The sequence below is a fragment of the Nycticebus coucang genome, chromosome 8, assembly GCF_027406575.1.
Source record: "Nycticebus coucang isolate mNycCou1 chromosome 8, mNycCou1.pri, whole genome shotgun sequence".
In the NCBI taxonomy this organism is placed as follows: domain Eukaryota; kingdom Metazoa; phylum Chordata; class Mammalia; order Primates; family Lorisidae; genus Nycticebus; species Nycticebus coucang.
Genome location: NC_069787.1, coordinates 110,109,066 through 111,262,498, shown reverse-complemented (window position 1 = coordinate 111,262,498; position 1,153,433 = coordinate 110,109,066). Strand labels below are relative to the sequence as shown.

The following is a 1,153,433-nucleotide window of genomic DNA, read 5'->3' as shown; positions in this document are numbered from 1 at the left end:
TCCAGCTTTCAGAAACAGACCACATTTCCTAGTTTGTGATCCTCCTCCATATTCAACATAAACACCTGTATCAATAACATCTGCTCTGTCATCACCCTCTGCTGACTTTCCTGCCTTTCTTTCTCATCTTTTAAGAACCTTTGCAAATGTATTGGACCCACTCAGATAATCCTCGATAATCTTGCTATTTGAAGATCCTTAATCACATCTTCAAAGTCCCTTTTGCTATGTAAGATAACTTATTTACAGGTTCCTAGGATTAGGACACAGACATTGGCGGGAGACGGCTGATCTGCCTATTACTAGAGTGAAATAAAGATCAAAACAGCAATGAGACACCATTATAAAACATATTAGAAAAATATATATCTCAGTTCACAGCAAATGTAGGTGAAAATGTAATGGAAAGGCAACTTTGATACACTTCTCGTGAACATGTAGATTTTATAGTCACTTTAGAGACAACTCTGACAATCCTATTTTTTGTGTCTACCCTAGAAATAATATCCCACACGCACACAGAGAAAAGCTCAAAGCTATAACTATAGCACTGTTATTAATAATAACAAACAGCAATAATCAATTTCTTAGTTGGAGAAAGATAAATAACCATGCTTTGTGCAATGGAATCCTATAACTTAGATATAATGAGTGAACTAAATGCTTATAGATAAACCTCAAGAAGAAAAGAATAGAGAAGTGATTGTTTATTTCCAGTAAAATTATTCAAAATCATAGTGAAAGTGGTGGAACTAGCACGTAGATTTGCACTTATACTTGTAAAGAGGCATGTATATTTTTAAGCACATATAATAATAATTTGTATATTGATACTTATCTATAGGAAATAACAGCCAAAAACTTTAAATCATGGTTGTCTCAGCAGAGGGAGCAGGCTGGAGAAATATAGAAAGGCATTGGATATATATGTCATATTTTTAAATCTGGAATAATTAGTTACATATTAACCTCTTTAATATTGAATGAAATTCAATATTATTATTCATTTTATTATTTTTCTAATTTTTTTATTTTTCTAACCTTTATACTTAAATTGTTTATAATTAAAGATATGTCTTAATGACATAACCAAATTATTACAACCCTGAAACTAAAAGAAGCATATTGAAGTAGGGATCAAGGTAAGCTGAATCATATGCAATTCATGAAGAGGTCATAAAACTGAACATGACAACTCAAATGATAAGAAAATAGTCCTAAGAAAGAAAGATACCTAATTTGACTGTGTCTCATCATATATTACTGGAAGTTTATGAAACTTCTTCAAAAAATTTATACATGAATGGGGACCCAAAAGTTTCATTATCTAGCAATGTATCTTTACATCCATCATAGGATGGCAATTTCTCTAGAATATAGTAAAATAATTTGGAAACATACCATGTTTTTTTCCTGCCCCCCTTCGTTATTTATAATGAGAATGGCGGGGAGCTGTCAAAAAGCTTCTCTCTCTCTCTCTCTCTCTCTCTCTCTCTCTCACCTCTCATGGCCTTGCTCCTGAGATTTCATTTGCAAAATGTATTCTTTTGTCAATGGCAAAGATGTGAAGAAGAATTTTTTGACAAACGTAATTCTAGACTATTCAATGCTAACTAAATTCAATAATATCCCATGCGCACAATCAAATTGGGTCCCACAATACTGTCATAGAACCCATATAAGATTATTACCTTTTTTAAACCTTCCTAAACTGTCAAACTGTTCCTATCCTAAAATATGCCTCAAAGTTGGTTCATTTTTCTCCAAGATCGAATCTACAAGTATAAACCTTGATCTGGATGCTAGTTCTTTTTCTCTCATCACAAGATTTTCTAGAAGTTTACCCCAAAATAAACAATAGTTGTCCTAGTCTGTATGTGCTACTATAACAGAATGCAATAGACTAAATATTAATTTATAAAGAACATACATTTATTTTTTCACAGTTCTGGAGGCTGAGAAGTTCAAGGTCAAGGCCTCAGCAGGTTCAGCGCCTGGCAAGGGCTGCTCTGTGCTTTCAAGATGGCGCCTTCCGGTTGCATCCTCCGAGAGGACGAACATTGTATCTTCACATGGCAGAAGGCGCAGAAGAGAACAAACTCCCTCAAGGCCTTTTATGGAGACCCTAATCCCATCCACGAGGGCTCCACTGTCATTACTTACTCATCTCTCAAAGGCTCCACCTCTTAATGCTGTCACAATGATCACACTGGCAATTAAGTTTCAACACATGAATGCTCAGAGACATTCAGTCTATAGGAATAGTAAATGAAGTAAGACTATCAATTGTTATAAATGTCATCTCCAAAACCCAAATTACAGCAACTTGCCCTTTACCTTTATAGGATTTTCTTGCAAGCCCAATACTTCTGGAACTCAGAATTTGGAAGAAGCAAGCTCTTCTATTGCTATAAAATTGATTTCCAGTCTTTTGGGCATGCATTTTACATTTATCTTACCAGGATATCTTGATAGAAAATTTGCTTTTGGTTTTCAACATTAGTAGAGGGGGAAAGTCAAGGGACTGCTACAGGTTTCTTTGCACCATAGTATTCATCCCTGAAAGACTTAGGAAGGAAGCCCTGGGGAAATGTGACCACTTACTGAGTATATTTATACAAACTATTATACATAAAATTTGGAAAATAGGCATAATTGTTTTAGTGTACCAGTGAGCTATCCATGAAGTCTAATCTGGTAAAAATCCATCTTATTGAGCCATAGAAGCCCTCTTTTGACGAGGGGATAAAGGCAATGTTCTGAAACCAAAGATTTACAACTATTTCAGTCAATTTCCAGAGATTCTTGAAAGGTCCAGTAATTTCTTTTTTCTTAGCATGTAGTACTCTTAAATGATAAATGGCCACATACCATGTTGGGAGAGAATTAGGAGGTATTCCGTATAGGCTTGTGAAAGTTTTACCTGATCCTTCTTTGATAAAGCCTTCCTTCTCCGCAGACGCTCCAGATCTGGGAATAGACTAAGGTTTGACACTCAGATAGAAAGCTCAGTAAGAGTCTTAGGTCAAGCTTTTGTTCACCAGACTTATTTTTTTCTTACTTTTAAAAATAGGTGTGATTCTGGTAGGCTTCTCATCTTTTTATAGCCTAGGAATCAATGACAATTACCCACCACCACAAATATCTGTGAGTTAATCCATTCTAGTGACCAACATATGCCACTTTCCAATTGCCACAATTATGTCCATACTTCTGGCATTTAAGGGTGGCTATGAAAAATCAATAACTCCAGTACTCTATCTTTGCATTTAAAACAAAACATCCCATTTCTATGGTATGTCTCCTGCCAGCATCCCAAATCAATAGAGAACATTTGCTGGAGCACTTTTCAAATATGATGGGGCTGCTGTCACCAAAGCGGTTTTGAAGAGACTTTTTTTTTTAAGGGCCCCTTCGGGAAGGTGGTAAATGAATGTGCTATATGTGAGCAATCCATTTTAAATTTATATCTCCTTAAGTCTAGATTCCTTACCAATCAAATTCATGACTTTGATATAGAAAACCTGACAGGGCTGTGAATTTAGCTGCGAAAAAGTGGCAACTGCAGGATCGAAATTGGAATTTGATTTTTCTGCATCTCAGCCCTATGACACAATTGATAATCTCTATTTCTTAGCACAGAGAAATTCTATTATTTTCTTTGTGTATCTTGAACCAAGAATATTGGACTTAAGTTTGTAATTCTTTTTAAGTTTTCAAATGTCCTTAGAAGCAAGCACTTACTCTATAGCCTCTGAAGTCCTTGTCTGCCTACAGATGGCTCTCATTCCCCTCAAAGACTTGCCTTCTCAGAGCATTTCCTCGCAAGTGATAAGAGATGAAAATTAGAGGACTGTTTCATATTCTTGCCAATTTCCTTTCATTCTGGCTAGATTTCAGGGCCTTTACCCTGAATCACACCAGATAGCCAATTCCAGATACTTCCTATTTGCCTGAGGTCCTGTTTCCTATAATGACTTCTGGAATCAGCATCTATATCACTTAGATATAGTTAGCAAGCAAAAAAAAAGCCAAGTTTGATGGTTTAAGCTGAAAATGAGCTTATTATAAAGACAGAGACAACTGGAGAAATTTGATGGGGATAGAGGAACAGCCTAATGGTTAAGACTCCAGAAATAATCCCACGGCCATATCACAGAACTGGCCCAGTGAGGGAATAGCTATTGCCACCATCACTGAGCAATTTAGACTAGAATGTATATGACTGCCAAGGATAAGACTTTGTTTGCATCTAGTTAACTGATATCACTTTGTGCTAGGAATTCAGTTCTGTAGATAATTTACCCCTGGGAGCCAAGTGCTTAAGTACTGTACTGGCCAGCATGACTAGCAACATGGACTCCTCGTGGAACCTCCCTTTCAACACTGATCACTTCTGAACTACAGTCTAGCGCCTAGTAGTTTAATCAGGTTTGCCTGGTCACTTGCTTGGTGTCTCAACTACAGGAGATGCTGGCGAAATGAATATTCTGTTTTATTACATTGAGAAATCTGAACACATAAGTAGAAAATGTGTCAAACCTAAAGCAGTTTTCAAAAATGCTAGATAATCAGAAAACGTAACCGATCTCCAGTATTCCTTTGTTTTGAATCTTCTATGCATCATTTCCGTCCTAGTGTCTTTGCTATAAATAGTGTCAAGTCTTGTTTCTTTGTTCTCACTTTTGTTTAGGTTATTTATCGTTTCTTCCTTTATTTCTCCTTTCTAATATAGTTCTGATATTTGAGTTTTCTTAAAATTTTTTCTCAAGTGATTTTAAATCATTCTTTAGTATTTGCTTTAAATTAATGTAGCTTTTTAAAATTAAGCTTTTATTTCACTATTACAATCAAAAACGGGGAAGAACCCATTGTATTTCACATCAGCAGAAAAAGACATTTAGCTTCGGGGCGGTGCCTGTGGCTCAAGGAGTAGGGCGCCGGTCTCATATGCCGGAGGTGGTGGGTTCAAACCCAGCCCCTGCCAAAAAAAACACACACACACACACACAAAAGACATTTAGCTTCCATGTATGCACTTCTCGCATTCCATACTAAACACATAGATTTTATTGAAATAACCTGGGAATTTTTAATTCAGTTTTTAAATTTTTTCTAATTGTGTTCTCTTTTTAAAATTAGTACTAACATATAATATTTTATAACTATGCTAACTCTTTTGCATGCTCAATTTTCTCATATAATTTTTATATTTATTTGCTTTCTTCTATTAAATAATAGAGAAACTTTTCTAAAAATATTTTTCCAGGAAAGCTATTGGGTTGTCAACTTTCAAAATCATGGCCTGTCTAAAATTTTTTTAGAAGGCGTTCTTTTAAGAAATATAATTTAGAGAAGTGGAGCCAAAATAGTGGACTAGAAGCAGCCTGGACAATGCCGCTTTTGCGGACAGGATTGAAACTGGTGAGTAGAGACTCACCTGCGGGTCCCTCATCTGAGAGCTCTGGGAATGCGGGGAGAGGAGGCAGAGGGGAAGTGAAGAAGATAGATGTGGACAAGCCGCTCCGCAGGGGTGGAGGTAATTAGGGCAGGCACCCACACATGGGGAAAGGATAGAGGGGAGAATCCCAGGCTTCACACACACTTCTGCTGGGGATACCGCAGCTGGAGTGGCAGGAGGGCTCCTTCCTTGAAGTCAGCTTTCAGACAGATACAGAGACCTGCTGGAAGCCCTGCAGCTGTGTTACTCCGGAAAGAAGAGACAGCTGACTGTGAGCCTTGGGTGCTGTGGCTGGTGCCCTTACAACTTAACCTTGGAATGCTACTTTATTTCAGGGTCCAGATCTATGACTGCAGCTTCTCCCTTTACCCTGGCCAGCCAGAGAGGGAACAGAGAAAGGTGGCATTCCCCTGCGCCCAGTGAGCAGGCGACATGCACCCCACTACTGCAATTGGCCCTGGGCAGAGCAAGCGACCCAGCCAGTGCAGGGCACCCAGTGATGTGGACCAGGCAATTCGGCTCAACTGCACTTCCCATGGGACAAAGGCGGCACCCACACCTTGTGGGCCTAGAGGCTGCTATGCCCTGACCTCGTCCTGCCTGTGCACCTGTCAGCTCAGCTTCCCAGGTCCACACGCATGTGTGCTGTGCCCAGCAGACCTCCTTCATCCCATGCGTATTGCCCATCCTGCCAGCCGGCTCCACCTTGTCTGCACACCTGGTACCAGGACCAGCCCTGCCCCAGTGGCTGGACCACAACCACGAGAAATGGGGAGGTGCGGCAGAGCAGCAGCAAGGATGGCCCACAGTATGACACAAATGTAACAAAATAATAACATGGTTGAGTTAAACCCCTTGAAGTCTTGAGTTTGAATTGAAAACACCAGTGCAAACTCATGATGGATTTTTCTTTAAAAAAAAATTTTCTGCCTGGGTACAGGAGCTCCCACCTATACTCCTAACACTCTGGAAGGCCAAAATGGAAGGATTGCTTAAGGCCAGGAATTTGAGACTAGCTAGAGCAAGAGCAAGTCCCCTTCCCTACTAAAAATAGAAGGAGGAACTGGGTGTGGTGGTGGGCACCTGTAGTCCCTGCTACTCGGGAGGCTGAGGCTCCAGGAACACTTGAGCCCAGGAGTTTGAGGTTGCAGTGAGCTATGATGACTCTACTGCCTTCTAACCCAGGCAACAGAATGAGAACCTATCTCAAAATAAAAGAAAAAAAAAAAAAAGAAGAACAAAAGTATTTCCTAACTCTAAATACTAAAAAAGTCATGAAAGTATGGCCAAACCAAGCACAATGGGCACTTTTTGTACCCAGATTATGAACACCACACATGATGAATAATAATATAGCACGGGAGGATGTAGTCAATTTTTTTCTTCAACATAACTCATACCATGTCCTTGGAACCTTCCGATGACCTTATTTGAATTTTGACTGAAACAAATTGGACAAAAAATATTTGCTAACATTTGTGAGGCTACTATAAATTCAAACAATAAATTTGACATTTGTTTGATGCTATTAAGGAAGCACTGTCAATTCAAGTGTTTAGAGAATTGTAATGGGGATGCTTTAAAATTGTTTTGTTTAAGAAATAAAAATTGAAATATCTATGGGGAAATAATATCATCTCTGGGATTTGCTTTGAAATAATTTGGGAGAAAGAAATAGGTTTAGGTATAGTTCTCAAACTTTTGGCAGTTTTTAACACAACTGATCACTTATTTATTCCAGAAACACTCTTCTTTTGCCCCATCACTGCAGACTGAGTTTTCCTCTATGACCTCTGTGACCATTCAATCTTAGTCTTTAGGAAATTTCTTCTGCTCTACCCAACCCCTAAATACATGAATTTCTTATGATCATACCTGGGATTATATCTAATTTTTGTAATGTATTTTCTCATTAGTTTATTTCTTGTTTTCCAATAGCTCTAAGGTATTGGAAAAACTCTCTCTAAAAACTCCCACATTTATATTTGAGGCTAAACTACTCTTTTGAATATCATGTTCTTATGTGGCATACCTACTTGAACTTGTCCACGAATCAAATTCTTCATTTCTGCCACCGGCTCCCTTCTTTAATTCTGATAACCATTCCTTGAAGATAAAAAATAAAGTAAATTTCCCAGTAACCCTAGTTTTGTATCTCTCTGCTTTATTGTATTACCTACATCAAAGAAAAATCAAAAGTAACACTATGTTTATTTACAATCTGTTTATTTTTTATCTGACCACTAGAAAAGACTTTCTGAAAACATACATTTTGTTTTCTTTACTGCCTTATCTTTAGTACCTAAAATACTGCCAGACACAGAGTGAAGGTTAATGTTTTGAATGAAAGAATAAATGCTGTCATACTTTTGTTGGTTTTCTGAAAAACAAGCTGATATATACCAAAAGGTATATTAATTATTAATAATTGCTTGCTTACTTAAGCTGCTTTATGTTTTGCAAATATTTTCATATTAAATGTCTCATTTAGTGACCATAGCAACACTAGGTGTAGGGATCATTATTCCCATTTTGAAAGTGAAGAATACTGTGGCCGAGAAAACTTACACTGATATGAAGCTGAGCTTTGACTCCAGGTCTTCTGATTTTCACAAGGATATTTCTGCATCATCATATCCATCGTTCTTGCTTAAATAAATCGATAGACAAAGGCAATTAAAAATGCATTTTTAAAACAAAAAAGTTACAGTGTAATCCGTCTGCTACCAGATGTCTGGATGGTCACAGAGATATAAAACCATTTGAAGGCCAGCTGCTTTCTGGTACACTGGACTCAGCAATGGAGATAGCCAGGGTCAGCCTTGGTGAGAGGGATATTCTATTAATAGAATAAGATAAGCCTAGGAGCATATCTTACCCATATGATCACTTTCTTTATGAACTCATTGAAAAAATCATGAAAATGGCCTTGGTAAGTGATAAAAAAATCAGAGTGAACATTGTACCTACTCAGTTATTTAGAATAGCCTTCACCATGGAGACTAAGATGAGCATTTACAGACTTAGTTTGAGAGATTTATCTGCATTTTTATTCCAGATCTTCTTGCCACTACTTCCCCAATTATACACTTTCCAATTTTCACAGCATGCGGCCAAACCATTAGCCACTTCCCAGGCATTTGTATAGATTCCTACCTCATTCCATCCTCCTTCTGGCAAAGTGGAGCACTGTGATGCTGCTTGCACATAAATAACAATGTAAAGCCCCTTATTTCTAGGAAGAGAGGGCGGGAAGGCAGCCACAGGAGTGGAAGCATTGTGGTGGGCATTTGTTGTGCCTTTTTTTTGGTCAGTATTCAACTTCTCTTTCCACTATCACTCCAAAAATTTCCTTGAGGAAAAAAATAAATAAATAAATAAAAATGTCCTTGAGGAGCTAGTTCCTATTGAATTATGTTGAATAAAGTTATTTTTAAATACATTTTAAAACATAAAAGCCAGAAAGATGTGGCCGTGGCCTTGAAATTTCTCATTTCCCATCTACCTTCTTTTGTAAGGGAGTCCACGGGAATTTGATGGAGAAGCTCAAAGTGCAAATAAGGAGTATGTGTCCCATCAGGGCATCTCCTGTAATTAGCTAAAAAACGCAAGAGCAGTAACTGGCAGTTGGGCCACATGTCCTTTACAAAGAAAACTTAAATCAGTAAACAATTAGGAGAAGGCAACTCTAAAATTTCAGGCTTGCTAACAACCAGATTCCAAAATAATTGCTTTTTCTACAGTATGATTTTGATTCTTAACCATATTTGTCCACTACTTTGCATCTGTATAATATTTTATTCTTTATCACTTTGTTTTCTCTAAGATTTAGAAATAAGAAATCTTAAAATTGCACAGTTCTCATGGTTTTGTTCTTCTTGTTGTTATTGCAGTTTGGCCGGAGCTGGGTTTGAACCTGCCACCCTTGGTATATGGGGCTGACATCCTACCCACTGAGCCACAGGCGTTACTCGTTTTTTTATATATCTATAAAGTTATGCATAAATTTATTTTCTTCTTTGACATTCGACTAAACTGTGTTTCTAGTTGTTCTAAGAGCACTAGCACGTTTCTGTGAATTTTAGTGAGAACCTGGTGAACTTATAGGTTGTAGTTCCCACAGTGCGCTTGAAACAAAAATTTCTTTGGGAAGATATGCGATTGAATTTTCATAAAATATGCATTGCTTTATAAATCATGATTACCAATGGAAGTGCATTATAAATCTTGCATAACAGTTGTAGCCGTTATTATGGGTACTGTGTATTCAGTGCTCTCTCTAAGAATGTAGTTGAAATTCCCCATTTGTAGGTCAGGTTAATCTTTCAATCTAATGAGATTTTTGTGTATTTCCTCATCTCTTACAACTAAGTATGAATTAATTTTATTCTGGCATTAAACCCTCTACCTTTAAGTTAGTCTTACATTCTAAAAATCCTTGCAATGAGTGTCCTTATTATAGATCGCTAGAACTGCTAAAAGGAATTATATTTTCACCAATTTTCCCTTGAATATTTGACCCATTTCTAGAAAGGTGAACCATTTTCAAATTCCCAGTGATTCCGATCTATGCCTTCATTCTGAAGCAGCTGTGCACAATAAAAATGAAGGAAATTTTATTCTGCAAAATGGTAACATTTCACCCTGAAAAAATTTTAGCATGCATGAACATCTGATTTTGTATATGAAAGTTGGCAATTTAAAATTTTCAAATAGGTCCAAATTATTAAATGACTAACCTTCAGATCTCATGTTTCCATTAAGATTTAATTTCCTTTTCTATGAAAATAGCAAAAGCTCACAACTTGAGAAACAAAGAATATGCTAGACTTACAAAAATTGTCCTTTGTCATATTCCTTCTTATTCCCAATTCCCCTCCCAACAATCAACTTTCACTCACAAGAACTAATCACTCTCATCTATTTTGCCTTTTTTTGTACTTACATCTGTATTTTCAAAATAGCAGGGTTACCCTACTAATTACACAGAACCTCCATAGTTGACCACCTCCCTACACTGGCCACCTCCTCAAGTTGACTTAATTTTCATAAACCAGACATGCACCACATATATGTACCAGTGCACTAGGCCTAGTTCCTTATGTTGACTTCTTCCATGTGTGGACCAGATGTTACAGTCCCCGGGGTGGTCCACCTACAGAGATTCTACTGTATTTAGAATGGAAGAAGATTAGCTCCAGTATATTCCTTTCCTCATACACAATCACAGGTGTATTTGTCCACACCTCCCTCGTGCCCAACTTCCAAGTATGGCCATATCATCTTTTAGGGTTAAATTAGCACTAAGTGTTTACTTTAGTATGAACAGGTAAATATTGTTTACAGCTAAGCCACTAAGTAAGCTGTCCTTATTAAAATTTAAAGCAAAATTTTACATTTGTTTTAAAATATATATGTACTTAGCATTAAGTCATAGCGAGGGCTTCAATTCTCCTCTAAATATATTTATCAGGTGTTCCAGCAAATATCACTTATTTATCAGGATGTTCCAGCAAATATCACTTATTTACTTCCCCAATACCCATTCCACATTGTATTGTTTGCTCTACGGATTTCATCTTAAAGCTTATTTAATCAATTTCCCTACAAATCCTTTTCATCTTTTTTAGTAGATTTCAGAGAATGGGTATTGGGGAGGTAAAATGTTCACAATTTTACATGTCTGAAAAGGTTATTATTCTACATTCATAATTCATTTTTAATATGGGTGATCCAAATTATCAGCTATGAATAACATTTTCTCAGAATTTTGGAAGCATTACTCTTATCTTCTAGTTTAGGCCATAAACTGTCACCTAACGGGTACAATGTACAGGGCGCATCTCCTCGGTGAAGAACTCAAATTACAACTTGTACTTTACCTAACAAATGCAAACAATGTCACCTAATTGTATGTACCCTTATATTAATCTGAAATTTAAAAAAAAAATTCTATAGAGGCAGATACCAAAATTTTAAACTTTATGAGCCACCTAAAGACCTCTGTTGCAACTCTTCAAATCTATGGTTATGGCTTGAAAGCGGTCATAGAGAATTTGTAAACAAAATGAGTATAGCTTTGTTCCAGCACAACTTTACTGACAAAGACAGCCCATAGTTTGCCGTTTGCTGCTCTATGTTCTAGCATTACTATCATTCCATTATGACTTTTAATTCATTCATAGGTAATTTTCTCTTTGAAACCTTTGAGCTTTAAAGGTTCTTCATTGGAACATTGATATACTGAAATATCCAGATGATACACATGCTCGGGCACTTGATGTTTCTTGAGGGAAAATTAGTGGGCTCTTCAAAGTGGGAAACGTTCTTATAATTTGGTAATTTCCTCCCATCTCTTTATTTCTGTTCTCTCCTTTTGGAATACATATTAGTTGAAAATTGGACCTTCTAGGCCTATTGTTTTTGACTTGTAGTTTATGAAAGATATTTTATAATTTATTCTTCAAACCTTCTGTTTTAGTTCATGTTACTTTTTTGTTTTTTGTTTTTTTCATTTCTTACAGACGTCTTGTATCATGTTATCATTTTTTAAACATTTCTAAGAGGTCTTTCTTGTTATCTGTTCTTTGTTCTGAGGTTCCTTGTTCTTACTTCATATGTCCAGTCTTTAGGAAGACTTTGACTAGGATGTGGTGGTGTGTCTGTAAGTGGGTGTGTGTCACGTGTGCGTTTTTGTCTATTACCCTAATTGACTATGTCCTTACTCTTTCCCTATGTCTCCCTCCTTCCTTTCTCCTCTTAGAGGTTTCCCTGAAAGCTGATTTTTGACTATTTCTTTTCTCATATTTTAAACAGGGTACTGGAACGATGACTGGAAGCTCCATATACAGAACATGATTAATCTTGACAAAGAGCTTTACCATAACGTGATCACATTAAAAGCCAGGCATTTCATTGGAGACTCCAAATTTAGAGCAGAACTTTGGTGTTAGCCCATTGAGTTTTCCAGAAAAACAATTTTCCAACCTCTTGCCTGGGAAAATCACCCAACTGAGAGCTTCCAGGGACCCAGTCAGAGAAAGGTGGTGTAAGAATCTGAAATTCGGCATGTAGCTCTGCATCTTTAATCCCTCTGCCCCAGTGTGGCCCCTCACAGCCGCCGAAGGGTGTGCCAGGTATTCTCAATCAGGACTTGTTTGACTCAACATCTACAGGGAGAAAGTTGCACCTGTCTTCATGGATTGGAGAAAGCAAGCCGTGTGGGGTCAGGGAGGGGTGGTCTAACAGTTAATTTCGAGACTTTCAGCTGATCTTCTGCCTTTAGTGCAACCTCACATGCAACATCCTGAGGCACAGGGTGCAACCGACTCTTCAGGCTTTTTAGGCATCTATAGGGCATATTGGCTTAGTTTTTCTTAGCCCTTCTACCAGCAGGCTTAGATGTAAAAGGTACTTAGTTTTGTAAGTCAATTACCACTTATCCATGAGCATTCCAGCATTTTTAAAAATTGGCCTATGTTTTTAATCTACTGTAGACTTAGATTTTGTTTTATTTTATTTTTGCTTTTTAAGGATGCTTTTTAGTGTAATTCTAGTAGAATTTAAGGGAAGGCCAGAAAAAAATGAACATATTTAATCTAACATGCTTCTCCTAGTTGTATTCCCAATTTTAGAAAACTCATACCTACACCAGCTAGTTAAAAATTCCAAGTGATTTACTTAGCAAGGAGAACTGGCAGGGCTGACAGGCAGGGCTATAAACTCCTTAACTGAACAGACTATGAATAATTCATCTCTTTGTCTGCAGCGTACAGCCTTCTACCTGGTTCATTGTGGATTCACTTTCATATTTGTTTAATAATTAAGTTAAATTAAAGGAGATGTTTTAAGAATTAGCTTCTATTCAAAACTTACTCCTAATATTGACATCATCTTTTTAAGCAGCTAAAAATAAAACATTTTTCCTGAAAAAAACTCAGCCTGTGGTAATGAAAGGAAGATTGTAACCAAATAGAGAAGTTTGAGCCATGTGATACACCCTGAAATGGAAAGGTCACAGAATGTCACCATCACCACAGGTAAGAGATAAGAGGAAAGAGAGAGGCCGTGCTGTCTCCAGCCCCCGCAACTATGCCAGTTAACTCCTCGGCAAAGGACAGCTATATTGACATATTTAGGGAAATAAGCTATTGCCAAGAATGTCATAAGGATAATTTTAAGTAAGTAAGTGGATTATCTTTTTAAGCTCAATAGGAGCCAGGAAGGGAAGGAGTTAGGACTACTAATCCTTAAGAAAAGTGATATTTAGAATCCAGGAATAGAGTTCTCTAAACCATCACTTTTAGGAAGACCTTGCCTCTGCCTTCAACCCTCTGCACTTATTGGCCAGTTTATTCTCTCTGGGTAGTGAAGCATTGAAGATTTCGCTAAGCATATCCAGCTCATTACCTAGGCCAGGAGTCTCAGACTCAATGGTCTCATATTAAACTAGCTACTAGCCAGAAGAAAATGAATCCCTTTCAACACATATAGTTCAGAGCTGTATTTTTCTCGTGTTGATGGCTTGGAGAGAGCAATGCTTCCCAATTTTGTACTAGATGCCTAAGGTTATGCTGCGTCAGTCAAATCACATTACAAAAGCAGGTCTCTGACTTTTTGCCAAGTCATTTGGCACCACTCAAGATGTCATCAATTTGAGTTACTTATACATCATTTGAGGAGATATTAAGATAATTATTGGCTGTTCTCAGAAGGGTAGGAAGCCAGCAAAGCACTCACTGAACCTCTGCATTCATCTATAAACTGAGGAATAGACACTTTATATCTTAACACAATATAATTCATGTCATGTTGACGTATGCCCCATTTGAGTTTATATTCTATTATCCTACTCTTATGTTGTATATTTAGGTAATTTATCCAGTTGACATTGGAATGCATGCAACTTGTATCTAAGATATTTTTGCTCAGTGATTTGCTGAATTTTTCTACTGAAGGATGTAATAGAGGATGTTGCACCTAGTCACATTACGTTAAAGAAACAATTAAAAAAAGACTTCAAAATTTGCCTTTTTAAAATCTACGTGCATACAGCCTCTGACAATACTCTCCATTTATAGTGAATTTCATCCCAAAAGCTTATTCAAAGGCTGGTTGCCTGAAATGATATTTCACGTGGAAACAATGCAATTATGGACTCTCCAGTCTGGCCACGGTTCACACCGGCTTAGTAACGATGTCTCATTTACAGTGTTTGTGCTCTGAAGAAAGTTGTGATATCCCACTAGAGGAAGCGTCAAGACCGCACCTCCTGGCATAATGCTCTGACAGGAAGAGCATTTAATCTCTATACCTTTTTCTATGAGTTTTGAAGGTGCCAGGAGAGAAAGTAAAGAAGCTCAGTAATCCAGAAGCTCAAGCTGAACAGAAACAGGATGTAGATTAGCTCCTGAGAAAGGTAATTCATATCCTAAATCAGTAACTATTACATGAAAAAATGGAAATGGAATGTAACTGCTTTACTCTTCCCTTAATTTTTCCTACTCTACCCTTTGAACTTTATGCTCCAGTCTCCTCTCTTCTAATTACTTATTCAGTTTAACAAGGAGAGGATGTATTGTAGTTAAAAGCATGAATAATGCTTGTAAGACATTCTCTATACATCTCTTGAATTTCTGTACATCTTGACAGCAGATGCACTTAAAGCCTCTATTCTGGAGTATCTTATCAAAGACATTTGTATAGTGAACAATCTCAGACAACAGAGATAATCCAAGTGTCTCTGGAGCAGAAAGCATATTTATTTGAGTCCAGTTAATAAAGATAATGTCTTGATCCAGGGCCAATGTTGAACAAGTTTGCGCATAGCCCATTAAAAAGATTGAGACTTCCTGAGCATGGGGTTTTCCTTAGTCCATTTGTGTTTCCATAAGAGAATGCCATATACTAGAAAATTTATAAAGAATGGATATTTATTTCTTACAATTCTGGATGCTGGAAAGTCCAAGATCAAGGCATTAGCATGGGTACCTACTGAGAGCCTTCTTGCTAGACTCCCCCCATATGGTGAAAAGTGAAAGAGCAAAAGCGGCTTCATCAAGCCCCTTTTTAATGGTACCAAATCTCATTCATGAGGGAGGAGCCCATATGTCCTAATAGTCTCTTAAAAGCTGCACTTCTTAATACTATTACACTGGCAACACATGGATTGAGAGGACATATTCAAATCATAGCTTGGGAGTTCCTAAGCCTGGTATTCCTTGGCTGTGATGCAAATCCACAGCATGCATAGCATCCGCCTGGTCTACCTCCACGTTACCTCCCCCCAGGACCTGGGGGCAGGTGTAACCAACAGGAGCATGACACTCGTGCAGCCTGCTCTGTCCTTCAACTCCTTCACGTCCAGGAGTCTCTTGTCTTTTGCCAACATCCATGAAACTGTGAGGAACTAAAATGTTAGCTGATGAATGGGGTAAAATCTTAGATATGACACTGCCACATCATAGGTGTATGACCTTGATAATGAAAAAATCTCAATAAACCTTTGGTTTTCACATTGAAAAACTGAAGTGAACAATCATCTCCACCCCACAAGATTGTTGTGAGGTTTACTGAGAAAATGCATCAAAAACATTTAGCATAGTTTCTGACACTGTAAATGCTCAAAATAAGTTAACTGCTGTTGAGCTTTTATCATGTTAATATTTCAGGCTGTTAAAATATTTGCTCTTCTTATCTGCACATTTGTTTGGTTTGGGGTTTTTTTTTTTTGTAAGTACTTATTCATCTTTTTTCTTTTGTTTTGTTTTAATCACATGAGTATTTGCGTGGAACTGGAAGGTAAAAATATTTAATAAAATACAATGAGACCTGGGACCTGTATGTGCAGAAATTTGCAAAACCAGGAAAATGTGTTTATTGCCTTTTCTTTGAGGGATCAAGCCGTAGTTTTAGTTGTAAATATGAATTACAGGGAAATTGCTGTCTAAAAGAGAAAAATCCCAAACCAGTGAAATCAGAGCACCTTAGTAGGGGAGCCCAGGTGCTGACAGTGTCCCCACAGGGCTCCAGGTGACAATAACACTCAGCTGTGTAGAAACTATTGTTCTGGCTAAAGATTTGACTTTTCTAAGATAGATGCTGAATCTTGACTGGTAGCACTTGGAGAGCTTTAAAACAATATGGATGCCTGTGCTCCATGCCCAGAAGTTCTGATTTATTTGTCCTAAGTGAGATTTGGGCATCAGGATAGTAAAAAATCCCTAGGTGAATTCAATTTGCAGCTAATGTTCTAAGAAAAAGAGAAGCAAGAAGCTAAAGGCTTATCCTTTTAAATATTCCAGGCAGACATGGCCAGGGTTTTAAGAAAATCACAGAAAATCAAGAGGAGAAGTCTACCCTTTCTTATGCCTCAATGTCAATAATTTCCAAAATCAGGTTGAAGACTTTAAAAACCGTAAGTGTAAACTGGCTTTGCTTTTAATGAGGTCAGAGTGGTCCTGCGATTCTTTCCTGGATTAAAAGAAAAAATTGTGGCACATTGTCAAGTAAGCCTTGTATATTTCTATGTTGATGATTTAAACAATTTCTGTAGCCAAATATGCTATAGACATTAGTCAGACAGTTTGTATAGACAAGTCTGTAGTTGATCCTCTTGATTTGGAAAGGTTATGTTTGTTTTGAATTAAAGCACCTTTGTTTTTTACATCAGCATGTTTTACTCATATGTTTGTAAAACGTGATACAATCCAGGGTAGCAAAGCCAAAACAGGATTGTTACTGACTTAGCTGAAAAATAAACAGGCTCATCTAAACCAGCCAGTTTTAGACCACCCATAAGACAAAAGTTTTCCATGGATCCTTCGAGCTAAACATGAATGTTTAAGCCATAAAAATACAATTTAAAATCAAATGCCATTTAAAAACTAGAAACCTCCCTGGTGTACCTAGGCCACATTTTATTAATCCACTCACATACTGATGGGCACCTGGGTTGTTTCCACATCTTTGGCATCATGAATGCTATACACATACGCCTGTATCCCTGTAATATTCTCAAGCAAAAAAAAAAAAAAAAATGTAAAAAGATTGTAAGAAAAATGAAAACCAGAAACCTGTGGAAACAATTTAGAAGAAATATTATCTAAAAAATTATTTGGTGAGCAACTTCACAATTGTCTCCCCTGCCCAAATGAAAATATAATGAGCAAGACAAGTTCATCAATAATGCTTCATCTTATTCCTTATTAGCAGCATTAAAAAGAAAGGATATTAACATTTGAACAGTTTCTCCTACAATATGTCAGGCACTTTACAGACATCATTTCATTGTTATGCACACCACAGCCCCATCAGGTAGATACTGTTATTATTGAGGCCCATGGAAGTTAAATTTCCCGTAGCTCCACTCTATGTGGGGAAGGCAGAATGGATCCTGTTAGTATGGTGTGGAGATCTTGGTCCTCCCCATTACATCACTCAGTATTAACAATAGAATTACCACACCAAAATACTCTGATGGGAAGAACTGGTTCTTTGATTCATGTCTAATCTAGCCTATGATGTCTGGAATCATGAACTGATGAATAATGAAGAAATCCCTGGACCAAAAGTTAGACTATCTAACACCTCTGCTCAGCATAACGGACGGCAATCTTGGGCATGGAAAAAATTCTTTGAGCCCCAGTTTTCTCATTTGTAAAATGGAGATTCTCCTATCTTCTTGGTTTCCTGCTCTAAGTTATTGTGGAGATGGAAGTGCTAATGTTTGGTGACCACAAAGAACTAAATAAACAGAGGAGAGCATCACCAGGAATCCTCCAATATGGATGACCCAGGAAATACTAATGTTCTTTAAACAGTCAAGAAAAATATTTATCAAGACATTGAATAAAGTGATATTCAGAATGGATTTCCAATAGCCTCTCCTACCACATAAAACTTAAACTTCACTGTCAAGTGATGACGCCCTAGATAGAACTCAGGAGATTTCCCAGGGTTCCCAGACAGAGGGGCTATTGGTGTACAAAGCTACAACCCCTCATTAGGCATCACTGGATTTTATATTCCCTTATTAGGCTTCCTCTCCCAGGATTTATCCTCTACTGCAGCATATTTTTTAGTGTATTTTTTTTTTCCCTAAGTGCCTAAAAATCAAAAGATCTGCTTTCCTGTTCTAGGTTAACCACATTCTGACCATAGACACACCGGCAAGTAGGTTTACCTCTGTGGACATCAGCCTCTCTATACAGAAAATACATTGGGTAATGTATACAGTTGCCAGATAAAATACAGGAAAGCCAGTTAAATTTGAATTTCAGATGAACAAGATTTAATACTATAAGTAGGTCCTGTATTTTTTACTTGCTATATTCGGCAATGCTAGCTGAATGACTTCTCAGATTCTTCACTCTCAGCCTGATATTACTTCAGAAGATACAAAATAATAATAACAATACCCAATAGCTGAGTTATCCAAGGTTTCTTCTGTGTTAGGCACTATTACCAGTGCTTAAATAACATATGTCATCTAAGTTAGTGTTCTACAAAGACCTGTGAAAGAGTATGCAGTCGGAGGGTGCAGTCTATAAATCTACACTCACCTTCAAATCAGTTGTAAGTTCAAGGGTCCTCAGGACTACCCTTAGTATTGAGGACTCTCAACTACCCTTCTAAATCATAGAAGCACTCAGACAACTCAGTGGAAACTGTTATGGATAACAGTTTATTAGGGCTAAAGAACACAGATTAAATCAGCCATGGGAAGAGGCACATAGGACAGAATCCAGGAGGGTTTTCAACATTGAACTTCCAGCTGTCATGTCCTTGTGGATTCGTGGGCAGTGTTAACTCCTCTGGCAATGATGCACAACAGTACACACAGAGCACTGCTGGACAGGGAAGCTCTCCTGAGCTCTGGCCTCCAGAGTCTCTACTAGGGCTCCATCGTCAACTGCCCATTGGCTGACCTCAGCTTCCAGCCTCTTCATAGGTCAAGCTAATACCAAATGACTCAAAGCTCCCACCATAAATCACATTCGGAGACTTTCTGTCATGGTCCCAAACCACCAGGTAAACAAAGACACTAGTATCAGGCAGGACAATCCAAGGGCTTGGAGATAACCTCCAGTAGCCAAGGGCACAGGTGAGACCTCTCCATATGCCAGATGAATTCTTTACTGCACAGATATTAGCAGTTGTTCTCATTTTAAACATGAACAACAACAACAAAAACCTGAGGAATGAAGTCAAATGACCTACCCACAGTTGTATTAGTAGTCAATAGCAGAGCTGACATTCAAATTCCGAGCCTGTGCTTCCAACCACTCCACTGAACTAGACTTGACACAGACAGATCCAGAATTGGGTCCCGATGGTTGGGTGATTATCCAGCTACTGTTACTCTCAAACCAAGGCATCAATTCCTTTTAAACGAAGCCTTATCCAACTCAAGTAGTTTACCATAAAAAGCCTAGTTTTAGTTTCCTAAGTCCCTAATTAGGAAGACAACCAAAGATGATTATTTTCTTCGACTAAAAAAGTTTAGCACCCCAGCTTTGTCAGCTACCACTGCAAGTGTCGAGCATCCACCGTACACCAGCCACATGCAGAAGAGGGTACATTGCACATTGTACCAAAGTCATCACTAGACCCAGGCAAGGTCAGGCCTGAGGGACGTTCCTTCCCGCTGTAATTTCTGAATGGCCAGTGTGCAGCAGTGCTGTTGGAGTCTCCATCTCCCTGCCGTCGCTCTTTCCCTCTTCTTCCTGCTCTTTCTCCTGGTCCTCATGGAGGCAGGTGGCCTTAGCTGAACTTCCCTGCTACTCCTTATCCTCAGCTCTGTTGGGTGAGAACAGGGGAAATGCTTTGGAGGCCGTGTGGGCAACAGGCAAAGCTAGCTTTGGTTTAAAGTTCCTTTGGTCTATTTAGCATTAAAACCAAGCAAGAGAAAACTTTCCTTAAGAATGACCTAGGTTCTCAGAAGAATTGCCTAAATTTAGGGCCCAAAGCCATTGCTAATTTTATTCGCCTGACTATTTGTGTGTTTCACCTTAGGTTTATCTTAAATAGTGAGTTCTTGAGAAGAGCAAAATGGCTTAGACTTAGTAATCCCTATACTTTAAGCCAAAAGAACATCATAGATAAAACACAAAAGCAAGCACAGATACATAACATACTGCCACAGAGTAGAGAAAACTGAGGACCACACAGGTGCATGGGGAGGCCAGAGTCACACAGCAAGTGAGTGGCCAACTCAGGACCAGAACCAAGGTCTCCTGATTCAGAGCTCAGCAAAGACTTTGCCACCTCCTTTGACGATGGACAAAGAAAAGGAGGGTCAGGGGGAGGAAAAGAGGGAGACAAAGAAAGGAGGGAGGAGGGACGGAGGAAGGGAAGAGAAGAGATCTTTGCTCCAAATAACAGAAAATCAGCTAATAGAAAATGTATAATACAAAGGGAGACATCAAGCAGGCACGCAGTCAAAAATATAAATAAAAGCTTAATAACTTAGAAAGGTTTTCTGAAAACAACAGTAGACTTTTAGCTTTGCTATTGTTTAAATTTACCTTTTTCTTTAGACAACATTAATATGATGGTCTCCAAAAGAAGTGTTTTGTTATTTGGACTGTATTTTTTTCTTTGTTTTATTGGATTGTTTTTATTGGAAGATGTGTTAAAAAGGTGAGAATAAGCCGGACGTTGTGGCGGGCACCTGTAGTCCCAGCTACTCGGGAGGCTGAGGCAAGAGAATCGCGTAAGCCTAAGAGCTGGAGGTTGCTGTGAGCTGTGACGCTACAGCACTCTACGGAGAGTGACAAAGTGAAACTCTGTCTCTAAAAAAAAAGGTGAGAACAGCCCACATCACAATGTCTCAAAGCTGCAGACGCTGACAGGGATGTGGAGAGAAAGGAACACTTTTACACTGCTGGTAAGACTGCAAACTAACACAACATTTTTGAAAGAAATATGGAAAATCCTCAAAGAACTCAAATCATACCTCCCATTCAATCCTGCAGTCCCATTACTGGGCATCTATCCAGAAGAAAAAAGAATTCTTTTTATCATAAGGACATTTGCACTAGACTGTTTATCACAGCCCAATTTACAATCACCAAAATGTGGAAACAACCTAAATGTCCACCAACCCAGGAATGGATTAACATGCTTGTGGTATATGTACACCATGGAATACTATTCAGCCATTAAAAAAGATGGAGACTTTACATCTTTTGTATTAACCTGGATTGAGGTGGACACATTCTTCCTAGTAAACAATCACAAGAATAGAGAAGCAAGAATCCAATGTACTTAATCCTACTATTAAGGCAGTAGATGATCTAATGCCAGGGGTGGGGAAGGCGAGTGAGGGCTGGGCATGGGGGTCACAGTGTATGGCCTACCTCTTGGGGGTGGGGGACACAATTACCCAGTGTAACCTAATTCTTTGTACCTTCAATGAATCCTATGCAATAACAAAAAAAAGGGGCAGGAGTGGAATTTGAGGTGGTAGAAGTTAAAGAATAAAAGGGCTACTTTGTTCTTTTTTATTTAGCCTTGAAATAGTTTGACAACATATGATCACTTAAGAACAGTTTAATGTTTAATATACCACGGGCACCAATATTTAGGCTCAAACATCAGCCAATCAGTACAGATGATGGTCAAACATCATAGGCTTGGATAAATCAAATACTGGTGCACACTGGGCTAAGTGTGTTTTATGACTTATAAGTCCTAGTATTTAAAAGTACTTACTCTGAATAAGTGATAATATTTTATAAACATGCTATCATACTTAGTCTTCACCACTTTCCATATTATAGATGAGAAAACTGAGGCCTAAAAAAAATGGGCTCGGCACCATAGCTCAGTGGTTAGGCATCGCTGACCACATGCACCGGGGCTGGTGGATTTGAACCCAGCCAGGGCCTGCTAAACAACAATGACAATAATAACATAAAAATAGCCAGGTGTTGTGGCAGGCACTTGTAGTCCCAGCTACTTGGGAAGCTGAGGCAAGAGAATCACTGTAGCCCAAGAGTTTGAGGTTGCTGTGAGCTGTGATGCCACAGCACTCTACCAAGGGTGACATAGTGAGACTCAAAAAAAAAAAAAAAATGGGTAACTCCCCAATATGTCACAGCTAATAGTTGGCAAGGTTGGAACTTTAACCCATGTTTAGAACTTCAGAAACCATAATATGTGTATTAAGCACTTAACATTGTCTCACATATGATGACATAATAATATGTATTGGCCATTAATAAGGATATTATTATTGTTTAAGTGGTTTGGCTTGGTTTGTTTTAGTTTAGTTGCATTTAGTTTTAAGCCCACAGTCTCAAAAGAAGATTGTTGTAATCATTCATTACTTTAGCTAAATTATTTTGCATCAAAGCAAAGATGTTTCAGCATATTTAACTTGTCAGCCACAATTTTATAGATGAAATTTCACATAATAAAAAAGTAAAAATATTTTAATAAATTATAATTAGCAGTTAGAAGGTACTTCTCATCTTCAAAGTTCAGGAGCATTCAGCTTATTAATTTCCTCAGACTGCCACAATTATTTTCACAGGCAGTTGATAAGTAAATTCAGAAGTGAAAAAGATGATGGGCAAGAGAGAGCTATTTCTCATGGGAGCCAACATCCCTACATCACACTATACCCTTGTGTACCTGGCTCGCTGTGCAGAGTGGAAATGGCTGGTTTGTCGTCTACGCTGGGTCCGGCTGCACTTGGAGACTGGGTCCAGCTAGACTTGGACTCATGGGGAGCCATAAAGCAAGCTAATGCTACCCTTCTCCTGTAGATGTTAGGGGATCTAGTGCTTTGGGCAGGAATCATTCCAACACATGGGTAAACATGAAGGATAAACAGTATTGAAAGAAAAAGTATTGCCGGGCGCAGTGGTTCACGCCTGTAATCCCAGCACTGTGGGAGGCTGAGGAGGGAGAATCGCTTGAGCTCAGGAGTTTGAGACTCACCTGAGCGACAGTGAGACCCTGACTCATGAAAAAAAAAAAGAAAAAGTATCACTGCAAATAAAAAGGCTGACATTAACATTGAAACAAAACCTGATAATGGCCTAACGAATCACTAAAGAAGAGAGGATTCAAATATGAAGAGGGTATTTGATGGGAGACCATGTAAATCATCATTTCTTTATTGGTTAGACTCAAACACAGCCTATGCCTTGTGTGGTTTATGCTGAAATCATTACAGAAGAAATGCTAAGAGTCAGTAATAGATGAAAGAAAATAACCTGGAGATGAGAGACTATAATTGATCTGCCCTGTGTGTTGGTATAAGTCAAGGGTTGAAGAAATCTAAAAGATTTTCTTTTTCCAGTCTAAGAAGAGACAATCATTTACCTGCAATACAAGAACAGAGTATTTCTAGACCATCACCTGTGTGGATCTAAGTCAGGTACCTCACTCCTTATACTGAGCAGGAGGGGGATAAAATAAGGAACAAGTGAAAGTACAAGATCCCAAGAGTTGGGCATATTCAGAAATCATCGACAATCAGCCATCTCACATCCATATTGGGACATGTGGCTTTAATGGGTTGGGTTTCAGTAGCTCTCCAAAGGCCCGAATTGATGAAAATCATAAATCTGCCAGTTTTCATGAAAGCATTGTGTTCTCATATACAATCCCCTAAAGAGGTCGTTCATCAACATCCAAGCTCCAAAGCCACCACCCCAAGGGGACTAGACCCAGGTTCCATGATAACATCAAGGTTCCGTCCAGAGATACCTTCTGGCCATTTTGGATATTTCTACAGATTCTGAGGGAATTTAGAATATGTCCTTTTTAACACAATGAAATCAAACTAACATTGTATTAAATAAGTGCATTATATGCGAGTACATGACTATTTTAAGCAAATGGGCCACCCACAATTTCTTTAAAAGGCATGTCAAGTCAAAGTCAAGTCCAGTCCAGTAAGTAAGTCTCAAGCCAGCCCAGGTTAGGTTGACTGTGGTGGTAAATAGCAATGGCTAAAATTCTATGCCAGGTTCCTACCGGTGTTTGCATATGGGAAATAAATAGATTTAAGAGAATCAGAGTTGAGGATAAATGAGCCTCTTCGTTTAAGGGGCAAAAATCACCCCCACCAAATTCCCCAGAGATGGCCTCAAGCTGCTACGGCAACCCTCAGCCAATCTGAAGGAAAATATAATCCTGTCTGGACCCCAAAACTGAAGCCGATGCACAGAAGTCAACATCACCACAGAACAAAGACCCCTAAAGTCTCAATAATTTAGTTTGGAAATGGCAGATTGGTTTTGAAAACAGAATTAAAGTTACCATTTGTTCATTTCACGTCAAGATGCATAAGTGGAAATTTTCATTCTAAAATTTGATGTTTTTAAAGGCTGTACTACGTGTTCAAGTACTGTTTTAAAGGACAAGTGTGGCATGAGCCCTAATTAATCGGGAATGACTCAAAGGCCACACTGGCGGCTGACATTACAGTCGTCATGCAGTCCAACAGCACCTACCTACAGGGAGAGATATGGTGTTGGAGACTGCAAAGTGGGCAACAGCAGCTGAGCTATCAGGAACAGAGGCAGCGGGAGAGGGGAGAGCCGAACATAGATATCTAGAGGCCTGTATTCAACATTCCCCCATGTTAACATTCTGGAAATTCCTGAAATTTTGAAAGTTATAGATATGAAATTCAGTAATTTAATTTTCATTTTAAAAATATTAGATTTGTTTTACAAAAATAATATTACATCAAAATTTAAACATGAAATTCAATTTCTGCTAAATTTTTGTACTAAATGTCTGGAGGGCATTTTACTTTGATATAGTAATAACAGCTGTAATATTTTCTTTCTTCTCTTTCTTTTTTTTAACCTGGCTCGCTCTTGCCCATCCTTATTTTAATTTTTGGCTAATTAACAGTAACAGACTGGAGTTAATTCCTTCCCATCTTCCATTATAAATTGTTTATAAAATATAAAACAGAAATTTGTAGAAATATAAAATAAAAGACTAAAGAAATGTTAAAATGGTTTCCTTTTTCTCTCAGTTAAAAAAAAATCCTTATCAATATTTCCATTTTACTTTTTTAAACTGTTTTGTGGAGACGGAGTTGCATGGTGTTGCCCAGGCTGGTCTCGAGCTCCTGGCCTCAAGTAATCATCCTGCGTTGATGTCACAAAGTGCTGGGATTGCAGGTGTGAGCCATTGAACACAGCAATTTTTCTGTTTTAAAAACCATCATAAACATGTACTTGAAAGAGAAAAAATTCCACCATGGCACATTCTCTGACAATCATGCTAAATTTTTAGAACATTTCTCTCTTCATCTACTTCTCTTCATAGATTTCAGTTATTTTCTAGAGTTGCATTTTGTTTAACATAATTGAATATTATTTATATAACTTTGTTTATATTTTATAGTTGTATATGTATTATTTATATATATTCAGAACCTCATTCCTTTTTACCGGTAGCTTTTAACAAAATTGAAAGTGGTTTTTTGTAAATAGCTGCATAATATTCTACTGAATGAATTAATCAAGGATGTGGAGCCACAGCAATGACCTTACTGCCAGTATCTGCTGCTTCTCTTCATTTCCACATGTCCTTGCAGTGAGATTGGCTACATCCCAGATGGGAGTGATGGATGTCCCTTCTAAGCCTGTCCCCTAAAACCCTGCTCATCATTCCTTGTGTTCTCTCTTTCTCTTTTCTCAGCAGGATAGAGAGGATCAAGCTGAAGGCTCACAAATCCTAGGGCATGGTTGAATCATCACATAAAAGGCCTTAAATACCTCATTGGCCTGTGACTTGAGCAATAATTAGAACTTTATCTTATATCACAAAGATGGCTTGTCACATCATCAAACTCACTCTGATCGATGCACAGCTGGCTTTAAAATTTTACCTTTTAAAAGGTAAAATTGGTCATGGGGTTGTCATGGAGCGCACCGCTCAGTCTCTAGCAAGAGCAACTGTACCAGGAGGGACGGGTCACCGACGACCCGGCCCCTGCTCCTCTACCTCTTCCCTTGTGCCTTTATCAAAGCCACAGGTCTCTTGGGCTGCTGCCAGCCAGTAATTGAGCGTAGGATTATTCTTAGAGCCAGCATGTTTCTATCTAAAGTAGGACCCCTAAAACTTTTTGTTCCAGGATGCCCCATCCAACCTTCAGGGATCTGCTCTGTCGTCTGAGGCTCTTCTGACCACGCCTTCCTTCCTTCTCTCCTTTCACTGTGGCCAGATTAGCATCTTGGTCTAAAGATTTTTTTTTTTTTTTTTTAAGACAGAGTCTCAAGCTGTCGCCCTGGGTAGAGTGCTGTGGCATCACAGCTCACAGCAATTTCCAACTCTTGACTGTAAATGATTCTCTTGTCTCAGCCTCCCAAGTAGCTGGGACTACAGGCGCCTGCCACAACACCCAGCTATTTTTTTTTATTGTTTTAGTTGTTGTTTAGCAGGCCCAGGCTGGGTTCGAACCCGGCAGCTTCGATGTACATGGCCAGCGCCCGACCCACTGAGAGCACTGAGAGCACTGAGAGCTATAGGTGCCACCGGTTGAAAGGTTCTTACCAAGCTCCTAATCCCCTTCTTTATCTTTCACACAGATGTTTGTACATTTCCTCTACCTGTAGCATCCAAACCAATATAGATTATTTAAAAATGAGCTCCAAATATAATTTTTAGAAGAGATTCTCTAGCACGCAATATGAACATTTTATAGTACTTGGCATGTGTTGCCAAATGATATTTCAAATGGTTACAATTAGCTCTAATACAATAACAAAGTGCTTATATTGCCACATTCTCCACAGATTTAAATATTCCGATTTTTAAAATAAAAGCTCTTACTAATTAGAAGGGGAAAAATTATTCATATGTATTTCACTATACACTTTTTTTGAACCTCGTGAGTTTGGGCACAATTCTAGATATTTATATATTAATTGTATTTCCTCTTTTGTGAAAATTCTACTGGTATGTTTTGTTCATTTACTTATTGTAGGTCCTACCTCATTTCTGTTTGTGACAATTAAAATTAAAGTTAAAATTCATAGTCCTTTAATTTCCTTTAGAAGAAATTTAAAGTCATTTTAAACAGAACTAGGGTAAAGAGAATTTTGTTTTGGAAGCACTTAAGTGTTACATGTGGCTAAAGATAAAATATGAGCTGCTTTTCAGTAGTATGTTTCCTGCGTTATAACTCCTTCCTTTCTTTTACCAGAATGTCAACATTTATTCTTTGGAAATTTTATTTTATTTATTTATTTTTTTTTTTATTGTTGGGGATTCACTGAGGGTACAATAAGCCAGGTTACACTGATTGCAATTGTTAGGTAAAGTCCCTCTTGCAATCATGTCTTGGAAATTTTAAATGTTATCAGTTAAGTATGTGTTGAATTCTCTATTAGGGAAAAGATAGAAAACTTTGCTAAAAGATACTTAAGAAAATGTTATATTTCATATTAAGTAACTTTTATTTTATTTTTTATTGTATTTATTTGTTGACTATATTTTAACCATCTTCTGTGTCTTCAAGCAGAATTAGTTGTGAAGCTTCAAATGAAAAACAAAAGATAGCATGGGGAAAGTTCAACTCTGTATACAGAATGTCTACTGAATCACTAAATTAACTGGCCCACACACCAGAACCTTTATGTCCTGAGGTTAACATATAAAAACAGAAAATAATATTGTGAACTTGTACCCACCACAATGCTTAAGAAATAAACATTGCAAATCATTCCAAGCACTGTGAATAATCACCCCAGTCTCTGTCATCTCTACTTTCCCCCAAGTTAGCCACTAGGATGAATCTAATGTTCATCACTCTTCTACCCTGTTTCCCCGAAAATAAGACATCCCCGAAAATAAGACCTACTCACAGGAAAGATAAAACGTCCCCTGAAAATAAGACCTAGCACATCTTTGGGAGCACACCTTAATATAAGACACTGTCTTATTTTCGGGGAAACAGGGTACTTGTTTTTTATGCTTTTTTTTTTTGTTATGCACTTTATGAAAATTTTAATTATCCAGCTAGTCAATGTCTCTAATTTGTAAATGAACAGTTAGAAACCCACTTAAGTTTTTCCTAGACTAGAAATTAAGTCTTCCAGGCTAACGGTCCTTGTCGTATGCTATTGTTTTCTTGATATTTCTCCTTGTTATGTTGGTGGTTAAATTTTGAGTTAACCAATCATAAAGACATTGGGCTTTGAATTTTCAAAGCCACGCCTCACATGCTTTCTCCACCCCTCAGCTCCCCCACAGCTCTTAAAGCCCTGCAATCCTTCCCTGCAGCCATATTTCTTCTCCGGAGGACAGAAGCTTCCAGACTGAAGGTCTCTCTGCACTTGGTGCTCTTTCTGGAGCACCCCAACCCTCTTCATGGCATATTTCTTTAAAACAATCACCAAAATTCCAAAACATATTTTAAAACCTTTTTACTTTCTCCTAGTAATTCCTGACACCTCCATATTTTTCAAGTTATTTGTTATATTTTAGGCAATTTTCAAGAAATTTTGCTTTGGAATGACTTTTCATTGACACCTGCTATTTTGATAGTATAGCACCCCCTTTGGTTGACACCTGCTATTTTGATGGTATAGCACCCCCTTTACTATGTTTGCCCATCGGGGCAGCGGATACCAGATTTTGTGTTTTATTTTTTTCGTTAGCCCATCAGGGCATCGGATACCTGCTGTGTCCACTCCCCTATCCTTCTATGTTTTTTATGCTTCCAATGTATATGTATCTACTTCAACAAACAATATACACCATTGTATTAAATTATTTAAATTTTATATGAATAGTATCATAAATGACATATCCTTCTACAACTTGTTTCTTTGCCTTAATATAATTCTGAGATTCATTCATCTTGCCAAGTGTAGCTGGGCTCATTTTAATCCTTAGATAGCATTTTCCTACCCACGGGTGGTACCTGTGGTTCAGCAGCAGCAGAGTTCACTGGCAGTACACTAGAAATGCAGACAATGAGGACTTACCCTCAACCTACAGAGTCAGAGTCTATATTTTATCTATATTTTAATGAGGACCCTGTGTGATTTCGATGCACACTAGAGTTGGAGAAATACTGTCATGGATTCCATTGCATTCACATTTCACACATTATCCATTCTCTACTAATGTACATTTAGACTGTTTCTAAATTTATAATATACTGATTTGGTATTTTGCTTGTTTTTATGTTTTTGTGTTCAAGGAAACTTCACCATACACAAAACAGTAAATTGTTTCCTGAATGGTCCCCATTAGACATGGAATTATTTACTGAGGGAGTCAACCCAGAATGAGGAAGACTAGTTGACTAGTTAACCTGTGTAAACTGCTCAGCAGCCCTGAACATGCACGATAGGTGACTTTTCTCTTCAACATTTCTTACTTTTACTAAATTGAATAAAATTGTGCATTTGCTGACCAAGGACAGCAAGCGGTTCAATATCATAAATTGTCGTGGTTTCTTCACCCTCACATCTGTTACACTAGGCAGTAGCTTATAAAGGTAAGAAGGGGGCATTTAGTTACTAGTCCATCATGTTGATAATGAGAGGGCTCACGGACCAGGCCTATGAAACCCTTCCAATGGCCCTCTGCTCCCTCTCCATCAAGCTTCACGAGGGACAGCCTTACCAAGTCAGGGGAAAAGCCTCTTATAATCATAGGGCAGACATTCCCTTCAAGGTCTTTCTGTTTTTCTTCTTGGTGTTTGAGGAACCAACATCTAGGGCAGAGTAATTCCACGCTGAAAACACAAACCACTACCAGAATTGTCTCTTGCTCTTTAAATGATTTCTGGTACGGCTAAAACTGCAAAGTCTGCTAATTCTCCTTTGGTGATCAGAAGAGCTCAGACCTTGGAAAGAAACTCAATTAAATCCTTCTATTTCTTTAGAAAGAACATACAACAGAGAAAAATAATACACAGTGCCAATGAATGTTTCATTACTTAGTCTATTTCAAGCTTACTATTTGCTCAAGCTACAAGATCTAACTCGGGGTAAAGCAGCTAAGTTCTCTTGAGGACTGATTGCTCCTAGCACTGAGACATGTATTTTTTAACTCCTCTCCTCTACTCCAACATCTTCCATTTTACAAATTAGCAAATTGGCCCCAAAGAGTATAAATAGCTTAGTTAATACCAAGGTTGCTCTGGAAATAATCAGCCAGAGTTGATTGAAAAAGTCAACTTAGGAAAAATATCTGAATTCTGAAAAATATCACTTAGGAAATGGCCTCACTGATTTGATGCAGCACAATTCTAATAAGATCTCTCCTTCCTGAGGTCAACATTGGAGATCATTCAAGATGCTGTCTCAGCAATGAAGCTGCAGTCACAGAACAACCAGGACCTACCACCAAAGAATTACAAAAACAAAAGAAAAGAAAAAAAGGAGATGAAGATTTAACTGTCCAAACAAGGTAGAATAGATCAGAGAAATAGATATGATTGATGGATTACATGAAGGCAAAATCTACAAAGTCAACAATTATTAATGACTTGCTAAAGTGGACACCATTAGTTGATGGTAGAGTTGGCAAAATTCCATGAACCTTACTGCACAAGAAACTCAATCAACATGTTCACCACCCACTAGGTTCCAGTCCTTCAAACTTTATCTTATTTTATCTTTAAAATCATTCTTTTGGGTAATATATGATCACCCCATCTTACATACAAGGAAGGTAAATATCAGCAAAAAATACAAACAAAAAAAAAACTGAGTTTGCTCCTGGGGAGATTTCTGGTTGCAGGTCCAGCTCTCTTTCCTGTATACCTCAGTAAATAGGTAGTAAACATACCAGCCAGCTGTAGATCCCCAGACTCACCAGCCCCAAAGAAGCTATACTAACAGTAATCATTTAAATTACTCTATCTCTTAGCCCTTTTTCTGCTCAGGTTGGGATCCATCCACCTGCAAAGGAACTAAAGTGTTTCTTGAAGACATGATCCTGCAAATGTTGGCTCCTACCTGGACACAAACTCTGACATGTTTCTTCCTGCCAGGCCTCTGCTGGGTGCCAGGTATAGTCAGGTCAGACAGGCACTATCATTTTCAACTTGAACTTTGTTCTCTTGTATTATAGCAAAGAATCAATATCTCTCTCTCTCTCTTCCCATTCTATCAGAGAAATACCTCAACAAGGCTATTATGATTTTCTAAACAGGGCTTTTCATGAAATCATTTATCATATCATTTTTATTTAAAATGTTTTGTCCCTGCACCCCCCTATCAGCATAGTACTTGGGCACAAGTCAAATAAGAAAGCAAAGATCAAGTACAGGCTCAGACAGATCTGAAGGACCAGCCGTCACTGGAACACATCTCTCCCATAGGAAAACCAGGTACTATTCCATAGTCAGCTTTCTCATACCCAGATTCTTCCTCCACAGAGAATGCCCAGGAAAAAGAGGCCTCTGAACAACTAACCCATCAGGGTTTGCCAGGCATCTCTGAATCTTATCTGAGGCCATCCCCAAAATAGGTCCATAAGATAAATAGAGAGCCTATGTTCCTTGACTTCCTGCTACAGGACAGCCCTATGTCAGGTACTGTGCTTATATTATTTATTCTTCTTAAAACTCTGTGGGTAGGGATTATCATCTTCATTTTCATATAAGAAAAGAGAGTATTGAAACCTTTAAAATACCTAAAACTGTACAGATCATAACTAAATTATCAATATTTTGCCTCAGGTCTTCTGTCTCAGAAACCTACTGTTCGCCCCTCTAGATCAACCTCTGTGTGTGTGTGTGTGTGTGTGTGTGTGTGTGTGTGTGTGTGTATGCGTGTCTATGTTTCAAATAGTTTCCAGGCCATTTTACTCTCCCCGCAAATAATTATTTACATTTATCTGCCCTGTGCTATGTTTAGAAGTACAATTTGAAAAAACAGACACGATCTCAGAGAGCTTAACAGTCCAGTGGGAAAGATAAACAGGAATCAAATTATTATAAACATATATAATCTTATGCTCACTGATATCAGCCTCCCTGGCCAACACATTCATTGAGTGTGTCTACATCAGTCCAAAGGAAATTTGTAAACACAATTCAGGCTTTGTTTTCCCTAGAGATTTCTCACTCCCTCCATTCATTAATGAACATATATTGGTATTCATTAAAGAGGAGCAGGGTTTTCCCAAGGCCAGCTCTTGGATTCATCCGAGTCTCAGTGTGAGTGTGGACCCTGTGATGTATCAATAGCAATTAGTTCTAAAGTGGAAATGACCTTGGGAGACACAATACCGGATAGTACAGTCACGGTAAGGTATACAATCTGAAAGCAGAGAGAGAACTTTTGCCAACGGCATATGTGCAAATATTTCCTATGCTATCATTTTACCTCAGGCCAGTCCTGGATGAGAACTATGACTTCAGAAATTGGATATGAGTTTAAAGTTTGACTAAGGTAGTTTTATTTCCATTTTATAAGCCTTGTATATAGTACAGGCACTTTCAACTGCCTTGGGAAAAGGTATTATAAATGAAAGTTTAGAACATTTCCTTTGAAGGAAATCTCTTTTGTTATTAGACTATCTGGGGAAAGGTTATTTACGGCCAAATGATTAGGAGGATTTTAGGATAATTGCTGCTCAGTACTCCGGTTTAGAATTTGAGGTTGAGGTTTGAAAGGGCAGAGTTGGCAGAAACTTTATGACATCTTAAATAAATTATGAGAGCACTCTTACCATATTTAAAAGAGCATTATTTCTCAGAACCCATGAGAGTGTCTCTTGAGAACATTATATGTCTTTAACTGCTGTCACGCGAGACAGGTAACCTCGTTTCCAAGACCCCTACAAGGATGGAAAGTGGCTGGTTCAGGTACCTAAGATCTTCAAGGAAGAATAGATATTTTCAAAGGATAGGTCCCAGAGGCTTGACCGAGGCCAATGTTACATGTAATAAGCTGTCTGTGGGTTGGACGAAGTGAGCCTTCTTTTCTATAAGCTGTGATTCTGTTTCCAGAGAAAAGCTGAGAGATGAAGTTGGAAGGAATGTGGTTTAGAACTTTAGTGCTGTCCTCTGTGGCTTAGAATAGCCAAACATCCAGAGATTTGAGAGGGAAAAAGTAGTTTCCTTAAATTGAGGAGAAAATGAAGGCATGCTAAGTACAATGCTTACCTCACAGCGTGTCGCCCGAGCTGGCCAGCCCCTGAGTGCACAGAGCCGTGCAAAGCACCCACAGCAGTAAGAGGCCCCGGTCAGGAGGAAGGACACTGCCAGGGAGCAGAGGACTCGTTCAAACAGCACGACTCACCAATCCAGTTGTGCCTCAGCCCTGCTTAAAAGCCTTCCAAGTCTCCAGATATCCACAACCAGAATGAAACCCAAACTCTTCTGCAAAGCACACTACATCTATGAAGATTTCTAGGTACCATTTCCGCTTTCCACGTTTGGTGCTTCAGGAGACCACTTCGCGTCCTGCCACCTCTCCCCCAACCTTTGTTTGAATGCCTGCTTGTCTTTCAAATCTCAATCTCGATTTAAATGTGAAGTCCCTTTCCCTGCCAGTGTCCTTGCTCTCGCAGGTGGAGTCACTCAACCCCTGCCCTCACTCCCACTAGGGCAGCTTCCTGTCACCTCTCATGGTCATCATTCACCTGTCACAACGGCAACATCCCTGAGAATGTGGCCCCATTGTGTGGAGAGACCTGTAAGACGACGACTGCCGGTGGCCTAAAATGGCGGAGGGATGGGAAAAACCTAACCTGTAGAGATAGCTGCTCCCCAGAAACAGATGACGCGCTAACTGCTTGTACTACATTAGGCAACCTATAACGGAGCCCCTTCCCTAAGCCCGGGGGCCCCCTCCTCAGCCGGTGAGACTCAGTGCAGAGGCGTCCCTCCAGGAGGGTTTTAGACTCTGTAGGGAAGATGAGACAATTAGGCTTTCTCGCCTGAGGGCCACGAGGAGCCAGATTATTTTGAGTAAGGATGATTAGTCAGGCAGGTGTCCGTGCTTTCTTAAGTAATGGTCATTAGGCGTGATTCAGAGCCACTGTTGTTCTGGCCACTACTTAAGGCTTTCCACCCAGGGGGACGCGGGGGGCGCTTGCTCACCTGTCCTCCGCAAGCTGCCTGCAGGGCGCCCCACGGGTCTGTCCGAATCCCGTGTGAACCTTCCTGCCTCAAACCCTGGCAGTACAGATTCCATTTCAGGAGAAAGAAGAGGAAGGAAGAGGAGAGCTTGCTTTGTTCTGAGCTGTATCATTTCTACAATAAAGTGCCCTTGATCCTTCCGTTGGTGTCCTCGTCCCTGCTGGTCAGCGGCCCTGCGACACCGACACCATTGTAGGCTTCTAACTTATTAGTTGTGTCCGACTGGGAGAATGACTGAATTACTTCATACCTCAGTTTCCCGGAAGCCTGCCAATTAGGCCATATTTGTGTTTTAGAAAATAAAAGGATAAAAATGATGTCTAGAATGGTGAAGTCAGGTATAAAGGGACCATACACGCAATTCAAAACAGAAAAGGAACAATTTAAAAGTCAGGACTCCAAACTAAATTGACTCAAGGAAAACTAAGCCTCTGATATCTCTGGAGATACTGAGAAGGGCAACCGGGTTGGAGTTCAAGGGAATCTTATTAAAATATTAATAAATAGGGCAGCGCCTGTGGCTCAGGGAGTAAGGCGCTGGTCTCATATGCCAGAGGTGGCAGGTTCAAACCCAGCCCCAGCCAAAAAAAAAAAAAAAAAAAAAAATTAATAAATAAGTTTGTCTAAAGAAATTTAAAGACTTAAAGTCATTTGTCCAAGCAATAGCTATATATGCCTGTGTTTGCTAATATATGTCCTGAAAATCCTTATTTTTAAGCTCTGTCCCAGGAATTAGCTAAGTTTTGTCATCCTTTCAGCAAGATTATGTCAGTACTGTAAGAAAGATAGATAGATGATAGATAGATGGATAGATTGATAGATAGGCAGGTGATGGGTAGATGACAGATAAATGAAGAAAAGAAAAAGAAGAAAAAGAGATAATGAGAGAAAAGGAAGAAAGGAAGGAGGGAGAGAGAGAAAAAAGAAGAGGGGGGCAGGGATAAAGAAGAAAAGAAAAAATCAAAGCTGGACACCTAGTCAGGCCCTTACAAAGCTCCTCTGGATAAGTGCAAGTGACTCGGCGCTAATCCATTCAGACAGCAATCTCTTTAGAGTATGCCCCAAGCATTGGGCCTGCCCCAGGACTGTAGCTACACAGAGGAATGGAAGGTTCAGCCTTCAGATTGCAGCCTAGAAACTCCAAGGACTAGGAGTAATGTGAATCCCAGCCTCTACCTGGTCCTGCATACGCCTCTATTTCTTGATCTAGCATAATCTTTACGTGATAAGTAGATATTCTATTCTGCGGTCTAAAACTGGTATTTCCACATCCATGTAGTTGATTCCACTTCGGCAGTTGTAGGGTCCTGAGAAGGATTATTGCCACTTTTATTTTATAACTTCTGACACATCTTTAAAGTTCAATCATCCAGTCAGAATGTGAACCTTTGTTACGTCTGAAGGAGAGGGATACTGTAATGCTATTGTTCAGCCGGCTTCTGAAAAAGAATGTCATAACTAAGGAAGAGATCTCTATCACCTTCACATTGGCCTTCCATGACCTTAACTATAATCCATAGGTATATAATGGCACAACCTCCTTTCAATGTGAAAAAGAATGGATGTAGATACAGCAGTGTTATAATACGTCCTTAGCTATGAATGTGCCTTCTTCCTGGATGGAATGGAGTCAGCTAACCAAAATTTACCCATTAATCACTCAGCAGGCCTTTGGTGAAAGATGGAGCATGTCTATTGACCCATGTCCTCTGAACACGAGCTTTCTCACTTCCTTAAATAAAGTCCACATGTTCCTTAAGTTCCGCAAAAATACAAACTATTTAGGGATGGCATCTAAGGAAAAAAAAATAAATAAAACTTTTCCCCTGGAGTGGTCTTTCAAATTCAATAATACTTCCTGACAATTTTATTCATTGATTTGGAATTTTTCTGCCCTCTCTAGATGGGAAGGTCAGTAAGTTTTCCAGACCATGAAGTGTTTCTTCCTGCTAATATTTAGCAGTTGCCCTGTTGGTGTAGGCTCAAACTCTCTCTCTCCCTACTCTACCACTCTTATTTCTAGCATCAATGTTGGGTGCCTGTTGGATGGAACACCAATAACGATGGCTGCATTCCAAGACAAAATAAGGGAAAAGAGGGAGACACAAAAAAGGAGCCTGGTGGGGCGGTGCCTGTGGCTCAGAGGTGTAGGGCACTGGCCCCATATGCCGAAGCTGGCAGGTTCAAACCCAGCCCTGGCCAAAAACCACAAAAAAAAAAAAAAAAAGAGCCTGGTGGTTATAGGTCTGCTGTTTTTTTTTTTTGTTGTTTATTTGTTTTTGGCCAGGGCTGGGTTTGAACCCACCACCTTCCAGCATATGGGGCTGGCGCCCTACTCCTTTGAGCCATAGGCGCCAACCTCATAGGTCTGCTTTTTTAGAAGATCTATCCAATAATTACCACTTCCATGTGTCAAATAATTAAAAAGGAGACCTGGATATTTAATATTTTACCTATTCCACCTGGAGTAAAATCTGGGTTCTATTTGTAAAGCAGAACTGAAAAACTCAAGATAATTTGGTAACTAGGATTTTTTTCCACAGAGGAAATGCCTGCATGACTCAGGATGTCAAGTCATTAGTTCACAGCAAGAAATATTGTTCCTTTATATAGAGTAGGAAGAATTGAGGCAGAAGGTCAGTTACTGCATTAAGACCTGTTTGCCACATTCAGATGGGAGTTGCCAAGAACTGAACCTTATCTAAGCAGATGACCACAGTTAGACAAGTGAGGAAAAAGCCAGGAAAAAAGCAAAACCAAAGAGGAACAAATGCCAGTACAGCAAGGAGACAGAAGCGAGAGAAACAAATCAGGTCCATACGCCAAGAATGTTTAGAGGGGATGCATCTGCACAGCTAAAAATAATCCTTCTATGATCAAGTTTCTCAACCTTGGCACTATTGACATTTTAAATGAAAGAATTCTTTGTTGCAGTGGCTGTCCTGTCTTGTGGGGTGTTTAGCAGTGTTCCCAGCCAGTCACCAATTGTCAAATACTCTCTCCTTGGTGTGACAATCAAACTGTTTCCAGGTACTGCCTCATATCCCAAGACATAAGGACCTCAAAATTTCCCCCTGCTGAGAACCACTGTGCAGGAAGCTTTGTTCATGTTCCCACAGGATTTGTTATTGCAACCCTAGGAATGCCTTCAAAGCACTGAGCAGCTACTAAGAAAAATGACGAGGGTAGAAACTAATAGCCCAAAGGGGCTTGAAACTTTTGTATTGACAATTTTCGCTTACATTCCCTGTATCTTATCTCAGGCAATGTGGTTGTTGAAAGTGCTGATAGTGGCATGGTAGAGTTGGAGGCGACCTCATTAGGGAAGGGGTCAGTAAGGGAGTGTGGGTGCCTAGTGGGAAACCCTGATGTACCCCAAATACAGTGTGACCTAAAAGAGGGGGATCCACAGGTTAATATTTATAGAAATTTGAATCACAAATACACACAAAACAACATATTTTATGAGGATACAGACCTATTAAAGGACATTTATCAAATATATAGGGGGAGGACTGGGATTGGGGCTAAAAGGGAGAAATTAATTTAAGAACAAAGCCTTGTAAAGTAGAATAAGTTAGTATGCCATAATTAAAGAGTATAATTAAGGCCAGGCACAGTTGCTCCCACCTGTAATCCTAGCACAGGATGGGTTAGATGCAGTTGCTCCCACCTGTAATCCTAGCACAGGCCGAGGTAGGTTGATGGCCTGAGCTCACTAGTTTGAGACCAGCCTGAGCCAAAGTGAGACCTTATCTCTAAAAAACTAGCCATCTGGCCATTGTGGTGGGCACCTGTAATCTCAGCTATTTGGGAGGCTGAGGCAAGAGGATCACTTAAGCCCAAGAGTTCAGGTTGCTGGGAGCTGTAACGCCCTGGCACTCTACCAAGGGTGACATAGTGAGACTCTGTCTCAAAAAAAGATAAAAAGTATAATTAAATTACCTCTCAGCACTTACTGTTCAATAATTATTAAAAGAAAGATAAAATGACACTATGACACTGAATTTTTTTTTTTTTTGAGACAAGAGTCTCATTTCCCTGCCCCTGGTAGAGTGCTGTGCCATCATAGCTCACAGCAATCTCAAACCCTAGGGCTCAAGTGATTCTTTTGCCTCAGGCTCCCAAGAAGCTGGGACAACAGGTACCTGCCACAATACTTGGCTAGTTTTTCTATGTTTAATAGAGACAGAGTTTTGCTCTTGCTCAGGCTGATCTCGAACTCCTGTGCTCAGGTGATCTACCCACTGTGGCCTCCCAGACTGCTAGGATTACAAACATGAGGCACCATGCCCAGCCCTGAGCTTGGTGTTGATAATTTTAAATAACTAGCTATTTTGTCAGCATTCTTCTTGTAGAATTTGTATTCTCTCTCCCTGGATATAAACCTGGAGCATCGGAAGATCACACTTCAGCTTGATGAACAGTTATTACCACTGAACTTGCTCTCAGATAATTGAGAGTATCCAAGATTCCAATCCTGAACTAGCAGGAGTTTCTTCCAGATTAGGGCGTGGAGGCGGAGATGACATTTGAGACACAGATGGCTCAGTACTGAAGTTTCTTCTTTATTTCTTGTCCTGGAGTGATGTTGTCCCGCTCTTTGAGCCCTTCATTATGAATGACAAAAGTGATTAGTCAAGAGGCATTTTTCTTTAATTTCAGAATATTACGGGGTACATGTGTTTTGTTTATATACTTAACTTTTTCAAAACTTGAGTCAAGGTTATAAGCATGCCACTTATCCAAATAGTGTGCACTAGGCCCAATTGGTATTAATTTACCCATCCATTCCTTGCCCCTCCCACCAGCTTGATTTTCACTGAGATTCACTTCCATATGTGCACCTAAGTGTTGATTGATTAGCTGCAACCTGGTATGGAATTCATCTCTCCCTGCCTGTGATGTTTCACTTAGAAGAATGGTCTCCAGATCCTTCCAGGTTGTCATAAAAGACACTAGATTTCCATTTTTTGATAGCTGAGTAGTACTCCATAGTGTGCATATTCCACACTTTACTAATGCATTCATGTATTGGTGGGCACTTGAGTTGTTTCCATGTCTTTGAGATTGTGAATTATGCTACTACAAATATTCACGTGTAGGTGTCCTTTTTGGAAAATAACCTTCTCTCCTTTGGGTATATGCTTGGCTGTGGGATTGCTGGGTCAAATGGTAGTTCTACTTTTAATTCTTTGAGGAATCTCCATACGGTTTTCCACAGAGGTTGTACTAGTTTGAAGTCCCATCAACCATGTATAAGCGTTCCTTTCTCTCCACATCTATGCCAGCGTCTGTTGTCTTAAGACAGTGATCTGAGCCATTCTTGTTGGTGTTAGGTGATATCTCATTGTGATTTTGATTTGCATTTCTCCAAGGATTAGAGACATTGAGCATTTTTTCATGAGTTTGTTGGCCATTAGTATACCTTCACACAGTGGGTAAAAGACATGAACAGAAACTTTTCCAATGAGGAAGCATTGCTAAATGGCTTTGTCATAAACGTAATATGCAAGATAAACACCTGCAGAAAATCTCCAAGATTTTCAGTGTTAATACAGAGGAAAGACTTTAAAGTAGTGACATTGATAGCTCCCTACTAACAGTCTACATTCTGGATAATCATGGAAGCAATAGTCTAGTTATGGACTGCCCAGGTTTGCAGAAAGAAGAAATAAACCACTACCTTGTTTGAGCCACAATTAGTTGGGGGTTTTCTGCCCCTTCCAGATTAATCTAATCCTACCTAACCAAGGGTTTATCATTCTCAAAGGGTTAAAAACTATGATAATTCCTTAAATTAATCTAATTTGTAAACTTCTTGAGGTCAGAACAATCTGTTATTTGTATTGTACAACACTATACCAGTTACCTACTTGGAAGTCAATATGTATTTTGATCTTAAAACATTTCTAGTAAGTATCTGAGTCCCACCTACTGTTGGAAGCACTACTTTTCTGCTCAAGTTTTTCCATTTAATTTATTTCTAAATTGAATGAAAGTCTCTCAGGCTGCAAATCCCAGGTGGTAAGCTTTTGTCATCAAACTGTTGAATATGTCCCAAGATATCTATTTTAACCTCAGAATCTGATCGGGCTTCAATATTGTTTCAGGGTTGATTAAAGCTGTATACAATTATCCTGCCCTTAAAAATAGAATTGCCTTTTTATAACAGAAAAGATGCTCCCTTTATTGAATCTCAGTGAAAAAGCAGGCAGATGACAAGCCGTCTGTCCCAAGATAGGGTTTTAGATGGGAAATTACTATACATGAAAGGATGTCCCTTTTTTCTACTCTGGCCAAATCACAACTGCCAGGATTCAAAAGGGTTACAGTAAGAGTGTTGAAAGTTTGTATATAATGACAGTTACAACAAAGACCATTTCAAACCTTTTTTTCAAGTTTCGCTATCCACCCACTTATTCTCCATCTATTTTCCACTATCTCACCAAATACCAGCTCTAGGTTACATTTGAGGTATAAAAATCTCCTCGGTTTTCTACTGTTATATCCCCACATGTCATTAAGATAAAACAAGCACTGTTGGACCAAAAGTCTCTGGCTAGTTTTGTATCTTACAGGAAAAATCTGAAATTTGAGTAAAGCAGTCATTTCAGTAAAGACTTTGGAAATGAGTCCTTTTCCTTTTATGGCCACTTGTTCCAGTCATTTCTCTGTTCTCTGGCAAGTCTAAACGACAACTTAAACACTTTTGTACTTTGTTCAAATCTTGGATCAGAAAAGTTATTCAAGGACATCGATCTAATGCTTAAAGTTCCATCACTTTCCCCAACAAATTACAGCCTCTGCCAGAAGCAGAGAGAAAGTTACCACCCCTGATGTCTTGCTGGGAAGGAATGTTAGCTCCCTTCCATCTACCCTAATGGCATGGAAGGGCCTGGAGCCTGGCGAGCTGCGTCAGCAAGGCCACAGGAGTCTCCACCTCTGTGACTCTGCCCAAGAATTCTGTCAAGAGTCCCAGGCGATCCTCAGTCATGTCACATTTGGTTGTGGTGGCCCCAGTGCTGACACAGACTTACAGATGTATCAGCTGTGCCAGTGTTGACTTCTTGGATCCTCACAAGGAAATCGTGACCAAGCTGCAGGACACCTTGCATTTCGGCAATGGGAGACAGAGAGGGAAATAGGGAGACAGGGAGAAAGAGAGAGAGAGAGCACAAGAGAGAGAGAGAGAAGGCAGGAGTGAGGGAGAGAGAGGAGGGAGGGAAGAAAGGAAAGAGGGAAAATGAATAGAGAAAAGAAACAGGGAAGGCTGTGGCGGGTAGGAGAGCGAAATTGCCTAGAACTCTATATATCCTTAGACCGTCTACACCGTTGGAGGAGGAGTGGGGAACCAGACTGCCTGAGTATGAATCCCAGCTGGGCCATTACCTCACTGTGTAATCTGCAGAAGTTACCTGCCTCTCTGTGCCTTACTTTCCTCATCTATAAACGTGAAATAAGATAACTTTACTCTTAGTCCTATCACGAAGTCAAGGAACTAAAATTTATAGAGCATTTGGAACAACTACAGAAATGTTTATTGAAGTTTCAGCCAATGGAGGACCCACCAAAGTCCTAGTTTCTTATTAAAACATGGCCTTTAGATTCAAGCATGGCTCTCACAAGATTTTAATCCTATTTCTATTTTCCAATACAGCAGTCCTCCCTTACCCATCTCACTTTGCATGATTTCAGTTACCCACAGTCAACTGCAGTCTGAAAATATTCAATGGAAAACTTAGGAAATAAACAATTCATAAGTTTTCAATGGTGCATTATTCTGCATAGAGCAGTGAAACCTCACACCATCCTGCTCTGTCCTGTTTAGGATGTATGTCACCCCACTTTGTCCACACTGTATACCCATGCTGTGTATCCACAATGGAGACACTCAGCAGGTGTGTAGGTTACCACGCTGTTCTTTATTTGTTTGTTTGTATCTGTTTTTTCAGAGACAAGGCCTGGCTCCAGCTCTATGGCTCTGATTCTGTTGCCCAGGCCAGAGTGCAATGGCCCCAGTGAAACTCATTTGAACCTCGAATTCCTGGGCTTAAAAGCCTTGGCCTCCCAAAGTGTTGGGATTTACAGGTGTGAGCCATCACATCGAGCCTATAATTAGTTACCACTGTTAATATCTCAGTGTGCATAATTTTTTAAATTAAACTTTATCAACGATGTACATATGGGGAAAAACATAGCTTATGTAGGGTTCACCACTATGTGCAGATTCAGGCATCTGCCGGGGGTCTCCACAAAAAGGCTTTTTTCCCTGCCTGCAAACCTTTATCAGAATACTCATCCATTCCCTCTCATGCTCAGGAATTTCTTAAACCTAGTGGTCAACCCAGCATAAGTCCTCTCCTAGGCATCTCCTCAATCCTAAAAGAAAAAAAAAATGGTTTGGAATAATATTGCCCAAGCTTTGAGGGAAACTGTACAATGTAAGTCAAATGTTCAGGGTAACATCTAGAGATGTGGCTGGCCAAAAATAGGAGGGGAAAAATATACGTAAAGAAAAAATGTGACAGCCTGTTAGTTGTTCCTACGAAGTCCTTTCTTGCTCCTCTTTGCTCCAAATATGAGAGTTTAATGGGACATCCAGTTGCCCAGGTAGAAATACATTGCCCATACTCAGGAGCAACTTGAGTTCTCCCAAGGAGGGTATGGGTGAAAGTGTTAGGAGCGACTTGGGTGCCATTTGCTTAAAATGACACCTGTATTTCCTCTCTGTCCTCCTTCCCACTGAGAGTAACCAAAGACACCCAAGGGGTAAATGAAACAAAAATATGGGAAAAACCTGAAACCCTGAATGAGCATGTAGGGCAAAGTCCCCCACTATGAACTGGCCACTCTCTTTCACACATGAGAAGGAATAGACTTTTATTCCAGCCATTTGACTTGGGGTCTCTTTGTTACAGTAGCTTAGTTTTACCCTAACTCATACTGGAGAAGCTCACTCTTTGGTCGTCTACCTAACATACAGATCATTACCTCTGGAAACAGTGTTAAAGCAGCAAGAGAATGGAAGAGTTTCAAAGAAAAAAGGTGTTAGAAGGGACTCGTGGCTCTATGTATAGAATAGTGTTTGATGTCTGAGAAAAGACGCTTCCCTCTCTTGCCATAAGATTAGAACGAGATTCTAATTCAAAGGTGCAATGCAAAAGAAGACTCACAGGGAAAGCATTAAGGGTAGGTGCTAAGTGAACTCACAGACTGGTATGGTGTCCATTGCCACCCACTCCAGTCATGCTCCTGGTCTAGGAAATCCTCAGGTTGGTTTATAGAATCACAGCAGAGAGACAATATTCCAGGTAGAGCCGTGGGGAGGTAGCAAGTCTCCGGAGGAAAAAATGTTTGCACCACTTGGGCGTGCAGATGTGAGAATGTCTGACAATGGTCTTCATGCCTCATCATGACACAAGAACAGCAGGACTCCACTGTGCCCAGAGTGGCTCAGAAGTCAGAAGTAGCCATTAGACCCAAGGGAATCTGTGAAAGAAAATTCAGATTGACAGAGCAGCATCCTGTATAAACTGACATCTCAGTTGATGCCAGCCAGAAAATAGGTGGAAAACCAGAGCTCTCCAGCATAAATTCACTGGTGTAAATAAGCCCCTGGAAGTTACACTGGATGCCATGAAAGGTAAAAATGATCTTCAACTATACGTTTCCAACCTACTAGAGTAGGGTGCTTTAACTTAGTGTCTAGAACGTGGATAGAGGAGAAACAATATCTTCATGTCTACTAACTTCTGACTGAGATTTAGCATTTCTTTCAATTATAAAAGGAGGTTGCAGAGCAATTATAAAAGGTAAGGTGGAATCTGCCACCAATAGAATCATGGCAACTTTTACATTACATTGGAGTTGTTGCAGACATCTCCGAATATCATTTATGTCCATCACTACAAAATGATGACAATCAGCAGAACCACCTTCAGGTTTTATTTATTGTACATTCATTTAAAAAGCCATGTTCGTGGATTTCTTCCTGGTGAGGAGTTTCACTCCACCTGTACCCAGATGGAATAAAAGGCACACTGGTCATAAAAAATAATAATAATAAATAAATAGGCATGTCCATTATTCCAGCACACTTGATTTTTTTAACTATTGAACACATAGTTTTAATTTTCAGAAAATACTTAAAATTTAAACAATATTTTTCTTTTGTAGGTCTATGTATTTTATTTTGTCCACTTAAAAATTTAGGGACAAAATTAAAAAAAAAGGGGGGGGGGGGCCCTGGGCTTGGCCACACTGCCAGAGGGTTCTATGGCACAATAGAGTCAAGACCCCACTTTCTAGAGGGATGGGAGTTCACAATAAATACTGAGCTGAGTTGAATAGAAGAACAAAAGAGGAAAGGGAGAGAGAGAGGGAAGGAAGAAGAAAGGAAGGAAGGAATTTATTTCCTGTGCACTAGAGTTTGCGGATGGAGATGAATTCCTAGTACAGTTGCTTTTTAAGAGACAATGGTATAGTCACAGCAAGCTAGATCACTATACATGTTAGTGAGATAAATTTATTCTCTTGAGAGAAGGAAATATTTTCCCTGAAAGTCAAATGTTTATGCTACTGGTTCTCAAACTTCAGTGTGAATACAAATCACATGAGGAGAACTTCCAGCACTGTGTTGAATAAAAGTGGTGAAACTAGGCAACCTTGTCTGGGTCTAGTTCTCAGAAAACTCCAAAGTTTCATCTAAGAGACTAGAAAACTCCAAAGATTCATCTAAGAGACTCCTGGAATTAATGAATAAATTCAGCAAAGTCTCAGGTTACAAAATCAATGCACCCAAATCCGTAGCTTTCACATGTACCACAACAGTCAGGCTGAGAATCAAATCAAAGGTGCACTACTTTTCACAGTAGCAACAAAGAAAATAAAATACCAAAGCATATACTCAACAAAGGCAGTGAAAAACCTCTATAGGGAGAATTATGAAATGCTGAGGAAAGAAACTGCAGAGGACATAAACAGATAGAAAAATATACCATGCTTATTGATTGGTAGAATCAACTACCAATGACTATTCTACCCAAAGCGATTTACAGATTCAATGCAACGCCCATTAAGATACCAAGGCCATTTTTTGCAAATCTAGAAAAAAATAGTTCTACACTTCGTGTTGAACCAAGATAGACCCCAAATAGCCAAGGTACATAATAACAACAGAGAGGGAGGCCTCATTTTACCAGACTTCAAGCTATACTACAAGACTATAGTAACCAAAATAGCACAGTACTGGCACCAAAAAAGAAATATATACCTATAGACCAGAACAGAGAATCCAAGGATGAAATTATCCTCATATTTTTTTATAAAACATATAAAAATATACACTGGGGAAAAGAATCGCTATTCAATAAATAGTGCAGGATAAACTGGATAGCCTCATGTAACAGGATCCATACCTCTAACCTCTCAAAAAAATTAACTCACGATGGAGAAAAGTCTTAAACCTCAGGCAGGAAACTATAAAAATCCTAGAATAAAATGTTGGGAAAACTTTTATTACTATCAACCTAGGCGAATAATTCATAAAGGAGACCCCCAAAACAATCACAACAACAACAAAAACAAATAAACGGGACCTGATACAATCAAAAGAACAAATAGACAACCCACAGAATGGGAGAAAATATTTTCATGCTATACATCTGATAAAGGAATTATAACCTGAATCTATTAAGACCTCAAACAAGTCAGCAAGAAACAACCAAACAACCCCATTAAAAAGTAGGAAAAAGACATGAATAGAAACTTTTCAAATCAAGAGATACTCATGGCCAAGAAACTCATGAAAAAATGCTCAATGCCATTCATTGTTAGGGTAAAGCAAATTAAAACCACAGTGAGATGTCACCTAAGTTCAATGAGAGTGGCTCAAATTAAAAAGTCTCCATAAACAGGTGCTGATATGGATGCAGAGAGAAAGGAACTCTTATGCACTGTTGGTGGGAACGGCAAACTACTACAAGCTCTATGGAAAATTATATGGAGATTCCTCAAAGGACTTAAAGTAGACCTGCCATTTGACCAATAATCCCATTGCTAAGTATATATATCCAAAGGAAGAAAGGTCATTTTATAAAAAGGATAGCAGCAGACAAATGTTTACAGCAGTACAACTCACAATCTCAAAGAAGTGGAAAAAACCCAAGTGTCCGCCAATACAAGAATGGATTCATAAAATGTGGTATATGCACACTATGGAGTACTAGGCTGCCATAATGGGCAATGGGGATCTGGTATCTTTTGTGACAACACAGATGGAAGTGGAAACTATACTTCTAAGTGAAATATCACAAGAATGGAGAAGCAAACACATGTGATCATACCAAGTAGGAACTAATCAGTCAACACTTAGCATGCACGCACGGAAGTAAATCTCAAGGAAAATCCAGCTGGGGGGAGGGAGGAGGCGAGGAGGGGTAAATTCACACCGATTGCGTACAGTGACCACTATCTGAGCGAAGGGCACATTTATAACTTTGACTTAATCCGTCCAAAAGGCAAAGTATGTAAACAAAACATGTGTACCCCCTAATATTCTGAATTTTTTTTTTTTAAATATATTTCCTGAGTCAGGCCCCTTCTCTCTATCACCTCTGCCACTCCGGTCCAAGGCACCCTCATTTCTCACCTTGTTGTATAAACAAACTATTTTTAATTTCTATGTTAAATAAATAAATAATAAATCACCTGGGGACATGTTGATAATACAAATACAAGGGTCTATCCCCTGAGATTCTTATTTCATTTGGTCTCTGCTAGAGATCCAGAAAGAATCACTTTTTTTTTTTTTTTTTTTTTGTAGAGACAGAGTCTCACTTTATGGCCCTCGGTAGAGTGCCGTGGCCTCACACAGCTCACAGCAACCTCCAACTCCTGGGCCCAAGCGATTCTCTTGCCTCAGCCTCCCGAGTAGCTGGGACTACAGGCGCCCGCCACAACACCCGGCTATTTTTTGGTTGCAGTTTGGCTGGGGCGGGTTTGAACCCGCCACCCTTGGTATATGGGGCCGGCGCCCTACCAACTGAGCCACAGGCGCCGCCCCAGAAAGGATCACATTTTAAAAATGCTGCTCCTCGCAGCCACAGCTGCACCATCATACACCCAAATATGTTGGCAGGGGTTGGACTAACCCACAGCAAAGGGGAAATCAGAGAGCAGCAGAAACCTGCAAAAAAACCTCAGGGAATAATGGGCTTTTTATTATCTTCCAAGCAAACTTTACCTCTAGGATGCTCCTCTAAGAAAATGACATTTTCTGTGTTACCTTTTAAAAAGTATTTTCTATCTGGTACGAATTATTACTTCAATATTTCTATTATTTACTTGCTTATAAGTTCCTAGAATATTTACAAAGTTCTTATTTACTACAAAGAAACCTAATTGATCATCTCTCCAAATTATTCCATGTTTCTAATTATAAAAACCTAAATTAACAAGGTTCTCCCTGCCTCTATTCCTCTGTCATTCATGGAAAAGAAAACTGAATTAGTTAGAAACACAAACAGCTCTCCAGCCCAGGACTCTTAGCAGCCTTTCAGGTGATTCTGTTGCTCACTGGAATTTGAGAGGTCCCACCCTAGACTTTTCTCTCTCCTGCCTTCTCTAAATAATCCCAGCCTATTGTGGTCATAACTTCCTATCTCTACTATCAGTCACCTTTTTCTTCATTATCTCAGTCCAGCCATGATCGTATTTCATCTATTCTACGGAATAAGCCTCTGTTCAGTCTCCCTGTCTTTAATCTTGTTCCTTCCATACCCACCCTCTAGTGAGAGCCCAGAGTTATACTTCTAAATGCTAATTTGCTCATGAATGTTTCTAATTAAAATCCTTCAAATGCCTGCAGGATAAAATCCAAAGGCCCTAACTTATTATCATCAGAATCTTCTATTATCTGGCCTTCCTTTGGGGCTTTATGCCTTGATAAGCCATAGCCCTCCCCCATTCTAATATCTGTTGGCCTTTGCATACGCTGTTCCCCCTGCGTGAAATGAATGACTTAATCCAGAAACTTGGACATACAAAAGAAAATCGTTCTCATCTATTCCCTAAAGTAGAACTTCCTTTCCTTTTCCTTTCCCATTCTAACCAGTGTCTTCCATCTTATGAACACTCTATAGCAAAAGTAAAATCTTTTCTTTCTTTTTTTCTCTTTTTGGTATAGATTCAGTAAAGTTTCACTTCTCAAGTGATCTCCCATGATCGCTCCTGGCAGATCAGTTTCTCTGTTCTCTGTGTTCCAATGCTCTCTGTATGGAAGCTATTTTAAGGCCTTCTTATGTACTATTACAATTTATAATATAATAATCTTTCTCTTGGGAACAAGGATAGTCTTTTTTTTTTTTTTCACTCTGAAGTCCCAATAGCCCCAGTAGTTAGCACAGAACCTGGTCCAAAGACACCAAATGATGTTGATCAGGAAAACCTATGAATGAATGAAAGAGTAAATGAATGTCAAATAATGTGCTAGAAAGAAAAGCTCAGACTAGGAAGTTATTTGCAACGTGGGCTTCAATTTCTATTATTGGTTACAAACCAGTGGCCAGCATTCAAATACTCTCCATGGAAATGTTTTATTTTGTTAATACAGTGTTTTAATTTTTTTAAATGCTTTTAGTTGGGGCTTGTACCTTCCCTCCAGTTGACGACTCCCTCCATCCATTTTTGTCTTATCTCCATCAGATTCACACATCCATGTTACTGTCGTAACTCATGAAGGCATGTGAGTCCACCACCAGCCTTATCCACTAGTGTGGACCCTGGTCCTTGCCTCCTGTTTCTCAGCCATATCTCTTTTACACTGTTGCAGGTGCTGCCCAAGTCATCCCCTGCGCCTCCCTCTGACATCTTTAGATACTTATGTACACATTCCAGAGCTCTCAGACTCTCTCCTTAGCCCTCATCTTGAGCCTTTCTGCTGAGTTTGAAATCTGCTGCTTCTCTAGTTTGTTTTCACTGTATCTTTCAACCAAATACGCTTCAACATTTCTCTTCTCATGGTCCTAGTTTATTTTCCAATCTCAAAAGGCAAGGAAGGCAAACTGTAGGACCCAAATACCAGTTCTGACACATTCAAACCATTTGACCTTGGAACAGTCTTTATTTCTAAGCTCAAATTCTTCACACTTAAATGGAAAATTATACCTTTCTTATAGATTTATTGCAAGATTTAAATGAGAAAGTATAGCTAAAACATACCACATGGTTTCGGTAAACTAATAGAGCCTTATTACATTCTAACTTTCTCAAGCTCATTAAGGCAAAATAGCTTCACTAATCCAAGGTAACCATAAAGTTTGTGTGCAGTGCACATTATTTTAAATCACACATGAACTTTATGGCCACACTATATAGCTAAAATAAGGAATAGGTTAAGTATCCCTAATATAAAAATCTGAAATCTATATTTCTCCAAAATCTAAAGCTTCAAAGGAAATGCTCACTGGAACATTTTGGATTTGAGATTTGTGTATTAGGGTGTTCAACTGGTATAACACAAATATTCCAAAATCTGGAAAAAAAAAAAATCTCAAAGCAGAGACTCCTCTGGTCTTAAGCATTTCCAATAAGCGATAAACAATCTGTATTTTTCCGTGACCTTCTACTATGTATTAGTATATTCAAATAAGTTATCAACAAATTTTTTCAAAGGATAGCTACAGCCTGGGAGTTAAGTACTGTCAGTCCTTTTGTATAGAAAGGGAAATTGAAACTCAGGGAAGTCAAAATATTGGCCCTTTGTAATAAATATCATACATCAGAAAGGAATGCTTCCAGATGCAAGCAATGAAGGAATTATTTTTATCCTACAGCAAAAATATCAGATATCTGATAAATACGGGGTTGTCAGGTCAGCGGTTCAACAAATTAGGGGCCCTGGGTCAAGGTCACTGACATCTTCCTCTCCTCCCCTTCATGGTTGAACAATGAGTACAGCCATTTTATCCATTTTCAGATCCAGTACAGGATGGAATAGGAATGGTGGCAAAAAGGAAAATAACTTTCTTTTCATGTTGCTCTCTCTTTTGAAGGAAAAAGTTTCCTTAAAAATGCCCTGGAGGCAAACCCTTGCAACTGACTGGATAGAATTGGGTAGCACAACCTTGTCGGAAAGGAAGTAGGAAGCTAGAATCTTATTTTCTCAACTTCTCATGGGGAAAGAGAAAGAGGCTAGGAGTGGGAAGCCAAAACACAACAGTCCGCCACAGGTAGGCTTGGAGAACAGGGCTGCTAATACACATTCTTTGATTTCAAAGGCCATATCCTTTTTATTACTCTTTGCTTCCTTTTCTGTTACAGGAATGTCAATTATTTTATAGAAATTTAGCATATTAGTAAAAAATCCAAACTAATGTTTCTATTACCACATTCTGAACTCTTTCAAAGAAAACCTACTTTCCCTCTCTAGTGACCTATGATAAAAATGTCATGTTATAAATAAACCATGGTACCTTTATAAAATACAGATATTAGCTCTCTTGAAAAGATATTTTCCATTTGATGTGAAAATATGTAAAAAAATATGGATGATGTTATAAAGCAGAAGTCATCAAATTGGCAGCAGATTTCAGATATATTTAAAATTGGAGGGGGGTGGATTATAGGCTTTTAAAAGATCCATTTCATATTTTTGATCATACATTCATGTAACCTAGGTAACATGTTTCCACTACATCTTTCAACCAAATATGTCTTCAACATTTTCAGATTTCAAGCCAGAATCTAATTCCTAAGACTTTTTGTGTTTCCTTGAAGACTAGATTTGCATTTCAATGTATTTTAGCAATCCACTGATATTTATCAAGATATAAGTATATAATTGGGTAGAAAGGTACAATATTTTGAATTTTTAAGACTAAAAATTTACTTATTAATTAGATTTATTGTTAACATATAATTCAGATCTAAATTTTATTCCAAGTTAAAATTGTTATTAAGTTTTATGACTAATAACTGTGTTTGCTTTATTAAAGGCAAAAATAAATGAATGTCTATTTATCTAAAAATTAGCAAGGAAGTTAGTTACTTTAGAACATAAGAGAACCACCTCCTCTTCTAGTCTGAAAAATCACCTCAATTAACTGTACTAGTTATTTATGATGGAGTAGTTTCTCCAATTTAATACTTCATAGTCTGATCTGTGAAATACTTTCTCTTTGTTATCAGTTTATCAGGAAAAGGTGGATTATAAGTATTGTGCCCAGATTTGCTATCTAAAGACAAAACGTTTATAAGAGAATATTAAAGCAATATTATCTGTGAGATTGCTAAAAATATCCTCCCCCATAAAAAAATAAAAAACCTTTAAGTGTCTAATAGAAACACAGTTTTTACTGCAGATGGTTACCAAATACTAACTAAATGCTAAGCATGATTATTGATCTCAGAGCTGTCTGATGAACAAAGCTAATTTAAGACTGCATTCATTAGAACTGCATTCAGCTCTGGAAAAGAAAACCAACTAAGAGTGGCTTCACTATCTAAGAGTTTATCATTTTATACAAAAAGAAACTGAGAAAAGGCAGCACAGGGGAGGGAAGGCACCTCAGGGATGTTACCAGGGCCCAGTTCCACAATCTAAATTGTGTCAGACCTCTGGCCTCATACTGGTTGCCTCATTGCTTCAAGACAGCTGCTTCCCTGCCGGGTAATCAGTCCTCATTCCAGACCAGAGAAAGAAGAGAGGTGATGTGAAGGCTGGCCACTAGTCCTAGAGACACCGCTGTGAAATTTTGTAACACATTTTAAAAGCATCAATTTGAATCTCCTCCTCTTTAAGTCATAAATGAACTGAAATACTGCGTGGTCAAATACAGTGTTTGCCACAGGTTAGCCCATCTAGGACAGTCAGAACAAGTCCTCTTAGTCCCTGGTCTGACGTCAGCTCCACTGTGCTCACACTTTCTGGCTGTTGGTCCGGCTTCCTTTGGAATGCCAATGTTGATAGGACTGGAACCTCTTCACATCCTGAAGGAGAAAGCCCAGGAAAAGGCTGAGTGTCTGGTTCAGAAGAAACTTTATAAGGATATGTAAGATTCCAACGGATATCAAGTCAGTAGGGCATCCTTCTCCATCATCTACAGAATCTCTGAGCACCATGGCAACAAAATACCACAGCATTAAAAACAATGGTGGATAAAGCAGTGGTCAAGTTCTGATGACTGTGGGAGGAAAGGCAGGGGTGGTGAAGGGAATGGAGAAAAGAGAAATCAACTCAGAACACGGAGGTTCTTGGCATCTATGTTTCTTAACTTTGTGGACCACATCAAAGCACAGCGACCAATGCAAAGCTCTTACTTGACATCCTAGTGCTGTATAAATAGAAAAGAAAGCTCAGAATTGTCATTGAAATTATACACATGGCCTAGTGCTTTAACCACTACCAAGCAGAATGCATAATTCTGGTTTGACCAAGATGAGCACTAAACTCTTGGTATCGAAATAACTGGGTCATGCAGCTCAGAAGGGTAAATATCAACAAAGAGTGGTGCTTTGTAGTTTGTCAGAATTCTTCTTGGGAAAGCTGAAACAGATCCTGCTACGTGTATGACAGATGGCCCCAGCACGTCTTCATGCTTGGTCAGATGTTATTAATCTATGACCAAAGGAGCAGGTGGCAAACAGAAACCGCACAATTTCCTTCAGAAGTTGCCCAAGCTACAGAGAAGTCAGAATTGGCCCAACATGTTAGAATCTCCACAGTGGTTACTTTTAATAACTATTAAAATAACAATTTTTAAGCAAATGGGAATGAGGAACTGACATTTTATCTCCATTTTCTGTGTCTATGAAAGAATCCATTGAATATTTAAGTGAGAAATAACTCACTTAAATACTCACTGGACAAAAGTAATTCTAAAATAGAACATTAACTCCACCTTTAAAGAAAAATTCATTAAACGTGAGTAGTTCATTACCATGAAATTCATTTGCTTTTATTTTATATCATGGATAAGAGTGTCTCCAGTACAAAGCATTCGGGCTACAGTTTTTACAGATAAAAATGCATTGGGAGTGTAAATTAATCTAAGCTAAAAACTATTTCACTCCTGGCTCACTTTTGTGCAGCCCTTGAACCTGATGGGTCAGTACATCTGCAGGAGGATCCTTCTCCTGCAGGAGGGTCTTGATAGGCATCATCAGTCCACATTAGTATAGTTCTGTAAAGCAGTTCAAATGATAACATGGAAAATTGAAACCTTAAATTTATGATCTGCAGTTACTGAAATGTCATGGTCAAACACTATTCAGCATTATCCAAATAGCTTTCCTTCATGTTATTTTTTATATTAGTGAAAGCCATTTATAAATGAAGTCTCATTTCAAATTATCTTTGTGTTTAGATTGTTGTTCTAGCCTAAGAAAAAAGGAGGGAAAAAACACTAATCCCTTTACAAATGAAAATTACCTTCTCGTGTTCCAAAGTAATTTAATCTAAATTGTGAACTTTGGGGAAGGTGGGTTCAGAAGGGAGAGATCTCATCCCATGGGCTGATGGGGTAACAGATTTATCTTACGCATCTGGTGCTCTAATTCATGAGGACTCAAAAGTCTGGACTTACTACTCATAGCTCACAGCCAGCAGCAGGCCCTTTAATGCAATAAATTGTGCTGTGGCAAAGCAGTAAGATAATAAAACACAAGGGAGCGTCCAAAACAAACAGAGAGCTACGAAATGAGCCTTCAGGAATTGGAAAGGAACGGCTGTTCAGTGTCTTGGGAAACCGCCTGAAGGTGAGGTTTGGAAGGTGAGAGGAAAGGTGCCGTGCCCTCACTTTACCCAGCTTACAAAGGAAAAACAGCATTCCAGAGCGAACAGTCTACACCACAAATACCAAGTCTGTTTCTTCCTATGCAAATGATAATCAAAATCTGCTTATCTGTGTGTTTTATTAAAATAGATCCACCTCTGGAAAAATAAACATATAGCTGTTAAAATTTTATATTTGGAGCAAACTACTGAATGCTGTTAGATGAACCCACCTGAGATCTGTTTTTTCACATTACTCAGCCACTTCTCTGCTCCACACAGAAAGCAGTGTAGTATTTAGGATTCAGAGACCAGATCCCGGCTGGCATTTTCAATAGCCTGAACGCATCATTGGCCTGCAGGGAATTAGTTCCCTGCCACTCTTCCCCTTTAAGCTTAGCCCATGACACAGACAATTAGAAAACCCCAATTAATCATATGGTGGTGAAAATATTTCATCATAACTTGCTCTTGAATTTCAATTGGATTGAAAAAGGACACATGAAGGTCATTACTAATATTTTCCCTAAACTTAGACCTTGAATGAAGTGTCCTAGGCATGTTTTGTTCCTGCAATGCTTGAATGTTTGAATGTTTCATTATCCTTGCAAAACTTCTATCAAAGAAGCTATTGGACAGGTTCACGTTTAAGAGCCTTAGAAAGCTCCATCTTAACAGCAATTAATGAATCTACTAAAAATAATTTACAGAGCCACAGAAAGAGTGTGCATGAAGGTGAATAATTCTGATGTTTCTGTCTCCTATAGGCGAGATAAACAACTTATCCTCGTAGTTGATTAATTCGACAAAACCGATGAACGGTTGACTAATACTGAAGCAACCTGGATATTATATAAGGAGATATTTGATGTATTGTATGCACCAGGGCATTGGTTTTTTGTGTGTATGTGTTTTTTTTTTTTTTCTTTTCTTTTGATTTAAGGAAGTATAGTTAGGGCTACAGGACATTAGAGTCATGACCTTACTCTGGACTATCATGACAAGTTTACATTAAAGGTGGCTTTAGCAGAAAGTGAGGAGCTTCAGCAGATACCACATAGGTCCAATCCTCTCAAGAAAGCAGAACATGTTCGCTGATAACACAATATCAGTGAGGTTGCATTATAATACAATGTGGCTACAGAAACACTGGGATTGCTAAAGCATCTGCCACCTGCTAATTACGTAATCTTGGCCAAGTTTTTTAAGCTGTTACTGCTTTCTTATCTGTGACATGTGGATGATGATATCACCTGAGATTGTTTTCAGGAGTAACTGATAAGTAAATATTTAAGTTGACATTTTGAATCAATTAAAGCAAAAGTACCAAATAAATAACACCACATGTGGTCATAGTAAAGAAAGCCTTCAAATCCTTAAAGTCTGGCACTTTCTTTCTTGAAAGAAATTTACGAAAGATTTCACCCAACCCCCAAATTTTCCATAACATAAGCTACATAATATCAAAACTTTAATCTCAGGCCTGTTTTGGTCCCAAACTACACTCAGATAGTCCTTCTGTCCCTCAGTCACCTGGGAAGCCCCACGGGGTATTCATGCCACCCTGCTGAGGCAGACTCTCGAGCACCTGGGCTGCATTGCCCACCCACTCCTTGACTGTCTCCATAAAACAGTCAAGAGAGTCTCTGTCCAAGCAATTATACACAATTCTTAAATTAAGCAATACACTATTCTTTTTTATTTTTTTATTTCGGGTTAATGCGAGGGTACAGATGATTAGGTTACATTGTTTACATTTGTTAGATAAAGTCCAAGTTGTAGTTGAGTCCTTCACCAAAGAGGTGTGCCTACCCGACATCGTGCCCATTAAGAGAGCAGCTTGTCAATTCCCCTGCCTCGCCCCTTCCCTTCCTCCTCCCCCTACTTGAATTAAATTTTTTTTTTCTCTCCTCTGGGTGTGAAGTTGTTCATCGACTGGTTTCATAGTAACATTTAGTACATTGGATATTTGCTTTTCCATTCTTGTGATACTTTATTAGGGAGAATGTTCTTCACAACTCCATCTAGGTTAATACAAAAGATGTAAAGTCTCCATCTTTTCTTATGGCTAAATAGGATTCCATGGTATACCTATACCACAGTTTATTAAACCATTCATGAGTTGATGGGCACTTGGGTTGATTCCACACCTTGGCGATTGTGAATTGAGCTGTAATGAACATTCTAGCTCAAATGTCCTTATGGTAAAATATTTTTTTTTCTTCTGGGTAGATACCCAGTAACAGGATTACAGGGTCAAATGGAAGGTCTACATTTAGCTTTTTGAGGATTCTCCATACTTTTTTCAAAGGCACTTTTCTTATTTCAGATTAATAAAAGGGTACAAATGTTTAGGTTACATTGTTTTCTTTTCTAAAGTAAAATTCAAGTTGCAATTAAGCCCTTCATCCAGGGGTGTGCTGAACACCCCCACATTGTGCACACACACACACACCTTCATCTTTCTCTCCTCTCCCCACTCGTTCACTAGAATATACTTGTGTTTTTCTTTCCTGTGGGCATGTAGCTATTTATATATGGGTTTCATATAAGTATTGAGTATACTATATATTTGTTTTATCATTCTTGAGATACTTTACTAAGAAGAATGTGTTTCAGCTCTGTCCAGGTAAACACAAAAGATGTAAAGTCTCCATCTTTTCTTATGGCTGAATAATATTCCATGGCATATATACCACAGTTCATAGATTGTTGGGCCTTTGGGTTCGTTCCATATCTTGGCAATTATAAATTGAGCTGCAATAAACATTCTAGTGCAAACGTCCTTGTGGTAAAATGACTTTTTTTTTTTTCCTTCTGGGTAAATACCTAGTAATGGGATTACAGGATCGAATAGAAGATTAACTTTTATTTCTTTGAGAATTCTCCTTCTTTCCATAGAGGTTGTATTAGTTTGCAATCCCACCAGCAGTGTAAAAGTGTTCCCTTCTCTCCACATCCACACCAGCATCTGCAATTTCAGGATTTTGTGGTATGGCCTATTTTCACTGAGGTTAGGTGGTATCTCAGAGTGGTTTTGACTTGCATTTCTCTGATGATTAGGGATGATGAGCATTTTTTCATGTTTGTTGGCAGTTCATTTGTCATCTTCAGAGACGTTTCTGTTCAAGTCTCTTGCCCATTTATAAATGGGTTGTTTGTTCTTTTCCTCCTGATTAGTTTGAGTTCTCTGTAGATACTAGTTCTCAGCCCTTTGTCAGATTCACAGCATGCAAATATCTTCTCCCATTCTAAGGGCTGTCTGTTTGCTTTAGCTGTTGTACCCTGGCTGTGCAAAAGCTTTTTTAGCTTGATCATGTCCCATTTATTTGTTTTTGTTGCTGTAATTGCCAATGGGGTCTTCTTTATAAAATCTTTTCCCAGGCTAATTTTGTCAAGAGTTTTCTCCACACTTTCTTCTAGAATTGTTATTGTTCCAAGCAATACATAATTCTTAAATTGTCCCAAAAGGCAATGGTCCCATTATGGCCTTATTATTCCCTGTCCTTCCAGAAACAGAAAGGTAATTGGCTCCTACATTAACCATCACAATAAATTACTTAGGGGGCTGAAGGAATATATGTTCTAATGATTATTTTAACAAAAAGTGTAGGTCAGTAATTTTTAAGAATTTAGGAGTCTTACAGTAATTTTTGACATAGAAAATAGAAGAAAAACACTTGGATACATTTGGCTGAGTCATACTTCATCCTGGTTAGTGCAAAATGATAATAATACATTGAAGATTTGTTTTTCCCTATGGATGATGACAAAACTACAGTCTAGTGCCATTAATGCATAGAAAAAGAAAATTACGTCTAGTCTTCTGGGTACTTCAGCTACATTTGGATGTTCAGGGAAAATGTTCCTCCCTCAACTTGACTATGAAGCTTTCCACCTGAACCTCACCCATGGGATGGCAGAGAAAGAAATAAGTTTTAGTCCAATAGCATCCTCCCACTCCAAACTCATCATTTGCCCCATCAGATGAGGTAACACAGATCTTCCCCCTCTGTACTCCTTCACACAGTTGGCCGGGGGTATACTCCAGAGACCAACACGCTGTTGGAGCAGCAGATGAAAGGGGGACCCATACGTCTGTGTCCTTTGTGCAACTCATCACTGAGCCTTCTAGCACCTGCTATTGAAGAGTGCAATCCGTCCCTTCTCTCTCTCTCCTTTCAATCAGGGTTCCACCGTCTTCTCTAACTAACTCTTGGTAAATTCTATGGGCATCCTAAGATGTAGCTTAAGCAGTTTGTCCTTGGTCCATTTCACTCTCATCAATGGTTATTCCCTAAATTCTGATATCAAAGTTTCTGTTGTCAAATCACCATTTATGATCTGTAGCCTTGAGCAAGTGACTGAATAGCTCTGTGACTGGGTTTCCTGATCCAACATGTGGAGAGGAGGAAAATAAGAATAGTACCTATCTTTCAGAGTTCTGGAAGGATTAGATAATGAAGATAAAGTACTTTGAAAAGTATGTACCATATATAAGTGCTGTATAAATGTTTGTTTCTGTTGTTGTCATTGTTGTGTTAAGAAAGTCACCAGCCACAGAGCCAGCTGGGAGGTTCTCCACCTTTTCATGGAAGCTGTGGGAATGCCAAGATTCTATTATCTAAACTTTATTATCTAAATACTCCAGCCAAAGGAAGCTCAGAGATCCATCTCACATCTTATCAAGCTATGCCATGGAGTTTCTCAGTTGTGACTAGCTCCAGATTTCAGGAGAGCAGGCTGCAAGCCAGACTTCTCACAGAATCCCAGGATGAACCAATGGAATATTCTCTCCCAATATGCCCTTCAGTTTGCATAATCACTGTGTGCAGGCTGAGGCCAGAGAAAGGAGATGGGACTTTCTCTGCCTCCCAACCCTTGTCTCATCCCTCTCTCTCTTCCCCCTCCTATAGCCTCAGATCAAGGAAGTGATTTTCTAAGGAGAAACTGTCCAGACCCTCTCCCAAGTGAGATGGGGGTGAGGGTGGGGGGGTGGGTGAGTAACATTCTAGTAACATTTATTTCTAGAACTAAAGTGCTGATTGCAGGTGACTGCATACTAAGCTTTTCTGGGAAAATTGGCTATAAGATGGATCTTTTGAAACTATAATGAACAAAACAGGAGCCACAATACCTTAATGAGAAACTGCTTGGTGTAGAGTTTCTTACAGACTTTGTCTGCAGGAAATGCCAGTTTCTAGAATCTGTGATCAACAAATACCTTTCTTTAAATAATATTTAAAAACATCCTTTTAAAAAAAAAGGAGAGAGAGAACAACTTGGCTCCTCAAAGAAGCCTCCGAGGTTTATCAAGGGAGGACCATACACACACACACAAGATCTTTCTATTCAATTCTACCAACACCACAGAGCAAAATCTGCTATTCTGATGAAAGGGAAATGCTTTGGAACTTCCCCAGGTTTTCACTAAGGTATAAAAATAGAGAATGTTTGGTCGAACACATAAATCTAGAAATAACTTAATAAATGGAACTCACTCTGAGAACCACCTATCAGCAAACTATTGCATCTTTTAATAATATCACCGATGATGGCTTCAGGGATAAATTGTACTACCTCTTCTATTAATGGTACAGCCACAAGTACATTATGTTTTATCTTAAAAGTTTTATGTGTGTGTCTGTGCATATGATGAAAATGTTAAGCAGGCTCAGAGTCAGGAAGAAAACTTGGGTAACTAATTGTGTTGTGCACTTTTGTCTGCAGGGTCATTCATTAGCTGAAATTTCACAAAAGCGGCAGGCCTAACTCATTAAAGCTATTGCTGTTTTTTAATAGAAATAGTTCATAACAGTTTAACAAAAAAAAAAAGGCCTGGGGAGAGAGGGACTTTACCTAACAAATGCAATCAGTGTAACCTGGCTTATTGTACCTTCAATGAATCCCCAACAATAAAAAAAAACAAAGAAAATTAACTCTGAATTTATAGCACTGTAACTTAATAAACACTGGTAATGCTTGTCCAAAACATACAAGATCAAAAATAGTTCCACATGGCTTGATGACATGCAGTGATTAGGACAGAGTGGGGACAGAAAGAAATCAGTCTTAGCCCTGAAAGAGATTCAACACACCCTTTTATCCAGCCTGTCCCCTTCCTTCCTCCCAACCATCCCTCTCCTCTCCCAACACACGTGTCACAGATGTGATCACTGAGACCAAAAGAAAGAAAATTGCTTTCTCTAGGTTATGTATTTAAATATTATAACTGACAGTCAATTGTCACTCACAGCAGGAAAAAGGCAAAAGCCAGAGAAAGGAGCTGGGCCTTTCTCTGCCTGGCCCTTGTCTCATCTCTCACTCCCTTCCACCTCTTGTAGCCCTTCAGAAGCTGCTGTCAGAAGCTTTTCTTTTACTTTTCCTTCCTATTTAGTGTAAATGACAAAATAGAATTAAAATGTGCATTGTATCGGACAGCCATAAAGTTCGTGTGCAATTTAAAATAGTGTGCATTTTAAATTGAACTTTATGACCACCCTGTGGAAGATGAAGGGACATCCTTATATATCACACCCTTAATATGTAAAGAATTTTCTACTCATTAGTAAAAAAAAGTTAAGCATTCCAAATGAAAAACAGAGAAAGAACACTAATCAATAATTTTTAAATAACCAATAGGAAGTCTTGATAAATGTTCAATCTTAATAGAAAGCAGAGAAATGCAAATTGAGACAGCAAAATACCATGTTCGCCCTCCCCGCCCCCCCAATTGATCAAGAGTTCTTAAAGGTTAATAATTCGCTATTGCTAAAGGTTAAGGGGTCCTTTTATATGCAGGTGGTATTTGTAAAAACCAGTGTGACTCTCTTATCAGTGATTTAGCAATATGCCAAAAACATTTATGTTCCTTGACCTACTAACTCAATATCTAACCATTATCCTAAGGAATTAATTAGAGCTGTACACCAATGTTATACAAAAGAATGTTTTCTGCAATGTTACAGGAGTGAAGAATTGGAATTAATCTAAGTATGCATTAGGAGGGTTTGGGTGAATATATTTTTGTTTTACATTTACTCAATTGAGTACTTCCCAGTAATAATTATATGACAAAATAAATTTCATAGCATAAAAAATGTTTATGAAACTATCAAATTATAAAAGAAAGGTACAGTGTGACTTAATAAAATGGACCTATCAATAAAAATAAAAGCTATGACCAGACAAACTAGTCTGTTATGGACATTTGTGTGTGAGTGTGTATAGGTAAAGAATTTTTGTACTTTTCTTTTGGTTCATGAGAGCAAGAATTTTAAATTAGAATTATAGAGCTGGACAACATCCTCTTATTCATTTTTTGTTTCTTTTTTTGTAGTTTTTTTTGGCCGGGGCTGGGTTTGAACCCGCCACCTCCGGCATATGGGGCTGGCGCCTATTCCTCTGAGCCACAGGCGCTGCGCCCCTCTTATTCATTTTATAAATGAAAAAACTAAAGTCCTGAGTAGTCACAATTCATCTGAGATCACACAGTTAATAGCAAAGGTTGTGTGACAAGGAAGGCCTCGTGACCATCAGTTCAGTGATCTTTGTAAAAAGATTCTTCAGGTTTATTTTTACCACCCTCACTTTACGTACAGTGTCTATAAGTTATTGCATTAGGCCCAGTCAGCAAATTACAAGTTTGTGTTTAATCTCCTAAAACTGAGGGAACATCTAGGATTAGGAATATTAACAGTGCAAAAAATGTGGATGATGGGAAACATTTCAAAGACTCCTTGGCTAAGGTGAGAAGTGTCCCCTAGTGAGGACATCCTGCTATCTAGGAGAATTCCTTTATCATTCTTGAGGACCTGATTCTGCCTGTGCAAGAGTCATCCTTGCCCATCTTTCTCCATAGTTAAATTTATGTGAACATTGGGGAATATGCCCTTTATATTTATAATATAGCCTATATAAAGAGGCTTTATAGCCTTTGTTTTTACTTTTCTGTTGGTGCAGTTTGGAGAGCTTGAGAATTGCTTTAAGGATCAAAGACTTATACAAGCACTACAAGGGTTTTATTCCAACTCCAAGCACTGTGGTTGAGTAACATCACCTCATTTTTTTATTATCCTTAAAGATAGTGAGTTTTCTTATTCTTTATTTATAAAGGATCGATGCTGCTATAAATTCAGAAATGTTTAATTTTTAAATTTCATTCCACCACCATTAGATGCAGTTCCATATTTTGTTTAATGAAGGGATATATAAGCTTTCTAATGTTGTCTTTACCAATTTATAAAATTTCATTTATAAATGAAAAAACTAAAGTCCTGAGTAGTCACAATTCATCTGAGATCACACAGTTAATAGCAAAGGTTGGGTGACAATACTGATTTGATTGGTCTTTAAGCTGTGTTTAACTCTGAGGCTGTTTAAGTAATAGTGTGGATACAATTCGTTGTCCAGTATTAAGTTCTTAGTCATTGATTTAAAAGACTAGGAGAGAGGGAAACTAGCTTTCAGTACAGTTGTCTTGATGGGTAAGCTCTCCAAATGAGGAGGTCCAGAAAACTCTGGTTTTGCCTCTGGATAGTGGATCTCCAGCATTTCTCTCAGGCTTTAATTTTCCTATATTAAAAAAAAAAGATTATTTTAGGAGAAATGTAGGTTTGTAGAGGTATTGTTGTGTCAGTTCTTAAACAGTTATGCTCTTAATGCTTAAAAGAAGGCTAGCGTTGTTTGAACAAAAAGTAGGTAATTCCCTCCCCCAAGTGAAATTACTTTGGTTGAGTAAATTTTTTATGCCATCTTATAATAAAAGCTGAAAAAAAAAAATCCCTTGGCTTCTATTTATAAAACAAGAAAAAATATGTTTTTCTGTATCTACCCATGATAACAGATTTTGAAAAACTCATGTAAGATGATAAAGCATTTGAATGGTACAGTATATGTTAAAAAAAAAAAAAAAGCTTAGCATAAAAGAACATTTGTTTTTACTTTAAATGTTCATTTTAAATCAATTATTTTGTACATAAAGTTCAATAATAAAAGAGACTCAAGGAAAAAAATAAAATAAAAGCTATGGATGCTAGATAATAAAATGTAAGGCTGTAGTTTTATGAGAAGGATTTTTCTTTATTATTTTCCATATATTTTACTCTGTAATAGTGAACATGTGTTAACTAAAGACACAACCTAAACAATTTAAATGACATCAAACGCTCCATTAAAATAAATCTGATTTGGTTTTCAATGTGAAGATAGGGGCTTCATAGCCGGGCGTTGTGGCGGGCGCCTGTAATCCCAGCTGCTTGGGAGGCTGAGGCAGGAGAATCGCGGAAGCCCAAGAGCTAGAGGTTGCTGTGAGTTCTGTGTACATCATGGCACTCTACTGAAGGCGGTAAGGTGAGACTCTGTCTCTACAAAAAAAAAAAATAAAAATAAAAAAAAAATAAAAAAAAAAAAAGATAGGGGCTTCATAGGGATATCATTCTATAGCTCAAATCTGAACCTGAACCTTCAGATGGTCACACTCGTTCTGTTGAATTCTGCTCCTGTAAACATAAGACAAGTGAACAAACCAAACCCAACCATACCAAACAAACCAGACAGAATTATTTTAATATTGCTGTTAACCTTTTTGTGAGTACGGGGGCAGGGAGAAGGTGGAGCAAACGGACCCAGTGTCCCTTTAAATCTTACGCATCATTTGTAACTTCCATCTCTGAAAAAGGGTCACTAGTTTCCATGCCTTTAGCACTTGATTAATTAGTAATCAGGACAGAATGGATGGGTTTTTCTGCTTCATAGGTGGTAATTATCCTTGCTGACACAGAATCCAACTTTCCGTAGGCAGCAGACACACTGCTGTCACCTTTATTCTCTGCTCCATGTTCCAATTTTATTTTAAGGTTTTGTTTGGAAAGAATCTTTGTGAAGATTTTACTCATGGCAGCCTCTTCCTGCTGTTACTTTTTTCTATCATTGGCTCCGGGTATTTGTAGGTGATACAATTGACTATTTGATGAAAGCAAGGAACCTGTGGGACAATAGCATGTAGTTTGGGGAGAGAGTAAACATTCTAAAAACTTAGTCAAGATTATTAAAAGGGGGAGGGGCACTTTGAAAAAGCTATTGTAAGAAAGATTCCCAAAATAGCACAGAAAAATTAGAAAAGCTGGCTTTCTCCCCTTTCAATTTTGCAATCAAACATATGTATAAAACTGTCTAAAGCCATAGTGTATCAGGGGCCTATTAATTAAGAGCATTACTGGAAAAACACCGTAATACATCAATTGCCATTCAGATTTGGAGAGTAAGTAACCAAATTACCAACTATAAATCCATGTTTCCGCTCTCAGGGTTGGAGAGTACTGAAAACGTAAGATAACAACAACAACACATAAGATAATAACAACTTCAAATTCCTTTCAGCAAAAGGCAAATTCCAGCTGATAAAGCCTAACATTCATGACTTAGCAGACAGAGCACACTGAGGGAATGCTGCAGGTGTCGCCCTGAGGTCAAGTCCTGCTCGACTCACAGGGCCTGCCATGTCTTTGGACTCTCCTGGCATTTGCTGCTTTCCAGCTAAAATCCTAGGATTTGGGAAGCCAGGCTCTAGAGGCATTGTTCTAAAGTAATGTAAGCAATCTTATAATTCTGTGATCAAAACTTCCTTTACAAGGGTCTACCTTGTTAGAGCCAGGAAATGACTACTTCCTAATTTCTCTGGATGCTGATGCCCTGGAGGGAGAAAAGGAATGTCTACAGGGAGAAGTAATGACTTAACTCTTAGAAGCAGAAGTGCAAGTCCCAGGTCAGAGCTGCAGGGCAGTGTGATGGTGACACTGCGGGAGCCAGATCACAATAGAAGGGGCGAATTCTACATGGCTAACCCATCCATGCCTTGGAGCAGGTGCATTAGGCTAGGGGTTAGTATAAGATACACAGGCTGATTTAGATTCTGGCATGATTTTAATAAGGATTACCCTGGAAAATGCTAAGAAGGTCATTGAAAAAAATTGTTGGAAGTCCCATTATCATGGGAATGAAGATATCAGGGTCAGCACATTTCCCAAATATGTCCAGTTCCCATCTTCTGGGAACTCTAAGGCATCTGTATGAATGAAGCCACGTGACAAGTACTATTCAATGATCAGATGAATTGTGTCCAGAGCATTGGATAGCCAGCAGGAGATATTCAAGCTTTCTGTTTCCCCGATGACATGGTGGCTGGCCACATTCATGTGAGCCTTGGCAAATGTGGAATGTAAATGTCTTGGCAAAGTAACTAAGAAAATGCCAGGAGGGCTATATCAACTAATGAGATGAAAATGTGTCAAATATTCTATGAAGCAAGTGTATGGTGCCCCATGATTATATTGATGTACACAGCTATGATTTAATAATAAAAAAAAAAAAATGGCAGCTACCTTGTCTACCTCAGTTTCTAAAGAGCTGTGATGAACCCAACTCCTGGTGGAACCACAATACACATTACTAAATAAGAAATAAAGCCTGATTATTGGAAGCCACAGATATTTGAAGTTGTTTATCATGGCATAATGTAAAATCCTGACGAATATTTATCGTTGCTTCCCAATGGATCTAGCCAATGCTAATGTTTTTCCTGCCCATTCAGGAAATCAGATCCAATTTATAAAACCATAAAAAGCAAAAAACAAAAGAAAAAGAAAAGAAAGAAAAAAGAACCCACAAAAATCCTAGAACAGTTAGAAATGAATAATGTAAAAAGAAAAGAAAAGCCGTCTTGAACCAGTGCATTTTAGAGAAAAAAATATCTGCTGGAGGAGGGAAGGAATGAACAAAAGATGTAAGCATGAGGTCAACAAGAAGAAACTTCCTTGTGTTTTCTACCATTCTTCAAAAAAAGCAGAAATAGTTGACAGAATAATTTCTTTTCATATACACAAGGATACAAATTCCTTACATTTGATACGTTGTTCTGTGCATAAAATCTACCATTCCATTTTTCCAACAGTATTGTCACTTGAAAAGCTATGGGATCTTGCTTTAATGATACAGACAAAATAAACACACTTGCAACTAGTTAATCTTTTGTCCTAAACCAATCCACCTCTCAAAAAAAGAAACGAAATTAAAAAATCGGTAAGCTATGTTAACCAGTTTGATGAAAATATTTCAAATTGTGTATAAAACAAGTGCATGGTGCCCCATGATTGCATTAATGTACACAGCTATGACTTAATAAAAAATTTAAAAAATCACTAAAAATAGTGGGATATATATTTCTATAAACATTTAATCCAGTTTTTTTTGTTGTTGTTGTTGTTGTTGGTAACAAAAATCCTCTACAGATCCTGAGAAGACACTCTGTGCTTCTTAAATTTTGTCTCCAGGATAAATGTATGTTACAACTACATTTCACAGTGAGGAAAGGGAGGTCCAGAAGCATCATGAAAGCAACTAAAATGCACTGAAGAGTCCACGTGTTAGCATTGTTCGAAGTTTCTATAACATTTGACAGAAATTTAATAATTAAGTAATGAACACCTATCGTGCACTAAACATTGGGCTAAGACAACACAACATACTCTGATGGGGAAAGCAGTAGATGACAACTAACAACAACAACAAAACAAAATTGTAAGCCCTGGGCTTGAACCCTAAAATGGGAGCAGTGAGGGAACACAGGAAGCTACGTACCCCAGCACAGGGGCCATGAGAAAGTGAGACCAGACGACAGGGTGCTGAAAGCAAGACCTTTCCAAGAACTTGGAAATTAAAAAGTGCCTGAAAATCCCCTGTATCATTTCTTCGTGGTAAGAGCATTCAAAATTCTCACTTCTGGTTATTCTGAGCATCTAACCCAGTAGATTAGGGTGCACTGAGGCAAACTGAGAACATCCAGAGATGAAACCAGAGGTAAAGTCGAGGATTCACACCTTGAAGCTCCTTTATGATGGTATGAAGAGACTTGCATTTTCAGCTGAGAAGAAGGAAATCATTGAAGCATTTTAAGCGGAGAGATCGGTGTGATCAGATTTGAGCTTCAGCAACGTCACCCTGACCATGGTCTGAAAAATATAAGCTGGACAGGGAAAGCGTGGAAGTGGACTGATTGGGAAGCACTTAAAATTGTCCTGGTGAGAGCTAAGTGTGATACCAAGCTGAAGAGAATTGAACATATTTGAGAAAGAGAAAAATACAGAATCAGAGAGCAGGAAGGACGGTCAACAGCACCCCTCATCAGGCAGCTCTGGGGTCACTGTCTTAGCCCATGTGTGCTGCTGTAACAAAATACACAGACCGGATAATTTATAAAGAACAGAAGTTTACTTCTCAGAGTTCTGAACAGTAGGATGTCCAAAATCAAGGTGCTGGCACTTGAGGTCTGTTGTAGCTTCACATGGTGGGAGGCAGAAAGGCAAGAAAGATGAACACTGTGTCCTCAGATGGCAGGAGAGTGACAGGGACAGGGCCCTCTGCTGCAAGCACCTTTTTATAATGTTATTAAGCTATCACAGGGCTTTGCCCTCGCAAAGGTTCCACCTCCCCACACTGTTGAATTTGGAACTGGGTTTCCAACATATGAATTTTAAAAGACACATTCATTCACACTCCCTTCCCTGGCCTAAGATCCTGGCTCTGCCACTTGCTATTAGTGACCTTGAGGAACTTTACCAACCTCCTTTGCCTTAGTTCCTCATGTGACAAATAGGGGTAAAAATAGTACTTATTTTATAGATTACTTTGAGGTTAGCATTTTGACTAAGGCCAGACACATAATTAGCTCCCAGTAAACATTAGTTCCTAGGTTGCAAAGAAAAGTAAGTAAAATTAAGTAGAATTCTGAGGATAAAAAGTTCATTAGTCTAGTGACTCTGAGGGAAATTATCATTCAAGAGTTATAATTGTAACTACACTGCAGTCGTCTAAGGAATAAAGGAGAGAAGGCAGAGACGGCAGGGGTGGCTAAGTCAGTGCAGAAAAAGGAGCAAGAGACAAGATGTTTCTCAGAGGGAAATGTGAGGTCCAAGAAGAACACTGGGAAAACACTTTTAAGAAAGGTGAAACTTACGGAAGCGTAAGTGCTGGAAACAACAGAGGGTGACAGAGGAGGTTCCAGAGAGAAAGGTCCTGTATCATTGTACTAATACTGCCAGGAGAGACAAAGTGGAATCCAGAGCACGTCTGGAGTCAGAAACCTCAGCAGGAAGATGAGGGGAGCTATTCCAGACTCTGACAGCACCTTGCTATCCCCTTTTACAGACAATTATTTATGCATGTCCAATCAATGAAACATTTCTAACCGTCACATGTCAAAGGAAAAAGGACAGTGACATATCTGACACATAGGACAACGAAAAAGAACGCCACACATACATGTGAGCCAAGTGAATGGTCCAGCATTATAATTTATTTTCAGCCCCACCCTGCCACCTTGCACCCCACTCCTCTGGGTGTCAGTGACAGAGTGACATTAGGCCACCATTTAAAAAGTGCTATGTGGTTAGAAAGAAGGGGAAATGATGGATTATTTTTAGCAACAAAGATGATTCTGCAGCAATTTTGCATATGATACCAAAGAAATATATATGTATCTCCAAAAATTAAACTCCTAGGATAAGGATTTATAATAAAAAAAGAACAAAGTCTTAGATACGGTGAAAGGCTAGAGCAAGGTTGAAGATGGATGTGTATATGAAATTTTTATCTGTATGGAATATTCAAACTATGGATTCTCAAAAACTATTCCACCAGGTTTTGCTACAAAGCCAAAGCTCTTAGTAGGCCTAGGATTATAATGCCTTTCAGGGTAAACATTCCATCAGGAAAGATATTCATTGAAACGCAGGCGTGTGTGGTGACCTGCAAGGCTGTGGGCAACGTATAATAGCAATGTAAGAGTTAATGGAAGGCCACAGATGTCCAAGCCCCCAGTGAACGTATGTCAAACCTCATAGTCCTATGCATGATTATGTCTAACTTCTCCAAGAGGCAATATTATAAAAACCACCATAAACAAGCTAGGTTTATATTTTCCAGAAAATGTTCTAAAGGATCATCCTCCGAATATAAGGGAAACAAGAAAAATATCCTTTCAAATTTAATAACAGCACAAAAATAATAAAAGTGCTTGCATTTTAAAAGATGATATATCACTAGAATAACAGATTTCATAGGCAAGTTTTTTCAACCTATTACATACTTATAACTGTAAACAAGTTTGGAAAGCAAGTTAAAAACATGCCTGCTGGCTTGTTTCACGTAACATAATGTTCTCCAGTTCCATCCATGTTGTTACTCATGGCAGGATTGCGTTCTTTTTCGTTGCTATATATTTCATTGTGCATATGTGCTAAAATTTCTTATCTGTTCATCTGTTGATGGACATTTAGGTTGATTCATACCTTGGCTAGCGTGCGTGGTGCTGCAATAAACACAGGAGGGCAGATATCTTTTTGATATGCTGAACTCTCCTCCAAGCACAGAAAGACAAATCTTGCATTTCTCACGCGTATAAGGGACCTCAATGTTAAAAGCACTTGCTCTCATGGACAGAGAGAGTAAAATGATAGTTACTAGAGTAAAGGCAGAGAAAGGAGATAAAGTGAGGATGATTCATAGGTACAAAAATATAGTTAGAAAAAAACAATATTTGATAGCACAACAAAGTGATTATAAACAACAAATTAGGGTATACGTTAAAATCGCTAAAAGAATGAAATTGGAATGTTACTAACACAAAGAAATGTTAAATGCCTGAAGTGATACATGCCCAATCACCCTACTGTGATGAATTCAGGTGGTATGTCTGTATTAAAACATCACATGTACCCACAAAGATGTACAACTATGTGCCCATAATGATCAAAAATAAACATATATATTAAGAATTATCCGCATGCTGAAATGTTTAGAAATGAAATATACTAACACCTGCAACCTATTTTGAAATGCATCAGAAAAGTAAGATACCTTGATAAATGTATAAGAGAATGGTTAAGATTTGTGATGACTCAAAAATGAGAAATATAGCAAAATTTTAATGGTAGAATCCCAGGCCAGCTAAGATACATATATATCTACCCTTACAATTTTTCAATTTTTTTCAGTATGGTTTAAAATTTTACATTTTCAAAATGTAAAAATTAATTTGGAGTAATCATTCCACTCAAGTTCTTGGTTTCATCAGCTACTATCCTCTCAAGAGCCTTTTTTCATGAATTATCCACTTTTATGTCTGTATTATACCACTTTCTAGCTACTGGATTGTTTGTTCCTTTTAGCACTTTAATAGTGTGTGTGTGTGCTATAAAGACACAAAGGTATTTCAATTAGCTTTAGAGAAGAAAAGTTTGTGCTGTTCATTATTTGCAAATTACAGAAACCTAACTCAATCTGACTCTGACAAAACAGAGTATTTATTCAACTTAAATCAAAAGTCTGGTAGTAGGAAATCTGGATGTTTCAGGCATGACTGAATCCAGAAACTCAAAGGATTCTGTCAATACCCTGCTTTTCTCCAAGGATTCTGTCAATACCCTACTTTTCTCCAAGGATTCTGTCAATACCCTGCTTTTCTCCAAGGATTCTGTCAATACACTGCTTTTTTCCGTGTCTCTGCCCTTGTTCTCCTGTGTCAGTGTCTTTTAGGCCACTATCAGATTACTTGAGAAGAGACTGTGTGAGGGGGAGGACTGTAGTATTGTCTGATACGTGCGTTTTTTCCTATTCTGGAAAAATTTCTACAACTAAATCTATGCCTAACCTGGCGATCACCATATCACTTGGCCACACTTGTAAGCTTCATCTATGTTCATTTTTCTTCTCCCTCACCCTCTAAACTACTCTTAGGTTCCCGCAGTCTGGATTCTGCTCCCACAAAATTTATTTTACAAAAATAACCAATGACTCCCCACAGCGAGGAAGCCAGTGGAGATGGTCAGTTTTTAATCTTACTGGTCTGAGGGCAGTGTTTGACTCTACTGAACACCCACTTTTCTTTCTTTGGACTGTCCCATTAGCAGACTCTGAGACAAGGACTTGGGTTCAACTAGTTGATTTGAAAGATTTTAAAGCTCAAGTGAGGAAGGAGGGAAAAAGTGAGAAAAAAAGGAAAGAGAAATGCCAACCAAAGGGCATTTAAAGAAGCGACCCTTATCAGCTGATCTGGATGGTGACAGCAGAGTCCTCGTGTCCCCTTGCCTGGGTTTTGCCTCTTTGAATGCATTCTTCAAAGTACATTCAGAGAAATCTACACAAATCTGTTATCACTTTTCAAGTTTCTAAACCCTTATCAGATAAAACTCAGCCCACCAAGCCTTCAGCATGAGGCCTCCCCTCTTAACCTAATTTGCCTTTCTTGTTTCTTCTTACCCTGGTCTCCGCCTGCAGTTTGGGTTCTAGTCTTCGACTGCTGTGAGGCTCCCAGCACGCAGTTCTCTTTCACACCCTCTCTGTCTTTGCCAAAGTTACCTGCTCCGCCTGGAGCGCATGTCCCGTCCTCCCCACCTGACGTGTCTTACTTCATAACCGCGTCAGGCAGCCTTTCTCCATGTTCTGCTGTATCTTGAGCAAATCTTTACATTGGCACCACTTAAAGCTGTAACATCAGCACATCTGTTGGCTTTTCCCATCTCCTATGGTAGACCACAAGGACCCCCAAAGATAAAGACCACGTATTCAGCAGGCACGTAAATACAAAAAGGAAATATTAACAGTACCATTACTGACCTCTCCCAGTATCCAACGTCTCAAGCGTACAAACAATTTATTATAATATATTGGGGGGGCATAAAGTTACAAGAGCTATTTATTTAGGGAGGTAGGAAGGAGGGAAGGGGGAAGAGTAAGACAAGCAAAGAGGCCTGTTCTGTGCTTCATGCTGGTGTGCTGAAGCCGCCAAGAGCTCCTTCGTGGAGCTTGTGAAGAAGGGAGACCAATAATCCCATTCTGTGCTCCTTGGCACTTTCCCTTGAGAATTTGCTGGGGTTCCCAGGATCTGGAATTGGCTCCAACCTCTAAGCTGAAGATTTGCTTTTATAATAAGGTACTGAGAATTTATGCTACTATTTAGCTTCCCTACATGAACTAGATGTAAATTTCCACCATCAAAATGAGTGACCAGATCTTGTTGAGCTTCTCAAGATAGTCTCTCAGTAGAGACTTTTTGGTCAACATCCATCATTCATTCATTCAACTACTATTCTGTTTTGCTTTAAATTGTTTTTTAAAATAATAAAATATGTACATGGTATAAGTAACAAACAGTAAAAAAAGATATGATCAGATGGCACCTGTGGCTCAAAGGAGTAGGGCGCTGGCCCCATATGCCGGAGGTGGTGGGTTCAAACCCAGCCCCAGCCAAAAACTTCAAAAAAAAAAAAGATATGATCAGTGCTATCTAAAATATCATACTGCAATAATAGAGATGTTCTCTACCTGCAGTGTCCAGTATGAAAGCTCCTGTCCATATCTGACTATAAAGCCTTGACTATGGATGTTGATAAAAAGAAACTGAATTTTACATTTAATTTAATTTTAATTAAATTAAACTTAAATAGCTACCTGTGGCTAGTGGCTAATATATCAAATAGTACAGGATAAATAGTAAAACTTCCCTTCCTCTTGTTTCCCCTCAACCACGAAGTTCTCCTTCTCAGAGGTAACCATACGTCTAGTAATGCTGTATGCACGTGGAAACGTACGTGTGTGTGCTTGTGCACCAACAGTCGCATCTGAGTTACACAAACCACTTTGAACCCTGTTTCCTTTCATCAACAATCTATTTGGTCACGACTTTCATATCCATATACAGGATAATCTCAAAGATAAACACTCCATAATGTTCCTTTTTATGTGTATGCCATAATTAGTCTTCCATAGATGAATATTTTCCTTATTTTAATATGTTTCTGGGGGGAAATTACTGTGACTATTTCAGGGGTACCTAAGAATGTCCACATAGTCTATGATTCACTAAGACTCACAGTCTCAGAATACAGTTGTACTAATGCTCAGGTTTATTACAGCAAAAGGATGTGTAACAGGACCGACGGGGGAAAGAAACAAGCAGATCCATGAGAGACCCACATGTGGGTTTCTCACATTCCACACAAAGATATTTTGAATGTGCTCCTTCCTTCAGCAGCACCCCCTCAAAACAGGCAGTAACGTGGGTAAAGTTTGTGCCCATGAAACCACATTAGGAACTTGGTGACAAAGTTTTCACACCGGGGACTGGGCATGTAGGTACCCCTTGACTACAGTTTCCAAAATTCCAAATTTACAGAAGGATAGCAGATTTTCAGTCTTCAAGTGAGTAAAACAGCTTTATTACTTAGGGGAAGTTTCATGTCAGTGCAGAGAACTGACTATTTACCAGCCAAGTCCCAGATGCCAGCTAAAAGCCGGCTTTGCAAGCAAGTCCTTCTAAGGCAGCAGCCTCAGGCTTCCTATGTTAACTCTTTTCTACACAATAAATATCACCATATACATCTGATTTTTCACAAGTATATCTGCAGGATACTTAGAGGTAAAAATGCTTCATCAAAGGGCATGAACATTCTATTTTTAATAGATGTTTCCAAACTGTGTGCTAACTTACACTTGTACTAGCTGCGTATGGGAATGTTCCCCCTAAGTCCCACAAACAGAGTGAAACAAATACTTTTAAATGTTGACTATGTACAGGGCAATGTTCTAGGCTCTGGGGATATAGCACTAAACAAGACAGAGGTCCCTGCTTGCATTCTGTACAAAGGACAACAGAAGAAAGGAAATAAGTGAACGAAGTAATTTCAAATAATGGTAAATCATACAAAGAAAATGGAATTATATTGCATAATATATGGTACCAAAGGGACCTACTTCAAACTGAGTAGTTGAGGAAGTTCTTTCTGATGAAATGAGCTTTGAAATAAGATCTCAATTACAAGAGAGAGAAACTGTCTCAAGATTGGGGACTCTCAGACAAGTTGGAGGAGATGGTCCATAGACCCTAATGCAGGAACAGAAGGAAGGCCTCTGTGGCTAGAATACAGTGCTGGACCAAAAGGGAGAAGAGTCCAAGTTGAAGTCAGAGAGAACAGCAGGGGTGAAACTCTCAAGAGGTTTTCTGTGTCAGTGCAGGATGTTTGGGGGTTCATTCTGCATGCTCTTGGGAAAGGCAGTCGTATACTAGAAGACCTCTGACTCTACTCTTGGCTATGTGAGATTGGGCCTTAGACCTGAAACTCTGCCTTACCCAGAGATAAATAATCCTCATAGCCTATCCTGAGCTTATCACCTTGTGTGGGAATATCTTTCCCTGTTTCAGGCTCAATTTAGTCTTCTTAATGGTGTGAGTTAAGTAATGGGACACCTGGCCAGTCCTACCACTTATCTATCCACTGTGGGAGGAGACGGGGCCCTTTTGCTGCAGCACAGGACAGGTGTGTGCAGGGCAACTTCCCTCTTGCTGGGAAGGACCTGTGGGCTGTGAGGGACAGACCCCCACTACTGAAGTTGCTGTTGCTCTGTGTCTTCCTATAGGAGCACCCTGTGTTTAACGGCAATGTGTTTTCTTTGGCGACTGCATTGCCAAGATGCTGTAGTTGCACTTCGGCTTCTGATAAAAGGCAACAATGTCACTCGCTTGACAAGACAAGTGCAATGTGAAACTTGTGGAAGATTTTAGGGAGGAAAAAAAAAGAAAAGATGAGTCAGCAACTGTGTAGAGAATGGATTTTAGAAAAATGAAAGAAAAAGGAGAAAGAGCAACTGGAAGTTTGATAGGACCTTCCAAGTAAGAAGTGATGTAATGAAACTACCTTAGTAGCAATGAGGGTAGAAGAAGTGAAGCCACCAAGACTTGCTGAGATTTGGATGTGTCTATTGAGGACAGAAATCAACATAATCTCTGTCCCTGTATTAAACTATCCTGGGACCAGGCATATTTTCCTTTCCCTATGTTAAACAGTAATGCAAATAAGCATAAAATAGCATAGCTTATTGATCAAAGAAATATTTGCTCCTTAAAGACAAGGCTGTAGACTAATAGCTTCCTTATCAAGACTTGTTTAAATACTCTGGCCTTGACATGCTTCTTGGCCAAAGTCCCTGTCCAGTCACAATCTGTTCTTTACCTTGTAAGACTTACCATAAAATTATCCAGCCCAGGTCCTAAAACCTTATAGATATCCTCCCTGAATTCCACTTCTGTGACACTGCGCACATGATTTCCTCCTTAACGACAGAAGGTCTAACTATCGCAGGCTTGCTTGATCAATAGATTTCTGTTGTCTTTTACACAGTTGAAGGTCCAGGGTGTCTGGGGAGAGAACAAGAGAGAAATAAAGAGCGTGCTCTAGAAGATCATTACCTTACCTCTATTATTCTAAAATTTTCAGAGTCTTAGTATAACATCCTAATGGAATGAGTCCCGTGTTAAAATTCAAAACACTTGGTCTGTAGCAAACCCATTGACTGAAGCCTCTCGGGGCCTTAAGCCCCTATTCTGCTAAATAATGCTAAAACCAAAAGTTTAACTCTGGCCCACCTTCAAAAAATATAAACTAATATATGTAAAACATCGAGTACCTTGAGGGAAAAATTGAACTTTATGAAGTAAAAGAACTGTATTATTTTCTGATTAGAGTGGAACTTTTAACTCCCAGACATTCAACCATTTCTCACTTTGAAGTAGAAGATAGAATGATTTTTCTGATGCTTCTGGAAGTGCCTTGAAATTTTGGTGTTAATTTTCCTTCAAATTCTAGGAAATAGATAATCATCCCAGAACCAATAGGATGCCTATTTTTAAAATAGGCAAGATCTTTACAGAGAAAAATAATGTATAAAACAAGTAACACAAATATTGGCACTATACACAACCATATATTTTATTCAGGTTATGCAAAACTGATTTGAAAATATCTCTTTTCTCAAGAGATGATGATATGATATGCTTGTTATCATAAATATATTAAAGTTTTGATGACTTTGTAATGCATAGAAATCTTTGCTCAGAAAGAAAGAGAAATAGCTGTACTTCTCTCTGGGTGGAAATTTAATATTGGTGAGCATTTCCCACCTACTATTTGAGATCTTCTTATATATTGGATGGACCCAGCAGTACAAGCCAGCATAAGTCTTTTCAATGAAAACACAATAGTTAGGCACTCAGAAATTGAAGGGCTGTAAACAGTGCGCTGTGGTGTACTGCCTTGCAAAATCTAAATACATGGCGTAGTGCTGAGTCAACTCCTGTAGGTCACTAAATAGAACTGCTGGCCAAATCTAGACAATTACTTTTTGTGTTTTTCCCCTGAACATTTCACCACCTGTCTTCGGGTCTGCCCTCTCCGATTATTTCAAGCAGATCACAAAGGAAAGATGGAAAAAATATGGCCAGCCCATATGCCAAGTTAGATCATCTCCAGAAGACGCATGCCTTATGAATCCAAGTGGCTATTTATAGACCTGTGATCAGTGATTAAAACCTCAGCATTTTGTTTTCCTTCTTACCTCACACTCCTCTCAGCTTCTCATGCTTAATGTGCTGCTAAAGGGCTCTGCCGCGTATTAGGAAACAACCTAGTCATTATCGTGGGAAGTGCTCTCTGTGCCCTATGTCTAGTTTGCCTCGTGTGTTTAGTGGCCAATTAGTCTATAAAATAAGATCAGAGACCAATTTCCCCCTGTCAACCATCAGAAAATTTAGAAATATTTCACCATGTAGAAATTAAGCAATATAGTAAAAACAAAAAGTAACTTTGAACTATTAGTGATATTTCTTTTTTATTAAATCATAGCTGTGTACATTAATGCGATCATGGGGTACAATGTGCTGGTTTTATATACTATTTGACATATTTTCATCACACTGGTTAACATAGCCTTCACAGCATTTTCTTTGTTATTGTGTTAAGACATTTATATTCTACACCTAGTAAATTTCACATGTACCCTTGGAAGATGCACCGTAGGTGTGGTCCCACCAATCACCCTCCCTCCACCTATGCTCCCTCCTCCCCTCCCTCTCCCCTTCTTCATATGAAAGCTATAAATTGGTTTCATAGTAGGGCTGAGTACTTACTTTTTCTTCCATTCTTGAGGTACTTTGCTAAGAAGAATATGTTCCAGCTCCATCCATGTAAACATGAAAGAGGTAAAGTCTCCATCTTTTTTAAGGCTGCATAATATTCCATGGTGTATAAATACCACAATTTATTAATCCATTCATGGGTCAATGGGCACGTGGGCTTCTTCCATGACTTAGCAATTATGAATTGGGCTGCAATAAACATTCTGGTGCAAATATCTTTCTTATAAAGTGACTTTGGTCTTCTGGATATACCTAGTAGAGAAATTGTAGGATTGAATGGCAGGTCTATTTTTAGATTCCTAAGTGATCTCCAAACATCTTTCCAAAAGGAACGTATTACTTTGCATTCCCACCAGCAGTGTAGAAGTGTTCCCTTTTCTCCACAGCCACGCCAACATCTCTGGTCTTGGAATTCTGTGATATGGGCTAATCTTACTGGAGTTAGATGATATCTCAAAGTAGTTTTGATTTGCATTTTTCCGATGATTAAAGATGATGAGCATTTTTTCATATGTCTGTAGGCCATGCGCCTGTCTTCTTCAGAGAAGTTTCTCTTCAAGTCCCTTGCCCACCCTGAGATGGGATCACTTGTTCTTTTCTTGCTTATACGTTTGAGTTCTCTGTGGATTCTGGTTATTAAACCTTTGTCAGAGACATAACCTGCAAATATCTTCTCCCATATTTCTGATAGATTTCAGCTGAAACAGTGATACATATGAAACAGGTGTTAAAGTAGGAAAACCAGAACGAGGCTTTCTACATGACCACAGATTTCATAACTGACAAGTGAGCAACATTAGGTTAAAAATCTGCCTATGCATTATCAATTGTTCTGAGTATCTAATGAGAATATATTTGCTCAAGTATTAAAACTTGCCCAGTAGAAACAGATACTGCATAGAAAAATAGATATTGGGAAATAAAAATTCACTAAGGGCCACATGCAATAAATTCCAAATAATTTATGTACATATTTTACCTTCAAGGATATAGAGCACAACACTACACTCATTTGCATGTAGGGACTTTGTACTCTATACAAAGAGTATAGTGGAGAAAGCGGGTAACTCCATAGTGGAGAAACTTGGCAAATGCCACCTTAGCCAGCTGATCAAGGGCAATGCCAACAGTCATAAATCATGCTGAGAGTACTGACTCTTGACATGGTATGATGAGCTTTTGACTTCTTCTTAAAGGAGGCCAAGGTGCAACGTTCTTCAGCTAGCCAGAATCTGGATTTATCCAATACCAGCTCCCTCCACCATGCAAGCCCAAGTTCAACCCCAACAGAGATCAAAGTTATGTATCTGAGGTGTACTGGTGGTGAGGTTGATGACACATCTGCCGTAGCCCCCAGGATCAGCCCCTTCAATCTGTCTCCCAAAAAAGGCTGGTGAGGACATTGCCAAGGCAACTGGTGACTGGAAGGGTCTTAGGATCGCAATGAAACTGACTATCCAGACAGACAGGCCCAGATTGAAGTGACACTTTCAGCCTCTGCCCTCATCAGCAAAACTGTCAAGGAACCACCAAGAGACAGGAAGAAACCAAAAAACACTAAACACAATTGAAATATCACTTTTGATCAGATGGTCAACATTCCCAGACAGATGCAGCACAGACCTTAATCAGGGAATTCTCTGGAACCAATAAAGAGATTCTGGGGATGGCCCACTTTGTGAGCTGCAATGTTGATGGCACCACCCTCAAGACATCATCATGTCATAGACATCAACAGTGGTGGGGTGGAATGACTAACTAGTAAAAAGTACAAAGGAAAATATTTCAATAAAGGATCATTTGACACACATACACACCCTGTCCCACAAAAAAGATAATGTCACTTTATCTTTGGATATTCCTCTGTAAAACTCATAACCTAACCCTAATCCTGAGAAAAACACCATAAAAATTCCAACAGAGGGGCATCCTGCAAAATATCTGTAAAGTATTTCTCAAAACATGAAGTTAGTCAAAAACAATGAAAGGCTGAGAAACTGCCACAGCCAAAAGGACCCTAAAGAGATAATGACAATTAAATGAATTTTGATATTCTGGACTCAATCCCTGAACAGAAAAAGGATGGCAAGAAAAAACTAAGGAAATCTGAATAAAGCATGGACTTCAGTTAACAATGCATCAGTATTGGTTCATTAATCGTAATGAATGTGCCATACTAATAAAATATGCTATTAGAGGGAAAACTGGGGTGGGTGGGTCCCCTCCGAACTACTTCCTCAATTTTGCTATAAATCAAAACCTGTTTGTATTGCAAAAGACTAAGGCAGAGGAGGTTCAGACCCAAGGAAAACTGAGGTGCCAACTGAAGAGAGATGCGACATGCCCCTTACTGAGCTTGAGGAGGCGACTGAGCAAACACATGGGCATCCACACAAGTGCAAAGTCCCAGAATCTTATATAGTAGCTGTAACAACAGTGGCTCCCAGCCAAACACTGGGTACGTGAGAATGATGACTTCAAACTACATAGTCACGGTTCCCTAAGGCAACACGGTGCCTTGCAGCAGGAGAACAGGTGAGAAAGCCTGAGCAACCCCATCTTCCCCACACTGTTGGAAAAAACGAAATGCAAATCATAATAATGCTACACATGAGCACACCTCATGCCTGGATTTTGCTTTCTAATTACCAAGGGAGAGCACTGGCTGATTCTTGAACTCGGGCAGGAAATGAAACCTAGAGTATCTTTTAATGTAAGAAAGTAAAAAAAGTGCTAAAAACCAATTTACAAAGAAAAAGAAAAAACAAGAAAAAGTCCGCAATGAAGGATGTATGTCAACAAGATGAAGAACCAACTAAAAGAACTACCAATGGCAAAACTGAAAAAAAACAACAAAAAACTGATAATTTAGCTTTTGCCACATGTGATAAAGGAAGGGCGAAGGCATCTAATGTGAATTGCAGACTGTTTACGAACCAGGCAGTATGTTAAATTTTGGGCATTCTTGCACATTTATTCCACAGAAGCATCCTCAGAGTTAGATGTGATTATCTCAACTTTACAAATGAGGAAGCTGAGGCCAGTGACTTCAGTGACCTTGCCCAATGTCACACAGGTGTCAATGACAAAATCAGGTGTTTAATCCTGGGGTTGCCTACACTCTGAGGCTATCCTTTTCCACTGCTCAGTGCTGTCTCTCATTCAAGTTCATTCCTCCTTTAGTCATAAAATTAAGTCCTAAATTGCCTGAAGTCTTCTGGGAAATACCCATTAATGAGATAAACAAATTGATGGGGAGGGGAATCTTATGATAGAGTTTTTTATTCATCCTTTAGTTGTTATAAGAGAAAAACTACAAATAAAAATGCTGCAAAGCTGAAAAAATGACTACTATGTTCATCCCAGTCAAGGTATCACAGCTAAACTGTCCCTGAACTTTAATTGGCATCTCAGCAGCAACATCTAATACTTAATCTGCCTCCTAAAAAGTGGAGTGTTTCTGCTTCATTTCTGTTTACTTAGCCTCCAGGAGAACCAGTTCCTATTACAGTACAAGTCAATAAGTAAACAGCTGATAAAATGTTGATATGACCTCATCAAAAAGGAAAGAACCGTAACATACCTCGTGAGTCTGCTCCCATCAAGCTGCCACCTTGGAAAGGCCAGAATGCAACAGGTTAAATAAAGAGAGCATTACAGAGTATACAGGAAAAGGCTTGATGTAGCACAGTAAACACAAACACCAGTACAGTGCATATTCAGTCCATATGGGTGCTATCCCAGCTTCTGCACACCTCCTCTCCCACCTCCCCGCCTGACCCCACCAGCCACATCCCCTGGTTCTCGGTTACCTTGTCACCAAAGGCCTCTGCATCCAGTTACTGCATCCAGAAAAAAATCCCTTTTTTTCCCCACTGTGTGATTGAACCCTTTCGGCCTCTTTTTTCTTTCCAAACCACCTTGTCATTCAATTAGCTGCTTTTATGTGTATTTTTGTCTTTGTAAACAAATACTGTATAGAAATATGAATCGAATTTTTAAATCCTCTTAAGATGTAATTTTTAATTTTTTCATGTATTTTAGAACCCCTAAGTCAATGAAGAATAGAGTAAGTGGTTGCAAAATATCTGGCAGAAATAGCCGTATTACTCTCAGAAGGAATCCAAGGCTCTCCAAATTGGGCTCCCAGATCTTGGAAAGTTTTGTTAGGGCGCAGCCCATGTCCAAAGATAAGATGTGTAATAAACCAAGTCAAATGTAAATGTCAGAGAAGATCTGCCACTCAGGATGAGCTGTGGGTTTTTTTTTGGAGTGGGGGGAGGCTGGGATTAACTAATAAAGATTATTGTTTATTCCTGCAAATAAATTTTGAAATAATTTTAAACAATTTTTTAGGCAAAAAAGATTGTGTGTCTGACTTCCAAACAAAAGTGTATATTTCACCTGCCTTAAAGAAGTTAGCAACAATATAGGTGACCGAATGGTAAGCAGAATTTGTTTAAAAAAAATTATTTCTAATATTTTCCCACAGTAACAAAACCGTCTGAAGAACATTTTTTTCTTATTAGATAACCGAGAAGCTAACCCTGTGTGACATCCTGGCAATTTGCCTCTCTAGACAAGGGTGGGAAAAACAAGTATTCAAACTCTAGGAAAAGCCATCTCCAGGGAAACCCCCCTGTTTACACTTCTTTGGGGAAAATGTGTGAGTACAGGGCCGACTCCATGTCTGGGCAGGTGACAGGCAGAGAAAGCTTTCAGAGGGGCCTCCTCGGCCCCTCCCGAGCGAATGCCTCGGGCAGTCATCAGCTTATTTGACTTCTCTGGTAATTGGACATCTATGTAAACTGCCCGAAGCCACATGCTACCATGAGAAATTAAATCCCTGGGAATTCAGCCCCTGGATTTAATTGTTGGCAGAGAAAAATGGCCAAAAGAAAGGGGGGTGAGAAAAGGGTAGAACTGGTTGCAGAAAGAATGGGACAGAACTTCTCTCCTAAAAGAGAAAATAAGTCAAATTTTAGCATCCAGTATTTCTAATTAAATTCGGATTATTTAAAAGCCATTCCTTTTCCTCTCAAAATTGTTTTTTAAAAAAGATTAAGCATGATGCTAAAGAAGAGATTTGGGGTTCACAAACCACTGAACAAAAAGCACCCTTTTCATATAATAGATCAAATATGAGCAAGACTCCCAGTATAGAAAAGCCTGGGAAATGTACATCCTGGACGTGAGCACAGTCAGTATTAGATTTTTTACAAATGAGAGTGGAAGAGAGAGCCAAATAGTTCTGTACACATAATTATAGACTTGAATCCCGCTTAAGAAATCTACAAGTACTCTTAGAGAACCAGTTTTGAAGGATTAAAAAAAACACTACAGTCCAGTCATTTGTTATCAAGGAGCATGCCATCTGGTAGGGTAATAAAGCTCCTTCCAAGATCAGAGCAGTAATGAATGGGGCCTCAGGGAAAGGTGGAGCCCATGTGGGTGAGAGTAACACAGAAATCAGAAAAGGCTTTATGAATGAAGCGTAGTTGAAATAAGGCATGAAAGAGAAAGAGCATTGAGATTTGATGGGTAAGATGGTGGGCAACTGTATCCAAGAAAGCAGCAATAACTAACAATAATAATGATGATGAATAAGGGGTGACTTTTAGGTACAGGGACTTGGCAATTTACATAGGGCAGTGGTTATCAAAGTGTGGGCCTGGGAGCAGCAGTGTCAGCATCATCTGGAAACTTGTTAGAAATGCAAATTCTCAGACCTCACTCCAGATCCACAGAATGAGTAACTCTAAGGGCAGACTCAGTAATCTGTGTAACAAACCCTCCAGGTGATTCAGATGCTTACTCAATTTTGAAACAACTGACCTATGGCCTGGAAAAGCATTTAGAAGGAAGAGAAGCCCCACTAAAAAGGCCGATGAGAGTGTCTGGAACATCGGGCAGACGTCTGTTGGCTTCTGCAGCAGCAAAGCACAGTCAGTCCTTCCCTAAACCTGTCCCCACACTGAAGCAAAGTCCCTGCTCTCACAGATTTCTTCTAAGGGTTGGGGCTAGAAACGTCAATGCTACCTGTCTAACCAACAGCGATCATTAAGCTATCCACCAAACTTTCAAAAAGCAGGTAAAGTTTCACTCACCACTGTGAAATTCCCATTACCGCGACACTCACCTTCATTTAAAAACAGAATACATCATTACAATAGATGTATTATGGAATTTTAGAATTAAATATTTACAATAGTGTGTAAAGTAATATCCAGCATGACTCTGCTGTCAAATCACACAAGCAAAGAACGCAGTATTGGGGGAGAAATTTCCAAGATGAGCCAAAGAATTTCGCACTGCCTTTCAAAGTGGCACTTTAAAGAAATGCTTTAAAGCTGTATCGTTCTTACACATACACACCATGGGCACAAATTTGCCTTATCTGATCTATCTTTATCTCACAAGTATTAACATCTAGAAGCTGAAGCTCAAAGAAGACATATAATAAAAATATTTACCACGAACTTGAGTGTTAAGTTATGCCATGCACTGATCTTAGCGTTCAGGTGTGTGAACTTACTGAATACGCTCAGTAACCTTATGAGAAGGGTAAAGTGATTACCCAGGGAGGAAACGGGGCACCAAGAGATTGACAGCACACAGGAGGTGGTTGAAAAGCAAGATGCAAACCCAGCCAGCCCAGCTCCAGAAAACTGGGCTTCTTCTCTGCCCTCCTCCGCCTCCCTCCCTAAGTGGCAGAGCAGAACTTAAAAGCTATTCATTCCATAGCTCCAGAGCTTTTCTACCATCCTGTTAATCCAGATGGTAACTGCTGTTAGTGTGAAAGAGATGTGAGTATTTGAGTTTTAATAAAAGTAGATGATTTACAATCTTGTCTATCTGGACTTTTATATCCGAAAACTAAGGATGCAGACACACACACACACACATTTTACTTGTGTGCAGTGATGACAGGGTTTTCTTTTTTGACTACTTAAATGAAGTATACTAATGACTCTTTGAAGAAAATGGCATTGTATGTCTTCCAAACTCCTTTTAAAATACTCTTTCTGAAAGAGATGGAGGAGCTGGAACCTGGATAGACCGGCTGTGCAGGGAGCGATATGGTGAAAGGGCGGATGCCGGACAAAACGAACACCAAGACATGTCCATGCTGCCTCTATTATTATGCGCCTAATTCTGGTGGCTATAAAAAAAAATATTTCCCCGAAGGAGCTTATGTTGTCAAGGAGACAAGCCTTACATATGTAATATACCTAAAATAATTAGAAAACACTACTAACACAGCGCTAGACTGTGTAGTGCGGACAAGTGGTTCCCATTACGTCTGAGTACGAAGATCCAGAGCCAAGTACTATTAACTGTGGACAGCTCTGGAGTTGTATATGGCAGCCCTTTAAGGATCTTTTTAAATATCAGATATAGAAAGATAGATGGATGAATACATAACTAAAATACACACTTATACAGGATAGGGAAAGGTATCCGATTCTAATGGTACTTGTCATCTCTATTGATTGAGAATACAAATATATGTGTAGATGGATTTAAGAATACCTTGGAATAAGAATGCAATTCCCTGTGGGTGTAGCACCTCATGCTTTAAGAAAAAGTTAAGAAAGAAGCATAATTGGGAAACTATAGAACTTTGGATGGACAGAGAACTGGTAAAATGTGAATTGAAAGAGTACAGGGAGGGGAGGCTGTTCAAAGCAGGGAGAGCTTGGAGTTAAGACTCAGATGCAGGCAAGAATTTTTAATTTATGGGTTCCATAGAGAGTAAATCATGTTGGAAGTCCACATTTTCATGGCTTTCTTTTTTCAGAATATAACATAGTCATGCAAGTATCTGCTTGGAATAGAATTTTTCCTCATACCTTTTTGGACAAATGTATTATGAAAGTTATTTTAAACTGTTATTTTTTAACCACAACGTTTCTAGGTTACCTAAGTAACTCATAAGAGATATGTAGGGATTAAGGCAGATCATTTTTAACATATTCTTTATGTTCTTACTAGTAGTGAAATTTTAAAGCGAAAACTGTAAAATGGGGTGGTGCCCATAGCTCAGTGTGTAGGGCGTCGGCCACATACAACTCAGGCTGGTGGGTTTGAATCCAGCCCGGGCTGGCTAAAACAAAATAACAACTGCAACAAAAAGGCAGCCAGGTCTTGTGGCAGGAGCCTGTAGTCCCACCTACTCCAGAGGCTGAGGCAAGAGAATCGCTTAAGCCCAAGAGTTTGAGGTTGCTGTGAGCTGTGACACCACAGCACTCTACCCAGGGCACCCAGTGAGACTGTCTCAAAAAAAAAAAAATAGAAAGAAAAGAAAGCTGTAAAATGCCACACACTGATCTCAACAACTCATAAGCAAAAATATGTACATACCTAATATTCTTTGTGGTGAAATCTAGGTAAATGGATCCTTGACTAGAGAGTTTATCCCCAGGACCTAGAGGGTTGCAAAGGCAGGATTCCATACAGCCTCAGTGAAGCCCCACATTACTCTTCCTATTCATTGGACCATCCACCCTGAGAAGTAACATTGGTTATTTCTACTTTTCCAAAGAGCATGAAACAATAATAAAAAGAATGATTAATTTACTCTCAAAGCACAGAGCAATACTTAGTTTCCTAAATCCTCACACTCACAATATTTTAAATCCTAAAAAAAGTTTATGCTATTTTCCAGCTTCCACTTCAAGACAGAAGTCCCAAAGAATAAAAGGGATGTTAGGCTCTACTTTGTGTCCCAAATGATCTGTAGGGAGAGTCAAAGGTGGAGGAGTTGTGTTGCTTCACACAGGAAAGTAGAATGAGGGAGAAGAGTGGTGTATTAGTCAGCTATCATTATAATTATGCTGCATAACAAAGTACCCCAAAACACAAGGAATTATAATACAAGTACCAATGTTTCTTATATTCAGGTGCATAGCTTGGTTGGGGCAACTGCTCCAGGCTGTGAGTTGGCTTCAAGTCAGGACCAGAGTTACCCCAAATGTCTTTCAAATTTAGACGAGTACCTACCTGGAGCAAATTTCTTTCTGACACTCGGGAAACTGGGTCATTACAACTAATTCAGAATCAAATGTGAGAAAAATTTAGAGCTTCTTAAGACTCTCTTAAAACTCAGAGAAATTTTTGACCTGGAAAATGTGATTCTTTACAAACAGAATTCCTGACTTCACACCCTTACTCCTCCCTTCTATATATACTTTTTTGAAGGACATCTGAATTTGTTCTACTCCTTTAAAGTCTGCTATTTGGTGGTTAAATAAAGAACTCCAGAAAAAGCTGGATGTTAAAGGAAAAAAAAAAAAAAGAAAGAAAGAAAGAGGCTCCACTTTGAAGGTAAACAGTAGACCCTGCTTTGTAAATTACTCATTCTCTCAGAACCTCAGTCTTTTGTACAGAGTGGGGTATTTTACAGTTGACAATAAAAGCAATAAATTATACTTCCAGAGTCATGAGTTCCATGTTGAGAGAAATGCTGGAACTAAATAGATTTAGCAATATCTTCCCCACAACTTCACCAAGAAAGTTTCTGAAGTCCAAAGATGAACACCAAATTAACAGGTCAATAGATGCTTATGTGGGGAAATTGCCCTAAGAAACAGGTTTCACTTTGTAGCTAACTTTCTTTTCTCTAAAGGTAAGGGGTGAAGGTAGGGAGAGATCTCAAGAGCAGGAAAGAAGAAGGTCAAGAATAATTTGTAGGATGCAGTTTTCTCCTGGAATAGGTGTAGATGCTAATAGAAACTCCTTTCCTAAGCCCTCCAATCTCTCTGTCTCCCGCTTTCCCTCTGCTCAGTAGGACCCGCCCTGTGCAAATGCATGAAGAAGGGACCAGTAGGAGTGGCCAACAGAGCCCAGGCTTTCCTGCTGGGTGCACGGGGGTCCACTATCGTGTGGCTAGTGGCCAGGTGCTGCATCCGGCCCTTTGCAGAACAATCTCTCTTGTCAAATAAACAAGCTGCTGTGACTTCTTCCAATTGCTTCATTTCAGGTGGTGAGCAGCAGAGTGTGGCCATGAATCCCCAAATCCATACCACCTCTGTTTGCCATTGATTTTTGGAATTGCTGTTACACCTTGGCCTTCAGGCTCAGGACAAGTGCCTGCACCTGCTAAGACAGCACATCGTGTTAATTGCCAAGTGCTGAAGGAAGAGGAAGGTTCTTGGACTGAAAAAAATTAACTTAGGGGCAGCGCCTGTGGCTCAAAGGAGCAGGGCGCCAGCTCCATATGCCAGACGTGGTGGGTTCAAACCCAGCCCCAGCCAAAAACTGCAAAAAAAATTAAAAAATCAACTTAGTGAGAAGTATAAGATGAGAAAAATATGGGCTACTCCTTTGGAAATGCGCCGCAAATGTGGAATGGGGCCAGCCTTGGGGAGGAGCAAGTGATGGTGGGGTCACAGAACTGCCAGCTGGATGGTTTCTGTGCTGTATTTTCTTAGTTTGCTTTCCTCACATTCTCTTTTGGTATTGACTAACATGTGCTCTTTTATGCCAGCCTATTTCAGGGGTGGAACTCTCCAGAGTAAACAGGACTTCACCAGCCCAGAACAGCATGTGGTAGCAGCCTCTAAGAAGAGACAGCCTCTGGGCAACAGGGTTGGAGCTGCTCCATGAAAAGAGATTTATCCCCATCAGGAAACTAGTAAATTTTAAAAGGAAGATTTCCCTCTCATAGGGATTATAAGGTTTTTGCTGTATAGACAAGAAGTTCCCTTGGTAGCCAAGAATGTGGCCTCTAAAATTAGAACTAGGCTCAAATTTGTAGTACTTACACTTGCATGTTCTTGAACAAGCTTCTTAATTATCTAAACTACAGTTTTCTGATCTATGAAATAGAGATATAAATCCCATCACTGGGCATCTACCCAGAAGGAAAAAAATTCTTTTATCATAAGGACACTTGTACTAGACTGTTTATTGCAGCTCAATTTACAATCGCCAAAATGTGGAAACAGCCTAAATGCCCACCAACCCAGGAATGGATTAACAAGCTGTGGTATACGTATACCATGGAATACTATTCAGCCATTAAAAAAAATGGAGACTTTACATCCTTCGTATTAACCTGGAAGGAAGTGGAAGACATTATTCTTAGTAAAGCATCACAAGAATGGAGAAGCATGAATCCTATGTACTCAATTTTTGTTTTTTTTTTTTTTTGTAGAGACAGAGTCTCACTGTACTGCCCTTGGGTAGAGTGCCATGGCGTCACACAGTTCACAGCAACCTCCACTCTTGGGCTTACGGGATTCTCTTGCCTCAGCCTCCCGAGCAGCTGGGACTACAGTCGCCCACCAAAACGCCCGGCTATTTTTCTGTTGCAGTGTGGCCGGGGCTGGGTTTGAACCCGCCAACCTCGGCATATGGGGCCGGCGTCCTACTCACTGAGCTACAGGAGCCGCCCTCCATGTACTCAATTTTAATATGAGGACAATTAAGGTTATGGGGGGGGAAGCAGAAAGAGGGACGGAGGGAGGGGGTGGGGCCTTGGTGTGTCACACTTTATGGGGGCAAGACATGATTGCAAGAGGGACTTTACCTGACAATTGCAATCAGTGTAACCTGGCTTATTATACCCTCAATGAATCCCCAATAAAAAAAAAAGTAACAAGGTGTTGGCAAGAGTTAAATAAAGAAATGCACGTCCGGTTCTTGGTAGAGAGTCAGGAAGAAGTTAATGTATATATATCATCAACTGCTGCTACCGCCATTATTTTTTTTTTTTTTTTAATTCTTGAGGATTCATTGAGGGTACAATAAGCCAGGTTACACTGATTGCAATTGTTAGGTAAAGTCCCTCTTGCAATCATGTCTTGACCCCATAAAGTGTGACACACACCAAGGCCCCACCCACCTCCCTCCTTCCCTCTTTCTGCTTCCCCCCCATAACAATAATTGTCATTAATTGTCCTCATATCAAAATTCAGTACATAGGATTCATGCTTCTCCATTCTTGCGATGCTGTACTAAGAATAATGTCTTCCACGTCCATCCAGGTTAATACGAAGGATGTAAAGTCTCCATTTTTTTTAATGGCTGAATAGTATTCCATGGTATACATATACCACAGCTTGTTAATCCATTCCTGGGTTGGTGGGCATTTAGGCTGTTTCCACATTTTGGCAATTGTAAATTGAGCTGCAATAAACAGTCTAGTACAAGTGTCCTTATGATAAAAGGATTTCTTTCCTTCTGGGTAGATGCCCAGTAATGGGATTGCAGGATCAAATGGGAGGTCTAGCTTGAGTGCTTTGAGGTTTCTCCATACTTCCTTCCAGAAAGGTTGTACTAGTTTGCAGTCCCACCAGCAGTGTAAAAGTGTTCCCTTCTCTCCACATCCACGCCAGCATCTGCAGTTTTGAGATTTTGTGATGTGGGCCATTCTCACTGGGGTTAGATGATATCTCAGGGTTGTTTTGATTTGCATTTCTCTAATATATAGAGATGATGAACATTTTTTCATGTGTTTGTTAGCCATTCGTCTGTCATCTTTAGAGAAAGTTCTATTCATGTCTCTTGCCCATTGATATATGGGATTGTTGGCTTTTTTCATGTGGATTGAGTTCTCTATAGATCCTAGTTATCAAGCTTTTGTCTGATTGAAAATATGCAAATATCCTTTCCCATTGTGTAGGTTGTCTCTTTGCTTTGGTTATTGTCTCCTTAGCTGTACAGAAGCTTTTCAGTTTAATGAAGTCCCATTTGTTTATTTTTGTTGTTGTTGCAATTGCCATGGCAGTCTTCTTCATGAAGTCTTTCCCCAAGCCAATATCTTCCAGTGTTTTCCTATGCTTTCTTTGAGGACTTTTATTGTTTCATGCCTTAAATTTAAGTCTTTTATCCATCTTGAATCAATTTTTGTGAGTGGGGAAAGGTGTGGGTCCAGTTTCAGTCTTTTACATGTAGACATCCAGTTCTCCCAACACCATTTATTGAATAGGGAGTCTTTCCCCCAAGGTATGTTCTTGTTTGGTTTATCAAAGATTAGGTGGTGGTAAAATGTTAGTTTCATTTCTTGGTTTTCAATTCAATTCCAAGTGTCTATGTCTCTGTTTTTGTGCCAGTACCATGCTGTCTTGACCACTATGGCTTTGTAGTACAGACTAAAATCTGGTATGCTGATGCCCCCAGCTTTATTTTTGTTACAGAGAACTGCCTTAGCTATACGGGGTTTTTTCCGGTTCCATACAAAACGCAGAATCATTTTTTCCAAATCTTGAAAGTACGATGTTGGTATTTTGATGGGCATGGCATTGAATAGGTAGATTGTTTTGGGAAGTATAGACATTTTAACAATGTTGATTCTTCCCATCCATGAGCATGGTATGTTCTTCCATTTGTTAATATCCTCTGCTATTTCCTTTCTAAGGATTTCATAGTTTTCTTTATACAGGTCCTTCCCCTCCTTTGTTAGGTATATTCCTAGGTATTTGATTTTCTTTGAGACTATGGTGAAGGGAGTTGTGTCCTTAATTAGCTTCTCATCTTGACTGTTATTGGTGTACACAAAGGCTACTGACTTGTGGACATTGATTTTATATCCTGAAACATTACTGTATTTTTTGATGACTTCTAGGAGTCTTGTGGTTGAGTCTTTGGGGTTCTCTAAGTATAAGATCATGTCGTCAGCAAAGAGGGAGAGTTTGACCTCCTCTGCTCCCATTTGGATTCCTTTTATTTCCTTGTCGTGCCTAATTGTATTGGCTAGAACTTCCAGCACTACGTTGAATAGTAAAGGTGACAGAGGACAACCTTGTCTGGTTCCAGTTCTAAGAGGAAAAGCTTTCAGTTTTACTCCATTCAGTAAAATATTGGCTGTGGGTTTGTCATAGATAGCGTCAATCAGTTTTAGAAATGTGCCACCTATGCCTATACTCTTCAGTGTTCTAATTAGAAAAGGATGTTGGATTTTATCAAATGCTTTTTCTGCATCTATTGAGAGGATCATGTGATCTTTATTTTTGCCTCTGTTAATATGGTGGATAACATTTATAGACTTGCGTATGTTAAACCAGCCTTGCATCCCTGGGATGAAGCGTACTTGATCATGATGAATGACTTTTTGATGATAAGCTGTAATCTGTTGGCTAGGATTTTGTTGAGAATTTTTGCGTCTATATTCATGAGTGAGATTGGTCTGAAATTCTCCTTTTTGTTGGGTCTTTTCCTGGTTTTGGTATCAGGGTGATGTTTGCTTCATAGAATGTGTTGGGGAAGATTCCTTCTTCCTCAGTTTTTTGGAATAATTTCTGCAGTACAGGAATAAGCTCTTCCTTGAAGGTTTGATAGAATTCTGGAGGGAAGTCATCTGGACCAGGGCATTTTTTGGTTGGAAGATTTTTTATTGTTTCTTTGATCTCAGTGCTTGAAATTGGTCTGTTCAGGAGCTCTATTTCTTCCTGGCTGAGTCTAGGGAGAGGGTGTGATTCCAAATATTGATCCATTTCTTTCACATTGTCAAATTTCTGGGCATAGAGTTTCTGGTAGTATTCAGAGATGATCTCTTGTATCTCTGTGGGATCAGTTGTTATTTCCCCTTTATCATTTCTGATTGAGGTTCCTAGAGATTTTACTTTTCTATTCCTCGTTAGTCTGGACAATGGTTTATCTATTTTATTTATTTTTTCAAAAAACCAACTCCTTGTTTCATTAATTTTCTGAATGATTCTTTTGTTTTCAATTTCATTGATCTCTGATTTGATTTTGGATATTTCTTTTCTTCTACTGACTTTAGGCTTAGATTGTTCTTCTTTTTCCAATTCCATAAGATCTCTTGTGAGATTGTTAATGTGCTCTCTTTCTGTTTTTCGGGTGTAGGCATCTAAAGTGATGTATTTTCCTCTCAAAACTGCTTTTGCAGTATCCCACAGGTTTTGGTAGCTTCTGTCTTCATTGTTGTTATGCTCAAGGAAGTTAATGACTTCCTGTTTTATTTCTTCCTGCACCCATCTGTTATTCAACAGAAGATTGTTTAATTTCCATGCCTTTGGGTGGGGTCGAGCATTTTTGTTAGAGTTGAGTTCCACCTTTAGTGCCTTATGGTCTGAGAAGATACAAGGTAAAATTTCAATTCTTTTGATTGTGTTGATATTTGTTTTGTGTCCCAGGATATGATCAATTTTGGAGAATGTTCCATGGGGTGATAAGAAGAATGTATATTCTTTATCTTTGGGATGGAGTGTTCTATATGCGTCTATCAAGCACAGTTGTTCTAGGGTCTCATTTAAATCTCTTATATCCTTGTTTAATTTCTGTTTAGAGGATCTGTCCAGCTCTGTAAGATGAGTGTTAAAGTCCCCTGTTATGATGGTATTATCAGATATCATATTGCTCAGACTGAGTAAGGTCTGTTTCAAGAATCTGGGAGCATTTAAATTGGGTGCATAAATATTTAGAATTGAAATGTCTTCTTGTTGTATTTTTCCCTTGACCAATATAAAGTGACCATCTTTGTCTTTTTTGACTTTAGTTGCTTTAAATCCACATGTATCTGAAAATAAGATTGCAACTCCTCTTTTCTTCTGAATGCCATTTGCCTGAAAAATTGTCTTCCAACCCTTGACTGGGAGCTTTAATTTGTCTTTTGAAGCCAGGTGTGTTTCTTGCAGACAGCAAATGGATGGCTTGTGTTTTTTAATCCAGTCAACCAATCTATGTCTCTTCAGTGGGGAATTCAAGCCATTAACATTTATTGAGATAATTGATAAGTGTGGTAGTATTCTATTCGTCTTATTTGGTGAGAGTCCATTGCTTAGTTTTATCTTTTGCATCAGTGTGGAGGTTAGGTTCTGTCCTTTAATTTCTGAGTTCTTACTTTGCTGCTGATCCACTGCGGTGGTCAGTGTGCATAACAGGTTGAAGTATTTCCTGTAGAGCTGGTCTTGTTGTGGCAAATTTCCTCAATGTTTGTATATCCGTAAATGATTTGATTTCTCCGTCAAGTTTGAAGCTTAGCTTAGCAGGGTACAGAATTCTGGGCTGGAAATTGTTCTGTTTAAGTAGATTAAAGGTAGATGACCATTGTCTTCTTGCTTGGATAGTTTCATTAGAGAAGTCTGCGGTCACTCTGATGGATTTGCCCCTGTAGGTCAACTGGCGCTTACTCCTGGCAGCTTGCAGAATCTTTTCTTTTGTCTTGACTTTGGACAGGTTCATCACAATGTGTCTTGGAGAAGCTCAGTTAGAGTTGAGGCGACCTGGGGTCCGATAGCCCTCTGAAAGCAATGTGTCACGATCTTTGGTGATATTTGGGAAATTTTCTTTTATAATATTCTCTAGTATGGCTTCCATTCCTCTGGGGCATTCTTCTTCCCCTTCTGGGATTCCTTTAACTCGTATTTTGGAACGCTTCATAAAGTCCCATAATTATGACAGTGAACGTTCTGCTTTCTCTCTTTTCTTTTCTGCCTCTTTTACTATCTGAGTTATCTCAAAAACTTTGTCTTCTACCTCTGAAATTCTTTCTTCTGTATGGTCTAACCTGTTGCTGATACTTTCCATTGCATCTTTAAATTCCCTAATTGACTGTTTCAGTTCCTTCAGCTCTGCTATATCCTTTCTATATTCTTCATATCGTTCATCTCTTATTTGATTCTGTTTTTGGATTTCCTTTTGGTTATTTTCCACTTTATTAGTAATTTCCTTCATTGTTTCCATCATTTCTTTCATTGTTTTCAACATGTGTATTCTAAATTCCCTTTCTGTCATTCCTAACATTTCTGTATAGGTGGAATCCTCTGCAGTAGCTACCTCATGGTCCCTTGGTGGGGTTGTTCTGGACTGGTTCTTCATACTGCCTGGAGTTTTCTGCTGATTCTTCCTCATGAGTGATTTCTTTTATCTGTTTCCTTGCCCTAATTTTCCTTTCACTTCCTCTTGCTCTTTAAGTTCTCGTGCCTGTGGACTAAGGGTTACAGGACCAGAAGGGTGAGAAGGTTGAAGAGCAAAAAAGGGATGAAAGAAAGGAGGACTGAGTGATAAGAAAAATAGAGAAAGGAGAGGGGGTAGGTAAAAGGAATATTGACAAAAAGAAGAGAGGCACAGAAAGAGTGAGACAGAGCAGTATAGGTGTACAGTAGGGTACTTTGATACAACCTTAAAAAAAACCACCTTCTGGGGGTGCCCCATTGGGTGGTTCCCTTGAGGTCAGCAGCTCTTTGCTAACCTGATCAGACACAGTACCCCACCTCCACCAAGTAGAGAGGAAAGACAAAAATGCTATAAATCAAACCAAAACAAGCAAACAGAAAACTTTACGGGATAAAATTGGGTGGAAAACCAAGTATAGCGGTAGAAACACTAACAAAAATGAAGTTCTAATTATTGAAATAGGCAGCAATGGGAAATTATAATTAAACTAGAAAAATTGAGAAAGAAAAAGGATCTGTATGGAAAAGGTTGAACTTAAAAAACAAAACAACATCAACAACATCAAAATAAACAAAAAAAAAAAAACCACACAACCAAAAACAAAGCAGTATGCATATGTTATTGAATATTGTCTGGGCAACACGTGGTCTTCTGGGGTATGAGATGTTAATCACAGTTCTGATATGACTGGAGGCTGCTAGTTTCTCAAACCCCAGCAGGTAGACACCCTAAATCTCTCTTCAGCCAACTTAAAAGTCACTTTGAACTTGTTCACTTGCTGAGCAGAAGCTTTCCCAGGGAAGTGCTTGTTGCTGGAATCACTGCTGAAGTGGCTATGCACTTACCCTGTGTGCCAAAACTGGTCTCTCTCTGCCCCTGAGGGTTAGGGCTGCAAGGCGGCTCAGACCCCGCCCTTAGGCTACTTGGTCGCTGGGTTACCAGCTCCCACCCAATTCTAGCTCTGCGACCCTGAGGGCGGAGCTTGCCAGGGCAGATCGCTCACAATGGCTGCCTGTGACCCAGAGTCAAACACTATTAGCTCCGTGTGGCTCAGCGGCCCAGACTGGGGCCCTAGACAAAGGCCAAAGTTCTCCGCACTCTCGCTCAGGCTCTCCCCAAGGCAGTTCAGCTGAGTGCCAAGTCCAAAGACACCAAAACAGTTCACAGGTAAGGCCTTTCCGGTTTGCAGTCTCGCTGCTACTGAACTTATAGTTGCGGGCGGGTTTAGACCGATTGAACACACGTGACCACTTGCCGGTTTTCCACTGTTTTAGTCCTCCTCTTGGGGTCCAGAAGTCTCTCGCTGACTCCCTATATCCTCTCAGGGGTAATGATAGGCAGATCTCACCAGCCAGAGATGCCTGGAGTCCTATCTCCCCAGACTCACGGTGCCCAGATGAAAGGAAGCTGTTACTCGGCTGCCATCTTGCTCCGCCTCCACTACCGCCATTATTATTACTCCTCATGCTTTCAAGAAATTTGAAGAACAGAGGTGATATTCTTACATAAAAAATGTAGGCTGGAAGGAATTCCTAATTCTCGTCTTACTTCTCTTTCCTTATTATAAGTGGGCTGCTGACTTCAGATAAGTCCATAAGGGTCAGACATCCCAGGGTAGGAGAGAACAGTCACTGGAAGTTAGTGAAGCTTTCTGCACTAGGACATGTAAGTCAATATTATGCAGCAAGCTCAGCTTGCTCAGCTGCTTGCTGCATAATATTGACTTACATGTCCTAGTGCAGAATTAAGGCCTAAATTCTCAAGCAAGCAGAAAAAAAAAAAAATAGAAAAACCAAATGGTCTCTGCCAATACTAAAATTGACTTTTAGAGGATAAGATCCCTTAATCAGGTGCACAGTTTAAAAGCCCATAATTCATAGCTCATAAAGAGAGACCATCAAAAGGAAAACTTACACTGGAGAAGCTGCATCCCCACTCATGTTTCCCAACCGTCCCTGCTTATATACTGAATACAGCAAGGTTCAGTAATGGGAGGAAAGAAAGGATCCATGGGGCCAGAGCTCCTCCTTTGAGAAGGGAAGTTTCCAGATGAGGAGAAAAGTACAGGAGGTGTCTAGGGGTGGGGATGGAGAATTGGAGGGAAGGGAAGTCAGGTCAGATGAAAAGAGATAGGTCACCAGGGACCTCCCCTAACACATCTTGTAAAGGAGCTCAGACTTTACTATGCTTTCTCTACGAACATAGTTTCACAAATACTAAATATTAATAGCACATTAGTAGCACATTTAGAAAAATGAATGAGAAGGGTTATTTCAATCTTAATGTTTCAGATTATCATCCAAAGTAAAAAAGTATAAATTTTTTAAAAATCAAAGAATTTCTAGTTTTTGCCTAACTGCCTAGAAACTCCATTCCATGATGCCAAGATCCAGGGAATGTGTACAGTGCATTTGAACATGATCTTAAACCCACATGCTTTGTGCTTCAATTAACTTGTTCTTATTTCTGTCAGAGGGAAGGAGGAATGAGGAAAGAAAGCATCATTCCTCCCTTTAAAGACATTTTCTCAAAGCCTGGCAGAACACATGTATTTACATACCATTTACCCATTGGCTGGAACTTAGCAAAATGTCCATTTCCAGCTAGGAAATGTGGTCATTGTTCAAGCAACCCTGTTTCCAGTTAAAGTCAACTGATCTCTTACAAAATAACTAACTAAAAAAAAAAGAATACAAATACATAGCCATGCAAAATTTAATTTAAAAAGATTCCACTCATCATAGCAATATTATATGACATGTCCTATGGGGGCAAATCTAAAACAAGCTAGCAAAAAACAAAAAATATGTAGTAAAAGATGCATAAAATTGTGTAAAGATTATTAAAGAATATAAGATCTGAAAAATAAAGTAGAGATCTGATTTTTGAATAAGAGTTATAGCGTGTTCATGGATAAAAGGAGTCAGTAGTAGAAGAAGACTTTATTTTCACCAAATTAATCGATAGAGTCAATGCAATTCAATAAAAATATGAGCTAGCTTTTTAATAAAATTTTCTAAATTTAGCAAAATTCACATGAATAAACAAGAAGTCAAGAACTGATTTTGAAGAAGCAGAAAAAAGTGGTAAGACTTATCCTACCAGATAATAAATAATAAGTAGGTAGGAAAGGCATTGGTACTAGAGTAGAAAAATAAACAAATGAAACAATACAGGCAGAAAAAGACTCCAGGATACACAAAAATGCACTATCTGGTAATGGGAGAAATATACAAGGTTGGACAATTAAGATCTTGAACTCATCCTAGAACAAGTGCTACATACCTCACTGCTGAATATCACCACCTTCGCCAGATGGCCAAGGGGAGTACTTATTTAAAGAATTTCTTCACACTGGTAAGGTAAGAAAAAGACAGAATGGTAGGCAAAGGATATGAAAAGGCAGTTCACAGAAGAGGAAACTTGAGAGACCAATTAAAATGTAAAAATTGTTCAACCTCCTTAGTAACCAGGAAAATAAAACTTAAGGTTCTGCTATTTCATATGGATTATACTGGAAAAAGTAGAAAAATCTAATAATTGCAATTTTGTGATAACAAGAATGGGGAGTGGGGGAAGGCAACTTATGCCCTGCATGATGCAACCACTTTAAAGGAAAATTTGGTATTATTTAGTGAAATTAAAGATGCACACATACTTAAACCACAGTTGACTCTGGTTTATATCCTAGAGAAACTCCCCTACCTATGAATGAGAAATCCAAGAAGGAATGACATGGTGGCATTGTTCATAATAGTGAAAATCAGAAACAACCTCCTACCTATTAAGGAAAGTGGATTCTTAACATATGTCACATTCACCATTCCGTCAATAGTATGTCACACAGCAACCAGAATGAATGACCTCTAGTTCATATGTCAGATAAGGCTCAGACAAAATGTTCAGCCCAATACTATTTATACAAACTTTGAAAAAAATGTAGCACAATGGTGTATAATATTTGTAAGTATGTGTGTGTGTATATATATATATATGGGGTAAAGTATAAAAATGTGATTTAAAATGATAAATACCAAGCTCATAACAGAGGCTACCTCTTATAAAATAAGGCAGGAAAATGAGAAGTGGGAGTATTATAAAAAGTGCTTCATTGGGAAGCACCTGTGGCTCAAAGGAGTAAGGCGCCGGCCCCATATGCCAGAGGTGGTGGGTTCAAATCCAGCCCTGGCCAAAAACTACAAAAAAAAAAAAAAAAGTGCTTTATCTTTATTTGTGATTTTTTATATGAAACTATACCTTAAAGAGGGCAAAATATTAGCAGTTGAAAGAGTAATGTGGTGGATACCCTATGTTCCTTATGTTATTCACTGTACTTGTTATGATTTAAATAATTAAAAATGTCTAAAAAATGAGTTTACTAGTAATCTATAATTATTTAAATGCATCTGCCATAAAAATCATTATCTGTCCCAAAAATATAATTTTTTAACAGATTATTAAAAATATAAAGTGATTTTCTGCTTTGGTTAAACAACTTTCATTTAACAAACTCTATACCGCGTCTTTCATTTCCTTTAAGTACAAATTCTGTTTAACATCTCACATGGATCCTCGGGAAATTCTTCTGTTGATATTAAAGACCTGTCAGTGGACTGACATATAGTAAATTGTTAAAGGGCAAGACAAATCTCCAACGTTTTAAAAATATATTAATAGTTAATTCTTTTACCAAAATTTTATAGTAAGTATTCATTTCTTCTGTGTACACATTACTCTAATAGGCAGGATATATAATAAAACCTTGGTAATATTTTCCAGTTAAATTCTGTGAGCTATCAATGAAAGAGATTGTCACTTTCAACTTTAGAATATTCGAAATTGTACAGTCATAAAGGAAGACTCGATAAAACTTTGCTCCCTCTCCTTTTTCTTTCTTTCACTGTCCTTACATTATAATCTGTGTATATAAGCAGTGGGGGGAAATCAGCAGGCATTTTGGACAATGGAAAAACCAGAGGCTGAAGAGAAAGAGAGACTTGGGTTCCGTCACAAGCCCTGCTGCTCTCTGGATGTGCAAACAGACTTGAGAGTTTTCCCCAAACTGAGCTTCAACTTCATCTGTAAAATCTCATGATAATACTTTCCCTACCAGGGGAGAGCCTAATGTGTACACTCATACACACAAGGTAAACAGCAGTCATACAGTACACACCTGCAGGTTGGACCTGTAATTACCTACTTTTAGATAGCAAAGGGTACATTTCAGCCCATTTTGAATTGAGCCATACATTTTCTTCACGTGGCACAGTCCAAGTTTGGTCTTTCAGAGTCAATGATTTGCCAGCAAACTTTAAAGGCACTTGGGAATCCTGAGGCTAATGCAAAGTCAACACTAGTGCCAATTTTCTGACCTTAGGCAACACCTTCTATGGTTTGAATATTTACGTTCCTCTAAAGTTCATGTTGAAACTTAAACCCCCAAGTGACAGAATTAAGAGGCAGGGCATTTGGGAAAGTGATTAAGTCCTCAGAGCTCTGGCCTCATGAATGGAATTAATGCCCTTATAACATAGTGTTCAAGAAAGCTGCCTGGCCCTTCCATGTCCTCTGCTGTGAGAAAACACAGGGTTCATCCCCTCTGCTCTTCCACCACGTGAGGACTCGGGGAGCAAACACGATCCCTGGGGCCAGGCCTTTGCAGATACTGAATCTACTGCAGCATGATCATGAACTTCCCAGCCTTCAGCACTGTGCAAAGCAAATTTGTATTGTTTATAAATTACTCAGTCCATGGTATTCTGTCCTAGCAGCAGGGACAGATTAAGGCAACACTTACTCATAGGAAGACATACTTGTGCATAAACGGGCCAAGGCACATACATTGATGGAAGGAACAAGGGGAAGCACTTTCAAGTCACACACTTAAGTTTTCACACAGTTCTCTCCAAGTTCATACGTTACATTGTGTTTACTGTGGCAACTATAGAGTGGAGCTACTTAGCTTCTGTTTCAACAGAGAACTTCTGCAAGAAGTAGCTGACAGAATGAAGAAAAAGTATCCAATGTACTCAGTCTTACTATGAAAGCTATAACCCAATTATAGTCCAAGAAGAAGGGGAAAGGGGAGAGGGAGGGGAGAGGGGACGAGGGGAGAGGGGAGGAGGGGAGAGGGGAGGATGGGTGGAGGGAGGGTGATTGGTGGGACCACATCTATGGTGCATCTTCCAAGGGTACATGTGAAATTTATTATGTGTAGAATATAAATGTCTTAACACAATAACTAAGAAAATGCCGTGAAGGCTATGTTAACCAATGTGATGAAAGCATTTCAAATGGTATGTAAAACCAGCACATTGTACCCCATGATTGCATTAATGTACACAGCTCTGATTTAATTTTTAAAAACAGAAGAAGTAGCTGACAGCACTCAGCAGGGGCACCTTGTTGATCTACCACAGTATTCAAGCCACAGCCGCCCCCACTGGAGACGCTTCCAGCCAATGAATAGCCCAGTGGGAGGGGGGCTGGCTAAGGCCCAGCCATTTCTGCAGGGCGTGGACCTCCCCTATTGGATGCCTTTGTGCTAGAGTTTCTCATTGGTTTGGCAAGGTTCTCGAAGCCGCACCACAGGCTGATGCTCTTCCTACCCAATTTCCTCTCCTTTCCACTCCCGTTTTGAAGGCTTCACCTGCCTGTTCCTGCCTCTGCTCCTCTGTATCTGTCACTGGTGTCACGCTGGATAAATCTCCAGCACTATCTATTGTCTTAGCGTCTGCTTTCTACAGGACCTGAACTGACAGAGGGGAGATAAATATTCTTGTCCCCAAAGAAACTTATATTCTAGAATTGAATACAAACGTTAATGTAATATAATATACAATAGAAATTAATTCTACTGCAATAAAAATATGTACATTTTTAAAAAATGTTATGATCAGTCACATTGTACAGCAAAATCACTGTAACTTTCCCTCCCTAAAAAAGCTAATAAGATTGAGTGGCTTAATTATATTTCTTAATATAAGAAAATATATTTCTTACTGCTCTGCTCTAATCCCCTAAGGGCAAATGGGACAAAGGTGGGACAGTAATTTAGAAAAAAATAAATCCAACTTTTAACTATTGGATCTTACTATGGCTAGTAAGGATGGCAGCTGAAGTTGCTCCAACCAAAATTACCTGACGCTGGCGAAATCCTTTGCTTTTTGAGGAATTATGGGATATGTTTGTTTCTAGACTCTAAGGGACCATTTTTGAGATTTATTGATGGCCATTTCAGTTGATAAATGCACATACAAGCATAAAAGTCGTGTTTTAGGGGAAATGTGTCAATGTATATAACGTATTGATTTATTCAACAAATATTTGCTATGCCATATGGAGAAAATTCACTGTTAGTGCTAGCACTACTGGAAAGTTGAAAAAATGAAAGAAAAATAAAAAAGAACATGAATATTACCTCAAGGAGCTTAGGGTCTAGTCATGGAATTCCAGATTATTTGGATATTTCCATTTTTAAAGTCACTCTTGCAAATTTAGAAATATTGGAAAAGCAGGAGAGAAAGAAAAGTACATTAAAAAAAATAAATATAAGGCACCAATTTGTTAATGAGTCTAACATAAAATGCTATGAGAGTCCAGAATAAGCAGCAATATTTCCAGCTGGGGTGAGAGCAGAGACAGGAGATATTACAGATTTCACAGGGAAGGTGGGATGAGAAGTACGAAGGATGAGATTGGGACTTCAGCAAAGACATGACGCTACGTCCTGCGAGAAAGAAGGGCCAAGAAGAGGGGAGACAGAGACAAGAAGAGGTGAGGAAGTCCTGGAGAAATGAGGAGGGCCATTAACTCAGGTCTCCTGGAACAAAGGATAAATCAAGGGACCGAGTAAGAAACAAGGGTGGAGAAGTAATTTCGGGCTAGATTTGGGGGTGCCTTGAGAGCCACACAGAAGGGCTGTATTTTACATCATACACCCCGTAGACAAGAATAGGAGAATGGTGAAAAGTACACAGGCACGGTCTTTATGTCAGAACCACCTTTGACTTTGATGTCACAAATACCTCTAACAAACAGGCTAAACTTTACCACACATTTCAAAAGCCATCACGATAAAAAGCAAGTGACTTAGTGTACCTGAAAAGAGATAATGATAAATAACTTTGGATTTCATTTAACTTTTTAAATATGTACTTCTGCAGTTGATACTATTATCCTGATGATATAAAAGTTTTTCAATATATTTTTCTATCAAAATGATAAGTATCTGATATCTATGTGCAGAAAACATGGTGTATTCAAAACTTCACTTGTGTGGAACGAAAGCTTTAAGTTCTGGGTGGTGTCAGTTAGAAAGATTTAAGCTCCAAGTGATAGAAAATCCCAACTCAAGTCGCTTAAATGATGAAGAATTATTATCTCAAATAATTAAAAATCCAGGGCAGAAAGTTTCCAAAACCGGGTAATTCAGAAGTGCAACATTATCGAGAACTCTAGTGATTTCTATCTTTCTGCTGTGCCAGCCTTATCAGGCCTGTTTACCTTCAGGCTAGCACAAGGTGGCTGCCTCAGTTCAAGGCACCGAATCCCAACAAAGACTGTGTAGACAAAACACGGGAGGTATGCCCTCCTCCTTTGCCCTGAGTGTCTGCTTTCATGAGCAGAGACATTTTAAAAGAAGCCTCTCAAACAGATTTCCCTTCCCATTTCATTAGTCTCCTTAGTCAGTCTTATGCTAGTTTAGTTCACATCCTCACATCCTCCCCCCCAAACCCCCGCCCACCTTTTTTTTTTTTTTTTACAGTTTTTGGCCAGGGCTGGGTTTGAACCTGCCACCTCCGGCACATGGGGCTGGTGCCCTACTCCTTTGAGCCACAGGAGCTGCCCTTTTTTTTTTTTTTTCTTTTACCAGGGACAGGGTTTTGCTGTGTCACCCAAGCTGGAGTACACTGATGTGATCACAGCTCATTACAGCCTTGAACTCCCAGGCTCAAGGGGTCTTTCTGCCTCAGCCTACTGAGGACCAGGGATTACAGAAGCACATCCCCATGCCCCGTTGATTTTCTACTTTTTTTTTTTTTATAAAGCCCTGTCTATGATGTTACCCACACTGGTCTTGAACTCCTGCTTTGTCCTCCCAGTATGGTGGGATTACAGTCAGGAGCAACTACACTTGACCACGGGCCCCTTCTTTAACTGATTACTGATAAAAGGAGTAAGACTGCATGATTGGCTGAAACCAATCAGGATTAGCTCTGGGTCAGTAAGATAGGGATGGGCACCTAAAAAATTAAGATCTGCCTCCAAGAACGGATGGAATATCCACGCATTGACAACCAACCATGCCTGTCGCAAAGTCTACCATGACCGTGTTGTGTGTGGCCTATGGGCCACAATGTCCTAATTTATAAAACAAAGACTTTGACAAATTTCATGTCACATTTTAATTTAGTCTTATTTATTCTTTATGAAAATTTATCTTTATCTTCAAATTTTTCTTGCTATTAGATGTATTTTTTATCTTTGACTAAAATTTAATAAGTCAATGGTTTGATACTGTAAAATGAAAGAAAATTGTAACAAACTGAAAAAAACTTAAAAATTGCAGTTCATACGTAGAAAAGAGACTTATTTCATATCTATTCATATACACATAAACACACATATACGATATCTCATGAAATATGCCTTAGAAATGAATTATACCAGTGGAGATGGGAACTTGACAACTGGGGGGCAGAGTTGATAGAAAGATTTTTTTCAGTGTAAATTATTTTATGTATTTTGAGTACTTAACTACATACATGCGTTTCCCAATGTTTAATACAATTTCAAATTGTTATGATAGGTTCCTTACAAATTAAAGAAATTGCTTCAACATCCAATTCCTAAAATGTTGCAGTAATTGTAAGTTGAAAGAAAACTCACAATGCACATTTTAGGAAAAAAGAACATATTTGAAAAAATATTTAAAGCATATATAAGTAGACCTTTTGACCTAAAAAAGGTATCTTTCTCCTTAATTATGGACAGCTCCTGAGAATGATGCCTATTGAGTAGCTGAGGCTGGTCATAAAAGTGTGGGTCTGGAAACTAGGTATGTGCAGCTGTCAATCATTTAGTGTCTAGGATTTCTTTAGTAAATAAATAAATAAAATAGGCTTGGCACCCATAGCACACTGGTTACACCGCCAACCACAAACACCAGGGCCGGAGGGTTCAAACCTGGCCCACACCTGCTAATCAACAACAACAACTACAATGAAAGGTAGCCAGGCATAGTGGTGGGTGCCTGTAGTCCCAGCTACTTGGGAGGCTGAGTCAAGAGAATCACTTAAGCCCAAGAGTTTGAGGTTGCTGTGAGCTGTGATGCCACAGCACTCCACTGAGGGCAACATAGTGAGACTCTGTCTCAAAAAAAAATAATAATAATAAATCAAATAAATATATTTAGTGCCCTACATTTTCTGTAGACATGCAGTCTGTTCACAATGGGCACCTTCAGGACAGGAAAGGAACCAATCCACTTTCCTATTTCTTGGTTCCTCTGCCACAAACCTGAAAAACATGGCTCTACTCATGATAAAACCAAACCTCAGTTTCATATTGTTATGGATACTGGCTTTTCTTGAAGATAAGAATGAAGATCAGGATTTTGACAAATGCATGCCATATTCATTTTCAATGCCAGGCAATGAGAAAACACCTCGGTAATATACAACAGGAGAACAACAAGAAGGTTGTCCCAAGCAATGTAGTCAGCCATTGCCAGAAATGGAACTTCTCTCCCTGCATTTCTGATTGCATTCCAACCCAACAATATTTTTATTTCACACGCACTTATATATGCATATTTAATTATCTATTTACATATACTTGCTTAGTAATAAATTATATGCATTATAAAATCTACATAAGAAACATAAATTCTTTTTTTTTTTTTTTTTCTTTCTGTGATTTTTGGCCAGGGCTGGGTTTGAACCCGCCACCTCTGGCATATGGGACCAGCGCCCTACTCCTTGAGCCACAGGCGCCGCCCAAGAAACATAAATTCTTAAAGATTAAGAGAAAAATACATGTCAAATCTATTAAGTGTAGAGTATAAATGTCTTAACACGATAATCAAGAAAGTACGGTAAAGGCTATGTTAACCAGTTTGTTGTAAGTATTTCAAATTGTATATGAAACCAGCACATTGTACCCCATAAATGATTTACACAGCTATGATTTAATAAAAAAAGAGAAAAATAAATGCATATAAAAGTTCTAATACTGACTTCTCATTCTCCACTGTTATGCACTCTCTACAGTATGCACACGCCAGTACTGAATACCTAAAATTAATTTAGTATTTTTTAATAATTCCATATTATTTGATCTTTCATTTGTGAAAATAATTTAATATCTTTAAACAGATGACTTTATTTTATCTAAAAGATATTCTGTAAAATCCTGAACTACACATAAGAGTATTTTTCATGCTTTGAATGAAAAAAGCTTAAGAACTACATAACCTTGCCTTTAAAGAGTGTAGAACTTGGGATTCTGCAATATATATTCTTGTGTAAAATTTATGTTATGATGAAGTGGCAACTATAATACACACGAATATTTTAGAGTTTAGAGGGCAGAACAAAAATTATCTTAACAGGCTTCAAGAAAGACTTAATTGAAGAGGCGAGGGTCTATCTCCTCTTTGACTCATGAGAAGCTGTTCAGTTGGTGGAGGTGGCTATGGGGAGGCAGAGATGCTATTCTAGGTGGGGAGAATGGCAGAAGCTGTCCAGGTAGAATGGTGCCCTTGTTCAAAGGACAAGGAGACGTAAGCTGAATGTGTAAACAGGAAATCCGGTCGTACAAGGCTTTTAATCGCTGGCTAAAGATTTGAGTGTTTACTAAGCACCCGCCAAGAAAGCTCTAAAGATGTGATGGAACTAAAGAACTCCAGATGCAAGAACACTTACACTTCTTTGACTTTGGAAAAATTAATAGTGCCACTTACACTTCTTTGACTTTGAAAAAATTACTCAATCTCTCTAAGCTTCATTTTCCTTCTCAGATGAAAGCTTTCTTCACTGCTGATATTCTATATCAGAATATAGAAGGACTTCTGAGACTACAAGTCTTGTTAAAAGGATAGAATAATCCCAGTGAGGGTCATGATTATCTAACCGAGGAAGGTGGCAATGGGAGGTTGCAGTGTGCCTACAGTAATAGACCAAGCACTTCCCTTATACAGGCTTTACTTAAGGGATAATTCGAAGAGAATTTGGAAGGAAGCCTGATTATAGTTCATATTAGCATAAATATTAGCTTCTTATAGTAGATGGGAGTAGTAGACAGTTTGCTTACTTTCGTTTAATATTTTAGTTACATTTGACCTAACAAATTAGGTTACTTAATCCTAGATTTAAGAAAAGTGTCTCTTTTTTTGGCTTAAGACTCCTCCTGTATTTGATACCTTTTGGGCAGAGTCTAAGGGATGCGACATGTATTAAACCATAAAAGTAAAACTGAAGTTTCAGTTCTAATATTTAATGATAGAATCAATTAAATAGGACAGTCCTGTATTGTAGAAGCTCAAGTGTTTTATCTTGACATTTACCTTTTCTTCATCAAAAGTTTTATCCATGTCCAGAAATATTTCACTATCTCCTTGAAGTACATGGAAACCTGTTACGGTAAAAGACAGAATGTGCTTGGTTCAACCAGGAATAGGGGGAATAAATATCTCATCTTTTGTAACCAGAACTAGATGGACTTAAAATAATCAATTTTGCATTGTACCTCATTGGAGATTTGTGAGTTATAATTTTTAGTTAATACGAATACTTCTGAAATAGACCCATTTTCAGATATATTTACATTAAAAATATCTTATCACAGTTTAGTAGCAACTTTTTGATCATTATTTTCTTATTTCCCTTTTTACTGTTTTTATCTTCTGTTTATAAAAGTAGTATATGCTTATCACAGAAAACTGAAAAAAATATAAAAAGTATTCAGGCCTTCAACTGCTTTTGTGAGGGCCACCTATGTTAGGGAGAGCAATCTGCTTTACTCTACTGATTGGAATATTAATCTCTTCCAAAAACACCCCCACAGACACATTCAGAATAACGTTTGACCAAATATCTGAGCACCTGAGGGCCAAGTCAAGCTGATACACAAAATTCGCCTTCACTGCTACAATAGCTCAGTGGTTTACAAGGAGCATTCATCCTTCTTAGAGCCGGGGCTAGCTGAGTCAGGCGCTTACAACAATGACAGACACGTTGAGAATATCCCCCACTGCACAAGCCCATTTCAAAGATCTGCTAACATCCTATCAGCTGAAGCATATGTCACATGGCAAGCCCAACATTAACAAAGCCTGGAAATGTACCCATCTCTAATAGAAGAAACTGCAAAGTTACACAGCAAAGGCCTTGAATAGAAAGAATAGCAAAAATTGGGAATAATGCAATTCACTAGGGTAATGCAGGGCCTGCCACAAGCTAACCATTCAACAAATTTTGTATAAATTTTCCACTGCCCTACACCAGTTCCACTCACCATTTTCCAAGAATTTTTTTGTCTTCACAATATTCTACACTGACTACACATATGCTTTCATGAATTAAGATAAGCTTTTAATAAGAAATGGCTCTTTCACTCTAAGGAAGATTTCACGTACCAGGCAAACTGTTATTTTAACTGACCCACAATACTTGTTAGTTCATTTCCCTCAGGATTTCACAATCAAGTACGATGTGTATCAGTAATTTACATCATATTCTTTAACATGCCCCACTTCACACTTGCCTATTTCAAATTTCACCTATTATTTTGCTCAATCAACTATGTTCCATAATTATCTAATCTATTTAGTATGTTCAGGGAGTCTTTAAAGATCCACTCTTATCTTTGCCCTCACTGAATAATTTATCATCCGGCACGTTCACCAACATGCCATTCAGCCCTGCTCGTCAAGGGTTCTTTGAAAATATGAAAATTCAAGTCCCAGTGCTAAAGGCAAGAATGTTATAGAATGTTGTACAATTAATTTCTTTTCATGCTGTGACTTACCTTTTTCTCTTCTTTGCCTTACTAATCTCTCAACTCATTTTTTAACCCATAACAGAATTTTACATCACAACAGTGCCAGTTTCGCTGTGTACTTCTTTATGGAACAAATAAGATTTTATCATGTCAAGAGTGACATTTACTACCTCAAGGCAGCCTGAAAGTCAGAGAAAATAGAGGGTTTCACAGGGAATTTTAATCCTCAGAAGCCAATGTTTAATATTAGGATGTGTATTTAACCTTCATGATTTGTTTCAAAAAAAGAATGCTAATTTTTTGCCTTTTCTAGTGTCTGCTAGGCAGTGCATAGACGTGTTTTGTTTGTATGTTTGCTTTTACGTGGGCTACATTGATCTGTGTGTTAAATTTTTTATAAAATTTTTTTTCAGAAAATGTTTCAGAAGTTCTAATATCGCTTCCTCCACTCCTAATGTGTGTGGAAGGGTAGTTAGCACAGAATTAAGAGCTCCTTGAGGTCTTTGACAATATCTTACTTTTGAGTCTTGAAGACCTAGCAGACTCAAACATGCTAGGAATATATGTGAGGCGTATTAAATGGATGATAAATGAATAGTGCTGACCTTTTTTTTTTTAGAGAAAGAGTCAAGTCTTTGTTTTACTTCTCTAATGCCAGAATAGGAGCTTTTCCCAAGCTCACTTCAGACCGTATGTTTTTCCCCTAATTAACACAGATTTCCCCATTAAATGAACCAGTCTTGCTGCTATGACACTCAAATCCCCTAAGATGGAATGGTTCACAGGAAAGAGTATTGAAGCCTAGACCCCCTAGTCTGAATTTCAGCTGTCACTCGCTAACTTTGTGCCCCAGTGCAAGACACTCTAGCCCCAGAAGCCCCCTTTTTATAATGTCAGAGAAGTTTGGGATTAACCATTATGAATAACCCTTCATCTATCCCAATAGAAATAAGAGAACGCTTGTTATTTTTTCTAAAAACAAAGAGTTGTAAATATCCCAAGATTTATATAAACATATTGGAAAAAAAAAACTATCACTTGAACCAGTCAGTAATATACTGAGGGTGGCTTGGCACCTGTAGCACAGTGGTTATGGCACCAGCCACATGCACCAAGGCTGGTGGCTTCGAACCCAGTCTGGGCTGGCTAAACAACAATGACAACGATAATAAAAAAAAAAAAAAAAAATCCAGGCATTGTGGCAGGCGCCTATAGTCCCAGCTACTTGGGAGGCTGAAGCTAAAGAATCGCCTCAGCCCAAGAGCTAGAGGTTGCTGTGAGCTGTGATGCCACAGCCTCTACTGAAGTGACATAGTGACTGTCTCAAAAATAAATATGTACTGAGGGAAAAACATGAGTAGAGATGAACAAGGACTCAGGGCGGTTTGATGTTTTGCTGAATTTAAGCACAGTAAGCTCTAGCTCCTCTCACACAAACCCACCGTATATAAACTCCAGGCTCTGCTCCCCTATGTTGCCCACCCTTTTGTTGGAATCCAAGGAGGGATAAAGACAAGTTAAAGCTACTGAGTGATGAAATAAGCAGCAGAGTCATAGATTTACTTGTACTGGCCTATTACTTTGTTTAGGGAATGGATGCAACTTTATTAAATTTGCAGAAATGTTATCACAGTAAAAGACAAATAAGTATTAGGAGAAATATCTTTCTGGGAATACATGAAAATTTTTATTTTAGGAAAAAAATTTATTCATATGACATATAACATAAATCATTCTGCCAAACAATGTATCTAAATATTCCCTCTTAGGATATTACCAAATTTTGGTGTTTCAAAGACTACACAAATGTAAATGATTGAAACAAGTTATGCTCTGTAAATGGACAATTCAGCCATCAAATGGCAATTTTCCTTCAGAAATCAGCCCTTTATATCTTGAATTAGATCTATTTGTCTTCCTGGAAAAAAGCATTCTTAGCACAGATTGAAACAGTCACAATAAGGAAGAGAAAGGTTAACCTAGAGTTGTGTGAACGAGGCTTCTGACATCCTATCTTGACTGCTTTGAAGGAATTAAAGTTATAGGATATAGGCAGAATGAAAAAAGGATAAATTTTAACATGTGTTCAGTAGGACCAAAACAGAATCCTTAATTTTTTCCCCTCCTTAAAATGGTTTCTTCAAAGAAACTTCACAATCAAATGATGTTTGTGGAAAATACTGCTCTCTGGGCAAGCTCTGAGGGAGGAACCTGGACTGAGAAAAGGTTTTCCTGGTTTAAATGTCACCCCCTTTTAGGAATGGCTTTATTGCTTTTCTTTTCATCCTCCAAAAGTGCTTCCCACTATCGACGTGGGACCCAGAACAAGAAGTCCTCAAAGCCAAGAGTTGAGTTGCTACTACTAGAGGTTAAATGTGTTAAATGCGTCACTTGAGTACAGACAGAACAGTGTCCTAGTCTGTGTTCTGTGGCTTATCACAGAGTACTTGAAACTAGGTAATTTATAAAGAAATTTGTTATAGTTAGGGAGGCTGAGAAGTCCAAGGTCAAGGGACTACATCTGGTGAGGGATGTTCTTACTAATGGGAGGTCTCTTTAGAGTCCTGAGGTAGTGCAGGGCTCACACGGTGAGGGGCTAAGCGTCTTTCTTTTCTTATAAAGCCACCTGGTCCCACTCCCATGATGGCCTGTTAATCCAGTGACCCAGGAATGAATTCATTTATTCATGAGGCAGAACCAGCATGATCCAATCTCCTTTCAAGGACCCCACCTCTCAATACTGCCACGTTGGAGATTAAGTTTCAACATGACTTTTGGAGAGGACACAAGCATTCAAGTCACAACAGGTGTCATTCTTACAGCTGAATAAACTGAGGTCCAGAAAAGCTAAATAACTTGGCTAAAACTTAACAGCTAGCAAGTGATGTAGGTCTTATTACACCAGAGATCATTATTTTGTGCTAATACGGGGACAGTGTGCTGATGTCTCAGTCTGGGATTCACCTCCGTGATGGTGTAATAAAACACATTCTCCCAGATACTCTTGCTATCTCATACAAGATTAATTCCTACTACTAACTTGACTTTATATTGTAGGCATTAGTTAATATTTAAAATTAAATGCAAACTTTCTTCTTCTCTTAAAGAATTATCTCACAAAGCTGCAATTAAGCATGCACATTTGAGTCTATGGCCATACCACCCTGAATGCACCCCATCTCATCATGGATATTTGTAAAGTTTAAAACCAAGAAAAGGGCATTACTTGGATGAATAAAGAAAACTCATAGTAATAGCTTTCTCTTTACAAGTTTGTGTTTTCATGTCTATTATCTCATTCTCATGACATCTTTCTATAAAATCTAATTACCACACCTCATGATTAATCATAGGTTCCAAAGACTGCCATTTCAAAACTACTTCATCCAAAGAGGTAAGAGGTGGCAGTTGTGAACATAAGTCAGAAGAAGCGGAAATGTCCAGTGAACAAAATTCTTGGACAAGCTCCACTAGTCAGAAAATAGCCCTGGGCCCCAGGGTCCCAGCCAGTGCAACAGTCGCCTACATCCTATACCGCAGGTACAAGGAGAAGAGCAGAGTGGCTGATGTTTGTTGGGGGGATGACATTGAAATAGAGATGCGAGTTCCCCAGGAAGCTATGAAGCTCATCATTGACTGGCAAGGAGCCAATATTAAACAGCTGCGGACACAGACAGGTGCTGGTACTGCCGCGGAGACAGAGGATGCAGGCGGTGAGCGAGTGCTACTTATCGGTGGTCTTCCTGTTCAGGTGTGCAAGGCCAAAGCAGCAATCCATCAGCTCTTGACAGAACACCCCAGTGTCTGAGCAGCTCTCAGTTCCCCAGAGATGGGTGGGCAGAATCATGGGAAAAGGCAGTGAGAGGATTCATTCTATCTGTAAAGCCTCTGGAGCCAAAATTACCTGTGACAAAGAATCAGAGGGGACATTACTATCAAGACTTATAAAAATTTAGGAACACAGATGGAAGTGGCAGCAGCCAAGCATTTGATTCTGGAGAGAGTTTCAGAAGATGAAGAGCTCAGAAGAGAATGGCACATTCTGCAGAAACCGGAGTCCCATGCAAGCAGCCATTGTGAGAAGAGAGGAAGTGACAAAGCGGATGGAGCTGGAGAGCCAGCAGTAGGGAAAACACAAGTTCTAGCATAGGGAGCTGCTCCCTGGGCAGTTACTCCCCACAAAAGGAAGAGGGGGTATGGCTGATGTGGGGCCAAAGGAAAGCTCCTGGGAGAAACCTAATGCTGACAGCATTCAGAAGTCTGGCGCCCAGGCCACTCCAGAGACGTCCATGTACGAAATCCCCAGCCCTGACTTCAGTTTCCATGCTGACGAGTACCTAGAAGTCTGTGTCTCTGCCTCTGAACACCCAACCACTTCTGGATCCAGATCACTGGCTCCCGCAGCCTGCAGTTGGATAAGCTTGTCAATGAGATGACCCAGCACTACAAAAATAGCCTGCCTGAAGATTTGACTGTGCAAATCAGAGACACTGTAGCAGCACCTTTACTTACAAATGGTTCCTAGTATCAAGCCCAGATCCTTTGCACCTTGGAAAATAGGAATTATGACCTCTACTATGTTGATTTTGAAGATAATGGAGACTGTCCACTGAAAGACCTCAGGGCTCTCAGGAACGACTTCCTGAGCCTTCTGTTTCAAGCAATAGAGTACAGTCTGGCATGGATTGCCTGTCAGGTGAACAGTGGGAAGAGGAAGCATTGGATGAACTTGACAGACTCACTCATTGTGCTGACTGGAAGCCCCCTGTGGCCAAGATCTCCAGCTATGTCCACAAAGGGGACTCAACGTTGCCAAAGATCTACTTATATGACACTAGCAGTGGGGAGAAACTTGATATTGGGCTAGAATTAGTTCGTGAAGGATACGGAATTGAGATTCCTGAGGACATGGAAGAAAACAGAGGTGTCCCAGACATGTTGAAGGAGGTGGCCACAGACACAGTGCCTCCCTCATCACTATACTCACTAAGACCAAAAAGAGCCCTGGAGAGATGACACATACCCAATCCTGCCTCAGCTTGTCAGAAGCTGCCTCTATGTCTGGTGGGGATAACCTTGAAGGCGACTACTCACTCTGAAGTCTGGACTCAGCTGGCTCCACTATCTGCTTTCCTGTGATTTGGTACCTGGAGAGAGGAGTCTTTGCTAGAGATCCCTGCCACCCTTCATTGCATACACTGTCTGGCTTGCTGTGGACCACATCCATTTTCTCCTTCCACTGGACTACCAACAAGTGTGGGGCAAAGGGAGACATATACACTCCCCTACTCCACCTCTGAGGTCGCGCCCACCCTCCAGTGTCTATGTACTGCTGTTACTTCCAGGCTGTTCTCCTCAGGCTTGGTCCCCCCTGCCCATCACAATGCACACTGCTTCCAGGCTGTGTCTTTTTTTGAGGCTGGGAAACAGCCAGAGTTTGGTCGCTGGAAGTGATGATGCTGCAGATTGCTGACGTGCCTTGTTTTTGTTTTTTTGAGACAATCTCACTTGATCACTCTCGGTAGAGTGCCATGGAGTCTTCACTCTCAACAACCTCAAACTCTGGGGCTCAGGCGATTCTTCTGCCTCAGCCTCCTGAGTAGCTGGGACTACAGGGGCTCACCACTGCTGACTCAGGTGACTGTAGCTAAAAGGAAGGTTTTGAGTGGTAAACTCAAGGACTAGGGGCATGAACACTGTGCTTGAGTCAGGAGACAAAGGCAAAAATTGGCATAATTTAAAAACCCTAAAGTGAAGAGAATACTACTTCTTAGCCTCAGCTGCTGATGTTACTGGAGACAGGTTTTTGAAACTGTGCTCCAGCTATTTCTCTGTACACTTTAGTTAAAATTCTAAAGGGGAGAGGAAACTCAGGAAATACTCTAAATTGCTAACGTAGTACCCATATGTGTACACACACACCCATAGAGAACATATATAGTTATGTTTGGCTCATTTGGGGAGATTCGTTGCTGAATAAAGTTCAAGAAAAATCAAAAAAAGAAGAAGAAGAAGAAAGAGAGAAAAGAAAAAGAGGCTAAAAGAGGAAGGAAAGATTGGTTTCATTGTCTTAGCTAAGGCAATGACCTTTCCTAAATAAAAATAGAACTGAAATAAGGACAGAGTATACAACCTATGATAGTTGGATATATGACTCCTACCTATAATCTAATGACTTCTTACTAAAAAGTGTCTCCTCCAAATCACCTCTTCTTCCTCCTCATTTTCCTCAAAGAAAAGTAGGACAGATCCTAGAATCGTAATCAAGTGAAGTGCTCCATCATCCCCTTGGCATAAAATGCATTCACACATACGCACACATTCATGCCAATTTATCAGAAGAGCTACAATATTTCTTTCCTTACTAATGCCTGGCAATTATGCAAGCCCAGGCATGAAGAACTTGTGTCATTTTCTTTGGGATTCTACAAGCTTTGAATTTCTCACAATTTTTTTCCCTTAAAAACTAGTGAGTGAAATGACACTTAAGATTATGCAGAAAAAATACAGGTCTTTAAATATACGTAGACTAGTAATTAGACTCTGAATTTGATAATGAAATTGGCCTCGGGGGATTTCACATATTCTCATCTCATTCAACATGTCATTACTCAACTTAAGCTTACATTTTCATAGCATTAGGAGTGCCACATTTTATGCTTAGTAAGTTATTGATCTTCATCGTCACCAAATTTTAAAAAGAGGCAAGGGCAAGTGATCAAAATAATATAAGGGCCCAGTTTCTGCCCTCAAAAGCTGATCCATCTGAGAATCTAGACATGCACACAAAATAAACAGAATGCACTTGTGACAAATGGTAAAATAAAATTTTATAAGTTGAATTACATTCTTATACTTCCTTTTGATTTTAGTTACATAACTACCAGTGCAACAAAATTGACTTGTGTAAACAACCATGACAGCAAATTTCAGCCATGACTTAAATCAAAGTGAGTCACATACAAAAGAGGTCACATACAAATATAGCAAACCTACCTAGAGATTGCTTTCAGATATTATAGGTTATTATCAAAGCTCAGGGTAAAAACTACATAAACAGGATCTTTATGTATTTTTTCCTTGCTCAGGATGCTAGCAGTTATACCAGAAAGTAATGCAACCAGTTATCAAACAGGTTTTTTTTTTTATATATATATTTCACAATACTGAGAAATATGTAGCGAATTTACAGATAAAGACATTGAAGCACAAAATACCATAGCTGACCAGGGCAAGGTTACACCACAACTTGGAAGTAAAGACTGGAATTAGATTCTGTTTTTTGTGTGTTTATCCTCACTAATCTGCCTCTCATCAAGTAAAGGGAAGGAATGAAAATCTTGCATGGATAAGTATTCTTTGTGCAATTTTTTCAGCCAATCTGCACCTGAGCCACGCAGCTATCTCACAAATGTGTTTTGTGGCTACATGCCTATCAGTGACAAGGTGCAAGTGAATCAGTAAAAACAACTCAAAAGGAAAGCTCTCTAACATTATTGGATCCTGAACAATCTACCTATCTTCTTCCATAGAAAATACACTTACTATCCTATAACAGCCAACACAAAATTGGGGCTCTCTCTGTTCCCAGAGCCCTGATACAAAGATACAGATACACAGTTTTATGCATTCCTATTTGTAAAGGTCTTATTCCTATAAACTGTAAAGGGCAGACACAGAAGCAGAACACTTGATGAAGAGAAGGAAGAGGAATACAATAGAACAATCATTGGAGTGCTTGGGCTTTCACACTGGTGATTCTTAAAGCAGGGATATCCTAACCCTAAAGAGACATCAGAATCACCTGGCAAGATGGATTATATCCCAAGATGACAGCAACAATCCCTCAGGTCCCCATGCCCTTTACAAAATGAGACTGTGCCTTCCTTTTGTCTTTCATCAAAATAACATTTCCCCACTGCCTGAAGGCAGGCTGAGCCTGTGACTTGCTTTGACTTTGGTGCTATTTGAGTTTTGGACTTCTATCTTAAGAAAACATTCAGCTTCCATTTTCACTCTCACGTAAGCCAGAGAATTTGGGGCTACATTACTGAACAATGAATGACCAGGAGGATGGAGTATGCTCTCGGCCTTCCCAACATCCCCATCAAGGCCCTTGACATAAGACTATAGGTGGAGCCATCTTGAGCCTCCCTGCCTAGCACAGCTGCCAGCTGAATTCAGCTACCTAAATGAGTCTAGGGAAGACCAGCAAAAGAACCCCTGTGCCAAACTGCAGAATCATGAGGAAGTAAATCGATGTTTTAAATGTAAATCAGTAAAAACACCAAGTTTTTACTTGAGTTATGACACATAACTAGATTCCTGAAACACCTGAGAGCTTTCTGAAATATGCATGCACCCCCAATTCCCTCCTTTGGATTCTGTCACTCTACCTGCCTTCCCAGGAACTTAACACTTATGAGGTAAGAATTCATAACATGACTTTTTCCTGCCCTTCAATTGTTCAAACAAAGGTAATTAACTGGAGTACAGCTTGTGCTAAGTGCCTTTATGAAGGAGCACGAGAATTTTCTTTTAGCGGAAAAGCACCTTATCCTTGTCAAAAAAAAAAAAAAAAAATCACTATTTTAAGAACCATGAAAAGTGATTCTCAATCAACAACAAAATAAAAACAATTTTAAAATGGACAAATGACTTGAATAAAGATTTCTCCAAAGAAGACATACAGACGGCCAATAACTACATGAAACAATGCTTAACATCACTAACCACCGGGGAGACACAACTCAAAACCATGATGAGTACCCCCTAACCACCAAATGCACATTTTAGGGTCTGTGATTTATATTTGAGTATAGCTATGAAAGTTTAATATGGCAAAATACTAATGTTTCTTAATCCTTGAGTTGCAGAAGGATGAGTTTAGGTTCATTAGAAAAACAACATAAGAGAGGAACTTCAGGCTTAGAGAAGAAATTGGTCCAAAGCCCATGGGATGGCATGTTGTACCGAGGGATTAGTGAGAAATCCAGGGTGGTCCTAGGAGAGAATGAAGTGATGAGACAGACTGAAATGGAGTTTGCAATCTTGGTGTTTTTACTGATTCATTTGCATTTAAACAATGATTTGCCTCCTCATGATTCTGTGGTTTAGCAAGGGGTTCTTTTGATGGCCATCATATAAAAATAAACATTTATTGCACTAAGGAGAAGAAAAAAAAATTATCCCTGTGCTTTGGTTGAGAAATTATGAATTTGTCCTGAAGGCAACTGAGAACCACAAAAAGGTTTTAAGCAGAAGAGTGAATCATGTTTTAGAAATAATTCTCTAGCAATGTCGAGTGAATTGTCTTGGTAGTGATTAAAGGCAGAGAGACCAGTTAAAGAATGGCTATCAAAGTCTACATGAGAACTGTTGAAGACCTGACTCACTGAGGTTGGGGAGATAAGCAGACATGTATTTGACAGCTAGTTATGAGAAAAGTCAAAAGACCTGAAAGGTCACTTATGATGCCAAGATTTGTAGGTTCAAAAAATAGATAGTGATGCCGGTTTTAATCTTTATCGTAAAAACCAATAAGAGCAAAGTTGGAGTATAGTGTCTATGAAAAATCACCACTGAGATCTCCCATGGCAATGAGTGTGATTAACTGAAGGCCCCAAACGTTTTCAAACCATCACTGCCTTAATACCAGGGATGTGCTTCCCCCCGGCTTCTGTCAGCCAGGGACTCTCCTGTAGGAGTGTGAAGGCAAACACTTTCCTACAAGACACGGGGCTCCTCTGGTAGGTAACTATGGCTCAAGGACTTCTTGCTGAAGCTTTCTTAAAAATCACACTGCATGGAAGTTTTAGCCACTGCAATTAAGGAAGAAAAGGCGATCAAGGGTATCCATATAGGGTCAGAAGAGATCAAACTTTCGCTCTTCGCAGATGATATGATTGTATATCTGGAAAACACTAGGGACTCTACTACAAAACTCTTAGAAGTGATCAAGGAATACAGCAGCATCTCAGGTTACAAAATCAACACTCATAAATTGGTAGCCTTTATACATACCAACAATAGTCAAGTTGAAAAAACAGTTAAGGACTCTATCCCATTCACAGTAGTACCAAAGAAGATGAAACATTTGGGAATTTATCTAACAAAGGACGTGAAAGATCTCTATAAAGAGAACTATGAAACTCTAAGAAAAGAAATAGCTGAAAATGTTAACAAATGGAAAAACATACCATGCTCATGGCTTGGAAGAATCAACATTGTTAAAATGTCCATACTACCCAAAGCAATATATAATTTCAATGCAATCCCTATTAAAGCTCCATTGTCATACTTTAAAGAACTTCAAAAAACAATACTTCGTTTTATATGGAATCAGAAAAAACCCCGAATAGCCAAGACATTACTCAGAAATAAAAACAAAGCAGGAGGAATCATGCTACCAGACCTCAGACTATACTACAAATCGATAGTGATCAAAACAGCATGGTATTGGCACAAAAGCAGAGAAGTAGATGTCTGGAACAGAATAGAGAACCAAGAGATGAATCCAGCTACTTGCCATTATTTAATCTTTGACAAGCCAATTAAAAACATTCAGTGGGGAAAAGATTCCCTATTTAACAAATGGTGCTGGGTGAACTGGCTGGCAACCTGCAGAAGACTGAAACTGGACCCACACCTTTCACCATTAACTAAGATAAGTTTAAATCTTTGATCCAGTGAGAGTTTAAGACATGAAACTATAAAAATACTAGAGGAGAGTGCAGGAAAACCCTTGAAGAAATCGGTCTGGGCAAGTATTTTATGAGGAGGACCCCCCAGATTATTGAAGCAGCTTCAAAAATACACTACTGGGACTTGATCAAACTAAAAAGCTTCTGCACAGCCAAGAACACAGTAAGTAAAGCAAGCAGACAGTCCTCAGAATGGGAGAAGATATTTGCAGGTTATGTCTCTGACAAAGGTTTAATAGCCAGAATCCACAGAGAACTCAAACGCATTAGCAAGAATAGAATAAGGGATCCCATCACAGGCTGGGCAAGGGATTTGAAGAGAAACTTCTCTGAAGAAGACAGGTGTGCGGCCTTCGGACATATCAAAAAATGCTCATCATCTTTAATCAGAGAAATGCAAATCAAAACTACTTTGAAATATCATCTAACTCCAGTGAGACTAGCCTATATGACAAAATCCCAAGACCAGAGATGTTGGCATGGACGTGGAGAAAAGGGAACACTTTTGCACTGCTGGTGGGAATGCAAATTAATACATTCCTTTTGGAAAGACATATGGAGTACACTTAGAGATCTAAAAATAGATCTGCCATTCAATCCTGTAATTCCTCTACTGGGCATACCCAGAAGACCAAAAATCACATCATAACAAAGATATTTGTACCAGAATGTTTATTGCAGCCCTATTCATAATTGCTAAGTCATGGAAAAAACCCAAGTGACCGTCAATCCACGAATGGATTAATCAATTGTGGTATATGTACACCACGGAATATTATGCAGCTTTAAAGAAAGATGGAGACTTTACCTCCTCTATGTTTACATGCATGGAGCTGGAACATATTCTTCTTAGTAAAGTATCTCAAGAATGGAAGAAAAAGTATCCAATGTACTCAGCCCTACTATGAAACTAATTTAGGGCTTTCACATGAATGCTATAACCCAGCTACAATTTAAGAATAGGGGGAAGGGGGGAAGGGGGGGGAGGTGGGTAGAGGGAGTGGGATTGGTGAGAATACACTTTCGGTGCATCTTACAAGGGTATATGTGAAATTTAGCAAATGTGGAATGTAAATGTCTTAGCACAATAACTAAGAAATTGCCAGGAAGGCTATGTTAACCAGTGTGATGAAAATGTGTCAACCGGTCTATGAAACTAGTGTATGATGCCCCATGATCATATCAATGTACACAGCTATAATTTAATAAAAAATAAAAATATTAAAAAAAAACAAAAAAACACTGCAGTTTAAGGATCAGTCTAACCAGTCCTCATTCCTTCCCTCTGAAGAGGTCAGAACTTCACCAATCTCACAGCTCTCCAGCCACCTCCTGCTTACTCCCATTATCCCTGTGCTTAGGTGTTTTCTCTAATGAACTTCTTGCAATCTAATTCCATGCTTATATGTGCCTCTTAGAGGACCCAAAACAACAAATGGGGGAAAAAAAGGTTCATTAAAAATAATGAACCACATTTTGTTATCCTACGTTTACTATTTTACTATTTTAACATTGAAATGTAACAATTGTTAAACATTTGAGCACCTACACATACAATGATCCATGGAGCAACTAAAACCAAATACCATAAATAATTTCTTACCTACAATTGTTTTCCAAGGTTCTGTGATTTTGTATAACATATTAAAGGCTTGGCCTTGGTTCGAGTATACTTATGTTGTAGAGGAACGTTGGCCATCGTATGAAAAACATTTATTGCACTGAGAAGGAAAAAAGTTAGAATTTTAGGGTTCTTTCAAATGTTTTAACAGTATATCTATACAAAAGAAAAAACACCGTAACAGAAATAACACAAAAATGTTTACCTCTGAGTAATAAAATTACATATTATTTTCTATGCTAACTCTTCATTTTTCAGAAGTTTACAGGATTTCTACAATAAGTATTTTAGTAATGAGCAAAATATTTTAAGTTACCTATAGAAAGAACTAAACTCTTTAAGACAAACATTTTCTAGTTTCAGAGACTTTGTATATATTTTACTGTGTTGCCATGAAAATGAAAATAAAAATAAGAATTGCTATATTTTTTTTAAAACTTAGAACAATCCATATTTAGGGTCTAATCTCCTAGGTTATTTGTATCGTTTCTCTCCAGTTTGATATACATGTTTCCTGAAGTCTTGTTATTAAAAACAGGTTTGCGATCTCATCCCTACAAACTATGCTAAATTATGAGTAACCATCCTTTTAAATACAAAAGTAAATGAACCCTCAAAATGCATGAACACTGACAGTATATTTAAAACATAATTCTTGAAAATTTAGAGGCAGCAATGCCTGTGCCTGAGGTGTGTTTCATTTCGCTCCCACCAACTGACACTTATTTTTGAGTTTTTGGAGACAATGATTTTTTTCATAAAATTCTCATCCCTCAACCTGGCTCATTTTTGCCCGTGGCAAGAAAGATGTGGCATAAGCTTGTACCTAAAAGATACAACATAAAGAATATTATAGTTTTATCCTTGGGAGATTTCATTTTGCTTGCTTCATTATGTCTACAGCAAGCTAGTCTTTCAACATTTGTACCATTCAATTTCTCAAACAGAAGTCAGTCAAGAATAAAATATGAATTCTTTATAACTTTTGCCAATATTCAGAACAGCCATTCAAGTAGAACTCCAGATTAAAAACCTACCAGTTATAGAAAAATGAAGATTACCATTCAAGAATTTTGAAGCAAAAAAGGTATTAAAGTGTAGGAAATAGTAGCATTATTAGAAATATGGAATCTTTTTCTTTAAGACTAATTTCACTTTTTAAAAGTCTATATATATTCAATTTGAAGTATGGAGCTCAGAGCTGAAACTTCCAGTTTTATCTTCTTGCTATAACAGACTTTGAGCCAAGATTGGTGAATCCAGGTAACTCTCAGTAAATGCTGATAGCCTTTTGATTCTCTGATAATGCTGAGAAGGAAAATAAATTTGGAAAATATTGAGTCTACTTTGGAGTAATCAGAGGAATTTTGTATGCATTGCTGTGAATTTCCCTAGTGTTCCCAATCTCAAACTAGTATATAAAAAGAAAAAAATAAAAACAAAAGTAAATGTTTCAATACATAAAACTAATAGGCCTTAAAATGTAAGCATCTCATTTCAAAATATACCAATAACAGCAACAAAAATAAAGCAGGTCATTATACGGTTCTATCTTAGTCACACGTAATATAACAATGTTGGACTGAGAAATTTTAAATGCCAAATTTCAATATCTGACCCTCTCTCCATAAGCTGTGTTAACTAGTGCAAGCAAACTGAATTCTCCTGTCTGCTTATCTATTTGATGTGTTTAATACCACCTGTCTGTCAACTTCAAGAATTTGATGTTGGAATAAAAAAAAGACACAAAATTGCTTTGACTATCATGGTGGATTGCTCCAGTAATAAAGATAATTATTACTTCTAGTATGGTAAATTATTAATGCATACCATGTGGAAAAGTTGGCAACGTGGATTCATACCACATCAGCAGTGGCTGATAGTAAATTATAAGGAACCTCAGACAGAAGGCACAGGGTAAAAAAGACTGACCCTCTCTCATATACATACACACACACACACCCCACAGTCAAAGACAACTGTGGAAAGCAACTTGGATAAAAGGAAAAGTAATATTTAAGAGTAAACTAAAGATAAACTTTAATTCATGAGAGAAAAGAATTCCAACTATTTTAATGTTTCAATTTTAATGCTAAAATTAAACATTAGTTTTGTCTTTACTATTCTCAGTATTTAATATTCAATAAAATATTCATTTATATTAAATCTAAATATGTGAGTAAAATATGAAAATTATAAACTTACCTCACAATACTTACCAAAAATCTATGCAATAAAAAGAGTGAAAAATATATTTTAAATTGAATCAAAGGAGCAAGAAAAAAGAGTAATCCATAAGATAGATAAAAAGTCTGTTAAGCATAAAAACGAAGGTAAAAACATAAAATCACTGATAGAATTTAATAAAAATTAAAACAAAGATCTCAAAGAAATCCATCCTCCAAAGAGATACAGGGCATCCGCCCATACACATAGCTCACCACTGCTATGGGCTACAAACAACCAGCCACTGAGAAAACCACCAGGATAAGGACATCTGGAACCAAAGCATCCACAAGCAAAGCCAAAGTTTCTTGCCCAAAACATTCTACAGACACTCCCTCATGAATGAGAGGGGAAGAAAAAAAATAAAGCCCCATCTAAACAAAAGAAAATACAAAAATAAGTAGTGACAGCTTCCACTGAGAAGGTATCAGCAAAAGATCACTGGAAATATAAAAAAATAAAAAAAATTAAAAATCTGAGCAAAAGCAGACCCTCAAAAGGAAACCAGCTTTCCAGTAATGGATACCAACCAACATAAATATGTTGAAATGACAAATAAAGCATTCTCAATATGGATTATAAGGAGGTTCAACAAAATAAGACAAAACATAAAACTCAAAGAAACCAGAACAATTTCAGAAATGAATAAAAAATTTACTGAGAACATATCAAAAAAAAATAGAACTTCTGGAAATGAAAAATTCAGTTGAAGAAATACAAAACAGTGGAAACTTTAAAGAATAGACTAGATCAGGCAGAAGAATTTTAGAGCTTGAAGATAAATTAAGTTTAAGTTTCTTGAAAAGTTAAGTTTCAAATTAAGTCAGTCAAAAAGAACAGTAAAGAGAAATGAACAAAGTCTAAAAGAAATATGTAAATTGGCCAAATGTAAGAATTATAGGGTAAAGCAGAAAACACATACATGGTAGAAAACCTATTTGAGGGAAAAATTGAGGAAAATGTCCCTGGTCTTGCTAGAGACTTACACATCCAAGTACAAGAAGCTCAACACACAGTCATTGCAACAAGGCAAGACACAGTCATGAGACTGGGCAAAGCCAATACAAAGGAGGAACTCCTTTGAGCTATGAAGTGAAAACATCAAATAACTTACAAAGGAAAATTCATCAGCCTAAATGCAGCCTTCTCAACGGAGACCTTACCAGCCAGAAAGGATTGGGGCTCCATCTTAAGTCTTGTTAAGCAGAACAAACACCAACCTAGAATTCTGTAGCATGCAAAACTACATGGAGAATTGAAACCTTTCTGGACAAGCAAATACTGAAGGAATGTGTCAAAATCAGATGTCCTGCAGGAAATATTCAGAACCATATTATACATGGATCAGCACAATAGACACCCACCCAAGTAAAACCACACCCAAAAACGAAGGCTCTAAGACCATATAAAACAACAGCACATGAAATAAAACAGAGCAATAAAGCACTACCAGACAGGATGAACGGAACAGTATTCTACATATGAATTCTATCAATCAGTGTGAATAATCTGAATGCCCCACTCAAGAAATACAGACTAACTGAATGGTTGAAAAGACACAACCAAAATATCTGCCGCCTTCAGGAAACACATCTAATCCACATGGACTCATATAGACTCAAGATGAAGGGATGGACAAAAATATTCCATGCAAATGGAAACCAAAAGAAAGTATAGCCATTCTGATATTAGATAAAATTGACTTTAAATCAACAATAGTAAAGACAAAGATGATTATATAATGATAAAGAGAGAAATTCAACAAGAAGACATAACAATCTTGAATATTTATACACCTAACACAGGAGCACCCAGATTCATAAACAAACCCTAGGAGATCTAAAAAAAAAAAAAAAAAAAAAGAGATAAATAGCAGCATGGTAATTGCCAGGGACTTCAATACCCCACTGACAGAACTGGAAAGATCAAAGCAGAAAATAAATAAATACTGAACTTAAATGGAACTTTAGAACAAATGGGCCTAACACATTTACAGAACATTTTACCCCCAAACTACTGAATACACATTGTTTTCATCAGTACATGGAATATTCTCTAAGACTGATATCTTAGGCCACAAAACATGTCTCAATAAATTAAAAAAAAAAAAATCATACCATCTACCATAATGAAATAAAACTAGAAATAAATTCTAAGAGAAACACTCAATTCTACATAAATTCATGGAAATTAAACTGCTGATGGATAATTTGGGTCAACAATGAAATTAATATGGAAATCAATAGATTCCTGGACTGACAAAGGAGACACAAGCTCACAAACTATCAGACTGAATAAAACCAGTCCTAAAGGGAAAATTCATAGCTTTAAATGCCTACATCAAAAAGGCAGAATTATCACTAGTGATAGAATGACACATCTTAAGGAACTAGAAGATCAAAACAAACACCATCCCCCAAATTAAAACGTTATGGATATCAGAACCACAAACAAAAATTAAAAGATGAAAAATTGGTAAACCATCTATAATTTAAAGAAAGTTATCCTTGACATTTATTTAAAACTGGTAAGATAAACTTTATTCAAGGTGGGTTGCTACTGCAATGGAGTTTCATGGTAGAAGGAAGAAAGTAGCTCAACTCCAAATACAGCAAGGACAAGGGGAGATTCATAGCTAAGGAGCAGGGTGGGGTCAGTGATGGAAAAGTACTAAGAGAAATACGAGAGATAAGACAGGGTCTGGTTAAATCAACCTGAAGGGAGTATTACTGAAGGCAGACCAGGGTGACAAGACATTAAGATTAAGGGTTAGTAGACAAGAAATTGTATCAGTATCAACAATGGGGACTTTTGCTAATTTGACTCAGCAGAATTTTTGCTTAAACTGGACCATGTGAGCATAGCTGCTGGACTAAGAACAGGGTCTAAAGTCAGGGGAAAGTCAGAACACTCAAAGGAGCCTGACTAAAGTTAGACAAAGGGCAGAGCCAGTGCCACATATTAACAGAGGTCTGGTACTCTTAACATGTAAATAAAATCAATTGATATCAATGCAAATATTTTTATCAAAAATATGTCAGTTCACAAAATTTAGTCAATAAACATCTTCAAAATGAAAATTTTCTATGAAAGCTGTAAATTAAAACAAAACCCATCTTTCACCTTCCAATTTGGTGAAGTTGCAGGAAAGCCAGAACAACTTTAAATTGTTAACAAAAATTTAAGTTGTAGCATTTCTAAGAAGTCATTGAATGGTATAAATTATTTCACTTGTTTAAGATGAAATTTCTGAGCATTCATAAGTTTGGATACCGTGCTATGGACTGGGTAAGAATAAGTCATACAACCAAAAGCTCAAAATCTGGTATGAAAAATTAGCATGAAACTGTTTTACAAATAGCTATACAATGACTTGTGGTTTAAGTGCTATAGTGGAAATGTACAGGTTGCTACAAGAGTAAATGACGAGAGTCTCTACTCACAGTGTAGGAAAGATGGGTTCAGATAAATGAAAACTAAGTTTACTACTGGAGGATGGGTGAAAGTAGACCAAGTGTGGGAGAAGAAAGAAAATCCATACAGAAGAACAAGACGTGAAGGCGCCTGGAAGAATCAGAAGTGGGAAGAAGTTCGGCAATCTCAAGGCAGATGACGACTGTAACAACAAAAAAGTAGTAAGGTTCTTATAGGGCATGTTGAAGGATTTTGTGTCTTGGAATAAATATGAAGTCACTGATTTTTAAGCAGGAGAATAACTTGATTGGTAATTTTAAATGATCCCCTTGGCTGCTGTGTAGAAAACTAATTAGATGGGGGTGTGAGGTGCTTCAGGAAGATCAACTAGAAGCCGATCAATAATACTGAGCTTTGTGCAGGCCCTGTAGTTCCTGGAAAATGGTGACAAAACCTTTGTGTTCTAGGGAAAAGGCAAAGAACAACCCTTTCCCATATGACTTAGACATAATTTCTGACCACTGCCTCTCATGACTTCCGTAAGAGAAGTAGGTGACTCCCTCGTACACCTGTGAGATCAGCCACAGATCTTTCCCCTTTAGCCCTTCCACTTTCCCATCCTTCCGTCTCATGAGTGGCTGATATTATTAGAACAATTTGTTTTATTTCAATAGCCTAATAAAAATCAATCTCCTTTGTATCTTCAACACTATTAAAATAGTAATGGTATGAGATATTGAACTGGAGGTAGGAGATGAACTTGAGAGGTATGTTTAATATGGACTTCATAGAACTTGATGGGAGGTATTTGCTATCAAGAACAGGTTCCTAGAATGAGCAACTGACCACCTGGGCGAGTGGGTAAATGACTACATTATGCACTGATGGGGCAAACCCTAGAAAACAACAGGTTGGAAAGGTAACAAGGAGATCAAGTACCAAGATGCCTGTGAGACATCCAAAGTTAAGAGGGCAGAAAAGAAACCTGAGTGGAAAATTAAATGAGTGACTTGTCAACAGAGCTTATATTTAAAGCCATGGTAATATATAAGACAGCCTAAGAAAAGAGAATGGGGGGTGGGGAGAGGATGTTGCTGCTTATATTTCCAAATTATAAAGAAAAAATTATTCTGAATAGGACACTACCAAGAAGTCATTCATTGTAAGAATACAAACAGCACAGTTTCAGTCACTCACCTTGTAGCAATTTATTCTAAGGAAATAATGAAAAAGGCGCAGGAAATATAAGGTAAAAAGATGTCTCAGAATTATTTGTAATGAGAAAACAAAGGATACAATAAGTGACTAATAGGTGGTTAATCAAATTATGTTTCTTCAGTATAATTTGATTTAGCTTTTCAAAATATTTTGAGGAATATACATACAGGAAATTTTTCATAAAATTTTTATTTTTAAACAGCAAAATGCAAAAATACATAGCTATTTAAACTTTTTAAAGCTTTCTCTATATTTCCACTGTAACTATTGTTTATATTGAGAAGTATAGGTTATACATAATTTAAGAAGAGGCCAGCCATGTATTTCTAAGCTCCCTAGCGCTTTTAGCCATAGTAAGACCTTTCATGATTTAAATGTAAGTTTCAAATGTGTTTGACCAATCCAAGATATTTTTAATAGCAAATGTGAAAAATATTGACCCAAAAATTTTTATATAAAATGAACAGGTTATGGGGAAGAGATAGGAGAAAATGAATAACTATGGAACAATCAAGAAGAATACTAGATAAGTGATTGCTAAGGTTTCTTTTAATTATCAAATCCTAGGCTCAGGAAGGCGAGTCCCTGAAATGTCCCTGGACCCCTTGGAAAGAACCCTTAGGTTAAATGGTGAGCAAACAGCCCTTGCTACTTCTGAAGTCAGAACACCTGCATCTCTATTTCTTTAACTGGTTCTGCAGCAGAAATTGCTAGTTGGATGAAAACAAAGCAATACAAAACAAAAAAAAACTCACTACCAGAGGCTAAATTTCTGTCTCTTTCTAGAATGGTCTAATTGAAACTAATAGCCTCAGAAAGGGAGGGACAAACAATCTCGATTCCTGGCTTCAAAACTCCATGTTCAAATCTATTGCCTATCAAAAAACAGTTTGAGGGGGAGGCTTAGAGATCTAGAGAATAGCTTCTAGCTAAAAAACAAGAGTGGTAGAGTAGGTTTTGAATGGGGTCATTGAGTTTCTAGCCTAGAGCAAGTCACTCTGCCTATAAAAAAAAAAAAAAAAAAAAAAAATTGCTCTAGCAATGTTACCAGGCTTTCGAAACCAAAATTGAAAATATATACTTAACCAAGGAAGTACAGAGTAGTAAAAGTTATAGGAAATAGAAATCTTCCATGAACCACTCTCCTCCCCTGCGCGCGCACACACACACACACACACCCACCCCTCAAATGACTCCCTGGATAGAAGAAACATTGAAAACCTTGGGGGTAAACCTTAGTACAAATACACAAAGACAAATTTTAAGATGAGAAAACCCAATCCTTTGTTTTTGAGATTAGGAATTATAATTATCAGTGAAGATTAACAAACACCACATGTTTTGAGCACAAATGCCACTTTATCTTTTACTAAAATCCAGTCAAACCCTCAAACTTTCTATACCATTTATCTCAATACTTTTGTATCTGCTTTACTTGCTTCCAAAGATATTCCTCAATGAAACAGGACAATTCAGTTACAGTATTGTATTCATCCGCTTGCCAAGAAGGAAAATCACCTTTATGAAATGACACAAATATATTTACATCCCTTTAATGAAAAGTATAAGTTAGCTCAATTAAATTTGTACCATGTTAGATGATACTTTTTGGTAATCTTACTGCAGCCCTTATTTTTTTAGGCCTCACATTTTTAGCTATACTGGATTTTCTGCCTCAATTCTTAAAAAAATTATATGCAAATGCCTTTCATTTTGACAGATTTAAATTTTGCCAAATGCCACTTCCAACATGTAGATTTCCACAGTTTTTATTAGAGTGAATTATTAGCAGAAGCTTTTTAAAGATAATTTACTCAGCATCATCTTTATTACTATGGGCTCGATTTTTAATAGGCTTCTAAATATATCTCCATAACTTGATAATCATTCTCAACAGACAACCTGCTTAGTTTGTATATAAAGGTTCATTTTCACCATAGGAATACAAATACCTGTGATTTTCAAAAATGTTGCCAGCTTATTAAACCCAGAAGTCTTTTTCCATATTATATTCTAAAGCTGATAGATATTTAAAATTTTAGTTTCATAGTTTCATGTCAAAGAGGGAGAACATTTCCTTCATTCTTTTGTTTAACTTGCTCCCTAAATTTGGGTAAAGCCCATATGTAGACAAGAATTTCCAAACGCATACACCTACGAGCATCGAGAAAGTTGATAATATAAGCAAAACTGCACTGCACGGTGAGAGGACGTGACCCCGTGCAAAGGAGGCCGCTGTCACTCAGCAATAGCCAGCTTTGCTGGAAGACAGGGTGGACCGAAAACTCAGAGCTTCTGACGCATTACGAGAAACCAAAAATTTGCATTTTAACATGTAATTTTCAAATTTATACATGCTAGCAACTAATGTTTTAAAAATCGCAAACCTCTGAGGGTTAAACCAAACAAACAAAACTGTGTGTAGCACGAATCTAGCCACCAGTTTGCTATGTCTAGAATAAGAAACCCCGCCCTGAGATAACTTGCAGGAGGCTTTTCTCTCACTATGACTGAAATTCCCAGCCCTTAAATGATGCTATGTAATGTAATTATGCTATCACTAATAACACTCATACTATTGTAGTTCTATTTTTTTTGAAACAGAGTCTCATTCTGTTGCCTTAAGTAGAGTGCTGTAATGTCATTGCTCCCAGCAACCTCAAACTCCTGGCCTCAAGCAATCCTCCTGCATAAGCCTCCTGAGTAGCTTGGACTACAGGTGCCCACCACAATGCCTGGCTAGTTTTTTTTCTATTGTTAGTAGAGATGGGGGTCTCACTCTTGTTCATGCTGGTCTTGAACTCCTGAGTTCAGGGGATCCACCCACCTCAGCCTCCCAGAGTGTTAGTATTACAGGCATGTACTACCTTACCCAGCCGCTATGTTAGTTTTTAAATGAGAAAAAGTTAACTTAAAACTAACTTAAATAAAATACAGACAGGTTTTGAGAAGGAGATGAAGGAAACAGTCTCATTAAGAAAACTATAGTAGGGGGCAGCACCTGTGGCTCAGTGAGTAGGGTACCGGTCCCAAATACCAAGGGTGGCAGGTTCAAACCTCGCCCTGCCCAAACTGCAACAAAAAATAGCTGGGCATTGTGGCGGGCGCCTGTAGTCCCAGCTACTGGGGAGGCTGAGGCCAGAGATTACCCAAGCCCAAGAGCTGGAGGTTGCTATGAGCTGTGACGCCACAGCACTCTACTGAGGGTGACAGAGTGAGACTCCACCTCTAAAACAAAAAAAAAAAAGAAAGAAAAGAAGCCTATAGTAGGTGTGTTAGAGAGGTAGAGTGGCTGAAGGTCCTCTCTGAAATAATTGAAAAAAACAAGTACTTTTAGCAATAAGAAAATACATTACCGACTTACCCAGCAAGCCAGGCTCTGCCCTAGTGACTGCACGCTCTGTGGAAAGCACACGTTGGGGGTTTATACACAACTTTGAGGACTGTCAGGTGCTTCTTGGAAGTTTCCAAGGGTTATAATTAGCTCTGTTCTCAGAACAACCCACCTGCAAGATCTTGATAACAACCCACATGCAAAGTCTTAATCAGCCTCATTCCCATAATAGCCCAGGTCAGCCTGACCCAAAACAATCCAAAATAGCCTAATCATATCTGTCCCTGCTCAGAGCCAGCTACCTACTTCACATGTACAGGGTAAGAAAGACTGGACATAAATGAACAGATAATTGAAGTTTTATTCATCCATAAATGGAATACCTGAACTTGAAAGACTTTGAGGATCCAGAAGCTTCTTAAGACTCCCAAGTACTAGGGATGAAACTGCAAATCTTCATCTTCCAGAGGTCAGCTGGGCTTTCAAACAACTGCCTCTATTGGCAACTTAGTGCAATAAGCCCCAATCAATTAATGAACTAAGTACAGGGGGAGAGTTGCTGACTTTTATTTTCATCAATCATATTAAAATTAAATAGTACTCAAAGCATTCAAACATTTAAGAATCTTATTACTAAACCATCACCAACTCTTGGCAACCAAGACACAACAAGAAATCAAAGCAACAGAGGAATTTTAATAGTCCAGCTGGTGTTTAAGGCAAGCCAAATTGTTTACTGGCACTGGGTAGCAAATGAGAAAGTTCTTATAGGACTCAGAAGAGGGCCAGATACTGCCAACCATACTCTTCCCAGGTTCTAAATTACATATCCCAAGTTCTCTGAGGCCCAAACACTTCCCACCCCCACACCTCAACAGCCTCTATTTAGCCTGTTAAAATACAAAATTCCCATGCCTTTTTATTATGGCACTTGCCAGCAGCCAGCTTGTACTGTCATTAGTTGCCTTCACTTGAACACCTGGACTGCGGGTCAAGGTCAGGTTATTATTACTAACCTACTAATAGAAAATACCAGCTCCATAAACTCTGACGTGAATCCAATTGATGGAGGCATTTTCCTAACACGTATTGATAGCTCCCTCCTCTTTATCTCTTCCCCAGTAAACATCTGCTCTACCTTCTTATCTGGCTCTGCTGCCAGCCCTATCGAGAATGGTCTGACTTCTCCCATCAGAATCTGTCATCCCGAAACCGTTTACACAGTTTGCTTATCATATTGCACTAAAGCTGGCTCCCACTCTGTGTCTTGGTATTCAAAATGATTTTTTTAAAAAAACTAGTTTTCTCTTCACATTTTAAAATTATCCCTAATACAAAATCCTTCCAATCACCTATAAAGTCTAAAATTTGTTAAAATTGCCCTGTGTGGTCAATAACCTTCCTAAGGCTTTCTGATGATAAAGACGTCAGCTGTTACCTTTACCTCTAAATTTCCTGATGTTGCAAATCCCTGCTGCTTCTACTTAACTCTCTCTTAGGACAGGATTTCATTCCTTACAGGTATTCTTCTTCCTAGTAGTTCAAAGATACCCTCGTCTATAGCAATGGGCAGGGTTTAATTTCCTTTTCTCTCTGAGAAAATAACTGCTTAGAGAAATAACACAGCTGAAGAGTCAATCTGACTCTCCACGTGGCAAGTGAATTTTTGCACTGGAGAGGACATCCGGAAAATCCATCGGTGAGTTATACCAATGACCTTGGGAGAACACAGAACCTTGTTTTGTTTGAATAGTCCTGCTTCTCAGCTTCAGTGTGCACACCTGCGGTCTTGCTAATGCCTATTCTGACCCAGTGGGTCTGAGTCTTGCTTTTCTAAAATGCTCCCAGCTGCTGTTGATACTGCTGCTCCACACAAACCTTCTTCTTCATGTACTGAGGATCCCCATGTGCCTTTGGAAACTTCCCCTGGTACTTTTCCAGTTTTCCTCTGCTCTAAGCACCACCCACTCACTATTCCTACTCTGCCCACACGGCAGTAACCTGCCCAGACCTGCCTCTCCCATTTCTGGCTCCCTCAGTCCTTCCCTATTCATCTTTTGGATGTATGTAGGGGACCGGCACTCAAGAGGTTAAAATGCTGCAAAAGAAAACTAGTCCGCAGACTCACCTGCAGTATTAAGAGGTGCTTTTTAAGCCATATTTTATTTTACGAATCTCTAATTGATCTAAGAACAGTGAGAGAAAGATTCTGAAGCAGGAGTAAGGGCTTTCTTTGGGCTCCTTAAATCCCAGCACATTGAATCTATCCAACTCACCTGTGGCGACTGATTCACTTTTGCTCCTGAATGTTATTTTACTGGAAATTTCCATCATTTGGCACCTCTCAAGTTCACCTGCCTACAGTGACTATGATTCTCCTAATCCCCCAGGTTGAGATGCTGTGACAGCTTACTCAGGAACTGGGACTGTTAAAAATGTGGAAGTGCTTTTGAAATTCTATCAGACTTGACAATATTATAGGGATGAATCAGACAGAGAGGAATGTTCGACTTTCAGCTGAAATGGGGATGTCTTTATCTAAATTCCATTAAACCTGGCACCTTTCAATGAGTTCTCTGACAGAAACAAAACTCATAGTGTCTGTAAGCCTGCCATACTCCCCTTATCTGAATAACCTTCAATTTAGGGCTGGCCTCTATCATTGACTTTAGAAAATTGTCTCTCATTCCATTTTAGCTCTTTGTGTAATTTAGGCTTTGCTACTGTCAAGTTCAAGTATTATTTACAATATACCATTAAGATTTTTTTTTTTGAGACAGAATCTCACTTTATTGCCCTTGTTTGAGTGCTGTGACATCACAGCTCACAGCAACCTCCAACTCCTGAGCTTAGGCAATTCTCTTGCCTCAGCCTCCTGGCACCTGCCGCATGCCCGGCTATTTTTTTGTTGCAAGTTGGCTGGGGTCGGGTTCAAACCCACCACCCTCAGTATATGGAGCCAGCACCCTACCTGGAGGTCATTATTTTAACCTCTGTGAAGACACATGTCCATGGAAGAGAAAAAGAAGAGACTTGAAAGTTGACAATATTAACTATTGCCTGATAAACTGTTCCTATACTAACACAAAAGAACCATTAGCCCTCAAATTTGGATGAATTTATTCCTAGGGAATATTTTTAAGCACAATTAAAGGTTTTGAGCTCTATAAGCTGAATGAAGGTACTCAGTCTCTTTTGTAGGTTAAACATCAATAGAAAGAACAGGTCAAGTCAACAAAAAGTGAACCATAATATGAGACATTGAAAAATAAGGGAATTACCAGATGAGAATCAGGAAAAAAAAGAATATTTATCTAGAATTTTCTCCTTAACCGGCTAGCATGATTCTGATTACAGCTCCAACATATGCTTCTTTAAACAATGATTATCTTAATTATCCTAATGATTTTTTAATGATTACTTAGAAAAGCACTGCCTTATTTTTCCAATTAGAAAAACAAGAATGGGGTCTGATTTTTGCAACATTGACTGATGGACTCAGCCATATCCCAGGGTTAGCAGAGCAGAGTATCGACAGGGACAGACCAAACTCTGCCTCTCCTGAATGCCTAAAGGTACACGGAGTATTTCCTAACAGTTTACATTTAGAAACTCATCATTTCCTTTTACTTGAGTACAAAAGAAGAAGAGACTAAAAAAAATCAAAAAAAGAAAAGTAGAGACTTGAAATCTCAGTTAAATTGTGTACATTGGGAAAGACGGAGCAATGTGAGGGTCCTCCTGTAACTTCAAGTTACAAGTCTAAAGTTAAATAGTCTCATAGGCTGGCATACTGAGTCCCACAAACCCCAGACACCTATGTGACTTTGAATTATCAAGACGATTCCCAGATAACTCCAAGGCTCTGACTTGGAAGGAACAAGCTGGAAATAATTAGTTATGGAGCTTCATACAGCAAGCATGTGCTAGGAAGTTATATATACTCAACTCTCTAAATCCCAGTTTCAGAACTGGAATCCCAAGTAGCCTCTTAGCCTCATACCAGCACCCCCTGTGAGGTATGGAAAGAATGAAGAATGGAATTAATGCAAGTCAGCTATCTACTGGTGACCTTGGAGGCTGGAGAGACAGTACTGGAGAATAGCCCTGGAAGCCTGTGGCCTTGGAGATTGCCCAGCAGCTGGGGAAACACACACCTACGGTTAAGGCCCAGGCCCTTGAAAACATGAGCTCCTGGCAGGCGCCTTCCATCACCCTTCTTAAGAGTGTGCTAAGTTTTTGTCATGTTCAGGGTTTCGATCAGACAGAAAGAAAGATGGATACAGTAGGATTCTTTCCTTATTATCCTCTTGTTAATTTTGTCTGTGAACAACAACTCAACGCTTTGGCCCCCCAAAGAAACCCTGGATGAGCATCTGTTGGGAAGGCACACAGCCCAGAACAGAAAATGGGAGCATTTCAATAGATTAAAGGATAAGAGCCAACAAAATCACTTAGGAATCTAAAGAAAAAAAAAATTGGAAGAAAGAACGGTAGACAGAGGTTGGCTTAGTGAGTTTGGAAACTATTCAAGCTACTGTAAGTATTAGCTGGATTTTAAAGACATGGCATTTTCAGAAATTGCCATCTTAAAATTACATAATTCTCAGGGTTTGCCTTTCTCAAAATTACCAATCCATGAAAACGGAAGATGTATTTTATGAAATATTTGAAAACTTATTTTTCTCCTCCCTCAGTCACTAACATAAAATCTAGTTTTTTCTATTCCAAAATACATTTACCAAAATGCAGCTTTATAAACATTACCAAAATCATACTGCCTCACTTTACTTGACCAGAAAGTGTGTTGAGTGTAAAATGACAGAAACATCCTTTACTCTTCACTCAGTAAAAGCCATTATATGCCCAAGGCAAGTAATTATTTGCCAGACTGAGCTATTAAAAAATATTTTAAGACTCAGAATCAATTGTCAACCGTGTAACAAAAATACTTTAGAAAACTTGATTACATAAGACTAGCAGATAGATGAACAGTTGAAAGTGTATTACTTAATAAATATCATAAATATTTATGTTGATCAATAAAATATTAGAGGTAGATTAAGCTATCTAATGTCTTTCCTTTGCAAAATAGAAAAGTAGCTGTTACTATTATGGGATGTTTGTGGCTAAATGTCTTCTGTTTGTTAGTAAAGTAAAACATCCCCTAAGTATATACAAATCCATATCCTAGCCCAGGCACAATGGATCACACCTGTATTCCTTGGACTCTGCGAGGCCAAGGCAGGTGGTTTTCCTGAGTTCACGAGTTTGAGATCAGCCTCAGCAAGAGCAAAACACCATCTCTGAAAAGTAGCTGGGCTTTTTGGTGGGTGCCTATAGTCCCAGCTACTTAGGAGGCTTGACACTCTACTGGGGGCAAGAAAGTGAGACTCAATCTCAAAAAAAAAAAAAAAATCCATATCCTAGAATAGGTAAAGACAGGATCAACAATTTTTTCAGTGAGAAGCCAGATAGTTAATATTTAGGGACTTGTAGGCCATGTGGCCTCTGTTACAATTACTCAGTTCTACAGTTATAGTACAAAAGCAGCCATAGACAATTAAAAAAAATGGCTATAAGCCAATAAAGCTTTATTAACTACAGCAGATAACAGGCCAGATTTGACCCATGGGCCACAGTTTTCCAATCCATGAGTAAAGCTAAGCCCCAGTATACAAACTAAACAAAAAAACAATGCTATCAATATTTATTTAATGATTTAAAATCTTGAGTTTATTCCAACTCTATTTCTAATTATGCTAAACTAAAATTTTTACAAATACATAGGGAATGAAAAATTCTGATTAACTATATAATCAGGTTAACAGTTTTTCAATTAATCAGTAGTCATTAAACAAGAATTAGGCACATAACACAAAAATATTATATTAAAAGCAAATAATATTCTGCCAATTAATCATGAGCAAAGTATGTTTCAGGATCTTAACGTAATATTGAAATATGAGCATAAACATATTTCATTATATAATATTGTTAAAATATAATTTTCAAAAAGCTAAATCATGGCTCAAGCAAAAATAGAATGAACGCATGTTAACATTTTATTTAATTCATTATTTAATGGTAAACCTGATAAGATGTGAAAAATGGACCAAAGGGAATTTAAAAGGTAGGCAATTTAACAAAGAAATGTTAACATACAATTACTGAATCAGATATAAAATTTGTTAAGACCTATCAGGGGCATAACTTGGGGTTATCCCATTGGACAGAGATTATTTGAATCTCCACTTGAGAAAAATAGAACAATCAGTAGAAAAGCCTGGCCTTGCACTGAAAGAACATCCAATAACCTCTCTGACCTATTTGCAAGTTTCAAGTCATTTTTCTAACAGTTTTGGAAATTAGCCTATACCTGTCCTGTATGATGTATCTTGAAATGTACTAAATCAAATAGTACCTTGCAGCTGTTTTGTATTTTTTTTTTTTGCCCATAAAAGTAAAGAATAATTTAGGGAGTAAGTGACTAACTCTGCATCATAGCATAATAGAGACTCAAAAAATATATAATGATAATAAGTGACCTTCTCTGCACTAAGCCCTTGGCTGTGAGAACTGTACACCTGTGTCCTTGGGCTTCATTGTTCTAAGATTCTGTATTCATGTGGCCAAAATGGACAGCAGATGGGTGGTAGTATATTAGCACCATGGAATATCAGCAGCTGTTGCCATTATATTGTAAAAACATACGTGTTGGCATGAAAATATTTTCACAATATATTGATAGGTGACGAAAGTAAGCTTCTAAATGGTATACACAGGCATGTTTTCCTGTGTGTACACATACCTGATTTTCTACAAAACTTCTACACCTCTTCAAGTTTCCGATTCCCTCTCCATTCCTTAAATAGAGGCCATGTATAGAGACGTCCTTCCACATAATACAGTATGGGAAAAAAGGAGGAAAAAGAGTAAAGGAACTTTACTGTAAAGAAACCTGATAAGCACTACCTCAGCCAGGTGGTCAAGGTCAACATTAACAGTGAAGACTCATGTCGATGGTACTGACCCTTGATGTGATGTGATAAAATGACACTTACCCACTGTAATCTTCCTCTCAAAAACCCATAACTCCAGTCCAATCATGAGAAAAACATTGGACAAATCCTAAATAAGGGTATTCTATAAAATACCTGACCTGTATTCCTCGAAATGTTCAAGGTCATCCAAAACAAGGACAGTCATGAGAAATGGCAAAGTCCAAGAGTAGCCCAAAGAAACATGACAAGTTTACTGTAATGTGGCATCTTGGAACAGAAAAAGAACATTAGCTTAAATACTAAGGAAATATGAATAAAACACGCACTTGAGTTGATAGTAACATATTAAAAAAGCTTTATGAATAATAAAAATACATCAGGATAGCATGTTATTATTATGGGAAACTGAACATGGGGTACATTAGACCTCTGTACTATATATTTTCCTATAAATCTACAATGTTTTAAAATAACACATATTAAAATTTGCTTAGATTTAAGATTCTCTATTTTTTTGCATCATTATTTTATCACTTCATTTTTCATAAAAATTTTTATTCAACTGTTTTAAATGAGGAAGGCACATTCTGTGAATTTATGCTTTTATATTTCCAAGTTGTATTCTCAAGTCTCAAATTCTCCTGTCTCAGAAAAAGAATACTTCTAAATGCATCACACCAATCTGTCCTTAATGGTTCCCTTTAAGAGAATTCTTTGCACAAATATGAAAAATTGTAACTTTGATATAATGAGATTTAAAATTCTTCATAGGGCTCACATGATTGATTTCCTGTCACATAAACTATATTCTGTAATAATATTTTACTTTATGAATACCACCCTGATGCCTAAGTTAAATCAATACAGCTTTACCAATCAATCTTGGTAAGGAGAAAAATGGTAAAAATATCATGCAGACTCTGCTTTATAAACATTCTAGTAGAGTCTGGGGTGACAGAGGAATCTATCAAGTAATTCTGGGATCAGAGTTGATTTTAGTCCTAAACTAAGAGGTCAAATGATCTATGTGGTGATTTATATTAAGTACAAGTAGTATGATATGTGCACATAAATTTAATTTATATCTCAAGGATAGCTTATTAGTGATTGGAAGACTCCAGTCAGTAATCTGCACTACAGAGATGTTTCATAAGCCCTTCAAATGTCATTATTAAAATGTATACCAACAAAACTGCTAAGTAGGGGATGTTTAGAAAATAATTTTCATTGGTGAAAAAGTGGCATTCTTAGGTGGACATCTGTACATCTGTAGTCACAGCTACTCTATTGGTTGAGGCTGGAGCATCACTTGAACCAGGAATTTGAGGTTGCTGTGAGCTGTGATGATGCCACTGCACTCGAACCCAGGCATTAGAGTGAAACCCTGTTTCCAAAAAAAAAAAAAAAAAAAAAGTGGTGTTCAATGATGATTTCCCTGAATTCAAATTATTACACAGATTCTTCCACCCTTAAATGAAGTAGGTATAAAAAGTCAGCAAGCCTAATACTCTAAGCCAGGGCTGGAAACCTGTGGCCTCAAGGTCACGTGTGGTCCTCCTGATCCCCATGTGGAGCTTCTCAACTGAATACAAACTTCACAGAACAAATCCCCTTATTAAAAAGATTTGTTCTGCAAAATTGGAATTCCATCCAAAGGCCACACTCAAGGCTCCAGAACGTCACATGCGGCCTGCTGCTCTGGATTCTGAGTCCTCCCCTGACCCAGCTGACCTGCCACTTGACCTCATTAGAGCACTGGCTGGTCCACTAGTGACCGGACATGGTTTGTGTTCACATCAGAGTGAACCTTGGAGATAGTAAGAGCTAACCTTTATTGATGTCTTCTTGTGGGCTCTACGTTTCATAAGCTAGAAACTCATGCCCTCTCCCTCACCCTGTAAGTACGGAAAGCTATATATTCCGTGTGAAGGAACAAGGGCACAGAGAGGTCACATAGTTCGCTGAAGGTCTCACTGCTAGCAAGTGAGGAAAGAAGCTCACCTTAACCCATGGAATGTTATGTCCTATATTCTAAAAGAAACTCCAACTACAAAAACGTCCTTTGGTATTCACTGCCTTAAATAACCTTCATGGTATCACCCTTTCAATGGCATACTCTTCTTTGCTTTTCTGAAGGAACGTTTGATTTCCTTTTATTTAATATGTTTACTTTAAATAAACTGTGATATCCTTGTTTTTCAAATGTCTGAATCCTTTCAAAGGTGCATTTGATTTTTTTTTCACGGCTAAATTTGCAATATGAACACTTGAGTTGCTTTTTAAATTAATGTGATAGTTCCTGGACTCTGGCTGGTGGTGGTCAGTCCCAGCATTTTATGCCCCAGAGGGACAAATGCCAGGCTTTATTTTGCCCTTCTACACCTTGATGTCAACTTGGCATGACTTGCAACAGAACAGAGTCTGGAAGAAAAAAAAAAAAAGAGGTAGGCTACAGGACATAGACCATCTAGTACATGAAAAATGGGAAGAAAGAAAAAAAAAAAACCTCGTCTGTGACTCTACAGAAAACGTTCCCTGAGCAGTTCTTACTTCATTGGTTTTCACTGTCTCAGGTAGAATCCTAGGGAGCCCTGCTGTGTTCACGTCTCTTCTCACTCGCTGCTTCTCTGCAAGCCCTTACCGCCACCTGACATAACTTCTGTAAGAATTCCATAAATAATTATTTTTCCTAAGCAGGCTGTTTTCGCCCCTGGCAAGAGCCATGTTTTATGGGAGCTTGTCTGTCCAACAATTAAGAAGTCTCACCCTGCGCAATTATATTCTGAAGAATTTGATGGACCAGAGATGCCAAGAGATATTCCTTCGATGGCTTTTAGGACCATGATGACCTGAACCATCTAAACGAAAACAGAAATTTTTCTTTTTCCTAATAAAAAATTCTCATCCTGGGGGGGAACCTGTGGCTCACAGAGTAGGGCTCCGACCCCCCATGGGTTCAAACCCAGCCCTGGCAAAAAACTGCAAAAAAAAAAAAAAAAAAAAGAAAAAATTCTCATCCTGGGCTTGGCGCCCGTAGCACAGTGGTTATGGTGCCAGCCACATACACCAAGGCTGGCGGGTTTGAGCCTGGCCCAGGCCAGCTAAACAACACTGCAACAAAAAATAGCTGGGTGTTGTGGTGGGCATCTGTAGTCCAAGCCACTTGGTAGGCTGAGGCAGGAGAATCACTTAAGTCCAAGAGTTTGAGGTTGCTGTGAGCTGTGATGCCACAGCACTCTACTGAGGGTGACATAGTGAGACTCTGTCTCAAAAAGAACAAAATTCTCATCCTGGACAATTGGAGTCTGGTGTCTATGGGAAGGAGCAGACTGCGTAAAGCCAAGTCATTAATTGTCTCTTTCTGAGGAGACCAGGAGAAGGCTGCAGAATTTACTAAGTACAGACAGATAGAGACAGAGATGAGCTAGACAGACAGACAGAGAGAGAGAGAGAGAAACAGAGATAGAGACAGAGAGAGATTCTGAGAATTTGGGGACAAGCCTTGTAAAAGTATCTGCAGATGCTCAAGGATAAAAGAGCCTCATCTGCATACCTGGGAGGGGTGAAGGGCCCACCCCACCCCCAGATTTCGTTAGGGAGCATGGGCCCCAGGAAGCACCTAGCATGGATAAAGGATTCCCAATAACCTCAGTATCCTTTATAATTTGCTCCTAGACTTACAGCTTTCTTGCAGTGAATTCCAACAAGCTTCACAAGTTCCCTCCTCAGGGATGCCAAGAAAGTTTCTGTGAAATTACCTCAATATAAAATTAAGTATTCAAAACATGATTATTGAAGTTTCCAAACCATGAGGGGGCCACAGAGCTTAAAAATAATGGCTAAGGGAGGCCATCCCACTGAAAGTCAGTGGAACAGAGAATAATCCCTAGGAAAAGTCTATTTTTCATAAATTAATCTCTCTTCTGATCATTCCGTCACTTTTAAATAATTGAAAGTAGATCCCCAGTGATTTACTTGTAGGGTACTTTGTCCTCAATTAAGCTTAAATTACAAAAACAAACAATCAAAAAAAACACAGTGGGATAGAAAAGTTAGTCTAACAAGTATAATTGTGAATAGTGGCTCAGCTTCAGGTTGTAAGGTAGTCTCTCTTTTGTGGAAGAAAGAATATGTTATTCTAAACATAAAACAAAATAAGAACCTGCCTGGATAATTACAGACATACTACAAACCTGTTGAATTACCAGTGATGCTTAAGAATTCCTTAAGAATCTTAAGAACTGTCTGGAAAGGTACAGTGCAAATTCATTTACCACATAAAAGTTCTATTAAATGTATATAGTTAACAGTATATAAGGTGCTGAATTTGTATTAGAAATTTTTGTTTGAATATAACAGTTAACTTTTTAACCAGAAGGACAGGGTGACACTGAAAGTCTGTGTATGAATCTAAGAAAATATAAAGGAATTTTTATTTGTTCCCTAGCAGAGTCTTAAACTCAAAAAGAACAAGTTACCTTTAGTCTGATAAACAGCAGCCACAGCTAAGGAATTGATAACAGATTTGAGCCCAAGGTCAGGCTATGAATGTGAGTAAAAAGGAGGAAGAAATAGTGTCATTGTAAAATTTGCAAATAGAAAAATCTTCAGTTTTAGGTAACTGGGATCTAATTACCTCCTTCTTCTTTCATAAAATATTAATAATTTATCTCTTTTTTTCTAAGTAATCATTGCAAGTCTGAGAGGCTTTGTTTTGTTTTTAGTTAAGCATCGTTATTAAGAAAAATTTCATCCAGTACATAAAAATAATGTGAAAGAATGACTGTGTATCTTTTCATCGGCACACTGGACCTTGTCTAAAAAATTAGCTGAAATCTGCCTTTGTTTAAGTGACTACTTACCATTAAGTAAGGTCCAGGCTCTGGGAAGTTAGTTATTTAACTCGCAGAAAATTAATAAGCTGCAAATGATTCTGATTTGGTAGAGATGTAAATAATTTCTGTTCTGTAGGAGACGTAATCCCAAAGGTTAAACCTATGTTTCCTGTTTTTCACCCATTTGGGCACTCTTATTTCAGCATTTTTTTTTTTTGAAACCTTTGTTTTTCAGGTTTGCCATCTGACTGATTCATTAATTAGGCAAATAAATCTTTGATTCACTATGTATTTATATGAGAATTATGTTTTTAACTATATGAATATTATATTTTGACACGTTTAAGTTTTGAACAATGATAAAACAAAAAACTCTGGACAGTCCAGAATAAAATTTCTACTGGCTTACATGAATTTTAAAAAATATAATTTTACATTGTACTCTATAGTTACATGTATCTGAATAAAATACACTGCAGGATCTCAAATTGGAAATCTTAGGCACATAACATTTGTTTCCAGTCAAGAATTTGAATTCATGCCCTAAAACTAAATTTCTGCCCATTAATTAAAGTTAATGATTTATGTCAATGTCATACAAACATGACATTTCTTTTTATTTGAAATAAATTGCAATTGAAATGTGTCATAAATGTAAACCTGGATGTCCTTTATGAATATCATTCTAATAGGACCCAGAGAATCCTATTAATGTAAGAAATTAACTTACATTAATTTACAGAAAAGTTTTCACTTGAATATCTTAAGTATAAAATCTTCCATATTTTCCAGTTTTTTTTGTTTTTTTTTTGTAGAGACAGAGTCTCACTTTACCGCCCTCAGTAGAGTGCCATGATGTCACAGGACTCACAGCAACCTCCAGCTCTTGGGCTTCCGTGATTCTCCTGCCTCAGCCTTTTCCAGTTATTTTTAAAAATGAATTGTGTTTTCCTTTTATATGGAGCATATTCTTGATACGTTGTATAACATTCTTAAATTTTAAAGTCTGAATTCATAAGTCCTAAAATAATAAGTTATCGACTTATATTTATCTGAAAGCTTCTGGAAAATGTCATTGTAAATCAGACCTTTTATTAAAGTAACATTACCATAATGTATATACAGTTGGACTGGGTTTGACCCATTCTTCCAGACAATCCTCAAAAGCTTATGTAAGCATATTTTATTCTTTGATAGTCACATGAATTATAATATATTAGTTAATGTCTTAATGTCCCTGAAGCAAAATTAAGGACTGTCTTGTACTGGAGCAATATGATCCTAATTAAGGTATTTGGGTTTATGTACTTTAAAATGGATATAACAATATAAGCCATAAGATGTTGAATTTTTAAGGGTATGCTACATATTATAAAATAAAAAGAATTTGTAGTTCAGAAAATGAAACAAAGTAAATTTGAAAGTTTGATAAATCAGGAGATGATTTAGCAAAATTTAAAATTTACACAGGGTGTCCATAAAGTTTGTGTGCAACATTGCACACGAGCTTAATAGCACGCTGTATAATTAATACAAAAATACATAGATTCTGATATTACTAAAACTCAATAGTATTTATATGTTGATACATAACAGATAAGTCATCATAATTATGTGTTTTTATTAAGGCCTTTGTTCTTATTATAAATGATGTACAGAATTTTAAAGATCAAGCTATTTGCGATTTATTTTATCTTACAGTAAACCAGACTCCTCTCCCTCCTGGTAGCTGACCGTAGCTGCCAAGAAAAGACGAGCAGCTAACAGCTTCTATTGTCTTCAAAATTTAGATTATTAGTTGCTAGAATGGTAAGGTCCGCAAATTGAAAGCTAATGGAAACCATCGAACCAAACTATCCATTACTAAGTACTTATATACCACATAAAGAACATACAATATCCAGAACAAAGTAATCAGACTGCAAATCCCTTGCAGAGTAATGCTGTTTAAAAGCAAAAACATAGAAATGTTTTTACTTCATTCTAGCAGTTTTATTGTTTTTATCAATACTGTATTTTTATCTTGGAACTATGTTATTGTTTTGTAAATGATAAATTAGGAAGTGATTGTACTGATAGTATCAGGAATCTAGAATCCCTAAGGTTTATAGTATGCTACGTATTTATAGTAGAAAAGGTAGGAGGTAACATTTTAAAATCCAGAATTCAGGTCAGAATTCTCTTCTGGTGGAATGGGATTGGAAATTTCCCTTGGAAGTATGCCAATGAAGCAAGATTATCACAGGTCTTCACAGCAAATTTAAAAAGCAAACAAGAAATAAAGACATTTTCTAGCTTAATTCCCTGGAATTATGTCATTCTGACAGTACATCTTCATACCAGGTCTGGCCTCCAATACTACTTTTCCAGACTTCTTAGAGAAATTACCGATATTCTTGGGGCAAGGAGGTGCAAGATGAATGAAGATTATCTTATTGTGCCAAAAAGCAAGAAAGTTTATGGAATCAAATCAGAATTACACCAAAGCCAATCTGAATGTGGCTTCCGTTGGTCAAAATTGTGATCATCTCAAACATCAAAAAGAGAAAACTGGCCATAATTAAATCTGAAAAGCCACAATGATACATGAAAAAAGAAAAAGACAATCTGAGAGAAAGAACAGAAAAAATGTATTTCTATTCAGTTTTGTACTCCATCCAGTAGATCTTATTGAATCCTTTATTATACCAATGAAAAATATATAAATAAATACATGTAAATACATCGATTAGAAGGCATTTTCTAATTCAAGGGAAATATCATATAAGATACAACTGGGAGTCACAAAACCACCTGAAATAGACACAATTTGACTTAAATAATAGTGTGTATTTTAAAGAACTGTGTGCCTGAAGAATATAAATGAAGGCAAGATTCCATCACATGCCAAGACTTGACATTTCTCAGGACACCAGAGTGAGTAGGAGAGTGATGGATGTAGGTGGGAGCTGCAGACTTCCTTATGTAATCAGAAGAGTTAGGCAATAGAATCATGAGGACCCGGGGGAATGAGCCATAGGATCACCACCCTCTTGAAATTATAGAATAATTGACATAACAACTGTAAATGGGGTTCACCACGTTTCTAAAAAGAGTATCTAGGCAGCGTACCATAGAATACAGGGCAACGAGGAAGCCTGGAGGAACTGAACAGAGGTACAGAACAAATAAACTCACGACTGTGGCATGAATCTGAAAAACCAATGGGCTAATAGTGGCTATTGGACCCATTCCATCCTTACCTCACTTAAAGCCATAGTTTGCTGCTGCCTGCCAAGAAGATCCTTCTGACCCACTTTCCACCATGCCCAGCTTCCCCAAGTGAACAATGGTAATACTTTAAAAGGCAGAATTAAGACTAAATAATACATAGGCATAAATGTGTGTGTTCTTATATCAAAAAAGGAGAGAATATGGTGATAAAATGAGCCTGCCCATGATCCAAAGAAATTTAAAGCATATGATCTAAAAAGTAAAATCTCAATTAATTCTTAAAAATCCCTAATTTTTAAAGATCAGCCCCATATATCGAGGGTGGAAGGTTCAAAGCCGGACCCAGCCAAAACTACAACAACAACAACAACAAAATCCCTAATTTTAGGTGGCGGTTGTGGCTCAGGGAGTAGGGTGCTGGCCCCATATACCGAGGGTAGCAGATCCAAACCCGGACCCAGCCAAAACTACAACAATAAAATCCCTAATTTTTTACTCTCTGAAACAGACTTCATGTGCCCTTCAACGTCATATTGCTCTTTGTTCTTCCAGAATAATACCATGACTCCCATCCTTCTCAAAGTGTATCAGAATTTCTTTTCAGATCTACTTTTACTTCATTTACAGCGTCTCCCCTTGTTTCCAATGTATCTTTTAATTTTTTTAAATCACCCTTGATCTAATTTATTGTTCATATTCCTATTTTCAAAATATTTACTTGCATCCCTTTTAAACTGGTGTCCTAAGAATGGAAGTGTCTGACTTCTAAGTGAGAGATGCCTTCTTCCTTCCTCTTACCTGAAAATTTTAAATAAATTTAATAAGCCAGGTTTTCGAAAGTCAGAGTCTTTAAAAAAAGGAAGTGGCATGGACATTGGGTCCAGTCATCTTGTATTTCTGAACATATGTGGTCGGAGATGAGCCCTCTCCACCTGCTGGAACATAACTGCACTGTCCATTACTGATGTTAATGTCAGCTCTCTGGCTGAGTTGACATCTGCTGTTACTCTTTCTCTCACAAAGTGTTCAGCTGGATAGGCTGGACCTAATGAAAAAAAAATTTAAGAAAGTCAAATTTCCTGTATCCATGGAAGAGCCCAGGAATAAAGCCTACTGTCTGATTGATCAAGTGACAATCAGACAGGGTATAGAGAGTGTCCCTAAGATCCAAGAATAGGTTCTATGGTATCTCTGCTAGTACATAAGGATTTCACGATTTCACTTGGTAGAACTCAGCACAAGACTTTTTTCATTGTAACATACCCCTAGGACAAAGAACTTGAATCACTAGAAGCTCTTGAGATTTATTGAAAAAGTCTAACAACTGCTGAATGGCGATAGTCACAGCACAAGGCTATTTCACTATATTAAACATGAATATTCTCACTGACTAGATGAAAATCAATCAATAATAAAAACTCAAACATTGCACTTTGTATAAGATAGTGAGACAAAGTGATTTTTAACTACCTCTGTATGCATTTAAAAATAATTAACAAGCTAAATTTTGTCATCGTCTCAATAAAATATTTTTATACTTCTCATATGCTGATTTCTAATCATGTTATCTAACTTTTTTAAAAAGCAGATGCTCTTGGAAAACCAAGAGCCTGCACTGTAACCTCTCTTGGTGGTAATTATCTATATCACCCTGAGCAAGTCGTTCAGACATTAATAGCCTTACCTTATTCTTTTTCCTCAGAGTTTGGTGGTAAAGAACAAGCAAATACGTAAGGCAGGACTTCAGAAAATTAAAAACTAATAAGGCTGAAGTTCTCAACCTTATTCTAAAGTTCACTGATGCATTCACATACACTATACAATTCTATGGGAATGTTTATTCTTAGCAATTAGTGACACCAATGTAACACTCTATGATGTAGGTATCACTCTAATTCCCATTTTAAAGATGAGGAAACTGAGGCCCCAAGACTTTACATAACTTGCCCAAGGTCACACAGGTAGTCGAGTTGCAGAATCACAGTTCAAATCTACAGCTTCATCACGTTACAGAAAGCTGTTTCTAATAAAAATAAAGTGAATCATGCTGCAGCTTCGGTCTATTTTTTTTTTTATTTTAGTTTTTAGCAGTTATGCAAACAAAGTCACAAGAAGGATGATGCCAGCTATTTGAAGATCCCAAAGGGCCATTTTTCATAAAAAGATAAAGGAGCTATTTTTAAAAATTAAACCTTTCCTTAAATCTCAAGGTTTTAAATCAACTCCCCTCTGGGAATTAATAATATTAATACAACAACCGCTTGGGTGTCACAGGGCATAGGGGTCAACAGGAAAGATTCTGGAGTTAAAGTTCAGAAAAATTTAGCACTGAAATTCTTGAAGGATAGTGTCATTGTTGGTCATGGGACCAAAGAATAATTTTTGCAATTTTCCTCATGCAGGACTGCTGCTGAATCATTCCCCACAGATCCAAGTTCCCTGGAGCCTCTCATTTATCTGTTCCTCATGGGAGAAAAAGAAAAAAATGATCAAAGAGCCAAGTAAAGCTTCTCACATAAAATTCCTGTGATCGTTTTTCCACCTCCTGTTCCTCCTCCTCCTTACTTAGAAGGTAGTAACTGTTTACTTATTAAAAAAAAAAAAAAAAACAGAAAAGACCCTTGTTCCCAAGCAGCAGCTCCTGTGATACCTGCCAGCTGCATATTTAGTGAAATTTAGTAACAGTGAATTTCCTTTTAAGCTAGAGTTGCCACTGGCACCAATTTCAATGTATGCATATTTCAGCAAGGTAATTTTTCAGAACGGATACCTCAACAGTCTTGCAACCTTAACAGAAACGTGTTTTTAAACACTGCAGCAAGAACAAAGAGTAAATTTCACAGTCATTGTTACACAGCAAACGTCTGCTCCTGGCCCACTCTTTGCCAGGCCCTGCACTCATCAGGAGAGACCAAGTCAAGGACCATGTCCTAAGAGAGGTTTCACAGCAGTGAAGAAAACTGAGGAGTAAATAACAACAGAGGAATGTGATTCTTGGTCTGACACAGGCATATAAAGTACCATGGAAACACTGCAGGGGAACAGCTCCATCATCCTAGGGCTTCCCTGACGAGATGACCTTGAGTTTTGCCTTGAAAGGCAGTAGAATTCTAATAGGTGAAGAAGGGTGGCGGAAGGTGTCAATATTTCAAGGAGAGGGAACAGCACGAGAAAGGACAGAGATGAATGAAAGGCAATAATTTGTGGAACTGATGGTAATTCTTAGTGGCTGCAGACTGCACCCATGGGAAAAGGCTGATGAGGAATAAGGCCAGAGAGGGGAGAGGGAAGGACTCGTGAAAAGCATTGCCAGGCAGTTTAAGGAGTTTGTATTTTATCCCATCGGCAGATAGGAGTTGTTATGGTGATGATGGTGTTGAGTTTTTTTGTTTGTTTGTTTTTACTTTAAAAGCAAACCAAATGAAAGTTTAAAAAAAAAAAGGAGCTTTAAAAGATTATTCCGGTTGCAGTGTGGTTAGACTAAAGGAATAAATTAGAGACATTCCCAGGGGAATGTTATAAGAATCCTAGTGGAAGAGAACGAGGAAGTAGAGGAGAAGGAGATGGAGAAGCTGGATTTGGGAGCTCTTTGCAGAGTGAATGGGAGTGGATGACCTTTACGTCAGGTGCAACTGATGGAAAAGATGGCTCACAGGTCTGTGATTTGGATAATTGATACCAGTAGCTAAAGTAGGAGGTATAGAAAGACAGACTTACCCTGGAAGTAAAAACTGAAAAAAAAAAAAAAAAAAATACCTGGTACTCATTCCCCACAAGGAAAACAACAAAATAAAACAAAACAAAACAAAAAAAAAAAAACAGTGGGGAAAAACTGAATCTGAGTCTCCAAAGGAGGAATTCAAATGTAAGTGCACAGGCAGACAGGGGTCAGCAGGGCAGGCAGCGGGTCAGCAGTGGACACTCAGAATGAAAACAGGAAGAAGTAGTTATGGAGTCTGCAGAAGTCATGAGATGGTAGAGGCCACAGGGCAGCGAAACCCATGATACTCAGTAAGGAGAGTGGAGATGTCACCTGGTAGAGACAAGAGCAATAGCAGCTGAGATGCTGCTTGATGGGCCATGATGGAGCCTCCAGGGAAAGGACGCTGCCGGAGGAGCCCGGTCCTCAGGAGTGCTTAGGTCAACTGCAGGACAGCTGCTGCGCCCAGTGCATCCTGACCCTGTGGCTGTTCCAGGTCTTCAGGATTGCACAGAGAGCCCTCAATTTCTCACTCTTTCCCATGTGCCCTGACAACAGTCCCATATCATTTACACCAGCATCAGCACCTCATTTTATTCTTGGAAACACACACACATAAATACTCAAGAACACAATGTGTAACAGCTTGAGAACATTTATACTTTTTAAATGATAACATTTATTTTCTTTGTGTTTAAAAATATTTTTTACTGTTTTATTTGGTTTTTATGCTAACTTACCACAACAAAGAGACCCTTAAACTCTGCTTATTATTCAATTTAAAACCATGGCATTGGGCATACTTGGCAAGCACCTCTAGAGATTTGATATAGTAATAATTGTTACACCATTCAAGGACTAGGCCCTTCTTAGAAATTAATTTCTAAAGAAACTCATATATTTGTGTTGGTAATTTCATGATCAATAGGTATGGTTTTAATTCCAAAGAAATTTCAATGTACAAAAGCTATCCCACAGATATGGTACATGGCTTGCTAATTATATTTGTCTATAAATTCCACTGCCCTTTCTTTTTACATTCAGTAAAAAGTAGCTATAATCCCAGGGGCTCTATTTGAATCAAAATTAATAAAGAGCTTGCTAAGAAAGCACAGAATAGATGATGCAGTTTCTTTAATAAAAATAAATCACAGGCAAAAAAAAAAAAATCTAAAAGAAAATGAAACCCATAGATTAAGAGAGGCTTAAAGTCATGTTAATCGTAATGTGTGGACCTGATTCAAATAATTTAAGTTAGTTCAAATTAAAATTCAAATAAATACAAGTGTGACTTATGAGACACTTGGAAATTTTGAACACTGAATTTTGATGATAAGAAGGAACATTTTTAGGGCAGTGCCTGTGGCTCAAAGGGGTAGGGCGCTGGCCCCATATGCCGGTGGTGGCGGGTTCAAACCCAGCCCCGGCCAAAAAACTGCAAAAAAAAAAAAAAAAAAAAAGAAGGAACATTTTTAATCATATTTGTTTGTAGTAATGCTTTGCAGTTATGTTTTTAGGTAAAAAATCCTTATCTTTTGGAAACACATACTAGTATCTAATTCTAGGATGTGTTTAGCAGTAATAGGAGGATGGGCAAGGTCACGAATGAAACAAGACTAGCCATTAGCTGATCATTGTTGAAGCTGGACGTGGAGATTGCTAATACTATTCTGACTCCTGTTCATATATTTTGAAATTTTTCATGATAAAGACTTTTTAAAAATCCACAAAGAGCCAAAGCACCTGTATTTTCTGAATCTTGATATTATATAACTTAAGTGAGAGATTATTGGCATCAAACTTCTTCCTTTAAATGTCTGCGTGTATGTAGGCATAGCTGTGGTATGTGTGAAGATACGTTTGGAAACAACATACCAAAATATCAATAGTGACTATATGTGGATGGTTTAATTCTGAGAAAACTTTTTAAAACTTTTCTGCTTATCTAGATTACATTTTCTACACTGGATACATAGAATAATGTAATCATATTTTTCTTTTATTTTGCATGAATATTCATTATGCCTGAGATGATAGCTGAAATTATAGTGTTCAAATTATATCGCATAAATTGGTGGATTTTCCTGAGCTGCAATATATGTATGTAGAGAATTATCGAGCCAGTCAGGCCCTGCTAGGTACTAATATTTTTAGTCCCAGTTCTTCCTTATTTCCTGGCTTCCGCAGTGAACCTAATTATTATTCTAATTGCTTTGAAATTTATACTTCCTTAAGATTTACACTGCATTACCACATGTCAAAAGTCCAATTATAATTTTTCTTCCCAAATGAAATATTTTTTCTTCTCCCTTAAGTTTTACGTATCAAGTCGGTTCTTTTAGCTTGGTGCAGTTCTCGAGATCTAGAACTTTAAAAATATTTATTAAGCATTCACTATGTCTAAGATCCTGTGCTGATCACTACAACCCAAAATAAAAAAGATAAGCAACATGTTAGTCCTCTCTTTCTTTCTCCATACACACATACATACACACACACACACACACACACATACACACACACGTATAATATTTTGTGAGACTGTGAGTGTATGCATACATATAAAATTGATAATATATTTTTGCATGTGCCATGCATTGTTTGATGGCAGGGCTGCATTCTGAGAAATGCATCAGTAGGCAGTTTCATTCCTATGTGACCATCATAGAGTGTACTCATGCAAACTAGATGGTCTAGCCTACTACACACCTGGGCTATAGGGTATAGCCTATTGCTCCTAGATGACAAACCCGGGCAACATGTTACTGTGCTGAATACTGAGGCAGCTGTAACACAGTGGTAAGTATTTGTGTATCTAAATATATCTAAACATAGGAAATGTACAGTAAAAATACAATCTTATAATCTTATGGAGCTACCATAATATATGCTGTCTGATATTAACTAACATGTTATTATCCAGTGCATGAGTGTATGGAGTGCTAATATATATGTGTATATGTATGTCTATATACGTATTGTTATATATAATATTTTGTGAGAATTGGGATAGATACACAAGAAACAATAAATGTAAGGACAATGAAATGTGATACAATAGAGATGTTAAAGTACAGTGGTGGGAAAGAAAAAAAAGATTATTTTTGATCAGACACTCTTGGCATCTTCATGGAACTGGTAATATTTGAGTCTTCAAGAGTGGAAGCATATAGCAAGCAAAAATGTGTAGAAGAGCATTTCTCCGTGATTAATGGAAAGAGAGAGAAGAAGATCAATGGCACATAATGTACAAGAATCGTATGTGAAAGATAAACCTGCAGAGATGAATTGGGGTCATTCACAGGAGGCCTTGGATGTCATATCGAGATCTCTATGCTGCAGAGGGTGGAGTTTCATCAGTTGGGCTTAGGCTAAAGTAGAAAGATACCAGTTAACTCCTGGCAAATTCCTGGGCTGCAAGCCCTCAACAAAGTGGAGTAAGTCTGGTTCACTCCCAAGATAGATGGGAAAGTACTCACTAACTTCTTGCTTGACTAACTCCCTGGGAAACGAACTGACTATCCCCAGACTGACCTTTAAACAATACCAGGGGTGGAAAGAATACTGGAACCAAGATGTATGGGAAAATATTAAAACAAAGAGGTATGACATATAGCTAACCGCGAAATTCTGCTTCTGTATAATGCTTGCTTGCTACACCACCCACATGCACCTGGACAGCCTGCGTGCCAACCAGGATGCAAAACAAGCCTTAAAAACTCAACTCCTTAAGCACTGGGGCTGCTCTCAGAAACCCCATGTTGGGACACTGAGGCAGTCACCAGCTGGCTCTTCAATAAAAGGACTTTGCTGTAAATTGGCTTGCTTGGCAGTGTGGTCTTTGTGGAATTCCTGGGCACAACACATCAAGGCTTCTGAGCAGGTGATTGCCTGGTCTTTGGCAGCAGGAGAAGAGTTGAGCTTCTCGTAATGAGAAGATTATGGATGCAGAGAGACATTTATCTCAGAAGTCTAGTGGCTAACCAAATACCTAAGGACAGGGGCGAAGAAGAGATGAAAAGCACCCCTTCTCCCACCTTTCTAGAAGATGTATCACACGTGGGCCTGCCACTCATTGTCATGGTGTTATAGAGAGTAAAGCACAAGGGCAAGGCAGCAAAGAACAGAAAAAGATGACGAATGTGAATATTTGAAGGGCGCCAGCCAGTGCTGAAATGTTAGACCAAGCTAGGTGTGCGTTGGCGCTCACAATGTAAACCTAGATACAATCTTAAGAAGGGGGCTGTGAAAGCAAGATGAGGCGGGAGATAGCCAAGGAAAAGTAGAGGAAGAATTGCATTTGCCTGTGCATATGTTAGTTCACTTAAGTCTCACGACCACAAAGCAAAGCTTTTAAAGTATTGTCTGTTAGTGATTTATTTTATTATTATTATTTTTGAAACAGAGTCTCATTCTGTTGCCCAGGCTAGAGTGCTATGGCTTCATCCTAGCTCACAGCAACGTCAAACTCATGGGCTCAAGTGACACTCTTAACTCAGCCTCCCAAGAAGTTGGGATTCCAAGTGCAGATTTAATATTAAAGCAGAAGGGAATAAATCAGCAGGCCAATAGGAACTACTCCAACATCTCCACTATCAGAGTAGTTTTAGGATTCAGATAACTGTATACACAATTTCCTTTTATTCTTTTGTTTATTCTAGCTCAGAGTTTCAGACTAGATGTGCAAAAATTATTATACAGTCTTCTACATACAAAGCCACTATTCCCTGTTTTGTGGTTACTTAGGGATTTTTGAAGAGCAATCCTGACAGAAATTTTGCGTGAGTGCTGATTTTAGAACTTAATTTCTTTGTCAGATACAAGAATTTGTACCAGGAACATAACGCTGTATCCACAGTATAAGGAAATGCAGCCAAAAAAATTAAATTCTACTTTGATGCATTTTCATTGATGTCATGATAATTTCTAAAATTGTCTATTTAATGGCCACCATGACTACAACTGGAAATTTTATTCAAATAGGTCCCTCTGAATCCTTGGGATCCCATATCCTGGCTGGGTCCGTTTTCACTGAGAGTGTGGTTGTGGATAAAATGCTGAGGAATTTACCTATTCAGGCACTAAGTAAAATAAGAAAAAAAGTGAATTAATTATGGAAATACGGGTTTGAATTTGATTCAAGATTTTTGCTTAGAGCTCACACTATTCCTGCCTTTTTCTCCCCCTAATGGGCTCTGCACAAGCTTCCCTGACCTCCCAGTTCCCGTTCCCACATCTGCACTGGGTCTCTGCAGCCGTCTAGGCCCAGATCTGCCTTGACGCTGAACAACCTGTGCTCTGACAGGCTTCAAAATCTACACCTGTGTCTCTAAGCTCATGTAAGAAAGAACTATGCCCCCTCTCTGGACATTATTTTTATACTCTGATGGCCCCTGAGCAATATTAGATTAGTAAAATCCCATCACCTCAAACCCCAAACGGGATAGAATGAAAAGCACCATATACGATCTTTTCTCAAGCTGAAGAAATGCACTGGGGCCGGTGTCTGTCTGTATCCATTGCTCAGCCAGCAGATCCAATCAGAGACTAAATAGAAAAATCCCAAAGTGAGAACTTTATGATCAACAGGTTTCTAGCACAAGCCATTTTACAAAGCAGCCTTAGGTAGCAGTGTGTACAGCTGTGAATAAGAACAAGGGGCAGTTTCAAAATAAAACCTAAATATCAGGCGTAAGCAATGCATTTTTCTTACTTTACTTTGAAAGCATGCACTTGGGAGCGATTCAACAAATAAAACCTATTGAAAATATGAGCATTCCTGCAGGCTTATTTCCAGTGGGATGTTAACAGGCTTGCCATATATACCTCTAATAACAAACAAAATGTGACACACTTATCTATCAGCTATTCATAAGCAAGACAGAAAAATATACAAAAGATTGAGGTGTTAGCTTTAGAACTTCATGTAGGAGAGTAAAAAAGTATATATATGACATGGTATAAAAATATAAGAAAATCCTAAAGAAAATAGCATCGTGTCCCCTGGAAAAGATAAAATAGGCCTCTTAAGATTCACCATAGGAGTAAATGAGGAGAAATCGCACTAAGACATATTACGGAAGAAATATAACATTAACCCTCCAGTCAAGAGAGCAGGAAAGTTGGGGAGAGGTTGATTTGGAGAAGGCTCACCTACTAACCTGTCACAGGGCAGGACAGCACAGGTTTCAGGAAGACACTTGAATGAAGGACACAATTTCATCTAGCTCTAGCTACCCCTGTGGTTGCCACTGGTGACCCAGAGGAATGGAGGGTGAGCTGGGAGGAACATTCTGAAAAAAAACTGAAGCATCATCCTTCCCTCCCATTTTTCATAGGAGTAGCACAACTCCACTTACACAGCCTTGAGGGCTAATGACTTAAGATGTGTAAGAGTACACATTTACTTCCCAAGATCTGAATGCTTTTAACCCATTTATGCCAGAAGTTGAAACTTTTGAATTTTTTGCATGACTTCTTTTTTTAATTGTTGGGGAATCATTGAGGGTATAAAGAACCAGGTTACACTACTTGCATTTGTTAGATAAAGTCCTTCTTATAATTGTGTCCCACCCCAAGAGGTGTGTCGCACACCTTGACCTTTTACCCCCTCCCTCCTTCCCTCTCTCTGCTCCCCCTTCCCCACCCCCCACCATGTACTAGGTCATCAATTGTCCTTGCATCAGAATTGAGTACATTGGATTCTTGCCCCTTCATTCTTGTGATGCTTTACTAAGGAGAATGTGTTTCAACTCCATCTAGATTAAAACAAAAGATGTAAAGTCACCATCTTTTTTAATGGCTGAATAGTATTCCACGGTATACATCCACCAGCTTGTTAATCCATTCCTGGGTTAGTGAACATTTAGATTGTCTCCACAATTTGGTGATTGTAAATTGAGCTGCAATGAACAGTCTAGTGTAAATGTCCTTATGATAAAATAATTTTTTCTTCTGGGTAGATGCCTAGTAATGGGTTTACAGGATCAAAGGGGAGGTCTAGTTTGAGTTCTTTGAGGATTCCCCATACTTGCTTCCAGAAAGGCTGTATTAGTTTGCAGTCCCACCAGCAGTGTGAAAGTGTTCCCTTCTCTCCACATCCATGCCAGCATCTGCAGCTATGAGACTTTGTAATGCGGGCCATTCTCACTGGGGTCAGGTGATATCTCAGGGTAGTTTTGATTTGCATTTCTCTGATAATTAGGGACAATGAGCATTTTTTCATATGTTTGTTAGCCATTCATCTGTCTACTTTAGAGAAGGGTCTCTTCATTTTACTTGCACATTGATATAAGGGATTGTTGGCTCTTTTTTTGTTGCTTAATTTGAGTTCTCTATAGATTCTAGTTATCAAGCTTTGGTCTGATTCATAATATGCAAAAATCTTTTCCCATTCTGATGGTTGTCTATTTGGTTTGGTTGTTGTCTCCTTAGCTATACGGAAGCTGTTCAGTTTAATTTAGTCAGATTTGTTTATTTTTGTAGTTGTTGCAATTGCCACTGGAGTCTTCTTCATAAAGTCTTTTCCCAGGCCAATATCTTCAAGTGCTTTCCCCACACTTTGTTTGAGGATTTTTATTGTTTTGAGCCTTAGATTTAGATAGATTTTTGTACATCTTGAATCACTTTTAGTCAGTGGAGAAAAGGTGCAGGTCCAGTTTCAGTCTTTCACGGGTGGTTGTCCAGACCTCCCAGTACCATTTATTGAATAGGGATTCTTTCTCCCAGTGTATGTTCTTGTTTGGTTTATCAAAGATCAGGTGGCTGTAAGATATTAGTTTCATCTCATGGTTTTCTATTCAGTTCCAGATGTCTATATCTCTATTTTTGTACCAATACCATGCTTCCTGACCACGATAGCCTTGTATGCTGAGGCCCCCAGCCTTTTGCATGACTTTTTGACAAACTCCCAGCACTCAAGTATCTCCAGCAGTGACTAACTCTGTACACCACGTGATTACATGCACCCCCAGGAGGCAGACGTGTGAAAAATCAGATGTTAGCAATGACCTCAGCAATAGGATAGAAATAACTCCCATGTCACTACCATTCCAATAACAGAATGTGACACATAAACCTTTATCCTCATTATGGAAATGAGCAGATATGAAAGTTAAGTTTTTAATACATAAGTGCTATTTGGGGTAAGAGATACATCAAATACACATAAGAGTCAAAAGTTCTCCCAAGAGTCAAAACTCAAATGCCCACTGAGCCAGCATGTGACAGAAAGAAATGAAGCCTGTGAGGAGGAGAGGGGGAAGGTGGGGACGGTTGGCTGCAGAAGATGGGCCTCGTCTACAAGGGACAGACCATGACCCAGCTTCAGCTGAGGGGAGCCAAGGAAAACTCTGGTGGTTACCAATATTGCAAGCGCTTCTTTTAAGAGAGATGCTGATCTCAATTTTTCAGTAAAAACTTTGTATTTTCAAATGTCAGTAACCAATTCACTAAAGCAAACAGAACGAAACACAGTAACGGCAAACCAGTTTTGCTGCCCCAAAGCAGCAGCTGCAGGGGCACAGATTGAGACTTTGTGACCTGCTCACCAAAGAGTATTCAGTTAACAGGAGAGTTAGCAGAGCTACCTCTGTCCTGGCTGAGAGCAAAGAAAATGAGAAGGTTCCAGGTTAAGGTAGGTAAGGAATAAAAGAACGCAGTATATTTTGAAAGGATCCCAAGTTTGCTCATTGCAACCTTGACTAACATTAGTATTAGGTGACAAGTGGAAGCTTCATAGAGACATTGTCAAGCGTGACCACACACAAAGCTTTGCTTCCCACAGTTTTAACACTGCCAGGTTAACTGCAAATGAGACTAATTCTAAGAGTTTCCACTAATCAAATTATCACACTATATGTTTTTTAGCACCAAGCATATTTATGAATCACATGAAGTTCTATCTGTATGAATGATTTTTGTAAGATGTAGCAGACTGAGGATAGTTTTGGATCGGGCAACAGAGACAGCAACAGGATCTGAGGATGTTGGGGGGGGCGGGTGTGTGTCTAAGGAATTAAACAGAAATCTGCAATGCAGCAATAAATTATTGCAGAACTTTGAGCGAGAAGCCTGCTAAAAATTGTCAGTCTGAAATGTTATTAAGACATCAGCTATGGAGGTCAACAAAAGACACTACAGAAGTTTCTTTTATTGTTAGATGATGAAATATCTAAATCACTTCACTAGTGCACAGAACTTGGTTTAAGCAAAAAGTAAATGAACATTTGCTATCAATTGACCAAGGAAAGCATAAAGCTGATAAATCCTCCTTGGAATAGTGAGAATGCTACAGCTTTAATTAGATGGAAAGAAGCACTCACCCTGATACTCTGAAGTGTTCATGTATGTGAATTTGGAACATATATATGTTGATGGGAATGTGCATGAGCCATTTATAGTGCGTGTGTGTGTGTGTGGAAAGTGCTCTGCTAGAGAAACTGGAAACATTCATAGGGTTCCATTATGAATTTTTTTAAAGCTGGTATTACTTGCTTACATGCATTTTGTACTCTGTTATAAATTTATTTTCTATATAAATAAATATCTCATTACCAACTATCTCCATTAGAATCTAGCAGACCATGAAAGAAGGTTTGGTAGATCAAGCAATGCAGTTAGGCCCAGAAAAACATTGCTTTGGCTTCTAGCTGAAAGAACTCATGGAAAAATAAAATTGTACACAGCAGTTTGGAAAACTATATAGTCTTTTCTAGTCAAACACAGCTCTGAAAAAGAAAGCAAATTACTCATAATGGTGAAGAGTAAATCAGTTTCTATTTCCACCTACTTTTTTGTTCACCTTTTCAGTGTTTCTAACGTTTGCATTTTTTTTCCAATCAACCATCTTGAAAAGAGTATACTTTTTTCTGAGATAAAAATGACTCAAGGACAAAGTATCTTGAGATTTAAATCTACTGAGATGAGCAGTGAGTGAACAATCCCCTCTCCTACTTATTTTAAGTACATAACAGCTTCCAAGGATAATGTCACTGGGAGTATTACAGAATCCCAGAGCCACATCCCAGATTCCATTATATCAATGAATCTCGTGCATATTTCATTAAGGAGGCAAATGATGACCAATGACAAACACAGGACGTGCACATGGTCGACTTTGGGTAAAAGGTAGAGGGAGGGTAATTGGTAGGAACACACCTATGGTGCATTTTAGAATGGTACATGTTAAACTATTAAGTGTAGAGTATAAATGTCTTAACACAATAACTAAGAAAATGCGGTGAAGGCTATGTTAACCAGTTTGATGAAAATATTTAAAATGGTATATAAAAGCAGTACATTGTACTCCATGATTGCACTAATGTACACAGCTATGATTTAAAAAAAAAAAATCTTTATTTAAATTGCAGCAGCTTTCACATAAGTTGTCAGAAAGTCTGTGTGCCCAGAGTCCAAAATTCAAAAGTATTTAAGTACCCTCCCAAAGGAACATGAGAAAGGCATGTTTTTGTCCAGGATTTAAAAGTGAATAAGAAGTGTAGCAACACAAATTTTGCAGCACAAGTCTTATTGCCGGGTTTAACAACTGGCAAAAGCCCAGGACCCAGTGCGAGAGCCTGGCCCAGCGGGACCGGTCAGCTTTGATTGGCAGAAGGCGCAGTTTGAGCAGCACAGCAAAGCACACAAAAGCACACTTGTGTTCTGTGCGCTGAGAGCCCCAGAAAAGAGACAGTGCGGGGGCCCCCGCGCACCTACACGGCAGAAACCATGACAGTTTCTGCAGCATAAATGAAACATGTCAGTATCTGTACTTGGGAAAACACAAAAGAAAGCTTTAAAAGAACTTGGAGTTTAAACTTGAGGAAAAATTAATTCACTCAAGTGATTTGACTCGATACAATATTTCTATTGCTCATGATAGGCAGCTGAATTTAGGTGGCCATATTTCAAAGTCAAGGATATTTTCCACATAGTTTGTATGATTTCTAAGTGTGTTTAAATGTGAACTTACATAAAGTTGTCTACTTTTGTGAAAAAGTAATCATTCTTAAAATCTAGCTACTAGGAGGATCTAGTCCTTGCAGGTGGGGGAGCAAGGTATGGCTGTAGCGACCTGTTGGTTTGAGACGAAGGAACGTGGCTTTGAGACAAAGGATCTAGCTTGATGCAGAGATCAGTGCTGGCCAGACAGTAGCACAGCCAGATATCCCACCCTTCCTGATGAGATGCGTTACAAAGGGGGTGGCACCACTTGTAAGGTATCCATGCCAAAACTACTCAAGCTAAATCCAGTCACCACTGAAGACTGAACTTCTGGTTTATTGAAAAATATGATAGAAGATCAGGTTAGAGCACCACCACCAGGAAACCAGCACATTCAAAAAGCTCACGCCTGCAATCCTAACACTCTGGGAGGCTGAGACGAGTGGATTGCATGAGTTCAGGAGTTCAAGACCAGCCTGAACAAGAATGAGACCCCATCTCTACTAAAATAGAAAAACTAGCCAGGCGTGGTGGTGCATACGTGTAGTCCCACAGGAGCCAAGGGAAGAGGATTGCTGGAGCCTCAGCGTTTGAGGTTGCTGTGAGCTCTGACACCACAGCACTCAACCCAGGGCAACAGAGTGAGAGTCTATCCCAAAACAATAATAATAATATTATAAATAAGTAAATAAAATAAAATTTCCAAAAAAAATGTTTTAAAGCAAATATGATGTGGTCAGAGTATGTGGGATGTCAAACACATGTGACTTCCTTGACATTTTTCTCTGAGCCCATTATTTACATAACAAAATTTGGTGGCGCCTGTGGCTCAGTGAGTAGGGCGCCGGCCCCATATACCGAGGGTGATGGGTTCCAGCCCAGCCCCGGCCAAACTGCAACAACAACAAAAAAAAAAATAGCTGGGCGTTGTGGCGGGCGCCTGTAGTCCCAGCTGCTCTGGAGGCTGAGGCGAGAGAATCGCGTAAGCCCAGGAGTTGGATGTTGCTGTGAGCCGTGTGACGCCACGGCACACTACCCTCGGGTGGTACAGTGAGACTCTGTCTCTACAAAAAAAAAAATATATATATTTTTCAGGGTAATTGTGTATAATGACTATAATTAATATTATTATTATTGCAAAATTTGTGTAAGTATTTTTCCTTTGGACCTAGTCAGAATGCTTTTTATAAAATGTATCAAGATATTTTGTAATTTTTTCAGATGTCAAATATGAGCCTTTTTCCAAATAAAAGTGGGACTTGAGGCTTACATCTAGCTGCATTTACCTTACGTACTCAGGCAGCAGTAGGCCTCAGCAGGCTCCGGGGAAGGAAACGCACTAGCACAGGTGAGCGGCTGAGGGGCGGCAATCGCTCCAGGGCAGCCCTGGAGACAACAGTGAAGGGCACAGCATCTTGAGCTTAAAAGTGCCACAACCATCCAGCTGGAAAAAAATAGATTGGGCACGCTGATTTTCAGAGTTTGTGTCCAAGCACCCGAATCCTTGAGATACCGAGTGCTTGTTGGATGGAAATTTCAAATGCTTACGTGTCTCGTGCCAACATGTGTTTCCACAATTTCTGCATGTTTATAATACTGGATGAGGAGAAATAAAAGTTGATAAGAAGTTGGGGGACACCAAGACCTACCTGATGGAGTGCCGACTGACCTCTGGCATGAACAGAGGAAGCACAGAGTGAGTTGTATCAGGTCACACAGGCCACTTCGCTGGGTCTCAGAACCTGGGCCCAACACCCCTCTGCCCATCTCTCGTTATTGAATGTCTGTGGCATTAATAAATAGAGTGCTGGGCTTAGCCACTGGTGTCTTATTTGTAGGAAAGGGAAGCAGCAGCAATGAAAACTGCCAGCCCATCAAGTTCAATGTCTGTTGGAGAGGTCTGCCTTTGTGTGTATGCCTGTGCTCACACAGACGCACACACATGTACACACACATGCAAGGATGCGCTGAGATCACTCTGGTAACTTGGGAAGGAACAATGACATGGGATCTAGAAAGCACTGTTGTCAGGCAGATCCTGATTGTGATGACATAAAACAACATAATAATGATCAACCACCTTCACTGTCAGCCGAGAAAATACATGTGAGATTACAACTCCTTTCTTTCCATTTCCCCTTCCTCACTTCCCCATTTAGCTTCTGTAAATTACTCAGTCTCATTTGATATAGATGTGGTTATTTACTTAACAAATATTTACCAAGTTCCTACCATGTGCCAGGAACAGGGGATTTGGTAGTGAAGAAAAGACCCTCTCTGCCCTCCAGAAACTTATCTTCTAGTTAAGGCGACAAGCATAATTTAGTAATTTGACATAACTTCAGAGAGCGTTACAAACTATGGAGGGAAAAAAAGGGGTTTAGTGTAACTGAAATAAGATGAAGGCTACTTAATATAGGAGAGGGTTAGGGAATGGCTGCCTAAGGAAGGGACGACTAAGGAGGCATGTGAATGATAAGGAATCACTTCAGTGAAGGCCCAAGAAGGGGAATTTTGAGCAAGTGAACAGAAAACTTTCTGAGGACAACTTGCCAGGTTGTAGAAACAGATTTTGTAGACTATTTGTAGTTAATAAAGACCTGAGTGATAGGATAAAAGGATCCAGGGAGTCTCTTAGGCTATAGGCAGTTTAGATTTTATTCTGCGTGTGATACGTAACCATCAGAGATTAGGTTAGGTTAAAACGACTACTCGATGGAAAATAGACTTTAGTAGAGCAAGGATAAACACAGAAAGGGGATATGGCTAGAAGAGAGAGGATGGTAAGGAGAGAGGACAGTGGAGAAGATGGTGAGAAGACAGAGGGTTGAGGATGTATTTCATGTAGAATGGACAGGGTTTGCCTGCAGACTCAATTTAAAGGAATGGTGAGAGAAAAAGAAAAAAATTAAAGATGACTCCAAGTTTTCTGAATTTCACTTGTAAAGTATCCAAACAGGAATGTGACAAGAATGTCCCTGGTATGGAATAAATGTAAAACATCATTAGTGATGGAAATAAATGTGAACTTGATGAATGAAAGGAAGAAAGGCGATAATTTTCTCCCTGCTTTCCATATAAATAGCTGATACAAAGGATGGCTTTTTCTACATTATTTGTCTGTTTAATGAGCAAGGTACCCCAAGACATTGCTACGTAGAAATGTACAGAAGTGTTCCTCTTCCTTTAAACAACTGAACAAACATTCTTTTTTGTATGGCTGTAATATAGTCAATCAGCCCCTGCTGATGGACATTTTAGGTTTTTTCCAGGTATCTAATACAAATAATCTTGCAACAAATAGCCATATAAATGTATTTTGACATTTTTGCCAGTGTAACTTTGAAGTATATTCTTAGAAGTGAGATTTACCTAAGAGCCCAAGGTAAAAAGCAATAATCATTTGAAGTTCGTAGGCTATGTTCTTAGGTAACTGGGGGTAGTTATCTTGAAATACAAGGCTATGGAAGGACCTCCTTTTGAAATGTGAGCCCAGAGGAACAGGAGCTCAGAATACCTTGCACTTCACACGATAATATAAAGCATTCTCCCTACTTCTGGCCCTGAGCATTGGCCATAAAATGGGAGTGAATCTAAAAGAAATAATTTGAAATTCAGTTTACTTTTTATTCTTATTACAAAGTAGATTTTGCTTATTGTAGAATCTTGAAGAGCACTAAAAACTATTTTTAAAAATAGCAAATCATGGGTGGTTTGAAGGAGTAGGGCGCCGGCCCCATATGCCAGAGATGGCCGGTTCAAACCCAGCCCTGGCCCAAAACTGCAAAAAATAAATAAATAAATAAATAAATAAATAAATAAATAAATAAATAGCAAATCATTAATAGTATCACCATCCAAAAGGACCATTGCTAATACTAATATTCCAGTATTTTTTCTTGAGTAAATATATTTTGATGTATGCAAGATATTATTCCTTACAAATTTTATTCTGTTTTTCTCATGTGTCTTTTCTAAATATCATTAAATTGTCTTAAATGATTCTCCAACCCCAGAGTAGAATGATGATACAACTTCAATGCACTTAACCCTAAGGAAAAAGTTTTTAAAGTCAATATTTAATTACCACCTTCCATTAGAGAAATTTCTATTAGGGAAGCCACAAAGAGGATAGCCGTAGTTAGTAGATAACCACTAAGCTTTGTTATGAGAGAAATGATGGTCCCAGGACTTTACACTGCCTGAGTCCAATCAGAGATTGTTCATTCCCTTCAAGGCTGCATAATACTGATACCCAATTGTATAACTTTAAACAACTTGAGGCAAGAGCAATTTCGTCCTGAGCATTTGCTCTTTCAGAGAAGGATGACTAAGAACTGAGATAACCAGAAATTCACACAGAGATAAAACTTATGGCATGGCCATTGGGATTGAGAGCCAAAGTAAAGATAAGAGCAAGGAAAGAGATTAACCTGGAGAAGGGTTTGAAAGTAGACATTTCTGGCGGAAACAATACAAGCAAAGGTGTGGCCCTGGGAACAGGTCTGGTACATTTCAGAGACCAATCTGGTTACAGCAGAAAAGTATAGTTTGAGAAGATTTAAAAGACAACTTTTATAAGTATTATTAGACCAATGATAAAAGTTAGGGTGACAGTCAAATGCCATTGGATTTCAAACTGGAAGCAAGTTATTGTAAGTTGTCAAGGCAAAGAAAGATATAATGAAAGCCATGTTTCAGAAAAATTCATCCAGCAGAAGTATGTAGTGTGGTTTAAATTGTGGGTACATAAAATCTGAGAAAAAAGTTACATGAGTGAGCTGAGGGCTGTAGCCATGACACTGTAAAAAAAGGAGAAAACAGGACACTACAGGCTAGTTAAATAAGAGACAACAGAAGTGGAAAAGTCAAAGACATATTCTTTAGTGACTGGGAAAAAGTTCTGCTGCCAACTGAAAAGAGAGATGGGGAGATGAAAAGATCTGGATGAGAGGGATTGAACTGATAGTGGAGCGTGTGAAAATGTTCTATAGGCATCTGGAAAGTTGCCCTTGAAAGTAGAGTGTACAGCAAAATCTGTTGATAAAGTAATGTGAAGAGTTTCCTGAGTGGTGTGTAGAATCCCACTTCTTAATTATATAGAAACTCCTTAACTATATAAATATTATACAGACACTTCTTAACTATATAGATAAAATTCAAAGTATGTCAAATTCAATTCAAGATAGTTAGGGAATGAGCTATGTCCTCCCCTATGTTGGGAATTATTCGCATATTGAAAGGACAGATTATTTCCACATCATGGAAAATAATCACTGTGATTCCATCGCCACAATTTCATAACACATTTCTTTTTTAACATAATTATTAGCAAACCTAGTCTAAAGATGCTGTTGCACTTACATTCAACATTGCGGTAAATCCATTTATAAAAGTTTCTCTGCCATCACCTTTGCTAGAACTGATCAGTATTACTCAGCCTCCATTATCTGCAATATGATTACGTTCCATCGCATCTATTCCAGTTCTCTTACATAATTCTGTATGCAGTTTCTGCTATATCCCTAACCCATATGTGTATAAGGTTACATAACAATGAACCAAACTGTCCAAACAAAAAGTGAATCAAAAGGACATTAGTATAACAGCTTAATCATCTGGTGTTAGCTTCACATGGCAAGTCAGCTGCCTTTTCAGAATTCTTTTCCCGGGGTATCAAATTCCTGATTTTCTTTCATCCTGTGCCATGATCCTAAAGTTCTTACCATGTTTTTTGTTAACATTTTTGTGCATAATGTCAATAAAAGCCAACATATCAGAAATAAGAATTTTTAATGGTTCATTAGTTGGTTAATATTAGCTAGAATGGTTTCAGCTGCAAATAATAAAGAAAAAATCCTGATTTCAGCTAGTTCTGAGAAAGATGTGTATTGGTTTACATACCTAAAAATCCAGAGGAAGGCATAAAAGCAATAACTCTAGTCCTGTTTCTATGAAATTCCCTTTACTAAATCCTCTATTGTGTATTAATTTCATCCTTAGATTAGTTTCCACAGGGTAGAAAAACAGATGTGGCAGTTGTGGGCTTTTTATGTGAAATTCCATTTGACAAGATGAAGAGAGAATGTCCCTTTCAGTGGTTCTTTTATCAGAGCTAGGACATTTCCTTACTAGACGCTGTTAGGAACCTTCTCTCTCGTGGCTATTTGACCCAAACTACTAGGTCAGTGACACCAATCAGTAGAATGGGAGAAAAGGTCATTTTTTCCCTGAAGCCCATGAGCTGAGAGAGGAAAAGAGGGTATAGTTACAAAAAAAAGAGTTAGAAAAAAAGAAAAAGGGGCGGCGCCTGTGGCTCAGTCAGTAGGGCGCCGGCCCCATATACCGAGGGTGGCGGGTTCAAGCCCGGCCCCGGCCAAACTGCAACCAAAAAATAGCCGGGCGTTGTGGCGGGCGCCTGTAATCCCAGCTACTCGGGAGGCTGAGGCAAGAGAATCACTTAAGCCCAGGAGTTGGAGGTTGCTGTGAGCTGTGTGAGGCCACGGCACTCTACCGAGGGCCATAAAGTGAGACTCTGTCTCTACAAAAAAAAAAAAAAAAAAAAAAAAAAAAAAAAAAAAAGAAAAAAAGAAAAAGAAAAAAAAAGGAGTTGGTGTAGAAGGAAAAGGAAACTCTTAGAGAACAGTAAAGTCTGGATATTGCACAAAACAACAGGCTCTGGCACTTGATATTATTTTTATTTTTTTAAGTGGGGAATTTGGGGATGGAGTAAAGGAGAAAAAAAAAGGCTGTTAGAGAGCTCTTTTAGTTACCCACCCTCACAATTGCCTTAGTTTTTCGCTCAAGACATTTCCCCCCACCATTTGTTGAGCTTGTTGGAAGTTATCTTCACGTAAGTAACAATCCTGCAAGGTAAATATCCCTCATTCATTTTATTCATGAGAAAACTAAGGCCCAGAGAAGTTAAATTTCACGAAATTGTCAGACCAATAATTGGTGGCGTCACAATTCAAATGATGTCTATCTTATTCCAAAAGCCATGTTATTTTCAGCATATCAAATGGTTGCTCAATTCCAAATGCCCACTGGTATTTTTTTATTGATAAACATTATTTTTAGAGCCGCTGTAGGTTCACAATAAAACTGAGCAGAAAGTGCAGAGAGTTCTAATACGCCCCCATCTTTATACACCTACTATATATTATACTGTTAACATCTCACAACACAGCGGCACATTCATTACAGCTGGTGAATCCATGTTAACATCATGATCACCAAAGAGTATTGTTACATTGGAGTTTTTCTTGGTGTTATTCATTCTAGGAGTTTCACTAAATGTAAATAACATGTATCTGCTGTTACAGCATCTTACAGATTACTTTCTGCCCTGAACATCCTCTGTGTTCTGACTACGTATCTCTCCCACCCCTTGAACCCCTGGCAACCACTTATATTTTCATTGTGTCCCAAGTTTTGCCTCTTCCAAAATGTCATATAGTTGGAATCATACAATATGTAGGTTTTCAGTTCCGGCATGTCTTTTCACGGGGCGACAGCTCATTTAGTGATGAGCAATATTCCATTGTCTGGAGGTACCACCAATTATTTATCCATTGACCTACTCAAGAACATCTTTATTGCTTCCCAGATTTGGCAATTATAAATAAAGTTGCTGTAAACATCCATGTGCAGTTTTTTATGTGGACCTAAGTTTTCAAAGCCACCATAATTTTTAGTCACTTTCAACCCCAATCTAAGGAATTTGTTGATCCCTTCGAACTACAACAGTGGTCACAAAGATTTACTGTAGCCTTGCCTGAGTGAAGTTTTCCAGGGGTATAGAGAATTCCCTAAATAACAAATAAAATGTTTGAAACATAGATTTGAAGCTAATATTTTATGATAAAATGTACATAAAATTTATACAAATGTTCAATCTGGACTACTTGATACAAATAAAACTCCAAAAATATTTTAATAAATGCAATTTGGAGAATGTTACTAATAAAAATTATTTTTCATTTTTCTTCAGTTGATAGAAATGAAAGTCTCAACACCAAATGAAAGTGACACAGGGGAAGTATTTCCTGGGAATTACATATCTGTACATGATTCATTTTTGGCACATATTTTAGAGTTAAATTAAAAAAAAAAAAGAAGAAGGAAAAGGCCAGGGAAGCAAACACATGAACCTTATCCTCACAGCCTTAGGTCCTGTGTTCCTATGAGAAAAGGGAAGGAAGTAGACTTAGAGAGAAATACAATTAATTCCAAATCATAAATTCCACTGAGGGCTTAATGTCTAAGATAAGCCAAGACAGTAATTTTAAAATAAGGACACAAAAAGTAAATTCTATTTTCCGTACAATTTTCGGAATTTAATTAGAATCAGATGAATTTATATTCACCATTTATATGAATTCTTTTTTTTTTTTGTCAGAGACTAGGAATTTTATTTCTTCTGTATCTGTGGCATTTTATATTTGATATTGATAATATTTCTATATTATACAAATAATAGAAATATTATCAACTAGAGTTCTTTTTTTATTTATTTATTTTTTTTGTTTGTTTTTGTTTTTGTTGTTGTTTGTAGAGACAGAGTCTCACTGTATGGCCCTCGGTAGAGTGCCATGGCCTCACACAGCTCACAGCAACCTCCAACTCCTGGGCTTAAGCGATTCTCTTTTTTTTTTTTTTTTTATTGCTGGGATTCATTGAGGGTACAATAAGCCAGTTACACTGATTGCAATTGTTAGGTAAAGTCCCTCTTGCAATCATGTCTTGCCCCCATAAAGTGTGACACACACTAAGGCCCCACCCTCCTCCCTCCATCCCTCTTTCTGCTTCCCCCCCCATAAACTTAATTGTCATTAATTGTCCTCATATCAAGATTGAGTACATAGGATTCATGCTTCTCCATTCTTGTGATGCTTTACTAAGAATAATGTCTTCCACTTCCATCCAGGTTAATACGAAGGATGTAAAGTCTCCATTTTTTTTAATAGCTGAATAGTATTCCATGGTATACATATACCACAGCTTGTTAATCCATTCCTGGGTTGGTGGGCATTTAGGCTGTTTCCACATTTTGGCAATGGTAAATTGAGCTGCCATAAACAGTCTAGTACAAGTGTCCTTATGATAAAAGGATTTTTTTCCTTCTGGGTAGATGCCCAGTAATGGGATTGCAGGATCGAATGGGAGGTCTAGCTTGAGTGCTTTGAGGTTTCTCCATACTTCCTTCCAGAAAGGTTGTACTAGTTTGCAGTCCCACCAGCAGTGTAAAAGTGTTCCCTTCTCTCCACATCCACGCCAGCATCTGCAGTTTTGAGATTTTGTGATGTGGGCCATTCTCACTGGGGTTAGATGATATCTCAGGGTTGTTTTGATTTGCATTTCTCTAATATATAGAGATGATGAACATTTTTTCATATGTTTGTTAGCCATTCGTCTGTCATCTTTAGAGAAAGTTCTATTCATGTCTCTTGCCCATTGATATAAGGGATTGTTGGCTTTTTTCATGTGGATTAATTTGAGTTCTCTATAGATCCTGGTTATCAAGCTTTTGTCTGATTGAAAATATGCAAATATCCTTTCCCATTGTGTAGGTTGTCTCTTTGCTTTGGTTATTGTGTCCTTAGCTGTACAGAAGCTTTTCAGTTTAATGAAGTCCCATTTGTTTATTTTTGATGTTGTTGCAATTGCCATGGCAGTCTTCTTCATGAAGTCTTCCCCCAGGCCAATATCTTCCAGTGTTTTTCCCATGCTTTCTTTGAGGATTTTTATTGTTTCATGCCTTAAATTTAAGTCCTTTATCCATCTTGAATCAATTTTTGTGAGTGGGGAAAGGTGTGGGTCCAGTTTCAGTCTTTTACATGTAGACATCCAGTTCTCCCAACACCATTTATTGAATAGGGAGTCTTTCCCCCAAGGTAAGTTCTTGTTTGGTTTATCAAAGATTAGGTGGTTGTAAGATGTTAGTTTCATTTCTTGGTGTTCAATTCGATTCCAAGTGTCTATGTCTCTGTTTTTGTGCCAGTACCATGCTGTCTTGAGCACTATGGCTTTGTAGTACAGACTAAAATCTGGTATGCTGACGCCCCCAGCTTTATTTTTGTTACTAAGAACTGCCTTAGCTATACGGGGTTTTTTCCGGTTCCATACAAAACGCAGAATCATTTTTTCCAAATCTTGAAAGTACGATGTAGGTACTTTGATAGGAATGGCATTGAATAGGTAGATAGCTTTGGGAAGTATAGACATTTTAACAATGTTGATTCTTCCCATCCATGAGCATGGTATGTTCTTCCATTTGTTAATATCCTCTGCTATTTCCTTTCTGAGGATTTCATAGTTTTCTTTATAGAGGTCCTTCACCTCCTTCGTTAGGTATATTCCTAGGTATTTCATTTTCTTTGAAACTATGGTGAAGGGAGTTGTGTCCTTAATTAGCTTCTCATCTTGACTGCTATTGGTGTATACAAAGGCTACTGACTTGTGGACATTGATTTTATATCCTGAAACATTACTGTATTTTTTGATGACATCTAGGAGTCTTGTGGTTGAGTCTTTGGGGTTCTCTAAGTATAAGATCATGTCGTCAGCAAAGAGGGAGAGTTTGACCTCCTCTGCTCCCATTTGGATTCCCTTTATTTCCTTGTCTTGCCTAATTGTATTGGCTAGAACTTCCAGCACTACGTTGAATAGTAAAGGTGACAGAGGACAACCTTGTCTGGTTCCAGTTCTAAGAGGAAAAGCTTTCAGTTTTACTCCATTCAGTAAAATATTGGCTGTGGGTTTGTCATAGATAGCTTCAATCAGTTTTAGAAATGTGCCACCTATGCCTATACTCTTCAGAGTTCTAATTAGAAAAGGATGCTGGATTTTATCAAATGCTTTTTCTGCATCTATTGAGAGGATCATGTGATCTTTATTTTTGCCTCTGTTAATATGGTGGATAACGTTTATAGACTTGCGTATGTTAAACCAGCCTTGCATCCCTGGGATGAAGCCTACTTGATCATGATGAATGACTTTTTTGATGATAAGCTGTAATCTATTGGCTAGGATTTTGTTGAGAATTTTTGCGTCTATGTTCATGAGTGAGATTGGTCTGAAATTCTCCTTTTTGTTTGGGTCTTTTCCTGGTTTTGGTATCAGGGTGATGTTTGCTTCATAGAATGTGTTGGGGAAGATTCCTTCTTCCTCAGTTTTTTGGAATAATTTCTGCAGTACAGGAATAAGCTCTTCCTTGAAGGTTTGATAGAATTCTGGAGTGAAGCCATCTGGACCAGGGCATTTTTTAGTTGGAAGCTTTTTTATTGTTTCTTTGATCTCAGTGCTTGAAATTGGTCTGTTCAGGAGGTCTATTTCTTCCTGGCTAAGTCTAGGGAGAGGGTGTGATTCCAAATATTGATCCATTTCCTTCACATTGTCAAATTTCTGGGCATAGAGTTTCTGGTAGTATTCAGAGATGATCTCTTGTATCTCTGTGGGATCAGTTGTTATTTCCCCTTTATCGTTTCTGATTGAGGTTATTAGAGATTTTACTTTTCTATTTCTAGTTAGTCTGGCTAATGGTTTATCTATTTTATTTATTTTTTCAAAAAACCAACTCCTTGTTTCATTAATTTTCTGAATGATTCTTTTGTTTTCAATTTCATTGATCTCTGATTTGATTTTGGAGATTTCTTTTCTTCTACTGAGTTTAGGCTTAGATTGTTCTTCTTTTTCCAATTCCATAAGATCTCTTGTGAGATTGTTGATGTGCTCTCTTTCTGTTTTTCGAATGTAGGCATCTAAAGCGATGAATTTTCCTCTCAAAACTGCTTTTGCAGTGTCCCACAGGTTTTGGTAGCTTGTGTCTTCATTGTTGTTATGCTCAAGGAAGTTAATGATTTCCTGTTTTATTTCTTCCTTCACCCATCTGTTATTCAACAGAAGATTGTTTAATTTCCATGCCTTTGGGTGGGCTTGAGCATTTTTGTTAGAGTTGAGTTCCACCTTTAGTGCCTTATGGTCTGAAAAGATACAAGGTAAAATTTCAATTCTTCTGATTCTGTTGATATTTGTTTTGTGTCCCAGGATATGATCAATTTTGGAGAATGTTCCATGGGGTGATGAGAAGAATGTATATTCTTTATCTTTGGGGTGGAGTGTTCTATATGCATCTATCAAGCATAGTTGTTCTAGGGTCTCATTTAAATCTCTTACATCTTTGTTTAATTTCTGTTTAGAGGATCTGTCCAGCTCTGTAAGAGGTGTGTTAAAGTCCCCTGTTATGATGGTATTATCAGATATCATATTGCTCAGACTGAGTAAGGTCTGCTTCAGGAATCTGGGAGCATTTAAATTGGGTGCATAAATATTTAGAATTGAAATGTCTTCTTGTTGTATTTTTCCCTTGACCAATATAAAGTGACCATCATTGTCTTTTTTGACTTTAGTTGCTTTAAATCCACATGTATCTGAAAATAAGATTGCAACTCCTCTTTTCTTCTGAATTCCGTTTGCCTGAAAAATTGTCTTCCAACCCTTGACTCGGAGCTTCAATTTGTCTTTTGAGGCCAGGTGTGTTTCTTGCAGACAGCAAATGGATGGCTTGTGTTTTTTAATCCAGTCAGCCAATCTATGTCTCTTCAGTGGGGAATTCAAGCCATTAACATTTATTGAGATAATTGATAAGTGTGGTAGTATTCTATTCGTCTTATTTGGTGAGAGTCCATTGTTTAATTTTATCTTTTGCATCAGTGTGGAGGTTAGGTTTTGTCCTTTGATTTCTGAGTTCTTACTTTGCTGCTGATCCATTGTGGTGGTCAGTGTGCAGAACAGGTTGAAGTATTTCCTGTAGAGCTGGTGTTGTTGTGGCGAATTTCCTCAATGTTTGTATATCCGTAAATGATTTGATTTCTCCGTCAATTCTGAAGCTTAGCTTAGCAGGGTACAGAATTCTGGGCTGAAAATTGTTCTGTTTAAGTAGATTAAAGGTAGATGACCATTGTCTTCTTGCTTGGAAAGTTTCATTAGAGAAGTTTGCGGTAACTCTGATGGCTTTGCCCCTGTAGGTCAACTGGCGCTTACTCCTGGCAGCTTGCAGAATCTTTTCTTTTGTCTTGACTTTGGACAGGTTCATCACAATGTGTCTTGGAGAAGCTCGGTTAGAGTTGAGGCGACCTGGGGTCCGATATCCCTCTGAAAGCAGTGTGTCAGACTCTTTGGTGATGTTTGGGAAATTTTCTTTTATAATATTCTCTAGTATGGCTTCCATTCCTCTGGGGCATTCTTCTTCCCCTTCTGGAATTCCTATAACTCGTATGTTGGAACGCTTCATAAAGTCCCATAATTCTGACAGTGAACGTTCTTCTTTCTCTCTCTTCTTTTCTTCCTCTTTTACTGTCTGAGTTATCTCAAGAACTTTGTCTTCTACCTCTGAAATTCTTTCTTCTGCATGGTCTAACCTGTTGCTGATACTTTCCATTGTATCTTTAAGTTCCCTAATTGACTGTTTCAGTTCCTTCAGGTCTGCTATATCCTTTTTATATTCTTCATATCGTTCATCTCTTATTTGATTCTGTTTTTGGATTTCCTTTTGGTTATTTTCCACTTTATTAGCAATTTCCTTCATTGTTTCCATCATTTCTTTCATTGTTTTCAACATGTGTATTCTAAATTCCCTTTCTGTCATTCCTAACATTTCTATACTGGTGGAATCATCTGCAGTAGCTACCTCATGGTCCCTTGGTGGGGTTGTTCTAGACTGGTTCTTCATGTTGCCTGGAGTTTTCTGCTGATTCTTCCTCATGAGTGATTTCTTTTATCTGTTTCCTTGCCCTAATTTTCCTTTCACTTCCTCTTGCTCTTTAAGTTCTTGTGCCTGTGGACTAAGGGTTATAGGACCAGAAGGGTGAGAAGGTTGAAGAGCAAAAAAAGGGGATGAAAGAAAGGAGGACCGAGTGATAAGAAAAAAAGAAAGATAGAGAAAGGAGAGGGGGTGGGTATAAGGAATATTGACAAAAAGAAGAGAGGCACAGAAAGAGGGAGACAGGGCAATATAGGTGTACAATAGGGTACTTTGACACAACCTTAAAAAAAACCCACCTTCTGGGGGTGCCCAGTTGGGTGCTTCCCTTGAGGTCAGCAGCTCTTTGCTAACCTGATCAGACACAGTACCCCACCTCCACCAAGTAGAGAGGAAAGACAAAAATGCTATAAATCAAACCAAAAGAAGCAAACAGAAAACTTTACGGGGATAAAATTGGGTGAAAAACCAAATTATATCGGTAGAAACACTAGCAAAAATGAAGTTGAAGTTATTAAAAAAGGCAGCAATGGGAAATTATAATTAAACTAGGAAAATTGAGAAAGAAAAAGGGATCTGTGTGGAAAAGATTGAAATTAAAAAAACAAAAGAACATCAGCAACGTCAAAATAAACAAACAAAAAAAACAACCAAACCAAAAAAAAAAAAGAAGAAAAAAATACACAACCAAAAACAAAGCAGTTTGTATATGTTATTGAATATTGTCTGGGCAACACGTGGTCTTCTGGGGTATGAGATGTTAGTCACAGTTCTGATACGACTGGAGGCTGCTGATTTCTCAAACCCCAGCAGGTAGACACCCTAAATCTCTCTTCAGCCTACTTAAAAGGCACTTTGAACTTGTAAACTTGCTGAGCAGAAGCTTTCCCAGCTTTCTCGCTGGAATCGCTGCTGAAGTGGCTATGCACTTACTCAGTGTGCCAAAAGCGATCTCACTCTGCCCCTGAGGGTTAGGGCTGCAAGGCGGCTCAGACCCCACCCTTAGGCTACTTGGTTGCTGGGTTACCAGCTCCCACCCCTTTCTAGCTCTGCGACCCTGAGGGCGGAGCTTGCCGGGGCAGATCACTGACAATGGATCCGTGTGACCCACCGCCAAACACCATCAGCTCCGTCTGGCTCAGCGGCTCAGACTGGGGCCCTAGACAACGGCCAAAGTTCTCCGCACTCCCGCTCAGGCCTTCCCCAAGGCAGTTCAACTCAGTGCCAAGTCCAAGGACATCAAAACAGTTCACAGGTAAGGCCTTTCTGGTTTGCAGTCTCGCTGCTACTGAACTTACAGTTGTGGGCGGGTTTAGACGGATTGAACACACGCGACCACTTGCCGGCTTTCCACTGTTTTAGTCCTCCTCTTGGGGTCCAGAAGTCTCTCGCTGACTCCCTGTATTTTCATAGGAGTGATGATAGGCAGTTCCCACCAGCCAGAGATGCCTGGAGTCCTATCTCCCCAGACTCACGGTGCCCAGATGCAAGGAAGCTGTTACTCGGCTGCCATCTTGCTCCGCCTCCGGAAAGCTAAGCGATTCTCTTGTCTCAGCCTCCCAAGCAGCTGGGACTATAGGCGCCCGCCACAACGCCTGGCCATTCCTTTTTTTTTATTTTTTTATTAAATCATAGCTGTGTACATCAATATGATCATGGGGCACCACACACTTGGTTCATAGACCATTTGAAACATTTTCATCACATTAGTTGACATAGCCCGAGTTCATGTGACTTTTAGATCCTTCTTTTCATTATGACTAGTAGAGATGGGGCTAAGAATGTTCTGTAGGAAAAGAAGTATCTGCACAAACCCTAATAAGCAATCATTTCGAAGTCAATGTTTACAATGGGTAGCCTTGCAAACTGACCGAAGGGGCCCTAGGTATGAAAGTTGGGTCTGGGGGAAGAGAGAGAAAGGAAGAAAGGAAACTAATTAATAACAATGTGAAACACCACCTGCACAATGACTAAAGAAGCTGGTAAGCAAAAATTGTTTGCTTTCTCCTTATGGACTTAAAGCAGAGATCAGTCATGTAATTCTAATGCCTAAAAGGACCTGGAAGATAACAGGCAGAAACTTGGGGAAACTGAGAAATCTAAGGTGGTAACCCTGACTCAGCTCCTGCTGATTGTTGGTCTGCAGAAATAAAAAGGCAGTGTAGTGAGATTTTATTATTTGCGGGGAGTATTGGGAATGATCAAATTTTATTTGCAATCTTCTGATTTTTAAAATGCTATGGGGCCAAATATCAGGACTTCATGCCAGATCTAACTCACATGGCATCATTTGGCAAGCTCTTGTGTATCCTCTACTATCTACATAACAATTAACGACAACTTTCATAAGACAGTCAGAAGCAAAACAGTCCAGAAGATCACAGCCATGAGGCCTTTTTCTTTTTAATCACAGTACAATTGGTGTCCAATGACTTGAACATACTTGGAGTATACAACTGGTTAAGTTGTGTAGGTGTATACACCTATGAAACCATTATCACAATCAAGATATAGAGAAAATGCCCATGAATCTCAAGTTTTTTCACGCCTCTTTGGAATCTCATCCTCTGATTCCTCTCTCTCCTTACCCCTGTTTTCCAACCACCGCTCACCTGCTTTCAGTTATTTTCCAAAATTTTCTATAAATGGAATAATAGCAAAGGTATATGTAATAGTTTTCTGGGGCTGTTGTAACGAAGTACCCCAAATTGGGTAACTTAAAACACAAGGAATTTATTCTCACACTGCTCTGGAGGCTAAAAGTCTGAAATCAAGGTGTCTTCAGGCCCAGCTCCCTCCAAAGACTCTAGGGAAGCAGTCTTCCTTGCTTTTTTAGCTCCCTTGCTTACCAGCAATCCTTGGCATTTTTGGCTGGTGGCAACAGAACTCTGATTACTGGCTCTGCCTTTGCATACCTTTCTTCCTTCCATATCTTTTGTATCTTCAAATCTCCCTCTCCTTAAGTAATACCAGTCACTGGAGTTAGTGCCCATTCTAACCCAGTATGACCTCATTTTAACTTAATTACATCTGGAAAGGCGCTACCTTGAAATAAAGTCATATTCACACATAAAGGCATTAGAACTTCAGCATATCTTTTGGGGGGGACACAATTCAGCCACAAAAATATTAAAGTATTTTAATGTCTTCCACGTCCATCCAGGTTAATACGAAGGATGTAAAGTCTCCATTTTTTTTAATGGCTGAATAGTATTCCATGGTATACATATACCACAGCTTGTTAATCCATTCCTGGGTTGGTGGGCATTTAGGCTGTTTCCACATTTTGGCGATTGTAAATTGAGCTGCAATAAACAGTCTAGTACAAGTGTCCTTATGACAAAAGGATTTTTTACCTTCTGGGTAGATGCCCAGTAATGGGATTGCAGGATCAAATGGGAGGTCTAGGTTGAGTGCTTTGAGGTTTCTCCATACTTCCTTCCAGAAAGGTTGCACTAGTTTGCAGTCCCACCAGCAGTGTCAAAGTGTTCCCTTCTCTCCACATCCACGCCAGCATCTGCAGTTTTGAGATTTTGTGATGTGGGCCATTCTCACTGGGGTTAGATGATATCTCAGGGTTGTTTTGATTTGCATTTCTCTAATATATAGAGATGATGAACATTTTTTCATGTGTTTGTTAGCCATTCGTCTGTCATCTTTAGAGAAAGTTCTATTCATGTCTCTTGCCCATTGATATATGGGATTGTTGGCTTTTTTCATGTGGATTAATTTGAGTTCTCTATAGATCCTAGTTATCAAGCTTTTGTCTGATTGAAAATATGCAAATATCCTTTCCCATTGTGTAGGTTGTCTCTTTGCTTTGGTTATTGTCTCCTTAGCTGTACAGAAGCTTTTCAGTTTAATGAAGTCCCATTTGTTTATTTTTGTTGTTGTTGCAATTGCCATGGCAGTCTTCTTCATGAAGTCTTTCCCCAGGCCAATATGTTCCAGTGTTTTTCCTATGCTTTCTTGGAGGATTTTTATTGTTTCATGCCTTAAATTGAAGTCCTTTATCCATCTTGAATCAATTTTTGTGAGTGGGGAAAGGTGTGGGTCCAGTTTCAGTCTTTTACATGTAGACATCCAGTTCTCCCAACACCATTTATTGAATAGGGAGTCTTTCCCCCAAGGTGTGTTCTTGTTTGGTTTATCAAAGATTAGGTGTGGAAGACATTATTCTTAGTAAAGCATCACAAGAATGGAGAAGCATGAATGCTATGTACTCAATTTTGATATGAGGACAATTAATGACAATTATGGTAATGGGGGGGAAACAGAAAGAGGGAAGGAGGGAGGGGGGTGGGGCCTTGGTGTGTGTCACACTTTCTGGGGGCAAGACATGATTGCAAGAGGGACTTTACCTAACAATTGCGATCAGTGTAACCTGGCTTAGTGTACCCTCAATGAATCCCCAACAATAAAAAAAAGAAAAGCCAACAATCCCTTATATCAGTGGGCAAGAGAGATGACTGAAACCGCTAAAGAAGATGATGAATGGCTAAAAAACATGTGAAAAAATGCTCATTGCCCCTAATTGTCAGAGAAATGTAAATCAAAACTACCCTAAGATATCACCTAATCCCAGTGAGAATGGCCCATATCACAAAATCTCAAAGCTACACATGCTGATATAGATGTGGAGAGAAGGAAACATGTTTACACTGCTGGGGGACTGCAAACTAATACAACACTTTTGGAAGGAAGAATGGAGAATGCTTAAAGAACTCAAACTAGACCTTCCATTTGATCTTACAATCCCATTACTGAGCTACCCATCTACCCAGAAGAAAAAAAAGTCATTTTATCATAAGGACATTTGCACTAGACTGTTTATCTCATCTCAATTTACAATCACCAAACTGTGGAAACAACCTAAATGCACACCAATCCAGGGATGAATTAACAAGCTGTGGTATATGTATACCATGGAATACTATTCAGCCACTAAAAAGGATGTAGACTTTACATCTTTTATATTAATCTAGATGGAGTTGAGATACATTCTTCTTAGTAAAACCTCACAAGAATGAAGAAGCAAGAATCCAATGTACTCAATTCTGATATGAGGACAATTGATGACCTAGTACATGGTAGGGGTTGGGGGAATGGAGGAGCAGAAAGAGGCAAGGAGGGATGCAGTGGGGGGGGTGTCACCATGTGTGACACACCTCTCAGAGGTGGGACACAATTAATTATAAGAAGGACTTTACCTAACAAATGCAATCAGTGTAACCTGGTTCTCTGTACCCTCAATGAATCCTCAACAATAATAATAAAAAAATCTGGAACAAAAAAATGGGAAAAAAAATATTAAAGTATTTTTAATTTTTGTTGGTTTCTATCATTTGACAATTATTTTAAGGTTTATGTATATTGTATGCATGTATTGATAATACATTCCCTTTCTAACAGACTAATATTCCAGTGTATGGAATATACCACATTGTGGTATGGATATACCACAATTTATCCATTCAGTTGTTAATGGATATTGGGGCTGTTTTCAGTTTTGGATTATTACAATAAAGTTGTTATGAATATTTGTATACAAATGTGTGTATTCGCATAAGCTTTCATTTCTTTTGGGTAAAGACCTAGAAATGGAAAGGCTGAAACATACAACAGATGTATATTTAACTTTATAAGAATATGTCAAACTCTTTATCAAAGTAATTACCCAATTTTACTTGATCACCAACAGGTGTATGAGAGTTCCATTTCCTCATCAACACTTGGTATGTTCAATCTTTTGATTTTAGCCAGTGTAATACATGCACAGTAGTATCTCATTGTGATTTGAACTCTCATTTCCCTAGTGAATGATAATAAGTAACTTTTCATGTGATTGTTTTTCATTTGAATATCTTATTTGTAAAATCATCTTTTCAAATCTTTAGCTCATCTTTTGAGTTGCCTGTTTTCTTATAGAATTTTATTCATTTTTTTATATATTCTTGATATAAGTGATTTGTCATATATGTGCTGTACAAATATTTTCTCCAAAAATATTATGGTTATACCATAAACATATACAATTTTTGTTGGTCAATTTAAAAATAATTTTTAAAAAAATGGTATTTCAGGAAAGACTAGAACAAACCTTCATTATAGGACTGATTAATTATTCTCACTACTGTGACTTTCCTGAGTGTTTACCTCTGTCCCATGAATTCTGATTTTTTACAGTCTGGCAGGTAGGGTCAAGCTCTCTTCCTGGCAATGTCTGAATACCAAGTTAATTACCCCTAATAATTTTTGGATGGCTCTTTCCTTGAACTCAAGTAGTTTCCTCACACACGAGTTGATTAGTACTCTGCTGACTACTTGAGGGGGCCCTCTGCAAATTTCCAAGATTCTCTTACAGTGCAGCTCTCTCCTTCCTCTTCAGCACACAGTCCTATAAACCTCAATCTCTCTGGACTCCCAGCAAACTCTCCTTAATGCAATGAATCTTCCATCTTTGCCTCAATTTCCCTTCTCTGAATGAAGGCCTGGAAAGTCTCTCAGGCAATAAAACAAATAATAGCAAGGCAAATATCATGTCTCCCCTCTCTCGGTGATCACTATAGTTTGTTGCCTGAAGTCCAGTGCCTTGAAACCATTGTTTCATGTATTTTATTTATTTTTTGTTTTTATTTAGCAAGAAGGCAAATTCAATCTCTGTTATTCTACCTTGGCTGGAAGTAGAAATATGGTGAGAAGATATTGAAGGAAATAGATTTGAAAATTTCATGTAATTTCAAGAGAGAAAATCCCCCCAATCTTCCTGTGCCCCTTCCCTTCAGTGGGATTTAACATTCTAGCAGTCACTGTAGACTAATTTTCTTGCATCTCTAGTCCCCACCTGCACCCAGTAACCAGAATATCTGAACCTTACAGACATGTACTATTAGGAAAAGGGGCCTAGGATACTGGACCGAGATCCTACTTGTCTATTCGGGGATTGAATTTTTCTGAAAGTTCAGTAAATATTCACCCAGCACAGAAGTTTGGAACTGAGGATGCAAAATAGGAATTAGGACCCGTCCTATCTCTGTGAGGGCTTCAACTTTTTGAGTGTGTTTTTTATACCAGCCCTGGGCAGTATGCATGATTTTAAGGTGCAAATTCTTCTAAGAGGAGAACTTAGGAGGAACATATGCTAAAATCTCCCCTCTCCTAATAGATTTTAGAGTAAGCAACCCTTAATTGCTTTACTTAATTTCTCCCAGAATAGAATGAATTCTTAAATATAGGCAGAAGAAGCTGTGGCAAAAGCCACAAGTTCCTGAAGTTGAACTCATGTGTTTAGTCTGAGGTCGCTGAAACTTCACATGTAGAGCACAATGTTTCCTGGCTCTGTAAGACATATTTATCCTTAGAGCAAAACAATTAGAGAAAAAGAATATGATTTGCATGGTATGTGGATTGATTTGCAATGCATTTCTAATGTAATGTTTCCAGAATGTACCATTGAATTGAAGATCTAGGAAAAAATTAATGCTTGCAACTTCCAAACTTCACTCTGACTTCCTTCTTAGAGCAACTCTTTCTCTTTAAATGGGGATTCATTTTTATTTTTTCATAAAGTTAATTCCTTTAAAAAAAAAAAAAAAGCCAAGTAGGAAAAGAAAATAAATAAAACCATACACTTATATTACCTTGTTTGAGTCCAGTGATATCAGACATGTTGATAAACTTTATGAGAAAAGCATGATGCCCTGATGCCAATACTTAAGCTTAAATGCTCATATTCTACCTTTTTACGTTAATAGAATTTAGTTCATATCCTTCAAACATATGCATATGATTTAAAATAAATTCTTACTTCATTAACCACCACCAACAACAACAACAAAAATCCCTATGGGAAACTCAGCATAATAGCTGCAGCCACTTTTTCCTTCCTTCCAACAGTCTCATCTGTCTTCCCTCAAATGGGGGAGATAGACATAGAAGTCAAATAATAATCTGTAAGAGAGAGCTGAACCTTTCTTCATGGAGCATGGTGTTTGATGTGCCAAAGAGCCCTATACCTCTTGAGTATCTTCTGTTCTCTACTGAAATTCTATCCCAACCTGAGTAAGCCTTGATTTCCAACCTCACTGAAACACAGATGCAATAATTAAGTAGTTTAAGATCCCCAAAACATGGTAGGGTAGCTTCTGCCTATGATTGGACTAGAAAATCTTCACTTTGCTCTAGAACATCAAGGCACCATAGAATCTCCTAGATCCTAGCACTATCTGCTCTTAGCTCCAATTCTAAAATAGCTGTCTATGTTCCTAGTCATTCATTCATCAGATATTCATTGTTTATCCGTTATGTGCTAAGCATTGTGCTAGATACTGGAGACAAAAGAAAATAACTTAGAAAAGACCTCTGATGTCATGAAGAGCAAAAGAATGTGAGAAAAAAAATAAGCAAACAAATGATAATTTCAGAAAAATAAATGCTGAAAAGGACGTAAAATAGGATAGTAATGACAGTTCTACCTGGTATGAGAGTTCCTTTAAATAAGGTGGTCATGGAAGCTCTTTCTGAATATGTATCATTTGAGCTGCCAATTAATGCAAGCCATTCAAAAAGCCAAAGTAAGAGAGGGTGCTGGGGTCCTCTGGAGGGTGCTGGTATTGGGCAGAGAAAGTCCTTGAGGAGAGAGGTTTGGAGTGGTCTGCTGGGTGCTTCTGGAGAATTCTTCTGCCCAGGACGGTGGCACAGCTTGAAATCCTGTAACTTTGTGATGACTCCCCAAGCCGAAGTGCCTGCAGCCTCCCCCAGAGCTGCTGGACCCATTAGGAAAAAAAAAAGCCAAGGTAAGCGCCTTCTCCTAATTAATAGGGCAGGAAAGGCCAGATAAGACCCTGTACTCCCCTAGACAAGCCTCCAATTTCTTCTTGAAGCCTCTAGACATCAGATTTCATGGACCTTCCCTACTGTGACGCCCCATTACTCCCCCATAATTCCTCCCGTGTTGACTGCAACCCCTAAGGATTCTTATTAGAAAGGGTCTCTATTACAGATCCAACCTTCTGTTAGTGACCAGTACTCCAACAACCCCATTAGCTTCATCATATTGTTCTATATAGAAATTGCCATTGGGTGTCTTCCCAGCCAGGATTTAGATTTGCGTTCAAAATTTGCTTGTAGAAGTGAACTAAGAAAAGAAATGAGGAGAAGGAAACTGGTGTTTCCCAACTCCTGACTTCACTCTTTTTGAAACCTGACCACCTTGCTGGTGTTGGAATATGAGACACTTACAATACTTCAAAAAAAGAAAACATAATCATATTCAAGTTACTTTCCATTACCTACAGTCAAAAAATATTACCCATAATGTACTTCCATTCTTATTTCTGTTCAATGTCAATTCTGAGCCTGGTACCCAGTGACTTAATATAATGATGAGTGATCACCCTTGGACAGGTTTCTACCTACATTATCATTTCTTAAATGTTGATGACTTATACTGTTTTTCAAATACTATATTGGCAGTATCTAGCCTTCAAATTTTCCAACTGCTATTCATGTCATATCTTTCATCTGATGACTTTGCCTGATGATAATATTGTGTTCATCTCCTAGTTCTGTTATGTTTGCATGTTTTTATTAATATTCACTTTGACTTTAGAGTCTTACTGCTTTTTTTCCCTATAAGGATTTTGACAAACCTTCCATATTTGCTTAATTATTATGAAAAGTCTCTAAAGATAGCTGGGTGCCTGTAGTCCCAGCTACTTGGGAAGCTGAGGTAAGAGAATTGCTTAAGCCTGAGAGTTTGAGGTTGCTGTGAGCTGTAACGCTACAGCACTCTACTAAGAGTGACATAGTGAGACTCTGTCTCAAAAAAAAGAAAAGAAAGAAAAGAAAAGAAAAAGAAAGTCTCTAAAGAGTTCTATGTAGCAAAATACTCACACTTTATTCTTTGATGAATAATAATGTGTGAAAGAAATGTTGCATTTTCCTTCCCACTTGTTAATTTAGTTCAGTATGTTCAGTATCTACATTTTAATCTCACGTAGAGATAAATACACAACAAGAGCAAAATCAGAAATAGGCACTAAAACTTTTCAGGAAAAGAGCCACTGGAAACTATTTCACAGAAAGAAGTTTAGAATCTCTTCCTAGTGAGAACAAGATTTTCTGAGAACTCAAATTTTCTTTCAATAGTAACCATCATTATTCCTATTTATACAGAACAATTTCAATAGAAAAAAAATGTTGAAAACCAACAATTGTTGGAAAGATTTGGAGTTTTAATTCTCCTTCTTTCTTTTGTAGTATGAACAAATGATCCTTTGTTGCCATGTCTAAAATGATTTTAATGATCCATCTACATTTGATTTAATTATTTACCAATAAATGTTTTTAATTAAAAAATAAACCACATTTAGACAAGTGTTGGGTAATGGAAACACTAATTTCAAGTACAGACAGTCCCTGGCTTACAATGGTTCACTTAATGATTTTTCAACTTTATAATGGTGCAAAAATGATGTACATTCAGTAGAAGCCCTATGCAACCATTCTGTTTTTCAGTTTCATTGCAGTATTCAATAAACCACATGAAATACTTAATACTTTATTATAAAGTAGATTTGTGTTAGGTAAAGTTGCCCCACTGCAGGCTAATGTAAGTGTTCTGAGCATGTTTAAAGTAAACTAAGGTACTCTATGATGCTCTGTAGAATAGACATATTGAATTCTTTTTCAACTTATTATATGTTCAATTTATCAGGAGGTAACTCCATCCAAAGTAGGGGGACATCTGTATATTTTAAAAAGACCATTGGAGTTGTGATATGCTCGTATTTTGGTGTTCAGAACCTGTAATGGCTGTGTAATGGAATAATCTAGTCTAGCATAACCATTTAATATCTCTAAATGGGGTTGCTATTTTCGAAGCATTAGACTAGCCCATTTAATTCTCTAATATAAACTACTCTATATATTAAAGTAAGATTGCTATACTCCAAGTATCAGAACCACCCACTAGTCATTTGCCCCATTCTCATTGAAATGCTCCTTGACACACTGGGCTGTGACCCTGGCAGACATATCTGTGCTGTGTAAATCTGCCTCCTTGAATGTGGTTGATTGGATCAGGAAAATAAACCAGAGTAAAAAATCAAGAATGTAATTTAATTTATATCAGGGATACTGTGTACCTTTATTTTTTTCTTTGAAGATCTTGTCAAGATGTTAAAATCTCTACAGAACAGCATTTCATAGGATGACGAAGTTTTCAAGGATAGGTTTATGTATCCTAAATTATTTTTTGTATTGCCTACAGAGCATGTTGTAATGCTTCCTAGAAACAATAAATATTTTTGATTTGGATTTAAATAAAACTTCACATTATACGGTAAGGATAATCCTGTCTTATCCTCCAAATTCTTGATGCATTTGAGTGTCTAAAATAAAAATTTATAAAAATAAAATTCAATTGGGTACAAATTTCTTAGTTTGAACCTTCTGATTCTGCTAGATAAGGAGAGCTATTACATGTTTGAGGCTTGCTTTTAAACAAATCACAGTCTTTTGAAATTTTAGAGTGTACTCCATTCATTCAACAGATACTACTTGAGCATCTTTGCTAAGCAATATTGTAAATAGGGTTAAACAGTGATCAAAATGTGTGAAAACCCTGCTTTCATAGAAGTCACATGCCAGCAAGGGGCAGGGAGAAGTGGCAAAAACAAACAACTAAAGTATAGTACATCAGATGAAAAAAGTGTCGTGGAGAAAAATACATCGAGAAAGGAGTATAGTCCACCTTCCATGCACCTTCTCCACAAAGAAACTTTTGTGCCCTGATTCAAAAGTGAGTATGATTTTATTTTACAAATATGTAAGAGAAACATGACAGAAACCTTAATCAGTTTAAGATCTAATAGAACACACAGCTATTTAGAGACTTTGAAGAATGTGCCAAGGACATACTTATAAAACTTTTACAAAACTTACAAATAGCTCCTATAAATAAATGAATGAATGAATGAATGAATAGCAAGCTTTACTTATTTTGCAAAAAGATTATCCTTCACACTCATCTCCACAAAGCTACATCTGACCTCAACAAACCAAACACACACATAGACACACAGAGAGCTCTACAAAAGCAAATACATATAGATAGATAGATATTTATTAAAAGAATAGTTTTAAATATTTAACAACTTTCAGTGACTTCTTGGATATGTCTTATCTAATAACATAATAGTTATTACCTTATTAATGATCAGATTTTTGAGGATTAATAAAACTCCGAAAATATGATGTTTAACTATTTTTAGGAGACAATAGACTTCTATCAAGTTGAAAATATAGAAAGCTACAGCTGAAAATGACCTTAGGAATACTTTACTCTTACTCCCTTTTAAGGGGAGAAAGTTGCAAACGAAGGAATGAAGTGATTGCCCCGAGATTACTTAGTCGTAACTATCCTGCCATGCAAATCCCATCTCTTTTGTTTAAAACTTAGTAAGTGTTCTAAATCTTAAAACTTGATACTCTGAATTGTGTTCCAGCAGACAAACCGAATCTTCTAAAGATTTGGGTAAAACGTCCTCAGAAGGCTCAAATCTGAGAATGTTTATCGTTATATTTACTCCACAGGGACCATTTGTTTTACTCTGGCTGAACAGCAGCTTTTAAATCTTCTCTGCCAAATCATGTTGAACAGAAGCAAACCCATCCTTTGCCTTCAGCTGCAGCTTTCCTGGCCTTGGTACACTCATTGTCTAAGATGAAGACATTTAGGTGGGTGTTGCAGTAGCTCTCAGCAAAGAACATCTAATTCTGAAATCCAAAGAGCTAATTCAGCCTGAAGGATGAGGTATTTTCTCATGTTGTCCTCCAGGTTTGACCCAACCTCAGAGACTCAGCTCTTGAGTGGCAGACAACAAAGGAGCTGAAAGTTGTTTAAGAAAGATTTGAAAAAGTTCTTTGAAACCCATGGAGTCCATGTGGGAATTACAATAGAGATTTCTGTCAAGGGTTACCTCCTTGCATCTTGCAGAGGTAAATGTGTAATAGAAATATTTTTCTCAGTAGAGGTCATAGAAATGTCCTCGATATTCTTTCTCATTCAACCAAATGCCAGGAATGTGTATTTATTTACAAGGGAGCTACTTGAAGGATAAAAGGAAAAATTGCAGCATTTTCCCAAACCTTTAATAATGTAATTAAAATACATTTTAGATAGAAAAATACTTCCAGTAGCAAATTTTAAAAAATCAAGGCACAGTTCTACAAAAATGTTAGCTGGCCCAAGGTAACGTTTTCTATAAAGATACCCCTACCTGTCAGGCCCTTTGTATTTTTCAAAGTATAGAGGAAAACAGAGCATCCAAGTTCTGATCCTGATGAGTTATACTTAAAAGTAAAAAATATTGCTTTCTCCTAAAATATATTGTACTTAATTCCTCGATCATGTCAGGAAAAAACAACATGAACATATGTTCTGTATTCGCATAAACCAATACGGTAGCCGCCAGCCACTTGTGGCTACTGAACACTGAAAATGTGGCCAGTGTAATTGAGGCACTGAATTTTTAATTTTAGTTAATTCCAGCTCATTTTAATTAGCCTCATGTGACTAATGGCTTCCATACTGGACAATGCATTCTGTATAAACATAGTCGCTTGATCCTGGTAGCCAGCACAAGGGTACAAGTGCAAGAGGCTTGTGAACTGTAATGGAATATACTTTTGTACGTCTCAGAAAGGGCTCAACGATTAGCAACTTTCTCTTGGAATTTATGGTTAACGAATGGACTAATGCTTAGCTGTTATGAGACAGCATGAATCACTTTAAAGTGGTGAAAATGAATCTGCTTTCCTGAGTACTTGAAATGTAAAAAGACGAAAATAAATAAATGAACATGTCTCACTTTTTCAGGTTGGGCTTTTTCTTTTGTTAAGAAAGATTTTTCAGTACTCTCTTATTGGGTAGCAGTCAGGCTGAAAAGGCATGTACTTCCTGGTCTCGTTGAAGACAGGTGGAGAACAGATGAAGTATGAGATCCTGCGGCCACAACTCTTCTTCCCCCACTATCTCATATGTGGAAGTGGAGGTACGTTCATCCCCAGACAGAAACGCTCTGCTAAGGGACGGAGGCCTCTCAAAATGTGCACGTATGAGAATATATTTTGTTAAGCTCAAGGCCTGCTACGAGCTAACTTTTTAGTGTCAAAAAATAAAATGGTATAAGGCAAGTATCGAAGATCATATCACAGACATATATTTTTAAAAGCATCAGGTTGTCAGAAACTTGCCAAGAGGAAACAAGTATCACAGGCACAGGAAAAATCTTGCCAAAAATTCACACAAAGTTAAAATATCTGCAGGCACAATTTTTTTTTTCTAGTAGCACTAAATATAACCCGAGGGGTCATGTAAATTCAAAGTTAACCCTATCTAAAGGGTCATTTCTGGGTATGTGTCTTAAGAGTAATTTAAAAGGAAACATGAAACAGATATAAACATTACTTTTAGGTGCTGTCAAAATTTAGATTTAGAATTTTATTAAAACCATACGTGAAGGATAAATAAAAAACCTGATGGTTTGAATTCATAGTTTTTATAATCACCCTTTTTATTCCCTTAGACTGAACAAAAAATCCAGTTAAGTAAATGCTTCTTAACTAAACAGTGTTAGTTTAGTAAGAATAATTTGGAGAAAGAATTCCTGGTACTCTCAAGTGGGATCCACTTAGAAGCAAAGGAAAGGGTTTCTATTTCCAAAAACATGACATGAATTACTTTTTCCTCAGTGACCGAATTACCTAGATGTGCTTTTGACAGCCCCGACAGCTTGTTAGAATAACAAAAGCATCACCAAAGATCTAGAAAGCTTAACACTTTTCCCCATGATTGCCAAGATTCATCTAAATTTTCAAGATACTAACAGCCTACATATAATTCAGCACTTAGCTTTATGAATTCAGTTAACACTGGACAAATCATTTTCTCACTGAAATATCTGTACTTGAGAAAAATATGCATCCCAAGAAGAAAATTAGAATCAAGTGAGAAAATTAAAGATGCTTCTATAACTTCCAACTTAGATTTTTATTGCGGTTACCATTTAAATTAAATCTGATGTTATTTGGTTTTAAGTATTTCTCCCACACTTATTTACCACTCCTTTTTAACTTCTGTCATTCTCAGCATACCCATTATAAAATAACTCTAACAAAATAAAATTGGTAAAATTGGTGGTATGTGATTAACATCTGATTGAGCGAGAGCAGATTGAATGATAAATTGTAACAAAATAAAATTGGCAAAATTGGTGATATGAAACTAAAATATTATTGGGTGAGAGCAGATTGAAGGATGTGTGTGGTGAAAGTACAAGATACCCTTAGGTGGCGCCTGTGGCTCAAAGGGGTAGGGTGCCGGTCCTGTATGCTTGGAGGTGGAGGGTTCAAACCCAGCCCCGGCCAAAACTCACACACACACAAAAAGATACCCACCTTCCAGGCTAGGTACAAATTGTTCCCACAACTGCCTGTGTAGACTGACCTTAACCACTCTCGGTCTGCTTTCTCCTATTAAATGAAGAAATCAGATTCCATAAATTATTTTTAAACGGACATTTTCAAAGTAGTAGGGTTCTGAGGAAGCATCTCTTCAAGGGCCCTCCTAAAGGAGATGGTCTGACCCAAGGTGATGGCTACCACCCCAGTCAGAGTGGGTCTATATTGATCAGCCCTGTCTACTGGGAACCTAGGAGACTTTGCTTGTGTATAGTTTTCCTGTGCCTATAATAATTCCAAAAACTATTAAACTAACCCTCTCACATCTGCTTTTGGCCCTCTCTTTAAAAAGAGGAGAATTAGGGCGGTGCCTGTGGCTCAACGGGGTAGGGAGCCTGTCCCATATGCCAGAGGTGGCGGGTTCAAGCCCAGCCCTGGCCAAAAACCACAAAAAAAAAAAAAAAAAAAAAAGAGGAGAATTAGTAATGTGTTTTAACGGTCCCTGCTGTAATTACCTGATACCATTCAATTATCTCCACTAAAGAGGAATGCACCTATTTCTTTCTATGGCTGCCTTGCCGTGTGTTTATTGTTGGTTTTAATCCAGGTATCGCCTGCATTTTTATGGTGCTTCATTTTGTGTGTTCTGAATACCATGAGGTAATCCCTAAGACTAGAGCAGATGACGCCTCCCTCTCGAGCTCTGACTCAGCATTGTGTTTGCTGACCCGGCCTAGCAGGTCCCAGCTGACCAGGCTGATACTGAGAAAAATAGTAACAGCATCATATGAAAAGATACAGAAAAGATATACCGTAATCCACATATAATGCAAGAGAAAGGAAAAAATATATATAGGAGTAATTAGAAAGTGTAGCAAGTTCCCAATTTTAAAGCTGGATCCAGAAATTGAAATTAAATTTACAATGAGACAGCAGAGAGGCCCTGAAGGTTGAGGAAACGCTATGAGTTGGAGGCTCTAACTAGCCATTTCTTTACACAAATGGAACTTCCAGCTATCCTTTGATACGTGTATTCTGAAGGTCTAGTAGCAGGAATCTTGATGAAAATTAGCTAAGATTTAAATGTCTTCACAAAATGAGGTGGGTAAAATTTAAAAAAAAAAAAAGAGATCTCAAATAAGAATTTGCTTGAAATTCATATTTAAATACATTCAATGAAATTTTCAGAATTTCTTAACCTCATATTTGTTTATAGAAATAGCAGCACTGTTATCATGTTTAGGTGGCTGATCTAATACAGCTTTATTGAAAACATTCTAAAAATTTAGGCTGGGTAAGTTATAGAAGTTCCCTGAATGTGAAAAAATGCTCAGGCTGGTCAGTGCCAAGATCATTTATATATTGCTGCTTAACAAGCTACTCCAAATCATAATGACAAAAATCTAAGCATAAGTCAAACACCATTTTATTTGCTCACAGCTCAGTGGGTCAGCAGTTTAGACTGGCTGAGCTGGACAGTTCTGTTGGTTTTGCCTGGGGTCATTCCTGTGGCTGCAGGCAGCAGGCGGCTCAGCTGATACATAATATTCTACAGCGGCTTCCCAGACAACAGTTGGTGGTGGACGCTGCCCGGCTGCTGAGCTGGGTGTCTCCAGGCGGTGTCAGACTCCCTGGGCAGCAGCAGCAGAAAGGATCAGAACAAAAACTGCCCAGGTCCAGAAGTCACACCATTCTGCCACATTCTGTCAGCCCAAGCAAGTAACAAAGCCAGTCTCCAATTCAAAGGACAGGCAAACAGAATCTACCTCTCCCTGGGAAGAAGAGAAAAGCCACATAGCAAAGATCTTGGGGACAAGATGGGAGAGATTATCGGGCCTTCTGTCTTTATAAACAATTCACTGCTACCTCTTGAACTTATTTTTCCTCACTCATACCTGAATGTCAGCTCCCAATAAGATCAGCTCCTTTTCTTTAACCTGGCATTTAAAGAAAAGGTGCTGATCTAGGTCACTCTGGAAAGTAATGCTTTGACTGGAAACCATAAGACGAAAGACTAAAGGACGTGTATGCAAAACACTGTCCCAGCTTGATAAGCACATTCGAAATACACACATATACAGGGAGACAGATATATGCATCTATACCACAGCAGTGTAGGGATGAAAAATAAAAATAAATACACCAAAAGTAAAAGTACAACAGAAAATCTTTGCCAACAGTTCTCTGTATAGCCCATTAGGCTTTTCTGATATAAATGTACACATGTATTTTATTTATGTATGCATTTATTTCCTTTGTAAATTAAGATTAAAGTTTTACAAACTGCTCAAAAATTTACTTTCTTCATGAAATGTATTTATGATGCTTAATCATTTAAGCTCCATGATGGCATAGGCCTCTTCCAAGTACCTGAATCTACTATTTTTCTCAAACATTGCTCCAAGATTATATAAACTTTAAGCCCCCACAACACCTGGATACACCTCTGTTTCCAAGTGAATAAATATAGTAATATATCTGCATTATCGTTTTAAGTGCTAGAGAGTATCACAGCATCTTGCTGAGTAATGGGGCTGTCCTTTTTATTTCACCTTAGATAGATGTCCAGGTTTCCTAATTCTTTGGAATATTCCCCAAGACTTCAGCTTGGTATTGAGTTAGCATCCCTCTGAGATGCTTCCTTACTGCCCTGAAACCCCACACCCAACCCAGTCTTCTTGCCTCTCCTCACCCTGGTGCTCTCAGCCTCTAAAGATCTTGGGGGAGAACAGGGCAAATTGGGTATGATAGAAAATAAATGCAGATTATTGAAGAGAAATCAGAGGAAGATTTTTATTATAGAGTATTACAACAATCACTTATTAATAAATTAGCATAGAATGTTTACACTGTGCAAATGTAACTCTCAAAGCGACAGCATAAAGAGAAACAGAGGCAACCCAGAGGCAGAATATACCTTGCTATGGAGGGATGTGGTGGCTCAGGCTGTAATCCTAGCACTGTGGGAGACCAAGGCGGGAGGCTCACTTGAAGTCAGGAGTGGAGACCAGCCTGAGCAAGTGTGAAACCCCGTCTCTACCAAAATTAGAAAAAATAAGCCTGGGCGTGGTGGTGGGCTCTTGTAGTCCCAGCTACTCGGGAGGCTGAGGCAGGAGGATTGGTTGAGCCCTGGAGTTTGAGGCCACAGTGAGCTAGGATGACACCACAGCACTCTAGCCCAGGTGACAGAGTGAGACTCTGTTTCAAAAGAAAAAGAAAAAGAAAGGCACACCAAATGCCACCTTTTTATTTTCTCCTGGGAAAATACAGGGGCTTCCTTGTGATGTAGGAAGCAGCAGTTTTCCTGAAGAGAGAGAAGGTCCATATCAGCAGACATACTTTATACATTGAAGTAAGCAGAAAGTAGACAGGTTAGAAGAAAGCGAAATAACACCAGCAGCCTGGGGGGTGGGACTGAGCTGGGGAATGCAGCTCTGCACCTCACTAACCAGACGTGAGGTACACCAACGGGTCGTGCAGCTCTTGACAGTCTCACGACAGAACCATGGACAGTCCCAACACAAACTGGAAGGAAAAACAGGGGACTCGCTCTTCTTAAGACAACTGCAGACAGGAAGGAGTGGTGATCACAAAAAGAGAAAATGCATTCATGAACTTGTGTTACTGTGGCACAGTGAAAACTACAGCGCTCAGATGCCATCTTTCCAGCTTACTGGCTCTGTGACCTTGAGCAAGTCACGTGACCTCTAGGTCCACAGTTTCCTTACATGTAAAGTGAAGATTGCACACCTCCCTTGCTTTACAGATTAAGTATTCAGCACAAGGCCTGCTGCATAGGGTTTGGCCATGAGGTGTGGCATTGTTTACATTCATGTTTATAGATCTAAAATGATTGTTCCTTCTCTCTCCCTGTCTAGCCATACCAGCCTCTTCCTTTTTCCAAGCCTCAAATGGTTCCTGTGGTTTCTCAATCTCTCCCTTCTTCAAGGAGAGCAATTTCGCTCTTTCCACCTATTCCAGACTTTAAAAAGACAAACTGTTCAGTAATTCTTGACCTAGGCTTACTCCTAGATTTATTTATAACAGCTGATCTCTTTGTTCCTAAAGATATAATTGCAGGATTTTGTCTTACAAGTACAGACGGCAGCTCTTGTACTATGAGATATAATCCCGCCTGGACACTGTGGACAGGTAAGGAGTCCCTCTCAGTTCACTCACTCATAGTCACTGCTGCTCCCTTACTAGTTCTGGAACAAGAAAGGACAACTTTCTACTCATCTCCACAGAGGCAATCAGATGTTTGAGTTAAAAAAAAATTTACAACAGTTTAGCATTTCCTCAAAAAGTTAAACACAGAATTACCTTAGGACCTAACAATTGCACTCGTGGGCATATAATCCAAAGAATGGAAAACAAGGGCCCGAACAGATGCCTGTACAGCTATTTTCTTTGTAGCATTATTTACAACAGCCAAATGGTGGAAACAACCCAAGTATCCATTAACAGATAATAAGTAAAATGTGGTGGGTACATGCAATGGGGTATTAGTCACCATAGTAAGGAATGAACTTATGACGCGTGCTACAACATGGATGAACCTTGAAAACATTAAGCTAAGTGAACAAAGCCAAAAACGAAAGGACAGTCCACTTACCTGGAGCATTTAAAATGGGCACATTCATAGAGACAGAAAGAGCAGGGATTACCGAGGGCTGGAAAACCGACAAGGGGGAAGTTACTGCTTCATAGTGACAGAGTTTTTGTTAAGATGCTGAAATATTTTTGAAATAGTGAAGATGGTTGTATAATATTATGGTGTAATTAATGCCACTCCATTGTACATTTTAATAGTTAAAATGGCAAATTTTGTCTTATGTATTTTATCACACCATAAGGGGGAAGCCATGTGATGCACTAACTAAAAATGCATAATAATTCATCAATTGTAACACAAATTTTTTTTCAATTTTTAACTATCCGAAGTCAGCATTTTTTTTACAATTAAAAGCGTCTTACATTTGCTGTCAGCCAGGCAGTAGTTGTGGGCTGGCACCGTTGCCTGCACCTGCTCGAATACGAATGTTATTCTTGCTATTATTGGAAAGGTGTAACCCTAACATTTTAGTCAGCAAACTATGCAAGAACCACTTATGAAGGAGAAATGGATCCTAGTCATTTTTGTCTGAAACCTTGTTATTAACACATCTACTGGTGAGTTTAAGAAAGTACCGGCATAGAAACTTACAGAATCGGTGACTACGGGATGAAGAAAGTTCTGGACACAGTATTGGAGAACTTTTTTGAGCAAAGTGTCTTCATCAATGCTCTTGACGGCACAGGGAAAAACACGTACAGTGAGGACTCTGAGCAGGAAAGTGAATCAAAAAGAGTAGGTGAACTCTGAATATAAAATGTTCTGTGAATAACTTCTTTTGCTTATATCTTCCCTTTTAAATATTGTTAGGGGCCTAAGCCCTTTCCTCTTCTCCCCTCCCAGAAGAAAAGGCCTACCTGGCCCCTCCCCAAGAGTTCCACCAGAAAGACCCTAATTGGCGAAAACCTCCCAGCAACCCGTGGAATCTTCCCCCCCCGAACCTCTTCTGGTCTCATTTCTGGGCACCCTACCCCACCTCTTTCAAATATACATACTAAAAAGTCTAAACAAGCTCCTTTAACATATAAAATGAAAATTCTAAATGGCAAGGACTCAGGGTGTCTGTTTTTATGGGCAAAAGGTAAAACAAGCAATTCACATACTCAAAAATTAAATGGCCATCAAACTCACAAGAAAGGTGGAGAGTCTCATTAAGGGTGGAGTGAGTTTAAGGGGAAAGTTCTGATTTCCTACTTCTCGAGTGTCTGGGTGGAAGGACTTCCCAAGAGAAGCACTCCTAGCCTGCAGTCTCCTTCACCAAGGACTCACCTAACTGGGGAGTCTGGGAACAGGAACTGGGCATGTGCTGTTTAACCACTTTCTAAACTGACTCTTCCCTTTTGGGATATGACTCTCATGAATCACAATTTCTCTGCTTCTTCATTGTCTTTCCCATGGGGAGACTGCCAATCGTGGAAGGTCTCTGATCTTCCTGCTGTGCCTGTGACAAAAGTAGGGAAGATTAATTCTGGAATATAGGATTAGAAAAACTACCGTTACTATGAGTATGGGCCATGCAGCCCAATAATCCCTGCTTCTGTCTCTTATTCTAAATTGAGCCATAAAGGGGGATTGCTATCTCAAGGTTCATCGATGAATTGTTAAGCAGTTATAAGAAAAAAGGGAAATAGTATTTTACACATGACATTAGTAAAAATAAAAATCAATCAACAAATAACAGCCAGTGCTACAGGAAGTAAGAAGTTCATTCTCATACACGGGATTATTTTGTTTGTTTTGTTTTATTAGAGACAGGGTCTCGCTCACTCCTAGGCGGAAGCATAGTGGCACAGTTATGGTCCACTGTAGCCTCACACTGCTGGGCTCAAATGGTCCTTCCACTCAGCCTCCCAAGTAGCTAGGACATGTTAACAGGCATGCACCGCTGTGCTTAGCTAAATGTCTTCATTTTTGTAAAGATAGGGGTCTCACAATGTCGCCCAGGCTGATCTGAAACTCCTTGGTTTCAAGTGATCTTCCTACCTAGGCCTCCCAAAATGCTGAAATTGTAGGAATGAGCCATTACACACAGTCCTTCATACACTGTTTTGGGGAGTCTAAGTTCGTAAAAATATTTGGAGGACAATTTGGAAGCTAATTTACATATTTAAATAAGCATATGTTTGATCTGGCATTTTCACTTCCCACAGAAGTACTCATCCATGCAGGATTATTTGTATGTGGATATTCATAACAGCAATGTTTATCAGCAAAAAGTTTTACTTGATTAACCAGAGAAATAGTTATGTAATATATTTTTATGCAGAAACACGATATAATAATTGAGTGGAGATTGGCAACTTATGACCCACAAGCTAAATACGGCCTGTTTTACTTTCGGAGTTTTGCTTCATATAGGCATGAAAAAGGACAAAGAAGTGTCTGAATGCATCTAAGGATTTCTTTTTGGGTTACTAACACTCTCTGTCCCTCCATTACACCTTGCCAAGGACTCACGCTCTGCCAAGCCAAAGAGGATAACTCCTAATCTGATTCTACCATTTTTTTGGTATTGTTTCCTTTCAGTGATGAGGATAGAGGTGGAAAGGTGTATTACCTGATTTTTCATGAGCTTCCATATTATACCGGGCATGGTATATTTTGTCATGTTATCTTCCATCGTGTTTCCTCTTCTGAGAATTCTTAACATTTACGTGATAACTACTGGTTTCATGTAACTATAGCTTACTTAATATCTTAACAGAGCGTGCCCCCCAAAATGTATACGCTTTTTACTTTCCTGTACAGAAAAGAAAAAAACCGTATTCAAATTGCAATAATCAATACATGCCATTTTTTCAAGTTCTTCAAAGTATGACACTGGTTCTTTGATGGGGACTTTATTAAAACTGTAGTTCACTTTGTGTAGTATGAACATTTTAATAATCTTGATTCTTCCCAGCCACGAGTACGGTATGTTCATCCATTTGTCAACGTCTTCTGCTATTTCTTTTCTCAGGGTTTCGTAGTTTTCTCTGTAGAGATCCTTCACGTCCTTTGTTAGGAATATTCAAAAGAATTTCATTTTCTTTGAAGCTACTGTGAAAGGAATTTTGTCTTTGATTTGATTCTCAGCTTGACTATTATTAGTGTATATGAAAGCTACTGATTTGTGGACTTTGATTTTATATCCTGAAATGTTCCTATAATTTTTGATCACTTCCAGGAGCCTCATAGTTAAGTCTCTGGAGTTTTCTAAGTATAAGATCATATCAGTAAAAAGAGAAAGAGTGACCTCCTTTGCCCCCTTTTGGATACCCTTGGTTTCCTTTTCTTGCCTGATTGCATTGGCTAGGACTGCTAGCATTATGTTAAATAGTAGTGGTGATAGTTGACATCCTTGTGTGGTTCCAGTTCTAAGTAGAAATCTTTCAGTTTTACTCTAGTCAGTATGATGTTGTCTATTCAGGATGGTTTGTCATAGATGGCTTCTATCAGTGTAAGAAATGTCCTATCTCTGTCTTTATTTCATATGGAACAAAAAAAAAAAAGAAAGAAAGAAAACCTGAATAACCCATGCAATTCTAAGAAACAAAAATAAATTGGAAGGCATCATGTTACGAGACTTGTAAGACTACAAGTCTATAGTGATCAAAACAGCATGGTATTGACACAAAAACAGACACCGATCTGTAGAACAGAATAAAGAATCCAGAGATGAAACCAGCTGCATACCACCATCTGATCTTCAATAAATCAAACAAAAGCATGCACTGGAGAAAAGAATCCCTATTTAATAAATGGCACTGGGAGAATTTTTTAGCCACATGTGAAAGACTAAAGCTAAACTCACACCACTCACCACTTACCAAAAATTGACACATGCTAGGTAAAAAATTTAAATCTAAGATATAAAATGATAACTCTGGAAGGAAGTGCGATGGTGTCATCCTGGGGAAAGATTTCATGAAGAAGACTCCATCGGTAATTGTAGCAACACCAAAAATAAATGAATGGAATGTGATCAGGCTAAAAAGCTTCAGCACAGCTAAGGACACAACAACAAAACCAAACCTTCAGGATGGAAGAAAAAGGGACTGCTTATACACTTCTCAGGGGACAGCAAACTAATAGAGCCTTTGTGGAAAGAAGTATGGAGAATCCTCAAAGACCTAAAAATAGACTTTCCATTTGATCCCGCAATCTCATGACTAGATATCTACCCAGAATACAAAAATTCATTTACCATAAGGATGTTTGCACTCGAATGTTTATATATAGCAGCACAACCCACAGTAGGAAATGTGTGGAAACAGCCAAGTACCCATCACCCCCTGAATGGATAAATAAACTGCGGTATATGTATACCATGGCTCTATTCAGCCATAAAGAAAGACGGAGACTTCCTATCTTTTGTATTTACCTGGAGGGATTTGGAGAATACCCTTTTTAGTAAAGTATCACATGAATGGAAAGCAAGCATCTAATGTACTCAATATGAAACTAATAGATGAACAACTACACACCCACAGAAAAGAAAAACATTTAAATTCAAGAAGAGAGGAGAGAGAAAGGAGTGTGGTTAGCTCTCATCTATCAGGTACAGTGTAGGAGGGCACACGGCATACCTACTGGGTGAAGGGCTCAACTATAACTTGGACTCTACCTAGACAGGCAAACAACGTAACCTAATTAAATGTTCCCTTATATTAATTTGAAATTTAAAAAAATCGATATATACCAATAATGTTTGTTACCTTGTATATTATATCTTTAGTAACTACAGAAGTCAAATGTGACTTGAGTATTAAAATTTTAATTGTTTTTTTTCCCCTTTTTAAAAATGCGTATACATTTTTTGGGCACCCTCTGTATTTATACAAATGAGTATATATTTACATATTGTTTTGTTAAGTGACTTAATATTCAAGTTATTTATGGTAACATTTTTTCCTTTCTTTTGATAATTCAACAGAATATGGAAGTCAGAATATGGAAGTTAGCTTCAAGAATGATAATTTGACAATAGTGCATGGTCTTGGAACAGTCCCTCTCTCCCCAAAACGTTGTGATATCTTTCCCCAGCTGATTATAATGATTGTCCTATAAAATGCAAGAAACTGGCAACTTAAAATCCCTCATGCTGAATCATAACTTTGATAATTTCATCTAAACCACAGGAAGTTTTCTAAAAATATCTACTGAATGCCTCTCTCCCCTTCCTACAACTAGTTTACAGTCTTGACTTATGAAGAGGTAAAAGTCATTGGTGGCTGAGCCCTGCCAGCTAGCAAAAAGCCAATTATTTAATCCTTGAATGAGGTCCCTTCTTTCTCTCTGGGCAAACACTCAATGTTTATTTGTTATTACAAATCCTTGTATAGCACTTCGTAGTGTACAAAGCGTTTCCCATACATTACTCCATCTGTCCAGTAACTGTGTAATACAGTCAAAGAGAAATTCTATGTTTTTAAAACACGGACACTGTCTCATGGCTATTAAATACATAATTTGTCTACAGTCACATCTGGCAAGGGTCAAAGAAGAGATTCAAGCTGTTCCTTTTAGAAACATCTAAGTATGCATTTTAAGCAGTTCTAAGATGTCTAGTTCCTTTTTTCTTTTTTTTTTGAGACAGAGTCTCACTATGTCGCCCTTGGTAGAGTGCTGTAGTGTCACAGCTCACAGCAACCTCAAACTCTTGGGCTTAAGTGATTCTCTTGCCTCAGCCTCCCAAGTAGCTGGGACTACAGGCACACGCCATAAGGCCTGGCTATTTTCTTGTTGCAGTTGTCATTGTTGTTTAGCTGGCCCGGGCTGGGTTCGAACCCCCCAGCTTTGGTGTACGTGGCTGGTGCTCTAAACACTGAACAACGGGCGCCAAGGCTTTTTTTTTTTTTGAGACCAAATCTCACTCTGTCACCCTGGTTAAAGTGCTATGGCATCATAGCTCATGGCAACTCAGACTCCTGGGCTCAAGTGATCTCCTTGGCTCAGCCTCCTGAGTAGGTGGGACTACAAGTGCCCACCACAACATCTGGCTGTTTTTAGAGATGGGATCTCGCTTTTGCTCAGGCTGGTCTCAAACTCCTGAGCTCAAGCAATCCACCTGCCTTGGCCTCTCAGAGTACTAGGATTACAGGCATGAGACCTATGCCCACCTTTTCCTCTCCTTTTTAATTGCCTTTCATTAAATGACATCAGAGAAACATTATCTTTCTCTTGAAAATGAGTATAAGTCTTTGAGATTTCTATTCATGGTTTTAACAGTTACTTTAACTGAAAATATTAATGCAAAAGACAGAAAAAGAACCATCCTCAAAACTTCATAGCATCTCAGTAAAGAGTACAGCAGTATCTTCAGTTTTTTAGAACCAAAATCTGCCTGTCATTTCTGATCCTTATTCTACATTCTCCCAATATTTGAAAATAACTTGTCTAAAAATTGTAACATTAAAAGACCACAAACAGAGTTAAAATTTTCAGGTCTTGTTATGGTAGAAAAAATATTAAAAAAAAAAAAAAAGAGGCCGGGTGCAGTGGCTCACGCCTATAGTACTAGCACTCTGAGGGGCCAAGGTGGGTGGATTGCCTGAGCTCAGGAGTTCAAGACCAGCCTGAGCAAGAGGGAGACCTTTCTAAAAATAGCCAGGCATTGTGGTGGGTGCTTGTAGTCCCAGCTACTATGGAGGCTGAGGTAAGAGAATCGCTTAAGCCCCAAATTTGAGGTTGCTGTGAGCTGTGATGCCATGGCACTACTCCGTCTAAAAAAAAAAAAAAAAAAAATTTAAGTCAATCCAAATACTAATCAGAAAATTGAGCCCCAGCATTATCACTACCATTTTTTGTTTGTTTTTTTCTTGTTTAACACTAACTATTTTTGTAAGTAGGGCAAATAATCTTTCATGAAGAAAAAATAAGAGCCCTACTAAACATTCTTATCCAAAACTTACAGTTAACAGTATAAATTGGAAACTAGTTTACATAGCAAAGAATAGGTGCTTTATGGTTTTTCCATGTTAACAGTGCAAAATTAAAGTGGAGTTTACCCAAGACATCTTATTGTAGTTTCAACTTCTTAAAAAAGTTGATTTTTTTGACATCAGGATACAAAGGTGACACCTTGGCATTTGTTTTTTCAAATCTTTTAATGTAAAAGTTCCTGCTCTTTTTCCCTCAGCTTGTTTAAAAAAAAAAATAAAAATAAAAACAAACCAAAAAAAACACCAAAAGATGGGCATGGGGGGCTCATGCCTGTAATCCTCGCACTCTGGGAGGCTGAGGCAGAGGATGGCTCCAATTAAGGAGTTCAAGATGAGCCTGAGCAAGAGTGAGACCTTGTCTCTAAAAATAGCTGGGTGCTGTGGCAGTTGCCTGTAGTCCCAGCTACTTGGAGGCTGAGCCATGGGGACTGCTTGAGCCCAGGACTTTCAGGTTGCTGTTAACTAGGCTGATGCCAAGGCAATCCAGCCTGGGCAACAGAGTGAGACTGCCTCAAAAAAACCAAAAACATTTATATGGTAGAAATACTCATGTTTTAAATCCTGTAGATTGTACCTACAGTGTATGTTCTTTTGTGCTGTTCAATTTCCATTAACTGAGAGACTAGGGGCTTGATCAGATTCCGGAGTTTTGTTTTTGGCAAGACATTTTGCAGGTAGTTCTGGGTACTTTCCGATGAGTCTTATCAAATGGCACACCACTGTAACACTGAACATTGGGTTCAGATGTCACCATCCTAATCCACTTTTATGTTTTGCATCAGTTTAACCATTGATGATCATTGGTTAGATTTGTCATTTTAACAGGAATTGCAAAATGATATTCTAATATTCCTTCTGAATTTATTAATTGAAATAATTATATGTAATCTACAATATTTTACCCTCATCATTTGGTTATCCTGAGGTAAGACAGGATAAATGTTTTTCTCCAACCTATCAATTTTCAGAATAATGTCTCAATATCCTTTCAGAGGCGACTGAGTCAGTTTGTTGTTTCTGGTCGCTATGCTTAGTGTCATTTTGAACACACAGGTTTATATATTTAATGTGCAGCAATCCATTTCAGTTATTATTGTTACTGATCATTAAATTGCTCCATCTCTACAGCTAGTGGTCCAGAACTCCTACAATTGGATCAAGAACTTTTCAGAAAAAACACAGTGGTATGTGAGAGCTTTCTGGCTTTGGTGATATTGAGTTATCACTATTCATCTTTTAGATGTGAAATAGTATTGTATTTTTTTGTAGGAGAAAACATTTAATGTTTACATATGAATCAAGTGATATATCTCAGACGTGCTTCAAAATAAACTGGGAGCAAGTAGCTTGGAGTACAGATGAAACAAGTTTAGCCACACGTTGCGAACATTTGAAGTTAGTGTAATAATAATTATATTACACTATTGTTCATATTTTACTGCATACATTTGAAAATTTCCATAATGAAGTCTTTTTAAAAAAAAATCACACTTTAGTGGTGTAAATTTTAAACTGTCACTAACTTTTAAAGAAAAATAAAACACCCACCTGAAGCCCACCTTGCACCCCAACCAGACTGTTCCCAACAATTCTAACAAAAGGCACGCAAGAGGTAAAAACCTTATTTTCCACTCAAGAAAAACGTAAGACAGCTGAAGTTAAGAGATAGTCTGGAAAGTGTGATTAAGGTAATCTTTATTAAGATCATTAAAAGTTGTAGAAACAACTTTATATTATAAAGGCACAGGGAGACAGTTTTGATAAAATATTCAAATTAACAGTAACTTACAGTACAAAAGACAATTTTAATGCACATACAAACTCCCAAATGTCTGATTCAAAAATATTTTACTGTGTCTATTAATGGGCAATGATTAAAAATATAAATTGCTGCTTATAATAAATATCTGATAGTGAACATCTTGATAGCAAAGTGAACAAAATATTTATTGCTTTTCACATACATATTTTTCCCTGTAATTTTGAATTTCTAATTCTTTTACTATCTTCTCCAAAGATAAAAGAAATTTTACATAATCTCATGGAAGGGAAATGGTAGTTATAAAAAACTACCTCAAGTAGCAATCACTGCTGGAAGTGTTTTCTCACTTCTGTTCTGCAGTAACAATCACTGTTCCAAAAAGTAAAATCAATGTTTGTTGAACCATAGATAGATGACCCCTCCACCTTAGCATTCTAAGGTTTTAATGAAAACTTATCAAATATAAAAGGTGCTCCCTTTTGAAAATGTGTCATTTTGTTGAGTAAGAGATGAATGTTTAATAAATGATTTTACCTACTCCCCTCAAAAAAATCTCCAAAGTTGTAAAAAGTCAATTTAGTAACATTTCCAGGACTTAAATGCTTCACTGAGGGCTAGTTGGTATATACAATGTATATATATAACGCAATACAACTATTTTATAACACAGAGCTCTTACCCTTTTCCTTCTAGCTTTTAAACTGGGATTAACTTTATTGATTTCATCCTCCTATTTCTATAGCAACCTAGCTTCAGATGGCACATGGAGAATCTCCATCACAAAAGTAAAATAACATGAAAGCATCATCCAAATCTAATTAATGTTATTTCAACTTAAGAAATATCTACATTGAAAGTATTTGATAACCATTTTAAAGTTACTTAACCGTATGTCATGCTCAGACAGTGTGTAGCAGCTAGGACTGTGCCTGGCACAGAGTTGATGCTTAATAAATAGTTGCTGAATGAATGAAAAAGAAAAGCCTGGCTTTGGCTGTGAATATTTTAATCACTTTCTAGTTTATAAGGTCAGTCTAGAATCCACTACTCCACATTACACCAAACTTGGCTGTAAACAAAATTAATAACTTCAAACAGAAAAAGACCACCTAAGTTAGTGATAAGCAACTTATACAATCTAACATTTTTTAAATAGCCCACAAATTTCACGCTTGTTAATTTTTATCCACATAAACAAATTCTTGAAAGCAGGAGTTTAACTTCCACAATTAAACAGGAAGATCTGAATTTAATGACAGAACTAAAATATTGGATGTCAGATGGTAAGAATAAGTAGAAGACAAATTTTCATTTAAATTCTAAACATGAGACTAGGTCTAATATTTCTTTGGCATATGCATTACTATCTTGGACTAGTTAGCATTGTAAAAGTACTGGGTTATATTTTTTTCTGAACCAAAATCAACATCAAGGTGTAGATTGCCTGTATACTTTTTTTTAAAGCCTTTAGTAAAGGACAAAATAATATTTTGCAACATATGCCGAACTTCGTGTTTAGTGTACACTTACATTTATAGGCATAGAGGGATGATGTAACTGTTAAATAACCTGAAATTATACCATGCAATGGTGAAACCACAGAAGGTAGTGAAAAAAAGTATTTACATAATATAATATTTAGCTTTCAAAAAAGAAAAACACAGTAAACCTGGGAATCCCACCCTAACAGTGAATATGTACCGCATAGCACTAAATGAAAACTAGTCAAAATTCAAATGAACACATACAGTAACCTGAAAGTGTAAAATTTAATAAAAAAGAAAAATGGAAAAGCCCCTACACATCAGAAGGAAAAAGTGGCCTATAAAACAGGCCAATCTAACCTGACATTCAAAGCAAATGCAAGAGATTCACAAAATCATGATAGTAATGCAAATTAAGTATCAAGTACCCTTTGATACACAAGCCAATATAACTATCAGACTCATTTCCAATAGCTTAACAATATTCATTAATCCACTCAGGCATTAAGGGGGTGGAGGCATGGTAGGGCAAAGCAGTTGATGACAGCAAGTCTTCAAAGTATAGGAACATACTTATTTGCAGAAGCATCATGTGATTTTGGAAGTGATGTCTTATTTTGATGGATGTTAATATCAGACTTTATCAGTGCAAGTTTATCATCCTCTGAAGGTAATACTTCCAAATTCCACTTTTCCAGATAGTTTTGGTGGTTTAGTTTTAACCAGTGCTGTTTAGATGAATAAAAGGGCAAAAAAGTTCACCATAGACTACCTCACGTTGTTACTTAATTGTGCTAAATATTCACGCAGTTCTTTTGCAGCCTGGAATCTGCCATAGCGCTTCTTTGGGTTGGCACACTCATCCAGCAAGGCCTCCAGTCGGCCGTCTTTGGCAATTTCACTGGGTGGATCATGAAGAAGTCCTCCGGAAGTGCCACGCCAGGTGGCATGTCTGGATAAGAGGTTCTGACAAACAGCATAATAATTATGGTCCACAGTGGCACGAGCACAAAGAATTTCTTTTGAAAATGATAAGCAAGCCTCCTTATCACAGTCATCAAATTTGCTTTCATACCATACATCCCAATTTTCAGGTTTATCTGTGAAAGGGGAAAAGCAAAAAGAAAAAAATATAGTTTAAGCATTTTTACTGCTTCTAAAAATAAAGAACTTCACTAGTTGACATGAAAATATTTGTTCTATACTGTAATGTATAAAAGTATGTTATATCTATGTCTTCAAACATTTAAGTATAGTAATTCATACAACCATTTACTGGGAGCGCACTGATGGCCAGGCAGAGGATCAGAGAAGATCCCCGCCACGTACAGGTGCAGGCTAGGACTTTCCACCACACACAGAAAATGCTACACACAAGTAGAACACAATGCTGCAGGAGTGCCAGAGGGGTTAGTGCTTTTGCCTGGAGGCTACATTAAAAAAAAATCTAAAGAGAAGCCAAGATCTACAAAACTGAGCAAGTCTAGAAAAAAAAAAAAAAGTAGCAAGAAATAAATAGCTTTCTAGACCCAGGGCACAAGATATGCAAATATATGGATTTAGGATCGGTTCAGCTGGTTCAGGAGACAGTAAGTTCACTGACCAGAGTTTAGACAGATACTCAGAGAGGAGGCACTGATAAATCTAGCAAAATAGGTTATAACTTACTGATGACTATGACTTATTTTATAGAAAGATAACTTTGGGCTGAAGACTGGAAGAACTAAGATGATGATGACATCTAAAGAAACCCCACAGAAAAGCCAGACTAAGGAAACATTTCACACAAAAATTAGTATGTATGTTATGGGTAAAATTTAAGGTTCTAATTGGATAACAAGACAGATAATAGTATCACTATTTTACACATAAATAAGTACAAATTAGCTATAAAATATCCGGGTGGGTATGTCATATATGCAACTAGACTAGACTTGAACCTTCCAACTCTGAGGTCAGGCATATTTAGAACACATCAGCATATACGTACCTGACAGAGCCATGGCTCGAGGGAGACACAGCTAGCCATATGTGGAGAAGGACAAAGCATGTCAGGCAGAGGAAAACTACATATGAAAAAGCTCAGAAGTTTTATTCAGACTAATGGCCACTGTAGCTGAAGCGTCAAGGACAATGGACAGGAGGATATTAAAAATGAAGCTGAACAGAATATGCTCTGGTAAGTTCAGATTTTGCTTGAAGAACAGTAAGTCTTTAAAACCATTTAAGCCAAGTAATAAGGTCAGATTTATATCTTTACAAAGCTACTATTCTGAGTAGAAGGAAGCCAGAAAAAAGAATTTCAAGGAGTTGGTACTAGTCAGAGCCACTGTGTAAATTTGCCAATTAGATAATTGCTAATGGCAAGGCAGACGGCTAAGTCAATTTGATGAGCTAAGGAATGAATGGAGAGAGGTGTAAATAAGCAATACTTTCATAAAAACAGCTGAAAAGCAAGAAGCAACAGGAGAGGACCTTATAGTACTCATTGAAGATGAGGTAAGAGGAATTGGATATTAAAGGAAGGAGGTGGGAAGCCGACAGTAACTGAGGCAACAAGTTCTCAAAGAAGGATCTACTCTGAAAAAGAGAGATGAAGGTGTTTTAATTAGGTTTAGATGATAAAGGGAAGGACACTGAGGGAGCTGCCACAGGAAAACTTCAATTTCCCGATGAAGAAAAAAATAAAGGTCATTTACTAGAAAGTAGAAAGAAAAGGAGGTGAATGAATGGAACAGGGCCTTTTGCAAAGTGGCTACTTCGAGGGCCCATGAGACATTTGAAAAGAATTGGCTGGAGTTAAAGTAGCACTGGAACAAAATGTTCCCCGTATGAAATGTAAGAATACAGAAATTATAGAGTTGGGTTTATCTAAGGTCAGGAATTAGTTTTTGATACAAAACTATAATAATTTTTCCAGGAAAAGTCCGCATAAAATGAATTATAAAAAATTATTTTCATAAACACTGGAATGAAAATTTTAAAAGGCTCGGCAAATTGCACAACTCTGAATATACTAAAAGCCATTCTTTTAAAAAGAAAAGCACAATGTCAGCTGCTACAACATTCACAGATGTAGGAAGAGGTTAAGCGGGTAATGGAACACCAGCTGGGCATTCATTCCCTGTGGGAAGATCTACGCGGCAAGTCAAGAAAGTGCCTGCCAAATAGGAATCAGAACAAGGAGTGGAAATAACCACATGTTTAGCAGGATCATTCACATGTTTAGCAAGATCATGTAGAAAGTAAATGTCACCCGAATGCATTGTCACAGTAACTGCATTCCCCAATGCCACAAATCTTCAGTCTCTGTTCCTCAAAAGATCCTTATATCCCTTATATGTCAAGAGAGAAAGGAGGATTAAAAATAGAAGACCCAAACCATGGAGCAACGATTTGGATTTCCCTTTCTAACTGAATTGGCTCCAGAACCACAGACTTTGTCCTTGGTTTAACTCTATAATAAAAATTCCTATAGCATTTAACTTCCAAAACATTTCAGACACTCTGCCCATCTACCTTATGAAGAGCTAACAAATAAATAGGGAACACAGGTTTGGGTGACATGTAATAATCAGAATGTCAAACTACAGTCAGATCTGCAATACCAGGAGTCATCCAAAAATTAAAAAAAAAAAAAAAATCACCACAGAGACCACACAAAACAATACGACACACAGACACAGAACATCCCTGTAAGAGATTCCATAGAAAGTCAGAAATCCAGGAAAGCAGGGCAGACACTGACAGCCTGTAACAATATAAACTGAGTTCTGCCTTAGTCCTCAAACGCAGTAACAATATAAACTGAGTTCTGCCTTAGTCCTCAAACACAGTAACAATATAAACTGAGTTCTGCCTTAGTCCTCAAACGCAGTAACAATATAAACTGAGTTCTGCCTTAGTCCTCAAACACAGTAACAATATAAACTGAGTTCTGCCTTAGTCCTCAAACACAGTAACAATATAAACTGAGTTCTGCCTTAGAGTCCTCAAACGCAGTAACAATATAAACTGAGTTCTGCCTTAGAGTCCTCAAACGCAGTAACAATATAAACTGAGTTCTGTCTTAGATGCCTCAAACGCAGTAACAATATAAACTGAGTTCTGCCTTAGAGTCCTCAAACGCAGTAACAGTATAAACTGAGTTCTGCCTTAGTCCTCAAACACAGTAACAATATAAACTGAGTTCTGCCTTAGAGTCCTCAAACGCAGTAACAATATAAACTGAGTTCTGCCTTAGAGTCCTCAAACGCAGTAACAATATAAACTGAGTTCTGCCTTAGTCCTCAAACACAGTAACAGTATAAACTGAGTTCTGTCTTAGATTCCTCAAACGCAGTAAGAGTATAAACTGAGTTCTGCCTTAGTCCTCAAACGCAGTAACAATATAAACTGAGTTCTGCCTTAGTCCTCAAACGCAGTAACAATATAAACTGAGTTCTGCCTTAGTCCTCAAACACAGTAACAATATAAACTGAGTTCTGCCTTACAGTCCTCAAACGCAGTAAGAGTATAAACTGAGTTCTGCCTTAGTCCTCAAACGCAGTAACAATATAAACTGAGTTCTGCCTTAGTCCTCAAACGCAGTTAGCAATATAAACTGAGTTCTGTCTTAGATTCCTCAAACGCAGTAACAATATAAACTGATTTCTGCCTTAGATGCCTCAAACACAGTAACCATATAAACTGAGTTCTGCCTTAGTCCTCAAACACAGTACCAATATAAACTGAGTTCTGCCTTAGATTCCTCAAATGCAGTAACAATATTAACTGAGTTCTGCCTTAGAGTCCTCAAACGCAGTAACAATATAAACTGAGTTCTGCCTTAGAGTCCTCAAACGCAGTAACAATATAAACTGAGTTCTGCCTTAGATGCCTCAAACACAGTAACCATATAAACTGAGTTCTGCCTTAGTCCTCAAACACAGTAACAATATAAACTGAGTTCTGTCTTAGAATCCTCAAACACAGTAACAATATAAACTGAGTTCTGTCTTAGATGCCTCAAACGCAGTAACAGTATAAACTGAGTTCTGTCTTAGATTCCTCAAACGCAGTAACAATATAAACTGAGTTCTGTCTTAGATGCCTCAAACGCGTAACAGTATAAACTGAGTTCTGCCTTAGTCCTCAAACACAGTAACAATATAAACTGAGTTCTGCCTTAGATGCCTCAAACTCAGTAACAATATAAACTGAGTTCTGCCTTAGAGTCCTCAAACGCAGTAACAATATAAACTGAGTTCTGCCTTAGAGTCCTCAAACGCAGTAACAATATAAACTGAGTTCTGCCTTAGATGCCTCAAACGCAGTAACAATATAAACTGAGTTCTGCCTTAGAGTCCTCAAACGCAGTAACAATATAAACTGAGTTCTGCCTTAGTCCTCAAACACAGTAACAATATAAACTGAGTTCTGCCTTAGTCCTCAAACGCAGTAACAATATAAACTGAGTTCTGCCTTAGTCCTCAAACGCAGTAACAGTATAAACTGAGTTCTGTCTTAGATGCCTCAAACGCAGTAACAGTATAAACTGAGTTCTGCCTTAGTCCTCAAACACAGTAACAATATAAACTGAGTTCTGCCTTAGAGTCCTCAAACGCAGTAACAATATAAACTGAGTTCTGCCTTAGTCCTCAAACACAGTAACAATATAAACTGAGTTCTGCCTTAGAGTCCTCAAACGCAGTAACAATATAAACTGAGTTCTGCCTTAGAGTCCTCAAACGCAGTAACAATATAAATTGAGTTCTGCCTTAGTCCTCAAACACAGTAACAATATAAACTGAGTTCTGCCTTAGAATCCTCAAACACAGTAACAATATAAACTGAGTTCTGCCTTAGTCCTCAAACACAGTAACAATATAAACTGAGTTCTGTCTTAGATGCCTCAAACACAGTAACAATATAAACTGAGTTCTGCCTTAGAGTCCTCAAACGCAGTAACAATATAAACTGACTTCTGCCTTAGAGTCCTCAAATGCAGTAATATAAACTGAGTTCTGCCTTAGAGTCCTCAAACGCAGTAACAATATAAACTGAGTTCTGCCTTAGAGTCCTCAAACACAGAATGTGGCACATGGTATACAAGACTTGAGCCTCTATATTTCTTTCCACTGTAACGCAAGGATATTTTACTAAATACAGAGAAACTGTGACTAAGAATACAAGAATAAAAATAAATTAGGAGAGTCCAATGTTTCAACTTACAATTTTTAACTTTTGAGTATTCAATAGAAACCACACTTCAAGTACCCACACAACCATTCTTTTCTTAACTTCCATTACGGTACTCAATAAATGACACAAAATATACAATACCTTATTATAAAAACAGGCTTTGTGTTAAGTAATTTTGCCTGACTATAGGCTAGTGTAAGTGTTCTGAGCACATTTAAAGTAAACTAATGTAAGCCATGATATTTGGTAGATGTATTAAATGTACATTGTTTAACTTATGATACTTGCAACTTATGGGTTTATCTGAACAAAACCCCATCATAAGTTGAGGAGTATCTGTATTTGTTCCCTAGTACTGGTGACATAAAACAAAAAAAGATGCCAGGTTACCATCTGAAGAATAAATTTAAGGCTTACCTCATATAAATATAAGCATCATTTTGGCAAAAAAAGTGTACAAAAATATCTAAAAGTTATATACTTACTTTGTCTAATTAGTCTTTTGTCAGCAACCAAAACGTTTTCAGCATCCACAATGATTACCTTCCCATCTCTAGGACCAACTGCAAAATTGTCAAAGCTGACGTCCAGGAGGTAGAGGGCAAATTCAAAATCATTGTTTGTGAGCTGCTCCGCTATTTCCATTAATTGCCAAGCAAGGTCAACTCGTTTCTCCCATGGTGCATTAAAGTAACTCCATAGTTCTTCTCCAACATAATTTACAGCCACCATTCTTCCACAAGCTCCAAGATATTTTGCAAATGGCCAACCTTCATCAGATGGAAAACTCTACAAAAGAATTATCTAAATATTACAAAACAGTCTGAAGATGTCCTAGGTCTATCCCCAGATCCCTCTCAGTAAAGATTGCTCCTAAGAATGAGTATGGATTTTCTTATTAAATTTGACAGTTCATTAAAGATAAACTTTACTTTTGTTTCTCACTCATACCATTACTATGGATTTGGGGTGGGGGTGGGACATTAAATAGAGAACTTAACTTTCTAAGACTCAAATAGGATTTGACAAGTCTTGCTTATCAAAATCTCAGAACCAAATTAATCAATAAACAGCAAGACACAGTCTTTACTACCAAAACTAAGTATTTATACTTTCTCTTATCTTCTTGACTGTTTATGTGTAATCTACCAATTCTTTCTTTTGAATGGATAGCATTGCAGTCTGTTAACCAGCAATCATTGACCAGGTATCAGAAATTGTGTTATGCTGGCAATAACTAAACAGTCTCTATTTTTAGTCATCAGCATTTATTTCAGAAGAGCAGAGAGATACCAAATAATTCTAAGTGTTAGTTGACAAGCAGTGATATAGATCCTAAGGAGCCATTTATACCTTAGCCTAGTCCAGCAGTGGGCAGGGATGTAGTTCAGAGAAGGATTTGCAGGAGGTGTCTTTTAACCCACATCCAAAGGGTGGGCAGGGGCAAACTAATATCCAATCACTGCAACCTCTACTCCAAGCACCACATCCACCTGGTTTCCCTCTCTTCAGCCATCACCTTTTCTGCTCACCTTGGCCCACCTCAAAATTATTCTTTTTCACCTTAGCAAGATTTTCTAATAAATTTTAAAATTATTAGGATTATCATCTTACATCAAAAGAAAAGTCTTCCATGACCCCAAACAAGTCATTTTTCAACTTAAATGAAATGTAAGGCTCTATTTAAGATACTTCCCATTGTTAAATTGCATAATTTAAAAAATGAACACTGGAGAAAAAAGGACGGGAAGTTTTAAACAACTTCTTAGATGAGATCATATGAACAAGGGTGTGCTTTAATAGCCAATCCCTCAACTTAGCCCCTTTACTCAAGTTTAAAAAAAATTATTAGATGTTTAAATACCACTATGGGGTAGGAAAGCTGGATTGAGAAGACAGTAGTAAGTATAATCTTTTAACAAAACACTACAAAATACAAGCAAACCTCATTAAATCGTGCTTTGCTTTACTGCACCTCTCAGACATCACAGTTTTCACAGACTGAAAGCTGTGCAACCAAAAAATGGCCGATTGGCGCCATTTTTCCAATAATGTGCTCACTTTGTGTCTGCACCATTTTAATAATTCTCATAGTATTTCAAACATTTTCATTATTATTATATCATACACCAGTGATATTTGATGCTACTGTAATTATTGGAATTATTTTGAGGTGTCACAAATTGTGCCCATATCGGATGGTGACCTTAACAGATAAATGTGTGTGTTCTGACAGTTTGAGTAACTGGCTGGTCTCCTATCTCCTCAGAACTCCCTATTGCCTGAGACACAATATTGAAACTTGGCCAATTCACAACCGTAAAATGGACTCTATACGTTCAAGTGAAAGGAGGAGTCACATATCTATCACTTTAAGACAAAAGCTAGAAATGATTAAGCTTAGGGCAGAAGGCATGCCTAAAGCCAAAGCAGGCCGCAAGCCCAGATGGGCCAGAAGCTGGGCCTCTTTCACCAGTCAGCTGAGTTGTGAATGCAAAGGAAAAGCTCTTGAAGGAAATTAAAAGTGCTACTCCAGTGAACATACCAATGATAACAGTGAAACAGCCTTATTGCTGATATGGAGGAAGTTTTTAGTGGTCTGAACAGAAGATCAAACCAGCCACAAAATTCCCTTAAGCCTGAACCTCATTCAGAGCAAGGCCCTAATTCTTTTCAATTTTATGAGGGCTAGGAGGGGTAAGAAAGCTGCAGAAGAAAAGTTAACAAAATAAAAGTTTGAAGCTAGCAGAGGTGGTTAATAAGGCTTAAGGAACAAAACTGTCTCCATAACATAAAAGTCCAAGTTGAAATGCCCATATATAAGCTACAGCATGACCTAGCTAATATAACTGATGAAGATAGCTACACTACACAACACATATTCGATGTAGACAAAACAGCATTATAATGAAAGATGTCACTAGACTTTCATAGCTAAAGAGGATAAGTCAATGCCTGGCTTTAAGGCTCCAAAGTGAAGGGGAACTCTTGTTAGGGGCTAATGCAGCTAGCGACTAAACTAAAGCCAATGCTCATTTACTATTCCAAAAATCCTAGGCCCCTTGAGATGAAGCCAAATCTATTCTGTCTGTGCTCTATAAACAGAACAAAGCCTTGGTGACATTAAACCCATTTAAAGCATGACTTGTTAGATGTTTGAAACCCACCACTGAGACCTACTGCTTAGAAAATAAAGTGATTCCTTTCAAAATAATTACTATTCTCTGACAACACACCTGGTCACCCAAGAAGTCTGATGGAGATGTACAAGGAGATGAACACTGTTTTCATGTTTGCTAACACAAAATCCACTCTGAATCCCATGGATCGAGTAGTAATTTTAATTTTCAAGCCTTATTAATTAAGAAACATATTTCTTAAGGCTATAACTTCCATAGACAGTTGATCGATTTGAGAAAAATAAATTGAAAAACTTCTGAAAAGAATTCAACATTGTAGATGTCATTAAAGCATCTGTGACTCATGGGAGGAGGTCAAAATATCAACATTAACGGGAGTTTGCAAGAGGTTGATTCCAACCCTCATGGATGACTCTGAGGGGTTGACGATTTCAATGAAGGAAGTAAAATGTGGTGGAAATAGCAAGAGAACTGAAATTGAAAGTGGAATCTGAAGATGTGACAGAATTGCTACAATCTCAAGATAAAACTTTAACAAATGGGGTAGTGCCTGTGGCTCAGTGGCCCCATATATCAAGGGTGGTGGGTATGAACCCAGCCTGGGTCAAACTGCTACAAAAAAATAGCTGGCGTTGTGGCAGGCGCCTGTAGTCCCAGCTACTCGGGAGGCTGAGGCAAAAGAATCACCTAAGCCCAAGAGCTGGAGGTTGCTGTGAGCTGTGACACCATGGCATTTTACCCAGGGCAACAAAGTGAGACTCTGTCTCTAAAAAAAAAAAAAAAAAAAAAAACTTTAACAAATGAAGAGTTGCTTCTTCTTACGGATGAGCAAAAAAAATAGTTTCTTGAAATGGAATCTATTCCTAGTGAAGATGCTGTGAACGTGTGAAATGACAACAAAAGGCTTGGAATATTGCACACATTGAATTGATAAAGCAATGTCAGAGCTTAAGAAGACTGACTCCCATTTGGAAAGAAGTTCTACTGTGGGTGAAATGCTATCAAACAACTGACAAGCTACACAGAAATCTTTTGTGAAAGGAAGAATTAACCAAGGAAGCAAACAATTGTTTTATGTTAAGAAATTGTTATCAGCCATTCCAACCTTCAGCAACCATCACCCTGGTCAGTTAGCTGCCAGCAGCCTGGTGGCAAGACACCTCGCCAGCAAAATGTTTATAATTTGAATGAAACCTCATGTGATTATAGCTTTTTTTTAGCAATAAAGTATTTTTAATTAAGGTATACACCTTTACTTTTTTTTTTTTTTTTTTAGATATAAAGTTACTACATGCTTAGAAGACTACAGTGACTTATGCAATGGCCTGGAAGTAAATCCACAGAACAGTAGGAACATCTGTAAGCTGACCACCCAAGGGACTGTAACTGGTCAGAATATGGAGGTGGTCAGCATAAGGAACTAGTCCTCCTACAGATGATAAATACATGTGATGCATGTCTCGTCTATGAAAATTAGGTCATCTTAAGGAGGTGGTCAACTATGGAGGTTCAACCGTGTATCTTGAGTATGCCTATATAAATGTAGCCATTTACATAGCTAAAATTTGAACCGTCTATTATGTACATTTAAAGACCTGGAGTTGAGGCTCCTGAATATTAGGAAAATAGGCAATATTAATTTTACCCTGAGTTTTATAAAACTATCAAAACTCAATATACTTGTGTTAAAATTTATATTAACTTTATTTATTTTTTTTTTTGTAGAGACAGAGTCTCACTTTATGGCCCTCGGTAGAGTGCCGTGGCCTCACACAGCTCACAGCAACCTCCAACTCCTGGGCTTAAGCGATTCTCTTGCCTCAGCCTCCCGAGCAGCTGGGACTACAGGCACCCTATATTAACTTTAAAAGTAAAAAGATTCAATAGCCGGGCGTTGTGGCGGGCGCCTGTAGTCCCAGCTACTTGGGAGGCTGAGGCAAGAGAATCACTTAAGCCCAGGAGTTGGAGGTTGCTGTGAGCTGTGTGAGGCCACGGCACTCTACCGAGGGCCATAAAGTGAGATCCTGTCTCTACAAAAAAAAAAAAAAAAAAAGTAAAAAGATTCTTAAAACTAAATTTAAGCTATGACTACCTATTTTCAACTGCTGTCTTTCAATTCTATCAATGCGCAGTAACTATTTATGTATATAACTTTTTTCTTTAAAATTTCAGTATCTGCAGCTTTGTGTTAAAATACTGTGTAAATGAAAATTTAGATACATTATGAATAATTACACCAAACTGATTCAATTTTAGTTCAGAGAAAATATCTACTGATTTCTTAGCAAATAGAGTAAACACATTTTTAAACCAGAACCTGAGAATTTTTTTTTCCTTTCGGATATTAGAAAGTGACAGATTGCTCATATCCAATGTGTAGTGCAAAAACTGTGTGCTAGCCACACATTATTTTCAACTCCCCCTCAATTTAAAATACCCCTATGACCCTGAAATTTTAGTTAGACAAATTTGGTTACAAAAGATTTAACTATTTCCCAGGAGCACTCATGTATAAAATACCTGACATAAAAAACGAAAGCACTGAAAGGAATATGAGAGATTATACAGTTATGTCATGTAATAAGTAAAATAAAAACTCATCCATACAGGATTGGTATATTATTCACATGTCATATTGCAGAACAGATACAAACATATCTTTGTGAAAATAAAATAGTCTTTGACAACAGAACAAAAGGGAACCCAGCCAACATCTGCACATGTACAAATGCCTCCTTGTTTTTGGAGCATTTCCAATTGGCAAATGACAGTCAAATCTACACTTCATTACCCAGGTCCCTCATAGAAGAGGGTAAAATACATGAACAAATATCACATTGAGCAACTTTACACTCACACAGTGATTTCTGACAAAGTTCACTGAAAGTCTGTTATGCTGAATTTTAAGAAAAGCACGACAGTTCTTTCATATAGTTTACCACCCAATCTTAAAGAAATGAATTCACACCACGTGCTTAGATGACAAGAATATTTCATTGACTAACCAAAATAGTCATATTTTATTGAAGAGAACAGAATTCTATTGAACGCACTGTAGTCCAAAACAAATGCTCAAAGGAAGCCAAAATATTTGTAATTTGCACTTAAAGCAATTCTGGCTTAAAACCAAGTTACCATGGTCAAGCAGAGTTTGAGAGACAAAATTTTTAGATGTTAGAGTTTGGATTTATTAAAATATTAAGCAACAGGAAAAACACAGATGATGACTCGGTTGCTTAAAATCTCTGATCTTTAAATAAAGAAAGAAAAAGAAACAGAGAAAAACAAATTCTCCCTGATTATCAAACTCCCACAGTGCATAACACAAAATAGGCAGAATAGGTTTACTGCTGAGGTCTACGTTTTCCTATTGAAAACAAAATCTAAAATCAAGAGTTTTCAAATTGCTTAGCACAAGCACATAGTTTAAAGTAATCTGAAATAAAATGTGATTATTTTAATGAATTATTTACAACTGAAAAAATGTACAAATACTTTTCATTTGAAGAGGGTATATTTAAAATTAGAATGCCATTGATAATTTGATTAGAGGCAATCCACTAATTTTTCAAGGCTTTTAATCAGGCTTGAATATATGTCATAAAGCGTTAACGCATAAAGTTTTCAAGAGCAAATATTAGTTTATATTATACAAAGGCACAAAACAGTTATGAAAGTAAATGTTTAGTTACAGAAGATCTAACTATTTCCCAGGAGCACTGTATACAACTGTATTTTTTTAAAAGAAGTTGGTGACAATCCAGAGAAGACATCTATTGCACTACAAATGTAAAAATTAAAAATGGAAATTTAAAGCATTAAGTTAAACAAGTTAACAAGGTTAACTGCTAAAATTTATTTTAAAAATGCTTTCACTATTAATTCACAAAATAAAAGTATTTTAAAAATTAAACCTAAGCTGGTGTCCATGCATTTTTTTGATAAAAAAAACTTTAAGGTGCTTCTTGGATATCATAAACTCAAAAAATATTGTATACACCAGTTAATAACAATATTGTATGCACCAGTTAAAACCAGGGTTTCCGAAACAAACAAAACCATTAAAGTCACCATCCATCGTGAGAGGGAAAAAAAACGAATGCCATATGTAATGTATATATTCAATTTTATAGTAAACATCAGAAACTTCAGATACTTTATACTTTTTTGGCACATTTTTACATTTAAATGGCAACGTAAATAGAACGTAAGTAAAGAAGTAGAACAATGAGCCTGAAATCACGAGGCTGGATTTTGAGGTCCACCTCCAACCATGGCAAAGTGATAACTTCTTTGGGCTTTCATTTCTTCCTTTATACAACTGAGATAATGTTTTTATCACTATATTTATGAAGGCAATCCAAGGATCAAAAGAAAAAAGGTATAAAATATATTTTGTAAATTTAATACTACTTCAGAAGAATCATTTACCAAAATACTTTTATATTTCCTAGTTAAATCTGTTAAGGAATCCAGTCATTCCCCTAGAGAGGTACTTATTTTCACATCACCTACAGAAAGACATCTACAAACAATGATCACCACCCAGGAACCACTAAATGAGAAAAACACCTTTATTGTGCTTTGGTAGTTTCTAATCATAATAGAATAATAAATTAGTTATCAAAGTTTAAAAAAACTTGATGCTATGAGAAATATACTGGACTGCAAGCACTAAAAATGCAATATATTTAAAAACTGGTAACATTATTACACATTGTGTTTTAACTTGCTTTTATTATAGGGAAGCACCACAAAGGAAGGAAGTTTCAAATGCTAAAATGACCTATCATCTACCGAGATCAAAACCAAACACAAGGTGGCCATAAAGTTCATGTGCAAATTAAATTTTTATGGTCACCTTGTATTACATTTTATGTGATCGACAAATTTTTTAAATATCACAATACCCTTTGATCAATACTGTGCTGCCAGGTTAATAAGGCCATTTTATTCTATCATGTCATAAAAAAATCAAAAGAAAAGTAGACATCAAATACGTGAGTTAAGATACATACAATGATATCTTTTAGTTTTATTCATTTTCTTATAAACAATAAATGAAATGAGACTAAGCGATTAAAATAAGGCCAACTTTAAAAGTGCTGTGTCCTCTTGTGTTCTATTATCTTTTTTCTTCTATGTGACCAAAAGTAGTATTTATAAACCAAATTTAAAGGAACAAATCCCTTCGTACAAGAAATATACAATGTTTTGTAGTCACTCATTACCTCGCAATATTCCATTAAAGGAAGTACAACTTTACAGTTTGCCTAACAACAGAAAATAAATACAAAACAAGAAATGTGTTACTAAAAAAGTCTGATCCTGTTTTAAAGAAGGAAATTCCCAGTATAAATGAACTAATTTCAAAAACATCTACTACTAATTAAAATATACAACCTAAAAACTGGTTACTAGACTTGCCATTTAACTGGCATTTATGCTCAAAAACAAAAATATAAAACTTAAACTTGAGAACATTCTCAGGAACTAAATGTTATCAAAAGCACAGCAAATGCTTAAAGTTTCAATTTGTTTTAAAATTATTTTGAAAAGCCCAAATTTGAAGAAAATCCCATTGTGGTAATGCATGTTGTAACAGCTGTTCATAGAGATTAGTCAACCATACTGGTGACAGACTAATGTGTTCAGTTTTGTGAACTGTCTGGAGGGGGACTATAGTAAAATTACTAGGATGATTTAATGGTTACTGAATTTTGCTAAAATTTTTCTAAGACCTTAGCTTTTTAATTTATACTGCCAAGTAGTGGCCAAAATCCATTAAAAAATACCGTAGGAGCTTAACAATCTCAAGACATTTAAGTCCTAGGATATGTTCCATTTATTTCTGAAATAATTTTCTGAATGCCATTTTCCACCCACCTTAAATTCCAACAATATTAAGCAATGCCTTTAAAATAGTAAGGTTGTGTTATTTCACTGATTATCATGTCCAACTGTACCTAAAATTGGAAACTGAAGTCAAAATACATCAACAACCAAAAAAAAACCCACCTAAGTCTTAATAGAAAGAAATTATCTTTTAGAATAAATAGTCTAAGTTGAGATAGGAGGCTCACTTAAAACCAGAAGTTCAAAAACCATCCTGAGCAATACAGCAAAACTCCATCTCTATAAAAATTAGAAAAATTAGCTGTGCATGGTGGCAGGTACCTGTACTTCTGCCTTCTTGGGAGACTAAGGTGGGAGGAGCACTTGAGCCTAGGAGTTGGAGGCTGCAGTGAGCTATGATTATGCCACTGCACACACCACAGCCTGGACAACAGAACAAGACCCCATCTCCAAAATAAATTTGAAAAGAGTGTAAATCCTTCCCCCTCAAAAAAAAAAAAAAAACCTACTTGGATATAGTTTTAAATATGCATAATTTACTAGTCACAATTAACCCGTCTTACCTACTCTTACAACTGGCAAAAGTGAGCCACAAAGTAAGCCATTTTTGTAAACTGAATACATACCTACAAATACCATACTCACATATTTGCTCCCAATAAAAAACAACATTCCAAGGAAATAAAAAAGACATACTAACCTTCCTTTGGACCCAATAACCTAGGGATGCTATTTTACTTTTCTTAGTTAAGATCCAATTTCTTTAAACAGACTGACAAATAGGACAGTACTAACTTTCCTGGCTTACCAAATGAATTAATACAGCCCCTGAGAGGAACACAAAACATCCACCAACAGCACAGCTATCTCCCTCCAATTAAATACCTGGTGCCTGTGTTTAGTATGTATTTTTGTTGTTGCCTTAAATTCAGCATAACCAAAACAAACTCTTGGTTTCCGTACTTCAATTTCATTCCTTCTTTAGGTGACTTTATCATAATAATAAAAAGTCACTCAGTAGTTGCTCAGAACAAAAATCCAAGAGACAATCTTTTATTCTTCCCCTTCCCTGCACGCCTAAATCTATCACCAAGTCTTGGGAACTATTTTTCCAAAACACATTGCATCTGAATGCTTTTCACAAACTCAACTGCAATTATCTTAATCCAAACTACCATGCTCTCTTCCACAAAAGAGTGCAAAATCCTCCCTGATTCCTCTCGTAGTCCCTTATAACACATTCTCCACCAACCAGGCCTTCCTATAATGACTTCTATTGTTTCCCACTGCTCTGAAAATAAAATCCTAGCTCATCAAGCCTGGTTTCAAGGCTACACAGGATGTGGTCCTCATCTGCACCTGTGATCTTACATTGTACTGTGCTTCCTACTCCTGTACGTGGCCATCCTTTGGGGCCACTGGATTTGCCATCCCTCTTGCCTGAATGCACTCTTGCCCTTAGATCTTTGCACCATTAGCCTTTCTCATCATTCAGACCTCAGCTAAAGTGTCATTCTTCCCAAACCCCCAAATTAAAATATTCCATCCTCAATCCAATTTGCCAACACAGGTCTTCCAGTTCTCTTCGTATTATGCAAAATCTGAAATTACCTTGTTCTTTGCTGCCCACATCAAATGATCCAAAAAGCAAAGGATATGCAAACTGTGCTCTGGCCTGTGATCTCTGCTGTATCCCAACAGTGTACAGATCAGATCCTGGCATTATTGAGCAGTGCCACACAACTCTTGTCAGGTCTCTTCACCTCAGAGTTAAAACCCCAAAAGAGCACCAGAGAGAAAAAACATAAAGACATCATGAAGCATCATGCCTATTTCAGATAGTAAATCTTTTAAGGTTTTGTGCCCATAAATAACTCAGATTTAACCTATTTCTTTTTTTACCATTGCCATTCATCAATGTACTAAATGGAATTATTAAACTGTAATAATGATTTACAGAGAAAAAATAAACTACGTGCTTCTAAATCTTCAACTAAATTCCTTTCCCTAGAATATCCATTGTATTCATTGCACTTTATATGGGACAAATCCCTAACTCCCCATTTAATTACTATTCCCGAGAAACTATACCTGAAGAACTAGATACATAGGTTCATCTGAACTTATGCCATAAGAAGAGTAAAACTTATATACAGAGTGTCCATAAGTTTATCTTTAATTTAAAATAGTGCACATGAACTTTATGGACACTGTATATTTCTTAGATGTCACCATAATCCACTTTCAACTACTTCACTATTTAAACATGTGGTAAGCTGATTTACAGAGAAATAATATTTAGCCATAAAGTTTACAATTAAAAATATTTAACATGGGCGGTGCTTGTGGCTCAAAGAAGTAGGGCGCCGGCCCCAAATGTTGGAGGTGACGGGTTCAAAACCGGCCCCTGCCAGAAACTGCAAAAAAAAAAAAAAAATTATTTAACATATATTAGTTGAATAATCCTATCTCCTTTAATCTTTAAAACAATCCTGTTAGATAAGTATTAACCTTTGCATCTTACTGATTATTTAACTCAGGATCTTAAGCATAAATTGACCTCCTCAATGCCACCCAACAACTCTGCATGATACAGAATGTGAACTGGATGTTATTTTAATATTGTCCTCAGCACTCCTCCCACGCCTCACCTCCAACTAATGGCAAATCCCATTCATTCTTCAAAACTAAATTCTCCCTGAAACATTCCCTGTACCCTGTACTCCACTCTTATCAAGATGTCCCTCCCTAAATGAGTCGGACAGTGTGCATATACCATTTTGTAGGGCCTGCTATGCTGTACCAGTTGTAAGTAGTCATTTATATACCTACCTCCTACACAGTAACTATTCACTGCCTAGAATCATTAGTCCTTTCAATCCAAAGGCCCTGTAACAGACTATTTGCTAAATGGAACAAACAAATTCCAGTCCTTTTGGCTGAAGGTTCAACGAGTTCACAGGTATTTCACAGATAACTTCCTGTCAAGAATCTATGAACTAGAAGAAAGATTGGATTACATAATTTAAAACCTTCCAGGGTCTATGGGATGAATAACTATCCCCTCATCTTACACCAGTAATTTTCAGTCTTAAGACACTTTTTTTTTTGTAGAGACAGAGTCTCACTGTACCGCCCTCGGTAGAGTGCCGTGGCATCACACAGCTCACAGCAACCTCCAGCTCTTGGGCTTCCGCGATTCTCTTGCCTCAGCCTCCCGAGCAGCTGGGACTACAGGCGCCCGCCACAATGCCCGGCTATATTTTTGTTGCAGTTTGGCCGGGGCTGAGTTTGAACCCGCCACCCTCGGCACATGGGGCCGGGGCCCTACTCACTGAGCCACAGGCGCCGCCCCAGTCTTAAGACATTTTAAAACCATTTATTAAAATTCATCGAATGTAAATTGAGCTGCAATAAACAGTCCAGGAATGGATTAACAAGCTGTGGTATATGTATACCATGGAATACTATTCAGCTATTAAAAAAAATAGAGACTTTACATCCTTCGTATTAACCTGGATGGACGTGGAAGACATTATTCTTAGTAAAGCATCACAAGAATGGAGAAGCATGAATCCTATGTACTCAATTTTGATATGAGGACAATTAATGACAATTATGGTTATGGGGGAGGGAACAGAAAGAGGGAAGGAGGGAGGTGGGTGGGGCCTTGGTGTGTGTCACACTTTATGGGGGCAAGACATGATTGCAAGAGGGACTTTACCTAACAATTGCAATCAGTGTTAACCTGGCTTATTGTACCCTCAATGAATCCCCAACAATAAAAAAAAAAAAAGTATTCTACTTAGAACTACTAAGAAGAACTTTTCTGTATGTTTTAAAGAACTTCTCTGTATGTTTTAAAGCCTTCATATGGGAAGGCAGCAGCCAGTGAAAGAGAAATAGATGACTCTCCAAGCTGTTTGAAATCAAAACAAACACTCCTGAGACAAAGTCTGAAACATCCTTTTACACAATATTGCCCCACAAGAGCCTGGGTTACCCTTAACTCCATATTTTTTCCCTGAAAGGAAGTCTCCAGTTTTTGTTTCCATCTCATTTCCTGTGAGGTAGGAGGAAAGCTGAAAGAAGAGTTACCTGTCCTGATCTCCAAATCACACCCAACAAGGGCCAAAATTCCAAATCTCTTTGTAGAAGAACTTAATTAAGCCCACCAGTTAAACTCAGAAAAAAAAAAAAAAAAAAAAAAAACCCACATCTCTCAAGTCAAATGTTTGAGAGCCCCAGGATGTTCAGCCATAGCTCACTTACATAATTATAGTTACATACTGTAAAAATAAAGTAAATCCTATTTAAACCATGATTCAGAAAATTCAAATAAAGTTCTATAAATATAATAGTAAAATAAATTCTCAGCTCCTCCCCTTAAGATAACCACAGCTTTCTTCAAATTCCGATAAACAAGACCATCTTCACAACTCCCAAGTACTTCGAAGTCACAGATAACTGAGCATCAGTAAATCCAGAGGCATTTAGTATTTCTGTCTGTCTTTCTTGCTCTAGTAAATTAAAAAATAGATAGGTAAGTGCAAATTCAGATAGAAAATTTACCAGTAAAATAACTTGACATCTTGCCAATTACTATGACACCTCAAATGTGGAGAGAAAAAAGGTATCAGAGTAGAAGATAAAGGTACGACTGGCATTATCTTTTTTTTGAGAAAGTCTCATTGTGTTGCCCTCCGTAGAGTGCTGTAGAATCACAGCTCACAGCAACCTCAAACTGTTGGATTTAAGCGATTCTCTTGCCTCAGCTCTGAAGTAGTTGGGACTACAGGCGCTCTGGCTATTTTTTTGTTGTTGTTGTAGTTATCTTTTGTTTTTTGTTTTTTTTAGCCTACCCTGGCCAGGTTTGAACCTGCCAGCCCCAGTGTATGTGGCCAGTGCCCTAACCACTGAGCTACGGGCGTTGAGCCAGCATTACCTTCTTGTTTGAGATTCATAAATGTTTTTTGGAATATGATAATTCATGGCAAAACAACTTTAGAGCCAGGTAAGTGGCTGTAAGCTAGTACAACTAACTTACCCAACAATAGAGAGAGTCATACTCTCACGCCTTTCATACTGGCAATTTCTATTACGGATCTGTATGGTCTTACATAGATAAGGTCTGGGTGTGTATCTCACACTCAATACCCTTCATGCTTCCTTTCAAGGGATGATAGAAACTTCAATTTTCTATTGCTTTTTAAATTTAGAAGAGGCAAGTTTAAAGAGTTAAATTCATAAGTATCTTTCAGTTTCTTCTTTACTACCTTATCAAAGGAGATTTTTAAATGCTTATTTAGGAAGCATGTTTACTATACTGGAACTATCGTTAAGGATAGTTTGAAGTCAGTTCAAAGACTTTTTTTTCCAAAATAGTTAATTTTTGGACAATCTAAGAAAAATCCAGGTTGTCACCAAGTGTCCAAAAATTCAACAAGCAGCTCCCTCTCCTGGAAAAAAAGAGTTCCTCTTTAAGCTGTAAAGCACATACTTGTACCCTTAAAATGTTTTTTTAAAAATACATGAAGCACAATACAAAGAGCAAAATTTGAGTTTTTCTATCAGTATCAATTAATATCTAATACTACTATTTATAGTTTATTATTAACTATTTATTTATAAACTACTACATAGTTTTATATAAAACCATAAAAATACTAAAAATGAATAGTTAGCCTGGCTAACAAAAAGCAATGAATACCATGATCTGGCTTACTGTATAATCTCCGCATCTGATCGCAGATTTTTGACATTCCTCTCATTTAGTGGTTTCATAGCAACTATCAGTTTTCAAGTATACTGTCCAAACTTAACTCACCAACTTTAATCAAAGATCAAGTGGTTCTATAAAGACAGTAGCAGCTCTATGACGCTCTTTTATATAGGATGTCCCAGAAGTCGCTATACACAGGGAAAATGAAGCTAAATGTAACTTTATTGACAAAACCTTCAGTATAAATTTTTACAAAGTATTTACAAAACATTATCTATGTGTTGGCTACCTCTTTGTAAAATTTTATAAGGAAATTTGTAAATAAAGGCATATGCAGTTACCATTCCCCATTTTCCCTACGTATGGCACTTTAGGGTGACTTTTGGGACATACTACATTTAAAAGTAAGTCTTCTTACTCTATTTACTTGTTTATCAGGCTAAAAAAAGAACATACAAATATGACTGACATACTGAACACTCCAAATTTATATTTCACAGTATGTAATTAGCTAAAGTATTAGTATTATTCTTGGGTACTCGGTTATATAAACTAAAAATGCCACAGTCCACGTTGATACATATTTCCTCACATACTAAAAAACAAACTATTATCCTTTAACTCATCAACGGACTCACTCACAGCAACTGGGTAAGTTTAAAACCAAAAAAAAAAAAAAAAGTGCTATTTTAAGAAAAAGTTGTCTGTCACTAATGATGAAAACAGATAAAGAATGAGGGAAAAGTTAATCAGAAAACAAGATAGAACCACACCTATCTCAACTACAGAGTACTCTGAAAATGCTAAGAAAACTTCAGACTTTAAAAAAAAAAATACATAAAATCTGCTTGAACAAAAGAGATTTACCTTAGTATAAATTGAATGCCAAAGTTCCTCAAATTTAAGCGCTATAACTATATTTATAAAGAACTGAATATATAATTTAAAAATGTAAGTACTAATATAGCTGTTATTAATACATCGATATTCAAAATCACCTGATAAAAATCTTTCAATAGGCAGCCAATATTTTCTGTATAGCAGTGTGTATTACTAAGACAGATCTTTACTAAATTGTTGGGTAGCAGAGAATTAGACAAACAATGCATTTCAGCAAACTGCTAAAGCTGTCTTCAGGAACCAACCTTGCTAATATGAACAATAAGATTTCTACTTCTTAAACTGAAAAGACAGTTTAAATGAAGAAAACTTTCAAGTGTTTATCTATCTACATTGTACCTTTAGAACCTTACTAGTTTTGAAACAACTGCTGAATACAGTAAATTTCTTGGAGGAAAGTTTAACCAGTTGTATACAACATTCACTGTTAGGAGGTGTAGCAGCATTTCACATACAATCTGTACTTCAGAATTAAAACATTACACACATCCTCAGATTTCTTGAAATTTACTAAGACTTTGTTTGAAGCATTGTTTGTGTTAAAATTACTTGGCTGAACTAATCAAAGCTGGTTTCTTTTAGCCAAAATGGGCAGTGTAGAACTTGAGAAAACACTATAAATACTGCACATTCCTATTCATGCACTTTATATTTTAAAGAATAAACCGCCACCCTGTACAAACTCTCCAGCCATCAGCAACATTCTTTTTTAATGACCCAGACACTAAGAAATGAAGCGCAGAAAGGATATAAAGTACAATAAAACTACTTGTGACTAATTTTAAGTCCTTCTTTCCTTTTGTATTTAAAATACATACAGCAAAAGTGGCAGGGAAAAGGAGCACGGTAACTTTTCCCGCAGTTACAGGAGTCATTACAACCCCATAGTTGTAATCACTGTCCAAGGACACCGCACTGAATCCGGGTGGGGATGTGTAGAAACAAGTAAATACTCGAAGGTAAACAGAGTTTGTTTTTGTATCTCCTTTTGCTGTCACCAGTCCATTCTATTCTCCTAAAAGGCACATTTCTTTTCAAAATAAAGTCAGAAGACAGCAAATAACGCAGTTGAACGAGAGGCAAGAATCTCCTTCCCTGTTTCTCGCCCTGGCCTAACATTTCATCTTCAACCAGATTACCACCAGATGAATAGGGCAGGTCACAGGATCAGGATGAAAATATCCATCTTGGCCTTATGCCCGCCAAGTCCCAAGTCCAAAGCATTTTCCTCCTTCTCTGATTATAATCCCACCCGAAGCATGGCTCACAGATTAACCCCATCCCTGACCACTGCCCTATTCTCTAACCTTATCTATCCCAACTTGTCCCTGAATTAGCTACCCGAATGCTTGATTGTCAGGTAAATGAACTAAGAAATAAAACAAAGACTCTGAGGCCGAAGTCAGACCCTAAGGGTCAGTAAAGGAAAGAGCGAATGCGGTATAAAACCACGTAGAAAGAACTAAGAAAGGTCTAAGGGCTCGTGAACAGTCTGTGCTGTGGACGTGCAAACCCTGGCAGATTAAAGCAGACAGGTTGAGGAGAGCGGAAGGAAACTCGCTGGAGAGACATTTTGGGCGCGTTAGAGACGCACTCCCTCTGGCGTTGAGGGATCCGCAGCCAAATTCGAGATGCGCCCAAGTCTAGGTGACAAGAGCAAACTCTCCATTAGCCAGGTCGTCCTCTGCAACACCGAACAGCTCCTGGGATCCCCCAGAGCTTCCTCCTTCCCACGCCCGCAGCCGGCCCAGCCCGACCGGGTCCAAACTGGCAGCCAGCGCGGGTGGAGCCACTACTCCCGACTCGGTTCCCACGCGCGGCCCCTCCCGGCAGGATGCCCCCCGCCGAGCTCCGCGCCTACCTGTAGCACCAGCGGCTCTGGGTTGAAGGCCAGGGTCAGCAATAGCTGCATGCGCTCCGAGTCCTTGAGGTTGCGGAGCAGGAAGCTGCCCGAATCCTTGGTCTCAGCGTAGCGGCGCACCAGGCGGTCCAGCAGGCGCTGCGAGGGGCAGTGTACCAGGTCCGACCAGCCCTCCACCGCCTCGGGCGTGAGCAGACGCACGTCGCCGTTGAGGCGCGCGAACTCGGTCCGGGGCATGGCCTGGAGCAGGTCGCAGCGGGGCCGGCCGGTGGCCCGTTTGCAGATGCTCTGGTCGAGCTGCGCCAGCTCGCGCTGCGAGCCGAGGCGCTTGAGCACCACTCGGCGGCGGCCGCCCTCACGGGGCTCGCCGTACTGCGCGAAGTAAACGTTTTTCACGTTGAGAAAGTCCAGCAGGCGCAAGCGGCCCCACGCCTCGAACACCACCTGCCCGTTGAGGAAGCGGCGGCACCAGCTCGTCCCGAAGCACGCCGGGCACTTATTGAGCTGCAGGAAGCGCCGGTCGGCCAGTTCGTTGCGCTGCCAGGAAGCCAGCAGCGACGGCGAGTGCAGCACCATCAGCACCAACAGGCTGCCCAGCGCCGCCAGCTTCAGCGAGCGGGACAGGCGGCCCAGCTTCGGGGGCATCAAGCGCCACATCCCGCCCGCCCGCCCGCACCGGGAGGGCGAGGGCACCCCTGGGGCGCCCCCACCGCGCCGAGAACCGGAGAGCGTCCCACAAGGGCCCGGCGAGAGAAGGAGCGCGGGCTGGGGCGGGAGGCGGAGTAGGTGTGTGAGAGTGGAAGACAGGGAGCGGGAAGGAGCCGACTCAAGCAGGCAGCGACTTCTCCCAGTCACAAGTCTCCACAACTCCCGGGGTTCCTCCTCCGAGCTCCCCGCCCTCCGACTCCGGCGGCGCCTCCTCCACGCCAGCCAAGTTATAGAGGAGCGGGAGGGGGAGGGAGCGCCGGGCCTCGACGGCCACGCGCTCGTGTGCGCGCGCACGCGCACTCCTTGGGGCCGCGAGAGCTGCGGCGGTGGCGACCAGCCACGAGCGAGCTGGGTCTAGGATGAAAGGAGGGACTCACGGAAGCTGGAGAGGAGCGGGGACCCCTCACACCGAAAAGTAGCGACGCGCGTTCCTGACGATGCACGCCCCCGCTCGTCCACACTGGCTTCCTTGGGAGCCGCAGGGAAGGGGCCGGGGGCGGGGCTGCGGGGCGGAGCGAGTCCTTAGCGCGCCGCCCGAAAGCGTAAGCGCGGGCTCGTGGAGCGGCGGTGGGGGAACCGCGGGGACGGAGCTAGAGGTTTAAAGGAGAGAGGATGAAGTCGGGACCTCTGGCGGTGAAAAGACTTTTCGTAATAACTAGTCTTTCGCGTTTGTTAAGTTTTAGTGGGGCCTGCCTTTTGCCGCTGTGTAAATGGTTCCTTAAGAGCAGAAGGAGAAGAATTGCGGAAACCTAATGCGCCTTCTTCCCGCGGGACGGCGCGCGCGGGGCGGAGGCCGAGTGGGCGGGGCAATCTCCTCGCCTTATATGGTTTGGGCGCGCGCCTGGGGGCGGGGCGAGGCTGAGGATCGCCGGGCGGGGGCACGCGCTCCCGTCGCGCCGACCCCCGGGCTCGCGCGCCTCACGGTAGGGGGTGGGGCCTGCGTAGAAAAAGGTGGGAGAGACTCGAGTTGTGGCGGGCAGGTTGGGAGCGCTGTTTTCGGAGTCTTGTGTATGGAAGCGCTGTAAATCTTCCCGAGTGAACACGGAACGAAGTTCTCAAGATAACTGTGTTAAAGAGAAGACAAAAGAGAAGTGACGCGGCCTGGTGTCGCCAGGAAGTCTGCTCCTACCGCCGCGAGGAAGCAGGGACGAGCCCTTGGCAGGTTAGCTTTTGCTCCCGGCCTGGCCAGAAACCTCTCTGTCGCTGCTACTCGGCTGAGTGATTTCTCGGCGCCGCCCCTGCCGGTCCCTGCGGAGCAGACGGGCGCCGGGCTCCACCCTCCTGGCCCGCCGGGCTCGGGACCGCCCCCTGGCCGCGGCGCGTCGCGGTGGCGGTAACCATGGGGACCCGGGCTGCTTCACTGGGGCGGGTTGGCGCGGAGCCGCCCCACTGCACCGTCACTCGGAAACGCAGAACTAAAGCACCTGGCTTTGGTGTACATTGTAGGGACCTGCACTGTTTAGCTGTAGCTATGAATATACATACATCGTTTTTTTACTTTTAGCGCTAGAATAGTTAAAATAAGTAGCGATTATTAGTCTGAGGGATAGGTGGTTTCTGATACGTTATTAAAGATCTGGATTTTAACTGAGTTAATTTAATTTAATTTTCGAAGGCCACACTATATTACAGAAACTTAGAAGCATCTATGCCAGATGATCACGTTCACTTTCCTGCATTATTTGATTGTAACATACAGACCATCTGGTTGAGAACTGCTGAAGTTAATGTGTTCTTTGTGATGGAAGAACTCAAACTTTGAAAAAAAAATCGTTAGGCAGTTTAGTAAGTGTATTCAACATACACCTGTTTTTGATTGATAACATATTGAATACAGACTAGTCGGAAGAGTTAGTCTTCAAAACCATGTATAGAGTGCTGTACTTGGGAAATTTGGCTGCTACATGGATCACTCTATGCCACCTTTGGCGTTAGTTTTATTTAACTTGCCTTCAGGTATCCCCAAACTCCTTACGTAGTACAGTATGTTAAAGTCAACGTCAAGAGCTCAAAAAGGATTTCTTTTCAAAAGAGATTGGCATGATTGGTATGAAGACCTGTGCTGTAGTGACTGCTGCCGCTGAATTGTAAATTAATAGGTTATTACTGAACTGAAAGTTTCTTTTATTTCCCCAAAGTCTCAAAAAATAGACAACTAATATTTATAAATAAAATAGAAAATAATTTCAAAAAACAGATCATGCCAAATCTTATAGACAATAGAAAAAGAAGAAATACTTCAAATTCATTCTACTTCATCTGGATATACCCGATACTAGAATTGGAAAAAATATATTATTATAAAGGGAAATTACGAACATACTTCACTTATAAATGAGGATGCAATATCCTAAACAACATATTGATATGTTGAATTAAAAATTATTGCTCAAATAATGTACTTTGGTCAAAATTAAATTCAATTTATGTGAGAATTAGTCACTTTTTTTTTTTTCTTTTTCTTTCCCCCCCTCTCCCTCCTCCTCCTCTGTCTGCTGAGAACTGGAAAGTTTCTCATCTCAAACATTGGTTTTACCTGCCTCTGCAATCTGTTGGATTAATACTAGATAATACATGTGCATTTGCTTTGAAACAATAAAAAAGCTACCTGAATTTGTATATTTATAGTTAGAACTAATGATTCCATTAGCTTTCTTGCCGGTAAACTGATTAAGCTCAGAGAATTTGGACATAGTTGGAGACACTAGGTGTCTAGTAACAGGATTAAAGAGGTAACCTGTACTGCTTCTAGATTTGAGAAGGGTCTTTGGAGTTCTTAAACTATTCCCAACCTCCAAATCCTTGGAATTATATAGCTATCATTTGAATAGTGAAAGTAAAAAATGATTACTAGTCTATATAAGTTGAATTTTGCAAAATGCTTGTTTTGCCCATACTTTAAATTCTTTTAAAGCTTTAATGTTCTTTTTCCAGTTACATTTTCTAGACATTTATCAAGAAATATAGTCTGAGAACTTTAACACATTCCTCAGAAGGAACAAAAGTCTTAGAGCCATATGAGATGAAATCAGTGTTCTAAAATGCCACTGTAAGGTTTAGAAAAAGATCAGTAAGTTCTAAAGTTCCATGTTAGTATTTAGAAAAAGATAATTTAAGTACCGTTTTCGACAGAGGTAGCATAAAATGATCAGTTGTAGCAGCCAGATTTCTTAAGTATAATAGTTAACTTGATACAAGGCTTTGAAGACTAAATCTTCGAATCTGTACTCAAAGTAATCGTTTAAAAATCACATCTGTGTACCATCATCAATTGCCTTATTAAGGTTTAGAAAAAAATCAGTAAGAAAATCAGAAAAATTACTCAGCTTTCCTATAAACTGCACATGCTTTCAGCTAACAGGTCATAAATTAACATCCAAAGTTCTTGACCATTATTGTAAATAATGGGGTGCATTATAAAATATCATGAGCTGGGCACCATTACCCAGTGGTTAGAGCACTGGCCTGCACACCAGTGGTGGCAGGTTAAGAAAAAATAAAATGTTATAATAGCTATCACTTATAATTGTATGCTATGAATTAAATATCATAGTAGTTTGATGCCAACTATCATCTATCTATTTTGATAGTCAAAGCTCTACTTTGTATACTATTCTATCCTAGATGTCAGTGGCTCTCAACAAGGGACCGTTGCCTCCCAGGGAACATTTGGCAATGTCTGGAGACATTTTTGGTGTCATAACTGGGGAGTGGGGTGCTACTGTTGTCTAATGGGAAGACAAAAAGGATGCTGCAAAACATTCTATGATCCAAGATAACCAACAACAACAAGGAATTAACCAGCCCAAAATATCAGTAATATGCTGTTGAGAAATCCTGACCCACATAATTCTCTCAGATTATATGGTTAAAAGCTTGAAAGTCTTATTGGTCATCATACTTTCCTGCAGCAAAAAATATATGTGTACTGTTGACCTTTGAACAAGCTGACTTTGAAACGCATGAGTCCACTTATACGTGTATTTTTTTTCAAACCAGGATTGAAAATACAGTATTTGCTGAATGTGAAACCCATGGAGAGCTTTTTCTATAAGTGGATTGTCTGGGGCTTAAAGGGGCACTTGAATATGTGGGGATTTTGGTATACTCTTGGAGATCCAATCCCCAACATATACAGAGGGACAGCTGTATTTAAATATTTATATTTTGTGATCATGTTCTAAATGTTAGGTCAACTTGGAAGAAATTTCTTTGTCATTACAACTGTTATTAGTGTTCAGCTGATCAAAACAACATAAATATCCCAATTTTTAATATTTAAACATAGAAAATATTTTATTAAAATGTTTTTCTAATGAACTTGGGCTTTCTATTATTAAAGTTTTCATGGGTGAATATTATTTATTGCGAGAATATGACTGTATTCAACATCTTTGCTCTTCATTTTTAGAGATGTAAAGGCTAAAACATTTGAGAGGAAAAAAATATTTATGTAGCAATGTCATTCAATTATTTTTATTCCTTCTGAGTTATATGCCAGAAATGATTTACTAAAAGTAATCTATCATCAGAATATTCTACTGATAATCAGGTTCTCTAGTTTGGTTTAGAAGCAAAGTACCGAAATACCATGTTGGAAAATGATTTCTTACTTAGACATTAGAATTATTTTCTCACGTTGACTCTATTTAGTGCCCTGGCAGTTATGTCCTAGTGACACCATTGTTTCAGGTTCTTGGTCTTGGGGATTCGAAGAATGAATCCACAGACCACAGGATCAGTGTTAAGACAGGGTTTATTCACAGAAACAAAACTTAACAACTTACAAAAAAACCAAATCTCCTGGCAGAGAGAACCCAGGAGGGGAATGAGCTCTCCTGCTCCCTCTTAGAGGTCTGTCTTCCGCCTCTGCTCAGAGGTTTATATAGTGGCAAGGGGTTGTTTTGCCAGAACTCAATGTTGACTTTTAGGGTGTGAGTCTTCTTCAGTTACAGCTACTTGTCCAATCAGCAGCAAGGTGCTGGAACTCTTAGGGCCCCTAAACTCACAAGAGGAGACAGCAAGGTGCTAGTGTCTTCCCCCCAGGTGTCAGGCCCTTCCAGCAAACTGGTTCCTCCAGCCGCAGCAGCATCAACACTGCCAGGGCTAAGGCAGCAGGTCTTGGTGCCACCTGTCCTGCATCACTAGGACAGCGTGCCATGGTAAAATGGGTAAGAATAAGAGGTATTCTTTTTGTAAAGGCACCCCTCCAAAAAATTCCCTGTGTACTGAAGTAGACAGAACAGTGTCTGATTTAACTGGTTGTTCCATAAGTAGTTGTAGAATGGGTGAGTGAACAATTGATAGAACAAACACTTTAGCATTAAATGTTGTAATAATGCAAACTAGAAATGATAGGTATTAGCAATGAAGCTGATGAAAACTGGTATATTCTGGTTATATTTCGAAGATAGAGCTAACAAACTTGAGATTTGGCTGTGAGAGACAGGGAACCATCAGGTATCATTAACTAATTTTTGTCCTATACTAAAGAGTTACCATTTGTAGGATATTGGGACTTCTGAAACAAAAATATCACAGACTAGGTGGCCTTTAAACAAAGTTTTTGTCACAGTTTTGGAGGCTTAGAAGTCAATAATCAAGGACCTTGCAAATTTGATGTCTGGTGAGGGCACTCTGTGGTTCATAAATGTTCTTATTTTTGCTGTGGAAGAAAGGGCAAGAGATCTCCGTGAGTTCTCTTTTATAAGAACAATAATCACCTCCCCAAAAGGCCCCATCTCCACATGCCATAATACTGAAGATTTGTCTTGAACACATGATCACTGTTGGAGGGGATGAACACAAACATTCTGATCATAGCACCATTTCCTGAGAATCAGGAAACTGAGAAGAAAAGGATGAGGAAAATGCAAGTAAAATTCCTATCCATTGTTCTTCAGGGCCACATTTATGTATCTAAACTTAATTTAGCCATTGAAACCACATGGTTGGCTCAGCGCCTATCGCTCAGTGGTTAGGGTGCCAGCCACATACACCAGGGCTGGAGGGTTCGAACCCCCCGGGCCTGCCAAATAATGACAACTACAACCAAAAAATAGCTGGGCCTTGTGGCGGGCACCTATAGTCCTAGCTACTTGGGAGGCTGAGACAGGAGTATCCCTTGAGCCCAGGAGTTGGAGGTTGATATGAGTTGTGAGGCTACAGCAGTCTAAGCAGCATGAATAGTGAAACTCTGTCTCAAAAAAGAAGAAAAAAACCATATGGTTATTTATCAAAATATAAATAGTATCTATTTCAGTCTAAATGAAAGATCTAAACATTTGCCCATAAAATGATAGGGATTTTTCTCTTTGTTTCTTCCTACAGTGCCTAAAATTCAAACACTTGACAGTATCGGTTGTAACTCTTTTGCTACATAATGTTACCTATTTATGTGTGTCAGGAGATGTACCTTCAGGATTGGTTTTGTTGTTGAAGGTTTTAAAAGTCATTCATTGTTTTAATAGAATTTTAAACACATTTCATTGTATTTTAAATCAATAACTATAGGTGTTTTCTAGGACAAATTCTGTATTAAGCAGTTGGCTCTCCTGGTTATAAAAATAGAAATGTCAAACTCATACATACCAAAAGCATGATTTTGCTTAAAATAATTGACTCATACAATTTTTCTGACCTGATCAGAATAATGTAAATTAGCCCAGATGCAACTATAACATTATAATTTGTGTTAATTAAAAATAACATACAGTGTTGCATAGTTTTCCACATGGGCTAGGTTTATCAAGACGTACATTTTTCTTTTGATCAATAAGCTTTCAAAAGGCATTTTTTCTTGATTGTTTCAGCACAGAAAATAATATGTACAGAGGCAAAAAATTAACACATCAATGAGAGGTCATTTACATATCCCCTGGTTAAGAATCTTTTGAAAAGTTAATCCAAATCAAGTGCATGTGTAAATTAACGTTTTTATTATCTATTTTAAAGGTTGACAGACCTGCTACAAGTGCCCTTTATTCAAGTACAGAATTCTGAGTGTGTGGGGTCACAGTCCAATAGAGAAGACAGATACATACATGCCAACTTGATTACGTTCATGACAAATATTGTGATGTAAGGAAATATTAAAGGAATTCCTGAGCTATATAGACATTTTCTTTGCATATGACCCCCCGCCCCTTAGGAGAATAAATGGGCTGCGTATACTAGGAGAATCTTGCTGCTGCTTTGTCAGCTTGTTTTCCTCTTTGCCTCACATCCTAAGTCTCTTACCTCTCCTCTTCCACTGGCTTGTGCAGATGATGCCGCCTCTGCTGGATGATGGCAACTGCAACCCACAGCTCTTCTCCTTGGGCAAGCATACCACAAATCCTGGAGAACAGTAATTGCCCTGTTGAGAGCAAAGCCATCCTTCTGAGTAACTAAAGCTCTGCCTTCTTTCAGGTGTTTATGGGCTACAATCTTCAATCTAATGGCCCTGCTATTTGTAAAAGTAAGCCACAGCTGGGGGAAGCCAGTTAAGGTTTATACTTGGGTACCAGTTATAATGTGGATTTAATGTTCAAAATGATATAGTCCAGAAATGTCAATTTTTAGTTTTTTTCTTACAAAAGTATTTATAAAACTCTATGGTTAAATAAAATGAGAAATAAGATTTGTCATTTGGAGAACTAGCTGTAGAGATGTCTTATTATCTAATGTAGTCTAATCAGAGAGCCCGGTAATAAAACTGGGGGTTTACAGAAGAGATTCCTCATCTTTTAGATGTAACTGATCCACTGGTCTAATTGGACAAGTCATCTATTCTGTGCCTGTGCAGCTTTATGCTCTTCTATAGATTGATGTCTAGGACTTTTTCCCTTTTTTATTCAGGAAATGGTAAAACTTTAGTTACTTTTTAAAAAATTGAGAATTAAAAATTTAAATCACATCAAATGAAATGGAAATATTACATAATGTTTTGTTATAATTAAGTGTCCTTGACTCTTTTGCCTGCTACATAGAAAATAAACTTAAATAGTTGTATTTTAAGAATAAATAGGAAAATTTATTATGTGCTGACTTAATGATAAGATAACCAGACCATAAGAACTTGACAAACTGAAAGTAACAATTTAGCAGATTAGACTGAAATATCATAATAATTTTTAATAAGTTATGTCACTCTAAGACAAAGTAATAACTAATCGCAGTCATCAGTGTGCCAGTAAATATAATTGTTGGAGTTCTAGAATTTGTTTAAAAAAAAAAAAAAGTTAAACTCAAAAAAAATCATTAAATGGTTAACAAGTATATCTACTGATTTTTTGGAATATATATTCCTATGAAAATGACTACCAGTTCATTACATTTTTACACTGTTTTTCCTCATAACACTGGTGATAAATTTCAAAGGCAATTTCAGGAATAATCCTAAGGAAAAGTGATTCTTAAAACTACTCTTGAGTTCCACAGATGTCTTTTTTTTTTTCTTTTTTTTGAGACAGAGTCTCACTATGTCGCTCTCAGTAGAATGCTGTGGCATCACAGCTCACAGCAACCTCAAACTCTTGAGCTCAAGCAATTCTCTTGCCTCAGCCTCTCAGGAAGCTGGGACTATAGGCGCCTGCCAAAATGCCCGGCTGTTTTTTGGTTGCAGTTGTCATTATTGTTTAGCAGGCCCGGGCCAGGTTCGAACCCGCCAGCCTCAGCGTATATGGCCGGCACCCTAACCACTGAACTACGGGCACAAGCCAACCACAGATCTTTTTAATAGTCATGTATTTAAAGAAAAATATTTTTCAAATAAAACATTAGCCTTTCTTCTTTTTTAAATTTCCTTCTTTTTTTAATGTTACATGGATATCTTTTATAAACTTTTTTTAATGTTGCTGGTTTAGAAAAACAAAACGTTTTTGTATATTATCTAGCACTATTGCCACATTTCTTATTAATTTGAATGGTGTATTGTATCTTTTGGGTTTCTACACAAAAAATTATGTAAATTACAATAGTATTTTAAAAAAATAGGAATAAATCTGAGGAAGGAAAGATTTACAGCACCAATACCTGAAAACTACAAGTCGTTAAGAGAAATTAAAAATCTCAGTAAATGCAAGGGTACACTGTGTTGAAGGATTAACAGATTTTATCCTGTAAAGATGTCAGATATAAAGATGTTAATTTATAATTGAACATAACCCCTATCAAAATTCCAGCAGGGTGTTTTTTAATTAAGTTGACAAGCTGAAAATTCATATAGATACAAAAAGGGCCACAAATAGCTAAATCAATCTTGAAGAACAAAGCTAAAAGGCTTACCTAATAAATTTGGAGTATCATTATAAAGAATCAGTAATTAAGACAGTGAGATATTTGTGCAGAAGGGAAAGATAACTGTATGGAGCAAAATGGAGAATCTCATACAGATCAGCTGATACATGGCAAAAGTGACAGTGAGGCAATGAGAAAAGGTCGTCTTTTTAATGACCAGTACAAAGTCAAATGAATGTCATGAGGAAAAGAAATATATCTTCACCTGTATTTCACACATCATACACAAGTCAATTCTAGGGATGTGACATGTCTAAATGTGCATAATAAAACAATACACTTTTTTTTTTTTTTTGCAGTTTGTGGCTGGGGCTGGGTTTGAACCCACCACCTCCAGCATATGGGGCCGGTGCCCTACTCTGTTGAGCCACAGGCACCGCCCAAAACAATACACTTTTTTAAATCAAACAGGAGAACCATTTGCATGATCTTTGGTTGGTTGCAGTTCCAGAGATCCCCTAGACTAGCAGTCCCCAACCTTTTCAGCACCAGGAACTAGTTTCGTGGAAACCAATATTTTCTATTGGGGTGGGGAGGATGGAGGGAGGGCTGTTTGATAGGAATCTACAAGCAATTTGATTTATTATGTCGCTCTGCCATCAAACCTCTCTGCTCATGATAACTTGCATTTGCAGTTCACTGATACTGACATCACTTGCCTCAGCTCCACCTTGAATCATCAGGCATTCGATTCCCACACGGAGCACGCAACCTAGATCTCTCACACATACAGTTTACAGTAAGGTCCTGCTCCTTTGAGAATCTGATGCAGCTACATATCTGACAGGAGGCAGAGCTCAGGCAGTGATGTAGCAAGGAGGAGCATCTGTAAATACAGCTGAAACTTTGCTGGTTTGCCCACTGCTGTTGACCCAGTTCCTAACAGGCCACTGACCGGTACCTGTCTGTGGCCCAGAGGCTGGGGACCGCAGCCCTAGACCAACTCCAAATTCAAAATTGACTGGAACAGAACTCAATGAAGCTATTATAATCACAGTTATAATTTACTTATCGAAAGGTTACAGATTGAAATTAGCAACAGGAAAGAGCATGTAGGCAGTTCCTGAAGAGATCAGCACAGAGCTTCCAGTTGTCTTCTCCAAGGGAAGTTATGTGGACCCTGCTTATTTCTTCCAGCAAAGATGTATAGCAATATTGCCAACCAGGGAAGCTCAACCAAGCCTTGGGGTGTCCAGGTTTCTCTCTCCCCACCCCCAGGGGAGTGGGGGGAGGATGTCAGTCTCATAGTTATGGCTAACTTCCAACATTGCTGACCTTAGATAATAGCCCCTTCAGAGCTCTTACCATAGATAGCAATGTTAGCATAGACTATTTGGCATGGCCCAAGGCACCCAGTAAACAAAGATACTCTCAGGAGGCAGGCCATTCCAGGGGTTTACAGATTACCTCCTAAGATCCAGGGGTAAGGCCCATACCTTTTATTCAAACAAAATCAATACTACAAGTAGGCAAAGATTTCTTAAGCAGGACACAAAAAAAAACCTCTAACCGTAATATTAAAAAATAATTGGTCTATATTAAGAAATTTTATTAAGAGAATGACTAGGTAACTCAGCTCAAAAGAAAGTATTTCTAGTACATAGACAGTATTTGACAAATGACAGTATCCAGACTATATAAAGAATTAATACAAATCTATAAGAGAGAATATAACACAGAGAACAGTATTGTATATATTTCCTGTATATCACACAAAATATTAAAGTAATGTGCGTGTCCTCAATAAAATGGATAGCTTTTACTAAGCTCTTTAAGTATATTCTTAAATCAGCTTTTAAAAACATCATGTGTCTTTTAAAAACATACAAAGACTTGCTTCACGCTAGCAGTTTTACTCACCATTACTCCTGAACCAGTGATGCAAATGTCAACACAGGCATTCCCAGATAAACTGTGATGGTGAAAAGTTTATGTGGCATTTTAACATTTTAACATAACTTGTATGAAATGCCAAATGTTCTAATGAAAGACCTTTTTGATGATTAGTTGGTGCCAATGACAGATAAGCAAAGCATCAAGTAAGCAAAAGCTATAGACTTACCCATTTTTAAGAAAAAGTTACAATTGTATAGACAAGATATCAACCTGGTCTCCAGTTTTGCAATTAAATCCTTCATTTAGAAAGTTACTATATGTTTGATAAATGGATCTATGATATTTATTTTAATGATTTTCCATCCAGCAGGCATTCATCAATGTAACCTGTATATATTCCTTCTTTGGTATTTTGTGTGCTTCAGCCAATGAAATACAATAATTCCCCCTGTAAAATGTTTCAGTGGCTTTTTCATTTATAATTTCAAAAGCCATAATAATTTTTGGCTTTAAGAAGTGTATCATATCTGTGTTTAAATAATTCAATTTCCTTTTCATTAAACTCTGATCTCAAAATGAAACTACAAGTTATCTGAAAATGTTTTGTTACATAAAACACAGTAAGATAAATAGTTTACATCCATAAGACAAACAGAATTTTTTCCTCATATTTTTATTTATTATATACATTGTTCTCAGTGCCTTTGAGTAAATTACTGTCATGAGGACTCTCTGATAGCTGTTTCATCTTTTCTTAGCATAGTTCGACAATGCAGATGAGGGCTAAGAAAGTAATTCTTCTCATCTCCCTTAATAAAACAACAATGTGTCCATTTGTCATGCTCCTCCTTTCTTTGTGTAGATGCAAACGTCCATCTGGTTTCATTTTTCTTCTGCATTTCCTCCTTTAGTATTCCTTGTACTGCAGTTTATTAATAATATCTATCAAGTTTTTAGTATGAAAAAGTCCTTACATAACCTCGATTTTTGAAAGGTATTTTCTGTAGGTGTAAAATCCATGTTGACTTTTTTCAGAAGATTTGCTCCCTTGTCTTTGGTCTTGCATAGTGTTTCTGAAAAGTCTGCTATAATTCTTAGCTTTGTTTCCCTGTGCATAATGTGGCTTTTTTCTCTAGCTGCACTTGAGATTTTTTCTTTTAACAGGTTTTCTGTAATACGTTTATTGTGTGCGTTGGTGTGGTTTTCTTCATGTTTCTTCTCTTTGAGAGATTTTGAGCTTCTTGAATAGGTGGGTTTATACTTTTTGTCAGATTTAGACATTTTCCACCCAATACCTCTTCAAGTATTTTTCCCCCTCCTCTTGTAACTCCAGTTACACACAGGTCAGACTGATTGATATTTTCTCACTGGCCACTGTCACTGTTGATTCTTTTCAAGTCTTACTTATTTCTGTGTTTCCTTTTGGATAGTTTATACGGCTGTTGTCTTCAATTTCACCAGTCTTCTCTTCTATAGTATCTAATCTGTTGTAAATCCTATTGAATGTATTTTTTATTTCAGTTGAAATATTTTCCAACTCTAAAAATCCTACTTCATATAAAGTAGCATATAAGTGAGTATAGGAAAACTATTCAGAAAAATACCATACAAGAAAAGCGTACACCATAAGAAAAGATGACAGAAAGGAACATAATATCCTGCAGGCAATGAAACCACATTAGAAGGACATCTTCAACATATATGCATATAACTTTAAAATGAACTAAATGACATCGAGAAAACTATATGAGAAATGAGAAAACATCAAATCATAATTAGAAAAAGCTATAAATCACCTGGCACACCTCAAAAGTATTTCAGAAATGAATAATTAAGAAGTAATATAAAATAAAAATCATACATGCACACACACACTTCAAACACAACAAATAACTTATGCAAAATAATAAGCCAAAAGGAGGGAATTTAAGAAAATGAAGAGGCAAGAAGGATTTGAAAGATAATGACAAATATTAAACATACTAATGAAGAAGTCCCTAAAGAAAAGCAATTTACAGAATAGAAAAAATATTTAAAAGTTACTGAAAAAACATTGTGAAATGCAAGCAATCCCCAGGAGATGGGCAACTTGACTTACAGAGTTCTGTACTTAGAAACAGCTCCTAAGGCTCCCCATAAGGATAATTTATAATTAAATAATTCAATTAACAATTTGGGAACTAGTTTCTTCTGTGAGTGTAAACAAACCCTCATGGTGTAAGTGGTGTATTGGTGCAGCCTCTTTACACTAGTTTCTTACACTTTGCAGCTCGCCCCACTGTTTACATGATTGCTTATGCACAGTATCACTTTAATCCTAATTTTTTTATTCAATTTTGTGAGTCTGTGTTTACCTTTATGACCATGCCTCTAGAGCTAACATCCACTGCAAGTCCAGGTGAATATACAGTGAAGAGAACAGTGATTACAATGGATATAAAGTAGAAAAGCAGAAAGAATTAGTATTTGGAGAAAGGCCAGATGCTATCATTTACTAGGGAAACATTAGGCTTCAGTTGCTCCACTACCTGAAATAATTATGGATAAAGTGAGAATAACGGAACATGTGAAAGGCTATGCTCCAATGAAAGTATCAGTTATTACTTAGCAGCATAGTGGGTTAATTATTGAAATGGAAACGTTATTATTGATTTGGTCAGAAGATCAAAGGAAGTGTAACATTCCTATTAGCTTAGTGTTGATGCAATGTTAGGTGAATGTTAATCTTTAATATTCTTTTCTGAAATTTCTCTTATCTCCTGTGTAAACAGTATGTTTGTTTTTATGTTCTGTTTGAATGAAAAGATAAAGCACAATAGATTCTGTAGCTTATTATTACAGATTACAGTACAGGGATATTATTATTACAATATTACACAGTATTACTATTACCACATATGAGCCATTCGTTTATTATTATTAACACCATATATGTCCTGTTCCTTAGGGGTCTGAGCTACATACAAATGTAACCTAAAGGAATTGTCTAGGAATGTATCACATCTGTAACCCAGAAACCTGTGTATATTAAAGGAACAAACTGTTACCTGAGAATATCAATGCAGAAAAACCAAGAATAACACACACTAGACCATAAAATTAAATAACCTTAAAGAAAAAGGAAAAAGTTATTTCGGAATCCAGGGGGAAAGAGTATATTTTTTATGATGAGATTATAAATTATCATCAGGTAGTCTTAGTTTTATTAAGATACTCAAAGAAAATTTGAACCAAGGATTTTATATCCAGAAAAGCTAATCTCAAATACAAAGGGCTGAGTCAAACTGCTATAAGTGTGAACTGAGAAGCCATTTCTCCCATGAGCATTTCTGGGGGAATCTATGAGACAACAAGCCTTAGACAGCCAAGGTGACTCGGGAAGTTGGGCATTGTTGCTCACACCAGTAATCCTAGCATTTTGAGAGTCCAAAGTGGGAGCATTGCTTGAGTTCAGGAGTTTGAGACCAACCTGAGCAACGTAGTGAGAACTCATCTCTACAAAATATATTTTTTAAAAAAAGTAGCTGGGCCTGAAGGCACATGCGTGTAGTCCCAACTACTTGGGAGGCTGAGGGAGGGAGATGTTTTGAGCCCAGAAGTTTGAAGTTGCAGTGAGCTGTGATGTAGCTCTAGCCTGGGCAACAGCATGAGAACCTTTCTCAAAAAAAGAGAAAAAGAAACAAATGACTTGAAAGATCAACACAAGGCCTGGCAAAGAACATTAAAAATAGAATTACTTTTAGAAGTAAAGAGAAATGAAAGTTAAAAGGAGAGATTATAATATGTAATAACTATATCAGCTAAAAGAATAGATAAAATTTTTAAAATGGGGAAAGAGATGAAGAATGTCTAAAACATAGGCAAAAATTTTTGGCAAATATAATTAGTGGTGATATAATTAATAATGTTATTCCGAGACTGCTATATTATAAAATGGGATAAAGCAAATGAGTAATTATGATACATTCTATTATCTCCTTTGGCCTAGATCCCAAGGATTCTCAGTACAGAAGAGAGGAGATACAGATGTAAAACAGATGTAAAAACCCTATCATTCTTAAGTTGTATAATTCTACAGATTAAAAAAAAACACACCCCAAACAATAGCCAATAGCAACAGTAGCCCCCCTAATTGCAATAAGAATATGGCCTTGTTGCTGGATTCTGGCCAAAGTCATGTAGTGGAAATTATATACCCACTTCCAGGCCTGGCAATAGAACGCTTTTTGTATCTTACCACTTTATCTCTTGGTAAGCTAGAAGCAAAGGATCCACACCATTCTGAGGAGGCTGCAGGGGATGGTTTGAACAAATTTGCTCTTCTCTGGATGTCTGTATCTCTACTTGATAGCTTATACCATACTAGATGGTAGTATCTTCGGGGCAGTTTCCTGGGTGCTGGGGCTTAGTTATGCTCATCCTACCCATCATGTGAGGCTGTGGAAAGTGTCCAGGCATGAAAGATGAAAAATGCAGACAGACATGGCTGCATATTTTCCCAGACAGCCCTCACATAAGCGTAAGCTTAGGGTGAAAGGTGATGTTTGTTTGCCTGCTTGCTTGCTTGGTTTTATTTTGATAATGTTGAAGTTTTGCTGGAACGTACAATTCAGAAATCGTTTTCGTTCACCTACTTCCTACCACGTACAGGTTCTGAATCATCAACACCTTTCCAACTGTTATTTTCAGGTCAGCCCAAGCATTTGGTAAAAATAATCTTGTTCAAATTATGTCCCTTTGTCTGGATAATTTCTTTTTCTGTATTGTGTACTGGCTCTTGACGTAAGGTTATGGTTTCTGCTTCTTCTAGATCAGCGGTTCTCAACCTGTGGGTTGTGAGCCCTTTGTAACAATGAAAATACATCGTGGCATTAGGAAGGCTGAGAACCATTATTCTAGATAAATACTCACCTAATGTCTGCATCCTCATTATATTTTAATTGTAAAGTGGTTGCTAACTTCCGGTTACCACTTCTGTCACTAAATATTTCTTGCTTGTTACTGTCTCCTGAAATCACTTTCAAATAGTTTCTTTAACCCAGATGGCTTCTTGTTATTTTCTTTCTCATAAGATAAGGTTTTATAGTTTTTCTCTTAAGAACATAAAGAATTGGGGCTAATAGCATTTTATAGAGTGTTTTGCAGATTGTCGTGTGGTTGTACCTAGTGATAAAGTACTGAATTATATGAATGTATTAAAATGTGTTTGAGCAGTAAAATAACACCACATTTTAGATTTTAAAATTCTGTTGAACTGCTCTAAAATCTCAGCCCTAACTAAATCAGTGTTGACAAAATGATGGATGTTATATTCTTTTAAGAGTTTCCTTATGGGATTATTTAAAATTCTCCCTTCTCCCACCTGCTCCATCTGTTTGGAATGTCTGTACTATCATGGCCCAAATCAAATATTGCTTAAGGTATTTGAGCAACATAATAACCTCCCATGTCTTTTCGGCCCTTGGCTCTGCTGAAGTTCTAAAGTACAACATTGGATGTTAAATAATTCCTCCTTACACTGACAACACTGGCCCATATTCTCCAGGTCTACTTGTTAGTATGATGCCTTATTTAGAATCACCCTATTGTTTTCTTAAAGTGAAGAAAATGGGTGCTTTATTGTGCAGAGCATAAGCATACTTTTCACTTAAAGGTTATACTGAGTCATATTTTCCTTTCTGTTCCTCCTTAACTGATTCTGACCAACAGAAGACTCAACCCCTTATCAACTAGATTCTAGAAAATAGTAAATGCTCCTAAATAAGTCTTGTTTACATCTGAAGAATTTACTGAAATAGTAGCTGTATTAATTTCTTAGGGCTGTCTTAATAAAGTACCACAACTAGTTCTAACCCAGAAATCTATTCTCTCACAATGTGGAGACTAGAAATCTAAAATCAAGGTGTTGGCGTGGCTACGCTCACTGTCTCTGACATCCGAAGGGAAATCTTTCCTCATCTCTTCTCAGCTTCTTATGATTTGCCAGTGATCGCTAGGAGGTTTTTTATTTCTAAATCAGTGCCCAATATATGTTTTTTTCTCACCATAGCCAGGATCCATGGGTCCAAGAAACAAAGATAGAAATGGAAATGAATCCCATTACTGTTTAATACAACTGTCTCCATGCTCTAAAGCAGTGATTTTCAACCGGTGTACCATGAGAGGATCTTATATGTGATGTGAAATTTTTTAAAGATCATTAATTAAATTATCTTTCAAAGACATTCAAAGCACTGTAAATACATTTTTTAACTCTTTTTTAAAGTGTGCCATGAAAGTTTAACTGTAGGTTCAAGTGTGCCATGAGATAAAAACTATTGAAAAACACTACTATAAATGTTGACCAATAATAGTGCTTTGCTGACTAGTTAAAATTAACTTTCTCAAAAAACCTCTCAGCAATATGTGTAATAGTTACTAATATAAATATATACAGTAGAACTTCTGTAAGTTGACCTCCCCAGGGACTGTAACAAATTGGTCAACATACAAAGGTGGTCAACATAAGGAACTAGGCCTACTGTGCTGATATGTACACGCAGTGCACGTCTGGACTACGAAAATTAGGTCAACTTAAGGAAGTGGTCAGTGTAGGGAGGGGCCAACTGTGGAGGGTTGCTTATACTGTAAAATGGAGAGTTGAGACGCAGCATATTTGTGCTTTATCTGCATTCCTTATCGTTCTTTCCTTTCTCCAACAATCATTACTCTTTAGTTTTCCTACCTCAAATATGTATCTCATACACTCAAAAACATTTAACAGTTAAAAAATAAACTGATACCTTCAGACAAATAAGTGTAAAAAAGAAAAATATGAGATATTTGGACTTTGTTTTTCAGTTTAAAATCAATTTTTGCTAGTTTATCATAGTGAGGTTATCGTCATTGCCATTTGCTTTGAGTGCCTGAGTACAAGGTATACAATATTTATTAATAGACAAGAACAGAAACACAATTCTGTTTTATGAGATACCTTTACATACAATACAGTCTTTCACTTATCATCCCAAAGACCTTTGAAGTAGATTTATCCCCATTTTACAAATAAGGAAACTGAGATTCAAGGCAGTTAAACAATTTGTCTTCAGTCACACAAATAGTTTGATTTTCAAATTTGTCACTGAACTAGATTAAAAAATCAGTCTTGTTTTCTCCTTGTATAACTCCACTTAATTTTGCAAACTGAATATTCTTTGATTGTTACATATTACTTGATGTATTAAAATTCTCTTTTTAAGTTATTGAAAATAATGCTACTCGTAAGAAACTCATTGTACAATAGCTTAAAAATTAATTTTTCTTCATCATTTACATAATTAAAATACTTCTGAATTATTTCAAAATTAAAATATGTTATAAAACAATTTTAGGGGAAAAGCAGTTATAGATGAAAACTAGTCATGAGATGGTTTTTTTTATTATAGTCTGAAAGACTTCATACATCATCCAATATAATTTCACAGTTACTTCATGTATGCCTTTAAAGGAAATTTTAAAAAATTATAGTAGGCAATGGTGTCTTTAATATGCATTATCTGTAGTGAAGGATTGTAAGTCATCAGGTGCTGATATAATTTAGATAGAGTTGTAACTCCCAGGGAAGGTAATTTCCTGTGAAAGAGAATGAATGCCCCACTTTGTTCAAAAATAGTCCATTGTGTTAAACTTGAGGGGAAAAGCACACCTCCATGTATATATAGCTAATGATCTGAAATTTATATCTGCGGCCCTGATTGCTTCTTTGAGCTCTAGATGTACATATCTGCCTTATTCACTGGGATGATTGCCTTAATCTTAACATGGCTCTACTAGAAATTTTATGTCAGCTTTTTATCTCCATCTTAGTAGATGGCTAAAATGAAAGACATTCTTATTTCTTTTCTTCATACACTACATTCAACCTGTTAGCAAGGATTTACTTTCACAATTTATCCTGAATCCAACTGCTTCTTGAAAGCTTGACTGCTACCACCTTGAGTCCAATTTACCACCATATTTTACCTCAGTGTAGTCTCAACAGTCCAGAACTTTTGAATGGTCTTCCTTCACTTCTGTAACATGGTCCGATGTCCTTAGCTCTGCCTGACAGTCTACACACTATTCTGTCTGGTCTCCTTTATACAAACTTTTCCCCTAACACTGCCCTAGCCACCAAGTTTCCTCGAGTCTCAAGGCCTTTCCACTTGCCATTTCTTTAACCTTTCTCTAGAGATCTTTGCATGATTCAGTCATTCACATCATTCAGGTATCTGGTCAAATGTCCCCTAAGAACCTTCCTTTGATTGCTCCATCTAAAATGCACTGCTCTCCCCCACTCAATTCCTTTTTACCCCTTGATTCATTTTTCTTCATGGCAAGTATTTGCTTTTCATTTTCTTATTGTCTGTCTCTCTTGCAGGAATGGGAGCTTTGTCTGTTTCATGGCTCCATCCCCAGTGCCTGGGGGACTGCCCAGTCCTTAGACAGAAATGAGCATTTTTGAATGAATGGATGAATGCATTTATTTAAATAATTCATAGTTCTGAAATTGAGGCAAAATAGTTTAATTTTAAAATGTGTGGTGCTAGCTTAATAAAGAGTTATTTTGCTTTGGAAAAATTTCAGTCAGCTAAAATTGTAAGCCAATTTGCTTCTCTGAGGAGAGTTGATCTGCTGAGTGAAACAACCATTAATTGGCACATCTGGTAGCAGGTGCAGGCATTCCAAAGATAAGGCCTAAGAAAACATAATTTGTTTCCGTGTGTAGAAGTAGTTCTCAGGTATGATCACACATTAGAATCACCTGGGTTGGGGGGTTCATAAAAGTCTGATGCTAGTCATCCCAAACTCCAAAACAAGCCAGTAATTCAGAATCTTTGAGGGTTTGATCTAAGACTTCTTTTTTTTTTTTTTTTTTTTTTTTTTAGAGACAGAGTCTCACTTTATTACCCTCAGAATACTGTGGTGTAAACAGCTCACAGCAACCTCCAATGCCTGGGCTGAAGCAATTCTCTTGCCTCAGCCTCCCAAGTAGCTGGGACTACAGGCACCTGCCACAACGCCCGGCTGTTTTTTTTGTAGCAGTTTGGCTGGGGCTGGGTTCAAACCTGCCACCCTCTGTATATGGGGCCGGCGCCCTACCCACTGAGCTACAGGCTCTGCCTGGCGACTTCATTTTTTACATTTAACATTTTACATTTTCTAAAAGTTATCCTGCTGATTACAATGGACAACCATGACTGAGAAACACTGGTTATGAGGTAGGTTTTCACAGAACTATTCTCGATGCTGACAACAGTACAGGAGGCATTCAAATACCTGTTAAATGAATTAATGACTAGGTGAATGAATTAATGTATGTAAAGAGTGTTGATGGCTAACTGAACTCATGAACTGAACATTGCTTGAAAAACCACTCAAAGAACTTGTCCTGCTGATGGTGTTGCTGATACCAGAATTTCGTCTTCAGTAGGTTCTTGCTCTCAGTGATTTGAAGAATGAATCCACAGACCACACGTCAGTGGTAAGACAGGATTTATTTTACAGAAAAGAATACAAAAACACCAAAGCTCCTGGCAGAGAGAAACAACCCAAGTAGGGAGAAAAAAGCTCTCTCTTTCTGGGCTCTTTGTCCAAGGGTATATATAAGGTTGCATGGGTCCCCTGTGGTTACATTAAGTCAGGATTGTGCAGTTACATTTGGCCTGCATGGGTCCTCTGTAGTTACATTTGCCTGGGACTCCTTAACAAACAAATGGATATAATCCCTTTGGTTCCCAGGCCTAGGAAACCTATATGAAATTGACCAGGCCTGGGAAATGGGGGTTCCCTGTACAGCTGCAAGTGTAAGGGGAGGGAGACACTAAGGTGCTGGTATCTCCCCTACAGTTGTCTGGCCCCTCTTGGTACTAGAGCCTCCTGCAGCCCCCGTTCCACGTACCTACCAGCCCGCTGGTTGCTCTGCCAGCTGCTGCCCCACCAACACCGCCAGGGCAGAGGCAGCAGGTCCTCCCTTCAGTTCCACTGAGCTGGCTGGGGTGCCACCTGTCCTGCATTCATTGCCAGATCTAGCGTATAAAAATACAAGACTCCCAGTTAAACATGACATTTAGATAAATAAGGACCCTTTTAAGGTAACATATGTCTCAAATACCTCATGGGACATACTAAAAACTATATTCATTATTTGTCTGTAATTCAGGTTTGTCTGGGCATCTTCTGCTATATCTGGCAACTCTGCATACTGATGAGGGAACAGTTAAGGTTCCTTTTTAAAATTCAGCATGTTATTAAAATTTTTAAACAATTCACTGTTGGAAGTAGTAATTTAATCTCTTCTATCTTCAACTATACAAAGCTACCATAAAAAAGTCTATTATGCTTAGAAAAATGGAATTTAATTTTGCCTTTTAAAGCTTTTAATACAGTAATCATATGAGATGAGTTCTTCTGCATTATAGATTTTTCATATAAACTGGGAACTTAATTTCTTCAATATCTGTTTCTGAATTTTCAAATCTCATACTAGAGTGGGGGGAAAAAAGGAAAATTCAAAGTGTTTTTAAGACGTATACTTTCTTAGTATGACCTCTGAGTCAGAGGCTACATTGCAGATGGTGTATCTTGAATTCTCTCTGTATCTCTAGCAAGTGTGAAAAAGACTGGAGTCCTTCAAGCTATAGATCTTTACTTCTTAGCTATTTTCTGCTCATAATACTGACCAGGTAAAACGAAGTTTATATGCCAATCGTGAATAAGACCTGACTTTAATGCTGGAAAAATACATAAAAGTATTAGAACAAATCAATTGAATAATTGATCATGCAAGAAGAAGCCGCAAGGATACTGTTTTTTTTTTTTTTTCTTAAAGGCCCCTTGAAAGTTTTATTCAAATCCTTTGCAAATGTCTAATAAACATCTTTTCACCACCAGGGGGCACACTAACATGTTCAGGGACTCTCCAATGAGTGGGTGACCCAAAGAAGGATCAATTATGGTTTATTATACCTGTAGAAAGCCTGGAATGATGAAAATGCAAAACATAAAGGGCTAGTCCTGAACCATTCATATTTCTAACATTTTCTTTTCCCAAGCAGTTTGCAAAGTACAGACTGGTCCCCATGCTTCTTGCAGAATATACAAAGTGGATTGCTTGGAGTTAGATTGTCAACAAATATTTAATTTTATTTAAATATTGTCTTTCATTGTTTGAAGATATAGTCTTCGAAACTTTTCTTAATCTTATAATGAAAACAAAACTTTTCCACCAATTTTTCTGGTTACGTCATTTCTCTGCAGAAATTTTAGCAGTCATCCCTATGATGAATAGCCAAACAAAACAAAAAATCAGAAGAAAAAAAATGTCTATCCAAATAGAAATTCTAATCCGTCTACCCCACACTATTGAGACTATTTGGGGAAAGGCGAAGTCAAGCGAGCTATATATTTTCTGCATATTGTTTGGGCTGACAATCTGCAGTGAGGTTACAAGAACACAGAAACTGACTTTTCTGACGTTAAGTACATCGGGCATCATATTTTTTTTATAAACATTACACCTTTTTCAAAACTTAAGATGACATAATTACAGGCTTTGTCAATTCTCAGCAGCACATAATATTTAAGATGTTTGATGTGGATGTGAACATTACTTTGAAATATAAAAATTTCAAATTTTATTCCTAAAAGGATTGTTCTGGGGAAATGGATCCAGGTGTAGAAGGCTTAGCTCTATTTTTGACTTTTAGAAGTTGTTCTCATATTTACTTTGCAATTTACTGAAAAAATAGATGTTTTCAATTCAAGATATTATAGTTAAAATTCTTTTATTCCTTAACTGCATTCGTCATGTTTTAAACATATGCAGAGATGTGTTTTTTGTGTGTTGATTTCATGTTCTTTTAACTGATACTGTAACTGAAATATCTCTTCTCTCTCTCTCTCTCTTTTCTCTTTCTCCCCACCAGGTCTTTGGTCTGGGAGATTTGAAGAAGTAATCCACAGTATGCCACAGGAAAGAATTTATTGACAGATAGATAAGAAGAGAGATAAAAGCCTCTGGAGCAGGAGAGAGGTGATCCCAAGCGAGTAGCCTGTTTGGGCCTTCTGTCTAGGGGTTTATATGTAGCTTTTCTCACCCTGTGGGCAGGGAGGTTTGGGGAGATGACTGTATGTCTCAAATATGTCACAACCATTTTACACCAGAGGCCTGTGGGTAGAAGTTAATTTTAAAACTGTCCTTGTGTCAGAGTGCAGTCTTATTCAGGATGTGTTCTCTACTCCAGGAGCAGCTTCTTAGGTGGGATGTTTATCAAAGTGGTTCTTGGGCCTGCTTGAGCACAGAGAATGTGGTCTGTGTTCAGGCTGATTGCTGAGTTTGCTTAGGCCCAGAAAATGGGGTCCACGTCTAGCTCTGAGCAAGGGGTGGGAGACCTGCATCAATGCCTACAGTAATAATACCGGCTTCTTGCTGGGGCAGCCTCATAAAAAGAGAGGATCCTGGGGGTTAATCTTCCTGGGTTCTGGTACTAGCTCTGCCTTTTACTTGCTGTGTAACTTCGGCAAACTATTTAACCTCTCTAAACCTTAATTTACTCATTTGTAAACTAGAGATAATAATAACATCTACCTCTTGGTACTGTGGAGTGAGAAAGCATGTAGTAGGCACCGAATGATTGGTAGCTGCTCTTTGTAAAACTGGAAGTCAACACTTCAACTAACTTACCTGTGAATTAGAAATAATAGCCCCTGCCTTTTAAGGCTTTTGCAATGATTAAATGATGTAAGGTATATGACGCCGAGCTTAGTGGCTGGCACAATAGTAAGCAAGTCAATAAATAAGAGCCATTATTTTATTCTTTTTCAGGCACTAAACATACCAGGTCTCCAAGGAAAACATTCCCATTTTATTGGTGGAAACATAGGTTCAAACAAGGTTGAAAGTAATTGGGCCAGCAGGTGAACCCCATCTGGCTCCAGAGCTCCAGATCCTTTCACAGCCATTTATTCGGCGCTGTGGATATTGCTAACTAAATGCATTCTATTGCTGAGAGAGCTGACATTGAGAGACCAAGAAACACATTCTGCTTCAACTTAAATACTCAGAGATACAACACTCTTCATACCACTTCACTGTGTGGTGTAATAACTCTGCTGTGTAATAACTAAAAAACACATCATTTACTCTGAGTTTTAGAACATTCTTTAAACATCAAAATGATTATCTTCTATCATTCCAATAATAAAAATACAAAGATCATGTGACCAAATAAGAAGGAAGAAAGGTAATAGCATAGTCTTTAAATTCTCTAAAATCTCTGACATAATTATACCCTTGTTTGTACCTCTTGGTGCACTTTAAAAGAGCAAGAAAGATGATATTTACTTTTTTTTTTTACAGAGATGTTACATAAAATTATTACTTTTACCTAAAATGCTTAGTTTTTACCTCTAGTGTTTACCTGGCTAAATATAAAGAATTTAATCAGTTGGCATTGTAGATGTCTTGAGAAACATCCAGATGTTTGTGGTCTTAAGATATTTTCAAAACAAATATTTTATTTTCCCACTTTTCAGTATGTGCTAGCTAGCCATTATAGACTTAACTATAATTTGCTTTTTAGTGTAAAATAACATGAATCTTTTCGCAGAGAAAATCCAATTCAAGCACATGAACTTTAAGTCACTTTGAAAACATTCTGGAAGAAAAGAATGGAACAAAAAGAAGATCTGCTTAACCAAGGATCGGCAAACTCAAAACTTTATTTAGTAAAGCCAGTAACCGGAACTGGACAATGTTGGTCCTCAGCTACACACACTGGAAACACCAGGTGCTTTTCTGTTTTGAGTAATAAGTGCACCTTTGCCATCATATATTAGACAGGGGAAATTTCAACATGGTGGGGTCTGTCATTAACTATTTGACTTTGAAGAGGTGCTGGTTATATTTCATTTGTTCCCACCTCCCTACTTTCCCTTGTCTACTTCTGTTTGTCTCCCTTGAGTTTTTGGGTGATATCAACCGGAGATGAGAAGCTGAAATGTGAGAAAAACTCCTCTAACTTTGGAAGTGCTTAACCCACACACAGATACTTCACGCCCCGCCAAATCTGGACTGCTGTCTCCTAAGGGGATCATTTTCCCCTCTCTTCCAAATTAAAGCTTATTGCTTTTGGATCTGTCCCATCAAGACAAGTGTTCCTGCTTATTCTCACTTAGAAAACATCTGATAAATCTGCCAAGTGGTAACCTTCAGAGTGGGAATTCTCTTTATTAGAAGACCTCAAGAAATGGCTTAGAAAGTCAGAAAGGAATTTATAAAGGTGGTGCCTAAAGCTTCTCCGTATGAAATGAGAAAAATGGGATTTTGGCAATTCCTACTATGAAGATAATTGTCCTTAAAGTCAACACTGATACTGTCTATGAACCAAGATTTGGGACACAAGTTTATTGTATCACTTCTCCAAATGCAATTAGGGATTTAAAAACAAGCTGTGTAATATCTGTTCATGTTTGAAACACCCTATCTTGAGATAAACTTGGAAATTCCTCATCGTCAGGTGTCATAGTACCAGGATGTCATTGAGAAATGTTGAAATAGAATTCAAATGGTGATGTTCTTCATGTTTTCCTGATGACAATTACAGATATTACTGGTTTGACTAGCTATGTGAAAGAAATTATCTTAAAAATGTGTTGATGATCTATTTGTACATCTGTATTTCCTGAAGTGTTCTTGGAACACTAATCTTGTGATTTTTGTAAAGGAGTCTGCATATATTACAACCTGCTCTTAAAGGATCATCATGTATGGGAGCAGATTAAAGGCTCTAGGAAGTATTGCAGTAACCTACTGGATTTTCTTCACTAGATATTTTCAAGCTTACCTAACTATGAAATCATATTTTAAATGTAATTTATTAACATTTCATGGAACATTCTTTCGTATTATGCTGGCATACGGTACGTTTTGTTTTGATTACTAGCAAAATTGTTACTATTTCACTTCATTATTTTTGGCATCTACCACTTGATTTGAATATTTGTTAAGTTCTTAACTTTGGAAAGATTTATAAAGAAAAAATAATAAGGCATTCCCTAAGATGTCTGTAAACACCTGTTAGTTCAAGTGTTAGGCTTACTACAATCAGGTCACTGGTAGTGCTTGATAATAAATCCTTCTTGGTCCAACATCCTACTCAAATCTCACCACTTAGAAGCTTTTAGAATTCATTATCTAGTTACGTTCTCCTTATGTTTTCCTTACTGATACACTTTAATAGTAGTGTTTATAGTCAGAGATTACTTCCCACTAGATTATAACATCCTTGAGGACAGAAGCTATAATTAATCATCTTTGTATCTCTGATAGCTAACAAAATACCTGGTATTAGTAGATAATAAAGTGAATTATTGTATAAATTCTATAGAAATGTCTCACAGGAAAGTTAAGCAGTTGTGTACCAGAACTGTCATTTACCTGCTCTTGAGAACAGATTGTTAAAGTGTGAGGAACTTTGCAAGCCCTGATATTGGGCCATGGTGAGAGTATTTTCACTATAGAAGTTGGCAAAAACTACAGTTTTGTTTTTGTTTTCTGGAGAGCTAGTTGTTAAACATTTGCCAGCATGCCACTAAATATGATTATCATGTATATCTTATCCATATAGCATATGGTACATATTATATTTGGCCTTTTATTATTTTTATTAAATGATAATTTAATAATAAAATATAGTACTTTAAAAATCGATATTTTTTAATTTTAAATGACTTTTCTTGTCTTCTCATTTAGATTGCAAATTCTTTTGGGAAAGAGAGGGTATTTTCTTTTCCTTTATTACCTCAGTGCCAGGGAATATACAGGCACTCAATATTGTATGTGGAGGAGTTGATTTCTTTTTCTTTTTTTTTTTTTTTTTTGCAGTTTTTGGCTGGGGCTGGGTTTAAACCCACCACCTCCAGTATATGGAGCTGGTGCCCTACTCCTTTGAGCCACAGACGCCGCCCAAGGAGTTGATTTCTTAAAGTGTCGAGTTTTGAGCAGTGTGCACTGGTAGAGTGGGAGGTGGGGTATCAAAAGAAGTGGAGAATATGACAAAACATTTTGAGTTGACCCTACATTGAATTTTATATTTAGAACTTTAGTTATACCATATTTTTTTTCTAGTTTTATATTTATTGTTAAATTTTAATCATATAAATGCAGGTTATATTAAAAGACCAGTCACATAATCATAGCCACAAAATCATAATCTCTGGGAGATAGGATTTTTGTAATGACTGGACTAAAGAGACATATTTTCATTGCCATAAAACAGTAGCAAAAGTAGCTAGATTTGCAGAATTCCCTTAGCTTTCCATTTTTTTTAATTTACCTTAAAATTATTAATTTCCACGGATATTGGTTGGCCTTATAAGCTCGTTTATTATATGGTATGTAATGTCCCTACAGAAATTCAAAACAAACATTTTTGGCTATACGCAAAGAAAATGTTGCCTGCACAATGTACCAAGCATTTTTTATGCTCATGCTGTTACAAATGAAGTGAATTTTCGAAAGCAAAGACATCTCAATCTAGAATTTCACATGACAATATTTTAATTAACATGTAGCTAAGAGTAAAACTTAATAAAATTTTACTACAGAAAAGCTTCTCTCACCAGATCAGGATATGGATGTTTCCATCCTGGCAAAATAAAATTCTCTTCTGCCTCTTACTTGTCAATACCCATTGTTCTTCCCATGTCGTTGCGACTTACACCACCATAGACTAATGCCTGCAAAATGAATATTTTTAACAATGTGTTTTTTGTTAACAAATACAGAGATTGCCAAAAATTGTGTACACACTTTAAGCAAGGAAAAAACTGTGTTGAAATTGTGATGCTTCGTGGATACCAATAACATTTGTCATCCTGGAGATCGTTACCTTGTATCTCTTGTAACTGCAGAAGTCAAACATGACTTGAATGTCACAATTTTCATACAGTTTTTTTTTCTTTCATAAACTGTGTATACTTATTTTGGCATGCTCTGTGTATGAAAAGGAACCATTACTGTTTGGGGAATAGTTTAAAGCAAATAAATATAAAAAAACACTTGTGGTTAGATATTTAATAAAAGTAATGGCTAGGTGGTCTCTTTCAGGCACCTGGCAATACTTTATCAAAGCAATTTCAAAAATATTTTCTAACATTTTAGGAGTTATCCGTAGCTACTAGAGTTTGTTCACTCTTTACTTAGAGTTCACTCTTTACCCGGACTATCCTCTAGAAATGACTTTTTCATAAAAATAAAGTTTTTATATTCTTTGAGACTACTGTTAGAAGATTAAAAGTACAGTTTAGACGTAGACACTCTTCTCAAGAAGTTTATAATCTAATAGCTACATGCCTTTCATCTTTTGCTACTGTTTGCTGTTTTATGCCTTCTCTCCTAAGTAATATGTTTAAAGCCAGTCTGGGATTAGAATTTGGTTCTCCACAATCTGTACCCTGTTGTTAGCTTGGCCTAGTAGAAAGAAAAATAAAAGACATTTCCTTTCACTGGGGGCCACTCGGATATAGCCACAAGACCAAATGTTTTTGCTTGTAAGTAACTTTGTAGGCCCTGAACAGATGATTTCTGGGAAAAACCCAAAGGGTGTGATTTTCTGCAATGAATCTGTGCAGACAAGATGGACTTCAAAGGCTGAAATGACAGTAATTATACTGTGTGTGGTTTAGAGGATTCCTGCTTTCCAAGTTGCTTTGAGAATGGAAGCACAATTTGAATGGAATAAGCTCCTCAAGACGGCCTTCTTTGGGTACCGTTTTCCTGGTCTGCCCTGCAACCACAACTTTGGCTATGAATCTCAGCTGGGTCCAGGCCTGAGCTGACCCAGACTCTTTGTAACTTTAATAACTGAATACAGGCAACAAAGAAACAAACTGCAGATTCACTTTTCATATGTGAACTAAGCACAGTTTTAACAGTAACTCAAACTATAAACTCAAACACAAGTGTAAAAGAATTATAAACATAATTAGAGTTGTAAATATATTACATATATATATATATATATACACATTCTATATAGACTATGACTCTAAATAATGTTTAGATTTCTCCTTAGTATGGGATTGCTGGGCTTTCTACAGTGGGAAAGCAAGGGAAACAGCTTTGCAGTTTTACTGGCAGGTTCCGCATTCTTCAAGAAGAGGTAAAACTCCATGGCCTTCAGCAATTAGCCAGTCATCCATATGTGTGACACTGCCCCATGTGAGACACAAGAATAAATGGAGGCTTTGGCTGACTAGAGAGCACCTGCCAGGCCTAAAAAAGTTGATAAAAACCAATGCAGTGTATAAACACAGCACCTCCAGAGGTCCAATTCCACACTCTAGCTGACCTCTTCTCTAAGTCTTCTTTCTTTCCTTTCCTGTCTGAACCGTCTTCACCTTTGCTAGTATTATTCCAAACTATTCCTCTGCCCTTTCTCAATAAAAGAAACTACTTTTTTCCCCAGCATGGAGGACATTATTTTAATTGCTAATTAATGACAATTTGAGCAGTAATTCCTTCATCTGCTATTCTGTACTGCCTATTGTTGGCAGTCAGGGGTGGCCCCCCTACTTTACTCCTCTATTAACAAAATAGTACACCACAAGCACCCCAGTAGAGGCTACAATTATCCTGATCTGATTAATTCACATTGTACACCTGTATCAACAATCCTATATACCCTATAAAGTTTTACAACTATTATGTACCCATAACACTTAAAAATAAGTAAGAAATCACTAAAAAAAGATAAATGTCATTAAGTATGGTAAATGCTGGTCTTATTGCGTGTGGAACATTACACTATCTTAGGTATGATCCATCAAAAAATATTAAGTTTAAGGTAATACTTCCTGAGAACGGACCCTAAGAAAAGGGTTTCAAGGGGGGTTGGAGGAAAACCTGGCCTACTGAACCAAGAAGTCTGAAGGGTCCATAAGAATATGTATATGAAGTAACCTAGGTAACTGATGACCAATAGAAAGAGACAATCGATGACCCATAGAAAAGGGCAGTACTACCTGGAGGCTCAGGGGAGTCAATGAAAGACTTGCAACCAATTTTAAACAGAATATTTATACTGCTGGAGACCTTTGAACCTCCTCCTTCTCACCTTTTTTCCTTCATGAGAGAGGCCCACTTCCAGCTCTCTTTGGAAGGGCTCTAAACTTTCTCTTTGTTCTTCCTAAATAAAATCCGTTACTCTGAAACTTGTGTAGGTTACTTTTCCTTTCTATCCACACTGCCTGTGCCCCTCCAGTTTTATTTTCAATTTCCATTCATTTCTGCTTTCTATTACCACAGTGCCTCTGTTGAACTTTCTAGCTCAGTTGAGTAATTGAACCAGTAATTGAACCCAAACCTTCCTATCATTTTTCTTCATTCATAAAGATGTGAAGTTTAGTTTCTCATCTTGGTTTGAGAAACTGGGACCCCCACCACCCAGCACTTAACTTTCACATTTGTTAACTGTTGATATATGATTCAAAATATGATATTAAAATTATAAATAACTTTTGATGGAAAAGGTATGGCGATTTCTCAAAGAACTAAAGATAGAATTACCATTTCATCCAGCAGTTCCCCTACTGGGTATCTACCCATAGTAAAAGAAGTCTTTCAATCATAAAGACACCTGCACTAAGTTGTTTACTGCAGCACAATTCATAATTGCAAAGATGTGGAATCAACCCAAGTGCCCATCAATTTATGAGTGGATTAATAAAATAGTGTCTCTAAACCAATAACATCTAACACCTTGGCTTTAAAACAGTGCTTCTAAGTTGGAAACTTTCCTTCAAAAATCATGGAAATGTTATAAGATTACAGGAACATGATCTCTGATTGGGACCCTGTTCGTGAAATAAACATCAAAGACCCAAACCTTCCTATCATTTTTCTTCATTCATAAAGATGTGAAGTTTAGTGCTTTTATCAAGAGATTTAAATATAGCCATCGCCCCTTTTTGAAAATAGTCCAGCTGATAATTTTCATTTAAGGCAATTTTATCCCTTTTCCATTTAATGGAAAATTTATTCCATATTAGATCTACACTGAGACTTTTGGAGCCACTGGGGAATAATTACTGAGGTTTCCCAAGAAATTATTTTCTCCTTTTCAACCTCAAATATTTAATTTTTATCCCAAACCTTGACGATTTGCTCTCCTACTACAAAAATTTTCTATGCAGAATAATTTCTTTCTCTTCTGAGACCCTATCATTTTCAGATACAAACATACACACATATACATTTATTTATAGATATCTGTACATTTTTAAATATAAGAGTCTAGGATCTATAAAAATGATAAGGCATATCTTTTTATTCATTACATTCTTAGCAACTAGGTCTGTTACTGTTGGCTTTTTTGTTCATCTTCCAGAAAGATGTTTAAAGAATTATTATTGTAACAATAAGATGGATTATGTCAATAAACAATAACAATATCATCATTATTTTGAAAGAAAAAATAATCACAATTATTAGTCAATATTTTATTTATCAATTGCATAATAAATACCATTTAATGAGTATAGTCTATGAGTATATTAACATGTCACCAAATTAAATTAATATTGATTAGTACAATAGTAAAGAACTAGGACTGTGAAATAAAATATTTATATTCTCCATTAGCATGTCAAGCTTAGATACTTATTTTGTGTCATATATTATTTAAGTCCCCAGTCTAAAATCATAACATAATTTTGTTTCTGAGAAATAGCAGAAGTTTCAAGAAAAATAGATTTTCTCCTAAGTTGTTTTCCCACATTCTGTAATTATTGACTTTAAATTCATATTTTATTTTGAAAGAGGTTTATTCATCTGTAAAATAGTTCAATCAATACACTTTCACTTTACAAATACATTATTTAAATATAATCAAATGCATTAAACATTGGTAAGTAACTTTAATGGTTTTCAAAGTACTGAGCATACACCTTAGTTGCTATTCTGATGGACCCAGTGAGGTGTGAAAAGAAAATATTAGAAAATATATTACTAGTTAATTTTTAAATAATTTCCATGATATGTAAGATACTATTACAAGCATACACATATGTAATTTATAAATAAATATATTTCATATTCATAAATACACCCTAGCATTGCACAATTTAAAAATATAGTAGAGTTTATCTATTTTTAATTTGTTGAGGAAATTCCACAATATTTATTATAATGGTAAATTACTATTATAATTTGGTAATTATAATTACCATCAACAGTGTACAAGAGTTCCCTTTTCTTCACATCCTAGTCAGCACTTGTTATTTTGTACTTTTGATAATAGCTATTCTAACAGATATAAGGTGCTCTCTTATAGTGGTTTTAATTTGCACTTTTCTGATGATCAGTAATGTTGAACTCCTTTTCATATACCTATTGGAAATTTGTGTATCTTCTTTTTAGAAATGTCTGCTTAAGTCCTTTGTCCAATTTTTAATTGAATTATTTGTTCTTTTGCTATTGAGTTATTTTGGATATTCACCTTTTATCAGGTACATGGTTTGCAAATACTTTCTCTCATTCTCTAGATTGCTGTTTGATCTCTTGTGATTGTTTCCTTTGAAAACAACACAGAAGATTTTTAGTTTGGTGCGATCTCACTTGTCTATTTTTGCTCTTGTTGTCTGTGCTTTAGGGGTTATAACCAAAATACTGTTGTCAGGATCAATGTCAAGAAGATTTTCTGTATTTCCTTCTAGTAGTTTTATAGTTTTAAGTCTACACTTAAGTTTTTAATACACATTGAGTTTATTTTTTGCATATGGTGTGAAATAAAGGTCTAATGTTATTCTTTTACATGTGAATATCCAGTTTTCCCAGCACCATTTATTGAAGAGACTACCCTTTCCCCATTATGTGTTCTTGGCATCCTTATCAAAGTTGACCATAAATACGTGGATATTTATTTCTGAGGTCTATTTTGTTCCATTGGACTATATATCTGTCTGTAAGCCTTGTTTTGATTGTAGCTTTGTAATGTATATTAAAATCAGGTGATACGATGCTTCCATCTTTGTTCTTGCTAAGATGGTTTTGTCTATTCAATGTCTTTTAAGGTTCCATGTGGATTTTATGATTGTTTTCTCTATTTCTGCAAAGAATGCCATTGGGATTTTGATAAGGATTGCACTGAATCTGTAGATCACATTGGGCAGTGTAAACATTTTAACAATATTAATTATCATAATCCATGAACACACGTGTCTTCTTTAGTTCATTTATCAATGTTTTATAGTTTCAGCATATAATTCTTTTACTTCTTTCATTAAATTTATTTCTCAGTGTTTTATTTTTTGTTGCTATTATAAATGAGACAGTTTTCTTAATTTTATTTTCAGATGGTTTATTGTTAGTGTACAGAAGTACACTGATTTTTGTATGTTGATTTTGTATACTGCAATTTTATTGAATTTATTTATTAGCACTAGTATATTGTTGTTGTTGTTGCTAAGTCTTTAGGATTTTCCATATCAGCAATTCTTAACCTGTGGGTCATGACCCCTTTGTAACAAGGAAAAAACATCGTGGCATTAGGAAGGTTGAGAACCACTGCTCTCTCTATATATATATGATCATGTCATCTATAAAGAGAGAATTTTACTTCCTTCTTTCTGATTTAGATACCTATTATTCCTTATTCTTGTCTGATTTCTCTGGTTAGGACTTCAAGTACTACAATGAATAGAAGTGTCTGAAACCAGCATCTTTACTCTGTCCCATGTCTTAGAATCTTAGAGGAAAAGTTTTCAGTTTTTCCCCATTGGTAATAGTGTTAGCTGCAGGTGTTTCATATATGGTAATTATTGTATGGAGGTAAATTTCCTCTATATCTATCTTGTTGAAAGTTTTATTATTAGCCAGTATGAAATTTTGTTAAATGCTTTTTTTGCATCTATTGAGATAATTGCATTTTTAAAAATCTTTCGTTCTGTCAATGCGGTGTACCATGTAACTGAATATTGAACTATTTTTGCATCTCAGGAATAAATGCCATTTAGTCATGGCGTATAATCCACTTCATATGCAGTCAGTTTCAGTTGCTTGCATTTTATTGAAGATTTTTTCATTAGGGATATTAGTCTATAGTTTTCTTTACTTGTGGAATCTTTATCTAGCTTTGATATCAGGACAATACTATCCTCATAAAATGAGCTTTGAAGTGTGTCCTCTCCTACTTGTTGAAGTGGTTTAGACATTTATAATGGATTGGTATTAATTCTTTCTTTTTTTATGGTTTGATAGAGTTCACCCATGAAGACATCTTATTCTGGACTTCTCTTTGATGACTGATTCAGTCTCCTTATTTGTTATTGGTTTGTTCAGGCTCTCTATTTCTTTTTAATTGAGTCATGGTTGTATATTTCTAGGAATTTATCTATATCTTCTAGATTGTCCAATTTATTAGTATAGAAGTGTTCATAAAAGTCCATTATGATCCTCCGTACTTCTGAGGCATTCACTGTAATATCTCTGCTTTCATTTCTAATTTTGAGTTTCTCTCCTGTTTTCCAATTATAGCAAAGGGTTTGTCAATTTTATCTTTAAAAAAAAAAACTCTTCATTTTGTTTGATTTTCCATTGTTTTTCTATTCATTTTTCCTTTTTGTTCCAATCTTTATTATTTTCTTTTTCTGATAATTTTGGACTTAGTCTGATCTTTTGCCAGTCCCTTGCAGTATAAAGTTAGGTTGCTGATCTGAGACCTTATTCTTTTGTAATGCAGGCATTCAGTGTCACCCTTTTCACCCTACTTCTGCTGCATCACATTAGTTATGATATGTTGTGTTTTTGTTTTCATGTGATTTGAAATTTAAAAAAAATATTCTTCTGGTTTCCTCTTTGACCCAAACCTTGTTCAAGAACATGTTTTGAATTTTAGAATTTTAGAAATATTTTAGAATTTTTCCACTTCCAAGTGATCCAGCCATCTCACTTCTGGGTTTGTATCTGAAGGAAATAAAATCAGTATATTAAAGAGATATGCTTATTCCCATGTTCATTGAAGCATTATTCACTACTTAAATGTCCATTGAGAGATGAATGAATAAGTGAAATGTATAATATTACTCAGCTCTTAAAAAAAGAAGGAAATTCTGGCCATTTGCGACAACATGGATGAACCTGGAAGACATTTTGTAAGTGAAATAAGCTGGACACAGAAAGATAAATACTGTATAAGAGTGAAATCTGAGAAAGTCAGACTCACAGAAGCAGAGAGTCGAGTGACTGGTGCCAGGGTTAGGTGGGGAGGGGAAGTGGGGAGATGTTGTTATGCCAGATGAGTGGGCTCTGGCTATGTAATGTGCAGCAGAGTGACGACAGTTAATGATACTGAATTGTATACTTGAAATTTTCTAGAGGGTAGATCTTAAGTGTTCTCACTACTAATGGAAGAAGAAAAGGGGTGGGAAGGGAAGAGAGAGAGAAAGATGGAGAGGAAAAGTAATGGCTTGATTGTGATGATCATTTCACAATGTATACATGTTCCTAGACATCAAGTTGTATATCTTAAACATACACAATTCCTATTTGTCAGTTATACATCAATAAAGCATAAAAAATTAAAAAGCCAAAAACATTGTTGGAATTTTGTTAAGAATTGCTTTGAAGCCATATAAAAATTTGGAAGATTTGACATTTTCCTATCTATGATAAGCATATATCTTTCTTTTTTTCAATGTTTTTCAATAACGAATTATAAATTATAGTTTTCTCAAAAAAGATAAATATGAATATTCAACTTGCCATATTTAACTAGCTGCAGCTTACAGCTTGGTCTCTAGCTATTTTAGTATGTTATCAACTCAAGAATATATAAGTTCAATGAGGGCAGTGACTGGGAGTCATTTTCTCCAATAATGTTTAACTGGGTGCTCAGGATTTCATCAATGCTAATAAAACTTTCTGTATTGATTGAAACTTGGGTGGGGGGGGTGTTGTAAGATCTTGGCATTAATCAGGAAGTGGTAAAATGATCAATTTATAGACTCTAATAAATAGTAAATATTATAAGAAGTAAACTCAACAATAACATTAAAAGCATGTACACCTAGGGGGCAGCGCAGAGAATGCATGCATTCTGGTAGCCCCACGCCCACCCCAGGGCCGCTGCGGGATGTCCAGTGGAGTTAGAGCCAGGGCTGGTCGCTTCCGTTCTGAGCGGCTGGGAAACCAGCGCGGTCAAGGCTCCAGAGGTTGGCAGCTTTGAAGCACAGTAGTGGAGACAGCAGCCAGGAGTCATGAGTGACAGCAGCGAGCCTAACTGTGGGGAGCGAGCGAGAATCCCGTGGAAGTGCTCATGGATGGGGAAGTCTGCAAGGCATACCCCCGCAAGGTCTCCAGGGAGATCCCAGGCTTCCAAGTTCAAGTCCAGGTCCAGATCTGAATCTAGGTCTAGCCCTAGAAGAAGCTTTCGGAGGCGTTATCCAAGGTCATGGTCTCGTTCCCGTCCTGTAGACGATCCCAGGAACGAATCTCTCAGCTAAGACCATAGCAGATAGCACGTCACAGTCATTCGCCCACGTCCACTCACAGGTGTCCAGTTGGAAATTGGGCGAATCTTGATCCCAGCTGTTGTCCTGGACCATTTGGGTTGAGTCTGAACACCACAGAAAGAGAGCTAGGAGAAGTGTTCTCTACATTGTGGACGTGTCCATTGTATGTGAACAGCAGTCTAGGGGGCGTTCAAGAGGAATTGCTATTGTGTATTTTGAAAATATACAAATTTTTTATTAAATCACGGTAAATGATTGCAAAGGAATGGAGTGTGATGGTCAAAGGATGGGAGTTGATTTCTCTATAACAAAAAGACCGTATGCCCCAACACCAGGAATTTACTTTGGGAGACCTACCCATGGCAGTTCATTCCCTTGGGATTATAAAATAGAGGATCTGATTGAGACTATGACGATCCCAACTACTCTGGCAGGTCACCCAGAGGAGGAGGGGAGGAGAGGTGGTCACCCGCAGACTGCAGCAGTGAGGGACGCACATCAGGTGTCGGATGGCTGTGGTACTCACCTCTTAGAGCATGAAGCTGAAGACTTTCTGAAACCAGTCCTGGAGCTGGAATATTGATTGCGGACTATATATATAATATATATATATATATATTTTTTTTGTCTCATTTAAAAGTGAACAATGCCTAGTGAAGTGAGGTGATTTTTTCACCTCGTATGATGACTGCTTTTGATGGAGTTGAAATGCTTTTTTAATTTTACATTTGTGTAGTTCTATGCTTTGTTCAAAATTAAATGTTTTCAGAAAAGTATGTTTTGCATGGATTTTTTTTTTTTTACAGTCTAAATTTTGACTGCTTAAGTTTCTATTAAGCAAAACTTCATTTAAAAGGCCCTGCTACTGAAGCCAGGGTATTCTGAAGATTGAACCTGTGTGTAAAATGCTACCAAATGGCAAAAAGCAACAATGAACAGTCTGATTCTTTTAGAAGAATGTATAGCTAAAATAAAAGCAATATTTGGTCAATTCACATTCTGAGTACAGTTTAATTTGGTAGTATATCTGTATCATATGCCTCATTGACTATCATGCAAGCTTAAGCAAGTTAGTGTTAAACATCAAAAAACACAAAAGCTGTGGATTTGCAGACTCTAAGTATAAGCTGCACTGTTCTCTGTGTGTGTGGATGGTACCAATGCTTACTTATACCTATACAGTAACTTGACATAGATTAGAGATGCTCAGTAAATATTTGTGAATGAATAATTAATCAAATGGGGAGATAGGGTTCCAGGCATTATTTAAATTTTAGAATACCACAGAAATCGTCCTAATTAGTGAGCAGGCAGAGTCAATGATTCCTAGGCTTGTTTTTTAGGACACTTAGATTTAATGATAGCTGATTGTCTCTGGAAGTGCAAAGCCTTCTGAAATTCAGTCTCCTGTTTTCTTTTTTAAAAAACTTCACTGAAGAACAAAAAGTAAAACATTTTTTAAAATCACTTAAAGGTATAGTTGATATGCTTGAATTCCATTTTGACTTATAATAATGAAGAGGGAAAATGATTATGGAAAAATTTGCTATTCGGTCTAAAAATGTTGAAAAACAATCCACCCTCCTTGGCCTCCCAGAGTGCTAGAATTACAAGTCTGAGACCAGCCTGAGCAAGAGCATCTCTAAACACAGCCAAGCATTGTGGAGGGCACCTGTGGTCCCAGCTACTTGGGAGGCTGAGACAAGAGAATAGCGTGAGCCCAAGAGTTGGAGGTTGCTGTGAGCTGTGACACCACAGCACTGTACCGAGAGTGACAAAGTGAGATTCTGTCTCAAAAAAACAAATAAATAAAATAAAATAAAATAAAAATGGTGAAAAGAAGTAAAATGAAATATTGATAGAAATACTTACAAAAACATCTTTTGCTACTAATGTTCAAAGGCTTGATCTTCAAGAACAAGTGCCATTTTAATATTTTCACAAGGCCTTACTTATATCTTTAACAGGATTTCTTGGAGTCTTTCACATTAAGCAATAAGGAGAAATAAAAATTTAGGGAAAAATTCCTTTTGAAAGGAATGAGTATATAGCTTCTCATACAGAAATTATAGACCTGTTATTTTGGAAGATACAGGATTATTTTCTCAAAAACGTGGAGCGTGGATGTCAGCAAGGTGTAGGAAATGAAGTAAATACTTCATTTGGCTCTTCATTTGGCTTGTTGGCTCTTAAGCTTGAATATCAATGCAGAGAGTAAAATCACGAGTATGCAAAGTCATAGGAAAGAACAGAATTGTGGTAGTCCCCAGACTGACTGAATTACCATTCTTTATTTTTATTTAATTAATTTATTTTTTGTGACAAAGTCTCAGTCTGTTGCCAGGCTAGAGTGCAGTGGCCTCATGATAACTCAGTGCAACTTCTGAGCTTATGAGATCCCCCTGCCTTGGACTACAGTGTACCACCAAACCCAAGTAAGTTTTGTTTTGTTTTGTTTTGGTAGACAGAGATTTTGCTCTTGCTCAAGCTGGTCTCAAACTCCTAACTTCAAGCAATCCTCCTGCTTCAGCCTCCCAAAGTGCTAGGAGTAGAATCATGAGCCACCCCCATGTTTAAGAAAGATTGGGCCAGGCCCCATGCCTCATACCTATAATCCCAGCACTTTGGGAGGCAGAGGTGGGAGAATTGAGGCCAGAGGATTGCTTGAAGCCAGGAGCTCTAGACCAACCTAGGCAACATAGTAAGACTCTGTCTGTACAAAAAAATTAAGAATTAGTCAGCCATAGTGTCTCTTGCCTGTAGTCCCAACTACTTGAGAGGCTGAGGCAGAATGATCACTTGAGCCCTGGAGTTCAAGGTTACAGTGAGCTATGGCCACTGCACTTCAGCTTGGGTGAGAGAACAAGACATTGTTTCTAAAAATAAATAAATAGAAGGAAAAAGGAAAGAAAGAAGGAAGGAAGGGGGGAGAAAGGGAGAGAAAAATCATGACAATAATGTGGGGATGGCTCAGTCAAGGAGCATCTAGTTAGTAGTTGAACTTCAGAGTATTTCAACTCAGGTGAGTTCTGGTGTAGCTATGGATGCAGTGAGAATAACCAATGAATGTTTAAGGTTTTTCTAAAATCAGGGAGGAGACAAGATGGCTGACTGAAGCCAGCTTTCCACAGAGGCTCCCATCCAGTAGGAGAGTTAAAGGACAAAAATTCAGCAAGTAACCTGGTGGATTAGAGCTGCACCACAAGAGAAGGTTGAAGAATGCACATCAACCCCGCTGAGGTGAGCTGCGACCACAAGGATACAAACAAAAGGTACAAAATCCATCACCAAGCAGACGGGAGTCCCCTCCCCCATGAGAACAGCTCAGAGTGCCCACAAACAATCGGGCAGAATTCAAAGATCCTCCCACTACACTCCATGGGAGAGACCCTCTAAAAACTGGACCTACCTCTCCTACTAGGGTGCCATGGCATCCTCCTGCCAGGCATAAAACTGTATAAACTGTATATAGTCTCTACCTGGAATTCTGAGCTCCCACCACTCCCCTTCACTCACACTGAGGTCTGGAGGCCAGTCCCGGTTGGCAAAGAGGGGACTGCACTGGAGTGGCAGTTCCCTGAGGCACAGTGTGACAGCCATCTTTTGGTGAGAATACAGCCAGGCATAAAACTTTGTAAAGCTGTGTGTGTTATCTGCCCACAACCCCAGGCTCCCAGCGCTCCCCGCACTCCCCTCTGCTCTTGCTCCAAGGTCTGGAGGCCTGTCACCCAGGGGTCCAGACTCTTGGACGATTGCTTCAGGGGTGTAGACAGTGCTGGGCTGCAGTTGGTCGGTGCAGACTCTGGGGTACGGGAGTAGAGAGAGGACGGTTGGCCGGAAGGGAGCTACACCACAGCAGCAGTTGCCTGAGCCATAAAACAGCAGCCCTCTTTTGCTAGCAATACAGCTTACTACCAAAAATTCTGAAGCCACACCCCCTGTCTCCCTGGGCAATCAGAGACTCTGAGTATAGAATTTGCCTGAGGCTACTCCAACTTGCAAACCGGGGAAACTCCCAGGGCGGGGCTGACCCAGAGGTCCGCTTTACTAAACCTAAGATGCACCTGGCCCTCGGGATCGTCAGCCTATAGATGATACAAGAGCAAAGACAAGCTGATTTGGAACTCAATTCAGCTTCTCTTCTGCAGGGGAACTGCAGAGTTGTTCTGTTCTGTTCTGTCAGTAACATTAATCAGGGGCGAGACTGGACCTGAGTGAAAACCCCCCAACCTTCATCAAGTGCCGGAGGTTGTCAGGCCTCACCTCCTCCTGCTAGAGAGAGGCAGAGCGCAGCGGCCTGGCAGACTTCCTTGTGATTCAGGCAGGTGCAAACTCCTAGAGTACCAATTCACTACAGGCAACTGGGTCAGCCAACTGCAGGGCTATCAGTGACTGGGTGTGACAGTGGTGCAAAGGTGGGGAAGGAGGCATCAACCTTCCCAGACTGATATATTGGCTGGGTGGCTCCTCCTGACTCCATGCAGCACTGGAGCAAGCCACCCAGAGTAGTTACCAGACCCCTGTGATCCAGTTCCCAGAGACCTCTTAAACTCTCTCACCCGAGACAGGTACAGACTGAGACAATTGATTTGGACTTTTTGAACTGAACCAATGGCCTGAGAACAAATCAGGTCGTGCCCTGGGTGCATGGTGGTAGGAAGGTTTGATTTTTCTTTTCCAATTGTTTGCCGGTGGGGGCTGGGGTGACTTAATTGCTGATATTTCTCCACAGCTGAGACTTCAATCCAGAGTATCTGTTTCACTAGGTGAAACCAGCTGAAAACAAAACAGCTGAAAACAAAAACAGAACCATTTAGCCCCATTACACCAGACAGGGCCCCTGGTTCTCAGGCCACAACACTGTACAGGACCTCGACAAAGCCCCAGGGGAAAAAAATCAAAGGGAGTAAAACAACCATGGGGCGGAATCAGCGGAAAAACTCTGGTAACATGAATAACCAGAATAGATCAACACCCCCAAGGAAAGGTATGGCAGATGTAATTGAAGATCCCATTCATAAACAACTGGCTGAGATGTCAGAAATTGAATTCAGAATTTGGATTGCAGACAAGATTAACAAAGCGGAATTAGGAATTTGAGGAGAAATTCAAAAGTTGTCTCAAGAATTTAATGAATTTAAAGACAAAACCACCAAAGACTTAGACACACTGAAGCAAGAATTTGCAGCCCTCAAAGATATGAAAAATACAGTAGAATCCCTCAGCAACAGAATGGAGCAAGCAGAAGAAAGAATTTCTGACATCGAAGACAGCCTTTGAACACTCCCAAACTCTCAAAGAGGAAGAGAAATGGAGAGCAAAAATGGATCATTCTCTCCGAGAGCTCTGGGATAATTCGAAGAAGGCGAATATCCGAATTATAGGAGTTCCAGAAACAGATGACGTGGTCTCGCTGGGCACAGAGGCCCTTCTGCATGAAATCATGAAAGAGAATTTTCCAGACATGCCTAGAGATTCTGAAATTCAGATAGCAGACAGCTTCAGAACCCCAGCATGATTCAACCCCAATAAGACATCCCCCAGGCATATCATAATTAACATTACTAAAGTTAATATGAAGGAGAAAATCCTCAAAGCTGCCAAGAGAAAGAAAACCATTACCTTCAAAGGGAAGAATATTAGAATGACTGTAGATCTCTCTGCTGAAACTTTTTAAGCCAGAAGAGGGTGGTCACTGACTTTTAATCTCCTAAAGCAAAATAACTTTCAACCCCAGATCTTGTATCCAGCTAAACTGAGTTTCATTTATGATGGAGAAATTAAATACTTTAACGACATTCATATGTTGAAGAAATTTGTCATAACCAAACCAGCTCTTCAGGATATTCTCAGACCTATCCTCCACAATGACCAACCCAATCCTATACCACAAAAGTAAACTCACTCAGAAACTTCGGATCAAACTCCAATTTCTACACTGGTGAAAGGATTAAAAATGCCCACTGGACTTTTGAAAAACTCAATACCCAAAACATCACCAGACTTATCAATATTATCCATTAATGTGAACAGCTTAAACTGTCCTCTAAAGAGGCATAGGTTAGCTGACTGGATACAAAAACTCAGGCCAGATATTTGTTGCATACAAGAGTCACATCTTAACTTAAAAGACAAATACAGACTCAGGGTGAAAGGATGGTCATCCATATTTCAGGCAAATGGTAATCAGAAAAAAGTGGGTGTTGCAATTTTATTTGCAGATACAATACGCTTTAAACCAACAAAAGTAAGGAAGGACAAGAATGGTCACTTCATATTTGTTAAGGGTAATACTCAATATGATGAGATCTCAATTATTAATATCTATGCACCCAACCAGAATGCACCTCAATTTATAAGAGAAACTCTAACAGATATGAGCAACTTGATTTCCTCCAGCTCCATAATAGTCGGAGATTTCAACACTCCTTTGGCAGTGTTGGATCAATCCTCTAACAAGAAGCTGAGCAAAGAAATCTTAGATTTAAACCTAACCATCCAACATCTGGATTTAGCAGATATCTACAGAACATTTCATCCCAACGAAACTGAATATAAATACTTCTCATCAGCCCATGGAACTTACTCCACAATCAATCACATCTTAGGTCACAAGTCTAACCTTAGTAAATTTAAAGGAATAGAAATTATTTCTTGCATCTTCTCGGACCACCATGGAATAAAACTTGAGCTGAGTAACAACAGGAATCTTCATACTCATACAAAAACATGGAAGTTAAATAACCTTGTGCTGCATGATAGCTGGGTGAGAGATGAGATTAAGAAAGAAATCGCCAACTTTTTGGAACAAAACAACAATGAAGACACAAACTATCAGAACCTCTGGGACACTGCAAAGGCAGTTCTAAGAGGGAAATTTATAGCACTGGAAGCCTTCCTCAAGAGAATGGAAAGAGAGGAAGTTAACAACTTAATGGGACATCTCAAGCAACTGGAAAAGGAAGAACATTCCAACCCCAAAACCAGTAGAAGAAAAGAAATAACCAAAATTAGAGCAGAATTAAATGAAATTGAAAACAAAAGAATAATACAACAGATCAATAAATGAAAAAACTGGTTTTTCGAAAAGGTCAATAAAATAGATAAACCTTTGGCCAACCTAATCAGGAGAAAAAGAGTAAAATCTCTAATATCATCAATCAGAAACAACAAAGACGAAATAACAACAGACTCATCAGAAATCCAAAAAATCCTTAATGAATATTACAAGAAACTATATTCTCAGAAATACGAAAATCTGAAGGAAATTGACCGATACTTGGAAACACGTCACCTTCCAAGACTTAACCAGAATCAAGTGGAAATGTTGAACAGGCCCATATCAAGTTCTGAAATAGCATCAACCATACAAAACCTCCCTAAAAAGAAAAGCCTGGGACCAGATGGTTTCACATCAGAATTCTACCAAACTTTTAAAGAGGAACTAGTACCTATACTACTCAACCTGTTCCAAAAGGTAGAAAAAGAAGGAAGACAACCTAACACTTTCTATGAAGCAAACATCACCCTGATCCCCAAACCAGGAAAAGACCCAACAAGAAAAGAATATTACAGACCGATATCACTAATGAATATAGATGCAAAAATATTCAACAAGATCCTAACAAACAGAATCCAGCAACACATCAAACAAATTATACATCATGACCAAGTCGGTTTTATCCCAGGGTCTCATGGCTGGTTCAATATACATAAATCTATAAATGTAATCCAGCACATAAACAAATTAAAAAACAAAGACCGTTGATTCTCTCAATCGATGCAGAAAAAGCTTTTGATAATATCCAGCATCCCTTCATGATCAGAACACTTAAGAAAATCGGTATAAAAGGGACATTTCTTAAACTGATAGAGAAAATCTACAGCAAACCCACAGCCAATATCGTATTGAATGGAGTTAAATTGGAATCATTTCCACTCAGATCAGGAAACAGACAAGGCTGCCCATTGTCTCCATTGCTTTTTAACATTGTAATGGAAGTTTTAGCCACTGCAATTAGGGAAGAAAAGGTGATCAAGGGTATCCATATAGGGTCAGAAGAGACAAAACTTTTGCTCTTCGCAGATGATATTACTGTATATCTGGAAAACACTAGGGACTCTACTACAAAACTCTTAGAAGTGATCAAGGAATACAGCAGCATCTCAGGTTACAAAATCAACACTCATAAATCAGTAGCCTTTATATATACCAACAATAGTCATGTTGAAAAAACAGTTAAGGACTCTATCCCATTCACAGTAGTGCCAAAGAAGATGAAATATTTGGGAATTTATCTAACAAAGGACGTGAAAGATCTCTATAAAGAGAACTATGAAACTCTAAGAAAAGAAATAGCTGAAAGTATTAACAAATGGAAAAACATACCAGGCTCATGGCTGGGAAGAATCAACATTGTTAAAATGTCCATACTACCCAAAGCAATATATAATTTCAATGCAATCCCTATTAAAGCTCCACTGTCATACTTTAAAGATCTTGAAAAAACAATACTTCATTTTATATGGAATCAGAAAAAACCTCGAATAGCCAAGACATTACTCAGAAATAAAAACAAAGCAGGAGGAATTACGCTACCAGACCTCAGAATATACTACAACTCGATAGTGATCAAAACAGCATGGTACTGGCACAAAAACAGAGAAATAGAAGTCTGGAACAGAATAGAGAACCAAGACATGAATCCAGCTACTTACCGTTATTTAATCTTTGACAAGCCAATTAAAAACATTCAGTGGGGAAAAGATTCCCTATTTAACAAATGGTTCTGGGTGAACTGGCTGGCAACCTGTTGAAGACTCTCACTAGATAGACTCTCACTGGATCAAAGATTTAAACTTAAGACATGAAACTATAAAGATACTAGAGGAGAGTGCAGGGAAAACCCTTGAAGAAATCGGTCTAGGTGAGTATTTTATGAGGAGGACCCCCCGGGCAATTGAAGCAGCTTTAAAAATACACTACTGGGACTTGATCAAAACAAAAAGCTTCTGCACAGCCAAGAACACAGTTAGTAAAGCAAGCAAACAGCCCTCAGAATGGAAGAAGATATTTGCAGGTTATGTCTCCGACAAAGGTTTAATAACCAGAACCCCCAGAGAACTCAAACACATTATCAAGAATAGAACAAGGGATCCCATCGCAGGCTTGGCAAGGGATTTGAAGAGAAACTTCTCTGAAGAAGACAGGCGCGTGGCCTTCAGACATATGAAAAAATGCTCATCATCTTTAATCATCAGAGAAATGCAAATTAAAACTACTTTGAGATACCATCTAACTCCAGTGAGACTAGCCTATAAGACAAAATCCCAAGACCAGAGATGTTGGCACAGATGTGGAGAAAAGGGAACACTTTTGCACTGGTGGTGGGAATGCAAATTAATACATTCCTTTTGGAAAGAGATATAGAGAACACTTAGAGATCTAAAAATAGATCTGCCATTCAATCCTGTAATCCCTCTACTGGGCATATACCCAGAAGACCAAAAATCACATTATAACCAAGATATTTGTACCAGAATGTTTATTGCAGCCCTATTCATAATTGCTAAGTCATAGAAGAAGCCCAAGTGCCCATCGATCCACGAATGGATTAATAAATTGTGGTATATGTACACCATGGAATATTATGCAGCCTTAAAGAAAGATGGAGACTTTACCTCCTTTATGTTTACATGGATGGAGCTGGAACATATTCTTCTTAGTACAGTATCTCAAGAATGGAAGAAAAAGTACCCAATGTACTCAGCCCTACTATGAAAATAATTTAGGGTTTTCACATGAAAGCTATAACCCAGTTACAACCGAAGAATAGGGGGAAGGGGGAAAGGGAGCGGAGGGTGGGAGGAAGTGGGTAGAGGGAAGGGGATTGGTGAGATTACACCAGTGGTGCATTTTACAAGGGTACAGGTGAAACTTGGTAAACGGTCTGTGAAGCTAGTGAATGATGCCCCATGATTATATCAATGTACACAGCTATGATTTAATTAAAAAAAAAAGAAGAAGAAAAGAACAAGTGATCCCATCGCAGGCTGGGCAAGGGACTTGAAGAGAAACTTCTCTGAAGAAGACAGGCGCACGGCCTACAGACATATGAAAAAATGCTCATCATCTTTAATCATCAGAGAAATGCAAATCAAAACTACCTTGAGATACCATCTAACTCCAGTAAGATTAGCCCATATCATAAAATCCCAAGACCAGTAAGATTAGCCCATATCATAAAATCCCAAGACGTGGATGTGGAGAAAAGGAAACACTTCTACACTGCTGGTGGGAATGCAAATTAATACATTCCTTTTGGAAAGATGTTTGGAGAACACTTAGAGATCTAAAAATAGATCTGCCATTCAATCCTATAATTCCTCTACTAGGTGTATACCCAGAAGACCAAAAATCACATTATAGCAAAGATATTTGTACCAGAATGTTTATTATAGCCCAATTCACAATTGCTAAGTCATGGAAAAAGCCCAAGTGCCCATCGATCCACGAATGGATTAATAAATTGTGGTATATGTGCACCATGGAATATTATACAGCCGTAAAGAAAGATGGAGACTTTACCTCTTTCATGGTTACTTGGATGGAGCTGGAACATATTCTTCTTAGTACAGTATCTCAAGAATGGAAGAAAGAGTATCCAATGTACTCAGCCCTACTATGAAACTAATTTATGGCTTTCACATGAAAGCTATAACCCAGTTATAACCTAAGAATATGGGGAAAGAAGAGAGGAAGGGGAGGGAGGGGGGAGGATGGGCAGAGGGAGGGTGATTGGTGGGATTATATCTGCGGTGCATCTTACAAGGGTACATGTGAAACTTAGGAAATGTAGAATATAATTGTCTTAATGCAATAACTAAGAAAATGCCAGGAAGTCTATGTTAACCAGTGTGATGAAAATGTGTCAGACTGTTTATAAAACGAGTGTATGGTACCCCCATAATCGCATTAATGTACACAGCTATGATTTAGTATTAATAAAAAATAAATAGGGTGGCACCTGTGGCTCAAGGAGTAGGGTGCCAGTCCCATATGCCGGAGGTGGTGGGTTCAAACCCAGCCCCAGCCAAAAACCACAAAAAAAAAAAAAATAAAATAAAAATAAATAAATAAATAAATAAAAATTAAAAAAAAGAAAAGGTTTTCTAAAATCAATACCATTCCTATTATGCAGTTTAAATTAGTGTTTCTTCTTTGTGTGATTCTACCCCAACAAGGACCTTCTCCTAAGTTGGTTGCTTACATGGGCTCACATACTGATTAAACAGGCTTGGGCTCTTTACAATTCCTGTGACAGTCGTGCAGGTGTCCAGCCTGTGGCCCGTGGGGGCCACATGATGATTTTGTGAGGACTTTGTTTTTGCTTATTTATGGTGTCATCTATCTTGAAAAGTATGCACAGAGTTGTTGTTTTTTTTTATTAGTGTTTGTGAATTTAATATGTGGCCCAACACAACTCAGAGTATTTTTCCAATGAGCCACAGAGAAAAACAAAAACAGATTGGACACCCCTGTGAGTGGTTTTCTATGATGAACTAATCAAAGGGTTTATGCTGATGTCTGGGTTCAGGCTGAGAAGACAACTGTGCTGAAAATGCAGGCATTCCACCTTGTGAGACAGAGTTCTTGTTATATATGAAAAAGTTGGCATGCTTGTGTCTTCTTCCAGGACAAATCCATTTTAGGAAACAAGAACCTTGCTCAGGTATTATCACTCTTTCATGAGGACAAAAGCAAAGTCCTGGGCAGTTTTCAGTGGTAAAGGTTGGCCTGAGTCCAGGAACCGGCAGCTCAGTGAGCTCCAGCCAGCCTCCACTTAGAGAACTTAGCTCAACTGCCTCTTCTGTGATCTCTCCCCCTCTCTCCCTTACCCCACAGGAATTTTTACACAAAACACAAAATCAGACTTCTACCTCAGCACAAAATGGGAATCAAAGAAATTACAAAAGACTTGAAGAACAATGTGGACATTCGTTGTGACTTTTCCTAAAGAGATGGTGCAATAATTTCACACTGTGCATCACGTAGTACAGCGAAGGTCCCCCACCTCTGATGACAGCTGTCCTCCAAGTTTTCACACTTGAAGCAGCTGTTTTAAAATCAATCTCTTTTGCTACCCACTTCTTTTTGCAGATGATTCTCTTGTCCATACCCCCTTGCATGCCCCAGTCCTTAGCCCAGGTATTACTACTTTCAAAATTCACCTGACTTCCCACCTATTATCCTCTGAGAAGAGCCATTATTTCCAAGTGCTCTGCTACTGACCACTGACCACAGATTCCGGAAAATAAAATCCTCTGCCTCAGTACAGTAGTTGGAAAAAAATATGCCTTAGAAAAACAGCCTTTGAAATAATGTACCATTTTTGGTTTAGAAATAAGCAAGTATCAAATGGGAGATTCTTATTTTAGCATAGGCGTAAATTCTTCAAAAATGAAAATTTAAAAAAATTAAAAATAAATGTAAAATTAACATATTGAGAGAAAATGATTATTTAAACCCCTAAGTTTGGTAATAAATTACCTACCGTATCACATGTAAAAGGCAAAGGGCATCAAAAGGAATTCGAGGTGTATTTGAAAATGTTTGGCAAAGAAGAAATCCTTAAAAGAATTATATTTATTTTTTATATCACCAAGCCAATTGTTAGAAAAAAAATACCCTTAATCTCTAGTTACTATCCAGGTGGCTATATTTTGTTTTTATTTTATTTGAAGGAAAACCCACTTGCTGAACTTAACCCAATTCTTTTCGTTCCTAGCAATGTAGTGCTAAGCGAGTCACTTCATTTCTTTGAACTTCAATTTTTTCCTCTGTAACAAAGGGTTGACGTTTGTCTCATTATATAGATTAAATGGTATAATTGTAAACATGTACTAAGAAAATCTTAAAAACTAGCACTACCTTTCTCTCTAGGAAAGAGTTGAAGAACAATTGCCTATATACTAGCACAAAGGTAAGAGTTTAGGGTACTTTTTTCCCTCAAAATTATTTATCCTTCTCCAAAAGATAGCAACTTAAAATTCAAGTTTCATGTTATAGGACATTCTTTCAATAGTTTCATGTTGAACAACAAAAAAACTGTTTGCAGAAGATTTGGGGAAGATTTCTGATACAGCTTCAATCAAGGTTAACTTCAGTTGTTTATAAAGGTCACTCAAGAGAACTGGTTACAAGAAATGAGGCAAAGAAATTTAACCCAGCTATAGTCATTACCCCAATTACAACCTCTCAGTTGCAACTGTTGAATGTCATCATATAATAAATAAGATTTAAGGTTCACTTTAAAAAGCAATAAATTAAATGGTTATGTTGTAGAGAACATAAATAACATAATTGTTCGGTCAAAGCAGTCTAATTGGATTAAAAATGCTACACTTGAAACTAGTAACAAACAAATGAATGTGATATGTGTTAGAAAACTGTGTTAGATGGCTCAACAATGGCTCTATTGATGGCAAAGACACCCGTGTCTAATGTGAAGAATTTTCATGAGCCATCGGAGTGGGAAAAATGTTTGTTTTTGAAAAAGCAATATATTATTATATACTTTGTGCTTTCGAATATAAGTGTGTGATTAAATTGGTGAATAATACCATAAGAAGACATTTGATGATTTCATCTATATAAACCATTAACGTATTTAAGTTGACCAAAACCTTTTTAAAGGTTATCTTCTCTTTTGAAAATACATTCTTGGGTACCTGATATTCAAACACGTATGGTGGTATCTTGAGCATCTTGTTGGAGAACATGTGACTCTCAAGATGGGAGATAAGTTTGCTCCTGAGAGAATGGGGCAGGAAGGGAGAAAAATGGGACTAGAACCACCTAACGGTATGGGTAGGGGTCTCCATTGAGAGGAAGGCTGTGCACATTCCCAGCGATGGAAAGACTTAAGGATGGGAAAAGAACAAAGGTGAATAAGGTTCATCTGAAGTTACCTATGCTGCAAGGTAAGCCCCTTCCAAGTATTCTATCACCCCCAAATCTTCAGAAAGTTCTATACACTTCACATGTTTTGGGGGTGCAGAGTTTTTTATGGAACTTGAGAAGGGAGATGCTTTGCATTTGAGTTGACGCTGAAACTGACACAGAAGGAGCCTGGAGGCTGGAATGACCTTAAGAATATAGAATATTTCCATCTTTTCACCTTGTACTTGGAAACTTGAGGCAATTATGAAGCATTTACCAAGCAGACATTAGGTCAGTCTCTCCCAGATACCACAGGCCAGGGGCCCAGGTGATGTCTGGGCCAGAAGCATCTGGGAATTAGGAGCATTAAAGTGCTTTATAAAATTAAGATAGATATATTTTCTATCCAATAACTGATATCAACAATTTACTACTTCTGACATAAGTACAGCAGAATATGTTTGGTGCAATTTTAGTCTATAACTTAAAAAAAAAATTACATTTGAGGCCCCTGTGTATGTTTATAACTCAGATTAATTTTCTCTTATCTTTTCTGAGCCCTATTTCCAAATAATATTTGAGTAATAATTATTAATTTGGAATAAGTGTTTTCTGAAACAAGGATCAAGCATCGTGTTTTTATTGAAGATAAACCTGTCACTGAGATAGCAGTGGGTTTGGATTTTCACCATTTAGATTTTACATGAAATTTAAGTGCTTTTGCTAGAGCTGTACAATTTCTAATTTTTTTCTGGGTTCAAATTTATTGTTTATTATTACCCTCATTATTTGTTTTACCAAAGAGCTTTTCTCAAGAGAGTAAATATTAGGAGTAGAGAATATCTAGCTCACAGCACCCTCATAGGGAGAAGAAGGCTTAGACAAGACCTTTAGGAAAATTATTTTTCAAAGTTAATGGGGAAAGCACTAGCTTCTAGAATCATAACTTCTTAAAAATCAACGTGGGAAATTAAAACGTTTCTGATTTTATTCTAAAATAGTCTCCTTACGAGGCAAGGGTGCCCACTTTCTCCACTGGTATTCAACATAGTAAGGGAAGTCTTAGCCATCTCAATCAGGCAAGAGAATGCCATCAAGGGTATCCAAACAGGGTCAGAGGAGATCAAACTCTCACTCTCTGCTGATATTATGATCCTATACCTGGAAAATCCCAGGGACTCAACTACAGAACTCTTAGAAGTGATCAGGGAATACAGCAGCATCTCAGGATACAAAATCAATACTTACAAATCATTAGCTTTTACATATGCCAACAATAGCCAAGCTAAAAATATAGTCAAGAACTGTGTTCCTTTTATAGTAGTGCCAAAGAAGATGAAATATCTGGAAATTTACCTAACAAAGGATGTGAAAGATCTCTATCAAGAGAACTCTGAAACTCTGAGAAAAATAGCTAAAGATGTTAACATATGGAAAAACATACCATGCTCATGGCTGGAAAGAATCAACATTGTTAAAATGTCCATACTACCCAGAGCAATCTACAGATTTAATGCAATCTCTATTAAAGCACCATTGTCACATTTTAAAGAGCTTGAAAAAAAATAATGCTTCATTTTATACGGAATCAGAAAAAAACTTGAATAGCCAGTACATTACTCAGAAATAAAAACAAATCAGGAGCTAATCAGGTTACCAGACTTCAGGCTATACTATAAATCTAGCATGGTACTGGCACAAAAACAGAGAGATAGATTTCTGGAACAGAATAGAGAACCAAGAGATAACCCAGCTACTTATCGTCATCTGATCTTTGACAAGCCTATCAAAAATATTCAGTGGGGGAAAGACTCCCTATTTAACAAATGGTGCTGGGTGAACTGGCTGGTGACCTGTAGAAGACTGCAACTGGATCTCCACCTTTCACCATTAATAAAAATTGATTCTCACTGGATAAAAAATGCAAACTTTACACATGAAACTATAAAAATACTAGAAGATAGTGCTGGGAAAACACTTGAAATCAGCCTGGGAAAATATTTTATGAGGAGGACCTCCTGGGCAATTGAAGCAACACCAAAAATACATTACTGGGATCTGATCAAACTAAAAAGCTTTTGCACAGCCAAGAGCACAGTAAGTAAAGCAAACAGACAATCTTCAGAATGGGAGAAGATTTTTGTAGGTTAGGCTTCCGACAAAGGTCTGATCACTAGAATCTACAGAGAACTCAAACTAATCAATAAGAAAAAAAAACAAATAACCCCATTTCTATGTGGGCAAGAGACTTGAACAGAAACTTCTCTGATGAAGACAGGAGTATGGCCTACAAACACATGAAAAAATTCTCATCGTCTTTATCATCAGAGAAATGCAAATCAAAACCACTTTGAGATATCATCTAACTCCAGTAAGATTAGCCCATATCACAAAATCCTAAAACTACAAATGTTGGCATAGATGTGGAGAGAAGGGAATGTGTCTACACTGCTCGTGGGAATGCAAGCTAATATGACCTTTTTGGAAAGAAGTTTGGAGAATACTTAAGGAACTAAAAGTAGATTTACCATTTGATCCTGCAATTCCTCTACCAGGTATATACCCAGGTGATCAAAAATTACTTTACAACAAAGACACTCGCACTAGAATGTTTATTGCAGCCCAATTCATAATTGCAAAGACATGGAAACAGCCCAGGTGCCCATCAACCCATGAATAGATTAACAAATTTTGGTATATGTACACCGTGGAACACTATGCAGCTATAGAAAAAGGATGGAGGCTTCACATCTTTTATGTTTACCTCAATAGAGCTGGAATGTATTCTTCTTAGTAAAGTATCTCAAGAATGGGGAAAAAAGTATCCAATGTACTCAATACTACTATGAAATCAATATATAATCACCTACACATTCATCCAAATAGTAAAATGTAACTATAGTCCAGAAAGTAGAAGGGAAGAGAAGAGGGATGGGAGGGGAAAGGGGAGGAGGAAGGGCATTTAGGGCGACCTCACCTAATGTGTATGATGCAATGGCACATTGCAAAACTATTAAGCAAAGAGCATAATTGTGATGGATGTGTTACTTAATTCAACGAAAGCATTTCACATTGTATGTCCAATTAGTACACTGAAACCCATAAATGTATTAATGTACACAGTTATGATTTAATAGAAAAAATAAAATGGTCTTCTTTATATATTTCTGGTCTCCCTAACAATACAAAAGCTTTCATTATTTTTGGTAAGTGAGAGTGACATGAGTTGTATCAGTTAGTAAATATTGCCAAATCAGTCTTGTTTAAAGCACTTTATATCATAAATAATTTAAATTACATATCTATGTTGAAAATAGGCATCTGTCTTAAGCTGGGATGAATGATAAAGAAAAAAAGTCAAGTTAAAAGCTAACTATGCTTTGCAGTGTTCTGTCATCTGCAATAGGATTTGTTTTTAAGATTTAAGGTGGCGGAGAAGGGAGGGGCAGGATGCCACTTCCTCAGTCACTCCTACTGTGATCCAAACTCATGTCTCTTATTATCATAAATTTATTCCTGTAAAACTTGTAGTACTTATTTTCTAAAAAAGGAATTTAAAGCCTTGCTGCTGATATACAATTAGAGCAGTATTATTATGACTGTTTGTTTAACCCCCTTTAATCAAAGTTGTATATTCTTATATGTCCAATTGTTCTTCCAGTCATGAAACAGTTGTCAGGAATATTCGTGAGATCCAATTTTATCCCCTTTTGTAAATCCCTCATGAAATCTGCTCCTTCATGTACTGTAAAATCTTGGACACCTTGTTCTCATTATCATCTATATAAAGCATCATGGGAGGAATTCTTTTTAGAATTTATTTTTGAGGCCCTAAATTTTCACACCAGCAGAGAAGAATAAGAAGTCAGAGAGACATAACTGGAGAGAAGTAAGTCAAGAAAGAATTCGGAGAGAAAAAAAATTACCCTTGGACAATGTCATCTATAATACCTTTATTCCTCACATCGGAAAGCTCCTTTGTTCATCCGCGAGGGTTCCATTTAGTCCTCAGGGTTGAAGCAGCTTCAGTAATTCCAGATTCACATGCTGCAACTCAGCTTCCTGTGCTTGTGCAAGACAGTGCTAGTTAATCTAGGTATTCTTTTTCTTTCTTTTTTTCCCATTAGATCACAACTGTGTACATTATTGCATTTATGGGGTACAATGTGCTGATTTTATATACCATTTGGAATGTTTACATCGAACTGGTTAACACAAGATAATCAGTGGGACCTCACCTACTGTGCGTATTGCAAGGGTACACATCAAGCATATTAATAGTAGAGTTTAAATGTCTAAACACAATAATTAAGTAATGAGGTGAAAGCTAATCTAGGTATTCTTTCTTAGCATGACCTCAGAGTTATCGTCAATGCAGAGACTTGGCAGTCACTGTCAAGCCATCACCAATGGCTCACAAGATTAAACCTATCTGTCATCTTTAGGTTAGAGAGTATGACTAGCAATTCCCCTTTAAATGCTTATACTGATGTTTATGTGGAGATGGTGAAACCTGATCAGCTTTGTAGGTGACATCACAGTGTGGCTGCTATAAGAGCAGCCTCATGTTGTGCAAAGGACAGTGACCTGGGTGGAACTTCAGACTCTGACTCCAGTGTGATACCATGAGGATCACTCTCCTTCTTTATACCTTTTGTAAAATGAATACCTGAATGTGCCACTTGGGCCTGCCATTAGGATCTCATTTAATAATGGACGTGAAAACCTTTGTGAAGCATCCACTGATATACACATTGAATCGAGCGTTATTCTTATGACACATGTTTTACTCATGTACTGTCTCGTCATCTTGGGCTGCTGTAACAAAACACCTCACACTGCATAGCTTAAACAACAGAAATTTATTTTCTCACAGTGCTGGAAGCTAGAAAGTCCAAGATGAAGGTCTTGCAAGTTTCCATTTCTGGTGAGGGCTTTCTTCCTGGCTGGCTGTGTCCTCACGTCATAGAGAGAAAGCAGGCAAATTATCTGGTGTCTTTTCCCATAAGAACATTCATCCTGAATTAATTAAAAAAAAAAAAGAACATTCATCCTGTCGACCATTCTCACTTTATTTAATCTTAATTCCATAAAGACTTTACCTCCATACACAATTATATGGGGATTAGTGATTCAATTTCTTAACTTGGGAGCAACACATTTAGTCTATAACATCTATGTGTCATGAACACCTGGCCCAGAAATTCTGACAGTCATCTCAGCAAGTCTGACGTGGACATGGAGGACCAGCATCTTTTTGCAGTTTTTGGTCGGGTCTGGGCCTGAACCCACCACCTCCAACGTATGGGGCCGACGCCTTACTCCTTTGAGCCACAGGCACCGCCCAACCAGTATCTATTTGTATTATGTCAGGGAGTTTTGGCCCAGGAGGAGCCAGGCCGATTAGTGTAGTTCTCATAATTCTAGGAGAAGCCATATTAGATACTAAGCCAGATAGATGATATCAAAAGACTTGAGTTCAATGAAACATTCAAGAAGAAGTGAGATTCAGCCTTGAAGTCTGGCAGAACACGTGAGAGGTTCAGGTCCATGCTCACTTTCTCACAGGGCCCCTCTCAGAAATCATACAGCAGTGCAAAGCGGCAAGGCCTAGAGGACGCAGCCCAGGGACAGTGAAGCTCCAAGCTGTAGCAGATATCACGAGACCTTGCACAGGGGGCAGATGTGATTGGTGCTGCTGTCTGCTCATTATCTAGGCAGGGCTGTCGGCATACAGACCACTCATCACTAAAAGGCAACTGAAACAGGATAGGCCATTAGATACAAAGAGCTGCAAATTTCCCCTTCCTTTCTGTTCCCTTGTCCCTCCTCTTCCCTGTCTGCTTCCTCCTTCTCCTTTCTCTTCTCCTCCTCCCCTCCTCTCCCCTCTCCTCCTACTTTTCTTCTCCTTCTTCCTTTAGAATGTGTTAGAGCAGAGGTTCTCAACCTGTGGGTTGCGACCCACACGAACTGTATTTAGGGATCACGGCATTAGGAAGGTTGAGAACCACTGTGTTAGAGGAATATTTGGCTAACGATTAAGGAAGGTTCCCTTCTCTCTGCCAGGCCTCATATACGTAGTAAATCAGTACATGGCAGAGGTCTTTCCAGTGGAACACAGAGCCCATTTTGAAAATGAAATGGCACATAGGATTTTAAGGTGAAGAGCAGATGAAAGGGGAACTGCTTTTCCAAGAGAGAGGGGTGAGCTGGGGAATCATGCAGTGAAGCTGTAGCCTCTGAGAGATACATTTGGAGAACCCTGGCTTTGGGCTAGGGCTGATGATTACAATCATTTATTGGATCCTATCTGGGATAGTGGAACAGCTTGGATGTTATAGGACAGATTTTACCTCAGTTAAAAAAAAAAAGAAACAAGAATAGAACATCCTTGTTTAGAGCTGTGGAATAATTGAATAGATTCTTTTACAAGGCAGCACCCTTCCTAACACTTAAGCACTGACGAAGGGGCAGTTGACACTTTTTTGGGACACAGCAGTAGAGTTTCCCTCGTCAGGTCAGACTGGCTCAGATGACATCAGGGTGTTCATTATAACCCTCACATTCATGTACTCTCTTGTTATGTGTGACATTCCACCAGGGTGCAGGGGCCACAGGCAGCTGAAACACAGAGAATTAGTTGAGGAAAACAACACTGAGTGTTCAGAGTATATAATTATGTGAATTATGACTGCAGATGCCCGTTCTGGCCAGAGCATCTTATTAATACCAACAACCAAAGGGCCACCTCAGCTTTCCAGCATTGACACAGTAGGCCAGGCTAACTTCCATATATTCACTCATAGCGAGAGTGTGAATTGCAGAACTCCCAGGTGAAACAGTCACAGGGAGGAGCACTTTGCTGCAGAGAAGAGACCCCTGAGCTTCTGTGTCTAGACGGCCTTGCTTCTCCTGCAGAGATCCAGGGCCTTGTTCTGTTCTCCCCTCACTTGAAAGTTGAGACTCCGGATCCCACTTGACGGTGTAGGACATCATGATTTGAGCCACAGTGACAGTCTGACAGCTCTTCTGGGAAAAACAAAGCCCCTGTGTCTACAAGGTGATCCAATGGACCAATGCAATGCAGAACCCCCTAGAACAGTGGTCCTCAACCTTCCTAATGTGCGACCCTTTAATACAGTTCCTCATGTTGTGGTGACGGGTTGAGAACCACTGCCCTAGACAGTCAGGTGCTGTGACCATTTCCCTCACCTCTAAGGAGTTTATGTGGCTGGGGTGAGTGTATTAATGTAATGGTTCTACCTTGGATAATAATAAAAATTATAACAAAAGAAGGCTACTAGGCCAATCTCCACTTATTATATCAGAGCTATGGATCTTACTGTGCATCTGAGACCTCCTAGAGGTTCTGAGAGAGAGTAGTCTCAGCAGTTAGCTAGCCCTGGGACTCTACATTTTGAACACTCAGCTCTCCCCACTGTGCTTGCTAGAGGGCATGGTCAAGGCCAGTACCATTTCTGCCTCAATTTTCTTTTCAGCACTCCAGTTCTCTGGGGACACTATAGAACTCAGTACTGCCCTGAGACCTCGGCTTTGAAGAGCCTATAGATCACAAATATCAAATTGCAAAAATTACATGAATGTTTTGTTTTACGTTTGGTAACTGATGGAGCAAATGGGAATTATAAAAGAGGAATTTTATGAGCTGAACTGGGAGTCTGCCTGGCCAGAGGGTGCAGGGCTGGGGCCTCTTGCCTGTGGAAGTGGTGGTAATGGTGCGGAGCAGGTGGGTAAGGAAAATTATAGCTTCTGCCTGCCAGAAAGACAGAGAGAGAGAGAACAGTTGCTAGCATCTGAATATCCGAAACTGGCTCTTAATTTGTTCAGAGTACCATCTAAGCAAACTGCATCCCCTGGAGAGTGGGTTTCCTTCCACTCTTTTCAGAGCACTGGGAATTCTGAGAAGGAAAAGTGTACCACGGAGAGTAGAGCTGGCTCCATTCAGCATTCTCCGGGGCTTGTCTGGATCACTGGACCTGGGCCCCGGTTTCTGCCCTGCCCCACCTCAGCAGATCTGTTCTAGACTAGGAAAAGGGGTCTTTTCCTTTAGCCATCAAGTCTTCAGGACAATATCTGGGAAACTGGTTAAAAAGGGGGTGACTTTGAAGGGAGGGGCGCCCACACTGTATTTGTTCCAGTGCCTTGTGCTGAAGTACGTTTAAGGACTAGCTCCTACTTTTGACTCTGGTTATAGTCCTGGGTTTGACTCCAATAAACTGATTATCTGCAAGAACAATGCTATCACCTGTTCTTCTGCATTTTAGTTTTAACCAAGAACCTTAACCTTCTGCCACTAAGCCTTCCCCCCAGAACACTCACTGCTACCATGACTACCAGATACCAGGCTATCTGGAATAACTCCATGTGCCTGAGCTCAACCCCAGTTTGCTGGGATATTGGCTATCAAGTAAAATTACTTTTCCCTTAAACCTATTTCCTCCCAGACATGATTCTTTGTGGGAAAGGCGTGATTTTAGAAAACCTACAGACCAAGTGAAAATTCTGGCTTGATCACAATACTTTGCTAGGGCTGCCATAACAAAGTACATAGCACCACAGATTGGGTGGCTTAAACAACATGCATTTTATTTTCTCACAATTCTTAAATGTTGAAGTTCAAGATCAAGGTGTCAGCAGGGTTGTTTTCCCCTGAGCCTCTCACCTTGGCTTATACATAGATGGTTGTCCTCTCCCTAAATCTTCACATGGTTTTCCCTCCATGTGTACACAACCCTGGTACCTCTCTCTCTCCCCGCTTATAACAACAGCACTCATGTGGGATTAGAGTCTATGTTAATAACTTACTTTTCACGTAATTACCTCTTTTAAAGGCTCTAAAGCCAAATACAGTCACATTCTCATATACTGAAGGTTTTAGGGCTTCAAGACATGAATTTGGGGGGTATACAATTCATCCCATAGCAGTCACTTATCAACAGTGTGACCCAGGGAAAATTATTTAACCTTTGTGAGCCACAATTTCTGCAATTATAAAGTGAGTAAAGAAATATATACCCTATGAGGTTATTATAAAAATTAAATATGTAAACAACCGAAATGATCCCTGGCACAGCAAGGACTCATGGACCCAGGGTGCCAACCTGACCACTGCAGGGTTGCTGGACATGTGACCCACAGTTCAGCTTGCAGTCACACACAGTGCTGTGCCTGCGGGGGTATGCGAATGTGCATAGAAGACACATGCCTTCTAGATAACTACTTTATGTTCTTTTTTAGTACCTAATACAGGTATTTATAATTTGATTTGAGTAGAAAGTCCTGTACAACTTTGGAAATGAAAGTTACAATAAAATTCAGGTGTTAGAAAATAAAAGTCTGTTTTCATTTTGGTGTAGGTCTTTTGGTTTTTTTTTTTTTTTTTTTTTTCCTTTTAACACTTTAACTCTGTAGTGAAGCAATACAAATTATTCTCCTTAATAGTTCCTGGTGTGCATTTTTAAAATTAAAGAAGCAGAGCAGAATGGAAGAGAGAATGCTATAATGCATTTCATTTTTCTTCTCTTTCAATTTATTGTTTTTGAAGTGGGTTCAAAGAGAATTTCCTTCCTGAAAGCTGAAATGATACTGAAGAGCTTTTCACACAGAGAAGGCCATGTGATACCAAATGTGCTTCCTATTTCATCTCCACATTGACAGTGGATTTGGGGTGGCATTCTCTGAAGAATGTGGACATCATGGTTGGGGGCTAATACAGCAAAATCCATTTCAGGAAAAAGATAAGAGAGACCAAATGAGCTACAAGAGAATTTACTTTTTCTTCTCGCCCCTTGCCATGCACAGCTGGTAATTCATCAGACAATGCGTCGGCCCTTCCCAGAGGCTCTGGTCCGGGGCCCATCTGGGGACAGAGCCCAGCAGAGCCCGTTCTAACACAGGTCACCTGAGCAGCTCAGGAGGCACGTTCAGACTGGAGGAAAAGGCACTGATCGTGATGGGCACGTATGCATTGCAGGGGTGGGGAAAGAGGGCCTGCCCTGCTGGGTTTGGTGTCTTTCTCCAAATAGTCTTGGGCATTTTCAGGACATCTTGAACTCATTTTGGGGCAGCCTCAGCCTTTTCTATCCAATCAGATAGTTCTGTTGCCCTGGCACCTGGCCTTCCAAGTGCCTTTATGTCCTTCCTCTTGTCCCATCCCCTGCCTGCTCCAAGCCCAGGCCTCATCTCTTGGCAATGGTTAACACCTCCTCCTGGTCTCTCCAGCTCTGCTCAAATGCCTACTCCACACAGGAGCCAAACTGTCCTGCATGTAATGCCCCATATCCTTTCCAGGTCTTGAAAGGTTGCCAGATAAAATACAGGATGTCCAGTTAAATTTAAACTTCCATTAACAAGTAATTTTTTTAGTGTAAGTATATCCCAAGTATTGCATGGGATAAGCATATACTATAAAGAATCATCTGTTGTTTATCTGAAATGAAAGTTTAACTGGGCATCCTATTTATATGCTAAATCTGGCGCGGCATAATCCGGCCCAACCTTGCTTTATGCCTCTTTGTGTACTGTAAGTTCACTCTATTGCTCAGCTGCTTTCAATTCTTTCAAAAAGGCTGCTCAGGCTGGGTTCCCCAAAGCAGGCAAAAATTAGAGTACAAGCCCTTTATTCTGGAAGCGCAGAAAACACTGGTAGTGGGTGGAGACCTGATATAGGAAGAAGTGGGAACTCACCGCGGGTGACTGGAGCTGAATCCTGTGGGGAGCAGAGCCTGGGGTATCTACACGTCAACTGCACCAGTCAGTGGCTGAGGACTCCCTTGGGGTGTCATGTCTCTGATGCATTTTACCAACATTTTATAGGAAAAGAAAAGGTGGCCTCTCCCATGTGGGGGGAAAGCCCTCAGAGAGAGCTGCAGACGCAGGCAGGTGGAGGGTGTGCATTGCTGGCAAACAGCAAAGTTTTCGTGCCCTAGGGACCTAGGCAAGGCAGCCCCAGGCCTGTTATTGAGATACCGCTTTTCCTCTGTAGGTCCCTTTTCTTTGCTACCCTCTCAGACTGCTCCCATCCTATCCCCAATTTCCCTTTCTTCTACTCATTTTGTGGCATTCAATTTAGATGTTACTTCCAGAGGAATTCTTTCCCACCATCACTCCACCCCCCAGACGTCTGATATTCAAGTGCTCACAACATCCTTGTGTGAACTTCTAACCCAATGCTTAATAATTTCTATTGTGATGTTACAAAGAGTTCTCAGCCAGTTTAGTTATAAGTACATGCAAAGAAAAGAAAGACTACGAGACAGTAGGCCAACCTGCCTAACTATGGTTAGACAATTATTGAACCAATAAAAAGGAAAAGAACTTTTTGTTTGATGGTCGCCAGATTCTTCTTTTGTTTGTTTGTTTTTTATTTTCTTAATTTTAGGTTATTGTGAGGGTATAAACAACCAGGTCACAGTATTTGAATTTATTAGGTAGAGTTTCTGTTGTAGCTATGTTCTGCACCCAGAAGGTATGCCATACACCCCTACCTTATACCCTTTAAGTGGGAGCGTAAGTGGGAGCTCCACCTCCCCCATTTCCCTTCCCCCTAGCTGTAGAATTAGGTTTTTCTCCCTTGTGGGCATGTGTTAGATTGTCTACTGGCTACAAAATAAAATTGAGTACATTGGATATTTGATTTTCCATTTTTATGATACTTTACTAAGAAGAATGTGCTTCAACTCCATCCAGGTAAATACAAAAGATGTAAAGTCACCATCTTTTTATGGCTGAATATTATTCCGCCATGTAGAATGTTAATCCGTTCCTGAATTGATAGGCACGTAGGATGTTTCCACATTGTGGCAACTGTAAATTGAGCAGCGATAAACAATCTAGTGCAAATGTCCTTAAGATAAAATGAGTTTTTTTCTAGGTAAATGCCTAGTAGGGAGATTGTGGGGTCAAATGGGAGGTCTAATTTGAGTTCGTTCAGGATACTTCATACCTCTTTTGAGAAAAGCTGTATTAGTTTGCAGTCCCACCAAGAGTATAAATGTGTATTTCTCTTTCCACACCTGCACCAACATTTGCAACTCTGAGATTTTGTGATGTGGGCTATTCACACTGGAGTTAAGTGATAGGGTGGTTTTGATTTGCATTTCTCGGATGATTAGGGATGATGAGTATTTTTCCATATATTTGGTAGCCATCTGTCCATCTTCCTCAGTGAAGGTTCTGTTCATGTCTCTTGCACAGTGATAAAGGGGATGGTTTGCTCTTTTTTGTTGATTAATTTGAGTTCTTTGTAGCTTCTAGTTATCAAACCTTTGTCAGATTCATAATATACAAATATCTATTCCCATGCTGAAGATTGTCTATCTGTTGTAATTGTTGTATCCTTGGCTGTGCAAAAGCTTTTCAGTTTAACTAAGTCCGATTTCTTTATTTTTATTGTTGTTGCTACTGCCACTGAAGTCGTCTTCATAAAATCTTTCCCAAGGCCAATATTATCAAGAGTTTTCCCCATACTTTCTTCTAGAATTTTTATCATTTCATGTCTTAGATTTAAATCTTTTAACTTGGGTTAATTTTTATAAGTGGTGAAATTGCACATCCAATTTTAGTTTTTTACATGTGGTTATCCAATTCTTTCAGCACCATTTACTGAATAGGAGAAATTTACTGAATTTTCCCCCACTGTATGTTTTGGCTGGTTATCGAAGATCAGATAGCTATAAGAGACTGGCTTCATTTCTTGATTTTCTATTTGGTTCCATACATCTATGTCTCTATTTTTGTACTGATACCATGCTATTTTGATCACTGCGGACTTGCAATGTAAACTAAAGTCTGGTAGAATGATGTCTCTGGCTTTGTTTTTAATTACTAAGGATTGAATTGGCCCTGTGGGTTTTTTGGTTCCATATCAAATGAAGAACTGTATTTTACAGTTCTTCAAAGTATGATGTTCATATTTTAATGGGGATTGCATTGAATCTGTAGATTTGGGGAGGGAGGGTGGTTAGAATAGACATTTTAACAATGTTGATATTTTTTCCCAGCCAAGAGTATGGTATGTTCTTCTATTTGTTAATGTCTTCTGCTATTTCTTTTTTTAAGGTTTTATGACATTCTTTGTAGAGGTCCTTCACCAACTTTGTTAGGTATATTTCTATGTATTTCATTTACTTTGAAGCTACTGGGAAGGGAATTATATCTTTGATTAGCTTCTCTACTTGGCTGTTATTGGAGTATACAAAGGCTATTGATTTGTGGACATTGATTTTATACCCTGAGATGTCATTATTTCTTGATTACTTCTGGGAGTCTTGTGGTTGAGTCTCTGGGGTTCTCTAAGTATAAGATCATATCAACAGCAAAGAGAGTATGACCTCCTCCACCCTATTTGGATGCTCTTTATATCCTTTTCTTGTGAGATTGCATTGGCTAGAGCTTCCAACACTATGTTGAATAGTAGCAATGATAGAGGACATCCTTGTCTTTTCCAGTTCAAAGTGGAAAAGCTTTCAACTTTACTCTATTCGGTATAGTATAAGCTGTGGGTTTGTCATAGATGGCTTCAATCCATTTAAGAAATTTGCCACCTTTCTCTATATTCATAAGTGTTCTTGTTAGAAAAGGATACTGAATTTTGTCAAATGCTTTTTCTGCATATATTGAGAGGATCATATGGTCTGTGTTTTTGCTTCCATTGATATGGTGAATTACACATATGGATTTGTGTATGTTAAAGGAGGTTTGCATCCCTAGGATTAAGCCAACTTGATTGTGATGTATAATTTTTTAATATGTAGCTGTAATCTATTGGCTAAGATTTTATTGAGTATCTTTGCATCGATATGCATAAGTGAAATTGCCCTGTAGTTCTCCATTTTAGTTGGGTTCTTCCCTGGTTTTGGAATCCATCTAGTCTCAGGCTTTTTTTTTTGTTACAAGCTTTTTTATTGTTTCTTTGATTTCGGTGCTTGATATTGGTCTGTTCAGAGATCTGTTTCTTCCAGATTAAGTCTAGGGAGATGGCATAATTCCAGGTATTGGTCCATTTCCTCCATATTGTCAAATTTCTGGGTGAAGAGTTTATTAGTCAGAGATAACCTCTCATATCTCTGTGGTATCTGTTGTTATTTCCCGTTTTAGTTTCTGATTGAGATTATTAGAGATTTTAGTTTTATGTTTCTAGTTAGTCTGCCTGCCCAATTGTCTATGGATTTTATTTTTCTTTCGAAGATTCAACTTTTTGTTTCATTGATTTTCTGAAGATTCTTTTATTTTCAGTTTCATTTATTTCTAATTTAATTTTGATTATTTCTTTTCTTCTGCTGGGTTTGGGACTGGATTTCTCTTCCTTTTCCATTTCCTTGAGATGATTCATTAGGTTGTTGATGTGTGCTCTTTTCCTATTTTTCAGATGTAAGCAGCTAGTGTGATAAATTTACCTCTTAGGACTGCTTTCACAGTGTTCCATGGGTTTTGGTAGCTTGTTTCTTCATTGTTGTTATGTTCAAGGAAATTAAATATTTTCTCCTTTATCGCTTCCTGGACCCAACTTTCATTCAGTATAAGGTTGTTTAGTTTCCATGCCTTTGTGGGGGTATGGAAATTTTTGTTGGAGCTGAGTTCTACCTTCAAAATCCTATGGTCTGAGAAGATACAAGGTATAATTTCAATTCTTTTGATTTTGTTGAGGTTTGATTTGTATCCTGGAATATGATCTATTTTGGAGTATGTTCCATCATTCCATGATGAAAAGAATGTATATTCCTTATCTTTGTGAGGGTGTGTTCTGTATATGTCTAGTAAGCCCATTTGTTCTAGCATTATATTTAAGTCCCTTGTATTTTTGTTTAGTTTCTTTTTAAAGGATCTGTCCAGATCTGCCAGAGGGGTACTGAAGACCCCAGAAATTATGATGTTATAGGATATCATATGCTCAGACCAATCAAGGTCTGTTTAATAAATCTGGGATCATTTAAGTTTAGAGCATAAATATTTAGAATTGAAATGTCTTCTTGTTGTATGAAGTGACCATCTATGTCTTTCTTAATTTTGGTTGCTTTAAATCCACTTGTGTGTAAAAATAAGATTGCAAACCCTCCTTTCTCCTGATTTTCATTCATCTGAAATGTTTTCTATGACTTTACCCTGAGTCTTATTTTTTCTTTCAAGGTTAGATGTGTTTCCTGGAGATTTCTTTATCCTATCAGCCAGCCTGTGCCTTTTCAGTGGGGAATTCAAACCATTAATGTTTATTGAGAGAATTGGTAAGTGTGGTAGAGCTCTATTCATCTTATCTTGTGAACGTTTTTGCTTTGTTTTATCCTTTTGCACCTTTGTGGAAGCTAGGCTTTGTCCTTTAGTTTGTGAGTGTTGGTCCATCATGATGTTCAGTATGGAGAATAGGTTTAAAAATTTCCCATTGAGCTGGTCTTGTTGTCATGAATTTCCTCAGTATGTGTATATCCACAAAGGATTTTATTTCTCCATGGATTTTGAAGCTTAGTTTAGTAGGATATAGAATTGGTCTGAGAATTGTTTTCTTTATGAAGATTAAAGGTAGATGACCATCCTCTTCTGGCTTGGAAAGTTCCTTCTGAGAAGTTTGCTGTCACCCTGATGGATCCCCCCTATAGGTTAGTTGGCGCCTACTCCTGGCTGCTTGCAGAATTTTCTGTTTTGTCTTGACTTTGGACAGGTTCATTACAATATGTCTTGGAGATGCTCTGTTTGTGTTGAAATGACCAGGGTTTGATATCCCTCTAAAAAGAGTGTTGCAGAATTTTTAGTGAAATTTGGGAAATTTTCATTTATGGTATCTTTCAGTGGGGCTTCCATTTCTATGGAATGTTGTTCTTCCCCTTTAGGAATACCAATAATTTGTATGTTTGAATGTTTCATGAAATTCCGTAATTGTCTGAGAGAATATTCTGCTCTCTCTTTCTTCCTTTCTGCCTCTTTCACTGTCTTGGTTAGCTCAAGAGTTTTATCCTCTGAGATTCTTTCTTCTTCATGGACTTGTTTGTTATTGATACTTCCTACTTCATCTTTAAGTTCCCTGACTCCTTAAGTTCTGCCATATCCTTGCTATATGCTTCATATCTTTCATCCATTTTGTGGTTCTTTGTCCACTTGTCTTGTCAATTCCCTTTATAATTTTTTCCATCTATATTCTAAATTCTCTTTCTGTTATTTCCATTAATACATTATAGGTGCAATCCTCCATGGTAGCTTACTCATGATCCTTTGTGGGGGGTTGCTTCGTTCTGGTCTTTCATGTGGCCTGAATTTTTTTGTTGGTTCCTCCTCAAGTGTGTTTTTTTCTTGTTCATTCCTTCCCCCACTTTTTCCTTCTCATTACCTCCTTTGCTTTAAATTACCTTGTCTCAGAGCTTAAGTGTTGAAGTGGCCTTTTGGTAAAAGGTCAAAAGGAAGAGAAGGGTAAAGAGTGAAAAGAGAGAAAGAAAAGAAAAAGAGAGGAAAAAAAGTAGGAGGGTGGAAGGAAAGAATTGAAGAAAATGAGGCTAAAAGGACTCTGAGAAAGAGAGTGACAGGAGAAATGGTATTTGGCAGGGTGCTTTCACCACACCCATAGCTCTAGGAATTAAAGGGGCCAGGCAGGGTAGGTTCATTGAAGTCAGGAGCTCCTTACCAGCCTGGCCAAAAGCAAGACCCACATCTGCCAAATATAGAAAGAAATAAGCACTATGTTGGAGTGGGAACCTATCCATATCCTCTTTCCAAAGGCAAAAGCAAGAAAGACACCCTAGTCCATGAGCTCATGGCCTCCCTGAGATGGACAAATGCTATTACCCCCAGCAAGAACTATGCAATGACTTCTTATCCCTCAGAGAAGAGAGAAAACAAATAAAGAAAATTAAAACTTAAAAATATAATCATATAAGATAATGATATCTTAGCTGTTATATGAGAAATTTATTTGTGAAAGATGACAAAAGTAGAAAAATCTCTACTAAAGGAGAAAAAAAGGAGAGAAATAAAAAAGTAAGAAAAAATAAAATTGGCTGAAAAACCATAACAAAATAGAGGTGCCCTTACTATTGAAAAAAGGAAAAATGAAAAAATAAAAATACAACCAAACAGAGAAACTAATTAAAACAACAACAACAATGAAAGAGGGGGAAAGGCAAGAAAAAAACTAAGAAAAAAATTGAAAAAAAGAAGCAAAAAAAAAGTGTATATGTATATATACACACATGTATACACCGTTTCATGTGTGTATGTGTGTGTATTGCAATACATTGCCTGGACACCAGGAGGCCCTTTGTTGTTAGGAGATGGAGAACACACCTGGATTTATAGTATATGATGAGGATCAGAAGCCTCTGTCTAGTTGCAAAAGAGACTGGGTCTTGCCTTCCTGACTGCTTTGCCCTCAATCTGGGCCTGTTCACTGCATCAGCCTTCTATCCCTGTGAGACTGGGGTTCCAAACCTGTCACCAGACTTCCCAGGAGGCCCATCAAAAGTGCCCTCTGGGCAATTCAGTTCACCCCAAGAATGGCCAATGAAGCTCAGTCTGTGCGCCAGAGCTGGACATGCACTAGGATCCTGTGGACTGTCCCTCCATTTCCTTCACACAATGGAGGTGCTCCTCCATCAGCCAAGCTGATGGGAGAACCACCCTGCCTGGCATTCTACCCTGGCCACCGGACGCTGTTTGATTTTACTCACTGTGCCAGCAAGCAACCCAGTCCAAAATCAAAAAACTTCAACACAGCTCTTTCCTGTCCCCAGACCTCTGTGGTCTCCCTGGCTGGCTGACTGCCTGACCTCTGCCCACACCAAGCACCTACCTTCTGTGTCAGTTTTCCTCACCTCCAGACCTCCTTATTGGCTTCTGAAGTCTCCCAGTGCTTCACTGTGCCCCCAGAGTGATGTTTCTGGATAGATTCCCCTAGCCAGAGGTGGCCGAATCCACTATCCCCTGCCTTAAGGGGGAGTAGTGAGTAAGGAGATGTCTCTAGTCTGCCGTCTTGCTTTGCCCTCTCTGATCGTCACTCTTTACTGACAATCATTTGTGTGGCAAATCACTTTAACTTCCCAGAACAAATTTTTATCAATTAAAACTTATAGGGAATTCATTTAAACATTAATCACAAAACTCCCCAAAAGACATCATGAATTACATTACTCTACAAATGTGCTTGCTCCTATCAGTTTGGGGACAATTTTTTCTTTTTTCAGATAGCAATTTCATATTTCCTTCTAATCTGCCTCACTATAACTCCTTGAAGCTGTTGATTATATGGCTGACTGTCTGACTTGTGCCCATACCAAGCACCTACCTTCTGTGGTTCTCTTATATATGCCCAGTATCTCATACAATTGAAGAGTGCCCCATACACAACTTAGTAGTGGCTCAGTAAATACAAAGTGAGTAAATAAGTGTTAGTATTACAGGTAGTGGTGCTGGTAATAGAATCTTAAGTTTTGTGGCTCCTCACCAACAATCTGTTTCTAAGAAATAATTTCATCAGGGACCTCCAGGTTCCAGTTCCATATATAAGGAACTTAGAAGTTTCTGCTTTGTCCTGGCAATAAGTAAATCTGAACAAATTACAAAATTAACAACTCTTTTCCAGCCCATAAGAGAAGTCAGGTCACAGAGCAAACTGCTTCTCCCAAGTGGAGAGACAGACAGGTGGGCAGAGAGAACAACAACCTGCCAGAGCAGAAATCTCCTGCGGAGCCAGTGCTCTTAGAGAGAAACTGAAGCTGTAACTGATGCTTTACAAGAGGCTTAGTGTGGACAAGTCTGAGAATTAAAAACTCCAGAAGGTGGGCAGTGCCTGTGGCTCAAAGGAGTAGGGTACCAGCCCCATATACCAGAGGTGGCGGGTTCAAACCCGGCCCCGGCCAAAAACTGCAAAAAGAAAAAAAAAAAAAAAATTCCAGAAGGCCCCATGCTTTTGGGAGTTTTTCTTCCAGAAGCGCAACCAGGTTCTCACAGTAAATATTGAAGAAAAATATCATCTGTGACTTGGCAGAAGGAGGGGGAAAGGAACAATTTTGAAATATGCCAGAATACTCTGTTCTTACCAAGAATTGCCCTTAGGAGAAAGTTTTACCAGATCCTGATCTGCTAGTGTTTGATCGGAGCATAACCTACTGGGGAAGCGAGGGATAAAAATCCTGCTCCCTTTAGCCATCCTGCCCCACCTAAGGTGGGAAAAAGCTCAGAAGCACTGGCAAACTTCACAGGACAGGGGCACAGGGGCACAAAAAGACCAAGACCCCATCATAGGACAATAGAAAAATTCTCCTCCCGAGGGTGGCGCCTGTGGCTCAGCCGGTAAGGCACCAGCCCCATATACCGAGGGTGGCGGGTTCAAACCCGGCCCCGGCCAAATTTCAACCAAAAAATAGCCGGGCGTTGTGGCGGGCGCCTGTAGTCCCAGCTAGTCGGGAGGCTGAGGCAAGAGAATCGCTTGGGCCCGGGAGTTGGAGGTTGCTGTGAGCTGTGTGAGGCCACGGCACTCTACCGAGGGCCATAAAGTGAGACTCTGTCTCTACAAAAAAAAAAAAAGAAAAAAAGAAAAATTCCCCTCCCTCCAACCCCCTACCATTATGTCATTAAAGGCCTCTTTCAGGGAGGTCCTTTTACCCAGTACATCATATCCATCGTTCAACAAAAATTATAAAGTGTACTAAAAGGCAAAAAACACAGTTTGAAGAGGCTGACCAAGCACCAGAACTATAGTCAGATATGCCAGTAATGTTAGAAATTTTAGACCAAAAATTTTTTAAACTAGGGTTAATTGGCTAAGGGTTTTCTAAAGACTAAATGAGGCAAGAGGCTGAACCAGAATCATAAGAGACTCCACAAAAGAAAATAAAGACCATATTATATGATACCATTTATATGCCATATCCAGAATAGGCAGGCTTATTAGAGGCAGAAAATAGATGAGTGCTGGCCAGAGACTAGAGGGAAGAGGACATGAGCTAATTGTGACAGCTAAGGAGTATATGGGGCCTTTTGCAGAGGTGATGAAAATGTTCTAAAATTGGCAGTGGCAATGGTTGAAAGTCTAAAAATACTAAATGCCATACAAATGTACGCTTAAACAGGTGAACTTTATGGTCCATACAGTTGTTCCAAAGATATGTAATTGAGGCAAATCAAGGGATAAAACTGACCAAATAATTAAGGGACGGCAGGAAGGGAGAGAGACTGGAAAGACAAAATCAAAAGCAGAAGAATGTGTTTGCCAATCTCCAACCTGAAAAAAGTGGTCACATGGAGGTGCTTGGACATTTTAAACATTTGGCTTCAAGATTTTAAAGAACTACAGATAAGAGTCAACCCTGAATCTCAGTCTCTCCGTGACCTACAAAGGCATTGAATTAATCAACCAGAACCAAAGGAAGGGACAATTTTGCACATGCTTCTGAACTCCCTCTGCAACAGTGTGCAAAGGCAGCCTCCTGTCTAACCGTGTGGTTGTTTGCTACCAGTCTACCAACACTATGTAGGGAGTACCCTCAAACTCCCAATAGGAAATCACCTATTTTTTTCTTTTTATTTCTTCTCTTTTTTCTTTTAGAGACAGAGTCTCACTCTGTCATCCTGAGTAGAATGCTGCAGTGTCATCATAGATCACAGCAACCTGAAACTCTTGGGTTTGGGCAATCCTTTTGCCTCATAGCCTCCCTAGTAGCTAGGACTACAGGCACTGCCAAAATGCCTGGATCATTTTTCCATTTTTAATAGAGACAGGGTCTCACTCAGGCTGGTCTCAAACTCTTTTTTTTTTGTTGGGGATTCATTGAGGGTACAATAAGCCAGTTACACTGATTGCAATTGTTAGGTAAAGTCCCTCTTGCAATCATGTCTTGCCCCCATAAAGTGTGACACACACTAAGGCCCCACCCTCCTCCCTCCATCCCTCTTTCTGCTTCCCCCCCCCATAAACTTAATTGTCATTAATTGTCCTCATATCAAGATTGAGTACATAGGATTCATGCTTCTCCATTCTTGTGATGCTTTACTAAGAATAATGTCTTCCACTTCCATCCAGGTTAATACGAAGGATGTAAAGTCTCCATTTTTTTTAATAGCTGAATAGTATTCCATGGTATACATATACCACAGCTTGTTAATCCATTCCTGGGTTGGTGGGCATTTAGGCTGTTTCCACATTTTGGCAATGGTAAATTGAGCTGCCATAAACAGTCTAGTACAAGTGTCCTTATGATAAAAGGATTTTTTTCCTTCTGGGTAGATGCCCAGTAATGGGATTACAGGATCGAATGGGAGGTCTAGGTTGAGTGCTTTGAGGTTTCTCCATACTTCCTTCCAGAAAGGTTGTACTAGTTTGCAGTCCCACCAGCAGTGTAAAAGTGTTCCCTTCTCTCCACATCCACGCCAGCATCTGCACTTTTGAGATTTGGTGATGTGGGCCATTCTCACTGAGGTTAGATGATATCTCAGGGTTGTTTTGATTTGCATTTCTCTAATATATAGAGATGATGAACATTTTTTCATATGTTTGTTAGCTATTCATCTGTCATCTTTAGAGAAAGTTCTATTCATGTCTCTTGCCCATTGATATAAGGGATTGTTGGCTTTTTTCATGTGGATTAATTTGAGTTCTCTATAGATCCTGGTTATCAAGCTTTTGTCTGATTGAAAATATGCAAATATCCTTTCCCATTGTGTAGGTTGTCTCTTTGCTTTGGTTATTGTGTCCTTAGCTGTACAGAAGCTTTTCAGTTTAATGAAGTCCCATTTGTTTATTTTTGATGTTGTTGCAATTGCCATGGCAGTCTTCTTCATGAAGTCTTCCCCCAGGCCAATATCTTCCAGTGTTTTTCCTATGCTTTCTTTGAGGATTTTTATTGTTTCATGCCTTAAATTTAAGTCCTTTATCCATCTTGAATCAATTTTTGTGAGTGGGGAAAGGTGTGGGTCCAGTTTCAGTCTTTTACATGTAGACATCCAGTTCTCCCAACACCATTTATTGAATAGGGAGTCTTTCCCCCAAGGTAAGTTCTTGTTTGGTTTATCAAAGATTAGGTGGTTGTAAGATGTCAGTTTCATTTCTTGGTGTTCAATTCGATTCCAAGTGTCTATGTCTCTGTTTTTGTGCCAGTACCATGCTGTCTTGACCACTATGGCTTTGTAGTACAGACTACAATCTGGTATGCTGACGCCCCCAGCTTTATTTTTGTTACAGGGAACTGCCTTAGCTATACGGGGTTTTTTCCGGTTCCATACAAAACGCAGAATCATTTTTCCCAAATCTTGAAAGTACGATGTAGGTACTTTGATAGGAATGGCATTGAATAGGTAGATAGCTTTGGGAAGTATAGACATTTTAACAATGTTGATTCTTCCCATCCATGAGCATGGTATGTTCTTCCATTTGTTAATATCCTCTGCTATTTCCTTTCTGAGGATTTCATAGTTTTCTTTATAGAGGTCCTTCACCTCCTTCGTTAGGTATATTCCTAGGTATTTCATTTTCTTTGAAACTATGGTGAAGGGAGTTGTGTCCTTAATTAGCTTCTCATCTTGACTGTTATTGGTGTATACAAAGGCTACTGACTTCTGGACATTGATTTTATATCCTGAAACATTACTGTATTTTTTGATGACTTCTAGGAGTCTTGTGGTTGAGTCTTTGGGGTTCTCTAAGTATAAGATCATGTCGTCAGCAAAGAGGGAGAGTTTGACCTCCTCTGCTCCCATTTGGATTCCCTTTATTTCCTTGTCTTGCCTAATTGTATTGGCTAGAACTTCCAGCACTACGTTGAATAGTAAAGGTGACAGAGGACAACCTTGTCTGGTTCCAGTTCTAAGAGGAAAAGCTTTCAGTTTTACTCCATTCAGTAAAATATTGGCTGTGGGTTTGTCATAGATAGCTTCAATCAGTTTTAAAAATGTGCCACCTATGCCTATACTCTTCAGAGTTCTAATTAGAAAAGGATGCTGGATTTTATCAAATGCTTTTTCTGCATCTATTGAGAGGATCATGTGATCTTTATTTTTGCCTCTGTTAATATGGTGGATAACGTTTATGGACTTGCGTATCTTAAACCAGCCTTGCATCCCTGGGATGAAGCCTACTTGATCATGATGAATGACTTTTTTGATGATAAGCTGTAATCTATTGGCTAGGATTTTGTTGAGAATTTTTGCGTCTATGTTCATGAGTGAGATTGGTCTGAAATTCTCCTTTTTGTTTGGGTCTTTTCCTGGTTTTGGTATCAGGGTGATGTTTGCTTCATAGAATGTGTTGGGGAAGATTCCTTCTTCCTCAGTTTTTTGGAATAATTTCTGCAGTACAGGAATAAGCTCTTCCTTGAAGGTTTGATAGAATTCTGGAGTGAAGCCATCTGGACCAGGGCATTTTTTAGTTGGAAGCTTTTTTATTGTTTCTTTGATCTCAGTGCTTGAAATTGGTCTGTTCAGGAGGTCTATTTCTTCCTTGCTAAGTCTAGGGAGAGGGTGTGATTCCAAATATTGATCCATTTCCTTCACATTGTCAAATTTCTGGGCATAGAGTTTCTGGTAGTATTCAGAGATGATCTCTTGTATCTCTGTGGGATCAGTTGTTATTTCCCCTTTATCGTTTCTGATTGAGGTTATTAGAGATTTTACTTTTCTATTTCTAGTTAGTCTGGCTAATGGTTTATCTATTTTATTTATTTTTTCAAAAAACCAACTCCTTGTTTCATTAATTTTCTGAATGATTCTTTTGTTTTCAATTTCATTGATCTCTGATTTGATTTTGGAGATTTCTTTTCTTCTACTGAGTTTAGGCTTAGATTGTTCTTCTTTTTCCAATTCCATAAGATCTTTTGTGAGATTGTTGATGTGCTCTCTTTCTGTTTTTCAAATGTAGGCATCTAAAGCGATGAATTTTCCTCTCAAAACCGCTTTTGCAGTATCCCACAGGTTTTGGTAGCTTGTGTCTTCATTGTTGTTATGCTCAAGGAAGTTAATGATTTCCTGTTTTATTTCTTCCTTCACCCATCTGTTATTCAACAGAAGATTGTTTAATTTCCATGCCTTTGGGTGGGCTTGAGCATTTTTGTTAGAGTTGAGTTCCACCTTTAGTGCCTTATGGTCTGAAAAGATACAAGGTAAAATTTCAATTCTTTTGATTCTGTTGATATTTGTTTTGTGTCCCAGGATATGATCAATTTTGGAGAATGTTCCATGGGGTGATGAGAAGAATGTATATTCTTTATCTTTGGGGTGGAGTGTTCTATATGCGTCTATCAAGCATAGTTGTTCTAGGGTCTCATTTAAATCTCTTACATCTTTGTTTAATTTCTGTTTAGAGGATCTGTCCAGCTCTGTAAGAGGAGTGTTAAAGTCCCCTGTTATGATGGTATTATCAGATATCATATTGCTCAGACTGAGTAAGGTCTGCTTCAAGAATCTGGGAGCATTTAAATTGGGTGCATAAATATTTAGAATGGAAATGTCTTCTTGTTGTAGTTTTCCCTTGACCAATATAAAGTGACCATCTTTGTCTTTTTTGTCTTTAGTTGCTTTAAATCCACATGTATCTGAAAATAAGATTGGAACTCCTCTTTTCTTCTGAATTCCATTTGCCTGACAAATTGTCTTCCAACCCTTGACTCGGAGCTTTAATTTGTCTTTTGAGGCCAGGTGTGTTTCTTGCAGACAGAAAATGGATGGCTTGTGTTTTTTAATCCAGTCAGCCAATCTATGTCTCTTCAGTGGGGAATTCAAGCCATTAACATTTATTGAGATAATTGATAAGTGTGGTAGTATTCTATTCGTCTTATTTTGTGAGAGTCCATTGCTTAGTTTTATCTTTTGCATCAGTGTGGAGGTTAGGTTTTGTCCTTTGATTTCTGAGTTCTTACTTTGCTGCTGATCCATTGCGGTGGTCAGTGTGCAGAACAGGTTGAAGTATTTCCTGTAGAGCTGGTCTTGTTGTGGCGAATTTCCTCTATGTTTGTATATCCGTAAATGATTTGATTTCTCCGTCAATTCTGAAGCTTAGCTTAGCAGGGTACAGAATTCTGGGCTGAAAATTGTTCTGTTTAAGTAGGTTAAAGGTAGATGACCATTGTCTTCTTGCTTGGAAAGTTTCATTAGAGAAGTCTGCGGTAACTCTGATGGATTTGCCCCTGTAGGTCAACTGGCGCTTACTCCTGGCAGCTTGCAGAATCTTTTCTTTTGTCTTGACTTTGGACAGGTTCATCACAATGTGTCTTGGAGAAGCTCGGTTAGAGTTGAGGCGACCTGGGGTCCGATATCCCTCTGAAAGCAGTGTGTCAGACTCTTTGGTGATGTTTGGGAAATTTTCTTTTATAATATTCTCTAGTATGGCTTCCATTCCTCTGGGGCATTCTTCTTCCCCTTCTGGAATTCCTATAACTCGTATGTTGGAACGCTTCATAAAGTCCCATAATTCTGACAGTGAACGTTCTGCTTTCTCTCTCTTCTTTTCTGCCTCTTTTACTGTCTGAGTTATCTCAAGAACTTTGTCTTCTACCTCTGAAATTCTTCCTTCTGCATGGTCTAACCTGTTGCTGATACTTTCCATTGTATCTTTAAGTTCCCTAATTGACTGTTTCAGTTCCTTCAGGTCTGCTATATCCTTTTTATATTCTTCATATCATTCATCTCTTATTTGATTCTGTTTTTGGATTTCCTTTTGGTTATTTTCCACTTTATTAGCAATTTCCTTCATTGTTTCCATCATTTCTTTCATTGTTTTCAACATGTGTATTCTAAATTCCCTTTCTGTCATTCCTAACATTTCTATACTGGTGGAATCATCTGCAGTAGCTACCTCATGGTCCCTTGGTGGGGTTGTTCTAGACTGGTTCTTCATGTTGCCTGGAGTTTTCTGCTGATTCTTCCTCATGAGTGATTTCTTTTATCTGTTTCCTTGCCCTAATTTTCCTTTCACTTCCTCTTGCTCTTTAAGTTCTTGTGCCTGTGGACTAAGGGTTACAGGACCAGAAGGGTGAGAAGGTTGAAGAGCAAAAAAAGGGGATGAAAGAAAGGAGGACCGAGTGATAAGAAAAAAAGAAAGATAGAGAAAGGAGAGGGGGTGGATATAAGGAATATTGACAAAAAGAAGAGAGGCACAGAAAGAGGGAGACAGGGCAATATAGGTGTACAGTAGGGTACTTTGACACAACCTTAAAAAAACCCCACCTTCTGGGGGTGCCCAGTTGCGTGGTTCCCTTGAGGTCAGCAGCTCTTTGCTAACCTGATCAGACACAGTACCCCACCTCCACCAAGTAAAGAGGAAAGACAAAAATGCTATAAATCAAACCAAAACAAGCAAACAGAAAACTTTACGGGGATAAAATTGGGTGAAAAACCAAATTATATCGGTAGAAACACTAGCAAAAATGAAGTTGAAGTTATTAAAAAAGGCAGCAATGGGAAATTATAATTAAACTAGGAAAATTGAGAAAGAAAAAGGGATCTGTGTGGAAAAGATTGAAATTAAAAAAACAAAAGAACATCAGCAATGTCAAAATAAACAAACAAAAAAAACAACCAAACCAAAAAAAAAAAAGAAGAAAAAAATACACAACCAAAAACAAAGCAGTTTGTATATGTTATTGAATATTGTCTGGGCAACACGTGGTTATCTGGGGTATGAGATGTTAGTCACAGTTCTGATACGACTGGAGGCTGCTGATTTCTCAAACCCCAGCAGGTAGACACCCTAAATCTCTCTTCAGCCTACTTAAAAGGCACTTTGAACTTGTAAACTTGCTGAGCAGAAGCTTTCCCAGCTTTCTCGCTGGAATCGCTGCTGAAGTGGCTATCCACTTACTCAGTGTGCCAAAACCGGTCTCACTCTGCCCCTGAGGGTTAGGGCTGCAAGGCGGCTCAAACCCCACCCTTAGGCTACTTGGTTGCTGGGTTACCAGCTCCCACCCTTTTCTAGCTCTGCGACCCTGAGGGCGGAGCTTGCCGGGGCAGATCACTGACAATGGATCCGTGTGACCCACCGCCAAACACTATTAGCTCCGTCTGGCTCAGCGGCTCAGACTGGGGCCCTAGACAACGGCCAAAGTTCTCCGCACTCCCGCTCAGGCCTTCCCCAAGGCAGTTCAACTCAGTGCCAAGTCCAAGGACATCAAAACAGTTCACAGGTAAGGCCTTTCTGGTTTGCAGTCTCGCTGCTACTGAACTTACAGTTGTGGGCGGGTTTAGACGGATTGAACACACGCGACCACTTGCTGGTTTTCCACTGTTTTAGTCCTCCTCTTGGGGTCCAGAAGTCTCTCGCTGACTCCCTGTATCTTCATAGGAGTGATGATAGGCAGTTCCCACCAGCCAGAGATGCCTGGAGTCCTATCTCCCCAGACTCACGGTGCCCAGATGCAAGGAAGCTGTTACTCGGCTGCCATCTTGCTCCGCCTCCCCTGGTCTCAAACTCTTAAGCTCAAGTAAACCACCTCCCTGGACTCCCAGTGTGCTAGGATTACAGGCGTTAGTCACCATGCCCAGCCATCAAATACTTTTTCCACAAAAAGGTATAAATAAGTTAATAAGCAAGATCTCTAACGATCTAATCTAAAACATCGAGATCCTAGTGTCAAAAAGTCTTGTGGCTCATTTTAGACAGTTAATTTTTCTCCCTTGACTGTATTATGGCATCATGTCCTCTGGGGACACCTGTACATCATCCTTGCCTGAAGACCAGAAATTCACCCTGATTATTTCTTAAATTCTTAGCCATGATATTAATGGAAATGCCATCAAGTTATATCTGAAACAATCTTAAATTTTTAGATGAATATGAAGACCATCCATATCAACTAGTTGACTCAAAATGATTCCAAGAGAGAGAAAGCTAGGAGAGGAAGGCAGGTTCCTCATTTTTCACCTGGTCTTTTTCTTACCACACCAAACTCGCACCACTTGCCAATTTCTTAATTTCTACAGATCATTTAAGGAGGAACTTTGCCTCTCATTCCACATCTTAGATGACCTAAAACTTGAGCACTAGGAAGACACCCAGTCCCCTGCTTCCTGGGGTTAGTTCCTGGAAGTAGTTGGGAGCAGAGGGACCATAGAGTGACCAGGTGTTAAGTAGCCCCGTAGTCTACAAGCCTTTGTCTCATTGCCTGCTGGATTATTCTGACCCTCCTCTATGCTACCCCTAAACTTCCAGTCTCTCCTGTCCTTCCAGTGGGTACATCTCTTAGAGATATGAGAATCCTCATATTTATGTGGAGAAGCTCACTGTGATTTTCAAAGAGAAGACAATTCTTTGAAGAACATTTTATGGATGCAATTTTTCCCCGTCTGAGAAACCCAAGTATTGGAATCAGTTATACCTTGTGTTTCCCAGGGACCAACATGTATGCAAAATCACAAAACTCAGAGGACAATTTATTTGCATCCAATTAGTAATGTGCAAATGTCTTAAAATTGGCTGTGGTTATAGATTGCAATAATTTCTAATCTGTTACTCCTACAATGACTAATGAAATTATAAAATATAGCAACAACCTCATTCTTCTCCCATTCTGGCTCCTTTGTTCATTTTCTCTTTATCTACACACACACACATTCTCTCTCTCTCTCTCCTAGCAACTTAGTCACTAAAAGTTGCATTACTTTGGAGGTCAAAGTATCTACATTTTCTGGTTGGAAGTTTTCTAAAATAATTAAACTCAGGCTGAAATCACTTAATTTTTCATAAATCTCATTTTCTTTTTTCAAGGAATATTTTACCTGGTTCATTATGGGGGGTGGTGCTCTGGGTTGACGCTTACAGAATGCAGGAAGTAAACCAGCAAGTCAAATTAAAGATCTTAACCCAGATTACAAATTAAAGATAACTAGTTGTTCAGCTAGTTTGATTTAGTTGCTGTAATCCCAAAGTGTATGTAACTGAGTATAGGGCTGACCTTAGTGTTCCTGGTATGCTCTTCTGACTGATCATTTTTTTAGGCTGCTTAAGTTCTTGAGCCTGAAGGAAAACATGGAAAATGCAACCATGTTAGGCAAATTATCTTACTTCTCAGAAACACCTCAGTTTCTCCATCTACTTGTTTCTCATTACTGTCTTTCAAATGTGTAGTGAGAAACAGAAATAATAGATGTGAATTACTTAACATAATAAGTACTATGGTGCCTGGTATATAATAGAAAATTATTATTATTATAATCGCTAAATAATAACACAGGAGCTCTTGTTCTACCATGATAATAAGAAAAATTAGCTGGTTTTATAACACAATGAAAACTCTTATAATAATTAGAAACGTCTTATCATTTACAAGCACTATCTTCATTTTTCCTGAAATTTCCTAGGAATCCTCAAACAATGCCAAGATCTTTATACTGTTTACATTTTGAAAAATTATGCATTGATAGTATAGCTTACTGGCACTATTTTTTTGATATTATTGTACCTCACTTCCGCTCAAATAAATTAATGATATCTTGATTGACACCTTTGATGGAAGCTAATGATATCTTGATTGACACCTTTGATGGAAGCCAAGGGGGGAGCAGAAACCCGTGAATAAACTTATCTAAGAATTCTTCATCAGCAAATGCAGTGTTTGGGTGTCTTTTACTTTGACACACTTTGAGACATGCCAAGATTTTCTTCTTCCTTTCTGGCTGTCCATGGCCTGTTATTGACCTTTACCTGGCATTTTATGTAGTGACATGTGTCACTGGAAAGGTCTTTTGACATTCGTCCTGAGCAAGTGTGAAGCTGCAGCTGTTCCCTTCCTCCACGTGACTCTGCACACCTGGAAAGTCCCATGTGAATGATTGCAAGTTGCCGATCTTTACCATCTAGGGAGTTGACACAATTTCAACAAAATAAAAGAGAAATTCTGTCCTGATTTTCATGAGTGACTTGTAGTATCTATAAAGATGAAGATAATTCCTTGTTTAAATTTTTTTAAGACTCAGAACGCTACAACAACAACAAAACAGTTCACAAAATGTGCAATGAATGACTATTGTTTTCTCCTGGCCCATCTAGTACCCAAGGACAAAATACTGATAATGCGTGTCACAATACTCTCTGATTCCCTTATTTGAATATATTTCCAGAAATTGATGTCTCTAAAATGAAAAGTACTTAACAGGAGCTCTAAGTGTTAAATAATGTTAGGTTATTATATGAGTCAGCTGCCATAATAAATACCATAGAATTAGTGGCTTAGGCAACAGAAATTTATTTTCTCAGAGTTATGGGGGCTGGGAAGGCCACCATCAAGGTGCTGGCTGATTAGGCTCCTAGAGGTTTCCTTCCCAGCTTGCTGGTAGCTGCCTTCTTTCTCTGTTCTCAGAAGGCCACCAATCCTATCTGATTAGTGATATGGGCGGATGGCACCCTAGCTTAGGCCACCCAGGCCAGCCGGGGTGAACCTGATGCAACTTCTGGGTCGCAGCCCAGCAGTGTCGGTGCAGCTGAACGGAGGCAGTGGAGAGCCAAGTGCAGCCAAGAGGGGCAAGCATATCGAAGTCTGTGGGTCCCCAGGAAGTTGGGAGAGTCCATGGCACAGCTGGCGCTGCTGTCCAAGCCACCTCTTATTTCCCCTTGTGTCAGAGTACCATGCTGACCAGTGTGGGGCTGCCCTCTCAGGCACACTCATAGCATCTGCAGCTGAAAGTGAATGTGATGCGGGGTTCCCCCATTCAAGGCTGGACAGGGACCCTCCCATTTCCTAGGTCTGGGCAGTTTCATGAAGGGAATGCCCTGAGGGAAGGGACCTTACCTATTCATTTGTTACCAAGTTCTGGCCAAATGTAACTACAAGGGACACATGTGGCAAAATCCTACACAAAGGACCCCAGAGGAGATATTCTGATATTCTGATATTCCTCTGCCAGGAGCTCTGGTGCTTTTTCTGTATTCCTTTCTGTCTAATAAATCCTATCTTACCCTGATCTGTGGTCTGTGGGCTCATTCTCTGAATCCCCAAGACCAAGGGCCTACTAGAGAGAAATTCTGGTAACATGAGGACTCTACTTTTTGGCCTCATTTAATTCTGATTACCTCCTAAGAGCCAGGTCTCCAAACCCATCCCACTGAGGATTACAGCATCAACAGGTGGATTGGGGGAAGACAAAATTCAGTCCATAGAAGGTATACTTTTAACATCAAAAATTAATAGAGTAGCCATAGCAAGCACAGACAGGGAAGGGAGGGATATTTACAGGGTGCAAAGAGTAAATATTGATGTCTCAGGTTTTTAGTTACCAAAGACAGGGCTACCCTTAAGTGTATGGATTTACGTTTTAGTACCACAACCAGTCACCAAGTAAGAAACACTTCCTGGCAGGCTGTCCCACGGAAAGGTGTGAACTAGCATCCTTCTCACAAGTTTCCATGGAATTTTTGGCTAACTGGCATTGTTATAGCAACCAGAGTACTAATGGAAGCAGTCATGGTCTCCGTAATCAAGTATCACTATGGCAACAGGAGCCTCTGGAAAGTAAAAGAAAAAATAAAAATTCTTGAACTGTCAACTGGAATCAAAGAGGTTTGCAAGGGAAAAAAAAGACAGAGGCTGAAATGAACATGAAGCTGGAGCAAGGGCCAGAGCAAAGAGAAATGATTGTACAGAAGCTGAACAAACAAGAGAGAGAGGAAACACCACGCAAAACAGAGGGCAGAGACGCAGCTGGCGTGGGAATGAGTGGGGCAGGGAGACGCGCTTCAGCGTGAGCCAGTGCACATGTGTTCAAAGGAGAAGGATTTATAATACTTACTGATTTTAATACTCAGAGGTGGATAAACACAGGATGTCATGGTCTATATTAGAACTATCGGTATCCTAATATAAATATTGAGGAAACATTTAGAAAGAGGCCACAGATAGTAAGAAAGGATAAAACAATTTGTGGAGTGCTGTTGGCATAGCATCCTGCTGACTAGGAATTCTTGTAATATTTGGTGTTCAGAGGCACCACATTTGAATGTGAACCTTCCTTTATTTAACAGGGTGATTGTTTCAGACCAGGGCACGTTGCCATTTAGTCCATTACAAATATATATTGTGTTCATTAAAGGATCTTAATGGATTTTTTTTCCATTGGAGAATTAAGAGAATTACTCTAATACTGATGAAAAGTAAGTGGCAATATCATTTGGAAGAAAACATGTCACTTAATATTTTCTGTTTTATTTGTGGTCACACAGGATTGAAGTTTTTATGGCCCAATATTAATTTTTTTGTGAAGGGAAAATATACATGCTTTATTAAAAGATGCCACTGAAATGTGAATACTTTTTTTAGAATTAAAAAAATGATTTTCAGAAATAAAGGATTAAAGAGGGAATGAATCTCAAGATAGGGAAATAAGAAATAAGTTCAGTCATAAGGAAATAAATCAAAAGAAAAACAATAAAACTTGAGATTAAAGCATCAAAATAAAACCAGCAGTCTAAGAGATTTGCAGAAATCTGGTCCTGAGAATTTTATTAGAGATTTTTTAAAAATGACAGACATTTCTTGCAAGCACTGTATTTTAGGTGCCATTTGCTAACTTGGCAAGAGATGTTTGGGTTTGTGGTCCTTCTTTTTTCTGCTCAGAATAAGTCAACTGGTTGACAACAAGGATGAGCAAATCTCTTCAGGAAGGCCCAAGTTTCAGTGGCCAGAGGCCGGGATGACTTGTTTTCACTAGAAGTTCAGACCACGTCACAGATTGTATCACAGGACCATCATGCGTCTGACCTTCGGAGGCCATCCGATATACTCAGGTGCCAATAATGACAATGCCTCTTTCTGAAAATCCATGATCCAAAAACCAGTGCAAACTTTTTAAATAAAATAATCATCATTCTCAAATAAGGTTATTTTCTTTTTTGGAACATTTTAGCTATGCTTTAAATTGTTTCTATTTGCTTTACCAATACACATACAAGCTCATCCTTAATGTTATAAAATATGTATGAAGTATAATGAAACACATAAATAAAATAGCCAAAATTCTCAGTGTGCTGGATTTATGAAACATGAAATAAATCAAAGAAACATCTGTGTGAAGTTAAATTAAGGATTATACCTTTAAAAAATAAACGTTTTCAAAGTCTGATTATAAACACAAAAGCACATACATTACCAGTGTGGTACCTGATGAATCACCACATAATGAACAACCTGTTTCAGCACCACTGCGATCATATAGGAAACATTATAGTATGTTTTGTCAGTGGTTTTCGAATAGCATTAGAAAAGAGTTTGACATACTTTGCAATCACAACCATTTATGCTAAAAGATGGATGAGCAAAATGAAAATATTGCATTGTTAGGAATTTTTTTATACCATGTGCAGAGAGAGACCCCTGCTGGAACTATTTTTTTTTTTTTAAGTGAATATGTCTAAACCAATTCAGATAAATCGTGTGGTAAAAGAAGTAACTACGACGCTACGGGTTTTTAGATTAAATTAAATTAATCTAATTAATTAAAATAAATTTATTAATTTAATTAATTTAATTAAAGATTAAATTAATGCATTTGAATGCATTTTACCCCAAGATGTAGGAAATGTTTCACCTCTACCACAGAAAAATTTCTATGTAGGGGAGGTTTGGGGATTTTCCTTGATATTAATTTGTGTGCTTATTTTCTTCTGATCACCAAGCTTAGGTCATTCCTGGGTTACCACATCCTGTGATTCCTCTTTCTCTGCTCCTTGCTGGGATGATTTCTCCACCCCCAAGGTGTGCCCCTAGCACTCATGGGGTGCTATGGCCGCACCTCAGCTTTTCTTTGATGCTGTTGTCTGGCTCAGCTCTTCCTTCAAACTGCCTAAGACACACTGTCTGCAGAGGTGGCAGTTGACCCCAAAGTGTACACTGGAGTTTCAAGTCAGATGTATTCACGTCACTTATAGTTTCTCTACTGTAAGATTGGATGGATTCTAGAATTCAGTACTTTGTACTTGCTCTTTACTGGGGTTTCTGGGTGATGTATTTGGGGTTGGTGGTTGCCAATAATGAAGATTGGATTTGCAGTCAGTCCCTTGTGATGAGATGTGCTAGCTGAGATTACAAGCCAAGAAATCTGGAATTGGAATAATAAAGGCACAGGATGTTTTCCGGCTTAAAGTAGGGAGATGAAGGTGGAACAATTCCCTATTCCAACTCACAAGCCCTTGTGAACTCTTTGGGTTCTTCAGGCCAAAAATGTGTCATGCCCAGAGGGTTGTAGGTGCATAGGGCAAGGGAATGAAAACAGTTTTAGAACCTGCATGGCCCTAATTCTACCTAAAGCCCCGTCCCATCCCCACTCTGTGTATATCTTCTTTCTGCATTTCCTCTCTCAGCAAAATACTTCAAAAAACTCTCCTATCCCCTTCCCAAACCCATGATACCACAATACTCACATCTCTCTCCCCTTTACCTGGACACTCTCAGTCACCAAGTTCTACTGATTCCTAATTCTTAACATGTTCTGTATCCATTCATTCCCGCTTATAAAATGCTCTCAGGCTGCCTGGTAAAGGCTTAATTTTTCACCTGGACCATCAGGACAGCTTAAGAATTGGTGCCTCCAACTTACCAATTCTTTGAATGGCAGGAATAAAATCACAGTTCCTTCATCATTAAGACATATCATCTGGTCTTCAGTTCTTTTAAGGTCAAACCTCCCTGAACAATATAAAAGGCCCTTTCTCCTGGAGGAACTTTTGGAGTTTTAAGTTCTATCTCTTGGTAGATACTTCCCACATTTCTGTATCTTGTTACGGGAATTTCTTTCTTCAGTAGGTCCTTGGTCTTGGGGATGCAAAGAATGAACCCACGGATCACAGATCAATGGTAAGACAGGATTTTATTAGACAGAAAGAAACACAAAAGGACTAAAAAGCACCAGAGCTTCTGGAAGAGGGAAAGATCCAAGTGTGAAGTCTCCACCTGGGCCTTTTGTCTAGGGGTAGTAAGTCTTGAGATTACACTGGCCAGGACATGGCAAATGGAAACGTGTTTTCAATGTTAATGAGTGTCATTGGCAAATGAATAAATGCAATCCTTCCAGCTTAAGACAAAAGGAGAGTAGAGTGTGTTCCCTTCATGAAATTCCCCAGGTCTAGGAAAACTGAGGTCCCCGTGTCCAGCCTTGAATGAGGGAACCCTGTATCACTTTGACATTCCTCACCCCTTGAGGTTTTCGGACAGCTTTGCATATGCTGTTCTGGAGGAATATCCTCTGTCTGTTATTTACCATGCCAACAGCTTGACCTGTCTCCTTTTTAAAGTTTTTATAATCCTTCTCCTCCAACCTTAATTGAAGAGAACTATGTCTTTCTTCATGCTATGACCATCATCTGAAGACATTTTTATGGTCACCCCTTTGCTACTTTCTTGAACCTATTTATTTTCCTGCCACCCTCTCCAAGTTTGAAGATAAATCTGGAGCACACCTGTTTCTGATCCAGATTATTAGGCTCCAACAGGATCCACCTCCTAAACAAACTCCCTAAATATGTATTTGTTATCTGTATAATGAGGGCCTTTAAGACTGGACCCCAGGGATTCTGAAGGAATAATTGCTAAAAATGTGATAATTGTCTATTTTAGCTAAGAGACAGACTCAGTGTATTTTGAGAAAATATGTGAATGGGACTTTTGTTATTCAAAGGTAAAGACAAATTATTTCTAGCATGTCCAAGTCAGAGCACAAAAAAGCTAAACTGAGCTGCCTTAGCAAGTGCAATAAATTATCTTCATTTTGGTCAGAGCAGCATTGTTGCAGGGATTATCATGGTGTTCAAGGGCTATGAATCTGGATACAGGTTGGGGGTAAGGAAATAATGCCCCCTCTACTTAAGGGTGTGGGTAGTAGGCTGGCCTCTAACACACAGCATCTACTGGAGCTGAAGGGAGAGATGACCTGTTGACCTGATCAAGGGAAGGAATGAAGATTGACATAAAAACAGCTTTCTTTTTCCTTTTCTCTATTTTATATTCTTTCCGTAAGCCCCAAGCTTTCAGTTGTATGAAGCACTTTACTATGGGTTCAGGTGAGGTTTGGAAAATATATGAATGGCCTTATCTACTGTCAGGACAATGGAAATTAGAAGTCAGGGGTTTCAGGACACTCACCTGGGCTGGATGAGTGACAGAACTGCGTCTTGCTTACAGCCTCATAAAAATTAGAGAAGGTGTCCGTTCTTCAGTACCTCTTCTTACCAGAAATGAATTTGAGTTTGTTAAAACAAAACTTTCCACTCTAATTTGCAAGGACTGTACATGGCCTCTGTGTTAAGGAGGGACATGGAAAGTATTACATTAGCATATGTTGGGAATTCCCAGCAGTATTTGAGAAAGAGGACCTGCTAATCTGGGCAGGTGAGGGCTGACCAAAGCGAACGTGGTCGCTTCTGTTTGCATGAGTGAATGATCTCTTTAAACAATTGCACAATATGTACATTTTCATCAGACTATCCTGCAAAATAAATGGCTATAGCTATAGTCCATCTACAGTGACAGGAAAGTCCCCTTTGAAGCCAGTCCGAGATTTTTCCCCAGACACTTCTGAAGAAAAGAAAAGAAAATGTTTGGTCATTTTCTTCAAATCCAAAGAATGAGATTCCTGCTGACTTAATCTTCCTCTACTTTGAAAGATGTAAGATGCCCAGCATTTTCTTTTTGTACCTGAAATGATGTACTCTTACTTTGCAGGCAGCAAAGAACTGGAATGCAAAACCAGACGGTGAATCAGCGCCAGGGCTAAGTGTGAGAGTTGGCTGGTTGGTCTGTGGCCTACAAAATGCAAAGGAGAATTGAATTTTGCATTCAGGGATGGGGAGGCCAGGAGGAAGGGGGAAATACAGAGCATTTGGCCCATTGAGAAAGACGGCTGGGGGAGCACATCAAGGAGCAGAGGGTCTACAACAGACAGAGGCTGATTTGGCAGGTTTAGAGGTGGACGGAGAGGAATACCCTAGGGTAATTCTGCACAGAGACAGGCACCTCATAGGGAGAAAGCCATGGTGGGAAGGGAGCTCTCAGGACAAGCTGGTTCAGAGGGTACATTTGTTCAGAATCCAAACACTCTTTCTATTTGGGATTAATCCAAGTAGGCTGAGACCTGCCTCTCACCACACCACCATAAGTGAGAGAGGCAGATGTTCCTTTTCCCAGCTCCCTGGCTGCAAGGACAGTGGCACAAAGCCCAGTATCAGCCTACTGACTACTCCAGCCTGGAGATTTAAAATCTGAGGGCGTGGCACTGACTTAACACAGGTTTCCTAGGAAACAAAGCCTGGGGGAAAAGCCTTAAATGCCAAGATTTATTGAAGAATTGCAATCCCAGGAAAGTAAGAGTGAAAGGGGAAAGGAAGTAAGGCAGAGCAGGAGGGAAAGAGGTTACAAAAAGGCGCATTACCAGGCTGCCCACAGATCTCAAGAAGACACAATCAGTGGCTGAGTTATGTGAAACACGTCTATAGCAGGTGCATGGAACCTGTCTTAGGGACAGCTTCTGGGCAAGGCTCTGTGTGGGTACAGACAGGTTGGACTAGCCCCCAGGCTGCTCTGGCTTCTGCTGTAGTGGTAAGGTATCAACCATCAAAATCCAACCCCATCTGAGGGGAGGCCCATAAAGTACAAACCGATCAAGTAGATAAAGTAGGATGCTGATAAAATAGCACATGTGGTGATGTTTGCAGCGGTGGTTTTAGCACCACAGAAACAGCATGAACCGTCTCTGGGGCAGCCAGAAAAGCCAGGCAAGTGACCTAGGCCTGAGGGCATGAGGGCCCAGCAGCTCTGACATGGTGCAGAAACTGGGTCTGGCACCAAAAGATAGCCAGGGAAATCACTGAAGATTATTTGACACAGCTAGTATCCTAAGGCAAGCATGTCAGCAGTGACATTACAACAACTGTCAACATAGCTGGGGGAAAATGAAAATGGGCAATCATTTTTGAGTATTCTGTGGATTTTGCAGGTAACTAGATTTCATTCTAATAAAGCAGTTTTCTGCTTAAGTAGCTAGAGTAGGATTTTCTTGCTTGCATTTGAAACCCCTGATCTCTATCGCAGCCCATTATCTGCTGGTTTGCAACATGCAATACGCTTTACTTGCTCTCCCCGAGAGTGAGGATAAGCAGCACACACCTGCTGTAAGGGCTCACAATAGGCAAAGATATTTTTGTATGGACTCAGAATAAACCAGCAAAGAAACATTTTCAAAATTATTTCAAAAATTTAAAACACTGTATTGCAGGATATGAAGAAGGGAACTAACCTTTGGTGCAGGTCACTCAATAGGATATTTCATTTAAGACCTTAGAAGAACTTATGTGACAGGCACTCAACAGTGACCAGTACAGAAAGCTTCAACACAGCCTGAACTGTTCAGGCAACATCAATCGCAATTTTTTTTTCTTTTTGTAGAGACAGAGTCTCACTTTATGGCCCTCGGTAGAGTGCCGTGGCCTCACACAGCTCACAGCAACCTCCAACTCCTGGGCTTAAGCGATTCTCTTGCCTCAGCCTCCCGAGTAGCTGGGACTACAGGCGCCCGCCACAACGCCCGGCTATTTTTTGGTTGTAGTTTGGCCGGGGCCGGGTTTGAACCCGCCACCCTCGGTATATGGGGCCGGCACCTTACCGACTGAGCCACAGGTGCCGCCCATCAATCGCAATTTTTTTGAAATCTAAACATCTGTGTCTTCATACCACTACCCCTCTTCATATCTTCATTCACATTGTTGATGGTATCTTTGAATTCTTTGTTGTATTTCATGCAACACCTCTTGAGAAGGGACAGAGAAAGGGACCCCTGACCTTCAACACCTTCACAGAGGAGCCCTTCAAAACTGCTGAGGAGTTGGAGTCACGCCACATGCTTCTAAAACAATGCCTTTTACAGAAAAGGTAAAAAGCTACTTTGTATTCACTCCATATATTGTGACAATGGGTTTTCGTTTTTAATGGACCATGCACGACATAGCAATCTTAATGTCTCATCAGATTTGTCAAAAGAAGAATTACCTGTCTGTGTGTGTCTGTGCCTGTGTAAGTCCTTTGTTTGGAAAATGACAGTGACTGTGATTAGGATCTGCAAATGACTTAAATGACTGCTGTATAATTAACAGTCATTTCTACATTAGATCCACAAAGATTCCCCTTCGATTTTAACCCATTGTTATTATTTGTGTGCTATTTGTTCTTATCATAGACTGTAACACACTACTTACAAATACTTTCAGGAAGATTATATTATGAGACAGCGGGGCATGACTTGTCTCAACAGGTCCTAATAATGCCACACTCCTTCATTTAGTGTCTACATACAGAGAACCTACTGAGTGCCAGGCCCTGTGGGGGCTTTGGTACACAGGAGGATTATAACACTAAGTTTTAAGCAGTGTCTTGATTCTTCACATGGGCCCTTGGTTTTTGTATTAGCTATGTGAAACTCTAAGCTACTGTAGCAAAGAACAGATCAGTGAATAAAAGATTATTTTTTTCACCGGATGGTCCAGGATGTGTAGGGAGCTCCACTGTCCCACCTGGCCATTCAGGGACCCACCTTCTCCTCTTTTTGCTTCCATGCTAGATCATCACCTTCATTTTCATGGTCAAAGGTGAGCCCTATTTTGGTTAATGGAAAGGAAAAATGAGGAGGCTGCATGTGCAATTTATTAAGGTCCAGGTGTGGAAATGGCCCATATGTGACTTCTGTTCACACTCCATTGGCTGTACCTAGAAGCAAAGAAGCCTGGGGAACAGTCCCAAGCTTAGGGGCCACATTCCCGGTACAACTGCACTTTCATGGAGGCGGGGAAGAGGGAAAAGCAGCAACAGTGCTCTGCCCCTCAGGACAATCAGGGCTTCTCATGCCTCATGCTTTTTCAGTTGAACTGCTGGGTCAGTGTGTCTGACAGTCACCACCACAAAGCCATCCTGATCCCTCAGCTGTATAAACAAAAGTTTTGATGACCAACTTCTCTAAAATCTCATTCTGGGCAAGGAAGACATCATCTTCACTTTTTTTTTTTTTTTGCAGTTTTTGGCCGGGGGCTGAGTTTGAACCCACCACCTCTGATAGATGAGGCCAGCACCCTACTCCTTGAGCCACAGGCACTGCCCAATTTCTTTCTCTTTTTGTACCGTTTTCTAAGACTCATTTGTAACTCCCTGCCCACCTCTATGACATCTCCTGTGACTTGCTCTTTCAAAAATCTGTTACTAATTAAGTTCATCCTAATGTGGCAGGATAATTTATTAAAATATTTATTGAGTGATTAATTTGTATGTTTATTTTCCTGTTATAGAAAAATCAAAAAGAGTGAGAGATGCTTATGTTTCATGTGTAGTGTTTATTCTCTGAGTATAGCAAGGCCTCTTTTTCCTCTTGAGTAGGAGAGGCAGAAATAATACTGAAGTCTGAAAACAGAAGTTACCTAATGCTTTTGTATCTGAATGTCTGTGTTCACAAAATTGTGCTATAAGAATTTCCCCAAATTTAGCTTGGCATCAGAATCATCTGGAAAGCTTGCTAAAAACACTTATTTTAAAAAAATTAAAAAATGAAACAAACACAAATCTCACTGATTTCTGGGCCCTTACCTCAGAGATGCTGATTTAGTAGGTCAAGAGTAGGGCTGGATAATTTGCATTCCTAACAAGCTCCCAGGTGCTGCTGCCTGGGATCACACTTAGAGAACCACTGTGAGCAAAGTAAGTCAGGGAGAGAGTGGCCCAGGGGCACTTCAGAAGCAGCATAAGAAATGAAAACACTCCCGTGTAGGAAGGGTCAGAGATTGTGGGGACCTGAGGCCTCCTGGGTGTCCTGAGAGATGTCAGATAGTGACTAAAATCAGAATCTCACGCCTTGGCCCCTGGAGGAACAGCAGTCCTGTTGATCCTTTACCACCGACCTCATGGCCAGCAGGCTGAAACTCGTGGCTGAATGAAGTTTATCTAACACATACTTTTTTCTATAAAGCATATCACATTCTCCTTATACTCAGGAATAAGGGACAGCAAGCTAAAGCTATGCATGGGGGCATGAACAATAAAAATCCCCAAGAAAACCCCACAAACATGTGAAAAATTTGGTATTAAAGAATTACCCTGTTCCCCGAAAATAAGACATCCTCTGAAAATAAGACCCACTTACAGGAAAGATAAGACGTCCCCTGAAAATAAGACCTAGCACATCTTTGGGAGCACACCTTAAAATAAGACACTGTCTTATTTTTGGGAAGCAGGGTATGAAGATGTCATCTGAAAGCTCAAACAAGAAGGGACGATCAGCCAATCTCCCAGAATGCAGAAGATATCTAGGAAGATATCTAGGTTTCAAAAAGGTGATGTTATTGAGGGAGAAAGTCAGTCTTTATGACCACCCATTATGTGACTCCAGAGTAGCAATTCTGAGCAAAAACTAATTATTGCCATTATTTCTAGCTAGATCTATTCCTTCACAGCGTTGTGGGGCCCTTACCCCAATTCTTGCTTTGCAGAATGGAGGGATAGAGAGAGGTCCAAAATATTAATGCTGCCATAGTTGAGAAACTGTGATTTACCCAGGGATCGGCTAGATAGTAAGTGTTTTAGGACATACTTTTTAGGCAACTACTCAACTGGACAATGTAGAAGCGTGCCACGTGCGTGGCCTTCTTTTTTATTTATGGACACTGATATTTGAATTTCACTTAATTTTTGTTATGTTATAAAATGTTATTCTTCACTTGATATCTTCCAAATGGTTTAAAAATATAAAAGCATTCTTAGACTGCAACCCATACAATAACTTACTGGGCATGATTTGGCCTAAGGTCCCAGTGAATAGAAAGCTTTGTGGCTTCTATCCATTTTATAGTAAACACAGTATTTTCATTCAGCAAAACTATTCATTCATCTTTCTGTTTTTTCACTTACCGCACTTTAAAGTATGATTTGTGTTGTGTATTGAACACCAGTGATCCAGCTAAGAAGAGCTAGAGCTATGGATGAAGAATAGTCCTTTTTATCTAAGCAATGATATTACATCCTGGTCAGTAAGAACAGCATATTTAATAGTTTCATGGACTGGATAAAATTGTTTTGTTTTTCTGAAGTGTTTATTATTTGCGTATTTAATCTTGGTCCCTCTTACAGCTTCCTCGGCTCATCTTGCCTCCTTTCTAGATCTTCATAGGGAAGCCAGACCTAATTTTCCATGAGGCTGAAATTTCACCAGTGGCAAGTTCATTCAGATTCTGGGTCATTTGCATTTCAAGTCTGCAATTTGATCTGGTTATCACTGGCCGAGATGAAAAACTAGGAGCTTTATCCTATGGATTGAACTAGATAGCCTATGCCAGGGGCCAGAGTAAAACATGAAGAAATCGCGAATCTGGAGAGCAGTCGCTTTCTACTTCTGGGCTATAGAATATCATGGAAGTGTTCCACAAACACCATTTTCCAAAGGGCAACTGAACTTCATGTTTTTGCTGAAGAGTAAAGGAGAAAGGGAGAAACACTCCCTGGAACCCAAAGCTGCCAGGATGAAAAGGAAGAAAGAATGGGAAGAGAAGAAAAAGGGGCCATGGTGGGACAGGCTGGGACAGGCCTGAGAAACAGAAGGGATGGACTATTGGACTTCCAGCACAGTCTTCGGTCCTAAGTGGTATAAGAGTACCTGAAAAAACTTCTAGAATTGATAAGAGAGTTTGCTACATCGGCCAGGTACAATATGAAATATATAAAACTTACCAATTTCTCTAAGTTTAACTATTTGAAGACCTAACAGAAGAAAAGAAACATTTCCAGCGTCAACAAATGATATAAAATAGTTAAGAATAATGCTACCGAGACAAGTGCAGAGCATATGTGCTGAAAACATCTTACTGATGGGGATAAAGAAAAGAATTAACAAATGGAGAGACATATAATAACTATCAGGGTCTATTAGTAAAGCAGAATCATTACATGTGACATAGAGGAAATTTATTGATTGCGGAAACCAATGGAGAAGTCAATACTAGGCTGTTGTTTCTGCATCTGATGATGGCTTCATGTCAGCAGAGCCGCCAAATGGGAAAGAAGAAAGATGGTCTTAAGTGGGGGAGTGGAGGGACAAACTGGAAACATCTTCATTGCCTCCAAGTGCAGTGACATGGATGACCTTCAGGATAAGCTGGTGCCCTTCCCATGGGGGACCTGCGGCATGAGCCCCACTCAGATGGAGAGAAGCTGGAGGAGGAAATCCGCCATGAATTGGAATAGCTGTGAGCCCAGCCACAGCTTCATTTCCACCCTCCAACTCTAATATAAATTCCTCTGTGGCTAACCTTAACCAGAACCACACAGGGGAGGAAGGTCTGAGAAGCATAGTTGTAGCTTAGATAAATCAACCCTGTATAAAGCAATCACAGATAACACGTCTCTGGATAATAACATAATAGAAAACATGCAGCATTTAAGACATACTAGAGACTCTTCTAAGTGTTTTATGTTTATTAACTCATTTTAACCCTCACCCCAACTCTCTGAAGTAGATATGACTATTAGTCTTATTTTATAAATGAAGAAACTAAGACTTTAAATAGCTTGCCTGTGGCCACAGAGCTTGCAAGTGGTGAAGCTATTACTTAAATATCCAGACATTCTGGAAAGACTTTTTAAAAGGTCAAACCTCCCCAGATTAATGTATTTTAATATAATCTCAATTAAAATCCTAATGGACTGAGTGTCGAGCATTTCTGAAATTTTTGTAAAGGATATCTTGAAGAGTAAACATGTCACTTCACACCATATAACTCCAATAACTGAAATGGAACAACAAAGAATCAAAGACAGTCCTAAACAGAGTGGAATATACAGCTGGAAAAGAAGAGCTAGAACCTGGCCAATGGGTCTATGATAACTGGCCTCTGTGAAAAAAACCCATATGAGTCTCATCTTCCCTGTACTACACTGTGACCGTGACATTGAAGAGGCAGGGCCACCCTTGAAAACCTGCCATGCTGACCCCTTCTTCTGTGTAATTGGGTATTGTTCTGGAAAGACAGGTCTAATCATTTATCTTACCATTATGCTATACAAAGAAATCCCTCCAGTCATATTTAGTCATAAAAATAGGAGGCAAGGGGCAGGAAAGTTGAATTCACAGGCAGTGAGGCAGTCTGGTGTTGGGTCCCCTGGCTGTCATATACATTCAGGCTGGCTCTTCATCAGGCAGAGCGGAGGTGCCCTACTATTCTCCCTCCTCTAGGCCCTTTCACTGCAGATCCTTTGGGGGTAGAGCTCTCCATGGGTTGGTTCTTGCCTCCTACCTCAGTCTCTCTTGAGAAAGGTGTAGGGTAACCAACTAACCTAATTTGTCTGGAGCTGAGGAATTTCCCAAGAAGTGAGATTTTCAGTTCTAAAACTGGAATGGTCCTGGGCAAACCAAGATGGTTGGTCACCATAGAAGGTTCCCTGTAAATAACACAAGTCTGACATCCTCCTCATTACTCCTGTCCACGTCTAGCCCCTGAAATAAGCCCTTTGGCCCAACATCATGTCCCAGACACAGCCCTCTCTGTCATGGATCACTTTAGCTATTCTGTTCCTAGACAGTACTGACGCAAGTAGCTTGTGTCAAACTCTGGTCCACAGTATCCCCAAACACTACAAGACCACACACCAACCTCCCAGAGTAGCCTCCTAAAAGTCCCCAGCAGGGCTTAGGGGGAAGAACCCCAATTCCTTACTGCTAGGTTTGGGAACTCTCCCCCCCCACCAACAACTCTCTCTAAAGAAAACCACCCTCCCTTGGGTTTCTGTCAATCTTTGTAAGCCTTTTTCTATGGGTGGACTAAGGGGTGTCTGTCTCTCCTTCACAAGAAGAGTTGAGGTAGCCCACTTGAGAATGTGCGAGTACCTATATAAATGCTTACACATTCTTGTGAATGATAAAACACAAATATAGTCCAGAATGAAAGAGGGGAAAGGAGGGAGAGGGGAGAAGATGAGGGAGGGTGAGTGGAGGGAGGGTATTTGGCAGGATCTCGCTTAATGTGCACAAGGCAAGGGTACATTTCAAAATAACTAAGAGTATATTATAAATGTCTTACCACACACACACACACAAAAAAAGGGAGGTGATGATTATGTTAATTAGTTTGATTTAAGCATTCTACATTGTATATCAAGTCATCACATTGTACCCCATAAATGTATACAGATATGATTTAATAAAAATTTAAAAAAAGAATGTGGGAGTACCTGCCACCTTTACCAAAAAAAAATCACAACTTTTTCAAGCCTCAGAAAACACTGTAACAGAAAATATTAGATATCATGTTTTAATATTGTGTTTCATAAAACCATTAACCACAAAAATGAAAATTTCCAGTCAAGTGAAGATTATGAAGCATGAAAATAATTTATTTGATACAGAGAAAGTTAAATAATTTATTTGATACAGACAAAGGTTAAATTTCCGTATGTCAAAAATCATATACAAATATGAAAGTTACATGACAACCAGGAATATATTTCCAACAAAATGATAAGAGGCTAATATAAATGATTGTATTTTTAAAAACTTGTGCAAATAATAATCTAGAATCCACATTTCACTGCCTATACTTCCACCTTTCCTGTTCAAGCCTCTCTTACCAATTTTCTGGTTTAGAATCGTAGAGATTTAGCCTAATAGACACTTGTCTTCCCTTTCTAGGTTCTACTCACCACTTGGTGGTCAGAATGATCCTTTAAAAATGTAAACAAGAGTATGACATCACTCTAGTTGGACTTTCTGTATGGCTCTTCATTGCATTTAAAGTACAAAATTCGTTCACACTGTGGCACAGAAGGCACTATGAGCTGACCACCTTTCTGACCTTCTCTATACTGTATCACTCTGTAAGGGCAGGGGCTGAGTTGATGGCTATAACAGAGTTTACAACAGTGCTAATATAGAGTGGGCACTGACTTAACTTTTGTTGAAGGAATGAATTAGAGGATGGGGAAAAAATGACCAATGAAATATGCAGAGACTTTTTTTTTTTTTGAAAGAAAGGATGCTATTCATCATTAGCTAATTGATAAGTATATTCACACGTGCATACATTCCATGCTTGTGGAAATACAAATTTAGCATTTTGTGGAAGCAAGCTGAAAATAAGAATGTAGATAAAGGGGAGCAAGATGGCAGAGTAGAAATATTTCCTTACCAGCCACTCTTGGTGAAGTAAGGGAAAGAAAATTTCAACACCTCTGGCTGGGGGAACCTACCCAGGGACATCACTCAGTGGGTGCAGTGAAGCAGTAGTGGACTACAGAAGCCAGCAAGGAGGTCTGGAGTGGAGGAAAACTACCACAGAAGGCAAGTGCTTGGGAACAGGTGGAGACCAGATGACCAGCCTGCCTGGAGGACTGGGGACAGGAAAGGGAAGTTCTGCTGTTTTTTTTTTTTCATTTTGAGTTAAGCATGCTCATTGGAGCAGCCTTGGAAGGCTTAAATGGGTGGGTGGACTTGAACAGTGTCCAGTGACCATGATTGACTACTGGATGGTGTGTATCTCCCATCAATTTGGCTGCCATCTGGGTGCCACCACTGTGGTAAGGCCAAGTGGGAGAAACAGTCTACAGGGACCTAGTGCAAGGCTGGTTCTGGCACACCCTCTGAGCTCAGGCATCCACCCTTGGGGTGAGCTGAGTGGCCTTGAGAGTTGTTGTCAGGGGCCTCTTGAGCAATCTGGAGAGAGCTTTAAGACCCCAATCCCATGGGGACTGAATGTTGACAAATAATCCAGGACCTGATTGAGGGCAACTAAGTTAAGAAGAAAAGACCTGAGCTCTTCTGTAACTAACAAACTGGCTTCTAGCACTAATTGTTCATACCAAAACAGCCTATGTTTGCCAAATCCTAATACCACAGAGCTACTTGGTGTCCAGGTAATATATTGCAATATATATATACATATACATGTAGTTTTTTGTTTGGTTGGTTGTATTTTAATTTTTGCTTTCTTCAGTAGCATGAGCTTCTCCATTTTTGTTATGGTTGTTCAGCCCTTTTCATTCTCTATTTCTTTTTTAGTTCTCTCCTTTTCTTCTCCCTTTTGGTAGAGATTTTCCTATTTTTCTCATCTATTACATATAAATTTCTCATACAACAGCTAAAAACATCCTTTTTAATCTTATATAATTGTACTTTTAATTAATTTATTTATTTTTCTTTTCTCTGACTGCTGGAGGGTCATGCCATTGGTCTGGATCAAGGAGGTCAAGAGTTTATGGTCTAGGGAGTCCTATTAGCTTTGGCCTTTAGAAAGGCACCATTGACAGTTCCCCACTACAATATACTGCTTTTAATTTTTTTTTTTTCTGAAACAGAGTATCACTTTATCACCCTTGGTAGAGTGTCATGGCATCACAGCTCACAGCAACCTCCGATTCCTGGGCTTACATGATTATCTTGCCTCAGCCTCCCAAGTAGCTGGGACTATAGGTGCCCGCCATAACATCCGGCTATTCTTTTGTTGCAGTATGGCCGGGGCCGGGTTCGAACCCACAACTCTTGGTATATGGAGCCAGCACCCTACCCACTGAGCCACAGGCACTGCCCTGAATTTTTAATTTTTATTTTTTTCTGTTTCCATATTTGGTGAAGGTGGGGGTCTTCATTTTTCTCAGGATGGTAAGGAGCTCCTGACTTTGAGGGAACCAGTCAAGCCAGTACCCCAAAATCCTAGATTTGTGAGTGTGGCCAAGGCACCCTGCCAAATAACACCATTTCTCCTATCACTCTCCTTCTCTTCTTTAACTCCCCTTCTTTTTCTTTTCTTTTTGTCTTCTTTCTCCCTTCTCTTCCTTCTGGCCCTTGACCAAAGGGCCACTTCAAAACCTAAGCTCTGAGACAAGCTAATTTAGACTGAAGGACATAGTGAGAAGAAAAAAGTAAGGGAAGTAAGTGAACAAGAATAAAACACACACGAGGAGGAACTAACAGAAAAATTCCGGCAGCATGAAAAACTAAAAGAGAGCAACCCCCCACCCCCAAGGGACCATGAGGCAGGTAACACAGAGGATTGCACCTCTAAGCTGTTAAAGGAAATGAAAGGAAGAGAATTTAGGATATAGATGGCAAAAATAATAAAAGGAATTGACAAGAAAGTGGGCAAAGAACCACAAAATGGGTGAAAAATATAGCAAAGATATGGCAGAACTTAAGGATTTAAAGATGAAATAGGAAGTATCAATAACAATAAGACCATGGAGAAGAAAGAATCTCAGAGGATAAAGCTCTTGAGCTAACCAAGGCAGTGAAAGAGGCAAAAAGGAAGAAAGCGAGAGCAGATTATTCGCTCTGACAATTATGGAATTTCATGAAGCATTCAAACATACAAATTGAAGGTATTCCCGAAGGGGAAGAAGAACATCCCAAAGGAATGGAAGCCCCACTGGAAGATATCATAAATGAAAATTTCCCCAATTTCACCAAAAATTCTGCAACACTCCTTTTAGAGGGATATCAAACCCTTGTCATTTCAACACAACAGAGCATATCCAAAACACATTGTAATGAACCTGTCCAATGTCAAGACAAAACAGAAAATTCTGCGACACTCCTTTTAGAGGGATATAAAACCCTTGTCATTTCAACACAATAGAGCATATCCAAAACACATTGTAATGAACCTGTCCAGTGTCAACATGAAACAGAAAATTTGCAAGCAGCCAGGAATACGTGCAAACTAACCTACAGGGGGAGTTCCATGAGGGTGACAGCAAACTTCTCAGCTGGAACTTTCTAAGGCAGAAGAAGATGGTCATCTACCTTTAATCTTCATTAAAAAAAAAAAATCTCAGCCCAGAATTCTATTTCCTGCTAAACTAAACTTCAAAATCAATGGATAAATAAAATCTTTTGTGGATATACAAATACTGAGGAAATTCACCACAACAAGACCAGCTCTATGGGAAATACTAAAACCTATTCTCCACACTGACCATCACAATGGCCCTGTAGCAAAGTAAACACCCAGGAACTCAAGAACAAAACCTAGCTTTCACAATGGTGCAGAGGATAAAACTAAGCAATGGGCTTTTACAAAATAAGATGAATACTCTGTTTCCCCAAAAATAAGACAGTGTCTTATTTTAAGGTGTGGTCCCAAAGATGTGCTAGGTCTTATTTTCAGGGGACGTCTTATCGTTCCTGTAAGTAGGTCTTATTTTTGGAGGATGTCTTATTTTCGGGGAAACAGGGTAGAACACTACCACACTTAACAATTTTCTCAATAAATGTTAATGGCTTGAATTCCTCACTAAAGAGGCCCAGGCTGGCTGACTGGATAAAAAAGCACAAATCATCCATATGTTGTCTCCCAAAAACACATCTAACCTTGCAGGACAAATCTAAACTCAGGGTAAAGGGATGGAAAACTGTATTTCAGGGAATGGAAACTAGAAGAAAGGTATTGCAATCTTATTTTCACATACAAGTGGATTTAAAGCAACCAAAGTTAAGGAAGACAAGAATGGTCACCTCATACTAGTCAAAGGAACAATAAAATAAGAGGACATTTCAATTCTAAATATTTATGCACCTAATTTAAATGCTCCCAGATTTATTAAACAGATTTCAATTGATCTGAGCAATATATCTTATAACACCATAATTTGCAGGGACTTTAAAACTTCTCTGGCAGAACTAGATAGATCCTCTGAACAGAAATTAAACAAAAATACAAGGGACTTATGTGTGACCATAGAACAAACAGGCTTGACATATAGTGAACACATCATCCCAATGCTAAGGAATATACATTCTTCCTGTCAGCCCATTTAACATGTTCCAAAATAGATCATATTGTAGAATACAAACCAAACCTCAACAAAATCAAAAGAATATAAATTATACCTGTATCTTCTTAGACAATAGGCAATAAATGTGGAACCCGACTCCAACAAAAACTTTCTTCCCCACACAAAGGCATGGAAACTAAATGACCTTATGCTGAATAACAATTGGGTCAAGGAAGAGAGGAAGGAGAAATTCTTAAAGTCCTCAAACATAACAACAGTAAAGCTACAAGTTAGCAAAACCTGTGGGGTACTGCAAAAGCAGTCCTAAGAGGGAAATTTATCACATCACACGCCTATATCCAATACACATAACAATCTAATCCCAAACTTAGAAGAAAAAAAAATTAATCAAAATTAAATCAGAAATAAATGAAATTGAAAACAAAAGAATCATTCAGAATATTAATAAAACCAAAAGTTGGTTCTTCAGAAAATAAATACAATTTATAAACCTTTTGCCAGATTAACTAGAAATATAACAGAAAAATCCTTAATAATCTTAATCAGAAATGACAAAGGGGAAATAGCAATATCTATTACAGAGATACAAGAGATTACCTCTGACTACTATGAGAGACTCTATGCTTAGAAGTTTGACAATGTGGAGGAAATGGACCTATACCTGTAATCATACCCTCTCCCTACACAGTGCTGGAAGATCTAGCCAATACAGTTAGGCAAGAGAAGGATATAAAGGGCACCCATATGAGGACAGAGGAGGTCAAACTCTTACTCTTTCCTGATCATATGATCTTACACTTAGAAAACCCCAGAGATTCAATCATAAGATTCCTGAAAGTGATGAAGAAATACAGTAATGTCTCAGGATATAAAATCAATGTCCAAAAACCAGTAGCCTTTGTATATGCCAACAATAGCCAAATTGAGAAGCTAATCAAAGACACAATTCCCTTCACAGTAGCAAGAAAATGAAATACCTAGGAATATACTTAACAAAAGAGGTAAAGGACTTCTATAAAAAGAATTATGAAATCCTAAGAAAAGAAATAGCAGAGGACATTAACAAATGGAAGAACATACCATATTCCTTGCTGGGAAGAATCAACATTGTTAAAATGTCTATACTACCCAAAGTAATCTACAGATTTAACATAATCCTGTTAAAATACCAAAAGCATACTTTGAAGAACTGGAAAAAATAATTATTTGTTTCTTATAGAACAAGAGAAAACCCCATATAGTCACCATAATCCTTAATAATAAAAACAAAGCTGGAGGCATCACTCTACCGGTCTTTAGGCTATATTATAAGTCCACAGTGATCACAGTAGCATGGTATTGGTACAAAAATAGAGACATAGACATGGAACAGAATAGAAAAGAGATGAAAAAAGTCTCTTGTAGCCATCTGATCTTTGATGAACCAAAAAAAAAAGCACATAGCGGAGGGAATGGAATCCCTATTCAACAAATGGTGCTGGGAGTACTGGATACCACATGTAAAAGACTGAAATTGTACCTGCACTTTTCACCACTTACAAAAATTGACTCAAGATGGAGGAAAGATGTAAATCTCAGACATGAAATGATAAAAATTCTAGAAGACAGTGTGGGAAAAACTCTTGAGGATGTCAGCCTAGGGAAAGATTTTATGAAGAAGACTTCAGTGGTAATAGCAACAACGACAAAAGTAAACAAATGGGACTTAATTAAACTGAAAAGCTTCTGAACAGCTAAGGACACAACAATTAAAGCAAATAGACAACCTTCATCATTGGAGAAAATATTTGCATGTTACAATTTTGACAAAGGTTTGATAACTAGAATCTATAGAAAACTCAAATTAATCAACAAAAAAATAGCAAACAATCCCTTCTATCACTGGGCAAGAGTCATGAACAGAACCTTCTCTGAGGAAGACAGATGAATGGCTAAGAAACATATGGATAAATGCTCATCATACCTAATTATCAGAGAAATTCAAATCAAAACCACCCTGAGATATCACCTAACCCCAGTGAGAATAGCCCACATCATAAAGTCTCAAAGCTGAAGATGCTGGTATAGATGTGGAGAGGAGGGAACACTTTTACACTATCAGTGGTACTGCAAGCTAATACAACCTTTTTAGAAAGAAGTATGCAGAATCCTCAAAAAATTCAAATTAGACTTTCCATTTGACCCTGCAATTCCACTACTAGGCAAGAATCTACCCAGAAGAAAAGATGTCATTCTATCATAAAGACATTTGCACTAGATTGTTTACCATAGATCAATTTATAATCACCAAGATATGGAAACAAACTAAATGTCCATCAACTCAGGAATGGAGCGACAAACTATGGTATATGTATACCAGGAGTACTATTTAACTGTAAGAAAAGATGGAGACTTTACATCTTTTTTATTAACCTGGATGAAGTTGAAACACTTTTTTTTAGTAAAGTACCACAAGAATGGAAAAGCAAATATCCAGGGTACTCAATACGAAGCCCAGCAGATAATCTAATTCCCACATACAGAGGAGAAAAACTCATTTCAATTTAAGTTTCGGGGGAGAAATGAGGAAGGGAGGAGAGGGGAGAAGGACAGGTATGAGGTGCTCCCCCTTAAAAGGCACAAGGTAGGGGTGTACAGCACACCTTTTGGGTGCAGGACACAACTACAAGAGGGACTCTATGTAACAAATGCAAATATTGTGACCTGGTGGTTTATAGCTTCACATTAACCTGAAATTATAAAACTAAAAATAATATAAATATGTAAAGTCTGTTATTTTTAAGGCTTAATACTTTCAGTTCTAGAAATTCAGATATGACATGCCAATTGATTTAGGTAAAAGGAATTTATTAAAGTACTTTTAATTCTAATAAAAATAGAAAATAATCCAATGTCTTTAATTTAGGGCAATGGGTAGTACATTTTAATAGGGAAAAGGTTTAATAAATTCATGTTTACTCACATAATGGAATATTGTATAGGTATTAAAATAATTTCCAAATAAATTTCCATTCCAGGTAAGTCCTAGGAAAATGTGCATGACATGAAGCTAAATATAAAAGAAAATCACAAGGTATGTGATCATAATTTTAAAAATACATGCATAAAAACCTGCAGTAAATCTTTATAATGTTAACTGTGATTAGAATTCTGGTTTGTAAGATAACACATGATAATTTAAATTTCACGATTTATTATTTTTATTAGTTTTGGAATCAGAATATAATTTTAAAAATCATCATGATTGACAGAGAAACTGCTAATTAATGAACTTTGTTGTTGATTAGTACTTATTTCCATTGACAAATGGGGACCAGCAGATGGATGAGCAAGAATCAAACATGTAATAAAAATCAATTCGTTGCCTTATAATGCAAGGCCAGATATCCATTTCGCATGATTTAAATTCACTCCTATGGCTCAGATGTGCTTATAAAGGAAGCTTCCTATATTTTACATGACTGGTCCCATTTTACTGTACTTTCCCTCATGCCTCTTAATGGTGGAAAGTATTTGATTTGTTAGCTAAAGCTGTCTCCTCCTCATCTAGTTTGCGATAGTATATTTTGGGTAATTCCTCTGTGCTACTGATGATGTTTTCCATCTCTTCCTTCTCTAGTTGAAGTAAATCTGGGAAATATAATTCACAAGTTGTCTCTAGAGGAGGGTCATTTGGTCCTTTCTGGCCCTCGGTACAGTATCTCACTTCACTTGGCCACTTGGTACATCTGCCACAGTGTCTCTTAGTTCCTCAGTCATAAGTGTCCTGCTCTGTTGACCACAGGGACAACCACCAGCTGTTTGGTGCAGTATTTGCTATCAATGTTTATAACAATTAGCTTGTATTGAGCACAAACTAAGTTTAAGAACATTGTTCTAACAGTCTGAGTTGTACTAGCTCATGCACTTCTCATACTAGCTCTGTAAGACAGGTGCAGATGAAGAAACTGAGGCTTACAAGGACTAAGTACTTAGCTGACAGCCTTTAATTGTGAAGGTCAGAATGCCCACGGGCCTTGCTACTGCCTCCACCGATCAGAGTTCCTCATACTGTGTAGCCTTCTCATTTGACCCCAGGGCTCCTCTGGACCCCTTCCTCACGGACCCAGGAACTCGTGGCTGCATCTCCACTTACTGGCTACTGCTCACTGGCTACTGAAGTGGTCAGACCCTGTAGCTTGTTCCAGTAGGCCTGTACTTAGACCTCCCGACCACTGCTTCTATGCCTCTCTCTGAACAGGTTGAGAGCAGAAATGAGAGGCTTGCTATTTTCCCAGGTTCCATACAGAGAAAGAAGGCAGCTTGTTACTGAGACTTGAACTTGCCGGAGTCTGCCTATTATAAACTGAATGTGTATATTGCCCCTAAATTCATATGTTAAAGTCCTAGCTTCTAGTGTGGTAGTACTTGGAGGTGGGGCTTTGGGGAGGTAATTAGGTTTATATCAGTTTATGAGTATGGGACCTTCTTGTTGGGATTGGCCTCCTGATACAAAGAGGAGAGAGATATCTCTCTCTCCATGAGCAGGTACCATGAAAGGCCATGTGAGGACACATGGAAAAGATGACTGTCTATTAACCAGAAAACATGCCCTCACCAGACACCAAATCAGCTGTCACCTTGGTCTTGGATTTCCCAGCCTCTAAAAGATAAATATCTGTTGGTTAAGCCAGCAAGTTTATGGCATTTTGTTACAGCAGCCTGAGTAGAATAAGATGTTACCCTCCCTAAGACTTCTAAGAGATTCTTTCACATCAGTAATGTTATCTAAACCAGGCGTCCTCAAACTTTTTAAACAGGGGGTCAATTCATTGTCCCTCAGACTGTTGTAGGGCCAGACTATAGTTAAAAAAAAATTACGAACAAATTCCTATGCACACTGCACATATCTTATTTTGAAGTAAAAAAAAAAAAAAAAAAAAAAACCAGGAACAAATACAATCACACCGCCTCATGTGGCCCGTGAGCCACAGTTTGTGGACTCCTGCTCTAAACCCTGAAAGAACTTTTCCTCTCTCCTCCTTGTTTGATCTTCAAACTTAAGAACTTAATATGTAAAAATTCTGCCTTAGGGTATCCAAGAAAATCATTTGACACTAGGTTATAAGGAGAAAAAATGTCTTGCTAGAAACTTGGGGGAAAAAGTCAAACGAGTCTTCTTAACTTCGGGTGTCACCAGTCTGTTGCTTTCCTGGCTTGTTCCTTATGGTGTACAGCTGAAGAAGAAGGAAAAAAAGGCACCTGAATTACACAGGAAGGGTTGGGTGGTAGTTTGAAACATTTTCCTTCTCCTTATATTATTTTTTAAAATTTTTATTGTAATTATTATGGGTACATGATAGTTGTATAATTTTTATAGAGTACATGCAGTTTTAATAGAGGCATACAATGTGAATTAATTCAATCAGGGTAACTGGGGTATTCATCACCTCAAGTATTCATCATTTCTTTGTGTAAAGAACATTCCATTTCCACTCTTTCAGTTATTTTAAAGCGTACTCTAATAGATTGATTATAGTCACTTGGTTGTGCTAGTGGGTATTGTTCCTTCTACCTGACTATCTAACTGTATTTTTGCAGCCATTAACCATCCCTACTTTATCTCCCTATTACTCTTTCTAGCCTCTGGTAACCATCACTCTACTCTTTGTTTCCATGAGAGCTCCTTACACTCTTTAACCCTGACTGATTTATGCTGGAAGGGGCAGTGTCCATCTGAGAGTCCCTCAGTGGTCTCCCTGCTAAACCCATCCTGCCAAGACACAAATGAGAGCTATTAGTATCTAAGTTCTGACATTCAAAGTTAGCATCTGGAAGGCTCTTGGGTTTCAAAGGACTCATGTATAAACTCCACCCTGGGAGAAGTAAAGCCTTAAGCATCAAAAGCTGACATTTTAGCTACAATTAGCTTGTGTGTTATTAAGTGAGGGTGGAGAAAAAAAACCTCAGAGAGGGAGCCTGTGGAGGGTGAATGTTAGCACCAGCATTTTGCCCAGGACTAACCCTCTTCTTTCTAATATGCATGAAAGGAAAATTGCTTGCCATGTTGTGCAGAAAAATATTTGCACATTAATCTGTCAGTGAAAGTTACAAGGCTGCATGAAGACAATAATGACTCATAATTTATATCTTTCATTTTGACCATGTATCTAGATTCCAGGTAATCAACACCCTCTTTTTATATCAAAGAGTTTGGACTCAATTATTTAACTATATTCAACCTGTAGAAATTCTTCACTGCTCTTTCTATCTGGGAGACTAAGATATATACAATAAGTTTGGCTCCCGTTCTCCCAAGGCAATTGGAGCATCAGGATTACAAGGCACAGATAAATACAGACAACCCAGTTTGGGGTTTATCTGGTAACTTCCTGCAAGCCCTTCCCTAGAACATGGCAGAACAAAGAAAGAGGAATTAGTCACTTGGGCTATTTATAGTAAGGTCAATGTGAAAATGCTCCTTTTTTCCTCTTTGTGTTTGCCTTAAGTCCACTTGCTATCGGTCCCAGTCTCTCCAAAAATCCAAAGCTGGCCACATCTAAAGCAGTTGCATCATGTCTGGTAACATGAGATCACCCCCCAAGCTCTGTGGTTTTAGTTGAACTGACCTTCCCCTTCTCCACTCGGGTTTAACTTCCCTGCCACAAAGCAGGATCCCCACATCCAACTAGATTTTTACCTGATAAGCAGAAATCCAAAGAATCCTATAATTCTATAATTATATATATTTTTTCCAGTTTGGGAACATTCTAAGATGAATAAAAATGAACAAGCAGGGTGGTGCCTGTGGCTCAACAGAGTGGGGCGCTGGCCCCATATGCTGGAGGTCGTGGGTTCAAACCCAGCCCCGGCCAAACAAAAAAAATAAAAAATGAACAAGCAAACAAATACAACCCCACAAATTTAGCTTACATTACGAAAATAACCAGAAGAATTATTTATTACTCAGATACTATTACTATTATAATTTTATTTTATTTATTTTTTTTAATTTTTTTATTAAATCATAACTGTGTACATAACCAACACCTCACTTACGTATTTGGTGTGGTAAGACATTTATACTCTACTTTCAATAGTTTAAAAATGTACCATTGCGGCTCACTGCCTGTGGCTCAAGTGGCTAAGGTGCCAGCCACATACACCTGAGTGGTGGGTTCAAATCCAGCCCAGTCCCACCAAACAACAATGACAGCTGCAACCAAAAAATAGCTGGGCATTGTGGCAAGGGCCTGTAATCCCAGCTACTTGGGAGGCAGAGGCAAGAGAATCGCTTGAGCCCAGGAGTTAGAGATTGCTGTGAGCTGTGATGTCACAGCACTCTACCCAGGGTGACAGCTTGAGGCTCCATCTCAAAAAAAAAAAATAAAAAGTACCATTGCATCATGCACAATAGATGAGGTCCCAGCAAATACCCTCCTCCTCCCAGCCTCTCCCCTCCCTGCCCTCAACTCCTCCCCTCTCCCTCCTCTTCCCGTTTTCTTTCTGGACTATAGTTTTGTTTTATCATTCATATGAAAGTGTAGGTGATTATATATTGGTTTCATAATAGTATTGAGTACATTGGATACTACTATTATAATTTTAATCAAAATAATATTGCCTGAAAGTTAACAGACAATCCATACCTCGATAAAAATTCATTTCTACTTTATTTGGAAGGGCTCAACTAAGGGGATGCAAACTGTTTCCATAGTCTCCTCTTTCTAGCGTTCATCTAAGTTAGCCTTTACTGGTCTTCTGCATTCTTCCTCCTTTCCTATGGCATGTCTTTGATTTTTCCATTATTTAATTTACTGAAAATAAAGAAAGCCTTCCCCTCTTATGCCACCCTGAATGGTTCACTCAAAGGCATTTTAACATCTGAATCATGATTTAAGTTTTTAAACACTACTTCTTTTACTCTGGTGTCCATCATTGCAAGGTTTTGCCCATTCTGTATGCTGTCTCTGCCATTGCCTCGGACCTCTGCACTGGGAGAGGCCTTTAGGGCAGTGGTTCTGATGTCTGCCAGTGGATCAGAGTTGATGCATTGCAAAGAAGCAAAATAATGTTAAAATAATGCTAATAACAATACAAATGAAATTTTTGCTCATCAAATCACTGTTTGGAAGGCAAAAGATAACAGTTAAAAAAAAAAGAAACATAAACATCTTTTAACACAGATGCTCAGCACCATATATGAAGAGAAAAATGCACATTACTTGGGTAAACCATTTTTTACCCAGCATATTGACAAAGATCAGAAATCTAATAAGTTACTGTGCTGGGGAGCCTGTCACAAAACAGACCTGTCAAAAGCAGTGCTGAGGTTTGGCAAAATCTAACAAAACTGACAGTGCATGTAACTGTTGACCCACAAGTTGCACTTGCAGGAAATTTACCTGTAAGTACATAGCACACTCACACATCTTCCAAGGGACGGAAGCAAAAGGTTATTTATTGCAGTATTATTGGTAATAGCACTTTATTGGAAACAACCTTCAACATTCATTGGGAGGGTCCTGGTTTTATACATTTTATTGCATCCTTACACTGGAATATGTAGCAGCCATGAAAAGATCAAGATAGATAGTTAATCAAAATAATTTTGCCTAAAAGTTAACTTTTAAAAAGATAGTTATTTCTTATATAAGTGAGAAGCAAAGTAGTGAAGAGAGGGCTACCATTTGCATAGAATGGGTGCAAGGGGGCTCTCTGTATAGTATATGCTCATAGAAGAAAAAATACTTCTGGAAGGACATACAGGAAACTGATGGCAGATGTTGTCCCCACAGAGGGGGACTGGAGGGCAGAAGGACAGGGAGGAGGTGAAACTTCTCACTGTCTACACACACACACACACAGAGAGACACACACACACTTGCTTATGTTTGAATTTTGAACTACCAAAATGTATGATCTACTTAGAAACTTAAAATAGCTTTTGTTGTAAGGAGTAAACATTTTTATTTTTAAGAAACATAATATGTATTACCTTAAAGAGAGTGTGGCAGATCAAATATTTCAAAGATAGGCATATCAATAGATCACATCCCACATGTTCTTTTTGCAAGGTGACGTGAACATGCTCCTTGAATCTGAGTGGGCTTGAGACCATGTGGAAGTGGCTATTTGAATTTCAAGGGCAAGTCCTAAGAGGTAATCTAGCTGCCCTGACTTCCCTCCTGTCTTGGGATGCTAGCCCTTAGAATGCAGATATCATGGTGTGAGGAAGCCACGTAGCCCCTTTGGAAGATTTGGGGTAGGAGTTCTTGCACCAGCCCCAGCTGAGATCCCAGCTGACAGTGAGGATCAGCTTCTAAACTTGGGAGAGACTGGAGCAGAGATGACCTGTTCTCTCCCAGCTCTGCCCAAACTGTGGATTGATAAGCTGAATAACTAATTCATTGTTTTAGGCCACTAAGTTTTGGGATGGTTTGTTGCCACATAGTGATAAATAATAGGAACAGAGAAAAAAAATTGAAAGTTTTTGAGAAGATCCTTCAGGTAACTTCATAAAATAAAGGCAGGAATACAGCTGGGTCTCAGGCACAGCTAAAATTTGCAGGTAGTTGTTTTCAGGATTCTCTCTCTTTTTGTAAATGTCCCTCCATCCTTCTCCTTTGGACCCTGGGGCTCCTTCTGAGAATTGGGGCAATTTTCTAGAAAGAGGACAGTTTAAAATGAGTAGTCCGCTTGCCTCTGACTTTGAAGGAACTCTTACAAAAGTAATAAATTGTTTTGGATATGAAATTAAAATTAAATCAAGAAAAATGCTGCTTTAATTTTATCATAAAAATCAGTAGCAAATAGAATTAATTGAACAAAGTTTTTATAACAGTATTATCTTGGATTGTTTCCATAAAGGTCATCAAGATCCATTGATTAGGGAGTCAGTAGGACATTAATTGTAAATCGATTAATTTGTGAGATTGTGAAGGACAAATCCCTGCAATTGCATTTAGCTAATTCTGTGGAGCAGCAGTATACTCCAGGTGTTAGGAACCCAGACTCAGGAGCCAGAAGGTTCTGCTTAAACGCGGCTCCACCGCTGATGTCTTTATGACATTAAACAAGAAATCTCTTTGTGTTTTAATTTCCTCAACTGAACATCGGCTTTAGTAACAGTTCCTGTCACAGTTTTTATGAGTTTTAATAAATTACATGCATACAAACATGTACAAACACTAACAATGATGCCTGGAATAGGATAAGTCCTCAGTGAATAATGACTATTTTTTTAATACCAGATCTGATATCCAATTGGATTTATTAATAGCTTAAATCAAGTCTTTGTCCCTAAAACATATGGCCAAGGTAAATTTAGACATTACTTGGTAATGGTAAACTCCTTTCCAGTGCTAACCCTTTGCCCATATTTGAGAGGAGAGGAAATGTTATGGATGTGGTAGATGGGCACTAAGCAGCAGACCCACCCTCCTCCAGGTGTGCCTAGAGTCCTGCCAAGGCGGGTGAACTAACCCCCTCCTTCCCCAAACTCCCATGCAGCTAGTGCTCTGGACACAAATTAGGCTCTCCACTTGGACAGATTTAAACAGAGTATTTAAAGTGTGTGAGAGACAGAGCCATCTTCTGGTTGCTTTGGCTCTTTATCCTGGCAAACAGGGTTATGAGGACTTTGGGCTGCCCTCCCCTCCCCTCCCCTCCCCTCCCCTTCTTCCCCTCCCCTCCCCTCCCCTCCCCTCCCCTTCTTCCTCTCCCCTCCCCCCCTCCCCTCCCCTCCCCTCCCCTCCCCTCCCCTCCCCTCCCCTTCTTCCCCTCCCCTTCTTCCCCTCCCCTCCCCTCCCCTCCCCTCCCCTTCTTCCTCTCCCCTCCCCCCCTCCCCTCCCCTCCCCTCCCCTCCCCTCCCCTCCCCTTCTTCCCCTCCCCTCCCCTCCCCTCCCCTCCCCTCCCCTCCCCTCCCCTTCTTCCCCTCCCCTCCCCTCCCCTCCCCTCCCTCCCCTCCCCTCCCCTCCCCTCCCCTTCTTCCCCTCCCCTCCCCTCCCCTCCCTCCCCTCCCCTCCCCTCCCCTCCCCTTCTTCCTCTCCCCTCCCCCCCTCCCCTCCCCTCCCCTCCCTCCCCTCCCCTCCCCTTTTCCTTTTTCCTTTTTCAACTTTGGGTTTTTCCTGAGCAGAAGTCTGGTGTCTGCTCACTACTTCTGTGTGTGCTGAGAGGCAGCTGTGATGGGGAAGGCAGTGGCTGCAGTTCTCTGACCCTGACTTACAGCATTAGCAGTGTGTTTGAAGTCGATCACCCCAAATCTCCTAAAGCCCTGCATATCTGAAGTTGCTCGAGGTGGCTGTTCCCTTGGCAGGACTGCCCTGGGATGTTGGTTGGGACTCATTTCTGGACCCTATTCTTCCAACAATTACATAAGCACCCAATTCCCTGAACTGAATCCTTTCAGTGCTCTTTCTTCGTTCTTTTTCTCCCTCCCTCTTTCCCTCCTTCCCTTCCTTTCCTTTTTTTTCCTTTCTTCAGACAAACCCTGACTGATTCAAACAGGGAGTCCCAACAGTTGTTTTTCTCATGACTCATTTTTCCAACTTACTCAGCGTGAACTTGGTGAGCTTCTCTTTATAATGGACTAGAATAAGAAAAGGAGCAGGAGGCTGAGGTGTTGGGATGATAAAGGATGTTTCTTTAAAAACAACGGCAAACAGCATTTATCATACCTACAGCAGAGAACGTCTTTCTTTTGCTCCAGTGCTGTTATGGGGGTGCAATGGGGTCATGTGATAAGACCCCCCAGAGTAGACCTTGGTATGGTCACACCTGAAAATGTCAGTTGATTTAACATGTTATTGTTTGATATTTCCACTTGATCGGAGAGATTCAGATATGTTTTAATCTCTGCTGTGGCACTGTAGCAGCCCATATAGCACATGGCAAGGAGTGAGAGTTATAAGTAGCCCCTGTGTAGCTTGATAATGGAACACCTTGGTGAAAAGGGCATGGGGAGGTATTTAGATCTCTTTCTTTCTTTTTTTTTTTTTTTTTTTTTTTTTTTTTTTGCAGTTTTTGGCTGGGGCCAGGCTTGAACTCGCCACCTCTGGCATACAGGGCTGGCGCCCTACTCCTTTGAGCCACAGGCGCCACCCGGTATTTAGCTCTCTTAACAAGCATGAGAGCTTGCAAGACAAGAGCAGCAGCAATTGCTACACCTGTGGTGTAAGAGCCACAAGATCAGCTCCATAAAAGGCTGGAGGAGAAGGCAGTCGGGGTGAGTTCATTCTATCACGGACCTCCTACCCTGACTCTGTGGCCTCTCCTGCTTGCCGAACACCAGCCTGATGTCTCTCTGCTGAAGATTACTAAGCTCTGTTAAGGATTGTTAAGATCTATTCTTCTAAGACTGTTTCTCCCCCAAATACTATCTCTCTGTCTCCCTTCTGCTAAAGCAAATAGCCCTCAGGCACCTAAGAGCAATTGTTCCTGAGCTAGATACCAAGGTGGTCCATGTCTGGAACCTAGATAAGCCAGGCCCAGACACCTGGCCAGATGAGGCCCAATAAGTGGTGACCAAGAAGGAACCCCGACATGCCACCTTGAAAAACTAAGTTCATCTACATGAGCATTGGGCTTCCCCAAAGTTGTTCTTAACTCCTTTAACCTTCCACTTCCCTCCGCAGAGCCTGTGTACACTCACTACCTTCACCTCCCTTGCCTTAGCAGTGGGATATGATCCACTTCTAGAGGAATTCTGCACCAGGTAGCTTCTAGAAAAGCTTTTGTTTTCCTTATAAAGGAACAAATGTGGTTAGTGGAGATTTCCTCTTTCTGTTCCTCCCACCTTGAAAATAAATATGGCATTTGGAGCTGCAGCAGCCATCTTATGAATGTGAGATGATCAGCGAATTCACCAAAGACAGCAGAGGGAGAAGGCCAAAGGAGCCTGGATCTTGACAACACCAGGAAGCCTCTGCATCTGCCCTGGATTCATGACCTTGAGCTTTTCCTTCAGAGAATAATAAACTCCTGTTTGTTTAAGCGAGGTTTTGTAGGGTATTCTATTTCTTGTAGCCTTGTTCCTACAAAATATGTTATTTATACCTCCCACAGTTTTTGCAGGAACCCAACAAGATAACTGGTGTGAAAATATTCTGATAACTATAAAAAGAGAACTAATTTTAAAGTCCCATTTTAAAAGGAATCAGATGTTGTTCTGAGTAGCTCAAGGTAGAGAAAGTCTCAATGAAATGATAAATGAGTGAAATAAATATGCCACATATTCCTTTCAACAACTCAGATGAAGGCTTGCTTCTCTTTTAAATTATTAATAACTCCATTTAGTACTTTCAAAGTGCTCTGCCATCATTTGATATTTAATCCTCAGAATTTCCCTAGAAGATTGTAAAATATCATTTTACAAGCGATGAAGGGAAAACAAGATTTTTCAAAGACATTCCTAGAGATGCCATATGCCTATAGCAGATTCAGAACTAAAAATCAAAGAATCTAACAGTCTAGTGTATAATTGGCTTTCTCATATAAGTTTGATATGCAGGGCATGACACAGCCTCAGAAAGCTCTAAGAATTTAAAAATATTTTACCTTACATACATATTTGAAATAAAGCCCAGCTGACCATATAAGATTTCTCACACTTATGAACAGAAGAGGACAGCTTTACATTCAAGACCAGAAGAGGACAAGGAAGGAAAATCTTCTATCAGTAATGAACTTAAATCTACTTATAAAAGAAAATGATGTCAGACTAATTTGTTATTTTTCTAAGATACCTGGCGATGAACAGTAAAAGGGTAGATCTTTAGATACCACGTGTTGAAAAACACAGAAGCAAACATAAAGAGAACTACCTGACTGCCTAAAGAGGAAGTAGGGTCAGGATCACCCTTAAAAAAAGAAGCAAAGAGTTATTCATGATCAAAACTTCAGAAGCGTGGTGCTCAGAATCTTCCTCCACCTTCAACCCGAGAAAATGTTCTGGCGGTTTTAAGCATGTTTTCTTTAATGAAATAGAGGTTTGGCCTTTACTTAATGATGTTATTTTAAGAGAAAATTTATGCATTTTTGAAGTCTTTTATCCAAATTCTAATTTAGTAAGATTTACATGATATGAGATCAAAGAAGGGGAAAAAGAAAAAGAAAAGAAAAACAGAGCACCAACAGAAATAGTAAAAGGCTCTAACGAAGTCTGTGTTATTACTTTCTTTCTCTGCAAGTCCAGAAAAGGCTGATGCATGTACAAGTATTTCGCGTTCCAGCTCTTCTATTCCTAGCCGTCAACCCTTGACCGAGTTCTTTTCTCCCCACATTTAATTCCCTCATATGGTGAAGGGTACCATGACAGTACTTGTATCCTTGGACGGTTGGGCAGACCGGAATGACAACAATCACGTTAGTCATTATAATTATCAGAAAAAGCCGCAAGACAACGGGCACAACAGTCACATACTAGGAAAGCTGTCACCTGCAAAAATGTCCAGCCAGCTTGGAGTGGCATGAAGGTGGTTTGACTACTAGGATAGTCCTGCTACACCAGATTGTCTTTGGATTTAATTATTGTCCTTTTAGGTCCTTTTACTTGGCTTTTTATCAAGCACCTGGTAGGGCTTATCAGAAGTATATTTTGTAAAATAGTAGGGGCAGATATTTTTTTGGTGGCAAATGGAATACTTTGGTCTGGTCTCTCATTAAGGCCACCGTGGTCACTGGACCTTAAAGGGGGCACAGCTAAATCTGAGGAATGAAGAGGGGGTTGTTTAGCAAGAAACAAGGGTGTTCCTGAACAGAAAACTACTGTAAAAGGGGAGAAATGATCAAAAGTTGGTGAGAAATTATTTATGACAAGGAGCAGACAGCTGCCCAGAAATGCACTTTCTAGAAAGTAGGAATAGGAGAACTCTCACATACCCTCTGGATTTCTTGCACACAAGTTAATGGGAATAGTGGGAGAAGGAGAATTTTATGATATTTAAAATTTTTTTTGTCACCTAAAGATAAAGGCTGTTGTATATGGATGTTTAATTTGTTAATGACCTCTTCTGCACATACTGACTACAACATAGGGGTAAGGGTCACAATTGCAAAATGGGTTACCATCTTGCCTATTTCATACAGCAGATGTCCCCATCAGTGGTATAAGGAAGAGATAGGAAGAAAGTGAGCAGAGGCCTGAAACTAGACATCAAATGGGGCAAACTTCTAAAAAAGTATGCACAGAACACAAATGTTAGGCCAATCCTGACTTCTCAATTTTGTCATTGTCAGGCGTGATCAGTGAAGGACGCGCCCTTCATCCTCAGAGTCCCAAGCCCACATCTCGTATTTCCTGGCTTTCTCCCAGGTGGCCCAGCTGGAGATCCAGTCAGCCTCTCCCGGCTAAAACTGAGCTGAAAGGAGAAATAAGAAGGAAGGGTGAAAAAGAGACGGCAAAGGAGAAAAAGGAGAGACCCATTGGAGCATGCCGAAAGAGTGAGGGAAAATCAGGAGAGGGAAAGAAGAAAACAAAAGAAGGAAGAAAATGAGAGAAGGTACAGGGGAGGAAGAAAAGAAAAATGAGAATGGGGCAAACGTGGGATCAACAAGACTTTCCTAGGTAGGTCCCTGGGATCGGACTGCGAGCTGGAACTGGATACAGGACAGAAGGAAGGCAAAGTTTATCTAGGAGGAGCTTCTTGAGAGTAGAAAAGGTAGCAGAAAAGAAGAGAGAACTGAGAAAATGCTATGTGTTATCTCAGATGTCTGAATAATCATTCATCATCTTTCTGTCTGTGTCTGTTGTATCAAAGCTTTTAGTGGCAATGTGTGCAGAAGTGCAATCAATATTATTTCAGAACAACGGTGCCCTTGGAGGAAGCAGAGTCTATGAGGGGAAGGGGGATCGGATAAATGGTGAAGGGAGAGAGGAGAAGCTGGTCCTGTGGGACCCTGCAGACATAGGCTGAAGCCGAGCCCCTGGGAATGGAAGTGGTGCAATGCCCGTGATAATGAGCAGGATGTTTACTGTCTTTTTGCACAGAAAAAAAAAAAATAGTATTGGCTACACAGAACTGTTTCCAAAAGAAGAACATGCTGGCATTCCATTTATCCATCACTGACTTAATTAATTGTCATCTTGGGGTTTGGGCATATGTAGTAGTTATTTACATGTGATATTGTGCACTACTTTTATTTTTGTGAGATAAGTTTCACTCTGCTCCCTGGGCTAGAGAGAGTACAGTGGTGCAATGATAGCTCACTGCAGCCTTGAATTACTAGGCTTATGCAATCCTTCTGTCTCAGTCTCCCGAGTAGCTGAGACTGCAGGTGCATGCTGCCATACTTAGCTAAATTTTTAGTTTTTGTTGAGATGGGGTCCTGCTATGTTGTCCAGGCTTCTCAAATTCCTGGCTTCAAGCAATCCTCCCACCTTGGCCTCCCAATGTGCTGGAATTAAGACATAAGCCAGAATTCCCAGCATCCACCAGTTATTTTACTATCGTTGAGAAAATTAACCAAGAGGCTATTAGGCTGAGACAATTCCAGTGGGTTGTGTTCCTACAAAAGCAAACAAAACCCACCTTAGTGTGAAAGTAGAGGAAATTTAAGGTTACCCAGTTAGAACCAACTAAGCTCTAATTAGGGTCTTAACCCATCAGAAGTCACAAACTGACCTCTAACTAAAGACTTTACACATTAACCAATCAAATATTTTCTTTGTCTCCTTTCCATGAACACCCTTCAGCAGACCCTTAAACCACTTTTGGTCTGGTGAACGTTAATGTACCAATGTTTATATTTTAACCCTCACTCTTTTTAAACCAGCCATTAGTATCCTCTTGTTTGCATGATGTCTCCATTTACTTTATGATGTGAGTCATCTGGTGCTCTGCTGGTTCAGATGTCTATCAAGCCATCTCTTAGACCAGCAGTTCTCAATTTTTAGCGAGCGTCAGAATTATCTAGCGAGCTGGTTAACACAGATCTCTAGACTCCATCCCAGCATCTCTGATGCAGTGGATCTGGGATGAAGAATGTGCATTTCTAACAAGTTTCCAGGTTATGCCGACGCAGCTGTCCTGGAGTATTTGGCAAACAACAGAGTGTTCTACTGTGTGTACACACTATCCCTGCAGAGATAATTACGTACAAGTTTTCCCAAGGATAAAATTTTTAAAGTTTAGAAAAAAATTATTAAAAGCATTAGTAGGCAAAGTGAGTAATTACATTACTATATCAGTAATAAAACCAGAGTTCTGTGATATTTTGAAGGCAAAACTTTTGACATGTGTAACTTTCCCTGATCAGATGACTTGGTTAAAGTTCTGGACTTCCCAGTGCAGTTTCTTCAATTTTAAACCTCACACATAAGAGTTAAGGAAGAAAGTTTCTCCTCTTCTTCACATGATCCCAAGTTTGCACAGAGAAAAGGACATTCATGGCCTCTTCGGTCCTCTGAGAATAGTCCTGGCAAGGAAGCTCTCTCTTCATGTCCTCCAAGCAGAGCTGCTACTCTTGGGCCATGCTGTACACTAGAGGCCCATGCTCATGACAGAAGAGGGTGCACCTTTTTCTTTCTTTGACTCCCTGAGCTCTCAGGTTCAAAGAGGCTTTCTCCACTTCTGTCCTCATGCGATGAACACACCTGCGCCGAGTTCTTCCACAAACGGAAGTCCCTGATGAAGCCCCCTCGCACAGTGCGGGCTTGTGAGGGGCCTCAAGCCTAATTACATGCAAGCCTGTATACACCCCCAGTGTGAATGTGCATATTCTGGATCTAAGAAAGCTCCAAGTCTGTGATACATTCTCCATTCACAGAAGCTCTGTGAAGACATTAGAACAGTTAGGGTTCTGTTCTTTTGGTGTTTATTTCATCAGTCAATACCATGTAGGGAAGTGGAGAGAATTTCATACCTGCTAGACTTCTAAAATACGGGCAAGGAAAAAAGTAAGATGGGCATTCAGGCAGCAAAGGGCAACCCAAGGAGGCTGAGCATCTTGATGTAGGCCAAGTTGGGCTGACAACTGACAATGGCTTGTAACTTGGACACAGCTGGTCCTTGGGGCTCAGAAGCAGAGTTACAGTTAAGCGCCACCTCACAGGTGCTTTTCACTATGTAAGTCCTTTTTAGATGTTTGTGGAAAGAATGGTTATTGCTTTCATAGTATCTTTTCTTCCCATAGTGTTTCTCAGCCAAGTCTACAAAAGCAGCAAAGTTTCCCATGGGGGCACAGGAGTTTCCCATGGGGCACACGATGCTGATACGTGCGTCCTGACCTCCTGGTTGTCAGTGTCAGACTATAATAGCAGCTACAAGTTTGTTTTTCCAAATTTACACTTCTTTAATTTTTCTGTAAGCAATATGCAGATCTAAATAGTTTCTTGGGATTAGGAAGCCCCTACACAGGGTTCTGGAAATACCCTACCTCTACTGTCAGATTTTAAAGCTCTGAACTGGGTATGTCACAAAGTTTGCTCCCAGATGGTGATTTTAGAGATCTCAACAGCAGCTTCAACTACAGAAGACTGGTGGAACAGACAAAGAAGAAAACAGAGCTCCTCCTATCATGAGGGGGTAGGCCACATTTTAAAGCTGAAGTAGAGGCAAAACCAAGCAAAGTTGGTTTTGCAACAAACCAAAGGCCAAGAAGAAGAATTTTAAAGTTTCCATTGAAAACATTCTGTCATTAGGAATTTGGTTTGTTTGGTGATATTTTGGGCAAAGAAAACACTTTGGCAAGAGGTTTGATCTTGTGATCAGATCAGCAATGAGAACAAAGAAAAGCAAACTAATAGATACACATTGAAAGGTATTTGGGAGTTTATATGACAAAGAATGTGAAAGATCTCTATAAAGAGAACTATGAAACTCTAAGAAAAGAAATAGCTGAATATGTTAACAAATGGAAAAACATACCATGCTCATGGCTTGGAAGAATCAACATTGTTAAAATGTCCATACTACCCAAAGCAATATACAATTTTAATGCAATCCCTACTAAAGCTCCATTGTCATACTTTAAAGATCTCGAAAAAATAATACATTGTTTTATATGGAGTCAGAAAAAACCTTGAATAGCCAGGATATTACTCAGAAATAAAAACAAAGCAGGAGGAATTACCTACCAGACCTCAGACTATACTATAAATCAATAGTGATCAAAACAGCATGGTACTGGCACAAAAACAGAGAGGTAGATATATGGAACAGAATAGAGAACCAAGAAATGAACCCAGCTACTTACCATTATTTGATATTTGACAAGCCAATTAAAAACATTCAATGGGGAAAAGATTCCCTATTTAACAAATGGTGCTGGGTGAACTGGCTGGCAACCTGTAGAAGACTGAAACTGGACCCACACCTTTCACCTTTAACTAAGATAGACTCTCACTGGATTAAAGATTTAAACTTAAGACATGAAACTATAAAAATACTAGAAGAAAGCACAGAGAAAATTCTTGAAGGAATTGGCCTGGGCGAATATTTTTTGAGGAGGACCCCCTGGGCAATTGAAGCTGCATCAAAAATACACTACTGGGACCTGATGAAACTAAAGAGCTTCTGCACAGCCAAGAACACAGTAAGTAGAGCCAGCAGACAGCCCTCAGAATGGGAGAAAATTTTTGCAGGATATGTCTCCGACAAAGGTTTAATAACCAGAATCCACAGTGAACTCAAACATATTAGCAAGAAAAGAACAAGTGATCCCATCTCAGGGTGGGCAAGGGACTTGAAGAGAAACTTCTCTGAAGAAGACAGGCGCACGGCCTACAGACACATGAAAAAATGCTCATCATCGTTAATCATCAGAGAAATGCAAATCAAAACTACTTTGAGATATCATCTAACTCCAGTAAGATTAGTCCACATCACAAAATCCCCAAACAAGAGATGTTGGCGCAGATGTGGAGAAAAGGGAACACATCTACACTGCTGGTAGGAATGCAAACTAATACAGTCCTTTTGGAAAGATGTTTGGAGAATACTTAGAGATCTAAAAATAGATCTGCCATTCGATCCTATAATTCCTCTACTAGGTTTATATCCAGAAGACCAAAAATCGCACTACAACAAATATATTTGTACCAGGATGTTTATTGCAGCCCAATTCATAATTGCTAAGTCATGGAAAAAACCCAAGTGCCCATCGACTCATGAATGGATTAATAAATTGTGGTATTTGTACACCATGGAATATTATGCAGCCGTAAAGAAAGATGGAAACTTTACCTCTTTCATGTTTACATGGATGGAGCTGGAAAATATTCTTCTTAGCAAGGTATCCCAAGAATGGAAGAAAAAGTACCCAATGTACTCAGCCCTAATATGAAGCTAATTCATAGCTTTCATATGAAGGCTATAACCCAATCTCAGTACAAGAATAAGGGGAAGGGGCAAGGGAGGAGAAGGAAGGGGGAGGAAGGGTGGAGAGAGGGTGATTGGTGGGTCCACACCTAGGGTGCATCTTGGAAGGATGCAGGTGAAGTTTACTAAGTGTAGAGTATAAGGGTTTGAACACAATAATTAAGAAAATGCCATGAACGCTATGTTAACCAGTTTGGTGAAAATATTTCAGACTGTATATGGAAACAGCACATTGTACCTCATGATTGCATTATTGTACACAGCTATGTTTTAATTAAAAAAAAAAAAAAGATAAGACTGGGGAAAAGGAAGGAGAGGTGGGGCTAGAGGCTCAGAAAGACCAAGTAAGAACTAGCCCAGTTAGGATAAGAGCTAACTAGGTTAATTCCCCCAGTGAGAGCCCTGCTAGAGGGCACTACAAAGGGAGGGGCTAGTTTTTGTAAAAATAAAGTTTAGTAAGGGAATTTCCAGGCAGACTCAAAGAAGAGAAAATTATCTAATGAACTTCCATGTGCCTATCTCTCAGCTCCTATCTATCGACATACGGCCATTCTTGTTTCATCTATACCTCCATTCCTCCAGCACCTACTAGATCATTTTACAGTTAATCCCAGACATCACCTGTATTTTCTCAAAAAAAAAAAAAAATTTAACCACAATGTTATTTTATATCTAAAAATATGAAAGATTTTAGTATCTCCTTCATATTATACATTATCTAGGTACTTTTCTACTTCCATTATTGCTTCACAAATTACACACATATCTATATATAAACTTAAGTAGCTGGTTTGTTTTATTCAGGATCAAGCCTTCACATTGCATTTGGTTGATATATCCTTTAAATTTCTTTTCATTTTATTCATGTTATTGCAGCCTTTAACTCCTTCTTCTTTTCTGTTTATTTATTGAAGAAACTTTGTCATTTGATTTCTAGCATTTTGAAAGGTGTCCTCAAAGTCGCAATAGCAATTCATGGAAGAGTTGCATAGGATGGTTTCAAAAATATTGGATGACATTTATGATAGAAGAACTGGGATAATTATCAGAAAATACATTAAATGTTGTTAAATGAGTTTGAAGGTAACCCAGTCATTTCAGATGGCCATAGTTAGAGGAAAGATTCCTAGGAAACAAACAAGGTTAGGACTCTTTGCAAAGATTTAGGGAAGATGAGGCACATTAAAAGGGAGTAGAGATTCAAAAGAGAACAGTTCCAAGCCAGAGGTAACTTTTGGGCTGCTGGAAGGTACCTTATGGACAGAATTATTGGACTGGTGAAGGTGACTGGATGTGTCACATCCAATGAACACATTTGGCTGATCCCAGAATACATTGATTTCATGTGGGGGACTCCAGAACTGTCTGGTCTTAAAGGAAAAAGAAGGCAGGAACTCTGATCCAGCAATTAGTGCTACCCAGTGGGGGTGGGGAGAGGGTAAGAAGAAGTAAGAAACAAAGCTCTGCTGACCCTGCAGAACTCGTGGAAGAGTGGAAGGAAGCGGAACATTAGGGCTAGCCCATTGCTGCAGGAAAACATGCATCTAAGGAAATAGTTCTATGGTCAATGATGTGAAGAAAAGCTTTTCAAAGACTGGAAATTCAAAAGCCAAGGAAAGGCCAAGTTTGGGGGAAAGCACATGAGAAAGAACATAATGATCCTCATTTAGAGATGCCCACAGTGGCTTTCATCAGGGCTTTGCCAAGGGTCATTCTCCAAATGAAGCCACTGGGTGGTAAGAGAAGCCATCTGTAAGATAGTGTCACTGCACAAGAGGAACCTCAGGACCAAATCTGCTGAAATGCAGGGCTGAAACCCTCACAGGTTTCTATTTAGGATGGAGAAATAGAAAAGGGAAAGAGGGAGGAATTGCAGAGAATGCAGACTGTGACTGTGCTTACGGAGGGAATGGAGTCCACATCACCACGCAGTGTCCAAACGCAGGAGGACTCGGATTCTGCAAATGCAACAGCCAAGAGTGAAATAAAAATGTGTTCCTGAAATTTTTATCGTGGAAAATTTTAACCATATACAATAGTTGAGAAAATAATACAATATGTCCCCATCCTGCAGTCCCAACAATCACAAAATTGTCACCATTTTTGTTTTAACCATTACTTCATATGGTTTTATGGCAGAGTATATTAAAAGTCCAGATGCCTTATCAGATCACCAATAAACAGTGAAAGAGGTTCTTAACATACAATACGATCAACAGAGGGGATCGACAAAGCCTTAGATAAAACCGGAGGACTACAGGTGTCAACCCTGCACAATTCAAAGTTTTAGAGAAGAAATTATCTCAAATGCCCTCTCTAACAGCAAGATAGTCACACAGGTGACATCTCCAACGGCACAGGAATCTCAGTGTTACAAAGAATAGGCATTTTTCCCTGGTGGGCTTACATTCTCTGGTAATGACCTCTGGATCACATGCCCAGTTGATGTCTAGGTTGGTCAGCCTGAAGCCAAAATATTTTGTCTGTAACTTGGCATTTTCTTCATGTGCCTGCCTTTCCCTAGTATGGATGTAAACTGCACTATTTATAAAATGCGGGGAAGATAATTATTCTTGGGATAACTGTTCTAAAGGCATAGGGCTTGTTTGTTTGTCCTTCTTGTTCTTTTGCATAGGAGAATGCACAAGTAAACAAACTGTGGTCAGGTTAATTTAACTTTGTAGTGACTGAAAAAGGTTACAGTCATCCCAGTGCTTCAAAGACCGCTCAAAGTATTGCAGCTGAAGGAAATCTGGCCCCTTCAGAATGAACCCAACCCAAAGAAATGGGAAAGCAGAGACAGAGAAAGTTCTAAATTAGTTTACAAAAGGGAAGGGAGTTTGGTGTAGAACTTCAGTAATTTTTCTCACCTCTTAATACTAAAATAATAAATATTCAAATTTGGAGTATTAGAATACTGTATTTATGGTGTATGTTTTTAGTATTTTTGCACTGGCATAAGGATGGTATGTATACTTTTCGCTGAGCTGATTGTACAACAGCTCAGGACAAATCATGAGCAATACAACCTAAGGAAAACAATTGAACAGGAGTAAATTTTTATCCTTTGGTGTGGGGTGGTGAATTTGATGAGTTCCCATCTTCCTCACAGCCTTAAGGGGCAACAGTTAGCCCACACAACACTCTAGTCCTGGGAGGATATGAAGAGGCATCCGCGTGAACGCAGGAGCCAGCCTTCTCAGACACAGTGCAGGTTTCCTCTCTGGAGCAGGTCAGCCCTGCACCTGGCCCACCACAGGCTTGGCGGTGAGCACATGTATGCCTCACGTTCCATTATTGGAACGGTAGTGACATGGAAGTTATTTATATCCTACTGCTCAAGGCCATCGCCATGGTCTGAATTTTACATGCCTGCTTCCTGAGGGTCATCACAGGGTACACAGGGTTAGTCATTGCCACTGCAAGAGTGCTAGGAGCTTGTCAAAAAGTCATGCAAACAATTCAAAAATTTCAACCTCTGGCATAAATAGGTCATGTTCAAGAGGTTTAAGGACAAATACCTGGGCACAATGAACAGGGAGCCCTTCTACTCCTGTACCTGCATTTCCACAGGGATCCATGGAAGAGGAACCTTCTACTCACACTTCTCACGTCTGGGAAGGGCCATGGGGGAGCTTCCGCCCTACTCTTGATCTCTTGGAACAGGAATGGTCAGTGCCTTTTCAGTGAACCAGATTCATTGTCCACTGCTCAGGAGAAAGGCAAAGCCCAGATAGCAGGGTTTACAGCAAAGAAAGAGTTTGTTCTGCAGAGCTTTAAGCAAGAGGTGGGAGAAATTTCTCAAATCTGCCCCTCTGAGAGCTTGGGAGACAAGGTTTCTAAGGAAAGTTTGGTGGGTAGAGGATTAGGCATCGGGGTCTGCTAATTGGCTGAGTTGGGGCATAACCATTAATCCCTTGGTCAGGCTACCAGGCCCGGGTAAGGCAGTCAGTCCACTGGAATGCAGGACCAGGTTCTTGGGAGAGGGATCTGGAGACTAGTTGCATCAGTTCCGTGGTATGGGCTGCAGGTCTAGGAGAGTTGGCCAGTCTGCCGGAATGCAGGCCTGGAAGATATCTCAGAAACTACCTCTAGGTTTCAAAAAAAGGGATGTTATCTCCGGAGAAAACTAAGAATCTTTATGACCACTAACTATGTGACTCAAGAGTACCAAACAGAGTGACAGTGGCTAATTACGACCATTATTTTTAGCTGGGCCTGTGTCTTATTTTTTAGCTAGGCCTTTACCACGGTCCTTGCCTTACATGCCGTTATCAATCTGTAAGGGTGGTTTCAAGTAGGAAGTCAGGACATTGAGCCACTCCTTACTAGAAATGAGTTTCCCAGGCTCAGGAGCAGAGAAAGTTGAACCCATTCTCTTTTTCTATGACAATCTGTCCCCAGAAGCTAGAGGGGAGGGTAGAGGCCTAGCAATCTTTCTCTTTCCTGCTGGTGTCTCTGCAGGAGACAGGCTGAGTGCGTGGGTGTGGATTCTGCTTCGCAGATCAAGCTTTCCTGCAGCGGGCATGTCTCAGAGGGAACAGATCTGAGGTGAAGCCATATTCTCAAACATAGTTCATCAAAGGCCTTGTGTTTTGATGAGGAATAGGTGTGCCCTCTTCTGTCCTCCAGGTATTTGTTTTGTGTGCATTCTCCTTTTGTTAAGATGGTAGAAGGCAGAAGCCATGAGCTACCGAATCTCTAACAGAGCAATTCTGTTTTTCATATAAAGGTAAACCTAATTTTAAGAGTAGACTTTTGGTAGAATCCAGTACCGTCTGACTCTCAAGTTGCTGACAGTCAATTGGTTCTACTTTTTCAAATTTAGCACTTTTACTCTTTCTCACCTTCTCTCTTTCAGGAGAGGGACCCACTTCCCTCTTTCAGGAGAGGGACCCACTTCCAACCCTCTTTGGAACTGCTCTAAACTTTCTCTTTGTTCTTCCTAAATAAAATTCCTCTTTTTTACACTGAAAAAAAACAAAAAAACAAATTCACTGGTTCTCAAGATTACAATGTCTTAATAGGCATGGTTTAAATAAGTTCAAAGTACAATTAGGAAGATGGTCTTAAAAAACTATTAATTTAACATTTAAAAGCTTTATTTTGTTTTTAGTTCCTCGATTTTGAAGCCCAGATGTACTAATGAAAAGCTATTTGTATTACCCCTTTAGAAAGGAGGCAAAGGTTAAGCAAACTTTCATAATTACTGTCTTTTTAGTGATTTTTTTGAGGAATCTGGGAGCCTGAAAGAGCTTTTTCAGTAGCTGTTATAACAATGGTCTTTGTTACATCTTTAGTTGAGATTTATAGGTCCTGATTACATTTTGAGAAACAATTCTTTCCCACACCTAGAGTTTAGCAATGAAAATAAGTTATTTAGATATTTGGATCTTCTGACTGGATAATGTGAAGTGTCATTATATTTTTATCCATACTTAGCCTCGTCAACAAAGGAATATTCTTTAATATATACATGATGTAACCAAAAGATTGCCCCTGTAAGCTCCATCTTGCTTTGTGAATGTGTTTTGTTTGGTTTTTGCCATAGAAATGAAGGACACATTTACAGAAACAAGATCACATCATCCTTTAAAACCTGATAATCTGGATTTAAATGAATATAACCAGTTGTTGACTTAAAATTCATTGTTACCAAAACCGAGCGTGGGAAGATGGAGTGTAGTATATGTGTTTGCGTGTGCATATACCAAGTTACACAGTCTCAAAGAGCCTTGGTGTAGTATTAAATTTTTAATTTAAAGTTTACCCTGTAGATATGCAATAGCCATCAAAAAATGCCATTTCAAAGTAAATTGGACTTTTTCCTCCCGAGGTAACATGAGGTTTCATCCTTGGCAGCCGTAGGACATGATTTACCTTCTTATCTAAGAGAACCATATTGTTTGTCACAGAATTTACTATGTAATTCAGTTGCTGTAAGTATAAATGCAATTCGTCTTAGGTGCTACTTTATGAATGTTTTCAGCATACCTATAAATTGAGTTATTAAAAGTGTACAGACTCTATAATAATTTGACAAAATGAAGAATAGATTAGCCTACCGTGATAATTAAAACTTTAATCTTTTTAAATGGTATTTTCTAGCTTTTGTGCAGACTTCCTCACTTATGATTCTGGGATTGTCTCCTAAATAAACTGTCTGCACCAAGTCCATGTCTCAGGGTCTGCTTTTGAGGGAACTTACATCGAGACACCCTCTAACAAAGGCTGCCTTGTTTACGAGTGACTAAGAGGCAAATCTGTCAACATCTGCTGGAAATTTACATATTTCAGTTCAGAAAGTATTTGCAAGTTTGTCCAGCTTCCCTTTGCTGGAACCCTGCCTTCTCTCCTCCTGTGTGTCTTTTTCTCTTTGGGGAAAAATAGAGGTTAAGGAGAGGTGAAGGGTATGGAGCCTTTCTTTGTTAGTCTATACAAAAATTGCACAGCATAACGCAGTAAAGTGATAGACCAAAATCTCTATTTGCTTATGAGATCAGAATTGTTAGTAAGACATATGGTAGCAATTATATCTTACAAAAAATGTGAATTTATCATGTGGACGCTTAATGGAATATTAAATGAATGAATTTTCTCAGGTTTTTAATTTCAGGAATTTTGAGTTAAAACAAATTGCAGCCTGCAGGAGCAGATCCCCACCTTCTCCTCCCTGCCCTTGGCTTCAGAGGACATTCTCTGCCCTTTTTCCAAAACTTCATGCGGGGTTGGGGGCAGGTTGCTGCCGCTGTGGCCAGCCTGCAATTCCTTATTCCTTATGTGGAGCAGCAGAGAATGAACAGAATGGGATATCAGTGAGTGACATTTTTTTCATCATGGGCCCTTCAAGATGTGCCAGACACCAGAGGGGACCAATGACTCGATACCTTATTTCTATTAAAGAGGCATTCCTCCAAAAGGCGGACAAGAAGGAGGGATTGCGAGAAACAGGGAGAAAAGAGGCTGAGCGTAGGAATGAAGGGGTGTTCGTCGGGGGCTCACCTCATGCTCCCAGCTTCAGCTATCAGGCTATCTGCCTCTGACATCATTGGGATGACGTGGCTAGATCACAGGCACAATGTCAGATTTTCTTCAACCCAGCTCTGTCCAGCATTGGGACTCTTCAATGGAAAAAACTCCAGAACAGTACCCAGTACGTGTTTGCAGGAGCAAGGCCAGCTAAACAGCCTCTAGTGCAGGTGGGAGGAGACTGCCCTCCTCTCCGGTTATCTCTGAGGGAAGGACCTTCTTACCAACTCCTGGGCAATGAGGATGAACACTATGGAGCTCGGAGCTCACTGAGGAAAACAGCGTTGCTGGAACACGCCCGAGGGGCAGAAGGAAAGGACCCCCGTTCATGACACATACTACTTCTGCACTTGTCTTGTTTAATAAAATGATATAAATCCTCTCATTTTACTAATTGTCGGTGACCTTCATCTCACCTTGCTACCATAATAAAGAGCAATGGAAAGAACAGGGAATGGGAGGGGGAGGGCGGGGTCGTGTTCTGGGTTGATGGCTCTGGATCCCAGAGACCCAGACATAGCAGAGGCTGAAAAAGAAGTTCTAGGTATTGGACAATGAATTTCACTGCAACTTAGTGTTTATCATGAAATTTACCTTGTCTGTGAAATTTTTGAAGCCCTATTTCTCTATGGGAGTTTACTAATGTCAGGGGTTTATATTATTCAAGTTATGGGCAATTTATTCTAAAAGGTGGCTTTTGGGGATGGGGTTAAGCTAAGAGGGGCCTATGGAGAATTTGGAAATAGTGTGTGGGAGGGGGGTGGTGAATTTCTGGATTAGTGCATTGTGTAGCCTTCAAGAAAATTTAATTATAGTCCTGTACTGGCCCATTTCAGAAACTTAGGGCTGCGGCAGGGCAAAATATAAAATTTGCACCTCACTGGGAGGGATAAATACCAAGGTACAGGCTACCTGAATGATGCAATGGGATTTTCTTCCAGCCCAAGGCTTGCACTGTCTTAAGCATTTTCTGTTAAACCTAATGACCGAGGTTGAGGTCAGGCACAGGCACTCTGGGAGGTCAACGCAGGAGGACTGCTGGAGCTCAGGAAGTGAAGACAAACGTGAGCAAGAACAAGACCATGTCTCTACTTAAAATGAAACATTAGTGGGGCATTGTGGTGGGTGCCTGCAACCCTAACTTCTCAGGAAACTGAGACAGGAGGATCACTTGATCCCAGGAGTTTGAGGTTGTTGTAAGCTGAATTGATGCCATGTCACTCCAGCCTGGGACAACAGAGTGAGACTATCTGAAAAAAAAAAAAAAAAATGCCTAACAGCTGAAAGAGGACTAAAATTGGCCAGAAAGGGTCTCAGAGAGCAGGGAAGGGGAGCTCTCAGTTTCTCTTTCCACCCTAGGCAAGCTTCGGCAACCCTCTGACCCCACAATCTCTACTGTTCTCTTGTAAGAACAAGGAGCTCTCAGATGATTGCATCCTGCAATGCTGATTAGGTTCCATTCACCGTGGGTGTGACTCCTCTGCTACACCAAGTTACACTGGCCTGGGAGCCTCTGCTCCTTCATTCTTTCTTTCATTGTGGCTGGACAGACAAGCTGGGACAGGACATACCCACTGCATTAGGCCGGACCATCCTGTTCTTTCTTTTTCTGCCTGTGAACTGCACGTTGCATCTTGCAGCAAGAACCTTCAGCTGAGTGGCCCGCAGGAGTTAAGATTAGGATTGAGGGATAATCAGAAGTTCCTCCTTGGGCCTTTTCCCAAAGTTTTGGGGTTCATCCCAATTTCATCCGAGAACCTGTCACTAATTATGGTCACCAGGTAATAAAAACAGTGCCTTAATTTTTTTTTTTTTATTTCAGGTTAATGTGAGGGTACAAACAACTAGGTTATAGCATTTGTGTTTATTAGGCATAGTCCTTCTTGTAGTTATGTCCCTCACCCTGCACCTTCATTTTTAATTGATACTCTTCTTTGTCTGAATAGCTCCCTTGGGAATCTCATAGAGAATAGTTATTGTTAGCAGAACAAGATGTGGGATTTTGGAGATTCTCAGCTGATGAGTGACCAACTGTCCTGTGTCGCCTGTGACTCAAGGGTTTCCTGGTACACACAACACTCAGTGCTAAAACCAGGAAAGTCCTTGACAAGCTAGGATGAGTTGCTTCCTGTAGGTGAAATGCCATCTTAAGGCCATTAAACCCCACGTGTAATTCAACTCCTACTGCCCGTGAAACTTTGAATATGTTGCTGCTTCTCTCTAAGCCTTAACTTCCTCACGGTAGAAGGGTTTTCGGAATAACTAAATTATACTGAATCAAATTCCTTGGCACGTTTTCTGGTTCATAGTAGATGCCCTATGTTATGTGTATTATGTTGTCTTACTTTTATCAGGACAGCAGAATAAAAATGATATTCTGAGAAGAAAAGACAAAATAGGAGGAATTAAATTACTTTTCTGAATGGAAGAATTAGAGTTTTCTGAGACTCCTTTTCTTTGAAGCTTTCCATCCCCGTGTTAAGCCCCATTGAGATTGAACAATGGAATAGTGAATGTATCCTATTCCTGGAATAAACCAGGGCCACATGAGGGCCATGAATTGGTGAAGTGGGATGAATGGACTTATCCAGAGCAGGCTGTACCCAGAGCAGGTACCCATTCAGCCCTCGCGGATTGTGGCCATGTGAAAAAGAGGGCCCAGCATGCCAAATCTTACCAGTTTTTTCTAAACAAGTCATATGTATGAATTTTAAGTAAAATATACTGCTTTACTATGTTGACATTAAATTCAAAACCTTTAAAAACAACGTATAAGCCAATTAAAACAATCCATGAGCCTTTAACCCTATTGTTAATTTTCTTTATTAGGTAAGAGAGTGAAATGAGTGTCATGAGACAGCTAAGGAAAGTTTATTTAAATTATTTAAACTCAGAATAATTGAGATAAAAGGAAACCAAAGTAATTCAATGATGATCCAAAGGAAAGAAAAGGAAAGAGAGAGAGAGAGAGGGAGAGAGAGAGAGAGAAAGAAAGTTAATTCCCAGATTTGAATTTGTATTATCTTATAAATTTCACAACTCAAGACTAAACCTGCAGGATTGCAAAATTATAAAGGTAGAACCTGCTAGCAAAGTTCTATGAAATGATTGCAAGCATTAGCTGACAGGTTTCAAAACAGTTTGAATATTAGTCATCACAGACATGCCTGCCAAAAAGGGTAATGAGTGAGATGAACATTTACAGTACACATAACTACCTTCTGCTAAGTCAAACTCAGAGAGGAAATCAACTCCAAAAGTTGCACAAGGCAAAGAAGCTGATACAGCAGAGCTTTATATCAAGTGGTTGACGGACTTTCTTTGCTGGTGAAACTGTTTATGAGGAGGTAGTTAGCTCCCAATAATATTACATGTGTTACCTCTAGCTTTTAGTGATAAGATCTTTTCAGGATGAATTTGCGGTCTACCTACTCAATGAGGTAACACTGTATAAGTTGAATACTAATTCCTGTCAAATGTGGATACTAGGTGATGATATTCCTACTTTAGTAATATGGTGGAGCAATGAAAAACCTCACTTAACCCCAGGATGTAATTAATTGCATTAGAGGATTAAATGTGAAAGCCCAACAGGTCATGACATTTATTACAAAAGAACTAGAGCCCCTGGCATGCTGTCTACTTCAAAAAGCATAAAAATATGAATTCAAGCAGAATCAACCTTCTAAGAAGAGAATGCTCTGAAGAACCATCACACTTGTGGTCAGAGCCCTGTCTTTGTGGACACTTCAGTGCTGGTGGCAGAACCATTTCTCAGTGTTTAGTCACAGGACTAGAGTTTGTGATCTGCTGCTGATTTCTGTGGGTCCTGTGTGTCTGGCCAGAGCTCCGCAGAGAGAGAAACCCCTGTTTGTGCCATTGCTGAGGATGGCTGTGTGGTTTCATCCTTGAAAGATATGTGTTTAATTTCTTTTCTTTTTTGACTCAAAATACCCAAACAGCACAGCTGTAGAGGTGGGGATACAATTTTATTTTTGTCTTTTACTTTCATTTGTTTTTTGTTAAAAGAAAAGCAATCAATTCCGAGTTTAAATGTTGGTCTGTGACTACCAATTATATACAGCCAAACAGAGTCATAGGCTCAATTCTTTCTTACTTCTCAATTTAACCAAAAAGGAAAAAAAAAAAAATCCCCGTGAAATCATTTTAAGTCAAAGCAGAGCTATCAATCCTCACCATATTGGCAGGCTTTCGTTGGCCAGGAAAAACCTCTCCTATAAGCTGGGAACTGGCTTTTTGTGCTTGGAAATTGTTGCTGATGTGAGGCGAGTTTTTTGTTTGTTTTTAATCTACAACTCACCAGTTATGGAGCTTAAGAAGACTTGTTTGAAAAAAATTAAGACCCCACCTCCATATCTTATGATCATTGCTTGCAGATTTTTCCAATACGAAAGATATTTTCTTGGAATGAATCATTTAAAGACATTAAGAGTAGGTGATGAAACCACACGCTGGAGTTTGAAAAGAGACGGGGCTGCTTTAAGAGAGAAACAGGAAGTTGTAACTAGAAGCCATCTGAATACTAAGCCTGAGCAGAATGCTGGCGAAGTAGCACTAAAGTGGCAGTGTGTGTTCTGAAATTCTCAGCTACCGACTGTCTTAGGCAGATCTTGATAAAATAGCCCTTTTTCTGGTTTTCATCTAAGGAATCCCAAGCAGACCGGAGAATGGAGAGACAGCGCAGGCTCACGTCAGTGAGGAATGAGTATCAGTTTCAACATCAGGGAGCAGTGGAACTGCTTGTCTTTAATTTCTTGCTCATCCTTACCATTTTGACAATCTGGTTATTTAAAAATCATCGATTCCGCTTCTTGCATGAAACTGGAGGAGCGATGGTGTATGGTGAGTGCATAAATTGGGGGACTGCTGTGAAACTTGTTGCTTGAGCGTAATTAGAGACTTGTGCTCAGATGGCAAAGTACCGAAACTGGAGAAAATGTGCTGATTGAAATGTCATAAGCTGGATGAAAGGTGCTGCAGCGTAATGAAGGCTAATCTCTTTCCAGAGGAGCTGCCGAAATTTGCCTTGTCACAAGAGCAAATGTCATAGTCATGTTCTCACGCCACTTAATGCAAGTCTGTTGACAGATGGGGGGAGATCCATTGTCCTGTGGGGAGTCACAGGCAAGCTGTTTGTTTTTATAATGATATTGGGAAGTGATGGCTCTGCAGTCACAAAGAGCATCCTTCATTCCCTTGCAGCACGGATGAGCATTATAAAGTTCTAGAAATAACATCACTTAAAAATGCCTAGAGTAAATCCTCTTACACCAACTAATTTGAAGACAAAAAACTTGCAGAAATAGACTCCACCTTTTCTATGGGAATAATTGTGTCTAAGTCTTTTTTAATTATATAAATAATGTTTTATCTTCTTATAATAGTTGTAAATAAACAAGAGTTCCTTTATATAGTACTTTTCATTTCTTAGCCTGATTTCAGATGTTCTGATTTATAATTATTAGTAGCAGTATTTGCTATGTCTCTTTCATTAATTTAGTTTTTGAAGTTCCAGGTGCAGAAAAACATTTTTTTAATTCCACAGTCATGATCTTCCTGTGCCATTTACCATGTCATCCTTTTCAGAAACTTTAATAAAGTATGACAGAGATTATCTACTCTGTACTCTTATCTTTTTTCTTTTTTAAGACGGAGCGTTACTCTGTTGCCCTAGGCTAGCGTGCTGTGGAGTCAGCCTAGCACATAGCAACCTCAAACTTCTGGGTTCAAGTGATCCTCCCTCAGCCTCCTCAGTAGCTGGGTCTACAGATGCCACAATGCCTGGTTAATTTTTCTATTTTTTAGTAGTCTCAAACTCCTAAGCTCAAGTGATCTTCCTGCCTCAGCCTCCCGGAAGGCTAAGATTATAGATGTGAACCACCACACCCCAGCCTGTACTCCCATATTTTAAAGCAAGATACTGGTAGATTTATTTTATTTTATTTTATCTTAACTGTGTGTATTTATGGGGTACAATGTGCTGATTTGGTATACAATGTGGAACACTGGTAGATTTATAACTGATCCTATCAATCAAATAGTTTGTTTCACCACTTTTCTTATAGCCTGACAGTGGAGGGGAATTTTGAACACAGTAGAACCAGGCAAGGCATTGCTATCACTCATTACAAAGAACATACTTTTATATTTGGGCTTTTCTCCCTTTGGAAGTCCTGAAGACCTTTTACATGCCTAAGGTTCAGGAACAAGATCAATGCACATTTTATATGCTCACTGTGTGATATTCTTCTGTTAACAAGGTGCAGTCATGATTTAAGAACATAAGAAATCCTGTGCCTTACCTGGATCCCACTGTGAGACACTTGAGCTATAAGGCGAAAGTTTCAGGCTGAGCTGTGTAATTTCTTTTCAGGAGGCTGAGGCTCTGATCCATTCATAGCACAGAGTTAAATTTCTTTGTATTGAGGGTCTTACTGTCCTTTAAAAGGGAAACATTACAATTAGATGACAGAGAAATAGCCAAACAAACAAACAAACAAGACATGGTGTTATCAGCTATGAAGAAGGCCCGAGGGGCCAGACACATACCCATCTCTGACCCGGGTCTTGCTCTTGACTTACTAATAAATAACCAGCAGCAGCGTGGGATATAATCTGAGAAGCTGGAATAAAGGTAGTTCTTAGCATCATCTTAAGGGCTCTCTATGCTTTAGCAAAACAACACAGACTTGCCTTAATTAGAGATAAAGATTTCTTCATAGTCTTGAATTTGATTGAACTTAGGACTCATTTACTAATTCTAGTTTATCTATGATGAGAATATTGTTTGGCCAAACTTTTAAGGTTTTGATTAAAATTCAGGTGTACGTTGTATTCACAGCTCTTAAAACAACCTTTACTGGGGCGGCGCCTGTGGCTCAGTGAGTAGGGCGCCGGCCCCATATGCCGAGGGTGGCGGGTTCAAACCCAGCCCCGGCCAAACTGCACCAAAAAAAAAAAAATACCCGGGCGTTGTGGCGGGGGCCTGTAGTCCCAGCTGCTCGGGAGGCCGAGGCAAGAGAATCGCTTAAGCCCAAGAGTTAGAGGTTGCTGTGAGCCGTGTGACGCCATGGCACTCTACCCGAGGGCGGTACAGTGAGACCCTGTCTCTACCAAAAAAAAACCCTTTACTTTTGAACATAAAAAATTCCTGATCACCCTTAATCCTCAAAAACTTTTAAATGGCAGTTGACATTATAAAATGTTAGTGCATTGTTCACTATTGTTGAGATGGCATTTCTGCAAGTTGCTATGCTGAAGATAGTTCAGGGTTAAGTTTATAACAGTGGAATTAAATTGTACTGTAAGCTTTCTGTCTTTTCATGAGCTTCTTTATGTAAAAGTTATTGAAAGCAAGATCTGAAGCAGTGCAATGTAGAAGGGTTATATAAACGATGGTATATAACATATATGTATAACTATTTCATTACTAGAATAATCAATGAAAAAATCTTACAGTGCTGTTACCTTTTTGTTAGCATAAAATTATAATTGTTGAAATTGTTGAAATTGAAGGAAATATTTAAGGTTCTCTTCTCTAGCTCCATGTTTACAGAGGACAAAAAAGAATTTCAGAGAAGTGAAGTGATTTTCCAGAAATGAATAGCTACTCATGGCAGGGTCCACATGCTTTCATTCATCCGCCTGTCTGAATAAGGTCCGTGTTGATCTTAAAAGACCTCACGCTAATATTCTCTGAAGTCGTTCAGATGGGTGGCACTTCTCATGTTCCTTCTTCATGGATGACCTAAATATTATAACTGGAATATCTATTAGGGACTTTCTGTTAGTGATGTAATAAAATAGTCTGAAACTGAAGAGAGGAACAAGAAGAGACACTCTAATAACCACTTTTTAATAACAAGGGGAAAGGAGATGCCGAGTGAACTAATTGTCCAACAGCTATAAATGAACTTAGAATTCATAGGTCAGGAAAGAGACTTAAAGATCATAAACCCAATATCCTCATTTTGCAGACAAAGAAATGAAGACTTTAATTGGTGAAGGTCATGCAATTAGTTAGCTGCTGAGCTGGGATCCAACCTCCACCTTTTTACTAAATGAATTATTTCAGTGACCTTCTGGAGAGAGGATATGTCTGTGGGATCCAGATATATCCTTGTGCTGTTTAAACTTTCACGATTAGTCAGACTCTCTTTTCCAGGAAGCCCAAGACAGTGACATTTCATCACAAAATTATATGTAGTACAAATGCCTTTATTCATCAGAGAATTAAACTCGGTTTTTGCAGGAGTTCTGCTAGGGGCATGGTGGTAACTAGTGAGGAAGAGAAGAAACAAAACTGCGTTTCAAATGTTATCTTTTAAAGTTTCTTTAGTTTAAAGAGATGAACATTTCGGAGTAGACTATAACTTAGTCATCTCCATCCTACAGGAAAAATACTCTTGTAACAAAACATCTAAGAGTTAATGACCCTGCACCTGAAGCTTAGCAATGCATTCAGCTAACAGTTCCCTACTGCCCTGAGTGCCGCCCTTGCTCGCATCAACCATTTGTATAATATGTCAGTTACTCCTGCATCAAGGATCCTAAATATTTTTCTTAAGCACCAAGTTTCCTGTAATGTGTCAACCCCATCCACCATCTGCTTTTCTACCAGTACTCTGTTGACAAATGTCCCTCAGAAGGCTCAATAGGTCATACGTTTTATCAGCATACCTACGAATCCAATTTGAAAATTCTAGGGATCAGAAACTTAGAAAAACGAGCTCTTAGGAGTAAAATAAGGAGGAAGGTGATCAAGCAGAATGTTAAACTGATCTTTCATAGTTATTGTAGTGGTTATTAGATCAATTTCTAAGTTTTTAAACTTAAAATATATGAAGAGGTGTAGAGACCATGAAAAGTCATGTGTGGAGTCTGGCTTGCCTCTGTGTTGATTGCAGATAAATATGATATTCCAAATAGTACAAAATAATCCATTATATGAAAAATAGCTTTTCCCTTGTAACAAGGGTCATAGGATGCTTTGAAAAATCAGTGGCAGCATTATAAGAATATCTTTACTTCACCAAGAACAGTAATAGGTAATAGGATAATTGTCTCTCATGACATTCTAAGGCTCTTATCATTTCAAAGTTGAGGTATTAGAATCCATAACTGGTTTAAAATACAAGCCATGGAGGATTCTTTTAAATTGTACCGAAAGCTTAAATGACTATTAATGGTCAAAATATTGATTGACAGCAGCTGGTGCACTTAGCGCTGCTCACTGAGTACCTTGTATCCCCTGCTCAATGCTCAGAAAAGAACTTTGCTCCTTGCTCCCCAATAGCATTAAGAATTCCATTATATATCACCAGGGGCTGCCTCGATTTGTAGTACATTTATAATGCCGTGCATCTGAGACTTGGGGAAAGAACAATTTAAACCTTTTAGAAGTCTACCTTTGATTTCATGGCCTTTTCATGTAAGGGACAGTCTTTGAATTCAGACAGAAATTTTGTTCACTGTTTAGTGGGCACAAAAGAAATTTCAAGCCACACAGTTTAGATTGAATTCATTAAACTACACCACATTATTTTCTGATCTTTTAGGAGTATACTTAGCCATTCAGTGGGGCCAATTTAATTCATTGAACAGCAGGTTTTTCAAGATTTAAAGAAAATATAGTTACATAATGGATCACCAAAATTCTAGAAAGATCTTTCCTGGAAAAAAAAAATCTCAATTTAATTGTAGCACTGCTGGGAGGTTTCTTGGGGAAAAGGTTGAGTTGTTGAACGTGGTGTGGCTCCACCTTACTGATCCAGCTGTCCCCTGCTCAGGCCAGCCCTGCCTCCCAGAGGAGAAGCTTAATTCATTTCACCTCCTTCCCTCTGCCTGGACTGCAGAGGTTCTTAATAAAGATGGCATGCTTATGTATGAAAACAATGACTTTCTCCTCTGGGGATCTGAGGTTTTTAATCATGATGGACTGTTTTCTTGGTAGTTAGATTCATTATTTTGGGCAAGTGGTGTAATATTTGGCCTTACTTTTCTCATCTGTAAAATGGGGAGGAAATGAACAGATACCACTGAGCACCCACGCCGCTACAAAAGCTTTCAAAATTCAACCCAAGATTGATTTGAACCATCGAGCATCTTTTAGCCACTCCAGCCCAAACCAGGAGCTTTCTTCCTAGAATCTGACAGTCTATATTGAGATCTAGTCCTAGTCCTTTTTCCCAGACAGGATTTTAGTTAATGTTATTTCACCACTTTTATTTCTTCCTCTCCTGCTCTAATTTTGTAATGAATACCCTGGTACTTTCTTCTCAGAAAGGTGAGAACAACTTATACCATCAGGATGGTGAGGGCTCACGATGTAGTCAGCAGTTTGTGGATTGACTTTTTATGAAACCCAGAGGGGTTCTGCTTTAATTGACGGGATCTGCAGGATTAGCAGCCCAAAGTACTAAACCTGTTCTCCCTTTTGGTGTAAAAAACTTCATTTTAGGGAACTTCAGAGATCTGGGCAAAGTTTTCCATATTGCCAGAGTGAGGGTGAAGTAGCAGAAGAATCAAAGGCATATTGCTCTCTACAGATTTTTAGAAGTTGGTTTTAATAAATAAAATGGCTTCCATATATATTATTAATAAATAAAAATACTACCTATTCTGCTGTGCATCCAAATGCCATAAGAGATACAGAGCAGCCTTTACCAAAAACATCTAGGGATTCCCTTCTCAGGGTCCAAAAAGCTAGTGAGTGTGCACATCAAGAAAATAAATTCATAATTCAAATTATTTTTGTAGCTATTATATATAGTCTAAACTGGATTAGCATTGTGTGGTTAGTGAAGTGGGGACATGGTGAACTAACATTTTTTGAAGTTGTTTCTCAAAAAAAGTTGATATATGATAAAAATAGTTCATGCAAATAGCATTTACATAGTTCACTTATGAACTATGCTATTACAACCATTTTACATATATTAAGTCATTTAATCCTTACGACACCCATTTTTAGATGGGGAATGTTACCCAAAACATTGGTCCTTTTCCCGAGGTCACATATCTACTAATGGCAGGGCTGGAACTGAAACTGTGGCATTTTGGCCCCATGTGACCACCTGGCCTCACGAACCTGGATGTGTTTGTGTCTGTGTTGGGGGTGGGTATTCTCATCTTTATGTTACAGATGAAGAAACTGACGCTCAGACACAAAGTAACTTGTTGGCAACCAACAGAGTTGTGCTTCAAACTCAGAACTATAAAGCCCAGGTTATTTCACCTGTGTTATTCATTTAGTCCTGTGTCAGATGATGTCACCTCAGGAAGTTTGCAGAAGAAATGTAGGGATTGAGGTACCCAACTAGATACAAAACTTCTAATCCTCACAATATCCGTGCTAAACAGGCAAGGTCGTCTTCAGTTTGCATATAATGTAACAGAAACTCAGAAAATGTTCAACTAATGGAACAGAAACTCAGAAAATATTCAACTTGGCCAAGGAGGTACAGAATAATTGGCAAGAACACTACAGTTGTGCCTCTGTAAGTTGACCACCCAAGAGACTATAACAAACTGGTCAATATACGTTTTAGGGTGTGAGCTAGGGGAGAGCTAGTGCAGTAGACTTGAGGAAGATTTCTCCAGACAAACATTAGGGTATAAAGTATAAAACTTATTTTAATCTTCTTAGAAGAAAAGAGAAAACTGCTGCGTCTTCTCCTCTCTTTCATGGGGCCAAGTAGGTAACAAGCTGGGTCAGATGTCAAAGCCAAGGGCTGGCTCCTCTGCCTTTCTCTGGAGATGGAATTCATGCAGGAGCTGTAACTCTGTCCTGGAAATACGGCTGAAGCCTGAAGCTCTTTCCCTGCACTTTACTCAGGAACTCTGTAAAAACAGGTTCTTAAAAACAATTTTGAGAGAGAAGAATTTGTATTTCCTTTCTGCTTAGTCCTTTTCAGAAGTTGTTCAAAGTAGAACTTCTAAAGGGTAGGGTGCCTGTTAGCAAAAGCATTTACAAGGTTGATCTTTAACTATTACTAGGGAATTACAGGATTAGGTATTTTCCTGTTATTTTTGCAATTTTTGCCAGGCTGCTCCTTTCAATATGGAGGCGGTCAACACAAGAAACTAGGCCTACACCTGTACTGATGCTGACACGTGGTACATGTCCAGTCTATGAAGATTGGGTGGTCACGTAGGGAGGTCATCAATCGTGGAGGCTCTACTGTACTTTGAAAACTAATGCTCTCAAATTTTGACCTCAGTTGTTCTTCCCTCAAAGTCTGCTTTTGATATGCAATTTTCTCATGTCAGGGAGGAGAGTTGTTGAGGGTAGTGGTATTTGAGTTTCTTTTCTTTCTTGAAGCTTCAGAAATGTTATGCTGTCCTTAGCAAAAAGCCCACCTGGGAAATACGGTGAGAACAGTGCTGTGAACATGCATCTGTGTGTTGAGAAGCCAGGGGAGAGGAAGGAGACCCACCTAGGAACAGTCCCCCAGCTTCTGGAGAAGCAGTGTTGTGAGTTATGGTTTCAAGCGCCTGTGGTGGTCACGCTGGGTGTGGCAGGTGCCGCAAATAGTTTGAAGAGGGAGTGTACATTCATGTGAATCATGCAAAATAGGCTTCCATCATATGTTAGTTTCACTGAACTTAAATTTTGGAAGAAACTTAAAGAAATTTAAATTTTGGTAGGTAGAAATATCAACTATGCTTCTCAGCTTTCCACACTCTTAAACCTGTGTGTGTGAGCCTGCGATGGTGTCTATTTTGAGGGGATTCCAAGACTGTGACCACACCTAACTTTGGCAGGAAATGTTGTCTGCAGGAGAGGGCTGCACAGAGTGTGGTTCTTGCACCAGCAGCCTCAGCCTCTCCCAAGGACTTGTTAGAAACACCAGTCCAATGAATGAAGAGCTCCAGGGATGGGGCCCAGCAAGCTGTGTTTTAACAAACCTTCCAGGTGGTTCTGATGCACTGAAATTTAGAACTACTTTGCTAGGCAAATAAATTGAATAAAATGAATGTTCTAGTTTCATCTCCTCTATTTTCTCCTATATATTTTTTTCTCATCCCCTGACCTTCCTATGCTAAAGAGGGAGGTTGGGAAGCCATCTCTCTTTACTAGAGAGTCCCTCTTTCACTGACCATAACACTCTCTCATGTCCCTACCTCTGGTTTGAGAAAAGAATAAATGAATGTTTTGCATAAACATTATGAAGTAGGAAACCATTGGTTTAGTTGATATGTATTTAATTAGATATTTTTATTTCTACATTTCTTCTGTCAGCTTCCTAAGATGATTGCAAAGAAGGATGTTTGCAGCGTATAAGCTGGTAGCTGATAGTTTCTAAAAATGGACATCTGTAATACTGTGTTAGAAATCTCAGAGCCCTGTGAAGCGTGTGAGTTGTGTGCATGTGTGTGTATGTTTGTGTGTGCATCCACTGTTATGCATGTGTGTACATCCATGTGTGATGTGTGTGCAGGTGACATGGGTGTGTTGTGTGGTGTTCATTATGCACCAAGGATAGGTGGTAAACAGTTGATTTCCCACCCTGGTGGGGAATCTGATGGTCGGGACTTTCTGGCATTTGTCACATGACTGTCCTGTGAAAAGATAGATACTTTGCCGAGGCATTCCAAGGTCAGCTTCGTGGACCACTCTACACCATGAAATAGAATGAGGTACCTTTATTAACAGATGCCCCAGACATTTGCTGAAATCATTCTGGGGCACTTTCCTTCACCAAAGCAAGTTGACAGTGAGTCAGCACAAAACAATAAATTGTGTTTCTTTTGGAAACATTGACACTTTCTTTTAGTTCTCTGAATTTAAAAGGTTGGTGGGAGGACAGAGAAAGAACAAAAGTCCTAAAAAGTCTGAAGTCTATTTTTACTTTTGGTTCCTCCCCTGAGTAATCTCAGGATAAAACTAAAAGGAAATTCATTCTACATTTAAAATTCAAACTCAGATCATGTCTCTAAATCAGTGTTCCCACAAAGACTTCCAAAGACGGGAGGGAGGTGGATAAACATCAAATACAAAGTTGATAGTTTTGGAGATCCAAGTTGAAGTCTGATACTGGTGATTATTGTCTTGCAGACAGGTAATGCTGCTCAGGCCTTGGCTTCCCTGGCTTATTGGTCATACCACTTTCTCCTCCTTTTTCCCCCACATTTGAATCCTTAGTTCATGATTTTTGAAGCTGAATGGAAATAACACCACAGATTTCCTGCCTTGAAGAGTCTCCCACTCTAAAAAGCCCTAATAGTGCAGTGCCTGTGGTTCAGTGGGTAGGCCCGACCCCATATACCGAGGGTGGCCCCAGCCAAATTGCAACAAAAAATAGCTGGGTATTGTGGTGGGCGCCTGTAGTCCCAGCTACTTGGGAGGCTGAGGCAAGAGAATTTCCTTAGCCCAAACACTGGAGGTTGCTGTAAGCTGTGACGCTACAGCACTCTACCAAGGGCGACAAAGTGAGACTCTGTCTCAAAAAAAAAGAAGAAAAAAGCCCTAATTACAGTAAAAAACATAGCTCTGGAGCTTTATTTTATTTTTTTTCTTGAAATTCCTCTGTTCAAATGCTCTAAATTGTTCCTCATGTAAAGCAAACCAAATCTGATGTTAACTTCCTCTCCATGTCTTACCGCACCTCAGTTCTCCTTATTTCCCTTCAAATAAGTATTGCCAAATGCTATTTCCTCTGTTTCAAAGCAGAGCAAATCTGCCTCCTGAAAAGAAGCGCATTCAGCTCTTCCTTGAGGCTCAGGGTTCCTCCCATGAGCTCTCTCCTCTGCTGCCCTGAGGCCCTTCATCTGAGCTGCCCCAGGTGCCCAGCCAAGGCTGCTCGGTGTCCACTCAGCGCCCTGCTCCTTGATTTCTGCATGCTTCTCTGTACAGAGACACTCCCTCTTCTCTGCCTGGCAAACTCAAGACATCCTTAAGGGCCCCCTCGGTAAAGTTTTCCCTAACACTTTGGTGGGGGGAGACTGTGGAGTTAGTTGGTCTTTAAGGATCCTTAGAACTTACATTTACAAAATGAATAAAAGGGCCTTTATATGTGTCCATATATGAGATGAATAACAAGATGCATTCAGCCGTAAGTAACAGAAACCCTGACTAAAACATCCTTAAGCAAAAGGGCTGTTTATTGTCTTCTCTAACTGGAAGTTCGGTGAAGAGTGGTCTTCAAGGCTGGTTGACTCAGCAGCCTGCAGTTATCACTGAGGACCCAGGTCTGTCTTTCCCTCTGTGCTCTTCTCAGAGCTGGCAGTGAGGTGGGTACAGTAGTTCCTGGTCTCCTAGGCCTACTAGTATCCCAAAAAAGAGGAGAGACCATCTCTGAGGTGTTAGAATAGCAGCATTTTTCAAGAAGCCCCCTAGCAGACTTCCTTTCACTTCTTGTTGGCAGGAATCAGCGGACGTACCATTTCAGAACCAATTGTCAGCAAGGGAATGAAAACATCCCTGGAGCAGAGTGAGGGCAACTTCCCCGACATCTGCTAGGTCAGGAGGGACGGATAGCTGAACAAATCAGGGCTTTGTTGGGTGAAAAGGGAGATGGTTGCTGGGTTAGCAATCAATAGTGTCTGATACACTCATTAGGTTGAAATATAGACTAAGGATGTATCTTCTTGTTTTTTGGGAAGGGGCATTGCCTCATTAATCTGGACTATTCTTGGTAGCCACACAATGCATTGAGAGTGAACAAAAGTAAAAATCAGTTCTTCTACAGTCTTAATGGAGAAGACTTTTCCTACGTTTACATTAGGTTCCTAAATTCTTCTATTATCATCTAGCTTTAAATATATACCTTTGTCACAGAGCAATTAGATACATGTATATAGTTGGTCCAGTTGCACTGTGTAACTCCAAGGAAGCCCCAGTCCTACAGAAATAGAATCTGGAAGGATCTGGCTGCAGTTGTCCCATGCAGTGCGCACTGTGTGTGGTGGGGTCTCAACATAATTGTAGTGTTGAAGACAGCCAAAGAGATTCGAATACTTGGTATATTAAATACCAGCCTATAATGTTTCACTAAAGATTTTTTTTTGTTTTGTTTTTTTTTGGGGGGGTTGTTTATTTGTTTTTTCACTAAAGATTTTTTAAAAGTAATTCCCACCCATATTCCTCTAAGAAAATCCACTCTAGGAAAATGCTTCAGCATCATGGAGAGTGACCAGAGATGGGATGCCAGGGGAATTGGTTGTGGAATGCGGACAATATATAAAGAGACTTAGAAAACACTCACTGTACCTTGTTCTCCCTGAAAATTAGGATCATAGGATGGGGCAGAAGGAAAAGGGCTGGTAGGTTAAGATATTTCATTTTTTTAGGGGCAAGACTATATTGTATTCATTTTTTTTATGACTCCCACAAGTCCTAGAGCAATGCCCTACATGTTTGTGGTGTGAACACAGAGAGAGTGAGGAAGTTGAGTTTTCTCTTATTTTCATTGTGGCCAATGAAGTGAGAACCAGTCTAGAAGGACCAGACTCATATTTCTAAATGCTCCTTAGTCTGAGGATTCCTGAGGCTATTTCCTTCGGCCTTCTTCCCTCCATTCTTCTCTCTCCCACAAACATCAAGCTGTCCACTGCACGTCAGGGACGGGCTCCGTGAGAGCTGTGTTGAAAGCTCTGCAAAGACAGGAACATCATAGCTTTAGGTGTGGGGCTTCTTACGTGCAACACTTAAAAATGCTGGTAACTGGCTGACTACATAAAATTAGAGCATCCTTTTTCATTTTGACTCCAGGGGCATTTGTGACGTTAGAGAAAGTTGAACTACAATTCTGCCTAAATGTTTTGGCTTGTCTATAGGGAAAAGGGTGAGGAATAGCTCAGTGTTTCTGTTCTAAATAGTCTCATCGCCTAGTTGGGGAGATAAAATCCAGGTCTGTGAAGCAGCACTGAACAATCTAAGTCTTTATAAAACTGGTCCCTAAAGTATGTGGCTCAAACTAAATGGTGTAAGAACACAAACGTCAGGGAGCACAGAATCCATTGGAGCACAGGTTCCCACAGGTGGTACTCGAGAGGGACTTTGTAGGATAGAGGGCATTTCAGGGATGATGTCCATCATCTAAGTTCCATGGCAGGTTGTGTGTTGTTGGAGAGAGGTCAGGTCACTAGAGAGCAGGTCCACACTGCTGTCACCACAGTGCCCAGATCCCCAGATGTGAAGAAGCACCAGGTGCATCCACACTCGAGTTTCTGCCCAGAGAAGGTGAGGCCACCAGCTGGCAAGGGGACAGATCTCAGAGAAGTGTCATGTGGGGTGGAGGGACCACAATCTGGCACCAAGGCTGTGTGGACATGTTCAGGTGGGTGTCATCTTGCTGGAGCAGGCTGGCTCCTTCTCTCCACCAGGAAGCAGGATCCTGGCTTTGTGGTTTACTGTAAAGTGCTGCTTTTGTGTTCCTAAGCCAGAACGGCCTGTTTCCTCTTTCCTCTTCTGTGCATAAGTGACTTTTGCTTTATCCTGTATCTCTGTGTGGATGTGAAAACAACCCCCTCATTAGCATTTTCTTCCTATTAGCAGTGGTACTTTATCTGTCACCAAGTTACATATAATAGTGTTCTGATGCACATTAATTCCATGCTCCACATTTAAGTCAGCATATGGCTAAAATTCTGGGGAGATATTTGGCTATAAACAGCATTATCAGGCTCCTTGGGTAAGTGACCTCTGACAGATCTGGAAGTTCCAGCTGCTGCTACTGAATCAGAGGTGCACACATGGGTGCAGAGGTTTGTTAACCGGGCGTGCTGGGACACAGAGGTCTTTCCACTGGTCCTTATGATCTTGCAAGATGTAGATTTCTCTCAACCCCTAGGGCTTAGGGAAAAGTAGGGCCAGAGTCTGTTGGGTAGTGTGTTAATCTGGATCCTCCAAGAAGCAAATGCCAGAAAGATTGGTTACACAAAAGATGTCTTGGGGGGAAACTCCTTTGAGAGAAAATGCAGAGTGAAACTCAAGATTCTGAGATAGCTGTCAGATGTTGATGCAGTCCTAACCCCGGTGGAAAAAGTGAAGAAAGGAAGGCCGAGGATGGCATCTTGAGGCTGCAGTACTTAGTATGTGGCTCAAACTCAATGGTGTAAGAACGCAAACGTCAGGGAGCACAAACTCCATTGGAGCACAGGTTCCCACAGGTGGTACTCAAGGGGGACTTTGTAGGATAGAGGGTGTTCAGGGATGAAACTAAAGAAAGGTTTGGCAAGGCTGGCAGGGTGTGCCTGAGCCATGGTGACCCTGAAGAGGAGTCCCCCTCTCCCTGCCTCCATATCCCTGCCAGGCCCAGTCATCAGCACAGAGAAGCTCTTTGGAAGCTTGGTCTCAGTGTGAATGTGGTGATGGGTTCTAGAGCACTGAAGCTAAGATCTCTGGCCAAGCGCACCCCCCACAGTAGAGATCTACCCAAGAGGAGTATTTTCATGGCTGTTACGTGGGCTCACCTCTGGCTGCAAGCAGCTTCCCCATTTGCTTCAGTGCACTTCTTCTTGAAGGCAGGGACCAGAGCTGGTGCAGTCAGGCAGGGCCACTTCGGTTTGGAGGATTTGTGCAAATTTAACCACAGGAGGTACGAGGCTCTCACTATTATGACTTGCTTTCCCTGCTTGGGAAGTATCAGTGGACATTTCATGCTTATTTCCTGTTATTTCACTGAAAGCATTTTTCAGATAGAAGTGGCTCGCCCACTGGGAACCTTGGCTGACAGTAGCTTGGGTTGTTTCTATTTAGCCACCACGCACATAACGTCTTACACTCTGCCTTCTTTACCTTCCACTCCAGTAGAAAGAGCAGCAGCATCCATACTACCTGCTAAATAACTTTTAGGAAACGAATCCTTGTAGGCAAAGAGTGTTGAAAAAGTGATGTTCTTTATGCAAGCACCCTAAACCACTTGGAGCATAGATGATATATCTTCCCTTCTTTTTCCTGATAAGTTTCACTGTAGTCATTTGACAATGCATGGATGGTTGTCCACCATTCTGTGGCAGATCAAACACTCAGTGAAGGTTACATATTCATCACTTATCTCCTCTGTCTCACAAGGTTAGGCTACAGTATTTCTGACTGCTTTGAAGAGGTGGGCCAAACACTGAAGCAGGAATAAGTAAGATAAAATATTCTTGAAAGAAATATATTTTCATTCTCACCTCTCACTCTGATTAGTTCTCCACATTGTTGCCAAAATGATAGTCCTTATGTCAAAATGTCACTGCCTTACTCTCCTGCCTTAAATCTTTCAGTTGTTCTATATTAGCACTGGATTAAAAATAAAAACTTGAGAGATTAAAGATGGCAGCCGAGTAACAGCTTCTCTGCAACTGGGAACAGCGAGTCTGGGGAGACAAGACTCCAGGCATCTCTGGCCAGTGGGATCTGCCTATAATCATCCCTTTGAGGATACAGGGAACCAGCAAGGGACTTCTGGACCCAAACAGAAGGACAAAAACAGTGGAAAACTGGCAAGTGGTTCCATGTGTTCGATCGACCTAATCACGCCGGCAACCATAAGTACAAGGAGCAGTGAGATTGCAAACCGGAAAGGCCTTACCTGTGAACTGTTTCGGTGTTCTTGGACTTGGCACTCAGTTGAACTGCCTTGGGGAGAGCTTGAGCAGGAGTGTGGAGAACTTCGGGCATTGTCTGGGGCCCCAGACTGAGCCACTGAGCTGGGTACAGGAAGCCATTGTGAAAGAACTGCCCCGGCAAGCTCCACCTTCAGGGTCTCAGAGCAAGGATTGGGCAGGTCAAAGTAACCTACTGACTAAGCAGCCTAAAGGCCGGGGCTGAGCCGCCTTACAGCCTTAATCCTTAGGGGCAGAGTGAGACGGTTTTGGCACACTGGAGCCTTGGGCTGTTGCCCTGGGTAGAGTGCCGTGACGTCACAGCTCATAGCAACCTCAAACTCCTGGGCTTGGTGCTGCCCAGACCTCCATAAGAGCTATGCAGTGACCCCCGACCCGTGACCCGCACCCACCGGGCCTCCACATTCCCTGACCAGGGAGCCATGCAACCCTGCGTCCTCCCTCTTGTGTCCTCCCACAAGGGTGGAAGCTGTCCTCCCAGCTTCCACACTAGCCCATTCATCTGGACAGGGACTCTTATAGCTGTGTGCCCTTTGGAGCCCTCCCTGCCTCTGCGCAGAGCTCTTCTCCTGACCAGAGACTGCTGGAGCCTTGGGCTCTCTGTGCCAAAGTCACTGGGCGCCTGGCACTCCCAGAACCATGCACACCACCCCCAGCCCTGTTGCTGGATCCGGGTGTGTCACAAACCAGAGCTGCTTCCACAACCAGAACCCCCTAGCTAGAGCAGCCCCAGAGGAACTACATAGGGTCACTCCCTACAAAGATCCAGCAACAATAGAATGATCCCACTGGGGTCTAATCTTGGAGAGACACCTCCCCAACTCTGAGGACAGCCGGAGGCAACGGTGAAAAACAACCATGAGGCGAAATCAACAGAAAAACTCTGGCGATATCAATAATCAGAGTAGATCAACTCCCCCAAGGATCAATGGGGCAGAAACAGCACAAGACCCCATGCACAAATAGCTGAGGTGTCAGAAATTGAATTCAGGATCTGGATAGCAAATAAGATCGAATTAGAACTCCATAAGTTATCTCAAGAATTCAACAGATTCAAAGACCAAATGACCAAAGAATTCAACACATTGAGACAAGAAGTTGCATCCCTCAAAGATCTGAGAAACACAGTAGAATCCCTCAGTAACAGAATGGAGCAAGCAGAAGAAAGGATTTCTGACATTGAAGACAAAGCTTTCGAATGCTCCCAAACCCTGAAAGAAGAAGAGAAATGGAAAGCAAAAACAGACCACTCTCTCAGAGAGCTCTTGGATAATGTGAAGAAAACCAATATTCGTCTTATAGGGATCCCCAAAAGTGACGAAGTGGCTTCACAAGGCACAGAGTCTCTTCTCCATGAGATTATGAAGGAGAACTTTCCAGACATGCCAAGAGATTCCGAAATTCAGATAGCAGACAGTTTCAGAACTCCAGCATGACTCAACCCAAATAAGACATCCCCCAGACACATCATAATCAATTTCACTAAAGTTAATATGAAGGAGAAAATTCTGAAAGCTGCCAGACGAAAGAAAACCATTACCTACAAGGGGAAGAATAACAGAATAACGGCAGATCTCTCTGCTGAATTCTTTCAAGCTAGAAGAGGATGGTCATCGACTTTTAATCTCCTAAAACAAAATAACTTTCAACCCAGGATCCTGTACCCAGCTAAACTGAGCTTCGTTTATGATGGAGAAATTAAATACTTCAACGACATTCACATGTTGAAGAAATTTGCCACAACTAAACCAGCTCTCTAGGACATTCTTAGACCTATCCTCCGTAAAGACCAGCATAATTCTCCACCACAAAAGTAAACCCACCCAAAAAATTTTTGATCAAATTCCAACTTCCACAGTCGCAAAAGGATTAAAAACGTCCACCGGTCTCTCAAAAGACTTATCAATACTCTCAATTAATGTGAATGGTTTAAATTGTCCTCTAAAGAGGCTTAGGTTGGCAGACTGGATACAAAAACTTAAGCCAGATATCTGCTGCATCCAAGAATCGCATCTTACATTAAAAGATAGATATAGACTCAAGGTGAAGGGATGGTCATCTATATTTCAGGCAAATGGAAAGCAGAAAAAAGCAGGCATTGCAATCCTGTTCGCAGATGCAATAGGCTTTAAACCAACCAAAATAATTAAGGATAAGGATGGACACTTCATATTTGTTAAAGGTAATACTAAATATGATGAGATCTCAATTATTAATATTTATGCACCCAACCACAATGCACCTCAATTTATAAGAGAAACTCTAACAGACATGAGCAACTCGATTTCCTCCACTTCCATAGTAGTTGGAGATTTTAACAACCCTTTAGCAGTCCTGGATAGATCCTCCAAAAAGAAGCTAAGCAAAGAAATTTTAGATTTAAACTCAACCATTCAACATCTGGACTTAACAGACATCTACAGAACATTTCATCCCCCAAAAACTGAATACACATTCTTCTCATCAGCCCACGGAACATACTCCAAAATCGACCACATCCTAGGCCACAAATCTAACCTCAGCAAATTTAAAAAGATAGAAATTATTTCTTGCATCTTCTCTCACCATCATGGAATAAAAGTTGAACTAAATAACAACAGGAACCTGCATACCCATACAAAAACATGGAAGCTAAACAACCTTATGCTGAAGGATACATGGGTTATAAATGAGATTAAGAAGGAAATCACCATATTTTTGGAACAAAACAACAATCAAGACACAAATTACCAGAACCTCTGGGATACTGCAAAGGCAGTCCTAAGAGGGAAATTTATAGCACTGCAAGCCTTCCTCAAGAAAATGGAAAGACAGGAAGTCAATAACTTAATGGAATATCTCAAGCAACTGGAGAAAGAAGAACACTTCAACCCCAAATGCAGCAGAAGAAATCTCTAATTTCATCAATCAGAAATGGTAATGATGAAATAACAACAGATCCCTCAGAAATTCAAAAAATCCTTAATGAATACTACAAGAAACTCTACTCTCACAAATATGAAAATCTGAAAGAAATCGACCAATACCTGGAAGCACGCCACCTACCAAGACTTAGCCAGAACGAAGTGGAAATGTTGAACAGGCCTATATCAAGTTCTGAAATAGCATCAACTATACAAAATCTCCCCCCAAAAAAAGCCCAGGACCAGATGGCTTTACGTCAGAATTCTACCAAACATTTAAAGAAGAACTAGTACCTATACTACTAAACCTCTTCCAAGATATAGAAAAAGAAGGAATATTACCCAGCACATTCTATGAAGCAAACATCATCTTGATCCCCAAACCAGGGAAAGACCCAACAAGGAAAGAAAATTATAGACCAATATCACTAATGAATATAGATGCTAAAATACTCAATAAGATCCTAACAAATAGAATCCAGCAACACATCAAAAAAATTATACACCATGACCAAGTGGGATTTATCCCAGGGTCTCAAGGCTGGTTCAATATACGTAAATCTATAAACGTAATTCAACACATAAACAAACTTAAAAATAAAGACCATACGATTCTTTCAATTGATGCAGAAAAAGCTTTTGATAATATCCAGCATCCCTTCATGATCAGAGCACTTAAGAAAATTGGTATAGAAGGGACATTTTTTAAACTAATAGAGGACATCTACAGCAAACCCACAGCCACTATTGTATTGAATGGAGTTAAATTGAAATCATTTCCACTTAGATCAGGAACCAGGCAAGGTTGCCCATTGTCTCCATTGCTCTTTAACATTGTAATGGAAGTGTTAGCCATTGCAATTAGGGAAGAAAAGGCGATCAAGGGTATCCACATAGGGTCAGAAGAGATCAAACTTTCACTCTTCACAGATGATATGATCGTATATCTGGAAAACACTAGGGATTCTACTACAAAACTTTTAGAAGTGATCAAGGAATATAGCAATGTCTCAGGCTACAAAATCAACACCCATAAATCTGTAGCCTTTATATATACCAACAATAACCAAGCCGAAAGAACAGTCAAGGACTCTATTCCTTTCACAGTAGTGCCAAAGAAGATGAAATATTTGGGAGTATACCTAACAAAGGACGTGAAAGATCTCTACAAAGAAAACTATGAAACTCTAAGAAAAGAAATAGCTGAAGATATTAACAGTTGGAAAAACATACCATGCTCATGGCTGGGAATAATCAACATTGTTAAAATTTCCATACTGCCCAAAGCAATATATAATTTTAATGCAATTACTATTAAAGCTCCATTGTCATACTTTAAAGATCTTGAAAAAATAATACTTCATTTTATATGGAATCAGAAAAAACCTCAAATAGCCAAAACATTACTGAGCAATAAAAACAAAGCAGGAGGAATCACACTACCAGACCTGAGACTGTACTACAAATCCATAGTGATCAAAACAGCATGGTACTGGCACAAAAGCAGAGAAGTAGATGTCTGGAACAGAATAGAGAACCAAGAGATGGATCCAGCCACTTACCGTTATTTGATCTTTGACAAGCCAATTAAAAACATTCAGGGGGGGAAGATTCCCTATTTAACAAATGATGGTGGGTAAACTGGCTGGCAACCTGTAGAAGATTGAAACTAGACCCACACCTTTCACCATTAACTAAGATAGACTCTCACTGGATCAAAGATTTAAACTTAAGACATGAATGGCTTATGAAGTGAGTGTATGATGCCCCATAATCATAGCATTGTATACAGTTATGATTTAATAAAAAAAATAAATAAAAAATAATAAAGTTAAGCTACAAAATTTAAAAAAAAAAAACGAAAAAAGGCATTTTGAGTCTATGATATCAGAAGGGCAAAAAAAGAAATAAATTATGGTGAAAAATCATGTTTTAAATACATAATATTTTCAACAATAAATACACAATATATTTCAACTTCAAAAAAAAAAAAAAGACATGAAACTATAAAAATACTTGAAGAAAGTGCAAGGAAAACTCTTGAAGGAATCAGCCTGGGTGAATATTTTATGAGGAGGACTCCCCAGGCAAGTGAAGCAGTATCAAAAATACACTACTGGGACCTGAGCAAACTAAAAAGCTGCTGCACAGCCAAGAACACAGTAAGTAAAGCAAGCAGACAGCCCTCAGAATGGGAGAAAATATTTGCAGGTTATACCTCTGATAAAGGTCTAATAACCAGAATCCACAGAGAACTCTAATGTATTAACAAGAAAAGAACCCATCTCAGGGTGGGCAAGGGACTTGAAGAGAAACTTCTCTAAAGAAGACCAATGCAAGATCTACAAACACATGAAAAAAAGCTCATCATCCTTAATCATCAGAGAAATGCAAATCAAAACTACTCTGAGATATCACCTAACCCCGGTAAGAGTAGCCCACATAACAAAATCCCAAAACCAGAAATGTTGGTGTGGATGTGGAGGAAAGGGCACACTTCTACACTGCTGGTGGGAATGCCCACTAATACGTTCCTTCTGGAAGGATGTTTGGAGAACACTTAGAGACCTAAAAATAGACCTGCCATTCGATCCTATAATTCCTTTACTAGGTTTATACCCAGAAGACCAAAAGTCACAATATAACAAAGACATCTGTACCAGAATGTTTATTGCAGCCCAATTCATAATTGCTAAGTCATGGAAGAAGCCCAAGTGCCCATGGACCCACGAATGGACTAGCAAATTGTGGTACATGTATACCATGGAATACTATGCAGCCTTCAAGAAAGATGGAGACTTTACCACTTTCATGTTTACATGGATGGAGCTGGAACATATTCTTCTTAGCAAAGTATCTCAGGAATGGAAGAAAAAGTATCCAATGTACTCAGCCCTACTATGAAGCTAAATTATAGCTTTCACATGAAGGCTATACCCCAACTATAGCACAAGACTATGGGGAAAGGGCCAAGGAAGGGGAAGGGAGGGGGGAGGTTTTGGTGGAGGGAGGGTAATGGGTGGGGCCACATCTATGGTGCATCTTAGAATGGGTACAGGCGATTGCACTAATGTACACAGCTATGATTTAACAATAAAAAAAGAAAATAAATAAATAAAATAAATAAATGAAAACTTCTCAGCATGACAGAGAAGCCTTTGTAACTTGATCTCTGCCTATGGTCTATAGTCTAGAATGTTCTCTTTTTCTCTCCATTTATTCTCTTCTTACCCCACCAGTGATTCCCTAAATGCACGAGATTTCCTAATTCTTTCTGTATTTATATGTTGTATTAATTTGGTTCTTATTAGTGATTGCTAACATAGTAACACCAACATGTCAGTCACTTTAAACTCACGTGACAGTCCGAGGAAGGTATTCCTGGTTGGTGGGTGGTTTTCCTCCGCCTAATGTTGGAGGGACCCAGGCTCTTTAGCCCTGTGGCTCTGTCTCCCTTTAGGCACTTTGCTTTCTCCCCATTCACCTGGGAAAAGAGAAGTACAAAGTACAAAGTCTCTCCTGCTTCTTCAGTGCTGTGGCCCAGAAGTGACACACAGCACTTCTGCGTATATTCCATCGGTGAGGACTGACTTGATGTAAGACAGCCAGGAAATGTTTTCAGTGAAATAACAGGAAATAAGCATGAAATGTTCACTGACACTTCCCAAGCAGGGAAAGTAAGTCTTTGTCATAACATTGAGAGCCTCATACCTAGCGTGGGTCGTCTCCCCTCTGTACCCTGAGACTGAGTGCTTACCACTCATCATAGCCCGTGCCACGCTCCGTTATAATTGTTCTCTTATGAATCTTCACTTATACAAACAAGATCCTGTAGGACTGGGGCTATATGTTTACTCTAAATATATAAATGTCTGGCACAAAATATGTACCCAATAAATGTTTCATTAAATAAATAGCACATTATCAGATGACTGGGTTCATGAAAGGGAGTTAAAACTTTTACAGTTTGATGTTTTAAAGAGCGAATGTGGATTATTTATTCCAAAACACACATATCAATCCCCATTTTAAACTAAAGGTGTTTAGACCTTTGAAATTCCTTTGATGTTTGTTAATAGATCCATGTTAAAAGAGTTTATGGTTATCATACCACCCATGAGTATTCTAACAGAGTTTATAAATTCAAGGATTGACACTTAGGGTTCAACTCTCCATGAAAAGGAATGATGCATTATTAGATTGCATTTGTGTATAGATAAACAGAAACTTGACTCAAAATTGTTTGAAAAATTAGAGAATATATTGTGTCATACAACAAGAAGGTTGGTTGGTCAAGTAGCTCAGCAATGTCATTCAGGAACCAGGTCTGTCTATATCTTGGTCCTACCGTCCTCAGTATATTGACTATGTCTTGGACTAAATTCCCTCATGGCCACAAGATGCCTGCCAGCAGAAAAACAGAAGTATATTATACTGCTTATGTCCTGAGGGAGAGGACAAGAACACCTCTCCCCCCAATCATAAAATGTAAGTGTTTCCTTTTTGTCTGAAGGGGCTAAGTTAGATTTGTGCTGACCTGTAGACCAGAAACATTTCTAGGGGGAATTCTGTCTCCTGACTGATTTGAGGAGTGTCTTCTCAGGGCAAAAGTTTCCTGGAAGCACCTCTATGGGTAAGAGAAGTGGGTATTGCTTCTCTCAAAAATGTGAAGTCCTTGGGAAGAAAAATATGGTAATATATGATGAGTATTCAACCAACAATGCCCACTGCAAACATTTTAACAACACATTCTATTCAACTGGTATTTATGGAAGAATGAACAATTCTCTAAACCAGGCAATGACCCAGCCTTTTCTCTGCCACAAAGTTCTTTAGAACTTTCTCTTCTAAAGTTTTCAAATCATATATTTAAAAGCACTGAGTAAGGAATGTTTTAGATTATCTTCTTCCAGTACAATTATTTATTCTTTATTTAGGTCTCATAATGGGACTAATTTTACGATATGCAACAGCACCAACTGATATTGAAAGTGGAACTGTCTATGATTGTGGAAAACTGTCCTTCAGTCCATCAACGCTGCTGGTTAATATCACCAACCAAGTTTATGAGTATAAATACAAAAGAGAAATAAGCCAACACAACGTCAGTCCCCACCAAGGCAATGCTATACTTGAAAAGGTAAGGATCCTGTCTGGTCATATATTTTTGTTTTTCAGTTTTCATGGGTCTCTTACATAGAATACTTTATTTTTAAATATTTTAAATTGCACATGAACTTTATGGCCACCCTGTACATGTCCTTTTCAATGCACCACACCATTGGGGCCATTTAGTTGACTAAAGAGTCAATAACTTGAATTATACTCCTATTATAAACTCAGTTTTCTATATTTTTTTCTTAGAAGTTAGAAAAGTTTTTGGTACAACAGTTTTGCAAGCCACAGTTATATTCAGTAAAAAAATAAATAAATAAAAATGTGCAACTCTGCCTTTCCTAATACTTGTTTCAAGTTTTCACACGTTGTGCCAATTTCCACTGTATATGTTGCCCCCCCCCCCGACTACTCAGTCCAAATCTCCCTTAAGCCAAAGGGAAGTGGAAGGGAATGAAAACATTTTCACTTGCAAACCTTGATCTAGCATGACTGCTTTGGGCTCCCATTACAAAACACTGGCCACTTGACTGTCTTCAAATAATACAGTGATGTATAGTCAATCTTGAGATCTTGGCTCCATCAGTTCAGTTAGCAAGTCTTAAGTAGAAAAGAAAAATATATGAACTGACCCATCTTTTTATAATGGTTTTATAATTGTGCATTTGTGAATTGCTTCAATTTCTAGAAGTAAAATTCCCCTTTACTTTTAGTACTTTGCGTCAGAAATCAGGTGATGTTACCTTTTGTGGCACCTTGTTAATCCTGGATCATTCTCTGGAATAAGTGAATTCTTGTTTAATAATACAAATGTAGTCTAAGAAACAGGATGCCACAATCTGATTTTAGATACTTTTGGGTCAGAGCTAAGAATTTCCTGGTTTTACAGAAGTCTATTTTTACACTTTTATCTCATATGGACTTACTTTTCAGGTTAAAATGTACTTTTCCTTCCATTTTGAGAGATTGGGGTAGTAGAGGAGGTACCTTATCTGCTAGTTTTCCTCATTCAAGATGAGTAATTTATAGTAATTTTCTCCACATTCACTTCCACTAGCAAATTTCTAGATTCATTTCCTTGTTGTACTTGATAGGAGCTCTAGAAAGTCAAATTGATTGTAATATTAGCCTAAATCAGACTTAGTTAGGAAAATAAATTGAAACACAGAAACCAAATTAAATACGTATGATAGAACATCCATAGGTAACCAGTCCCTACATTGACCCTCTCAGGTTGACCTAATTTTCATAGAATGGGGCATGTATGAAATACATGGATAAATACACCTGTATTTATCAGTACAGCAGGCCTAGGTCCTTATGTTGACCACCTCCATTTGCTAAATACTTTTTTTGTTTGTTTGTTTTTGAGATACAGTCTCACTCTGTTGCCCTTGGTAGAGTGCCATGGCATCTTATCTCATAGCAATTTCAAACTCTTGGGCTTGAGCAATCCTCTTGCCTCAGCATCCCCAATAGATGGGACTACAGGTACCTGCCACAATTCCCAGCTAATGTTTCTATTTTTAGTAGTTACAGGGTCTGGCTCTTGCTCAGGCTGGTCTTGAACTCCTGAGCTCAGTCATTCACCTGCCTTGGCCTCCCAGAGTTGCTAACCAGTTTGTTACAGCCTTTAGGCAGTCACCTCACAGAAGTTCTATTGTAATATCTCTGAAATAAATAGGAGCAAGTTCTAGATCTTTTTCTGGTTTGGATAACCTTTTCTTCCACATTTCTTTTTGTTCACATGGTAATATAAAATCAAATTATACCCTAATCATTTGGATCCTGTGTGAAGAAAGAATGTGAAATTTAAGGCATTTCTTTTGGGAGGGACTTGTTCGGGATGTCTGGATGTTCCCGCAGTCCCCTTGTCCCTTATACTATAAAATTTTGGGATTGTGGGTCACAGAAAGAAGTGGGTTTTTTAGTTGAATTATTTTTAACATTCCTCATGAATGTAAGTTTGGATTATTTAACTGACTGTTCTTGTTGTAAAATCTTGTCATGTGTATAAAATAAAAAAGATCATGAATTTTAAAGAAAAGAAAATAAATTATCTACCCTAAAATAGATAAATTTTTAAAATCACCTTTTAGCAAAAAAGGATTGCAATCAAAATATACCACTGGTTAGTACCTGGACATAAATTAAGTATTTTTTCCTCACTTTCCTAGCCATTTTTATCTGTATTTCTGCATTGCACTATTTCTTCAAATAGTCTGACCATTGCCCTTCCTAAAGATGTTGATAGCTATTTTTGTTGCTATAGCAATTTTCTTCTTTAACAGGATTACCAGTAGGTGCCAGATCAGAAATTTTGTTATTGAATTATTGACATATTTATTCCTTTATTGGCAGCCAAAGTCAAATGTTAGCTTTTGAAAAACTAAGGCAAGAGATAGAGAAAATGTCTTAAGTTGCTGGCCCCTCTTGTCTTTTTCAGTGGATAGATTATGAGCTTTGTACATAAAATGTTTCATTGACCTCAAATGGCTCACGTATTTTTCTGGATAAACTCCTAAATCATGTGAACCATTAAGTCACGATCAGCATTTGTCGTTTCAATCCTCCAGGGTTGGCAATAGGGGACTTAGCACCCAGAGTGAGTTCTTTCGTCATCGATGGTGAATAAAGGGACATCTGTGGGTGCACTTGCTGTATCAGACTACTTTCAAGGGAAAGGATCTTGTTTATAAATGGATAGGGTGTGTCTTAATACACATTTGTCGCTTATGTGCCAATGTTTGGGGACTTACTTGGTTTGCAAAAATGAACGACCCACTGCCTGGATTCCTTACTCTCAGTTGTCCATTGCATACCACTTTCATATCAATTAATCAATCGCTGTATGTGTATGTTAGATGAAAAAGGATTCCAAAGAAGGGTCCATTCATTGGAAGGCTTTAAGGAGGCAACATGTAGTGATGGTTAAAGAAATTCAGTCAGACAGATTTGCGACCCCTTCCTTTGTAAGTTCCTAAAATGTCCCAACCCCAACTTTTTACTTGTGAAATGGGGAGATTAAAATTGATTTTATAGGATAGTTTTAATGTTTAAATGAGATGATATGTAATAAGAGATGATGTGCCTGACTAACATGGGGCCTTCGGACTGCATTTTTATCACTGCCACTGCACTAGCACTGCAGCATCATGGCCACCTCCACCACCTCTAACCAGAGCTACCATTGCCACGTCTAGACAATGTCTGAATGCTTATTGTATGCCAGGAATTAATAAAATCTGCATTTTATGTATTTTTTACATTCATTTGGGAAGTTAAAACCAATATATATATTAATATAATATATATCTGTATATGGTTTAGTTCTAAATTATATCATGTGGTCTATAAGGACTCTAAAGCTTTACAGATACCTGAGCTTGCTTAGGAGTCTTCCTGGAGGAGGTGGCACTTAAGAAGGGTGGATGTGGTTTGGATAGGCAGTAAGAATTGAGCTCAGAAAGGTGATTATGGCAGGGTTGGTTGGAAGGTGAGACTACAGTGTGTGATTATCTAGATAAGAAGGGAAGAGGGCTTCGTGGAGGGACTGGATGCTTTGGAATAACAGAACCATCTTAATTTGTAGAAAAAAAATTATGAAAAAACTCTAAGATTCTAGGAATTCAAACCTAGATGAAAGAATATGGGACGGGGGAGTTGTCTCAAGGTAGAAGTTAAAAGGGGAAAGAAGATTTGAGGAAGGAGATGAATGGGTAAAAATGACCCTGGATTTGCATATACAGGTCGTCTAATTTAGAGCAAGAAAAATATCTGACCTCATTAAGCTACACTTTGTCATTTGATAGATAAGTAAAACAAAAATGTAAGCATTAAAATGGATTTAGGTCAATAGTTCCTAAACTATTTGCACTTTGCAATCATTTGGAAGCTTCAAAAAGTCTTGATGCCTGTGTTCCACCCTTAGAGTGTATGACTAGTTTAGGGAGTAGCTTGAGCATAACTTTTAGACAATCACCAAGTTGATTCTAACGGGCAGACAAGTTTGGGATTTAATCCTACTGTGAGTTCAGGTAAAAATGATGAGGGAGAGATGCTCCTTTCCCTCAGCCCCATTGCTGCAGATCTACAAGCCCCGTTTATCTTCTTTCAACACAACAAGAATGTTTTTGCCTCAGGACACCTGCATGTTGGTTCCTTTTGCCTAAAATGATCTTACTTTCACCCTTCAACTATCAGCTTCCTTCCTATCCTATTCAAATCCTGATTGAAATACCATCTCTTCAGGGAGGGGTTGCCCCTGAATTTTCTCACACTGCATCTTCTCGCTCTCATTTCATAGCATTTAACACCATCTGAAATTATATGTGTACTTGCTTGTTTTTTGTTTATTATCATTATAACATTTGTTTTCTACTAGCCTCCAACTTCACAAAGGCAGGGATCCTGCCTGTTTTATTGCCAATGCATCATTAAAGCCCATCATGGTGCCTCACGCCTAATACGTGCAAAACAAATGCTTGGTGCTCTGCCTAATACGCGCAAAACAAATGCTTGGTGCTCTGCCAAGCTCTCAGGTTCATTCAATTATTCATTCCTTCATTTGCCTATAGCTAGAGAAATATGCAGTATTTGAAAATTAAAACCTTGCGGTTGGTAGAATTGTAGTGTTCTGGATGCTTAATGTTGAAGAAACCTAAGGTATTCTCTAATCTTGATTGTACGTATAGAGATAATAAATTAATGTTCAGAGGAATTACATAGTAGGTCCAGGTTCCTACCACCAGTAAGTGCAGAGTAAGAACCAAGACTTACAGCACTTGACCCTCAGTCCCAGGACCACTGGACAAGGTCTCTGAGAGGTTCCATTGACAGGGAAGGGCAGGGTGCCTGGGACTGAGAACCAGGGAACTTCATAGGAAGAGTTGGTCAGAGTTCCATAAAAGGTCAAGCTCCACAGAATCACAGAAGCCACCAGTGTGGCCCCACTGGGTCCTTTTCCTTTATGGTATATATTAAAGGGAATATTTGGCCTTAATTTCTAAAAGTTACAGGATTTGAAAGTGAGTTTTACTCTTAGTTTAGAAGAATGTAGTTTAGAGGCTTAAATAACATTCCTGACTTCAGGATTTGGAGTGGCTGGAATGAATTCCTGTGCTATGTAATGGCCTCTTGGAAGATTTTATAACAGCATATGTATTTCTGGGATGGCTACACATTGATGTAGTTGGAAAGAGAAAAGGCTTGATGGCTCCATGAGTTCCTTCCAATGAGAAGGTATAAGACTGGAAAGTATAAGAGCTTTTGGCATTTATATAAGCAGCAATGTACTGAAATTTTATGCTGTGTATAAACACACAAAGATTTCAGGAAATGCCATATGCTCAACTTGTGTTTCTCATGCTTGACACATATAAAACTGTAGAAAGGAAAAAAATGTTTTCACTTAAAGACTTGTGAAAACAATATTCTTCTATATATTAGGATCAGATGATGAACTCAAAGCAATCTTCTAAGAGGATAAAACTAGACCATGTTGCTCTGTATCTATCTGGCCTATTTCCAATACCATTTCTCAAATTATTCAGTGGATGCTGGAAACCCTTAACTAGTTTTAATCCTATGGGTCCTAAACATTATTATGCAATGGTTTTATAAATGTTTTTTTTGTTCTGTTATTCCTAAATGCAATATTTAGGAATCTCAAGGTGTTTATAAGTATTTTTGAATTTTATATGAATAGGAAGTTCAAAACTTGCTTTGGAAAATCAGACTACAAGAGAACTTTATCCCTCCTGCTTTCACTCATTTATTCTTTCAACACAAACTAAATAAGTCCCATCAATTTCAATACTGAGATAAGATGTGATCTTAGGACTTTACTAGTAAATCAGAGGAAAACATAGTGTGTGAATAAATAAATAGGTGACACTAAAGCCGGGTATCAAAGGAGTAGACCAAGAACCACAGGCACTCGGAAAAGGACAACACTGTCTCCTGTTAGAGGTGGTAGCAAGAGTTGCAAAGAGGGGCAGTCAACTGACTCTGGTGCTATGTGTGGTCTGTGGAGGTGGAGAGGATTGCAGGCAGAGGGAAAAGCATGATGTGGAAATGGGGAAAGAGATAAAGAGTATTCCAGGAAAGGAAAACTTTCCAAATATGTGTATTATTGAAGTCCAGAAGACCAATGAAACATGGCACTAGAAATGAAGGCAGATCCTGATCACAGAAGCCCCTGACTGCCAGGTTGAGTAATGCCCACTTTCTTTGCAGGCAGTTAAAGAGTGTCATCCTCACAAAGCAAAGGTGTGGTTGGGCTATCATGCATAGGGTAGAAAGTGACAGCAAAGAGACAGATGAATCTTAAACTTGGATGCGGACCATGGGCAGATGGAAGAAAAACGAGGAAGGAAGGCTACTAGGGCTTGGCTCAGCTGGGCAGGAGAAGGAAGAGAGAAAACGCTTGGTTTGCTGCCCTGGTCTTGGGGGTTCACAGAAGGGTGGTAGGGCAGAAATGCAGAGCTGGAGTTAGAAGGAGTTGGTTTGTAGGAGAAAAATCACAAACATGGTTTAAAACTAACAAGTAAGTGAATCAATCGATTTCATCATTAATTTATTCACAGTGATTTAGCACATTATGTGTTTACAATATTGAGCTGGAAGGGTCAGAGGGTCATTTGGCTGAAAAGGTCAGCTGTCAACACAGTTAAATTTATACTTCCTATCACTCATACATCAGTTGACCATAATGTAAAAAGTTAAAGGAAACTACACAGTGAAAATTTTGCAAAGTCTTCACTTCCTATGTGACAAGTGACACTATCACTTGGTAAAAGGAAGTTATTTTGAAGTTAGTTACCCTGCTGCTGAGCAATGATTCCTGTCCATTGTTTCAACAAAGAGAATTGCCAACCTATAAATAAGTCATCAGAGCTCGTACAATTGTATTGGTAATATTGTATATTTTAGAAATACTTTAAGGAAGCCCTTATAGAAACAGCTAATCACATGACTTTTTAAAGTAATTCCATTTTTTGTACCATTAAATAAATAAATACAATCTCTTCTTTTTTTCTCACTGTCCAACTTTTCCTAATGGTGGTTTCAATTTTTTGTGGTTCAGTTTTAATTCTCAGATATTTACTTGTAAATTATTTTGTACTTTCTAGTTTTTTCTTTTACTTGAGGATTCTAGCTGCAGAGGCTAGGGGGACAGCTCTTATGGGAACGGCCTGTATGACAGCTCTTACAGCTCATAACGGGAACGGCCTGACCAGAGAGAGTCACTGGACAGCAAGATAAATATGTATAGCATGTAACACTGGGACGTGCTTGGAGAAGATAAAGAAAAGGCTGGAGAGAAATCTCCTTTAAAACTTTTCTGGGAACACTGAAAGAAAGCAAGCATCACAGTAATAAGCCAGTGTTTGATGTTTGGAGAAGCATTTGTAGGAGTCTATTAATTATTCTTCTCTTCTGTAGAGATCAGGACTTTGTGGTTAGTATTTCTCTACTATGAACCATGGGAGGTGACCCCGGTGGCCTTGGCAGTAAATGTAATGAGGCTATTTACAAAGACTTAGCTGCTTTTATCCTAAACCTTAGTTAAGAGATTGCTTCTTCATAAAAAAAAATCTAAAAATTTGTTTTAGCTGTTTTCTCCCACTTTCATTTTTATAGAAAGTTGGCATGTGAGATGACCTCGCCTATGTACCTAAGGACTCCAAATATTTCATTCGGTTTTAAGTTAGTCATTGAACAATATAGTTTCTTCATTCACTTGTTATTAATTATACTATTTTCTGAGCATTAGTCAGGCACTAGTTTGGGGTGTCACAACCATGGCAGGGAGCAAAACAAAGTCCTTGTCGACATGGAACTTAGCCTCTTGGGAAAGAGGGACAAAAGGTAGTTCAACACAGCATTTGTGACGTAATGTCAAGTGAAGACAAGCGTTGTGAAGAAAAGTTAGCAATATGAGAAGACAGAGAGCAAAGGATATTGAGATGAGCCCCATAGAGACGGCTTACTAAAGAGGAAAAGTTGGAGCCAAGACCTGAAAGTGAGGAGAGGGCCTTGCAGAAATTTGGAAGAAGAGAATTTGCCTGAGATGACAAAACTACATAACATTCGGTGCCTGTTGCTTTAGAGTGCTATGGACTCATAGCTCGCAGTCACCTTAGTCTCTTGGGCTCAAGAGATTCTCTTGCCTCAGCCTCCTATGTAGCTGGGACTGCAGACACCTGCTACAACACCAGCTAATTTTTCTATTTTTAGGAGAGACAGGGTCTTGCTCTTCCTCAGGCTGGTCTTGAATTCATGAGTTCAAGGGCTCTACCCCTCAGCCTCCCAGGGTGCTAGGATTAAAGGCATGAGCTACTGCACCTGGCAAGGAAGTCACTTTTTCTCTTGCCAGCTTTTTGCCATCTTATTCATTAATATTCCAAGATCGTTTTATCTTACATTTACACACAAAGTCTTAGAAAAATATTTGTCATGGTAGAGAAGGACAGAGAGAAATAGAGAAGTCAACTTGGAATGGAGAGTGAAAATCCAGCAACACAGGAACACTACCCTGAGAGCACAGGGCCATTTCTGCAGGCTCGCACTCTGAATGCACAGGGAAAACACTGATTTCCAAACTTTTGAGTATGCACTTCATTAGTCAAATGCCCTTGAGCATATACACCTATTTATTTTCAAATTAGATGCTAGTAATACTGTACCAATGTATTATATATATTTTGTTTATATACATATATATATCTAAAATAAAGCAGATATCAAACTAGAATTTTTTTTGAGGTATATCGACCAAGTCTGCTTAATTTGGTTATATATATATATAATATAATAATTATTATTATTAAATCATAGCCGTGTACATTAATGCAATCATGGGGTACAATGTGCTGGTTTAATTTCAAACTAGAATTTTTTAAAAGATGATATAAAATGAAAGTTTCAGTATTTTCTTTGCATGGCTAAATTCATTTTGCCTACTTGCTAGGATATGGATGCCTCATCCGGGAGCACAGTGTATTTTATTATTAAAAGAACAAAGAAGGGATGCAAGGCTGGTTTAACATACGCAAGTCTATAAACGTTATCCACCATATTAACAGAGGCAAAAATAAAGATCACATGATCCTCTCAATAGATGAAGAAAAAGCATTTGATAAAATCCAGCATCCTTTTCTAATTAGAACACTGAAGAGTATAGGCATAGGTGGCACATTTCTAAAACTGATTGAAGCTATCTATGACAAACCCACAGCCAATATTTTACTGAATGGAGTAAAACTGAAAGCTTTTCCTCTTAGAACTGGAACCAGACAAGGTTGTCCTCTGTCACCTTTACTATTCAACATAGTGCTGGAAGTTCTAGCCAATACAATTAGGCAAGACAAGGAAATAAAGGGAATCCAAATGGGAGCAGAGGAGGTCAAACTCTCCCTCTTTGCTGACGACATGATCTTATACTTAGAGAACCCCAAAGACTCAACCACAAGACTCCTAGAAGTCATCAAAAAATACAGTAATGTTTTAGGATATAAAATCAATGTCCACAAGTCAGTAGCCTTTGTGTACACCAATAACAGTCAAGATGAGAAGCTAATTAAGGACACAACTCCCTTCACCATAGTCTCAAAGAAAATGAAATACCTAGGAATATACCTAACAAAGGAGGTGAAGGACCTCTATAAAGAAAACTATGAAATCCTCAGAAAGGAAATAGCAGAGGATATTAACAAATGGAAGAACATACCATGCTCATGGATGGGAAGAATCAACATTGTTAAAATGTCTATACTTCCCAAAGCAATCTACCTATTCAATGCCATTCCTATCAAAATACCAACATCATACTTTCAAGATTTGGAAAAAATGATTCTGCGTTTTGTATGGAACCGGAAAAAACCCCGTATAGCTAAGGCAGTTCTCTGTAACAAAAATAAAGCTGGGGGCATCAGCATACCAGATTTTAGTCTGTACTACAAAGCCATAGTGCTCAAGACAGCATGGTACTGGCACAAAAACAGAGGCATAGACACTTGGAATCGAATTGAAAACCAAGAAATGAAACTAACATTTTACAACCACCTAATCTTTGATAAACCAAACAAGAACATACCTTGGGGGAAAGACTCCCTATTCAATAAATGCTGTTGGGAGAACTGGATGTCTACATGTAAAAGACTGAAACTGGACCCACACCTTTCCCCACTCACAAAAATTGATTCAAGATGGATAAAGGACTTAAACTTAAGGCATGAAACAATAAAAATCCTCCAAGAAAGCATAGGAAAAACACTGGAAGATATTGGCCTGGGGGAAGACTTCATGAAGAAGACTGCCATGGCAATTGCAACAACAACAAAAATAAACAAATGGGACTTCATTAAACTGAAAAGCTTCTGTACAGCTAAGGAGACAATAACCAAAGCAAAGAGACAACCTACACAATGGGAAAGGATATTTGCATATTTTCAATCAGACAAAAGCTTGATAACTAGGATCTATAGAGAACTCAAATTAATCCACATGTAAAAAGCCAACAATCCCTTATATCAATGGGCAAGAGACATGAATAGAACTTTCTCTAAAGACGACAGACGAATGGCTAACAAACACATGAAAAAGTGTTCATCATCTCTATATATTAGAGAAATGCAAATCAAAACAACCCTGAGATATCATCTAACCCCAGTGAGAATGGCCCACATCACAAAATCTCAAAACTGCAGATGCTGGCATGGATGTGGAGAGAAGGGAACACTTTGACACTGCCGGTGGGACTGCAAACTAGTACAACCTTTCTGGAAGGAAGTATGGAGAAACCTCAAAGCACTCAAGCTAGACCTCCCATTTGATCCTGCAATCCCATTACTGGGCATCTACCCAGAAGGAAAGAAATCCTTTTATCATAAGGACACTTGTACTAGACTGTTTATTGCAGCTCAATTTACAATCGCCAAAATGTGGAAACAGCCTAAATGCCCACCAACCCAGGAATGGATTAACAAGCTGTGGTATATGTATACCATGGAATACTATTCAGCCGTTAAAAAAAATGGAGACTTTACATCCTTCGTATTAACCTGGATGGACGTGGAAGACATTTTTCTTAGTAAAGCATCACAAGAATGGAGAAGCATGAATCCTATGTACTCAATTTTGATATGAGGACAATTAATGACAATTATGGTTATGGGGGGGAAAACAGAAAGAGGGAAGGAGGGAGGTGGGCGGGGCCTTGGTGTGTGTCACACTTTATGGGGGCGAGACATGATTGCAAGAGGGACTTTACCTAACAATTGCAATCAGTGTAACCTGGCTTATTGTACCCTCAATGAATCCCCAACAATAAAAAAAAAAAAAAGAACAAAGAAAAAATATATATATATTATTAAAATTTAATTTGTATTTTAATTATCTTGACATTTTTCTTTAAAAATTCTATTCTTTGGGCAGCGCCTGTCGCTCAGTCGGTAAGGTGCCCGCCCCATATACCGAGGGTGGCGGGTTCAAGCCCGGCCCCGGCCAAACTGCAACCAAAAAATAGCTGGGCGTTGTGACGGGCGCCTGTAGTCCCAGCTACTTGGGAGGCTGAGGCAGGAGAATCACTTAAGCCCAGGAGTTGGAGGTTGCTGTGAGCTGTGTGAGGCCACGGCACTCTACTGAGGGCCATAAAGTGAGACTCTGTCTCTACAAAAAAAAAAAAAAAAAAAAAATTCTATTCTTTTCTGAAATCTTAAAATCCTGGATCCTGAGTCTCACAGCACCAGTATGTGCATAAGCTCTGCGTCTGATATAAGGATGTTGTTAAGGGTTGATTAGCTGGGTGGAAACACTTGTCACCAGCACAAATGACCCCACACACCTATCCTCCAGTATCCAAGATTGTTTTTTCCTTCATAAGACTATAGTCTCCTAGCTCTACTTGTCATTTCCAGTTAATATTCATATCTATGATGTTTTGATTAATGTCTACCTCTTCACTAGACTGGAGGCTCCAGGGAGGCAGGGACTAGTCTGTTTTGTGATCACATTGTACTCCAGGGTGCCTGATACATGGTCAAGGTTCTGTGGATCTTGATAAGTGAATGGATGATGTAACCAGGCATCTACTATTCTCAGCTTGAAAGCAGCTCCTTCTCCCCACTGTGCCCCATCTTAATTGCTGACTATTTTATACCCAAACATCTATCACAAATTTCTTTGTAAGGTGAAGTACGTGGGCACTGTGACGCTTGTTTGCTATTCAGAGGGCTGACTTGCTGGAAATGTTGTCTCCAAATAGTCAGGTAGGAGTGGAAGGAGGCAGAGAGAAATTCAAAGCAGTGAGAGAAAGGGAGAAAAGAAGACCAAGCACAGGACGGAACACAGAAGAGAAGCAGGAGAGAAAAAGAGATTTCCCAGCAGACTTTAAGCCTAAGAACATAGAACAAAAATGGATCTTTTAATTCTTTCCCCTTTTGCTTTCTTCCTTCTAAAATATTAAATGGTGACAGAAGTGCACATTTATCATTGCTGGCCTCCAGTGTGCAGTTCTATAAGGTTCTGTCCAAGTGCATTTCCCTGGTCTCTCCCAAGGTCATTGAGAAGCTCCCATTAGTAGCTTGATACAGCCTGAAGTGGGATCCGCATACAACTAGGCACAGGAGGGACTGTGCATTTGACTGGGTTGTCTCCTGTTGCCATTTAAGCCCATCTTGAGTTAGGAGTCTCCCAGCAGCTCCTCCCAAACCCATTTCTAATCACAGGCTAAGTGGGCACTGATTTACTAAGTTCTACCCCAGGCTGAGGTGTGTGGAGCAAGAATGTCCTACAATTCAGGTGATCTTCACCCGTCTCTCCATCATGTGGTGGGTTCCCAGAGAAGCAGTGAATCCTGAGGTACAGTTTAGAGAGCAGGGTGTTTATTACATGCTCTAGTGATTCACACTGATGAACAGAAGTGGAAGGAATCCTGGGTGGTTAAAGGGAGAAGTTAAGCTGTGATGCAGGCCCAACTATTTTGACTGACTCCTTAGGAAACTCTGGAGCTACAATGGGCATTCAAAGTCATCACAGTTGCACTCATGGCCAGGCCTCTACAATACCAAATTGTTCTATCTTTGCCTGTGACCAGGGATGGACAGGACTTCTAGCAGCAGGGCAACAAGGCCTTCATTGAAGAGAAATCTGGGTGGCACATTACATTTTCCAACACACTGATCCACCACAGGCTGGGAAGTTTTATACAGATCATGTGCCCAAGAACAGTACCCAAACAATAAATCACACGTACTTGGTATAGAATTCCCACAGTGGAGTGCAACAGCAGGCTTGTCCCAGCTCTTGAGAGCTGATTACTTGTTAAATATTTAGGAATTCCACAAGTGTGTTGTTAAACCATTGGAAGCTTGAAATGGGCCACAATAGAAATATTTACACCACAGAAATTGGCATATGCTGCAAGTCAGGTTTCAAGAGGTTTTGTTTTTGTTTCCCCCAGAGACATGGTTTACCAGCACACCACTGAAAACATGCTTACGTAATTGCATTTTTAGGAGAATTGTAAATATCTCAACACTTCATTTCCACCTCCCCAAAAAGTTCTATCCCACTTAGTTTTCTTAAAATTCCTCTCATAGAGCGTGAACTCTGACTGCCTTAAAATGACATAGGGAAGTGTGTAATGTTTTACAACTAGAACGCAGATGGAATCCCATTTCTGCCACTTCTAGCACTGAGCCATTTGACAAGTTAACATCTCTGAGCATATTTTTTCCCCATTTCCCCCCCCCCATTTCTAAAACAGGGATCAGTGATACCTACTTGTTTTTCAGAACTAAAGAAAAAAGTTATATTTAATGTTGCAAGCTGTAAATATTAGTCTGCTTCCTTTTCCCCTTCCGTATCATCTGGCACAGATTTCCCTGTGGAGTAATACGTCTGAGCTGGGCATGATGGAGAAATTTGGGTGTATTTTTTTATTGTGCCACTTTTTAAAGTGCACCACTTAAAAAATGCATTGTTTAAATTTAAAATCACCCTCTCTGCTGACTTCAGCTTACACACCTTCTCCCTCCCCCCAGCCCCCTCAAGTGGGCCTGCTGCAACAGTGGTCCTTGCTGACTCAGCCTTTCCTGGTCCAGCTTCTCCCGGCCAGTTGCTCCCTGGTGAGGTCTCATGATGGGGAAAGCTGCACACACACGTCAAAGCGGAAGCCTGACAATGATAATGCAAACTCCAAAAAATTGTATGGTAAAGAAAGAAACTCTGTGGAAGTGGGATGCTCCTGAAAATTCTGAGGTGGTGGAAAGCACAGTTTCTTTGCCTATAATATAGAAAGTAGGCAAGGTTAAGATCATTTCCAGATTGGGGGGAAAAATAAGTCTTGATGCACAGGGTGTCAGTGTTGGATACCTGGGTCCTGAGGAATGACTAGCTCATGGAGGACCAGGCCATTGTCAATGCACCTGTCATTTCCTCTTCTTCTGCTGATATCACGTCTGTCATAGAATAGAGTTACATGGTCATGTCAATACTGCAGCTGGTGAGGGGTGGTAGGGTAACCACTCCACAGAGGGCAGCCCCTCAGAGGACCAGCAGACACCAGTCTAAGTGTGTAGTCAGTTGAATGGGCAAGAGGCCAGGCATCTAGAGTCAGGAGTGGAAAGACATATCATTTATTCTATGAACTGGGATTCTGGAGAGTGTGTGTCTATAAATAGTTAGGCCGAGACACCAGCAACTGCCTAGAACTGTTCCAATCATCCTAGGATGCACAGTCATCTCAGTAGAGAGTCACAGAGATAAAAGAGGGGTGTTAATGCATGAAGAATCTTATGCACCACATGGGAGACTCTCAAGCCATTACCGATTTGGTGCCATGGAAATGATTTGGAAAAGTGCTGTCCTTTATATACTTGTAGCCAATGAGAACAAATTCAGCAGTTGAATAGGTGACCTGAACACACCCATAGGTGGTAGGTAGGAAATTGTTGTTAAGAGGAAAGTCCCTGGAAACATATAACTTCGTTCAAATGCCTCATACCAGCTGTATGATCTTGGGGTAAGGTAATTAACTGCTCTGTAAGCGTGCTTCAATTTTCCTGCTTGTAAAATAGGATATTCCTAACTATGCATACTTTGTAGGGCCATTGTGAGTTGTGAATGAGAAAGTACATGCAAAGCACTTAGAATAGTGTCTGGCTCATAAGTGCTCAAAGTATATTAACTGTTAGTTTTGTGTCATGGTTGCTAGGCAATGGGCTTGCAATTAGACGCTACGGTTCAGGCCTTGCTACTCAGATGGTATGTGACTTCAGGAAAGTACTGAACTCTCTGAGCCTTGGCTTGACCTCTGTAAAAATGATCTGTTCATAATTCCTAACTGGAAGTGCTGTTGTAAAAAAAATGAAATACTACGTATGGAGGAAAATTTAAAACTGTAACAGCCTTATGGCAATATCAATTGTTGTTTTCGTTAATAATTACTTCTATAACCAATTGGCAAGTGGTAAATATACTGGGTTATAAGTGATAAAGACAGATCCTGAACTGTCCAAATTATAATGAAAGTGCGTTTCCTTTTCTGTGGTAGTTCGTTATTTACAAAGGCCTTCCCTATTTCCTTGTGCGTTCAATCTCACCATTATCCCATGAAACAAACAGACACTACCCATGTTACAGAGGAGGGAACTCAGGTTCTGAAAGCTTAAATGGCTTCGTCAAGATTGATTTTAACAGAACTCGGATTAGGACAAAGCCTTTTGATTCTGTGTTCAATGTTCTTTTCATAACTCCATGCTGCCTAGATAAATATTTAGAATTACATAATGTTTTGATCTTAATTTACCACTTAATTTTGAACAGAGTCATAGACACAACTTACTCCAATGAAATGCCAGTGTTTTCATCTGCCTTTTTTGCATGTATAATGTTCACAATAGCATATTTCTAATTTTTAGAATTTTCCTTACTTTAAGAAGTAATCACAGTTCTATGGTATCATTTCTCACAGTTTCTCAGTGATTACTATGTTATTTTTCTCTTCATTGTTTTCCTATCACTGTTTCTTTATAATTCAGTTCTGCTTCTATGAATATCAATAAAAAATGTATATACTTCCGTGATCCATAATCTTTAACCATTAACATTCATGCAACTAAATATTCTGTTGGGGAGGTTTACCTCAGTCCTCCAGTAATTTTTGAAAAGAATAAAAATAATTTAATAGGTTTGGATATGGCAAGAATTAATCATTCAATGAGTGTTCATTGCCCACCTACCTGATTCTCTATTAAGCCCTTTCAGATATTATAACACTTAAAAATTATAACCACTCTGGGCCCCCAATTCTTAAACATTTTAAGTTTTATTTCTCACTTTTTATTATCCCTTGATCTTTTTAAAGGTTCAGATGTTTTTAATTCTTTGTCATTTAAAAAAAACCATGATTTTTATTAGTGATTTTATTATATTTGTAGTATAACTTCCTAAATGATAACTTTGTAAGATTTTCATTTTAGAAGGAGAGCATTTTTTTATTCAGTTTTTTTTTTTTTTTTTTTTTTTTGGCCAGAGCCGGTTTGAACCCATCACCTCCAGTATATAGGGCCAGCACCCTACTCCTTTGAGCCACAGGCGCCACCCCTAGAAGGAGAGTATTTTTTCAAAGGAAGAGTCCAAATAACCACACAGTATTATACAACCAGTGTAAATTTTGTTAAATTTCCATCTAGTCTCTCTCTTGCTAATATAAATAAATAATGCTTCAATGAATACTATGTAAAGCTTTTCCTATATTTTTAAGTATTAAGTAGGCTATCAGGTAACAGATATATTTGTTAGGGTAAATGTCTTCTGCATCTTTAGAAAAACACTGTACAGCTGCAGGAGAGCTGACTAAAGTCACGTGAAAAGGATGAACACCCAGATACCTATGAACTTCCCTGGGGCAAATCCATACTGGAAAAAAAAAAAAAAGAGTTAGATGCCAGACATCATATCACAAATAAATTTGAGGGCCAGGCACAATGGCTCACTTCTATAATCCTAGCACTCTGGGAGGCTGAAATGGGAGGATCACTTGAGCTTAGAAGTTCAATACCAGCCCAACCAAAAGCAAAACCCCATCGCTACTAACAATATAAAAATTAACCAGGTACTATGATGGGTACCTGTCATCCTAGCTACTGAGGAAGCTGAGGCAGAAAGATGACTGGAACCTAGGAGTCTGAGGCTGCTGTGAGCTATGATGTTGCTACTGCACTCTAGTCTGGGGCAACTGAGTGAGACTCTGTCTCTGCCCTACTACCCCCTAAAATAAAAACCTTAAAAAACAAATAAATTGGAGATGAATTAAGAACCTAATGTAAAAAGCTTTTAGAGAAAATATTTTTATGACCTTAGGATAAGAAAAAAAATATATATATATATATATATTTTTTTTTTTTGTAGAGACAGAGTCTCACTTTATGGCCCTCGGTAGAGTGCCGTGGCCTCACACAGCTCACAGCAACCTCCAACTCCTGGGCTTAAGCCATTCTCTTGCCTCAGCCTCCCGAGCAGCTGGGACTACAGGCGCCCACCACAACGCCCGGCTATTTTTTGGTTGCAGTTTGGCCGGGGCCGGGCTTGAACCCGCCACCCTCGGCATATGGGGCTGGCGCCCTACCGACTGAGCCACAGGCGCCGCCCAAGAAAATATTTTTTAAGACATCACCTAAAGCTCAAATCATAAGGTAAAAATGAAATAAATTTTACTTTATTAAAATAACAAACTTTTGCATGAAAAAGACCATCAATAAAGTTAAATGACAAAGTTAAAAAGTTTAAGGAGGGGGTGGCGCCTGTGGCTCAGTGAGTAGGGTGCTGGCCCCATATACCGAGGGTGGCAGGTTCAAACATGGCCCCGGCCAAATTGCACCAAAAAAAAAAAAAAAATAGCTGGGCATGTGGTGGGCACCTGTAGTCCCAGCTACTCGGGAGGCTGAGGCAAAAGAATTGCCTAAACCCAGGAGTTGGAGGTTGCTGTGAGCTGTGTGACGCCACGGCACTCTACCCAGGGCGATAAAGTGAGACTCAGTCTCTACCAAAAAAAAAAAAAAAAGTTTAAGGAGGTAATAAGAACAGAATGATCTAAAATGTATATAACCAATGCAGAATATTAACCAGATTTATATAAAGAAAAAATCAATAAGAAAAATTTATATTGCATACAAGATATTATCCGAAAATTCAATAAAGGCATATCACAAAAGGTCATAAACATGGAAAATATGCTCATTTCATCAATAATGAGAATGCAGAGTAAATAATAATGTGACATCTTCTACTTTTCAGATTGCCAAAAATTAGGAATTCATCAATATTAAGTGTTGGCTAGGGTATGGGGAAATACTCTTATAGTTTACTATGGGACCTTAAATTTGTATAAACATTTTAATTTGGCTATACCTACTAAAGTTAAAGATCAATATACTTTATTACCCAGCAGATCCACTTCTGGAGAAATATTCCCATGTACACACAGACTTAAGTACAAGAGTATCCATTGCAATATTTTTAGTAATGGCAAAAATTAGGAAACAACCTGTCAACAAAAGAAGGGAAAAATCCAAATCATGATATATTCATCCCATAGACTGTTACACAGCAGGTTAAGTGGATGGACAAGAGCCACATGTATATTAATATAGATAAATATCAAAAACAATGCTGAAAGCAAAAGGCAAGATACAAAGCAATATTTATGAAAAAATTCCTATGTTAACAAATAATGATTATTGTTCATGGATGCGCACATCGGAGGCGTAAGAACTCAGTCATGGAAGGAAAGGAGACCAACTTCAGGGCATCAGTTATTTCTGGAGAGAAGTAGAGGTAGAGGGAGGGACTTTAACTCTGATATATCATTTAAAACTTGTTTGAGGCAAAATTAAGAACCTAAATACAATAAAAGAGAAAGGCCCTTGGTTTAGGAGTTCTGATCTCAGTGCTGCCTCTCCATGACCCTACACACAGCCCGTATCTCTCTGGGGATGGTATCAGGACAGAGTTTCAATGTGTTTTTTTTTTTTTTTTTTGTATTGTTGTTTAGTTTTTTTTTTGTTTTTTAGCCAAGAAACCCTTTATTTGAAGATGCTGTCATGGGACCTCACACTGCGTAAGATACCGTATATGCTGGAATGGTAGGACAGTGCCAGGACAGGAACTAGAGCAGTCTGGGAGGCCGAGGCCGCGTCTTGTTACCACCACGCTTCCCCCAGGAGGTGGCCTCTAAGACAGCTTCTCCCTCTCACAGCCTGGCACTCGGTGGTTCTTAAATATCAGCCTTCAGGAAGGACGGCCCATGTCTCTGAAAGTGCCTGCAGGCTCTGTAGCCAACACCTGGAAACATGGAATAATGCTGTTTTACTATGGATGATTCTCCCTGAATTTGGCTAGTCCCCCGATTTGAATGTCTTAAGTAAGATTCTCCCCATTTTGTAAAACAGTAATTTATTACTTTTTGCTGTTCTCATCACTTCAGTTCTTTCTTACTTATTGCATCTTAATTATTTTTGCCCTTACTGCTGTGTCTTGATCCTCTCTCCTGCCTCTTTCCTTCCCTTTCGTGGCTTTCCTGCCTTTATTCCCTCCCTCCTTTGTTCCTCCTTTTCCTCTAAGAGCCTTTTGTCAGGCTCCTGACACAGCCCACAGCTCGGCCTCCCCGGCGAGGGGCGTGGGCTCACAGCTCCCACCTGCTCGTTAGCACTCGCTGCTCCCTTAACCCCTGCACCCTTCTTAGCGTGCGTGGATCGTGAAGGACGAGAACCACTTCCTAATTATGAAACCCATGGGATTTCTCCTCAGTCTTCACACTCCCTTTTGGGTAGGGCAGGCAGAATAAGCTTCTCCCCAGCCATTCTCTCAGGTAACCAGGTATAAAAACACAGATTTGTTCATTCTGGGGTTTACATTCTTCCTTTCCTCTGTATCTATTGAATTTTAAATACATAATGAAACGTCCCAAATGCAACACTATGAAATTATTCTGCATTATGAAATTATTCTGAAGAAAGTATTTGCTGTTTATCTGAAGTTCCAATTTCACTGGGCATCCTGGGTTTGTATTTTCTAAATCTGAAGTTCCAATTTCACTGGGCATCCTGGGTTTGTATTATTTTCTAAACCTGGCAGCGCCGTGTTAGGGAGCAGCAGTCCCTTTGAACTTCACTTTGCCCCAGTTTTCTGTGGCCCCGAGTGTCATCGTCCTCCACTCTCCCTGCTCCATCGCTCCTCCTGGTCACACCTCGCCTCCCCTTCCTAGCATTCTGTCCTTGGCCTTCTCCTCTGCTCTTGGCACTCACTCCCCAGAGATCCCAATGTTCACACATCCTCATTTCTCCCATGCTGGTGATTCTGGATCGTTTCCGTTAGCTCCAGGCTTTCCACCATGGCACCCCACAGACACCCCAGACTTAGAGAACAGAAGGCTCCGGGGCTCCTCAGTCTTTCCAACTCCTTCCCAACCATATTCCCTGGTCACTCGCCCCATCCAAAAGCAAAGTTTCCTTTTGGGACTTCCCCTTTTTACTTCTCGATTTCACCTATGATCCCTGCATACACCCTGCTTATTTTAAGTAAATACTTGTTGAGTGAATGGCTGTCTCCTGGGTTCCTTTCTTGCTTTCCATCCTGTCACAGCCACCTTCATTCTCACTGTCATTACCTTGTGCCCATTCTGGTAACTGCAGCCTAACAATGATTTCCTTTCATTCAGGCCAATTTTGAGGTCCATGCAAAGTAATCTACACAGACATCTTCTTTAAACAAGAAATAAGAAAGCCAATTAGTCTAATTCTGAATAGATAACACATTCCCATGGCCTAATGTTCAAAAGACACAAAAGGGTATGTTGAACTTTTGAAGGGTTCATTCACTATCATCTCTTTTGCCTACCTGATTTTGTAAGCAGTGGAGAAATAGATACAAGAGTCCGATAACTATGTGAGATGAAAAGCTACGTGAAGAAATGAGGCTTGGTGGTTGGGCTGGCTTGCTCATCTTTCAGTCCAGAATGAGAAAGACTTATCTCCCCACCAGACAGACTGATCTGGACATCAGGGCCTCCCTGCTGGGCTCTGCTCTTGTAAAGCTTCAGGCAGGCAGGAAGGGAGTGGGGGTCCACTCAGCAAGCTGGTTCCCACGTGAGAAGAGAAGTGAGGGGTGGGGCTCCAGGCTGCTGTGCTGAAGGGTTACAGTGTCCCATGAGATACTGATCTTTCCATCCTTCAGCCATGAGCAGCTTCCTCAGAATCCCATCAATTTCCTCCCAGTTTATCCTCTATGGCTGCATATTACCTTTTTCTATTTGTGTCATGATGGGAAAAATATAGGCTACACCATTAGAAGCAGTGGTCATCTTTTTATTTATAGATATGAAGCTAAGGAACAACAGGTCACTCCCAGCCCATGCTGGGTACACACAGAAAACTTCTTCCAAGCCCCCTCCTTCCTGCCTCCAAGGCCTCCTCCCCGGTCTTCCCAGAAGCAGCCAACAGTTACTCTATATTAACAGAAAGGTGAATATTTTATACATTTCTTATTTTTTTGTACACAGAGCATGGAATAGGCCAAATGTTTTAATAAAATACCCCCAAATCTCAGTGGCTTAATACTAGGAAAGTTTATTTCTGTTCATGTCTCCGTCTCGTATGACTTTTGGCGTCAGTGATGGGAGCACCAGGGTCTTCTCCAAGAGCCATTAATGGTTCCAGCATCCTTCAACCTAGTGACTCTACTAGCCCATATGGATTCAGGGATCTTGGCTGGATGCTCTGTATAAGCTGACAAACGAGGGAAGATAGAAAGCCTGCAAAGTCTGGGAGATTTTTAGGGACCAGGCTTGGGAGTGATATGTCTCATAATATTTCTGTCACTATTCAATTGGCCATGACTCAGTTACATGGTCCCATCTGACTGCAAGGAAATGTCTTCTATATGTCTGGCTAGGACAAAACGGAAATGGGTGTGTCAGCCTTTAGACGTTTCTGTTACACATGCCAGACCCGCTGGTCTGTACCTTGCACTTTTGACTTGACAACAAATTTCTGAGTACAGTCATATCATTTCACAGGCAAACAGTTTCCTCGGCTTTTCTAACAGTTGCAGGGCATTCTAGTTTATGTATTATAGCACCATTCGTTAAATAAATTGTGGTCCAATCATCCTCAATGCTTCCTTTTTTTTCCATTCTTTTATCTGCAATAAATACTTTTGTATTAATATGATTCCCAACATGTGCTAGTGTTATCTGCAGGATAAATTCACACATGAGCTGTTGCTGAATCCTGTTGCATAGACAGTTCACATTTTAGTGGCTATTACCACATCATCCTTCTTAGAGATCATACAAATGCATGCTCCCAATAGCTATTTTATTTTTTAATCTTGCCAGTGTAAAATTTCTCAGATTTTCTACATGTTTGAATAGAGCAGTGGTTCTCAACCTTCCAAATGCTGCGACTCTTTAATACAGTTCCTCATGTTGTGGTGACCCCCAACCATAAAATTATTTTTGTTGCTACTTCAGAACTGTAATTTTGCAATTGTTATGAATTTTAATGTGAATATCTGATATGCAGGAGACCCCCAAAGGGGTCATGACCCACAGGTTGAGAACCGCTGGAATAGAGTTGAAGTCCATGTTCAGTGGGTGTGAGAGAGGCTCACAGCCTGGGTGGTATCCACCTGCTGGGCCTCACCTTTTCCTCCATCCTTGTCCCCACATTGTCCACTTCTGTTCCCCAGCTGAGCCTTGTGCTTCCCATCCGCTCATATCATTACTTCAACATTTTCTTTCATTTAGATTCAGGTCCATCCAGCACTTCTTTATTTATTTATTTATTTATTTATTTATTTATTTATTTATTTTGAGCATTTCTTTAAAAGTAGCACTAGGTAGGAACCATAATCCTTTAAATTTATTATTACATTTAATCCTTGAAAGCAACTCTAGGAAGTAGGCATTTTTATGCACATAAAGCAAATTGGAAAACTAAGGCTCAGAGAGGTTAAATAAATAGGCCATCTAATCAGTAGATGGTATATTTTTATGAAGTATTTTGAGTCTATTCTCTCACTCTGGTGCTTCTCAGACCAAAGCATGACATAGGGCAGAAGAACGGCAATGCACACCCTTGAGCTATCTCTAGGTGTGTCCCAAAGCAACCTTCTTTGAGCCAAGTTCACAGTGTAGTCTCCTATTCGTATGAAAAAGGGACAACAAGTTTTAGTTTCACTTTTTAAATATATCTGTGCTTATTTTTAATTACTACCAAGTATAACTGAAACTCCAAGAAGCTGCCAGTTTCTTCTGTGTCTGGAGGAACCCTAGGCCACTGCCCCCAAGGCTGGCAAAAGAACGTGGTTCTGCATGTTTATGCCCTGTGGATAGACTCCTACCCGTTCTTCAAAACACAGCTCATCTGCTGCTTCAACATCAAGCCTTCCTGTGGGGTCTGCAAGCCCAGAGTAGTGTCTCTGTCCCCAAAAACTGAATTACAGCTTATACTGTGATTACTCAGCACCTTTCCTCTCTTTGACTATAACCTTCTTGGTCAGTCTCTCGTATATCTTCAAGTTCTTTTCAACAAAAAGAGACTTGGTAAGTTTTAATGAATAAAATAGTGGTGATGATTGAACGCCTTATTGCATTGACCACTTTTACTTTCCAAAGGAATCAGCAATTGCAAAATAACAAAAGTCTCCTTCTTAGTCCCAGCCTCTCTTAAACACTCCTAAATCTTGCTTTGGATGGTTATGTTAGCCTGGTGTTCCCTGGGAAAGCACGGATTTGGTTTGCTCATGTTCATATATCCAATTCCCAGGGATAGCCCTGTCTCATTGATGGACACTGGCATGCCATTAATTTCTTCTCCTGTCTGTAGAAAATAGGGATAATTGCATTTGCCAGCTCCACTCAGGAATGTTGTCAGCGTGATGAAACAATGCTTTTAAAAGACCTCTTTGGAAGGTATATGCCACATAAATCACAGTCCCTCGCTAGGGTGGTTATTTTAGTGCTTATTTATTTAGTAGTTCAGGAGAACATTGACATTTCTTTTCAGATAAGTCATTTTGAATCAATGGATGCCTTAATACTCAGACTCACGTGGAATTTGTAGCTATGACCTTCTGATGAACTTGGAAATTAAACTTGGTGCATTTCCTTTCTACTCTTCAAAGTTTTCAAGTTTATCATCTCTGTGAACATATGCCTGGGCCATCCATAGCCAAATGCTGAAGCATATATGAGATAATATTTAAAAATTATTTCATCCTTGCGAACATATTGGTGGTTTCTCTCTCCCCATATTGTCTTTACGAGTTAAATACTATTCTGTGAAAATCTCACTGCTTTCTTAAAACATAGATCATGCCTCCATCTCAAAATTCAGTTCTGTTGCTCCAAATTTGTCATGCCATGGATAGTATGATAGAATGTCTAAAAACAAAATAGTATGAATTTTAAATTCTATTAACTGTCTATAAATGTGCTGTCCAATTGCCACTAGCCACTAGTATTAAAATTAAACATGTAGCCCCTTGGTTGCAATAGCTACAGTTTATTTTTATTTTTTAATTTTATTTATTTATTTATTTATTTTTAGAAAGAAAAAACTGTATTAAAATTGACTCAAACAATGACTCAAGCTGGGGCCGGGTTCGAACCCACCACCTCTGGCATATGTGGCCTAAGCCCTACTCCTTGAGCCACAGGCACCACCCCACTAGCTACAGTTTAAGTGCTTAAAAGCTTACAAGGCCAGTGCTTACCAGGTTGTATAGTGCTGTAATAGAGCATTTCCATCATCATAAGAAGTTCTACTGGGCAGTGTTTGTCTATAAGACTTATTTTTTAAAAGACTAATGAAAGGGCTTAATCAATTTTAGTTTACTGCTCTTATCATTCACTCCTTGGTTTTGGATTTTTTTTTCCTACGCATAGTATAATGAAAAAGTTTTCATTGATTTGGCCTTCCAGACCGCCTCACCTCCAGGGCCATGATTTGAACACTAAGTCTGAACAGAATGACATGTGGAATTCCCATCTGGAGGTTAGTACAGCAGCAGATCCAGCCATTTCTGAGAAATTGTCTGGGTTTGGAGTTTCTCCCAGAACTCTGGTTTAGCATTTCCTAAGCTTGCAGCGAGTCTGAAAGGAACACAAATCTGTTTTGTGTACACAAATAAATCCTCGTGTGCTGCGTACCATTCTCAGCCTGCCAGTTTCGTCTGGCTGCTCCAGAAAATATAATTCAACAGCACATTAGTTAACCTGTGTGCAGGGTGTGGGACATTCTGATTATTGAAGTGTTCTGGTTGAGAGATTAATTCGATTTTTGCAGAGAAATTGCCGAGGCAGGGCTTTTCAGTCCAGGAGGCTGTGCCACCGCGTCTCTCTATTCCAGATGAGCACAGCTGCATTGCATTGCGTTGCTTCATCCCTTGAACACTCACAAATGTATCACTGTGCTAAAACTTCTCAACTGTGCAATCAATATATTATTTTTGTTTTGTTTTGTTTTTATTGTTGGGGATTCATTGAGGGTACAATAAGCCAGGTTACACTGATTGCAATTGTTAGGTGAAGTCCCTCTTGCAATCGTGTCTTGCCCCCACAAAGTGTGATACACACCAAGGCCCCACCCAATCAATATATTCTTAAAGAAGCCTCATAACAATAGATCAATAACGGCATCTCTGATAATATTAGAAAGAGAGTAAACTTGGGAGAAAAATTACCATCTTCCCTCAAATTTTACAGTAACCTTAAGAAGTTCCTGACAATAGGGTGGTTTCTTCAAATGAAATAACTTAAAAATATTTATTCACATTTTATTTTCTTCAGAAACAAACACAACATGCTTTCTAGATTTCAGATAATGCTGCCAGGCCTTTAAAAATATTAATTTATTTAATTCTTATAACTGCCTTAGAATTAGGTCTCACATCATTTATTATGATCCTTGTAAGGATTAGGAAACTGAGACACAGGGAGTTTAAACAGCTGTCAAAATTAAAGAGCCTAGGATCTGAATGCAGGTAGCTTGGCTCTGAGCATTCACAGCCTTAAACATTACTCCAAATAATTTGTACAACAGAAGGAACCTAGATCATGAACTAAAAGGATTTGTTTTTTCTGTTAACTTAGTGCCTATGTTTTCATTTATTAAAATCCAGAGATTAGGGAGCTAAAACCTAGAGTCAGGACATTAACGCTTCTCTCTAAAAAGCCATTACAAAATTTCTGGACCAAGGGTCAGATGTATTAAGATCCCAGAATCCATTATGAAACACAAAACTGGAAAAATTAGGTTGATTTTCTGAGAGTGAAATAATTTAATGCATTGGTTTTATACAGGGCAGCCACAAGGTTCACGTGCAATTTTAAATTGCACACGAACTTTATGGCCGCCCTGCATATGGGAGGAGAAAATCATCATTTTTACCGTCTGTGTTGACTGTTGCATTCAAGAGGAGGATTTCACTTAGACTTTTGAATGAGCCAGGGTAACAAAACTGGGTTTCATCATGCCTGCATCATAATGTAAGTGATACCATTTTTCTCTGGAAGTGTGGAATACGTGAGGTTGAAAGGAGACCAACATTTCATGAGCAGCTACTAGTTAGCAGACACTGACCTTGGCCCTTCTTAGTTACTTAAGGAAAAACTCAGAAGAGTTCATCTTTCCCTTTCCTGCTGTGCCCAACACCTAACCTGTCAACTGCTGATGCTGTCTCCCCAGTGTATCTCAGAGCTGCCCCCTGCTCCCCAGCTCTGGCCACCAACCTCTCTCCCCTGGATTACACAGTCATCACCCAAGTGATTGTCTTAAAGCATTAATCAGATGCTCGGCACCCCTGCTCCAGCCCTCCACTGGCACCTGTTCTGTTTGGAGTTACCTCCACTGCTGCCCAACCTCACCTTGTCTTTAGCCTCGTCTCCACGAGGACCACCCTCTGGTCCTTGCTGACCCTGCCCACCACTCTGGCCTTCTTGGTGCTTCTCAAACACATGGGTCTTTGCTACCCAGATCTTTGCTCATGTTTTTGCTCCTAGAACTCTCTGGCCTCCACCGGCCTTCCTGTTTTGGCTCCTTTTCTGCTTTTGGATCTTAAGTGTTACTTTCTCCCTGACCATCCCACCTGAAGCCAATCTCGCCTTGTCATTCTCTGTCACAGCACTTAGGACAACTCAGCTGAGTAGGTAGGATGCTCAGGGAGGGAAGCAGAGGGAAACTCCCAGGGCAGGACTTGTTCCCCACTCTGCCTCTACCATCTAATACGAGCCGAACACAAAGGTCCTTTATGACTATTTTGAAAACAAATAAGTTTTTTTTTCCATTAAATAAGATACACTCAGTTTCAGAAATTAACACTGAGATAAACTGCTTAAAGTCACATAGAGAGAAGCCTGCTTTGTTTTTAACTCTAAGCACAAAAATTCTCTCAAGGACAACAGGGTGTGGGGAGAGTAAAACTTAAGTAATTTCTGGTGGCAGAATTGAAGGTAGACCCTCCCTGTTCTTTCATAGTACAGTGTGTTAGGGTACAGTTGTGTGTCCTTTGATGATGGGGATGAGTTCCAAGAAATGCATCAGGCGATTTCTTTGCTGTATCATCATCACAGCGCACTTACATGAACCTACGTGGCAGAGCCTTTTGTCCCAGGCTGCAAACCTGTACGGCTTGTTGCTGTGCTGAGTACTCCAGGCAGTTGTACACAATGGGTGGTTGTAGCACAGCGAGGAGTTTTTGTGTATCTAAATCTCCAACATAGAAAAGATAGGCTAAAAATACGGTATTACACTCTTGATATTATAATCTTATGAAGCCACTGTTGAATATGTTGTCTGTTGTTGACCAAAATGTTTTTATGTGCCACATGACTGAATATAGGAAGCTCAGATAGGCTTTGGAGACAAAAACTTGGGTCTGCAATCCTAGTTCAATCATTAGGTAACTGCCTTACCTTGGCAAGTCAAAACCTTCCTAAGCTTTAGATTTCTCACTGTGTAAAGTGGATATGATCCCGGTGCCTAGTGTACAGCCTGAAATTAATGACCTCATGACTAAGCCAATGAGATGAATTAATTTCTCCCTCTCTTTTCTCCTGTGGAGACTAAATGAAATACTATTCCTAAAACATCCAACGATGTGCCTGAGACAGAGTAGGTGCTTGCTAAGAAAATAGTTCTTCCTTTCTTATTGCCAACCTCTCTCTTTTGCTCAGGTATTTAATTACAGAGAGTGCCCTGGTACACATGCACAATTTTGGTTTTGGATAAGCCAACAAAAGGACAGAGAGCTGAGGAATGTTCCTACACTGAGGGTTTCCCAGGCACCCTCTCCAATCAGCTAATAACCTGCAAAATGTATTCCTCTCCTGTCAGGTAATGAACTAGGACAAGTACAATGTGGAGAAACAAATAAATGCAATGGCGTGTTCTTAGCTGGAAATGTTTACCAATTATTAGGAGAAACAGGAGAGACAATTATCAAAGCAAGAAAACATAAGGCCATTGGCTTGATCAAGAGCAGAAGTAGGCAGGAAATATTTCCATTCTTCTCTTTCTATATGTAGAGAATCATGCTAAATGCTCAGAAATGGTGCACGTAGCAGACAGAACTTTAGAAATCTTGGCACATCCTCCATTGTTCCAGAAGGAAGGATTGTGTGGACTCTAGGAGCCATAGCTGATGCGCCCAGGAATTGTTACCCACCCAAAGTCAGCCAATCCATGACCATGCCAGCTCTGGGGGACCCTAGGCCTGACACGAAAGATGAGTTGGACCCATTACTTCCCACTTCTCATGGATTTGAATCATGACAAACTAATATCAGAATTGCTAATAGGGCAAGACATACCATAAGAGCAAGGCCGTGTGGGCCAAGGAGAAAGCAGAGATTATCACAGAGAGCTCAGGGTCAAGATGGGCCACGCCTGACCCACATGGATGCTTGCTGACTGGTGCAAGGGCTTGTGCCATCAGTGGGTGCCTGGCAGGCCTGCGGGAGCGCCCAGGCTGAGTTAGATGACACCTACTTCCTCCACTTCCCCCTTCCCAAATATGAAGATGAACAGAATTGAAGGGCCAGTATGGGGAAGGGGGATGGGAGCTTCTGACAATACCCGCCAGGCCAAAGTGCAAGAGAAATGGAACCAAGAGAGGCTTTTCTTAATTTTGGCTTAAATAATCCTTACCTGCCATGTGAGCAAGTATAATTCTTTCCGTTTAAATGGATTTGACTTTTAAAAGGACCTTGCCCATCTGAGTCTTTCCTGAGCATCTCTGCCCTCACTCTTCTCCAGTTTCGGCCACTTTTCTGCTTTTGGTTCTTGGTCTAAATGTCACTTCCTCAAAGACCCTCCCTGACCACCCCACCCCCCACCAATTGCTCCTGGTGATTCTCTTCAGAGCATCTACCAAGGCAGCAAATGTGTGCTGAGCACTGGGCTAGGCACTGGGAGGGCTGGAGGCAGTGCAGAATTGACAAAGGCATCCTTGTAATACAATTTAATTGGGGAAACAAATGCAAACCAATGATTTGACAGTATGTGATGAAACACAGCTCCCACAAGAGAAGGCCACTGGTGCCAGAAAAGCACAGACCATGGAATGGTCAGTTTGGACAGGGGATCAGGCAGATTTCACCGGGAAATAATTTGTAAGATGCAGCTTCAGATATGAGTAAGAATTCAGGCATAAAATGCGTGTTTGCATGTGTGCGTATGTAAGACAGAGAGTGGGGTGGGGGAGAGAGAGAAGGATAATAGATAAGAGAACAGGAAAATAGGAAGATGAATCTAGGAAAGTTGTAGAGATTAAATACCCAGCAGAGAGCAATATTGGATTCAAAAAAATTTACAAGTCATTTCACTGTACTTCATAAGAAGTTGTAATTGTCTTACAGCCAAGTTTATTTTAACTTGTGTTTTTTCATGGTGTCTAGAAAATATTTTAAACTTTGGAGCAGGATAAAATGGGGAAAGCGCAGAGCACATTTCCAAAAAATGTTTTATTTGGAAAAAACATGAAATAAATCTTTGTCAGAAGCCCAAATGACTTAGCATTACTAATTTGTTGAGAAAAAATAAAATTTAATGAAAAAACATTTAAAATAAGAAGAATGGACAAACTAATCCAATTTTTTTTTCTCATAGAGATTTCAGTGAGTTTTTATTATTGTTATTAGCTATAGGATAGCCGTGTACAGGCTTTACATTCAAAAATTATAGTTATGCTAAATTTTGTTTTCTCCTATTTTCATTTGCTTTCTTTTCATTTGTTCTTTTTATTTTATTTTTTATTTTTATTTTTAAAGATAGGATCTTGCTCTGTTGCCCAGGACAGAGTGCAGCAGCAGCATCCTAGCTCGCTGCAGCCTCAAAATCCTAGGCTCAAACAACCTTCCTACCTCGGCCTCCCAAGTAGCTAGGACTAGAGTTGTGTACTATCATGCCCAGCCAACTTTTTTCTATTTTTTTTGTACAGATAGGGTCTCACTACATTTCCCAGTATGGTTTTGAAGTCCTATTCTCAAGTGATCCTTCTGCCTCAACCTCCCAAAGTCCAAAGTGCTAGGATTACAAGCATGAGCCACCACACCCAGCCATTTTCTCATATTTTCACCCATGCTAATTTAATAGTATGTTAGTATGCCCTATAAAACCTTAGCCATAGAAACTGTTCATAAGACAATTTTTTTTTTTTTAATGGCCCAACAACATCTTTCTAACTGTGCTTTTGTCTTTTCTGGTAGATGACATTTGATCCAGAAATCTTCTTCAATGTTTTACTGCCACCGATTATATTTCACGCGGGATATAGTCTAAAGAAGGTAAATATACAATGGTCTTTTTTGATTTTATCATTAAATAGAGAATGTTACCACCATTAATGAAAAAAGAGTTATTTTGGGCGGCGCCTGTGGCTCAGTGAGTAGGGCACTGGCCCCATATGCCGAGGGTGGTGGGTTCAAACCCAGCCCCGGCCAAACTGCAACAAAAAAATAGCCGGGCGTTGTGGCAGGCGCCTGTAGTCCCAGCTGCTCGGGAGGCTGAGGCAAGAGAATCGCGTAAGCCCAAGAGTTGGAGGTTGCTGTGAGCCGTGTGACGCCACGGCACTCTACCCGAGGGCAGTACAGTGAGACTCTGTCTCTACAAAAAAAAAAAAAAAAAAGAAAAAAGAGTTATTTTTGTGGGTTTACCTCTTCGGTAAGAATATCATCTTAGGTTATGTGGTATAGATTCAAACCTGAATGCTTAGAGTTCCAGGATTCTTCTAAACTTACCCCGACTAAGAAACAGGCTGTTAGTCACACACAACTATTGAACCTTGAAATGTGGCTAGTCTGATTGAGATGCACTTTAAGAATAAAACACAGTGGATTTTTATGTTAAAAAATAATGTAAAGTATCTCAAGAATGTATTTTATTGATTTAATATAGAAGTGATAATATTTCAGATATCATAGATTAATGGACATATTATCACAATGCATTTCATCTTTCTCAAAAAATGTGGTCAGTAACAAATTGTTAATAGCATGTATAACTTTTATTATATTTCTATTGGAGGGTGTTATTCTAGATGACTATAACCAGAGTTCATTTGTTAATGTTGAGTTTATCTATCAAAGTGAAAACTGAAGAATGGCGTTGTTACTCAGAGAGAGAAAATCCAGTTTTGAAGTTTCTATGCACTTTTCTGATAATACTTAAGACTTAGCCTGACTCTGCACATTTTGCATATTATAATTCATGTAAGAATTTAAGTAATCGCACTCCCGGAGCCACAGAGTGAAACTCTGGCTTGTGTGGGTTTTGAGATCTGGAGATAACGTGTCCGCTTTTCTGATGCTCATCTCCTTCCCTGAGAGATTCCTGGGGTTCCCATCCCTTCAACCAGTCGTCCCCTGCAGCCATCCCTGTTCCGTGCAGCCTGATTTTCTCTTGTACACCTGGCTCCCTCCTCCTGTCACTTCTGGCTACTCAGCTCCCTTTTAAAGAACTGGGAGTTTTCCGTAAGCAAGCATGGGAATAGACTTAGAAGGCAGGATTCACTCGGGTCTTCCTTCCTCATCACCAGCCCCAACATTAGGAGTCATTTGGGGCTAATTCATTAAAATAAAATGAATTGTAATAGGCCTTAAAGTTTTGATCTCATAACTTTCAGAATACGTATAAAAGTCGGAGAAGTCAGACATCCAATAAAAGTCAAGAGACAACTTAAATTTCTTAGACCAGTATATTTGTAAATGCTAAAGGAGTTGCATTTACAATAAAACGCCCGTTAATTGACCCAGACACCTGCACAGACGTCATCTGCCCCTCTTCCTTCCAGGTCCAGCCGGTTCTGGCAGTTGGCTCCTTCATCCCTGCCAAATCACCTTGCAGATGAAGTTTTTTCCTGTTTCTTGCCTTCCCCCCACCCCATCCTTCACCATGTAAATCATCTAAGCCTCTATCAGTATAATAAGACCAGGAATGAGGCTCCAAAACCAAAATTCGCCTAGGTAGTGAGAGAAGGGCTGGCCTGTCAAATGCACGCATTAATTTTTATTTTCTGTTGCACTAAGAAAAAAATGCTGATGTACTCTAATTTCTTTCTCCCCAGAGACACTTTTTTCAGAACTTAGGATCTATTTTAACATATGCCTTCTTGGGAACTGCCATCTCCTGTATCGTCATAGGGTAAGTGACATTTGCAACTCTCTTTCCAGGAGGCTCTGGGCTCTGTGATCTGTGAGAGGTATCTCACACTTTCTGGATTCATGCTGGCTAAATAATTGTCTATGTTTCCAGTACATCACATCTTTGTACATTTTTCTGACTTACTTCTAAGGCTTACACGTCTTCTGACACACACAAGGCTTCAAATCAAAGCAAACTAGAGGATTTCTGTTTTTTTCTCTGTGAGGTTTGGACTTCCAGCTTGGGGAATGTAGATCACTTCGCTTGAGCTCTGTGAAGCGCACTGTGTTCTTTTTCTTGTTTGGATAATACAGACAGGCCTGTTGCATTCTTTTCCCATCTTCTTTGCAAGACTCTACCTGTATTTGACAGAAGTACGATAGTAACTATCTGTCTAGGGTTTTCTTCCTGTGAAGAATGTAAAGGCAACAGTCTAGAACCTCCGAGGTCAAATATCAGCAGGGCCATTTAAGGTCTGGATGGCTTTTTGTTCAATACCCTGTAGAAGGCAGATTTATTTTCCTCCTCATTATATTTTCTTGCTTATGCTACTGAGCCATAAGTCAAACTATATAGACTCTGGCCTGCAGCTCATCACAAGCTGAAATGTGGTATGAATGGAGATGCCAGTCCAATTCACTTTTAATCCTACCCAGTGCATTAAACCTCCAGCTGTGATGACTACATGACATACACATCTTAACTCGTCTGATACAGTTAACTCCACCTTTGATTTTTACTGCATACAGTGATTATAACTCTAACATAAGAAAGTGGTGCTAAAAACACACTCTGCTCATGCGTTAGTGGTTAGCGTGGTTAGTAGTCATGAAGTGGTTAGTGCGTGTCAATTGAAGGCTAAGAAGGGGTCAAGAGGGGTCTTTACTTTACCTGTAAAGCTGGGGTATTTGACATTGAATATTCTGCATTAAGTCTAGAACAATTTGGGTTACATTATATGAAAATATCCAGCATGGTTAAGGCAGTGAGGAAGCTAAAGCTTTTAGCCCCTGAAAGTGGAGGCTTCCATGAGTGTAAACCCGGGACACATGGAGTCTGGACATCCGAGTGGCCTTTGAACTGGGAATGACTTGAGAGACACGAGGTACTTGATCCTTCTCAAGCATGTTTGCAGCGGGGGAGTGGGAGTGGAGGATTTTCTGTTCTGTGAGTGTGCAAAAGTTACACATTCCCATTTCAAAAATAGCAAGGGCCTCAGAGATCTGTGTAATTAAAGCGCCTCATTCTGAAGGTGCAACATCTTGAAATGCTAATTAATTGGCTCAGTCCTCCCACCTCTGGGAAGCAGGGCCTGGTCAAGACAATTCAGAGCTTTGGCTCCTGACACAGCAGGTCGTGCCATTGCCCTTATCTTTTAGCAATTTCTGTTGAGTTCTTGTGCATCCCCATACAGGGTGTCTATACAGTGACAGAGGGCTCTGAGACGTGTGTGCTGCAACAAATGTCCCTTTGTTTATGGCAAAGATTGATGGTAGCAGTTCTATAACATGGGGATCTGAAATTTATAATGACTCCAAACTCGTGGACAATGGTGTCAAATTATGGAAGTTGCCAATCTTTATTGTTATCCTGTTTCCTTCTTTTGAATTTTATTTTATATACTATTGTATTGTTTAACTTTTTTTTAATGTCAGGTTAACGTGAGGTTATAACCAACCAGGTCACAATATTTGCATTTATTAGGCAAAGTCCCTCTTGTAGTTGTGTCCCGCTCCTAATAATGTGCCCTACACCCCTACATTGTGCCCATGAAATAGGAGCCCATCAATGCTTCCTTTATCCGACTGGGTTTAAGTACATGAGTGCACTTGTATTCAAGTTTACATTCTTATATCATATGCTTGCACAATCGTGAAGAGTCTGAATTATTTCTTAGATAACTTCTATAAAAAAAAGAAAAGCAGCAACAATATATAATGTGTGTATGTGTTGTTTATAATTGCCTTATTCTAAAAATTCCAGCTTAAGAGATCAGGTAATTTTCATTTACTGGAGTTCAGAACCTATTTTAATTAATTTTAAGAGTACAGCCAACAATTTATAATGGAAGGGGATTTGAATAAAAGTGTATTCCCGAGAAAACTTCTAGAACTCTATTCTTCCTTTGAAGTGGGTATATTCTGAGTGACACAGACTTGCGTGGTGCAAGAAGAAGAAGGGATAGATCTATTAAACATTTTAAGATCTTGTTTAGGGAGGTAAGGGAAATCACGAAGAGTGTTAGTGGCTGTGTGAAGGGGAAATTTTAAAGGGGCAAAAAGATGGTAGGTAGAGGACCATTCAGGGGCAATTTGTATAGGCCAGGTTGGAAATGATGAGGGTCTCGACTCAGGCCGTGGATATGGAATCAGCAGCCTGGAGAAATTCCGGGAGAGAATGGCATCGCTCTCGCTCCGGGTAAGTGTGGGAAGGAAAGAGAACTAGGCAATAGCACTATTTGAAGAAAGAGAAGAGGCTCTCACAAGTGCCTAAGAAGTATAGGGCAGGAAAAAAGGGAAGAAGTCCAATGGAGCATGTGTTCTGAAGTCAGAGGAAGAGGAAAAAGAAGGCTCCACAGTGTCTAACACAGAGAGGGCGGAGGGATAGAAAGTGTGCTATGCACAGAATTCGGCCCTAGGAGGTAATGGATAACTTTGCACTTGTTCTGTAGGCAGAAATGAATATGGAGTATTGGCAAGTCCAATTGTTGTAGGTGTTGTATAAGAAACACAAATTTATTTTTATCCTGTCAACCTCGAATATGATCAGAACTTCTGAAGGAGAGGCACATGCTTAAATTCAGACCAAACTGATACTTTCATAACTTGATGATCTCCATCATGGGAGATAAATATTTAAACCTCAGAAAAAGTCTGGTTATATATATATATATATTGTTTAATAAATAAATGGCAATAACAACAAACATTTATTTTGCTGTATACATGCTATGCCCCCTTTTACTTTGATTATTTTTTTCTTTCTTTTTTTTATTGTTGGGGATTCATTGAGGGTACAATAAACCAGATTACACTGATTGCATTTGTTAGGCAAAGTCCCTCTTGCAATCGTGTCTTGCCCCCCAAAGCTGTATCACACACCAAGGCCCCACCCCTCTCCTTCCCTCTCTCTGCTCTTCCTTTCTCCACCCCTCCCTCCTCTTTCTCTCTCTGCTCTTCCCTTCAAGCATGAATTTTAAAAGTTACACCTGATCATCATCAGTAGAAGTTGGATGAATGGTAGATGGAAACTCCGTACTATTTTTGAAACTTTTTTATGAGTCAAACTATATAAAAATAAAAAGTATATACATATGTAATAAATATAGATTAGAAAGAGTATGGCAGAATAAAAGTATAGTTTATATCCATTAACTGATCTGTTCAATCACAACAAAAAGATAAATGTTCTTTTACAGAGACCTTGTGCCAACCAGAAGTGCTAAGTGATAGGGATAGACAAGTGAAAAAACAAGGTCACTATCCTCAAGGAATTGATGGTTTTGTGGAAAAATGGACCCATCAAATATTGGCCAGGCAAGGTAGCTCAAGCCTGTAAGGCTAGCACTTTGGGAAGCTAAGGTCTGAGAATCATTTGAGTCCAGGAGTTTGAGACCAGACTGAGCTACATAGCAAAACCCTGTCTCTACAAAAAATAGAAAATTACGTATATACTGTATGTGCATGTTTGCTGTGTGTATGCCCCCCTTTAAAGTACTTCACACAGATAATCTATTTAATCTTCAAAATAATCCTATTAAGTAGGTACTATTTATTACCCTCATTTAACAGATGAAACAACTGAGGTTTGGAGAGAGTAACACAACAGTAAGTAATAGAACTGGGTTAGTAACTAAATCATTTGGCTCCAGAGTCATATTATTAATGCCAAAAAAACCTGCTTTCCTTCTGTTTGTTGAATTTTAGTACTAAGAAATAAAGTTGTATAAATCCATCAATATTCACCAACATGCCATATGTTTCTTCATGAGCCAAGTAAGAGTTCTCATAGATGTGGGAGATTTTTCTTTGGGAATTCCATCCCAAAAGAGTTCATATTTTTAAGGGATACCTGAGTTTATGTGGATATACTCATTCCTGCATGAAATAGGCAAAAAGAAGGACTTCAAATAGAGAAGGTAGACTGACTTCTTTAAGAATAACTTCATAGAGGAAGGGAGTCCTAGGTAATCATTTGAGAGAGAAGGATTTTCCATGATACCAGGTGCATTAGTTAAGGTGGGTGTGGGGAACATTTTGCAAAGACAGTAGGTGTCACAGAGCAGTGCCAGGGAATGTGGGAGCTAAAACGTTGGAGAGTCAGCAGACAGAAGCCATGAAGCCCAGGATCAGAATGTATGAGAACGTGAAGGCCACGGAGAGTGATTCTGGGACATGAATCAGTGTCCACTCCTGGGCCATGGTCTTCTCTAAGTAAAAACTGTATCTGATTAAACCAGAGGTTAGTTTGAGAGCTAGATTCAGATGCTTTATAGAAGTTGAGATCTTTGGATTTATTTGAATGAATGAGATCTTTAAAAGTTTTATCAATGTCATATAATTTCAGAAATGAGTTATAAAACATTTTTCCTTATACATGAGAAAATTGAACAATATTCTTTTTGGCAATAAGACCAGGGAAGACTTCTTTTTCTTTTTAAAAGATGGACTGTTTTTTAAAGAATTCAGCCATTTTTTCTAGTACTCCTATCCCCATTTTATCACTTACATATCTTAAATGAATCTCTTAAAAAAAATAAAGAATTGATGTGTTCAAAATATCTCTCTGTCCTTCTCCTCCATCTTAGGGAACTGTTCCTTTATCTTTGAGACTATGTCTGCCTCCTCTATGTGACATAGATGTATCACAATGACAGCTTCCCTGGTGCTCCCAAGAAATCATTGGTGTACATGAAATGCTTCTTTTTTAAAGAGCAGTAACAATGATATTCTTTTAGTTTCTCTGTTAATGATGAATTAAAACAAATTATACAACTTCAAAAATATTTGGAGAAAGAGGCATAGATCTAAGTAATTTTACAAATAGCTCACTTTTTAAACTTTCTTTACATGCGCCAGTGACCTAAGCAGTTTACATGTGTTATCTCATTTTGTTCTTATGGCACCTTTATGAGTTAAGTATATTATTACCCTCATTTCACATCAGAGGGTGTTCCAGAACATGCTCCTAGAATCTCCTGGATTCTCCCTTCCTCTTAAATTGATATTTTACTCTTCATGCAGTCATTTATAATTAATAATAATATCTGTTGGACAAACCAAGACCTCCATAATTTTAGATTCTTACATCTACCATTATGGTTAGAAATTATAAAATACCTAATTTTTTTTTGTAGTTTTTGGCCAGGGCCGGGTTTGAACCCACCACCTCTGGTATATGGGGCCAGCGCCCTACTCCTTTGAGCCACAGGCACTGTCCTAAAATACCTAAATTTTTAAGAATTGGCTGTGAATATAATTGGAAACTGGAAATGAAACCTGTCTTCTCATACTGAGGGGGTTGAAGAGATGGTTATGAATCCATTTTACATGGTTAGAATGCTGGACTTTTGGTAACTCAGGAAAAATGGCTTTATAAGTGTGAAGTTGTTTACATCATTCATACCAACATTCCTCAGAGCCTGACACCCCCAGCCGTCCGTCCATGAGGCACAGGAGTGAAGGGGCTTTGTGAGTGGTCTCCCTCGGCCCTCTCGTATCATTGTACCTGCTCAACTGAGGACCTTGAGACCTAAGCACCCTGGGCACTGATTCTGGAGTTCCTGTTGTTCTGTGCTTATTTAGGAGAGGAACAGTAAGGTTCAGTTGCCCCAAAATGCTGATTGGAAGGAAGAACACATTTGCGAGTCTAGAACCCAAACCTGAAGACATGTAGTGGAGGCTGACCCGTCCCCCACAGCCTTCCTTAATCTCTAACCTTAGAAAGAGAATGACTTGGAGCAAGGTTCTCAACCCAAGAAACAAAGACCCTGAGATAGTACATAGAAAAACTTCAGGGAATTAGTGAATGTTTTATGGGAGAGAGTCTGCGTAGAGTTCACCATTTAATCAGATTCTCCTAGGGAGCTACAATCCACAAAAGCAAAAAATAAGTATGTTTTTCAAAAGCCTGTGCAAAGACATAGTTGGAATGGGGAGGATTTGGGGTATCTCCACATTTAACTAGAACTGAAGGCTTCCCTAAGATGCAGTTAGGGTGGCCATAAAGTCTGGAAATATGAATGCTGTTCTTTTACCATGTACTGTAAGGTAATGAGGATAAATTACTTATTTTATGTATGTCTTATCCCCAAATTTGATGACTATCTTGTATACATTTTAAGAAAGGAAAAAAACCTGTATTAAAATTGTAATACTCAATATATACTGATAACAAAAGATGAACTCAAGTCAAGTTTGAGCACCTCTTGTAATTGCCGAAGTCATCAAGGGTGACTTGAGTATTATAATTTTAATACAGTTCTTTTCTTTTATTAAAAAAAAAAAAGAGACAGTGTGTATACTCTTTTTTGGTGCCTCTGAATATATACCCAAGAGTGGAGGGGCTTGGTTACAGGGCATACAAATTAATAGTTAGTTTTCTGAATAATTCCAAATTGTTTTCTAAAGCTGTTGTACCAATTTCCCCTCTTAAGTATTGCCAATGTAGTAGATGTGAATTTCATTTCATTTCATGCCTACTAGATTGGCAATGCTTAAGAGGGGAATTGTTGTTCTCATATGTGTTTCCTTGATTGTTAGTTAAGCTAATTGACTTTCATTTGATATCTTTTCAAGCTTTTCATTTTTCTATTTGGTTCTTTTGCCATATTTTTTATTAATTTTCCAGAGTTTTGATATACTTTATGTATTAATCCATATTCACATATATTTTAAAAATATTTTCTCTTATTTTGTGCCTTGTACTGTTGTACTTTTACTTTGTACATGATGCCTTTTAGTGAACAGAAGTTCCTAATTTTAATGTAGTCAAATTTATAAACCTTTTCTTTTATGATTAGAATTTTTGTATTTTGTTTCATAAGCCATTTTCTACCTCAGAGTCAGAAAAACATTTTTTGTTTTTGAAACTGTACCTTTTTCAATAAGATCATTTTCTGGAACCGATGTTTGTAAATGATCCAAAGTTGACACCCAATTACTTTGTTTTCCCCAAATAGACAACCAATAACATTAACACCATTTATTGTTTAGCCCTGCATTTCCCTAGGCTCTCTAAGCCCTGTTATATCATGTATCACAGTTATTTCTAGACTCTTAATTCTATTTCATTGATTTATTATCTTTTCCTACACCAATACTATACTGTCTCAATGAATATAGCTTCATAATAAGTGTTTATATCATATAGAATAAAGTATACAGGATATTTTTTTTCTTCAGGAATATCTTATCCACTATTACTATAGTTCATACACGTTTACTACAAATTTCTTTCATATGATTTACTCTAGTATTTTTGCTTATGAGAATATAATTTTTTAAATGTCAAATATATTCTCATATACTTTGTTTATATTTGTTGATCTTGTAACTATTTTTTAAGTGTTTTTGTTAGAGATCCACTTCCACATGAGTATTAGGAGACACATACCGGTAGGAGGATACTTATAGCAACACCATTCACAATGGCAAGAACTTGGAAACAACTCCAATTCCATTAACAAGAGAGTAGACAAATAAATCCACATGACGGTAGTGAAAAACAACCAAAAAAAGCTACCTAGGACAACATGGGTGAATCTCAGAGATGATGGAAAATCAAAAAATCAAATCCCATAAGGCCACAGGTAGGATGGCATTATTTTTATAATGGTCACAAACAGCTAAGATTAAACAGTATTGTTTAAGCATGCCTGCAGAGGTGGAGGCATGGGGGCATGTGCAAAGTAAGTCAGGGAATTAAAAACACAAAATTCAGAGGTGTGACTGTGTCTGGGGAAGAAGTAAAAGAATTGATTGGAAATAGGAGAGATAAGTTATTGGTAACGATCTGGCTCTGGGTTTGGCTGTGTTTCCAGGTTTTCAATATGTTACTAAAATGTCTAATTTGCATATATCATCTATACATTCTCTTGTACATATCAGTTACAATTACGAGACACCCCCCCCCCAGCGGTCGGCGTCCCCCACCGTGGACTTAAAAGAAGACAAAGTGAAATGATGAATGCAGACTGTTCTTACATTGGAAATTTGTTAAATTCTTTCAATAAAGTTTCACAGTTCCCGCCCCTCAAAAAATAAAGAAGATAAAAGGGACAAGAAGTGAGTGAAAGGAGCTATTTCACAGATTTATAAAACTTGGCTTGATGAGGCTGGGAAACTACCATTACTACCATTTCTGGGAAACTCTGATTTTTCTGTTGTTTTTTTCTTGTGTGTGTGCATGTTAAGAAGAACCACTGGGGTTGTCAGGCAGCAGCAGAGGCCAAAGTGCCAAGAGCATATTCTCAGTATCCCTGGGTTCATCCTTATCAACCACAAAACCCCTAGATTTTCCTCTCTTCTCCCATCTAGCTTCACTTTCTCTCCTATTTCGTCCCCCTCCCACCGTGCTTTTCTCACTGCCCCGGACACTGAGTCTGGGCTGCAGCTCTCTCTGGCTCCATTTTCAGTAGGCTGCAGATCGGCAGAGCTCGGGAGGCTGTGTTGAGTCAGACCAGAGGCCTCATGCCTCCCCTGTGCCTTACTCTCTGGATTCTGAGCTGGTGCAGTCATCGCTGTCACTGGTTTCAAAGAGAAAAATAAATACACTGCTGCCCTGACACCGCCAAATAAGAGAAAATCATCTCTAAACTGTCAAGTACAGGCTAAGCTGCTTCGTGGTGTGGTTTCCCATATTCACATCACAGCACACACGAGTTGTATTTTTGGCAGCGGAAAGTGAAGTTTGAGAGGAAAAGAAGCCCCCGATGTAGGGGGCTGTGGAGAACATCAGAGATGGAGGTGAAGAAGCCGTGAGAGCCCTGTGAGTCTGTGCACCAGTCGCCAACCCAGTCCTCCCAGCACAGCCTCAAAGATGTTGGGTTAAGAATAACACACAGTTAAAAAAGAAACATGTTCTGAGGCAATTCAAAAGGGAAGCAAAGTCTACCTCTGATTCAGGAAGAGAAATACTGAAAAATCACATATAAAGGCCGGGCGCAGTGGCTCATACCTTTAATCCTAGTACGAGGCCAAGGCAGGTGGATTGCCTGATCTCAGGAGTTTGAGACCAGCCTGAGCTGGAGCAAGACCTTATCTCTAAAAGTAACTGGGCATTGTGACAGGCACCTGTAATCTCAGCTACTCGGGAGGCTGAGGTAAGAGAATCATTTGACCCCAAGAATTTAAGGTTGCTGTGAGCTGTGATGGCACAGCACTCTACCCAAGGTGACAGAGTGAGATCCTGTCTCGAAAAAAATAAAAAAAGAAAAAGAAAAAAAAGAAAGAAAAATCACATACAAGATTGTTATGGTAAAAAAAGAAAAATATTGAATAACAAAAGGAAATTGCTAAGAATAATTGAAAGGTACTCTAGTTTGGGAAAGAATTTACCTGCGAGGTCTTATCATTAAACAGCCTATCCTAAGGATTCCAACACTGGGGTTCTAGTTGATGAAATATTCAAGTCTTAGAATAAGTAATCCAGTTCACTTTGATTCCTCAGTCCTCTCAGATATACAGTGGAACACTGTTTCTCACTCTGACTGATATCTGAGGGGAGAGCTACAGTACAAGTGGCCCTGTTTCTACTCACACACAACAATCTATTCAGATAAAAGGGGAGAGAGTAAGGGCAGAATGTCAGGCATCTGTTGTGGTGGTACAAACTACTCCCCAAACTTAGTGGCTTAAAAAAACAACCATCGTATTAGTTCACAAATCTTTAGCCTATCAATTTAGGTTGGGCTCAGTTGGGCAGTTATGTGGTTCTCTTCTAAGGGCTTTCATGTGACCAGCAACTGGTCTGGGCGTGGAAAGTCTAAGAGGGGCTCCCTCACATGATTCTGACTGTTGGTTATTTGGTCTGGGGGATCATCTCTACTCTATGGAACTTCCCATTCCCTAGTAGGCTGGCTGTGGCTTTTTGTATGGTCTCAAATCAGCATTTCAAGGTGGTGGGAACAGAAATGCATGGTCTCTTGAGGCCCAATCCCATAAATCAGGCAATATAATTTCATGGCATCGGATTGATCACAGGGGTAGATGAGATCCCACATATAGGGAAATAGGCTCCACTTCTTGCTGAGAAGTGTGATAGTCACCTTGCAGAGGGGTACGCATGCAGAGATGGGAAGAATTATCCTCAATTCTTAATTCAGGCTTTTATAACCAAGTACCATAGACTGGGTGGCTTATAAACAATAGATATTTATTTCCCACAGATCTGGAGGCTAAAAGTCACAAGACTAGAGTGCCAATGGGGTAGGATTCTGGGGAGGAGCCTCTTCAGGACTATACATGGCCCCAAATTCCCACTGTGTCCTTACATGGTGAAAAGAAGGCCGGAGAGGTCTCTGAGGTTCTTTCTTTAAGGGCACTAATCCCATTTGTGAGGAATCTATCTTCATAACTTAATTGCATCCCAAAAGCTCCACCTCCTACTGCCATCACATTGGGGGGTTATGATTTTGATATAAGAATATTGGGGTCACACAGACATTAAATCCATTGCAGTAGCCATCTTTGCAAATAGTCTACCATAGGAAGAAACTATAAAATATCTTCAGGGATATCAAGGTACATATAAGCATTAGAAAACAGAACTCAGACCCTGGTATTAATCCCATCTATGAACACAGAACATGGTGGGGAATCAGGTTGATAACACAGGGGCCAATTGGCCTCTTCCATTAGAGCTCTTCATATTCAAGAGCCAATAGACAATGAACTCCTGCCCAGGCGATGCAAGTGATTTATTAAGAAATACTTCTTAATGTTCTATGTTTAAATATAAAATTCTTGTGGAAAAACACATAAAGCTCAAAGGAAGTAAGGTGGAGAGCAAGACTCAATAAGCTTCATATGCTACCAAAGTAAAAAGCATTCCTGGAAAATTAACCCCTGCTCGACTGGAGCGGGGAATTATAGAAAAGTCTTATTTAAGACTTTCAGTCGCTCTCTTTACCATTAGTGATGCCGAGCATGTGGAGGTGTGGCTCTCTGAGCTATGACTGCAGGGACATCTCTGCCGATGGGTCTCTTTCATTGATGTATTTCTCATGTCAAGGGCGATCGTGGCAAGTGTGGTTTGCATCCAGGTTTGTCTGGCTGGTGGTGGTGCTTTGGGAAAGGGTGGAGCTTTGGGTGTCGTAAAAGTGCGATCTTGGCAGCTTATTCACTTTGCTTATATGCTTTAGAAAAAAAAACTTTAAAGATCTATGCCACATGGCTGTTATTACACCTTTCCAGAGCCTTGCAGAATAACTTAAGAAATGGAACTCATAAATCCCTCACCAAACTAGAAACTACAACATTACCAAAACTGTTGGACTCAATCACGTGTCCCTCTCATTCTCTTTTCTCCCCCACCCTCAGAGGTAAATCTTATCCTGAATAATATTCAGAATGATTAAATCACGGTGACTGTCAACATTCTGCTTCAACCATAAGCTCATTCTGGATTTGATTGTCAAATATAGTGCAATTCATTCCTCATGAGCTATCCCCTTCCAACCTTTTTGTTCTTGTTGTTCCTTACTGGACTTAACCTCTTAGTTATCATTCTCTTACCTTTGGTGTGACTCAATAATTATGTTGTCAAGTGCATCAATGAATTAAGGAGAAGATTTGAGAAATGAATATCCTTTCATTGACAGATCACAGAAATAATAAAAGTGACAAGATCCAGCTCTTGAGGTACGTTTTCTGTAGACTTGAACTGGCCATTCTACATTTGTTGTTTTTTTTGAACTTCACAACAAACAGTAGCAATAGATGCTTCTATTGTTCCTTTTTAGAAGAGGCTTACATAACTTTTCCAAGATGTGAAAACTTTTCCAAGCTGACTTCAGAGGTTGTAAGCTAAACTCAGCCTCATAATTTAAATTGCATTCTTGAACCTACAGAATCAGAAGTACCGGGAGCCTGCAAGAAATGCAGAGTTTCGACCTTCACCCAAGACTTCTGAATCCTTTCCCGCATATTAACAAGAGCCCTAGGAGATTCCTACGCACTCTGAAATGTGCTTTGCTGCACTCTGACAACCTAGTAGAGAGATTCAATACCTTGGGATTTAGTGAGAACAGACTAGAAGAATGAAGATAATTTTAACCAGCATTTAATCCATATTATCCAGTTTTCATTGAAACTAAACATAATCAATTTTACAATTTATATATACAAGGTTTATATGGCTATGTCTGTGCAGATGGCTGGGTCAAATATTGTACGTGCATTATATAGAAAATAATTGATAGAATACCGTTAGGCGCACAGAACCATTACAGTAAGAAATGTTCAGCATTCTAGTCTATGGATTTTAGCATTTTCATTGTGAGAGGTATTTAACCTGATTTAGCAATTACGCTCTGTTGCCATTAAAATGAAATGGCCCCAGTGAAAGGAATGAAGTCAGTCTTGACTACAGCTCCATGATGCATTACTGCTCCATTTCACCCTTATTAGTCAATGCCACTGCATGAGAGAGGTAGCTGTGAAGAAAGTTTCCAGTGGGCAAGCTCCATGCTCACCAGAATCATGAATATCAATGATGACATCATCATCTCAGCATGGACGGGCAATTGTGATCTTGAAGGTCATGGCTACTAGATAATAGGTGCCTACAATCTTTATCTTCATGTGATTCTTTTTTATTTGTCCTGTGCTTGCGTTTTCTTCCTCTCAAATGTGTGATCTTCACACCTCTGATTTTTTTTTCTTGTTTTGATTACATTTTTCTTGGAACCTCTGTTCCAGTGCTTTGCTGGAAATAGATTAGTCAATCTTTTTCTCAGCTTGTCAAGAATACTACCACGTTTGGTCTCCCTATTCAAATAAGTTGTCTATATAAGACACATCGACAACAAGGATGACAATGGCTTGAATTTGTTGAGGATTTTCTTTGTGCCAGCCACTGCTGTACATGCATTAAGCTCATTTGCTCCCCTAATCCTTCATTTAAAAACGTTTCCCTTCATAATACATATTTCTTTATATAATAAAATCCCCCAGTTTGCTTTTTAAAAACTATCTCCTAATTTTTCTTTAGATTATTAAAGAAATTAGCAAGGCATTTTTTTAGATATTCTTATTTATAGAATAGCCTCTCCCTGAACATGTTATTAATTTAATTAGAAACTGAGTGTTCACTTAGAGTGTACAACACAAGGAGTAAAGCCTACTGCAAACTGTGTAATTTAGTTTATAATAATATGTCAATAATGGCTTATAAATTACTCATAAAGGAAATAGGGTGGGAGATACATGGGGCATACTTTGAGTGTTTTCTGCTTAATGTTTCTGTGAGTCTGAAACTACTAAAAAAAAGGATATTGATTGAAAAAAGAATGTGCACATGATAAATCTTTTATGCAATCTCTTTCTCTGAAGGCAAATAGAATATATCAGCTATGACCTATGGCCCATTGTTTCAATACTGAATGAAAATTGGAGATTTTCTGTCCCTGACTAACGACACTGTCTGCACAGCCTGTTTTAATGGTAGCTCGTTGGTTGGCCAGTTGTCTCTGTCATATATGAAAGGTCTCAAGAATAGCAGAGGAAGCTGAGCTCTATACAGGTATTCAGAAACTTTTCCTCTGATGAGCCTCACTTATAGAGTGGCCTCCTTTCCAATCCCTTAGAATATGTCTTATAAGAATAATGCTTTTTAAATTGCCTGTGTTTAACCTCATTTCTTTCATTTAGCAAAATGAATATTAGCTCTCCTGCGTTTTTGCTTCTCCTGTTTAAGTATCCAAACTACATTACTGACAAAGTGATGAGTAGACAGAAGCTTTTGACAAAAGTGATTCTAGGGTGCAGTCAATCCCTAATTAACTGAGTCAATATGTATTTTTCTAGAGACAGTATTTCCTCTGTTGCCCAAGCTGGGATGCAGTGGCTCAATCATAGCTCACTATAACTTTGACCTCCTGGGTTCAAGGAATCCTCCTGCCTAAGCTTTCCAAGTAGCTAGGAGTACAGATGCCCTCCTCCACATCCAGCTAATTTTTAAACTTTTTATAGAGATAGAGTCTTGCTATGTCGCCCAGGCTGGTCTTGAACTCACGATCTCAAACCATCCTCCTACCTCAGCCTTCCAAAGAACTGGGATTACAAGCATGACTCCCTGTGCCTGGCCAAGTAATACTTCATTATATTTTTTTGGTTGCATGTAACATGCCAACATTTTCTTCCCTCCAAATACTAACCATAAGTTAATCATCTTTTACTAATGGGTTCTTTCTATCTGGGTCTAACATGACACTTCTGTTCCAAAATTTACTTAGCTATTTAGTTTTCCCTGCTGATTTTGTATACTTGGCATTCCATCCCTGGGCTTTCCTACATCCAGGCAAATCTAGGGCTTATAACATACGTAGATAAATCGCCTACAGGATTATGAAGGTGTTGCTTTTAATTTGTAGCAAAAGATATCTATTCTTGGTACAATTTTAAGGCCTCCACAGAAATCAATAATTCGAGTATTTAACAAGTTATCTACTCTGGTTCACAGGGCTAAATACAATTATAGCCTTATCCCAGCAGAGAGAAGTTAAGAGTGCAGGAAAAGGTAAACATTATCCTCTGAGAGTGGAAAATAAATGGAGACCCACTTGGGAGAATGTCAGTGTTCACTGTGGATGGCTCATGCTTTAGGAGATAAATTTACTTCAAAATGGCCTAACAGCACATATAGGAAGGGTATTCTAATGTTAGAAATATGAGAAAGATATAGTATTTTCATAGCTTTTTACCCTCTTCACATGTGTTTTTACTTACATTATCATATTTGCATTTTATAACAGATATATGAGATAGGTAGAGGCAAGAATTATACTGCTAGATGAGTAAGAGAACCGGGGGCTGAAGGAGTTACTTTCTCAAATACTGTTAGTTGATATTTGTGAAAACCGGAAGTGGTACCTATTTATCCTGATTCTTAAGTTTCTACAAATGCTTTTCAGACTCAATTAAAGGCCTGTCCCACCCTTGAAATAAATCCTCCTCTTAATGAATCAAAACATTAAGTAAACTATAAGACTGTTGATAGATGTGATAAATAATACTAACAGTGTATTTGTAAACATACACATACGCATACCTGTACACACGCATAGCACTTTCGATTTTTAATGATTTTTACATCAATTATTTCAATTTCTTATCAAGCTAGCTGGGATATAAAATGTCCCTAAAAGACGTCCCTAAGCAACATCCAGAAGTGATTATAAATCCAGTGAAATTGTTTAGGACACTGGAGGTTCAGGTTCCTGTCATCAAAAGAGTCCAGTGTTGGTAACAGCCTTGTTCACAGATGTTTACAGAACTGAATTTCAGTAATCTCTACAGAAAATTACGTATGCACGGCATGCAGGTCAACCAGTATTAACTCGCTCCATTGAAGCCCAAATTATACTTCTCAAGAGCTCAGAATCTCCAATCTTTTCTTAGACTCAGCTGATCTATTACTTCTACTGATGTGCCGTTTAGCTTGGCTACTTCCAATGAATACCTTTTAATAAGGAAATTGGTTTTTCTGTTGGAAAAAAGTACAGAAATCTCCCCCAAAGGTTTTTCTTTTTATCTTCTAAATATAACTAATCTTCCATATATCTAATTAGGAAAATATAGCTACTTAAAAAAAAGGTTTTTACATGGTTGCAGGTAATTTCCAGCCCTCTTTTTTTTTTTCTTCCTCCTTGCTTTACAGCTGGAACTGGAAACACAAGGAACAGACTTAGTTCGGCATGAATATATAGTTCCAAAAACTATTCTCTGCGTTCATTCCTCCCATAGTGAAGAATTCCAGCATTCACTAATAGTTGTGCTATTTTTGTTTTTAAGTTCCACAAAATGGAAAGGATTTTAGAAACTTGACTTATTTATAGCTATTTAGATACTCAGAAATATATTTTAAGTAGTGTCGATGGAAAGCCATTAGCACAGTGTTACTAACAGCCCTATCTGCAGACCTGTGCTGATCTGTGATCAGGGTGCTACTGGATTGGGAGGAATAAGCACAAAAACCAAGAAGAATAATTTAGGAATATTCATAATGATCGAAGTCGTTTAATGTCTGTTCAATTTAATAATAAAAATTTTGGACTTGTATTTTGTATAATGCAAAATGTCATTCATTCAGCCTTTTATTTGTATTGTATTTTATAAAATTATCAGTGGCAATAGTTTGGAAATAGTAATAGTCATTAACTAACTAATGAATGCTCCTTCTCCATGGAGAATCTGGGAAGCAAGGCTCAGTGAAGTTATTTCAAAGATTTCCTCATGGTAGGTGCATTTTATATATTAAAAGTGAATAGTTAAAGAAATTTTAAGTTTTGATTTTTTTAAAGTTTAGCTAAAACTAAGTAGGTGGAAAACTAGGTGGATAAGTAATTCACCAGATGAATAGTGTCTCAGAACATGTTTTAATTCCATTAATGTTCATCAGAAAATTGCCTCCGCATTTTTAAAGGATGGAATTTTTTTCTGGAAGGGAATTTTTGATAAGAAAATAATTCTATAATAACTCAGATGAATTTTGATTTAAGTTTTCTTTTACTGGAGTCAGGGAGAAGAGGGAAAAAGTTTTGATACTTAGAATTTGAGTAGACTGTATTCCTTCCTGCCTTAAGTTCTCCTTAGTTTATTTGAGGCAGCTGAGCTTCAGATAAGTTTGGTTGTCCAGTTTTAAAAGAAATGACTGTTTTCAAGGAGGGGCCCAGTAAAATTGGGTTTCAGGCATGATCTCTGTGATAGAAGTTTTAATATCAAGCTGGTGTTCCAAGAGAAAAAGGAGGTAGAGAAGAGGCCACAAAATACCCTACCCAAATTAAGGTACCCTTTACTAAACAGATACTCAGCTCCTGAATGTTATAAATTCTTTGCTTCCCCTCAAAATAATTTTATATTGAGAATATATTTGAGTACTCCCTTAAGTAAGTTTACAAAATTTTTATGATAAGAAGTGTTCAAAACTTGCAGTCCTTCTAAAATAACAAACATACGTAAGAACACACTTTCCTTCATTGAAGCAGCATTCCATCCATGGTTATATATGAAATACATTCACACTGAAAGGGAAATAAAATATTTCTTTTAGAATATTACTGAGGTTGAAAAGAATTCTAATCTAGAAAAATAACCCCCTTTATAGATTCTTTCTGATTTTTATTTTTATTTATTTATTTTTATTGTTAATCATAGCTGTGTACATTGGTGCAATCGCCTGTACCCATTCTAAGATGCACCATAGATGTGGCCCCACCCATTACCTTCCCTCCACCAAAACCTCCCCCCTCCCTTCCCCTTCCTTGGCCCTTTCCCCATAGTCTTGTGCTATAGTTGGGGTATAGCCTTCATGTGAAAGCTATAATTTAGCTTCATAGTAGGGCTGAGTACATTGGATACTTTTTCTTCCATTCCTGAGATACTTTGCTAAGAAGAATATGTTCCAGCTCCATCCATGTAAACATGAAAGTGGTAAAGTCTCCATCTTTCTTGAAGGCTGCATAGTATTCCATGGTATACATGTACCACAATTTGCTAGTCCATTCGTGGGTCCATGGGCACTTGGGCTTCTTCCATGACTTAGCAATTATGAATTGGGCTGCAATAAACATTCTGGTACAGATGTCTTTGTTATATTGTGACTTTTGGTCTTCTGGGTATAAACCTAGTAAAGGAATTATAGGATCGAATGGCAGGTCTATTTTTAGGTCTCTAAGTGTTCTCCAAACATCCTTCCAGAAGGAACGTATTAGTGGGCATTCCCACCAGCAGTGTAGAAGTGTGCCCTTTCCTCCACATCCACGCCAACATTTCTGGTTTTGGGATTTTGTTATGTGGGCTACTCTTACTGGGGTTAGGTGATATCTCAGAGTAGTTTTGATTTGCATTTCTCTGATGATTAAGGATGATGAGCTTTTTTTCATGTGTTTGTAGATCTTGCGTCGGTCTTCTTTAGAGAAGTTTCTCTTCAAGTCCCTTGCCCACCCTGAGATGGGGTCATGTGTTCTTTCTGTTCTTGGCTGTGCAGAAGCTTTTTCTTTCTGATTTTTAAAGCTGTAACATCTAATACTATTTATAAGATTTTTTGTTTTATTAACCTCCATGTTAGTCTTTTTTCTTCAACTGGATAGTTTATAAAAATTCATCAGTCTACAGGAGAAGTTATAGTTATGGGTAATATCGCTTGCTCTCTTCCTCTTAACAAAAGGGGTAAAAATGTTGCAAATTATATTCTTTAGAAAGGAAGGAATTTTATAATGCATTAGAGTTTGTTTTCATCACCTGCCTTGATGTTTAATGTTTTCTCACTAGTCTATAACTCCACTGTATAAGCCCATTAAATCATTATCGAGAACATCGTAATACTAAGAGTAAATACCCTTAAAATATGGTTTGAGTACATGAAGGAAAAACTCCACCACTGGCTCACTGTCCATACAACCTCTATATGGTTTCTCTTCTAAGAATACGATAATACAGAGTTTGTTATTATATGTATTAAAATTCTGTCAAACTGCCAATATTTTAAACACACGTATCGGGAAAGTAGAAAATACTAAATTAGGCTAGAAAGTCATGGTCATTTTAGATTTATACAGCATACATTTAAATTTGGGGGGGATTGATTTTATCTGTGATAAGGACGGCTGTGTTTCTTCAGCGTCCCAAGGACTTGCATATACACATACACCACAGTCATGGCACAAAAGCACACTGATAAAATTACTCCTGTGCTTCCTAACCACTAACGCCCATGCAGAATCAAAGCCAGATTTTAATGGCATGTAAAGACACCAGAGTGTATTATTATAAGCTTAAACTAAAAGATTGTTTCAAAGTTACAATCTCTTTGCCTATTGGAAAGAGAAGTTGGAGTTCTAAAAAAAAATCTATTCCCATAAGCAGATGTGGAAAGCCATTTTGGTAAAATTATTTTCACGTTTCAGAGTCAAGCAAACTCTAAACGTGAAGAATGAAGTGTGGATTACATTAAAATGGATGTTAAACAGGAGTGGGCAACTGTCTCCACCTAGGAAGCTGAAACTTCGTTCCAAAATCAACAGAATGAAACGATCACACTTAAGAGTGAACAGGGCACGGGCGGCTAGGCAGCCATTGGCTTTTATATTGCGCCCTCTGGTGGTAAAGGTTACAAATGACAATTTTAACAGTTTTAAACTGACTCAATAAGGCTGTTGTTTCTTATCTCTGGGCCTTGTGTATAATCAGACTTCAACCTCAGGGAAAATATGTAACAACTTTTGGAGGCAGAGTTGACTTTGGTACCTCCTGATACAACCTCCTAATATTACTTGGAAATAACAAATTATTTAGTGAGGTTTGAAAGAAGTAACCAATTTATTATTTAGTTTTCTTCTGTCCCAGAACAGGGATTAATTATTGAATACCTACTAAGTGCCAGGCACTATATAAGCAAAATTTTACTTAATTTTATTAACTCTGATTTTAGTCGAATGCTTTACCTGTTTATTTCCCCTATTACCTTAAAGTCTTCCCAGGGCTAAATACTGCAGATACTCATGTATACACATTTTAAGTATATTTTTCTCATCCCTTTTCAGAGAGGGGGTCCTATGCAGTGTGGGTCCCAGGAGGTGCAGTGCTCTCCGAGGCTATGGAGACCTAAGACCTGCGGTCCCTCACAAAAGTTGGCAGTGGAAATGGGAAATCCAACCCCAGGCCACCTATTCCTTGGCCAGCTGGAAACAGTGATCTATGGCGTAGAACCACAAAAAGGCCAGTGAAGCCAGGGAAGGTGACAAGAAAATGAACTAAGAAGCCAATTGAGCGGTTAAGGAGGAGCTGACAGGGCCCTGGGGGGTGGAAACACACTGGAGCCTTTCTGCCCAGTCCTGGGGTGAGCTTGTAGAGATATTGCCAGGTGGATTTGAAAGGCTCAGATTGGGCCTTGTATTATGTAGATAATAAAACTTTTCAGGATTAGAAAGTGTTACAATAATTACATAGTTCAACCTTTGGTTTTTAAAGATGGCCTTACTTTTTTCTTTTTTATAATATAGTGCATGATACACATATTCATAATAATAAAAGCTAATATTTATAGTTTGCGTATGTTGTGTTATGTTGTAAGTGCTCAGGTCAGTCCTCACATACACCCTGTGAAGTAGGCAGTGTTATTGCCCCCCATTTATCAGGAGACTTAGGCCTGGGGAGAATAAGTACCATGCCAAAATTCACACCAACAGTTAATGTGAAGAGCTAGGATCTGAATCCAGGCTGTCAAGCTTTAATCCATGCTCCGAGCCAGTACCCACTGGCTACATGAAGTTAGGTAGCATGGTAGTAAATCAAACACCTGTAAATCTTGGGTTCAACTTTAATAATAAAGCACATCGCTGGTTCCAGTGAAGGCTCCTCCTATGTCCCTTCTCCAGTTGTTCCTTTTTGTTGAGTCAATAGGTCTAGAAAGGCTAAAAGACTGGCCTATAGTTGGTGATTTTATCTTGCTGAGTTACACAGATGTTGCATAGCAGCATACGTACATCGGTAGAAGTAGACCAGTTGATTACTTATTGAGGCCAACAAAACAGAATTTTTGCCTTATTCATATATACCCTTTTATATTTTTGTTTTTAATGTAGGGATTACCCATTTATCTGAAGTTTAACAAACAAATCTCAGTCTTTTATTGCATTTGCATTTGAAAAAATTTTACACTCTGATAGTTAGTTATTAATTAATGCACTAACTAATTCCCCAAACTTTTGCAAAATGCCTTCTGACTGAGCAGCAATCACCATACTAGAGATAGGGGTACAAGTCAGCATCAGTCCGGAGCTAGCTCATATTAACTCCTAAAACCTAATGGTTAACGTTTCAGAAAATGTTGTGAACAAGATGTCAAACATAATCATTATTAAAATTAGATTATATAAACATACAAATACAAAAATTACATAAAAGCAAAGTTAATAAATACTAAATTCTAAGCTCAGAAACCTCATTGGTAGCTTGAAATTGTTCATCATGTAAACATTTACTCCATAAAAATACACAAATTAGGGCTTTTCCTTCCAAAGAACCAGTTGTTAAGCATTTAGCAGCATACCACTGGTTACAGTGAATAATAATCTACAATCACTAGCAAAACAGAATTCTTGGTCTAATTGAACCAGTGATTTCAACAGTGGACACACTTAAAATTTAAAAAGAATAAAGCACTGGAAAAAACAAACACCAAACTCCACGATGGTCTCCAACAACGGGAATTTAAGGTTATCCTTTAACATAGTGAAAATCAACTTCACGTCCGTCTTTTCTGAGAAGACGGTGTTCTGTGGAATTTGCCCATGCACATACAGAGCATGTGTGCTGAAATTAGAATCAGCCTGGTGGGGCCTCGTGGAGAAAGTGGAGTCTGTGATGCTTCAAGCCACAGTTTGGGATCTGTTTGTCACAAACTGAACTTGGAGCAATGACTCAGCTTACGAACCAGCACCTCACAATAGCTGTCACATCTCCCTTTAAGGCAGTGGTTCTCAACCTTCCTAATGCCGTGGCCCTTTAATATAGTTCCTGTGGGTCACGACCCACAAGTTGAGAACCACTGCTTTAAGGTGAAGAGGCATCTGCAATATTTAACCAATAGTGTTTAAAATGCTATGGAAGAAGTTATGGTCCCTTGTAGAGTCAGCTTTCACTTTAGATAACAACAAGGCAGAGAAAATGTTCAGAAACTTCCACTGAGTCTCTGGACTTACAGAGTAAACTACACATGACTTAACTTAGAATTTAGGCCCTTCTAGTTAGAACCTTCCTTCCCAAATACCTGTACTTGAACACATTTTAATCCACAAGCCTAAGTGTATCATAAATAAAATTTTCCTTATTTTTATTCTATAACTAAAGCTATTTTCTGTTTTGAGATTTTAATATACTAGGTAACTAAAACTAAATCTCTTTCCCTGGGATTGTATCCAGTACCAGGAGGCTTGCATCAGGCTACCAAGGCGGGGCTCTCTACTTGTTATCTAGGAATGCTGGATTGGGAAAGATGACATAGTCTGGACTCAGGCATTTGTCCACACATTTTACACCCTTCCTTGTCCTGACAGCAAATCCTCATCATGACTGCTAACAGTCTGGGGGAGGTTTGTGCCATTCTTGGGCCCATGGGGACATTTTACTGAGTTCCACACTCCCATTTCTCAACAAATGGCTCTGTGGCTGCCTTGCACTCAGCTGCTGGCTTGAGGCCCAGCTGTCAGTCAGAATACCACTGATGTGACCCTCCCTGATATCCACCATGGAGGGTGGTTCTGGAGAGGCTGCTTCTTCCTTTCCACTTGCTCAGGAATAGGACTTGGCCACTTCCACACTCCCTGGGAAGTGAGAAGAGGAAATAAATTTCTCTACTGGCTGCCCCCAAGTGATGACAAGAGGTTTTCCTTAATTTCATAGCACGAAATGTAACCAGGAACAGCAACAGGTATAGGAAGGAAATCCTAATGTCTTATCAACTGAGATTTCCAGTTATAAGTAAAGAATTTCCTACAGTTTATATCATGAATTGGACTGAAATGGGATAGTTTAATATGAAGAATAAATCCCCACTCAGTATCTGTTGGGTCCTTGAGCGTGACATCACAACCTTCTCCTATGGCCCCTACTCTCTGTGGGTTCAGAACGTGCCCCTGTGTTTATGTCACCCCAAAGACCAGCTTCACTTAATCAAGTCACCCCATCATTGGCCTTCTTTAGCTAACATCATACACTATAAGCAGCTGAAACACGATCTTTCCCAAAATGTCACTAAAATAAATATCACAAAGAAGAACTGTATCTGCTCAATTCACAGTCATCAAGATGTGGCATCAACCCAAGGCCCATCAACATATGAATGGATTAGGGAGCTGTGGTTCATGTTTACCACGGCATACTCCTCAGACGCAAAAGAGATGGAGACTTTACATCTTTTATATTAACCTGGATAGAGTTGAAGTTCGCCCTACTTCATAAAGTATCACAAGAATGAAAAAGCAAGTATCCAATGTACGCAATTCTAATATGAAACCAGTAGACCAATAAATATACACCCACACAAGAGAAAAACACAATTAAACTCCAGTGGGAGGGAGAAGAGGAAAGGGAGAAGGGAAGACGGAGGGGGACTGGTGTGCTCTCTGCTAACACCCCATGTAAGGGTGCAGGGAACACCTCCTGGGTGAGGGACTCAACTGGCTCTTGGACTCCACCTAACAAATACAAACAATGTAACCTAATTATGCCCTCATATTAAGCTGAAATTAAAAAAAATTAAAAAGCAATTTACTTGAACTACAGTGGATTAACTCCCCAAAGAAATTACCTTTGCTCAAATATGACTCAATAAACTGCCTTTAACCTTAAAAAAAAAAAAAGAAGAAGAAGAGCTGCATCTTAACAGAGCTGGCAGTCCATGATTATTTGGAGAACACTCTGCCCCCAGTTTGTTGCGTGACCAGAGACGCACACGAACAGCAGCTTTGCCGTGGGTGTAAACTCGCTCCTGTAATTATTAAGTCAAGAAACAGACTACACGGGGTGGGACGGCATGTAGCGAAATTCTTTATTCAGGGTTTTGATTTTATACCTTTCTAGTCACGTACACACTTAATCTATTATCTGTTAGTTTCACCATTACCTCAATTTACCTATCTGAAATTAACTTGAAAGGAAATATCCTGTTACCATATCAACACAATCACTTTTGCAGTAAACATCTTCTTCTAGACACTGACTAATCTCTGGGCAGGTATCTAAATAAAGATCACAAAAAAGAAAGTAGCCACAGGGGAACAGAGTTAATGGAAGAGTATCTTCAAGCCTTCACTCAGTTTACTCAGCATGAAGTAACAACTGTGTCTTTTCCTCAGGGCAGAGCACCTATAGACCTCTGACAATATATTGTTAACGTACATCAACCCTCTGGCCCATATCTCTGAGGAAGGGTGGCATGCCCTTTGATCTCAGGCTTCACGGGGCACACAGCTTCAGAGAATGGGCTTGTGGAATATTTAACTCCAGGCAAGTCAACTCTGCATGTGTCCCAGGGGAGCCCAGGTCCCTTAAGTCTCTGGGAAAAAAGCAAGCCATTTTAAACTCACACTGAGTTCACTTTGTGTGCTTGATGTAGGATATGTTTATTTTTAAGTATTCTTCTACACAGTTTCCTGCAGATGACTTTATCAGCAATGCCCATTCAAGTGTGTTTTGAGACCCCCTTGCTACTTTGTATTGTGTGGCGGAATCAAGGTTCCAAGTAAAAACTACTGGGAAGGCATTTTTCCTTCTACAAACCATTTGATCTGATCTTTGCCATTTTGATAGGCAAAAAAAGTAATTTCTCATTGTAGTTTTCATTTACATTTCTTTTATTGTGAGTAAGGCTAAGCATATTTAAATTTGTTCAAGAGCCATTTATATTTCCTTTTGGTAAGTGGCCTTCAGATCTTTTGTCTTCGTGATTTTTCTTACTGAGTTGCAAAATCTCTTTTTATATCAGTGAGATTAGTCCTTTGTGGTGTGACTTATAAATATTTTACCCACTTTTTCATTTGTTTAGGGTAGGGTTGTTTTTGTTTTTTTTAGGCATACTTTCTTTCATCTAATTGGTGTTATCAAGTCTTTGTTTTGCAAAATTTAGGTTTTTCTTAGAAAGGCTTTTCTCAGTCTGAATTAAAATCCCCCCCCTTTTTTTTCAAGTAGTTAGATGTTTGCATTGCGATTGATTGCTTGATCTCTCTCCAATTTCTGGTATAAAAGCTATGATTTAAGTTTGTAACCTTTGTTAGATAAATTCCCAAATATTTCATCTTCTTTGGCACTACTGTGAATGGGATAGAGTCCTTAACTGTTTTTTCAACTTGACTATTGTTGGTATATATAAAGGCTACCGATTTATGAATGTTGATTTTATAACCTGAGACGCTGCTGTATTCCTTGATCACTTCTAAGAGTTTTGTAGTAGAGTCTCTAGTGTTTTCCAGATATACAATCATATCATCTGCAAAGAGTGAAAGTAAAACTCTAAGAAAAGAAATAGCTGAAAATGTTAACAAATGGAAAAACATACCATGCTCATGGCTGGGAAGAATCAACATTGTTAAAATGTCCATACTACCCAAAGCAATATATAATTTCAACACAATCCCTATTAAAACTCCACTGTCATACTTTAAAGATCTTGAAAAAACAATACTTCATTTTATATGGAATCAGAAAAAAAACTCGAATAGCCAAGACATTACTCAGAAATAAAAACAAAGCAGGAGGAATTATGCTACCAGACCTCAGACTATACTACAAATCAATAGTGATCAAAACAGCATGGTATTGGCACAAAAACAGAGAAGTAGATGTCTGGAACAGAATAGAGAACCAAGAGATGAATCCAGCTACTTACCGTTATTTAACCTTTGACAAGCCAATTATAAACATTCAGTGGGGAAAAGATTCCCTATTTAACAAATGGTGCTGGGTGAACTGGCTGGCGATCTATAGAAGACTGAAACTGGACCCACACCTTTCACCATTAAGTAAGATAGGACTCTCACTGGATTAAAGATTTAAACTTAAGACATGAAACTATAAAAATACTAGAGGAGAGTGCAGGGAAAACCCTTGAAGTAATCGGTCTGGGCAAGTATTTTATGAGGAGGACCCCCCGGGCAATTGAAGGAGCTTTAAAAATACACTACTGGGACCTGATCAAACTAAAAAGCTTCTGCACAGCCAAGAACACAGTAAGTAAAGCAAGCAAACAGCCCTCACAATGGGAGAAGACATTTGCAGGTTGTGTCTCCGACAAAGGTTTAATGACCAGAATCCACAGAGAACTCAAACGCATTAGCAAGAAAAGAACGAGGGATCCCATCGCAGGCTAGGCAAGGGATTTGAAGAGAAACTTCTCTGAAGAAGACAGGCGTGCGGCCTTCAGACGTATGAAAAAATGCTCATCATCTTTAATCATCAGAGAAATGCAAATCAAAACTACTTTGAGATACCATCTAACTCCAGTGAGACTAGCCTATATCACAAAATCCCAAGACCAGAGATGTTGGCGCGGATGTGGAGAAAAGGGAACACTTTCGCAGTGCTGGTGGGAATGCAAATTAATGCATTCTTTTTGGAAAGAGGTATGGAGAACACTTAGAGATCTAAAAATAGATCTGCCATTCAATCCTGTAATCCCTCTACTGGGCATATACCCAGAAGACCAAAAATCACATCATAGCAAAGATATTTGTACCAGAATGTTTATTGCAGCCCAATTCATAATTGCTAAGTCATGGAAAAAGCCCAAGTGCCCATCGATCCACGAATGGATTAACAAATTGTGGTATATGTACACCATGGAATATTACACAGCCTTAAAGAAAGATGGAGACTTTACCTCTTTCATGTTTACATGGATGGAGCTGGAACATATTCTTCTTAGTAAAGTATCTCAAGAATGGAAGAAAAAGTACCCAATGTACTCAGCCCTACTATGAAACTAATTTAGGGTTTTCACATGAAAGCTATAACCCAGTTACAGCCTAAGAATAGGGGGGAGTGGGAAAGGGAGGGAAGGGAGGGGGGGAGGTGGTAGAGGGAAGGGGATTGGTGGGATTACACCAGCGGTGCATCTTACAAGGGTATATGTGAAACTTGGTAAATGTGCAATGTAAGTGTCTTGGCACAGTAACTGAGAGAATGCCAGGAAGGCTATGTTAACCAGTGTGATGAAAGTGTGTCAAACGGTCTGTGAAGCTAGTGAATGATGCCCCATGATCATATCAATGTACACAGCTATGATTTAATAAAAAAAAAAAAAAGAAAAAGTCTGTAACCTCACCTCCCACCTCCCCCCATAAAATAGTTACCCAGATATTCCTATAGGAATGTTTGTTGAATAAGTCACGTCTTGCCCACTGGTTTGAAATACAATCTTTGCGGGCGGCGCCTGTGGCTCAGTGAGCAGGGCGCCGGCCCCATATACCGAGGGTGGCAGGTTCAAACCCAGCCCCGGCCAAACTGCAACAAAAAAATAGCTGGGCGTTGTGGTGGGCACCTGTAGTCCCAGCTACTAGGGAGGCTGAGGCAGGAGAATCGCCTAAGCCCAGGAGTTGGAGGTTTCTGTGAGCTGTGTGATGCCACAGCACTCTACCGAGGGCGATAGAGTGAAACTCTGTCTCTACAAAAAAAATAAAATAAAATAAGAAATACAATCTTTGCCATATACCATCTTCACATATTTATTTGAGCCCATCCTGAATATTACACAATACACCCCCATTATCTGAAAGTCAAGCAAATGGCACTCTCAAGCAACCAGACCCCCCCCAAAAGAAAAAATCAGAGTGCAAACTTGGTGCTACTTGCCATCAGTACCCCATGCTTCCTGTGGCACTCCCACGGCCCCCATGTGTTCTCAGCACCCCAAAACACCCATATCTTGGACCTCTACTGCTTTCCTGGCCAGTCACATTGGGTATGGACTTTCCTCCAGTCTACTGCTGCCATTATGCTGCTGTGTGCTTTTTGTGGGACATTTTGATCAGACAGTCCAGGTATATTTATCTGACTATGAGTGGATTTCTAACTTGCCATACTCTGTATATACTGTACTCTGTTGCTCTGGGGTTAAAAAATGGAGTGTATTATTGAACTGCACATGCACAGTACTGTGGTATGGTTACTGAAACTTGTACTCCCACCAGCTTAGTATCCTATGCCCAGTTATATAAATCAAGTCTGCTTAATGCTGTGAGATTGCCCAATGCTGTGACACTATTTCTGTAGACACATTGGTGCGTATTTGGTAAACACATTGGTGTAATACAGAAAAACTTCAAGTGAAGTTTGTCTTTGTCTTAATTTGCTTTTAATTAGGATATATATATAATTTTGATATATATCAAATATATTTTATATATAATACGTATATTATACTATATATACATATTTACATATATACATATAATATATACATATATTTACTATATTTACATATATTACTATATTACATATATTTACATATATTATACTATATATACATATTTACATATAATATATACATATATTTACATATATACATATATGTATAATATACATATATGTAATATGCATATAATATACATATAATATATATTTTATATTATTTATTTTATATATTATATATTTATAATATAAGAATATATTATATATATGTATTTTTTTTAATTTCAGGTTAATGGGAAGGTACTAACAACCAAGTCACAATATTTGAATCTGTTAAGTAGAGTCCATCTTATAATTACATCCCACACCCAAAAGGTATGCCATACCCCCCTACCTTATGCCCTTTAAGTGGGAGCACACCAATGCCCGCCTCTTCACCTCTCCCCCTCTCCCAGTCCTCCTCCCCCAGCTTGAATTGAACTGAGTTTTACTCCTATATGGGCATGTGTCAGATTGTCTACTGGTTTCTTATTAGTATTGAGTGCACTGCTCAATACTATTTGCTTTTACATTACATTCCTGTGATAATTTACTAAGAAGACTATGCTTCGACTCCATCTAGGTTAATAGAAAAGATGTAACATCATCTTTTTTATGAATGGCTGAATAGCACTCCATGGCACACATATATAACAGTTTGCAAATCCATTCCAGTGTTGATGGACATTTAGGTTATTTCCACATCTTAGCAGTCGTAAATTGAGCTGTGATTAAAAAAAAAAAAAATCTAGCGCAAGTGTACTTAAGATAAAATGAATGTTTTCTTCTGGGTAGATGCCTATTAATGGGATTGCAGGGTCAAATAGGAGGTTGAATTTGAGTTCTTTGAGGATTCTCCATACTTCTTTCCGAAGAGGCTGTATGAGTTTGCAGTTCTACCAACAGTGTAAAAGTGATCCCCTCTTTCCATATCCGTGCAGCCTGCATCTTTGGGATTTTGTGATGTGGGCTAATCTTACCAGGGTTAGATAATATTTAGGGTGCTTTATTTGTATTTTTCTGATGATTAGGGATGATGAACATTTTTCCATATGTTTGTTAGCCATTTGCTGGTCTTCCTCAGTTGAAGGTTCTGCTCATGTCTCTTGCCCGGTGATAGATGGGATTGTTTGCTCTTTATTTGTTGATTAATTTGCATTCTCTATAGATTCTGGTAATCAGGCCTTTGTCACACTCGAAACATGCAAATATTTTTTCCTATTCTGAAGGTTGTTGTATCCTTAGCTATGCAGAAGCTTTTCAGTTTAATTAATTCCCATTTGTTTGCTTTTGTTGTTGTTGCAATTGGCACTGAAGTCTTCTTCATAAAATCTTTCCCCAGGCAAACATCCTCAAAAGTTTCTCCCACACTTTCTTCTAGGATTTTTATCATTTCATCTCTTATATTTCAATCTTATATCCATATTGTAAATGGTGAAAGGTGTGGGTCCAGTTTCAGTCTTTTACATGTGGTTATTCAGTCTTCCAGCACCTTCATTGAATAGGGACTATTTTTCCCAGGGTATGCGAGACTGGTTTTATCTCTTAGTTTTCTATTCAGTTCCATATGTCTATCTCTATTTTTGTGCCAATACCATGCTATTTAGATCACTTTGGACTTGTAATATAGCCTAAATTCTGGTAGGGTGATGCCTCTAGCTTTGTTTTTATTATTAAGAATTGCCTTGGCTGTGCAGGATTTTTTCTTCTTCCATATAAAATGAAGAGCTATTCTTTCCAGCTATTCCAAGTATGATGTTGGTATTTTAATGGGGATTTCACTGAATCTGTAGATTGCTTTTGGGTGTTGAGATTCTTTAACAATGATGACTCTTTCCAGCCAAGACCAGATGTGTTCTTCCATTTGTTAATGTCTTCTGCTATTTCTTTTCTCGGGGTTTCATAATTCTCTTTCTAGTGGTACTTATCCTATTTTGTTAAGTATATTCCTAAGTATTTCATTTTCTTTGAAGCTACCATGAAGGGAGTGTATCTTTGATTACCTTCTCAATGTCACAAAGGATACAGATTTGTGGACATTGATATTACACCCTGAGACGTTACTGTCTTTCTTGATCATTTCCAGGAGTCTTGTGGTTGAATCCTTGGGGTTCTTTAAGTATAAGATCATATCATCAGCAAAGAGTGAGAGTTTGACTTCCTCTGCCCCCATTTGTATGCCTTTGTATCCTGCTCTTGCCTGATTGTATTGGCTAGAACTTCCAGCACCATGTTGAATAATAGTGGCAATAGAGGACACCATGCTCTGGTTCTAGTTCTAAGTGGAAAAGCTTCCAGTTTTACTCCATCCAGTATAATATTAGTTGTCAGTATGTCATAGATAGCTTGAATCAGACTTAGAAAAGTACCACCTATGCCTATATTCTGAAGTGTTCTTGTTAGAAAATGAAGCTGAATTTTAGCATGTGATTTTTCTCCATCTATTGAGAGAATCACATGTCTTTGTTTTTGCTTCTGTTGATATGGTGAATCACGTTAATGGATTTGTGTGTTTAAAAACAGCCCTACATCCCTGAATGAAGCCTACTTGATCATGATATGTAATTTTTTAATGTGTAGCTGTAGTCTATTTGCTATGATTTTATTAAGTATTTTTGCATTGATATTCCTTAGTGAAATTGGTTTGTAATTCTCCTTTTTAGTTGGGTCCTATCCTGGTTTTGGAATCAGGGTGATATTTGCTTCATAGAATGCATTTGGGGAAGATTCCTTCCTTCTCACTGTTATGCATAGGTTCTACAGCAGTGGTACTCATGAAGTAGCAACAAAAATCATGTTATGGTTGGGGGTCACCACAACATGAAGAACTGTATTAAAGGATCGTGACATTAGGAAGGTTGAGAACCACTGTTCTACAGTATAGGTATCAGCTCTTCTTTGAAGATTTGATAGAATTCTGGTGTGAAGCCCTCTGATCCCAGGATTTTTTCTGGTGGAAGACTTTTTATTGTTTTTTTCAATCTCAGTGCTTGATATTGGTCTATTCAAGAGATATCTTTCTTCCTGGTTAAGTCTAGGGAGATGATGTGATTTCAGGTATTGGTCCATTTCCTGCACATTATCAAATTTGGGGACATAGAGGTTTTTGTAGTAGTCATAGATAATCTCTTGCATTTCTGTATTTCAGTTGTTATTTCCCCTATTAGTTTCTGATTGAGGTTATTAGAGATTTTACTTTTCTGTTTCTAGTTAATCTGACCAAAGATTTATTGATTTTGTTTAACTTTTTGAAGAACCAACTTTTTGTTTTATTAATTTTCTGAATGATTATTTTGTCTTCAATTTCATGTATTTTTTAATTTAATTTCGGTTATTTCTTTTCTTCTGCTAGGTGTGTGTTTAGATTGCTCTTCATTTTCCATTTCCTTGAGATGTTTCATTAAATTGTTAGTATGCTCTCTTTCTGTCTCTCAGAAGTAGGTATCTAATGTAACAAATCTCCTTCTTAGGTCTGCTTTTGCAGTGTGCCATGAGTTTTGGTAACTTGTAGCTTTGTTGTTGTTATGTTTGAGGAATTTAACCATTTCCTCCTTTATCTGTTCCTTGACCCAACTATCATTCAGTATATGGTTGTTTAATTTCCATGCCTTTGTGTGGGGATGAAAATTTTTGTTGGAGTTTATTTCCACCTTTATTGCCTTGTGGTCTGAGAAGATATAAGGAGATATAAGAAGATACAAGATACAATTTTGATTTTTTAAATTTTTTGAGATTTGATTTGTATCCAACAGATATGATCTATTTTGGAGTATGTTCCATGGGCTGTTGAGAAGAACATATAGTCCTTAGCTTTGGGATGGTGAATTCTGTAAATGTCTATTTAGCACAGTTGTTCTAGGGTCACATTTAAGTCCATTTTATCTTGTTTAGTTTCTGTTCAGAGGTTCTGTTCAGTTCTGCCAGACAGGTATTAAAGTCGCCAGAAACTATGGTGCTATGGGATTTCACATTGGTCACACCAGTCAATGTCCTTTTCACAAATCTGGGAGCATTTACATTGGTGCATATGTACACTGTTTCCCCGAAAATAAGACATCCTCCAAAAATAAGACCTACTTACAGGAAAGATAAGACGTCCCCTAAAAATAAGACCTAGTGCATCTTTGGGAGCACACCTTAAAATAAGACACTATCTTATTTTGGGGGAAACAGGGTATTTAGAATTGAAATGTCCTCTTCTTGTATTGTTCCTCTGTCCAGAATGAAGTGACCATCTTTGTTTTTCTTAACTTTAGTTGCTTTAAATCCACTTGTATCTGAGAATAACATTGCAACCCCTCCTTTCTTCTGATTTCAATCTGCCTGAAATATTGTTTTCCACCCCTTTCCTCTGAGTCTTTTTTTGCCCTTTATGGTTAGGTGTGACTCCTAAAGACACCATATGGATGGCTTGTGCTTTGTTATCAAATGGTCCAACCTGTGTCTCTTCAGTGGAGAATTCAAGCCATTAACATTTATTGAGAGAATTGATAAGTGTGGCTGAGTTCTATTCATCTTATTTTGTATAAGTTCATTGCTTAGTTTTATTCTTTGTGCCATTGTGGAAGCTAGGTTATGTCCTTGAGTTTGTGGATGTTTGCTTTGCTGGTGGTCCATTGTGATGGTCAGTATTTCCTGTAGAGCTGTTTTTGTTGTGGTAATTGCCTCAATATTTGCATATCAGTAAAAGAATTGATTTCTCCATCGATTTTGAAGCTTGGCTTAGCAGAATACAGAATTCTGGGCTGAAAATTGTTTTGTTTATGAAGGTTAAAGGTAGGTGACTGTTCTCTTCTGGTTTGGAAAGTTTCACCTGAAAAGTTTGCTGTTACTCTGATGGAAGTGTAGCCTCTGTAGGTCAATTGGTGCTTACTCCTGGCTGCTTGCAGAATTTTCTCTTTTGTCTTAACTTTGGACAGTTTCGTTACAGTGTGTCTTTGAGATGCTCTATTTGTGTTCAGATGACCTAGGGTTCAATATCCCTCTAAAGGAGTATCTTTAATGAAATTTGGGAAATTTTCATTTATGATATCCCCCAGTAGGGCTTCTATTCCTTTGGGATGTTCTTCTTCCCCTTTTGGGATCCCTATAATTTATATGTTTGAATGCTTTGTGAAGTCCCATAATTCTCTGAGTGAATGTTTTGCTTTCTTTCTCTTTTTCTATCTTTTTAACTACCTGGGTGGGCTCAAGAGCTTTATCTTCTAGCTCTGAAATTCTCTCTTCTCCATGGTCTAATCTGTTATTGATACTTTCTACTGAATCTTTAAGTTCCCTAATTGACTCCTTCAATTCCTTAAGCTCTGCCGTATCATTTCTATATTCTTTATACTTTTCATCCAGTTTTTGGTTTTGTTTTTCCACTTTCTCATCAATTCACTTCATTGCCTCTACCATCCATATTTTAAATTCCCTTTCTGTAATTTCCATTAATTATTTATAGGTGGAATCATCTGTGGTACCTGCCTCATGGTCCCTTGGGGGTTGCTCTGTTTTGGTTTTCATGTAACCAGAATTTTTCTGTTGCTTCTTCCTCATCTGTGTTTTCTTCTTCTTCACTCCCTTTCCTTACTTTTTCCTTCTCCCTACCTCCTTCACTTTAAATTATTCCATCTCAGAACTTAGGTTTTGAAATGGCCTTTTAATATGAGGCCAAGATGATTACCAGGGTAAATACCAAGAAGGGAGAAAGAGAAGAAAAAGATAACGAGAAAAAAAAAAAGAAAAGAAAATATGAGTGGAGTGAAAGAAAGGCATTTAAGAGGAGAGAAGAAGGACAGAAACAGAAAAAGATAGTGATAGGAAAAAAGGTGGTGATCAACAGGGTGTTATGACCACACCCACAAATGTAGGCCTCTGGGGGGCTGGGTTGGGCAGGTTCCTTGGAGTCAGGAGCTCCTTATAAGCCTGGGTAAAAGCAAGACCTCACCTCCACCAAATAGGAGAAGAAGAAAAAATCTGGAGTGTGTCGCATTGGGGACCTACCAATACCATCTCCCAAAGGCCAAAGCTAGAAAGACACCCAGACCATGATGTCATGACCTCCTTGGAACAGAGCAATGCTGTGATCCCCTTAGCTAAACCAATTCCTTGACACCACAGCACTCAGAGAAAAGGAAGAAAAATAATAAAAATAAAAATAAAGAAAATTAAAAGTACAGTTATAAATTAAATGATGAAGGGGAAAAAAGGAATATCTTAATTGTTGTATGAGAAATTTATGCAGGAAAGATGAGAAAAGTAGAAAAATCTCTACCAAAAGAATGAAAAGAAGGAGAATTAAAATTAAAAAGGAGTAAAGAATAAAAGGAGCTGAAAAACATACCAAAAATGTAGGAGCCCTTGCTACTAAAGAAATTAAAAATGAAAAAATACAAATACAACCAGACAAAAAACAAAACCAAAAATAGCAACAACCATAACAACAAAGAAAAGGAAAAAAAAACTAAGAAAAAAATTGTGAAAAGGAGCAAAAAATGAAAGAAGTGTGTGTGTGTGTGTGTTATTTTTATGGATATTGCAATATATTGCCTGGACGCTTGGTGGTGCTATGGTGTTAGGAGACACAGAACACGCACACTGCTTTTGCAATACATAAAATGGAAGCTGGAAGCCACTTCCTAGTTGCAAAGGAGATTGGGTCCTATATTCCTGACTTCTTTGCCCTCAATCCAGGCCTATTCACTTTGTCATTCAGTTCCTGTGTGATTGGGGTCCTTCCTTAGGAGGTACATCAATCAGTGTACCCTGACAACAATATGGCCTTCTCAGGGATACAGGATCTATTCAATTCATTCCAAGGATGGTTGCCTGAGCTCAGTATGTGCGCCATAGCCAGCTGTGCACTAGGACCCAGTGAACTGTTCCTCTAGCGTGGCCTTACCACAATGGCAGTACCCAGTTTTCAGCCAAGCTGATAGGAGAACCAGTGCACCCAGTATTCAATCTCAGCGGCTGGACTCTGTTCAAGTCCTCTCACTCCTTTAAGCAGTTTAAACTGCTCACTGGAGCAGTTTAGTCCAAAATCAATAAAATGCAACACACCCCCTTCCTGTCCCCAGACCACATGGGCCCCTGCCTGTACACAAGCACTTGCCTTCTGTTGCAGCTCTCCTTAGCTCCAGACCTCCTACCAGATCCTGGAGTCCACTATTGCTTCACTGTACCCTCGGAATGGGAACTTGTTTCCCAGTAAGTTCCCTCAACCAGAGGTGGCTGGAGTTCTAGTTCCTGTGCCTCCTGTTGAGTGGCTAGTAAGGGGTTGTTTCTAATTCTCCATCTTGCTCCACCCTGTGTATTTCAATATTGATATCAAGTTACCACAGAGTTTATGGTATGGTGTGGGCATGGCATGGTATGGAGTATAGAATTAGGCCTATTTTTTAATAGTGACTCTCAACAACCTGAAACTACATTTATCTGGAATCTACCAATCCCCATGGGTGCTGGATAATGGAGAGAGTCCTGTATGCTGGTTTATTGATTATCTTTCTTTTTAAGCATCAGTACCTTACTATCTTAATTATTATTCCTATAAAACAGATTTTAAAATCTGAAAGGTCTGTTGTTATTGTCTACATTTCCCTAGAATATTTGTATCTATTATTGCTTATCTATTTTCAGTATTTACCAAGAATTTACTGTGTAATCTCTCACCCAGAGCTAGGTATTTTCATTGGAATTGTGTTAAATCTATAGATTGATTTTTAGAGAATTCATATAAGGTTGAATCCTTTCAAGAAATATGACATGTTTTAAGTAATATATGAATGATAAAGTATCAATAAGAGAGATTACTTATACAGTGAGAATAAACTCCAGGCTATCCATAAGCATTCACAGTTATGGCGCTCAGATACACCATCTCTTGAATAAGAGAAAAAGGTAACATAATTGTACTTAGCTCCCTAGAAATTCTACATACACCCTGGCATATTTTATCTGTCTACTCAAGGGAGTATATTGTGCATATAAACATCATCCATCCTTGTGCCACACTGGGGGGAAAGGTTTTGAATTGCAGCCAGAACATATGCTCTTATTTATCTAACACAAATTGTTCTACTGAATTGACCTTTTCCTGGAATACCACCTTTTCAGATCGGTATTAGCCTAACTTGCCGCTACATTTTTATATGTTTGTATGGACCTTTTATTCATTAGCTTGCATAGGGTTACAAGTTAGCATAGCTTCTTAGATATTTAGGTACCATAAGGCTATTCTTAGAAAATAGCAAGAGATAGCATTTATATGTCTAATCATATGAAAAAGGAACAGTTCTCATTTTTTCTTATATTTTCTCTTGATTTTGCTTTTGTTTCACAGGAATACTTTAGTGACAGAAGAATAAAGCATTAAATAGACTGTGTGGTATACACAACTGAATTCAACATGGGTTTGTTTTCACTAACATATAGTGAATGCTAACATGGGTAAAGGTTGCAGGGATCCACCAAGGGGAATAAAGAGAAGTTAGGTCTCTGGGTGTAGGAAAAGCACGGTGCAAAGCAAATTTAGCTTGTAGTTTAAGAAACCACCTAAGTGTTTTTAAGATTATAAAATACAATTTTATTTTCATTGACCTTGGCAGTTCCTTATTTCATCTTTAATTACTGATAGTAATGTTTTACTGTCCTGTATGTGTCAGTTGCTAAGTATGTTATGTGCATTTTTCTCCTTTAATTCTGAGATATCTGTTATGTTGTTTCTTCTCCCTCTGTAAGTGAGGAAACAAAAGCTTAGAAAAGTTAGGTAACTTGGCCAAAGTCACACAGATTATAAATGAGGGAACCTGAGTGGAAACAAAAGCTCTTAACCATCAAGCCATGCTTAACCTTTCATGACAGACGGAAAGACCTCATTACATGTGTATTTTAGCTCTTCATATTTTGATGCAAAACATATTGGCAAAGTGATACAACCTAAGCATTTGTACTAACTGTTGCACACTGGCAAGAGTCTAATCTTGTTTTAAATTAAACAGTATTGAGATGTCAGAATCAGAAACTTTCTTGGGAAATTCCATTTCCCTTCATCAGCTCCAGCATTTTGCTGAATGGAGACATATTCACACAACCATGTCACTTATTCAACAATTACTTTTAAAGCACCCATTATGCAGATAGCTCTGCACATCTCAGTAGCCATGCTATGTAGAATCCGTGTGTCTTATTGCACTGGTAGTTAGGATTTCTTTTACCTAAAGTAGCTCTTTGGTATCTGAAGCCATTTCATTTTATGTTAAGATGAGCAATATCCTCTGCAGTTCCAATACCTTGTAAGAACTATTCTAATACTACAGACACATGCTCAGGAAAATGTGGCATATCTGATTCCAAAAGAATAATGTTTATTTTCTTTTTCTTTTCTTTTCTTTCTTTCTTTTCTTTTTTTTTTTTTGCAGATTTTTTGGCCAGGGCCTGATTTGAACCCACCACCTCTGGCAAATGGGGCCAGCGCCCTACTCCTTTGAGCCACAGGTGCCGCCCTAATGTTTATTTTCTTTAAAAAAAAAAAAGAATAATCTTTCTGTATATCTATAACTTGGAAATAAAAAACTTGGCAAATTATTGTGAAGATTAAATAAACTAATATATGTGAAATTCTAGGAAAATGCTGGATACATAGTACCCTCTCAAGGAGTGGTATTCTTTTGATTGCTCGTTATCACAGCTATCATTATTATTTATAGGTACTAATGTGAGTTATCTGGTTCTTCCTCCCACCCACCCAACTGAGACTCAGTGAGAGGGAGGAGCCCCTTGGCTGTGCACCTGAGTGTCTGCTACTCAGTCAGGGAGCACTGTGTGAAAGTGAGATGAGGAGGCAGTGTGAAGAATAAGAGGAAGAGAAATGGGGAGAAAGATGGACAAGTCCAGCTGGAAGGGAAAGGGAGTAGTTACAGAGAACATCTCTACAACCTACTTACCTTCATCCATTTACCTTGAATTGCCTCTGACTCAAAATTGACAACAAACAGAGCAAACATTAGAATTCACACCAGCTCTTTTCAAAAAAATCGATTTTGATCATTACAAAACTTCTGAGGGAGAGACAGATATAATTACTGTCTGTGTAGTTAATTCTAAATCATTAAGCTTCTTGTTTATAATCATTAGGTTTTGAAATGGAGAAGTGTCATAGAAATACATGAAGTGATAAATATGGTTGGAAACGAGGCACTAAATAGCTAGTTCTCTAAGGAAATAGGTCATTATTTTTAAACATTCATTAGATCTTTAAAAAATCATGCTGTATTAGATAGAGGAAAAAATTCTAAACCTGTATCTCCACATAAACAAGGCTGGATTAGAAGTTCTCTACCTCAAAAGAATGGAATCAATAGAATACATTGTTCTATTGACCCTCATATTTGTTGAGAGTCTACAATGTTCTTTCCGTTGGGCTTAGATGCTACAGGTGTATAAGAACGAGATGAGTCCCTGGCCAACAGAGCTGTCTAGTCGGAGCTAATAAGACATTTGTTGATGAAACTCTCCTCCCTCCCCCCAAACACAGCAGACAGTTAATGTTGTCCTGGAAGTTAACAGTTAATGTTGTCCTGGAAGTTAATTTATTCCTCCACACACACAAACACACACATACTCTTTCTGTTTCATGAGCCAATTAATCCAAAGGGCAGTGGCATCTTATACATGTGTATAGTGGAGAAGGATTAAATACATTCATCAGTGTGAGAAATTAAGGGTAGTGGAGGGACATTCACATCTTCCAATATCTTCTTTCCTAATCCTGTCCAGAGACACTGGGCATGATTAACATGCAGGAAGTTTGGCCATGTTGCCCTAGTCTAGCCTTAGTTCCTTCACTTTTTCCCCTGCAGAAACATCTAGACATCTAGGCAAGGGGTATATGTCTCCTGAATGAAACATGTACTCTGAATACCCTGACCAATTATGCCGACCACATGCTAGCTTAATTACCGTGATGTATTTTCCAGTGTGGACACATTTATATCAAGTTCGTACCCTGCTACAGACACTGCTTTCCCTTTGCCTACAGCAATTGTGGGCACGACCACTATACCTTTAAGGATCATATTGCAAAATAGTAAACTCAAAGAATAGAATTATGGGGCATATGGCTAGACCTTTAGAACTTCTTCAGTCTACCCTTCCATTTACAGCTAAGAAGACAGAGACCTAGTGGAAGAAATAATCACACTTACAATTCCTTATTGGTTAATCATGCATTACATTTAAATGTGGGATGAGTGCAGCCCCTCAGCAGTAGCCACCTTGACATCAGGAGCTTCAGACATATCAGCTAAGTATATTTATGTTTATTCGGGCCTTGCTTGAGTTTACATCCTTCCCACTTCCTCCCTTAAAATGTCAACTTATACTCAGCATGAGGCACTTTCTCATCTTTGTTCCCTCTGGCTCTCATCTTCCTAAATTCTAAATAGCAGCTTTTCTTTGTTCATAGCTCATGATTGTCCAATCAGAGCTCTCTAGGCCATCTTCAAACTTAATGTGCACCCTCTGTCATTAAGCTGTTGTGTCAGTAATGCTGCTTAACAACCCACCACAAAACTCAGTGACGTAAGGCAATCGTAGCTCAGGAGCCTGCAGGCCAGCGGTGTAGGCTTTGCTCTGCTGGGTCAGACTTATGGTATCAAATGGTCTGATACTTGGCTCGTGTGACACGAGTGACTGGGCCATGTGCCTCCCACCTTCTAGCAGGCTTACCTGGCCAGATGTGTTTTCATGGTGCTGGTAGAGATGTAACAGAGGAAGCAAAAACATGCAAGACTTTTTTAGGCATCTGCTTAAGCCAGGTCTGCTAATGTCCTACTAGTCAAAGCAAGCTACATGGCCGGGGCCAGAGTCAACAGGAGAGAACACTGCAGAATTACAGAGCAAAGAAGGGTAAAGAGGCAGGGCTATGGATGTGATCATCTTATCAAGGGTCCTGGATAAAAACTGAAATAGGACATAAAATAATACTGAATTTCGCTGCATAGAGCCTCAGATGACTTTGAGGCATAGATTTGTATCATTGATTTGTATGAGCCATCACAGATTTATCTATCAAAGAGAATAGTTTTTAGCATCAACTGATTATTGAGTATGTTTTTTAATAAATAACAGCTAATATATAAATTAAATGCTATTTAATTAAGTTCAGTAAGGATTTATTTACCAAATATGATGTCACGAATTCACACCTAGCCTATCAGGCAGCATAATTATAACAAGAGATGCCTACTGAACCCCAGTGGTCCTCATCTTTTTAGACAGCATATCAAAAATATGAAAGACCCATAGGGCCTGAACCCAAGGAGTTAGAAAGTAGAGATCTTTCTACTTTAATTGGTGATGGACTCAGGTGCCTGAAATAAAATACCAGACAGAATGAAGGAAGGATGGAAAGTTCAGGGAAGGAATTCTATACCTTTCTAGATCACTGAGGTGGCCACGTGAGGTGGGGACTGTGTGTATAACAGTTTCCCAATAGTTACTCCGAGGCTGCAGTTGGCACTGCTTGTGGGAATTGACTTGCACTGCATATATTTTACATTCCAAGGTCAGAAAGGATTAGAAGCGTTCTGTCTGGAAAAGGACATGCTATCATTGAAATTTCTCCAGTCTGCTGCACAGAAACAGGCTGTATTGACCCTGGGAAGTAGATGGGGAGCCCCATGATGAGCCCCATGATGAGTCAGCATAATAAAGAGGTTAACCTCTTTAACCTACCTGGGAGTGCTTGTATCACATGTTGGAGACCATCAACAACTTTCTCCATCAAATAGTTGATTTAACAACTAGGAGAGAGGTAACTTTTCCTTGGCAATAGTCCTTTTCTGCTTCTTGCCCAGAGTGAATTTAAAAAAAAAAAAAATGAAACGTATAATTCTACAACATGGCCTTGGGAAAGAGAAGGAGAAGAAGCTGGTATCCTGCCTACAGTGTAACAAACGATGGCCTTTCATGAGCTGGAGATCTTAGCAGAGTACTACCTATTAACAAAAACCTAGGAAACATGAATGCTCCTACTTAAAAAGAAGCAAATACTTATCACATTAGACTCTCAATAGACACATTTTGTGTAAAGCAAATCGTCTAACTTAAGGGTTCCATCCCCAAGTTTCTTGCAGTTTTACAACACAGTTATGGCCCTAAAGATTCCACTAGGGGGAGCTCCCGAGCCATATTCCGTGGTTTATGACAAAAAGGAAGAAATGGGGAAAAATATATATATTTTGCTTTTCACTTCATTTTTCATGGCTTTTTTCTTTTGAAAGATTACAGAGCAGAATTATTTATCTGTTGGCATATTAAAGAAAATCTGGCATGTACAAACAAGCACTTCAAAGGTTTTTAGTAACACCTATCACAGGAGGAAGAATTGATACCAGAAACCGGGAGTGTAAAAATTCGTAATGATATTTTATTATCAGAGAGAAATGAAAGGGGCTTGTGTTCTTCTTTAAAACCATGGTGAAAAAAACATAACACATCAATTATTTGCACTGATTTGTTTATGAAGATATTTACCTTAAATCAAATGACTGGATTATTTCTGCTCAAAATATCTTTGTTCACAGTGTGATAAGATAAAGTCAAGAGGAAAAAAGTTGAAGGAATGAATTTCTAAGGCTCCTTACCTAAATAGCTCTTGACATTGACACAGATATTTGAATGCCGTTGGAGGTGGCATCTCCTGCATGTTACTTGGGTTCTGAAGGAACAAGGTGGGGACTCCCTTGATGGTAAGAAGAACATATGAATTTCCAGTTCTATATGCTGAACGTGAGAGCCAGAAGAAGCTGCTGCCTGAGAAGGGGGGGCTAGCCAGGTCTTCTACAGATATCTGAGGACTCTTCAGGATGGCAGGAAAACCCTAGAACCAAGAGTCCTATCCCCTCGTCTTTTTCACAAATGAAGCCCAAAAGCACAATGTGAATGCAGGGCCCAGACCAGAAGGCCTCCCTGTCCCCAGTGCCCAGGCACTGCCGCTGCTCCTCACAGTTCCTCTGAGCTGTCTCAAGTTCCTCCACTGTAAGCTTGCCTCTTAAAATTATGAAATTTATAAAACTATGAATCTTGCTTAAAGTGGTGAAATGTAAAGAATTTTAAATGAAGATTATTGGCAGACTCAGAATGCAATGTTATGTTGGCCACTAAATTGTGTGACCTTGCTCGTTAGGCCTCATCATTTTGGTCTGTAAAACAAGAAGGGTAGAAAAGAGAGTCTCCTTGTTCTAACTGTGATCATCCGCAGGGCTTGTTAATTACTCTGGCAAGCTCAGGTAAACTTGAGAAAACAATCCTAGGTAGTATCTGTGCCTCCACCTCCCTCGTAAAAACATCGTTGTCATGGGGAAGTTGCTTTGGCGATCTCACTCTAATAAAGCAACCCATTAGAAAGACTTTTGGGGAATATAGAAATCAAGCTTCTATTGGGGCCATTTTAAATTATTTATTAAGAATTCCAGGGGAATCCCATTTTAACAAAATTAGTAGGCTGTCAAAATAACCCAAATACCATTAAAATTGAAATCTACTCTGTGAAGAAAAAGGTTATTCATGGTATTGGATATGGTGGTGGTGGTTGTTATTATTTGCTGGACCATTTCCATAAAGCCAATGTTTATTATAAGTTCCACGTTTACCACAGTATCAGATGCATTAGGAGATGATAGCTAAAGAGGGCTAGTTGGGGAATTTCAAAGAAAGGCATATGAGAGGATGGCTCTGAATTTATCTATTTGCTTAGTTTCTATGTGGGAGCATTCCATGAATATTCACAATAAAGTGTTCAAGATTTGGTTGTAGAATTCTGGCTTGCAGTGGGTTTATTGGAGATATTTTGTTGCTGGTCTTTCCAACAGAAGATGGAGGTCTGCTGGTGCCTATGATGTTATTATTCTGAGCCTGTGAGGATGTTGTTATTCTGAGATTGAATCTCAGCAGGGTTTAGAAAAGGGGCCTCAACTGCAAGAAGACAGAAAATGTTAAAGAAAGGGATAAGAGCTTAGAGCAGTAAAATAAATATGGGGAGAGAAACCACAGATTAGAGGCCTCTGTGACATTTTAGTTATGACTGTTTGTAGTGGCAGAAACTAACTCAGGGCAGCTCAAGCAAAAGGGTATTTATTATGAAGGTAGAGGTTGCCTCATCAAATGGGATGACAGGAAAGGCGCTAGGCCTCAGGAGCACATGGACTGAGGAGCTGGACAACTACCAGGAAAGTAGAAAGCCCCCCCTTTCTATCTCTTTTCTGAGTCCTTCCGCTCCTTCCTCTCCTTCTGTTTCTCAGTAGATCTGGTGGAAACAGGGCAGACATTCCATGCCCCCCACACTAACAGTTTCCCAGAAAAAAACAACAACAAAAAATCTCATCAGACTGTTTCTATCCCATCCCAAATTCCTGGGGAGAAGGATCTGAGTGGATGGACTGGGGACACGTGCCCACCTTGATTTGAACAACTCTGGCCTGGGGCAGGGAGCGGGGCGCACGCTTGCTGGGGCCTCTCCTGCATGTCACGCAGCTGTCAGGGGACTCATCAGGCAGGGAGCAGGAGAGTACCAGATGCGGAAGGGGGCTGGGTAGCCTAATGGTTGAAAGCAGAGATTGGGACCAGATACCTTCACATAAATTCCTGCTCTGCCCTTAAAACCCATGTGAGTTTGGGCAAGTTCTGTAACCCTCTCCACCTTAGTTTCTTCAGCTGTAAAATGAGAGTGTGCATAGCATTGTTGAGAAGATAGGGGAAAAAAAACTAATCCATGTAAAACTGGCAGCACAGTGCTAAGAACATAACTAATAAATATTAGTTGTTGATATTGTAATTATTAAAAGAACATTTCCCAAAGTTACCTTGAATTCAATTTTTGGAGCTGTAGAATTTGTTAGTAACCTTTCATTCTGCAATCCTCCCCTTTTGGTTGTTAAGTGTAGACATTACATTCAAAAGCCAAGTTTCATACTAAGGGTCGAGTGAGGCTCAGAGGACCCTCCGCTCCCCATGGCATGCCTGGTACCTCTGTGAGAACCTCTGCCTCTCCTAAGTCTTCTGGTACCTCCGTGAGAACCTCTGCCCTCACCTAAGTCTTCTGGTACCTCCGTGAGAACCTCTGCCCTCACCTAAGTCTTCTGGTACCTCCGTGAGAACCTCTGCCCTCACCTAAGTCTTCTGGTACCTCCGTGAGAACCTCTGCCCTCACCTAAGTCTTCTGGTACCTCCGTGAGAACCTCTGCCCTCACCTAAGTCTTCTGGTACCTCCGTGAGAACCTCTGCCCTCACCTAAGTCTTCTGGTACCTCCGTGAGAACCTCTGTCCTCTCCTAAGTCTTCTGGTACCTCCGTGAGAACCTCTGCCCTCACCTAAGTCTTCTGGTACCTCCGTGAGAACCTCTGTCCTCTCCTAAGTCTTCTGGTACCTCCGTGAGAACCTCTGCCCTCAACCTAAGTCTTCTGGTACCTCCGTGAGAACCTCTGTCCTCTCCTAAGTCTTCTGGTACCTCCGTGAGAACCTCTGCCCTCACCTAAGTCTTCTGGTACCTCCGTGAGAACCTCTGCCCTCACCTAAGTCTTCTGGTACCTCTGTGAGAACCTCTGCCCTCACCTAAGTCTTCTGGTACCTCCGTGAGAACCTCTGCCCTCACCTAAGTCTTCTGGTATCTCTGTGAGAACCTCTGCCCTCACCTAAGTCTTCTGCTTAGCTTTATCTGTCTCTACCTTTCCTCTATTTTCAACTTTCAAAATGGCCTACCATCGATATTCTCATCCCATCATCCTCACTTTGACTCATTTTCTTTTCTGTACTAACAACTTTATCTCCAAATAGCTTCAAGCCTGCACATCCCTGAGACCTTACCTTCTTTAAAATGTAAGGGCCACCACCCCCTCAGGGAGAATGCTTCAGCCATTAAGTACTATAGGCAGCAAGCACTTTCTATTCAGGAAAAAAAAAGACCTACTTTGAGAATCTATGCCTGATTTACTGAGAATATTATAACATGTGATCATTCAAAAGCAATTTCTGAATGCAACACTGTGTAATAGGCATAATAAATGGTTTGACTGGTAAATGTACAAGGACTTCAGAATACATCTATTCTACACAAGTTTTTCATTTAAGGGAGCTAATTATATCCATAGCAGCAACCTTGGGTTAGTGTGGGCTGTTGACCGTGAGTTGGCAATGGCTTCATTATGTAGGGCTGGGTGTTATAAATGGTGGTCATTAAAACAGGGTTTACCTTTATTTAGGGGCCAAAGATACAAAATGCAGAGTTTCTCAAATTGGGCATTCTGGGAAAGGTCCAAAAATTGATGGAAGAGGATGAAAGAAAACAGCTTTGAAAAACTGTGTGGCGGTAGCAGTAACAGGGATGCCAGCTCCAGCCTCCCTCCCCACATACTTTCCCTGACGTTTTCTTTGCCTGGTGACTGCACTGATTTGCCTTTGATCATTTCCTCCTTTTCTTCATCTCATTATCTTCATATTTCCTGCCAACCTCTTCATAGTCCGCATCCAAATTCAGTGGCGAGGCAAAGGAAAGGGTGGCCTGTTACACTGTCCTTAAAATCCTGAAAATCACATTATACCTTTATTATCATGAAAAGTAAAAATATGAGGTAAGATATGAAAATGTTAAGAGATGGAATGAGTTCAACAGGGAGCTAGACACGCTGTTCTCAGCCTTGGTGGGGGTTGGTGGGGATGCACAGCATGTTTGAAATGTTGGGAGAGGAGACATTTTAGTTGTCTGAAGGGGTCACGGCTTTTGGTACCTGCAGCACCTGGATGTGCACTGACTTGCCAGGGGCACAGGGAAGCTCTACACGGTGCAAATTTGTCACATTCCGGACGCCGGTAGTTCCACTGTTAAGAAACCTGAGTGCAGTGAAATATACTCATTATTTAAATCAGGGGTCACAAGGTGGCCGTTGAGCCAATGACCATGACCAGCAGATGTATTTTATTTGCCCTGGAGCATGTTTTATAAAAATTTGAATTTGAATGATAGGGAGTCACAGTTTCCATTTCCCCATCAGGTACACTTCTCACCTGCCTGTTGTTTCTTGCCACATCACTCATTTCTGGAACTTGAAAGCATTTGAATCTGCAAGGCGATTTGGGCATCGCATATCCGTATTATTGAAATGAAAAGCAAACCCTGAATTTTCCCTGGTATTGGATTAATTTTTCCTTCTCTGGCATTTGTGAAGTATTTGGCTTTGTGGCTCTTTCCTGGCGTTGTTTACAAGGGGCAATGCCTGGGTCATTACAAGAAACTTTCATTCTCCGACTTCTTTTGTGCTCTGATATGGATTTATTGGTTTCCCTCTACAATTTATCTAAGCCCCTGTAGAAAGTATTTGTATTTTATACATTTGTTTGTACATGATTTGGTCCATTTCTAAAAGGCTTTGAGGCATTTTACAGTAACAGGACAATTAAAAGTAGAAACAGAACCATTTAAGAGCTCAATTAAAAGAAGTACAACTTTGAGGATTAATTTGTCACTTCAGTCAGACATTTAATTTGACTCTGCTTGCTTGGATAAACCAAAGACTGGATTACACAGTTCTCATTGTCCAATTAAAAGAAGCGTGCACCTTTGGGAAGACAGACCTTTTGAGCTTATATTGAAGTCTAAAAATATTTTATTCTATGACTTTTCATAATGTGACTATGTCTATTAATATCTGAAGTTTTTCTGTATTTGTTTAATGGACTAGCCAACAGACATTCTTTCCAACATGGCCCCTGGGTTCTGAAGTGCAAAGATATGGAAAACCAATAAATTATTTTTAAAATAAGTACCTTTGAAAATCTTTGGACATGTTTAATATACATAGGACCAAGATTATAAGACAGGTTGCAGTTGATGCCAAAGTTTGTCAGACACATTGGGTCACAGATGTTTTTAAGAAAGCCCATTAAAAATATGGTACTACAATTAGTACCTGGAAATGACACTGACAGACGACCCTCTTTTCATCCTAAAGTCCTTACTTGGTCCGTCATTAGCTTGGATTGGCTTGTTCCAAGGATTTATAAAGCCTGGTTATTACCATTATTTTGAGAAGAAGAGGCCTAGGGGCTTCATGACACAAAATGGCCTCTAGATATTTTCTGTCTGAGACAGGGTGATGGATAAAAAGTGATGTGTTTGGCGCTGTGTGGATACAGAGAGCGGAAAGAAGACCTGACTGTCGTTGCGTTTTGGAAACTTGGTTGGTCCCTGTTGCCACTGCTGCGTTGCCTCAGACGTGACACTGGGCAAGTTTCTTACCAACACCTGATTTCACCGAGAGTCATGTGGTGGCCTTCGTCTTGGCTTTCTCTTCTCTTCTCCTTGCTTTTTCTGGGAAGCTTAAAGAGAAATTTAGAGCTGCATTGTTCTAACCTACTTCTTGATTCCCAGCACAATTCTCTTCTGCTCTTCCCCAATATATCCCCATGGAATGTATTAGGCATTATATTCTAAGTGACTTCAAACTCTTTAGACTTCAGAGGGGCATATACCTGCATTAGCCATAAATTAGATAAATGATGATATTTCCTTGTAATGTCTTTTAGCAAGCCTGCCATATTTCTATCTTCCACCTGACTGTTTAACAGGACATTTCTACATGGCCACAATAGAGCTTTCACAGTAATTTTTTTTAATATCTGGAGCCCTGTTGTTTCTGATAAGGCTCTAACATATTTTCAAATAGATCTTAGAAATTTTAGTGTTAAATGGCAGTGATCAAGGTTGCATACTGATTTAGGTGTCTCCTCTTCCTGTGTCCTTGGATATAATGTGTAAAACTTTTCCTTGCTGTGAGACGCCTATGAATATGTTAAACACTTGAGAATATACCTGTGGTCATATAACTATTTGGGGAAATCACTAAGTCCTATAGACATGCACACCGGTGTAGCTGCTCATATATTCAACTTGGAGAAACCGAGGCAATGACCTTGGCCACTGTTGGAGGGGGAAAGATCTTCAGTTCAATTCAGAGGTGGCTTGGGGGCAACTGGGGAGCAGCCTGGCAGTCCCTGTGTTCTCTGAGAGCTGCTGGAGGCCTCTAAATCACCTATTGTGCAAACACCTATTCGCTAGCAAGTTGTGGTTATATGATTATATGTCCATGGCAAGGTTTTGATGGTGCTGTAAACCACTCAAGCTAAGCTCTTATAATTTATTGAAACATCAGCTCCCCTCAAGGGAATTATAGGCTGATAATTACCATTTGTCCAGGTGCCATAAACCAAGTCAGGCGGCTTTGGATTTCCCTACAGCAGAACCGAATGCTATGTTGGAGGACGGAGGGAGACTTTTACCCAAATAAACAGCTTAACAAACAGGACCCCTGCCACCCCAATGGATTTCTCATATCCCCATTCCCCTCTCCTCTGTCTTTACCATCCTGCCTTGCCTTAATCCCTGAAAACTCTTGCTCTGGAAGAGCTTCTGTGATAAGCAGCTTTCCTTTGTGAACGCCTCCCGCTTTTGTTTGCATCGTCATGAGCTTTGTTTGGCTCAGGACTTCTGGCTCGGTTTCCACCCCTCCTTTCCCCCTTGTCCTTTTCTTCTCCAGCATCTGCCTCTGTCTGACTTGCCCTTTTCAGCAAGGCAGGCTTCTTAGTAGCTCACTCACATGGGGAAACATCTCTCCTGCACGGGACCTACTGAGGTTCCCACATCAATAAAGCAAATTGACGGCAGTTGTAACACATTTCCCAATTATTGTCTGCGGATGCTTTTCAGAACAAACAATCCCTGAAACCCTTCACACACCAGAAAATACTCCCCTGCCAAAATAATCTTGTTGGGAGCTTGAAAAAGAAAACCTTAACAAAAAGAATAGAAAATATTCACCAGCAGGAGCTTGGCAACCACAGCCCTTATTCCTGTTCCGAGGGATAACAGCAGGAAAAAGTCCCAAAGCATCATATCTGGACCCTGGGGTTACCATAATGGGACTTTTACTGAAATAGAGTGGGTGAAAGAACACATTTCCTCGTATGAGCATCGCAGTGGTTATAACTTGCTGTATTTCTACTCCTTTCGTCTCACTTTTCCACCGCTGCAGATTGAGGTGGTTGTACATGTATATCCTGAAAGCTGGTCATCCCCTCTCTATTTGTCCTGAGAGTCTCTCAGGCGTGATCTCTGAAAGCCTTTTCCAAAACTCTGGAGGTTGGTTGGGCCTCAAGCCCTTCTAGGAGGAAGAGAAATCCTGAGAAACCCAAACCCACCCGGCTATAGGGGAAGATTCGGGTCACTGTTGCTCTGTCCCTGCCTGTCAGCTGGTCTCATCCCCTTTCCTTTCCCTCTCTACGTAAAGTATTAGAAAATCCATTTGAAGACCTTTTCTTACATCTATTAGTATTATTACCCTTCTGGGCAGCATTGCTAATGCAAGTTATCCCAGCAAGGCGAGGGATGGCCATGGCTTAGACTCAAGAGAGCTAAGTCCCCTCCAGCCTCAGCCACTCAACCATGTCCATCTGCAGTGAGGGCCGGTTGGCCACGTGCCAAATCCCTGGCCTGCTACAGCACAGTACATGTGATCCCTGCAGACCCGCCAGGTTGCCTGGGGTAACTGCCATCCTGAAACTCACCTGTGCTCATCAGGACATGTCCTGGGGGACACGGAGAGTCAGTGTTTGGAGCTGCATTAGGTGAGGGGCGACCTCTGTTGGTTTGCTCTCTTTTTGAGAGGAAATTCCATCTTGTTCTTGCATCCACCCAGAGAAGGGGCTGAGCCTCTGTGTGCCTTCCAAAAACGGCAGATAGGAAAAAGAAAGCAGAGCTTTGAATTGGTGTTTGGTTGCTCTGCAAAGTCCAGTTAATCTCCTGCGCCCCAACTTGCATCCACTCGCTATGACCAGGGTGATACTTCTATACCTTTTTGCCACCTAGGCCAAATCCTCATTTCAAGGAGGCAAAAAAGCCTTCCAAAGGTGGCTAAATGTAAAAGGCAAAGCTGGAGCCTGGAGGCAGATCCGAGCTTTCTAAAAGCAGAGCAAAACTTCTTGGAGCCATTCTGCTCCAAGGGAGTGGAGAGAGAAGGAGTGAAGGTCTGAACGCCAAAGAAATGTAAATAAAACGTTCCTCCTGCTCTGATTTTAATCTTTTCATTGGCTGCTTTCTGTGAGGGGTGCCTAAGTGAGTGGATTTGCCTGCTCCTTCACTAAATGAAAGCTTTTCAGAACAAGATCATCAGTGCAGACTCTTTACCCCAGGAAACTGTAATTGGAGGTAAATATGAATTCCAGAGGAAAACCTTTGAGCCCAAGAAGTGTGGCAACAATATGCCTCCAAAGAGCCACTCCTTTTCTTTTCCATATCCATTGAAAGCAGATTGTGGGAGCAGAGCTTATCTCCCATTTTTATCCGTTTAAACAATGCTCTACCTACTCCTGCTTTAACTGAGCTGCTTTAAGCTCAACACAAAAAGCCTTTTTCAGAGCATCTAGCAGATAACTTTTTTAAAAAGAAGAAAAAAAAGGAACCCTTTCACACAGCTCTCTTGGTACCCTTTCATGAGGTGGGGCTCTGTACAGGCAGCCGGACCTGCAATGGCTTTGCAGGACAAAGACAGGACCAAGTGCAAGGACTGCACTGGTGCTTTCAAGTTGCCAGCACACTCCTGCCCTTACTGTCTCTGGTGTCCACCTCCCCTCCCCACAAATGGGCTGACAGGGGCAGCTGTGATGTTCTCTCATTGTACCTTGGTCAGTAAAGCGTAGTGAGGGTCTACCTGTGTCAAATAGGGTCAAGTTCATCAGGCAACGGTGTCTAAAATTTATGGCCTCATCTGGAAACTCACTCTGCCTGTGACTAAGGTGATAAAAAAGAGAATGCAAAACACAATGGTGTCCAGATTCTGCTAGAAGTGGGCGAATAGTTCCTGTTCTTCCCCTCAGTGCCAAAGGTGGACTGTGCTCTCTCCACCGAGGAGACAGATCTCTGGAATCTCCTCTTCCTTCCACATAAGGGCAGGGGCGGTGCCGCCTCTGTGCTGCAGCGGAGGAGATTTCTGAGAACTCTGGAGTGTATTTTAAAATTTCTGAACATCACTTTAAAGTAAGACTACTTTGAAGTAACTCTGAACCTGCTTCTGAAGAGTTTTGTGAGGGCCTGATAGAGGATTAAAAAGACTCTAGATGGAATAATAGCTGTCCTGTCCTCTCATCGGCCTACCGTGTCGGCAAGAACGGGTTTTCTGATGGATTCATTGAGGATGCTCCAGGCCCTGGCTGAGAATTGCACTCCCGTCAACTCAGTCCTGAGGAAAAAGGCGAACACTGCTTTCTTTATCTTAACCTGTGGGGTGGGGTCCACTCCCCCACCCCACCCCGCACCCTTGATGGCCTTCTGGCACCTCCTGCAGCATTTTCCCGTCAATGCCAGGCCTGCCTGGTGACTCCGACCTTGGTCAGTGTCACACCCTTTACTTCCAGAAGGAAGCTCCCTGCCATCCCTATCACAGGTCAGTTCCCCCGGAAGCCAGCTCTGAAGCAGAGGTCAGTGTGCAGAGATTTGGGAGGGCTCCAGGGATCAAGACCCGTGGAAGAGAGGATGGGGAAGCAGGAGGGTACAGAGGAGAAGCCAGGCCACAACACAGCTCAACGCAAAGGCTCAGCTGCCCCGAAAGGGCTGGGGACCCTGGAGTCAGGGAGGCTGCTTTCCATGTTGTCCTCAACTAACACAGTAGGCCAGGCCTTTATGTTGTTTATATCCTTGAACTCCCCTGGAAGGAAGGGTGTCCTTGTGCAAGGTTGCTTTCTCCAACCCCGGCAATCTCCAGGGGTAGCTGACGGCTGAAGGCTTTCTTTGCAGCAGCAGGGGAATAAGTCCTCCATTCCTGAAGGGAGATGAAGGCTAGGCTTCCCACCCATTCCTGCCTCCCAATTAAATCATTAGGTTTAACCATTAGGTGGATCTGCTGGAGATTTTAAGGAGATGTGCATAGAGAAGGCAGATGACGTCCACCAAGAGTGTGCAACCTCTTCTCCACAGAGCAAGAACCTGGCTTGCAAGTTGTAAGCCACCAGCAACCACTGCACCCTTGACTCAGCCTGTCATATCAAACCGTGGTCCCAGCCTGGTTTCAAAAGCAGAACATGACAGATACTTCATACTTCACTGAAGCACATCAGATGGCATCTTCTCCAGCGGCCCTGAAAACAGGTTCTGCCAGCTAGAGAGCACAGAGCCAGCATTTAGACTCAACAGGAAGCTTGGATTTCAACAGAGAAAAAAATATATAAATATTTATCTAATCACATAATTAAAGGAAATCCACTGCCCCATACAGTTGCAGTCTAAATGACCCACTTCATTAAAATACAGAAGTTCTTGAGAAATACTTTAAATTATTTTTTTTCAAAAGGCTCTTTCCTCCATGGGTTCATTTCTTAAAAGAGGAAACAAATATTTCTCATAAATATACAACATATATAAGTGTGTGTGTTCGTCTAACTGCATTTTGCTTTTACTTCTTCCCTTTTTACTGTAGAATACTATCAGTTACTGATACTTAACAAAGACATCGCCAGACAGCGTCATGAAACCTTTCATCTGTTACCATTATGGGGCGGCAGGCAGATTTGCCTACACAGGTGAGGGAAGTAGAAAGCTAAATTATTCAGTGAATTTGATTAATGTTTATGTCAGAGCAGGAACTAATGTATCAGTAATGGGGAAGTTCAATTAGTGCCTTAATTAATGAGACTCCTGTTTTTAGCTCTATTGTAAAAGATAATTGTTAGCTTTACTTAGGACCTGGATTAAGGCCTTGATTACAGGTATTAAAAAAAATACAATGCACGGGAGATTGAGGCTCTGGAAAAGCTAGAAGTTTGTGAACATAGAAAATGCCGGTGAAAATTTAAACACATGGCCATTTACTGACATTATTAAGGCCATTGTTGAAAGTTAGAACAAAGTTCAAAATAAATTATTATAACTGAAGACAGAATTGTAAGTAAGAGTCCTTTGATGCACTGTCTTCCTCTTCCATTTGAGTTAAATGCACCACCAAGACAAAACGGAATCTAGCAGTTCACTGGGAGGCTGACTTCAGAATCCCTTTCTCTCTGTGTCTGCTAGCAGCTTTGGTAATTATAATGATAGACCTACTAGCAAATATTAATATCATGGAGGTTTAATATTACAATAAAATGGAGTAGTAGCCAGCAAGGGAACGTGCATGGTTTAGATTTCTCTCCCTACTCATTGATCTGGCTTATTCATATCTGAAAACCGGAGTGATTCAGAAGCCTAAGTATTTGTATGCAGACTTCCCCTTTTGTTTCTTGTTGTTGTCTCACCTCTGGTTCTCAGACTTCATGCACACAAAAATTTCCACATAGGAATATACTCTTGAACTAGGCTAGCTATACCTCACGGACCAATGAAGGGATTTTCAAGGGCAATTTTGATTATAATAAAAAGGAAATCAACTATTGAGCCACTTGGTCCAGGAAATCAACTCAAGATCGAATCTTTTTATTTTTTTATTTTTTTTTATTAAGTCAAATACACATAGATCATAAATACATTCATGCATATGTGGGGTACAATGTGCTGATTTTTTTTCTTATACAATCTGACGTGGTTAGATCAAACCAATCAACATAGCTTCCACCCCATTTACTTGATTATTGTGCCAGAACATCTATGTTCTACACTTGACAGAATTGATTTGTACCCTTGTCATATGCTCCATACATGTGGTTCTGCCTTTTACCCTCCCTCTGTCAAACCTCCCCCCTCCCCTCCCTTCCCCTCCATTTCTCTCCTTCATCCTGGGCTATAGTTGTGTTCTATCTTTCCTAAGAATGTGTGAGTAAATATAAATAGGTTTCACAGAAGTACTGAGTACATTGGATACTTTTTCCTCCATTCTTGAGACATTTTACTCAGGAGGATTCAATCTTTTATCCAAACTAATCATTCTCCTCAGCTCTGGCTTGTGGTTCTGATAAGATACTGAAGTTTACGAAGGACTTTCTTTTTAATTTTAAATAACATAGAGAGTATTTAACATTGGTCACATAAAGGAGCATGTTTAATCTTTGGCATCTGGGGATGCTTTTCTGAGTAAGAGACAGAAGTCCAACTAAGTCGTTAGACATGGAATTCTTAGCCTACCTCTTTGATGCTATAGCCTCTTCCTGTAGGCTGTGACTCTTAAATTACCTTAGTATTTGTGAAATGGGATTTGATAGCAAACTTTCTTCTAACTTTAACCATGGATATATTTTTCTAAAAGGAAGAAAGCAAGAGTCTTCAGAAGTGTCCAATCATTTTTTTTCTGTGCCACACATTGGAAGAATAAGGGTTGTCCTGGACTACACATTAAATACACAAACACAGATGAAAGCTGATTAGCACCAAAAGGTCTGTGCATATTTTGATACCACAGATAAGCAAAAACAGTCCTCACAAGATCAGTATGTGACCTGTGGGCTGCAGGCTGGATGCCCCTGGTAGACCTACTAGTAGATGTACAATAAAGAATGACATCATAGCTATTTTTAATAACACAACAATGGCAATGGCCCCAAATAAGGCAAAGAAATAAGAGCGATATTTATGAATATTAATTTAAAACATGTGAGTATATAAACCATGTGTTTACAATATTTATAACATAATGCTTTAAACTTTCTTCAGTAGCCGATATTTGCACCTTTGTTAATATTACCTGTGAGGTACATGAAGATCTAGGGGGAAAAAAAAGACCTCAAAGAATTAAGTTTGGTTCAAAAGTAGAAAAAACACGATGCTTTTTAGTATGGTCCTGTTTATTTAACACTATTATAAACATTGTTATTATGCTTGGGATTTTGTAGTCTCCAATTTTGATTGATGCCTGTTTTTGGTAAGTAACTTCCTTATTTTTCTATCTTTTAACTGTTTTATACAGTAGATATATATATATTTTTTTTTTATTTATTTTTTTTTTTGTTTGTTTGCAGTTTTTGGCCGGGGCTGGGCTCAAACCTGCCACCCTCAGCATATGGGGCTGGTGCCCTACTCCATGAGCCAGAGGCGCCTCCCCTATACAGTAGATATAAATCTTTCATACTTGACATTGCTCCTTTAAGGCTTCTGAAGTCACTTTTTAAGTGAGTGTGTTTGAGAAGGAGGATAGTGGTAGCAAGCAAATAAATAAACACATCTTAAAACACACCAAGGCGGCCTGGCCCCACTTACATGGCTCTACTTCAATAGCAAGTGGATGCAATCGGGAAGAAAGCTGTTTGTAGATTCTATATCTATTAAACATATGTATTCAGCACACACGTTCATGGGACTTACTGGATAGACTTCTCATTGCCTGGGAAAGAAAGGATTGATAAGATTTGGCTCCTGTTTTCATGAGATCCCTGGGAAAGACACAAAAGAGCGTACAGGCTCTCACCACTCCACGAGATAAGTTAGAAATACACACACTTTGGCCTAAAGGAAGAATAGAAATGCCCATGAGAAAAGCCCTCCCTGTTATCAGGCAGCGCGATCAAAGGCAGTAAGAGTAAAAATACCTAAGCCTCAGCCTCGGCAGGGTTCTTGTTCCTGAGGAGAAAGCGCAAGGACAGGGCCTAGCAGAAAAAACGCTTGAGGAGCCTGCCCCGAGGGTGGGCAGGAGAGAACCTTTGTCAGTCCCTCCTCCTGTTCAAGGAAAGAAGAGTCAGCCTTTTCTTTCCTTTGCGTAATGTAAGTCCGTTTTCTCATTTGGGAAGGATCGGCTGAACCATCTGGTGGTAGAGGATATTTTCTGGATGGTGTGAGCAATCAGGCATTTAATCAGGGATATTTCCATGACACTAAAAAGAAAAGAAAAGATTAATAGCTCCCAAGTCCATTTTCTGAGTCTAGAAGGCAGCTGGTTGAGGCAATTTTGAGATGTTCATTTCAAGCATCTTTAGATGGTGGCATGAGGACAACTGTGGCAGGCTGACAGGTTTCTTGGGTTGCAGTGTGTCTTTGGTAATGACATTCATTTTGTCCTTGGCTGAGCGTTCCTAGCCACAGGTCTCTAACATTTGTAGGGCCAGGACAAGAGCATGAACAGAGCCCATATACCACGTGCCTGAACACTGTACTTAAAGTCCTAAGACAAGTCAGCCGACTGTAAATAAACATGGTCAATGTTTATTTGCATATGTAGCTGCATAATGACTGGAAAGCTAATGCAATTTGAAATTCTGGGAACTCCAAGTCCAGTGCTAGATCATAGAGGCAGTGGGACTGACAGGACCTGATCCCTGCTGCCAGCCCACTCTGGTCCATTCCACGCTTACGGAAAGAGCCTGTGGAGGCTCAGAGCAGTTCTGGGACCTTTAGAGCAGGAGATTTCAGATACCTGGAGCGTGGACTAAACAGGAGAGTTGTAGGCTCACATACTCCCCACCCTGGGGGGAAAAGGCTACTCCACAGGTTCCATAATGGGGTCTGTAAAGTACAGGACCTGCAACAGCTGGGCATTTCTCCTAGTTCAGGGCACTGCTGCCTGTCCAGGAAGCTGACAGGTGAAGTGGGAGGAAGTAGGCAGCAGAAAGCAGACCACATTCCTAAGGAGATTTCTAGAAATGAATAACTCAAAGCATAATAGTGTTGTGTTAGTTTCCGATAGCTGTTGTGACAAATCACCACAAACTTAGGAGCTTAAAACTAAAACTATGTCCTCTCACAGTTCTGCAGCCCAAAGTCAGTACCTGGAGGCCAAAGTGAAGGTGTCAGCAGGGCTGCTTTCCCTCCCAAAGCCCTAGGGCAGAAGACGTCCCTTCCTCCTGTAGCTTCTGGAAGCTGCCAGCACTCCTTTGCACATGACAGCATCACCCGTCTGCAATCTCTGTTCTGCCTTCACATATCCTCTTCTGTGTGTTTTCAAATCTCTGTCTGAATGACCCAGATAATCTCATCTAAGGTTTTTCACATAATCACATCATCAAAATCCCTTTTTTGATAGGGTCCCTAATTCCAAGGATTAGGACCTGTTGTTATCACTGGGGTCCACTGCAAAGATCTTATTTGAGCACTTTAAAAAGGGTGAAGGTGAACATATTCCCATTGGCAGGGACTGATGGCCAGCTTTTTCCCTGAGAATTTGAGATAGGAGTCTTGAATCCAATTCAACTTTTCAATTAAATCCAAAGGGCACTTATTGAGAGAGTGCTAGACGCCAGGCACCGGGCTAGCCTTTGGAAATTGAAAGATAAATTGCATCCAATACATGTCCTCTGAGAGCTCACAATGTTGCACGTGAGGATGACGCAGAAACAAAGAATTAAGAAAATGAAAACACAATGTATAAGTGCCAGGAGAGGGTTAATGATTGAAATGCTAAGGAGAAAGTTTCAAATGGAGAAACAAGAAAAACTAGCAGAGTATCTGACACTCAGGGACCATTCCATAAATATTTGTGTAAATGGACTGTGGCCCTCCCCTCCCCATGCCTGTCCTGAGTGTCAGCTATTATCACCTCTTCCCTGAATCTCTGTAGCAGCCTTCACACTGGTCCTCTGCTCTTCACACTCTTGTCTCGTCTTCTCTGCCTAAAATGCTTTGGTTATTTCCCACCATATTGGAAATCAGACTCCATCCACCTGCGATGGACCGCTAGGTTAGACACAACCTAACTCCTGCACAACTTTTCCACATTTGCCTCTGCTCACTCTTCTCTAGCCACGCGGACCTCCATTCTCTTCTGGAAACTCGGAGCTCAGTCCTGCCTCTCGGCCTTTGCTCTTCATTCCCTTTGTTCTAACCTGTGCTCGGTCTCTCCATATTGTAGAGGGAACTCATCTGATCACTCTATCAAAAGGCGCTCCCAGTCAACGTTTTTATTTTCGCAGCAATTATCAATTTACAAAGGGATCTCTTCTGTTTATTTTCTTGTATCTTCCATTGAAATACAATTTTCTTGACACAAGGACCTTGTTAATCTTCTACAACGTTTTATCCCGAGTGCCTGTCACACAAAAGATATAAACTTTCACACCTGAAATGACATGAAAATTCAAAATCTATACTGCTCCGGGTCACATCTTTATGAACAGAATTTCCAAAAAAATACCCAGGAGCCCTAGTGTTCTAGGCATTGGCATCCTTCTTACCCGCCAGGCTTTAAGTAGGCTTAAGAGTTAATCTCATAAAGGTTGCAGTGCACAGCTGTAAAGTTTTTATGAAGGACAATTTTAGTGTTCTGTTCTTTCCAGTCTTCTGGGCTAGTCACTGAGCTAGAATTATGACAGAGTAAAAATGAACTTAAAAAAATACAGTGTCACTTTAAAATGAGAATAGTCTGAGAGATAAATTTCTAGTGATAATTTGAATTAGTTATTTGAAAATATCTCTTCTTTCTCTTGAGCCCACCTGTATGCTTTGCAATCAGAGAAGCTTATTATAAAAATGTGTCCTGGTTTTTAAAAAATGCTCAATGGCCAGTATTTTTCACTTATCTGTCTGTATGCGATGTTTTGTCTGGAAGCCTCATCTCTTCCTCTCCTTTGAATTATTACCTGAGCCTCAAACTAGTATATTTTGTATGCCAGTCATATTAAATTAGAGGTTAAATTGAAAAAGCTCCTTTGTGTAAAGGTCATGCTCTTTTTAAAAAGCTTCTAGCATTCAAAGTTGAAGCAGTAAACAACAAATGAGGATGGTAAAATTGAACAAAAGGGCCTTAATTGGCCATTAGACTTGGACTGATTTAAAAACGAATGCTTAACTGCATTCTGGGCTCACTACCATATCTAAGGTAGTTCCCTTTAGTGGGCACACTTCAGAAAAATATCATCTCATCCCTTTCTCATTGAAAACTACTCTGAATGTTGGCATGGTAAATACCTGGTATGAAGAGCTATCCCTGGCTCACACCTCTTTCCTCTGATTCTCCACTTAATCAGACTTAATCATTATTCGTGTGCCTAATTTAGGAAATGTTTAAAGCTGTTTTTCATGTAATCATTTTGACTAAAAAAGCTACTAGGCCAATGGAGATGTTAAAACCATCATAACACAAAATGGTGACTTCTAATTACTATCAAGAGAAGATGGTGAGGAATCAGAAGGTTTTTTTGTTTTTAAACTAATGAGAGGAACACCTGGGGGGTTTAGGTGGGCTGTGAGCTGAGATGGGCCCTGGGGTGGGGGGGGTAGTGGCTGAGTTTTCTGTTAGTCTGTGTTCAACTCTGAAAATGTTTTAAGTCAGGGACACCTGTGTGGAAAAAGTATGTGTGGGTGATTGTCAGGTCCGATTAACACAGCCCGGCATCCCATGATTAGGAGCCTCCCACAGTCAGTCTCCCAATCAAGAGGGGCCATGAGGGACGCCTTTGACAGGGTTGTGAAGCAGACAAAGGCCCAGGTACCCAAACAGGGCAGGGGGCGTGTCAGCAAGTTTCCACCAGCTGTGTGCCTGTCTGAGAACACGAGAACCAAGAGCCACAATGGGCACGTAGTTACGCTTGAAAGCAAAAACAGAATCGGCATTATCCTAGTGCTGGGGCTTGGGGTCTGGTTCCCTGAACCCGGTTGACCTGGTTCAATTACTCAGCTGGGCTTGAAAGTTCAACTGAGGCACGGTGGTAATCAAAAGCCAAAGGGAGTGGAAACTGCGAAGAAAACTGGAGTGGCACAGGCAGTGTGGACGAAAGCAAAGGAAACCTGCACCAGTTTCAGGGGAACAAAGAGAAAGATTACAGCACATCCAAAGAGAGTTGGAAGTAGAGGAGAAAAGGCGAGACAGATGCACGCTAGGGCAGTGTGGGTGTAAATACTCCTGCAGTTTGAAACTGGTCGTGAGTCCTTCCCTGGTCTCCTTGCACTGCCAGGCATTACTGCCCCTTTCTATTGGGGAGTGATGAATGACCCGCTGGGCTCTCCAGGCTGCCTTGCTCTGCAGGCCAAGTGTGCCTCCCACGCCCCTTAAAGCCCCTTTCTGGGTGTCCCTCCTCACCGTGGGCATTACAATCTATGGACTTTTCAAGGCTAAAAATTCCATCAAATTCTATATTATCAACATCTGGGACATGGGAACTACTTCATTGTCGTTAGCTGCTGTTGCTGCTGTCAGTCATATTAGCAGCTCCCCACCTGTCCCTATAGTCATAAAGCCTGGATGGTCATCTGGCCCAAACTTCTGCCTTTAGGGGCTTCAAGGTGTTAGAAGCTATTAAGCTGAATTTCTCACTTTCACTCACATCTAAAGAATCGTGCAGCAGAGAAAATAGTTCTCTCTTCAGACTCAGGCCTTCATCTTGAAATAATAAATGCCATGGGAAACTAGCGCACACGGCTGGTACATACAGGTGCACTTCTGCCAATCATGAGCACAAACGAATCCCTCTATGCGAGTTCCACAAACATGTTCTGATGGTTAGTTTTAGGAGTCAAGTTGACTAGATGAAGGAACACCTAGAAAATTGCTGAAGCATTTTTCTTTTTCTTTTTCTGTTTTTTGACCGAGCCTGGGTTTGAACCCGCCACCTCTGGTGTATGGGGCCAGCACCCTACTCCTTTGAGCCACAGGCGCCACCCTGAAGCGTTATTTTTAGGTATCTCTGTGAGGGTGTTTGCGCAGGAGATTTGCATGTGAGTCAGTGGACAAGTGGGTGTGACCCACCCTCAGTGTGGATGGGCACCATCCAATCAGCTGTGGGCCCAGTTCAAACAAAAAAGGAGATTTCGTCTCTCCTTACTGGAGCTGGGACATTCTTTTTCCCCTACTCCTGAACATCAGAATTCTAGCAGCAACTCCCTCAATTCCCAGGCTTTCATCCTGGGACTAAAAATTAATCCACTGGCTTTGCTCGTTCTGAAAATTTTGAACTTGGATGAAGCCAGGTTATGGGAATCCAAAGGTCTCCAGCTTCTATCTAGTCTACCGTGTGACTTCTTTTACCTCCATAACAGCATGAGCCAAGTCCCCTAATCTCTTCTGGGCCATCTATCTATCTATCTATCTATCTATCTATCTATCTATCTATCTATCTATCTATCTATCTATCTATCTATCGGTTATGTGTCTCTGGAGCACTCTGGCTAAATCAGGTTTTCCCTCCCCACTCATGCAGCTTATTACCTGGGCCCACAGGTTCTGCAAACAGAATGGTAACTGGGCTGAATTTCAGGCCCAATCACCTCCCTAAACTGGCTTAAACTCTCACAGTCCTCCACAGACGTCCTGTTGAAAGATCTGAAGAGGACCTTCTGGAAACCAATAGCAGGTTCTCTTGGAAAGGTGTGAAGTATTTACTATAATTCTTTAAACCATAAATTCTATATTTTAGGACTGGTTTAGATTTACAGAAAAAGTGAGTACATAATACAGAGAACTCCGTGACCCCTCCCCCGTCCCCTGGAGCTCAGGCAGGAGCCTGCACACACATGTCCACCTTATTATTAACACCTTACGTCGTTGGGTACATTGTTTACAACTAATGAACCAATATTTACATTTTATTGGTAACTGAGCATTGATATATTATTAATAGTTTATCAGATGGTCTTCGTTTTCACCTGAAGTCCTGTATCTGTCCCAGGACCTCGTCCAGAACATCACATTCACTTGTCGTGTCTCCTTTGGCTCCTCTTGTCTGTGACAATTTCTCAGACTTTGCTTTTGATAACTTTGAAAATTCTGAGGAGTTCTGGGAAGGCATGCTGTAGAATATCCCTCCACTGAAACACATATGATATTTTTCTCATGATTAGACCGAGATGATGGGTTTGGGGGAGGAAGACTGCAGAGGTGAAGGGCCATTTTCATCACATGTCGAGGGAGCCACAGTCAACACAGTTTGTGACCATCGATGTTGGCCTTGATCACCTGGTTGAGGTAGTGCTTGTCAGGGGTCTCCACTGTAAAGTTACGATTTTTCCTTCTTTCATATGGACCATTTTGTGAGGAAGTCATTTGTGCAGCCACACTTAAAAAGAAAGGAGAGAGTTCCGTTTCCCCTACATAACGTTGTGGAGTATTTGCATAACTTTACAAAATTTTCTGCCTGGAGAGATTTGTCTCTTATCTCCATTAATCAATTCATTAATCAATATTGTTTATTACATAATAAAATAAATATCATTTTTACTAATCTAATACTATCTTATTTTGTTGCTCCAACTCTTGTACCTCGGGCCATTAGGAACTCTGTAAGTTGGTGCTCTTTTGATAGATTCCCATTCCTGTGCATTTTCTTTAGGAGTGGGGACTTTCTTTCTTTCTGGAACCACAAAAGGCTCCAGACTCATGTGGTCTATTTTCTACCTTATAGAATCAGCCATTTCTCCAAAGAGCCTTGGTTCCTTTTACCAGACAATGGTATTAGAAATCATGACCTGGGTGGTTTCTTTCCCTCTCAGCTGACAAAACAAAGCAATATATGTTTGTATACTGACCTGGGTATACACACATACCTATAAATCATTCTGTATGTAACCACCTGTACTTACATGAAGTTAAACGTGAGTTCTTACTGATGTCTCCAACTCTAACCCATTACACATTCTACCCTCCTCCCCTTACTCACAGGCTTGTTTTCACTTCAGCACTAAGAAACCATCACTTAATTGTTTAATTCCAGTATATACATATATGCCAGTACAAGAATTTTTAGACTTTACCCCCATGGAAAAAAAACTTTATTAGTGTGCAGCCCTTTGTGTGTGGGTCTGCCTCTCTTTAGTCATACAGACTCCATTTCCAAAACTTTTAGGTCAGCTCTTTCCACTATCCCTTTTAGTAGTTTGTTTTTTTTTTTCCATATATTTGTAATATAGTTAGATTCTCTTCTCAGTCTGAATTATTTCTTGGAACTTCCCAGTGGGGAGATATGATTATTTATTCAATAAATTAACATTATGTTTACCAAAGCATATCCCTAATGGTATGCAAGATGTTTTCTAATGGTCTCTTTTGTTTTATTACAATGTATTTACTTTAATTTTACTAAACAAATAACTGGCCTATCAAAACTATGATTTCATGAGCATTACTGATTAGGACAAAGATCAAAATATTTGATTTAGGGCAGAGCCTGTGGCTTAAAGGAGTAGGGCGCTGGCCCCATATCCTGGAGGTGGCGGGTTCAAACCCGGCCCCAGGCAAAAACTGCAAAAAAAAAAAATTTTTTTTTTTTTATTTAAAAACTGATGTTAGTAAAAATAAGCAGTAACAGAAGGATGTCTGAAATTTGGGAAATTCAGAATTGATTTATGCAAGGGTCCATTTACATCCTAACCAAATCCACTTTCCAGGCCTTGCCCACTGAAAATCCTACTTCAGCTTCAGATCCTCAACCTATGACCTTCTCAGCAGGTCCAGACAATAATCTGGCCATGAATACATATATTAATGTTTTATCTAAAGGAGCAGTGTTTCTCTCTCTGCTGTGGTCTCATAATTTTATACTGCATGAGGCAACAGTCAATCCATAACTTTGGCCGACTTCTTGCTGGCATCTTCTTCAAATGGCATAAAATAGGGAACCCCAGGATCTTTTATAACAGCAGGAGAACTGAACTTTGTCAGCATTTTAACAAGACAGTCCTGGTGTTAACACTGATGTTCTAACTCACCATTTGGAAACATCAACTGAGAAATAGCGTCTTGAATGGAGTATGAATAGTACCAAAATGTCTTGATGTGGTTGGGGACAGTGATAAAAAGAAATAACAAAGAGACTTGAAGGGTTCACGAAAACATAAGTTGCTGAAGCTCATCTCCAGAGCTTCTCATTCAGGCCATCTGGGGTGTTGCCGGGAACTTCCATTTCTAACAAATTCCCAGGAGAACATGAAGCTGTGAGCACAGAGAGCATGCGTGGAGGGAACCCTCAGTCCAGGTGTCAGGCAGTGGCTTAAAGGAAGCAAAGGACAGATGAACTCTGTGCGTGTTATTATAGAAAATGTCATTGCTTGATGGCAAAAGCACCAAATAAAATTTTAAGTATCTAAATGAAATTGAAATTGGACGTTGGAGTTCCTTTAATCCTATGGGGTGATTAATCCCAACATAAAGTTGACAAGGAAGTACTAACCTGTAAATTTTTAAAAGTGACAATCATAAACATCTTCATCTTTGTTGTAATTCTTTTCTTTTGTGGCAAAGATACCTCAGATTTTTGGTAATTATCATATAAATACTCTGCTGGGTTTGACTTATTTTACCCAGGGACTTTTTGTTGTTGATGTTGTTGGAGTGGTGGTCGATCCGTGTAAGTGCCTTGGGCAAAGAGAAGAAAGATCTTTGTTTCATTGCTTCACACTTTGTTTAGTTTGAAAACACACCTCAGATTTGCTTTATTTTTCATTTGCTTATTTGGAGGATGTCTTAAAATATCAGTATCAATACCTTAAAGAAATTTATGGCATGATACACAGCTACCCAACTCTTAGGAATCTCTCTTTCTGGTACAATATGAAATGTGGGCAAAAATAGAATCCCTTCAGCATTATTTCATTATTTAACAGCAAAAATTAGAATTTATTTAAATGTCCAGTATTAAGGCATCTTTAAATACCTTATATTAAATATGAATAATGGAATGTCTCCAGCAATTACAAGGCAAATATGTAAATAACAGGAATTCATCATGATACCATGAAATAAATTACAACACTACAAATGGTATGAGTTACAAAATGCATAAAAATTAGACTGGCATGAAATGCTCCAAAGTGAGATACAGTTTATTGTAAGAGTTAACAGTGCCGCCGCTGAATGGAGACTGAGGGCCACAGCCTCAGCTCTAACAACTTCCAGCCACATGACTGGAATGAGTTTCTCAATCCCTTTGTGGCCTCTCCTAGGACATGGAGTTATGGTATCATGGGACATCCTTATTTGGTCTTTTCCCTGGTGTCTGACACAGAGCCCTTAAAATCCTTGGGATTTTTTGAATGATAGGAGTGATTGGACAATTTCTTTGTTATTTCTAATGAGCTCCTTTCACCTATCCCTGAGTTTACGCTCATGACGTGAGGCTTGCTGGGCCCTCGAGGATGAGGGCTGGTCACCAGAAAGATAAAGCCATGATTAGAGGGTCAGAACTTTTAGGTTTAGACCCTCCACACACACAACTCACCTCATCCCAACTTCAGAAAAAGGGAGAGAGGCAGGCCATTGAGTGCGATAACTGTGATGTGGGATTTAATCAATCGGGCTTATGTAATGAATTCTCCATAAACCCCTAAGAGATAGGACTCAGAGAGTTCCTGGGTAGATGAACACATGAAGCCTGCCAGGGGGGTGGGAAGCCCAGAGAGAGCGCCACAGGCCCCCCTCCCGATGCCTTATCCGTGTATCTCTTTCATTTGGCTGTTCTGGAGTTGCATCCTTTATAATAAATCAGGGATAGTAAGTAAAGGGAACAATCCCAGAAAATATTTTAATTTATTTTAATTTTACTTAAAAAAAAAACCTTATCTTGAACATTTTATTAATTGGAACAAAGATGAAGGTATTTAATTTTAAAATTGAGTCATATTAGTAACAATTGACGGTAAAGGGGGAATGGCCGAAATCTGGGAAATTCCTGAGTTCTGTGAGCTATTCCAGAAAAAATCCAATCCTTAGATGTTGCCGTGAGAATCTCCAGTTTATCTCTGAATGATAGGGGGCCCGAGTCTTGCAACCGAAGCAGGGACAGTCCTGAGGGACTGAGCCCTTTAACTTGTGGGTCTGACACTAACACCAAGTAGACAGTAGCAGAATTGAATTGAAGTGCTGGGCATCTAGTTGGTATCCAGAGAACTAGAGGATTGATCGTTGGTGTTAAAAAGTAACCCAAGAATAATAATATCATATATCTATAATAGTGGGGGTTTATTCAGGAAAACACATCCACTTTAAGTATTACAAACAAAATGGATGTAATAATATTGGGGGCTTAAAAAAATTGTTGGAAGAGCTACAGAGGGAAGGCAGAGGAGTGACCTTTGGATCTTAAGACTCTGTCCCCAGAGAGTCAGGGAATTGCAGGTCCACCCAGAGGAGAGGGGCCTTGCTGTTGTCCAGAGCTGCCTAACCCCTGACGTGTGTCTGGAAGGGAATTGCAAGGCCATTGTGAGACTAATTCCTGCCAAGGCCCATATGTCTGCTACTGTAGGAGGAAGAATAACTTGTGAATTCCTCCCGTGTCCCATGTCTGGTGCTAGAGGATCACACTAGCAGGCAGAATGTGAAGTGCACACAGAACCGAAGTGGTAACAGCGTCTCGGAAGTGTGGCTGTGGTCTTCCAACCCCCGAGATAAAGGTACGAAGCAGGATGAAAATAAGTGATAATCTATCAAAAGGTAATTTTAAAAATCCAGCATACTATGTCATGAGCTTTTGTCAGAATAAATGACAGAACCTATGTAAACTCTTGACAAAGCCCAGGGGCACGTTTTACATCGTTAGTAGGTTAAGTGTTCTTGCTGCTCCTGATGATGGGAGCAGCATCGGTTCTTGAGCAAAGGGCTAACATGATCATCCCCTCCTGATGATGGGAAGGATGACGGTGATGACGATGATAATGACAAGGTCTCAGGGGGTGGGTGAGACCGGATATCCTGTCTTGCTTCATACTTCTCGCATACTTTCAGATTTTCTACAGTCAAACTTTTTTATTTAGAAGAAAATTAAACACCAATATAAATGCTAGCCATGTTTTCTATAATTGCATATAAAATATAAGACAGCCTGTCAGAGGAAACTAATATATAAACTCATAAGCCAGATATATTTTCTGCACAAACAAAATACACCAAGTTTCATTCTGATGTTTGAAACGCAAGATTAACAGGTATTATCAGATGGCTCCCTCCAGCTTTGCCATTTCTAGGAGTTTTTAAACTCTCTTTAATAAGATTCTTATTTTAGGTGTTGAGTGGATTCTGAATCAAGCCTTTATTTCTGTGATTCAAACTTAACTGTTCTACCTGCTGCCTTCCAAAAATAAAAATGTTTCCAATTCCTGTGAGAACATCTTGGTAAAAATTGGAAAAGGTAATGACTAACCGGAAGCAATGTTAAATGTACCTGGAACATATAACCAGTAATAGGAAAATGAAAAGAGCTAATTTTTCAGCCAATTCAGAGAGATAATTCCGGTTAAAGAACTAATTAAAATACTGCCCAGAAAAATGTTGTTTTTGTGATGAAATGATGTAAGAGATCTAGAAAGCATGGTCCTTCCAGAACAAATCTTAACATGTGACATACGGTCTTGACATTTTTCATAGGGCATGAAGTCTACTGGGTTATTACTATAAATCTTTAATAACATAAAATATTATAACTTGGTATTTTAATCAAAGAATGTCATTAGAATGACTCAATATCTGAGCAATGCTCTACTTATTGTATTAAAATAATTCTTTCAAATAAACCAATTATGATTGTCAGAGTAAGTGGGAAATAATTTATTTAGGAAGTAACTGCATTCTTGATGTTCCCTACCCACTGACTCAGAGCTGATTAATATTTTACAAACCAGATGTGATTAGCCAACAGCATGGCTCAGAAGAGTCGTCTCATTACTGGCCCATTATCATGTTAGCCCTTTGCTCAAGAACTGATTAGCGAGCCAATTATCTACTCTCTCTTTAATATGCAGGAGTACAGGACTGCGGTGTGTTTGTCTGTCATGATATCACCTACCATAGCTATTTATTTTGAGCATCATGAAAACTAAGAACAAATAGAGAGATTTCTGAATCTTTAATCTTCTCACTATGAATTTAAAAATACCCCAGGAACTCAGGTAACATTTGAAAGAAATAATAGTTATTAATACTTCCATAGCCCCTCTCCTTGACTGTACTTCAACATTCATGAAACACCTGCTTCCACTAAACCATAAGTTCTAGGAGGACAGGACTGTGTCTTGTTTACCTCTAAATCTAAATGCCTTAAATTGTCCCTGGCATATAGTAGATGCTCAATAAATGTTTGTTTAATGACTACTCAAAGATTTGACACAGAGTTCGTGTATAATGGGTTTTATAAAATTACTTTGAGGGAACTTCCAGGCTCAGAGAGAAATAGACATACAAATAAATAGATATAAACAAATAGGTATAAGGAAGAATGAGGTGGGGAAGACTAACTTTGGTGTTAAGAGGAGGCAACGAGTTGGGAGTAGGGCAGAGCAAACTTTCTAGGGATAGGGACAGGTTTTAAGAAATGCTTAAAAACTTAACCCAAATGAAAAGTTTCAGAAAGAGAGCACGACCTCAAGGTATGGATTTCTGTAAGAGCATTTTCTATTAAAAAATATATATATAACCAGGGATGTTGTTCGCATAACCTGTAAATGTTTGTGATTTCATGATTATGACTTTCAAATAGGGAAATGACAGCACATGGGAAAAATAGATCTGCTGAAAGGAGAATCTGAAAGAGATATACCCTGTTTCCCCGTCTTATTTTAAGGTGTGCTCCCAAAGATGTGCTAGGTCTTATTTTCAGGAGACGTCTTATCTTTCCGGTAAGTAGGTCTTATTTTCGGGAACACAGGGTAGTTAAAATCACTGTTGAAACAGCCAGGGCTTAAAGAAGCTAAGTAGCTTGCTCAAGGTCATGTGCTAGCCAAGGGCAAATGGCAGAGTGAGGACTGAACTCAGGTTTGTCTTCCTCTAGCATCCAGACGCTCACACACCTACACTATACTGTTGGCAATATCTGTGAAGCATCCCGTTGGTTTACCCTTTCGCTGGTTTATTACACCCCCCAAATCAAATTAGTTACTCAAAGACTTTCTTGGTGACCATGAAATGAAAAGGAAGCCTGCAGCTTGAACTGTTCTACAGAATCCTGTTTTCCCTCTAGCTTTCATCTGGTTCATCGCTTCATTCACTCGCTGGGCAGCTCCTGAGGCCATGTGTGCCGGCACCATGTACATCAACTCACAGCACTCCTTACCCTGGGCTTTGTCAGGTGGACAATGAGAAAAGACTTACTCTCCCACTTTACTTTTACTGGCTCAGTGGAGCATTAACGCAAATCTCATTTTACTAACAGAATATCTTTTTAAATTCAGGATTCCAGAGTTGAACATAGTATTACTTACTGAATAATTCTTAGAGTGTCCCAGAAGTGCAGGAGTCCTTTTTATTTTAGGATTTTAGGGATTTATTGTCTACTTTGCTGCTTCACATTACTGATCACAAAAGCTTCAATCATTATTAAGAGTTTCATTTAGGTAGCTTGTTCTCAAAAGCCATTGCTTTCTTTTTCATACATGGGGAACAAGAAGAGAGCTTACTTTCATTTTTATTTTACTAAAAGGATGAAAAATATGGCTCTTACATGTATTAATATTTGTTTTGTCAGGAATTGCATTCCGTGTCCTTGTGGAGATAGCAAGTGTTTGATTCCGAGTATGCTAATTATTGTCATTTCTTAAATGAATCCAATTGAGCTACAACCAGACTGAATCAATACATCACAATTAAAGTTCAGGTGACAACACAATTCACACTTTGATTGTCTTTATTATGTCTTAGTCACAAGATATCTACCTGGGATTTTCTTTAGCCATCTAGAGAGGGAGAGTTGAGGAAAGAATATGGCCATTTTCACCTCTCAAGTCTGAAACCTCTGTGACCTTAAACTTATTACTAAATCTTTCTGTAAAAGAGTCTACTTATCTGTGAACCTCCCCAGTCAGGTTTTTATAGGGATTAGAGATAGTAATTGTATGTAAATAAACTAGAAGATAAAAAAATGCTCACTAGGTGGTAGGGCTGACATCATGATCCAGGAACCACAGATATCTTACTTATGAGTATAGCAGCACACCCACATAGGAGGAGGTAAGAACATTGGAAATGGCTTAGTGAAGAACCACAGAATTGATTAGAAGGTTGGGGAGAATGAGCTATGAGATGGAGACTAAGGATTATGAAACTAGAGATGAGAAGGAGAAATTAAACTTACTGATTGTGTTGAGCACTGTGAAGGGTTATCATGCTAAAGATGGCAACCAGCTGTTTGCTATTTAAATAAATTCAAAACAGAACACTGGGAACTATCACGTGAAATGAGGAGCACAGGTAGGTAAGCTGCTCTCATGGTGCTTTGCATGGGCTAGACTGCTGATGCTTTAATTGAATACAAACAGAAATGAATTAATGCGTGAATGTATAACAATGGTCTATTATTCATGTTTCTTGAACACTACTTTATTTCAGAGGAACTTTTTTGTCTGGTGAAATAAAAGAAATCAGAGATGTGATTGAGATGGGGCCTTCAACGGTACTGATATTTTATTTCTGAGTGGTATGGGGGGGTTAATAGGAATGTGTTGATTTGTTCCTGTGTCCTTTTCAATATCTTAAATATTGCATAAAGAATTTGGAAGTAACTACAAACCACTAAAAAAGACTCAGGAGTCTGAATGAGGCATGAATGATGAGAAGGGTCTTAATGTTTTGGGGCAGTTGTAGCAAATTATCATGACTAGCTCACTAATAAGCAATGGAAGCTTATTTTTCCGCAATTCTGGAAGCTGAGAAGCCCAAGATTAGGATGCCATAATCACTGGGTTCTGGTAAAGGCCCAGTTTTTGGCTCATGTCATGTCACCTGGGGGGAGGGGGAGGCTCTCCCTGGGGCTTCTTTTCTAAGGGCACTAATCCAACTCCCAAAAGCTCTGCCCTCAGGGCCTCATTACCTCCCCAAGGCCCCACCTCCCAGTACCACAACCTGGGGCCTAGGAGTCAATTCATGGATTTGGGAGGTGACCCCAGACCCCAGCAGAGGAACTGCAGGAGAGAGACCCCAGCAGAGGAACTGCAGGAGAGAGACACCTGATGGCCTGTTTCAGTGGCCATCTGTGGAGTGCACTGCGCCAGAGGCCTGGCTGGGGTGGGGAGTTGGAATGCAGGAGGCTGGGCCTCAGATCAACCTTAGCTCCTCTACCTTGAGTCTGCTGCCCTGGTTTAGAGGCTGCTATAGGGGCAGGAGAGAAGGCATTCCCAGGAGAAGGTTTGCCCATCCTTGGTGTAGTCCTTGGGGGAGATGTTGGGCTGCTGGGCCTATTCTGGGTACATATTAACGTGAGTCACTGGGACATCAGCCCTTCCTCTTGGTGTCTCATTGGTCTGCAGTGGTGACAGCTACTGTCACTCATGATTCCATGTTTTCTTTCCATTACATTTGCAGAAATTTTAACTAGTGCTCTGAGATACTTAAGTGTTGAGTGAGTGAAAATAGGACATTCTTTCAAATGGTGAAAACTAAATTTGTAAATGAATGTGAACAATTAACAGTTTCCAGAGGTACTGAGTTAAGAGGACAGATGCTTCTCTGCGATCCTTGGGGAGTCAATTACTCTTGGGATTTAATTTGATTTTCCCCCTCCACTGCCTTTTTGGAATGATCCATCCAGGGACCAAAACTCCTATAACTCATAAGTGGGTACTATGGATACTGGGCGTTTATAAATGAAGGACCAAATGGAGTTCAACTCTCCCCTTTCCCTCATTGCTCTGACTTGTGAACCCCTTGGAAAGACTCCCTCCAGCCTGGTGACCTCTCCTCTCCTCTCCTCTCCACTCCCCTCTACCCAGATCTTCATAAAAACCTTCCTCCTCGTGGCCACTGGAGTATCAGACCCAGGAGTGGTAGCTAAGGACTGGTATTCAGTATTCCTTCATTTCATTACATGGTAGCAAAGTATATATAACATACAATTTGCTGTTTAATTATTTTATGTTTATAATTCAACGTCCTTAATTACTTTCACAATGTTGTTCAATCGTCACCACGACTGCCAAAACTTAACCCACCAAAACAGAAACTCTGTAACTGTTAAACAACGACTTAGATTCCTCACTTTTTTTTGTAGAGACAGAGTCTCACTTTATGGCCCTCGGTAGAGTGCCGTGGCGTCACACAGCTCACAGCAACCTCCAACTCCTGGGCTTAAGTGATTCTCTTGCCTCAGCCTCCCAAGTAGCTGGGACTACAGGCGCCCACCACAACGCCCGGCTATTTTTTTTTTTTTTTGGTTGCAGTTCAGCTGGGGCCAGGTTTGAACCCGCTGCCCTCGGTATATGGGGCCGGCGCCTTACAGACTGAGCCACAGGCGCCGCCCCCAGCCCCAGCCAAACTGCAACAAAAAAATAGCCGGGCGTTGTGGCGGGCGCCTGTAGTCCCAGCTGCTTGGGAGGCTGAGAGGCAAGAGAATTGCATAAGCCCAAGATTTAGAGGTTGCTGTGAGCCGTGTGATTCCTCACTTTTTTAAGCCACCTCGTAACCTCTAATCTACTTTCTGTCTCTATACTTTCATATAAGATTCGATCTCTGTCTCGAGATACTTCATGTAAGTGGAATAATACCATATTTGTTCTTTGGTATCTGCCTTATTTCACTTATGATAATGTTTTCAAAATTTATCCATGTTAGCATGTATCAGAACATCACTTCTTGCAATGAGTGAATAATTTTTGTTCAACTTAACTCCATTTTCACAGCCCTAGGTTAGATATATATATAGCACGTAGTGTGTGTTCTCAAGATAGCAGAATGAGAGAAGGGCTCATGGAGAAGGGGAGCAGAACAGGGAAACTGATCCTCATGGATCACACCCAGCGCCGAGTATATACAACATGTCACAGTGCTACATGTAGAAAACAAATGAAAACAGTTCAAAATGCCTTGAACAATAAGTGGATTTGTTATCTCATGTGACTGCTGTTTGGAGGTCTCACACTTAGTTCACTGAGCAACTTACATCATGGCCAAGTTCTCCCATCTCTTCCCCCTGCCATCTCCATCCTCTTCTCATCAAGGCCTCTCCTCAGGAGTGGACAGGGGTTGACACAGTTCTGGGAAGCTATTTCGCACACACGGATGTCCAGATGCTGAAAAGTGGAGGATCTTTTCTCTCCATCAACTTTTGAAAGCTAAGGAACACTTCCCACCAGGCTCAGGTACCTCTAGCAGCTTCCCTAGAGTTCCCAGGGCCAGAATTACCCTCCATGCCAACTTGTTGGCTTAGCTGAATCCAGATGTCCCTGGGGCTTGGCCTGGCCCTCCTTTACTAGTGTGCACAGAGGGAGCTACCTGAACAAACTGAGGGGGGTTTTGGCAAGAAAGAAGGGGAGAAACCAAAACTCCCTGTTGCATCCTGAGAAAGTGGTAGAGGTGTCCACATCAGCCTGCAGAGTGAAAGGCCTTGGGTGGGTCTTCTCTTATTAATGCTTGTTTCTCCCAGGTTCATGAACTGCTTACTGACATTGATTTTTTTTCCTGTGGTAACTAATGTTTTTGTTTTTAATATTAGACAAGTCCACACTTCTCATAAATACTTAAAATTATAAAGCATATAAAAAAGAAAAAAAAGACCTAATTTCATGACTCTGGCGATTTATGTGTTTCTTTTCTCTTTCCATGACTTTTTCATACACGCACACACCAGTTAACAAACTCAGGTATACAAGTTATGTAATTTTATTTTTCTATAACTCAAATTCACCATTAGGCCTGGGGGCAAAACCAAAATCTTTACTAGTTTCATGAATCTCAATCAATTCAAGGTTTTCTTAGTCCAACCAAGTCAACCTTGGTCAGTTCAAGGTGTTTTCTTTCAATTTTCCCAGGAGTACTCTAAGTTCTAGGCGTCATGGGGCTGGTGGAAAGTGAGGGCACCTGGCCTCTCATTCCCCTCTGTCCATAGACCAGGGCTAGATGGGCATACTAGAAAGTTTCTCATTTTTGGCCCAAGCAGATGACCACTGTGTTCTCATTGTGTTTATACAGCAAGGCTGCTTGGGTCTACAGGCTGCCTTGCCTATCTCTCTGCTGGGAGTCACACCAGAGTGCACGAGGAAAGTTGTGTCAGACCCAGCTTTGTGGGAAGCTCACAGATGTTTCTATTTGCTCCTCCAAAGGCATGCTCCATGTGACCTCTATGAGGGGGGCATCCTTGCTCGTATCCCCTAAAAATAACCTGTAAGTCCTGTGCTCTCAAATTGTCCCCAAGTCTGTGTGAGAATTGGAATCTATCCCCCATCTCCACAGCTAGCCACACACACCCCCATCCCAGGGAAACACCAATGTGTAAAATCTTCTCTTCACTCAACCATTTCTTCTTCTCTTTTAGCTGTGAAAACTGTCTCTGATCTGGACTTGGGCTGAGGGTAAAGGGATTAGAAAAGTTAGATGGCTGCCGTGTTTCCATATCCATTCATTGTGAACTGAGTCTTTCAAAAATCCTTTGCTTTTGACATTCAAAATCTAGGCTTTTGAGAAAAACTCAAAAGCCATCTTCTTTCCAAACTTTGTCTATTTTAAAGTTCAAAAATCGGAGAATTTTGAAGCCAAAAGCTGAGCTGAGGTGAGACTTAAAAGAAGTAATAAAATAATAGTTCTTGGAAAGGACTATCTGGGGGAGACCCAAATAACCCAGTTAATGTGGAAAGTAAAGCAAAATGTGGTCTTTGCCTAATGATGCTTGAGTCCTTGATGGTTTGGGTCACTTTTTGGCCTTCATTGCACCACTTTGAACACTGATTAGGATCACTCAGCATATTCAAAGCAAGATAGACAGCCTTATGCTATAACTGGATTTGCCCTAATGATAATCAAGCTGCATTTTACTGCTTTTCATTTCTCTGATCCAAGTTTCCTTTCTCTGGGGTTCATGCACTGGTCATCATTATATTCTGTAAGAAAACTTCCTTTAGGGAAGATAACTCAGCAGTGGTGCCTTGGGTTCCCAGGAGGTGTGTCTGGGGAGAAGGTTAATGAAATATTGTGATGGACTCTGTTGAAGCATGGATTTGTCCATTGTAAAATTGGACATTAAACATACAAGCAATGGCTTTGTTAATAAGAGGTTTAACTCAAAGTGGTCAGAGGCTATCCTCTAATCCCCATCCGCAATTCTCATGGGCCTACTGAGATGCTCACATGTGCAGCTGAAGGCAATGCTTTATAAAGCTCTTTCTTTGAGGTTTAATACCATAAACACACACTTTCATTTACAGGAAACAGGTCACTAGTGCCATTGAGGTATTATTGCCACATGGAGAGGGGAATGGAGCACCGCCCCACTTTTCTCTGTAGACTCTCTACTTTGTCCATGATTAGATCACAGATTCAATGCAAACTAAAACAGTTTAAAGTAAATTTCTAAATAGGACTTGTGAGGCTAAATCAAGGAATTTGTGGATTTTGGGGGGGAAGGGCATAAATTGGCACCAAGTTTGAGACAAAGCGAAATATTTAAAATTCACGGCACAGCATGCTTACCTTTTGAGGTGTGAGATCTGGGCCTTCTGTTGTCATCAAGTTCATCCTCTGAATCAGTGACACATGCTCTAATAAACATCAAGTGACAGCTCCTAGTCACTAACCAACACAGGGTTCCTGGAGCAGATCCAGTCCTCAGGAACAGAAGCCGTGTAAATAACTCTACTGAGCAGGTCACGTGCTGACAGCGAACCAGACTAAGACATCAAGGCAGTTCCTGGACACACTGCTGTAGCTGAACAGATGGCAGGAAAGAGAAGTGCTTACAGGAGCCACTGGAGCACAATTTCAAGTGATGTCTCACATCCTTTGACAGTTGGAGAGAGAAAAGCAAACAGATCATGGGGATATATTATCACTCAAAAAGGAATGATTTGGCTCAAAGACAAACTGGGCAAAAGACATATCAGGACCTGCTCAGAAAAGGGCAGTGGTTACACAGGGTGACAGCAATTCAGACACCAAGGAAGAGGACAATCACTGAGCTTCAGGACATATCCTGGGTCAGGGATGTACCAAGAGCCACTGTGTTACATCCTAAGTGGATCATGGCCATCATGGAGTACTGTCTCCAACAGCATAGTGACACTAAGAATACTTGGAAGGGGCCAGGAACAGCCAAGCACCTCCCGGATCAAAACTGTGACTGGGGACATGGAAGGAGGCTGAGCCTGCAGGTGGGAAGATGAGTGAGAGCAGATGGAGCTGGAGATCAGAGACAGAGGAAATGAAGTGAGGGTTTCTGACAAGCAGGAGCACTGTCCCCACCCCTTTGGAGACCTTACAGAGGCATAGGAAGGAGCAATAGAATTCAGGTGACTTTATTCACGGGCTCATGCCTGTAATCCTAAACCTCTAGGAATTGAAGGCAGGTGGATCACCTGAGCTCAGGAGTTCAAGATCAGCCTGAGCAAGACCAAGACCCCATCTCTACTAAAAGTAGAAAAACTAGCCAGGCATTGTAGTGGGCACTGTAGTCCCACCTACTTCGGAGGCTGAGGCAGGAGGATCTCTTGAGCCAAGAGCTTAAGGTTGCTCTGAGCTATGACTCCATGGCACTCTACCCAGGGTGACAGAATAAAAGTCTTTTCACAAACAAACAAATAACCCAGAACTAGTCTTGGGGAAGGGATATTGTTGGTTGCCTACCCAGCAGCCTCTCTTTCTTTCCTGCTATGAACAGAAACCCTATTTTGTTCAGCCCTATTTTGTTCCACCTGTCATGTACATGGCTTTTGAGGATCTTGACCTCTTCCCTAGTATGAAAGCAAATCCTAAAAGGGGTGGCCACATCCCCTGCCAGAGAGTGGTCATGTGTGGACATGTAAACCCTTTCTGGCTATTGAGACCTGTGAGAAGTTGGGACAGGGAGGAGGATGGTTTATGGACAGGTTTCCTCTCTCCTAAGAGAAGATGGCCCTTTCATCTCTGGAGGTGAAACATTGTTGTCACTATGTGTAAGGGCTGGAACAAGATGCTTAGGCATCCTGTGACCATAAAGGAATCAGTCTGTTAATCAGATGAAAACGATAAAGCTGAAAAATAATCTGAGTTAAGGTTTTTTGGTCATGTGTAACCTATGGCATCTTAACTGATCATATCTTCTTCTTCTTTTTTTTAAGTCATGCTGACTTTTCAGAAAGGTAAGCAGAGGCATGGGGATTGAAGTATATCAGCCTGCAGGGCTTTGTCTTCTGGTCTGTCCATCCACCCACCCATCCATCTATTCATCTGTTATTTATGGAGAATTTATAATGTGCCAGGCATTTCAATAAGCATTGAAAGTTATGAAGATGAATGGGAAACGACTCTTGCTCCTGCAGTGCTCACAGAGTCTGTTAACATGTCTTGTAACATGGGAAGGTAGAAAATATGTTGGTGATCTGGAGTGGGGAGCGATGAGTTCTTATCTCTAGTCAGAGTTAGAGAAGGACACACAGAGAATGATCAGAACTTGACCAGCAGGAAGTCTGTGCTGGGCAGTAGGATGCAGAAGCTGAGAGAGGAGTAAAGAGATTCCAAGTGCTTCCTCCGTAGTTGTCAATCCATGCAGAGGTGCAGGCCTCATGGAATCCCAGAGAGTGGAGAATAAGAAAGAGATGTCAGTTTGTTTACATACTGCAAGAAAGAGAAGGTGGCTTTGAACAAAGAATAGGAGATGGATTATAAGACTAATCCTTGCTCTTGAGTTACACAGTCATGCCAAAGTCCCCCAAATACCTCCTTTGCAAAGGGGCCTAACAAATGAGCACACTCCCTGAAGTGCTTAGGACCCCCCCCCCACCATGGTTCTGATTGCTGGAATCAGATTCAATATTTCCTAATACCCCACTTGGGCTTAACACATGCACTTCAATTCCACAAACATTCACTTAAACAACCACCTGCTATACGTGTGATGAAGTTTGAAGAATGAGGGAAGGAGGTGAATACCAGACTTTGTACTTAAGGATCTCAGAAAATAGAAGGGAAAACACACATGCGTGTGTGTAGTAAGTAACTCTTAGACAACAGGAAACTTTATAATTAAAAAATAGGCATCCAGGTGAACTCCTTGAGAGCTACAGAGAGTAGATTATATTTCTGTTGATTCTGAAAGACAAGCAATAGTAGGAGTTGTCAGGCTGGGAAGGGCTTCTAAATAGAAGGAAAACAGGGACGGGGATGTCCAGAAGCAGAAGACATTAAAGTGAGAATCTTTCAGGGGCAAGAAGTCACAATAAAGTGAGTGGGGGTTGTAGGCGAATGAACACCATACTTATAAGAACAGTCACCGGTTCTTGAGGGAAACGCTGAGAACAAGACAGTCTCCTGGCTGGCCTAGAGACGTTTTGCAGGCTGGGGACAAGCCCTCAAGTAACTTAGTGCTTTAATGAGATGAGATGGCCAGTCGTTAGTGAGCAGGTCTTGAACCTTGGACATTTGTGTGGGAGTGGAGCACATGGGAAAAGAGCACGTGGTGATTCTTAAGCACGTAGCCCTTGCACATCATTGCTGAGCACTCCCCACACCTGTTATCCTCTCAATCAATAGCCATTGCGGAGGTTGCTCAGCACTCACTCTCCTGCACCTCTGGTGAGCTCCCTGGCTCTCCTGCACCTCTGGTGAGGCTCACCGCTTGCAAGCTTGTACTTTCAATCCGTGTACCAGCTGTTTCATGTGTGCGGCACCTATGACACAGTGGCTCCGACAGGGGGTGGCAGAGAGAAGAGGGTGGAAAGGAGCTGGGGTGACTCAAGACAGGGAAGGCTCATGGATCAGTACAGGTATTTTGTGCCATCCTGAGGAGTCTGGATTTCATTTAGCGCTTATTGGTTGAATGTCTCCCAGGTGCCTGCAACCATGTTAGGACCCACAGTTACAAAAAGACAAGTCACAGTCCCTGCTGTCCAGGCCTGGACCAGTGGAAGAGACATTTGGGCAGGAAAAGGAGGGTTTGTATTATAGAGTCCTGCCCTGTGCCAGCCCACCACCCAGATTAGAGCATGCATCTCTTACAAATCCAAATGAAGTACATACTGTTAAGCCAGTTTTACAGGCGAGGAACTGAAATGGTAACGTGCCCAAGACCTCACAGCTAAAATGTAGAGGAGTCTATATTCCCAGTCAGGGCTGTTGGGTTCCAGGAACAACACAGTGATGTAGAAGTCTGGAAGCTGGATGGAGTGGTACTTGACTCAGGCTGCGGGTGTCGATGATGGATTTCTTGCTGCATCATCTAAGTTTCAAACAGGAGGTTAGATGAGGAAGGCAGGGCATTCCAGGCAGAGGGAACAGAGTGAGCAGAGTGTGGAGGCAGGAAACAGCCTGGTTCTGGGGGGAACGAGGTGTTGATAAAGCAGCATCCTGAGGCCAAAGGGGCCGGAGGTGAGTTCAAAGCAGAGGCCAGATCACAGGTGACCTTTGTAGTATAAAAGAGAGGGCTGGGTGCTGGCGGTCCTAACCTAACCAATGGGCGTTACAGTGGTTTCACCAAGCCCCTCTCCACTCTGCCTAGCATGATCGTCCTCCACATCTTCATACGACCTTCTTCTCATTTGTCCACTTCAGTGATGCTTTGCCAGATTCCTCCTTCCGTTCTCCTCCATCTCTGGTCTGCTCGCCATCATTTATATTGCCGCTTACTTCGGTATCCTCACCACAAGTCATCACCCTGCACGTGCCTCCTCTCGGGTCTGTAAACTCCTAGGAAGGCAGTCTTGTCTGTTTTGTTCACACTCAACTCCAAATACTCATTCCAGAATAGTTGCTATCCTTAGAAATGTGATAGCCGTCGATTAATTGCTGAATAACAGCTCTACTAACTAATACCTAGAAATGTAAAAACAACATATCTGATGGGGAAGAACATGAAGAAATAAAAATCTGTGCCGGCAGTGAAGGCATGGCCATCACTTTGATTTAGCAGGCATGGGGCCATGCCAGCTACTCCGGACAGTGCCTGGCACAAAATAGACTCTGACAAACATTTGTCAGATAAATTAATGTTAGCTAAATGACTTACTAAGTCTGTTGACTGAGACAAATAATCCAATAGTAACAGACTCCACAGTGGCAAGTAAAAGTAACAGCCCAAGTACAGATGGGTCATTGTCAAAAGCATTTTCTTCATTTATGAAGGAAAAGCACTCAGTAAAATAATCTGTTTTATTTTCTCAGCTGTCTTTTTTTCTTTACCGTCTAAATTTGAAGCCAAGATCCACTTTGTTATAGAAGATGAGGCCTGCCAGCCATAACATTTTGGCAGGATAAAGGCAAAAGCCTTTTCCCTTGGCGGTGGATGGAATAGGCTGCACTAAAGAGTAATTTAATAACAGCGGGAGAAGCTATGCCAAGCCTCAAGACTGGCCAGGGAGATCTTTGGAGCTCATAGGCTAATGCCGCATGAGGATGGTTATGTTTAAGTCTAAGTGTCTATGATTCAAGTGGGGCAGTGCACCAGGTCATTAGAATCGGTTTTTAAAAGGTAACCATAGTTTGTTCCATGGTGCCCTAAGTAGCATTGTTAGCAAAAGCATTTTACAAGATTTTCTTCAGATCGTGTATACATTGGGCAGTATGGTTGTGTGTGTGAGCTACCTTGGTTAGAAATAAAAGACAAGGTTTTAAAGTACCACGTCCTCATCTCAGAGTACTCAGGAGAAAACTTTTTTATCTCTAGGTAACAGTCAGCAAATATTTATTATTAAATACCTGCTACGTGTCAGACAGTTGTTAATTCAAGTTTATTTGCTTCTGTCAAGTTCAAACTCCAGGCTTTTATCATTGTGTGTCCCATAATTAGGAAGGAGGCTCCTTTACTTGCAGTTTTTCTTTTTAATTTACACATGATTTTCAGTGGAGGGGAGAATCTCTTATGTTCAAAATCTTCTATAACTCATCTCTTAATCCTCTAGTGATTATTAAAAAAAAAACCCTGGGCGGCGCCTGTGGCTCAGTGAGTAGGGCACCGGCCCCATATGCCGAGGGTGGCGGGTTCAAACCCAGCCCCGGCCAAACCGCAACAAAAAAAAAAATAGCCGGGCGTTGTGGCGGGCGCCTGTAGTCCCAGCTGCTGGGGAGGCTGAGGCAAGAGAATCGCTTAAGCCCAGGAGTTGGAGGTTGCTGTGAGCCGTGTGATGCCACGGCACTCTACCCGAGGGCGGTACAGTGAGACTCTGTCTCTACAAAAAAAAAAAAAAAAAAAAAAAAAAAAAACCCTACAGATGCAGTAAGTCCAATCTTAGAGGCACTGGGGCGAATCCTTCTAACTTTATGCTGGTGATTTTTCAGTGATGGTGTCTTTGAGAATTAAGGAGAGATAACTGTTGTCTTGGTTACTATTTTTCCATCAACCATATCCTCATGGAATATAATTTCTCCCCCCAGGCATTTTAGAAAAGAGACAGATTTTATTTTTTCAGCCTGTGAAGACATTATTTAACTGGGCCAATACTTCTTAAAACTCTGGCCACAAAATGTACATTCCTTATCTCTTGCTACGTCTGTTCTGAAAATACTTACACTGTAGCTTATTCATGGACAGGTAGATTATCCACTGAAGGGATGTTCGGTAGACTGTGCTCAGAGTGTACAAAGGCCAGCACAATTCGATTATGAGACAAAAATTAACAATATATGATGGCAATCTCTACTTTTCAAAATAAACTTTGAGGTGTAATTTGCATACAACAAAAAGCACACATTTTAGGGGTACAGTTAGGTGAGTCTTAAGAAATGTTTCTCTCATTTAAATAGCATCTCTGTCAACAGGTAGAGCATTCCCTTTATTCCAAAAGCTTCCTTGGTGCCCACGGACAGCTTCTCCATGCCTGGCCCCCAGCAGCCACTGATGGGAACTGTGTTTCTAACTCTATACCAATGGCCAGGCTAGAATAAAGGAAAAGGCACTTCACCTGTCTTCAAAGCCCTTACATAATAATAAGGGGGCGGGGGGGGGGAAGAAAACTAAAGAAATTCTACAGCAAGGTAGCTGTATGTCAAGTATGAAGGGCATATGGCGGGGGCCCAGGCAGTGGTAGGGTGGACGGAGGCCTGTGCTCTTACACAGACGGTTTCTATGTCTTGGTTTTCACACATATAAAATAAGGAGCATGAACCACCTGACATCTAAAACCTCCCTATCCCCCAGCCATCAGGTGAGGGTGACTGCTCTAGACCTTGGGAGTGCCATTCGTGAGGAAGTCTGTAATTACTCTGTGGCTGGTGAAATGTCTGCCTTCACTCAAATCCATTTTCATAAAAGTTAATTTTTTAAATGTTTAGCATATTAAACTGTTCTCATCAGAAGCAATCACTGGAGTTTATTTCAGTCTATTTACATAATTTGAAATAATTTCAAGAAGCTACTTTTTGGTTTAGTTTTGAGAAATATGTTAATTGATGTTTTCCAGCCAGGATATAGCTATAAGAGGCTGTCCTCAATGGTCTGGCTGGTCACCTTTACTCAAAGGTAGCTTTCTACTAAGTTAAATCTCCAGAAACTTACAACATACTTGTCCAATAGTTGAGGCTGAAAAGGTTCCCACTGGATTCTGATAAACCAGAAAAGAACCAGGGAGCCAAAGGTAGCTGTGACATGTCCTTTACTCAACTCATCGTGGCCAGCGAGCAGATGGGGACATCCGCCTTCACTCAGCTCGTGGGGGGCAGCTGAGCTAACATAGGAGGCTTCCTCCCTGCCTCCCCCTGGAGAACCTTATTTTAGAACAAACCCTGATGTCAATTACCTAGGAAACCCCTAGCACCTGCTGGCTTAATCATAGTTATTCAAAACGGTTGAGCCCACTATGGACTTCAGGCCTGGCATGTTGGGGCCTCCAGGTCAGGAAGGCTAATTTGATTCATCTTCCCCCCAACACTCAGAGAATGAGAGCAGTAGTGAAGACATGGGGGAAGACATCTTCATAGTGGGCCTCAATTCTGATACAGAAAGAACTTCTGTCTCCAAAACCAGCAGAATAATGGGCTAGTATTTAAATGTTGTTCCAGCGCCTCTTATTAGGGGGTCTTATTTCCCTTCAATAGGCAGTGCTTCTCAAACTTGGTCAAGTTCAGCTTCTCAAATTCTAATCACCTGTGAAGCTTGATAAACTGCAGGTTGCTGTCAGAAGTCTGGGGTGACACAGGTGACACAGATGCTCCTGGGAACATAATGATCACAGAGCGGTCATTCATTGTGGTGCTGAGGGACCCAGCTGATCTGGATATTGGTCCACTGGCCACTCTCCTTTAAGGTCTCAGTGTTATAAAAGGTGCATAGTTTAGAAATGTCACGTGTTCAGGGAATCGATTCCTGTGACGTGAGCCCAGTATAGAGTCAGGGCTCTGACAGTGCTGAAGATGTTATTAAAGATACGCATTTTCAATAAGGCAACCAACCTATTAGTATAGAGTTCCTGCTAGGAAATGTGTCATCCTTTCGAGTCACATGAAAAATATGAAAATCATCGCCTGCCCAGCTCCCCAGGGATGTCTGTATACCAGGTACAGAGGTCCTATCCATCACCATCCCGGGCTCTTCATGGACTTAAAATTGAGGTAACGGCAGGTGTGGGGCCCCTCTACCCAGGACACAGCGCTTTAAAGAAGCATCTAACTCTTTGGGTACAGAAGTCTGATCCAATTTTTGTCCTGATGTTGCTTTTCAGAAATAGTTTTTTTGTTTTTATTTTTCCCTGCTTATTGGTTTGTTGATTTCTAAAAGCAATCTTTGTTCCATCAATCACATACTCAGGGAGACATATTATTTTTATCACCTAAAGAAGGCAGATGATGAAACTCAGAGCAGATTTATGTGTTGTTGGGTTTATTTATCTGTGGAGTACCAGAACGAAATCTGGGCTGACTAGAGAGGAGTGACGTAGAGAGTAATCATCAAACCATAGTCAGGAGACTAAGAGGAAAAAATTACAATTTGAAAGTTATACAGAAAAAATGATGCAGCAAAAGCCAGAACTGGTGACCTGGGATAAGGTTTGCACAGAAACTCATTTTTTAATGAAATGTAGTTAGGAGACAGTCAAGTTATTGGCGTCCTGAGCCTGATTTGTATTCAGGAAATATTAAAATAGTAATTATCAGAAATAATTGAGCCTTATGAATAGCGAATGGATAAATAAACAGAAAATGGCCTTGGAAAATGTAGTACAGAGACCAATTAGGGCCAACGAAGACAAAACTGGCTAGGAATGAAAAGAAAATTCAGGAGGAATTGAGAAGTAAATAGAAAATGTCACCAAAAGCAAGGAAGGGAAAACAATAACAAAAGAAAAGTTAAGTCCAGAGGATTTTGACTAAGTGAAAAAGGATGGAAGCCTGAGTCATATGTGAATTCTGCACTTTTGGGAAGCCAGGCCTCTGGTATAGGAACTTGCCCCTAGGGTGTATTATCTTCTTACTGATGATGGCTCTCATTTTTACCTGCAGAAAAGCTGCTGGATTCAGAAGAAAGGAGAGTGTTACCAGATTTTAAGCCTGGGAAAACTGCAGTTTGTCCCACTTCCTCTCCCACCCATCAAATTCTTTAGAACTTACTATAACACTATTAACTTTAAAAACATTTTTTTGAAGCTCATCTCTAAAATAATAGTTTTGTTTCGAATGTTACATAGTCATCTTGTGGGAAGATAGAAGCAGACCTCTGTTAGAAAAATAATGTGTTTGCTGGCTGGTCCTTGTTAGCCCTGGTCGGATGTTCCTCGGATGCTAAGCGTTCCAGTTCACATAAGGAAGGGCTCTCCGCATCTTCTCCTTGCTCCCCTCCTCTTACCGCCCCCTCCTCCCTCTCCAGCACTGCTCAGCCTCACAACCACGGCCTTCCCGGTTCTAGGCTGCCCTGAGGGATGTTGCAACGCCTGGGCTGCTGGAAGGAAGTTCAGGTGACCTGGCCAGGGAGGGGCTCCCCACCTCCGCAGCACCCCCCCCAACATCTGTATGGGACCCAGACATGGGTTATGCTCCCCCACAGGACTTCCCCTTTACTCCTCCAGAGGTTCCTTATCGGCACCTGCACCTGCAGGGCACCACTACATTTTCAGAGTAAATGGCTGGAAAATTCATTACTTCTAAGCATTTCTTGGTATCATGGCATAGAAGAGATTAAGAAAGGGAAGCCGCCAGTTGAGCTCCCCCATTCAGCCACCTGAGGGGTTTCTGGTGTGGTTCATTTGTTCATCTCCCTTGCACCATGAGGGCCTGTCCTGTGATTGGAGTAGGCAGAAGATGTAAGGGGGATTTTTAAGAAGTATTTAAAGAGGAGACCTCTTTAGGATACAAAAATTATACCTGGTGATGTAGACTTTGTCCTTCAAACTATGATAGTGCTTTAAGGAAAATACTTAAGGACTGACCATGGACAATAGCTGTAAAGTATATAATTGGTCCCTCTATACCTAGACAACTGAGATTTTCTTTCCCATCCCTTTGTCTTGGTAAACTGGACCTAGAAAAGCAATTTGAACATGATAACCTAAGATCATACCTTTCAATGCTCTGCCCATTTCCCTGTGGAAGGCTGTGTGTGTTCCTTAGGGGCAGTTGGTCAGGGCAGGTGCAGGGGCAGCTGCAAAAGATTATTGGAAGCAACAGAAGGTGAAGAGAAGAAGGGATGCTGGCTCTTTGCAGTTATAAAGGGTGTGTCAGATTGCTCAAAGGCCTAGGAGACATTTCAAGGAGGCTTATATTGGCAGGAGAGCTTGGTTTCCTGACACTTCTGTATGTCTGGGTTGAGTGAAAAAATAAAACTCTGCGCCTGCTCATTTGTTCTTCCCTCAGCAAAGGAGGCTGGAGGCGTTGGCAGCCAGCTGCCCTAGTGTCACAGTGCTACCCTGACTTTGATCGTGAGGAAAAGAATAGAAGAAAAAAACCCTCAGCCTAGGTAGAAAGCTGTTGGGTTTTTTCAAATTATTTGTTATGTATATAGTTATATGAAAAGAACTTTTGGAATATTTGCCTCATAATTCTAGGAAAAAATCCTGAGTATGGTGCACTTTATATATATCATATAATCTCTCATTTTACAGAACATATTATAACTCATATACTCTATAAGATATGTTATATATCTATCTATCTCTATATAGCCATATGCACACAGACTCACACTGCATGCTACCATGTATAATGTGTACCCACATTTTGGCCCAAACTTTCAGGACAAAAACCTGTCATTTAAAATTTTTAATCCAATTTTTAATTCAAATTTTTATTTGTTAATATTTAGGTACTTGGGGGGTTTGTACTTTAAAGGCATTTTAGCCTTTAAAATAAATTTTTTTATTAAAATAAATATTTTATTAAAGTATTATTATTTTATTAATATTATTTTAAAATAAATATTTTTAACACATTATGGTAAAAGAAATTTTATGTAACCAATAATTTCAAAACACAAGAACAGACACACTGCATGAGAAATTTTAAGTACTGGTAACAAATTCACAATATTTACGTATCATAAAGGCCAAGAGCTCTTCCTTGTTGTCAATATCAGAAATATCATCTTCTTCAATTTCTATATTGCTGGTGTCTCCTGAAGAGTCACTTTCTTTCCCTCAGTAAATTTCATCATCCTCAGTCTGTCCATAGCATTGCTGATTCCACATTTTTTTAAACAATTTCATAACCACTTCGTTTTTGACACCATTCCACAATCCTAGGATCTAATCACAAACCTGGGCACTGGTTGCTTTGTTGACTCTGCCTGTAGGTGTTAAATCGCCCCCAGCTGACTGTATCCAGGATGCCCTGCTTTCTTCGTTAGGGCCTTAAAGGGTTGATTACTGACACATCAAGTGGTTGCAGTTGGCTGGTTGCCCACCAGGTATCACAGCAAGTTGAGTTTTCAAGTCTGCTGCGATTGCTTTCAACATTTTCCAAAGGATTTCCCAATAATTTTTGTAAAACTATCAGCTAGATTGCTAGCTCCCACCTGAAGTGTACAAAGAGAAATATGTTGCTCTTCGTTGGCTGAAAATGCTTTTGTTGCAAGTTCATTATAATTTCAACAAAGCTAATTACCATATTTCAGGTCATTATTTTGGATATCATTACTGCTTTCTAGAGTTACACTTTTAACATATAAGCATAAGTACAAAGAATTAAAAACATTTATGTAGACATGTCATTAGTACTATCCACATAAAATGTGCACTTTATTTTCCCCTAAATGGGAAAAATAAGGGGAAAAAGTGCACATTATACATGGCAACATCTCTCTTTCTTTCTCTCTCTCTCTCTCTGGCTAGCTGGGAAGTTTCCAGCCACGCATGTCTCTAATTTCATATTACATAGCTTGATACTTTCTGGACAGCCCTCATATTTATATACTTATTTAAACATTGTGTATTATGTATAATTTATAAAGTGGGCTTAGTTTAAGACATTAATTTATAAGCCTTATAAACATACTGCCAGATATTAGGGTTAGGAATTACAGCCAAGTATGATAGGAAACTTATCTTAATTATTTAACTGAATAATTACTGGGCATCTATGAGCAATGTAGGGAGCAATTTTCCAAAAGGAAGCTGCAGGGCATTTCCATGTAGAAGGGCCTCTGATTCTCTGATGGAAAGCTGGCCTCTTTACCAAGGCCTGCAAAAGGTATTACCACATTCAATCTCTATATGGGCTGGTGAATGAAGAATGAAGGGTAATATTCCAGATCAGAAGGCCTACATAGATCTGGAATTGAGTATAGTTCAATACTGTAATACTACCGTCACTTCTTTTTATCAAAATGTTCTCAACATGCAATCATTTAGCTCTTGTTATATGCCTGGCATTGTGCTAAATATTAGAGATATGAAGAATAACATATGGTGGCTGACCTGGGGCCCCCACACCTAGTTAAAACTTCTTTTTGGTAGTTACAAAACAATATAACGAGTGGCAACTGCCCTTGAGTCAGGACAGGAGAAGGAAGGAGGGAAGAGCACAGGCTTAGGAGATACAGGGGAGAGGTAAGATGCAGGCAAGTCAGGAGGGGTTCCCAAAGGGAATAGTCCCTGACTGAGACTTGAGGAATGCATGGGACCATTTCAGGAAATAGTAAAGGCAGAGGATATTACATGAGAGAAAGCAGGTGGTGGGGTGTGGAGGCGTAAAGTATCATCAGTGTGGTTTTATTAGCCCACCATGTTGATCAACAGTGAATGTCAGGCATTATATTGGCACTTACCACTTGGACATTTATAGTCCAAAAGTCCAAAATCCAAAGTGCTCCAATGAGCATATTTCTTTGAGAGTCATGTTGATGCTCAGAAAGCTTCGTATGTTGGAGCATTTGGGAATTTTAGATAAAGAATGCTGAATGTGAATTTTGCTTCCAAGTAAAAAATATAGATTCTGGTATTTCTCCAGCATCACCATCTTTTACGATATAAAGAGAATTAAAAAGAACCTCCCTATCTTCTCTGTTAGGAAAAATAAGTAGATACTCAAATAAAATAGTGTCTAGATTCACTGTAGCAAAGGCAGTTAGAAGCTGAAAATTCAAAGCTCTATCTTGTAACTAATCCTGTCATCCCTGAAAGGCCCTACTTGGGTGCTAGAGAATATATTGGGATTGGCTTCATCTGTGTTTTTATTAACGACATAAGAAAAGGAGACTTTTTCCCAAGTATAAACAGGGTTTAAATGGACAATGTGTTTTATCATCACGCAGCATGCCTATACATTTTGTGCTGGGCTGCTGCAGCCCATTTATTTTCCTGTAGGACTGAGGTGGGCTGAGGGAACTACAAGTTCTGCCACAAAGACCTCAGAGACTAGAAGATGGCAAGCCACTCAATTGACTTCAAAGATCTGTTTGCACAAGGGAAATCTGAGCCCAGTTAGGGCACCTCAGTGTGTGTAATGTCCTTAAAGAAGCAAACACAAATTGATAGAACACATTAAGAGATTTGTGTTCCCTGATGCAAAAGATAAAACTAAGCAATGGACTCTCACAAAATAATATGAATAGAATACTACCACACTTATCAATTATCTCAATAAATGTTAATGGCTTGAATTCCCCACTGAAGAGACATAGATTGGCTGACTGGATTAAAAAACACAAACCATCCATTTGCTGTCTGCAAGAAACACACCTGGCTTCAAAAGACAAATTAAAGCTCCGAGTCAAGGGTTGGAAGACAATTTTTCAGGCAAATGGAATTCAGGAGAAAAGAGGAGTTGCAATCTTATTTTAAGATACATGTGGATTTAAAGCAACTAAAGTCAAAAAAGACAAAGATGGTCACTTTATATTGGTCAAGGGAAAAATACAACAAGAAGATGTTTCAATTCTAAATATCTATGCACCCAACTTAAATGCTCCCAGATTCTTGAAACAGACCTTAGTCTGAGCAATATGATATCTGATAATACCATAATAACAGGGGAATTTAACACTCCTCTTACAGAGCTGGACAGATCCTCTAAACAGAAATTAAACAAAGATATAAGAGATTTAAATGAGACCCTAGAACAACTATGCTTGATAGACGCATATAGAACACTCCACCCCAAAGATAAAGAATATACATTCTTCTCATCACCCCATGGAACATTCTCCAAAATTGATCATATCCTGGGACACAAAACAAGTATCAACAGAATCAAAAGAATTGAAATTTTACCTTGTATCTTCTCAGACCATAAGGCACTAAAGGTGGAACTCAACTCTAACAAAAACGCTCGACCCCACCCAAAGGCATGGAAATTAAACAATCTTCTGTTGAATAACAGATGGGTGCAGGAAGAAATAAAACAGGAAATCATTAACTTCCTTGAGCATAACAACAATGAAGACACAAGCTACCAAAACCTGTGGGATACTGCAAAAGCAGTTTTGAGAGGAAAATTCATCACTTTAGATGCCTATAGAAAGAGAGCACATCAACAATCTCACAAGAGATCTTATGGAATTGGAAAAAGAAGAACAATCTAAGCCTAAAGTCAGTAGAACAAAAGAAATATCCAAAATCAAATCAGAGATCAATGAAATTGAAAACAAAAGAATCATTCAGAAAATTAATGAAACAAGGAGTTGGTTTTTTGAAAAAATAAATAAAATAGATAAACCATTGGCCAGACTAATGAGGAATAGAAAAGTAAAATGTCTAGTAACCTCAATCAGAAATGATAAAGGGGAAATAACAACTGATCCCACAGAGCTACAAGAGATCATCTCTGAATACTACCAGAAACTCTATGCCCAGAAATTTGACAATGTGAAGGAAATGGATAAATATTTGGAATCACACCCTCTCCCTAGGCAGGAAGAAATAGACCTCCTGAACAGACCAATTTCAAGCACTGAGATCAAAGAAACAATAAAAAATCTTCCAACCAAAAAATGCCCTGGTCCAGATGGCTTCACTCCAGAATTCTATCAAACTTTCAAGGAAGAGCTTATTCCTGTACTGCAGAAATTATTCCAAAAAATTGAGGAAGAAGGAATCTTCCCCAACACATTCTATGAAGCAAACACCAACCTGATACCCAAACCAGGAAAAGACCCAAACAAAAAGGAGAATTTCAGACCAATCTCACTCATGAATATAGATGCAAAAATTCTCAACAAAATCCTAGCCAATAGATTACAGCTTATCATCAAAAAAGTCATTCATCATGATCAAGTAGCCTTCATCCCAGGGATGCAAGGCTGGTTTAACATATGCAAGTCCATAAACGTTATCCACCATATTAACAGAGGCAAAAATAAAGATCACATGATCCTCTCAATAGATGCAGAAAAAGCATTTGATAAAATCCAGCATCCTTTTCTAATTAGAACACTGAAGAGTATAGGCATAGGTGGCACATTTCCAAAACTGATTGAAGCTATCTATGACAAACCCACAGCCAATATTTTACTGAATGGAGTAAAACTGAAAGCTTTTCCTCTTAGAACTGGAACCAGACAAGGTTGTCCTCTGTCACCTTTACTATTCAACATAGTGCTGGAAGTTCTAGCCAATACAATTAGGCATGACAAGGGAATAAAGGGAATCCAAATGGGAGCAGAGGAGGTCAAACTCTCCCTCTTTGCTGATGACATGATCTTATACTTAGAGAACCCCAAAGACTCAACTCCACAAGACTCATCAAAAAATACAGTAATGTTTCAGGATCTAAAATCAATGTTCACAAGTCAGTAGCCTTTGTGTACACCAATAACAGTCAAGATGAGAAGCTAATTAAGGACACAACTCCCTTCACCATAGTTTCAAAGAAAATGAAATAACTAGGAATATACCTAACGAAGGAGGTGAAGGACCTTTATAAAGAAAACTATGAAATCCTCAGAAAGGAAATAGCAAAGGATATTAACAAATGGAAGAACATACCATGCTCATGGACGGGAAGAATCAACATTGTTAAAATGTCTATACTTCCCAAAGCAGTCTACCTATTCAATGCCATTCCTATCAAAATACCAACATCGTACTTTCAAGATTTGGAGAAAATGATTCTGCGTTTTGTATGGAACCAGAAAAAAACCCGTATAGCTAAGGCAGTTCTTATTAATAAAAATAAAGCTGGGGGCATCAGCATACCAGATTTTAGTCTGTACTACAAAGCCATAGTGGTCAAGACAGCATGGTACTGGCACAAAAACAGAGACATAGACACTTGGAATCAAATTGAAAACCAAGAAATGAAACTAACATCTTACAACCACCTAATCTTCGATAAACCAAACAAGGACATACCTTGAGGGAAAGACTCCCTATTCAATAAATGGTGTTGGGAGAACTGGATGTCTACATGTAAAAGACTGAAACTGGACCCACACCTTTCCCCACTCACAAAAATTGATTCAAGATGGATAAAGGACTTAAATTTAAGGCATAAAACAATAAAAATCCTCCAAGAAAGCATAGGAAAAACACTGGAAGATATTGGCCTGGGGAAAGACTTCATGAAGAAGACTGCCATGGCAATTGCAACAACAACAAAAATAAACAAATGGGACTTCATTTAACTGAAAAGCTTCTGTGCAGCTAAGGAGACAATAACCAAAGCAAAGAGACAACCTACACAATGGGAAAGGATATTTGCATATTTTCAATCAGACAAAAGCTTGATAACTAGGATCTATAGAGAACTCAAATTAATCCACATGAAAAAAGCCAACAATCCCATATATCAATGGGCAAGAGTCATGAATAGAACCTTCTCTAAAGAAGACAGACGAATGGCTAACAAACACATGAAAAAATGTTCATCATCTCTATATATTAGAGAAATGCAAATCAAAACAATCCTGAGATTTCATGTAACCCCAGTGAGAATGGCCCACATCACAAAATCTCAAAACTGCAGATCCTGGCGTGAATGTAGAGAGAAGGGAACACTTTTACACTGCTTGTGGGACTGCAAACTAGTACAACCTTTCTGGAAGGAAGTATGGAGAAACCTCAAAGCACTCAAGCTAGACCTCCCGTTTGATCCTGCAATCCCATTACTGGGCATCTACCCAGAAGGAAAAAAATCCTTTTATCATAAGGACACTTGTACTAGACTGTTTATTGCAGCTCAATTTACAATCGTCAAAATGTGGAAACAGCCTAAATGCCCACCAACCCAGGAATGGATTAACAAGCTGTGGTATATGTATACCATGGAATACTATTCAGCCATTAAAAAAAATGGAGACTTTACATCCTTCGTATTCACCTGGATGGACGTGGAAGACATTATTCTTAGTAAAGCATCACAAGAATGGAGAAGCATGAATCCTATGTACTCAATTTTGATATGAGGACAATTAATGACAATTAAGGTTATGGGGGGGAAGCAGAAAGAGGGATGGAGGGAGGGGGGTGGGGCCTTGGTGTGTGTCACACTTTATGGGGGCAAGACATGATTGCAAGAGGGACTTTACCTAACAATTGCAATCAGTGTAACCTGGCTTATTGTACCCTCAATGAATCCCCAACAATAAAAAAAAAAAAAAAAAGAAATCTATGACAAATACACTTGAAAAAAAAAAAAAAAGAAATTTGTGTTCCACTTACCTGTTTAAGATTCCACAACCCATTTATTGAACTACCTACCATGGAGTAAGCATAACAGCCCTCCAGCTTAGTACTGTGGTCCTCATTGTCCTCTCCAAAGAAGGAGAGTGACGTTCTGAGAGTCTAGCTGTCCTAGATTCAACAGCTGCTCAATAGCAGTGCTGATAGCTGAACTCAGAGTTTCTGACTTCAAGTCAACATGCCCTTTCCCTTATATTCAATTGGCACTTTGAAACTTGGAAAGCAAGAGGAATAGAATTCATGATTGATAATTGATAAAAGGAGGTAATAAAGACAATTTTCAATACATGAGATATTGCCTTCATGGGTTGATCCAGGTGGGCAGCTGCAGATCTGGGCCAGGGCAACCTATAGGGGGCGCTATGAATGGTTTAAGGACACCTGCCTGTCCAGGGAAGGGGCCTGGAAAGTGTGCAACCCCAGCATTTTACTCTATGAGGATTTTAGCTCCTGGCGAGAGATGCTGGGACAACAGGGACATAACTGAGCCTGATCCAGTCTCGCTGGCACTTTGCTGCCTGTGCCTTTAATTCAAACCTCTCCATTCTAGAACAAAGGGAGAAGTGTTCTCTCTTTTAGCTCTCAGTTGGTGTTATGGATACTATTTCAGAAAGAGCATGAAAGAATTATGCAAAGAAAATATTTTCTCCTGAGTTTCTTCTCAAAATCTTGTGTGTGGGAGAGAAATATGTAAGAGGAATAGAAAAATGTAAGTAAACAGTGCAAATCAAACCAGTGGGCAAGCTTGCACATCCGAAGATTGCAAGGAGGAGAAAGGGGTTATTTCAGCTTTCTGTTGTTCTCTCTGAATGTTTCTTTTTTGCTCTTAATGTTTCCAAGTCAGAGACTGGTAAACTTGCTGATTCCTGTGAAATGGCTTAGATGGGATGCATTATATTCTTTTTTTCCTTCTTAGTTTTAGTTGGTCTTTTCTGTTTGACTCCTCAGTACCTATTTGATCTACAGTTTCTGTAGGTTAAACTTTTGATCACCATCTAGATTCTTCAGTTGTTACTGAACATGATTAGCTGCTTAACTTTTGCCACTTGAGAATTTTGCATCCAATTCTACTAGCTCTGCCACTGTTTGTACAACTGTTCAATTTTTCTTTGCTTCTCTGCAAATGGACAAGGCCATTTGCGTCAGAAAATGTATTCTTTTTGGATTTGTTTCCATGCTCAAGCCCAGTGATACAGCTTCTCCAAAGGGAAGAATTGTGTTCATTACCAAAAAGACTTTACTGGAAACAAAACACTCTTCTAATAAATAGGGTGCATCTTGGTTCAAACTGGTATATCAGAATTCATAAACAGTAATGCAGAAAAGAACCAGGCCAGTAATGTAAAAGATTGAAACCAACTAGATGTAAGAATAGATTGTGGCAGGTGTAAAGTGTCCTCTTCTAAAAGAGGCAGCTGTCACTCAGCTCTAATGGGTTGTTTCCATGGCCCAGCATTGCCAGATCTTCTAATTTTCCAAGAGGAGCTGGTAGTCTGAATTTGTATGTATAATCCAGCCCTAATTCTAACAATTTTAAAAGCACTGCCTCGCCACAATTAGCTTATAATTGCTTTGGTAGATGAGGAATGAAGGAGAGAATCCATCTCAGCACCATTCCTGGGAAATGCCTATGCTCCGTGGAGTGTAGGACTTTGCCACATAAAGTGTGGCCCAGTAACCAGCAATGTTGGTGTCACCCGGGACTAAATACCATTTGTTGCAGTCTCAGACCCCACCCCAGATCTCTGTATAGCCTGCACATTAACAAGATCTCTAAGTGATTGGTCTGCATGTCGGAGTTTGAGAAGCACCAGTCACTGGGTGAGGTTATGTTTAATATAATGACATCCCTGATATCCTAGAGTGAGGGTCCCGGCTATTGAACACCTACCCTTGGAGGCACCGGAGGAGGCTTTTCAAACTCCAACCTGTGGGCCTGTGGGCCATGTGCAGATTATTTAAGGACTGTTTTGCTTGCCTATGGTGTCAGATATCCGGGTATCGTGAAAAGTATGCTGGAACCTTTTTTTTGCTCATCAGCTTTCATTAGTGTTTGTGTATTTCATGTGTTACCCAAGATAACTCTTATTCTTACAACGTGAGGCAGAAAAGAAGAAAGGTTCCACACCTTTCCAACTGGGAGCTACTGATTGTTAACGCAGCTGAACCTGGTGATTCCTGCAGTTCTCCCTCCGTCCGGCCTCGCTCGCCCCGCCTCCTTTACCCATTCCTGACCTCACAGTTGTGGACAGTGAACACGCAGCACACTGCTGTTGCCTCTCACAGACCTCCCAGCTGTCCAAGGCGATAGAAAGAAGCCACAAAGAGGGCTTTAGTAACTCCTACACTGCGCTCTGGAGTTGTCTCTTTTTTTCCCCTCTGCCTGCTCAACATGCCCTCACTCGGCACCCTCCCTGTGGTCAACATCTTGCCTGTTTGTTTGATGATTGATATTTTTTGTTTCATTTTTACATCAATCTTTTGCCCACCACCATTTGAACTGGCCACATTCTGGACTGATTTCCTAACTTTGAACTAGTACATCTTAGGATGCTTCTTCAGAGTGCCCTACTTCCTCTGTTCTCACAACCTCATCAAAGGAAACACTTGCCTGAGTCCTACTTGGTCTCCCGGCCAATGGCAGCCACGCTTCTCCACTCATCAGAAGCGTGGGATGAGGCACTCTAATTAATCTTTTCTTTGATATGAGCAGATAATTAACTGATAATAACAAAAAACTAAGTATGTGATTTTCCTAAAGGTATGTGAGTGTTGAAGAAAAAACACCATTTCTCCTTTGAAAATAGCTCACAGTAACACTTCTGTCAAATCCAGCCAAGTTACTTCTTTTTTTCCAACAATAGTATGGAGTTTATTGACAAAGAAAGATTGGTAGAAAGATTGATAAGCAAAGGAAGGAGGACAGAAGGTCTGGCGGTGGAGGGAGGAGGGGAATCTGAGTTTCTATGGACTGTGGTGTTTAGAAGTAGAAAATGATTTACTCTTTGGGATATAAATTTCACATTTAAAAACTGAATTTAATTGAGGATATCTGCTTTGACAAATAATCTCTTTGGGAAATATGACCTATCAAACAGTTTCCTGGTATCAACCCTCCCTGAGGTTTTCTATGACAGTGCAAGGACACTCCTTCCTGCCCCTTCTCCTTGGCTTTGCAGTGTGGGAATCCTTGGCTCGTGGTGGTGCTCATAACTCTGACCAGGGCTCTCTCTTCCTCTGGCCTTCCTTCCTACCATCCCCATCGTTCTACTCTTAGCATCCCTTTCATTTGAGCAGCTATGTGTAAGTGACCCAGTATCTGAGGATGCTAAGACAAGAGGTGTTTGCTGCCCTCATCCTAGCAGGAGAGACAGACATAAGACAACCAATCGCAGAATTAATCAGCCAGTCCTACAGTGAGTGCTATGGAGAAGAGCAGGCTTTGTAAAAGTTCTAATACCCTAATTTGACTCTTAGCTCTGACTCTTAAGAGGATCCAGAATGGTTTTCCTAATGCTTAAAGATTATTTAAAAGATGTGGGCAGAGCAAAGAAAAACATAAAGGATAGTTCATTTTCCCAGGCTTAGTAACAGTGAGATATCATTACCATCTAAAGGGAAAAGGGATAAAGGGGTTATTAGAACCTGGAAAGGCAGTGTGGGGACGGGGCCACCTGAAAGGAGCACTGGCATTTCATTGAAGGTCAAAGTGAGCTCATGTAAACTCCAAAGAGAGGGAAATGAAAGAATAAAGGACAGATACCCCAACTTTATTCTTCTCCACACTGATCCTTGCCAGTGCCACTTTACTCCCGTTGGTTCAACCTAAACAAAAGACAGCAAGGTTGTCCAACCCTGGAGCCCATGAGGTCAGCCTCTTGGGTCACAGAGTTGGTTGAAAGGGGGAAGAATGGGTCTGAAAGGCATAGCCACCTTAAGTATTTTGGCATCTAACCTAAAAACAGTGGGAAGTCATTAAGGGTTTTGAGAATGGAGATACCTCGTCAGATTTGTGTCTTAAAATGACCATTCTTGGCCAGGGATGGTGGCTCATGCCTGTAATCCTAGTACTCTGAGAGGATGAGGTTCGGAGATTGCTTAAGCTCAGGAGTTTGAGACCAGCCCGAGGAAGAGTGAGACCCTGTCTTTATTAAAAAATAGAAAAACTAGCTGGGCATTATGACAGGTGCCTGCAGTCCTAGCTACTCAGGAGGCTGAGGCAAGAGGATTGCTCAAACCCGGGAGTTTGAGATTGCTGTGAGCTAAGGTGCCATAGCAGTCTAAGAGTGACAGAAGGAGATTCTGTCTCAAAAAAATGCCCATTCTTGCTACACATTAGTGAGAAGTGAAGAAATATAGGGAGACCATTTTAGCAGCCATAGAAATACCCAGAGGAGATATGGCATTCTCCTGAACTTGATATTGGATGGATTTGAATCCAGTTCAGAAGATGAAATGGGAATTTTAGGATGGATTGCATGCAGTGAGGAGACAGGGATGCATCCAGGTGACTTCAGGTTTCTGGGTGGGAACTGGTGCTTTACACTGAGAAAAGAGCCACTGGGTGACACCAGTGTTCTGAATAAGATTCGGCATTCAGACATGGAGCTAGTGAGTTTGAAGTGCCCATAGGTCCTCTTCAAACCTGAAAAGAAGCCTTGGTGTTAAATGTGGGCACGAGGCTGCTAGACATTCTGCGAAGGGTCATCTGGGAAAGTAGAATGAGTTGCTCTCCATTCTCGGGGAGTCCAATGAGTTTTACAAATGCCACCTTTCATCTCCCGGGAAGGTTGAGTTATTTGACACAGACAGGGACAACTTCATCTGTTCTCATTCTAATCCCAAGCTGATGATTTGTGAAGAAGCTACTGCCAAGTTTGGAAAAATAGGGCTGGGTAACAAAATCAGGACCCGATGCCTGGTTTTGGATCCTGTCATACTTGTTTTCACTTTTGCTTTGATCACTGACTAAAGCTACAAAATACTGTCAAGTACAAAATTTCCTGTCTTATTCTCTGAGTTTTGGCTTTGATTTTTCTCAGCTCTTTATAAAACCACAAGTTTTAGAGTTTGAAATTACCTTAGAAGTCATATAGTTCCATGCCCCGTATTTGTTCTCCCAAGTACGTCTGTATCCTTTTAATAGAATAAACCAGTATCTTTTTTACAGAATACTTAAAAGATGCTTACATTCCTTCAGGGAAGGAAGCTCGCTCCCTCCCATAACAGTCCATTCTCACGTCATTCTCTAGACAGTTTTCCAGTAGGCTGACCTAAGTCATTCCCACCCCTTATTCTTTTTTCCTGGCTTTCTAGAGCAATGCAAATTCAGTCCTGTTTCTCTCTTAGGTCCATCCAGTTCTCACCTCTGGATGCTATGTTCCTTCCTGGCCTTCTTCCAGTCAGCAAACAAGGCCTTACAACTCTTGCCCTCCTGACATATTCCTGACTCTGAAGTATCTTAGATGACAGTTTCCCAATGGGGTGTTTTCAACAAGAAATGGCATTAGCTGAGATCTGTCCGATTCTGGATACAGTGGGATCATTCTGCCCCTGGGTGTGCACAAGAAGCTTCTATTGAGACAGGTTCCCTCTCCTTTTTCCACTGATCTCCCTTCAGTTATTACTTGCTCTTCTTCCTTCACTGAACCTTGGTGATATTCTGTTGTTGGCTTGCATACCCATATTTTCACCATGTGGATGACTCAATCTATCAAGCTATTTGTGCCTTCCAGGCAAGCCTGCCTTTGCCGTCTTCTGCGTGACTACTTCCCTGCTTTCTTCAGGGAACTTGAGGACTAGAAGGGGTGATGTTGGGAGAAGTGGTCACTCTGACATATGCCTGCAACAAGATGACCCACATTCTCAAGATCCAATATGAAGAATCATTTAGAGAAGCAATATCTTCCCAGCGAGACACTGGCAATTTCCTACCATGAAATCCAATGAAATCATCTGTTTGTATGTTGAAAACAGCATATTAAAGACTACTCTTGGCAGCTCCCACACTGAAGCTTTTCTGAGCTCATTGGTTATTTGAGGGAATTGGTTAATGCTAAGTGGTCTTTTGTAATTTCCAACAAAAATGATAGCTGGATGAATTATAGAACTGCATGGATCTTTCAGCAGTGTTTCCCCAGTAATAATATGAAAGAGGACTATTTTAAGCCCACTTAATAGACAAGAAAGCTGAGGAATGGAGGAAATAGATAACTTACCTATGATTAAAGAGCAAGAAAATGGCTTTCCACAGTGCGTTGTAGCAGTTTATTTACTTGTCTGTTGCCCCAGTAGATTGTCCATTATATCTTTTCATTTTATGTCCAGCACCTGACCAGGTGGTGGACGTATATTAGACATTCATTTAAAAATATATTGTATGGCTTAATAAATAAACTTGATTCTTTTCTCCTCCTCTAACCTCATTTTATAAAGGAAGAGGCATCTATTCTTTCTGGGTTATATCCTTAAAGATCAAATCAAGCTTGACAAAGAATGTGCTTTGTTCGCCAGAGGAACAAATCATCAACTATTGGCCCCATTTATTCTTGGCTCTCATCTGCAGATGGTTCACGTGACCAAGTTCTTTCTTACAGCTGAATTCAAAGCCCATTCAACTCAAATCAAATGGAGACTTGAAAAACTATACCTTTCAGGTCAATGCTTAACAGGGTAAAGCCAGTCCATAAGTAAAAGGGCTGGGCTGGGCTCAGGGGAAAGGCTGCAGAGACATAAATGTGGAATAAGTTGTAAACAAAACAGTTGTCTGGTGTTGTATAGACCACATGACTGGGTGATTGTCAGACACATTTCCATAGACTGAACAGTAGTAACCCCCTGTAGGTTGAGCCCTGCAGTTTGATCAGTTATTAGGTTGGGGACACTTAGATATAGCAAGGTTTAGCAAACCAAATCACCTTCTTTAACAGATATTTGTATTGCTGAGGTGGTGAGGAACAGTAGTAATCTCAACACTCAGAATCTCCAAGGAGATAATTGCTTTATAACAGTACATGTTGTATCGCTCCATTGTCCTCTGAAGCATTTTGGTGCTTTCTCCTATATGTGACAATTGAGTAAACTGTTATTAGAAGAGACCCTATAAAAACATCTGCTCTAAAAAGTGATTTAGCTATTATGAAAGAAGTTTACTTTACAACTACAAAGGAATTTTAAGTAACAAAGTGTATTACATTCATATAAGCAAACTGGTCCATTTGAACCTTGCCAATTTATATTGAAAATGTTTCAAAATATATATTGATATGGTTCAAAATGAAGAATCAGGGCAAGGAAATGATGATTGATTTTTACCACTCACAAGATAAATTGTTCATTCTACCTTGACACTAATAATGATAGTATAGTTTAAAGCCATCTGTCAAAGAGTAACTAGTATAACCTCCTAATTTGTGCTAAATATGTTTAAAGCATATACATTATTTATGAGATCGTTGCTTGCTGGAAAATCGATCTGATTGGGGAAAATCCAGAGAGTTGCATTTTCTTGCTGTTTACATTCTAGTACAACCAGCAGTGAGCTTTAGGGGCTCAAATGGTACAGCTGAAGGACATAAATATACTTTAGGGAATAAGAAAAAAATGAAAAGTTTTTTTAAGTATAGATTAGGCAAATTATATTCAAATCACAGGTCTTTTTCTCTTTGCGGAAATCCCAGACAAAAGAAAGTCCACAGAAATTGCCAGTTTCTGTGAACTGTCTTTGGGAGAGAACTGGTTCTGTTATTAACCAGGTTTAATATGCCCAAGCCATTAAGCTAGTTGGGGTTTGGTTTCTATATTTTTACAATAAGCAAATATGGATTGAATAATTTTGAAGGTTATTTTTCTTTTCCTGATCTAAACAACTAATTCCAAACAGTGTTTCATTTTCATATTTGAGGAAAAATGGCAAAGCACAGGCTACAGGGAGTGGTGCCTAAACTTCTAAGCCCCTGTGGCAGCCACTTCATTTGTGAATGGGGAATAATGGATCTTGATTTTTAGCACCTCCCAAGAAGGATGAGAGTGCATGAAGTCATAGTCATGCATGTGTTTGTAAAGGTGAAAAGCCATGGTCAAGGGCTGGGTGTGGGTCTATATAGGCAGCAGAATCTTCTCTTTCAGCTTTTGCCTGGGTGAATATTATACTTTGAGATATTATTTACCCCAAAGCTTCCTTATTGGTTATTAAACAAGGATCATGAGTGTGTGTGTGTATAAATGTGTATATGTATATATGTGTATAATGCATGTATATGTTTGTATGCACACACATCTCTACATGTTTGTATTGTCAATCAGAGCTTCTGAGTGGATGTAATTCATCCCAAAGCAAAGAAACCTGCTGTTCTACTAAACCAGCACATATTCCTTTAATGAACATGCAATTTATGCTAGGGTATTTTTAAATATTCAAAATGAAGAACTTAAGGATTCTTTTTACACTTTTCAAAACTAGGGAGGACTTTGCAGTAACCAGAGTTGGATGCATCAGATGTGATGAAACCATAGCAATAATTAGTCTCTTTCCCTACTGTCCTGGAGAACAGGTCTCTGCACCTAGAGAACAAGTCTCTCTGTGTCTGCAGATCAAAGAGATATGGAGGTCTGTCACATTTTACATTTTAGTGGGTGACACATTCTTTCACTCCCTCTCTCCCATCACTTTTTTCATTTTCTATGAGGAGCTCCAAATCATGAGTTAACAGTGCCTTGAATCCTCACAGGCTATGCAACAGTAATGCTATTCAATAATCATTGTCTCTCATCCACAAATCAGCAGGGAAACCAAATCACTGAGCAGTGGGTATTGAGTGCTTATCTATATGTGGACCTGTATTAATTGCATCTCAGGCAGCTCCATTTGTGAATTCAAAGTGCTGCTCCTTAAGGAAATTACCATCAGGGCACACAATGGCTTAGCTATTTTGCTTAATTGACAGCATCCTCATTTAGAGTTTTGTACTCAAAGTGTGGCCTGGGACTAGGAGCAACACCCCCACCTGGGACTTTATTAGAAATGCAGAATGTCAGGCCCCACCCCAGGTCTTCTAATTCCCAAAGGTTTGGTCTAGAGAGTACAATAGGTGGTGACTTAGGGCACTTTCTCTGGACCCCAGCTACATTTTGGATAATGAAGGAACTTTAAAAAGTACTGATGCCCTGAGTCCTACCCACAGAGGTTCTGATCTGCTTGGTCTGGGGTACAGCCTGGGTGGCATCATGTTCGAAGCTCCCAATGTGATTCTGATAAGCACCAGAACTTGAGACCACTCAATTAGACTATATAGCAACACATAGTGGGAGAATCCCTTGAACTTCACCGTCCACACCTTTGTGTTACCTGCTTGTTTCGGTGCCCACATTACATTTGTCTGTAGTGACTCTCCTTTCCCCTCCTCCCACCACTGTTCATGGCTGATCCCATCTGTCCGTCAGGACAGACTCACCTCCAGCATCTTCTTCCCCCAGACCATGGTTCCCTTCCCTCCTCTGAACCCGTTATCTCTGTAGCTCTTTCACTTAGTGGTCAGTTACTGTGGGCTCCTAGAGGACGGAAGTCACATGCTCTCACCTCCTTTGCACCCAGCAAGCCTGAGTAACGTGCGTGGAATAGAGGTGGGGACAGAAAAGGTAGAGGCAGAAGAGCCCAGATGTGGTGTCTCTCTTCAAGTCAGTCAAGTGCGATGGGCACACAAAGAATGTGTGGGTGGAATTTAGGACCTAGATGCAATAAAGGAAAGAGCTTTGTAAACCAGGGGAGAGGACAGACTCTGAGGACACAGCTGAAAGGATGGAGGTGGGCGGGCAGTGATTTAGATCCAGCGAGCACTCAGTACGGGTATCTGATCGGAGGAGAAGGCAGGATGTCCCGGTGCAGGACAAAGGTGAGGAGCTGAGACTATTGAGAGTATTTTAGAGTCCACGCCTCCCAAGAAGCTGGTGCAGGCTGGCCAGCTCTACAAGGACAGTTGCCACTTGGGAACATGGTTCCTTCCGTGAGCGTGACTGAGTCTCACGCTGCCTTCACCTCCTCTCCTGCCTTCATTGGTCTCTCAGCCTTCTCCCCTGTGCTTCAGGTAGGTCAGACCACAGCTGAGCGGAGCTCCGTGCTGGATGCAGGCCCTGAAAATGATCGAATGGGCCTGCGCACTCCGTGATAGTGGATATGACAGAAACATAATCAGGAGGCAGCTTCAGGCTCTCACCCCTGCGTGGTCCATCTCTGAGTAAACCTCTACCTCCCACTGCATGCCAACATTGTGATTCGTGCCCATTCTGTATCCGTGCTTTGGGTTTATATCACATTTCCTCCAAGAACATTGAAGCACTTCACAGAAAAGAGGCTTGATCCCCTGCAGGCAGCTGACACCAAAATGCAAGCATGAGTGGAACCTCCAGAGGAGGCCAAGGAAGGTGATGCATGGGCCAGCAAGCAGGCAGCAGAGCACGTGGGAATGGACTCACTTAGCTTTGTTCTAAGCGTCTTAAGATCCTGGAGCCTGGAGCTCAGCGATGATTTGAAAATAGTGTATTTCGGGAGGCGCCTGTGGCTCAAAGGAGTAGGGCACCGGCCCCATATGCCGGAGGTGGCAGGTTCAAACTCAGCCCTGGCCAAAAACTGCGCAAAAAAAAAAAAAAAGAAAAGAAAATAGTGTATTTCATCACAACCTTCTGTTTGCAGGATTTTCTATTCTTCAAAAAATATGGTGGCCACTTCTAGACCTACAGAAACCCAGATGTAGAACTGGCTTAAAAGGAAATCAGAGAATATATGGTGCTTTCCATACGCTCTTCTGGTCAAGGAATGTCTTCAGGGCCATAATGGCCCATTATGGTAGCATATCAATGATATGGGTTTTTTTTTGAGTGAAACCATGGAAATTTTTATTCATTCATTTAATTTTTATTTTAGATTAATGTGAGGTTACAAATGATTGGGTTACATTATTTGCATTTCTTAGGCAAAGTCCAAGGTGTAGTTGAGCCCTGAGGTGTGACGTATATTCTTACATTGTGCCTAGTAGGTGAAAGCTTATCAGTCCCCCCACCCCAACTTGAATTTAACTGTGTTTTTCTCTCCTATGGGCATGTAGTTGTTTATCTACTGGTTTCGTATTAGTTTTGAGTACATTAGATACTTGCTTTTCCATTCTTGTGATATTTTGTTAAGGAGGATGTTATTCAACTCCACCCAGGTTAATACAAAGATAAAGTTAATACAAATATAAAGATATAAAGTCTCCCTCTTCTTTATGGCTGAATAGTATTTCATGGACTACATAGACCACAGGTTATCAATCTCCTCATGGGTTAATGGGCACTTGAGTTGATTCTACATCTTTACAATTGAGAATTGAACTGCAATAAACAATCTAGTACAAATGTCCTTATGGTAAAATGATTTTTTTTTTTACTTCTGGGTAGATACCTAGAAATGGGATTGTGGGATCAAATAGGAGGTCTGATTCAAGTTCTTTGGGGATTCTCCATACTCCTTTCCATAGAGGCTATATTAGTTTGCAGTCCCACCAGCAGTGTAAATGTGTTCCCTTCTTCCACATCCACACCAGCATCTGCAGCTTTGAGACTTTGTGATGTGGGCCATTCTCACTGGGGTTAGGTAATATCTCAAGGGGATTTTGATTTGCATTTCTCTGATGATCAGGGATGACAAGAATTTTTCCATATGTTTGTTGGCCATCTGTTTGTCTTCTTGGGAGAAGGTTCTGTTCGTGTCTCTTGCCCACTGATAAATGGGATTGTTTGCTCTTTTCTTATCAATTAGTTTGAGTTCTCTTTAGATTCTAGTTATTAGTCCTTTGTCAGATTTTATAGGGATGAAGAACATGGTAACTGGCTTTTTAAATTTGGGAAAGCAAAGCAAAGCTATCCAAATGTTCTACTTTGTATCAAATAGTAAAAAGTTAAAAGGAACATGCATTTAAATCTCATTTCTATCACTTCTTGGGTTTCCTTGTTTATAAAATAAGAATCATAATGGCTGCTCAAGTGGTATATGTGTTTGTGTGTATGCGTAAAGATTTAAAAATATCTCATATCATGCATGGCACAGAGTAGAGTCTCAACAAATATTTGTTACCTCTCCTTCTCCCTTATATATTTGACTTTCTACTGCAATCTTCTTAAATTCTCAGGGCCAATTATCCTCTTTCTGATGACAGGTAACAGGCCTAACGACCATAGAGTAGAAGATGGCTGGGAAGGGGGAAGAAGCCAGGGACAGAGAGAACTGGAGAGGTGCAGTTGTTTGAGTGACGCTCTTGCAAATTAAATTTCTGGGTGGTCAAATGTCCTGCCACAGAATTACTCAGTGTCAACACACTCATGGCCCTGGCCATGAAGCCTCTTCTCCTTGTTCCCCACCTTCCTACTACCTCCACCTCATTCCCTGCCTCCTCTTTCAGATTAGGTTCAAAAAAATTAGATGCAGCCATCTCTATCCTCTAAAGACTGTGTTCCTCCACCTCTTTCCGAGGAGAGAGGATAAAAAGATGTACCCAGCAGTCTCCATGGATCCTGGACAGGGGTGCACCTATTATCATAACAGAGCTGAGTGGACTTCACCTGGCCCCTTATTTTCCTTTAACATGCCTGTAAGCTATCCAATCAACTTCTTCATCTTCTTTTTGTCCAAAACGCTCTAATGAAATAGAAGGAAAAAAGTCTTGAGACCCAAGAGAAGAAAAGACCAAAGAGGGCCAGTAGCATTGAATGATCTGATTACCCACTTTATCTACAGCAGGGTTCAAAGGCTTCTTGAGGGGGAGAACAGCCCCTACTGGCTCTAAGGTAAAATGCATTAGTGGAGCCATGTGTCAATCAGGACAGGCCTCTCCCCTTCATGTCTACAGTACACATAGATGAAAACTGGGGTGGCAGATGGCGATGCTTCCCTGGGTTGACAGAACGTAGATGTCATTTGTCCATTAGGTTTTTGTACTGTTTCAAGCAGAAACCACCTTCAGGAGGAAAGATTTTGCAGTCTAGGAATGGCATTGTGGGCAATCTCTTTATTTGGATGTATCTTTCTGGTTCAGTAAACATGCCACCTTCCCCCTCTCTCTTTTTTTTTTTTATTTGAGATAATTTGTTTTTATTTTGAATATGATGGGGTATATATGTTTTGGTTACATAATTTGTTTTTTATACATTTTAAATCAAAGTTACCTACACTCTTCACCCAAAGTGTGTGTATTGTACCAGCTAGGTGTGAATGTACCCAATCCTCATCATACCCCTCCTACCTACTTGATTTCTGTTGAGTTTTACTTCCACACGTGCATGTAAATGTTGATTGACTAATTCTAATTTAGTATCGAGTACATGTGACATTTGTTTTTCCATTCTTGCCATACTTCACTTAAAAGAATGGTCTCCAGATCCATCTTGGTTGTTACAAGAGATACTAGATTACCTTTTTTTTTTTTAATGGTTGAGTAGTACTTTATGATATAAATATACACAATTTATGTATTAATGGATACTTTGGGTGTTTTCACATCTTTGCTAACGTGAATTGTGTTGCTGTAAACATTCAAGTGCAAATATATATATTTTTTTATAGGATGTCTCTTTTCCTTTGAGTAAATACCTAGTAGTGGGATGCTCGATCAAATGGCAGGCCTACTTTTAGTGCTTTGTGGTATCTCCATTCTATTTTCCATGGAGAGTGTACTAATTTTTGGTCCTACCAACAGTATATAAGTGTTCCTATCTCTTGCATCCTCTTGTTTTGGAACTTATTGATAAGAGCCATTCTTACTGTAGTTAGGCAATACTTCATTGTGGTTTTGACTTGCATTTCTTTGATGATTAGAAATGGTGAGCATTTTTTCATGTGTTTTTTGGCCATTAGACTATCTTCACTTGAAAAATGTCTGTTAATGTTCTTTGCATCCTCTTTAATGGGGTTCTTTGATTTTTTTCTTGCTGATTTGTTTGAGTTCTTTGTAGATTCTGGTTATCAGCCTTTTATCAGATGTATAGCATGCAAATATTTTTTGCCATTCTGTAGGTTGTATGTTTAGTCTATTAACTATGTCCCTAGCTGTGCAGAAAAAAAATTTTTTTTTTTGGCTGGGGCTGGGTTTGAACCTGCCACCTCCAGCATATGGGACCAGCGCCCTACCACCTTGAGCCACAGGCACCGCCCCAGAAATTTTTTAATTTGATCAGGTCCCATGTTGATTTTTGTTGTTGCCATGATTGCTTTTGGGGTCTTCATAAATTCTTTCCCTAGGCCAATACCTATAAGAGTATTTCCAGTATTTTCTTTTAGGGTTCTTATAGTTTCATGGCTTAGGTTTAAGTTTTAATACTTTGTGAATTAATTTTTGTGAATGGTGAGAAGTACAGCCCCTTTTGCAGTCTTTTATATGTGGCTGACCAGTTTTCCCAGCACCACTTATTGAATGGGGATTCTTTCCCCAGTGTATGTTTTTGTCTGCTTTGTCAGAAATCGGGGGGGGATAGGTGTTCATATCTGGGTTCTCTGTTATGATCCACATGTCTATATCTCTGTTGGTGTGCCAGTATCACACAGGTTTGGTTACTCTAGCCTGGTAGTATGGCTCGAAGTCTGATAAAGTGATGCCTCCTGATTTGTTCTTATTACATAACGTTGCTTTGACTATTTGGGATCTTTTCTGGTTCCATACAAAACACAGTATTATATTTCCTAGATCTGTGAAAAATAAAGTTGGTATTTTAATGAGGTTTGCATTGAATCTGTAAATTGCTTTGGGGGGTATGGACATTTTAACAATGTTGATTCTGCTGATCTGTGAGCATAGTATGTTTTTTCATTTGTTTACATCCTCTGTGATTTCTTTCCTCAGCGTTTCATAGTTATCCCTAGAAAGGTCTTTCACCTCCTTAGTTAAATATATTCCACCTTTCTTTCAGAGCCTTTCTTGACATCCTAAGTAAAAGTCTGCTATGTGCTCTGCTTATGTAGGTGACTTTTCTTTTTGAGGGCAGAAACCCTGAGTCTGACTCAACTTTGCATTTCTCAAAGGACCTAGTAAAGACTTTTATGATAGCAAATGCTTATTATACATACGTGGGATGTGAGAAACAGTGACAAAAGAGAAGTGTCATCTCTTTGGTACCTGCAGAAGCCATGTGGTCCCACAGTCCCTCTAGACCTTTATTCTGCCACTCAAAGTCAGACTTACCACCTCACGCCACTAATCTTGATAAATCAGAATTGTCACTTTGAAACTTCTGTTTGGGGACCCCCATGAAATATGAGTTTCTTTACAGCATCTCTTTCCCCCTTTACAGTCAACTCAAATCTCACCCAGACCCCCTCTTAGCCAAATTTCTCAATCTTCTCAGAAGGGTTGGGTATATTGCTTTTCTCAATTTTCTTATTTTCCATGGACTACTTCACCCTTTTAATCTTGTTTTAATACCTATACTCTTGATCACTGTAAACAAAATGCTCACTTGCAACATTAAATTCTATTTATTACACCCTTCTTTTTTTTAATTTCAGGTTAATATGATGGTATATACAATTAGGTTGCATTATTTGCTTTTGTAAGGTTAAGTCCAAAGTCTGAATTGTAGTTGACTCCTTCAACCAAGAGGTGTGTTATATACGCCTGTATTCTACCAGATAGGTGGGAACTTACCAAGTACTCTACCCTCTCACAATTAGTGAATTTCATTGTGTTTTTCTCTTGTATGAGCCTGTGGTTGTTGATCTACTATTTTCAGATTAGTACTAAGTACATGCGATGCTTACTTTTCCATCTTCCCCATAGATGCTTACATTCTATGGAGATAGAATGTTCTTCAAATCTGGGCGGTGCATGTGGCTCAGTGAGTAAGGGCGCTGGAGCCATATGCTGAGGGTGGTGGATTCAAACCCAGCCCCGGCCAAACTGCAACAAAAGAATGTTCTCTAAATCCATTCAGGTAAATACAGAAGATACAAAGTCTCCATCTTTTTGGTCACAGAATAGTATTCCATGATGTACATTTCCCATAGTTTATTAATCCGTTCATGGATTGATGAACACTTGGGTTGTTTCCACTTCTTTGCAATTATGAATTGAGCTGGTATAAACATTTGAGTGCTAACATTCTTATAGTAAAATGATTTTTTTCCTTCTGGATAGATGCCTATTAATAGGATTGTGGAATCAAATGGGAGGCCTACTTTTAGTTCTCTGAGGATTCTGCACCTTTTTTCCTAAATGGTTGCACAGTTTGCATAAGCGTGTCCTCTCTACACCATGCCAGCCTCTGCGGTGTTGAGACCTTGTGATGTGGGCTATTCACACTGAGGTTAGGTGATATCTTTTTTTTTTATTTTTTTATTAAATCATAACTGTATACAATGATATGATTATGGGGCATCATACACTCACTTCATAAACCATTTGACACATTTTTATCACAGTGGTTAACATAGCCTTTCCGGCGTTATCTCAGTTACTGTGCCAAAACATTTACATTCTACATTTACCAAGTTTCGCAAATACCCCTGTAATATGCACCACAGGTGTGATCCCACCGATTCCCCTCCCTCTACCCACCCCCCCCTTTCCCACTTCCCCCTGTTGTTAAGTTGTAGCTGGGTTATAGCTTTCATGTGAGAGTCCCAAATTAGTTTCATACTAGGGCTGTGTACATTGGGTATTTTTTCTTCCATTCTTGGGATACTTTACTAAGAAGAATATGTTCCAGCTCCATCCATGTAAACATGAAAGAGGTAAAGTCTCCATCTTTCTTTAAGGCTGCATAGTATTCCATGGTATACATATACCACAATTTATTAATCCATTCGTGGATCGATGGGCACTTCGGCTTTTTCCATGACTTAGCAATTATGAATTGGGCTGCAATAAACATTCTGGTACAAATATCTTTGTTATGTTGTGGTTTTTGGTCTTCTGGGTATATGCCCAGCAGAGGAATTACAGGATTGAATGGCAGATCTATTTTTAGATCTCTGAGTGTTCTCCATATATCTTTCCAAAAGGAATGTATTAATTTGCATTCCCACCAGCAGTGCAGAAGTGTTCCCTTTTCTCCGCATCCACGCCAACATCTCTGGTCTAGAGATTTTGTGATATAGGCTAGTCTCATTGGAGTTAGATGATATGTCAAAGTAGTTTTGATTTGCATTTCTCTGATGATTAAAGATGATGAGCATTTTTTCATATGTCTGAAGGCCGTGCGCCTGTCTTCTTCAGAGAAGTTTCTCTTCAAATCCCTTGCCCAGCCTGCGATGGGATCCCTTGTTTTTTTCTTGCTGATGCGGTTTGAGTTCTCTGTGGATTCTGGTTATTAAACCTTTGTCAGAGTTATACCCTGCAAATATCTTCTCCCATTCTGAGGGCTGTCTGCTTGCTCTGCTTACTGTGTTCTTAGCTGTGCAGAAGCTTTTTAGTTTGATCAAGTCCCAGTAGTGTATTTTTGAAGCTGCTTCAATTGCCCGGGGGGTTCTCCTCATGAAATACTCACCCAGACCAATTTCTTCAAGGGTTTTCCCTGCATTCTCCTCTAGTATTTTTATAGTTTCATGTCTTAAGTTTAAATCTTTAATCCAATGAGAGTCTATCTTAGTTAATGGTGAAAGGTGTGGGTCCAATTTCAGTCTTCTGCAGGTTGCCAGCCAGTTCACCCAGCACCATTTGTTAAATAGGGAATCTTTTCCCCACTGAATGTTTTTAATTGGCTTGTCAAAAATCAAATAGCGGTAAGTAGCTGGATTCATCTCTTGGTTCTCTATTCTATTCCAGATATCTACTTCTCTGTTTTTGTGCCAATACCATGCTGTTTTGATCACTATCGATTTGTAGTAAAGTCTGAGGTCTGGTAGTGTGATTCCTCCTGTTTTGTTTTTATTTCTGAGTAATGTCTTGGCTATTCGAGGTTTTTTCTGATTCCATATAAAACGAAGTAATGTTTTTTCAAGATCTTTAAAATATGACAGTGGAGCTTTAATAGGGAGTGCGTTGAAATTATATATTGCTTTGGGTAGTATGGACATTTTGATAATGTTGATTCTTCCTAGCCATGAGCATGGTATGTTTTTCCATTTGTTAACATTTTCAGCTATTTCTTTTCTTAGAGTTTCATAGTTCTCTTTATAGAGATCTTTCACGTCTTTTGTTAGGTAAATTCCCAAATATTTCATCTTCTTTGGCACTACTGTGAATGGGATAGAGTCCTTAACTGCTTTTTCAGTTTGACTGTTGTTGGTGTATATAAAGGCTACCGATTTATGAATGTTGATTTTGTAACCTGAGACGCTGCTGTATTCCTTGATCACTTCTAGGAGTTTTGTAGTAGAGTCCCTAGTGTTTTCCAGATACACAATCATATCATCTGCGAAGAGCGAGAGTTTGATCTCTTCTGACCCTATATGGATACCCTTGATCGCCTTTTCTTCCCTAATTGCGGTGGCTAAAACTTCCATTACAATGTTGAAAAGCAATGGAGACAATGGGCAGCCTTGTCTGGTTCCTGATCTGAGTGGAAATGATTCCAATTTAACTCCATTCAATATGATATTGGCTGTGGGTTTGCTGTAGATAGCCTCTATCAGTTTAAGAAAAGTCCCTTCTAGACCAATTTTCATGAGTGTTCTGATCATGAAGGGATGCTGGATATTATCAAAAGCTTTTTCTGCATCAATTGAGAGAATCATATGGTCTTTGTTTTTTAATTTGTTTATGTGCTGAATTACATTGATAGATTTACGTATATTGAACCAGCCTTGAGACCCTGGGATAAAACCAACTTGGTCATGATGTATAATTTGTTTGATGTGTTGCTGGATTCTGTTTGTTAGGATCTTGTTGAATATTTTTGCATCTATATTCATTAGTGATATTGGTCTATAATTTTCTTTTCTTGTTGGGTCTTTTCCTGGTTTGGGGATCAGGGTGATATTTGCTTCATAGAACGTGTTGGGTAGTCTTCCTTCTTTTTCTACATTTTGGAACAGGTTGAGTAATATAGGTACTAATTCCTCTTTAAAGGTTTGGTAGAATTCTGACGTGAAACCATCTGGTCCCGGGCTTTTCTTTTTAGGGAGGTTTTGTATAGTTGATGCTATTTCTGAACTTGATATGGGTCTGTTCAACATTTCCACTTGATTCTGGTTAAGTCTTGGAAGGTGGCGTGCTTCCAAGTATCGGTCTATTTCCTTCAGATTTTCATATTTCTGAGAATAAAGTTTCTTGTAATATTCATTAAGGATTTTTTGGATTTCTGATGAGTCTGTGGTTATTTCGTCTTTGTTGTTTCTGATTGATGAGATTAGAGATTTTACTCTTTTTTTCCTGATTAGGTTGGCCAGAGGTTTATCTATTTTATTGACCTTTTCAAAAAACCAGCTTTTTGATTTATTGATCTGTTGTATTATTCTTTTGTTTTCAATTTCATTTAATTCTGCTCTAATTTTGGTTATTTCTTTTCTTCTACTGGGTTTGGGGTTGGAATGTTCTTCCTTTTCCAGTTGCGTGAGATGTCCCATTAAGTTGTTAACTTCCTCTCTTTCCGTTCTCTTGAGGAAGGCTTGCAGTGCTATAAATTTCCCTCTTAGAACTGCCTTTGCAGTGTCCCAGAGGTTCTGATAGCTTGTGTCTTCATTGTCATTTTGTTCCAAAAAATTGGTGATTTCTTTCTTAATCTCATCTCTGACCCAGCTATCATTCAGCATAAGGTTATTTAACTTCCATGTTTTTGTATGGGTATGCAGATTCCTGTTGTTACTCAATTCAAGTTTTATTCCATGATGGTCCGAGAAGATGCATGGAATAATTTCTATTCCTTTAAATTTACTGAGGTTAGACTTGTGACCTAAAATGTGATCAATTTTGGAGTAAGTTCCGTGGGCTGATGAGAAGTATGTGTATTCAGTTTTGTTGGGATGAAATGTTCTGTAGATGTCTGCTAAATCTAAATATTGGATGGTTAGGTTTAAATCTAAGATTTCTTTGCTCAGCTTCTTTCTGGAGGATCGATCCAACACTGCCAAGGGAGTGTTGAAATCTCCAACGATTATGGAGCTGGAGGAAATCAAGTTACTCATGTCTGTTAGAGTTTCTCTTATAAATCGAGGTGCATTCTGGTTGGGTGCATAGATATTAATAATTGAGATCTCGTCATATTGAGTATTACCCTTAACAAATATGAAGTGACCATTCTTGTCCTTCCTTACTTTTGATGGTTTAAAGCCTACTGTATCTGCAAATAAAATTGCAACACCTGCTTTTTCTGATTACCATTTGCCTGAAATATGGATGACCATCCTTTCACCCTGAGTCTGTATTTGTCTCTTGTATGCAACAAATATCTGGCTTAAGTTTTTGTATCCAGTCAGCTAACCTATGCCTCTTTAGAGGACAGTTTAAGCCATTCACATTGATGGAGAGTAAGGATAAGTCTGGTGGAATTTTGGGTATCGAGTTTTTCAAAGGTCCAGTGGACATTTTTAATCCTTTCGCCAGTGTGGAAGTTGGAGTTTGATCCGAAGTTTCTGAGTGAGTTTACTTTTGTGGTATAGGATTGGGTTGGTCATTGTGGAGGACAGGTCTGAGAACATCCTGAAGAGCTGGTTTACTTATGGCAAATTTTTTCAACATATGAATGTCATTGAAGTATTTAATTTCTCCATCATAGATGAAACTCAGTTTAGCTGGATACAAGATCCTGGGTTGAAAGTTTTTTTGCTTTAGGAGATTAAAAGTTGATGACCAGCCTCTTCTTGCTTGAAAAGTTTCAGCAGAGAGATCTGCAGTTATTCTAATATTCTTACCTTTGTACGTTATAGTTTTCTTTCGCCGGGCTGCTTTGAGAATCTTCTCTTTCATGTTAACTTTAGTGAAGCTAATTATGATATGTCTGGGAGATGGCTTATTGGGGTTGAATCGTGCTGGGGTTCTGAAGCTGTCTGCTATCTGAATTTCAGATTCTCTAGGCATGTCTGGAAAATTTTCTTTCATAATTTCATGTAGAAGGGCCTCTGTGCCCTTGGCTGCCACTTCATCAGTCTCCGAAATTCCTATAACTCTTATGTTATTTTTTTTCGAATTATCTGAGAGCTCTCTGAGTGAGTGATCCGTTTTTGCTCTCCATTTCTCTTCCTCTTTGAGAGATTGGGAGCATTCGAAGACTTTATCTTCAATGTCAGAAATCCTTTCTTCTGCTTGCTCCATTCTGTTACTGAGGGATTCTACTGTATTTTTCATATCTTTGAGGGCTGTAAGTTCTTGTTTCAGTGTGTCTAAGTCTTTGGTGGTTTTGTCTTTAAATTCGTTAAATTCTTGAGACAGTTTTTGAATTTCTCCACGAATTCCTAATTCCATTTTATTAATCTTGTCTGCAAACCAAATTCTGAATTCGACTTCTGACATCTCAGCCAGTTGTTTATGAATGGGATCTTCAATCACATCTGCCGTATCTTTTCTTGGGGGGGTTGATCTATTCTGGTTATTCATGTTACCAGAGTTTTTCCGCTGATTCCGCCCCATGGTTTACTCCCTTTGGTTTTTCCCCTGGGGTTTTATCGAGGGCCCGTACAGTGTTGTGGCCTGAGAAACTGGGTCCCTGTCTGGTGTGGTGGAGCAAAGTGGTTCTGTCTTGTTTTCAGCTGGTTTCTGTTCGATCCTATTGCAACTTCTACTCTGGCTTGAAGTCTCAGCTGTGTGGAAAAATCAGCAATTAAGTCACCCCGCCTGCCCACCTCTGGCCCCAGTTGGAAAAGGAGAATCAAACCTTCCTACAATCGCACACCCAGGGCACCACCTGAAAAGTCCTCAGTCTATTAGCCCAGTTCAAAAGGTCTGAATCAACTGTCTCAATCGGCACTTGTCTCGGGTGGAAGGGTTCAAGAGGTCTCTGGGAACTGGATCACAGGGGCCTGGTGACTCCTCTGAGACAGCTCACCCCAATGCAGCGTGGAGTCAGGAGGAGCCACCCTGCAAACGGAGCAGTCTGGGAAGGTTGACGTCTCCTTCCCCACTTTGCCCCTCCGTCGGACCCAGTCACTGGTATCTCTGCAGATGGCTAACCCAGTTGCCTGCAGTGAACAGACACTCCAGGGGTTTGCACCTGCCTGAATCGCGAGGAAGTCTGCCAGGCCCCCGCAGACTGCCGCTATCTAGCAGGAGGAGATGGGGCCTGACATCTTTGAGTGTTTGATGCAGGTGATGGGAAGGAGGTGTTCACTCAGGCTTAGCCCCGTCCCTGATGGATGCTGCTAACAGAACAGAACAGAACAGACAACTTTGTGAGGTTCTGTCTCTGTTCCTGTCGTCGCCTACAGGAGACGGGCTGTTTTGAGTTCAAACGTCTTTGCTGCTGGAGAATTGCGTCTGAACACCTCTCTGGGTCGCCCCGCCCTGGAAGCTTCCTGGGTTTGTGAGCCGTGTCACCGGTGGCCTCCTCTGGTTGCCCAGGGAGACAGGGGGTGTGGCCTCAGAATATCCAGAAGTGAGCGTTCTGCCGTTAAAGAAAAAACGGCTGTTGATCTACCTCCAGGGAACTGCTGCTCTGGTGTGGGCACTCAGGCGACCCTTTTCTCCTCTGTCCCGCGCCCCAGAGTCAGCATTGAGCGGCCGCAGTTTGTGCTGGGTCCACACCCCTTAAGAGATCCCCCAAGAATCAGAACTCTTGGGGGATGGGCCCCCAGACCCGGATTGGGAGTGGGGCGGGGGGAAGCTAGAGTTTCATTCAGTTTCACGCAATACTACGGTCCGGGGAGGGCTCCTGCACTGCACCGCAGGGAAGTGCCGCCAAGGCTTGATTTCCCCTCAGCAGAGTGCCCTCTCCTCGCTCACGTATCCCAGAGTCAGCGCTGACCTGACGCAGCTCAGGCACTGTGCACTCCCCTGGAGAAATCACCCAAGGAGCCGAACTCCTGGGGGATAGGCCCTCAGACCCCGAGTGAGAGTAGGGGTTCTCAGCTCTCAGCGGGGAGGCCAGAGTCTGATTCAGTCTTGGGCCCCGTATGCCCGGGGAGGGTTGGTGCACTGCACCGCAGGGAAGTGCCGCGAGGCGTGACTCCCCCTCAGCCCGGTGCCCTCTCCTCACTCGCGCGCCTCAGAGTCAATGCTGACCAGTCGCAACTCGGGGACTGTCCACTCCCCTTGAGAAATCACCCAAGGATCCGAAGTCCTGGGGGACAGGCCTCCAGACCTCAGTGGGCGGGAGGGGAGCGCCAGGGATTCAGGGTTGCCGGCAAAGGATTCCCAAAGTTTTATTCAGCCCTATGTCCGGCAGGAGAACGCCACGGCACCCCAGTAGGGGAGGTAGGTCCAGTTTTTAGAAGGTCTCTCCCGTGGAGTGTAGTGGGAGGGGCTTTAATTTCTGCCCGCTCGTTCAATTGTGGGGCTCCAGAGCCGGTCTCATGGGGGAGGGGGACTCCCGTCCGCTTGGTGGTGGATTTTGTACCTTTTGTTTGCGTCCTTGTGATCACAACTTGCCTCAGCGGTGTTGATGTGCGTTCTTCAGCCTTCTCTCTTGGTGAGGCTCAAGTCCACCAGGATACTTACTAAATTCCTGTCCCTTAACTCTCCTTCTGGACGGGAGCCTTTGTTGAAAGCTGGCTTCAGTCCGCCATCTTGTCTCGGTGATATCTTGAAGTAGTTTAAATTTGCATTTCTCTGGTGATTAGGGATGATGAGAATTTTTTCATGTGTTCACTGGCCATTTGTCTGTCTTCCTGGGAAAAGTTTATGTTCATATCACTTGCCTATTGATTGATGGGGCTTTTTGCTCTTTCCTTGTTGATTTGCTTGAGTTCTTCATATAATCTGGTCACTAGCCCTTTGTCGCATTCACAATATGCAAGTATCTTCTCTCATTCTGAAGGTTATCTGTTTGCTTTGTTGATTCTGTCCTTAGCTGTACAGAAGCTTTTTAACTCAATCAGGTCCTATTTATTTATTTGTTTATTTTTGTTGCTGCAGTTGCCAATGGGGTCTTCTTTATGAATTCTTTCCTGAGGCCAATACCGTTAAGACTTTTTCCCACACTTTCCTCTAAGTTTTTATAGTTTCATGTCTTAGATTTACATCTTCTACCCAGTGTGTGTTAATTTTTATAAGTGATGAGGGGTATGGATCTAGTTTCAGTCTTTTTTTTTTTTAATTGTTGGGGATTCATTGAGGGTACACTGATGGCATTTGTTAGGTAAAGTCCCTCTTGCAATCATGTCTTGCCCCCAGAAGGTGTGGCACACACCAAGGCCCCACCCCTCTCCCTCCATCCCTCTCTCTGCTTTTCCTCCCCCCCCACCATGACCTTAATTGTCATTAATTGTCCTCATATCAAAATTGAGTACATAGGATTCATGCTTCTCCACTAGTTTCAGTCTTTTACATGTTACTATCCATTTCGCCATTTGTTATTCCATTTCTCCATTTGTTAAATGGAGATTTATTAAATAGGGATTCTTTCCCTACTATTATGCCTTGTTGAAGCATTATTTCCCTTGACTTCTATGACTTTCTGTTAAATTTTCATTCACGTTTTGGTTGACTGATTCTCGGTGCCCTCTGTTGGCTCATTCTCCTCAACCTGCCTTTCAAATTCCAGATTCCCAGATCTCAATCACAGGCCCTCTTTTACTCTGTTCTCTCTGGAATTTTATCCATATCCAAGGTTGAAATAACACACATACACCACACAGTGTCTGCTCTCAAATCTGTATCCTAAGCAAACTCTTTATTGAGATCTAAATCTTTATATCCAATGGTTCATCTCATTAGCTCCTTACTTAATCTCAACATTTCTAAAATTGAATTTGCGATGCTCCTATAAAATAAAATCTCCCTTCAATGATCCCCAGCTGGTAAAATGTGCATGAATATATTCTGTACTTGTTTTCATAGCTCCTAACCACAATGTGAATAAAATAATGAATTATAAATGACCTATTAACTGAATGAGGATGAATGAGTCAATGTGAAAATTAGTAAGTTTATGAGTGAAAGAATGAATGAATTTGGCTAGAAGAACTTCCCAATTCCATCTGGCTCAGAACTAAAAATTTTTTAGTTATCCAGTGGAGTATTGCTCTTGAATGCATGCCCCAGAAAATTCATAAAATAAGAATAAAAAAATAGGGGAAGATACGTATCCAGAGGAAAACATTAATGCATAAATTCAGAAATCTAAATGCAGATGATAAGTTTTTGCAGGTCCTGAGTTTTCCTACCACAGAGGAAGCTCTATGCAGTGGCCTGTTTCACACACATTCACAGGTAAGGATGTCTCTCTCTGTCAGCTTTGTCTCCAAACTGACAACAACTTGTTTTCCCTATTCCTAACAATTCAAAAAACTTCCTTTTCTAGTCATCTGGTTGTAAATTTTTAAAGGCTATTTTTTAAAAAGTAAAAGGAGGGGCAAAGAAGAGGAAGGGGGAGAAAGGACTATCTTCTTTAAAATACTAAGACTAAAATGACCTATTTCAGGTCAGGCGCAGTGGCTCACACCTGTAATCCTCGCACTCTGGGAGGCCGAGGTGGGTGGATCACGTGAGCTCAGTAGTTTGAGACCAGTCTGCACAAGAGAGAGACCCGGACTCTGCTAAAAATGTAAAACTGAGGCAACAGATCACTCGAGCCCAAGAGTTTGAGGTTGCTGTGAGCTGTGATGCCATGACACTGTACTGAGGGTGAAAAAGTGAGACTCTATCTCAAAAATAAGTAAATAAATATGAAATGAAATGACATAGTTCAAAATTATCCAAAGAATGGAAACTTCTGGAACTTCTTGTTTTGAAACACTTTCACAACATGGCTTTAGGTGTGAAGCTTTAATAGTATAAAACAAGCTCATGAGATTTTAAACCAGTATGTATAACATAAACACTCAATAAATGGCCATTGAGCATTTCCCCAAATTTCCTCCTGCCCAACACCTTCTATTCTAGTGGGTCATATCACTATCATCTTGGGAGACTCTACCCTTTGAGGCCAGTCATGAATATCTAGCTTTGTATCCTTCATAGCACCGACTCTGTTTTTCAAAGAATAACACTAATTGGATATTTGTTGAAATCAATGTTATTGATGATTTTGCTTTTTATGAAGCAGTTTCAGTTTCTATTCACCCCTAAAACCCAAAATGTCGCCAACCTCAGACAGACCCCTGGAAGACATCTCCCTCAGGTCTGCCATTTTAGGGTTACTGCATACACTTTGCTTGGCCAGATTCCCTCTCCCCATCAAACTGTATCTGTCATATTCTGAAATGCCTCCGTGAAGTGCAAATAGAAGGAATATAGCAGCCTATGCAAATAGGGTGGCTGCTGACTGGCGGCTCATTTTTTTAGCCTCTAGTTAACGTATTTATAACTAACTTGTTTTTGTTAATAACAATATAGCAACAATGTAGCAACAATGTTTTGTTAATAACAATATAGCAACAATGACAATAGCTACCATTTATAAGAAAGTCTGGCACATAGTAGATGCATAGTAATTACTGGCTTATAATTAGCAGTGATAATGACCATTGTTATATTAGTAATAACACAGTGACCATAGTGAGCTTGCACCAGACTGGGCTTTTGATTTTAATTTTTCTATTTTTCTATTTTCTCAACTACTAGAATTGTAGTTAATTTAGGTCCAGGAGTTGATTTGGAATAATGAATCATTTACTTTACTTTTTTTTTTTTTTTTAAAGCAAACTGTGAGAGTGTTTGTGTATTTTTGTGCACCCACACACATGGGTCTTCCTCCTGAATTCGAAAGAAATTCAAAGAATCATCGAGTTGGTGGTTAAGTGTGTAGGCTTTGGTGTCTCAGGGTCTGGATTCAAATCCAGGTCTGTGATCTTAGAAAAGTTGTTTAATCTTTCTGGGTCCTAATTTTCTCATTTGTAAAGGGATAATTATGGTACACAAATCATAGGATTATGATTAAATGACACAATAATTGTCTATTGTGTCCATATTAGCACTTTCTAATATACATTGTTTTTATTGTGGTTGCTATTTTAAAATAACTGGAAAACGCAGAGAAGCGAAAAAGCCACGTAATCCCATGATAGGACCACTATTAACAGGAACGCTGAACTATATGCTTCTAGAATATATATATTCACTTTTTACAAAATTAAAAATTGTCACTATTTTAATAATTTGTTCTTCTGTGCCAGTATGATTTATTCTGCGCATCACTTTATAATTTGTTTTGTCAAATTTACCCCTTTGTGTTCCTGTATGTAGTTTAATGGTTGCATTGCAGTCCGTCATATGTATGTCCTATTAGTTACTTACTGGACATGGACTTTGCCTTGAATTTTTCACTATTGTGAAAGTGATTTGAAGTAACCTAAATACACATCTTTTGGTACATATGTGATTAATTTCTTGCTATAAACTGATAGGAAACCACTTAGTAAGCTTTAAGGATATTTTTTAAATTAATATTTTGGAAAGAAACTGCCATTGGCTTCCAAAAGGACTTTAATTTTATTCCCAGCAGTAGTCCACGAGGCTTCCAGTTTCCATGTAACCCTGCCAAGTCTTGGTGGTATATGGACATATATTTTTACAGTATCCAACTTAATAGCTTCTACACAATGCGGAGCAAGTCATTTTAATTCCGAGACTCAGAATCTATAAAGTTAACTAATGGGCTAACCTCAGAATTCAGAGATATCGTCACAGATCATAAAAATTGTAGCGATTCCAGAGCCCATTGATGTTTGATGTTGGAAGTGTGGTTCACATGAGAAAGGACCATGCTGAATTGGGGCTAATACCAGAAAAGGCTGAAGGGATGAATATCAAGGAGCATTTCTCTGGCAAAGCCATGACTGTCCAGAATGCCCTAGTATTGATCAGTCTTGCCTGTTTCAATTCAGGGAGCAATATGGATAACAGACATGATTTGTAATTCTGATTATTTTTTTATTCCAATATATCCTGCTAAACTACATGCTCCATGAGGCAGATCTCTTTGTTCACTGATGTAACTCAAGTCCCTAGCACAGAGTGTGACACATAATCAGGGCTCCATAATAAGCATCTGTTGAATGAATGTATAAGCTGAATGATGCCACCCGAGAACCTGCATGCCCGTACCTGGCAGTCTGCCTCCCCTGGCCGAGGGTGAAGGAGTGGCCATAAACGTGGCTTTGAACCTGTCTCTTCCCAGCTCCCACTCTGTGTCTACTGGCACAGTCTTTCAGATATTTAATAACTTCAGCCAGGTTAAGATACTGGAATCCACACTCTGAAAGAAATGTTGGGCCTCTGTGGTCTAATGCCCTGTTGGTTGGCTTAACAGCTCAACTCGGAGGTGGGTAGCATTCCTTCCTAGTTCTCAGGGATACAGCATTGCCGTCCCTTTGCCTACCTAGACCAACCACCTCTCAGGGTAAGTGAGAATATATTATATGAGAACAGAATGTGAAACTGGTGATCTGGGTAATACTGTCCACACAGTATTATTAAAGGTTCTGGAGCCAGACCCTCTCCATTCAAACCTGGGCTTCACAACTTACTAGCTGAGTCAGCTCAAGCAAATTAGTTAACCACACTATGTTCTGTTTCCTCATCCATAAAATACAGATGACAGCACTTATCTTTTAGGTTCAGAGTATAGATTAAATGAGTTAAAACTTGTGAGGGAGTAAAAGTGGTAAGTAAATGTTATCTGCTACTTTGCTCATTATTATAAACCTCGTTGAACTCAATGCGAAGTTACTCTACACACCAATGTGTGTGGTTTTAAAACAGTGGGTTTTTTTTCCTTTTCTTTTTTCGTTAAAATATATATACATTTGTGGGGCACCTTCTATATAGGTTATCTCAGTCAATCCTTAAAACAACTCTATGGGTGATTATCATCATTATCCCTACTTCACGAATAAGGATATCAAGGTTCCTAACATTTTAGTAATGGCCTAAAATTATGTAGCCTGTAAGTGGTAGAGCTTGTATCTAATGCAGGTATGTCTGAAATATTCTCTCGCAGAAGTGTTTCTTAGTAGATTGAAGTGTTTTCACTTTTATTGTCATTATAATTTCTAATATCTGATCTTAAGGCTTTTACAGCTTGACTACCTCAGAATGTTTTTGTTTTTTTAATAACTTTAAATGCATTTAAGTGTTTAGACACCCATTGGTCCCATGACCTATAGTTTCTGCAGACTCTAACAGTTGTTAAATCTTACTGTGGTCCAACTCACCAATCTCTTCATTTCCTCTGCTAGGATTTTAGCAAAATCAATCAGTCAATAAATAATTAAATACAAATTAAAAATTGCAGGATGGAAAATGATACCAAAAATAGACAATTTGTGTTCCAGGGTGTGGGGATAGTAAGGTTATAAAGCCGTTCACTGAAAGATCAAAACAGGGACTTTATCTAACAAATGCAATCAGTGCAACCTAATTCTTCCAGAGGTCCTCAAACTGCGGCCCGCAGGCCACATGCGGCAGTGTGATTGTATTTGTTCCCGTTTTGTTTATTTACTTCAAAATAAGATATGTGCAGTGTGTGTAGGAATTTGTTCATAGTTTTGTTTTTTTTTTTAAACTCTAGTCTGGCCCTCCAACGGTCTGAGGGACAGTGAACTGGCCCCCTGTTTAAAAAGTTTGAGGATGCCTGCTATACCCTCAAAGAATCCCAAACGATAAAAAAAAAAAAAAAAAATCAAAACAGAACCATTTCTGTATTTCTTGTTGACAGTGAGTTGAAGTTCCATACAACCTAACAGCAATTCTTTACCTGGTGTGGAAGTGTCTCACACCAGGAGTAGCGCAGATTCGTGTGCTGTAAATGACAAGAGAGCCTCGTGAGTGGCCAATTTCCTTCTCATCACAGTGACAGACTTAAAATCTGGACTCTTTTCAGACACCCCCAGCAGACAAAACAAGGAAAAGCAATCCATTTACAAGTGTCAACACAGCAACTGTATTTGGGGTCAGGATTTGCTGTGCCATGTTTGACAGATTATTTTTATATCCTTGAGATTTATCTTGTTTTCATTGAGATATGCTATAAAGTGTTCTGTTACCCTTTGCCAGGTGAATGAATCTCTCACATGCAAAAGATTCCAGTGTACAGAGGGCTGGCATGGCCTTGAGTTGGCAGGATGCTGGTGATTTTTGCACGATGCATGATGCTTACCCACAAATACGTTAGAATGTTAGTTTGACGGCATGGGTTTACATGGAGTTTAACTTGATGTTTCAAAAATCTGCTTTTTCTTTTCAACAGGTTAATTATGTATGGTTTCGTGAAGGCCATGATGTATGCTGGCCAGCTGGAAAATGGAGACTTTCATTTCACAGACTGTTTATTTTTTGGTTCACTGATGTCTGCTACAGATCCAGGTAATTGTTCAAATAATATATTTCCTTCTTTTAAAGGCTCAGACATTTAAATTGAGTGTTTTTCTCAAAACCATCACCTGAGTCTGTGTAATAAATCTTATTCTTCTTCGCTTGCAGTTGACACATCTATTAGTAATTACAAAAAAGAGAGAAAGGAACAGGTGAATATTCTGTTAAAAGTAGCTCTTAAGAAATGGGTCACAAATCAATCTCAGTAGTGATGGAGGCTCTTTCAAGTCATTTTAGTTTATTTCTCTAGAACATGTAGCCATTCTGAGCTACACAGGGTGTCCCAAAAGTTGCCCCTAAGGTCACCATACAAAAGGAAAATGGGAAATTGTAGCTACATATACCTTTATTTACAGAATACTCATTACAAAATTTGGCATAATGTTTACAAAATATTCTCTATATGTTGGCCACCTCTTTGTAACATATACTATTTGAATATATTCTACCTTCTGAAAATGATCAAACAAATTAAATGGCCTAAAATACTTTCTAAAATTGTTCATTATGGAACTTTTCAACCATATCCAAAGTAGGAAGAAGAGTCAAAAGGATTTCCATATGCCCCTCAGCAGTGAGCGAATGTGGCTAATCTTTTTCTCTATTGTCTGCTCCACACACTCTCTTCCTCTCATCATGACCTATTGTGGTAAAGCAAATCCCACACGTCGTATCATTTGATTCGTAAATATTCAGAAAAATGACCATTGCCATTATGAACATAAAAATATTAACTGTCCTTCTTTAATAATATCACAGATTTATTCACTATTCAGATATTCCCAATTGTCTTACTGTAATTATTGTTATCATTATTAGTTGGTACAGCAGTCTGTACTACACACAAATCAGGATCCAAACAAGGGCCACACGTTACAATTGATAGGACTGCTGAGGCCCTTTTAATCTATAAGTTCTTCCTCTATTTAAAATTTTTCTTATTATTTATTTGTTAGAAAAAGGTCATTTGTCTTGTGATTAAATTGAACACGGTTCTTTAAATAATGTTCCTGGATGCTCCTCCAGTGGTTAGAGAGAGAGGCTTAATCAGAATGATTGGCGTGATTACTTTAAAGGTGGAACTGTGGTCCTTGTGTTCATCAGGAGGCAAACTGTGATTATTGACTCAGCTGTCAGCCCGATCCATCCCTTTATACCAAACTGCTACTTCAGCAGAGACCACCTGAACACACCTGTCTCTAAACAAGATGATTTTATTATACGTAACAGTGAGTGAGACTACTCACCCTAGAGAACCATGAGGCATCTCCGTGGGTGTTAGCAGGGACTAATCGTAGGAGTTTGGTTTATGTTTGATGATTTTAGGGAGGTTTTAAGGAACTGTGACTCTGCTCTGGATTAGACACCAGCAGGAATTGGGAATAATTTCAAAACTGGACATCTTCGGGAAGTCTCGTTTAGAAGGAGGAAGGATTCGGTTGAGCCTAAAGCTATACTTCGTAAAGAAGAAATGGTCACTCATACTAGGCAGGGTAGAGGGACCTTTGGTCAGTTTTGCAATTTGCACAATGTTAATTATTTGTGTTTTGTCTTGACCCATCTTCATGGTCACAGAATGAACTTGTCCTTCTGTGATGTTGTTTATGTTTGACAGGACTAGGATCCAGCTGGCAGTATCAGGCCAGCTCTTGAATGTCAGGGCAGCTTTTCTCCTCCTGAGCACGGCCCTCAGACCAGCAGCACTGGCACCATGGGCTGACTTTATAAATGCTCCACCCCAGACCTAGTGAATCGGGGACTGGAATTTAAGTGATATATGCACATGAATGTCTGAGACACTTTACATTTTAAGAGGTTCTTATTTTATGGCTTTGGTACCTGTTGATCATTACTGCTTAATCCAGTATTTATTGGGCTTACAAAATGGTGGCATGATAACTCACAGTTACCTTTTCCATTTATTACCTTCTACTCACCTCAAAGAAATAGGTTTTGAGTTCAATTATTGTAATACCTGATGGTTTAAACGCACATAAAAAGCGGGGAAAATGATCTATTCTTTCTCTTTATTTGCCAATTTTCCAACTAATACGTAGCATTCTCCACGTTACCAATGAGAGGGGCTTTTTAAAAAGTATCATTATGAATACAATGGATTTTTACAGAGTTGATATATTTCAATCTAATGCTGTCATGATTTTTGATGATCAAAATACTCTACTTTTGGCAAGTGGAAGCCTCTTCAAGTTTCTCCCATATACTTCTGTTATAATCCCAATGGTTTTTGATAGTTTTCTTGCTTTGGGGTAGGACTGGATGTTCCAACTTTATATTATTTAATTCCTGCACCCTAACTTGGAATCAGCCACTTCTTCAAAAAGCCTTTGTTCTAAGAGTGAAATTCATTTAGACAACAAAATGTGGGCATTGAGAGTTTAATAGTGCTGGGTTAGTCATTGTTCCTAGACCTTATTTTCTTGAGGAGAAATTATATTTTCTTGTTCATCATCTTCCATTAAAATATTGCATGATAGCAATTTTACTTAAACAGCTTTGAATTTTTATTTGCATTTTCATTTTTCTTCTGCCTACTTTTCTTCTTCCAACATATTAATATAATTCCTTGCTTGCTTAAAATATATATATTCTCAAAATTATAATGTACATATTACTAAATAGATGATAACAAAACTGTTTAGGATTTCATAGCAGTCATTGTTAAACTCTGGATATATCCTACTAACGATATACAATTAAAAATTACTCTGTTTTAAAACCATTTGAAATAGTTCCTCTGTGTGGTCAAGCCACAAGTCACTATATGATAATATTCATTTGTTTTATTTTGCTTTTTATTTTTTGTTTTAAAATTAGATTAAATATCTACAGGATTCCAGAATCAAAACCATGAAACAAAGTAGGAGAAATGCAGCTTCCATGTCTGTCCTCCACACCCTAACTTTCCAATGATTTTAGTCATTTCTTAGCTTACCTAAAATTTCATAATTAAAGCAATTATATAAATATGCACCATACTCTACTGTACGCTGCTCTACCTGTGGCTCTTTACCTACATTCATCGGATCTACAGTATTTGGGGGGGATTACTGCATCGCAACATAGAAAGATCTTTCTTATTCTCTTTATCAGCTACACAATACTTCACGATTTATTCATCCCGTCCTCTATGGAGGGATATTTGGTTTCAATCTTCTCTTTTGCAATTATGAATGGCACTGTAATTAACAGCCCTGTACATTTTGCCAGTATTTCTTTGGGAAAGATTTCTAGAGACTGATAAATGCACATGCTTTGTAATATTCTTAGATGTCAAATTCCTCTCCCTAAAGTTTATCCCATTTTGTGTTCATACCAGTAGTATATGACAGCCCTTGTGAAGACTTTTTCCAATGCAGTAAGCTATCAAAATTTGGGGGTATTATCCTTATGTTAGGGGAGGATTTATATGTCCCTGTGGTTTGACTTAGTACTTCTCTTATTACGAGTAAGGTTGAACATTTGTTCATATCTTTTTGAAAGCCAACTATTTATAAGGTGTCCTTTCCAGTAGAGTTGTTGGTCTTTTACATTTCAAATTTTAGAAGCCCTTAATATACATATTAGAGATAACTCTTTGGGATATAAGTCACAAATATTTTCCCTAGTTTGCCATGTTTTATTTTGCTTAAGGTTGTGTGTGGGGGGGAGGATTAGTATATAATGAAAAGGAATGAAATGAAAGCGGGTCTCAGATATAGAACTCAGGGCATAGATTAGAGGATCAGCACCAAGACCATCCCTAGGGTTAGGGATAACCTGGTTACTATGTCATTGCTAAAAGATTTTACCCAGAGTTCACACAGCCCTAGGAAAGTGCAGAAATCTCTTGGCAGCCTCTAGAAGCATGGACTCAAGACAAAGTGTTTTTATCCCCTCGGTGATTTCTAACTAGTTACGTTTGCTCTCTTCTGTCATACATGGGCATTCCACCTTTCAGGGTCAAGTTTCATTTCAGGCCACCTCTGCACAACTCTGCAAATTGAAAAGCACAGCATCCATTATTTCCTTGTCCCAGTGCTGAAGGCTGAGTTTGTTGTATTCTATTGAGTGACTCAGCTGGCTCTAAACTCAATTGAGTTGTGTTCGAGCTTTGTTCCTTCTGTGGCTGGTGATACCCCTGAGGTTATGTTTACACAGCACCGGAAAACTGATTGAAATGGGAAAAAATCCAACTCTGTCAGCTGGTTATTTATCTGCATTGTGTCGTGCAACTGAGCTGATTTGATTTATTAAAATATAAAATTGGCTCACAACCATAAAGAAGGTACTAGGACCCAAGTCCACTTTCCAAGTCTGGCACAGGCCAGCTGTGCAACTTTGGGCAACCACTTAGCCTCTCCAGATTTTGTAGATCCTTGAAATCTATCCTCTCTTTCAACTCCTTTATTTTTACAGATGAAGAAACTGACTCTTCATCTCTAGGATGAAAAGTTTCAGAGTGCTAATATCCTTCCAGCTTTAACGTTCAATGATTCTCATTTCTGTGAGATTGGTTTTTATTTTATTTTTTTTATTATTAAATCATACCTGTGTACATTAATGTGATCATGGGGCACCATACACTGGTTTTATAAACAGTTTGACACATTTTCATCACACTGGTTAACATAGCCTTCCTGGCATTTTCTTAGTTATTGTGTTAAGACATTTATATTCTATATTTACTAAGTTTCACATGTACCCTTGAAAATGCACCACAGGTGTAATCCCACCAATCACCCTCCTGGAGGGTGTTTATTTTAAAGGAGGCTTTTGTTGCAAAGAAAGTAAACATCAATCCAAAGCCTGCCACCCAAATAGTCTGGGATTCTAACCCCAACTCAGCAAGTGTTAGAGATGATCTGTACAGCAGAAGCTGGCACACAAACAGGAGCACTTACGTTCCCTCCTTTTACTGGGAGCTAATTGTTATATTAAAACACGCTGAACCCACTCTCTGCTAAATTTCTGCAATTTAAGATCTTCAATAACCTTAAAACACCTCGTCAGTCTTACCCCACAATTATTCATTTATTGCCTAAACTATTGTGACTCACTAATTTATGAGAGAGAAACCATGCTCTCCAGGTTTGATATTTCTTGGCCTTTTTTAAATTAATTCTTTCCCATTTAGCCTTAGCCACATTTTAGCTAGGCGTTATTATCTCTTCATATTTATCTTTTACAGAGACACATTTAAACTTAAATCTAATTCTTCCTGCATGTTTCAGACTCTTCCCCAGCCAGTTTTCCATTGGCTCCAGTGAGGATGATTTAATTATTAATTAATTATATTTCCTCCTTTCCTTACTGGTGAAGATCTTGCTGATGAGGTGAAGGTCAGCGGCAGCACTTACCAATGAGCAGGTAGCTAAGGGCAGAGATGCCAAAGAGATGATGTGTGCTGAGTGGCTATGTGAAGGGAGAGAGGTGTATAGAGAGCTCAAACAATGAGCCAGCTCTATCTCAGGTACTACAGAAGAGTCGGGGGGTGGGGAGGAGAGAGAAGCGAAACCCAAGGCAACAGACAAAAGCCCCAGAAACTAGCAAGAGGTCATTTACGGAACAGCCCTCGTTTTGCAAATGGCCAAAACTTGTAAAGGGGCTCTCTGACCTTCAACTGTCCTCCTGTGTCTTCAGGAGAGTCCCAGTACAACTGGGGTCTCAGCTCAGTGATTTAGACTGTATAAGGTAATCATTTTGACTAGTAAGTCTGAAGTATGCCTTTATGTGGGGTAGATGAGATAAGCAGGGCGGTCTCACAGGGAGTACAGATACCTAGGGATTCCAGCATCCCTGTATGGCTGTGGCTGCCTCCTTACCTTCTTCAGGTCTTTACTAAAATGCCACCTCGATAAGACCCTTGCTTGCCCATCATATGCACCACCACCCCCTACAGACTACCCCAAATCACAGTGTTCCCCATGCCTGTCCTTGTTTTACTTTCCTCCCCATCACTAATCACTGTTGATCTAGTATTTCTTTGTGTCCTATGTGAGAGGGCATGTTGTTCTATTATTCTGGATATTTCCCTGTCTTTTCAGTCTTATAATACTCATATCTAGAACAGTAGGCTTTTAATAAATACCTTTTAAATTAATTAATAAGTTTGAGGAAGAAACTGCTAGAGCAAAGTGTGGAAGGTCAAAGGTGATCTCTTCTCAAATTCGAAGCAGTGACTATCCCCACTCACCTTCAGGGATAACGTGTCTCATGCCCCTAAAAGGAACAGTGACTCAAGGTGAAAGTGGGGCTCCCAGCACATAGGTGAGTGGTAATATTGGTTTCTGTCCCCTGAAAAAGACATATCCACTAAAATAAAAGTATATGCCTTTCTTCTTATCCAGCCACATAGTACCCTGTTTCCCTGAAAATAAGACAGTGTCTTATTTTAAGGTGTGCTCCCCAAGATGCGCTAGGTCTTATTTTCAGGGGACGTCTTATCTTTCCTGTAAGTGGGTCTTATTTTCGGAGGATGTCTTATTTTCAGGGAAACCGGGTAAGTATTTCTTTCTCCCTGTTTACCTGGTGGTCAGGGGCTGAACACTTTCCAGAGCATGCCAAGCTATGGTTGGTAGACTGGTAGAAGTTATAACAGTATGTTTTTTCTAGGTTGAAAGATATTCAAAATAATAGCTTCCTTTAGGAAAAGGAAGGACTCAGCACATTACATCAAGTATTAAATAATCACCCAGAAGATGCCAAAAACTCATCCTGGTATTTACAGAACTGACACTTCCTCCGAGGTCTCAGGAAAACACTCATTCCAGCCCACGTGTGCATTTCCTCACTTCATCAATGGGCCCGCTTCCTATTGAGATTAAAATGTCTGCATTTTGTATGATGCAGCTGCACTGAGACCGAAATACAGCTGCACTACTTTGAACTCCAGAAGTATTAATGCAGCATTCACAACTAGAAGATAATCTTACTTTATAGAATTGGTCAGTTTTCTCCCAAGAGGACTAATCCAAGGTGTCATCATTTAGGTTAATGTCAGATAACTCAGCACAAACTCTAGAGCGATTCGGTAGCTACAAGATACACGTGGCTGTTGAACACTTGAAATGTGACTTCTCCAAGTTGATATGTGCTGCAAGTATAAACACACCTAAGTTTCAAAGATTTAATATAAAAAAATCTCATTAATAATTTTATACAATATTAATTGCATGTTGAAATGTCAATATTCACTTAATATTGAATAAAAATATACCATTAAAATTAATTTTACCTGTTTTCTTTTTTCTTCTTTTAGTATGTCTCCTGGAAATTTTTAAATTATATAGATGGCTTGCATTATATTTTTGTTGGACACTACTGCTATAAAGCAATAGAGAAATTAAACTATTGGAAGGCAAAAACATGATCCTTCACAGAAATACCACAATAAGCAAAAGAGTTACGTACAGATACAATGCACTGCATAGATTGTGCCGTGTGGTGAAATACATGCAATTTATTTTTATGAGAGTGAGCAAATATGTCTGAAATTTTCTTTCTGAAGCCTCTTTTGCTAGTCTCACTTTTCTGCTCCAATGCGTAATAACCCATAAACTAATTTACACCCATGCTTCAGAAGCAAAGAGAAGACAGAGTAAATATCTATATAATTTACATAGTATATATATGCCATTTCAACCATAAATACTCTGGCCTCTAACTTGGGAAAAGCAGGTTAAATAAATTCCTGCCCAAATGTCTCAATGGTGTTCTTTTCCTTAGAGCATAAATAACAAGTCCGTAAACACTGACAATCTCAGAGGTTTTATTTTTTTTTTAATGCCCATTAGTGTTTTGTTTTATATAACTTGTCACAGATCCAAAAGACTTGACATTTATATTATGTCAGCCTGGCTTCAAAACTATGTTGATGCATTTAACATCCTTAAATTGTATAGACTCAATATCAGAAACACATAGTTATTAGGAGTAAATAAAGACTACCTGGGTAGCCAGTTGGAAAATATAGCCCATAACCCTTTCCATCAAGTTTAAGATTTAAAATGTTTAGTTGATGGAAATTGTTAGTTCAGTTCTCTACGTAAACAAGGCAAAATATACATCATGCTTAACGGGATCCATTCAACACTAAATAGATCTAAGAAAGCATGTACAGATGTTTTAAAACACAAAGACTCACTGAGTTTTGCATAGCACTTTGTAAATATTTATTGAATAATAGATAAGGCATTAAATATTAGAAATACTGTACATGGGATGAGACAGGCCATGTTAAAATCTCATTCTGTCTGATCCACTCAAGACTCAGTTTCTCTGTCTGTGAAATGGGGATATCCGATTTACTTGAGGGATGATTTGTAAGGGTTAAATGAGATAATACAAGCAGGCGTTATTTTTTATCTTGTATTATTATCATTTTTATGCTACACTAAGGTGGGGCTGCTATTTTACCATCAGCATAATACAGTGACACATACACATTTTGTTTGTTTTCCTGACAGTAATAATGGATTTCCACAAATCTGCATGCTTGGTCCGTAGAATGTTCCCCTGACCAACATTCATTTGTAAATTGTTCGGTTGAGAGTGTAATAGAAGTAATGTGGTAATTTTGCTTTGAATAAGACACAACTACACTTTTATATCTATTTTCCTAGATGAAGGGTAGTAATTTTTAAAAGTGAATCTCTGACATTATCATTTTATCCCAAGGTATTTTGGTATGGATCTTTAAAGTTGTGGAAATTCTTCTTATGTAACTGTGAAATCATTATCGAGCCTGCAAATTTTTTTATAATCTATTGGTATCATCTTATGCTCACTCCATGTTTATATTTTCTTGATTTTTGCTCTTTGTTTTTAATCAGAACCCAAGCACGTTTCCCGAGTGACATTCAGTTGTCACATCTCTGCATTTTCCCTTAATTCAATGCTCCCTCCTCCCTTTTCTTTTCATGCTATTATTGAGTAAATTGGGTCAGAGATCTCCCCACATTCTAGATTGATCTGCTTTCTCTGGTACCATTTAATTGTTCCTGTATCCTCAGAGTTAGCTGTAAAGAGTCTTGATTAGATTCAAGTTCACCTGATTTTGCAAGAAAAGCACACAGATGGTACTCTGAATACCCTGTGGCATCATATTGGAAGTCACTCAGTGACTTTTAGTCACACTGAGAGTATGGGCATCAACTTTTACTGGTGCTAAGTGTCATCAGTGGGTTCAGTTGGTGCAAGCCTGATCCCTGCTTTTGAAATTCCCCATGAAACTTCCATGGAATTGTTTCCTCCACCAATGCTTATAGTTTGAGCCTATTAGTTGCCTTAGGATTGACAAAAAGGTGATTCTTTTCTAATTCTATGATGTCTTCTGAATTAGTAGCTAGAATGATATTGCAGCAAAGAAGTATCCTATTTTACCACTCTTTATATCATCTACATGGAATATACAGATATCATCTGGATCCTTGGTCAAATAAAGCAGCCACAGATAAATTTCCCTTTTAAGCATAACCACAATGCCACCATCACACTTAAAATATTACAGAAATTTTTGTGGTATAAAAATAATGGCCCTCTAAAGATGTCCTTGCCCTAATCTCTAGAACCCGTGGATATGTCACCAAGCATGGCAAAAGGAGCTTTGAAAATGTGATTAAGTTGAGGACTTTGAAATGTAGACATTCCCCCTAGATTATCTGGAAGGGCCCCCTCTAATCACATGTGTTTCTAAAGTTGGAGAACCTTTCCTGGCTGTAATTAGAGGACATGTGACTGTGAGAAAAAGGCACAGAGAGAAACCATGTCACTGATCTGGAAGATGGAAGTCCTGGGCTAAAACAAGCCAAGGAATGTGGGTAGACTCTGGAACCTGGAAATGGCAAGAAAACTCATTACCCAGAGGCTCCAGAAAGGACTGCAGCTCTGCGGACACTTTGATTTTATCCCAGTGAGACTTGTATTAGACCTCTGATTTGCAGAACTGTCATGAATCTGTTTTGTGATCCCCTAATCACAAAACCACTAATTTTGTGATAAGTTGTTACACCAACAATAGAAAACTCATATGATTCTGAAATGTTTTCAAACATATCACTAGGTTAAAATTTCCCAAATTGCCTCATAAAAATTTTTATAGCTTTCTTCACCGTACGAGCCAGACATTATGTGTACATTGCTTCTGGATGATAAAAATAATGATTTAAAAATAATAGAATTATAGGATATTTTCGTGGAAAGAGACTTCAGGAATCATTTAACACTCATATTGTACAAAAGAGCAAACTAAGGTGTAGAGGTGAGTGACTTGGCCCTAGACGGTCATTCAAAACTTAATATTACAATCATCCTAAACAATTCATGAAGGTCAGCAGTGGATTCTGGGAAAGTAGTGACCTTAACTTGGGTTTCTTGCCTGTATTATTCCGATTTATCGAACTGTGCTAAGGCAAAGGGCTCTTGGTTCCTATATGCAATGGAGGGCTGGTGAAGCCTGGAGCTTTGTGCAGACCCCATGGAAATAACAGATAAGCTTTCTATACTGTAAGCAGCATGAGAACCTAGATTCCAGGTTCAAAGAAGTCTTGAGGTGGAGACTGTAAAACAACGAATACTGAAAATAGTTTGGGGTTATAGAAATCTATGGACCTTGAGAGAGGAAGGGGGTAGTAGGTTGACATTGGCCTTGCATGAGTGAACGTGATCGCCTGGGTTACTGGGTAAAAGGGTGGCCACCCCAGCTACCTGCTTCCACGTTTACAGCACTGCTATCACAGAGGTTGATCCAACAAGCAGCCTTAAGTGCTCATAAACCAACCAAGAAAAATAAAAACATGTCAAGACTTTCTGGCAGCCTGACAGGAGGAGATTGGTCAGAAAAAACAGAGTGCACAGGGCATAAAGTCCTGCCCTACGCAGAGGATAATTTGAACAGCCATGATTTTCCAAGTAAACAATTAAGTAGATAAAAAAGAGGGCAGGGTGGGTAAGACCTGAATTAGTGAAAGATTAAATAGAAGGCATACTCTGAAAGCACAAAATAAAATATAAAAATATGCAAATCATGAAGGAAACAATGAAAACTTGGTGTATACGTCCAAGCAACATCACATGTGAATAATAATAGTTCCAAGAGGAGGAAAAAGGAATAGGTAAAGAATAAGGAATAATTAAGCAAATAAAGTATAATTTCTCTGGGCTAAAACAGAATAAAACAAAAAACCCAAGACTGCAGGTTAAATCCATCTGAACTTACCCAGTTTCAGGCAGGACTGATGAGAAAATCCTAAAGTACATATTCGGGCAAAATTCCTAAACCACAAGGAAGAAGAGAAAATTTTGCAAGGAGAAAACCAGAGAGAACTATTACCTGTAAATAAAAACAAACAGATTGGCAGTAACTTCTCATTGGCAACATTTGATGTTAGAAGAGAGAGAGGGTGGAGTATTATCTTCAGACTACAGAGAGATGGAACTGAAGTTCCGGCATCCTAGCCTTAGCCAGGATTATCACTCATCTGTCTGTATAAAAGAAAGCCATTTAAAATAGGCAAGAATACGTTATCTAACAAATGCTAGAAAATCATCTCAATGAACATTGGAGTCTGTTATACATATAAATAGTCTGTATCTTTTTTTTTTTTTTTTAGTTTTTTTTTTTTTTTTTTATTGTTGGGGATTCATTGAGGGTACAATAAGCCAGTTACACTGATTGCAATTGTTAGGTAAAGTCCCTCTTGCAATCATGTCTTGCCCCCATAAAGTGTGACACACACTAAGGCCCCACCCTCCTCCCTCCATCCCTCTTTCTGCTTCCCCCCCATAAACTTAATTGTCATTAATTGTCTGTATCTTTTTAACAAGAGTCTTCTGAATAGTTAAAAACCAAACCCTCCTATATGTACTTTACAAAAACACATTAAGGAGTGGTTAAGAAAAAAACAACTTGCAAATAAATTGATAGGCCAAGAGATATCAGGCAAATGCAAACACAAAGAAAATTGAGTGACAGTAACAATATCAAACAAGATATAATTTAAGATTAAAAGCACTAAATAGGAATTAGAATACATGAGGCATGATAAATGGCATAATTTGTATGAAAAATAATTTGTCAAGAAAAACTTTTAATTTTTAAAAGTTTTAAAAATATAAGAAGTCTTTGGTAAAAGTTCAATTGTAGTTGGTGCCTTCAAAACTTCTTTTAGAATTAGGTAAATCTAGTAGAGAAATAAAAATTAAAGAATTAAATACAATTAATCAACTTGATGTATCGATAAGTAATAAACCTTTGCCTCCTTAATCAAAGAAAAGCTGCTTTTGGTATTTCCAAGGGAATTTCCAAACATTGGTCAAATATTTAGCCACAAAGAAATATCAACGAATCTGAAGAAGAGTAGAGAGTTTACTGGCAAACTTCTCTCACCACAATCTACAGAAAGAAGAAAGGAAGGGAAGAAGGGAGCGAGGAAAGGAGGGAGGAAGGAAGGAATCTTTAATTGAAAATTAAGAATAAATTAAGAGGAAAAAAAGTTTACTATCTAGAATGCAAAGTAAAGAAGAAATTCAGGACCATTACCTAAGATACAAGAAAAGCCAAAGGAAAATTAGAGGAAGATTTGTGATATTAAATATTTTCATTATTAAAGAAGAAAAAGTATGAAGGAATTTAGCGTTTGCCATGAGAAACCAGAAGAACAATAACAAAATAAGCCAAAGATGTCAAGAACAGGTAATTCCCAAAAACGAACGTCAAGAATAATAAAATGGAAAATAATAACAGCACAAAGTAGACAAATAGATTTCACAATTAATTCATTAAAAAGACCATAAGAACAGGTGAAATCCTTTTGAGCTTCACTGAGCAAAAAAAGAAGGAAGCAAACAATATAAAAGATTGGCTAATGGAAAGGAAACATGTATATAGATAATGCAGTAATTAATACTTTATGCAACTCATTAGCAAAAAAAAATTAAAAACCCAAAGGCAATTATAAAAATTTCCCCAGAAAAAATGGAAAATGTGAACAGTCTAAATACCACAGAGGAGATCAGAAGGATGACTAAAGATCTACTATGAAAAAGGCACCATGTTCAGGTGGTTTCTCAGCTTAATTAGATCTGATTTTGAAGACAGAGAATTCTGACAAAAATGTCAAACTATTGCAAACCACCTAGAAACATGAAAAATATCTCAATGTATTTTACAATGACATATTAAAATCAAAATCTGAAAAAAGAACAGCCAAAAGATGGGGAAAAAAGTAAAACCATCCCTCTTGCAATATAAGTTAAAAAATTTCATTTAAATAAACACTTGTAAAATACTCGATAATGCTACTTGCACACATTCAGCGATTTTGTTTACTCATGTCTTACCAATGCCTAGAATGTAGCCTGTCTCAGTGGAGATTACCAGTAAATATTTGTCAAACCAATAAGTTCATCTAAAGAATAATAATGCTAACTAAGCAGAATATTCCATGAAAGTAAGAGTGCGCAATGTCGTGACATATATTAATATAATCCGTTATGTCAGTAACTTAAAGGAGACTAAACCGTATGATTGATTCAGTGAGGAAAAGGTATTTGATTTTATACAGCAGCATTACCAAGAAAAATTCTAAGTAAAAAAGGAATAAAATGAAATGATTTAAATATAACTCAAATATTATCCTAAATGGCAATGTGAAATTGGATAATTGAAAAAGGTTTTATTTATAGACGTCTTTTTGAAATTCCAGTTACAGAAGAACCACCAAGAATATTGCCGGAATCTGAAGCTTAGTAGTGGGCAGTTACCACTTTTAGGTCTGAAGGAACAAGAGGAGAGAGTGGTCGCTAGGACCCAGGGGGAGAAAGTTTGGGGACCAGCTCACCTTGTGAAAGCAATAACCTTCTGTTCAAGGATATATTAGTTCAAGACATCATTTCAGGGAGAAAAAGTCAGGAAATAAATATTCAAGTTTCCCTCTCCCCTGTAAGCACAGGCTACTGATAACATTTCTGTGGTCTGTGTCCCAAAGCAGAGACTACGTGGAGGGACAAACAGAAGAGAGTGACATAGAAATTCTAGAAAATCCAATAAGAAAAAAATTGCAAAAAAGTGAAAATTTAGAAATAAATAAATCTGCCATTGTTTGACCCTATTTTTAAAAAAAAAAAAAAACTATTAAAATTGAAAGAAAAATGTTGTGAGATAGCTTGATGTAAGGTAAATGTACATCATTTAATATCTTTAAAAATGAGCAACAACTATCTAGAAATATAATTCAATAGCTTCATATTTTGCAGATATTTAGACTAATTTTACATGAAAGTATAAAATGTTAAAGGATGTAAAATATTAAACAAGATGAATGAATAGACTCATGACATGTCTGGGACAGGCAGATTTAATGACGGATGCACTTTGTCTTCTTTTCTTTGTTCCTAGAGTTTTTTTCAATAGAGTACTTTTAAGTAACAAAAATTTTAGCAGGCTATATGACCCCGGTATGTATTTTTTTAAAATCACTGTTTAACAATTTAGTGCAAAAATAGCTATTACCAACTATTTATTTATAAGAGGCAGACTTTAAGATTCTTTAAAGAAGGGCCATCTTTTTCAGCTTGACGTAACATGAAAAATATCTTTTTCTGGATAAATTCAGATTTATAAAATAATTTTATCATGGGATTGTACAATAGTGGATACTGTTTGTGATTACGTCCCATGTCCATATGAAAGGTTTGCCTTGATATGGCCATTTTATATTTAACATGACCATTTACATGACATCAACGTTTTATTTATTTTTTTTTTTGTAGAGACAGAGTCTCACTTTATGGCCCTCGGTAGGGTACCGTGGCCTCACACAGCTCACAGCAACCTCCAACTCCTGGGCTTAAGCGATTCTCTTGCCTCAGCCTCCCGAGTAGCTGGGACTACAGGCGCCCGCCACAACGCCCGGCTATTTTTTGGTTGCAGTTTGGCTGGGGCCGGGTTTGAACCTGCCACCCTCGGTACATGGGGCCGGCGCCTTACCGACTGAGCCACGGGCGCCGCCCGACATCAACATTTTAGAATATGCTGGTCAAATGCCCAGCTATTAGGGATGAATATCTAACATTAATGAATGATTTATTTTAGTATTGAAAATATATTATGGCATTTTATTTAATCCTCAAATATATGGGTGGGGTAGAAAAGAAACTTTGTAAACTTTTGCCTAAAAGTGCATTACTCAATAATTTTTTCTTGTATGACTTTTATTTGCAGGTTTTGGCCAGGGCTGGGTTTGAACCTGCCACCTCCACCATATGAGGCCGGCGCCCTACTCCTTTGAGCCACAGGCGCCGCCCTTCTTGTATTACATTTTTTTAAAAATTTCAGGTTAATGTGAGGGTACAAATAAGCAGCTCAAAATATTTGAATTTGTTAGGTAGGGTCACTCTTCTAGTTATGACCCACACTCAAAAGGTGTACCAAACACCCCCACACCGTGCCCATTCAGTGCGAGAACCTCATCCCCCTCCCATTTGCCCCTCCCACCTCCCCCCAACTTGCATTGAAATGAGTTTTTCTCCTATGTGGACATACAATAGATTGTCTACTGGCCTCATACTAGTATTGAGTACATTGGATAATGGCTTTTCCATTCTTGTGATACTTTACTAGGAAGAATGTGTTTCAACTCCATCCAGGTTAATACAAAAAGACGTGATGTCACCATCTTTTTTATGGCTGAATAGTATTCCATGGTATCCTAATATTTCTCATAAACCTTCCAGCAGCTTTTAAATTTCTCATTCTATTTGAATATATCCTCCAAAAAATGTTTTTAATATCAGTCTTGATGACATACTTCTGAGGCCTTGTATGCCTAAAAATACTGTCATTTTGCTCTCACTTTTGAACAACAATTTGGCTAGATATAAAATTATATGTTCAAAGTTATTTTCTTTCCCTTATTTATATTCTTATTTTCATCTAAATCTGATACTCTTTCTATCTAAATGTTGCGCCTGTAGTTCTTTTTTTTTTTTTTTAACCTTTGTTCAGGTTTATTGTTAAACGTGCCTGTAGTTCTTACCCTCCATGTCTCTTAAAATTTTTAAATGTTCTTTTATCTCTTTCATCTTCCTTGTTTTCTCCTTCAAGAGTTCTTTAATCAGGTTTCCCGTTTATCACTTCTTCAGGTGTATTCATGGTCATATTTATTTTATCCATCATATTCTTTTTCTGACTGCTGTTTTTCATTCCTGATAAATGCCTCTTACTTTTATAGTCCTCTGTCGCTTTAAATATATTGAATATGCTTATTTTTAAGTACTTTATGTCTATTCTAATATTTGTGTTTCTCTTTGTTGCTTTTTTTCTGTAAGTTGTGATAACCATCGGGTGTCTAATTATTCGTGTTTATTCGTGTTCCCTTAGAATTATCAGCTATTGAATTAGCAATCTGGATCAGAGAAGGGCATCAAAACCACAGTTTCAAGTTCATTTGCTGTCATCTCACTGTACTAGTGGAACGACTTTAACTCTCAGAAGACATTGGCCATGGAGACATTTTCTTTTTCTTGCCACAACTGGGGGAATGTGCTACAGACATCTGACAGGCAGAGGGTGGAGATGTTGCTAAACTTTAATAACACACAGGACATCCCTCCACAACAGATCATTGTCTGATTGAAAATGTCAGTCATGGTTTATTATGGCAAGAAGCTAAACAAAAATTACTTAATGGATCTCTAAGTGTTCTCCAAACATCTTTCCAAAAGGAATGTATTAATTTGCATTCCCACCAGCAGTGTAGAAGTGTTCCCTTTTCTCCACATCCATGCCAACATCTCTGGTCTTGGGATTTTGTGATATGGGCTAATCTTACTGGAGTTAGATGATATCTCAAAGTAGTTTTGATTTGCATTTCTCTGATGAATAAGGATGATGAGCATTTTTTCATATGTCTGTAGGCCGTGCGCCTGTCTTCTTCAGAGAATTTTCTCTTCAAGTCCCTTGCCCACCCTGTGATGGAATCACTTGTTCTTTTCTTGCTTATACATTTGAGTTCTCTGTGGATTCTGGTTATTAAACCTTTGTCGAAGACATAACCTGCAAATATCTTCTCCCATTCTGAGGGCTGTTTGTTTCCTTTACTTACTATGTTCTTGGCTGTGCAGAAGTTTTTGGTTTGATCAGGTCCCAGTAGTGTATTTTTGAAACTGCTTCAATTGCCCAGAGGGTCCTCCTCATAAAATACTCACCCAGGCCAATATCTTCAAAGGTTTTCCCTGCACTCTCTTCTTGTATTTTTATAGTTTCGTGTCTTAAGTTTAAATCTTTAATCCAGTGAGAGTCTATCTTAGTTAATGGTGAAAGGTGTGGGTCCAGTTTCAGTCTTCCACAGGTTGCCAGCCAGTTCACCCAACACCATTTGTTAAATAGGGAATCTTTTCCCCACTGAATGTTTTTAATTGGCTTCTCAAAGATCAAATAACGGTAAGTAGCTGGGTTCATCTCTTGCTTCTCTATTCTGTTCCAGACATCTACCTCTCTGTTTTTGTGCCAGTACCATGCTGTCTTGATCACTATCAATTTATAGTATAGTCTGAGGTCTGGTAGCGTGATTCTTCCTGCTTTGTTTTTATTTCTGAGTAATGTCTTGGCTATTCGAAGTTTTTTCTGATTCCATATAAAACGAAGTATTATTTTTTCAAGATCTTTAAAGTATGACAGTGGAGCTTTAATAGGGATTGCATTAAAATTGTATATTGCTTTGGGTAGTATGGACATTTTAACAATGTTGATTCTTCCTAGCCATGAGCATGGTATGTTTTTCCATTTGTTAACATTTTCAGCTGTTTCTTTTCTTAGAGTTTCATAGTTCTCTTTATAGAGATCTTTCACGTCCTTTCTTAGATAAACTCCCAAATATTTCATCTTCTTTGGCACTACTGTGAATGGAATAGAGTCCTTAACTGTTTTTTCAGCTTGACTATTGTTGGTATATATAAAGGCTACCAATTTATGAATGTTGATTTTGTTACCTGAGACGCTGCTGTATTCCCTGATCACTTCTAAGAGTTTTGTAGTAGAATCCCTGGTGTTTTCTAGAAATACAGTCATATCATGTGTGAAGAGTGAAAGTTTGATCTCTTCTGACCCTATATGGATACCCTTGAAAATAGATCTGCCATTCAGTCCTATAATTCCTCTACTAGGTATATACCCAGAAGACCAAAAATCACATTATAACAATGATATTTGTACCAGAATGTTTATTTCAGACCGATTCATAATTGCTAAGTCATGGAAAAAGCCCAAGTGCCCATCGATCCACTAATGGATTAATAAATTGTGGTATATGTATACCATGGAATATTATGCAGCCTTAAAGAAAGATGGAGACTTTACCTCTTTCATGTTTACATGAATGGAGCTGGAACATATTCTTCTTAGTAAAGTATCTCAAGACTAGAAGAAAAAGTATCCAATGTACTCAGCCCTATTATGAAACTAGTTTATGGCTTTCACATGAAAGCTATAACCCAGTTATAACCTGAAAACAGGGAGACGGGGGAGAGGGAGGAGAGGGAGGAGGAGGATGGGCGGAGGAAGGGTGATTGGTGGGATTACACCTACGGTGCACCTTACAAGGGTACATGTGAAACTTAGTAAATGTAGAATATAAATGTCTTAACACAATAACTAAGAAAATGCCAGGAAGGCTATGTTAACTAGTGTGATGAAAATGTGTCAAATAGTCTATAAAACCAGTGTATGGTGCCCCATGATCGCATTAATGTACACAGCTATGATTTAATAAAAAAGAAAATAAATACATAAATAAATTAAAAAAGAAATTACTTCATGGAAATGCAAGTGAGCCAGAGAGCAGAGCCTAAATAGTATTTTGTTGCTGATATTTTCTGATTTGTGTTTCTCTGCCCTGGGCTGGAGGCAGCTGGAGTCTTCACATCTCCCATACCGCCCGCCCTTCCATACACAGCAATCCAGACCTAAGGATTCCTCACGGCTCACATTGTTATTATTATTGTTTGTTAGCACCTATTCCATTTTTCTCTATATACTTTCTCCATCATTGATTTTAAAGGTGTGCTAGCTCACCATTTTGGTAAGGGGGGAGATTCTTTTTTTTTTTTTTTTTTTTTGTAGAGACAGAGTCTCACTTTATGGCCCTCGGTAGAGTGCCGTGGCCTCACGCAGCTCACAGCAACCTCCAACTTCCGAATTGCTTAAGCAATTCTCTTGCCTCAGCCTCCCGAGTAGCTGGGACTACAGGCACCCGCCACAACGCCCAGCTATTTTTTTTGGTTGCAGTTCAGCCGGGGCCGGGTTTGAACCCGCCACCCTCAGTATATGGGGCCGGTGCCCTACCGACTGAGCCACAGGCTCCGCCCAAGGGGGGAAATTCTTTCATAAAAATAATACTTTCCCCCAAATTAGTTAAAAATGTAATGCAACTTTAGTGAAAACCTAACACTTTAAAATTTGAAACTGGTATGCTTGTATCTGGTTACACAGGTCTCTTCATACTTTTATAAGCTTTAAGATAATTTTATCCAGTTTTATAATCAAACCAATATGGTATTGGCCTAGGAATGGGGAGATCAGTGGAAAAAATGGAGGAACCAGAAACACATCCCAGCAAAGATGACAATTTGACAGTGGTGGCATTTCAATTCGGTGGGGAAAGGATAGTTCATTTAACAAATGATACTGGCTCAATTGACTGGCGCTCCATTAAGAAGATGATAAAATTGGACACAGCTAACCATTTACAAAAGTGTACTTAGAAGAATTAAAACATAATTGATAAAGAACTACTGCAAAGGCTCGGTGCCTGGAGCTTAGCGGCTACGGTGCCAGCCATACACCCTGGAGCTGGCGTGTTCGAACCCAGCCCAGGCCCGCCAAACAACAATGACCACTGCAACCAAAAAATAGCCAGGCATTGTGGCAGGTGCCTGCAGTCTCAGCGACTTGGGAGGCTGAGCAAGAGAATCGCTTAAGCCTAAGAGTTTGAGGTTGCTGTGAGCTGTGACACCATGACACTCTACCAAAGGCAACATAGTGACACTCTGTCTCAAAAAAAAAAAAAAGCTAGAAAGAAAGAAATTTTCTTTTTTTTCCTTTTTTGTAGAGACAGAGTCTCACTGTACCACCCTCGGGTAGAGTGCCATGACGTCACACGGCTCACAGCAACCCCTAACTCTTGGGCTCACGCGATTCTCTTGTCTCAGCCTCCCAAGCAGCTGAAAATCTGTAATAGAAACGTGGACACAGACTATGAAGAAGTAATTCATAGAAGGGCAAAGCCACATAGGCTACAAATGTGAAAAGTTATTCAAACTCACAAGAAGTCTTGGAAATGTAAAATAAAGTAACAGCGTATCATTTTATCCCTAGAAGTTTGGCAACAATTATAACATCCAAGTAAAGTGATTGTTGGCAAGGATGCAGGGAAAAGTAGACTCTTACACATTTCCAGTGGACTTTTAAATCATTAATAGACTTTTGGAAAGCAATTTGGCAAAAGCTATTATAGCTGAAAATACATAACCCCCTCTGACCCAGCAAGCTGACTCCTGGGATTCTACTCCTCACAAATAAAAACACTAGTTCTTAAGGATATTATGGGCAAGGGTATGTATTGCAACATTTTAACATAATGCCATGTAGCCATTAAAAAGGACAAATTAGTACTCTTCTTCCTGACTTGAGGGTTTTCCAGAAAAGCATACATAAATGAGATTACATTTTTTAAAAGCAATGGTCACCCTGATGTATTTATGCATAGATAATCAACTTCCGTGTTTGTGTGTATGTTAATTTGTACATTGAAAAGCAGGGCCATGGGGTATAGCCATAGAAACTGCATTTTTTTTTTTTCCTCCTACTGCTATGGAACTATTCCTTTTTCGCTTACTGGATAAAAACATTTGGTTTGTAAGTTACAATCAACTGAGTAAGTTAGACTCAACTGAGTAACGAACATGTTCAATTCCGTGAAACAATACTAGTTCTGTATTTAATTTAAGGTAAGACTTTCTCCCGCCTGTCTTAGTGTGTAGAAGGCAGACTGTCAGGCTTTGGGAGAATAGGTCTGGATGGAGTCTTGTGTCTTTCTCACGTGCCTTGTCTACCCCTTGCTAAACACAGTTTCTGACTTCTATAACATAGGGCTAAGAGGTGAGATAAAGATGTTTTTACTTGATTGGTCATAAGCCACCATCAGAGCAGCTAGACAGCCATGGCCTATGAGAGTTCTCAGGTGAGTCAAACAATATTCCATTGTTCCAAATCTCTAGTGGTGACATTTCAAGCTGTCTTATCATCTACGCAAACTCCCTTTTCACAGCCTTAAAATGAGGGGCAAACACCCCAGCCCTCCCCATGTGACAGTATAAGATTTACAACTCACAAGTAGCAGAAGTCCCTTCACAAATCCTAACCTCTGGGCTGTGATCTTGACACTCTTCCATGTTGTTAATATGAGTGACCAGTTCTAAAGGGTCTTGTAACTGGGTTTTAGATAAGAGCTTTAAAATTGTGCATCTCAATATAGAACATTTTGCCTTTGTTCCTTAGTTTAAACTTCTGATTTAATGGTCTATTACAGATGTATGTGATTGTTATAATGAGAATTTTAGTAGAAAGAGAAATCGGTAGGACATACGCTAGACTGTAAAGTTGGGTTACTTGGGGAGAGGAGAGATACAAGGTTAGGGGAGGAAGAGATGGGAAGGATAAAAACTCACCAAAAGGGAAAGAAAGAAAGGCCAGTAAATCAAACAAAGAGTATGCACATTATGATCACATTTACACATTTATGTGGAAATACCTAGTGTAGTTGAAAAAAGAAAACTTCAAAATTTCATAACAGTGAGCAAGTTAACCAATCACATTTATATCATGTTTGTAATTCACTGTGAAGTTTAATGAGAATATCTTAAAGGAAAATCTTCGAATTTGGCATGAGATTATGTGTCACACAATGAAAAAAAGAAAAAAGAAAACTCCAATGAGATGACTTCCCATATTACATGTAAGTCACACATCCTGGCTAGCTCTGCCAGCTGGTGTGCTAAGAATCCCAAGTGCTTGATGAAACCCTAAGCACTAAATGTTGGCTTCCGTAAGGAGACTACTGGCTCATGTTAATTGAATTTAGAAAATTTATTGTGGCATTATCTTGTCTGGTACCTAAATTAAATGCATGGATGGTAATTTATTTATTGAAATTAAAAGCCAAGAGGAATATAGATACAAAATCAAAGCCTCTGTTTTGCTAATGTGGAGACCAACAGCCTCTACTCGACAAGCTTCACAGCGCCATGCAGTTGTTATTATTGGGAGTCCAGGAGGCCTGAAGTCTCCTTCAATTCCTGTTACTCATGCACAGGGAAAATGCAAACTGGCCACTTAACTTTTCTAGGCTTTATTTCCCTCATATATTCCTAAGGGAATTGGATGACCACTAAGGTTACTTTCTCCCCTGTTAGCAGTACTCCAACTTGAGGTACACATGGAGAATTTTTGAAAATACAGATACTAGGTTTGGACTCCAGGCATCCTAACTCAGTAAGTCTGGGTCAGGTCCAAAACCCCATTTCTAACAAGAGTCTCCGATGCTAACAGTACTAGTGCAGAGACTTGAGGGATATTAAAACTTGAGTGAAATATTTGCTTGTCTGAGTAAATGTCATGAATTATAGAGAGTTAAGTAGGTTCAGTACTGATGCTTTTAGGCTGAAAAAGATAATTGGTTCATGCACTGGCAGGATGTTTGTAATTTCGAGGGTGGCTCTTTTTAGCATAATTACAGTAAAGAAACATTTTCCTCATCATACATTTCCTCTCCAGAAAACGTCAACTGCAGAAGTCCCAGTTCCCAGGAGGCTGCAGAAGTGTAGAAAGTGCTGCTAGGAAACCTCTGAGACTTCCACGTGTGGAAGTAGCGTCCCCCGAGCGGCTACCAGCCCTGCAGTCTCTTGGTGGTCTCCTGGCCACCTAAGCTTTGCCAGCGTGTACTCCCTATAGTCACAGCTAGGTGTCGCTCTCATTCTGGGGTGAATGGGCTTCAAGGAGCAGGGCGAGCTTGGGCGCTGACACCAGCGTCCAAGAGGATGAAACCCTCTAAGATAAGTGCTGGGAAACTGCATAAAAGGATCACGGTTAGGGATGATTCATAAACTACCCCTAACAGTGTGTGATGGGGTAGAAAATTTACCTAAAAATGAGAATGGGATCTGCAGTCAAAACACGCTAGATGTTGAAAGTGTTCCTTAAGACAAGTTCGGTGTCATGGGTGGATGGCACACCGTAGTTTAGTGCTTTAACCTCTTGGAAACTCACTTTCCAAAGCCTCAGAAAAGACACCGTCAAAACAAAACAAGACAGAAAGTACCTCCCATTTCTTCCATTTCTTCAGAGAATTGTCAGATCAAAGAAAACGCTGTACAGAAAATTATTTGTAAATTGCTAAGTGTTTCAAAATAAATTTGTACTAACAATCCTTCCCAGGCACTTTACTAGCTTTTTAGATAACACCATCATAACATTCTTATTTATTATTAAACATGAAATGTCTAGTTACCCATTTTCTTCTTAAGCGGCCATGATGAAAGAATTTATTTCATTAATTGTCCTTTCACTTCCAAAAAAAAAAAAAAAATTGTCCTTTCACTTCCATGGTAAATCTCAAATGTAAATACTCAAATCTTAGTTATCCTCAGGTAGATTTTCTGGGGTTTTAAAATATATCTACTATACATTTAAATATGTAAAACTCAGAGAAGTTTCCAGATGTTGCTTCTATAGTGGCCTCAGGCATTACGAAATGTAGTCATAAAGGCTTTGATAGTGTCCTCTTTTTTGGATTATCCAGATCAGTGGTACCCACCCTTCCCAATTCCACGATGTATTTTCATTGTTACAAAGGGCTCATGACCCACAGGTTGAGAACCGCTGATCTAGATCAATCACAGTTCCTCTGATAGAATAATTAAGGATAAGCTCACTATCCTTTTAATCCCTACCTCCCCTTTCCCCCCACCCCATCCTACCTAAACCACAAATTAGAAAGCCAAATTCTGATCTGTATTTACATTGATTTTTCACTGATATTTCAAACCAGTCCCACTGCTTTTCTATTTAAATGCAGCTTTTCTTTGAGACTTTACTGCCAGTTTACACTCTCAGTCACCGGCTCCTCTACCGTGTTTACAGTCATCATTAACCACAGCCACCCTCTCCGTGAGGGCATGGACACAAAATATGGCTTCTCACCGGCAGAGCTTCTGAGGGTGGGTTTTCCCTGTATAAATTCTCCAAGTTGGCAAAATAATTATTATTGCCTCCTCAGCATAATCAGAAGCACTGCAGAAATGTACAGCATTGAGTTTTCTACTTTTCTGTAATTAACACTTTGAAGAAACAAGGGGCTTCCCAATGAAAGGCACTTCTGTATATTATACTATTTTCATTTATCATTTAAGTCGGAAGAAAAAAGAAAAGAGCCACCTTTATCCTTCAAAGTTGGCTGCAATGTAACTATTCCAGAGGCACGTGAACTATCTTGCCTTTCATCATGTTGATAATCCAAAGACCTTTTCTGTTTGGGGTTACTATGGTTACAGCTACACGGGTGATGTGTGAGCTGCACTGCTGTTTTGATAAAAATAGGTATTAACTACAAGTCATGGTGATTCTCATTTCACAGGAGTTCTTGCAGGAGCACAGCGTATTTTTTTTTAAAAGGGTAGGGGGATGAAAAATGCCTGTTCAAGGAAGCCTGAGGGAACATCTGCATAAATAATGGTGATTGGTCATGTGTATAAAAATATTTTTAATTAAATTCTTTTTAATTAAACAGGGCATTTTGCTGAATCCTTCTCTGTTATTTGCACTGAGCTTAGCCTTGAGGAAGATGGTTGATTAACACACCCAAGAACCTATAATTAAAAGCAGATCTGTTATTTTTGGAGAAAAGCCTCTTCAATAGGGGTGACTTAATTGGGCTGTCTCTCATATTTTTTCATTTGTCATTGAACAACCTGGTTAAAATATTATTATTATTTTTACACAGGAGAAATGATTACTAACATTGAAATACTCAGAAAAACTTTTTAACTTTTAGTTTTATTTTCCTTCAGTTTCTTCGAACACAATCTCTATTCACTGTTTTTTTCTTTGTTTATTTGGTTTTGGTTTTTTGCAGTTTCTTTTTTTTGACCAGGGCTGGGTTTGAACCTGCCACCACCTCCAGCATATGGGGCTGGCACCCTACTCCTTTGAGCCACAGGCGCTGCCCTTCACTGTTATATTTTTTAATATTTAATAGTGGTCTTCCTTCCTTTCTTTCTTTTTTTTGGATTGTGTCTTCTTTTTAATATCATATATATTGTTCCTTTTTTACCCTTCTGGCCCTCTCTCCCTCTGTATTTCAGAGTTTCAGACTGTGTTACATTTGTGGTTTCTCATCACTGGTGTTACCAATATTCTATGCAAAAATTCAAGGGAAAACTGAATAACTTTCTATTCACAGGAAAAAAAATAAGATGTAATTGACAAAGGAGTTCCTTCAGTGCCAGGGTTGGCTCAGTGAACAAAGACAACATTCATTTAATATTTGCTAAATAGCATAGGACGAGATTAAGATGTGTTATGCTCACATTCTAAAAAAATTTTTTAAATGCTCACATATACTATAAAGTTCATGTTTCTGAATTAGTTTGCTCAGTGATCAGTAAAGAAACTTGGGTGAATTGACTCTACCTAATTTTTGGTAGAGAAATGTTGCATTGGCATTGCAGTGGGAGAACAGACATAGTGAGGAGATAGTCATATGCTTTCCCCAAATTCCAAGGGGGAAAAATACACCTCAGAGGAAGTCAGAGAAGATCAGAGCAGAGGGCTTCTCCAGAAGCTGGCAGGCTGCTGGAGCCTGCAGACAGACCAGCCGTGTTTACTATGCAATCAGGGTTTGCACCCTGCCCACATGTCATTTCACAGTATTCACCTGTGCTTTCTATGTCTGTCCAATTCCATGTTAAGCACACAAGGATAACACTGGTTTAAAAGCCTCTACATAAACCTGGCTGTGAAACATCACCCCATAAACCTAGATTCTATTCTTGAGCAAATTTACTCAAAAATAAAAATAACAGCTTGAATTAAAGTTGCGTTACTCTGTCAAAGGATTCAAATGGCTTCTGAATGCAGTAGTTCACTTATTTTCACATTGTTTTCTTGAGTCAAGAAGACCCATTTCTTAGGCAAAATAATTAAGACACAGAAAAATTTTAGGGTTGTTTCAAGTTTCATAGTAAGTTAGAGGAAAATAGATTTGAAAGCCAGCACTTGTGTTTCCTTCGATGACTAGCCTCTTGTTTTTGGAGGATGCTAACACCTATGTGATCAAAATATCTTACTTTAGCTAACTTGCAGCCAGCTCTAAGATCAGTTAACACTCCTGTTCTACCCATCAAAGCAATGGTTGCACTTGAGTCAGTACATAGAAGACATCCAGAGCCACTAATTGCCAGCAAATTCAACCCCCACCTGACTGTGTCTACCTGGAGTGTATGTTATCTAGTGATAACAGCTATTAACTGTGTACAAATATATCGTCTAATTCGATCATCACCACAACCAGTTAATTATCTCCATTCTCTGAAACAGAGGCTCAAAGAACTGAAATGGTACATTTAAGTTTCTAAGGCTCATAAAGTGGAAAGATGGGAGATGAATCATATCCAATATTTTTTGTCCTATATCACTGTGATTTCTAAAACTAGAACACTGACGTGCCAGTCAAGCTTTACATGAGAATAAAACCCAATAGCCAAGTTCTCATTTTATTATTGATTTTTTAGCAAACATTTATTCAAGACTTGCTATGCAATAGGCACCCTAGGAGGTACTGAGGGAGGGGATGATAAACCAGGCACAGATCCTGCTCTCAAGATGCTTCCAGTCTAAAGACAGATATAGAGGTGACTAGCAGGAAGTTTAAAGGGTAAGGCAGAGGGAGTCCAGGCAGCTTTGTAAATACAGAGGAAGCGTCCTATATGACTCTAGAGGGGATAAGGTTCTGGGAAGGCTTAAGGTCTCCTTCGCCTCAAGCCAATATTTTGCCTACTTGAAGAACATAGGTTTGTTGGAAGAACCTCCAACCACGCTTCTCTTGTGTAAGATACGGGCCTATCTGCAGGCTTTTTATTTCTATCCAGGGCCACAAATGGCGGGACCTGATCAGCATCAGCAACGTCTCCCTGGGCTCAGATTGTCTGCGGGGGTCCTGTCTCTGCAACTCCAGGGGTCAGGGACAGAGCAAGGGGATATTATGACAGTTCTCCCTTTCTCCCTGCAGAGAAGAGTTAAACTCTCTTAGCTTAAGCCCTTTCTGCCCACTGTACTTGCTGTGCTATAACCCAGCAAAGACACCTCTGATCTCAGCACTGTACCAAGGCTTATCAGCATAATGAGGAAAATATACACATTCCGCAAGTGGAGCCTACAGTTTGGTGTTTAGAGTCGCAGAGCTGTAGAATTGTAGGTGTGGAAAGACCTTCAAGGCAATCTTGCTCAACTGCCTCATTTTCAGATGAGGACCCTACGACTCGGAAGGAAGGCAGAAATCTCTGCTTGATCAGATTTCTTTTTTTCTTTTGCAATCATTTTTGAGTGCCAAAGGGAAAACAAAACAAGTGGGGGTGTCATTCCATTTTTTGATAGACTCATTAATGGTTTTGATGATATGAATAATAACAATATTCAGCCCATCATCTATTGAGCATTCACAAGATGCCAGACACTTTGCATAATGATTCTATTTAATCATTGCCTAAAAACTACAAGGAAGGGAATTTTTTTATCCCCAATCTACCAATGAAACTTACTTGAAACTTTGTGAGGTTAAGTACCAGGCTTAGGATCAACAGGTTCATTTGCGTAACAGCTGGGATCTGAACACAGGTTGGGTTGACATCAGACTCCAGTTTCTAGCCCCTGTTTTCTACTTTAGGACAGAATTGTGAGCACCAAGGTCTTGCACAAAGATTTTGCGTCAAAAGGTGAAAGCCTAGTTATGGAAAGCCAGCTCCACAAAGCAGAATTGGAGACAATAATTGATGACAGCCATCTTTATAAATGCTTCAGGATATTGAAAGTGGATAAAGCAAGACTCCAGGTGTCCTGAAGATGAGATTTCAAGAACACACTGAAAAACCATTTGAAGCAATTCAGCAGCTCCGTGGACAGCTGGGAAACAGCTGTGGTTGACAGACCTCTCTGGCTCACTGCTTTGGGGAACAGAATAGCTTGGTTTAAATGAAAGCAGTACATTCTCAGCAATGCTCAAAGACAGACTGCAGGACGGAAGTTTTGAAAGCCAGCGTCCAGCCTCCATATTCCATTTATGTGTTAAGGGAGATGTTGCACACTGGGGAAAATTGGATCCAGGAATTTCTTAGAGAGTATTTCCTTTCTGTCTGGTTCTTTTTAGGGCTCAGCTAGGTTGATGAAGTCAAAACCATGGAAGAGTGAAGCGACTTAGGGAGTGAAATTTAAGGAGGCACTCACTCTCAGGATCATGCTAGTGCAGGATCAGCACTTTTACAATCCTAAATGTGAGTGCTTCTTTAAGGGTAAGGTGACTAGGTTGGAAGAGCATCCACTAGTCCCAGATCAGGACAGGGGGTCCTCTTGCTTTGCAAAAACTCACAGAGGCCCTTGGGTTGAGACTTCTGAAAAAGAAGCTTCTCTTTTTTTCAGAACATGGCTGAGAAAAGCTGGGGATTGATCTTTTTCTCTGGCTGCTACAGATGAGAAACATTGTGTTGTTCAATTTATTATTTTGAAGTACACTGGAAATAGCTTTTTGTCCTATTTCAGGTCAGTGAGTGGGCAAAGAAGTGACTTGTTATGATGGTGGTGTTATGCCCAGATCACAAAGTTCCCAAAGACCACCAGGGAGCTGATTCCGATACAAACGCAAAAGAGCCTTTTTATTGCAAGCTCAAGCTTGGGCTCCTGGGGGCTCCGCTGCAACAGATCCAAGCCAGGAGCCCTGAGCTCTGTAGCAGGGGATTTTTATAGTGCAGCACAGCAAAGTGGGTGTATACAACTTAAACAAAGGGACTGCTTCTGGATTGGCTGCCACTGGGCCTGCCATATGGCCTGATCCAGAGGGCGGTTCCTGATTGGAAGCCGGTGACTCATCATTTCAGGGAAATGCCTGCTTTTACAGGAAAGTGAAACTTTCAAAACAAAATGGCGGAGAAAACGAAACTTAACACCTAAAATGGCGTCGGTATGGTTCTCTCAGTGGAATACAAGAGAGGCAGGGGCTGCTCTGATCCCAAGGAGTTCGCCACATGAATGAATCTTCAGAAATTTGTTGGCTCACTCATTCATTCCAAACAGAATTAATTGGTTGCTATAGACTATCAAAGGCAATGACAAATATATGGATAACACACTGATACCAATGATAACCAATTGTTTATCTGAGAGTACCAATTCGAAGAAAAGTTAAAGTCCTTGCAGACTATTTCTTGGGACGTTGTTTTTAAAAATTCCACCTTCACATAAGAAAATGCATCTATCTACAACTGAACTTTTCTATTCTTATATTATTTTCCAGTCCGGAAAGGATTACTATAGAAAAGTAAAATTTCAGAAATGACAAAGCTAGTTTATGCTGCAGTATCTGATGTAATATAGCACTTCTGAACTGGTTTCTTTTTCTCTCCTTGTCTGACCTCATAAACTATTGAATTGCAAACAGTGGCTTGATTCTTAATCTTATATTTTCTAAAGCCAGAACATTTTCAATGACAAGTAAGATAAATCACAACCTTCAAAAAAAGTGCAAACAAAAATCTGAGTTGACAATGATGTCATTCCTTGAGATAGGTAATTCAAGAACAAGAGTGGCAGATTTTCTGTGGCTGGTTAGGGGGTAGGAAATTTGTAAAACAGCCATATCCAGTACCAGCTATGTAGTAGTGCTTAATAAGTATTTTTTCAGGTAAAATAATTCCAAGCGGAGATCTTTGTGATAGCTGGATAGGAGAGTCTATAGCTGAGTGAAAGGAAAAGTTAATCTAGAGATTGGCATTACTGGGTGTGGATGGGATTGCTCAGAGAAGGTTTGGAGGGTGACAGGAGAACTGAGGATGTTTTCCCAGGCAATATCTGTGTTAAAGGGATACATCTACAAGGGAGAGAGAGAGAAAGAGAAAGAAAGACCTGGTGGGGTTGAAGAAAGCCGTGAGAAGCTGATCTCCCCAAAACAAAGGAAGAGAGCTCTTGAAGAGACAGGAGAGGGTCCACAGAGTCATGTCACGCAGAGGACCCAGCAGGATGGACCCAGAAAGAAGTTCTGAGGATGGCCATGTTCTCACAGGCAGGATCCAGGGCCTTCTACAAGAGACTCTGAGTTCCACACTTTTTGTTAAGTTTCGCTAATTGTATAAATGGTTGTCTGTTCTTTCTGATTATAAAAATAAGATGTATTTATTGTCAAAAATTTAGAAAATACAAAAAAAATCAAAAAAGAAAATTAAAATGGTTGTGGTTTGCTTTGGTCCTCAGAGGTGCTTTACAACTTCTGGCTTGCTATCCCCAGACTTGGCCTGCCTGCTCTGTTAACTCTCCATCCTGGTTTGGACTTTGTCATTCTCATCTCAAGCACGAATTTTTCACTGTGACTGCACACTACTGTATAGCCCAGATAGGATAAACACTAGAAAATAAAGTGATTTGATGAGCTATAAAATGATACATTCTGAGTAAATGAGTGATCTGTTGTGTGTGACAATGGCACCAAGAGGGACATACAAAGACAATTACATAAGCACAGAGAACCCTGTAGGCACAGATCACCGAAACCCACAGCCTTCCCCTTGGTCCATGCTTTTCGTTGCTGAGCGTGATCTAAAACATGAATCTGTTTCTGTCCATGATGGGGTAGTGGCAGGGAAGGCTGTGCTGTAGATAACTAAAAATAAGGGGACATTCTAGCCACATTCCCACTGAGTAACTCATCTACTGAAAAGTCAAATGTCTGGCAGATGAGCCCTCCCACCATCCTATAGTTCCCATTGTGAGAGGGAGCAAGCTGTGTTAGTTTCCTAGAACTGTCATAATAAATTCCACATATACAGAATGATAAAAACAGAACAAATTTATTATCTTATAGTTCCGCAGGTCAGAAGCCCAGGTTTGCTCAACTGGGTTTTTTGCTTTGAGTATTACCCTCAAGGCCAAAATGAAGGTATTGACTACTGGGACTCTCATCAGGAAGCTCTAGTAAGAATCTGTGTTCAAGGTTATTCAGGTTGTTGTAAGAATACAGTTGCAGGTGTAGGACTGAGGTCTCTGGTTCTTTGTTGGCTGCAAGTCAGAGTCACCCTTGGATCCTCTGTGGCCCTTGTAGGTGAGCCCCTACATCTCAGAACCAATGACGGTGTGTTGGATTCTTCTTATAGTCATAATCTCCCCAGCTTCTCATTTTATCACATCTTTAGCTATATCCCTCTGACTCCAGCCTAAGAAATTTCTCTACTTTTAAGAGCTCATGTGATTAAGTTGGACCTGCCCAGATAATCTAATATAATATGCCTATTTTAAGGTCCATGACCTTAAATTATGTCTGCAATGTCCTTTTTGCTATGTAAGATAACATATCCATGCGTTCCAAAGATTAGTGCATGGACATTTTGGGGGATGGGGTACACTATTCAGCTCACCGTACAGGGTGACAGCCAGGATGACTGGATGCATAATGTGACCCTGCTCTTCCTGTCCCTTTTCTTCCCTTCTTGTATAGGTAGAGTGTTGACTCTTGTCAATATGACCCTTGTTCACCCTTGGAAGCTTTGCTAATTTGTTTAGAGAGTAGGAAAGTCCTGTAATGTCCCTCAAGGCTCTGAGCCACAGGTTGGGAAATAACATGTACTTATTTTGTGGGGGGTTTTTTTTTGTAGTAATAGAAAAAAGTGTTTGTGAAGCCCCCTAATGTGTACCATGATTATGATTAACATAATCTTTTTAACTTGTCTTTCCATTCCAGTTGTTACATGGAATGGGCCACAGTGATATTTTTCCTGCCAAGGGTTGATATTTTGGTGATTCATTCTAACTGTGGCTGCTCTTTTGGCTCCACAGGGCTTTTATGTTCAAATTTATTTTATGGTGTGCAGGTAAACCCTTCCCACCATTTTCATTTTTAAAGTGGTAAAGTCCTGAAGTGATAATCTTGACTGGAGAATGTTTGTATGAAGGGGTAAGTCGGCTTCACGCAGGTATTGGACACACCACACAGATTCCTCATTAAACTGCACCATGGCTCATTAAACCCCATTGGTGAGAAAATTGAGTCTTTGTTAAATGTTTATGTTCTTTGCTAATGTTAAATTTAGAATATTCCTATTGTAGGTACCTTTGGGGAAAATTTTAAAGCACTAATAAAGTACCAGTAGATTTCAGCTCATCAGTTCCCAGATAAAAGACCTCACAAACATTCCCTGCCTGGATTTGTTTTCAGGGTTCTCTCTTCCCAATTTTTATATATCTTTTCTTTTCTTAATACCAAATCTCATGACCTTCTGATTACCTTTTTCTATTCTCAGTGACTACTAGGGACTGCGTTTCTGGTTTTTAAGCAAAAGAGGAAGTAGATTATTCTTGCATACCATGGCTGCATGCTTGAAGTCAAAGAAAAGATGTGTGATTATCCATGTTTTTATCATGTATCCTTATAATGAAGAAACAATCTCTGCCCACAAAGCACTTACATTTAAAAAAAAAAAAAAAGACTTAAACAAATAGAAATCCCAAAGACAGAAATGTGACTCTAGAAATGTGCTAGTGGACTTAATGTAAACCGAATTATTTTCTTCATCTAAAATTATTAGAAATCCTCCAAGTATGCCAAAAAAGTCAGGTGGTTATTGCTTGGCAAAAAGCATTAAAATCTTGGGAGCCTGTCTCAACAAGACAATTATGCTCTGTAGAAAATAATGTGAGGGACCATTTTTTCATTTCTCTCAAAGATGATGCTTAGCTGGTATCATTCTTGATGTATAGAAAATTAGTTAACTCATTACATACAAAAAATGCCTTAAGATGGCGGTTCTCAAGCTTTTTGATTTGGAAACCCTTTCAACTTGTCAAAATTTGGAATGATTCCAAATGGTATTTATTTGCATGTGTTATATCCATTGGTGTTAACGGTATTAGTAAAAGAAATTCTAAAACACATTTTCATTTATTTATTGAAATAATCATAAAAGCATTTACATGCTGATTTTACCAAAAAATGAATTCACTTTCCAAAACAAATAAAAAAATTAGTGAGGAGAGGAGTGATTTTTACATTTGCCTCTTTAATGTGTGGTGCAATGAAGACAGCTGGATTCCCACATCTGCTTCTGCATCCAATTTGCTGTGCTAATACACATCTTGTAGCCTGTGGAAAATTCCACTGTATGCTGGTGAAAAAATTAAAATGAAAAATGCAAGGAGAATTTTCATATCATTATGAAAATGGCTTTGACCTTGAGGATTTTCCTAGATAGGTTTCAGGAACCCTCAGGTTCCCTGGGCCACACTTTGAAACCCTTGTCTCGGGGCATGAAAGCTCATTTCTCTCAAGGAACCCTGTTTGAGAACTGAAGTAGCATGCTTGCCTATAGTATTTTATTCACTACTAACTTGGTACAAAAATATCATCTCATATTGAGAATCAAAACAAAATTGCGGTGTTTTAGGGCTAAAGCATTCATGTAGTTTTTAATTCAGAATAACCTCAACAAAGTAACATCTAGTGACTAGCTTTCTAGATCTGGCGTTGTTTCTCTGACCTAGCTCAGAGGGGTTAGGTGTTTTAGTTGCATTTCTAGAGTTATGATTGGCAAAGCATGACTGGCAAATCCAATCTATGCGTTGATTCTGCTGCCAGGTCTTCATTGGGAAGGAAAGGGCTCAGAATAATTCCAGTATTCCAGCCGATGCCTGGACATCGCAACATTGTTGGAAGTCTTTCCTTAATAATCTCACGACATATGATATTCTAGGAAAAATGGGAAAAGTTATAGGATAATTTCTTTCTTCCTCTGAGAAAAAGAAAATGCATTTCACAATAATTGTTTTTGGAAATGCAAAAATGGTGCCTCATTTATGAGACTACCAAGGTTCTCCACCTGTCAGGGCTGACATGGATTCAGCTGCAGAAACTCGAGACATTTTTGATTCTCCGGGTGTCACAGACAGGTATCGGACTTGTTGACTTGCACAGGACACAACAGAGAACACGCCCCAGGACAGCCAGCGTTTTAACAAGGCTGAGTGACAGCTTGTAGTGAGGGGGTAGGAGCTACTGTATTTTGTTGTTTTTTGACCCAAACATGTCTTCTGCTATGTTAGTGAGAGCTGCCGCATTAAAAAATATCATGTGAAATTTAAATTCCTTGCAAAACACTAAGAAAATATTGGTCAGAGGGCTGCTAAGGAAGCTTCTAGGGAAGAGGCCGTTCCTAAATCACCCTAAACCCTTAGAAGTTATTGAAAGAGAATCCAGAAAGAAGTTACTTGAACAGATGACAGTTAAAAAAAAAAGCAAAACATCTTTGAAGAATCAGTATGTTGACGTACTGACGGGGTCAGGCAGTTAAGGTGTGTGTGTTTTAATCTCCACATACGCTTCTTATTTTTGAGATGAGAAGATTAGTTTTGATGTTACAATAGAGTTACAGTAGGGAAAAAGACGCTTGATATGATGAATGAATTGGTTAAAATATCATTTTGTGTGTGTTAGGGGTTTTCTTTTGCAGATTGAAAACTATCCTATATTTGACTTTAACAGTTTATCCTGAAACTTGAATTCATCCCCCTTCCCTACCTGGAGATGATCTGCACATTTCCCACCTTCCCTTAGCCTGTAACTCCGCATTGCTCCCCGACTCTCAGCAGATGGTCTTGCTTTCCTGAGAAGGCACAGCCCCCTTCTGCCCTTCATTGTCCTCTGCCTTCTCCAGACCTTGCTCCAGCAGTTTTCTCTTATTTTTTCTGTCTTCAGTCTTTCTTTCCTCTGGCTTATTCTGTTCAACCTGTAAATCAGATGTTCAAGCAAAACCCTCACTCAGCTTTATACCCCATAGGCTAAGGCTGTTTTTCTCTCCATCCCTGACTGCCAGCTTCTCAGAAATGCACACAACCTCATGCTATTTTAATTCCTGCAGGTACTTTCTCCAAGATGTCCAAGGATTCAGTGGCATTTCTGTTACCATAGTCCTACAACACCCTTACCCTGGAGGCAGGGGTGTGTGTGTGTGTGTGCGCGCGCGCACGCACGTATGTTCATCTATTGGAGCATAAGATTACATGTTTTTTGTAGTTTTTGGCCGGGGCTGGGTTTGAACCTGCCACCTCTGGCATATGGGGCCAGCGCCCTACTCCTACTCCACAGGCACTGCCCAGATTATATGTTATTTTCTTTAGCTAAGATATCAGGTAGGAAGAGGGTATGTGCAGGTCATTACAAACATTTTGAGATACACAAAAATAAAGAAACATAAAATCCACCCCAGTGGAAACAAAAGAAGCCTTCACGGCAACAGTGATAACACAAGGGACTGGAAACGTGCACGGTGCGGATGAATCAGAAAGGACGCTGCCCACTGTGTTTCTTAGATGTGAAATAATGGACCATACCCACAGCGTGTCTCCAAATGTTTGTAGTGACCTCTGTAGAGGAGAAGGACTATACAAGTCACAAGTTAATTGTAGAAACCTGCCACAAAAGATAAGTGTAGGATAAAGGCAAAAATAAGTAAATTTCCAGATAAAAATCAGATCGTGTGTTCTACCTTTCCTGTCCACACCCTGTGTAGAGTGTTCCCTTTGTGAGTCCCCAAAAGGATTCATCTAAATGAGCACTGCCTTGGAGTCCAGCCTCAGGCCAGGGTTGTCCTTTCAACCAGCAAGGTAGGGGCAGACCTGATGTGGCCATGTCCACAGCTGTCCCAAGGACTCTGTCTTGGGCAGGTGCCACTGAAAGTCACGGACATAGTGTGTGTAAGATTGAACCTTGCCAGTGAGCTAATTAAATGAGTTTTTTAAAAAGCTCTAAGCTCAGTAGCAGAGTGGGTGGCTAATTTCCTGACTCACCTATTCCACTCATTTGTGGTCCCAGCAAAATACTCCCTTTTGTAGGACACACTGCTTGGCTTTATTTTAAAGCTGTTCCGTTTCTTCACAGAGTAGATAGGAATGCACAAAGTAATAGCTTTCTTTTTTGTGTGGGATATCATTTATGAAATGGAGTTCAGTTCTTTGTTCAAAAGGAATTGTGGGAAGGTCAGACAGTTTTGAACAAAACTGGATATTCAATTAAAAGCCTTTCCTCTCAACAGCTCAAAGTTCTCATTGGAAGGATACCAAGGGCAGAGTGCACTCTCTCACTGGGGAAGGAAACCGGGACCTTCCATCCCTATTTGTGTGCCTAGGAAACCTCAGGAGTGCAGATAAGCTGCAAATCATCTTCAGAGCTTGACAATATAAATGACAGCTACAGAGACTCTCGTCACCATAGAGCTGCCATGATAAAATTTTCTAGTAAAAACTCACTTTAAGTTTATTCCACAAGATCCAAGCAAAAGGAAAATTGTTTTTCACCCCCACCCCACCCCCACTGAAACCTCTTTGTTTTGTTTAGATGCAGGGTTTTGATTTTATCCAAAAAGGAGCAAGATTATTTACCAGGAGTGCTTGTTCTTGCTTCCACCACCTACAAAGACTAAGGGTGGTGGCGAGTGCTAACAGCTACAAGCGAGTGGAGAGCAGATCTGTGCCCTTTCACTTTTTATGATTACTAGGGCCAATTTAGCTGGAATAATAGAACTGATGCCATGTGGGATCTGGCCAACTGTCATGTCAATTGATGACATTTCATTTTTTTCCTTTTGGATTCTTGCAGTACCTTCTTTTTAAAAATTTATAAACTGACAAATAAAAATTGTGTAGATACATTTATTGTATATAACATGATGTTTTTAAATATGCATACCTTGTGGAATGGCTAAATTAAGCTAACATATGCAGTATGCCATGCACTTGTCTGTAATGCGAACACTTAAAAATCTACGCTGTTAGCAATTTTCAAGCCTATGATGTATTAGTATTATATATGGTCATGTGGCATACAACAGATTGAAATCTAGAGTCATTCTTAGCTGTCTCTCAACCCGCAAGATCCACTAATTCTCCGTCTCAGATATTGTAGCTCAAGGGGGCTTTCTCCTCTACTTTGTCCTCGCCAGTGTTGTCTAGGTGGCAGCCTGCATCAAGGGCTGGTGAAGTGCAGAGCCCTGCAGTCGCTGGTCTACCAGAACCCCGGGTGGTAGACGGGCAGTGCAGAGCCCAGTGTGTGGCAGTTTGGAGGCCTCAGTCCTCGTCTCTTCCTGTCCTGTGCAATTCATCTTTCACTGGAATTACTGGAAAAGCCTCTAGCCACGTGTCCATCATGCCCTCTGCCCTGCTGTCTGAGCTTGTTTCCAAAGTTCAGTTCAGACTGTGTCATCCCTCTTATTAAAACCCTCCTCAACGTCTACTGTTAGAGGACAAGCCCCTGTCACAATTTTCAAACTTAACTTGCGTGTTTTTTTTTTTCTTTCTTTCCCCGTAGCACTCTTTCATAAAATGTAGTTACTGGCCTCTACTCTGCCTTAAAAATTTACCACGGAGGATCATTTTCAACCACTCTCTTTCCCCACCGGCAATCTATTCAATGGATCATTTTCCTAATAATTTCTGTTCACACTTCCCATAACTGTTTCAAATATCAAGGCCCTGAAGAGTTTTATGAACACAGAAGTCAGTGTGAGATTATTCACTGTCCTGATCTATTCCCAGAGGCCTAATACACGTAGGTGACATACAATAACCCTGCAGCCCACCACCAGAAATGATCCCTTAGGTCCTGCTCTTAGGAGCTGCCAGTCTGCCTGTACAGATGAGTGTGATCTCAGGAGAGAGAGAGCCCGGGATGACCACCTTCCCCTTCACAGGAGCAGGCCACTACAACATTTGTTTATTCATTCACTCATTTTCTCAGTCATTCATGCATCAAACAGTTATTGAGTTTGGTCAAATATCATGTGTTACAAAGATGGGCCTTATCCCCAGGGAGTTCACAGTCCCTTCTGTCATAAGATCTATGATTCCATCCAAATGTTGGACTCCATAAAGGAAGGTCTCTGCCGAGAAAGTTGAAAGGTTGGGAGGGGAACACTTCAGAGGTTCTTAAAGAATGAAAAAAAGGGGGGGGATCTTTAGTAACAAGAAGTGTAAGTATCTGTGTATTTAAGGAATAAAGGGGATGGTACCATGTGGTTAAGAAAGAAATTTCTTTCCTGGTAAAGGCAAAATACAAAGTAGTTAAGAAACTACATAGTATGTTTGGGAAATTATGGCAAATTTAGATGGGAGGCAGCAAAGGGTTGATCAGAGTTACAAGGAGACATTGCTGGAAGGTCAACAGGATGCAGAGTACACAGCACTTGTTCCAAAGAGCTGAAATTTTCTCTGTAGGCAGTGACGAGCCCAAAGAAATACCTAAAAGTGGGGTAGGGGTGTGTGTGACATGATCAGATATTTTTGAATAAAGGTTTGGAGTTGGTATAGAGGATGGATTTGAGAACATCAGATTTTAATGAATTCTTTTTAGAGGTGACCACAACAAGGAAAAGCACATGCCTGTGTCCCAGCTAATGCCACATGTCTGTGTGTCTTCCTAGTGACGGTGCTGGCCATTTTCCATGAACTGCATGTTGACCCCGACCTGTACGCCCTCTTGTTTGGGGAGAGTGTGTTGAATGACGCAGTGGCCATCGTCCTTACGTAGTGAGTACCAGAATGTGTTCTATGTTTCTTGGACTATCTGAACTATGCTTTCCCTTGGAGATAATTTCTTATGGCTTTAATAGTATCTTTTCTCTTATTCCATAGAGATACAGGACATTTCTAGCTTTTAAAGAATTGTTATCATAATTGTTATCTCCTACAATGGGCGCAATTCATTAGGCATCAATTTCTAATACTATTAATGACTTCCACATTTCTAGCTTATTGCAAGATACTACCCAGAGGGTAACATTTTTTTCCTTAGTGTATATATTTAGCTGATTCACTTAGGGTTCCTAAAATGCGCATAAATGAGCTTCCTTCATTTCAAATCAATATCATTTTTTTCTTCATACAAGTCACTTTCCAGATAATAGACTCATAGAAACACTTGTACTTACAGTGAGCTTAGCAGAATGGAGGGAGAACCTGAGGGTCAGAACACTCTTTTTATTTCTGAATGCGGATGGAATGTTGTATAGGAATGCCACATCTTTAAATCATCACATGACAAATGACACTGATGGCGCTTCAGCAAAGAGCTAGTGTAATTTCCCTTTGTGCTAGAAAGGGTCTTCTTTTTGGGATGAGAGCCAGTGCTCTCACCTCCCCTCAGATGCTAACCATTTATATTTAATAAATGCCACTCTGGTGGCTTTCGCTAAGTCAGAGGTCTCTTCTTGGTTTTAGATTAAAACCAACAGTTTGGGCAACTGTCAACCATCCCAAAGAAAAGCAGATATCTGATAATTAAATGTGACAAAAGGATTCTATTCTGAGTGTTAATTACTTCAAATGCAGTTGAAAATGTATTGTGAAGTAACAAAGGGATTTTTTTGAAGTCAGATCTCACAGAAGGGAGCTGGAAAGCACAGAGCTGAATGCTCCTTTTCATTTCTTTTTGCCAGTTGACATTTCTTAAGGGTGCCACTCCAAAGTTGTCACAGAATTCAGCAACTTTCAAGTGTGAGCCTCTGAATACCCTGATATTTCACCTGGCCCTAGAGAATGGCCTTTCCTGCATTAACAGAAAATATCAGTGAGTGCAAATGAAGAGCAAAAGCCATGGGTGGTTTCACAAAAGTTAAAGGGGGCTTTAAAGCAACACTGAGAACAATTAGCTAGGACATCAGGAAACTCTGTCCAAGAAATACAAGCATTAAAGGAATTTTTGGAGTAAAAAAAGTTTCAGAAATCTGCTGATTCCCTCATTTTTACTTCCCGAGCTGCCAAGTTATAAAAGGCTAAGCAAAGCCAAACCACTGAAGCACAAATGAGCTCGCGAAAGACTCCTACAGCCACAGCTAGGGACTGTTTGGTCTCTCGGCTTTCAGTATCACCATTCACAGAGTTTGCTGTGGAAACGCAGACTGTGAGGGTGGATGTGGACCCTACTGAGGATGGGGGGCCTGGGGACCACCTGCTGCAGTGTCCTGCTGGTTTCCTGAGGTCAATGTGTGGTTACTTCTGGGAGTGCCTCTCCTAGCCTCTACCCATGTCTTAACAACATGTCTTCCATGCCGTGGTGAGATCTCTTTCTTTCTGGAAATGAGACATTAGCCATTCTAGCTGAACTCTTGTACCCCACAGCTTTGGCAATTCTGGTATTGTGCAGAGTGACCCCGATGAGTTCCAATTTAAAATAAAGGTTATCCTAAATAAGAACATTTGACTTCCAAAAGTCCACACATTCAAATCTATAGACTCTTTCTTTCATCTGGTGTGTTTGGACCCCTCCAGCCCCTGCCTAGGGGTCTGTTCCTCCCATGTCCTGGGTCTGGACTGTCTGTCACCAGGGCTGTCTGTGACTAACCTCCTTGCTCCGCCTGGCACAGTTTTCCAAGTGCTGTGTCCTTCACTTAACTCTCATTTGCTCACTTGCATCTTAAACTTAGGGTACAGCACCCACAGCCATCTATACACCTGCTGACACACTGGTATCTCCTCTCCTTGTACTATCCCAGCTCCACTCTCCCTCTTCCAACCACTTTGTAGTTCCCTTTGGATGGAAAGCCCCATGTCAATATTTTTTGAAAGTTTTCTATGACTTTCCGACTATAATAACAGTTCAGAATGTGTCTCTCCACTTTTCTTTCTCTTCATGCTACATCAGGTGCAGCACCCCAACACAGCTCTCAGCGTGGTGCCCCCAGGCCTTTGCACTAACATAGTCCACACCTCCTGGGTTTTCTTCCCCAGCTTCTGCTTCTGCCTCACCAAGACTTTCATCTCCTCCTTCTCAGAAATCACCAGAACACAGGCTGAGCTGCTATTTCACCCCTGTACGTATCTCCACCAATTCCCATCTAACGCAGCGCTGGGTTTACACGTCTATTTGCCTTTGTAGCCAGCAATTTGGAAAGCAGAGCCTATGGACTTGAAGTGTGGATCAAAAGAACAAATGAAAATCTCTTTTGTGTTTTCCCCTTGTTAGTTCCATCTTGTGTGGTTATGAAGGTTGAGAACAGTGATAGAGCTATTTTTGTATCATAGAAAGAAAATTGTACATTTTGATGTGAAACTAAAGATAATAAAGAACCCAAATAATTGATGCTTATGGCCCTGGGCAATCCTCCAGAGCCCCTTTGAAATGACCACACACTTTCGTTTACCTTCCCACGTCCGCCAGCAGATCACCTTTCTTAAGAGCCATTCTCTTCACTTTTTATATTTTCACATTTTCCATTGTTAGTATTGTGGCAATACTGTGCTGTAGCATTTAGCCAATTTTAGATTAAAGTGGCTTTTCTTCACTAGTCTAAGAAGCAAATGATTAATTATAATACTGTTTCTTAGGTTAAATGTGCTCTGAATTTCAGGCAACGAATTTAATTAAATGTGATGACCACAACTCTTGGACACAGCACCAGGTGGTAGGTGCTATATCATGTTTCTATGCAGAATTTTGTGTCCAAAATAAAAGTAACTTACAAAAAATTTAGGAAACTAGCTTGTCTCTGACCCATATTTTCATTGCAAGAGTATAGGGAAAGAAAGTCACGTCCAAGCATGTATGCATACTGCTCAGGAATTCATTTCACATGATGGATTTGCATTTCTAAAAGTTGTTTAATAGGTTACAAAGGAAGACAAAAGATGTATTGATGCATGTGTTTCAATCCTGAACAAAGGCATTAATTTCAGAGGCAGCTTGGTAGAGCAGAAAGCAGCCTAGATGCAAAGTCAAAAGATCTGGTGTCAAGATCGCCACTAATTAACTGTTCAAGTATTATTATTATTTTTTTTTTTTTATTGTTGGGGCTTCATTGAGGGTAAAATAAGCCAGGTTACACTGATTGCATTTGTTAGGTAATGTCCCTCTTGTGATCATGTCTTGCCCCCAACTGTTCAATTATTATAGTTGACAGGAAACCAACCTAAATTGGGGCAAACAGAGAGGAACTCTGTGTTACCTGGTTTATCTGGACAACAGAAATTGAAATGGCTCAGGAAAGGATCCAACGAAATGATCAGTATTCCTTCTCTCTTCCCTCAACTTCTTCCTGCCTAGCTTCTTTTCCAGTCACAAGATGCCTGCCAGCATTTCCTGGGACTGTCTCTGTCTCACCGTTCCCAGCCTAAATCTCACTACACGTTATAAATTCTGCTGCAGTTTCAGAACTACTTAGAGCTAATCACAGTGGCCAGGGGAAGGTGCGGCATTTATTGTCTCAGGTGTAAGTTACATGCTCCATGGATTCCATGGTATAATCTTCTTCACATGGAAGTTCGGGGCTCAGACTTGGGGAAGGTGGAATTATTGCTTAGATAATATTGACATGATAAAGGAAAAGTGGATGCTGGATAGAAACACAGCAAAATAAAACTTGGATGGACACTACAACGATTTTGTATGGCCATAAACTCTCTATGCCTGTTTGTCTATAAAATGTTAAGGATGGCTGTTCTATATACATTACAAAATTATTCTGAGCAATAAATAAAGCAGTGCAATTGGAAAAGCTCTATAATCTATGTAATCTGTGCGACATAAATATAACTTAGGTCATCATTTTTATTAATGTCTTTTATTCTACTTACAAAGATCTTCTAGTTTTAGTAAGAAGACTAAAGATACACCTGGTTCTACTGAGGCATTCCTTCATAATATGGTATTTTATGATCCAAGAATAATCATTTTTACATGTGATTGCCTGCATTAAAAATGAACCACTTAGTTAAGACATACTGTCTAAAGTTGATAAATCAAGAAATAGAGGTTGAAGTATATTACTTATGGTTATAAAGGTGCTTACAGCCAAAATTGATATAACTTGTGGAAGTTAGGTGGAGAAAGGCTGAGAGAAAAGAGGGGGAAAGTTAACTAAAATTCTACATGTGAGATAGTAAGAAACCAATAGATGCTGTGTAGAGTTGATAAATAAAAAAATAGAGATGTATGCATATTATTAAGAGTTGCAGAAGAACCATCAGGAGAAATAAAAACATAAATGGTTAAAAGAAGATACTTTTGCTGCGTAGATCCCATGAATTATGCCAAAGGTAAAAAGATTATTTAAATCTTAATTTTATATTCTTCTAGATCATCTGAATGTTTTTAATGTGCTGGTGTGATATTTATTTAAATACCTCTTCAGGCGATCAAGATATCAAAAGCAGAAACCATAAAAGAAAAAGCCAATTTGTCTGATGACAATACAGTCAATTCTAGCAAATAAAAGTTAAAAATTAATTGTCAAATGATAAAGCAAAGAAATAGTTCTCAACACATGTGTAGATAGGTTAATGGTCTTTATAATATACATGAGAAATCGTTGATCTCCTCTTGATTCCAGATTTTTTGGTTATGATACCATGGGTGAGTTACTTAACTCTCTGTGCCTCAGCTGCCTCATTTGTTAAACAGGGATGGTAACAGTCTTATCTCATTGTGTGGGGTTAAACTTAGAACACCCGGCGCCGGGCCTGGCTTTTAATGCTCAGTACACATTAAATGTTAGCTGCTGCTGTTACTCCAATCATCAAAGGCCAATAACAAAAGACAGGCATCATAGAAAAATGGGCAAAGGATATAAATAGGCAATGAACAAAAAATGAAACATGAATGGCCAATGACTCCACTAAATAAGACCAGCTTCACCAATAATGAAATGAAAGAAATTAAATCAACAGTAGAGTACCATCATGTTTTACCTGGCAAATCTTCAAATCTTCAGAACTCAGAATAATCATCTTAGGGCAACTCAGAGTTTGATAAATAGGAATTTTCCTACATTGGTGGTGAAAGAGGAAAAAGTGATTTTTCAAGGTAATTTGGAAATAATTACTGAGAGTCATTAGAATTTGTGAATCATATGATCCAAAAATTTTATTTCTAAAAATTTATTCTAAGAAGTAATTCGGGATAAGTTCAACAATTTTTCCATAGAGATGAGTACATTGATTTGAGCAGAAGTTGTACACAGTGGTTACTTGTTTCTTGAGTAAATTATAATACAATGCTATCATTAAACCTTATGCAGGCATTTAAAAATGTAGAAAAATGTATTGATGTGAAAAAACATTCACAAGATATTTTTAAAATAAGAAAAGTTAATATATAATATTTATATTAAATTCTACTAGTTAAAAAATAACAGCCAAATTTATATAAAGGTACATATATATGATTATAATATGTTATATTACATACAAATTACATGTAGTTATATACAATCCTATGTTATTTATATATGCATATTTAGCATAATTAATGTTTATAAAATCAAAGTTTACTTGGAATCACAAGTGTTTTTATTTTCTTCTTTTTGCTTACATATATTTATTAGAAATAGAGTAAACTATTTATACTCAACTCTGGCCCAAAGAATCCTGATTTGTGTAGTTGGCAATCTTCATTTAAATGCAGATTCTATAAAAGTAGAAGATGGAATTTTTTTTTTAATTCATTAAAAAGCAGAGAGAGGATATTGGCTGTTTGGGGCCATTTATCTGCAAATCAGAAATATTGCCTGTGTTTTCTGGAAACATCTACTTGTAAAATAATCCCATAGTGTGCAAATGCCTCCAGATTTTCTTAGGGGCACAGTAAGTATCTCATTAAACAGCTGGCTCTTGGATGACAATAAATACATACTAGATGCCTTTATTCCCTGTTAAGCAAATGCTTATAAGGAAATTCAATGTAGATCATTAAAAGAGAGGGAGAAATGGAACACCCGTTTCTTCTTCTTTTTTTTTTTTTGTAGAGACAGAGTCTCAAAGGAGAGCATTACGCTTCTTTGAAGTTCTTGCTAGATAATGTCATGTAAAGTGTGATACCAGTGAAGGCTTGCTACTTAGAGTAAGGGACATTTTGAAAGACCACAATTCTTATACTCCATGCATCTCAAGGGAAATTAAAACATAAAAGGTAATTGAATGGTTGTGAGACTGAGTCATGGAACTAAGAGGAACCTTGAGACATCATCCAGCTATTCAACAGAAATGTACTGAGGACCTGCATGTGCCAGATATTGGTAATATGGATCTGATGGGCAGTCACTCATCCCTGTCCTCAAGAACTCATCATTGAAATAGGCAAACAATAGTTCAAAAGACATTAAATATGTGCAACAAAATCTTGCTCTGAAAAATCATCTCAAAAAATAGATGTACAGCGGCTCATGCCTGTAATCCTAGCACTCTGGAAGGGTGAGATGGGTGGATTGCTTGAGCTTAGGATTTCAAACCAACCTGAACAAGAGTGAGACCTCACCTCTAAAAATAGCCAGGCATTGTGGCCAGCACCTGTAGCCTCAGCTACTTGGGAGGCTGAGACAAGAGGATCACTTGAGCCCCAGAGTTTGAGATTTCTTTGAGCTATAAGGATGCCACAGCACTCTGCTGAGGGCAACAAAGTAAGACTGTCTAAAAGAAGGAAGAAAAGGATGGAAGGAAGGGTGGGAGGGAGGCAGGGGAAAGAGGAAAGAGGAAAAAGAAAATAACTGTGTAGGGCTAGGTTATAAAAATTTGTCCCTAAGGAAATTCTATTATTTTTCTTCTTAACATCATCTCTAAGTAGATTCTAAACTCCTGGAGGCAAAGAGACTTGTTTTGCTTTTCTCCATCCCCCATAATACAACTATTCAGTAGGTTCCCCAGTAATTACTGATTGAATGAATTAACATACATCTTCAGATACAGGTGAGAACATGTTGTTAATCCTCTCACTAAAACCTATTCCGAGGGATGGATATTGAGTATTCTTCTGACTGCTTCTTTCAACTATTTAAGAAGCCTTATCAGCTGCCCTCATTACCTCTTCCATGTGAGCCGTAGTTGTAAACTCAGTGATGATAAGAAAGTTCTCTCTTCTTTTTTTTTTAATTAATTTATTTTTTTATTAAATCATAGCTGTGTACATTAGTGTGATCATGGGGCACCATACACTTGGTTCATAGACCGTTTGACACATTTTCATCACACTAGTTAACATAGCTTTCATGGCATTTTCTTAGTTATTTTGCTAAGACCTTTACATTCCACTTTTATAAACAGAAACTGTTATCACAACCAGAAAGTATAACATTTCTCATGAATCTGCTTAACTTAGAAACAAGTTTCTTAATATCTTGACACGTCTTTCTGAAGATAACTTGCTTTAAAATTTGCCTTGGAAACGTATAATCAGCAAGAAACTCATTTACTTTGATACCTGTCTCGAGATCAGTGTGATATATCATTTAAAAAAAAAAAAAAAAACTTACGGCCCTTTTTGCTTAGGGATACCTGGTCCTGGCAGTCAATTCCATACTGACTTCAATTTTCAGACGCCAGGTGGCATCACATGGCAGGAATGGAAAGGCCACCCTGGGACCTTTAAAAAGAGGCTGGGTCGCAGTGCTCAGCTGCTTCTCGGCTTTTAGTCAGAACACACTGGTCTGCTGCCCACACTCCTGCCCGCCCCTGCTGTCTTACTGGTTTCTTGTTTCTTTTCATTCCTAATTCCTGGTTCCTATTCTCTAGCTATGATCTGGCATCCCCCTACCCTACCTCTTAAAATCCCCATTCACATTACTGGGTGTTAGTTCACCTTAACTTTATCCTGTGACTCGGTCCCTTGTCTCTCAGATGACATCTGAACTCAGCCCCGTGACTTAGAGCTCACTGTGCTCCAGTCAAGTCATGCATGACAAATGGGCCTACCAAAAATAAATAAAAGAAATCCATGTTGCTGGTTTCTGATCTCAATTACGTTGTACTTTCATTTATTGGTACATAAGTGAGATGTAAGGGACAGAAGCACAATTCAAAGTAGCTTAAGCAAAAGAAATTCATTGGCCTATTTAACAGGGGTTGAGCTGACTCTGGATGTACCACGCTCAAGGATTCAAACATGGCTGTCTATTTTTCTTTTTTTCTCTCTCTTGGCCCAGATCCCTTGTGATTGTTAACCTCATTCTTTCATACTGCAGATAGATGGCTTACTCTGTGAAGAAAGGAAGGGTGTGAGCAATGGCATGTGCAAGCTTATATTTTCTTTAGCTCAATATAATCCTTTATTTTCTCAATATTTGCATCTCAGTCACAAAAACTGTGCTTGTATCAGAAGATCACCCCTAGGCCAATCATGTTGTACTCCAACGTCATGGTGATTGGTCATATCTAAATCCTATCTCCATCCCTGTGGCCAGTGGCATGGAATCTATTATTAGAAGAAAATGGCTGGAGAACAAGTATGATGGATACTCCAGAACAATAACTACCATTTTTCATAATAGAAGCTTCAGAAATGCTTTATTTAAAAAGGCAAACATTCTTTCTTAAATGTAGAGTTGATTTTGAAGGAGAGGAAAAAAAAATCTCTTAGGTGTGAGAAATAAGAGATGAATCACAGCAAGAATGGGAAGCTACCACCATCGGTGGCCACATGATTTTGTGTAAGATACATGCCCAGAGGTTTTGGATCTGGAATCCCATTTCCATGTGGAAATCAGGAACCTGTCTAAAGATTCATTCATGGTCATACACCTTGAGAATAGCTCTTTGAATATGGCCTGAAATGTCAATGCTCCTTCAGTCACATGGACTCTGTCCACCAGCCTTCAGAACCACCGAGGAAACTTCCCATGTAGCTGGAATTTGAGCAATGAAAATCCCTATGTTTGTAATATAGAAAACATAAGGCAATAAAGTGGCAAAAAGTTTTTAGGATTATTGAAATGACTGCTCCTACCACATTTTCTCCTCCTATCTCTAAATGCACTTAAAATGCTCTGAAGCGATACTCATATGACCCAGAAACCTGGAAATCACCCCTAAACACGCAAAAACCTTTCATGAAAATTAGTTCACAGTAAAAATGTACAGCCACAGGGTGGCTCCTGTGGCTCAAGGAGTAGGGCGCTGGTCCCATATGCAGGAGGTGGTGGGTTCAAACCTAGCCCTGGCCAAAAACCACAAAAAAAAAAAAAAATGTACAGCCACAAAGAGAAATATCTCCACCATGAAGGAAGGCCAGAATATAAACAAAAGGAAGGTACATCAGAAGAACAGGCACCCAAAGGAACTAACCCAGAAATTACAACACTCTGAGAAACATTATAAAAGGGACATGTAGAAAATACCTAAAAAGGTAAACAGAAGAGCAAGAAAAAATTAGAAAAGAATAATACAATAGGAAATAGAGAACTTTTTGAAATGAAAAGTGCAAATATTGACATTCAGAACGAAATGGGTGTCATAAATGTCATATTAAATCAACTGGCGAAACTGAAGGTAAAGTTGGCAAGTGGCCCAGAAGGCAGCACAGATTAAAAATAACATGGCAGTCTGGTTAAGAGATATGGCTGACAGAATTTAAAAATACAGAGTGCATTAATAAAATTTCAAAAGAAAAAACTAAAGAGTATTGATTTGTGGCACTATTGGAAAAGATAGTGAATGATATTTTTCTAATATCAAAGAGAGAAATTGAAACACCACTTTATGTCCAGAGGATAAATTAAGGCAAACCCAAATTCAGTTGCATTATAGTTTTTGGTTTTGTTGTCTTGTGTTTTTAATTTTAAAGAGCTTATTTGAATTGACTGTGATTGATGAGTTGGTTCACAACAGATCACAAGTGGTTGGCTCTCCACCAAAGAAGCCTGAGGAAAGTCTTTTATAAGATGTTTGTGGAAGAAAGACAAAGAAAAAATTTGATTGATTAAAATATTGTGAAATGTGTGATCATCAAAGGAAAAATGGAAATCTTAAAAAAATCTTTCCTTAGAGAGGAAAGACGGTTTACTTATGAAGATTACTCACCCTTATAAGTTGGATGGCAATAGTTTTCTCACTGGCAACAATAGCTTTCAGAAGACAGAGGAGTAATAGATTCAAAGTATTTGGGAAAATAACTGAACAGACTAGTTCTAAATTCAACCAAACTATCATTTAAGAATATGAACAGGCACAATAGCTCATACCTGCAATCCCACCACTTTAGGAGGCCAAGATGGGAAGATTGCTTCAGGCCAAGAATTCAAGACCAGCCTAGGTAACATAGCGAGACCACATCTTTACAAAAAGATTTTTTAAACATTAGTCAGCTATGGTGGACAGATCTGTTGTCCCAACTGCTTGGGAGGCTGAGGCAGGAGGATCACTTGAGCCCAGGAGGTCAAATTTGCAGTGAGCTGTGTTAGTGCCACTTCATTCCAGCCAAGGTACAGAGTAAGGCCCCACCTCAAAAAAAAAAAAAATAGATGTAATATACAGAGGGTTCCAAAAAGAATGCATAAACATTTTAAGAAAGGAAAAACCTGTATTAAAATTCTAATATTCAACATATACTGATAACAAAAGATGAATACAAATGCATTTGACTTCTGCAATTACAAGAGGTGCTGAGAATGTCACACTACACACTGCTGCTGTAATTCAAAACTTGTTTCAAAATAGCCGGGCGTTGTGGCGGGCACCTGTAGTCCCAGCTACTCGGGAGGCTGAGGCAGGAGAATCGCCTAAGCCCAGGAGTTGGAGGTTGCTGTGAGCTGTGTGATGCCATGGCACTCTACCAAGGGCAATAAAGTGAAACTCTGTCTCTACAAAAAAAAAAAAACTTGTTTCAATTATGCATACATTTTTTTGGCACCCTGGTATTTTCAGATAGCATTCCACTCATAGATCATCAATAATAGAACTCCCAAAGAATGTGGTTAAGTAGAAATAGGAAACTAAACTCAAAAAGAAGTGAGAAGCAAGGAGTATTGAGCAAACAAATTGGTAGAAACATTCATAAATCTAATAAGGAGTGATTGTAACAATAATAATGATGATGACTAATGGAGGTGAGGGGAAATCAGGTAGAACTAATGACTCTGTATAATTCACTACAATATTCAGAGATGATGGACACCAATGGTCATGGAGGAAGAGAGAATGTACACTGAGGGAGTGGAGACACAGCAAAAGACCTGTTATCACAAGCAATTCCATTTTAGTCAAGTAACCATATTCATCAAAATGTTTCTCAAAATGGTGCAAAGGGCTCTGTCAACAGATAATTCTTTTCAATTTGGTATAGAAATGCTGAAATCAATCTATACCTGCTATGAACCTATAGGTAGTCTTTAACAATTTCAAACTGTGCAAAGGATACCTACAAATTAGGAAACTTGTAAAGTACTTTCCTTGGGCCCCTCCAGTTTTCCTCTGCAGGATTTTGGGCTCTCTCTTGTTTAGCTTTCATGTCTGTAGTTGTGGAACTTGTCATGTTTTCTGTGAAGGCTCTCCTTCTGCTTTCCCTTTGTCTTCCTAGATTCTTGCCCTCTATGCCGATTACCTTATGCTTTTGTTATCAGATGTATGACCCACATTAGAAATCCACCTGTTCAGTTTTCTCCACTGCCTAGGAGGCTCCTCCACAAAGGAGGGAACATTCTCTACACACCAATTATTGTTACGCTCTGCAGTGGTGATGTTTTTACAAACGTCCTTTATGTTCACAAATGACTTTGAACTGATTTTCCTAGGCAACAATCAGTTTTGAGAGAGGGCTAGAGAAGGTATTAATTTCTATTCTGCTATATATCATCACTAAGTTGTAGTAGCTACTTATTCATTTTAGCCCTCTGTTTGGAATTTTGTCTCTAGATTAGAGGGCCTAGTGATATTTTCTAGTCTGGGCCCAGAATGACCAGCCATGTCCTAGGAGGGTGACCGGAACTAAGCAAAATGCACATGAGGCAGAGGTGGAACTAGGGTGCTGATATAATAAAGACTAAGCAATTACCGACCCAAGGACCAGAATATATATCCATGCTGGTATAATCAGTTCATTTTCTTTCTATAGTCAAGCAACTTAGGAAGTGGAATTATAATCAGCATCAACGTTATTAATTCACCACAGGAAATTACTGTCATCAGGATTTCAAGTACTCCAAAGATCGTATGATAAAAGCAGCCTTTCCTGTAGGCAGGCCTACATATAAAAGCAAATGGTATCCAGAGGGTTAGATCAATGTGCTTGATGTTTATCTACATCCTTCACACAAAAGGTGTTGTTTTGCAGTGGGTCTAGAAATGTTGAAGCATTTAGCACCCACCCACTAAATCTATACCCACATTTAGGATAATTAAAAACTACTCAGTTTTGGTAGGATGACTAATTCTTGCTCTCTCTCCCCACTACACAAAGGTGGGATGATGACTTGCAGTGTTTAATTCTGTGATTCTTATGACTGATCCTGTTTCTGATTGATACATTGTACCTTTGTCATTATAAATGGATGCCATTTGTCTCTATCTAATGCCCTGTAATATCTTGTGGGGGTATTGAGAGTATAGTGACCAGTGGTATAAGAGATGGTGCTTAATGACCCAGGGTAGTTCACATCTAGTTATCAAGGCTGCCTTTGTGAAGAACTGATCATGACTTTGGCCTCAAGTGAGGTAAGATTTCCAACGGTGGCCATAACCACCTTCTAATAACATCATCTAAAACATTGCATGCTAACATTTTGGTGCGGGTCATGTACTTCTTTTAGAGTTGAAGAAAGCTATGGCTCTCACCTGAGGGAGGAAAAATGGTGCATCAAAACAAAAAAACAAAATGCTATAAATAGTTTCAGGAGTTCTGGATTAAGAATTTTTCATCTTAAACTGTATTTTCTTTCCAATGCACTTAAGCCTGACTTCTCATTCTGAACAACCAAGAAAATGCCTTTTATTTCAGGTTATCAATTCTGAATTCTTTTCTGAGAAAAAATCTTTTCAGAGAACAAGGGGCCCAATCAATATGCAATCACAATTTTGGTCTAAATTAAAAGCTCTCTCTTGGCCTGGAGAATATAATCTGTTCATATTACTTGGGCTTTGTAATGAATTTACATGGCAGGCTTACTGCAGGTTTTATGTGGGCTCTGCCTTGCTGGGGCATGTAATGCTTAGGGAATCTGATTAAAACTTTGGGAAAGAGCAGCTGTTCAGCAATACAGGGTGAACTCAGGGCCCATTTTTCAGAGCCTGACTGCAGGGCTGACACCTTCCACAGCTTTTAGATGATAAATGAACTGTCTTTGAATGCCCAGCTCCTGTGTTAATAGCTTTAAAATATTGGTTGTTTATGGGAAAAAAGTTGGGAGCTCTTATCAATTTTTCTGTCTCAGGGATTCTCAAATACATCATTTTTTTCATTGCCAGAATGGCAGTCAGTGTTGAAGGGAAAATGTTGAAATCGTTTCACCATTTAGATGTTCCTCATGGGTTAACAGCAAAGTCTCTCATTTCAAAAGATAGTGAAGTGAGTGCCCAGTAAATTCTTACATGAAATGAGACACATAAAATCCAGACCACCCTCTTGCTGGCAATCTCCTGCAGTATTAGAACCATTATGTAGTTTCATCTAATTTTTCTAAAAGTTATTAATTCAAATTGGAAATATAAAAGTTAAATTCTGAAAACTGTGCCAAATGACTTATTTTCAGAATGGCAGTTAAATGGTCAAATCTGATCTAATGTCATTAATGTGAGCATGCTATATTTGAGGCCATTAAATTAAAAATTCACCTTCATATGTTTGGAGGTTTATGCTTTTTCATCTTTATACCCATTTTCATTCTCACTTGCCTACTTTGCTTTTATGGAGTTCAGAATATTTTCCAAGTGGAATTAATTCTCACAGATGCAAACGTTGACCATTTAGATTTTCAGGCATTGCCCCTCGTGCTAATTAGCTGTCCACTTTTGCATCTGTGAGACTTTTCACTGTCATACTTTTAAGAAAAATTTATACAAAGTAGAAAATATATAAATATATATGAATTCAATTTTCTTTTTATTAGTAATTCTGGTGAAAGTTTTGGTAGAAAAACTTTAATCTTAGAATATACCTTAGATTTCCTTCTCTGTGGAGAAGTGAAGTCTGGGCTGGGAGTCTGGATTCTGATTCTATTATTTTCTAACTTTATACCAACAAGCAAGTCAGTCAACATCTTCAAGTCAGCTTTCTCATTTCATCAAGATGGCAAGTTTAATATAACCATATATTCTTCATAAAGAAGAAATTCTTATTGAGATTTTAGTTGTGAGTTACACCGAAGGTATAGATTGTGAAAACAGATAATACAACTTTGTGGTATTATTATTAAGCCAAAGCCCAAAACATGTGTAATTACTCATGAAGATGGATATAACAGATTATTTTATCTGTAAGACAGGGATAAGTTGACATTTAAGACATGAAAGCATAGAAATTTAGGAACATAAAAATAAAATACTTAATAGATAAGCTGATATGATTGTCTGCTTAGAAAAATAAGAGACTCCAATGGCAAATATTAGATAACTTGGAAATCTGGCTGGACAGATGATTCACAAACAAAAATCAATAACTTTCTAGACTTCAGCAATAATTAATGAAAGTTGTAATGGGAAAACTTATTTTGCTGACAATAACATTTCAAAAATCTAAAATGATCAGTGTAGCTTTAAATAATAACTGCTCAAGGTATCTTGGAAGAAAAATCTTTAGTAAAGGACCAAAAAGGCAATCCTTAAAAAATGAGACTTACAATGAGAAAGGATGGGAAGATTCAATTTTGGAAAGCAATGTGATAAATTTCCCCCCAGGACTGCTTTTGCAGGGTCACAGAGGTTTTGGTAGCTTATGTCTTCATTATTGTTATGCTCAAGAAAGTTCATGATTCCCTTTTTTATCTCTTCCTTGATGCAACTGTCATCAGCATAAGGTTGTTTACTTTCCATACCTTTTTGTGGGATTGAAAATTTTTCTTGGAGTTGAATTCCATCTTTAATGCCTTGCAGGCTGAGAAGATACAAGGTATAATTTCTGTTCTTTTGATTTTGTTGAGGTTAGATTTGTGTCCTAGGATATGATCTATTTTGGAGAATGTTCCATAGGTTGATGAGAAGAATGTGTATATATCTTAGCTTTGGGATGGTGAGTTCTGTATATGTCTATTTGGCACAGTTGTACTAAGGTCATGTTTAAGTCCCTTGTATCTTTGTTTAGTTCCTATTTAGAGACTCTGCCCAGCTTTGTAGAATAGTGTTAAAGTCCCCTATTATTATGGTGTTATAGGATACCATATTCCTAAGACCAATTAAGGTCTGTTTCATAAATCTGAGAGCATTTAAGTTGGGTGCATAAAAATTACAACTGAAATGTTCTCTTGTTGTATTGTTCCTTTGACCAATATGAAGTGTTCATCTCTGTCTTTTTTACTTTAGTTGCTTTAAATTTACTTATATCTGAGAATAAGATTGCAACTCCTCCTTTCTTCTGATTTTCATTTACCTGAAATATTGTTTTCTATCCCTTCGCCCTGAGTCTTGCTTTGCCCTTCAAAGCTAAGTGAGTTTCCTATAGACAGCACATGAATGGCTTGTGCTTTTTTATCCAATCAACCAGCCTGTGCCTCTTCATTTGAGAATTCAAGCCATTAAATTTACTGAGAGAATTGATAAGTGTGGTAGGGTTCTATTCATCTAATTTTGTGAAAGTCCATTGCTTAGTTTTATCTTTTGTATCATTGTGGAAGCTAGGTTCTGTCCTTTAATTTCTGGGTGCTTACTTTGCTGGTGGCCCATTACGATGGTCAGTGTGTAGAATAGTTTGCAGTATTTCCTGTAGAGCTGGTCTTGTTTTGGCAAACATTCTCAATATTTGCATATCAATAAAAGATTTGATTTCTCCATCAATGTAAAGCTTAGACTAGAAGGATATAGAATTCTGGGCTGAAAATTGTTTTGTTTAAGAAGGTTAAAAGTAGATGACCATTCTCTTCTGACTTGAAAAGTTTCATTTGAAAAGTCTGCTATCACCCTGATAGATTGTCCCTATAGGTCAATTGGTGCTTACTCCTTCCTGCTTGCAGAATTTTCTCTTTTGCCCTGATTATAGACAGATTAATAACAATGTGTCTTAGAGAAGCTCTGTTTGAGTTGAGATGACCTGGGTTTTGATATCCCTCTGAAAGCAGTGTGTCGGAATCTTTAGCAATACTTGGGAAATTTTTATTTAGGATATCCTCCAGTAGGTTTTCCATTCCTCTGGAGCATTTTTATTGCTCTTCTAGGAAAAATATAATTCATATGTTTGAATGATTCATGAAGTCCCACAGTTCTCTCAGTGAACGTTCTGCTTTCTCTCTCTTCTGCCTCATTAACTATCTGTTTTAGCTCAAGAACTTTATCCTCTAGCTCTGAGATTCTTTCTTCTGCATGGTCTATCTGTTATCTATACTTTCTACTGCTTTTTTAAGTTCCCTAATTGACTGCTTCAATTCCTTAAGCTCCACTATATCCTTTTTATATTCTTCATATCTTTCATTTCTTATTTGGTTCTGGTTTTGGATTTCCTTTTGGTTATTTTCCACTTTCTCAGAAATTTCCTTCATTGTTTTTACCATCCATATTTAAAATTCCTTTTCTGTCATTTCTAACATTTCTTTATAGGTGGAATCCTCTGTGGTACCTACCTCATGATGCCTTGAGGGGGTTGCTCTGTTCTGGTTTTTCATATTGCCAGGATTTTTCTGTCGGTTTTTCCTCAGGAATTTTTCCTTTTTTTTTTTTTTTTGTCTGCTTCCTTTCCCTAAACTTTTGTTTTACTTCCTTCTCCTATTTAAGTTGCCTTGTCTCTGAATGTAGATGTCAAAGTGTCCTTTGGGTATAGGACCAAAAGGAAGAGAAGAGTAAAGAGCAAGAAGGGGGTAAAAGACAGAAAAAGGAAAGGGGGGATAAAAGGAAAGATTGACAAAAAGAAGAGAGGAATAGAAACAGAGAGACAGGAGTAACCGGGGAGTTCAGCAGGGTACTTTGATCCACACCCACATTAGATGCCTACATCCAAAAAACAGAAAGAGAGCACATCAATAATCTAATGACTCATCCTGAAGAAATGGAAAAGGAAAAGCAATACAACCCCAAACCTAGCAGAAGAAAATAAATGACCTAAATTAAATCATAAATAAATGAAATTAAAAACAAAAGAAGCATTCAGAAAATTAATGAAACAAAAAGTTGGTTCTTTGAAAAGATAAAATCAATAAACCATTGGTCAGATAAACCATAAATTGAAAAGTATAATGTTTAATAACCTCAATCAGAAATGAAAATAGGGAAAAAACAACTGATACCACAGAAATATAAGAAATTATTTCTGAATACTACAAAAACTCTATTCCCAGAAATTTAACAATGTGGAGGAAATGGACCAATGCCTGGAATCATACCATCTTCATAAACCTAACCAGGAAGAAATGGATCTCTTTAACAGACCAATATCAAGTACTGAGATTGCAGAAACAATTAAAAAAAGCTACCAATGACAACAACAACAAAAATATCAGGACCAGATTGGTTTACATCAGAATTCTATAATACCTTCTAAGATAAGCTTATATCTATACTGTAGAACCTATTCCAAAACATTGAGAAGGAAGGAATCTTCCCCTTCATTCTATGAAGCAAATATCATCCCAACTCCAAAACCAGGAAAAGACCAAACTAAAAAGGAGAACTACAGTTCAATATTACTAATGAATATCAATGCAAAAATACTCAACAAAATCTTAATTAATAGATTAAAGCTACACATTAAAAAGTACATCATGTTCAAGTAGGCTTTATCCCAGGGATGCAAGGTGGGCTTAACATACATAAATCCAGAAATGTAATTCACCATATCAATAGAATAAAAAACAAAGATCATATTATCCTCTCAATAAATGCAGGAAAAGCATTTGATAAAATTCATTATCCTTTTCTGACAAGAACACTTAAGAATATAGGCATAGGTGGCACATTTCTTAAGCTAATTGAAGCCATCTATGACAAACTGACAACTAACATCATACTGAATGGAGTCAAACTGGAAGCTTTTCCACTTAGAACTGGAACCAGACAAAAATGTCCACTGTTGCCACTATTATTCAACATTGTGCTGGAAGTTCTAGCCAATGCATTCAGGCAAGAGAAGGATATAAAGGACATTAAAATGGGGGCAGAGGAATTGAAGCTCTCACTCTTTGCTGATGATAAGATCTTATACTTAGAAAACCCAGACATTCAATCACAAAACTCCTGGAAGTGATCTGGGAATACAGTAATGTCACAAAGTATAAAATCAATGTCCATGAATCAGTAGCCTTTGTACATGCCAACAACAACCAAGTTGAGAAGCAAATCAAGGACATAGTTGCCTTCCTGGTACCTTCAAAGAAAATAAAATAGGAATATACCTAACAAAAGAGGTGAAGGACCTTTACAAAGAAATTATGAAACACTAAGGAAGAAAAAATAGCAGAATACGTAAACAAATTGAAGAACATACCATGGTCTTGAATGGAAAGAATCAAAATTATTACATTATCTATGCTTTCCACAGCAATCTACAGATTTAATATCCCCTTTAAAATACCAACGTCATACTTAGAAAAACTGTAAAAAGTAGTGCTTCCTTTCATACAGAATGAGAAAAATCTCCATATAACCAAGGCTATTTCTAGTAATAAACAAAGTTAGAGGCATCACTCTACCAGATTTCAGGCTATATTACAAATCCACAGTAATCAAAACAGGATGATATTTGCATAAAAATTGAGAAATAGACATATGGAACAGAATAGACAACTAAGAGATGAAAACAGTCTCTAGTTACCATCTAATCTTTGATAAACCAAACAAAAGCATACAGTGGGGAAAATAATCTCTATTCAAGATATTGTGCTGGGAGAACTGCATGACCACATATAAAAGACTGAAACTGGAGCTACAACTTTCACCATGTACAAAAATTGAATCAAGATGGATAAAAGATTTAAATCTAAGACATGAAATGATAAAAATTCTAGAAGAAAATGTGGAAAAATCCCTGGATAATGTTGGACAGGGGAAAGATTTTATAACAAAGACTTCAGCAGCCATCACAACTTAATAAAGCTGAAAGGCTTCTGCACAGCCAAGGACACAGAAAGTAAAGCAAAAAGACAACCTTCAGAATGGGAAAAGATACTTCCAGGGCATGAATCTGACAAAGAATTGATAACTAGAATCTACAGAGAGCTCAAATTAATCAACAAAAAAAAGAGCAAACAATCCCATCTACCACTGGGGAAGAGGCAGACATTCATCCGTCTCTACATTTGGGAAAATATTCATCATCCCTGATCATCAGAGAAATGCAAATATGACATATCACCTAACCCCCATCTCAGTTTCAAAACTGCAAATGCTGACATGGATGTGGAGAGAAGGGAACATTTTTACACTGCTGGTGGGACTGCAAATACAACCTTTTTAGAAGGAAGTATGGAGAATCCTCAATGAACACAAACTAGACTTCCCATTTGATCCAGCCAGAGACCCTGCTGGCGGCTATTTGCTTGGAAGGAGGGCAGGGCAGTAATTTCCAAATTAAAACTTAATATATCTGCACTTTGTGGGGCCATTCTCTATGGCACCTAAATTTGAATGCCACGAACTACAAAAAGACATATTTACAATAAAAAGGAAATAATGTATTTGGTGACAGATGCTTGAGACAACCTGCAGCAGTTTTCAGATACAGCTCCCAAACATTATGACACTCCTCGTAGAAGTACACCTATGTGTCTGTGGTCATCTGACCCCTTAAATGTATAGAACAGAGAGGAAGGGATGCTGTGAAAGTTTCCTTAGGAAGCTACAAGCTTCATTTCCTAATCCATGGAGCCCTGACTCTTGTAATGCAGCCACCTAGGCATGAGGAAGCCATGCTGCTCTGTGGAGAATTCCACCTGGAGAGGGGCAGCCAGCAAGATCTGCCTGGCATCTGGGTGACCCATCTTTGAAGTGGAAACCTCTCATTTGAGGTGTTCCAGCTAATACCACATAGAGTAGGAATGAGCTGCACCCACTGACCAATTTGCAGAAATGTTAAGAAAATTACTCGTTATTTTAAGCCACTAAGTTGTGGGGTGGTTTGCTATGCAACAGTAGATAACAAGAACAAAATCCACATTTAAACTGCAATAAGCCTCTGAGTACTCTACCTTATTTTCACCTGTTTACCAATATTATTCTTTAATAGCCAGTCTTTTTAAGAGATGAGTGATAATCAAAAGGTGGCAGGAGCAGGGATGGGTATATGTTCATCAATACTGCAAGATAAATTTTTTTTTATTGTAGAGGAAATTTAAGCCAAGGAAGAATTGATAATCCCTAAACAAATACAAAGTATTATAGACCAAAATTTAAACGAGTTCTTCATTATTGTAAAGAATTTACTGATGATATGGATTCTCTCTCTCTCTCTGTAAATATCAAGCAAATAAAAATATTCAGAAAGAGAATCCAGATTTCATATAAGAGATGTAAAATAATTAAGGAAGATGAAAAGTGTGCTGGTAATGCTTAGGAGAAATGATAAATAAAACCAATAAAGAAACAAAAGGCACTTTAGATGCAACAAAAAATAGAATGAACTTCACTGAAAACATTGTTAGGTACATAGAAGATAGACTTGAATAGATAGTTATATGTATGCAAAGATAATAATGACTATAGAGGAGATGGTAGAAATGAATGACAGTTGAATGTAAGCAAACGCGTGAAAAATATCTTGAAACACAGAAAAGCAATATTCTCCTGAAATGATGTAATAAATGGGTAGAAAGACTTAAAGGACTCAGTGGATTCCATGAAAATTTCATTTGAAATAATTAACACCATGAGGTAATCTGGTAACATTTCTGAATGTCAAGCTTAAAGAAAAAATTATGGGGGCATCTAGGTAGAAAATTCAAGTCACTTACAAGAGCAGAAATAATCAGGTTGGTCTTGGACTTGACCACAGTGACATTCAATTTCAGAAGATGGAAAAGCAGTACATTTTCACTTCTGAGGGAAGAATGTGAAACCTAAGCCAAATTGTTCTTCCAATATAAAGGCAACAAATTGTGTGTTTTGATAAATTGTGTGGGGCAATGGGCTATTCCTTTGGGAGAAAAGTTAAATACCTAATTCACATCATTCCTAAAAAGAAACTCTAGAAGGGTTACAGAGCTAAGTGTTAAGAAAAACTGTGAAAATATTAGGAGGATTTTTTTTTTTTAAATTTTGGGATATTAATGGTCTTCCTAAGAAAAGATTCAAAACCCCAGAAAAAATAAAGAAAAAGATTAAGCGATTTAACTTGTGTTTTTTCAAATGATGAACTAGACTACATATTTGCAATATGTGTACCCTTAAAAGTCTTAATGTCTTAAAAACATAATGAACACCTACAAATCAATGTGAAAAAGACATAAAAAAATGAATAAAAAATATGAACACATAATTTATAGACCTCGCTCTCTGTGTGTTTGTGTGTGTATAGCTACAGGTATATTTCTCTATGGTACATGTCTATTCACTGTTAGCAAGAATACGTTTTGTCAGCAGCAGCAACAATTCTAAATGAGCCGAGCAAAGCAACTTCTAATAATCTACCTCAAGACATATTTACTTACTTTCACAAAGATACATATACATTGCATCCGTGTAATAACAACAAAAAAATGTAAACAGCTTTAATGGATGGAAAGAACTTCAGTGCAGGAGGTCACGAGGGTGGGTTGGGATTTGAAGTGGAAGCTTAATGTGATTTGAATAAAGCATCAGATTTGTCCCAGAAATTGAAGAGAAATGAACCCACTTTGTTTTGGCCTTAAAATTATTCTGTGAAATTTCAAAAGTGTGAATGAACTTTTTATTCTTCCAAAGAATTGTAATGCTCCCCACACGAAGGCTAGAGATGGCAGGTCCACCTTAAGCGAGGTGCTTGAAGGAAGGCCTGGAAGTTGTCGTGTCCAGCCCTCCAGTTTTTACATCACGTCCTGCATATCCCTTACCACTTTTCAGCACCTTGTAATACTTACATCAGTCTCTGTGCTGATAGAGGAATCTTTGGTTTTACATCAGAGTAAAATAAACACATTACATTTGGAACATGAAAAAACAAAGAAAACTATTGAAAAAGAATTAAAGGTTTTCTCCTCTGCAAAATCCCTCCTTCAGGGATTTTATCAACATAGTTTTGATGCCACTCACAATTCCAGGTGCTGTCCTGTAGATGACTTTGCTCCTGTTTTAAAAAGTCCATTAGAATTTTTGACACAAATGTAGAGATTCTTTTTCATTACTACTAACTTTTGTTTGGATGTATGCAAGGCACATAGCTTTTCATTAGACACTTGTAGATAAATTTAGAGTTATATGTATGCAAAATAAATTAATTGGGTATTGATTCATTTAGCAATAAAATCCAATATTTCCAATAGCCTGACAGAGAGCTCTATTTTAGAACTTATTCTGTTTAATACTTTTTATCAGTGACTGAGATCATGGGACAGATTCCAAGCCTGTCAAGGTGGCAATTGATATGAATCTGAGAGGTATAGTCAGTATACTAAATAAAATGTCAAGATTCCCTAAAGATAGCAACATGCAGGAGAAATAGACTACCACGTGTATTTAAGGTCAGTCTGATATAACTAGTCTCTGAATTATTGATCATCACATCATGATCATCCCACTAGAGTTTGTTTTAAGCTATTAACTGATAAAAAAATCCAAGTAAAAATATTTCCAAAGATATACTTTAAGAAAAGTCTATAATACTTCTGAATATAAATTCAATTTTAAAATTGCTTTCAAATGAGCAGTAATCAGAATTTCATTTTCCCCCTTAAATTTGCACGTAATAAACTCAACGAAAGGCCTGGGAGCTAACCTCTGATTCCCCCCATAAACTGTGTTATCATTAATAACATGTATATTATCAGAGAAATAACAGTCAAGGCAGAAAAATCTACCTTAGCTTCTGTGATAAAAAGGAATGACTTTGTGCACTTATCCATAAGAATCACTTCTTTGTCCAAAATCAACTAACATGTTCAGAATAAAACGGCAACTCACTGAAGTGTAAGATTTATGTGGTTTTCTTGTAACTTCTTAGAAGGTGGCTACATTGCTAGAATTTATCCATTTTTTCATTTCTTTGTCATATCCAGAGCATCTCTGCTATTCTTAGGACCTAATGGATCGAACAAGTGGTGGTGGTTGTTTTTCTGCATTTTGCCTTTTGTTCCCACTTGAATTGTTTAGATTTCAGTTCTTGTCACTTCTCATTGAATTGGAGGCATCTTCTTGATGAGTAACCCAAAGTCAATTATTATAAAAGATAATGAAAGTTTGTGCCTCAGTTTCTGTTCCCCCTCTCCCCACGCTGGCCAAGATGAGGATAAATGGTTATATGAATTCAACAACACAAATAAACATTTTCATTTTCTCAGGCTCACATTAGCAGCTTATCCAAATAAGTTGGATAATCTTCCATGCCTTGCTAAAAATGATGCATCTGCTGTAATGTCTTGATATCCTCAACTGGTCCTTCAAACAACTCCATGAAGAGAAGGGGGTGCTTCTGTCCTGCTCACCACTGAATCCTCAGTGCCTGATCCCTGGCTAATAATAGACACTCAATCAATACTGTTTAATGATTGGACAGCTGAAGGTCTTTGGACGTGCTATTTTTTTTTGAGACCGAGTCTTACTATGTCTCCCTTGATAGAGTGCTGTGGCATCATAGCTCACAGCAACCTCAAATTCGTAGGCTCAAGCAATTCTCTTGTCTCAGCCTCCAGAGCAGCTGGGACTACAGGCACCCACCACAACGCCCAACTATTTTTTGATTTTAGCATGCTTGGGCCAGTTTGAACCCACCAGCCCCAGTACATGTGGCCAGCGTCCTAACCACTGAGCCATAGGCGCCGAGCCTGGCCATGCTATTCTTTTTGTCTGGAATTCTCTATACTCAGTCCCGCCTATAACATCCTACCTTTCCACCTCCTTCCATTCCTGGATGGCTCTTTCTCATCTTAATTTAAATGGATTGTCTGAGGGTAAGCTTTGGCTGACTTTTCTACCCAATAGTAAATCTCTTCCCTTCCCCCACAAGAAACAAACACACACTTATTTTCTTGTGTTGCCAGATTAAGGAATAAAAATGTAGGACACCCAGTTAAATTTGAATTTCAGATCAAGAATGACTAATTTTTCAGTATATGTAAGTTTAATACCGTCAACCCTAAATACTATGCCTTTTTTATTGTCTGTTATCCTGAATATATTGTGAACTTCATGGGGGCAGGGACAAAGTCTGTTTTCCTCACCAATATACCCCATCACTCCACACAGCTTCTTACACTAGTAGATGCTTGATACATATTAGCTGAGTAAGTACTTTGGAAATCAGATGAGCTGCCAGGTTTTATGATTGTCTATTAATTAATTAATGATTTGGGTGGCTAGACCATTTATTTTTTCAGTGTTTCCTCCATATGGTAACTGATTACAGTTATTTACATTTTAAAACTTGTTATCTTTTTCCTTTGATGATGTCACCTCCAAGTCAGATGTTCCAGAGAAAAACAGGGAGATAGTCATGAATTCACCCCAAAAAGACTGTCATTATTTAAACATTGATAGTGAAGCCCCTCTGCTCATGGTATCTGAGTCTGTTTTAAAGATTTTGGCAATAGTAAAATACTTAACTGAGTCACATTACATTTTTGTTTGTTTGTTTTTTTGAATGTATTAAAATCGGAGAAAATAAAATAGTTTGAGTGTGCCATTTTAATGCACTCTTTGGCCTGATTCATGGCACCTATAAAACGAGAGTGTTAACTAAATGCCTCCTAATTTTATATAATGTAACTCTGATATCACCAAAATAATGTAACTCTGATATCACCAAAATATACTTCATAAATTTATTATACTGTTCAGAAAGGATTGCTCTAACAGCAATAATCAATTTAAATGATTCAGATATGTCTCTATAGTTCACTTCACTAACACTGCATATTACGGAGTGGGTCTTTATAGTTATTCTGGTGCCGACAGTCTCTGACTTACTGAACTTTTAACTTGACTTCACTTTTCAACTTTACGATGGTGAGAAAATAATACTCATTCAATCGAAACTGTTCTTGGAGTACCCATACAATCATTCTGTTTTTCACTTCCAGAACAGTATTCAATAAACTACATGAGATTTTCCACACTTTATTACACAACAGGCTTTGTGTTAGATGATTTTTCCCAACTGTGGGCTAACGTAAGTGTTCTGAGCACATTTAAGGTAGGCAAAGCTAAGTTATGATGTTTGGTGTAGGTTAGGTTAGTAAGTGCATTTCTGATTTATGACACTTTCAGCTTATGATGGATTTATTGGTGTGTAACCCCATTGCAAGCGGAGGAGAATCTATCTATATTTTTTTTATCCTTCCATCCCCTCCATCCTCCATCCAGCTCTCCCTTAGGAATATCTTCTGCCCCTTAGTTGCTTGCATCCTAAAAAATATCATGCTCCTTTGATCACAATGACAAAGTCATATTTTTCCTAAGGGTTTTTAGAATGGATCAACATATATTTAAGGGGAGTCTCAGGGAAAAATACAGAATACATTAAATTAGATAAAGTAAATATATTAAATACAGATACGTTAAATTATAGCCTGCCCTGCTGTCAACTCACAGTTTAATTGGAGAAGTAAATGATGTTCATCTCCACAAAGTTCATGCATTACCAGCTTCTTGCTAATTACTGTTTTGCTCTTTGTATTTTATTAATTTTTTTTTTGGTCTCTTTCACAGATGAAATTATTCACTGGTAATTTCTCAGAACTAAATCCATTCATAGGGAATGGAAAGCAGTGAAAAATAATTTCATGCCATAAAGTGGAAAATGATGACAATGGGAAAAAAAGGAGCAGGAGGGATGTGGGGACCAGACCAGCCAATAGAACAATTCAATGTTCAAAATGGTACCAGGTGTTGCAGAGGTTGGGTTACCATGACCTGTACAACATAGTCCTTTGGGCCTTCAGCTCTTCCAATGTCAGTCTGTCAGTGAGAGGTATGCCAGTAAACAACACCACTGACCACTCAGCTCCACAACTTCTCTGCATGTGGACTACTGTCCCTGTGCCATGTACCACAAGTTCAAGGGCTTTGCCTGAGGAAGGCACAAACAGAGCTGACGTTCACGTCCAGAACTGGGCAGTGGCACAGGAATATTCAGAGTTGCTATGCCATTCTGTCACGTTGAGTAGTGGTGCCGAGCAGTAGACTGGAGGCTGTCTGCTCCCCTGCTCTCCTCAGCACTCTGCCAGTGATCCACGTGGTCATGCCATGTTTGTACCATCACGGATTGCTCCTGCCGGTTCACCATCATTGCTCCCAAACACATGAGCAGCAGCCTCCGAGGCACGCCAAATCTCTTTATGGCCTTCCAACTCTGGTGCAGTATCCCAAAATGCATCCCTCTTACTGCCCAGTTGTCTACCTGTCAAGGGATAATTACTTTTCCATTTTGGTTTCTTTTTGTTAAAGACTAGTTACCAGCTACAGCAAACTCCAGTATCTTCTACATTTTGTTGAGGCTGCCCAAGGAGTCTTTCTGGGTTCCTACATATCTGCCTGTGTGGTCTCCCTGGAGGCTCGTCCACCACCTCCACTGGCAGGTGTCTGGGCCTGCCACTGCAGAGCTCCAAACAGGCCCACTGCTCCATTCATGCATGGCATCCCCTGATGATGCTTTAATTTTAATATTATTGAGTGTTCACTCTGTGTAGTGCACTGACAACTGATTTATGTGTACCGTCTCATTCGATCTGACTAACATTATGCTATATCTATTTCTTATCCCCATTTAATAGATGAGAGAACTAAGGTGCAGAGAGGTTAAACTACTTGCCCAAAACCCATCAGCTAGAAAAGTAGCAGAACTTAGGATGCAGAAGATATGATACATTTTGTAGTGAAATAAGTGAGACAAATACACAAATAATATAACCAGAGGTCAAAAAGGTCATATGAGTGAAGCACCTTCCCTTCAAATGAACTAAAAAACCATGGCAAGACTCCTGGAGACAGGGGCTACTAGAGGACTGTTCTGTGGCTAAGACACAGTTGTAATACAAGGTTCAGTGGGAGGGCATGGGGTGACCCAAAGGCATCCCGGGTTGAAGCTCCACTTCCGCCACTTCTTAATGCTCCTGGATCGAGAGGTACAACATTTGTAAAAACAACGAGATGGGCTCTTTGTAAATTGTAAAATGCCATTTTCGTGATTATTTATTATTTTGTGTCTTTTGTTAGTGGGACAGAGGTTGTGGAGACACTGGGAAAGAAAAGATCAGCTATGCTTAGAAGTGCTTCAACTGAGTCCTTCTCCAAACTGCCGGCCATGTGGGTGGCCCTCTGGAGGGTAGCGGAGATTAAGGAGGGCTAGTTTATCCTCTTACCCAAAGCTATTGTCCTGCTACAATGAGGATTTATGTGTCTTTCCTCAGGATTTGACACAGCATGACACTTTGAGATGAATTTCTATCTAGGGCAATGCAAAACATTGTATACATGCGTTACACTAAATAAACGCTTTGGTGAAGATTTTAATATTTGACTGCTTTGCATGGGAAACGTGGGTGCATTATGTATAAAATGGAAATATTTGCAAATTTGAAAATCCTGTTTTCATCAGGTGAGCATAATGGTTCTGATTTGCTCTGAGGAAGCGTCCTTTCTAAATATTAGTTACTGTCTGAAAGTGCCTGTTCTTTCTTTTTGCTGCCATACACAAACAGAATTACTCTGCCTACAGCATCTATCACAACTTCTCCCCCAAACAGAGCACTACTAGGGATTGTGCTTAGCAACTGTGTGATTTTCATAGTGGCAGCATCATCTACAGTTTCTTTCTAACTTGGTCGCCTTTCCTCTTGTCTTCCACTTACTCCTTGGGGGTTTCGCTCACATCTCTCTGTCTCATTAGAACACAGAGCTCAGAAAATTGCCTCGGCATCTCTTCCGAATGAGTTAGGGAGAGGTTTGTGGGCCGTTGAGGAAAAATCCTTTCTCTTCTGTAAGATTCTTTTTATACTGTTATGATGAACCTGATCGAGGAAGCTATCCCAATTTTGAAATGCAGGTAACACGGTTTCACCGTCCCATTGATGTGAGGCTCCATGGAAACTGCCATTTCTCCTCTCCTCAGACAAATGGCCTCCACCCTCTGCGTCTTGACTCCTCCATTTGGAAGCACCAGGCCAAAATCTGTAGGAAACTCTAACTACTTGATTTTTTTTCTGTCCTTCAAATAAATAGCTGTTTTGTGATTATCTGTGTTCACAAGTGAAAGTGGCATTTCAATCTTGTAAGGTGATACTTCTTGCTGCTAGATGAGAATGTATTTGAAGGCTCATGAAGGTTTTTTCACCAGGCAAGAAATGACTCCCCTGTGGTGTATCTAGGGCAGGCTGAGAAGAAGGGCAAGTCTCCTGTTAGATAGTGCTGGCTAGCCCTGAGGTAGCCTCTCTCTCACTATCAGAAACCATCCCTGGTCCTGAGACAGAGTTAGGAAAGAGTGGGAAAGGCACGTGACTTTTATACTACCTTTGCATCCTTGTGGGGCGTCTGTAGTTCTCTGTATCTACCAGACTTTCCAAATCTGGGGTACACATGGATACTGAGGCTCCTGACAAAGCCCTCCCTCCCTTCAGCCACCCTGCTATATACTATCCCTATTGTGGAAGGCCGGAGCCACTGGCCCCACAGACTACACTTACAGACTCTTCCAAAGAGCTTCTCTACCCTACCTGAACCGTCACCCCGCAAACGGATGCATACAACTCTCTCAACACAAGTTGGATGAGTTGGCCACACAGAGCAGGCCCTGTGCCTCATCAAACTGAGGACTCTATTGAGTCCAATAGAGGGCTCAGGAGAGAGTAGATGTTAATGCTCTTCCTCCCACCAGCCCAGCATTCTGAGCTCTGCTGTTTGTATTTCAGCCCCTGCTGTGCTCTGGTTCCATGCAAATCTTCCCAGGATCAATTTCCTCTTTACTTTTCCTTTGACATTGCCTTGAGACCGACCTCAGTCCTTTCCCCGACTTCTTCAAAAGCCTCTTTTCTGGCCTCTTCCTCTGCTCTCTCTCCCCTGTAGTCCACTCTCCATGCAGCTCTCAGCCTCGTCTGAAAGGCCAGCCTCAGCAGGGCAGAGCGTGGTGTCCGGCTCTTCAGTGGCTTCTTGGCATTTCAGGATCAAGCCCAAACTCCTTAACGTAGATAGAATTCCTAGCCCTCGATTAAATCACCACTCCCTTTATCTTCAGCCTCCTCACACAGGTGTAAACGTAGACTCCCAGAAGGCTGAGGGAGATAGACCAGTGGAGCGGGCTGGGACACACGGGACAGGCAGTGGGAACAGAGGGCTCACGCCCCACCTGAAGGAGGCTGCCGCTATCAGGTCCAATTCTTGCCATGCAGAGGAGTGGATCCAAAACTGATCTGATTTTTTAAGAGGAGTTAAGAATCTGGATTTATTATGTGAGATATCTTGATTTTAAAATATTGAAAATACTTTATATATTTTTAAACAAACCAATGGAAGGACAGTGAGCAGGCTAACTAAAACACGGCCATCAGACAAAGCCTAGGGACCGTCAGTGTGACATCTGCCCTGCCTCCATCTAGTCAACTCAGGGCTCAGCAAACTCTTTCCTGTAAATGACTACCTGGCAAACATTTTAGGCTTTATGAGGCTTAGGGTCTCAGTGGCAGTTATGTAACTCTGTCATTTTAGTGTAAAAGGAGCCACACCCACCATGTAAATAAATGAGCATGGTTTGGCTGTGGCTGTGTTCTGACTTTACTTATAACAAACAGGTAGTGAACTGGATTGGGCCAGTTATGGTTTTCTGACTCCTGCCTAATCAGACCAAGTTATCTGATTCTTGTCTGGAGACTCCATGTGATGGCGGATTCTTCCCTTTATCTGAAAGGCCTTCTCCTTCATTTGCCTGTGTCATCCCTAAGCGTCCATCAAGACTGAACTCAGAAACCAGGAAACCTGCCTGACTCTTTCTACAGCTCCCTTGTGATAGGTGTCCTCTGGCTCCCATTTCACCCTCCGCAGACTTCTTGCCACACTGCTCTTTCTCAGTTGCTTAATTTCTCTCCCTCACTAGACTATGATCACCTCTCAGGCAGGCACTTATCTGAGATCTAATTTATTGACTAAAAAGGAGTAATTGATAAAATTCACAAGTAAAATTTGGGTATCTAATTTAACGATATCAAACAACAAGATCTCTTTTTAATCTGTATTTGTGAAAGGGTTCTGAGGTGTCACTAAATGTCCTGTGGGAGAAGCTAAGCGGAGTTGTCAGCTGTCTGCGCCAGGGGTTAGAAAAAGTGAGATCTATGCTGGGGTCTACCAGTGACAGCACTTGGCTGGGTCAGCTCTGACTCCTTTTGGGCTTGAATTAGTATACCTATAAGTCAGCTGAACATGATGTCCTCTAAATGTCCCTTCTGTCCCTAAACTTGTCTGGGAAATTTTGTCCACCCTTTAAAGGAGCACTGAGTGACTATAGTTTAACCCTTTTTAATGCCATAATCCTTTGACAACCTCAGAGATTATTGAAGGATGCATAGAATTATTTGCCTCTTCACTCAATGTCCTCAAATTATATTGGGGGGGGCATTATGGAAGGTTTTTGTTGTTTTAGGGTATTTTTATTTTTATTTTTTTTTTTTTTCCTTTCTTTTTTTTTTTTAATTTTTTTATTAAATCATAAGTGTATACAATGATATGATTATGGGGCATCATACACTCACTTCATAAACCATTTGACACATTTTTATCCCAGTGGTTAACATAGCCTTTCCGGCGTTATCTCAGTTACTGTGCCAAAACATTTATATTCTACATTTACCAAGTTTCGCAAATACCCCTGTAATATGCACCACAGGTGTGATCCCACCGATTCCCCTCCCTCTACCCACCCCCCCCTTTCCCACTTCCCCCTATTGTTAAGTTGTAGCTGGGTTATAGCTTTCATGTGAGAGTCCCAAATTAGTTTCATAGTAGGGCTGTGTACATTGGATATTTTTTCTTCCATTCTTGGGATACTTTACTAAGAAGAATATGTTCCAGCTCCATCCATGTAAACATGAAAGAGGTAAAGTCTCCATCTTTCTTTAAGGCTGCATAGTATTCCATGGTATACATATACCACAATTTATTAATCCATTCGTGGATCGATGGGCACTTGGGCTTTTTCCATGAATTAGCAATTATGAATTGGGCTGCAATAAACATTCTGGTACAAATATCTTTGCTATGTTGTGATTTTTGGTCTTCTGGGTATATGCCCAGCAGAGGAATTACAGGATTGAATGGCAGATCTATTTTTAGATCTCTGAGTGTTCTCCATATATCCCTCCAAAAGGAATGTATTAATTTGCATTCCCACCAGCAGTGCAGAAGTGTTCCCTTTTCTCCGCATCCACGCCAACATCTCTGGTCTTGAGATTTTGTGATATAGGCTAGTCTCATTGGAGTTAGATGATATCTCAAAGTAGTTTTGATTTGCATTTCTCTGATGATTAAAGATGATGAGCATTTTTTCATATGTCTGAAGGCCGTGCGCCTGTCTTCTTCAGAGAAGTTTCTCTTCAAATCCCTTGCCCAGCCTGCGATGGGATCCCTTGTTTTTTTCTTGCTGATGCGTTTGAGTTCTCTGTGGATTCTGGTTATTAAACCTTTGTCAGAGTTATACCCTGCAAATATCTTCTCCCATTCTGAGGGCTGTCTGCTTGCTCTGCTTACTGTGTTCTTAGCTGTGCAGAAGCTTTTTAGTTTGATCAAGTCCCAGTAGTGTATTTTTGAAGCTGCTTCAATTGCCCGGGGGGTTTTCCTCATGAAATACTCACCCAGACCAATTTCTTCAAGGGTTTTCCCTGCATTCTCCTCTAGTATTTTTATAGTTTCATGTCTTAAGTTTAAATCTTTAATCCAATGAGAGTCTATCTTAGTTAATGGTGAAAGGTGTGGGTCTAATTTCAGTCTTCTGCAGGTTGCCAGCCAGTTCACCCAGCACCATTTGTTAAATAGGGAATCTTTTCCCCACTGAATGTTTTTAATTGGCTTGTCAAAAATCAAATAGCGGTAAGTAGCTGGATTCATCTCTTGGTTCTCTATTCTATTCCAGATATCTACTTCTCTGTTTTTGTGCCAATACCATGCTGTTTTGATCACTATCGATTTGTAGTAAAGTCTGAGGTCTGGTAGTGTGATTCCTCCTGTTTTGTTTTTATTTCTGAGTAATGTCTTGGCTATTCGAGGTTTTTTCTGATTCCATATAAAACGAAGTAATGTTTTTTCAAGATCTTTAAAATATGACAGTGGAGCTTTAATAGGGAGTGCGTTGAAAGTATATATTGCTTTGGGTAGTATGGACATTTTGATAATGTTGATTCTTCCTAGCCATGAGCATGGTATGTTTTTCCATTTGTTAACATTTTCAGCTATTTCTTTTCTTAGAGTTTCATAGTTCTCTTTATAGAGATCTTTCACGTCTTTTGTTAGGTAAATTCCCAAATATTTCATCTTCTTTGGCACTACTGTGAATGGGATAGAGTCCTTAACTGCTTTTTCAATTTGACTGTTGTTGGTGTATATAAAGGCTACCGATTTATGAATGTTGATTTTGTAACCTGAGACGCTGCTGTATTCCTTGATCACTTCTAGGAGTTTTGTAGTAGAGTCCCTAGTGTTTTCCAGATACACAATCATATCATCTGCGAAGAGCGAGAGTTTGATCTCTTCTGACCCTATATGGATACCCTTGATCGCCTTTTCTTCCCTAATTGCGGTGGCTAAAACTTCCATTACAATGTTGAAAAGCAATGGAGACAATGGGCAGCCTTGTCTGGTTCCTGATCTGAGTGGAAATGATTCCAATTTAACTCCATTCAATATGATATTGGCTGTGGGTTTGCTGTAGATAGCCTCTATCAGTTTAAGAAAAGTCCCTTCTAGACCAATTTTCTTGAGTGTTCTGATCATGAAGGGATGCTGGATATTATCAAAAGCTTTTTCTGCATCAATTGAGAGAATCATATGGTCTTTGTTTTTTAATTTGTTTATGTGCTGAATTACATTTATAGATTTACGTATATTGAACCAGCCTTGAGACCCTGGGATAAAACCAACTTGGTCATGATGTATAATTTGTTTGATGTGTTGCTGGATTCTGTTTGTTAGGATCTTGTTGAATATTTTTGCATCTATATTCATCAGTGATATTGGTCTATAATTTTCTTTTCTTGTTGGGTCTTTTCCTGGTTTGGGGATCAGGGTGATATTTGCTTCATAGAACGTGTTGGGTAGTCTTCCTTCTTTTTCTACATTTTGGAACAGGTTGAGTAATATAGGTACTAATTCCTCTTTAAAGGTTTGGTAGAATTCTGATGTGAAACCATCTGGTCCCGGGCTTTTCTTTTTAGGGAGGTTTTGTATAGTTGATGCTATTTCTGAACTTGATATGGGTCTGTTCAACATTTCCACTTGATTCTGGTTAAGTCTTGGAAGGTGGCGTGCTTCCAAGTATCGGTCTATTTCCTTCAGATTTTCATATTTCTGAGAATAAAGTTTCTTGTAATATTCATTAAGGATTTTTTGGATTTCTGATGAGTCTGTGGTTATTTTGTCTTTGTTGTTTCTGATTGATGATATTAGAGATTTTACTCTTTTTTTCCTGATTAGGTTGGCCAGAGGTTTATCTATTTTATTGACCTTTTCAAAAAACCAGCTTTTTGATTTATTGATCTGTTGTATTATTCTTTTGTTTTCAATTTCATTTAATTCTGCTCTAATTTTGGTTATTTCTTTTCTTCTACTGGGTTTGGGGTTGGAATGTTCTTCCTTTTCCAGTTGCGTGAGATGTCCCATTAAGTTGTTAACTTCCTCTCTTTCCGTTCTCTTGAGGAAGGCTTGCAGTGCTATAAATTTCCCTCTTAGAACTGCCTTTGCAGTGTCCCAGAGGTTCTGATAGCTTGTGTCTTCATTGTCATTTTGTTCCAAAAAATTGGTGATTTCTTTCTTAATCTCATCTCTGACCCAGCTATCATTCAGCATAAGGTTATTTAACTTCCATGTTTTTGTATGGGTATGCAGATTCCTGTTGTTACTCAATTCAAGTTTTATTCCATGATGGTCCGAGAAGATGCACGGAATAATTTCTATTCCTTTAAATTTACTGAGGTTAGACTTGTGACCTAAAATGTGATCAATTTTGGAGTAAGTTCCGTGGGCTGATGAGAAGTATGTGTATTCAGTTTTGTTGGGATGAAATGTTCTGTAGATGTCTGCTAAATCTAAATATTGGATGGTTAGGTTTAAATCTAAGATTTCTTTGCTCAGCTTCTTTCTGGAGGATCGATCCAACACTGCCAAGGGAGTGTTGAAATCTCCAACGATTATGGAGCTGGAGGAAATCAAGTTACTCATGTCTGTTAGAGTTTCTCTTATAAATTGAGGTGCATTCTGGTTGGGTGCATAGATATTAATAATTGAGATCTCGTCATATTGAGTATTACCCTTAACAAATATGAAGTGACCATTCTTGTCCTTCCTTACTTTTGATGGTTTAAAGCCTACTGTATCTGCAAATAAAATTGCAACACCTGCTTTTTTCTGATTACCATTTGCCTGAAATATGGATGACCATCCTTTCACCCTGAGTCTGTATTTGTCTTTTAAGTTGAGATGTGACTCTTGTATGCAACAAATATCTGGCTTAAGTTTTTGTATCCAGTCAGCTAACCTATGCCTCTTTAGAGGACAGTTTAAGCCATTCACATTGATGGAGAGTAAGGATAAGTCTGGTGGAATTTTGGGTATCGAGTTTTTCAAAGGTCCAGTGGACATTTTTAATCCTTTCGCCAGTGTGGAAGTTGGAGTTTGATCCGAAGTTTCTGAGTGAGTTTACTTTTGTGGTATAGGATTGGGTTGGTCATTGTGGAGGATAGGTCTGAGAACATCCTGAAGAGCTGGTTTACTTATGGCAAATTTTTTCAACATATGAATGTCATTGAAGTATTTAATTTCTCCATCATAGATGAAACTCAGTTTAGCTGGATACAAGATCCTGGGTTGAAAGTTTTTTTGCTTTAGGAGATTAAAAGTTGATGACCAGCCTCTTCTTGCTTGAAAAGTTTCAGCAGAGAGATCTGCAGTTATTCTAATATTCTTACCTTTGTACGTTATAGTTTTCTTTCGCCGGGCTGCTTTGAGAATCTTCTCTTTCATGTTAACTTTAGTGAAGCTAATTATGATATGTCTGGGAGATGGCTTTTTGGGGTTGAATCGTGCTGGGGTTCTGAAGCTGTCTGCTATCTGAATTTCAGATTCTCTAGGCATGTCTGGAAAATTTTCTTTCATAATTTCATGTAGAAGGGCCTCTGTGCCCTTGGCTGCCACGTCATCAGCCTCCGAAATTCCTATAACCCTTATGTTATGTTTTTTCGAATTATCTGAGAGCTCTCTGAGTGAGTGATCCGTTTTTGCTCTCCATTTCTCTTCCTCTTTGAGAGATTGGGAGCGTTCGAAGACTTTATCTTCAATGTCAGAAATCCTTTCTTCTGCTTGCTCTATTCTGTTACTGAGGGATTCTACTGTATTTTTCATATCTTTGAGGGCTGTAAGTTCTTGTTTCAGTGTGTCTAAGTCTTTGGTGGTTTTGTCTTTAAATTCGTTAAATTCTTGAGACAGTTTTTGAATTTCTCCACGAATTCCTAATTCCATTTTATTAATCTTGTCTGCAAACCAAATTCTGAATTCGACTTCTGACATCTCAGCCAGTTGTTTATGAATGGGATCTTCAATCACATCTGCCGTATCTTTTCTTGGGGGGGTTGATCTATTCTGGTTATTCATGTTACCAGAGTTTTTCCGCTGATTCCGCCCCATGGTTTACTCCCTTTGGTTTTTCCCCTGGGGTTTTATCGAGGGCCCGTACAGTGTTGTGGCCTGAGAAACTGGGGCCCTGTCTGGTGTGGTGGAGCAAAGTGGTTCTGTCTTGTTTTCAGCTGGTTTCTGTTCTATCCTATTGCAACTTCTACTCTGGCTTGAAGTCTCAGCTGTGTGGAAAAATCAGCAATTAAGTCACCCCGCCTGCCCACCTCTGGCCCCAGTTGGAAAAGGAGAATCAAACCTTCCTACAATCGCACACCCAGGGTACCACCTGAAAAGTCCTCAGTCTATTAGCCCAGTTCAAAAGGTCCGAATCAACTGTCTCAATCGGCACTTGTCTCAGGTGGAAGGGTTCAAGAGGTCTCTGGGAACTGGATCACAGGGGCCTGGTGACTCCTCTGAGACAGCTCACTCCAGTGCAGCGTGGAGTCAGGAGGAGCCACCCCGCAAACAGAGCAGTCTGGGAAGGTTGACGTCTCCTTCCCCACTTTGCCCCTCCGTCGGACCCAGTCACTGGTATCTCTGCAGATGGCTAACCCAGTTGCCTGCAGTGAACAGACACTCCAGGGGTTTGCACCTGCCTGAATCGCGAGGAAGTCTGCCAGGCCCCCGCAGACTGCCGCTATCTAGCAGGAGGAGATGGGGCCTGACATCTTTGAGTGTTTGATGCAGGTGATGGGAAGGAGGTGTTCACTCAGGCTTAGCCCCGTCCCTGATGGATGCTGCTAACAGAACAGAACAGAACAGACAACTTTGTGAGGTTCTGTCTCTGTTCCTGTCGTCGCCTACAGGAGACGGGCTGTTTTGAGTTCAAACGTCTTTGCTGCTGGAGAATTGCGTCTGAACACCTCTCTGGGTCGGCCCCGCCCTGGAGGCTTCTGGGTTTGTGAGTCGTGACACAGGTGGCCTCCTCTGGTTGCCCAGGGAGACAGGGGGTGTGGCCTCAGAATATCCAGAAGTGAGCGTTCTGCCGTTAAAGAAAAAACGGCTGTTGATCTACCTCCAGGGAACTGCTGCTCTGGTGTGGGCACTCAGGCGACCCTTTTCTCCTCTGTCCCGCGCCCCAGAGTCAGCACTGAGCGGCCGCAGTTTGTGCTGGGTCCACACCCCTTAAGAGATCCCCCAAGAATCAGAACTCTTGGGGGATGGGCGCCCAGACCCGGATTGGGAGTGGGGCGGGGGGAAGCTAGAGTTTCATTCAGTTTCACGCAATACTACGGTCCGGGGAGGGCTCCTGCACTGCACCGCAGGGAAGTGCCGCCAAGGCTTGATTTCCCCTCAGCAGAGTGCCCTCTCCTCGCTCACGTATCCCAGAGTCGGCGCTGACCTGACGCAGCTCAGGCACTGTGCACTCCCCTCGAGAAATCACCCAAGGAGCCGAACTCCGGAGGGATAGGCCCTCAGACCCCGAGTGAGAGTAGGGGCTCTCAGCTCTCAGCGGGGAGGCCAGAGTCTTATTCAGTCTTGTGCCCGGGGAGGGCTCCTGCACTGCACTGCAGGGAAGTGCCGCCAAGGCTTGATTTCCCCTCAGCGGAGTGCCCTCTCCTCGCTCACGTATCCCAGAGTCAGCACTGACCTGACGCAGCTCAGGCACTGTGCACTCCCCTCGAGAAATCACCCAAGGATCCGAACTCCTGGGGGATAGGCCCTCAGACCCCGAGTGAGAGTAGGGGTTCTCAGCTCTCAGCGGGGAGGCCAGAGTCTGATTCAGTCTTGGGCCCCGTATGCCCGGGGAGGGTTGGTGCACTGCACCGCAGGGAAGTGCCGCGAGGCGTGACTCCCCCTCAGCCCGGTGCCCTCTCCTCACTCAGCGCGCCTCAGAGTCAATGCTGACCAGACGCAACTCGGGGACTGTCCACTCCCCTTGAGAAATCACCCAAGGATCCGAAGTCCTGGGGGACAGGCCTCCAGACCTCAGTGGGCGGGAGGGGAGCGCCGGGGATTCAGGGTTGCCGGCAAAGGATTCCCAAAGTTTTATTCAGCCCTATGTCCGGCAGGAGAACGCCACGGCACCCCAGTAGGGGAGGTAGGTCCAGTTTTTAGAAGGTCTCTCCCGTGGAGTGTAGTGGGAGGGGCTTTAATTTCTGCCCACTTGTTCAATTGTGGGGCTACAGAGCCGGTCTCATGGGGGAGGGGGACTCCCGTCCGCTTGGTGGTGGATTTTGTACCTTTTGTTTGCGTCCTTGTGATCACAACTTGCCTCAGCGGTGTTGATGTGCGTTCTTCAGCCTTCTCTCTTGGTGAGGCTCAAGTCCACCAGGATACTTACTAAATTCCTGTCCCTTAACTCTCCTTCTGGACGGGAGCCTTTGTTGAAAGCTGGCTTCAGTCCGCCATCTTGTCTCTCAGTCCCTCTTCCTCCTTTCTTGACGTATTGTGACTAAGTTGTGTTGAATGTCTGCCCTAAGGTCTGCACGCTGAGGTTTCAGTGCCAAACTTGGGTCCACAACCATACATTGTCACTTGTAAGTTCTGTGACCTTGTGCCTCAGGTGCCATCAATGAAATGGGCATAAGAACAGCAGCCAGCATTAGCCATGGTAGGCCAACTGTTAACACAATGAAGATATATTTCTTCTTGTTTTCAGTCTAATTTCTTCTTATTTCCACTTAGCCAGATCTGTGTCACACGGTCCTCCTGCAGGGAGGCTAGGAAGCACAGTCCACTGTGTGTCCAGGAGGAAAAGGAACCAGGCACTCAGGGTATTTTTAAAAATAGTTTTATCCTCCTTAAATTTCAATGTCAAGTTTTTATGCTTCTAGCAGTCTCCAACTCTTTCTAATTTTCTATGCTTAATGTTTTACAATATAAAACCAGGTAAGCAAACTTCTCTAAACTGAGTATTATGTAGATGATAAAAGTCAATGAAAGCAGAACACTGTACTGAAAAGAACACAAAATTTGAAGTTAGTTAGATGAAGAGTCGCTTCCTCTTCCTGTCATTGACACTGTGCAGCCTGTTTTTCTCATCCACAAAATGGGAATAATTATACAGACCCATTACAATTATGCATGCAACGCAGACACAAACATGGGGGTTGTGAAATTCAACAATGATAAATTTGTTCATAGCACCTAATACAACAAATAAAAACTCAATAAATAATGTCTACTAGATTTATGTCATTATCATTATTGGCTCTGAGTTATTGTCATGTATAGGGCTCTGGTCCTAGTTAACCAGCTTGGGGTAGGAGGCTTTTCCCCTTTCATTTAACTCCAAAGATGAATCTTAGACACAGTCTGATATTTAAGCAGTTTTTTCTTCTAGCATGCTTACAAGCTGGACAGCAGGAGCAGGTGGCCTGGGGTGTGGGAGAAAGATAGTCAGGAGTCATATGACTGCCTAATTGGGAGGGTCTCCATCTGGAGGCCATTCTCAGAGTTTGGACTGTTCTGCTTTTCTTATACCTGTATTTAGTCTAGGTCAGTTAGTAGGTGTATCTTTCACAAAAGGAGTTTAACCTATTCTTGTAAGGGTAAGTTTTGTTTTGAGGCTTATAAAAATTGCATCTTAGCCAACAATGTGGCAACTGCTTTCTTAATCATGTGCTTCATTTTGTCTGTCAATGCCTGAGATGTGACCAGTGGTGATCCAGTGCACTTGGGATTGTCATTCCAAAGCTCGCAGATCTTTAGGTCTGCCAGGCATAGTACTAAATCTCTAAAGTAAGCCTGGGTGACTGGGATGTGCTGCTTCTGCTCTGCTGCCCAGAGCACCTAGCAGGCATTGCTGTTGAGTGCCCCCCCACACCAAGAAGCCATGCCCCCATCCTCAGCATGCCTACTGTCCTATTCCTTGACGCATGGCCCCCCTTATTAGGGGACTAGAGTTATCTCTTATGGACACAGAAGTTACCTCCTATAATAATTTTAATACATAGACTTAAGCTTTTAGAACCTTTCTTAATTTAAAATTTCCAAGTCCATGGCTATCTTTTGGAAAAGCAGAGTCAGACAGTCTCTGAGAGAACACCAACTCCCCTACCTGCCACATAAAAGGTTACCCTAAATGTGGAATCTGAATTGATAGTTCCATCGTGGAAGTGGGAAGTTTCTGATGTCCTAACTGTGGCTTATATCTTTCTCATTCTAATAAAGAGATAAAAAAGCTTAAATCATCCTGCATCCCTATTGAATGCCATAACACCATGGGAGCAAAGACATGATCCAATTATAGCACATTCAGAGAGCAATTTCTCCTCTTTTTATTAGGCAATCAGTAAGATGTACTCTATTGTCTGTTGGAGGACTATGAATTAAAGTGCCTGGAATTTGAAGAGAGCTCTGTACAGTCTATTTTCTCCCAAGCCAGAGGTATCACTGAATATGCTTTGTGGCTCATTAGAAAAAGAGAGGCAGAAATGGTTGTGAGCCTGATAAAATTGAGACAGTGATCAAAGGACTATAAATACACAGCTTGCCAAATTAGGTATGTAGCAAGGGTGAAAGGGAGAGAAAGGATCGAGAATTGACACAGGCATGCCTCAGAGGAGGAAAGGGCCTTGTGTAGAGAGCCAACCAGAAGCAAGAGCACAAAATTGAGCCTAGGAAATGCTAGACTTAACCCTCCGAGATGGAGTCCTCATTGCCCGCCCTGCAGAATAGTCCCAGCGGAAACAAAGGCAGGAAGGAGGTTCGTGGATTGCTGCTATGGAGCTGCCCAGAGGAAACCAAGGGGCTGGGAGGCAACCAAAATCAATGAGCAGCGGTAATGCACAGAGCCTCTAAGTAGGAAATTATAACATTTGAATAGAGGCAGTTATACTATGTTCTTGGATAGGAAAGCTCAATATTAAAAATACTAATTCTCCCCAAATTATTTTAAAATGGAATATGATTCCCATAAAAATAATAAAGCCATTTTTCTGGAATTGGACAAAATTATTTAAATTTCATATGAAAGACCGAGTCACAATACTATCTAAAGCAGGTCAGAAAAAAATGGAAGAATAAAGTATTACATTTGCAATGTGGTCCCAGAGTAGGAATGGACAAGACAATGGGGTAACATAGAACACCCAGAAAAAACAAACAGATTTCTGTGGATACTCATACATGAACATGCATTTTAAAAGTTGTGTTATAGTTCAGTGAGAAAAGAGGATAAATGTGAAATTGGCACATCTAGCTGGCCAGTTATAAAAAGACAAAAAGAAGAGAAAGTTATAACTCTACCATTATGTCTTACATGAAAACAAAATCTAGATGATTTTTTTTAATGTAAGAAATACCAGAAATATCCCAACTTTCTATTAGTAAGCACTGAATCAATAATTGTGGAAGATATTTTTGTCCTAAGATTGGATTGCAAACTTCAAGAAGTTTTAGCAGGCTCTGAAGATACTGGCTTACCAAGGACTTAGCCATATTAAAATTACAGACTGATTCACAAATTCTTCATGATTCTGTACTTAATTTTCTTTTCAGGAAATAACATCTGTAACTGCCAAAAAACTAACCACTTACCATTGATATTTAGAATTCCCTTTTCCCAATTTTAATTCTAAGATGCTTTTTGAAAAGAAAGAAAGGAGGGAAAAAGAGCAGGCCTCAGACCTCCTTGAGTTAGATTAATCATGTAATTCTAACCAAGCACAGCATACAGAGGAAAGGTAATTGATCATGTTAAAAGGGGTTTGCTGTAAGAAAATTTTTTTTTATAGTTCTTCTTAGAGTCACAGGATCAAACTGAGAAGAGAATACAAGCCATGCATTATTGGGAGACCATTGCAATCAGCACAGCTATTTCCAAATTGTTTGTCACATATTTCAGCCCCTGCTGTTTTTTTTTGTTTTTTTTTCCTACAGTAGGAAAAAAAAATTCATATCAACCCAATTTAGCTTTTTCAAAGTGCCTCACATTGCTAAGGCACTTCTTTAAGAAAGTTGCTATTCAGGTAATTCCTTTGTTTACATGTAATATTCAAGTTGAAATCACAGTAGTCCACTCCGTGGCAGGTAGTGAGAGATGTCACAGAATTTGCCTGCAGGGACTTATGAAAATGTAACTTGGTGCAAATCAACTGGGAATTCCCATACCTGTCATTTCAAATCAGCTCAGATTAGGTGCAGGTATTTTGGTCTGTTTTGCTATAAACAAAGGGAGACTGTGAAATGGGGGGTTGATAGAAACACACAGTTCTGCTGGGGAAACTTGACATCACCTCAGAGAAGTAATTATTTACCTCTGCTTTCAATCAAGCATCCATGTTGGCAGTCTGGTATTCTAATACCTGGATGCTTTTTGCATCAAAGATATCACCCTAAAGATAGGTGGTATCTGAAACCAGGCCAGTTCTTTGCTTATTCACCTAAGATTATTTTGTAAGTGAGAGAGACCATCTGAGGACAATAACGATTGCATGGAGTTTGATTCTACTTTACTGACAATTTAAGTGGACTGCATTCATGCAAATTCATATGGGTTCAGGGTCTGAGACTTTAAAAGAAAAGGGTTGAAAATGCAGTGTTTAACTGCTGTGCTGCTGTAACGGTATGTATCTGTCTTCAAACTTGGCACTGCCGATGGCAATCATTGCACATTAGGACAGGGCTAATGCAACTCTGCTGCGACCCACCCCCAAGAGAGGCCAGCCAGGATGTTGTCTTGGCTACATCCAGCATTCATAATCTGTCTCTTATTAATAGATGCTTCTAACATGGATGATGGACCCAACGCTTTGACTTGAAAGTCCCCCTGGTTTAATCTCCCAGTGCTTTGTGTTGATCTACATAACATTATTACCCTTGATTGCTTGGCCATTCATCCAAGATCCTCTCTGAGTCTACTCACTCATTTTCTTACTTAAACTCTCAGGCATAGAACATTTCCTACTTACCTTGCAAAACAGGGTCTAATTTAAATTAACTGTGGAAACCAATTGGCCATAAACAAATGGATCCATCAATAATTTTTTCATAAATGAATATTTCGTTCTGAGTTGGTATTCTTTTTAAGCACTTGGTCTTCTTCCTTTTTTATGTATTAGTAATTTCTGAAGTGTCACAGATAGGTTGTCTAATGCTTGGTTTTCCTCTCTGAGCATGTTTGCCTTTTAGGCGGTTTGCTGTCCCTCCCATCTCCATCCATAGGAGGGATTGAATGATTTTAAAAGTATATTTATTTGAAAAAAGGTAAATACTCAATGGTGGAGGTTTTAATAAATTAAGGAGAAAAGTTGATTTAAAAAGAATGTGTTTGGGTTTTCTTGCTATATCATGATTTCATGAATTTTTGTGTAAAGGGAATGATATGGCATTTGAGGAGAAGACAGAACAGCAGTCCTAGCAGCTTTATAGACATTCTTAAATTAAGTAAGAATTCTTTGATTAAGAATTAACTCACATTTTTTAAGTTGAAAAATCCCCCAAACCCCAAGTCTGAAAGATTTTAGTATTTCCTTCTTCCTTGCCGGAGGAAATGTTTTCACCTAGATTCCCTTAGGGATCATATTAAGACTGTTTCTAAACTGATTTCTTCCTCAGTTACTTCAATCTCCTTTTGTGTATCATACCTTTTATTTCTCCTTCAGATGTGTCTATGTTCCCCTTCTTCAGTAGTAATATCTGCTTTTATTATAAATGTATATTCTTCTCCCTTTCATCACTAGCATCATGAGAATCTACTCTGTCTCACCTTCCTCCTGAACCCCTGTAAAGTGGCTTCCACCCCCGTGACTCAGTAAACCTGCTTCCCCACTCACTTCACTCTACCCAAACAGCCTTTTCTAAGCACTCAGTCTTCTTCCTTTTCTGAAGTTTCAAAAGCTTTTTAACCGCTTGTCTTTGAGGACTTTTCTCACGTCATCCATTCCGACACTTTGCTAACCTAAATCTCCCTTTGTCTTTTTCTAGATGCTTGTGTGTTACCTCACTGCATCTCTGTCTCCTGATGCCAGTGGTGGGTGAGCCTCAAGTCTCTGTCCTCATCTCTCTTTCTCTCTAGCCCTTATTGCCTTGACAACTTAGAGATTCTCATGGTTTCACACCCACCCTCTTTATTCATCTAGTATATTTTCATGCCATAATCTTGTAATAGGTTTCTGCAAAGAGAAAGTATAAATGAAATTTTTTTGAGATATTTAAGGTAACCAGGTTTTGTTCTCTCCTTGTTCTTGGAATGAAACTTTGGGTATAGAATCCTAGGTTAAAAGTTGAGTTACCTGAAAATTTTCAAGACATGTTTCATTGTCTTCTAGATTTCAGGGCTGTTTCACAAGCCTATTTCATCTCTTTATTTGCGATCTATCTTTTGTATCTTGAGTAATTAATTAGATTCTTCTCGTTATCCTTTGTTGTTATTATTTTTTTTAATCCCATAATGATGTGTTTGGACATAAGCCTACTTGCCATCCATTGTGGTTTGTATATGGTAGGCCTTTCAATTTAGAAACTAATATCCTACAATCTAAACATTTTTGTCATGCCATTTCTTTGATAATTTCATCTTTTCTCTCTTCTCTGTTTATGAAATTCATTTAATGAAGATGATGGAGCAACATTTTTATCTTCTATTTTTCAGTTCTTTATGTTGACCTAAAGATCTGCTTTCAATCAATATAATTACTTTATGGGATATTTCCTCAACTTTGCATTTTGATATTGAAATTTTCATTTTAATCCTTGTATTTTTGATTCCTAAGAGTTCTTTTTGTTTGTTTTCCACATGTTTTATTTTTCCAGCCTTGTGAAAATTGTCTTTTCTCTTGCCTCTGAAAATATTGATAGTAGTTTTGGGAAGATTTTTCCAAAATTTGTCTTTTCTATAAATTCTGTCTTTCTGTTTTGTTCTCTGCTTTTCTTCACCTCTCTAGAGAGCCAAGGCCAAATATTCATATTAAAGAATGGAGAAAAATATACTAGAAAAAAGCATTGGACTGGGGGCAAGTTTGTCAACCAGTGAGTCTCACTGTAGGGAAATTGGGAAGCCTGGCTTTTATCTGGAGGTAAATTTAAATCTCAGTATTTGTAAACAAGTCTGTTTCTCCAGATGGTCCCTTAAGTAGGAGGTGTAAGTTGAATGCTAATATTCTGGGACCCCTATGTGGAGAAGGGTCTGGGGGTTCTCAAGTTCATTTTCTGTATTTTCTTTTTCATTTTCTGTATTTTCACTTCACCCACCTCCCTGCAGTGCTGCAACCCCCCTACCTTCCTCCCCTGAATCTCCTTGATTCAATTTCTCAAAGGAGTAAGGTCTCCTACATGGGGTGTGTGATAATAGCTGGCTGCTCAGAGAAATAGACCAGATATTTTAAATTTGAAAAAATGATGCTAAGTTCACCCTGAAATACAAATTTAAGAACAGCAAGGAAAATTCTGGAAGTTCTGGGTAATGCTAAGAAGCAGACTCCATCAGATACTAAAATGTATTATGAACCTCTGTTGTCAAAGTTTGGTGCTTGTGAAGGAAAAGATTGGAAGATTTATGGAAAAGTAGAGTCAGAAGAAAAAATCCCTACAAATATACACGGAAATTTTGAATATGATAAAATGGCCTTTCATATCTTTAGAGAAAAGACAAGTTATACAAGATATTCATTGCAACATTGTTTATAACAGCTAAAAATTTAAAACAACCCAAATATTCATCAATTTAGAACTGGTGCGGTTAATATAATAACTGCATGTGGTATTTTTAATGGTTGAAGAAAATGAGATGCATCTATACCAGTTGATTTGGAAACATATCCAATATATGATATATTGAAAAGCAATTTACTGAATAATGTGTATAGTATTATCTTATACTTGTTCTTTTTTTTTATTAAATCATAGCTGTGTACCTTAATATGATCATGGGGCATCATTCACTAGCTTCACAGACCGTTTGACACACTTTCATCACACTGGTTAACATAGCCTTCCTGGCATTCTCTCAGTTACTGTGCCAAGACACTTACGTTCCACATTTACCAAGTTTCACATATACCCTTGTAAGATGCACCGCTGGTGTAATCCCACCAATCCCCTTTCCTCTACCCCCCTCCCTCCTCCCTACCCTCCCTTTCCCCCTTCCCCCTATTCTTAGGTTATAACTGGGTTATAGCTTTCATGTGAAAGCCCTAAATTAGTTTCATAGTAGGGCTGAGTACCTTGGATACTTTTTCTTCCATTCTTGAGATACTTTACTAAGAAGAATATGTTCCAGCTCCATCCATGTAAACATGAAAGAGGTAAGGTCTCCATCTTTCTTTAAGGCTGCATAATATTCCATGATGTACATGTACCACAATTTATTTATCCATTCATGGATCGATGGGCACTTGGGCTTATACTTGTTCTTAAAAGAGAGCATATAAACACTAATCTGTGTATGAACTATATAGAAATATAAGAAATATTAATAGTATTTATCTTCGAAAGTGAGACTTGGAGGTTGGAGAGGAAGGAAAAGTCTTTCACTTTTCACTTTCTACCCTCTTTGATCTCTAAAAATTTTTTTCCCTTGAGAATATATCTTGGAGAAAATATGATTAAAAATTAATAACTACAACATTGCTAGCTTGCTGCCCAAATACTGTACTGTATATACTTTTTTTTTTTTTTAGGCAGAGTCTCACTATGTCATCCTCAGTAGAGTGCTGTGGTGTCACAGCTCTCAGCAACCTCAAACTCTTGGGCTTAAGTGATTCTCTTGCCTCAGCCTCCCAAGTAGCTGGGATTACAGGTGTCCACCACAATGCCCGGCTATTTTTTAGTTACAGTTATCGTTGTTGTCTGGCAAGCCCGGGCTGGATTCAAACCCACCAGCTCTGGTGTATGTGGCTGGCACCCTAGCTGCTGAGCTATAGGTTCCGAGCCTATATATACAATTTTTAAATGTAACTGAAAAAATATTGATCCTTGGCTGGCCTACCCCACAGTAAATTGCTCCATGAGCCAGGATTTCTTTAAGCTTCTCATTATTCCATATTTTTGTCATCACCAACTCCAACTGCCAATCATCATGTTTTCTTGCTCAGTCATCTAAACTTTTGGGAACATTTTTTCCAGATTTTTTTTATTTACTTGCCCTATTGAAACACAGAAGTTTCCCAGGAATCTGTTGTCTTAAGTCATTTGCTACAGTCACAGCAGATTTGAACATAACACAGTCTGACTGAGAATAGACGTATATTCACCTCTGCTGTACTCCATATTAAAGAGTGGGGAAAATGCTAGAAAAAATCATTAGAGTGGGGCAATGGATCAAGTCAGGGTGCTATAGAGCATCTTCCACAAAGACACATCAGAGCATGCTCCATCATAGATAACTGAAGAGCTTGCATAATTTCAAATTTCTTTTATTCTAGAGAAAGCTTTTCTTAATAATTCAGCTCTATACAAAGAAAACCAAGTACTCATCACTCAAGATTTTTTTAGAATTCATTTTAAAAGAATACAGTAACAGCCTTAGTCCTGTTTCTTCTACTCTCCCCTCCCTGAATATCCTTCTCCAGGCAGGTAACCACATCCTGACATCCACGTGGGGCCTTCCTGACAAGTTATTCCTTTGTCCTATGTCTGTCTGTGCCTGTAAGCCATGTACAATACAATTCTATATTTTAAAAAATTGACATAAATTTACTTTACTGATCTTTTTCCATTAGATTGCATTTAGCTACAAGTTCCGGAAAAATTCTTCTCTAGGGTATTAAATAATTAAGAGCATTCTTTGTCTCATCTAACAAGAAGATTTAGGGAAAGATGGTGCAGTGGTGGTTCGCAGCTCCCTGATGTCCGCAGAGATGATGATGATATTATCTATCATCTTGCTTTGCGATCCTGCTGTGTGACATTTTCCCTGCTGCTTACAAGTTGGCCGTGAAACCTCAGGAGTTCACATTCCAGAGAGGACAAAAAGGGAAGATAGTAGCCAGTTTTTTGCTTCTTTCATTTTTTGTTTTTGTTTTTACTTTTTGAGTTTTATCTTTTTATTTGGGAAGGTAAAAACAGAGATGTTCACTACATCTCATTTGCTAGAACAGAGCATACTTTGCTGCAAGAGAGAGCAAGATATTAAATACATATTTCAGCTGTTCAGCTTCTTCCATTGAGACAATCACTGGGGGAAAAGGGGCTATTAATGACCTTAAGGTAGACAGTCAACAGTCTGCTATGCTGCCCTTTTACACCTTGCTGTCTTCATTCTGCTTTTTACAATTTATACATATTGGTAATTCTAGACACAATTCATACACATTAACTGTTGTGTAATATTTCATTATGCAAATATATAACAATCACTATTTGTGCATTTTTATTTTATAGACCTTTAAATTATTGCTGTATTTTCATTATCACAAAAAATGCATGTGAATATCCTTCTATATGTCCTTTGTTCTCATGTGAGAATTATATATATGTAGTTAAATACACATAGATACATTTTAAAAATGTAACACATTTAAAACGCATAAATCACAAACGTATATACATGTAAACTATACACCTTTTATGTATATATAAATGTATCTCACATCTTATTTTGAGCTTTCAGTGCAGACAATTTTCCTATGCTTCTTATTTCCTCCTTTCTTGCTTTTGTTTGGATTATCAAGTTCTCTGCGTCCCTTTTGTTGTTTTATTACTGTGGAGTGATTCATTCTTGTGTCTTCCATTATTTTAGTCAGTATCCTTAGTTTTTCACATGCATAACTAACATAGCATACAAGATTAACAATGCCTAAGATAAATATTTCCAGCATCATCCTGGACAGTATACAGATACCAAAATGCTTTCATTATTTTCACCCCTTCCTTATTCATGCTGTTAATTCTCTAGCATTTTAGTTCCATCTCATTTTCAACAATTCCTTAGTCATTTTCATCCTTACAATTGTGCTTATTGGGGATTATCTACAAGTTTAATAGTTTCTTTTCTTGACAATGCTTCATGCACCTGCTCTAAATCTTTTCCTTTGAGTGATTTGGTTACTAAAAATAATTCACTAGCAGACTATCTCAGGAGTACTAATTCAGCAATAATTATTAGTCTTTGGCTTAAAAGGATTAAGGAGAATTAATTCTATTTTATCCTCACTCCTGAAAGATAGTTTATCTGGGTATAGAATTATAAATTGACAGATATTTTCCCCTAGAACTTTGTAGATGTTAGGCAATCGTATTTTGGGTGTTTTTGTTATTGATTTAAAATCGCCCTGTACTTGTCATTCTCTTCATTTTTAGCTAACCCAGCTTCTCTCTAGTGGATTTTGGTTTTCTCTCTATTGTATAATGTATTGTCCAATTTCTTTATTTTTATTTTCTTTCTTTCTTTCTTTTTTTTTTTTAGAGGCAGTGTTGCACTTTATCGCCCTCAGTAGAGTACTGTGGCATCACAGCTCACAGCAACCTCCATCTGTTAGGCTTAGGCAATTCTCTTGCCTCAGCCTCCTGAGTAGCTGGGACTATAGGCACCCGCCACAACACCTGGCTATTTTTTGTTGTAGTTTGGCCGGGGCTGGGTTCAAATCCGCCACCCTCAGTATATGGGGCGGGCGCCCTACCCACTGAGCCACAGGCACCACCCGTATTGTCCAATTTCACTAGAGCACTTTTAAGGATTATTTTTCTTATTCTGCTGAGAACTTTATGAGAGTCTTTTGTTCTACAAAAAAAAAATTGCTAGGGCGGCGCCTGTGGCTCAGTCGGTAAGGCACCGGCCCCATATACCGAGGGTGGCGGGTTCAAACCCGGCCCCGGCTGAACTGCAACCAAAAAATAGCTGAGTGTTGTGGCGGGCGCCTGTAGTCCCAGCTACTCGGGAGGCTGAGGCAAGAGAATCGCTTAAGCCCAGGAGTTGGAGGTTGCTGTGAGCTGTGTGAGGCCACGGCACTCTACCGAGGGCCATAAAGTGAGACTCTGTCTCTACAAAAAAAAAAAAAAGAAAAAAAAATTGCTTAATGACTTTTTCTCACTTCTCTTTTTTCTTCTGAAACTCTTATTTTATACACACACACATATGTGCTGGACCTTTTTAATTTATTTTGCATGCCTATTGATATTCTTTTATATTTTACCTCTCTCTCTCCTTTTTTTTTTAGCCGTATTCTAGATGATTTCCTTTCGTCCTGTTCTCTAATTCTCTTTTGAGCTGTGCCAATTGAGCTTTTTTGTTGTTGTTGCCTATAGTTTACTTTATTGGTTTTGGTTTATTACTTTTTCAAATTGGCTAGTCCTATTCTTTCACTAAGTTTCAGATTTAATTTTATATCTTTAATCATTTTAGTGCAGTTATTTTCAGAACCTCTTTCAGGTTATGCTCTTCCTATTTTTTGTGGTATGTTTTTCTCTTGGTTCTCCCTCTGTTTCTTACCCTCTGGGGATTTCTGTTTCCTTATTTTGAGCTCAGCTACATCTTTAAAACATTGTTATGATTTATATATAAGTTTATATACAATAATGCTGGAGGAAATTCTACAGCATAATTCTACCTGTTGCTGGAACCATCTTATAATGACTTTCTTGACCCTGCTCTGTATTCCTATCAGCACTGAATGATGTCATAGGTCACTGAAAGCAAATTAGAGGCCTTAAAATGAATTTCTTTACAATTCCTTCAATATGTGTCAAAGATAGTATCTGCTAATATGATTGGCTGAAGCTGAAGTTTGAAATGTGTGGTACACGAGCCATATTCCAACTGCAGACATACTTTGTTTAATCCATACAACGTATAAATCTTCTACAGGAGATGCAAACTTTTAAAAATAGGCAAATTTTATGTAATGGTTTAGATTTTAAGTTTCTCTTAAAAACAAACAGGCCAGGCAGAGTGGCTCATACCTGAAATCTTAGCACTCTGGGAGGCTGAGATGGGTGAATTGCCTGAGCTCAGGAGTTCAAGACCAGCCTGAGCAAGAGTGAGACCTCATCTCTACTAAAAATAGAAAAACTAGCCTGGTGTGGTGGCACATACGTGCAGTCCCAGCTCCTTGAGAGGCTGAGGCAAGAAGATCCCTTGAGCCCAAGAGTTTGAGGTTGCTGTGAGCTACAACACCACGACACTCAACTGAGGACAACAAAGTGAGACTCTGTCTCAAAAAATACTTTTTTTTTTTTTTGTGGTTTTTGGCCAGGGCTGGGTTTGAACCCACCACCTCTGGCATATGGGACCAGTGCCCTACTCCTTGAGCCACAGGCGCCGCCCAAAATAAAAAAAAAATTAAAACCACAAACAGACAAGCAAAGATAACCAGAAAATCAATATTCCAACACTACGACTCTATGCCAGTGTGTGTGAATGGCTGCCGCTCTGCTGTGCCAGAGTTCTCCTCATTCTCTGTGGTTTCTGCAGGCGTTTCATTTATTTCCATTATAACTGTGCATGTGCAGGCTCTGGAGTTTGCAATGTTTGGTCTAAAGATTAGAAAAATTTATAGAGAGGCATCACATAAGTCACCATTATGATCCTAATAAGTATGTGAAAGGCTGATTAACCTGGTTAGCAGCTGAATGTCCAGTATGCAGGTGGAGGATGCTGAGGTCAGGATGGTGACCCTGCTCTTTGAAAGTGTGTGCCCCAAAGGAAGTTTGCTTATTCTGAGGATTAACACAAAGTCCCACAAAGAAAACGTACAGACCTGTTGTAAACATGAACATAGTGGGTTCCAGTGTAGTTTAGATAAACAGAAAAGAGGCTTTTATTTTGTTTTGTGTCTTTGTGAAGTTTAAAGTTCTCTTAGGAAACAGAGAGCTCCAGTGGGGCCCTTGTTGGAAATTTGCCAGAATCTGTGGGTAACGAATAAAAATGGGACATGTTTTCTGTTCTAAAGTATTGTTTCTTTCTAGTATATCAAGAATTCAACAAGTGCAACTGAGTGGAAGTGCTCTAAACTGTTACTAAATAGCTTTATTATTATTCCTTGGTAGGCTAGCTATTTATTAATTTGGTCAGTACTAACATAGAAAAATAGCCATCACTGTGTTTCAATCTCTTGCATATAAACTATGCTCCCAGGTACTCAAAGGCATATTAATTGCCTTTGTTTTGTACCTTACAAGCTTCCACCTCCACTCCAGTCCTCACCGTTGGCACACTGAATTTCTCCATCACACCCTAGACTACTCTTGGTTCCTCTGAGCCCTCAGGCCAGCCCCTTTTTCATCAGGCCCAGTTCTGATCACCATGCCAAGGAGTCATTTTCTCTGGCCAGCACTCTCACCCTGCTAAGTCACTCTACAAAGAGCCTGGTTTTATGATGGGTTCACCACTAGGTTTTAAAGTTCTTACGAGCAAGCCCTACTTCTTGTCTTATCCATCTCTGTTTTCAGAACCTAGCGCTCCATTTGGCATGTTACAGGAACTCAAATAACTCACACTATCTTGAATTAAACTTAAATACTTCCATAAAAGACTTAAGTTGGTTTACAGGACTGAGAAATATTTATTTCAAAAAGGATAACTAAAAGTAAAAGACAAGAAGACATCTCTTAAATAAACCAAAAAAAAAAAAAGAAAGTGTGTCTGGCAAAACTTAGATCCTTAACTTAGCACTAAAATTTATTCAGAACCTCCTGGCAAAGTGAAAAGGGAAAAACATCAGTTTATATGGCTTTCCAGGTCAGTTAAAGAAAACACAGAAATCAGCAACAATTTTTGTTCTGTTATTGAACAAGGCATAGCGTGACATTATAGACACTGGTCTTTAATGAAATACACAGAAGAATTCTTCAATTATGCTGTTGAAAGTCCACCATCTTAGAAAAACTAAAATTAAAGCAGTAATCCCTAATTGAATAAACCATTGCTATAATAGTTACGTAAAGTTGTTTCATGGTGATCTGCCATGAAACAAAGTTAGACCCTAAGTAACTATTAGTTATTCAACAGTGTCTGAAGACTTGCCTAGGACTAAAGGATCTACTTCCAGGCCTGTTCACATGGCTGTGGGCTGAAGGCTTCAGTTCCTTGCCATGCAGACTTCTCTAGGACTACACAAGACAATTCAAGAGAAAATTGTGAGAGACCTAGTGTGAGTGAAAGTAACCAAAATGGATTAAATCTCATCTCAAAAATGACCTACTATCACTTTTGTCCTATTTGTTGGTCACACAGACCAACCCTGGTACAATGTGGGAGGGGACTACCCAGGATGTGAATACCGAGTGATAAGGATTATTGTGGTCCACCCTGAAGGCTGGCTACCACAGTAACCTGGAAGAATATTTGGTTCTCGTCTACCCTGGTCTTCTTAGAGTCTCAGATATGAGCACTTTTAAGGGTTGGATAAAGACCATCAGAACTGACTTTTATAGCTGGAAGTCAATATTATATTTTTGATCAGTGTTCAATGTACACTTCCAATCCCAGGAGACTTATGTACCTAGACCAAATGGTGTAGAAATGTACAGGGCTGATTTGTTTATTTCTTTCTCTGCATTTATGAAGTCAATAAAAGAAAATGTCCTCACATACTAATAAAAAAAAAAGAAGAAGAGATTAGTTTATGACCACGCTGGGAAACATAGTGAGACCCTGTTTCTATAAAATTAAAAAAGTGAGACAGGCACAGTAATGAGGCTGGAACACAGGATCACTTGAGCCTAGGAGTTTGAAGTTGCTGTGAGCTACGATGACGCCACTGCACTCCATATTGGGCAACAGAATGAGACTCTTAAAAGAGCTCAACACTGCAGATTTCTTTCTTTTTTTTTTTTTTGGCAGTTTTTTTTTGGCCGGGGCTGGGTTTGCCACCTCCGGCATATGGGGCCGGTGCCCCACTCCTTTGAGCCACAGGCACTGCCATCACTGCAGATTTCTACACATAGAATATGGAAGTAGAATCTTGGTTTTCAAATCTTTGTGCTCATTTGTGGTCACTAGCGTTCTCATCCACAGGTCTTGGAAATGCCACTGCAAATCCCTGATTTGTAATATGTCTGCATCTAAAATGGGGCTCAGTGACAGAGTCTAAACTAAATGAAGGGAATCATTTTGTAATGTTTAAGGGGCTCCTTTGAGGAAGGCCAAATACTATTATCTTCTCTACCGACAGGTGAATTAGGCAACTTACCCAGTATTACAGAGCTAAGCATCAGATATCATATTCACAAAACAGAGTTAACCTCTCTCATTTTAGACTACGTGCAGAATTGCCCCCACTTGTGTCTATATTTCCTATACTCCTTCTAAAGGAACTATTAAAACATTAAAATGATTAAAATATTAACTAAAGGAAATGCAATAACTCTTATTAAATAGAATTAAAGTACTGTACTTAAGTATTGAGAATTTCTGGAAGGTAAAAGAATTGTTAAAATTAACTAAGTCCTTTGAAAGGCAGATAGTGAGTGTTTGGAGCAACTGACCTGATACAGCTGGCCTTCCTCACAGGAGAATTTCCTAAGAGGTGGACTTCCTGCCCTCTAAGATCTCACGTTGAGATCATGGGAGGTGTTGGCCTAAGTCCTTGGGTCTGAGCCAGGGGCTCCGCTTAGGCCAGGAGCGTGCACAGGAAGGAGGCCCTTTGCTCCAGGGGAGGCTACGTGCTGCTGGTCCCATAATGAACAAGCCCTGGACTTGCTGAAACAAAATGGGCAAACAGACCTCTCCTCTAAACCTTGGCTGATTTGAAACGTTAAATAATAAGACACAAAGTTAATTTTATACATGGTGGTGCTAAGGACAAATAACACTTACGGGAGTAATTAGCTTTTAAATATTAATGGGAAGCAGGGATGGGCTAAGAATTTAAAATGAGCAAAACAGGACATGGGAAGAGTGGTGCATATAGGCTGGAAATGCCAGAAAAGTCTGTAGAGGGGACAGTGCTTATGCAAAGTCCCGTTCACGTTATACTTGATGTAGGCCTTTCTCAAATTACCTTCCAATAGATTCTTTATAGTAATCTTAATTTGAAAGCAATACTTTATTTGAAATCTACAGGAGAGGGAAGATAAAATACATGAATTTGAGGAGCTGCTCATCACCGGATTTGGAAACTGTACGTAGGTGCACATGTTTTGTGCAGCTGTGGAGTTGGTATGATACAGTGCAGCCCGGGCAGCATTCTGAGGGATAGGAACCCTGGCTCCCCCATTTACAGTTGAAATGCATTTGGCAAATCACTTCACCGAAGTTCAGTCCCACATCTACAAAAGGTAGCTTACCACCAAATTTATTTCCTAGAAATATGATGAAACTCAGATGAGATGTTGTTAAATTCACTTTATATAATAATTCTCAATTGTGAATTATTTTGAATTCGTGGGTGGGAGAATCATAAATTGTTCCCATCTTTGGGTAGCCTAAGCATTGCCGTTGCTCTGCATGTTCATTGTCTGTCTCCCCAGATCCCTCCACCCCATGTTCACCTGCGCACTCCCGGCACCTACACCAGTGTCAGGCACTTAGTGGGGACTGAGTAAATATTCACTGAATGAATAAACATGAATCCCAGTAGAAATAACCACATCTGAATTTCATCAAGAAGAAGAAATTTTGAAAAATAACTCCCCTACTGTCTGTTGAGTCTGTTTTTCCCCTCAATGCCCCATGTCTAAGAGAAGTGAAATGTCTGCTTAAACAAATATACTTGCAGCATTTCCGCTTACATCCCCATTTACCACTTTTTCACACTCTGTTAAAATAATGGCACAGAGCTTCCTCCCTGCACTGTTCTTCTGATCTTCTGATCCCAGCCTTGGGCACAGTGAAGAAGAGGATTCAAAGGAGCTGAAAACATTTGTGGAGAAAGTATTTCAGCCTTGCGGTCTATTTAACAGTCTACATCTCCTATATTTCATTATCTTAGCTCCTTTTGATGACTACGAAATAATTCCCTAATTCTTTTCTTAGCCATGGTTGCTGCCCAGCATGGACTTTTGCAAACTGAGTGGGCTGATTTATTGCACTGAATATTGAGAGGGTGAGCTCAGATCCATTTGGGGAACAAGAATGTCGCCAATCTCTGCATGCCATTAATATCTAGAAAGAGTAGAATTATTCACTTTGAGGATCAACTCAGCAATGTTAATATTATATCTGATACATTCAGAAGTTCTACTTCTGTTTATTTTTTGCACACTTATAGAATTCTACATCTGGATAATTACTAATTAGTTGCATGACCTTGGATAAGTACATATTTCCTTTGCTTTCTGGGTTGTTTAAAAAAAATGGAAAGAGCCATTCATATCTTACTTAGATGCTAAGATAGCTGAAACATTCTGATTTTTTTTTTTTACAGATTTTTGAGGGACCCATAAGATTTTTGTGTGTTTTGATTATTTCCGGTTCATTATATATTTCATTTATGGGTGACATTTTAACATTTAAGGATACCTTGAAGGAATCTGGATTCCTTATTTCTCATAGTGCCTGTCTGTGGTCAGCCAGTAACGTCATTTGCATCACCATAGTGCTCAGAGAAAGGAAGGGATATTTTGCAGGATCGTGGAGCGTCTCCTCAGCAAGTTAGGATTAAACACAGACAGCTGTGTAGGTCATCAAGCTCCCCGGCTTCTGTGGATTATTTGTAGGTCACATCTCAACTGAGTTTAATAACAACAACCACCACAAAGATTGCTTATTACTCAAATGTTAAGCATTGCTGTATTTCTTTGCAAACAAAAGCCCTCTTCGTAGAATAAAAGAACCACTTACGCTTTTCAGGCAAAGTCCTTTTATTATTAGTCTTGGGCTTTTGGCAGTTTATACAGTTTATAATTCCATGCTCTTGGTAAAAACAAAATAGCTGTAACCGATTGTTTGGCAAAATATAAAGAAATTCAGAAACATAATTATGTTTTCCAAATAGTAATGGGAGGTGGGGGTGGTGACAGCACGTTTTCAAATGCTTTCCCCAAGAGGGACATCGTGGACTTTCTTCATGTAGCTGTTCTGACGCCACAGTCCCATCTGATGCCCTCAGAGGAACTAGACCTCTAGGTCAGTAAGAGGGTAGAGCTTGAAGCTTGTTTGGAGTAAGGAATTGAGGCCACCTGTGACTTCTGCTTACATAATTTTTAGCATCTGGCATGGCTAGCAAATCAAGGCTCTAAAAACAAAAACAAAAGATTCCTCCTCCCTGAGAAAGACAGCGCTCTTGTTCAGGAAATGGTGAGCTTAACAGGTACATTTTTATCCTTATTGGTGTCTGGCAGAACACACAGAGAACTCCACCAAACTTTCCCCTATTAAAGGGCAGGGACAGCAGTGGGCACACACATCCCCAACTGGACTGTGGAGGATGATCCTGGTGATGACTTGCTTGTGCCATTTTAATACCATTTAGGTGGGAGGCCAAGTAAGGATCCCTTATCAGCAGTGCTTGCTCCTAAGAAGTGGATTCTGGGGGCAGCGCCTGTGGCTCAAAGGAGTAGGGCACTGGCCTCATATGTTGGAGGTGGTGGGTTCAAGCCCAGCCCTGGCCAAACACTGCAAAAAAAAAGAAAGAAAAAAAAATGAATTCTGGGGTAACACTTAGGGGACGAGGGTATCTTTTTCAAAGAGCATCAGAAGAAGTTATATAAACAGCATAAATAGTGATGACCTGGTACTAAGAATCTGCCTAAGAAAACTGGGTAAAATATGTACTCTCACTAGCTCTAATTTAGTGTCCTGAGCTCCAAATGCAAGCAAGGACCCTCCCAAGGTGTAGCCACAACCCCATCCTTTGGTTCTGCCCAGACTTACAGGCGCAACCCCCTTGTTCTGCCAAAAGGCACCATCACATCTGTTTTGTGATGCCTCATGCAAACAGCTGCATTGCCTTTCTTTGTATGGATACAGCTTTTAAAAATGAAAATCTCCATGGCAACAGCTGCAGCCACTTATTACAGAACCATGGAAATGATGCTGATATTTGTGGGGAAAGCTATACTTTCAGACTAATGCTTCCCTTATATTGGAGAAGATTTTTCCCACTAACATTTTCATTTTTAAAAAAGGGTGTGGGAATGTGTTCAAAAGAAATTTACTGGGGAATTGGAGAGCTCAGGGAATTGGTTAAGTGAGAATGGAGCCTTTTATCTGTGGTCCTGAGTTAAAATCTAACTCTTTGGCAACAGCGCTTGATACTTTAGTTCTAGGGAGGACAATGTCCACTGTTTATGTTCAACCTCACAAATACACAACTCTAAAGAGAATCGCTTAGTAGCAATGAGAGGGATGATTAGAACATGAACTATAGCCTGATTCCTGCATCTTTTAGCACTATCCCTTCCTTACAGATTCTAGAAACCTTTACATTCAAGACAATAGGAAACAATTTGTTCCATCTGTCAATATGGATGGAGTAAGCTTAAATTTCCTATTAACTCAGTTCTGAAATTAACATCATCTTTCATGGGCTCATGCTAAATGTTCTGACACTTTCTTTTTGCTGAACGTTAAGGTGAGCGAAGAGGAACTCTAAAGGAAAGATTTGCCATGACACACATTCAAGACTTCATACATGGTGGGGAGAGGATCTATAAGTTGAGTTTTTAATGAGTTTTGCACCTGATGTCCAAAGATTTTAATGACCTCATAGACAATGTCATTGATGAAAAGAGCTCGGTAGTTCAATAAGGAGCTGTCTAACTAGCAGGAAACAGAAAGGTGATATTAGGTTGGGGAAATAATAAAATATCAAAAAGTTATGGTCTCTAAGCCTACAGATAAGCCTTGAACATAGCAAGAGTATCCATCAAAACCAAAATCCTCCACTTCCTTCCAAAGAACTCTGACACCTGATGAAATGGTTGAAGTGTGCACAAAGTCTGGTGCCTTACGGATGTGAGAGTGAGGAGGTATGTGTGTGATTTGTGTGTGCACGCTCCTTGAGAAGAGATCAGGATTTATATTATCTGCTTTAATTTCTCAAGGTTCCAATGTCTTAAATAAGTTATTCCATATGTTTTTTATTTATGGGATTTGAAGCTTTAGAGTATGTATTTCACCATCAAATTTATATTTTATCCAAAGTTTACCAAACTGTGTTAGTACCCTGATTTGTTTCCCTCCCATGATTCATGAGAGTTGGAAAAGCCTAGGCAGAACATTTTTGCCTTCAGCTATAGGAAATGTATTGCAACAAAAGCTCCATCTCTTCCTAGTTTGGAAAATAGCTGCAAAATAAAAACCTGTCCCCTTTAAGCCCAGCCACTAGGGATTGTTTTATTTTTATTATAGTAGAAGGCAGCACGTTAAGATCTATTGTGTGGCAAGCAGTATGTCCCATCTCCCCTCTTGGGCTGCCAAGCCTGTTCCCCACTAAAAAACCAAGGGAGAACTGGTGTACCCAACAATGCCAGAATTTGGGGTTGGAACTCCACTTGAAGGGGTCTTTCTGGAGAAAGCGTCATTGCTGTTTGAGTGCCCACGTTCACCCCAGGGGTCATTTGTCCTGCCAGTCAGGGTTTGTTTTCACGTCAGTAGGAGCAGTGGCAGACCTGGAGCGCTCTGTCTCACTCTCACGGTCCCATTTCTACACTTCACCCAACCCACCCCAATCATTCATGGCATTGCAGCAGATATTAGTTGAGAGGCTCGAGAGAAATGTAATTCTAACCATTTTATGTTCACTAAACTATGTATTGTGGAACGGAAAATGTATTGATTTAAATCCTGATGGAGGAACGTTGAAAGTAAGGCAACCATAAGGGAGGGAGGTGCTCATTCTCTGCACAAGCAGTCAGTGCATTTTCCTGGATAGCGTAGCCTCCGGCAGATGTTTGGTAAAGGTTGTTGTAGAGGAGAGGTCATTATCTGGCATACAATGCATCTTAATATATTTCATTCTATGTTTAATAAATGTGCTCTCTTTGCTGAACTACCTGTGAAGCCAAAAGGAAAATGATTTTGTGGGAGGATCTCCCCACAGATCAACAAAGAGGGTCAAGTGCACCTGCTCCACGCAGAGCCCCTGTTGGCAGGCTTAGGTCATAAGAAACCACTGCCCCCAACTCCTGTGTGTTTTGAAGCACAAATCATGCATTCAGAGACAACTCTTACAGGGTCCCATTTCGTAGTGACATTCCATCTACATGTATACTAGTCCCCTTTGCTGGCATACATTTCCATCATTATGTCCCACCTTTTGGCAATACATTCTGTTCTGATAGAAAACTAATGTACTAATGTTGTAATTATCTGTGAAATTTAGTAGCAGCCAATGACAGATACTTCCTGCCAGATAACAAACCCAACATTCCACCTTTCTTTTTTTTTTTTTTATTAAATCATAGCTGTGTACATTGATATGATCATGGGGCATCATTCACTAGTAAACATTCCGTTGCACCTAAGGGAAAGTCCACCTTCAGGACAAAAGCTCTTCTTTCCCAGTAAAGCCCTTTTCCCTTTCTTTTTGGCTGTTTTGCCATTGAATAAACACACAAAGAACGAGCTGAATAAATGCACAGATAAAAGTTAAAGGTACTTTAAAGACCTCTCCAAGGGACGCTATGACAGAAACTTACTCATTGGGACCACCACAGACAACAAATCTGTTTTGGTGCACACACTCGCCTGCATAGAGTTCATGGGATGGGAGCATCGAGGCAGAGAAGGCCGCACAGGGGCTTTGGAAACAGGTGGACCAGGCTTCTAATTGCACTTGCTTGCCAAGTGACTTGGGCCACCTTGCTAACCTTCCTCAATTTCCCCTTATAATATGTAAAATGATCTTCTCTCAACAATTAGGCTACTGTGAGGATTACAAATATGCAAAAAACATATCACAGTTCTGGCTCATAAGAGGACCCCAGTAAATGGCAGTCGTTAACAATGTCACATAGAGGGCACGAAGTCCAAGAGAGTTTCAACACTGAACATTTTCACAAGACATACACGCTTTCCAAATTCAGTATTTAAGACTAAAATTAAGCCTACGTTGTACAGGGTGACTACTGAATTTACTAACAAACTCCCTTTTTATATCTTGCTAGCCTATTCTATTATGGTTTGAAAAGCTGGGAATTCTTTTTCCTCTCTCCTCATTTTGGGAAATTACCAGTTAAGTTCCTTTTTTACAATCTGGAATTTTAAGGCTTTCATGTGTTCAGTTTCAATAATTTAACAGAACCAATACCCTCCTTCCTCCCCCCTGCCACCTATAACAGCCTGGCTTGCAGCAGAGCCAAGGACTCGTAGACAAAGCGAAGGCCGGAGTGGTGGAGCCACCTGTTTGCTGCCCTAGGGCTCCAGAGGCAGGCATTAAGTTTGGGAGAATTCTCACCCTTTTCCTGGGGGTGAAGTTACCTGGGCCTTCACCATCACATTTCACATGAAAACCCAAAGAGCTACCATCTCCAACCGTGCAGGGACCTACCCCTAATGAAGTTGGTTAGTATTAAGTGATGAAGCAGGGGGCTTTTGGTAAATAAAAACAGGGATTTTGTCATTTCTCAGCATAAAAATTTTTAGAGGCTCTCACGCATAATACATCTGAAAGGTGCCACAGACCTTTATCATTCTCATCTAAATGGCGTTCTCCTCTCCTGGCCCCCTCTGTCTCCATTTGGGTGTTTTCTAGAAATGGTCCTGAGGTACTTTATTAAAACTTACTTTTCTAAGAAGGTGATAATAGATTTTTTTGTTTGTTTGCTTATTTATTTATTTTTTATTGAGACAGAGTCTCACTTTGTTACCCTCAGTAGAGTGCCATGACATCACAGCTCACATCAACCTCAAACTCTTGGCCTTAAGTGATTCTCTTGCCTCAGCCTCTGAAGTAGCTGGGACTACAGGCGTCCACCACAAGGCCCAGCTATTTTTTTGTTTTTAGCAGGCTGAGGCTGGGTTCGAACCCATCAGCCCTGATTCATGTGGCCAGCACCCTACCCACTGAGCTCTGGGCACTGCTGTGAGAATAGATTTGAATAAAAGTCTAATGAATAAATTTCATCCAGAGGAAAGAGATATAATTATTAAATTCTATCTTTTTCCCCAAAGAATTTGTAATTTATATATAATCTCAGGCCCACCTGAGAAGAAAAGTAAAACACTGATAGAATGTCCATTAAATGAGTAGAATAGTAATACAAAAGAAAACCTAATCAATAAAGCAAGAGAGAGACCAGCAGAGAGTGGAGGGGCATTACCAGAAGGCCAGCCCACTGTATGCTGTTCACTCCTCTCCTGAACACTGTGTACTGGCCCCTGCCCTTGCCCAGCACCCTGCCTTCCTTCTTTCTTTCTTGTGAACCATGTGACTAAGTCTCTAGTTGTAACTCATTCAGACAAAGGCATCTGCATCCCAAGTTTGTCTGTTTGTTTGATTGTTTACCAAAGGTACTTGTTCCATAACTTATCCTTCAAGGAACACTTCGCCCTCCAAGTTCTGAGGTTCGTCAGCCTGTTTGTCCCGTCTGCTCTCAGGGGATATAAATTCAGACTGTGGATCTTTTGAAGATGGGTGAACTTAACCATGGCCTGGAGCTGTTGTGCCGCATACACTCTGGGTGTCCTTGGGAGAATGGAGGCCTGGTAGTGGGGGAAGTGATGGTGATTCTACAACCTTGGATATGTTGAATCAATGCATGGAACATCATCTAAACCATGAATAGAAAGGAGGCTTGATCAAGCCATAAATTAATTTATGGCTTCATGGTATTACTCATCACACTTTCTAACTCAGTGGGTCAATTCCATATAAACACAATCCTCAAACCTCACTTTTCCATCTACATATATTTAGGTGTCAGGAACATCTCTTCTTTCTCATTTGTCGTTATACAATGGTGTTCTCCCATATGTTGCCTGCTAGCCAAGGGCAACTACATTATCATGCCTGTCAAGCAAGAAGTATGTTAGAAAGTCGTGGGATAAGGCAGAGGTTCTCTCAGTTACCCAGGCACTTTTTTTTTATCCTATGTTTCATTATTTCAGGCAAACCTGAAGGTACCTATGATTAGATTACATAGTTTCTTTGGTAAGGTTAAAGTCAGAGCCATAGTTGTGTCCTTTACCCAGAAAGCATGCCATATACCCATGCAATGTACCTGTTGCGGGTAGGAACTCACCTAAGCTCTTCTCTCCCACCCCTAGACTTGAATTTGAGTTTTTCTCTCATGTGAGCCTGTAATTGTTAACCTACTAATTTCAAATTATTACTGAGTACATGTGATGCTTCTATTTCCATTCTTGTGATATTTTGCTTCAGAGAATGTTTCCAAATCTGTCCAGGTTGTTGCAAAACATACAAAATTTCCATCTTTTTATGGCTGAATAGTATTCCATGGTATACATATACCACAATTTATTAATGGATTCATGTATGAGAAACATACACTTGGGGTGTTTCCACATTTCTGCCATTGTGAATTGTGCTGCTATAAACATTCAATTGCAAATGTCCTTATGGTAAAATGTCTTTTTTTCTTTACGGTAAATACCTAGTCATGAGATTACAGGATCAAATAGTAGGTCTACTTTTAGTTCTTTGAGGAATGTCCATACTTCTTTTGATAGAGACTATACTAGTTTGGGGTTCCACCAACAGTGCATGAGTGTTCCCTTCTCTCCATACCCCTGCCAGCATCTGTTCCTTTGAAACCTTGTAATATGGGTCATTCTCCCTGGGATTGGGTGACATCTCAAAGTGGTTTCGAATTGCATTTCTCTGATGATTTGTCTGTCTTTATAAGAGAAGTTTCTGTTCATGTCTCTTGCCCAGTTTTTTGTTATTGTTGTTGCTGTTGTTGTTGTCGGTAAATCATAGCTGTGTACATTAGTGCAATCAAGGGGTACAATGTGCAGGTTTCATATACGATCTGAAATATTCTCATCAAACTGTTCAACGTAGCCTTCATGGCTTTTTCTTAGTTATTGTATGTAGACATTTGTATTCTGCCTTTAGTAAGTTTTGCCTGTACCCATTCTAAGATGCACCGTAGGTGTGGCCCCACCCATTACCCTCCCTCCACCCCAACTTCACCCCTCCCCTCCCTTGGCCCTTTCCCCAGATTCTTGTGCTATAGTTGGGTTATAGCCTTCATGTAAAAGCTATAAATTCGCTTCATAGTAGGGCTGAGTACATTGGATACTTTTTCTTCCATTCCTGAAATACTTTGCTAAGAAGAATATGTTCCAGCTCCATCCATGTAAACATGAAAGAGGTAAAGTCTCCATCTTTCTTTAAGGCTGTATGATATTCCATGGTATACATGTACCACAATTTGCTAGTCCATTCGTGGGTCAATGGGCACTTGGGCTTCTTCCATGACTTAGCAATTGTGAATTGGGCTACAATAAACATTCTGGTACAGATGTCTTTGTTATATTGTGATATTTGGTCTTCAGGGTATAAACCTAGTAAAGGAACTATAGGATCGAATGGCAGGTCTATTTTTAGGTCCCTAAGGATTCTCCAAACATCCTTTCAGAAGGAACATATTAGTTCCCACCAGCAGTGTAGAAGTGTGCCCTTTCCTCCACTTCTCCAACATCTTTGGTCTTGGGATTTTGTTATGTGGGCTACTCTTACTGGTGTTAGGTGATATCTCAAAGTAGTTTTGATTTGCATTTCTCTGATGATTAAGGATGATGAGCTTTTTTCATGTGTTTGTAGATTGTGCGTCTGTCTTCTTTAGAGAAGTTTCTCTTCCCTTGCCCACCCTGAGATGGGATCGCTTCTTCTTTTCTTGCTAATTCGTTTGAGTTCTCCGTGGATTCTGGTTATTAAACCTTTATTGGAAGTATAACCTGCAAATATTTTTTCCCACTCTGAAGGCTGTCTGCTTGCTTTACTTACTATGTTCTTGGCTGTGCAGAAGCTTTTTAGTTTGATCAGGTCCCAGTAATGTAGTTTTGATACTGCTTCAATTGCCTAAGGAGTCCTCCTCGTAAAATATTCACCCAGGCCAATTCCTTCAAGAGTTTTCCCTGCACTTTCTTCAAGTATTTTTATAGTTTCATGTCTTAAGTTTAAATCTTTTATCCAGTGAGAGTCTATCTTAATTAATGGTGAAAGGTGTGGGTCCAGTTTCAGTCTTTTACAGATCGCCAGCCAGTTCACCCAGCACCATTTGTTAAATAGGAAATCTTTTCCCCACTGAATGTTTTTAATTGGCTTGTCAAAGATCAAATAATGGTAAGTAGCTGGATTCATCTCTTGGTTCTCTATTCTGTTCTAGACATCTATTTCTCTGTTTTTGTGCCAGTACCATGCTGTTTTGATCACTATTGATTATAGTATAGTCTCAGGTCTGGTAGTGTGATTCCTCCTGCTTTGTTTTTATTTCTGGGTAATATTTTGGCTATTCGAGGTTTTTTCTGATTCCATATAAAACGAAGTATTATTTTTTCAAGATCTTCAAAATATGACAATGGAGCTTTAATAGGAATTGCATTAAAATTATATATTGCTTTGGGTAATATAGACATTTTAACAATGTTGATTCTTCCCAGCCATGAGCATGGTATGTTTTTCCATTTGTTAACATCTTCAGCTATTTCTTTTCTTAAAGTTTCATAGTTCTCTTTATGGAGATCTTTCACATCCTTTGTTAAGTATATTCCCAAATATTTCATCTTCTTTGGCACTACTGTGAAAGGAATAGAGTCCTTGACTGTTTTTTCGGCTTGACTATTGTTGGTATATATAAAGGCTACAGATTTATGGATGTTGATTTTGTAGCCTGAGGCATTGCTGTATTCCTTGATCACTTCTAAAAGTTTTGTAGTAGAATCCCTAGTGCTTTCCAGATATACGATTATATCATCTGCGAAGAGTGAAAGTTTGATCTCTTCTGACCCTATGTGGATGCCCTTGATCGCCTTTTCTTCCCTAATTGCAATGGCTAATACTTCCATTACAATGTTAAAGAGCAATGGAGACAATGTGCAACCTTGCCTGGTTCCTGATCTAAGTGGAAATGATGTCAATTTAACTCCATTCAGTACGATATTGGCTGTGGGTTTGCTGTAGATGTCCTCTATTAGTTTAAGAAATGTCCCTTCTATACCAATTTTCTTAAGTGTTCTGATCATGAAGAGATGCTGGATATTATCAAAAGCTTTTTCTGCATCAGTTCAGAGAATCACATGGTCATTATTTTTTAGTTTGTTTATGTGCTGAATTACGTTCTATAGATTTACATATATTGAACCAGCCTTGAGACCCTGGGATAAATCCCACTTGGTCATGGTGTATAATTTTTTTGATGTGTTGTTGGATTCTGTTCGTTAGGATATTATTGAGTATTTTTTGCATCAATATTCATTAGTGATATTGGTCTATAATTTTCTTTTCTTGTTGGGTCTTTCCCTGGTTTGGGGATCAAGGTGATGTTTGCTTCGTAGAATGTGTTGGGTAATAGTCCTTCTTTTTCGGTATTTTAGAAGAGGTTTAGTAATATAGGTTCTAGTTCTTCTTTAAAGGTTTGGTAGAATTCTGACGTAAAGCCATCTTGTCCTGGGCTTTTCTTTTTAGGGAGATTTTGTATAGTTGATGCTATTTCAGAACTTGATATTAGCCTGTTCAACATTTCCACTTCATTCTGGCTAAGTCTTAGTAGGTGGCGTACTTCCAGGTATTGGTCAATTTCTTTCAGATTTTCATATTTCTGAGAGCAGAATTTCTTGTAGTATTCGTTAAGGATTTTTTGAATTTCTGAGGGGTCTGTTATTATTTCATTATTACCATTTCTGATTGATGAAATTAGGGATTTTACTCTTTTTTTTCCTGGTTAGGTTGGCCAAAGGTTTATCTATTTTATTGATCTTTTCAAAAAACCAACTTTTGGATTTATTGATCCATTGTATAATTCTTTTGTTTTCAATTTCATTTAATTCTGCTCTGATTTTGGTTATTTCTTTTCTTCTGCTGGGTTTGGGGTTGGAGTGTTCTTCCTTCTCCAGCTTCTTGAGATGTCCCATTAAGTTATTAACTTCCTCTCTTTCCGTTTTCTTGAGGAAGGCTTGCAGTGCTATAAATTTCCCTCTTAGGACTGCCTTTGCAGTATCCCAGAGGTTCTGAAAATTCGTGTCTTCATTGTTGTTTTGTTCCAAAAATTTGGTAATTTCCTTCTTAATCTCGTCTATAACCCATCTATCCTTCCGCATAAGGTTGGTTAGCTTCCATGTTTTTGTATGGGTATGCAGATTCCTGTTGTTATGGAGTTCAACATTTATTCCATAATGGTCTGAGAAGATGCAAGGAATAATTTCTATATTTTTTAATTTGCTGAGGTTAGATTTGTGGCCTAGCATGTGGTCGATTTTGGAGTATGTTCCATGGGCTGATGAGAAGAATGTGAATTCAGTTTTGTTGGGATGAAATGTTCTGTAGATATCTGTTAAGTCCAGATGTTGAATGGTTAAGTTTAAATCTAAAATTTCTTTGCTTAGCTTCTTTTTGGAGAATCTATCCAGCACTGCTAAAGGGGTGTTAAAATCTCCAACTACTATAAAACTGGAGGAAATCAAGTTGCTCATGTCTGTTAGAGTTTCTCTTATAAATTTAGATGCATTCTGGTTGGATGCATAAACATTAATAATTGAAATCTCATCATATTGAGTATTACCTTTAACAAGTACAAAGTGTCCATCCTTATCCTTCCTTATTTTGGTTGGTTTAAAGCCTATTGCATCTGCGAATAGGATTGCAACACCTGCTTTTTTTCTGCTTTCCATTTGCCTGGAGTATAGATGACCATTCCTTCACCTTGAGTCTATATTTGTCTTTTAATGTAAGATGCGATTCTTGTATGCAGCAGATATCTGGCTTGAGTTTTTGTATCCTGTCAGCCAACCTGTGCCTCTTTCAGCCAACAGAAAGCCCAAGGCTCCAGCAGTCTCTGGCCAGGAGAAGGGCTCCACACAGAGGCAGGGAGGGCTCTGGAGGGCACACAGCTACCAGAGTCCCTGGCCAGACAAGCAGGCCGGTGTGGAGGCAGGGAGGGTATAGGAGGGAGGCCACAGTGTTGTGTGGCTCCCGCAGTTCCTGGTCAGGGCATGCAGAGGCCTGGCAGGTGTGGGTTGCAGGTCAGGGGTCGCAGCGCAGCTCTTACTGAGGTCTGGGTGGGCACCAATCACAGTCGCAGCGCAGCGCAGCACTTACAGAAGTGAGTGAAGAGCTGATCACAGTCGCGGTGCAGCTCTTATGGAGGTCCAGGCTGCGCCTCAATCAGAAGTCAGCATAATTTTGGACGTGAACCTCATCAAAATGGATGGCCGGACCATGGCCTGGGCCAAGAGGAGGCGGCCCTGGGGTCGCGGGGAAGGGGAAGGGGAGTGAACAGCGAGGCAGCCGGGAGGCAGAGCACCTGTTGTGCGCACAGGTATGTAGGCCCCCCCACCCCCTCGCAAAGGGCTGGGGCTCCACAAAGCCCCGGGCCCACCCCCAGGCCAGTCCCCCAGAGGTGGCTTTGTCTAAGCGATCTCAACAGCCCAGGATCCCTCCTCTGCTCCAAAAACCCTCTTGCCCAGTTTTTAATGGGATTGTTTGTTCTCTTCCTGTTTATTTTCTAGAGTTCTTTGTAGATTCTCATTATTAGCCCTTTGTTGGATTCCTAGCATGCAAATTTCATCTCTCATCCTGAAGGTTGTCTCTTTGCTTTGTTGATTATGTCCTTAGCTGTGCGGAAACCTTTTAACTTGATCAGGTCACACTTATTTTAGTTGTTGCTGTGATTATCATTAGGGTGTTCTTCATGAATTCTTTCCTTGGGCCAATAAGATTAACTGTTCTTCTTCCCATACTAGGTTTTTCATAGTTTCATGTATTAGATTTAAATTTTTTATCCATCATGACTTAATTTTTGTAAGCGGTAAGAGGTGTGAGTCCAGTTTCAGCCTTTTGCATGTGGCTAACCAGTTCTTCTTGCACCATTTACTAAATAGGGATTCTTTCTCCTAGTGTATGTTTTTGTTTGCTTTGTCAAAGATAATATGGTGATATAAGTCTAGTTTTATCTCTTAGACTCTGTATTCTGTCCCACAGGTCTATGTCTCTGTTTTTATGCCAATACCATGCTGTTTTGATCACTATAGATTTGTAGTATAACCTGAAGTCTGGTAACAAGATGCCTCTACATTTGTTAGTTCAAAGAATTGCTTTGGCTATTCAGGTTTTTGCCTGGTTCCATATGAAATGCAGAACTATTTTTTCAAGATCTTCAAATTATGATGTTAGCATTTTAATGGGGATTGCATTAAATCTCTAGATTGCTTTGGGTAGTAGAAATATTTTAACAATTTTCATTCTTCTCAGCCATGAGCATGGTGTGTTCTTCCATCTGTTAATGACTCTGCTATTTTCTCAGTGTTTCGTAGTTCTCTCTGCAGAGAATCTTCACATCCTTTCCTAATATATTTCAAGTTATTTCATTTTATGTGATGCTACTGTGGATGGCATTGTATCTTTGATTTGATTCTCAGCTTGACTATTGTTAGCATATATGAAGATTACTGATTTGTGGACATCAATTTTATAACCTGAGACGCTGCCATATTTCTTGATCACTTTTAGGAGTCTTATGGTTGATTCCTGGGGGTTTCTTTAAGTATAAGATCAGATCATCAGAAAATAGTAAATAGTTTGATCTCTTCTACCCTCATTTGGATACCCTTTATATCTTTCTCTTACCTGATGGCAATGGCTAGGACTTCCCAGCACTATGCTGAATAGTTGTGGTGATAGTGAACATCGGTATTTGGTTCCAGTTCTGAGTGGAATACTTTCAGTTTTTCTCCATTCAATGTGATGTTGGCTATGGGTTTGTTGCAGGTGGCTTCTATCAGTTACAACAACAACAGCAACAAAATGTTTTCAACAAAAAAAAAGTTCTAGACCAGATGGTTTCACACCAGAATTCTGCCAAACCTTCAAACAAGAGCTTGTTCCCATATTGCAGAATCTATTCCAAAACATTGAGAAGGAAGAAACCCTTCCCAACTCTTTTTACAACACACATATCACCTTGATACCAAAACTAGGAAAGGACACACTAACAACAAAAAAAGTACAGACCAATATCATTAATGAATATCGATGCAAAAATACTCAGTAAAATCTTAGCAAACAGAATTCAGCTACATGTCAAAAAATAATTCACCATGACCAAGTGGACTTCATCCCAGGACCCAAGGTTGGTTCAGTATACACAAATCCATAAATGTAATTCACCATATAAACATAAGCAAAACCAAAGACCATATGTTCCTCTCAATTGATGCAGAAAAGGCATTTGACAAAATTCAGTATGCTTTTTTGATAGAAACACTTAAGAAAATTGACATAGATAAGATATTCCTTAAACTGACAGAAACCAAGGTGCTTTTGTTTCATGTACCTTGCCTTACCTGATCTGATATGCTCCCTTTGTCTCACTTTCTGCTAATTACTGTTTACCTTAGCCTTTGACTACTCCCTCCTTGCCCTGACATGAGCATTTGTATATCCCTACTTCAGTGATTTTTGACTTCTTGGAGAGTTGAGGACCACATGGAGAAGGTGAAAAAAGTTAAAGAATTTCCTTCCATAAAAATGCTTGTGTGCATTTACAAATGTTGTGTTCATGTATATCCCTGTACTGCCAGAATCATTGATTTCCTGAGCCCCTGATTGGTTATTCACTTTCTAATTATAGCTTGTGTACCTGGTCCTAACTTGAAGCTTTCTAGGACCTCCCTCCTACCCAAACTCTACCGAGTCTTTCAACCTACTTGTTCCCCCATTGTCTGGTCCATTGCTTGCCTAGATATGCAAAAGCTACCCTCTTGGACCTTTGAGGCTGTTCCCAGGGTTCTAGATCTTGGTACCAAGTATAGCTCAGGCTTCACCACAGCTCAGCCTTGGCCTTGAAATGTTAAAGGTTCATTCTCACACATTTCCTCTGCCCAAGTTTTAGAACTGTCTTTATTGCACCAGCAGAACAGGTCTGTGAATTGCTCAGGTTGGGAATCTATCCGTTTTTACAAATTGTATTGGTTTTAGATTCAAATATACCTTAATGTCCATCTTCTTAATTCAGATAAAGCTGTGCCATGAAGAACTAGTGCCAAATATGACTGTTCTTTATAAAACACCCACTTCATAGAAATTTCTAGAAACATATGAGTTAAGAACATCAGGTGGAAGCAATACCTGCTTTACTTTGTGGCATCATTCCCATAAAATTGAAAATTTTCCACAAAGCATATAGTTATCTTCTTAAAAACTAATATATCTTACCAAGGCAGTTGCCTCCTTCCTACAAAATTGAAATCTGTGGGAAAGAGGCAACTGCCTTGGTAAGATATATTAGCTTTTAAGAAGATAACTATATGCTTTGTTCCCAAAGTTAATTTGAATTCAAGTGAAATTATCTGTAACTGTAAAAGATGGATACAGATTCTTAATTAAATTAAGCTGTGATTTTGAGACACAGATGCTCACTTAATTGTTAATAAATGGAAGATGGGGGAAGGGTCAGGGGAATGAGTTGATCATTGCAAATATTTTCTAGGTGGTGGCTGTTGCCAGGTGAAACTCTCTCAGGCTGTCTCAGGCAGCTGTTTATAATCAGAGTAGGGTTTTTATCTAATTTGAGAATAAAAGGCACCCAGATTAAGAAGGCAGCCCGTTGTCCATGAAAAAGTCCTTTAACCCAGCCAAAGGAAACGCATTTCATTCAGCCACTCATCATTGTCCCCAACACATAGCGTTTATGAAACACTGTGGGCTCCAATCCAAGGATCGCCCCTTTCCTGAGTCTCCTTTATCACTGGGTAGCATGCAGGGAGCTATGAATTAGTGACCATATTTTTCTTGAGTTATAGCAACAGGATTTCTGTGGTATGTCTACCTTAGTGTGCTCTTTGTGGCAAGGCTGCTAGACATTCAGCTCTGATAGATTTGCAAGACCACTGTGAATCTTTTGTGCTTAGCAGTAGTTAACAATTTACATACATCCCTTTTTTGATACTATCCCAGTAGCTTCTACTCCATAGGCTTTATTAAGAAAAAGATGGATTTAATATTTGATCTAACTCTAAGCCTATTGGCTCATTCCATCCCAAAAGATTCTTGTAATGTTCTGGTACACTAATTGGAATTCTTAAATGCCTCCCTATTCTTAGAAGTAGAGCTTAGTTTTTGTTGATTTCTTTTGGGCAAATCCTAAAAGATCTAGCAATCATTCCAAAAATATTAACACAAAGAGTAATATTAGCAAAAATAACAGCTAACATTTATGGAGCATTTTCCATGTTTTAAGTAGCATTCTAAGCACTGTATACATATTTACACATTTAGTCTCCACTCAAGGAAGGAGACATAATTATTACTATTCTACAGATAAAGATACAAGACACAGATAAGTAATTATTATAAAGAGACAATTGTCACCAAATGGAAGAAAACGGCAAACAACCACATAGGACAGCAGATTGAGTTAGTGCTGGTATGAATGCCAAAAGATATCATTTCCTATTAAAACCTGTTCAATAGGAAGTAGAGGTCTCCATTAGGAAATCTGGGCCTGTACACTAGGTCTTCAGCAAAAACTCCTTATGTTTAAATGGATAGTTTAACTTACATAATTGTTATCTTGCAAAGTAGGACAAGAAATCCTAAACTCTTTCACTTCCGAAAGTGGTCTTTGCCTCAAACCTGTTAAAGCATCTGTTATTTCCTCTCTGAGCACACTCAGGTGACAGAGCCAGGAGTCTCCATTCCCCAGTCTGCCTGGTACACGGGTTTTCACTGGGTGAGGCTGAATGGAATATCTGGTGCTCTGTTTACTAATAGTCACCTTGGGCAAATGATTTGACCTCCCTGACTGAGTCGTTCTATTTCTAAAATGACAACAAAGCAGTCATGAATGCCTCCAGCAAAGTAATACATTCTAAAAATTCCTTGTTAGGTGATGTGGTCATGTGCACATCATAGAGTTCACAGCCTACTGTACACTTGGAGTATATGGTACAAGCCTTGCTCCCAGGCTATAAACCTGTACAGCTGTTACCGTCCTAAACACTGTAGGCAATTGCAACATCATAAGTATTTGTGTATGTAAACATGCCTAAATCTAGAAAAAGTAGAGTGACAACATTGCCTTATAATCTTATGGAACCACAGTTGCTTATGCAGTCTGTTGTTGACAGAAATGTTGTTATGCAGATCATGGCTATACTTTCTTCATTGGATTGTTGAAAGGATTAAATGAGGTGCTTAAATTAAATACACAAAGTTACTTAAGCTGTGGTTTCCTCATCTGAAAACTGGAAATAATAATGACATCTACTATAGGGGGTTACTATGAGTTTAGATGCGATAAATGTTCATAAAAATGCCTAACAGTGTGCACCACACATAGTGAATGCTTCATAGTAATAAACAGTGTTCTGAGGGCACAGTAAGTGTTGGAGAATTTGCCCTCCTGTATTTTCATCCTTGGGGATTACTATTTGGTCTTACTTCCATCTGTTTATGATAATATTTTAATTTTAACTAGATTTTTATCTTTGGTTGCTATCAACCTACTTTTCTATATCTTTTTTATATGTATTATGACCAAAAGTTTCACATATCACAGAACTCTTTAGAGCTAAGATTTCATTAATGAGGATTAAAGAAACTGAAAAGCTGGAGAAAGGGTGGAAATTCCCATTAGACCATGAGAATTATTCTATCTTAAATGAATAGGCTCACAGTAGTGGGATTCAAATTCCTGTCTCTGCTTCAGAAAAAAAAAAAGAAAGAAAGAAAAGTAAGAAGAGTATTTGCAAGTTGCTTTTATCTTTAAGAATATCTCAAATTCACTTTCCTCTCAATATTAGGTGTAAGAGAAAATTTCTCAGAGCCCACGGACTAATTCAATTCTGACAAGACATTTCAAGCTAAATTGCAAAGTAATTTAAGATCTTCTTTCAAAGAAAATGCACATATAATTCATAACAAACCTCCTTTAACTCTTCTTCCCTTTTAACCAATTTTAAACTCAGAGTTCTTTTTGTCACCTCAAAGTTGGAACTTAATGGACCAGAACCACTTAGGAATCTGTCAAAGGCTTTATTCTGTGCTGAAATTTGTAACTATTCTTGATGTCATTATCAACTGGCTCCAACCTAAACTATCGTAGGCACTTTCTTGCATCCTCTGTTGAAGTGCTTACTGCGCCTTACTGGCTGCTTAGCTATTTCCAATGTTAGGATTCAGGTGAGCACAGGAAAGCCAAGTACCCTACCGTCCTCACCTGATAGGCCTGGAGGAAATTGGAAAACATCTAGTCAGTTTTTCAGCTAGTAAAACAGCTAGTGGAAGATTCCTGAAGGCCACATTACCCAACTGTCCAGTGCGTGCATTTCCTGCACAGCACCCTGGCAAGTATCTCTTTCGTTCTATTTAAGCATCTCTGACTACAGAAACTCACTCTCCTGTATAAAGCCCATTCTATTTTCCATCAGATCTAAGAATTCGGACATTTTGAAATGGAACATAAAGCTGAAATCTGTCTTGCTATGACATTTTACTTCTGGACTTTATCTTGTCTTCTGAAAGCACAAAGAATGAGGCTGAACGTGGTGGTTCACAACTATAATCTTAGAACTCTGGGAGGCTCCTATGGGAGGATCTCTTGAACTCAAGTGTTCAAGACTCCCGTGTCTACTAAAAATAGAAAAAATTAGCCAGGTGTTGTGGCAGGTGCTTGTAGTCCCAGCTACTTGGGAGGCTGAGGCAGGAGAATCGCTTGAACCCAGGAGTTTGAGGTGGCAGTGACTCTGTCTCTCTCTCTCTCTCTCTCTCTCTCACACACACACACACACACACACACACGAGAATGAAGCCAATGCTTCCTCTGGCCAGTTTTCAAATACAAACTACAGCTATTTCTGCTGAATTTGTCTTCAGACTAATGAAAGGAAGGCTGGCTGCTTCAGCCTGAGAGCATCATGGGATCATATTATCTCCCGCCCATTTTCTCTATGGTTATGAAAATAGACTTCACCTGGAATATTCTACTCACTATCTCCCCTCTATCCCAAACCCTCCAATGGCTCTTCTTCTTCCAAGAAGAAAACCCAGTGGCCTGAAAAGGTCTGTAAGGCCTGGGGCCTGGCCCAGCCCCAGCCCTGTCTTCCACCATGTTCCCCTTGCTTATCTCCCTCCAGCCACACTGGCCTCCTGTGTCTCCTGAGATCCGCTGAGCAAGCTCTGTTTCGGGGCCTAGAAAGCTCTCTCTGCTTCTTTTCACTCTGGACTCCACTTAATCATCCTCCTCAGATAATCCTTCCCTGACCATCCTAGCTAAAGCAGAACCCCTGGCCTTCTCTGTCCCATCCTCTCATGCTGCTTTATCTTTCTTTGCAGTTTCTGTCATTAAATCTTAGATTTATTTGCTTAGCCATTCATTGTGTTGTCTTCTCCACTAAAATGAGTGAGGTGAAGAGCTGTGCTTTGTTTCCTGTAGTATCTTCAGTCTACACTATAGACTGTGCTCAGTCAATATTTGGGATGGAATGAATCACTTAATTCGAGATTGTGTTACTCTGGGGTAGCTGTGATGTACCAGCTTATACTTCCCACAGAGAGAATGCTCCATGGTTTTCTTTCTCTTGTGCCTGACATCAAAATGGAGAAATACTATTTGTCGAGGACTTGAAAAATCACTTTCTTGTATAAATTTGGATTCTTAGGGAGCAGTTATTAAGTGTCCCCCAGAAGCTGAAAGAGTTAATTAACATACCCCCTCCAACACTGCTCTTGACTCTGGAGGGTCTTTGGCCCTTGGGAAGGTGAAACCTTGTGGTTCTCACTCAGACTCAGAGAACTTCTGGCCAGAACCTCTTGTTATTAAGAGGCAGCTCTTCTAGCCTCCCAGGGTGCCTTGAATGTCCCCAATTCCTGAAGTCATTATGTTTTACAGCAGGCCCTCTTGATAGAGCTTCATCAGCCTCTGGCAGAACATAAGCCAGAATAATGGGCAGGCAGATGCCAGAATGAATTCTAATGTGTATACACAATTCTTGGCCCCATAAAAATCAATTCCTTATTCATAATTAAGCAACTTCTCTGAGAAAGGGCAGGTTGGTACAGTTATTAAAAGATAAATAATAGATAAGGATCCACTTTTTTAAGGCATAAAAATTTTTAAACACAAAATAGAACTGTAATTATTTTTTCTTCTGCTGTTTCTTACCTGTCACACCAGGTCCAATGAAACAGAGCAGCTTTTACAAGTTTCCGTTGCCCTTTTATGTGTGTTTTTCCTTAAAATGTTTCTTTAAGAGCAGAATGACAAATCAACTCTAGATGGGGAGAAAGGAAACTAAAAGCACCCTGACATAAAGATCACAGGATGTGTCATTCCATATGTCTTTTTCTGTTTTCCAGATTGGGGTTAGGGACCATAGCTGAAAACAAAAGTTGCTAAATGTCTCCATACAAAAAAGAGCAGCAGGACTCCCCAGCAGTTAAGATTCCACGCCTCCCAACTTGCTAAACTGGCAACAGAATCAGCCTCTTTTCCTCCACCCTCGCCCCAGCCCTTTTGCCTCAAATCAGTGTAGGAAAGGGGTAGGGAAACAAGGGGTCATCCTAGGAGAGAGTGAAGTAGCTGTTACCTGTCCCCCTCCTTGTGGAGGTGTCTCCTAAGCCAAGTGGAAGGGATTCACCTGAATCACCCCAAAAGACTGGCACTGCCTGCGAGAAGAGGGGTTGGCAGCTTATTTCCCAGTGCAGCAGCTTACAGAGAACAGAGCCCCTCTCAAAATAGAGCAAGGAAGGAAGGTCCTGAATATGGCTCCTCCACATGTGAATGCCCACAAAAACAAGGGATTGGTGCTTCCTCTGGCCTAGAGATTTCTGAAAGCAGAAGTCTGGAGAGAAGGTGGGCTGATCCCACCCAGGTCAGTACTATATGGCTCTTGGAGCATGCTCAGGGGAAGCCCATATGGAGATGGGTCAGGAGACAGGTGAGAGCCAGTAAGCTGCCCACATGGCCACTGATCCAAGCCATGGAAATGGGCTGGGAATGTGCACAGGTAGCAGGACAGATGGAAGATCAATGGCACCTGTGAGGGTGACTCCAGAGACCCCTGCCCACCTTTGATAAGCGGTGAGCTGGACTTCCATCTCTCCTCCAAACCTCAGACACCATGGGGTACTCCAGTGGGAGGGGGAGGAACACACTGCTGCTCTAGAATATTCTGCAGGGAAAATTTGGGAATCTTGCTTTGAAGAGGTAGGTTTTAAGTTTGGCTGCACTAAATTTTAATAACTGAAATGAATTGAATTATAAAATTTGACCAAGACATCATTAATAAAACCACTTACCCATCATGAAGGTGAATTTGCCATAATACAGATGGAAAGAGTGATTGGGGAAAAGAATGTCATATTTATGTCCCAACTAATCAAGAACTCTTCAATGAGCTGACGCCAATAATTAGGACTTTTTTTGTTAGGGAGTAAAGATTTGGCAGAAAAGTCAGAATGTCTTTTTGTATATCTTTGGCTATAGTAATCATTTTCTCATTGTTTCCTTGAATGATTAAGTTCCTGGAAATTCTGAAGGAGATGCAATATATTGGCTTACTATTTTTTTTTTATAAGCTTTCTAGTGACATTGATTTCATGTTAATAAAGGAAGTGAGGCTGGATTAGTGGTAGAGAAGTAGGTTGCTCTGATTAGGCACCCAGGAGAGAAAGTAGATGGTGGAATTTGGGGTGACAGGTCAGAGGAGAGGGCATGCAGCCACCTGGGAGCTCGAGGTTGTTGGGTAGTTTCTATGAGATCCTATGGGGTAGGATCCTATGAGATCCTGTTGGGTAGTTTCTATGAGTTTCTATGAGATCCATGCAGCAAAATACTTTAGCAATTGCAGTGAAGAATAACAGGAGTGGATAATGTTGGAAAGAGAACTTGAGGAACATTGTAATGATTTAGAAAGAGAAGACTCAGCAGGGTCCAGAATGGGAAGGTGGCCCGCGTCCCAGAGAGGCTGGCATGGCTGGAAATGATGGCGGTAACATTGTTATAATACTTTTCATTTTTACCCTCAGCATCATGTCGTTCATAGCATCTCTTCTTTCTCCTCTTTTCCTTCTCTTCCCTCTTCCCCCCACTTTTTCCGCATCCCTAGCGTTTATTGAGCACTCACTATGTGCTACACATTCTGCATAAAAAAATTATATGATCACATGATCTCTGCCACCCAGAGCTCCTAGACCAGGGACCAGTCAGGCATAGTGTGAGAGACAGGTGTAAAAAATCTTAGTTCTGATTGGGTTGAGGTGTTCATTAGAAATGTATTTGAAATACTTCTTTTAGAACTAAATCAAGAACCAAGTTTGAGAGACAGAGGAGTGGGGAGAGAAACAGAGAGGGATGGCGAGAGACAGAGAGAGACGTTTTACTTAAGTAATGTTTGTCTAGTTCTTACTAGGTACCAGGTACCATTATAATCATTAATTCATTTAATTGCCACAGCAACCCAATGGTATTATTATCATTCTAATTTTATAAAAACTGAGGTGCAAGTAATTTAAATAAATTGCTCAAGGTCACATACCCAGTAAGTGGCAGAGCTGTAACGTACACCCAGATCTCACTCAGATTCATAGTCTATGCTCTTAATGCTGCCTAACCTGAGAGGTACGTTCCCTGCAGGAGCATCATCTAGAGAAAAAGAGGGGTTATAGAGAAACACTGGAGTCTCCATCCCAGGTCTATGAATCTTAAATGGTACAGTAAGTGCAATGATTTGTATTCACATTGCTTTCATCAGAGGAATTGAGGATACTTCATCCACCTGAAAATTTTTGAATAAAAGATACTGCCCTTATTTATTTCTGAGTATGAATACAATACAGTATCATTAAACTAGTTTCTGCCGAATAATCTGTTCCTGAACAGAATGAATCAATGTCCTAGATGTACTTCCATTTTATGAGATGAATATTTAAACACCACTGTTTATTTCTGCTCATGTCATTTTCAAGGATATTGGTTCCATCCAACTTTTTCCCAGAAATCTGAGGACTGGATAATAGATCCATCTTCACCAGTTTGCACTATAAATAATGCCTCTTCAGAGTGGTGACCCAGAGAACAGCTACCACATAGGGCAACGGAAAATCTAATTCCTTTCCCTCTCCTATCCCCCTCTCTAGTATTTTCACCCATTCCAAGTGCCCATCAACCCAAGAGTGGATTAATAAACTGTGGTACGTGTATTCCATGGAATACTATGCAGCCATAAAAAGATGCAGATTTTACATCTTTTGTATCTACCTGGATGGAGTTGCAGTACATTCTTCTCAGGAAAGTATCACAGGAATGGAAAAGCAAGTATCCAATGTACTCAATACTAGTATGAAACCAATAGAAAAAGACCTCCATGCCCACACAAAAGAAAAACACAAGTAAAATCAAATTGGGGGAGAGGCGAGGAGTGAGGAGGACTGGCAAGCTCTCATCTAGTAAGCATGATGTGAGGGTAAACAGCACCCCCGCGGGTGAAGGGCTCAACTACAACTTGAACTTTACCTGAGAAATACAAACAATATAACCTAATCATTTGTACCTTCATATTAACCTGAAATTAAAAGAAAAGAATAATGACAATGACTGCATTTTTTAAATGTATTGAAATAGTTCAAGCATCTCTCTTGGCAAAGGGGAAAAGTGTAAAGGGCTGAAATTGCTGGAACAATGACATTCCTCCCTTGGGTTTAAGTTGGAAAACTCCCTATGTGCCACCCAAGCCCTCAACTTATTTCCACCCCAACCCCTCACGCACAATTGTTGCTTCTAAATCCAGAGGTTTAGTATTGCAGTTGAAAATCAGAGTCCAGAGAGATGTCTCTTGCCAGGGGCAAGAGCCTGGATAAACATCTTCCTAAAATCCCAGCAGTCCAGAGAGATTCAGCCTTCTTGGGCCTCTGCCTCTTTTGCCTCATTCCCCACTAGAAGACAGGGAGCTTTGCTTCCAGAACATCCCCCACTAACCTTGGAGAAATGCGTCTCAAGCTGAGTCTACTGGCCTATTTTTACCCGTGGGTCATTCTTCTGCCCAAGCTGCTGAGGGCATTCCTTCCGTCCATGATCCCCCAAGCAAAGAGCTTTGTGATAAACGTGACAACTTTTCAGCCAGCTCCTATGGCCACATCCCTGGGGCACCTGCCTGATGCCTTTCCTTCCTGGACACCCTCTGTCCCCATGCAAAAATAACACTCTTTCCAGCCACCTCAAAGCTTGTCGTACCGTGAGGGCAGCCACATCCCATCCATCTTAGTTGCAACTGGGGCTTGTCATCTGTCATTGTGAGACTTGTGTAAGTTCTTAGCAGAATACTAATGATGATGGTGAGGATAAATAATCTTTGCTGAGTGCCCACAGTAAGCACTCAGTGGATGACTCTGCAATTCATAAGATTCATACATGAGTCTTCAATGTACCTCATACCCTCACAAGATCTCTGAGGGATAAGTACTATCATTTTCTCCATTTCACAGATAATGTGACTGAGTCTGAGCATGAGGACGTAACCTGCCCAGGGCCATCTAGCCAATGAATGTCAAACCTTAGGCTCCAGTTGAGAGGTTCAATGTCAGTTTTTGAGATTGGATTGACAACTCTAAAAATACCCATATACTCAATGTCCAGTAAAAAATCTTGTGGGTGATGATTCATTTTAGCAGATGACTAACTTTTGCAAACCTCCCCCTTCCTGCTTTGTTTCCTTTCTATTTTCTAGTTGTCCTGCCTTGATTCATTCCACCAGCCTTTAAGCAGCATGCCAGACGCCAGGTTGTGTTCTGGGCATGCAAAGAGAAGCAAGACCCAGGCCACGCCTGGCCAAGCCAGACATGAAAGCAGGTTTCCGTGAGAAGCCCCGAGTCTCACCTGCTAGTGGGACAGGAGAGGGCGTGCAGTGACCCCATTCCACACAAGCTGCTCGTATGCTTGTGGACAGGAATGCACTGCCCATGTTCCATGCCAGGCATGAAAGTCCAGCTTCTGGTGCCTGATATGCTGCTGTCCTTACAGTCAGTGTGACACTGCCAGTCAACTGTCTCGAAGTGGGTTCACAGTTCCCCACAACAAAATCACTTTTTAAAGGAAGAAAGAAGAAATCTACATCGTGAACTTAGTAGCTGTGTGGCTGTGTCATGTTATTTTATTGGATCCTTCAATTCTTTATTTTATAAAAGGAAAAAAGAAGGAAGGGAGGGAAAAGGAGAGGTAACAATACTTGCTCTGTATGTATGGGATCAAATAAAATTATAACATAGGCATGCGAGGGCTAAATATTAGTAAGTGTGAAGGCTTTTGTATCTTCTCAGTATGGAACTTACGGGTCTGAGTAACGCTGCCTCATCTGTCTTCACCACCACCCCACATACACACACATGCCCCCCTGGGTTCCAGCCACAACCACACAGCTCTGTCTTGTGTGTGCTCCGAACTCGCCTGCCTCCTTGCCTGTCCTTACACTCTTTCCACTGCCTGGAATACCCTTGCCCCTTCACTGTTACTCAAGTGCCATCACCTATTTCAACAGTGTCCCTTTCCTCTTTTGTACCATTGAGTGTTGTGTTTCTCTCACAAGATCATACTCAGTCCTGGGACTAGAATAATTTGTCCTCTCTATCTTAGGCTTCCTTGCCTAAGTATACCTTGCACATATCAGGTGTTCAATAAAATGTTGTTGAATCAAATTCTGCTTCCCTCTCTATGCTCTCCTCTGCCTGCCTCCTGCACTCTGCACACAGTGCCCCACCTGGCATATAGCAGGCCCCCTGTGCAGATGTCCCAGGGAGCTTTAGGGCCAGCAAAGTCAATGGACAGTCTCCACAGGCCAAGGGAAGTTAAGCTTTTCCTTTCAGTTAAGTCACACATATCAGAGGGAAGGGTATAAAGTTTGGCAGACAAATTGGCTGTGCCATGTTTGGTAGGCAGAAAGTGGACACTTCCCAAAGTGCGGAGTGAAAATCCGTGGGGATACCCGATGCACAGGTGAACTTTTTCAAACTACATCTTCTCACTTATATTTAAAAAATACAATTAGCACAGAAAAGTTATGATTTCCTAGATATTCTTTAATAATGTCCTTGAATTTCAATAAAAATGATTTAAAAACCAAATCACATGAACCCTGGTTCAGGCCGTAGCTGAATGATGTGATGTGGTGCCTCGAGACCCAGAAATGCCAACTTTGCTGACGGGTGGGGTGAGGGAGTCAAGGTGAAATGGTGCCTGTTGCATGGGTCAGATCTACTGGCCTCAGGCATTCACACAATTATCTCCAAAGCTGGGTTACCCTCTGCAAACACCTTTGTTTGAAAGGCAGAATGCACCTGGTATGTTTGTTCATCACTGCTGACTCTTCACGGGAATGAAGAACTCGCTGGTGAGTGTCCACACGCACATCCAGCTTCACAGCCGCGGGCACCAGGTTTCCTAATGGCCTTGGGGTCTCACACCTTTATTCAGAACTGGCAGATACAAAGGACCCAAATGTGAGTTTGCTTTTCTCTTTTCTCCTACAAAGCACAACACTTTACAAAAAGAAAAACACTTCAAAGGCAATCCTTTTCTCGCATACATTTCAGGCCTCCATTCAAGATCCACATTTATCTTCCTTATCCAATTATAAGATCAAAGCAGAAGGGTTTGGCCTACTTTGGGGGTTTAAAGACTTGAGAGAAAAAACTAAGAACATTTAAAACTACCTTTTCTGTGCCACACGTCTTCCTAGAGAACTGAAATCCCCTCCCCTGCTCCCTCTTTACTAGTCTCTGGGCAGGGAAGTCAGGTCAGACAGTTAACAGGCTCTAATCTCCAGCACCATGAGAGATTCAGTTACATCTCTGCACAATCCATTCTAATCTCAGTCTGTGTGTCTCGTTTCCTTTTTGCTCTCTATATTGTTACAAAATCCTTTCCAAAACCCATTGCCAACCTCAAATTGTTTCAAGAGTTTTTAAAATGTTGTATTAAAATAAAAAGTGCCCCACCCCCCCCAAATCTGAAACGTTACTTCATTAGACTCCTTAAAGCTACTGGTTCCAGCATGTCTGTTCATTTTAATGCCACCATATGGAATTCATAGTTCCTAAAACAGGACCTACCTTGTCCTTAACACTGAGATTCAAGGCCTTGGTTTAAAAAAAAAAAAAAAAGAAACAGCAAATATGACGTCCTCAAAAATATTTAAGTGAACAGACTGCCTATTGGTGGATTTTTCTCTATGGGAATAAATCTGCTGGCAGTCGCCAGAATTGGGGTATAAAAGACAACTTCAGGCAGCTGCGGCCGTTTGTTTCCAAGGGAAAAAGAGGGTTTTGTCTCTCCCCGGGGGTTAATACTGTGCTGTTCTCCACACCATTGGTGATCTGTTTCTGAAGAGTTACACTAGAGGGGAGGAATGCTTTGTGGTTTATGACAAGATCACGGCAGACTATTTTGTGCACGCCGTGATTTGTAGCACCCATTTGTGCACAGGCCATAAAAGTGCACTTTTTATCAGGAACATTTGTGAATATATAACAGCACTGAAGACATATGTCCACTAAATAATTCACAGTTATCCTTCTTCTCAGCAGATTCCTTATACACCTACCATGTTTTAATGCCTAGTTTGCTCAGAAACAATATTCTTTACGACCCTTCCATATAAAAATGTTTACTGACTGGCAGCAATACATGGGTCCCATGAGACGGAGCAGTGAGGAGGGGAATCTTCCTGAATTCTCTACCACTCCCGCTCCTCGTCTGTTTCCTTCCAGTGTTTCCAACCAGCACCCAACCTGAAGGAAAGAAAACGCCTCTTCCAAAAGTGAATACAAAATCCTATCCGGGCTATAAGATGAAAGCTACTAACTAACCTTTTCCCTCTTCTCTTTTCAGTTCTATATCCATTTACAGTCCCAAGGAGAATCCAAATGCATTTGACGCTGCAGCATTCTTCCAGTCCGTGGGGAACTTCCTGGGGATCTTTGCTGGCTCCTTTGCAATGGGGTCTGCGTATGCAGTTATCACAGCACTGATATCCTTTGTGTGTGGAAAGCTGAGGACTGTTAAGAGAAGTCAGTGTTCACAGAATGTTTCTGAGGATGGGCAGCCTTCAGACCAGCTAGATAGTCTGTGGCTCAAGCTTCATATGGGACCGCTGAGGCACTTGGTTGCAAGTTATCCCTGGAGATATGAGTGGGTACCAGTAGCAGAGAGAGCCAGACTCTCACAGTGTCCAAGGTCAGTTCTAGCACCATTGCCACTGTCTGATTCTAGGCTATCAACAGCCTTAAAAATGCCACCTAGGAAGTGGACAGAGGCATCAGGATTGTCCTTACTGGGTCAGGATCAAGAACAAGACAGGATTGACTGGTGGGTGGAGGGAGGATGATACACTGGGAATTCCCTGACTCTGTTTTAAGCTTATTCAATTGCTATCTCACAGGGTTGGCCATGTCAGAGACCTCTGCGGATTTAAACATGTATTCCCAGCTACTTTATAGAAGAGAGCCTGCAAGCAATGCAGAAATGACATGTTTGCCATATCTGGGCAATTGTTTCATTTGATTCTTTATTTTGCATGAGGGAGTTTAGTTCTGAGAAGAGCTGAGCCAGGAAAGGAACCTGGTCTGGTGGGTTGTTCACTTAGAACAACCAGATGGAAGCCCAGTCAGTCAGAGTTGAGAAGGAAAGCCAGAGAGCCAGGGTCAAGTGTGAGGGCCCCAGGGAGCCCAGAGGAGAGGAAGAATGAAGGATCCAGGGCCAAAGACCTCAAGGGAAAGAGGAGGAAGGAGAGGGCCAGGGGAGACAGGGCCCAGGCAAAGAAAGAAATTCACTGGGCAGCAGCTGACTGGGTCTTGATTCTACCGAAGCTGTCAAAGAAGTGAGTAAACAAGGTCCCTGCTTAGTGACTGACAAGCTTGGAAAGGTAGCTCTATATTATAAGTTGGATAGAAAAAGAGTGCCAAAGCCACATGCAGGTTATCACACTTTAAAAATTCAAGTGGGGACAAGGCAATTGTGTCTGGAATAGTCCAAAAGACGCTTAGCCAACCTTATAATTCCGGAAAATTATTTGAAAAGCAGTATTTCCATGCAGAGTGGGCTTTGAGCTTGGCCTGGAAGATAGGTAGGGCACAGGCACAGGTTGTGTGGCATGTGGTTCAGGAAGGGAAGGCCAGCGGTCACAAGGGTGTGGAGGGGGGACTGACCCAGCACCTGGCAGAGGTGCTTGAGAGGACCAGAAGGCCCTGGCTGCTGAGGAATGGGGGATGTGGAGACATGGGCGGGAGGGAGTCAGCTTGTGGGGTATTTCCAGGCTGCCGAGGGACACCCTGACAGTCCTGTTTTTAAAACGTTGATGAAGAAGTGGCACACGGGAAGAATCAGAGGAGGGGATTAGAATCAAAGGAAACCATGATGATGAGTGCAGAGGAGGCTGCAGGGAGGAGACTGGTGGTAGGAGGAACAATCTCTAGGAGTTAATGGTCGGTTGGTTATTAGAGATAAAGGTTAGGAAATAGTCAAAGGTCACTTGAAAGTTTTATCCTGGAAGTCTCATAGGAGGGCACTTCCATGGACAGAAACCGGATAAGGCAGAAGAGGTAGGGACAGTTCCAACAACAATAAAACGATCTACCCAACACTAATGGGATGCCAGGCCTCCAAGACTTGTCTTACATGGCAATACACATCTAGCCCACACAATGATTCCATTGCCATAGACTATGTTTATTGAACACTGCCTTTTAGAAAGCTATTGCCCAGGGTCACGCAGCCAGTAAGTAAATCTGGAGAAAGAATCAAGAGGCAAACCATGCTTATAACCACTACTCTCCATTGCCTCTTAATTTTTTTTTTTTTTTTGAGATAGAGTCTTACTATGTCACCCTTGGTAGAGTGTCCTGGTTTCACAGCTCACAGCACCCTCAAACTCCTATGCTTAAGTGATTCTCTTGCCTCAGCCTCCCAGGTAGCTGGGACTACAGGCATCCATCACAATGCCCGGCTATTTTTTGTTATTATTGTCATTGTTTAGAAGGCCTTAGCCGGGTTCAAACCCACCAGCCCCGGTGCTTGTGGCCAGCTCCCTAACCACTGCAGCTATGGGCACCACGCCTGCCTCTTAATTTGTAAGTGGAATTGTGATAGAGGTCATGTGTTATTTAGACTAGAGTAATAGTAATAATGATAGGAGTATTTAGCGAGAGTCTAGCATATTCTAAGGCTTTTATATGCATCTCCTTATTTGAATCAAGCCTATAAAACAGGATATTATTATTCTCACTTTGCACATGAGGAAACCAAGGCTCAAGGAGGTTACGTAGCTCACTCTGGGTCACATATCAGTAACAATGAACATGATCATATCACCTAACATGTATTGAAAACTTTACTATGTGCCAGCCATTTTTGCATGGTTTATCTCAGACAACCTTCAGAAGAACCCTGGGAGATAGATGCCATTATTATACCAATTTTACAGCTGAAGAAACTCAGGCAATCAAGGTTAAATAACTTAGCTAAAGCCATACAAGTAGGATATCTTAGGGTCAGGATTCAAACCCAGGCTTTCAGCTCCAGAGTCTGCACTAAGCAGAGAAGCTGAAATCAGAATTCTCTGCCTGATACAAGGGGGAGGTGTGGTCACATAGGCAAACAGGTTAATGGGAGGAGGGGGAAAATTCCTGGAGATTTTGAATTCTGGCATGAGATTGGATCCGATCTGGAAGAAAGGTTGTGGGGACAGATGAAATAAATGGAGGCTCAGTAACAGTGCCACAATCAAACATGCAGCCCCCAGCCTCTGACAGGCTCTGCAAACACGGGCCGCGAAGGAGACAGGCACGTTCCGTGTCTCCTCTGCCTTACTAACCTCAATACTGCAGCTATTCTGAGGTTGGGTCTCCTTAGATTGTAGGTCACTGCACTCTGGACTTGAAGCTTGACCCAGAACTGAACTATTTTTTTGGAGGAGATTGAAAGAAAAGAATGCTCTATAGCCAGCCAATATTCTGCTATTGAAACTGGCCTCAACATTCTCTTTAAAACAAACTGGAAGAGAGAATCCTGTAGAACAGACTCCACTAAAACAAAGCCTTCCCTTCAGGTAACAAAAGGGAATATTGAAAAAGGCTCCCAGGGAAGTCCATTTTTTATTCCAGATAGAATTTCTTCTAGGTGCTAACGATTCTATTTCTAAAAAAAAAAAAATGTTTTATTCAAAAAAAAATTTATTCAGCTCAGCATGGTAGCATGAGCCTGTAGTCCCAATCCTCAGGAGGCTGAGGTAGGAGAATCATTTGAGCCCAGGAGTTGGAGGCCAGCCTGAGCAACCTGGTAACACCTCATCTCTAAAAAATTTAATTAATTTAAATCACAGTAGTGTGCACATAGAAAAGTTATATATCATTTGTTACATGCCAGGCACGATTCTAAGTATTTAACCTATATACCACTGAGGAAAGTTGTATTTTCATTCCCATTTTTAGAGAAGAAAACCAAGTCACAAGAGTGGTGAACAGATGGGTCCAAGTGAATGCTATGAATTTGAACCCGGGTGGAGTCAGCTTCCAGAGGCCATACCTCCAACCATGGTGGTATTCTGCCTTGGTCCTTTCTAAGACTTCACAAAGCATTTCTAATGTACTTTGCCCATTTCACTCTCCGTACTGTGGGTGCAAACATTACTCTCATTGTCAAGTTATACAGCATAGAAATGAGGCTCAGAAAGGCTAAAATACTAATGAGAAAGCAGAACAGACCCCAGAGACCATGTTTTTACTTCCCTGCCCCACTGCCAAACATCTCTTCATGTGGAATCTCCTTTGAATTTTGTTTTAAATGCATAAACTTGCAAAATGCTCATCTGTCCTTATTTGTCAGGATATTTTGTGCCTATTGTGGACACAGCTGCAATGGAACTAACCCTTTCCCATTGATTACAGATTCCTAATCATCTCCTCATAATCCATTCTCTGCCAAACTTGAATCACTATGCCATTGTTTTATTTGCAATTTATAGACTATTGACTAAGTGTCATCCTTGTCAAAATGTACTATTTCCTTCCAAAGAGCATTTTGCCTGACCTAGAAAGAACATACATTTCCTCCATCTTACTTATACCAAGAGAGTACAGACATCCTCCCCCACTGAGAATATAATCCCCAGGACAGGAGACGCTACCGCTACCGTGGTCTCCCACAGACTGCACTCCCCAGGGAGCAGCACCTCCCTCCCTCCTGGTACACAGAATGCCTTGCAGCATCTAATCTCACCACACTCTCCTTGGTTTGGTTTGCCCATACCTGCCAGAGGTCTTCTGGGGGGCACACTGCAGGAGCCAAGGCCAAGTTCAAGGAGTTGGCTATTCATGTTCTTACTGAGACACCTTTCTCTATCTGAACAAAGGTTTGAACATTTACAGGCATTTAACCCCCAGTGAAGTGTGGAACTCTTACTGGCTTCCAAGTAAGTCCCAATGAGAGCCACAGTCCTTATAGTCAGGTCTGAAAATCAGTTGTTTAAAATTATCATCACCAGATCATTTTTTTTTTTTTCTCAGCCAAGAAGGAAATGCAGCTGTAAGCGCGGTTGTTGTTTCCCTTAACATGTCTTCCTCACCTGACCAAATTTACCAAGCTGTGTGAATTCCCAATGCTGGAAACAGGCCTGTTTTTCCTCCTTTCTTGGAGCGCCTTCCTGTCCGCCGAGGCTGCGGGTCTAACAGGTAAGTGGTTCACTCGGCACAGCCAAGTGGAAGTGTGAGTGCCTCTAGGTCTCTGGTGTGTGCCCCTCCCTGGCCTAGCAGGAGGTGAAATGCAGTCTTTCTTAAACAGTGAAGGTGAATGTTTGTGTCAGAATCAACCTCTCCCGGGTAGCCCGAAGGGAGAAAAAAAATAATAATTCATCCATTTTGCGCAAAATAACTTAATGGAATGTCTCCAGAATGCTTTCCTCTTCTGTCCTGGCTGGACAGGAGGTGTGTTGAAAAGACAGATGTGTAGTGGTGATGGATGACTTTACAAATGGAAGTCTCCACTTGGAGCGTGAAGGGACAGAGCTGCTTCATAGAAAATGTGGTTTTCCCTTGGCTGTAAACAGCAGGCTCCAATGTAAGCAGCCTCTCCAAGGTGTGCACAGTTCCTCATGTCAGTGTTGAGGATCTTTGTATATTCTCCACGGCAGGTAAGAAAAAAAATAGCAAATAGGGTGGCTGTACAGTTCCAATGTCTCTTATTACAGAAAGTCTATAGAGTCCTCTGAGCTGGAACAGTTGATAGAGAGAGGGGCAGTCCCTAGGGCCCAAGGGCCACCAATCTTGGGATCTGGATTTAGCAATGGCATTGCCTTTTTGCAACAGCAGTGTTTGGGCTTGGGTCTCTGCAATGAGTGTTCCATGTGAGGAATCACTATGGCTCTGTCAAAGCTATTCCTCTTCCCGGGGCTTTGTTCCCTGCTTCTCCCAGGTTTCAATGTCTCTCGGATGCCTTTCAGCTCATTACGTCTTCACTGACATTCAAAGGGTGAGAATCTCCCCTTAAATGTTAATTAGTTCCATCCATGTAAACATGAAAGAGGTAAAGTCTCCATCTTTCTTTAAGGCTGCATAGTATTCCATGGTGTACATATACCACAATTTATTAATCCATTCGTGGATTGATGGGCACTTGGGCTTTTTCCATGACTTAGCAATTATGAATTGGGCTGCAATAAACATTCTGGTACAAATATCTTTGTTATGTTGTGATTTTTGGTCTTCTGGGTATATGCCCAGCAGAGGGATTATAGGATTGAATGGCAGATCTATTTTTAGATCTCTGAGTGTTCTCCATATATCTTTCCAAAAGGAATGTATTAATTTGCATTCCCACCAGCAGTGCAGAAGTGTTCCCTTTTCTCCGCATCCACGCCAACATCTCTGGTCTTGAGATTTTGTGATATAGGCTAGTCTCACTGGAGTTAGATGATATCTCAAAGTAGTTTTGATTTGCATTTCTCCTTACAGGGGTATTTGCGAAACTTGGTAAATGTAGAATGTAAATGTTTTGGCACAGTAACTGAGATAACCGGAAAGTCTATGTTAACCATTGTGATAAAAATGTGTCAAATGGTCTATGAAGTGAGTGTATGATGCCCCATGATCATATCAATGTATACAGTTATGATTTAATAAAAAAAAAATAATAATGGGAAAAAAATAAAAATAAATAAATAAATAAATGTTAATTAGTAACCAGGTATGTATCCCAGGGTGCTTGCACTTTAATAGGTGATTCATTAAATCTGAATAACAAATAAAAATAAAATTTGACATGTATTGAGGGTATACCATGAGCCAAGAAGTGGGTAGCTGCCTTTCACGATGATCTCTTTAATGGACAGAAAAATTCGAAGTAAAAGACTATCCCCAGTTTATTCAGCTAACAGTAAGTGATGGAGCTGGGATTTAAAACTAGGAAATTCAGTTCTAGATCCTGAGCTCTAGAGCACCAAGCTTTTCTACCCTGAATGAAACCACTCAAGAACCTGCCTGACCTACTTACTCCTTAGCTGATCTTGGCTCCACTGTGAAGGCCATGCCCATTCTTTTCGGTAATAATAGCCTATTTCTCTAATCAGCTGACACACCATACTGCAAGGTGAAGTAATCCCAGTACCATCCCAATCCCACAGGCCAAGCAATCTCAGTGAGCTTTCAGGGTATCTGCCGCTGACACAGAAAGCCACCCTTTCAGTTCTTGTGCCACTACAATCCAAACTTCATTCCCAAATTCCACCCTGCCTGGACCTTGTGTCCAAATTATCCCAGCATAAAGTCTGTTATGTTAGTGAATAGCTGTGGTATCAAGGAGGTTTCTGAAGAGCTTATGCCTCCCACAAAAAAATAAAAAATAACCACGTCCCTTAAATGAAATAACCTAAGTAAATCATTTATATCAATAATCATTCAGAAAGATCTGGTTCCCCATCCTCTATATTCTGTGCCTTATTTAAAAGCATATCACTTGTAAAATGATGTAAGTAATGTTAACAGTAAGAATATTTGACCATCCAGAAAGGTAAAGAAATATCCTAACTCACCTAACATTTTTTAATCTTCTGTTGAGAGTTGTAATAAACACATACACACGTACACACATCCCACTGTCTAAGAATTATTCATTACTATGCATGAAAATTGTCTATTTCCTGGTCCATTTCAATAAGTCTTATTTTCTTAACTGCTTTAAAGGCTATGGTCCATGGGAAACTGTATGAATCGCTAGTTTATCTGTACCTTGCTCTTTTATTATCCTTTTCAACCAGATATCCTTGCTGGGATTCCCCAGAAGGCAGCCCTCTGAGGAGCTAGTATCATGGAATGAGTGAATATGGGTATGAATCTCAGTAGCAGAAAGACCCAAGTGTCCCTGGCTGCACCCAGGGGGAGCATTTTCTATTGCCAAAGACCAAGGCTGCTTGGTGCAAATTATTTATGTGTTTGTTTATTATTTAATCCTTGCCTATTTCAAATTGGATTTGAGACAACTCATAACGTAAGCCATGCCTATCATGGGACCATTTAGTTGAGGGTAAATACTCAAGCGGTCTGAGGTAGAGTTTTTCTGCAAAATTAGGCAGCTGTTTATGGCTGTGGTTTGGCAATGAATATAGCTCTGAGCTTTCTGGCAGGCAAAGCCAAAAGGGAAATGTGATGGGTTGCGTAAGAATAATACAGCATTATAACAGGAAGCCATTTTTATTGTAAAAATGGGCAAACTTTTTCTGCTACTAAAATGTTAGAGGACTTCTGTCACATGCATCCTTAGTGGAAATGCAGCTATAAGAGGGTCTAACACCAGAATGAACAAGGTATTTCATAATAATTTTAGATAAGATTGAGGTCCATTCTTCATGTGGTCATTTCTCATATCGACCCTTAATCAAATGTGAGGGTGTAGAATCGTGATTGTCTAAGATTATTTCAATGTAATAATAAAATCCTTTTAGCTCTAATCCACACTCAACCAATATGGTACTCAGCTAAATGTAGAAAATTTTTTAGAAGAATGGCTCCTGAGAGAATATAAAACAGTGAATGCTGTGAATAAAATGGAATGGATTATTAAATAGTTTATGGGTAACTGTAGAGGCAACCAGCAACTATAGGGCCCCGGATGGGCTCACTATTGGCACTGCCCATGGGTACTGGAGATGGCATTAACATGCAGTGATTTCCCAGCGGAGTGCCCTGAACCCTGACCTTTCAAAGTAGGCCCCAAGAACATCCACCACGTGAGCAGGGCTCTAGCCCTGTCACCCTACCTCATCCCTTTGGTTTTATGAATTGCATTTCACATAAAATTTCATTTGAAAAAAGAATCTCTACTACTTTAAACAGACCACATCTATTTTTAAATGTATTTTATTTTTTCTCACATCCCAGGTAATATATATCCTTTGTGAAAAATTTAGAAAACATGGATTCACAGAAGGAAATAAAATTAGAATCACTTATAGTCTTATTGCCTATTAATAATAATTATCAATAGTTGTGTCCATCTAATTATATGTATGCATATAATTAAATATATATGGCTAAATGTATTAATGCACACATATTAAATATAGGTATATGTTTCTTTGTTTGAAGTAACTTCCTTTGTTCATTTAACAATTTAAAGTGAATGTTTTCTATGACATTAAATACTGCATCACATGAACTTACCATAATTCTACCAATCTTTGGATTGTTTACAGTCATTATTATTGCAATGATAATCCTTATAGCTAGATATATGGATTTTTATTTATTTAACTGCCTAAAAATAAAATGTCCAGGTGAATAGGAAGGCTACAATTTAAGTTTTCAAAGACATTTACCCAAATTGCCTAGAAAGTTTGTGTTTCTTTATGCTCCCACCAACAATGTAAAAGAGAGTTCATTGGGTGGCGCCTGTGGCTCAAGGAGTAGGGCGCCGGTCCCATATGCCAGAGGTGGCGGGTTCAAACCCAGCCCTGGCCAAAAAACCACACACAAAAAAAAGAGAGTTCATTCATTCACATGTTTACTACCCGAAATCTTATTAATCACTGCTAAATTAATAATCAATTTCCATTTTATTCTGGTTTACGTTTATTATAATTTTGCTGAGGAAAGGAATTTTAATGACATGCCACTGGTTCTTTGTATTTCTTCTTTGGTGAATTACCAGTTTAAAACCTTGTTTGTTTGTTTTTTTATTGTTAAATCATAGCTGTGTACATTAGTGCAATCAAGGGGTACAATGTGCTGGTTTCATATACAATCTGAAATATTCTCATCAAACTGTTCAGCGTAGCCTTCATGGCATTTTGTTAGTTATTGTATGTAGACATTTGTATTCTGCATTTAGTAAGTTTCGCCTGTACCCATTCTAAGATGCACCGTAGTTGTGGCCCCACCCATTACCTTCCCTCCACCCCAACCTCTCCCCTCCCTCCCCCTTCCTTGGCCCTTTCCCCATATTCTTGTGTTATAGTTGGGTTATAGCCTTCATGTGAAAGCTATAAATTAGCTTCAAAGTAGGGCTGAGTAGATTGGATACTTTTTCTGCCATTCCTGAGATACTTTGCTAAGAAGAATATGTTCCAGCTCCATCCATGTAAACATGAAAGAGGCTTTATAATCTGTTCAGAAGCTTATCCTTGTCATGTGGTACTTTACTTCCTCTTTATCTGTTACAAACTTTAGACTATCATATAGGCTGTAAACATTTTTCAATTTGTATTTGTAACTTTAAATATGCTATATTTTGTTAGTGTAAGGGAAAGAGGTTAGTGTAGACATCTTCAGGCTTTGCATACATAATCTCCTCCTTAGAAAGCCCAAGTGTTTCTTTATGGTAATGTGTACTTCTCTCTCATTGAAAAGTTGTGTGGTTTTGTTTTTGCATTGGGAACCAACTGCATTTGTTTTAGTGTGTGTGGGGGGGGAGGCCGTTGGATTAATATGAAAGTATATACAATTAGGTTAAATTGTTCATGCTTGTAAGGTTAAGCCCAAATTGCAGTTGAGTCCTTCACCCAGCAGTGTACCATATACCCTTACATTGTACCTCTTAGGTAGGAAATTACCAAAGCCACTCTCCACCCTCCTCCCTTATTGAATTTAATTGTGTTTTTCTCCCGTGTGGGCCTGTAGTTTTTGATGTGAAATGTAGGGGATAATAGGGATTTGATTTTCTTCCCATATGGTCAACTGCTTGTCTTAACACCCATCATCCTTTACCTATGAGTTTAAATGTCTATGTGTGTGTGTACATATAAGTCAACATATGCTGGAATTTTGTTGTTCCGCTGAGTTTGATCTCCACTGTTTCTACTATTTTACCTTCATGGTTTACTTTAATATACAGTAAATCCATCTTCACCTCCCTTGTCCATTTTCAAAAGCTCCTTTTCTATTGTCATGTATTTGTTATTCCAGATGAATTTGAAAATAACCTTGTTAGGTTTTAAACAGAAAATAATTCGGGGATTATGATTGAGATTATGTGAAATTTTTATATTAATTTGAGGAGTGGTGGCAGCATTTTATAGCAGTGAGATTTCCCACCCAGGAATATGTTATGTCTCTCCATTTGCATGAGTCATATTTTATGGTTTTCAGCACATTTTTATAGCTGTCTTCATATTAGACATACAGATTTCTTGATATATAACTTTTTAGCTATTTTATTTTACTGGGTGCTATAATGAATGGGAATTTTCATGGTTTCTAGTTGGCTGTTGTTTGTATATGTGCCTCTCAATGACAGGGTTTGACTTACTGTCTGTAGTTCTGAAATACAGAAATAGAGCTGATGTGTTGAATTAGGATTTATATCTATTAGTTATAATAGACTATGAGGGCCAACAGAGTGGCTACAATAGCCCATGCACTCAGTAAATGTCTTTTGAGCAGTGGAATGAATGATGTTCACTCAACAAAAAGGAACTTTCAAAATCTGAATAGCAGACCTTTTTATGAGGTACTGAGGACCCTGTGCCTGATAGACAATCCTACAGATTCCGTAGTTCACCAGTGCAGATATTCCTCAGCAGATCCATACATCAAGGGAAGGATATATCACAAATTTCATTTATTTGTAACTCTGTTTTCCCAATTACTAAGGTAAAAATAAAGACATGTGGGCTTGGAAAGAAGAGCCCAGTCTAAAGGAACGCGGCAGACATGTGTTGGTTTTAGCTATTCTACACACTTTCTCACTCTCATTGGTAACAGCATTCTGATGTTTCTTAGGAAAACCAGCCCCCCTCTCCTCTCGATAACACCCTGTCAGTCAAGGTATCTCACCTTCCCCTGCCAGGGAGAATGAGGACATGTGAAGTTGGTCGACCACATACTCTTTCCTTGTGTGAAACTCTAGCAGGGAGATGGGGGCATGTATAACAGTGAGCATCTGACCTTTCCAACAACAGAGCCCTCTTGAAACTCACCATTTATCCCTGCCATCGATGCTTGGAGCCACCGTGATGCCTCTTTTCTGAGAGCTATCATGCTCCCTTCCAATACATTCCTTTCTGATTATAGTAACCAAAGTCTTTCACTTATTGCTAACAAACAAAAAAGCCTAAATGGTACAAAGGATGCAATAATCCAGGAGGTATTTCAACAAAAGGAACTACATAACTTGGTGACAGATCAGAAGGAAAGAGAGACTCGGAGACAGCACAGCCTGCAGGCTAGGCCACTTGGGACCATCTGATGCCAGGTGCATACTGATAGACAAAAAGAATCAAGCTTTTCAAGACAGTTTGCACAGTGTTCATTATCCTTTTCAATTCCGCTCCTTATCAGATTCATTATGAACACTTCAGTGTGGGGGGCTTGCTCATTACCACATCACCTGCTTTCACTTTCAGTTGTTACTAATTTGATGATAATCATTAGATTTATTTTGATCATCTTTTACTTCAAGGGCCACATTTGCTGCCACCTCATCTCAGTCTCTTGGAAATTGCACCTGCAAATGTTCAATAGTTGCTCAGAAGAACTTGGTTTTTGGAAACAAGTGGCTTTTAGACATGCAAATGAAGCTTAGCATTTCTATTACCCAGAATTCTGACTCTCTGCTATTTGAAATATACAAGTGCAGTGGAGAAAACTTTTATCTGGAAAGACTAGGAGAAATACAGGATGCAAGTTAGAAGTCTTTCTGGGGGATGAGAATGTGTGCATAGAAATGGACTCCAGGGCCTTTTCACAAGAGCATAAAAGAAGAGAATATATATAGATAGATACAGATTGAGATACAGATGTGTCTGCCCTACTTATAAAATCAGCCTCTGTAGGATATATCTTTGGTTTCTGACTCTTCAGCTGACTTGCTAAGGGACTGGAATAAGTCATTCTATTAATTGTTGTCTCTATTTTCATCACTACTAAGGTAAAAGGATTTTATTATTTTGTAATGGAGGGACATTGTAGACATACAGAATGTGGCTTTTGAGTAAATATATGACCCTAACGTAGTCTCTCCAGGAGGTCCCTGTTATACAGGCCTACCTAATTTCTGATCAGATAGAATTTTTCTTGTGCAGAGGCCTATTTTCTAAAAGTCATTAGGTTACTGAGCTATTATTTTAAATTGAATATTGAAAATACTTCAGCAGCATTATTTATAGGATACTCTCCAATGGAATTGAGTCCTGTCATAGAAGCAGCTTTTCAGTTTATAAAGATAACCAAAAGCACAGCTGGACAGGTTGTTTGAAAATTCATTTACAATCTGTTTCCCAGCTGAGACTTCAGGGGTCGGGTTTTTGCCAGAAGCAAACTTTCAGGGACTGTCATTAAACACCTAAAGAGCAAGATTTCTAATAGCAACATTGACACTGTGTCTAATGATTTTCCTGCTTCTGGGCATTGCTGTACTAAAAGCAACTTCCATTTTTAGATTCTTGGGGCCTATTTTATTTCCGTTGGAGGCAAAGATGGGGGGAGAAAGCCATTGAAGGGAAACAGTATAGACCACTGTTTACTCAGCTTAGAATGATTTCCATAGAAGAAAATAAATATGCAAAAATACAAAGACAATAACGCCTGATTCCTAAGTAATGTTTCTGTGCTTTTTAGTCTGATTCTAGAAAGTAAAAGACTCTAAAAAAGTTAAAAATGGTAAAACAGTAAAAATGAAACTCTGTCCCATTCACCAAGGAATTGACCAAGTTGTGTGAAAGAAGCACTCAGCACACACGAGGGTGGAGCACAGAGTGAAGTTACATCTCAATCCCTCCATCCAAGCCTGTTCTATTGGTGTCAAATCACAAGGACCTGATTACATCATCATGATAAGGAAAAGCTGCACTTGGAAGCTCAGATCATGCTTATCTGTCCAGTCAGTTCCTGAAAACTTCTGTTGAGTAAGCAGTTAGGAAAAAGGGAGACTTGGGAAAGTCCTTTTTTACACAGACAAGGAGGAAAGGTTTTCAAATAAAATAACTATTACTGGCTATATTGAGATTTCACTTCATCTGAATATCTTGGCTCATTACTTCTCATCTCCATCATCTCTCGGTTTGGCAAAAATTGTTTTGAAACTCTTAAGAAAGCTTTAGCTCAGAGGTGAATGTGTTCCATTTGAATGCCGCTGATACGTTACCTGACTGGATAGAAAATGTATTTCTGGAGCTCAGTAAATAAAATAAATTGCCAGGAGAGGACTTGGTTTGAATTGTTTCTCAAAACAAATCTGGCCAGTGGCGGCTTCCAAGTTCATCATTAGCCAACATCTCTTATCTTAAAACGGCTCTTGCTGCCATAGTGACAGAACCAGGTGAATCCAACTTAGTCAACAATTCACCAACAAATGAGGTGCAGTGAGGGTTTTCTAAGTCAAAAATAAATCCTGGAGGCTCAAATATTAGACATTCAAGCTGCAGAAAGAGGCATCCAAAATTCTCAAGGGGATTAGTTACCCAGCACACTGAACCCAGGGCAAACAAGCAATGCTGCCATCTCACTAAACACAGGTGTACAGTATGTCTCCTTGCATAATAACTCATTAACTCACACCTGCAGTTTCTTCAACCAAATAGCTCTTCATTTCAATATTCAAACAACCTTCACATGTAACTAAAGTTGTGGACAAATTTACCCTGCTTTCTTCGCTGTAAATATTTTCATCCATTATTTAGCATCTCTTCATGATGCCAAGTGACATAGGGAAAAGGGAAAATTCTTTTCTTCACAAGAGCCTATATTTTGCAAAGGTGTGTAGAAAATTGTCAAAACAATGGCACAAATTACTAACACGTAGATGAAGGAGAAAAAGGAGTCAAGGATAATTCCCAAGTCCCTCTGTCAACTGACAAATGGTTCATTTCACCAAAATGGGCAATGCAAGGAAATGCGGTAGAAAGGGAGACACAGTGATCAGTTCATTTTGGGACCTTCAGAATTCTAAGTGTAGGATCCCACCTGGAAAGGTACAGTGGGCAATGGGGCGTGGGCATCTGGGGAGAGATTGCTGACTAGAGATTCAGGCAACATTGGTATAAATGTGTTATTAGCTGACTCCAAAGAAATGGAAACTGAAAAGTGAAAAGGACAGGAGCGTAAGTCTAATGAGCCCCCAAACTCGAGGCAATATGCCAGGGATATCAGTGGAACAGGTTTTTTCTTCCTCTCCAGGCCTCAAGTTAATTTGCATAAGAACTGATTACTATACTATGAAGAATTTATATAGAGGATTTGTGTCTTAAATGGAAGTAAATTTATAAATCATGAAGCATAGACCCGAAATAACACTTAAATGCCTCTCTCTACTCTGCATTGGAGAAACCAGAAAACAACATAGATTTATGCTGTTTTCTTTATTGATGTGCCTATATTCCAGAAACTCAAGATTAATCTGCCAACAGTGGAGTTGCCAAATATGGTGAACTAGACAGTAATTGTATTCTTTGGAAACTTGGATTCTTTCATATTCCCTGAAGGAGTTTTCCATTTCATTAAATCTTTGACTTCTCAGTTCCAAGTTCACTTTCAGTGGTGGTAGGAAACCTGTCAGAAATGTCTCTTTTTACTAGATCAAAAATAAATAAAAGTGTGGCATGGAAAAATAACCCATCAACCTTAAATCCCTCAGAGTACTGTCTCGGAGCAAGACACATTTTTTTTCTTTCTTTCTTACTTTCTTTGTGTTCTGATGATATAATATTTCCTGTCCAAAGATGCAATGGTCTCTAGTCTTAGAAACTCTTCCAGTCTGCATTTAATGTCAAGGAAAAACATGCTTCATGTGACAGACATTTATTTTTCTGCTTCCGTATCTGAAGGCTTCATCAACTTTTAATGAGAAAAGAACTGTGGAATAATGTTATCAGAAGCAAAGATTGTCAGCAAGGATAGTCTCAAATAAGAAAATTTAACTATTAAAAGAAAGTGGACTCTGCCACTAATAAGTTCATATAAACATCTATTTGTATGTGAGAATCAAAAACTAATTTCCACATGTTCTCTTTTCAACGCAGATAAACATTTCTTGAAATAGAGATTGATTCCTTGGACAATCCGCGTTTGATCACCTGATGTCTGCTGGGCACTGTTATGGGTGGGGAGCAGTACAGAATGATCAGGGCCTCAGCCCTTGAGGAGGTCAAGGTTGACAGGGAGACACTGGCTAATCTATTTCACAGGAAGTCAACGAGAAGCAGGAAATAAAACGCAATGCAATTCTTCAATTCCCTGTTCGCAGACGTGCAAGCAAATGTAAAAATTGAGCCATTCGTATCACAGATACTGAAAATGGGAAGATGCTTAGAGGTCAGCTAGAGCAATGTTTGCTAGAGTTTCTTGAATCCTACTGTCAAAAAGTAAAGTAGGTTTATCAGGTAACATATTCTTGTATATTTATTTTTTATTTGTTTTTTTTTCATGCACTCTTATTATTTTTTTTTATTAAATCATAGCTGTGTACATTAATGTGATCATGGGGTACCACACACTGGTTTTATACACCGTTTGACACACTGGTTAACATAGCCTTCCTGGCATTTTCTTAATTATTGTGTTAAGACATTTACATTCTACATTTAGTAAGTTTCACATATACCCTTGTAAGATACACCACAGGTATAATCCCACCAATAACCCTCCCTTCACCCACCTCCCACATCCCTCCTCTCTCTTTCCCCCTTCCCCATATTCTTAGGTTGTAACTGGGTTACAGCTTTCATGTGAAAGCCATAAATTAGTTTCATAATAGGGCTGAGTACATTGGATATTTTTTCTTCCATTCTTGAGATACTTTACTAAGAAAAATATGTTCCAGCTCCATCCATGTAAACATGAAAGAGGTAAAGTCTCCATCTTTCTTTAAGGCTGTGTAATATTCCATGGTGTACATATACCACAATTTATTAATCCCTTCATGAATCGATGGGCACTTGGGCTTTTTCCATGAATTAGCAATTATGAATTGAGCTGGAATAAACATTCTGGTACAAATATCTTTGTTATAATGTGATTTTTGGTCTTCTGGGTATATACCTAGTAGAGGAATTATAGGACTGAATGGCAGATCTATTTTCAGATCTCTAAGTGTTCTCCAAACATCTTTCCAAAAGGAATGTATTAATTTGCATTCCCACTAGCAGTGTAGAAGTGTTCCCTTTTCTCCACATCCATGCCAACATCTCTGGTCTTGGGATTTTGTGATATGGGCTGATCTTACTGGAGTTACATGATATCTCAAAGTAGTTTTGATTTGCATTTCTCTGATGATTAAAGATGATGAGCATTTTTTCATATGTCTGTAGGCCGTGCGCCTGTCTTCTTCAGAGAAGTTTCTCTTCAAGTCCTTTGCCCAGCCTGCGATGGGATCACTTGTTCTTTTCTTGCTTATACATTTGAGTTCTCTGTGGATTCTGGTTATTAAACTTTTGTCAGAGACATAACCTGCAAATATCTTCTCCCATACTAAGGGCTGTTTGCTTGCTTTACTTACTGTGCTCTTGGCTGTGCAGAAGCTTTTTAGTTTGATCAGGTCACAGTAGTGTATTTTAGAAGCTGCTTCAATTGCCCAGGGGGTCCTCCTCATAAAATACTCACCCAGACCAATTTCTTCAAGGGTTTTCCCTGCACTCACTTCTAGTATTTTTATAGTTTCATGCCTTAAGTTTAAATCTTTAATCCAGTGAGAGTCTATCTTAGTTAATGGTGAAAGGTGTGGGTCCAGTTTCAGTCTTCTACAGGTTGCCAGCCAGTTCACCCAGCACCATTTGTTAAATAGGGAATCTTTTCCCCACTGAATGTTTTTAATTGGCTTGTCAAAGATCAAATAACAGTAAGTAGCTGGATTCATCTCTTGCTTCTCTATTCTGTTCCAGACATTTACTTCTCAGTTTTTGTGCCAGTACCATGCTGTTTTGATCACTATTAATTTATAGTATAGTCTGAGGTCTGGTAGCGTGATTCCTCCTGCTTTGTTTTTATTTCTGAGTAATGTCTTGGCTATTCGAGGTTTTTTCTGATTCCATATAAAACGAAGTATTATTTTTCAAGATCTTTAAAGTATGACAGTAGAGCCTTAATAGGGATTGCATTAAAATTTTGTATTGCTTTGGGTAGTATGGACATTTTAACAATGTTGATTCTTTCTAGCCATGAGCATGGTATGTTTTTCCATTTGTTAACATTTTCAGCTACTTCTTTTCTTAGAGTTTCATAGTTCTCTTTATAGAGATCTTTCATGTCCTTTCTTAGATAAACTCCCAAATATTTCATCTTCTTTGGCACTACTGTGAATGGAATAGATTCCTTGACTGTTTTTTCAACTTGACTATTGTTGGTATATATAAAGGCTACCAATTTATGAATGTTGATTTTGTAACCTGAGACGCTGCTATATTCCTTGATCACTTCTAAGAGTTTTGTAGTAGAATCCTTGGTATTTTCCAGGTATACAATCATATCATCTGCGAAGAGTGACAGTTTGATCTCTTCTGACCCTATATGGATACCCTTGATCACCTTTTCTTCCCTAATTGTGGTGGCTAAAACTTCCATTACAATGATAAAGAGCAGTGGAGACAATGGGCAGCCTTGTCTGGTTCCTGATCTGAGTGGAAATGATTTCAATTTAACTCCATTCAATACAACATTGGCTATGGGTTTGCTGTAGATGGCCTCTATCAGTTTAAGAAATGTCCCTTCTATACCAATTTTCTTAAGTGTTCTGATCATGAAGGGATGCTGGATATCATCAAAAGCTTTTTCTGCATCAACTGAGAGAATCATATGGTCTTTGGTTTTTAATTTGTTTATGTACTGAATTATACTTATAGATTTACATATATTGAACCAGCCCTGAGACCCTGGGATAAAACCAACTTGGTCATGATGTATAATTTGTTTGATGTGTTGCTGGATTCTGTTTGTTAGGCTCTTGTTGAATATTTTTGCATCTCTATTCATTAGTGATATTGGTCTATAATTTTCTTTTCTTGTTGGGTCTTTTCCTGGTTTGGGGATCAGGGTGATGTTTGCTTCATAGAACATGTTGGGTAGTCTTCCTTTTTTTTCTGCATTTTCGAACAGGTTGAGTAATATAAATACTAATTTCTCTTTAAAGGTTTGGTAGAATTCTGATGTGAAGCCATCTGGTCTCGGGCTTTTCTTTTTAGGGAGGTTTTGTATGGTTGATGCTATTTCAGAACTTGATATGGGCCTGTTCAGCATTTCCACTTGATTCTGGCCAAGTCTTGGAAGGTGACATGCTTCAAAATATTGGTCAATTTCCTTCAGATTTTCATATTTCTGAGAATAAAGTTTCTTGCAATATTCATTAAGGATTTTTTGAATTTCGGAGGAGTCTGTTGTTATTTCATCTTTGTCGTTTCTGATTGATGAGATTAGAGATTTTACTCTTTTTTTCCTGATTAGGTTAGCCAAAGGTTTATCTATTTTATTGACCTTTTCAAAAAACCAACTTTTTGATTTATTGATCTGTTGTATAATTCTTTTGTTTTCAATTTCATTGAATTCTGCTCTAATTTTGGTTATTTCTTTTTTTCTACTGGGTTTGGGGTTGAAATGTTCTTCCTTTTCCAGTTGCTTGAGATGTCCCATTAAGTTGTTAACTTCCTCTGTTTCCATTCTCTTGAGGAAGGCTTGCAGTGCTATAAATTTCCCTCTTAGGACTGCCTTTGCGGTGTCCCAGAGGTTCTGATAATTCATGTCTTCGTTGTCATTTTGTTCCAAAAATTTGGCAATTTCCTTCTTAATCTCATCTCTGACCCAGCTATCATTCAGCATAAGGTTATTTAACTTTCATGTTTTTGTATGAGTATGCAGATACCTGTTGTTACTGAGTTCAACTTTTATTCCATAGTGGTCCAAGAAGATACAAGGAATAATTTCTATTCCTTTAAATTTACTGAGATTAGACTTGTGACCTAAGATGTGATCGATTTTGGAGTATGTTCTGTGGGCTGATGAGAAGTATGTGTATTCAGTTTTGTTGGAATGAAATGTTCTGTAGATGTCTGCTAAATCCAAATGTTGGATGGTTAGGTTTAAATCTAAAATTTCTTTGCTCAGCTTCTTATTGTAGGATCAATCCAACACTGCCAGAGGAGTATTGAAATCTCCAACTTTTATGGAGCTGGAAGAAATCAAGTTGCTCATGTCTGTTAGAGTTTCTCTTATAAATTGAGGTGCATTCTGGTTGGGTGCATAGATATTAATAATTGAAATCTCATCATATTGAGTATTAGCCTTGACAAATATGAAGTGACCATTCTTATCCTTCCTTACTTTTGTTGGTTTAAAACCTATTGTATCTGCAAATAAAATTGCAACACCTGCTTTTTTCTGATTACCATTTGCCTGAAATATGGACAACCATCCTTTCACCCTGAGTCTATATTTGTCTTTTAAGGTAAGATGTAACTCTTGTATGCAGCATATATCTGGCCTGAGTTTTTTAATCCAGTCAGTTAACCTGTGCCTCTTTAGAGGACAGTTTAAGCCATTCACATTATTGGAGAATATTGATAAGTCTGGTAAAATTTGGGGTATCGAGTTTTTCTAAAGTCCAGTAGACATTTTTAATCCTGTCACCACTGTGGAAGATGGAGTTTGATCAAAAGTTTCTGAGTGAGTTTACTTTTGTGGTATAGGATTGGGCTTGTCATTATGGAGGATAAGTCTGAGAATATCCTGATGAGCTGGTTTGGTTATGGCAAATTTCTTCAACATATGAATGTCATTAAAGTATTTAATTTCTCCATCATAAATGAAACTCAGTTTAGCTGAATATAGGATCCGGGGTTGAAAGTTATTTTGTTTTAGGAGATTAAAAGTCGATGACCACTCTCTTCTGGCTTGAAAAGTTCCGGCAGAGAGATCTGCAATCATTCTAATATTCTTCCCTTTGTAGGTAAGGGATTTCTTACATCTGGCTGCTTTCAGAATTTTCTCCTTCATATTAACTTTAGTGAAGTTAATTATGATATGCCTGGGGGATGTCTTTTTGGGGTTGAGTCGTGCTGGGGTTCTGAAACTGTCTGCTATCTGAATTTCAGAATCTCTAGACATGTCTGGAAAATTCTCTTTCATAATTTCATGGAGAAGGGCCTCTGTGCCTTGCGAGGCCACATCATCGGTTTCAGGGATTCTAATGAGGCGGATATTAGCCTTCTTCGAATTATCCCAGAGCTCTCTGAGAGAATGATCCATTTTTGCTCTCCATTTCTCTTCTGCTTTGAGAATTTGGGAGCATTCAAAGGCTTTGTCTTCAATGTCAGAAATCCTTTCTTCTGCTTGCTCCACTCTGTTACTTGCTTCAGTGCATCAAAATCTTTGGTGGTTTTGTTTTTAAATTCGTTAAATTCTTGAGACAACTTTTGAATTTCTCCTCGAATTTCTAATTCCAACTTTTTAATTGTTGCTCGAATTTCTAAATCCAAATTTTCCTTCTTTCTATTAATCTTATTTGCAATCCAAATTCTGAATTTGATTTTTGACATCTCAGCCAGCTGTTTATGAATGGGATCTTCAGTTACATCTGCCATATCTTTCCTTGGGGGGGGTTGAACTATTCTGTGGTTATTTATGTTACCAGAGTTTTTCCACTGATTCCACCCCATGATTGTTTTATACCCTTTGATTTTTTTCCCTGGAGCTTTGTCAAGGACCCATACAGTGCTATGGCCTGAGGAACTGGGGCCCTGTTTGGTGTGGTAGGGCTAAGTGGTTCTGTCTTGTTTTCAGCTGGTCTCTGTTTGACCCTAGTGAAACAGTTACTCTGGGTTTAAGTCTCATCTTTGGAGAAATACCAGCAATTACGTCACCCCACCCCCCCACAGGCAACAATTGGAAAAGGAAAATCAAACCTTCCTACAACCACACACCCAGTGCACCATCCGAATAGTCCTCAGGTGATTGGCTCAGTTCAAAAAATTCAAATCAGTTATCTCAGTCAGCACCTATCTCAGGTGGGAGAGTTTAAAAGGTCTCTGGCAACTGGATCACAGGGGTCTGGCGACTACTCATATATGGCTTGCTCGGGTGCTCCGTGGAGTCAGGCGGACCCACCTAGCAAATAGATCAGTCTGGGAAGGTTGATGCCTCCTTTCCCACCTTGCACCTCTGTCACACCCAGTCACTGATAGCCCCACAGGGCTTTGACCCAGTTGGCTATAGTGAACAGATACTCCAGGGGTTTGCACCTGCCTGAATCACAAGGAAATCTATTTCTGCTCAGCCAGACCACTGTGCTCTGCCTCTATCTAGCAGGGGGAGGTGAGGCCTGACAACCTCGGACGCTTGATGGAGGCTGGGGGGTGTTCACTCAGTTCCAGCCCCGCCCCTGATTGATGTTACTGAAAGAACAGAACAGAACAACTTTGTGGGAATTTGTTTCTGTCCCTGCTAAATTCCCCTGCAGAAGAGAAGCTGTTTTGAGTTCCCAGAGCCTGCGCCTCAGGCCCTGTCTTTGCTCCTGCAGGTTTGTATTCGGTTAGTTGTCAGTTCTAGCCACCTGTCTTCCTTTGTCAATGGGCTGACGATCCCCTGAGGGCCAGGTGTGTCTTAGTCAGTAAAGCAGTCCTCTGGGTCAGCCCTGCCCTGGGAAATTCCCAGCTCTGCGTGTGTGTTTCTAGTCCCCACGCTCCACCCAGGCCGGTACCGCCTCAGGCAAACCCTTTACTCACTGGGCCTGCGTTTCCGTCCCAGATCTGTTCTGTGTTGGTTGCCACCTGAGTAGATGCCCGGCCTCCTCTGGTTGCCCAGGGAGACAGGGGGTGTGTGTTGGGAATATCTGGGAGTGAGCCCTATTGTTGCCAAAAGACAGCTGCTGCTCTGCGCCTCGGGGCTCTGCTGTTCCAGGGTGGTTCCCTCTCAGCCAACTGTCGTCTCCTCACTCTTGTACCTCAGAGTCAGCACTGACCAGCTGCAGTTAAGGCCCTGTCCACACCCCTCGAGAAATCACCAAGAATCTGGACTCATGGGGGACAGGCCTCCAGACCTCAAAATGAGAGTGGAGGGGAGTGCTGGGAGCTCAGAGTTGCAGGTAGAGAATATATACAGTTTTATGCAGTTTTATGCCTGGCAGGAGAACGCTGTGGCACCCTAGTAAGGGAGGTAGGTCCAGTTTTTAGAGGGTCTCTCCCATGGAGTGTAGTGGGAGGACCTTTGAACTCTGCTCGTTTGTTTGTGGGGCACTCTGAGCCGTTCTCATGGGAGAGGTGACTCCCATCCACTTGGTGGTGGATTTTGTACCTTTTGTTTGTATCCTTGGGGTCGCAGCTCGCCTCAGCAGGGTTGATGTGCGTTCTTCAACATTCTCTCTTGGTGCAGCTCTAATCCACCAGGTTACTTGCTAAATTTCTGTCCCTTAACTCTCCTTCTGAATGGGAGCCTATGTGGAAAGCTGGCTTCAGTCAGCCATCTTGTCTCCGCCCCCTCTATTTTCAATTTGTTAACCACCAAGATAATTATATTACTTTGGAATGCATAAAAATGTTAATTAAATGTATAAGGTAATTATATTTTCTTCTACCCTTCAGTGGGTTGTCTTATATACTCCAATTTGACAACTGCTAATACATACCACCTTCTGAATTTGGTGAGGAGAAAACAATGGACCAGGCAATGAAATTATTATAATTATTATTATTGTTATTATTATTATTGTTGTTGTTGTTATTTGAGACACGGTCTCACTCTGTCACCCTGGGGTTGAGTGCCATGGTGTCATCATAGCTTATATCAACCTCAAACTCTTGGGCTTAAGCAATCCTCTTGGCTTAGCCTCCTGAATAGCTGGGACTATAGATGCTCACCACAATGCCTGTCTAGTTTTCCTATGTTTAATAGAGACAGGGTGTCACTTTTGCTTAGGCTGGTCTTGAACTCCTGAGCTCTGCCTGCTTTGGCCTCCCAAAGTGCTAGGATTATAGGCATGAGCCACCAGGCCAGGCCCAGGCAATAAATTTAAATAGCACAAATTATTAAACTTATTAGATGTCTGAGCTATGATCAGATAGATCCTAGATCTCCTGACTCTCAACATAGTACATTTTTTTCTTATAGGATTTACAACCACACATTTAACCTTGATCATGTAAGCAGGTTACCTAGACATATATTTAGTAGCACTACTGCTCTCTAAGAGAATCCAAAAGTGAGATTCATGGAGAACAATGTAAATGCTACTCTGTTAATCAAAAACATTAATTATCCTCTGAAAATTGATCTCTCTGGAAATAATTTACTTGCCAAAATAATTATTATTTTTCCCAAAGAATTATGGACCTCCTCATGCTGTTTGCTAAATTTCTTTGCTTGCCAATTGACTTGAACTTAATTGTGTGCCTCTTTGTGGCTTCTCAAAACAGTTCTTTCAGCTAGTGCTAAAAAGTATTTGTTCTAGCTCTCGTTGAAAATTGCGTAAGTGAACCCCTGCAACTAATTCTTTGGGGATCTTGCCTACCACTGAGATCTCACTGTGCAAACTCACGCACAAATGTGAGTCAGATAATCTTACTATTTTCTATGGGCCACTTCCTGATTTTTCTCAGAGCCTCCCATTTATTTCAGGTCTGAGATATTTTTGAGTATGACTCACTTCATGTGGATCCAGATGTATATACTTCACTCCATTCATCATTGCCACAGGACCCCATAAATACACTTGAATCCAAGATCTTAGGAACACAGGAGTTGCAGTCAATGACTACTTATTTTTCCAGAAAAGATGGAAACAGAATAATCAGATTTTTTTTTAATGGAAAAAGAAAATGTAGAAATATTTTTTCCAGCAGAGGAGAGACATACTAGGTGTTTATACTTCTAATTTCTATGAATACTAGGACTAAGAAAACATGTGAGATAAATAACTTTAGTGTTTTTAATCGTTTGTCAGTTAAGCATAGAGATTATTAGTTGTTTCTCCTGTTAAGTTTTATCCTTAGAAAAATGGTAATTAATTCAAAGTGTGTTTCTTCCCTATCTATAATGAATTAAACCCAATGCGTGCTATGAAGTGCATGTTTCTTAGACATTCCCACAGTCTTCTCTCTCCCTTTCTTCATATTAAATCCCTACCCCTGAACCTGCACTTCAAAATTTTTATCATCTTTCAAGACCCCAAATGCCTCTGCATCTTTCAGGAAAATGTTCCCCTTATCCTCCTCCACTTTAACTGGAGTATTGCTGAGGATTGTCTCAGTTTGGATGACTGGGAGTAAGCAGCACACTTTCCTTGATGCACAAATTCAATGTGAAGAGAAGGCAACAAATAACAATAAATTTCTAAATAATATAAAATTTTACCTTCAACTCCAATTTTATGTAGGAGAACACATTTTAAAATCTCCAATGGATTCATTTATTTAATCTACACTATTTGTTAATTATCCAGTCTTACAACCCTGTGACCCAAAGACGACAATTGTTTAACATTGGAATTGAAGGATATGACTTTTTTGCTTTCTCTTTTTTTTAAAGGTAGGAAAAATTTATTGAACTATTTAATGGTAATGTTACGCCATATGAGTTATGCCAATTTTATGCCATATGAGTAATTTTTTCACATTTTAGTAATGTTGGGATCAAAAGGAATAATTTAAAAATGAAAACATAGAATATGAATTTAAAAAAATAAAAATCCTCAAATGTCCTTGATTATAATTTCTCCTTGAAACTAAAATTGCTTCATAGAACCATGTTGATGCTAAAAAGTCAAAGAAAGAAAAACACAAAATAAAACACAAAAATATAATTTAAAAAAAATGTTAAAGTTAGCAAAAGATATTTATATGCTGAGAAAAAAAATGAGTAACAAAAATTGTCTTGGTCCTTTGTTGTCTAATTGTCCTAAAATGCTCAAGGGTTAAAATAAGGCAAAAGTCTCTTTCTTTTTTTTTTTTGTAGAGACAGAGTCTCACTTTATGGCCCTTGGTAGAGTGCCGTGGCCTCACACAGCTCACAGCAACCTCCAACTCCTGGGCTTAAGCGATTCTCTTGCCTCAGCCTCCCGAGTAGCTGGGACTACAGGCGTCCGCCACAACGCCCGGCTATTTTTTGGTTGCAGTTTGGCTGGGGCCAGGTTTGAACCCATCACCCTCGGCATATGGGGCCGGCGCCCTACCGACTGAGCCACAGGCCCCGCCCAGGCAAAAGTCTCTTTCTAGGACAATACAAGGTCAGAGCTAGCCACAGTGAGGGTGAAGTGATACTTTGTACCAGATTATTGGCCAGAGACTTGCTTCTCAAAGTGTGGTTCAAGGACCACGGCATGGACATCCTTTCTGATGGTTTAAAAAAAGAAAAAAAAAAAGAAGAAGACTTTTGGACTGTTCCCAAAACTACCGAAACAGAATCTTCATTTTAACAAGATTCTCAGGTGATTCAGTGATTTGATTAGAATGTACATTACTATTGAAGGGGCCCTGGAAAGAGTTGCCTAATGCAGATTCTCTGGCCACAGTTGAGCTTCCAGATGGGGTCAGATGGGCTTCCGATGAATAGGGAGGACAGTGATATCAGCTGTAAATGAAGCACAGCTTGGGAGTGACAAGGACAAGCAAGGGAGAGGGTGAGAAACAGCAGGAAGAGAAAAAGAGATAAGTAGAGGGTTCCTGTGCAATGAGCTGCCCCTGGCCCTTGGGCATAGACATCAGAATTCACCATTTTCAGTGTCCTTTGACATGAAAGTTTGTGGTCTGGAGATTTGAAAATATCCTTTTCTACACAGAGCAGACTGATAACTTATTTGAGAAAAAATATTTTTTATGAGCATAAAGTATAATAATAATATGTTTTAAAATTTTGCTTTAGAAGAATTGTCTGTCTCAAATGGAAAGAATATTTGAAAGTCTAAAATTTATCTTGTTTTCCACCTACTGAGAAAATGGGGCTGCCTCTATTCAAAATGTCTAAAGGTTTCTTTTGGAACTATGATTATTTCTCTGTTCTGAACCTTTAAAAAAAAGACTAAATTGAGATGTTAATCATAGTGGATTAATGAAATAATGCCTAGGAAAATGACAAGCCCACAGATTTGGATGAAATCTAGACTTTTACTTCATGAAAAGAATACTTTCTACAACAATTCTGGCAAATGAACCTTCAGCCCAAACATTTCAAACGACAGGAATGTCGTACACTTCACTGTAGCCACTCCACTGTAGGGGAGCGCTTGGGTTTTAGCAAGGTCATTTAGAAATGCCTAATGGAATTAGAAGACACAAATCCAAGTCCGGGCTCTGCCTCTTTAAGAATTCTAGGAGATTTTGTATTTTTTTGTAACAACCTGGATAGATTCGGAGAACATTCTCATAGGTGAAATATCACAGGAATGGTAAAAACAAGCATCCCATGGGCTCTTCACTAAGGTAAAACTAGTAGATTAACAACTATGAGCTCACTTGAAAGAAAAACTCCAGTTCAGGAAGCGGGGAAGAGAGGAGAGGGTTCAGCATGTTCCCACCGACAGGGAACAACGCACAGGTTTATGACACAATTCCTGGGTAAAAGGACACGACTACAAATGGGACTTTGCCTTATAAATGCAAACAATGTAACCTAACCGCATGTACCCTCACATTGATATGAAATTTAAAATAAATAAATTTAATAAAAACAAGTTCTAGGCTAACATATCCCTCTCTCCAAGCCACTTATTCCAATAGAATGGCTCAAATTCACATGACTTTTAAATACCAGTTTTGACCATAGGTAAGATTAAAGAGCATGAGTCCAGACTTTGGGGGCTTAGAGCAGTGTCTTAGCAGCCACGGGTGCCCCACCTCGTCCTAGTAGGGACAGGGAAGATACGAGGTGGGGCTTACTTACAGATCGTGGACCTTCCATGGTTTCAGAGAACTATCAAGGTTTAGAATGAAAAGAAACCTGGAGATACAAGTGAGGATTCAGTCAGGAAAAGGGAAACCACCTAGCTACTGACAGATGGAGTTTAATGCAGGAAATTGGATAAACATTTGGCAGATAGCTGAAAAAGTACAAAGGGGGCACGGAGGTGACAGAGAGGTTGTAATTCCAGGAATCAATTATGAAGCCTGTAGGACTAGGAGGAGTGAATGAAAACAAATCTAGAATCTCCTAAGAGAGAATCACTGGGCTGGGCTCCAGACCTCTGAGGACACTGCCTGGCCAGTGCTGCTTTTCCTGAGGGACACCATTGCTGAGACACAGCTGACAAGAAGAGAAGGCGATGTGGAAGGAGCAAGTCCTCCGCTCCCCACTAGTTGCTTTCTGGGGCTTCCCACCAGCGCAGCCCAACCACACCGGCAAGGGAGAGGTGCTTGGCAGAGCCCCAGGCCCAAGGTCACAGAGTCGGTAAACAAGGGCAGGCTTGGAGCAGAGACACTAACCAGGCTGCTGACAGGCACAAAGAGCACATAGTCCCCTTCTCCTCTGATAACACATGAGAATCTGAGATCCCCAGAGAGTGGCCTAGGGACCACCTCACGGTAGCACAACCAGCACTCGGCGAGCATGGACATGTGAAAACGTAATGATAGTCAAACTGAACGTTTGTCACGTGGGAAACTGTCAACTTCAAATTTGTTTTTATGGTAGAGAATTTTATGGATAATAGATGTATTTAGATGAGACATTTTCAAAATGTGTTTTGGCTTGTAAAAGTCATACTAATTACAGTAATTTGTGTAATTTATTTAATTACCAAGCTATTGAATTATGATTATGTATGCTAATACTAAGGGTCAGATCAATTTTGTTGTTTTATTGTAATTACTACACCAAGCCTCTGGTCATATAGCCACACTCTTCTTTGTTTTTTTGTTTATATGATGTATCTGTACACACAACACTCAAAAAGAGTTTAACAAGAACGTTGCCCTTAGTGTTCTAGTAAAGACAAGGAAATGAAAACCAATGGAGCAACTAGGGAAATTATCCTCAAATGACAAGCATAGCTGCCTAGATGTGCAGTCTGCATCAGCAAATCTCTATTTCCCTGGAAATGAGATGGCTTGAGATCCCCTTAAAACATTCAAGGATGGTCTAATACAGGAAGAAAAGCACAAGGAGTCTGTGAAATATTGAATCTCAGCTCTGCCACTTTCAAGGTGACCTTGAGGGAATTATTTTCATATCTTACTTCTTCCATGGTGATAGGAATGTTCATTTATGTACTCAACACTCAGAGATTGTCGGCCATGTGCCCAGTACTGCTCTGAGGGTAAGGGACCAGTGAATCCTCTGCCCTCACTGTGCTTTGCTTTGTAGCTCAAGATGGCAGAATAGAAACACATGAATAGGTAAAATGCTAAGTAGCAGTAAATAATATGGAAAAACAAAGCAAGACAGGCAAGTAGAGAATGATGAGAGAGGATAACTTCTATAGAGTGAATAGAGAAGGCCTGCCTGATAAGGTAACACCTGAACATAGCTGAAGAAAGGAGGGAGCCATGTGGATATTGGGAAAGCACTTTCCAAACAGTGGGACCTGGAAGTGCGAGGGCTCTGTTGTGGGACAGCTGAGTGAGGAAAGTGTGAGACAAAGGGGAAGTGTGGTAGGAGGTGAGATCAGAGAGTTTTAGGGAGGTAGAACAAGGCCAGATTTCCCTTTAGGGAAAGGACAAGGCCAGATCTTGTAGGGCCCTTCAACCCATGATAATTCACTACAAGGTTTTGAGCAGATGACAGATGTGATTGAACAAATCAGCAAGAAAAAACAACCCCATTAAAACGTGGGCAAAAGACATCATCAACAGAAGTTTTCCAAAAGAAAATTAAAAAATGGCCAACAAACATATGAAAAATGCTCAACATCACTAATCATCAGGGAAATGTAAATTAAAACAATGAGATTCCACCTTACCCCGGTCAGAATGGCCATTATTAAAAAGTCTAAAAACAATAGATGTTGGCCTGGATGCACAGAGAAAGGAATACTTAGTCTCTGTTGGTGGGACTGCAAATAGGTACGACCTCTATGGAAAATAGTATGGAGATTCTTTAAAGTACTAGAAGTAGATTTCCCATTCGAAGATTGGCCAGAGTGCCTACCTAGCAATCCTTCTACTAAATATCTACCCGAAGGAAAAGAAATAATTTTATGAAAAAAAGACCTTCACTTAAATGCTTATCGCACAACAATTCACAATTGCAAAGATATAGAATCATATCAATCAATCAAGTGCTCATCAATTCACGAGTGGATAAAGAAAATGTAGTATACATTACACATAAACCATAGAGTAGTACTCAGCTATAAACAGGAGCGAAATAATGCCGTGAAGCAACTTGGATGCATCTGGAAGCCATTATTCTAAGTGAAGTATCTCAGGAATGGGGAAAAAAAAAAATACCACATGTACTCTGTAACAATTAGGGACTAAATCACAGGCACACATAGGCACAGAGAGCTGTAAAGGACATTGGAAACAAGGAAGGGGAGTTTGGAGGGAAGTGAGGGATTAAAACCTTCCTACTGGGGACAATGAATACTATTCTGGTGACGGGCGCACTAAAAGCCCCAACTTAAGCATTATAAAAGGTAGCCACGTGACAAAAACATTTGTGCCCCCTTAAAATTTTGAAATTTTAAGAAAGAATCACTATTGGTGAGGAATGAGCTGTGAGGGCTCCCAGGGGAGGCAGGGAGGCTGGTGAGAAAGCTATTGCTATAGCTAAAAATGATGGTGGCATGGAACAGGATGTTAGCGGTGAAAGTGTTGAGAAGTGGTTGGTGTCAGGGTAAGTTCTGAAGGACAAGCCAACAAAATTGCTGATGAACAATGACAGGAGAGGTAAACGGCAATTGCAAAGTTTTGGCCTAATCAGCAGAAGGATGGAGATGCTATTACTGAAAAGACAAAGGCAGGGGGAGGGGTTGGTTAACCTGGTGAGCCTATTGAGATAGTAAATCAAGGCAGATGTAAGGGGACAGACGTAGGAAAGGAGCTCAGGCCCTGGCTCATGGCCGCTGTTTGCCAGGCTCAGTCCCTTCTCTGTCCTTCATGGCACTTCTTTGTTACCTACTCCTGTTCTCATGATGAATTTATTCATGGCCCACACACACCTGCCCTTTTTTCCCACTACTTCTTCACAGATCAATATATTGTCAAAACAGTTCCCCAGCAGCGAGAGGGTCAGCTAAACCTCACCCAGAAAACCCCTTGACAGACTAGACTCGACAGATTAGATAAATCACATTTTTAAATAAAAAGGAGAAATGTTTGATACCCAAACAATATGCATGGCATTCCTCCTCGTGCCTTGAAGTACTTAAAGTGCTTCATCATCCTAAAAATCTCCCTGGTATGCACTGTTTTTTTTTTAATAGAAATTCTGTGAAGAGTAAAATGTAATATTGTATAAGCATGTGTTCTTAGAATTTCTGAAGAGATGCTAAGAAACCACAAAGTTACCAAAAAACCTGCAGAAGTACTTACTGAATATATATTTCCTGGTAAAAATTCTTACTTATTTTTATTCTTTTATCTATAATTTTGAAGCATAATACACATATTAAAAAGAAATAAATTGTGTAAATTCTATGCACTTGTTATGCAAATATGTCTTAGCAATGTTATATGATGCCAACCTGAAAAATCACATGTAAATAGAATCATACAGTCTACATATTAAATAAGTAAGCTCAGTTCTTTAAAATTCTTTAATACAGATTCATTTGTGACTCAGAATTGTTCCTCTCCACGGAAATCTTTAGTAAAAGGCGAAAGATTTGTGCAATCTGAAGAGAAACCAGAGTATAATGCAGATTCATTTGAAATGTCAGTATTCAGTTCACATATCTCTATACTCTTAAGAATCATCAGCATTTAATTTATGAGTGTTTTTAGTTGGAAAGATTCTGCTGCTTAAAATTCAATTCAGTCCCCTTGGTCTGAGTTGAGGAATACTTATATCTTGTGTTTTTCCCAAACCCCTCCTCTAAGCTCAATTTCCCATAATTAATCTAATCTTTAATCCAAAATAGAGTGCAGCTCCCACCACTTCCCCACTCCAGCACAGGGCCAATAATACAGAGAATAGAGAAGCCCAGGGGAAAATAACACATTTGTCTCATGGTTGCTATTCCTTTGTCCCTAAAGTATCTACTGTGTGTGTGTGACTTCATGTAGCATTTAAAGCTGCTGTCAGGTGGAGCGGCTGCAAGCCCACTGCTGGGAGGAAGCATGCAAAAACAGACCAGTTTACCTTCAAGGAGCACGTGCCTTAGATGGGTTCATTAGATGATTTCAGCAGCAGCAGGACAGCGCCCAGCCTTGCCATCAAAGCTCAGGAGCCAACAAGACTTCTCTCTCTTGGCTGGCACATAGGAGCACTGGCAGCAGCAACAAAACTCTTGTAGATGTCTAGGTTTATGACTCATGGACTTTTAATACTAAATTATGGTATGACAAGAACCTCTTCAGGCTCCCCAAGGTACACAGTGGGAAGCAAATCTCTTTGAGCTAATCTGCCAGTATTTATTATAAAATGAAGCAAAGTAGTCCACACTGGCTAGGAAAAGCACGAAGCAGGCTATGCAGTCTTTCCTAACTCATGACCAAGGAACCATTTATCTCCAAGAAGAATCTATTTCTTGCTTTTGTTTAAAGTCTAGTCTCAATGCTTTCCTTCAGGTTTAACCCTGCAAGACCCCTGTTTAAAGCAAGTAGCAAGATTTACCCAGGTTTCATTATCATGGTAATGATTAGCATTTTTAACTCTACTAACACCAAGTCCATTTACCAGCTGGGATAACCCCATCCTCTGACTTAGATGGGGGAAAAAAACTGGTTTTGAATGGTCTGTTTTTTTAATTTCAGGAATAGTTGCTGTTCTCTTCTGTGGAGTCACACAGGCACATTATACCTACAACAATCTGTCGTTGGATTCCAAAATGAGGACTAAACAGGTAAAAGAAAAAACTCATTGTAAGCTTTGTCTCTTGTCTCAGCGTAATAGTTCTGCAGCAATTCTGGCAGTACCTTCAGAGAGAATTTCATTAGTAAAGGAAGAAAGTAAGCTCAAGGCTTCATTACAGGTTGGATATTTATAGATCCTTTTTTTTCCCTCTAGGATAACCATTAACAATTCTCTTGGTAAGCAAAACTATAGTTATAATAGTCTCTGCCTCCTGAGAGATGTGGAACTTAGACTGTCAGTCTTGAAGATGAAAGACCTATAGTCGGTAATAATTCACAGCCACTTCCATCTGAAAGCATTATAAAGCATGTGAGTTTGGGTTGTTACAGAGGGAGGAAAAAATGAAGAAGGAAGAAGTGATGTTTGGTCTTTAATTGGGTGCCTTTGATTTCAAGCAAACTCAACTGCCAGCTGTCACACAAACAGAATGTATCTCTCTTATGACCAGAACATATCTCCATGGTTATTTGCACGTGAACACACATTGATTCCTTTGAGAAAAATTCACTACAGAGTCACTCTGTGCCAAGCACTGTGCTGGACACTAGGCATACAAAGACAGACAGTATATGACCCTGCCTTCAATAAGTTCATTCTCAAGCCTATTGATGAGGACAAAGATGTGTAGCAAACAATTGTACACAGTGTGGTAAGTACTACGATAGACGTAGGTATCTGTCCAGCATGACTGGGGAGCATTTGGTAGGCCTTCTTCTTATAGTTAGGATTGGGGAAGTCAGGAGAAAGTTCCAGAGATCGATGATGCCCAATCTGGAGCTTGAAATGAAAACATTAAGTTATTTAAGTAAAGACATTGTGTCTAGTGGGGAATGGAAGGTCATAGGAAGGGTATTTGAGGCCAAGGGATCAGCATGGATAAAGTCTTTTAAGCGGTCGATAGGAGCTCTGTAAATAGTTCACTGTGTTTAGCATTTGGGACAGGCTAATGCAAGTGAAAAAGAGTGAGGGACAAGTCTGCAGATTCTGCTAGAGGCCAATTTATGAAAAGAGTTGAATACCTTGGGAAGGAATGTAGACTTTATACTAAAGGTAACGAAGAGTGGTTTAAATAACAGAAATTTATTATCTCGCAGTTCTGGAGGCCAGAAGTCTGAGATCAAGGTCTTGGCTTAGATTATTTCCTTTTGAGGGCTCTGAGGAAGAATCTGTTCTATGTTTCTCTCTTAGCCCCTGGGGAATTTTGGCAGTCTTTAGGATTCCTTGCCTTGTAGTCACATGACTCTGATCCCTGCCTCTGCAGTCACGTTACGTTCTCCCTGGGTGCGCATCTACTGCCATATTTCCCACTTTGTAAGGACTCTGGTCATATTGGGTTACTATTCCAGGATGAAGTCATCTTAACTAATTACATGCTTTCAATAATACTGTCACTAAATAAGGTCACATTCTAAGGTACTGGGGGTTAGAACTTCAACATGTGAATTTTGGGAGGACACCAGTCCACCTATACCTAGAAGTCATTCGAGAGTGATAGGCAGAATAATTTTAAGATAATTAGAGTTCCATTTTAGAAATATTACCCTGGCAGACATGAGAGGCATGGAGCAAAAGGCAATTGTATTAGTCAGCTTTTGCTGTGTAACAAATGACCACACGACTCCAGTGGCATCCAACAATAAATGCTTAGTATCACATACCTATAAGGCTCAGCCACTTGATCTGGGTTGAACTGAGTGCTTCCTCTTGTACCAACGGAACTCGCTAACATCTGTGGACTTGTTGGGGGATCTGTTCTAGGGTAGGCTTGACTGAGGAACATTTGTCAGTGCCACGTGTCTGTCCTTCTTCTCCTGGAAGAAGAATACGCCCACCCAGTGTCAAAGAAATCCATTTCTTGCCTGTACTTGCATCATATTTCCTAAGCATCCTACTGGCCACAGAAAATCACATGGCTCAGTCCAAAGTTCAGAGGCCAGGCAAGTCCCTTGCCCACCGTGGGAGAGCACCTCAAAGTCAGGGCGTGTGGATGAGGGAATGACAGAGCACTGGGCCAAAGGATGTGATGTATCCCCAAATGAAAATGGGGGTAAAGAAGCTCTTTGGCATGTATTAAATCCTACACTGACAAAGACATCTAATGTGATATTGGGGTGGTGGAAGGAGAGAAGGCAAATATAACATCCAGGCAGAACCTGTGATTGCCAAGAATTTCTAAAGAGAAGTTCTCAAAGGCTCACTTTAGAGCAGGCGTCCTCAAACTGCGGCCTGTGGGCCACATGAGGTGGTGTAAATTGTATTTGTTCCCATTTTGTTTTCTACTTCAAAATAAGATACGTGCAGTGTGCATAGGAATTTGTTCATAATTGTTTTTTTTTTAAACTGTAGTCCGGCCCTTCAACAGTCTGAGGGACAGTGAATTGGCCCCCTGTTTAAAAAGTTTGAAGACGCCTGCTTTAGAGCTTTACAAAATGTCATTTGCTTTCAACCCTCTATCTTGTCATGTTCCAAGCTCAGCTGGACCTGACCTACCTCCACCTGTTGAGAGACTCTCTGAATGGTCACCTTCCCCTCTAGCCATCACTTCAGATGACTCACAGGAATTGCCGATGCAATTAAAGAAACTTTGAGGACCCCTGAGTGAAACAAAAATAAGAACAAACAAAAAAATTGATGAAATACCCAGAAACTTCCAAATATAGTCTTCTAGAATCCTTTTAATTATGGAGACTAATAGTATTCCCTAGGACTTAAAGGGAAATGTCTTGGGCTGGTTTCACCTGACCTTTTTTAGTGCTCTGAGCATTTGTATTCTGGGAAGCTAAACCCGAGGTAGGGGCTTGCACTTTTAAGTCCTTCTATCTAGGTTGCTCGGCAGAACTTCAAAGATAACTCATCTCATGGCAAGACAGCACCCCAGCATTTAGGGGAGACAAAGCCAGAATCCTTTTCCACAGCCTTGTGTTCTCCCTCTGATTGGCTTGACAAGCACTGCCTGACAGGCTGGCAGCATTCATTTCACAGCACTCTCCGTTAAGAGAGGAGACTTTTACAAGTTCGTCCTTTAAGATCCAGATAACTGCATACCCTCATCTCTGTTACCCCCACTGCCTTCTTTGTTGGGTGCCTGGATCATAGGAGAAGCTGAATGAATGCTAATTTCTTTCCACTCCTTTCTCATTCCCTTCCTCATTTCTTTTCTTTTTTTCAGAATCTGCTTATTTTTCTCTCACAGTCTATACATGCATAGAATATGTACATATTTACATGTGTACCTACTTACCTAGGCACACATGTATGCATGCATAGCCCACATTCTAGTATATAGAGTCTAAGAGCCACTTTGAAAGAAATGTGATCAGAGGTGCTCAGCTACATCTGTGGCAATGTAGCAAGCAAAGTTCAAACACAGCGCTGGAAACCAATTACAAAAGTGCAGAGCAAGGCTGAGGCACATACTATAGAGCAGCGGTTCTCAACCTGTGGGTCGCGACCCTTCCACAGGGGTCGCCTAAGAAAGACCATCGGAAAACACATATTTCCGATGGTCTTAGAAACTGAGACACTGCTCCTCTGTCCGAAAATAATTTTATGGTTGGGGGTCACCACAACATGAGGAACTGTATCAAGGGTCACAGCATTAGGAAGGTTGAGCACCACTGCTGTAGAGGTTGCCACCCTGTCTGGGAAAGGTCTGGGAAGTATTATATGATGTCACATGATTACAAAAGGGTTTTATTCATTGACTTTTTCTATACCAGCTGATCAAATAGCTATATCTGGATAATTAGGCTTTTGAGAAATATATATCCTTTGTATCTTCAAGAATTAGAGTGCTTTTTTAAAATTGCATTTTCTCTCTTTAAGATGTCTTAAAGTTTTCTAAATGATAATGATCTTCTAGATGTAGATGACTTAATTTTTGCTCCATCCTATGAAAAAACATGTAGCATCACTGTATGTTAGGCACATAGCAGCCTACTGAAGACACTGTAATTTTATTACCCACCCTAAGGATTTACAATTTGAATATGAAAGCTTCCTATCATAGAGCATGTGACATACCCAACCATCCCCATTCCTGGACTGTCCGTGGCCAGTTGCTTTCAGATGTGCACATCAGTACTAGAGAGATGCTTCAAGCCTGCCTCTTGTAAGAAGCAACTGGCACTTCTAGGGACACTCCGGATGGATGTGGACACAGTGGTCTGTAACCTAAAGGTTTCACCTTGAGCCACCCACAAGATTGCATACAAACCCCATAAACCCATTCACACAAATTACAGCCTGCCTCCCAGCCTCTTCTTACCTCCTTCTTGTGCCCCCTAGGCAGGCCTGGGAGCTCCAGGGTGTCCTCGTAAGTTGTCTTTACCTTGCTTGAGGCTGACTTGCAAAGCCCCATACTTTCATCTCATCCCTTTCAACTAGAATTTCTCCTTCCCTTCAGATATAATTTGCACTTAAAAATCATTTCCAACAGATACACATGAGTATAGGATACGAATGTAAATAATTAACATTTATTGTGCATTAGCAAGTATGAATGAAGTACTTATCTCATTTACTTTCTACTTACCTTTATATCTGAGAGATAGTTCTTCTTATCACTAATTAGCTTCATTCACTGAACAAATATTTTTTGAGAGCCTACTTTGTGCCAGCCACTGTTCAATGTGCTGGAGATACAACAATGAACAACAAAGAATTTCTAGTAGAAGAGCTTTATAGTAATCAAAATAGATAAGCAAAATATATAGTGCATTCACGGTCAGATGTTAAGCCAAATAATAAAGCAGATTTAGGAGTTTGTGTATGAAGAGGCAGTCTTGCAATTTGAGATTCAGCGGCCAGGGAAGGCATTAGTGAGGTGATGATACTTGAAGGAAGTAAAAGAGGGAGCCATGTCAACTTTGGGGACAGAGATGCCCAGAAATTGGGAACAACAGATACAAAAGCCCCCCTTGGGGCAGGGGACCAATGTGACTGGAGCAAAGTAAACCAGGGGAGAGTATGAGAGACAGTATCAAAGCAGTGGCAAGGAACAGGTCCTGGAGAACCTAAATGAGGTGGGATAACAATGGAAAACTTTAAGTTCAAGCTCATGCATGCTATGATTCCAGTTTTAAAAGAATGGAGTTGACATTTATTAGCTAGAGAAGACTGAGTAACAGGTTCGAGAAATAATTAGGAGCTCAGCATTGTGTTGTTAAGTTTGGGTTGTATATTAGTCATTCAAGTGGAGCTTTTGAGTAGCTGGCTGGACATAGGGGTCCGGAGTTCAGGAGAGAGGTCTGGGATGGGGGAGTCATTAGCAGAGAAGTGACATTGAAAACATGAGACTTGTGTAAAATCTCTAGGAGAGTGATGGAAGACAGGCCCACAGACCAATCTTGAGGTACTCCAGTGTTAGTAAGAAACCAGTGAAGGAGACTATGAGTAGCCATCAGAGAAAAGAAAATTCAGGAAAGTACAGTGTCCTAGAAGTCAAAGGAGGAGTGTCTGAAGGAGTATTATGCATTATGCCAAATGCTGCTGAAGTATCAAGGATGATGAATGTGAGCATCAGTGATGACACTGGTCAGAACCACATTGTGGAGTGGCAGGGTGAATGCCTGATTAGGACAGGTTCAAGAACCAAATCAGAAACCTTATGTATTGATAAGTATTTCAATGTAGTGTTGCTGTGAAAATCAGCAAAGAAATGAAGTGATGGCTGGGAAGAAGTGGAACCAAAGGAAAGGCCTTTTCCTTTTTAAGGTAGAAAGATATAATGGTATTTTTTATGCTAATGGGAATGGACATAGATGTTTTCATGTGTTTGCTTTTGAAAAGCCAGATTCTCTGTCTAGCATTTATGGGCAGCCAATGACATCTTCATTATAGCACATTCTTTCCAGATGCTTATTTTATTTCTATCCCCCCCAGATGATATTTTTAGTGTTTATGAAATGCAAATCCAAATTTAAATTTTCAATAAAAGAAGACAATGGGAGCAAATTGAATGGCTGTGCATGACTTTGAAAATTCAAGTAAAGGATCTGGAATATGAGAGAGGCAAGATGATATGATGGAATAAACACTTGGCTGAGAGGCCAAAGAACTGGCTCTTACCCCCATCTCTAGTATCAACAGTTGGGCATTGGATAATTAAACATATGTGAGCTTTGGTTTTCTCACCTATAAAAATGAATGATTGCAAGAGGGACTTTACCTAACAATTGCAATCAGTGTAACTGGCTTATTGTACCCTCAATGAATCCCCAACAATAAAAAAAAAAAAAAAAAAAAAAACAGAAGAACTCAACTAAAAAAAAAAAAAAATGAATGATTGAACTAAATGACTGATCTTTAAGGCTCATTCTCTAGATTTAATATTCTGTGAGTTGACTTACAGCAAAAGACATACCTGGTTCTTTCTCTCAAACTACGGTTGGGCAGGACTCATCTAAAGACTACAATACATGGAAACGAAAGAAAGGATTAGAGTTTGCTGTTGATCTTTAGATACATGGAAATGAAAGAAGGGATTAGAGTTTGCCATTGATCTTTAGGCCAAGTTATTGATCATTCCAACAAGCTGTCAAAGAAAATCCAAGGATGCAATAAAAAACCAAAGTCCCTGGTTGCAACTGAGGTGAAAAGATTCACGCTGAGCACTTCTTCCTGGAAGAACTCTCAACTGCTGACGGGTTGAAATGGTTGTTTCTAAGACCATTTGCATCCTCGGGGCAAAAAGGAGTACAAACTTTATGTTGCTACCACTTAGCCCTTCATGGTGTGACTGAAGAACTTCCCAGCTTTTTAATTTGAACATGGACTGAGTACATTCTCAGCACTACAGTGGTTGCATGTCACATACCAGGGAGAGAAAAGCAAGTAGCACATAGTTCTAGCCCTCAGGAGGTCCTGATATAGTAGAAAACACACATGCGCACAAACAAGAGTGCACATGTATGCATGCATGAACTCACATGGCATGAACAAAATCCCCATGTGGCCAATGTCAACATAGAGGGATGCACAACCTTTAATGGGAGCCAAAGAACTGAACTGCTTACTGGGGGACAGTGTTCATAGGAAACTGATCTGGGGGTTGAGGGTTTTGGAATTTGAATGTAAAGATAATTAGAAGATTATTATGTAGATTTTGTAGGGTATGGATGCAAAAGGAAGAGAGTATACCAAAGCATGCAACTGAGAAAGAACTTGACAAGTCCCAGAATACACTTTGTGACCAGGGCCCAGAGAAGTTGCAGGAGGTGGGGGGGAGTTGAGTAAAGCCCCTGGTATAAGTTGGGGAGCAGGGAAAGGAAGCATGTGGGAGAGAGCTCAGAATTAAAATGGAGAGGTGAGTTCACATGAACCTTTTGGTATCTCAGTGTGCTACATTTAAGAGAACTCTATCCTATATGGCTAAGGATTGCTTAAGATTTTTAGGCATAGAGATAATGATGATAATCAGATTTCTGCCTTACAAAAACAACTATTATAGCATGGAGAAAAGATTAGACAAAGGATCTTTTGAAATTAGTGCTATTCTTGTCTCTATTAGTGGTTGTAAGGGTTAGTTGGGAACAAATGTGGCAAGTGCTTTCTGTGACATCAATTTTAGTACTCACCGCACTTCCTGCTAATATACTACTTAGATACGTGACATCTGAATTTACCTTAATCTTCTGTAACTGTAGACATATTTTCGTCCTATCCTCTTAGAGTGTTGTGGTCTAAACAAAAAGTTTATGGAAATTTACCATCCGGTTTTATCTTGAACTTAAGAGCTAGTTAAATTCTTGCTGAATTAATAAATGAATGAATGAATTATGACCGTTAACATTCCAAGATTAGAAAATTGAGACAAAAACAATGTATGCTAATTAATGGTTTTATTTAATTCTGATATGATGCATTAATTTAAATTTAATGAGTTGGGTGCATAAGGCAAAGGTAACCCTGAAATATTGAAAGAAAGATCAAGTTCAATTCCATTTCTTATGTGAGTTTCCTACAATGTGTCTCTACCTTATTGATTTGCATTACAGTGGTTTTTGATTATGGTTTTGTGCATTTTTTTCTCCACCACTTTTAACAAAAGCAGGCACGTTCCATTCCAGTTACCTGTTTCAAGGCACAGTAGAGAGAGAATGTCATGGGCAACAATGGCCCTGCTTCCCTAGCTTCTGAGAAGATCAAAGATATCTTCATAAATCATAGAATTGCCTTTTTTATTACTCTAATTACATTTCTTTTGTCAAGATTTCTAACACTTTTCTTCTTCCCTTCATTCAAAATGGCTTTAAAAATACCCTCCTAGAAGGGTTGAATTTATAAATAATGGCAAAGTGTTTAAATTTCTCCTTAGCTAAGCTGGTGATTCTTTTCAATGAAACTCATTATATTGTATAAAGGACATTTAGTAGTTCAGCTAATAAGTATTCCCTTTTAAATGCTAATGAGAATGGAGCTCCCATATCATGCCAAGAACACACTGTACTTTCAGTGTCCAGAAAGATCTATTGTCTATGAACCCCTAGTCAAGCCTTTCGTCCACAACCAACTTCCATCATAGCCACAGATGACTATTTGGCCTCTTCAACAGTGAGCATCTTCTAAGTCCCACATACTTATAAAGATAAGGAAGACATGGTCCAGGATTCTCCTTGGAAATTTTTCCCTGACAAAGCTATAGTTGGACTATAACTTCTTGATTAAATCCATTCTACTCTCCTAACCACAAATATGTTTATCATAGCATATAATTGCAGTTGTGAATTTCCAGTCATGAATTCAAAGACATGCAGAGCTAGTTGGGACTATTAAGATAAACTTTTAAACCCAGATTATTACTGGAAGAAACTGAATATTACTGAAGCCCAAGGAAATTTGATGACTTTGATGGTAAGAGTCAATTCTCACCCTGGCACCAACCTGGACACAGGCCAGTGCTCAAGGTATATACACTGTAAACTAAAAATACCTATACCCAATCTGAACACAACACTTGGAGTATTGGTTATGTATTGCTGTGTAACAAATCACCCCCAAATTTAGCAGCTTAAATCAATAAACTTGAATTATTATTCCATATAGTTTTTGAGGGCCTAGAATCCAGAAGCATCAGCTTTTCTGGGTAGTTCTGGCCTGGGTTCTTTTATGCAGTTGCTGACAAGCTGTTGGACAGGGGGCTTCAGCGTCACCCCTTGGCTGGGGCTGGAGGATCTACTCCAAGATGGCTCATCCACATGGCTATTGGCAGAAGTCCTCAGGTCTTCACTGTATGTCCTCTACAGGGCTTCTTGGGTCTTATCTCAGTATGACATCTTACTTTCCCCTAGAGCACGTAAAACCAGAGAGAAAAGAAGGCAGCAATGCCTTTGATGAGCTGGTCTCTAAAGTTATTCACTATCATTTCTGCTTGATTTTATGTGTTAGAATCAATTCATTAATTATGATCCACTCTCATTGGGAAGGGAATTAAGCTCTACATTTTGAACAGAAGAATTTGTGAATACGTCTTAAAATTACCAGGAGGCTTAATGGTATTTTTGAAAGTAATTGATTGTAGTCCCGATTTCTTATGTGGTTCAATATTAGATTTCCTACTTCTTTAGTCAATTTCAGCCACATATACAGTCTTAGCAAGCCATCTATAGTACCTAGATTTAAAAAAAGTTAATGTCAACAATTGTTGAATACTGTATCTTGTCAGGCCCTATACATATATGTTTCAAGTAAGTTATGCAAATTAATATTACAAAAAAATCCATGAGCTAAATATTATTGTTAGTCAGATGTTATAAATCATAGAGAAGTTGAGAAGACCATACAAAGAATAGAGTTGTACATCATAATCCATTATTATTTGTAATATTTTTTCACTTTTGATGAATTCTTCACTTCTTGTAGAAGACTATGTGTATTTTCCCCTTTTTTGATTTATAAAACTTTGCATGTTTTTATTTAATTTTTTTATTTCAGATTAATATAAGGGTACAAATGATAGGTTACCTGGTTTGTGTTTCTTAGGTAAAGTTCAAGTTGTAGTTGAGCTCTTCACTCAGAGGTATGCTTATACCCTTACCTTGTGCACATTAGGTGAAAGATTACTAATCCCTCTGCCTCCTCCTCTCTCTCCTTTTCCTTTCCACCTCCACTTTAATATGCTTTGTTTTTCTCTCCTGTGGGCAGTAATTGTTTATTTACTAATTTCATATTAATATTGAGTACATTGGATATTTGCTTTTCCACCTTTGTGATACTTTACTAAGAAGAATGTGCTTCAAAGCCCATTTTAATAATAAATACAAAATAAATACAAAAGATGTGAAGTCTCTATTGTTTATGGCTGAATGGTATTCCATGGTATGCATATATCATTTTTGTACTTATTTGTGCATTCTACTACCCATTTCTCTCTTGGAATGACCCAGTCTTCTTCCTCGCCTTGGACTTCTTTCTTCTTCCCCGTGCCCTTATGGAGGATGATGGACCAGTGCAAACCTTGCCCTAACAACCACTCTCCATTTATTTTCCCTTCCCCTGCATTAGTACTGCCCCTGAGAGGGCCTTAATAGCTAGAGCCAAGAATGTCTTTTCTTTTTCACCAAATCATTGGTGCTAGCTCATCTTCCATCCTCATTGCCTCTTCACCTTGTGACAGATAGTGTGTTACATTCTTCCATGGTTGGCTTGCTAGCAAAGAGCACTTGAGTATTGTTATTGTTCTTTGCTTCTGCTCTTCTGTCACTATCATAAAAGACTCTGTATCAGAGTCACCTACCAGGACTATCTGCATCTCTACCCAATAGGCAATAATATCTTGGAGGCCTATATTAATTAATGCACTTTAAAATTTATTGCCAAGTTCCCAAAGTCTTCTCTTAATTTCTCTCTCTCTCATCTTCCAAAACTCTATGAAAGTACACTTACTGTATTCATCGTTTTCTAAATCTTTATTTCTTTATTATATTTCCCCAAAATGGTCATTTTGTATTCTTTTTCATAATGTAGAACCTCAACTCCTGCATGCTCACTCTCTTCCTGTTGCTGTTATTTTTTTCTTTCAGAAAATAAAAAATACCTTCACCAGTGCTTAGATATCAACATATAAATTTATATGATCTATATCCTATGTATGGGTCTGATTCAACACATAATGGAAAAATTTATCTGAATAGAATTAAGGAGATCAATTGGCCAGGTCCCTGCTTTGATGACATTCAAGACAGATGGTTGTCCATTATTACCTTAAAATTTCTAAGGATGGCAACGGCACAACCCCATTTAATAGCTCATTACAGTTTTATCACCCTGCTTGATAGGTGCAAATATAAAGGGCTTCAGTCACTTAATATCATTTGGGGATGATAAATGAAAATTACTGTAATTTTTCTGCCCATTTTAATTAAATCTTATTGATATAGCACAGAAAACATCAAGGATGAATATGTGTGCCTGAGTGTGTGTTTGTTAAAAAATGTTGTTAAATTTAAAGATGCCATTTCCCCTTACTGGTCTTAGAAGATGCAGCAAATGTATTCAATAAAATCTGAAGTCTTTGTGTAATGCCTTTGGAAGACAAAGTGAATCGCTTCTGGAAGCACCGCTCAAAAATCCAAAGAATGACATCAGTGGAGACAGAGACCTTTGAATAGAGTACCTGAATGGGTAATCTAGTAAGTGAGAATAAGGGTTCAGATTTAGGAAAGTCACTTGACACAATTGTTCTGGTTTATCTTTAAAAGAACTTGATTACAATCAACAGTGACCATGTGTTCTTGAGGGAGAAGAGGATACCTACGATTCTGTGTGATGGGCCTGCTTCAGCGGGAACACCCAGGTGACAAGCTATTTCTGATGTATTGCTCCACTGGTTCCAACCTGTTAAAAAACTAAGCTTTAAAATATGCTTTCCCTTTTTGTACTGTGCCTTGCTTTTTTTCAAATTAAATTTTCAAAAACTAGAAGTGAAAAGAAAGGTACCGATTCAAACGTAAAAGAATTCTTCTGTTGGGAAAGAATGCCTAGTCTTGTCTTAGTCATTGTAGGTATCTGAATTTATACAATTCTTCTCCTCCCCAGCGATCTGTGAAAACATGGTCATTGAGACTCACATCTGGAGAAAGTGTTATTTGGGGTCCAGGATGATGACTTCATATCTCAGCATTTGACTTGCATTTTCTTTCTAAAGAAATGTAATAATAGTATAAGGGCTTACAGCACAGGGCCAGGATGGCAGATACCTTGGCCAACTAGAAACAGAAAAGCAGACACTTGGAATGAAAGCTGGCTGAGTTGCAGGATTCCGAGTTCTGACACAGCATGTTTCGGGATAGTTAATCCAAAACTCTGTAAGTTGTGCCAAGGGTCTTCCTTAGGGCCACAAGGGGAACTGTGTCTTAACTTTTTATGTTTTTGTACCGGTGTTCTTACCTGGTGGTCTTCAGGCTGGTGTTGTAATGATTCACTTTTATGACACTGCCTCTCCTCATTTTTGGCATCAATTAATTATTTACAGTATGCTCTTAAGGAAAACACTGACATCCTTCCCCTTTGTACTGATTTATTCTTGCTGTTTGGCCTGCTTTTACAGCACTGAGTTGAAGTCCATAGGACTCTTTTGTATCATCCAAGTATACTAGAGACTGAAAGAATTTGAGACCGTCTAACGTTGCAGGGAAAAGAAGTCTGGTTTTAAGAGAACATGGCTTCCTCATTTGGCCCCATCGAATGCTTCATGTAAGGCCTGGGCTGTTTCTAGGGCTCGGATACACTGGCCTGTAGACTAGATGCAAGGCTCTTTCATGGTCTTCCCTACGTTATGGGCAGAAAACACATTATTAAAGGCTCCAGAATGTCCACAGACACTAACGTGTGTGTCTAATCCTAGTTCCTGATTATTCTGAGACCCAGAAAACTCAAGAAAATAAATCTTAATTTCTTCCATAATTGGGATTCAGGCAGGTGGTGATGTATGAAGAAGGGGTTAATGAAAGAAGACAGATGCGAGGAGTAATAACTAAACCTCAACGGAGTTGAGGGACCATTTCACTGGAACTCTGCTGAGGCCCACTCCTCTTTTAGAATGCTGAGCAGGAAATGTAAAATAATTTGAGCAGATGCCCATGTAACTCCAACGAATCAGCTCCAGGTTCTGATACTATGTGCCACCCCAGCTTCCTCCTCTTGGAAACTCCCAGAGCAGTAATTCTCAATCTTAAGTGCATATATATATATATATATATTTTTTTTTTTTTTTTTTTTTACAAATATAATATACCTGGGCCGCATGTCCAGGATTTCTAATTTATTTAGTCTGGGGTAGGGCAAGGGTTATAATATGGTAAACTCTTATCAAGTGATTGTAGTTAGTGTCCAGAGTTGAGAATCTGGAAAGACACTGGACAGTGACCATGAAGAGCTGAGATCCTGTCATTTGGCTGACTGGCTTTTTGACCCAGCAGACCAGAGCCAAACTATCCAGGTGAATTCAAGAGAACCACGCGCTGCTGGTGGGTTTGGAACACCCATGCTCTAACAAGACTGCACAATGGAATCACCCAGAGAGTTTTTATCTATTTATTTATTTATTTTTGGAGACATAGTCTCACTTTGTTGCCCTTGGTAGAATGCTGTGGTGTCACAGCTCACAGCAACCTCAAATTCTTGGCCCAAGTGATTCTCTTGCCTCACCCTCCCCAGTAGCTGGGACTATAGGCGCCCACCACAACACCCCGCTGTTTTTGGAGATCAGGTCTCACTCACCCAGAGAGTTTCTAAAATCTCATTGCCTAGTTCCTCCCCCAGAGATTCCGATTTAATTGGAGTGGGGTGCAGCCTGCACAGCAGGATCACTTCAAGCTCCCCAGATGGTCTTAATGTGCAGCAACACTTAGAACCAGAGACCTCGGGTACATTAACGTCACTCATGAAGCTTCCCTTTGGGATTCCCATAAATATTTAAGAGAACAGGAAATTCTGCAAGGGATTTTATATTCTGTGTGAGGAGGTGGAGGCTTAGAGCTATCAAGATTTGGCTGTTTGTATAAATACATTTATATTCACAGGCAGGATGTTTCCAAGACATTACCCAAATAAGTATTCCCACAGTTCTCAGATCTGGGAAGGCAGTCACCCTGCCAAAAACAAAAAGAACAGTTGGAAGTCTTCCTTACAGGGTGACTCGTTCACCTGCCTGAAGCTTACAAAGGGAGGGTTCACTTTAGATTCACAGATCCATTGTAGTAATCTCAGCATATAAAACTGGTGCACTACATAACAAATGGAAGTCTGCTTTTACTTCTTTCATTGTTAACCTGGTAAAATACAGATTTGATTAATATTTATGGAATACGTAACAGGTGCCAGTCACCGTCTAACGCAGTTCGGTAAAAATTAGTACATTTAACCCTTATGACAATAATCTATGCATTAGGTTTCATTAGATATTTTACTGAGGAGGAAGCTGGGATGCAGAGAGAATAAGGAATTTGCAGGGATTATACAGCATGTTAAAATGGGTGGGGAAAATGATATTGGAATCGATTCAAAGTCCAGCTCCTTTTCCCATCTCACCAAGCTGCCTTTATGCCATCTTTAGTTGGTGACTCAAAATATCCCACAGCTTAACTCTAATTTTCCAGTTTTACTTTTATCTAGTACTTCGTATATGGTGCATTTCATAAAATACATTTGGAAAGTTGCTAAGTGTAGAATCTATAGGAACCTCTTTTTATGTATCCTATCCTATGCTATAGATAATTCTAGGAAAGATTAAAATTTTTTCCACTTCTTGTCGACCTAGAATTATTTGGATCTCCAATAAATAATATCTTCCTAGAGTCAATTATCTTGAGAAGAGACCAAAATCTACTCTCTAATTTCATCAGCTGTGGAGTGGTGTTTCTTTTTTTTCATATTTGAATATTTGTTTTATTAAAAAACAAATGTTTGTTATACTTTACTTGTATAATACACAAGGAATAATTTTCTTTTTTTTTTATTGTTGGGGATTCATTGAGGGTACAAAGAAGCAAGTCACATTGATTGCATTTGTTAGGTAAAGTTCCTCTTATAATTGTGTCCCATCCCCAAAAGGTGTGTCACACACCGTGACCCCCCCACCCCCTCCCTCCTTCCCTCTCTCTGCTCTCACCATGTACCAGGTGGTGTTTCTTGAATGACAGTGATTCTAACTGTATTCTCTACCATGTATGAGTTAAGAGAAAACTTAACCATGTCTATTTCTTAGAAGTTATGTCTTCTAAGGGACACGGATAATTTTTGAGGACTAAGAGTGAAACATTTTATATATAATAGAATAAATATGTAAAGAAGTGTTAAATGTACATTTAAAGTTATGATCTATACACAAATCTTATACATCACTGTGTTAGGAATGTTAGAATCTTTAACAACTCAAGAACGTTCATCTTAGAGCACCTTATACTACTCATGGAATCACTCCCCTCCAAAGAACACCTTTGTATCATATGTACTTTAAAATCCTGTATTATCATAAGGAACATGTTTGACTACCAAATATTGTTTCCAAAAGCACATATTTTAACACTTAATTTCAAGCAAGTCACACAATGTTTTCCAAAATTAAGCAAAAAAAAAAAAAATTGTAAATTACATGTCCGTTCTGTCCAGCTGGACACAAAACATGAAAATGTACCACTCAGATATCTTTGGCAGATAATTATAGGATATAACCTGACTTCATCTTTCTGCTTTTAACATACACACATATCTTCCTGTCCAGAATCTATATGTATTAGTGGATTTTCTGATATTGAAATTAACCCAATTCCCGTGATAGAACACCAAACTATTTTAAATTGTCTTTAAAACTTGATCCAATCTGCATTCATCAATAGCTTATTTTATTTCAATATGAATATACAAATTATGCATATTTTATGTAAATAGACAATGGGTAGATGCGGTAGGCTCCTCGGGAGGGCAGTTATCACAGGATTATTCGACTTCATAGTGGTCATTTCAAGGGATCCAGTATAAAAAATTCACATTTTACAGCCAGCTAAACTTCATAAAGTCACATTTTACTTTTTAAACTCTAAATTAGGTGAATGAAATAATTTGATTTGTGGCTCTGCTGGACCTAAGTCACATATCATTTAAAATCATTTTAGAATTTATTTTCCAATTTTAAAAAGCACCAATATATCCTTTTATGTATTCCTCTGACTTCCAGATTTACCTGATTCATGCAACGTGATTATATTTTAATTGCTATGAGCTGATCGTGAGTTTCAAAGTGTAAAACAGGCTTTCTTTCCATAAATGGAACTGTGTTTAAAATGAAATCTGGGCAAGATGTTTATTACACTCACTTTTTGCCATATGAAATCTTTAATAAGAAAAGCATTTTCCATAGCTTTGTAAATTGTTCCAACTTGCAAGTATGACTCAATTTATTCAGAGATGCTTATGTTGGAAACTGCACTATCTTTTAGACAATAGGTTGGGTGGACTAAACCCAGACATTTATTGCATTACGGGAGAGATCTACATTATTATTGTTTGAGAAATATGCATAATAGCTCTTCATAAGTGCTCACCTCATTAATAAAGAAATGCCATTTCACTTTAGCTACAAAGACCTTTCCCTGACAGAAGTGTATTTGCAAGAACAGCCTATCTGAATTCTTTTTCTCCCTCTCCTGGACACATTTTTTAAAATGCCTTTACCTCCAAGTGATTCTAAGATATATGATATTTAAAGGTGTAGATTTTTTCCCCCAATAGTTATGCATCAGTAACACAGCAAAGGTCAGCTATGCTACGTTTTTGCATATGATCTGCTCACGTATCTGACTACTTCATCTGCGAAGCCTCACTTCCTGCATTTTTCCAGACTTCAGTGTGTTCATCCTTTCTAAAGCATCCTCTCCTGGGCCAGAGCCATGACTTTTGGAATTATTAACACTTGGCACAATGCCTCCCAGAAGTCAGAGTGTACAAGTACCAGATCATCCAGTGTGTCTCAAGGTCAGTCTTTGCACAGCCTCAGTGCCCAGAAAGTGAAGCTGGTAGAGAAGCAGACACTGCCCACAGGAGGCCAGGTTCCCAATCCAGTGCGCGTGCACTGGTGGTATGTTGGGAGCAAGGCCCATGAGAGCAGGGATGCGGTCTGCTTTGTTCACTGTTTTAATGCAGCGCCCAGCACATATAAGTCCTCGCTTCTAATATGTGGGTGAGTGAATGAGCCCCAATGTTTTTCTCCATAAAACTCAGGTCCCAAGCAAGAGAGCAGTGGGCGAAAACCCATGCAGGCCTGCTCCCCTTGAGCACTCTGAGGGAGAGTAGCCTGATTCTCTGGAGTGTATAATAAAGGAGCCTGACTAGTTTAGGATTCAGGGGAGAAGTCCTTGGGAAGAGACTCTTCAGCTGAGATCTAGAGAGTCACTAGCTGTGAATAGGCAAAAAACGTTGGGAAGAATGGGAACATGGTAGGCAGAGACCTCATCACAGGAGAGATCTAGTCCATTTGAGGAACCAGAGGGCCCTGAAACCCCTAGTATTATCATACAAGTAAGGCATAAACCAGAATGAGTACAAATATATCATTAAATCATAGAGTTATGGGGCTGGTAAGTTTTTGTTAGTTTTTGTTAGATAATAGTATCTTCTTACACTTTCAGAAACTCTTGAGTCCCCCAGAGTTTTTGTTTGTGTGAATTATATCCAAACAAATATAAACACTCCCAACTCCACATTCAGCTCAGTGGTAGCCTGAGCTCTGCCATAGCTCTGCCAGATACCATGGAATCGATCAGCTACACCACAGAGCAGGGGTTTCCTGTCCCATCCTCCTCCCCCGCCAGAGGCAGTTGTTAAACATTTACCAGGATACCACCAATTGCATGTGTCAATGTTTACCATATTAGAATTTAAAATAAAACTTTTAGAAATATTTAGTAATTTATTTTAAAATAACAGTGTAGCGGGTGTGGTGGCTCACACCTATAACCTTTGCACTCTGGGAAGCTGAGGCTAGTGGATTGCCTGAGCTCAGGAGTTCAAGACAAGCCCGAGCAAAAGCAAGACCCCATCTCTAAAAAAGAAAAAAAAAAAAAATAGCTGATCACTGTGGCAGGAGCCTATAGTCCAAGCTACTTGGGAGGCCGAGGCAAGAGGATTGCTTGAGCCCAAGAGTTTGAAGCTGCTGTGAGCTATGACAGCATAGCACTCTACTGAGGGCAACAAAGTGAGGTTCTGTCTCAAAAAAAAAAATAGTAAATTAATTTTATATTAACATAAATAGAACTTTCCGTTTATATTTTTGCAACCCCCCTTGCTGTCTGATTCAATGAAAATGAGCTGGATTCTCATATCTGCTTCTACATTTGACCTGTGTGGTGTCAGACATGTTGCCTCTGGAAACCACCATTCCTTACCCGGGAAAGAATGAAAATCAACAGGACAAAGAGCATCTTAGTTTGAAAATCATGTTGACTTTATGGACTGCCTGAAAAGTTCTCAAGGAATCCCAGCAGTCACTGGTTCGTACTCTGAGAAATGCACCTACATGTAAGATTCTTTCCTTTAATCTCCTACCTTTTTTTTAAGCTTTTTTTGCTTACCGTGTCATGGGCCATGATATAGATCTACTTCGTAAAATGAGATTCATATCAACAATGTTGAATAACAATTACCTGGATCATTTGGACTCATTTTTCCTACCATTTCTCTTAATTTATACCCACACATTGCATTAGAAGGAGAGTGAGAGAACAGAGAGGACACGGGAAGGAACGCTGTGAAGGTTCGTGTAGACGGCCTCTTCTCTAAAGATTTTCAGGACACACTTCCCACTGGATTTAGGGCTGTTCCCAGTAGGACGACACACTGTGTAACTAATTGTGGTTTCGGCTTCTTCATTCCCTCATCTCAATCCCTGTCCCCAAAGACACAAAAAGATGTCCTTACTACTCTTTTGAGAAGAACACAAATCAATAAATTTCACCATGGTCTCTACAGAATTAAGGGCAATGCTCACGATAGAGGAAACTGGGGGGTGTGGTTTGCTCTCCACACCAAGGGAGCCTTTGAGATCCAGGAGCAAAGCAAGACAAGCCTGAGGGGGTAAATCGAGCTCGCTCCTGAATGGGGACAGTGATAGCTCCTACTTTATGGCACCAGAACCTACAGCAGTCTCACCAAATAGCTGCTGTCACATGAATAGCATTGTGAAGATGGAATTCATTTTTCCGCGTTAGCTTTTACACAGGGTTTGTGGCTCATAACAAGCACTATATGCATGTTAGGTTTTGTTGCAGTTATTTTGTTTTGTCTGAATGCTAGATAGAATTAAGACTCGTAATTACATCTTGCAGTTTGCGCTTCTTATCTATAATGAGATTATTTTATTCCACAAAATAAAATGTGAAGTGCTAAAAGAAGATTAGTTGACAGAGGCAAATCCTGGATCACATTATGGCAATTTTTCAGTGACTTCAGTGAAAGCAGCTCCCAGTCTGAAGTGGGGCAGATCAGAAATGCCTGTGTTGACAAAACAGTGAAAGGCCAGATCCAGCTCTTACCAGCTGTCTTGATTCTTGTCACTTCTTTCTCTGTCTTGCAATGATTTGGATAGTGTTTTAAGGCTTCTTATGGACTCAAGAAAATACAAGTGCACTTTTCCATTTGCTCAAGGTTTTTTTTTTTTTTTTTTTTTTTTTTATTGTTGGGGATTCATTGAGGGTACAATAAGCCAGGTTACACTGATTGCAATTTGGAGTGAAGTGCACTTTGCACTTTGCAAAGAGGTAAAGTCCCTCTTGCAATCATGTCTTGCCCCCATAAAGTGTGACACACACCAAGGCCCCACCCACCTCCCTCCTTCCCTCTTTCTGCTTCCCCCCATAACCATAATTGTCATTAATTGTCCTCATATCAAAATTGAGTACATAGGATTCATGCTTCTCCATTCTTGTGATGCTTTACTAAGAATAATGTCTTCCACGTCCATCCAGGTTAATACGAAGGATGTAAAGTCTCCATTTTTTTTAATGGCTGAATAGTATTCCATGGTATACATATACCACAGCTTGTTAATCCATTCCTGGGTTGGTGGGCATTTAGGCTGTTTCCACATTTTGGCGATTGTAAATTGAGCTGCAATAAACAGTCTAGTACAAGTGTCCTTATGATAAAAGGATTTCTTTCCTTCTGGGTAGATGCCCAGTAATGGGATTGCAGGATCAAATGGGAGGTCTAGCTTGAGTGCTTTCAGGTTTCTCCATACTTCCTTCCAGAAAGGTTGTACTAGTTTGCAGTCCCACCAGCAGTGTAAAAGTGTTCCCTTCTCTCCACATCCACGCCAGCATCTGCAGTTTTGAGATTTTGTGATGTGGGCCATTCTCACTGGGGTTAGATGATATCTCAGGGTTGTTTTGATTTGCATTTCTCTAATATATAGAGATGATGAACATTTTTTCATGTGTTTGTTAGCCATTTGTCTGTCATCTTTAGAGAAAGTTCTATTCATGTCTCTTGCCCATTGATATAAGGGATTGTTGGCTTTTTTCATGTGGATTACTTTGAGTTCTCTATAGATCCTAGTTATCAAGATTTTGTCTGATTGAAAATATGCAAATATCCTTTCCCATTGTGTAGGTTGTCTCTTTGCTTTGGTTATTGTGTCCTTAGCTGTACAGAAGCTTTTCAGTTTAATGAAGTCCCATTTGTTTATTTTTGTTGTTGTTGCAATTGCCATGGCAGTCTTCTTCATGAAGTCTTTCCCCAGGCCAATATCTTCCAGTGTTTTTCCTATGCTTTCTTGGAGGATTTTTATTGTTTCATGCCTTAAATTTAAGTCCTTTATCCATCTTGAATCAATTTTTGTGAGTGGGGAAAGGTGTGGGTCCAGTTTCAGTCTTTTACATGTACACATCCAGTTCTCCCAACACCATTTATTGAATAGGGAGTCTTTCCCCCAGGGTATGTTCTTGTTTGGTTTAGCAAAGATTAGGTGGTTGTAAAATGTTAGTTTCATTTCTTGGTTTTCAATTCGATTCCAAGTGTCTATGTCTCTGTTTTTGTGCCAGTACCATGCTGTCTTGAGCACTATGGCTTTGTAGTACAGACTAAAATCTGGTATGCTGATGCCCCCAGCTTTATTTTTGTTACAGAGAACTGCCTTAGCTATACGGGGTTTTTTCCGGTTCCATACAAAATGCAGAATCATTTTTTCCAAATCTTGAAAGTACGATGTTGGTATTTTGATAGGAATGGCACTGAATAGGTAGATTGCTTTGGGAAGTATAGACATTTTAACACTGTTGATTCTTCCCATCCATGAGCATGGTATGTTCTTCCATTTGTAATATCCTCTGCTATTTCCATTCTGAGGATTTCATAGTTTTCTTTATAGAGGTCCTTCACCTCCTTCATTAGGTATATTCCTAGGTATTTCATTTTCTTTGAAACTATGGTGAAGGGAGTTGTGTCCTTAATTAGCTTCTCATCTTGACTGTTATTGGTGTACACAAAGGCTACTGACTTGTGGACATTGATTTTATATCCTGAAACATTACTGTATTTTTTGATGACTTCTAGGAGTCTTGTGGTTGAGTCTTTGGGGTTCTCTAAGTATAAGATCATGTCGTCAGCAAAGAGGGAGAGTTTGACCTCCTCTGCTCCCATTTGGATTCCCTTTATTTCCTTGTCTTGCCTAATTGTATTGGCTAAAACTTCCAGCACTCTGTTGAATAGTAAAGGTGAAGAGGACAACCTTGTCTAGTTCCAGTTCTAAGAGGAAAAGCTTTCAGTTTTACTCCATTCAGTAAAATATTGGCTGTGGGTTTGTCATAGATAGCTTCAATCAGTTTTAGAAATGTGCCACCTATGCCTATACTCTTCAGTGTTCTAATTAGAAAAGGATGCTGGATTTTATCAAATGCTTTTTCTGCATCTATTGAGAGGATCATGTGATCTTTATTTTTGCCTCTGTTAATATGGTGGATAACGTTTATGGACTTGCATATGTTAAACCAGCCTTGCATCCCTGGGATGAAGCCTACTTGATCATGATGAATGACTTTTTTGATGATAAGCTGTAATCTATTGGCTAGGATTTTGTTGAGAATTTTTGCGTCTATATTCATGAGTGAGATTGGTCTGAAATTCTCCTTTTTGTTTGGGTCTTTTCCTGGTTTTGGTATCAGGGTGATGTTTGCTTCATAGAATGTGTTGGGGAAGATTCCTTCTTCCTCAATTTTTTGGAATAATTTCTGCAGTACAGGAATAAGCTCTTCCTTGAAGGTTTGATAGAATTCTGGAGTGAAGCCATCTGGACCAGGGCATTTTTTAGTTGGAAGCTTTTTTATTGTTTCTTTGATCTCAGTGCTTGAAATTGGTCTGTTCAGGAGGTCTGTTTCTTCCTGGCTAAGTCTAGGGAGAGGGTGTGATTCCAAATATTGATCCATTTCTTTCACATTGTCAAATTTCTGGGCATAGAGTTTCTGGTAGTATTCAGAGATGATCTCTTGTATCTCTGTGGGATCAGTTGTTATTTCCCCTTTATCATTTCTGATTGAGGTTACTAGAGATTTTACTTTTCTATTCCTCGTTAGTCTGGCCAATGGTTTATCTATTTTATTTATTTTTTCAAAAAACCAACTCCTTGTTTCATTAATTTTCTGAATGATTCTTTTGTTTTCAATTTCATTGATCTCTGATTTGATTTTGGATATTTCTTTTCATCTACTGAGTTTAGGCTTAGATTGTTCTTCTTTTTCCAATTCCATAAGATCTCTTGTGAGATTGTTGATGTGCTCTCTTTCTGTTTTTCGAATGTAGGCATCTAAAGCGATGAATTTTCCTCTCAAAACTGCTTTTGCAGTATCCCACAGGTTTTGATGGCTTGTGTCTTCATTGTTGTTATGCTCAAGGAAGTTAATGATTTCCTGTTTTATTTCTTCCTGCACCATCTGTTATTCAACAGAAGATTGTTTAATTTCCATGCCTTTGGGTGGGGTCGAGCATTTTTGTTAGAGTTGAGTTCCACCTTTAGAGCCTTATGGTCTGAGAAGATACAAGGTAAAATTTCAATTCTTTTGATTCTGTTGATATTTGTTTTGTGTCCCAGGATATGATCAATTTTGGAGAATGTTCCATGGGGTGATGAGAAGAATGTATATTCTTTATCTTTGGGATGGAGTGTTCTATATGCGTCTATCAAGCACAGTTGTTCTAGGGTCTCATTTAAATCTCTTATATCCTTGTTTAATTTCTGTTTAGAGGATCTGTCCAGCTCTGGAAGAGGAGTGTTAAGGTGCCCTGTTATTATGGTATTATCAGATATCATATTGCTCAGACTGAGTAAGGTCTGTTTCAAGAATCTGGGAGCATTTAAATTGGGTGCATAGATATTTAGAATTGAAATGTCTTCTTGTTGTGTTTTTCCCTTGACCAATATAAAGTGACCATCTTTGTCTTTTTTGACTTTAGTTGCTTTAAATCCACATGTATCCGAAAATAAGATTGCAACTCCTCTTTTCTTCTGAATTCCATTTGCCTGAAAAATTGTCTTCCAACCCTTGACTCAGAGCTTTAATTTGTCTTTTGAAGCCAGGTGTGTTTCTTGCAGACAGCAAATGGATGGCTTGTGTTTTTTAATCCAGTCAACCGATCTATGTCTCTTCGGTGGGGAATTCAAGCCATTAACATTTATTGAGATAATTGATAAGTATGGTAGTATTCTATTCGTCTTATTTTGTGAGAGTCTATTGCTTAGTTTTATCTTTTGCATCAGTGTGGAGGTTAGGTGCTGTCCTTTAATTTCTGAGTTCTTACTTTGCTGCTGATCCATTGTGTTGGTCAGTGTGCAGAACAGGTTGAAGTATTTCCTGTAGAGCTGGTCTTGTTGTGGCAAATTTCCTCAATGTTTGTATATCCGTAAATGATTTGATTTCTCCATCAATTTTGAAGCTTAGCTTAGCAGGGTACAGAATTCTGGGCTGGAAATTGTTCTGTTTAAGTAGATTAGAAGTAGATGACCATTGTCTTCTTGCTTGGAAAGTTTCATTAGAGAAGTCTATGGTCACTCTGATGGATTTGCCCCTGTAGGTCAACTGGCGCTTACTCCTGGCACCTTGCAGAATCTTTTCTTTTGTCTTGACTTTGGACAGGTTCATCACAATGTGTCTTGGAGAAGCTCGGTTAGAGTTGAGGCGACCTGGGGTCCGATAGCCCTCTGAAAGCAGTGTGTCAGAATCTTTGGTGATATTTGGGAAAATTTCTTTTATAATATTCTCTAGTATGGCTTCCATTCCTCTGGGGCATTCTTCTTCCCCTTCTGGAATTCCTATAACTCGTATGTTGGAACGCTTCATAAAGTCCCATAATTCTGACAGTGAACGTTCTGCTTTCTCTCTCTTCTTTTCTGCCTCTTTTACTATCTGAGTTATCTCAAATACTTTGTCTTCTACCTCTGAAATTCTTTCTTCTGCATGGTCTAACCTGTTGCTGTTACTTTCCATTGCATCTTTAAGTTCCCTAATTGACTGTTTCATTTCCTTCAGCTCTGCTATATCCTTTTTATATTCTTCATATCGTTCATCTCTGATTTGATTCTGTTTTTGGATTTCCTTTTGGTTATTTTCCACTTTATTAGCAGTTTCCTTCATTGTTTCCATCATTTCTTTCATTGTTTTCAACATGTGTATTCTAAATTCCCTTTCTGTCATTCCTAACATTTCTGTATAGGTGGAATCCTCTGCAGTAGCTACCTCATGGTCCCTTGGCGGGGTTGTTCTGGACTGGTTCTTCATGTTGCCTGGAGTTTTCTGCTGATTCTTCCTCATGAGTGATTTCTTTTATCTGTTTCCTTGCCCTAATTTTCCTTTCACTTCCTCTTGCTCTTTAAGTTCTCGTGCCTGTGGAAGTTGGGGGCGGGTTTAGACGGATTGAACACACGCGGACCACTTGCCGGTTTTCCGCTGTTTTAGTCCTCCTCTTGGGGTCCAGAAGTCTCTCGCTGACTCCCTGTATCCTCTCAGGAGTGATGATAGGCAGATCCCACCAGCCAGAGATGCCTGGAGTCCTATATCCCCAGACTCACGGTGCCCAGATGCAAGGAAGCTATTACTCGGCTGCCATCTTGCTCCGCCTGCTCAAGGTTTTTGCTTGAATATTTTATTGATCATGATCATTCATTTGCTTATAGCCACTTCTAATTGATTAGCCGTAGCCCTCTGAACTCCTGGAAGTCAGGTATTTGCTCCCTCCTCCCAGTACAGTGCCTGTTACAAACTCCACAGGCAACAGTAACGCAAATCTAAAATGAAGGGGTGGCTGCCTCCCAGGTTCCAGTAACAGGTGATGCTCAGCTCAGACTCCAGACAAGCACAACTCCAAGGTGCCCATTCTCACTGCTCCCACCTGCAGTCCTGGGGCGTGACGTCTTTCCTGCTCATCTGAAATCCAGAAACAAAATAGGCCTCTCCTTTGGCACATTTTTCTTTTGCTAATTTCACTAAGAACATAGCATCAGATGCAGCATCCAATATTTCTAGTCTTTCATTGGTGAATTCTTCTCTTTTAAATGCACATATCAAAGACTTTATAAAATACCTAATAAATACTGTCTAAATGCATTTATATAGCCATAAAATATTTTATAAAATCCTCTGGCGTGTAATTATATCTCCAGAAGCCAGAAGCTGTTCATAGGTTACTGAGTCCTTGAAATTGAAAACTATGAATTCTGTTCTCTTTCCTTTGTTACAGTTAACCTCATATTGTCTTAAGTAAAAATTACTTCTCTAATATGGTCATTTCACCCAATATATAAATCCACCTAACAAAAACAGTGTTAGATCCTCCCCAAATTCATGGGCAGATCCTCTCATGGAATGACATTCCCTAAACAAAACTTCATAAGGCCCTTATTTTATCCACCCCCCTGGAGAGGATTACATATCAAAGACCATGTAAAACATTTTAGTAGAAATACAAGCCAGAATATTTCAGAAGAATTAAGACATTCTCTGGATCGTTCCCAAAAGCCAAAGTGAAGTTGGACTTTTTCTCTCTCCTGTGTTTTTATAAAATTTTCTAAAAAGTTGACTTTGTATTTTCTTAACTATCTCAGTGTTGTGGTTCAGACTGTAAGACTTTGACTTCCTCCCAGAGGGGTATTTCCCACCCTGAAATGAGCTGCTGCAACCCTTTCTCCAGAGCAGTGATTTTCAAATGGGGTGCCAAAGCCACTGGTGTGCTGTGAAAGGTTCTTAGATGAACCACAAAAATTTTTAAAGGTCATTAGTTAAATTATTTTCTAAAGAAGTTCAAAGCATAGTAAATATGTTATTTTTACTCTCTTTTTTAAAATCAACATAATTTAAGTGTGCCGCAGAAGTCTTAACTATAGGTTCAAGTGTGCTGTGAGATAGAAAAGGTCGCAGGCGTCCTATAACTTTTTAAACAGGGGGCCAATTCACTGTCCCTCAGACCATTGGAGGGCTGGACTATAGTTTAAAAAAAAACTATGAACTAATTCCTATGCACACTGCACATATCTTATTTTGAAGTAAAAAAACAAAACGGGAACAAATACAATCACACCGCCTCATGGGGCCCGCGGGCCGCAGTTTGAGGACTCCTGGTCTAGAGGCTCTAGAGTTTAGACTTGGCTGCAGCTCTGACCCTTGACACTTTAGGTGACCCAGGAACTGGTACCTCGTGGCTCCTTAGGCGCCCAGAAGTTGGTCCCCAGTGGCTCACCCACCTCCTCTGCAGCTCCATCCCGTCCCAGGTGACCCTTGTTCTGTCTTCCTCAAATTTAAGCATGTCTCCTCTGTTAGGCTTGCGTCCTTCTCTTGGGAGCCAACACTCTTGCTGAATCCACATTTCTACCTTCCTGTTCTTGGTTCTCCTGAATCTTATGAATCTTAAAGACGATCAATCCAGGTAACATTAATGAACAAACTCCTGATCTGTCAGATAATCTGATGCCCGGCAGACAGTAAGTGCTTAAGATATATTTGTTGCCTTTTCTTACTCTTGAGCTAGAGGGTCAAATTACCTGGGTAAAAGTTAATGTGCAGACGCTGCCTTCCCCTCCTTAGCCCCCTCCTAGTCATGTTGGGACTTTGTACTTGGTCGAACCGTATGAAATTGCTATGATTCAACAGATTGCATGCTGCTAACAGCTTGATGTTATGTTTGTAAAAAGTTGGTCATAAGGTTGTAAAGTGACCAACCATTTCGATTTTCCCAGGACTAAGGGGCTACTTACTATATGTGGCGTTGTAGGACATGGGATAAGGGTCACAGCACCGAAGGACTGGTTGCTTAACCTCTCATTACACTGCTATCAAATTCTACTTTTCATGTTTTCTTATTTCCTAAATGTATAAAGAAAAATTGTCTCATCTCATCATAATAACATAGCAAAGTAAAATGTATTGAGGGCCTACCATGCGCAGATAGCTCACTTAATTACCTCCCAATAATTCTAAATTCTTCTAGTAATCCTAATTCTCCCAGTAATGCTCATCTCCATTTTACCAGTGGGTAAATGGAGACACAGAACCCCAAAATAACCTGACTGAGATCACAGAGCACACAGTGGTGCAGTAGAGAGTTAAAGTAAGTGCTCAACAGAGGCATCCCCACTTCTCCCTTCCTTGAATGTCTGTGATTCCTACCAAGCCTGCCCATGGGAGTGGTCCTGGAGGAAAAGTAATAGGAATGCTTTGTACATGTGGCTCTGGCTTCAATCTTCTTCCTTCTCTTCCCACTCCCAGGCCCCACATTAGGTACTTCCAGTTGCAGCCAGTTAGCCTGGTGGTGCCCCCACCCAGCCCCAGCCTGGTAACATTCCTCTGGCCTTGTCTCAGGTGCACGCTGCCTGGCTCTTGATGTGGGAGGCCAGCCTCTGCCTGACTAAGCCTGGCCCTCACCTCCGCCTGGGCCACTGCTCCTTCAAAGCAGTCTTATCCGTGGCTCCTGCAGCCCCTTAGCAGTGAGGGGAGGAGGGCTCAGGCTTGGGACGGAGGAGGACCTATGGCTAAGTCTTAGGAAATCTTGAATGCCATGCTAAGCAGTCTGGGTTTTATTCTGCAAGCAGTGAGGAGCCAGCCAAGATTTATCAGCAATGGCATGAGCACATCTGTGCTTTAGAAAGATAAGATGGAAGCGGGACTGGAGCAGGGAGTTCACAGGATTGCCTCCATTCTGTAAGACCTGACAGATTTGGATGCACCACTGCTCGGCACATACTGTGTGGCATCAAGGCAACTAGTCAATTGGATGAAAAAGAGAGTCAACCTCATTCAGTTCCTTCAGCTTTTGCTACTGCTCCCTGATTTTTATTCTTCTGAACCCATAGAAAATTCTAATAATAAAAAACAAACTGTCAAGTTTTGTCACCTGTTAATTAAATACTTTAGCCATATGACAGTCTGCTGTGCTCTAATATAGCTAAGGTATTTAGTTCAAATGCTAAAATGTACTAATCTTATGGTAAAGCTTAAAAAGAAACCAATGAGAACACATTATGTGTGATCTGTGAAAAATGGTAAAAAGGAAAAACAAAAATACTGAATCTTTGCGAACAACATGCAGGTGCTAAATCAAATCATCTGGCGACTGTTCTCCATCGGTTTGTGGATTCTAAAACTGCACGGAGAGTGTTTCAGAACTAAAGATGTAAAAAAATCTACTTTAAAATAAGAAAAGAGGTGCCCAAATAACCCCAATTCTTATTACAGGGCAGATCTGCTTTAAATGAATACAGCAGTTATCTATGTATAGTCCACGGTGCCTCCGGGGTGCCCGACCCCCAACCTCACGGGAGCTTGATACATATTTCAACACATAAGATAACATAGGCTTTGCCCTGAAACTTCCTTTTATGCCTTGCTAAGTTTGGGATCCTTACAATGGCTGCCAACTCCTAATATTTCAAAGACTGTCTACATTAATATCTTTCAAAGCCCCAAACCCTGGCAAGGAACGAAAATTGTTTTTGAATCTGCTTCAAGAATTAATATTAGAGAATAAGAGGTTTTTCCTCTCAGCAAATTGAAGCTGAATAAATCGTTCTGTATCTCCTAGAAATGGAATTGGTTGCTCAAGGTGAGCTCTGCTGTGAGATGCCGCAGCGCTGTGAAGGGGCAATGTGGGGGCTGAAATGGGGCCTTCTCTCCAATTACGGGCAGGTCTATTTCTTTAAACCTGGTGGAGATGCTAAAATGCAGGGAGTAGGTATATTAGCTTGAGGTTACATTAAAGACACTGGAATCGCTGGGCTGGTCCTGCTGCTTTTCCTGTATTACCAAGTACCCACAGAGCAGCCTGTTCTCAAGCAGTCCCACCACTGTGACACAAGTGAGTTGACCTTCCCATGCACAGAGCTACAGATGGCTCCGTCCTGTGGAAGGAGAGGCCAAACCCTGGAGCCCTGGGACTCTTCTACACGTCTGCTATGCTCACTCCCTTCCCCCAGTAGGCGGGGGTGTCCGTGGTTGGAGGGTGTAGTTTCCCTTGTGAATTTGAGAGACCCAGCCATCACAGCCACCTGCCAAAAGCTTTCAGATACGGCTTTGATTTAGTAATTTTTTACCATTTACAAAAATAACATAATTCTCCCAGTATATTGGCAAATATAAAACAAAATAATGAGCCCCAAGGAAAACCCTGCTGCCAGAAGGCAACCACTATATCTGCTACAATTTCGACATTTTTGCCTTCCAGTCTTTCAGAGCTATTTTAATTTAGTCAAGAATAAACTATGTGTACAATTTTGTATCCTGTACTATCTGCCTGACAGTTAGAACTAAATATTTCCCCGTCAATTCTAAGTCCCTTCCTTTCTTTCAGCACTGTTGGCCAAATAACTGTTTCTAGATGCCATCCACTTTTCTTCTCTCACGAGCTATGGATTTTGATAATTTTGTTCTTTCCTACTGATGCATCCATTTAAATCAGATTCCAGAAAAACTCATTGACATTATCTAAGTGCAGGGGTACATTTTGAAGGGAAAAATGCTCCAAGGTTGGGGTGACATTTGAATGCTAATTCACAGAGTCAACAATGAAAGGCTTCTCCAGGAGACTCAGGGAGCAAAGATTTAGAGATTCAAATTGTATTTCAGCATTCAAGAGAAAGCATTTGTCACTAGGCTGATAGAGCCAGATTAGAGTCTTTACTTGCCACTCGCTTGCTGGGTGATCCTGAATCTGTCACTTAACCTCCCTGAGCCACAGAGGCCTCATCTGTAAACTGGGTGAAGTTGTCCCTCCCTCACGCAGGGACACTGCTCACCATACACAATGCTTGCTATTCACTTTGCAGTCCTTTTGCAGTGGCTCTTTGTTCATTTAAATGAGAGTTTATAAAACTAGAGAAGTCACATCTAACAACATCCTTAAAATATGGGAACCTGTTCTTAAACTAACTGCATCCTCACTTGGCTAGCATTTTTTGACACAGGTAACCCATATATTGCCCAGACTTATGGTTTCTCTTGACATCTGCATGGCATTCAGCATACTTTGTTCATCGTCTTAGTCCACTTTCTTTCTGTAACAGAATACCTGAGACTGGGTGATTTATAAGGGAAAGAAGTTATTTAGCTCACTGTTTTGGAGGCAAAAGGTTCAAGATCAAGCAGCCTCATCTGGTCCATCTGACTAGGGCCTCATGCCACCGTGCCATAGCAGGGTGAAGCGGAAGGGGACAAGGGCGCGTGCAAAGAGGCAAAAAAAGAGCAGCAACCTTGCTTTGCAACAACCTGCTTTCACAGGAACTAACCCACTCCCTGAGAACGTAAAGGCACCACTTTTCAACACTGCCTCACTGGGAACCAAGCCTTGACATAAGTGAGGACAAGCCTCCTTCAAATCATAGCATTCATCTTGGTAGAGATGTAGACTCAAGAAACCTAATTCCGTAAATGTGTCCTAATGGTGGAGTCTCTAAAACTTCAAATGATTAGTGTGGATAAAATTCTAGGGGCTCCTTTCCAAAAACATGCATATGCAGGCTTTAGTACTGGCCTGCGTTTACAAAACACACACTGACATTACAGAAACAACGAGGTCACCACATGTTCTTCTCTGTTTATGAAACTGATCCACTTTCTCCTCCCTCTGTACATTCTCCATTCCCTGACCTGGTCACATTCGCTGGTGCTCTTGCCCTCAGCCTGGCTGAGACAGCAGAGGCCACTCGTTGGATGGGAAGTCTGTTTGCCTTGATCTACCATCTCAGTTCAGATGCTATCCTTTCCCTCTCCTAGCCTCAGCAGGGACTTGGATCGGCTCAGTGACTTGGGTCATCCTCTCCCCCACCCTGTCCCTTCAATCTCTTCATTTTTCCTAGTTGCTTCTCCTCAGCAGAGCATTTTTCACTGTAGACAACAGGCACACTCTTCCAACCTTCTCTTCACTTGATCTCTGTGAGACCCTCAGTCTTTTCCTGATCTTCCTCCTACTTCCTGGTCTTCCCTGCTCAGTCTTTTTTTTTTTTTTTTTTTTTTGCAGTTTTTGGTCAGGACTGGGTTTGAACCTGCCACCTCTGGCATATAGGGCCAGTGCTTACTCCTTTGAGCCACAGGCGCCACCCCCCTCTCAGTCTTTTATCTGTCCTGCTAAGGCTTGAAAGTCTACATACCCAAAGAACCCCCAAATCATGCCCTTTAAGCATATCACAAAAAAGTAACGGTATCACTAGATCTCATTGTTTGACCTAAGTAAAAGAGAAATCTGTATTCAACTATTCTCTCTTTTTATATATTGATAGCTTATGTGGTAGGGCTAACGAATGAATAGGTATACTATCAATATTTTGTTACATTCTCATTGCATCTTTACCTCAGGTATAATATGCATCGTGTTGCCATGATTTATTTTCTCCCAACAATAAATAAATGAGGATCCTTATGTGCTAGACATCAAGGAGATTACAGAAAAACGTAACGACAATGATTATCCTTCCTCGATCCCCTCATGTTTGCCAGAGGTTTACATAACAACAACCTTGCACAATAGGCATTAAATTCCCCAATTTTATATGGAATGATGTCAGGGCATCAAGTTCTTTTCATATGGCCTGTAACTGAAAAGCTGAGATTCAAGCTGTGTCTTTCTAACTCAACATTTCCTTTACATGACTCAGCACTGAGTATAAGAGATCCTGAGAGGTACAAGTCAGAAGAAGGAGTGTTGCTGACATTAGCCTTCAATTTTGATAAAACTAATTATATATTTATTTGTCTTTATTTTCTTTTCCAAAAATTAAGAAAAATCTACAGCTCTTCAGCGTTTTAGAGTTTGACAAAAGGTAAAAATAAGTTGCTTCTATTTACGTTTTTCATTCAGTGTACGAATCAATTTTTACCTTATAAAATCATGCCTCTGGAAATAGAAATAAGCATAATTTGGGGAAAAATGTGGAAATACATTCAGAAAAATTAAATGCTGGACTTTTGATAGTCGATCCCAAGACCTGTGGACAGGGAATGTTTGCACGTTTCTGGAGGTGCTGAATCTGTATCTCTCTGACAGCTCATTAATTATTGACATTTTCTCCTTTTCTCCCTGTGGAATTCTAGGGCTGGAAGAGACCTTGTTATGTAGTCCCCATATGAAAATAAGCAATGACCCAAGCCCCAGATGAAATCAGGGCAGGCCTAATGAGAGTCAGGAGATGTAAATAATGAGAAGCAGGCAGTGGGCCTAATGAGAAACTTAGCAGACTCTGTATCTTCTCTTAATCTTTCTCTGTTTTTCAGGGCAATGTTTTGGGGTATTTTTCTGGGATTTTCAGCATATTTCTTCTTACGATTTCTTATATTCTTATAAGTTTCTAGTGTAGTGATTACAATGGTACAAAGTGGCAAGATTGTACCTACAAAGGGCAGCCCAGGGGAGTCTTTAGTAGGTCTGGTGGTTTCCATGACACCGTGAAATTGCCCAATTTTTTGTGATCTTGGGAGCTGGTTATATTTGGTGGGAATACTAGACCCTTAAGGTCTAAGATGAGAAAGGAATGCTAAGTGACAACTCAGTTGAATTGACAATGCATTGTAGAGATGAAGTCTCTCAAGTCAATAAGAAAGAGAGCTGGGATAAATTACACTCCTGTTATGGGCATAGGAAGGAGAAGTTGTGATGACCCTCCTAGGCCATTTCTATGTAACAAGACTGCAACTCTGTCTGTTTGACTATCAACTCCTTGAAGACAAGAATGTAGATAGCCTGTATTTGGATATAAATGGAAATTGAAGTAAGAATTTACAAATGATGGCTTTGAACTATTTTTAAGTTTGATTTATGAGCTATATTTATTTATAAGATAGTTCTTAAATGTGAGTAACTATATCTACAATATCTTAGAAAGTATTTGTGTATTCTAGATGGAGAAAGATGATCTCCTGAGAAATTTAAACCTCAGGTTTGACTTTATGACAGTTTTGTGGTTTAAATTTATACTGCAATGAGATCCAAGAGACCCAAACTAAAAAAAAATCAATATAAAACATAGTCTTAGATTGAAAATACTCTTGGAACAACTGGCAAAAACAAAGACAAGTCATCTTTAGAAGGCCCCACTCTCAGTCCTGGCCACAGAGATGTCACCTTTGCTAAAGCCACACCAGCATTTAACTCAGTTCAAAATTTAAAATCACAAGGAAATCAACCACTGTGAGAGGTGGCATAAATAGTGAACAACAGAATTAGACCCTAATCAATAATTGGATAAGTATTATTAAATGTATATATTTAAAATGATTAAAGAAAATGAAAGATAAAAATATGAGAGAGGAATAGAAATTAACGTTTTTAAAAGGAGCAGATTAAAGGATTTTAAAATCCTTATAAAAGGGGTATTAAGAATAATTCATTTAAGAAAACCTGTGTGAGGCGCGTGGCCTTCAGACATATGAAAAAATGCTCATCATCTTTAATCATCAGAGAAATGCAAATCAAAACTACTTTGAGATACCATCTAACTCCAGTGAGACTAGCCTATATCACAAAATCCCAAGACCAGAGATGTTGGCAAAGATGTGGAGAAAAGGGAACACTTTTGCACTGCTGGTGGGAATGCAAATTAGTACATCTCTTTTGGAAAGAGATATAGAGAACACTTAGAGATCTAAAAATAGATCTGCCATTCAATCCTATAATCCCTCTACTGGGCATATACCCAGAAGATATTTGTACCAGAATGTTTATTGCAGCCCAATTCATAATTGCTAAGTCATGGAAGAAGCCCAAGTGCCCATCGATCCACGAATGGATTAATAAATTGTGGTATATGTACACCATGGAATATTATGCAGCCTTAAAGAAAGATGGAGACTTTACCTCTTTCATGTTTACATGGATGGAGCTGGAACATATTCTTCTTAGTAAAGTATCTCAAGAATGGAAGAAAAAGTACCCAATGTACTCAGCCCTACTATGAAACTAATTTAGGGTTTTCACATGAAAGCTATAACTATAACCCAGTTACAACCTAAGAACAGGGGGAAGGGGGAAAGGGAGGGGAAGGAGGGATAGAGGGAAGGGGATTGGTGGGATTACACCAGCGGTGCATCTTACAAGGGTATATGTGAAACTTGGTAAACAGTCTGTGAAGCTAGTGAATGATGCCCCGTGAATATATCAATGTACACAGCTATGATTTAATAAAAAAAAAAAAAGAAAGAAAACCTGTGTGCTATAATAGAATATATAACTTCCTATCCAGTGGAGAAAGAAAAAGAAAAAAAAAAAGGAATTCAATCAATACAAAGAAGGCAGGAAATGGGAACCACAGCAAACCCAAAAGCATAAAAGCAGCAGAGAAACTTGAGAGTGATGGAAGAAATACATTCAAATGTATCAATAGTGAACAAAATTGTAAATGATCTAAACTCACGAGTAAAAAGGGAGAGACTGTCAGATTTGACTTTTCAAAGTTTTCATCAAAGTATGATTTCCACAAAGCAATGGGCAATATAAGTGCACAGCTTGCTAAGTTTCACGAACTGAACTGAGCTGTATAACCAGCATCCAAGACCCAAGACAGAATATTACCAGCACTTCAGAACCCCCCTTCCCTCTCCATACCTTCCCACAAAAGGGTAGCCACGATCTTGACTTTAACAACAAAGATTTGTTTTGATTTTTAACTAGATTTGATTAAAGGTATAAATACAGGCAGTTCCTGAGTCATAAACATCTGACTTACATATAACTTGCACTTACAAATGAGGGTTATTACAATAAGTGCCCAAGTTACAGACATCCACCTGACGTGTGACTCACACTTACAAACGGGGTGGTTATGGGTAATAGGTAAATGTACCTGTTCCAACTCACATACACATCCAACTGTTTGTAAATAGCAAAGAACTGGAAACAACCCAAACGTCCACCCCCAATAGCATAGATAAAAACATTTTCAACTCTTTATACTACATAGCAAGGAAAGGGAGTGAATTATTTCAGCAATATATGCAGCATGATATCATTTATATAAAAATTCAAAAAAACATAAAAACCAAGTAATATATAGTTCTGAGATACTTAAATATGCAATAAAAGTATAATGAAAAGCAAGGCGATAAGGAGCACCAAATTTAAGATCGTGATTACTGCAGAAAGGGACAGAACGGGATAGACTCACAGAGGAAGGTAAAGCAATTTTGAGACGTAAAGGTCACCTTCTTTTTTTTCACCTGTATGGGGTGTGTGTGATATTTGTTGTATCAATATTCATTTTTATGCTGCACAGTTATGAGTATTCTATAATGCCTATTCAATATATAATAATTTTAAACACAAATCTAAAGAAAACAAAGTGAAAGAAATAGGGTATTTATAACACAGGGATTCCAGTTGATCAATAAACATGAGAAGTTGCTCAAATGTATTATTAATCAGGGACTACAAATTAAGTGAATAATAAGATAATATTCATGGGATAGACAAAAAGTGTGTAAGGTTGATCCGGTTAAGTATTAGGATGGTTTTAGGAAAATAAATTATTCGACATACTACCCATGAAAAGGGAAAATGACATACTCATTTAGGGGACCACTTTGTAACGTTTATAAAAGGTAATCATGTGCAAATCGATGACCAGCAAGTTTACTTCTCAGTATTTTTTCAAAATAATACCATTTTTAAAACACATAAAAACCAGTAATGTTTTATTATGAGTATATCTCTCTCAATAAAATTATTTTACACAGGTTAGGAAATGGAGGAACCAGGATGTTTAACTATTACCAGTAATGTTCTCATTTTTTAAAAAGCAGCTTTATGTATTTCTTATTTAATTATCATTAATTTTGTAAAAGAAATACAATGAAAGCGGCACACCAAAATCTGCCAGATGCAGCTAATTAAATGTAGCACTTAATTGAAATTAAAGCATTTATATCATTTAATGTTTATGTTAAAAATGGCAAAGGACTTAAATTTAATGAGTTAAAGTACCAATGTTAGAGATTAGAAAAAGAACATGCAGAATAAATTCAAACAAGGCAAAATTAAGCAAAATAAAAGAAAGACAAAAGCAAAAATAAAAGAAATTGGAAATACAATTATTAAGAGAGGATCAACAAAGTCAAAAACTGTTTCTTTGAAAAGAGAAAATTTAAGTCAAAGAGATAAACAATAAACAATTCTGTAAAATAAAAAGAAAACATAGGCCAGGTGCAGTAGCTCATGCCTCTAATTCCAGTACTTTGGGAGGCCAAGGCAGGAGGATCTCTTAAGGTCAGGAGTTTGGGGAGCAACTTGGGCATCCACAAGACCCCATCTCTACAAAAACATTTAAAAATTAGCCAGGTATAGTGGTGTGCACCTATAGTCCTAGCTACCTGAGAGCCTGGGGTGGGTGTATTATTTGACCCCAGGAGTTCAAGATTGCAGTGAGCTATGAGTCCAATAACCAGCCTTGGTGACAAAGCGGGACCCTATCTCTTTTAAAAACTAAAAGTAGAAAAGAAGAACATGACCAGAGGTGCAATGGAGATTAAAAAGGCAAAAACATGTCATGTACAATTTATGCAAAGAAATCTGAAAACTAGGTGAAATGGACAATTTCCTAGAAACACAACTTACCAAGCTAAATACTTAAATAGCTTTGTAGCCAATAAAAAGTTGAATCAGTAGCTAAAAATCCATTCACTAAAAAACACAAGGCCAGATTGTTCTATAGGTAAGTTCTACCTAACTTTCAAGGAATAGGTAATTCAATTTTATGCAAACCTTTCAATAGAAAGGACAAGAGAAGTGCACTTGGAATCATTTCATAAGGACAGCATAACACTGCTGAAGTTAAAAGCAGTCCACATGAGTAAAAAAAAAGAAAAGGATATGCCTTTCTCACTTACGAATATAGATGGAAAGGTCATGAAAATCAACAAGATAAATTCATCAGTGTACCAAAAAAAAAGTACATAAAGATGAAGCAGGATTTATCTCAGGAAGGCAAGGGTGCTCTAATACTAGAAAATTGTAAATAAAATTTTCCACATTAACAAATGAAGAAAAAATATTTTATCAGTAGATTAATAGAAAATGTTCAATACATATTGATAATTTAAGTTATTGGTGAAGTATAAAGAGAAAGAATTTCCTTTATCTTATAAAGAGTATCTAGTAAATGGGCGGCTCAGTGGTTAGGGTGTTGGCCCCATATACTAAGGGTGGCGGGTTTAAACCCAGCCCCGACCAAACTGCAACAAGAAATAGCCGGGTGTTGTGGTGGGTGCCTCTGGTCCCAGTTACTTGGGAGGCTGAGGCAAGAGAATCACCTAAGCCCAGGAGTCGGAGGTTGCTGTGAGCTATGATGTCATAGCACTCTACCGAGGGTGACAAAATAAAACTCTGTCTCTAAAAAAAAAAAAAAAAAAATACAGTATCTAGTAAAAAATGTAGGAAACTCATACATCGTGGTGGACACACCGAAGTGCAACCCCTTTTACATACAGGCATACTTCAGTGTATTGTGTTTCACAGGTGTTGCCTTTTTTACAAATTGCAGGTTTGTGGGAACGCTGCATCAAGCAAGTCCATCAGTGTCATTTTTCCAACAGCATGTGCTCATTTCATGTCTCTGTATCACCTTTGGTTATTCTCACAGCATTTTGAACTTTTTTGTCATTCCTGTATGTGTTGTGGTGATCTGGGATCAGTGATCTTTGATGTTACTGTTCTATTGTTCTGGGGAGCCACGAACTGCACCTATGTAAGACAGCAAATTCAATCAATATTGTTGTGCATGCTCTGACTATTCTAACATCCAGCCATACCCAATTTTTCTTCCTTTTCTGAGACAATGATGTTGAAATTTAAGCCAGTTAATAACCCTACAATGACCTCTCAGTTTTGAAATGAAAGGAAAAGTTACATGTCCCTCACCTGATGTCAAAACCAGAAATGGTTAAGCTCAGTGAGGAAGGCATGTTGGGACAGGCCAAAAGCGAAGCCTCGGACACCAGCCAGCCAAATGGTGAATGCAAAGAAAAAGTTCTAGAAGGAAATTAAAAGTGCTTACACACAAATGGTAAGAATGCCAAACAGCCTTACTGCTAATATAAAGCTGAGAGCTGGGCCCTGACTCTTTTCAATTCTGTGATGCCCAAGAGAGGTGAGAAAACTGCAGAAGAAAAGTTTGAAGCCAGCAGAGGTAGGAAAGAAATCATCACTATAGCACAATGGTGCAAGGTGAAGCAGCGAGTTACCCAGAAGATCCTGCTAAGACTACCGATGAAGGTGGCTGCACTAAACAACAGGCTTTTTTTCTTTTTTCTTTTTCTTTTTTCTGAAACAGAGTCTCACTCAGATACCCTTCATAGAGTGCCGTGGTATCATATAGTTCACAGCAACCTCTAACTCTTGGGTTTAGGCGATTCTCTTGCCTCAGCCCACAGAGTAGCTGGGACTGCAGGCACCTGTCAGAGCCCCCAGCTATTTTTAAGAGGCAGGAGTCTCACTCTGGCTCAGGCTGGTTTTGAACCCATGAGCTCAAGCAATCCACCCACCTTGGCATCCCAGAGTGCTAGGATTACAGACATGAGCCACCACACCTGACCTAAACAGCAGATTTTCAATGTAGACGAAACAGCCTTCTATTAGATGAAGATGCCATCTGGGACTTTCATAGCTAGAGAAAAGTCAATGCCAGGCTTTAAAAGCTTTAAACAGCGGGTTGATTCTTGTTACAGGCTAATTTAGATGGTGACTTTAAGTGGAAGCCAGTGTCACTTACCATTTTGAAAATCTGAGGATCCTTAAGAATTATGCTATATCTACTCTGCTGTACTCAATAAATGGAGCAACAAAGCCTGGATATCAGCACATGTCTTTACAGTGTGGTTTACTGAATATTTTAAGCTTACAGTTGAGACCTCAGGGGAAAAAAAAGCTTTCCTTTAAAGTATCACTGCCCAATGACCTTGATGACGCACCTGGTCACCGAAGAGTTCTGATGAAGATGTACAAGGAGATTAATGTTTTCCTGTCTGCTAACACAAGATCCATTTTATAGCCTGTGGATCAAAGAATAGTTTCCATTTTCAAGCCTTATTACTTAAAAAAATACATTTTGTAAAGTTATAGCTGCCATAGATTATGGTTTCTCTGATGGATCTGGATAAAGTAAATTGAAACCTTCTGGAAGTGATTCACCATTCACATTTATGATTCATCAGAGGAAGTCAAAATATCAACATTAATAGTTTGGGGGGTGGCGCCTGTGGCTCAGTGGGTAGGATGCTGGCCCCACATACCAAGGGTGGTGGGTTTGAACCTGGCCCCAGTCAAACTGCAACAAAAAAATAGCCAGGTGTTATGGTGGGCGCCTGCAGTCCCAGGTACTCAGGAGGCTGAAGCAAGAGAATCACCTAAGCCCAGGAGTTGGAGGTTGCTGTGAGCTGTGACTCCACGGTACTCTACTGAGGGCAATAAAATGAGACTCTGTCTCTAAAAATAAAACAAAAAACGGGAGTTTGGAACAAGTTGATTTCCATCATTATATATGACATTGAGGGGTTCAAGTAAGTCTTCAGTGGAGGATGTAACTGCAGTTGTGGTGGAAATAGCAAGAGAAGTGAAAGCTGAGGATATGATTTAATAGTTGTAATCTCGTGATAAAACTTTTAGTGGGGGAGGTATTGATTCTTATGGATGAGCAAAGAAAGTACTTTCTTGGGGTGGAATATGTACCTGATGAAGATGCTGTGAATATTGCTGAAATGACAACAAAGGATTTAGAATATCACATAAACTTAGTTGATAAAGCTGTGGCAAGGTTTGAGTGGACTGACTCCAATTTTGAAAGAGATTCTACTCAGGGTAAAATGGTACCAATGGCATCAAATGCTACAAAGGAATCATTCATGAAAGGAAGAAAGGAAAAATCAGTCAATTTAGCAAACTTCATTGACTGTCTTATTTTTAGCAGTTGGTACAGCCACCTCAACCTTCAGCAAACACACCCTGCTCAGTCAGCCAACAACATCAAGGCAAAATCTCTCCACCAACAAAAAGACTGCAACTCACAGCAAAGGCTCGGGTAATTTGCATTTTTTAGCAAGTAAAATATTTTTTTAATTATGGTATGTATATTTTTTGGACATAATGCTGTTGCATACTTAGACCACAGTATAATCTAAAAAGTGCAAACTTTTATATGCACTGCAAAATAAAAAAAAATTGTGACTGGGTTTATTGCAATACTCACTTTCCTGCAGTGGTCTGGAACCAAGCCTGCAATATCTCTGAGGTGTGCCTATAGTTCATTTAAGTATTCTCTTTTTGATATATGTTTCAGATGTCTTCTATACTTTTTATTTTAAACAGTGAGTGCCCCGTGTATGAATCTATGTATACTTGTCATAATATCTCCTTAGGCTAGATTTCAGTAAATGTAATTGCTCAGTTCAAGGTTTTAGATCCTATAAAGTTTTATTACATATTCCAAAATTTTCATGCAGGAAGATTGTGCAGACTTTCAGTACCACTAAACAGTTTCTGGGAATTCTACTTTTCTTCTTCTTTTTTATTTTCATTCACCAGATAACTATTAAGCATTGTGATATGCTAGGTTATCTGCTAGGAATTGGGGTTCAGTGACAAACCCAACCAATGTGACTGGCGCCCTTGCTGAGCTAACAGACTAGTTTGGGGACTCTTTGTATATGTTCTTTAAGATATTGCCTGTTTATGACTTTACCTCTTTTCCGAGTTCTCAGTTTCATTTACCAGAAGGTAAGATTTAGAGTGTATTCAGTATGCGAAATATAAGGGGTACAAAGAATGAGATCTCTTTGGGTTGAAGGACTATATTTACTAAACCAAAAGTAGAACAAATCATGGAAAAACAATTGTACTTCAATGGGGACAAAAGAACAAAGTACCTGAAAATAGGTCAGTCCCAATAAATCTAAAATACATGATTTCCTCACCCAAGGAAAGGAGGGTGTGCCTCCTCACAGAGATGCTGAGGACGCAGGCCCCAGTTCTGCCTTGGCCAGGCCCAGCTTGGGTAATGTCCAGGCCGTCTGCTTTGTGGATGGACTTTGTTTTTAGTACTCCTATTATGGGCTGTAATTTGACTGAAATTAAACCAAGCATATCTCCCCGTACCCGAGAACACCTCAATACCGTTTATCATTCTGAATCAGCAGCTCAAACTTCACAAAAGAATGCTAAAATCAGTGCTGACAAGATAGCAAACTAGCTTCAGCTGCAGGCTCCTTCCTCCCAGTCTAAACCTGGGAAGACTACATAATTGAGAGGGAACAGGGAGCTGAGCAAGGAACGCTTGCAGAAGGCAGAGGCTGTCTTGAAGTGGTGTAGGGGAAGGCTATGGTCTGGACAGTGGCCAGAGACAGGAGTGAGAAGAGAGGTTCAGGTAAAGATTTTAACACCCGCCCAAATACATCAACCAGAATTTCTAGTTTTTATTTATTTTTTTTTTAGTTCTGAGATAAAAAATAATAAAAGGTAAGAATATTTCTATATTTAAACATAATTTTCTGTAACATTTTACAATTGTCCTGCTCACTACCCATTTAGTAGTATTTTCTAAACACAATTTTTAAGCCTTTCTCCATGTTTAACTTAGTTTTTTGAAAACTAGCAACTCTTTCTTTCCTGTGCATATTTAATCTACATGGTTAAATTACACAATTACAAACATCAATTTAGAGCAGACACAAACAGATTTTGGAAGAAGTATGATTGATGCTTGTTAAGCATAAAATTCATGTGGTAGGAGCAGAAGTTACCTGGGTGTACTGGAAAATAACTTACTAGCTAGCCATCCGCATTTAGGGTACAGAGGGCATTAGTACGTTTTACGGAAGAAATGAGGGATTAATCTAGGGAACAGGGAATGATTAAGAGCTTCTTAGTACATTTTTGTGGTAGATTCTTTCCCTCCATGTATGTATATGATTTGTTTCACAGATAAATTAGCTTTTTTTATTCACCATAAATACACACATAATCCAAGGGAACTTCCTGGAAGATCTTTGTGGAGTAACTTTGAAGGACCTTATCCCAAACAATTTTATTTTTGTTCCAAACTGTTGACCATTTTGTGTCAAAGCTAAAGCTCTCATTCAGAACTGCTTTATGCATACATGACTTTTATATGAAAATATAACTGCTTTTCCTTGGGAACAAAGAAGAATGCATTCTTACACTGTAATAATTCATAATTTTTGACATTTTTGCCTATATTGTCAAGGATGTACAGTACAAAGAGGCTTTACAGAGGGGAGTTTTATAAATTCCCCTGAAAAGGAAAGCTCAACAAAGTTAATCAGTGCAAAATAGTTTTCTGGAGGTTAATATAAGTACTGACAATCTACATTTTCTGTATTTTAACTATTCATTACAAAGGAACAAGTCAAACAAACTTAATTTTCATCAACTATTCATTTATTGATATCCATGCCATCATAAAAACCATTTTGATAACCATTTATTGAATGGAATTATCCAAATGTCACATAACTTTTGTCTTTCATTTTCATTGATTTCTCTGATTTACAAAAACTCTTCTATGCTCTCCAATTTTTCATTATGCCCAGCAGAATCAATGTTCTACTCTAAGCTTCACTCTGCCATGGTTCAAAAATTGAATTCAAAATCTTCTGCACAGTAAAAATGATATTTAAACCATTTTTTTGCCTTTTTATTTTCTTTGTCTATCAAATCAATTAAATATATAACCCCCCTGGAGAACAAATGATTAAGACTTTGAATATCATGCTTTACATATAGTACATAGAGTTATGTACATGTGTTAATCTTAAAACCATATTGAAATACACAAGAAAAACATCAGTGTGTCTCTACCTTCTAAATTCTGAATTACCTACCTCTGTATAGTACCCAAAAGATGGCTTCAAAACAAAAAGGAAAAGTTGAGAATTCAGTTAGGTTAAAATAGAAAATCAGTTTAATTAGTCTTCATATTCTTTTACCTCAAAAATAGGAGATTAGTGGTAAAAGAATTTTTTTCTGGAAAGTTCCAATTATTATGTACCATTACAATAGGGTATGTAAAATTACCTAATTTAGAAAGTTTATCAAAGCAATATCAATTTGTGAAATCTACTATAATAAATGACAATATTTATTGGGAATAGCTTAACATAAAGCAAGCAAGCTCTTGAAATCTTCAAGCTAATTATACAATTATTATTTCAGACACACGCTTCCATTTCTGGCTCTAAAATACTGGAGACAAAGACTATTTGAATAAATATTGGTTTGATTCTAGCATAGGGGTGGGGAGGGAACATTTTATGTTGGAAGGCCACCTTAATTAATTTAGCTATAATCAAAAGAGGATGCATATCAAGAAACTTCAATTAGATACACCTAAAAATGTACATTATTTTATAAAAATCTAACTATTATGAACTTAATAATTTCAAAAAATAAAAACTATTTGTTAATTTTAAAGCTAACTACCTTTTAATGAATTTGTTGTATCTGCTTTTTTTGGAAAGCAATTTGAATATTTGATTGCAGCAGGGAGGTCCACAGCTTCAGCTGATCCTCTCGATGTGTATCAGTCACTCGTGACTCGAAGGGCATCTCGATTTAGGTTATGTAGGAGAATGTAGAGTCACACCAATAAGTGGTTGGAAAGAAAGAAAGCATTTGCGGGGCATGTTGTCAAATGTGTGAGTATTCTATTGCATTTTTCCATATTTCAATTGGATTTTTCTTAGCATCAAACAATGATATTAAAATGTCACCTGAGAGCTCAGTCAATTCTATTTATAGTTCTTTATGTGCCTTGGTGATATCAATCGGCTGAGGCTAAAATGCTAATTTGAGTATGATGTCGTGATTCTCAAAACTGGTGAAAAATTCATTGTATTCTTCAATAAGTAGTTCTATAACAGTTGCAGATTCCGCAAATGATGTGCATATATCATCCTTCTGGTTAATGAACTTTCACACCTCTTCTCTAATTTAAAATATTTGTTGTCCCTGTGAATGTTATAATCCTGATGAACTTTTAATTCATTGAGTTTCTTTAATGTTGCTATTACAATATCACAAAACAAGCAAATCATCTTATCTTTATTATTTTTTTAATTTTAAGTACATTTATTTCAGGTTAATGTGAGGGTATAAGCAACCAGGTCAAAATATCCGATTTTGTTAGATAGTTAGTCTTGTGGTTATGTCCCATACATAAAAGGTATGCCAACACCCCTATGACTAGTGAGAGAACCCCAACCTGCTCCCCCTACCTCATTACCCCTCCCACCAACTTGAATTGAAGTGAGTTTTTCTCTTATTTGGGCATGTATTGAATCATCTACTGGCTTCTTTATAGTATTGAATACATGACTAATTTGCTTTTCCATGCTTGTGATACTTTACCAAGAAGAAAGTGTTTCAATTCCGTCCAGGATATTACAAACGATATGAAGTCACCACTTTTTATGGCTGAATAGTATTCCATGGTGTTCATGTACCACAATTTATTAATGCATTCCTGAGTTGATGGGCATTGAGGTTGTTTCCATGTCCTGCCAGTTGTAAATTGAGCTGCAGTAAACAATCTAGTGCAAATGTCCTTATGGTAAAATGATTTCTTTTCTTCTGGGTAGATGCCTAGTGGTGATGTTGCAGGGTCAAATAGGAGATCTAATTTTGAGAATTCTCCATATTTCCTTCCAGAGAGGCTGTATGAGTTTGCAGTCCTACCAACAGTGTAAAAGTGTACCCCTCTCTCCACATCCATGCCAGGATCTGCACCTTCGGAAATTTGCAATGTGAGCTAATCTTACTGGGGTTAGGTGATATCTCAGGGTGGTTTTGATTTGCATTTCTCTGATTATTAGGAACAATGAGCATTTTTTCATATGTTTGTTAGCCATTCATCTGTCTTCCTTAGAAAGGGTTCTATTCATGTCTCTTGCCCAGTGATAGATGGGATTGTTTGCTCTTTTTTTATTGATTAATTTGAATTCTCTGTAGGTCCTAGTTATCAAGCCTTTGTCTGATTCATAACTTGCAAATATCTTTTCCCATTCTGAAGGCTTACATTTGCTTTGGTTATTGTCTCCTTAGCTGTATAGAAGCTTTTCAGTTTAATTAAGCCCCATTTGTTCATTTTTGTTATTGTTGCAATTGCCACAGAATTCTTCTTCATAAAGTCTTTCCCCAGGCTGATATTTTTGGGTGTTTTCCCCAAACTTCCTTTGAGGATTTTTATTGTTTCGTGCCTTAGAATAAAACATCTTGACATGAAAATTTATTCATCATGAATCAATTTTTGTAAGTGATAATAGGTGCAGGTCCACTTTCAGCCTTTTACACGTTTATCCAGTTCTCCCAGCCCCATTTATTGAATAGAAATTATTTCCCCCAGTGGAAGTTCTTGTTTAGTTTATCAAAGATCAGGCGGTTATAAAATATTAGTTTCATCTTATGATTTCTATTCAGTTCCAAATATTTATGTTTATATTTTTGTGCTAATACCACACTTTTTTGATCATGGTGGCCTTATAGTAAAGCCTAAAGTCTGGTAGGGTGATGCCCCTGGCTTTGTTTTTTTGGGGTTTTTTTGTTTTTTTTTTTTTACCGCTGGCAAAAAAGAATAACCGTTTATTAAAGTAGATACAGAATACTTGTTTGCTCAAATTTTAATACTGTTTTACATGTTTTCTGTTTGTGAAACAACTCCTATTATGTTTATAACCCAAAATTTCAATTGTTAACAGATTAACTTAACATTCACTTGTCAAACACAGTTGATAATCTTGAGGGGACAATACATTAAAGGCATATATACAATTATAGAAGTTCTTACTATACATGTAGCATGGAAGATACATTTTATTACTTTTTACATATTCTAAAAGACATTCAAATGAAGATAAATAGATTCAAACTGGCTGACAAACTGTTCTGTTGGTTGAGATCCTTCATTTTACTTTTTGTGATAAGAAAATCCAAAATTATTAACATTGAATTTCTCATCATACATTCATCTAAAAACAGTTAAACTTGTAAAGGAAGATTGTAGATTGGTTAATTTAGGTGTTTTATAGTGGCTTACTATTAAATTAATTGACTGCTGGGGATATCTGCTAGAGAAGGAAAAATGTTTTGGAGAAACTTCTTCCAGTTATTAGAATTTGGTAAAGAAACAAAATGAAAACAAAAGGAAAAAATAATTGCAAAGCCTTATGATGCTATTTTTTGGACTAGTCTTTTATGTTCAGATGATCGTTTTAAGTGTTTTCTTTCTCATAAAGGTAAATACCTGAAAAGAAAGACACATTGTATATGTTTTTTCCCAAAATATAGCTTTTAAAAAAATATATTCATATAATATCTATAAGCTAAAATTATGCAAAACCAATAAACAAAACACAGTATAGAAAGTGGATGCAGCATATAGATTATAAAATGTCCCCACAGCAGTTTGGGGGCTTCCCCCTCCCTTTACCTGTTTCATGATTTTATAATCACACCTAAGTATTATCAAGCCTGAAATAAAGGCACTACTGATAACAGGTAGTGCAAAAAAGCTCAGATATTTCTTTGAATAAAATACTTTTAAATGTGTAGATGAAAATGCAAAATGGCACATTTTTTTCAACTCATTCCAGTGTCAAAGCTTAACCAAAAACCTAAATATACAAATGCAGCCTGGAAACATTTTAGTGCAAATATGAAAAGTAACGGCATAATTTAGTTACTTTAAATAAGGTATTGTATGGGTAGGGATTTTTTTATGAGGGACAAAGAATGTAATGGGATCTGGTGCAATGTCTTCAAACTTAAGAAAACAAAATAAGAGGTGAAAACTCACCTACTAATTATTTAATTTATCAATCTAACTTATAAGGGGAGACTAAAGTGTGATTTGTGAAGATCAAAATATTTTCTTAGATTTGTTGATGGCAGCAAAAAATAACATATGAGTGCTCCTGAAGTCTGTACACACAATGCTGGTGTTAAATTGCTTAAACGCTAGCACGTCTGAAAAAGTCAAGTTCTTGACTTGAGGCTTCATCAGAAGGTCTCGTCGTCATTGCAATTGGCTGCCCAGTGGCCAAACATCTCGCAGATCTCACAGTACGGGCATTCCTCACTCCGATTGCCATGGTGTGTAGAGTGGGGAGGGTCATCAGACATCTGTGTCTGGGTAGGACAATCCTCTGTGTCATGCAGGTCAAAGCAGTCACAAATATCACAGAAGAGGCGAGGCTTCTTCTTAGACTGTTTCTCCTGGTCATCACTGTCATAATGGTTGAGCTCATCCCCATTCCCATTGAGGGCTGCTTCTGACATCATCTCTACCTTCATCTTGAGATCTTGATTCTTCCTTTGAAGGTCCACTATTACTGAATTTAGGAAATCAATCATTTGCTGACTCTCCTGGGCCCTTTCATCCTCTTCTGCCTGAGTATCAGTATTACCTGAGGAGCTGTTGAGCTGCCTCTTGTTTTCTTTGAGTTGAAGCTCCAAGTTCTTTACCTTGAGCTCAAGCTTCACCTTATCGGGCTCTAGAGACTGAACAACTGAATGCAAGGACTTGGCAGAGGCGTTTTCTCTCCTGAGCACTGTGACCTCATTTCTCAGTTTTTCCAGCTCTGCTCCTTTTCTGTGAGTAAGGCACTAGTTATACTGATGGATTTTTGCAAGGAGGCTTTTTCTTCATCTGCATCTTTTATGTACTTGGATTCTCTTTTCTTCATTTCTAACAACTGATTATTGAGCACAGATCTTTCCTCTTCCAGCTTTCGATGACTTGTGACTTCGTCTCTGCTTCTCCCCAGCTCCTCGGCAAGTTTAATGTTCTCTTCTTGCAATGCTGAAAGCTGCTGGGACTTCTGAGCTGCTGCCTGCTTTAGGGTGTCTGTTTCTTTCCTGAATTCTTCCATTTTTTGATTCTCTACAGTCAAGAGTTCCTTTGATTTGTTCAGCTCTTCCACATTTTTCAAGTTGTTTTCTTTAAGTGTGTCCAATTCATTCTGTAGTTTTGCATTTGTTTGCTTGGTATCCTCCAAGGAGGCCAGCGTCTCAGTGAAGTCAGTCAAGTGAAAGAGGCTTTGGAAAAAGAACTTCAGATTTTGAAAGAAAAATTTGCCGATGCTGCAGAGGAGGCAGTCTCTGTTCAGGGACGTATGCAAGAAACTGTAAATAAATTACACCAAAAGGAGGAAGAGTTTAACATGCTGTCTTCTGAACTGGAGAAGTTGAGAGAAAATTTAGCAGATATGGAGGCAAAATTTAGAGAGAGAAGTGGAAGAGAAGAGCAGTTGATAAAGGCAAAGGAAAAATTGGAGAATGACATCACAGACATAATGAAGATGTCAGGAGATAATTCTTCTCAGCTTACAAAAATGAATGATGAATTACGTCTGAAAGAAAGGTATGTAGAAGAATTACAACTAAAACTTACAAAGGCTAATGAAAACGCAAGTTTTCTGCAGAAAAGTATTGGAGAAGTAACTCTGAAAGCTGAACAGAGTCAGCAAGAAGCAGTTAAAAAGCATGAGGAAGAAAAGAAAGAATTGGAGAAAAAACTGTTGGACCTGGAAAAGAAGATGGAAACAAGCCACAATCAATGTCAGGATCTGAAAGCCAGGTATAAAAAAGCCAGTTCTGAGACAGGAATCAAACATGAAGAGATCCTACAGAACCTACAAAAGATGCTGTTGGACACAGAGGAGAAGCTGCAGGCTGCACAAGAGGAGAACAGCACCTTGTTGGAGGAGATGGAGGAACTGAAAAAGCAAGCTGACAGAGCCAAAGCTGCTCAAACAGCAGAAGATGCCATGCGGGTAATGGAACAGATGACCAAAGAGAAGACTGAGACCCTGGCTTTGTTTTTATTGCTAAGAATTGCCTTGGCTATACAAGTTTTTTCTGGTTTCATACAAAATGAAGAATTATTTTTTCCAAATCTTGAAAGTATGATGTTGGTATTTTAATAGGGATTGCATTGAATCTGTAGGTAGCCTTGGGAAATAAAGACATTTTCACAACACTGATTCTTCCCAGCCATGAGCATGGTATGTTCTTTGATTTGTTAATATGCTCTGCTATTTCTTTTTGTATGGTTTCAAATTCTCTTTGTAGAGGTACTTCACCTCTTTTGTTAGGTATATTCCTAGGTATTTCATTTTTGTTGAAGATACTGTGAAGGGAATTGTTAGCTTCTCAACTTGGCTATTATTGGCATATACAAAGGCTACTGATTTGTGGACATTGATTTTTATGTCCTGAGACATTATTGTATTTTGTTATCATCTCCAGGAATCTTGTTGTTGAGTCTTTGGGGTTCTCTAAGTATAAGATTATATCAATGCAAAGAGTGAGAGTTGGACCTCCTCTGCTCTCATTTGGATTTCCTTTATTTCCTTCTCTTGCCTGAGTGTATTAGCTAGAACTTCCAGCACTATGTTGAATAGTAGTGGTGACAGAGGACAACCTTGTCTGGTTTCAATTCTATGTAGAAAATCTTTCAATTTTACTCCATTCAGTATGATATTAGCTGTGGTATTGTTGTAGATGGCTTCAATCCCTTTAAGAAATGTGCCACCTTTGCCTATATTCTTATGTATTCTAATTAGAAAAGAATGCTGAATTTTTATCAAATGCTTTTTTTTGTATCTATTGAGAAGATCATATAGTTGAATCAATAAGAAGAAGATCATATTAAGAAGGTCTTTGTTTTTGCTTCTGATATGGTGAATTATGTTTATAGACTTTCATATGTTAAACCAGCCTTGTATCCCTGGCATGAAGCCTACTTGATTATGATATAAATTTTTTTTAATGTGTAGCTATAATCAGGCGGTGCCTGTGGCTCAAAGGGGTAGGGTGCTGGCCCTATATGCTGGAGGTGGTGGGTTCAAACCCAGTCCCAGCCAAAAACTGAAAAAAAAAAAAAATGTGTAGCTATAATCTATTGGCTAGGATTTTATTGAGCTTTTTTGCATCTATATTCATTAGTGAAATTGGTCTGAAGTTTTCCTTTTTAGTTGGGCCTTTTCCTGGTTTTGGTATCAGGGTAATGTTTACTTCATAGAATGTGTTGGGGGAAGATTACTTCCTTTTCAATTTTTTGGAATGATCGCAGTAGTATGGGTATAAGGTCTCTTTTTTTTGCAGTTTTTGGCTGGGGCTGGATTTGAACCCACCACCTCCAGTATATGGGGTCAGCGCCCTACTCTTTTGCGCCATAGGCGCCACTCAGTATAAGCTCTTCTTTGAAGGTTTGATGTAGAATTCTGGTGTGAAGCTATCTGGACCAGGGCATTTATTTGGGGGGGAGAATTTTCATTGTTTCTGCAGTCTCAGTGCTTGACATTGGTCTATTCAAGAGATCTAGTTCTTCTTAATTAAGTCTAGGGAGAGGGTGTGATTCCAGGTATTGATCCATTTCTTCCACATTGTCAAATTTCTGGGCATAGCAATTCTTGTAGTACTCAGAGATAATCTCTTGTACCTCTGTGGCTTCTATTGTTATTTCCCCTTTATCATTTCTGATTGGGGTTACTAGAGATTTTATTTTTCTGTTTTTAGTTAACCTAGCCAAAGGTTTCTCAATTTCGTTTATTTTTTCAAAGAACCACGTTTTGTTAATTTTTTGAATGATTCTTTTGTTTCAATTTCCTTAATCTCTGATTTAAATTTGGTTATTTCTTTCTTCTGCTGGGTTTGGGACTAGATTGTTCTTCTTTTTTCAATTCCATAAGATGGTTTATGAGTATGTTGGCATATTCTCTTTCTGTTTTTTGAATGTATGAATATAATGTGATAAGTTTTCCTCTTAAGACTGCTTTTGCTGTACCTGGCAGGTTTTGGTAACTTGTGTCTTCATTGTTGTTATATTTGAGGAATTTACCAATTTCCTCTTTATTTCTTCCTGAACTCAACTATTATTTAGCATAAGATTGTTTAATTTCCATGCCTTTGTATGGGGATGGACATTTTCATTGGAGTTGAGTTCCACCTTTATTGTAGTCTGAGAAGATACAGGGTATAATTTCTATTCTTTTAATTTAGTTGAGGTTTGATTGTATACTAGGATGTGATGTATTTTAGAAAATGTTCCATGGGCTGATGTATATTCTTTAGCTCTGTGATGGTGTGTTCTGTATATGTCTATTTGCAACGGACCGCCCTGTCGGTGGCCTTCAGTCCGAGGGAGTGCAGGGAGAAGGAACGAGGAAAGTTGAGAGGTCGGTGCAGGAAAAATGACAGACTGCCACATAGTATGTGATGAAGGAAGCAGCTGTGAATTTATTGGGTACACATGTTGGTATTTATACATTTTTACAGAGCTTACATAATGCAATCTTTTTGCTTACGTGTGCGGGTTATCTTTGCGTTTACAAGTGTGATTTATCATGCATTGTTATGTTTTAACGTTCCGCTTCCGGAGGGTGGCGGTTATTAGTCAACTCTGCCCGTTTCCTCCTATCTCAGTTTCTTATTATCTTTTTAGAACAGCTTGACATCTTCTTTATGTTAATGCTTGACTAATTTTACATTTACTATTTGATCTTATTGTTATTGATAATTATAATTTTGATTTAGAGTAAATTCCTTGACAAGTATTATTTTTCCTATTGATTTTTATTATGCGTGACAATTGGTGAAACAAGATGTTCTGAACAGGACTTTATGGTGAGTGGATGTGTTTCAGTGACTTTGTAACTTATGTAGATAATTTGTATTTCATGTCCTTGGACTTATCGTCTTAGCTCACTGGTGGGAAAACATCTTTATGTGCTCATTGTTGGTGTCACTGAGTTTAGCAGCTCACAAGGCTGTGCTCTATCTGGATTAGTAGTGCATTGTGCTCATTCTTAGGAAAGTACATATTGACAATTTATCAGAACAAACAGACTTCTGGTACAGGATGACAAACACATGAGTAGACGCCACAATCTTTAAACTTAAGCGGGTAACTGAGTATGCTAGGCAACATTTCTGATGCTGTGCATACTGGGGGCAGCTGGGGGCAAAGCTCCGGGGAGCACAAACCACCTTCCCGTCGTTCTGTAACGCGGACAGCACTGCCTCACTACGGCTATATGCCGTGGGCGCGGCATTTCCCCCTTTTTTGTTTTTAAACCGCAGTTCAAAGACTTCTTGGCGTATAGAGATAATAGAGGAAAACAGACACCGTATGAGACATGGTAACAACAACACAACACAAAATGACAAATAACTAATAATGGTTATGAGCACAATATATTGGATCCAGTTAAGAGGATTGAGTGCTTTAAACTCATTAGTTAAAGATTGAGTTAATGTGTTAAGAGAAGTTACTGGTAAGTGAGCTTGACTCATGGCTGTAATATCTTGTTGTAAGTTGTGTAAATTATGTGTTATATTATTGTCTCTCTAGACACTTTGAAGATGTGCTTGTACTTTGTTCTATGAGTTAGATACATTATATGGTAAAGGTGTAATGTAAATGGCTTGAAATGTTGAGTGACATTTTGTTTGTAGTTTCTGTTGTATGTACTTAATGTTCTGACCTAAAGTTAAGACTATCCTTTTTTAACACATTTAATTTAGTTTTAAGCTTATTATCTATATTAGCTTGTGTTATTAATGTTAAAGTTATATTATTGCCAAGAGTATTGACATAGTATGTTGTATGCATTTGTTGCATTAAAGCTGTAGTAGCTACAGCAAAAGTAGTGATTATAGAAATTAAAGTTGTAATGTCTAAAATTAAAGCTGTTACAAATTTTTTAGGTCTAATTAATTCATTAAGTGTTTTTAACACTTGTAATGCTGTATTATCATACTATGGATTGTTTTGTAGATTTACAGGTAACATTATATAAGAAGGTTTTTTTTTTATAATTAACATAACATTTACTTGTTTATCATGTTGTATATTAAAGGACGCAATACAATTAGTTATTTTTACAAGTTAAAAGATTTTAAAGGAAATACATAGTTAACTGGATCACATGTAAATTCTTTCATAAATTCTCTTTTATGAGTTTCATTTAACCTGCACAGACCATCTACAAACATTCTAAACTTTCTTGAACTTTTGCCCTGCCTTTTACTTTCTTACATAACTATTCTGTTTTAGGACAAAATTTATCACACAAGATTCTTTTTTTACACAATGTCATTTTCCTTTCTGTTTAATTTCTCTTACTCTCAAAAACTCACTTTCCACTAAACAGGATCCCAGTTTACCATGAAGTCACTTATTCATTCAGCTAAACTGATAATTAGAAGGTTTAAAAGGCAAGAATCTTATCCGTTGACAAAGATTCAGTTTGTAAAAATATTTTTCTTATTTATACAAATTACTAGTGGTAAAGGGCCAATAATAAAGGTTCTAAATCTCACCCTTGGGATTCTGTCAGTGCTGCTGTCTGGGGGCTGTAACACTTGGGAGGCAGGCCCGCCCCACGAAGGGGGGCCTGAGGGCAGGGGGGCCCTCAGTTTCCTTCCCCGCTGGGCCTTTTCAGCCGTCTTGGAGCCAGTGGAAAAGCGCCTGGTGGTTTTGTTCGCTATCGGCGAGTGTACTTTCATTTTCTTCAAGCGGTGGGTGAGATCTTGTAGTAGCTGCTGGTGTTTCCTTCTGCATTGTTTTTTCCGGAGGAGCTGGCTTGACCAGTCGGTCTGGAATCTAGATGGGTGATTTCGCATCCTGTGGAAAAACACAAGCATACCCTCTTCCCAAAGTTATGAGGACATCTGGTCTTTTATTTGTTAACCAAGTTATTTTAACTGCATGATTTTCTGTAGTGGTCCTTATATAAAATGCTGGTCATTTAAATGATCAGCAGTGACTAATTTTAAATCCATAACATGTAGGAGGTTTTTGCCCCATAGAGTGAATGGTAAAGAGGGCAATACATATGGTTGAATAAAACCTGTTTTTCCTTCAAACTCTCAAGAGAGATAAGCTGTACTTTGCATAACTTCTGCGGCTAAATCAAGTCTGATCAAAGAAGAAGCGGTTTGTTGAACCGGCTAGGACTGAGGTCATTTAGAAGCTGCAATACAGGTTTTGTCAGCTCCTGTATCTATTAACCCTTTAAATGCTTTGCCATTTAATTTTATTTCTTGGAATGGCCTGTTCCACAACCCTCAGTGTCTGTAAAGCTTCTTTAGTCATTATTCTTGGAGACCGTGGATCTGAGTCTCCTTGCAAAATAGCAAACAAAGGACTGAGAGTCCCCGTAGTAATTTTCAAATAAGGCCGAATCCAATTTATGTCTCCTAAGAGTTTTTGATAATCATTAAGTGTTTGTAATTTGTCTCTTCTTATCTGTACTTTCTGTGGAGTGATATAATTCGAATGAATCCACTGACTTTATCCCCTAGCTGTCTTTAAATATGGTGCAGGTAAAGGGACATATGGTAATAATAATAATTGAGCTATTCTTTGTCCTTTGTGAATTTGCGTTGTTTCTACTAAAGCTCTAACCATTATTTTAATTGTACTTTGAGTATTTGAATCAATTACTCCTGGAATAACTTCAAAATGTTTAGTATAATTTGAACTTCTCCCAATAATAATTCCAACTGTCCCCGGCAAAAGTTGCCCTTTTACTGCAGTGGGGATTAAAGTAACACCGTCCCATTTGGATAATAAGACATTCTTTTCACTTGCTAAATTTAAACCTGCACTCCCAGGAGTGCCCCATGAAAGGTCATGAATAGTAAATTCAGGGGCTTGAGGATTTAAAGTAGATGAGTGCTACACATCCTGCACCGCAGCATGATCTCCCTTGGGGTCCGGGCTGGGAGAATGCCCCTTTGCTAGTTTTTTGATCTCTGTACGTCCTGATCCTCAGGATCAGTGTCACCCTTGCCATTCAAGGGGGTTCCATCCTTATGAAATTTTGATTTGCATTCATTTTTCCAGTGTTTGCCCTTCTTACAGCGAGGGCATAAGCCGGGCGGTTCCCCCCTCGGCTTATTGGCATGGGACTGTTTACAGTCCTTCTGCATATGTCCTGGCTTGCCACAATTATAGCAAGTGTTAATAGGAGCTCTCGGCCCCTTACCTCCCTTATTGAAGGTATTTTTAACATAGGTGCTGAATTTCTGTCCTTGCATTGCTGCAGCATAAGCCATACCCTGGGCTATAGCTGGTGAGGCATCCATGCATGCTTCTAACTGTTTGAGCAACAGTGATGTGCCCTCAGACGGGGGGAGCATTCTGTTAATGGCTTCTTCCAGCCTTGAAATAAAGTCTTGGTACGGCTCCTCCGTACCTTGCTTAATAAGAAAATGTATAAGCTCCTCCAACCGTTTGAGGGACACATTGAACCCGTTCTTTGCCAACAAACGCTGCAACATAGTACTCAAGATTTTTTCTTCCTTGGTTAATGCGTGCCCCATGGATCCTGTGATTGCTCACACTTAACCGGTCAGCCTTTACCGGCGGGACTGCAGTTCCCTGGTGAGAGCCGCCCTCAACCTTGAAAAAGAAAGAAAGAGAGAGAAGATTACCTGTCCTTCAGGTCCCTGTTCGAGGCGCCACCTGCAACGGGTTGGCTTGTCCTTCAGGTCCCTGTTCGGGCGCCACCTGCAACGGACCGCCCTGTCGGTGGCCTTCAGTCCGAGGGAGTGCAGGGAGAAGGAACGAGGAAAGTTGAGAGGTCGGCGCAGGAAAAATGACAGACTGCCACATAGTATGTGATGAAGGAAGCAGCTGTGAATTTATTGGGTACACATGTTGGTATTTATACATTTTTACAGAGCTTACATAATGCAATCTTTTTGCTTACGTGTGCGGGTTATCTTTGCGTTTACAAGTGTGATTTATCATGCATTGTTATGTTTTAACGTTCCGCTTCCGGAGGGTGGCGGTTATTAGTCAACTCTGCCCGTTTCCTCCTATCTCAGTTTCTTATTATCTTTTTAGAACAGCTTGACATCTTCTTTATGTTAATGCTTGACTAATTTTACATTTACTATTTAATCTTATTGTTATTGATAATTATAATTTTGATTTAGAGTAAATTCCTTGACAAGTATTATTTTTCCTATTGATTTTTATTATGCGTGACAATTGGTGAAACAAGATGTTCTGAACAGGACTTTATGGTGAGTGGATGTGTTTCAGTGACTTTGTAACTTATGTAGATAATTTGTATTTCATGTCCTTGGACTTATCGTCTTAGCTCACTGGTGGGAAAACATCTTTATGTGCTCATTGTTGGTGTCACTGAGTTTAGCAGCTCACAAGGCTGTGCTCTATCTGGATTAGTAGTGCATTGTGCTCATTCTTAGGAAAGTACATATTGACAATTTATCAGAACAAACAGACTTCTGGTACAGGATGACAAACACATGAGTAGACGCCACAATCTTTAAACTTAAGCGGGTAACTGAGTATGCTAGGCAACATTTCTGATGCTGTGCATACTGGGGGCAGCTGGAGGCAAAGCTCCGGGGAGCACAAACCACCTTCCCGTCGTTCTGTAACGCGGACAGCACTGCCTCACTACGGCTATATGCCGTGGGCGCGGCATCTATTAACCCCATTCGTTCTAAGGTCACATTTAAGTCCTTTGTATCTTTGTTTAGTTTCTGTTTAGAGGATCTGTCTAGTTCTTTCAAAGGGGTGTTAAAGTCTCTGGCTATTATGATGTTATGGATAATCATATTGCTCAGAGAAATCAAGGTCTGTTTCATAAATCTGGGAGCATTTAAGTTGGGTACATAAATATTTAAAATTGAAATGTCTTCTTATTGTATTGTTCCCTGGAATAGTATGAAATGTCCATTTTTGTCTTTCTTAACTTTAGTTGCTTTAAATCTGCTTATATCTGAAAATAAGATTGCAACCCCTCCTTTCTTCCAATTTCCATTTGCGTGAAATACTATTTTCATCCCTTAGCCCTAAGTCTTGATTTATCCTTCAAGGCTAGGTGCATTTCAACATATGGATGACTTGTGCTTTTTTTATTCAATCAGCCAGCCTGTGCCTCTTCAGTGGGGAATTCAAACCATTAACATTTATTGAGGGAATTCATAAGTGTGGTGGAATTCTATTTATCTTATTTTGTGAAAGTCTGTTGTATAGTTTTATACTTTGTGCCATTGTGGAAGCTAAGTTTTGACCTTTAGCTTCTGGGTGTTTGCTTTGCTGGTGGTCCATTGTGATAGTGTTGAGAATAGGTCTAAGTATTTCCTATAGATCATCTTATCTTTTTCAGAAACAAGATAATATTGGAATTCCTCATCCTCATTAAAGGATCTATTTTTTTCTCTTAGCATTTTCTTGGTAAGGAGACAGTATTAAAAAATACTCAGAAGCAAAAAAAAAAAAAATACTCAGAAGCTGTGTGACTATCCACAAATTCCACTTCAAAGAGAAAATCATTGTACCATTATCAAAAGCTGATAATAGACTGGCATATTCAACCCCTATATACTCTCACCAACCAGTCTCATGCAGTAATTGCACCAGTCAGACAGGGGAAGTTAGACCTATATCATGAGCACAGCAGCCATCAATTTAGCACTTATAGCTTATTAATATTCTAATTGTGCCAATCAATCTGGGAGGATTATGTCATTGAAATTTATTTTATCCTTTATATTTTTATATTTATAAAAATTTTATAAATATCCTTTATATTTATTTTGTCCTTGATATTTTATTATTTTTTATTTCAGAATAGTACAAGGGCATGCCATGTAGGTTATATAATTTGCTTTTGAACAATTTTAAGTCAAATTTATAAGTGTACCCTTCACCCTGAATGTGTGTATTATACTCATTAGGTGTGGATTAACCCATCCCCTTCTATCCCCTCCCACGTACTTGATTTCCATGGAATTTTACTTCCATATGTGCACTAAGTGTTGGTTGACTAGCTCCAGTTTAGTATTGAGTGCATGTGATGTTAGTTTTTTCATCCCTGCAATCCTTCACTAGAAGAATGATCTCCAGTTCCATCCATCTGGTACAAAAAATACTATATCACCATTTTTCCCCCACATTATACATATATATACATGTAGCACATTTTATTAATCCACTCATATATTGATGGATACTTGGGTTGTTACTACATCCTTGCAATTGTGAATTATGCTGTTGCCTTTTTGGATATTTTAAATACTTTAAATATGTTCATTTTAAAAATAAAATAAAAATATACAATATGAATAAAAATGTATTAGTAAAATTTGGATTCAGTCAAAAGGCCATTACAGAAGACATAGAAGGTCACATCTGGCCTTAAGGTCCCCACCCCTGTCCTAGTGTTTTATAATTGTCCTGATCATCTATTGTATTGTAAAATAGCTCATCATAAAAATGAATAATGTCCTCAATGTATATTTTTTTTTTTAATTGTTGGGGATTCATTGAGGGTACCATAAGCCAGTTACACTGATTGCAATTGTTAGGTAAAGTCCCTCTTGAAATCATGTCTTGCCCCCATAAAGTGTGACACACACTAAGGCCCCACCCACCTCCCTCCATCCCTCTTTCTGCTTCCTCCCCCCATAACCTTAATTGTCATTAATTGTCCTCATATCAAAATTGAGTACATAGGATTCATGCTTCTCCATTCTTGTGATGCTTTACTAAGAATAATGTCTTCCACTTCCATCCAGGTTAATACGAAGGATGTAAAGTCTCCATTTTTTTTAATGGCTGAATAGTATTCCATGGTATACATATACCACAGCTTGTTAATCCATTCCTGGGTTGGTGGGCATTTAGGTTGTTTCCACATTTTGGCGATTGTAAATTGAGCTGCAATAAACAGTCTAGTACAAGTGTCCTTATGATAAAAGGATTTTTTTCCTTCTGGGTAGATGCCCAGTAATGGGATTGCAGGATCAAATGGGAGGTCTAGCTTGAGTGCTTTGAGGTTTCTCCATACTTCCTTCCAGAAAGGTTGTACTAGTTTGCAGTCCCACCAGCAGTGTAAAAGTGTTCCCTTCTCTCCACATCCACGCCAGCATCTACAGTTTTGAGATTTTGTGATGTGGGCCATTCTCACTGGGGTTAGATGATATCTCAGGGATGTTTTGATTTGCATTTCTCTAATATATAGAGATGATGAACATTTTTTCATGTGTTTGTTAGCCATTCGTCTGTCGTCTTTAGAGAAAGTTCTGTTCATGTCTCTTGCCCATTGATATAAGGGATTGTTGGCTTTTTTCATGTGGATTAATTTGAGTTCTCTATAGATCCTAGTTATCAAGCTTTTGTCTGATTGAAAATATGCAAATATCCTTTCCCATTGTGTAGGTTGTCTCTTTGCTTTGGTTATTGTCTCCTTAGCTGTACAGAAGCTTTTCAGTTTAATGAAGTCCCATTTGTTTATTTTTGTTGTTGTTGCAATTGCCATGGCAGTCTTCTTCATGAAGTCTTCCCCCAGGCCAATATCTTCCAGTGTTTTTCCTATGCTTTCTTTGATGATTTTTATTGTTTCATGCCTTAAATTTAAGTCCTTTATCCATCTTGAATCAATTTTTGTGAGTGGGGAAAGGTGTGGGTCCAGTTTCAGTCTTTTACATGTAGACATCCAATTCTCCCAACACCATTTATTGAATAGGGAGTCTTTCCCCCAAGGTAAGATCTTGTTTGGTTTATCGAAGATTAGGTGGTTGTAAGATGTTAGTTTCATTTCTTGGTGTTCAATTTGATTCCAAGTGTCTATGTCTCTGTTTTTGTGCCAGTACCATGCTGTCTTGAGCACTATGGCTTTGTAGTACAGACTAAAATCTGGTATGCTGATGCCCCCAGCTTTATTTTTGTTACTAAGAACTGCCTTAGCTATACGGGGTTTTTTCCGGTTCCATACAAAACGCAGAATCATTTTTTCCAAATCTTGAAAGTACGATGTAGGTACTTTGATAGGAATGGCATTGAATAGGTAGATTGCTTTGGGAAGTATAGACATTTTAACAATGTTGATTCTTCCCATCCATGAGCATGGTATGTTCTTCCATTTGTTAATATCCTCTGTTATTTCCTTTCTGAGGAGTTCATAGTTTTCTTTATAGAGGTCCTTCACCTCCTTCGTTAGGTATATTCCTAGGTATTTCATTTTCTTTGAGACTATGGTGAAGGGAGTTGTGTCCTTAATTAGCTTCTCATCTTGACTGTTATTGGCGTATACAAAGGCTACTGACTTGTGGACATTGATTTTATATCCTGAAACATTACTGTATTTTTTGATGACTTCTAGGAGTCTTGTGGTTGAGTCTTTGGGGTTCTCTAAGTATAAGATCATGTCTTCAGCAAAGAGGGAGAGTTTGACCTCCTCTGCTCCCATTTGGATTCCCTTTATTTCCTTGTCTTGCCTAATTGTATTGGCTAGAACTTCCAGCACCGTGTTGAATAGTAAAGGTGACAGAGGACAACCTTGTCTGGTTCCAGTTCTAAGAGGAAAAGCTTTCAGTTTTACTCCATTCAGTAAAATATTGGCTGTGGGTTTGTCATAGATAGCTTCAATCAGTTTTAGAAATGTGCCACCTATGCCTATACTCTTCAGTGTTCTAATTAGAAAAGGATGCTGGATTTTATCAAATGCTTTTTCTGCATCTATTGAGAGGATCATGTGATCTTTATTTTTGCCTCTGTTAATATGGTGGATAACATTTATGGACTTGCGTATGTTAAACCAGCTTTGCATCCCTGGGATGAAGCCTACTTGATCATGATGAATGACCTTTTTGATGATAAGCTGTAATCTATTGGCTAGGATTTTGTTGAGAATTTTTGCGTCTATATTCATGAGTGAGATTGGTCTGAAATTCTCCTTTTTGTTTGGGTCTTTTCCTGGTTTTGGTATCAGGGTGATGTTTGCTTCATAGAATGTGTTGGGGAAGATTCCTTCTTCCTCAGTTTTTTGGAATAATTTCTGCAGTACAGGAATAAGCTCTTCCTTGAAGGTTTGATAGAATTCTGGAGTGAAGCCATCTGGACCAGGGCATTTTTTAGTTGGAAGATTTTTTATTGTTTCTTTGATCTCGGTGCTTGAAATTGGTCTGTTCAGGAGCTCTATTTATTCCTGGCTAAGTCTAGGGAGAGGGTGTGATGCCAAATATTGATCCATTTCCTTCGCATTGTCAAATTTCTGGGCATAGAGTTTCTGGTAGTATTCAGAGATGATCTCTTGTATCTCTGTGGGATCAGTTGTTATTTCCCCTTTATCGTTTCTGATTGAGGTTATTAGAGATTTTACTTTTCTATTTCTAGTTAGTCTGGCCAATGGTTTATCTATTTTATTTATTTTTTCAAAAAACCAACTCCTTGTTTCATTAATTTTCTGAATGATTCTTTTGTTTTCAATTTCATTGATCTCTGATTTGATTTTGGATATTTCTTTTCTTCTACTGAGTTTAGGCTTAGATTGTTCTTCTTTTTCCAATTCCATAAGATCTCTTGTGAGATTGTTGATGTGCTCTCTTTCTGTTTTTCGAATGTAGGCATCTAAAGCGATGAATTTTCCTCTCAAAACTGCTTTTGCAATATCCCACAGGTTTTGGTAGCTTGTGTCTTCATTGTTTGTTATGTTCAGTCAAAAGGCCATTACAGAAGACATAGAAGGTCACATGTGGCCTTAAGGTCCCCACCCCTGTCCTAGTGTTTTATAATTGTCCTGATCATCTATTGTATTGTAAAATAGCTCATCATAAAAATGAATAATGAATAATGTCCTCAATGTCTATTTTAATTTGCTACACTTTCATCAAGGAAATGGGTTGGCATGGAAAGGTCAAAACAGCTCCAGATAACTGGAGCTCAGTATTCTGTTTGTTGCCAGTGATAAATCCTCATTTAGAAAGATGACATCATTTTGTTAGTGGATGAAAAGGTATATCCTCAGCCATATCTTGTGCGGTTATCACTCATATAACTCTCAAGGAGTAGGATATAGGTATTCAATTCAGACACCAGAAATTTTCCTTGTTTATTGATGTCTTGATATGGCCTGAATGTTTTATATCCCCCTAAAATTCATATGTTAGAATCTAAACACCAATTTAATGGTGTTTGGAGTTAGGGCCTTTGAGAGATAATTAGGTCATGAGGGTAGAGCCCTCTTTCAGGGACAAATGTCTCTGAAACAGGAGAGCTTGCCTGTTCTCTCTGCTCTCCACCACATGAGGATAAATCTGATAACACAGAAGGCAGTCATCAGCAAAGCAGAAAATGGGCCTTCATAAACTCTGAAGGCAACTTGATCTTGGACTTCTTAGCCTCTAGAACTATGATAAATTAATATTTGTTGTTTAAGCCATCAAATCTATGGCATATTTTTTATGGCAACCCAAACTGACTAAAACATTATACTCTTCATATGCTCACCGAAGAGCTAATTACAAAGATAAAAAGACACACAAGTAATGTATATCACCTAGAGTGAACCCTTATATAACTATGGACTTTGAGTAATAATGATGTCTCAATGTAGATATATCAATTGTAACAAATGTACCACTCTGATCAGGGATACTGATAATGCCAGAAGTTGTGTATATGTGGAGGCAGGACATCTCTATACCTTCCTCTTGATTTTTCTGTGAACCTAAATCTGCAGCAAAAAATAAGGCCTTAAAAACATGTGCACAAGATGAATAAGAAATGATATTACGAATAGCTAAATGAAAAAAGGTTTAAAAAAAGGAGTGTTAACCTTTTTAAAATTTGATAATGTGTGAACTTTTCCTAACAATGACTAGTATTAATATCAATATTTTTCTTAGCTTATTCCTTAAGAAACTTTATAAAAGTATAATTTAAATTTCTGCACAGAAAATATAGTGTTTTAACTAGATAATTTTCTTTAGCTAGTATTTATTGGTAAAACCACAGAGAAACTAATTATGTTATTCTATGACTTATTTTTTCTAAGGATAAGTATGCTTAGATTCACTGAGAAGACCCCACTAGAGAGCACTTAATTGAATATAATTCTGATTAGCACAGTCCCCCCTCCACCCTTTGCAGATACTCACACTCAAGACCCCACATGCCAACCATACCCTCCCAGCAAAGCGTTTATTTCAAGACTAATAAGACTGTTCAGTGAAAAGTGGCAGTTGTTATCTAAACTGTAGAATTGCCTAGTACTGCAACTCTTCTGATAAAAATCCCCTCTCTGCTATTAGAGCCAAGCAATGTAAAGTAAAATGATATCCTATGTGAGACTTATTTTGTATGAACCAAAGAAATAGGAGAAGTGGTTGAAAGTGATAGGAAAATTTTAGCTCAACATAAGAAAGGATTTTCTGACAGTTATATGTCAAAAAATGCCGTTAACTTCCTTGAGAAGAAGGGAAATTTCTGCTTTTGGCAGCATTCAGTGATAGGCTGGGCAGTTCCTTGACAGGAGTGATGTTAGATCAACCAAGCATTGGATAGATGTCTAGACCATATACAATACAAGGTACCCGTACTCTTGATCTTGTGGTCCTAAACTGGTGTGTGTGTGTGTGTGTGTGTGTGTGTGTCTATGTGTGTATGTATGATATACCTGTGTTTCAATTCATCAAAATAGATCTAAGGCCTATTTCAGGACAAATGTCTCTGATCAATAACATGATAATAAATACTCTGTGAAGGTACAGACATAAAAATCTATTCTTACTTTACTACCACATTAACTGACATGCAACCTTACAAAACCCTGTACTGACTTTTACCTTAATAGTAATTTTTTTTAAATAAGAGTCAAAAGTGAAAAACTTCCAGAAATAAGAACCCTATTATCAGTGTTTACTGGCTTATGTAATTTAGTAAATGCAAGGAAAATAGCCTTCGCTTTAAATTATAAACTCTAGGATTTCATGAAAATCTTGCTAGAGTATTTATTCAGTATTTATTCGGTTTAATGAAGCTCAATTCTTTGTAGTTGTAACTACATTTATTTTCTATATTTACTTTCTTAGTGATGCCTGTTCATCTTCCTAAAATGTGTTTTGTTATGTTTTTATAGGCTGTGTTGCTTTTAAAATTCTCATGTAAAATTGTTTAAAAGAACACAATGAAATGCAAGAGAGGAGATAGGGAAGGGCTCAGTAGCAGGCGGGAGAACATAAGGAGCCCCCAAGTTCTCAACCAAATAAATAAATGATGGAAAGCAGTTCTCTAAACACTTTAATGGTGCATCTCCCCTACTTTAGAGACTCCCCTAAATGACTTGAAGAATCTAACCTTGGATTTGAGGGCCACTTCTGGCAGGTGAAGCAGAGCCAGAACATCCAAACTGGATATAGTTTGTCTATACATATTATAGGCATATATATATATACTCTATGCATATAATATGCAAGATCTGACAATTAAGTTCGAGAACCCATCCTAAAAGTGCTACATACATCCTTACTAAATATCCCTATGGTCACCTTCGAAGTACTCCCCTTGGGAAGCCAGACACCAATTCTAGTGCCTAGTCCACCCTTCAAAGCATTTTGGAACTCTTTTTCTGGAATGGCCATCAGCACTGTCATCATATTACCCTTGATGTCTTGAATGTCATCAAAACAGCTCCCTTTCAATATTTTTCTTGTCTTCAGGTAAAGAAAAAAAGTCATTTGGGGCTGAATTCATCAGGTGAATAGGAAGGGTATGCCAATGCAGTTATTTGTTTACTGACTAAAAATCCCACAGACATTGTTCATCAGTGAGCTCCTTCAGAACCATTTTTAAACACACCTTTCTCATGCCAAGATTTACAGTTAAGAATTTCCTGTTTCTCTGTTGATGTTTACTTGGTTTGCTATGCTTCTCACAGTCAGCCAATTATTTTGATGCACAATTTGATGAATTTTCGCGATGTTTTTGTCCATTCTGTTCATTACTGGCCACCCTGAGCTCTGTTCATCAGTGATATTTTCTCTTCCCTCAGAAGAACGTTTAATCCACTTGTACACTGCCATTTTCTTCATGGAATTATCCCCATAAGCTCAAACTTACATGTCCGTGACTTCACTTGCACTCTTACCAAGTTTAATAAGAAATTTAACATTTGTTCATTGCTTAATTCAAGCTCTGACATTCTCACAATGGCACACAACAATATTGAACACCCCCCATAAGATACTGCAACCTCACGTGAACATAGCCATAAAACACTGATAAACCAAGGTTACAAAATCTTACCAAGTTTTTTGTATAGTGCTGCCAATGTAAGCACATTGAGGTGAGTTCATGAACTTAGTTGTCAGCCTACGTATATACATGATACATAATGTAGAGAGACAGAGAACCTGAACTCTATATATAATTATCATGTTACTGTAGAACACAATGCAAAGTCCAGAATTTCTCTGTGGGAGAAATCAGGTCATAAAGATTTGTCTTGAAATTACGAATATATCACAAGAGCTTTGTTTTTACTTTTGGGGGAGTACAGAGGATGAAGGATTGGCTTGGATGGGTGGGTGATAATAGACTTTTGGGAGGTGATAAATATATCCTACTTAAAGCTGCCCCTTGTCAGTTCCACTAATTAGGTACAAAGACAGTTACCTTTTGGGTTTCTTCACTTAAAAACCATGTTATCAGGGTCACAGATACCTCCCTTGCCAACCTCAGAGTTGTTCTGTTAATTAAATAAGATGTTTGCATGAAAATATGCTTTGCAAACTTTAACATACTACACATACTCAGAAGTACTATTGTCAACAAACATCTTTCTGCTACAGATCCTGAACCTTATATAATGGGGAAACTGTCCAGTCTGGTAGAAGTGATGTGGGCCTTCTACTTCTCCTTATTATGTTTTACTTGGGCAAGTGTAGTTTCTCCGACAGTAAAATGAAAATATTATTGCTAACTTATTGGGGCTTTTTTTACTTTATAACATAAATTGTTTAAAAAGTAAGTAAAAGACTTCAACACATCTAGCATAATTTAAGTCTAAAAAATAGAGTCCCATTAACATTCATACTATTTTATATGTAGTAATAGTGATGTTATTTCAATGTTTTAGATCTAGAAAGACCTCCAAGGATTGCACTGTATCAAAATGCACTTATAAATTTCAGCATTAGAGGGGAGGCCTCACTTTGAGAATCATGACCTTGAGTGGCAAAAACATCTTCAGAACATTTTTGTCCTGGTGGTAAAGGTCTTTATTACAGTTCATCTCTTATGCCTGTAGTCCCCAACCTCTAGGTGGTGGATTGATACTAGCCCATGGCCTGTTAGAACCAGGCTGCACAGCAGGAGGTGAGCAGTGGGCCAACAAGCTGAAGCTTCCTCAGTATTTACATCTGTTCCCCGTCATCGGTGTCGCTGCCTGAGCTCCACCTCCTTGGAGATCAGGAGCCGAATTAGATTCTCATAGGAGCGCAAACCCTACTCTCCATTGCACATGTGAAGGATCTATGTTGTGTGCTCCTTATGAGAATCTGATGCCTCATGATCTGAGGTGGAACTCAGGTGGGCTCCCATTGATTGTGCATTATGGTGAATGGTATAATTATTTCATTATATATCACAATGCAATAATAATAGAAATGAAGTGCACAATAAATGTAATGAGCTTGAAACATCCCAAAACCACCTCCCACCACTTCCTGGTTGATGGAAAAATTGTCTTCCATGAAATCAGCCCCTGATGCCTAAAAACTCTGTGCTACCTCTACAGGCCACAGGAATTATTGCGTTCACCCTGAACAAATTTTCTGACTTCTTGGGACTTAGTGAATCTTAAAATACCAAGAGCAAATGTTTATCCTTTCAATAGAATTTATTGTAATGTTTTTTGCAAATTTCCCAATGCAGAAATAAAAAAATTCAGTATACTCCAGCTTTAAAAATAAAATAGTTATAGATGTACTAAATAGTATATAAAAGTGAAATCTAAGATATTCTCTATAGAAAGCTTCCTGTTAGGAATAAAGACAAATGTTATAAACAAAATGAACAAAAAATACAAAACAAAGTGATTTCTGAGATAAAGTTTTAGAGAAAATAAAAGAACTTTTTAGTTCTTCCGTGTCATTTTTATTGCAGTTTTGTAGTTAGTTCAACATTCCAGTTAAAATAAATTTCAGCACATTTCTTAGACAAGTACATGGTAGTCAATAGATTGGGTCAAACTGTCCTAGGCCCAGTAAAAGCTGTGTTTGGGAATTCATGCGAATTTAATTAAGAATAGCCAAGTGTACTGGCCTGCTCTCTTATTTCTCTACATAAACCATAATAGAATGGTAACATTTCATTTTTGTCTTTGAATGAAAAAATTCAATCAGAATTAGTGACATTTTGGATATGACTTTTTTCCTTTCTAGTAAGAGCAGTAAGTAACTTAGACTAAAGAGCATAGCGTTTCACAGGACATTGTTTGCTAAATTAACATATGAGCGATTGCCATGAACTTTTAGAGTTTTTAACACAAACTGTCCTCTTACACAGTTTAAATGTTTCAGAAAAAAAAAAAATGATAAAACACAAATATAGTCCAGAAAGAGGCAGGGGACAGGGAAAGGGGAGGGGAAGAGGGAGGGCATTTGGTGGGACCTCACCTAATGTGCATAATGCAAAGGTACATTTCGAAACAACTAAGAGTAAATCATAAATGTCTTACCATAAAAAACAAGTCAGGTGATGGTTATGTTAATCAGTTTGATTTACACATTCCACATTGTGTATCAAATCATCACATCATACCCCATAAATATATATAGTTATGATCTAATAAAAAATTAAAATTAAAAAAACACTACAGATATAGGCAAGACTTATACATCCAAAAGGGTCCCAATAATGGCTCCATGTATTGACTCTTTTGCATACAACCCTCTACATTGAATAGTCCTGGTCTATGGACCCAGAAGAATATTCTGGAGATGTTATTAGATGACATTCAACATTATATGTATGTATTATAATACCAATTATAATATACCTTGTTCTTTCTCTTGAAAAAAAAAAATGTTTCTCCAGCCTTATTTGCCCTATTACCTTACTTTTTTTTTCCCCCTGAAGAAAAATTTTCCTACACAAAGATCACTTTTAACCTGGGTCCTCTCCAAAGGCTCACAAACCATGAATTAATGGAAAAAAAATAAATGTCATTTGCTGAACTGGATAAATAAAAAGCTAAGTTATTTTTACTGAGCCTCCTTGGGGAGGAGTTAGATTTGAGGTTATTTATATTGAATACTGAATTGACTAGTTTGAGATTTATTGTTATTGTCATTATTGTTATAATTATTGGCTTTGGGGAAGAGGACTTTTTCTTTTTTTTTTTTTTTCTTTTCTACAAACTTGACCAATAAATCCATTCCCTCAGTGATTGCCTAGACCTCAGGGACAGACTCAGGCAATGAACTCCTAATGGTCAAATTGGTTGTGTCTGTCAGCTGACCTTGCTGAATAGATTCTCCTTCTGAAATGTGTCTTCAGGAGATTTTGGCATGTGAAACAAAATTGAATTCACCCACTGATTTGCATTAAGTGCCCCAAGAAAAAACTTATTATGAAGCCTGTTCATTCAAAGGAATATTTTTACATGATATAAATAGACAAAGGAGTGCTAATCAGTACTGCTGCATTGCTCTGAAAGGAACCTTTTTTAAAATGCTAACGACCATCTACAATTTAAAATAAGTGAGTCTATCAGATTGTCAAAGGCTTTTAAAAATTAATAAAAACTGATGTTGGCAAGAGTGTGGGGAAAAGGGCACGCACTGCACCATTAGTGGAGATGCAAATTAATTCATTCTTTCTGAAGGGAGGACTAGTAGTGTGCTTGGAAAGGAAAATTGATGTGTACACTGTGATGGAAGATGTCCATGTCAGGAATTTTAGCTGAGGAATAATCACTCAGCTGGGCAGAGGTACCTGTACAAAAAAGCTCTATGCAGCATTGGTTATAAGGGGAAAAATCTGGAAATTACTGTTTAATAATGGACACAGAGAAATCAAATTTGGTAGTTAGAAAGATAGAGTGGGATAGAGTGGGATATTGTGCTACCATTAAAAATTGTGCAGTAGATTCAAATTTATTTCTATGAAAAGAGGCTTATGAAATACTACTGAGTTGAAATGGGTTATATAAAAATGTGGTCCGATTTATATAATATTATGCATGTTGCCTGTGTTTCTAAGATATAGAAATACAAAAAGATCACTGAAAAAGATACTCTACAAAAATATAAATGCTTTTATGTTGTTTTGTTGTTGTTCATCTTTTTTGCCCTTGGAAATAATTTTTAAAGGAAATAAGAAAGACAGAAATAGGTTAGAATGCTCCATATCTTCTTGAAAATAAAAAGATGAAGAGTTTTTATTGAAACAAGGCTAAAAGAAGAAAATATTTGGAAAGTTGTTAATTCCACGCTAAAACTTTTGGTCTAATTTAATCTAGTTTTAACTATGTATATAACTGGTTCATGATAAAAAAAATAAATACTAATGCTTATAAAGTGACTCGGCCCCTGTGGCTCAAGTGGCTAAGGCACCAGCCACATACACCTGAGCTGGCGGGTCTGAATCCAGCCTGGGCCCGCCAACAACAATGACGGCTGCAACCAAAATTAGCCGGGCGTTGTGGCAAGTACCTGTAGTCCCAGCTACTTGGGAGGCAGAGGCAGGAGAATCACTTGAGCCCAAGAGCTAGAGGTTGCTGTGAGCTGTGATGCCACAGCACTCTACTCAGGGCAACAGCTTGAGGCTCTGTCTCAAAAAAAGAAAAAATGCTTATAAAGTGAAGTGAAAGTTATGTACGTACATACATATTAATATATGCCAATGGAATTATTCTTTATTTATTCAACTTTTTATTTAACAATGGACCTTAGGTATCTTTCTGTACCAATTCATATAGAATACCCTAAAACATAGGCTATTATATGAAATTACCATAATTTATTTAACCATTTCTTATATTTGGGATATTTGTTTCCAGGTTTTCCCTAACACAAACAATTCTTATGAAATTTCCTAATTAAAAACTTATCTAATAAATTACTGATGATTTCTTGAATAATTCATAAGTATGTTTTGCTTTCTCATTTAAATTGTCGGTTCTTCTGAAATTTATTTGGGAATAAGGAGTGAGTTACAAATTCATCTTTAGTTTTGGTTACTTTTTCCCAACTTTTACTATAATCATTCTGAACAATCTTTCCTTTTTCCCCTATTATATAATAAAACTGTCATTTTTTTCTAAGTTGATATACTTTTTTTTTTGTTGTTAAATCATAGCTGTGTACATTAGTGCAATCAAGGGGTACAATGTGTGGGTTTCATATACAATCTGAAATATTCTCATCAAACTGTTCAACGTAGCCTTCATGGCATTTTCTTAGTTACTGTATGTAGGCATTTGTATTCTGCATTTAGTAAGTTTCGCCTGTACCCATTCTAAGATGCACCATAGATGTGGCCCCACCCATCACCCTCCCTTCACCAAAACCTCCTGCCTCCCTTCCCCTTCCTTCGCCCTTTCCCCATAGTCTTGTGCTATAGTTGGGTTATAGCCTTCATGTGAAAGCTATAATTTAGCTTCATAGCAGAGCTGAGTACATTGGATACTTTTTGTTCCATTCCTGACATACTTTGCTAAGAAGAATATGTTCCAGCTCCATCCATGTAAACATGAAAGAGGTAAAGTCTCCATCTTTCTTTAAGGCTGCATAATATTCCATGGTATACATGTACCACAATTTGCTAGTCCATTCGTGGGTCGATGGACACTTGGGCTTCTTCCATGACTTAGTGATTATGAATTGGGCTGCAATAAACATTCTGGTACAGATATCTTTGTTATATTGTGACTTTTGGTCTTCTGGGTATAAACCTAGTAAAGGAATTATAGGATTGAATGGCAGGTCTATTTTTAGGTCTCTAAGTGTTCTCCAAACATCCTTCCAGAAGGAACACATTACTGTGCATTCCCACCAGCAGTGTAGAAGTGTGCCCTTTTCTCCACATCTACGTCAACATCTCTGGTTTTGGGATTTTGTTATGTGGGCTACTCTTACTGGGGTTAGGTGGTATCTCAAAGTAGTTTTGATTTGCATTTCTCTGATGATTAAGGATGATGACCTTTTTTTCATGTGTTTGTAGATTGTGCGTCTGTCTTCTTTAGAGAAGTTTCTCTTCAAGTCCCTTTCCCACCCTGAGATGGGATCATGTGTTCTTTTCTTGCTAATACGTTTGAGTTCTCTGTGGATTCTGGTTATTAGACCTTTATCGGAGGTATAACCTGCAAATATTTTCTCCCATTCTGAGGGCTGTCTGCTTGCTTTACTTACTATGTTCTTGGCTGTGCAGAAGCTTTTTACTTTGATCAGGTCCCAGTAGTGTATTTTTGACACTGCTTCAATTGCCAGAGGAGTCCTCCTTATAAAATATTCACCCAGGCCGATTCCTTCGAGAGTTTTCCCTGCACTTTCTTCAAGTATTTTTATAGTTTCATGTCTTAAGTTTAAATCTTTTATCCAGTGAGAGTCTATCTTAGTTAATGGTGAAAGGTGTGGGTCCAGTTTCAATCTTCTACAGGTTGCCAACCAGTTTACTCAGCACCATTTGTTAAATAGGGAATCTTTTCCCCACTGAATGTTTTTAATTGGCTTGTCAAAGATCAAATAACAGTAAGTAGCTGGATCCATCTCTTGGTTCTCTATTCTGTTCCAGACATCTACTTCTCTGCTTTTGTGCCAGTACCATGCTGTTTTGATCACTAGTGATTTATAGTATAGTCTCAGGTCTGGTAGCGTGATTCCTCCTGCTTTGTTTTTATTGCTGAGTAATGTTTTGGCTATTTGAGGTTTTTTCTGATTCCATATAAAACGAAGTGTTATTTTTTCAAGATCTTTAAAATATGACAATGGAGCTTTAATCGGAATTGCATTAAAATTGTATATTGCTTTGGGTAGTATGGACATTTTAACAATGTTGATTCTTCCCAGCCATGAGCATGGTATGTTTTTCCATCTGTTAACATCTTCAGCTATTTCTTTTCTTAAGGTTTCATAGTTCTCCTTGTATAGATCTTTCACATCCTTTGTTAGGTATACTCCCAAATATTTCATCTTCTTTGGCACTACTGTGAAAGGAATAGAATCCTTGACTGTTTTTTAGGCTTGGTTATTGTTGGCATATATAAAGGCTACAGATTTACAGATGTTGATTTTGTAGCCTGAGACACTGCTATATTTCTTGATCACTTCTAAAAGTTTTGTAGTAGAATCCCTAGTGTTTTCCATATATACGACCATATCATCTGTGAAGAGGGAAAGTTTGTTCATTCTGACGCTATGTGGATACCCTTGATCACCTTTTCTTCCCTAATTGCAATGGCTAAAACTTCCATTACAATGTTAAAGAGCAATGGAGACAATGGGCAACCTTGCCTGGTTCCTGATCTAAGTGGAAATGATTTCAATTTAACTCCATTCAATACAATATTGGCTGTGGGTTTGCTATAGATGGCCTCTATTAGTTTAAGAAATGTCCCTTCTATACCAATTTTCTTAAGTGTTCTGATCATGAAGGGATGCTGGATATTATCAAAAGCTTTTTCTGCATCAATTGAGAGAATCATATGGTCCTTATTTTTTAGTTTGTTTATGTGCTGAATTACATTTTATAGATTTACATATATTGAACCAGCCTTGAGACCCTGGGATAAATCCCACTCGGTCATGGTATATAATTTTTTTTGATGTGTTGTTGGATTCTGTTCGTTAGGATCTTACTGAGTATTTTTGCATCAATATTCATTAGTGATATTGGTCTATAATATTCTTTTCTTGTTGGGTCTTTCTCTGGTTTGGGGATCAAGGTGATGTTTGCTTTGTAGAATGTGTTGGGTAATAGTCCTTCTTTTTCGATATTTTGGAAGAGGTTTAGTAGTATAGGTACTAGTTCTTCTTTAAATGTTTGGTAGAATTCTGACATAAAGCCATCTGGTCCTGGGCTTTTCTTTTTAGGGAGATTTTGTATAGTTGATGCTATTTCATAACTTGATATAGGCCTGTTCAACATTTCCACTTCCTTCTGGCTAAGTCTTGGTAGGTGGCGTGCTTCCAGGTATTGGTCTATTTCTTTCAGATTTCTGAATTTCTGAGAGTAGAGTTTCTTGTAGTATTCATTAAGGATTTTTTGAATTTCTGAGGGATCTGTTTTTATTTCATCATTATCATTTCTGATTGATGAGATTAGAGATTTTACTCTTTTTTCCTGGTTAGGTTGGCCAAAGGTTTATCTATTTTATTGATCTTTTCAAAAAACCAACTTTTGGATCTATTGATCTGTTGTATAATTCTTTTGTTTTCAATTTCATTTAATTCTGCTCTGAATTGGTTATTTCTTTTCTTCTGCTGGGTTTGGGGTTGAAGTGTTCTTCCTTCTCCCATTGCTTGAAATGTCCTATTAAGTTATTAACTTCCTGTCTTTCCGTTTTCTTGAGGAAGGCTTGCAGTGCTATAAATTTCCCTCTTAGGACTGCCTTTGCAGTATCCCAGAGGTTCTGGTAATTCGTGTCTTGATTGTTGTTTAGTTCCAAAATTTTGGTGATTTCCTTCTTAATCTCATCTATAACCCATCTATCCTTCAGCATAAGGTTGTTTAGCTTCCATGTTCTTGTATGGGTATGCAGGTTTCTGTTGTTATTGAGTTCAACTTTTATTCCAGATGGTCTGAGAAGATGCAAGGAATAATTTCTATTTTTTTATGCTGAGGTTAGATTTGTGGCCTAGGATGTGGTCGATTTTGGAGTATGTTCCGTGGGCTGATGAGAAGAATGTGAATTCAGTTTTGTTGGGATGAAATGTTCTGTAGATGTCCGTTAAGTCCAGATGTTGAATGGTTGAGTTTAAATCTAAAATTTCTTTGCTTAGCTTCTTTTTGGAGGATCTATCCAGCACTGCTAAAGGGGTGTCAAAATCTCCAACTACTATGGAAGTTGCATAAATATTAATAATAGAGATCTCATCATATTGAGTATTACCTTTAACAAATATGAAGTGTCCATCCTTATCCTTAATTATTTGGGTTGGTTTAAAGCCTATTGTGTCTGCAAACAGGATTGCAATACCTGCTTTTTTCTGCTTTCCATTTGCCTGGAATACAGATGACCATCCCTTCACCTTGAGTCTATATTTGTCTTTTAATGTAAGATGCAATTCTTGTATGCAGCAAATATCTGGCTTGAGTTTTTGTATCCAGTCAGCCAACCTGTGCCTCTTTAGAGGACAGTTTAAACCATTCACATTAATTGAGAATATTGATAAGCCTTTTGAGAGTCCAGTGAACATTTTTAATCCTTTTGCGACTGTGGAAGTTGGAATTTGATCAAAATTTTCTGGGTGAGTTTACTTTTGTGGTGGAGGGTTATTCTGGTCTTTATGGAGGATAGGTCTGAGAATATCCTGGAGAGCTGGTTTAGCTGGTTTAGCTGGTTTATCGCAAATTTCTTCAATATGTGAATATCATTGAAGTATTTAATTTCTCCATCATAAATGAAACCCAGTTTAGCTGGATACAGGATCCTCGGTTGAAAGTTATTTTGTTTTAGGAGATTAAAAGTTGATGACCATCCTCTTCTAGCTTGAAAGGTTTCAGTAGAGAGATCTGCAGTTATTCTAATATTCTTCCCCTTGTAGGTAATGGTTTTCTTTCCTCTGGCAGCTTTCAGAATTGTCTCCTTCATATTAACTTTAGTGAAATTGATTATGATGTGTCTGGCGGATGTCTTATTCAGGTTGAGTCATGCTGGAGTTCTGAAAATGTCTGCTACCTGAATTTCAGAATCTCTTGGCGTGTCTGGAAAGTTCTCCTTCATAATCTCATGGAGAAGAGACTCTGTGCCTTGTGAAGCCACTTCGTCGCTTTCGGGGATCCCCATAAGACGAATATTGATTTTCTTTGAATTATCCCAGAGCTCTCTGAGAGAGTGATCTGTTTTTGCCCTCCATTTCTCATCCTCTCTGAGAGTTTGGGAGCTTTCAAAAACTTTGTCTTCAATGTCAGAAATCCTTTCTTCTGCTTGCTCCATTCTGTTACTGAGGGATTCTACTGTGTTTCTCAGATCTTTGAGGGATGCAACTTCTTGTCTCAATGTGTCAAAATATTTGGTCATTTGGTCCTTGAATTTGTTGAATTCTTGAGATATCTTTTGGGTTACTGCTTGGAGTTCTAATTCAACCTTATTTGCTATCCAGATTCTGAATTCGATTTCTGACATCTCAGCTATTTGTTTGTGCATGGGATCTTGTGCTGTGTCTGCCCCATTGATCCTTGGGGGAGTTGATCTACTCTGATTATTCATATTGCCAGAGTTTTTCTGTTGATTTTGCCTCATGATTGTTTTTCACTGTTGCCTCTGGCTGTCCTCAGAGTTGGGGAGGTGTGTCTCCAAGATTAGATCCCAGCAGGATCACTCTATTGTTGCTTGATCTTTGTAGGGAGTGACCCTGTGTAGTTCCTCTGGGGCTGCTCCAGCTAGGGAGTTCTGGTTGTGGAAGCAGCTCTGGCGTGTGACACACCCAGATCCAGCAACAGGGCAGGAGGTGGTGCACACGGTTCTGGGAGTGCCTGGCACCCAGTGACTTTGGCACAGAGAGCCCAAGGCTCCACCAGTCTCTGGCCAGGAGAAGGGCTCTGCGTAGAGGCAGGGAGGGCTCCAGAGGGCACACAGCTACCAGTATCCCTGGCCAGACGAGCGGGCCAGTGTGGAGGCTGGGAGGACATAGGAGGGAGGACGCAGGTTTGCACTGCTCCCGCAGTTCCTGGTCAGGGCATGCGGAGGCCCGGTTGGTGCGGGGTCATGGCACAGATCTTATGGAGGTCTAGGCAGCACCTAGCCCAGGAATTTGAGGTTGCTATGGGTTGTGACACCAGGGCACTCTACCCAGGGCAACAGCCCGAGCCTCCAGTGTGCCAAAACCGCCCCTAAGGGTTAAGGCTGTAAGGCAGCTCAGTCCCCACCTTTAGGCTGCTCAATTGCTAGGTTACTAGGTTCCACCCGCTCCTTGCTCTGGGACCCTGAGGGCGGAGCTTGCCGGGGCAGTTGTCTCACACAATAGCTCCCTGCAGCCCAGCTCAGTGGCTCTGTCTGGGGCTCCAGACAATGCCCAAAGTTCTCCGGACTCCTGCCTAAGCTCTCCCCAAGGCAGTTCAACTGAGTGCCAAGTTCAAAAACACTGAAACAGTTCACAGGTAAGGCCTTTCCGGTTTGCAGTCTCACTGCTGCTTGTACTCACGGTTGCCGGCGTGATTATGTCGATCAAACACACCAAGTTGATATACTTTTTATTGTGGTACAAAATAAATACCACAAAATTGGAGAGGATAAAGTATTGACAAATATTATTTTTTACCTGAAAATATATACAATCAAGAAAACCTGGCTGTAAGGGATTGTGAATGTCAGCATATTCTTCCTCAGAAAACAAAAAGAAAAGATGAAGAATACATAGAAAAATGAGTGTTTGAAGGAACCAATAAGCAACCAGACATTCAGGACTTGAAGTGTCAAGATACTAAATAAAAACAGATTAAACTTAAGTACACTTAAGGCAGGAATTAATAAAAATAAGAGAAAATTAACAAAATTGGGATGTACAATACAGAAAAATCAACAAAGCCAAAGTTACTTATTGAAAACACTCATCAAATTGGTAACTCCCTAACAGGATATTTCAGGAATAAAAAAGAAAAGATACAAATTAACAATAACAACTAGAAAGATGACTACAGACACTATAATATTGAGGGTATTAAAAAAAGTATATGCCAATAAATGAGAAAATGTAGATAGATTGACAAATTCCTTGAAAAACACAACTTACTAAAACTGATATAAAATGAATAAAAGTAGATTAATCTTGTATCTATTAACATAATTATATCTGTTATTAAAAATCTTCCTTCAAAGAAAACTACAAGCCCAGAATTCTTCTTAGCATTTAAGAAAGAGAACAGTAGGGCAGGGCCTGTGGCTCAAAGGAGTAGGGCACCAGCCCCATATACTGGAGGTGGCGGGTTCAAACCCAGCCCCAGCCAAAAACTGCAAAAAAAAAAAAAAGAGAGAGAGAGAGAACAGTAACCTGTTTTGTGATACCTAAGTAACTTTTACGATAATCTGGTGAAGACTATACAATAGAAACACAAAAATCCTAAACACAGTATTATCAAATTAGATGCAGTGATGTATTAAAAAAGGATAATATATCATGATCAAGTAAGGTTTATTAAAGGAATGCAAGACTGTCTTAACCTTTGAAAATCAATTAATGTAATTAACTGCATTTTTAAAAATGAAAGAAAAATACCATATGATCATACTACTAGGTGAAGAAAAATCATTGACACATTCTTTTTATAAGTGACTATTAGTAATAGAGTAAGAATAACAGAACTTCTTCAATTTGTTAAGAGGTTTCTATAAATTTGACAGAGAAATATGGAAGCTGTTCCTTTTGTGATTAAGAATAAGGCAAAGATGTTCATATCACTGCTTCTATTCTTCACTCTGAAGCTTAAGAAAATAAGCAAAAAAAATTAAAAATTAAAAAAGATGCAAAATGAGTGATGATGGGAAAGAAAAAAACAAAACTACAATTATTTGAAAGCAACATGATCATAAAAATTCAGAACCTACCAATAAACTATGAGAATTGTTATATAAACTTAATAAGGCTGTGAATGTAAGATCAATTAAAAAATTAATTGTATATTTGAATCTACAAACAATTAAAATATGAACTTTGAAAAGATTACTATTTGCAATAGCAAAAAATCAAATATCTAGGAGTAAATTGAGATATCTACATAAAAATTTTTATATAGAAATAACTAAGAGAAATTCAGGAAACCAAAATAGTTACAAGGATATACAATGTTCATGGATTCAAAGTTTCAATAATGAAAAAAAGTCTATTTTATCCAAATTTGTCTATAAATTCAATCCAGTCCCAACTAAAATGCCAATAGGCAATTTTTACGGAGATTGACAAGTTGATTCCAGAGTTTGAATGGCAATGTCCAGAGGCAAAAGTGTCATTTTCAGGAATTACAACAAAACCAAGTGTTGGCAAGAATATGAAGCAACTAAAACTGCTGACTAGAGTGAAAACTGATACCACCACTTTGGAAAACTGCATGGCATTAAGTCTCAAAAATTCTACAAAAAAACAAACATATATTTTCAGCAGCAAAATTCATCATATTTCCAAACAGAAAACAACCCAAATGTGTTTCAATAGTGTTTTGGTGATATATTCATATAATAAAAGAATGAACTTTTTCTTATTGCTATCTGTTCTTTGATAAAACAGACAATAACATTCACTAGGGGAAAGAATCTCTATTCAATTAATGGTGCTGGGAAAATTGGAGAGCCACATATAGAAGATTAAAGCCACTTGAAGAAGACTGAAACAGAATCCTCACCTCTAACCACTCAAAAAAAGATTAAATCACAATGGATAACTACTTAAGCCTGAGGCATGAAACTATAAGAATTTTAGAAGAAAAACTTACAGATGTCGGCCCTGAATTTATGAAAAGAAGACCCAAAAGCAATCACAGCAACAACAAAAATTAACAAATTTTTGTTAATTTTGGACCTAATTAAATTAAAAAGATTCTGTACAGCCAAGGAAGCAATCAATAGAGCACGTAACAAACCTACAAAATGGTAGAAAATATTTGCATGCTGTACATCTGATAAAAGGATGATAACCAGAACAAAAGCAAATAAGCAAGTTCGCAGCTAATGGGTACAATACACAATTTGACTGAGGGGCACACTCATAACTTGGACTCGAATTGTATAAAAGCAATTCACATAACCAAAACATTTGGGCTCCTGTGATATTCTGAAATTTAAAAAATATATGATCTTCATACAACATAAAGAATCTCAGAAATGGAAGGTTGAGTAAAAGATGACAAATGTATTCCAGTCACATAAAACTGCAGAATAAGAAAGGCTAATTTGTGGTGGCAGAAGTGCTAATAATATTAATAGTTTCTCTCAGGTGGGAAGTGTGACTAGGTAAGAGAAAAAGAGAGCTTTGGAAATGCTGACAATATGCTTTTTATATCTTAAGCTATAAATATATAATATATATGAACTTTCCTGGGTAAATTAAATGCCAAAAAAGAAAAAATACACACATTTATTTAAACATAGGGAAATTATGAATAACAGGGTGTCAGAACAATCTAGATCTATGAAATATTACAATATATTATATGTATACATAAATTTAAACAAGTGTGGAATTGACAGAGATGACTAGATTAAGAACAAAGAACAGGTTCAAAATGAACCTAAATGTAAAATGAACTTTGGTTCTACGTGTATGTATACAGTTACTGGAAATGTTGGGTGGTGTTAGATTTCAATAAGCTTGGTGAATGAATCAATTAAAATCCTAGGTTATCCAAAAGAAGCAAATCTCTAAAACAAATATTTAAAACCATGAGCCCCGAGTAAAATGTTCCCAGCAAGTCTCAACACAGAACAGGAAGAAACTTGCTTTTCCTGCATACTTTTCTTTTCTCTTAAAGATAATTAATGTATGAAATTGGTTGAGGGTGGGGACAAGAGCAACAAACTATCTTATTATCTGAAAACAGTCAAAAATAGTTGTGACCACATACCTTTTTATTTATAATCTGTATGGAGTGGAAAAATGTCTGTTACTTTTTAATTAGTACAGAGTTATAAAGGAGTATGTATCATTTTAAACAAGAGAATCCCACCTCAAATCCAAAAATAATTTCTTAGTCTCTTTCCATCAGAAATTGAAGTGTAGATTTTTCTTTGGGAGAGGCCAAATACAGAAGATTAAATAGTGTTATCAGGATCTAGCTTCTTTCTTACACAGCCATTTTCCCTGTGATCACAAGATGGTTGTGATCTCATTGAGGTGAGGCCACTATGAGGATGGATGGATTCCAGGAGCAAAACGCCCACTCTAGAATAAAATAAACTTGGGATGGGGGCAGGAAAGGCCCTATGAATTTAACCTTGACATTTGTTTATTGATGTTAAAAATTAGAGAGCTGCTAAGAAATGAGTGTGTGTATTTTCCCAAAATTCGTATGTTGAAGTGATGGTATTTGGAGGTGCAGCCACTGGGAGATGGCAGAGCCCTCAGGAATTGGGTTAGTTCCCTCATAAAGGAAGATACAAGAGAGATGGTATTTCTTTCTTCCATGTGAGGACATAGCATGTAGGCAGCCATTAACAAACCAAGAAGAGGACCTCTGCTAACACTGAGTCAGCAGTCACCTTGATTTTTAATTTCCCAGCCTCCCAAATTATGCCAAACAAATTTCTGTTGTTTAAGCCACCCTATCTGTGGTATTTCATTACAACAGCTTGACCAGATTAAGATTATACCCAGATCTCACTTTTTAAAAAAGTAAAGACACATATGAGTCAGAAAAATGCTCCCTATTCTCCACATGTCTCCCAATGTTTCTAAGTTTTCTGTGGTTTGCGGGGTGACAGTGTATGTTTTCATGAGCCAGCCTAGACTGTAAAGTGAGTGCTCAGGATAATTGATGATGGCTGACCCTGTGGAAAGACTATCTTTTACCAAAGGAGCTGTTTCTGTTTTTAATCCTCTCTTTCTATTACTGGTTTTAAATAATGTTTCTGACAAGATTCTGTTTTTCTTTCTGTCAATGGTCAGAAAGAATTGGGCATTATTTGTGAGACTGTAAATACATTACATGATAAAATAATGAGTCCTTAAAAAGTCAAGAGAAAGGTCTCCAGAGACGTTTACCTAACATAGTGATTTATGAATGTCCAGGAATGAAATTTCAGAAACTTCCGAATGAAAAGTCTGGAACACAAAGCCCCTTCCAAATCTGCTTTTATTGTAGCCCTTGGACACATTTTCCCTCTACTTGTATCTGAAAGTTGGAGAACATTTTTCATGTTCAACTTAAATTGTTTAGTTAATGGTTTAAGAATACTCTTGGGAGCATCCCCAGCATAGCGTGCTATCACTCCATTCTTCTGACTGAACTTGATGTATCCATTGTGTTCTTGCTGCATAAACTGATCCCTGGGATTAATCATTTTCTTTCTACCAGCTAGACATTGTAGACATTTAATGGATATACCTACATCAGTCAATTTAATGAGTCCCATTGTCTAGGATTAGTAATATACTGATCATTCTAATGTTGAAATATGTATAATCGACATTCATCCTTGTTTCAGGTTTTTGAATCTTCCACGTTTGTCCTTCCTGCCTGCCTGAGGAGGATAACTTAGTTTAAGGTGTTTGCTTGTTTGTTTAATTTACAGACTGAAAACTCAGGTGCATTTGCTGAGTAAAGTGCAGCGGAGGTTAAACAATCTTTGCATCCTTTACTGAAGTACACCTTAAGCAAATCACTTAGCCTCAGTTTCTTTAACAGGGACTATTTTGTCATCTTAGTGGGAGTTGTTCCATGGAAGGATAATGATGGTAAATATTACCCAGGGTTATCTCTTGAAGTCTTCTAGTTGAAAAGAATGGGATGGTGACATAGCTGTGGCATGTCACTAAAAGGACAGAGCCCCTGTATCCCTCCAGAACACAAAACCAGGGGTGACCTTCCTTGATAAAGAAGTCCCATTAAATACAGTTGCAAGAAATTAAATGAACTCAAATCTGAGTCATAAATAATGGAATTTGGTTTCTGTTTTGTTTTCAGTTGTTTGAATTTATGAACTTTTTGGCTGAGAATGTCATCTTCTGTTACATGGGCCTGGCGCTGTTCACGTTCCAGAATCATATCTTTAATGCACTTTTTATACTTGGAGCCTTTGTATCCTTTGAAATACAGACCATGGGGTAACTACAAAGGACAACAAACTACTTACTTTTACTGATTATTCTGTTAAATTGTTAAAGCAATTTTCTTAGGTTCACTGCAAAGCTCATACTCAAGGCAAATACAGTAGAACTTCTGTAAGTTGACCACTCAAGGACTATAACAAACTGATCAACATATAGAGGTGCTGAAAATAAGCCTACTTCACTGATATGTATGTGTAGTGCATGTCTGGTCTATGAAAATTAGGTCAACTTAAGAAGGGGGTCAACTATAGAGGTTGTAATACTGTATGTAATTTTTAGTTAGGAAAAAAAGCATCCTAAGAGATCCTGGAGCCTTTATTAAATACCTGTAGTTCAGGATAAGAAGTTTAGAAAACATTGAGGCAAATAAAGGGGAAAATCTAAAGAAAATTGACATTTTTCAAGTATTCAAAATGTATTTAACTAAAACTATAAATCATTTATATAAAAATTATGTCAATCCATTCTTTATAGAGAAATACATTTAATCTGTTAGAATATATCAGCCAGGATTATTATATTATTAAGCTTTGGAAATGTTTTTATTATAAGGTAATAAAACCTTTTTATTCCAGGGAGGACTTTGAAAATAGGATAGATACAGTAAAGATCAAATAAAATTAGTACAATAGTGTGCATTTAATATCATAAGCATTGTGCACATGTACATTAATAAGGTAGCACCTTTCCTTCCATATGAGGACAGATAAAATCTAGACCTCACTTTAATGCAGAGGACTTTAATAGCTCTAGGCCTGGGGTAAGAGGCACTCTCATTGGGAAGAGACATCTGTCTAAAAGGGTGCTGAGCCCTTAGAACTGTTCCCAAGGATATCCAGCAGCTATCGTCCTTCTTCCCACTTGGAAAAAGGACAGGCACCCTCTCAGATCAGAGGTGGAGTATCATAACACCCAGAAGAGCCAGCCCCTCTCTGTAAGTCCTGTTCCAAATAACCATCATTTGCCTCCTACTCTCTTTTTGTTGAGCATTCAAATGAACTCCAAATTTCATCCAAAGCCTGGATTTTGGAAGGAAGCTTCCTTTTCCCAAATAAATCCATCTCATTAAGGACAAACTATAATAGACAGGCTATTAGGGAACGTGTCAAAGACAACAGAAAGAGAGAAATGAATGCTACCAATATTTTCAAAGATGCTTACTTATTAAAAAACTTTGGTTTTAATAAAATGCCTCCTAAAGCAATAGTTGTATTCTACAGTTAGACAGGTAATTCCTCTCAAAATTAAATCCGCTAAAAGAAAAAAGCAAGAAAGATTGCTAGATACAGGAGTATAAACTAATGGAAAGTAAGGTGATTATTGTGAGCAGAAGTCAACTTCTCTTTTCTAAAGTGCTGTTTGAGAAGATAATGCCACAGCATCTGAATGGTCTCTGCCTCACATTTTACAGCAGAATTGAAGATGGAGTCAGTCATCAGCAACATAAGTATGATGAGAACATTTACACTGATTGAAATGGTGTTGGGCTAATGATTTAAAACCAAGTATATATTCAAAGAAAAGCAGAGTTCTCTATTATTTCTAGAAAGGAATTGACATTGAAAGATAATTTTGGAAGCAAGCTGGAAATGTATGAACTGACGTTTATCCCCGTTTTCTGAGTCATAATGTAGAGAAGCTTAAGGACATAATATTTAAGCTCAAGGACTCAAACCCTCATTGCAGCAACATTTTCCTCAATGTTTCCCTGTACTTATCAACAGATAGCAATTTTCGTTGCCAGAGCCTGCAACATATATCCTCTCTCCTTCCTCCTGAATCTGGGCCGTAAACCGAAGATCCCCTGGAACTTTCAGCACATGATGATGTTTTCAGGTATGTGAACTACATTATAGGATATGGAGAACCATGAAGAGACTTACAAACCACCTTGGGAAGCAACTTCTCTTTACCCCAGTACACTTAGCACTGTGCTGAGACTCTGTGAGGTCTGAGGAACAGCAAGATTTCGCTTTCTAAGAGGGAAATGAAATTAAAGGGAATTTTGTTGTTATGTCTTCAAGGTACCATATATGGCCAAAACCTGGCCTAGAAAGGGCATTGAACTTCCCCCTATCTCACAACAGTTTTCTTATTAGGAAATTTTAATTATGAATCATCACTTCATAAGCTGATGTTAAGGTCATTATGTGTGCGAATGGTGCCATTCTTGTCCAATGTTGGAGCTCCTTCTCCTTAGAAGCCCTGATTCTTTCCCATGCAAAACTCCAGAAACGTCTTATAGATTTCAGTCTGCTCAACCCTTAGATAAGAAAACAAATATGAGTTGAGCACTCACCGACTGCCCAAGAGCAGGTCTAGGCACTGGGTTGATGAAACTGACAAGGCATCTGTTCCCAAATAAGTTATGTTCTAACTGCTTAAAACACATGTGAAGCCTCTTTTCCAAAAGAAAATAAAGGAAATGAATTCGCTGATCCTGAACAATTCTGGGGACTGCAGTTTCTTTCTCTTCTATCAAAATTTCCTACCTTCAGTCTTCCCTTACCTGCCTCCAGTGTGTGTGCACACTTACCATACACTCAGGGGTGGTTCATTGGAGAGCACATAAGTATTAAAAAAAAAACAAAACTGGTATCAATAAAATAGCATGAACGAAGACAATTGGGGGTACAGAGGAGCAGATGGAGACACTGAGGTTAAGGATTTCAAAGGGGTTAAGAAACTCGGCCAAAAACAAAGGATTCCTGAACCCAAGTCTGTGAGACTCCACCTCAAACCCAACTACGTGTCTGAATGTCTGCATACTTAAAAGTAGTACCAGGAATAAAAGGTTTATTTCACCTGTACCCTTGAAGCGTGGTCCAAACAAAATAAATGGGAGCAGCTCCCAAGATGAGAGTGAGCCATTTAATATAAAGTTTAAAACCATTTTTCTGAAGGCCTTTGACAGGGTTTCCCTACATTTCCAGAAGGGCTAAGGTGAGAGAGAGAGAAAGAGAGAGAGAGAGAGAGAGGAGAAATTGGACAGGTAGGTGATCTTTAACTTAGAACATCAATGATCTTTGGCAATGAATTGACATCTATTACAAGAAAACAGAAGGTAAATTTGATCATTCATAAACAGAAAGGCAGCATTGGGTCACAGTTTTACAAAGCATTTCTAGGAGTTGAAAGCGTTTCTCTTTCTTTCCCATCAAAACATCAGTAACCTTACTCTGGAGAATAGCAGCTTACTTTCAAAGCTCGGACATGATATTTTAAACATTGCTTTATTTGACAAAGAATGCTTTGAGAAAAATGTAAGGCTTTAGATAATCATTTAGGATGCGAACTATCTGCCCAAACGGCCACCTGGCTAGATGGTTTCTCTAGGCTTTGGCACCTTCTCAGTTTGCTTAGCTGTAGGATTGGAGCTGAATTAAAAACAGAGAGCAGAGAGAGGCCAACATTATGGTGTGTACAACCAGGGATGTGAAGCAGCCCAGAATTTGTCATCTGTATGACATTCCAAAGCCAGGAGTCAGCAAACTATGGCCTTTGAACTAAATCTGACCTGTGCCTATTTTGTTAATAAAGATGGAACTCAGCTCTACCCCTGTCTACATATTGTCTAGGGCCGTTTTTGCACTGCAGCAGCAGAGTTGAATAGCTGCATCAGAGATCACATGCTTTGCAAAACCTAAACTGTTCCTGTCCTGCCCTGTTCTAAATAAAGCATCCTCATCCTTTAGAAGAAAAAACAATAACTCCATCACATTAATGGGATTGAAACTATTCCATGGGATTGGCAATCAGCTAGTTCCCATCGTTAAAAATACAAACATACCAGATTTTCAGGACACCCACCAGACAGAGTATGACTCTGATGTCCAGAGAGTGCTACCAAGTGTCTTCTACATTGAGCATCCATGCCATCTGCCTGGCAGAGTCACTGTTAGCAGAATAGCAGCTTTAACTCAAAGGTTGCGGTCACAGAGGGCCAAGATGGGCTTCTGTGTATTTGTTTGATTGGATTTTTGTTTTGTACACTTCCCACACTTAAATGTATCTGACCAGAAAAGAGATTGGATTTCTTCTTTATATATTTTTTTATTTTTTATTAAGTCTTTTGTACATAGGTCATAAATACATTTATGCCCATTTCAGTGTGTTAATTATTTGTACAAATTGGAGTGCTTACATCATACTAATCAGCATAGCCTCCATCTCATTTACCCAATTATAGCATTAGGACATTTGTGTTCTACACATGATAGAACCAACTTGTACTTGCAATGTGCCCCATAGGTGTGGTCCCCCTACTATCCCTCCCACCCCCTCCCCTTTCCTCCTTCATCATAGACTAAAGTTGTGTTTCATTTTTCATATGTAAGTGCGAGTTATTATAAATTGGTTTCACAGTAGTACATTGGGTACTTTTTTTTCCATTCCTGAGAAAATTTACTAATAAGAATATTTTCCAGTTCCATCCATGTAAACATAAAGGAGGTAAAGTCTCCATTTTTTTTACTGCTGCATAGTATTCCATGGTATACATACACCACAATTTATTAATCCATTCATGTGTCAATGGGCACTTGGGCTTCTTCCATGACTTGGCAATTATGAATTGAGCTGCAATGAACAATCTCGTGCAAATATCTTTGTTGCCAAATGATTTTTGGTCCTTTGGATACACACCTAGAAGAGGAATTGCAGGATCAAATGGCAGGTCTACATTTAGATCCCTGAGTGCTCTACAAACTTCCTTCCAAAAGGAACATACTAGCTTCCATTCCCACCATCAGTGCAGAAGTGTTCCCTTTTCTCCCTCTTCTTTATATTTTAATGCCATTCTTATTAAAAGTTAATATCAATAGTACTCCTTGGTATGGGGAAAGAACATTGGATTTTCTTTTTTTTTTTTTTTTTTTAATTTTTTTTATTAAATCATAACTGTATACAATGATATGATTATGGGGCATCATACACTCACTTCATAAACCATTTGACACATTTTTATCACAGTGGTTAACATAGCCTTTCCGGCGTTATCTCAGTTACTGTGCCAAAACATTTACATTCTACATTTACCAAGTTTCGCAAATACTGAAAAGCTGTCTTCATAGTTTTCAGATGAGGAGACAGCAATGTTCATGGTTATTTAGTGGAATCATAGATGCTACAATTCAAAAGTCACTTTGTATCTGCCTAAACTTTCATAGCCACTGTTTCAAGACGCATAGCCCAAGCAAAGTATAGTAGGCATTATTGGTCTTTTTTTTTTTTATTTTGGTAAAATATACATAGCATAAAACTTACCGAATTAATCATTTTAAGTCTATCAAATGCACTTGTACTGTGCAACTATCATCACCACTCATTTGTTTAATAACTCTCCATTCCCCTTCTCCTAATACCTGACAATCACCATTCCACTTTCCGTCTCTGTTTTTGACTACTCTAGGTACCTCATCTGAGTGGCATCTTAAACTATTAACATTTGTCTTTTTGCAGTTTGCTTATGTGACTTAGCGAAATGTGCTCAAGATTCATCCATATTGTAGCATATCACAGAACTTCCTTTCTTTTTAAGGCTGAATACTTTTTCTTTGTATGTGTATAACACATCTCATTTATTAATTCATCTATCAATGGATACTTGGATTGCTTCCACAATTTAGTTATTGTGAATAATGCTGCCGTGAACATGGGTACACAAATACCTCTCCAAGCCCTTACTGTCAATTCTTTCAACATATGTACAGAAGTGGAATTGCCGGATCATATAGTAATTCTATTTGTAATGTTTTGAGGAATTGCTACCCTGTTTTCCATAGCAGCTATGCCAATTTTACATGCTCACCAATACTCTACCTGGCCAATGCTTGTTAAGTCCTGGGTTTCTTTTCTTTGGTAGTGGTCATCCTAAGGCCACTCAGGCATTAGACACTCTAGTGTGTGCATTAGACACACACACTCAGACACTCTCATTGGTGTCTAATTTGAATTTCCTTAATCATTACTGATGCTGTGCATTGTTTCATGAGCTTATTGGCCATTTGTATATCTTCTTTGGAAAAATGTCAAGTCTTTTGCCCATTGTCAAATCGGGTCTTTTGTCTTTTTGTTGGTGAGTTTCAGTAGTTCTCTCAACTACTAAATATCTCTTTCCTGGCTATTAATCGCTTATCAGAGAAATCATTTGCCAATGTTTTCTTCCATTCCTTAGGTTACCTTTTTTAGTCTCTTCATACTGTCCTTTGATGCACAATAGTTTTTACTTTACATAAAATCTAATTTGCCACAAGGGTATATGTGAAACTTAGTAAATGTGGAATGTAAATGTCTTAGCACAATAACTAAGAAAATGCCAGGAAGGCTATGTTAACCAGTGTGATGAAAATGTGTCAAACAGTCTATGAAACTAGTGTATGGTGCCCCATGATCACATTAATGTACACAGCTATGATTTAATAAAAAAAAAAAAAAATCTAGGGCAGCGCCTGTGGCTCAAGGAGTAGGGTGCCGGTCCCATATGCTGGAGGTGGTGGGTTCAAACCCAGCCCCGGCCAAAAATAAATAAATAAATAAATAAATATCTAATTTGCCTATTTTTTCTTTTTTGTGTCTGTAACTTTGGCCTTATATCCAAGAAGTTGTTGCCAAATTTGATGTTGTGAAGTCTTTGTCCTATTTTTTATAAGAGTTTTATAGTTTTAGCCCTTACATTTAGGTCTTTGATCCAATTTGTATTAATTTGTATACATGGTGTTAAAGAAGAGTTCAACTTCCTTCTTTTGCATCTGGACATCCAGGTCTCTCCTCAGCACCATTTATTGAAAAGACTGTCCTTTCCCCTACTGAATGGTCTCAGAATACCTGACCAAAATCATTTGACCACTTACATGAGGATTTATTTCTAGACTCTCTATTATATTATGTTGATCTATGTTTGTCTTTATGCCAGTAACATCTTATTTTGATTACTGTAACTCTGAAGTAAGTTTTGAAATCTGGAAGCCTGAGTCCTTCATCTTTTTTAAGATTGCTTTATTTATTTAAGGTCCCTTGATATAAATATGAGTATGAGTATTTCTATTTCAACAAAAAGATTCCACTGGGATGTTGATAGGGATTGCACTAAATCTGTAGATTGATTTGGGTGGTACTGACATCTTTACAATATTATATCTTTTAATCCATGACCAGGTGACACATTCTCTTTTTTTATATCTTCTTTAATTTCTTTCAGTAATGTTTCACAGTTTTTATTGTAAAAGTCACTCATCTTGGTTAATTCCTAAGTATTTTATTATTTTTTATGTTATTATAAAAGGAATTATTTTCATAATTTCCTTTAAAAAATGTGCATTAATGATGTGAAGAAATGCATCTGATTTTTATATTTTGATTTTGTATCCTGCTACTTTGCTAAATTCTTTTACTAGAGCTATTATTTTTTCTCAGGTCTACTTCTAAACATTTAGTAGCTTTAACAGTTTTTTTCATGTGGAACGGTTAGGGTTTTTGATATATAAAATCATATCATCTATAAACATAGATAATTTTACTTCTTTCTTTCCATTTTTAATGCCATTATTTTTCTCACCTAATTGCTTTGGTTAGAATGCCCAGTACTATGTTGAATAGGAGTGGTGAAAGTAGGCATCTTTGTCTTATTCTTTACCTTATAGGAAAAGACTTTGGCCTTTCATCATTGAGTATAATATTTCCTATATTTGCTATGGTTTTTCATATATGGTTTTTATTATGTTAAGATAGTTTCCTTCTATTCCTATCTTGTTGAATCTTTTTTTTATGAAGCATGTAATTTGTCAAATGCTTTTTCTGTATCAATTGTGATGATCATATTTTTCTCCTTCATTTTGTTAAGTGGCATCTTTTATTAACTGATTTTTATGTATTGAACCATCTTTACATGTCATATAATCCTTTTAATGTACTGCCAAATTTGATTTTCTAGTATTTTGTTGAGATTTTCTGCGTCAATGTTCATAAGGGATATCTAGCTGTAGTTTTCTTTGACTTTGGTATGAGGGTAATGTGGGCCTTATAGAATGAGTCAGGAAGTGCTCTGTTCTCTTCAAGTTTTTGGAACAGTTTATGAAGAATTAATTAGTTCTTCTTTAAGTGTTTAATAAAATGCACTTGTTAAGTCATCAGATCCAGGGTTTTCCTTGTCAGGTGATTTTTTGAGCACTGATTTAATGTCCTTATTCTTCAGGTCTATTCAGGCTTTCCATTTATTCTTCCTTTAGTCTTGCTAGGTTTTTGGTTTTTCTGGGAATATACCTGTTTCATCTGGTTATTCAATTGTTCAATTTGTCAGCATAAAATTGTTGATAGTACTCTCTTATAATTCTTTTAATTTCTCTAGAATCAGTAGTAGTGTGCCCAGGATTATTTTAGTAATTTGAGTCTTCTATCTCTTTTTCTTAATTAATATAGCTAAAGGTTTGCCAATTTTGTTGATCTTTTCAGAGAACCAGCTTTTGGTTACATTCAATATTGAAGTCTTCAATATTATTATAGAACTATGTATTTCACCCTTAATTTCTGTCAGCTTTCCTTCACATATTTTGATGGTTGGTAATTAGGTAGATAAATGATTATAATTGTGATATCTTCTTGCAAAGGTATTGAACCTTTCATTAATACGTAGTTGACCACCTCCCTTCACCTACCATCTCCTTAAGTTGACCTAATTTTCACTGACTGACATGCGTCACATGTTCATATCAGTACAGTAGGCCTAGTTCCTTATGTTGACCACCTCTGTATGTTGACCAGTTTGTGATAGTCCCTTGGGTGGTCAATTTATGGAGGTTCTCCTGTATATAACATCCTTATTTGTCTCTTGTAAACTTTTTTTATTAAAATCTATTTTGTTTGATATCAGTATAGCTACCTTTCTCATTTTTGGTACTATTTACATGGAATATCTTTTTCAATCCTCTCATTTTCAATCTATTTGTGTCTTTACATATAAAGTCAGCCTCTTATAGATGGATATAGTTTGATAATATTTCTATGAATTCTGCCAATCTTTGTCTTTTGATTGGAAAGCTTGATGTGCTTCCATTTAAAGTACTTGGCTTGCTCCACATCTTCATTCAGTTCTTTAAACATATTTGAGATGATTATTTAAAGTCTTTGTCTACTGTATCTGCCATCAGGTCTTATTCAGGGACAGTTTCTATTGATTTATTTTTTCCTTTGAATGGCTAAACTTTCCTATTCCTTAGTATGCCTTGTGATTTTTTTTTAATTAAAAACTGAATATTTGAATCAGATATTTTGGTAACTCTGGAAAGTAGATTCTCCTCTTTCCCAGGGTTCACTGGATTTTGTTATTGTTGTTGTTTGTTTTTGTTGTTGTAGTTGTTGTTGCTATGGTTGTAGATTGTCTCCATGCTGGGGATCAGCTTGAGGGGTAAACTTAAGTTCTTCTCAGGTCTTTTCTGAGCAAGTGCCTTTCCCTGAGTTTGCATAGTTACTTTCTAATTTCTCTGTATATATAGTTATTTTTAAATGCCTTAGTGTTTAATGCTTTGCTCCTATAAGGGAGAATAAGAGAAACTTGACGGGACGCCATAAAAAGGAAACTGTACCTTTAAATCTCTTACAATTCACTTAAGCCAAAAGGGGAGGAATTTGCAAGAATGAGGGAAGGTACAACAAGGCCCACAAGACTCTTTGTACCTATGTGATCTGAACCAGCAATCAAGATCCCTTATATTAGAAGAAAGAGTCCTTTTTGCCCCTCCTGGCTCCTGCAAGCTGATGGCAAGCTGCTCCAGGAACACAGGCACAGCTGCCACAGGACTGATGTGAGTGATGGGCAACTGCATCTGTACTGTACCACCACAATTAATCGCAATTTACTGTCCAAGCCTTCTGCTGGAAGTTGCAAGGCTTTGATAGACTCCAGAATTCCAAAATAGTTACCTCACCCAGATTCTGCCAGGGCAGTTATCTAGGTGAGGACACAAATTACTGGTGCTTCATGCTCTGCTGTCTTCCCAGGGTCCCATTATTGGTCTCTTTCTGCAGATTCAGAAGAAAAAGGAGACATAGAGAGGTTGAGTATATTTCTCACAATCTCATTGTGAAATGAACCCCAGGGCCCTTGACTTTGAGTTTAGAAACATGTCATCTACATGACACTACCTCAGATTTACCCTCAAGGTCATGAGAACAAAAATTAAATCAAAGCCATGCTCTTCCTAACCCAGGCTAAACTAGCATGTCTAACTTGTTCCTCATGCAAACCTGACCTCTATCCAGTTCACAATAGACTGAACATGTAGTGACCCCTCTTCCAGCCATAGGCTTAGGATCTCCCCTGCACACATTGACCCCCATCAGAATGTATGAAGTATCAGGAGAGTTTATCTCATGCAGGGTGATATTTTTCTTCAAAAGAAAATACACTAGACTGAGCTTTCTGATTTTTCTGCTTGAATTCTGATAGCTATACAATACTCAGGACTTAAAGTTTAAATACATTTGCCAGCAACTAAAGAATTTAAAAGGTCAACTCAAGGTAAGATAAGGCAGAGGAAAAGGTTAACAAGAGATCAATAACACACTGTCTAGCCTTTTCTGGGTGTGTGTGAGAGCATCTTGCTAAAACCAGGAGAAAAATCCAGTCCCCTTACAGAATATTTGCTTCAAAATATAGTTCAGCACTCTTAATTATGACTAGAGTCTATTTTCATCTATTAAGAGATGGCTTTAATAGCTCTCTGGCAGAATCTAGTTGTCCATACCTCACAAATAAGTATAGACACATCCTTTCTTTACATGGCTTACAACATCTTGTAAAGAGTCCTTTGGAGAAGGTAAGCAATGACTCTCCAAAATGAGAATGTGGATTTATTTTTGCATTCATTCATTCATAGTCATCCAAATATTTATTCAGCAGACATTTGTTCACACAAATATTCTGGGGAAAGTATTTGTGTGAACAAAGACAAAGATGAAGACCCTGCCCTTAGAGAAAGCTGACTTTGGATCAAACTTGATTCACTAAGCCTGCACCTCAGAGGTTCAACAGCCAGGCAAATAAGAAGCTGAAATTTCTGGCTTAGTCAGTGACACATACCATTTGATTAATCCCTTTCCATCATGGTTACCCAGACTTCATATTTAATACATGCTTTTCGGTACTGGGCAGGAAAGGAGCCTTCCAAGCAGAGATGAAGTCTCTATGAAGGCAATGAACTTAAGCTTCAGGTTTTCTTTTACATGGTTACTTCTGAGATCCTGAGGGGACCCTAATGCAGTGTTCTGATGAACATCTAAGTTTGCATAAATAAAATATTTTGTATTATTTTCCTTAAAGAGGGCCCCAAAATGAATCAGCTTCAGACCCCACAAAATCTGAACCACACCTGCCTCCAAATCTGGATGCACCTGGAGGTGAAAGTGTATGAACTCTAGATGCTTCTTACTCATCTCCTGGGAATAAGAGGAGCATTCAGGGTGCATTGAAACAAGACTCGAAGCTGTGTAGATGGCTCCTAGTTAGCAATGTTTTTGAGCAAAGTTCACATTGTTCCTGGATGACCCACTGCTACTGCCACCCTCTCCTCCCACTTCCACTCTTTGCTTCTAAGGCCAATTAAATGAAATGAAGTGACCTTCAGGGCCCAAATTTAATTTCTTACCTAGTATAAATCCCACCTGATTTATTTTGTAGTAATCTACATACATGAGGCCTTGGAACATGAAAATGACGCATGAGTCTCAAGGTCAGGAGTCTTTCTCCTTTGTCTTTTCTGTCTTGAGAAGTTTTTAATAATTCAAATTCTGTTCTTGGTAGCTCACAAGCAGTTAAGAGTCAATTAGGGATGTATACCCTGAGACATTTTTAAGACCTTCTTTAAATTCAAGGCCAGAAGGCCATGGCTGCTCTGGTGTATCGTGTGACACCCAGCACAAAGGGCTTAGGAGGAATGCTAAGCTCCCCCTGAAACTGTTCCTGTTGCTCTGGAGCATAGCCCCAGTTAACACGAGGGAACAGCCCCGCCCCAGCTCTTAGTTCCCTTGAAACCAAAGAGGCAGTGCTCTGTGGTTTAAATTAAAAGAGGAGATGTGCTTTGCACAAATTAGCTTTCCTATTGATATGGTGCATATTACAAAGATCAGTTCTCTTGTTTTAATTCAAATCCATGTGCTGCAATTTTTATTTAATTTAAAACTAAATAAGAGCCAGGAGTTGCTGGAAGGAGGGGAAATGCCAAGGCCAATTGAGCCCTGGCAGCCATCCTGAAACCACAGTGACTTGGGTACTATGAACTGCTGGGCTAACAAGCCATCCTGCAGAGCTGGAGTGCTCATCTACCAGGACCGGGGCTAGGGAAGCACCTGGACGGGTTGTGGTAGCTGGATGATATGCCAGAGGACACCAGAAATTCTTCAATTTCTGATGCCCTTTGAAGAAGACGCTAAAACCCTGATGTGTCCTATCATGAGAAGGAGGACGCGTTTTAACCAGTAAAATGTGACCACAGTCTAAGGATTTATACAAACCTCATCCAAGCTCACATAGCCGTAAAAATGACAGATTGTGCCAGGCTTTGCTGCTAATGTTTGCAGCTCATTCTGTTGTCCACTAGCACTCATTATCATTCAAATTGCTGCCAGCACCAAAGGATTAAGAGAAAGGCATGGAAGACAAACTTCAAATTAGGAAATGCTTTCCATTAACATTCATTTTCCCCCTCTCAATTGTGAAAAGGCTGCCATTACTATCCAAGTTTTGTAGAACTCTGTGTCCTGCAGCTCAAGGAACACCAGTGTTGTATGCGAGGACAGCTCAACAACCATCTCCAAAGTGTAGACCACCCTTCCCAGGGTCTTTTGGATGAGCCACCAGTAAAGCCATGGTCAGAATCCAATATGAGACTTTGACCCAAAAGTGGCCTTACACAGCTGGCATCACTGATAGCTAGGCAGAAAACAAAAATGGAATTCATGAAAATAAAGAAAACAGAAGGTCATTGTTTCAGCAAAGCCAAGAAACAGGAATCTGTGTCTGTGCCTATCCAAGCTAATGAAACTCTATTAACCCACCAGGAATGTCCCACAATCCTTACCTACCATTGTGTAAAAGGAATAATTCCAGCTTCTCTTGATCCCTGATACCCAAGAGTGGGGTTTGTGAACCGGCAGCTGTGGCATCTCTTAGGAGCCTGTTAGAAATACTGAATCCAAATCTGCATTTTAACCAAGTTTCCAGGTAATTGTGATGTGGAAGTTGGAGGAGCATGTTTTGGATCATAATCGGAAGTCATGGTTTCTCTTCTGAACATTGTTCTTCAATCCATTCCTTTTACCTCTGTAGGTTTTGCCCCCAGATGCCAACCTTGTTCTTCCGTTTGCCATCTCATCAGCACAACACTGTTTATCTAGTTCTTGAATTAGTGCCAGACCCTTCAACATGCTGAGATCTTCCCCCAGTCACTCAGGCTGCCTAGAACCCTTTCCACATCTACCCACCTTCACTCTCTCACTCAGCTGATTCCTTTTAGTCTCAGGTTCTGTTTAGACATCCTTTCTTTCTTTTTTCTTTCTTTTTTTTTTTTTTTTTTTTTTTTTTTTTTGCAGTTTTTGGCCGGGGCTGGGTTTGAACCCACCACCTCTGGCATATGGGACCAGCACCCTACTCCTTTGAGCCACAGGTGCTGCCCATTGGACATCCTTTCTAGTGGAAGCCTCTGTATCTCCTCAAATCCGGGTTAGTATCACTCTCCTCTGTTTCCATAGCACTCAATACTTCTCCCCTTGTAGGAGTCATCACACTTTACCACGATTTTTGTTTTGCCTGCCTGTGTCTACTCTAGACTGGGAAATTTGTGAGGAAAAAATGCTTGTCTCTACACTGCAGCCCCCACAGGGGGGTAGACTTCAACTGAGTAGAACTTCAACTGAGTAGACTTCAACAAATATTTGATAGATGCCCAGATGAATAAATGAATGACATACAGCACTCTCTGCCCAACCTAAACTGTACATTTCATTCAGACTGTCACTTAGGGATGATTCACTCCTAGTCTATCAGAAGGGAGCTGAGCAACAATAATTTTAAGGCAAGAGACCAAAAATAAGACCTTGTTTAATGAAAGAAAATATGTTTAACCTATGAGCATCTGGATAAAAACTAACCTTCTCTGAGTATTAATAACAATAAATATTGGCAACTTCCTCAAAAGGAGCATGTGGATTTGACAATATTTTTCAAATCTTTGCTTGCTTTGTATTGGAGGGTGTTTGTTTTCCTGTTAAAACTCTGAGATTGCATTAAAACTAACTTTGCATTGGCCAGGTGACTTGAGTCAAGAATCGAGCTATGGCAACCCAAATTCAACTTAGGAAACAATTTTGTTAAATGTATATTTAGGCCAGATACACTGGCTCACGCCTATGATCCTAGCAGTCTGGGAGGCTGAGGCAGGTGGATTGCTTGAGCTCAGGAGTCTGAGACCAGCCTCAGTAAGAGCGAGACCCCATCTCTACTAAAAATAGAAAAAACTAACCAGGCATTGTGGACCAGCCTGAACAAGAATGAAACCCATCTCTATTAAAAAACTAGGCAGACATTGTGGCAGGCACCTATAGTCCCAGCTACTCTGGAGTCGGAGGCAAAGGGATCTCTTGATCCCAAAAGTTTGAGGTTGCTGTGAGCTATGATGATGCCAGGGCACTCTAGCCGGGGCCACAGAGGAAGGCTCTGTCTCAATCAACGAATGAATGAAGAGAAAGGACAAGCTGAGAGTCTGGGCCCCTCTACAAGCTGGACTTTCCTTCTCCCCTCTTGTTCATACTTCCACAGAGAGCTAGCCCACAGGATGCCTTCATGCTATCAAGAACTCCTTGCCCAGCATTCAGTGAACCCGCACCTTCCCATGCTACATCTGTTTTCTGTCCTGACATATCTGGTGTAATTGATTAGGACACTGCTGCTTCTTTACCGATGCAAAGCCGTTAACCAGCTCATGGGGCACAGGACCAGAACTTTTTCTCCATCAGAGAAAATGAACTCCCAGAGAGCCCCCATTTCTCAAGTTGTACCCACTATGGACTGGAGCAGGCATTAATCAATAACCAGTAACTGAAGTGGTCTTGCCTTCAAATGGGATAGGGTTAACGAGCTTATGCAAGAGATGAGCCACAATAGTATTTTAACAACTGTGCCAAACAGTCACAAGAAAATGTCATCTTGGATAATGAATAGCCACAAGCAACATTGCCGTGATGCAGCAGACGGGTATAGTAGACCCGCATGAATTGCAGAGCCCATTAAGTCTTCACTGTTTCGAATGCTGAGAAAAGGTTATGTGATTATGATGAATTCAGAAGATCCAAGAAATAGCTTACAATTGTGGCCAGCCCTATACAGTTCTTTTCTCCCATTATTAAGTCAACACATTATCATTCTTCACTTAGCTCCAAAATAAATTTACAGTAAAAATCACTTTCTCTTTCATTTTTAAGCAGCAAATTAGGTTTTGCTATTTGGAATACCACGATATTTTTTAAATAGGAACTGCTGTTTTAATGAAAGGCTTTGAAAAGGACTCAGTTTAGGCGGCGCCTGTGGCTCATTCGGTAAGGCGCCGGTCCCATATACCGAGGGTGGCAGGTTCAAACCTGGCCCCGGCCAAACTGCAACCAAAAAATAGCCAGGCGTTGTGGCAGGCACCTGTAGTCCCAGCCACTCGGGAGGCTGAGGCAAGAGAATCGCTTAAGCCCCAGGAGTTGGAGGTTGCTGTGAGCTGTGTGAGGCCACGGCACTCTACCGAGGGCCATAAAGTGAGACTCTGTCTCTACAAAAAAAAAAAGAAAAGAAAAGAAAAGGACTCAGCTGCTCGTAACAAGGTAATTAACCCCTTCGCTCCCAGGATGGCCAGGGTTGAAAACTAAACCAGAAAATATCTTTAAAATGCCTGGCTCAGGGGCCACCAGCTAAGAGACACTCAAAATGGGAGTTTCTTTTATCATCTTTAGCACTAAAGATGACAAGACAGCCATTAGTGCTTTCACAGACATACAATTCATATAAACTCACAACCGGTCTTGGGAAAACGTCCTAGCAGAGACTGAAGCTTTCATTCCAAAGGTCTGACAAGTCACTGCTGAGGACACAGTGTCTTGGGCAGAAGCTAAGTGTGAGTGACATTCCTGTAGAAGATAAATGCCTATGGCCCCTGCTTCCCTCAATCTCTTCATTTAAGGAACAATTGTTGAAATTTGACTTTTAGTTCCAGCAGGAACTTACTCCTAACATTAATCAAAATGTTGTAATTACTCCCAACAGGCATCAAAATGTTGTGACTCAAAGAACCAATGTTTGTGAGGAAAATATATTGTCTGCCCTACACCTCCGCTCCAGGACAAGTTGACACATATAAAATGTCACAATGTACTTAGACATTTATTGAATCTAAGTGGCAAGAGCTTGCAAATGACCAGACCATCCTCTATATTGAGGTAGTGCAGCCACGAGAGCCTTCCAGCCCCGGGGAGACACTGAGTGATGGAAAGAGGCAGTGCAGAGGGCTTGTCACCTCACCCCATCAGGGATAAGGCCCTAGAAGGTAACGGGAAAATAAATAGTCATATCATTTCATGCAAGAACTTTCCATGTACATTGACGTTTTCCAAGATGTCCAGAGATGTCACAAAAATCTGATTGATAGTTTTGACTGGGGCAAACAAATGGACTACATTATTTTTTTCCTATTTTCTGTCTGAATTTACTTACTAATTATTTGCTTTTGTCATCAGGTAGACAAAACCTTAGAAAACTGTGAACATGAGCAAATCAAGTTCAAAAAATTACTCTATCTGTGCCAGGCACCAATCTTTCCAATTCTGCCTTTAGGTTCTGTGGACAGAGTTCAAAAGAAGTCAATAAGATTGATTCAAAAAAGGTATATGTGCAGATGAGCAAAAAGCAGTCATATCTAAAAATGCCTTGTGCAAAATTTCCATAGGGCCATTTAGTAATTTAGAAATTTTCAGCATGAGTTCTGATAGATCAGGGAGGTTCAAATGCTATTTGCTCAAACAAGTCCTTCACAGATTCACCAAAGCTCAGTGAGATGGGTGGGATTCCACCCCCACCTCACAGCCTCCACTGACTGGGCCAGGAAGGCCATTCCACGTGTACCAGGATCCTTCTGGGTCATATCACAGGCTGGGGTTGGTATTAATGAGAAAAGGGGGATGCCTCTCTTCAGATGGGGATACGCATATAACCAGGTTCCTTCCATCCTGTGACTTCGTAATTCCCTAAGGCAAAGATTCTGGAAATGTGGTCTATGGACCAGCAGTCTCGGCCTTACCTGGCAACTTGTTAGAAATGCAGATTCTCTGTCCTACCACAGACCAACCTCTCAGTAATCTCAAGATGAGCAAGTTCTCCAGGTGGTTCTGATATGGCTGAAGTGTGGGAACCACTTCCCAATTTATACCCAGCTGGTAGAAGGGGGCAGAGAGCTGAGGGTAGGAATAGGTGTTTCCTGAGAGTTTCAGATCAGAACTGACATTTCTGGTCTCATTTTTCTGGTGAGAACCAGTCATATGGCTATATCTAGCTTCAAAAGCTACCACAACACACAGTTTACTCAATTATAGCAGCATACTATGGACCATAGAAGAATAGGTTTTGGTGGACAGATAGCCATCTTTGCTAAAATAGCTCTCTACGGTAGGAATAATGTCTTTCTTTTCAACATTGCTCTTATAGGACAAAGAAATCCCAGGTCTACAGCCAGATTTCTCAACCCCAGCAACTATTGGCATTTGGGGCTTAGTGATTTCTTGTTGTGGGAACTTTCTCACACATTGTAGAAGGCTTAGCAGCAGCCCTGGCCTCTGCCAACTAGGTAATGGTAGCACCCTCACCTCCCCCTGCCCCACTTCATAGACAACCTCAAATGTCTCTAGATCAGTAAATTCTTTTTGTTGTTATTTCATAATTGTAATTTTGCTACCGTTATGAATCATAATGTAAATATCTGATATGCAGGATGTATTTTCATGGTTACAAAGGGGTTGCAACCCACAGGTTGAGAACCAAGAACTGCTGCTCTAGATAGTGTGCATATTCCCTAGGGGTAGAAATGGCCCCCAGCTGAGAATGATTGTCTGCACAGAAAACATCTGAGTTGACCTTTGGCCTTCAAGCTGGCTGTAAGTTGGATCCTTCCCACAAATGTTGACTTTCTTTGGATCTGTTAGCCTTTCTCTTGAAACACTCTATTGGGTGATTTCAGCTGGTCCAGTGTGAGGATTATTCCACAGTTTACTACTACATCCACCTCACTTCCATGAAAATAAACCTCCAAAGCCGGAGCCATCTATGCCTGTTGACTTCAGAGCGGTGACAGAGCTAATCCTATTTACAATTAATTACCCTTCCTGGCTGCCCAGGTTTCCAAAAACAAGCTTTATTTTATATTAAAATATACCAGAGTTATGTTACATTCCTTCTCAGTAGCCTTAAATTTAAATGATTCAAGTTCAGGAAGAGAGATGAAGGAAAGACAGTTCTGCTTGTCTAACACAGACTTCGTTGTCAGGAAAACTCACTTGTGAATGCACAAAGTTTTCCCATTGAAAACAGTCTGTTGGCTTCATTTCCGTGTGATAAAATGATGTTGAACAGAAAGTGGAACCGTGTAGCAAGGTTGCAGGTAGTTATTTTGGAGAGAATGTATTTTGAAACCAAACTGTGACTTTTGCAGAACATAGTTAGTTACCCTTTGCAAGGTCACAGGATTTCAGCAGGAGTAAAAGCAATAGATAATTCCGTTTTAGACCTGCACCAGGGTTTGATTTACCAGATTCATAATAAGAATGTGTTAAATCTTTTAAATCAACCCCATCAGAGTACTTGAAATAAGAGGGGGGAAAAAGTATTTCAATGGATTATATCCCAAATGGAAAGATAAGTAGAAAAACAGGTTATCTAAAGCACATTTCTTTTGAAGGATGGATCAATTTCCCGGGGACATTGCTGCATCCCTTTCCATTCACTGCTTAATTTCCTTTTGGGTTCCAGTTGTGTTTTAAAGTACAAGAATGGCCCTTTTTTCCATTCATTCATGCATTTATCTACTTCTTATGGAGCACTTACCTATGAGGGGCACCAGGGATGCCACGGCAGACCTGATATCTAGGGTTTTCCTCTCACCAAGCACTCTGTCTAATGAAGAGAACTGAATCTCAAAGATTAAAAAGTAAACAGGATCATTTCAGATGGTGATAAGTACGATGACAGACATATAAACCAGACCTGGATTAAAGGGGACCTAGATCAGGTGGTCAGGGCAGCCCTTCTGAGGACTGTGATGACAGGCAGCAGCCAAGGGACAGCCTGGGAGGACTGCAGCAGGTGGGATGAGCTGCAGGAACAAAGGCCTGGAAACAAAAACAAATGTGGTTTAAAATAAACTGCATCTGTCTACACTTTTCAAACTCTAAGCTACTTTTCCATCTTTCCATACTCTTCAGTAAAAATATCTCAACCTCGGGCGGCGCCTGTGGCTCAGTTGGTAAGGCACCCGCCCCATATACTGAGGGTGGCGGGTTCAAACCCGGCCCCGGCTGAATTGCAACCAAAAAAATAGCTGGGCATTGTGGCGGGCGCCTGTAGTCCCAGCTACTCGGGAGACTGAGGCAAGAGAATCACTTAAGCCCAGGAGTTGGAGGTTGCTGTGAGCTGTGTGAGGCCATGGCACTCTACCCAGGGCCATAAAGTGAGACTCTGTCTCTACAAAAAAAAAAAAAAAAAAAATATCCCAACCTCTCTCCCTGAACTCTGGACTTTTCTATCCAACCACCCACTCGGCCTCTCTGCTTAGAAGACTAATAGGCATCTCTGATATAACAACCTTTGACAGCCCCTGTCCACCCAAGCATGCTCTTCCCACAGCTTCCCCCCATTCTTCCAGCACTCAGACCATCAGTTCTCAAAGCCTTCTCCTCATGCCCCTTGACCCCTAGCAAATATTACCAACCTTTGATATAAATCCCTCACCTACTGTGCTACCATCCTGCTCTGATCCATGTCCACTGCTTGCCTGAACTAATATGGCAGCCTCCTCACTGGCCTCCTACCTCTACTCTGGAAATCTATTTTCTTACCATAGAATGGATCACATCCCTATCTTTCATAAAATCTTCCTAAAATTTTCAATCTCAAAATAAAAATCAAAAACCTTGTATTCAAAAGGCTGGATTGACATGGCTCTATTACCTCATGGTTGTAATCTTCTTCTACCGCCTGCCCTTAGCCCATGCATTTCATTCCAGCCACACCAGCCTCCTTGCTACTGCTTTGCACCTGTCGGGAAAAGCCTGACATGCTTTAACTTCCAGATACCCACATGTCTTCTCTCTCCATTAGGATCTCTGCTCAAATGTCATCCCGCCAGAGGAAAGAGGCTTTCCTAACCTCTGATATCTCACCCCTCACATAAACACATGCTCTGTCCTCTTGTCCCACTCTTGTTTTCTTCACAGCACCTGGCATAACTAATCTGGAAGCGTATTCAGGGACAATCTCTTGTTAGCTGCTGTACCCTGGAGCCTGAATGAATGAATGAATGAATGGATATGTGAATATCACTATCTCGTATCTAAAGGGCCTGAAACTACAGCCATCGTTCAACTTAACGATAGTTCATAGATAAAGAACTATGTCAGGAAGGTGTAATTCTAACCTTCTAAAGTACTGGAAGTTGAGGAAAAAGAACAGACTCCAGTAAATTACTGATTCATCTCCGGCTATGACTTAATAATCCAGGTGGTGTGAGCAGTACATTTTATGGGATTTCTAAGAAAGGGAAGAATGTGGACTAGAGTCTTCCAAGAAACCTTCATGAGAATGGGATGGAGGCAGAAAGATGGTTCAAATTGGTGACATTTAGAGAAGTTCAAAGGAAAGGCAGAATTCTGGAAGAAGTGAGGCCAGGAGTTCGCAGTGGGTCATGGCACGGAGGCAAGGAAAACCGCCGTTCACAAAGGTTCTCCATGGAGCAGAGACAGCAAACGGGCACGTGGGGTGAAGTTCTGACTAAAGGCGTCTGCAGGCTGTAGGAAGCTATGTGTGGTTGCAATGTTGAGTGACGACCTCATCAAACTAGGTTTTGGAGAAAGCCTTCTGAGAGACATGCATGAGACAGTTTGGCAGGAGGAGAGAAGAGCGGTAGTGAGGCCGAGACCAGAGTGTGTGTCGGGGGCAGGAGCAGGGTGTGCACACATGGGCCTGGAGCGAGGAGGCGCAGGGCCGAGTGAGAGGAGCCCAAGCCATCACGCACCTCAGTCTCTGTAGAACCAGAATCCCTCTGGGGTCCAGCCACACTGGCATGAGGGGCCACGTGTATTTTTAAGTCCCACATGGTTCTGATGTGTACTTCTAGTTACAAAGCACAAGTCTAGCCTTAAAATCTCCACTTACAGGTGAGATAGGTTTATAGGTAAGGTTTTAAGGATCTCAATAAATAATAAAAAGGCAGAAACGGAACTTGCAGAAACGATCACTCAACCATTACATGAAACTATATTACATTAATATAATGCATTAAACAATGTAATGTATTACTAACATTACCTATTAAGCACTTTTCTATGTGTAATGCGGAGTCATAAAGAATCAAAAGATGTATTCATTCATGGATTTGTTCAATAAATACATACTGAGCACCTGTCATGATTGGTACAGGTCCAAGTGTTGCAGATAAACAACAATTACAACACTCTGTAGTAAGGGCTGTGACAGGGCCAACTGGGGTGTACTGGAATATACAGCACAAGCCAGACCCCACTGTCAGATGAGGCTCCAAAGAGAAATCAATGTCTCAGTTGAGCACTAAAGATCAGTTCAAATTAGGTGAAATTTGGGTGAGAGATGTAGGAGAAAGAACTAGAGAGAATTTGGACAAGAAAAACGATTCAGGCAAAGAAAACCACATATGCAAAGCCCTCTTTCACCCCACCCATGATTTCAGTGCCTTAGATGTCACATGGCTGTTGACTGACAGTTTGGGCCCTCATTAAACAGAGCAAGCTTGTCTTTTCATTCTTCAGACTGTGTTTTCAAAGCACTCGCTTTAGCACCTCCAGTACAGCTTCGCAGAGTTTACCCTTTAAGGGAGTCATTGTTGTAGGATCACGAGCAATGGAATAGCGGAACCAGATTTTCTCATCATTGCCTTCCCACACCAGATCTTGGATAAAGCTTTGCACACAGTGAGGGCTCAAGAAATCATAGCTTATTGCCCTGAGCCTTAAATGAAGATGCCCTGAGAGGTGCTTATATTCCTGTGATGGGAATGTAACTGTATCTGATCTTCACCCATTCTGAACACATTTGCACATTAGAAGTTGATTAAAAGGTTCGCTTTTGCTCTTTAAAGATGAAGCGGAAGCTGCACATTTCTGGAGCAGGGGTCCTTGCTAGAAAGCTTTCCTTGGTTCCATAGCCTTCTATTGCTATGAATAGAACACCAACATAATTACAGAAGAATCCCACAGAGGCCAGTTTTAAATGAAAGCACATTTAATTGCAGGTAATTCCTTTGTTCTCTGAAATGATGCTAACTTTCCAACTGAGTCTATGAAATATATCAAAATCATTATGAAGTAAACCCATTTAAGATGAAATGTTATACTCTACCAATCCCTAAAAGTTCAGAATTATTTTGATTAGTTGGCCAAAATGAAGAGGGGAAAAAAAGGTAAATCCAAAGAAAAAAAAAAAAGAAAGATAAATCCAAAAAGAAAGATAAAACCCACAAAAGTCAGTCAGTCCAAAACACTAGTTTTGACAAGTTCTGGATTTCCTGGGCTTCTAAGTGAAGTGGTGTGTGTTCTTTAGAAATAATGTTTTGCTAAAAAGAAAATCCTGCATCAATATTAATTTCTCATTATCAGTATTTTGCTGGTAGCCAAAGTAATTTGTTTCAATCCTAAAATCCTCTATTGCCCAAAACCATGATATTAAGAAGAGAGGATCAGTGTGCACAGAGCCTCCACGTGGGAGGTGATCAATATAGATGTACAAAACAAAGAAAATGTTTGTCTAGGCTCCAAATGCATGATAAATGCCAGTGTCATGAAGGCTGAGTAGGAAAGAGGCAATAGTCCATCCTACCTGGAGTTCTCAATTACCTACACTTTATCCACTCGGCAACTTCACCCAGGCTTCCAGCGCTGCCATGACATTTCAGGGATGACACGTGCTCTATGTACCACATGTGGCCAGGGCTATGGACATACAATCCCTTATCTGAAATATACCCTGTTTTTGTATGTTTTATTTAGGTGATCGCCATATTGAGAAGGCATCCTCTTATCAACATCTTGGGAGTTTGTCCCTAATTAGCAATGTTTCTTAACCTGCCACCAGAGAGCAGCCGTACTTTTCCATGTTCTATGGAGATCTCTATATTGCACCTCCTATAAAGATAGGGAATTTTATGTATGTTTTTAGAAGTTAGCATAAAAGATATATTTTAGTATATTTTTAGAAATTAGCATATAAGATATATTCTGAGTATATACTTTTAAACCAATAACTGCTCTCATACAGATAATGTAGATTTAAGAACACAGTGAACATGAGTTGAACAAAATGATAATACATTATGAAATATACTTAGGAAGATTAATGATCACCTACATTAGAATCCAGCATGAAAGAGTTTGCAGTAAATAGAACATAGTGAGTTTTAATTTTTATTCTAGTTTCCATTCTTTTCTTTATCACGAAAACACAAAATAAAACAACCACAAATATTTACAACAGTAAAAACAAAGCAACTTATTGCCTGAGACTTGTAATGTCAGCTAATCTGCCACAATCCTGCCCAACGGACATTTCTATCAATATGAGCTTGAGGAAGAGAAAAACTGGAAAGATTGCCTCTAACTTCAGTCTTGTGCTGTGATTAAACACTGCTAGGAGCTTTACCTTGACCTATAAGTTCTCTCCTCAGATACCAAAGTCTATTGCAAGACTGTTTCCTTGAGCTCTTATTTCCTAACGATGCCATTTGTACTTCCTGGTGAGAATATTATTAAAATAGTCCCCAGTGTTATTATTCTCTTGTGCCCAGCCAAATGCACGTGCACCTCTGGTAAGGGCACTTTTCCTCTGGAGCACAGCCATCTCACGTGTCCAGAAGGTCTGAGGTATAAGAACTTTTTTATTAATATCTACTTCAAATGTTATCTTCCTTATCTTCAGGCTATTTCCATGTCTACATGGGAGATTTAGAATCATTTCCTTCCTCCATTACATTTTGTTCCTTGAAGGTATTTTATAATCAAAGTACATGTTCTTCTTTCTTTCTGAGGTTTCCTTGTTTCAGGCAAAAAGTATTAAGTCTCTCTAGTCCAATCCTCTGGATCTTGTGTTATGCCACTTGTCTCTTGAATAGTCTCAGCGTGGAGATAAAAAAGGGGCATGATCGTCTGTGTTAGGAACCTAGGAGTAAACCAGAATGGTTGTAGTATTCCTCTTCTGATCCTATATTCAATTGTTAAATGTCCTCTAATGTTTGAATAAAGAAATTTAGGAACCTAGATGCTACAGCAAATATTACAAAGAATAGATCATTGAAATTCTATGTATGTGATTTAAACCTTCCTATAAAAATAACCAAATCACTACCTCTTTGACTTCTAGCAGCTGTCATTATAAATCTTCATTTTTTCTGTTATAGAATACAACAGGGACCATAAATGTCTTGCAACTCATGCGTTAGCCAAGAAAGACCTTTCATTTTTCTTCCTTTCTTTTACTACTTATGCTTTTATTTACTCTTCTTCAGAGTCTACATTTCTGTTTGTATTAGTGTCATCACATTTTGAAGTTCTAGTATTTAAACTTTAATACCTCTTGCAAATATATTTGAGTCATAAAAATTCAATTAGCATATCATTATTAAAGAAGAAAAAGTAGAAAGGGGAAAAGTAAGTTTTAGTATGTTAGTTTAGATTATAGACTTTGTTAAAGTATATAATTGGTAGTAATATTTAAGGATGATTTAATTAATTATTAATTTTTCAATGATCCATAAGTTTAGTTTTCCTTTATTCTGACACATTTGATTTTTTAAAAAGTAACTATTTCCAGAAAGATTTGTCCTTAGGTATAGACAATATTATTCTAAAATTTTATGGAAAACCAAACAAATGAGAATAGCTAGAACAATTTTGAAAACAAAAAATCAGGTGGGAAGAATCACAAGGTTAAGACTTCTTAGATAGCTACAATAATCAAGACAGTTTATTATTATAAGAACAGACACAAAGATCAAGGGATAAAATAGAGAAATCAGGAATAGAGCCACACATATACATCCAACTGATTTTTGACAAAAGTCCAAAAGAAATTCAATAGGGCAGTTTGACATCCAAAGGCAAAAAAACAATGAAGCTCAGTCTAAACTTCTCACCTTATATAAAAATTCACTAGAAGTGACCATGGACTTAAATGCAAAACTATACAACTTTTAGGAAAAAATAGGGGAAATTTGCTGGGATCTAGAGCTAGGCAAAGAGTTCATAGACCTGACTCCAAAAGCACAATTCCTTAAAGGAAAAATCAACAAATCAGAATTCATCAAAATTAAGAACATTTGCTCTGCAAAAGACTCTTTTAAGAGGATGAAAAGACAAGCTACAGAGTGGGAAGAACATTTGTAAATATCTCGAACAAAGGACTATTATGTAGAATACATAAAGTACTCTCAAAACTCAACAAACAAAAAATTCAAGAATCCAATTAGAAAATGGAAAAAAGACATGAAGAACCCTGTCACCCAGAAGAGTCTACAGATAGACACACTCAACGCCATTTCTAGGAGGAAAATGCAAGTTAAAACCACAATAAAGGTGTCACCACATACCCATCAGAATGGCTAACGTAAAAAATAGTGACAATATCAAATCTAACAAAGATGAAGAGAAACTGGATGATGTATATATTGGTAGTAAGAATATAAAGTGTTATAGCTACTCTGGAAAGCAGTTTGGTAATTTCTTCAAAACCTAAACACACAAAGACCATACTAGCCCCTGATTACCCTCTTGGGCATTATCTCAGAGAAATAGAAACCATGTTCACATGAAAAATGGAATGCTAATCTCAGCAGGTTATTTGTAATAACCCCAAACTGGAAACCACCCAGATACTCTTCAACAAACAGTGGATTGCCCATACAATGGAATACTACCCAACAATAAAAAGGAATGAACTACTGATAACACTCAACAATATCCAGAGCATTATTCTGAGTTTAAAAAGGCAATTCTAGAAGGCGACACACTGCACAATCCCATTTATGTAGCATTCTTGAAATGACAAAATTATAGAAAAGGACAAGAGATTACTGGTTGCCTGTAGTGAAGGAGGGAGCGTGTGTGAGGGAAGGAGGGGAGATAGGGCCCCGTGAGGGAGCCTTGTGTAGATGGAAGCCTTCGTTATCTCGACTGTGTCCAGATCAAGATTCTGGTTGAGACAGTGAGATACAGTTTTGCACAATGTTGTCATTGATGGAAATGGTGGGGAATGATCCATATCATCTCTCAGTACTATTTCTTACAACTCCATGTGACTCTACAGTTATCTCAAAATAGGGAAGGTAAGAGGGAGGGTAGGAGGGGGAGGGCTGGGGTTACGCGTGTGGCACACCTCTTGGGGGTGGAACACACTTATAAGAGGGACTTTACCTAACACATGCAAACAGTGTAACCTAATTCTTTGTACCTTCAATGAACCTGAACAATTAAAAAAAGAGAGAGGGAGAAAGAAAAGTTTAATTAAAATGTTGTGTCAGTAAATTGTAAAGATAAAAACCCATTGAAATGAGAGTAAGGCCTGCAAGATGTTTACTTTCCCTCTGGGTTTCCCACCGCCAGGTTTGCGAGGAGCGATCGCATTTGCCTTGGCTATTCGGAACACTGAATCTGAGCCCAAACAGATGATGTTTACCACCACGCTGCTCCTCGTGTTCTTCACTGTCTGGGTATTTGGAGGAGGAACGACCCCCATGCTGACTTGGCTTCGGATCAGGTGAGTGGCCCTGTTAAGCAAAAGCCATCTCTGCAAGTCATAGTTGTAATGTTCCATTTCTGATATTCTGATGTAGTCAGCAGTACAAGGGCGGGTCTGTACCCTAACTTCCCCTGGACTCAAGTTGACCTTCACTCACAAGGTAAAATGATATGACCCAGCACCAAACGAATGGACTTTTTCAAGAGTCTTAGAGGTCTTAAGATGTCTATTTACAGTCTGTCTCTAGAAATGAATTTATTCATTTATCCATTCTTTCATTCAGCAGTATTTATTCAATACATTGTAATATGCCATGGATCTTGTGACACAGATCTTGTCCTCCAGCTCACAGTCTCATAGGATTGATAATAGGAAAAGTTGTAATACCAAGGAGAAGGTAAATTTGCTTTGTTTTTAATTCTTTGCAGCACTTACAATAGAAACAGGGACAGAGGGAATGCTTAAACATATGTGGTTAGTGAGCCATGTGCTTAGCCAGAGGGATGCCATAGACACAAGTTAGATATTTTTTTACAGGAAAAGGGGGTCAAGGCTTCAGTCAGAGACCTTGCAGGGAGCAATGTCTAGATGATGACTGTTGTGAACCTGAGGTGCGGAGGGAGCAGAAGACAGATGAACATGGATGGCTGGTGCCAACTGCAACATGGAGAAATCTACTTTAGGATGTTGTTGTCCTTAAACATTCCTGTGACCTGAGTCCTCATTTTCACACCCCAGAAAGTAACAACTTTACGCAAATCACAATGTATTTCTCAAATCCACACCTCTCAGTGCTCACACTGTCCCTCCCTGGGTGGTCCCCACCCATTCTCTGTAAAACAAATTCACACCTGATGGGAAAAGATCCATCTGACTGGAAAATAATTCCCAAGAAGAGTCTTACAGACAAGGACTCTGGTATTCTAACCCCTCGTATGTGCCTGGTACCTAGTATGTGCCGGCACATAATAGGATTGAATAAATAATTCATAAAAATTAAATAAGCACAACCACAAATATAAATGCTTTTGTTAAGCATTTACTGATAATTTTCCATTCATTTGACAAAGAAGTAGCAGAAGCAGGTCTCACAAGTTTAGCATAAGAAAGCTTATGCTTAACTCAGGCCAAGTGGCTATGTATTAAACCAAATTCAAGGGGGGAAAGGGCCTCTTGAAGTACTGTGAATATTGCTAAACACATAAAAGGGCTTTGACTAAAGGTGAATGGAGAGTGCTTTGAGATGCTCGTTGAATTATTTTCTAAGCATATAAATGTGACTTGCAATTTCTTTCACAGTGGTAGTTACCTGTAGGCTCCTATGGATGAGTACACTTATTGCATTAAACTCTATAGCACTAAGTCTCCTGTGAACTGTTAGTAAGACAGCGATGTGTTCAGGTGTCTGGAAAATAAAATTCAGTAGGTGGATCCATGCATGGAAAAATGAGGGCTTGGAGAGCAAAACTTAGATGATGCCAATCCCCACAAGGTAACAGTATTGCATACACGTCAGGCAAGTTAGAATGTTCAGAACATAATGTAGTGCTCTCAACATTTTCTTAAAGTAATCAAATATAATTTGTTTTCTACTGTTTCTTCTTTTACCCTGAAGAAATTGTCCCCAAATCAGTAACACGTTTCATACTAGATTGTTTATCCAACACTTCTGTAAGTATTTTACAAAGGCATCTGTTAACTTCAAATAGGTATCCTAACTTATGTAGCCTCTTGGTATCAAATTCAGCAGGGAGACAGAAGTATGATAGTGGGGCTTTTGGCAGGTTAGGACAATTATCATAGGACAGGGCCTAACAAGGAAGGACAGTGATGTCAACCACAGCATCCAAGGTTGAGGTGCTTGAAGGTCAGCCCAGGCCAGTGTTATTATGGGCTGCTGGGAGCACTGGCTAGGGTCGCCAGGTCATGGAGATGCCCCAGTGGGAATTGGTTCCAGATGGCCTAAGTGATGCAGTGTCAACTTGGACACCAGCCAGGACAGGAAATGAGAATGATAGGAATGTGATGCGCTTAGAGAAAGGAGCTGACAGGCCTCCTATCTAGTGGGCAAGTGACCATCTCGGCTAAGAACTAGAGTATAAAGCTGAAAGGAGGGCAGAAACCTAGTCAGCAGTCTCTCACCAGAGATCCATTCACAAGGAAACTAAAGGACAACAACTGAAGTACAAAGAGACGTGAGTGCCCAGGAAGTTAACCCAGGCAGACAGGGTACAGGGCAACAAGAATACGTTAAGACCAGGGGCTCCCAAACCTGAGTGAGCATCACAACCTCCTGGAGGCCTCATTGAAACCCAGATTGCTGGGTCTCAGCCAGAGTTCCTGATCCAATAGGTCCAGGTCAAGACTTGAGAATTTGCATTTCCACCACATTCAGGAAATGCTGGTGCTGTTGGTCCCAGGGCCATACTTGGAAAACTGCTGGTTTAGACTTTCTATTCCCTAGTGGGGATTGGGTTACTATTAAATACTGTCAGATTTGACTGGGGCCTCTGAGGCCAGGCACACCTATGTGGGCAGTGTTGATTCCTTAGTACCTGTACTAAAGGGAGGGAGGGGCTCACTTAAGGAGGAAGGGGCACTGTGCATTGATCAATGGGAAGGAAATAAGCCCTACTAAGCTTTAAAGAGCAGAGCATTACAAACACACACACAAGTACATGACATTAGTTTGGTTCAACTATGTTATAGTGATAACCACCCTATGTTCTGCTTCCCTGTCATGGTTTATAATGTTATCAAAGAAATTCTTCATCATAGATTCTTAAGCCCATAGTTGCCTATCACTTACTTAGACTATATTTAGCAAGGCTTTGCTTGTTTACAGAGTAACATTTTATTAACCAACTTTCATGTCAGACTCTTCCCATAAATAACAAAAAATACATAAATTAGATTTTTTAATAAAATGACATAAATGAGGAAATCCAAGAGATAGGAATGCAAATGTGATTTTGAATGAACCCAAACATCTTCATGTAGAATATGATTTGTTTATACACGTTACATGGCATTCCCCTCTTGAGTCTATACTTTTTCTCTTAAATTATTAGATGTGTTCTGAGTTGGTTTTTGTAATCCCTATGAAATTTGCCAGTTAGCCACAAATTCCCACAGTAGGATGCAAATAAAATGTTTCATATAAGGTAAAAATTAACAGTTTAATATGAATTGCAATTTGATGGAAATGACTTTAAAATAGCAATAATCCTATATTTGGGTTATGCAAAATAACATTTACATGTGGAACAAATTCTCCATTAATTAAGTGTTGTTTTCTCCTAAGTACTATTCAAATTTCTTGTCTAGGCCAGGAGTGGTGGCTCACGCCTGTAATCCTAGCACTCTGAGCGGCTGAGACAGGTGGATTGCCCAAGTTCAGGAGTTAGAGTCAAGCCTGAGCAAAAGCAAGACCCCATTACTACTAGAAATAGAAAAAGCTAGCTGGGCATTGTGGCAGGTGCCTATAGTTCCAGCTTCTCAAGAGGCTGAGGCAAGAGGATCACTTAAGCCCAGGAGTTTGAGGTTACTGTGAGCAATGATGCCATGGCACTCTACCCAGGGTGACAGAGCGAGACTCTGTCTCAAAAACAAACAAACAAAAACAAATTTCTTCTCCTGGAGCTGTTTAATTTTCTTTTAAAAAATAGTAATAAATGTAGCACTTGAAATAAATCACACCTTTGTTTCATAAAATACTAGAGAAAAAGACTATTCCAGCATTATTTTAGAGGATTCCATATAAAAGAAAATAGAATAGTTTCTTGATTAGAATCCAGATCACCTCCCTTCTGGAGAATACATTAATACTGGTGGTGAGAAAAACCCAACTAGAATTGCTGTTAGCCGGGAAACAAAAAGGATCAAAGGTGCCAGGCTTTGCACTTCAGAAGGCAGTAAACAGGATCGTCAACCAAATGATCACAAATACTTACAGTTAATCATCAAAGACCAGCAAGGCAGAGCTCTATGGCAGTGGCACCAGATAATTAGCATACGGATAATAACCTGCCTCCTTGGTTAAGGATAGGGTACCACAAGGAGCTAACAAACTTTTGACAAAAACATCACATGAGGATGAAGCCCACAATGCAAACCTCTCCTGGGCTTCCCAAGATAAGAATGTTGGACCCATCTCTTCAAAATATCTGAGCTACAGTGTGAAAAGTCTTAAATACCAGAATTATAAAACACTTGTCTCCCAGATGGCATTAGAAAGTGCCTGCAATGAGATGACCACTATAGTTTCCAAATTTGGGCCTCTAAACACTGTTAATAATAATAGCCAACTCGTTTTTTTTAATTTAGTTTTGAATTAAATCATAACTGTATACATTTATGGTATACAATATGGTGATATGATATACAATGTGGAATGCTTAAATCAAACTGATTAACATAACCATCACCTCACTTATTTTTTGTGGTTTTTAAGGCATTTATAATTTACTCCTAGTTATTTGAAATATACGCTTGCATTATTCATATTAGGTGATACCCCACCAAATGCCCTACCTCCTCCCACCAATCACCTATCCCCACCCCCTCCTCTCCCTTCCACGTTGTTAGACTGTATTTGTGTTTTATCATTCATATGAAAGTGTGTTTATATACTGGTCTCATAATAGTATTGAGTATATAGGATACTTTTTTTCCATTCTTGAAATACTTTACTATGAAGAATATGTTCCAACTCCCTTCAGGTAAACATAAAAATGTAAAGACTACATGTTTTTATGGCTGCATAGTATTCCATGGTATACATATACCACAATTTGTTGATCCATTCATGGGTTGATGGGCATTTGGGTTGCTTCCACAACTTGGCAATGATGAATTGAGCTGCAACAAACATTCTGGTGCAAATGTCTTTGTTGAAAAATGATTTTTTTTTTCATCTGGGTAGATACCTAGTAATGGAATTGTGGGATCAAATGAAAGGTCCACTTTTAGTTCCTTGAGAATTCTCCATACTTCTTTCCAAACAAGCAGTATTAGTTTGCAATCCCACCAGCAGCATAGAGGTGTTTCCTTTTCTCCACATCCATGACAACATCTGTAGTTTGGGGAATTTGTGCTGTGGGCTAATCTTACTGGAGTTAGGTGATATCTCAAAGTGGTTTTGATTTGTATTTCTCTGATGATTAAAGACGATGAGTATTTTTTCATGTGTTTGTTGGCCATTCACATTTCATCTTCAGAGAAGTTTCTGTTCAAGTCCCTTTCCCACAAAGAAATGGGGTTGTTTGTTCCTTTCTTATTTATTAATTTGAGTTCTCTGTAGATTCTAGTTATCAGACCTTTGTCAGAATCATAACATGCAAAAATATCCCATTCTGGAGGCTTTCTGTTTGCTCTACTTGCGGTGCCCTTATCTGTGCAGAAGCTATTTGGCTTAATCAGTTCCCAGTAACATATTTTTGGTGTTGCTTCAACTGCTGGGGGCGGGGGGACAGTCTTCCTCATAAAATATTTTCCCAGGCTGATATCTTCAAGCATTTTTCTCTGCACTCTCTTCTAATATTTAAATTTTTTATCCAGGGAGAATCAATTTTTTTAGTGGTGAGAGATGTGGTCCAGTTTCAGTCTTCTACAGGTCACTAGCCAGTTCTCCCAGCACCATTTTTTAAATAGGGAGTCTTTTCCCCAAGGCATATTTTTGTTAGGCTTATCAAAGATCAAATGACAATATGTGGCTGGGTTCATTTCTAGATTCTCTATTCTATTCCATATTATCTACATCTCTATTCTCTATTCTATGCCATATTTACATCTCTCTTCCATAAATCTACATCTCTATTTTTATACCAGGCTGTTTTGACCACTATAGATTTGTAGTATAACCTGAAGTCTGGTAGCGTGATGCCTCCTGATTTGTTTCTATTTATAAGTAATGTATTGGCTATTAAAGATTTTTTCCGATTCCATATAAAATGAAGTACTATTTTTTTTTTCAAGTTCTATAAAGTATGACATTGGTGCTTTGATGAGGATTGGATTCAATCTGTAGATTGCTTTGGGTGGTATGGACATTTTAACAATGTTGATTCTTCCCAACCATGACCATGGTATTTTTTTTCCATTTGTTAACATCTTCTGCTCTTCCTTTTCTCAGGATTTCATAGTTCTCTTTATAGAGATCTTTCACATCCTTTGTTAGATAAATTTCCAGGTATTTCATCTTCTTTGGCACTACTGTAAAAGGAATAGAGTCTTTGATCATATTTTCAGCATGACTCTTGTTGGTATATACCCACTGGCTAAAAGTTTTAAAATAACAGCCATCATAGGAATACAGAAAGATATGAGAGAATTGTCTTTAGTGATATTTTAAAATCTTAAATATTGACAGCATTAAATATAACTGCTCATACACAGATTTCCTTAATTAATGAGGTGGGGGAATATCAATTTAATAGACATATATTTAAGTTTTGTTAATATTAAACCATGTTCTGTTTGGTTTCCTTTCTAGCATCCAAAGTTTCATGGAGGTTTAACAATTTGTTTCATTGATGTGTTAATGAAATAAATTAGCACATACACTCCAGAATTAGACTCTCTGGGTCCCAGTCTTGCCTTCCTATCTTGCCAGCTGTGGGACCTTGAGGAATAAATTCAATCTCTCAATGCCTCAATTTTTTAATCTGTAAAATTGGAATAATAATAATAATACCTTCCTCCTTAGAATGTTATAAAAATTAAATATTGCATGTGTAAAGAATTTAAGGCACACAGTAAGTACTCAGCAAATATTGCTATAACAATAACCAAAGGATACCTATGAGCCTTTTCTTATATAAATGCTCTTTTAATTGCTCCTCCCCACATATATAAAGTATTATCAATTAATTATATTTGTAAAAGGAGCCTCATATAGAAAATAGAATGTCTCCGAGGAGTTTAGTTCATTTTGTGTAGTAACTAGATTCATCAATCTTACAAGCAATTCCAATACCAGCATTCAAAATGATAAGCCTCTTTAAAAATACTCACATAAAGAATTTTATTTATCCCATAGCTCAAGAAAAATTCTTCCTAAAACATGCTTCTATGTCCTTCTTAGCATAATAATCTTTGCTTAGGGACTTTTCGGATATTTAATTTATATCATTTTATCAAACTGTATTGATTTTATTACTTCATATTGATTTGATATCAGTTTGTATATTTTGTATCAATATGTGTCAATCTACAGACCTGAGAATATGCTCTCTTATGAAACATAAAAAAACAATTTACTGATTTGTATGTAGACATATACTTTATATTCCCTATTCACTACTACCTTTTAAAATTATGTGCTTTTTTTAAAGGTTTTTCTATATTTCATAAATCCAAGTATTTATTGCTCAAATCAATCTAGTTTGACATATTACAATAGAGATACTGGATAACTATATTGTTGACCTAAAAATACTCTACATTTATAACAAGTGTTACGAATTCACAGCTCCTAAATTTTCTTATAATGCCATCTGGGTTCTTTAATACCCAATTTCTTTCTATATACAGAATCTTCCCAGTTTCAGAGATAACAGTCTTTATCTCCACAACTCCCAGCTATCCTCCACCAGTCATGTTCTTATTTATCTTCCCTGAGCATGCTCTTGAGAACATCAATATCAATAAGCTTCGCTCATTTACTAAGTTTACCAAACAATGGACATTCTGTCCTATTGAAGAGAATTTATTCACCCATTATCAAAAAGTAGGACCCAATATAGTGCCCTTGCTTTAACTGATACATATATCTGCACTTTAGGTAACAGCTGAAGTCTAGAGGGGGAGTGATTTGTTTTTAATGCAGTAGATGGAACTTGTTACTCAAGAGGCTGTGGAGAGGGTTCCAGTTCTGGGCAAGACAGAGCAACCATACTCACCTCCCTTGCAAACTGCAATTAAAAGCCCTAGACAGAATGCACATAGCAGTTATATGAAGACTCTATAGGGTAAATGAAATGATTGAAGACAGATTGGACTAGTGAACCAGAATTCAGAGTACCATTAAACACATGGTGAGTTTCCATGTGTTTTACTTTTTTCTGTCTGGAATCTCTTGGCCTAGACTCAAAGGCAATTTAGAGACTAAAATTGTTCAACAAGGAAGAAAGAAAAAAAATTATAAGATAATTTTTTTGGTTCCAGAACAAGGAAAAAGGACCTTTGTGGGTCAGAAAAGTAGACAACTATCTTGGACTGGGGGTTATTTTTTTCATTCTCTCCTGCTCTAATCCAAAGCAATCATGAGGGAGTAGGGCAGACAATGGCAGCAACAGTTGGGCAGACACCTAAAATTCCAAACAGAACTTTGGTCCTGAGACCACGGGAGAGAATTCTCATTGCTTGCTTTTTTTTCTCTCTTGGAAGCAAATGCAATATCATAGGAAAATGATAGAAAATATGCCACAGTGTAGGGACACTAAAGCCCTGGTATTTTAACCAGAGGATGAGAAAGGGGGCATTTGGGAAGCTAGAAAATGTGGAGAAGATGATGGAGAGAAAGGAGCTCCAGGATGTGATCTATAAAGTTGTCTGTAAATTTTTTAGCTTAGTCTCAAACTGTGTCTGCATAGAGACATGGGCTTTGAGAAAGGAACTACAAGGTAAGGCATTACGCAGGTCTCAGACTGGGCACTAGGTGGCACATGCTCGGGAAAGATGTGAAGAGCAGGGCAAGGACACTAAAAGTAAATGGGTAAAAAAAGGCAGGTAGGGGGTGGAGCCTGTGGTTCAGTGAGTATGGCGCCGGCCCCATATACCAAGAGTGGCGGGTTCAAACCCAGCCCCGGCTGAACTGCAACCAAAAAATAGCCGGGCGTTGTGGCGGGCGCCTGTAATCCCAGCTGCTTGGGAGGCTGAGGCAGGAGAATCGCGGAAGCCCAAGAGCTAGAGGTTGCTGTGAGTCCTGTGACATCATGGCACTCTACTGAAGGCGGTAAGGTGAGACTCTGTCTCTACAAAAAAAAAAAAAATTAAAAAAAAAAAAAAGGCAGGTAGGAATTTGCATTCTGAACCTAACTTGTTTGATGCCTGATAAAACATTCTCCCTAAAACATATGTCACTTAACATTCGAGACCCAGACACCTAAGATAATATTCAAATTTTTCAGAATTAGTCCAAAATTATTCAGCATCTAAAGAACCAGGAAAATAATCATATCTCACAATATGCCAACCACAAGATGACACAAGTATTGGAGTTAACGGACCGAGACTCTAAGCAGCTATTATAGCCATGCCCCAAGAAGTAAAACCAATGACAATGGACATAGATGGAAAAAAAAAAAAAATTAAAAAACCAGTAGAGATATACAAAATACGAAAAAGAAATAAGTTAAAATTTTAGAATTAAAAGTGCAATAACCAAAATAAAATATTCAAATAACTTAACAGCAAAATGAAGGGTAACAAATGGAATATTCAGTGAACCTAAAGATAGATTCTGAGAAATTATCCAATCTGTACAAAAGGATGAGATTTTTTACCAGCAGACATGCTCTTTCAGCAGGCTCTTTTTAAAAAAAGTCAAAGAAATTTATGCAGATCATTGGAAAATGATATTAGAGGGAATCTCAGAATAACGGCAATGAAGGAAAAGCAATAGGAACAGTGAATATATGTTTAATATAATAGATTGTTTTTCTTTTCTTAAGATCTTTAAAATATATATGCTCGTATAGATTACAGTTTTTAACATTGTCTTATGAGATTTTCAAAAAGGGGTGTGGGTATGCTTGTAAGTTTTCTACATTCCAATTGAAGTAGTAAACTATTCAAAATAGACTGTGAAAAAAAAATAGACTGTGAAAAGTTATATATTTACATTGTAATTTCTAAATTAACCACTAAGCACATAAACAATGAGATAGTCAAAAAATCCCATCTACAAATGAAAATGAAAAACTATTATATTTAATGTATGTTTATCATAGACAACATATTAGTAATTAAGTCTCATTTTTATCCTTTTTGATAAAATCTACAAAAACCTATACATAGCTAATATCATATTTCATGGTGAAAGACCAAATTCTTTCTTGCCAACATTAGGAACAAGACAAGCATGTCCACTCTCACCATTCCTGTTGAACTTCATACTAGTAATCCTAGCCAGCGAGATAAAACAAAATAAATAAATAAAATACATACAGATGAGAAAGGAAGAAATACAAGTGCTCAATTTGAAGGCTATAGAAATTTTTACATAGAACCAAGAAATCTGCAGAAAAACTTCTAGAAATAAGTTGAGTTTATAAGGTTAACACTCAAAAATCAAGTGTGTATCTATCTACTAGGAATGAACAATTGGAAACAGAAATTAATAAAAGCAATATCACTTAAAATAGCACCAAAGTAAGTTGAATACTTGGGAATACATCTAACAAACCACAATCAAAATACTAATAATAAAAAAAAAAAAAGGAAGACCTAAATATATGGAGAGGCATACTGTGTTTATGAATTGAAAGATTAAGATATAAATTCTCTCTCAATTTATCCATAGATTTCATGCAATTCTAATCAAAATCCCAGCAGGACATTTTGTAGATACAGACAAACCAATTTTTAAATTTAGAAAGAAATGCAAAGTAACTAAAATAGCTAAACCAACTTTGAAAAAGTAAAGTTGGAAAACTCAGACTGTTTGGTGTTAAGACTTAGCTATAAAGCTGCAGTAACCAAGAAAAGTGATATTGGCAAGGGGATAGATTAACTAAACAGAAGAAAGAGTCCAGAAATAGACCCACATGAATATGGCCTAGTGATTTTTATACATGTTCAAAGATAATTCAGTGGAGTAGGGACAATGTTTTTAAAAAATGGGATTGGAACCATTGACTATCTGTAGTAAGCAGAATTCTTTTTCTCTTTACTCATTTTCTTTTTCTTTTTATTGTTGGGGATTCATTGAGGGTACAAGAAATCGGTAAGCAGAATTCTAAAATGGCTCTCAGTATTCCCTGCCTTTCTCCCACCCTAGAATACACACCTTAAATAATCCCTGGAACTGCAAATTTGATGGATTTTACTTTTGCGCTTAGATTATCTTAATAGAGCATAGCTGACTTTGAAATAGGGAGATTATCCCATGGAAATGACTTAATCACATGCACCTTTTCACAAAAAGAGAGTTTTCTTCTGGCTAGTCTTCGAAGAGGAAGACATAGATTCAGACAAAGTTGGTGCACGATTGCTGCGCAAAGGTGGAGAGGTCACTGTCGCTACATGGCAGGGAAGGTTGGAAGCTCCAAGAATTGGGCATGATAGCCAGCAAGAAAAAGAGAGCCATAGGCTTACAATCTCAAGGAAAAAAGTAGTTCTGCCAACAAGAATGTCAGCTGAGTGGGGAACTTGTGGCCTTCCAGATCCCCAAGTGCAGTTCCTCAACCAAATCCAAACATTTTAAAAAAGGATTTGTTCTGTAAAATTTGGTTTTAGTCAAAAGGTCACAAGGCCACACTCAAGGATCCAATAGGCCATCTGTGGCCATGCGGCCCCAAGGCTACAGGTCTCTCCTCTACTTCCCTAAGACTTTAGGCAAGAATTTAGCCCAAAGGATACCTTCATCTCAGCCTTGTGATATTCTAGTTAGAAGATTCAGTCATACGGCTATGATGGTGCCACTGCAGTCCAGTCTGGAAAACAAGGACAGTCTGTCTGAAAAAAAAAAAGCACCAAACAAACAGAAAAAGAAAATACAAGCTACAGATTTAGAGAAAAAACATTGCTGATTACTGGTAGGAATGCCAAATAATACAGCCAGTCTATAAATCACTTATAAAGTTAGTGATACAATTATTAATATTGTATGACCCCATTGTCTTAGTATATTTTTTGCTACTATAATAGAACACTGGAGACTGGGTAATTTATCAAACTAGAAATTTATTTTCTCACAGTTCTGGAAGCTGGGAAGTCCAAGATCAAGGCTGACAGGTTCAAGTGTCTGGTAAGGGCTGCTCTCCGCTTCCAAGACTGTACCTGGATGCATTCTCTGGAGGCAACTAAAGCTCTGTCCTCACATAACAGAAAGTGGAGGGACAAAAGGTGCACACTCCCTCCATCAAGACTTTTTATAAGGGAAGCTAATCCCATTCACTTCCCAAAGTCCACACCTTCCAATACTGTGGCGTTGGGGATTAAGTTTCAATATGAAATTTCGAGGAGACAAAAACATTCAAACCATAACACCCAGCATTCTCTGCCCCAGGCATTTACCCTAGAGAGTAGAATGGAGATGGTAACAGCATCTATTTCTGAAGATTAAATGAGAAAATACATCATAAGTCTTAAGCACTGCTTGGCTCTCATTATATGATCCTATTTTAATGTACAGCTTTTATTAGAAATGCTAATGAATATATATGTTATATATAGGAATGCATATATGTATATACACGAATAGTATTTTCAGGATATTTTGAGATACTCATATAGGCTTTTCTCTAATTTATCGACATGATGAAATATATTGATAGATGTCTTGATATTGAATTATCTTTACATCTCAAGATTAACTCTTTTTCCATAAAATTTTGTACCCATAATAATAACTGAGATTAGTCTTAGAGTTTACTTTTTCTTTTGGTGGGGAGGGATCTGTTTTTATTGGGTTTAGGTTATTATGAAGGATACCTATATTTATAACATGAACTAAAGAATTTTCCATTTTTCTTATGTTCTGAAGTAGCATAACATAGAAATGATCTGGTCTTTAAACTTTAGACACAAGTAACTTGTAAAGCTCTCTGGTTCTCTGAATCACTTTTACCAGTAGGTCTTTTATCCCTTTTCCAGCATCTCCTATGGTAATTTGTATGTTCAAATGTAAAATTGTCATGTATAGCTTGAAAATAGCCAAGGACTGGCAATTTCATATGGTTCAGTCTGATAGCAAAATGAATAGTCATATACCCTTAATCTCGTTTTACCCTTTGTTAATAATTTACCCACTTTGCTTTCTTGCCTTTCTCTCATTATTCATAATATGCATATATATTAAGTACATTTATATGTGGGTATTTTTCATCTATTGTTTTATTTTTTGCTGGACCATTTGAATGTAAGAACAGATATTATACACATCTTATCCAAATCCTGAAATGTGCAGCCCTAAGAATAAAGACATTTTCTTAGACAACCAAAATATCATTATGGTATCTCAATGTTTTAAACAATTAACAATATTATTAGTTCATATTCAAATTTCTCCTGTTATTGCAAAAGAAACCATATTTCATAGCCATTTTAAAATTCCGGATCCAATTGAGGTAATGTGTTGCATTTGGTTTTTTCTCTTTAATCAGTTTTTTCCTTTTTGCTTTTTTTTTTTTCCCATGACTTCGGTTTTTAGAAGAAACCAGGTCAGTTATTTCATTTACTGTTCTGTATTCTGGACTTGCTTTTTCCCCTCACTGCATCAATTAATAAATTCTTTTCTCTGCTATATTTTCTGTACACTGAAAATTAGGTCAAGGCTTTAAATGCAGGTTGAACATTTCGGGCAAGAATATTAATCAATGATGTTGCCTCATTAATAATGTCTATTTCAGATCGGTAGGCACTGAAGTAAGGTTGACCCACTACTAGTGGTGCTAAGCAGGTTCATATGGTGACCGTGGTGACCTCTTCTGTAAAGGTATATTTTTACCTTTCTAATTAGTTCTTAATCTGTAAGCCAATAATTGAATGCAACGTAAATATCCTCTCTCCAACAATTTCTACCCATTCTTTTTTGCACCCATTGATAATCATTGCCTGACTCAATTGTTACATTTGGAATGATTTCTCCTTAATAGAATAGTTTTTTTAGAGAGTTTCTTAGTTGCCAAATGATTGCAATTTTTAGTCCCCTTTTTATTAATTTCCAGTGTATTGAATATGAAAACATACAGCCTGTAATAATTATATTTTCTAAAATATAAGACTTTCTTATATTTTTTCTTTTCATGTCTTTTCCACAGACATTAAAAAATGTGTATTTGCTATCTGTAAAAAGAAATTTCTATACGTATGTATTAAATTAAGTTCCTTGATTATGTTACTTAAATTCTCCGTATCGTCCAGCTCCATCCAGGTAAACATAAAAAATGTGAAGTCTCCATCTTTTTATGGCTGCATAGTATTCCATGGTATACACAGTTATGACTTAATAAAGAAAAACATAATAAAAGTTTAAGGAGAAGAAAAAAAAATTCCCCATTATCTTTACCTACATTTTTACTAGAGGCATAAGATTCTGAAATTAAATTGAAAATTAAATTTTCCACGACAATTTTTTGTAATCAAGATCTTAAGTTTCTATAATATAGTATTAATTATATATCAATCATATGTATAAATAATGTTATACATGTGTTTAACTGTGGTATATTATGATAGTTAGGGCATCTTCAAATTTGTCTTTGCAATTATCTGTCTTTGCAATTACCCAATCCTCAAAAATGAAGCTTAAAATGGCCCTATCCTCCTCATACATTCATGCCTCTCTTTTATCCGCTAGTCATGGTAATGTGGACTCCTACAATGAAGAATAAAAGCAACAAAGAAAAGTCACTTTTATAAGCATGAGGCAGTGGGGAGTTCCGCCTCCATTTTATTTTGGTTATCAGTGAGTAGGGAGCTAGTATTCCTTGAAATCAATTCCAATGTTTTAATCAACATTTATTTCCCTATTTCCCTGGGATCCTTAACTTCTCTTCAAAAAATAAGTCACTTTAATATATATGATCTTTTACTTGCCAGTATGCATTGTAAACCTTAATGAAACTGTTTTAGGAAAGTTACTGTGTAAAATCCAGAGTTGCAATAAAACACCCATTTTTACATCTACCCTAAAGATCAATTGCATAGCCAAAATGTAAGATTTTAACTAGAGTTTTTAAAAAGGAGTGCTGAATTCTACCACACTAAGTCTCTTTGAAGAAATTACTTAAGACAGGAAATTGCCCATTCGAGGCAAAATATGCTTTAATGCAGATTGCATCCTACTCTGTACAACTAGCTGTTTTGCAAAAGCACTAGAAGTTTTGAAAGAACAATAGCTCTTCTTTCCTTTTCCTCTTTAAAAAAGCACAAAGAGAAAGAAAAACACTCTTCCCAGTTCCGGACTCGCAGCATGAAGTATAATTGGCCAGTATGGAACTGTACCTGTGTTTGGAGATGATGATTGAAAAGCTTCTTCAACAGTTTGCTTCTTGGTGGCATTGGCTGCCTTCTTTTTCTTATTCTCTACAGGATTCAATTTGAACGTCAAGGGTCACCTCATGTCCCCTCAAGCATCCTCTCTGTCTTCTCCTCAGGTTTGTCTCCACACTAGAAAAACCAACCTGTTCGTTTAGAAGGCCCCACTGCAAGGCATCTGGCTGTGCTGCCTCTGCTGCAGCCTGTCTCTGTGTGAGCTACAGTTTATTCTGATCTAGCCCGCAAAATAATCCCACCTTTTTTTTTTTTTTAATTCACTGTTTTCATGGGTCTATTCAGTTTTATAAAACACTCCTGTCATTTCAACTGGATTCTTACAGGAAAGGTGGAGGTGGTCCCTGTGTGTGTTTGAAGCTCTACTCTCAATTCTATTCTTTATTATCCAATACCGAGCATTTGAACAAATGTTTAATTTTTATGAATATAAAATAATACGTGTCTGTTAGCTAAAATTAGAAAACTTAAACATTATTTAAAAAATAAAATTCTTTCATGCAGAGATAATTACTGTTAACTTTTTCGTACCATTTTCAGAAGTATTTTATAGCAATAAAATAGTGTTTTATAAAACCCGGATATTCTATTATAGTTTAACTTAAAAATATAGCACGATAATTTTCTAATTTTATTAGGTATTCCTTGAAATTGTGTTGCAAAGAACTGAATAACAAAATTATATGACTATACCAAAATTATTTATTTAAATCGATATTAGAACATGGAATTATTTTAGGGTAGACTTTTACAAATGATGCTGTGATTATTATTCACAGTATCATTTACAAAACATATAAATATTTGTGTGTCTCTGATTACTTTTTTAGGACAGATTCCTAACAATGGGATTAGGGAGTCCAAGGGTAGAATATTTTTTAAAGCTCAAAATTTATTTTGCCAAATTGCTTTCCAGTAGGGTTGGGTGAATTTAAATACCAGCAATGTAATCTATTCTTCCCCTGTCGATTTTCCAATCTGTTTCTTATTAGTTCAGGATTACTACATACGCTTGAGGATGCCTAACAGTTTTCTAAAACTTTGTCGTAGTTCCAGAAGCTCATTTCTTCCAGATCTTTGGGAAGACAGTCCTTTTTCCTCATTTACTAGAACATCTTGATAAGCTGTGTGCTAATTTTCTTGTCTTTGCTAGTATTTGAATACAGAGAAATCCTTCCAGACTCAGTATCTGGTAGCAGGCAGGTGTATGGATTCCCCCTGGCTCTCCTCAATGCCCATCTGGTTGTTTATCACACTGCTTTCTTGGAGCTGCTGCAAGTCAGTTTGCAACATTTATAACCCAGGCCCCAGGGTCCAGCAAACACTCATCTTCAGGGCTGAGCTCTATGTGCGTGGGACACACCTCTGGCCAACACAGCATGCTCGACTCCTGCTAGCTCCACCCTTGGCCACCCCTTCACTCCTGGGACACATGCACCTCCCCCCTTATAAATGCCAACCTCCATCCCCCATAGCTTCCTTCATTCATTCACACATTCAACAAATATTTACTGCCCTTCTGCTGTATGCCAGCCAATAAACAAAGCACAGAATACAAGAAGAGACCAAAGTCCCCGCCTTTGTGTAGCTGACATTAGGCCAGAACTTTCACCCTGCACTCCTGCACTATGACTTTTGGCTGTAGGCATTTTGGTTAATACAAACACAAGTTCTCCAACTTAGGACAGATGGTGGGGCTATGAACAAAATATGTTTCTGCTGACAAGCAAGAATGTCCTATCTAGGGGTGTCCAACCTGTGGCCGATGAGCCACATGAAGATTATTTGAGGACTGTTTTGCTTATTTATATTGTGAGATATTAACCTTTTCTTGTGCTCATCAGCTTATGTTAGTGTTTGTGCACTTAATACATGGCCCAAGGAAACTCTTTTTCTCCCAATGTATGGCAGGGAAAAAAAAAAGTTGGACACCCCTGTGTCTATTCCATGAAGTGAAATAGGAATGGACCACTAGTTGCTTTATTTTAAGTAACCTGGTCAGCTCTGATTATTGAAAACTCATAGGAGATTCTAACACTAGCTTGTTCATTATTGGGGGTTTTCAACAGTAATGAAGTAATTTGCTTTTTCTAGGCCTTGAAAAGGATTTTAATAAAAAGTTAGCAGGGCACCATTAGGGACTATGAACTGGAAACCATTTCAGACAGAAGTCATGCAAGGCATTTACAAACCACGATTTGCCCTATTTTATTTTTTCAAGGTAAACTTTGAGGTAGTGGTTTTCAGAGAGAGAATTATTCTTTTGAACTATAGGAGTAAATGTACTTTGTAAAGTTAATGATGTTTTGATATATATATGTATATACTTTTTTAGTTTTACTTAATAGTTCTGCCTCCATTCCTCACCACAAACACTTTGCTAGGATTTTTTTTTTCAGGGGACACCAAGGTGAAATGGAAATCTGGCTTGTGCTTATGTCTTTGTAATTAATTTCTCATTGGGTTGTGCAACGTGTCCCACAGCTTCCAATGTATGCTATAAAAATAAATAACAATAGTATAATTTTAGCTTTCTCCAACTGCATTTGCCGCAGATGGGACTTGAGGGAATAAGGCGGTAGTTTCAAGTATTTGGCACGTGTCACACAGAAGGAGAAAGCAGATGTTTGGTGATGGTGGCATTTACCACGTGTCTCTGGGATCAGCTCGGTCATACATATCCCCCTCTTCCATACCTGCACCCCTCACTCCTAACCTGAAGTGACAAGGGGGGCATGGGAATGTGAGTACGTGAATGTGCTCTCAACAGAGCTGTTGACTCACAGTGTCTACAGATCCTCTCTCTCTCTCTCTCTCTCTCTCTCTCTCTCTCTTTTGACCCTGGTCAGACAGTGGCCTCATCATTCCACCAAATCTGTTCTGTTAAGTCTCGACACTTTCTTCAGTGTTGCTAAATCCAATGATCAAACCTCATTTTGCAACTTTATTGGATTATCAACAATTTTTAACACGATCTAGCCTCCTTTTACTAGAAACACTTTTTTCATGTGAGTCCTCGGGCACATTCCACCTAATTTTCCTGCTACCTCTCTGGCTCCTTCTTGGCTAGTGTATGAGTCAGTATTTGCTGCGGGAACAATTAACCCTAATATCTCAATGGTTGTCAACCTCAGAGGTATGTTTCTTGTTCAAGGAATATAAAGGCTTGAGGTCAGCTTCAGGTCTGCACTGTCTCTACTGGGTCCATCTGAGCTCAATTCAGCCTGACTCCATCGGGGACTCTGTGGCATCTGATTTCTAACATTCTGAGATCCAGGCTATAGGAGCAGCCCCAGGTGAAGGATGCTGTTCTCCTATGGAAGAGAAAAAGAGCGAAAGGGCTAAAACTCCCCAAAATCTCTAATAGCCTGTGCCTGGACATGATGTGTATCATATCTACTCACAGTCCATTGGCCAAAGTGGTCCCATCTCCTGTATGAAAGAGGTAACACAGATGCTTATGTATCTCATGGGCGTAAGATGCTTACCATGTGACACCAAGTCTGATGGACTGACAGACCCAGTGGCAGACCAGCCTCCTGACTCACACGTGAGAGAAGGGGTCAGAAGGTGGCTGACGCAGTCTCCATCAGCAGAGTGAGAGCCGCGGTTTGGGAAGCTGCTGCACGAGAATGCGTCTGGGGAATTTCCTGTTGACCGATGTGCACTGTGTGATGGAGACAGCCTACATGGAGCTGCCTTAGACCCTGCCCTAGAATGTCACCTGGAGTGATGAGAAAAGCACAGCAGGAGAAAGCTGGGGCTACACAGTCAGATGTTCCAGGGCCAACAGAGGGATGGATGGAACACACAAGGCACGTCAGGGAACTGAAGGTTGGAGATCCTGGGGGTGGATAGGCCTCTGAACAGTGCTCACAAATGCCCACGCAAACCAGCTTCCAACATCCACCATAACCCAAGGGAAATACGCCACAGTCACACGCCAAACGAAACCTTCCCTGCCCATTTACTTCTTCTGCTTCCTCTGTCCCCGGCCTCGGAGAGGCCAAGATAGCAAGTGGGAGGTTGGCAGAGGGGCAGGAGGATAATTAGCCCGCCCTGGGGGAGAGCTGAGCAGGTGGGGAACTCACTCTGAATGACTCTGGTGTTAACATACTACATGTGACTGAAAATAGTCAATACTAAACTGAAACTATTTCTGCTATTATGAGTGACCAGAGAACTTAAAAAAAAAAAAGACTTAGAGTAATAAAAAGTCATAGGACTTAGCTTCTGAGCTGAAGAAGGTCAGTGTGCCTGTGTATTAAAGGAGAGGGGAACAAGATGAAATTGGGGTTTTTTGCATTCTGTGAGCCAAATTTGTTTCACGTGGCCTGGGCCCCTGTGCCAGTACCTGATCTTGTCACCTCTCCCTGGGCCTTGTGGTAGTGAGCAGTTGCATCGCAACCTCATGGAAACATGTAAATGTACCAACTTCATTTACATCTTTGACCATAAGAATATGGGAGGCTAGAACCTTAGTTTACAATTGCCTGGCCCCACATTTGACCCTGTTTATACAGAGGAAATCTAGGCATCTGGCCAAGTCAGACCAAAAGAATTTCATGGCTGGGGTGTTGATCTTCATTTCCTTTTTATTTATAAACGCAGTTGGAGCTAACTCCAAAGTGTTTTTAGGAAGTCAGTAAAAACATTTAGGCGTCACCACTACTGTTTTATGAAATTTCATCTATTGTTTTGACCTTGCCTTGCTTAAATACGGAAATAAAAAGCTTGGTGTGGCTGTGGCGGGGAAGAGGGGTGTTAAGTCATTCCACCACCTAATTCAAGTCGGGAAACGCCAAGCCAACAGTCAATTTCCTACTTTATTAAACCTAGGAATGCAATCAAGTGTGTGACTAAGGGTAACATGACTCAGGGTAAGAATTGGGTCTATGGGATTTATTTCCTGGCCAAAAGAACTACAATTCAATTCAACTACAACTAGAGTTAAGAGGAAAATATATACTTTTGCCTTCATTAGAGCTATTGTTGTTTTTAAAAACTTACTGAGAACATAAGATCAAATTAAAATGTGATAGCATGAATTCTAGTTATTGGAAATAACTTCATGTCTGCCCTTGGACATCACACGTCTGTCCTCATACTTGAAGCAGAGACTAGTGCTCATTAGCGCTCAATACCAGGCAAATAAAAAAAAAATGCTCATTAAGACACAGGGGTGACTAATGTGATCCCTCACCTGCACATTCATTTGTTTATCTAGTTCTTCATTTTTTTAAAATGGTACCCTTTGCAGAAGTACCTTAGGGTACAAGCAGCACATTAAAACAGTAATTAAAATAGATAAAACATTACAAAGCAGCAATTAAAGAAGCAGCAAATGAGGTTATGTATTAAAAGACTATTATGCTGAAATCCTTAAAAAAAACAAAAACTGTTCACCTCACGAGTAGAGCAAGGAACACAAGGGCCTCTGTTGTGGCTTTGAATAATCCTAAGTGGAAAACATGGTGCTACAAACGATCTTAGATGTTGCCTCTCAAATGTCATTTTCCACACCCACCCCTGGCCCCACTCTGTTCCCCTTAGGGGTAGCGTGTTTTGTACTATACCTTAATGTGCCTCTTTCACCAGCAAAGCTAAAAGCCTCTTTCTTTCCCAGCGGCTGTAAATGGAATCCTTAGTCATATTTTACATGCCATAAATGTCAGTTGATCATGCTCAAGTACTAGAAACAATCAAAAGGCCGTAACCTCAGAGAACGTTCTTCCAATTTAGTAGGAAAATCCTTGTCATTCATTCCCACCTCCTACCCTCCCTGGGCCCCACGGACTGACACAGTGTCCATGCACAACCTCATGTCTCCTCTCGTCCTCTTGCTGGCCCAAGCCAGCCCCTGTTAGTCTCTAACTGACCTCACCAATCCCACTTCACCTTTTAGTGTTAGTAAAGCCAATGTTAACATGTGGCTTTAAAGTTAGAATTTGCATAGGTAGCAAGGAATTTACAAAAGCCGATTGCTTTTGTAATTGCATGCTGTACTTGTTCAGTTTTTAAGTATGTGAGAATTTGGTGAGCATTCTGAACCAGGGAGCTGAAAATGTCCTTTCTGTTTTATTGACACGGAGTCATGTCTCCACCAAGATGTTGCTCTGTAACAAGACACTGAGTCCTTTCAGAAGCTGTGCTACAGAAGGCCCATTTTGTTTGCATAACATGGTCGCTTCAGGTCCATTTTCATCTCTGTTGATCTTGCAGGGTGCAGTCCCACCTGCTTTAGCAGCCCCTCCCACTGCAGTAAGGCCAGACCAGGCAGGGTACCCCACACCCACAGCACCCCACCCCACCCCGGCCTTTGCACCTGTTGTTCTTCCTATCTGTAACAACCTTTCCCTTTTGGCTAGAAACTTTTTCCATTCCAGCTCAATTTATAGGGAGTTAAGCATTGCCTTCTCTGTGCCTTCTCCAGATATTGACTACTCCTCAATGTAATTATCTGTTTACTATTAGACTCCATTAGCCTGTGGACTTGTAAAGAAGGGACTGGCCCCGTTTGTTTTGGGGGCCCCAACAAGGGTCATGGAATACTATTAAGTTTAGGGGATAAAGAGCATTGGCCCTGGATTTAGAACTAGAATGGGATCCTAGTTTCACTGCTTCCCAGCTGAGTGAAACTCAATGACCTCATCTGTAACATAGGAGTGACATGATGGTGCCCTCAGGCATTCCCTCTTTTACTCATTTATTCAACAAATACTTATCAACTGCCTGCTATAGTTAGGTGATTCTTTAGGCTCCAGGGCGATAGCGGACAGAACAGACCAAGATCCCATTTTCCTAGAGCTTACTTCAAACTGTGAGTAACAGATAGGAAGCCAAGAAGTTTCTGGGATCGTATATGCTGAAGAACTTAGTTACATGCTGGAATAAAAAACTAAAAGAGGATAAGGTGATACCATAAGGGGTCTCTATTATAGGAAGGAGAATCTTTGGGGAAAGTGACTTTTTAGACTTGAATGGAGTAAGTGTCTCAGTGAAGAAAGTTTCCAGCAGAAGAAATAGCAAGCAAGAATGTCCTTATTCTGAAGCTCTTTTGAGAGAGTAGAGTGAGAAGGGCACAGAGCCTTAAGAGACAGGCTGGGGTTTGGTTGTGCAGGAGCCTCTGAACTAGGGTTGGATTTATCCTGAGTATGATGGAGGATTTTGAGCAAGGAAAGGCCAGATGACTTGATTCAACAAAATGATGGCTTATAAGGATGGGTGGGTGAGTGGATGGTTAGGTAAATGGATGTGTGGATGTGTAAATGGCCTGCACTGAGAAGATAGTTTAAAGGACATTTCACACATGGCCAAATTGATGGTGCAAAGCTAACCTGGGGGGCTCTGAGAGCAGGTCCCAGAGGGAGGCTGGCCTAGGAAAAACAGAAACCACGGCCCATTGGTCACAAAATGATCACTGCAGTATCATTCTGCACTAAAAGATAACAAAGTTTTCTTCTGAAATAATAAAAAAAAAAAGGTACAGATATGGGTTCCCATGAAATTACCAATCACAGTCTTGGGTTGTCCTAAATGCTTGAGGATACGTACGTGACCTGCCCAGATGCCTTGGACTAACCCCTGGGTTCTTTATGGAAGCAGAGAGACTGGTGGATAAGAAGAAAGCGACTATAAACGTATGCTGAAGCATCAGACGCAGCAGGAATGTTCGTTTGGTGCTGAACGTGTTCATTCGGGTTTTCTGTAACGATCCAACTCCACCCTCCCTGGCTTCACTCCACATCCTTTTTCAGGTGGCCTGAAACACCCTTTAGATCTCCAGAGAGAATCGTTTAAACAGACTTTCTAGTACAAAGCAGAGGAAGGGACTGGGAAAGGAATGGAGAGGAATCCTAGCTCATCCCATTTGCTCATGAATCCTGATAAGATTATCAGTCACCGTTTGCCATTTGGGCAAACAAAAAGTAGGGCCCTGAGAAAATAAGACTGAGGATGAGTGAGTTTTGATGAACAAGAAGGAAGAGAGGGAAAGGAGAAAGATAAAGAAAAAAATGGATGAAGAAAACATTTCAGCACAGGAAGATGCCGGAGGAGGGTGAGCCTGTCCAGGTACAGCACGAAATAAACTAGCATGGGACATGGAGCTGGCCTCAAGTCATTACACAGAATTCCTTAAGGACAGCATCTTTAAATCTATAGTTCTAGACCAAGATCTGTAGAATAACAACCCCCAGAAGTTATGCAAGGCTTACTTTAAAGCCTCTTTTATGTGAACATATTTAAATAGCTTCAGTTGTATCAACAAAGCTCCTTTGGGAGGTGTGCTGTTCAAGGGGTTTTTACCACAAAGCTGTTATCATTCTGGAATTTCACATCAAAGGGAGTATAGTTATGTTCAGTCAAGACTCTACATTGGGAAGCAAAGGTTTCCTGAGGCGCTGGGCTAACTTATACAGGTTGCTACAGTTCATTTCATATATAATTTCATTTACCCAATGGGGTGTGTCCCCCCACTCTGCCAATGATGAACAAAAGGGAAACCTCACAGAATTCAAAAAGCATCACCTCATGGCGATTAAAGATCCTATTAAAATGCCTTAAAGGGCTTCATGATTTCCTACAGGAAACATTGTGAAATTGCTGTGTTTTCAGTGCTTTCCGTAGGTAGGTCTCCCCTGCAGAGGAAAAGTGCCAAAACCAAAGTCAAGTACATCTAAGCTGCCATCAGCACATGCTCCGCATGTTTTCTGCACATTTGCTCCACCTTGACTGTCCCTCTCTCTGTGTTGGCTGCAGTTCCAACGTGGGGTGAGTGACCATGAGTGACTTAGGGAAGCACGTGCTGCCTAATTCCGCTACTCTGGAAAACCCACACTGTCAGGGGGACTGAAGTTGGCTGTCTCTGAACTCCTGATGCCACAGAGCTGCTGTGGACTTCAAGTCCAGAGGTTGGTGCTGAAGCTTCAAGAGCCCCCACCACCCCTAGCATTACTGGCTTCTGCTTTGTCCTCGTGGCTAGCCCTGTCCCGTGGCACCTCCTCCCACCTACCAGTGCCCTTAACACACCAGCCCAGCCTCCTCCTCTCAGAGCCCAGGGCCCTGTGTCCTCTGCCTCTCCCTCTGTTCATTCAGCTGGCATTTATCAGTTGTTCTGGACAATGAGGCGAGTCGGGGACCAGAGAAGAATGATGTGGTCCAAGGAGCCACATGGTCCTGGCTAGGGGGACATGTCACACATGTGTGAAAGCTCCATGACTCCAGGAGCCACATGTGACAGGCAACCCACAGGGAGTGCCACAAGGCCTTGGCTCCCAAAGCCCTCAGGGCTCAGGACACTCTTCTTGTCCCACTTCTCCTTCTTATCCCACTTTCGATCCACACTTAGTGTGGCGACACTCTCCTCCACGAGCCTTTCCAGTCCCCACTGAGAACTGCGCCCTTGCTGCTGTGCCCCACGGACTCTGAAAGTACAGTGGGGTGAGTGGGGACAGCACACGCTCCGGCTGAGACGATGGGCACAGAGGTCTAACTACCAGGTTCTTCTCCTCCATAGCCGTGTAACTTGAGGCAGGTTACTTCACCTCTCTGGGCCTCTCCTTCATTGTCTTCAAGGTAAGGACCATAGCACCCACTCCGCATGGTCACGGTGGTGGGTCCCCTGAGCCAATCCGCGGGAAAGGCTCAGAATGTTGCATGCATGTGACAAGTGTCGTTGTTATGTATCGTCATGACTGTCATTCCTGGGAGGCTGTGTGATTCTCCAGGGTACAGACATTCATCTTTATAACCCCACCCCTGTAGCCGGGCATAGCTCAAAGTAGACAAGTTTATTGTGGAACAAGTTAAAGATGTGAATAAATGACAGAATCAACAAATGAATGATCGCAGTGAGGGCAGAGGAAGCAGCATCTTATTGGAGCAAAGCCCTGGGCTCTCACCTGGGAGTCTGGGGTCAGTCACGGCCTTCATCAAATGAGGTTCTGCATCCTCTCAGGGCTGATGTGCCTGGAGTTGGTGGGGTGTGGCTCTGGGGGGAGCATAAAGGGCTGTGGTCCCCTGGGCCAGCTGCTGGGGACTGGGGTTCACCTACTTCTTGAGAACCATGTGGCTTCACTAATCCCCAAACTGATTGGTTTTCTTAGCTACCAAAGCAGGTGCTGGATGGACCAGCAGGCCCAAACCCTGCAAGCTGTTCCAGGCTGAGAGCTTTGCAAGATAATATGTTCTGAGTCTGCCCTGGGAGACTCTGATTCCACTGTCTAGGGTGGGAGCAGGGATCTGTGTTTTTACAAGGTTCCCTGGGTGATTGTGAACCTCAGGCATGGGTTTAGGAGTAATGGCCCTAGATATCTCAGGGTGGAAGTTGGAGAGGGCTGCCCCCCCCACCCCTCTTCCAGCTCCCACCACACCATTTGCACACATAGACGCACACACAGGCGATGCTTGGTGGAAGCTGTCATCACTCTGCTCCTTAAACACAGAACCTCAGGCACTGCCAGCTCCCATGCAGACTTCTGCTGCTCTGCAAAGGCAAGGAGGACCTGAAGCCCCATTCTGAGCCTGGGCCCTGCCCCAGCACACATGACAGGCAATAGGATGAATTATTGCCCACGATTGGTCCATGCTAGTTATAAACTGTTACGGACCCCGTTAATTGTTTTGCCTGTATAAGCACATTTTGCTTCATCCATTTGTCAAGCTGAAGGAAGGTTGTTTTATAAAAGGGAATTTAATTAAATGTTTTGTCCCAGCCTGGTCTTTTCTTTCCGCATCTGCATTATGCTTGTGTCATATTTTCCCTGGAGGACAGGAAAACAATTTAGTAAAAATGAAGGATCCATTGATTTACTATTGAGAAAGGAAATGCCAAGCTAACAACTCCCCTCTCTAATTTCTAGTGACCGTAAGAGAGAGCCCCGCCATTTAACTTACAGACAGTGTGTTTCCTGATGCTCTTGGCGCTTTATGTCTTTCTGTACTAGTCATGCTGTTATGTTTATAGCCTTGCTCTTGATTGAAATTATTTCGTGAACACTCCTAACAGCTATTTTTCTTCCCTGATGTTTCTGGTAAGTAAAGTCCTTTAATTATTTCTACCACCACTTCAGTGAGGGGGGTGGGGAATCACTCTTTCCCCAAGACCCTAATGGTAGTACCGTACCATGTCTCCTGTCATTTAACCATAGAGCTCCCCGTGTGTGTAGAATTTAACTTGACCTACTTTCCTGCCTGTCGAGTGGCCTCAGGCCTCAAATGTTCTTCTAGTAGATATCAGCTGTTTTCTAGGTTAAAGTCCTAGATCCTTAGTGTAGTTCAGTATCTGGGTGCCTCAAAGGAAGCAGGATGCATTAAGAGTCTGAAGCACCTGCCTATGAAGGACCCTTGCTGGACATCCCCTACCCCAGCCACCCTGTGTCCACTGATTACGGTCATGGAGTCTGAACCTGTCTGGCTATGGACTGGGGGTAGTTGTGGTTGCAACTTACCATCTGGAATATGGGAGACTAAGAATCCAGAAAACACAATTTGCATGTCAACACTTTTGTGTCTTTGCACAAATTGTGTCTCCTCTGGGGACTTTAGTGTCCTTTCCAGGGCCAAAAGTCTGTGCTTCAGTCATTCAAAGTTTATGGAGTGTCTTCGATGTGGAAGCCACCATGCTGGGACAATGTAGGGAACCGAGGTAGACAATGGTGGAAGCAGGCTGAATGAACTCTTCACACACAGAAACAAACACGAGATGATGTACACTAATAAGAGCCCCAACCGAATGGTGCACAGTGGTGTGAGCTGCAATGGGGAAATGTAGCTGGATCGAGGGTCAGTTACATGGAATCCAAGCAATGAGGACAGACCTAGAGAAGGAAGTGACTTTGGAGTGGACACATAAAAGGCAGGCAGGCTTCTGGCAGTCCCCACCCAGACAGAGCGCAGTGCTGACACAGACGCGGCCGGCTCATCCCAGCTGAGGACGCTCCTTCCCCTGTGATGAGCATTTGTCTTGCCTCTTGTGGGTCTGTTAGCAAATACACCAGCTGACCTCTAGATTGGAGCTGGCCAGCCAGAAGGCATTTACACTAATTAGCCACAAATTACAGTCCATGAGGAGGAAATGTTTCATTTTGCTGTATTATGCCAAGAACCAGGGCAGCCGTGGTTGCACTGCTTCCTCTTCTAGCTGCGCCAGCAAGGAAGTGAGGGAGGGGACTCAGCCTCTGGTCACCACAGATCATCTGAGCAAACCAGCAAGGGCTCGTTGGAACAGAACAGTAACTCACCTACCAGTTCCTGATGGACTAAACAAGATCTGGCTAAAGCTGTTTTGCAATTAGAGCATTTTCCAGCTGGAGGCCTCAAAATGTTTTGTAAGCAGTGATGGGCAACAGGGCCTCTTGCTAATTCCGAGAGCTCTCATAATAAATTTTCACAGGGACAGCCTGGCTCATTAACCCACTGGGGAGGGAGAGGGGGCCCCCCCTGGGAAGAGGGCTACATGCTGACCCTGCCAGCAGGACTGGACCCCTGCCCATCGCCCAGGGCTGTCACCACAGGGCTCCGTGGGAACCTTGTGCCGTCAGGAATCCACTTCTCCTTGTGCCCGTGGACTCCTGGCCCCAGCGTCTCAACAGGTACAGTGGGGGATTATTTTGGCAAGAGAAGCAAAGCTCAAAAAGGAAGCTAAAAAGAAAAGAGGGAAGGGCTGTCCTGGTGATGAGGGAGGACAAGGAAAAATGTGGGTTAGGCCTAGGGTCTGGTTAGTTAAAGATACATAAAAAGCTGGTGCAATCATCTTAAAGATCGTGGTCACTGCCTGTGATTTCCCTTCCTACACAGGTTTCCCGTGGTCCTTCCTGTGGCCCCAGCCTGTCCCTGCAGGGAGCTGAGCAATTCTGTTTTGTGTGTATTGTGTTAGCTCTCCAGGTAGATCAGTGGGCTGACTGAGCCTGACGTGGCTGGAGGGTCCTCACAAGCCCTTTCAGACTGAGTGGCGTTCAAACTGGGGATCTCAGGGAGAGATCTCAGTGGGCCTTTCTGTTACCCCTTAAATCCCACCACTGCACTGAATTCCATTCCTCTCATTCTAAAATCCCATAGCTCCTAAAAAGCTTGATTTCATTGATTCATCTCTTCGAGATAATTCACTGAAAGTCTAATGGGTCAGGTGACGTGTTAGACTCAAGGTGAAGACAGTTTCACTTGCTCCAGCTTTTCTGCATTTCTCCAATTTTTTGTAATTATTGTGTGATATTTTTAATAGTACAGTTTTCTATATAATTACATCTGAAAATAGAACTATATAAACTATATATTTTTAGAAACATTAGAGAAATAAGCTATTACTTTTTTTAAAAGGTTGTGAACTCCTTCTTTAAAACCTTGACTTTGTTACCTTCTTCACCAAGAAAACATGAAGCCATTGGGCTCAAACTCCATCTCCCAGTCACAGGGGTCCTCAAACTACAGCCCACGGGCCACATGAGGCGGTGTGATTGTATTTGTTCCCGTTTTGTGTTTTTACTTCAAAATAAGATATGTGCAGTGTGCTTAGGAATTTGTTCATAGTTTTTTTTTTAAACTATAGTCTGGCCCTCCTACGGTCTGAGGGACAGTGAACTGGCCCCCTGTTTAAAAAGTTTGAGGACCCCTGTCCCAGTGCCTTGCCTCCACTCAGAATCAGGTGTGTTGGGTTCATAATGGACAAAAGAAAACTTTAAAAATCAAAAACCCATCATGGGTTCTGTCCTCAAGATGTTTACAAGATAGTCATGAAGGAGAGAAAAAGCGCCCAAAAGTATGGTTTTTGATAATATATTCTAAAATATTTTTTGACATGATTGAGAGGGATAAATATTTTTAAAGGGACCTTGATGAGGTCCCAGCTGAAGGATGGGAAAGCTTGATGACCAGGGGCACAGGAACCCTGCCTGACAGAAAATAAGGCCAGGGCTGCTGAAGGGCAGGTTGGGCAACTGGGAAGGGGTTAGCATGAGCGGCAGAGGAGCAGTCAGAGGGGCTGGTGGGATGGGCCACAGGAACCTAGTTAGGGCGATGTGCAGAGGGCATAAAAAGATGGAGGTGAGGCTTCGAGAGCTGAGTGTAGGGAGGCGGCCAGGGAGGATCTTGGGACCAGGCTGGGGGATTAAATTCTGCAGTCAGGGGCATTGACGTGACAGGAGCTATACCTGAGTCAAACTGATCCTGCAGCAAAGGTTTGCATAGAGTAGGGTGGGGGGCAATGGAAATTTCTGGAACTGAATCCAGCTAAGATAAGATGCCCACCTCTCCATGGGATGAGGAGGGTGGGTACAATGGGTGTTTCAGAATCAGCCAACTCTGGAAAAATTAGGAGTGGATTTTTTTCTTTCAACCCATGCCCTCAGATTGGAGGGGGCAGGCACAAATAGGCTGAGATGGTTAGTGGTTGCAATATAACACTGGAAAGGAAAATTACAGCACAACACAGAAGCTGGAAAGGAAAATTACGGGATGTTCTTCCATGAGGACTCCCTCAGCTCAGGAGCTACAAGAAGTGCCAGCAATGATGGAATCTAAACAGCAGGTTTCCAAATAAGCAAAAAAGCTTGTGAGGCTTTTCTTTTTCCTTTCTGCCTCTTTCTTATCTGTCACTAAATATCTATGAAGTGGTTACATGCTGTAAGAAACCCAAGAAGCAATTTAACACCTTAGTCCCTGCTGTCACATGACCATCAATATATTTGCAGAGACAGAACTGCATGTCAACAAAGCATCACGTACTTTAGTTCCTAATAAAAGCCACCTTGAGAAAAATGCTGGGACATGAAGTGAGCTGGAAACATCGACTAAATTAGGTGCGCAGTGGGGGTGGGGTGAGTCATTGCATGTGGTACTAGGAGCCATAGTCATCTTATTATTGTGGCCATCTTACAGATAAAAAACTGAGGCCTGGAGAGCTGAAGTTATTTCTTCAAACTTAGATGTTCTTAAGTGGCAGAGCCAGGAGAATCTGCCCCAAGTCCACTTATGGCACGGTGTCCTTAAGTGAGGTAGACAAGACATGGGAGAGCATCCTCAGTGAAAATTTGGTATGCACGGACATGGAAAACTAGATGAGTGCACCTCAAAACCATCCATGCGAGACAGACAGACCTCTCCTTCTGTCACTTTCCAGTTGGTTTAAATAAAATTTCCTGAAAGACTCCTGCTGTTGAGAATTTGCATATTTCTTTAAGATGCAGAGCAGGGTAGGACAAGATAGAAACACAAGTAAATAGAATATAAATTCATTGCTTTCTGGAGCATATTCTAAAGGCAAACAAGAGTATGCCTTGTGCCTGCCTCCTGGGGCTTAAAGGGTGAAGAGACACCCAACTCTATATAGTGTCAGCAGATCTTGATTAATCTGGCAAATGCCATAAATCAAGGGGCAGTGTAAAATTGAACACTAAATGTAGTGGACATTATTATAAAAAGAGAAATTGGATAATTTCTATTCATTTCTATCTGAAAATGAAAAACTGCCGAGGTAATGAATCTCCTTGATCTGCTGAAATGCTTATCGGTTATAAAGTACTTTTCCATCAAAGAGATGAGCAGAGTCAAAACACACAATAAAAATTATTTAGCCACAACATCATTGAATCAAAGTGAGTAAATTTCTGAGCTGTTTGTTGATAACCCTCCCCCCCACCCACCCACGAAAGGACCAAGTGATGAGTCTTAAAAAAAAAAAAAAGGCCACAGTGAGAAAGTCAAGGGTACTCTTGACTGGCACACATGAGGAAAGCACAGAAAGCTTTCTGATTTCAATTGTTACATGAACTGTCCACCCTTCCAAAAAGTCAGAGCAAACGGCAAGATTGAGTCCTATGAGCATGGACAGGTAGCTTGACAGAAAAGGGTAGGTTTTCCCACTGTTCAGATTAACCTTCCACCTGGACTGTTTGGTGCCTATTGGTCTGTGAGAGCATGTCCTGAGGTCCGGGGGAGAAGGGCCTTCATTTAGGATTAAGCATGGGCAATGTCAGCCAGCCGGCACCCTTCTAGGGGGGAGGAGAGCCCTTCAAATACTCATTGCAGGGCATCCTGCTTGTTGTAACAACATCTTTCTTTTTGAAGTTCTCTAAAAGGAACCATCTGCTTTCCCTTTTCTACATGAAATAGGAATGTGATTGGAATTAAAATAGTCCTCCAGAAAGCAATGTTTCCTTATTTTCCTATGTTTGATAATACCCTGTGCCTAGTAATGGCACTAGTTTAGTTAGGATAATGGGGATAGATTAACAACTGACTAGACTGCAGACCTGTTCTTTCCAGGGCCTGGTCCACTACACCCCCTCCAGCTGAGAGCATTCAGCACCTAGTAGACACTCAGTGCCTCAGTATCTTACATGAGCTGATCATTCACACACTGAACATGTATCTGTGTGCAGAGCCCTGTTCTGGGCACTTGAAATAGATCAGCTAACAAAAGTGCCTGCACCCAGCATGTTTTTATCCAGGCAAGAGGAAATAAACCATAAGAAATTAGCATCAAAAATGGGTAAATCTCATATTAGGTGATAAGTGGTGTAGAAAAAACAGAGCAGAAGAAGGAGTGGAGAGCTGGGTACAGGTAGGGGATCGGGCTGCAGCTTGAATTAAAACAGTTCAGGTGGGCCTCGGTGAGAAGGTGTCTCTGAGAAAAGTCTTGGAGGAGGGAGCAAGAGCATTTTAGAAGAGGGAATAGCCTTTGTAGACAATGCAAGGTGAGCTTGTACCTGGCACACGGGAGGAATGTCAGGTGTGGCAGTGTGCCTGGAAAGTTAGCAAGGAGGACAGAAGTAAGAGCCCAGTTTAGAGAAGCGAGAGGGGAAGATCACACAGGGTCTTACAGGACATTGTCAGGACTTAGCCTTTTACACTGAGAAAAACAGGGAGCCACTGGAGGCCTTTAGAAGGAGGAGGGATGTGATCTGACTGGTGTTTTAAGGCAACTCCTCTGCTGTGTTGAGAATACACTATATTCTGTAGAAAGGAAAAGGTATTGCTGGGAGTCAAAATAGGAGGCGACTGCAGGAATCCATGGAAATCAACAAACAGTCCATAGTTCTTTGTGCTGTTCTAGTAACACAAGCAAAGCTGGTGCCCAAGTCTGTGTGGAACTACATCTTCCAGGGAGGGTTTCCCAGCACTGTGACTGGGGATTAAAGAAGAGGGGCTGGGAGAAGGGAGGGGGTGGTGGCAGGAGGTGAGACGAGAAAGATTTGGGGACATCAGATTGTGAAATAGCTTGAGTCTCAGCACTATTGCTTGTTATAAATACCAAACCATACAGCTTAAATGAATGGGGTTTTATTTGTCTCATGTTTTGAGAAACCTGGAGGAAGCAACCTGGAACTAGTGTAGAAAATCAGGGATTAGAGTAATGACTTGTCCTGGTCCTCAGATCACTGCTGCACATCTATGCTGTAGGAAGGAGGGTGAAGATGTGCCTGGTGAATCTGTCTCCCCCTTTTTTGCTCTTCTCTTTGCAAACATTCAAAGGGGCTTAGCCTTCTTTCTATCCTACCTCTGGCCTCCATGTCTTCCCTACTGCAAGGCAAAACCTGCTTCACACACAGTCATGGAGTTCCAAGTTGGACCTTTACCCCAAACATTATCCAAATATCTTCACAACCTACCATAGCTATTTTAGTTCCCATTTGATTCAGTTCCTACTTTAAAGGAATTCCTGCTTTAAATAACAATAAATGCTTGTAACCCTTTTTCAAGTTTTTCACGTGTTCTCATCTACTATCTCTGCTCTTTTGGGAGATGTAGTTTTTTAATTTATAATTGACATGATTATATATATAGGGCACAGTGTGATAGTTCAATGCCTGCATACATAGTAGAATGGTCAAACAGGTGTGATTACTACACTCATCACTTTAAACATGTAACCTTTCTTTATGGTGACAACATTCAAAATCTTCTAGCTATCTTGAAATACACACTACACTGTTATTTGCTACAGTCAGCCTGCTGTGAGATAGAATATCTGTTTTATCTAACTCTAACATTGTACCCTTTGGCCAACCTCCCTCCCTCTCTCTCTCACACACACACACACAAACACAAACACTTCTAGCTTCTGATAACCACTATTCTACTCTCTACTTGTATGAAATCAACTTTTTCAGATTCTACATATGAGTGAGATCATGTGGTATTTGTCTTTCTGTGTCTGGCTTATTTCACTTAACATGATGTCCTCTGAGTTCATCCACATTGCTACAAATGGCAGGATTTCCTTCTGTTTTATGGCCAGATAGAATTCCATTGTGTGTGTGTGTATCACCTTTTCTTTATCCATTCATCTGTTGATAGACACTTAGATTGATTTCTCTGCATTCTTGCCAGTACTTGTAATTTTTTGTGTTTTTGGTAACAGCTATGCTAATTGAGGTGAGGTCCTATCTTATTGTGGTTTTGATTTGCATTTCTCTGATAATTAGTAATGTTGAGCATTTTTTCATATCCATTGTCTATTTATATGTCTTCTTTTGAAAAGTATCTGTATATATCCGGCTCTTTTTCTGCACTTCTTTTTTCTATTGAGTTGTTTTAGTACCTCGTGTATTCTGGATATTAATCCCTTGTCAGATACGTAGTTTGTAGTTTGAAAATACTTTCTTCCATCTGTACCTTGTCTCTTTACTTTGTTTCTGTTGCTGTGCAGAAGCTTTGGATTTGGTATAACCCCATTCATTTATTTTTGTCTTTGTTGCTTTTGAATTTTTGTTCAAAAAACCCTCGTTCGGTCCAATTTCATGAAGTACGTTCCTTATGTTTTCTTCTAGTAGTTTCATAGTTTCGGATCTCTAAGTTAAGTCTTTAAGTCATTTAGAGTTGCTTATTTATATGGCAAGAGAAAGGGGTCCGGTTTCATTCTTTTGCATGTGGGAAGGAGTAGTTTCTTGATTAGATATCAAGTTGATCCTTCTAAGACTTGAGCTGACAGCCAAATAAGAAACTCGGGAGGCACAGGAAGCAGTGCTAGGAGACGTGTCTGAGAGAACATCAGCATTCAGTGCCCCCACCCAGGCAGGAAGCAAGGATATAAAAGAGAGATATCAGGAACTAAGACACATGTTACTAACGTCTCACAGTTGCCTTGTGCCCTTTCAGTATGAGATTTCAGGCTATGGTACCTATGTTCACTTCTAAGTTTTCTAAAATCATTATTTCCAATATGCCCCTCAACCTACCCTTTTTAAAAAATCACATAACATTTGTCCTTGTTCAAAGCCTTTTACTGTACGTTTCCTCAAGTGCTATCTTACAAAAGGATACAAGTAAGAAGTAGGTTATTTGATAATTATTAGAGATCATTTATTCCTCTATATAAGATGCCCTGATGCAGCAGGGAGAAAATTCCAGAATAGTTTTAAAATTTCTAAAAGATAGCTTAAATATCTATATCTATATACCCTGTTTCCCCCAAAATAAGACAGTGTCTTATTTTAAGGTGTGCTCCCAAAGATGCGCTAGGTCTTATTTTCAGGGGACATTTTATCTTTCCTATAAGTAGGTCTTATTTTCGGAGGATGTCTTATTTTCAGGGAAACAGGGTAGTTTCAATTATGTGGCAAAATACAGGGGTACCATTTCTTAGACTTAGAGTCTGAGGCCACATGAGGCTGTGTGAGTGACTTCAGTAACCTGCAATCTATTACGTGCACTAATGTGTTACACGGCATGAGTTTTGGCCTCGTTTCCATGGGCATAGTCTTGACATTTAACCCATGTCGTGCTTTAGCCTGGCACAGAGGAAGTAAGTGGAACCTTCCTCAGGAATTCTATCAGTGCTGATTGTTACTCAGCATACATAGAAGTTGCTTTTCTAACTTCCTTTACTTATTTTCACAAATTGCTTTAAAAAAAAAATGAGGCCTTTCTTTAATAGTCACCACAATGCTTTGTGCATGCTAGTAGACTTTGGTGGCTGGACGCATGGGCTCTGGGGCCAGCCACCTGATTCAAATCCCAGCTCTGCCCCTTACAAGTTCAATAGCCATGGCGCTAATGACATAGCCTCTGAGTGACTCCCTTTGCTGTATTATAAACTGGGGATTACAATAGAAACTACCTCAGAGGGTTCTTGTGAGGATTAAGGGAATTAATATGTGAACCGCATATATAGTACTTAAAACAGTGCCTGAAACGCTCTAGGTACCTCCTCGTGTTGACTCATATCATTATGAACAGTCGTCCATTATGACCCTTAATAATTCTCATTTCTAGTGTTTTTTTCCCACCATGGCATTGGTGAATACAAAGTGCCTCCTTGGCCCTGAACAAGAAAAGCTTCCTGCATGCATGTTTTTCAAAAATATTAAGAATATGAGCCTACACTGAAATGAAATTACGTAGGAATGAACAGGAATAAAAGGGAAGGAAAAAGGCAGAAAATTGCTACTACATTTCCCCGAAATGGAGAATCACTGAACTCTAAGATGTATATTTGAAGAAAAGAAACTGATAGATGTCCATCAGATGCTTCTTATAAACCCAGATCATCCCGAAAACTTCCAGTGGCTTAATTGCGAGGGACCAAAATGGTTTCACACAAGTGACTGAATATAAAAGGGTTGATTAAAACACTTTTGAGGAGTTCATATCCTTGAAAGTAAAGTCTCTGCCTCAACCCGTGCCAATAAGAACTAGTAAACAGCTAATTACATTATAACATGGGTTTTTTTTAATTGTTAATTATAATAAAAGAAGCAACAACCCAACAATAATTTGCCAGTCCGCACATCTGTGAAGTTTAAATGGGAAAATTGCCTCTTGTCTCTGCAAGGACGTAATTGATTCCTGGGCACTTAACAATATAATACCAGGGGCTGCCTGTTCTTTCTTTCTTCAAAGAGCTGACACCATTATGTCACGGATACAAATGGAATCTTGAAGGTGCATCGGGAATTCTCTGTCTTTTGAGAAAAAAAAAGTCATTGTGTCTCTTGTACTTTTGTACTTTGGAACAGGGGCATATTCATACTTTGGAACTGGGGACTGGATGTGTCCCCAGTCAAGGTGATAGTTCAGCTCCAGCTGGAGTTTTCTACCCTTTTCTATGGGATGGGTGGAGCCTATTTTGTCATATTAGCAACAATCATTGTAAACCTTCTAAAATGTTTTAAAGTAATGTTTTAAAACTGGCAAATAATCTAGCACAAATGTCCTTATGATAAAATGGTTTTTCTTTGGGGTAGATCTAATATATACCCTCGTAAGAGAAAAACTCAAATTAATTCAAGGTGAGGGGCAGAGGAATGAGGGAGGGGTGTGGGTCATGGTGTGTGACACAACTCTTGGGGCTGGGACACAATTATAAGAGGGACTTTACCTAACAAATGCTATCAGTGTAACCTAATTTTTGTACCCTGAAAGAATCCCAAACAATCAAAAAATAAAAAAGAAGGGGCTGGGGGAAGGGGAGAGCAGAGAGAGAAAGAAGGAGGGAGGGGTGGGGAAAGGAAGAGCAGAGAGAGGGAAGGAGGGGCGGGGGGGCCTTGGTGTGTGACACACCTTTTGGGGGCGAGACACAATTATAAGAGGGACTTTACCTAACAAATGCAATCAGTGTAACCTGGTTTCTTATACCCTCAATGAATCCCCAACAATGGAAAATAAAAATAAAAGTAAAAAGACTGTCAAATAAGAGAGAGCAAAGAGGCTTTGTCAGAGGCCATCTGCCCTCATGTTAACTGAAGTGAACTGGAAAAGAACTCAGGGTTCTTTAGATTAGTATAGATGGACCAAAAAAGTCCCCATTGAAAGGTGACTTGTTGGGCGGCGCCTGTGGCTCAGTGAGTAGGGCGCCGGCCCCATATGCCGAGGGTGGCGGGTTCAAACCCAGCCCCGGCCAAACAGCAACAAAAAAATAGCCGGGCGTTGTGGCGGGCGCCTGTAGTCCCAGCTGCTCGGGAGGCTGAGGCAAGAGAATCGCGTAAGCCCAAGAGTTAGAGGTTGCTGTGAGCCGTGTGACGCCACGGCACTCTACCCAAGGGCGGTACAGTGAGACTCTGTCTCTACAAAAAAAAAAAAAAAAGTGACTTGCAAAATATTAGCCTCACTCCCCACCCTCAAACAACTGGTATTTCATTATTGCAGGTTGATAGTAAGTATCCAAAGAGCAGAAAGAGAATACATTTAAAGACTCAACATCAAAATGCTATTTATTTTTCCCTTCCAACCAGTACATTATCTTAATTGCCATTTTAAAACTTCCATTTTTAGTTGAATTAATAAAGATGGTGTCAACCATGTTTCCTCACTGTGAAATTGCTCTTTTTACCCCCCATAATTAATGATTATTTTGTGGGAAGTTACTTTGAAGCTATATAAATACCTCAGGCCTAATCAGCTTTCAAATCTTTTGTTTCTTCATTTATATTAGCATGGACTCATAGTTTTCTACTTTATTCCATGGATTATAATTTGCTACCACCATTCTTATTTTGATGTTGAAAGTGTTGTCATTTGGCCATTGGGAGTCTGTTCAACCTGTCTGCTCAGCTCTTGACACGTTCTTATCATTTTAGAGCATGTTTTTGCCAATTGGCCCATTAAGATGTTTCAGGCTTATTTTATACCTTACTTGTTCTGGCCCTGGAATCAATCGCTTCTCCAAAGATCCCTGGGTTTTTTTACATGAAGAATTTTTATTTAGAAACCAAGATATGGTGCTAAGTATGCTCTGTGATGCCTGAAGGTTGGCCCTTTTGGTGGAAAGAATTAGGAACTCTCTGTATGTGTTAAGTAAAGAGAGAGAGATTTATAAATATACACACACATTCATTTCTATATCTGTGTGTGTGTGTGTATATATACACATTCATTCTGATACCATCAATTCCAGTCTAATACCACAGGGTTCATTCTGTTCTTTCCCTTTTCATCTTTTTTAACTCCCTTCTCTGGAAGTATGAAAACTGATGAGCTACGTTCTCCACCATTCTGCTCTATTGTCTGTCTCAAGGGGGCTCAAGGAAAAGGAAGGGAAACTGGATTAAAATCGGGAAAACTGAGACTCCTCTATGATCTTGGACACATCGAGAACTACTCTGGGTTTGTCACTCTTCATCTGTAAAATAGCTATGACCATAACTGTTTCAGGAGGCCATACCAGCTAGGGGACAAAACACACCTCTGATATGCACTGGCCATGTGACCTTTAATAAGTGATGTGACTTCTCTGAGCTCTGTTTCTTGATCTTTGAAATGTGAGTGATGCTTCTACCAAGCTCCCAGAGTAGCTATGATATTTAAATGTATGCAAAACCACTTCTCGCCACATTGTTAATTAATAGTAATACTGATAACTATAATTACACCTATATAGAATAAAAGAAAGCCTAAGACAAGTTAAATTGATCATGTAGTTGTATAATCAGCCTTCCAAAGTGCTGTGTTTACAGACATGACCCACCAGGCCAGGCTTAAGTTCTTAAGTCCTCCTAAAGATAACAATTGCATGTAAATTGCATTTTATGACAACTGTGTTGTTGTCACAAAATTCACAAAATTTTTACCCTTTGTGAATATTTCCAGGGTGAGATGACAGCACTAGGAGGGGTAGATGACTGCTCTGACAATGGAGGATGTATTTAAGAAAGTTTTGCCATAGAGTTTTGCCATACTTAACTCTGTATGATAATTAATGATGGCTTTGGTTGATTAGATTCCTGTTACACGAAGAACTTTGCAAACTCATTGCTAATTCTTACTACATTCCTACGAGGACAGTATGACTTTCCCCACTTCATAAATTAGGAAACTACAATTTGTAAAGTTTAAATGTCTTCTGCAAGGCTGCTCAGCCAGTAAACGGCTGGGTACAGATTGGACCCAAGGCGTGAGGGGCTCCTCATCTTCCTGTGCAGCCACTGTCACATTGCCCATCATGGAGAAACACGTCCACAACATGACCCTCCTGGTTTATTTGTAAAAGTCTGGCCACATCCCATTTGGACAAAGAGACAAATTTAAATTGCTGACAATGACCTCAGAGCATCACTCTGGTTCCTGGCATCCCACACTCCCCATTTCGGGAAATGCAAAAGCTCTCGCTGTCTAGAGTCCTTGGCATCTTGTTGCCACCGTGTTTCTTCAACACAGTCAGATGAGTTGGCATCTGCTCAGGGACTGAAAAGACTCCTACAGCGGCTGAAATAAATTCGGCATCAGCAACCAGTTCTTTTTCCTCTTGTAGCTCGTTTTTCAGAAGACCTTGTGCCTGGAGGGGGGTCCGCTGTACCCTTTGCTGTGCTTTGCCTGTTCATTCATCCTGACCCCCAGCTAGACTGTGAGTTCTGGGGGTAGGGAGAATGTTCTCATCATCTTTGTCTCCCCTTTGCCAACGCAGGGTCGGCCCTGCATAAGTACAGTATGTCAGCTGGCTGCTGGTTGTCATTATCCTTTGTGATGTGGGGAAGAGGAAGATAAAGACTGAGAGGAAGAGGAGAAGATGGCACAGTGAGGGGGAGATGAGACCTATTAAAAATGTTCTCAGAAAGTCAGTATTTCAGAAAGCCATTTTAGCATGCTTTCAAGAGTACTTTAGCAAAGTCTAGAGGTTCCAAGCCCGGACTCTAGAGCAAGAAGTCTGCCCAGGCTGGATTCTGGCTCTGGCCCTTACTCACTGTGTGATCTCGTGCAGGTTACTTAAGCTCTCTGTGCCCAGGCTGGGAAATAGGATTGCTGTGAGAAATGACCAAATTCATACATATGAAGTGCTTACAACAGTGCCTGGCACCTAGCAGGTGCTTTGGAAGCATCAGTTTTCATTACTATTTTAGGCTTATATTGCTTTGACAGGGATTAAGACCCCAGTAGAGTAATGAAAACAAAATATAGTACCCAAAGCCGTGCAAATTAAGAAAATGGGCTCTTTGTCCAAAGCATTCCACAAATTAAATTACCATAAACTGGTAATTTACACATGTTGTCTCAAGGGAAAGGGACAAGAAAAAGAAAATGAAGCCGCAACGAGGTGAGAACTCCAATATATTTCCTTTCATCATTAACATAACGTGTTATCAAAAAGTTGGCACCATCGTCGTGTATAAAACCAGACTTCAGAGCGCAGTGGGCACACATCCCTGCAAACGGGGACAATCGATTAGAAAGCAGCTCCCTGCCTTCTCCCTGCTGGCACCTGGGCTGCGTGATGTTGGAAGAAATTCACACAATTGAGCCTCTGTTTTCACTTTAAATTCATGATCTCCAAACTCAAATTGGCACTCAATATTGCTCAGCGAGCTTACTAGGTTTCTCCAGGTTTATTTTCCCCTTGCCTTATACAACTAATTCATTCCTTCTCCATCCTTTCCTAACCACCCACGGCCCCTCCTCCGCTCTCCCTGTCAGCCTAGGATCTGTTTCACACTTCATTGAGAAGACAGAGCCAACAGGCATGACCTCCCTCACCTATAGCCAAATCTGCCACACCAACATCACTCACTCCCATCTCCTGAGCTTAATACAAGCAAGAAGCATTTTCCTTTAGAAGCATGAGCGTAGGCCTCAGGTGTCCCATCTGCTCCAGAAACCTTCCAGAGGTCCCCCACTGCTAATGAACTGGAGGGAGAGGGTTAGCAAAAAAGATCCAGCAGTGTTCACACAGACACATTAACTATCCTGATACTACAACGAGCCTACAAAGTGGGAAATATTAGTGTCCCCACATCATGGGTAAGAGAACTAAGATGCGGAGAGTAACCTGCTCTGGGTCACAATGCTACCGAGTAATGAACTCAGGCACCTGCTTTAGAGAATGCATTTTTGTTTTTTGTTTTTTGAGACAGAGTCTCACTTTGTCGCCCTTAAAGTGCCATGGCATGATAGCTCACAGCAACCTCAAACTCTTGGGCTCAAGTAATTCTCTTGCCTCAGCACCAGAGTAGCTGAGATTACAGGTGCCTGCCACCAGGCCCAGCTATTTTTAGAGGTAGGGTCTTGGTCTTGCTCACGCTGCTCTCAAATGCCTGAGCTCAAGCAGTCCACCTGCCTCGGACTCCCAGAGTGCTAGATTACAGGCGTGAACCACTGCACCCAGCCTCCAGAGACTGAACACTCAAACCTGTATAATCTCTACATGAAGACTGGATGCAATGTGGGAAGAAGAGATAAAAATTCATGATTTCTTATGTCAACTTTTTGGTGTTCTCCAAACAGACCCCTTGCTAGATCTGCTTTCTATTAATACCTGGGAGGTTGGTAAGATTTGGTCAAGGAACAGCATCATGGGGAGCATAGGAAGAGCATGGTACTAGGCTCTTTGATCTAGAAAGCAAGAACTACAGCATCCTTCCTCTGGGATTTTCCCATTGTCTCGGCCTCTGTGGCCATGAGATAAAGCAAGGATTTGATTTTCCCAGCTACAAGCTCTTTGGGCTCCCGAGGCTGCTCTTCCATAGTTCTGCGACTGCCTGGAGAAGGTCAGTGATGAGCATCTTCGTTTGCTGCGGCTGCCATAACAGAACCTACCCCTGAGACCTCATTTAACCTTAATTATCTCCTCAAATTCCTATCTACAAATATAATCATGTGGGGAGTCAGGATTTTAACATATAAACTTCAGGGCAGGAAGACCCTTTTTAGTCCATTGCTAGGGGTATTTCAAAGTCTGCCACTATAGTTACTGCTGTCCTGAGAGCAGTGAAGTGTGGTCACCCATACTTTCTACCCCGGGAGAAGATGCTCCCCTCTCCCAAGGGCAACCTCTTCCCTGAGCTCTGGATTCTACCCCTCCCACTTTCCCCTCTTTATTCCTTCCCTGCCTCCTAAGCCCTGAACATCTCCCTTTAGACTGGATGGCTAACATCAGCATGCCAACATGTTCTCTGAAATCCGATTCCACTAAAATAACTGTCTCTTCTTTACCCTTTTCCAATTCTCTTGGAACAATGCTGCAAGACTCAGGGAATAAACCCAAGTAAGGCAGCATTTAGAATCTTTTCAGTTTAGCTCTTACGAAGAAACGTCTTGATTGCCAGCCCAGAGTGACTATCTGGTGTGTTTGTATGTGAGAAGGCATGCAGACATGTGCACACGTATACAGATACCCACACGTGAACAAATCTGCACAAATACACACATTCATCTTCAGATATGGAGGCATACCTCAGAGCCGTTACAGGTCTGGATCAAGACCACTGCAATAAAGTGAATGTCATATCCCAATAAACCTAGTCACACAAATTTTTTGGTTCCTTAGTGCCTATGAAAGTTACATTTACACTATAGTCTATTAAATGTGCAATATCACTAGGTCTAAAAATAACATATATACCTGTACTTTAATTTTAAAACACTTTATTGTTAAAAAACAGTAACAATTATCTGAGCCTTCCACGAGTCGTAAATTTTTTGCTGGTGGAAGGCCTTGCCTCCATGTTAATGGCTGCTGACTGATGAGGGCAGAGTTGCTGAATGCTGAGATGGCTGTGATAATTTCTAAAAATAACAATGAAGTTTACCAGATTGATTGACTCTTCATTCCACAAAAGATTTCTCTGTAGCATATGATGCTATTGGATAGCCTTCTACCCACAGTAGAATTTCTTTCCGAAGTAGAGTCAACCCTGTCAAACTCTGACACTGCTTTATCAGTTAAATTTATGTAATATTATAAAACTTTTATTGTCCTTTCAAAAATATTCACAGCATCTTCAGGAGTCGATTCTCAATGTAGAGAATTGAGATGTGAGCGAGTCAGTCACATCTGCAGGTTCTCTTCTCTAATTCTAGTTCTCTTGCAATTTCTATTATATCTGCATTTGGTTCCTCCACTGAAATATTGAACCCCTCAAAATCATCCATGAGGATTGGAATCAATGTCTTCCAAACTCCTGTTGAAATTTTGACCTCCTCCCATGAATCATTTATGTTCTTACTGGCATCAAGAAGGGTGAATCCTTTCCAGAAAGTTTTCAATTTACTCTGCCCAGATCCATTGAGGAATCACAAACTATGGCAGTAATAACCTTACAAAAATGTATTTTTTAAAATAATAAGACTTGAAAGTCAGAGCTAGTCTTTGATCCATGGGATTCAGAATGGATGTTATGTTAAGAGGCATGAAAACATGAATCTCTTTGTACATCTTCATCAGAGCCCTTGGGTGATGAAATACATTGTTAATGAGCAATAATCTTTTGAAAAAAATATTCTTCCAGGAGTAGTTCTCGACAGTACGCTTCAAATATTCAGTAAAACCATGCTGTAAACAGATGTGTTGTCACCCAGGCTTTGCGCCATTTACAGAGCACAGGCAGAGAAAATATAACATAATTCTTAGGGCCCTGGATGGGTAGGGTGGTAAATGAGCCCTAGCTTCAATTTAAAGTCACCAGCTACATCAGCTTCCAACAAGAGAGTTAGACTGTCCTTTGAAGCTTGGAAGCCAGATGTTGACTTTTTCTCTCTAGCATGAAAGTCCTAGATGACATCTTTTTCTATGATAAGAATGTTTCATCTATGTTAAAAAATATGTTGTTTTGTGTAGCCACCTTCATCTATTACGTGTGTCTTGCTGCAGCTTCTGCTGTGCATCAGCGCTTGACGTTTCATCCCGCACTTTCATGCTATGAAGACAGCTTCTGTCTTTCAACCTCATGGACCAACAACCTCTGCCAGCTCCCACCTTTCCTTCTGCAACTTTCTCAGAGAGAAATTAAAGAGCGTTGAGACTTTGCAGTGGATTGGGTTTTGGCTTAAGGGAATATTGCGGCTGGTTTAATCTTCCATCCAAACCACTAAAACTTTCTCCACATCAGCACTAAGGATGTTTCACTTTCTTATCATTCACTGAAGTAACACTTTTAATTTTCTTCAGGAATGTTTCATTTATATTCACACCTCTGCTGTTTGGTGCAAGAGGCCTGGCTTTTGGCCCGTCTCCGCTGTTGACAGGCCTTCTTCACTGAATTTAATCATTTCTAGCTTTTGATTGAAAGTGAGAGACACACAACTCTTCTTTTCCCTCGAACACTTATGGGCTATAATAGGGTTATTAATGGGCCTGATTTCAATATTGTTGTAATAAATAAGAAATAGGGAGGCCTGAGAAGAGGGACAGTGATAAGAAAATGGTTTTTCAGAGCAGGCGGGACACACAGTATTTATTGATTTAGTTCATAGCCTTCTAGGGGCATCATGGTTCGTGGTGCCTCAAAACAATTACTATAGTAATATCAAAGACCACAAATTAGCATAACAGATATACTAATAATGAAAAAGTTTGAAATATTGTGAAAATGATCAAAGTGTGACAAGGGAAAAATGAACATACTGTTTAAAAAGCGGCACTGACAGTCTTGCTCAACGCAGGGTTGCCACAAACCTTCAGTTTGTTTTTTAAAACAGTAACATCTGTGTAGCACAACAAACCAAAGAGCAATAAACCAAGATATGGCTGTACACGCATATACACAGCGTCACACACCTGTGTGTATATGTATTTGAAAGTATACAGACATATACACTCATGTTGACAGATATAAAAGTGCACACAGACCTATATACAGATACATAAAATACACGCATGCAAATGCACACGCATACAACATCATAAACACCCACACACATAGCTAGAGGGTCCTGAGGGGGACTGTGGAAACGGAAAGAAGAACTGGAATGTAATTGATGAAACAAATGATGTGACGGCTGAAAAGAAAGAGATCAGACTGAATCTCTGCTTTCCTATGAAATACTGACTGTTCCATTTCTAGCACATTTTTCAAGAGCCTGTTATGTGTCTGGCCCCAGGTGAGGCACTGGCCCTTGCCTTTAACTGGCCACTTAAAGCAATGGTGCACTTGGTGGGATTTTTAAAGGAGGCAATAGATGCCTCAGCAGGAAGAGCCACAGTATATTTTCACCCAGGGAAGGCTACTTGGAGCAGCCTAACAGGCCACACCATAACATGTGCAGGTGAACACACTGGGTTAAGAATACCGGACTCTGTTTCAGCGCCCCCAGCACTGATCCTAGGGCAAGAACAAGCAAATTACCCAGTGAGGCCAGCTGCCTGGAGGGGCACCAAGGAGAGAAATGGTAAAGACCAGGTCAAAGGCAGGCAGCCAGCAGCTTCTCCTGGCTCATTCAGAAGCCTGGTGACAGAGGAAGTGCTCTCCAGAGCAGCATGGTCTTCCTCCCCAGCACCTTCCCTCCTTCACGCCACTGCCCCCCTGTGGGTTTGGGTATTGTGCTGCAAGAAGTGGGGGACCAATGGGGTGTCTGGGCTATCAGGCCTGCACTTGAGACTTGATAACTCATATCCTGAGGAGAAAGCTACCAGGCAGAAAGCATAGCCTTGGCCCTCTGCCCCCTTCAATTCTTTCTTTGGTGTCAACAAAAGAGTGAGATTAGAGGGAGAGCAGGTTGAAGAATTCTGGTTCCACGATGTCCTATAAGACCTGACAGCCAAGAGTGGACGAGGAGCCTCCTCTTGCCTCAAAGTGAAGGTCTTGTATTTTTGTGGCTCCCTGAGAGAGCTCAAGGGTGTGGAATCTGATGAGGTTACTGAGTCGAGCTCACTAACCCTCTTGGACCTAACTGGGGCCTCCCTGAGGGGCTGTGTTGGTCCCAGGTTGTTCTGTTGAGAACAGGCTTAATCAGTGCATCAGCAGAAGAGCCGCACTTCCCAATCCCCACCCTGGAGACAGGACAGCCCAACAGGCTGACCCTCACAGGCACCGAGGCAGCACACGGAAATGAATAGGAGATGAAAATATGACAGCTGGCACAGAAGGGGACTCTGCAACCGGGGGAAGAGAGACCAGGCTGAACAATTAGGGCAGGCGGCTTCATTCACAGGGAAACTAATGTTAAGAAAGAAGTCATTAATAACAGTAATTAGAACAAAGATATAATTAGGCACAGGAAAGACTTTCTGGAACTAAGAATTATATTTCTGAATTTTAAAAATTCAACAGACAAATTGAAAAAAATGTTCACTGCTGAGAATAGAATTCATGTTCTGGAAGATCAAGTTAAAGAAATATCTCAAAACACAGAGAACTAGCCCTCAAAAGTGTTAACAACGTGGAAAAAAGAAAAGAGACTTAGAGGATGGATCTAGAGGGTCTCGTGTTAACCATGGAGATACCAGAAGACACGAAGTAGCAGGTGCATAAAAAGAACAAATTACGGAAGGAAATATTGAACATGTTGCCTAATCTCTTTCTTAATATAAGAATACTCAGTCCTTTAGATTAAAAGGTCCACTGAGTCTTAGAGGATGAATTAAGAGGAGGAAAAAAAGACAAACTTTGGTAAATTTCCTACATTTCAAAAATAGAAAGACCATCTTATAGACCTTCTGAGAGAAAAAACAGGTAACTAACTCTGAAACACTAGAATCTAGAGAACACTGAATAATACCTATAGAAAGAAAGGATTGTTAATTAATAAAGAACAATTATTAAAAACACATCATAGTCCTAAAAGCCTACATCTTTCATCTGGAAAGACAAGAGAAACGATATTATTACAGACCCCATTCTCTAATTATAACCCAATAATATTGTAAAAGAATAGCAAAGCACAAAAGAAGATAAATTCTCACAGAAATGCCCTAGGGGTGTCCAACCTTTTTTCTTCTTTGCCACACATTAGAAGAAGCATTGTCTTGGGCCATGCATTAAGTACACAAACACTAACAAAAGCCAGTGAGAAAAAAAAAAAACAGTCATGCATAATTTGCACAATATCTGACACCACAGATAAGGAAAATAATCTCAATCCACAGCCTGCAGGTTGGACACCCCTGAAAGTTAGAATAAAGTGTGTAAATCCACAGCAAAGCAGTGAAGGCCTAAAATACAGAGGCAGCAGCATCAAAATGAAGAGCTGGATTCCAAAGCTGTAGAGAAAAAAGAATAAGTTTAGGAGGGAAGACAAGTTCACTTTTGAACATAGGGGGTTGGAGGTGCCTGCAGTGGGCACTGTGCTCATTAAGAATCCAAATGTGCCCCTTCTCACCCAGACCTGTGCCCCCAGTCCAGAGCTGAAGTCAGCATCTCAAGGTAAAAAATCAGCAAACAAGTGGATGTAAATTTAGGCTGATCTTCAAAATGTCTAGCACAAACTCTGAAAAGGAGGGTTTACCCTCTACAAACCTTTCCTCTTCTACAATTCAGAGGAACTGTCCTAGGAGGTTGGGACTAGGAATTAGTGAATAGAGAAAGAGAACGTTGGCATTTCTTCAGTTTGGCGTCATTATTCTACTCAAACACCCCACTTAGGAAACAAGTGAGCTTCTCAAGAGACTCTCCCTGAAGTATTTAAACACGATCTCAGGTATAGCTCAATGACTACTAAATACAATTTCAGCCCTTCAGCTCGGTTTGTTTTCTTTGTCCTTTTCCTGCTATGCCTGCAACTCAGAACCCCAGCAACACATCATGAGAAATTTAGATCTTGGGAATCAAAAGAATCATTGGTCTTTGTCACTTAATATTCAGATGAATTTTTTAAACAAATCTGGTAACAAACCTTCTGGCTTCTATCCAAGTTGGTCTTACTGAGTAGCTTCTAGGAAAAGCAGCAGGTCATTTTTTTTTTTCTTTTTTGTTCCACTTAGAAAAAAAGAAAGAGCCAGGCCGAGAACATGCTGGAAAGAATCTCTTCTATCAGGGCCTCTACTTAGGCCATCTTGATTTTTCTCTTTGATGCCAGAGGATAGCTTCAGGCAAAGAATATTTGCTTAATCCTCCACCACTGATTGGTGCCATGTTAACTTAGTCCCTGCTATGGTTTAAACTAAATGAAATGGAAACTTGAATACTGGCAGCAGATTTTAATCAAAACTTTCCAGTGCATTATTCAAGGCTGGGAAACAAAGGGCTGAGAGGCTGAGCTGTCACTGGAGACTCTCGAGAAAGCTTACAACAAGGGAACCTCAGGTTCCTCATCCTGCCATGTCCTGTGTCTGAGAATGCCTGTGCGTCATTCCAAAAAGGACTCTTCCGAGTTTCAGACAGAGAAGGTCAGATAATTATTTTTACGCCTGCCATATCTCAGTCAGATGAAATAGAAGGACATCATGCCCGCTATACTGAAGCCTCCAGAGCTATACTTTGAGTTAATACCAGTAGTGGTAACTGAACACAGGCTGGCCTGCACACCCGCATGAGCCTGACTCATGCTCAAGGACAGAAAGGCACCGGCATCCAAAGTAGTTCTGAGAACCACCGACATAATCATTAGAGGAAGCTGATATTCCTGAGCCCGGAATTAACTAGCCTTGTTTGCAGGAAATTGTCAGAATGCACCTAGCCGGGGGTTCTTTTTTAGTTCTTTTCTTTTTATTTTTATACAGATCGTTTGTAAAGTCAGTTCCCTTTTCTCCTGGCTGGTGATGCTCATTAGCAGTCCAAACAAAATAATGGCAAAATGGCCTGATTCTTGATCATATAAGCCACATCGATCGAGCTGCACCTACAGTTCATAAAAGTACCAATTTGGAAACGTAGGTGGGATTTTCTTTCCCCTCCGTGTGCCAACATTATTCTCTGGATATAGTATTAGCATTTTTGTCTCTTTTGAGTTAGCTGAAAACAAACTTTTAATAATGTTCCAGAGAAGGGGTGTTTGGTAGCAGACTTTCAGATTTAGAGAAGTGAAACATTTGATCTGGAGAATTACATGTGGCTTAGAAAAGGTCCACATGTCTGAAAAGGTCCATGTATGTGGAGGCCCTGTCTCCACAGTTACATTAGGGATTCGAGCTCTGACTCAAGGCAGCTTTGACTCTTCAGTTTTTGAAGAATTGTCTGCCATTGTGGGGACCTCTTCGTGTCTTTTTCTTTCTTTGATGGCATCTTACATGTAGACGTGATGCCGTGTTGATGCTATCACCGCATTATTTCTGAACAGACCTTATGAAATCCTTAGCTGTGTTCTCCTGCTCATTATAGGATACCCTCACTGCATCCTCAGCAGAACCTGGGGCCTTTGATTTTAGTTCCCTGATATCCAACATGTGGTCCAAAGACCACCAAAATCCACATCACCTAAGAGTTTGTTAGAAATGCAGAATCTCAGTTTAAACTGTGTAGGTTCACTTATGTGCAGATTTTGTCCCACCTCTGCCACACTGAGACAGCAGGAACAGCTCCTCCTCCTCCTCAACCTACCTGGCATGTGGACAATGAGGATGAAGACCTTTACGATGATCCATGTCCACTTAATGAGTATATTTTCTCTCATTTATGATTTAAATATATTTTCTCTTTTATGGTTTTTTATTAAAAAAGAATAATAAATGCAGAATCTCAGGCTCCATCGACACTTCTGTGGGCTGAAGTGTGTTCCCCATTACAACAACCAGATTCATATGTCAAAGCTGGAATCCCTAATGTAACTGTATGTGGAGACAGGGCCTATCCACAGGTCATTAAGGTTAAAGGTAAGCATAAAGTGGAGTCTGATCCAACAGGATTAGCGTTTCTATAAGATAGCTTGCTGGCTCTCACTCTTAACACATGTGCACAAAGAAAAAGTCCTATGAGCACTCAGTGAAAAAGCAGCCATCTGCAGACTGGGAGAAAAGTGCTCACCAGAAACTCATAGCCCACGTCTTCATCTTGGGCTCGCGGGTCCCCAGAACTATGAGAAACTTCTCTAGATTTAGCCACCCAGTCTGTGGCGTTTTGTTATGGCAGCCGGAGGTGATTAATCTGCCTACTGAATCAAAATCTCTATTCCAGCAAGATCCCCAGGTGATGAGCATGCATATTAAAGTTTGAGAACAACATTGCATTCCTGAAATTTGATCATGACATGACTTCAACCCCTTCCCTATTCTATTGTCTTCCTGTGGAAGGAACTTGAGCCATGAACTGGAATGAGCTTTGAAATGAGCTTTAGGCTTTTTAGGCCCTGACTCTCTAATTCTAAAGATCCTTGTCTCAATTTGTCTTTCTCTGAAATGGAGAGAACCATGAGCTCTGTCATAGGTGAATAGGAATCTTTGAGCCACTGTAAGCCTAGAAAGTTACACTTCCTTTGCAAGAGGGATCTAGTCTATAAGAGGGTCACCAGAGATTGCATGGTGCAAAATTGAACTAAATGCACAAATCATTGAGTTATACCAGATGCTGCCTACCCTGTAGGCACACTTAGTTTTATCTGTGCTATCTGCTGGCTCCCCAGTCTACCTTGGAGTCCACCAAGTTTACAAGGCTATGTTGTTTAGAACCAAGCTTACCAATCCCTTTCAGAAAAACCTGGATTTTTTTTTTTCATTTATAGAAAATGATTGCTATGATTTGAATGTTTGTGCTCCTTCCAAAATTCATGTTAAAATTTAATCTCCAATGCAACAGTATTAAGAAGTGGGGCTTTTAGGAGGTGATGGGCTGTGAGTGAGGGCTCTGTCCTCATGATCAGGTGAGTAATAAGTAAAGGGGTGAATGTATCCCTTCTGTCCTTTCTTCCATGTGAGGACACAGAGTCGGCCCTCTCTGGAGGACATAGCAACAAGGCTCCATCTCAGAAGCAGAAAGCAGCCCTCACCAAACACAAAATCTGCTGGTGCTTTGATATTAGACTTCCCAAACTCAAGACTGAGAAATAAATTTCTATTGTTTATAAATTATCCAGCCTGTAGAATTTTGCTATAGTGGCACAAACAGGCTAAGACAGTGACCAATAAATGCTTGTTTCTTCCTTCCTTTCTCTTTGGTATCAATAATACTTGGCTAGATAGGATGTGTGATTAGGACATGATTAATCAACAAATGTGTCTTCTTCAAAAACAACATTACAAATAGGAATTGACAACTAAAAGGACACAAATAGTTAGGGAGACATTTTTACTATGAACTAGTGCCAGAAACATGCAGACCCAGTTCAGGAGAGAGACAGAAGTGTTCCACCCTCACCAAGTTTATCCCATATAGCATTTAGTGGAAATGTCAAGGGTTTTAGGCCAAATCTCACTCACTGCTTATTTTGTATGGACTATGAACTACTAATGACTTTTATATTTTCTGATGATTTGAAACACACTTTTTGAAGAATACTGTTTCTTGACATGTCAAAATTATAGGAAATTAAAATTTCAGTGTCCATGAATAAAGTATTATATTTTTTTTATTGTTGGGGATTCATTGAGGGTACAATAAGCCAGGTTACACTGATTGCAATTGTTAGGTAAAGTCCCTCTTGCAATCATGTCTTGCCCCCATAAAGTGTGACACACACCAAGGCCCCACCCCCCTCCCTCCGTCCCTCTTTCTGCTTTGCCCCCATAACCATAATTGTCATTAATTGTCCTCATATCAAAATTGAGTACATAGGATTCATGCTTCTCCATTCTTGTGATGCTTTACTAAGAATAATGTCTTCCACGTCCATCCAGGTGAATACGAAGGATGTAAAGTCTCCATTTTTTTTAATGGCTGAATAGTATTCCATGGTATACATATACCACAGCTTGTTAATCCATTCCTGGGTTGGTGGGCATTTAGGCTGTTTCCACATTTTGGCGATTGTAAATTGAGCTGCAATAAACAGTCTAGTACAAGTGTCCTTATGATAAAAGAATTTTTTTTCCTTCTGGGTAGATGCCCAGTAATGGGATTGCAGGATCCAATGGGAGGTCTAGCTTGAGTGCTTTGAGGTTTCTCCATACTTCCTTCCAGAAAGGTTGTACTAGTTTGCAGTCCCACCAGCAGTGTAAAAGTGTTCCCTTCTCTCCACATCCACGCCAGCATCTGCAGTTTTGAGATTTTGTGATATGGACCATTCTCACTGGGGTTAGATGATATCTCAGTGTTGTTTTGATTTGCATTTCTCTAATATATAGAGATGATGAACATTTTTTCATGTGTTTTTAGCCATTCGTCTGTCGTGTTTAGAGAAAGTTCTATTCATGTCTCTTGCCCATTGATATATGGGATTGTTGGCTTTTTTCATGTGGATTAATTTGAGTTCTCTATAGATCCTAGTTATCAAGCTTTTGCCTGATTGAAAATATGCAAATATCCTTTCCCATTGTGTAGGTTGTCTCTTTGCTTTGGTTATTGTCTCCTTAGCTGTACAGAAGCTTTTCAGTTTAATGAAGTCCCATTTGTTTATTTTTGTTGTTGTTGCAATTGCCATGGCAGTCTTCTTCATGAAGTCTTTCCCAGGCCAATATCTTTCAGTGTTTTTCCTATGCTTTCTTGGAGGATTTTTATTTTTTCATGCCTTAAATTTAAGTCCTTTATCCATCTTGAATCAATTTTTGTGAGTGGGAAAGGTGTGGGTCCAGTTTCAGTCTTTTACATGTACACATCCAGTTCTCCCAACACCATTTATTGAATAGGGAGTCTTTCCCCCAAGGTATGTTCTTGTTTGGTTTAGCAAAGATTAGGTGGTATAAAATGTTAGTTTCATTTCTTGGTTTTCAATTCGATTCCAAGTGTTTATGCCTCTGTTTTTGTGCCAGTACCATGCTGTCATGAGCACTATGGCTTTGTAGACAAGACTAAAATCTGGTATGCTGATGCCCCCAGCTTTATTTTTGTTACAGAGAACTGCCTTAGCTATACGGGATTTTTCTGGTTCCATACAAAATGCACAATCATTTTTTCCAAATCTTGGAAGTACGATGTTGGTATTTTGATAGGAATGGCATTGAATAGGTAGATTGCTTTGGGAAGTATAGACAATTTAACAATGTTGATTCTTCCCGTCCATGAGCATGGTATATTCTTCCATTTGTTAATATCCTCTGCTATTTCCTTTCTGAGGATTTCATAGTTTTCTTTACAGAGGTCCTTCACCTCCTTCGTTAGGTATATTCCTAGGTATTTCATTTTCTTTGAAACTATGGTGAAGGGAGTTGTGTCCTTAATTAGCTTCTCATCTTGACTGTTATTGGTGTACACAAAGGCTACTGACTTGTGGACATTGATTCTATATCCTGAAACATTACTGTATTTTTTGATGACTTCTAGGAGTCTTGTGGTTGAGTCTTTGGGGTTCTCTAAGTATAAGATCATGTCGATAGCAAAGAGGGAGAGTTTGACCTCCTCTGCTCCCATTTGGATTCCCTTTATTTCCTTGTCTTGCCCAATTGTATTGGCTAGAACTTCCAGCACTACGTTGAATAGTAAAGGTGACAGAGGACAACCTTGTCTGGTTCCAGTTCTAAGAGGAAAAGCTTTCAGTTTTACTCCATTCAGTAAAATATTGGCTGTGGGTTTGTCATACATAGCTTCAATCAGTTTTAGAAATGTGCCACCTATGCCTATACTCTTCAGTGATCTAATTAGAAAGGGATGCTGGATTTTATCAAATGCTTTTTCTGCATCTATTGAGAGGATCATGTGATCTTTATTTTTGCCTCTGTTAATATGGTGGATAACGTTTATAGACTTGTGTATGTTAAACCAGCCTTGCATCCCTGGGATGAAGCCTACTTGGTCATGATGAATGACTTCTTTGATGATAAGCTGTAATCTATTGGCTAGGATTTTGTTGAGAATTTTTGCGTCTATGTTCATGAGTGAGATTGGTCTGAAATTCTCCTTTTTGTTTGGGTCTTTTCCTGGTTTTGGTATCAGGGTGATGTTTGCTTCATAGAATGTGTTGGGGAAGATTCCTTCTTCCTCAATTTTTTGGAATAATTTCTGCAGTACAGGAATAAGCTCTTCCTTGAAGGTTTGATAGATTTCTGGAGTGAAGCCATCTGGACCAGGGCATTTTTTGGTTGGAAGATTTTGTATTGTTTCTTTGATCTCAGTGCTTGAAATTGGTCTGTTCAGGAGCTCTATTTCTTCCTGGCTGAGTCTAGGGAGAGGGTGTGTTTCCAAATATTGATCCATTTCTTTCACATTGTCAAATTTCTGGGCATAGAGTTTCTGGTAGTATTCAGAGATGATCTCTTGTATCTCTGTGGGATCAGTTGTTATTTGCCCTTTATCATTTCTGATTGAGGTTAGTAGAGATTTTACTTTACTATTCCTCATTAGTCTGGCCAATGGTTTATCTATTTTATTTATTTTTTCAAAAAACCAACTCCTTGTTTCATTAATTTTCTGAATGATTCTTTTGTTTTCAATTTCATTGATCTCTGATTTGATTTTGGATATTTCTTTTCTTCTACTGAGTTTAGGCTTAGATTGTTCTTTTTCCAATTCCATAAGATCTCTTGTGAGATTGTTGATGTGCTCTATTTCTGTTTTTTGAATGTAGGCATCTAAAGCGATGAATTTTCCTCTCAAAACTGCTTTTGCAGTATCCCACAGGTTTTGGTAGCTTGTGTCTTCATTGTTGTAATGCTCAAGGAAGTTAATGATTTCCTGTTTTATTTCTTCCTGCACCCATCTGTTATTCAACAGCAGATTGTTTAATTTCCATGCCTTTGGGTGGGGTCAAGCATTTTTGTTAGAGTTGAGTTCCACCTTTAGTGCCTTATGGTCTGAGAAGATACAAGGTAAAATTTCAATTCTTTTGATTCTGTTGATATTTGTTTTGTGTCCCAGGATATGATCAATTTTGGAGAATGTTCCATGGGGTGATGAGAAGAATGTATATTCTTTATCTTTGGGATGGAGTGTTCTATATGCGTCTATCAAGCACAGTTGTTCTAGGGTCTCATTTAAATCTCTTATATCCTTGTTTAATTTCTGTTTAGAGGATCTGTCCAGCTCTGTAAGAGGAGTGTTAAAGTCCCCTGTTATGATGGTATTATCAGATATCATATTGCTCAGACTGAGTAAGGTCTGTTTCAAGAATCTGGGAGCATTTAAATTGGGTGCATAAATATTTAGAATTGAAATGACTTCTTGTTGTATTTTTCCCTTGACCAATATAAAGTGACCATCTTTGTCTTTTTTGACTTTAGTTGCTTTAAATCCACATGTATCTGAAAATAAGATTGCAACTCCTCTTTTCTTCTGAATTCCATTTGCCTGAAAAATTGTCTTCCAACCCTTGACTCAGAGCTTTAATTTGTCTTTTGAAGCCAGGTGTGTTTCTTGCAGACAGCAAATGGATGGCTTGTGCTTTTTAATCCAGTCAACCAATCTATGTCTCTTCAGTGGGGAATTCAAGCCATTAACATTTATTGAGATAATTGATAAGTGTGGTAGTATTCTATTTGTCTTATTTGGTGAGAGTCCATTGCTTAGTTTTATCTTTTGCATCAGTGTGGAGGTTAGGTTCTGTCCTTTAATTTCTGAGTTCTTACTTTGCTGCTGATCCATTGTGGTGGTCAGTGTGCAGAACAGGTTGAAGTATTTCCTGTAGAGCTGGTCTTGTTGTGGCGAATTTCCTCAATGTTTGTATATCCGTAAATGATTTGATTTCTCCATCAATTTTGAAGCTTAGCTTAGCAGGGTACAGAATTCTGGGCTGGAAATTGTTCTGTTTAAGTAGCTTAAAAGTAGATGACCATTGTCTTCTTGCTTGGAAAGTTTCATTAGAGAAGTCTGCGGTCACTCTGATGGATTTGGCCCTGTAGGTCAACTGGCGCTTACTCCTGGCACCTTGCAGAATCTTTTCTTTTGTCTCGACTTTGGACAGGTTCATCACAATGTGTCTTGGAGAAGCTCGGTTAGAGTTGAGGCGACCTGGGGTCCGATAGCCCTCTGAAAGCAGTGTGTCAGAATCTTTGGTGATGTTTGGGAAATTTTCTTTTATAATATTCTCTAGTATGGCTTCCATTCCTCTGGGGCATTCTTCTTCCCCTTCTGGAATTCCTATAACTCGTATGTTGGAACGCTTCATAAAGTCCCATAATTCTGACAGTGAACGTTCTGCTTTCTCTCTCTTCTTTTCTGCCTCTTTTACTATCTGAGTTATCTCAAAAACTTTGTCTTCTACCTCTGCAATTCTTTCTTCTGCATGGTCTAACCTGTTGCTGATACTTTCCATTGCATCTTTAAGTTCCGTAATTGACTGTTTCAGTTCCTTCAGCTCTGCTATATCTTTTTATATTCTTCATATCGTTCATCTCTTATTTGATTCTGTTTTTGGATTTCCTTTTGGTTATTTTCCACTTTATTAGCAGTTTCCTTCATTGTTTCCATCATTTCTTTCATTGTTTTCAACATGTGTATTCTAAATTCCCTTTCTGTCATTCCTAACACTTCTGTATAGGTGGAATCCTCTGCAGTAGCTACCTCATGGTCCCTTGGCGGGGTTGTTCTGGACTGGTTTTTCATGTTGCCTGGAGTTTTCTGCTGATTCTTCCTGATGAGTGATTTTTTTTATCTGTTTCCTTGCCCTAATTTTCCTTTCACTTCCTCTTGCTCTTTAAGTTCTCATGCCTGTGGACTAAGGGTTACAGGACCAGAAGGGTGAGAAGGTTGAAGAGCAAAAAGGGATGAAAGAAAGGAGGACCGAGTGTTAAGAAAAAAAAAGAAAAATAGAGAAAGGAGAGGGGGTGGGTAAAAGGAATATTGACAAAAAGAAGAGAGGCACAGAAAGAGGGAGACAGAGCAATATAGGTGTATAGTAGGGTACTTTGATACAACCTTAAAAAAAAACCCACCTTCTGGGGGTGCCCAGTTGGGTGGTTCCCTTGAGGTCAGCAGCTCTTTGCTAACCTGATCAGACACCATACCCTACCTCCACCAAGTAGAGAGGAAAGACAAAAATGCTATATAAATCAAACCAAAACAAGCAAACAGAAAACTTTACGGGATAAAATTGGGTGGAAAACCAAATAATAGCAGTAGAAACACTAACAAAAATGAAGTTCTAATTATTGAAATGGGCAGCAATGGGAAATTATAATTAAACTAGAAAAATTGAGAAAGAAAGAGGATCTATATGGAAAAGGTTGAACTTAAAAAACAAAACAACATCAACAACATCAAAATAAACAAAAAAAAACCAACCAAACCAAAAAAAAAAAAAAAATCAAAAACCAAGCAGTATGTATATGTTATTGAATATTGTCTGGGCAACATGTGGTCTTCTGGGGTATGAGATGTTAATCACAGTTCTGATACGACTGGAGGCTGCTAGTTTCTCAAACCCCAGCAGGTAGACACCCTAAATCTCTCTTCAGCCCACTTAAAAGGCACTTTGAACTTGTTCACTTGCTGAGCAGAAGCTTTCCCAGGGAAGTGCTTGTCGCTGGAATCATTGCTGAAGTGGCTATCCACTTACCCTGTCTGCTCCCGAGAGTTAGGGCTGCAAGGCGGCTCAGAACCCGGCCTTAGGCTACTTGGTCACTGGGTTACCAGCTCCCACCCAATTCTAGCTCTGCGACCCTGAGGGCGGAGCTTGCCGGGGCAGATCGCTCACAATGTCTGCCTGTGACCCAGAGCCAAACACTATTAGCTCCGTCTGGCTCAGCGGCTCAGACTGGGGCCCTAGACAAACGCCAAAGTTCTCCACACTCCCACTCAGGCTCTCCCCAAGGCAGTTCAGCTGAGTGCCAAGTCCAAAGACACCAAAACAGTTCACAGGTAAGGCCTTTCTGGTTTGCAGTCTCGCTGCTACTGAACTCACAGTTGCGGGCGGGTTTAGACAGATTGAACACACGCGACCACTTGCTGGTTTTCCACTGTTTTAGTCCTCCTCTTGGGGTCCAGAAGTCTCTCGCTGACTCCCTGTATCCTCTCAGGGGTGATGATAGGCAGATCCCACCAGCCAGAGATGCCTGGAGTCCTATCTCCCCAGATTCACGGTGTCCAGATGCAAGGAATCTGAAACTCGGCTGCCATCTTGCTCTGCCTCAATAAAGTATTATTGGAACACAGCCACACTCATTTGTTCATAAATTTGGTTTTGCGCAGCAGCTACAGAGTTGAGTGGTTACAACAGAGTATGGCCTGAAATACTTACTATTGGTCCCTTACAGAAAAAGTTTTCTGACCTCTGTACTGCCCTAGCAAAATTGAAATAGAGTGGAAGATTGGGAAGGAAAAACAACCTAACTGGTTTGCTCGTGGCTTAGGTTTTAAACTCCACTTGGATGATTTAATCTCAGAATTCTCAGGGATAGAATTTTAGTGCCAAACAGTATATGATTCTTACATATTGCTTAATTGTTTTTCAAAAGACTTGTAGAGATTCCTAATACCACCAGGACAGTTTTGGCCAAAATGTTCTGAATGTTATGAAGTATGCCCTCCTGATGCTCAGAGGATGAACCCAATTGGATCTACCATTTCTTTCCCTCACATTTATAAAACCTAAGAAGATAACAAATCTCTCCTAAGGTTCCCATCCTATTTTTTGGCATCACTGTTCTGCATTCTTGATCACTATTAAAAGAAGAATATCTGTCTGTTTTATTGCTTTCATTTTCCTCTGAGTAATAAAATTGTTGTCAGGGAGGGAAAACCAACAAATAACCAGACACCGTCTGTTAACAACAACAAAAAACAACCTAAACTTCCAACAGATATTTGGAGCATGGAAGACGGGAGAGCCGGAGCTCTTGCCTTCTCTGTATTAGTCTATACTCAATACTCAGAAAGCACGTCAGGGCTGCTGTCTGGCCTGGGAGTTTATCTAACATGTCCACTTCTCCTCATCTTGTTTTTCCAATAAGATTTTATTTGTTTTCACTTACTTATTGTATGCCTTTCTCACACATAGAGAGAGAGTCCTTGTCCTCTATTTGCAATGTTTCTTTGAGTAAGACCTTTATGTCCAATGTAGTCATACATCCTGCCTCACCAAAGACCACTAACACCAAAGAGTAACAAAGAAAGAAGCAAGTGCTTATGGAGCACCTGCTGCTTCCTGGTGGATATGCTGGAAACCTAATCTTCCTCACTGAGTAGGATGCTAACTCTTCAGAGTGGGTTCTATGACCTTCTTTTTATAGATACAGAAATGAAGATTTATAGAAGCAGTGTTTCTTGCCCAAGATCAAACAGCTAAAAGGGGTGAGGCCAAAATTCAAACCAGGGTCATCCTGATTCCAAAACCATCAGGCATGCTAGCACAACTCTAGGCCTAAAATGTGATATACTGAATGAAGGAGTATTTTAAGTGGTACAGCGATAAACTTTAAAAAGAAAAAAAAAAAAACCTATCATTGTGCATCTTTTAACCCTGAGAATACCAGCAAATATACATCCAGTGCACCTTTTAAAAATACATATTTTAAGACATTTTACAAATAATCTCCAGAAGAACAAACAGATAGTAAAAAGCAACTTTATTCATAGTTTCAATAAGATATAAATAGCAAATATAATATTAATTCTACATTTTCCTGAGATGGATCTATGACGGATGGGTGGATAGATTGATAGATGATAGATAGATAGATAGATAGATAGATAGATAGATAGATAGATAGATCTGAAATAGGCAACATTCTCAGTGCAAATTTAACCACTTACCAATTGTGATGTTAATGTCATGCATGAACCTGGGACATATTAATTTTGTAAATATAATTCCAGCTTTCAAGGACATCACTAAGAGATTCTGCCTCATTATTACTTCTGGCTTTTTTTGTTACTTGCATTATCAAGACAAAAAACATAAAGAAGTTTTTGAAACTTTGATTACTCAATTTTCTCAACGAGAAAAAGGCTGTCTTTTTAGCTCCAGATAACAAAGTATTTTCAATTTTTGATTTACAAACAGTTAGAATAATGAGTTATTAAATGGTTTTAATTTTCTTCCAGTCATTTTTTTTTTTTTTTTTGTAGAGACAGAGTCTCACTGTACCGCCCTCGAGTAGAGTGGCGTGGCGTCACACGGCTCACAGCAACCTCTAACTCTTGGCCTTACGCGATTCTCCTGCCTCAGCCTCCCGAGCAGCTGGGACTACAGGCGCCCGCCACAACGCCCGGCTATTTTTTTGTTGCAGTTTGGCCGGGGCTGGGTTTGAACCCGCCACCCTCGGCATATGGGGCCGGCGCCACACTCACTGAGCCACAGGCGCCTCCCCTTCCAGTCATTTTTTATATGTACAGGTTTCAGGGTTTGTCCACTTACAAATTATATCAAGTAATTTGAATGCAATAACGTTATAAAAGATGAAAGGATAATAGATACATTCTTTTAGAAACATGATGAGGTCCCAGTTCTTATTGCAATATAGTACGTGATAAAGTTTTTCCTGTTCAATGACTAACTGGATGAGAACACTGTATTTTCTTTGTTCTTAGAATTGTATTGCTTACTCATAGATTCTTGAGTTAAAAAAATTTATCTAGGATATAGTTATCTGAAAAGTCATGGTCTGAGGTTTCACTAATACAATCAATTTGGTCATTATCCTTAGAATATAGAGTTCTTTCTCTTTGCATTTTTCTTCCTTTTGTCTAGTGATTGTGAAACATATTCCTTTGAAAATTTTATTCTTTTTTGCCTCAATAGGTAAAAAATAAGAAAATTCTGAAATCACAATTGTATTCCATAAAAGCTAAAAATAGACCACAAAAGAGTGTTTCCTGCTTTCTTCATCTGTTGACAGGTTCTGCAATACTTTGGGCAACATAAAACAAAACTGAAGGATGATAAAACAATAATGATTCATTTCACTATTGTGTCTAGGTGATACCATCAGTCATTTTATTTTCTTATTAATTTTATCCTTTTTTAGCCTCATTGGGAATAATGAGTAATGATGAAGTAATTTCTAACATTTTAAAATAGAAAAATTTTTCAAGGTATGGGAAAAATAAGACCACAGAGGTTTTATAATATAGATTTCAAAAGGGGTTTAATATAAGACAAAATATTTTTTTTTTTATTTTTTAAATAAGTGACTTTTCTTTTTGTGCTTTGGAAGTCTTATAGGAAATAATTTTAAAAGTCATGAACTATCAATATATACAAGTAAAGAAACTCAAACTCTGAAATTAGGAATGGATCCTGAGAGTACTCTGAGAATTAAAAGGTATTGAAATATATAGCTACTAGCATACCAAACAATAATTTCATAGACATTATTGCTTAAAATAAAACTAGTAAAACCTCAATTGAGCGTGACTTCCAAAATGCCTCTGTGAGAAACTTGGCAGACTCTCTCCTCAATGAAAAAGACATTTAATGGGTGAAAATTATAAAATAAAACCATTTAAAGTCCCTAGAAATTGATCCTAAGGTATACAGAAAGCCCAGAAGCATTTATTCAAGAATATCTACTCAATTTTAGTAAGAACATCAAACTCTATGGCATTTGTGCCAAAATATGCTCTTATCTCTCCACTTCCCCTTTGGCATTATAGAAGCACCACTCCAAATGAGTATTGCTAAGAAGACAGGGAATACCCCAGTTTCCAGCCAGGGCTATGGTTTCATCCCAAGGTCGTAGACTGTTATATTTCCCATTCCACTTGCAGCTCTGTGCTGCAGAAATTCTATCCCAGGTGTATGCAGTTAAAAAAAAAAAGATGTTCTCTTCTCCCACCCACAGGGTAGAGGCTCCATCTCACATGCAGCAGGCTGAGAACACTAGAGGTCCAGCTTCCTCTCATAGGCAGAGATAACATTAATAACAGAGTGGGAATCTGAAGAATATGGGCTATCATCTCCCCTCCCAGCCTCTGCTTGCAGGGTAAAGGATCCACAAAAGAAGAATTAAGATAGGACGATGTGCCCTATTATCACCTCACTGAAATAGTTGACTTGGAACAGAGCAGGGAGAAACCTGTTCCTTCAGGTTTATTGAAATCAAAAGAGAACTCACTGGCAAGCAATCCAACTATTAAGCTCTGTGAAACAACTACCAATAAACAAAATGGCAGATCAGCCAGAGTTCAACAGATAAAACAGGGAAAGACACAGCTGAAAAGGGCCCTTCTAGGATCACATTCATGTCTGGAGGTCCAGGAGGCTATATACATCCACTCAAGGATTAAGAAGGGAGGGAATGTGAGAGCTACTAGTCTCTGGATGAAAGTGTGACAGTTCTGAAAGCATTCCTCAAGCCATCAGCAAAGGGGGTAAGACTTAGTAACTTAAAGTGTTTAAGCATAAGTAACCTATGACCAAAATAACTGACTGAACATTAGACCATGCTGATATGGAACAACGTCTAGGCAGCCAAACTTAAAAACAGAGATGAAAGAAAACTGAGCAGCAATATCAGAGGCTACACAAAGCAGTGAGAAAAGACTTTGATAATCTATCCAAACAAACCATTAAATAAAAAACTAACAAACAAATCTAGCAAAATCCTCATGCCCTGGGAGATAATGAGAATCCAGAATTGCAATAGTACATTGTCTAAAATGTCCAGTTTTTGACCCAAAGAAATGAATACATGGAAAGAAACAGATTAGTACAACCTTATACAGGAATAAAGGAGGAGGAGGAAAAGAAGGAAAATAACTGCTTTTGAGGGGGCACGGATGTTGGACTTGGGAGACAAAATCTTCAAAGCAGCTATTATAAATATGTTCAAAGAACTAGAAAAAAACATGTTTAAAGAAATAAAAGAAAGTATGATAATGATGCTTTATCAAGTATAAAATACAAATAGAAATTACACTAACAATTAAGCATTCTGGAGGCAAAAGTGCAATAACTAAAGTGAAAAATTAACTAGAGGGTCTCAAGTATACGTATGAGGTGGAAGAAAGCATTAATAAACTTGATGGTACGTCATTAATCCACCCTCTATGGGCGCTGGTAGAATCTTGCTCTGGGCGTTGCTCCCCTATGATAGGATTTTCAGATCATTAAAAGTATATAATCTGAACCAAAAAAATAAGGGAAAATGAATGGATCATCAGAAATCTCTGAGACACCCTTAGCACACCAACAAGTATTTACTAGAAGTTTTAGAAAGAAGAAAAAGAGAAAGAACATAAAAAATAATCAAAGAAATAATGACTGAAAACCTCCCAAATATTCAAACAAAAATCCACACATTCAAAAAGTTCAATGAACTCCAAGTAGGTAAAACAAAGAGAGTCATACCTACACACATTGTACTTCACAATGTTAAAAGACAAAAAGAAAATCTTGAATTTGTAATAAGAGAAAATCTATTTATCACATACAGAGAATCCAAATAATCTGACTTCCCATCAGAATTAATGGAGTCCAGAAAGCAGTGGGATAACATAATTAAACTGCTTAAAGAAAACACTATCAGCAAGAATCCCACAAAACTATCTTTCAAAAATGAAGATAAGGGGGAGAGAGTGAAGAAAGATGGCCAAATAAAAACCTTCAGTGATCATCCCTCCACAAATTTAATGATCCATGCAAGGGTGCATCTTCAGAAGAACCAAAAATCAGGTAAGCAATCACAGTACATGATTCTAACATTATGCCAAAGAAAGAGACACTGGAGAGAGTAGGAAAGACAGTCTTGCATTGCCTATGCCCCCCCGCCCCCAACCCCCAGCAGTGTCACACCAGCCCACCAAATGGAGAGAGAATCTGTGCTCCCAGGGGAGGGAGCGTGAAGTGATTGTCGGACTTTGCATTGGAACTCAGGGCCATTCTGTCATAGGGGAACAACAAAGAGCAAGATTCTACCAGCACCCATGGAGGGAGGATTTAGATCCACCTGGCCAGAGGGAAATCTCCACCGCAAAACCTGAGTTCCACTTGGAGTTAACACTACCACTAGTTGGCAAAAAAAAGTTAGGTCCTGGAATAAATTTGTAAGGCATCAGGCCACAGAGACTCCAGTCTTTGGGCAATTCCTGAGGCTGTGCTACCTTGGAACCAGTGGACTGGGGGGTACATGTAATCCAAAGAGACACTAGCAGCAATGGCCAGGTAAATGCCTGGGTTACCATTCCTCCAATTCCAGACAGTGCAGTTCAGGAACAGTCTTATTTCACTTGGGGAAAGGAAAAGGAAGAAATCAGAGGACCTTGTTTTGTAACTTGGGTATTGGCTCAGCCACAGTACAATAAAGTACCAAGCAGACTCCTGAAGTCCCTGATTCCATGCCTTTGTTCTTAGACTACATTTCTAAATATACCCTGAGCCAGGAGGAAACCTGCTGACCTGAAGGGAAAAGCCTAGTCCTGGCAGGATTCACTACCTGTTGACTAAGGAGCCCTTAGTCTTTGAATAAACATCAGAGGTAGCCAGACAGCATCACCACAGGCTTTGAGTGAGACTGGACTGGCTTCAGGTGTAACCTGGCACAGTCCCAGTCCAATCCTTCTACAACTCCAGCAGCCCAGCACAGACAATGAGGAAATAAAATGAGGGACTTTTCCTGGTAAACCAGGGAATTCTACTGTGTCTTACCCAAGTCCATGAAGGGAGTACCACCAGGACTATACAGTTGTCACAGCACTACTGGGTTAGGGGCGCCCCCAGAGTGATACCCTGCAATGACCAATCACAACACTCAATCTTCCTTGAATATCTAGAAAGCCTTCTCAAGAAGAGCAAGTCCAAACAAGCCTAGAATTCAAAGATTAGAATAAAGACCTAACTCTTTAATGCCCAGACAGTGACAAATACACCACAAGCATTAAGACCATCCAGAAGACATGACCTTACCAAACACACTAGATAATGTACCAGTGACCAATCAATCTTGGAGTGAGAGAAATGTGACCCTTCAGACAAGGGATTCAAAATAGCTACTCTGAAGAAGCTCAGTGAACTTCAAGACAACACAAAGAAGGAATTCAGAAGCCTATCAGAGAAATGTAACAAAGAGATTGAAATTTTAAAAAAATCAAATTCTGGAGCTGAAAAATTCAGTTGGCAAACTGAGAAATACATCAGAATCTCCCAGCAGCAGAACTGACCAAGAAGAAGGAACTAGTGAGCTATTTGAAAATACCCAGTCAGAGCAGAAAAAAGAAAATAAGAATAAAGCACACCTACAAGATCTAGAAAATAGCTTCAAAAGTGAAAAATCTAAGAGTTATTGGCTTTAAAGAAGAAGTAGAGAGAGATATTAGGGTAGAAAGTTTACTTAAAAAAATAATACAGAGACTTTCTAAACCTAGAGAAAGATACCACTAGTCAGGTACAAGAAGATCATAGTCCACCAAGCAGATTTAACCCAAACAAGACTACATCAAGGCATTTAATAATCCAGCTTCCATGGGCAGCGCCTGTGGCTCAGTGAGTAGGGCGCCAACCCCATATACCAAGGGTGGTGGGTTCAAACCCAGCCCCGGCCAAACTGCAACAGGGGGCTGTGGTGGGCACCTGTAGTCCCAGCTACTCAGGAGGCTGAGGCAAGAGAATTGCCTAAGCCCAAGAGTTGGAGGTTGCTGTGAGCTGTGTGATGCTACAGCACTCTACCAAGGGCCATAAAGTGAGACTCTGTCTCTACAAAAAAAAATAATAATAATAATCCAGCTTCCAAATGTTATGAATAAAGAAAAGGTCCTAAGGGAAGCAAGAAAAAAGAAGAAAAATAACATATAAAGGAGCTCCATCTGGCAGCACATTTCTTCATAGAAATGTTATAGACCAAGAGAGACTGACAAAACATGTTTAAAGTGCTAGGAAAAAACCTCAACCCTAGAATATAATATCACGAAAAAATATATTTAAAAGACGAAAAAGAAATAAAGATTTTTCTTAAACCTAATATTTATTTCTTATAAAGGTTTCATCCATATTTGACCTCTCCTCTAAGAAATGCTAAAAGTTCTTCAATATGAAAGAAAAGAAGGTTAATGAACAATAAGAAATTATCTCAAGTTATAAAACTAGTAACAATAAGTACACAAATATGAAATGCTCTTTTTCTATAATTACAGTGTATAAGCCACTTATTTGGATTAACCAGACTAAAGAAAAACATCAAAAATAATAAGTAAAACAACTTTTTGAGAGATAGCATAAAATATATAAATGGAAACAACAATAAGTTAAAGAATGGGGGGATAGAGTTAAAGGGCAGAACTTCTTTTAGATTTCTCTTTGTTTGCAAAGAAAGTTACGTGTTTAAAATAATTCATTATAAAATGTTTATTGCAAGCTTCATGGTAACTTCAAAAAACCTACAACAAACACACAAAAATAAAAATTAAAAAATTAAAACACTCTACCAGAGAAAATAATTTTTAACAAAAGAAGGTGAAAAGGAAGCAAGAAAGGACCACAGAACAACCAGAAATCAAATTTTAAAATGGCAGTAGGAAGTTCTTACTGATTAATAACATTGAATGTGACTAGAACACACTCTCCAATAAAAAGACAGAGTGGCTGAATGGATTAAAAAACAAGAGCCAACCACATCTTGTCTACAAGAAACTCACTTCACCTATAAAGACACAAATAGCCTGAAAATAAACAGATCAGAAAAGATATTCCATGCAAATGGAAACCAAAACAGGAATAGCTATCCTTCTATCAGATAAAATCGATTTCAAGACAAAAACTGTGAAAAGTGACAAAGAGGGTAATTAGATAATGATAAAGGAGTCAATTCAGCAAGAGGATAGAACAATTCTAAAGATACACCAGGGGTCCTAATGGTTGCTCATAAAGTCATCATACCTAGGCAAACTGGGAAATTATAGTTAAATGTACCTTTATATACAAAATATTCATTACAAAACTTTACAAAGAGGTGGCCAAGACATACAGGATATTTTGTGCATATTTTTTTTAATATACGATTTCTCATTTTTCCCTAAGTGTGGTGACTGTAAGGGCAACTTTGGGACACCTGTATGCATGCAACACTGGAGCAGGCAGCTACATAAAGCAAATATTATCAGAGCTAAAGAGAGACATGGACCCTAATACAATAATTGCTGGAAACCTCAACACCCCACTTTCAGTATTGGACAGATGATCCAGACATAAAACCAACAAAAAATATTTGATTGAATCAGCACTGTAGACCAAAGGGACCTAATAGATAATCTGCAGGATGGTTCATCCAGCAGCCGCAGAATACATGTTCTTCTCAGTTCATGGATCACTCTCAAGGGTAGGCCACAAAACAAATCCTAAAAAATTTAAATCATACCAGGTATTTTCTCTAAACACAGTAGAATAAACTAGAAATCAATAATAAAAGGAACATTGGAAACTCCACAAATGGTGTGTTTCTGAATGACCAATGAGTCAAAAAAGATACTAAAAAGAAAATTAAAATTTTTCTCATAATAAATAAAAGTAAGAACAGAATATTAAAACCCACGAGAGACAACAAAAGCATTAAAGAGGAAAGTTCATAGCAATAAATGCTTACATCAAAATAAAGTAGAAAACCTTCAAATAAACAACCCAATGATGCAGCTTAAAGAATTAGAAAAATAAGAGCAAACCAAACCCAAAATTAGCAGAAGAAAAAATGTATATAATTAAGTTATATTTATTTATTTTTATTGTTGCTGTATTTGCATGTGGGGTCTTAGACATAAATTCTTTGCCTACATTGATGTCTAGAAGAGTTTTTCCTACATTTTCCACTAGAATTTTCACAGTGTAATGCCTTACATTTAATCCTTTAATCTCTCTTGAATTTTCATTCTTCTTCATGTGGCTATGCAATTTTCCCACCATGATTTATTGACTAGAGCAGGGGGTCCTCAAACTGCGGCCCACGGGCCACATGAGTGATTGTATTTGTTCCCATTTTGTTTTTTTACTTCAAAATAAGATATGTGCAGTGTGCATAGGAATTTGTTCATAGTTTTTTTTAAAAACTATAGTCCGGCCCTCCAACAGTCTGAGGGATAGTGAATTGGCCCCCTGTTTAAAAAGTTTGAGGATGCCTGGACTAGAGTATCCTTTCCCCAGTGAATTTCTTTTTTACCAGCTTTGTTTAAGATCAGCTGGTTACAGTTACATGGTTTGATTTGGGGATTTGCTCTTCCATTCGTCTATACCTCTACTTTTATACCAGTATCATCCTGTTTGGGTTACTATATCCTTCTATATAATTCAAAGACAGCTAATGTGATGCCTCCTGATTTATTCTTTTTGCTTAAAGTTGCCTTAGCTAAGGATGCAGCACCCATAGCACAGTGGTTACAGCACTAGCCACATACATCAAGGTTTGAACCCAGCCCAGGCTAGCTAAACCCAACTGCAACAAAAAATACCTGGGTGATGGTGGCAGGTGCCTGTAGTCCCAGCTACTTGGGAGGCTGAGGCAAGAGAATCACTTCAGCCCAAGAGTTTGAGGTTGTTGTGATCTGTGATGCCATGGCACTCCACCCAGGGCAACATAGTGAGACTCTGTCTCAAAAAAATTAATTAATTAATTAATAAGTTGTCTTGGCTATTAAGGCTTTTTAGTGGTTCCAAATGAAGCTGGGAATTATTTTTCTAGGTCTGTGATATGAGATGTCGATATTTTGATGGGAATTGAGTTGACCCTAGAAATCACTTAGGGCAATCTGGACATTTTACCAATGTTGAGTATACCACTTCCATAAGCATGGGATATTTTTCAATTTGTTAGCACCAACTACAGTGTTGACTCTACCAATCCATAAGCATGGGATGTTTTTCAATTTGTTAGTGCCAACTACAATTTCTTTCATTGGTATTTTGTTGTTCTTCTTGTAGAGATCCTTTACCTCCTTAGTTAGGTATATTCCTAAGTACTTTGTTCTCTTTGTAGCTACTGTGAATGGTATTGAGTTCTTGATTTGAATATCAGTTTGACTGTTATTAGTATATTGAAATGCTACTGACTTGTACACATTGATTTTGCAACCTGAGATATTGCTGAATTTATTTACCAATTCTGGGAATCTTTTGGTGAAATCTTTTGGGTTTTCAAGATACAAGATCATATCATCAGCATATTTTCTTTGCCATTTGGATGCCTTTTATTTCTTTCTGTTTCCTGATTACTCTGGCTAGGAGTTCCAGTACTGTCCTGAATAGAAGTGGTGACAATCAATACCCTTTCTTGTTCCTGTTCTTAGGGGAAATGATTTCATCTTTCTCCCATTCATTATGATGTTGGTTGTGAGTTTGTCAAATATGGCTTTTACAGATTTGAAGTATATTCCTTCTATACCTACTTTATTGAAGGTTTTGATCATGAAAGAGTACTGAATTTTATCAAATGATTTTTCTGTCTCTATTAAGATGATCATATGGTCTTTATTTTTTTTCTGTTTATATGGTAAATCAGATTTATTGATTAGTATAAGTTGAACCTTCCTTGCATCCCTGGGATGATACCCACTTGATCATAGTGAATTATCTTTTTGATGTGCTGTTGAATTTGATTTGCTAGTATTTTCTTAAGAATTTTTGCGTCTGTGTTCACAAAGGATCTTGGCCTGTAGTTTTATGTTTTTCTTGTATACTTCCCTGGCTTTGGTATTAAAGTGATACTGGCTTTGCAGAATGAGTTAAGGATTCCCTCCTTCTCGATGTCATGGAGTAATTTCTGTAGGATGGGTGCCAAAAGCTTGTCGACAGCAAAGAAAATATTCAACTGAGTAAACAGGAAACCTAGAGAATGGGAGAAACTATTCACAACCTATACATCAGACAAAGGACTAATATTCAGAATCTGCAAAGAACTCAAACCAATCAACAAGGAAAAACAAACAACCCCATCAAAAAAAAAATGGCAAAGACATAAACAGAATTTTCTCAAGAAAAAGATATGTAAATGGAAAAAAACATATGAAGAAGTATTCATCACTAATCATCAGAGGAATGCAAATTAAAACCACAATGAGACACCATTTTACCCCTGACAGGATGACCATTGTTATGAAGTCAGAAAACAACACATGCTGGCTTGGATGCAGGGAAAAAACATCACTTATACACCGTTGGTGGGACTGCACAATCCCTATGAAAACCAATATGGAGATTCCTCAAAGAATTAAAAGAAGATCTATCATTTGATCCAGCAATCCCATGACTGGGTATCAACTCAAAGGTAAAGAAATTATTCTATGAAAAACATACTTTCACCCAAATGTTTGGCACAGCACAATTCACAATTGCAAAGTTGTGGCATCAACCTAAGTGTCCGTCAATTCAGGAGTATGTAAAGAAAATATGGTGTATATACCATGAAGTTCTACTCAGCCACAAAAAAAAAAGAATGAAATATGTCTTTTGCAACAATTTGGATGGAACTGAAATCCACCATCCTAAGTGAAGTATCTCAGGAATGGAAGAGTAAACACCCTATGTTCTGATAAGTGGGAGCTAAATGATGGGTACCTAGCAAAAATAGATGAAACAGACATTGGAAACTGAGAAGGAGGTTGAATGGGTGGGCAATGAGGGACAAAACTTACCAATCAGGCACTATGATCACTATCTATGTTATGGGCACACTGAAAACACAGACTTCATCATGCCTCAGTGTATCCATGTAACAAAAAGATTTGTACTGCCATTAGTATTTTGAAATAAAAAATAACTTGTTAAAAGAAAGATGAGAAAAAAAAAAAAAAAGAAAGATGAGAGCAGAAACCCATGAAAATGAGACCAAAAATACAAAAAACATACAAAAAAAAAGTTGCCCTTTTTTTTTTTTGATTGATGGCACAGAGAACCAGGTTACACTGATTGCATTTGTTAGGCAAAGTCCCTATGTCCCACCTCTAAGAGGTGTGTCACACTCGGGGGCAAGACATGATTGCAAGAGGGACTTTACCTGACAATTGCAATCAGTGTAACCTGGCTTATTGTACCCTCAATGAATCCCAAACAATAAAAAAAAAAAAAGAAAGAAAAGTTAAACAAAATTGATAAACCTTCAGGGAGATAAAGAAAAGAGAGATCCAAATACATAAAATCAGAGATGAAAAAGGAGAGCATTGCAGCTGATATTGCAGAACTTTAGCGGATCATTGGAGACTACTATCGACAATTACATGCCAATCAATTTGAAAACCTGGAAGTGGACAAATTCCTGGACACCTACAACCTACCGAGATTGGACTAGGAAGAAATCCAAAACCTAAATAAATGGATAAAAAGTAATCAGATGCATGTAGTAATAAAATTTTCTTGCATCAAAGAAAATCCCAGGACCCAATGGCTTCACTGCTAAACTCTGCTTAGCATTCAAAGGAATACTAACATCAATCCTATTCTGAAAAGTGGAGGAGGAAAGAATACTTCTAACTCATTCTGAGAGGCTTGTATGACTGTGATACCCTAACCAGAGAGAGACACAACAAAAAAGAAAACTATATGCCAGCATCTCTGATGAACATAGAGGCAAAAATTCTCAACAAAATACCAGCTAACCAAATTATCATCATCGTCAAGTGGTATTCATCCCAGTGATACAAGAATGGGTCAGACACAGAAATCAATCAATGCCATTCATGCGTGAGGGGATGGATGCCCCCAATTACCCTGGTTTGATTAATTAATACACATTGTATGCCTGTATCCAAATGTTACATGTACCCTAAAAGTATATACAGGGTACACATTATGTTACCCATAATGTTTAAAAAAACATTATTTTTTTTAAATGAAGACAATGTAAAGACATTTCCAGATAAACAAAGACTGGATTTGTTATTACCCAAAGTGAGAACTCCTAACATCTGTACATAATTCAATAGTTGAAGTTAGAGAATTTAAGAAAGCATATTTGCTTTTGGACACAGAAAGTGCATTCTGCTCTAGAACACTTTCTTTCCTTTTAAGTCGTAGTATGTCCGTAGTATGTCGTGTGGGACAATGCACCCTCCTAACATCTGAGGCTGTGAGATGCTGCAACTTTTATGTAAATTCCTTGTGAAAACCTAATCCAGCCAACAGGTAAAGACAGCTTATGTCAAGTTGGGCATGAATATTCAGGAACCAGAAAGAGTTAAAAACAACTCTAACATTAAGGCTGACAACAAAATTATGTTTAAGATCTGTTATATTCGTCGGTTTCTAAGAAATTTCAAGTGCCTGAAAACTCAAAGCTTTCAGGTCAAGTGAGACCTTTCTGTGGGTGTATGCTAACAGATGTGAATGGCTTTCTATATTAGTCTGTGTCTAGGTGGGGAAAGCAGAACATTCTAACTAAATAATTCAAATGAATTTAACAAAAAACTATTTAGAAATGTGGCCTGGTTTAAGAAAACCAGCAAGGATTAGTGCAGTACCCCAGGACTAGAATCAGTAGAGAGTAGTTATCAACTTATATCCAAAAAGTCAGAAAGAGGGAATTCTCAAGCAATAAGTATCTTCCACTGAAGACGCCAGAAAGGGTAACCTTAGAGAGAGAGGGGGGTATTAGGAGCTGAGGCTTTGGTGGAGAGGGACACAGACAACCACGGTGATCTGGCAGGAAGGCAGCCTGAGAAATAAATACCGGGTCTCCACTCTCCTTCCTCCTTCCCATAGTCTGCCTGTGTTTCCTATTGGCTAACCTAATTCAAGGTCAAAGGGCAACAGAACGTAGGTGACGCTGTCCTCCTTGGTCAGCATCCCAGAGTCCAGGACCGAGAGGAGGAAGAGTGAATACAGAGGGGGAAATGGAAAAAAAGTCTGCTCCCACAGATCCAGGGCTAAGGCAGCAGCAATGACTGCGAGGCGGTTATTTCCCCCAGGGTCAGGACGGGACGAGGCAGACGAAGTGTCTGGAGGGCAGGATTGAAGGAGGCATTCTCCCTTACGTTGGTACAACTGCTCAGCTCTTTCATGACACTGAGACACAATGTCTTATTGCCTCAGTCTAGTCCTTGCTCTGATTCCACTCAATGACTTAGAATTTAAAAGGGAATGAATGATCTTCTAATCCATAGGCATTTTTTTAAAAGATTTGAAAATATCTCTTTTGACTTTTTCCCCAAGGACAGCAAATAATATACCTCTTACACATGAAATGTCTAGAGGCTGATATATTTAATGGCCTGGCATTGTTACTGAACACCCAATTTTGATTATTTTGTGTGAGTATGTCATTGATTCCAACTGCACATTTTTCACATCTTAACATTTTCACAGTCAAAATGTGTCTTATAATCAATGGTGTCACAAATATAATTAGCATTTTTCTTCTTAAATGTACATAAAATAATAGTATGCCTTATAATTAGTGGCATGTTAGGTCTGATGAAATTCAGTCCAAGTACTTTGAAGATACATCTGAGTTCAACACATTTTTCATGTCATTATCTAGCATATAATAATGGTCTTGGTATATCCTTAACCAGTATTTCATGAATGAATAAGGGAGTGCATGAAAAGCATACACCTGACCTAGCTAAGACTTATTTTTAGGATTTGATAATGTGATGTCAAGAAAAGTAATCAATTCACATACAATACTTGTTTCAGCTGTCATCACAATCTTCTGGAACGACAGGCTGAAGCAGCCTGAACGTTACCTTAGCCACAAGCATCCTTTAACTCTCATTATTTCATTTTCTGCCAAATTGATACTAATTCCATTTCCACGCTACGCGTTCTCTGCAGTCTTTGTGATAATCTGAGAATCTGTTTTACGGCAGATTCTTGCCACTCCTTTCATCTTTTTCTTTCTCCGACTTCTTCCCAATAGTATTTTCATCAGTTCTTGACTCACTTTCCTGATTCTGAACTGCTGATTCAGAAATCAAAGTGCAGTTTCAATGTAATTCTGCAATAACCATGAATTATTTCACTTTATGTGGTTTATATTACTTCGTTTTATTTTTATGTTCTCTTATTTCTGGTTAATGTGAGGATACAAACAACCACATCACAATATTTGAATTTGTTAGGTAGAGTCCATCTTGCAGTTGTGTCCCCCATTCATTTTATTTTTAATGCAGTCATGTATACAGGTGCGTGCTTCACATCCAGGGTTAATAGCGATATGGCCAGAGAAAAACATTTTTCTACCGATTTACTTTCTCAGCAAGAAACTAAAATTATTTTCTTCTCTTTTGATGAGTCATGCAAACGCAGCTTTCTAGCTTGCCCTTATCTCTTCCTGTCAATTTCCTTTTTAAAATTAAGGTATTTATTCATGTTTTAGCAAAAAACAGGATTATACATTATTAAGACTGATATTTCTGACTTGACTCTCTTCTAGTACTAGGGAAGAACATTTTTCATTAAGAAAGTAGACATATGTATGATGTGTGTGTGTGTATCTCACAAACCTGGGTATTAATTATTAATATCACCACGTAGTCTTACAAAGTGTTAACTGCCCCAAAGGAAGAAAATAGGATTTCAGTTGTTAGTTTGTAGAGATTATTGATCACAATCTACTTCCAATTGTGGGCTTAAATAATGGTTTTGGCAACCATTATTTATCCCAAAGCTGTTTTAATTTCAATTTGAGTGATTTATTAGTGTTGATGAAGCAATCTTCTTTGGCTATTTTTTCATGTTTTAAGTCCACATAGTTAATAATTCCTACCATCTGCAGGACGCTGGTGATGGATGGATAGCCAGAGCAGCAGATTTACTGGTGCAAAATTATTAAAGAACCCAGTTGCAAGTGCTTCGTAATGGCTATCTTAAAAATAGGTTATAAATCTTTCTTCTCTTGTTTTTAATTACTAGAATATATAACATTACAATGATGAATTCAGATCCTCTTCCTAAACGCCAAATGCTTCATATTAATATAGTGGGTGAAAATTACCTGGTCCGAATTCCACATATCAGCTGTCACTGTTACAATTTTCTCTCTCCAGCTACCTTGTCACCATCTGCCTCTCCTATTTCCATGCTCTTTGGTGTCCTCTCTAGATAGCTTTGGTGACCTTAGGCTTTTGTTCTCACCTCTTTCCATTCTCAAGAATAAGACTGATTCAGTTACTTGTACATTGTATGAATACAAGCTCAAATATTAGCTCTCCCAAGTCCTTGCCTATTAGGTCGAATCTTTAACAGGGAATGGAAAGCATTATCCCAGGCCAAAAAGGTTTAGGCATTAGCAGTTAACGCAGATCATGACTTGGGGCGATAGACTTCTCAAAACATCTTGTAGACCACCATCCTTTCTAACAGGTGAAGCCAATTTGGGATGAAGGCTTCAGCACCAACCCCTAGAATTTTACCTTTCATGTGACTTGTGTCATAGGTAAACATATATCAGTTTTACAAAGCTTTCTTATTCTCCTTTAAGGATTCTTTCCAGGACATCCTTCCACAGCATTTACTTTGGCTGTGTTCACTTTTCTCCTGGACTATTGCATAGAAGAGGTTCACCATTCTCTAAACGTAGATTCCATTTCCCCCTTGTTCTCAAAGTGTATTTTTGATTTTTGTAAATGATTTTCATGAGGAGAATATACTTCTTGCATCTGGAGAACACATTCCCATCAAAGCCCCTTCCCTGCCTGAGCGCATCAAAGACCAGCAATGTAAAGGCTCTCTCCAGATCTCGCTCCAGACCCACGTTGCATACCAAGTGCGGTGTTCAGTGGATCATGGGATCAGGCCACAATTCCACCTGGAGTTCCTTATAGCTTAGGACAGTGAGGCGGGAGATAAACTTCTGGTACTGTCAAATCATTCAACTTGTTTGACTGTGAAGTAACCACCGTGGTTTTCATGTTTTAGGTTTTCCACTTCTTAATCAGACCCCTAACTGTCTGGAATTTACTTTGCAACTGCTTTACTCCCATAACTATTTCATATTCAGTAATAAAATGTCTCTCTCTTTTCCTATATAACTTGTTCAGTCTGATGTTGAGAAGATGCCCCACCTGGTAGCATACTAGAATTTTTAAAAGCTAATCCAATTGAAAGGATGGCTTTTCTGGGCATGTGCATTTGGCGCTGATAAATCCCTAATTGCGCAGAGAGGGTACCCGGAGTGAAGCCTGAGGGAAGAAAGGCCGGATGCCTTGATAAGCTATTACATCTGCTTTCCCACCAAAGGGTATCAGTGTGCTTGCAGCTCAGGTCAAAAGAAATTAGTCTGCCTATTCATTCTCAATTCAGTTTCTAATTGACTCCTACCTGTAGCCTGAAATGAGCTGTGTCTTGGCAGAACTAAGCACTCCAAACTCCAGGGAAGTTTTGCCAAACATAAAGCACGGGATGTGGATCTGCATTCGTGTCTGTGACATGCACTTGTTTATTGACGTTTATATTTCAAAGAACATAATGTTTTCAGCATACTTATGCATTCCCACGTGTACTTCACCATATGTAAACACTGGCCACACAGCTCATCCACGTGGACAGAGGACCCCTACCCTTCTCTGTCTTTATGGAGGTTTTCCAAACCTCCATTGTAAATTAGCCTCTACTGGAGTCAGAAGTCACAGGGAAAAACTAGTTTAAGACCAGGTGAGGAAGAGTAGAATGTAACCTTTATGCTGGAAATGTTCATAGTTAAATCTTCATTTGGAAGGGCCAAGGAGCAAAGACTATAACATCGGCTCCCTCCCCTATAGGAACGGGAACACTTCCCAGCACTGACTAGGAGCTGGGTCCTGTGCTCTGCCCTCTCCGTGTGTTTTCCAGCCACAGCCCTGAGAGATGATTAGTGCTCACATCCCCATTGTGTAAGAAAGCAAACTGAGGCACAGCCGTTTGCCTATAATCATGCAAGTAAGTGATGGGAGCCACCAATCAGAGCACCAACTCCTAATGATTATGCTGTATGCCTCTTCTCAGCTGTTACTTAATCTTACCAGGAAACAGTGTTAGCAAAGAGTTAAAGGCCAGACCCTTCTTCAGTCTGATCAGCCTGACAATGTTCCCTGGAATCTCTTCCACCCCCATAATCTCTCAGAGAAAAACAAATGCCGTGTGTGCAGCCTCTGAAGGCCAGAACAGGAATGGCGCAGGAAGCCTTGGTCCAGCTGTTTTCAATGTGGTGTAAAAGACAGATCCCAGGGGGGGAAACGTGTGACTTAGAAAAGCACATGGGAGACAAACAGGTGACAGTGTGTCCGTGCCCTGGTGACAACACAGAGGGCAGCTTTACTCTCAGCATGTCCTGTGAGGCGCTCACAGTTGTCTCACATATTTTGTGACCCTCGATAGTAGAACTTCCCTTTCCTCCTTCATCTCAGTGGAAGATGTCACCTAACTTAGAATCAAAGTTGTCACTAAGCTCACATTAACCTCTGTGCACTAAAACCAGTCTTTGGGTAGAAGTGTAAAATAATCCACCTGCTCGCTGACCAAGGGACTCACTAGCACATTTCTGATATGATCCATTATCTTTTGCTTGAAAGCAACAAAGAACCAGTGGTGAAAGGCCCCTGGCTTTCCTTGATACTAAAGCTTAACATTGACTGCATTCAGTTAACTCCCCGGTAGTACTGTTCCTGTGGTGAATATTAATGCAAACTAAATGTTTCGACATTCATTGCCACAGCTTTCATCCAAACAATGTTCACTTCTTTCAAGATTATGGTAACCTGGTCCCCTAAGCTTCTTTCCCACCAGCCTCTCTATAGCCCTTCTTAAATAAGATGTTTTAAATAAACTCAAATGCTTAGCTTGCCACACACTTCTCCAGATTCCATGAATATTCTCTGTTCATTGATCTTGGCCTGGAAAAGTCCATTATCATCATCCTTCCCTTATTCTTGGGGAATCCTTCCCTTTACGTGTTGGCCTAAACGTCCACTTCAGACCATCCACTAGCCTACAGGTGAAGGCCTATTTGTTTTGAGTTGTTAAAAGTGTAGCGATCTGGTGTCACTTCACTCACAATAAAAATGCTCAGAACCTACTAACCCTGAGCCTTGGTTTTATCTTTCTAAACAGGACGCCCCTTGGGGGAAATTCCTGTACCTGTGTTTCTCCTTCTTCAGTATGGTTAATGGCAGAGTAAACCAGTCATGTGTCCTGAACAGACACTCAGAAACATCTCAGCACTTTCCGCGTCTTTGCTCCATAGTCAGTCTGTCATGCACCCTGACCCCCTGACCTCTCTGTGAACACATCTTTAAAATCTGTCTCTTCTTTTTCACCACCCCTGTCTTAGTTCAGACCCTAATGGACTCTGGGTTGGACCATTTCAGCAGTCTACTAAATGACTCCATACCTCTGCTTCCTTAATATAATATATGTCTCCAGTGATCTTTCTTTCTTTTTTTTTTCTCTCTTTTTGCAGTTTTTGGCCGGGGCTGGGTTTGAACCCACCACCTGTGGTATATGGGGCTGGTGCCCTACTACTTTGGCCCCACCCTCTCCAGTGATCTTTCTAAAACATAATTCTAATTATTTCACCCTTCAGTGCCCACAAAGGCACTAAAAACATTCATTTTGTTTTTTCTGTGAAAAACAGAATGAAATGCTTCCCTAAGCATAGCACTCAAGCTCCATCCTAGTCTGGCCTCCCGTTCTTCCGGAGTCATCCAAAGCATCTCCACTCACGTGAGTGGGCGTGAACTTTGCCGTCCAGCAGCTCAGAGCTCTGGCCCTCATCCCCATCTACTTTGTTCTTTTCAGCTTCTAACATCCTTGTCCTGCTGTGCTTGGGGTGCACCCCCCTCATCCTCCATTTTTTTTTTTTTTTAACCATTAAACTCATTCTCACTTTTCAATACCCAGCTTCTCTGTGAAACGTACCTGACCCCTCCACAGCCATCTTGGTTGGGCTCCTTGTGGTTGGGCTCACATATCCTGGTACCAAAGTCACACCATATCCTTTCCAATGTCTTTCTTCCTCACTGGATCTTGGGTTATTGGCGGTAGGAATCTTATCACTGCCCTTTTTATACTAGCATCTACCCTTTGTGCAAAATTCACTATGGGCTTTAACCTATATGGTATTTACCACTTAATTTAGGGTATACCATTTCCTCTCTAATGATAATAGCACTAACAACAACAAGAACTTCAACCAATATTTCATGGGTGTTTACTAGATGGTAGCCAATATTTTGTATGCTTTATACGTACTAACTCGTTTCATCCTTAAAATAACCCATAAAGTAGATACATGCTTATCCCCATTACTATTGAGAAAACTGAAATTTAGAGAGGTTAAGTAATTTGTCTCAAAGTTACAAAAGTAGTAGTTGATAAAAATGAAATTTGAATCCATGCAGCCTGGCTCTAGGGCCCCAACTCTTAATGACTATGCCCCACTGAAAATAACAAAAAGTGAGTTTTTCTACTTACTTAGTTCATTGTCTTATTTTCCTAAAACAAACTTCAAATATTTTAATTATTAATTGTATTAGATTAAATTTGGTCACACACAAGCTCCAGGATTATTTTATTCAAATGATAATGGGGTGGAGGCAGGGTGCAGGAGCAGAAGGTGCCCCCACCCCAGGAGGTTCTCCTGGCTCACAATAGTCCCCAGACCTCAGCAGGTGTCTCTTGGACTCCTTCATTGTCCAGCTGTATTGATAGGCTCAATATCCACTCATTCTTTGCTTACTAAAAATGTCACTTTTTACACTCTGCCATCAAATACAGTTCTTAGAGGAAATGATTTCTCCTCCCCCACCACCCAGCAGCTCCTTTCAGCAGGAGGCTCAAAAGAATCAAAACTGTACCTAAGACTATTAGAATTCACACAATGAAACTAAGCCCAAGTAATATTTCGCTGCCTTTCCAGAGGTGCTAAGTGTTAAGAATCAGGATGGATTTTGTTGGCTTTAATGGGAAAAGTGAGCCTTTTGTTAGTTTCTTACCTTCCTTTCCCTCTGTGAAAAACCCAACTTTGGAGCATTCTTTTTGACTATGGCCAAATAGGAGAGCATCCCAAAATTTTAATGTATCTAATAAAACTCACCAAAGAATAGAGGTGCAGGGGGAAGGGGGTGCATTGTGGTGCAGGAGAGATGTGTTTGCGCTGAAAATGGAACTGGATGCTCATTGTAAATGAGGAACCCAGAGTGAGATATGCGAGGGCACAGCTGGGGATGTGTGCAAAGCTTGCTTTTATTTCCATTTGAATCCTACAGAGGCAGAACTCAGCTTGCTTAAACTTAAAAGGTGCATCAAGAATGCAAAACATATAAAATTTTAACCAGCCTTTTTAGTTTCTTTTTATTCCTTTACTGGTTCTTGACTTTTCTATATTTTTAGATATTTGGGGGGGCTATGTGGTTGTTCATCAATTCACCCTGTTGTGTTTTGTTTTTTAAGACAGTATGTAATTCATAGTGGCATCATCATAGCTCATTGCAACCTCCAACTCCTAGGCTTACACCATCCTCGTACTTCAGCCTCCCAAGTAGCTGGGACTACAGGTGCACACCACCACGCCCAGCTTATTCTTTTCTACTTTTGGTAGAGACTGGGTCTCGCTCTTGCTCAGGCTGATCTCAAACTCCTAACCTGAAGCGATCCTCCCACCTCAGCCTCCCAGAGTGCTAGGATTACGAGCATGAGCCATGGAGCCTGGCCCTTGGTTGATCTTCTCTAAGACTGCACATACCTTTGTAGTTATTTGTCTACCGCCTACATCTAGCCATTGCAATAATTCTTGTCTCTCTTTGGTCTTTCCTTCTCACCTTCATTTGCCTTCCTTCTGATCAGCTCTACCCTCTTCCATTCTTCTCCCTGCTCTTTAGATCATCTATTTTTTCTTCTTTGTTGCCTCTCATTCTTGCTACCAAGAAATTAAAAATAAATCTCATCTGGGAAGCTTGGCCCTCCCCGTAGAAATGATGCTTTACTATGAGCCCAGAAACGCCTGTGTGCACTGGCTGCTCCCAGCATATTCATGACTGTTTGTCCAGGGCAGACCCGAGAATGAGAACGGTTTATTGCTGAAATTAATGAGCAACTGAGCTCTGGCCCCCCTGACAAAAGGTACCGATAGTAATAAAAATAATAACATTGACAGTAACTGCTAACACTTCTTAAGAGCTTACTGTGTAATGGGTTTTAAGCTAAACACTTTACAAATATTTTCCCATTTAATCCTCACCACAGCCCTGTGAAGTAGATTCTACTATTACTCCCAGGCAGTCTGAGTCCAGACCACCCTCTTCACAGCTGAGATTCAGTGACCCTTCAACAACCATAGGGTAGACGTGAAGTCTTCAGATTCCAGCTGTGGCTGGTGTATAATGTAGAGCTCCAACTTGCCTGCCTGATGGGGTATAACCAGACAGGTGAGCAGAGGAGGGGCCAGGGTTGCCACAGACAGAGCAAGGTGATCTCAGGTACTTACAGAAGGGGTTCTGCCTGAGGGCAGAGAACAGAGCCAGAGGAATCCAGGAATTTCACTCCAAGTCAGTGAAAGCTTTAAGTCACAGGAGACCTGAGACCTAGAGACAGCATCATGTTGGATGGGCTGAGGGGGTATTCAGAAGGGAAGGGCAGGGCTGGGAAGTTCAGGAAAGGAGACACGGCATCACAGATGCCCAGTGGTGGTCAGTATGCCCCAAATAGCAGCCTTAAAGTTTAGAGAGACAGATCGCAGTCCAGGGGGGAGGGAGGCCCTGGAAGATCAGGGCACAGTCTGAGCTCAGGACAGTACCCAATACTGAGAACAGGAGCTCAGAAACAAGGACAAGCCCAGTCATCAGACTGAGGATAGCACGTCCAGATCAGACAAGCAGAAAGGTAACTTCACACTGAGGGAGAGGTAGCCTCGGATATCACCTGAGGAGGTTGGACTACATACTATACACCTGTGATCTCACCTGGGGAGCTGCTGTATACACATGTGATACCGTAAGCTGTCGTGACATCATGTACTCTTCCTAACGATCCCTCAGAAAAACATAGTATGCAATTAATATTTTATGCATAAAAGTTGGTGAGTCCTAAAATGATGTCACTTTCACACTTCGACCTGCCTTCTTGAATAGGCAAGTGAGGGATACAGATGCAGCCAGCGTGTTTGCATACCCTTGAGGATGCTGTGTGAATGTGCCCCACGTATCTACATCAACTTACAGACCATGACTGAGAAAAGGCAGTGACTGCCGTCAGAGGCCATTGGGGGAGGTGGTCTGAGGGCCCGCAGAGGCAAGGCGAAGAACCACCCTGCGTTACTGTAAGCCCTTTGAAAATGTTTGGATTTTATTATTTTACGTGTATGTGCGTATATTTATGATGAACCTGAAAAGAAATAACTGCATTAAATTAGACTATCAGATCATTTGTCCTACAATAAATTAAAAGGGACAGGGGCATAGAGATGGTATGTTCACATATTTTCCCAGCCAGGAAAAATCAAGCCAAGCTAACTGGCAGATACAAGAATTTTAAAAAGAAAAAATAATAGTAGCCAGGGACCATTTAATGTGGTCATAAAAAGGTTCATGCACCTCTTGGAAATCATTATAATACCGCAAATGTTAGACTTTATGGGGCCAGTGGTGATGCTGAAACTTCCATTTAAGCTTCGAGTACCCCCATCACTCTCTGTTTAAGGAGGCCAAGCAACATATTTTAGCAAGAGTTTATCAAAAGTAGCTAACGTAGCAAGTGAAAGAAGACATCGTTCTTAGGTGCCCCTCCCTCACAGCACTTGAACTGTAATTTTTTTTTTTTTAATCTCATCAAACCTATCAAACTGTCTGCCCTGTGTGGGGAGGGACCATGTCTGTTTTGTTCACCCCGGCTTCCCCAAGAGGCAAGTCATCTTCATGGAGATTCTCTTTCCTCAAGCCACATGTACTGACTCTACTCTGGATGTGCAGTGAAATGGGATACGGGAGAAAGTGAGCCTTGTTCCCACTCAGGCCTCGGAGATGCCTTTCACTGAGTCCCACCTCAAACTGAAGAAGTTAATTCACCATCCTCTTGTCAGTTTCACCTGGCTGCCCAGAGACATCTGCTCTGGTTGCTGCTGAGAAGGAAACCTCAGTAGTGCCTCAAACTTTCTGGGTTTCTTATGAAATTGGATTTCTGTTCTCTCTAGTGTTTTTTTAGACAGAGACCTAGAGAAAAGCCCTAAATAGACACAGCAGAAGGAGCTTCGTGACCCTCGGTTCGGTTCACACCTCCCCCGTCTCACCTCCTGGTCGGCTCCCTCCCCACCTCACGGTCCTCCCCTTCCCCTCTCCCTACCTGCACCGATGCTCCTGATCTTTCCCGCTCCCTCGGCTGTTCTTCCCCTCCTCCTTCCTCCGCTCTGGCCCTCTTCCCTCTGTCCCCTTTCCCTTTTTGCCCCTAGACCTGCTTAGATGAAATAGATCAAATCACTTTCCAAAGGCCCTTCCCAGTTACCTGAGGGCCAAAAACTTAGCCTGGGATGAATACTCATTTGCCCCCTTGGTTAGAGAGATGGGGCTATTCATGCGCAGAGGACACTAACTTTTAAAGATTCTGGGGTATTTTAAATAAGCATCATCATCACGGTTCCTGCTATCCTTTGACATGCACACGTTTGCCTGACTAGAAGCTTCTTAGGCTGCCTCGCCTCCCCCAGCCAGAGAGCAGGCCTGGAAGATGATCACAGAAGTGTTTATGAGAGGCCCGAGTTAAAGTAAAGTCCCTCCCACTGCCCTAGCCGAGGTATGGTTCTCTGGAGGCGGAGGAAGTTTAAGCTTCAAGGCCTTTCAATTGCTCTGGCCCTTCCAAGGCCCTGGGAAGAGCCCCAGAACTGTGTTCTCATGGTCCTGTGTTTTTGTAAGATTTGCAAAAGAAATACATTTTTAACACAGTTGGGTTCAGCTGCTGTTTCTTTCCATTACAGCTTCCCCTCCCTCAGACCTCTCTGCTCAGATGTGGGCATCTGGGGGGTGCAGTTAAGGAGAAGTTGAGTTGGGAAAGCATTTAGCTCAAATTGGGTGGGATACCTTTGTGTGGGCCACAGTCACTCCCGTGTGTGGGTAAGTCACTGCCATCCATCCCAGGGTAGGCACAGCTGGCAGGAGTAATGCATGGGCTGAATTAAATATAAACGTGTCCTTTGGTGCCTGGCATCAGAAGTCTGTGGGTAGTGGAAGAAAAACAAGGTTTGAAATGTACTGAGCCAGAAGCGACTCTGTGGAAAATTCTTCTAATTGTGAGATGTGTAAAATGCCGTTTTCATTGAGGCCTCCACAAAATGGAACTTCTGGAATATATTCAGAGACAAAACACATACACTGGTAAGAACACTGGGCATCACTTATGGGAATTGCATGAAATAGAATTTATCAAAAATCTTGCACTGGTGGGCCATTACCCTGTGGCAGTACAGCACAGGGCAGGCATGTCTGTGCGTGAGAAAGTATGCTTTAATGCCTTCAACTATCAACAGTTTCAATCGGTCTTGCTAGAGGAAAGACTACCTTATCTCTCTGTTCTCTCTAATCCAAAGTCATTATCATATAAAGAGAATATCAAAGTGTATGGGCAAAAATTCCACAGGAAAGTGTTTAGAGGTATCTCAGACAGTTAGTAATTAAAACATTGTGGGGTTTTTTTTCTTTAGATTTTGAGATGTCTATTTTCCAGCTTTAAAAATTTTGTAATTTTTTCTCCTGAAGAGTCTCTTTCACCCCTCAATTTCGTCCTTGTACTTTTATATAATTTTCCTTAAAGCAACTCCTTCACATTGTATAAGGCTCAGACCCCACAACCTGAATCTGCCCTATGCGCAGCCTCCGAGAGCATTTAAAGGTGCCAGGCATTTCCCAGGGCAACTGGTCAGTGGGTCCTGTGGGGGGACCAGGTTACTTCACTCCCGGATCCCTGTATCAGGGGTAAACGTCTTTTCCCTGATGACTCCTATCCCAGGATCCCAGCAAGGTCTCTGAGACCTTGCTCTCATTGGAAGAGACAGTGTTCAGGAATTGCTGTTAATGCTCAGTTTCTCCCGCTATACAAGCTCTCAGTTTGGTCTAAGTCTTTTTGAGTTGCTTTTGACTCAGGGAGAAGTAGGATGGTTTCCTACCAAATCGTTCCTCAGATACACACTGAGTTTGGGTCAGGTGACTTGACCCACAAGATTATCTTATCCCTTCCAGTGCAGAGCATTTAACCAGTTTTCTGTTTTCTTTAACAGAGTTGGTGTGGACCTGGATGAAAATCTGAAGGAGGAGCCATCTTCACACCAGGTAAGTTAAAGAAGCCTGTGCACAGAATATGGAGAAAGGAGATGTGCTGTTTCATGTGGGATGTTCCAGGCTTATCTGGCATGTACCAAGGGCTCATTCAAAAGGGAACTGGCTCTGTGGATAAAACAAATGAGATGACAATAAAATACACAGAATTCAGGGTATGGATGACTTTTAGCATATGCATACTTAGAACTAGCATACCCTGTCTGTGGAACTTTACAATGTAGAAGGAAAACCAAGATGGCTCTCCGAGTGAGGCACCCCAGTTCAAATCCCTACCCAGCCACTTGCTGGCCAGGTGATCTCAGCGCAGTTTACTCCAAGCACGTCCGCTGCGTGTTGGGTGCACAACATGGATGTGTTCCTCCTGCGGCTTCTCATTCGTCAGGTCTAGATGAACAGAGATGCTGAAACTGTCAAAGGATAGCAAGACTCTAGGTGATGCCTTCCTGGCTTGACAGAGCAAAATTACCTACACAGCCCTGAATGTCCTTTAGGGAAATTTTCAGAACAACGTACTATTCCCTCAAATAGGGTAAATGTATTCTCCAAACTCTGGATTTGAACCCCACATCAAAATAGAATGTCATTGGCAGTTTTACATCAGCCATCTTAAACCCGGTACTTCACAAACAAATGTGAGGAAATTTTATACCTTTTGCTAAAATTAGAAGAAGGCAAATATGATAGGATAATATTATGGGATGATGCTTAAGGAAGTGAGTTATTGACATCTTCATATTTGAAGAGGATCTATATCTCTGTCATGCCATCAGGGAGGCACAGCTGGGCAGTGTGCTTGGGCACGATGCTGCTTTCCAGGTTTATGTAGATATAAAGGAGGAAGGAGCCTGTGGTCTGCAGAAAAGGCTGGGAATTAAGTTGGTTATGATCCTGGCTCTCAGGTACTTTCAATTTTTTTTGTCACATTATGTTTCAAGGCCAGCCTGTGCCATTTTCATAGACTCGATTGCCCAGGAAACACACCTAACCACAGGACTGGACACAGCAGGGGTGCCCAAGGCACTGGGACTAGGGCCAGCCTGGTGACCTCAGGAAGGAAATCAAAGCCCGTCCTCTTATCCTGGTGGGCTATAATGAGTAGTCAGTAATGTCTGGTGGTGGCCGATTTTTAAAAAGCATTTTCATCTTGTACAGGTCAAATAATCCATTCCTCTACCTTCAAGTAAAACTTTTATCTAAATTTTATTCTTCTTGTATACCCTTTTCTTTAAAAGAAAAAAAGACAAAATAATGAAATTCAGCAAGAAAATTCTTTATCTTCCTCTAACTGCCTAATATTCCATAATCACATAAAGTTTTTGGTAAAATTTTCTATTAGCCTAACTCCTTCCTTTTACAATTTAAATTTATTTTATTTTACCTCACTCAAGGTGACACTTTACTTTTTAATTTTTTTATTAAATCATAAACACATAGATCATGTATACATTAATGCATTTATGGGGTACAATGTGCTGATTTCATATAGAATTAGGAATGTTTACATCACACTGGTTAATATATACCTCATCTCATTTACTTAGTTATTGTGTTAAGACATTCATACTCTATACTAATAGATCCGACATGTACCCTTGCATTATGCACCATCAGTGTGATCCCACCATTCACCCTCCCTCAATCTAACCTCCCCTGCCCCTCCCATGCCCTCTCTTCCCTCCTTCATCTTGGGCCATAGTTGTGATACTCTTCATATGAAAGTGTGAGTGATTGTAAATTGGTTTCATAATAGTACTGAGTACATGGGATATTTTTTCTTCCATTCTTGAGATACTTTACTAAGAAGGATATGTTCCAGCTCCATCCATGTAAATGTAAAAGAGGTAAAGTCTCCATCGTTTTTAAGGCTGCATAGTATTCCATGGTATACATATACTACAATTTATTAATCCATTCATGGGTTGATGGGCACTTGGGCTTCTTCCATGACTTGGCTATTATGAATTGAGCTGCAATGAACAATCTGGTGCAATTATCTTTGTTATAAAGTGATTTTTGGTCTTTTGGATATACACCTAGTAGAGGAATTGCAGGATCAAACAACAGGTCTACTTTTAGATCCCTGATTATTCTCCATATTTCTTTCCAAAAAGGACGTATCAGCTTGCACTCCCACCAGCAGTGCAGGCGTGTTCCCTTTTCTCTACATCCACGCTAACATCTGTAGTTGTGGGATTTTGTTATGTAAGCCAATCTTACGGGAGTTAGATGATATCTCAAAGTGGTTTTTTTTTCTTTGTTCTTTGTTTTATTTTATTTATTTATGTATTTATTTATTTATTATTAAATCATAGCTGTGTACATTAATGCCATCATGGGGCACCATACACTGGTTTTATAGACCATTTGACGCATTTTCATCACACTGGTTAACATAGCCTTCCTGGCATTTTCTTAGTTATTGTGTTGAGACATTTACACTCTACATCCAGTAAGTTTTGCATTTCTCTGATGATTAAAGATGATGAGCATCTTTTCATGTGTCTGTAGGCCATGCGCCTATCTTCTTCAGAGAAGCTTCTGTTCAAGTCCCTTGCCCACAATGAAAAGGTATTACTTGTTCTTTTCTTATTAATAAGTTTGAGTTTTCTGTGGATTCTGGTTATCAAACTTTTGTCAGAAGCATAACCTGCAAATATCCTCTCCCATTCTGAGGGCTGTCTGTTTGCTTTACTTACTGTGTTCTTGGACAGTGAAGCTTTTTAGTTTGATGAGATCCCAGTAATGTATTCTTGGTGTTGTTTCAATTGCCTGCCAGGTCTTCCTCATAACATATTCTCCCAGGCCAATTTCTTCAAGTATTTCTCCTGCACTCTTTCCAAGAATCTTTATAGTTTCATGTCTTAAGTTTAAATCTTTTATCCAGTGAGAGCCAATTTTTGTTAATGGTGAAAAGGTGTGGGCCCAGTTTTAGCCTTCTACAAGTCACCAGCCAATTCTCCCAGCCCCATTTGTTAAATAGGGAATCTTTCCCCCAGTTTATGTTTTTGATATGCTTATCAAAGATCAAATGACAATAAGTGTCTGGGTTCATCTCTCAGTTCTCAATTCTGTTCCATACATCTACTTCTCTATTTTTGTGCCATGCTGTTTTGATCACTATAGATTTATAGTATAGCTTGAAGTCTGGTAGCGTGATTCCTCCTGATTTGTTTTTATTTCTGAGTAATGTCTTGGCTATTCTAGGTTTTCTCTGGTTCCATATGAAATGAAGTACTATTTTTTACAAATCTTTAAAGTATGACAGTAGTGCTTTGATAGGGATTGCATTAAATTTGTAAATTGCTTTGGGTAACATGGACATTTTAACAATGTTGATTCTGCCTAGCCATGAGCAGGTATGTTTTTCCATTTGTTAACATCTTCAGCTATTTCTTTTCTCGGAGTTTCATAATTCTCTTTATAGAGAACTTTCATGTCCTTTGTTAGGTAAATTCCCAAATATTTCATTTTCTTTGGCACAAGGAATGGTAAAGGGAATAGAGTCCTTCACCATACTTTATTTGGTAACAACTCTTACCTGAAGATATTAGAGCAATAAAATATTTTGGGATTTAGGGGTGGTTGATTTGGTTTAGTTTTAGAAAAATAGGATAGTATAACATGAAACTATAGACATTTGATTTTTGGATCTTGGACAAGTGTTTTACATCTTTGAGTTTCAGTTTCTATGAAATATCAGTGATTAAAAAAACAAACAAAAATAATATAAGTGATAATAATGTCTGCCTCTCCAGGAAAATTGTGTTTATGAAAACTACCCACCTTAATTGAGCTAAACTCATCACATTTATAAAAGATTTGAGGTAACATAAACCACCACATGTAATAATAGTAAAATATTTTTAAAGAATTGTACAATTCCGTAAAAATTAGTAATAAGAACAGATAGTCCAACCAGAGGAGTAAAAAGAATTATGAATAAGCAGGTCACAAGGACCTATAGAATTGCTGTTGTGAAGCCACAAATAACCTTTCTGGTACCCAAAGACAGAAAAAAGGAAATAATAAGCAGGAATATACTAAATTCATATCATAAGAGGAAAAAAATCATACCCTATTCTCACATGGTACAAAACTTCACAGGTCACTATGTTTTAAAAGAAATTCCTCCCTTAGGGCCTCCTGTAGAGGACACATAAGGAGCTACTTAAATGTTAAGTAACTAGTGTCATAATTTACAAGGTCCCTGCTGAACTGCTCCTGCCTAAAAATAATTTTAAGTATCCTATAATTGTTCTTATTCACAATAATGTTTGACTGTCAAAGTAGTCACATTTCAGAAAGAAGTTTGCTCCACATCTTGGAGTAATTCTTATCCTAGTGTTGACTACAGGACACCGTGGGCTCTGATGGGAGTAACAAGCCACAGTGTCCATATAGCTGCCCTCAACCTACACAGAGATTTTTGGTATTTTTCTTTCTTTTTTTTTTTATTAAATCATAGCTGTGTACATCAATATGATCATGGGGCACCATACACTTGGTTCATAGAATATTTGACACGTTTTCATCTCATTAGTTGACATAGCCCTCCTGGCATTTTCTTAAGTTACTTTGCCAACACATTTACATTCCACATTTGCCAAGCCTCACGTGTACCCTTGTAAGATGCACCACAGGTGTCATCTGTCAAGAATGTCTCTGCTCTCCTTTTGCCTAACACTTTACTTTTTGTCATCATCTCTTGCTCTGCTGAACTGCAGAGCACAACCCTAATTCTTAGGAGAATTGTATGTTTTCACTTGATTTTCATTTATTAAACTGGCTTTGCATTAACAAATAGGGTTAATAGCCGGGCGTTGTGGCGGGCGCCTGTAGTCCCAGCTACTTGGGAGGCTGAGGCAAGAGAATCGCTTAAGCCCAGGAGTTGGAGGTTGCTGTGAGCTGTGTGAGGCCACGGCACTCTACCGAGGGCCATAAAGTGAGACTCTGTCTCTACAAAAAAAAAAAAAAAAAAAAAAAACAAACAAATAGGGTTGCACTGATGACCTTAACATATAAATAAACAAAAGACCCTGTTTTTACCAAAAGCTAAAAATTTCACAGGTAGTTACTGTTATTACTGATCATATACTCTTGAAATCAAGAATCAGCATATGTAATCATAATACTTCTAAAAGAATTCCCTCTTTCTCAGTTATGGAGAATAAAACAATCTTTGGGAACATGACCCTGTGGCCATGACTGACTGGTAGTATCAAGATTTTCCTTTTTGCCTTGCAATACTTTAAGAATGTGAATGGTGTTACCCTCTTTTTTTATTATTATTATTAAATCATATGTGTACATTAGTGCAGTCAAGGGGTACAATGTGCTGATTTCATATACAATCTGAAATATTTTCATCAAACTGTTTAACATAGCCTTCATGGCATTTTCTTAGTTATTGTATGAAGACACTTGTATTCTGCATTTAGTAAATTTCGCCTGTACTCATTCTAAGATGCACCGTAGGTGTGGCCCCACCAGTTACCCTCCCCTCCCTTACCCCATATTCTTACCCCAGATTCTTGTGCTATAGTTGGGTTATAGCCTTCACATGAAAGCTATAAATTAGCTTCATAGTAGGGCTAAGTACATTGGATACTTTTTCTTCCATTCTTAAGATTCTTTGCTAAGAAGAATATGTTCCAGCTCCATCCATGTAAACATGAAAGAGGTAAAGTCTCTATCTTTCTTTAAGGCTGCATAATATTCCATGGTATACATGTACCACAATTTATTAATCCAGTCATGGGTCAGCGGGCACTTGAGCTTCTTCCATGACTTAGCAATTATGAATTGGGCTGCAATAAACATTCTGGTACAGATGTCTTTGTTATATTGTGAGTTTTTGGTCTTCTGGGTATATACCTAGTAAAGGAATTATAGGATCGAATGGCAGGTCTATTTTTAGATCTCTGGGTATTCTCCAAACATCCTTCCAAAAGGAACGTATTAGTGTGCATTCCCACCAGCAGTGTAGAAGTGTGTCCTTTTCTCCACATCCACGCCAACATCTCTGGTTTGGGGATTTTGTTATGTGGGCTAATCTTACTGGAGTTAGGTTATATGTCAAAGTAGTTTTGGTTTGCATTTCTCTGATGATTACCCTCTTAACTTGAGCCAGGCACAGAAGTTTTAGAAAGCATGTTCCATATGCAGCTATAAAACTTCAAATACATACTCCATGCAAATGTGCTACTTTGAGAAAAGGAAGGTACCGTAGTTGTGAATATTATGTCTCTTTAACTTGAGGAAAAAAACCTTCAGATACCCTCATGCACAATAGGGAGTGCTCCTTGTACTTGATCCCATGCCCTGGGGAGCACACTTTATAGAGTAGGTGAGAATCGCTGGAGCACCACACTCCCCTTCGATCTTTTAATAGAGAATTCCTGCTACTCAAAATAGTCTGACAGTATTGCTTCTCTTTTTCCCTTTTGTCATTTTATCACAGTTATCCCACTCTTTGTTAGGCACTAACTATTGTTCTTAACGCTGTCCTAAGCATTTTGTGTGTTAACTCACTTAATTTTTTATTTTTTTTGAGAGTCTCACTCTGTTGCCCAACCTCAAGATCTTGGCTTCAAGTGATTCTCTTGTCTCAGCCTTCAGAGTAACTGGGATTACAGGTCCCACCACAACGCCCAACTATTTTTTGAGATGAGGGTCTTGCTCTTACTTACAATGGTCTCAAACCTGTGAGCTCAGTGCAATCCACCCACCTCGGCCTCCCAGAGTGCTAGGATTACAGGCATGAGCCATTACTCACTTAATTTTCAAGATAACCCTGAGTGGGTACTATTATTATTCCCATCTGACAAATAAGGAAATTGTATGCAGAGAAGTTAAATAATTTTCCCAAAAGCCTGTTGAAAGCAGAGGTAGGATTTGAACCCAGAAAATTTGGTCCCAGAACATCCCCTCTTAACTGGGACATGTCTATTGTTTCATTCATCCATATGACTAATTACTGGCACCCACCCCTGTAAGGCACTAACCTAGATGTGAGGAAGATTCAGCAGTTACCAATGCAAAGTCTTCTCCCTTTTACTCTAAAGGGGTACATGGTAAGAAAAAGGTAAAGCACATCCTGTAAATTCAGAGCTGGATCACAATAAAGCAGGCAAGGGGGGCTCTGGGCTGGTCAGGGAAGGCCCCTCTGAGGAAGTGGCATTTGACCAGAGGCTGCATGATAAGCAAAATCAAGACATGTGAGATCTGGGGCAGAGGCTACAGCAAGGATGGAGGCCCCAGAGTCCCAGAGGGTTAGAGAAAGACCCAAGAGCAGGAAGGCTGGGGTGGCTGGAGCCGGTTAAGCCAGGTGAGAGTGGATGGAGCTGAGGTGGGAGAAGTGAATAGGGGCTAGACGGTTGGCCACAACGGTAAGTTTGATTTTATTCTAATATGATGGGCACTCTTGGTGGTTTGGCACTTGGAAGTAATAGAATTAGACCTTTTGAAAAAACTATTTTTTCCCAACTCCACCCTGCCAACTGTTATAATGAAACTAATTTTCATCTTTTCTAATGTAATTCCATTTTTTAACATGATGCTTCTTTCTCTATGATTTCTGTTACTGTTAAATTCCAATTTCCTTTTGTTTCCGGTAGTCCTTTCATTGACAGTCTGTTTCTAGTTGTCCTTTATACATGTGTCTAACCTGAGTGGATCAGTTCTGGTCACTGCAGCTCCAGGAAGTCAGAGCAGAGCTGAGAAAGGTCTAGGGAAGGGCAACTTCAATAACCGAGCAGAAGACCTGCTGCAGAGAACGGGGATTAAAAGGATTAGGGCTTCTCCATCAGAAAGACTAGGGCTAAGAAAGGGTCCAGCAAAGAATCGGTAAAAATACAAAAGGTGAACAAAGAGTTGTTTACCAGCTCCCAGAAAACCAAACCTAGAATACCTTTGAAACCTGGAAGAGGCCCCTGGTAAAGAATAAAAATATTTGTTCTTCTATACAACTGATACTTCTTACTCAGGGTCACCCAGAGTTACAAGGGTTAGAGATATGTATAAGTAAGTTCATGAGGAAAAGACACTCGTTAACAGATGCCGGGGTCATTCAGGCCATTATATAAAATTTAATTTTCCTCTGTGAATAGTTTTGAATATTTCCAATACACTAGTAGAGAACTGAATAATGAATCCCATATGCCCACCCCCCAAATTTAACAATTATCAACATTTTTTCATCCTGGCTTCATTCATTGCCCCTATACCATTAGAGCTGGTCTCAGAGAATGTAAATTCCATGCTACACCCCCACGAATATTTCACAAATAACATACTAGGCCCCAAAATTGATCCGACCCAGATGAGGAATTTTTTTAGAGTTACATTGTTATAATGCCATTGTAAGTAATGGTATTTTGAGAAAAATAAAATAAATATTTCAAAGCAAATAATCTTGGGTTTTCCTTTGAGCAACATTGACTACAGTTTTGTTACTGTTACTTAAGACTTACACACGTACATCCAACATTACATCCCCTCCCCACTAACTTTTTAGTAGACAGGACTAAATTCCATGTATTTATCTTACCAGTAGACCCTACAACTATGTATTCTAGAAAGCGGAATAATAATGAGGAAGAGGCCATGGCAGAAGATGGCAGCTACAATTTAATGAGCATTTTTTATGTATTAGGTGATATGTACACAAACATACATATATCACATTTACTTTTAACCTCAACTATTCAGGGTAACAATTACAACCCCTGTTTTACAAATGATGAAGTTCAAGTTCGAAGTATTAAAGTAATGTTCCCTAAACAACAAACCAGTGATGGGCTGAGCCTGTTTAATCCTCACCATTCTCTTATACTATACCCTCCATGAGTAATTATCTAATCTAGAAACATGGTCTTCTTTCTTCCTGGTGAGGTAGTCTGCCAGTCAGTATTGAATATAAAACTTCCCATTTTTATTGAGAATATCAAGCATATTCTCATTTTAGGAGGCTAGAGCATATTCCTCACCCCCTGCTTTGATTATGTCAAGGTGGAATCCTTGTCTACACCCATACCCAGTAACCGTGGGTGTCAGTCCACTGTCTAGATGGTCTTTTTCCTGCTGTGATACATGCCACCCTTCACTCACAGTGCAGAGGGCTCGGCTGTCTCCCAGCAGGAGGGAACTAACTGCATTTTTCTCTGCCTTACTTCCTCCGAGGTAGAGTTGAGCTGCCAACCAATCTAAAGCTCTTGTTCATGCAGGGGTCTAAAGGAAGAACATTCCAGATGAAACAAGGGCCCTGGAGCAGGGCCAGGCTGTTTGAGAAATAGCAAGAGTATAGATAGAGTTAGAGTGAGCCAGGGGGGAACATTATGGTAAGTAGGGGCTCACTCTCTCAGTCAGAGATACAGGCAGGAGCCAGATTTTAGCAGTTATCTACTGACTCATTAATGCTACATTAAAAAAAAACAATCTCAAAGGCAAGAAACAATAAAACCTTATTTGTCTCACAAGTCTGCAGGGTTCAGCTGCTCTAGAGGGGGCTTGTTCATATCTCTATGGCCAGCTACCAGTTGGCTAGATAACTGCTGCTCCTAGCTGGGCTTGCTCACGTGTCTGGGGTTGGATGGCTGTTGGCTGATCTAGGACAACCTTAATGGGGAAAACTTAGATGACTCTGCTTTGCCTCATGTGATTGTCATCTCATCTGGGACCAATGGGCTACCCTGAGGATGTCTTTTTCCTGGCAATGACAGAGGACAAAAATATAAGCCAAAACATACAAAGTTTCTTGAAGCCTAGCATCAGAACCCACACATCGACCCTGCTGCTGCTTTCTATTGACTGGTGAGAGTTACAAGGCGATCTTAGAGAACAGGTGCATAAATAGGAAACTCCTTGTTGGTCAAAAGACCTGCAAAGGTACTTGGAAAAGACTGTGGATACAAAGATGAAGAAAGGGGACCTTTAAGGCAGTTAATGTACCATATAAATCATTTGGGCCAAGGTAGTTTGAACCTGATAGTAATCTGTAGAATTTCAGACTTTTGAAATGTATCGAGACTTATTTTATGGTCCCAGTTGGTCTATCATGGTGAACATTCTATGTTTACTTGAAAAAATGAGTATTCCTGCCACTGTTTCGATACTATGTCAAACAACTACAGAATACAGTTGATCTAGTGTCAGATAAATGTCAATTATGTAAGCTGATTTTTTCTTTTTTTGTCTACTGATTTTTTTTTTAATTTTTTTATTAAATCATAACTGTATACAATGATATGATTATGGGGCATCATACACTCACTTCATAAACCATTTGACACATTTTTATCACAGTGGTTAACATAGCCTTTCCGGCGTTATCTCAGTTACTGTGCCAAAACATTTACATTCTACATTTACCAAGTTTCGCAAATACCCCTGTAATATGCACCACAGGTGTGATCCCACGATTCCCCTCCCTCTACCCACCCCCCACCTTTCCCACTTCCCCCTATTGTTAAGTTGTACCTGGGTTATAGCTTTCATGTGAGAGCCCCAAATTAGTTTCATAGTAGGGCTGTGTACATTTTTTCTTCCATTCTTGGGATACTTTACTAAGAAGAATATGTTCCAGCTCCATCCATGTAAACATGAAAGAGGTAAAGTCTCCATCTTTCTTTAAGGCTGCGTAGTATTCCATGGTATACATATACCACAATTTATTAATCCATTCGTGGATCCATGGGCACTTGGGCTTTTTCCATGACTTAGCTATTATGAATTGGGCTGCAATAAACATTCTGGTACAAATATCTTTGTTATGTTGTGATTTTTGGTCTTCTGGGTATATGCCCAACAGAGGAATTACAGGATTGAATGGCAGATCTATTTTTAGATCTCTGAGTGTTCTCCATATATCTTTCCAAAAGGAATGTATTAATTTGCATTCCCACCAGCAGTGCAGAAGTGTTCCCTTTTCTCCGCATCCACGCCAACATCTCTGGTCTTGAGATTTTGTGATATAGGCTAGTCTCATTGGAGTTAGATGATATCTCAAAGTAGTTTTGATTTGCATTTCTCTGATGATTAAAGATGATGAGCATTTTTTCATATGTCTGAAGGCCGTGCGCCTGTCTTCTTCAGAGAAGTTTCTCTTCAAATCCCTTGCCCAGCCTGCAATGGGATCCCTTGTTTTTTTCTTGCTGATGCGTTTGAGTTCTCTGTGGATTCTGGTTATTAAACCTTTGTCAGAGTTATACCCTGCAAATATCTTCTCCCATTCTGAGGGCTGTCTGCTTGCTCTGCTTACTGTGTTCTTAGCTGTGCAGAAGCTTTTTAGTTTGATCAAGTCCCAGTAGTGTATTTTTGAAGCTGCTTCAATTGCCCGGGGGGTTCTCCTCATGAAATACTCACCCAGACCAATTTCTTCAAGGGTTTTCCCTGCATTCTCCTCTAGTATTTTTATAGTTTCATGTCTTAAGTTTAAATCTTTAATCCAATGAGAGTCTATCTTAGTTAATGGTGAAAGGTGTGGGTCCAATTTCAGTCTTCTGCAGGTTGCCAGCCAGTTCAGCCAGCACCATTTGTTAAATAGGGAATCTTTTCCCCACTGAATGTTTTTAATTGGCTTGTCAAAAATCAAATAGCGGTAAGTAGCTGGATTCATCTCTTGGTTCTCTATTCTATTCCAGATATCTACTTCTCTGTTTTTGTGCCAATACCATGCTGTTTTGATCACTATCGATTTGTAGTAAAGTCTGAGGTCTGGTAGTGTGATTCCTCCTGTTTTGTTTTTATTTCTGAGTAATGTCTTGGCTATTCGAGGTTTTTTCTGATTCCATATAAAACGAAATAATGTTTTTTCAAGATCTTGAAAATATGACAGTGGAGCTTTAATAGGGAGTGCGTTGAAATTATATATTGCTTTGGGTAGTATGGACATTTTGATAATGTTGATTCTTCCTAGCCATGAGCATGGTATGTTTTTCCATTTGTTAACATTTTCAGCTATATCTTTTCTTAGAGTTTCATAGTTCTCTTTATAGAGATCTTTCACGTGTTTTGTTAGGTAAATTCCCAAATATTTCATCTTCTTTGGCACTACTGTGAATGGGATAGAGTCCTTAACTGTTTTTTCAATTTGACTGTTGTTGGTGTATATAAAGGCTACCGATTTATGAATGTTGATTTTGTAACCTGAGACGCTGCTGTATTCCTTGATCACTTCTAGGAGTTTTGTAGTAGAGTCCCTTGTGTTTTCCAGATACACAATCATATCATCTGCGAAGAGCGAGAGTTTGATCTCTTCTGACCCTATATGGATACCCTTGATCGCCTTTTCTTCCCTAATTGCCGTGGCTAAAACTTCCATTACAATGTTGAAAAGCAATGGAGACAATGGGCAGCCTTGTCTGGTTCCTGATCTGAGTGGAAATGATTCCAATTTAACTCCATTCAATATGATATTGGCTGTGGGTTTGCTGTAGATAGCCTCTATCAGTTTAAGAAAAGTCCCTTCTAGACCAATTTTCTTGAGTGTTCTGATCATGAAGGGATGCTGGATATTATCAAAAGCTTTTTCTGCATCAATTGAGAGAATCATATGATCTTTGTTTTTTAATTTGTTTATGTGCTGAATTACATTTATAGATTTACGTATATTGAACCAGCCTTGAGACCCTGGGATAAAACCAACTTGGTCATGATGTATAATTTGTTTGATGTGTTGCTGGATTCTGTTTGTTAGGATCTTGTTGAATATTTTTGCATCTATATTCATTAGTGATATTGGTCTATAATTTTCTTTTCTTGTTGGGTCTTTTCCTGGTTTGGGAATCAGGGTGATATTTGCTTCATAGAACGTGTTGGGTAGTCTTCCTTCTTTTTCTACATTTTGGAACAGGTTGAGTAATATAGGTACTAATTCCTCTTTAAAGGTTTGGTAGAATTCTGACGTGAAACCATCTGGTCCCGGGCTTTTCTTTTTAGGGAGGTTTTGTATAGTTGATGCTATTTCTGAACTTGATATGGGTCTGTTCAACATTTCCACTTGATTCTGGTTAAGTCTTGGAAGGTGGCGTGCTTCCAAGTATCGGTCTATTTCCTTCAGATTTTCATATTTCTGAGAATAAAGTTTCTTGTAATATTCATTAAGGATTTTTTGGATTTCTGATGAGTCTGTGGTTATTTTGTCTTTGTTGTTTCTGATTGATGATATTAGAGATTTTACTCTTTTTTTCCTGATTAGGTTGGCCAGAGGTTTATCTATTTTATTGACCTTTTCAAAAAACCAGCTTTTTGATTTATTGATCTGTTGTATTATTCTTTTGTTTTCAATTTCATTTAATTCTGCTCTAATTTTGGTTATTTCTTTTCTTCTACTGGGTTTGGGGTTGGAATGTTCTTCCTTTTCCAGTTGCGTGAGATGTCCCATTAAGTTGTTAACTTCCTCTCTTTCCGTTCTCTTGAGGAAGGCTTGCAGTGCTATAAATTTCCCTCTTAGAACTGCCTTTGCAGTGTCCCAGAGGTTCTGATAGTTTGTGTCTTCATTGTCATTTTGTTCCAAAAAATTGGTGATTTCTTTCTTAATCTCATCTCTGACCCAGCTATCATTCAGCATAAGGTTATTTAACTTCCATGTTTTTGTATGGGTATGCAGATTCCTGTTGTTACTCAATTCAAGTTTTATTCCATGATGGTCCGAGAAGATGCATGGAATAATTTCTATTCCTTTAAATTTACTGAGGTTAGACTTGTGACCTAAAATGTGATCAATTTTGGAGTAAGTTCTGTGGGCTGATGAGAAGTATGTGTATTCAGTTTTGTTGGGATGAAATGTTCTGTAGATGTCTGCTAAATCTAAATATTGGATGGTTAGGTTTAAATCTAAGATTTCTTTGCTCAGCTTCTTTCTGGAGGATCGATCCAACACTGCCAAGGGAGTGTTGAAATCTCCAACGATTATGGAGCTGGAGGAAATCAAGTTACTCATGTCTGTCAGAGTTTCTCTTATAAATTGAGGTGCATTCTGGTTGGGTGCATAGATATTAATAATTGAGATCTCGTCATATTGAGTATTACCCTTAACAAATATGAAGTGACCATTCTTGTCCTTCCTTACTTTTGATGGTTTAAAGCCTACTGTATCTGCAAATAAAATTGCAACACCTGCTTTTTTCTGATTACCATTTGCCTGAAATATGGATGACCATCCTTTCACCCTGAGTCTGTATTTGTCTTTTAAGTTGAGATGTGACTCTTGTATGCAACAAATATCTGGCTTGAGTTTTTGTATCCAGTCAGCTAACCTATGCCTCTTTAGAGGACAGTTTAAGCCATTCACATTGATGGAGAGTATTGATAAGTCTGGTGGAATTTTGGGTGTCGAGTTTTTCAAAGGTCCAGTGGACATTTTTAATCCTTTCGCCAGTGTGGAAGTTGGAGTTTGATCCGAAGTTTCTGAGTGAGTTTACTTTTGTGGTATAGGATTGGGTTGGTCATTGTGGAGGATAGGTCTGAGAACATCCTGAAGAGCTGGTTTACTTATGGCAAATTTTTTCAACATATGAATGTCATTGAAGTATTTAATTTCTCCATCATAGATGAAACTCAGTTTAGCTGGATACAAGATCCTGGGTTGAAAGTTTTTTTGCTTTAGGAGATTAAAAGTTGATGACCAGCCTCTTCTTGCTTGAAAAGTTTCAGCAGAGAGATCTGCAGTTATTCTAATATTCTTACCTTTGTACGTTATGGTTTTCTTTCGCCGGGCTGCTTTGAGAATCTTCTCTTTCATGTTAACTTTAGTGAAGCTAATTATGATATGTCTGGGAGATGACTTATTGGGGTTGAATCGTGCTGGGGTTCTGAAGCTGTCTGCTATCTGAATTTCAGATTCTCTAGGCATGTCTGGAAAATTTTCTTTCATAATTTCATGTAGAAGGGCCTCTGTGCCCTTGGCAGCCACTTCATCAGTCTCCGAAATTCCTATAACCCTTATGTTGTTTTTTTTCGAATTATCTGAGAGCTCTCTGAGTGAGTGATCCGTTTTTGCTCTCCATTTCTCTTCCTCTTTGAGAGATTGGGAGCGTTCGAAGACTTTATCTTCAATGTCAGAAATCCTTTCTTCTGCTTGCTCCATTCTGTTACTGAGGGATTCTACTGTATTTTTCATATCTTTGAGTGCTGTAAGTTCTTGTTTCAGTGTGTCTAAGTCTTTGGTGGTTTTGTCTTTAAATTCGTTAAATTCTTGAGACAGTTTTTGAATTTCTCCTCGAATTCCTAATTCCATTTTATTAATCTTGTCTGCAAACCAAATTCTGAATTCGACTTCTGACATCTCAGCCAGTTGTTTATGAATGGGATCTTCAATCACATCTGCCGTATCTTTTCTTGGCGGGGTTGATCTATTCTGGTTATTCATGTTACCAGAGTTTTTCCGCTGATTCCGCCCCATGGTTTACTCCCTTTGGTTTTTCCCCTGGGGTTTTATCGAGGGCCCGTACAGTGTTGTGGCCTGAGAAACTGGGGCCCTGTCTGGTGTGGTGGAGCAAAGTGGTTCTGTCTTGTTTTCAGCTGGTTTCTGTTCGATCCTATTGCAACTTCTACTCTGGCTTGAAGTCTCAGCTGTGTGGAAAAATCAGCAATTAAGTCACCCCGCCTGCCCACCTCTGGCCCCAGTTGGAAAAGGAGAATCAAACCTTCCTACAATCGCACACCCAGGGCACCGCCTGAAAAGTCCTTAGTCTATTAGCCCAGTTCAAAAGGTCCGAATCAACTGTCTCAATCGGCACTTGTCTTGGGTGGAAGGGTTCAAGAGGTCTCTGGGAACTGGATCACAGGGGCCTGGTGACTCCTCTGACACAGCTCACCCCAGGGCAGCATGGAGTCAGGAGGAGCAACCCAGCAAACAGAGCAGTCTGGGAAGGTTGACGTCTCCTTCCCCACTTTGCCCCTCCGTCAGACCCAGTCACTGGTATCTCTGCAGACGGCTAACCCAGTTGCCTGCAGTGAACAGACACTCCAGGGGTTTGCACTTGCCTGAATCGCAAGGAAGTCTGCCAGGCCCCCGCAGACTGCCGCTATCTAGCAGGAGGAGATGAGGCCTGACATCTTTGAGTGTTTGATGCAGGTGATGGGAAGGAGGTGTTCACTCAGGCTTAGCCCCGTCCCTGATGGATGCTGCTAACAGAACAGAACAGAACAGACAACTTTGTGAGGTTCTGTCTCTGTTCCTGTCGTCGCCTGCAGGAGACGGGCTGTTTTGAGTTCAAACGTCTTTGCTGCTGGAGAATTGCGTCTGAACACCTCTCTGGGTCGGCCCTGCCCTGGAGGCTTCCGGGTTTGTGAGCCGTGTCACCGGTGGCCTCCTCTGGTTGCCCAGGGAGACAGGGGGTGTGGCCTCAGAATATCCAGAAGTGAGCGTTCTGCCGTTAAAGAAAAAACGGCTGTTGATCTACCTCCAGGGAACTGCTACTCTGGTGTGGGCACTCAGGCGACCCTTTTCTCCTCTGTCTCGCGCCCCAGAGTCAGCACTGAGCGGCCGCAGTTTGTGCTGGGTCCACACCCCTTAAGAGATCCCCCAAGAATCAGAACTCTTGGGGGATGGGCCCCCAGACCCCGATTGGGAGTGGGGCGGGGGGAAGCTAGAGTTTCATTCAGTTTCACGCAATACTACGGTCCGGGGAGGGCTCCTGCACTGCACCGCAGGGAAGTGCCGCCAAGGCTTGATTTCCCCTCAGCGGAGTGCCCTCTCCTCGCTCACGTGTCCCAGAGTCAGCGCTGACCTGACGCAGCTCAGGCACTGTGCACTCCCCTCGAGAAATCACCCAAGGATCCGAACTCCTGGGGGATAGGCCCTCAGACCCCGAGTGAGAGTAGGGGTTCTCAGCTCTCAGCGGGGAGGCCAGGGTCTTATTCAGTCTTGGGCCCCCTATGCCCGGGGAGGGTTGGTGCACTGCACCGCAGGGAAGTGCCGCGAGGCGTGACTCCCCCTCAGCCCGGTGCCCTCTGCTCACTCGGCGCGCCTCAGAGTCAATGCTGACCAGTCGCAACTCGGGGACTGTCCACTCCCCTTGAGAAATCACCCAAGGATCCGAAGTCCTGGGGGACAGGCCTCCAGACCTCAGTGGGCGGGAGGGGAGCGCCGGGGATTCAGGGTTGCCGGCAAAGGATTCCCAAAGTTTTATTCAGCCCTATGTCCGGCAGGAGAACGCCACGGCACCCCAGTAGGGGAGGTAGGTCCAGTTTTTAGAAGGTCTCTCCCGTGGAGTGTAGTGGGAGGGCCTTTAATTTCTGCCCGCTTGTTCAATTGTGGGGCTCTAGAGCCGGTCTCATGGGGGAGGGGGACTCCCGTCCGCTTGGTGGTGGATTTTGTACCTTTTGTTTGCGTCCTTGTGATCACAACTTGCCTCAGCGGTGTTGATGTGCGTTCTTCAGCCTTCTCTCTTGGTGAGGCTCAAGTCCACCAGGATACTTGCTAAATTCCTGTCCCTTAACTCTCCTTCTGGACGGGAGCCTTTGTTGAAAGCTGGCTTCAGTCCGCCATCTTGTCTCCCCCCCATCTTGTCTACTGATTTTATCAAACCTCCAACTATAATTAGGGACTTTCCTCTCATTGGTTCTTTCAGATATTCCTTCATGTATTTCAAAGCTTTTCACTGTATATGGAATTCTGGTTTGATAGTTGTCGTCTTTCAATGCTTTGAAAATTGTTTTTCATTGCTTTCTAGCCTCCATTTTTTCAGATGAAAAGTTAGTAGAATCTTTTTTAATTTCTTTAAACATAACATGCCCTGTCTTTCCTTAGTTCCTTTTAAGATTTTTGTCTTTGTCTCTGGTTTTTAGAAGTTTGACTCTTGCCTATTTTATTTTTCTTAGAATTTATTCTAATTTGGATTGACTGAGTTTCTTGGATCTCTAAGTTAGTATTTTTCATCAAATTTGGGAAATATTTAACTATTGCTTCTTCAAACATTTTTGTTCTCCATGTTTTCACGGCTCTCTTTCTAGCCCTCCAGCCTTATATGTGTTAGGATACCTTATATTTTTTTCTCTCATCACTTAGGAAGTATTTTATTCTATCTTACTTCTCTGCATTATACAAATTGGATAATTTTATTTATCTCTTTTCACATTCACTTACACTTCCTTCAGTGGTATTTAATCTTCCCTTAAGCCAATATAGCAATTTGTTTTTCAAATATTACACTTTTTGGTTACAGAATTTCCATTTTGTTTTTTTTTTTTTAATTTTATTGGGATTCATTGAGGGTACAATAAGCCAGGTTACACTGATTGCAATTGTTAGGTAAAGTCCCTCTTGCAATCATGTCTTGCCCCCATTCCATTTTGTTATTTTTATAGCGTACATTCTTCTTCTGAGAGCTTTGTTTGTGTACTCATTGCCTTCATCTTTTTCTTTAAATTCTCTATGATTTTTTATGGCTGTTTTGAAACCTTTGCTTATTAATTTCAATATCCAAGTCATTTCAAGGTCTGTTTCTATAGGTTACTTTTTCTTTTGGCCGTAGCTCAAGCTTTCCTGTTTTCTTCCATGTCTAGCAATCAGTATGCTGAGCATTATTAGTATAACACTGAATGGAGTCTAAACCATCCTCTAAAGCAGTGGTTCTTAACCTTCCTAATGCCACGACATTTTTGCAGCATTAGGAAGGTTGAGAACCACTGCTCTAAAGGGAGTTGGATTTTATTCAGTCAGGTAGTTAATATCTTGCAAGTCCTGGTTTTATTCTTGGTTTGATATACTTTCATTTTGTCTGTACTTTTAGGGCATGGTTGTTATTCTAGAACATCCTCCTTGCTGGTAAACCATGCCATTTCTGAGGTCTCAAACAAATATTTAACTTTCGACTTTGGCAGGGACATACTACACTGTTTTCTAGCTCTGTGTCATCTTCATCTCTCCATTTATTTCTCAGCTTCACAACAGCTGCTCTTTGAACCTCAAGGTTTTTTGAACTTCACTCTGTGCATGCACAAATCAGTTCTCATCCAAGGGTCTGAGGAAACATGTACATAGATTTCCAAGTGTCTTCTCTGCCTAGTTCCTTCCTCTTTGGTACGCTGCCTTAAATATTTCAGCACTTCAGTAATATTCAAACTTCCTCTTTGGTACACTGCATTAAAAATTTCAAACACTCAAATTTCCATCTTTAACTCACTGAGACTACTGTTCTCTGCCTGCATTCTTCCTGCTTGCATTTCAATTAGAAAAGACCTTCAGGTCTTAAAGTCAAGGAGAACAGAGGGCTCACTCATTTTTTCCCTTGTTTCAAGGATTATAGTAGCTTGCTGCCTATTATCCAAGGCCTGAATCTTATCATGTGTTATTTGAGTTACTATAACACAGCCAGCCATTACATAATTTGAAAGTGATTTTAAAGTAGTTCTATAGGGGGATGTATTATTTTATTTTGTATTGTTTTTGTTTTAGACATACCTATTTTTTTTTTTTTGAGACAGAGTCTATGTTGCCCTCAGTAGAGTGCTGTGGCATCACAGCTCACAGTAACCTCAAACTCTTGGGTTTAAGCAATTCTCTTGCCTCAGCCTCCCAAGTAGCTGGGGCTACAGGAACCTGCCACAACACCTGGCTATTTTTTGTTGTTATCATTGTTGTTTAGCAGGCCCAGGCTGGGTTCGAACCCACCAGCCCCCGTGTATGTGGCCAGCATCCTAACCACTGAGCTACAGCTGCCAGGCTGACATATCTAAAATATACAATGGAATAAAAGGTCTGAATGTGAGAGTATGTACCATGATGGCTGTTAACTAAAAGATAGCATGAGCCAGTATCTTCTTTGTTCCAACCTGCATTCTCCATTAGGGTGTCTGCATATAAAAGAGTCATCATACTAACTTATGATATATAAATCAGGCATTAATTAAGAATACTGTGAGACAGGTACAGTGAGATGATGAGAGCTTCCTCCTGTCTATAAACTGGTACATCCTTTTTAATCTTTGAACTTAATCTTTAATCTGTAACATGCACATATTAGACCCAGAATAATTTTTTACATACTTTTAAGAGGGAATATATGTCTTTTATATCACTAACTTTACTTTTGTGAAAACACTTTATAAACTATAAAAGGCTTTGTAAATGTGGGCCTCATCAATTTATTGCCTTTTCTCAATTCCCGTTTCAATGCCTTTCACACCTAGGATTTATGATTCTACTACATAGTTGTAGTAATTTTCTATTGCTGTATAAAAAATTATGCCAAAATCTAGTGGTTTAAGATAACAAGCATTTATTATCTCAAAGTTTTTATGAATCAGGAATTTGAAAGCAACTTATCTGAGTGTTCTGACTCCTGGTCTCTCATAGGGTTATAGTCAAGATGTTAACTAAAGTTACCATTATCTGAAAACTTGCCTGGCCTAGGGGATTAACTTTCATGCTGGCAGGAGGCTTCAGTACTTTTGTGACTATTTAGACTCAGGCAGACTCAGCTCCTAACATGGATCTCTCCACAGAGCTGCTTGAGTATACTTACAACATGGCAGCTGACTTACCTCAGAGCAAGTGGTCCAAGAGAGACCACAACCAGGAAGCTACAATCATTTTTATGGATATGACACCCCATCACTTCTATTCATTTGAAATGAGTCACTAAGTATAGCTCACATCCAATAGGGAGGGACGTCAGTCTCTACCTTTTTTTTTTAACTTTCCAAGAGATTTTTTTTTTTTTAGTTTTTAAATGATACATAGTAAATGTACATATTCATGGGGTACAGAGTGATAATTTGATACATGTACATAATGACCAAATATAGTTAGCATATCCATTACCTCAAACATTTGTTATTTTTTGTGTTGGGAACAAATAAAATTCTTCCTCCTGGCTATTTAAAAATATACTATGAATTATTGTTAACTATAGTCCCCCTGCAGTGTTGTAGGACACTAGAACTTATTCCTATCCAGCTGAAATTTTATAACCATTAACCAATCTCTTCCTAATAGCTTCTGGACACTACCCTTCCCAGCCTCTAGTGGCCACAATTCTACCCTCCACTTCTATGTAGGCTCCACCTTTTAAAGGAAGAAGTGTTAAAGGATTTATAGAAATACATTTTAAAACTATCACAACATCATATTACATTTTCCTGAACCAAACAATTTATTTTCCCCTAAATTAACTTGGATCTAGCATATAGACAAGTTATCTGGACTGGGTCCTTTCTTTGTAGCTAAAATATGAGTTAGCCCTGCTGGTGGTACATCTATGATGTCTCTTTGTCATCTTAACAGTTTCATCCATCATTTACTAGTTGTTTCTTTCAGCTTTTTCTTCCCTAGGCATGTATTTTCTGACTGTGCCTTCTTGGGAACATTTATGAGTGTATGTGGGCATTGGAAAGGTGAGACTATTCATATAAAGTGGCTTCTGTATAGAGGCCAAGCATTAATGATTTATCTTTTAAAATGTGTATTTTGAAACATAGCCTATTTGCATCCCTCTTCAGAATCCAGAAATCTTTGTCTTTAGAGACACAGAGTCTGTTCCTCTCCTTGGCAATTAGAAAATCGAGGTAAGAAATTTGGAATTATTACATGAATACACTCCAAATTGGATATGGTGGAGCAAAAGTACTGCTAACAAATTCCATCCACATTTTACTACCAAGAAAAGAGTTTGACACAGAGACCCCATAAAGATATCTATAGGTTTGTTATAATGATTTTTTGTCTTTGTTATCACTCAGTGCAGCTTCTGCTGACATTAATATTGAATCTGAAATCTTGAGAAATTAAAAAGGAACATCCTCTCTCTCTCTCTCTCTCGCTTAATCCATTGAATCCCCCTGCAAGGATGAGCAACCCCATATGATTATCCCAAAGCAAAGTTCATCCAGTTCACTTAGCAAAGTCCGTGTATTTTAATAATGACAGAGGACTGTATTTACATTTGCTTAGTTCTTTTTCATTAAAGTAAATACAACAACAACAAAATCCCTTCTTGCTTCAGTGTCTATTTTTTGTGGATTTCTCACCAGAGCTTTTTCATTTTTGTTTTCTCTCAGGGGTTCAAATAAGCCCAAAACAAATAAATACTATTATAATTTTCCTGTTGCTGCCTCTCTGGGAGTATTAGGGAATCATTTGCAAGAAAACTACCTACTTCCCACTGTTCTCAGTCACTTCCCAACTTCTGGTCTATTCTCTTATTTAAGGAGAAAAAAATAAAAACATCAAATATCCCAGTCATTTTAAAATTGTCCCCCAAATAGAAGTTACTTAAACAGCCAGAAAACCCATCAAGTATTCTGCTTCTTAGAACAATACTGAGCGAACAAAGTTGAGATTCAGCACAGTTGAATTGCCAGATCCCATTTGCAGCTGTGAAACATGAGAATCGGGGTTGGTAAATGTATTGTTATTACAACAGAGAGAAAGTACAAACTCAAATCTTGGTCTTCAGTTTCTGGCTCCTATGTTTGTTCCAACATGCACACCACTTACCCTCTGGAATAGAAACTAGAAAGAGAAATTATATTGCTAGTGATAATGAAAAACACCACCAAGTTCCAGATTCTACTTCTGATGACTGTCCTCACCCATTGTCCTTGAGGTGTGAGCTGATCTGTACTACAGAATAATCTAGATGGATCGATGCCACCTGCTGTCCTCTGCCCATCTGGACCCTCCCAGGGGCCGGCTCTTTGTGCTGCCTCATCAGATACCTTCCCTGTTCCAGGGTGACTGCAAAGGCCAGCCTTCCCTGAGCACATTTATCTTCAACCCACCCCCCCCACCCCCCGTGCACAAGCAGAGCGCACACTAGACTAACTCATTTATTTCTACTCATTTATTGATGGCCTTTCATAACCAAGTTATTAAGTCATCAATAACTTCAGAGAAATCAACGAATGGATCCAGAACTGGCCCAACGATGTTAAGACACATTCTGAAAATTTTATCTAGGATCAGCAGAGAAACCAATGCCGGGTCATCAGTGGTATTTTCCCACCTGTGAAAATGTATGTCACAAATTTTTTTTTCTTCTTACTTAAATCCAGTTTATTTCTCTACAAAGTAGCATAATAAATAACATCACCAGTCACTCAAATAAAAGAAAAAAATTTAAACAAAGATTACATGCTAATAGTTTTTTTTCCAAAATGCTACCTAATGTGTCTGGCTTCCATCAGCTGACAAAAAATACCCCTGCAAGTTTTGCCAAAAATAGAGTATAGATTTTGGGGAGAGTGCTCATATCATGAGTTCCAGTATATTCCCCTCGGGAAATAAAATAAGATTAAAAAGCGAGGGAAAGGAGAAAGAAAGGCAGGGAGGATTGCTAAGACTTGGGAAACCCTTGAAGCCAGTGTTTGGGAGTCTAAAGATACTCTTAAGACTCAAGCTCAGTTTCTGGAAGGACAGCTTCAAAGCCTTTCACCCAGCTGAGGGGAGCCGCACATTTCCATTTCGTTTCAGGGTATATGTGGCTGCTCTGTCACAGCCTCCATCAGCATCCCATTATCCTGACCTCACTTCTCTGTTCACTCTCTTGCCTTACCACTCCCAATTTACACCCTGGTGCCCCACCGAGATGGAAAGACTCTTGGCTACTGAGGGTCCACAGTGTGCTTGGAATCCTCTCTTTGCCCCAGTTCCCTCAGTTTCCTCATCTGTGAAACCTACTTCAGTTATAAGAATCTAAAGAATTAATGTATAAAAAGCACTTAGAATAGAATCTGACACACGGTAAGTGTTGAAGAAACTTAGTTGTTACTGTTGTTGTCATTAACAAAAACATAGTATCTTTCGTATGATTAGGACCTTAGAAGAAGAGCCAGTTTAATTTTCTCAATTCATTTTACAAACAAGGAAACTGAAGCCCCATGAGATCAGGTAACCTATTCCAAAATGTCTGGGCTTTCATTAAAGGCTTAGTGAGATACTTGCAGGAAAAAAAAAATCCTGTTTGAAGTCCACCAGTTCTAGACTCAAATTCCAGTTCTGTTACCTGCTAGTTGTGTGACTTTGAGCTCATTTCTTTCTTCTCTGGGCCTCTCTGTATATCCTCATGTGCATAATAGGTATAACACAATCTACCTACCTTGATGGATTGTTGCAAGAATTGAAAAATAATGACTAGAAAAATTAATGACTGGATAATGTGACTAGCCTGCTATCTAGGAGTTAATGAGCATTCAATAGCTGGGGACAGTTGTTACTGCAAACGTCATTCAGATGGGCTGCTGCAAATTGTGTGCCAGAATCCTGGGCCCCTGACTGCCAGCAGAGCTCACTACAAATACTGCCCGTGCTTACTTAAAAAACAAAGAAGGCCAGGCACAATGGCTCACGCCTGTAATCCTAGTGCTCTGGGAGGCTGAGGCAGGTAGATTGCTTGAACTCAGACCAGCCTGAGCAAGAGCAAGACCCTGTCTCTACTAAAAAATAGAAAAGCTAGCTGGGCGTGGTGGCAGGTACCAGTAGTCTCAGCTACTCAGAAGGCTGAGACAAGAGGATTATTTGAGACCAAGAGTTTGAGGTTGCTGTGAGCTATGATGCCATGACACTCTGCCCAGGGCAACAGAGTGAAACTCTGTCTCAAATATATTTGTGTGTGTGTGTGTGTGTGTGTATCTATGAATTTGCTGAAACTTTCTATCAATTTTCTTCAATGGCTATCTAGTTAGCTATCAGCCATCAAAAATTACCTATGTCTATTGACAGATAAAAAGCTGTAAGTCTTTATTGTTTTTGATAAAAGGAAAATAGCGGGGAAAAGTCCCCACCATTAGCTCAGAGCTTTTTCTAACTAGTTCGGTTCAACATGAGCAGTTTTGCTTTGCCAGTACTGTTGGGGGGCAGTGTCTCATAAACAACATGCAAATGTTACGAAATAATAAAGAAAATGCTATGGACCATAGTATTGCAAATCTAACACCTTTAGCTGGCGTAGAAATGATTAGAGAAAGGTGCAGGGAAGGATGGAAATTGAACCAAACACCTTGGTTTCCTTTCCTGAGGAAATATAAGTAAATTCTGACTGCAGATAACAAGGCATGGTATTCCAGCCTATAAGAAAATCGAGACCCGTGGAACTCTAAGGTCCGTGAAAAGATAATCAGTGTCCCATGGTGGAAATTGGGAATGGGGAATAGATTCCATGGCCAAGTAACATTGACAAACACTTCTTCCTCAAAGATTTACAATGCTCATTTTTTGATTAAAGACTCTGGGAACATTTAAGAAACCTACTTAGTAATGTTAAACCTGTCCTTTCCTGAGCGGTTGGCACAAAGTTTCCATCCACATCACCTGAACAGTTGCATACTAGAGATACTTTAGAAAACTGTACAGGTTTGAAAATCAGAGATCTTCAGACAACTGATGAGAAGAGCAATAAGAACTTTGCATTCGAATTTCATTGTCTCTGATTCAACCATCTTAAACAAAAGATAAATAGCTTACTAAAAAGGAACCACATTTTACTATCTTGTATTCCTATTTCATTTGTGAAGAATAGAACAGCAGCATCTTCTAGTACATTTATGTTTCAAAGGGCAGAAGACAGTCTTTTGTGACCAGCAGTTTATCATTTACCAATAAAAGAACTCTCTGGGGCAGGGTGAAAATATAAATAAAATGAAAGCAAATCAACTTGGTTCATTTAAGGGTTGGGTTAGGAGCAGCCAGTGGACAAGGGTGTCTGCTATCCATTATCATATCCTCAGAAGAATATCTATCAAAGTCATGATATAATTTGGGGATGGAAACTGTGGTCCCAGATGAAGTAATAAAGTCCACATTAAGATATAAATGTTTTTAATAATGTAGATGATTACAAAGGATTGGAATTCTCTTCTCTTAATGTGCAAAATGGAATACACAGAAGAAAAAAAAACCCACCAATGAATATCCTTCTTACCACTCTGCAAATTTTATTATCTGTCTTTAAAATACACAAAAATTTTTCACCTTGGCCAGGTGCAGTGGCTCACACCTTTGATCCCAGCACTCTGGGAGGCAGAGGCAGGTAGATCACCTGAGCTCAGAACAGCAGCCAGAGCAAAGCAAGACACCATCTATACCAAAAATAGAAAACTAGCTTGTCATTGTGCTGGGCACTTGTAGTCCCAGTTACTCAGGAAGCTAACACAGGAGGATCACTTGAGTCCAAGATTTTGAGATTGCTGTGAGCTATGATGCCATGACACTCTAGCCAGGGCAACTGAGTGAGACTCTATCTCTTAAAAAAAAAAAACATTCACCACCTTTTCTTTTTTTCTCTCTCTCTCCCTTTGTTGTCCTTCTGGAAAAAAAAAAATGAGACAAGCTCATTCAGTTATTAAAGTCTTTCCATCAGGAATATCTATTTCAAAACTCTTCATAATCTAAGCAGAAAGACATCAAAAATCAACCATAGCTCTTGGTAGAAATCTGTCAAAAAGAAAATGAATAAAAATTATTGTAACAATTATTAGACTGTTATCTCCTTGGCCTTGACCTTTCAGTAATCCATAAACAAATATCATCCAAATTTGTCAGAAATAAACCGCAAAATTCCCCCAACGGCAATCTTACAGAAATATCATTTTTATTGATATCAAAAAGTGGCTTTTCTTAGCTGTTTAATAAAATTGGGATTATTAAGAAAAGTAAATGTTGAATTATGCCAGAAGATTCTCATCCACCGTGCAAGATCTATGAGCTAATTTGCTTGGCAACTGCTTCACTATTTAGATGAAAATGTTTGTGCTTAGAAAGGTTTTTTAAAGGGTAGTTAATTTGGTTTGACATGTATTTTTATATTAAAATGTGTTTGACTATTTATCCAATGCCATTTTCTATTATCTTTCTCCAGGGAGCAAATAACTCGGATAAAGGCCCAAGAAAAGCAGACAGTGCTCGGCTCTTCAGAATGTGGTATAGCTTTGACCATAAGTATCCTTTAATAAGGACGACCTCACAGATCCTGCTGCAGGCAGAGAGTTACTTTAAGCGCTTAATCATGGAAGTGTGCCCTCCCACTCTTCAAGAAATTCAGAAAGGTAAAGTGAATTTACAGACAAACTTACAAAAAGGAATAATTTCATAAAGTGAAAATCTGGGTAGTCCATACTAAAGTGAAATCTCTGAGTCAAATGGATTTGGTATTTCATGGCAATCCAGTATTTTCTAATGCCTAATGATAAAATCATACAGTCCTGAAGAATTGATTTATTTTACTGTTCTTCCTTTTGTAAAGCACTTCCGGTTAGGTTGGCCAAACATACCTGCTTGACTAAGGATGTTGTTTAAAAAGTCTCAGCAGCCTTTGGCCAGGGTGACCCAGGCAAAGTTCCCCAGCCCTTCTTCCAAAAACCCATTTGTATGCTTCTTTTCAGGCTGTGAAAAAAGGAAGGGTTGGGGGCAAAGGACAAGAATGAACAGACGGAGGAGAATGTTCATCAGAGTTCATGATAAAATAGCACTTTGCTCTGTTTTCCAGGCAGATTTGAGTAAGAGTTTTCTGGTGAAGGGCAAGCTTAAAATTCTAGCAATCACCGTGAACAATACCTCAGAGATGCCTTGTCAAGTGACTTGTAGGGTCGAGAAGTCAGGCCTGAAGTGCTTTGCCATTGTGAGTTCCAGCAAGCCGCCCATGTCTAATCCCAAGCAAAAGCCCCGAGAAAGAAAGGAAAGAACTGCGGTGTAAATTGAATGTGTAGGGTCTTTGTAGCTCGTTTTCCACAATCGCAAATCCCTCTCCTTTCAGTGAGAAAATGTCAGTCTCTGGGTGAGTTTAAGCACCTAGGCAATGATTAAAGCCATAACAGATCAGAGGGAGAGAAAAAAGAATTAAATGTTTTAAAAGAAGTTTAAAAAAAAATAGGCGAAGAAAAAGAAATAAAAATGGAAATGGGAGGAGGCAGGAAAAAGACAGGAAATTCACAGTAGGAGGGAAAGGAAGGCAAAGGAGAGGAATGACTGTGAAAAGCAGAAGATAGAAATTAAGGAAGAGAGAAGTGAAGGGAGGCAAACTGAAGATGGCAGAGATAAGCAGAAGTAACCCATGACAGTTAGAAAGGAATTCTGCAGACACAGAGCATTCTAAGAATTATCAAATAGTGATGTGGAAGGTAGAGGTTTCTGGAGGTCACAGTTTAATTTTCCACAGCTCTGTTATGTATGGCCAGATACCCCACCTTGCTCAATCTTTGGCAAAGATAAAAGCCAAAGGCACCATCCTAAAGGCAGTCCATCCTGGCCATTAACTATCTCTCTGGTTATCTCATTAACTGAAGCCTTCCTGGTCTCTCTGTCTAAAGCAATGTTTTTCAACCTTTTTTATCACACTTGAACCTGTAGTTAAACTTCCATGGCACACTTAAATTATGTTGATTAAAAAAAATAAAAAACAAACAGTGGAAAAAAAGACTATACTTACTGTGCTTTGAACTTCTTTTGGAAATAATTTAATTAGTGATATTTAAAACTTTTCTTGGCCACTGGTTAAAAATCACTGCTCTAAGGGAAGCTAGTTCTTACCAGGATATTACTAGTTTATGGTCCTGGTCGATAACTCCTGTGGAAACATAATTTGCCCCTGCTGTTGCATATTAAGTACCCGATAAGCACTTTGTACAAGGTTATAAAATTTTGACTAAAAGGTGCATATGATGAGATAAACAGCAGAAAAAGGGGGTAAATCAGAGATGAGATAAAAGATATTTTTATTCAACTTCTGACAGTGCTGTGAGAAAGTTTTACAATGAAGAGAAGGAATAAAGTGGAAAAAAGTAGCCTGGAGGCAAGAAAACCAAAGTTAGAGCCCATTCAGATTTTTAGCTCAGAGCAGTGAGTGACACTAAATTCAGATGATGTCATAGTTTTTGTCTCACTTTTTGCCAGGGTATATTTCCATTTGATTATGGACAGACTAGCAAAAATAAAAGCAGATTTACACTCTCAGTCACATCCCTTCTCATGGTAATTTGTCATCCTATGTACTCATTCTAGAAATTGTCATGGTGCCGTAACCACACAAATGTATGTCCACTTAGACAACAAAGATTTTATATCTTAGTTGTGCTCTGAGTTTACGCCTAGAGATTATTAGCCAGCCAACAAGTTTCAACTCTGTAACCTCTTACTACATCTGTAGTTTTAGAGGCAGATTATCCACTTGGCATTCGTGTTCATTCTATTGTTCACCTAAAACCTAGGTGAGATGTATGCCCCGGGAACTTCAAGAGTTAGGCCATGCCCGCCACCACCAGTGCAGAAATGAACAGCCCACCTGGAGTCAGGTTACCTGACTTGGACCAAGAAGATACTGTCATGAAGCTAAAAGAAATTGATTATGCAGTTTTTAGCTGTTCAAGTTTCATTTCAGTAAAATAGCTTCATGCAAACAAGGTATCATAAAGATTTAGTGACAAAAGAAAAATACTAAATAAGCCTTCAGACACACTTGTATCAGCATTCTCCTGAGAAACAGGAACAGATCAAGAAGAAGTGCTAGATAGATAGGTAGATAGATAGATAGATTGATTGATTTTAAGGAATTGGCTGATAAAGTTATGGGGGCTGGCAAGTCCAAACTTTGTAGCATAGGCTTTCCCTCTGGGAACTCAGCTAATGCTAATTTAGGCAGGATTCCACCTTCCTAAGGAAGCCTCAGCTTTGCTCTTAAGGTTATGCAACTGATTGGATGAGACCCACCACCATTATTGAGGATAATCTTTATTTAAAGTCAAGTGATGGCAGATGTTAGTCACATCTGCAAAATACCTTCAACAGTAACCACTAAATTGGAGCTAAATTGAACAACTGAGTAGTCTATCCAAGCTGACACATGTAACTGACCATTTTAGCACCAAATTGACGTTCAATTTATGTCCAATAATCAGACCCAAGGATAGAAAACCCATCTTAATTTACTATTATCAGTAAAACAAGCCACCGTCACTCACATAGTGTTTTGTTTTGTTTCACTTTTTACTTTTGCATGTTTTAAAATATATGCATACAATCCCATAAAAATTTCCCCAAAACTACAAAACAAAAAGCATAACAATTAACATTTGGTGAGGCTGATCAGTGGCCAAGCACAGCATCGGGTGTCTACAATCCATTATTTCATGTCCCCTCCCAGCTCTGTAGGAGGTGGGAAGAAATGGAATAATGATTGTGGAGCCTCTGCCACGACAACCCGGGATGCCCTATTGGAGAGCACTGTCGGACATCCACAGTGCCAAAATTAATGATTAATTAAGGTTTCAGTATGATTCAGTGTGTGCAGCAATTCTGAATTATCTGATCCAAAGAAGAAACTGAGAAGAAATGAGAAAGGAAACCAATGTTACTTAGCACCGATGTTTTGCCACCAGCCACTTTATTTCATTGAATCCTTATAATCACTTTTTGTTTTATTTAATTCTTACAGCCATCCTCTTTGAGGTGGAGAAAACAAACTCACAGATAACATAAATAATGTTCTTAAGGTTCCACAGCTAGTAAGTGTCAATTCTGTAACCTAAGCCTAGATCTGTCTCACTCCAAAGTCCAAAAGAATACCATGAGCTTTATTGTAAACAATTCCATGTCTGTGGTGTCTCTCACTCCACCTGTACTACATACAACCCTGTATAGCTGTGTGCTCGTAAAGTGACTGTCAAGTAATGAATAGTTGTGACTTCTTACGTTGTGTAGTGTAGGACTCACATCTCAAACATCTCTTGGCAATACATTTGGTGATAACAAGTTTAAGAGTCCTTGTTGGTGTCACCCAGAGAGCACCCCCCTGAAGTAGTCCCCAAGTTTCTGAATAAGATCCTCAACATCAGAAAGTTAAATACACCAAAGACTCAAGAATGGTTGAGGCTTATAAAAGATAGACTCACTCTAGCCAAGCTCAAAGGAGGCAGAGGTATAAACCAGATAAGAAATTCCTAAATCACGATATCCCCATGGATTCCTAAATCACGGTATCCAGCCAAGAGAAGGCTCAAGTCACAATGTGGTTGCCAGTATCCCTGCCCTCCTTCTCTTGCTCCCTGCCTCACCTACTCTAACCTCCCAGGCCATCCTCAGACCCACCAAACACTTCTGCTTCCAGGCTCCTTCCTCAGACAGGCCCGTGCCTCGTCCCTTACCTGGCTCATTCAGCTGGTCACTGAGACCTTTATAGCTCCACGTCTAAATTAGCAGGCCCAGCAGGAGTGCTCCCTCCTTCCTTCCCTGCTTTATTTTTTTCACCATAATACTTTCCAGATGCATTTTGTGTTAATTGTCTCCAACCAGGATATGTGCTCCCTGAAAACAGAGACTGGTTCTGTTTTGGTTCATTAGCACATCCTCAAGGCATAGAACAGTGCCTGGAAGACAGTGGACACTCCATAAATATTTGTTGAACGAATGAGTGAATTGATCAAGCAAGCAAGCAGCATGTTCTATCCAGGGCACCTTCATTTCAGACACTGATATAGCAGGAAAATCCAATTAATTATCTGAAGGTTTCTAAGCGAGTCTGAAAGTTGAGCGGAGCGGAGTGAATAATCTCAGTGTTTCATCCAGGATACCCTGTGTGGACACCCGCTGCCCCCCACCCCCATCCCCAGCCTGAGTGTCTCACTCCCTAGACAGGGACGGCCTCTCCCAGCATACTTGGATCCCTGTCACTTTAGCTGCCCCCTTCCTACAATAGGGCCATTCTTCCTTTGGTTGTATTAGAATGACCAACCTGGTACATTCAAGCCTGGCTCCAGCTTAGACGCCATTCTCTGTATGGGTGACTTTGGATATGTATATCTTATCTCCCCAATCATGTGTTGATTTTATTAGTAACAAACTCAGAATGTTAAAGCCACCTATCATCCTCACTAGCAGTCTTTCATAATGAGGAAGTTAGAAGCAGAAATTGATGTCCCTTATTCTGATCTTAAGGGACATCAGATAAAATTATTTGCTTAGAGTCACAGTGTTACCGCTGGCCTGGGAATCGTATGCTGCCTCATTCGTAGGTGACTAATGATCGTGCTGGACTGTTTCCTTCATAGAGCCTCTCCATTCTGTCATTTATCATCCCTCTTCTTGAGCATGTGTGTATATTAGTCCTACAAATGGGAATGATAGAGGATAAGAATGGCCTTTTCAAAATAAAAAGGGCAGCCTACAATCATTTTTAGCACTTCCTGTATGCCAACATCAATTGAAAATAAGGACTTATGATGTGCTTGCCAACATTTTACATAAGTATAAAGCAAGCGCAATGATGACAATAGATTGGCAAGTTGACACAGTAACAGAATTACACAAAGCCACGTGGCTGGAGACTTCCTTCCCCTCCCTGGTCTGGAATGAAGAGGGTACCGAGCTATCACCGACAGAATGAAAGGCCCAGGGCAGGGTGTGTGGCTGCTGCAACTATTGCATTTTCCGTTTTAAAGACCCTGGCAAAGAAAGTGGCAGATACCAGACTCCCTCCTGTACTGACGTGTGACAGCTTGGAACTTCACTCCAGAAAACATAAACACAAGTGTCAAGGGACTCAAAAGGATGCTCAGAACCAAGTATTTCCCAGATTTAAATGTAATGGCAGTTTAGTCTTAACCAAAAAAAAAAAAAAAAACAGAAAAGGAAAAAAAATCCCCCTCCTGAAACTTGACAGAATTCATTATATCCCACATAGTCACGCTTATTTTAAATCATAGGTATGAATATTATGATCAGCACTTTCCATTTTAAATGATGATCCTTGCACTGCAGCTTTCCCTAGTCTGACTAGCTGAAGCAGCCATGAATTATTTATTAGGGTAGTGCTGTGGCCTTGTGAATGACTTGAGTTTATTTTGCAAAAAACTCTCAGAGGAACAAAAAAATGCTAGTTCTCTTATCCCAGTTTTATAAATGAGGCCACTGAATCCAAAGGAGGAAGACACATCCAAGTCCAAGGTGACTGATATGCTTGGAGCCGGCACTCAGCATCAGCGGAAGAGCAGGTTGTGTCCACCTGAGTCAACTTAGGGGTGGGCCATCCCCAAGTTCTGGTGGTATTAACGAGTGTGTGATGCTATCTATTGTTTTGAGTATGCCTAGCGTATAATTGATTGTTTTAACGTGATAGCTTCTTTTGTTGTTCATCAAAAGCTTCACCAGTCTCTGGGTGAGGCATATTTTGTTTTCAGTAGTAGCAGTAAAGGTAGCAGAGGATGTGAGCAGTCGGTGGCTCCCTGGATACTTACTGAGCGCCTACTATGCACTTGGCAACATACAGTATTAGATTCTGAGGGCCCAGCAGCAAGCCAGGTAGGGCTGGTTGACCCTCATTAAGTCTCGCTTTTTACCTCGTTGAAATAAGTGATGGCCCCAAAGCCCTTTGAAATCACAGGTGATCTCTAGCATAGGAAAGACAGACAGCAGCATCACCAGCATTTCATGAGGGGACAGACTCTTCAGGGGAACCACAAATTAAAATTATTTGTAACTTTCACTTGCCAAATGTAACCAGATAACTCCACAAGTGGTTCCAGAAAGCATCCAAATTACGAAATATTTGGACCAAACATAAGCAATCCGTTTTCTAAAGGCTCTCTCTAAATATATCCCTGATGGCATCCCTGCAAGAGCATGTGCGTGGCATCCCAACTACTTCCCCCGGGAAGCTGGCTGCAGAAAGGTGCTCAGTCTGCACAGGGCAGCCACCCACTGAATTCACTGGGTATTGAGCTTGGCTCTTGGTCATCCTTGTCCCTATAGGTACTGCTGTGGACGTACTCACAGAAAGCCCTTGCGTTAGCACAAAGTATTGTGAAATTAAAATTTCCTGAAAGAAAACACTAGCTTCCCAAAGTCCTACTGTCACACGCCTTTTTTGGTTAAGAAGTGATGCAAGGGAATTTTAACAGTATCTGGAAAGATGGGCTGTCTTTTGTTCAGGTCACAACTTGGGTCTTCCGCAATTTTCTTCTTCCATGCATGAGAAAGATGCATGCTATCCTCTGTTTGGGCTGAATTTATCAGAAAAGTTGACTAGTTATTAAAAAGCTTCCTACTGATGGCAACGTACATGTATTCATGGGCCTGTTAGAACCAAAACATTTAAAAACAGTTAATCATGCAGTCTTCTCAAGACCCTATGTCCTAAATACATTACAATATTCCAGAGTTGGTATAAAACTCTTCTGGAAACCTGACAAGTGACTACAGATATGACTTTGTGACTTGTTACCTAAACACAATGGCTCCCCCACTGTGATTGTACTAAAATGTTGTGGGTCAGGAGATGATGACTGAGCCTTGTGCGGTGATTCCAGGATTCTGCGTCAGCTTTGGCATCCTTACTTTGTTTTGCCCTTTCCATGGTAAAAGTTTGAATAATATTCCTATTAAATACCAATACTTTCTGATGTCCTCTTCACATTAAACAAAATATGAAAATCTACATTTACACAAAGAAGAAACCAGAAGGTAACTCCTGCCCTTGCAGAATGGATTCACAGCTGGGCACAGTGGCTCACTCATGTAATCCCACCTTTCTGGGAGGCCAAGGAGGGTGGATTGCTTGAGCTCAGAGACCAGTCTGAGCAAGACCAGACCCCGTCTCTACTAAAAATAGAAAACTTAGCCAGGCATAGTTGCAAGCACCTGTTGTCCCAGCTATTTGAGATGCTGAGGCAAGAGGATCACTTGAGCCCAAGGGTCTGAGGTTGCTGTGAGTTATGATTGTGCTGACACCACAGCACTCTACCCATGGCAACAGGTGAAACTCTCTCTCTCAAAAAAAAAAAAAAAATGGAAAAGGATTCACAACACAAATTCCTTTAAGTCAAATTCAAAAATCTATTGAGTATTTTCTCAGTGCAAAGCACTCTGTAAGACTTTCCTCATTCAACCATTTATCACAGATTAATCAAGAATCTACCGTGTGCCAGGCACCATCCTAGGCACTAGGAATGCAGCTATAAACAAATTCGCAAAAAGCTTACATTCCAATATAAGTGTGTTTATCAATTTCTGATTTACAGATGTCTCAGACACTCCACTATTGGTTTCTGTCGACTAGAAGGAAGTCTGACTTAGTGGTCAGGAGTTACTGATTTGTTATTATAGGTCATCCACTTCCTAGTTATGTAATTTTAGGAAAGTTAACCTCTCTGTGCCTCAGTCTCTCATATGAAAAATGGGGATAACAGAAGTCCCTACCTCATAGGCTTGTTTGTAAATAAATTAACATAAAGCACTTGGCACAGTGTTCCCTAATATTAGTGTTGTCATTATTATCATTACTACCTATTGAAAGACACATCTCTTAAAGAGAGGTTCCATGTAATGTGTTTAATATCACCATTGATTATGACCAAAATTTCTATTTTATATCCTTGTAATAATTTTTAGTTGCCACAGCTGTATTTTAATACCATAGCAAAGTCTTCAGTCTCCATAAATGGAAGATTTTACTTGGGCTATAAATCAGAAATGATTCTTCTTATTTGATATTGAGTAGCCGACAGTTAAGCTGTTCTTCTGTGTCCTCTGTTCTGCACATACAATTGTTTCATTTATAATTTTTCTAACTTATAGTCCATCATCCCACAGTTATTTTTCTGGAAATTACACTACAGATAGCAATTTTGACTTGATAGAGAAGTGCAGCAATTTTTCTGTTCCACAATGGAAGCAATACAAGCCAGTGATGATAATTATTCCTCTGTACCTTCCTGTGATAAAGGAAATCTTTCAATTGCACCTTTCGGATGAAGCGATGGCGTTTTGTCATTAGCACTGCAATGTTATATTAACGATTTCTAGGTCAGTATTGAATCATTTTATTAGGAAAAAAAGGGGAAAAGAAAAATAGCAAGACTTATAATGACATATATATTATCTTTAACATAGAATTTAATTTTAATATTTCTTCCCCATGGAAAAAATAGAGTACTTTATTTAAATTTTCTTTGTTACTTGGTCACTCCTTCTGAATTGCAGGAGCCAAGGTATTTTCAGGCTTCCAACTAATTCATGAGCTACCAGAGACACGTTATCTGCATGGGCCATGGCTGCCAGCTTCACATATTATCACCTGACAGTGAGACAGAGGCCTGGGTCTATTTCGTGGAGTGCGATTTTTCAGGACTTGTCTGCATGTGAGGCTGTTGTAGACATTATATAACAAGTATTGGGCAGACATGGCCCTTCCCTAATTAGGTTCACTTTACAAGGTAGATGTTGATGATATATTCCCAACACATGTCAAACTAACTCATAAATAAGTGTGAGTAAACACTATTCTATTATGCTGGTGGTTAATAAAGAAAGAGCTTGTTGAAGACATAAATGCTATTCTTCCGGTCCTCTTTGGAAAAGTCCATGGAGGAATTGGGATTGCTTAACACAAAATTAAATGATGAGAAGGAAGAAGAACATTCTCAAAAGAAGGGATGGTCCTCTGACAAGTATGACATAAATAGAAGAAAGAGAGCCCAAATGAATCTGCCTAGAAGGCACAAAATTAGAAGAAAACAGCAAAAAGAGGTAGTCTCTAGAGATAACAGACAAGCCTTTGAAGTAAATCAGGAAACATGAAACACTTCTTACCAATGCCTACTGTAATCAGACTTCTCTCTTCTTGGCATTAATTTTTTATTTCTGTTTGATGATTCAGATGGCTAAACACAGAGTGGTGTCTCCCAGTCTAAAGTGTCCTTCAAAGTTTCCTTTCTGTCACAAATCTGATTCATCCTGATGACAGTCTTTTATCAGGTACTGACACCCTTAATTCTGCCAGGATTGGGTTTGGTTATAATATTTCTTCCCCCAGAAAAAAATAATTATTCTATTTACATTTTCTTCAATTATTTTAACTGAACTTCATCTTGATACTTATTTGCTAGAAAAAAAAATATGTCTTCTGGCTTCTTCTAAGCTACAGAGATAAGAAATGGTGATGGCCCTCAAGATCCCAATGGGGTAGAAACACCAGACACCAATGCACTGAGAACTGTAATAAAGTTATGAGCAAAAAGTATTGACTTAGTCTAGACTAGTGACTCATACACAAAAGTTTATTTCTAACTGGAGACTGGGAAGCCCAAGGTGAAGGCACCAGAAGTTCAGTGTCTGGTGAGGGCCCATTTCCAGGTTCATGGTTAGCACCTTCTGGCTACATCCTTACATGATGGAAGAAGCAAACAGGCTCCCTCAGTCCTTCTCCAAAAGGCCACCAATTCCATTTGTGAGAGCAGAGCCCTCATAACCTAATCACTTCCCAAAGGCCCTGCCTCCTAATGCCACCACCTTGGGAGTTAGTTTTCAACATATGAATTTTGGAGAACACAAACAATCAGACCACAGCAAGTGTTAGGAAAGCCAGAAAGATGTCCACTAAACAGCTTTGGAGAATCAGGGAAGCCACAAAGAAGTGACTTTTGTTTTGTTTTGTTTATTTCAGAATGTGAGGGGGTACACATGTTTTGTTTACCCTTGTTTTTGTTCAGATTGAGTCAAAGTTATACACGCAAATGTCTTCACCCAGATAGTGTGCTCTGTACCCAGCAGGTGTGGATTTCTCCATGCCCTATTCTTCCTCCCTTCCCCCAGCTTGATTTCCACGGACATTTACTTCCATATCTGCACGTAAGCATTGATCGATTAGTTCCAATTTGGTATTGAGACTTTGAAAGTGGGCAATAAAAGTAAGAATCCCTAAGGTGGTCAGGGAGAGGCTGGGAAAGACTTTCTTGCAATGGAAACAGCTCAGGCAAAAGCCTGAACAAGATGTAGGATGTTTGGGAAATGGTAAGAGTTTCGGGGCAGCTGGTGGCCAGTGAAACTACAGAATCATCATGTGCTCAGGTGGGGCAGAACCACGTGTGTCATGGTCAAGAAAGTGGATTTCATTCATCGACAGCAGGAGGCCAATACAGCGCTTCAAGCACAGAGTCACACAGTCCTGTTTGTTATAATAAAGAGAACTAGTAGCCATGCGGAAGGTGGTGTGACAAGTAGAACAATAAACCCCAACTTATCTAAACAGTGGCTCCTGAAAACACCCACCAGTTTTCTGTGTGGATAAAAGTATAGACAAAAATGTTTCATTCTACTTTAAAATATATTTTGGGATACTCACTGTGTGTTCCACAGTAAATATGTTCCAATACAAAAGTGTCATTTCATAACGAGATTGATTCCTAAACTTCTACTCACGAAAATAATCCAGGGGTGTAATTGTCAGGGTCAAGGTCTACTGGAAAGTTTTCTAGCTAAGAAACCGAATCAGTCTCTCGGCGTGCCTTCTGGAATTTCAGTTATCTATCTACTGAAACCAGAGAATTTCTGGCTGAGGTTTTAACTAATCTAACAGAAAATATCTGAATTAAAATTCACTTTCAGAGAAAAAGCTGCTTTTTGTCCCCAAGCTGATAAACTTGAGTGCTATCAGCCCTGAAGCTGCTCTCCGCTTCCTAGGGCAGCCTCTTGCCAATAGTAGCTGGCGCTGTGGGCTTTTAAATGCAGGGGAAGAAGCACTCAGAGCTATCCTTTTTTTCCAAAGGAAACAGACACATCCTGAAATTATTCCTTTGGACATCCCTTGAAGCTATTTCCTTGGAATTCCTTGAAATCCACCAGTGTATCAGGTTTCACTGACCTGTTGCCTGTAAACATGGCCAGAACTGATTTCTCACTCATACGAGCAAATCTGTCCCTAATCCTTTCAGTGTTTAATACCAAGACAGGAAAGACTTCTTCCTTTTCCCAGCGACTGCAAACACCTCTTCCCACATAACTTACTGTGGCCCAGGCCTAGAGCTGCAGGTGCCAAGCCCTTTTCCTTTTCCTCCCCTGATACATGTAAACTCCTAATCATGCAGGAACTCTAAGAGCAGAGAGCCAGTGTCAGCCATGAGAGCTGCTGCCCAAGGCTGGCTGCGTGCGCTGCAGGCTCTGGGTGCTGAAGGAGAGGGGGTGTCCCCAGGGCACTCACAAGCAGGTGTCCACACCTGACACAGATGTAGCAGTACAGGCTCGGAAGCCCAGTCTTTAAATGGCTTGACCAACTTCTTTTCCTTGTCTTTTTTTTTTTTTTTCTTTTACACTTAGTCTGAAGTCCTCGGGCCTCCTCTGAACTGAAATGTTCAGAAGATGAACATTATGGTAATTGGTAATTGTACAAGCACTTTGCAAACATCAAGTGCTTCATAAAGTTGAAATGATACTAAATTCACTGACAGGTTTATAGGCCTGAAGGCCTTCAGACTCATTTTGCAGATATAAACAAAGAATTTTATTACATTTTTATTATTTTTAAATTCTAGTTGATTTCCTGCCTTATTCACTATTATGATGAGCACATAAGTCTCCTCTCAGTCTACAGACCTGCCCATTGAGAACTCTTTCTCCCCAGGACCTCACTCCCACAAATCCCACTCTTTTGGAATAAATGCTCCCTCCCCAATCAGTTAGCTCCTTAAGAACCCTGTCCTTGACCTTTCGGCAAATAGAAGTTGATGCTCTGGAGCTGAGGCCCTTCCTTCCTGGACTGGCCTTTGTAGGAATTGTTTGTGTTCCTGTTAGGAACTACAGATTAAATCCCTGATGAAGATAGCTCTCTTGCTAGCTCAGTCTTTTGCAAACCTTAGAAAATGTTGTCAAGGCCATTTGGAAGAGACAGATAAGGCTTAAATCAGAGTTTTTCGAACTGCTCATCAAGACTCATTAGCAGAGGGGTAGGGGTTTAGAATCCTCTCACTGAGTGGGCACGGGGTGGTGACTTGGGCACACCTTTTGCGTGTGGGACATAACCACGAGAAGAACGCTACCTAACAAAATCAAATATTTTGACCTGGTTGTTTGTACCTTCACATTAACCTGAAATAAATTTAGTTTGCAAAAATAAATTAATTAATAAAGGATCGTGTAGCTCAGTGGTTCTCAACCTGTGGGTCACGACCCACAGGAAATGTATTAAAGGTCCACAGCATTAGGAAGGTTGAGAACCACCAGTCTAGCTGGAAAAAAAAAAAAAAAAAAAAGAATCATTAGCAGTTCTCCAAATCCATTTAGTGGGTTCCTAACCAGCACCTTTTAATAAATGAAAGTAGACTCAAGAAAATATGATAGCGCATTGCAGAATTAGAAGCAAATATTAGTTTATAAAACGTATTTTAGGTGTGTCTGTGCATATGAACATGTACCCTGGGTTGTGGTTTAAAAGGTGCTTCTTAATGAGATCATGATCCAAGAGGTTTTGAAGTGCTCATCCATGTTGGCGTCAAATGTACTTGTGCAGGAACTCTCAGGCCTTTTCTCATAATTGCTTTAAGTGTCCAGCAAGTTGGATGAGGAGCTATAAGAACTCAGAAGAGGCTTTGATTCTTCTGAGTTTATTTTGGAAAAGTTCATGTCTTGGTGGATTTGAACTGGACATTGTAAAGGGTAGCATTTGACGATTAGAAACTGGAGGGAGTTAGAGGAAAGGCCAGATGAAGGAGAGAGAGGAGCAACACGGAGCTGTGAACAGAGCAGCAAGCTTGAAGGTCTGACTTCTAATCCTGCCCCAGCCCCTGGGCTCGGGAACCTCAGGTCCCAGGCCTGCTCTGCCCCACTATGTTCCCATCTGTAAAATGAGTATAATCATATCTACCCCACAGAGCGCTGTAATTTTCCAGTGGAATAAGTCAAGTGAAACCACTTGGAAAACTTGTAGGAGGTACAAATCACACAAGAAAATACTTATTAATTTTTTGTAAGCAGAGCAAAGGTCACAAATAAAGGTGAGGATGCTGAAAAGTATTCTACGTGCTTGCGGTAAAGTGAGAGTTGCAGCTGGGCACGTTTAGGGTTGGCTGTTAGAGAAGGACTGATGAACAAGCTGTGTTTAGGGACATCTATAAAGATTTTGAGTAACAGGTGACGGTGTCTGGATTTGATTCAGTAGGTAATGAGGAATCAGATGATTTGTAGACATGAGAGTAACATAGAGTCTCGTTTTAGAAAGATTGATCTAATGGCATCGATTAAGGAAAAGTCACGGGGCCTCAATTATGGTACTACAATGGGGATAGAAAAGAAAGATTCAGAGGCTAGACAATTCTGGCCCCAAATCCACAGAATCTGATGCTACATTACTGGGGGGAGGCATCAGGACTACAGAAAGAAAGGGCTGGTTGCAAAGAAGTGGGGCCCCAGGTGACTGTGGGGTCCCAGGCCCCATGACTGTGACTGTGCCTATGCTGCCACAGAAACAGGGCAGGCAGGAAGATTGCTCTTGTAGGGAGAAGATGAGTGTGGTTGGTTTCCTCCCTGACAGCATCCTATTTATACGAACCCGCTCCTTTTTCTTGCCAAGCCAGTTCTGCTTTGGGATAAATAAGCCGCTTCTCTGGTCTTGCCTCACAGATGGAGTTCTCCAGGCCTCTGAGTGAACTCGCTTTTTCTCTCTGAGCATCTCTCTCATAGGGGGGATACTCTACAATTAATATCCTCCCCCAAAAGAAGCAGGACACTTAGTATTTTGTGCTAATTCAGTGTCATCAACTTGTCTTCTCTCTGGAGACTTCACTTAAATTAACCTCCAGGTCAACTTATGTTATGAATACAGGACTGATATACCAGATCCTACCAAGCCAAGTTCAAACTCATTAACCCTGAGCACCACAGAGCGTGAATCAAATAGCCAGCTTCAGATCTTTGTCCATTGCTACCTATGTGACAATAGGAAAATTGCTCGAAGTTTCTGAGTCTTCCTTTCCTAATCTGTAAAATGGGGGTGATGACAGTGATAACGACACCTGTCTCACCGGAGTGTGGTGAGGGCCATCCTGCTATACTCAACACACACAGCAGAGGGCTTAGAAAAATAGGCCTCAATAAAGGGCTGTTCTTGTTGTCATTATTCAAGGACGCCCCACCCTCCTTCACAGCTCCACAGGGCAGCTTTTTCCTAGTTCCGTGGGATGAGGCTTAGCCAGGTTCTGCCCAAGGAAAGACGCTTCCAGGGCTGACCTGATGGGACCTGCCCCCCTGTCCCTGCAGGAGCAAAAAGGTGCTTGCTGCCCTTCTCTCAGATAAACACCTTCAGCCCAGCTACAGACTGTTCAGGCAAAATAACTGTTTCAGTCCAACAGTGTTGTTGATGATAAACAGGCAGAGATGGGACAGGCAGAGTTGTTAATGATAAACAGGCAGAGATGGGACTACCACATGCGTATCATTACTCTCGCTCCCCGTAGCTGGGGGCGGGGCCTGAGAAAAGAGTAGGTCCCCCGGCTGCAGTCAGCAGAGAATCCCTGTGTATCCTATCTGGTCATGAAAATAAACAACCTTTTTTTCCTATTATATAACAGCAAGCATTATATGCAAGCTTCTGTTCATTGAGTGAACACAGTTTTTGTTGTCAGAAAAGTCAGGTATTTTCCAGATCGAACGGAAATTATACTCAAAGAACACGTAGTTGAGCCCCACAGGTCACATGGTGGCAAGATTAGGAGTCAAAAGTGCTGGTTTCAAGCCCAGGCTTTGGGGTCCCTGTGAACGTGAGCCAATCCTCCTAAGCTCCACCTTCCTCATCCAGAAAGTGAAAGGAATGTTCCTCCTTGTTCCTTAACCACAAGAGCAACTCTCCTAACCCAAAACACACAACTTCAAGAACCCCTGAGGCCTGGACAGCCCTTGGTTCTCATATGGTATTCTACGTGTTTTCCCATAGCCTTAGAAAGTAGAGTTCCTTTTTCAGTCTTTCCAACGAAAACAAAATTGCAGCATGAAAGCGCTTATAACAAAGCATTCTATGAGAATTTGGCCTCTTATTGGCCAAACAAAAACCACTTTTATACAACAGATTATATATTTTCCTGTAGTTTTATGTGAAGAAATCAAAGGGTTGCCTGTCCCTCTATTATATACTTGGAATCTGTTTTCAAAAAATATGTAGCATACTTGTTGTGGTTTTTATCCTTACAAATTCAACATGTAATAGCTCTGTTTTGGCATCTACTACACAAGGGGCTTTCTTGGGCTCCCAGGAAGAAAATAATTGACATATTAACTTCCCATGATTCAATCTCAGGAAGCATACACGGAAATGAAGGACAGACAGGGCATGAAGTCCAACATGCTGCCATCAGCAGCTGCTTGACTTCTCAAACAGCGTACGGCATGGCCTGCTTTTCCCATTTCTGACAGAAACAAGGAAGCAATCTTACCTTGCTCCTGACAAGCCATGAACATGAACTTTTTAATGAGGCTCTTGAAATCGTCACCTTACAAACATTTTATTTTCTAACTGCATCACCTCCATTATCTCGATTTTGGAATAACTTTTGAGTTATAGTCATTCATAGGTTATCTATAAAATATATCTCAAGTATTTGGAGGAAAGGGTTAAAAGCCGATGTCGAGGCCCTTTCTGGGCTTCAAAAGGATATAGCTTCCATTGGATTCTTGGTTTAAGCAAAAATGACTGTATTTCCTTCAGACAGATGCCCTTTGGAGGAAGTTTGAACTTCCTATTTATTCCTTTGTTTATCTGTTTCTCTTGCCTAATCTTCTTGAATTCCCCTTTTACCTTTCTTCCCACTCCACTCATTAAAGCAAACAAATTACTCCTGCTCCTTTCCCACAACCAACCTCTGATCAAGGTCTAGAAGATTAGTTGCCATGCTCATGAAAAATCGCTAAGCTAATACTTAGCCAAATTCAGTGACAAAAGACACCTGGTATGTTCTTTGCTGAGAAAAATTGGACTTATCCTCTCATAAGAGTCACAAATTGGTGCCTTCTAGGCTCTAGAGGTATATCCACTGCTTCAGTATATATCTCCTACCAAGTCCAAGTTTAAGTTCTTGAATTGTTAGATGTTTTTTGTTTATTCGAGGTGTAATAAGGAGAAAATTCCATTTTTCCTTCATTTGCTTTGCTGGAATAGTCATTTTCCTTTCTGGAAAAAAAGAAAAGTGACACTTGCTCTTGGGTGCAATGTTATTTATCATTTGGTAAAGGAGGTTGACAAGAGTAATCTGAAACATTTTATGGAGTTTTAAGATACAGCTCTTCCTCACTATCTTTTTCTCTTGTTTTCTACATGGCTAGTGTTTCATTTTTCTCTCATTTTATTTTATCCAAAAGTTTTAATGAAAATAATATAAAAGCCAAATAGTATGGGGAAAAATAAAACTTTGGTATGATTCTTTTAAAGTTTATTTTTTGCAATATTAAGAATCAGTTTTTTCTAGCAGTTAACACAGCTTTTATTTCATTAGTAATGGAAAAAGTAAATGAGATTCCAAGTTGTGTAAAGTTGTAGTTTTAATCCCGTCCCTCCAATTTTTCCTCATCTGGACTACAATTCTTTGTGCAAAATGACCTTCTCTTACTCTTTTTCAAAGTAAAAGAGCAGAGAGTATTTTTTCTATAAATTTATTATGTTGAGAGAGAGTTTCAACTCACATATTGAAAGAAATCTATATTCAGATAAGAATACATACAATCTTAGGCTGAAATTTATTTTGTCTGTGCTTGGGCCTTCCCACAAAATTGAGAGGAGAGGGAGTTACTAAAATTGGATTTAGCTCTCTTTTGCCCTTTAGTTTAATCAAAAAGAATTCTTGGCCAGGCACGGTGGCTGATGCCTATAATCCTAGCACTCTGGGAAGCCGGGCAGGAAGATCCCTTGAGTTCTGGAGTTCGAGAACAGCCTGAGCAAGAGCAAGATCCTGTTTCTATCAAAAATAGAAAAATTTAAAGTGAGTGTATGATGCCCCATGATCATATCAATGTATACAGTTATGATTTAATAAATAAATAAATAAATAAAAAATAGAAAAATTTAGTTGCATGTGATGGCAGACACCTGTAATCTTAGCTATGCAGGAGGCTGAAGCAGAAGGATCCCTTGAACCCAGGCATTTGAGGTTGCTGTGAGCTATGCTGATACCACAGAGCTCTAGTTTGGCTCAACAAAGTAAGACTCTGTCTCAAAAAATTAGAAAAAGAAGAAATTATTTATATTCAGTGTCTTTAAAAATGTATAACTTTAGGGCGGCGCCTGTGGCTCAAGGAGTAGGGCGCAGGTACCATATGCCGGAGGTGGCAGGTTCAAACCCAGCCCCGGCCAAAAAACAAAAAAAAACACAAAAAATAAATAAATAAATAAAAATGTATAACTTTAAAATGGACCAGTTTTTTTTCCTCTTTCTATAGACAAGGATCTATTAGGGTGGCATGTGAATAAACGAGACCCTGCTTTGGCCTGAGAGGGACTCCAGTTCACTAACACCTCTTTTCAATGCATCGTAGTCATTGCATCGAAATCCTACATATCCAGATTGAAATGCATCATCCATTATTTCAATATCACCCTTGCAAACGTTCCACATTCCATTATGTTTTTGTTACACCCATCTGTCTGGAAAAACAGTGATGAACCAAATACTTTGCTTCTCAGAGCCCCACATATGAGTACCTGAGCCCTATTGGAGACATTTATGTAACCATGAAGACTGGATTTCCTATCAATTCTAGATCACCAGCATTTAATAGGTCCATACTATCCAACTATCCTTCAGCGCCTCTCCCATCGTTTTCATACCTGCCTCTACTTTCCTCAAACCTCCAGCCCTCCAATGCCCCATCTCACTCTCAGCAATGATCTCATCTCTTCACAGAGAATACAGTAGAAGCTCCTCACATCCATTTATCAAACACTAAAACAATCTACGTCCACACTTTCTTTTTTTCTGATATAGTCAACTGTTTCTTCTCCACTAAATCCTTTAAAAAAATGTTTAGTCTTAACAATTTAACAACAGCCACATAAATAAAAGCTTCCAATAACCTCTCAACCCCCTTACATAGCTTCTTCGATCACCTTCCCTTCATAATCAGACTTCTCAGAAAAGTTGATTCTACTGACTGTCTCCATGTACTCTTCTCATAGTCACTCCTCACCCCACTTACCTGGTCTCCACTTTAAGCAGTTTACTAAAGCGGCTTGTTTGATCAACAATGACCACCATTATCACTAAGCCAGGTATTTTTCAGTTCTCTTCCAACTGTCTTTCTAGCAACATATGATACTTAATGTTGATTCTGTCTCTTTTCCTGTAATACCCACACACCCACCCCCACCTTGTCTTCCCTAACTCAATACTCTTTGAGTTTTCTCCTACTTCTCAGGGCAGCCATTTTCAAGAGCACCTTCCTTTGTCCATTAAATGCTGGAATTAATAAAAGCTTTATCCAAGTTCCTCTTCTTTTCTCCCTCTACTCTCTATCCCTAGTGATTCCACCTACACTTTTGGATTAAATAACGTGGAAACAAAAATGGGTCACAAATTTATACCTCAGTAACATAGAAGCAACTAACTTGATATTTCCACTTGCACACTTCCAAGATACATCACAAAGTTTCATTACATCCAAAACCAAACTCAGGAATCCTCCCACAAACCTGATCCACATCCAGTGTTTCCTCCATGCTGCTTGCCAATAAAAAGCTCCAGCATTTTCCTGGGTTCCCTCTCCCTCATCCAGTTGTTACATAAATCATCATCCTTAACCAATTCTACTGCTTTCAGATTTTACGTTCACCTTAAATACTTCAGAACGTTATAATTGTTATTATTGTTTGGTTGAATATTTTTAAAGAACTACATAACGATTTTTTTTTCTCCTACATACTAAATCCAGAAAGAATCATACATGGGGAAATGACGTGAGCGTAAAATACTGCACAAGGTCAAGTGTTTTTTGGAAAAAAAAAAAACAATTACACAGCAGGAAACATTTTGTTTTTTAAAAAGAAACAACATTAATAGTGGGCACTACTATTGTTAGCACTTTAAGGTGAGAGTCACTGACCCACACAGACACATAAAGGCCTGCAGACACGGTCCGGAATTTCAAAGATCTGGAGGGACTGACGCATCACCTTCTTAGAAGCATATGTATTCCTCGCATTGGGTGGATTTGTTAAAGAGTTTTAACTTTCTGATTATAATTTTTTTTTAAGTGAGCATCATTGTATTCACTTTTCCAAGAGATCTGTAGCTTGCCCTATAAAAGTAATAGCTCTTAATTTATTAGAAAATATTATCTTTAGTTCTAAGCAGAGAGAAATTCAGAGTCAGAATAAATATTTTGCCCTGTTCTCTTTTAGTCTTGGCCATTTGTACTCCAATAAAGGGAAATATCTTGTTCTTCAAAGTCTCCTTAGAATACAGAGATAAATCAGGATATTTGTTTGGGAAAATAAGAGTTGCATTTTGTTTGTTTTTTGAGACAGAATCTCAAGCTGTCACCCTGGGTAGAGTGCTTGTGGCATCATAGCTCATAGCAACCTCCAACTTGGGCTCAAGCGATCCTCTTGCCTCAGTTTTTCTATTTTCAGTGCAGACAGGGTCTCAATTTTGCTCAACTTGTGAGCTCAAGCAATCCAACTGCCTCGGCCTCCCAGAGTGCTGGGATTATAGGTGTGAGCCACCAAGCCTGGCCTAAGAGTTGCATTTCTGTAAATAAACTCTTATACCCATATTAAAAGCTTGATTTTCATAGATTTCCTAAATGATATGCCAATATACAAAGTAAACTCTGTCAGTTAATAATGAGCATGACTATTAACCTGAACAACACATGACATCAGAGAAAACCGGCATAAATTATCCCAAAATTAACTGGAAGGGAATCTGTCCATTTAATGAACCTAATTTGTATTATTCTTCTCCCTGCTGTTTCCTTCATAAATAAACTTTTATTTAAATAATTTCTAGCCCAAAAGCTACAGTCATAATTATTCTGGGAGTTACAGAGTTTTGATGGGTAAGCCATTCTTTTAACTCTAACTTGTAAGCTGTCCAGACTATTCATTGCTATAGCTGACTACTGATTTAGAAGGAATATTGCTCAGGGAGTCATTTCAGTACGTGGTTCAGATCGCAGGTCACAGAGACTCCTTGTACTGAAACTGATGGAATAAGCTTCCAAGGCAGCAGTGTTGAGTAAATACCATAGGTGAAAATGTATATTCTCTGTCATTTTTAATGTATGAACAGTGCTTCCTTGTATATGTAACCATGAATCATCTTTGACACTGCCAGGAGAATCAGTGGTAGACTGACCACCTTCAGAGCCCTCCAACTTCCAGCAGGCTAATTAATTCATTGGGGGGGCTGGGAGGGCAGGGAGACACAATAGGAATTCCTGCAGTTCTCTCTCTGCAACATTTTCCTGCTGAATCTGGGACCACATTATGAAACCATGCCATTGATTTGATCGACTGCCACTTGTGGCAGTTCTCTCCTAGCTGTTGAAAATTACTTTCTTCCCCGCCCTCTTTACATCTTGGTGGAACATCTTATTCTGAGAATTGACTTACTCTCACCCTCCATTCCCACGCTTTGCCTAGGAAAAGAAAAGATTTTTAAAAGAATGCCCTCCTGTTCTTGCCACTACAAAAGAAAAAAATCAAAAGGAATTTAACATTTCCTGTCACACAAATGCTCCTGGGGACATGATTACACACAATTAGTCTCCTTAACAATGAAGAGGAAGAGAAGTTGAGAAACGACGTTCACAACCTCTTTGGGTGTAACGTTTATGTGAGGCACCGCCGGCTAACCATCTGTGAAGGTCAAAACCATTATCTCCTCCTCTGGGTGTCTAAACTGCCCATATCAGTCATTTCGGTGAATAAAGGAATAAAGACTAGAAAATAGGATAGTTGCAGATTTGAGAAACACTGAAAGTGCTGGTGCCGCCCATAGCAATGATATCGCCTGTGCTATTACAGTCATTTTTATATTACTAGCATTTGAGGCTTATATTATCTAGCATTTGAGGTTGTTTTGACAATTTGCTCACAGATAAGACAGTAAAAAGAAATGATCTATTCAAGGAGACGTGTTGGTTCACAAGTATGTGTGTGTGTTTTCACACACACGTGCCGGAGTTTGAACATGCACCAGATGCACCAAACGTAAGTAGATCACTCAGTAGGAATTTTTGCAGCTCATTTTCAGTTTGCTGCATCTTTTGAAATAAGCTGATATTTTAGGATGTGCACAAAGGGATGTGTCTGTGAGCATTGCCTGATAGGAGCAACTTTGTTCAAGTTACTCTTGACAAATCTGGTTCTTGGCAGTGGTTTGGCCTTAAAAGTGATTTTATTTATGGATATTGTTTTAGTTGCTTCACAGTTGGTGGCATTGGGTAGGGTGTTTTAAATCCAAGATAGTCTGGTCATAAACCGGTAATATTTCAGCAATAAGCTTTATAAGGGGCCTCATGAGGAATCTTTCAGCACAAAAGATTCTGGATCAGGACCTGCTAGTCGTAAGGATGTGCTAGTTCTGCTGCCTTGTTCCACTGAGAGATCGCTATGTAAGGTGGCCAGCAAAGTATTCAGAGATGCTACGCAAAGTAGGAAGCACGGTTGCCACATTTAGCTTTGTCTGCCACCTACTGAGGCAGCAGCAGAGCTGTGTCCTGAAGGGGTTTGGGGTCACCAGATGAGGGGGTCTTGGCGCGAGGAATGAAGAGGCTTGACATAAAGTCTGTGTCGGTGGACTGAGGAACTCTAGGAGGAGCTCTCCTGAGTGAACTTCAGGTCCAAATAAAACACCTTTATTATCACAAAGCAGGAAAAAGTAGTTAAAAGTTACTTATCAAACATCAGCATTAAGAAAGGGGGGACGTGGAAAGGGTCAGACAGAATGTCTCCAATTTATTTTGCAAAATCTCAGACCTTAAGCACAACTTCTGCCTCTAGCATCAAGAGACGTTAGAATCTAGAGAATCTTTACCATAGCCAATAGGCCTGGTACTGCCACACCTCACACACACATTCTCCCTGGGAGGACAGTTTTCTGATCTCCCAGATGTACACAATTCACATGCCATGTTCGTGATTCTCTAGGGCTCTCAAGCAGAAAACGAGTCTTATGCTAAAGATCAGGCTCAGTTTCCCCTACAGGTCCTGCCTGTGATGATGTGGTATCCTCATAACACAGCTTTATGTCCAGATGAGAACTCACCAGGAATCAATGAAACTCAGCTTTCAGGGCTCTTCACTTGCAAAGGCTCCTTGTAAGGAACCAGCGTTTACTTCATATTCAAAAGTTTATACTCTTTTTGTTAAGAAGGGCCTCCCAAATTGGGTAACCTTCAAACTCCACAAAATCCAGATCTATCCAGATCTGTCCATGCAAGTAAACACTATAGAGAAAAGATGATAACTTTATGGTCTTATTAACTATCATGATAAATTACATAGCTGTAAAAAATTTCAATCCTGGAACCCATATAGAACCATTTTCTGCATTTGCAAGTTGGAGTAGTTTTGGTAAATGAATAAATTTTAATTAACTTGAGCAGGGTTCAAAAATTCTTCAAGACATTTCATTTTCAATTTGGTATCTGAAGCTAGTGTTATTCCTCTCCACATTTCTTCTCAACTGCTTATACAACTCCCCCTGCCATGATACATGGCAAGCAACTTGTCACCTTCTAAAAATTGTGTTTAAAATTCAGATGCCCAACAATGATGGCTGCAGGGTGTTCCAATGCCTTCACTCTTCCATCCAAATTTGCATTGTACAGCTATGACCTGGGATGACTCCCCTGCCTTCCTTTACAACTCAATCCACTTAAGAACTGGTGGTCATTTTTATAAAATCCTACTCTGGATTCTCCAAACTACAGGGATTTGAGATTCCCAAACTGACCCTTGTAGTCTCAAGACCAAAAGTTTATAAGAGGTAAGCACCCTTAAGCCCACTGCTCCAAAGAGCCTGCCCCAGAGAAGCACTTAAAAACAGTAAAAAAGATCCTAATTGAAAAAAAAAAAATCTCCCAATTATACCAAATTAATGCTACCCTGAGGTACATCCAGAGAAAAGAATTTAGTCCATTCAATGTAAGTTCCAAAAAGCTTTTGGATAGATTTTTCTGCCTAAGGATAACGGGATGGATAGTCTTAGGAATTTTAAGGATTTCATAGAATTAAGTGCCCTTTTCAGCTTTAATTATGCTTCTGCTACCAGCAAACGTGATAAAATATTTATATTCAAAAGTTTGTACTCTTTTTTTTTTATTAAATCATAGCTGTGTACATTAACGCAATCATGGGGTACAATGTGCTGTTTTTTATATACAATTTGAAATATTTTCATCAAACTGGTTAACATAGCCTTCATGGCATTTTCTTAGTTATTGTGTTAAGACATTTATATTTTTACATTTAGTAAATTTCGCATGTACCCTTGTAAGATGCACCGTAGGTGTGGTTCTTTTTGTTAAGTAGGGCCTCCCAAAGTGGGTAACCTTCAAGCTCCACAAAATCAAGATCTATGCAGATCTGTCCATGTGAGCAAACACTATAGAGAAAAGATGATCAATTTATGGTCTTATTACCTATCATGATAAACTACATAGCTGTAAAAAATTTCAATCCTGGAACCCATATAGAACCATTTTCTGCATTTGCTTGTTGGAGTAGTTTTGGCAAATGAATAAATTTTAATTAACTTGAGCAGGGTTCAAAAATTCTTCAAGAAATTTAATCCTAACTACAGAAACTACGTGGAAATGAATAAAGCCTTTTGTGCTGATGACTAACAAATTTCAATAAATCCCTCACCTTTTTTTTTGAGATTCCTCATATCAACCATGCATATTGCCATCCTAGAAGGAGCAAATAAAAGGGTGCCCAGAGGTAGGTTTTGGGACCTTGGAAGAATCTTTACTGAGTGGAGATGAGATTTGCACTGAAGACCTTTGAGGAGTATATTCTGTAATAGATACTGATGCATACGATAAGGGCAAATAATAGGAACTGCATCTGAGAAAGAATAGGCGGTTGATGCCCCTTTCCAGCAGAAATCTTGAAAAAGATGGAAACAAAGAGCCCTAGGAGGCTGCCAAAGCCCTAAACTGAAACCTCTGTGAGAGTCTCCTCAAAGTCTCCAGCGAGCTTAGAGAGTGGTGGCAAGGGGGAGCCATCTGGTTTCCAACTGAGAAATTCCAACTACACATTAGTACCCATTTTTTCCCATTCATAGTTCCTCCCACCACTGTGCCTGGCACATAGCAGGTGCTTTAATAAATGTCTAGGTAACGTTCAGTCAGCAGGTAATTAAAACAGTCTTTCAGTTAAATAAGAATAAAAACACCAGTGTATTCCATGAGAGACTTTCTGGATTTCAGGTTGGTGATGGGCTCTGCCCTCTGTTTTATTTATTTATTTGCTTTTCACTTAACTTCTGTGGCCGGGTGTGGTTTTGCACAGAATCTGAAACCTAAGACTGTATTAGGCCAGTTAAACATGAAATAATAGTTCCTTGGCTGACAACACACACAGTGTGCAAGAGACCAAGCATGATGTCACAGTACTGAGGGCTTCTACCAGGAGTTTAACCAACCATGATTTCAACTCACTTATTATTTTGTTTATAGTATCACAATGCAAAAAGTTCTCATAGTGTGTTTGTTAATGCTTTTGAGATTTCTCCTATGCATTAGTCTTTGACTCAGCTGCTGCTTTTCTTTTTCCAGGTTAGTTGATACCTTTTTGGGAGCCATATTTGTCCATAGTACACTTCATAATTCAGGCAGCACCATCCTTTTACAGAAGATTTGTCACTCTTAGGGTTGTACTAATGATTATAAGAAAATAAGTGAATGCTGGGCACAGTGGCTCACGCCTGTAATCCTAGCACTCTAGGAGGCAGAGGTGGATGGACCGCTTGAGCTCACGAGTTTGAGTCCAGCCTGAGCAAGAGTGAGACCCCATCTCTGCTAAAAATGAAAAACTAAGACAGAAGGATTGCTTGAGCCTAAGAGTTTGAGGTTGCAGTGAGCTGGGACACCACAGCACTCTACCGAGGGTGACAAAGTAAGACTCTGTCTCAAAAAGAAAGAGAGAGAAAGAAAAGTGAATAGAGCAACAGATGTTAATGTGAGCCTCACAATGAGGACTGAATACAACCAAACATTCGGCTTTATTTTTTTTTTTATTAAATCATAGCTGTGTACATTAATGTGATCATGGGGCACCATACACTGGTTTTATAAACAGTTTGACGCATTTTCATCACACTGGTTAACATAGCCTTCCTGGCATTTTCTTAGTTATTGTATTAAGACAATTATATTCTACATTTACTAAGTTTCACATGTACCCTTGTAAGATGCACCACAGGTGTAATCCCGCCAATCACCCTCCCTCCATCCATCCTCCCCCCTCCCTCCCCTCCCTCTCCCCCTTCCCCATATTCTTAGGTTATAACTGGACTATAGCTTTCATATGAAAGCCATAAATTAGTTTCATAGTAGGGCTGAGTACATTGGATACTTTTTCTTCCATTCTTGAGATACTTTACTAAGAAGAATATGTCCCAGCTCCATCCATGTAAACATGAAAGAGGTAAAGTCTCCATCTTTCTTTAAGGTTGCATAATATTCCATAGTGTACATATACCACAATTTATTATCCATTCGTGGATCGATGGGCATTTGGGCTTTTTCCATCACTTAGCTATTATGAATTGGGCTGCAATAAACATTCTGATACAAATATCTTTGTTATGATGTGATTTTTGGTCTTCCGGGTATATGCCTAGTAGAGGAATTATAGGATTGAATGGCAGATCTATTTTTAGATCTCTGAGTGTTCTCCAAACATCTTTCCAAAAGGAATGTACTAATTTACATTCCCACCAGCAGTGTAGAAGTGTTCCCTTTTCTCTACATCCACGCCAATATCTCTGGTCTTGGGATTTTGTGATATGGGCTAATCTTACTGGAGTTAGATGATATCTCAAAGTAGTTTTGATTTGCATTTCTCTAATGATTAAAGATGATGAGCATTTTTTCATATGTCTGTAGGCCGTGTGCCTCTCTTCTTCAGGGAAGTTTCTCTTCGAGTCCCTTGCCCAGCCTGTGATGGGATCACTTGTTCTTTTCTTGCTTATATGTTTGAGTTCTCTGTGGATTCTAGTTATTAAACTTTTGTCGGAGATATAACCTGCAAATATCTTCTCCCATTCTTAGGGCTGTTTGCTTGCTTTACTTACTATGTTCTTGGCTGTGCAGAAGCTTTTTAGTTTGATCAGGTCCCAGTGGTGTATTTTTGAAGCTGCTTCAATTACCCCGGGGGGGTCCTCCTCATAAAATACTCGCCCAGACCGATTTCTTCAAGGGTTTTCCCTGCACTCCCTTCTAGTATTTTTATAGTTTCATGTCTTAAGTTTAAATCTTTAACCCAGTGAGAGTCTATCTTAGTTAATGGTGAAAGGTGTGGGTCCAGTTTCAGTCTTCTACAGTTGCCAGCCAGTTCACCCAGCACCATTTGTTAAATAGGGAATCTTTTCCCCACTGAATGTTTTTAATTGGCTTGTCAAAGATCAAATAATGATAAGTAGCTGGGTTCATCTCTTGGTTCTCTATTCTGTTCCATACATCTGCCTCTTTGTTTTTGTGCCAGTACCATGCTGTTTTGATCACTATCAATTTATAGTATAGTCTGAGGTCTGGTAGCATGATTCCTCCTGCTTTGTTTTTATTTCTGAGTAATTTCTTGGCTATTCGAGGTTTTTTCTGATTCCATATAAAACAAAGTATTATTTTTTCAAGATCTTTAAAGTATGACAGTAGAGCTTTAATAAGGATTGTATTAAAATTGTATATTGCTTTGGGTAGTATGGACATTTTAACAATGTTGCTTCTTCTCAGCCATGAGCATGGTATGTTTTTCCATTTGTTAACATTTTCAGCTATTTCTTTTCTTAGAGTTTCATAGTTCTCTTTATAGAGATCTTTCACGTCCTTTTTTAGATAAACTCCCAAATATTTCATCCTCTTTGACACTACTATGAATGGAATAGAGTCCTTAACTGTTTTTTCAGCTTGGCTATTGTTGGTATATATAAAGGCTACCGATTTATGAATGTTGATTTTGTAACCTAAGACGCTGCTGTATTCCTTGATCACTTCTAAGAGCTTTGTAGTAGAATCCCTGGTGTTTTCCAGATATACAATCATAAAACACTCTGCTTTAGAATACGGAAGGAAAACCTCAGGGTAGATGAGGTTTCATGTCCAGAGTACATCTCAACAGTCTGCTCTTTCAGTAATAACTGTTGTTCACCAGGTACTCACCACTTTTAAGGGATACGGCAATATAATGTGATGGAAAAACCTTAAGAAAATGTGGGGAAAGGATCCAAAGAGTAATCTACTCATGTTAAGAAACAAGGCAATGGGAGTGTCCTGATGTTGGACAGGAGGGTGAACGGTAAAGGCAGGGAAAAGCGGAAAGGGATGCCAGCCACTGAGTGAGACACGAGTAGCCCGAGACTCACGCAGAGGATAGCTCAGCTGGCTCGAGCCAAGGAGGTGAGTGAGAGAGTCAGAAGCTGCGTTTCTTCCCTCCAGCCACTCTCCTCACCTGCAGCTGTGCCAGTTGCAATTAATTACGAAAGAAAACGATGACAGACAAAACGTACTAGCAGGGAAGGAGGCTGAGCGCCCAGCCAGGCAGCCACGGGAAGAGCCTCCACACCAGGAGGGATCTCTAATGAGAAGATTTGGAGGTAGAGCAGGGCAGAATTCCAGGGGACTCACAAATAATTATTGATGATTTTGAGAATGAAACTATTGGTGGCAGGGGGTGGCACAGGGAAACCAAAATTGCATCCCTCAGGCTTTCAGCAGACACAGCGGCCTTGTGTAGGAAGCATCCATAAGATTGAAGTGACAGCATCTGTGACCCCAGCTTTCTCAGCCGCTCCCTGACTATAATTTACTAATGAGCCAAAAAGCTTAGCAGAGAACAAAGGTGAAGAAATTTTCAGTTGACATTGTGCTCTTTTATGTTAAAAGTGGTGCGCTATTGTAGAACATGGATTCGAAACACACTGGGTTTAAAGGCCTGGCTCTTTTACTTAATAACTGAGTGACATGGGGGAAAGTCACTTTTTCAAGTATTTGTTTTCTGATATCAAAAATGAGAGAAAGCCTAAATAGCCAAGCACTGTACCCACATTCGTAATTATTTTAATACCTTGGAAGCCTAGATACACAATCCTCAGGTGGTTTTGAATTGTTTTTAATATACAGATGATTGATATGCGCCCTGGACCATTCTGGCTTTTTTCCCCTCTACTCATCGGCTACCATGTGTGAAAAAAAGCAGCTGTGAGGCCAGTGGGGCACGCTCACCTACATCATTACTTTAAAGAATCATTTTAAAATATATGTATGCACGTCCCAAGAGCCATGCGCACAATTTTGGCTGGGAATGATTAAATCGGAAATAAATGATTAAACTGAGCTGTCTAGCTCCCTCGCTTACTCTCTCTCTCCCTCCCTCTTCAGCCCTTCTTTTATCTCCCTGGGTTTCACAAAGGTGTTTGTTAAATACAACACTATCCTGTCTGCCTGTCAGGATTTTCAGTCTAATACAGAAAAACACAAAAATTAAGGTAGGCAAAAAATGTTTATAATGTCCTTCTGAAATGATTCAGAAACAGAATTTAATTTTACTTAAAATAAAGACTCCTAAAATGCATGTAGGTACAACTGAGTGGACAACCATAACACAGTGACATTGTGATCAAAATGACAGCTCTCTTCTTTCTCAAAAGTCTTCAAGACCATTATGATAATGGAGCCAGTTTTCAGCCTGGTACAAGAAGTATACATTCCATACCCCTCTGAATGTGCTTGACTATATGTTTTCATAGGACTTTTTACTTAAAGGGACATCCTAGTTAGTCTCTTATATACAAAAGTCAATTAGCCTTCGAGGATCCCTCTTTTCTTCTTTTACCCTTTTCCTCAAGAAAAACTAAAGCCATGTAATTCTCCATCATGGGGCCATGTCTAGTTCCACTTCAGCCCTGACTAAAATAAATAACGGCTTTCAACTTTCAAAGAACCCAGCCAGATGCGTCTCCACCAACAAAAATGACACAGCCCAGGAAGAAAAGAATGTGGGCACCAGACCACAGTCACCATGGGCTGTGTCTGCCCCTTCTTTTTCTTTAGTTTCCCAAGAACCTTCCTCAGGGTTTGCCAAGCTGCCCCAACAGGACAGGTGGAGGTAACTCAGAACTCCCTGGGGTGCTTAGTTAGCTTCAACTAACTATCTCTAAAGATGCGGGTTCGGGCTGCCTGGGGAATGGGGCCACGGCATCTGTGTGTTTTTCCATTGTCCCAGGGAATTCTGCACTAGCAGGTTAATGGGAAAGCTTTGGGAAGGTTTAAAGTCCTGTGAAGGAGCTTCCCTGTGCAATCCAGGTAGAGCCTGGCTGATTTTAGGGATTCATGAATGATCATAACTAATAAATGAATATGAAGAGTGAAAGAATTCTCCTTAACTCTTTATAAGTAGGCAGTCTCATCATGGATTTCAGCTGATATTGTCAATCAGGTGACTTCCAGATAGACTGCTCAAAACAGTTCTTCAGTTAAATGAGTGTAAAAACACCAGTGTGTTCCCATGAGAGTCTTGCTGTATTTCATGTTGGTGATGGGCATTGTCCTTCAACCTCTGCCCACCGTTTTATTTATTTAAATTGCTTTTCACTTAACTTCTGTGGCTGAGTGTGGACATACTCAGGGAAGGCTGTAAAATCCTCAGGAAATCCAGAGTGACCAGTTCTAATGAGTGTGGGAGGTGGGAAGAGGAAGGGCCCTAATCTATCTGAGGCTGACAAAATTCTATTCAAGGAGGAGTAAACCCAGTTGTCTTCTTGGTGCTGAGGAATTTTAGTGACTTATTGTTCATGGTAGGGATGCAAACATTTATTAATAAAATTATAACATTCTCTCCCATACAGTCCATAAATAATCTTCTTTAAAATGTAATGATTAGCTGTAGTTTAGTAATCCAATTCAGAATAATTTGGATTTTTTTATTTCTTTTCTTTTTTTTTTTTTACTAAGTCATAAACACATAGATCATGTATACAATAATGCCTTTATGGGGTGATTGTATATACAATGTATTGATTTTCTATACAATTTGGAATGCTTACATCAAACTACTTAATATAGCCTTCACTTCATTTACTTAATTACTGTGTTAAGACATCTACACTCTATACTTAATAGAATTGACATGTACCCTTGTAATATGAACTAATAAAAAGAACTCTGTAGATGCCTGCCATAACAATGTGCTACTTGTGTCAAATTTCCAAGTAACAAAAGCTAAAACCTTAAAATTAGCTTTATTATTAAAAAAAAAAACCTTAATGTACTGGAAAACATATAACATAAAATTTACCATATTAACCATTTTTAAGTATATGGTTCAGTAGTGTCAACTATATGTATATTGTCATACAATAAATCTCCAGAACCTTTTCATCTTGCAAAACAAACTCTAGACCCATTGAACAATTCCCCCATTTACCCCTACCCCCAATCCCTGGCAACCACCATTTTACTTTTTATTTCTATAAATTTGACCACTTTAAATATCTCCAGTAAGTGGGTGTTATACAGTACTTGTCTTTTTGTGACTGGCTGACTTCATTTAGCATAATATCCTTAAGCTTTATCTAGGTTATCATGTGACAGTATTTCCTTCCTTTTCAAGGCTGAGTAATATCCCATTGTATGTATGTGCCACATTTTCTTTATCCATTTATCCATCAGTGGGCATATAAGTTGCTTTCACCTCTAAGCTATTGTGATAATGATAACATGGGTCTACAAATACCAAAGATCCTGCTTTCAGTTCTTTTGGTTATATTTCTAGCCGGGTAATCAATAGATCATATGGTAGTTCTATTTTTAATTTTTCAAAGAATATCCATTCTTTTTTGAAAGAGTAACCATTTCTTTTTGTTGAGTCATAGTTCTTAATATATTCTAAATATTAACCCCTTATCAATGATTTGCAAATATAGTAGAACCTGTATAAATTGACACCCAAGGGACTGTAAGAAACTGGTCAATACATGCAGGTGGTCAACATCAGGAATGAGGCCTACTGAAGTATCAGTACATGCAGGTGGTACGTGTCTGGTCTATGAAATTAGGTCAACTTAAGAAGGTGGGTAATGTAGGGAGGTGGTCAATGATGGAGGTTCTACTGTATTTTCTCCCATTCTATAGGTTGCCTTTTTATTTTATTGATTGTTTTCTTTGATGAGCAGATGTTTTTAAATGTGATGAAGTAGACATACAAGAAGTCTATTGTTGCTTCTATTCCCTGTGCTTTTGGTGTCACATCCAAGAAATCATTTTGAAGTCCAATGTCATAAAGGCTTTCTAATGTATCTTCTAGGAGTTTTACAATTCTAGGTCTTCTGTTTAGATCTTTGATTCATTTTGAGTTATTTTTTTCTATACCTTGCACAAGGTAAAAGTCCAAATTCACTCTTTTGATTATGGATATTCAGTTTTCCAAATCATACCATTTGTTGGAGAGACTGTCCTTTCCCATTTATGTGGTCCTGATACACTTATAGAAGATCATATGTATAAGAGTTTATTTCTAGGTTTATTTATTTATTTATTTATTTATTTTTATTGTTAAATCAAAGCTGTGTACATTAAGATGCACCGTGAATGTGGCCCCACCCATTACCCTCCCTCCACTAAAACCTCCCCGCTCCCTTCCCCTTCCTTTCCATACTGTTTTTTATAAAGGTTGTATACTAATTTGCTTTCCTACCAACAGTGGTCCTGATCATTTAATCTTTAATCCTGGTTATGGATAGTACCTGCCCCACCCATCACCCTACCTCCACCAAAACCTCCCCCCTCCCTTCCCCTTCCTTTCCATAATGTTTTTTTTTTTTTAAATGAAGAGAAAAGATTTATTTTTTTTTTTATTTTTTTTTTTTATTGTTGGGGATTCATTGAGGGTACAATAAGCCAGGTTACACTGATTGCAATTGCTGGGTAAAGTCCCTCTTGCAATCATGTCTTGCCCTCATAAAGTGTGACACACACCAAGGCCCCACCCACCTCCCTCCTTCCCTCTTTCTGTCCCCCCCCATAACCATAATTGTCATTAATTGTCCTCATATCAAAATTGAGTACATAGGATTCATGCTTCTCCATTCTTGTGATGCTTTACTAAGAATAATGTCTTCCACGTCCATCCAGGTTAAAACGAAGGATGTAAAGTCTCCATTTTTTTTAATGGCTGAATAGTATTCCATGGTATACATATACCACAGCTTGTTAATCCATTCCTGGGTTGGTGGGCATTTAGGCTATTTCCACATTTTGGTGATTGTAAATTGAGCTGCAATAAACAGTCTAGTACAAGTGTCCTTATGATAAAAGGATTTTTTTCCTTCTGGGTAGATGCCCAGTAATGGGATTGCAGGATCAAATGGGAGGTCTAGCTTGAGTGCTTTGAGGTTTCTCCATACTTCCTTCCAGAAAGGTTGTACTAGTTTGCAGTCCCACTAGCAGTGTAAAAGTGTTCCCTTCTCTCCACATCCACGCCAGCATCTGCAGTTTTGAGATTTTGTGATGTGGGCCATTCTTACTGGGGTTAGATGATATCTCACGGTTGTTTTGATTTGCATTTCTCTAATATATAGAGATGATGAACATTTTTTCATGTGTTTGTTAGCCATTCGTCTGTCGTCTTTAGAGAAAGTTCTATTCATGTCTCTTGCCCATTGATATAAGGGATTGTTGGCTTTTTTCATGTGGATTAATTTGAGTACTCTATAGATCCTAGTTATCAAGCTTTTGTCTGATTGAAAATATGCAAATATCCTTTCCCATTGTGTAGGTTGTCTCTTTGCTTTGGTTATTGTCTCCTTAGCTGTACAGAAGCTTTTCAGTTTAATGAAGTCCCATTTGTTTATTTTTGTTGTTGTTGCAATTGCCATGGCAGTCTTCTTCATGAAGTCTTTCCCCAGGCCAATATCTTCCAGTGTTTTTCCTATGCTTTCTTGGAGGATTTTTATTGTTTCATGCCTTAAGTTTAAGTCCTTTATCCATCTTGAATCAATTTTTGTGAGTGGGGAAAGGTGTGGGTCCAGTTTCAGTCTTTTACATGTAGACATCCAGTTCTCTCAACACCATTTATTGAATAGGGAGTCTTTCCCCCAAGGTATGTTCTTGTTTGGTTTATCAAAGATTAGGTGGTTGTAAAATGTTAGTTTCATTTCTTGGTTTTCAGTTAGATTCCAAGTGTCTATGTCTCTGTTTTTGTGCCAGTACCATGCTGTCTTGAGCACTATGGCTTTGTAGTACAGACTAAAATCTGGTATGCTGATGCCCCCAGCTTTATTTTTGCTACAGAGAACTGCCTTAGCTATACGGGGCTTTTTCCGGTTCCATACAAAACGCAGAATCATTTTTTCCAAATCTTGAAAGTACGATGTTGGTATTTTGCTAGGAATGGCATTGAATAGGTAGATTGCTTTGGAAAGTATAGACATTTTAACAATGTTGATTCTTCCCATCCATGAGCATGGTATGTTCTTCCATTTGTTAATATCCTCTGCTATTCCCTTTCTGAGGATTTCATAGTTTTCTTTATAGAGGTCCTTCACCTCCTTCATTAGGTATATTCCTAGGTATTTCATTTTCTTTGAGACTATGGTGAAGGGAGTTGTGTCCTTAATTAGCTTCTCATCTTGACTGTTATTGGTATACACAAAGGCTACTGACTTGTGGACATTGATTTTATATCCTGAAACATTACTGTATTTTTTGATGACTTCTAGGAGTCTTGTGGTTGAGTCTTTGGGGTTCTCTAAGTATAAGATCATGTCGTCAGCAAAGAGGGAGAGTTTGACCTCCTCTGCTCCCATTTGGATTCCTTTTATTTCCTTGTCATGCCTAATTGTATTGGCTAGAACTTCCAACACTACGTTGAATAGTAAAGGTGACAGAGGACAACCTTGTCTGGTTCCAGTTCTAAGAGGAAAAGCTTTCAGTTTTACTCCATTCAGTAAAATATTGGCTGTGGGTTTGTCATACATAGCTTCAATCAGTTTTAGAAATGTGCCACCTATGCCTATACTCTTCAGTGTTCTAATTAGAAAAGGATGCTGGATTTTATCAAATGCTTTTTCTGCATCTATTGAGAGGATCATGTGATCTTTATTTTTGCCTCTGTTAATATGGTGGATAACGTTTATAGACTTGTGTATGTTAAACCAGCCTTGCATCCCTGGGATGAAGCCTACTTGGTCATGATGAATGACTTTTTTGATGATAAGCTGTAATCTATTGGCTAGGATTTTGTTGAGAATTTTCGCGTCTATGTTCATGAGTGAGATTGGTCTGAAATTCTCCTTTTTGTTTGGGTCTTTTCCTGGTTTTGGTATCAGGGTGATGTTTGCTTCATAGAATGTGTTGGGGAAGATTCCTTCTTCCTCAATTTTTTGGAATAATTTCTGCAGTACAGGAATAAGCTCTTCCTTGAAGGTTTGATACAATTCTGGAGTGAAGCCATCTGGACCAGGGCATTTTTTGGTTGGAAGCTTTTTTATTGTTTCTTTGATCTCAGTGCTTGAAATTGGTCTGTTCAGGAGCTCTATTTCTTCCTGGCTGAGTCTAGGGAGAGGATGTGATTCCAAATATTGATCCATTTCTTTCACATTGTCAAATTTCTGGGCATAGAGTTTCTGGTAGTATTCAGAGATGATCTCTTGTATCTCTGTGGGATCAGTTGTTATTTCCCCTTTATCATTTCTGATTGAGGTTCCTAGAGATTTTACTTTTCTATTCCTCGTTAGTCTGGCCAATGGTTTATCTATTTTATTTATTTTTTCAAAAAACCAACTCCTTGTTTCATTAATTTTCTGAATGATTCTTTTGTTTTCAATTTCATTGATCTCTGATTTGATTTTGGATATTTCTTTTCTTCTACTGAGTTTAGGCTTAGATTGTTCTTCTTTTTCCAATTCCATAAGATCTCTTGTGAGATTGTTGATGTGCTCTCTTTCTGTTTTTCGAATGTAGGCATCTAAAGCGATGAATTTTCCTCTCAAAACTGCTTTTGCAGTATCCCACAGGTTTTGGTAGCTTGTGTCTTCATTGTTGTTATGCTCAAGGAAGTTAATGATTTCTTGTTTTATTTCTTCCTTCACCCATCTGTTATTCAACAGAAGATTGTTTAATTTCCATGCCTTTGGGTGGAGTCGAGCATTTTTGTTAGAGTTGAGTTCCACCTTTAGTGCCTTATGGTCTGAGAAGATACAAGGTAAAATTTCAATTCTTTTGATTCTGTTGATAATTGTTTTGTGTACCAGGATATGATCAATTTTGGATAATGTTCCATGGGGTGATGAGAAGAATGTATATTCTTTATCTTTGGGATGGAGTGTTCTATATGCGTCTATCAAGCACAGTTGTTCTAGGGTCTCATTTAAGTCTCTTATATCCTTGTTTAATTTCTGTTTAGAGGATCTGTCCAGCTCTGTAAGAGGAGTGTTAAGGTCCCCTGTTATGATGGTATTATCAGATATCATATTGCTCAGACTGAGTAAGGTCTGTTTCAAGAATCTGGGAGCATTTAAATTGGGTGCATAGATATTTAGAATTGAAATGTCTTCTTGTTGTATTTTTCCCTTGACCAATATAAAGTCACCATCTTTGTCTTTTTTGACTTTAGTTGCTTTAAATCCACATGTATCTGAAAATAAGATTGCAACTCCTCTTTTCTTCTGAATTCCATTTGCCTGAAAAATTGTCTTCCAACCCTTGACTCGGAGCTTTAATTTGTCTTTTGAAGCCAGGTGTGTTTCTTGCAGACAGCAAATGGATGGCTTGTGTTTTTTAATCCAGTCAGCCAATCTATGTCTCTTCAGTGGGGAATTCAAGCCATTAACATTTATTGAGATAATTGATAAGTGTGGTAGTATTCTATTCGTCTTATTTGGTGAGAGTCCATTGCTTAGTTTTATCTTTTGCATCAGTGTGGAGGTTTCGTTCTGTCCTTTAATTTCTGAGTTCTTACTTTGCTGCTGATCCATTGTGTTGGTCAGTGTGCAGAACAGGTTGAAGTATTTCCTGTAGAGCTGGTCTTATTGTGGCAAATTTCCTCAATGTTTGTATATCCGTAAATGATTTGATTTCTCCATCAATTTTGAAGCTTAGCTTAGCAGGGTACAGAAGTCTGGGCTGGAAATTGTTCTGTTTAAGTAGATTAAAGGTAGATGACCATTGTCTTCTTGCTTGGAAAGTTTCATTAGAGAAGTCTGCGGTCACTCTGATGGATTTGCCCCTGTAGGTCAACTGGCGCTTACTCCTAGCAGCTTGCAGAATCTTTTCTTTTGTCTTGACTTTGGACAGGTTCATCACAATGTGTCTTGGAGAAGCTCGGTTAGAGTTGAGGCGACCTGGGGTCCGATAGCCCTCTGAAAGCAGTGTGTCAGAATCTTTGGTGATATTTGGGAAATTTTCTTTTATAATATTCTCTACTATGGCTTCCATTCCTCTGGGGCATTCTTCTTCCCCTTCTGGAATTCCTATAACTCGTATGTTGGAACGCTTCATAAAGTCCCATAATTCTGACAGTGAACATTCTGCTTTCTCTCTCTTCTTTTCTCCGTCTTTTACTATCTGAGTTATCTCCAAAACTTTGTCTTCTACCTCTGAAATTCTTTCTTCTGCATGGTCTAACCTGTTGCTGATACTTTCCATTGCATCTTTAAGTTCCCTAATTGACTGTTTCAGTTCCTTCAGCTCTGCTATATCCTTTTTATATTCTTCATATCATTCATCTCTGATTTGATTCTGTTTTTGGATTTCCTTTTGGTTATTTTCCACTTTATTAGCAGTTTCCTTCATTGTTTCCATCATTTCTTTCATTGTTTTCAACATGTGTATTCTAAATTCCCTTTCTGTCATTCCTAACATTTCTGTATAGGTGGAATCCTCTGCAGTAGCTACCTCATGGTCTCTTGGCGGGGTTGTTCTGGACTGGTTCTTCATGTTGCCTGGAGTTTTCTGTTGATTCTTCCTCATGGGTGATTTCTTTTGTCTGTTTCCTTGCCCTAATTTTCCTTTCACTTCCTCTTGCTCTTTAAGTTCTCGTGCCTGTGGAAGTTGCGGGCGGGTTTAGACGGATTGAACACACGCGACCACTTGCCGGTTTTCCACTGTTTTAGTCCTCCTCTTGGGGTCCAGAAGTCTCTCCATGACTCCCTGTATCCTCTCAGGGGTGATGGTAGGCAGATCCCACCAGCCAGAGATGCCTGGAGTCCTATATCCCCAGACTCACGGTGCCCAGATGCAAGGAAGCTGTTACTCGGCTGCCATCTTGCTCCGCTTCCTCCTTTTCTTTTTTGTTCCAGTCTTACTGGCTCTGGGTCTTCCTGCCTTGAGCGACTCTGAAGGCTCCAGAAGGGCTGGAGACTCCACTTCAAAGCTCATTCCTGGGTCAAGAAAAGATTTATTTACTGTGCACATGGGGATAAATCACAGAGTGATTACCCAATTTTCCAATGGAGCTCAAGTATCTTTATATGTGTCTGTTTTTTTTTCCTCATATTTTTTTCTTTTCTTTTTTTTTTTTTTATTGTTGGGGATTCATTGAGGGTACAATAAGCCAGTTACACTGATTGCAATTGTTAGGCAAAGCCCCTCTTGCAATCATGTCTTGCCCCCATAAAGTGTGACACACACCAAGGCCCCAACCCCCTCCCTCCGTCTAGGTTTTATATTCATTCGTTTAGTCTAAATATCTGTCTTTATGCCAGTATCACACTGTTTTGTGTACTATAGCTTTGTAATATGTTTTGGAATCTGAAAGTATAAGGCTACTGTTATACCTGAGAATCGGGGTCCCCAATGACCACATGAGAGAGCCAGACACCAATGCAATCACACGAGGGCATTTTATTCAAGCTTGAGCCTGGGCTGCTGGCACTCCCAGACGCAGCTGGGACTGAGAGTCTCATGCTCGCTGCATGTGGGGTTTTTATGAGGGGGGTATGGGTTGAAGGGTGTGGGAAGCAAAGCTGATAGGGTCCCGCCATAGCTTGATGTATCTTTATGATTTGAGGTTATCATTATGAACTCATTAACATATACAGATATAATGCTCTGTGCTCTCAAGAGTTTTGGCTTCTATAAAAAAATGACTTGGGTTGCCTTAAAATCAGTGCCGTTATTACTAAGACCTTTTTTCCTGTCAAGGACTGATAATGTACTTCACATACATATTTTTTTTAATCTACATGATAACATTATGAGGTTGGTTGCTACTCTGCCCATTTTATAGAAGAGAACACTGAGGCTCAAAGTCACAAAGCAAGTAAGAAGCCAAATTGCATCATGAACCAAAATCTGTCAGAATCTGGACTCCACACTCCTCACTATAAATAATCCCTCCAGGAGATTCTTTTTGTCTAGTAACAGCTGTTACTTTTTAGCATGTAAGCTTCCAACACACTTCTGCTAATATTATATGCTCTTTCGTGAAATCGAGTATCCAGAATTGTTAAATCATAAATTTTATCTTTAAACCCATTTTAAATCCACTGACCATGGTATAAGGGCCTGCAGGTGGACATAGACATCTCCTGAGAGTCAAATTCATGGACTTTGTGACAACCCTTTTCTAGTGCATGCATGCCATTTTTTCCAGACATGTACAGGATCAAAATTGGACTTCCAGATGATTAAAATAACAAGGTCCATTGATTGACATGTACACACATTCCATGTGTAGTGTAGTGCTCTTCACATCAATTATAGCAGATTCTTTTCTCAAATATAAAATTAATAAAAGAAAAACTACTCTGGTTGAAGATGACATGAAAATCTTAGAGCCTAGAATCCAACCCTCTCCTTCACCTTCTTTTTTTCACCATGACACCCACTGAGGTTCCCCCTTACCCACAGAGGAACCCTGGGAGCTCCACAGAACATGACTGGAAAGTCACGGCCCTAGGGTTCCTTCCAATAATAAGAAAAAAGAAAACACTAACAAAATGCATAAGATTTTGCTAAAAGAGTAAACCATAAAAAATATAGCAAATGAAACACCCCTTACTTTGGTCCATTGCTAAGAATTAATAAGGTCTGGTAATGGAAAGAGTTAGATTCAAATTCAGGGATTCTACACTCTGTTGCACATCCTACTTCTGATGTTCTTTGTTACCGGAGCAAGTCCTGAGGCTCCCCTGGTCACAGGTGTGTGCCTCCTAAAGCCCAGCCTTCATGGCCTCTAACCCAGGTCAGAAAGCAGCCTGTTGGCTTGTAGATAAGATCTAGGTGCTGGCTTTTGTGGCTTCTTTGGTTGTATAGAAAGATTATAGAACAGATGCTTCAGACAAAGTAAGGAACCTATGGTTTACTGTGAATATTGCTGCTCCCACTGTTTTTCCGCTTAATAATTCTGAAATAATCCAGATAATTAAGCAGCCATGGCACATTATTTGGTTACTAAATAACAATTGGAAAAATAAACCCAATTTTTATAGACATTAGCAAAAGGATAGTTAAAGTGACCCAGCATGTCTCTGTTTGGGGGGGATTTCTTTGTGCTATTTATTCACAGGAATCACAGCCAAGAAAACATACTTAGGGCAATGATGTGTTGTGTATGCAATGAGTGTTTGAGGTAATCAGAACACAAAGTAAAAGCGCAGTTCCTGATGGGTGAAAATGACCTTGTTCCGACCCAGAGAGAAGCACAGTCCCATCAGCTTCCCCTGCTCAAAAACTATAGTAGGTGTACTGGGTGGGAGTTGTAATTGGCATCAATTTCCTTATATTTTTAAGCAAGTAACTTAAAGTTTCTGACACTTGGGAATAATAAATACATATTCAGAGGATTGATGTGGCAGAGTAAATAAAATGATATACATGTCTCGATCCATAAATCAGCAGACAGACAGACAATCCTCAGGAAAGGAACTATTGGCGGTAGCACAATGTGAGTGAAGGCTAAACAATGGCAAATCCTTTCCCACTTTCCTCAAGTCATTCATTCTCCTCTCCAAGTTTATACTGAAGGATACCAAACCTCTTTGTGTTTAGTAAGTAAATAAATAAATAAATAAATAAATAAATTTTTCCTTATTGGCTATCCAGACAAGTGGATCTCAATCCTTGGGCACATGTAAATGAATCACTGGGGTTTTCTCCTCCCTCCCTCCACCAATTCTGGATTAGTCAGTCTAGAGAGGAGCCTAGATGTAAAATATTTTTAACAAGCACATCAGGTATCTCAATGTGCATACAAGTGGAGAACAATGACTTAAACTATTAAGCAGTTTCCTAATAGTTTCCTGGTCCAAAATTCTCCCCACTCCAATTCATTCTTTAATGTAGTGGTTGAAGTCATCTTCCCAACAATCAAATCTGACCTTGTCATTCATTCTCTTATTTAAAAACCTTAACTTCTCCTATGCACCAATTCCAGTAAGTTGATGGAGGCTTTTAAAAACCCTATGCAGAGAAGAATTCCAAGAGTCAGTCTGGGCTCAGCAGGAAAGAACACCACTCATGACAGATTGGGGACATAAAAGATCCTACACAGGTCATTTGTCTGGCTGTATTCCTCCCTGTGAGCCAAAACTATATGTGTAATCAATTTCTTATTTTTCCTCCCCAGCATCAAACTTTAACTCCATGACTTTGCTCATGCTGTTCCCTCTGCCTGGAATGGCCTTGCCCTTTTTTCCTCCCAATAATCTCCTAATCCTACTTCTAGATTCAAGCTGAAAGTCACCTTTTCTAAAAGGATTCCTGACTCCCCCAAATATAACAAGCGCCCCTCTCTGCCTCTAAGCTGCATGGCATTTTTCCCTATCTTAGAACCAATTTTGTCACACCACGTGGTAATTTCCTCCACGCTTACAAGTTTGGGTCCCCTGATACACGATGTGTACCACTGATGCTCAGTGACTGGTGGCTGAATGAATGAATGAACAAACAAGTGGACTTTTATTTATTATCAAAACATTATCACTTACTCATCTTTGTTTCTCGTGCCCGGTGAGTAACCCATGCATAGTAGGAGTTCAGGAGGAGTCTGCCAAGCAGCTGAATCGGTGTCTACAGGCTCTGCTGCCACCCATGCAGCACAGTGATCTGGGCTCATTCTGAGTCACAAATCACAATCCGCCAGAGAACTTCCATCTGGAGAGCCTGCTCCCCACAGCAGCTCCTCCTTTCAGTCTTCAGGCCTGTTTTGTTCCCTATTCAACAGGAAATAATTGAATGCTAGCACCGACTCAAAAATAACTCGGGAAGCTATAAAAATTGTAAGAAGCTCTATTAGTAACATTACGCAGAATGCTTGAAGGCAGCCCTGCAGAGTGCCAAGCTTCCAGCTCCCGGAGTTTCTTTTGCATTGATGTTGCATGTGTTCTTATCTGTGTGGTCAAGGCAACCTCAGAACCCTCTCCTGTGTAATTCAGCATTACTGACTTCTCAGGATGGCAAAACTGATCAGCTGCTATGTGGGGAGAAAAGCAAAAATGGTCAGGGACTGCTCAGGATTGCCCCTAATCAGTTAATGTGTGGAAGAAACTTCACATCTGTCCTTTCTTACCCCATCCCATCTGAAACAGCAGGACTGTACTCTCTGTCAACTAAAGGTGAGATTCTGCGGGGCTGGGTTTGAACCCGCCACCTCTGGCATATGGGGCTGGTGCCCTACTCCATTCAGCCACAGGCGCTGCCCCAAAGAATTCTTTTATAAATATGCTATTGCTGAGATTCCCCAAGAGTTAAGTTTTCCTGATTCCTTGTCATTTGCTCATTTAAATCGGCATCACTACCGAGCGGAAACTATTTTGGCTCCATGCGTAACTGGAATATCTAATGTAGAATTACATTATAATGAAATATGCATTAATGCAAGCCTCATAAAGTGCTTTTCATGTTCTCTGGGCATCCAAAAGTTTAAAATTCACATAATCTTATTTTAGTTGCTGCTCAGATGATAATACATCAGGTTAATATGCTTAATTAAAAGTCACGTTTGAAACATTCAAAGGGATAGTTCATTTGCTATTGACATGTGCTATAACACAGTTAAGCCTTGTGGAAGCAAGACAATGGGGTGTGGCACCCCTTTTACGAACAGAAGGGGATAGTTTATGGTTTTTAGGAAGCAGTATTGGAATCCAGGAAAATGCAGCTAACCATGCCCTAAAATATTTGCCATTAAACCATTAATAATAAATTTTTGGTTAAAGAGACACTCTCAAAATAATATCCAAACCACTTAACTATCCACTTTTAAATGAAGATTGATGGGAAATAGATACTTCCAAGCACCATTTACTTTACAATTCAGATCTGCTTAGTTGACTGCTGGGCACATGGGAAAGGGACAAGACTGTCCCTTTTGGTTCCTGATACACTAGCTGTCCCCACCCCTTGATACTGAATTTATAACAGGACAACTGAGCTCATTCTACTCACAGACGTCTTGACTTCCAATTTATAAAGCTTTATCATTTTATTCTCCTGCCCTAAAATCCTTGTTTGGTTTAAAATGGGCTGTACTCTGCTCACCTGGCCCCTGCTGCTGGTCGTGCCTCTGCTCCTCACCTCACCATCTGTTTCTCCCACCAGGGAGTCAGAAGCTTGGCATGGGGGGTCACGGCCAAGCCAAATTCCACTTTCTACAGATCAGGCTGCCAGCGGATTTTCAGTGTTTTCAAAACTCTTTCTCAGGATTTCCTCCTAATTCTCTGTGTCCTGCATCATGGAGGAAAAAACAGGTCAGGAACGGGGCACGAGGCCAGACCTGCAGCGGAGGAAGGTGCAGAAGAGCCGGGAGGAGAGTGAGTGCTGATGGCTGGGCCTGTGGTCCTGCTGTGCCCAGGGGCAGGAAGTTCAGGTGTCCTGGCTGGGGCTCCCAGGTGTCGCCTCCAGGGCAGGACACAGCAGCCTGTGCTGTGACAGAGGAGGGGAATAGCCAAGTCCAAGCCCAAAATGGGGAACTGCCAGGAGGTCAGGGAGATGAATGGGATGAAGTGGCATGCCCACCGCCAAAGTGGCCCCTCCATCAACCCTGCGGACAGCCAGGAGACCAGAGCTGCGCGCAGATCAGCACTGCCACAGGGCACGCAGTGGCACACGCTGGGGGCAGAGCAGTCAGCCTGCCTGCAAGTGGAGGATGGCGGAGCTGGGGTAAGCCCAACTTCACCAGTACTATTACTCCTTCACGCCGCCACCAAGAACTTGATGGAAAATCAAAATTGTTTTACTAATCAATGATTTCAGATTTCATTTCAGTACAGATCTGATGCTACCCATACAAGGTGAATTTTCTCTTCAGGTTTCAAGCTTCACTTTTTTCAGTTTGGCTATTTTGTTCCCTGTGGTGCTATGATGGAGTTCCCTGTTCTGCCCCAGTCTCAGGTTTTCATCACTTTACTTCATTCACATATTGAGTCCCATACAGCCCTCCCCATCCAAAACACACACACAGGCCGGGCGCCGTGGCTCATGCCTGTAATCCTAGCACTGTGGGAGGCCGAGGTGGGTGGATCTCTTGAGCTCACGAGTTCAAGACTACCCTGAGCAAGAGTGAGACCCTGTCCCTCCTAAAAATGAAAAAAAAAAAAAAAAAAAAACGGAGGCAAGAGGATTGCTTGAGCCCAGGAGTTTGTGTTGCTTTGAGCTATGATGCCATGGTACTCTATCCGTGAGGGCAACAAAGTGAGACTCTGTCAAGAAAGAAAGAGATAAAGAAAGAAAAGAAAGGAAGGAAATGAAGGAAAGGCCAAAACACACACACAGTGGCCAAAAAAATTTACCAGCTGTATAAGGTTGTCTCTAATAGGAGCCATCCCTTATGCCCTATACAGGACGTATTGTGAGCATTATAAAGCAGTGTGTCGTCTGGATTACAGCTGGGCTGTTCTTAAGTGACTGGATTCTTGAAAGTTGGTGATTTGACTTTATGACCCTTTAGAGCAAGTGCCACTTGCAAAGGTCAACTAGAGTGAAAAATTCAGGCCCCACAGCAGGCAATAAGTTATTAATGTATTTTCAAAGCTCTTTGTCAAGATCCTTAAATGGATCAAACAAGATCAAGAATATGGTATATGGTGTGCCATACTCCTGCAAGAACGGTGTCACAAGAGAGGAAAGATCCAGGGAATGGATCAAGCTAGTGAGGGAAAACACCACAACATCTTCTAGCAGCTAAAGATGTCTTGTGATAGAGACAGGGCAGGCCTGTATACAACATGTGGAGGTTAGCTAATTACCACCGGGGCTCAAGAGTAACAGAAATTACTTCCAGGTGGTGAGTGGGCAGGTCTGATAATGGGGAGTGCAGGAGACTGGGCTGGGAATGCTATGTAGGGTTTTGAATCCAGGAGATGAGGAAAGGGGACTGTGTCAGACATGACTAGGGCTATCCAGACTTCAGCATTGCCTCAACATCTCAGAAAGATGGTGGAAGGTCATTTGCCTGTTTATGGTCCATGGTTGCTGTGTATTCAGGCTGTTAACAATAGTGCAGTGAAACAATCTTTGATATCATCAAAGATTTTTAAACCAAGACATTATAAACTACTTTGTGGTGTTTTTAATAAATAGGCTTTCCTTTTTAAGAGTGGTTTTGGATTTACAGGAGGAAAAATGAGCAGAAAGTGTAACTGGCACATACTCCATCTGCCCTATAATGAACAGCTTGTATTAGTGTGGAGCGTTTGTTACAGCTGACGAGCCGGTACCAATCCATTACTGTTGACTGAAGTCCACAGTTTACATGGGGGTTCACACTGGTGTTCTATGGGTTTTGACAAACAAGAGATGACATGAATCCACTATTATAGTAGCACAGGTAATTGTTGTTTTTTAAAGGAAGCTCGGATACTGATTTCTATTTATTCATTTTTTTAATTCATATTATACAAAGGTACAAACTATTAGGTTACAATGTTGGCGTTTGTTAGGTGAAGTCCCTGTTGTAGTTGTGTCCGTCACCCAGGAGCTGTGCCATATACCCTTACATTGTGCCCATTAGGTGAAGCACATCAATCCCCCTCCCTCTTCCCCTCTCTCTCCCCGTCCCCTCTCCCTTTTCCCCTCCCCCATTCCTCTTCCTCTCTCCCTCCAACTTGAATTAAATTGGGTTTTTCTCAATTAATACATGGGGGCATGTATTAATTCACCTACTGGCTTTATATTAGTCTTGAGTACATTGGATTCTTGCTTTTCCATTCTTAGGATACTTTACTAAGAAGAAAGTTTGGATGGAGTTTCAACTCCATCCAGGTTAATACAAAATACATGCTATCCATATAGCACAGTTTATTCATTCATGGGTTAACGGCCACTTAGGAGATCTATTTATTCTTGATTAAAACTCATGTAGGCAGGAAAACAGACAGTGCTTGTACAGACAGCAGAAACATCCATAGAAAAAAACATCACCTTGTTGATAGACATTGCAAGCAGGAAGGGAGAAGGCTTTCAGAATCTTTTCTTTTTTCTTGGTAAGAAAATTTTATCCAAGTTTGCAACTTCTGGTGGAACATGGGGGTTGGGAATTAGTCTAGCTAGGGCTTAAAGAATAAATTTGGAAGAACTGACATAGCTCTGTGTAAAAACTATTGCATGTACTTGATTTTTCCCCTACGTGGCCCAGAAAATCTGCATCCACTCCTACGTGTACATTCCTGAGCAGTGTGAAACCACACTCACCGGGAGGTGGAGGGCAGAATAACTTGTGATTGCTCAGTCACATTTAGGGTATTACCCTAAGTACATTAGAGAAGAAAGTTACCATGGGATATTTTGATATCCACAGTAGGTGGTTATAAGATGGAAGATGTTTGTAGAAGAAGCAAGAAGAAGGGAAGGGAGAGGTGGAGGAGTGGGGGTGGGCTGGAGGAAATTATTTCTAAGTTCCAGCAATAGGAAACAGGAAAAGCCTCGGGGCACAAGAAATGGAATCAATCTACTAGCAGTAATAAGAAGAGATGGAAAACGTAAAACTGACAAAATCTATATCTCCTTTTCCTCTTGAAGCAAAATTCATTTTGCTCCATATGGCACAGGCTAAGGAAGGGACTTCTCATTTTGCACCGTCTGGTCCAGGATCTAAGTTGATTTCTTTTTTTCTTTCCTACATTTAAGAGGAAAGTTCCTTTCCTGTTCATTCACCCCTACTCTACCTCACCCCCCACAAATCTACCTTTATAGATTGTTTCTTTAATTATGGGAGATAGTGATCTTTTAAGAGAGGAAATCTAGCCCTCATTTGAATTTATCATTTCCCAGTTTTAGAGAATTTAGACTTCCTTCCTCTTTCCTTCCTGGCTGAAACAGCCTCTACAAGTAAGTTCTAGTTGAAATTCTATAGGAATCCATTTCCAGCTCCCCACCGTACTCTCAGAATACTTGCAAGAACCATTTATGAGCTTTTTCAACTGGAATTATCCAAGAAGACTTATTTTTTAATGTGCATACTCTGTCTACTGACAGATTTAAGATCATTACTGCTAAGGAAAAAATTATTTCATCTCAAGATATATGCACACTAGGCAAGATAGAATGGGATCCTGACAGAGAGACTCCTGTGATCATTGATTTTAAATGATCAAAGATATAATACCTCATTGATTCAACAAATATTTATTTAGTTCCTACTAAGCGCCAAGCACTGTACTAGATGCTGCGGATAGATGGCATGGCTCCTGTGACCATGCAGTTTATAGTCTAACCATATATTGTGGGAAAAAGCAAAATTCAAAAGAGACAAGTGGAATAATCACATGGTGTGATCCTAGAAGGCAGATGCTACATTAGAGGAGGGAATTGAGGAAGAGCTGTGTAAACAGAAAATGGAAGGAGCCAATCAGGAGTGGCTGAGAGAAGAACATGCTAGGAAAAAGTAAAGGCATGTGCAAAGGTCCTGTGGGGAGTGGGGAGTTTAGTGCCTTTATCAAACAAGGAAAAGGTCAGTATGGCTGGAGAGTGGTGAGAGAAAGAGTTTGTGAGAGAGATCTAAGGGGAGACGGTGAGGCAGACAAATCATACAGGGCTGGAGGCCAGGCTAAAGGGTGGAGCTTTTACTCTAAGTGAACTGAGCATCCATCAAAGGGTGTTAAGCAGGGGAATAAAGTGATATAATTTACTTCTTTATAGATCAGTCTGCTCGTTGTGCCAAGAATTGTAAGAAAATGAAGGCAGCTTCTGGGAGACCAGTTAGGAGGCCATTGCTATAGTTCAAGCAAGAGACAATAGTAGCCTGAATATAGGGACTCGTGACACCTTGAGATGGACTCTAGAGGTAGAATCTCAAGACCTTCCATCCCTGAACTTGTGGAAATCAAGACGAATCCACAGATTCCTGACTTAAGCAACCATGTGGATGGTGGCACCATTTACAGAGATGGGGAGGACTGGATGGGCAGGGAGGGCTCAAGAATTCAGTTCCAGACATGTTAAGTTAGGGACTGGCCAATGAAGATGGTGAGTAGCCACTTAGATACTACATATATGAGTCTAGAGCTCAGAATATATCTGAATACGCATATATAAAATTTGTTCATCTATTATTGCTTTTTAAAGCCATGGATGAGATTCCCCTAGAGAGACAGTGTTTAGGAGAAGAGAGGGGATCTCAGGACAGATCCTCCTGGAACACCAGTGTTCAGACCTGGGTCTCTGGATAGGAGTCTGAGGAGGGTCCCCTGAGTTAGAGGAGTGCAGGGTCCTGGGAGGGCAGCTTGGAGAGTATAAGGAATGTCCACTGTGCCAAGAGTCTGAAGGACACAGAGAATCCTCAGAGTTGTCGATATGGGGGTCATGGGGAGCTTGACCAGAGCAAGTTCAGTGGAACAGCAGGAGCAAGAGCTAGTCGGAGGTAGATTGAGGAGTGAATGAAAATGAGAAAGTGGGGACAGTATAGATAAATTAACTCTCCTGAGTGTTCGAGCTCTAAGAGAAAAGAGGAGATGGGGGAAATGTGTAAGAGAGTTGAATAGGAGAGATACTAGATCCTGTTCGTATGCAGCTGAGGGAAAAGTGGGGAGGAGACACCAGTGGTGAAGGAGTGAATACAAAAGGAGCTCCCTGAAAAGATGTCAGAGGGTGGAATCCAGAAACCATGAGAAGGGACTGGCCTTTGGGTGGGGGGCAGGACAAACAGAAGGTTTCTGATCAGAGAAGTGACATTATTTGAAGAAGGTTAAATTGACAGTAGTGTATATAATGGGAGACGTGGACGAGAGAGGAGGCCCTTTAAGAGGCTGCCATGAGTCTCCGTGCAGACCACGGGAAGCAGCTGCTGTTTCCTGAGCGTCCACTTTGTGCTGGCACCACCTTCCGTCCTTCCCATCTGCTCTCATCCTCCCTCAGCCCTAAGTGGTGCGGAGGAACCACTTCTAGAGATGGAGAAACTTGTCCTGGGTTACACGCTAACTAGTAAGAGGAAGGTCCCGGGGGCAATTGAAGCGCAGGTGGTCTGACTCAGTAGATTTTCCCCCACTGAGTTGCTGGAACATAAGGAATGGAGAGGAAGAGGATTCTGGACTGAGACCACAGTCACCTGTTTGCTGGGGATCACTGCAGTGACCCCCCCACACTGCTCCTGCTCATTCAATGAGTCTTATTCGAGGAAGGCTGGTACCATTCACCTGCCCCCACCTCTGCCTGCCTCCTGGTAAAGCAGGTACTTTACATCAAGCAAAGGAGAAAAGTGATATGGGAAAGAACAGCTGCCTTGTCTCAGAGCAGCACTTGCCTCTACTGCCTCTTCTACCAAAGGCAGACTGATAAATATAGTAGCAAGAAAGAGGGATACATTAGGACCGAGTAAATAATTAGAAGATTTGGCAACCGTTTTCTTAACCTGACAAACTCAACTAACATAGCCAGCTTTAAGAATCCATTTTTTAAACATCAGTATCCTCAGGGTACAGGTATATCATAAATGGAGCTGTATGTTGGGGGAAAAAGCAAATAGAATTATCTTTTATGATTATTATTATGCAAAGTCCATGCTAGACTGTCTGGTCTGGTAGATTTTTTTTTTTTAATCTACAGGCATCCTATTTTGTACTGGTTAATATCGTAAAAACATTCTATGGAATTCCTAGTTTGAAGACACCAAAAAGGGATACCGTGAACCACTGAGGAAGGACTGGTTCACAAGTAAAACAAGGACCAGACCCTGTCTCCTCTTCCGCCTGGCTGTGTTAGTCAGGTTTTTCTAAAGAAACGGAATCAATAAAATTAGATAAATGATACATACATACATACACACATACATTTGTTATCAGATATTGGCTCATGCAGCAGATATGGAGCCTGAGAAGTCCTAAGACCTGTATGTGGCCAGCTAGAGACCCAGGAAAGCCAGTGCCGTGGTTCTAGTCTGAATGTAAAGAAAACCAGGTGAGCCAAAGATGTATGTTCCAGTCTAAGTCCAAAGGCAGAAGACTGATACCCAGATCCTAAGAGTGGCAGAGATTCACTGAATTCTCTCCACATTTTTCTTCTGTTCAGGCCTCCAGCAGATGAAGCCCACCCACGTTACAGAGGGTCATCTGCTTTATTCAGTTTACTGATGTAAATGTTTCTCATCCAGAAACACCCTCGCAGAAGCACTCCGAATATTTGACCAACTGTCTGGGATTTTCATGGTCCAGTCAAGTTGGCACGTAAAATTAACCATCTCACTGGTGAATGACCTAGAAAATGACAGTCAGAGCAGGTCAACCAAAAGATGAGGACCTCTCTGCTGTCTTCACACAGTCCAGAGGCAGAGGCTTCACCGTGCTGCCCCCTCTCCTCAGGAGTCAGTGGAAAGGTCACGTGACTTCCTCTTCTACAAGCTGGGATGAGGAAGATGATGTTTCAGCAAGAGCAGAGTGGGGACTTCCTAATTTGGGAGGCAGAGACCTAAAGTCATCATTCAGATGTTGTGTGGAAGTTCACCTATCTGGGGAGAGACTATGTAACATTATCAGACTCCCAAGGAGTCTATGGCGTAAACAAGTTTAAGAATCTTTACTCCAGAGTGAACAGAATCTTCCTTAAGAAGCTAAATGTCAGAACCAAGACCTGCTGACATTCTATGGATATTTGAATTGAATTTTTAAATATGGTGGAAGCTCTGAGAGTTGACCACACACCCAAGGGACTGTAACAAGCTCATCAACACACGGAAGTGTTCAACATAAGGAACTAGGGCTGCTGTGTTGATATGTACCTGTGCTATATATCCAGTTCTTGAAAATTAAGTCAACTTAAAGAGATGGTCAATGTAGGGAGGAGGTCAACTATGGAAGTTCTACTATATTTCAAGAAGAAATATACTTCAGAGCAATGGATGTGCCATTTCAGCTGACTTTTGGGGCCTTACTGATTACATCATCATTAATTATGAGATAAGATATAAGACATTGTACATATGGTATCCTGTGATGTAACTGCCATACAGACTCAGTGGCCACAGAAGACCTCTTGGTCTCACTGGGAACAGTGAATAAAAATCATACAGAGTAAGAACCTGAAACTTGCAAATGAAAAGCAGTCAATGAATGAACGATGGTGTGCATGGAGTAAACATACCACGCAAAGCTAACCCTGGGAGAAACACTTCTGGAACAGGAAGGACTTCTAGTATCCACACTTGAAGACCAGACCAGACCAGTAAGGGTCAGGGGGATCCACAGAACGAAGGGAAAGCCTCAGTACCTTCCACCCACTTCCCTGCCTCCCTCCCTATTCATATCTTTGCCACTCTGACAGATCTGCTCTGATTAAAAACACATTGCCTTGCTCTGCAGTGGAGGTCACTATAATCTGAGCTTCTAAGCAAAGGTGAGCAGGGGCTTCCCTTCTCATTCCCCAGAGGGTCTGGGGTATGCTTATTACATGGTCAGTCTGTAATAACCTTTTTGTATTAGTTTCCTAGAGTTGTTATAGCAAAGTACCACTAACTGTGTGGCTTAAAACAACAAGTGTATTCTCCCACAGTTCTGAAGGCCAGATGTTTGAAAAGAAGGTGTCGGGAGGGCCGTGCTCCCTCCCGCGGGCTTCCCTTCCCTAGGGAAGTCTCCTTCCTCGCCTCCTCTATCTCGTGATGATTTCTGGCAGTCCTTTGCACACCGTGGCTTACAGGTGCATCACTTCAATCTCATCCTCTGTCTGCACATGGCATTGTCCCCCGTGTGTCTGTGTCCCCACCTAAAAGTTTCTTTCTTGTCATAGGACACCAGTCAGAAAGGGTTTAGGGCCCACCCTGATTCATTATGACCTCATCTTATTTTGATTATATCTGCAGAAGACTCTATTTCTAAATAAGGTCACATTCTTAGTCATTGGGGGTTAGGGCTTAAGTATATCTTTGCAGGAGATATGATTCAACGCACCATGCTTTAGATATGGAAACTTCCTCCTCTTCTCAACAGAAATTTGTTGTCACCAGAGTGGTTGAATACAGGAGGGCAGCAATCCACTCAATCGATATTAGTTGAGGCAGGCATTCTTTCTTCCTTTCTTCGGGAGGCCAGGCCATCCTCTCACTCCTTTTCTCCCTCCCCCACCCCGTCTCCCCCTCTTTCACTCCCTGCTCTCTGCTCTTTACTCTCTCTCATCTCTTACCCCCCATTCTTTTCCTTTATCTAATATAAAATAAACTTATAGATGGATGGATGGATGGATAGATAGATGATTTGCTGAGCAACTTCCATGCACCAGGCCAGTTCAGGCACTAAGGATAACATAGGGAATAAGATGGGTGAGAAGCTTGTAGTTCAGTGGAAAGGGACAGACTATGAACAAACAAGCAAGCAAAATAACTTCGAAGACCAGTAAAGACTATCCCTCCTGCTGCTCCAAAGACACCATCCAGCTCTCAGAGAACTGAGTAGATCTATCTCCAATGAACAAACAGCTCATTTACAGGTCAGGCTGTGGTAAAAATCATGAAGCAGTAAACACAGGGGACAGCCACCCCCTACAACATGCCAGGGCAGCAAAGGGACAGCTGAGGACTGTCACCCCCATTTCAGTCAGGAAAACAAACACAAAATGGGAAGGCATTTACCCCTAGTCCCCGTGGGCCGCCACTCTCTCGGCTGCCATTATGTCCTGATAATCTTGCAGATGTTTCTTGCAAGATTTTAAATTTCAATTTTCAGGAGAAATCCTTAGTGGCTTGTCACCTTCCCCACTTAGCTTTCCCCCCCGTAGGTCTATCCTTTAGGAATTTGTGACTTGCAACAGACTGCAAACGTCAGCCAGTAGAAAAGACAAATGATAATAATACACTGGGAGTTGCAGGCTCTTTGCTAATTCACAGAAGCTGTTTTCAGAAAAACACTGCCTGCTAATTAAACAAACCTCTTTCTTCTGACAGATAAAAATGTGGGGGAAGATCTTATCCCATCAGATGGAGAGCAGCCACTGTCCTGCGAGGCAGCCTCTTTTTCTGAGGGAATTGACTTCTCAGGAACAGTAGTGAAAGGCTTTTATGGTAGGAAGAGCTCTGATCATCAAAGCAGCTGATAGACATTAACTAATTAATCTACCCCCACACCCTGTGGGTAGGTGTCACTCATTAGCTACTGTTTGCAGATGGGAAACAGGGCTACAGCCAAAGTGGTTTTGCCAAGGTCAAAAAGACCCCCCAGGAGAGAACTCAGAGAGCCTTCTCCCTGTGCTACCCAGGGCCCACCTTGAGGAGCATTATCTCTCTTTTGCTTTTGTTCTCAAACTGCTTTAAGGGACTTTGTTGAAGCTGGTAGCAGGGACCTAGTTATGGAACTAACTAGCCCCCAATGCAATTCAGGTCTGCATTGAATGAGTTCACATTTTATTTTATTAGGTGTCACTTCAAGAAGATGAATTTGTGGCGATTTCCATTGTCTTTACATAGTGAGTAGTTTTTTTATTTTTAATTTGACATTTATTTTAAGAAGTCAAAAGTATTTATTAGAAGAAATCAAAGTCAAGGTAAGAGTCTTGCCCAGAGACTCGGAGCTAGTGAAATCAGAAGACAATGCAAACCCAACTTTACCAGCTCTGTTATTCAGTGTGGTCACAATCTGTGCCTTCTGTCTCCTTTTCACTTTCCTCTGCACCTCCCCAGTCCCCCTCTTGTAAGGGCAAGCTCGAGCCCATCTCTCCCAAGAAGCCTTTGATGATCATCGCACCTCTCCTTGCTCACCTCCTTTGCCAGGCCTGTGTTTCCTGCAACTAGTCCTGAGGACCCAAGCAGCATCTACATTTGTGTAGAACGGGAGGGGGCGTCTTTTCCCTTATCTTCAGGCTGGTGCCAAAAATAGGTGTCGCAGGCTGTCTAAAGACTAGGACTGATAACTGAGATGCCACCCTGTGTCAGGGAGAACTGGAGGGGACCCTGGCAAGTCCACGAATTCCCTTCCCATAAAAGGCAGCCATTTGTGACGGATGGATTGCTTTATTTGGGCTACTTCCTGCTCCTGGATGGTTGGCTGTCATGTTCACTGGCTAATTGTGAGGTCTGTGTGCAGTTACAAGTTCTGCTTGGCTACATGGGGCATTCTAAACAAGCAGATCTTTTTCCCTCTCCATGTTTGTTTCCTCATGAGAAAATTGCATCTAATAATATTTCTCTTATATTTACTTCACGAGGTTAATTGAATGTTACTCTGAGTTCCTCAAAGAAATAACACGAAGATATCTGTTCATCTTATTTATTTATTTTAAAGATTACAGGAAGGACGGCCTACTTTCTTTTCTTTTTTTTTTTTCATTTGAGACAGAGTCTCACTCTGTCACCCTGGGTAGAGTGCCATAGCATCATAGCTCGCAGCAACCTCAAACTCTTGGGCTTGAGCAATCCTCTTGCCTCAGCCTCCCAACTACCTGAGACTATAGATGTGCGCACCTATGCCCAGCTACTTTTTCTGTTTTTAGTAGAGACAGGGTCCCACTCATGCTCAGGCTGGTCTCGAACTCCTGAGCTCAACCAATTCATCTGCCTAGGACTTCCAGAGTGCTAGGATTACAGGCATGAGCCACCATGCCCAGCCTCAGCTTCCTTCCAAATACAGTTTTAAGTCTATTTCTCATCTTCCTTTGGAAATATCCTAGACTTGATTTATCAAAAGAAAGGTAAAATGAATTTAATAAAATTTTATTAGTCAATAGTGAAACAACCTTGGGTGTCATTTTTGAAAATAAGTTGTCTGAGAAATAGGAAGAATAAAAAACTATATCAACATCCATTCCCACTACTGGAAGTTGTAACAATCTTCTAGAAATCTCAATTCGGTGGCAAAGGCCTATAAAGAGATTGGGATGGGAGAAAAGGAAGCAAATGGAACATTTCAAACCTTCAAAATAAATAATAAAATTTGTAGATGCTGCTTTCTTTCCAAGAGAAAAAAGATAGATGTCTGCTTATCCCAGTAGCCAGAGGGTCTTTAGTGAAACTGGTGGAAATCATCATTCACCAGATCTCCTGTGTCACCCCCACCGCCCAAGACCTCACCCTCCTGCTGGCATGGGGGTTGGGGGGATGTTCACTGAGGAAAGTCTGCTAATCTCAGTAGCACTGAGACGCCCAGCCTGAGAGAAAAGCGAGCTTGGGAAAAGGCGGCGGGAGTTCTGCTTAGCTGTGGGCTCCTGGGAGCCGCCCCACCCTGCACAGGAGTAGCAGGCTTCTAGGGAAGGAGCTTGTCTCCCAGGAGGGCCGCCTGAGCCACTGTCACTAGGGTCTCATTTCCCGGCAAGCTTGATGCCTTGACAGGACACAGGGAGCTGATAAGGACCCACCTCATTTCTCCTTTCAAGGCAAGTAATTAGTGCCTTTAATCACTGAGGGGTCGACGTTAGGTTGGTTATTTGACGGGAGAGCATTTATTTTCCTCTTTGAAGAGGTCAGCGATAGAGATTTATCTGTGTTGGTAATAACATTTAATGATTATCAGGTGCTGACATTTAATGTTTCAGGCCCTGTTCCTAGCACTTTGCAAGTATTAATCCATTTAATCCTCTCCACCCTAAGATCACAGCTAAGATTGAATCCTCTGCTCACCACTTAGTATCTATAGAATCATGGGCAAGCCACTTGACCTCTTTGAGCCTCAGTCTGCTCATCTATGAAATGGAAATAATGATAGCTCCTTTCTCAGTGGTTTGTTGGGAAAATTAAATACGGTAACACTTGTGAATTTTTTAAGCATTCAATGTGATTTGCTCTTAATATTGTCAATATCACCTTTCCTTCTCCTTCCTTGGTATGTCCATTATAAACTATGGGTGGCCAGCAGGGTCAATTTTCCCCACTGCTTCACTTTTGGGGAGTCATGTCAGATGCTCAGGGTTTATCCAATGCTCAGAGGCTTTGTTTCATATTGACTTGCCTGACATGGGGCCAACAAGGTATTTTCTTAATACCTTTGTGATATATCGTTCTCCTTGCAGACTAAAGGATGCCCCAAGGCAATTCGCCACCTAAACTATTATTCTGATTGTTGTAACCAGCTCTTCTGAGAAGCTCCACAATGTAACAGAGGTCCACTTCCCACCACGTTTGAAAATAACCTGCAGTCTGTATACTTCCAGGGACTCCTATCCAGTCCCTCTCAGAATGCTGAGCCCAAGAAATTAAAGTTGTCCTGATCACTCTATGTCTCCCTTACCAAACTAGGAGCAAGTTTGAGGGCAGGGACTATGTCACAATTGGAGTGAGCTTCCCGTTGAAAGCAAACTCCTTACCATACAGTAATTGCACATTGTAAATGTGCAGCGGATCTGTGAATAAAATGAAATAAAATTGGCAGCCCATTTTGCCCACATGGCCAAATTTGTGGTTTTGTGAGTGACAGGTGGTTTTTAATGGCTAGAGATGTGGGGAATGTTTTCACCTGGGCAGTTTCAACAATGCGGCATTTCCTCTTCACATCTTAGCTTCAAGCTTTCCAACTCCCCGTCCCCAGCACCCCTGACTAAATTCTGGCTGCCTCTGCCAAATACAATCCCACTTGTCTGAGCAGAAGCCCAGATCCATATCATAGAACCCTCTGGATGTAGGGCAAGAGGAACAGTCGTTGCCACCTTCCCTCTCTGCCTCCTGAGTTATTTTCACCAGCCCAGGATCCTTCCTGGCTCACTTGAAGACCTTTCCTCTCCATCCACATCAGTCTCCATTCTCTCCCCTTCTTTCCACAGCTTAGGGCCGTGGGATTGTGTTCACGCTGCCATTACATAATTAATCCACATTTTAGCTTTACCCCAGGGAAGCATGAAATATTAGGTTTGTTTTAACTCTGCCCAAGTGGGAATTCTTCCAATTAAAGAAGATAATGTGAAAACCTAAAATTGGTACATAACATGAGTAAATATCATTAGGTCTTTTTGACTGAAGGACAAGCAACCCCCTGGGTCTTTATCGTCTTGTGGTTTTAAACCTAGGAGAGTGACTAAATGGCATTTTGCAGTTCTTGTTAGGGTGATGGGACGTTTAGCCCGAACCAGCCAGGGACTGACTGTGTGTGAAAAGCAGCAGAGGCAGGAGCAGTAGACCCTGAGCTCCATTCCCTCCTGCCACGTGGCACATTAGCTCCGGAAACATGAAGAGTGCTTTGTAAAGCTGAGCTGAGCAGAATGTGCCCAGATGGAGCATGTTGCTGGTAGCGGCCCTCACCACCCATCAGTCCTGTCAGGACGAGCCAACTTTATCTTTGCAAAGATCTAACTTTAGAGAGATCAGAGCTTGGTAATGTGTGCCCAGTATAATGGGAATAAAATGTGACTTCCATTAGTTAGATGACTGACCAGAAGATGTACTACAACTTATCTTTGCTGGGGCCTCCAGCTGATGCATTTTAAATTTAATTTATTCGCAGATATTGACCTTCTCCATTTGATTTGCGTCCTCTATCAGGTTTTCTACTAAGACTGCCCAATTGTATCACCATTAGTAACCACAAGACTCTCTCAAATTTCCTTGAGTATCACGTCTTAGGGTTATTGGTTCCTATGAGTGAGACTCTTAACTCTCTAATGAGAACATTAAAAAGCCAAACAGTACTTTATGTTTAGCTTCCCAGGTGTAAAGGGCCAGTGGAAACATCACTGTCCAACAGCCCACTAGCTAGTCATTGTTGAGTGCAGCTGAGGGACCAGTTCTCGAGTCCCCAGGGCAGCTCTGAGGTTTGTCTCCAAGTGTGGCTCTTCTTGTCCCACAGAGGAGCAGGCTAACCTGGCTGCCTCTTCCTCAGGTGATATTTCACCTCCAGCTTTGCAGACAGCGCCAGGGCATTTGCTTGGGGCCTGTTAAAATTTGTGACACGCAGCCAGCAGGGAAGCATTGGGATTTGTTTCATCTCTGTGGGCTGCCTCAAGGAGGGCTGGCCAGTGGGAAGAAGCAGGGCTAAAAGAGAACGTTTTGGTCTTCGTTGAAGAAACTTCTTTCCTTCCGCCAGTTTAGAATGATTTAGAATGGTTTGTTTCCATGGAGCTTTGTTTTAAATTCTCAGTTCATTTGTAGCGATACTTGCTAATCAATTTTAAGTGGAAACAGCTGCTCTGTGTCACTCACATAGTCCCCTTTCAAGCCCTGGAAAACTATAATTCAAACCATCCTCTCCCCCACCTTCAAAGCACCTCAGAATGCTCATTGATAGGGCTCTGTCTGCAGAGTTCCTTACTGCTCATGCCCAGGGTCAACCTCTCGATGGGGACAGGTCAGAGGGCAAGGGCCAGCATGATGGAGGGGGGGATTTGTAAGCAGGGAGGAGCATGGGCTCCTGGCATGTACTGAGACATGGCGGTTTGCAATCTCACCAGCAAGGAATGTTGTCCATGTAAGGCATCCACGCTTCTCCTTCTCTTGGTCCAAGGCACACTTACTGAGCAGTTCTATGTGCCAGCACCCTGCAGACAAAGACATGCAAAGATGCAGGCCCTGCTCTCAGGGAGCTCACGGTGCAATGAAGGAGGCAGATTTAAAATATCATCACACAGAGAGTGAAATGCTAGAATGGAGGTGGGCACAGGTGCAGGGGGAGCTCAGAGGAGAGCTGCTGCACTCCCTCTCCCTCCCACCCACACCCTCACATCCATAGCCCCATAGAGAAGCAGCTATGAGAGATGTGATCACTACCTGGACAAGGGTTCTGCCCCCTGCACTGGGCTGCAGCTTTGCCCAGGCATGGAAGGCCTATCTGGAAACCCAGCACCCAGCCAGGACCATTCCCCAGGATTATCTAGGAGGGGAAAAATATTCTGCCTAGGCTCTACCTAGAATGGTGGGAACAGGAAGACCCCAGTGTCTTCCAAAAGCCAAGACTTCAAAAGATTGTGAACCTTCACTCCATTGCTCTCAGGACATGAGTGTCTTCATCTATAGCATGGGAATAATATCTTGAATAGTTGGGGAGGATTCAGGGAGAAAATAGAACTATTAACATTGTGGCAAAGGAATATGAAGAAATTTTATGATCAAAAGTGATTGGGAGGGGACAAGATGGAAGTGGAGATTGGAGTGCGGTGGGTGGCAGAGGAGGTGGGGTGATTCTAGCCACTGTGGTTGCCAGAAAGGAACAGGGCTGTAGCTTTGTCTCTGGCAACTACCAAACTAGCTGGGCCTGGCTGTACTTTGTAAATCACCTGTAGAGTTATGTTCCTGTGGCTACAAAAAAAAAAAAAAAAGAGGCAGGGCCAGGATTTAATCTGCAAAATGCAACTCTTCCCATCAAGCTATGTGGCTGAGTAGAGCTTTAGAATCAATAAGACACTGAACCACAGTTTCTCCTCTGGCAGAACTCAGGCTCCATTTCCTCAGCCACAAAAGTGACCACAGCCAAACCTACTTCAAAAGATTCTCATGAGGGTGAACTGTGGCGATCCATGCGGCAATCCTTGGCATAGTACTTGGTCCGCAGTTGAAGACCAGTTAATTCTGTATGTTGGCAGGGAGTGGGCGGGGTACTTTTTAAAATTGCCTAGCCTATGTTCTAGTTTTTTGTGTAATATTATAGCTTTATCAAAGTTTCCTAAAAGGAGCTAGTTACTTTCCTTCACACAGTTACAAGAAATGAGAGAAGGTGTATGTCTAGAAAAGAGCTTATCCTCAGGGATGGGCAGCTGACCAGGGAATTCTTTAAGTCAGCAGCATGACATCATCATGGCACACAGACTGCCTTCTTGATCTAAGCAATGGTCAGAAGCATGAGGGACAAAAACCTGGAAAATGACTTCAGTCCTCAAATGTGTTACATCAGCAAAGAGTGATAGGCTATACTGGAGGAAAATAATGAGAAGACCTTCCAGGCAGCTGGGGATGCTACCCCAAGGAGTGAGTTCCCTGAAGGAAGGTATAGACAATTACTTCCCTGTCAGCTGTGAAAGCAGGGTAAATTTTCATCTGCTAGACAGAAAGGCAGTGAGATGGAACAGGTGACTTCCCTGGCCCCATGTCATCCTCTGGCCTGGTGAGCCAGTGTCCATTTTGGAAAGGCCAGGCCTACTGCCCTGTGCGTGACATCAAGTGGCTCACCTGCTTCTCTCCTAGGGACGGGTTCAGAGAGAGTCAGGATGGAGGTCTGAGCAAAAACAGAGAACAGCTTCTTTCCATATAAATTCTCATGCTTCTGAAAACAGCCAGGCCAGCCCTTTTGTAGAGGTGCTTTTGTGATATTGCAGTTGAAGGTCAACTGTTTGAAAACCACTTGTTTTTCCTACAAAGTGTATTTTCACTCCTTTTGACTTGCTGTTGAATCGAGCCTTGTGGCAATGCGTTTTTAACCATCCACCCCATCCACCCCCCTACAAACACACATCAGTTCTTGTTCAGTAAATGACAGAAGTCACATATCCTCTGACTTTGTGAAGGGCGATTATTTTCCTGGGGTGTTTTGACTCCCTGTAACTTAAAGATTCAACAGACAAAATTGCCAGCATCCAGACTTTGTTCCTCCATGAAAATCTAATGAAAATCTAAGCTTAACACATCGCTTCTCCTTCTAATAGATGAGTGGCATGTCTCTATCTCTCAAAAGGACTAATGTTGAATTTTTCCCCCCATTGGGTAGGAAAGTGTGATGTATTTTCAAAATGTTTTCTAAGACTGACCTTAGAAAGTTCTCAGAGAAACTTAAATACAGAGAGGCAGTCCTTACCCTTCATTCTCATAGTATTTAAGGTTGCTATTCAGTGTACTTAGGAGCAAAGTCAGCCAGAACCAGAGCTAGAGAGCTAAGAACTTTCAGAACCTAGCTCTCCCCACCTTTGTCAGCATAATCAGGCATATTTGCTAAGAAAACATGCTCTTGCACTAAGGAGAGACTTTTCCCCAATCTTTTAATTTTATGTACTAAAACCTGACCTATCACCTGCTTCTAAGACACTTGTACTCGGCCCCACCCCACCCCTATTACTGTTTTGTTCTGCAAAGGAAAGGGCATAGTTACTAAAAGTAGAAGCATCCAACTTGCCCAGGACAGAGGTCTGCTTTTACCCGGAAAAACTGAATTATCATGTAGTCGTAAGAGAATTTGGAATTGAAAGAAGTTTGGGTCCAAGCCCCACATCTGGCACTTAATTTTGTGCCCATAAGCAAGTCACTCTTCCCTACGCTTTTAACTTCCTTGTCTGTAAAAACGGGAACACATAACTCACAAAACAGGTGTTGCACGAGATGGCACGTGTGAAAGGTCTTGCAAAGTGTGAAGTCCTCTACAAACGGATGGCGATAGTGTGACGTGTAAGTGTTTCAGCTAGCCAAAAGAGAGGTTGATAACCAAGAGGGAAAGAAAGCATGTTAATTTATTAATGAAGAACACCTCTGCTCCCATGCCAAAGTAATGTGTCATCTCACTTTACTGGCCATGTAAGTTCTCTGTTTTTCTTAGGTTGACCCAAATTATCAAAATCTAGACATTCAAGTCATATTTATTTTGCTTTTGGATATCATAGATATTTCACTGTCTTTTCTGCTCATTGAGACATTCTTCCCTTTATTGTCAAACTATAAATGCTTCTGTATAAGAGAGAAGTCCTGGGCAGCTAAGAGGAGGTCCCACTGTGTAGACAAGGCAAGGGACTCTTGGTGCTCTGTCATTTCCCACAGACCGTGTAGAGTGAGAAGCCAGTTTTAGTCTTGGCTAGGAAAGGCTCCTGGAAACCAAGTTGTTTACACAGAGAGTTCTGTCCCTTTTCCAACCTTGGGCAATTCACTTGACCTTTCTGGGTGCCCATTTCCTAATCTCTAAAATGACAGGCCTGAGGACGTCCAACATCCTCCCAGATAAGCAATCCAGTTTGACGTAAGGATATTCTCAGTCCTGAATGATTTGAGGCTCAGAATTTTTTCCCAGAACTTAAATTTTCCTTCTGGATTTCTGTACACAGAAATTTTGACCAGCTGTGCTTATTGACATTCACACACTCTCCGAGCAGGTGAGGCCCCAGGACATGACCTCTCCTGGATGCCCCGATTCTCCTTGCTGCCCTCTCTGCACTCATGGGATAAACATCCCCTGCTTTTCTTAGCCTTCTTATGCTCCACCTACCTACACACCCTCTTTAATAATCGCCCAGAAGTTCTAGAAGTAGAGCGCCTCCCTTGTGTCAGGAGAGGTTAGAAACTAAAGGTATCCATTTATGAAATCAGTACAAACTTAGATGCTAAGTTGGGATTTTAAAAAATTGAAGTGTAAGACTTCTAGTTTTGTTTTGTAAAGGCCACACCACCCACACACTTCACTTTGAGCATCTCGGCTCTCAACATTGGCCTGATACCAGTTGAAAATTCATAGCAGATTTACATGACTTTCTTCTAGAAAGGTGATTATTACCCATCCCCTATGGAAAAGAAAGAAAGTGTCCACTGGAAACTATTCTTAGTTTACAAATCTTACTCTTAGGCAGATTGAAAATGGTTGGCAAATCATTGTTAGAATTTGAGCTTTTACTTAGATGTTAGTGAAGGGAACACTTTTAGCCTGCTGATGGGCTTTCAAACTAATACATCCTCTTTGGAAAGAAGTATGGAGAATCCTCAAAGAGCTAAAAGTAGACCTCTCATTTGATCCCAGAATCCCATTACTAGATATCTACCCAGAAGGAAAAAGTCATTTTATCACAAGGACATTTCTGCTAGAATGTTTATTGCAGCTCAATTCACAATTGCCAAGATGTGGAACCAACCCAAGTGCCCATAAACCCTATGAATGGATTAGCAAACTGTGGTATATGTATACCATGGAATACTATTCAGCCATAAAAAAGATGGAGACGATACATCTTTTGTATTTACCTGGATAGAGCTGAAGAACATTCTTCTTAGTAAAGTATCACAAAAACAGAAGAGCAAGTATTCAATGTACTCAATACTAATACGAAACCAATAGAAAAACAACTACACACCCACACAAGACAAAAACACAAGTATATTCAAGTGGCAGGGGAGAAGGAAAAGGGAAAAGAGGAGGGGGAATTAGTGAACTATGGCGCCGGCCCCATATATGGAGGGTGGCGGGTTCAAACCCAGCCCCGGCCAAACTGCAACAAAAAAATAGCCGGGCATTGTGGCGGGCGCTTGTAGTCCCAGCTGCTCGGGAGGCTGAGGCAAGAGAATCGCTTAAGCCCAGGAGTTGGAGGTTGCTGTGAGCCTTGTGACGCCACGGCACTCTACCGAGGGCAGTAAAGTGAGACTCTGTCTCTACAAAAAAGAAAAGCAAACAATGTAATCTAATCATTTGTACCCTCGTATCAATCTGAAATTAAAAGGAAAAAAAAAAAGCCTTCACCCTTCTTTTCTAAGCTGTTTTGAAAATGAAAAAATAAATGGCTTGTCACCCCAGACGTCAATGCATGTTGAGGGTAGCACAAAACACCATCTCCAGGTGACTCGTGGCCCTGTCAGTTTAGCATCACGGCAGCAGCAACAGATTGGATTAAACCAAGAGAAGAGCAAGCCTAAAATCACAGTCTTACTTCCAATAAGCAATACGTACTTTGGCTGACCCTGAGTCAGTTCATGTGAAAAGTACAACCTTAAATTTAAAAATAAATCACTTTTAAAAGTAAGCCAGATCCATTGTCCACCCAGGGTTGCATCAGTGAAAGGATCAGCACAGCCGAGGGTGGGTACTATTTTAGGAAGCAACAGGATTTGTGGAAACAGAGGTTTTTTGTTTCTTTCCCCTCTAACTCTCACCCTTGGGAAAAGCTCAAAAATTTCCAACCACCAGGCACATGACCAGATAGATGCCCCACGGAGAGGCCTCATGGGAATTCACGTGGACCAGACCAAGGAAATGGCTGAGAACACTTCTTCCATCTTTCCAACCTTTTCTTTTAAGGGAATGACTAGCTATTCCCAAAAGACTGCTTGAGATAGAGGGAAACAAAAGGTTAAGAAAATGCTCCTTTAAAGGAACATCTGCTTCTTCACCCTAGAGTACAGAAACATGAGAAGAAAGAGTCTGGAAACCCTATACTAACTGGGAAGAGAGGAAATCCTTATCCTCCTTGCTAAATAAAAACAACTGAGAAATCATGAAACCAAGCCTGGGTCAGGTATCCAGGGTTTGAGAAAAATGGGGGCATACTTGGAAAAAAATCTTCTAGTGAAACCAAATGAAAAGTAAGTTTTTTTTCTTTTGTTTCTTCTTTATTTTACCTCCATGAGAATTGTTCAAGAATGAATAATTGTAAAGTATAATCATAAAGGTGCCCTTTGGTATTTCCATAGCCAGGAAAGAAGTCTGTCCTACTGTAGGGGACCTGGTTTCAATTCCTGCCATCCCTCCATCTCATTAGATGGCCCCAGGCGAGTCATACAACCTTCCCAAGCCGCAGGCTGCTCACATGTAAAATGGGTTGACCTTTGAAGAGGAACTTTAGAAATAATCTAAGAATCCCTTGATTTATGTATTCAGGGTTAGAAGAAGAGAGACTCTTTGATATCAATGGAACTTGAGGTCCAGCTAGAATCTCAGCAAGCCCAGGGAGGGAGGAATTGCTTTCAAAAGAACATTAAGACCTTGCTCATATGTTTAAATGTCACAGAGTTGGCCAAAATAGATTTAGAGCTGGTTAGCTCTTTAGAGATTTCCTGAAATCCCCATGTTTTATAGGAGGGGAAAAACCTGAGCCTAGAGAAGCTGAAGTGACTTATAAAAGATTGCCCAACACACATCAGTGTCGAGGTAAAAATTCAGGTGTCTGTTCTAAGTGGGCCCGTGTTGAGCTGGGGGGAAGCCAGGCCAGACCTCAGAGAGAAGAATCCCCAGCACCAACAGATTTATCCTGGGTAGGACTCACTGTTTGGTGCTGTTGATGTTTGGGGCCCTTTATCCCTCACAGCTCTGAATGGTGGCTGTTACCTAAGGGCTAGCTTCATGGGCCTGAGACCTGCACAGCCACCCAGAGACCCCCACCCTGAAGGGCACCATTCTTGGTTTAAAACTCCATGTCCACATCTTGAAATCCTTAATCTTTAAACAAGTTCCCCATTTTTATTTTGCACTGAGCCCCCCAAATTATGCGCCTGATCCTCATTATATTCATTTTATAGATGTGTCAAGAAATTAAATTGCTTGCACCTGGTCCCAGCCACTCACCAAGGTGGAGGCACAGACACCTGGAGCCAGCAGGCAGGGTGAGGTGGAGGCAGACACACTGCTGACCTAAGGGAGTGCTATGATTTCACAGCTTCCTTGGGATTTCCCTTCTGATGACCTCAGGTCACTGTGTTCTGGGATCATATGACCAAGGAGAGTGATCAATCACTCTGATTTGCCAGGGATTATGAGGGATTCTGACAATCTCCTTGCAGTGCTAAAAATTAGGGAAGTCGCAAGCAAACCGGGATGAGTTGGTCACCCCATCACCTAGTCACTGGTATGAGACTCGAAAGGATTCCCAGCCCTTATCTGTTATGCCATGTCCTGTATTGGGTAGGCTGCATGTATGACCCACCCAGAAAGCAAGCTGGAGACCTTGACCCAAGCAGAGTGTGGGTAGGCAGCCACCTGGCTGGCACTGCAAGGCTGGGGACCAAGCAAGGGATGGCAGAGGGACCTGTTGTATTGGAAACAGACAGGCTGCAGGCCATATTCAAAGACCCAAACCGGGATGGAGATAGTGTGGGTACAGAGAGCCAAAAGCAAAAGGCAATAGGCTGGAGCAGAGCCCTGGCATGTGACATCTTTAGCTTACTCAGTCCATGACTGGGGTGGGTCACTTTACTCTGCTGAACCTAAATTTCTTCATTTGAAAAATAAAGGAAGTAATACTAACTGCACAAGGTCATTGACAAGATGAGAGATCATATAGACAAAGTTCAAAGTTCAGTAGGGCCATACTTAAGAATTCAGTTTATGTTTGTTTAATTCCTTAAATATTTATAGAACCAGCTCTGTGGGACAGAGATACCTCCTGCTCTTGTGAAACTACCCAGCGGTGTGCTAGTAAATGTTCAACAACCAGCTATTTGGAGAAAAAGTAAAAACAGCTTTGAAACATATGCCAATTTCCATGGTGTAAATATTCCCCCCATGTCTGTCTGATGTCAATTTACCAATATGAGGTCACTGAATGCATAGTTGGAAAGAGTTGTGTGCAATCTGCTCTACTAGACCAGCCAATCACTGAGCTAACCCTCTTCTAGAAAGAACAAACTAGGGCACCGTAAGGGTCATAGAAGAGGGAAAAAAGGAGAAAACAGATCAATGTGAGTTTTGAACAGTGTAGAGGACCTCCCTGAGGAAGTGAGATTGCCACTGCAACTTGATGGTACATAGGCATGACCAGAGTCAGGAAATAGCATGCACACGGGCCAGAACGAAAGGGAAGGAAGAAGAAAGCCCTGGAGCAGGGCAAATTGGGGCCGTGGAGAAGCAGCAACCAGAGAGTACAGGAGCCAAATTCATGTCCCAGAGTTGGGCTTTGTGCTGAGGAAGCCATAAGCACGATGCTTAGATCTTAAAGCCATCACTCTGGCTGAAGTGTGGGGAAAGTGGTGGGGAACAAGAGGGCAAGCGGGGAGATTAGGCCATGGCAGTATCCCAGGCAGAAGATGCCAGTGACCTGGGCCAGATTTCATATATTTGTTTAGCAGGAATTTATTGAGCAAGTGCCATGTACATATACCTGCTGTAGGCCCTGGTGATTCATCAAAAAATAGCACTGTCCTTGCTTAAATGGAGCTTATAGGCAAGTAGAGAAACATTTTTAAAGATTTATGAACTCTTGGATGCTTGCTGCCTGCCAGGACTCAACACTTTCTGTGCATTATCTCATTTAGCTCTCATGGCAGTTCTGGGGGTTAGATTCAAATTACTCTTGTTTGAGACAGTAGATGGAAGGCAGGTTCATGATACAAGCATGGGGACTGCCCTGGAGTTTAGCTACTATCTGTGAGGCAAAATGATGGCAGCTGGAAGGTGTGTGGATGCTGGAGTGAGGAGAGAAGGGGGCCAGGTTGTCTGGGAAGCCTTCAACCTTCTCCCAACAAGCCCCTACCTTCCTGTCCACTGGCCCTGTCATGGTCCCCACACCATCCCTGATGGTCCTTCTCAACTGCATTAGAATCTTAGCAGTCCAGGAAGAAGACTACATTGATACAGTGAGAAGAATAATGTCCATATTTGGAATTCTCAGATTTCAGAATCTTTTTAAGGAATTCCATTCTTATAATTTTTTAGGCTATATATGAAACGGTAGAGGAAACCAAAATAAATGTTCACTATCTGATTACATTGCAATTAGAGTATGTACAAAGGAGGTTTTGTTCAACTGTTTTGTCCATTCTCAAATAAATATGTATCTGACAAATAGGGAGCATTCTTCTCCACCACTTGACAGCTAAGAAATTGAGACAGGCTAGGGAAGAAGCTGAGGACACAGTTCTGTGCCTCAAGCTGTGTTTTCAGCCAGCCCACTTCTGCTCAAAGACATACTTCTTATCTTCAGTCATTTCTTTATGAGGTGGTACACATTTGATCAAGGGCTTTAAATAGAATTGACCTTTAGTAAGCAGATCTAATTTGCCAAAAGATTTCCTTGAGGCCATTTCACATGTTAGTATTTATATTTTAATAGTCCTCTTCTTCTCTAGACTTTCTCTTCCTATCAATTTCTTTACCCACAGCATCTCTGTCATGAAGACATTGGAACCCAAGTGGTTGTGAATTTCTGTGACGACAACAATGTTGCTTTTGGGGACTTTAAAGTCAGACAGAACTAGTTCAAGGCTCCAAGTCCTGGTTTCTACCACTTATGAGCTGTGGTTCTCTAGCGAATTTACTTAACTTCTCTGAGACTGTTTCTCAGCTGTAGAATGGTATCATCCACCTTATATGGATGTCAGGAATAATGTCTCTTACCATCATCATCACCATCAGAAGCAGAAGCAGCCAAAGTGATTGTGATTCTGTGACAGGGTTAAAAAGAGGGGACAGGGTCACCTGCTGGGACATGATGAGAAGAATGCCTAAGGGGCTTTCCAAAAGGTCACCCTCAACCCTCCCTTTCCCATCCTACCCATATAGCCCACTTCCTTTGGAATTTAGGGTTCTTGAGCAGATATAAAAGCTGTGATTTTGCCTTAGTCACCAGCAGGGGGAGCAAGACTTCCAAAAAGTGTACTGGGGCAGGGGTGGGGGCGGGGGGTGTTTGACACCTAAGGGTGGATGTCTCTTTCCCAGCTTGCAGGTAAACAGTCAACCCTGAGAAAGATCTCATTTGTTAAAACTAAGGCATTTAATACCACAGGACTTAAATTCTAATAAAAAGTACTCTAGAATGAAAGAGAGGACATAAAACCAGCCTTTTAAAAAATTAATAGGATATGACTTTTGACTGTATGAGGGAACATTTTGGGAAGAGTTGTTATTCACACTATCTTTGTTGAGAGACCCTAAAGAGACTCAGACTTATCATCAGTGATAACAGTAGTTTGTTGGGTGTCTCATTTATGAGTCGGCCTTGGCTGGACTTTTTGCCAAGTCTGTAAACTTGAAATCAAGTTCTCAACCCAAGTCCTGAATGCTGCCAAAATGAAGCCATGTCTAAACAAGGGATAAATACCCCTCAAGTGCCTCTCTCATAGACCTCCAAATGGTTAAGAGGCTTTGTGTCCCTTTCTCAGTTCCTGTCTTAGACAGGGAATGCATTCCTCTGCTAACTGGAGTGCTTGCAGGCACAGCCGATAAAGTGGTATTTCTGGGAGGACTCAGCCAACCAGTGACTCAGGAGATCATCCTCATAGTCAAGATGAAATATTCATCTCTCTTCTCCTTAAAGCCATCTCTCTGGTAGTCACCTCACCGACTTATGAGAGACAGGAAAAGCAAATTCCATTTTGTTACCATAAGCGGACCTGGTATAAAGTTATGTGAAAGAAACAGACCCAAACCAGCAAATATCATTTGACTCACACGGCCACCATTCCAGTGGGTGACGGAGAACTGCCTGTATGTGCCATCTTCCCGCAAAGTTCTGAGACATCTCTTTATCCTCTTCCCCGTTCACTGACACGTGGTATAAATGTCTTCAGGAAATCAGTGCCAATCAATGCCCACTGAAGCATTTTGGTTTAGCTTTCTAAAGACTAACCTGAAATGAATAAATTTCTCCTGTTAAGAAATGAAGAAAACAGATCTTTAAAAATCACCCTTTCAAGGGACCAAGGGTAATACCTGTGCTGCCAGGTGGCTTTTGAGGGTGGTGAAATGGGCCTCTCAAGCTCTGAAAGGGAAATCTCACAGAGATCATGCAGACCTGAGGTGTGGACAGAGAGCCTCAGGGTCAGCACAACACAATGCGGTCAAGTTCTGGTTCCCCACTGACTGTGTGATACAGAACAGGTCCTCCACAACACCACTTTGAGGCTTAGTTTATTCATATGTGAAAGGCAAATAACAATACCTTTCCAAAGGGATCCTTCCCACATGGAAGTCTCACCGTCTCTTTCCCACATAAAACCAGACACCTGCCCCTTCTTACCTGCTCTTACTACCCTCTACCCCTGGATCCCTTCTCCCTGCCTCTCATACAAGAACAGTCCAGAAATACAGTATTGACTGTCATACTGTTTCATACTTCTTCCCCTCTACACATGCTGTTCCAGTCCCCAAGAAGCTAAAAGGCCTCACCCTAATTCCCTCAGAAAGAAAGAAAGAAAAGAACCTAGAACACAGAAAACATATGCTCATCTTTGTAAAGTCATTTCAGCTTCCACTTTCTGTTAGAAACACGCCTCTGCAGCCCCACCCCTACCCCGGCGCACGCGCGCACGCACACACACACACACACACACACACTTGCTGCTCTGACTGTCTCTGGCTCTGTCTTGCTGTCTCTCAACAGTACCTTCTCTAACTCATCTGCCAGGACCTGGATGGCCCCTTCTTCCAGTCTGCACAAATGCTGTCGATAGGCTGGCAGTGGCCCCAGCACAGCAAGGGTCTGTGGGGACAGGAAGGCGGCCCCAGAGGCCACGTGTCACGCTGGAAGTTGGGAAGGGAAATGCCTGGAGAGCCAGTTGTGCCTCTGCAGGGGAAGGGCAGGATGTGGCAGGCGGGAAAGGATGCAGGGAAGGCTGCCAAGAAGTTGTCTGTGGTATTAAGTGGATGTCTGGAGCTTAACTGAGATGGATTTGTAGTGTGGGAGGGACTCCGCTCTCTGGTGGAGGATAATTGGGAACGAGGAAAATTACACAATTTGAAAACATCCAGTTCCAGAAAACGTGATGATGCCTGACAGTGACCCACTTCACTTGTACTGTTTGGCTTCTCCCTCTGAGGCCTGAGTCACCCCGCATGAAACTGTCCATCCTCAGTGAGGTGCAGGACCACCACTCCTGGCCACTGGGGGACCTGTCCTCTCCCTCGGCTCCTCTGCCTCCATAGTACTCGTTCCTCTGGCTCATCTCCCCACCCTCCTCACTCCCTATCCCTCCTGTCCCTTCATTTTCACCTTGGCTCTGGCTGTTGCAGGGGCCCGCTCCTAGCCTCACTCCACACAAACCTCATTCAGGACTTCCAGCCTTTCCTGCCTCTCCTTTCATGGGCTTCCTCAACCCTTTACTTCATTCCTCTCAATATTTATTAACAACAACAACTTCATTTTCACCAACTTTTCCCCTTCTGTCTTCTGGTATCTTGGGGCTCTTCTATGCCACCTGATTTGACATCTTTCCACCACGTCATTCATTCAAAAAGCATTGAGTAAACACCTACTATATTCTGGACAGTGTGCCAAGTGCTAGTAAAACAAAGGTGTACGGGCCTGTTTTACCTAGCTAAGGTTGGGCAACCATCCAGGAGAAGGCGGGCTGGCAGCCTTCGTTATCCTCCCTCCTTCTCCATCCCCGCTCCCCCCCACCCCCAACATGGCTTTAAAGCTCAGGGCAACTTGATCCCCTCATTCTTCACCCCTTTCCAGGTTCAGATGCTCCCAGTCAGCTGTGTCAAAGGTGAGAGGGCCATAACATTGTTCTTGGAGCTCCTGGTGGGGGGAGCAGATAAGAACCTGACTCTCCAGCCCTTCAGTCAGGAGGATGAGGCTCCTGCCCTGCCCTGCCTCAACCTCCCTGTCCCGCTCACTCTTCCAAGGTGAGGGAGGACGAAATGAGGCGATGACAACTCTGAGCTGCTTCTTTTATTCCCACTCCATAGTTTTGTGAGGATTGTCATCTTCTGATTTTATAAAAACACCTCCACCTATATTGTGAGTGACTTGAAAACTAACAGAGATGACTTGTGTTTTGCAGACCAGAAAGAAACCTTTGCAGCTTTGGGTGACTTTAGGAAGGTGTTTGGGAAGAGATTAACTAAAAAACATCAAGAGACAACTGAATACTCTAGGACAGTGGTTGTCAAATGTTCGTCAGTAGCAGAATGACCAGGAGAACTTGGCAGAAACACAAGGGCCAGGCCCTGTCCTGCATTAGTGGCCTGAGTCTCAAGGGCTCTGCCAGCTCCCAGGTGATCCTGATACACACGGAGGATTAACCACCTCTACTCTGTCACCCCCTGCAGAAGGACAGCCCTAGTGCGCAGCTATTCCATTGATTCTTCCTCCTCAACCCTTTTTGCCCCCATGACCTCCAACCTGAAGGGTAGATGCACTTTTCCACTGGAGGCCCCAGAACAAGACTAGTCTTGCAAAGCCAGTCTTTTTGCCACAGCTTTTAAAAAGTCATTTCCGCCCTCTTGCTGATTTCTCTGCGTCTCTGGGGTGTGTTAAGCTTCAATTTTGTGTGAATAGAAAAGGAAGCAATTGGTATCATTAAAAGAGGGAGAGAGAGAGAGAGGAGTATAGTTTAAATGTGAGCAGTTTTCAAGACTCAGAAAGTATGCATTCTGTACAAATGTCAAAAATTTAGTCAGCAAATCAGAACAGGTTGGAAGATGTGCAGCAGGGGTGTTTTTGAAGCTGCATCTGACCATACACAAATCCTGTGGTCACTTTGTAGGATTAGCCAAGTTTTGCAAATGAGAAAATACGGGAACATAAACATAAGAAGATTTCTCAAGGTCACACTGAAGGTGGTGGTGTGGGGGATTAACGGCCGAACGCTCTTTCTCCTGGGCCTATTTCTGAGCTACTTGACAACACAGCTTCCTGAATGCAGATGTTAAGCACACTTTTGCCTTTTAAAGAAAGGCTTTAAAAGTTCTTATTTTGGCCATATTTCAGTGCAAATCTCCAAGGGAAAAGGGGCTCTAGCTGATTACTTCCAGTTCTTGGAACATAGATGAATTCAACTTTTCCCGGTGCCTTACCAAAGAGTGCTTTAGACTTTAGAGAGTGGTTCTCAAACTTTGCTGCCAAGGAAATTTTTTTAAAACCCTGATGCTCAGACCTTACCCTGGACCAATCAGAATCTCTATGGGTGAGATGCAAGCGCATTTATTTTTTTCAATTCCAATTTGCAACCAACTTTGAGAACCAGTCCTCTAGAGCAGTGGTGCACACACTCCATGTGCATTGGAATCACCTGGGAGCTTCAGCTATGACGCTTGTGATCACAGTCCCAGAAATTATCATTGAATTAGTTCAGAGCATACCCTAGGATTATTAAAAGATTTCCCCTCCCCACATGACTACATTGTGCAACCAAATTTGAGAGGCAGTGCTGCACAACTTCACTAATCCCAGAGGAGTAGCCCAGTGGATCAGGTGTGTGGATATTCCCTGACTGCAACACAGAAACGTGGAATCAGTAGCCCCACTCCAGACCTGCTGAATCAGAACCTGCATTTTAACAAGATCCCCAAGAATGGGAATTAAAGATTGAGACACACTCTTTTAGAGCACTCCCCACTCCCCCAAAATAAGTTTTACATTTCCAAACACCAAAGAGACTTATCTTCTTCTCCCATTTAGGTACAGGATAGGCACAAGACTGAATCACAGAATTTTAGGAAAGTAATATGCATGTCAAATACTCCACATGCATTATTTCATTTGATGGTCACTATAATCCTAGGACATAGGTGCAAGCACTGCTTCTATTTCACAGATGACCAAGTTCAGGCTCAGGCCTATGTGAACAGCTAAAAAGGCCACCCAGGTAGGCAGACTGAGGACTGGGACTTACCCTAAGGTTTCCAGGACTTGAAAGCATGCGCTTTTAACCACCCGGTCTGATTTTCCCCATCTGTGTGCCAAACAGTTCAAATGAGTTCCAATGTGTCAAGATGTTGACTGCTCTCAGCCCTCCATCAGGCTAAGAGCCTGGGGTGGCCACTCACTGCAGAAAAAAGGTTAGGGAGCCCAACTCCAATTTATACCTTTTCCAAATCACACTTTTGGCCCATTCATGGACAATGAAGAAGCTCTATCGCCTAAGGCAGCGGTTCTCAACCTGTGGGTTGCAACCCTCAGGAACTGGATTAAAGGGCCACAGTATTAGGAAGGTTGAGAACCACTGTCCCAAGGCTTAAGTGACCTAAGGGCAACCAGATCTTTAAAGCCAGGATAGGCCCAGAACCCAGGAGTCCCAGCTGTCTGCATGTCTGCTCCCACTAAGCAGTGGTTCTCAAAGTGTGTTTTCCTACTCAGAAGCATCGGATTATCTGGGAACGTATAAGAAATGGAAATTTGTATGTCCCTCCAGAATGCTTTTTAATGAGCCCTCCAGGTGAGTCTGAAGTTGGCTAGTTTGAGAACCAGCCCACTAGGACAGGCATCCCTAAGGGCCTTGCAAGTGTGATTGCTCAGAGCATCTTTGCTCTAGCCCCTGCAACAGGTTGGAGCATCTCTGAAAACAAAGGTTTCTTAAGGGGCTTATCTTGAATTAAGCTGAAATTTACATGCTGATTTAATCTTCTTAGGGCCTCTTTGCCTCTTAGGAAAGAGCTATAATGCTCTAGAAAGGAAAAAGTAAAGGACGGCTAACAGATAAAATATTAAATGCTTTTTCCATGCTTTCAACCCACTTTCTTCTTGGGAAGTACACACATGGGCAAAAGAAAGAGAAAAGAGAACTGACATCTCTGGGGTTTTTTTTTATTATTTTATATTTTGCAGTTTTTGGCTGGGGCCAGGTTTGAACCCACCACCTCCGGTATATGGGGCCAGCGCCCCCACTCCTTGAGCCACAGGTACCGCCCAATCTCTGTTTTGATTATTTTAAATTAGTATGAGGGTACAGATGATTAGATTACAAGGTTTGTGTTTCTTAGGTAGAATTTAAGTTGTAGTTGAGCCCCTCCCCCAGGAGGTGTGCCACATGCCCTTACATTGTGCCTGTTAGGTGAGAGCACACGAATCCCTCTCAGCCCCCACTTGAATTTCATTGTGTTTTTCTCTTGGGCGGGCGTATATTTGGAGAAATGACAATTCTTGAGCACCTACTGTATGTCAGTCATCAGGCATACAGTAATACAGGCACAAATACCTTGTCACCCATCACCACATTTAATACACTGAACCCTGTCTAAGAAAATAGGAAACTGAGACTCAGGGAAATAAAGTAACTTGCATAAGATCACAAAGTGGCAAGGGTTGCCCCAGGATTTGTCAATAGCCTGTGATCCTATGTTCTTTGCCCTCCAGCAAGAAAAGTAAAGAATATAAGATATAAATACTCTGTGGAACATTTGCATCCCAGAGCAAGCTTCCACAACAGATCTGTCTACTCAAACCACCAGGGACACCTTACTCAATCTTTTCTGTGTCTTGGGGAAAGGTACTATGCCGATGTGTTCTGTGTTCTTACTGCACTGTAGACGCTACTCTCCAAGAGTAAAAATAGACCAGCCATGAAAAGTGAAATAATTCAGCTATGTTTGAGCACCCTGAAACACTTAGAAATCTATTTGTAACCAATAGCATTTGTTCCAAGGCACCAGGTCTAACATTGCCAATGCCCAGCTGAGCAGTCTTGAGCTTTTCTTTTCAAAAGCCCAGGGAATCTCTTTGCCATACCTTGAATTTAGGAAATGAAGTCCCATGAGAATGAAATATACAAGTTAGAAACACATCCTGCCCTGTCTTCCCAGTAAGAGCTCGTGTTTATGCCACTGAATGGCACAAGGCTCTGGACTAACATTCAACAAGAGCAAAGAGGGTGCAGGATCACGCAATCACTAGAAGAGACAAACACCTGGTTGAGGGTCTCTGTGGGCTTACTTTCACTGTCTGTTTGTCCCAATCACCATGTTTAGCCTCAGGATGAGTATGCAGTAGCTAACGTGAACCTGAAGCTGAGGGAAGCCACATTGAGCAGCCCTTTGTCACCCTCTTTGTACGCAAACCCTCTGCAATAGCTCACGTTATCACTCCTGCTTGAAGTTACTTCTCAGAGTCCATAAGACAAGTCCCTTGACTGTCTGCCACTTTCTCACTGGTCTTTATCCTCTCTCCATCTCTTAGATCATCTTCATTCTCTTCTCTGAGTAGTTAATACTTTTGCCAAAATGCAAAGTGCAAGAGCCTGCATGGGTGATTTTTTTTCCCTCTTATTTGAGGTTAAGTCAGGCCTGAGGTTTCTTGCAAACCTGCATCCAGCTCCAGGGTTATCTGTCACTGCTAGAATTCCAGAATCTACCCTCACTGCTTCTTCCAAGCACATACACCACCACAGTTGACTCTTAAAGTTGAGAACGAACTCAGTAGAATTACAGGATACAAAATCAACTTGCAAAAATCAGGTGTGTTTCTATACATTAATGACAAGCTATCCAAAAAGAAAATTTAAAAAAACAATTTCATTTACATTAGCACTGCAAAGAATAAAATACTTGGGAATAAACTTAACCAAAAAGGGAAAAAAAATTTACACTGAAAACTACAAAACATTGAAGGAAATTAAAGGCAACACAAATAAATAGAAAGATATCTCATGTTTATAAATTAGAAAAGTTGATATTGCTAAAATTATTCTTATTACCCAAAATGATCTACAGATCAATGCAATGTCTATCAAAATTCCAATGGCATTTTTTTAATAGAAATGAAAACCAATCCCCAAATTCACATGGGACCACAAAAGACTGAGAATAGCCAAAGAATCTTGAGAAAGAAGGAAAAAACTAGAGGCATCACACTTCCTGATTTCAAAACACACTACAAAGCTAAAGTAATTAAAACAATATGGTCCTGGCATAAGAATAGACATGTAGACCAATAGACCAGAATAGATAGCTTCAGGTCCATTGGTCAAAGTGTCCTCACGCTGGTCAGGAAGGCTGCTGCTAAAGAAGAGAGAGAAATAAATACTGAGGAGGAAGTGGAGAAATTGTAGCCCTTGCACAGTGTTGGTGGGAATGTAAAATGCTGCAGCTGCTATGGAAAACAGTTTGCAGGTTCCTCAGAAAATTAAAAACAGAATTACCATATGATCCAGCTACCTCACATCTGGGTATACTTCAAAAGGAATTGAAGGCAGAATCTCCAAAAGATATTTGCACATCCATGTTCATTGTGGCATTATTCATAATAGCCAAGATGTGGAGCCAAGATGTGCATTGATAGATAAATACAGAAAATGCAGTACACACATACAATGGAACATTATGCAGCCTTTATAAAGAAGGGAATCTTTACCCAGGTGTAGTCCAACCTCCTTGGGAGTCTGAGAAAGTGGGTCACTCTAGCCCAGGAGTTTGAGGTGGCAGTGAGCTATAATGACACCAGGGCACATGCAACAGAGCAAGACTCTGTCTCAACAACAACAAGAAAAGGAAATCATATTATGTGAGACATCATGGAGGAGCCTGGAGGACATTATAGGTGCAACAGCCAGCTGCAGAAGGAGAAACACTGCATGATCTCGTTTCTATGAAGTATATAAAATGTCAAACTCATGGAAAAACAGAGTAGAATGGTGACTTCCATGGGCTGGGGAGAGGGAGAAATGGTAGAGTGGGAAATGGGAAATTGCTGTTCAACTAATATTCTATTATCGCCTAGATGAGTAAGTTCTATGAGACTGTCTGTACAATATAGCATCTACAGTTAACAAACCATTAGTGTGCACTTTAATATTAGAGGGTAGATCTCATGTTAAGAGTTCTTATCACAGTATAATAGCTACTCAGTTCTGATGGGAAATGCCAGAGTATTAACTGTTGCAGGCCCTTGAATAAGGAGTAGAGTAATAGAAAGGTCCACATACAATACCAGAAAGTGTGGGAGCCCCATTTCTCAACAGGAAGGGAAGGGATGTTGGTGGGGTGGCAAGGGACTTTGCACATTTCAGCTCACTTGCTTCATTTTGTATTATGAAAAGATATGACAATGTAATCATGGGAATGTTAGAAATGGCCTAAAAGCACAATTAAGAGTCATTCAGCCAAGTGAAAAAATGAGAAGGAATGAGGGAGGTGGGTGTCTAGGAGAGGGTATAGGTGGTTAGAAAGGTCAGCTGTGCAGATGGGTATGAGAGGTTATAGAGGTTATAGGTTCATGTATCCTCTGTGGCCGGGTTTGAAGCCACCACCTCTGGTATATGGAGCCGGCCCCCTACTCCTTGAGCCACAGGCGCTGCCCTATTTAGGAAATTTTTTTTTAAGAATGTCTTAGAGTCAGGGCAGTGCCTATGACTCAAAGGAGTAGGGCACCGGCCCCATATGCCAGAGGTGGAGGGTTCAAACCAGGCCCCTGCAAAAAACTGCAAAAAAAAAAAAAGAATATCTTAGAGTCACTTAATATCTAGTGAGTATGATCTCATGAACTGTTTCTTTAAATCTTCCCCAAACCATTTATAGTCACCATGTAACAAAAGAGGACTCTGAAGTTCAGACTGGTGAATGGACTAGCCCGAGACCACAGAACTAATTAGTGGCCTGGTAGGTTCTTGAATGCAAGTCTCTCTTCTAGTTTACTGCGATCTGCATCAGGAAAGTCACCTCAAAATATCTATAGGGGCACATGAAAATAAGGGGAGCTTCCAGATTGGATAAAGAGGAGAAAAAGAAGGAAAAGCCATTGTCATTTGGCTTTAATGTCAGGGAGTCAAGTAGGGATGGCTGGGGGCTATGGCAAAGGAGAGACTTGCAGAATCTAAAGTGGACAGCTACAGCTCAGAGCTGTTACCTCTTCGAACACCATACCCTGTGGCCAGACCTGCTGACCCGTCTAATGACCAGACGTCAGATTTTTACCCAAACTCTCCTATTTCTTTTAATGATGGTTCAAAAAAATTTTAAACATCAGTCAGGCGAAACAAAACTTAATCTGCAAACCAAATTCAGCTTGTGGACTAGCAGAGATAACCTTGGCTTTTTCTAACCCAATATTACCAAAACCTTAAATCTTATTAAGGGAGGGCCTTAGTAATCTTCTGATCAGCCCTTTCAGTTTACAAAGATTTTATGTCATAAACATAAGTTGAAATTATAAATGTTACTCCCCGTGTTATTTTAGACATAATTCTATTTATTACATGGGCCCTGTGTAGAAAGAACGTGGGCGTGGACACACCAAGGTTGGAATCTTAATGTGACCTCAAGCAAATAACTCAGTTTCTCCATCTGCAAAATGGCAGCACTGACCTGTGAACTACAGTGGAGATAAAGTCTGGATTGCGTAGTTATTAGAAGTTCTCATACACAAGGCCTGTCAGAGTAGTTATTAGAAGTTCTCATGCACAAGGCCTGTCAGAGTAGTTATTAGACGTTCTCGTGCACAAGGCCTGTCAGAGTGAGCTCGCCCACCCTTCACCCACCCTTATCTGGGAAGTTCTTTTACTTCCTCCTTCAGACAGCCCGTTTAGGATCCAGTTTATTTCCTCACATAGCTAATAAAATAGAAACTAGAGCTTCTACTTTTGTCTGGAGCAGGCTTTTCTACTAGATAGCTGTGCTGCCCTGTTACGCACTTATCAGGTACCTTGCTTTGTCAAGATTTGAAAATGCCTGGTGAAAATGTGAGACTTGCCCTGTTGTAGATACTTTGTTAGTTGAAAGCAAACAGAAACCAAGGCTCCTACCCTCCTCCCCCTTCCTTCCTCCTTTGCCTAAATTCAGTGTGTCCTTTGCCACTGTAAACACCAGCAATTGTGAGCAAGAGTAGGCAATTTGGGTTCGGTTTTATTTGAGGTTAAATGAATCCCACAGCAATGAAAAATCAATACTGTATTTGCCCAGATAGACATTATTAAAGCACCTAGATTAAATGGAACATAAATAATAGTCCATTGATTTTTTTTATCCAACTTCTTGTAATTTAGTTTACAAGAAACAAAATTATTCTCAATGCACAAAGCGCTTGACTTGGCTGAGAATATTCTGCAGCAATTTATGTGCGTTTGTTTCATCATCTTGTTGTAGTTCTGTTTGTTCTTACAGATGTTTATAAGACAAGAAATTCTTAAAATTTTTCCTTTTTAATTCTGACTTCTAATTGAATGCTTAATTTTAACAATGAATACTTCCTGCAAGCATTAGAGGCATTCAGAACTTGTACTGCTGCTATGGAATGCTTCAATTTAGTAAGTACTGTACAAATCTTATTTTAAAATCTGATTGTAATGATTGAACCAACTTCTGACTCTGAGACTATCCAATACTGACTGTCATATTATTCAAGCATTTCCAATTCCAGGCCAAATAAGACTCAGATAAGCTCCTGTGATTGACAGTAACACACTAAAATTCACAGCTGCCAACCTCAATGTCAGATCATATTCAACAACAGAAAGTGAACTTGCACAGTGATACCCAGGCCTCGGGTGTATTCTGTTTGGAAGGTCCTCTTTCCCATAAACACTGAGGATATTGAGGACAGTTATAGGGAAAATGCCAATGACAGAATAGCCATAGACTAAAGAACATTGTGAATTACTCTCCCGTTCCGACCCATTTGCAAAAATATCTGTTCATGTCAGGTGTCATGTGAAGAGGCATGATGGTAAAGCTAACTTTATGCACATAGTATTGATCTTTGGCAGAGGGAAGGCAAATGATTCTGAAATAATGTAAGCATGAGGAATGTGTGCAGATGCACAGGTATTCAAACCCTGCCTGAACCAATGCCGACAAGTAGGTCATTGAACGTCATTGAAAAGCGGGGCAGCTCCCCTGGCCAGGGACATTAACCTGCAGGAGGAATCTTGCAGACAAGTGGTCCATTTTAGCTGAGCAGTCATATATTTTATTTATGAATTGATATAAGCATAGAGATGTATAAGGAGAGGAATGCATATAATGTGTACCCTGAAACATATTCCAAAATAAAGGTAGATGGGAAGAGGGATTTATACCCACACATTCCCTAATTTAAAGGACAACCCTCCCCCAGTGAAAGAGAAACAGAGCTCTAATTACAGCCTTAGGGTAGTTAGTGTCTTACTTTTGTTCCCCAGCAGGTGTAGCGTTAACCAGCCCTGGGCCCTTGTCTTTATTTAGACCACCTATGCTGCAGCCAGAGCAGTGCTATCAAGGCACAGAGGCATCAGAGGACTCATATGCCACTTGGACCAAAAGGGTTGGTCTTACCTTATATTTTGGAAGAGATCACTCTGCCCAGGTTTCCACTCAGGTGTGATCCACCTTAGACAGAGGACCACGTGTTTGCTTAGAATCATAGAATAAGAGGTTGGGAAGGGATCATCTGATCCACATGCCTCATTTTATAGCTCTGAGACATTCCTCAGCCACCCCAGCTGCTCAGCAGACACAAGAGACAGGGGGACCTCGGTGTGGTCAGAAGGTGGCAAGATACAGGACATGGAGAAAAGAACATGGACTCTGGAGCTAGGCTGAACGCGGTTCACATCTCAGCTGTATGAACTGAGGCACGTTCCTGAGTCTTCGGATCCTACATGTCCTCCTTTGTACAGTAGGAATAACAGTGTGAGTGTGCAGGCCGTCATCTGCAGTTCAGAAGCACAAACATCCCCGATGTTCAACAGTGTCCCTAATTTGGTGGCAAATCAGAACTGAACTTACTTGGAGGTAAAACCTGATGCGAAGTAATGAGGCTGCACATCATCGCTATTTATCTCATGGCAGGCGAGCACCACACCAGCGTCCAGCGTCCAGTGGAGGGTCTTTTAAGCCAAATGAGTCTCTGTGCCTTCATCTCATGGTTGGAAAAGTCCTGGCTCATTTCACGTCCACTGTTCCAGCTGGTGTAGCAGGTTAGGACAGAATGAAGTAAAGAATGGCTGTCTCAGAGCAAGGGGAAGGTGCAGAAGATTCCCCTTGAACTCCATCTCACTAGCTAAGAGGAGAGGTGTGGGGTGAGAGACCCTCCAGTCGGACTCACTTGACGCTCATGTTGGTTCAGCTGCAAATTTCCCTATGGCATGTCCTGACTCCCTCCTCCACTCCACCTTTTAAACCAGAAAAGAGACATCAGAAAGGACAGTCAGCTTATAGCTTTGTGAAATTCTGTCATTCTGTAATACATAATTAATTTGAAAAAAGGAATAGCATCTCAGAAGGAAAAAAGGCAAAGTGACACTGCAAAAAATTCTTCCAGACAGACTTGAAACCTGCTTCATGGGAGGGGGCTTGAACTTCTGATCGTGATTTTCTCCTTCTCCATTATTGGGTAGTTTTGAGCTGGGTTTGTCTTTTTCTTCTCTTATCTTTTCTGAATGCTGACCTGGAAGGCCCCCAACTGTCCCCTTCAGATGCCCGGGGAGAACACTTGGCTCTGGCATGTGACCAAGACCTCACTAGTGAGGTGGATCGAGAGGCAGGGTGTAGGAAGCCATGGGCAGGCTGTCGCTCAGAATCAACCCTACCTCCCCGCCTTCCACCCCACAAGCTATTCTCCCGTAGAGCCAGAAGGTTCTTAGTCAACATGAAGCTTCTAAGGCAAATGCCACTGGATGAGAATAATCTTCACCAGCTCAGCCCTTTGGTGGACAGAGACTAACAGCCAAACCCAGTAAGAGTGAACACTGGGTAGGTAGGGACAGAACGGGATGAAGCCAAGGAGAGCACTGCCCAAACAGAAGGTGTCAGGGTGTGAAAGACGAGTTTCATTGGCCACTCCGTTCCCAACATCCTCTTTAGGCCAGTTGGAATTCCTCCGGCGCTACCTGCAGTGCTGGCCTGGCAGGACTGTGTGGCTCCAGCCAACCCCAAGCACTTCTACCCTCAGTTGAATGCACGACATTCCAGCCCTTATGCAAATATTTACTGAGCATCAACTGTGTGTCAGGTCAGATGAATAAAGCAAAGGACCCAAAGCTGTCACCCACCTAGAGGTATCTGGGCAATATGATTTTACTGATTCTCCAAGTAGATTCCACAGACTATGTAGTCTGGGAGATGGAGAAGGTACAAGGGGTGGATGCTGTATCTAAATTTAAGAAACATTCCTGATTATGGTGTTTAGAAAGATATTTACAACAAAATACTTAATTTCCATCTTTGGGGAGCCCAGAACCCATTTATCATATAATATCTGTTACCATCCTAAGGTTGTCTGCCATGGAACACACCTTGGGACCCATCCTCCGCTTCATTTCGGCCAGATGAGCTTCAGAATTCAGAATTTTAAAGACGTTAGCAGGGCAATCTGGTGCATCCCTTTTCTATGCTGTGCGGGGTGGCTGAGGGCTTCAGCAGAGGGGAAGCAGAAAAGACTCAGCTCCATTAGACATTGACGCCTGCAGGCCAGGTTTAGAGACAGGCGGTTTCCCATCAGACTCTGGGGCTGGGACTACCTGACCGCCCTACTTATTTCAGCCACAGTCATCCCTTTGCTCACTTATTTAATAAGTGATTTATTAAATCACTTATTTATTAAGCACCTACTATAGAAACCACAGCATTGAAAATTGGACATTCCCTGTCATCAAGGAACTCAGTCTACCAAGCAGGATGGAGGGAGACCTGGCCATTTAATCACAACTTAATGTGATAAATGCCATGATTAGGGATTAGGGGACATCCTGATTTGCCTATGATAGTGCCAGTTTAACACCTGTTGTACCTGTTGTCCATGTATAATGTATACAGGCACCACCTTTTACTCTCTCAAGTGTTCTAGTTTTGACAATGGATTGCATGGTGCCCCTGGTTATAATGGGTGCAGGCTATAGAGGACCAGAGGGAGGGTCAGGAAAAGTTTCTCAGAGGACCTGAGTTGAGTTCTAAATTACTGAAGGGAGGTAATCAGAGACAGTGTGTAAAGTCTGCACTCAAGCAAAAGAAATAGCAAGTACGAAGGCTGAACAAAGAGAGGGCTCAGCACAAGCGGTTACCTTAAAGGAGAGGCCTCAGAGTCATGAGGTTAGCCCTTCCAAGCCTTTGATAGGGTTGTGACCAGGGAGTCCCATGATTTGGTCAATATTGCAGAAGAACCTCTCTGGCTATGCAGGGGAAGTGGTGAGCTGGCCTGGTAAGCAGAGCCCCTACACCAGTGAGGACGCTGCTACACTCACCCAAGGGAAAGCTGCCAGCAGCCAGGGGCAGGAGCTGTGGGCTAGAGAGGATGGATGGTTGGATAGGGAGGTCTTCAGCAGGTGAAGTAAACAGACTTGGTGATTGATTGGCTGTGGTGAGGAAGGGAGAGGGAAAAGTTGAAGGTGAGGCCATGCTTAAGCATGAGAGTAGATGATGATGACGTTTTCAATGAGATGGGCATGTGGGGGAAGGAACAGGTCTGGGGGAGGGATGAGTTCAAGTTTGATAAAGACAAACATAAAGTGAGCTTTCTGTGTCTGAGTCTTTGGCTTTTTCTAGCGCTTCGGGACTGAAAGGGTAAAGACAAAGGGACGGTTAAAAAAAAAAAGTGATTCAGAAACATTCTTGAAACTAAATGAAACAAAAAGCCAAGTCAAGCTATACAGGAGCAACCTTGTTCCTGGCACAATGAATCACTGGCTGTTCTTTGGGAGGCAGTGAATTGAGCCTCCAACGCTGAACTCCTGTGTTTAGCCCCACTACAGAGCTGGTACAGACAAGGGCCCTGTGAGCATCCTCCCACCCATGCTAAGCACAGGGCCTTTGCCTCCCAGCTTTTGCTACCACTGAGCTCAGCTGGGGGGAACCAGGATTTACAAAGTAGCCTCAGCCCCTCGCAGGCTGAGGCAGATTTATAGGCTGAGTGTCTCTAGAAGCCATCTACCAGCAACATCCACTCACTTGCCACTGCTTCCCTGTGCACCAAACACCCCAGGGGCCATGGTGCTGGCTGGACAAGGGTAAGGGCAATTGGATTTATATTGGCTTTTGGACAGAGAGTCAGAGGTCTAACTTGGCATGATGGCCACTGGATCTTCCAAGGTTGTTTAAAAGTCCTCTGGTCCTTTATGTGACCATTTTTAGATTTAGGTCCATGGCTCCAAATTTTATTAATCATATCCATCTTGGTCCCATCATATGAGAAATTACAGTGACAGTATTTCTGTGGTGATAGTACCCTTCCCAAGCAAAGAACAAGAAAACTGGGTAATGTCACCATCAATAATGCTCTACCTGGTAGATGACTCTGTAGCAGGAGGCGTCCTCTCCATAGCTGTCTTAAAATTATCTCATTGAAAACTGGCTCAGTGACCAGAATGAGCCCAGCATCTAAAACCCTGAGCCATCTGAAGATGTATTATTAAGCATTCCCCCAAAGGCTTTCTGTCATTATCCAGAGGGCCAACCTTTGCATACAAAGCAAGAAAATTCAGGTTTTCTTCCATAAATTGTTATAATGACCCAGGGCCAAGGTTTACCATCCTTTTAGAGAAAGCCTAAAAGGAACTCTTGACCCTGAATATCCAAACAAGAAGAACCTGGACTGTGTATGGACCTGATACTTAGCAACCCCAAGAACTCTGTAGATATTTGGATTTTATAGGGTATGGTGTGCTTTTTGAGTTTTGTTAAAATGGGAGCCTGGCCTTAGCTTTTTTGCCATGCTTTCTTTGTGTATAGCTGGGATTACAATCATAATAATCAAGCATTTAAGCAAACAAAAATAATCATTTCAAGGCTATTTTCCATAAGCCCTTTCGTTCTCAATTCACTACAATTCCATTCAGAAGGAAATGTTCCATTTTTCCTATTGTAGTCCTGTCAGCAGTAAAAGTAATGACCAGTTCTCTACATATAAAATTAATTCCATTTCAGTTTTTCTGAATTAAAAACAAATCAATCAAAAGCTTTCAAGTCTTTTACAGGAAGACATTGTTTGGTACAGACCAGAATCTACTGGAGAATGCCTTTCTAGTTTTACCTAAAAGCAAGCAGTTGGTGCAATTTTGAACCTTTCTTGAAAAATCAAGTAGTTTATCCCCTGTAAGTTTTTTTTAATCTCTAAAATATCTCTTGGGGTCCACTTCCAGCAACTGCTCCCCTTAACCCAGGCCATTTCTATCTGAAGTGCAAAGGTCTATAGGTGCGACAATTCCATAAACTCACTCACTGTTGATTCCATCACCACTGAAGGACAAGGTGCTGAGCAAAGTCTGGGGAAATGATTGTCCTGGTCAGCTCGAACAGCAGCATTGGGAATTATTGCAAACCCTGCAGGAATAGCTATACAGTCAGAGCCTTCATTGTGTGGGTAAAGAAAAATAATTTGCAAGAGTAAGTCAAAACAATCCGTGATCTGCTTCAGGTTCTTCTTTCAGTTTCAGTAACCTGTGAATCATAAAAATGAGACACAAAACGACAAGGAGAGCTAGCAATGGGAAGCACTTCTTAGAGTATAAAGGGGTAAAGAAATATTTGATTCTTTCCCTTCTGGTCCATAGCACCCTTTGATACATGCCTCTTAACAGGCTACTTTTTGAGCCACCAAGTAAATCTTAGTTTGCCAGTTTAGAAGCTTGCTAATGAAGCAAAGCAAAGCAAAACCATTGGCTTGGTGCATTCACACCTTGGACAGAGGTCAAACACAAAGGAGATGTTATCAGCTTTGCCACCATCTCCCAGTCAGTGCTAACCTAGAGCTGCTTTGCTGGGCATTCTTGGGCCTCCCCTGAACTCTGGCCAGCCCAGGTTCCCGGATAGAGCAGGGCCTGAGATGTGGAGAATTTGGCTGACCCACACTGTGGGAGAGGTCCAGAAATAGGTGAGCCTCACTTTGCTTTAAGATTTCTAACGACATGGGCTGTAAGGACTCGAGGGTGTCCTGCGTCGGCACTAGTTTCACAGTCTGTCAGGTACTATGAAGCATTATTCTTACAAGTTTAAAGCTAATCTGAGTTATTTGTTTCCTGGGGGAGACATTAGAAGATGCCGTTCTGAATATAAGCTGCAGTCATTGAAACCTGATGTGATTGCTTTCCAGATTCGTTTAGATCTAGATAGAGCCGCATCCCTAAACTGGAAAGAACCAAGGGGAGAAAAAAGAATGTCACTCCACAGCACCAAACAATGGCAGCTTTAGCCTGAGCAAGAACACTCTGTGAGGCCCCAGCTGACAGGAAGATTGGTAGCTGGAAGGAATGTCACCAGGCAGTAAGCACCAGGACTCTGGGGGGAGCCTGGGCACTGCCTGTACTGAGAATGCCTTGGACTCCTTTTGTAATGTCAGAGCTTTGAATGGCATCAAGTGTCTGTGGCCCTGCGGAAGCCCTCAGATGGAGCCCAAAAATCCTTGCCTTGGCCTCCTCCAGATCCTTGGGAAGTTCATAGCACCTCTGTGCCCACTGACGTTGTATGCACAGGCTCTGGGCCTCACCATGGCCCTCAGGTCCTGGGAAGGTTTGTTGAGACCCTTAACCCTTCCTCCCACTGCTACCTCCAGAGCACATACACATTACCCTCCTTGGCAAACACTGTTAAAATCAGCAACAGAAAAAAGAAGCTCAATTAGAACAAAATGATAGCTATCATTTAGTCAACAGATGACATATGAAATATGAAAACTTTCTAGCTTCTAAAGTCAACTTTAGAATGTCCTTGACCTCCCCTTTGCTGGTTGAAGGAGGAGAGAATCTTTCAGTCCTTGAGTATATTATTAACCCCAATATCCCAGCCTCTCCTGGGTTCTGGCTTTACCATATCTCATACTTCCTCAACAGTGCATTCAATTCCTAAAAATGCTCAACACACCACAGCTCATAAATAGAAACTCAAAACTTTAATAGAGAGAAAGGGGCAGGGTAGATTGAAAGATCTTAGTTTCTCTTCCATAGTCCTCTCCTCTTCTTTTTTCTCAAAGAACCAGGGACACATGAGAAAAAATATTAATGTTCCCACTGGTGAAAATGGAAATCTCCAGTAAACTGCCCAGAGAAAATCTTTATAATCCAGACCATGACTAGTTCTCCCCATCCAAGCCCCATGAATCATGCCACCAGGTGCCCCGGTTTTTTCACCTGTTGGGTTTACAGCTTCAGGTATGAGTGAAGCTGAAGCAGCCTCAGAGAATGCAGAAAAGCAAAGCTCTTTTCCCAGAGGCATTTCTGATGACTCTCACCAAGGCCAGGACGTGATCGTGCTGCACTGAGCTCCAGAGTACGACACTGCTTTGCTGTGTACCCGTGCACTGGCTCCTTTGCTTCCCCGTGCCTCAGTTCCCTAACCCTTATAGTAAGGATAACGATTAGACGACCTCCTGGGATTAAAGGAGATTATTCATGTAAAGCACTTAGCACAGAGGATGTAGTAAATGTTTGACACCATTCATATTGCAATTGTAAGCCAGCAAGTCAGACAGGCATGAGCTGGCTACTTTGGGTTCCTACTTAGATCAGAAACCAACAGTGTTGCCTAGAATCAGGGAACAAGAATAGCGGGACTTCATCCGTAGTACGGAAAGGACCATTGCTATCAGTGCATATTGATCTTCCCTAACCCTGTTTGTGGTCAACCAATAGGGATCTTAAAGATTTAAGCCTCCTGCAGATCCAAAGGATGCTGGTGAGTGTATCATTCATTCTTTCAGCAGAAAGTTTTGCTGGGCGTGGCAGGTTAGCCATAAGTGATAGCTTCAGTGTGGAGGGAAGCCCTGGGAGCATGGCTGAAGAGCAAAGCCCCCCCCCAACACCACAGAGTGGTTCCCACAGGCTTCAAGTTTTTTGAAGAAGTATTTAAATGGTTAGGAGATTGTCTAGACCAGCGATTTTCAACCAGTGTGTTGCAGCACACTGGTATACCATGAGAGGATCTTAGGTGTGCCATGAAAATTTTTAAAGATCATTAATTAAATTATTTTCCAAAGAAGTTTAAAGCACAGGATATATTCTTTTTTTTTTTTTACTCTTTTTTTTTTTTTTTATCAATATAATTTAAGTGTGCCACAGAAGTTTAACTACAGGTTCAACTGTGCTGAGAGATTAAAAAGGTTGAAAAACACACTGGTCTAGACACTGAGGTTCTATAAGGTTGAGGTGGAAATCTCATAAGATCCACTTTCCTTACCAAAATTCCAGTTCCCTATGACACAGATTAAGCTGGAAAAGTCCACAAAGTAATCATATTTCCGAGAAACTGCCGATACTTCCCACCCATGACCACTGCTGAGTAATAGAGGGATGTAAATGAGGAAAAGTTCTCCATCCTGTTAAAATATTTAGAGTGGAATTCTGGCTGAAGGTCATACTCATGTCAGCCTTCCCAATTCCTGAGGGTGATTTCAAATTGAGTTTCAAAAAAAGGCGGAGAGCCAACTCCCACAGAAATTTTTGGAGCTGGCATTAAATGAATCTTTTTTCACACAAGCCCTAGCAGCAGTTGGATATTAACAAGGAGAAAAGAACAATTATCGTTTGGGACTCCAAGTGCCACTTTATGTCACTTTAAAGAATGAATAGACTTCCAGCTCCACTCAGCTGTCTGCTCACAATTACAAAGCAATGGTAAATAATCATGGCAAATGGAAGGTTTGATTTAAGAGAGCGAAATTGTGTAACGACTCGGTACTTTCTCTTCCTTTCCTGTGGCAAGACAAAGAGGACAGCTCCTGCCACAGGCTTGGCTGAAGTCCAGATCTGCACCCTACAAAAAAAAAAAAAAGGCCCTGGAACTGTTTATTAAAGCAGATACACAAACAAACCTACCAAGACTTCATTATGTTTTACAAGGAAAGAATAATCATATCATGAGTCATGGTTTAATTTGCTCTCCAGTGGTTTTATTTAGCGAAGTGATATTTGTTCATGCCAATGAAATTGGAGTGGTTTTAATAGAAAGAGCATCTTTCCATTTTCTCAGCGCACTAGTTTCCAAGTAGCCATCTGAGCTCTACTCCTGGGAAGATGTATTGATATGGTAGATAGGGGCCTTTTTGCACCCATAACTCACTCCAACACAGGTTTTATATTTACCCTGACAGAGGTCTAGACCCCATGTAGGAAAGATTTGATCTTGGACCCAAAAGCATCTTATCCAAACACACATTCATTTAATCTTGCAACTCAAGAGTAACAGACCTTTCCAAAATGGTTTGGGAGGACCAAGAGGACCAGAATAGAATTCACAAAAGAGGCTCACAGGTGTACCCAGGAAGCCAGTTATCTGTAGTACCCAATCTCAGGAGAGAAGCTTCGGGTCTCAATAAGGTGTTAGGGCCACATAAAGCATTCCTAACACAGGCAGTCTCCTTCTAGTGAATTTCAGGGGGAGTGAGATCTTGTATACAGGAAAATATAAGGGCAAATGAGAACTGCCCTTGGGAAATCCAGGCAGTCCAAGATCTGTGGCTGCTGCTGTTTTTCCCACCTTTCTGTCCACTGGCCAATCCCTTGCCCAACCATCTCACACCCTGTCCCTGAGGTCCCCACCCAGTCCCATTTCCCATGACTACCTACTAACTAAAATAAGGTACAGGTATATATTTTGGGATAAGGCCCTTCCCAAATCCTGCTCAAGTCTTGTGAAAACTGAGAGGAATGAGACAATGTTCCTCCCTCCCTCAAGGAGCTCACCATCTAGTGGCAGAGGAGAGATATAGTCAAATAATTCTGATGTTTTCTAATAAATGTAACCAGAGAAGTCCAAGTGAAGGCCTGTAGCAGCCCCAAAGAAATTCTCTAGTTGGGTAGAGAGGTAGTGACAAAGAAGAGGTACTACTTAAATTGGGCCATCTATTTGTTAGGATTATATTTGGCTGCATGTAAAAGCCAAACAATGGATTAGTTGAAATAGAAGTAATTGACCTCAGTAAAAGAAATCTGACATTAAACAATCTATGGCTGGCAACAGAGCTCCTGATGTCATCACTACTCCCACAGTCAGTCCTCTTAGCTTTCTTCTCTACCATCTTTAGTATATAGGGTCTGTCCTCAAGTTTACCTCCTGGACCCAAAATGGCTGCTGGAGCTCTAGACAATTCATTCAACTTCTAGGCAGGAAGCTTAAAGAAGCTTCTCTAGAAGTTCCACTCAAGAACTTCTTCCAGGGCGGCGCCTATGGCTCAGTCGGTAAGGCGCCGGCCCCATATACCGAGGGTGGCAGGTTCAAACCCAGCCCCGGCCAAACTGCAACCAAAAAATAGCCGGTGTTGTGGTGGGCGCCTGTAGTCCCAGCTGCTCGGGAGGCTGAGGCAAGAGACTCGCCTAAGCCCAGGAGTTGGAGGTTGCTGTGAGCTGTGTGATGCCACTGCACTCTACCAAGGGCCATAAAGTGAAACTCTGTCTCTACAAAAAAAAAAAAAAAGAACTTCTTCCATTTCATTGGCCACCCACTCTTCTTAGAAAATAGAGCACCTTAACAGATTGTAGCTTCTATAGTAAGGAAGAGAAGGAGACAGGATGTTGGAGAGGCAAGTAGCAATCCACTTCACAGGCTTCAAGAATAAATGAGCCTTCCCAGAAAGAGGAAAGACATTCCTGGTAATAGAAACAGGGTGCAAAGACAAAAGTCTATAAAGTATTTGGTGGATACGGAGAAAGGCCTTCCATGCCAGCCTTAGTAAATCAACCTTATTTTTTAAGTGAGTGGATTTGAGGGTAATGAGTTATAGTTGTTTATGTGGAACCCCAAGATTAAAAAGCTAAGAGAAGCAGGACTGGCTCAAGGTACAAGAGGAGGAAGAGAATTATGCTTTAATTGTGATGTGAGATGGAGAGTGATAAGAGATCAATGAGACTTCAGAGGCAGTTGAAGTGGAGCATTGCCTAAATGAAGTTAGGACTTCCAAGTGCCAAGATGAAAAGAAAAGCTATTCAAATAGAAGGAACAGCATGCAAAGGCCCAAGACACAGTAAAACAAACAGGAATTAGGCTTAATTTCATTTATCAGAAACGAAGGCTTGTGAAAGGATGTGGAAAATAGGTTAGAAAGGAAAGTAGGGCAGGATCAATGGACAGTGGTACAGTCCAAGAGCTAGCCAAGGACACATCCATGATGGAGGGCTCAGATCTCACCACGTGCCAGCCCAGTGGTGGCAGTTGTGCCTTTGTATACCAATTTATTTTGATAAGTTTGGAGATATCCTTGGAGTCTAGATTCTCTCTTTTTTTAAATTTTTTTTTATTAAATCATAACTTTGTACATTGATGCATTTATAGGGTTCAGGGTACTGCTTCGATATGCAAAGTGAAATGCTTACATTGAACTAAGTAACACATCCATCACAATTATACTCATTTCTAATAGTTTTGAAATGTACCATTGCATCATGCACATTAGGTGAGGTCCCTCTGAATACCCTCCCTCTTCCCATATCCCCCCTCCCCTTCCCTCTCTCTCCTCTTGCCTTCTACTTTCTGGACTATAGTCATGTTTTGCCATTCATATGAATGTGTAGGCGGTTATATATTGATTTCATAATAGTATTGAGTACATTGGATACTTTTTTTTCCATTCTTGAGATACTTTACTAAGAAGAATATGTTCCAGCTCTATCCAGGTAAACATAAAAGATGTGAAGTCTCCTTCTTTTTTATGGCTGCATATTATCCCATGGTGTACATATACCAGATTTGTTAATCCATTCATGGGTTGACGGTCACTTGGGCTGTTTCCATATCTTGGGAGTCTAGATTCTCAATACACATAGCCCTCTGGATAAGGCACAGATATATGAAGCCTGAATGTAGATCCATATGTGTCTAAAGGACAGGATTCTGCAGTAAGACTAAATCTACTACTCAATTTTGAACTTGATTCTGGTGCCTTTCCTGCCAAAGCAATTGTGTTCTGACTCCTTCTAGTCACACAACCACATAGTCCTTAAGTCAGCTGGCCCCTGAGGAAAGACAGGGCTGGCATATCCTCCCCCTCCTCCAAGGAGCTCCCTCTCTCCACTTGGGGGCTATGAATGTGACAGATCCTTTGAAAATGTGATTTTCAAACCATATGTGTCTATCCATTATGGGTCATTGAATCATTTCAATAACTTAGGACCTGCAATTTTTTTAATAAAATAGCCTATTCTGACTAACAGTCTAGACTATACTGTGGTAATGAACACTCCCAAAATGTCAGTGGTTCACCAAGCAATGTTTTATTTCTCTCACTTTCAAGGCTGCTAAGGATGGGAGTGACTCTCTGGGGCAACTGCCCTCCATGTGCAACTCAGTGATCCTGACAGTGTTGACGTGTGGTTTCTTCCCCTCAAGCTGAGTCCTCCCAGGGTCACTATAACTAGGAAAGAGGCAGCTGGAGGGGGTGCCTACTGGCTTATGTTTCAGTGTAAAAGTGGCACTAGTCACTCATGACCACAGCACATTGGCCAAGTTAGTTATATAGCCTCACCTTGAAGTTCAAGGACACTGATGTACTCATTTCAGGTACCTGAAAGAGGAGAACCAGATATTGGTAATAGTAGCTAGCAATATCTAGGATAAGCAGAAGACAGATGGAATGGAATGGAATAGGATAGATTCAAGTGCATCACAGAAGTATTTTTAGTGTTATATGTGCATGGTTTAGCAGATGTTGGGGCATGTTGTGAAATGTATTTCTAGGTAGGGGGTAGAGGTAAAATAAAGGGGTAAAGTGACTGAATCTGAAAAAAAAAAATGTGCCTGGAAAGGATAAGGAGATTATTTATGACATGTGAGCCAGCAAAGGGCTTACCTTTGTGTCTGCTTTAAGAAAATAGAGTCTCTAAAGTCTCCCAGTCTTCATTTTGTAGTGCAAAAATACCCAATGTCACATACCTTGACTCCTGTGACAAACTCAGTGGGTAGTATTCAGCCTTGCCTCTGTGAGGGAGAGGGATATTATTATGCTTTTGTCTTCCTCAAAGAAACTCAGGCATACACTCTACTAAGGGGGTTGTTAAACGGCAGAGGAAAGATGTGCATAGAGCAATGTTTTCCAACCTTTCTCATCTCATGGCACACTTGGGCCTATAGTTACAGTTCCGTAGCACACTGAAATTATGTGGATCAGAAAAGGAAGGCAAAAAAAAAGGAATATAATTACTGTGCTTTGAATTTCTTCTGAAAATAATTTAATTAACGGTCTTTAAAATTTTTCGCAGCACACCTAACATTCTCTCACCGCACACCAGTGTGGTTTGCACTGCCATAGAGTATGTGAAAATTAGAAGGTGGCCATAAGGGCAACCAGGGCCTTGAGAAATAAACAAGATGATGAGAAAGGGCTGCTCTGAGGTGACATTAAAAACATGATGTCCAACAAGAAAACATCCGCCTTCTAAGTAAGCACCTCACTTCTATGGAAACATGGATCACTGCTGTGTCAGAGCCGTCATTGTGCAAGAGCTCAAATGAAATCCTGCTGTGAAACTGTGATGTCAGTCACAAAACAAGGAGCAGCACCTCCCTGGGTGTTGCCACGTGAGGCACTGCACCTAAAAGAGAAGGGAACCTTGGGAAGAAACCTTGCAATATCTTTCTCAGGACTCCTGCAATAAAAGAAATAGTATGAGGGCGGTGCCTGTGGCTCAAGGAGTAGGGTGCCAGCCCCATATACCAGAGGTGGTGGGTTCAAACCCAGCCCCAGCCAAAAACTGCAAAAAAATAATAATAATAATAAAGAAAGAAAGAAAGAAAGAAATAGTATAAATTCTGCTTGCCATATGATAGGTGTTATAGGGGTAAGTTGACTTGGCGAATTTGGATATATATTTTCAATACTTTTAACTCCAGTGGGCACAGTGAAAAAGTAATATTACATAACATTTGTTGAGTACTTATTATGTGCCCAGAACTGTGCTGATACCTATTTTTATCTCACTTAATCCTCTCCTCCCTGAGCGTACCACAGGAAGTTATTTCTGTTATTTTTCATAAGGCTCAATAAGCTTAGGAAATTTGTTCACTCATAGATAATAAGTAGTACAGCTATGATTCAAACCCAGTTTGTCTTTTTAACCACTACAAAAAAATAAACAGAAAACATGGTATGATTCAAGTATTATTCACCTAGAACTGAAACACGTTTCTGTTTTAAGCCACCCAGTTTGTGGCCTTTTGTTATGGCAGCCCCGGGAAACAAATGCACAAGGTAATTGCAGCCTCCAGATAATTACCTAAGCAGATCTAACACAGCACTGAAAAAAATCGAGGCACAAAGATTTGGGGACTTTCCATCAAACTGAGAAGCAGTCACAGCAGCCTGCCCCGTGGTCCTCTATGGTTAGTATTTGGGATTTGCTGTCTTCCTCCCCAGGAAAACACTGAAGGTTGTTTCCTACACTGCAGTTGCTGGTGTAGAAGTGACTGTTTCCATCTTCCCAGAAGCAGAAGATGATACAACTATGCATCCTTCTGGGATCCCTGCCCATGCCTACCCCCCAGATCCCTCTCGGGCACACACTCCATTCTGGGAATCCAGGGGAAGGCCCAGCCTGATAACATACTGAGTGAGCTGATCACCTCCATCCTGAATGTGAGTTCTAGGGAAGCTAGCTGAGACTCCAATTCTCAAAACGTGCTGGAGGCAGAAATCAAATGGAAATTTCTCCCCAACTCAGAGTGTAGACTTGGTACATAGGAACAAACTTACTTCTCAGAGCCCATTTCTCTGACATGCTATCAAGGAAATGACCTGTAAAGGCCTGTTGTCAAAACCATGAGCTAACAGGGCATCTGGATCTGGGTGGCCAAGACTCACTCCATGTGAGCAGCAGCAGCATTTTTCTCTAAAACTGTTTTCCTTCAAAAACAGCCTAAGTCAAATGTAACACTCCATATGGCACAATAGATTTTATTTTATTTTATTGGTAGGCAGCAAAGATTCCTGGGAAATCTGTTGATCCCTTTGTGTGTCCAAAGGGAAAAGTTTTAAAGACATAATAACAAGAAGAGAAGCAATAGAAGTAATATTATTATTATTATTATTATTATTGCTATTAAGGTACTCTGCAGCTCATAGATGCAACATCTCCAAACCCAGAGTCCTTTGAGAAACCAGATATTATTCTTCTCTGCATCATTTAGACCAGTGGTTTTTCAGGTAATCACTAAAGTGAAGATTACTGGGCACCCCCCTACTGATTACTGGGTCAGAAGGGACCTGACCAACCTCCTGAGAAACCAGGAGGTCAGACTGAAGGGCCCAAGAATCTGGATTTAACACAGTATGAGGTGCTGATACAGATGGTCAGGAGAAATTCTGTGTTATTTTAGATAATTCTATATTAAGATCTGAAGATGTGGATCAGGTGAGCTCTCAGGTTTCCTTCAGACTCATGATTACAGTATGTCCCCTGGTTTATCGTGACTCCATTTGCCCTACTTAAGTATGTTGCTTTAGAATCTTAGAACTATCTTCTTTCCTTTAACCTTTCCGATAACCACTGCCCTTTTTCTGTCCTTGGATTGTCTGTCTGGATGTGAGGAGTCAAATAGAATCATCTGAACATTTGAGAAGTAGATCCTATAGATATCACTGTTTAACTAACACTGGCACAAATAGGATAGAATACGCATACTATTTCATTGGCCTTTAATCTGCCCTCTTTCTTATTACTTAATCACTATTGACCAGAGTTTCCTAACTCTGGTCTCTCAGGAAGTATGGATAGATTTCAAGGCATCTAGGAACTGGCTGAAATGTCATGTGGAATTGTACGTAAATGATGAGAACTCAGGCATTTTTTTCAGAGGTACACAACCATGTCCATGGAAAGGTAAAACTATGGCTGCAGGCGTCATCTAACTCACTTAGTTGTGACATAGGAAGTTCATTTTGATAATAATTCTAAGCTCTATTATTTGTATCACAGACAGTTCCTAGTCATCTTAGGCAGCTATGCAGAGTATAATATTAAAAACGGTATAGTCCATGTTCCTCCTATTCATTAGTAATGTGCTATATACTTACTAATTACCCAGGATAAAAGATCAAATAAAAAAGTTCTTGGAGACTTTGGGAAGGTGGCTGTAGCAGCATCCACAACACAGTCTTCTAATCTCTTCACATCCTTACATAAAGACAGGCAGGACAATCAGATAACAAAACCAAAAACCCATGAAGACATTTATAATAAAACTAGGGGCAAGTTTTCTCACAAACTCCAAATACAAGTGGGTAAAGACAAACCACCAGTGCATGCATGTCTGTGCAGGAGAAAAAAGAAGCAAGTAGGTAGCATCTGATGGACCTGATGATAGGAGAACCCCTAAATAGCCAATAGTATTCCCTAGAAGGTGTAGTTGGAGGGCCTACTACTTCCTCTGACAGGAGTAACAAGAGGATTCCAGTAAGGAATATTTCAGGGGCTGGAGCAGGCAAGATCCCTGACAGCTCTCCAAATGGATCAACTGGGGCTTCCTCCTAGAACAAGGCCCTATGCTGAGGAGAAAATGCCTGGGATGGAATCAAAAGGATAGAGACAATGAGGACAAAATGAAAGATGAGGTCCAGATATCTTGGGATGGGGGAGAAACAGGGCAGGAAAGCTCAGAATGCAAGACACTATAGTTCTCACAATATAAAGACAACACAAGAGACTCTGAAGTTGAAAAGCTTTTCTGAAGCCTGCTAGAAAACTAACTTCACATAAAAACGAACAACTAGAACAATAGAAGTCAAATCCCATACATTATTACAAGAAAAAAAGAGAGAATAAGGGACAGAATAATATCCCTACAGACAATGAAACCACACCAGAAAGACATATCCATAAAAACAGACCAAAACTAAGAGAATGATACAAGACTTGAAAGAACAATATCAAACAGTGTTGAAAACACTTAGACTTGGGAAGTAATTTAATTTTTTTTTATTAAATCATAGCTGTGTACATTAATGAGATCATGGGGCACCATACACTGGTTTTATAGACCATTTGACACATTTTCATCACACTGGTTAACATAGCCTTCCTGGCATTTTCTTAGTTATTGTGTTAAGACAATTGTATTCTACATTTACTAAGTTTCACATGTACCCTTGTAAGATGCATCGCAGGTATAATCCCACCAATCACCCTCCCTTCACCAAACCTCCCCCCTCCCTCCCCTCCCTCTCTCCCTTCCCCATATTCTTAGGTTATAACTGGGTTATAGCTTTCATATGAAAGCCATAAATTAATTTCATAGTAGGGCTGAGTACATTGGATATTTTTTCTTCCATTCTTGAGATACTTTACTAAGAAGAATATGTTCCAGCTCCATCCATGTAAACATGAAAGAGGTAAAGTCTCCATCTTTCTTTAAGGCTGCATAATATTCCATGGTGTACATGTACCACAATTTATTAATCCATTCATGGGTCAATGGGCACTTGGGCTTTTTCCATGACTTAGCAATTATGAATTGGGCTGCAATAAACATTCTGGTACAAATGTGATTTTGTTTGTTTTAATGTGATTTTTGGTCTTCTGGGTATATACCTAGTAGAGGAATTATAGGATTGAATGGAAGATCTATTTTTAGATCTCTAAGTCTTTCCAAAAGAAATGTATTAATTTGTATTCCCAGTAGCAGTGTAGAAGTGCTCCCTTTTCTCTACATCCACACCAACATCTCTGGTCTTGGGATTTTGTGATATGGGCTAATCTTGCTAGAGTTAGATGATATCTCAAAGTAGTTTTGATTTGCATTTCTCCGATGATTAAGGATAATGAGCATTTTTTCATATGTCTGTAGGCCATGCGCCTGTGTTCTTCAGAGAAGTTTCTCTTCAAGTCCCTTGCCAAGCCTGCGATGATGAAATATTTGGGAGTTTATCTAACAAAGGATGTGAAAGATCTCTATAAAGAGAACTATGAAACTCTAAGAAAAAAAATAGCTGAAAATGTTAACAAATGGAAAAACATACCATGCTCATGGCTGGGAAGAATTAACAGTGTTAAAATGTCCATACACAATATTCAATTTTAATGCAATTCCTATTCACATTTTAAAAAATCCTTTCATAAATCAAGAGTAAATTAGAAGAAATACAAAAGCAAATAAACACAATGGATAATACTTTTAAGAGAAATTGCAGGTGAAAAGGAAGGAACCTTTTTTAAATCGAAAAAGAAGATAAAAAAATTCAAGAGAAAGTGACAAATATTGGAGATAAGCAAGGAAGACTGCACATCTAGAAAATAGGAGTTCCTGAAGAAAATAAAAGCAAGGAAAAAGAAAAAATGCTAATTAAAGAGAGCTTTCCTGAAATAACATAGTTGGAAGTGTGAGAGCCAGTCAGTTGTTAAACACATATCAGCACTCCACCATACATAGCAATCTGTAGCATCCAGAGTCTGATTTTTAAATGCCATTTATCATTTAAAAAAATATTTTGGAGAAATGGTTGCTTCAGAGTCTGAGACAAAAATTTTACAAGATAAGCCTAGCAGACTAGGACAGTTTGTCATGCAGATAATAGAGAAGCTACGCCCATCATGTCAGTAGGACTCAGAAAATAGTCTGGAAAAATTCCCACTGACCAATGATGGGTCAATTTTACCAGCAACAGTGATAATAATGCAACCAAAAACATTCAAATTCAATATTTTAAAATGATATTTGAAGAATTAGGAGGGGAGATGGGGCACTTCCATCCACCCTAGGACAAGTCCCACTGCCCTGCTATGGGCTACTGTAAGACCAAGTTATGAACAGACTGCATTACCCACAGCCACTTAGCCACCCTGCTCCCCACAGAGTGGCCCCACCTTCCCTGGTGGCAATCCCATAACCAGTGCCATTTTTAGCAGTTGGGGCCCACAGTATACCTTTGGGACAGGCGGGGGCTGCCAGAGCTGCCAATGGGCTGAGGAGGGAGAGGGAAGACCATGCACTCCCATGCACTCTCATGCTCCCCTAGTAAAAATTCCACCACTGTTACTTTGAGCTGGTGTGAAACCAAGGCATGAGCAGACTGTACTCCCCACAACTATCTGCTAATGCTGCTCCAGCTGAGAAAGGCCCCACACTTCCTGGTAGCAGACCACAGAGCAGCTACCACATCCCATCCCACACCTGAGCATTTCATCAGCAGCCTGGCAACCACCCACCTCTGCCTATCACACCCAGCAGCTGAAGGCACTACCAGGGGGCCTGAGGATAAGTCTGCTGACCTGAACCCATCCCTTAGTACCGAAGTACACCAACCAGGGTCCTGGAAATTGCTCAGAACAGTCCACCATCATTATCACCTGATCATTCCTCCAAGGGTCTATCTAAGTTCAGGCCACCCCAATTTACCAATGCCATCATAGCAAACATTCACCTGCATGTACTACCAGCAGGCCAGGGAACTGGCCCCCCAGCCTATCATAGTCGCTACCCTCATTGACCTAAACCACTTGGGTCTTAGGAGGGTTGCTCCACCACTGCTACTGCCATCACCTATATCAATACCAGCTGACCAGGGGCCTGAGATCTCATCCATAAGTTCAGCCCTCTGCTGCCAATACCAGCATCTGAGCAAGTCACCTGGAGGCCCAAAAGTTAACCTCCAAGACCCAATAACACTGGTGCCAGTGTAAGCCACTCTGGGACCTGAAAATAGGTATATTCAGTCCACTTCTGCCACCACTGGGGCTCAAAGACTGGCCCACCTGCCATCTAGACCCAAGCAAAACTTTACTATAGCCTTCACTAATAACTATACCCTAAGCAACCAATAAAATCAGATACCACTGATTCTGCCTACTGCTGAAGGATCATACAGAAATCGTACTTCTTCAGATAGCAAAAAAAATCAAAGCCAAAGCACCCCACCCAACTAACAACATATGTACATCTTCAGGAAAAAGTCTTCTGCTATGAAAGTAATTTCAAAAAATTAGAAGCAGTTACTTTTATACCAGATGTGCAGATATCAATGTAAGCATACAGAAAATAAGAAAATGGAAATATGGCACCAAAGAAACACAGTAATTCCCCAGCAACAGAACCCAATCAAAAAGAAATTTATGAAGTCACTAATTCAAAAACTGATTTCAGAGAAATTCAAGGAGATATAAGAGAACTCTAAAAAATACAAAAGAAATCAAAAAGGTAATTGAAGACATAAATGAGAAATTTCCTAATTTCACTTAGACTGAAAGAAATGAAAAAAGATGTTTCACACAAACAGAAACCAAAAGCTAGCAGGAGTAGGTATACTTATATCAGATAAAACAGACTAAGTAAAGATATTTTTTAAAGAACTAAATAGAAATTTTGAGACTGAAGAATTTATTGAAGAAAATACAAAATACATTTAAACTTTTCAACAATAGACTAGCGCAGGCAGAAGAAAATCTCAGAGCTTGAAATCTGATGTTTTGAAATAACCCAATTACACAAAAATAAAAAAATATATTTAAAAATGAACAAAGCCTTCATGACATCTAGGACAACATAAAGCAAACAAATATACAAATACACCCAGAGGTGAAGAGAAAATTTAAAGGCTAGGAAAATACAGTTAATGAAATAGATGAAAACTTCCGAAGTTTTTCAAGAAATTTAAACATTCAGATACAGGAAGCTCTACAATCCCCAGGAAGACACATTGCAAGAAGGTCTTCTCCACAGTATACTGCAGATTGTCTAAAGTCAGAGAGGGAATCCTAAAAACCAACAAGAGAAAAGCATTTAGTCACTTACAAAGAAAAACCCAACAGACTAACAGCAGCTTGCTCAGAATAAACCGTGCTGGTCAAAAGAAAATAGGATAATGTATTCAAAGCACTGAAAGAAAAAAAAAACCTCTAACATAGAGTACTATATCCAGCAAAATTAACCTTCATAAATGAAGAAGAAATAAAATCTTTCCTTGAAGAGCAAATGCTGAGGGAATTTGTTACCACTAGACCAGTCTAACAAGAAATGCTTACGGAAGTTCTAAGCCTGATGTGAAAGGATGACATTTATTGTCATAAAAATGCGTAAAAATAATAAAACTCACTTGTAAAGCAATCACACAAGGGAATAAAAAGGACTTATATGGCACCATTATAGAAATTCACCAAACTACAATGACAAACAAGAAGAAAAGGAACAAAAAATTAATAAAACAAGAAAATAACAATATGATAGGAATAAAGCTTTGCATGTTGATAATAATCTTGAAAATAAATAGACTAAATTCTCCACTTAAAAAAATATAAACTAGCTGAATGGATTTTAAAAACATGGTCCAACTATATGCTACTTAAAAGAAAGTCACTTTCCAGTAAAGACACACTTAGACTGAAAGAAATGGAAAAAGGTATTTCACACAAACAGAAACAAAAAGCTAGCAGGAGTAGGTATACTTATATCAGATAAAACACTAAGTCAAGCATAGTTAAAAATAAAAAAGACAAAGAAGATCATTATATAATGTGACAAAGAGAATATAATTCTCACTCTACCAAGAGAATATAATAATTCTAAATATATATGCATCTAATGTACATAATGTAAGGTTATACAGGACACCCCCTGGATGAAGAGGCTAACTATAACTTGAACTTTACCTTAGAAATGCAAACTATGTAACCTAATCATTTGTACGCTCATATTAATCTGAAATTAAAAATAAATATATATAATATATGTGTATATATACACATCTGTGTGTGTATATCCAACTCAAGGATTGTCCAGATTGATAAAGCAAATATTACTAGATCTAAAGAGAAAAAGTGTAACACCATAGTAGAGGACTTCAACACCCCACTCTTAGCATTTAACAGATAACCTGGACAGAAAATCTAAGAAACGTTGAACTTAAATTGGACTTTAGACCAAACAAACTTATACATATATAAATAGTCTATCCAACAACTGCAGAATATGTATTATTTTCACCAGGATATGGAATGTTCTCCAAGATTAACCATATGTTAGGCCGCAAAACAAGTCTCCATGTCATTTTTTAAAAATTGAAATCATAACAAGTATCTTCTATACCACAATAAAATAAAACTAGAAATCAATACCAAGAAGAATCCAGAAACTATACAAATACATGGAAATTAAACAACATGCTCCTGAATGACCATTGGATCAATGCTGAAATTAAGATGAAAATGAAAAAAATTTCAGAAACATAACAAAATTTGTGGGATTCAGCAAAAGCCATGCTAAGAAGAAAGTTTATAGCAATAAATGCCTAAATGTAAACAGTAGAAAAATTACAAATTAACAACCTAACAATGCCCCTAAAGGAACTTTTCTAGAACAAGTCAAACTCAGAATTATCAGAAGAAATAAAAATCAGAACAGAACTAAATGAAATAAAGACAATACCAAGGATCAACAAAATACAAAATTGGTTCTGTGAAAATATAAAATTGATAAACTGCCAGACCCACCTAGAAAACAGAAAACCCAAATATACAAAATCATAAATGAAAAAAGGAAACATTACAATCTATATATACCACAGAAATGCAAAAGACTAAAAACTATTATGAACTGTATACTCACAAACTAGAAAGCTTAAAAGAAACAGAGAAATTCCTGAAAAGATACAAGTTACTGAGGCTGAACCAGGTAAAAATAAGGAGTGGTGAGATGAAATCAGTACTAAAGTCTCCTAAAGAAAAGCCCAGGACCAGATGGATTCACAGCTGAATTCCACCAAATAGGCAAAAAGAATTAATACCGAAACTCCTGAAACTATTCCAAAAAAGAAAAAAAAATACCAAAACAGAGAGAATTTTCCATAACTCATCCTATGAGGCCAGTATCACTCTAATACCAGAACTGGACAAGAACACAACTAAAGAAAAAAATACAGGACAATATCCCTGATGAACATACATGCAAAAATCCTCTACAAAATAATAGCAAACAGAATCCAACAATACATCAAAAAGATAATACACCATGATCAAGTGGAATTTATTTCAGGAACACAAGCATGATTTAACATATACAAACCAATAAACATCATACATCACATCAACAGAATAAAGGACAGAAACTGTAGGATCGTGTCAACAGATACAGAAAAACTTTTTGATAAAATTTAACATCTCAAAGGGGGCGGAGACAAGATGGCTGACTGAAGCCAGCTTTCCACAGAGGCTCCCATCCAGAAGGAGTTAAAGGACAGAAATTTAGCAAGTAACCTGGTGGATTACAGCTGCACAAAGAGAAAAGGTTGAAGAACGCACATGAACCCCGCTGAGGCAAGCTGTGATCCCAAGGATACAAACAAAAGGTACAAAATCCATCACCAAATGGCTCCCCCATGAGGACAGCTCAGAGTGCCCCACAAACAAATGAGCACAGTTCAAAGGTCCTCCCACAATACTCCACGGGAGAGACCCTCTAAAAACTGGCCCTACCTCCCCTACTTGGGTGCCATGGCATTCTCCTGCTAGGTAAAAAAACTGTATAAAACTGTATATATTTTCTACCTGCAATTCTGAGTACCCAGTACTCCCCTCCACTCTCACTCTGAGGTCTGGAGGCCTGTCCCCCAGGAGTCCAGACTCTTGGGTGATTTCTCAAGGTGTGTGGACAGGCCTAGACTGCAGCTGGTCAGTGCTGATTCTGCGGCACAGGAGTGAGGAGAGGATGGCTGAGAGGGAACCATGCCAGAGCGGCGGTGCTCTGAGGTGCAGAGCAGCAGCCGTTTTTGGCAACAATAGGGCTCACCCCCAGATATTCTGAAGCCAACCCCCATCTCCCTGGGCAAACAGAGGAGGCCAGGCATCTTCTCAGGCATCATCACTGCAAAACAGATCTGGGATGAAAACACAGGCCCTGTGAGTAAAGGGTTTGCCTGAGGCGGTACCGGCCTGGGTGGAGTGCAGGGACTAAAAAATGCACGCGCAAAACTGGGAAATTCCCAGGATGGTGCTGACCCAGAGGACCACTTTACTGAGCCTAAGATGTACCCAGCCTCATGGGATCATTAGCCTATAGACAAAGGAAGGCAGGAGGCTAGAACTGACACCTAATCGTGCTGCGAATACAAACCTGCAGTAGCAAAGACAGGGCCTGAGGCACAGGTTATGGGAACTCAAAACAGCTTCTCTTCTGCAGGGAAATTGGGTAGGGCGGGAACTGAGTGAACACCCCCCAGCCTCCATCAACCACCTAGGTTATCAGGCCTCACCTCTACCTGCTGGATAAAGGCAGTGAGCAGTGGCCTAGCTGAGCAGATATAGATTTCCTTGTGATTCAGGCAGTTGCAAACCCCTGGAGTATCTGCTAACTGGAGGCAACTGGGTCACAGTCCTGCAGGGCTATCAGTGACTGGGTGTGACAGAGCTGCAAGGTGGGAAAGGAGGCATCAACCTTCCCAGACTGATCTATTTGCTGGGTGGGTCCTCCTGACTTCACAGAGCACCAGAATAAGTCATATTTGAATTATCACTAGAACCCTGCAATCTAGTTGCCAGAGACCTTTTAAACTCTCCCACCTGAGACAGGTGCTGACTGAGACAATTGATTTGGACCTTTTGAACTGAGCCAATCGCCCGAGGACTATTCAAGTGGTGCCCTAGGTGTGTGGTTGTAGGAAGGGTTGTTTTTCCTTTTCCAATTGTTGCCTATGGGAGGTGGGGTGACTTAATTGCTGGTATTCCTCCACAGCTGAGACTTGAACCCAGAGTAACTGTTTCACTAGGTTTGGACAGAGACCAGCTGAAAACAAGACACAACCACTTAGCCCCACCAAACCAAACAGGTCCCCAGTTTCTCAGGCCATAGCACTGTAAAGGTCCTCAACAAAGCCCCAGGGGAAAAGTCAGTGTAAAATAATGATGGGGCAGAATCAGTGGAAACACTCTGGTAACATGAATAACCAGAATAGATCAACCCCCGCAAGGAAAGATATGGCAGATGTAATTGAAGATCCCATTCATAAACAGCTGGCCAAGATGTCAGAAATTGAATTCATAATTTGGATTGCAAACAACATTAATAAAATGGAGGAAAATTTGAAATTAGAAATTCGAGGAGCAATTCAAAAGTCGGAATTAGAAATTCAAGGAGAACTTCAAAAGTTGTCTCAAAAATTTAATGAATTTAAAGACAAAAGCACCAAAGATTTTGAGGCACTGAAGCAAGAATTTGCAGCCCTCAAAGATCTGAAAAATATGGTAGAATCCCTAAGTAACAGAGTGGAGCAAGCAGAAGAAAGGATTTCTGACATTGAAGACAAAGCCTTTGAATGCTCCCAAACTCTCAAAGAGGATGAGAAATGGAGAGCTAAAATGGATCATTCCCTCAGAGAGCTCTGGGATAATTTCACGAAGGCTAATACCTGCTTCATCGGAATCCCTGAAAGTGATGAAGTGGCCTCGCAAGCCACAGAGACACTTCTCCATGAAATTATGAAAGAGAATTTTCCAGACATGCCAAGTGATTCTGAAATTCAGATAGCAGACAGTTTCAAAACCCCAGCACGACCCAACCTGAATAAGACATCCCCCAGGCATATAATAATTAACTTCACTAAAGTTAACATGAAGGAGAAAATTCTGAAAGCAGCCAGACGTAAGAAATCCATTACCTACAAAGGGAAGAATATTAGAATGATTGCAGATCTCTCTGCTGAAACTTCTCAAGCCAGAAGAGAGTGGTCATCAACTTTTAATCTCCTAAAACAAAATAACTTTCAACCCCGGATCCTGTATTCAGCTAAACAGAGTTTCATTTATGATGCAGAAATTAAATAAGTTAATGACATTCATATGTTGAAGAAATTTGCCATAACCAAACCAGCTCTTCAGGATATTCTCAGACCTATCCTCCATAACGACCAGCCCAATCCTCTACCACAAAAATAAACTCACTCAGAAACTTTTGATCAAACTTCAACTTCCACAGTGGTGAAAGGATTAAAAAAGTCCACAGGACTTTAGAAAAACTCAATACCGAAAATTTTACCAGACGTAGCAATATTCTCCAATAATGTGAACAGCTTAAACTGTCCTCTAAAGAGGCACAGGTTAGCTGACTGGATACAAAAACTCAGGCCAGATATTTGCTACATACAAGAGTCACATCTTACCTTAAAAGACAAATATAGATTCAGGGTGAAAGGATGGTCATCCATATTTCAGGCAAATGGTAATTAGAAAAAAGTAGGTGTTTAAATTCTATTTGCAGACACAATAGGCTTTAAACCAACAAAAGAAAGGAAGGATAAGAATGGTCACTTCATATTTGTTAAAGGTAATACTCAATATGATGAGATTTCAATTATTAATATTTATGCACCAAACCAGAATGTGCCTCAATTTATAAGAGAAACTCTAACACATTAGCAACTTGATTTCCTCCAGCTCAATAATAGTCAGAGATTTCAACACTCCTTTGGCAGTGTTGAATAGATCCTCCAATAAGAAGCTGAGCAAAGAAATTTTAGATTTAAACCTAACCATCCATCATTTGGATTTAGCAGACATCTACAGAACATTTCATCCCAACAAAACTGAATATGCATACTTCTCATCAGCCCACGGAACATACTCCAAAACTGATCACATCTTAGGTCACAAGTCTAACCTCAGTAAATTTAAAGGAATAGAAATTATTCCTTGCATCTTCTCAGACCACCATGGAATAAAAGTTGAACTCAGTAACAACAGGAATCTGCATACTCGTACAAAAACATGGAAGTTAAATAACCTTGTGCTGAATGATAGCTGGGTCAGAGATGAGATTAAGAAGGAAATTGCCAAATTTTTGGAACAAAACGACAATGAAGACACGAATTATCAGAACCTCTGGGATACCACAAAGGCAGTCCTAAGAGGGAAATTTATAGCACTGCAAGCCTTCCTCAAGAGAATGGAAAGAGAAGAAGTTAACAAATTAATGGGACATTCAAGAAACTGGAAAAGGAAGAACATTCCAACCCCAAACCCAGTAGAAGAAAAGAAATAACCAAAATTAGAGCAGAATTAAATGAAATTGAAAACAAAAGAATTATACAACAGATCGATAAATCAAAAAGTTGGTTTTTTGAAAAGGTCAATAAAACAGATAAACCTTTGGCTAACCTAACCAGGAAAAAAAGACTAAAATCTCTAATCTCATCGATCAGAAACACCAAAGGCAAAATAACAACAGACTAATCAGAAATTAAAAAAATCCTTAATGAATATACAAGAAACTTAATTCTCACAAATATGAAAATCTGAAGGAAATTGACCAATACTTGGAAGCAGGTCACCTTCCAAGACTTAGCCAGAATCAAGTGAAAATGTTGAACAGCCCAATATCAAGTTCTGAAATAGCATCAACCATACAAAATCTCCCTAAAAAGAAAAGCCCAGGACCAGATGGCTTCACGTCAGAATTCTACCAAACCTTTAAAGAAGAACTACTACCTATATTAATCAATCTGTTCCAAAATATAGAAAAAGAAGGAAGACTACCCAATACATTCTATGAAGCAAACATCACCCTGATCCCCAAACCAAGAAAAGACCCAACAAGAAAAGAAAATTATAGACCAATATCACTAATGAACATAGATGCAAAAATATTCAACAAGATCCTAACAAACAGAATCCAGCAACACATCAAACAACTTATACATCATGACCAAGTTGGTTTTATCGAAGGGTCTCAAGGCTGGTTCAATATATGTAAATCTATAATCATAATTCAGCACATAAATAAATTAAAAAACAAAGACCATATGATTGTCTCAATTGATGCAGAAAAAGCTTTTGCACTCAGATCGGGAACCAGACAAGGCTGCCCATGGTCTCCACTGCACTTTAACATTGTAATGGAAGTTTTAGCCATCGGAATTAGGGAAGAAAAGGTGATCAAGAGTATCCATATAGGGTCAGAAGTGATCAAACTTTCACTCTTCGCAGATGATATGATTGTATATCTGGAAAACACCAGAGATTCTACTACAAAACTCTTAGAAGTGATCAAGGAATACAGCAGTGTCTCAGGTTACAAAATCAACATTCATAAATCAGTAGCCTTTATATATACCAACAATAGTCAAGCTGAAAAAACAGTTAAGGACTCTATTCCATTCACAGTAGTGCCAAAGAAGATGAAATATTTGGGACTTTATCTAATGAAGGACATGAAAGATCTCTATAAAGAGAACTATGAAACTCTAAGAAAAGAAATAGCTGAAAATATTAACAAATGGAAAAATATACCATGCTTATGGCTGGGAAGAATTAACATTGTTAAAATTTCCATAATACCCAAAAAAATATACAATTTTAATGCAATCCCTATTAAAGCTCCACTATCATACTTTAAAGATCTTGAAAAAAATAATACTTCATTTTATATGGAATCAGAAAAAACCTCGAATAGCCAAGACATTACTCAGAAATAAAAACAAAGCAGGAGGAATCACGCTGCCAGACCTCAGACTATACTATAAATCAATAGTGATCAAAACAGCATGGTACTGGCACAAAAACAGAGAAGTAGATGTCTGGAACAGAACAGAGAACCAAGAGATGAATCCAGCTACTTACCGTTATTTGATCTTCGACAAGCCAATTAAAAACATTCAATGGAGAAAAGATTCCCTATTTAACAAATGGTGCTGGGTGAACTGGTTGGCAACCTCTAGAAAACTGAAACTGGACCCACACCTTTCACCATTAACTAAGATAGACTCTCAGTGGATTAAAGATTTAAATTTAAGACATGAAACTATAAAAATACTAGAAAAGAGTGCAGGGAAAACCCTTGAAGAAATCGGTCTGGGCAAGTATTTTATGAGGAGGACCCTCCGAGCAATTGAAGCAGCTTCAAAAATACACTACTGGGACTTGATCAAACTAAAAAGCTTCTGCACAGCTAAGAACACAATAAGTAAAGCAAGCAAACAGCCCTCAGAATGGGAGAAGGTATTTACAGGTTATGTCTCTGACAAAAGTTTAATAACCAGAATCCACAGAGAATTCAAACGCATTAGCAAGAAAAGAACAAGGGATCCCATCGCAGGCTGGGCAAGGGACTTGAAGAGAAACTTCTCTGAAGAAGACAGGCGCACAGCCTACAGACATATGAAAAAATGCTCATCATCTTTAATCATCAGAGAAACGCAAATCAAAACTACTTTAAGATATCATCTAACTCCAGTAAGATTAGCCTATATCACAAAATCCCAAGACCAGAGATGTTGGTGTGGATGTGGAGAAAAGGGAACACTTCTACATTGCTGGTGGGAATGCAAATTAATACATTCCTTTTGGAAAGATGTTTGGAGAACACTTAGAGATCTAAAAATAGGTCTGCCATTCAATCCTATAATTCCTCTACTAGATATATACCCAGAAGACCAAAAACCACATTATAATAAAGATATTTGTACCAGAATGTTTATTCCAGCTCAATTCATAATTGCTAAGTCATGGAAAAAGCTCAAGTGCCATCGATCCACGAATGGATTAATAAATTGTGGTATATGTACACCATGGAATACTATGCAGCCTTAAAGAAAGATGGAGACTTTACCTCTTTCATGTTCACATGGATGGAGCTGGGACATATTCTTCTTAGTAAAGTATCTCAAGAATGGAAGAAAAAGTACCCAATGTACTCAGTCCTACTATGAAACTAATCTATGGCTTTCATGTGAAAGCTATAACCCAGTTATAACTCAAGAATAGGGGGAAGGGGGAAAGGGAGGGCAAGGAGGGGGGAGGTGGATGGAGGGAGGGTGATTGGTGGGATTACACCTGCGGATATATGTGAAACTTAGTAAATGTAGAATGTAAATGTCTTAACACAATAACTAAGAAAATGCCAGGAAGGCTATGTTAACCAGTGTGATGAAAATGTGTCCAACGGTCTATAAAACCAGTGTATGGTGCCCCATGATTACATTAATGTACACAGCTATGATTTAATAAAAAATAAATAAATAAATAAACTGTAAAAAAGAAATAAATAAAAAAATAAAAATAGACCTGCCATTCCATCCTATAATTCCTCTACTAGGTATATACCCAGAAGACCAACGATATTATAACAAAGATATTTGTACCAGAATGTTTATTGCAGCCCAATTCATAATTGCTAAGTCATGGAAAAAGCCTAAGTGCCCATCGATCCACGAATGGATTAATAAATTGTGGTATATGTACACCATGGAATATTATGCAGCCTTAAAGAAAGATGGAGACTTTACCTCTTTCTTGTTTACATGGATGGATCTGGAACATTTTCGTCTTCGTAAAGTATCTCAAGAATGGAAGAAAAAGTATCCAATGTACTCAGCTCTACTATGAAATTAATTTATGGCTTTTATACGAAAGCTATAACCCAGTTATAACCTAAGAATATGGGGACAGGGGAGAGGGAGGGGTGGGAGGGGGAAGGCTGGGTGGAGGGAGGGTGATTGGTGGGATTACACCTGTGCTGCATCTTACAAGGGTACATGTGAAACTTAGTAAATGTAGAATATAAATGTCTTAACACAATAACTAAGAAAATGCCAGGAAGGCTATGTTAACCAGTGTGATGAAAATGTGTCCAATGGTCTATAAAACCAGTGTATGTTGCCCCATGATCACATTAGTGTACACAGCTATGATTTAATAAAATAAAAAAATTTAACATCTCTTCATGATAAAAACACTCAATGAACTAGGCATAGAAGGAACATACCTCAAAATAATATAGGTCATATATGACAAACCCACAGGTAACATTACACTGAATGGGGGAAAGTGAAAGCCTCTTCTCTAAGAACTGCAGTAAGACAGGGATGCCCACTTTGGCACTCCTATCCATACTTGCACTCAAAATCCTAGCCAGAGCACTCAAACAAAAGAAAGAGGTAGAAGACACCCAAAGTGGAAATGAGGAAGTCAAACTATTCATCTTTGCTGATCATATGACCTTATCCCTGGAAAAACCTAAAGATTCCACCAAAAAAAAAAAAAGAAAGAAATAAAAAGAGAAAAAAACTTCTCAGATTTGATAAATGAATTCAGTAAAGTTACAGGTTACAAAATCAATGCACAAAAATGAGTATCAGCTATATACACCAATAATAATCTACACAAGAAAATAATCAAGAAGGTAATCTCTTTTATAATAGCTATAAAAATAAGTTAAATACCTACAAATAAATTTAACCAAGGTGAAAGATCACTACAAGGAAAACCACAAAACACTGATGAAAGAAACCGAAGGCAACACAAATGGAAAAACATACTTTGCTCATAGAACTTAAAAAAAAAATTAAGATTGTCAAAATGACAATATTGCTCAAAGCAGTCTATAGGTTCCACATATTCCATGTCAAAATACCAACAACATTCTTCATAGAATTAGGGGGGAAAAAACACCATGCTAAGGTGCGAAAAAAAGATATACTGTGCAAATAGCCAAAGCAATCCTAAGTAAAAAGATATTACAAAGATAGAGCAAACAAAAAAACGTGGTATTGGTATAAAAATAGACACATAGACCAATGGAACAGAGTAGAGAACTTAGCAATACAGCCACATATTTGTAGCCAACTAATCTTTGACAAAGCTGTAAGAACTTACACTGAGGAAAGGATACCCTCTTCAAAAAAGATGCCTAAAAAAAATTGGATAACCACACGAAGAATGAGTTAATTTTTATCTATGGAAAAAAATAGGGTCTAATTTTAAAGAATTTGTGACTAAGACCTCAAAAACACAGGCAACAAAAACAAAAATAGACAAATAGGACTTAAAATGAAAAGCTTCTGTGCAGCAAAAGAAACCATCAGAGTAAAGAGAGAAAATGTTGAATAGGAGAAAATATTTGCAAACTATTTATTCAACAGGGGACTAATAAATATCCAAAATATACCCCCATGATCATATTAATGTACACAGCTATGATTTAATAAAAATTAAAAAAAGGGAAAAAAATATACAAGGGACTCAACAGGAAAAGAAACAAATAATCCAATTTTAAAAGTGGGCAAAGGACATGAATAGACATTTCTCAAAAGACAAACAAATAGCTAACAGGTATATGGAGAAAATTCTCAACATCACTCATCACAGAAATACAAATCAAAACCACAATAAGATGCCATTGTACTCTAGTTAGAATGGCTATTATTAAAAAGACAAAAACATAAAAGATTTTGGTGAGGATGCAGAGGAAAGGAAATGTTCATATGTCATTGATGGGAATGTAAATTAATACAACCACTGTGGAGATTTCTCAGAAAATCAAAAATAGAACTATTTGATCCAACAAATGTCTCTACTGGGTATCTACCCAAAAGAATAGAAATCAATACACCAAAGAGATACTTGCATTTGCATGTTCATTGCAGCACTATTCACAATAATGAAGATATGGAATCAGCCTAAGTGTCCTCAATGGTCAAATGAATAAAGAAAATGTGGTATACATACACACACACACACACACACACAATAGAATACTATTCTGCCATAAAAGAATGAAATCACATCATTTGCAGCAACATGGGTGAAATTCAAGGTCATTATATTAAGTGAAGCCAGGTGCAGAAAGATAAGTATTGCATGTTCTCACTCCTATGTGGGAGCTAAAAAATCTAATCACCTAGAGAGGAAAGACGGGGGGCAGAATCTTGGAAAGATGGAGTAGGGGGAAGCAAGAAGGAAATGAGTTTAAGGGTATAAACAGAAGGAATAAAGTCAAAGTTTGATAGCAGGGTAGGGCAACTGTAATAAACAAAAACACTGTATTAATACTTGGGAAATGGACACCCTCAATACTCAGAATTGCTTACTGTGCATTATGTACATACAACAAAATTTTATATGTACCCCATAAATTTGTACAGATAAAAAAATAAGGAACAAATCATTGTTTTGAAATGAGACAAACATGAAATGGATCAAGTGTTTATCATGCCTTTCCTATACCAACCGTATCACTGAATACCCAGTAAAATAAATGAGAAGTGTCTCTTTATAAAAGTATTTAACCTGGGCGGCCCCTGTGGCTCAAGGAGTAGGGCGCCGGTCCCATATGCCGGAGGTGGCCGGTTCAAACCCAGCCCCGGCCAAAAAACCACAAAAAAAAAAAAAAAAAAGTATTTAACCTAATAAAAGATAGAATTTCACTATTTTGCAATCCTCAGTGAACGAATAGCTGTATTACATATCAGAGGCTGCTAAGATCGCACAAAGACAAACAACCAGATATGATGTGCCTTCTTTAGTCTTTCTAGAGAGAGAGAATAGAACCTGGATCTGATCCAATCTCTGGATCCAGCTGGAAATTTGCAGGAAATACCAAGGACAGTGGAACATACTGAGCTGCACATGAGTTTGCATTCATCAAAATCCAGACTTTGGACAACTCAGCAGGTAAAATAGCCTGGGTGCTTCAGCAGATAAATTGTACAGAAATGAAAAGGGTAGAGGAGAAGCACATACATTAAAAGACTTTTTTTAAGTGGACAAGACCAAACTGTGGTATATAGGAATGTATATTTGGGTAATAAAAAATCATAAACTCAAGGAAGGAATTAGTATCAAAATCAGGATAGTAATTCCTTGTGGAGAAAGGTAGTCTCTGTGATTAGGGCAAGACAGCTGGAAAGGGACTTGGGGGAAGGGGGTCCCAAAGTTCTATTTCCTGGCCCTGTGTGGTTTCCTTGCCTTATACTGATTCATCAAGCTATACATTGGATTTGTGAAGTTTGTCATATCCCTGTTTCTTTTTATAATAACAAAATTTTGTAAAATATCAAGTTCTTTCCCTTAAGAGGCTCAAAGTCTAAAGAGAGAGGTGGAGATGTAAACAACCAGTTTCAAGAAAATGTGATAAATGCTCTCAGGAAAGTATGTCCATGTTTCTATGGAGCTGAAGCAATTCAGCATGGCAGGTCCCAGAAGGCTGCCAGGAGGGACACACAGCCTGGCCTTGAAGGGGCAGCCATTCTCCAAGTGGACATGTGAACAGCAGAGCTCAGAGACCAGGCTAAGGAGAGTTATGTCACAGTCCCTTTTTGCTGGCTTACTTCAGGCAGCCCAATGCACACAAGAGTGTTTATTCTGGACTGGCTTTTCTTTTATGCCACTTTAGTTGTCTACAGCCATTTCCTTTAAGACAACAGAGGTTAGGAATGTCAACCAAAGGAGCATATGTTCACATATTTATGTGAACAGACTAGAGTTTTTCTGCTTTTCCTCATTTTAAAACCAGAGCTACATGGACATCTAGGAAAAGGTGCCATCTTGACAGCTTTCTCTGAAAATCAAGTGGCTGCTGCAAAGATGGGATCCTGTACTCAGAACTCAGAAATCCCTCCCTGAGTAACCTGAGCAGAGAGAACAGAGGGAAGGAAGAGCTTAAAGAAGGTGTATTCTTCCTCTGACCTAACCCCCAAATGCCAGAATGCCCCATCACATAACCTAACCAAGAAGGCAAGACACTGAATATCCAATTACAGAATCTGACTTATCCAAATGGAAGATGAAGAATACAACTTATTAGGCTACATTTTTTTTTTTTGCAGTTTTTTGGCCAGGGCTGGGTTTGAACCCACTACCTGCAGCATATGGGACTGGCGCCCTACTCCTTTGAGCCACAGGTGCCACCCCTATTAGGCTACATTTTCTGAGAAACAAAACACAAGGTATGTGATTTGTATATTACAATCAAAGATTGATGGGGTATATACAATTTGGGGTATCACCTGCTAGCTCTCTTCCTGGGTACTGTGTAAATAACAGCATGGAGCCTTAGCAAGTCAACATCTAGTAGGCCCTGAATGTTCTGAGGGAACATATGTGATGGGAGAGCGGAGCTGTTGCCCAATCCAGGAGCAGTTATCCTTCACACCCACCTGGCACTAATCCCTGGATATCTCTAGTAGTAAGCTGGCACTGAAAACTATAAAAGTCCTCTTGAAATAGAGGTAAGATTAGCTTAGAAAGGAATTGAAAAGCCACTTGTTTGCATGTTTCTTCTTCTATGTGAAATGGGGCTATTGTACCCAACTAGGTATAAAGGGGAAGTAAGATATATGGAAATGCTTTATAAATGAAAGTGTGGGGTGAAGAGTATTTTACAGAAATAAAATTTTATTGCCTTCTTCATACAGCTGCATATTGACAAGAATTAATCCTTATAACAACACTATTTATCAAATCTATACATATAAACACATGTGAATGCTCTCAATAAGTACAAGGTCTTCCTCTACAAGCTGGGACATATTTCATTAATCCACTGCCAGATGTAATATCAGGCGTTCATCTTGTTGAGCCAAGTATCTATCCCATTCCTTAAACAAGATGGAACAATTGGCAGAGACCATACATAGGTCTGAGTTTGGGGACAAATCAGTTTATATCTATCCTCATCCTAAAAATGATGAATTTATGGACAAAAGAGACCATGTTCTTTCATCTTCCTGTTTAAGACTTGACTCTTACAGAGAGAGCAAAACTCCAAGAGGGACCACTCTGTTCCAAACTTACCTGACCAGTCCCCTGGGGTGCTTGCTAAAAATACAGTCATTTCCCAGGCCTCTTCCCATATCTGCTGAATTAGAAATCTCCAAGGGAGTATTTTAAAGTCTGAACTTTTAACAAATGTCCTACATGGTTTTTATGATAAGACAAGTTTAGATAAAGCCAACATATAACACAGCTCCACAGGACTCTCAAACCAAAGACTTAAAGGGGGCCAAAGAAAAGAGATATTTTAGTCTTCTTGGGCTGCCATAACAAAATACCCTAGACTGGATCACTTAAACAACAGAATTTATTTTCTCAATGTTCTGGAGGCTGAAAGTCAGAGAATTCAGCACCAGTGTGGTCAGGTTTGGGTGAGGGCTCTCTTCCCGGCTTACAGATGGTCACCTTCTTGCTACATCCTCACATGACCTCTTCTTTGTGCAAAGTAGGGTAGTGGGGAAAGGAAGGAAAACATTAACATGGGGCCTTGATGTCTCTTTTTATAAGGGCACTAACGGCATTCATAAGGGCCCCATCCTGATGACCTCATCTAATGTTAATTGCCTCCCCAAACCCCCATTTCCAAATATCACTACATTGGGGGCTATGGCTTCAACATATGAATGTGGGGGTAAAGGAAACACAAACATTCAGCCCATATAGGGGGCAATGGAGTTTAGTCCCCTCAAGGGGGCAGGTGTTCATTTATGAAGCTATATCTTTATTTGGGGAGTTTGCCTGTCACAAAAACTACTTCACACAAAGCACAGGCTTGAGCAAGCTATGCACCCACTGGTTTTGGCAACATACAATGGACAAAATATGACATTTCAAATAATCAAAACAACTAACAGGAGAAAAATCAATGTTACCAGGTATTTTGAATGTTAGTTCTGTTAAGCACTATATTTAGCTCTGGACCAGCTGATAGCTCAAGCCAAAAGAGAAAAATACATTTGCTAATTGTCTTTTCTATTTCACACATGTTAAATTTTGGGTAGAGTTCCAGCTTTTACTTACATCTCCTGAACCAAACTGCTATTTCCAAACTTATGCCCTTTATAGAAAAGAAAAGTCATTGTCTTTTTTTCCCAAGAGCTTAACATTTTGTTTCAATGCATTTCTAGCTTATTAGAGAAGCAAAACTAGTCATACTAAAAATACCAATGGGGAATCTCCTTCCCCAAACATATAACAGAACTTGATGAGAAAAATAACACATTTTGCAAAATCTGCAGTTTTTTTCTTTTAGATCAAAAGAGTTTTCTTACTTTTTAATAATTCAGATAACCTTGAAGATCCAACTACTTTGCAGTCATTGCTCAGCAATGAAGAGCTCAGAAAGTCACTGATTCCAAATCAGTTACCCAATTAGGCAAGTTCCGCGATTTCAGAAAGAAGACAGCTCAGTGTGCTAGGAGAGTAGAGTCTCTGGTTTCAGGCCCAGCTCTGCCATAGAATAATTGATGGGTTCCATTTAGCAATTTGTTTACCCTCTCTGAGCCTGTTGTCGTTAATTCAACAACTCTTTCTTGAGCATCTAGAAGGGCCAAGCACTGTATCCAGCTAAAGAAGATAGCCTTGCCCTTAAGGAGACCAGTCTGGAGAAAGGGGGAGTTTTCATTCAATAATGTAACTGTTACTTTCCTGGTATGGGTGCTTTGTGTCTGTACCTCACTAGGTTGTCACTCAAAACAAAAACATGTGAGTGTACAAAGGAACAAAGGAATGGGTGAGTACATGAAACACAAAGGCTATTTTTTAGCCACCTTCTTGTGTTCTTTGTCTAATAACCCAGGCCCAAATGGTCCATCGTCAACTGGACCTCTCTTTAGCCTTGTATGCTCAGAAAAATCTCATTTCTTGGCTGTCATCTGGCCCCTTTATTCTTATTGGCATGGTTATTCAGAATCTACTTCTATCACTGATCCCAGCCCTATTTTCTATATAGTAAATTCAACAAACATCCATTGTCCATTGAGCACATAGTATCTGGCAAGCCCTGGGCAAACCAAGATATTGGAGAACACAGACTCTGCCTCCCACCTTCTGTGGCTATGGATGGTGCTTTGTGTGGCCCATTCCTGGCCATGGAACCTGTGCCTCACTTCTTTGACTCCCAGCTGCTGAAAAGCCAACACAGGAAAAATGACATCATGTGCTCCCCAGAAGAGTCTTACATCAACAAGTTCTACTGCTCACCTCATCCTAGCCCCTCATACAAGTTGTAACAAAAGTATCTGTTTGGAGCCTAGGACTGGCCTAAACCTTCCATACACTTAATGGCCTGTGAATCTCAATGCCACCACCAATCCCTGGTGGACCATGTGCTTGTCTCCACCTCCGTTATTTGAATCATTTCCCCACCGTTATTTGAATCATGATTGAGACACCAGTTTCTCTAGAAAGTCTTACCAGAAAAATAAACGTTAAAGATAAAACAAGTAGCATTTGATTAGCATGTCAAAGTTTAAAACCACTTCTGCATATGCTATTTCAGTCAATATTCGCAACAAAGCTTGAGGCTGAGAGGGTAAATAACTAGACCACAGGTTACAGGGTCAGTAAAGTGTCAGAGCTGGCATTTATGACCACAGCTTCCCAGACAAAGTCTGAGAGCCCATTCGGAGGGGGCCAAGGATTTGGGTTAGTGCTGAGATTCACAAAAAGCTACAAGTTCAGTGTTTGCTCCAATAGCATTATACAGTAGTCCCCCTTCTCCACAAAGGCTATGTTCGAAGACCCCCCATGGGTGCCTGAAACCTCAGATAGCACCAAGATGGCTTCAGGTGACTAAGGGGCAGATGGTACCTACAGCAGGGAGACTCACATCCTGGGAGGGACAGAAGGGATGATGTAAGCTTTTATCACACTATTCAGAATGGCACACAATTTATAACTTATGAAATAATTCTGGAATTTTTCACTTAATATTTTCAGGTTGTACATGATAACTAAAACCCATGAAAAGCAAAACCCCAGATAAAGAGTGAGTACTGTACATAGATCTAAAAACATACTTCCTCTGGCTTAGAAAAAAGTTCATTACAAAAGTAAAACAAAAGTTTAGAATTGTGTAACATTTTGGCATTTTCGACATATTGAGAACCTCAGTGGAAGTTGCCCAGACCTCTCTCAAACTCTTGAGGTTTGACAAACTTTTTTTTTTAACATGATATCTCATGGTGCTTACTTGCTGTGATTTGTGACTTTTCCATCCAGAAATAAAATTAGCTGGATTTTCCCAAATTTTCTCCAGTTGTACATATATCTTACCTACCTCACTGCCTTAAAAAGCACCTTCATTGACCAATGCCTACCAGAAATTCTAACAAGATCACTTGTCTGAGAGTCCACAGTTCACCAGCAAGGATAAGATCGGTGTATTTGCTCGCTAGAAAACCCAGCTAGATGCAATGTATGATTCTGTCTTGATAAATTATCTTCTAAGGGTGATGTTGGTAGGTTCAAATAGCAAAGGAATACTTAAAATCGTATCTCAAGGACTCAATTTCTTCATCCATAAAATGAAGGAAATAACATTCTAATGAAAATGAACGGAAGATCAGCACTTTTCAGATGAGTACATATACTTACAAGATGTTACAGTAAATGCCAAGTCCTGAGCTTTAATATCTCCCCTGGTCCCTATCTGGACACAACGGCTGCCCATCCGAAAGGAAGAGCCAAGCTTTCCATTTGCGGTTGGAACTGCAGACCCTTCCCAGTCACCCTCCTAGCGTCATAACTAGGCTTTGTTCATGCACACCCCTCTGCTTTGTCACTGCTTTGGTGCTGAATGGCTCCAGCCAGAGGCAATAAGACTCCAGGACTCCTCTGGGCTGCATCCTTCTCTGTGCCACACGCTCAGGGCGTCATGGGAATGACATGGGTGCTGTCCGGTTATGAACCCGCTCCAGTAGAGGCAATCTCACACCCTGAGTCCCTGGGGGCAGCTGCCGATCCTCACAAGCCAACCAGTGTTAACTGCTTTCCATTTCCCCCCTTCTCTATTTATTGTGACTTTTCAGAAATTTGATGAGGTGAAATATTCTCCAGCAGAGGAAATAATATAAAGCTTAAAAGTCATTTCAGATGGAATGGTGAAATAATTCCACTATGTTTCTTTTTGAACCAACACACACACACCCACACACACATACACAAACAAAAAACTGGCAACCTGAGTCAGCCTCTGGGGATTTCATTATTGATAGATTGGAGGGAAACATAATGGCTTTAGATGAACAGGTTTTTCTTTTAACTTGTTAGAGCACTTTGGGATGAAGAGATGAGAGAGACAGGTGCTAGACAATAGAATAAACCTGGCACCAGCTTATTTACATAATTTTGTATAGAAATGCATTGAAGTATGAAGTATAAAGTGACTGTGTTGAATAGTGAAAATAAAGTATTTTGGAAAACAATCTGTATTCACCACCCAGCTCTAAAATAACTGAACATTTTATGAAATACCTCTTCTTTGTGAACATTACTAGTGGCTTAAGCTATATGTGCAGCTTCGAAAAAAAAAATCTTTTATGCTATTGTTTAAGGTAATTCTTAAGAATGCATTCTCTAAACAGATGAGACATTGAGTGGGGAATGGGAAGAGGACATTTTCACCTGACACAGCATGGTCCATTCCCCATTTCTTCATGATGAAAGGCTAAATCAGGAGGGCCAGGAAAGTGTGTGTGGCATGTGTAGCAAAGATTATAAACAGCAATTTTTGCACAGCAAATTGCTTCCTAAGTGAAGGGGCAGGGGATTTAAAGGCAAACATAACTATCTCTTTTACCGCATGCACAGGTTGTGCTGTGTGAAATTCCTAAATCCTAACTCCCTTTTGACAAGTATTCCTTAACAGGCCTCCCAGATATCTGAAACCAATTTTAACACACTCTGGTCCTCCACTGACCACAACGTTACCTGAATGGTGTGGTGCGATTTCCAGGCTGCTCACCAGTCCTCAGGCCTATGGGGTGAGTAAATACCCCACGTGGGACAAGCTGGGTGAATATTGATGAGCCCAGGCACCTCAAGCCTATTACTCCTTGGCTTGAGGAGGAAGCATTTTAAAAATTCACTGCACCGGGCGGCGCCTGTGGCTCAGTGAGTAGGGCGCCGGCCCCATATGCCGAGGGTGGCGGGTTCAAACCCAGCCCCGGCCAAACTGCAACAAAAATAGCTGGGCATTGTGGCGGGCGCCTGTAGTCCCAGCTGCTTGGGAGGCTGAGGCAAGAGAATCGCGTAAGCCCAAGAGTTAGAGGTTGCTGTGAGCCGTGTGACGCCACGGCACTCTACCCGAGGGCGGTACAGTGAGACTCTGTCTCTACAAAAAAAAAAAAAAAAAAAAATTCACTGCACCAAGAAGCATTTCTCTTCCCTTGTCAGATGTTGCTGATGTTGGCTTATTCTTTTAAAGATGTGATTTTTTATTGTTAAACATTTTTAACCATAAAATGACCTTAGAACATGCAGAAGGAGTAATGTATCCTCCCGAACTGCTGTGTTTTGAGGTTTTGAATATTAGGTCTATGTTTTACGGCTCAAGGGAACGGAACAAAAAAAAAATGCTGAGAAGCAATTAGAATTCTTACCAACAAATCAGAGTGTCAGGGAATTGGAAAAGAGCAGAAACTGAGGGTTAGACTTCCTCTTAGAGGTTATCCACCCCCTAACAGAAACAGAAAAATCATGTCATTCATGTTCAGGGCCCAGCAGCCAAGGGTAGACCAGCAGCTTCGGATGACCTGGTAACTGGTTAGAAATGCACCTGCTGAGGCCTCACTTGAGAACTGAGCTTTGACAGCTGTGTTTTAACAGGCCATCCACAGGCTGCTGGTGTAGGCTAAGGCTGGGGACCTCTGCCTCTGCCCTAAGGTCACCTAGCCAGGGTCCATGTTAGGGCGGCCTTCCCAGAGCAAATAGAAGAAGAATTGGTATCTTAATTCTTTATTTCAAGGGAACCTCTGTATCAGGAAAACTACTATTGGACAGTTAGTTTCTGGCATTTTCCACCACAGTGACTTCCCACCGTTTCTAGCATGTGCTGCCCAATACCTCTTACCTTAGTCCTAGAGATCCCTAGGGCTATGTGTAGTGTCAAGTTTTCAGTGTTGACTCAAGGAAATATCAGCCAAGGCAAGACAGAGCAGTTACAAAAAGGAAAACATCCCATTTGCTTATACTGCAGGACTGCTATTGTTTTCTGCCTTTATCATGAAATGACCCCTCTCTCTCCTTCTGAAAACTAGGAACAGCTAAAAGAGGATGATGTGGAATGCATCGTCAACCAGGACGAACTGGCCATGAATTACCAGGAACAAGCCTCCTCCCCCCAGAGTCCCCCTCCAAGGCTGGGTCCGGACCAGAAAGCTTCACCCCAGGCTCCAAGCAAGGAAAACATTTATGAGGGAGACCTTGGCCTAGGAGGCTATGAACTCAAGCTTGAGCAAACTGCGGGTCAATCCCAGTTGAATTAATTGGCAGGAAGAGTGCAAATGTAATCACAAGCGATGCAGGGCTCGCTGGGAGGAGTATAAGCCAAGCTGATGAGGCAGTGTAGGGGAGAGACTGGAAATGTATTAAGAGCATGAGTTGAAGAAAATAGAAGCCTTATCACATATATCCTCTGGTGCCTGAAGAAATGAGAATTATCATCCCTTAATATTATGCAACTGAGTTTAAGTTTTTGACAGCAGACATTTCTGTTACTGGATTGACTGGGGCATGGGTGGGACAGTCAGGAGCCCAGCTGCAGGAAGGGTGAGACAGAGTCCTGGGCCTGGAGGGGGTTCCTGCTTCATGTGAAGCTTTCTAGGCCCTTTACTTTATTAAGGAAAGAGTTTAAAATAAGAGTTCCTGAGAGTAAGCATGTTGCTCCTAAACTGAAGGGAACATCCAGCTACTTACTAAGGGTTAAGTTTAACATTTTGGGGACTTGGCACCCACTGCTTCTCACTGATCCCAGGGCTATGTCCAGAGCTCAGAAAAGTGTTCAATGCCCACCACTGATGGCCTCAGAACCCACACCAAGTTAGGGAACCTACTGTTTTTGCTGGCAACCTTTCCACATTACCTCTCCCACTGGTCCAAGGGCTTGCTTGCAGCTGGGTGTGCCCTGGTGCAAAATGAAGTGCCACTTTTCCTGGTTGGTAGGACCCCTTCCAGGGAAAGTAGGCTCCTGTACCAATACCAGGTCTTACCTGAAAAACAAGCCTTCTTGTCCTTGCTTTCACATGAGCCACTTCTTGGCTCTGCAGCAGGTCCCCAGGCTGTTGGGTAATAAGATTTTGCAGCATGTGTTTTGTCCACATGGCAGGAGACCTGATCCCCTGGTCTAGCACTCACAGCTGATTAGCAGTTCAGGAGGAGGGTGAGAGCAGCAGGCCTGACCATGTGTGGTTCATGCCAAGAAGCCTAGGACAGGGCCTCAGGACTTCTTGGTACCAGGTGTGGCTCATGGCCTACATTCCAGAGATCAACACTATAGCTTTGAATTCAGCTGCATGACCTGTGCCTTTTAAGCCATAAGATACCTCAAGCCTCGCTTCTCTTTAAACACAGGTGTTACTATGAGATTCCAAAATGTAGGCTTCAGTCTTAGATGTGCAGGCTATGATGAGTCTGCTCTCGAGGGAGATAGGAAACGTCTTCCTCAGGCCCAAAGCTTGAAAGTAATGAATGCTTTGCCGATCACTTATTAGGCCTTAAACATTAACCATGGTGGTGTCAGGCATACTGCTATATGCAATTTTCTTGCTTTACAAACAGTAGAATCTGGGGCACATTGTTTTATACTCAACTAAGTATAATTTTGTTATTTCAGGTAAATATGGCAAGTGATGAAGCATGAAGTTTTCTAATTTGACTTAATGCTAATAAAATTTTGTTATAAACTATAATTGTGTTGGTGAATGCTTTATTTAAAGGCATTTTCTCTGTCTGGGTAATTGGCAGTTCTAAGGTCTGGTACTCAGAATACTGGATGAAAAGGTACTGAAAGCTGATGTAGGGAGAGACCAAGGCCCTGGGGACAGCCACAGTGGATGTCTCAAGGCCATGAAGGAAGGAAGTGGATGGTGTTGGGCTGGGAAGATGTCCCAGAGGAAAAAAATCTGAGTTGAGTTGAATGACACAGCCTCCTCCTTTCCTACTGGAGCCAAAAAGAATTGATGAAGAGTTATAAGAAAAGAGATGAAAACACAGTATTTTCTTTCTTCCTATAGAGAAACACACAGAGAAAGATGATTCACCCCAAAAAGGAAAGCATTTGTGTGGGCAAGGAGTGGAGAGGGGGAGAAATGACATCCCAGAAGGAAGTGAGTTTGGGTGGGGAGCATATGCAACCCAAGACTGGCACCAATGTCCTTAGTGAACATTGCCTCCTGCCCCGCAGACAAAGCCCCCTTCCTGCTTCCCATCCAACACCATGAGCCATCACTAACAGGATTTAATCTGGGCTGGGTCATGTATGCCAGCCAGTTCCAGGAAGGTAAGATGCTGTAAGACTGAGGAAGAAGGTGTGTCCCACCTGGTCTGTGCACAAAGTTCCAGGCGCCTTCCCTGTGGAGCACTCTGAGACCCAATAGAGGTGAGGGGCCCAGTTAGCAGTTCCTAAAACCAAATTTCCTCTGTGCTCCTGTTGTGAAAGATAATGATGTATTATCTTAAGTGGTCTGTGCTTTGATTAGCAGCATCAGGACTGAAATTCAAACCTATTATTTACTGCCAGTTTCTAATAAATAAAGGCAAAAGAGCTTTATTCATACTATGAATCCTTCTAGTCATTATTAGAGCTTTAAATAGGACTCAAATTAATTGACTTACAGGTCTTCCTTGAGTTTCTATGTACACACTGCACACACTTCCCCTCCTGTCAGGGCCCAGACGGAGACTCTAGGGTGCTCCCCCCATGGTACATGGATGTGTCTGAGCAAGTCTGAAGCCTGGTGGCAGGTGAAAGGAGGGTCTTCACTTGTGAAGTTTCTAGAGACTTTTTAAAGGGCAATTTAACATGATAAACCAAAACTGAAAGTTTAAATATTCTTTGACCCACCAATTTCATGTATAGAACTTTTATTCTAGATAAACAAGAAATCATACTTATGAAAGCTGTTTATTAAAACTGAATTGCCATCCTGGTTAAATCCATCATGGCACAGCCATTTCATAAAACAGCATCATATGTACTTACATGTAATAATTTCTGAGATATTGTTAGATGAAAACAGCAAGGTACCAAACAGAAGGGACGGTGTGCTGCCATTCCAGCAGGTGAAAGGAGAAAATGGCAATATTGTTGCCTCGTAAGAACTAGGGGACTTGACTTTTTACTTTTGTACCTTTTTTTTTTTTTTTCCTGCAGTTTTTGGCCAGGGCTGGGTTTGAACCCGCCACCTCTAGCATATGGGGCCAGCACCCTACCCCTTTAAGCCACAGGCGCTTCGTACACTATATATGCATTTTTTATTCAAAGAAGACTTTTGTGAACTCATTCCTAGTACTGAGCTACAATAGGAAATGGAGCAAAAGCTCCATTGATCTCTTTGAAACCTTGAGAATACAAGGTTTAGCACCAACACCCTGGTATCTTCAGAGCTGATGCATTGACATTGTTCACATAGATGAAGCTATCTAAAAGATCTTGAAATTCAGGCACATATGACTCAGCCCCTTCTAATAGGAGACAGCTGTGAAATGATTCCTTATTTGGTAGCAAAACATATGATAAAGCTATAACTAAAACAGTAGGGTATTGACCCAGAAATAAGCAATAAAATCAAGAAAATCAAATACAGGGTACAGAAACAGAACCCATAATATATTTAGAAATTTAGTTAATTAAAAATGGCATTTTAGGGCCAGGCTCAGTGATTCATGCCTTTAATCCTGGCACTCCCGGAGGCATAGGTGGGCGGGTCCCTTGAGCTCAGGAATTTAAGACTAGCCTGAGAAAGAGGGAGAGCCCATCTCTACCAAAACTAGAAAAATTAGTCTAGCATTGTAGAGGGCACCTGTTGTCCCAGCTATTCAGGAGGCCAAGGCAGGAAGATCACTAAACCCAAGAGTTTAAGATTACTGAGCTAGGATGATGTCATAGCCCTCTACCCAGGGTGACAGAGTGAGACTCTGTCTCAAAAAAATAAAAATACAAAAGGCATTTCAATTTGGGATGAGGAAAAATGGATCAATTAGCTACCAATTTGGAAAAAGAAAATAATGCCCTCTAACATATGCAAAACTAAATTCTAAGTAATAAGCAGCTAAACAAAAAACAAAACTATAGATCAAAAATTAAAGAAAATATATAAATAACATTGGCATATGGACAGTCTTCCTGAGGATACAAACCAAAAACAGTGACAGATTTGACTACATAAAAACATGAAATTTTTTTGACAAAGACACAAACCAAATTTAGAAAGAAACAAAATAGTAGAAAATACATACTTTTCTGTATATGTGTATATCAGACTAAAAATTATTCTTCAGAATATAAGAAGATCTCTTACCAATGCATGCAACAAAAAACTACCGAGTACAAAAATGTGCTAAAGAACGTATAGAATTAAAAATGCACATCTTCTACCCAGAGTTTCTACTTTTAGGCATCTCTACAGAAAATAAATACTTGGCATGATATTCATTGTGGCCTTGCTAAAATATTGGAGGAAAAACCTGAAATATTCATCAATAAAAAGTTAAATAAACTACAGTACACCATACTAGGGAATACTCTGCAGCAGTTATCCTCCATACAGATATGGGTTTACACATACTCACATGGAAATATTTCCAAGATGTGTCAGTGAGAAAACGGTCTGGAATAGCAGACTAACATGTAAAAAGTGGGTTGGAGTAGGAGGGCTGGATCAAGAGAGCCTTTTGGTTTATCTGTATTCTTTTAATTTTTGCAATGGTACTATATTCATGTATTCCCTGTTTATTAAAATAAATGTCAAGGCATAGATATTGAATTCTAAGGTAATAAGGAGCCACAAAAGAAGACGTAGTCTATTCTCAGTGTGGCACTGGCTTCAAGGTGGGGGAAAGGAGATCTTTCGACTTCAAAGCCAGGGTCCCACACTGGGGGCAGGGTCCTTTTAGACCTGTAGAGCTGGCGATGGTCGACTAAAGAAAAGTAAAGTTAGAAACAGTGAGAGACAAAGACACAAGGCGGGCGGCGCCTGTGGCTCAGTGAGTAGGGCGCCGGCCCCATATGCCGAGGGTGGTGGGTTCAAACCCAGCCCCGGCCAAACTGAAACCAAAAAATAGCCGGGCGTTGTGGCGGGCGCCTGTAGTCCCAGCTGCTCGGGAGGCTGAGGCAAGAGAATCGCGTAAGCCCAAGAGTTAGAGGTTGCTGTGAGCCGTGTGACACCATGGCACTCTACCCGAGGGCGGTACAGTGAGACTCTGTCTCTACAAAAAAAAAAAAAAAAAAAAAAAAGACACAAGGCACACAGAATAGAATTTTCAAAGGTGGGAGCACAGGGGACCACAGCTAGTTTGTGGGGTTCACCGCAGTGGCCCCAAGTGTCAGTTCCACTCAGCTTTTATTGAAGGCTATTTGCTCATTAGCCCAGAGGGTAAGCTGAGGAAGGGAACAAAGACATCAGCAGTTTCTCTGAGCAAGTATCAGCTTCTGGCTTAGCACCCATAGCACAGTGGTTACAATGCCAGCCACATACACCGAGGCTGGTGGGTTCAAAGCTGGCCCAGGTCAGCTAAAAAACAATGACAACTGCAACAACAACAAAAATATATATAACCAGGCATTGTGGCAGACACCTGTAGTCCCAGCTACTTGGGAGGCTGAGGCAAGAGAATCACTTAAGCCCAAGAGTTTGAGGTTGCTGGGAGCGGTGATGCCACAGCACTCTACCAAGGATGACATAGTGAGACTCTGTCTCAAAAAAAAAAAGAAAAGAAAAAGTATGTCAGCTCCTATTGTTTCTATAATCATTAACTTTAAGGGTCTCGGCAGCCTTGAGAAATCCAAAACCTGAGCCTTGTGTGCAGCCTCCTGTCTGGTCACACACACAGATTCCTGGTGGGTGTTAATCCCCACTAGTTCACTGTGGAGTAAAACGCCACTGGTATCGATCTCCTCTGAAGAATCAGTGCGAAAGAGGAATTTTCCTCTCATATCCACCATAGAGGGTCTTCCTCTGTGATAAAGGGATATAAGCCCTCCTACTCATATTTCAGGGATAGCTTAAGCTATTCCCTTGATCTCTGCCCCTGCCAAATACAAATCTCCACAATGGGTATTTGCTTTGGCTGTTGATGGGGCAGGAAATGGCCTAGTTACTGTTTCTTGCCAGGCCTTGCTCACAGTCTCCTCTGTGGCCATTGTTTCTTCAGTGTTCAGAGACCCAGCAGGGGGTGTTTACAAGCTGTATCCCCTCCAGGCCAGGCCTCTAGGAAAAGCAGGAAACTTGCTCAGATAAGAAATTTAGCAGCTGGTTTAAAGGCAAACTGGCTGACTTTTCTTTATTTTGCCTTGTTCAGTTTATTTCCTTATTTTTCCCTTTTTCTGGGGGTGTTTTCCCTTGCCAAGAATGGGGTCTTCAGTCACCATTCTGTCTGCACTTCAACATAGTAGTTATATTTGAGTGAGGCTTAAAAGATAAGTTTTACTAAGCAGACATGACTAGTGCTGGCCCTTTGAGCAGGAGGTGGACTGGAACACTAGAACATGGAAAGGCATTCCAGTCAAAGGGAACAGCATGGGTGGAGACAAAGGGGTGTGAAGCAGCCTGGGACATTAGAGAAACTGTTATTGCACATGATTACCATAAGGTTGTTTATGGGTTTGGGGGGGGAATGAAAGACTAAGATGCAATTCTGGAAGTGTAGATCAAGCTAAGGAGTCTGGGCCAAGATCCCATGAGAGTGGAGAGCCATCAAAACATCTTTAGCAGAGAAGATAATTACCCAATTGTAGGAAGACAGAGTGCAAGTAGGACTGGAAGGCAGTGTCCTAGCCCTGTTAGGGTCTGTTTCTATAGCCAAGGAGAGAGGTGGTGAGAGGCACAACTATGGCAGTATAAAGGAGGATAAAAAAAACATTTTCTAGATAAGTTTCAAAGTGAAAATCTACAAAGTTGGTAACTGATGGGGTATGAGAGTTAAGGAAGCTGGAGGAGCCCAAAATTACCCCAAGTTTAAGGCTTAAATGATTGGTTGGTGGTTCCCTTCACTTAGAGGGAATTAGAAGAGTAACAGGTTTGAGGAAAAGCCAGTGAATTCAGCTTTGAAGATGTTGAGCCTGAGGTTTCCACAGAAAGTAACATGGAGATGTCCAAGTGTTGAAATGGACCTGAAGTTTAAGTACAAAAAAATCTAGGCTGAAGATGTATACAGGCAGCCCTCCATATCCACAAGTTCTGCATCTGGGTATTCAACCAACCTTGGATCAGAAATATTTGAAAACTATTTTAATATAGCAATAAAAAATTATAGTATAACAACAATTTACATAGCATTTACATTGTATTAGGTCTTATAAGTGATCTGGAGATGGTTTATGAGAGGATGTGTGTAGATCATATGCAAGTACTATGCCATATTACACAAGGGGCTTAAGCATCCCTAGATTTTGGTAACTGAGGGTCTTAGATCCAATCTCCCACAGACACTCTGTATTTGGAGGCCTGAGATGTGCCTAAGAGTTTAAGTGACTCTCCTCACCTTTAACTCCTGCAAAGAGACTCTGATATGCACTCCCTGCAAGAAAACTACACAGCAGTCTTTGAAGGACAAGTATATTTTTCTTCAAAAGACACTGCAGGTGATTCTAATTCACACCCTGGGGAGAACCATGATGATAAGAAGAAAAAAGGGAAAGAACAGAACTGAGAAGTGCTAAGTTCAGTGGACAGAGTATGTGCCTGTGAAACACCTCGTAGACAGTCCCTCACTGTGAATCCAGGAAGATCTGGCATTTGCATGGAACAGGGCATTGGATATAGAGAAGTGTTGATTTCTATGGTTGCTGTTCTCTTTCCCAGCTGTGATGGTCAACTTGAGAAAATTATATCCACTCATGCCTGGTATGCAGCTATTGATTTGCCAAATGCCTCATTTGAGAATACCTGTTAGTAAAATAACCAGAAGCAGTTTGCCTTCTGGCAAGGCCAGCAACACACTGTTACTGTCCAGCTTCAGTGGTATATCAACTTCTCAGCCCCATGTCATGATTTAGTCCTCAGGGAACTTGATCACCTTTCCCTTCTCCAAGATACCACACTGGTTATATTGATGATATTTGGACCTCATATGCAAGAAGTAGAAATTACTCTAGGCATATTAGTTAGACATTGCTGGGAAAATAAATCTGACAAAAATGTGAAGCCTTCACTCCACGAAACTGCCAGAGGTCCAGTGGGTGGGTGTGTTGCATTACCCCCTCTGAGGTGAAGGATAAGCCATTGCATCTGCCCTCCTACAACCAGAAAAGGCACTGTGCATAGTGGCTTTAGACTTTAGAGGTAACATATCTTCACATTTGCTGCTTCAGCCCATTTGTCCAGCTGTGGGTTGAATTGTATCCCCCAAAGAGATAGGGTACCTATGAATGTGACCTTATTTGGAAATAGAAATTTGCAGATATAATCAACTTAAGATGAAGTTACATTGGATGTGAGTGGGCCCTAAATCAAGTGATTGATGTCCCTATAAGGAGAGAGAAACACACTCAGGAAGAAAGGTCCTGTGACAATGGAGGCAGAGACTGGAATAATGCAGCTACAAGGCCATGAATGCCAACAATTGCTGCAACCCCCAAGAAGCTAGGGGAGAGGCATGCAACAGACTTTCCCTCACAGCCTTCAGCAGGAACCAACAACACTGATTTCAGACTGCTGGCCTCTGAAACTACAGGTGTCCCAAAGGTCATCATACATACATAAAAATGGATATTGTAGCTAAAAGTACCTTTATTTTTATTTTTTTTTTAATTTTTTTATTAAATCATAACTGTATACAATGATATGATTATGGGGCATCATACACTCACTTCATAAACCATTTGACACATTTTTATCACAGTGGTTAACATAGCCTTTCCGGCGTTATCTCAGTTACTGTGCCAAAACATTTACATTCTACATTTACCAAGTTTCGCAAATACCCCCGTAATATGCACCACAGGTGTGATCCCACCGATTCCCCTCCCTCTACCCACCCACCCCCCTTTCCCACTTCCCCCTATTGTTAAGTTGTAGCTGGGTTATAGCTTTCATGTGAGAGTCCCAAATTAGTTTCATAGTAGGGCTGTGTACATTGGGTATTTTTTCTTCCATTCTTGGGATACTTTACTAAGAAGAATATGTTCCAGCTCCATCCATGTAAACATGAAAGAGGTAAAGTCTCCATCTTTCTTTAAGGCTGCATAGTATTCCATGGTATACATATACCACAATTTATTAATCCATTCGTGGATCGATGGGCACTTGGGCTTTTTCCATGACTTAGCTATTATGAATTGGGCTGCAATAAACATTCTGGTACAAATATCTTTGTTATGTTGTGATTTTTGGTCTTCTGGGTATATGCCCAGCAGAGGAATTACAGGATTGAATGGCAGATCTATTTTTAGATCTCTGAGTGTTCTCCATATATCTTTCCAAAAGGAATGTATTAATTTGCATTCCCACCAGCAGTGCAGAAGTGTTCCCTTTACTCCGCATCCACGCCAACATCTCTGGTCTTGAGATTTTGTGATATAGGCTAGTCTCATTGGAGTTAGATGATATCTCAAAGTAGTTTTGATTTGCATTTCTCTGATGATTAAAGATGATGAGCATTTTTTCATATGTCTGAAGGCCGTGCGCCTGTCTTCTTCAGAGAAGTTTCTCTTCAAATCCCTTGCCCAGCCTGTGATGGGATCCCTTGTTTTTTTCTTGCTGATGCGTTTGAGTTCTCTGTGGATTCTGGTTATTAAACCTTTGTCAGAGTTATACCCTGCAAATATCTTCTCCCATTCTGAGAGCTGTCTGCTTGCTCTGCTTACTGTGTTCTTAGCTGTGCAGAAGCTTTTTAGTTTGATCAAGTCCCAGTAGTGTATTTTTGAAGCTGCTTCAATTGCCCGGGGGGTTCTCCTCATGAAATACTCACCCAGACCAATTTCTTCAAGGGTTTTCCCTGCATTCTCCTCTAGTATTTTTATAGTTTCATGTCTTAAGTTTAAATCTTTAATCCAATGAGACTCTATCTTAGTTAATGGTGAAAGGTGTGGGTCTAATTTCAGTCTTCTGCAGGTTGCCAGCCAGTTCACCCAGCACCATTTGTTAAATAGGGAATCTTTTCCCCACTGAATGTTTTTAATTGGCTTGTCAAAAATCAAATAGCGGTAAGTAGCTGGATTCATCTCTTGGTTCTCTATTCTGTTCCAGATATCTACTTCTCTGTTTTTGTGCCAATACCATGCTGTTTTGATCACTATCGATTTGTAGTAAAGTCTGAGGTCTGGTAGTGTGATTCCTCCTGTTTTGTTTTTATTTCTGAGTAATGTCTTGGCTATTCGAGGTTTTTTCTGATTCCATATAAAACAAAGTAATGTTTTTTCAAGATCTTTAAAATATGACAGTGGAGCTTTAATAGGGAGTGCGTTGAAATTATATATTGCTTTGGGTAGTATGGACATTTTGATAATGTTGATTCTTCCTAGCCATGAGCATGGTATGTTTTTCCATTTGTTAACATTTTCAGCTATTTCTTTTCTTAGAGTTTCATAGTTCTCTTTATAGAGATCTTTCACGTCTTTTGTTAGGTAAATTCCCAAATATTTCATCTTCTTTGGCACTACTGTGAATGGGATAGAGTCCTTAACTGCTTTTTCAATTTGACTGTTGTTGGTGTATATAAAGGCTACCGATTTATGAATGTTGATTTTGTAACCTGAGACGCTGCTGTATTCCTTGATCACTTCTAGGAGTTTTGTAGTAGAGTCCCTAGTGTTTTCCAGATACACAATCATATCATCTGCGAAGAGCGAGAGTTTGATCTCTTCTGACCCTATATGGATACCCTTGATCGCCTTTTCTTCCCTAATTGCGGTGGCTAAAACTTCCATTACAATGTTGAAAAGCAATGGAGACAATGGGCAGCCTTGTCTGGTTCCTGATCTGAGTGGAAATGATTCCAATTTAACTCCATTCAATATGATATTGGCTGTGGGTTTGCTGTAGATAGCCTCTATCAGTTTAAGAAAAGTCCCTTCTAGACCAATTTTCTTGAGTGTTCTGATCATGTTCTGTAGATGTGTGCTAAATCTAAATATTGGATGGTTAGGTTTAAATCTAAGATTTCTTTGCTCAGCTTCTTTCTGGAGGATCGATCCAACACTGCCAAGGGAGTGTTGAAATCTCCAACGATTATGGAGCTGGAGGAAATCAAGTTGCTCATGTCTGTTAGAGTTTCTCTTATAAATTGAGGTGCATTCTGGTTGGGTGCATAGATATTAATCATTGAGATCTCATCATAGTGAGTATTACCCTTAACAAATATGAAGTGACCATTCTTGTCCTTCCTTACTTTTGATGGTTTAAAGCCTACTGTATCTGCAAATAAAATTGCAACACCTGCTTTTTTCTGATTACCATTTGCCTGAAATATGGATGACCATCCTTTCACCCTGAGTCTGTATTTGTCTTTTAAGTTGAGATGTGACTCTTGTATGCAACAAATATCTGGCTTGAGTTTTTGTATCCAGTCAGCTAACCTATGCCTCTTTAGAGGACAGTTTAAGCCATTCACATTGATGGAGAGTATTGATAAGTCTGGTGGAATTTTGGGTATCGAGTTTTTCAAAGGTCCAGTGGAAGTTGGAGTTTGATCCGAAGTTTCTGAGTGAGTTTACTTTTGTGGTATAGGATTGGGTTGGTCATTGTGGAGGATAGGTCTGAGAACATCCTGAAGAGCTGGTTTACTTATGGCAAATTTTTTCAACAGAATGTCATTGAAGTATTTAATTTCTCCATCATAGATGAAACTCAGTTTAGCTGGATACAAGATCCTGGGTTGAAAGTTTTTTTGCTTTAGGAGATTAAAAGTTGATGACCAGCCTCTTCTGGCTTGAAAAGTTTCAGCAGAGAGATCTGCAGTTATTCTAATATTCTTACCTTTGTACGTTATAGTTTTCTTTCGCCGGGCTGCTTTGAGAATCTTCTCTTTCATGTTAACTTTAGTGAAGCTAATTATGATATGTCTGGGAGATGGCTTATTGGGGTTGAATCGTGCTGGGGTTCTGAAGCTGTCTGCTATCTGAATTTCAGATTCTCTAGGCATGTCTGGAAAATTTTCTTTCATAATTTCATGTAGAAGGGCCTCTGTGTCCTTGGCAGCCACTTCATCATTCTCCAAAATTCCTATAACCCTTATGTTGGTTTTTTCGAATTATCTGAGAGCTCTCTGAGTGAGTGATCCGTTTTTGCTCTCCATTTCTCTTCCTCTTTGAGAGATTGGGAGCGTTCGAAGACTTTATCTTCAATGTCAGAAATCCTTTCTTCTGCTTGCTCCATTCTGTTACTGAGGGATTCTACTGTATTTTTCATATCTTTGAGTGCTGTAAGTTCTTGTTTCAGTGTGTCTAAGTCTTTGGTGGTTTTGTCTTTAAATTCGTTAAATTCTTGAGACGATTTTTGAATTTCTCCTCGAATTCCTAATTCCATTTTATTAATCTTGTCTGCAAACCAAATTCTGAATTCGACTTCTGACATCTCAGCCAGTTGTTTATGAATGGGATCTTCAATCACATCTGCCGTATCTTTTCTTGGGGGGGTTGATCTATTCTGGTTATTCATGTTACCAGAGGTTTTCCGCTGATTCCGCCCCATAGTTTACTCCCTTTGGTTTTTCCCCTGGGGTTTTATCGAGGGCCCGTACAGTGTTGTGGCCTGAGAAACTGGGGCCCTGTCTGGTGTGGTGGAGCAAAGTGGTTCTGTCTTGTTTTCAGCTGGTTTCTGTTCGATCCTATTGCAACTTCTACTCTGGCTTGAAGTCTCAGCTTTTGTTTGCGTCCTTGTGATCACAACTTGCCTCAGCGGTGTTGATGTGCGTTCTTCAGCCTTCTCTCTTGGTGAGGCTCAAGTCCACCAGGATACTTACTAAATTCCTGTCCCTTAACTCTCCTTCTGGACGGGAGCCTTTGTTGAAAGCTGGCTTCAGTCCGCCATCTTGTCTCCCACCCCTAGAAGGTCTTAGTACCTTTATTTTTAAAGTATTCATCACAAAATTTTACAAAGCAGAGGCCAAACACGTAGAGAATATTTTATGATATTTTGTAATGGACCAGTGTGATATTTTCCCTATGTATAGTAAGTTGTTATGGTATACCTTGTACGGGAGAAGGAATTTCTTATTTGAAGCCATCTAGTTTGTGGTAATTTGTTTCAACAGCCCTAGAAAACTAATACATAATACACCAAACAACCTAAAGCCTGCTTGTTTTGAGTGGGGCTCAGAACAAAGGAAGGCTCTTCAGAAGATCCAGGATGTGACCTCGGGACCATGTAATCCAGCGTGATGGTATATGAGGTGAGAGTCAGATAGAGATGCTACTGCAGCCTATGGTAGGTCCCTACAAATGAATCACAGCACAAACCCTTAGGATTTGGGATCACAGCCCTGCCATCCTTTACATATAAATACTCCCCATTTGAGAAATAAGACATGGCCTGCTAGTGGGCCTTAGTAGAGACTAAATATTTTACCATGAATCATGAAGTTGCCATGTGATCTGAACTGCCATCATGAACAGGGTGTTATGTGACCCACCAAGATGAAGTTGAGGGTACACATCAGCCTTCTGTTATTAAAATGGAAGTGGAATATAAGAGGTCAGGTTCTAACAGACCCTGAGTCATGTATAATTTACATGAGGAAGTGGCCCAAATGTCCGTGGCACTTCTATTTTAACTTATTTTGCTCTCAGCCTGTGCCTACAGCCTCATGGGAAATTCCACATGAACAGTCACCTGAGGAAAACTTAAGTCTGATTTTCTAATGGTTCTGCATAATATGCAGGCACCACTCAAAACTAGAAAACTACAGTCTCTTCCTGGAACATCCCTGAAAGACAGAGGTAAAGAGAAATCCTCCCAGTGAGCAGTGTACCTAATGGTTCCTTTTGTTTGAAGGAGAAACAGCCAAAGGTAAGAGTCTATACTAAGAGTCCATACTGGACCCATGAATCCTACTGATGTAGGCCAATGGTGGCTAGTGGTTTGGCTGGATGGTTAGTAATTAGACCATTGGCGACAAGGAGATTTAAGAAAGAGGTATGTGAATAGACTTCCTGAATGCACAAAGAATGAGAAGATGTTCATGTCCCATGTGAATCCTCACTAAATAATGACCTCAGCAGAGGTAGATTCTAATAATCAAGTAAAAAGAATGACCCATTCTGTGGATACAAGTCAGCCTCTTTCCCCAGGCACTGGTCTGCCCAATAGTCTCAGGAACAAAGTGGCTGTGATGGCAGAGATGGAGGCTATGCATGGGCTTGCCAACAGGCACTTTCACCCACCATGGCCAACCCAGCCACCACCACCGCTGAATGCCCAGTCTGCTAGCAGCAGAGACCAATGCTGAGTGCCCAATAAGGCACCTTCACTGAGGTGACCAGCCAGATTCCTAATGGCAGACTGATTATACTGGATCCCTTCTATCATGGAAAGGATAGCACTGTGTTCTTATTGGAATATGTTTGGATATTGATTTGCCCTCCCTGCAAGCCATACTTCTGCCAGAACTACCATCCATGGCCTTATAGAATGCCTTGTCTACCATCATGGCACCCCAGCATTGCTTCTGATCAAGGAGTTCCCTTCACAGCAAACAAATTACAGCTATAAGTTCACTCTTAGAGGTCTTATCCCTGCTGCCTTGACATAACAGTGCAATGGCCTTTTGAAGACTCAGTTATCATATCAACTAAGTGACAAAACCATCCAAGCCCTGGGCAAGACCTTCCAGGAGGCTATATATGCTAAACATCAGTTGGGTTCATGGGTACAGGAATCAGGAAATGGAAATGGGAGCCCACTTACAAAAGGTTTGCTTCCTGTTCCCACAAGCTCATGTTCTATTAGTCTAGAAGTCTTAGTTCTAAAGGGAGGAACACTGAGAAACACAGCAATGATTCCACTGAACTAGAAGTTGAGGCTGCCACTAGACCAGTCTAGAGTCCTCATGCATCTCAATCAGATGAAAAAGAGAGTTGCTGTCCTAACTGGGATTATTGGTCTAATTGGTTTGCTACTATAGGATAGAAATAAGAAAGAATGTATCCAGAATTATGAAGATGCCTTAGGGCATCTCTTAGTACTGACATGTCCTTTGATTAAAGTCAAACACAATGACCCAATTCAGGCAAAACTGCTAGTGGCCCAGATCCTTCAGCAATGAAGTTTTGGGTTATTCTGTGACCCTAAGAGACATAACTAGCTGAGTTGCCTGCTGAGTGCAAAGGGACTATGGAATGGGTAGTGGAAGAGAAGGTAGTTATAAATACAACCACATGACCAGATGCAGAAATGAGGACTTCAATAGTTATTATTTCTTATTTTGCTATGAATTACAAGTATGTTAAGCAAATACTTTTTGTCCTTGTCATATGCCACTATCTAATCTAAGCTATATTAATGATAGTTAACCTTATATCACAGTAATGTTATAGAAAAATTAAAAGAAAAAAACAAAACCACTTTGCATTCTCTTCTGAGGAAAGAGTTAATGTGTTTTCAGTTGTACACAGGATACTTGTAGCATGAGGAGAAGAATAGCTTTATTATTGTCTTTATGTGGAGATTACATACGATCTAAGAAGATATGTATGGGGTGCCAAGGTGACAAGGGTGGACTGCCATGGCCATTTTTGTGTATTAATTTGGCTAGGATATGATCCCAGGCTATTCAGTCACACGCTAATCTAGGCATTGCTGTGAAGGTATATTTTATAAATACGATTAATGTTTACAAATAGTTGACTAAGTAAAGAAGATTATGTCAGATAATCTGGGCGGGTCTGATTCAATCAGTTGAAATGTCATAAGAACAGAATGACTGTTTCTGGGAAGAAGAAGGAATATTCCACCTATGGACAGATGATAGCTTCAGCTCATGCTGGAGAGTTCCAGTCTGCCCCTCCTAATGGCCTGCCCCGCAGATATCGTCAGCCCCACAATCACATAGGCCACCAATTCTTTGCAATAAATCTCTCCCCTTTTCTCCCTCCAGACTAGAACAAGATGGAGGCTGTAAGAGGAATATTCACAAAAATAAGTAAAACAAGTAGATTATCTGTTGGACTCAAAAAAAATTTTTTTAGCAAAAAACGTACTTTATAGAGGGTAGATAGAAAACCTTCCAATACAATAGAAGGGGTCCCGAATGGGTTGCCCCAACTCAAGTATTTTTAAAAGGAACACTCTAGAGATTTATTTCTTAAAAACATGTTCCACTCTATATCTTTATTTACTTGTAATGTTGATCCAGTCTCCTAACCCATCTCTATCCACAGCACAATTCGAGGAGAATTGATGTTCCTAAAGATGGCCCTGAAGCAAAATTCTTGAAGTACTTGAAGTGTTTAGGGTCCATTCATTACTCATGGCCGAGCAGCTGGTAGACTAGATGTAGGGGTTGTATCAGGGAGTAAGAAGTTTACCTACTTAAAATGGAAGGTTCTATATGCCTCCTAAATATTTTCCATGAACCTGTCATTCATTCTGTTCAACAAACATTTATTAAATCTTTTTTTTTTTGTTTGTTTGTTTGTTTTTTTTAGTTTTTGGCCGGGGCTGGGTTTGAACCCACCACCTCCGGCATATGGGGCTGGTGCCTTACTCCTTTGAGCCACAGGCACCACCCCATTTATTAAATCTTTACAATGTACTGCTGATAATCAAAGTTAGGAATTGTGGGTGTCGACATCATTAATGGAATAAAGATGGGACAGAGGAGCAATGATAGAGTCCATCAGAGACACGATGACCCACTTCATCACACAGATTGATTAATTTTAGCAACGAGAACTAAGAGAAAAGAGAGGTGCTCCAATAAGCCAGCATGTATGAAAACAAAAGACTAGACCATCTGACTGAAGCATTATTGTGGTCAGTTTCTCTGCTTATCAGGATTGTCCTCTATACCCCACTCCCCACTGGAACTGGTCAGTGCGAGGGGAGCACCTCAACCAGGATCTAATATAAGGGATCAGATCCAAATGGCCCCTTACTTCATAAAGTGGCCTAAAGTAATACAAAGTTATTCTGTGAAACTCGTCAATGCCATGCTTGGTCTACAGGCAGCCTGCAGTGAAGGGAGATTATCAAGTCACCTCCCCAAAACACCATTGCCAACTCATTATCCAGCAGATGGCAAGCAGTCAGGCTATGCTGATTAAACAGAACGGAACTAAATCCTGGCTAGGTAGCTGTATCAGCCAATCACAACTGGCTCTATTTCTAGAGGGAAAAAGGAAAAATGACAAAGGGAGGAAAAGGAAACAAAAATTAGTTGAGCCTCTCATACGGGCCTTATTTTTCCCATATATAATTTCTTATTTATCCTTACAATAACCCTGGGAACATCAGATTGCAAGCCCTGCTTTATGTACGTAGACCTGAGAGATAGATATTTAACCCTTGGTCTAAAATCATACAGTTAATTGATGTCAGAGGAGGTTTTGCATCCAGGACTGAATAGCTCCAAAGACTATGATTTTTTTCCCCCACTATACAAGGCTGTGGGGAAATTCAGCACAAGTACATCAATGTGCATAAGAACCCATAATGCCCCAGTGCTGGGGCAGGGAGACAGGCAGATGTACCCCAGGTTGGTGAGGTTTTAGTGGTGGGGCCAGAGACAGGATGGCAGAGAGGACAGAGAGGACAGACCCAGACTGAGCCAGGAGGCCCCAAACTTCCAGGCTCTGAGTTCGTCAAAATTCATTGGGTTCTAAGAGACAGAAATCTAGGTTGATCCAGTTAAAGAAAGCCTTTGTTTGTATAAGTTAGAAGTCCAGGAAATTAGCTTTGGTATGGATCAAAAGAAATGCCCAAAGCAGGTCACCAAGATGCTGCTTCTGTCTGCCTTCTCCACCTTTCTCCATTTTGGTTCATTCTCAACAAGGTCCGATGCAATGGCAAAGATGCCGACCAGTAATCCCCAAACCACGAGAACCACCAGGATGGCTTTCTGTCAATTGGTATAGCAAAATCCTGGGAATACAGTTGATTGGCCAGTTTGGGTCACATGCCTACTTCTGCACCAATCATATTCACCCAGAAGCATAGTGATTGAGTTAGCCAGCCTATTGCACATGCCCATCCTATGGAAGATCAAGCAGGACCCCTTAACTGACAGCCCCTGCAGTGAACAAAAATCAAGTCTTTGGTGTAGTCCCTCCCACATTTACCTGTGTGGCCAATAGGATGGTGCAGAGATAATGGTTTATGATTACAATGGTTGTGACCAGTTGTGTGGAGAAGTTATTGTGGCAGGAAAATGAAGCCTCTTGCCAACAGAGAGCACCAACTTGCTGGTCACCTGAGCCAGCCACCTCAGAAGTGAATCCTCCACCTAGCAAGGCCTGCGGAGGACATCCTGACTGCAACATCACAAGAGATCTTGAACCACAGCCAAAAAGATCAGCTGCTGCCAGATTTCTGATGCACAGAAACTATGTGGAATAAATGTGCACCAGTGTCTTAAGCCACCAGATTTTTGAGTTATTTGTTATTTAGCAATAGATAATTCAAGGAGAAGTTCCTGGAGGGATAAAAAGTAGTAACCTATAGCCATCCATACCATTAAGCACACTTTTCTAACAGAGTAAAAGCCTTTGCTTATTGCTAAAATCCCTAGAAGGCCAAAGCTCTTGACTCTCCTAGTCTCAGCACATGCACACCTGACTCCTCTACCTCCATTCTGAGTCCAGAAACACAGGTGATTGTGGCAGCAAGATCAGTGGTAACCACACCCCGTCTGATGATGGTCAGTGGTCACTCAAGTGTCCCATGGTGAGTGAATGACTGGAAAGACTAACAGTGTGCTAGATGCTATGGGGACAGCAGGGAGAAAATTCTGCCCCTGACTTTTGGGAGTTTACAATCAGGTATAGGAGTCAAGTAAAATTGAGGGTCTCTTGCATAATCCATAGCAGGATCAGGCTTAAGAGGAACCCAAAAGGAAAAGGATTATGGTACTGGTTCTCCACCCTGGCTGTACCTTGGACCCACCTGGAGAGCTTTCAAAACTACCGCAGCCTGGACCCCACACTCCCAGAGATTCTGACTTAAATGGTCTTCTGGACTATGGCCTGAAAGTCAGGATTTTTTGAAACTTCCCACGTAATTTTAATGTGCAGCCAAGATTGAGAATCGCTAGATGACAAGGATTTTTTCAGGAGAGACAGGTGTCACTGCAGGAAGTCAGAGGCTTCCTGGAGGAACCAGTAACTGGGATGGAGATTTCAAAAAACATGACATGTTCTTCCTTTCTCCTGGACTATTCTCACCATAAAAGATTTCAAAAGCTGGTGAGAATAGTCCAGGAGAAAGGAAGAATATGTCATGTTTGCTGGGACAATAAGGAGCATATAGGCTAAAAAGTAACTGCAAAGTGATGAGGATGCTGCCATCATTTATATTCCAATTATGAAGCCTCAGGCTGTGACTACATGCATCCCCAGACCACTGTCTGGCTATAAAAGCATCAACTCACAAAACCTGTGAATCATCAAGTTCTAAATCCCTGGCATGAAACACATTTGGGATATCATTTTAGGGAGCCACAGCTGCTGCCTGAACAAAAGAAGAAAAAATAACTGCTCCCTTCAAGCCCCGTGACCACACAACGTCATCTGCACATTACTTCAAATTACCTCCTTTTCATTAACACTAGATCCAAAGAGGAGCACTGGATCAGGATTTGGCTCAGCCCCGGCCCAACCATCCCTGCCTATGGGTCTTCCCAGTACATCCGTCTGGTGGTGAAACTTGACCAAGAGACCCCTCCTCGCCCCAGTCTGCACCAGCTAGAAATGGAGATGTTGTTGATTCAATTAGGATTTGCCAATTAAGTTGGTGTTTATGGCCATCCTTAAAAACCTGCTGCTTTTCTTTATTAAGAGAGTAAGTCAGCCCTCCTGCGATCCATCTAATCAGAACAGGCCTTCTCAGTCTTTAATGGGCCTTAGAATGCCCAGAGGATCTTGTTAAAATGCAGATTCAGAAAGTATGTGAGGGACCAAAGGGGCTGCCTTCCCAGCCAGCTCCCAGATGGTTCTGATCTCCTGGTCCCTGGGCTACACTTCCAGTAGCCAGAGGCCAGAGCAGTATTTAATCAGGCTCAGGACTTGGTTATCTGTCAAGAGTCTGCAGGCAGTTTGGCAGCTCCAGAGGTAAACCAGCAGAACTATTCTGTTCAAAGGCATGTCATTTATTTGAAATGTAGCATTAACTATGATTTTCACAGAAATCCAATTTTTAATGTTTGTACACATAGGATAAGAATGGTATTGGTCAGTTTGCCCCAGCTAATCTTTCGATGAACAGGAAACAATTCATCTTAATGTGTTCTCACGGTACTTGGGCATCATTGCTAACATTTGTCAAATATGCGTTTGAGTTGTTAGTAATATGTGATCATAATTTATAAAAACGGGTCAATGACTCAAATGTAGTTCACTGGGTCATAAAAGTAAAGATGGAAATAGTAATATAAATACTGCAGTTCAGAATAGTATACGTGTAGGTAGCAAACAAGACTCCAATGAAAACATAAGCTGTGATTCTGCTGGCAGGCAGGCAAACCCACAAGGATAACAACTGCATCTAAGCAACTGCAGAAAAAAGCATTTGAAACTCAACAGTTATCAGTTCACCCCTCTTCCTACAGGACATCTATTGTGAAACTTGGAGAAAGGCATTCTGTTAGTAAAGCTATCTCTTCAGAGCACAGAGAGAAACCTCTCCTACCTTTTCTCAAAAGACCCCTGAATTTTTCTATAGCACATACAAAATAATACTTTCCAATACAAAACGGACAAATTTGGCCCAGAGTTGCAGAGTTCTAAGCCACAGGAACATCATTCAAAGTTGTATACCTTACAACAAAAATGGGCCAACCTAGACTTTAGCCAAAAAGTTGGATCAATCAGTTGAAATATAAAGAATATGTTTGGAGGAGAAATAAAAATGAGCTCCAGGACACAATTTCCAAGGTGAAAAGCCTTTTGATCACATGCATTCACAAGTATTTCACTTTTCAGTTGGACAGTACCACCAGTGAGCAGAGTATAAGTCAGCTCTTGGCTTATATAAGATAAATAAATGAAATAAAAGTGCCTCCATTTTGAAATTGACTGGTGCTTGACAAGATACAGCAGGATAGGTAATTTAAGATCATCCTGATGAAATATCAGGTTGGTACAAAAATTATAGCAGTTCTGGACCATGAATTTTAAATCATTACAACTAGACTTAAACACATCTTTATTAGTCAAAATAGGAACTATTATAATCAACACATTGTTGCCAACAAGAAATAAGTTTGTTTATTCCCATAGGGTAAAAATCCATGCTTCAAAATGTAATGAACTCCTGGAAAGCATTTGCTGCATCTGTTGGTTGTAGAAGTGTTTACCCTGCAAAAAAAATGTGAAGATGCTTGAAGAAGTGCTAAGTCAGTTGGCAAGGGGTCAGGTAAATATGGCTGGTGGATGAAGCAAAACTTCATAGCCCAATTCATTCAACTTTTGAAGCATTGGTGTACACTGTCTGTCAGGCATTGTTGTGGAGAAGAATTGAGCTCTTTCTGACCGGTGCCCACTGCAGGCATTGCAGTTTTCAGCGCACCTCATCAATTTGCTGAGCACACTGCTCAGATGTAATGATTTCTCCAGGATTCAGAAAGATGTAATGGATCAGACCAGCGGCAGACCCCCTCCAACAGCAACCATGACCTTTTTTTGGTAAGTGCTCTGGAGGTTCCTGTCAGTCCAACCACTGAGCTAGTCATCACTAGTTGTCATATGAAATTCACTTTTCATCACATGTCACAATCCAGTCAATAAATTGTTAGTTGTTGCAACAATTATTAGTAGAATAATACAAGACAACACTTCAAAACAATAATTGTTCTGATTTGGGGTCAGTTCATGAGGTACCTACTTATTGAACTTATTCTCCTTTCCAATTTGCTTCAAATGCTGAATGACCTACCGTGAAATGGTTGATACTGAATTCTTCAGCAACATCTAATGTAGTTGTCAAAGATCAGCTTTGATGATTGCTCTCAGGTGGTCATTGCCAATTTCCAATGGCCAGCTACTAGGCTCCTATGGGAGGTAGATAGGCTGATCTCTCCACGCCCCCACCCCAATTCAGGGAAAGCATGCAGGTTGGCCATCCCTGCAGCTCCTGCCAGATCACCAAAGAAAGCAGAGAAGAAGCCCAGTCAGGGGAATGTCAACATGACCGTCCCTGAATGGGGAATCAGCAGAACAGGGGTGTTAAGACCTTTAGACTACTGATCAGCAGTTTAGATTAGAGAAGTTAAGATACTTGTCCTACAGAGATGAAATCTGCTTTTACCCTCCCCTTTTCTAAATATACGTTATCAAACCATTCCAAACATTCCAGATTCCCCCCACCTTCCTGGGAAGTTTCCCTCTAATCCTATTTTTAAACACAATAAAAGACCCCTGAGAAATTGGATTGGTGCTGCATTGCCTCAAACTGCCACTTCATGCATTAGACAATGTATGCTTCTCCAGGCTTCTTAGACTTTATGCGTTAAGTCGGTGTGAAGTCTCCTTCTTCTTTCAGTGCCATCTCCCTTGTCGGCCCCCACCCCAGGTCAGGTTCCCCTGTGACATGATCCTCATCTTCAAGACTCTCCTCTCCTTTACAAAACTTCTTGAACCACCATTGCACTGTACATTCATTAGCAATTCCTGGGCCAAATGTGTTGTTGATATTGAGAGTTGTCTCTGCTGCTTTACAACCCATTTTGAACTCAAATAAGAAAATCACTTGAATTTGCTTTTGATATACATCATTTCCATAGTCCAAAATAAATATAAAATAAGCAGCAAGTGATGTCATTAGCAAAAAATATATAAAGTGGAAAATGTGCATTAAAATGATTTACAACATAACCACATTTATTTAAGAATGTATTCCAGTACAAACAGCAAATTTCAATAATGCAAAAACTATATGGTGGCCAAGAAGGTCTTTGTTAAGCAAAATTAAAATATGCTTCCACACCCCATTTTAGTCAGGGAAGGTCTCAGTTGTCACCAATAGACCTCTTGACCTTTAGCCAAAAAGTATTTAATTAGTGCCTAAAATGTACCAGGTACTGTTCCACCCATTTAAAGCCTACATTCCAGCAGAGGAAGACATACTTCAACAATAAACGTAGGTAAGTAAATGATACATTACCAGGTGATAGCCTCCTGGTGGTGTGGAGAGCTAGACCTGTGTAAGGGAGTTGAGGATAGAGGGTGAGGAATAGTATGGAGCTTGGAGTTTTAAATAGGATGATCAGGGTAGGCCTCTATGAGAAGATAGCATTTGAGCAAAGACTTGACAAAGGTGAGCAGAGATTTTTAAATGTGCTCAGCAAAAGTAACCAGTTGATATCTTCAGAAGAAAATATCAGGCTCATCCAGAATCTTCAAAAACAAGAAGGAAAACAAGTGTGGTCAGAGCAGGGTGAGCACTGGGGAGAGTTGTGGAAGATGAGGTCAGAGTGAAAATGAAGTGTGGAAGGGGAAAGTTCAGGTAGATTTGTATAAAGACTCTGGTTTTATTCATGGTGAAATGAGGACCAATTCTGACCAACCACAAGGGCAAAATACAACTTATAAAAGGATCGCTCCAGCTGCTAATGGAAATAGAATCTAGGAAGGTAATGAGAGAAATAAGGTATTTTGGTCAACTATTGCTGTGTAACAAACAATTACAAGATCTCAGCAACACAAACAGTGAGGGTTTATTTAGCTTATGCATCTGTGTGTCATTTAGAGATCTGATCTAGGCTGGGGCTGTCTGGATGGGGCTAAGGAGGCAGCCAGCCCCCTCCTCTGCCTCCTGTCCTCCTTTGAGACCAGCAGGCTAGAGCTGAAATTTTCTTTTTGTGGGAATCATTGGCATAAAGGTGGCATTTCAAGCCATGGTTTAAGATTTAACATTAAAGTTGCATATCAAATCAGATCATGGCCCCTGAGTGTAGAGTGTTCCAGCATGCCATGTAAAGAATGGACAATGAAAAAAAAAAGAATGGACAATAAGTCTCCTGTGCACTGACTCACCAAAATGCTCTGAATGTCAACAGGAAAGGGGCTCATGAGTTTTTTTTTTTTAAATGAACAATAAGACAATTTTTTTACTCCATGACACTGGATGCCAGTGAAGACCACTTTATTCCAACCGTGTTGCTCAAGTTACATGTAACAGTTCAGTGTCCTAAACGGTTATCACTGCAAGAACTCAAATACCATACTTCTAATGTTGAGGGTAAGACAACAGGATTTTTAAGAAATAAATGGCAGACAACTCCACCCCTGGAAGTGGTTATTCTCCAAAACAATTTTCTACTTTTCAGAGGGAAATATATGGTTTATTAATGAGCACATTTAAAAGCCGTACCTAAATGTTATGACAGTATTTAGAAGAAAGTTTACAAATAAAACCACAGTAAATGAAGACTCTATTCATCATCATATTCCTTGTCAAAACATCCCGATTTCCAGAGGATATCAGGGCACACGGGCTCCAAGACTCCACTGAGAAAGTAGAGAATAGGGGATCATGCTGTATTCATATATCCAGAACTATCTGATAGAGCCACCCTCACGTTCCTTCATTACCAAAGACTGCTAGTTACAACTTTTAAAATTGTCAAATTTAGGAGAAATACAAACTAAGAAGAGCAACAGACTAGATAAAGAACTCATCTGTGGCTTAAACTCTATCACTGAGCAGGCTATGGATACGTTGGTGAAACAAACTGTATCATGTTTCTCACTGGGACAAAGTTATGATTTTCATTCTAATCTCAGTTTTAATTTAACTAAAAAAATAACGTTGAATTTTTTTTCATGACAACAGTAGGCTACAGGTATATAACATGCCTGCTATCAGCTTACAGATTGTTAACATGTTGAGAAATACTTACCAAAAAGCCGCAAGCAAATCCAATTCATTCATTCACCTGCTACAAGTCAGGTGCCTCTAACAGATAGCCTAGGAAGAAGTACAGGCAGCTTTGCACTTGAAGGGGGAAAAGTCCTAATAATTTTCAGTCCACAATACCCAGCTATGCCAAAAAGCCAAGCCAGTTATAAGAAAAATGAAACAAGTATAGCCATAAAAACAATGACCCTTCCACATTAGAAAGAAAAAAGAACACACAACTCCATTTAGCAGCTCAATTAAGATGACCCCTAGTCATCACACTTGTTACAATGACAGGCCCCTCCCTCTAACACCCACTAGACTTGGCTTTCTCTGGTGGCCTGGAAATGACAGGGGAATTATTAGCTGTTTCTCTCTAGGCATCAGCATTTCACAAGCACTTAATGGTGGCTTCTGCCTCAAGAGAGCTCCTGCTCTGAGGGGTAAACTCTCCTCTGTGGTATGTAATTAGCCCATCAATGCATCTCCCACACTAGGCTGATCTTCTGGAGGGCAGCATTACCAGGTCAAGTTCAAGTGCTGAGGGCAGGTAGCACAGATGTGTGAGGTTGCAGGGAGCCTTCTGTGAGGAGAGGGCTGGGCCTGGGGGGTCTCTGAACAAATATTGATGCCCTGGGAGACAGGATGATAGTTTGAACCATATGGTGTGTAACTAAAGTGTTTTGGTGTATACACAATGAGTGTGTGCCAGCCTAATTATTCCTCCTCCCAGGACACAGGTGACTCTTCTCCAAACTGCCACAGGAATTCTGAGCCCAGTATGGACAGAGCTGGTAGTGGTGAGAGTGAGAAGAAAGCAGAGTGGGAGCCCAGAAGCTTCAATATGTGCACAGCCCCTGAAGGACACCAGGGGAAAGGAAAAATATTGCTTCAACATTGTTTTTCATTAAACACAATTGCAAGAAAGGAGTAACAACTAACCGCAGCTAAAATAGCAATTGATTGAGTGTAAGAAATACAGTATGGCAGAGCTGAGTTAGCAAGGTCACATAGGCAATAGAGATGCTGGCACTGGAGTGCCATCGTCAGCTGAGTTGTACCAGTGTTCAAATAATTTTTAGATTGGTGAAAAACATGGAGACTTAGCAAAACAAAGAATCACAACCCAGGTTTCACAGGTTTTGGAGCTGAGTTTATATACTTCTGACAGGTCTAATTCAATTTCAGCACTTAACAGTACCTTCCCCACTCAGGAATGTGGAAGAAGTAGGGAACTATGTTTTCTGCCCTACCAAGCTCTTACTGTGCTAGTAGGTGGGTTTCCTATGAGGACAGCAGGAACCCCCAAAGGTGAAATTGTCACCACACACGTGGATAAAATGTGGGAGTGACTGTAGTACTCAGAAGACACTCAGATTTGTCCTCTGAGACACCACCAGCAACACCCATGCATAATGCATGAGTTCAGCCATCTGTGGAAATAAACCAGAAGATTGTAAATGTGTGACTAAAGAGATTGGGAATGTGCAAAACTCCAGACAAGGGGACCAGAGTGCAATTTCAAAGAAACTAAACTCCAATGTGATTGTAATCTAAAAAAATAGATCCTAATCAGCTTTATTGTACCCAGTTTAAGAACAGACTCTGGGACATGAAGGGGAGCCCTGACAGCTAACAATGCTGGCCCAGCCCTGATGTGATGGAAGAGACACCAAGGCAGACGTTACCAAGGTTGTCTGTCCTGCTGGGGCGCATGACTGCAGGTGCGGGGAGGAGCCCAGTGCTATGTTCTGGAACTCCCACCCCCAAAGAAAGAACCTGGAGCTGCCCCCACATACTGCTCTTCACTGAACATTTCATTTTTTTAAGTGCCTCCTTTTGAAAACACCTCTTCTGAACACTGACAGCTAATACCCCTAAAACTCATGTATTAATATTTCCCTTTGCTCTGCCTTCATGGCTACTGAGCCATTTTCTGATGAAAATTCCTCTTCCCCTTCTAAAGGTAAGAAGGCTCTGAATGGCAAGCATAAATTTTAGTCACCAACATCAAACATGCCCAGTTACAGACATATGAAATGCAGCATAATCATCAGTATGACTGTAATTGGTTCCTATAATACCCAAGTCATATTGTAAGTGACCCTCCTGCCCAGCAGAGGCCCAGTCCCTTAATGAATTCACCACCCTGAAGACATTCATTAACCCATTGGCTGGCCTTCCACCACTTGTAAGCGGGAATTAAATAGTTAACTTTGAATTAGTCACTGACAAGAAAGCTTCTGTCATGGTGAAACCCAGTGAGTGAGCAAGTGCATCATTTTTCCCTGTCCCTCTGTGGTCAGGCAAGTGATTGCCAACGTGACACAAGAGGCGTATGTCTCCATACGTAGGTCCAAAGTAATGCCCAGACTGGCACACTGGAAGAAGAGATACTAAAAGGGTTCAAGAAATATTTAATACTTCCTAATCTCAGCCAGCTCAGCATTCTACCAACTAGTAATTGCCACCAGATGCTCACATATAAGAAGCATCTAGTGTGTTTCAAATCTGTGTGGGTTTATTTTACAATATATAAACTAGATGAAAGCTGTATTCTGGACAGGGTTCTTAATTATTCCTTCTCATTGTTTTTAAAAGTCCTGGACAGAGAATTCCTTTCAATCTTATTAAGAAGTAACCCGACCACAGGTCCTAACTAAAGCTATTGGTCACTATCCTAGGGTCCAAGGTGGGTAACGCAGGGTCAGCACTGTACATGACAGTGTTTCCCCGTCTGACGTCTGGCATGCTATTAGGTGTGCTTGTTAGTCCAAACATTTCCCCAGCCTGGCCTGTGCCAAGACTGTAAGTCAAGATCTGTTTCCTATCAAGCATGGCCTCCAAACTGTGTCTTTCTAAATACAGACTTGCCCTCTTTAGCTGTGTGATCATGAATAATTGAATATTTCTGAACCTTGGTTTTATCAATAAGAAATTATAGACTATAATCTCTATTTTGTAGGTTACTATGATTGTAATGAATTGATAAATTTGAATTATAGATAATATTAGAGCATAGCACTCAATTAATAGTAGCTATAATTATTGATATGATTTTCTGATCTATGAAGCAGGGATAATATGCACAAGATTTTTGTAAGAATTGAGGTTCCAGGGGGGAGGAGACAAGATGGCTGACTGAAGCCAGCTTTCCACAGAGGCTCCCGTCCAGTAGGAGAGTTAAAGGAAAAAAATTCAGCAAGTAGCCTGGTGGATTTGAGCTGCACTAAGAGAGAAGGTTGAAGAACGCACGTCAACCTCGCTGAGGTGAGCTGCGACCACAAGGATACAAACAAAACGTACAAATCCATCACCAAATGGATGGGAGTCCCCTCCCCAATGAGAATGGCTCAGAGTGCCCGACAAACAATCAGGCAGAGTTCAAAGGTCCTCCCACTACAATCCAGGGACAGACCCTCTAAAAACTGGACCTACCTCCCCTACTAGGGTGCCACGGCGTCCTCCTGCCAGGCATAAAACTGTATAAACTGTATATAGTCTCTACATGGAATTCTGAGCTCCCAGTGCTCCCCTTTACTCACACTGAGGTCTAGAGGCCAGTCCCGGTCAGCAGAGAGGGGACCACACTAGAGTGGCAGTTCCCTGAGGCACAGTGCGACAGCCATCTTTTGGTCACAATACAGCCAGGCATAAAACTGTGTAAAGCTGTGTGTGTTCTCTGCCCGCAACCCCAGACTCCCAGCGCTCCCCGCACTCCCCTCTGCTCTTGCTCCAAGGTCTGGAGGCCTGTCCCCCAGGTGCAGACTCTGGGGTACGGGAGCGGAGAGAGGACGGTTGGCCAGAGGGGAGCTACACCGGAGCAACAGTTGCCTGAGCCATAAAGCAGCAGCCCTCTTTTGCTAGCAATACGGCTCACTACGGAATATTCTGAAGCCACACCCCCTGTCTCCCTGGGCAACCAGCGACTCTGAGTATACGATTTGCCTGAGGCTACTCCAACTTGCAAACCGGGGAAACTTCCAGGGCAGGGCTGACCCAGAGGTCCACTTTACTAAACCTAAGACGCACCTGGCCCTCAGGGGATCGTCAGCCTATAGACAATACAAGAGCAAAGACAAGCTGATTTGGAACTCAATTCAGCTTCTCTTCTGCAGGGGAACCACAGAGTTGTTCTGTTCTGTTCTGTCAATAACATTAATCAGGGGTGAGACTGGACCTGAGTGAAAACCCCCCAACCTTCATCAAGCACCCGAGGTTGTCAGGCCTCACCTCCTCCTGCTAGAGAGAGGCAGAGTGCAGCAGCCTGGCAGACTTCCTTGTGATTCAGGCAGGTACAAACTCCTGGAGTACCGATTCACTACAGGCAACAGGGTCAACCAACTGCAGGGCTATCAGTGACTGGATGTGACAGCAGTGCAAGGTGGGGAAGGAGGCATCAACCTTCCCAGACAGATCTATTGGCTGGGTGGCTCCTCCTGACTCCACACAGCACTGGAGCAAGCCACACCAGAGTAGTCACCAGACCCCTGTGATCCAGTTCCCAGAGACCTCTTAAACTCTCTCACCTAAGACAGGTACAGACTGAGACAACTGATTTGGACTTTTTGAACTGAACCATTGCCTGAGGACAAATCAGGTGGTGCCCTGGGTGCACGGTGGTAGGAAGGTTTGATTTTTCTTTTCCAATTGTTTGCCTGTGGGGGGTGGGGTGACTTAATTGCTGATATTTCTCCACAGCTGAGACTTCAATCCAGAGTATCTGTTTCACTAGGGTGGAACAAAAACCAGCTGAAAACAAGACAGAACCACTTAGCCCCACCACACCAGACAGGGCCCCAGTTTCTCAGGCCACAACACTGTACGGGCCCTCGACAAAGCCCCAGGGAAAAAAATCAGAGGGAGTAAAACAACCATGGGGTGGAATCAGCGGAAAAATTCTGGTAACACGAATAACCAGAATAGATCAACCCCCCTCCAAGGAAAGATATGGCAGATGCAATTGAAGATCCCATTCATAAACAACTGGCTGAGATGTCAGAAATCGAATTCAGAATTTGGATTGCAGACAAGATTAACAAAGTGGAATTAGGAATTCGAGGAGAAATTCAAAAGTTGTCTCAAGAATTTAACGAATTTAAAGACAAAACCACAAAAGACTTAGACACACTGAAGCAAGAATTTGCAGCCCTCAAAGATATGAAAAATACAGTAGAATCCCTCAGTAACACAATGGAGCAAGCAGAAGAAAGGATTTCTGACATCGAAGATAAAGCCTTTGAATGCTCCCAAACTCTCAAAGAGGAAGAGAAATGGAGAGCAAAAACGGATCACTCACTCAGAGAGCTCTGGGATAATTCAAAGAAGGCGAATATTCGAATCATAGGAGTTCCAGAAACAGATGAAGTGGCCTCGCTGGGCACAAAGGCCCTTGTGCATGAAATTATGAAAGAGATTTTCCAGACATGCCTAGAGATTCTGAAATTCAGATAGCGGACAGCTTCAGAACCCCAGCACGACTCAACCCCAATAAGACATCCCCAAGGCATATCATAATTAACTTCACTAAAGTTAATATGAAGGAGAAAATCCTCAAAGCTCCCAGGAGAAAGAAAACCATTACCTTCAAAGGCAAGAATATTAGAATGACTACAGTTCTCTCTGCTGAAACTTTTCAAGCCAGAAGAGGGTGGTCACCGACTTTTAATCTCCTAAAGCAAAATAATTTTCAACCCCGGATCTTGTATCCAGCTAAACGGAGTTTCATTTATGATAGAGAAATTAAATACTTTAATGACATTCATATGTTGAAGAAATTTACCATAACCAAACCAAGCTCTTCAGGATATTCTCAGACCTATCCTCCATAATGACCAACCCAATCCTGTACCACAAAAGTAAACTCACTCAGAAACTTTGGATCAAAATCCAATTTCCACACTGGCAAAAGGATTGAAAATGCCCACTGGACTTTTGAAAAACTCGATACCGAAAACTTCACCAGACTTATCAATATTCTCCATTAATGTGAACAGCTTAAACTGTCTTCTAAAGAGGCATAGGTTAGCTGACTGGATACAAAAACTAAGGCCAGATATCTGTTGCATACAAGAGTTACATCTTAACCGAAAAGACAAATACAGACTCAGGGTGAAAGGATGGTCATCCATATTTCAGGAAAATGGTAATCAGAAAAAAGCAGGTGTTGCAATTTTATTTGCAGATACAATAGGCTTTAAACCAACAAAAGTAAGGAAGGACAAGAATGGTCACTTCATATTTGTTAAGGGTAATACTCACTATGATGAGATCTCAATGATTAATATCTATGCACCCAACCAGAATGCACCTCAATTTATAAGAGAAACTCTAACAGACATGAGCAACTTGATTTCCTCCAGCTCCATAATAGTCAGAGATTTCAACACTCCTTTAGCAGTGTTGGATTGATCCTCCAACAAGAAGCTGAGCAAAGAAATCTTAGATTTAAACCTAACCATCCAACATTTGGATTTAGCACACATCTACAGAACATTTCATCCCAACAAAACTGAATACACATACTTCTCATCAGCCCATGGAACTTACTCCAAAATCGATCACATCTTAGGTCACAAGTCTAACCTCAGTAAATTTAAAGGAATAGAAATTATTCCATGCATCTTCTCAGACCACCATGGAATAAAACTTGAGCTGAGTAAAAACAGGAATCTGCATACTCATACAAAAACATGGAAGTTTAATAACCTTATGCTGAATGATAACTGGGTCAGAGATGAGATTAAGAAAGAAATTGCCAACTTTTTGGAACAAAACAACAATGAAGGCATGAACTATCAAAACCTCTGGGACACCGCATAGGCAGTTCTAAGAGGGAAATTTATAGCACTGCAAGCCTTCCTCAAGAGAACGGAAAGAGAGGAAGTTAACAACTTAATAGGACATCTCAAGCAACTGGAAAAGGAAGAACATTCCAACCCCAACCCCAGTAGAAGAAAAGAAATAACCAAAATTAGAGCAGAAATAAATGAAATTGAAAACAAAAGAATAATACAACAGATCAATAAATCAAAAAGCTGGTTTTTCGAAAAGGTCTATAAAATAGATAAACGTTTGGCCAACCTAATCAGAAAAAAAAGAGTAAAATCTCTAATCTCATCAATCAGAAACAACAAAGACAAAATAACAACAGACTCCTCAGAAATCCAAAAAATCCTTAATGAATATAACAAGAAACTGTATTCTCAGAAATATGAAAATCTGAAGGAAATTGACCAATACTTGGAAGCACGTCACCTTCCAAGACTTAGCCAGAATCAAGTGGAAATGTTGAACAGGCCCATATCAAGTTCGGAAATAGCATCAACCATACAAAACCTCCCTAAAAAGAAAAGCCCGGGACCAGATGGTTTCACATCAGAATACTACCAAACTTTTAAAGAGGAATTAATAACTATATTACTCAACCTGTTCCAAAAGGCATAAAAAGAAGGAAGACTACCTAACACATTCTATGAAGCAAACATCACCCTGATCCTCAAACCAGGAAAAGACCCAACAAGAAGAGAAAATTATAGACCAATATCAGTATGAATATAGATGCAAATATATTCAACAAGATCCTAACAAACAGAATCCAGCAACACATCAAACAAATTATACATCATGACCAAGTTGTTTTATCCCAGGGTCTCAAGGCTGGTTCAATATACGTAAATCTATAAATGTAATCCAGCACATAAACAAATTAAAAAACAAAGACTATATGAATCTCTCAATCGATGCAGCAAAAGCTTTTCATAGTATCCAGCATCCCTTCATGATCAGAACACTTAAGAAAATCGGTATAGAAGGGACATTTCTTAAACTGATAGAGACCATCTACAGCAAACCCACAGCCAATATCATATTGAATGGAGTTAAATTGGAATCATTTCCACTCAGATCAGGAATCAGACAAGGCTGCCCATTGTCTCCATTGCTTTTTAACATTGTAACGGAAGTTTTAGCCACCGCAATTAGGGAAGAAAAGGCAATCAAGGGTAGCCATATAGGGTCAGAAGAGATCAAACTTTCACTCTTCACAGATGATAAGATTGTATATCTGGAAAACACTAGGGACTCTACTACAAAACTCTTAGAAGTGATCAAGGAATACAGCAGCATCTCAGGTTACAAAATCAACATTCATAAATCAGTAGCCTTTATATATACCAACAATAGTCAAGTTGAAAAAACAGTTAAGGACTCTATCCCATTCACAGTAGTGCCAAATAAGATGAAATATTTGGGAGTTTATGTAACAAAGGACGTGAAAGATCTCTATAAAAAGAACTATGAAACTCTAAGAAAAGAAATAGCTGAAAACGTTAACAAATGGAAAAACATACCATGCTCATGGCTGGGAAGAATCAACATTGTTAAAATGTCCATACTACCCAAAGCAATTTATAATTCAATGCAATCCCTATTAAAGCTCCACTGTTATACTTTAAAGATCTTGAAAAAACAATACTTCATTTATATGGAATCAGAAAAAAACTCGAATAGCCAAGACATTACTCAGAAATAAAAACAAAGCAGGAGGAATTACGCTACCAGACCTCAGACTATACTAAAAATCGATAGTGATCAAAACAGCATGGTATTGGCACAAAAACAGAGAAGTAGATGTCTGGAACAGAACAGAGAACCAAGAGATGAACCCAGCTACTTACCGTTATTTAATCTTTGACAAGCCAATTAAAAACATTCAGTGGGGAAAAGATTCCCTATTTAACAAATGGTGCTGGGTGAACTGGCTGGGAACCTGCAGAAGACTGAAACTGGACCCATACCTTTCACCATTAACTAAGATAGACTCTCACTGGATCAAAGATTTAAACTTAAGACATGAAACTATAAAGATACTAGGGGATAGTGCAGGGAAAACCCTTGAAGAAATCGGTCTGGGTGAGTGTTTTATGAGGAGCCCCCGGGCAATTGAAGCAGCTTCAAAAATACACTACTGGGACTTGATCAAACTAAAAAGCTTCTGCACAGCCAAGAACACAGTAAGTAAAGCAAGCAAACAGCCCTCAGAATGGGAGAAGGTATTTGCAGGTTATGTCTCCGACAAAGGTTTAATAACCAGAATCCACAGAGAACTCAAACGCATTAGCAAGAATAGAACAAGGGATCCCATCGCAGGCTGGGCAAGGGATTTGAAGAGAAACTTCTCTGAAGAAGACAGGCACATGGTCTTCAGACATATGAAAAAATGCTCATCATCTTTAATCATCAGAGAAATGCAAATTAAAACTACTTTGAGATACCATCTAACTCCAGTGAGACTAGCCTATATCACAAAATCCCAAGACCAGAGATGTTGGCGCGGATGTGGAGAAAAGAGAACACTTTTGCACTGCTGGTGGGAATGCAAATTAATACATTCCTTTTGGAAAGAGATATGGAGAACATTTAGAGATCTAAAAATAGATCTGCCCTTCAATCCTGTAATCCCTCTACTGGGCATATACCCAGAAGACCAAAAATCACATCATAACAAAGATATTTGGACCAGGATGTTTATTGCAGCCCAATTCATAATTGCTAAGTCATGGAAGAAGTCCAAGTGCCCATAGATCCACGAATGGATTAATAAATTGTGGTACATGTACACCATGGAATATTATGCAGCCTTAAAGAAAGATGGAGACTTTACCTCTTTCATGTTTACATGGATGGAGCTGGACCATATTCTTCTTAGTAAAGTATCTCAAGAATGGAAGAAAAAGTATCCAATGTACTCAGCCCTACTATGAAACTAATTTAGGTTTTTCACGTGAAAGCTATAACCTAGTTACAACCTTAGAATACGGGGAAGGGGGAAAGGGGGGGAGGTGGGTAGAGGGAAGGGGATCGTTGGGATTACACCAGCGGTGCATCTTACAAGGTTATATGTGAAACTTGGTAAACGGTCTGTGAAGCTAGTGAATGATGCCACATGAATATGGCAATGTACACAGCAATGTACACAGCTATGATTTAATAAAAAAAAAGAATTGAGGTTCCATATATTAAGCACCTGACATAGTACCCAGCACGCATAGTAGATACTTGGTAACGATTCACTCCCAGTCCCCTCTTTCCCTACCTTCCTCATAATCACTCTGTTGAGTTAACCAAAAAGGGAGAGCTATCAGCTCCAGAAAACTACTGTCAAGGTGGAAACTTTTCACCTGAGACAACCCTCCCCCTCGCTTATTGGCGAGAGGCACAGATTCATTTTTCTGACAATCATTTTTTAATTTGAGACAGAGTGTCATTCTGTCACCCTGGGTAGAGTGCCATGGCATAATCATAGCTCACAGCAACCTCAAACTCCAGGGCTCAAGTGATCCTCTTGCCTCAGCCTACAGAGGAGCTGGGACTATAGGAACCTACCACAATGCCTGACTAATTTTCCTATTTTTGGTAGAGATGGGGTCTCAGTCCTGTTCAGGCTGGTTTCCAACTCCTGAGCTCCAGGGATGTTACCCCTTCAGCCTCCCAGAATGCTAGGATTATAGGCATGAGCTGCCATGACCTGCCTCAGATGACCTTGCCATGCATGTGCCCCGGGAGCCTGTCCCTAAGGAGACAGGAAAAATTGTTTTAGTTGGATGGGACACTATGGTATACAGGAAGGTATCTATTAGGGACCTCTTATTAAAAGACTCTGTGAGTGACAGAAACATAGCTTTAACAAGCCTAACAAGAGAAAGAGTGGGGGATTTGTTGACTAATACAACAGAAAAATCATGTAGGGAGATGTTGTGGCTGGTGGCTGTAGTCCCCAGCTTCCTGGGAGGCTGAGGCAAGAGGATCATTTGAGCCCAGGAGTTGGAGGTTGCTGTGAGCTATGACTCCACAGCACTCTACCCAGGGTTACAAAGTTAAGACTCTGTTTCAATAAATAAATAAGTAAATTGAAAAGTAGGATTTCTGGTGAGAGCAAGATGGCAGCTGAGTAACAGCTTCCCTGCAACTGGGCACCGTGAGTCTGGGGAGATAAGACTCCAGGCATCTCTGGCTGGTGGGATCTGCCTATAATCATCCCTTTGAGGATACAGGGAGTCCGCAAGAGACTTCTGGACCCCAAGAGGAGGACAAAAACAGTGGGAAACTGGCAAGTGGTTGCATGTGTTCGATTCATCTAATCCCACCAGCAGCTGTAAGGAGCAGCAGTGAGACTGAAAACCGGAAAGGCCTTACCTGTGAACTGGTTTGGTGTTTTTGGACTTGGCACTCAGTTGAACTGCCTTGGGGAGAGCTTGAGCAGGAGTGCAGAGAACTTTGGGCATTGTCTAGGGCCCCAGACTGAGCCACTGAGCCAGATGGAGCTAATAGTGTTTGGCTGTGGGCCACAGAGAGCCATTCTGAGAGAATTGCCCAGCAAGCACCACCCTCAGGGTCACAAAGTAAGGATCAGGCAGGAGCTAGTAACCTAGTCACTGAGCAGCCTAAAGGTGGGGACTGAGCTGCTTCATAGCCTTAACCCTCAAGGGCAGAGTGAGACCAGTTTTGGCACACTGGGTAAGTGGATAGCCAGTTCAGCAGTGATCCCAGTGACAAGCACTTTCCTGGGAAAGCTTCTGCTTAGCCAAGTTTAGAAGTTTAAAGTGCCTTTTAAGAGGGCTAAAGAGAGATTTAGGGTCTACAACCTGTGGGGTTTGAGAAATCAGCAGAAGCCTCCAGTCGTATCAGCATTGTGATAACATCTCATACCCCAGAAGACCACCTGTTGCCCAGACAATATTCAACAGATATATATGCTGCTTTGTTTTTGGTTATTTTGTTGTTGTTGTTAGTTAGTTAGTTAGTTTATTTTGTCGTTGTTTTGTTTTTTAATTTCAACCTTTTCCCTACAGATATTTTCTTTTATCTATTTTACTTCTTTTCTTTCTCCATTTTTTTAGTTTAAATACAATTTCTCATTGCTGCCTTTTTCAATAATTAGAACGTCATTTCTGCTACTGTTTCTACCCCTATTATTTGGTTTTTCACTCAATTTTATCCCATAAAGTTTTCTGTTTGCTTGTTTTGTTTTGCTCTACTTGGTGGAGGTGGGGTACTGTGTCTGATCAGGTTAGCAAAGAGCTGCTGACATCAAGGGAACCACCCAACCAGGAACCCCCAGAAGTTGGGGGTTTTTTTTAAGGTTGTGTCAAAGTACCCTACTGTACACCTATATTGCTGTCTCCCTCTTTCTGTGCCTCTCTTCATTTTGTCAATATTCCTTTTACCCACCTCCTCTCCTTTCTATATTTTCCTTTCACTCTTTCCTTCTTTCTTTCATCCCTTCTTGATCTTCAACCTTCTCATAATTCCGGTCCTGTACCAAAAGGACTCATCAAAACCTTAGTCCACAGGCATGGGAACTTAAAGAGCAACAGGAAGTGAAAGGAAAATTAGGGCAAGGAATCACTCATGATGAAGAATCAGCAGAAAACTCCAGGCAACATGAAGAACCAGTCCAGAACAACCCCTCCAAGGGACCATGAGGTAGCTACTGCAGAGGATTACATCTATAAAGAAATGTTAGGAAGGACAGAAAGGGAATTTATAATACACATGATGAAAACAATGAAGGAAATGATGGAAACAATGAAGGAAACTGCTAATAAAGTGGAAAATAACCAAAAAGAAATCCAAAAACAAAATCAAGTAAGAGATGAATGATATGAAGAATATAGAAAGGATATAGCAGAGCTGAAGGAACTGAAGCAGCCAATTAGGGAACTTAAAGATGCAATGGACAGTATCAGCAACAGGTTAGACCATGCAGAAGAAAGAATTTCAGAGGTAGAAGACAAAGTTCTTGAGATAACTCAGATAGTAAAAGAGGCAGAAAAGAAGACAGAGAAAGCAGAACATTCGCTGTCAAAATTATGGGACTTTATGAAGCATTCCAACATATGAGTTATAGGAATCCCAGAAGGGGAAGAAGAATGCCCCAAAGGAATGGAAGCGATACTAGAGAATATTATAAAAGAAAATTTCCTAAATATCACCAAAGATTCTGACACACTGCTTCCAGGGGGATATCAGATCCCAGGTCATCTCAACTCTAACTGAGCTTTTCCAAGACACATTGATGAACCTGTCCAAAGTCAAGACAAAAGAAAAGATTCTGTGAGCACCAGTTGACCTACAAGGGCAAATCCATCAAAGTGACTGCAGACTTCTCTAATGAAACTTTCCAAGCAACAAGACAATAGTCATCTACCTTTAACCTACTTAAACAGAACAATTTCCAGCCCAGAATTCTGTACCCTGCTAAGCTAAGCTTTAAAATTGATGGATAAATCAAATCATTTACAGATATACAAACATTGAGGAAATTCACCACAAGACCAGCTCTACAGGAAATACTTCAACCTCTTCTAAACACTGACCATCACAATGGATCAGCAGCAAAGTAAGAACTCAGAAATTAAAGGACAGAACATAACTTCCACACTGATGCAAAAGATAAAACTAAGCAATGGACTCTCACAAAATAAGATGAATAGAATACTACCACACTTATCAATTATCTCAATAAATGTTAATGGCTTGAATTCCTCACTGAAGATACATAGATTGGCTGACTGGAAAATAAAACACAAGCCATCCATTTGCTGTCTGCAAGAAACACACCGGGCTTCAAAAGACAAATTAAAACTTCGAGTCAAGGGTTGGAAGACAATTTTTCAGGCAAATGGCATTCAGAAGAAAAGAGGAGTTGCAATCTTATTTTCAGACACATGTGGATTTAAAGCAACTAAAGTCAAAAAAGACAAAGATGGTCACTTTATATTGGTTAAGGGAAAAATACAACAGAAGATGTTTTAATTCTAAATATTTATGCACCCAATTTAAATGCTCCCAGGTTCTTGAAATAGACCTTACTTAGTCTGAGGAATATGATATCCAATAATACCATAATAACAGGGGACTTCAACACTCCTCTTACAGAGCTGGACAGATCCTCTAAACAGAAATTAAACAAAGATATAAGAGATTTAAATGAGACCCTAGAACAACTGTGCTTGATAGATGCACATAGAATACTCCATCTCAAAGAAAAAGAATATACATTCTTCTTATCACCCATGGTTCCACCCATGGAACATTCTCCAAAATAGATCATATCCTGGGACACAAAACAAATATCAACAGAATCAAAAGAATTGAAAATTAACCTTGTATCTTCTCAGACCATAAGGCACTAAAGGTGGAACTCAACTCGAACAAAAACATTCGACCTCACACAAAGGCATAGAAATTAAACAATCTTCTGTTGAATAACAGATGGGTGAAGGAAGAAATAGAACAGGAAATCATTAACTTCCTTGAACATAACAACAGTGAAGACACAAGCTACCAAAACCTGTGGGATACTGCAAAAGCAGTTTTGAGAGGAAGATTTTTCGCTTTAGATGCCTACATTCGAAAAACAGAAAGAGAGCGCATCAACAAACTCACAAACCATCTTATGGAATTGGAAAAAGAAGAACAATCTAAACCTAAACCCAGTAGATGAAAAGAAATCTCCAAAATGAAATCAGAGATCAATGAAATTGAAAACAAAAGAATCATTCAGAAAATTAATGAAACAAGGAGTTGGTTTTTTGAAAAAATAAATCAAATAGATAAACCATTGGCCAGACTAACGAGGAATAGAAAAGTAAAATCTCTAGTAACCTCAATCAGAAATGATAAAGGGGAAATAACAACTGATCCCACAGAGATACAAGAGATTATCTCTGAATACTACCAGAAATTCTATGCCCAGAAATTTGACAATGTGAAGGAAATGGATCAATATTTGGAATCACACCCTCTCCCTAGACTTAGCCAGGAAGAAACAGAGCTCCTGAATAGACCAATTTCAAGCACTGAGATTAAAGAAAAAATAAAAAAGCTTCCAACCAAAAAATGCCCTGGTCCAGATGGCTTCACTCCAGAATTCTATCAAACCTTCAAGAAAGAGTTTATTCCTGTATTGCAGAAATTATTCCCAAAAAATTGAGGAGGAAGGAATCTTCCCCAACACGTTCTATGATGCAAACATCACCTTGATACCAAATCCAGGAAAAGACCCAAACAAAAAGGAGAATTTCAGATGAATCTCACTCATGAATATAGATGGAAAAATTCTCAACAAAATCCTAGCCAATAGATTACAGCTTATCATCAAAAAAGTCATTCATCATGATCAAGTAGGCTTCATCCCAGGGATGCAGGGCTGATTTAACATACACAAGTCCATAAATGTTATCCACCATATTAACAGAGGCAAAAATAAAGATCACATGATCCTCTCAATAGATGCAGAAATAGCATTTGATAAAATCCAGCATCCTTTTCTAATTAGAATACTGAAGAGTATAGGCATAGGTGGCACATTTCCAAAACTGATTGAGGCTATCTATGATAAACCCACAGTTAATGTTTTACTGAATGGAGTAAAACTGAAAGCTTTTCCCCTTAGAACTGGAACCAGACAAGGTTGTCCTCTGTCACCTTTACTATTCACCATAGTGCTGGAAGTTCTAGCCAATACAATTAGGCAAGACAAGGAAATAAAGGGAATCCAAATGGGAGCAGAGGAGGTCAAACTCTCCCTCTTTGCTGATGACATGGTCTTATACTTAGAGAACCCCAAAGACTCAACCACAAGACTCCTAGAAGTCATCAAAAAATACAGTAATGTTTCAGGATATAAAATCAATGTCCACAAGTCAGTAGCCTTTGTATACGCCAATAACAGTCAAGATGAGAAGCTAATTAAGGACACAACTCCCTTCACCATAGTTTCAAAGAAAATGAAATACCTAGGAATATACCTAAAGAAGGAGGTGAAGGACCTCTATAAAGAAAATTATGAAATCCTCAGAAAGGAATAGCAGGGGATATTAACAAATGGAAGAACATACCATGCTCATGGATGGGAAGAATCAACATTGTTAAAATGCCTATATTTCCCAAAGCAATCTATCCATTCAATGCCATTCCTATCAAAATACCAACATCGTACTTTCAAGATTTGGAAAAAATGATTCTGCGTTTTGTATGGAACCAGAAAAAAACCCGTTTAGCTAAGGCAGTTCTTAGTAATAAAAATAAAGCTGGAGGCATCAGCATACCGGATGTTAGGCTGTCCTGCAAAGCCATAGTGGTCAAGACAGCATGGTACTAACACAAAAATAGAGACATAGACACTTGGAATCGAATAGAAAACCATGAAATGAAACTAACATCTTATAACCACCTAATCTTTGATAAACCAAACAAGAACATACCTTGGGGGAAAGACTCCCTATTCAATAAATGGTGTTGGGAGAACTGGATATCCACATGTAAAAGACTGAAACTGGACCCACACCTTTCTCCACTCACAAAAATTGATTCAAGATGGATAAAGGACTTAAACTTAAGGCATGAAACAATAAAAATCCTCCAAGAAAGCATAGGAAAAACACTGGAAGATATTGGCCTGGGGAAAGACTTCATGAAGAAGACTGCCATGGCAATCGCAACAACAAAAATAAACAAATGGGACTTCATTAAACTGAAAAGCTTCTGTATAGCCAAGGAGACAACAACTAAAGCAAATAGACAACCTACACAATGGGGAAGGATATTTGCATATCCTGAATCAGACAAAAGCTTGACAACTAGGATCTATAGAGAACTCAAATTAATCCACATGAAAAAAGCCAACAATCCCATATATTAATGGGCAAGAGACATGAATAGAACCTTCTCTAAAGAAGACAGATGAATGGCTAACAAATATATGAAAAAAATGTTCATCATCCCTATCTATTAGAGAAATGCAAATAAAAAACACCCTGAGATACCATCTAACCCCCGAGAGGATGGCCCACATCACAAAATCTCAAAACTGCAGATGCTAGCATGGATGTGGAGAGAAGGGAACACCTTTACACTGCTGGTGGGACTGCAAACTAGTGCAACCTTTTTGGAAGGAAGTATGGAGAAACGTCAAAGCACTCAAGCTAGACCTCCCATTTGATCCTGCAATCCCATTACTGGGCATCTACCCAGAAGGAAAAAAAATTATTTTATCATAAGGACACTTGTACTAAATTGTTTATTGTAGCTCAATTTACAATCGCGAAAATGTGGAAACAGCCTAAATGCCCACCAACCCAGGAATGGATTAACAAACCGTGGTGTATGTACACCATGGAATACTATTCAGCCATTAAAAAAAAAATGGAGACTTTACATCCTTCGTATTAACCTGGATGGAAGTGGAAGACATTATTCTTAGTAAAGCATCACAAAAATGGGGAAGCATGAATCCTATGTACTCAATTTTGATATGAGGACAATTAATGACAATTAAGGTCACAGTGAGGGTGGGGGAAGGGGAGAGCAGAGAGAGAAAGAAGGAAGGAGGGGTGGGGAAAGGAAGAGCACAGAGAGGGAAGGGGTGGGACCCTAGTGTGTGCCACACCTTTGGGGGGCAAGACACGATTGCAAGAGGGACTTTACTAACAAATACAATCAGTGTAACCTGGCTTATTGTACCCTCAATGAATCCCCAACAATAAAATAAAAAAAGAAAGAAAGAAAAATCAAGTAAGCATATGTGGTAAACACTGCTGCATTTGGGTACTTAAAAGAGGTCAAGAATCATGTCATACCCCATCTCCTGACTTTTTCTTCTGTTCTATTTCCCTTTCTCAACAAGCTTCCCCCCTCAGAGGAGCCCTGGTCACCAGCTTAGCAAACTTGCCAGACAGGAGCGACTTTCTCAATAGTTCTAACAAAATCCCTGGCCGAGAATTCCCTGGATAGTCCTGGGCCAGGTGACCCTCCCAAAAACAGTCACTGAGCCAAAGGGACTAACTGGCCAGACCTAGGGGACATGCCCACCCCTGGAACCCAGATATATACATGTGTGAATTCCATGGGTTGGGTGATGAGCAGTTTGGGGGGGAAAGAAAACAATTCTAAGATTAAAAGAAGAAGGAAAAGATGCTGGAGAAGTAAAATCTCCCAGAAAACCCTTAGATATAGAGGGCCTGGGTCAACTTGGCAATATGAGATCTCCAGGCCAGAACAGGAGGCCCTGGAGATGGAAGGAGAGAGAAGAAATTCCTAAGCAGCTCTTCAGGTCACAGCTCTTTCTCTGTCTATAATCACGTGGATTACCACATGCCATCAGCATTCCCAAACACCCCTTCAATGTCCATAACTGATTTTCTCTATAGCACTTTAGAAAAGCTTACATTTTCAGAGTGGGGTCAAAGCCAGACCAACAGCCACTAGACCTTGCTGTTCTGTTGTGGACAAGAAGGGGAGAGGGGAAACACATGAGCTGAGAGGGGCAGCCTCTGTCAGAGGTCTCTCAGAGAGGAGGTAAGAGAGCTGATAATGAACTCCTCTCCTGGAGAAGCCTTGTTTCTCAAAGGGTTCTATGAAATTGGATAATCAAAACAAGAAAAGAATCTTAAAAAATCAGTCTGATGATTAGATCACCGTGTGGGTCCCCGTCAAAGCTGGCCACATTGAAAATGGCCATTTGTTCCTGATTCAAATGTCCCATCTCCTAATCAGGCCTCAGTCCCTGGGAGTTCTGCAATTCCTCCCATGGTTAGTTACTGAGTTCCCTTCTTATGAATAGCCAAAGACCTCTGGAAAGATTAAATAAATATAACCATTTGCTCCTTTTATCCACTGCTTCATTTCAAGGACTTCTGATAGGTTCAAAAGGCATAATTTTACTCACTCCACAGTCACGCCAGTTTGTTCTGTTCAAATTCTAGACATCCTGTTGCTTTGGAAGAATCTTGAGTGATTCTGTTTGCTTCATTTGTCTGGGCCTCCTTACGGAGGAGTTATGCTGTTAGTCGGCAATTCCCAAGGATAAGTCAGCATTCTTCCTTTGGCATCTGCAGAGGGCAATAAATGTGGCTTAAATTAAAAAATGGAGCAAAGTTCTGGCCTGTTTGGCCATGGCTCTACACAGCCTACTTTTCAGGATGAAGTGTTTTTGCACCAAATTGGCAAGATAGCCAAGAATATTGGTTCTTAACCCTAGCTGCAAATGAAAATCATTCAAGGAGGCCTTTTATAAAACAACTATGCCTGAGCCTCACCCGAAACCAGTTAAATTTAAATCTCCAGGTTTGGGGCCTGAGTTTGCAAGTTTTCTTTTATGCGTGCAGCAGAGTTGAAAACAATTGCAGAGAAGATGCTGGGGCTTCTCAGGGCATTGGCTAAATCAGCATTTCTGACATCCTCAGGCTAGTGTCACCTGGGAAAAGATATCGGCGAGGGTCTGAGGAACTGTGTATCTCATTTGTCATGTCTTTAGTACCTAAGCAAGATGAGCTTATGAATTAAAGAATTAAACTCCTTCAGCATTGAAGGAGTTCAAATCTCCATGCTTACGAGAAAAATAATTCTGTCCAGTCACAAAAGGAGGACGATGACTGATAAAGGAAGTTTTTCACCAATACTGTAAAAGACTTGACCATCTGGATCCAGTTAGCAAACTCCATCAGTGGCAATGTGTCAGTATTTGCCCTTCTCAGAGCAGGATGCTCATTTGCTGTATCCCTCATATAAATCTGGTAACCTCCCTTGCCAAGCTTACCACTTAAAGAATGGCCATGGGCCTCTTGGCACTTAAAAGATACTTTAAAGAAGGGGTTCTTGACCTTCCTAATGCCACAATGGTTTTTCATTGTTACAAAGGAGTCCTGACCCACAGGTTGAGAAACGCTGCTTTAAAAAACAAAAGGTATTAGCCAGCATCTAAAATAAGCTTTGGACTTAAAATAACGGAGTGAAAAAAACAGCAGAAGTTGTTAATAGAGGGAACGACAAGTCCTCCTAGTAAATGCTGCCTTTACCTCCCTCCTTATTCCTTTAATTCTGTTACCTAAAGAAATAAGAGAAAAAATACTGAACATGCACCAACCTAGATGAAGGACCCTTAGTGTGCCGAAGTGAAAAGCTTTGAAAAGCAAGTTGATCAGAGCTACTCATAATGGAATTACTTTCAGTTTAAGTTAGAGATTAACAATCTATTAAAAAGTGTAAAACCCAGAAGCATTCAAAGAGCACCCCCAGATTCACAGATATATGTGCTGTCAAAATTTCTTATTACAGTCTAGTGCCAGGATTGATCCTAAATATGGTGGATACAGAGCTAAAAAACAACAGATTCCCTTCCTCCAGGGGATATGGTGGGAACTGTGACTAAGGAATGCCTAGGGTGCAATGAGGGGGGAACCTCAGCCATGTTTCGGGGGTAGAGTCAGGAAAGCCTCTATGAAAGTGTCAACTGCGCTGATAGTGAAGAAATGAATAACCCACTGAAGAAATCAGGGCAAGTGCACCCAGAGGGAAGAGTTTATGCAAAGCCTGAGGGATGGCCATCTGATCAAGAAGAGCATTCTGAGCATTCCAAAATGGCTGGAGTATGAAAAATGCAAAGACAAAGGGAGAGAGATGGCCAAGGCAAGAGGCATGAATAAAATTAAGACCAGTTTTGCAAGACTTTTACGGAGTTTGGATTTTGCACTGAAGGTCATATAGAGCTGCTGGAGATTTTAAGCAGGGTGTGGTGAATAGACAAGAGCCACAAAGTGAAGGATGGACTAGAAGTTGGAGAAAATGGAAATGAGGAGGGTGATTAGGGATGCTCATTGTAGTGAAACTGTGGGAATCAAGGGCAGGAGTGAGGGGGGTGGGCAGAGGGGCCTGGGATGGGCCCCAGGTTCTGCAATGAGACACTCGTAAAAACCTCAGAGGAAAAGTGCCTCTGGGGCAATGACAGCGGTTCTGTTTCAGTATTAGCTACAAGGGGGGGTCCTATCAGCAGGTGAATTTATAAATTTGGGGCTGGGAAGAGAAGCTTGAGCAGCAGTAGAAATACAAGACTACAGATACAGAGTGGAGGTAGATGTGACTGCCCTTGGAAAGCTTGTTTATGAAATGACAACATGGTCAAGATCAGAATCTTGACCATGTCAACCCGTGTGACCTCCCAGGACACACGGGTTGACGGCACAGAACTCTATATAGCCTGACTAGGAATTTAAATCCTATCAAGCCCTGGCTACGATTACTGAACACTTATCCGGTGCCAAGTAGTGCGTGGCTGTGTATGAGTCATCACATGTCATCTCATTCCATCCTCACATTGGAGGGGATGGGGCTCCCATTAGTATCCTCATTTTTCAGATAAGCAAGGCATTTATAGTTGTTAATGAACTGACCCGAGGTGCTATAGTCCAGTAGTAAGTGAAGGAGCCAGGTTTTGACCCTGGTCTTGTCAGACTACAGAGCACAAACACTTAACTAAGGTGCAATGCTCCTGTACCACGTACTACTTGCAAAACAGAAGGAACTTTTCTTCTCCTCTGCTCTTTGCTAAGAAAAGAGGTAATGGAGATTCAAACATTAAAAAAAGAAACAATGATTTGGGTCCAGAAGAAGAAGAAAGATGTGGCTCAGGAAAATCACATCAGAAGCTGCCTCAGCCACAGCTTGCCTGCACTAGGGGTGCAGAGAGGACAATGTGGGGCACAGATGTTAGTCTCATCCTTCCTTTCTAGAACTGACAAGCCCAAGATGACATTTCAGTCTAGTCCAGGCCACATGGGAAAGCAACATGCAAGAACGGGGGGTATCGGGGCCAAGATGCCAAAGCATAAGGCACTCTAAGGCAGGGGGAAACTTCGCAAAAGTCACTCCTTACACGAATCATGAAAAAAGAAAGTGCTTTTGCAATCCATTGACATAAAACTAAATGGTTCTCACATTTTTTTTCCTTTTTCTTTTTTTCCTGGAAATCTGTCCCTCAGCAGGGAGGCCTGGTCTTGGGCCTGGTTTTGTTTTCCTCAGCTCACAGTGTTCAGACACAGGCTCAGCAGGGGCCTGACCTCACCCTGCCCCTCCCACAGACCCCCACACAGGGTTTGTGCTCTTCCCCTGGATTTCACACAGCTGGCTGGATCCCATCAGTTCAGAAAGGGATTTTTTTTTTTTTTTAAGGTGAGTGTTTTTCCTCCCTGAGCACAAGACTGGCCAGCATCTCTCTGTGTACATGTCTCATTCTCTCATTTTATGTGTGTGCATTCACACACACACTCCTTCCTTCCCAGCAGAATCTTATTGTCTTGGTGGAGAGTGCAGTGAAGCAAAAAACAAATGCAGAAAGTGACAGACGACACAAGCATTTGTCCAATTAGCAATAAGAAAATTACAAGCGCCGTTGGTGACCACTCATGTTGAACAACCAGCTCAGCAAAGAGCCTTGCTCCATGTCTCTCTGATCTAATTAGAACCACTCATGCCTTGAGCAACCTACCTCCTCCCGCGCTGGAGGCATGCTGCAGTGCCCAGGCTCTCTCGGGCGTTAATGAGGGGCTCAGAGACGTTGACAGTTTTCATTAAGCCACAGACTGTCAAGCAACCCACATGTACCATATTTTATCGATTCCAAATCACAATTTTTCCACCACATCTTAATGCCTATAAAATCAGGATATGCCTTAGAATCAAGACAATCATGACATAATTGTCTCTGCCTCTAAGCAGCAAACTTGGTCACAGCTATTGATATTCTCAATTCAGCTGAATGACATGCAAGCTTGCAAGATGAGTGTTGAAGTTCAATGACATTTTAAAGGTCCTCAAAATATTGTCCTACATACAGACATTCAAACAATAAGCTATTGTATACACAGAAAGACAGCAACAGAGAAATGAGGTATCAATTTGACATTTGTGAAGCAAATATTTGTTGTTACAGGAACAAATGCAAATTTACACTTTCCCACAAAGAAACAACCAATTATTTTATAAGACTTAAAAACAAAAAAGGAAGAAAGCCACAAGAAATGAAATAGTTACATTTGCTCCACATCAAGCCACACAAGTGATAGTAAAAGTAATTGCTAAATTCCTCAGAAGAGATGAAAGGAATTTCAAAGTGTTAACGGGGTACTATTACAGATTCAGGATTCATACAGAGCTACTGTTGAGACATTATGTCAGAGTTTAAAATCACTTTTCAATCTCAGGGTCCATAAAGTAATGGCACATCTTACAGTAGAAAGTTTCTTAGGTCTGATGAAATATAGTGTGCTCCCAATAATTTCACTCACAGGAAAAACACATAACTACCCTTTAAAGTGCTTAAAAATTTGTAAAAGGCCAAGTCTCTTTCAAGAGATGGCAGCCACTTGTTGACTTTGATTTGAGAGAAAGAGACATTGTGAGTACCCGAAGACATCACCTGCCCCATAGCAGATATTATTGGTCACTATTTCCTAACCAGTCCTCCTTGCTAACAGAACCCTGAGTTGATTCAAGTCTTAGGGAGTCTTGTGGTTCAAACAAGACTTGGTCTTTCTTCATGGTAGAGAATCTTCATGAATTGCCCCCAGCATGATGATCTCAGCTCTTTTCCGTTGGTTGTTTTAAGGATGGATGTGTGACTTAGTTCTAACCAATGAGGTGAGACAGGATGAGAGTAGTGGGTTGAGAAGATTTCTGGGATCCTAAAAATGATGCATGAGAAGAAACCTATCTTTTTTAATTGTGGGCTTGTGATGCATGGAGCCACTGCAGCCATCCTGATACCATGAGGGAGGCTAACTGGAGCACCAAGAGCTATAGTGAGGATAGCAGAGAAGGAAAATAAAGAGGGTCTGAATCCTTGGAGACATCCTTGCATTCCTTTCTTAACCAAGCCTAAAAGCTGAGCTTCTGGTTATATAAGATATTAAACATCTTTATTATTCAGTCTATTGCTAATAATTAAGTTTTTATTGCGTGTAAGTGCTATACTGTCACCTCCCCATTACTGCCCTGATGCCACCTAGACTTCTTGAAACTCCCACTTGGGGGTGAATCAATAACAGGATGGACTCTAAAATGAAGGATATAAAAGCCCTGGTCCACTCTGAGCTGAGCTAGTTAGTCAACAACTACTGGGAGTTTGTTCAACTCTGTGGGATCTCCCATTTTTGAAGGGTGAAGAAGACACATGATAGAACATTGACAAAATAGAGCTGAGGCCTATCCAAAGGAGGGTGACTGATGTTCGTTATTTTATTGAATGGATTATTGAATAAATAACCAGAATGATCAAGTGACATCAAAATCATGTGAGAAACAGAAAGTTGGAAAATAGTTTGTCTTAGGGAAAAAGAACTTTGTGCAGGCTAGGGAGGAGAATGTCTTTAAGGAAGTGAAAGGAGAGTCTGTACAAGAGGGTTGACACTCTTTTTGAATGGCCCTCAAATGTGAAACTAGAATACAGTGTTGTAATTCATTCATTTGATCTATAAAGCTTTATTGAGTCGTCACCTAATAGAACCCATCCTCAGGAAGCTTATGGTCTGGTGGAACAAATGGATGATAAGAAACCAAGCAAATTGCCAGGTGTGGTGACTCACTCCTGTAATCCTAGCACTCTGGGAGACCATGACAGGTAGATTGCTTGAGCTCAGGAGTTCGAGACCACCCTGAGCAAGACCAAGACCCTGACTCTACTAAAAATAGAAAAACTATCGCTTCTCGCTCTTTTGACTAAGATCAAGTGTAGTATCTGTTCTTATCAGTTTAAAAATAGAAAAACTAGCTGGTCATTGTAGCAGGTGCCCATACTCCCAGCTACCTGGGAGGCTGAGGCAAGAAGATTGCTTGAACCCAGGAGTTTTAGGTTGCTGTGAGCTATGATGATGCCACACACTCTACCCAGGGTGACAGAGTGAAACTCTGTCTTAAAAAATAAATAAATAAATAAATAAAACAAGCAAATAAATTATTACAAAGTGTGATATGTACTGAAAAGGAAATAAATAAGGTTCAGTGATAGAGACGATGGAGAGAATTCTAAAGTAAAGAGAGCAGTTAGAAATTCTCTCAAGACAGTTATATTTAAACTGAGACCCAAAGCTTGAAAACATACTCTTTAGAGACCAGGGTGCAAGACATTTCTGGTAAGAAAACATCCTGTAAAAAGGCCTCCAAAAGCCTGGCCTTAGAATCAAGGCACTCATGGTATGGTTGTTATTGATCACTGCTGTTCACATTGTTATCATTTCAATTAAATTAAATATGGGGTTACAATAATGAGCATTGAAGTTCAATGACAATTAAAAGATTCTCAAAATATTATCCTATATTGTGGCAGTCACATAACAAGCTATTGTGTCAACAGAAAGATAGAAACAGGACTGGGGTATCAATTGATGTTTGACATTTGGGGCACTCTAAAGCTGCCAGAGCATCTGGAGTGAATAAGAGCAAGGGGAAGAGGAAAGAATAGGGAAATGGTGAAAGGGACCACAGGGTAGAGAGTTTAGGCAACCTAAAATCTTAAATTTTATTTTAAATACAAAGGAAAGTGGAGACAAGATGACTGACTGAAGCCAGCTTTCTACAGAGGCTCCCATCCAGAAGGTGAGTTAAAGGACAGAAATTTAGCAAGTAACCTGGTGGATTAGAGCTGCACAAAGAGAGAAGGTTGAAGAACGCACATCAACCCCGCTGAGGCAAGCTGCCACCCCAAGGATACAAACAAAAGGTACAAAATCCATCACCAAGTGGACGGGAGTCCCCTCCCCCATGAGAATGGCTTGGAGTGCCCCACAAACAAACAAGCAGAGTTCAAAGGTCCTCCCACTATACTCCACGGGAGAGACCCTCTAAAAACTGGACCTACCTCCCCTACTAGGGTGCCATGCACTCTCCTGCCAGGCATAAAACTGTATAAAACTGTATATATTCTCTACCTGCAATTCTGAACTCCCAGCATTCCCCTCCATTCTCACTCTGAGGTCTAGAGGCCTGTCCTCCAGGAGTTCAGATTCTTGGGTGATTTCTCGAGGGGTGTGGACAGGGCCTGGACTGCAGCTGGTCAGTGCTGATTATGTGTCATGGAGTGAGGAGAGGATGGTCAGCTGAGAGGGAACCACACTGGAGCGGCGATGCCCTGAGGTGCAGAACAACAGCCATTTTGGGCAACAATAAGGCTCACCCCCGGATAGTCTGAAGCCACACCCCCTGTCTCCCTGGGCAACCAGAGGAGGCCGGGCATCTTCTCAGGTGGCAAACACTGCAGAACAGATCTGGGACGGAAATGCAGGCCACATGAGTAAAAGGTTTGCCTGAAGCGGTACCAACCTGGGTGGAACACAGGGACTAGAAAACGTACGCGCAGAGCAAGGACATTCCCAGGATGGGGCTGACCCAGAAGACCACTTTACTGAGCCTAAGGTGCACCTGGCCCCAGGGGATCATCAGCTTAAACAAAGGAAGGAAGGCAGAGGCTGGAGCTGACAGGTAACCGTGCTGCGAATACAAACAGCTGAGACCATACAACAGCATAGACAGGGCCTGAAGCACAGGTTCTGGGAACTCAAAATAGCTTCTCTTCTGCAGGGGCAAAAACAAATTCCTGCAAAGTTGTTCTGTTCTGTCAGTAACATCAATCAGGGGCGGGGCTAGAACTGAGTGAACACCCCCCACATACCTCCATCAAGCGCCTGAGGTTGTCAGGCCTCACCTCCCCCTGCTGGATAGAGGCAGAGAGCAGTGGCCTGGCTGAGCAGACATAGATTTCCTTGTGATTCAGGCAGGTGCAAACCCCTGGAGTATCTATCTGATCATTGGAGGCAACTGGGTCACAGCCCTGCGGGGTTATCAGTGACTGGGTGTGACAGAGGTGCAAGGTGGCGAAGGAGGCATCAACCTTCCCAGACTAATCTATTTGCTGGGTAGGTCCTCCTAACTTCATGGAGCACCAAAGCAAGTCATATTTGAGTTGTCACCAGAGGCCTGCAATCCAGTTGCCAGAGATCTTTTTAACTCTCCCACCTGAGACAGGTGCTGACTGAGACAATTGATTAGGACCTTTTGAACTGAGCCAATCACCTGAGGACTATTCAAGTGGTGCCTTGGGTGTGTGGTTGTAGGAAGGTTTGATTTTCCTTTTCCAATTGTTGCCTGTGGGGGGCAGGGTGACTTAATTGCTGGTATTTCTCCACAGCTGACACTTCAACCCAGAGTAACTGTTTCACTAGGGTCAGACAGAGACCAGCTGAAAACAAGACAGAGCCACTTAGCCCCACCACACCTAACAGGTCCCCAGTTTCTCAGGCCGTAGCACTGTACAGGTCCTCGACAAAGCTCCAGAGGAAAAGTCAAATGGTAAAATAATCATGGGGCAGAATCAGCGGAAAATATCTGGTAACATGAATAACCAGAACAGATCAACCACCCCCCAGGGAAAGATATGGCAGATGTAACTGAAGATCCCATTCATAAACAGCTGGCCAAGATGTCAGAAATCGAATTCAGAATTTGGATTGCAAACAAGATTAATAGAAGAGAGGAAAATTTGGAATTAGAAATTTAAGGAGCAATTCAGAAGTCGGAATTAGAAATTTGAGGAGAAATTCAAAAGTTGTCTCAAGAATTTAATGAACTTAAAGACAAAACCACCAAAGATTTTGATGCACTGAAGCAAAAATTTGCAGCCCTCAAAGATCTGAAAAATACAGTAGAATCCCTCAGTAACAGAGTGGAGCAAGCAGAAGAAAGGATTTCTGACATTGAAGACAAAGCCTTTGAATGTTCCCAAACTCTCAAAGAGGAAGAGAAATGGAGAGCAAAAACAGATCATTCTCTCAGATAGCTCTGGGATAATTTGAAGAAGGCTAATTTGATTCCGCTTCATTGGAATCCCTGAAAGTGATGAAGTGGCCTCGCAAGGCACAGAGGCCCTTCTCCATGAAATTATGAAAGAGAACTTTCCAGACATGCCAAGAGATAATGAAATTCAGATAGCAGACAGTTTCAGAACCCCAGCACAACTCAACCTGAATAAGACATCCCCCAGGCATATCATAATTAACTTCACTAAAGTTAACATGAAGGAGAAAATTCTGAAAGCAGCCAAACGTAAGAAATTCATTACCTACAAAGGGAAGAATATTAGAATGACTGCAGATCTCTCTACTAAAACTCTTCAAGCCAGAAGAAGGTGGTCATCGACTTTTAATCTCCTAAAGCAAAATAACTTTCAACCCCGGATCCTGTATCCAGCTAAACTGAGTTTCATTTATGATGGAGAAATTAAATACTTTAATGACATTCATATGTTGAAGAAATTTGCCATAACAAAACCAGCTCTTCAGGATATTCTCAAACCTATCCTCCATAATGACCAACCCAATCCTCTACCACAAAAGTAAACTCACTCAGAAACTTTTGATCAAACTCCAATATTCACAGTGGCAAAAGGATTAAAAATGTCCACTGGACTTTTGAAAAACTCGATACCCAAAATTTTACCAGACTTATCAATATTCTCCATTAATGTGAACGGCTTAAACTGTCCTCTAAAGAGGCACAGGTTAGATGACTGGATACAAAAACTCAGGCAAGATATTTGATGCATACAAGAGTCACATCTCACCTTAAAAGATAAATATAGACTCATGGTGAAAGGATGGTCATCCATATTTCAGGCAAATGGTAATCAGAAAGAAGCAAGTGTTGCAATTCTATTTGCAGATATAACAGGCTTTAAACCAACACAAGTAAGGAAGAATAAGAAGGGTAATTTCATATTTGTTAAGGGTAATACTCAACATTATGAGATTTCAATTATTAATATCTATACACCCAACCAGAATGCACCTCAATTTATAAGAGAAACTCTAACAGACATGAGCAACTTGATTTCCTCCAGCTCCATAATAGTTGGAGAGTAAAAGATCTCTATAAAGAGAACTATGAAACTCTAAGAAAAGAAATAGCTGAAAATGTTAACAAATGGAAAAACATACCATGCTCATGGCTTGGAAGAATCAACATTGTTAAAATGTCCATACTACCCAAAGAAATATACAATTTTAATGCAATCCCTATTAAACCTCCACTGTCATACTTTAAAGATCTTTAAAAAATAATACTTCATTTTATATGGAATCAGGAAAAACCTCGAATAGCCAAGACATTACTCAGAAATAAAAATAAAGCAGGAGGAATAATGCTACCAGACTTCAGACTATACTATAAATTGATAGTGATCAAAACAACATGGTACTGGCACAAAAACAGAGAAGTAGATGTCTGGAACAGAATAGAAAACCAAGAGATGAACCCAGTTACTTACCATTATTTGATCTTTGACAAGCCAATTAAAAACATTCAGTGGGGAAAAGATTCCCTATTTAACAAATGGTGCTGGGTGAACTGGCTGGCAACCTGCAGAAGACTGAAACTGGGCCCACACCTTTCACCAGTAACTAAGATAGACTCTCACTGGATTAAAGATTTAAACTTAAAACATGAAACTATAAAAACACTAGAAGAGAGTGCAAGGAAAACCCTTGAAGAAATCGGTCTGGGTGAGTATTTTATGAGGAATAAATACTTCAATCCCCCCGGGCAATTGAAGCAGCTTCAAAAATACACTACTGTGACTTGATCAAACTAAAAAGCTTCTGCACAGCTAAGAACACAGTAAGTAAAGCAAGCAAACAGCCCTCAGAATGGGAGAAGGTATTTGCAGGTTATGTCTCCGACAAAGGTTTAATAACCAGAGTCCACAGAAAACTCAAATGTATAAGCAAGAGAAGAACAAGTGATCCCATCGCAGGCTGGGCAAGGGACTTGAAGAGAAACTTCTCTGAAGAAGACAGGCGCGTGGCCTACAGACATATAAAAAAATGCTCATCATCTTTAATCATCAGAGAAACGCAAATCAAAACTACTTTGAGATATCATCTAACTCCAGTAAGATTAGCCCATATTACAAAATCCCAAGACCAGAGATGTTGGCCTGGATGTGGAGAAAAGGGAACACTTCTACACTGCTGGTGGGAATGCAAATTAATACACGCCTTTTGGAAAGATGTTTGGAGAACACTTAGAGATCTAAAAATAGATCTTCTTAGTAAATGTAGAATGTAAATGTCTTAACACAATAACTAAGAAAATGGCAGGAAGGCTGTGTTAACCAGTGTGATGAAAATGTGTCAAACGGTCTATAAAACCAGTGTATGGTTCCCCATGATGGCATTAATGTACACAGCTATGATTTAATAAAAATAAATAAATACAAAGGAAAATCATGCATTAAAGGCTTTAAAAAGTAGAGTGACATAATTCAAATTAAACTTTTAAAAGCTCACTGGCTATGGCTTGAACATTAGTTTGTCAGGAGTCTGTTGTTACTGTTCCAGGAAATGCTCTTGGCAGGAACTGCAGTGGTGGCAGTTGATGTGGAGGAAAGTGGACACATTCACTTTTTTTAGTGTCTTGGGCATAGGGAAAATGATAAAAAGCAAGAAATCAAGGGTGATTCTCTAAATTTCTAGTTGAAACAAATTGGTGGGTGGTGGTAACATTTGTCAAGATGAAGATAAAGGCTGAGTGGACAAGTCTGCAGTGTGGGTAATGCAGTGTTCAGTCTGGGATATGATACTTAGAGATGAGAGTTGTCCAGATGGCAGTAGGATATACAAGTCTAGAGCTCAAAGGAGTATACTGAGGAGGACGTACAAGCTTGGGACCCATCAACTTATGGATGCTGTTTAAAGCCATGAATTTGAAATTGGATGAATTCAAATAAGACAAGAGTATTTAAAGAAAAGATGGCTTAACATCAAGCCCCTGGAACTGAGGGACTGGGTAGAGGTGGGATGGCAGCCAAGGGTAGTTAAAAAGAAAAAACTGGCAGGAAAGGGAAAAAGCAGAAGAGCCTTCTACCATGGAATCCAACCAAGTGTTTTCAAGGAGCAAGTGGTCAGCTATAGCAAAATCACCTGAGACTCAGTGAATTGCCAGCAGAGTAAAGTAGGCATTGAATTTATAAACTAGAGGTTGCTGGTAGCCTTAACAAGAACAATTTCAGTAGAGTAGTGCAGGCTGGAACTAGATGGGAGAAAGCTGACGGAGGAATGCACAGCAAGGAAGAGCAGATGGCTCACGGAGACAAACTTTTCATGACAGTGGCCATGAAGAGGTTCAAAGGAGTACAAGGGGAAAATAATAATACCAACAATAAGAAGAAAAATGACCATTTATTGGCTGCTAACAAACTGTCTCCAATCCTTACAACAGCCCTGGGTGGTAGTTATTATCTCTATTTTACAAAAATTCAGTGAAGTTAAGAGCATGCCTAAGATTCCACAGTATATTCATTTCCTATGCATGTAACAAATTATACATGTTTAACAGCTTAAAACAACACATTTTTATTATTGCTCAATTTCTATGGGTCAAAAGGCCAGAAAGGATTTAATTACGTCCTCTGCAAAGCTATAATCAGGGTGTTGGTCAGGAATTGGTTCTCATCCGGAGGCTCTGCGGAAGAGACTGCTTCTGAGCTCCTCTAGGTTGATGACAGAATATTGGCTATGACCGTAAAATTCGTGACAGCTTTAAAGCCAGCACTGGAGCTATAAAGTCAGCTAGAGACATGGAATCTTACATAGTATAACATAGTTACAGCATCACCTTTGCCACATGGTGTAATGTAATCACAATGACATTGTATTGGTTAGAAGTATCATCTACACTCAAGGAAAAAGGATTCTACAAAGACACAAATGCCTAGAGGCAAAGGCCATTGGATCACCTTTGTGTCTGTCCAACCCACATCGCAGGTGGCTCTTAGGGAACTGAAGAGTAGTTCTACTTTATCCCATAACCATTCTCTTTCAGTTTGACCAAGTAGCCTCAAAAATATAAAAGCAGGTTTCTAAAAATGTGGAGTCTTCTGAAAATGGAAGTGTCATGAGGCAGGACAGGGGTGGAGGAAAGGGTTGGATTAAGTAACTTTTTGGATGCCCCTCAACCTTGTGGTTCTGATTTTTTCAGGCACATTGTACCATCACAAGATGTTAAGATCAGGAGGAGTCTTTGAGATGAATCCCAGCTCTTATACTTAGATAAGAAAACTGAGGTCTAGGGCAGCACCTGTAGCCAGTGCCCTATATAGCAAGAGTGGCGGGTTCAAACCCAGCCCCTACGGAACTGCAACAGAAAAATAGCCAGGCGTTGTGGCAGGCGCCTGTAGTCCCAGCTGCTCGGGAGGCTGAGGCAAGAGAATCGCCTAAGCCCAGAAGTTGGAGGTTGCTGTGAGCAGTGTGACGCCATGGCACTCTACTGAGGGCAACAAAGTAAGAGACTCTGTCTCTACAAAAAAAAAAAAAAGAAAGAAAACTAAGATCTAGAGAAGTAAACTTATTTCAGGCTCAGTACAAACTGCTGGTGGTAGCAAATGAATAGATGCAATGCTTGTGTTCTAGAAGCTTATAGTCTTGAGAGAAAACAGAAAGAAATATAACATAACATACAATAAGTTCTATAATAATTATGTTTAAGGCTCCCTGGATGTGCAGACAAAGAGAGGCTCCTCAGAGGGAGGCAGATGATGGGGCAGATTTGGATCAATTGCTGATGTACCTGTGAGACATCCAGGTGATATGTCCAGAACAGGGCGTCTCATATGAATTTACCTAGAGATCTGGTTAAAATACAGCTTGTGATTCAACAGCTCTGGGATGGAGCCTGAGATGCTTCATTTCTGACAAGCCCCCAGGTGGTATAGATGCTCCTTAGCTTCATACCATGGTCAAAGCAGCAAGGATCTACTAAGGCAGTTAGATAAACAGGTCTCCAATATCTGCCCTTCATTCATTCCTTTTCTACTTCATTCTGCTGTCTGCTGTCTGAATTGGAGAGATTGGAGGTCTGTGCCAGATAAGGCGGAGACACCCCAAGGGGACTTCCAGATGGGATCACCTTCACCAGAGGCCCCAAAGACAGGCACGTTGCCTGCAACGGGAAGATGTCTTTGAGTTGATACAAAGAGCTCATCTACTATTTCTTACCATCAGCTCATACTCATCAACCTTCCTTGTGAAGGAAATACAAAAAACAAATGACAGCTCATCACTGCAAGAATTTAGTAATACAGATTGGTATGCCATTGAACCAGAAACTGTGACTTTGACATAATAGATTTCCACACAGTGGGTGAAAATCAGAAAGAGGTAGGTAAAGGAGAATTAGGGCTCAATGGAGAAGAGGCCAGAACTAGAGAGAGTGTCCTAAAAGGTCCTTTCCCTTTTCCAGGATTAACACCTAGGCTTCCTCTAGATAAGAATAAAATACAAACATGCTACATCTACAATCCTGTGAGGCTATTTGATCCACTGTGGGCTTAGTGCCCGTGTCACATGAGTTCTTCCAAGAACTACAAAAATGTTTGAGGACAGAATATAAAACCATTCACTCCCCAGTGTGAAAAGAAACAAGGCAAGTACGAATTAATAAATGTTTATTACCAAAATACAATCTTATTTAACCTAATTAGTTGTTCATTTTAGTAGTCATAAAAATTTCATTACATCTGAAAGCCTTTATAAGTCAGGTTGGCTCACCTTGCAAAAATCCCAAGTAAACAGAATGATCACCAAGAGATCTTCACAAATTGCCAATTAGGTAAACTTCTGGTAGCTAATCACTTCTAAAGAATCATACAGAATTCTTACAGCAAAATATATTTTTAGGCTGGCTTTGTATAATGTGATGTGAGGTCTGGCACCTGGCACTGGTCTTAGAATGGTTTTGTGAAAAACTACAAACTGAGACAGGATGGTGACTGTCCGGGTGACAATAAACATTCAGGTGAAAATTATGGAATTCTTAGTGGCCTAAGGATTTTTAAAAAATATGAATGAATGAATTCAACAATATTGATCAAGTGCCTGCCCTGTGCAGGGCACTATTCTGGGCAAATAGTGCAACCATACAGCTCACCCACCCCAGGTGGGGCCTGCAGGCCTTGCAGAGGGAAATGGACCTCACAGGCCCCTGGCAGCTGCCCTTGACTCCTCAGAGGGAATGGAGAAAAGCTGCGCTGATGAAGGGTCTCCTCTATGCCGCACCCTGCCTATTTCATTATGTTGTTTATGTCCCTCTGACAGCTCCTTGAGGTCTGTCATTCTCACATTAATAACAAGGCAGCAGGCTCAGAGGGCTTGGCCACCTGCTGAGGTCAGACAGCCAGTCAGTGAGCAGGTCCGTTGGGATTCAAGCCTGGGTGTGTCTGACCCTGAAACCACCCTCCTTCCCTCCAACTCCCTTTCTGAAGGGCAGTCATGCTGACCACATCATGCTCGGGAAATTCCACGCACTGTTAGTGCTGTGGCCCTTTGGCACTTCCCCAGGACCCAAGCCCCACCCAGGCCTGGGACCCTGACAGTGGCCTTGATGGATCTGGATGTGCTTTATCTCTGCCTTCACATACCTTCTTCTTAAACAAACATCTCTCTGCCCTCGGTCCATGCACTCCCATCATCCACCAGCTCCCCAGCACCGACCCCACACCTCTCAGTCCTTCAGATGGGAGGGCATCTGTGGCTCCAGCCATGCTTTAGCGTGGGATCCCAGTTCAGTGCCCCCACCTCCCTGATGAGCCCAGAGGGGTGCTGCTTCCTCTCCCAGGGCCTAGTTCAGCCTAGTTGTCCTCCGGGAGGCAGCCCCATCACAGTGGACAGGCCTCTCCTGGGCCTTGCTGCCCAGCCACCTCTCATCTTCTCTCTTCTCCATGACTGCTGCTAGGGCCTGTCTTCTGGGGCACAACCAGCACTGGGAATTGGACAGATCTTGGGATCCCATGGGCTTGACTGCTCACTTCCAAACACTCCTCCCTGAGAGTCCTCCTCCACAGTCTGCTGGCAAGATGATTCCAGACCCCGACACCTGTCTCTTGTGACCAGGCTCGGGTCCCTTAAAAGTGAGCTAATTGGATTTCCTTTCTCTCTTCTTAGTTTTCTAGCCTTCATCTCCTTTTTGTGTAAAGTACTTAAGTACAAAGTGTGAAGAAACTAGCAGCAAGAATCATGGTAAAGATTTTTCCCTGTAGTAAAGAGCTGTACTAAAGAGAGTTTAGGGGATTCCTAGACACAACATTTGGACTTCCCCTCCCATCCCCCGCCCCTTCCCTGGACTCAATCTTCCTGTCTTTCTAGGGCGACTGCAGGTACCACAGTAGAGTTGATCAGAAGCTAAAGTGAATCCCAACAGGTAAAAGCCATCCTGTCTCGTAGTAGCAGCAAGCAATTGCAGCCCACGCCAAATACCCAGACTCTCTCCTCTCTCTCCCTATCTTTAGCAGACACCACCAGTCATCTACCCAACATCCATTCTCCTCGTCTTCCTCATGTTAGACCTTCACTTCCAGGCCTCCTCACTGTCCTACCAGCCTCAGGGTTGGGGGCAGGTTGACTGGAGATGTAGCAGCCACAGCAGACTTTCTTTTCTTTTTTTTTTTTCTTCTAGGTTGACAATTTGTTTTCTTTTTTTTATATTAAATCATAGCTGTGTACATTGATATGATCATGGGGCATCATTCACTAGCTTCACAGACCGTTTGACACACTTTCATCACACTAGTTAACATAGCCTTCATGGCATTCTCTCAGTTACTGTGCCAAGACACTTACATTCCACATTTACCAAGTTTCACATATACCCTTGTAAGATGCACCGCTGGTGTAATCCCACCATCCCCTTCCCTCTACCCACCTCTCCACTCCCTCCCCTCCCTTTCCCCCTTCCCCCTATTCTTAGGTTGTAACTGGGTTATAGTTTTCATGTGAAAACCCTAAATTAGTTTCATAGTAGGGCTGAGTACATTGGATAGTTTTTCTTCCATTCTTGAGATACTTTACTAAGAAGAATATGTTCCAGCTCCATCCATGTAAACATGAAAGAGGTAAAGTCTCCATCTTTCTTTAAGGCTGCATATATTCCATGGTGTACATATACCACAATTTATTAATCCATTCGTGGATCGATGGGCACTTGGGCTTTTTCCATGACTTTGCAATTATGAATAGGGCTGCAATAAACATTCTGGTACAAATATCTTTGTTATTATGTGATTTTTGGTCTTCTGGGTATACGCCCAGTAGAGAGGAATTACAGGATTGAAGGGCAGATCTATTTTTAGATCTCTAAGTGTTCTCCATATCTGTTTCCAAAAGGAATGTATTAATTTGCATTCCCACCAGGAGTGCAAAAGTGTTCCCTTTTCTCCACATCCGCGCCAACATCTCTGGTCTTGGGATTTTGTGATATAGGCTAGTCTCACTGGAGTTAGATGATATCTCAAAGTAGTTTTGATTTGCATTTCTCTGATGATTAAAGATGATGAGCGTTTTTTCATATGTCTGAAGGCCACGCGCCTGTCTTCTTCAGAGAAGTTTCTCTTCAAATCCCTTGCCCAGCCTGCGATAGGATCCCTTGTTCTATTCTTGCTAATGCGTTTGAGTTCTCTGTGGATGCTGGTTATTAAACCTTTGTTGGAGATAAAACCTGCAAATATCTTCTCCCATTCTGAGGGCTGTTTGCTTGCTTTACTTACTGTGTTCTTGGCTGTGCAGAAGCTTTTTAGTTTGATCAAGTCCCAGTAGTGTATTTTTGAAGCTGCTTCAATTGCCCGGGGGGTCCTCCTCATAAAACACTTGCCCAGACCGATTTCTTCAAGGGTTTTCCTTGCACTCTCCTCTAGTATTTTTATAGTTTCATGTCTTAAGTTTAAATCTTTAATCCAGTGAGAGTCTATCTTAGTTACTGGTGAAAGGTGTGGGCCCAGTTTCAGTCTTCTACAGGTTGCCAGCCAGTTCACCCAGCACCATTTGTTAGGGAATCTTTTCCCCACTGAATGTTTTTAATTAGCTTGTCAAAAATTAAATAACAGTAAGTAGTTGGATTCATCTCTTGGTTCTCTATTCTGTTCCAGACATCTACTTCTCTGTTTTTGTGCCAATACCATGCTGTTTTGATCACTATCGATTTATAGTATAGTCTGAGGTCTGGTAGCATTATTCCTCCTGCTTTGTTTTTATTTCTGAGTAATGTCTTGGCTATTTGAGGTTTTTTCTGATTCCATATAAAACGAAGTATTGTTTTTTCAAGATCTTTAAAGTATGACAGTGGAGCTTTAATAGGGATTGCGTTGAAATTATATATTGCTTTGGGTAGTATGGACATTTTAACAATGTTGATTCTTCCCAGCCATGAGCATGGTATGTTTTTCCATTTGTAATGTTTTCAGCTATTTCTTTTCTTAGAGTTTCATAGTTCTCTTTATAGAGATCTTTCACGTCCTTTGTTAGATAAATTCCCAAATATTTCATCTTCTTTGGCACTACTGTGCATGGGATAGAGTCCTTAACTGTTTTTTCAACTTGACTATTGTTGGTATATATAAAGGCTACCAATTTATGAATGTTGATTTTGTAACCTGAGATGCTGCACAGCAGACTTTCAAAATATGACCTCCCCCAGGTTAAACAGACCCTACAAGTCTCCTCCCTTTCATCCATTTGGAATTTAATTTTATAAATGATACTAGACACAAGCCCTCTTTTTCTTCCAGATGATAGCTTGTTGCATTTATATTTTTTATTAAATAAATTGTTATTCCTTTGCTGAACTGAAATCACACTTTTTTTGTATATAAAATTTTCATATAAGATGACATCTGTTTCTGAATTGTCCATCTGTGTTCTAACGCAGAGTTATCCCTGTGCCTCTATCCTATGATTTAAGATTTATGGTCGTTGGTGTTTTAATACTTAGTAAAGCACGTACATACACACTGTTTCTTTCTAGCCTTTACTGACTGTTCACAGGCATTTCTCCTCCATATGAAATGTAAGATGATCATAATTAATTAACCTCCAAAAGGTCTCATTGGAATTACATTACTGTATTAATATTGACATTAGTGATTTTGTATGGTATAAACTCTTCTCATCCAAGAACATGATTACGTTTTCCATTTATTCAGACATTAATTTACATCCTTCCAATTTGATATTGTCATTTACATCATATAGATTCTACACTTTGTTACTCACATTTGATATTTTGGGGCATTTTAAATGGAATATTTCTCCCATTTCCATTTCTAGGTTCTTAGTTCTGAAATAAAGAAAAGCTTGTATCCAACATTACCAAATTCTCTTAGCTATTCTAGTATGTTTGGAACTCAACTTTCTCTTTTTTTCTGAGTATAGAATCATATAAAGATCTGACAATTAAGTTCACAAACTTGTCCTAGAAAAAGTGCTACTTATCTCCTTGCTGAATGTCACTCTGATCACCTTCAAGGCACCCCCCGCCTTTGGAAGCTATGTGCTGACACCAGCATCTAGTCCACCTTCCAAAGTAATTTTGGAACTCTTTTTCTGGAATGGTCATCAGAGTTGTCATTGCATGAGTTCTGACAATTAAGTCTGTAATCTCATGCCAGGAAAAGTGCTGCATACGTCATTGCTGAGTCAGTGACCATAGTGATACTCAGCAATGACGTATGCAGCTGTAGTGATATTCAGCAGTGAGATATGTAGTACTTTTCCTAGGATGAGTTCACGAACTTAATTGTCCAACTCTCTGTAATCAGTGTTACTCTTTTTTTCCCAATTTTTATATGTATTATTTTATTTTGTCTTAACGCATTCACCAGAACCTCCAAAACAATATTAAACAATAAAGGTAATAGTTGGCATCATTGTCTCATTTCTAAATTTTATTAATGGGCCTTCAGCATTTCAGAACCTAGAATGGTGTGTTCTGTCTTCTACTTTTTTTTTTTTTTCCAAAAGAAGCCTTTACCATATTTAAATAGTTTTCCTTTATTGCCATTTAGAGTTCTTTAGTAGGAATAATTGCTTGGGTGAGAGGACTAATCAAATGCCTTTTTAGCAGATTGTTTTGGTCATATGGTTTTTCCCTTAATTTGTTGATATGGCAAATTATTGATAAATTTCCTGATATCCAATCACTCTTGCCTTTCTTTCTTGGTTATAAAGTACTATTCATTTCACATTTTGTTATATTCTTTTTGCTAATATTTCATTTGTCATTTTTGCAACTATATCTGTAAGTGATATTAGTCTGTACATCTCACGTACTATTTGTGCAACAGCTAGCTTTGATATTAATATTACACTGGCTTCATTAAATGAATTTGAGAGATTTCCATCTCTAGTCTATGACCTTTAATAATTTTCTATGATCTGAAATAACACTGGCATTATTTGTTCTTCAGAGTTTAAATATTATCCGTCTGTAAAATCACCTGATCCTGGAACTTTGTGCAATAGTAGATCTCTAAGTGCCTTTCTAATTTCTTCCACAATGATTGTTCTATTCAAATTTTTCACCTCCCTCTGGGTCACTTTTGGGAAATTAAGTTTTGCTGAAAGTCACTGTTTTCCTCTCAATCAGGTCAGCAAACATTGACTCACAGGCCAAGTCCAAGCCTACCATCCATCTACAGCCACTGAAGTAAGAATGATTTATAAACGTCTAAATTATTAAATTTTAATTTGTTATTTAAATGCCTACATGGTATCTTTGATATTACCTCTTGGCTCACAAATACCAAAATGTTTCCTCCCTGACCCTCTACAGAGAATGTTTGCCAGCCCATGTTCTTAATTTTTAAATAAATTGCCAATGAATTGCATGTAATATTCTCCTATTATCGTTTTAATCTTTGCCTTACCTGCAGCTCTGTCTCTTTTCTTGGTTCTAGTATTGCATATTTTTGCTCCCATGCCTTTTTCTTAACCAGGCTCATGAAGAGCCTAACATTTTTGGAAAACCAGCTTTTGTAATTTTTTTATACATTCTATTCTTTTTCTAATCCTAGTTAATATTTCTTTAACTGTGGCTTTTGGCTGCATAATCACATTTCATCTTATTTTGGATACCACTTAGAAAAACAAAATGCTGTCACAAAATCTAGAACATGAGGCCCTCTTATCTCTTAAAATATTTGCTTTATACTTACGGAAAGACCTCTTTTAGGTTTACTTAGGTGTAAGTTTTAACCATATTTTTCTTGTGCATCCAGAAAAGGAAAATGTAAAATCACTTCAGGTATTTCTAAAAGGCCTTCTCATTGAGAAACCAGCTCTTTTAAATCACTGTGAATTCAGCCTTCAGTATCCATATTTTGCGGCATGATAATTGTCCTCAAGAAATCCTTGAGAGGGGAGACAAGATGGCGGACTGAAGCCAGCTTTCAACAAAGGCTCCCGTCCAGAAGGAGAGTTAAGGGACAGGAATTTAGTAAGTATCCTGGTGGACTTGAGCCTCACCAAGAGAGAAGGCTGAAGAACGCACATCAACACCGCTGAGGCAAGTTGTGATCACAAGGACGCAAACAAAAGGTACAAAATCCACCACTAAGCGGACGGGAGTCCCCCTCCCCCATGAGACCGGCTCTGGAGCCCCACAATTTAACAAGCGGGCATAAATTAAAGGCCCTCCCACTACACTCCACGGGAGAGACCTTCTAAAAACTGGACCTACCTCCCCTACTGGGGTGCCGTGGCGTTCTCCTGCCGGACATAGGGCTGAATAAAACTTTGGGAATCCTTTGCCGGCAACCCTGAATCCCCGGCGCTCCCCTCCCGCCCACTGAGGTCTGGAGGCCTGTCCCCCAGGACTTCGGATCCTTGGGTGATTTCTCAAGGGGAGTGGACAGTCCCCGAGTTGCGACTGGTCAGCATTGACTCTGAGGCACGCCAAGTGAGGAGAGGGCACCGGGCTGAGGGGGAGTCACGCCTCGCGGCACTTCCCTGCGGTGCAGTGCACCAACCCTCCCCGGGCACAAGACTGAATAAGACTCTGGCCTCCCCGCTGAGAGCTGAGAGCCCCTACTCTCACTCGGGGTCTGAGGGCCTATCCCCCAGGAGTTCGGATCCTTGGGTGATTTCTCAAGGGGAGTGGACAGTCCCCGAGTTGTGACTGGTCAGCATTGACTCTGAGGCGCGCGAGTGAGGAGAGGGCACCGGGCTGAGGGGGAGTCACGCCTCGCGCACTTCCCTGCAGTGCAGTGCACCAACCCTCCCCAGGCATACGGGGCCCAAGACTGAATCAGACTCTGGCCTCCCCACTGAGAGCTGAGAACCCCTACTCTCACTCGGGGTCTGAGGGACTATCCCCCAGGAGTTCGGCTCCTTGGGTGATTTCTCGAGGGGAGTGCACAGTGCCTGAGCTGCGTCAGGTCAGCGCTGACTCTGGGACACGTGAGCGAGGAGAGGGCACTCCGCTGAGGGGAAATCAAGCCTTGGCGGCACTTCCCTGCGGTGCAGTGCAGGAGCCCTCCCCGGACCGTAGTATTGCGTGAAACTGAATGAAACTCTAGCTTCCCCCCGCCCCACTCCCAATCGGTCTGGGGGCCCATCCCCCAAGAGTTCTGATTCTTGGGGGATCTCTTAAGGGGTGTGGACCCAGCACAAACTGCGGCCGCTCAGTGCTGACTCTGGGGCGCGAGACAGAGGAGAAAAGGGTCGCCTGAGTGCCCACACCAGAGTAGCAGTTCCCTGGAGGTAGATCAACAGCCGTTTTTTCTTTAACGGCAGAACGCTCACTTCTGGATATTCTGAGGCCACACCCCCTGTCTCCCTGGGCAACCAGAGGTGACACGGCTCACAAACCCAGAAGCCTCCAGGGCGGGGCCGACCCAGAGAGGTGTTCAGACGCAATTCTCCAGCAGCAAAGACGTTTGAACTCAAAACAGCCCGTCTCCTGTAGGCGACGACAGGAACAGAGACAGAACCTCACAAAGTTGTCTGTTCTGTTCTGTTCTGTTAGCAGCATCCATCAGGGACGGGGCTAAGCCTGAGTGAACACCTCCTTCCCATCACCTGCATCAAACACTCAAAGATGTCAGGCCCCATCTCCTCCTGCTAGATAGCAGCAGTCTGCGGGGGCCTGGCAGACTTCCTCGCGATTCAGGCAGGTGCAAACCCCTGGAGTGTCTGTTCACTGCAGGCAACTGGGTTAGCCATCTGCAGAGATACCAGTGACTGGGTCCGACGGAGGGGCAAAGTGGGGAAGGAGACGTCAACCTTCCCAGACTGCTCTGTTTGCTGGGTGGCTCCTCCTGACTCCACGCTGCACTGGGGTGAGCTGTCTCAGAGGAGTCACCAGGCCCCTGTGATCCAGTTCCCAGAGACCTCTTGAACCCTTCCACCTGAGACAAGTGCCGATTGAGACAGTTGATTCGGACCTTTTGAACTGGGCTAATAGACTGAAGACTTTTCAGGTGGTGCCCTGGGTGTGCGATTGTAGGAAGGTTTGATTCTCCTTTTCCAACTGGGGCCAGAGGTGGGCAGGCGGGGTGACTTAATTGCTGATTTTTCCACACAGCTGAGACTTCAAGCCAGAGTAGAAGTTGCAATAGGATCAAACAGAAACCAGCTGAAAACAAGACAGAACCACTTTGCTCCACCACACCAGACAGGGCCCCAGTTTCTCAGGCCACAACACTGTACGGGCCCTCGATAAAACCCCAGGGGAAAAACCAAAGGGAGTAAACCATGGGGCGGAATCAGCGGAAAAACTCTGGTAACATGAATAACCAGAATAGATCAACTCCCCCAAGAAAAGATACGGCAGATGTGATTGAAGATCCCATTCATAAACAACTGGCTGAGATGTCAGAAGTCGAATTCAGAATTTGGTTTGCAGACAAGATTAATAAAATGGAATTAGGAATTCGAGGAGAAATTCAAAAATTGTCTCAAGAATTTAACGAATTTAAAGACAAAACCACCAAAGACTTAGACACACTGAAGCAAGAACTTACAGCCCTCAAAGATATGAAAAATACAGTAGAATCCCTCAGTAACAGAATGGAGCAAGCAGAAGAAAGGATTTCTGACATTGAAGATAAAGTCTTCGAACGCTCCCAATCTCTCAAAGAGGAAGAGAAATGGAGAGCAAAAACGGATCACTCACTCAGAGAGCTCTCAGATAATTCGAAAAAAAATAACATAAGGGTTATAGGAATTTCGGAGACTGATGAAGTGGCAGCCAAGGGCACAGAGGCCCTTCTACATGAAATTATGAAAGAAAATTTTCCAGACATGCCTAGAGAATCTGAAATTCAGATAGCAGACAGCTTCAGAACCCCAGCACGATTCAACCCCAATAAGCCATCTCCCAGACATATCATAATTAGCTTCACTAAAGTTAACATGAAAGAGAAGATTCTCAAAGCAGCCCGGCGAAAGAAAACTATAACGTACAAAGGTAAGAATATTAGAATAACTGCAGATCTCTCTGCTGAAACTTTTCAAGCAAGAAGAGGCTGGTCATCAACTTTTAATCTCCTAAAGCAAAAAAACTTTCAACCCAGGATCTTGTATCCAGCTAAACTGAGTTTCATCTATGATGGAGAAATTAAATACTTCAATGACTTTCATATGTTGAAAAAATTTGCCATAAGTAAACCAGCCCTTCAGGATGTTCTCAGACCTATCCTCCACAATGACCAACCCAATCCTATACCACAAAAGTAAACTCACTCAGAAACTTCGGATCAAACTCCAACTTCCACACTGGCGAAAGGATTAAAAATGTCCACTGGACCTTTGAAAAACTCGATACCCAAAATTCCACCAGACTTATCCTTACTCTCCATCAATGTGAATGGCTTAAACTGTCCTCTAAAGAGGCATAGGTTAGCTGACTGGATACAAAAACTTAAGCCAGATATTTGTTGCATACAAGAGTCACATCTCAACTTAAAAGACAAATACAGACTCAGGGTGAAAGGATGGTCATCCATATTTCAGGCAAATGGTAATCAGAAAAAAGCAGGTGTTGCAATTTTATTTGCAGATACAGTAGGCTTTAAACCATCAAAAGTAAGGAAGGACAAGAATGGTCACTTCATATTTGTTAAGGGTAATACTCAATATGACGAGATCTCAATTATTAATATCTATGCACCCAACCAGAATGCACCTCAATTTATAAGAGAAACTCTAACAGACATGAGTAACTTGATTTCCTCCAGCTCGATAATCGTTGGAGATTTCAACACTCCCTTGGCAGTGTTGGATCGATTCTCCAGAAAGAAGCTGAGCAAAGAAATCTTAGATTTAAACCTAACCATCCAATATTTAGATTTAGCAGACATCTACAGAACATTTCATCCCAACAAAACTGAATACACATACTTCTCATCAGCCCACGGAACTTACTCCAAAATTGATCACATTTTAGGTCACAAGTCTAACCTCAGTCAATTTAAAGGAATAGAAATTATTCCATGCATCTTCTCGGACCATCATGGAATAAAACTTGAATTGAGTAACAACAGGAATCTGCATACCCATACAAAAACATGGAAGTTAAATAACCTTATGCTGAATGATAGCTGGGTCAGAGATGAGATTAAGAAAGAAATCACCAATTTTTTGGAACAAAATGACAATGAAGACACAAGCTATCAGAACCTCTGGGACACTGCAAAGGCAGTTCTAAGAGGGAAATTTATAGCACTGCAAGCCTTCCTCAAGAGAACGGAAAGAGAGGAAGTTAACAACTTAATGGGACATCTCACGCAACTGGAAAAGGAAGAACATTCCAACCCCAAACCCAGTAGAAGAAAAGAAATAACCAAAATTAGAGCAGAATTAAATGAAATTGAAAACAAAAGAATAATACAACAGATCAATAAATCAAAAAGCTGGTTTTTTGAAAAGGTCAATAAAATAGATAAACCTCTGGCCAACCTAATCAGGAAAAAAAGAGTAAAATCTCTAATATCATCAATCAGAAACAACAAAGACAAAATAACCACAGACTCATCAGAAATCCAAAAAATCCTTAATGAATATTACAAGAAACTTTATTCTCAGAAATATGAAAATCTGAAGGAAATAGACCGATACTTGGAAGCACGCCACCTTCCAAGACTTAACCAGAATCAAGTGGAAATGTTGAACAGACCCATATCAAGTTCAGAAATAGCATCAACTATACAAAACCTCCCTAAAAAGAAAAGCCCGGGACCAGATGGTTTCACGTCAGAATTCTACCAAACCTTTAAAGAGGAATTAGTACCTATATTACTCAACCTGTTCCAAAATGTAGAAAAAGAAGGAAGACTACCCAACACGTTCTATGAAGCAAATATCACCCTGATCCCCAAACCAGGAAAAGACCCAACAAGAAAAGAAAATTATAGACCAATATCACTAATGAATATAGATGCAAAAATATTCAACAAGATCCTAACAAACAGAATCCAGCAACACATCAAACAAATTATACATCATGACCAAGTTGGTTTTATCCCAGGGTCTCAAGGCTGGTTCAATATACGTAAATCTATCAATGTAATTCAGCACATAAACAAATTAAAAAACAAAGACCATATGATTCTCTCAATTGATGCAGAAAAAGCTTTTGATAATATCCAGCATCCCTTCATGATCAGAACACTCAAGAAAATTGGTCTAGAAGGGACTTTTCTTAAACTGATAGAGGCTATCTACAGCAAACCCACAGCCAATATCATATTGAATGGAGTTAAATTGGAATCATTTCCACTCAGATCAGGAACCAGACAAGGCTGCCCATTGTCTCCATTGCTTTTCAACATTGTAATGGAAGTTTTAGCCACCGCAATTAGGGAAGAAAAGGCGATCAAGGGTATCCATATAGGGTCAGAAGAGATCAAACTCTCGCTCTTCACAGATGATATGATTGTGTATCTGGAAAACACTAGGGACTCTACTACAAAACTCCTAGAAGTGATCAAGGAATACAGCAGCGTCTCAGGTTACAAAATCAACATTCATAAATCGGTAGCCTTTATATACACCAACAACAGTCAAATTGAAAAAGCAGTTAAGGACTCTATCCCATTCACAGTAGTGCCAAAGAAGATGAAATATTTGGGAATTTACCTAACAAAAGACGTGAAAGATCTCTATAAAGAGAACTATGAAACTCTAAGAAAAGAAATAGCTGAAAATGTTAACAAATGGAAAAACATACCATGCTCATGGCTAGGAAGAATCAACATTATCAAAATGTCCATACTACCCAAAGCAATATATAATTTCAACGCACTCCCTATTAAAGCTCCACTGTCATATTTTCAAGATCTTGAAAAAACATTACTTCGTTTTGTATGGAATCAGAAAAAACCTCGAATAGCCAAGACATTACTCAGAAATAAAAACAAAACAGGAGGAATCACACTACCAGACCTCAGACTTTACTACAAATCGATAGTGATCAAAACAGCATGGTATTGGCGCAAAAACAGAGAAGTAGATATCTGGAATAGAATAGAGAACCAAGAGATGAATCCAGCTACTTACCGCTATTTGATTTTTGACAAGCCAATTAAAAACATTCAGTGGGGAAAAGATTCCCTATTTAACAAATGGTGCTGGGTGAACTGGCTGGCAACCTGCAGAAGACTGAAATTGGACCCACACCTTTCACCATTAACTAAGATAGACTCTCATTGGATTAAAGATTTAAACTTAAGACATGAAACTATAAAAATACTAGAGGAGAATGCAGGGAAAACCCTTGAAGAAATTGGTCTGGGTGAGTATTTCATGAGGAGAACCCCCCGGGCAATTGAAGCAGCTTCAAAAATACACTACTGGGACTTGATCAAACTAAAAAGCTTCTGCACAGCTAAGAACACAGTAAGCAGAGCAAGCAGACAGCCCTCAGAATGGGAGAAGATATTTGCAGGGTATAACTCTGACAAAGGTTTAATAACCAGAATCCACAGAGAACTCAAACGCATCAGCAAGAAAAAAACAAGGGATCCCATCGCAGGCTGGGCAAGGGATTTGAAGAGAAACTTCTCTGAAGAAGACAGGCGCACGGCCTTCAGACATATGAAAAAATGCTCATCATCTTTAATCATCAGAGAAATGCAAATCAAAACTACTTTGAGATATCATCTAACTCCAATGAGACTAGCCTATATCACAAAATCTCAAGACCAGAGATGTTGGCGTGGATGTGGAGAAAAGGGAACACTTCTGCACTGCTGGTGGGAATGCAAATTAATACATTCCTTTTGGAAAGATATATGGAGAACACTCAGAGATCTAAAAATAGATCTGCCATTCAATCCTGTAATTCCTCTGCTGGGCATATACCCAGAAGACCAAAAATCACAACATAACAAAGATATTTGTACCAGAATGTTTATTGCAGCCCAATTCATAATTGCTAAGTCATGGAAAAAGCCGAAGTGCCCATCGATCCACGAATGGATTAATAAATTGTGGTATATGTATACCATGGAATACTATGCAGCCTTAAAGAAAGATGGAGACTTTACCTCTTTCATGTTTACATGGATGGAGCTGGAACATATTCTTCTTAGTAAAGTATCCCAAGAATGGAAGAAAAAATACCCAATGTACACAGCCCTACTATGAAACTAATTTGGGACTCTCACATGAAAGCTATAACCCAGCTACAACTTAACAATAGGGGGAAGTGGGAAAGGGGGGGGTGGGTAGAGGGAGGGGAATCGGTGGGATCACACCTGTGGTGCATATTACAGGGGTATTTGCGAAACTTGGTAAATGTAGAATATAAATGTTTTGGCACAGTAACTGAGATAACGCCGGAAAGGCTATGTTAACCACTGTGATAAAAATGTGTCAAATGGTTTATGAAGTGAGTGTATGATGCCCCATAATCATATCATTGTATACAGTTATGATTTAATAAAAAAATTAAAAAAAATAAAATAAAATAAAATAAAGTTACACTGGCTAAAAAAAAAAAAAAAAAAAAAAGAAATCCTTGAGGCAGGATTTCTTTAAAGTTGTTCCACTATTGTTTCTGATATTTTCTTCCAAATTGTTGATACTTACCCTGTGAGTTTCGATGCTGGTTGGCTCTTACTGTGTCACTCGAAACATGTCAGACATCAGCCAGTACTCACATTCTTTCTGCAACTAGTGTTTAAATGGTTTTTTGACTGACATGTGAAGAAATTTCAATCATGCCACCAGGAAAAACAACCAAGTTCTTATATGCACAGGCAATGACAATAGGGTCAAATTGCTATATGGTCGACAGAAATTGAGGACACATCCTGATGTCAGAGATGTCAAAATAAAAAATAAAGTGGGCCTTGAATTGATGAAATGTAGTATATTTTACTTCCTATTTGGATTTTTTTTTTTTTTTGCTGTTTTTAAGAAAAGTAATATGTTTAGTTTTTTCTTCTATAATAATGAAGATAGTCAAGGCTGTAGATTTTTCTATGAGAATAGCTTTTATAGTGACTCGTCACGTTTTCATACAAAGTATGTTCATCGATTTTAAATAGATTATAAATTGTTTTAACTTACCATTGTACTAAGTCTCATCTATTTATTTTTGTTCTCCATGTAGTGATATTTTGGTTACTTTCCCATATTTGTTTATAAATATATTAGATTATTACCCTATAATTTATCTCAGAAAATCTCTAACTTTAAAAACATGATGTGTTGGGTGGCGCCTGTGGCTCAAGGAGTAGGGCGCCAGTCCCATATGCCGGAGGTGACGGGTTCAAACCCAGCCCTGGCCAAAAACCACAAAAAAAAAAAAAAATGATGTCTTTTGTGGCTATATACACTATATACACATGTACATATCTAAATTTATCAATTCTTGTGGACAAACAAAAATATATAATATTTATTGAAAGGAATTAAAATCAAACAGAATTTGCTAAGAATTAAATTCAGTTTGTTAATGGTTTCATTTAATTCTTTGTCTTTGCTTATATTTCTATTAGTTATGAAACACTAGAAAAATTAAGAAATTTCAAGAAGCTCAGAGTTTCTGGATAAGATAGAAACAAGTGGAGCTAGGGAGTGGTCCTAGCTCCCTAGGACTATAGGTCTATAGGTCTGGATGCACATGGTCACAGAAAGGTCAGCCTGCAGCCACAGAGTCAGAGGTCAGGATGGTGGGATTGTCGCTGAAACCACACAAGGAGCTTCTGAGATCCTGGTAAAACTCTTGGTTTTTTGACTTCTATGCTGCTTAGGTGACATGTTCAGTTTGTTAAAGTGCTATGATTTTGTACATTTCTCTCTATATATGTTTTGCTTCTTTTTTTTTTTTTTCGTTGCAGTTTTTGGCTGGGGCTGGGTTTGAAACCAGCACCTCCGGCATATGGGGCTGGCGCCCTACTCATTGAGCCACAGGCGCCACCCTGTTTTGCTTCTTTTCTAAAAAGTTTTTAAAATGACCAAAAAGTAGAGTTAGTTAATGTCATTTCTTCTCCCTTTCCCTCTTCCCTTTTCTCTCCAACAAGTATTGATCTAACAGAAATGTTGAGAAAAAAACAGTAACAAAAGGAAATACTGATTCCACCTTAGACCTTTGTGAAAACTGCTTCATGTTCCTGCTTCTTCTTTTCTTTTTTTTTTCTTTTTGCAGTTTTTAGCCATGACCGGGTTTGAACCTGCCACCCCTGCTATATGGGGCCAGCGCCCTACTCCTTTGAGCCACAGGCACCGCCCTCCTTCTTTTCTTCATTGTTCTTTCTCCGTGTATTAGTCAGGAGAGTTTAACCTATAGTTTCACCCAACATTTCTGTGGCTTAACTTGTTCATGCAAAGCCCTACACAGGTCAGGAGAACTTACTCTGTCTTGCAGCTACTTCTTCTAGAAAGCATGACCTTTAAAGTTTGTGGTGGCAGAGAAAGAGGGATCTGGAGGATACACAAGGATTTTAAGAGCCAGATCTGTGACTTGCCCTCCTTCTGCTGTCATCTGATGGCCAGACCCCGGTCACATAGCTTAACCAACTGAAAGAGTGCTGGAGAAAACATAGTTGACATTTTGCTCCTAGTTGCCTGCCTTACTTAATGCTTGAAAGAGCACATTTCAGGTCCCAACCCTGCAATCTTCCCAGTTGTGCAAGATCCCTCTTAATCCTGCAAACCAGCTCTTAAGCTCATGACACTAGCATCTTAATACCTCGTCCTTCACCATAAAACCCAATGATGTAGATACGCATACATTCTACTTCATTAAGAAAGCAAAAGATGGCTGGGCAGGGTGGCTCATACCTGTAATTCTAGCACTCTGGGAGGAAGAGGTGGGACAATCCCTTGAGTACAGGAGTTAGAGAACAGCCTGAACAAGAGTGAGACCCTGTCTCTACTAAAAACAGAAAAAAATTAGCCAGGCATCGTGGTGGGTGACTACAGAGTTCCAGCTACTCCAAAGGCTGAGGCAGGAGGATCGTTTGAACCCAGGAGTTTAAGGTTGCTGTGAGCTAGGCTGATGCCACAGCACTGTAGCCTGGGCAACAGAGTAAGACTCTGTGTCCAAAAAGAAAGAAAGAAAGAAAGAAAAACATTCCAATGCTTGTTTATAGTTTGGGAGTAAGTTTGGGAACAGGAAAAGGAGGTTTACTTATCTACCTATTATTAATTTGTTTTTGTCATCTCCAACTTTGCCACTGCTCCAATTTTACATTGGTTATCTCTCTTACATAATATTATATATTTTTGTTTGTTTGTTTTTTTGAGACAGAGTCTCACTATGTCACCCTGGGTAGAGTGCCATGGCATCACAGCTCACAGCAACCTCAAATTCTTGGGCTTAAGTGATTCTCTTGCCTCAGCCTCCCGAGTAGCTGGAACTTCAGGCGCCTGCCACAATTCCTGGCTATTTTGTTGTTGTTGTTGTAGTTGCCATTGTTGTTTAGCAGGCCCGGGGCCGGGTTCGAACCCGACAGCCTGGGTGTATGTGGCCGGCACCCTAACCACTGAGCTACGGGCACCAAGTCATATTATATTTAATATATATATTTTTAAAAATCAAGCTCGTGTGATATAATCAACAAATGGCATGATTATGTTCTCCTCCTGCCCATTCAAATCCATTTTGTTGGGCTAACTTATCCCTGGTCCACTAGATGAGATTTAGGGTAAGTCTCATGGTTTTATGGTCATTGGTCATTACTTTTAAAAGTTTTCAGCCCTTCAGGGTCATGAAATCAGTCTTAGTTCCGTAATGAAAATATCTAGTCCTATATAATGGTCAAAGATTTGTCTTCATTTAGAATTAAATCTCCATGTCCCTCCAATCAGACATGCTCTATCTTGAGCTTCTGTTTTCCTCTGTTCTCCAAACTACTTCCATCTTATTTAGGCATAGAGAGCAGGGAGATGTAAGTAGCAAAAATATTCTTATTGGACAGAGACTGTCATTATTATTTATTGATAGTAGGGGAATGATTATCTGAACCTAGTCTCAAGGAGACCTCCGAAAGGCTCTGCCATTGGAGCTGGTTGCGTAGCAAAATATAAGAAACCTTGGCTGAAACTCCTCTTTGGGCTTCCAGCTTCCTAGGTAATCCATGGATATATCAGTGGTTCCTGATCTGAGACACCAAGGACATCCTGCTATGGCCTTACAGAGGGAAGACAACGGGACCTTGAACCCAGTCTCTCCTGACTCCTTGCTGGGAGACAACCTTCTCCTGGGATGCATATCCTTCTTTTAATATAGATGCTGCGTTTTATCCTTTTCCCATAATAAAATGTATATCTGTAAGCATTGTCATTTGGGGTCTTGTGCGTCTTCTTTACCAGTCAGCCTCAATTTTGACCATTTGTTTAATTGGCATCAGAGCTCTCTAGGATTGACAGTTACATACAACTGACTCTATTCTGAGGAGCCCTTCTCCAAAGACTGTCCAACACTGGATTTCTCTCATGAAACTGGCTCCAACAGTACCCAACAGCACTCTCTTGCTCTCCCAGGCAATGTTCTTGGTGGGTATTTAAGGCAACCTCTCATCAGTTTTCTCACACTCATGGGTAATATACAGTCAAAAGGAAACATAAATTCTTTGCTCCAATCAACTTGGGGAGTAAAAGTCATTCCCCTTGCTTGACATTCCTTTCTCAGAGAAGCAAAGCAACAATAGTCTCTTAACCGTTCCGATGTCTCAAACATGCCTCAAACATCTGTCCACTGGGACACATATCAAGCCCACTGGTGGCCCCATTGAAGACCTTTACCCCAGGCTTGGGGTAAGGAAAAAATTTTCAACTTTATAAAAAAAAAAAAGTCTTCTTCTAATGTCTACTTAACCCTTTTACAACCTTGATGGCTGAGGAAGAGAACATCTCCTTTCCAAATCCTGCCTGGTGCTCTCACTTTATAATATAAGCTGGTATCATGATCTTGAAGCCCTAGCCAAAACTCATATCAGAGATGTTTTATTTCCACCTCCTACTACACTAATATAAGCAGCAAGTCAAGGACTGGGACCCATATCCACCTGATCCAAAAAGCCATGTTCTTTTTACTATGCCAGACAACCTCCAGCTATGTCAAATTAAGATTATTATTCAAATTTATTGAATAATTTTTTGGTTTTTGGCCAGCGTTAGGTTTGAACCTGCCACCTCCAGCATATGGGACCACCACAGGCACCACCCCTTGAATAATTTTTTGGATAGTCTTCTATTTGGTCACTGGAAAAAGATGTCGTTCCAAATGTGCATGAGCCACACTTTCCTTACTCATTGATTTTTTTTTTTTTTCTATTTCATAAGGGATGAACAACCAAAGGAAACCGCTGCTTTTCCTTTCCTTGGTAAAATGGAAAATTAATTAGCCCCCATGTGCAATAAATAGTGCAGTTTTAACTATTGGCAAACTGAATCTTGTGGCATTCACTTCTTTCCTTAGCGAAATGAGGCGTTATGATTGGGTACTATATGTACACACACAAAAAAAAATGAATATTTTTAATATATAAATATTATTGAACAAAGGCTTGGAAAAAAAGCATTTGAAAGCTTTTGTTGCTGATTACTGACTTTGAGGATGCTTATGATTTCCAAGTTTTTATTCCCACTGAGACAATACCAACAAATGTGTAAATCTCTCTGCACCCTGTGGGCAGTAAATACAGAGCTGACTTCCCTTCCTCCTCTGATCATGGGCCATGTGGTCAGCTGGTCAGGAGTCACCAGGAAGATGCTTTCCCACAGCTTAATTCTTTACCTCATTCGTCTACCTCTTCCTGTAATTGCTCCACAGTAGAAGCAAATCTAGGGACAATTTTGTGAAAAACACAATAGTTCCTTTCTTTTTAACAAGAAATAATCAGTCTTCCCCAATAGCACTTATCCAATCACATAAAAGAGCCAGCAGGACCTCTATCTAGAAGCAAGTTTGTGAGAATGACCCCACAGACATAAATCTTTAAGGCAGATACTTCTCTTACCATGACAGAACAACATGCTGAGTTTCTCCACCCCAAAAGCTTTCACCTGCGTGGTCTGAATAAGCAACTTCACATTAGCTGCTCCTATTTCAGGAAGACTTCAAATAATGTTTTTCTGTAAATTAAAAATGATTTTTTTTATTGTTCTGAGTCAAACGACAACAACAAAAAAAAAGGTTAAAGAAAAATGTGAATATCTTCTTCCCTCCCCACTCCTCAGGGATTCAAAGTTTGAAGCTTAGCCATATATTTCCTACCTTCCATCATGATCATTTATACTTGCATAAGCATGTGTGCATGTGTATAATGTACATTCTTTCTTTGACAGATAATTTTAAATGATGCCACATTATATATGGTATTCTACAACTGAATTTCTTTTTCTAGTTAGAGAAGGTATTGATTAGGCTGTAAGTTTGACTCCAAGTAACTGAAATTCAAATTAATAAGACAGAAGGGTTTTTTCTAAAAATAATAATAATAATAATAAATAAAAATTAATATTAAAAACTTTTTTGAGCATGAGCCCCATGGCACATGCCTATATCCAGGCACTTTGGGAGGCTTAGGTGGAAGGTTTGCTTGAAGTCAAGAGTTTGAGACCAACCTGACCAAGAGCAAGACCCCATCACTACAAAAAAATAGAAAAATTAGCCAGGCATGGTGGTGTGCACCTGTAGTACTCATGGGAGGCTGAGGCAGGAGGATCACTTGAACCCAGGAGTTTGAGGTTGCTACAGGCTATGATGGTGCCATTGCACTCTACTTCAGGCAATTAGAGGGAGACCCTGTCTCAAAAGAAAAACAAAAAAATTATTTGGGAAAGGAGTCTATTTCTGTCTGAATTAACAGTGGCCCAGGGACTTGCTGGAACTCTACATCATACAGTGAGCTAGGAATATAAGCTCTTTCTATCTTATTGTCCCCTTTCCCCAAGCAATACCCATAATCCACATAGCCTAAGTTACATTGCTATCACAGCTATGTTCCAGGAAATAATGTTCCAGGAAATATGTTCCAGGAAAGGGGGAAGAAAGAAGACACACACACACACACACACACACACACACCTTTTTAAGAACACAACACAGAAGAGTAGTTTTTTTTTAAATCTGATGTTTCTTTTCTGTATTCACATTTATTTTTATATTTGTAGATCCATAGCATATATCTGTAAGTCTCATAGCACCTAACACTGGTGGTCATTCATTAACTATTTGTTAATACACCTAAGACTGAACAACATTGTACTTTGAATCACTCTTCAACTGCTAAATCCAACACAAAATAGCATCTGCGTAGCTTGACAATGTGAATATTTCTCTTTGGAGATGTAACAAAGTGTCACAGAGTTGAATATCTTTTGATATTGGCATGATACAACCACAAATATTTATTTTTCTCTCTCTTTTTTTTTAATTAAATCATAGCTGTGTACATTAATGCAATCATGGGGCACCATACACTGGTTTTATATACAATTTGAAATATTTTCATCACACTGGTTAACATAGCCTTCCTGGAATTTTCTTAGTTACTGTGTTAAGACATTTATATTCTACATTTAGTAAGTTTCACATGTACCCTTGTAAGATGCACTGTAGGTGTGGTCCCACCAATTCCCTTCCTTCCACCTATCCTCCACCCTCCCTTCCCCTCCCGTGCCCCCCTCCCCATATTCTTAGGTTATAATTGGGTTATAGCTTTCATATGAAAGCTATAAATTAGTTTCATAGTAGGGCTTAGTACATTGGATACTTTTTCTTCCATTCTTGAGATACTTTGCTAACAAGAATATGTTCTAGCTCCATCCATGTAAACATGAAAGAGGTAAAGTCTCCATCTATCTCTAAGGCTACATGGTGTACATATACTACAATTTATTAATCCATTCGCGGGTCGATGGGCACTTGGACTTCTTCCATGACTTAGAAATTATGAATTGGGCTGCAATAAACATTCTAGTACAAATATCTTTGTTATAATGTGATTCGGGGTCTTCTGGATATGTACCTACTAGAGAAATTGTAGGCTCGAATGGCAGATCTATTTTTAGATCTCTAAGTGTTCTCCAAAAGTCTTTCCAAAAGGAATGTATTAGTTTGCATTCCCACCAGCAGTGTAGAAGTGTTCCCTTTCCTCCACATCCATGCCAACATCTCTGGTTTTGGGATTTTGTGATATGGGCTAATCCTACTGGAGTTAGATGACATCACAAAGTAGTTTTGATTTGCATTTCTCTGATGATTAAGGATAGTGAGCATTTTTTTATATGTCTCTAGGCTGTGCACCTGTCTTCTTCAGAGAAGTTTCTCTTCAAATCCCTTGCCCAGCCTGAGATGGGATCACTCGTTCTTTTCTTGCTAACACATTTGAGTTCTCGAAGGATTCTGGTTATTAAACCTTTGTTGGAGACATAACCTGCAAATATCTTCTCCCATTGTGAGGGCTGTCTGCTTGCTTTACTTATGGTGTTCTTAGCTGTGCAGAAGCTTTTTGGTTTGATTAGGTCCCAGTCGTTTATTTTTGATGCTGCTTCAATTGCCCGGGGGGGTCCTCCTCATAAAATATTCACCCAGGCAGATTACTTCAAGAGTTCCCTACACTTTCTTCCAGTATTTTTATAGTTTTGTGTCTTAAGTTTAGATCTTTAATCCAATGGGAGTCTATCTTAGTTAATGGTGAAAGGTGTGGGTCCAGTTTCAGTCTTCTACAGGTTGCCAGCCAGTTCACCTGGCACCATTTGTTAAATAGGGAATCTTTTCCCCGCTGAATGTTTTTAATTGGCTTGTCAAAGATCAAATAACGGTAAGTAGCTGGGTTCATCTCTTGGTTCTCTATTCTGTTCCATACATCTACCTCTCTGTTTTTGTGCCAGTACCATGCTGTTTTGATCACTATCACTTTATAGTGTAGTCTGAGATCTGGTAGCATGATTCCTTTTGCTTTGTTTTTATTTCTGAGTAATGTCTTGGCTATTTGAGGTTTTCTCTGATTCCATTTGAAACAAAGTATTTTTTTGAGATCTTTAAGTATGGCAGTGGAGCTTTAATAGGGATTGCATTAAAATTGTATATTGCTTTGGGTAATATGGACATTTTAACAATGTTGATTATTCCCAGCCATGAGCATGGTATGTTTTTCCATTTGTTAACATTTTCAGCTATTTCTTTTCTTAGAGTTTCATAGTTCTCTTTATAGAGATCTTTCACGTCCTTTGTTAGATAAATTCCCAAATATTTCATCTTCTTTGGCACTACTGTGAATGGAATAGAGTCCTTAACTGTGTTTTCAGCTTGACTACTGTGGTATATATAAAGGCTACCAATTTATGAATGTTGATTTTATAACCTGAAATGCTGCTGTATTCCTTGATCACTTCTAAGAGTTTTGTAGTAGAATCCCTGATGTTTTCCAGATATACAATCATATCATCTGTGAAGAGCGAAAGTTTGATCTCTTCTGACCCTATAAGGATACCCTTGATCGGCTTTTCTTCCCTAATTGTGATGGCCAAAACTTCCATTACAATGTTAAAGAGCAGTGGAGACAATGGGCAGCCTTGTCTGGTTCCTGAACTGAGTGGAAATGATTTCAATTTAACTCCATTCAATATGATATTGGCTGTGGGTTTGCTGTAGAGGGCCTCTATCAGTTTAAGAAATGTCCCTTCTATACCAATTTTCTTAAGTGTTCTGATCATGAAGGGATGCTGGATATTATCAAAAGCTTTTTCTGCATCAATTAAGAAAATCACATGGTCTTTATTTTTTAATTATGTTTCTGAATTATATTTATAGATTTATATATGTTGAACCAGCCTTGAGACCCTGGGATAAAATTCACTTGGTCATGGTGTATAATTTGTTTGATGTGTACTGGATACTGTTTGTTAGGATCTTGTTGAATATTTTTGCATCAATATTCATTAGTGATATTGGTGTATAATTTGCTTTTCTTGTCGGGTCTTTTCCTGGTTTGGGAATCATGGTGATGTTTGCTTCGTAGAACGTGTTGGGTAGTCTTCCTTCTTTTTCTATATTTTGGAAAAGGTTGAGTAATGCAGGTACTAGTTTCTCTTTAAAGGTTTGGTAGAATTGTGATGTGAAGACATCTGGTCCTAGGCTTTTCTTTTTAGGGAGATTTTTTTATAGTTGATGCTATTTCAGAACTTGATATAGGCCTGTTCAACATGAAGGAAGCCATCCTGAGAAAGACCACAAGGACACCAGGTAGGAACAGTCTCTCATTCAGAGTTCGGGCTGTCTCCACAGTGTTCCTCTATGGGCTACAGCAGGCCATTCAGGTCAGAACCAGGGATGATCGTAGCATAAGGCAGTTCTCGACACCCATGCCTCTGAGTGGTCCCATAATTATGAGTGGAAACACTCTTCTCATTAACTGCTGGACTAGCCTCCACAGATTCAGGGCTCACTCAAGAAGTGGCTGTCAGGAAGGCTATGTTAACCAGTATGATGAAAATGTGTCAAACTGTCTATAAAACCAGTGTATGGTACCCCATGATCACATTAATGTACACAGCTATGATTTAATAATAAAAAATAAAGACATGCAAAAAAAAAGTGGCTGTGGGATCAAGAGTCTGAACTGGACCTGAACATATTCAAAACACCAGGATTTTTCCAGCCCAGACACTAATCCCTGGTACTGCCTGGAATAGACTTGCTTCTGGGGGTGTGCTGCCCCCTAGGCCCCTTGGGTCTCCTTCGCTGGACTTTCACATCCTGGTGTAGTATCACTTCATCTTGAAAGTTAGAGGGCATCCACTTCCTTTTCTGATCCAGCAGCCATATCTGAGTATGATGTATCTGATGTGGTGAATTCCAGAGGGATTGCAATGCTCATGACATCCAACACAGCAAAGATTAGAAATCACGGGGTCCAAATAATGGAGATTGGCCACTCTGAGAGTGGGGGTGACCTGCAGAGCCTCAGCCAACATGTTATGGACATGAGGAATCCTTTATATAGACCTCTGAATACAAAGTCCCCCAAAATTATCTGCCAGTAGCTCTGAAGACCTTGTCCCTGGCACTGAAGATCTGGGCCCCGGCTGTGGTGCAAGGTACTCCCAGGAGATGGCAGGACTCGAGGTAGGCCCAATGTGGATCCACGGTGTATCCTGGCCAGGAATGGCCTATACCTGTAAGGTGGGGGGCAGGAAGGCAGAGCAAGCAAAGGCAGGGAGGGGGAGGACCAGGGAAGAGGGTGGCCAGCACTACAGTGTTGGCAGACTGGCTACACTGCAGCTGCATGAGTCTCTGAGTGCAGGAGGGCAGTGGCCGCCCCTCCCCCCACGATGAGAGTGGCAGTGGCAGTGAGAGCTCACTCACCCCCTGCCCGAGAGGAAATGCCACTGACAAGACACAGAAGAGTAGTTTATCTTACTTCCCCTCATATCTCATTAACAAGGACCTGGCTACACTTTGCTGCAAGGAAAGCTGGGAAATGTAGTCCTTTTACCTTGCAGCCACATGTCCAGTGAAAAAAACATGGAAAGGGTCCAACTTATGAGTGGCGAAGGGGGAAAATAGAACTAGCAGCCCTTGCCCCAGGTAGAGCTTTCTTATAATAAATGTTGCTCTACCTCAATCTTTTTAATTTTTTTTTTTTAAATTGTGGATGTACCCTGTTGTGAACTAGTGGGCGAAGGAGAGCGAACCAGAGTGGAATTGGTGGGGAATGAAGAAAATATAGCACAAGAAAAGACACAGAAACAAAGGATGGAACCTGGAGGACTGACTAAGCCGATGGCTACAGCCAGCCCCAAAGCACAAAATCAGCTTTATTTTATAGTATCTTTACAGGGTTGTCCACGGTGGGACATAGCATAAACAAAAGACATAGTCTTGGTCTTACAGTACAATAGGAAAATTTAAATGACTTTAACAAAGGCAAATCATCTTGTTAGTGGTTTCTACTCAACTTTGTTAACATATGACAAGAAACAAGAAGGGAAAGATCAAACTTTCGCTCTTTGCAGATGATATGATTGTATATCTGGAAAACACTAGGGACTCTACTACAAAACTCGTAGAAGTGATCAAGGAATACAGCAGCATCTCAGGTTACAAAATCATCATTCATAAATCGGTAGCCTTTATATATACCAATAATAGTCAAGTTGACAAAACAGTTAAGGACTCTATACCATTCACAGTAGTGCCAACGAAGATGAAATATTTGGGAATTTATCTAACAAAGGACGTGAAAGATCTCTATAAAGACAACTATGAAACTCAGCGCCTGTGGCTCAGTAAGTAGGGTGCCGGGCCCATATGCCGAGGGTGGCGGGTTCAAACCCAGCCCCGGCCAAAATGCAACAAAAAAATGGCCAGGCGTTGTGGCAGGCGCCTGTAGTCCCAGCTGCTCGGGAAGCTGAGGCAGGAGAATCGCGTAAGCCCAAGAGTTAGAGGTTGCTGTGAGCTGTGTGACGCCACGGCACTCTACCTGAGGGTGGTATGTGAGACTCTGTCTCTACAAAAAAAAAAAAAAAGAAAAGAAATAGCTGAAAACATTAACAAATGGAAAAACATACCATGCTCATGGCTGGGAAGAATCAACATTGTTAAAATGTCCATACTACCCAAAGCAATATATAATTTCAACGCAATCCCTATTAAAGCTCCACTGTTATACTTTAAAGATCTTGAAAAAACAATACTTCGTTTTATATGGAATCAGAGAAAACCTCAAATAGCCAAGACATTACTCAGAAATAAAAACAAAGCAGGAGGAATAACACTACCAGACCTCAGACTATATTACAAATCGATAGTGATGAAAACAGCATGGTATTGGCACATAAACAGAGAAGTAGATGTCTGGAACAGAATAGAGAACCAAGAGATGAATCCAGCTACTTACTGTTATTTAATCTTTGACAAGCCAATTAAAAACATTCAGTGGGGAAAAGATTCCCTATTTAACAAATGGTGCTGGGTAAACTGGCTGGCAACCTGCAGAAGAATGAAACTGGGCCCACACCTTTCACCAGTAACTAAGATAGACTCTCACTGGATTAAAGATTTAAACTTAAGACATGAAACTATAAAAATACTAGAGGAGAGTGCAAGGGAAACCCTTGAAGAAATCAGTCTGGGTGAGTGTTTTATGAGGAGGACCCCCCCAGGCAATTGAAGCAGCTTCAAAAATACACTACTGGGACCTGATCAAACTAAAAAGCTTCTGCACAGCCAAGAACACAGTAAGTAAAGCAAACAAAAAGCCCTCAGAATGGGAGAAGATATTTGCAGGTTATGTCTCCAACAAAGGTTTAATAACCAGAATCCACAGAGAACTCAAACACATCAGCAAGAAAAGAACAAGGGATCCCATTGCAGGCTGGGCAAAGGATTTGAAGAGAAACTTCTCTGAAGAAGACAGGCGTGTGGCCTTCAGACATATGAAAAAATGCTCATCATCTTTAATCATCAGAGAAATGCAAATCAAAACTACTTTGAGATATCATCTAACTCCAGTGAGACTAGCCTATATCACAAAATCCCAAGACCAGAGATGTTGGCACCCATGTGGAGAAACGGGAACACTTTTGCACTGCTGGTGGGAATGCAAATTAATGCATTCCTTTTGGAAAGAGATATGAAGAACACTTAGAGATCTAAAAATAGATCTGCCCTTCAATCCTGTAATCCCTCTACTGGGCATATACCCAGAAGACCAAAAATCACATCATAACAAAGATATTTGTACCAGAATGTTTATTGCAGACCTATTCATAATTGCTAAGTCATGGAAGAAGCCCAAGTGCCCTTCGATCCATGAATGGATTAATAAATTGTGGTATATGTACACCATGGAATATTATGCAGCCTTAAAGAAAGATGGAGACTTACCTCTTTCATGTTTACATGGATGGAGCTGGAACATATTCTTCTTAGTAAAGTATCTCAAGAATGGAAGAAAAAGTACCCAATGTACTCAGCCCTACTACGAAACTAATTTAGGGTTTTCACATGAAAGCTATAACCCAGTTACAACCTAAGAATAGGGGGAAGGGGGAAAGGGAGGGGAGGGTTGGGAGAGGTGGGTAGAGGGAAGGGGATTGGTAGGATTACACCAGTGGTGCATCTTACAAGGGTATATGTGAAACTTGGTAAATGTGGAATGTAAGTGTCTTGGCACAGTAACTGAGAGAATACCAGGAAGGCTATATTAACTAGTGTGATGAAAGTGTGTCAAACGGTCTGTGAAGCTAGAGAATGATGGCCCATGATCATATCAATGTACACAGCTATGATTTAATAAAAAAATAAAATTAAATTAAAAAAAAAAGAAGGGAGGGGAGGGGAGACAAGATGGCGGACTGAAGCCAGCTTTCAACAAAGGCTCCCGTCCAGAAGGAGAGTTAAGGGAAAGGAATTTAGTAAGTATCCTGGTGGACTTGAGCCTCACCAAGAGAGAAGGCTGAAGAACGCACATCAACACTGCTGAGGCAAGTTGTGATCACAAGGACGCAAACAAAAGGTACAAAATCCACCACCAAGCGGACGGGAGTCCCCCTCCCCCATGAGACCGGCTCAAGAGCCCCACAATTGAACAAGCGGGCAGAAATTAAAGGCCCTCCCACTACACTCCACGGGAGAGACCTTCTAAAAACTGGACCTACCTCCCCTACTGGGGTGCCGTGGCGTTCTCCTGCCGGACATAGGGCTGAATAAAACTTTGGGAATCCTTTGCTGGCAACCCTGAATCCCCGGTGCTCCCCTCCCGCCCACTGAGGTCTGGAGGCCTGTCCCCCAGGACTTCGGATCCTTGGGTGATTTCTCAAGGGGAGTGGACAGTCCCCGAGTTGCGACTGGTCAGCATTGACTCTGAGGCGCGCGAGTGAGGAGAGGGCACCAGGCTGAGGGGGAGTCACGCCTCGCAGCACTTCCCTGCGGTGCAGTGCACCAACCCTCCCCGGGCATATGGGGCCCAAGACTGAATAAGACTCTGGCCTCCCCGCTGAGAGCTGAGAACCCCTACTCTCACTCAGGGTCTGAGGGCCTATCCCCCAGGAGTTCGGCTCCTTGGGTGATTTCTCGAGGGGAGTGCACAGTGCCTGAGCTGCGTCAGGTCAGAGCTGACTCTGGGATACGTGAATGAGGAGAGGGCACTCTGCTGAGGGGAAATCAAGCCTTGGCGGCACTTCCCTGCAGTGCAGGAGCCCTCCCCGGACCGTAGTATTGCGTAAAACTGAATGAAACTCTAGCTTCCCCCCCCCACTCCCAATCGGGGTCTGGGGGCCCATCCCCCAAGAGTTCTGATTCTTGGGGGATCTTTTAAGGGGTGTGGACCCAGCACAAACTGCGGCCGCTCAGTGCTGACTCTGGGGCGCAGGACAGAGGAGAAAAGGGTCGCCTGAGTGCCCACACCAGAGCAGCAGTTCCCTGGAGGTAGATCAACAGCCGTTTTTTCTTTAACGGCAGAACGCTCACTTCTGGATATTCTGAGGCCACACCCCCTGTCTCCCTGGGCAACCAGAGGAGGCCACCGGTGACACGGCTCACAAACCCGGGAAGCTTCCAGGGCGGGGCCGACCCAGAGAGGTGTTCAGACGCAATTCTCCAGCAGCAAAGACATTTGAACTCAAAACAGCCCGTCTTCTGTAGGTGACGACAGAAACAGAGACAGAACCTCACAAAGTTGTCTGTTCTGTTCTGTTCTGTTAGCAGCATGCATCAGGGACGGGGCTAAGCCTGAGTGAACACCTCCTTCCCATCACCTGCATCAAACACTCAAAGATGTCAGGCCCCATCTCCTCCTGCTAGATAGCGGCAGTCTGCGGGGGCCTGGCAGACTTCCTTGCGATTCAGGCAGGTGCAAACCCCTGGAGTGTCTGTTCACTGCAGGCAACTGGGTTAGTCATCTGCAGAGATACCAGTGACTGGGTCCGACGGAGGGGCAAAGTGGGGAAGGAGACGTCAACCTTCCCAGACTGCTCTGTTTGCTGGGTGGCTCCTCCTGACTCCACGCTGCACTGGGGTGAGCTGTGTCAGAGGAGTCACCAGGCCCCTGTGATCCAGTTCCCAGAGACCTCTTGAACCCTTCCACCCGAGACAAGTGCCGATTGAGACAGTTGATTCGGACCTTTTGAACTGGGCTAATAGACTGAGGACTTTTCAGGCGGTGCCCTGGGTGTGCGATTGTAGGAAGGTTTGATTCTCCTTTTCCAACTGGGGCCAGAGGTGGGCAGGCGGGGTGACTTAATTGCTGATTTTTCCACACAGCTGAGACTTCAAGCCAGAGTAGAAGTTGCAATAGGATCAAACAGAAACCAGCTGAAAACAAGACAGAACCACTTTGCTCCACCACACCAGACAGGGCCCCAGTTTCTCAGGCCACAACACTGTACGGGCCCTCGATAAAACCCCAGGGGAAAAACCAAAGGGAGTAAACCATGGGGTGGAATCAGCGGAAAAACTCTGGTAACATGAATAACCAGAATAGATCAACCCCCCCAAGAAAAGATACGGCAGATGTGATTGAAGATCCCATTCATAAACGACTGGCTGAGATGTCAGAAGTCGAATTCAGAATTTGGTTTGCAGACAAGATTAATAAAATGGAATTAGGAATTCGAGGAGAAATTCAAAAATTGTCTCAAGAATTTAACGAATTTAAAGACAAAACCACCAAAGACTTAGACACACTGAAACAAGAACTTACAGCCCTCAAAGATATGAAAAATACAGTAGAATCCCTCAGTAACAGAATGGAGCAAGCAGAAGAAAGGATTTCTGACATTGAAGATAAAGTCTTCGAACGCTCCCAATCTCTCAAAGAGGAAGAGAAATGGAGAGCAAAAACGGATCACTCACTCAGAGAACTCTCAGATAATTCGAAAAAAACAACATAAGGGTTATAGGAATTTCGGAGAACGATAAAGTGGCTGCCAAGGGCACAGAGGCCCTTCTACATGAAATTATGAAAGAAAATTTTCCAGACATGCCTAGAGAATCTGAAATTCAGATAGCAGACAGCTTCAGAACCCCAGCACGATTCAACCCCAATAAGCCATCTCCCAGACATATCATAATTAGCTTCACTAAAGTTAACATGAAAGAGAAGATTCTCAAAGCAGCCCGGCGAAAGAAAACTATAATGTACAAAGGTAAGAATATTAGAATAACTGCAGATCTCTCTGCTGAAACTTTTCAAGCCAGAAGAGGCTGGTCATCAACTTTTAATCTCCTAAAGCAAAAAAACTTTCAACCCAGGATCTTGTATCCAGCTAAACTGAGTTTCATCTATGATGGAGAAATTAAATACTTCAATGACATTCATATGTTGAAAAAATTTGCCATAAGTAAACCAGCTCTTCAGGATGTTCTCAGACCTATCCTCCACAATGACCAACCCAATCCTATACCACAAAAGTAAACTCACTCAGAAACTTCGGATCAAACTCCAACTTCCACACTGGCGAAAGGATTAAAAATGTCCACTGGACCTTTGAAAAACTCGATACCCAAAATTCCACCAGACTTATCAATACTCTCCATCAATGTGAATGGCTTAAACTGTCCTCTAAAGAGGCATAGGTTAGCTGACTGGATACAAAAACTCAAGCCAGATATTTGTTGCATACAAGAGTCACATCTCAACTTAAAAGACAAATACAGACTCAGGGTGAAAGGATGGTCATCCATATTTCAGGCAAATGGTAATCATAAAAAAGCAGGTGTTGCAATTTTATTTGCAGATACAGTAGGCTTTAAACCATCAAAAGTAAGGAAGGACAAGAATGGTCACTTCATATTTGTTAAGGGTAATACTCAATATGACGAGATCTTAATTATTAATATCTATGCACCCAACCAGAATGCACCTCAATTTATAAGAGAAACTCTAACAGACATGAGTAACTTGATTTCCTCCAGCTCCATAATCGTTGGAGATTTCAACACTCCCTTGGCAGTGTTGGATCGATCCTCCAGAAAGAAGCTGAGCAAAGAAATCTTAGATTTAAACCTAACCATCCAATATTTAGATTTAGCAGACATCTACAGAACATTTCATCCCAATAAAACTGAATACACATACTTCTCATCAGCCCACGGAACTTACTCCAAAATTGATCACATTTTAGGTCACAAGTCTAACCTCAGTAAATTTAAAGGAATAGAAATTATTCCATGCATCTTCTCGGACCATCATGGAATAAAACTTGAATTGAGTAACAACAGGAATCTGCATACCCATACAAAAACATGGAAGTTAAATAACCTTATGCTGAATGATAGCTGGGTCAGAGATGAGATTAAGAAAGAAATCACCAATTTTTTGGAACAAAACGACAATGAAGACACAAACTATCAGAACCTCTGGGACACTGCAAAGGCAGTTCTAAGAGGGAAATTTATAGCACTGCAAGCCTTCCTCAAGAGAACGGAAAGAGAGGAAGTTAACAACTTAATGGGACATCTCATGCAACTGGAAAAGGAAGAACATTCCAACCCCAAACCCAGTAGAAGAAAAGAAATAACCAAAATTAGAGCAGAATTAAATGAAATTGAAAACAAAAGAATAATACAACAGATCAATAAATCAAAAAGCTGGTTTTTTGAAAAGGTCAATAAAATAGATAAACCTCTGGCCAACCTAATCAGGAATAAAATCTCTAATATCATCAATCAGAAACAACAAAGACGAAATAACCACAGACTCATCAGAAATCCAAAAAATCCTTAATGAATATTACAAGAAACTTTATTCTCAGAAATATGAAAATCTGAAGGAAATTGACCGATACTTGGAAGCACTCCACTTTCCAAGACTTAACCAGAATCAAGTGGAAATGTTGAACAGACCCATATCAAGTTCAGAAATAGCATCAACTATACAAAACCTCCCTAAAAAGAAAAGCCCGGGACCAGATGGTTTCACGTCAGAATTCTACCAAACCTTTAAAGAGGAATTAGTACCTATATTACTCAACCTGTTCCAAAATGTAGAAAAACAAGGAAGACTACCCAACACGTTCTATGAAGCAAACATCACCCTGATCCCCAAACCAGGAAAAGACCCAACAAGAAAAGAAAATTATAGACCAATATCACTAATGAATATAGATGCAAAAATATTCAACAAGATCCTAACAAACAGAATCCAGCAACACATCAAACAAATTATACATCATGACCAAGTTGGTTTTATCCCAGGGTCTCAAGGCTGGTTCAATATACGTAAATCTATCAATGTAATTCAGCACATAAACAAATTAAAAAACAAAGACCATATGATTCTCTCAATTGATGCAGAAAAAGCTTTTGATAATATCCAGCATCCCTTCATGATCAGAACGCTCAAGAAAATTGGTCTAGAAGGGACTTTTCTTAAACTGATAGAGGCTATCTACAGCAAACCCACAGCCAATATCATATTGAATGGAGTTAAATTGGAATCATTTCCACTCAGATCAGGAACCAGACAAGGCTGCCCATTGTCTCCTTTGCTTTTCAACATTGTAATGGAAGTTTTAGCCACCGCAATTAGGGAAGAAAAGGCGATCAAGGGTATCCATATAGGGTCAGAAGAGATCAAACTCTCGCTCTTCGCAGATGATATGATTGTGTATCTGGAAAACACTAGGGACTCTACTACAAAACTCCTAGAAGTGATCAAGGAATACAGCAGCGTCTCAGGTTACAAAATCAACATTCATAAATCAGTAGCCTTTATATACACCAACAACAATCAAATTGAAAAAGCAGTTAAGGACTCTATCCCATTCACAGTAGTGCCAAAGAAGATGAAATATTTGGGAATTTACCTAACAAAAGACGTTAAAGATCTCTATAAAGAGAACTATGAAACTCTAAGAAAAGAAATAGCTGAAAATGTTAACAAATGGAAAAACATACCATGCTCATGGCTAGGAAGAATCAACATCATCAAAATGTCCATACTACCCAAAGCAATATATAATTTCAACGCACTCCCTATTAAAGCTCCACTGTCATATTTTAAAGATCTTGAAAAAACATTACTTTGTTTTATATGGAATCAGAAAAAACCTCGAATAGCCAAGACATTACTCAGAAATAAAAACAAAACAGGAGGAATCACACTACCAGACCTCAGACTTTACTACAAATCGATAGTGATCAAAACAGCATGGTATTGGCACAAAAACAGAGAAGTAGATATCTGGAACAGAATAGAGAACCAAGAGATGAATCCAGCTACTTACCGCTATTTGATTTTTGACAAGCCAATTAAAAACATTCAGTGGGGAAAAGATTCCCTATTTAACAAATGGTGCTGGGTGAACTGGCTGGAAACCTGCAGAAGACTGAAATTGGACCCACACCTTTCACCATTAACTAAGATAGATTCTCATTGGATTAAAGATTTAAACTTAAGACATGAAACTATAAAAATACTAGAGGAGAATGCAGGGAAAACCCTTGAAGAAATTGGTCTGGGTGAGCATTTCATGAGGAGAACCCCCCGGGCAATTGAAGCAGCTTCAAAAATACACTACTGGGACTTGATCAAACTAAAAAGCTTCTGCGCAGCTAAGAACACAGTAAGCAGAGCAAGCAGACAGCCCTCAGAATGGGAGAAGATATTTGCAGGGTATATCTCTGACAAAGGTTTAATAACCAGAATCCACAGAGAACTCAAACGCATCAGCAAGAAAAAAACAAGGGATCCCATCGCAGGCTGGGCAAGGGATTTGAAGAGAAACTTCTCTGAAGAAGACAGGCGCACGGCCTTCAGACATATGAAAAAATGCTCATCATCTTTAATCATCAGAGAAATGCAAATCAAAACTACTTTGAGATATCATCTAACTCCAGTGAGACTAGCCTATATCACAAAATCTCAAGACCAGAGATGTTGGCGTGGATGCGGAGAAAAGGGAACACTTCTGCACTGCTGGTGGGAATGCAAATTAATACATTCCTTTTGGAAAGATATATGGAGAACACTCAGAGATCTAAAAATAGATCTGCCATTCAATCCTGTAATTCCTCTGCTGGGCATATACCCAGAAGACCAAAAATCACAACATAACAAAGATATTTATACCAGAATGTTTATTGCAGCCCAATTCATAATAGCTAAGTCATGGAAAAAGCCCAAGTGCCCATCGATCCACGAATGGATTAATAAATTGTGGTATATGTATACCATGGAATACTATGCAGCCTTAAAGAAAGATGGAGACTTTACCTCTTTCATGTTTACATGGATGGAGCTAGAACATATTCTTCTTAGTAAAGTATCCCAAGAATGGAAGAAAAAATACCCAATGTACACAGCCCTACTATGAAACTAATTTGGGACTCTCACATGAAAGCTATAACCCAGCTACAACTTAACAATAGGGGGAAGTGGGAAAGGGGGGGGTGGGTAGAGGGAGGGGAATCGGTGGGATCACACCTGTGGTGCATATTACAGGGGTATTTGCGAAATTTGGTAAATGTAGAATGTAAATGTTTTGGCACAGTAACTGAGATAACGCCGGAAAGGCTATGTTAACCACTGTGATAAAAATGTGTCAAATGGTAAAAAAATAAAATAAAATAAAAAAGAAGGGAAAGATCACGATAATCTAAGCGTAGTTAACAAAACAAAGGAAAAACTATGTGATTTAGTGGTTACTACTTAACTTTGTTAGCATATGACAAGGAGAAAGAAGGGAGAGCTCTCAAGGATCTCTGCATAGCTAACTATAGAAAGAAAGGGCTATGTGACTTCTGGCAGAGGGAGCAGGAAGAAAGGAAAATGGCTGTTTCAGGAATGGAGGAGAAGCAGTTGGGGGTTCATTCTCTGAATGTTCCCCAGGTTGTGAGGGCTCTGCCCCCACTTGAGTGGGGATTTATCAAATATATTTAAACAACCCTGGGCATTTGACTTTTGATTGAAGGGCATTTTGACTTTTGATTGAAGGGCATTTTGACTTTTTTTGACTGACAGGTGAGAGACGGTCAAGTCTTTCTTCTTCTATATTAAAAAAATCTTAAAGAAGGATGAAGAAACTCATGTAAAAGGCCACAAAACTCTCTTATTTTCCCTTGTCATATGGGTACTTGTTATTCCCTTCTCAGTGAAAGGAGTTATTGACGCTCATTTAAATGGAACTAGATGTACATATGTGACTAAGAGGAGACTTGCCTTTAGTAAAGAAAGATGACTTTGCTTATTTTCTTCAGACAATAAATTGTGAGCTATATTCTGGGAGCTATGTTCTTCAGCTTAACTTCCCCTTCAAAGATGAGAGTTGGGATTCCTGACAAGAAAATGGCTTTGGGTTAGAATTAGGGATTCTTTGTAATGTAACTCCACAATCACAGTGCAGTCTTGGAGGAAGAAATTAAAAGGGTGGCGGGGGTGGAGAGAAGGAAGGAATAAGAGTGAAAGAAGAGAGGAAGGAAGGAGAAAAGGTTGTCCAGCAACATTTTAGCACAGAAATATGTTCATGCAAAAGGACTTCTGTCTTGGTTAAGTCTCTTTGGTTGCAAGTAACAGAAAATAACTCAAGTTGGCTTAAATAGGGGAGAAAAGAGTTTATGAAGATATAAGGGGTATCTCAGGAGGCCATCTGGAGGGAAGAAAGCCAAAAAGGGGAAAGCTCTCTGGCAATCTACTTCTCTTTTTCTCTCTGCAGTCCAGCCTTGATGCTTCTCTGCTAATGTAGGAGCAGAAGGTGAACGTGACAGCTCTCAAAACTCCATCCTCTCTCTTCAAAAAACCAGCCCAGATTGAAGGGGGCATCTGTGTGTATTCTTAATTTCACATTCCCAGGATAAAAAAATACTGCTAGGCCAGCTTGGGTCAGGTGTCCACATTTGGTTCAATCAACTATGTATGACCAGAAAGATAGTATAATAAAAACTGGCTTCTAGGACTCCACCCCTTTCTTTTTTTTTTTTTTTTTAATTAAAAAAGGTATGTAAGTTATGTAATTGTGAGCTGGAAAGACACCAAAACAAAGCAGCTCCTCAAGTCTCCTAATAAAGGAAGGATAAGATATTCTGCCTCAAATAACATAGACATTTACATAATCCCAGCCATATCTGCACATGTTTCCTAGGTTAAAGATTAAGATCACTGGAACACATTCTTCTTAGTAAAGCATCACAAGAATGGAGAAGCAAGAATCCAGTGTACTCAATTCTAATATAAAGGCAGTAGATGAGCTAATACAAGGAGGGTTAGGGGTATGAGCAAGTGGGAAGAGGGGAGGAGAGAGAGGGATGAGGGTCATGGTGTATGGCACACTTCTTGGGGGCAGGACACAATTACAAGAGGGACTTTATCTAACTAACGCAATCAGTGTAACCTAATTCTTTGTACCCTCAATGAATCTCAAACAATAAAAAATAATAATAATAAAGAGCCTTTCAGCCAGAGACGTGATCTTCCAGTAATTCACCAAAATGACGAACACAAAGGGAAAGAGGAGAGGCACCCGATACATGTTCTCTAGGCCTTTTAGAAAACATGAAGTTGTTCCTTTGGCCACATAAATGCGAATCCATAAGAAAGGTGATATTATAGATATCAAGGGAATGGGTAGTGTTCAAAAAGGCACGCCACACAAATGTTACCATGGCAAAACTGGAAGAGTCTACAGTGTTACCCAGCATGCTGCTGGCATTGTTGTAAACAAACAAGTTAAGGGCAAGATTCTTGCAAAGAGGATTAATGTTCATATTGAGCATATTAAGCATTCTAAGAGCCGAGATATCTTCCTGAAACATGTGAAGGAAAATGACCAGAAAAAGAAGGAAGTCAATGAGAAAGGCACCTGGGTTCAGCTGAAGCTCCAGCCTGCTCCACTCAGAGAAGCCCACTTTGTGAGAACCAGTGGAAAGGAGCCTGAGTTCCTGGAACGCATTCCCTATGAATTCATGGCATAATAAGCATATAAAGCATCACACAGGAGTACCAATGGACCCATGATTTTAGGTGCTGGAACCTATTTATTCCCCACAAATTCATGGCATAATAGGTGTACAGAATAGCACACAGGATAACCAATAGACCCCACATAACAGTGATACAAGGTGCTGGAACCTATTCCCCATGAATTCAAGTCATGCAACGCTTTGTCACATTTAGTGGCAAGGTGCCTCCCTGAGCTACTGGAACCTCTTCCCTATGAATTCATGGTATGGTAAATAAAAATAATAGCCAAATGCTACTGTAAAAATGTTTCTTGCTCATTCACTAAGTGTGATTTTTTTTCCCCAAAGAAGTATTAAAGCAAATTTTAATAGGGTCCTAAAAATAATAATTATAATAATGAAAAGATTAATATCACACAGGTAAAGATTGATTATAATGGATATAGAAGCTCTTGTCAACAATACTTGAAAAAGCTTAGCATTCAAATCAATAAATCAAGAAAATGTCAGTAGTTACTCTATAATCATTTGAACCTTCTAATAAGCCCACAGAAGAGGGAGGTTTGGGGTTTTAACAACACACTCAGACCCAATTATCAGGAAAGTAATTTCAGGTGCAGACACATAATGGCCCACCTGCTTCAAATCATGTCCAAAAACACGTCAGGAAGTAAGAAGAAAGTTGAATTTAACCATGATACTTCTCACATCTGGCATTGAGGTGGGCTTATTAGCACAAAGAAATGGAATGTAGTCCAGCACCCACAGGTGGATTTCAAAAGAGGGAATCATTTCTTAGCATCCAAGCATTATGAATTTCAACACTTGGCACTAGAGAATGCTAGAAGCCAGTAGATGCATCATGATTTGGAAACACAAAAGCTAGGAATTAGCTCTGCCCACCCACTTGCTTCTCTGGCCTTAAGTCCTCATGTTCTTCACCTTCAGGTAGGATAACCATGCCTACCTCAGAGAGTTGTCATAAAAATTAAATAAGGCTGTCAATATGGTAGGAAGTGTTAGTGATCAATGGAACCATGAGTAAAGGAGAAACAAGATGAAAACGGCAAATTGGAAACATCAAGTTGAGATCCTAACTTGACCTTTTCCAATGCTGTGGAAGTAGCCCACCAGCAGCAGCTGCATCTGCCAATCACCAAGTCAGATATCACTCTGAGCACTCAAATCTTGGTCTATAAGAACCAGAATCCTAGGATGGCGGTGAATTCTATGTCCTAGAGGAGGAAAAATTAGGGTGAGTCTAAAATAAGTACTGATGCTTCGAAGAGTGTTAGGGTCAGTAATGAAAGTAAAAGAAAACTGTGTGAAGAGACTCTGACGAGTGTGACAATGTGATCTCAGATGATAGCACACTTCATAGTTAATGTAATTAAGTTTTACATGCATGTGAAAGACCATGAAATCTCAATCAACACTCAAATATAAGGTATTCAACATGGTGATTTTAATGAAAAAGAAACGTGAATGTGATAAATTATGCTTAATTTACATGGATCTATTATTGAGTGTTTTTTCTTTTCTATGTTTTGGGGGTTCTAAGATGTATATATGTACATATATACATACCTACACACACACACTTTCTTAATCTGAGTAGGCAGGAAACAGTGAACATAAGAAAGTTGTGGGTAAGCCATGAAATCATGAAAAAATTAGACACCAGATCAGGAATTGGAAGGATGGAATCACACAAGTGGCTGTGTATAATAACTTGACAGAAAGAGAGTATGGCATCTGTTAACTACTGTGGCTACATACAATGACCCATACCAAGGAGTCCAACCACATGCGCCAACTTGATGAGAGAGCACACTGTAAGTTAGCTTCCCTGGGAAACGTCTCTGAGGTGGAGATGGCAGGCAGGCAGTTTACCGTGGAATGTTCTCAGAAATAATTCTCATAAGAGAGTGAAAGAAATGGGAGAGAAGTTAAAATGAGAAGCAGTTATGAGAAAAACCTTCACCAATCCCAGGGGCAATCATGAAGTTGGGATGGCCTTTCAGGAGGCCCACATTAAGTCAATAGGCCAGGCTTTCCTACCCCTGCATTGACCAGTTAAGCTACCTCCTAGAATATGACCTTGGGCAAGGCAGCTTCCCTTTGAAGGAGCCATATGCAGGCAACATTTCTGGAGAATGAGATCTTCGATATTCAAAGAGGAGTCTGGGCTCACTACAGTCCACCCGTAGTGTCATTCAGATCTGCTTCCCTTATATTTGTTAAGTCCACCACATTGACAACAACTCCTCCAGGATTCTAGTTGGTCTCTTTTTCCAGGGAAACTTGCAGGACAGCTTATAGCTCCTATCCCTGCAGCTGGTATCTAAGTTGAAGCTAGAACATAGAGGTTTCCTGATATGAAAGATTTCCAGTGGTAAGACTAGGACAGTCCAGAGCAAACTGGGATGGTTGGTTACCCTGGTAGCAACCCTCATCACCTTCTTATTCTAGATGCCTCACACCATCAGGTAACAGCTCTGCCAATCTAGAGTACTCTGTTTGCTGACAGATCCAAATGCCTGGTCACCATGCTCTTCTTAAGCCATGATGCTGCACCTGACCATTTACACTCAAAATGAGAGTCACCCAACCCAATCCATTGGTTGCCAAACCTATTCTTTCCTGCCCCATTGTGCAACACTAGTCCTATCTCCTGATTATCCAGTTCACTTAACTCTACAAAAATGGTGACTTTTTTTCCTTTATTGCTCCTAGTATAAGGACTCCAAAATGACTAGGTGACACTCAGAGTTTAAAGTTTAATAGGACTCATAGAATGCTACCTGGTGGAAGTATCCAGGACCTATAAACCTAGAGTGGTAGAGATGGAAGCAAAAATTTCCCAAATGGGCCACCAGGAGTGATAGCAAACTAAGCCTCCATTCTTGCACCTGCTAATTCCCAGACTAATGCACTGTCAGGAACATTGCACTATATAACAATTGCTTTAGAATATATACTCTATCCTGGAGAGTGGTGCCCTATCTTTTTAGCTATTACCTCAGCACCTTCAAAAGGCTCTTTTGTTTTATTGCTCTATCTGGCTAGTGGCTTCTGGAGGGTGCAGTACATAATAGGACTAGTGGGTACATGGTCCTTGTCCACTGTCAGAAATCTTTTGCTATAGGGTGGATTCCTCAGCCAGTGAAATAAAATATCAGACCCCTTGTCAGTGAACAAAAACTCAGTAAGCCCTTGGATAATGGTGCTAGCTAAGCCCCGTGAGAAAGGCAAACATATCCTTGGCCTATGTGTTAATTCTAGTCAAAATGCATTTTGATTACCTCTTCTAGAGTGAAAGCAGCCGAATGTCATCAACTTGCCTTCAAGGGATGGTGCTATATTAGAAGTAAGTGTTGGTCTCTGTTCCTAGAAGGTGACACATACAGCAATGGCAGTAGCTAGATCAGTCATGTTGAGTGCAGTGCCTGCTAGTGGGCCCATCGGTAGCCTCCAGCTCAGGTGACCACAGCTACTCCATCTCTGTAGATGTGCCCATTGTGTCTGCTTTGTGTCAGCACTGAGGTGACTGATGACAGGCTAGCCAATGACAACTGACCCAGTCATCTATCCCTTGGCTGTTTAGTGCCTCTTCTACAGAATGCTCTCTGCTTGGCATTAACATACATTGCAAAGATCCTTGAACTTTGTGACCATTCCCAGAGGTCTATCTACATGCCTCGTTCCCAGATCTCCTTCTTCCCAGTCATTCAATATTTCTTTTTTCAAACACCTGCCCTTGGCGGCACCTGTGGCTCAGTCAGTAAGGTGCCGGCCCCATATATCGAGGGTGGCGGGTTCAAACCCAGCCCCAGCTGAACTGCAAATCAAACACCTGCCCAACCAGCCAAGCTATTTACCACTGATAAGGAGTTCATTCATATTCTCATCTTGAATTATATCTCTTTGCATAAAAGTATACAACCAGAAGCATCACTCAAAATCCTGCCCTTTGAGAGGATTTAGATCTTTATAGTTATATGTATTTCTGACATTCCTCCCAGAATGCTAGATTGTTGGGGGGGTTTTTCACACTTCAGAAAATATAGAATGCTTCACAAGTTTGCATGTCATCCTTGTGCAGGGACCATGCTAATCTTCTCTGTATCATTCCAATTTTAGTGTATGTGCTGCCAAAGTGAGCACACTATATTGTTTTTTCTTACAATTATTTAAGTTTTCTGTCACTGAATAATAAATTACCACAAAATGTGGTCACTTAAAATAACAGTTATTTTTCCTATTTAGCCTGATCCTGTAGGTTAGTAGAAGCTTAACCTGATCATTTTTCCTTTGGTCTTGCTTGGAATCTCTCATGCAGATGGCAGCTGAGGCCGGAATATTCAAGACAGCTTCACTCACATGTGTGTCACCTTAGCAGAAATAGATGGAAGGCTGAGATTTCTCCCTCCACATGGACTGTACCCCAAGAATGAGCATTCTAAGAAGGCAGGTTTCTATGTGCAAATTTATAGTCTTTGCTTGCATCATGCCTGCTAATGTCCATTTGCCCAAGCTCAGAGTCAACATAGCAGGGAAGTACATAAAAATGTGAATATTAGAAGACATGATTCCTTGAGAACCACCAAAGCAACTACCTCTTTGGCCATTAGGAGGGGAACAGTGCCAAAGGCTTCTACTTGGCTTTTCCCACTATAATATCTCTTAGCTTAGAGGCCAAGGAACTAATATGGTAGTTCTTCCAACTAACAAGTGTGTCTATGCCTGTTGCAAGGAAATGGCCTCTGGATGAGCCATGGACTCAGTGTACTCTGTGAGTTGGACCTGGACCATCTAAGAGGGAGAGGATCTCTTAGATGTCATCTTGGACTCTGTTTCCAAAAGTGTTTGAAATGTTTAAGAATCCCCCATTATCCAGCATATAATCAACTGAGTAAATAGCTGGAAGCTCCCCAGGGAATTACAACCCAGTGGGATTCTTACCATATTCACCTGCCATGATGGTGCAGGCTCCTTCTTCAACAAGTTCCAAGTCCATAAACTGACTCAGATCTGGAAACCAAGAAAGGAACATTACAAATTTTTATTGGAGTTGCCCTCAACTGTCTGATAATCTATCCTTGATATCTTTTGATTGTATGGATTGAGCAATTTTTTGTTGGCTGCATATCTATTTTCTCTGTAGGAACACTGAGTTTTACTAACTGTCTCCATAGCTCTCAGTGGACAAAGGCCCCTGGCTGCCACTTTGACATTATCATTAATTATAATAATCATGCCTTTCCAGATTCTGGTAGATAAGTAACACCACCCAGGTCTTGTCATCCTAGACACTACCTGGGTCTTATCATCCCCATTGCTATCACTGAAATCAGTTCTGCTAAAGCATCTCCTACTGTCAGCCCTGGCCTTCACAGCCACCACCAAACTCCTCAATGATGCTGGTGTCCTTTTTACCAGCTCAATCCCTGTCCTTTCGTAAATGGTTCTTCTGGCTTTCCCATGAAACATGACATTTTTTTATCCTCAGTGTATCCTCTCTTGCATACTCTCTTCTCTGAGCCTTTGAACCCTTCTACCATTTTCCATACAGACTGGGCATTTCTACTTCACTAAGTGTGCGCCATCACTTTCTCTAAGTTTCCAAAGGCAATGTATTAGCATGTTAGTGTCATTTCCCTCAGCCCTTTCCAGAGTTAAATCATGTATTCTGCAAAAGTATTCCCATAGCAATAAACTCACCTTTAACCAACTTTGTGTTCCACCCCTCTCCTCCAAGCCCATTTGATCCAACATCCCTTTGGTATTCTTCCAACTCTGGCTCCCATGAGTCGGCCAGATATTGCTGTTCCCTTTCCTCCCTTAACAGGTCCAGCCTTATCTGGCAAGGTTATATTATGACTCTATGAGAGAATGGAGAAGAGATGGAGATAGGCCCTAAGGGTGATAGGGATGGATGCATGAGTCTTTTTTGTAAGACATAGACCTCTCTGCCTTGTCTCCAAAAAAGGAGATGCACTAGCCTTTAATGGAGAGGACTAGGACCATTCTATAGTCTCAGAGAGTTTAGGGAACTCTAAGGATTAATGTTTTCAATTACGTCAACCCAGATGACCCCATCTCAACTCTCAGAAACTTATATCTTCCTAATCAGGATCTTGAGCTTGGGGTAGCAAACTTGCCCTTATTTGAGAACTCAAGCTCAAGTCAACCTTTTCTGGAGCTGTGTCACCCTTCTAATTAAGTCCTCCCCCTGACACTGAGCTTTACTGCCCTTTAGATGACAGTCTCTTTATCTGCTACCAAGGAAGCCATCTGCTTTTCACAGTTCACCTTAAATTGGTGATTAACCACCTCAGCCTTCCATTTTCTCAATGCCTTAACATCTCCAACCTACCACCATCCAATTCCCTCCCATCAGCATCCCATTTCAGTCCACCACTAGTTATGCTTTTGCAAAGGCATCATGCCAATATGCCAGGGGCTACACCACTGATGGCGTCCTCATTGCCACCTGGTTGATGATGCAGCTCCAAAACCCTAGTTTGGATTTTGTTCCCTAGGGTTATGCCTAGCACCTTCAAGGTGGGTTCCCTCAAAACAAATGCTGAGGTGGAGGTTTACTGTGTTCCTTCTTGGGGACAACTCCTGTAAGTGACTAATAAGGCAGAGGGGAAAGTTGAGCTGCCATACAGCAGCAACAGAGGCCTGAGCCAATCCCACGGGAACTCTAAAACTGAAAGGGTCTTCAGTGATGTCCCATATTGAGGCAAGAGACAGCAGACATATTGTCACTGAGGGACAGCAGATCCCTTTGTCCTAAGGCAATTTCAGGAAAAGACTCTGCTATGAGCCATTAGCAGGCAGTGTGTCTGGCCAATGAGGTAGTGAGTTCCTGGGTCCTGAGGAGGGAAGCAGGATGGCGCCTCCCTGCACCCACTGCATAGCCAAAGAACAGAATTCAGCACAGCAGAGGAATCCCTGATCCCCTAACTAGACTTATTAATGATAATGAGATACTAGAAAAGCAGAACTTTGTTTCCAAAAACACTTAAAGACCTGGCCAAATATAATACTTCAGGACAGTAAGAAAGATAAGCACCAAAAATGAAAAACTAAAGACTAGCAAGAGAAATAAATATAAAAGCAGAGCCAGCCAGGGCCACTAACCAGGGCCCATATCCAGACCAAGAATCAGCTGGTGCATCCCAGAATCTGCCGGGTAAATTGGTCTGATAAAATAACTGGGACTCTGGGAAGATGTGAGAATGAGGATACAATATGGATAGAAATAAAACACTGAAGTCCATAATGTAAGTGTAGAAGTAAGGTCTGCAATCGCTATGTGCTATCTCTTTCTTAGGGTGTTTAGAGCAATTAAGGAAACATGATTTTAAAGAAGTGAGACTATGATATATTGGACTTGGAAAATTAATATTTAAAAGAGTTTAATTCAATAAGTTTCTGATTTGTTTAAAGGTTTCATCCCAAACTCCTAGGTTTTGATTCATTTGTTGCGTTAAGTGGTGCACAAATATTTAGAGGAATGCTATCTAATGATTTAAAGAAACACTGTTTCATAAAGTTCAAAAAGATAGTAAATTAAAGCATCAAAGGAAAGATGGAAAGATGCATAGCAGAGAGTGTTCCTTTCCAAACAAAAAAAGTCCCCTCAGGCAGTAAGTAGCAGAATCAGTAGAGATGATAACACGAGTGTGAAACTCCCTGACCCAGGCTTAGCACCAAATACACACTCAATACATATTCAGATTGTTTTAACCATAAAATCCCCCATATTCAAAAGTCACTACCAAACAAAAGACAGTTCAAAGCCCATTATACAGAATTAGGTGTTGTCTGTGGCTTTTGCTTTCTATACCGTTGATGTCCCATTCCCAGACAATTGTGGATGGACTCTACATGCAAATATTTATGAAATTCTCTTGGTGGGCCATGGCATAGGAGGATCTCAGTCAACTCCTTCCATCCTTTGTTCTTCCTGGGAGGCAGCAGATAGCACTTTCCAGAGTTCCAGCAACTGTCAGCTGGACATAGCAATTCATGATTTGAGACTTTGCCCAAAGTCATTTCCACTGAGAATCCTGCTCTACTCCAGAGTAGAAGAAACTCAGAGAAATCGAAACAAACCCAGATTTATTTTTGTGTAGTACAATAAACAGAAAAGACTAACCTACTGACACTTCAGAGAAGTTAAGAGCCAGGTTAAGATTCAGGTTTTAAACCCAAACCCTCCCCAAGTGTGCTTTTAAGCAGCCGGGGCTTCCGAAATGCACACTGAAAACGACAAACAAACTCCAGTGAACTTATTTCCTCTTCTTTGTAAAGCATTTAAGCTCTGCTTTTGCAATGAGAGACCTCTATCCCTGGACTAATAACCTCTCTCGGAAGTTTTTAATCCTCAAGCAAAAGGTAGGTGTGTGGGCTTCCTGGCTGGAGTCAAAGCCTCTTTAATGTCAAAAGAAATGAGTGCACAATGCCCGCTCTGTTCTCACGGGTTTGGTCTTGGTTTGGTTTTGTCAGACTCTTGACTTCCTTTTCATTTTATATAGAGTTAGTATTTAGGTTTCAAGTCACTTTCTGAGCCACCCTGTAAGCAAATTTTAACCATGTTGCCCTGAGACTGCCCTAGCAAATGAGAGAGACCCTGACAGCTGCCTCCCACCTGATCACTGTCCTTTCCCAACAGAACCACAAAACATGGTAACTATTCCCTGCAGAAATAATCCCCTTGTTAGCCACTGTGGCTGTCCACAAGGTGCTTTGGAAGAGAGAGAGAATCTCTGGTCTCCAGAGGCTTGGACTCTAGTGCCAGCACTGCACTGGTCAGCTGTGTGGCCTTGTGCAAGTCACATCCCCTCTCTGATTCTGAGTGCTCCTGTGTAAAATGATTGCACATAGTTAAATGATATACTCAGGAGTCTGATTCAGTTATTATTACTGTTGGAAGTGACAACTTTTAAGCCTCGCTCCTCCCTCTTTCCCGTCTGCTCCCCATCTGAGAAAGCTGATAAAAAAGCCCAGGTGCTCCCATGGGGAGTTTCAAGCCAGCCCCTGCAGCTTGCCAGAACCCTTACCCCCATCCCCTAATCACCATACAAACCCCAAGCTACTTTCTTTTCCTTGTTCTTGAGCCATTCCTTGGACTTGCTTGGAATCTACCTTGTTCTCTCCAGAAATCCTGACTATCTGAGAAATAAATCTCTTCATCACTTATTGGTATATATGCAGCATCATCAGCCTCAACATCTAAATGAAAGTTTGGGTGGGGGCCCATCCAGTCTTTTTAGGGTAATCACAGCAGATAATCTCTGAGATCTGTGTTCTAAGGCTGTACCCTTCAGAAGTATAATGTGATCTGCACATGAAAATTTTTTTTAATTTTTTTATGGTTAAATCATAGCTGTGTACATTAGTGCAATCAAGGAGCACATGAAAATTTAAAGTTTTTAGTAACCATCATAAAAAAGCAAAAGTGAAAAAAAGAGTGAAATAAATTTTAATTACATAGTTTATTTAACCCAATATATCCAAAATATTATTTCAAAACATAATCAATAAAAAACATATTAGTGAGCTAAGTTAACATTTTTTTTTTTTGGTATGCTGTGTCTTCAGAATCTGGAGAGCATACTGCACTTACATTCAGCACATCTGAATTTGAACTAGCCATGCTCCAAGCCCTCAGAACCTATGGGTGGTTGAGTGACTCCTCCACTGGACAAGGCAGTTCTAAGGGATACCAGTGAAGGCCCCAGATTCCTGAAACTATGGTTGTTTATAAAATGTGTTACCATATTCATGAAAACTAGATGCCATCAATTATAGGGTAGATTCTTATTACACGTGCCATTAAAAAATTAAATTATGAATGCCATAAATTGTCCAATGAATTCAAAATTTACAGATAATAAACTGAAAAAATTATGTGCCTTTTATCTCTTAAATATGTATATTTACTTAATATATATATATACACACACACACATATATATATAGTCATTTCCCCTAAAAGGCCTGACCCCAGGGAAAGCTGTAAGGTGAGGAAATCAATATTTTGGTACCCAAACCCATTTGGTGCCATCACCATGTAAAATCCTTTTTTCTCCCCTCTGACTTCTCTACTTAATTTCTGTTAAGTCTTGAGTTAATTATCATTAGATGATGAAAGAGTGCTATAGTCTAAATGTCTGTGTCCTCCTAAAATGTATGTGTTGAAATCCTAACCTCTAAAATTATGATATTAGGAGGTTGGGCCTTTGGGAGATGAATCGGTCATGAGCACAGGGCTGTCGTAAATGGGATTGGTGCTCCCATAAAAGAGGCCCCAGGGGATCCCTTGCTCCCAGACTATGTGAGGACACAGAGAGGAGTCAGCAGTCTGGGAGCTGGCTGGCAGAGGGCCCTCACCACAACCTGACCATGCTGGGACCCTGATCTCAGGCTTCCAGTTTCCAGAACTATAAGAAATTTCCTTTTTTTATAAGTCACCCAGTTTCTGGTATTTTGTTATGACAGACTGAACAGACTAAGATAGGGTATGTTCACAAGCCCTCGTTGTATTATGGGAATCCTTGATGTGAACTTGCATTTCATAGAGGACATAGCAAACGAGACATTTGTGAGTACTGTGCTATGCAGGGAGCTCATCTAATCCTCCAACAATCCTCTGTGTTAAGCATTATTTCATTTCCATAGGCAAAAAGCAAAGCAGATTCAGAGAGGTTAAGTAACTTGCCCAAGGTCAGACTTTGCTTTAGCTTTCAAACCTAAATCTGACGATTTGTGAGCCCATGTATTTTCTTTTTCTTTTTTTCTTTCTTTTTTTTTTTTTTTTTTGGTAGGGTAAGTGATTTTTACTGTTGAATTTTTTTATTATTTTATTTCAGATTAATATGAGGATACAAATGATTAGGTTACATTGTTTGTGTTTCTTAGGTAAAGTTCAAGTTGTAATTGAGCCCTTCACCCAGTGGGTATGCTGTATACCCTTACACTGTGCACCTTAGGTGACAGCACACCAATCACCCTCCCTCCTCCCCTCCTCCTTTCCCTCCTCCTCCTCCCGCTACTTGAATTTAATTGTGTTTTTCTTTCATGTGACATGTAGTTGTCTATCTGTTCATTTCACATTAGTATTGCCTACATTGGATACTTGCCTTTCCATTCTTTTTTTAAAAATTTCAGGTTAGAGCTCAGTAGTTCCAGACCAGCCTGTGGCGGGTGCTTGCAGTCCCAGCTACTTGGGACTGAGGTTGCTGTGAGCTATGACACCATGGAACTGTACCAAGGGTGACAAAGTAAGACTCTGTCTCGGGAAAAAAAAAAAAAGAAGAAGAAGAGTGAAGAGTCTGTGACATTTTAGCCTGGAGAAATTCCCAAGCTTTCTCCCCGAGCTCCAGGGGAGTGTTCTTGTAGGTAAACTGGGTAAACTGAAAACCACCAGGTTGGGTGCTGAAGGGGGCTAACTTGATAAGGGGTGGAGCCAGAAAAGCACCATGACCAAGGGAAAGGTTCAGTTGGGAATGCTATCATCACAGTTACCTGGCTGCAGTACTGGTTGAGCAAACGAGTGTCTAGAAGACCTGCTGGAAGGTTAGCAAGGATATCAGGTCGTGAGATAGCTATAGAGGGCTTTGATAAGCTCCCACATACACTGGTGTTCTGGAAGCCTGTGTAAGCTCAAGAGAGTCTGGCAAATACCCTAGTCGTTTACTTATTCCTGGCTGAACATGAAGCCTTGCGTAGATGCAGAGGAGACGCAGGAATATAAAGCCAGGAAAGTCTTGTAAACTGAATTTTGGATGTGTTCTCCAATCCATCTAAATGGTACAGATCCATCAAGAAAGGGTAAAAGTCTTATCAGTTCAAGATGTTTCAACACCACCTCTGACTAATCATTTACTGAATGTTAAGTTATGTTGACTCTGGTGGACACCTTAGGAAACCAACCTTAGAAATAAACATAAAAGAGGGAAAAACTGAACAGAAATATCAGGGTCAACACAATATAGGAGAGAAACTCTGCAGAATTAATCCAAGTCCCTAAACAAACAAATATGTAAACAAAAAACATCCTCCAGGGCACATCAGAACCAAAGTTGTTATAATATATTATCTAGAAGGCCCAGTTTTTGACAAAAAATAAGATGCCCAAATGAACAGTAAAATGTGACTGGTCATAAAGTGGGAGAGGAGGGAATCAACACAAATGTTCTGACATGTGGGACTTAGCATACAAAGTATAAGGACTTTGAAGCAGCTGTCACAAATACATGTGTCCAAAGAAATAAATAAAAATGTGACAACAGTGGTTTTTAAACAGAGAATACAGGAAAACAGATAATTATAGAAATCAATGGAATTCCAGAGTTGAAAAGTACAATAAATAATAAATGAAAATTTCACTAGAAATCAAATTTCATTTAATCTGCCAGAAAAAAAGAATCAGGAAACTCAATCAATAGAATGTATCCAATCAACAAAAAGGAAAAAGAATCAAGACAGAAGATACCGGTGGGACATCATCAAGCATGCCAACATGTGTATGATAGGAATCACAGAAAGAGGGATGGGGGGATGTTTGAAGAAAAAATGGCTCCCAAATCCCCAAATTTAATGAAAACAGTCTATACATCTAAAAGCTCAATGATCTCCAGATAGGATAAATACGAAGAGATTTAACCTGGCACATAATAATTAAGCTGTTGAAAGATAAACAAAAAAATTTTTGACATTAGCGTCATAATAGTGTTTCATCTTCCACTTTTTTTTTTGAGACAGAGTCTTGCTCTGTCACCCTGAATAGAGTGCAATGCTATCATAGCTCACAGCAATCTCAATAATTAAGCTGTTGAAAGATAAACAAAAAAATCTTTGACATTAGTGTCATAATAGTGTTTCATCTTCCCCTTTTTTTTTTGAGACAGAGTCTTGCTCTGTCACCCTGAATAGAGTGCTATGCTATCATAGCTCACAGCAATCTCAAACTCTTGGGCTCAAGCAAGACTCTTGCCTCAGCTTCCCAAGTAGCTGGGAGACAGGCGCCCGCCATGATGCCCAGCTATTTTTTAGAGATGGGGTCTCCTTCTTGCTCAGGTTGGTCTCAAACTCTTGAGCTCAGACGATCCACCCTCTTTGGTGTCCCAAAATGCCTGACCCCCCCACACACACACACCCTTTTTGTTTGTTTGTTTGTTTTGCTACAGTCTATCTTTGTTGCCCCAGGCTGGAGTGCTGTGGTGTCACAGCTAACAGCAACCTTTTGGGCTCAGGAGATCCTCCTGCCTCCCAATCCCCCATGTAGCTGGAACTACAGGTGCCTGCCACCACTCCAGGCTAGGTTTTTCTATTTTTAGTAGAGACCAGGTCTAGGGTCTTGGGTCTCACTTTTGCTCAGGCTGGTTCAAACTCCTGAGCACAAGTAATACTTTCACCTCAGCCTCCATTGCTGGAATTATAGGCACCTGGCCTAAGACAAAGAAAATCTTAAAAGCTAAAAAAGAATAATGAGTCCTCACAGATTAAGGGGGGGAGATGAATAACAGCTGACTTCACATTAGGAGCAATGAAGACGGAAAGCAGATGGATATTTAAAGTGCTAAAGGGGAAAAAAAGTGAACCAAGAGTTCTATTTCTAGCAAAACTATCCTTTAAAAATGAAGGCAAGAGAAACACATTCCCAGAAAACAGAGACTGTGAGAAGTTGTGACTAACAAACCTGCCTTATTTTAAATAATTAAAAAACATTCAACCTGAAAAGAATGTCACCAAGCGTTTAATCTATGGGAAGAAATTAAACAAAGCTGAGTGTTAGAATCTAGAACAAGTCTGTTTTTATTACGAAAGTGGCGGAAAATTACAGAATCAGGCAAGATGTTACCTAAGAAACTATGATTCAGAGGGGAAAAGGGGGAATTGGTACAAGTATGGGTGAGGAGAATTATTGGAAGAAATTAAGCAGTGCCCCCAGTGAGTTGAGGCTTCCTAATAAAGTAATTACACTAATATCTCAGCATGCTTGCCTCCTCCAGCAGCGGCATGATTCCCTTTCTGTATCTTTCACTTATCTCTGCGTTTTTTTATTTTTTCTTTTTTTCTTCTTTTAGACAGAGTCTTGCTCTGTCTATTACTATAGTCACCTTTGAAGTACTCCCCTTGGGAAGCTATGCATGGATGCCAGTGCCTAGACCACCCTTCAAAGCAACTTTGGAATGCTTTCTGGAATGGCACACAAAAACACAGAACACTAATAAACATCATTCAGCAAGCTAATGCCACATGGCAACGTGAACATAGCTGTGACACACTGGTACGTGCACGTATACCAAGGGGACGAAACCTTACCGAGTTGCTTGTACAGCGCTGCCTATGTAAGCACATAGTGGCGTGATCAGGAACTTAACTGTCAGATCTTATACAACACTTATTCAATGGAATATCATGTAGCTGTTTTTTTTGTTGTTGTGTTTTTTTTTGATGTTGCAGATTGGCCGGGGCTGGGTTTGAACCCGCCACCCTTGGCATATGGGGCTGGCGCCCTACTCACTGAGCCACAGGCGCTGCCCCGATGTAGCTGTTTTTTAAAAGCCAGAAGCTCTGGCTTGGTGCCCATAGCTCAAGGGTTAGGGTGCTGGCCACATGCACTGGGGCTGGTGGGTTTGAACCCGGCCCGGGCCTGCTGAACAACAATGACAGCAACAACAAAATAGCTGGGTGTTGTGTTGGGCGCCTGTAGTCCCACCTACTTGGGAGGCTGAAGCAAAAGAATAAATAAAATAATAATAATAATAATAATAATAATAAAAATTTCAGGTTAATGTGAGGGTACAAACAACCAAGTCACAACATTTGAATTGTTAGGTAGAGTCCCTCTTATAGATGTGTCCTGCACCCAAAAGGTATGCCACATACCCCTACATTGTTCCCATTCAGAAGAAGCACCCCAATACCCCCTTTCACCCCTCTCTCGTTCCCACTCCTCCTAGCTTGAATTGAAATGAGTTTTTCTCTTATGTGGGTGTGAATTAGACTGTCTACTTTCTTCATGTTAGTATTGCTTTTCCATTCTTGTGATACTTTACTAAAAAGAATGTGCTTCAACTCTATCCATGTTAATACAAAAGATATAAACTCTCCATCTTTTTATGACTGAATAGTATTCCATGGTACACATATACCACAGCTTATTAATCCATTAAGGGGTTGGAGAGCACTTAAGTTGATTTCACATCTTGGCAATTGTGAATTGACTTGCAATGAACATTTCAATTCAACTGTCCTTATGGTAAAATGATTTTTTTCTTCTAGGTAGATACCTAGTAATGGGATTGTGGGATCAAATGGAAGGTCTACTTTTAGCTCTTTGAGGATTCTCCATACTTCTTTCTGTAGAGGCTGTATTAATTTGCAATCCCCATCAGCAGTGTAAAGTGTTCTCTTCTCCTCTCATCCACGCCAGCATCTGCAGCTTTGGGACCTTGTACTGTTCTCAGTACTGTTCTCACTGGGATTAGGTAATCTGACAAAGAGCTGATAACTAGACTCTATAAAGAATTCAAACCAATCAACAAGGAAAGAGCAAACAATCCCTTTTATAGGTGATTGAGAGACATAGACAGAATCTTAAGATAGATAAATGGCCAACAAACACAAGAAAAAATGCTTATCCTCCCTAATCATCAAAGAAACAGAAATCAGAGCCTTAAATTTTCTTGATAATCAACAGAGAGAAGTGGTAAAGGTAAACAGACTGACAGATAGGATCTCAGAAGGCAACAACTTACCTATTTCTCTTCCTAATGAACCCCCACCGCAACCATTCTCAAATGCCTTAAAGATTGAACATGGGTGGCTGCCCCCATCAGAACCACCATCACTTGCCAGCTCTGGCCACAGTATTTGGCCGCCCCTGTGACTCAGCAGGTTTTCTTTGCAAGGCTGCAAGAAGCATGTATAATAGGCACTCCCCTTTAAAAGAAAAAAAAAGGCTCCAGTATAAGCTCCAGGGAAATGCCTCAGTGAGCAGAAGTAAATGCACACACCAAAAAAAGGGTTTCATGTGCATTTTTGGAGGTGAGAATTTGCACAGTTGAGTGGTCAGAGCCCATCACTCATAACTTGATGGCCACACAGCTGTGGCAGCCAGGGTTGGACAGACATTATTTGTTTTTCTTGTCCAGGGACTTGACAGTAGCAGCCGAAGCCCTCAGCCAGGTTAACGGGCTTCCCAGCAAGCCAGCCAGGTTGAATTCCAACGCAGCTTAGAGAGCTGAACTGTGAGGAGGAGCTATTCTGCAGCACAACCAGGGCCAACGCTGCTCAGCATAGCAGTGCTTCCAAACACATGGGGAAACCTGCAACTGAGCCTCTCAGCTGCAAGTATGAGTGGGAATGAAAATTATGCTAAAGCACTATTGATCTCTGACAAGCTGTGACTATTAGAAAAAAATTAAAAAGGACAAGAGTACTTGGAGATCTTAATAGAGAAAGAAGAGCATGCAAAAAAAGTGGTTAGGGCTGTACCAATGGTGGGGATTAGAAGAGGACCATTTTACAAAGGAATTTTCCCTACAACTTTGAGTTAGGGGTCAGGACATTTCATCACTAACCTTTCTTAGACATCACAACTTAAAGCTATTTTATAAATGCCTGGCTTATGCCTTCCTACAAAAGCCCACACTGGGTTATACTTGTCATACCAATTTCTAGGTATTTGGAATAAATTGCTATTGCTGCTACAAAGACTAACCAGGCTCACGACAAGCCAAACCCTCTCACACTTAGGATCACAGCTCCTTCCTTCATTCTGCTCCCCAAATACAGACACACAACTCTCTCCAGCTCACATAAGATGGGACAGAACCAAGGAAAGAGCCAATTGCATGACCCTACGTGGCAAAAATTCACGCCAATGTCTTGCAGAAAGCAAGCCTCAACCACTTAATCTTTTTTTCTTTTTGAGACAAGTCTCACTGTGTTGTCTTCAGTAGAGTGCCACAGCATCACAGCTCACAGCAACCTCCAACTCTTAGGCTTAAGCAATTCTCTTACCTCAGTCTCCCAAGGAGCTGGGACTACAGGCGCCCGCTACAATGCCCAGCTATTTTTTGTTGCAGTGGTCGTTGTTGTTTTAGCTGGCCCAGGCCGGGTTCAAACCTGCCAGCCTTGGTGTGTGTGGCTGGCACCATAACCACTGTGCTATAGGAGCCAAGCCTCAACCACTTAATCTTAATGGGCAGAAAGAAGGGGAACATCCTCCATTTTTCCATAATCCTCAGACCAAAATCAAAATCACTCAGACCCTCCTTATCACTCACTTTTTCTAATAGTGATTTGAATATTATTAACTTTAATAATAAAAATAAGAGACACCATTACATCTTGAGACCCCAGCCCCAGGGAGTCAGGGCTAGGTAACCACTACCCCAACCCAAGGATAGCCATGGAGGCAGGACCACCACTGACAGGTTCAGAGAGTAGAGCGTGGAACCAAACAGGATTATTCTCCAGCCTTAAAGCTTTCTTTTAGAGAGGGGGATTTTATTCTGTCACTCTGTCATAGCCCACCATAACCTTGAATGCCTGGGCTCAGGTAATCCTCCTGCCTCAGCCTCTTAAGGCTGTGACTACAAGCACATGGGACAACAGTCAAGTAATTTTTTTTTTTAATTTTTGGTAGAAACAGGATATAGCTATGTTGCTCAGACTGGTCTTGATTCCTGGCCTCAAACCATCTCCCGCCTCAGCCTTCCAAAGTGCTGGGATTACAGGAATGAGCCAGCCCTCCTGGCCTCAAGGCTTAGAGCTTAATATTTCCTTCCCTGTTAGGTTTCAAATTTACCTGAGACCTCTTACTTCTCTTTTCCCACTTCTGGAATGGAAATGTCTCTACTATGCCTGTCCCACCATTGTATTTGGGAAGCACATAATTTATCTGATTCCACAGATGCATAGCTGGAGAGAATTTTTGTCTCAGGGTGAATCATACTTTGAGTCTCACCCATATCTGATTGAAATGATATTTAGATGAGACTTTGGGCTTCAGAACTGATGCTGGGATGAGTTAAGACTTGTAGAGCTGTTGGCATAGAATGAATATATTTTTCAAGAGCCATGGTGGGATGCTATGGCCTGTATGTCTATATGCCTTCAAACTTCATTTGTTGAAATCCTAACCCCCATGTAATATGGTTTGGGGAGGTGGGGCCTTTGGGGGGTGATTAGGTCATAAGGGTGGAGTCCTCATGAATGAGTTCAGTGTCCTTATAAACGAGAGCACAGAGCAGCTCTCTCTGTCTTTCCACCACGTGAGGGCACAGCAAGAAACAGCCACCTAAGAACCAGGAAACAGACACCAAATCAGCCAGTGCCTTGATCTAGACTTCCCAGGCTCCAGAACTGTGAAAAATAAATGTATTTATTGTTTCAGCTACCCAGTCGATGGTGTCCTGGGGCAGCAGCCCAATCTACGTCATATTACTGACTGTGTGCCATGCCAGGCCCAGTGCCAAGCATTTTGCCTGTCTCAGCTCATTTAATCTGCACAGCACTTCTGTGATCTGAGACCACCTTATTTATTTACTCATATATTATCTGTTTCCCTCACACAAACCCAGGCACCAGGAGAACTGGAAGCTTATCTGTCTCACAAAAGCTATTTCCGTAGTGCTGAGAATGATGCCTGGCACATAGCAGGGACTCAGTAAGTACTTATTAAG

The 1,153,433-nt window shown here is 39.6% G+C and overlaps 3 protein-coding genes, 2 non-coding genes and 3 pseudogenes across 7 annotated transcripts; 5 read left to right on the top strand and 3 right to left on the bottom strand.

Annotated features, from left to right (window-relative positions):
- The first annotated feature begins 111,653 nt into the window (after positions 1–111,653).
- On the top strand, positions 111,654–113,316 carry LOC128592091 (tudor and KH domain-containing protein-like; annotated as a pseudogene).
- An 89,556-nt stretch (positions 113,317–202,872) lies between these two features.
- On the bottom strand, positions 202,873–229,275 carry DIPK2A (divergent protein kinase domain 2A). Its single transcript, XM_053599923.1, has 3 exons — positions 228,103–229,275; positions 211,109–211,412; positions 202,873–205,540 (listed from the first exon to the last, which is right to left on the bottom strand). The coding sequence occupies exons 1-3, from the start codon at positions 228,757–228,759 to the stop codon at positions 205,209–205,211; spliced, it is 1,293 nt and encodes a 430-aa protein (XP_053455898.1). The 5' UTR covers positions 228,760–229,275; the 3' UTR covers positions 202,873–205,208.
- Positions 229,276–265,200: 35,925 nt separating this feature from the next.
- On the top strand, positions 265,201–266,038 carry LOC128591421 (transformer-2 protein homolog beta-like; annotated as a pseudogene).
- A 94,903-nt stretch (positions 266,039–360,941) lies between these two features.
- On the top strand, positions 360,942–1,039,720 carry SLC9A9 (solute carrier family 9 member A9). 3 transcript variants are annotated; one of them, XM_053599744.1, is made up of 16 exons: positions 360,942–361,295; positions 383,851–384,053; positions 414,804–414,881; positions 416,660–416,736; positions 539,914–540,029; positions 578,808–578,913; positions 662,962–663,100; positions 667,691–667,796; positions 695,372–695,460; positions 777,583–777,696; positions 779,453–779,564; positions 804,639–804,792; positions 889,610–889,661; positions 916,469–916,548; positions 1,037,382–1,037,487; positions 1,038,763–1,039,720. In XM_053599744.1, the coding sequence occupies exons 1-16, from the start codon at positions 361,121–361,123 to the stop codon at positions 1,038,988–1,038,990; spliced, it is 1,935 nt and encodes a 644-aa protein (XP_053455719.1). In that variant the 5' UTR covers positions 360,942–361,120; the 3' UTR covers positions 1,038,991–1,039,720. The 3 variants fall into 3 exon arrangements, with proteins under 3 accessions (XP_053455719.1, XP_053455720.1, XP_053455721.1); XM_053599745.1 differs by lacking the exons at positions 1,037,382–1,037,487; positions 1,038,763–1,039,720 and adding an exon at positions 1,010,246–1,010,375 and having other exon boundaries at positions 360,992–361,295; positions 916,469–916,655; XM_053599746.1 differs by lacking the exons at positions 1,037,382–1,037,487; positions 1,038,763–1,039,720 and adding an exon at positions 945,697–945,780 and having other exon boundaries at positions 360,992–361,295; positions 916,469–916,655.
- LOC128592802 (U5 spliceosomal RNA) lies at positions 694,195–694,310 on the bottom strand. The gene has a single exon (XR_008382016.1). It is a non-coding gene; the product is annotated as a U5 spliceosomal RNA (small nuclear RNA).
- Positions 1,039,721–1,088,242: 48,522 nt separating the features above from the next.
- Positions 1,088,243–1,088,454, top strand: LOC128593095 (uncharacterized; annotated as a pseudogene).
- Positions 1,088,455–1,134,200: 45,746 nt separating this feature from the next.
- On the top strand, positions 1,134,201–1,134,728 carry LOC128591458 (60S ribosomal protein L21-like). Its single transcript, XM_053598883.1, has one exon. It carries the CDS (start codon positions 1,134,334–1,134,336, stop codon positions 1,134,724–1,134,726), a length of 393 nt encoding a protein of 130 aa, XP_053454858.1. The 5' UTR covers positions 1,134,201–1,134,333; the 3' UTR covers positions 1,134,727–1,134,728.
- A 4,046-nt stretch (positions 1,134,729–1,138,774) lies between these two features.
- Positions 1,138,775–1,138,881, bottom strand: LOC128592855 (U6 spliceosomal RNA). Its single transcript, XR_008382066.1, has one exon. It is a non-coding gene; the product is annotated as a U6 spliceosomal RNA (small nuclear RNA).
- Positions 1,138,882–1,153,433: the final 14,552 nt, after the last annotated feature.

Excerpts from the sequence above, each read along its gene's own strand:
- DIPK2A (XM_053599923.1), bottom strand. The coding sequence starts at position 228,759 with ATGTGGCGCTTGATGCCCCCGAAGCTGGGCCGCCTGTCCCGCTCGCTG. Across the intron at positions 211,413-228,102 it reads CAGAGCCGCTGGTGCTACAG|AGTTTTCCATCTGATGAAGG; the intron begins GTAGGCGCGGAG and ends ATTCTTTTGTAG. Across the intron at positions 205,541-211,108 it reads CAAAAGACTAATTAGACAAA|ATAAACCTGAAAATTGGGAT; the intron begins GTAAGTATATAA and ends CCCCTTTCACAG.
- SLC9A9 (XM_053599744.1), top strand. The coding sequence starts at position 361,121 with ATGGAGAGACAGCGCAGGCTCACGTCAGTGAGGAATGAGTATCAGTTT. Across the intron at positions 663,101-667,690 it reads ATGCAGTTATCACAGCACTG|CTGACCAAATTTACCAAGCT; the intron begins ATATCCTTTGTG and ends TGTCTTCCTCAC. Across the intron at positions 804,793-889,609 it reads CTGACTTGGCTTCGGATCAG|AGTTGGTGTGGACCTGGATG; the intron begins GTGAGTGGCCCT and ends TTTCTTTAACAG.
- LOC128591458 (XM_053598883.1), top strand. The coding sequence starts at position 1,134,334 with ATGCGAATCCATAAGAAAGGTGATATTATAGATATCAAGGGAATGGGT.